Source organism: Pleurodeles waltl, chromosome 6, assembly GCF_031143425.1.
Source record: "Pleurodeles waltl isolate 20211129_DDA chromosome 6, aPleWal1.hap1.20221129, whole genome shotgun sequence".
In the NCBI taxonomy this organism is placed as follows: domain Eukaryota; kingdom Metazoa; phylum Chordata; class Amphibia; order Caudata; family Salamandridae; genus Pleurodeles; species Pleurodeles waltl.
In genome coordinates this window covers 428,886,270-430,039,702 of record NC_090445.1, presented here as the reverse complement: position 1 = coordinate 430,039,702, position 1,153,433 = coordinate 428,886,270, and the positions used below count along the sequence as shown (strand labels likewise).

Sequence of the window (1,153,433 nt, the reverse complement as noted above, 5' to 3'; positions counted from 1 at the left end):
GTGGAGGAGGGTGAGTGTTAGGAGGTTTGGAGATTAGGGAGAGAGATAGGAGTAGGGTTGTGAAGATAGGGGAGGGGGGGTTGTAGAGGTGGGTGAGGGAGAGAGGTAGAGTGAGAGGATAGGGAGATAGGTAGTAGAGGGGGTGGCGGGAGGGGGGGAGAGATAGAGAAATAGATAGAGAAAATAGATAGAGAAGTCGATAGATAGGGAAATAGATAGATAGACAGATAGGTAGGTAGGAGGAGGTGGAGAGTGGGGGAGTTAGATAGTGAGATAGGGAGCTAGAGAGATAGGAAGATAGGAGGAGTGAGGGAGGTAGATAGCGAATGGGTTAGCTAGGGGTGAGAGAGGGGGAGGCGAGTGAGGGAGGGGGATGAGGAAGGAGCAGGAGGGCAGGCTCGGGGGAAGAAGACGGAGGAGGTAGAAGAGCCGAAGACAGGAGAACAGAAGACAGAAGAACAGAAGACAGAAGAACAGAAGACCGGAAGAGCAGAAGACAGAAGAACAGAAGAACAGAAGACAGAAGAACAGAAGAACAGAAGAACAGAAGACAGAAGCACAGAAGATCGGAAGAGCAGAAGAACAGAGAAGAACAGAGAAGAACACAGAAGAACACAGAAGAACACAGAAGAACCGAGAAGAAGAACACAGAAGCACCGAGAAGAACAGAGAAGAAGAACACAGAAGACCGGAAGAACACAGAAGAACAGAAGGGAAGAACAACACAGAAGAAGATTGCAGAGGGGGAGCGAGGAGGAAGAGACAGAGAGGAGGAAAAGAAGCAGGAGCAGGAGAGAAGGTGAGTGGCGCGGGGCTGGGAGGAGGGGGGTACTTACAGTTAGGTGGGTCTCAGGAACACAGGAACTCGGGAACTTGGAGGAGCTGCAGCGGCAGGGGGAGCGACCTACCCGTGGGTCAAGGGTCGCTACCACTGTCGCGCAGCGGCCGCCATAAGAGGTAGGAGGGGGGGGGAGGGATCAGCTGGGGGCGAATGGGAGCTGGGGGGCGGGGGCGTGCAGGAGGTCGCGGCGGGAAAGCGCGAGGGAGGGGGGGGACAGGTAGAGTGAGAGGAGCTGGGGGAGGGGGTTTAGGGTGGAGGAGGGTGAGTGTTAGGAGGTTTGGAGATTAGGGAGAGAGATAGGAGTAGGGTTGTGAAGATAGGGGAGGGGGGGTTGTAGAGGTGGGTGAGGGAGAGAGGTAGAGTGAGAGGATAGGGAGATAGGTAGTAGAGGGGGTGGCGGGAGGGGGGGAGAGATAGAGAAATAGATAGAGAAAATAGATAGAGAAGTCGATAGATAGGGAAATAGATAGATAGACAGATAGGTAGGTAGGAGGAGGTGGAGAGTGGGGGAGTTAGATAGTGAGATAGGGAGCTAGAGAGATAGGAAGATAGGAGGAGTGAGGGAGGTAGATAGCGAACGGGTTAGCTAGGGGTGAGAGAGGGGGAGGCGAGTGAGGGAGGGGGATGAGGAAGGAGCAGGAGGGCAGGCTCGGGGGAAGAAGACGGAGGAGGTAGAAGAGCCGAAGACAGGAGAACAGAAGACAGAAGAACAGAAGACAGAAGAACAGAAGACCGGAAGAGCAGAAGACAGAAGAACAGAAGAACAGAAGACAGAAGAACAGAAGAACAGAAGAACAGAAGACAGAAGCACAGAAGATCGGAAGAGCAGAAGAACAGAGAAGAACAGAGAAGAACAGAGAAGAACACAGAAGAACCAAGAAGAAGAACACAGAAGCACCGAGAAGAACAGAGAAGAAGAACACAGAAGACCGGAAGAACACAGAAGAACAGAAGGGAAGAACAACACAGAAGAAGATTGCAGAGGGGGAGCTAGGAGGAAGAGACAGAGAGGAGGAAAAGAAGCAGGAGCAGGAGAGAAGGTGAGTGGCGCGGGGCAGGGCGAGGGGCTGGGAGGAGGGGGGTACTTACAGTTAGGTGGGTCTCAGGAACACAGGAACTCGGGAACTTGGAGGAGCTGCAGCGGCAGGGGGAGCGACCTACCCTTGGGTCATGCATGCAAATGACTTCCATGCATTTTGTGGTCGGTACCCCCCCTGCTTACGGTTAACATTAGTGCATTTTGATTCCCCATGCGACTTACCCTGCATGTGCGTTGTCTCCTGGTAGTCTGCGCTATCCTGTCCTTGAATCCCTGTGACGATCTCCTCAGGGATGACGGCTGCGACCATCTCCTCCATGTGGTCCAGGGCCTCCTGGTGTGCTGGACTCCCACCTCCAGTCTGCAGTGCTGCCTTCCTGTTCCTGGCCATCTTTTCCTTTGTCCTGTGCTTGCAGTCATGCCAGCGTTTCTTGCACTCGATGACTGTTCTGCGTACTTCAGCCACACTGTTAATCTTGTCAACAATTTGTTGCCATATAGCCTCTATCCTACTGATTGGCAACTTTGAGGTGGCAAACAGTTGGTGCTGGTGTTCTGTCACCTCTTTAACCAGAATTTCCTGCTCCTCTGCACAGAAGCAACACTTTCTTTTCTTCTTGTGTGAGTCCTCCTAGCTGGTTCCTGGTCTGTTGTCATCTTCCTGGGGTCTGTAGTGGCATCTGGGATCCATTTTGGCTCTCCTCTGGTGAAATGGCAGTGTTCGTGTTTTTTTTTTACGCTATTGCGTCAAAAAACAGCGCATATCCGGTTTGCGGGGTCGTAAATCGACCCACAGTCATTTCCGGCGTGTTAACATCGTTTTGCTTTACGACTTGACGCTGCGGTGTGCGTCAAAAATAATGACTCCCACCTGTGGTTTTCGCCACCGTGCGTCAAAGTATAAATTTGACACCCGCACGGCGCACCAAAATGGCATTAGCCGGCGGTAATATTTCTGACGCAAAACTGCGCCGGCGCAGTTTTGCGTCAAAAAGTAAAAAATATGGCCCTTTGTGTTTTGACATCATGAAACATAGCACAACAGGCAACGATTTTACATGAAACGTCTGGTGCATCCTGCAGTGCTCCCCCACCTTTATTTAGGCTTCTAAAATGTATTTTCAGAAGTCCAAATGTCCTCTCTATAATGAATCTAGATTGTTGGTGTGCTATATTATATCTACAGTGTCCAGCTGGATGAGGATGTAGGAAGGGTGTCATAATTCATGGACAAAGGGCATATGCACTGTCACCTAAAAGTTAAATAAACAGTATAAGAAACCCTGCATATATGGTATAAATTATGAAGATATATACATATTTGTAAAATTTTATTGCATTACATACTCAAAACCACCCCCAGCTGTCCTGTAGCCAGACGGTTGTGGAGAGCACAGTGATAGAATATATAGGAATTATAGGTGCTGCCTGGATAACATGCTACAATGTCAGTTATTACACAATCACTATTACAAACTACCGGTATATTTAAGTAGTGGGAATGTTTGCTGTGTTGGTATACAATTTCAGATAAGGATGGAGGACAAATTGCCATGTGTGTTCCATCAAAGCAGCCAATTACCTGAGGGAATTGTGCTAACTCGAAAAAATGCTATCATGGTGTCTAGCAGGTCACCTGGTGTATGAGAAAACACAATGTACCACACTTGCGTTAGCAAACCTCTCATTCATCAGGGGGTATTGGGCATGGGCTTCTTCAATGCATACCCAAATACATTGTATAGCATCATCTGCCTTTTAACTGTACCATTTGAGTTAAATCCTCTGTGAAAAGCAAAATTCATGGCCCATCCCTTGTCTGGGTCTCATTTATGCATGAATGGCAAAGTGTGACAGTGTCACAGGGCCGTATGCAGGGATTGGGTACGGGGCCTTCAGCAGAACCAGCAACCTCTGATAATGTCCATGAAAAATCCACACATGTCAGGACCCTGACAGTTCACACACAGAATCACAGACGTCACAACATATTGATGGGCTGTGTGTGGTTAATAGCTGCGAGAATAATCAGCACAGAGGCTATGATGTTCCCAGATGCAGTGGGAATTGCAGAGGCTAACCTGTGTACAAATGTTGTAATGACACCTGCCAGAACATGACACCTGAGACATTATCTCACTCAGCACACCAAGGTTGCCCTGTTGACTGTCTCATTGCACGTCTTTAGTGACAGGGTGGGACCATCCCCATGTAGGTTCTCATGTCCTCATCCACTTTACTCACATTGATCAACCAAGGATACTCAGTAGATACAGGAATAGCTGCCACTGACTCGTGATGAGTCCTGGACCGAACTGTGACAAATTACACCCCAAAAAATATACAGGATCATCATTGAACCACTCACATGAACAAGACACCTATGTGCAATTGATCACTGGAAATATGTGGACACGTGCTGCCTCGTCTGCTGGTCCACCACAGCCACTTGAGAGTTGTGGCTCACTTCTATGACCTCAACTGTGGTGTCATCATACATTTGTGATTCACCTTTGTCTGTCTGGCAAACAACATGGTACCCACGTCCTCAATGCATGTGTATGACTCACTGTGGGAATCACCAACTAGTGCCTAGGAAGCTGTTACCAAAACTCTAGGACATAGGATGTTGAAAATGTGGACCATTGACATGAACAAGCGTCTGCCATCTATCTGGTGCATGCTTTGTCACATGTGGTGTCTACGTTACCCTAAATCTTGGAAGTCCACATTACGGATGTTGCTACATGTTTGACTAACACATGTCCTCTCTCAGTTCCACAATGACCTGCATCTAAGGATTGGACACATGGACGTCACATTCATACAAGCATATGTGCAATAATGCTTCATGTGACACACACACACTTTGTTCACAAATACATTAGTTGCCAAAGCACACACATTGAGCCAAAGGCATTTAGGTATTGTATATATGTGCGTCACATTGCTATCCTCTCCTTATGCCAAACATGCCCAATTTGTGCAACACATATATGTAGGCCACACATATGGCCATCTAGTGCGTCAGCCAACCAGAAAAATACTGTGAAGGAAGTAGCGGATCATGGTCCGCTGCAATATGATGTCACACATGTGAACATACACCATCAACACCATAGTGGGTGCAATCAGCCTATCTCTGATGTGTCCCAAATGTAACATAACATAAAGACATAAAAAATGCCCAAAGCCAGTTCATGCACTGAAATTTTGACGTTCCTAGCGTTATGCGTCATTTTTTGTCCACCAATACTGTATTTGCGTAATTTTTTTGACGCACAGGAGTGAACATTAGGCCGCATCCAGATATTTGTACAGGCCATGTACTATTATTTGGATGCAGGGTAATTTTCACTCCTGTGCGTCAAACTAAATGACGCAAATACAGTATTGGTGGACAAAAAATTACGCATAAGGCGAAAAAAGGGCAGACATTTCATACAGGAAGTGATGTAATAGGATATCCTGTTTACAGATCATGTACAGTGGGTGTACTTTCACTTTCACTTTGCAGTCTATGATTCTTCTAGACTGTGTGGCTGTGTAGAGTGGTGTCCTAAGATTTTGTGCTTTTTTGTCCTGTGTGCTGTCTCTATTGTCAATTTGTGAAATAAATATTGTTGGTGTATACTGTCCTACTATGTTTTCTGTACATTTGTCCATTTACCTAGTGTTTTTGTTGTTTGTGGTAGTCTGTTTTGGGTAGTGGTAGTTTGGGGATAGTTGGGCTCTTTTAGTGGTTAAGTTTACTTTTCTTCTGTATTTGTACCCCTACTTTCCCCCTTTTCCACTTTCTATTTCTTTAACCCCTATTCCCTTTCACATTTCTACAATGTCTGGTAGGCCACATCTTGGCAGGATGGGTGAAGAGGAGTTGGGGGGCTTCCTATGGCTTGTGTGCCATTTCTTGCCACTGATGATCGAGGCAGGGTGATACAGGGGTATCACACAGAGGCACGCAGAATACGGTGGGGAAAGGTGCTGTATCACCTGCAGCGTGTGTATGCCAGCCAGAGGAGTGACCACCAGCTGAAGCACCAGTGGGCTGACCTCATCACCAGGGAGCAGGATCTCTTGGACCACCTGGGAATCGTGATTGGTGGCCCTGTTGGTGAGTACTATTCATGTAAATGTGCATGATTAAATGCTCTGTAGTGACATCAGATGATTTGTACTATGTCTGCCAGCTAACTTGCTGACTGTGTGTAATGCTGGGGAAACATACAGGGATAATTGATGCACTATGGTAAGGATCACAATTGCTAGCTGTCAGGTAGCACGTGCTCAGCAAACTTACAGGATACTTTTCCATGAAGTAAATTGGTGCGGCCTTTGTGTCAGACAACCAAACAAAATAGGAGCCAATCATGTCTATATAGGGCACTTTTGCTAGAGAAGTAAAGATGAACCAACATATTGGCTAACTTTGTAGACGCAATAGCTAGACTGACTTTAGAATCACTACATGATGCAGATAATGAGTGCCGGCTTCACGTCAATTGATTATAGCAAAGTAGCTCAGACATATGTCTCATGTGAGTCTGGTGAGTGTGGAAGGAAAGCATTCACGGAAGTACTATGAATGTTTGGGATTATTGTGGTCCTTTGTCTTTTTGGATACATGTCAGATCTGGATTTGGAAACATTGTGAAAAGGTGTAAGGTGCCCTCAGCTAACATCTTAGAATGTTTGTTGGAGTTAGTTGTGCCACATTCCAATTAGGGATGGCAGTCCAAAGGTATGCATATGGGTTCACATCTCCATGGTTGGTGCAAATCACCATAGCTGGGCCACATCAATTGTATAAACTGTAACAACAGGAGGGCTTACAAAAGTCCCTGCCCCTCCCTAGGTACATTGTACCTATGTGTCATAAATGTGTCATGGCCACATAGCATGTTTGACTGGTAATGCAGTCCTCAAGTAACCAGGCTTTGGATGTCTCTCTTGGATGCACATGATGAGACGATTACACTCCATATTTTTTTCAGGTCACCAATGACGGGGCATGTTTGCCACCACATGATAGTTAGGGACAATGCATGTGTGCAGATATGTGTGTAACTGTCACAGGAGACCCATGCTATGTACAAGTTGGCCGTGATATATCAGATGCAGTATCATCATGTCTGAATGGCTGCCATTTCCTTATTCAGCCTACACATTGTATATGTTAATGAAATTGTTGGTCTGTGCACAGATTTTGAGCACATTTCTTCCTTCCATGCCTTACAGGTGGACCGGCACCCTACACTGTGGGAGAGGTGGCTACATTTGAGGACCCCAACCACTCCAGTAAGTGTTGATATGTCTGTTATGTGTTGTGTTTGCTGGTTATGGACTCGTGTGTGTTGAACGCATAGCAAGGTGTGATGGGTTGGGCAATCATTTCTCTTGTTCCATGAGTGGGATTTCAGTTTCTCAAATGTTTTGAGTTGGCCAATGCGTATCCTATGGTATTATCTAGGGATTGTAGGCCATTCCTGTAGGCCCCACAGTGAGTACTGGGGTGAGTCATGTGGATGACACTTGTATCAACAAGAGTTGCCCTGGAAGTCAGCTCAGATTTAGTCAACCTGTCAGACCCCCATCCTCCAAGATTGGTACAGCAAATTGCTTTCCAATAGACTTCTGCTTCCCTATTTACCCAGGTACTTATTAAACTGTAGGTAGAACCTCCTAGCAGCATGTACTTCCACATGTAGTGCTACAAGTATGTGGAACTTGAGTGCAATGGCCTAGGTGTGCATGCTAATCATGATCATGGGTGTTCTTGCAACTCTGTGTCTGATGTAAGTCAGGCCTTACTGGAAGTATATGTTGTGTACCAAGTTCTGCATTTCCTGACATGTATGCCCTATGATTGGTCTAGGGTTTGCTGACTCCTAATTGTTGATAGACCTTACCTGTGTTGTGTGTGTAGAGCCAAACACATGTGGAGTTTTCTATACACTCCTCGGTGTACATGTTGTTGGAAATTGATAGTTGTTTATCCACCTCCCCACCCTCAAACACAGGCATGGGTTTGTGAATGGGGTACCTAGTACTGATGCTACCAGTATGTTACACATACATGTGAATAAGTGACTGTTTGATTGGAACCTAGTTTACACACTCAGGTTTGGCACTTGGTACTATACTGGCAAGTCCAGTTACAACTTGCAGACCATGTGGCTTTAGTTTTGCATTCCGTACACTGACATTTGTAGCCCAGGTCTTGGCGGAGGATATGCAGCATGATTGTTAGCTGATAACTGGCAGAACTCAGATGGCAAGTCAAAGCCAGTTGTTACCCATCTTGTAGGTTATGGATGTGCTATGTGTGATGTGACCTTTGTAGGCTGGCCTGCCATGTAGTTCCTCAGGGACATTCAATGATCTGTATTGTGATATGAGCTGTTACAAGTACAGTAGATGTATTGTCTGATTAACTTCTTGTGCCATTTCACACAATGCAGTTACTAATGTAGAATATTTGCATTTGTCTTCACAGCTGCAAACATGACTCCAGACCAGGTCCATGATTTCCAGCGGTGGGCCATGAGATACCAGCACATCCTGCTGGTGGAGCCGGGATTCAGGAGGATTGCCTGTCGATATCGCCATGAACGGGCCTCCTGGGCATGGGGGGCCCTCCCACATGGTGGCCCTACTTTGCCCACCACAGCCACCACCAGCACCACCACCACTTCAAGCCAGGTGGCCCCACCCACAGCTGGGACTGTTGTGCCTACATCTGCTGGACTTCCAGGCCCCAGCATTGCTACAGGTGCAGGACAGCCTACTCCACACACACACACAGACCTCCTCCACCGGTACCCAGACTGCCCCAGATCCATCTGTTGACCCTGCAGCCTTGCACAACATGGAACGGAAGATGGACCATGTGCTGCGCAAGTTAAGCCACCTGAGCCGGGATGAGCGCCGCATTAACCGGCGTGTGAAGTCAATCAAGAGGACCCTCCGCAGGGCCAACCTCTAGACTGTTTTTGATATGGACATGATTCCCTCCCCTCCCTCCTCTTTCCTTGTTCTTATAGTTGGTGGGCTTAGGGGGCTTAGTGTTAGGTTAGTATAGGCTGTTAGTTTAGTTAGTGTTAGTGGGTGGGGGGTGGGGGGTTCTGATTGTTTCTATTTTTTCTTATTGCATGTGTGGGTGGGTGGGGGGCTATGTTGGGGTTCTTGTGTGTTTAATAAAAAACAAAGAGAAAAAAAATGAAAAAAAAATATATATATATATATATTTGTTTAGGATAGTATAGTATGTGTTTAGGTTAGTATGTGTTGTCCTCCATGTGTCCCGTCTCATAAGGGGGGTGGGGGGTGGATGTTTAGAACGTTTCGTTACATGTGATAAGTAAGTGCAGCTTAGGTTAGTTAGGGACAGTTGTGGGTAATGAGTAGTCAGGGTAGATTAGGGTAGGTAAGATTTTTCCCTCAGTTTCCTCTTCTGTGATTAGCATTTAATAAATATTTGGTTTACCCTTAACAGTATGTGTTAAATGGTACTTGATCCTGGGTTTGGAATCAGTGTAAATTAATTTTGTACTATTACATTTGTGTCCTATGCTACAAACAAATCCCAACTGAGCTATACGATTGGCAGCTACCCCAGAGCTACCTTGCAAAGTTTCCACCCTTCGTTGCAACCACCAATCACAGTTAATATAGATGACAATGTGTTTCTGTTGATAAGTGTGTTTTCTACGTCACAAACAGTGCTTCCAGACTTGGTATTGGGGGAACAGTTTTAGGTCTGACTGCAGTGTGATGATCAAGGACACCCTTATAAGATCAGTTCTCATAGGCACTCTTGTATTCTTGTCTTAATGACTCTCATACGTCATTTGTGACACAGTTCAGCATGATTACCTATTTGTATGTAAACTCAGACACCCTTCATTTATGCAGTTTTTGTAGTGTTTGCTTAGATTAGTGTGCACTGTTATCTGTGTTAGTATTGCATGGTGACAACATTTTGCGGCCACTATTTGATGATTTAGATATCCCTTGAGGAAGCATTCTTCTGTCCAACACAGCATGATGGTGTATGGTTTCTCACTTCATCAGATATGTCCCTCAGGATGGGCAGAGTATGATGCAATCATGGGCACTGTGCAGATTTATCTGACTACATAATATCAGGAAAGTTGTATTGACAAGCTACGTAATTTGACAGTAGGCACATTTCAGTTATCTACTGCACAGTTGATATGTCACATTACCCAGAGACAGATTTGTTGTGTAAGTGCTATTTATTGAAAAGTGCTGTAATGCTATCTGTACATTGTCCATGATTGTGAGTCCATTATAGTGACATCTTACATTGTGATCCTACACAAGGGGTTACGGAAATGCTTTTGACATGCTGGGGTTGATGTTTCAGACTGTGCAGAGGGACAGGATTTGCCAATGAGTAGGAGAGAGACAATCACTGGGCAGGCTGACAAGATATACAGTGATAAGCAGAACAGTCATTAAGTAGAGTTCTTGCAAGACTGGCATGTTACAAAGCGCAGGACCTTGGTAATAGTTGGCCATGTGGCAGGGACTAGTGCTTCCGGGTACTTTTCCTTGTGAATGTGATCTGTTCCATGTCTTCTTCTTCTGATGTGTGTGTTGCCTCCTTCGTCCTTGTTGTTGGTGGTTGTGAAGGGGCAACACACACCTCAGTGTTAGAAGACGTGGAGTCAGACATCCCGGTCGCTGCTCCCTGTGAAGGTCTTAAGGGCAGTACTGCAGCAAGGAGGATCTGCTGGTTTTTGAGAATAGCAGCCACATCACGATGGTAGGCAGCCAGGTCGGCCCTGAGGGGTTCAATGTTGCATTCGTACATGCGTTGACAGGATTGCTGTTGTAGGTGTTGGGTCAACTGTATTACAGCTGTGCTGATTACCTTCTGGGTTTTTTGCTGTTCCTGCAAGATAGATGTTAGGGCTTGCATAGCTGCTGCCTGATCTGCAGATGACATCATGCACGAACGCACCACTTCAAGGCTGGCTGCCATAGTTTACATCCCCTCCCGCACCTCCTTGGCCAGCTCCCGCTGTACTCCAACTACAGTTCTCTCAAAGCTGGTGCCAGTGTCGTCTGAGTCCTCAGCTGTATTGGAGCTGGCAGGTCTTACAATTGGGATGGTGGGTGGATCCTCTGCGATGGCTGCTTGTTCTGTGCTCCTCTTTGTGACTGAAGGTGGGGTCTGGAGGGTTTCAAGGACCTTTTGGATAGTCTCCTGGGGAATGTTTATCGGCTTGTCATCCATGTCATCAGGGTAATCTGGGACAGGCATATCCGCAGGAGATCCATCTTCCTCTGCAATGAAACAGGGTACAATTAGTGTGTCTGTGTTGTGGCATGAGTGATGTGACATGCCTGCCTTGTGATGAATTCACATTGTGATCTTGTTTCGTGTTCATTGCTCCAGTCCTTCAGATGGGCATTCTCCCAGGCCTATGGCCCACCTGCATGTCACATGTATGTTATTGAGTTATTAGACTTGTCGGCATCATCTCTTCTAGGTGTTGGTTTAGGCCAAATAGAAAATTGTCACCTTCTTGTCCTACTCAAGCCTCCGTCTACATCCATTCTCATGGTGAGACCTTTCACTGGCTGTGGGTGCTCTGATGGCACTGGCAGCACACTTAACAATCTGGACCTGCCCCAATCTCTGATCTTTCACATCCACTTAAATGTATTTGACATGTGGCATATTCTATGCATAGCAATGTTATGACACGATATGGATGTTGGCATTGGTAATGTGTACTGCTGATGTTGGGGAATGTGTGGTACATTGGATTGCAATGATTGTCGTAGCAGTGTCCTATTTCCTCCTCTGACTGTGCAGGTGTATTTCAGTGACCAGTTACACGTGCCCCCCCCTCAATGCTGTTGTCTTAGCAGTATGACATTTGGGATGTTACATTGTGACCCAGGCACAGGATGGACCCTGACATATGCAGCATGGGTATGTCCTTAGTGCTGTGTAGCTCCTATTGTTGTTTACATTGGCTGATGTTTGCAACAACTATGGGCATTGACATTTGACAGTACTAGGGCCTTTGTCTTGTTTCAGGGGATTGTTGAAGTTGTCATCCTCAACCCCCTAATTTAGGTGTGTATGATCCATGGGGAGGTTACTGCCATTGGCTACTTAAGCTGCACACAGAGCGGAAGTGGTAGTGGCAACTGTTGTCGCAGTTACATTCCAGTTGTCGGTATGGCTAGAGGTTGTTAAGAGGGCCCTAGTTAATGTAGGGGGTATGGTGGCTGATGTGTGCCAGGATGTCAGTTTGACGTTGTGGCCTTCCCTCCTGGCGTGGATTTCCCTTTGCTCCATCGTTGGCATGACAGCATGCCCCCATGGGACTGTTGTTGGTGTAGTGTAATGGTGTGCCCCAGCTTCTGTTTGTGCAGGCCATGCCCCCATGCCATCCCCCTTTACCCATGCCACTCCATGTATATGATGACTTCCATGCATTTTGTGGTCGGTATCCCCCCCCTGCTTACGGTTAACATTAGTGCATTTTGATTCCCCATGTGACTTACCCTGCATGTGCGTTGTCTCCTGGTAGTCTGCGCTGTCCTGTCCTTGAATCCCTGTGACGATCTCCTCAGGGATGACGGCTGCGACCATCTCCTCCATGTGGTCCAGGGCCTCCTGGTGTGCTGGACTCCCACCTCCAGTCTGCAGTGCTGCCTTCCTGTTCCTGGCCATCTTTTCCTTTCTCCTGTGCTTGCAGTCATGCCAGCGTTTCTTGCACTCGATGACTGTTCTGCGTACTTCAGCCACACTGTTAATCTTGTCAACAATTTGTTGCCATATAGCCTCTCTCCTACTGATTGGCAACTTTGAGGTGACAAACAGTTGGTGCTGGTGTTCCGTCACCTCTTTAACCAGAATTTCCTGCTCCTCTGCACTGAAGCGACACTTTCTTTTCTTCTTATAAGTGTCCTGGTTCTTGTGTGGGTCCTCCTGGCTGGTTCCTGGTCTGTTGTCATCTTCCTGGGGTCTGTGGTGGCATCTGGGATCCATTTTGGCTCTCCTCTGGTGAAATGGCAGTGTTTGCGTTTTTTTTTATGCTATTGAGTCAAAAAATGGCGTATATCCGGTTTGCGGGGTCGTAAATCGACCCACAGTCATTTCCGCCGCTCTAACATCGTTTTGCTTTACGACTTGACGGCCCTTTGTGTTTCGACATCATGAAACATAGCACAACAGGCAACGATTTTACACGAAACGTCTGGTGCATCCTGCAGTGCTCCCCCACCTTTATTTAGGCTTCTAAAATGTCTTTTCAGAAGTCCAAGTGTCCTCTCTATAATGAATCTAGATTGTTGGTGTGCTATATTATATCTTCAGTGTCCAGGTGGATGAGGATGTAGGAAGGGTGTCATAATTCATGGACGAAGAGCATATGCACTGTCACCTAAAAGTGAAATAAACAGTATAAGAAACCCTGCATATATGGTATAAATTATGAAGATATATACATATTTGTAAAATGTTATTGCATTACATACTCAAAACCACCCCCAGCTGTCCTGTAGCCAGACGGCTGTGGAGAGCACAGTGATAGAATATATAGGAATTATAGGTGCAGCCTGGATAACGTGCTACAATGTCAGTTATTACACAATCACTATTACAAACTACCGGTATATTTAAGTAGTGGGAATGTTTGCTGTGTTGGTATACAATTTCAGATCAGGATGGCGGACAAATTGCAATGTGTGTTCCATCAAAGCAGCCAATTACCTGAGGGAATTGTGCTAACTCGAAAAAATGCTATCATGGTGTCTAGCAGGTCACCTGGTGTATGAGAAAACACAATGCAAGTATTGATTTTTAGCAACATGGCTTCAAGAAAATCTCTGAAAGCAAGAGATAGTGCACTCTGTGAAATGCCTCCTTCCTCAGCCACAATGTTCTGGTAACTCCCTGATGCAAATAAAGGCAAGAACACATCACTTGAATGCATGAGGGAATGGCATGGGCTGTACATGTGTCTCTTTCTAATGAAGGGTGCATTTCATTTATTAAATCTAAAATAACACTGCTAGTAAGCCTGTACTTTTTTAAAATCTCCTCCTCTGTTTGGCCAAAGAGTGTAACTCTCACCCTATACATTTTATTTTGCCTATTCATTCTGCTCTGTACTGCTATCAAAATGTGCTACTGCCTGTCCACAACAAACAACACAGCCGTTCTGAAAAATAAATGAAGCAACTCTGACCGACATCCTAATCAAATCTTCCTCGGTGATTTCAACTTCCATTGGAACAACAATAACAATCCCATACTGAACACCTTCAAGCCTTCCTCACTGCTCTAAACCTCACCCAGTCTTGCAACGGACATAGCCACAGCAAAGGCTCCAACCTCAATCTCATAATCGCTACAACTGAAAGCAATATCACCCTGTGACTGGTCAGATCACTACCTAATCTCTTTTCTCATCTTGGAGAAGGTGCTGATTAGACAAGGCCAACTTCGTAAGTCCAAACAATGGTCTAGAGATCTGAGAAATATCAACATTGCTGATCTAACTTCTATGAGCAACAACCGCCTTCCACCACTCTCTAACATGACTAATTTGAATGACCTTATGAAGCATTATATCCTTTCCATGACTGATATACTAAATTCAATTGCTCTGGAACAACTGCAAAGGACTTCCATCAAACATTCCAAACCCTGGTTAAATGGCTTACTTAATGAGGAACAACGCAAACTAAGGCTTGCTGAGAGATCATATAGAAACTCTTCTTCCTTAACACACCTTAAACAGTTGAGGATGACAAGAAGTTCATATAACAAACTTATCCATAGTGCCAAAGCCAACCATTTTAGGGGGCAACTGGACAATGCGAAAAACAGACCAAAAAAACTATTTGATATCATAAAACAACAAGCTAGCTACTCAACTAACCACCACTCTGCCAACAAGGATTCACTCCCTAGTATTGATGAGTTATTCGCACACTTCATTGAAAAGACAAGGAAAATTGAATTCGAATTGCAACTTGCTTCCCCAGCTCCTCATAAACAGGCCCAGCCCAATCCATCCCCATTAGTTCCCTTTTTGAGTTTCCCTCTTTCTGGATCTTTGGGTTATTCTACAAAAAATAATGACACATGGAATAACCTTTAGGCTTCCAGATGATGTTGAGCTACTCAAAACAATGACATCATTAAAACTCTTGAATCACTTTAATGATCCTTTACCCGCCAAGTTCTTCAAAGAGCTTATAACTTCCATCCTCCCACACTGGTCTTAGATTGTCCATGAATCTCTCTTTCAGGGCATGATCCCTGACTGCTTGAAAATAGAAAAAGTCACCCCTATCCCAAAAATGAGCCCCACAGTTTTTGGCCAATCACTACCAACATCACTCTAACAAAACTACTTGAAAAATGCATACACATACAACTCTGCAACTACATCGAGCAATTTCAGTTCCTTGACCAATACCAATTGGGCTTCCGATCGGGTCACAACACTAAAACGGCTCTAACACAGATTGTGGATGACGCCCGGAAACTATTTGACCAGAACAAGCCTTGCTCGCTTATACTTTTTGACCGCTCCTCGCTTTTGATGCGGTCAAACATAACAGCATGATTGATCTTCTTAAGAAAAGAATGGGGTTATCTGGTCCAGTTTTAAGTTGGTTTGCCTTTTTCCTTCATAATAAAACACAAAGAATCAAAGTCAACCAATCCCTTTCTAACTGCACACCAGCCTCCATTGGAGTGCCTCAATGATCTGCACTCTCACCCAGTCTTTTCAACTTATTCATGGAACGTCTCACCTAAATCTTGAATCACTCTAACATACTTTTTCACATGTACGCCGATTGTTCATGAAAATGTCCTCACCCAATGATATCAAAACTCTTAACTGTGACCTACTGAAAACTCAGCAATGGTTCTCACACAATCATCTTATGCTAAACACACTCAGGAGGGAAATTCTCCTGATTGTCCCCCGCAACCACTCTGCACCCACACAAGATTGGCTCAAACAACTAACGGCACTCAACTGCGCCCCACATGTTGTTGACTCCACTAGATCATTAAGCATTACGCTGGACAAATACCTGAATATGCAAGAGCACATCAGTGCTACCACCAGAGGAGTCAATCACCAACTCAACACATTAAGGAAAATCAAACCGTTACTGCCTCCAAATGACATGCAGTTAGCAGTCTAATCCCTAACTCCTGTTCAGATTACGAGAGTACGACCCTGGCACGGTTACACAAAGCTAGGTTGGCTCCTTTAAGAGCTACAATGAGCTCAGCTGCTAGACTGTATCTGTATTGTATTTGTGTTACTTATAGAGTGCATTCAGACCAAAGGTATCAAAGTGCTGGGCGGATAAGAGGGGCTAATGCTGTCCAAAGGACACTACTGTGAAAACAGCCAGGACTTTAGTTGGTTTCAAAACAATAATAGGGGTAAATACCCCTAATTTTGACTGGTAGCGAGTTCCATAACTTAACAGCTGCCACTGTGAAGGCCCTATCCCCCCTCCATTGTACTCTTTTGCTCCTCAGAGTCTGTGCCAACCTGAGATCCGCTGATCTTGATGGACGACTAGGAGTGTACCAATTAATCGATGCTTGCAGATACCCTGAACCCTGATAGTGGAGGGCTTTGTGGGTCAGAAACAATGTCTTAAAAATGGTACGCTTTCAAATGGGTAGCCAGTGCCCTCCTTGGTGGATGCATACTTGAGTAGCCTGAGCACCAGCCGGGCGGCTTCATTTTAAATGAGCCGCAGCTTGTTCAGGGAAGACTGATTTTCATTTAGATATAAGGCTTTACAGTAGTCCAATGTGGATACAATGAGAGCCAGAACCACTGTCACTCTTAATTCTTATAATATGAATGGCAGGACTTTTTTTAGGATTTTGACTATCCAAAGACAGGCATTCGTAACTCTATTTAACTGTGCATCGAAGGTCAGAGCAGAGTCACATATAACCTCAAGGTTCTTAGCTGGGGGAATAGGAGTAGGTAAGGACCCACAAGTCTCAGGTCACCAGTGGTGATTCCAGATAGAGTTATTTGCCCCCAAAATGCTAACTTCTGTTTTGCCCCATTCATGTTCAGCCATTTTTGACTCATCCAGTTATTGACTTCTTTCATGCAGGTTTGGAACCTGTCTGCCGTAATGTCCACATTGTCTCGAAAGGAGACGATCATTTGGGTATCGTCAGCATATGAGGACACCTGGAAACTAAAATATCGAACCGATTTTGCCCAGGGGGGCACATACAAATTGAAAAGGGTTGGACTAAGAGATGACCCCTGAGGAACTCCACAGGGGAGCTGAAATGGAGCTGAGCGGAAGTCCCAACACCTAACCGTCAATGTTCTATCTTGGAGAAATGTCTCCAGGATGCTCAAAGCCGAGTCCCTAAGACCTGCCTGATATAATCGTTGTACCATCATCTGGGGCGAGATAGTGTCAATAGCCACCGATAAATCTTGTAAGCTTAGAATAGCACCACCTCCCTGATCTACCTGCTTTCCATTGGTATCTTTACTGGCAATCAGGGCGGACTCCATGCTACGATGTTTCCAGAACCTGGGTTGGGAGGGATCCAGACAGTCATGCGCCAGCAGGGAACTGGCATGCCCTTAGTTAATGTGTTTCTCCAAAATCTTGGCAAGCATCGGCAGGAGGGCGATGGGATGTAAGTGCTTGAGATCGCTGGGTCCCCTCCCATTTTTTTTTTTTTTTTTCATGGGCATAACAATGGTCTCTTTCCAAGTAGCCGGGAACACACCTGATTCCAACACTTCTCCATTCATCATTTTTAATGGCACCGCAATACGATTGCTTACCTTTTGCAGCACTCTTGGAGGGCAAGGGTTGTTCAAAGACCCCGAATGGGTCTCAGTTATAAGGGACTGGATTTTATTAGTCATCAGAGGTGAAAACTTTGCCAAGATTGGGCCCACACCCCTCTACTGTTGGTGCCAGTATCTTGCTCCCCCAATTCTATGCGAGGGGTGGAAAACACTGAGTAAATCTTAAGGATTTTGTCTCCAAAGACCTCAGCTACTTTATCGCAGAATATCTGTGAATTCTCTAGCTCTTGTGAGGGGGCAGGGGTAGCTAAGGCCTTTACCACTTTGGACAATTCTTTAGGGACTTTACCTCCACTCCTAATTTTCTGTGAGTAAAAGCTTGATTTAGCGACTTTAATAGCACTCTTGTATCTTCAAATCAAATCAAATCAAATCATTAACATTTATAAAGCGCGCTACTCACCCGTGCGGGTCTCAAGGCGCTAGGGGGGAAAGGGGGGGTTATCGCTGCTCGAACAGCCAAGTCTTTAGGAGTCTCCGGAAAGCGGAGTGGTCCTGGGTGGTCCTGAGGCTGGTGGGGAGGGAGTTCCAGGTCTTGGCCGCCAGGAAGGAGAAAGATCTCCCACCCGCCGTGGAGCGGCGGGTGCGAGGGACGGCAGCAAGTGCGAGGCCAGCGGAGCGGAGGGGGCGGGTGGGGACGTAGAAGCTGAGGCGTCTGTTGAGGTATTCCGGTCCCTTGTTGTGGAGGGCTTTGTGTGCGTGGGTGAGAAGATGGAAGGTGATCCTTTTGCTGACTGGGAGCCAATGCAGGTGTCTCAGGTGTGCGGAGATGTGGCTGTTGCGGGGTACGTCGAGGATGAGGCGGGCCGAGGCGTTTTGGATGCGTTGCAGGCGGTTTTGGAGTTTGGCGGTGGTCCCGGCGTAGAGGGTGTTGCCGTAGTCCAGGCGACTCGTGACAAGGGCGTGGGTCACGGTTTTTCTGGTGTCGGCGGGGATCCAGCGGAAGATCTTGCGGAGCATGCGGAGAGTGAGGAAGCAGGCGGAGGACACGGCGTTGACTTGCTTGGTCATGGTGAGAAGAGGGTCCAAGATGAAGCCGAGGTTGCGGGCGTGGTCTGCGGGGGTCGGTGCGGTGCCGAGGGCCGTGGGCCACCAGGAGTCGTCCCAGGCGGACGGGGTGTTGCCGAGGATGAGGACTTCCGTTTTTTCAGAGTTCAGCTTTAGGCGGCTGAGCCTCATCCAATCTGCGACGTCCTTCATACCCTCTTGTAGGTTGGTCTTGGCGCTGGCGGGGTCCTTGGTGAGGGAGAGTACAAGTTGGGTGTCGTCGGCGTAGGAGGTGATGATGATGTAGGAGGTGATGTAGGAGGTGATTCCCCATAATTCCTTGAGCTTTGCTTTTTCTAGGGGCCCAGGGTCTAGTTTCCATTTTCTTTCCTGCCTTCTACATAATCTCTGGAGTACTTTAAGCTATTAAGTATACCACCAGACAGAGATTATTTTATCAGTTTTAGATTTGACTTCTCACAAAGGGGCCACTTCCTCAATTGCTTCCCTTACCCAGAGATAAACATTCTCCACCTGTGATCCTTGACCTCCCTCTAACCTCCCCTTGTGTTTCTGTAGGGCAAGAAAAATATCCTCCTTCTCAATACAACCCCAGTTCCTACTAGAAGTGGAGGAAATCTGCCTCAGGTCCTTCCGTCTCTTATATCTGACTTCAAAGAGACAAGACTGTGATCTGTCCAGTCTAACTGTAGGCACCGCCCAACAGTAAGAAGCTCCTGTGTGGAGAAAATGCCATCCAGTATGTCCCGCTATGTGAGTGTTCGAAGTGACCTCTTGACTCCAACCAAAATAGTACATAAAGTCCAGGAGGGTTTGGGTGTCACTATCTCCCTAAACCTCCAAATGAAAATTGAAGTTTCCTAGGATTAGGCAGATGTTGATAGATGTTAGAGGTTCTGTAATTTGGTACAATTCTCCAAAAATGGATTTTTGGGTCCTGTTGGGTGATAGACCAGGAGACCTTCCTGCTTCGACATTCTCCCATTCCTGAGCTTGAAATAGCCACCTTCTCAAGTGTCTGTAATGGGGTTTAAGGGATCTAGACTGCAGTAAGAGCTATTTTTTAATATACTTGCCATACCACTCCCCTCCTATCGTGCCCATCTAACCTCTCCACTCTGTATCCTATGGGCATAGCTGACACAAAGTCTGGGTCAGAATCTTCTCTGACCCATGTCGCGGTCAAGAATAAGCAATCCAGTCTAAATTTCCAAATGGCTACCCTTATTTCCAAACTGTGTTTGATTAGGGAATGGGCATTGAGCAGCCCACAACTGAGATAGTCCTGACTAGCCGTCTGCCCCCTCCCAAAGGAGCACTCAGAGGAAGACCCTTGGGACAAGGTGAGTGGCCTTCACTGTTGTGTTCCCTAGGTTTCCAAGAACAGTGCCTGCAACTCCATCCATCCACTGTGGGAAGAGGGACCACCCCCCCTACACCTTGCAGCATATCTTAGGTAAGTGACTCACAAGGTGTGCCCAGGTGTAGTGTTGATGGATGGCACCTCCATTAAAACTAACAGCCTCCCAGGTGCCTGGACCCGGACAGGTGCGGACAGGAGCAGGCAGTCTTGCCTTAGGTGTGCCTTCGGCGCGCCAGAGGCGTGCCCGCTGCACAAGTCCACTGCGCCTCCACCGCCCGCCCTGCTTGCCGGCACATGAGGCAATAGGGGGCGTGGCACCAGAAAAAGACTGGTCTCTCGTCACCCTTAAGAAAAAGATCTCCACGTATGGACAATCAATTTAGATTTAGGCCTGGTCTCTAACAGGCCCTTTGCCCTCAATGGTGTGATCATACTGGGAGAAAAATGGGAGGGATATCCTCCGCTTCCCTGCCCTCTTTCTGAGCCAAAGCTCAATTCGATGCCTCGATACGTACAGAAGGCTTCCCAAATTCTGTAATGCACACAGTATTAAAAGATTTGCAATTTAAAAAAGAATGTTAAAAAGTATGACTATGTCGAAATTAAAAATAGGTTATTACAATTTAGCAATTTAGCACCCTAAAAGCATCACTCATCACCGGATCAAGAAAATGTGATCACATCACACCAGATCTAATACAACTCAGTTGGCTCTCTTGAAGCTAGGAGTCAGTTCAAGACACACAAAGCTCTTCATTATAACACTCCCACTTACCTGCCAAAAAAACTCAAACTATCTGGTATGAGTCCGTCCCAAAGATATTCTAACTCTCTACTGTTGAAACCACAGAAATTCAAAATGAAGAGAACTTATAACCGCCCCTTCTCCAGTCTTACCCCAAGAATATGGAACACTCTTCTTCCTGAAACCAGATCTGACCCTTCGACCTCACTCAAAAAAGAAGTAAAACGCTGCTCCTTCATAAATACCTGCTACTATAGACATGAAGCCGCTCATACCTGACTATTATTTAGTGTATACAGCCCTGGACTCCATTTTACTATGCAATTTTGTTTCTATATATCTACTATGCTTCTTGTTTTTCTTTTACTGATTTTGTGTGCCTAACCTGTTGTTATATGGGCAGTATTTACTATTTGCATCTATACTGATCTACATATCACTTCTCTATACAGCGCTTTGATACCCTGACGGGTCTTGTTTGTGCTATATAAAACTTCTCAAATAAATAAAAATAAATCAATTCTGGTCCTCCTTTTAGGTCTCAGCCTACCAGATAGCATAGCTGTATGGTTTGCTAAAGACATCATGGGGACTTTCAGAAAGTTGACCTAGGAATACACTCCATCCGTTGATTAACATTGGCTTTGTAGTTTGTAACACACATTTTCTGGCTTTCTATTTTCTGGTATTTTTTTGCTTCAGGCTCCCCAGGTTCAGTTCACCCCTTCCCATTGCCTAAACCGTATTTACTGCATTCTTCCACAAACCCCCTTTCAGTAAACATGCCTTTAAATCTACTTATCTTGTTACATTTGTTGTGCATTCAAAGACCGATGTCAAAGGCAGGTGCTGTCTTCCTTGAGGGTGCTTGTTTACTTTTCTTTCTCTGACTTCAAAGTGTGAGGATTTGTGTGACACTCTTGTTGGATACTGGGGGTAGGAAGAGGTTTTTTCGAGCACACAACATAAACTGTGTAAATATTTCAGAATATATCACAATTAGGAACACAAATGAAGTACATTTTTCTTCTGTAAACAAATACTTTAATATAATCAAAACAAACCACTACACTAGGTGATGCAATTTCCACACAATTCTGTTTGTGCACTTTATAGTTTCAATAGTAAAACTGTATGTCTGTGCAAATGTAATGGTCATTTCAATTGAAAATGTGTTGTCTGTAATGGCAGGGCGCTACCACACCATGCATACTCCACACTACTCCACTCCACTCTACTCTGCACAACTCCACACCACTGCACTCTACTCTGCACCACTTCACTTTACACCACTCCATGCCACTGTACTCTGCACCACTCCACACTACTCCACTGCGCTCTGTACCACTTCATGCTATGCCTCTCTACTCTACCCTGTACCACTTTAGTCTATGTCAATGCACTGTTCGCCACTCTACGCTTCGCCACTGCACTCTACATCACTCCAGTCCAGGCCACATCAATCTACTCTGTGCAACTCCACTCTACGCGACTGTACTCTATGCCACTCTGCAACACTGAACTCTATGCCACTGCAATTGATGCCAATACACTCTACACCAATGCACTTTAGTCTGTAACACTCAACTCTATGCCCCTGCATGCTATGCCAATCCATTCTACGCCACGCTAATCTACTCTGCACCACTGCACTCTATGCCACTGCATGTCTACACCACTTTACTCCACGCCTTTACACTCTATGCCACTCTACCAAACTGCATTCTACCCTGCACCATTTCACTCTATACAACTTCACTCTACTCTGAAACAATCTAATCTACCCACTGCACTCTATGTCACTCTACTCCACTCTGCACCCCTGCACTCTATGCCACTCTACTCTTAACCACTGAACTCAACGCCAACGCACTCTACACAACTGCATTCTATGTAACTGCTCTCTTTGCCACTGCACTCTACTCTGCATCACTGTACTGCATGCTACTGCTCTCTAGCCAATCTACATCACTCTACACCACTGCACTCTGACACTCTACTCTGCAACACTGCATTCTTCACCACTGAACACTCTACGCCACAGTGCACTACTTCACTCTACGTCACTGCACTCTATGTCACTGCACTTTACAGCACTATACTGTACCCCGCACCACTCTATGCTACTCTACTTGCACTCTATGCCACTCAACTCTACTCTGCACTCTATGCCACTGCACTCTATGCCACTCAACTCTGCTCTGGGCCAGAGCCCTCTACATCACTGCACTACTCTATGCCACTGTACGCTGCGCCACTCTACTCTGCACCACTTCACTCTACTATGCGCTACTCTAATCTAGGCCACTGCATTCTAAGACTCATTGTATACTGCTGAATTCAATGCCACTGTACCCATTGCCACTGCACTCTATGCCACTAGAATCTGCAACACTTTACAGCAACACACTCTACACCAATCCACTCTACTCTATGCCACTCCAGTGAATGTCACTCTATGCAACTCCACAATATGCCACTCCAATACATGACACTCTGCCCCTACACTCTAGAGCACTCTACTCCACTCTTCGTCATTCCACTCTATGACACTCCACGTGACTCTCCTCTACGCCACTAACTTTTAGCCATGCTGAACAGCAGCTACGCTGGTACTCCCAATGCTTGTTATAGCTTGCACCTGGTTACCACCTGCAACCACTTGGTGGTAAATTGTGAGTGCAAAAAGCTCATTTTGCGACTAATCACAACTTGTGAATGCTTTGAACATACAAATACCAAATCACTAAATTGATTTTGCAATTACCTATTTGTGAGTCGGAAAATGTTGACATTGCAAAAATACAAATCAGTAAACATTTTGTTCACAGCGTAAAATAAGAAATGGTTACAGTTTAACACTTCAAACATACCAATACAACATTTTAGTCGCTGTAAACCAGTTTGCGGCTGGTTTGCATGTTGCATGTTTTTGGAACATAAGGGCCATAGTTTGTTTTAAATGTTTATACTTTCTGGTAAGATTGAGAAACGTACTGATTATTTCAAAATAATGAACTGCATTGTCTCAGAATCAGACCAAAGGGTGATTTTTTTGTAAACAGTCAATAGAGGAAACCTACTTATTTAGGATACTCATTTTAGGCTATCTGTTTTCTGTTGTTTTAATAGACTATGGGGCATATTTAAGAAACCGCTTTTCTTGGGCCCTTTATCAACCCCCCTACTGACCACCATGTGTGGGCCATATATAAAATATGGCGCACCATGGCGCAGGGTAGGAGGCAATAGATTCATTTTCAATGACATATTGGCACTACTCCTGCAGAGTACATAGGGGCCTAATATAAATAATGGAAGCCCCCTTTTAACACCTGCTCTGAGCAGGTGTTAAAAGTGCCGTAAAAATGGACGTAAGGAGATCTATTAGATTTGCTTCCACCATGTTTTTTGGTACCCCTAAAATGGGAACGCTTCCTTTGCATGCATTATGTCTGGCATAGGCATAATGTAGGACAAAGGGTTACAAAGTGGCGCCATGCACGCATGGCGCCACATTGTAAATATGGTGCAAGTATTTTGGCCTCTTTGGGCCACATTAGCGTAAAAAAGACGCTAATTTAGGGCAAGGTGGCGCTAGGGGCTTATAAATATGCCTCTATATTTTAAATGCACGGCCGCTCTATCAGAAGATGGACTCTGGGTGTTTGCATTTAATGTTTTTAGTCAAAATATATTTTTTACTAGTTTATTGCTAGTCTGATGGTTCTATTGTTATGTTTCCACATCAAAATATATATTTATTTCCAAAGAAAGACGTCTAACTGGATATTAATGTTTATTCAATGCATTAACTTCTCTGCTCTACTCTGTACTCAAACGAATTTATACCATCCACCGTTGAGTTTAACTTGATGGCTCAACCACAGCTGCCACAGAGTCCTGACTGTTGTGTCTAACAACAGTCTCCAAGGCCCTGTAGTAGGGAGGCAAGTAGACAGTACAGCAAAGGAACGAATCAGTGCCGCTTACCTGATCCAGGACCTGGAGAGAAAAACCCAACAGGACATTCCATCAGAAAGTGCATCAGCAACTCTGGGGTCTTCGCCTTATCGCATTGTATGTTTTACCTGTAATGCTGAAATGCATGTTCCTGAATAATATATTCCTTAGGATGCTGCTTAGTAAATGCTGTTTTTATGGGATTGGGAAGCACCAATTGTTTTTATGGCCACGGCTATTTTGGAATGGGGTGGTAGGCGCAAGGCTTTTCTTTATTGCTGCTTTGGGATTTTATCAATTCTGCTGCTGCTGACCTGCTGTCTATGCGCCCTCCCAGGGAAAGCACATATTCCAGCGTGCGCCTCTCACTGGCAAGCGCTTCTGCATTTCTCTGGATCCTGCTCATGGTTCTGGGAGGTGTCCTAACAAGAAGCTCCTGACACCCAGCAGAAGTGGCAAAATGGACTATAGATCTCAGTTTAGGATGACAACTCACAGTGGTAGTGGCTTTATTCTGGCTGTGAATGTCCTGATGATTCTTCTTCCTCCTCAGGTATATCACCTTGACACCAGAGTGGGCCATCTCTATGGACTACTATCCCCCTGGATCACCTTCACAAACCAGCTAGAGAGCTGAGAGTATGCAGCTTGCAAGGATCTATACGCCGGTCTGCCCTGAGGAGCTATAGCCCTGCCAGACTGAAGATCATCTATTGGGAACAGCCCTGACAGCAGCGTGACTACCATCTGAATGGCAGATCAAACCCTGCGTTACTGCCACAGGGTGAGGCCTAAGGCGCCCACAGGCAGATTCACTCAGGCCATTCATATAAGAGCCTCTCCGTGGTTGGCGTGTTTGGTATAAGGCAATGGATCATGGGTTACTGCCAAAAAAGCTACCAATCCTGGTGGGTAGAATTATTTCATTCGGGAATCCTACTTCACTGCCTAATGAAGCGAACCTACTCATGTGAAACTGACGCACATCAATGTTAAACCACCGTGTTTTCCAGAAAGAACTCTCAGCGAGGTTCATGGTTGGCTTCCTGTGGGGGTCAGGAAGGATGGACCTTGCACCTGCTCACATACCCACATGATGCTCTGCTCTTATTATGCACAAGCCCGAGAATATGTGTAGGGCATTTCTGGGTTATGTATGGCTAGGAAGGGTGGAGCTACACCTGCTGATAGAGAGATGAACTAGTATGTGTAGGAATGTACCCTCTTCCTTCGCATGTTACCCCCATTTTTACTTGTATGTCAGTATGTTTTTGCCCATCTCACTGGGATCCAGCTGGTCAGGACCCCCGTGCTCATAGTTTATGGCCTAATGTGTGTAGTCTGTATAGTGCTTGACTGTGTCACTGAGGCTCTGCTAATCAGAACCTTAGTGCTTATGCTCTCTCTGCTTTTACATTTGTCACTGTAGGCTAGTGATTTCATTTACCAATTTCAATTGCCACACTGGACCCCCAATTATAAGTCCCTAGTATATGGTACCTACGTACCCAGGGCATTGGGGTTCCAGGAGATCCATATGGGCTGCAGCATTTCTTTCACCACCCATATGGAGCTCAGACAAACCCTTGCACAGGCCTGCCATTGCACCCTGCGTGAAATAACGCACACGTTATTTCACAGCCATTTTCACTGCACTTAAGTAACATATAAGTCACCTATATGTCTAACCTTCACTTGCTGAAGGTTAGGTGCAAAGTTACTAAGTGTGAGGGCACCCTTGCACTAGCAAAGGTGCCCCCACATAGTTCAGGGCCATTTCCCAGGACTTTGTGGGTGCGGGGACGCCATTACACGAGTGCACTACATATAGGCCAATACCTATATTTAGCTTCACAATGGTAACTCCGACTATGGCCATGTAACATGTCTATGATCATGGAATTGTCCCCCCATTCAAAATCTGGTATTGGGGAGCCAAATCCATGCAGCCTGTGGGCTCCACTATGGACCCCCAGTACTGCCAAACCAGCTTTCTGAGGCTTGCACTGCAGCTACAGCTGCTGCCACTTCAAAGACAGGGTTCTGCCCTCCTGGGTTCTGGGCAGCCCAGTCCCAGGAAGGCAGTACAAAGTATTTCCTCTGAGAGCAGGGTGTTACACCCTCTCCCTTTGGAAATAGGTGTTACGGGCTGGGGGTGGTTAACCTCCCCCAGCCTCTGGAAATGCTTTGAATGACACAGATGGTGCCCTCTTTCCATAAGCCAGTCTACACTGGTTCAGGGACCCCTTGTCCCCTGCTCTGGCGCGAAACTGGACAAAGGAAAAGGGAGTAACCACTCCCCTGTCCATCACCACCCTAGGGGTGGTGCCCAGAGCTCCTCCAGTGTGTCCCAGACTTCAGCCATCTTGCTTTGCAATGTGTGGGGGCACTCTGGAGGGCTCTGAAGGCCAGTGACTACTTCACTGATCAGGGATAACTGGACTTTGTATAAGGTGTAAGTACCCAAGGTACCCACCACAAACCAGGCCAGCCTCCTAAAGTATGTGATGCAAATGTAATGTAAACAAGTCTTATAGGGGACACTGCTACCTAAAAGGTGTCCTGGCACAGATAAATAGGAACGATATCTCACTTGTGTGAATGAGAGCTGCAAGCTCCATTGTGAAAGAGGGAGATGCTAATGAGATATATGTTGCCCCCGAGTGAGAGAGGTTTAAGCGTATGCAGCTGTTCCAGACTGCCATGGCTTTTAAAATGCATATGCCCTCCGCTGAAAGGTGCTGTGTGGCCTGTAAATAAACTTCCTTTGTGTGGTAGCCAATCAACCTAGAAAATGTGTCTTTGTGTGAATACACACATGTAACAGGGGGCCAGATGTAGCAAAAATAAAAATTGCGACTCGCATTTTGCGAGTTGATGCGACTCGCAAAATGCGAGTCGCAAATTGGAATGTCAGAAAAAAAAGCGATCCGATTTTGCGACTCGCAGCCGGACTCGCAACGCTGTGTGCGAGTCCGCAGTTTGCGAGGTCGCTGTTTGCGAGTGTGCAAATAACGAACTCGCAATTAGCGAGTGGGTGTCGCAAATTGCGATTACCTTCAAAATTGCTTGCAGGTGCAGCAGAACACTCCAGAAAGCATACCAGAACACTCTGGAAATGTTGCCAGGGGCCTGGGACGTCTCACCCACATAGTTGAATTTATGGAGACACGGGAGATGTCGAGGGCCACCGGGGAAACACCCCAAGACAGTGAGGAGGGCTCAACAGTGAGCAGTGTCTCTGCCACTGACAGTAGGGTGCTGAGGAGTGGTAGGCACAGCACCATGGACGCAGCAGGGACCAGCCAGGCTGGCAGGAGGGGCAGGAGATCATAGACAACAGCCAGGACAGATTAATGTGGCACATGGCGTTAATGTGCCACATGACTGGTTGGCATTTTCCTGCCCATGGACAATTTCAACTTGTATATAGTTTCTTCATGACATTAATAAAACAGTTATTTTAGTTCCACTTAACAAATGGAGTTTTTGGTTAATAGATGAGTATGGTGGGAGTTGACACGTACCGTCCAAAATATTGCGTTGCAATGTGGTCCCTTCTCAGTCTGCCTTGATTAGCTAGACTCTTATCCCCATGATGGCGATGTGGTTGTTCTTGCTCTTCATCATCAGGATCTGGGTCTGCAGGGGTGAGAGGTAGCCCACGTCGGGTGGCTATGTTGTGGAGGATGGCGCATGCGACCACAATTTTGAAAGCGGTAATGGGGTGTATTGGAGGGCGCCTCCACTGCGGTGGAGGCATCTGAATCTTGCCTTCAGCAGTCCGAAGGTGCGCTCGATCAGGTTCCTGGTCCTCTTATGCGCACTGTTGTATTGCCTCTCTGATTCAGTTCTGGGTGTTAAAAACGGAGTCATGATCCAAGGCCTGAGAGCATATGCACTGTCACCTGTTGGGCACAAAAGTACACTGTTAGGAAGTCCAGATAGTCGTGCACAGTGACCTGTGTGTATGTCTGCAAGTGTCTGTGGCTCTACCTAGGAGGTAACCGTCTCCAAATTCCCCACGTTCCAGGCGTTGATGTATCCCACTATGCCTAAAAATGTATGAGTCATGGGTACTGCCAGGAAACTTAGCTACGATGTCCGTGATGACATAATGGGCATCACAAACAACCTGTATGTTGAGTGAGTGGGTACACTTCCTGTTGCGGAAAATGTGTTCCAGATTAGCAGGGGGGCATATTTGAATGTGTGTCCCATCTACACACCCTATGACATGAGGAAAGTGGGCAATGCGGTAAGGAATGCCCTGAGGAACCTTGACACTGCACTTTGGGATACCCCACCTGCCACGGCAATGACCCCCTGATAGCTCCCTGAGGCCAAGAGGTGCAGTGCGCATAGTACTTGCACATGCGTAGGGATGGCGCAGCCACGCAGAGTCTTGTGTTCTAGCTGTGGTTTCAGTAAATCTATCAATTCTAGAATGGCTGCGCTGCTAAGGCGGTATTTGTCATAGATCTCCTCTTCAGTTTGCTGAAAAAGAGTCTGCCTGGTTCTATATATCTTCTCCTGTCTGTGGCCCCTCCTCCTCCTCTGCTGGGCTGCGTAGACTCTCCTCCTCACTGCTATCAGGTATATCTCCGCCATCTTGAGTAAGCCAGATGCCTTCTGGGTCCCCTTTTATACTTTGGTAATGGTTACCACCTGCTCTGAGTTAGTGGTAAATGGGACATGCAAACTGGGCTTTTTGCGACTAGTCGCAATTTGCGAGTTGCAATTGCATATGGGTTGCGACTCGCAAATTGCGACTTGCAATTTGCGGGTCGCAAAATGGGGTCGCACCGGATGTGACTCGCAAACGGGTCCCATCGCTTTTTGCGAGTCGGAAATGGGCTTTTTGCATCCCATTTCCGATTTTGCACTGTCGCAAATTGCGATTCGGCCCGTTTGCGAGTCGCAATCGTTTGCTATATCTGGCCCCAGGGTTTCCTCCACCCCATAACTAGAAGGGAGTATTAAGTATATTAAATGAGAGGGTTGTTTATTTTCCATAACACCGTACTAGGAATGTGAGTTAACTCGGTTAGTGCCAAACCACAGGTATTGTGACCAACGGAGGGAGGTATCACACAGTGAGGAAATGGGGCTACATAGTCATATTACAGAACTCTAAGTGTGGCCATATACACAAAATCCTTTGTACAAGTATGCATCTTAAAATCAATAGCACAAGAATTAGCATAGCAAATGATGCAAGTGGTTTGTGAAGGTTAGTGTAACAAATAGCTGTGGATCAATTTTCTTTTAACAATATTGTAATTCGTTTCATACAACCTAATTATATTGACTGAAACAGGGCTCTGAACAGTTTTCAATTATAATAAACATTCAGCTATACTGTACGTTTCATTGAATGGATTCAGGTAAGGAACTCCATGAGACATGGCATAATAAATCCATTAATAGCAAACTCCAAATAATCTCAGAAACTTCTTAAATACAACACCACATTTCAAGTAGCATCATTATGTCTTTCAGCAGGTCTTGCATATAAAATGCGATTACTTTGATAAAAAGGATAATAAATACTCTTGCATCAGTGACTAACCTCAAAATATTTTATTATAGAAAAGCGTTGTTCCTTAGTAAGACTGAAGATTGGCATCATGTTGCTTTCCAGTTTGGCTATTCTGTTAAAACCAATAGATGAATGTATTTAAAGTATCATTCTTTAACAATTAATTCCCTGATCAATGTGCACCTTTCATTATATTCGCCAGATTAAACTCTCAAAGGGTGTAGAGGCCATTGCAGCCCTGGTGGAATTTCTCTCAAACAACGTCACATTATTCCTGTCTTAAATCTGACACCCCTGACCCACCTGGTTAAGGCTGAAGAAAGTGGGTACAGCGGCTCATGATGTAAACCGAGAACTGTTTGCGGCTGTGTTCATGTCTCAAAAGTGCTCGTACAGCCGGCCATGCACACCTGTAGTTGCATGGATAGGATGGGTAAGAAGTGGTCCAAATATTGGGTTTGGTCCTGTAGACAACTGTGAAGTTATAGTACAGAACCCTCAGAAACAGAGCAGGCTCACATGTGACAAGTGAATGGTAACAAATAGGAGAGGGATTTTGGAGTTAATGTATTCAATTACCTCAAAGTGGTGAACCGTTGGGAAAAAAAGGATAGATGGTGTTGGATACAAAGGTAGAGTTGTAATAGAAGAAAATAAGTTGTCACCATTGTCCATATCACTGGTGACTGCTAATCTAGAGAACTGTCCCCATTTCTCGAGGCTACCACTAGAACATAATTCCCAGCTCTGCCTGCCATATTTGGAGTATCCTGTCAAGTTATAGAGGCCAGCCATGCCGTATGTCCAGTTCTGTTAGCAGATCTAAACTGCGGAAGGGCAGCTGTCACTGAATTAGAGTCTACGTTAGTGCCAGAACAGACCAAGATCCTCAAGGAATTTCCTTTCCTCCAGGAGACCTCTGCAGTCACCCAATCACCAAATTCAACATACCAGCCATTGCCTTGCTCATCTCATCTCATCTCATTGATGTATCATATAGAGAAGAACGGGAAACATCCTGTACAACTAGGTCTAAACCACTACTTGCCTGAACCACTACTGCTAAACAACTAAAAAGTCTCTACAACTAAGTACTGAACAACTACTGTCTAAACAACAATTGTGCCTGAACAACAAGTGCCTGAACAACAAATTTTAAGGTAAGGTTTTCTTCTTGGTTTTTATGGTTTATTAGTTGTTTAGAATATATATATATATATATTAGTTGTTCAGGCAATTGTTATTCAGGTACAATTGTTGTTTAGACAGTAGTTGTTCAGTACTTAGTTGTAGAGACTTTTTAGTTGTTTAGCAGTAGTAGTTTAGGCTGTAGTTGTTTAGGACCTAGTTGTTCTGTCACATATTCGAGAAGAACTTCAAACTTGATTTTCTTGCTCATTTTGAAGAAGCCTTCAGTTGACTAAGAGGATCCAGTGACAAAAGCCAACATCATACTGCTTAGGTGGTCATGTGAATTGGAGAAAGTCTAGGAACAAGCAAATCTCATCCTTTATAGAGGCTAGGAGGCTCGTAAATGTGATGTACTTAGGTTTCCGCCTCCCAGCTCGGCATCAAACCTATCCTTCCTAACCTCAGTGAAGATCCTGCCTCCATGGAGGGCGAGGGACAGACTGCCACTCTCATGTTATTAGGCATTTCAGCTGCATACAGCATTGTTGACCACAAAGTGCATCTTCAGAAACTATAAACTGAATTAGATACTGGGGACACAGTGTAGACTTGATATACAGCCTTCATGAAACTCGGGTAAAATGATCCACTCTCCTCTCCAAAGGCACCACCAACTCTTGCAGGATTTGGCAAAGCTCTGTCCTCTTCCCAGTTCTGCTGCATATCAGAGACATGCTCTAAAAAGAGTTGTCATAGAAGCACCAGCCGAAAACAATAGTAAAGTGTGCCTTCAAATATCCACATCTAGTAGCCATGTTACATCAGGGTCACTTCATTTGCATCTACCTGCATTCCCAGAAAACTCCTTTTTCAAATTTCAGAGAGTCCAGAACTATGTGACTTACATTACCACTTGTCTGACTCGCTCCATTATAGTATCTGTAAGGTGATGGTCCTCCACTGACTTCCTGTAAAATAATGTTATTGTTTCAAGGCTTTTTGTCGGGTTTACAAGTCAGACCACTAGATAACAATTTCTCCTATTCAGGATCTTCATTCTTTCAGACACATCTATTTAAGTTGTCATGCCCCAAAAACCTATTGCTACAACCAAATAAGAACAACACATTTAGTGGTTGAGCTCCTCAATTTTAAGGATCACATATTTGGAACTCTCTTTTCTTGAACCTGTCACTCAAAAGAGCCTAAGGCAAGTTTTGTAAGGGCTTAATACTCATTTGTTATAATCTAAATACAGACTTTGACAGTGTGTTAGACTTCTTACCAGTAACATTGCCTTTCTGAACTCAGACTCCAAACAACCTTTTAGAAATTCGAAACAATGTTTAGGGCCCACCCCCCTCAATGCAGAAAATAGATTTTGACATCACATGATCAACCCCCTAGTTATAACAATTCTCTCCAGGATGTGGTTATGGACAGCAGTAGGGAGGCACGAAAGCTCTACATATCAATAAAGCTAGGGGAGTTTGTCCAGATCCATACCAAGATCACAGGGTCCAGTTTCAGAGGCTGTCCCTGGACTGCTGGGTCACGTTATGGTGTCCACATTTTGTATAGATGTGGAGGGCCCTGAAATATTCTGTCTGCAATAGTTTGGTTTGAAGTTTACTTATAGTTTATTGCCTGTTACTTTCCACTATGCTTTGTAAATTCCTGCTCCCCATTCTGGAAATGGAACCGTAGTACATGAGAATTTCCCTGGGAAAGGGACTGAAAACATAGTACTTAAATTGTGTCCTGGGCAGTGCTTAATTTGAGCTGGTGGATTCCGGTGCGGGGCACCCGGACTTATTTTTGAGGGCCGGCACTTATTTTTCTGCCTGAAGCATTTACTGCGAGCAAAAGATACATATGGGAAAGACGGAGGAAGAGAAAAACGAAAAGCATTACAAAGGGAGAAAGCAGAAAGCTGCACGAGTGAGCTGAAGGGGCACAGAGTGGCTCTAAATAGATTAAAGAGGCTCAAGATGGCCTCAGGATTATGCTGGCTCAGTATTCAGAGCTCGCACATTTAATTGCAGCAGTCGCGTGTTTCAGATGAGAACTTTGGGCGCTGGCATTTGTAGCTCCTTTGCTATGCCAGAGGAGCGTTGACCCCACTCCCCGCCAGCAGTAGCAGCTGAAAAACTTTTACAATAAATAATAATAAACTATGTTTAATATTGTTTTATTGTAAAAGGGGTGGAGCCACGGGCTATGATGAGTACGGATGGGGGAGTTCACACCACTCCCCTCAATGCGCATGTCTGTTTGGCCGGCTGTCTTGCGCTGGCCAAACACACATGCGCACTGTGCTCTCTCTAACCCGGCACTGTGTTGCCAGGTTAGAGTCAGCAGGCAGAGACTCCCACTCTGCCTCGGACTGCCCTGGCCTGGCGCTTCGGCCAATCCGAACGCTGCTGGCATGCTTCCAGCAGATGAAATCAGCGTTCGGATTGGCCACCAGTGGAGGCAGAGGAATGGCGCAGTGGTGGTTGCAATGGGGGGGAATCAGTTAAGTGTTTTTGTTTTTTTAAATAATTTCCCCCCGCCCCTTCAACGCACCGCGAGCCGCTCCTGGGATCATTTTTATTTACAAATTAAGCCTGGGTTCTCAGGGGCGTAGCTTGGTCAGTAAGATTGGTGGGGGGTGAGATCAGATTTCCCAACAATCAGACTGGCATAATGTTAAAATACATTATACAACAAACAGGGTGTGCCAGAGAGGATTAAGGAGCAGGGGAAAGGGAGAGGAAAGTGGATTGGTAATGGCACTAAGTGAGAGAAAACACATTATTTTGCAAAATAACCAATACGTTGTTTAAGTCTTTCCTAACAGTGAGAGGGAGTGAGCGTGTGTGCGTTTTTGTCTGTGTGTAAAAGTTCCTGGTAAAATCCAACAGACGTACACATCATACCCAACTGAAAGCACCTGTATCTAACTATTCATCCCAAAATACATGTATTAGGGGGTGTAGCACCCCAAACACCCCCATTGAAGCTACACCCCAGCTGGTCCTCAGCAAAGCAGCTCCAATTAGCCCAACTGTAGGGGGTTTTACAGAGAAATCCTCCCTTCTCGCTGCTACAGCATTGGTAGAACTCTGTACAGGTACTCACACTCTGAGGTACATGGAACAGTCCACAGATAGATTCAACCCTGAGAGAGACAAGGTGGTGAGTTTAGGTATTTTGGCAGTCTATTGAGAGAAAGACGAGAACTCCTTCGCTGTTCGTTTCCTCCAGAGAGCAACTCATGAGACCACGTGCAAAAAGGCCACCTAACAACGGTTACAAACCGACCAGAAGCTAACTTTGAGATCCATGTTGCTGCCTTCGAGGCTGAGCTCCACGGCGTTTTTCTGAACCTCACCAGTACTAAAACGCAAAACTGGCCATTTCCTAATAGTCTGTTTCGTGTACCCTTTAACTTTTTTAAAATCTGGTAGAGAAAGTCATGTTTCCGTTTCAACAAGTTATATAATGATATAATCTGTTTTTACGTAAAATGTGTAGCGTTGGATTGTATTATTAATACCTGTCTTTGTAAACACATTGATCATTGGTAGGTTTTAAAGATCTGTAAACGTTTTTATTGCTAAGTAATGTTAAGTTCTTGAGCGCCTTTGTAGCCCTTGTCACATAAGAATATCAGATGAGTGGGAACGTTCTGCGTAAGACTGTCTCTCTAGAAGAATGAAGACAGAAGGGAGGCAGGCCAGAGAAGGCACTTAAAATGTCGCTATACCAGAGGTCTTTAAACTGGGGGTAGGCCCCTTGAGGGGACTAAATGAATTCTTCAAGCACTGGCCAAGAGGAGCATTATGCTGAAAACAGTGCTGTGTTTTAGTGAAGAAAAATAGCGAGGCAGTGAGCCACTCTCTAATGGGAAATCAGTAACATCATTTGTCACTTATGTCCTTGCTGGGAGTAGGTGCCAAGGGGTTGGCGCGGTCCCCAAATACCTCTTAGAGTCCCTCCTCCCTCCATTTCTGATAAAGGGTTGTTCTCTGGATACACTTGCGCTTTAGGCAGGCCACGCTGGCCACAGCATGTTACCAATCATATATTTTGTGGTAAAGATGGTCCACTCGATTTAAGGAATAGGATATTTTATTCCGTAGTACAGAGTTTAAGCAACATACATCCGCAGTTACTCTCCCGCATCAAACCCCGCTACCTCATAATCCCAGAACACACCCTCGAGCCATAACCATATCCACATGCCCAAGAGCCCATTAACAAGCGCACAACATATTTGCTTTTTAAAATGGCCAACTGAATATAACTTCAGTGTTTGAATTGTCCAAATAAGCTTAGTGCTGCCAAATTAATGAAACAATTGCGAAAAATATGTTTGTTATTCTTGGGCGTTTTTTTTACACAAGGTGGCGGGGGCAGTGCTTAATTTGTGCTTGTTATTTCCGGTGCTGAGCACCAGCACTTATTTTTGAAGGCCGGTACTTATTCTTCTGCCCTAAGCATTTACTGCGAGCGAAAGACACATATGGGAAAGACGGAGGAAGAGAACAACGAAAAAGAGTCACAATGGGAGAAAGAAGACAGCTGCAAGAGTGAGCTGGAGGGGCAGGGAGTGGCTGTAAATAGATTAAAGAGGCCCGAGATGGCTTCAGGATCATGCTCCCTCTGCTCAGCTTCCAGCGCAATCGGAAGAGAAATGCAATGCATTTCTCTTCCCATCATGTGATGGGGGCCCTGAGAGGCTTCAAAGGGAAGGAAATTAATTTCCTTCCCTTTGAAGTCTCTCAGAGCATTTCAAAAGCCGGATTGTAAAGCAATCCGGCTTTTGAAATGCCCACTAGACACCAGGGATTTCTTTCAAAATTGAAACTGGCATGAGGGGAGCGACCCCTTGGGCAAGGGTCGCTCCCCAGGGGGGCAATATTTTTCAAGGTCTTTTCTGCTCCCGGGGCGGGGGCAGAATCCACTAGGCACCAGGGATCATTTTTGTTTGTTTTTTAGTTGGGGAGCGACCCGTTAGGCAAGGGTCGCTCCCTAGGGGGAAAATTATATTTAGGCCATTTCTGCCCCCCCTTGGGGGCAGATCGGCCTATTTTCATGAGGCCAGTCTGTCCCCAAGGGAGGAAGAAACCACTAGACACCAGGGAGTTTTTTTTTTTACGTCAAATTCACGGAAGGGAGCGACCCCTTAGGCAAGGGTCGCTCCATGGGGGGGGGGAATTTTTTTTTAGGCCATTTCTGCCCCCCCCCTGGGGGCAGATTGGCCTATTGTTATTAGCCCGATCTGCCCCTAGGGGGGGCAGAAACCTCTAGGCGCCAGGGCAATTTTTTTTTTTTTTTCTTTTTTTTTTTTGTTTTTTTAGAGATGGGGAGCGACCCCTTAGGCAGGGGTCGTTCTCCTGGGGAGCAAATTGTATTTAGACCGTTTCTGCCCCCCCTTGGGGGCAGATCGGGCAATTTTTGTTAGGTCAATCTGCCCCCAAGGGGGGCAGAAACCACTAGGCACCGGGGATCCTTTTTTTTGCGCCAATGTCACGCAAGCAGAGCGACCCCTTAGGCAAGGGTCGCTCCCGGGGAGTGGGGCAAATTTATATTACATCATTTCTGCCGATCTGCCCTCAGGGGAGGCAGAAGCCTCTAGGCGTCAGGGATATATTTTTTGTTTTTTGTTTTTTAGAGGTGGTGACCGACCCCTTAGCCAAGGGTCGCTCCCCTGGGGGTCACATTGTATTTAGACCATTTCCTGATTTTTGTTAGGCCAATCTGCCCACAAGGGGGGCAGAAACCACTAGGCACCAGGGATCTTTTTTTTGCGCCAATGTCACGCAAGGGGAGCGACCCCTTAGGCAAGGGTCACTCCCCGGGGGGGGTTTGGGGAGGCAATTTCTTTTTAGGCCATTTCTGCCCCCCCTGGGGGCAGATTGGCCTATTGTTATTAGCCCGATCTGCCCCTAGGGGGGGCAGAAACCTCTAGGCGCCAGGGCAAATTTTTTTTTTTTTGGTTTGGTTTTTTAGAGATGGGGAGCGACCCCTTAGGCAAGGATCGTTCCCCTGGGGGGCAAATTGTATTTAGACCATTTCTGCCCCCCTTGGGGGCAGATCGGGCAATTTTTGTTAGGTCAATCTGCCCACAAAGGTGGCAGAAACCACTAGGCACCAGGGATCTTTTTTTTGCGCCAATGTCACGCAAGGGGAGTGACCCTTTAGGCAAGGTAGGGGGATCTAAGTGGGGCAAATTTATTTTAGGCCATTTCTGCCCCACCGGGGGCAGAAACGTCTAGGCGCCAGGAAAAATGTTTTTTTTTTTTTTTTGTTTTTTTTTGGTTTTTTAGAGGTGGGGAGCAACCCCTTAGGCAAGGGTCGCTCCCCTGGGGGGTACATTGTATTTAGACCATTTGATCGGACGATTTTTGTTAGGCCAATCTTCCCACAAGGGGGGGCAGAAACCACTTAGGCACCAGGGATTGGTATGTGTGTATGCGTGTGTTCTCTTTAGGGGGGGTAGCCCCTTGGGTAAGGGGCGCTCCCCATGGGGGCACATTACTGTTGGCCATATCTGCCCCCCTTTGGGGCAGATGGGCCTATTTTTGGAAGGCCCATCTGCCCCCAAGGGAGGGAGCAGAAAGCCCACCAGAGACCAGGGAAGTTTTTTTTCCAAAATAAGAGGGTGGGGGTATGGCCATACCCCCACCCCAAATAAATGGGACCAAAGTTGCTCTGCCCACCAGTGGGCAGATGGGGAAATTACCCCTGATCCACATCCCGGGGGGGGGGGTGGCAGAAAGTCTACTAGATGCCAGGGAATTAGAAAAAATATATATATATTGGGGTGGTGGCTACCAACCAGTATGGGCCTGGTTATGCCCCCACCCCAACTGAAGGGGGTAACAGTCTTTCAGCTCTCCCCGCACTCTAAAACATCTTAACCCACGGCAAGCAAGAAGACATTTCATTATTTTGGGTTTTGGTTTTACATTTGGCCCATGAGGGCTTGGCTAACTCTCAAAATCGTCCCACTTATGATGGTGAGGGCTACACTTTATGGACTTTGGGACGCTGCCATGTAGAAAAATCCACAAGACCTAGACACATCTGAAAACTAAACATCTGGGTGATTCCAGGGTGGTGTGTTTCACATGCACCCCACACCATTTTCGTACCCACAATGCCCTGCAAACCTCCAACTTGGCTGGAAATCACACATTTTCCCCACATTTTTGTGATGGAACCTTCCGGAATCTGCAGGAATCCACAAAATTCCTACCACCCAGTATTGTCTCATCTGTACTGATACAAATTCTGCTGCACTTGTCAGCCTAAAAATGTTTTTTTTGCAAACTGCCCTTGTGGACCTCCTTTGGTTCCCCCTCAATATCAACATGTTTTTGGCTCTTCCCTTTCACAAGCACTTGGCCCACCTACACAAATAAGGTATCATTTTTACTAGGAGAGTGAGGGGAAAGTTGAGTGGTATGAAATTTGTCCCAGTGCGGTAATCCCACACAGAAATGTTGGAAAAATGTGATTTTGTTAGCTAAATTTGAGGTTTGCTGGGTATTCTGGGTAAGAAAACATTGGGGGATCCACGCAAGTCACACCTCCCTGGACTCCCTCGGGTGTCTAGTTTTCAGAAATGTCTGGGGTTGGTAGGTTTCCCTAGATGGCTGCTGAGCCCAGAACCAAAAACGCAGATGCCCCCCGCAAAAACAGGAAGTTTTGTTTTTGATAATTTTGATGTGTCCAAATAGTGTTTTGGGGCATTTCCTTTCGGGGGCACTAGACCTACCCACAAAAGTGAGGTACCATTTTTATTGGGAGACTTGGGGGAACGCTGGGTGGGAGGAAATTTGTGGCTCCTCTCTGATTCCAGAACTTTCTGTCACCGAAATGAGAGGAAAAAGTGTTTTTTTGGCCACATTTTGAGGTTTGCAAAGGATTCTGGGTAACAGAACCTGGTCAGAGCCCCACAAGTCACCCCATCGTGGATCCCCCTAGGTGTCTAGTTTTCAAAAATGCGCTTGTTTGCTAGGTTTCCCCAGATGCCGGCTGAGCTAGAGGCCAAAATCCACAGGTAGGCAGTTTGTAAAAAACACCTCTGTTTTCTGTGGAAAAATTTGATGTGTCCACGTTGTGTTTTGGGGCATTTCCTTTCGCGGTGGTAGGCCTACCCCCACAAGTGAGGTACCATTTTTATTGGGAGACTTGGGGGGAAACGCTGGGTGGAAGGAAGTTTGTGGCTCCCCTCAGATTCCAGAACTTTCTGTCACCGAAATGAGAGGAAAAAGTGTTTTTTTGGCCAAATTTTGAGGTTTGCAAAGGATTCTGGGTAACAAAACCTGGTCAGAGCCCCACAGGTCACCCCATCTTGAATTCCCCTAGGTGTCTAGTTTTCAAAAATGCGCTGGTTTTCTACATTTCCATAAGGTGCCGGCTGAGCTAGAGGCCAACATCCGCAGGTAGGCACTTTGTAAAAAACACCTCTGTTTTCTGTGAAACAATTTGATGTGTCCACGTTGTGTTTTGGGCCTTTTCCTTTTGTGGGCACTAGGCCTACCCTACAAGTGAGGTACCATTTTTATCGGGAGACTTGGGGGAACACTGGGTGGAAGGAAATTTGAGGCTCCTCTCAGATTCCAGAACTTTCTGTCACCGAAATGAGAGGAAAAAGTGTTTTTTTGGCCGAATTTTGAGGTTTGCAAAGGATTCTGGGTAACAGAACCTGGTCAGACCCACACAAGTCACCCCATCTTGGATTCCACTAGGTGTCTAGTTTTCAAAAATGCGCTGGTTTGCTAGGTTTCCCCAGGTGCCGGCTGAGCTAGAGGCCAAAATCCCCAGGTAGGCACTTTGTAAAAAACACCTCTGTTTTCTGTGGAAAAATTTGATGTGTCCACGTTGTGTTTTGGGACATTTCCTTTCGCGGGCGCTAGGCCTACACCCACAAGTGAGGTACCATTTTTATCGTGAGACTTGGGGGAAACGCTGGGTGGAAGGAAGTTTGTGGCTCCTCTCAGATTCCAGAACTTTCTGTCACCGAAATGAGAGGAAAAGGTGTTTTTTTGGCCAAATTTTGAGGTTTGCAAAGGATTCTGGGTAACAGAACCTGGTCAGAACCCCATCTTGGATTCCCCTAGGTATCTAGTTTTCAAAACTGCGAAGGTTTGCTAGGTTTCCCTAGGTGCCGGCTGAGCTAGAGGCCAAAATCCACAGATAGGCACTTTGCAAAAAACAGCTCTTTTTTCTTTGTGAAAATGTGATGTGTCCATGTTGTGTGTTGGGGCATTTCCTGTTGTGGGTGCTAGGCCTATCCACGCAAGGGAGGTGCCATTTTAATCGGGAGACGTGGGGGAACACAGAATAGCAAAGCAAGTGTTATTGTCCCTTGTCTTTCTCTACATTTTTTCCTTCCAAATGTAAGACAGTGTGTAAAAAAAGACGTCTTTTTGAGAAATGCCCTGTAATTCACATGCTAGTATGGGCACCCCGGAATTCAGAGATGTGCAAATAATCACGGCTTCTCAACACCTTATCTTGTGGCCATTTTGGAAATACAAAGGTTTTCTTGATACCTATTTTTCACTTTTTATATTTCAGCAAATGAATTGCTGTATACCCGGTATAGAATAAAAACCCATTGCAAGGTGCAGCTCATTTATTGGCTCTGGGTACCTAGGGTTCTTGATGAACCTTCAAGCCCTATATGTCCCCGCAACCAGAAGAGTCCAGCTGAAATAACGCTATATTGCTTTCAAAAATCTGACATCGCAGGAAAAAGTTACAGAGTAAAACGTGGAGAAAAATGGCTGTTTTTTTCACCTAAATTTCAATATGTTTTTATTTCAGCTGTTATTTTCTGTAGGAAAAACTTGTAGGATCTACACAAATGACCCCTTGCTGAATTCAGAATTTTGTCTACTTTTCAGAAATGTTTAGCTTTCTGGGATCAAGCATTGGTTTCTCACCTATTTTGGTCACTAACTGGAAGGAGGCTAAAAGCACAAAAAATAGTAAAAATAGGGTATGTCCCAGTAAAATGCCAAAATTGTATTGAAAAATGGGGGTTTCTAATTCGAGCCTGCCTGTTCCTGAAAGCTGGGAAGATGGTGATCTTGCCACCGCAAACACTTTGTTGATGCCATTTTCAGGGAAAAAACCACGAGCCGCCTTTTGCAGACCTTTTTCCCATTTTTTTTTAAAAAAAACACAATTTTCACTGTATTTTGGCTAATTTCTTGGTCTCCTTCAGGAGAACCCACAAAGTCTGGGTACCTCTAGAATCCCTAGGATGTTGGGAGAAAAAGGACGCAAATTTGGCGTGGGTAGCTTGTGTGGACAAAAAGTTATGAGGGCCTAAGCGCAAACTGTCCCAAATAGCCAAAAAAAAGGCTCGGCACAGGAGGGGGAAAGGCCTGGCAGCGAAGGAGTTAAGAGGAGGGCTTTGAGCACCGGCACGTTTTTATTTACATATTTAGCACTGGAAAGGGAGGGAGGAAGTGTTGAAAAGTTTGAAGTCCACTGTGCTACACTAAAAACCTTCTGATAAGAGACTGAAGACTGTAAACAGTGGGTGTGTGTGCGTACCTGCCTGCGTCTGTGCGCGTGGGTGTGTGGGCATTAAATGAAAGCATAAGGGGTACATGTGACACCTGGAAAGCCATATGGAAAAGCATTCCATTGTTCATCAGAAGAGCTCTGCTAAATCTGGGGATCAGACTAATAGGCTTCGAGGAGCGACCAGAGGGGGCGCTGCATGACCCAAGGGTTACCATTACTAGCCATTTGTGGAAGCGAAGGGTAGTACGTGCCCAGAAGGGGTGGAGACTGGACCAGCACATAAAATAATTACAGAACGCGCCGTGACACACACTTAAAAGCAATAACTGTGGAACTGAGAATTCATGGGAGTGCTTGAAATCCGAGGCCAGCTTGCGCGCACTTGCTAGCCTCCATCATCCACATTTCTGTCTCGCACCACCCCAGAAACTTGCACTTGACACAACACTGCTGCCAACCTCCGTTGCCTCCCTGAAAGCGATGGCTTTCGGGCCACCCTTCAGCGCGGGAGGCATGGAAACATCAGAAGACTGGGTGAAAATGTTCTGACTTTGAGGAGCCTGAGAAAGCTGCAGGAGGGTGCGTGGCGGGATCCAGGCGACAGCCCGGCGCTACCCCCGGTCTCGGGCTGGCTGGAACAATTAGCTTCACGGTGACTGGTGTGAAAGCAGAAAAGCCTGCTCCAGAAATTATGGCTTAATTAGTCGCAACTCGGAGCTGTAATGTGATTTCCCAGACAGTTTCAGATTCTAAATCTTCATATTCGCTAGCGGAACATATTCTCCCACAGCTGCGGAATGAGATGGGTACAGGGAGGACTGAGGCGCAAACAGGGGTGTGCGTGAGTGCCAGTACTGGAATAACAGGGGAGACTGCAGAGCAGGGCTAAGGTGCAGGAAACCGCTTTGTGGGTGCAGGGCAGAGGTGTGTGCGGGGGCAGTACAGCAATGGCAGGAGGCACTGCAGAGGACTGCGGTGCAAGGCAGAGATGTGCGGGTGCAGGGCAGATCTCCTGTGGGGGTTCCAGTACTGGAATAGCAGCAGATACTGCAGAGCAGCGCCAAGGTGCAGAGCTGTGCGGGTGCAGGGCAGATCTCCTGAGTGGGTTCCAGTACTGGAATAGCAGGAGGCACTGTAGAGGACTGCGGTGCAGCGCAGAGCTGTGCGGGTGCAGGGCAGATCTCCTGAGTGGGTTCCAGTACTGGAATAGCAGGAGGCACTGTAGAGGACTGCGGTGCAGCGCAAAGCTGTGCGGGTGCAGGGCAGATCTCCTGAGTGGGTTCCAGTACTGGAATAGCAGGAGGCACTGTAGAGGACTGCGGTGCAGCGCAGAGCTGTGCGGGTGCAGGGAAGATCTCCTGTGGGGGTTCCAGTACTGGAATAGCAGGAGATACTGCAGAGCAGCGCCAAGGTGCAGAGATGTGCGGGTGCAGGGCAGATCTCCCGAGTGTGTTCCAGTACTGGAGTAGCAGGAGGCGCTGCAGAGCAGGGCCAAGGTGCAGCGCAGAACTGTGTGAGTACAGGACATGGCTGTGCGTGATTGCCAGTGCTGGAATAACCGGAGAGACTGCAGGGCTGTGGTTCAGGGCAGAGCTGTGTATGGGTGCCAGAACTGGAGTAACAAGATGGCATGCAGGGTAGGACTGAGGTGCAGGGTGGAGCTGTGCGCATATGCCAGTACTGGAATAACCGGAGACACTGCAGAACAGGACTGTGGTGCCGGGCAGAGCTTGATGCGTGAAGGGCAGAGCTTGGTGTGGGTGCCAGTCCAGGAATAACAGGAGAGACTGAAGAGCAGACGGAAGCGCAGGGCAGAGCACAGTGCTGGTGCCAGTACTGGCATAGCAAGAGAGGTGTAATGACAGAGATGTGTGTGGGTGCCAGTACTGGAGTAATAGACATGGTACCGGGACTAAGGGGCAGGGCAGAACGATGTGAGAATGCCAGTGCTGGAGTAATAGGATGAACTGCAGCGTAGTACTGAGGCGCAGAACTCTGAGTGGGTACCAGTACTGGAGTATCACGAGAAGTTGCAGGCAGGACTGAGGTTTAGTTGTGCTGCTGGATGTGGGTGCCAATGCTAAAATAACAGGAGTGGCTGACTGGCAGTACTGAGGTTTAATGCCAGAGCTGCCTGTAGGTGCCAGTACTGGAATAATAAAAGGGACTCCTGGGTAGTTCTCAGGTGCAGGCCGGAGCTGGCAGATGTCTTCTTACACAAACAGCAGGGGGGCTGGGGGCCAGAAGTAAGGTTCACTGGGCGATACGTGTGCACGTGACAGTACTGGAAGAGGAAAGGGAATTACATGCAAGGATTAACATGCACAGTAGAGATGTGTGCAACCCCGAATAGTGGGCAAGGAGAAGGTGGTACAGATCAGGGTTGAGGTACACTGGAGCCATGCCATGGGGCTTTAGTACTGGAACATCGTGTGGTACTGCGGGCCAGGGCTGAGATTAATTTGTGCGGCTGTGTGTAGGTTACAGTACTGGAAGAGCAGAGGTGCACTGGGAGAGAGATGTATGGGCCTCAGAAGTGGAAAAACAGTGCGTGTCACAGCTCTGTGGGGGCCTCAGTGCTGGATTAGCAGAGGGTGCTGCAGATAACTACTGAGATGCTCTGGCAGAGCTACAGGCAGGTCCCAGTACTGAAATAGTAGTGTGGGCTGCAGGTAAGGATTGGGATGCCCAGGCGAAGCTGTGTGTGGGCCTCAGTGCTGGATTAACGGAGGATGCTGCAGATGAGAACTGAGATGCACAGATAGAGAAGTGTGTGGCCCCAAGTTTGACTGAAGTGCACTTCACATCTCTATTGGGGTTCATGGGAGACAAGTTACGTGCGCTTCAGTACTGTTAGCATTCAGCCTCATTGGTGCCAGTACTGGAACAGCAGGATTAGTGTGCATAGGCAGAACTGTACGTGCTTTTCAGTACTTGAATAGCAAAGAGGGTGTCTCAGCCAGATTTGAGGGGGGGGGGGGGGGGGGGTAAAATGTATGTGGAGGCCCAGGCAACATTTCTGTTACTCTGGGGTAATCTCAAGTAAACTCGCATTACGATTGGTATTTGAAATTCCCCAAATTATGCTATTATACCATGTTGCATAATTCCATGCTGTTCATGCGAGTACACTACCAGGGACAACAAGAATGACCACGACTGTAGTGGGTGCTGTTTGTAGCTCTTGTGTTCTTCATACTATTTTTAGTATGAAACGTGAGTATTTCATTTCGCTTACCTATGCATAATTTCATTTGATTTTTCTGACATTTCGTGTCATTGTAAAAAAGCAAATTACACACATTTTATAAAGTTGTAGTACAGCATCAGCGGGTGGCAAATGTCACTATTGTAGTGTACTGAAAGCAGATTGTGCGACTCTCAGCAGTAAAATGTCGAGGATGATTCCTACTGGGCTTCCTGCCACTCAATATAAAGTGCATCTGTTTGTCTAGGGGACAAATCATAAATGATCTTAAAGTGCACAATAATGCGTACAACGTTGATACTGTAATAGTTATAATTGCCCGAAAGTCTTTATCATCACGTACATTTTGTATATCTCCACCATTGTTTCCATTGTAGCATGTAGAATACAAATTCACCCAAGGTATATCCTTTTGCTGTATAAAAATATGTATTCAATTGTCTATAACAGTCATCGAACAGTTAAACATTGCTTTCAATATGAGTCCTTGTAGGTTCTTCTTAGAGCCTGGCACCTTTCATCGGTGTCCTTACTTAACCATCTACACCAGGGTGACTTTTAATTTTCCTGTTATGCCTTCACTTTCGGATAAGAGTTTTTGATGCCTCTTTTACATTTGTAATCCTCATATAAACTCTTGACACGTTTTGGCCTTGACAATTTCCCTGGCTGCCCCCCACATTTCTAGCAGCATGCCACACAAGGGCACTTGCCACAAACTTGAGGTGTGATTGACCTGTCCCATTACCTCACTCAAACTGAGGATGCAGCCGCCAGGCGACACCCCATGTTGTCCCCTACAAAGGCAGTGTCGGCAGTAGTTATTAACGCAGCGTCCTGCTGATTCATCCTGCCACGAAGACGCTGCTGATTCATCCTGCCACGAAGACGCTGCTGATTCATCCTGCCACGAAGACGCTGCTGATTCATCCTGCCACGAAGACGCTGCTGATTCATCCTGCCACGAAGACGCTGCTGATTCATCCTGCCACGAAGAAGGCTGAGGCCGTGTGTTGTTCGGGCAACTGCGAGCCCCACTGGAATTACAACAGGGGTTAGATTATAGAGTGTCTGTCTCTCCTGCATGGCCACTCACTATTTAACTCAAAGGTACTGTTGTCCCTTGGGAAGTTTATGCCGCCCTAGGTTTAGCTGGAAGTACGGTCATTACCAAACTTAGAACAAGTGCCTTATTGTGAGCCAAGGAACTTTCTCATGGTTCACGGCTCATAAAAGACGAGGGGAGCCATTCGTCAACTCTTTGTGGGAGAACCTCTATGTCCTGTAGGGATAAGTAAACCATGCTGCATAAGTGCATCCTTGTCAATAAGTTAAAGAAATGGTTGTGAGGCTTTAGGTATACCCTGGGTGCCATGTGGGTATGGGGAAAGGAAACTCCTTCAAAGTGCGGAAAAATATAAGTGCAAATTCTGAAAAAAAAGTGGAGATATTTGTAAACACAGCATTGAAAACAAGAGGTGGCTGTGTGCATAGGTCATCTCCTGTTTAGCATGTACCTAGTGAGCTAGAGATTCCACAATGATAACCAATGACCCAACCATTCATCAGGCTGTAGATCTCATCGAACTCATGTAATCTGTGTGTAGAGGGTGGAGGGACACAGTGCCAGGGTTGAATGGCTCAGTTGCTCTCACTAAATATGCATAACATGGGAGTAACTACATCTTTGCATGGGCTCGGTTCATCCCCCATCTCTCAGGCAATGTTGGGGATCTAAAAAAATATTTAATTGGCTGATTAGAAGTCAGAGAACCTGACACTGAGAATTAGGCTTAAAAGCAATAAAATAGTTACAGAATATTTTGTTTTTTAAGCCAGAAGTTTGTCCCCACGCTCACTGACCCCGCCCCATTGCGCTCAGGATCACTGAAACGGGGTGGGCAGACAGCGAGAGGTGCAAGTGAGGCTTGACAAGCTGGTGTTGCCCCAGAGGAAGGTCTCCCTCTCAATTAGCAGCCAATCAATGTTCATGACTAGTACCACACTCTGTCGTCAATGTCAAAAGCTGCTTCTACCTTTTGGGGTTGGGGAACTTCTAAACGTGACTCCGAAAAAGGATGTACCCAGGATTTCAATTTACTAAGACCTCTCAAGCTCCCGCTCACGTTCTGTGAATTTCTAGCTTTCCATGGTTTCCAACCACCTTCAGAGAAGATATGACGCATGGATGTACTCCACTACAAGGTCCAGGGACTCTGTAGCCTACCTCTGGATGGATGGTTTTTATTTCACTCTTTTCGGAATGTACTATGACTCTGGAAAGATGCTAGCTGCTGACAGCCATGGTGTCAATGGAGCCCCCTACGCTCGCAAAGTAGAGCCCATAATCAGAGTCGTTTTAAGGCGTGGGCAAAGTGGGCTCTGGCCCAGGGCCCCAACCTTTCAAGGGTCCCTTTCACTTAAGCTTTTGGTTCACTCCCAACCTGAATAGAATTTTAAAATAAGATATCAGTTTACTTACTTTCTATTTATGAGACGGCTCAGGTTGTCCAGGCAGCTTTCCCCACCTGATAGAGGTGGTTAAAGACAAATACCGGGTTGATCAGGTTAGATTCAGCAAGCACTCTAACCTTTTAAGTGCATAGGCCTAGCCCAGCTGCACAGGCCTTTGCTTTTATTCAGCATGTGCCAATTATGTTGAGATAAACATTGTGTGCTCCCTCTGTGATTGTATCGTCCTTGTTGAGCGCCTGCCAGCAGTTTCAATCACAACCTGCTGCCTTCTGAGTCCGTATACCTGTCTCACGCAGCACAGGCAGTGCAGAAAACAAAAGCACCTAGCAGCACCGTATTTCCAAATGGTGGCGACAGACTAGCTATGACACACATTGTGGGTAGAAGTCTTAGTTGTACCACAAGTCTTTCTGTTGTTCTGGCAGGTCATGGGGGGAGCAAATAATTCTGCTCTACACTGCATAATGGTCTACCTGCCAGAACAACAGAAAGACTTGTGGTACAACTAAGACTTCTACCCACAATGTGTGTCGTAGCTAGTCTGTCGCCACCATTTGGAAATACCATGTAAAGCAGCTGATGGCTGGTGCGATCACATCGTAGTGCCACCTGGTCCAGGGTACATGTTCCTCACAGAGCAGAGACTAAAGGGTAGGAAACAAAAAGGTACCCTCCGTATGCACAGGCCCAAAGATTAAAACAACAATCCACTGCACCTCGCACCACATGAAGCAGCCTTGTTTATGCTGTTAGTCTTTTTGTTTCTGTGGTGGTGAGAAACATTGCTTGTTCCAAGGTTGGGCCCAGTTCCTGGCTGGCGAAGGAAGAGGGTTGCCAATGATCAGACCATAGTCACTGCCAGCGTGAATGAGCCTAAAATATGTAATAAATTCAGAGTTGTTCCAAGTATGGGGCCCCAAATTATGTTTGTGCCGGGGACCCGAAATACTTAAGATGTCCCTGCCCATTATGCCGTGGATGGCAAAGTGTGAAAAACAGATACCTCATGGTACTGTTGCTGGTAAGCTGGGAAACGTTACAGCAGGAGTGGCTTGCCGGGCTTTGTTGGGGTAGGAGGGCGTGGGAGGTGTGGGGGTTGAAGAATTAATAAAAACATTTTTTATCACTTACCTGCTTCTCCGCTGCACCGCTTCCCTCCTGCAAACCTGCAATCCTGACGCTGCTCAAAGCAGCGTTCAGATTGGCTGGAAGCGCCCAGCCAGGGTGCTCCCAGGCAGACTGGGAGCCTGTGTCTGCTCTCTCCAACCGGGAAACTGTGTTGCTGGGCTGGCGAGAGCCTACTGCGCATGTATGTTTCGTCATCCCAAGATAGCCGACCAAGCGTATATGTACTCTGCAAGGGGCACTCCCCTCATCCTCGTCATCCCCAATGCCCAGCCCCTTTACCAAACAAAACAATGATAAACATAGTTTATTATCATTTAGTTTGTTAAAGGATTTGCAGTGGCTGCTGCTGGGGGTGGGGGGTCAATGCTCCTCCCCCCTAATGGAGGAGCTGCACCTGCATTACAGACAGAATCTAAAAGAGACTTGCTTCCAGCTCACACTGAGTCCACGACGGAGGAGGTGTGTGAAATCAGCCGTGGATGAGCTCCATTTCCTCACACTCCTAGGCCCAGGAAGGGACGTTTACAAGGGCTGAAACCCCACAGTTAGGTAATTATGTGAGCATCTTTCTATCTCACAGCACTTTACATGGAGAGGCAGGTGGAAATATGAGCTTCACAACCAAACTCAAACGATCTTTAATATCTCTTCATATCCCACCGTGGGAGTCAAGAGACACACAGAAGATGCTGAATCCCTATTCGCAGTAATCTCTGGCCAAGACACACTGTCTTGGGGTGATAGGGCCCATCTGCTTCTGAAAGGGATACTTCCTCTGATGACACAGAATCACTCTTTGACTAACTGGGCTCACAACAACATGCATTTGACACAAACACTGTGCTATAGCCGAACGAGAGATTACACTGGGGCCTTCAGGGTGTGCGTGGGAACTGGCTCGTAGCAGTTTCTAGTCAATTAAGTGCTAGAGCTGTCCTTAAACTATCTTACGTTCCCTCATTTCCCAATCTATGTCCATCAATACCTTCGAAGCGCTCCATTCAGAGTCTGCAGTGCAATACTCCACCAACTCCCATGACAGATGCATAGTACTGGTGCAGCTAGATGCAGATTGCTGAGTGCCCTCCTCTTTGATATTGCTCAGCGAGGAGGTGCACACGAACAGTGGATGCCTGCTGCTACTGCACCTCCTCTCTCAAGTCTCCAGTTCACACACCCTCGTTATTAACTTATTGTAAGTCCAAGACATAAATGCTCACTTAAAGTGAGTGAGACATTTTCAACAGGCAAGTCGTGGGTCTTTATAGCTCGTGCTTCTTGATAGCAGCTCTTCCTTCCCTGCAGGGCTGCACACCCAAAGGCTGATAGGGCCGCCCTCCTTCTACAGCTATCTTGACAACTTTCATAATCAATGGTCATTGTTTGATGCCTTTCATGGGCCTTATACATCCTCTTTACTCATAGGATGCTGACTCACACAACCCCCTACAAGGTCACACTCGCCACTCGGGAGACAGGCTGATTGCCTTTTCTTTATGCTGTCTTCCCACTCCTGACACACCATTGTTCAAACTGCTATAGTTACTTGTTTTGGGATGCTCTTTCACCACTAAACCCAGATCCATTCAACTACTTACTGCAATCTGTCGCCCTCTCGTGGCCATTGATGGTGCCACTGTAAGGCAAGCTGGCTAGAAAAGCCTTCACTTGACACTGGCCTTGCCTACAATCAAGGAACATTCAACAGAAACGCTCTCAGAAAGGGGAATAAAAACAGGTGAGAAGTTTGCCAGAGAGAGCCCTGTTAGTATGGCCCCAGCCCAGGCTTTCTTCGCCATATACTCTCCAATCGACAAAACAGTACTATGTGTCACTGTCCCAGTAGCACATCAAGCTGAGGACACTGTGGATGTCAGCCTTTGCTTGAGTTGGGGGTACCACTACCATTTCCTCCGCGTAATTTGCAGGTTTCAGTAATAATACATGGGACGTAGAATGGACCTTCTACTGATGGGGGAGTCTCAAATCATGGCCAGAGGTTTTGTCAAGATATTAAGGCCCATATTTATACTTTTTTAGCGCCGCATTTGTGTCATTATTTGACGCAAAAGCAGCGCAAACTTACAAAATACAATTATATTTTGTAGGTTTGCGCCGCTTTTGCGTCAAAGAATAACGCAAATGCAGCGCTAAAAAGTATAAATATGGGCCTAAGGTTGTAATTTGTTCAATGATGCCCATGTACACTCACTTGTTTGGTAGTACTAGGTCACACCCTGTCCTCCATCTTTTGATCTGACCAGACTTCCTGTTCCCATCAACAGCCCTCATATACGCAAAGGTTATCTGCTAAAAATCCTAGTATTTTATAATGGGTGTCTTCTTTGCATTCATATTATTACAATCACTGCACAAAATAACTCCACCTATGTGTAGGATTTAGGTACTCGCTTTAATAGATGGAATTTACATGAATGAAAATTACCACTTTAATAAAACATGCCTTCAGGATGCAATATTTTCTGTTTTTCAATAGAGCCTTTAAGTGAAAAACTTACTCTAATTGTCCACGCAGAAGAAGAGACAAATCATCAAATTAGGGCCTTTTACGTGGTAGAATTCTGACTTTGTTCCCTTGGGGAATCTAGGTAGGCCACGGTCCCTGCATGCACAGGAGTGTCTGGCAGCTCCTCTTATGTGAAGGATTGAGTTATGATCCTATCAAGCAGGTTCATAGCCATATTCCGAGTTTAGCAGGAAAAAAAGAAGATATCATTGATGAAGGGCTATAACTGTAAGTATGATCGGTCTCCTACTCCAGTATGGGTTTATGAACATTAAATTAGAGTAGCAAGATCATCCCATCAACAATCCAAAACTACCTGCGTATTTTTTGGCCATGTATATGATTTCGTTCAAATTGAAAACGGTAACGTCTTGTTTTTCATTTTTTTTTTGTTGCTGTTCTGCAGTCAATATTTCCTGTTCATAACCTTGTGACCCTGCAAACTGTACAATAACTCATCATGAAGCAATGAAGGGCTTGCAAGGATTTCATTTGAGGCATACTCTCGTTTTTGGTCTTATTAACACACTTGCTTTGCCACACTTATGTGCAGGCCAGAGTCTAACTGTAAAATTGAATCTGAAAAATATACAACAATCTACCTTTTTTAATTCACGCACAGTTCATTAGACTGTGACGTTTCTTTGATCAGTGATAGTTCAAAGGGCAAACTATAATCTCCCACATGCTACCCACAAGTTTGGTGTCCATGACACTCTCCACCCTTTCTCCTCTGCTAGGCATCTGTGTGCGCTACTTGTGCGCTTCTTGACAAAAATGTGGTGTGGTAATAGAATAACGAAACCTGGTTCACACAGATAATGTCCAGTTTAAAACTGATGATAGAAAAGCTGCACCCAGTAAAGCAATATTCTTTTAAAGGGCACTGAGATCACAATGTGCATGTCAGGCAATGAGTTTGTTACTAATATTCTGACATACAACCAAAAATTCTTCTGTTCATCTTTGTCGCTAACACTGTTAATGTACTTAAATACCTACTACCTAATATCTGTAAAAACTCACCCACTTCCGGTTTCTTCCAATTTCTTGTTGGCACAGTCGTGAGGAGCAAGCTAGATTAGTGCAACAGCCTACTCGTAGGTTTTGAAAAGTCTGCATTCTCCCCCAGTTTACGAACCCATAGGCTTGGATAAGATGTGAGCACAAGTCCACCACGCGTCATCGACAACAGGACAGTTAGCTTTCTGCCAGAAGCGCATTTCAGTGCAAACTCCACACATTGGTACCCAAATCAACCCAGAGACTATCCCTACATATCTATCAATCACTCTTTCCTGCTATTTATCTGCTGATCTCAGCGCTTTTCCAATATAGACCTCCTGAGTGTCCCCAGCTCTTCCTGTGCACAAGTGTGCGATGTCTCCTTCCGCCTCCATGCACCCCTTCAGAGAAATGCCTTCGCGCTTGACCTCAGATCTGTACCCCGCTTGCCTGCACCTCCACTTCCTCTCACATTCACCCCTGTTACTCTGGTCTACACTGACCCTCCAAACGTTACCTGCTCTGCTACCCTCCCCCCTGTTCTTTCCCGCAGATAACCCAGGCTGCTTTTTGGGTCTGTGTAGAATGTGTGACATAAGGTCACTGTTCTTACTCTTCACACTCATCATCCTCAGCACTGTCGGACTACTGGGTATGTGTAACCTCCCAGCTGACCGCCTCCAGGTCTACCGCTTCATTGTAATTATATGGGAAACACCCGGAACAACACGAAGTCGTGAAAAACGAAAGCGAAACAACGCTTTAGTTTTACACGACTTCTTGGTTTTGGTACCTTAACCACGCATGTCTGAACCACGTACATTCGTGGTTAAGGTACAGAAGAAGGGAGTCAGAGTCGACGCGGTGAAGGAGGAGGTAAGTTGGTCTGGGACTGGGGCTGTTTTTTTGTGGGGGGGGTTGGGGTGGTGTGGGGGCTCGGGGTGATTGGGGTTTGGGGGGAGGGGGGTCATGGTTTAGGTTTAAGGGGTGGGTTGGGGTGTTTAGGTTTTAGGGGGTGGGGTGGGGGGCTGGGGGTGATTAGGGTTTGGGGGGTCAGGGTTTAGGTTTAAGTGGTGATTTGGGGGTTGGGGTGGTTTAGGTTTTAGGGGAGGGGGTTGGGGTTCTGGTAATTTTGGGGATGGGGTTGGGGTAGTTGTGGGGATGGGGGGTCGCGGTAATTTTTGGGGGTGGGGGCTTGGGGGGAAGCATGCTGGAACTGTGCATGCTGATCGCTAATGCCATTACAAGGAATGCGTTTACAATGGTAGAATCGTTGTAAACGCATTTGTTGTAAAGGCATTAGTGGTTAGAACGAGGTCGTTGTTCTGACCTCGTTGTTGCGCCACGGGTGCCTGAAGCACCCGTGGTTCCGACATATAACCGTTTTAGCTATGTTGTACACAAGTGTGGCTGCTGTTTAGCATGGCTAATCATCAGTGGAGTGGGGTGCATTGGAGTATTATAGATTGGGATAGAGTGGAATGGGGTAGATTAGGGCAGAGTGGAGGGGTAGATTGGCATAGAGTGGAATGGGGTAGATTGAAGTGGGGTAGATTGGAGTGGGGTGTTGGGTAGATTAGCATGATAGATTGGAGTGGGGTGGATTGAATTATGGTAGAGTGGAGTGGGGTAGATTGGGTGGAGTAGATAGAAGTAAGGTAGATTAGGTTAGATTGGGGTAGAGTGGAGTGGGATGTATTGGGGTAGATTGGAATGGAGCAGGGTAGATTAGGGTAGAGTGGAGTGGATTGGGGTAGATGGAAGTGGAATGGGGCGGAGTGGAGTAGAGCTGGGTAGACTGAAGTGGGGTGGAGTGCGGTACATTGGAGTGGGGTAGGTTAGGTGGATTATAGTAGGATAGAAGGTAATGGAGCAGGGGTAGATGGGGTAGTTAGTTTGGAGTAGAGTGGAGTGTAGTGGATTGGAGGGAGTGGGGTAGGCTGGAGTGGTGTTGGGCAGATTGGGATGGGATGGGGCAGATATGGGTACAGTGGGTTATAGTGGAGTGGAATAGATTGCAGTGGGGAAGCGGGATAGATTGAATTGGGGTAGATTCGGGTGGAGTGAGTAGATTGGAGTGGGATGGGGTAGATTGAAGTGGAGTGGTGAGATTGAAGTATAGTGGGGTAGATTGGGGGTTGGCATATACTGGGGTAAATTGGCATGGGGTAGATTGGAGTGGAATAGGTTGGAGTGGGGTAGACTGGGATGGAGTAGAGTAGATTGGGTTAGAGTGGGGTAGATTGGAGTGAAGTAAATGGGGTAGATTGGAGTGTGATAGATTGGATGGGGTGGATGGAGTATGGTCGGGGGTGGAGTGGGCTGGGTAGATTGGAGTGGGTGAAGTGGGGTGATTTGGGTGGGGTGGGTTATACTGGACAAGTGTGGGGCAGATTTGAGTGGCATGTGATAGTACAGAGTGAAATGGAGTGGGGTAGGTTGAATAGAGTAGAGTGGGGTGGGGTAGGTTGGAGTGGAGTGGGATGGAGTGGAGGTGGATTGACTGGTGTGGAGTTCAGACTGGAGTGGAGTAGGATAGATCAGAGAAGAGTGGAGTGGGGTAGATTAGGGTGGAGTGGGGTAGATTTGGTGGATTAGAGTAGGGTAGATTGGAATGGGATGGGGTAGCTTAGAATGGGGTAGACTGGAGTGCAGTAGATTGAAGAGAGATGATTGGAGTGGGGTACCTTGGAGTGGGCAAGTTTGGAGTGGAGCGGAGTAGATTGGAGTGGATGGGGGCTGAGTGGGGTGGATTGGAGTGGGGGAGAGTGGGGTAGGGTAGAATGTGGTGGGGTGGAGTGGAGTGTGGTGAAGTGGGGTAGATTGGAATGGAGTGCAGTAGATTGGAGTGGAGCAGATAGGGGTAGATTGGTGTGGATTGGAGTGGAGTGGGGTAGGCTGGGGTAGATTGAGTAGAGTGGGGTAAATTTGAGTGGAGTGCGATGGATTGGGTGAAGTGGGGTAAATTGGAGTGGGGTGGTATTTATTGAGTTATATTGAATGGGATGGATTGGAGCGGAGTGGAATAGAGTGAAGTGGAGTAGGGTAGATTGGGTGGATTGGAGTGGGGTAGATTGCGGTGGCGTGGGGTAGGTTGGATTAGAGTAGGGTAAATTAGAGTGGAGAGGAGTTGGATAGTTTGTAGTGGAGTTTGGAGTGTAGTGTAATGGGGTAAATTGGACAGGGGTAGATTGGAGTGGAGTAGAGCAGAGGGGGGTAGATTAGAATGGAGTTGGGTAGACTGGAGTGGAGTGGGTTGGACTGGGGTACACTGGAATGTGGTGGATTGGGGTAAATTGGAGTGGACTAAATTGGAGTGGAGTGGGGTAGGCTGGGATTGATTGGAGCAAAGTGGGGTAGATTTGAGTGGAGTGTGATACATTTGGTTGAAGTGGGGTAGATTGGAGTGGGCTTGTGTTTACTGTGTTATATTGAGTGGGATAGATTGGAGTGGAGTGGAGTAGATTGAAGCTGAGTGTAGTGGGGTAGATTGAGATGCAGTGGAGTGGCTGGCATAGATCAGAAAGGGGGAAATTGTAGTGGAGTTGGGCAGATTGGGTTGTAGTGGAGTGGATTCAGGAAGACTGGAGTGGAGTGGGGTAGATTGGAGTGGGGTGTATTGGGCGAGAGTGGAGTAGATTGGAGTGGGAGGGATTGAAGTGGAGTGGGGTATATTAGGTGGGTTGGAGAGGGGTACATTGGAGTAGAGTAGATTGGGTAGATTGTTGCAGAGTGGAGTAGGGTACATTGGTGTGGAGTAGAGTGATACAGATTGGAATGGGGTAGATTGCAGTGGAGTTGGGTTGACTGGATGTAGTGGAGTGGATTCAGGTAGACTGGAGTGGGGTAGATTGGAGTGGGGTATAGTGGGTTAGAGTTGGGTAGATTGAAGTGGGGTAGATTGGGGTGGTGTGGGGTAGATTGGGTGGGGAGGATTGGGTTGGGTACATTGAAGTGGGGTAGATTGGAGCAGAGTGGGGTAGATTGGAATGGAGTAAATTGGGTGGAATGGGGTAGATTGGAGTAGATTGTCGTGAAGTGGAGTGGGGTAGATTGGGGTACATTGTTGTGGAGTGGGATAGATTGGAGAGTAATGAGGTAGATTGGAGTCGGGCAGAGTAGAATGGGTTAAGTGGTGTAAAGTGGAAGGGCATAGAGTGGAGTGGAGTGTTGTGTCATGAAGTTAGTGGCATAGATTGGAGTGGCATGAGCTTGAGTGGCATGGCATGTCACAGAGTGCCTTATAGTGTCATGTCTTAAAGTGGGGTGACGTGGAATGGAGAGGTGTGGCGTAGAGTGGAAGGGCATAGAGTGGAGTGGCATAGTTTACAGCATTCATGATGTGATAGTGCACTGCCATTACAGGCAAAACATTTTCAATTGAAATGACCATTACATTTGCACCGAAATACTGTTTTACTGCACGCAAACTATACTGTGTGCACATTTTATCACCTAGTGCATTGATGGGTTTTGATCTTGTTCAAATAGTTGTTTCCACCACACTTCAGAATTACAAAAAAGTACTTAATTTGTATTAATTCTGATGTATTCTGAAACATCAGCACGATTTTTTTGTTGTGTGCTAGAAAAAAAAATCCTATACCCTATCCTTTTACACGAATACTGATTATCACATAAATTCTCTCATTTTTAAGTCAGAGAAAGAAAAATAAACACCAAGCTCCCTGGAAAAGAGAGCCTGACTTTTGACCTCTGTCTTTAAATTGCAGAACAAATGTGACACGATAAGATCAAAGTGTGTGAAGGCCGTTTACAGAAAGTGAGTTTGTGAATGAATACAGTAAACAAAGTTTGGGACGGGAGGGACAAACTAAAGCTAGACAGCCTAAAGCAAATAATGCCAGCAAATAGAAAGCTAAAACATGTGAATTACAAACTATAAAGCCAATGGTAAGCAACAGGCGAAATGCATTCCAAGGTCAGCTTTCTAAATGTATCCAAGATGTCTTTAGCAAATCTGATCTGGTAGGCTTCAACTTAAAAAGCAGCAGGAACGCACTTCTGTATCTGCACTCCAGGACACAATTAAGGAGCTACTAGAGGCAGCTTTCATAACTTTAGAAGGAATGGACCAATAAGAGTTTACTGCACAGGGCAATCAGCACACTTCAAACATACACAGATACACAAAGGTGAACCCAACAGCCATCCACTGAACCAAAAACTTCACATTTAAAAGGAGTGAGATTAAGATTTAAAAAAACAACCCTAAGCATAAAATGTGATGCTGTAAACAGGAAATGCTTCAGCAGTTATTATTTCAAGACAGAGGATGAGACATAGGAATGGAAAAAAAGCTACAGAAAGCAGCCAAAGAACTGAAAATGAAAACATGAAGAGGACTGCAGCATAAGGAACTCAGTCAGAGGGCGTATCTGCAAGTGGTTGAATTATAGCACACTAATGCAAATGTTTAAGAGACTAAAGGCTTGATTTAGAGTTTGAGGGCAAAGGTAATAGAGTACCCTGCCCAGCAAATTCTTGGTCTGCTCACTCTATTTTTATTTAGGCAAACCATCAGTTTTCCACAGCGATGCCCCAGCTGGCTCTGCCGCTGGAAAACTTACTCTGAGATCCTGACAGGGTAAAAGCCTCACACCACCTGGCCTATTAGAGCAGACTATATTTTATGTCAGTCACTGCTAGGTAAAACCTGGTGGTCACAAACAGAAAAAATATAAAGACCGTCACACCCTGGGAAAAATATCTCAGGTTTTGGGTGCCGTTTTTTTTTATTTTTTTATGTTTTAGAAATAAACTTCTGCTTTGGGAGTTTGTTGATGAAAAATAAAATGATTTGGTGCAGATTTGCCTAAAACATGGCAGCTGTGGCTGTTATGAAACGCACAAGGCCACAGGTGTGTGCGCCCAGTGGCTTGGCTGTCAAGAAAGTCTAATGCGTCACAATTTAGGTGACCTGAAATAAAGCACTACAGCGGTGACAGTAGTATTTCAGTAGTATGTAGTATTCATGTTTGTATCTATTATACCAAAGCCATTTCTATGATATAATTAGGTTATATGTCGGAACCACGGGTGCTTTAAGCACCCATGGCTCAACAACGAGGTCGGAACAACGACCTCGTTCTAACCACTAATGCCTTTACCACGAATGCATTTACAACGATTTTACCGTTGTAAACACATTCCTTGTAAAGGCATTAGTGATCAGCATGCACGGTTCCAGCATGCTCCCCCCCCCCTAGCCTCCCACCCCCAAAAATTACCGCAACCCCCCATCCCCACAACTACCCCAGCCTCCCTTCCCTAAAATTACCAGAACCCCAACCCCCTCCCCTAAAACCTAAACCACCCTAACCCCCAACCCACCCCTTAAACCTAAATCCTGACCTCCCTCTGCCCCTAAACCTTAATCACCCCCAGCCCCCCACCCCACCCCAAAAACTAAAAATACCCCAAGTCCCCAGCCCCACCCCTAAAACCTAAACACCCCAACCCCCAAACCACCCCTTAAACCTGAACCCTGACCCCCCTTCCACTAAACCCTAATCACCCCCAGCCCCCCACCCCATCCCACCCCAAAAACTAAAAATACCCAAAGTCCCCACCCCTGTCCCAAAAACCTAAACACCCCAACCCCCCAACCCACCCCTTAAACCTAAACCATGACCCCTCTCCCCCAAACCCTAATCACCCGAGGCCCCCATCCCACACCACCCCCCAAAAAAATCAGCCCCAGCCCAACTTACCTCCTCCTTCACCGCGTCGACTCCAACTTCCTTCTTCTGTACCTTAACCACGCATGTACGTGGTTCAAACATGCATGGTTAAGGTACCAAAACCAGGAAAACGTAGAAAACGAAAGTGTTGTTTCGCTTTCATTTTTTACGACTTCGTGGTTTGGAGTCTTTGTTCTGGGGGTTTCCAAGCTAAAACATATTGCCAAAGACAATACCTCCCGCATAGGCAAGACCTGCTGGCTTTGCCAATGCTTGTTCCATGAGCGAACAGAGCCAGACACTGTAACAGCCTGGGAAACCCAAAGATCATTCTGAGTACACTCCTAAAGGGAGCCCAGCATTCCTGTCGCAGTAGTAAAGCCGTAGCAGTTACCCTTGTGAATGTTTCTTTTCTGGCTCTTTCAACTCCAGCTGTGTGAGCTCCTCCCTCTCCCTCCCTCTGATTTTAACAATAAAACTGTTTCGATGCTGTTCTCGGAGCAGCGATCTCCAGGAAGAAATCTTAGAGCTGCCTGATTGCTGTTTCACTGGTGAAGTGTAAAATGCGTACTTCATTTTCTCGGGAGCTGTTGGCTGCTCAGTACCCCAGGCAAGTAGTTATGTTTTTGCTTCAGCATGAGAGTGGATTTACCGTTGTTGAATATTCTAAGCTGCACCATTGATAAACACTTGTAAATCCATCAGCATAACTCTAAATCTGACTCCATTTGCACATGTTATTTAAGTTCTTCCACATATTCAGAGAAAATTAAATCGTCATCTATTTACATAATTTAAAAATGTTCATCTCATCTCTAATTACATAATTAGCAAAACACTGAAAGCCATCAGTTCTTTACATAGGAAGTTGCCAAATTTGGTTTCAAATGTGGCCTCCACTCCCATCCTCCTTTGATATGGACTCAATTATGTGATACGCGTGGCTTATACTTGCAAAAACACCATTGCAGCCTGGATTTACAATAATACTGATAACTGACACCTAGGTGGTCATTACAACCTTGGCGGACGGTGTTAAAGCTGCAGAAATACCACAAACAGGCCAGCGTACAAAAAAAGGGAATTATGACCCTGGCGGAAACCGCCAACAAAGATAGCCACTTTAACACTCCGACCGCCACGGCGGTACAGACAAGCAGAGCGGCGGTTACTGCCAACAGACAGGCGGGAGACAATGTACCGCCCACACTATTACAACCCGCCAATCCGCCACCTTTTCCGGGGCGGATTCACCGTGGATAAAAACACAGCAGAAACAGCTTTTGCCATGGGAAAATGCTCACCTGAACACATCCCACGAGGAACGACGACTCCATGGACCCGGAATTACAAATACTCCCTACCCTTGTCTTTCTGCTCCTCTACGAACAACAGCTACGTAGGCGCAGAAGACACCGGTGAGTACTGCACCTATGACACAGGGGAGTGGGGAGGCAAAAGTTAGGGGGACACCCACCAAACACCCTCACCCTCGCATATCACAACATACACACCAATGCATTCACAAAAATAACAGTAACAACCCACAATCCCCCCGGAAGAATGAAAAGACAATGCGAAATTCGGTCAAACATTATAATGTGCCAATATACATGTCATACAAAAATATATGCCCATTGATGTATCTTGGGGAGTGCAAAGCCACAGTCTCTCAAGTCTATACAGTGGGTGGTTTGCCCACTGTGCCATCCTGGGGAGTGCAAAGCCACAGTCTCTCAAGTCTATACAGTGGGTGGCTTGCCCACTGTGCCATCCTGGGGAGTGCAAAGCTACAGTCTCTCAAGTCTATACAGTGGGTGGTTTGCCCACTGTGCCATCCTGGGGAGTGCAAAGCCACAGTCTCTCAAGTAGATGCAGTTCTCTACTGGTACTGGGTGGGACTGGTGCCCATACTGGATGAGTCTCCATGTGAAAGTTCATGTCTTGTCACTGTCCCAGCTGCGCATGGGATAAGGATGCCTGATGTGGCGGTCCATTCATTCCTACACGGTGCTTGCCCTGTTCAGCGGTCTTCACCATGGTGGTCTTTGCCCTGTTCAGCGGTGCTTTGCCATGGCGGTTCTGGACTGTTCAGCGGTGCTTTGCCATGGCGGTCTTTGCCCTGTTCAGCGGTGCTTTGCCATGGCGGTTCTGGACTGTTCAGCGGTGCTTTGCCATGGCGGTCTTTGCCCTGTCCAGCGGTCTTCACCATGGCGGTCTTTGCCCTGTTCAGCGGTCTTCACCATGGCGGTCTTTGCCCTGTTCAGTGGTGCTTTGCCATGGCGGTCTTTGCCCTGTTCAGCGGTGCTTTGCCATGGCGGTTCTGGACTGTTCAGCGGTGCTTTGCCATGGCGGTCTTTGCCCTGTCCAGCGGTCTTCACCATGGCGGTCTTTGCCCTGTTCAGCGGTGCTTTGCCATGGCGGTCTTTGCCCTGTCCAGCGGTCTTCACCATGGCGGTCTTTGCCCTGTTCAGCGGTGCTTTGCTATGGCGGTCTTTGCCCTGTTCAGCGGTGCTATGACATGGCTGTCTTTGCCCTCTTCAGCGGTGCTTTGACATGGAGGTCTTTGCCGTCTTCAGCGGTGCTATGACATGGCGGTCTTTGCCCTGTTCAGAGGTGCTATGACATGGCGGTCTTTGCCCTGTTCAGCGGTGCTATGACATGGAGGTCTTTGCCCTCTTCAGCGGTGCTATGACATGGCGGTCTTTGCCCTGTTCAGAAGAGCTTTGCCATGGCGGTCTTTCCCCTATCCAGCGGTCTTCACCATGGCGGTCTTTGCCCTGTTCAGCGGTGCTTTACCATGGCGGTCTTTGCCCTGTTCAGCGGTGCTTTGCCATGGCGGTTCTGGACTCTTCAGCGGTGCTTTGCCATGGCGGTCTTTGCCCTGTTCAGCGGTGCTTTGCCATGGCGGTCTTTGCCCTGTTCAGCAGTGCTTTGCCATGGCGGTCTTTGCCCTGTCCAGCGGTCTTCACCATGGCGGTCTTTGCCCTGTTCAGCGGTGCTTTGCCATGGCGGTCTTTGCCCTGTTCAGCGGTGCTATGACATGGCTGTCTTTGCCCTCTTCAGCGGTGCTTTGACATGGCGGTCTTTGCCGTCTTCAGCGGTGCTATGACATGGCGGTCTTTGCCCTGTTCAGATGTGCTATGACATGGCGGTCTTTGCCCTGTTCAGCGGTGCTATGACATGGCGGTCTTTGCCCTCTTCAGCGGTGCTATGACATGGCGGTCTTTGCCCTGTTCAGAGGTGCTTTGCCATGGCGGTCTTTCCCCTATCCAGCGGTCTTCACCATGGCGGTCTTTGCCCTGTTCAGTGGTGCTTTACCATGGCGGTCTTTGCCCTGTTCAGCGGTGCTTTGCCATGGCGGTTCTGGACTGTTCAGCGGTGCTTTGCCATGGCGGTCTTTGCCCTGTTCAGCGGTGCTTTGCCATGGCGGTCTTTGCCCTGTTCAGCAGTGCTTTGCCATGGCGGTTCTGGTACAGACATTGGTGTGTGGCATGACGTTCCCTACACTGGGCATTGGTGTGTGGCATGACGATCTCTACACTGGGCATTGGTGTGTGGCATGATGTTCCATCATTGCCCAGCGGGGCTGTGGCAGCCGGGGCCCTCCTGGGCTCTGACTCTGGCGGTGGACTCAGGACCAGTGACGATACTTGGGCCCTCCTGGGCTGTGACTCTGGCGGTGGTCTCTGGACCAGTGACGATACTTGGGCCCTCCTGGGCTGTGACTCTGGCGGTGGTCTCTGGATCAGTGACGATACTTGGGCCCTCCTGGGCTGTGACTCTGGCGGTGGACTCTGGACCAGTGACGACGGTGCTGGCGGTTGTGTCTGGACCGCCGGAAATGATGGCGCACTTCTCCGCAGTGACACTCACGACAGGCTGGCAAGACTTCCTCTGGACCTTCCCCACCTTTGGTGGAGTCACAGCTGACTCTCCAATCCCCTTCGAACCCAGGTCAGTTGTTGTCCCACCAGGAGTCTTAACACGGTCCCGTCGTCCACTTTCCAATTTTAGAGCCTTTACAGGGGGTGGGCTGCCAGTGCCTTGGCTCCGGGTCCTACTGCCTGCCCTAATGGCCGGTGCACTCCACAATCCCTGAACACGCAGCACTGGTATTGGAGGCTTTTTGGCTGAGGCGCTACGAGGGGACTGATGAATTGGAGGGGGGGGTGGGGGCAAAAAGGTCAATTTTACACAGGGACAGTTTCTGACGAACACTGGGATGAGTAGCTGGAGGGGGTCTGGGAGTGGAGGAAGAGGAGGTGGTTGTAGGAGGTGTTACTTTAGCTGTTTTGGGTGCAGGTGCAGGTACAGGAGGCTGTTGTGAGGTGGATGGATGTTGGGTACTTTGGGAAGGGGCGTCACAGACACACTGGGAGAGGACACAGGGGACGTGTAAATGGCAGTGGAGGTGGTGAGTGCAGGTGAGTGGCTCGTGGTGCTGGGTGTCCTGGTGCGATTCCTGGTGCCTGTAGATGTGGTGCATGCAGGTGTGTGTGTAGACGAGACTGGGAGGGAGGAGGGAGAAGAGGAGGAGGGGGACACCGTGGAGACAGTGGATGTTGCTGTGTCTGTATGGGTGTGATGCTTGTGTGAGTGCCTGTGGGATGTGTGGTGCCTATGTTTGCTTGAGCTACTTTTGGGTGTTGACTTGTGTGCATGCTGGTCTGTAGGTGTGCTTGGGATGGGCTGGGGTACAGGGGATTGGGTCTGGGTGGAGGAGGTTGGAGGGGGGAGGCTAGACACAGGGACAATGACTGCCATCAGTGCTGATGCCAGAGATTGCAGGGTTCGCTGAAGGACAGCCTGACCAGAATGAATGCCCTCCAGGAATGCATTACCATGTTGTAACTCTCGTTCTACACCCTGGATGGCATTCACAATGGTAGACTGCCCATCAGTGAGTGACCTGAAGAGGTCAATGGCCTCCTCACTGAGGGCAGCAGGGGTGACTTTGGCAAGGGCTGAGGTGCCTGGGGCGAAGGTGATGCCCCCCTTCTGGGTGAGCGGGCACGGGGCGAACGCTGAGGGGCTGCTGGGAGGGCGGTGCTGGTAGGGGAGGTGGCGGCTGTACCTGTAGAAGTGGGGCGCACAGATGGTGCCGCCACCACAGGGGAGCTCCCATTGGCAGACGAATCCGTGTCGCTGGTTGGTGATCCGGTGGCCGACGTGAAGCTCCCCTCGCCCTCCGTCCCACTGGTGCATTCAGAGTCCGTGGTGTGGCCCTCCATGGCCATGTGGGATGCAGCTCCCTCGTGCTCCGGTGCCACTGTACCTCCGCCTGTTGATGCTGATGTACAAAAGGACAGGGAGAGCAGGAAAAGGGGGGGGAGACAGAAGAACAAGTGTTTTAGTGCATGGTATTCCGCTACCGTTGGCAGACAAGACAGACGCAGCAGCACCCTGCATTACGCCGTGCTCCTGCACTCTGCACACACAATTTCTGGGTTATGGCCTACATGGCAATGGTGGACATCTGCACACATGGATGCCACAGGGGCAAATATGCATCGATTTGGCACTCTGCTGAGGTGGGGTTGAGTGCCACATGGCGTACATTATGGAGGGGCCTTGCCTACCTAACTCGCCCTGGCCTAGGGACACCCACAGCCCACCTCCCCCACCCAGACACCTCCACTGCACGCAAAGTCAGCAGAATGAGGTTGTACTCACCCCCTTGTGTCTGCTGTGATGTCCTCAAGCGCCCCTCCAACTCCGGGTAGGCCACCGCCAGGATCCGGAACGTCAGGGGGGTCATGGTGCGATGGGCACCCCTCCCACGTTGGGAGGCCATCGCCAGCTGAGCCTCCGCCGTCTTCTTGCTGCAGCGGCGAATGTCCTCCCATCTCTTCCGGCAGTGGGTGCCCCGTCTGTGGTGGGCCCCCAGGGTCCGGACCTCCTTGGAAATGGCACGCCAGATGTCCCTCTTCTGGTGGGCGCTGACCTACATGACATGCACAAGGGAAGAGGAACAGTCATTACCAACTGCACCGTCAATGTGAGTGGCCCCCTCCCTACTCTGGCCAGGTGGCCCATTCATTCCCATGCATTAATGTTCAATAAACTCTGCCCACTTCCCTCTTCCACCCAGCCCTCTCCACCCAGGCCTAGCCCATACAACGTGCTCCCTGTGTACTAACCTGTTGGTCTGGAGGACCGTAGAGTAGCGTGTACTGGGGGAGGACCCCATCCACAAGTTTCTCCAACTCCTGTGCAGTGAAGGCAGGGGCCCTTTCCCCAGACACAGCAGCCATTGTCGCTTCCAGACCGAGGTCACAGCAGCACTAGCAGTGTAGGTCCTCTCCTGTCGAAGGTCAGGTATCTAGTGAGTGAACAGATAGAAAATGGCGGTGACGTCCGCGGTGGTGACGTCCGTGGCGGTGCGCATCATCACCGCCGGCGCACCTGTTCATTGGCTCCTGGGACCCATAGGGTCCACTGTTAACCAATGCAGCATTGCGCCGCGGTCTACGACCGCATACCGCGACGGTGTGCAACGCCAGCGCAGTTACCCCACAATCCCATTGTCCCAGTTTAGAGGTCAGGCAGCCGCCATTTCAGGGGCCCACATGGCTTAATTTATCTCTGCGTCACACATAGCTAGGCCTACACTCAACACACATACAGGAAGGGTTTTGTGAGTGGTGTAGTCTTGTGTGTAACTGTGGGTACATACCTGGAGGAATAGTGACTGGTTCTTCGCTGTTGTCCTTCGTAGGCACCGTCAGCTGGGACATAGGAGAAGATGGCGGAATCCTCCGGTGTACCGACCGCTGGTGGACCTGTTGACAATGGAAGAAAGACATATCATCGTCACCTACCGGTTTGACCGTGCCACTATCCAGGAACTATGTTCCCAGTTGGAGCCAGACCTGATGTCACCGATTCGCCATCCAACTGGAATCCCCCCTGACGTGCAGGTGCTGTCAGTGCTCCATTTCCTTGCAAGTGGGTCTTTTCAGACAACAGTGGCCATGTCATCAGAGATGTCCCAGCATATGTTTTCCAACGTGCTGTCCAGGGTGTTGTCTGCCCTGCTGAAACACGTAAGGAGATACATCATTTTCCCTCAGGTGGAGGATTTGCCTACAGTGAAAGGTGACTTCTATGCCCTTGGACATATCCCGAACGTCATAGGTGCCATTGATGGGACCCATGTAGCTCTGGTCCCCCCCCACAGGAGTGAACAGGTGTACAGGAACAGGAAGAGTTATCATTCCATGAATGTCCAGATGGTCTGTTTGGCAGACCAGTACATCTCGCAGGTAAAAGCTATGTTCCCTGGCTCAGTGCATGACGCCTACATCCTGCGGAATAGTAGCATCCCTGATAAGATGGGTCAACTCCAGATGGCTAATGGGGGACTCTGGTTACCCCAACCTTTCGTGGCTATTGACCCCAGTGAGGAATCCCAGGACCAGGGCAGAGGAGCGATACAATGATGCCCATGGGTGGACTAGGAGGGTGATCGAACGCACCTTCGGCCTCCTGAAAGCCAGGTTCAGGTGCCTCCATATGACAGGTGGATCCCTATTCTACTCACCGAAGAAGGTGTGCGACATCATCATCACCTGCTCCATGCTCCATAATTTGGGTTTGCGACGCCAGGTGCCTTTTCTGCAGGAGGATGATCCAGATAACGGTGTTGTAGCAGCTGTGGAGTTTGTGGAGCCTGTGGACAGTGATGAGGATGAAGCTGAGGAAGAAGAAAACGACAACAGGGAGTCAGTCATACAGCAATATTTCTAGTGACACACAGGTGAGAAAATTTTCTGGTTTTACATTACATTAACTGTCACACGTCTACCTCTATCCTGTTTGTCTATTTCAATCACTATTTGTTAACTGAGTTGTACCCTTCCATTACGGTTTCACAGGTGTGGTTCCCTACGTGTCAACTGCTTGCATCCTTCACGGGCTTGTGATGTGTGACATAGGTATGTTAGCCTTACAATGGTACAGCCATTATGACACTGTCATTGATAATACAAAGTACAAAATCATAGACTGACTCCAGATTGTTTTGTGTTTCAAGAGTGTTTATTTAAGTGCTCAAAAAATGAAGGGAGGTTGTAAATTGGTAATGGGTGATGGTGGAGGAATGTCCATGGCAGAGTCCAGTCTATTAGTCTCACAGGTGCACTGCCCGTCTGGGCATAGGAAGTGGAGCTGGGGCAGTTCGAATATGGACAGGGTAACAAAGTGGGACAGTGGGAGGACAATCAGGGTGGTCTTATTTCCTAGCGGGGGTCTTGCCATCTTGCTCTGTCCTGTTCCTGGATCTCAGGGATCGCTTGCGTGGTGGTTGTCCGTCTGCAGGGGGTGGGGTGCTGGTGTGGTGGTCCTGTGGCGGGGCGTCCTGTCCACTAGCGCCGGCGGAGGTGGTGGGCAGTTCATCGTCCTGGCTAGTGTCAGGGGCCCCTTGGAGTGCCACGGTGTCCCTCAAGGTCTGCTGTATGTCCTTCAGCACCCCTACGATGGTGCCCAGGGTGGAGCTGATGGTTCTGAGCTCCTCCCTGAACCCCAAATACTGCTCCTCCTGCAGCCGCAGGGTCTCCTGCAACTTGTCCAGGACCGTCGCCATCGTCTCCTGGGAGTGGTGGTACGCTCCAATGATGGAGGAGAGGGCCTCGTGGAGAGTTGGTTCCCTTGGCCTGTCCTCCCTCTGTCGCACAGCAGCCCTCCCAGTTCCCCTATGTTCCTGTGCCTCCTTCCCCTGGACCGTGTGCCCACTACCACTGCCCCCAGGTCCCTGTTGTTGTTGGGAGGGTGGGTTACCCTGGTTGCCCTGTAGTGGTGGACACACCGCTGATTGACCTGTCCTGGGTAGGGAGGTTTGGGCCCGCTGGGTGGGTGCTGTGCTGGTTTTACCAGAGGGTGGAAGGTCGGTGTTGGGCTGTGCCTGTGCAAGGGGAACCGACTGTCCTGAGGCCCACGATGGTCCGGGCTGGTCATCAAGATCCAGTAGGGCAGAGCTGCTCTCGTCACTGTGGGCCTCTTCTGGGGTTGGAGTGGTGTTGTCTGGACCCTCTGGTGTGGTGACAGTCCTTCGGGTTCCTGCAGGGGCATAAGAGCATGATTATTGCATGTGTGTGTGTAATGGTGTGCAATGGGTGCCTGTGCGTGAACCCCAGTGCAAGCATTCCTGTGTGGGGGCTTGTGTGATGATGGTTGGGGGGGTGTTCTGGGTATGTGCAGTGAGCATGCTTTGGTGAGGGGTGACCATGCTTAGTTGTGTCATGCAGGGCTTGGTGTTGGGATGGGTGGTTTGTGTTATGGGTACATTAGTGATGAGTTGAAGTGATAGGGGAGGGGGTGAGGGTGGGGGTGTGTGATAGCATGCAGGTAGGGTGGGGGATCTGATAGTTAAGATTTGACTTACCAGTGTCCCATCCTCCACCGACTCCTCCGAGGCCCTCAGGATGCAGGATGGTCAAGACTTGCTCCTCCCATGTTGTTAGTTGTGGGGGAGGAGGTGGGGGTCCGCCGCCAGTCCGCTGTACCACGATGTTGTGCCTGGAGACCGTGGAACGCACCTTCCCCCGTAGGTCGTTCCACCTCTTCCTGATGTCCTCCCGATTTCTTGGGTGCTGTCCCACTGCGTTGACCCTGTTGACTATTCTGCGCCATAACTCCATCTTCCTGGCTATTGATATGTGCTGTACCTGTGAGGCAAATAGCTGTGGCTCTACCCGTACGATTTCCTCCACCATGACCCTGAGCTCCTCCTCGGAGAAGCGGGGGTGTCTTTGGCGTGCCATGGGGTGGTGTGGGTGATGTGTGGGGTGGTGTATGTGTTGATGAGTGTGGTGAGTGTAGTGGTGTGTGGTGTTTTGTGCGTGGATGTTGTGTGGGTGATGGTGTTGTGTGCCTCTGTGTGATGGGGTTGTCAATTGCTGTGCTGTCTCTCTGGCCTTCTTTCACAATTTGTGGTCGTAGGGGTTTGTGGGTGATGTGGGTGTGTGTTTTATTTTGTATCGGGTGTGTGGGAGTGTTGTTTGTATGTGTGTCAGGTGTGTATATTTCAAATTGTCCAATGTGGCGGTGTTTTGTAGATGGGTGTGTATTTTGAGCGCAGCGGTGTGTACCGCCAATGGAATACCGCGGTTGAAAGACCGCCGCGTGGATTTATGGGTCGTAATTGCATGGGCGTGTTTCTGTTGGCGTGGAGGTGGAGGATTTGTTACTGCATGTTTATCGCTGAACTTTGGTGTGGCGGTGTTGTGTGGGTGTCTGAATTTCGGCGGATTCCGAGATGTGTGTCATAATAGCTGCGGTGGTCTACAGCGGCCGCGGCGGTGTTTTGGCGGTCTTCTGCACGGCGGTAAGCGACTTTTACCGCCAATGTTGTAATGACCCCCCTAGTGTCCATACTGATGCCATTAACTCATCTGCAATCTATACAAGGGAATAAATCACCTTTTTTATTTCTGTATTGAAAATTGGAGGCCCAACAGAGGATGACGATTGAATAAGCACTTTATTGAAACTGTCCACATTGATTCAAAAATGGCTGCTCATTCACCGTTTAATCACAATTATTAAAGTAGGTTTCTCACATAGATTCCCTCGATGGATCTGAACATATTCATCCTGGTCCTCAAATGGCCCACCTCAGTCCCTCAATGAATGACTCCAATCTGGAATGTATTCACCCAGACCGTACTCACCTACCCTAGACCTGAACTTAAAACTTCCTCAACTGGAACTTAAAACTTCCTCAACTGGAACTTACCCACTGTGAATATAAACACACCCACCACGGGTCTTCCCACACTCACCCCAGTCCTACACCTGCTAACCTCAGACCAGAACTCACTCAGTCGGGAAATCTTGGCTGTCCGACTTTACCACACCACTCTAGAACTAAACTCACCTACCACAAATCAAAACTCACCCACTGTGAACTAGACTATCTCTACCTTAAATGCACACACCACCATGTTTGAACTCAGCAACCCTCCCAGCTTTACTCCATGTGCTCCACCACTGACCCGAGTCCCTAGATTTGTTCATCAGGTACCCTAAATCCACCTGTCCAACACAGGTATTGCAAAGACAAAATATGACTCCAGTTGGCACCATCCTGACCAAAGGCAGTCTGGGCTACAGGAAAATCCCCACGTGTAACCAGAAACTAGTGCCACTGTGTTTTTTGGAGCACTAGGTAGACTTACAGATTCAAAGCCCAGTGCTCATTGGTCGGCAAAGAAAACACAAGATAATATAGCTTGCAGCCAGTAGCCACGGCTTCCTTAGTATCATTAGCTCTTCCTTATTAGTTGTGGTCTCATTATCAATACTTACTCGAAGGAAGTGATGTGGCTGGTGAGTGTAGATAAAATAGATTAAATAAGAAGACATAATAAAGGTCAATGTCCAGTCAGAGATATGTCCTTGACAAGGAATATGTCTTTAGTGTAACTGAGGAAAAACTCAATAGTTAAAATGAACGACAACTCTGAAAACCAGCAATATCTGTGGTATATACTATTGTGTAATATAAACAAAATGGCAGCTGTAGGAAACTTATTGGCTTATTTACAACAATCTAACGCATCGCCATCAATGCGTAAGATTTCTTACGCTGCCCTGCGCCCCCTAACGACATCATGGTAGTGCTGTACTTACTATACAGGGCTCCATGGCGCACAGTGTCCACAGATGCGTCAGAAATTCTGACACATCTGTGGTGCTAAGATAACGCATTGCTGGACAAGCGGCAAAAAATGCAATGCCAGGAGGCCCCTCTTTAAAATAAAACCTGTGGCAGGTTAACCCTTGCTCTGAGCATGCGTTCAAAAAGTGATGCTGTAACTGCGCAGAACGATGCAGTGAAATCTTGTAGATTTCACTTCAGTAGTTCTGCGTGGCTTCTAACGGAGCAATGCCTACCTTGCGTACATTATACCTGGCGCAGGTATAATGTGGCACAAAGCTTCACAAACTGGCACAATGGTCCCATTGCACCAGTTTATATGTGGTGCACTGTGGGGGACTGCTTTGCGCCACCGCTGCATCAAAATAAATGACACAACAGTGGCGCAAGGGCTTGTAAATAAGCCCATTAATTGTTAAACTAAGGAACAGAGAGGTCACACTCTTGATCTGAGAGACTGAACTCTCACCAAGTCCAAACAATCAGACTTCTAGTAGGGTTCTAGTAGGTAAACTGGCTTTACCTGGCCTCATAGATATGTCTGAGAGGTTTGCGCCGCCGCTGAGTCAACAAAAGTGACGCAACGACCGCGCAAGTATCTCATACATATGCCCCTATTGCATTTTCATTTGCCCTAAGGCAAACACAGGTATACCAACTTACCGGCTTGTGCTGGGAAGACAAACAGGCGGCGTCCCAGAAGTCTCTAGTGAAGTTGCACAGCAAGAGTTGCGCGTGGTACTAACAGAAATACAATGGTACCTGTCTGAGGCACAGAGTTTTATGTGGCCCCATTTTCTGTTCCCCTAGTAAAACACACAAAAGAAACATGGAGTTTTATTTCATTATTTTTAAAAGGCTTTATTTAAATCTAATGCATATAACATGTAAAGCTAATATAGCAGATATTAAAATATCTGCAGAGAACCCGAATGAGCAGAAAGTAAATAGTATGAATACAGGCAATACAGTATATTAAACCAATTCCCTTTCAGCGAAACCGGTCTCACAATAACTAGCACTGAGAGGTTTGCCATTGTGAGGAGTGCACAGGATTAGTTGTGTGCCTGAATGTTCGTGGCAAAGATCTTGGGGCTACCTGCAAGAACAGTTTTTATTTCTGAGAAGCCAGGACATTCTCAGGCTGCAGCCTTGAAAGAAAGACAACAGGGATTGAGAATGCTGCTTTTATACTGATTTGCAATACCAAATGAGAAAAAATAATTTTCACTTGTGTTTTAAGGTAAAAGAAAACCCATGAGCAATATTTCCTCTTTTTACACGTACAATCTCTCTGTGCTGATTCTAATACACTACATCTGAGCACATGAATGTGAAAAATAAAGCACACTATCAAAAATCATAATGACTATAGAGCACATTATCACACAAAGTAATATTGGTGAAATAGAAAAATAAGCAACTGATATGAAACAGGACATGGCAAGGGGAGACGTTTCACGGGGGCGGGCTGAAAAAAGTCTAGTTACCACTGGTCTAATAGTTCTCTTCGAACCAATCTGTTTAGTTTCATGGATGGCCCAATGGGCAATGCAGAGACCATTTCATGCGATGCACCTAATAGTCAGCCAATGCTGAGACACTCAGTCTTGCAGCATAACTTAATTAGGTACAAGTTACTCAGTATCATCCCTGCAACGGGGGTGCACAATCTCACTCACACTTAGGGTCACTTTGAGACCCCTGGGGCTCACCCCTGCAGAACGTCCCCTGCATGGTGCTGTAGTGGACATCTTTGGCTTACCTAACTCGGCTCCTTTACAGCGCCTGTACTTCAGAGCAGCGTCGTCCTCTTGAAAGGGCTCCACCAATGCGCCTCCTGAGCAGCCACTCAGCTGTCTCCTGGGAATTAAGGTCCATGCAGACCCTTCTCGCCATCTTTGGCTAAGATCCTGGGTTTCAGGTTCCAAACCAAGTAAGCGGAGTTGGTGGTACATACCCCCAACCTTGGCTCACAGAGAGGTTCTCTGTTGCTGCAGTTGTAGAGACCCCAAATTCCCGACTGCAAAATTGTGGCACATTGGCTGTAAGTGTCTGCCCCCCCCGGACCTCCCACCCCCTCACCTTATACTGAACTTGCATAAATTGTGTATTACAACAGTCTGTTCTGAGACAGGATCTTTGCTGTTCTGCCTCTTTAGCTTACTCCACTCTAACTGGTCCAGCCAAAGTCTTTGTTACAAGGTGCTAACAGCGATGTGATGTGAAGCTGGGAGTCAAGAGAAACCAAAAGCTAGGGTGCAGACAAAAGGGGGTTACCCAACCTAACTTCATGAGGGTCGCTGTTGTTAGCCCTTTTTGGAATGGGCAAAGAAAGCTCCTGTAGCTTCGCTTAAACAGGACACTCTGCCTTTTCTTCTCCACACCAAAAAGTTTTACCCTGTACGAAGGACAGATGGTTTTGTAGGAGCCATACAATTCCCATCTTATGTCTGGGCTTTCTCCATCCTCCATCTTAGGTAACACTTGAATGTAGTGTAGTGTAGCCATTTTTAATGTAGCTTTCTGCGCATTTGCTTAAAGTATTAGGCCTCTGTGCACTTTGCCCTAGATGCATTTTATTTAGCATCGCACTGTTATTTTACAATAACCAGCTTCACGGTCTTGTTTTATTTTCTTCTATCACACTGTTTAGCTTACTTCAGCACTGAAGTTCTCAAACAATACATTCTTGCTCGCTCTGCGCTTCAGTCAAGGATACAGTCTGGTACATTGCCGATAGACGTGGTAGAAGTTTAGGGGGTCATTCTGACCCCGGCGGTCTCAGACCACCGGGGCCAGGGTCGGCGGGAGCACCGCCGACAGACCGGCGGTGCCCCGCAGGGCATTCTGACCGCGGCGGTTCGGCCGCGGTCAGACAAGGAAAACCGGCGGTCTCCCGCCGGTTTTCCGCTGCCCTTGGAATCCCCCATGGCGGCGCAGCTGGCTGCGCCGCCATGGGGGATTCTGACACCCCCTACCGCCATCCTGTTCCTGGCGGTTCGCCCGCCAGGAACAGGATGGCGGTAGGGGGTGCCGCGGGGCCCCTGGGGGCCCCTGCAGTGCCCATGCCAATGGCATGGGCACTGCAGGGGCCCCCGTAAGAGGGCCCCACTGTGTATTTCAGTGTCTGCAATGCAGACACTGAAATACGCGACGGGTGCAAACTGCACCCGTCGCACCCCTGCAACTACGCCGGCTCAATTCTGAGCCGGCGTCCTCGTTGCAGGGGCATTTCCTCTGGGCCGGCGGGCGCTCTTTTGGAGAGCGCCCGCTGGCCCAGAGGAAATGTCTGAATGGCCGCCGCGGTCTTTTGACCGCGGTGCGGTCATTTGGCGGCTCCCTCCAGGCGGGCGGCTCCCGCCGCCCGCCGGGCTCAGAATGAGCCCCTTAGTCTTTAGGGTTCGTAGAAAGTACACATTCTTACGTAGGGACGTTTCTTAGAACACCGGCGTGTTAGTTATAAAAACACTTCCTAGTCCTGGTACACGTAAGTGGGAGATTCCGACCAGGGAACCACAACTAGACGCTGACTGCCCTGTTGCAGATGCTGATCCAGATCACAGGCCTTTGCTCATGTAGGAGGGTTGATGTCCTCCCGGGGTAACCTGAAAGGCAGGCTTAAAGCTTAACATGCTGTGCTCAAAATAGAACTTAGAAGAGAGAACGTACTATAGTAGCACTATGATAGCGTTATTCTTATGTTTCACTCTCCTCGTTACTATTTCAATCCTATTGTGTTGTATGGTTCTGGTTATTGCGGCTCACGCCTTGTTATCTAAAATGCAGTCGTTTTATTAAACTAATCTTTAAAACTCAAACTGCCTTTGTCATTTGTATATGAGACCACACTGTGTATGAGAGAACTGGTTGGGATCTGAGTGACCACGACTTCCCTGGGAAGCACTAAGATGTCATGCACTCGGTTGCCCAATTGTCTCTTCCCTTTGGGAGAGATGAGGCACTACTAGTTAGCCGGAGCTCAACCCGGATTTGGGGTGACAAGGGTCCTTCGCTGTGGGTTAGACTTAGTCCCCCACACTGCGAACGATTCTGCCCCCCAAAAATCCAGTAGTCTCATTAGGATAATGAGAGCCAACGCAACATGGTGCCGCCAACGTTTGGTCTGGCTCTAATTTTCGGGTCCACCAGTCTCTCTCGGTCTCATATATTATAATGGTCCCTCAGTTCCTTTAACGGAGACGTCCGTGGCACTGAGGACTTCCACCACCGCGATATAGGTAACCCTATATATAGCGGATGGTTGTTCAAGCTTGAACCTTAAAAGGAAAGACCCCGTTTTTGGTGTACCTTCTCTGAACCATCGCTGTTTTTCTAATGGCGAATCCCCAGGTAATACAAATAGCTCTTAATATGAGACAACCGCTCACAGCGCATTTGCTTGCACATGGTCTTACGATCCAGGGGGGTCCAGTCACGTTTGTGGTGGCCGCCCATGCAGCCTATAGAACAGAACTTTTTTACTCTTGGGTCACATTTCCAGCAGTTGATGGGAATACAAATACATTTCACACTTACACGATTGCGAACGCGCCTGGCCAGTTCAGGGCGTACGCATATTTAGAGATACCTCTGTCTTATCAAGAACATAATAATTGGCTTGATGGCGCCCTACCCCATACAATATTGCCAGTAAGGTTAGGTCCACTGAGTAATGATGGTCCGACCTGGCCTTTATTGGCCACATATACACCACATCCTGCGGTTGCAAATATGCCGGTGGCTGAAGTTCGTCGTTTATATACAGACTTAACGGCTACATATAGACGCTTAGTACAAATTGTGATGCAGACACTAAATACAAACCCAGCGCGTGCTGCTCCAGCACAACAACATGCAGTAGCTCCAGGTATAAACCTGGCGACTGTACACTCTATCATGGGTAAAGTTCTAGCAAAATGGGAGGAGACTCCATTTTGGCTGGCGCAAAAAATTAATACGCTGGAGGCAGTATTTCCCCATACGGGACCTTAGGACAAACATAGAATATTAACTATGTGTTTACCATTTGGCATGGTTCCCACAGTAGAACATTGTAATACATGGGGCACGGTGTTTGCCGCGCTCTACACAACAGCACAGGGTACACCGACATTGGCAAACCTACAGGAAGTGCTTAAACAGATTCAGGATGAATACGGGGCTGCCACAGCCTCAGATTTGGGAATGCAACTGATAAGCAATTTTGCCACGGTTTCCTCAATAATACTAAGTAATCTTAAAGGGGAGGCAGTTGCACTAGCGGTGCGTATGCGTCTTCGTGATGTGCTGCAACTAGAACAGGAGCGGGAACTGCCTAAAATAATAGCGGAAACATATTCCAGTATCGGTGGAGATAGCCTAGGGGCTAGACCACAGAAACCACAGTTTCAAGGGAAAATTAGTAAAGATAATACTAAACAGCAACCTGAGGGTAATAAAAAGTGCTGGGAGAAAAAACAACAGACACCTAAAAAAGAAAGGGGAGAATCTCCGTGACCGGAGACCCCGCAGACTAGGTATAATCTCAGAAATAGGGATAACTTGAAAACGCCTGATAGATATCAGTACGCTGATACACGCCAATCTCGTTCCTTTCAGGACTCATCAGAAAAGAGAAATGAGAGAGGTGGGCGGTCAGAGCGGAGAACAGAGTACGTGAAACCCAGAATCACAACGCTCTTCAGAGGTTTCTGTCAAGAAGGAAGAGAAACCGATGCAACAAAAACAACAGTTTAAGAAGAAAAAAGTGGCAGGAGTCTCAGTTAGACATGCCACACAGGAAGAGAGTTCTCTTGAACAACAAGACATGGGCACTAGCACTGCTAGACAGCGCGGCGGAGGTCACAATAGTTCTCTGGAATCCTTTTCAGCATCTGGAGGTGAAAGCAACTGATGACTTCATACAAGTCGAAACAGCAGATATGCGTGTCTCTGAACCCGATCGGGTATATACAGTGACTTTACAATTGGAAGGAGACATTGAACGCACTATAAACGCAATCTTTTGGGATCGTGTAGTCAAGATATATGACATTTTGCTGGCTGAACAGGATCGGCCGTCTGACTTTGTTCGCACCTGCCCAGTTAGGGAGGAGGTTATTAAACCTTCGTTCTCACCACTTGTTCCAGGGGAACTCGCAGAGTCCTATAGCATCAAATGGGCTCTAGCACAAGCACCTGCCTTATATAGAAATCACGTATGGTGGGATAGGGATTCTGCATATCATGTAATTCCGATTAAGGGTGAACCTCAGCCACAACTGCAATATCCAATAAAAGCATGAAGCAAGGGCACCTGTGAGAGAAATACTTACGCAATTAGAATACCAGGGAGTAATTGAACCCTGTGTCTCGCCGATGAATAATCCCTTATTCCCTGTAGCTAAACCGGACCATTCATATAGAATAGTCTTAGACTGCAGACACTTGAACGGACATACACGTACATATGCTATACAAAATGCACATAGCGCCGCACTAATGAATAACATTGTGCAGAAAAAGTACAAAACGACTTTAGACATCTCGAATGGTTTCTTCTGCCAGAATAATGCACCCGAAAGTATGGACTTTACAAGCTTTAGTGCGTTAGGCTCTCAGAAAAAATTCTGTCGTTTGCCTCAGGGGTATAAGAATAGCCCGGGACTGTTTGCGGCTCGTGTGACTGAAATTTTACACGGGTTGGACCCTGAAGCATTGTCATATGTGGATGATATATATCTCACGGATGACGAGTTACTACAACATTTAAGACGGGTAACCCGCATTGTTGTTGGGTTTGCTAAAATTGGCTACAAATTTAACTTAAAAAATCGAAAATTGCCTTCCTCAGCGTCATATTCCTGGGATATGAGCTGTCAAATGAAGGTAAGAGTTTAGTGCCACAATTTTTAGAAAAATGTGCACAATTGCAACCACCTAATACGATTAAGAAACTCCAATCATTGTTGGGCTTTCTAAATTTTTGCAGAACATACATTCCAGATTATGCTACACGCATAAAACCACTATACGAATGAATACGTCCTGATTTTTCAAGCAAATTCTGGACAATTGAGCATACACATACTCTTCAGGAGTTGCAAGCAGATCTCCTAGCTGCAAAACATTTACATACACGGGAGAATAAGACACATTTGGTCGTCAGGGTAATAGCTGGGGTCATTGGGTTTACGTATGTCACATTTAATGAAGGTGAGACAGTCCCGATTGGATACAAGTCCCACTTGTATTCGGCTGCTGAACAACGATTCACACCAACAGAGAAAATTCTCACTGCTGTACAGATGGCTGTTATTAAAGAACGACCTCTTACAAAAGCGAGTTGTCCTAACGTGAAAGCACTGCACCCGCGATGGATACAATGGGCTACGTCTTTAACAGCCACTGTTGATGTAGATTACATTTTTGACCCAAAGTTACAGACTCAGGAATTTCTGCAATATGAAATTGAATATCCAGTTCCCGCTGACACGTTGCCTATTGATCACTATCAAGTAGTCATGTATACCGAGGGCTCTGCGCAACTAGCGGTGGGGACAAAACACCAATATTTTGCTGCATGTGCAGTAGTGAGCGGCCATATGGTGGGGGAGAAATTCTGCCCCCAACATACTTATACACAAACCTTAGGGGACTGTACGGCACAATTGGCTGAGCTGAAAGCGCTATTAATGGCATTAAAACACACAGATCCGACACAGTTCACACTGATAGTTTGTGATTCGTATTATTCTGTCCAGTCTTTTAATGAATGCCTACATTACTGGCGCTTGAATGGGTTCAGAGATTCAAAGGGCAACACCATAAAACACAGATTGCTGTGGGGGAAGGTCGCGGATCTGAAGGAGACGCTACCCAAAGTCCATGTTGTACATACTCTTGGACACCAGCGCGTTGGAATACAAGTTGCTGGGAATACTTTGGCTGATGAAGCCGCAAAGTCGGCAGTGGCAGTTGCCACTGTGGCCGCAGTGACTCGTTCAAGCTTCAAACCAGACACAGAGATTCTGGCTGCCATAAAAGCTACGGTTGATGGCACGCCTTATCCTAAAGGATTTCCTAATAAATATCAATACTTTATGGGAAGTATGCTGAATGCTGAGGTTAAAATTCCAGGCATAGGCGTACGCGAGATCCCCAATAAAGTTGTAAGACCTCAATTGATTAATGCAGCGCATGAGGGGGTGGCATCTGCACATGCTGGCGTGGCCGCCACAATTTTGCTATTACAGGCCCATTACTGGTGGCCTGGTCTCTATAAGGAGACTTAGCAGTATGTCCTTTGTTGCGACATCTGTCAACAAATTAAAGTTTCACAGCTAAGCGCCTGCCGCAGACGCCCCTCTTAATATCAAACAGACCATTACAATGTGTGTACTTGGATCATTGTGGTCCACTAACACCGGATAGTGTATACAAATATATACTGGTGGCTGTAGATTCTTGCTCCAGATTTGTGTGGGTATGGCCACAGCTCTCGGCTGACGCCCGAACTGTTATTAAAGATTTGCGTGTCTTTGTCGGTACATATGCAGTTGCGGCGTTCCATTCGGACCAGGGCCCTGCTTTTGCCTCAAGGGCATTCAGGGACACCATGGTTTCGTTGGGGGTCCAGCTCCAGTTCTCGTCTCCATTTCATCCCGAGGGAAATTCTGCTGTGGAGCGATTAAATCGTGATTTAAAGCAATCCTTAACGGCAAGAGTCTTAGGTACGGGTCGTAGTTGGCTAACCCACCTGAATGGAGTACAGAGAGCACTGAATAACCTGCCTAGAAGGTCCCTGCGGGGTCGTACTTCATATGAGTGCCTGTTCGGAACACGCATGTTTGTTCCTGATCTAGATGATCCTGGTGTGGAGGCGGAAGGAGAAGGAGAAGGAGAAGATTATCTTGCATTAGTTCCACTGGCGACAAATAATTTGGAAACATTTGATCGAGTCACCATGACTACTGATGTTGCGGGTGGTGCTATCTACAGTGTACCACCGCGAGAAACACCAACTCCTCCATTGAATATGACGACACCTTTTACAAGAACTGCCTCTGGGTACTTTGCAAACAACAACGATGGTCTATCAGACTCGTTTGCCTCTTCAACCACTGACCCAGGTACACGTAAGCCGATTTATTGGCTCCGAGATGCGTATTTAGTTTTTCCTTGGAACTATCTGTGGCTCTTATTGACTATGTTAGCACTTTTTCTTTGGATAGGGTTTGTCTTTACCTTTTTTCTGTTAATACATGGTCATTTTCTTCTTTCTGAGAGATCAGCGGTTGAACAGGTGGAGGAGGTGTTGAAGCCACATTTTTCATCACATAAGGTTCGAAGAGACTTGTCCTTTGTGAACATTTCTGCAGTACCAATTCCAGATGGGATTGTGTGGGATAAAGTAATGTTTGATATATACGATCCCACTGAGATAATTCAAATACCGTATGTTCTAAAGTTATCTATGAATGATATCGTGATTCCAGGCATTGTATCTGATGATTGGGATGTGAAGACAGTTGATTCAATGATGACTGAATTACAATACTATACTGTCTATGAGAATGAAGATGTTTACCAGTTTAAAGATAATTATGGTGACATGTTTTGCTATAATTATTATGGGCACCACTTTATACATATAGCAAGTAGTCCGAAAACGATATTTGACTATACGCAATGGGAGCATTGCCCAACTCCCCCGCAAGGGAGTTCTAAAACATATTCTGACAAATTTGCGTATTTTTCTGGGCATCATCAAATGAATGCTAAGTCATATTATTTTAAGTTAACTCCGTCTAAAGATAAGCAAATGTTGTTGACTAATACGAAATTGATATACTCAGATTCTTTTGTTTCCCGACTGTCGATTGAAGGTTATGAATATTGGTCAAATAATGTTGATTTGAGAAGTGTTTGGGGAACAAAACATTGGCAGACACAGGGTAGAGAAACATTGTTTAGAGCATGTCTCATTCCCGTCCAAATGATTTTTTTAAATGAAACAGTACAACAGACTAGCTGTTTGGGCTTAGCAACGATTAGAGAATTGAATATGCCTAGTATACCTGTCCCTACAAAAATGAAGGATTGGCAGAAATATATCAATGCCACTTTTAGTGAACTTACAGACTGGGTCCAGAATGGTACATTTAACACTTCATTGTCACGTCCGGGCGGGTGGTTATTGTGGCCTATAGACACCAATGGGTGTCATCAACGTTTTGTCACCTCCTCTGGGGGTTTCAGGACGAGTCGGGCAGACCCTCGCTATATATCACCTGAACATGCTGAAATTATTACTACATATAGTGTGGGAAAATTGTGTCAACAATGGTTAAAATCATCCTCGCTAGATGCAGTCAAGACACATCTCACTCTCCTGTCTAATAACACTGACTTGCAAGATTTTTTGTCAGGCCCGAAGACACCACGTAGGAAACGTTTTTTGTACAAAGTGTACAATGAAATATGGAAACTTTCCCAACAAGAGGCTGCGGCCCGGCTAAGGCAGATAGATCAGGAAAATTTGAAAAAGGTATTAGCTGTTGTGGATAATGGAATTCACACCCCGTCCGACCGAATATACAGCATTGATAACATTGTTTCTTCTGCTATAGACATTATACGATCTGATATGTCTTCTTTATATCATGGACAAAGTCAAACAAGGTCCATTATGCAGATGGGTTGGACACTTCAGACACTGAGGGAGGGTCGCGTTCCGTGGCAGCACATCAGGGCCAGGGAGATATTTTTTTCCTTTAATTTGAAATGACAACAATAACTGATGGCTAAGAAGGATGCGACTTATGTCATGCTTAACATTGAAAAATTGTAAAGATTGCCTTTTACCGTGGCTGAGATTCCCTCAGCTGAGTGGTTGATACACGGGGTTATTAATCTGCCTATTTCTACACTACACTTCACTTCTTGTTTAAAACATGTTCCGGTAGGCAGATATGAAAAGCTGGGAGATAGTTATATACAGGAGGTATGGGAACTTCCCTTCTTGTACACATGTCTCAATGTCATGAGAGAGGTTTTTCTTAGCGGTAGTGAATGATTTGTAAGCAGCTGTCCTTGCATGGGGCATGTAATGCCTCAGTTGCGAACGTGGCTTGCTATCTGAAGGGAGGTCCGGTCCCCTTGATTAAAAGCACATTCCAGGTGCTTTCAAACGGCAGCTACGTCCTCCTCAATAGTGAAGACTGTTGTGGCATGCGGGCCGGAATAGTTTACGTTGTTTCGGTCACCAAGGTCGTTACTTGCTGCAGGAATGTGTTGTTTCCCCCCACTAAATTAAGGGAAGTAGCAGATATCTGGCCTCACATTGCTACTTCCAAGGTGAATTTTGACAAGTTAAGTAGACTAAAGGCTTTATTGTTTCAGAAGCATGTGGCCCTCACATCTGCACGTGAGACCTACGCACTTCAGGTGGCAAGGTCATCGGCTGAAATACAGTCCCTGTTAAATACCAACTTTCCGAGCCACTTTGGTGAACTCGTGGGACGCATATTTAATGCATCCAGCACAGCTGGATTGGCACATTTTTTCAAAGCCGTAGGTGTTGGTTTCGTTCACACCTTCTCTTCCATATTCGGTTTAATACCTTCGGCTATTCATTCAATTTTCGGAAGCATTTTTGGGGGATTTCCGATCACTTTGGCTTTATTAGCTGGCATTTTGCTGTTGCTGTTGTTTTTCCGCAATGGCTGTCCCGCCGCAACAAGGACAAATGTGGGCGATCCCATCAGCGCAGCTGTGTCGTGAACGCATGATGCAGCACTTCGGAGCAACACTCCTGGGACATTTGGAGTGTGACTGGTCTCTGTCATTCAGACCGGTTTTGGATTGTGTGCAGCCCGTGTTTCGGTGCCGTTGGTGCTCTTTTGAACATGCACTAGACGTCTGTCTCTCACAGCAACGCCCCACAGTGGTTGATGCTGATCTGTTGATGTTCCCGATGAGGGCTCCTTCCCAGACATGCGCGCTGCGGCTGCGTTTGCTTCGTGAGGCTGATTACGAGATACCCTTCCTGGAGGATGTTGATATTAACTCGTTTACGGACTGTGTACAGGATGCCGCCTTGGTTGATTCTGGGGCTTTGGAACACACCTGCTCCTTAATAGTCTTTGGCGTAGATTTTCCGGTCTTGTCATCTGCCGAAGTGGAGAACCTCCTGCTTTCAATGACCACCGTTTGAATTGGATTTGGTCTAAATTGACACTGTTAGATGAATTTGGCTCTTAGCCGCATGCTTATTTTTAAATTGAGGATTAGTGTGCTTTGGTGTCCTCTTGACTTGTTGAAATTCTGTAGGGTTTTAATTATCTTTTGGCTTAGGGCATTTTTTAGCTTTGGCTTAAACCACTTTCTACCGACAAGGGGAGGGTGTAGTGTAGCCCTTTTTAATGTAGCTTTCTAAGCGTTTGCTTAAAGTATTAGGCCTCTGTGCACTTTGCCCTAGATGCATTTTATTTAGCCTCGCACTGTTATTTTACAATAACCAGTTTCACGGTCTTGTTTTATTTTCTTCTATCACACTGTTTAGCTTACTTCAGCACTGAAGTTCTCAAACAATACATTCTTGCTCGCTCTGTGCTTCAGTCAAGGATACAGTCTGGTACATTGCCGATAGACGTGGTAGAAGTTTAGTCTTTAGGGTTCGTAGAAAGTACACATTCTTACGTAGGGACGTTTCGTAGAACACCGGCGTGTTAGTTATTAAAACACTTCCTAGTCCTGGTACACGTAAGAGGTAGATTCCGACAAGGGAACCACAACTAGATGCTGACTGCCCTGTTGCAGATGCTGATCCAGATCACAGGCCTTTGCTCAGGTATGAGGGTTGATGTCCTCCCGGGGGAACCTGAAAGGCAGGCTTAAAGCTTAACATGCTGTGCTCAAAATAGAACTTAGAAGAGAGAACGTATTATAGTAGCACTATGATAGCGTTATTCTTATGTTTCACTCTCCTCGTTACTATTTCAATCCTATTGTGTTGTATGGTTCTAGTTATGTGGCTCACGCCTTGTTATCTAAAATGCAGTCGTTTTATTAAACTAATCTTTAAAACTCAAACTGCCTTTGTCATTTATATATGAGACTACACTGTTTATGAGAGAACTGGTTGGGATCTGTGTGACCACGACTTCCTTGGGAAGCACTAAGATGTCATGCGCTCGGTTGCCCAATTGTCTCTTCCCTTTGGGAGAGATGAGGCACTGCTAGTTAGCCGGAGCTCAACCCGGATTTGGGGTGACAAGGGTCCTTCGCTGTGGGTTAGACTTAGTCCCCCACACTGCGAACGATTCTGCCACCCAAAAATCCAGTAGTCTCATTAGGATAATGAGAGCCAACGCGACAGTAGCAAATTCAAAATGATTTCCACTGTAGATATGGCCATGTTTCTCACACATTTATCTTCTATGCACACAGCAAGGTACATACAAACGACATCCATGTCCCACGTGAATAGGCGAAGGACCCAGTTGCAGGTGAACGACATACCAATTTAAACTGATGGGAAAGGCAAGTTGGTGATTCTCTCTTTCATGAATGGGTAAATGAGACCTTCCTTGCCACTATAAATAGTTTTGCTGCCTTCCCTGTTAGCCCTTCGCAGCCCGATGAGATAAAAGTAGTATCTTTCTGGTAAGGGGGGGTGCACATGGTATGGACCTCCAGATCACAAAATCCCGATCTAGGTCTTACTCCTTGCCACACATCTCCAGTGCACATACGTGATTGTTGTGTACGCTGAGGGAGGAGGTAGGGGTATAAAATCTACAACTTGCTACTGTGCTCTCAAAGCAGGGGCACACACTCTCCCTGGCTACGCAAGGAACGCTCCTCTGTCCCAACAATGATCAAGCACCAAACCCTGCTTTTAACAAGAAGAAGAATGCTCCAGACCACTTTAAATTATATAAAGCAGGAAGGACCTAGGATTTCTCAAAGACATTATCACTGAAGCCTACACTAGACAGGAAGAAGATGGTATGTATCTACTTATGAAACTTTGTACACCTTTCAGCATCACTTCATGCATTACAGCAGCAACATGTTTGCTGTGACTAAATGGAGTACCCACCTGAACACCCAATGCTTCCCCAGAGGACACTCGTAAGCCACACTCGATCAAAGAAGCAAACGAGATGGCCACTTACTCGACCAGTCAGTATCAAATGAGGTCTATGAGGGGCTACAGACATGCTACAAACCATCCGAACTTTATCCACTCCCCACCATATTCCAGGAAGACAGAGTCAGACTTAGTCCTATGACTTAGTACAACCCAGTGTTTATGATTGGCGAGTAAGTCTGGGGCAGAGTCACTCAGATCTGTCTACAACGTTAGAGTCTGTCACAAGCCAGGCCTGAACATGTGACCGATGCTGATAAACCATCAGAGCTTTGTAAAAGCTGGTCACTTGTCAGATGCTGCCCGACACGTGACTCCGTACTGGCCTACCAGATGCAGACATTTCTAGATGTCTCTGCAGACACGTTTATCTCCCGTTTTAGCTGTTTTGCTGCCTAGTTGTAACTGGTGGCTGACGGCACGTTCTGAGTTACAGGCTCAGTTTGAGATCATCATTAATCAGTGGTTGGCCCAGGGCGAGGCTACTCATTTGGTCTATTTGTTTTCTGAAGATGGGAACCACTGTGAGCAGCTTGCTTTTTGTAGTCTAGTGGAACCTCCCTGTAGAAATAGCACCCTACAGTGGCCGCAGGCTGTGGCTCTGGGGGGATAGAGTGCATTGTCGATTGCTGGATCATGTGAACAGCCTGTACGTGACAGGTTCAAATGTTTGCACGGTAGAGGACTAGAGGGGAGGGTCTTAGAGGTCGGTGGGTCAGAGGAGGCTAATGTGTCTGCTGGGATTGAACGCATGATGGATGCAGTGATCTGTGTACAGCCTGTAGGACGCGGACCCTAAATCTGGTCCCATAGGTCAGTAACTTTAGGTCCCTGGAGCAAATCTGAGAACAAACCCCAAGACACAGCACTTCCTACTCCCTTTGATTTGGAATTTACTGTGGTTTCACAATTCCCCTCGCTATTATCCCCTAAACTCTTTCTCACTCTCAATCAATGATTCCTATCAGACTCTCATTCCTTTCACAGCCAGGCCCCATTTTCTCCATTCAGTCCAGATTCATCTTATAACTCTCTGACCAGTTTCACTGCCTCTCATTTTCATAACCAGACCCACAGGAATTATAGGGCATGACTGGCTAAATTATGCTGCAAAAGATAGCCATACTATACCTTAAGGAAGGGAACATAGTGCTTCATACCGCTGACAAGGCTACAAAGCAATTCAATGTACATCGGAGTGCCTACTGAAACAATGCAGGTTGCAGTTTGCCCAGCATACATGTATTGGTTGAGGTGCAGAGATATGCTAATAACATAATACCGTAAACACACAATAACCCGTAAAGGAATTAATCATCCTAACAATTATTTGCAGTGAGTGGTACCCTAAGTATCCAGTCACAAAAGGGCATGCAGGTATTTCCATAAATATTTAGTTTGCACAATTTTAAATAATTATTTGAACATTTTTCTATGATAATGAGGTACATTGAAAGGATAAACAATCATACATCTCGAATCTGTTACACCAATTTCATTATGACCCTTTATCAGAGAGAGTATTTTTCCTAAAAAACTTTTTTTTATAACCAAAGTAAATTATGGGTCATCCAAAAGGACATACTTACACTTTACGAAAGGTAAATTATCCTTCAAATTTCGTGGATGGCGAATGCTATCTTTAAGTAAGGTGTTAGGCGCCGCTGGTTTGGTGTAGAGGCGTGGATACCGTTCTCCTGCACCGTTCTTGATGGCCGGATCTAAAAAAGAGATCTGATGGCTGTCATAGTCCATGGCGACACACAGGCGAGGGTGTTGCTGGTTCAACCAATTCAGGAACAGAGTCACCTCCTCTTTTTCGCCCTCTGGTTAAGAAATGTATCATCAGTATAACAAATCCATTTACAGTTGTTAATCCCAAACAGATTGGATTCACTGTCAATAGCAATAGCCCCACAATCATCAACATTGAAGTTAGCAATATCAGGGGTGAAAATTGCTTCCATTGCTACCCTCTGTGTCTGCTCATAGAAAGCCGAATTAAAATGGAAATAGTTCCGTTCATGGCGATGGATGCACAATCAACTATAAAGCCAGTGTGAACCCTGGGTGGTCTCGTCCTTATCTTTGTCACGTATTCAATAATTCGCAGAGCCTCATTCTGAGGGATGCTTATATACATATAATCAATATCTAAGGACCCAAAAGATTCTGTAGGTCATCGAATGGTTGACCTTCCAATTGAATCAGAACTGTCATGCTGTGTTCTTTATTTATGATCTGGTGCTTGGAATAACTTTGATTGGATTGAAAAAATCTAAATATTCTGCTACTGGGTTGGAAGACCAATTGGCATCCTTCCATAACTGGGCGACCTGGGGGCTTTGAATTATTTATGTGAATTTTTGGCACTGTGTAAAATGCTGGGATGGAGTAGTCATTTTTAATTAAACATGCAAATTAATTTGCACTAAGCCACGAATCACTGAGACCTACAAGCATCAGGTCATATAGTTCCTTTCTTGATGATGCAGTAGACTCCTTATTTAGTCTTTTGTAATGTTCTGAGTTATTCAGTTAGTGCAGTATTTCGGTGTCTTAATCTTGTATGTTTTGCAAAACAATCCCCAGCTACCTATTAGCGTGTTTTATTATGAGATTTTAGGGGAGGCTGAAGCATTCACCGCTTCACACCAGCTCTTGACACTATTTTTTTTACATACCTTTTGTGGGCAATTAAGGCATCGATTGCAGATGATATCACCACATTATTGAAGGCCAACAGTTCTTTGCAAATTGTGTGGGAGAATGGGGGTAGAATGCCTGTAACATTTAATATATGTTCTGATTCATTCAGGTTCTGATTCATTAATTGGAAAGTAGTATTTTAGACGTATAAATTAAAAAAACAAATATTTCTATGAATGTGGTACACAGTGCATTTTTGCATGTGGGAACAAAAGACAGTCCTACTCTCAAAACTTCCATTTCAGAACTATGAAAGCAATCAGATTACATTTTCAGATCTGACCATCAAGAAGTTATGCATGTGTCATGTCTGAACGCAACCCACTACAAATGAATGGTCGCATTGAAATCTTGTAGGAGCGAAATGAGCCCCCAGAAGCCAACATCCCGTGTCCTCCGAGCCCTGCGATAACTGAGAGGATTTATCACTTCCTAAGTCGCAAAAGCCCTCCGGGGGAAAGGGGAATAGGAGAGAAGAAGAGACACAGATGGATAACCCAGGCCCATGCAGAGTGCCCAGGAACCCTAGTCACAATCTCCTAAGCATCAGTGATCTGAAAGACCACAAGTTAACGCTATTATTTTTCCCAGTTATATCTGTAATAATAAACTGTGAAATGATCCACACGAGCATGAACTCTTACCCAAAGTTACCTCAATCCCCGCTGGCATGTAGATCACTCAACAATACTTTGTCCAGGATGGTCAAGGGCCAGGATCCTAAGAAATAAAAGTTAAGTTCACTCTTAATACACTCATATATACATTCATACATACATACACAATGCACATTTATTCTCTACAAAACCTTTCACTTCCCAAATTATAAAACCTTGAAAAGTCTTCACTCGCAAGGAATTACTTTGTTCCTAAACAAAAGTAAATGACTAATCAGGAATAGATGAAACAAATGTTAGTTCATATCCAAATTTCCATATACAAAGTTTCTTAGTATGAGTTCATGTTGAACAGTCTCAGTATCTAAATAAAGTTTATTTTCCGTGTGTTATGTTTTTTAGGTTCAAGTACAATGACATCACTCGAGAGTTTGAATTAATCACTAAGAAATTCCTGGATAGAACTCCAAAAGGATGGTAAGCATCTTTTGTTCAAATAAGTAGATATGCACCTTACAAAGGTTGGAGGAATGGTTGCTGTTGATGAGTGTTTTGTCTTACTTTTGTCTTTACAGGACAGGCAGCACAAAATCACAGGATCCAGTATGGAAGTAGCTGCCTTTAGTCACCTTCTAATACAGGTAAGTGCAGTAACAATAATTAGCCCCAAAGGACTGAATGAGCAGTAAAAAAGTAGATTTCAAACAAATGACGCAGGTAACCATATTAAAAGCATCTCATCCAAAGCAGAGCCATCAGGTGGGTCCTAAACTGCAAGCATGGCACGGGTTCCCAAGCGCGCTTGTTATTCTGACCCGAGAGCCCATGATGCTCCCGACACAGCTTCTGGGAAGTGGGAGGGGCCGACGCAGAAAGCCAATGAGCACTCGAGCCCATCTTCAGCCTCATAGCATCGCAGATGGGGGTCCATGTCAGCTGCGCCATGCGCCCAGTATCAGTGTGCGCAGCCACTGCAGAATGCCTCTACAGTCTACACCAAACCTACAGCACGCAACACCTTACATAAATATAACAGTTGCCATCCAAAAACTTTGAGGGATAATTTCTCTTTTGGTAAGTATTGGCCTCCAAGTTAATGGCAAGAGGTTATTCCTACAGGCTAGTGACAAAGCTGTAAAAAAGGAGCATGGTACAATAACCAAGAATCAGTAAAGGATAAGAAATCAGACACAGCGTAGGTCTGTGTTAACACCTTCGGTACCGAATCCAATGGTATCAAAACATTATCCTGAAAACTGGAATATAACTAACTCTTTTGTCTTGAAAGAAAACATGTTTTCATTAAAGAGAGCAAAAACCTGCAAGACATATTAGTAAGGGCTTACAATAAACCCAAGACACAATCTAACACCCAACTCTGGGGATTCAGCCCAATAATGAGGGCCTATAGATGTGGAAATTAAATACCATGTAATTACACTGATAGTTGTAAATCCTGTACACCAAATGGTAAACAATGGACATTAAAACACATCTCAAACTATGCAGCTAATAATATTGTGCATTGTACTGGGTGTCAATGTAATTTGAAATATATTGGAAAAACCACACAAGAATTACGAGGCAGGGTTTTACAGCACCAATCATAAATCAGATGAAAATTTGCCAATGCACTATTCGTTGAACACTACAGAACAATGAACAATATTAAATGGTGTATGCTAGATTTAGCCATGGGTTGAACAAGGAGGCATGATGTGGGCCTTTCACTCACCATAAAAGAAAACAGATGGATTTAGTAAAGTGATACAGTAAGAAAGGTTCTGAACCAACAAATGTAAAGGCATATGTAGGCTACATTATTATCTCACTGAGTCTGTCCCTTTCATGCCTTCTAAGCACTTGCATTTTGTTCCTTTTTACCTTGAGCAAAGTGTTTCCTAATGCCCTCTGAACGCAGTAGACACCAAGTTTTAGACAATAGATTGTCATATATAGTATAGAACCCTAGACAAACGATGACAAATAATATCAAAAGCTCATGTGACGTCCAAGAAGGCTAAATGTATAGTTCCTTTCTTTGTCATGATGTATTCTGGAGTAAATAGATTTAAATTAAGGCACTGATCTACCGTGCCTAACCCAGGGCGGAACCCAACCTGCACATCGGACAGTGCCTTATCCTCAAGTGCCTATTCTTCAAGTCTTTAGAGTATTAGCCAAGATTGTAACAGTGCTGTCTAACAACAAAATAGGGTGATAGCAGCCACGGAGGACTTTGAAATCCTTCTTAAAAATTGGGACAACTACTGCCTCCTACTATGTTGGAACTATTTGGTCTACAATAGCAACTCTCAGGACGATTGTAATTACGGAGGCCCAGATTAGAAGATATGCTTTAAATAAACCCTTAGGGATTCCATCCGGGCCTGTCACTGTACCTAATGGGCTATTTTTAATTGCCGTTGTTTTTTGCAATTGAAAGGCTCAAACGGACAGTGGCCTTGTGATCATAAACTGCTCAACCCATACTCTGAGTGGCATTACTGTGTCTATCCAGGGTCTATCCTAACTAGAGTAAAAAGGGTGATTTACTATTCTCCAGAAGACACTAGTATCCTTCATTTGTCCTGCAATTTCAAGGTCTTCCCTGTCTGTGTTCCTTATTTCTGCCTTCCTTGCTGCTACTACCTCTTTACAAACGTTTCACGCTGGAATTACTTTATTCCTATCACATGGGGATTCCCCTAAAGCTGACTTGGGACGTTGATGGGCTAGGGAACAAGCAAGAGTGAATCAAGCAGGTTAAATTTAGTGTGGACATTTACGCGTTGTTAGTGCCATGAAATGTAAGCACAGAGCTAGTTGTATGCATGGATAATAACGTGGCACTCACTACTGCTGGGAACTCAGCTTGTTTGCTTGCTGATTTTAACTGCCAAAATCCCTCATGAATTGGTTCTGATCCACCTTATTCCATTTAATGTGTACCCCCTTGTTCTGTAAACAGTCAAGGATCCTGTTTGAGACCTCGGCTTCCTTACTGGTGAGATCTACATGAGCAGGGGTGCCCCTACAACTCCAGCTTCATTACCCTGGATTTCGTAAGTGCGGGGAACCCATTTTACCCGGGTACTGGACACAGGTCACTACCTATGTCTAGCTACATAATGGTAACTCCGAACATGTCAGAATCATACCCCAACACAGTTGCAGTATTGGTTGTATGATTCCATGCACTCTGGAGGCTCCTTAGAGGACCCCCAGCATTGCGCCTACTAGTCTTCTGGGGTTTTCAAGGCAGGCCACACTGCTACCGCCCCTCAGACAGGTTTCTGACCTCCTGCTCCTTGACCAGCTCAGGCAGAAGAAGGCAGAACAAAGGATTTCCTGTGGGAGAGGGAGGTAATACCATCTCCCTTTGGAAATAGGTGTTGCATGGCTTGGAGAGGTAGCCTCCCCAAACCACTGATATGCTTTGAAGGACACATTTGGTGCCCGCCTTGCATAAACCAGTTTGCACCAATCCAGGGACCCTTGGTTCCTGCTCTGGCTCGAAACTGGACAATGGAAAGAGGAATGACCACTCCTCTGTCCATTACCACCACAGGGGTGGTGCGTAGAGCTTCTCCAGATGGATCCTTGACTCTGCTATCCTGAATCCAAGGTGGGCAGATGCCCCTTGGACCATCTGAGTGGCCAGATCAGACAGGTGACATCACAGCCCCCTCCTGATAGGTAGTCACCCTGCAAGGTGAACAATCCCCCTTCCTGGGCTATTTAGGGCCTCCCTCTTGGGTATGTCCTTAGATTCAGCATGCAAGATTCCAGCAGGACTCCTCTGCATCATTTACTCCATCTTCTGACCATCGGGACTGCAACTGGACCCTACAGGAACAGACAATCTGCAACTCCAGTGACAACTCCACTCTGCAACATAGTTTCTCCAGGTCCTTCCAACAACTGCATCACTTCCGTGGCTGTGCATCTTCTGAGGGCAACAAGTCCTTAGCTTACACAAGAAGCAAAAGGAATCTCCTTGGAGTGAAGAAGCCACTCCCCTGCATCCGCAGGCACAAACTACAGCAGCATCCGGCTGCGTGGATCCTCTCTACTGCAGAACTGCATAGATCCTGCAACACAGGTGGTGGTCTGGAGTGGTCCCCTATGTCCTCTTTAGCAGCTGTCCATCTTGGGAGATAGTGAGCCCTTGCCCCTCCTTGCAGGACAGTACCTCTGTGCACTGCGACTCTTGCAGCTAACAAGCCTTGTTGGCTCCTCTTCCAAGGGATCTTCAGGCTCCGTGTAGCACCAGCCTCCAGCACTCTTCCCTGCAAAGCACAGTCTCCTACCTACTGCTCCAGCGACGTGGGTCTCCTCTCCAGGTGTGCTGAGTGGGCCTCACTGCGACTCCTGTGCCTGCTGCCTGTGAGTTGCCTGTGGAGGCTGCATCCACGACTTCTTGCTCTCCTGAGTGCTGAGGGTCGCCTGGGACTCCCCTTTGTGGGTTGAGTCCCCCTGGACCTTGCTGGACCCCGGCAGCTCTGCAACTCTTCACCTGTGACTTTTTCCTTTGCCAAGGCTTGTTGGTGGTTTTCCAAAACCACTGACTGACTGCAGCTCTTCGTCTGTCATGGGCCATTGTCTGAATCACTTCTGGAACTCCTCTACTGCTCCGGTGCGGCACAGCTGACTCCTTGTCTCCACAGTTTACCTGGTCCTACATTCCCAGAAGGGTGGGTAGTCGCTCCTGCCACAACTGGACGCTCCAACTTGAACTGGACTTGGTCCCCTTCTTTTGCCGGATCCTCTTCTCTCAGGATCCATTTTTGAATTTTTCCAGTCTTGTCTGAGTCTTGCACAGTCCTTATCCAAAGCTCACCAGTGGGTTTGGGGAAGAACCAGATACTTACCTCTTCTCTCCTGGTCGCTGGGGGGGCACTCTGGTACTTACCTTTTGGGGTTCCTAGTTCCTCCAGCTCCTCTCTACTAATTCCACTTCCTCGGGTGGGGGACTGTCTTTCACATTACACTTACTTAGTATATGTTTGGTCTCCCCCAGGGCCTTCACTATTTTCTATTGTTTTTACTATTTGCTATTGCTTTCTATGATAATCACTGACTTCCAATGCATACATAATAGTGTGTTTACTTTTCTCCTATTGGAGTATTGCCTATTTAGTATTTTAGTATTTGTGTTAACATAATAAAGTTCCTTTATTGTTGTAACACTGTGTGGTTATTTCAGGTGTTTAAGTGCTGTGAAACTCCAGTGGTATAAGGTTTGCATGTCTCCTAGATAAGTCTTGGCTGCTCATCCACAGCTCCCTCTAGAGAGCCTGGCTTCCTAGACACTGCCTACACCTCACTAATAGGGGAAACCTGGACCTGGTATGAGGTGATAACACCACAGGTGCTCACCACACACCAGGCCAGCTTACTACAATAGGTGTATAATCTTGCACAAATACCAAATGTTTAGACAAAATTATGCCATTTAATGTTTCCCTAAATGAGGTGTGTCTAAAATTCTCAGTCATTAAGTGTATGTTACCCTGTAAACAACAAGTTATTGCAGTTTTGGGATTACAGGTACAGAAAGTAAAATCCCCACCCAGAGAGTGAAAGTCTTTTTTTATTGTTTTTCCTCTATGTCTGACAAATAATGCTCTAAATCTTCAATATCCTTAGTCGCTGATGAGTCAAAAATGTTGTGATAAATATTAATTAACAAGTGTAGTGGATCCTATTTAGTTTTTTTGGGAATCAGGAGATAGCTTATCCTTCTGGCTTGCAGGCCTGTGTCCTCGTCTCCTAGTGACTTTTAACCTACTCAGCCTGGTCTGTCTTAGCACATTTGAGCACTTATTTATACTTTTTGACGCTAAACTGCGCTAACGCAGTTTAGCGTTAAAAACTATACACCGACTAGCACCATTCTAAGATCCCGGCTGGGCGTCTTATTAATGGAATGGCGCAATCCGGCGCAAAGGGTGGGCTAACGTGATGGAGAATGAAATTAGCCGGGTGGGGTGGCGGTATGGGAGAAGAGGGTTTTGCACCAAAATAAAATGACATTAGGCTGATTAGAGTCAGAAAAGATGACTTTAACCAGCCTAGCATCATTTCTTGACGCTAAACCTACCATACCACTTGACTCCTGTTTTATAAAAGACAGGAGTCATGCCCATCACCTCAGTGGCCAGCAGAGGGGACAAGGGTTCCCTGGGCATGGTCATTGCACCCAGTGCCATGTAAAGGGGCCCATTTCAGGGCCCCCAATGGCACTTTAAAGAAAATCCAAAAATACTTACCTCTACTTACATATACTTACCTGGGATGGCGTGCCCCATCCTCCGCTGTCCCTCTGGTGTGGGTGGGGCTGTCCTTGGGGCCTGGGGAGGGCACCTGTGGACTTATTCCATGGTGTTCCACAATGGAAATAGGCCCACAGGTCCCCTAACACCTGCTCCGACCCAGGCATTAAATAATGGCACTAAGCAAGCTTAGTGCCATTATTTAGGCCCGCGTCCCTCCTTTGCACCATTTTTGCACGGGAGGATAAATAAGGCGCATGGGCCTTTGAGTCATTTTTTGCCCGGGAACGCATACCCTGCATCTCATTGACGCAAGATAGTTTTCCGCAGGCAAAAATATACTTTAACTCCAATATTTTGACGCTAGATGGGTTTAGCGTAAAAATATAAATGTGGAGTTACGTTTGTGCTGAAATATCATTAAAAAAAATGGCGTTATTTCAGTGCAAACAGAGTATAAATATGCCCCTTATTTTATTATTTCTTACAAGATGGCTGCTATGTTTATAGTTAGGAAGATGTTTTGATTTCACATTATCAGTGCCACTCTGTGAAGGTGTCAATATCAGCATCAAAGATAAGTGATATAAGTAGGCATTCACATCATGTACTTTACCACTTACATGTGATAGCAACATAATGTATTTTTCAGGGAATTGTTTGTACAACTGCTGCCCCAAGCATGCCTTCTTATCAATTGATTGGGAGCATACCTGCGTCAGGGCTTCTACAAGATCTGTATGAGTACATCTCACATGGACAAGGTTATCAGAGGGATTCCAACCAGATGCCATCAACACTATCTAAGCTACACGTCGCCTTGATGCAGACCCAGCCTTCATGTCCCCACGGAGTCTGATCCAGAGACCTCATTCCAAGGTAACAATGGTTGGGAGGCTTTCCTCTTGGACATGGTACTGGCAGATTAGGTTTAACACACCTAGCTCTCTCTAGGTTAGAGATTAGGTCCATCATGCTAGGCCAATTTCACATCTCATGTTATTGCAAGATGGTGGGGGTCTTTACATTCATGACTCTCGTTTTTACATTTCTGTTTCTTGCATTGTTCATTATCCTAATCATTGCAGTCCATGCAATTTGCAGTAGATTGCAGTCTTGTTCATAAAATCTATTTAAAACTTTGTTGTTTCTCCTTCATTGCCTGTGTGTGACTGAGAATTGTTGCTCTGGTGAGAAAAAAGGGTAATCTCCATTTAACCACGACTCCCCTGAGATGTAGCACTCTTGAGTCCATGTGTAAAGCCTGTCACAAATCACCTTTTAGTATTTTGGTTTTTGGTGAGGTACTGCTTGTGAGCTGGGAGGGTTGGACCGACAGTTGTGACTTAAAGGATTTGCCCAGTTGCCTACAAACAAAAGTGCTGTCTTCCCTAAACCAGCAGTCTTGCCTAGAGCAAGAGTCCAACTACGAAACAGGAGGTTGTAATTTCTTTGATGTTTAAAAGTAATATCTGGTAGTGGGGCTGTGGTTCATCTCCTTCACAACTAGTCGTGTAAACTCAATAGAGACCCATTTATTCAGCATTATTCCCTGTCCCAGGTCTCCTGGCAACAGACAACATCATAGTGATTAAGCAAGTGCAGCTAGCCTGAATTAGTCAGTTTAGTTCGAAGGTCCGCACACGTTCCAAGAAATAACTTTAAAACCCTGCAATACAACAGGGATAGTGATACTAGCACACATATCAGCCATGTACAAGGTAAGCCAGAATTGCTGAAGGAGAGACTTTATGGGCAGCCCTTCTGGTCCAAAGTTAAGAAATCCTCATATCTGCTAGTAACTGGCAGGTTCCACAGTGAGTTCAGATTGGAGCCATACAATTCAATGTTAGGATCCAGGCATCTCTCAGGCCTTCTGCGGCTGTTGAATGGACCGTAGAAGAAACCTTGAGGTTGTGCTTTGATGTTAACAATTTTATGAACTACCGGGTATAAGCAATGCAGCACTTTTCAAGTAACAGATGGTTTTTTTAAAATCGATCATCATGCAGTCCCCTAAAGAATCCTTGACCCTGAATTGTCCTTTTCATTAGTGGGCTATTAGAAGGTATAGAGTCCTCTGGAATGATATCAGTCACTGGTTCATGTGACACCAATGGGTTTGGGTTGCTACATATATGGAGAGCACCATGGCCTGCAGCTTGCACCCCATCATGAACTAAAGTCGGGGAATGCAACGTACCAAGGGCTTACTGCTTGCATGCTGTTTGGGGGCTAGGGTTACATCTTGATGCATCAACAAAGTCAAAGCAGGATCTTTCAGCGTAGCATCTAGTCTTGCCTCAACTCCTATCTCGGAGTCAATGACGCACATGACTGATGACCAATAGTTTGTGATAGATTTAGTTGTCATGTTTTTATTCCTTGCACTTTGAGTGGGTGGATTATTCTTCTGTTTTCCCATGTTATAACACACAACAATCAGTTATTTGAGAAAATTAGTTAAAAGTACCTCAGTCAGTCTTGACAGCCGTCTGAAATCCAGGAAGCTGGAGCCAATAAATGAGGCCCAGCCTTGTCTGGCCTCGGACAAGTGCAAATGGGTCTCCTCTTTGCTCAGTCTTTGCCACAGCCTGTGCTTTCTGCAGGGTATAGCAGTCTGCCTTTAGGGCCCCCGGCCCCAGTGCCTGGTGGAGTGTCGCAATTTGGGTTTGGTAGTCCTGCTGAGCCTGGCCCCGAAGAGACTGCTGCGCATCCCGCACCGCGAGTTACAGCAGCTTGCCTCTATGGCCCCCGGCCTCAGCTCAGGTTGTGGTGTCGCAATGAGGGTTTGGTAGTCCTGCTGAACCCGGCAGTGAAGAGTCTGCCCAGCAGGTTATGACAGTCCACCTTTGTGGCCGCCAGCCATGTCTATAGTGCGACAATGTGGGCTTTATAGTCCTGCTGAACCCGGCCGCAAAGACTCTGCCAGGCGCAGCCCGTCCTTTAGGGCAGAGGGGCCACACCCCCCACCTTTTTCCCCTCATGAAGAGTGTCTGTCAGGCTGTACAAAGGCCAGCCTGACAGACACTTCATTTTCAGCTCAGGCAGCCAGGAGTGAGACATGCGCGATTTGCGCAGACTCCTGGCTGCCTGAGCTGAACTTTGCTGGGCTGAGGAGGTCACAGCTCCTATGGGCATGACCTCCTCGGCTCAGCAAAGGTGCCTCAAGGCCCTCCCCTGGGTGACGAGGAAAGCGTCACCCACTGACTTCAACCTGGGCGCTTCAGGCATAAGCCCTGAAGCGCCCAGGGCGAGTGTCTATCAGTGACACTTCATCACAGAGTGGGGTGGGGTCAGAAGTCTCACTGACCCCATCCCACTCTGTGACGAGCCAATGAGGGAAGGCAGCAGTCCCAACAAGTGTGTATGTGTGATGTTTTAAAATTAATGTTTGGTGCGTATGTGCATGTTTGAATGTTATGAGTGTTGTTAATGGATGTCGTGCGTGCGTGTGTGTGTGTAAAAGAATGAGTGTGTGTGTGTGATGTTTTAAAATGAATGTTTGGTGCGTGCGTGCATGTTTGAATGGTATGAGTGTTGTTAATGGATGTGCGTGTGTGTGTGAAAGAAAGAGTGTGTGTGTGAACTTTTAAAATTAATGTTTGGTGCGTGTGTGCATGTTTGAACGTTATGAGTGTTGTTAATGGATGTGCATGCGTGTCTGTGTGTGAAAGAATGCGTGTGTGTGTGTGCGTGTGCTTCCCGCCCGCCCCCCTCCCTCCTAAAGCTGCCGGCAGCCACTTGACTCTGCTCCGCGTCCCGCCAATAATTAATGAAATTTCTGTAAACTAAATATTTATGGAAATAACTACCTGTGACTTTGTGAATGGATGCTTAGGGTACTACTCACTGCAAATAATTCTTTGTTTTGGATGAATAATTCTTTCTGGGGTTATTGTGTATTTACAACATATTTATACCCAGCGCCTGGGAGAAGATGGGGTTGCCCTATTGTTGCCGAAGATAATGCAGCAAACTAGTACCAGTGCATGGCAAAGTGTGGCTGCGAAGTGTGAAAATAAATTAAGTTATGCACACGGATACTGATCTTTTCGTTTTAATGCTCGGCACCTTGTAATTATTATGGGGCTCGCAGGAACCACGTTTTTAGTAATCTCCGAAATTCAAGACGATTCTTTAATCTCTTTAGACTACTAGGCATGGAATTATGCAATTAAAGGCAAATTATATAGCACTTTGGCTGGCAGTATTATCTACCTATTTTGACATCTCATCACACTTTAATTCCAAATGGATCCCAACATTGTACAAAAAGCAGATCTTCCGAAAGAGAGAAAACTATAGACATTAAAAAATAATGTTAGAAATTGGATTCACCAACAACTAATGATTTTGACTTGCACAGGAGCACAAGAACCTGATTATATTAACATTGTCTTTACAACTCACGAGAGAAAAATACACTGGCCCTCATTACACATGGGCCAGTATGGTGATCCAGGTGTAAATGAATCGAAGTAACAAGATTTGTTCTAATACCACACTTTTTCTGCACACACAAACTGTGTTTGGTAAAATATGGCGAATTGTTTTGTGCACGGGCAATTCTACACATTTTGCAGAACACAAGAAAACATGCAGTATCACCCCATTACCTCCCACTCTGAAGTAGGATTTTGGAATGGGACGGTAAATTCATACTCAATCATTTCAGCGCCTGTCAGTATCAGTACTCGCCCAAAGCGATATAATCTCACAAAATAATAGAGCACTCATAATGAGACCCTTTGAGTTACAGATAACGAACCTGGGTGTACACACTTTTTGTAACAAAAGTTGTTTCATTCTGCAGAAAAAACCCTCCCTTTCAGTTATGAATAAAAACACCGCATCGGTGCCCTGATCACTTCTTTAGTGGTTGCATACACAGATTATGAAAAGAGGCTACTTATCTTCTGAAAAGTGTCCTGTCCTGTGATGGATCCTTGTTGGCAGTGTTTGAGCCATTTGCCTTCTAAACAAATGTTTTTGGTAAATTATGCAGCATGTTATGTGGCAAGTGCCATACATCTATAATCACACGAAGAATGCTGTAGGTAGGGAATCATGCAATTCCATTGGCATGCCTGTACGTCATTGGTGGGCAGCAGATCTGCTCACTTTCAGGTGCTGTTCCTTCTGAGTGCCATCCACCCTCACCTCTACATTCATCGTGGCACCTAATTCATCCGAGTAACCTCCTGACATCTAATTGTCAGGCCTTTATTCTGCTCACTGTCAGGCACTGACTCCTCTGGCTATCAGGTACTGATTTCTCTTTCATTGTAAAGCCCTTATTCCTGTCTCTGGGATTCCCTGATCCCTTTCACCATTACAGCATGGGAGGCATTTTCTCTGTTTCCCTGGGCTCAGGTACAGCTGTGCTCCAGTTAAAAAATCAAGTTACTCTCTTTGTGCCCTAGACTCTACGGAGGCCGCTAAGTCCAACGTAAAAAGCTTACTCTTGGAAGTGGCAGTAGCTTGGAATCTGAGATACAATAAGACGCATCCGTCACACACAATAAACATCAATGTCCAGTCAAGGCTATATTTATAAAACAAACCTGTCATTTCCTACACAAGTCAAAAGTGGGACAGGTAAAATGATGAACAACTAGACAAACCAGAAGGTTGTTATATTGTCTGGGTCTCTGACATTGCTCACAACTGATCTAGCTGTTTTGCCGTGCTTACTCAGAAATGCTCCGCAATTCACGCATCAGACATGCCCATCAATATCTTTATTTTAGAGGAGTAAGTTCATCGGTTCTTGCCTGTTCTTGGAAACCTTTTGGTCCTCTTAGAGTTCCCAGTAAGTGAAACTAAATGTTCTAAGCATGCTATAAAACACTTGTTCTTCGTTGCAGTTTTTCAGCAGCTCTGGATGAAAGTGGGGGCCACACAGTGAGTTTGAATGCAGACAGCTTGTAATGTACCATAAATATCACAAGGAATAACACACTTTAAATACCAAAACCCTCACTACTCAAAAGTGAACTAGTCCAAGATTGAAAGATCCAGTGTCTAGTTAATGTGGCTATGGGGCTCCTGATGTGAATTATATTGAGCAGAAGACGCAGTTTAAGGGGTCACCTTTAGTTCTCTGACAGATCTCAAAAGTCAAAATCTCAACAGGGTCAAAAGGGAACTTCTGGTAGCGGGAATGGATTAGCACAGTGCCTCCAAGGGCATAGTATTTTAAGAAATGTAACTCGCATATAAAAAAAAACAGGTAAAACATTCTGGGTGACACCCACATGATTCCCTAGCTCCCAGTACAACTTGTGATTTATGGTTAGGTTCAGTCATAATAGCTCAGGATCGCAGAGGTTAAAGAGATGGGGTTCAAATGGTTCAGGACATCACCCAGAGACTCATGATGAAAGGGAACACCTGTGTGTTTTTTTCGGATTGGAAGAGGGGTGATATCAGCTCCCACAAATTCAGGGATGGTGCAGAGTGAGTAAAGGTGATGACGTCTCACTACTCAACCAGCTCTAGAATCTCCTGCACGTCCTTAACCCACTTGCCAACTAGTTATTTGCAGATTAGCTCTATCCTGCTGGGCTGAATAATCCTCTTGGGTCCTGGTAACTTACTCACTCGAGACGACCACCACACAACGTCAGTCCGCTTGGCCTTGATTCTCCACAATGGTTGAAACCACTTCCTGTCCATCTAGGACGGGTTACAGCAGAAGAGCGTATTCCATTGTCCTAGGCTTGCCCCCAGCTTTCTTGATCTGTACAGGTGCAGCGAAGTTTACTCAGACCTGCAGATCGAAATAGACTAATCCCCATAGTGCTGGCATTTAAAACCAATTGAGCTGGAGTGCCCTACTTTAACAAACTGAAGAGCCCTTTGGTGAGAATTCTTGCTGGGTTTTCAGAAAGGAGGGGAAGGGCAGGCACCGACTGGCTGAAGAAATGCTATTTCCTGGAGATAGGGCAACACAGCAAAAGCTGCAAGTAACTGCTCCAAGGGCAGGAAAATCAGAGTAGTCTTACCCAGGGCTGGTAATCACCATCTTGTGGTTTCTCCAATGTGTCCTTGCAAAAGACACCTTTTATATGACACACACCCTGAACAATACATTTGCTTAAACACACAACACACTCAAGAAGAGAATGGATTTCTGGGGGAACCGTAACCACTTTCTACTGTGAGTGAGGTACACCTTTGATAGACTCCTAGTCTCGAAGCCCCTCTGCTTAGCTGGTGAGACACATAAAAATACATGGAGCACCTCCAGTAGACTCAATAAAGTCAAGTCCACTGAGGGAAAAATTCAGAAAGGTTATCCAGAAAGTTGAAGAAAGGAGTGAGATGGCATACTTTTCCATACAATACAATAAAGTTCATCATTAGTGCAACCCTACCAGATAAAGTATGGCCAGAAGCTACTTCACACCCAGACAGTCCCAGTTGTCTAATTGTGAAACTCTTCTCAATAGCCCATCATCAGTCCCTTGTGAGGTCCATACCTGGTACTATGTAGTGGAGTCAAATCCTTACATGAAATAAACTACTGCAGAAATTCAGCTTCTCACCATTTATAGCCTTAACCCTCTTCAGGGGTTCTGATCCATCTGGGTGTCAAAGTGGGTAACAAATATATGGGGTCTAATACATTTCAAAACCCAGACTTCATATTAGCTTGACTGAGTTCTCCTCAACGACAAGGACTGATAAAGGCCACCAGATGATTTGAGCTTTTTTCATTGAGTTGAGCCAACATATCTCCCAGTTCTTTTTCTCAGGCATCCATATACACTGTGAAAGGTTGATCATAGACAAGGGCCTATGGCACAGGTTCTTCACGTGTGGTCAGTCTGAGCATTTTAAACTCCTCCTGACGCTCCCAGTCTAAATTACCTTCTCTTGGCACTACTTCTTGATCCCAGGGCAGCAAAGAGGAAAGTTATGGGCCCATAATTAGCTACAAAGATCTGATAGAATCAAGGAAGACCCAGGGAAGATCATACTTTAATCTCGATTGTAGCATCATCCAGTCCAGTACAACCTAGATCTTTGTCTCGAAATGTAAGATCTTTGTACCCTCCAGCCATGAATGCCCAAGGTACACTGAAATACTTTAACTATCTGGCACTTAGTTGCCTTGCTGGTCCGCTTGGACTTCTTTGGTCTGCTTTAATTTGGAATTGTAGACAACTACTTTGTCTAGACAGACAACACCTGAAGTCATCTAGTCCTGCAAGCATGAGGTTTACAAATATCTGAAAAGTTGTCAGCGTGAAGCTTTCTTCATATGAAATGGGCACCAATTAGCGCTCTATCTTGCTTCTATTCTAGTATTTTGAGGGCCGTTGCAGGGGGTTCCTGTTTGCTCTCCTACTCTGTGCCTGGACTCTTGTGTATAATTCTGACATGCAATGAAATGTATTGACTTTTCAGAAGTACTAAAGAGACACTCCTGCTGGAGTTGAACAAACTCTTTCTGAAGTGCACTATTTGCAATATTTTCTTGCCAGTGGGCCAGAGAGCTGGTGGTGACAAACTATCAAGAGTGAGTGGTACTATGTTCTCAGTTTTCTGCCCTGTATGACGTTCAAGTGGATAATGTAAGTGGGAGTGAGAAACTAAAGACCCTGCCAGAGAAGCTCCATGAGAGAAACAGGGAAAGAAGGCAGTGGTGCGGCGCTGAAATCAGCTAAATATATGTAACTGTTCAGATAAATTAACCACACCACAAGACATCCACAATTAGAGTATAGAAAGATGAGATTTCAAATAAGCCACTCTGACAACATGCTGTAGAGGAGGGATTTGACTCCAGAGGGGAGAAGGAGGCAGACATCTTGAATCAGGAGGTAGCTATAACCGATTTATAAGCAGAAGGGAGAATAAATCTGTCTCAAGATATCCCAGAGGCTCCTTCAGAAACAAATACATAAATAGAACGGACGTGACACCTACCTCCACTATGGCCAGAAACCCAACTAGGATCAGTAGGTGATGATCAACAGATGATGGATCTAAGACATAATACCAAGAAAAATCTAGAACAAACAATGAATGCATTCATTTATTAATTAATAGTTGCCAAACCTTATTTAAGTTTTGGTGTGATTCACGTAAAATAAAAAACAATGAGCTTCCACTATTTGCAACGACTCTCTGGATGCACTATACAAAATGTCAAGAAGGAAAACGATGGGCACTTGAGTCATCAAATCTAAGAGTTTCTAAGAGGGTCAGTGTGTACCAAATGGAACTAGTATCATAATTTCCTATAAATGAGATACAGGAGGTTTTGGAGAGTGGGACGCAGAGTTCATCCGGTCAAGTCCCTTCACCAATGGATGTAAACCAGGTGTGCCTCTATCCACTACCATCTTATTAAAGGAAATGAAATCAAACTAGAAGGGTAGGGATGGTAATAAGTAACCAATAGGGAGTGAATGGTGGAGTGGGGACCTTAATTAAATATTTGGTTTGCGGTGCAATCTTACCAACTCATCAACTCAGAAGTCTCTGCTGTCCAGGCCAATGGACCTTGGACGCAGATGTGTACTACCAGGAGCTGGAAATCAAATCAACTAATCATCATAGTTTAAATTTCAATCGTTTGGGAGTCAATGATGAGCAGTGGTGTGAGTTTACAGTAGAATCAATAGCAAATGTCATTAATTCAATCAGCAATTAATTAAATGATCAATAACAGAATAATAGCAATTAACCACATTCCATAAGAAAACATCTCTATCTAAGATTGGAATATGAGAAAAAAGTTTCAGTTAGAACCCATAAAGAGCTCTAATGGGAGAGACATTTTAGCATCAAGTCTCAAATATTCACTAAAGTACATCCTCCCAAAAAGGGATTGTTGGAAATGGCCCTTCCTGCACGGTTACCCTCAACCTTTTTGCTTTTCTCCTCCTATTTTTCTGACCCTCTTTTTGTTGGCTTTAGGACTCTGGGCACTTTACCACTGCTAAACAGTGCTAAAGTGCATGTGCTCTCTCCTAAAACTTGGTATGATTGACTTATACCTGTTTAGCATAGTTAATTTACTTATAAGTCCTGTGTACAGTGGTATACCATATGCCCAGGGCATGTAAATTAAATGCTACTATTGGGCCTGTCCACTGATTGTGCCACCCACAGAAGTAGCCTTCCAACCCTGTCTCAGGCCTGCCATTGCAGGGCCTGCATTTGGTGCAGTTTACTTCCACATTGACTTGGCAAGTCAAACTACTTACCAAGGCCTAAACTTCCCTTTTAGTACACCTAAGTCACCCCTAAGGTAGGACCTAGATGGCCTTATGGGCAGGGTGCTGTGTATGTAAAAGGTAGGACATTAACTTTTATGTATTACACAACCTAGTAGTGGCAGTCTATTCCGTTTTTCACTACCGTGAAGGCTGCTCCTATTATACTTACCAATGGGAATTCCTTATATATTTTTAAGTGGTAATTTCTGATCTGAAAGGAGTAGCATGAGCATGTTTGGTATGTTTGGAGTAGTAGTGAGAACTCCTGTTTGCTGGTGTATTTGGATTTTGCATTACTATTTAAGAAATGCCACTTTTAAAACATTTCTCTGTGCTTATAAATCTATGTGCTTTGCAGCCTGACTCCAATCCACGCCTGGGGCTGAGTGACAGCTACACTTTTTGCATACTTTTCAGACAGCCACAACACAGGAGGTGCTAGGTGTGACAGAAGAGGCATCATCTGCATACTCATAGTCTTCCTGGGCTGGGAGAGAGGGAGGAAAGTGCACTTACGTTTGCATAGGCTGTGTCCCTGCCTTAAACAATGGACTGATTTACCCCCTACTAATGTCTGGAGCCAGGGCTGGGTTAAAAAGAGTTGTGTTACACTTGAAAGGGACCCCCTGAAGTCACCCCCAGAACAAAGATATTTTTGAATAAAAGTACAGGGACTCTGACCCCTTGTTTTTAGAGCACTTTTGGAACTGGGAACTGAACCTCTGTCAGAAGGACAGCTGCACGGCTCAAATAACTCATCTGGACTGCTATTATGTTGTTGACCAGCTGCCTGCTGTCTGTGAGTGGCATAAAGAACTTACTGGATTGCCTTTCTACTTTTTACCTTGCTGCCAGTTGCTTCCTGACTCTGGACTACTTAGGCACTGCTGGACTGTCAGAAGGAAACCGCCATTCTTTGTTTTAATGTGCTGGCCTACTGCATCTTTGTGCTACAAGTGTTCTCTGAGGGGCCCAGTGCATGGTGAGCGTTGGTTGCTGCCCCCGGACCTGAAATTATAGCACATGATGAGCGCTTCCTATAGTACTTTACTAGTACAATTACAGTGCAGTTGGAGCACTTCATTTTCACCCAAAACCTGCAGCTCAATGCTTTAGATTTTCCCCTATTCCTCCCTACTTGTGGGGAGGGCACATCTCATACCCAACGCTTAATATTGTTCCTTCATTTAGGAGTGGCTAGTGTGTGGTCAAATGTTTTCCATTAAGAAGGCATGTGTGGAGACCCATTGTAGTGTCACATTGATCAGGGTGTGCCAGTGTGTCCTGAACTCTCTCTGACGCTACACTCTCCAAAGTTAGAGAGCTGCCGCAGCAGCAGAGGAAAACCCTGCCTCAGGCACAGAATGAAAGGGGAGCAGAGGAACTCAGCTGACATTGTGGTGTGGGCGGAGCTGACCCGCTCTGCGAAGACACACCAGCCTTTGCCTCGTGGGAACCTCAGGAAAGGATGCCACCAACGCTGCCTGCCCCTGAGGGAAAACATCATAATCGCCGCGCCACATGGGCAGTGGCCTCACCTGGAGAAAACTTAGCCTGCCTCGTCCCAACTTGCAAAAGAGCCCCAGGGGGCAAGCTCCTGCCACGAGTGAGGTACTGTTCTCCAGCTGCACCACGTGCTCACAGGCAGACAAAGTCTGTTAGGTAATGAGGCTTCCGTGCTGGAAGTTGTGGCATAGATGTTCCTCGTGCGGGGGGAGGTCCTACCAGTCGTTGCATGCCTCAGAAGGGTGGTTAGGGGCCACAAAGTCATAAAGAGTTGCCTCCATGGGCAGCACTGTGTCCTTTTTTTCCCCGGACCTGTGGCTCATTATTACGGGCTGGATCCTCAGCGGATGCCCCGGTCATCACTGAGAGGGGTGCTGCCTACTAGAAATTATGCAAGTGATTGGTGTTATGCGGTTCTCGTGGTGACTTAACCTTACTAATACAGTGGCAGGTGATCCTGCATCTGTGCCTTCCTTCTATTGTACATATGCTTTACTGATACATTTTTCATATCCTAAATGTTCATTGAGGTTGTGATTCCTGTAGTTGTGGCCTGGTACTATCTAAGAGCGTGTACACTCTGAAGAGCCTAAAACGATGTGTTTCCATTCTCACCTAACTGGTGCATTCCATGCCCCTGATGTTTTCTAATGTATGTTGTGTTCATTCTTGCATTGTCAGGATAACAAGTACTATCTCAGGAGTTGCCTTGTATGCACAGTATTTATGAATCCTGTCATTTTGGTCTGGTTAATGCATAGTATATTTTATATATTTGTATATAATCCTGGATGGAGTCTCTTTTGTGCTGTGTTCATTGTGTTACTGGTGTGAGTGTGCTGTTTAAACGCTTTACACATTGCCTCTGGAAATGAGCCTGACTGCTCTATGCCAAGCTACCAGGGGGTGAGCACAGGTTATCTTTGGTGTGTAACTGGCTTGCCCTGACTAGGGTGGTGGTGTCTGCCTGGCTTAGGTGCATACCCTAGCCAACCAGAAACCCAATTTCTAACAGAAAGGTCCAAGAAACTCAGTGGAGACTCAGCGCAGCATAGATTCAGGCAGGGAAAATTAAAGCGTCTCTCAGAATAAATCTGAGAAGCGTCTCAGCAAAGGGCTCTACAAAGAAGTCAAGAAAGGATCTGGACAGAATCTTCCCCAGAAGGAGCCTAAAATGGGGTCTGCTGCTTACTCTAGGAACATGCAATTATGTAAGCCAGCGGTTCCCAAACTGTGGTCCGTGGACCCCCAGGGATCAGGGTCCACAGGCCTTGGCCAGGAGAAAGGCACTTCTCCAGCCTGATCAGCTGACAAACGTGTGTGTTTTTATATTTATTATTTCCTCTGTGCAGCACTTTAAAAGCACTGCAGAGTTCCGTGTACATCCAGCAGCTTTCCGGCCAAAATAAAAGCGTCAAGATAACGCTAGAGTTTAATATACCTGCTGGAGAGAGATGGGAGTTTTGTCTAGAGCCAGTTTTGACTCAAAGGTTGCTCAGATGGTTAATATGCCTACTGCAAAAAACGTGTATCATTCAAAGAACAGTATTTTAGGTGCAATTTTCAGTAGAATACTGTTTTTGTCACAGACGTTCTTTTGTTATTGTGCAGTTCATAAGTTACAATTGTAATCTAGCACATCGAGCTGTGAACTGTCACTAAAGAGCTGCGTGTAAATTGCATGCACAAATTACAACGTTTTTTTCCCAGTCTTTCATTTTCCTAACGCTGCTACAAAGGTTTGCTTGCTTAGAAATACATTCTTATTTTTAAAGTAAATGCTAACCACTGTTGTGTCCTGAATCCTGAGTTTGTGCTTCTCCAGACCAAGCACTCTTCGAAAATGCCTTCCTGTGTGGATGACATGTGAATCCTACACTAAGTAGTCCCTTGTAAAGTGCTCCGACACCCTACACTGGTATGAGAGGTGCCATAAAACTAATGAATGATGTGGCAGAGAGGCTATGGAGAGATGAGAGACATTTATGGTTTTACTTCTTTTCCCCACTACATATTTAAGTGAAAAAACTTTCTCAGATCTTATATACCTAAAAAGAAAAAAAAAAACAGGAATCACTTTGGAAATGTAGAATCTGACCTGAGGATTCAACGTTCCTGAATAAAACCAAACATCGAAAAGTTAGTTGCTTAGATGCAGCTCCAACCTTCCCATTAAAATTTTTCAATTTTTGCATATTTTTTCAATATAAAATAATTATATCTTTAGTAATTTGAGTATTTGTTTGCTATTATTTGTTTGTGTAGTTTTTGCAAATTACCGTTTTAATGTTTGAACTTAAAATTGTACAAATTGCTTGGGGGTCCACAGCTTCCAGTAGTGATTCAGTAGGAGTCCTCAGGAGTCAAAAGGTTAGGAACCACTGATATAAGCTTTCATATCAAACATTTGAAACATGTTGTTTCCATCTTAAATCTTCTCATCCAATCAGCTTGCGGTGTCTTCATGGGAACAGGAAAGCTTGCATAGTCTAATAAATTAAAAGGCAATAGCTTGCAGATATCTACATTCAAATTAATCATTTTGTGTACCATTTTGTAGAAACGCAGGAGAGTTCCAACCATTTGTCTACTATAAGAAAACTACAGTTCATGGTTAGACCTTTACATCACTCCATAAGACCACAAATTTCCCATCCACTACAGTTAACAAAATATTGTTCACATAGAAACATTCTGTCGAAATTAAGCTAAACATTTGAATACATTATTATATTCTATGAAAAACAAGCCTATGGGAAAATCATAGTCCAAAATGTTTCATTTAGTCACACATTCCCTAACATAACAGCTTTACTGAATATTAACATTTAATTCCTAACCTAGGTCAACTTTTGTAAAAATTGCATTCTGCACCTAATACATGTAAATGTGAAAGCCTAGTACTCTCACTTGCTTTTAAAATATGGATTTTCGTCTAAGGCCTGCACATTATTTTACATGTTAACTGCATACACGTTCAGTCATTGTTAACTTTATAGCATGTTGTGTACATAATTTCAGCTTTGACATATCTTTACGTCAATTATTAATGAGAGAACACATGTAATAAAACCTTTCTTTACATACTTATTTATTTGGAAGTTTTACAGTGTGCTGCGTAGACCCTTTCAGTTACTTCAACATGCAAAGTGAAGAATAAAACAATATCCAATAAAAAAAAGTGAAGGATCGTGACGACCAGTACTTAATTTGAGCCAGTGGGAGCCACAGCAGTTATTTTTGGGGACAGACATTTATTTTTCCACATTAGATGTTGACCACGAGCAAGAGAGGGAAAAACACACAAAGTGGAAAGACAGAGGAAGACAAAGAGGGGAGGCCGTCAAAGGGACAAATCATGAACGTGCAAGACAAGCAAAGCGGCAAGGAGTGTCTGGTAGTGGATTAAAGAGGCATGAGGTGAACTGAAGACTACAACGTTTTGGTATTAGGCGTGTCGATATATAATTACTTTGGCTAGGGGTTTCTGAGCAGAGTTTTGTGCAGTGCACGCTTTAATTTTCAAACTAAGCACTGGCACCAAGTGTATATAGCTGACATTCTGTGGTCGGAGCCAATTGTATACCGGAAAAGTCAGTTAGAAAGTGAGTCTGAAAAGCTCACTTTTAAGGAATTTCCTAAAACATGGGATTGCGCTTAGAGCTCAAGGAAGAATTTAAGACATTCCACAGTCTTGAACCTTGCACTCACAAGGAACTGTCTCTATGTTACATCTGCTTGAACGAATGTTGTTGAATTACGCTGCCAGCTGAGGTTCATCGCTGGGCATAGTATAAGGCTAATGCTCAGATGTGTTATGGTGAAGGGCTATAATACCTGCAGGGGGTGAGGAAGGACCCCTGTTATCAGTTCCAGCTGGGCCTAATACAAATGCCTCACTTAAAGAGCCATCCGCTCTCTGTAGCGTCTTCCCCAGCCCTGGAGCACATACATGAACAATGCCGCACAGGAGCTGCTTTATTTGCGTGCATTTACTTTGCATTACATCATACATTCTGTTAACCACATCTTAACACCTCCCATCTGTTGTGCAATTCCTGTTCAGAGTCCACCCAAAACTATGAGGGCTCTAGTGTGCATACCTTCAAGATGCTACATCTCACCCTTTCTTAAATGAAAAGTGATAAACATCACCAAGATCACATTTACTCTATTAATCGGCGAAGCGCTCTCACTAGACTGCCAGCTCAGGTGGTTTGAGATGATTGAGGTTCACCCGGATTAGGTGATAGCACCATAGGCTCAGCCTCTTGAGCCGAACCAGCTCCTGTACAGTTTCAGGACTCAATGTTCTGTCGCCATATGTCATTTGCACATCACAACCTGTAATGGATCAGCAAAGTTGCAGCTATATCTTGAGCAATAACTGGTCGTGCCTAAAAAGGATCTTAGCATGGTGACATCTTGTGGGGGCAGTGCAAGTAGATGATAGTGCTCGCACCTTGTTTGGATCTGGAGTCATCCCCCCATCAGAAAATATGTGCCCAAAATATTTGAGTTTGTTCTTGTAAAACTCCAACTTTGGGGCATTCAGAGTGAGGCCTGTATCAGTGACTAGCTGCCAAAGCTGGGTCAGGGCTTTATCATGTTCTTTTGGTGTTGGCCCAAAAACCAGTATTTCATCACTGTAACTGAAAGCATATGCAACAGACTGAATTACTCAACGAATAACATCCTGAAATATTTCAGCACCCGAAGATACCCCAAAACACAGTCACTTATACCTGAACAAACCAACATGAGTTGAAAAGGTAGTAATGTACCTGCAGTTCTTCTCCACTCAAGTTGATGGTACCCTTTATTCAGCTCAAGGCGGGAAAACATTTTGGCTATGTTCAATCGCATGATCATGTCTGCTCTGGGTGGACCAGGATATCTCTCCCTCTTAATGGCTTTGTTCGCCTGGCGCATATCAACGTAAATGTGTACAGCTCTGTTTAATGAGTGCATCAAGTCTTTTAACAAACCTATCTGTTGTTTCACCAACCTGTTATCTTGATGGCTGAGGATATACCTTTCATAGTCAACATTCGGCATTTGATTGAACTTGGACTGTAAGGCTTCTTTTATCTTTTGGTACGATTTCACGTCAGTCTGTGAGATTTTCATTAGCATTTCTTTCACTCCGTCACCTGCAAAGTTTTTTAAATATTTGATGATCTTCTTGTCATCTTCTTCCCCTATTGCATCTTTGAAGTTGTTGAATGTTTCAAACCTTTCAGACTTGTTCAAGTCTTTCATACCTTGTTGATGCAACTGTTACTTCTTGTTTCACCTGAATAATTCTTCTGTATTTGATGCATGGTGCAATGTCTCTATCAACCACCTCCTCTGCTGTTTTGGCAGGCCTTATGAAACATACTCCTTTGCAAGGTCTTCTGTCTCTTCCACTTCTGTGAACAGGCAGGATCAGAACTTTGACTCCATATGAGCCAGTCGCAGACCACTCTATAGCGATGTCTGGTACACATGGCACACAGGAGCAGTTTTCCATATCATTGGAAACTCCCAGGGAGAGCAGGCTTGTCTGCTCGGGGCACGTATCCCTACTCATCGCCAGTTGTAATGTCTTCCTCAGCCCTGGATCACACATGTGAACAACGCCACATGGGAGCAGCATTCAAACGTTGCTTTATTCATCGGCATTTACTAATGTACTGTGAATTACATCATACATTCTTTTGACAACACCTTAACACATCCCATCCATTGCGTACTTCCTGTTCAGAGTCTGCCCAGAAACCCGAGGGCTCAAGTGTGCATACCTTTGATATGCTACACTCTCTTCCTTGCTGGGTCTAGCTGGAGCCAAGCACCTAGATGGCAATGCCATCTATGGAAAAAATACACTCAGCATGTCACTCCACAAGTGCTTAATAAGTGAACTATTTCTTGGGAGTGGGTTCTAAATGTTTCCCAGCACAGTATGCAATAGATATGCATGCAGTATAAGAATGTCAGATATTGTAGCAATTGAAAACCAACTGAATACTAGCAAAACTTTGAGAAAAAACACTGTTTTCCAAATGTATGCCTTGCAGTTTGCATATTGCTCCTTAATGCCAGTTCATAACTCACAAAACTGTATTACAAGGATTGTAACTTGTGACCTGCAGGTAACACAGGGATGTCTGCAACAAAGATAGAAACTCACTGAGCTATCTACATATTATTATATAGACCTGTGAGTGTCATGTTACCTATTGTGCTTAGCAGCAGGTACAGTCACCATCTTCGCTACTTTATGATGAGCTAAACCTGTAATGTGACTGTACACAGATGTCTCCAGGAAGTGCATTAACCACCAGAGTTATATTACCAGTTTTATATATTGCATCATGCTGGATACACAAAAATCTCTGCAGCCAGTGGCTAATCCCCTATAAAACATTTGTAAACGCAGCCTGTTTGTGTCCAATTAGGAATGCCAAAACAGATTTACCATCACATTTGTCTTTGTTGCCAATTTCTTTGGGGCACAGTTTTAAAAAAATATGTTGACTGTCAGGCCCTGTTTCTTCGTGACTCTGCTCCTCGTGACTCCACCCCTTTCTTCTGTCACTACTTGGCTTCTCATTTATTGGATTCTTAAGCATTTTTTTCGTTTCCTGTCCATTCCAAAGCCCAACAGAGATCCACCAAAAAGTGTGCAACGGTGTAAGTCAATCCAGCCTTCCAGCGGAGCGTCTGAGACAGTCTTCATCAGGTAAGATAAGTTTCTGTTCAGGCAGCTGATTAAACCACTCATCTGAGTGGAGGATGCTGCTTTTGGGATTCTTACACCATTACGCGTTTCATCTTTAAACACTACTGAGAGAGACATTTGTTTACTATAAAGGTGGCATGATATTGCCTTCCTGGACTCTGCTACGTTTCTTAAAGATGAGTACTGGAATCTGAACTTTTTGACAAGTAAACATCTGAGGATTGTTGGGTTTCTATGGACTGTGAAAGGCAAAGTTACACTTTTTTGGCAATCTATAAGACCCCGAATACGGAGTGGCGTGATTGCTCAAAGCCTCTGATATTCATAGTAGCCCTGTCTTCAAAATATTGTATTTCAATTCTACAAATGGCTTTTACTCGTGTCTCATAGGGTTTCTCAAGGTCTTTGTATGTCAGTAGCAACCCAGCAAAGGAAACGTAGTAATGGTTTATGGTTTGTGGATTGCAATACGTTGTGTACCTATGATAAGGTAAAATAATAGAGTCTGCGGCTGTGGGAATCCAAGAAGTGGTCGTGAGCTGTACCATATAAGTGAAGCGTGGGCTAACAAGGCCTGGACTTGGTCTCAGTAAACACAGTTCATTATCAGCAATTACCACTTTTCTTCGATGAGTTGATTTTGACATACAAAATCATTAAGAAAGTCAATGAGATGAAACATTTGCCAGCTATATTGCCCCTAAAAAAATGTGCTCTTATAATATCCACATCTGGTTGTAGTTTACGATATTGCTGGTTCTGTCTCCATAAGGACTGCTTTATATATGCCTCTATATTAGTAATGGACATTTGTGGAATTTAAGTAAGGTCTTTTGAAGACTGAAATAATTTGGAACTTGACCCACTTTACTAATTGTGGAAAAGTGATAACATACCTCTACTACTACTTTAGTTTCTTTCTTTTTGTGGGTGAAAGAGCGATGCTGAAAGCGAGAGAGAGACAGAGAGCGCAAAAACATGAAATAGCATTATTGGACCATATAACATATGTTATGTGGCAGCAGTCTTTGCCACATAATTATGGATTCATGTCACATGCCACATAATTAACAGATTTCACAAACACGGTTTGTGAATTTCATGTAAATAAGTCTTTTGGAGAGTGTACCACATAATGGCCCTCATTATGACATTGGCAGTAAATCCTACTTATCGCCATGCTGACTGCCGCCAACATACTACTACCGTGGTGGATATACGTTCACCATATTATGACACACACACCAATCTGTCACTATTCAGCCACAGACACAAGTCTGCCACGGTCAGTGATAAACTGGCGGTATCAAAACCCACACCGTTACGCCAACAGAAAAACACCCACCACAATATGACCCACGAATCACCACGGCGGACATTCAATGGAGGTACATACTGACGCGCTCAAAATACACACACACATACAAAACAGCACCACATTGGACAATTCAAACAAGACACACCTGACACCCATACACACAGCACCACCCCACACCCACACCACTATAAAGCACACACCCACAATACCCACAACCCTTTACGAACACAAACCATTGCCAACAGACTGACATCACGACTACAGACAAGACCAGACCCACACACCACCATCACCTATACACCACCCACGCACCTTACATCACACACCCTAACACATCACCCTACACATCCTCACCCACACCACTCACACTACACCCATGGCACCACAATGACACCCCAGATTCTCTGAGGGGGAGCTAAGGGTCATGGTGGAGGAAATCATCTGGGCAGAGCCTCAGCTATTTGGAGCACAGGTGCAGCAGATATCCATTGATAGGAAGATGGAGCTATGGCGGAGGATCATTGACAGGGTCAACGCTGTGGGACAGCACCCAAGAACTAGGGATGACATCAGGAAGAGGTGGAACGACCTTTGGGGGAAGGTACGTTCCATTGCAGCAAGACACCAACTAGCTGTACAGAGGACTGGCAGTAGACCCCCACCTAATAGCATGGGAGGAGCATGTCTTGGCAATCATGCATCCTGAGGGCCTTGCAGGAGTAGCAGGAGGACTGGACTCTGCAAAGTCAACTCTCTATTTCTATCACCCCCCTACCTGCATGCCATCACATACCCTCACCCTAACTCCCATCACATCTCACACATCCAATGCCAAGACCTGCATGCTATACCAATGCATGGACACCACTCACAGACCTGCATGGACATCTATCACTAAAGCATGCACACTAGAGAGAATCAGCTTGCCCACCACATACCAACTCACGCAAGTGAAAGCTGCCAGAGCAAATACAACCATGACCAACCTGGCACATCAGGGACCTCTGGACAGTCGGTTACCCAACCACAGACACACACCACCACAGAGCCTCCCCCCTCAGGAAACACCACCACAGCACCCACCCAGCGTACCCATACCTCTGTCCCCAGGACACGTCAATCAGAAATGTGTCCACCTCTATAGGAACCCCAGGGCACACCTCATACCCAAGACAATCAGGGACTTGGGGTCAGTGGCAGTGGCACACGGTTCAGGGGACAGGGCACAGGACAACAGGGAAACTGGGAGGAGTGCTGTGCAACAGGGGGAGGACAGGCCCAGGGAACTGACTCTCCAGGAGGCACTAACCGAGATCCTGGGAGCATACCAACATTCCCAGGATACGCTGGGCCAGATCCTGGACAACGTGCAGGAGAACAGGCGGCTGCAGGACAGACAGTACCAAGGGACCAGGGAGGACTTGCAGACAATCAACATCACTGTGATGTCCATAGCAGGGGTGCTGGCAGACATGGCCAACATTATGAGGGAGGCAGTCTTACAACAGCGGACCCCTGCCACTAGCCAGACTACTGAACTGCCATCCACCTCCGCAGCTGCTAGTGGACAGGAGGCCCCACCACAGGACCAACAGGCCACCAGCACCCCTCCCTCTGAATAAGGAGACCCACCCCGCAAACATTCCCTGTGATCCAGGCAGAATCCAAAGACTATTGCCAAGACCCCCACCAGGAAATAAGACTCTCCTGATTGTCACCCTTGTGTCCCACTCTGTCACCCTGTCCACCTTGAACTGCCATTGCTCATCTTCCTATGTCCTCTTGGACAATGCACCTGTGCTACAAATAGACTGGAACTATACCCTGGACTTTCCTCCATCATCACCCCCAGCCCATTGCACTACCCCCTTTTCTTCATAGCACTTCAATAAACACACTTTGAAAAAATACAAGTATGGAGTATGTCAAATGATTTGAGTATGTATTAGTTTAACAAGGTTCAAACATTGCAAATAAACTGTACAGTAATGTGCACATAGGCTACACCTGTAGTTGGCTGCACTGAACACACCATGAGCGATAGTGGGGCACCAACATCAGCAAAAAGAGTGTCCAAAGGGTACAGTGAGTGGGCATAGAAGTGGGAAATCACAGCCTGCCAGTGACAATGTGAAACAAACAAATGACAATAAAATGTGAAGTTACACTGTCTTACCTGTGTGTCATTGGAAGTATTGTCGAATCACTGCAGTTCTGTTGTCCTCATGCTCATCCTCTGCCTCCTCATCCTCACTGTCCACAGGGTCCCCTGCTGCCACACGGCCATCTCCAGCCTCCTCCTCCAACAGAAAAGGCACATGGCGTCTCAAGGCAAGGTTATGAAACATGCAGCATGCCACAATTATCTGGCAGACCTTCTTGGGTGAGGAGCACAGGGATCCACCTGTTAGATGGAGGCACCGAAACCTGGCTTTCAGGAGGCCAAAGATACATTCAATAATCCTTCTTGTTCGCCCATGTGCCTAATTTTAATGTTCCTCTGCCCTTGTCTTGGGATTCCTCACAAGGGTCAGTAGCCATAATAGGTTGGGGTAACCTGAGTCACCTGCAAATATTGAGGGACAACATTTAGCCACACACTATCCCATATGGCCCACACTATACCCATACACCAACATCCATTGGGTGGGAACCAGGGCTCACCTATTAGCCACACCCTGTGCCTCTGCAGTTGGGCCATCACATTTGGGATGCTGCTATTCCTCAGGATGAAGGCATCATGCACAGACCCAGGATACTTAGCATTGACATGGGAGATGTACTGGTCCGCCAGGCACACCATCTGAACATTCATTGAGTGAAAACTCTTTCGATTTTTGAACACCTGTTCATTTTACTATGGGGGAACAAATGCAATATGTGTGCCATCAATTTCCCCAAAGATGTTGGGGATATGTCTCATTGTATAGAAGTCAGCCTTCACTGTGGCCAAATCCTCCACCTGGGGGAAAACAATATAGCTGCACATGTGTTTAATCAGGGCAGACAACACTCTTGTCAGCACTTCTGAGAACATTGGCTGTGACATTCCTGCTGCTAAGCCCACTGTTACTTGGAAAGAACCAGTTGCCAAGAAATGGAGCACAAATAGGACTTGCACAAGGGGGGGGGGATATCCCTATGTGGTGATGGATAGCAGATATCAAGTCAGGCTCCAATTGGGCACACAGCTCAGTGATTGTGGCCCTGTCAAGTATATAGGTGAGGATAATGTGCCTGTCCTCCATTGTTGCCAAGTCCACCAGTGGTCTGTATATGGGGGTATGTCTCCATCTCCTATTCATCTGCAGCTGTAGCAATCTATGTGGCAAAAGAGTGAGGAGCCGGTCACAAAGTGTACATTGTAGCCACAACAGTACAATGTATGAAGTTAATTTGAAATGTATAAATGGTGTCTGTCCTGGTTGTACAATTGTGAACTGTTATGCAGTTATAATACATGGCCAATGGTGATGTACGCCGGCGGTGACGGACGTCGCCGCCATTTTCTATTTGTTCTCACACTTGCTACCTGACCTTCAACAGGAGAGGACCTACACTGCATGTGCTGCTGTGACCTGCGTCTGGAACCTACCATGGCGCATGTGACTGGGGAAAGGGCTCCTGCCTTCACCTCGGTGGAGTTGGAGAGACTGGTGGGTGGGGTCCTACCCCAGTACCAACTGCTGTATGGGCCTCCAGACCAACAGGTGAGTACACAGTGAGCACGATGCATGGGACATGAATGCATGGAGTGGTGTGTGTGAAGGCCTCATGTGGGGGGAGTTGGTGGATGCCCGCTGGGCGGCGTGCTGCTTGTGTGCTGGGCCAGGTCTGTGCAAATGGAGATGGGAAGGGGTATGGTGGGCCATGAGTGTAACAGTCAGGAAGGTCTGACTAATACCTTTCCCTGTGTGTATTTCCTCTGCAGGTCAGCGCCCATCAAAAGAAGGGTATATGGCGTGCCATCGCCAAGGACGTGCAGACCCTGGGGTCTACAGCAGGTGGCGTACCCACTGTCGGAAATGGTGGGAGTACCTGAGACGCTGGGCATGGAAGACGGCAGAGGCCCAGCTGGGGATGGCCTCCCAACGAGGAAGGGGTGCCCGTCGAACCCTGACCCTCCTGATGGCCCGCATACTGGTGGTGGCCTATCCAGAGCTGGATGGGTTCTTGAGGGCATCACAGCAGCCACAAGGGGGTGAGTACAGTGCCCATCATTACTACTTACGCCTGGTGGGGTGGTATCCGGGTGGGGGATGTGTGTCTGTGGGTGCCCCTAGGCCATGCCTGACATTGCAGAGTAGGTCCCATGTTGGCCAGGGTTCTAATGTGATAGTCGTCCTACCTAGCTTGTAGGCATCCACTACTGGGCAGGGCTGTGTGGGTCCCAGGTATGCTGCAGTTGGTGGTATGTGTCCATCCCCATGCCCTGGTGACTAGCATTGTTACTGCTAGTGCATTGCATAGTGCGTAGGCCTGTTCTCTGTGTGTGATGGTGCTGTGCATGCCCACTGTGGTGTTGGTGCAGCCATTGGCCAAGTGTATCCTTTGTCTCTCCCCCTCCTTTTTGTTCTGTCATCCTGTCCTTATGTGCAATAGCATTATCTGGCAGAGGATAAGAGGCACCGGCAAAGGAGAGAGCTGCATCCCACAGGACCCAGGAGGCAGAGTCCACCAACGGTGAGGGCACCACGGCGGAGACTGGAGGGGACAGTTCGGACACAGATACCTCCTCCGATGGAAGCTCCCTGGTGGTGGTGGACACCTCAGTTCCCACCCCAGCTACAGGTACATCCGCCACCCACCATACCAGCACCACCCTCCCAGCAGCCCCTCATTGAGTTGCCTGTGCCCACTCACCCAGGAGGGTGGGCATCTCCTTCGCCCCAGGCACCTCAGGCCCTGCCCCAGTTAGTCTTGCTGCCTTGAGTGAGGAGGCTATTGACCTCCTGAGATACATCTCTGTTGGGCAGTCAACCATTGTGAATGCCACCCAGGGGCTGGCAGCCCAAATCCAACATACCAATGCATGTCTGGAGGGCATTCACACTGGCTTGGCATTCAACAGAGCAGCCATTGTCCCTATTTCCACCCTCCAACTTCCTCTACCCAATGCCATTCCCCTCAACCCCAACCTATCCAAAGCACACAGGCAGACGAGCATGCACACAAGACAACACACAAGAGTGGCACAGGCAAACACAAGCACCACACATCATCCCACAGGCACTCACACAAACACCATCCAGATACAGACAGACCAACATCCACTGCCTCCACTGTGTCCCCATCCTCCTCCTCCTCCACCTCCCTCCCAGTTGTGTCTACACTCACACCTGCATGCACTACATCCACCTCCACTACCGTCATAACCAGCACACCTGTCAGAACACACACCTTACTGGCAGACACCTCCACAACAGCCATGCATGTGTCCCCTGTGTCCTCTCCCACTGCGCCTGTCCCACCCCTTCCCAAAGTACACAAACACAAGCACTCAGACACCCGAACAGCCATCCACCTCACAACAGCATCCATCCCACGCACCTGCACCCAAACACAGCAGCAAGACACCTCTCACAACCACTCCCTCTTCCTCCACTCCCATACCTTCTCCCTCTGCCCGACCCAATGTCCCTAAGAAGCTTTTCCTCTCCACCATTGACCTCTTCCCTACCCCTCCCCCCGTCCTTCACGTCTGGCCAGGGTGGCTAAAACCCAGGCAAGCACCTCAGCCACCCAGTCCACGGGCCCAGGAGTATCCACACCCACTCGTGATGGGAAAGGATCCATGGCACCAGGCTGCCTCACAGAAAGGGTGCCTTCCCCAAGTCCTGCCAGGAAGGGCAAGGAGCCATCCCCAGCTGCTGCCAGGAAGGGCAAGGAGCCATCCCCAGCTGCTGCCCGGAAGGGCAAGGGGCCTGGTGCTGGGACTCAGTCAGAGCCCCCACCATGAACCATGGTTGTGCAGCCGTCCGAGGCTGCAGGGGATGGGCAGGAGCTTCCCCTCACAACCACCAGCAGCAGCAGCACTACCACCAGCAGTGGGCAGCCGTCTGAGGCTGCAGGGGATGGGGGAGCTTCCCCCCACAAACACCGCCAGCAGCACCACCACCAGCAGTGAGCAACCGTCCGAAGCTGCAGGGGATGGGCAGGAGCTTCCCCCCACAACCACCAGCAGTGGGCAGCCGTCTGAGGCTGCAGGGGATGGGCAGGAGCTTCCCCCCATAACCACCAGCAGCACCACCACCAGCAGTGGGCAGCCGTCCGAGGCTGCAGGGGATGGGCAGGAGCTTCCCCCCACAATCACCAGCAGCAGCGGCACCACCACTGCCACCACTGAACAGCCGTCACCGCCGGCGGACATTCTGTAGACCTGCCTCCATGGGATGTTGTGCGGCCTGCCCCCTGCAAATCCAGTGGGAATGACACCCACTTGAGAGACTGTGACCTTGCACTCCCCAAGATCTGCATCACAGGGCGCGTTGCCCCCTCCAGAACCAGTGGAGAAGCCACCCACTCACCCCATCCTCCCCAGGATGAAGATCACAGGGCCCGAAGCCCCCTCCAGAACCAGGGGGGAAGCCACCCACTCACTCCATCCTCCCCAGGATGAAGATCACAGGGCACAATGCCCTCTCTAGAACCAGTGGGCAAGTCACCCACTTGAGGGACTGTGGCCTTGCATTCTCAGGACAGAGCACAGGGCATGTTGCCCCCTCCAGAGCATGTGGGCAAGTCATCCACTTGAGAGACTGTGGCCTTGCACTCCCCAGGACCAAGCAGTGGGCAAGTCACCCACTTGAGAGAATGTGGCCTTGCACTCACCAGGATCAAGCATGGGGCATGTTGTCCCCTCCAGAGCCAGTGGGCAAGTCACCCACTTGAGAGACTGTGGCCTTGCACTCACCAGGGCAGAGCAATGGGCATGTTGCCCCCTCCAGGACCAGTGGTGTTGTTCCATCTGCCGGCTGAGGTGCCCCCCCATTCCCCGTCCCCCTGAGGTGCCTGCCTATTTTCCAGATGATGCCCCTGGAGTGTTCTGTCCATGTTGTGGCAGGAGACAAGTGGGGCCTTGGACTTTGTCATGTGGCCCTGTGGCCCACGCACATTGAGGACTGGGCAGTGTCCCTTGAATTGTACATATGTATATATTTTTAGATTGGATGTATGTATTTCTACTGTATTTATATTATTACTCTCACTTTCATCAATTCCTGAAGTCCTTGCATTATTCCTGTGGGGTATGGGGTCAATATGTTGTCTTACTGCATCTGATTGTGTGTATGGTGTTGGGGGTAGAGGGGTGTGTTGTGCCTGTGTGTGTTGCTCTCTTTTTCCTCCCCCCACCCCGTGTGCTAGGCGGCTGTACTCACCGTGGTCGTCTTCGCCGTCGTTGGTGTTTGTGGTGGAGCAGGACGTAAAAGATCATCGGAAATATTTGCAGCTCAGGCTCCATGGCGGCGTAGTTGTTCCCTGAGTCTCCAATGGTGAGTCCTTCCTCTTCTCTGCAGTGTTTCCGCCAGGCTTTTGATGTCGTTGGTACCGCCCCAGAAAAGGTGGCGGATTGGGCTGTCATAATACAGTGGGCGGAACATTGTCTTCCGTCTGGCTGTATGCGGCTATCGCCATGGTGGCTGTTATTTCCGCCCTGGCGGTCGGTGTGGTAAGGTGGCTGTCTATCTGAGCTCTTTCCACCAATGTCATAATTTGGCGGTAATTACCATCAGCCTGTTGGCGGTATTACCACCACTTTATCACAGACTGCCAGGGTTGTAATAAAGGCCAATGTGTCTTTCTTTCTGTATAATTTAGGTAACCTTCTCACAAGGTAAAGCTCTGCAGAGTGGTTTGGGAGGGAGCTGGGTTTATTATTATGAAACGTGTGTATGTGTGTGTTTGTGTGTGTGTGTGTGTCTGTGTATGTACATATGTATATATATATTTCAAGTGTCATTCACGGTTAGCTTCCACCCACAGCCACTGACTGCCTTCACTGTGAGTGATGCCATTTTGCTCGTTCACATGTGCACACCCACCTACAAAATTGTTTATTTCTGTGCAAGGAATGGTGGACCATTCTCTGCTCTCATTTCATTTATTGTGATGATTTTTTGGAATGGGTACATTTTTATCATTCACTTTTAGACTGTAGCATTTTTACTTTGTATTAATATCAATATCAATATGTTTGCAAATAAAAGTGACAGGCATTTCAAGACCACACCTACTGGTTTTGTCAATGCCTGTTAAATTGTGGAGAGCTTTCTGGAAGGAATTCACTCTTACAAGCCAGTCTTCGAAATGTGGATAGTTGATTGTTTTTCCAAGTGAGCTGACCTGCCAACACCACTACCTACCTTGAGAATGTGCAAGGGGCAGACTTTTTTGTACTATTTTTGGATGTGAGATGTTTTCTCCGTTTTGGAGCCGTCTTCCGCAGAACAAAACAGCAGGAGCGAATGCATTTTTTACTCTGAATTGATTAAACAGACTCAACTGCCTATTTTTGCAACAAGATACAAACGTCTTGATCTTGCTGAAATGGTCTGGAAATTAAGATCTCCATTCCAAGTTCCCTTGAAATGTTAGGAGGTAAAATGACCCCAGAAAAATTTCACCGCCCCATTTCAAGTTTTGCAGGTCCAGATGGGCAATAACAAGTGGCTTTGGTTTTACTAAATGGTAACATCGCACGGTTTTCCTCATCCAGTCCTTATAGGGGAGGGCGGCTACAACGGCTCTCCTTGGGCTGGCTGATGGTTATAAGCAGTGCTTAATTTGTGCTTGTTGTTTCCGGTGCGGAGCACCGGCACTTATTTCTGAGGGCCAGGACTTAGTTTTCTGTCTCAAGCATTTACTGCGAGCAAAGGACATTTGGGAAAGACGGAGGAAGAGAAAAACGAAAAAGCGTCAGAAAAGGGAAAAGCAGGAAGCTGACAGAGTGAGCTGAAGGGACAGGGAGTGGCTATAAATGGACCGAAGAGGCCCGAGGTGGCTTCATGATTACGCTACCTCAGTATTATGTGGTTGCAATTTTAATTGCAGCTTCCCCATGTTTAAGAGGAGAGCTTTGAGCACGGCACCTTTTTATTTACAAATTAAGCACTGGTTATAAGCAGGGCCAGTCATTGGTTCAACAGCCTTCAGGGTCAGGGTAGGCACCTCGGCCCCCAAATAAACACAATCACTCCCCATCCTAAACTCAGCCCCTCACGCTTGGCCCTTTCTAAGCTTAATCAGCCACATCTGTCTTCCTGCATCTGGCATCTCTGCGGGCATTGAGAGTATTACTTAGGGAATGGACATTCTTGACTTTCATGTCAGGATTTACAAGCCTCCTCTTGCTCTTCGAACTACCCGCAGCCGAGCCAAGCTGACCTTCCAGCTGATATTTATAAGCTGTATATAGCACTTTAGATGTATCTCTGCTCGTCAAGCTTTTTCCAGCCCCTCCTGCTTTCTACATTTTAAAGAATGCACTGATCTGAATTGAATGTGTATGTGGATTAAATGCTTTGGGTGTGCTGAACCATTTTTAACAAGCGCTGACAACGTAGAACTGTGTTTTGAAAAGAGCCGATGGGATATATGTTGTGTGTTAAGTTTTAAGTTGTGTGTCACCTTGTCGGTGGCTCCCATAAAGAGGGCTGGGTATTGAACTCCAGTCCATGAACTACATTTTACCCTCCCCGGCAGGATTAGTGCACACTGATAGGAAGTGTGAGAAGAGCTCGCCTCTTCTAGGGAGTTGCAATAGTGTTTATGTGCCCTTTAGAACACTTCTTAGCAAGAGAGCCATTATTTGAATGAGACAGAGCCTTGACTTTTCGACTATACCTTAAATCTGACAGGAAGAGCACTTCCTAACAGGGTTGTTGCATTTTAAGTGGGACGGTATGGGCCCTCGTCAGGGGGGCTGATGCACATTTATTGGATGAACTGCACATCACTGCAACACTGCGGGGCATACAACAGGCCGTTTGAGCTCGTTCGTGTTACTCAGACTGGTTCAGAAACCTCACCAAGGCTGCTATAGTTTTATTGTGGCTTTGATAAACTCCCCACAGCAGTGCTGCTGTAATGTTGATGGGATTGCTAAAGTCATTCTTTGCATCTAATGCAACGGTATTAGAGCTTCTCGGAATAGCCGCCATGCTACTGTAGGTAAAGTCCTGTAACCATATTAGCTCAAGGGAAGAATTAAAGAATTATGAGGGTGTTCGCCATAAGGCTTGATCCATTATATTGCTTTATATACCTGTCAATCAACCCAATCTTTGTCATCGACAGTACAAAGTAAATTAGAAACAGTTATCCTTGCATCTTTTCAAGGCCCATTACGGTCTGCTGCTCTCCTGGCTAGCACGTCACAAAAAGTTACAATATACCTACAGGCTACATTCTTGATGAAGACGCTACAGGAGAAGTAACGGAATGTCTTCCCATTGAGATTCCTGAATTGTTTCTCCTAGGTGCCATAGTACATAGGAGTGTGACTTATGTGGCTCAAAGCTGAGAGGCTCATCGTCGCCAACTGGTGAGGCAAACAAAATTGCTTCTTACCTGTTTTTCCTTTAAGAAGAGCAGATAGAATCCTGCTCTGACAGGAAGCCCCTGGCCTTTACCTAGCAGTAGACCTCTGTCGGGGCAGTATGTTGTTTCATTTGCTCTTTCGAGCCTGAAGCCATGAGTTCTTTGGGTCTGGCTTCTTCCAATATGTGTCCATCCTGCAAGTAGACTTACAGGGGCAGTCTTGTAGATCTTAAAGTTAAAGCTGAACATCGAGGAGAGGGAAATCTTTCATTACTCAGTGTTTCAGCATGTCTTTGAAGAAGATTAATGTTTTGATGATGAAAAAGCTGAAGGTCAAAAGTAATGTAGGCAGTGTCACCGATAGCTTTGGTTTTTCTGATCATCCCACTGCTGTGTATGATTGAGGATCAGTATGCTTTAGCATGTACAGATGACCTGCCTTGGGCAGATGTCACCCTACACCAGTTAGTGATTCAACATATATTTTTCAAGTGCCCTCACAGGTTAATGCCCCCTCTCTGCTTGATTGTCCACCTCAACATTTTATAATTGACCAGACACTCCTCCTTTCTATGTGATTGGCAGACACAAAAACCAGAAGCTGAGTAGATCATACTGCAACTTTGTTCCATGGAAGCGCACTTCACAGACTAACTAGATGCTAAATGTAGGAAGCTGGCTCTGTATATACTATATCAAAATGAGATATGGTGAGTCCAGAGGCGTAACAGAGGCTAAAGTAGACAATACTAATGCTCTCTTTTGTGGCAGGGTGGTCGAGCAGTTAGGATTATCAGAGGGTAGTGCAAAGCATTTGTTGTACCCACACAGGCACTAAATGAGGCACACACTCAATGACTAACTCCAAGCCACTGTATTTGTAATGGAAAAATATACTTTATTACTTTATTTCTAGAACTAAAAGGATCTTGTTGCAGGTAAGTACATTTGCAAGTAAGTATCAAGCATATGTATCAATGACACTTTGGATTTGGTAAATAAAACAGTTTACAGGCAAGTAACACTTTTCAATTTCAAAAGTTGACTTCAATTTTCAGAACTGTCCTGGGGAGAAAAGTGTTAGTGCAGTTTGAGGTAGGTACTCAACTTACAGTTTCAGTCTCCAGGGCTGAGGATGTCCACTGGTCAGGGTTCAGGATGACCCCAAACTTACACCACCAGCAACATGGGGCCGCCTGGGTGCAGAGGTCAAAGTTGAAGGTAGATTTAGAATGGGATCCTATGGAGACTGGGGGCACTTGAAAACAGATCTGATGGCAGGTAAGTACCCATGACTTCGGAGGGCAGACCTGGAGGGGTTTAGCTGAGCACCTGGGTAGGCTACAGGTCAGCACCAAACACACACCCTCTAAATCTAACACTGGCATCAGTGTGGGTTTATTGTGCCAAACTTCCCAGCCTTCAGTGAAGCCATCATGGAGCTGTGGAGTTCGTAATGACAACTCCCAGCCTATGTACTTAATATGGCCACACTGCACTTATAATGTCTAAGAATGGACTTCTACACAGTAGGGGCATATTGCTCATGCAGCTATGACCTCACCCGTGGTATAGTGCACCATGTCTTAGGGCTCTAAGGCCTGCTAGAGGGGTGACTTACCTATTCCAAAGGCAGTGTTTTGTGGGCATGGTACCCTGAGACGGATATCATCTTGACTTTGCCTTTTTCTTCCCACCAACACACACAATCTGCAATGGCAGTATGCATGTGTTTGGTGAGGGATCCCTTAGGGTGGCACAACACATGCTGCAGTCCTGAGGGACCCTCGCTGGCCACATGGTCTTTGTGTAACTGAGCTATTTGCATATTCTATTACATTTCTTTTCCTTTTGTTTCCTTTAAGCGCAACTAGAAGTGTAGATTCTCCTCTGATTTATTAGCTAAAGTAATTTTTAGGAATAAACAGATTTATTGATACAGAGGCCCTCATTATGAACACAGCGGTAAAAACTGCTGTGTTCATGCTGGTGGTCAAAACACTGACCGCCAGGGTCCCCAGATCCCTGCCGGCTGTATTAGAAACATTCCTGTGGGCCGGCAGGCGGAAACATTGTTTCTGCCCGCCGGCCCACAGGAAGGCCTGGCCAGGACATTGATGGCGCATGCCTCTTTGCGGTGGGTGCAGCTGCACCTGTTGCGCAGACCTCGGGCAGTGACCTGCACGATGGGGCACTGCGCTGGGGGCCCTACACTGACCATGCCAAGTGCATGGGCAGTGCAGGGGCCCCCAGGGGTGCCCCGGTTCACCCCTTCTGCCAGCCTTTCCCTGGCGGGGAAACCCACCAGGGAAAGGCTGGTGGCTGAGGAAACGTTATCCGAGGGGCAGCACCGCTGCCCTGTCGTATAATGTTTCCGACCGCCGCCAGGCTGCCTGACGGAGGCAGCCTGGCGGTGAGTGAGGGCTGCCGATGGCGGCCCTCATAGGGTGCATTATATGACGGTGTAGCCCACCATGCCGGCTGGCGGTTTTACCCGCCACCGCCGGCATGGCGGGCCACACCGCCATGTTCATTATGACCGCCAGAGTCCTTTAAAACTATTCAATACAATATAGCAAATCTCACTTTCAAGTTAATTTCTTCAGCTTACTTTAAAAATTCCCTGAAGCAACTGCAATGTCATATGAGGACAAGGAACTTAGGGCCAGATGTAGCAACTTGGCAATTTGCGACTTGCAAATTGCGAGTCCCTGCGACTCGCAATTTGCAAGTCGCAAATTGCTATGCAGTACGGTGTCTAGGACACCGACTGCAACTCGCAATGGGGTCGCAATGACCCACCTCATGAATATTCATGAGGTGGGTCGCAAATTGCGGCCCCATTGCGAGTATAGGCACTCGCTAACATGGAGGCCAGCTGACGTCAGCAGACCTCCATGTTAGTGACCTGCTTTTAAATAAAGCAGTTTTTTTTTTTTTAAGTGTAGCCCGTTTTCCCTAAGGGAAAACGAGCTGCACTTAAAAAAAAAATGAAACCTTTAGTTTCGGTTTTTTTTCAGGGCAGGGAGTGGTCCCTTGGACCACTCCCTGCCCTGAAAAAATATTTTGGGCTCCAGTCACAAACTGGAAGGGGTCCCATGGGGACCCCTTCCAATTTGCGATTGGGTTACCATCCACTTGAAGTGGATGGTAACTGCGATGCCATTTGCGACCGCATATGCGGTCGCAAATGGTATTGCATCCCAATGCGACTCGCAAATAGGAAGGGAACACCCCTTCCTATTTGCGAGTCTGAAATGCATTTTGCGAGTCGGTAACGACTCGCAAAATGCATTTCTGCATTGGGATACGCGTTTTGCGACTCGCAAACGGCAAATTTTGCCGTTTGCGAGTCGCAAAACATTTGCTACATCTGGCCCTTAGAACATACATTGCAACAGAGCAATTTATATATGAGATAAAGTACCCCCTGCTGTAAATTATAGGGATATTGCAAGTCACCAAAGAGTTCCATGACCACATAGAGGTACAAGGCTGAAGGTGACTTGAAATATCCTTATCATGTGTGGCAAGGGCCACATTATTCCCTGTAATGCATGGTCACACCATCACCTTTCTCACAAACCACTTTAATCTTTGGTGTGAAGCACTTTCAAATGAAAGAGAGAACATGTTTGCAAGCATGAAAAATAAAGGTAGAATATCTAGTGCATAATAAAACACATCAAAAAGCTGCTATCGTGAGCTGCAAAAATATATTAGGATCAGTTAAACACACGTCAGTTGTTTTTTAAAGTGCAGTGGCTTGTAATGTGTAGCAACATGCAGAAAGATTCTAACTTTTCTATAATTACCAAAGGAGTGCAAAAAGTGAGTAAGTTAAGATAAATATTCACTTTCTGCTTGTCACTATGTAGTTAGAAAAACAGCCCAAAAGAAAGAAAGGCAACATTTCATTTTTCTCCTTAAACAGCTGCTTTAATTATGCTCCATGACCTGACCTGCCTTTCACCTCAGCTGCTGGCTCTGACAGCAGGTATTGTGACCAGAACTCAACTGTTATCAATTATTATAGGTGAGTTCTGACTTGTTATAAAGAAATTAGAGCCAGGTTTTTATACAGGGATTTCAGAATCCCATGTATTATAATAGGATATTTGAAAAACAATGGCCTAAAATATACATAACCTAAAGATAAAAACAAATAGATAATCCAGAAATGCATGACAAATATAAGGCTGTCAGGTTTCATAGACTTTGTTCATCAGAGTCTAATGACAACTCGCTCTGTCCCCAGACCGTGGTTCTGCTAGTATACAGTTAAATACTACAAGCAGAACTAAGTACTGGAAGGAAGGGGGTGTGGTGAGAGAGAAAGGAGTAAGCCAGAACGTCACAGTCTCGTTGTGCACAACTCTCACTGGGTTCTTTCGGAATAGAGTTTTCATAGTTTGCCATTCTCAGCAGGGGTGGCTTCTTCGTAATGGCAAAGGAGTGTTAGCCTGCTGACTGACCCAGCAGTTGAAAAATAAAACTATATTTTACTCTTGTTTTATTTTTCAGCTGCTGGCCCAGCCAGCATGTGCAGGGAGGGGCGAGGCTGGACCATGGGGGGCAGGGAGAGGAGGTGGAGTTGAGTGCACCTAAGTGCTCATGTTAGTTTGGCCAGCCGTATTAGGCCAGCCAAACTGACATGCGCATTTAGGTTTCTCAATCCCGGTTTTGTTGCACAGCTGGGTTGGAGAAACTGCACAGACTGCCATTCACTATCTGAGCGGCAGACCAAGATATAGCTTGAGAGCAGTGTCAGGATTGCGTTGGGAGGCTGTGCTGGTGTCCCAGGGACTGCTGGGACACCAGCACCATCGAGGGAAGAGGGGCGAGGTGGCAGCAGCAGCACAGGTACGTTAAAAAAAAATATATTATTTCCCCTGCACTGCCTAAACCTCACCCACCCCTTCCCTTGAGATTTGCAGTGGACGCCACTGCTTCTCAGGCAGTTTAAGAGTTCAGACCTTGAGAATGGAGCCTGCTGAAAACCTAACCCAAAAGGAGTGTGTAATCTGGCACTATGGATGACACAAGACCAGGTCGCAATAAAACCTGTGTTAAAGGGAACATAAGAAAAGCAAAGCAAGAAATACAAAACGGAAATCATAATCAAGGTCAGAATGCAGGCAAGACGTCAAGCAACCGAGGCAATTGGTAAACGGAAGAAAACAAAAAAGGTGAGGAGCAAAACAAAAATTGAGTGAACTAGTCCAGCAGGAGGTAAGGTAAATGCAATGCCGAAAACTCTCTTCTTAAGTAGCACCGCTGCCTGCTATGCCCTGGAGAGACCCCTCTTTGACCTCCATTCAGCTAAGCAGTCTTGGCACCCCAGCTGTCATATAGTTTAAAATCTACTCAAACAATCTAGAAACATTTCAGCCCCAATAACATTTAAATAACCTTCAGGTTGTTTTTTAAATTGGTCGGCCTTTAAAGCATTACTGCAACAATAGGAGATTTTGAATCAGTCGGAGTCTCGGATTTGTTCAATAAAACGTGAGCCATAGGATTTGGGAAGCGCGGGGGTATAGCACAGGGCACAGCTTGCCCCTGGGCGTCTCATCTGGGAACGGGGTCTTCAGATCTTCTGCAATAAAAATACGGTGGAATGGCAAGGCAGCAAGCAAAATATTTAGCAGCTTAGGGAAGTCGCTGTGTTTCCCTGAGCATAAAGTAACAAACTTCCAACATTTTTTTTGCTTTAATGTTGTTGGTGGAAAGAGCCTGTCAAAAAAGAGCCCTGGCAGCCCTTTCTTTCTCAGAACATTGGCGGGAGTTAGAAAGAAGAGGGGGAAAACAGCACAGATGAGACAACACAGGAGGGGGAGGTTACTAAAGGGAGAATAGAAAGGCACTGAAGATGAAGAGACGAGTGGGAAAGAAGGAAAATGAAGGACGAAAGTGATAGCGATGACGGTAAGAGAAGGAATACAGAAGAGGAAACTGGCAAAGGGGCTGAGAAAAGGACAGGTATGAACGATAACTGAGAGGGCGAGACGGTGAGGGAGAGCCAGAGGCGTGATGAAGAGGAAACGGTATAGACAGGGAAAAATAGGACAATCTGGCAATATGGTGAGAAATATAGCAGTGAGTGAGGTAACAGGAGAAAGAGAGATAAGGGAAGGGAAATAGAGGGAAAGCGAAATAAGGAGGGAGAAAAAGGAAGAGAGATGGAGAGTGAGGGATGGAAGGGAGGAAAAGGGTAAGATAAGAAAGAGGGAGTGGAAAAGAGAGAGACAGCTGAAAAAGGAAAAGGGGTGACAGGGAAAGATGAGAGAAAAAGAGCAAGAGAGAAGGAAAAAGTCACGTAATAGAGAAAGACTAGGGGCTAACCCTGGGAGACTTTACATACAAGTTTCTTGGCCACAGATGTGAAAGGTGGCAGTCTGACTCGTTGGGTTCTCCCTGATGAGTCTGTTGTGGGAGACTGTGTCAAATACTGCGGTGAAGTCAAGCATGAGGGGGGTGGCTGTTTCTCCTCAGTCAAGGATGGTCCTCGTGTTGTTGGTGGCTGCAACGAGTATGGTTTCTGTGCTTTGGTTCTTTCTGAACCTTTCCAGTAGGTGAAGTTGCTCACGAGTGGCTTGTGATATTATACCGTTCCCAGACTGTGTATTGGGGCAACAGAACTTCAGGATGAGAGGACTGAGTCCAGCTACCATCAGGAATTGATGACCCAATTCCTAGCTACCTCACAGAGCCTCACTTGAACCCCCAACCTTCCCAGGGTAACAGATTATTTCATCCATCTTGAACATGACACTCTGACTCCCAAGGAAGTCATGGAAACTGATCTTACCCTTTCATTGATTTACTCATGCATGACCCAGGGTAAACACAAACAATATACAAATAAAGATGTTCAAACATTTATTGAAAAAATCATATTCTTGCATAGAGATAATGAGCTGCGATTATTAGGCAGATTAAACAAAACATTGCAACCAGAGTTACTAACATGGTGAAAAGGCTAAACAGTTCAACCATGGTAATCTTAGATCTATATCTTCCTACCTATTACTACCTTCACTCGGAGTGCATAGAGGGTGTTCCCCTTTGCCTTTGCCCAAGCTAGTAGGATAGGCTGAAACTCCAATACCTGTAAAGCTTAGGCAGGGACCCAGTTTAGAGTACAGTTGGCAATCTTTTTCTGCAAGATGGAAGATCAGTGTCAGCCGAGCTGCATTTCAAACACAGGATTCATTCCAGGACTGTAGTGGCCGGAGTGCTCCTCTGAACCCTCTGCGGAAGTGCACTGGTAGACCTGGAAGCTTTTTGGCATGTCTCCCCTGTCTTTTTGCCTTCTGACCTCCTGTTTTTATGGTATACTGCACTCTGTTTTTGCTGGTTTATTGTCTCTGTGCACTTTACCACTGATAATCATTGCTAAAGTGCAAGTGCTCCCCATATAAATTCTACTGTTGATTGGTTTATCCGTGATTGGCATATTTGATTTACTGGTATGTCCCTAGTAAAGTACATTAGAGACGCCACTGGCTTCTAAATCTAATGCTACTAGTGGCCTGCAGCACTGATTGTGCCACCCTCATAAGTAGCCCTGTGAACATGTCTCAGACCTGCCACTGCAGTGTCTGTGTGTGCAGTTTTAACCTGCCAATTCGACCTGGAAAGTGTACCCACTTGCCAGGCCCAAACCTTTCCTTTTTATACATGTACGGCACCTCTAAGGTAGCCCCTAGGTAGACCCATGGGCAGGGTGCAGTGTATGTTAAAGGTGGGACATGTACTGATATGTTTTACATGTCCTAACAGTGAAATACTGCCAGATTCAGTTTCCACTGTTGCAAGGCCTATTTCTCTCTCATATGTTAACATAGGGGCTGCCTTTAAATATCCTTAAAGTGCAGTTTCTCTTTGAGATCAAATAGAAATATAGAGTTTGGGGTCTCTGAACTCGCAATTTAAAAATACATCTTTTAATGAAGTTGGTTTTTAGATTGTTAATTTGAAAATGCCATTTTTAGAAAGTGGGCATTTTCTTGCTTAAACCATTCTGAGGCTCTGCCTGTTTGAGGATTCCCTGTCTGGGTCAGTTTAACAGTTGGGCTGTTTATACCTCTCCTCTAGACAGTGACACAAAAGGAGCTTGGGTGTAGCCTGCATATCCCGATGGGCCATCTGGGCTAGAGTGGACGGAGGAGTGGTCACTTACGCCTGAAAGGGATCTGCCTGCCCTCACACAGTGCAGTCTCTGACCCCCGGGTATGTCTCTGTGGCCAGGCCTGGGCTAGGCAGGATCTTGTGAACAACAGAGACGTGCCTTTGAAGTAGGTCTACTTCAAAGGCAGAAAGGGGTATAAGTAGTGGCCCCAAAACCACAGACTTTTAGAATCTTTTCTGGAATCAAGAGGAACCTCTGCCAAGGAGAAGAGCTGAAGAACTGGAGGAGGAGTACTGCCCCTTAGCTGTATTACTTTGCTTAGTTGGCCTGCAGTTGTTGTTTCTTCCTCAAAAGAGAGCAAAGGGTGAACTTTGCTGTGTATCCTGCTTGAGAAAGTTCTCCAAAGGCTTGGAGTGGAGCTTGACTCCTGTTGGAAGTATTAGCGATATCTAAGACTTCAGTTTCATCTGACAATAGCACTGGGAACTGCATGTTTTGTGCTGATCAAGAGGAAAAACCACTGCGACGCCGCCAACAACGCTGCTGGCCTGTACCGTTACCTGCCGACTCCGCATGGCGTCGCACTGCCCCGCTTCGTACTGCAACCCTGGTCTCACCGCCGCTGCCATCTGACGACGTAACCAAACCGCTACTTGCACCGTGACCTGTGGGCCCTGCATTCTGGCATCGCCTTGCTCAATCCGCAGCCTGGGCATCCACAATGCCGCGCTCCTGCTGACACCGGCAACTCTGCCTGCACCACGGCCTGTGGATACTGCTTGTGAGGTACACAAAGCTCCGGCCCATTCCACACTGCAGCCCCGGCCCACAGATGCAGCACCATTGACTCCAGCGTCCTCAACAGACGTGCCTGTCTGCACCACGACCCATGGATGCCGCACGGAGCCCATTCTGCACCACCGACTTGGGCTTACCGATGACAGCACTTCAGCAACGACAAAGCTGCTGCCTGCACCGTGATCTGGTGACACAGCACGTCGCACCGCCCTGCTTCTCACTGCAGCCCTGGTCTCACTGACGCTGCTGGATGCCATCACCAAGCTGCTGCCTGCACAGTGCACTGTGCGAACCGCACGTCGCATTGTCCCACTTCACACCGCACCCCTGACGCCCCCCACGCCAGTGCTCCTGACTTCATCAGCTCAGAGTTTGATCTGCAACACGTGTGACTTCAAGGGCCCGACGACCCCCGCACTGACCCCGGAACTGACACCATGACACCAACAGCGGCACTCACTGGATCTCATCACGAGGATCACCACACCCTGCAATTCCAAGGTACAGTTTGAGGGTCTTTGCAACACCGCAACTGACCGGCAACTCCGCCGCCGGTCTGAACTGTTGGTTTTGCTGATCACGATGCCGTGATAGCCCCAGGTGAAGCTATCGACTTTAAGGAACTGTCTTTGTAAGTTCATTCTTGCAAAATTCATATCTTTATTACTGTATGTTGATTTTTCTCGTTTTGTTTCTGTTTTACACAGATAAATATTGCCTATTTTTCTAAAACTGGTGTGGTGTCCTTTTGTAGTGTTTTCACTGTATTACTGTGTGTTATGTGAAAACGCTTTACACATTGCTTCTGAGAGAAGCCTGACTGCTCGTACCAAACTATCAAGAGGATGAGCAGGGGTTATCTGAGTGGTTATTTACCCTTATCCTGATTAGAGTGAGGGTACATACTTGAACAGGGTACAAACTGACTGCCAACTAGCGACCCCATTCCTAACATGCACCATTTATATAATCAAAAATACACAGCTGTAATGCAGTGATATGTCTAGATGTTAGAAGCTGTCTCCAAATGGGGAACACAAGCACAAGGATATCTTGTTCTATCTTCCTAGTCTTGAACAAAGTGTATAGATCACATGTTGAGAAAGGCTAACTAAAAACAAGCAGCATGTACAATGTATTCTCACAATAATATTGTGCAAGCATAAAATGTGGAAAACGTCATTGCTAAAAGCAATGTCACCCTAAAACTTGTAAAATGTACAATATAAAACTAAACTAAAATGGAAAATCAGAGTGAGCCCAAAAAGACCTCATGGCAGTGAGTTGTTTGTTGATGGCCTTTTTGATTACTTTTGCTAAGTAGAGAAGCAGGGAGATAGGCCGAAAGTTGGCCAGTTGGCTTGGTTTGGCTAAAGGTTTCTTGAGGAGGGCATTGACTGATGCATACTTCCAAGCTTCCAGGAAGGTAGGGCAGGTGATGGAGGTGTTCTTGATGTAGGCGTCTGCTGGGCTGATTGGTGATGCACCGGGTTTAGAGATGGGTGGGGCAAAGGTCGAATAGGGCCATAGTGTGAATGGTCTGCATGATTGTGGCTATTTCTTTGCTGGTCAGTGACTTCCAACTGATCAAGTGGTTGTCATGAATGGTGCTCGGTAAGTTAGTGATGAGTTCACTGGGGTCAGGTTGGTGCTCAAAGTTGCTGTAGATGTTTGTAATTTTGCTGTGGAAGAAGTTGGATAGTTTGTCTCAGAGTTCTTGAGGGGGGTGATGCTGTTGACAGAGGAAGTGGGTGCGGTGAAATCTTTGATGATCAAACAGATATCTTTGCTGCTGTTGGAAGTCTCTTTGATGCATTCAGCTAGTGTTCTTTCCTTGGTTTCTTTTAGTTGCTGGTGGTTTTGTCTGAGTACACTTTCAAAGGTGGTTCTGTTTGTGTCTTTGTGGTTGACTCTCCACTTTGTCTCTAGATTTTTGCAGTGCCCTTTAGATTCCCGGAGATCCGTTGTGTAGCAACTGGCCTGCTTTTTGGATATTCTCTCTCTGTTGAGTTTGATGGGTGCGAGGGAGTCTGCGCAATTCTTGATCCAGATGTTAAAATTGCTGATGTCCTTGTTGATGTTGTCTGCAGGGTTGGACAGGCCCATGTAGAGGCCATTGAGCCATTCTGATATTTTGCTCCAGTTGGGGCTGGGTAAGCTGGTGTTGGTGGATACTTTGGTCTCTAAGTGGATTATGAAGTGGTCGGTCCATGTGAGGGGAGAGGTTACGTTGAATTTGATACCATTGAAGGTGATGAAGATGGGACTCAGTGTGTTTCCAGTAACATGTGTGGGTTCTGTGACAAGCAGGGTTAGTCTGATGTTTTTTAGACTTTCTAGGATTGCTGTGAAGCAGGGGTTAGTTCTGTCTTCCGGAAGTTGAGTTCTCCAAGGAATACAAAAGCTTTGGATTCAATAGTGTTAGGCTTAATGAAGTTAATGAGTTGTCGGCAGACAAGGGTTCAGTTTAGGGTGAATATTTTGAAGCTCTGAAGCTTGAAGTGCAGATATTTCATGAACGGAGTGGCATTCTGCATGATCGTTGAGCAGATGATGGTGACTTTGTAGGTGATTGGAAGCCACCCTTACAGCTTGGTCTTATCATGCAATCCTGTAGCCTGGTGGGATTGCTGTGGTGATGTTGGGCTGAGCCAAATTTCCGTGAGGAAGAGACGGTCCAGTGAGTCGCTGCTCAGCTGGTCCCTGATTTCTGTTACTTGTTTGCTGAGTGAACGGGTTTTGAGTAGCATGCGCATAAGTGAGTTTTGGGCTACTGGTTTGCTGTGATTGCTGTGATTGCTGTTGTGTGATATGTTGTGTGGGAGAGTCGTTGTGTTGGCTGGTGTCTTCATGGAGAGTACGGGTAGGTCACTGCTGGTGAAGCAGAAGTGGGTGCAGATAAAGGCTCCCACTGTGGTGTGTGGCACAGCACAGCAGCAGTGGGGGGAGAGGTGTCAGGATTCCTGAATTGAGGAGCACCACAGTGTATCACTGGGTGGGGTTGGACCAGGGTTTGTGAAGCTGGGTGCGGTCCAGGCCTGAATGGGCACAAACAGGCACCATTAAGTAGACCTGGGAGAAGTGGGAGCTGGGGTAGTGGGAGATGCTGTACGGCAGAGCAGAAATGTAATAAATTGTGTTTCTGGTTGGCTAGGGTATGCACCTAAACCAGGCAGAATCCAGCACTCTAGTCAAGGCAATCAAGGTACACCAAAGATAACCTGTGCTCACCTGCTGGTAGCTTGGCATAGAGCAGTCAGGCTTATCTGCAGAGATCATGTGTAATGCGTTAGCGTAACACACTCACCACAGTGACACAATAAATACACCACAAAAGAAACTCCACACAGGATTATACCAAAAATACTTCCTATAGTATAAATCTATGTCTATATCATAGACCAAAAATATCATACATAATAAACATTGTGCATGTTATATAATTACAGACATGTTACTCATTATCCTGACACTGAGAAGTTCAAAAATGCTAAGTAATTGCATGTCAGTGCATGAGATGCTGTAGTTGATGGGAGGAAAACACCTAAATCCCCCAATGCCATCATAAATACACAAGTGACCATAAGCATTGCAGCACTAACACATATACGTCAGGGATCATATAAGCCTTCCTAACCACAGTAAACATTCATTGTAGGAAGTCACATGGAGCCCTGGAGCCCTCGCACTCCTAGTAGAGGATATACTGTACCCAAATGCAGTCATCGACGTGGATTGGTAATACCATAAATCTGAGCCAAAATTGCACAGCAGAAACAATCAGGACAGCAGCCATGTAGGGTATGAGATGGATTATGCCATGCAGGCCAGGTTGTGAAGTGAGGCAAGGGCACTGTCAAATGCCGCCATGGCATTAATAGGGTCCGGCATCTTGTGTGCCTATTAGGTGTTGTACGGTAGTTCGGTCAATATTGTGGTGGCGGCACATCCTTTCTGGGTGTCAGAGCCTCTGACAAGGTATTTTCCCGTAATGCCACCCAAAATGACTGGTATCCCCAAAAAGCAAGGCCCCCAGGTAAAGAGAGGGAGTGGGACATGCACACAAGCAAGGGTGGCAGGGAACCCTCCTCGGGATTCCCCTTGTGCATAACTGCAAAGGGACCGCTGCCAATGAGCGCGCAGGGTAGCAGCAGCAAGTGAAATCTTTTCGGGATGAGGTGTGCTGCGCAGCTTCCGAGGGCAGCCCGACCTCTCCGGAGTGTCAGCTCTTCTCCTTACAACTCACCCCTTCTCTTTCTGGTGCAAGGAGTTTTATTAACTTATTCTTAGTCTGCCCTCAGTGATCCGTAGGCCAGTGCTCCGGTCTCTGCTCATGGAGAGAACAGCACTTAGCTCTATCCTTCCGGGACACATCTTAACCCAGCTGTGCAATCAGGTGCAGGGGGCCAGACACAGTTAGTTTTGCACTGATACGTTCATCACACGCCGCTCTCTCCAGGGATCAAAGCCCCCACTTATGTGCTGTTCACTCTCTCCAGAGGAAAAACACTCCGTAAGCTAGTAGAATGGAGTGGCACATGGACAGAAAGTAGTCTAAGCACACCCAGGGTGCTGAAGATTTGAGGGTAACACATAGAATGCTCCCAAATCTGGGTTAAACAGGCAAGGGGCCAGAAAACAGTACCCACCTAGCACTGGGGCCCCTTGGAGGGCACTGGGCCCCTATGCAGCAGGCCAGCACATGGGTTTCCTTGAGCAGAGTGGCAGTTTTTCAGGCAGGCAAGCAGGTTGGCACAACAAAGCAAGTAGTCCCACTGGTGGTTCCTCCTGGCAACACCAGTAGTGCCTGAGGAAAACAGAATCAGGAAGCAGTGGGCTGCAAGGCAGCAAGCAGAAAAGCAATCGAGTGAGTCCTTTATGCAAAGCAACAAGCAGTAGGCATCAGGACAACAACAGAAGAGCAGTCCAAATGAGTCATTTGATGCAGTGCAGCAGTCCGTCTGACAGAGGTTCAGTCCCAGTTCCAAAAGTGCTCTGAAAATCATGGGGTCAGAGCCCCTGTACTTGTACTCAAATATGTCTTTGTTCGGGGGGTGATTTCAAAGAAACCCTTTCAAGTTAAACTCAGCCCCCTTTCAAACCGGCCCTGTCTCCAGACATCAGAAGGGGGTCATCCGCCACCTATTGCTTGAGGGCAGGACATAGGTTATTCACACGTAAGGTGTGAAGGACTCTTTCTCTCCCAGCCCAGGAAGACTATCAGTATGGACTGCTACAAGATCACCCGCAGGGACCGCTCCAGCAAACCAGGGGGAGGCATCGCCATCTTCCACAAGAACACCCTCAGGATCCTGACCAGCACCAAAGACACCATCAGCACCGCCGAACACCTGCACTTCCAGATCCACACCGACCCAAACACCACCCTCCGAGGGACCTTCATTTACAGAGCCCCCCCCGGCCCCTGACAGCAGTTTAGCAACTCCATCACCGACATCATCAGCACGCACGTTCTCACATCCACAGACTACAAACTCCTTGGGGACTTAAACTTCCACCTCGAGAACGCCAACAATAGCAACTCCACCACCCTGCTCGACAACCTCTCCAACCTCGGCCTCAAACAGCTCGTCACAACACCCACCCACTCCTTAGGACACACACTCGACCCAATTTTCTCCGCCAGTAAACACTTCTCCTTCAGCCACACCACCAAACTCCACTGGACAGACCACCGCTGCATCCACTTCTCCTTCGAGAACAACACACCATCACCCGCAATGGATCCCACACCACCGATGGACCAAGGTCACCGAAGACCAACTAATCATTACCCTTCCCCGGAACCCACCAATCGACACTACCGACAGTGGCACAGCTGGCCGCAACTTCAGGCAATGGATCGACGACTGTGCCAACACCTTCTGGTTCACCGCAGACCTCCAAGAATCTAAGCAAACATGCTGAAGACTCAAAAAGAAGTGGCACCAAGGTCAGACTCTGGACAACCACACAGCCTTCAAAAACGCCATCCGCAGACACCACCAACTCATCCGAACCACCAAGAGAACCACCTTCAAAGAATGCATCAACAACGCACACAGCCACAAGGAGCTCTTCAACATCGTGAAGGCACTCTCCAAACCCAGCTCCAATGCCAACCACATCCCGCCATCACAAGACCTCTGCGGTTCCCTAGCCACCTACTTCCACCGCAAGATCGCAGACATCCACGACAGCTTCAGCACTCAGACCCTCAGTCAACCACCGACACCACAGACTCACCACCCACCAGCCTCCTGCTCTCCTGGACCCACGTCAACAACAACGACACCATTGAAATCATGAACACCATCCACTCCGGCTCACCATCCGACCCCTGCCATCACCACATCCTCAACAAAGCAAGCTCAGTCATCGCATCCCAACTCCTAAGGATCATCAATAGTTCCTTCAAATCCACCACCTTCCCAGAGAGCTGGAAACACGCCGAGATCAACGCCTTCCTTAGAAGGACCTCAAGAACTTCCAATCCATCTCCCTGCTCCCCTTCCTGGCAAAAATAATGTAGAAAATTGTCAACAAACAACTGACCTGCTTCCTCGAGAAGAACAGCACTCTGGACCCTTTCCAATCTGGATTCCGCAGCAACCACAGCACCAAAACTCCCTTCATCGCCTCCACCGACGACATCAGAACCATACTGGACAACGGTGAAACCGCAGCCCTCTTCCTCCTGGACCTCTCAGCCACATTCAACACCGTCTGCCACCACACCCTATGCACACACCTCAGCAATACAGGAATCAGCGACAGAGCCCTGGATTGGATCACTTCCTTTCTCACCGGCAGAACAAAGAGAGTCCACCTCCCTCCATTCCGCTCTGAAGCCACCAAAATCATCTGTGGCGTACCCCAGGGTTCGTCCCTCAACCCGACCCTCTTCCAACATCTACATGGCTCCGCTCGCTAACATTGCCTGATCTCACAACCTCAACATCATCTCATACGCCGATGACACCCAGCTGATCCTCTCCCTCACCAAGGACACCACAAAGACCAACCTCCACAAAGGAATGAAGGCCATCACCAAATGGATGAAGAACACCTAAACTGAATTCAAACAAGACAGAGGTCCTCATCTTCGGCTCCACCCCCTCCACAGGAGGTGACTCCTGGTGGCCTACCACACTGGGAACCATGCGACACCCACCGACCACGCACACAATCTGGGATTCATCCTGGACTCCTTACTATCTATGACCCAGCAAGTCAACGCCATCTCCTCCTCCTGCTTCAACACCCTCCGCATGCTCCGAAAAATTTACAAATGGATCCCTACAAAAACCAGAAGAACAGTCACTCAAGCCCTCGTAAGCAGCAAACTGGACTATGGCAATGCCCTCTACTCAGGAACCACGGGCAAACCCCAGAAAAGGCTGCAACACATCCAGAACGCCTACGCACGCCTCATCCTGGACATCTCCCGTCACTGCCATACCACAGGCCACCTGAGAGACCTGCATTGGCTCCCCATCAACAAGAGAATCACCTTCAAACTCCTCACCCACACTCACAAGGCACTGCACAACACCAGACCAGAATACCTCAACAAACGGCTCTCCTTCTACACCCCGATCCGACAGCTCCGCTCTGCCGACCTCACCTTCGCCCCCGTCCCACGCATCCGCAGAAAAACCACCGGTGGCAGATCATTCTTCATCAGACCAAGGGCCTCCTTACCTTCAGGAGACTTCTCAAGACTTGGCTGTTTGAGCAGTAGCAGCCTCTCCCTCAGCGCCTTGAGACCCTCACAGGTGAGTAGTTCTTTTTACAAATTCCCTGATTGATTGATTGAGTATGCAGAAGGATGCAGATGCCTTTTCTGTCATACTCAGGCCCTCCTGTGTTGTACCAAGTGTAGCTGTCACGCATCCCTAGACGTGGATTGGAGTCAGGCTACAAAACACTAGAGTTATAAGAACAGAGAAATGCCCACTTTCTGAAAGTGGTATTTCTAAAATAGTAATGTAAAATCCAAATACACCAGTAAGCAGGATTTCTCACTACTATTCCAAACATACCAAACATGTCCACACTACTCCTCACAGATCAGGAATTACCACATATACATATATAAGGGAATTCCCAATGCTAACCTATGAGAGGAGCAACCCTCACAGTAGTGAAAAATGAAATAGGCTGTTTGTCAATAATAAGACATATAAAACATATAAGTAAATAAAAGTACACAGCATCCTGAGCATAGGGCCAACTAGCACCTATCTTAGGGGTGATGTAGGTTTAGTAAAAAAGGAGTTTAGGCCTTGGCAAGTAGTTGAATTGCCAAGTCGATGTGGCTGCAATCTACGCTTACAGGCACTGCAATTGCAAGCCTGAGACATGTTTGGGAGGATACTTCTGTGGGTGGTGTAATCAGTGCAGCAGGCCCACTAGTAGCATTTAATTTAGAGGCCCTGGGTATATGGTATACAGTTTTACAAGGGACTTACAGGTAAATTAAATATGGCAAACAGGTGTAAGCAAATTATACAAATTTTTAGGGGGGAGAGCACTTGCACTTTAGCAGTGATTAGAACTTGCAAAGTGCCCAGAGTTCTAAAGCCAAGAAAACAGAAGGTCGAAAAACAGGAGAAGGAAGGTAAAATGTCTGGGGATAACCCTGCAGAATTGGACATTTCCAACAAGGAAGAAGACACAGGAGAGAAGAAGGAGGCAAAGAGCAAAAGAGGTAGAAAAAGCACAGTGTATGGGGGGCAAAAGCACACAGAGGGGGAGATCTAAATATAAAAAAAAGGATGAGCAGAAAACAGTTTAAGAAAGAGCAAAATGGGCAAAAAAAACTTGGTGAAAGAGCAAATGGCTGAAAAGAGCTAAACCAAAAACAGAAATTGGCTGAGCAAAAGAGAAAAACATCTGAAAATAAGTGTACATCTGGATGGTTGTATTCGCAAGAATCTCGAGAGGCTCTTGCAGGGGAGGCAATTTAAAAACAGAGCATCTGATTGGCCCAGGGAGCTTTATTTCCCTTGGGCCATCTTATTCCCATGCCAGTAGGAGTTCTGATTGGCTGCCAGCAACATGAGAAAAATGTTGCTAGCACCCATAACAGGACTCAAGGGCCAACGATAACTTGTGCCCTCCGCAAGCACTGTTCATGACCTTACATATACATCATTCATCACATGTTCTGTGACATCACTGATGACATCTCAGATAACATCATTGTTGACATCACTTATGATATCATTCAAACTTCTTTTGTAGACATTAGTCTAAAAACAGGTAAAGCATAAAAAGTCAGAAAGTATGTACAAAATAGCTCAGAATAATATGAAGGATCATTAATGCTATCCCAGGTACAACTCCCTTAGGTGCAGCAAATGTGTTACGAGCAATATTGACCCTATACCATAGACTTCACACGTAGCGTAGTTCACAGTAACAATCAATCACTGATATATGGGAAACCCTCATTGCATATGTGTATACAGCTGTTCAAAGAAAGCAAGCTTCCTAAAAATATTAAATGCCTGTTCCAAAACAAATGCCCTAACACGGACAGTTTTTATCTGTATTGAATTCCTGACAGTCACCAAGCCTACATTGAGAAATAAAGTTGGTATGAGTAGAGAAGTGGGTACTGTAAACAGTATTCACTTTATGGAGACAATTTACTGTGCACCACACTGTTTGCCGACAGAAAAGCTCTCTTGTGAAATATACTACAGAATATTAAAAAGTATCTACTCAAAGCAGTGTACACTCTATGCAACACTTGGCAGGGAAAACACTAGTTGCTTAAAATAAGCAATGACTATAGGAGCTAAAGATGATACTACCTGCAGCTTTCATAGGGTGGTAAAAGATTTACAGATACACCATCTTCACAATGCAAAATAAACAGGTGTACATAGCTTAATGCCTGGTGCAAATGCAAATAGTTTTCTATGTTACATAGAAATTGTCATAATGAGACGATTCTAACAACTCAAGGCTGCTTACAACACTTAGGGCCTGATTACGACTTTGGCGGAGGGGATTACTTCATCCCAAATGTGACGGATATCCCTCCTGCCATATTACAAGTTCCACTATATACTATGGAACTTGTAACATGGAGGGCGGGATATCCGTCACTTTTAAGACAGAGTAATCGCCTCCGCCAAAGGTCGTAATCAGGTCCTTAGTATATTGTATGTGAAATATTTGCCCTGTTGCAGACTTTTTTTACAGAGCCTAAAAACATGTGCATAACATGCTGAACACAAGTTGTAAACTGTCACCTGCAGGCTTGTATAACATGTTAGATACCTGCTCACAGCTATAATGTATTAGGAGCACATGCATTTTGTAAACACTTACACCCATTAGCTGGACTCAGGCTGTGCCAGAAAAGTACAATGGTAGCTACACTCCACTATGTAAACTATAAATCAAACTAACACACTCATTAATGATGCTATCAGTTATGTCATCAATGTTAAAATTCAATGGCATTAGTGATGTCATAAATTATGTCATAGAACATGTCATGAGTGATGTAATATGTCAGGTCATAAGCAGTGCATGACGGGGGCACAAGTTATAGTTAGCGCTGCTAACTATAAATGGTGACTTGCCGTGTTGTTTTTAATTCAAAACGTTAATATTGTCATTCACATATTCTCCTAACTAATATAAATATTTTATATACATATATATATACACAGATATATATATATACACATATATATATATATATATATATATATATATATACACACTTGGCTTTAAAACAGGTGCCACACTGCTACCCTAAATCCCAAACATCCACAAAAACAAATACAATAATTTACTAATTAATTATCAAAAAATAAACTAGAAGCAATTATAAAATAGATATTTAAATAGCTTCCCACCCTAATGCCCTGCTCATCCACCGACAAATACATCATTCAAATAAAATAAAACCTTTTTTTAATGCTTTACCAAAGCAAACATAAAAATATAACAAAAATACTTACACATAATTAATATTAAGATAATATTAACGTGTAACACAAAAAGTAATGACAGAACACAAGTTAAAAAACGAAATTATAAACACCTATAGTAAAAAACAATAATGAAGCATTTAAAAAATATATTCTTACCTTCAGTATTCTGTCCCACCATATTCTTGGCATCACAATGTTTGATACACAACAGAAGCTCAGTACATCATCCAAAGCAAAGCACTATACCAACACCATCACTGAAGCCACCAACAGAAGCAGAATGTTTTTGAAGTCAATCAAGTACTGCATCAACCCCATGACACCTATCTCTATCTCCACAGAAAATTGAAATGCCAGCAACCTCTTCCTCAGTGCACAAATACAGAAGATCCAATAGCATATCAACAACATCAAGCCTGCTTAATTCTTACGCTTTATAGAATTCACCAGTGGTCAGCCTTCACTGCCCTATCTCTTGCAGATCTCACTGATATATTCAGATTCTTCAAATCCACTTTAGAAAATTATGTCTTACCCTTGTCCTTCAACAAAGTTCTCTCTGGGAATACTCTCTCACCCCTACTCACCCATGTCAATGCCTCTACCACTCAAGGCATCTGTCCAGAAGCTCTCAAGACAGGGCTAGATCTTCCCACTCCTAAATAAAATTACCCTAAATCCAGATGCCCTTGTCAACTATGGGCCTACAATGCACTCATCATTCAAGTGCAAAATCATTGATCTGGTTTCATCACTGATTCCATCACCGCTAAACATCTACTGCACAACTATGTCTGTCTTCAGATCATGCTGCAGCACAGAGATCGTAATCTTAGATGTTATATGAGGTGCCATCATAACCTCAGATAAAGATGGCCCCTGCCACCTGATATTGCTGGATTTCTTAGGTAACACAGTCGGACCTCCCGCCCTCATATACACCCTGGTGTCTCGAATGAGTTTCATTTGTAATGTCCTTCACTGATTCCCCTTCTACTTTTCCGAACAACACCAGCTTGTTCACTTGGGTACCTTCAGTTCCCAAAAGATCCCTACCACCTGCAGAGTCTTTTTGGGTTTCATACAGTCTCATGTCATCTTCAACCTACACATTGTGCTGTTTGGTGCTCCACTCATTGATAACAACATGAAGGTTCAGCAATATGCGGAAGATACACAACTCTACTTAAGAGTCTCCTCTGCTTCATCAAACCAATATCTCAAACACTGCCTGCATATCATCCAGACCTAGATGTCCATAGTCGATCTAATGCTCAGCCGCACCATGACAGAAGAAATAAGTTATATCTTGGCTGTATTTATACTCCCTCTCCAATGTGATGGAGTATACATACCATCAAGCTAAAGGTCCGCCTGCCCAATTTAGGTGGGGGTAGGCCATAGGTTTAATCACGGTGGAGACAACTCTGTATCCACTGTGATTAAAGCTCTCCTATGGCCTTGCAGAGCAGAAGGGTGGAATTAGAGGTCAGTTTTCACTGCCGTCACTGCCAGGAAAACCTTGACATTGTTAAGTAAGCATTTTCTTCTTTATTTTCAAAAAGAACATTTTTTACTCCGTCTTACTGATGGAGAAATGGGCGCCCACCAAAGTATAATCTAGGCCCAAAATTCCTGTCATTTGTAAAGAACAACAAAGAAAAAGTGATGGCTTTAAACGGCATGTTTCACTGAATGCCAAGACACTTTAATTCACCCTGAACACCAACCTCACCATCAAGGAACACATTGTCAAAAAGCAAAGACAGTCTGGAACTAGCTATCTCTTTTAAAAGCAACTTCACAGTTGATGTTTACGCCTCTGTACTTTCATATCTGGATAATAGTAACGCCCTGTTACATGCCCTCACAGACTTCTCATGGCACCCCTTAACGGCATCCTACATGCAGAAGCGCATCTCTTTCAAGGTCTGCAACATTGTGATCATATCATCCCTCATCCTGATGGAACTCTTTTAGCCAGAGAGAGACAGGCAGGAGACAAGAAAAAAGAGCAGGGTATACGAGGTGAATTAGGACAGGAAGATTGAGGAACAGAGCCAGGCAGTGAGACAGACACAATTGAGCATTGACAAAAGTACTACAGCATCATGGGAAAAGAGAGATATTAGGAGACGAAGAAAGTCAGGGGAAAGGAAGGGAGAACATCAAGTAAATAGGCATTTTCTTGTAAAACATGTAGCCACAATCTGGCACAGTATAGTGGGCATTGGCGTTTTCTTATCTAAATGTAATTAATTTATTCTGCTGTAGTTCAGTGGACGTATGTTTTCGACAGTTATCTACATTTACAGTGGAACAAAATGATGGACATATGTCATAGAAAAATGAATTATCCCTATTTAATGATGAAGTGTTTAGCATAGTTTTGAGAGATTGGTGAACATTTTGTTTTAGCATAAAAATTCAGTGAATGGTTTAGTAAAGCCTAACAGCACCAGCCGGTTCAGATTTGGTGGGGGCATAGAGGAAGGCACATCTAAATTCTGGATATTTCAGGGGTGGCTTAAACATCCTTTTTAAATGAGCAGGGCCTTTTGGGAGGGGGAGGAGAGTGAGTTCAGGATATGGTTGTCATTCGTTTATAAATAAATATAGTTATTTTCTGTTTCCACCACCTACATGAAAGGTTTGGGCATCATGTAGAACACCAAGACAACAATCTCCACAAGGGAACAAAGGCCATTTAGTGTAACGCAGGCTCCCCAGGGATGGCAACACTGGTGATTCTCAGAATAACAGATAAAAAGATAGGGTGGGTGTGTATCTGACACCTCAGTGGTCCTTTGTCCTTAGAGGCCTATCTTTTATAGTATTGCTAATCTCATCACAGAACACAACCTGATTGTATTTGAGTGTTAATTTTGTAAAATGCACTGATATTCAATATTGAGCGTTATAGGGAGGGCTGGGAAATGACTGCTCTTCAACAATCCAAGTTTTCTGAAGCGTTCTGAAAACCAGCAGATTCCTCTGCTACTGTTTATTATAAACTGTCTAATAATAAAGACAGAGGAACGTAACTGTTACCTCATTCCTGAAACGAAGAAGGTGCATTTTGGCAAAATGTGAGGAAATGCATGTCGAGTGATTCATCCAGAGGGGCAGCTTAGCAGCATCATTCTGAATGGTTTGCAGTTTCATGGTAATTTGAGCATTTCCAAATATAGAACCTTTTTGCAGCTGTACTCAAACGCCATAGAAACTACTACATCCAATCCAATGCCCAGTCTACTTTACTCATTCAGTGGAATTTGGAAATAAAAACAGAATGGTTGGTGTAGAAAAACACAGAAAGGCGAGTAACAGCAACTGAATACAACTAAAAAAGCAAATAGGTTATGGACTTGAAATTTCTTCCCAACTAGACATGACATGGACTGAAGCTCTTGGATGCAGATTTTTAGGGTAATTCTACAGTCTACAGTATAGGCCATGGTGTAGCCATAGATTATACCAGGACTGAGCCCAACAATCTAACGAGATCCTAAGATGCTGAGTCTTGGTGAAAGAAGAAGTTTGCTAATTCAGGTTCCATGTAATTTGACTCACTATGGGCAGGCTGTTGTACATGCTGTCCATAAAAACCATTGTCTTTGCCAGCACACTTGGGCAGGGAGGCCAAGTAGAGTGCATGGCATGCAGGGAGGTTAGTCATGTAGACTGTTGAGTAACACACACTGTGAAATTCCATTTCTCTTGAAAGTGACCTATCTGCTTTTTCGTACAATAATGACACGTGTCAGTGGGTTAAAGGACATCCGAAACTTGCATTTGTGTGATGATCACACATATAAAAGTTTCAAACTTGGAGATCTGACTGATGGGACTTCAACTTCCAACTGAAAGACGTCTTGTTCTTTTGTTTATCTCATTGTAGTGCCACAGAACTCATGGAGACAGATGCCCAGGATGGGTGATAAGGGCCAGAACAATGTACAAAGCTTACCATGCTCCTGAAGACTGAGGTGAAGACTGAGGTGCAGTCAGTGGTTGTATGGGGCGTGTTCTGGTATTCTTTCAGGGACAAGTTTATGGCCCACTTCAGGCTGCCATTGTGATTCAGATTGCAACTACTTCAATTAAGCATGTCAATGTGATAAAACCACACTTTCCCATGAAAATTTGCTGGTGTGACCCGCTGCCAGGTGTATAGAATCAGTGGTCTGGCAATACCAGTCAAGTGCTCATACACAACAGGCTGTTATTGGAATTTCCCTTGCAAACGTACAGCGTCCTGAGTTATTTTATGACTCATGAGAATGGCCTTTCTGTTATTGCACCATGCAACCGGGTTTGCTGCAAATCTGATACTATTACAAGTATTCCAAAAACCCAAGCAATGCCTCAAAATTGAAAATCCCACATTGATCACACAAATATTATAGGGGTATGGGGCTTATGGGGCTGTGGGGTCTAGGATTCTTGCTTATTCTTGAAGTGATTAAGCAACTCAGACCGTGATCTACATGATATTAAAGCAGCACTACAACAGTAAACGTTTCACCTGCGATATAGTGCTGCTGACTGAAAGCACTACTACGTGCGATCTGAGCCTGGAAGGTATGGCTCATCTGGGGGATGAGTCTACCGTCAAAATCCAAGGCCTGTAGGACTGTGTAACTTCTGTGTTAGCTCGGCTCCGTAAGGCCTCACAAAGGTAATAGGTAGGGTCCATGGATGAGATTGGTGGGTGATGGGGGGGGGGTACCCTCGCCATTCCTTGCAGGGAGGGCATCCTGAAGTTGTGGTATGCCACTGAGTAAGCAATTGCGACAAGACAAATTCCAGTTTCAACCTCATAGGATGGAGCATGGAGGTAGAAGGAAGTCACAAGCATGTTTTTAGTCAAATTCCCTCAAGAAAACTGCAGTTTATCATTTATAACACCAAATTGCTTTCTTTTAAAAAGAAACAATATATCAACTAAATCCATATAATGTTGCATTTAAATACGCATTATAAAAAGATTTTAGCTAGAGATGTTTACCTTATGAAAGTGCTCTTGGCAGACATATCAATGTTCAGAATCATTACTCAAAGTCCTATAAAATATAATAACTAATGCTTAATTTGAGCCGGTGGGCACCAGCACTTATTTTTCCCATTAGAATTGACCCAGAGTATAAGAATGAAAAATATAAAAGGGGGAAAATCATGAGGAAAAAAGACAGAAAAAGAGTGACAAAAGGAAAAGGCGGGGATGAAAAAGAATGTGCAGGAGAGAGTTTGAAGGGCAGGGAGTGTCTGGTGAGGGATTAAAGTTGCATGAGGGGAAAACAAGACTACAATGCCCTGAAATTTGGCACCACAACCCTCTTTAACACAGGCAGCGTCATCTGAGCAAAAGTTTGGGCCCTGGCACTTACTATTTTCCAAATTAAGCACCCATAAATAACATGTTTTCAATTATCAACACTATGCAAATACACAAAAATCGACTCGCTGTGCGCTCTCAACAAGCTTCATGCTTATAACATAACGAACAAACTAGTGGTGAATCCAGATAAAACAAAGGTGATGATCTTTGGCAAAGACAAAGAGAACCTAAGATGGACGCTTGCCAACCATTGGATCTCTCAAATGCCACAATACAACTATCTTTGATGCATGGTTCACGGACACAGTCAAATCAACCCTCATCCTCAAACATATTGATAGGAAGGTGCAGGCACTAACATTTGCTCTAGACAGGCTAAATCAACGACTATAGTCTCCAACAGTCAAAGCCATTTTCCGAGTCAATCAGGCAAAGTTGTTTCTTAGCCTCTCCCATGGCAAACACGCCTATCCAGGGGCTTTTCCCACAGGACAAAGTCTCACCTTTAAGCGACTGTTCCAACTTCCGAAATACACTTGCTACTTCATCTGGAATTCAATCTCCAGTCTCAAGACATCAAACTCAAAGCTGCGTTTCTTAAGTACTTCTGCACCACGCTGCGAGCCAAGTCGGATCCCTTAAAGAAAGCGCTTCAAGTAATCTACACTGCTCCAGCCAACCTTTGGTCTAGATACCTCAAAAAGGTAGCCTGAGACCTAGACCTCAATTTGGAAAAGCAGACGGCCTGAGACACCCCATACTCAAGCAGAAAAACTATCCTGAGGAAGCAAGCCGCACTGAACTCGAGGAAGGCTGACCTGGTAGCCGCTCAATCCATTGCTTATGGCACCCTATGTTAAAATCGTATAAGGACACAAAGTTGCAACCATCTTTAAGGTCACGTTAATGAAGAAACCAGGCATTCCATCCTGAGAGCCTCGCTAATGCTCCTACCAATCTATGAATGTCACTCAGATTGGAGAGGCACCTGGGCGAGCATGGCCTGTAGATTCTACGACTCTATAAAAGAGAATCTATGATGCATTTGTAATGTTGCTGTCCAGAGTTTTTACCTGCCCATCACACTTTAATAAAGCCAATACTCAGGGCAAATTGCATCTTCAGCTGTAAGGAAGTACTGGAATTTTGTATGACCACTTCTCTCGCTCGGTGCTTGGCCCAAGTTGGCAAATTTGTTAACAAAATGTTTAGCTCAATCTGAGAGACGACACAAAAGCACGGACTATTCTTAGAGTTGCAATATTAATCGTCATGAAGCTATTTATTACATTCTATAAAATGATGTTTAATGTCTGACTCTTTTAAGATTGTTGTTTTACCAACTGTGATTTTATGGTGCATTTTATGTACATATATCAATTTTAATTAACACAACATAAACTCAAATTGTCTACAAATTGACACCAGCCATGATAAAACGAACCCCTTAGAGCTTACTCGCTTTTGCTGTAAATTGTAAGACTGTCGCAGCGGTTTTGTAGATTTTGGGGAAACATTAAATTAATTGGGAATTATTGTGTAGCATCTGATGTCTGCTAAGCACCACCTATAATGCCTTTAGACAAAAAAAACCTGACAAAAAAGACCTGAAGCTCGTCCCATTCTATTATTTACCTCCTTCTTCTGGAGAAAATGTTTCCGGGTTGAAGAGGGTCCCTTTGAAAGACGACTGGAGAGAGGATCTCCTGAGGCAAACTTTGCATGTATGTGGAGGTCGTCCCCTGGGATGGCTAGTTTATCTGTATGAGGGGCCCAAAAATTGCTGGAATATATGTGCGTGCAAAATTGCTGAAGAGTGTGTTTGTGTGTTTTGTGTGTGTTTTGTCTCTGTGTGGAGAGAGAGAGAGAGGTGACATACCCGAGGTAGTTGGCTCTATTGGTGTCCTCTTTGGGATTGGGATTGGCTTTGGTCATGTGGCCAGATCACTGGGAGGAAAGGTGACTGATGTTAGAAAGTACAGTCACTTCTCCCTACTATCATAAGTGTGAGCCCTCCTCATTTGCATAATTAAACATACAATCCCGGGTTCTCTCTCTTTCTTCCTTAGCTATAAAAAATGTATAACCCCTACATTAGTACACCAGCTCCCCCTCCCTCTATGCCCCTGCCTGCCGCGCTCTGGTTGACGAATGCTGCACAGCGGCGGTAAGGTTTGAGCTTTTTTTTTCTTTTTCCATCTTTTTATTCCCTTTTTAGCCAACAAGCTCGGCCTGCGAGGAATAATTTAGATTTTGCTTGAGGAATGTAATGTGTTTTCTTCTTTTTTAATTGCAATCAGACGCAGCCGTTGGAGATGCATTATTGATTATTGCTTTGGCGCACTAGCCTTGGGAGCCGCAGAAAGGCCCGGAAAAGGAAAGATCTCTCAAAAACCATAACCGTGGAATGGAACACAACACGCACTCACAGCTAAAAGGTCAGAAATTATATTTCACTTTCAGGTTGAAAGTAAATGGAAGGAATGATGGCTCTCGCGTACCGTTCTGTCCTGTCACTGCAAAGTACTCCGAGTCTATCTGAACCCAAAGGGATTACCCAACTTGACTTAAAATCCCCTGAATCATGTAGAGTACCACGGCGGGTTGGGGACCAGCTGTAGAGGTGCCCGTGCAATGCTGTTTGGAAGTTTCATGCCGTAAAGCAGTCCGAGACAACCTGTGATACCTACAAGGCCAGATAGATCCAAAAAAGTAGAGTGCCTATGGATTCCTATATTTCAGATGTTCTCATTCTTTTTAGTGCAGTCAATAGGCGCTGATAATAAAAAGGGTAAATCTTCCTACAGTAGCACAAAAATCTCCGATTGTAAAACCGTGTTACTTGAACCCTGGTGATCAATGACGGCTGTTCGAGGGGGTAGAGGGACCCAAGCTACCATGCTGAACTTGCCCTCCGTGACCAAGATCGGATCTTAGAGTAACTGTAGGGAAACCCCATCCCTCAAACCCTCCCAGTGGTCACTGGAGCGGTTCTTGTGACGATACGCTCTGTGCGCAATGAACTGGGACTGGAGACTGACATCACAAACTCCCTTATGGCAGGGTCGCTGCCTGCACTACACAACACAGCTTGAGTACTTTTCTAAACTGGATCGCATTGGGATCACTACACTGGGAGACGTGTGTCAGGGGAGCGTCCAATACACATTCCAAGACCTGCAGACCCATATCGTTTCTCATGGACCCAGTTCCATAAATACCTCCAGCTCACAAATGCCATCTCTAGACACAAAGATGACATGAAGGATCTGCCCATATTTAATCCCTTTGAAGCTAAGCTTCTAGTGGGATGCTTCGGTAGGGGAGATATTTCCCAAGTATATCAAACAGACCACGCAGATCCCTCATGCTTCAACAGAGATGGGAGAAATGCATAGGACTGCTTGATGACGTAGACTGGTGGAAAGCTCGTATCCCCTCCCCCAAGCCCCCTGGAGTTGGCCATTTCCTCTTGCCTCCAAATGTTCCTTTTGAAATATCTTCCTGCCACCTACTTGTTCCCTCGCCGCTTATGGCATGCTGGAACACTCGGAACTGCTTTTAAAGCAGTTGCCCAGATTCTGATTCCTTCATGTTGTGTGAGATTGCCCTAGTATAGTTAGGCGTTGGGCCGAATTGGACAAACATTGAATCTAATACTGGGATACAATGTTGACTTGAGGGCTAAAGTAGCTCTTTTGGGCATCCTGGGAGATCAGGTTGAAACACAAAGTGATCACAAAGTGGGGGGCATAGCTTAATTGATGGCCAAAAGAGAAACTGCCCAGAGCTGAAGAGCACCAACACCTCCTTCTTTGACAACATGGCATGAGGGTATGGACTCATGTGCACAGTAAGAAGAGCTAGCAAGAAGCTGCCCAGCCAAACACGTTACAGTTCAAGGTTAATGGTTACACCATTATTGACTGGGTTTGAGAGCGGATGCTGCTGTGATGGACCACTGATACTTGACTGAGATTTGTATTGCCCTGGTCTGATGGGGCCATGTATGGTTGTTCACTGTTGTCGTAGACTCTCGCTGTAGTAACAAGACTGCTGGATTTCAAGTGGCAGCACCGACAAGTATGGGGAACGGAGTCTGATCGCACACAGTGTGACAACTGCTGGCATAACCCTTCCTGCTAGCTAGCAGCACCTTGCCAATACCAAAGGTAGAAGTGATTTTTGGCAGCCTATCACATTACACTCAGACTCCTCAGGGAAGTTGTGGTAGAACAGATCATACCCTTTCTCTCTAAGATATATGTCTCATACACGTGAAGACAAACAGAAGCAGGACCTTGGTTCAAAATATATTTTATTGAAAGAACTGCATTCTCTGTAAAAAGGCATGAATTGTGATTATGAAGATAATGAAACACAACACTATTACAGCGGTGCCAGGAAAGTGAAACTCAGGAAGAGTCCCGCATTTTGTCATAATAGTGTCCTTGTTAGAAATTGAGTTTTTGGTTGGCTAGGGTATGCACCTAAGCCAGGCAGAACCCTCCACTCTAGTCAGGGAGAGAGGGCTACACTCCCAAAATAGCCAGTGCTCACCCCCTTGGTAGCTTGACACGAGCAGTCAGGCTTATAATAGAGGTAATGTGTAAAGTGTTTGCACAACACACGTGACACAATAAATACACCACAAAGGGAACACAACAACAAGTTTTATAAAAAATAAACTGTATTGCATAAAACATCATTAGACCACACACAACAAGTATCAGTAATACCCTGCTACACAACCAGTTGTCAGAACATCACACAGGTTACTAGTCCTCTGCGGCAATAAGTAGTACTCAGGCAACCATATAGGTTACTGGTATTCTGCAACACAAGCAGTAGTCAGGTTGTCATTATCACCAACAATGCACATGGGGTAACAAACACATTATTATGACTGCCAAGACATCATCGTGAATGTAAATAGGGATATCCTCATCCTATGCATATGTCATAAAAAACCCATCACAAACAAAACATTAGTGTGCATATCTTACAGTCCCTGACACAGTAGTGGTGCTCTTGTCAGAGCAGGCAAAACTTACATCAATCCTAGGGCATAAAAATGCAGCACGTAACAAAGAACAACACCTCTGTCACCAGAAAAGTATATGGCCCATCAATCCTGGGCTCCTAATAGGTGTTATAAAGTAGTTTAGATGTCCACCGTGGGATACAAGGACAACGGCAACCTTACTGTACATTATACAGTAACCAGGGAAATAGAATCATCAGGGACAGGACCTCTGTCGAGGATCACCACCCATCCTGCTTTCCGATTCCACTTCTAAGGGCTCTCAAAGTATGAGCTCCATAAGGGGGGGGAAGGGACCACACAGCAAGGAGGTAGCAGGGAGGCCTCTTAGGACCCACCCGTGCCCAGAACCTTCACACATAAACATCCAATGCGACTGCCAGCTGAGGCCGCTGCCTGCGCTCTTCCCGTATCGCAGGCCGGCTGCCCAAGGGGAGTGTTGCTTCATTGTTGGGGCTCCCCCTACCACACTGGCACTGCTGCTGCAATCCTCCTCCCTTTGTGTAGCACCACAAGGGGAAATGGAAACCGTGCCTTCCCCTAGGCAATGGTACAGGGGCTAGACTGGGCCTCCTGTCCTGGTTTCACCTGGCCATCCACTTTCCTGGGCTGCGTCAGTGATGGCCCACTAGTTAGACACTGCGGGGCAAGCGAGGTGTAGCGTGACCATCTGAGCAGCCCCAGTGGCAGGAGTGTGTGCCTGCTTGTGCCCTAGGGGCACCACACAAAGAGTGATTGTCCGTGCTAGCTGCTCCGCTCCTTGCGACCTTTCCCATGTCAGGGGGACCCACACCGGGTGAGAGAGGTGCTTCCTTGCGCCCAAGCAGGTGCTGATTTCAAAAGAAAAAGCACTCCTCACACACTGATGCCAACGATAAAGCGCTTCTCTCGCGCTAGTGTTTGTAAGAGGTCCAAGGAGTGGGATGCAGCGCTCCCCATGCACTGGGCTCCTGGGGAGGCACCAGAGGAGACACAGAGGGGCAGATGGGCCAGCACACAACAACCCCACAGATCCTTGGCAGTCCAGAGTCAGAGGATAGGCTGGCAGCAGGACAAAATACAGAGAAGGTATCCAGATTAGTCCTTTGGCCACCCAGCAGACACCAGGTAGCAGGCCAACAAAAGAAGAGCAGTCCAGATGAGTCCTTTTATGCAGTCAGCAGTCCCTCTGGTAGAGGTTCGGCCCCAAGTCCAAAAAGTGCTCTAAAATTGTGGGGGACATTCCCCTGTACTTATACTCATTTTGCACAGCCTCCACAAAAAGGGGAAGAGAGAGTTCCAATCAGTACTAACTGGTACCAGGAATGTCCCCTCTCTCCTCCAGCAGTGGCTCCAGACATCAGTGGGGGGTAAACTAGCCCTTTGTGTGAGGCCACGGCACTGCCTTTACAGATGCACATGTGCCCCGCCTATACCTCTCTCAGCCGAGGAAGACCATTCAGTATGCATATGCATTCTTGTGACACCTCCATCCTGCCCGTGTACAGGCTCCAAAAGTGGCATTTCCACAATGGTAATAAAAAATCCACCTACACCAGTAAGCAGTATTTCTCACTACCATTATAACCATACCAAACATGCCACCCATCGTACATCAGATAATATCACTTAGACATATGTTAGGGCATTTACAATGCAGTCATATGAGAGAGGCAGCACTCACATTAGTGAGGAACCAATTAGGTTGTTTGTCGCTACTAGGACATGTAGTACATAAAGACATATGTCCTACCTTTTACATACACAGCACAATGCCCACAGGGCTAGCTAGGGCCTACCTTAGGGGTGACTTACATGTAGTAGAAGGGGAGTTCCAGGCCTGGCATGTGAAGTTAGATGCCAGGTCCCTCTGACAGTACACTGTGCACGCAGGATCTGCGGGGCAGACCTGAGACAGGTTTGAAAGGCTAGTTTTGTGGGTTGTGCAAGCTGCGCTGCAGGCCCACTTGTAGCATTTATGTTACAGGTATAGGGATACCACTGTACAAGGGACCTGCAGGTAAATTAAATGTGCCAATTAGGTGTAAGCCAATCATACCAAGTTTTGAAGGGAGAGCAAGTGCACTTTAGCACTGATCAGCAGTGGTAAAGTGCTCAGAGTCCTAACATCAACAAAAAGGGGTCAGAAAAAATTGGGGGAGGAAGGCAAAAAGTTTGGGGATGACCCTGTAAAAAGGGCCAAGTTGAACAGTCCCTAATATCCCTACCGACACTACTATGTTTCAATAAGAGAGCAATAGCAGTGGTATCCCTAATCTGCCCATCTAGTCCCGGGAAGGAAGCCTAATCCCCATACCTGTGTTAGAGGTAAAAAAGAGGTCTGTTAGTCTGCTGGCAATCCTCCCACATAGAAAAAGAGGAAGCGTGAGGTTTCAGCAGAAACTGCAACAACATGCAGCATGAGATGGAAAGCTGTCTGGAATGTTCTGAGAACTGCCCAGACACGATAATGTGTCTTGTCTCTGTAAGGTAGACATTGCACTCTCTGGACCAGCAATACCAGGTAAACTATCATGTATAACCTTGGAGTGAGAACATGATGAAATGTCGTGCAGAGAAATGAATAACAATTCTGCGTGCTAAAAAATAATAAAACATCACCACTAAAATGAAGTCTTGCTAAACAAATAAAATGGCAAGTGACTAGGTGAGAGGGCACCAGCCTCAGACTCAAGCTAAAATAAATGTGCCTACAAAAAATGGCAAAATAATATCACAACACCCTCCCCATTGTCAGGTCCAGCGTGCCAATGTCCATAAAAACATAACCTACAGCTAAAGTCACTATATTTGCAATAGATGATATTAAAAGCAAGCTAAAATGAAATGTACACAAAGAGGATAAAATGGTCAAGCTGACAAGCAGAACAGAACAAGAGCGTGTTAAAAAATAATAAAACATCACCACTAAAATGAAGTCTTGATAAAATGGAATAAAATGACAAGTGTCTAGGTGAGAGGGCACCATCCTCAGACTCAAGCTAAAATAAATGTGCCTACAAAAAGTGGCAAAATAACCTCACAACACCCTCTCCATTGTCAGGTCGAGAGTGCCAATGTCCATAAAAACATAACCTACAGCTAAAGTCACTATATCTGCAAAAGATTATATTAAAAGCAAGCTAAAATTGAATGTACACAAAGGGGATAATATGGTCAAGCTGACAAGCAGGAGAGAACAAGAGCGAGCCAAATTTAAATGGTCAATTTAGTAGTTCGAAAAATTATCCACCAAATTTAAGCCAAATGTCAGCAATAATTGTGATTTTTTAAAATCACCAATGTCATCAATTGAAAGTGAATTCAAGAGAGACTCTACAGCAGATAACAAACTAATCAAGATGTTAACAAGGAAAGCGAGGGAGCACTCATGTTCCATTGGTTCAGCCACAGCTCGGGGCAAGGTGGCAGCATCCTGTGCCACCAGGAGCCACTTGATCCACAAAGGGTGGCTCATAACAACCTTCTCCTAGCAACCGCAATCTCAATGTCTGGTAATGAGCCTTCATTGAGAACATCAACAGACCGACTTCCAAAGAAACTATGCACTGCATAGCAAGACACACTTCCAGTGCATGTTCGAATGTGCACCACAAACATCGAAAGAGGGGCTGCAAGCAATTCAGAACTGGTCTGACTGACAAAGACCAGTTGGACTCCAGTTCTTCCAGGAGTGGTGTTCCATAATACTGCATCATGTGTTCATGACACAGCTCGGCTGGCAGAAGCACCATCAGTCCTCCTTGTTGAGACAGGGCAGCCTTGTGAATAAAAAATAGCAAAAGCAAAATACCACCAATTAGTGCCAAAGTTATAGGGAATCCCCCAAAAACACTCGAAAATATTGAGTGTATGGCTGAAGCTATTATGCTAAATACAGATTGGAGGGTGCTGACAAAACCAGAACGATCAGCCTTAAAGAAATGTACAATCCCAGCGGTGATAGATGCATTGAAAATGCAACATACGAGTTCACTCTAAAATGTCTTGGAAAGTTAGACTTTAAAAGGTACTGTATGTCTGTGGATGATCTCGTCACTTGGAGAGCATAGGTCTTGCCGGCAGATGTAAGCACCACATTGTTTTGAAACAAAAGAGCTTTCAGTCTACTCAGCTTGTCTAAATTTACATTTGAAGTAGCAATATGAGACCGTATTTCTGCTACTTTTATCTCTCTTATGGGCGGTAAAAATGCACGTTTCCACAACATGTTACAATTTGGGAGACCAAAATTATGTAGGCAATTCCGGGTCATATTCCACAACAGCTTTCTCTGTTCAGCATCAAATAACTCCATTCAAGAGCACCTGGAATGCTGGACGAATCAAAGGGACAGGAACACCCTTCAGATAATTGGTTAGATTTGCAGCTGAAGCATTGCATGCTCCTTGCAAGGACAGTTGTTTACAAATCATTGAACGGCTCACAGAAGTCTCACATTCGCTGCTGTGAAGAAAGAAATCCTTCATGCCATCGAAACATTCGTACGTAAAGTGTAGCTCCCACACCTCATGAATGTAACTGTTACCTAGGTTTTCAAATCTGACTACAGGAATGTGCTTTAAACACTAGGGGAACTGAAGGGTTGAAATGGCAGATTAATAACCCTGTGTATTAACCAAACTGCAGATGGTATTTCCGCCACAGTGAAAGGCAACTTTTCTATGTTTAACATGATATATGCTGCTTCTTTCTTAGCCATTAGTTGTTGATTTTGCATCAAATTGAATGCAGAAAACAAGTTGCTGAAGCTGATGTGTTTCCAAGGTATGCAACTACTTTTCAGTATCTGTAACATCCAACCTAAGTGCATAATGGACCTAAGCTGACTCTGTTCATGATGTAAAAATTACATATAATTTTGTATGATGTCAATTGCAGTTGAAACAATATTGTTTAAGGTGCAAATGCAATTGGACAAAGTGTTCATACCATTATCTACAACAGCTAGAGCTTTCTGGAGGTTTTCCTGATCTATTTGTCTCAACTGGGCGGGGACTTTTATCTGTGAAAGTTACCACATGTCATTATATATTGCATTATATATTGCATATTGTTTCCAAGACCTAACAGGAAATCTTCTAAGTGTGTGTTTTTTGCCAGGAGACTAAGGTGTTCTTTAACGGCTGCTAGTGTGGAAGACTTTAACCATTGTTGACATAGTGTGCCCACATTGTATGTGGTAATGATGTCAGATTGTTGTTTGGAAGACTTTAACCATTGTTGACATAGTTTACCCACATTGTATGTGGTAATGATGTCAGAGTGTTGTTTTGAGGTATAACAATGGCCTGGTCCATTCATCCTAAAACCCACTGTGCAGTTTACAAAACATGAATGTCAACCATCTTTGGCCACTGGCCACAATACGCCCCGTTTGGACTGAAAAGTGTCAACTTAAATGTTCCATTTTGGATCCATCCTTTAAGCTGTTCTTCAGTGACATTTAAAATCCTTTGCCATTTGTCAAACTTAGCAGGTGACGGTATACTGGGGACATTTAATTCCTTAATCTTAGCTAGGCCTAAACAACTTGTTTTTGGTACTGTGTCATTTAAAATATAATTTCCAACAGAAAAAGACATGCTCTAAACAAAGCTTAGTTTCCCATACATTTTTTAAATCAATTGACTTCAACCGAAACTCATAGCCTTCAATATCCAACTGGGAAACAAAAGAATCAGAATAAATTATTTTGCTGTTGGTTAAGAAGACATTCACCAATTTCATAGGAGGCAGTTTAAAATAATAAGTCTCAGTATTTCCATCATTATGCCCAGTAAAATATGCAAACTTTTCTACATATGTTTTAGAACTCCCCACTGGCAGAGTTGGACAATGTTACCATTGTGTGTAAATATAAACAGTTCTTGAGGTGCTGCCTTTATGTATAAAGTGATGTCCGAAATGATAGTAACTGAACCTTTCCCCATAGTTTGCTGCTGTTTGGTAAACATCTTCTTTTTCAAACACGGTATAGCATTCAAGCTCAGGAAGCATAGAATCAACTGTTTTCATATCCCAATCATCAGAAACAACCCCAGGTGTTATTACATCGTTCATTAAATATGTATGGAATTTGAATAATTTCTGTTGGACCGAATATATCAAATGGAACTTTATCCCAAACAATCTCATCAGGAATTGGAATAGCTGAAATGCTCACCAGGGACAAGTCCCTTCAGACCTTATGTGAGGATAGGTAAGGTTTCAAAATCTCATCCACCAGTTCGATAGCGGAGTGTTCAGGAAGATAGTGACCATGCATCAGCGGAAAGAAAATGATGACAAAACCAATCCAAAGAAGGAAGGCATGCCCAATTAACAGGACCCATAAATAGTTCCATGGATGAATCAGATAGTTATTTTTAACCCAATTGAATAGCTCACTTGCTCTTGATACAGGTACAGCTGAAGATGCTGAAGAAATTGAAAGAGAGTCATTGATGTCAGCAAAATATCCAGATGCAGTGCATGCAAAGACTCGAACCGGTGTTGGAGAAGAAGAATTGGCAGATGTATCCCGTGGTGGTTTGTAGTAAATTATTCCATCCACTTGAGTAGAATTAGACAGCCAGTTAGGAACTTTGGACATCTCTTGTCAATGATGTAGAGACAGGCATTAATGAAAGTTCATTTTCCACCCCCCACAAGCTTAGGGAAGTCTCATCACTGTTGGGTAAGTTTTGAAGAGGCACATCCTAACTGGCCGTGAGATGGGTTCGGTACTGCCTAGGAGCCCCCATTGTCTACTGTGCAGGACTGGCCACTTGGTGTAACTCGACATTGTCAACTGATACAAAGTGGTTTTCTTTGGAACCAGGCAGCGGTGGTAGAATGACAGGTCTGGTACTATGTATTCCCAGGACTGGATCTGTCCTTGATATCCAGGGCCGAATTTGTTTTTTACAGCAATTTTTCGCACACTAAATCCCCAACCCTTGGAATCCAGCCAGTTGATGTTGTTGGTAAATCCCTCATTCCCAAGGTGGCGGCATATGCAGATGAGTTTCCATCCCAGAAATTTTGTAATTTCTGCAAAAGGTGTGTCTGCTGCCTCTGCGCCAGGAACACCAAGATCTGGGACATACATTTGCATGGGGTGCGCCCTCCGAAGGACCTTCTGGGCAGTTTATTAAGTGCTTTCTGAACTTCATTCAAGTGGCTAAGCCAACTACAACACATACCTACTACCGTAGCCATTCAGGATTGCTTTAAGTCCCAGTGTTTCCACTCCACCACCACGTTTTCTTCAGGATGATAGGGAGACGAGAAATGAAGTTGCACACCCATCATTGTCATGGTGCCCCTGAATGCCCTGGGGGCAAAGGCAGGGTCCTGCTCTGAATGGAATGCTGCAACTGCATATGTCCATATGAAGACTTGCAAATCTTTAATAACAGTTCGGGCATTAGCTGATCATTGTGGCCATACCCATAGAAATCTGGAGCAAGAATCAACAGCGGCTAAGATGTATTTGTAATCAAAATCAGGTGTTAGGGGACACATTATAGTGGTTTGTTGGAAATGAGATGGAAATTAGAAGGATTGTCTGCGGTGGGTGTTTTGGGGTGGACTTTCTTATTTGTTGGCAGATATCACAACAAAAGACATACTGTCTGGCCTGTTTCTATACACCAGGCCACCAATAGTGTTTCTGCAATAATTAAATTGCAGCCGCCACAACTGCATGGGCAGCAGCAACCCCTTCACGCGCTGCTTTTATTAGATCTAAATTCTGCTCTTTATTGGGGATTACACAATCACCCACCCCTAGTAGTGTCACAAATGCAACATTTAGGGCACTTAGATGATAGGAATATTTCAGGGGTATACCTTTGGTAAGAGCTTGCTCTCAGCCAAAGCTTTCATGGCAGTCAGTGTTTCATCATCCAACCTCGTCCATGAAAGAGTAACTGCAGCAAAAGAGGCCATGGCTACTGCTGACTTGGCTTCCTAATCAGCCAATGTGTTTCCTGCAACATTTATTCCTGCACGTTGATGGCCCATTGTATGTCCTACATGGGTATTTGGTAGTTTCTCCTTTAGTTCTGCTACTGTCACCTACAGAAGTCTATGTTTTAAGGTGTTCCCTTTTGAATCTTTGAACCCTTTCTGGTGGCAGTAATGCAGGTATTCATTAGAGGACGGGACACAATACTATGAATCACATACAATGAGTGTTTAATGTTCAGGGTCCTCATGTTCCAGTGCCAGTATTAGAGCCTAAAACTCTGCCAATTGTGCAGTGCAGTCTCCTAGGGTCTGCATGCATATATTTTGAGAGTGGAACTTGCCATCCCACATGCATCCGTTCACAGCTGCGTAAGCTGCGGAGTATTGTTGTTTGGTGCCTACTGCTGGTTGTGCTGAACCATTAGTGTTAATGATCATTGGTATTGATCAATAGGCAAAGTGTTTGTAGGTGTTGGGTATTCAGGTTCATATTGAAGGAATTCTTGGGTCTGTAGTTTTGGGTCTAAAACATAATCAACATCAATGGCTGTCAGAGATCTTGCCCATTGAATCCAACTTGCGTGTAATACTTTTGCGTTTGGAACGCTGGCTTTTATGACAGACTGTAAGGCTGGTATTCGGGTCACAACAACAATGTGTTTTCCCTGGGCCAGAGGTCTCTCTTTTATGCCAGCCAATGGTATAGAAGTCAGAATTGTTTCAGTGGGAACAAAGCGTAGTTTAGCCAAGGAATATAAATGTGATTTTTATACTACTAGAATGGTGTCACCCTTATTGAATGTTACATAGGCAAATTCAAAGGCACCAGCTATTACTCTGATGACCAAGTTTGTTTTGTTGTCACATGTGTGTAAATGTTTTGCCTCAAGCATGTCCTACTGTAATGCTCTGAGAATGCATGCATGTTCAATTGTCCAATATTTCCTTGAGAAGACTAGGTGTTTCAAATCATAAAGCGGTTTAATGTGTTGTGCATAATTTAGAATGCAAGTTCTGCCAAAATTGAAAAAGCCCACTTATTATTGTAGCTTTTTGATGGTGTTTGGTGGTTGTGATTCTGAACACGTTTCTAAAAAGGGAGGTGCCAGGCTCTTTCCTTCATCTGATAACTTGTATCCCAAAAACAGGACACTGAGAAAGGCAATCTTTGTTTTCTTTAAGTTAAATTTGTAGCCTATTTCAGCGCATCCCACCACAATGCGGTCCACCCGTTTCAGGTGTGTGACAAGGTTGTCATCTGTCAGAAAGATGTCATCTATATAAGACAACACCTCAGGGTCAATGTCATGTATTATGCATGTTACACGTGTTGAGAACAATCCAGGGCTGTTCATGTACCCTTGTGGGAGTCGATAAAAATTCCTGGACAACCCTAATGCGCTGAAGGCAGTCAGATCCCTACTTTCAGGCACTGTATTTTGTCAGAAAAAAACATTGGAAATATCCAAGGTTGTTTTGTATATTTTGCACACTAAAATGTTCATAGGTCCTGGGTTGTATGCATTTTATATAGCAAATGTGCGTGTGTGACTGTTTAAGTGCCTGTAATCTAAGGCAATTCTAAATGAATGGTCTGTCTTAGTTATTGGGAACAAAGGGCTGTTCATTGCTAATATGCAGAGTTCTATTATACGCTGGTACTCGAGTTGTGTGAGTATTTTTCTAACTGGTGCTTTGGCTTCATGTTTAATGGTGTATTGGGGTTGTAGTAATGGTGTTGATCTTACAGGTATTATGCGGTGGGGGGAGTCTTTATCCCATCCTACATGGGTGCGATCCAACTCTGGGGCTGGTGCCAGTGCCCATTCTACTGCATAAGCCCGTATTAATTCTTCAGGGACAAAGATAGAGAAAGAGGGTTCAATTATATCTTTCCCTAGTGGGAGATTACAGATAAACTCTGGTGGCCAATCTTATTCTGGCAATAGGATGTCATAAAACAATGATAATTTTCCCAGAATATAACTTTAATTGTGCCCTCTATGTCTCCTTCAAGTAGTATTTTTACTTTATAGAGCCTATCTGGGGGTGGGCATGCTTGTCCGCAGTTTTGACTTCTGAAAAGTCGTTAGCTGCTATCACATCTAGAAGCTCTCGAAGATTCTGGTGAACTATTGGGACTTCTGCCATGCTGACTAGCAGAGTTAGTGCCCACAACCTGTTCTTCAGTAGGGTTCTCATTATGTGTGGCATTTCTGTCCGAAATTGCTGCCACTTTTTTCTTTTTAAAATGTGCTTTCTGTTGGGGATGTTTCTCTTCCTTTTTTATGAAGCTCAGGTGAGCATTGTGAATCTTTTCTTGGTTTCACATACTCATTTCATTGTTCAGAACGCCCTCCCCTCTCACTGCGTTTGTCCGGTGAGTCCTCAAAAGAACAAGCTTGGTGTGTCTCAATATATTGATGTCTATCAGGAGTTTTTAAACTAACCCTATTTCTTAAATTGTATTGTTTCTCTGAGGTCTCCAGTCGCAGAGATTCTCCTCTTTGTTTTACATTATCCTTATTTTGTTTTTGTTTATCCCAGCATTTTTCAGAACCCTCAGCTGCTTGCTTGGCAGAATCCTTGTCGGATTGTTCAGAACCCTCAGCTGCTTGCTTGGCAGAATCCTTGTTGAATTTACCTTGTAATTGTGGTTTAGCTGTTTTGAACATCCCGGAGCTGTTGGCGTACTGCCAATGCAACTGCTTCCCCTTTTGAGGTTACTTAATATTATTAAGGATGCTGTGGCAAAATTGCCCATTCATTGCACCCCCATACCTACGGCCAGGGCCAGGACAGCCCCATATTCATCCTGAATTTGTTTTAGCACTTACAGAAGATTCACAAGTGTCGGTGTACCATATGCAGTAGTGTAAAATGCAGCAAACACTGCACCTCGAGTGGTGCAGTTGTCCACTGCAAGAATTATCCAGAATGGCCAGCACATCGTAAGAATTCTGTGTTTATCTTGGGGTCCCACGTGGGGAAACATTGCTTCCAAATCGCTAGTTTTTTGTGCTAACTAAAACAGAATTTTCTCCACGTTTGGTGGGTACCTTACCCATAATTGAATGCACAGTGGCAGGATTAATGTCCGCTGTGGTCACATGAGGTTGCACTGGAGCACCTCTAGCTGGGGCGGTATTCAAAATACGCCTTACAAATTGTATTAATCGTCTATATATTTCTACTAAATTCGTGTATAGGAGGTGTACTTACACTACAGTCGTTGCATCTGCATTAGGGTGTGGTGTATAGGTGGCTAATTTTGGCCATGTAGACCCATTATTACTTAAAGGACCTAGTCTAACATCCTGTGGAATATTGGGTAGGGTGCCATCAAGCCAATTTTGGTGCTCTTGATTAGATAATGGTATTTCTAAATACACATATGGTATGTACTAAGTGGGTGCAATTGTTGGAGTTTAGCGATTAGATGTGTGTGTGTGTTCCCATCTGCTGGTGGAAAAGTGCCTCAAGAAAAACAAAATTCTTTTCTGTATGTGTTGTGAGCCTCAGCGACAAAGGTAACCGCTCCTCCCTCATCTGTGAGGCCATTGTTTAATAAATGTGTTTTGAGAGGGAGTCTCATGTTTTCAGCAATTACGATCCTGTTTTGGTCTGCCATTTTTAGAAATGGAATTGAATTGTTCTGAGAAAGAAACACCAATTGGGGAATCCTTTTAAGAGTTCAAGCTTGAACAACCTACAGCGTCAAATAGGTACTACCTGCCTCACTGATGAGGATATTTCCTAACACCACTGATGTCTCCGTATAAGATAGTTAGGGTGCCTTCGTATGAAATGAGACTGAGATACTTTGGAGATCCGTAAACCTGGTGCATACCAATGTTGGGTGTCATGTCGTACACTCTTGCTGTAGTAACAAGACAGCTGGATTTTGGGTGGTAATACCACTGAGTATGGGGAACTGAGTCTGATCCCACACTGTGTAACAACTGCTGGCCTAACCCTTCTGACTATCTAGCAGCTTCTCACCAATATCAAAGGTAGAAGTGATTTGTGGCACCCTATCACATGACACTCAGACTCCTCAAGGAAGTTGTGGTAGAACAGATCATACCCCTTTCTCAGATATATAAGTCTCAATAAGACGAAGACAAACAGAAGCAGATCTTGGGTCAATATATATTTTATTGAAGCAACTGTATTCTACATAAAAAGGCATGAATTGCAATTATGAGGATAATGAAACACAGCACTGTTACTGCAATGACCAGGAAAGTGAAACTCAGGAAGAGTCACACAGTATTCTCAAAATGGTATCCCTTATAGCCCTACCTACACTACTAAGTTTCTACAAGAGAGCAAAAGCAGTGGTAGCCCTAATCCACCCATCTAGTACTGGGAAGGAAGCCCAATCCCCATGCCTGTGTTAGAGGTAACCTGTGTTAGAGGTCTGTTAGTCTGCTAGCAGTCCTCCCACGTAGACAAAGAGGAAGTGTGAGGTTTAAGCAGAAACTGCAACAATGTGCAGCATGTGATGGAAAGCTGGCTGAAATGCCCCCGCTGCCTTATTTTCGGACAGTCTGTTGTTTCTTAATACAACGTGTTGGTGTTCTAGGAACTGCCCATACATGATAATGCGTCTTGTCTGTGTAAGGTAGACATTGCACTCTCTGGACCGGCAATACCCAGTAAACTATTGTGTATAGCTTTGGAGTCAGCACAGGATGAAATGTTGTGCAGACAAATGAATAACAATTGTGCATGGAAGGACAAAACATCACCACTATAATGAATCCTTGCAATAAAATAATTTGAGGAATAAAATGGCAAGTAACTAGTTAAGAGGGTGCAGACCTCAGAACCAAGCTAAAATAAACATGCCTGTATACAACACCAAAATATCCTCACAACACTGTCTTTAAAAATAATAAAAAAACAATTTATTTAAAAAAGCACCAAAAACCTTGTCCCACAAAGACCAAAGTAACATAAATTATGGTGATGACATTTGTATTATTAAGTGCTTTTATTACATTAATGCTAAGTGACAGAACAGTGCCAAATGTATATTGATCACTGAGGGCTTCATTGACTACACATAATTTTATTTAACCCCTAAAATATATTGGAAAACGTTGAGGTGAGTAGTTTACAGTCCATGCACAATGTTGATATTCAGTAGATAGAGAGACAGAGAGATTGACTCGAGAGAGACGTTATTAAGTGATTATACACACATTAGAAAATACAGCTAGAACTGCCGATGATCTTTTAGCTCCTTAGCGAATTCTTGGTGAGGTCTTTATGAAGACTCAGTTGACAGAACAGGCTAAGTTCCATGATGCTACACCGGTTCGATATTCTTCATGTTATAAAGAAGGTGTTGGGGAGTGGCAGATAGTGGCTTGTCCTGGCCCTTTCCCAGGCCGGATTAACTGTTCTGAAGAGCCAGAGTTTCAATCTATTCAACTGTTCTGAAGGTAAGTAACAGGGAACTGACCAAATAAAAAGTAAAATACAAGCCTGTTTGGCACCATCAGGAGCACCCACAATAATGATAAGCTAAGAGAGGCGCACTGGCATCCGTGGTTGACACAAACTTTGACTGTGGAGTTTAGAAATCAGTTTTTATAAGCATTTACAAGATATTGACCAAGTCACTACAACGAGAAACCGACAGAATTGTCTTGGGGAACACTAACCAGGCATCAATGTTGTGCAAGTCTGAAGGAATGCAAGAGGTGATTGGCGGAAGAATTGCTGGAAGGGTGAACTGAATGAGGCAGAGATATTGTCTCAAGCGTATGCCGCTGATTGATCATGACTCTTGCCCACGCATTAAAAAATCCGCTGATTTGGGCAGCAACCACTGATGAATGGAAGTCTAAAAACCACTGACAACGTTTTCTTCTTTGTTTTGGCTTTTCAAAATGTGTTCAAAATGTGTTCAAAATTTTTAAATAAATGTCTCAGATTCACAGACTCCAGTAAGATCAGTGGCCAAGAAGAAAGCAAAGGCCTCTTTATATCATGCTTTGTGACTAATCTCCCCAATGACCTTTGCAGAGACTGCATAGCTAGGCACAATTTTGATGATAGTTAAAACATAGCATATGTCTGTTCCTTGTGTAGTGATTCACCCCCTGTAGAATTTAAATAATCATGCTCTATTGTTCTTTTCCCTTTGTGTACTTGCTTATGTGGGGGTGCTTTTTGTGGGAAACCTGCATACTGCAGAAAGTTCCGTCTACCTACATAACCTGTAGATTTGTTGGCTTAAAAGCTGGTGTGTAACTCTTTGACTCAGGCCACAATACACAAAATTGTAGGCCGAGCCAGTTCCCTGCATCTGCTTTAAGGCAAACTCTGCAAAGCAACCCTTCCTCCTGTGTTTGAAAATCCTACACACAACCCTTGGCTTCTCCTTACACGAAGGCACCGAACTGAGGGCCAATATCTTCCTAGTGAGCTATGAGAATGTGCAGAGACAGATAGGACTCCTAATTCCTGTACCTGGAAACCTGGAATACGCACTGAACATCAAACTAATTTGGTCTCATCAAACTCTGAATTAGAGTTCCCCTGCACCTCCAGCAATATCCTTCTGTGTCTCGCAAGCTTCTAAAATTATCTCAAATGGTGACACATGTCAATAAGGAGCCACAGTGAAAGATTGAATTAACTGTGACCCATGGTTCCCAAAATATAGACCCAAAAAGATGTATTCACTCTAACAAAACAGCATAGGACACCAAAAACATTTTTACTTTAACCAGAAAATACTGAGATATGGTCCTATGAATGGAGGGGCGACTAGTATGCCAAGCCTAACCTTGACGTCCTACTACCAGAGGAGAAGCCACACAGGTGAGCTACCATCATCAGATGCAGAAATACTGGTCATTGTTTGTCTTCCAGGAACACTCAACTGAGAGCTAACAGAGGCTTTTGGCACTGGTGGGTAATGTGACTGTTTACAGTCCTAAATGCCCACCTTTCACTAAGATGTTGTTCTGCCCGTTTATTGGACTTTTACTGGACCTTGTTGCAAACCTCACGAGCAATAGTCACACCTGTTGAGCTATTTGGAACGTTACTACCTTTTTCCTCAATGTGCCTCTCACCAACCTTCCAGACTATTGTAATGCCCTATCTGCCACTCACTGATAACACAACAAATGGCTCCCTGTCACCACGGGCACAGGGCGTTTATCTTAGGTTTTTATTTAACAGCCTACTCCTAGTGCATTTTGGCCAATAGTTGTATTCCTAATACACTTTAGGTGATACGTTTGAACTCACACACCTAAAAATAATGATAAGTATATCCCTGGTCTACAGTATTGTGTTCTTGATGGCATGAAGCCATCTGGTAAGCTTACATACAGATAGATTGTAATCTTTCACTTTCTGTCTGGTAGAAAATGTAGTAGTAATACCAGAAGGCCTGGGTAGTCTTGAAGACTTACAATATTACTCTCAATAGGAGCTTGTATGAGACCAGTAGCCAAGCATAGCCAAACTTAAAATATAGACAACCACCACCTTAGTTGCTATGCATTACAGTAGTATGTAAAAACTGTTTATGGGCCAATATTAGCAACATTAAGGATAGCCACTATAGATTTCCGGTCTGACGTAGGTCAGTACCTTTTGTTTTTACAAAATAATAAACATAACATAGACATATACTGGGCTTTGAGTCATCCTCCTTCAGCCACAGATGGCTTTGGCCCAACTGCATGTGATAACTGGCATTGTGATTTTTTCACAACTCGGCTCACATGTTAATTCAGCCTGCACTCTAAGGCCTAGGCCTGTCCTTTGATGTAGTCCAGAGCTGGGTTGGTAGCCCTGGGCGTGCACACCTTGCATGCTAATATAGCGATACCGTCCATGTCCTTAGCTGATGAAATTAGGAGATGGTGGCAGCGTGACCTTTTAATACATCTAACACTGAACAGACTGACATCATCTTTGTTTTTTTCTGCTTATGTACTCTCCATTGTATTTCATGAGTTGCTATATTTATTTATTTGAGCCCACCCATCTCATATATAAACGTGCTGCATTGAGTAATGTTTGACATGCACAACATGCATTGGCTTTATAGTAGTTTGATAGCGCATCAATTATTTATAGATATATTCGTATGATTTATAATATTTTATAGAATAAAATGCAGATGGCACAAGGATAATATGTTAAATCCTTGACGTCTTCATTGCATGGCCTTCCCTTTTCAAAATAATCAGAAAAGTGTATTTAAGCCTGGTACAGACAAGTATTAGGCAGAGAGGAGAATCCTTGACTTCCTGGGGGCTTAGTTTATGTAAACAGTTCTGTAAACTCCCTTAGTGAAAAGCACATCAGGTTTCTCAGAGCCAGCTTCTTCTTGTCAACTTGCTGGGGAAACCACAACTAAAACATAGTAAGAGAGTGACCTTCTCAAAGTGCAGAACAGTAGGTTTGTTCTTCAGATAAGGTATGCTGGGTAAAGACCACATCAAAAAGCTTAGATAGGCACTTTTGGTGCTAAACCAGCTTAGCCAGTGGCTAAAAGGGAAGTAATGGAGAACAGGGACTGATTCCATTAGTCCATGCAGTGAATTCCTGAAACACTGTTACAATGTTGCAATTCTTTTTAATATTTTACTTATTAATTGCTTTCATTCCCACTATCGTGTTTGTTTTCACAGTTACATCAACACATATTATCTGCACTAGATTAGGATGATAATTTAAATAAAATGTTGGAAAATCTCTATAACATGCACTCCTGTGTGTGCCCATTCATGGTGAAAGGAGAACTGGAGTTCACTAACAACAAATAATACTGCTAGCCACACAGGACTGATCATTGCCCAAAATGCTCCATCCTCATGCAATGACCAAGTGGTTTCTGTATTATGTCCCACCAGATTTACTGTCTCTAGTTGGTAAATTGGCATTTGAAATTGCACTTTACCTGATGGTATAGGGTGCTTAATCCTGAGCCATATTTTGAATAAAATTGTGAGAAAAGTATTGTGTGGTTCTCTGCCACAGACCGATGTTTGAGTAATCTTGATTGACACACACAAGATTTTACCAATAATTAATAATAGAGGAGACATCTGTTGCAATATTGGTTTCCTCCCTCAGTTCAGACTTGAGCTTCACCTCTGCTATGGGTCTTTCAGGCACTTGACTAGTAAAAGCTATTCCCCATTTTGATTTCATTTTTGCATTTCATTCTGAATCTGTCTTGCCATGGAAGTACCATAATGTTGAGGTAAGAGTAAATTTCAGGACACCATTACTTTACACCTCATGAGAAGTGGTTTCCCTCATACAGGTGATAAGGTGACTTTTAACATAAATGCACATGCTGCATACCCCTTTGAAACACTTTATTTATGAGTGGAGTCAAATCCTGTAGATAAAAACACTAGGCCCTTTCATACATGTTCAGATCCTCCCACATCCGCTGAATATGAAGATTATTAATACTTACACATTCCAATAGGATATCGGGAACACCAAGCTTGATGTGGTGAACACTTACCACATGTAGTCAGAATGTCAGAATGGGCACCATAAATAATGCAGGGGGGTACATGGCCCATGTGTTTTGGTTATACTCTGCATCTGGATGTATAAAATCTCTGATATAAAGGTATTTATTAACTCAATAAACAACTTCAACAATACGTTTTACAGACTGCAGGGCCCATATTATTGGTTCTTGGTCCCCTACAAGAAGTGCATCATCCTGCACTGCAGGCAATTAGTCTATAGTCATGGCCAAAACGCCCACAAAATGAAATGACATTCTATTTTGGATTGCTTGAAAAATCAATCAATTAGAAGTGGTCTCTACTCACACATCACCCCAAGACAAACGTAGAATGCTAACTATGTGTGTTCCCCTTGGTACAATACCACCCACCATGGAGTGTACTACATGGGTACAATCTTTGCAGGCATTTACACTGCTATGCAGGGCATATCTTCATTGCCGGTGTTATTGGAGGTGTTAAAACAAATACAGAATAAGCATAGAGCCACCCTGACTGATAATTAAGGGATGAAATTAATAGGTAATTTTGAGACTGTCACTTTGGTAGTTTTTAGTAATGTTCAAGGGGAAGTTGTGGTTCTGGCAGTACACCAGCACATGACTGCTGTTCTGATTCAAGATCGTGAATGGGAGCGTCCTAAAATCATTTATAACGTGTATTTCGGGGCGTGGCCTGAAAAGATGGCCAGGTAGATGTGTTCAGGCTGAGCTCCAACCCCGGGACAAAATCCTAAAGTATCCTGACGAGACTGGTTGGTTTGAATAACACAAATGCTGCCAGAGTGATGCCTGCGGGCTGGATGGTTCCTCGTTAGCCCCCATGAATTATCACTGGCGAAGAAAGAACTGCTGTAATGGGGAGGGCCCTGCCTGACCCTTACGTGGCACTGCCTGACCTGCTCAAAGAACGAGGTGTAGCTGAGGGCTGCGGACAGCGGGACCAGCCTGGGACTGGCCACTTGAGTGGGAGAGAGAATCCCCTGATGAGAAGGCTGGAACGGCCCTGAACGTTTGCTGGGGAGTGACTGCTCCACTCCCGAAAGGTACGTGGTACTCCTTGGCCTGCAGAATTAAGCTGGCACCTCCGGGTTGGGACTGAGGCCGCAGCCCCCCCAAAATGGGGAGAAAAAAAAAACAGCATACAAAAGAGTGAAGACGCTGCCAGTGGGGGAGATCGCCGGTGGGCAGCGAGGAAGAACCCCTGTTAGGAGAACCCCCGAGTGAATGGGGGCCCTCTTATATCCCATTGAGAGGGCCCAAGAAGAAGTACTGCCGGCTTGGGCTGGGTCCATGCTGACGAGATCGCCGCAAGGGCGGGTTGCAGTCCTGTGGATCAGAGGTGCGCCCTGCATGGTAGTGTCTGTTGGAGGCCGCCTTGGAGGAACTGGGCAATTGGGTGGATCTCCAGGCCACATGGCGATGGAGAAAATGGCCCGGTGCTTGAGTAGGGAAGAGACCTGGGCTGCTGTGAGCCTGAATTGCAGTGCTGACACAGTTGCCCTTTGAGTGGAGGACATGGGCAGGGTGCCCATAATGAGCAACATTTGCCCCCCCCCATGCCCATGAGGCTAACTACCTAATTTAAAGACCTGAGATAGTGGCCTACTATGGATGGGAGAGACACTAGTCCTGTATGATAGACACTAGCGATGGAGACCTTGAGATATGCAGCACCCTCTAAACAGGCAGTACCTGAATTATTAAAGTGACCCCCCCTCAGGTGTGTCTACAGTGGGCCTATGGAGCTGGTCAGTGGGGTCTAAGGCAGGGAGTCAGCCTTGAGGTGTTCATACCCACAGAACTAAATGCATGGGAGGCTTAGCTGCGGGACTCTGGTGACCCAGTGCTGGCCCTGGGACTGAAACTGCCATAAGCACCACTATAAAAAGACACCCGACAGACTCTTTAGGCTGAGTGGCATAATTCAGCCTAGATGACCAGGTAGTGTCCAACCAGGAGAAGGAGGCCTGGTAGAATAGAATGACCAAAGAAGTGGATACTACGACGCCTTGACGCAGCTTCTAGATAATAACCAGAATAGACTTTACCCGCACAATTATAGCTGCGCCCGGAGCCAACAATGGTGAAAGCTAATAATATAGTGCAATACACTGTCCCAGGTCATGGCACTGGAGAACATGGAAGTGAGAACCAGCTGGTCTCTGAGCGGAGAACATAGGTCCAGGCTAAGAACGAAATCCCTGAGACCATACAAGGGACACTCATGGCACTCGAGTCCAAGATGGACAGAATGGCAATGGACATTAATCACCTGTGCCTCGACCGGGACAAAGTTACAGAAAGGGTCATGACTACTGAGGTAGAAGTTGTAGAGCTCCCAAAAAATGTACAGACGATACAGGATACAGTGGTGATGTTACAGGCTCAAACAACCAGATTGGAAGACCGCATTGAGGATGCCGAATGGCGTTCCTGGAGAAATAATCTGCAATTTCTCAGCTTACCTGAGAAAGCGGAAGGAAACTCAGCAGAATTATTCTAGGAAAATTGGATTGTAGCTGCGCTTACCCTGTGTACACCTCTCTAAATTCTTGAGTATCAAAAGAGCTCCCTGAGCGTTGGCTCCCGCCCCTTGCCCAGGTACACAGATGCAGTGACGCAATACTACAACATGTCCAAGCTCATGGTCCGCCTCAATACAAAGATAAACTAATTAAAATTGACCCTGATTATACTAGAAAAGTTCAAGACCTTTGTACTGGGTTCCTGGGGGTCAAGGGTAGGCTACGTGAGCTTGGAATTAAGTAAAGCCTGACGTTCCTGGTGAGGCTCAGGGTGACCCCATAGAGACCAGCAATTCATTTGCACCGCTGCACCTGGAGCAGGACACCTAGGCAGACGAAGAAATGCAGGTGACCTAGGGACATGGATGATTAAAAGTTGGGGGGGTTTGGACCCACACCAGCTTGCTGGTAAACTTGGAGGGCGATGCCATACGATCCATGGTGACCTAACTGAGTATTAAGTACCATGGTATTCTTATAAGACATGTTACCAGAGAAGAACCACTGGTTGAGTTACTTAAATACACCAGGGCAGTCCAATGACCTCATCTGGGCACTACGCTGAGATACCATGTTGGACTGGCAACTGGCTATGGTACTAGTCAGATTCTACAAGGAGAATCATTTTTGAAACACCAATATAGTTTCAAGGGATAGGGTGGGGAATTTGGGGCGGGGTTTGCGGTCCTCTTACTTACTGTTTGGCCGGCATTGATGGGCGGCTACTGCCTATGGGTGGGATGGGAGCACATGACTGTTTGGTAAGCACGTCATGTCCAGTGTTGGTTGCTGTTCATAGATGGGGCAAAACTTTCATGTTTGAGCACTACATGCACTTTCCCAGTAAGAAATATGAACATTTTCCTAAAGATTACACATGAAGGGCACAGGGAATGACTACAAATTCATGACATGGAATGTATGCGGCCTAAGTAATTATGTTAAACATAATACAACTTATGCTTATCTGAGGAGATATGGGGTATCTATCGCATTTCTCCAAGAGACTCATCTATGGGGGAAATGTATTAAATATATACAGAGACGACGGCGAGGACAATTGTATGATACTTCCTACTCTGGGTATGACCGAGACACATTAATATGGGTAGCACCTGGAGCCCTTTTAAGCACTCCAGAACATGCTCCGATGATGAGGGACAATTTATGATGGTGGAGGGAACGCTTGATTCACACAATTTAGGTGTATTGAACGTATGTGCCCCGAATAACGATGATAGTGACTTCTTGGGTGCAGTGCTCAGGAAAGTGCAACTCTCTCCTGAGGTGGAGATTTAATGGCAGGAGACTTCAACTGCGTTATGAATGGCAAAATTGATAGATCCGCACCCAGCCTGGGTACTAAACCTAAGCATTAGCGGCATTACAGAAGGTGCAGAGCAGTTTAGGCCTGATGGAGATCTGGAGGCAACGGAATCCGATAGCATGTACATATTCATGCCATACCCTAGTGACAAACACATGCAGCCATTTGGACTATTTTTTTAGACACCCAATACCTGGCCTGGTATTTATCTGATCATTCTCCATTATTAGTTACATACACACTACATAGACTCCAACTACCTCTGGCCGCTCAATGCAGAAGTACTTACTGACCCGATGTTTCGAGAGACCATAAATCAGGACCTTACACAATACTTTCAGACTAACAGGGAGTCCACTGCTAGTATAGCCCCAGAGTGGGACGCTATGAAGTTGGCCATTAGGGGAGCATGCATGTCCACCGCAGCTGAGATACGTCATACACTGGAAAAAGACCTATCTAAGCAAGAAGTTGACTTTCTGTCGCTTGAAAAGGACTTCCCTACAGGACAGCCAAACATAAAGAACTGGAATGTCCAGTGACAAAAGGTCTGAGAGTTATGGGATAGACTAGACAAATATGTTAAAAATACTAGCTAGACGTGTTGGTACTTGGAGGGTGATAAATCTGGACGCCTAATGGCATGCCTCATTAGAACAGAAAGCCAGCCTCTTCCAGAATTGGGAGTATGAAATGGAGGTGGTACTCTAGTACATATGCAGAAGGTGATTAATGACGCGTTCGCAAATCATTAGAGGGCGATATATTCTGAATCAGGGCATTTCGTCCTACCTGAACAGCATCTCAATCCAATGTCTTACTTCCAGGGACGTGAAATCCTGGCTGTAAAACAAGCCGGAATTGCTAGGCGCAATGAAGGCATCGAAGCCTGCCAAATCCAGGAGCAGATGGTCTTCCGGCTGAATTTTATCAGTAATTCCCAGACATCTTAGCGGATAGGTTATGCATGAGAACTGCCACATTCCATGCGGGAGGCTCTAATAGTTGTGGTCTCTAAACTAGGTAAGGACCCCACTGAGATGGATTCATATAGATCCCTTTCCATGTTAAATGTGGACCTCAATCTCCTCAGTCATACACTGGTGGCTAGACTACTGCCTTTTATTCCTCAATTAGTACACGAGGACCAGTCGGTTCTATACAATGTAGAAACACTCTCCATAACATTCGCTAACTAACCCACATTACAAGGTCATCAACACTGGTAACAGATGATTACGCATTGGCCTTCCTCGATATGCAGCAGGCATTTAGGCATTTGATTCAGTACACTGGAAATATGTATGGCAGGTGCTATGTACGATGGGTTTGGGTTCACATTATGTCAATTGGCTTAAATTGTTATCCACAGGCCCACAAGCTAGAATACGTGGTGATATGTCTCTGCCACCATAGAGCTACAGCGAGGCACTCAACAGGGATGCCCCTCCCCACCCCCCCCACCCCCGATTTTAGCCTTGGCAATGGAGCCATTAGCTTGTCATTTGAGACAAGCTCTCATGGGATGAGGGGTACAAATAGGAGCAGCCAAGCATATAATTTCCCTATATGCAGACGATGCATTAGCTTATTTATGAAGGCCGGCTGCTTCTGTACCATTAGTATTGAAAGATTTGACAGAGTTCTGGTTGTTTTCCTGTCTCCAGGTTTATAAGTCAAAATTCCTCCTGTTTCTGATGGGTAGACTTGATAGCATCCCATTGGTGCATTCCCCGCAGGTTGAATAGCCCTGGACAAAAGACAAAGGACCTCATTACAACAGTGGCGGTATTGACCACCTACCGCCACAGCGGCGGCCGCCAACATACCGCCGCTGGCAAATCATATTATGACCGCCGACGGTATTCCGCCAGAAATCTGTCGGAACACCGCCGATGGTCATGGCGGTGGACGGCGGTGAGGCGGTGCTGCTGACAGCAGCACCACCACGCCAGCAAAACACCGCCAACCATATCATGAGCAATGTTACGGCCTGGCGGTGTTTTGCTGGCGGACGCTGCTGCTGACAGCAGCGCCGTGGACCGTCTCCAGCCGGAGGGCCCCCTGCAAGCAGGTAAGTCGGGTTCTCCGAACAGGGAGGGGGGGTAGAGGGTGTTGTGTGTATGTGGGTGGGTGTGTGTGTATGTTTTGGGATTCATGCATGCGGGTGTCAGTTGCATTGGATGCATGCGTGAATGAGTGATTGTGAGTGTTGTGTGTTGTGGATGCATGTGTGTGACAAGCTATTTTGGTGTATGTTGTGGTGTGTGGGTATGTATGTGTGCATGCGTGGGTGGAGGTGGGTAGCCATGTGTGCATGTGTGTATATGGGTGCGCGTGTGGGTGTGTATATGTGCAGGGGCAGGAGCAGGTGTAGGAGAGTGGGGGAGGATTCTGGGGAAGGGGTGTGGGGCGGGGAAGACCGTGGCGGTAGGCACTATCAGTGCCAGGGAATTCGTTCCCTGGCACTGATAGTGCCTACCGCCATGGTTTTTGTGGCGGTACAAAAACCACGGAAACCATGGCGGTAGGCCGGATCATAATCCCAAGGGTGGGAATGTGACGGCTGCCGGGCTGGAGACCGAAGTCTCCAGCCCAGCGGCCATTACCACCCTAGAGGCTGGTGTTTTAAAGTGGAGGTGTTGGATGGCGGTAACCGCCAGGGTCCAAATCCCTTTGTTTTTTTTTACCACCGGCCTTTTGGCAGTATTACCGCAGCTTGGACACTGACCGCCAGAGTTGTAATGAGGGCCAAAGTTTGATATCTGGGGATTTAGATTACTCAAGAGAAAACTAAATTCTACGATATGAATATGGGACGAGTGATTGAGGAGCTGCGCCATTTTATCCAATTCTGGAATATATTGAGACTGTCCTTGATGGGCAAATTGCCCTAATTAACATGGTGGTGTTGCTGAGATGCCTGTATGTGATGCAGGGAATTTACTATGAACTATCGCAGAAAGTCTTTAGAGAACTGGACTCAATCTTGGTGCAGCTTCTGTGGAATAATGGACGATGCAGGGTTGGGCTAGCCACGATGTGGTGATAATGGGAGCAGGGAGGATTAGAACTCACACACATAGAACTATACTACTTAGCGTCACAACTCCAGCATGCAATATATTGGATAGACACTGATCCTAGCTAGGAGACGTTCCTATTGGCTGCCACGTGTGGGAGACAACAGCTGGGGGCACATATGACGCTTGGCAGGAGCCTTTCCCATACACTTACACATTTGGTCAGACTGATGGGCACGCTCTGTGAGAGGATGGTACAGACTGTGAGAGAGTGAGCACCCAATGCCCCTGAACTAGATGTTTGGATTATACGTTACTTTGCTCAAATAGCGCAGCTAATATCTATAGAGAGGAGGTAGAAGGGTGGTTGTCTGACGATACCTGATCTTTACCTGGGGGTAGATTTAGAACGCTACGAGATGCCATAGAAACATTTGCATTGGGTCCTGGACAATCCCTTCAGTACTCTAAGATCGCAGCCAAGGCACAACAGCAGTGGCCTGCATTTCCAGAGGCCCCTGATGCTACTCACACACTAGTCAACATGTTATCTAGGCAGGGGTATGTAAATTAGTGACACATTTATACACAGCGCTACGCGCAGATGACAGGTTAAGTAATTGCAGGTAGAAGAAAAATGGCAAAACTTAAACAATGAGCCCCTCTCCCCTAGCAACTGGACCCATATTCATGCAGATGTCCGTAGGGTGTTTTTTTGCGCAAGGTTCAAACAAATTCAATATGACATCATTCATATGACCTATTTATCCTCTAGGCGACTACACGCAAGTTACCAAACACAAGATTGTAGATGTCCAACTTGTGCGGCACGAGGCCTATTTTTTACACCTGATCTGGCACCGTCTGGTGGCAACAACTTATTTGGGAGAGGAAGTGGAGCAGCTTAGCCGTGCCACCTGCTGGGATATTCCTCTGACGATTAATAAATGTTTGTTGGGCCTGCTGCCCAGGGATCCGAAGCGAAAGCTCAGCAGACGCTTAACGGTACTAGGACTTACTTTAGCAAAACGACGTAGCTATTCATTGGCTGAGTAACAGAGCTCCACCTACAGAGAAGTGGGAAGGAGATCTAAGGGACTGGGCCAATGCTTAGGAGGAACATATGAGACAAACAACGAAAGATAATGAACTACCAGAAGTGCTTCTTGGCTTTGGGGAAATGATGCAAGATTTGTTGGGCTCCGACCAGAATACACAACCTGTGAAATGAGAACCAGAGGCCCCTGATGAGGTAGATGGGCGGGAGGAAACAGACCACATATAACATACCCCAGCCAGACAATGACGGAATTGATTAGCCTTTAGTCTTACTGATATCAAATGCAATGTATCCGAAATGTATATTGCGTTTGCACTGTCCCTACATGGAAGCTTTCCTTTCCTTTTTTTTGGGGGGGGGGCAGGAGGGTGGGTTGTGAAGTTTCGTTTCTATCATATTGTTTGACAAATGGACACCAATGAATAATAACAGAAACTATGATAATATATTGACTTACAAGCATCCTATGTATTAAAGATGAAACTTTAATAATGATATAGCACAAAAAAGTGTTTTCCTTTACAGGCTGGGATATTTTAGGTTCTTCAGCTGCAAAACCGCAACTCAAAATAAAAAACAAGTCTGAGGGCTGCAGTAAAAAAAAAACAGTACCGGGAAATAAGAAAAAATAGAAAGCTAAACAGAAATATAGGATTCGATCTGTGCCACAGCAGGAATCCAGCACGGTTGTATACAATTTGAGGGACCATAAAAAAAATTAAAAAGACAGCTTGATATCTGTAGTCTGATAGCCGTTGTTTATTTGCTTTGTAGGACTGTGAGGAGAGTAGAAGGCCAGAAAGGATCAGACAGACTGAGTATTGCAGAAAGGACAAATACATCAGGCCGAAACGTTAGACAGCATGCAAGCTATATTGAGATCAGCATGCAGAAAGAAAGTGAAAAGTTCAGATTCAGAAGCTCATTTAAGAAAAAAAAAAAAGTAGCTAGAAAAAACATTCTTCTGAAACTGTGTTGCAACTTCTGCTTAACACGCCTTGGACAGTAGCACTGATAGACAGCCAGCAGAAGTAACTATAGTTTGTCACATTCTCAAAGAATGTCTGATGGTGGTGACTCCAAATAAAGAACACATACATGTTAAACACCAGATGGACACATAAACTCACCAGATAGGATTTATGATGTAGAAATACAAATTGACAAGGATATATTGCACAAAATTAAAGTTGCGCTCTGGTCACTATTTCTTAGACACCTATAACATCATTTTTGTACAGGAAAATTGTCTGCTACTATTTATAAAATATGCACTTTAAGGTGAGTAGGTAATGATTACAAGCATTTTCCTTTTCGGTACCTGAAGAATTTTGGGAAAAATATACACACAAGTGGGCTTTAAAGCAGGCTCTGGCTATGTATAGAAACCAAAAGGGGTAGTACAAAGATTCTGTGGGCCCTCACAGTGCAGGAACCACCTGGGTTCGGAGAGGCATACAACTGGCAAGAGCCCCTGCAGCAGTGGGCCATTGTCCGGGTTCTATCATCCTAAGAAGGGAAGTCCAGCGAGGTATTGATTGGCCGACCCTAGCTTTAGGCTGGGAGGAGGTTGTGTTGGAAATGGCCCATTTTGCATGGTTATCCCCAAACGTTTTTACCTCTGACTTCCTGTTTTTTCTGTGTGCTGAATTTCATTTGTGCTGGCTTTAGGACTCTGGGCACTTTACCACTGTTGACTAGGGCTAAAGTGCAAGTGCTTTCTGTCTAAGTTCTATCAGTGATTGCTTTATCCATGATTGGCATATTTGATTTAGTAGTAAATCCTTAGTATAGTGCCCATGTGTACCCAGGGCATGTTAATCAAATCCTACTAGTGGGTCTGCAGCACTGACTGTGCCACCCACATGTGTAGCCCTGCAAACATCTCAGACCTGCCACTGCAGTGTCTGTGTGGGCAGTGTTAAACTGCCATTTCATCCTAGCAAGTGCACCGACTTGCTAAAGCCCAGACCTTTACTTTTACTACATGTAGCTCACCCCTAAAGTAGGCCCAAGGAAGCCCCATGGGCAGGGGCAGTGAAATACTGCTAAATTCAGTTTTCAATACTGCAAGTACTATCTCTCCCATAGGGTAACATGGGGATTACATTGAAATATCCTTTATGTGTAATTCACCATTGGCAGCAGATAGAGGTTTGGAGTTTGAGTTCTCTGAACTTACAATTTAAAAATATAACTTTTGTTTTTGAATTGTAACTTTGAAAATGCTACTTTTAGAAAGGTCAGGAATAATGAAGATCTTACAAGAATATCCAGAGGGAATATCAGTATGCCTATACCACAGATGTGTAAGCTATAACTGTTGAATTTCAGTGGTTTTTGAGTTTAAAATGGTACATTTTAAATTACATTTTCACCTAACTATAACATCACTTTAGCCTATCTATACAAATATATTCAAAATGTCTTGCTTACACACAGCTGCTTTCACCTCCATGCCGGTGCCTCTGTCAGAGGTGCAGGTCCCAGTGAAATATGTAAGAAAAGTTCTTCTTAGAAAGATGATTGGTACTTGTGGGTATAATTAATTATGCCAGTTTATTAGCAGTTATGGTCCACCACATTTTGGCTCCGAAGAGCCTTTGTCAAGGTGAGTGAGACAAACCATTCAACAAATTAATAACAAACAAGATAATACACATCAAAGAAACATTTTTCTTTTTAATACACGTTTTACGTTTGGTAGCTTTATTCTTCCACATTATATTAGAATGTCCAGATTTAAATTTATATATACTGACAGAGAAGCCAGCCATGCCAATAATGTTTATAGAATGGAATAGTCGGCATCATCATAAACACAGAAAAAATACTTAACATATAACTCAATTTAAAAAATACAATGAAGAACGGCCTATCAATACTTTTCATATAGCAGTTGTTATCTTGTTACTCACTTGTTTCAGAAAAAAGTGTATGTGCTATTGTAATTTGAAGAAATATATCAATTAAAGGTCGGGTGGAAGGGATATTGCCTCAATGCCCACTAGGGCTGTATATCCCAGGACATTTATTTTAGTATTTAGCATTTAACTATTATAATTCATTGGATTGAGAATTATTATAGAACATGACCCCAGCCCTCATGGTTGGATATTATGTCTCTGCCAGGGCACCCCACTGGGGCTATTAGATGGGCAGCATTCCTCTCCTGGAGATTATAGTTTTTGGATTATTGTAAATTAACATGACCACATGACAGATCCATGTATGTGCACTTGCTATTAATAGGATTATATTCCTACTTGGTACACCCCTCGTGGTCCTATTGGAGTACAATATGTATTTCTATTATGGCTTGGCATGCTTATTGCTACAATATGAAATATGGTACTGTGCAGAACCACACCATACACTTCTTTATGTCTGCCCTTCTAATGGTTTTTACTGCACTACCATTAGAAACCACTTTTACACTTTAAATAATAGATGCTTTGTTTTTTTGTCCGGAAATGGTGCTCAAAAGTGAAACCCATGCTGTAGAAATGTGTTATGCATGCTCTCATACCATCCAAGAGATGTGTGTTTATGACAGTCATAGAAATGAAAAACATTGAGAGGCAAGGAAAAAGGCTAGCTTTCTTTTTGTTTGATGGAGAGAAGATTGTGTGATGCTTCTTTTTTTAGAGATTACCATCTGTCCGACAGTAAGATGACAAGGACGAAAGATGGTGAAATTCTTTATAAGTAGCCTAGGAACTTCATGTGACTTGAGTGTTTGTAGTGCACAGATCAGTTGTTTTAGCGCACAGGACCTTTCCCATGTTGCAAAGAATTCAAATCTTCCTACAAAGGATTTAATGTGAAGGAGTTGGTAGTGGAGAATGTGTAAGTCAGCTTAGAAACAGCTATTGTCAATAACTTTGAAAGTGGGTTGCATAATTTCTCACTAAATCCATTTATTTTCTCTAAATCTTCTGTCTTGGTACATGTCTGTCCTTCGTTTAGAGCAGCATAAATCATGGTCACTATAACTAGCACCCTAAGGTAACTATAACTTGTGCCCTCCCCATGCACTACTAATTAACCCACATATTAGAGCCCTCATGACAACTTCTATAATGTCATTAAAATATAAATTAATCATTAGCAGTCAAATTATTGAAGAAAAAACTGTGCATGATGGGGTGTGAGATATAGTTACCTTAGGGAGCGAGTTACAGTTCTAACTCTAACTATAATTGCAGAATTTCTATGGTTTGTGCGAGCAAATTCCAAACCTAACTATAACATACCTGTAACCTCTGTTTTTTTATGTGAATTTCTATGTTTTAAAAAAAATTCTATTTCCTAACTACAACTTCCCTGTAACCTTTGTTTCAGCTCTGAGGAACCTTTGTCAAGGTGAATGAGACAAACCACCCAAAGAAATTAATTATTTTAATCCTGACATTCCTTGTAAATTCCTTGTGACACCTACTTCTTTCATTGCTCTTATCACATTATTTTGAGAAGTGGATTATTCGTAATTTAAACTACTAAATCCTGTTGTGGGGTGGTCCAGGACTCCATGTTTTTGCTAATAGCTCAAAAATAATTAAATGTTGTGGAATTGCATTTTTTGTCACCCTAATGAAGGTTTTTGAAAGTGCTTCATGGCTGAAGTAAATATGGTAACCATGTGCTTTGATAAACTACATAAACTCATAGCACAGGTGTTTTAACCTCTGCAGCGGAGATGTTTGCTCTCAAAACAGCCCCACTCTACATCTTGGCTCCAGTACCTTTTGCAAACTCATTTTTCATCTCCTTTTGCTTATCTATTGCATAGTGTGATCCATTTCTCAAACACAACCACCATCACCCCATGTTTAGAAAGCCATCAGGTCTGGCCTGCTGATTGGCTTTAAAGCTGTTTTTGATTTAATCTGTTTCTTTCGTGTTTCCTTGCTTTCAAACATGTTTGGTGGAATATCAACTACTCTTCTCAACAAGGTGTGTGCAATTTGTCCTTTTTTCCTGCTGAAGGAATATCATCAACATTAAGAAATAATATCAACATAAATGAAAACACACCCTATCCAACTGAATATCAGTGCCACAAAGCTACTGCATTCTGACTTGGAAGATAATTACTTGTTTTACTAAGTTCACAATGCACTCTGTGTTTTCTCAAACGTTGAGCTCCTAAAGCAGGCCTCTCCAATGAGTACCTTGTTAGCTACTAGTAGATCTCCAGCTACCTGTGAGTAGGTCTCCTGGGTTCAGTGCAGCCTACTAATTTAGAACTTTCATTTGGTTGTACACCAAAATTGGAAGGTTTGAATTTGATTAAAATGTGTGCATTTTCAGAGCCCATGATTTCAAAAATTAAAAGAAAGCTGATACTTGAATGATAAATTGTGCAGCATTGGGAGAATTATTAGTAATGTGTATTACTCCGTGCCAGGGGGCATTGCAGCTGTGGCTGTTATGAATTACCCTTACAAAGGCATTTTAAATTGACCAGGCCTTTTTCACATTACTGCTGGCAATCCTGCACTGAGCTGACACAACTGCTAATCTTGAATAGGGTGGCCACTAATGTGTTCTTCTCAGATGTGTACAACACTTATAGTAGTACCACCCAATGCTTTTTGAACATAAGTAGCTCTTTCTTAGTGAAAGGTTGGAGATCCCTGTCATAGAGTGAGTCCTGTATTTCAATGCTTAAATTCTTTTCAAACTGTCTTCCTGAACATTTAATCGGACCAATGTGCAGAACTGTTGACTGCTGGAAAGTTGACTGACTAATAAGAGAGCACTGGGATTTATGCAATGCAGTACAATTGCCTATCATCACCGCTGCTGTGTACGACTCTTCACCAGGGCTGAAATGTGCTGACATGCACAGGACCAACAATCTCACAATTCGCTGATACATTCAGTGTGTTTCCATGGAGTGCACCAACAGCTGAGCACCTATGCGCCGCCCCCATCTGCCAATCCAACATCTCTAATCAATTCCTTGCTTTATCATCATCAACCGCTGGCAAATATCATTATCACTGAACTGAGTTCTAACATCTACAGTTTTTCTGCTATAAGTGAGACTTGAAAAATGCCATTATCTCCATCTGTGTATTCCGCAATTGAAGCTGCAGATTTGAACGTTTCCATCTGATTTCATAATAATCTAGACTCAGTAAAACAAAAGAAAGAGAATCAGAAGCTGCTGCTGTTTGTCTATACAGCTGTCTTAAGTCAACCTTTGCCTTTTCAGTTCCTTTTGGATTCATTTTTTTTTTTTGCACCATGCCACATAGCCACATTAGGCATAAGGTGTTTGCTTGGCTTTTCCATTTATCAATGTGCATAGACATATCACATATATACACATATATAATCATTAGAATTGTTTCTCTATCACTCCGAGGATGGCATAATCTTTGTGTGTTTCTGATCATGTACACGACTCTGCATTTCATATATTATTTTTGCCATATCTAATATTGTTGCCAAATGTAGGTCGCATAACCTTTGCTTTGTAGTAGTTTGATGGTACATCAGTTATACATATATATGAGGTGAAGGTACGACAAGATTAATATGCGGATTATTGCATTTGATATGATCTATTACGAAGCCTGCCCTTTTCAACATAATCAGAAAAGTATATTTAACTTGGTACGGCACAAATTAGACAGAAAGGAGAATCTTCGACTTCCTGGGAGACTTGGTTTGTGCATCTTGGAGCCAGCTTCTCCTTATCGGCTTGCTGTGAATGCCACAACTAAAATGCAGAGATAGACAGCGAACTTAACAAGGTTCAGAACAACAGGTCTGTTGTTCAGCTACCGCAGCCCGCCATGCGGTCACCGCCATTTGGCCGCTCCGCGGTCAAAAGACCGCGCCGGCCATTCTGGCTTTCCTGCTGGGCCGGCGGGCGGGCGCCCGCCAAAGGACCGCCCGCCGGCCCAGTGGGAAAGGCCCTGCAACATAGAAGCCGGCTCCAAATGGAGCCGGCGGTGTTGCAGGGGTGCGATGGGTGCAGTTGCACCCGTCGCGATTTTCACTGTCTGCTAAGCAGACAGTGAAAATCATGCTGGGGCCCTGTTACGGGGCCCACGACACCCGTTCCCGCCATCCTGTTCCTGGCGGTAAAAACCGCCAGAAAGAGGGTGGCGGGAAGGGGGTCGGAATCTCCATGTCGGCGCTGCTTGCAGCGCCGACATGGAGATTCAGCCCAGACAGGGGAAATCCGGCGGGAAACCGCCGGATCACCTTTTCTGACCACGGCTTTACCGCCGCGGTCAGAATGGGCAGGGAAGCACCGCCAGCCTGTTGGCGGTGCTTCCGTCGTCATCCACTTTGGCGGTCGATGACCGCCAGGGTCGGAATGACCCCCTATGTCACGTAACTTGGACAGGCACTTTTGCTACAGGGTAAAAGAGAAGGGTTAGTGAACAAAGACTGGTTCCATCATTCCGTGCAATGAACTTCTGGAACATGTTAAAGTGTTCGCAATTCTCTTTAATGTTTTTGCCTATTAATTGTTTTCATTGATACTAATTTTTTTTCATAGGCACATCAATACACATTATCTGCACTAGGTTATAATAAAACCTTGAACTATACCTCTAATGTGGAGTCTTGTGTGGTCCCATTCATGGTGAAAGGACAAGCTCATTAAAAACTCAGTAACAATAAATAATCCTGAAAGTCTCAAAGGACTGAATGTAGCCCAAAACATACCTCCCTTATATAATGCACAGGTAGTTTGTGGGTTACAGTCTACCAAGTTCCCTGTCCCTTGTTTGTAAATTTCCATTTGAATATACTAAGCTTGAGGGTCTAAGGAGCCTAATCCCAGGCTGTATTTTGCATAAAGTCGCATGGTAGTGGGACTCCATGCGAATGTGAGTGGTGCAATGTTGAGTCCAATGGGATCCATCTTAGATTGCCCTTGTTTTACATTGTATCAAACGGACCTCTCTGGACGGTGGAGGTGTGATACCTGCATTACTGAGCTGACGGGTGTAACCCCAAACACAGAAGTATGGGAGGATAGAGACAAGGCTACGTATAGAAACGTTTTGACAACTTTTTAGCAAGGGATTGCTGATGGGGCTGAGTTAGCAGATTCTGTTGTTAGAGAGAGCAAAGCTTCTCAGCAGGTCCCGCCTCTTCTTGTCTCTATTTAAGTGCTGCTTCAGGAAAGCAAACAAAAAAGCCAGTTCTGAACGTTTCACACATCATTGTGTGTGTGCTCCTTTATGTGCAATGATGCCTGGAGCCAGCATTGTCACTACCTTCTCTGAAAGACATTACTTTTTGCCAAGTTTGCATCTGCACTGTGGACAGAACATAACTTATGAAAAGAAAGAACCGAAATTGGTTCCTGGGCCTTGACAGTGAGATCAACTTACCCTGTCTGGAAAGTGTGTATAAAAGTGGGACTCAAACTACCACACTTGTTTCTAGTTCCATGTATTTCAAGAACAAGGAGGGGAGTGATCAACAGAGTACTTGAAGAACTGCTGAGATGTAGAGCTTGTGTCCTCTAATAGCCGCTCTTTCAGAGGTGAGTAAACATGACCTGAAAACTGTGCATCAAGCTGGAAGAGTTGTGGGTCTGTCTGCATCCTGGGAACCTATCTGACCTGCTGAAAGTGGAAGAAACATGTATAGCCCTGCAGGACCTAACTGCCCAAGAAAGAAGCCCAGCTTCAAATCCTGGAAGTGGGGTGGGCCCAGAAGAGTGGACTGTTTGCAGAAAAGTAGCCAGAGTCTGCCCAAGTCTACCCGAACATCTCTCCGCCTCCCTGAGTGTTTCTACCTTCAAGAAGCACAAACTGAGCCATCTCACCAATACCCTCACCCTTCACTAAGGGTACCCACTCAAGCATCTGCCACCAGAGGAAGCTAACAGACTTGTGCTGAGTCTGTCTTCTGTTCACAGAAGATCTGAGACCGGTACCATGAACCAAATGATGGAAGCCAAACTCAGGGAATGACCCAATCTGCCCAATTGGAACCTACTTCCTCAGAACTGCTGCCCCTTAACCTAGACCTGCAGGAAAAGAAAGAGGCTGTCTGTCCAAGCCACTGCACCCATGAGTACACCTGCTCATCTGTACAGCTGTGGCCTGCACACTTGCACTTAGGCCTAACAAGTGCCACACATCTCAGATAAAACCATCACAAGAACTGAACATTAAATGTGAACTTTACTACAGACGTATGTGGGATCCATGATTTAACAATAGACCCACTTAACATGAAGCTGCGCATCTGCTCCCACAGTGAACCCACACCCTCTCTTTGATCTAGTCTAGTATGCAGCCTTGTGGTGGATAATACTTCTTGTGTGTAGTATCTCGTTTTGGTGTGATTATAGTACTTTTCTTTTTACTAAAATAAAAGCATTGGGCTGGATTTGGCTAGATCACACAGAATGTCCAGCTGTCCATCTGCCACTTATTCATGTACTGATTGCCACATGTTCAACATCACACATATTTCTGATGGAGTGCAAGTAATAGCGTGAAGCGTATTGACCTGATACTGTTATGCGCATGAGCAATTAATACAACTTTAATGAAGTGAAAAGGAATTAGCTCAAATTAAAACAACAGTCTTTCGATTATGATCAACATCATGCAATATATTTCTGTAAAAAAAGGAATAGTGCATGGTTGATAATTTAGTTAAAGACAAATGAACTGAGAATGCAGAGAGTGTGCATGTTTTTATCATGAAGAATCACCATGGTTTTCTTTCCACCGCTCTGAATAAGTGTTGAGTGTAGAAACGAAGGAGAGTCGTGTCTAATAAGGCTTGAAAATTCAAACTAATATTTCAGGAGTGTGAACTTGGGGCCACTTCCCAGATTAAAGGATGGTTGTACCATAAGAGGCATGGACCAAAGTGGGTGGTATTTTAATCTTGCCTAATCCAGTGACTTCAGCACCAGAATACAAAGAGAGCTCAGGTGTGGGCGATCTAAAATACTGCCCTATGATAACTTAGTAGTGATGGGCACATTCTGCATTTGGCCTGAGCGGTAAGTAGAAGGATGGGGTGGGTACTGCAGTGCAAGGGAACTCGTCGGCTGACTTGAGGGGGGCGGCAAGCAGAGCCTTGAGAGACGATGGGCTGGGTCCTGAGAGTCTCTTTGTTGAACAGAGGAAATGAAAAGAGAAGATTAATGAATGGTTTTGCAAATGTTAAAGCAAATAGTTAAGGCTGAATGCCTCGGAAGTAGCAACGAGGAAGCGCCTAGGAAGTCTGAAAATTCGAACAATTGCTCCTCAGAAGGCCCCTACACTCTACCTCTTTATGAGGAGGGAGGAATTCTGTGTTACAATTTAAAGCAGTGCATATGAGCGCTGATGCTACCCCCGAGTGACCGTATAATACTGATGGAGCTGATATTGGGCAGAAAGGTACCGATGTTATCACCAGAACCACTGCCTGTCATTTAGATCCTTCGCTCCAAGGGGGAAGGCGCTGTGCCTTTAAGGAAGCAGCGCTCCACTGCTTCCTAGACAGGCTGAACATGGGAGACGAATAGATTTTCGTAGAGAGCTCCGTGAGCAAGGCATCAGTCGCCTGGCCTAGGGCGACAGGCAGCAGCCCCAGCCGAGCCAAGGTCGCACTGCTATCCATCTCCTGCCGGCCTGGAGCTCCCTTGAGTACTGCAGGGTTTACAGCATCGAGAAAGCCACCGGAAAAACCGTGCAACAAATTATATTATCAGAAAATGCTGCTCTAATCGCAGGGCCAGCAAAAGGCACCGGGAAGAAACGCGCACTAGCAACGCCACCAGGAAAAGTAGGATTAGTAAACACAGTACCAACAGCACCACCTGGAATACAGCACCACTACTACCATCAGTAAACAAACAGTGGTGCTATCAGGAAACACAGCACCTACCACTTGGTCATGTTACCGACATAATGGGCCTCATTCCGAGACCTTTGGGTTTTGGGAGGGAATACTGCACCTGATAAAGACCGATATCACAGGGTATGGTATTTACCGCGAGTAGTATGACCTGTCTATTCGGATTGTTCCTACTAGGATTCACACAAAACATGTGGAATGGCAATTTTGTGCAACAATTACTGCATATTTTGCTTCTTCTCAAGCAGGATTCCACCGTCGCATTTTCCAGGTTTTTGAGTCAAAATGTGAGTGAGGAAATATGCTGGATATCATCTTCTTATCCAAACAATTTTTAATCCCATTTCGACGCAAAGAGGTGATTACTTGGGCACTCAAAAGGAAGGCCTATCGCTGGTATGCTTTTCATAACAAGCATTAGCAAAGCAATTAAGTCTTGCCTATAGGAGAGCTATTTGCTATGTCAATTTCTTTTAGCAATTTTGTACAGCAGTGCAGTTAAACATACTGAAGGGCAGTATCCCCAAAACATTTGTGTCCTATCTGGAGGGAAATTTCTTTTACTTTGCAGCTTTTACCATGCAGGACCTTTACCATACAGTCTTTACCACACAGGAAACTACCACGCAGTACGGGGATGGGAGGGAGGGAGCTAGGCTGCAAGATGGCTGCCTAACTAGGAGGCTCTAGCCACCCAGTGCTGAATCCAACATAATCTGCTGAAAATCTGGGGGAGCGGCAGCACATAGCCATAGATCCTGTGCTGCGGGTCCTGTGAGCAGTGGTTGTGTCCCCAGCAATCGACAAGGTGGGCCTGTGCGGCTGAGAACTGGAGGAGGCAGCCTGCTGGGTAAAAAGGCATTCAGCATGGCTGCTAAGCAGGCCATCTGCAGAAGGTGTGACAAGACCACCAGAGAAGAGCTGCAGGCATGCTGAGATCCATGCTCCATCCCCCCACCGACAGCAATTTATGGTGGGGCAGAGGCACTGGTCTTAGACGCGCTGCTGACTGATCAAGACCAAGGGACCTGTAGTGAACTTCTAGGTGTGCTGGCCAAGCAGGAGACCTAAGGGAAGCTGAGGAGAGCAGTGAGGGCCCCACACTCGGAACCCAAGATCCAAATCCTTCACGGGCCTGAAGTCTCGGGGGAGCCAAAAAACTGCGGAGACCGTGCCAAAATGCTGGCCCTACACAGACCAAGACTGGACCCTCAGGCACAGCCGAGGTGAGTGCAGATCACCCCACACTGCAGGAAGGGGGGAGAAATATATACCGCAATGAGTCTGCCATCTCAAGGGAGGTGGTGCCATGCTCAAGGGGAGGTGAGTGCTGCTGAGTGCAGTGAGGCCCTAGACCTGTGAGTTCGGACCTGCTCGCGCCCCCCAGTCATTGTGGGGTGAGGCGGGGCCACGTGACATCCACCAACTGAATTGCCCTTGGGTGACTCTCTCCTACTGCACCGCTGTGCGTGGATGAGAACTCTAGAGTGCCCCTTGAGGAGCAGAAGGCACAGAGACGTTGAAAACCGACAAACAACAACCCAAACTAACGTTCGATAAAAAGCATCTCCTTTGAATCAAGGACACTGACCAGAGGAGTGATGCCTACTCAACCGCAGACCATGAGGATAGTATAGTGGACGTGGATCTGAAAACATTGCTTTCTGACATCCACATGTGTTCTGGGCTGGGAACCAAAGTCCCTGTATGGCCCAGATTACCCCTACTGGTGGCAGGAATGATAGCTATTGCCAAAATGGTGGTCCTGCCCAAATTTCTTTACCTATTGTTAACATTCCTATCCCCCTCACTAGCGCCTTTTTTGACCATGTCAGAACACTACTGACCCGACTGACATGGGCGGGAAAAAAGTAAAGACTGGCATGGGATGTGCTGTCTCTGCCATATAAGCAGGGCGGACTTTGTGCTCCTGATATTGAGTTATATTACTATTGCAAGCGCAGCAGTCACATCACTGGTTTCACCACACGCTGCACCTACCACACACTGCAGTAGAAGCAGACAATGCATCTCCATGCACACTAGCTATGACAATGTGCACAAACCTGAGACGCCCTAGGCACACAATAGATACTTGGGATGTACTCTTTCAGCATGGGACTGGCTACGCTGACACGCCTGACTGGACTGCCACTGTGCTGCTAACCTACAACTGGAGGTAGGAGGAACCACCCAATGGGTCTTCCTAGCAAGGAAGGTCGTGCTCAGAAACAGATGACTTGAAAGGGCTTTGCTGAGATGGGGGACTTGTTTGGCAAATTCATTACTCTACGAGAAGTACAGTCTCAACCCGAATGCATGCCATTAGACACTTTACTATACTATCGCTTTTCTGCCACCTGCAAAACACTGCACCCCTCCTTCCCTCGCTAGCCCACAGATTTTTCAAAACTTCCAATTCCTCTAAGTAGGGTATAATATGGCATGATTTGTTATAATATAATATTGTATATTATGGTCTGTTATTTTATAGTATGGAATGGTGTGGTATGTTATGGCCGGCTCTTTTTTTATAGGATAGTATGTTATTGAGGCATACCATCTATGAACTGCTGACAGCATGCCCTTAATACCCGCCTGTGTCAGCAGTTAGTACAATTTAAAAACATGTAACTTACTTTGACTTTCCCAAATTGGGTCAGAAAGTGGAATTACACAGAATGCAACCAAAAGGAAGGCAAGTCATAAACAAGTGCACCCTTAGTAAATGCTGCAGCATGTAACTGTATTATGATTTAATAAATTGTTTTTATATGCATCTTGGAATGGACTGTCCACGGAAAGGTTTACAGGAAAGTGAAGTTTCAAAAAATCTGGAAAGCAAACAATGAGCTAGGGTAGCAGCGGGCCCAAGACAAAACTGCAAAAACGATGTGGCACAAAAGCAGCTAAAAACAAGACAGAGTGGCATAGGAGCATGTTCAAATAAAATAAAGGCCAACAATAGGCGCTGACTAAAAAAAAAAGTCACAATCTGAACACCGGCAAAGAGTAGGAAAACAAATCAAGAAATCAATCAGTACTTGGTCCATGCTCCATGGAAGAAAACGAAAACCTAGAGACGAAGTCAAGTCAAAATGCACAAAGAGGTGCTCACCAATGAAAAGGAAGAAAAGTGACAATGAAGCCAACCAATGGCAAGTATAGGGCAAGCTAAAAGCTGCTTTTTAAAGGTTTTTTTAAAGAAACAATCCATCTTCGTAAGTGACAGGAGAGACCTAAACACCAGTAAAAAACCAAACTACAGAAAACAGCAACAGCTGGTATGTACCCCCCTTTGAAATGAAAACACTTCAAATGTATTTTATAGTTGCCTGGCCTATTGTTAAATGATTACTAAGGGGAAAAAAAGCAGAGCTACCATATGAAAAATAACACTTAACATTTTTAAAAATATTATGTGCACCACCTACTGGGCCTTCCCTAATGGCAAAACAAGAAACAATGGCTCCGACAAAGTTGCCAGTCCTATTTTCCCTCACTGCACAGTGCCTCAGCTGCCGGCACAAACTGAGGTCATCACCTCATGATTCCTAACCCGGAGGCTGAATCCACACCTCTCATCTTATGGTGCACTCGCCAGTTCTCTGTAATCATAGCTCTCATTGGTTAATGCCACACTGGGAGGACAGGGCGATGACTGGCGGTGGGGGAGCAATAAATGCGCTTTTCTGTCATGGGTTGTTTTAGCTCACTCTTTCCATTCAAGTTTAATTACATCTTTGAGAGAAACGTGAAGTCTTAAGGCACTTTAGGTTATAAGTGGCACGTTGGGATAGTGGTGACCTTGGAGGCGTGGCGGTGGGGTTTCTTCTCGGCTCAGCAGGTCTAGCCCTGAGATGTTTCTCTGTAAGTACAAGAGCACAGCAGACGCAGGTGCTTCTCTCGGTCCTTGTCTGACGCTCCTCCGACCGCCTCCAATCACCCATCCTAAACTCAACATAGTCTTACATTACAGCATCCAGGAGCTCCAGACATCAGTCCTACTCAGTCCAGAATCGAGCAACATCTGTCTTGGAGACGGTGGATTATCCATCATGGGATTCTCAATAATATTCACAAACAGGAGAATATCTCAGCTCTTGTGCGGAATCCCGGATCCGAACTTTAAATATTTATATTCAAAAGTCACTTAAACAAATATGACATGCCTACAAAAGGCAGCATTTTCACCCTTTTTAATATTTTAGTTTAGTGACGCATTTGTGTTGTTATGGCAAAATGTTAAGCACAGAGAAAGGGTTTTGTACAGAGAAAGGGACTAAGTGGATTTGAGCTGCATGATGTGTCTCATTCCCACCTAGATTTCAAAGACTTTGGGGCATGTTTATCATTCTTTCATGCAGCACAAAGCAGCAAACCACTTTGTTGCGCTGCGTGAAAAGGAAAGGGCAAAAATGCTCTTTTATACCATCATATTGCGCATTCCTGTTCTTTCCCAGCACTGGCGCACTTTTGGCTGCCTATGGTGCAAGGGTGCCTGCATTGCAGGAAGGATTGTTCTTGTGCAGGAAGGCTCTTTCAATGTGTGTTTCAGAATGCAGCACACATAGAAAAAGCAAAGAAAAGAGAACTAAATATATTTCTCCTCTATAAACATCTCCTAGCAAGGCATAGGATTTTGACACATTTCTAAGTCTACCATTAATAGTAAATCTGGGAATGCGCCAAAATACATGAGTGAAATGGGTGAATATGTGAGAACACCCATGCTCCACTCATTCAATGCCTCCCTGCTGCTGAGTAGTGCAGGCAACGCAAATCGCTGCCTTGAGTAACTCTAGGTTTATCAAGACATGTATGGCCACGCAAGGTGGCCTTGTGTGGCTTGATAAAAGGAGTGAAAAGAGTCCTTACCTCAATATTTAAATCTTAAAATTTACACATTCCCTCAGCATAATTACGTTTTATAATATACAAACATTATAATTAAAGTAAGTATCCAACTTTTAGAAAAATCTCTTATTTAAATCATATTTTACTCACTCATTTTATCCATAAATTAATTTTGCTAAAAATCTTCATCTTTTATTGATTCCCCACAATCCGATACATAGTAATATTGCACCTTGCCCAATGAGATTTAAATTTGAAAACATATATTTTCTTTAGTTCCCCATCGAAGTAACATAACCACCTCCTTCACTCTATCATTCACACTGACCTATATTGGCCGACCGGCACCAAATGCAGGAATCATGCAAAGCTGGTAATGTCAACCATATCCTCATTTGTACCAAAACCTGACCAATATTCGTCATCCTACACTCCAAAAAACCTATCTTGTGGATGGCTTACAACCACCTAATCTCCTCTTCCCATTCTTTTACCAAGTGAGTATCCTTACCAATGAAAATCTCTACACTGTTCCCAATCTGGTCTGACAAGTATCTGTAACTAATAGAAAAGCACAAGCACTTTTGCATACATGGCTTGCAGCCATCCATTCCATGCTCCCTATATTTTCACTACTGAAGTGTTCATAGTCAACACATCAAGTTGTTTCCAATCTGGTCCGGCAAGCATCTATAACCAGTGGTAAAACGCAAAACCCTCTCACATACATGGCTTGCAACCATCCAATCCTGACCTCCTAGCTTCCAAGTACAAAGATGGGTCTGTTTACACAGCGATCCTTTCCCCCACCTTGACTCCTGGACAGCAGAGGGATGCCGCCAGGTATTAGAACAGTTCTCTTCTCTTTTCTCCCTTACTCCTGGAATTACCCTACCTGTGTAATAACGATGTGGACACAGGAGACAACCTCCCTGCCAAGTCTTACAGGTTGTCGGATAAGGTGAGGGCTAGCATCAAGAGTGAGGTTGTTAAAATGCTGGATTTGAGGTGATAGAAACCTCCAATAGCCCCTGATCCAGCCCTGTGGTTCTGGGACCAAAACCTGCCCCACCCGGTACCACACCTGAACTAAGTCTTTGTGTGGATGCTCATCCCATACCCTGGGATGATGAGGTGATTGGCAGATTAGGGAATGCCAGGTATTTAAGTACCTTTGATCTCACTTTGGGGTACTGGCAGATCACCCTAACTGATGAAGTCAAGGAGAGGTCAGACTTCAGAGCCACTACCAATTCAGGGTGATGTCCTTTGGTCTAAAAAATGTTCCTGCCGCCTTCCAGAGACTGGTAAACCAGGTACCCACTGGGTTGGAGGCCTTCTCTGCTGCCACCCCGACTTGGCATCTAAATCTTCTTGCCACGCCCAGATCACCCCTTTTCTTTCATATGAGTCACTCCTAATGTAGGCCCCAGGTAGCCCACAGGGCAGGGTGCTATGTAAGTAAAAGGCAGGACATGTACTTGTAGGTTTTACATGTCCCGGTAGTGAAAAATACCCAAAGTCATGTTTCACTATTGTGAAGCCTGCTACTATCGTAGGCCAGCATAGGAAATTCCCTTATTTACTTTTAAGTGGTAATTTCTGATCTGAACGGAGTGGCATTGTCATTTATGGTGTGGTTGGAAAGCTAGTGAGAAATCCTACGTACTGATGAAGCTGGATTTAACATTACTATTTGAAAAATGCCACTTTTAGAAAGTAGACATTTCTCTGCACTTACTGCTCTCTGTGCCTTACAGCCTGTCTATAATCCACATCAGGTCTGTGCTGGTTGACAGCTCTCCTTGTGCATTCCATCCAGACATCCATACTCAGCTGCAGACAAGACACTCAGCTGTATTCATCTGCAAACTGATGGGTCTTCCTGGGCAGGAAAGGTGGAAGGGTTCTCATTTACACTTCAAAGGCTAGTGGTCTGACCTCCTACAAAGGACTGATCACCCCCCAACAGATCTCCTGGCAGCCAGTACTGGGATGATAGGGAAACTGGTGCACTTCAAAACCACTCTTTGAAGTCTACCCCACTTCAAAGGAACATTTGGGTATACATACTGAGGGGGTGATTCTGACCCCGGCGGTCCTTGACCGCCGGGGCCAGGGTCGGCGGGAGCACCGCCAACAGGCTGGCGGTGCCCCGCAGGGCATTCTGACTGCGGCGGTTTGGCCGCGGTCAGATGCGGAAAACCGGCGGTCTCCCGCCGATTTTCCGCTGCCCTGGGAATCCCCCATGGCGGCGCAGCTTACTGCTCCGCCATGGGGGATTCTGACAGCCCATACCGCCATCCTGTTCCTGGCGGTTCTCCCGCCAGGAACAGGATGGCGGTATGGGCTGTCGTGGGGCCCCTGGGGGCCCCACTTTGTATTTCAGTGTCTGCATTGCAGACACTGAAATACGCGACGGGTGCAACTGCACCCGTCGCACCTTCCCACTCCGCCGGCTCAATTCTGAGCCGGCGTCCTCGTGGGAAGGGTTTTTGCACTGGGCTGGCGGGCGGCCTTTTGGCGGTCGCCCGCCAGCCCAGTGCAAAAGCCAAAATACCCTCAGCGGTCTTGCGACCGCGGAGCGGTATTTTGGAGGGGGGAAGTCTGGCGGGCGGCCTCTGCCGCCCGCCAGACTTAGAATGACCCCCTGAGTCTGGGACCCCCTCAAATCAGAAAATTCTGGACCTATAATTGGATTCTGTCAGAGGGACTGCTGTGCTGCCCAAAGGACTCATCTGGACTGCTTTTCTGGAAGGACTGCTCTCCTGCTTGTTTCCCTGCTGCCTGCTGTCCCCTGACTCTGCTGCAAGGACTTTATTTTCCCCTGCAAGTGATCTTCAAGTGCTTGGACTGAGCATGTCTCCTGCTAAGAAGTCTCAGGGCCATCAAAGACTTCACCAGAGGGAGAAAATCCACTATCGTGGAAAACCGACACAACGCCTGCAAAAATCAACGCATCCCCTGCAGAATCGACACAGCGCCTGCCTTGCGGCTGAAAAATCACCACAGCGCCTCCTGCATCAATGCAGCACATGTCTCATCACCGCAGCACATTTTGGATTTTCCACACATCTTCCTTGGGCATCAAAATATCCCCTAATTGCAGAAAGGAGCCGAGGCTTTGCACCCGGAAATTGATGCATCACCTTGCTCACGAGGAAATAATCGACCCATCACCTTCGCCGTGCCGGAAAAATCGACACATCAGTTTAATTTCCGACGCTTCACCTCTGTGCAGCCCTCTGTGTGGTTATTTTTTATGCATCCCAGGTACTTTGTGCTAAAAAGATTCATCCATTGATTCCTATCAATTAAGACTTACCTTAACCTCTAAAAAGTGATATATTGACATATTGGATTCTTGTAGTTTTGATCTTGTTTTATTCAGATAAATATTATCTATTCTCCTAAACTGATGTGGAGTACTTTTGGGGGCGTTTTCACTGTGTTACTGTATGAGTTATTGCACAAATACTTTACACATTGCTTTCTAAGTTAAACCCACCTGCTCTGTGCCAAGCTATCCAAGGGTGAGCACAGAATAATTCAGGTTGTGTTGTGACTTACCCTGACTAGGGTTGTGGTCCCTACTTAGACAGGGTGTATATCTCTGCCAACTAGTGGCCCAATTTGTAACAACGTGGCATCACAGTCAATCTTGCTCAATTTCAAAGCACTTAGCCACACTGGCATCAGACAATTCCTGTTCAACAAGTCACAATTCTTGATCAAGACTTCTTTATCAAGACTTTTTGTCAAGAGCCACAAAAGTCAATCATTGTTATATTCGGACCCTAGACATTGATGGCCCATGATACAACATTCAGTATTAGCCCAGGAAGAGCATTAAAGCCATTTCCCTGTTCTCAGCTGCTGCAGAAGTCAGAAGTATACTCCTGCATCCAAAAGAACCACCTTGGGGTACTCCTGTCTTTCCCTATACCACCTGCTCCCTTGTCAACTACAAACAATGGCAAGTCAATTCATAAGCACAAAAGATTCAAGAATGATGTGTGATCTAAACAGCAACCGAAGGAGATTCACCCAAAGAAGGAGAACCGAATATGTGAAGGAACAACTAGGTACCTTAAAATTCGTTGTTCAGGCAATCGTTATTCAGGCAAAATCATTGTTTAGACAGTAGTTGTTCGGTACTTTGTTGTAGAGACTTTTTAGTTGTTTAGCAGTAGTGGTTTAGGCAAGTAGTTGTTTAGGACCTAGTTGTTCAGGATGTTTTCCAGGAGAACCATTAGGAGAAGCAACTGTCCAAAGAGTCACATCTAAGAGGTCGGCTCTGTATTGATTTCCTCAGGCAGTATCATAGGAGTGAGAATAAGCCAACATACGATAGTCCTAAATAAGAACACAGACATCCTCAAAGACATACAATGCCATCTGATTCTCCTCAGTGCATAGGTCAAACAGATACTTCATCAGACTGAAGAGACATTTCCTCAGAAGCACCAGATACACTAGTTTTTTAAATTCTACAAATTTGTGAGGGAATGTACTTTCATTGGGTGACCAGCAAAGCAGCCAAGGCATTCAACTTTGACAAGATGTCTTCTTCCTATGGGAGGCGTCTAAACCCTCAAGCAAAGGCAGTGTTCTCCTTGGTTCCTGGTACTGCAGCACCGTCTATGCAAATGTTTCCTATCACAATAAGCCCTGCTGTAAGGAAGATGGATGACAAATAGAGCACCAGGTTCAGATTCTTTGTTTACATGTAGTACCCCGTTCCATATTCTCTTGTCACCTCAGAAGCGAAGAGACAATAAAATGCTTCAGAATCTATATCCTATACATCTCCCAGAACAGAAAGCAAGAGGAAGGACACAATAGGAAGGAAACGGTGCCAAACCATAGTGAAAATTATAGTAAGAGCTAACTCAACAGCCCATGTGCATTGCTGCAAATACAAAGCCCAAAGCAACAAAATGCACATTTCCAATAGTTCTCAAGAAGGGAATGGCCATGTTAGATCAGACAATCAATAGAGCAAACAACATGGCAAGTCTCTGTGCACATCCTCCCTGTCAGTGGTAGCTGTGGCGCCATCTGCAAGTCTTAAAGTGCAGCAGAAGATCTTGGGTGTACCTTTTGCAGGCTTCTCTCTTGAGACCGAATAATGAAGTTTAAAGAACTAAAACCGAGTTGAACACCCTAAAAAGTAGGTCCGCAGGAACAGAGGAAGTTCCTCTTGGTCCTGTTCAAGGGGTGTGTAAACATAAGCCATGTGCAGATATTCCTTGCTGGAAAAGACAGCAACAGCTCCTGAGCTCTACGAAACGACAACAGAAGATTCCTTACATTCGAAGAGGAAACCAACAGCCTCCTTCAATGGCAGAAAAGGCTCCTCTGCTAAAAAAATAATAACTCCTTCATCTTCATATCACAGTCAAGTGCTCCGGTGAAAGGAAATATTTCTAGTTACTACAGACTTGACAATTGGTGCTTGATATTGGGCAGAAAAGATAAGAGATGTATTTCTGCATCTCGCCACCCAATGTACCAAAAAGGGTGCTGTTAAAGTGAATTCACCTGCACTTGTGCTCATGCTTATGTTTGCTATAAAAATGCTAATACTCATGTGTGCCCTAACATGCACAGTAACATTTAATTAATTAATCAATTACGATGTAGTTTTCGCACTTGCTTAAAGTCCACTGCACCCAGTTTAAGTGAATTATAATTTTGTAATTCCGTGTGGTAAACTTCACATTTCTGCTGAACCATGGAGGCAAAGCATAGCCTTGATCTGAAGTTGGCCAAGGAATGGAGGATTTTAGAAAATACTAGAATCAGTCCCTGTTAGGGTTAACTGTATCTCTTCTCCAAGGTCTTCTCACTTTTCTTCCCTCATGAAGATCCTGGCACCTGCTCATTAGTAACTATCTGTAGGACTCACTTCTATAACATGCTCAATCTTCCATTCAACTGTAGTGAGAAAAACTGCATAATCGTAAGGACAGTTTCGGATTTTAGCATTACGTGCTCCAACTAATAATCCAATGAGGCTCTGGTCTGTTGAAAAAGCAATTTCTTTGCTTAGTTTTTTAATGGTTGCTCGTATTTATGCAAGAGATGCATGTTAGACTTATATACTCTATCCCCAGTGTTGTGTTTTCTTTTACAGAACATTGTGTGCCAGAAATCGTCCTAGAAGGCAAACAGAAATGTGCGGGACTGAACTCCACATGAAGACCCCAAGCACCAGAGTTAAGGGAGAGATTTCTGAAGGGTGCCTAGGGTGAAGCAAGTCCCAGCGCCTGGCCTGGTGATTCCGTAGGGCAGCGAAAGCAGATTGAACCAAATTTAGGTGAAGGGTAACTGCGCTCACTATTTTTCACTTGCTTGTATGTCATGTATTTTGTCTTGGATTTGTCTGAAACGTGTTAAAAGTGCATAAAACGTGCCGCCTGCATAGAAGACAGCAGGATGATAGACTGGTTGAGTAGGTAGAGGGATGCAGAGACAAGAACTTCATGTATATGTAAAATCATCGTTTAGAGCAAGCAGGCTCTAGAGATAGGCAGAAACAGGGAAGATTGGCAGGAGCACCGGGACCAAAAGAAGACACCCTTGAAGGATTGATGTTTGTGAGGAGGAGGCCCCTGACCGAGCCACTTCAGCCCCTCAATATCCCCTTGGAAGAACAACTGAAGGTCAACTGAAGGTCAGCCAAATGCAAGGTGATCTTTCCATGAGCTCAGTTAGTGAAATAACCAAGGGTACCCCTACCCTGTTTACCATTGCCTTTAAACCCTATCATTGGGATAGGCTGTTGGCACAAGGCTGGCAGACCCTTCTTTCTGTCTTCTGTGTGTGAATGAGTAAAGTAACAGTGATGAGAGCTGAATAATCAAAACATAGCAATCCCCCATTCCAAGATAATCCTGCCCACAGTATATACCTCCATCTCGGTAAAGCTGCGTGCAAGTACCTGTAATAGTGGGTGGGTGGGACTTATTAATAAGGATGAGAATAAGTCCTTTCCCGAACGTGGTACCCTTGCATAGCAAGATTTAGTATTTTGCAAAAGAAGTTAAAAGATCCTAAAACAAGATACATGCTGAACAATAGCCACCCTTTAAAATAAGATAGACTCCGAATAGTAGCTACTCTTTTCATAACAGCAAGAGGAGGCTTACAGGCGTAAGCATGAATCCCAAGTCGGTGGTATGAAAAATACCAAGGAGTAACTGGAATATCAAATAAGTAATACCTCAGGGGCAGAGTTAAGGCTCGCGCTCTCATTGTTCCACCTGCTCCCTCTCTATTCCTCCAGATCAGTGAACCACAAGAGAAGCACAGGGCAAGGCAAGACAAAAGGGAAGGGAATTTTCTATATGTTTTCCCTAGAAACAGAGCAGGTCCAGTAGGGTACAGAGCACAAAGACGTGACCTTCAACTGAGTGCTGCAGTGAAACTGACTGACAGTAAAGCACCTGGTGGAGGAGGATGAGTGACTAGACAAGAAGCATTTTCCACTACTACGGATCCGTCTAGAGAGCGAATGCCTTCTGTCCCAGCTGAGCGCAGAGATACCAGATAACACAACCCCACAATCACGCAAGGACAGCAGACCAACTGGCTATGAGATGCTTTCCGTCCCCTCATTCTAGTAATGCAGATGAGGAAGACCCCTCCCCAGCTGCTCCTGAGACCCATCTCCCATTAACAGAATTCCTTGTGGCCATAAATCCATGTATATTGTACACCTCCGACTTGCTGCACATTAAGAATCAATTTCCAAACATTGGAGAAAGCCCAAAGCATTGCAGAGTGTGTTTGAGATGTACAGGCCAAATTGGACTGATGTAAACAAAATATTATGGTTAGTGATACAAAGTGAATTGAGAGACTGATTAGTTAGAAAAGTCATCATGGCGAAAACAGGATCCCAGAAACGATGGTGCATTGAATACAGCAAAGGATGCATTGTTCAATATGGTTGCAGATGTGTGCCTGGTCAAAACGACTCAAACTAGCATTTCAAATTGCAAGCAAAATAAGGGCGAGATGTCTGCAGATTATCTAGACAGGCTTATGGATGTGTTTAAGTGGTACTCAGACATTGCTCATCTGAAGGAGATGGCTCAGGAACCTGTAAGTGCTGCTTTTGTGCAGGGATTTTTACCGAATGTGAAGAGTCAGTTGGCAGCAATATTGATTAGACTGCAAACTAAGAAGTTAGCGGAACCATTGTGTGACTTCGTAGGATCAAAGAAACAGAATTCATCCAAATTAATGTGTTTGAGGCTGCAGATCATGGAGCATAATGTGAAAGAAGGATCAGGGTGCCCCTCAAATGGGAGAAAAAATAGGGAGACTACGGTAGGGTAAGGGGAGGGAAAGTAGCAAGGGACAACAGAAGAGGCAGAGGAAAATCCATGGGAATGGGAGGATCATGATTTGTTTGTGATCATCTTTCAGGACGACAAGGAAGCACTGGCATCGATGGCAGTGATAACTTGTCTATAAGTAAGATAATGAAGAAAGAGTTAGGGGCTGGGACAAAAACAGGCCAATCACACAGAGACTAGAAAAAGAAGATGGATTAAATGACTGGGAGGAAAACGAGGTGGAATGAAAGCAGGAAGATCAGCACCCAAGGGAAAAGAGAGAGGAGAGAAAGACGGAGGAAAATAAGACACTAGGAGAGACACAAAGGTATCAGGAATCCGGCAGCCTCAAGAAATTAAAAAAAGAGGAGTCCCAACTACATACAATAGACACGACTCCCCAACACAAAGAGTGAAAAGGAGTGCCCCTCTGGCAGAAGCAATGAAGAAGCGGTCGCAGCTCCTGGGGATTCATGGGGGCGGGCGGCGCACAGGGGGTTGGTGGGGCCGGGGGAATTAATAATAAAAGAATAATTTTTTTTTTTAAACTTACTTCTACTCCCGAACCGAGCCACTCCTCTCCTCGCCTTCGTCCGGATGCCATCACAGGTGATTAACTGCACTGTACAAATCCACATAACATTGCAGTGAAGTACATTAGGGCCCGCGCTGAGTCACCATTTTAGATTTCCCTGATGCAAAAGCCTTACATACAAGATGGATACAATGGACCACCTCCTTAACAGCTACTGATGTTGACTATGTTTTTGACTCTACTATGCAGACACGAGAATTCCTCCAGTATGAACAAGAACACCTTGTGCCCAGTGACAATTTGCCTCTAGTTCAGAATGATTAGATAATATATAGTGCTGGTTCAGCTCAGCCCGCAGTTGGCACTAAATGATACTAGGCTGCATGTGCTGCATTACACAGTGTCATGAAAGATGGAGTGCTTCATGCACAAAAAAGATTTACTTAATCCTTGGGGGATTGTACCGCTCAGCTGGCTGAATTCAAAGCTTTGATTCTGGCGCTGAAGAATATGGATCCTGAATTCCCCACACTGACAGTGTGTGATTCGTATTACTGTGTACAGCCTTTTAATGGAAATTTACTGAAATTTCCCTGAATAGAATCAGAGATTCTAAAGGAAACCCTATGAAGCATAGATTGCTTTGGGCAAAAGTGTTGCATCTTAAAGATTGCTTGCCACAGGCTCATGTAATTCATACACTGAGTCATCATGTCGGGGTATACATTGCAAGGAATTCACTGGCTGATGAAGCTGCCAAATTGGCAGTTCAGACTGCTGTTGGAGCCGTGATTACTCGGTCTCAAACGAGAGTAGATGATGACATTGTGGCTGCTGTTACTGCTTCACATAGTGGCGCTCCATTACCTAAGAAGTATCCAGCAAAATGTTCCTATTTATTGAATGCTCAAAACAAGCCTTTTGCTTACATTCCCAGGATGGATGATTGATTGATGCCCAACGAGGACCGCAGGCTAGAATTAATTATTGCTGCTGATGAAGGATTAGTGTCTGCCCAGGCAGGTGTGGTGGCTAGAGTTTTCTTTCTTCAGAAACACTATTGGTGGCATGGTCTGTCCAAACAAACTAAACAATATGTCCTCAGTTATGGTATTTGTCAGCAAATTAAAAGTTCCACTGCAGCACCCGCACCGTAGACACTCCTCTTAGTTTCAACCAAACCTCTATAACGTGTCTTTTTGGAGCATTGCAGACCTCTGCACTCAGATGGTGTGTTAAAATGTATTCTATTGGCCGCTGGTTCATGTTCTAGATTTCTACGGGTGTGGCCACAGCGATCAGTTGATGCTCGAACTTTTATTAAAGAGTTGCAGGTCTTTATCGGGACATATGATGTAGTAACATTCCACTTGGACCGGGGACCACATTTGTCTCTAAGGCTTACTGGGATACCATGGAAACTCTTGGTGTTGCTGTGCATTATTCCTCCCCCCATAACCCAGATGGAAACTGGATAGTGGTACGGAAGATCAGTAACTTAAAGCAGTCCTTAACAGCTACAGTATTAGGTTTGGGTTGTAGTTGGATCCATCACCTGTATGGAGTCCAGAGAGCTTTAAATAATCTGCCTAGATGATCTGTGGGTGACCGGACTCCCAATGAGTTCCTCTTCAGTGTCTAGATATACGCTCCATATCTAGATAACCTTGGCACAGTCAAGGCAGATATGTCTTTCGACATCAATGAATGTTTTGCTGTCTTACAGGAACTATAGGAGCTCTGGGATGAGCACTCAAAAGAAGTTTCCAAATGTTCTGTCACTGACATAGTGAAGGAGCAACCAGCATCTTCTAGCTGGATTCCTAAGGTTGGGGATCTAGTTTGGAGAAAGAAATTTGCTCTGTGAAATCGAACACCAGTGCCAGTCCTTGGCATTCAAGATGCCAGAACTTTGATTTTGCCACCTCTTGCTGGTTGGCGAAACAAACAGTTTGTTTCTGTTGATCTCATCAAGCTACAACATGTGGTCAGTCCTACATAGAAGGCCCTGAGGGCTCCTAGTTAGTTCCCTGCCTCCTCTCACTACCCTGCAGGAGATCTCTCTACAAGCATTAAGTAATACCAATATTGCTTCTCCCAGGCTGGGAAATTCAGATGGTGAACTTCCACTGGTTCCACTTGCTACTCCTCATGCTAGTTCACATTAGACGTGAGTCTACAGTTTTCTACTGCTGCTTCTATCAATGAAGTTGCTTATTAACAACCACATTTGGAGGTGCCTACCAGTTCTTCTTTGTCCTATATCCTTGTTTTTGCACAGACTGCCTCTGGTTACTCTGTCCATATTGATGATTTTTCATAAAATTCCTTGCATACTTCACTCCATGGTGTACATGCATTTCTTCCTGGGCTGAAACAAACTTATCTGATTCCTCCATCGTCCTATATTCAATTTCTATTCCACAGCTTTTCTTATTCATTTTGATTAAATTTATTACAGTTTTCTCCTTGCTTTCTTCCACTTCGAAATGTAATGTCCAGCAAGGGCGTATTTTTTCACTTGATGGATTTTTCTTCAATTATTTCATAATGTCACCATGTTATGGACATACAAGTCAACTGATTCTTTTGAAGAATGATTCCCTTGTCAGCACAGAAACTTTACTTCAAGAGTCTTGTGCAATAGAATCTCATAGAAAGGTGATAGATGGTTATTAACAAAGAGTGCTACCAAAGAAAAGATAGTTAAGAAAATGTATTGAACAGCTGTTGGAGTCCTTATTACAGAGCACGCAGCAATTGGTGAAGCAGCACCACCACGTTAGTTTACAAGAAGCTATTTGTTTTGTATGTACTTTAAAATGTGCTCAAGACTGGAAGGCAAAACCTAATGAGCTAACAGGAAAAAGAAGGTGTTGGGAAAATATGTAAAGAGAGCAAACTACAATGGTGGGAGCAGGGAAGTGGCTCAGATATTATTACACCCCAGGGAACACAGTGGGGAATCAGGTCAAATTGCTATGTTTTTCCCTAGGAGTTTCAAACACAGAAGTGTGTGGGGGGTGTAGAGCATAGGTCTCTAGTAGCCTATTTAGGCTCAGGGTTCGCCGGTTAGATGATCACCTTCATGGACATAGGGGGTGAAGGTGGCAGTTAGGTGTGTGAGGGAGTTCCCTTTATAGACCAGGTGGTCTAACACACACTATAGTGTCATGCTTCATCATATGACCACCTAGCCCCACCCAGGTAAGATAATACTAACTGGGCGGACTCAACCTCGTTGTTTAAAGAACTCTGAGGGAGTGCTGAAATGCTATCTTGCTGGATAAGTCGAGGGATCCAGTTTAAAGATGAGATAGATAATAAAATTACCTTGCAAATCACCTGTTAGATATAATAATTTATTGCAGGTGTTTGTAGGTAAGGTTAAAAGAACAGTGGGGGCACCTTTGAGTTTTATGATTCAAAGTGTCGGAAAAAAGTGGGGGCCAACATGTTTCTGCCCTCTCTAAGCGCCTAAACGGTCTGGGGCATTCTTCAGGGTCAAGGATCCCTAATACGTGAGGGGCTAGATAGATATGCTAGACAGTGAGCTAGTAAATATTCAAATGCACACAAACCTACCGGGTTATACTTTAGAGGTATGGCCGTATGAATACAAGGTGGATAGCCTCTGCTCAGGGAACATGCGGAGGGGAGTTGAACCTGATTGTCACACTTACTCCAAAGGCGGCATCTCGCTGCGGCACCTAAGCGTACCGTGGCCCAGCCGCTTTTCCCTAGGAGTCACAACAACCAATGTTGCCAGAAAAAGAGTGTATTAAAGTTGGATTTAAATACCATGTCTGCTCTTATTGACCTGGACATGTGCCTGAAGATGACATTCCGACAGTGGCTGGAGCTTCACACTTGACTCTGGGAAATGCTGGTCTACTGGTACGATTCTCTAACTTCCATTGTCACATCTACCATCCTCTTCAAGTTACCAGCGTTCTAGCTAAACTGTAACTAGCCACCGGAACAAATTCTCTGAATGCTCTCTGGACCTTTATGTAGCATCAGGGTTCCTAGCCAAGTCAATTGTCTCTCCTCCCAGGCTTTGTCTGCCCAATATTACTACATTGGCTGATTTTGAGAGTTCCAAGACCCAGAACTGTATGAGATATGGTCTGTGTTTCATTCTTAACTGGTCTTTGTGTTGCAGATGAGTTTGTTATAAGAATGTGATTATGTAGTTCCAGAACATTTGTCTCTTAGTAGGACATTTCAGACCTCTGAGGTTTAAACAATTAATTTGAACTGTATTGTCTTCAAGTATCATGCTTGGTATGTCACCTATGGTACACTTAGTGGTCATATAGATTGCCAAAGCTTGGTAAACCCTTTACATTAACTTGTATGGACCAAACATTTAAAGAATAACTAATTCTAAATAATCTACTCATGGGGTCCATTATGTCTCCTGTAGTAAGGACTCAATACAGTTATATAGAGACCACCACAACACTCAGGGGTATACCGTTGGCCTCATGCCTATCGAATCTCCATGTGTCCAGACCTGCTTTTGAGTATGCTTTTTTCACTTATAATGGTCTTAGGTAGTTTGCACCTCTCTTCATTCCTACTTCATTTCTACTTCTCTTCTTCTGATGTCTCTCTCCCACCAAACAAAACCCAGCTATTTCTTTCTGTTTCTTTCCTCAACCTTCATGTCCCCTATTTGTATAAGAGGTGACTTTGTTATAGTCTCTGATTGATTATAGTCACATACCTTCTGTGAATCTGTTTCTTTGCTTTTGCAGTGGCCTGGTGTTTTTCTGTCTTGTGATCTCCTTGGTCTTCCTAGTCCCAGAGTTGCTTGTAGTTCAAAGCTGATTTATAGGCTCTCTGATCTCAGATGCTTTAGTCCCTCTTCCATGTTGCTGATTGTTATCTCAGAGCCCTGCCAGGTGAATTGAAGTGCATTTGGAAAGATCCAGCAATATTTTATTTGCTTGTCATTAAGGATTTGCGTGACTGCTCTTAGATCTCTTCTCTTCTAGTGGGGGTAGGATGCTGATTAAGGAGAAACCTAAAGTATTTAAACTGAAACTGACATGAGCGTCTGCCTTTTCTCCTACTTGCTTCCTCTATTCTGCAATCTATCAGCTTTGCTACTACATCTCTATGCTGAGATGAGGTGTTGTTAGATTTCCTTCCCAGTCGATACACTCTAATGATGATGACATCAAAGTCCTGGGGGCTCTGCAAAACATTCTTGAAGATAGTTTTTAGGCATAGGTATATGTTTTCTCCTTTATATGTTTTCTCCTTGTGGCCCCTCTTTTAGGTTGCAAATGTGAATATTGTCACTCAGGCATCTACTTTTCAAAATCTTCACATTTATCTTGAAACTGTTTGGTCTGTGCTTCCAACTGTGTGATGGAGGTGTGGAAAAACTGTCCCGTGGCTTGCATGGCTTCAAGTTGAGTAAGATCACATCACTCTAAGATGGTCGCCACTGTTAGAGCGACAATGTTGAGATTTGTATGAATGTCCGTCATTTGTGTTTGATAGTATTTAAATATGTGTATTGTTTACCCACTCCATCCGTGATCAAGGCTACGGCCGAAACGCGTTGGAGGGGAGACGTATTTCTTCCTAACAAACCTGTATTTGGATTGACAGCACTTTGGAGGTGTCATGGCCTTACTTAAATGAAGAGGAAAAACGTTTTGTATTTATGGGATTTCCGGAACCCGGCCAGGACCACTGTGATACTGCTTCCGCATTCCGCACTTTGTTCTGAGTATATATATATATATAAAAAATAAAACCCTTTCAGGGTTAGAGTGATGCATAATTTATGCAAAAAGGAGAACTATGGGTGGCCCAGTGCCATCAGTGCAAGCTATAAAATGACAAAAGCCCTTCTCCCCTCCAGTCACAGTATTACAGCTTTGGACAGGTAAAATACCATCCAAGCCAACCTGGAATGCTTAAAGATTTTGCTGTATAAATGACAAAAGGCTTTGTCACCTTCTAGCATGGCGTGGACGGCACTGTGCCAATTCTATGCTTAACAACATTGCTAGAAAAACAGACATTTGAGATGAACAAATCTAGAGTCTCGCTGGTGCTGCAAAGTGCTCCTAACTGGAGCTTCTCTCCACCTAAATTTGGGAACTACCCAGACTTCTCCTTTCTGTTTTGCATATATATATATATATGTATATATATATATATATATATAGAGAGAGAGAGAGAGAGAGAACTACTGATCTAGTAGCCATATTTCAAAATGTGAATCAATACCAGTTTCCCTGCTTGTTCAAATTGTGTGATACTGGGAAAATATTTTATTTCACTGAGCCTCATTTTTTTATTATTACATATGAGTGCATTTTTGAATACCTGATTTCAGGATGTACATTGTTAAAACACCTCTTATATATGAGTTAATAGCCTGTAATGTTGCTCCAACTATAATAAGAATCTAGGCCACGTTTCAGGTTTACATGACTGCTGACTGGCCTGTTAATTTACAAAGTGGCAAAGGATATGCCCAGTTGTGGGTCCCTTGCTCCCTGTGCCACTGGATTCAAGCTAGCGTGGCTGATGAGGGGTGATACCCAGAAAGAGGTCCTAGGATGCTTATTTCTGGTCCAGGGAGGATCTGGCCTGGTAGTTCAGGCTGGACTATTCCTATTGGGAGCAGGGTCAAGACTGAGTTGCATACGGCTGGGTCCAAACTGGGGTGGCATGGTGCTCAAAAGAACAATGGAATTAATCCAGATCTGTGACTGGGGGTGCATGTTTGAAAGGTTTCAGCACTCCCTCCATCTTCCTTTTTGTGTTTTTAATTTACTAATGGCATTATTGTTAATAAATGTATGTCTATGCGGTGATATAATCTGATGTACTAGAGTGAAGGACTTCAACATGCCAAATGTTTTCATGGCTCAACTTGTGCAAAACCTCTTAGAGTAAAGCCAGAATGATGGCTTGGCTTTGGCTCATCCACCCTATTAATTTGCCTGCATATCCTCCTCTATTTACAACACAGGCTTAGCACACGGGCCCTCAGTCACTTGATAACATTATTTGTAAAAGGTGAGGACTGGAAACATGGAGCCCTGCCCACATGCACACATTTTACAACTATTCCATCAAGGCTCCTAGTTGAAGAAGTGGTGTCTGACAGGGGCCCCAACTTTATGTGTGCTTACATGCAGTCAATATGGAAGGAGTGTGGAGTTAGTTATTAGAGTTTTCTATACTATTTCATACACAAACCACTGGGCTTGGGCTTGTTGAGAGATTCAACTTGAGGGCATGAACAAGGGTCTACCAGAGTCCATGAGCCATAAGTGGGACATGCTCTCACCATGCTTGCTCTTTGCTTGCAGAGAGGTGCCACAGAAGGGGGTTTGTTTTAGCCCCTTTGAATGCCTGTATGGGCACTCTGTAAGACCTCTCAGCCTGATTAGGGAAGGGTGGAAGCAATCTGCCGGGAAGCCTCCCTAGGAAGTGGTTGGCTACATGCTAGCCATCTGGAGCCACACAGCCATGTTTTAAAAGCAAATCTGGAGGCAATTCAGGAGGTACTGAAGCAAAGGTATGACTAGATGGCTATGCCTGTGGAATTCCAGCATGGGCAGAAAGTGTGGGTGATGAAGCCAGTGGTGCCCAGGGCCCTCCACGGCTGTTGGACTGGGCCTTATGAAGTGGTTGAGAGGAAGGGGGAGTTCACCTACTTGATGGACCTCAAGACCTCCAAACACCCCCTAAGGTTCCTCCATATCAACTGCCTCAAACCACACTTTGAGAGGTCTGTGGTTATCATGCTGTTGGTGACAGATGGTAGGGAGGAAGAAGTGAGTGAACCACTGCTTGACATCCTAGCCTCCAAAGAGAAGGATGGGTCAATGGAAGGTGTAAACCTCTCCTCCAGCCTGCCAACAGAACAACAGAGGGACAGCAATTGCTGGGACAGATCTCTATGTTGTCCTTCACTCCTGGGGTTACACATCCGTGTACCCATGATATTGATACAAGAGACAACCCCATGTCAAAAATTAAATATACAGGCTGTCGGACACAGTGAGGGCCAGCATCAAGGAGGAAGTCTCTAAGATGTTGGAGTTAGGGGTGATTAAGCCTTCCAGTGGCCCCTGGTCTAGCCCTGTTGGGCTGGTACCAAAAGCAGCCCCCCAGGGCTCTATCCCAGAGCAGAGGTTCTATATGGATACCAGAGGGCTCAACTCAGTCACCAAGACTGATGCTCATCTCTTTTCCTGGGCTGATGAGCTGATTGACAGATTAGGGGCTGCTCAGTTCCTGAGTACTTTTGATCTGACTTCAGCGTACTGGCAGATTGCTCTAACTGAAGGAGCCAAGGAAAGGTCCAGCATTCTCCATTCCAGGGGCCACTACCAATTAAAAGTGATGCCATTTGGATTAAAGATGGCCCCCTGCAACATTCCAGTGGCTGGTGAACCAAACCTTGGCTGGTTTGGAGGTTTTCAGTACTGCATACAGGGGTGATATAGCTGTCTTCAGTAGCAGCTGGAAGGATGACCTGTTCCACCTGCAGGAAGTGCTTCAGGCTCTGCAAAATGCAGGCCTAACTGTCAAGGCTAGCAAGTACCAGATAGAGCAGGGGTCTGTGGTGTACTTAAGACACCTGTTGGATGGCGGTAAGGTGCAGCCCCTCCAGGCCAGGATGCAAACTATCATGGCCTGGGAGCCGCTCAGTACTCAAACTAGAGTGAGAGCCTTCCTGGGCCTCACAGGATATTACAGGAGGTTTATCAAGGGATATAACACCATTGTTGCCCCCTTGACTGAGCTGGCTTTTAAGATTTGGACTGAGGCATGCCAGAAAGCATTTGATTCCCTAAAGCAGGCCATGTGCACGTTATGAGCCACTCACCTGAATTCCAGGTGGTTCCGATGGGACGACGATAATACCCGAATCCCAATGAGAACTTACAGGGCAGCACACCCCAACCCTCTGAATTTCCAAGGGGGAGGGGGTTGGGATGAGAGAGTAAGATAGAAATACTAGCACTTCTACATATTCAGATTTCTCTGCTCTGGGCACTACAGGGCTCCAGCATATCTCAATTCTGGTTCTAGATTCAGGATACTGGCAATCAGCATTATTCAGATACAAGGGTCTGGACTTGGATTGAATTGTAATGAAACCTCACTTTAATACATGAAACACTAAATAGATCTCTGGCATTAACTAACGTCAAATCAACATACCCATAATTCACACTAGAAACAGTCCCCAGTGTGATTCAATAATTATTCAGGAATTATCATGAACTGGAATTATCATGCACAAGGATTTCACTGAGAAAAAATAACTGGGTAATCACAACAAAACCACTTTAAATTCTTCAGTATTTCAAGAATCTTAAGAGTTCATGGTTCATATGCAAATATGCAGTGGTAATTAAATGATAGTTCTCAATTGTCCCAAAAAGCCTTTAGAACACCAGCATCAGATTTTGATCGAGAAAACATGGATTGAAAACCAACTATGAGCACAAGATGCAGGAAAGTGCAGCTATTAAAAGAAATACAACTTTTCTCCAATGTCTTTTCAGTCATGAGATTCATCCAAATATTATTGTTTAGCTTTAGATGAGTTTGATTTATCAGCGCTGATCAAGATCCCAAATTAAATAGAAAAACTTGTGTTACCATATTTGGGATGGCTTGTGTCTTTTTGCCAGTGCAAGAAAGGGGGATACGAGAGATAAATTGCAAGCTGCCTGTCTTTTACAGTTATTGTGGTAACTGCAGAGAAGATCGGAAATACTAGGTTGGAACTTTAGGAAGCATGTCTCTCTGAAAATATGGATGCCGCTGCAAAGAGAGGACTGCCACTGCGAAGGGAAGGCTGCTGAAGACTGGAGACTAGTAAGCGTTGCTTCCAAGTTAAAGAAGGCTAAGCAGGGTTTAGTCTGAAACACCAGCTTTTATAGCCGGCCCAAACAAGGTGCAAGGAAACTCATGGGGAAAACAGAGGAACACTTTAGTCGTTATTGTAGTTGCACATGTTTCTCAACTGTCTTCTTTCCCTTAAGAGGATCAATTAAGAACTCATTAACCATTAATATAATTGCATATGTTCCTCAAATGTCTTTTTTCTATTAGGAGGATCAAATAAAGAACCAGCAGTTGTAGACAGTTGACATGTGCTTCCTGGATTACCTGGGTGAGGCCCAGGTGTTCAGACATTCTCTTGACAATTATCATTGGTCTAGTTCAGCTTTAAACACTGACATTATGTTAAGAACTGAGTACCCAAGCTACAGAAGGTTTCAAAGGCATAACATAATTTAAACTGGTACTGTGTTTGAAAAGAAAACAACATCTCTGATATCACTCAGAAGGGGGAAATAAGGCATGACTAAGGCACGACTAGCCCTGCTCACAGCTGGGACTATCACAGCAGAGCCCCTGTGCTCACAGCCCTTGGCTTTTCCTGGGAATTCATTGTTCAAACTGATACTTCAGATCACAGCAAAGGAGCAGTACTTTCAGCACTTTAATGATGAGGGCCTAGACCAACCAGTACCTTTCATCTCTAGGAGGTTACTTCCGAGGGAACAGAGGTGGAGTGTTATTGATCTTGGCAATAATGAAGTTGAGACCACACCTGTTTGGGGCTCACTTCAGGATTCAGACAGACCATAGGCCCCTCAGGTAGCTAATGTAAATGAGGGGTTAGAACCCAAAATTGGTCAGGTGGTCCATCTCCCTACATGGTATGGACTTTATGGCGGAACACAGACCTTTGATAGACTACGCTAATGCTGATGGTCTAGGTCCTTCTGCCTTAGTGATGAGAACTCCCAGGAGGTTGGGTAGTTCTCCCCACTTTCAGCTGGGGAGGCGACATGTGTTACACCTTACAGCCTCAGGGTGGTCTTCCTCTAAACTGTTTGCCTGCTTGCCTCCAATTATGTTGAATTCATTTTTGTTGGCTTTAGAACTCTGTGCAGTTTACCATGGCTAACCGGAGCTAAAGTGCTTGTGCTCTCTCCCTAAAGCATGGTTTGACTGGTATATACCTAACTGGCATATTCATTTAAAGGTACGCCCTAGTTAGCCTATAGGGCAGGGTGCTGTGTAATTAAAAGGAATTACATTTACTTTTAAGTTTTATATATCCTGGTAGTTAACAACTCCCAAATTCTTTTTTTACTACTGTGAGGCCTATACATCTCACAAGATAACATTGGGGATTTCTTATTACATTTAATAGGCTTTAATTCCTAATTGAGAAGGAGTAGATATATCATGTTTAGTACCTATGAAACTGTAACAATAAACCTTTTTTAATGGTGAAGTCAGATTTATTGATACAGTTTTGAAAATGCCAATTTTAGAAAGTTGGCATTTTCCTGCTTTTAGCCATGTGTGCCTGCAGCCTGTCTCCAATACACGTCTGGGGTGGGTGACATCTGGGTTTTGTGCATTCCCTCTAGACAGCCACACGCAAATGGAGCTTAGGTGTGATTGATGGGCCATCCATATCTTGATGGGCCTTCCTGGGCAGGGTGGGAAGAAGGTGCTGGATTCAGCCTCAAGCTTACATCTGAATAGGCTATGTCTAATCCCCACATAAAGGACTGCTTAACCCCCTGTAGTGAGTCTGGAGCCAGGACAGAAAGGAAGGACCTTTGTGCACTTTCAAGCCCTTCTTTTACGTATCCCCCTCTTCAAAGGCACTTCTGGGTATTAGATGTGGACCTCTGACCCTACCGACTCAGTACACTCTTGGACCTGTGGATACTCTGTCAGGAAGAAGGACTGCTGTGCTACTGAAAGACTGACACTCTGTTGGACTGCTGTTCTGGTAGGACGGCTGTCTTTCTGTGCTGATCTGCTGCCTTCCTTACCTGGGTGAGAAGGACTGAACCCACATTACTTGAGCCCAACACCCAGAATGACTCCAAGGGCCAGCTGACCGGTCTCCTATTTTCGTAAGTCTCAGGGCCATAAAAGGCTCCCAACTCACCTGTTGCAGCACCTGAACTCTGCCAAGTATGAGTCGTGCCCCGGCTAGTGGTACCAATCCAGTTTTGGGCCCTTGTAAGTTTATAAAGTGCTGCTCAGCAAGAATTCCAGTATCAACATTGCTGCACCCCTTGGAGCTGGTACATCTCCATCAATACCAACGCATCGCAGCGGCTTTAAGGAGTGAGGACATTGCATCGCTGACGGCGTTGTGCATCACCTCCATTTACGGCCCATCTCCGACTTTGCAAGGCTCGGAGCTGACACATCGCCTCTATACTAAGGATTGATGACCCATCACCTCCTCTCCTCCACGCATCTCCCTCGACGTAGGCGCAAACAAGGTACTTTTTCAGCGGGCCTAGGCTGGTCCTGTATCCAACCTGTGCTCCTTTGCGGTCAGACTGAACTTTCAGATTTGACCCGGTCTACAGTGACCAGATAGCTCCTGTTGGCACTTTATGCTTTTCAGCGCTACAGTTCAGGGTATTCTTTAAAAATGCATAACTCTGGTTCTACTTATTGGATTTTGTCGTTTTGTTGTCATTAAATTAAGTTCTATTTTTTTAACCAGGTGTTGTATCTTTTTGTGTAGTGTTTTCACTGTTTTACTGTTTCAGTGTTGTACAAATGCTTAACACATTGCCTCACAAGTTAAGCCTGACTGCTCTGTGCCAAGCTACTGTGGTTAATTCAGGGCGTGTTAGAGACTTACCCTGACTAGAATTGTGCCTCTTTCTTTGACAGGAAGCATACCTCTGCCAGCCAGAAACCCATTTTGTAACAACATACAGTAAAATACATCTAAAATTAGTGATCCCAAGGCAGGGGGGACTCTAAGCCATGGTGTTGTACAAAACCATAGTCATGAGTTCCCAGGGAATATAACCATGCCCAGGTGGGATGGGTGGGGTCGTAGTAACAGGGGGGCGTTTGGGGTGTCACACCCCTCAAATGCATTCTTGGTTCCTAGAGTTAACAAAAGTGAAAGAAGACATTAACTACTGAGATCTTATACTCATATTCTATATGTAGTAAGCTACAACAGATGCAAAAACATTGGTTGTAATCAAGATGGGTGAATTAAGGAGCGCCCTGGGATTCAGACGTTCTGTTGAAATCATTAACAAATTGTTACAGTTTGTGATTCAAATGGAAAAGATGAGAGGGTTTAAATTTGTGACTTTTGAATTGTCTCAATGTTGTAATACATATATAACAGTATAGTTTCAATCAATCTATTTAAAAGTTCAAATTGTTAATTTTTATTTGTTTATATTGATTTCTCAACAGCCCTGAAGAAGCGGCATTTCAGACAGATCGTGAAATACATGTTGTCTGTAGTGTAGTAAACAACATCTTGGACTTTAATTTTGTCATTGTTTGAGAATATGAATAAATATTAGTATTTTTTAAATATAAATTGATGTAAAGTATTCATGAAGCTTCAATTATTATGAAATGAATTAGACATGTTAATGTTTGTTTGTAGGAAAAGATAACTCAATTTCCATGATAAATTTGATGAGTAAAGTAAGAATAGTAAAATTATGTTAGTAACTCTCAACAGTTTATAACACATTGTTACAGTGGTATTTTATTACTGCCTCCAATAGTCTGGAAGAGAAACCAACAACTGAATCCACTGGTCTGAGCTTCGCAGCCCAAGACATAAAAAGCTATCCCAGTTTCCACCTACTCGTTCTCCAGTGCCTCAATTCCGGTGTATGCTAGTGCCAATTCTGTAACTTGCTGGGGCCCTTGGAAACGAAGTCCTAATTGGCTGGGAATCGTTTTCTGTAGGCCTGACCCCTAGTGAACCTGGAGTCTGAGACTGATTGCTGACACATATATGCACTGTTTATATCAGAATATCAAGAGGAGTAATTTCTTGAGATCCATTTGCAAAGTTTGCTTACAACAAATGCTTTCATAGCTCTCCAAGTATGGTCTACTTTGTCATACATATGAGTTTCACCCCCATATTTGGCCTTCCGTATTTTCCTCCATTAATGTATCTTCTATGCAATCCATACTGCAATTCCTTTCGACTTTTCACCAATCAGAGATCTGCAACTTGTTACTTGCCACAGTTTCCTAGAAGAACTTTGTGGACTGTCACAGAACTCCATCACCTACGTATTTGATGGGGAGCGGTTTGGTTGTTCACAGCACATCTAGTAGTTCCTGGGTCACACCTTAAATCTGCTCACAGCTTTCAGGGTCCATTTGATATTAAAGCATTGACTGGTTCTGCAGCAGTTAAGTTTAAACTCACACAATTTTCCATATCTGCACAGTTCAACCGGCGAACAGCAACCTATAGTCTAGACCAGGGGACTCAGTCCTTTTCTATAACAAGAACTACTTATACTAAATGAAAATCACTACTAATAATATTAATTTAGTAACAGTAAGCACATCAGGCAAAATACATCAGTGGCTACTCCATGCAAGATTACTAGCTGTGGTCACCTTGGTGCATCAGTTAGAGTTGCCAGCAATAATGTAAAAAAGGCTTTATCCGTTTAGAATGCCTTTAAATAGCCATAGTTGCAATGCCCCTGGCACCAAGGAAATATTAGCAATACTACTCTTTACCAGGGGCGGCTCCTCCATAAGGGTGCAGAAGCGTTGCCCACCCACCACCAGTCGCAGCTGAAAACCCTTTTCCAAAAAACGATAATAAACTGTGTTTAATATTGTTTTGGTGTATAAGGGGTGGGGCCACGGGGGCGACAAGCAATGAGGGGGAGTGCTCAGCACTGCCCCTCACTGCGTATGTATGTGTGGCCAGCCAAACACATACGCACAGAAGGGGCTCTTGAGCCCAGCAACACAGTTGCTGGGCTGGAGAGAGCCTACAGAGAACATTGCGCATACCTCACTCTTGTGTAGTGTTTTTGGAATGGATTAGATTTTGCATCGTTTTGGAACTTCTCGACATGACGGATGGAGTGGGCAAAAGAAAGTGGCATTTGAGGAATATTTACTTTGGTATGTAACTTTCTCTTTAAAAAAACAAGTGTGGGATTAACGGAACAGCCGTGTGCAGGAAGGATTTGTACAATAGCAACACTCACTGTTTTTTCCAGGCTTTCGCTGAGTGTTCTCGTGCAGTGTCATGAATGGACACTGCATATTACGGTGGACGCACTGGTTTCAGGAAGCGTCAGTCCACGTAACAAGGATCAACGTGCTGTCGGAAGTATTCAATCATGACCGGACATGCAACAGGAGGTAAACACAGGCACTAGTACAGGAAGTGTCTCCCTGTACGCATTGTGACCCGACGTTAGAAAGGAAGTGTTTCCTATACCAGCTTTTCTGTGTTCTGAGAGCACAAGTCAGCTGGGTGAACATCGTTGTCCTCCTCTCAGTGGAAGTACTGCGTGCAGAGTGTAACTTCTACTTTATTTAGGGAACATCGGCTGTGAACTATACAGGTGTCATTTATTTGTTTTTTGTTTCTTTAAAAAACATAAGAGAGGAAAAGAGAGTGAAGAGGATAAGAATGTTTTGCTTACAATTTACCATATACACATATATTGTTTTTTTGTGGTGATTTCAAGTTTATAATTGTAACAACTATGGAGAATGTTACTGCTCCGCCTTTCTTTTTAGCTTTATCAGGAGATCCTCCCATTAAGTGGCAGAAATGGAAGAAAGTTTTTGAAATATATGCAAAAGTGTGTGGGGCATCATTGAGTGCAGAAAGAAAAACTGCACTACTGTTACACTGTTTGGGTTCGGAAGGTCAAGACGTATTTGATAATCTGTCAGAAGTACATGATGAGAATTTAAATGAGCATAAAGTATGTATGGAAAAATTAGATAGACATCATCTACCCAAGGTTAGTACTATTTTGGAGAGGTATCATTTTGGGAGGAGGAATCAGAAAGAAAGTGAAAGTGTGGAAAATTGTACAACGGTGTTAAGGAAGTTGGCTTACTCATGCAAGTTTGGTCTGTTATTACAGAAAGGATTAGAGATCAGTTTCTGCTAGGGTGCAATATATACAAAAATAAGGAAGAGATTTGGCAGAAGGATGAACCATTGTTGGATGAGGTGTTGGTAATTGTAAACTCTCTCAAATGTGATGAAATGTGATGAAACTGTAGTGAATCCTAGTTTGTTTTAATGGGATACAGGAGTTAGCTTAGACATTAGCTTGCATACTCATGCTCCCGTCACCTAGTGACTTTTACCCTACTTAGCTTGCTCTGTTTTAGCACACTTATCTAATTAAATCTTTTAAAATGGCTGCCTTGTTTTTAATTAGGACATGGCACTGGCAAATTAGGATTATCACACCTACCTCTCTTTTAGGTTAGAGATTAGGTTCACCTCATTATGGTATTAGAACAGATTTCATATCTAATGTCACTTCATGTCATTTCATGATATTGCAAGATGGTGGGGGTCTTTGTATTAATGACTCCTGTCTTTACCATTCTGTTTCTTGCACTGTTCATTATCCTAATCATTGCAGTCCATGCAACTTATCATAGATTGCAGTTTTGATCAATAATAATAATTGAAACTTTACTGCATCTTCTTCATTGCCTGTGTTTGATTGAGGCATGTTGTTCATGTGAGAAAGGGGTAATCTCCATTTAACCACGACACTCCCTGAAATGTCACACTCCTGTGTCCATGCGTAAAGGCTGCCACAAATCACCTTTTACTGTTTGGGTTTTTGGTGAGGTGCTGCTTGTGAGCCGGGAGGGTTGGGACGACAGTTGCGATTTGTTGTAGGATTGGCATAGTCGCCTACAAACATAAGTACTGTCATCCTTAAACCAGCAGTGTTGCCTAGAGCAAGAGTCCAACTATGACATGGCACCACTAACGATGGTGTTTAGGCACTAATTTACAGATACCCCGACTATCACTGTCTCACCTACTACAGGTACCCTAAGTACCATTATATGGAGACATCCGTGGTCTTGGGGAAGATCCTCCTCAGCTGAACAGGGACTACCTAATTAGGCTGTAGGTTGTTCGAGCACAAACTTATAAAATGACTTTTCTCCCCATTTGGTATTCCATCTCTTTTACCCATTTTACAACATGCCTAATGTCATAGACATTCCTGAGAATGCTAGACAACCACTAACTCTACACCTCATAGAGCATGGCTTAACAGATGAGGGCGGGGATGTCACATTCATAGTAGAAGCTAGTGAAGCCTACCAAACAGAAACATTCTATTCTTGGGTCACCTTTCCTGAGGAAGACCAAAGATCATTCACATTCCACACATACAGATTTGCAAACGTACCTCAACGGTACCAAGCATACCAGTATCTTGAGATTCCGATTTCTTATCAAGGACATCAGAACTGATTAAATGGCACCCTACCACATGTAATACAACCCGTGAGATTAGGTCCCTTAGGTAATGAAGGACCAACATGGCCTATGTTTGCCACATACACACCTCACCCAGGTATACAAAATATGCAGGCAGCAGACCTGCGACATTTATACATTGAGCTAGTAACACTTTACAGACGACTTATTCAGTTCGTAATGTGAACTTTGAACACTACACCAGTGCGTCCAGCACCACCAGCACCTGCTGGATATCAATTGGCTACTGGAATCAATCCACAAACAGTACATACCATCATGGGTAAAGTACCCAGAGAGAAAATATAGTTCTGGATAGCCCAGAAAACAAATCAGCTGGAAGCTGTGTTTCCCATATGGGACCACAGGAGAAACATAGAATTTTCACAATGTGCTTGCCCTTCAGGATGGTTCCCTTGGTGGATGAGTGCGGCATATGGGGTACAGTCTTCACTGCAATTTATACTACCACAGACGGTACTCTGACACTTGACAACTTCCCGGAAGTGTTAAAACAAATACAGAATGAGCGCCGGGCTGCACCAGCCCTAGATTTGGGGATGAAATTATTGCGTAACTTTGATGCAGTCCCCTCAATAATACTCATTAATATCAAAGGGGAAGTGGTAGCACTGGCTATACGCCAGCACCTGTGAGAGATTCCACATTTGGACCGGTTGAAAGAGCTAACGAAAATTATTTCCAACACCTGTACCAGTATAGAACGGGATAGATTGGAAGCCAAACCGAAGAAGCTTGAATTACAGAGTACCACCCCTAAGGAAAGTACTAAACAAGCACAGGAGGGTTCTAAGAAGCGCTGGTATAAACAAAAACAATTTAAAGATAGACGAAATCAGAGCAGATTCTCCACATCCGGAGAACTCTGATAGGAGATACACTCTCAGAAATAGAGAAAATATAAAAGCTCCTGAAAGATATACTGATTCACGTCCCTCTCGTTCCTTTCAGGATGCACCGGATAGACGTAGCGAGAGAGGGGGCCGTCCTGATTGACGTCCTGAATACATGAAACAGAAGAAAGACTCACCACAGTTTTCAGATAAAAAAGAAGATAAGTCCCCACAACAAAAGCCACAGTTTAAAAAGAAAAAGGTGAATGCACTGTCAATTAAAAATGCCATTACACTTGAGAACATTGCTGAAGAACAAGCCGTAGGCAGTGACACTGATAGACAGCGCAGCAGAGGGCACGATATGTCACCAGAGTCTGAAAGATCTTCTGGATCTTCTACAGCAACTAGCAATTTCATTGCAGTTGAGACTGCAGAACCAACAGGGTTTATGATTTAAATATCCAAATTGACGGAGATGTAGAGCGTACCATTGGTGTGATATTTTGGGATGAACTTAGTTGTGATATCCTGCTGGTCGAAAGGGACTGGCCACCCATGCACGTCCGTAAGCTCCCACTTGGGGAAGATGTAATTTTGCCTTTTTTCTCTGGTCTTGATCTAGAGGCGCTAAAACAGGCCTTCGCTGTCAATTGGGCGTTAGCACAGGCACCTTTGTTATACCGTAATCATGTAGGTTGGGACAAGGACTCTCCTTGTCATGTAATACCTATCAGGTCTACACCCCAACCTCTGCCACAATATTGTGTTAAGCATGAAGCAAAAGCTCCAGTGAGGGAGATCCTCACTCAACTTGGGTACCAGGGAGTAACTGAGCCCTGCATCTCTGCAATGAATAACCCGTTATTCCCAGTTGCAAAACCCGACCATTTTTATAAAATAGTCTTAGATTACAGACACTTAAACAGTCATACACGTACATTCGCTATACAAAATTCACATAGCACAGCACTAATTAACAATATAGTGCATAAAAAATACAAAACAATGTTGGATTTTCTAACGGGTTTTTCTGCCAGACCTTAGCACTTGAAAGTCGGGACCTGAGTGCATTCTCATTTGGCTCACAAAAACGCTTCTGCCGTTTGCCACAAGGCTACAAGAACAGCCCAGAGCTGTTCTCAGCCCGAGTAACATCAATATTGCATGATATTGATCCCGAGGCGTTGTCTTATGTGGATGATATTTATCTCACAGATGACAACCTCAACATTCATCTTGCCAGGGTCGATCGGATCGTTTTAGGATTAGCAGCCCTCAGCTACAAATTCAATTTTAGGAAAACGAAAATAGCCTTTCTCAGTGTCTTGTTCCTGGGGTACGAGCTATCAAATGAGGGGAAGAGCCTGGCCCCACACTTTCTAGAAAAATTTGCTCAACTCCACCCACCCAACACACTCAAGAAATTACTGTCTTTACTTGGTTTCTTCAATTTTGGCAGAATTTATATTCCGGACTATGCACAACATATCAAGCCACTCTATCACTTAATATGCCCTGATTTTTCTAGCAGACACTGTACAGTTGAACACACACGCATCCTTAGGGAATTGCAACAGGACATGCTAGAAGCACAACACTTGCACACATGTGACAACAAAACAAATTTGGTCATCAGAATAATTGCTGGTGCCATTGGGTTTACTTATGTCACCTTTAACGAAGGAGACACAGTGCCCATAGCATATAAATCCTATTTATACTCCAATACAGAACAACATTTAGCACCCATAGAAAAGATTCTAACTGCAGTTCAGACGGCTGTCGTAAAGGAGAGGCCACTTGCCCAAGGGAAATGCATCATTGCCATTACCCAGGTGCCAGCCTTAGAGGCCGTCACCAAAGCAAGCGTTGCTAACGCTAAAGCATTATATCCACGCTGGATTCAGTGGGCAACTTCCCTGACTGCCACCGATGTTGGCTACACCTTTGATCCAAAACTTCAGACACAAAAATATCTCCAATACGAACAGGAGTTCCCCGGCCCTCTAGATATTTTGCCACATGACAGATACCATACTGTCATTTACATTGATGATTCAGCACAACCAGCTGTCACTAGACACAGACCAGTACTTAACTACACTCAGTCGGAACACTGTTTAACGCCACCTGAGGGGAGCCCAAAACGCTATTCAGATAAATGTACTTATTTTTCTGGGCATGACACAAAACATCCATAGTCATATTATTTGAAATTACCTCCTTCAAAAATTAGGAACATTTTGCTAACTGATACAAAGCTGATTTATTCAGATTCCTTTGTTTCCCATCTTGCAGTTGAAGGTTACGAATACTGGAGGAACACTGTTGATTTAAAGAGTGTATGGGGAACACAAAATTGGCAAATACAGGGTAGGGAAGCTTCATTTAAAGCATGGCTGCCTTGTTTTTACTTAGGCCCATGTTGTAGTGCAAATGATCTTTTTAAATGACACTATTCAACAGACATCCTGTTTGGATGTGGCAAAAATAAAAGAAATTAACACACCCAGTATCCCCACACCGTCAAAGTTTAATGATTGGCAATTCTTCCTGAATGTCACAGAGGAAGAGCTAGATGCAAAGGTTTAGGCTGGTACCTATAACTCTTCACTTTCCAGACGCGGCTGGTGTTTAATTTGGCCAGTAGACACCAATGGATATCAGGCACGTTTTTTGAATTCCTTAGGTGGTTTCAAGATTAGCCGGCCAGACCCTTGCTTCGTCTCGGGTCAACACACGGGTATAGTTACAACATACAGTGTGGGCAAACTGTGCCAACAATGGGTACAGTCTAACACTTTAACCGAAGTTAAAGAACATCTTACGACTCTTTCTGAGGATCTAGACTTGCAGGACTTTTTGCTAGATCCTAAGAAGCCACGTTCTAAAAGGTTCATCTACGCTACGTATAATGAGATCTGGAAGCTTTCTCAGATAGAAGCTGCTGTGTGTTTAAGGCAAATAGATAAGGAAAACTTGGAAAAGGCTTTAGCTGTTGGCGATAACGGCATAAACACTCTGTCCAACAGGATTTACTCCCTGACAAACATAGTGTTGTCTGCAATAGATATCATTCAGACAGACATGTCCCTTTTATATCATGGGCAAAGTCAGCTGCTTTCCATCATGCAGTTAGGTTGGACATTACAGACTTTGAAAAATAGGCGAGTTCAATGGAAGAGCATTAACGGTAGTGAATTGTTAACTGCCTTTAATTTATCCAGGGAACAGCCGACAGTGGCTAAAAGGGAAGCAAATTTCACCATGCTTCACATAGAGAAGTTAGAAAAGTTGCATTTCACATTTGCAGAGAGTCCTTCAACAGTATGGCTCCTACATGGCATCATTAACCTGCCCATTTCCACTTTTCGCTTTTCGAAATGCCTGAAACATCTTCCATTGGCAAGTGCGAGCCACTAGGCGATAGCTACATTAGAAGAAGAGTGGGAGTTGCCCTTTTGAATACAAATGTCTGAACTGCGAAACAGAGGTCTTTCTCAGCTTAGGCGAATGCGAGACTACTGTTAGTCATTCAATGATCTGCAAGCAGGTGTCCCTTCACGGCCTTTGTAATGCGGGGGTCACAAACTTGACCTGTTTTCTGAAGGGTACTCCCGTCCCTTTGATTCGACCAGCATTTCATGTACTTTTGAATTGAAGTTATGTGGTGCTAAGCGACCAAAGCTGTTGGGGTATGCGACCAGGAATTGCCTACACAATTTCAGTCTCTAAGGTCGTTCTGTGTTGTGGACAAGTTTTATTCCCCCCAACACAAGAGATAAAAGTATCAGACATGTGGCCTCACATTGATACTACTAATGTAAATTATAACAAGCTGAGCAGACTAAAGGCACGACTGTTTAAAAAACAATCAACTAGAGAGATGTCTGCTCTCCAGATTGCGAGGTCATCAGCCGAGATACAATCCCTATTAAATATCAACTTCCCCAAGCACTTTGGTGAGCTGGTATCCAGAATTTTCAACGACTCAAGCACTACTGGGATTATCCATTTCGTTAAGGCTGTTGGGTCTGGATTTGTGTTCATCTTCCAGACTGTCTTCGGAGTCATTCCATTGGCCATCCATTCACTCTTTTCAAATGTGTTTGGCGGCTTTCCTATAATTTTGCCATTGATTGGTGGAATACTGCTGCTTTTTCTTCTGATTTGCAGTGGTTGTGTCTTTCCAGCTACGCAAAGCAATGGAGCCACTGCCACCAGCTCAACTGTGCCATGAACACATGGTTCAGGTCTTTGATGCTTCGTTGCTAGAGGAATTGGAGTGTGATTGTTCATTGTCATTCCGACCACTCCTATGGTGCGTGCAACCATTCTTTCGCTGGGTATGGTGCCTCTTCGAACACATGCCTATAATGTGTCTTGCTGTTATGCCAGTGCCTTCTGTGGACCAAGCACTGCTGATGTCCCCGATGAGGGTTCATTCACGGTCGTGCCACTTGAGACTAAAGCTGATTCGCGATGCCACTTACGAGCCACCATTGGTGAACGATCTGGCTCTTTTTTGTGCTGTGGAGAGTGCCACTCCTGCAGGTGGACCTGCACAAGAGACTACTACGCACTACTGCTCCGTGGATCCGTCTGCCTATCCTGTGATCGATCTAACATCTGACAATGTGGCCTCTTTCCTGAGGTCCTTTCCGTTCGATGGCTTCGAAGATGCTCTTCAAGATCATGACTATTGTTAGACAATTTGATGATTGGCTTATAATACCAAATTCAATAATTGCATTCCTTGCCCTTACTTTGGCCTGCTGCGCTTGTCATGGTCGACATGAGGTCTCTTCCTTTGTTTTTTAGCTACTGATTTTTAACACGTTTTAAATGTGAGTTTTTATCTAGTTTTTAAGCTTTTGGCTTTTATTCCAGAGCATTTTTAGCATTTGGATTCATTCACCTTTGGTGGCGTCAAGTTATGGCGTCATACTTGTTACGACAATGGGGAGGGTGAGGTGAATCCTAGTTTGTTTTAATGGGTTACAGGAGTTAGCTTAGCCTTTGGTTTGCAGACTCGTGCCCCATCACCTAGTGACTTTTACCCTACTTAGCTAGTTCTGTTTTAGCGCATTTATTTAATTGAATCTTTTAAGATGGCTGCCTTGTTTTTACTTAGGCCCATGTTTTAGTTTTGCGTTATCGGTGCCACCGTGCTAAGGTGTCAATATCAAGCGACAAAGATACTGTAGGTGTTCACGTCTTCGAGGGAATTGTTTATATAAATTACCATCCCAAGCCTATTTTGTTATCTATTGTTTGGGAACAGACCTACATCAGGGGTCCAAGCAGATTTGTATAAATACTCCTCACTTAAACAGGTAGTCAGAGGGATTCCAACCAGATGCCATCGCTGCTATCGATGCTGCACGTCACATTGACGCTGACCCAGTCTTCATGTCCTTACAGAGTCTGAGTTAGAGACCTCATTCCAAGGTAACGAGGGTTGGGGGCTCTTCTCATTGACAAGACATTGGCAGATTAGGTTTATCACACCTAGATCTCTTTTGGGTTAGGTCAGGTTCACCTCATTAGGGTAATAGAACAGATTTACTATCTAATGTCACTTCATGTCATTTCATGATATTGAACGATCGTGGAGGTCTTTGTATTAACAACTCTTTTCTTTACCATTCTGTTTCTTGCACTGTTCATTATCCTAATCATTGCAACCCATGCAACTTACCGCAGATTGCAGTTTTGTTGAATAAAACCTATTGAAACTTTACTGCATCTTCTTCATTGCCTGTGTTTGATTGAGACATGTTGTTCATGTGAGAAAGAGGTAATCTCCGTTTAACCCCGACACTCCCTGAGGTGTCACAGTCTTGAGTCCATGCATAAAGGCTGCCACAAATCACCTTTTACTGCTTTGGTTTTTGGTGAGGTGCTGCTTGTGAGCTGGGACGGTTGGGACGACAGTTGCGATTTGTTGTAGGATTGGCATAGTCACCTACAAACATAAGAACCGTCATCCTTAAACCAGAAGTCTTGCCTAGAGCAAGAGTCCAACTACGACAAAAATATCAAGAAGGAAGAAGGGAAAAATTATAGTATACAAGTAATTAAGAATTCTGCAGGAAAGCATGTAGCTCAGGGAGGAAGCAATTATAAGTTGTTCAAACCTGATATCAGTCCGTATGCTTATGGTGGTGAGCCCATTACGTTATATGGAGACTTTTGGGGTTTACTTGAATTCAAACATAAATATACCAATGCAAAGAGTTATATTTCAAAAAAGGGTGACAGCATTTTGAGCTGGTTTGATCAAAAAGATTTAGGAGTAATTCTTGATCCCAATAGTGATCCTCCTATAAGATTGAGAGAAGAATTGCTTGTGAATGCAGTGGGTGAGCAGGATGGAGTGAGTGAGAAATCTAGTGTGGTGGTAGATGATTATGTGGAAAACTTAAAATTGAAGTTTCCTATGGTGTTCCAAGACCGGCTAGGGTATCTCCGACAGTATACTCCACACATCCAGTTGGTGGAAGGAGCAAAACCTATGTGTAACAAGGTTCATAATGTTCTTGTGACAGTGCGTGAGGGAATGGGAATAGAATTAGGAAAACTTAAAACTTAAAAGAGAAAGGATTATTGAGGAAGAAGAAGGGACTGAATGGCTGGCCCCAGTGGTCGCAACCAGGAAAGCCAATGTCAGTCTACGTATGTGCATTGGTTTGAGGGAACTTAATAAGAATGTGGTGGTAGACAGATATTCATTGCCCAATATCTCAGACATGTTGATGTTACTTCATGGGGCAAAAGTATTTTCCACCATAGATTTAACATCAGCTTACCATCAGATAAGTCTGGATGATGACTCAAAGGATCTCACTGCTTTCGTCACATCTTTTGGCACATTCAGGGATGTCAGGCTGCCATTTGGACTAATTTCTGCAGCCGCTGTATTTCAAAGAGCATTATAGAGGGTATTACAAAATCTCAGGGGCATAAGAGTATATCAGGATGATGTTCTAGTGTTTGGGAAAGACAGCTCGGAGCATGATGAGAGAATACAACATGTGTTGGAGAGACTGGAAGAATTTGGTTTGACTATCAAACTAGAGAAATGTAAATTCAGAAGGAATTCAATAGAGTACATGGGTCACACAATCACCGATGAAGGCATTACTCCAAAAGGGGATTTAGTGAATACTATTAAAAATCTAGAGTCACCATCTAATAAGGAAGAGTTAATGAAATTCATTGGTATGCCTGAATATTATAGCAAATTCATGAAAGGGTTTGCAGGGATGTGTGCAAATATGAGGAAATTACTACGAAGAGGTGTGGAATTTGTTTGGAGTAATGAATGCGAGATGGAGTTTAAAGAGATTAAAGAAAGGTTAGGGAAGGCTCCCATGTTGAAAACCTTTGACCCTAATTCCAAATCGGTGTTAATTACTGATGCCAGCACGAAGGGTCTAGGTGCTGTTTTTCAACAAGGTGAAGGTAATTCTGAACTAGTGGTACTGTTCTTATCACGAGCTTTGAAGGGTACTAAATTGAATTACTCAGTGATTGAGAGGGAGGCCCTTGCAGTCCATTGGGCCATTGAGAAATTAAGGAGTTTATTGTGGGGAAGTAAATTTGAAGTGAGAAAAGACCATACATCTCTCTGTGAAATCTTTAAAAAATGGTATTGATGCTATATCAAGCAGAATCACCAAGTGGGTAGTAGCCTTGCAATAGTTTGACTTTGAAGTCAAATATATACCTGGAAAACAGAACAGGGTTGCTGACATGCTATCGAGATTGTTGCAGATAAATGATGGAGATCAGGGAGGGGAGGATGACAGTGAAAGTCAATATGATGAAACAATATGTGAAATTGAATATAGTACCATAACTGAGGTTAAGTGGTGAGAAGAGTGTGAATCTGATAAAATAATGTTAGAGGTACTATCATTAATAAAAGGAGGTTGAAAGAATAGGATGGAAGGGAGTTTGGAGACTCAAAAGTACTGGCATGTTAAAGAAGAATTATCTGAGAAAAAGGAAGTGTGGTTCCCTGGGACAAGGATGGTTCCGCCAACTGGACTTAGAGAGGAACTAAATACTCTTGTGCATTGTGGCCATCAGGGCATATCAAAAACCAAAGAGAGGTTACGATTGACATACTGGTGGCCAGGTATGGGCTGTCAAGTGGAAAGAGCAGCAAGGGAATGTATGTGATGTGTATTCAGTGAGAAATCTGTCAAACCTAAGGTTCAGCCCATGAAGATTAGGGATCGCCCTACTCATCCTTGGGAAGAAGTTGCCCTTGATATTTTAGGTCTAGTTCATGGGGATGGATTTGATACGTATCTCATAGTCCTGACTGATTTATATTCAAGGTGGCCAGAAGTAATGTTTGCTCGAGGAATTGAAACAAAGCATGTGATATGTTTTCTAAAAGAGGTATCTGGAAGAGAGGGTATTCCTAACCCAATGCTCACTGATAATGGAGTGCAGTTAGTCTCCAAGGAACTGGAGATGTTTTTGGAAAGTCTTGCTATACAGCACAAGAAATGTTCGCTATATCATCCTGAAACCAATGGTATGGTGGAACGCTTTAATAGAGTACTAAAAGAAACAATAGCAATGGTCAAAGACAGTGGGCTAAATTGGAAGAAAGAGGAGGTTAAGAAAATTGAGGCATATAGGGTTTCTCCTCATGCTGTAACTGGGAAAACTCCTTTTGAGTTAAGGGATCATAATACTCAGGTAGCACCCACTTGGGTGAATGATATGGAATTTAGAACAGATCAGGTGGTATCAGATACTAACTGGAGAAGAAAAGAGAATAATAGCCTGCAAAGACAATTTTGATACAAGAAAGTCAGTACGAGAAACAAAGGTTCAAGTAGAAGATTGGGTGTTAATAAGAAAACCTGTGAGGAAAGGAGGAAATGCAGGCATGTCTAAACCTGTGAGAGTGGTTAAGTTATTCACCAATGCAGTTAAGAGAGAAGACTCTAGGATCTGGAATCTCAATCGGGTGGTGGTACTCAAATAGAACCTGGCTGGAAAAGAACCTGTTGGGGGGGACTCAACAATTGGGGTCAGGAAATCTGACAGGAAAACTGTAACTCCAAAATACTTACAGGAGTATGTTACATAAGAATTGTAATAGTTATGTGTATATTCATTGTAGAATAATACTATAATGTAGAATGTATTTGTGTTTCATTTGCAACAGTGTTTTCTTTGTGTAAAGGAGGGATGTGTGTAGTATCCAAGGTATATGTACATATGTATGTTAGTGGTAAGCATAGGCAGAATGGAGTCACTGTGTTCTAATCTGGAATGGAATGGAGTCATGTAAAAATGTAAGGAGGAAGACTCTTGAGAAGAGCTGAGAGACAGTTGGAGAGTGGATAGGACGTTTAGTGTACAATAAACTTATCCTCCTGCTATCCTCATTTGTTCATGGATTTCTTTATGGAAGACCACCATGATACAAAGGGCCATGCAGGTTAGGCAACAATCTGGACCCATCTGAAAGCGTGGACCTGTGCTTCAGGGACAATTTAAGAAGAAGCACCAGAAAAAGTTGTTTGGTTCCCTTGGCAGTACAGTTCATTCGCCGTCACAAATTCTGCACACATATGTTTTGTTTTCCCCCTCTCCTGCTCTCTGTGTTTTCTTTTCTCCCATTATGATACCTTCCTAATGCAGTTCCTCTATGTACACCCTTAGCAATCCATCTGGCTTATCCTTGTGGCCACTGTGCACCTGCCAGCAGCATTTTACGTTTCATGAGTCACTCATCTGGTGTAAGAGATGCTCCTTCCATACAGCAGCATCCCCAAGCTCGGATAAAGTTACACGGTATGCCTTGTGTTCACCATCAGCTAGTCCAAACAGAGTACCAGGTGCGTTGGTAGCACTTAACTACCGACTGGGCCACAGTAAACATTGGAACCTAATATATACTTACCTTCACCTTTTGAACATTTACATTGTCAATGCTGTGTACTGTTTCAGCTGTGGTAGCCTTTTCACTAATGTTGTCACCTCCACCCTGAGACTGGACCCATTCCGAATATCAGAGGGACCGAGCCTGCCCATTAAAAGCTTTCTCTCTCACATCATCCCTACTTCCCATGTTCCCTCAATGAGATTGAGTTAGTTAAGGATCCCTTTCATTCTCTACCTACCAATCTCTATTGGAGGAAGATTGGTGGAGTTTCATTGGAGTCTAACACTCCAGTTCCTCACAGACCCGACTGGGTGGTGACAATATTTAGGAGAGTGATCTCTTTCGTCTGGATATGGGCTAGCCTCCAAGTTGGTGTCAGTATCTTGAGTACTGGGGCCCAGCATTTTTAGTCACCCGTAAACTGAGATTTTCAAGAACTCGTGTGTAAAATAAATGTAGTCTCCCTGAGGATCATGCATTTAATCTGACTGAGATCGCTGCTAAAGGAGCATGTGGCAGCCGTGTAATATAGTTCTACACATGAGGCCTGATTGTGACCACAATCACCCTCCCTTTACTCTTCCCACCTTAACTGCTACACAGACTTATTTAGCTTAAGACTGGAATACACATCATTTACCACCAATTCTATTTGCACAGAGTTTGCAATAAAGAAAAAAAAACAATCAAAAATATCTGTTTCTTTTACTGGCTTTTCACCCACGATAAACAGCATCCCTAAGAACTGAAAAAAACATGTCAAGTGCTTTCCTAAACATGAAGACGGCTGATCCCCCTGACCATCTGGAAGACCATGTTCCTGACATAGACTCTGAACTGTGGAATCTGCAGCCTGCCTGAACTGAAGACATTAGCATCATCCCAGGGCCCAGCCCGCTAGTGCCATCATGACCATGAAGAAACTCCAGCAGGAGCCACGGTGGAGAATTGACAGCAACGTCCAGAAGTGAAAGGAATCATTTGGCAATGGCTGGTGGTGGTGTGTTTACTCAACACGCACCAATGACCTTGTGACAATTACACAACTCTGCTTGGCAGTGGCGGTAAGCCAGGACCTGTGACTGCCTTCCTGGACACAGTGAGAGTCTGTTCAGACCGCCTTGCATCTTCTTGCATCTTCCCCATTGACCGCCACTGGGGAGGGTTGAGCTCCAGCATACCGTAGCCCTTGTTCTGTATCCCTGTACTCAAGCCTCTTGTAGTTCACCAACAAGGTCACCCATTTCGTGTAAACCCAAGTCTAGTGTACCTGGAAGGAGTCCGGAAAACTCTACTGTAAACGTTTCGTGGTAAATGTCAGAAGGCTTTAAACCGAATCTGCTGTCTGAAGACACAGCTGCAAGATACTGAAACAAAATGCAACTAAGAAAGGAATTGTGTTACAGAGCAGATGTGATGCACTTAACACTGACTGTCAGCTAATGAGATAATAAATCTCTTTTTAACCCTGGGGAAGGGCTGGATATGTGCGACTCACTCAAACACTCACCAGAAACACTGATTCTATGTTACATTTCAAGGTAGTAGTTATAATGAGAGAAACTTTTTCTCCATGCCTTGCAACATTAAAGTTAGAAATGTAAGTGCCAGACTGCATGCAGCTTCACAAGGCCTGACCAAAGTAAACATTCCCATTTATTTAATCGTAGTTAATCACCATCTTTTTAGGTAATGATATGGCACGGTAGCACTGTGCTGGGCTAACTTGTGAACCATTTGGGTTAGAGACACCCGGTTTTCACTACAGGGAATAATTTTAACTGTTCTAGCAATGTAGGAGTGCAAAATAGGCAAGTCCTACTGAACCTCTTTCCGAAATCTGATAGGATGCATTTTCATACAATCCCCAGGTCCTCCCCAAGCAGGAATGAAAATCTTCAAAATAATATTCATGCCCTAAACTGTCTCTGAGGAGGGAAAACGCAAACAGGATCCCAGAAATCCTCACTGTAGAACAAGCCCACCACACAAGAACTGGAAAATGCCGGACTCGCCTTCTGTTCCGCACAATAGAGATTACCCAGAACTTTACAACCTTCTCACTACTCAAAGTTAAATCTCGAGTAAAGGTGTAAAATATTAGGAGTCACAAAATCTTGGTGCACTTGCTTCTTGAAGTACTCTTTGCGCCACCTTATGAAATCATCCACTGAACTTCAACGAGGGAGTCAGAGGGGGTAGTGCTGGAGTTAATGGCTGAGATATCCTTAGTTGCAGTGCGTTAGCTAACGCCAGCTCTTCCAAACACTTCACCTCACAAAGCTTGACCAGCCACACCTCGTCCTCCACCCTGTCAGTAGTCTACAGTAAACCAGGATGCAGTACCACTACTCTAGAGGAAATCTCTGATTGAGTCTTACCCACCGCAGTTTTCCCAGATCTTTTTGTTGAAAGACTACAACCTCTGGCTCAGGTGTCTCCAAAGAGTAGCTCATGAGTTACTGGTAGCTCTCTAGCTACCTACAACTAGCTCTCCTGTGTGCAAATCAACCTACTAAATTAAAAGCTTTTGCTTGGTTAAATTGATAGAAGCGTACCAAAATTGAAAAGTGTGTAGTTGAACCAAGATGTATGTATTTTGAGTACTCGTGCTGATGTTTCTAGAAAAAATGTTTAATTTACAAAATATATTTAAATCTGACATTTGAGTAGTGAATCATGTAGCTTTTTGGGAGCCCTATTGTTTATAGTATTATCTTGGTCCCGGTGAATTGCATCTATGGTTATGTATTACGCATGTAGAGGCATTCCATATTGGCAAAACCTTTTAACATGACTGCTGGTAATTTTGACTGCTGAACTGAGGTGATCACTGGTGATAATCTTGCACATGGTAAACCTCTAATGTCATTTATCTGAAGTGGTCGCTATTACAATGCTAATAATATTAGTAGCTCAGGATGATTCAGATTGAATGTAAGTAGCTCTTGCTACATAAAAGGTTGGAGACCCCTCCTCCAGCTAAACATATCGCACAACAAACAAGCATTAAAAGTAATTGGCTCTCAGGGTATGATAGGGGTCACACAACTTCGTTACAGCCTAACCCACAAAACATGTCACACTCTGGATCTAGTATTCACCCTAGGTCTCGAAATATAAAACCTGGAAGTCCAAGACACAGTTTGGTTTGATTGCTCCTTATTCGCACTGTTGAATTGGATCAGCAGTTAACAGATTTGTTTTGAAGTTGCCATTGGCCCTTGCCTGACACCACTGTTGTATTTAATGCTCACACACCCTCTGCCCATTGTGCCAGCTTTATTTGTGCGCTCAGTTTAATTTCTGAGCATGAGGAGGTGCAGTCATGCTCAAATAGTACTCGGGTGAAGTTGCACTGTCTGGCAACTCCTTCAGTATCACAAATGGAGAGTGCAAGAAGGCTGAGGGCTTAGTGGGGGTCAGTGATTTACTTCCTCGCGATATGTGCAGTTGTGCTGAGTGGCCAAATGTTATTAGGCATTATAGGGAGGGAATGCCTGTGTTCCAGGACCTCTCTATTGAAGATGGTGTGCACTATTGCAAAAAGCACTAGGCAACCCAAACTAAAATTGCTGATGCTGTCTTCTTGGCGCCTCTCTTCAGATGCTGACCTCTCAAGAGCATTTGAGAATTCTGTACACTGAGACAAAGTGAATATCACTTTAACTGAGACAGGGAGACACAGACACTGAGGCAGGGAGTCATATACAGAGCAACTCACTCAAGGAGTCATAAGCACTGGAGTGGATGATGCATACTTCTGGGCCGGGAATGACAATACTATCCAGTGCAAGGGGTAAACTGACATTGGCCTAGATAAACAGACACCAAAATTGGCAATATATTGACATTGGGCCACTAAGACAGAGGATGCACTAACATGCATACAGGGCTGGAGAGAAACTAATACCTGCACTGAATGGAAAGATATAGATAGACAGAGAGAGAGAGAGAGAGAGAGGGAGAAGAGAGAGAGACCGAGAAATAGAGGGAGAGAGAGAAAGAGGGAGAGAGGGGGACTGACTCACATACTGAGCCAGGCAGACTTGAACATGAACACTAGGAACCAAGGGCCAGATGTAGCAAAGCTTTTTACCCATTCTGTGTCTATGGGAAAAAGTGTTCGTACATATGGCCCCAAGACACAAACATGCTCAATGGGTCAGGAAGATACTGAGGTGCACTGGTACAGAACTACACAGACCCACATACTGGAAAAGGAGAGACTGACACACACCATAACCAATACACGAGACCCACTAATAGGGTTGTCAAACAGGGTAGGCAGAAGGTTGAGAGACCCCCCCACATATTCTCACTATGAAAAAACTCAGAAACATATGACCGCAGTCTGTATAGCAATACATTCAATAGCACAAGGATGCCTTGTAAGTGCTGAATACTGTGCTATACCCCAAAAACATAATATATCTGGATGTGGACATTCACACTTGACAGGCGGTTGTATGACAGAACCAAGAATAGCAAAACCACACATGGCTTAACAACGCGGTCAGAACCATAACTGTGTCTTTACCATGCATGCCTTTACCACCCATGCCTTTAAAACTAAAACAAATTTTGTTGTAAAAGCATGCTTAGTAAAGTTATATGTGGTAATGCCATGCGTGGTTGTGTGATACTACCCCCATGACCCACTCGCCCCGCCCTAAATCCTAAAACCTACCCTGTCCTAAAAACTACCCCACCCTGTCCTAAAATCTACCCCGACCCCACCCTGAACCCTAAAATCTAACCTGTCCTAAAAACTACCATATCCTTAAAACTACCCCGACCTCCCACCCCGCCCTAAACCCTAATACTTACCCCGTCCTAAAAACTACCCCGTCCTAAAAACTATCCTGCCCCCCACCCCAAACCCTAAAACCTACCCTGTCCTAAAAACTACCCCTGTCCTAAAAATTACCCTGACCCACCGTCTTAAACCCTAAAACCTACCCGCTCCTAAAAACTACCACACCCTGTCCCAAAAACTAAACTGGCCCCTGCCCCTCCCTTAGACCCTAAAACCTACCCTGTCCTAAAAACTACCCCACCCAGTCTGAAAAACACCTGCCCCTCACCCTAAACCCTAAAACCTACCATGTTCTAAAAACTACCCCACTCTGTTCTAAAAATTACCCCAACACCCCGCCCTAAACCTTTAAACCTACCCTGTCCTACAAACTACCCCGACCCTCTCCCCACCCCAAAAACCTAAAAGCTACCCAGTCCTGTCATAAAAACTACCCTGACCCCACCCTAAACCCTGAAATCTACCTTCCCTGTCCTAAAAAATACCCCACCCTGTCCTAAAAACTACCCGACCTCCCGCCCTCGCCCTGAACCCTAAAACCTACTCTGTCCTGTAATTACATACTACCTCGACCCACTGCCCTAAGCCCTAAAACATACCCTGTCCTAAAAGACCACCCACTCTGTCCCAAAAACTACCTGGACTGAATCCTAAAACCTACCCCACCCTGTCCTAAAAACTACCCAGAAACCCCTAAACCCTAAAACCTACCCTGTTCTAAAAATTACCACGCCCTATCCTAAAAACTATACCGACCCCCTGATCCTGAACCGTACAACCTACCTCACCTTATCCTAAAACTACCCAGACCCCGCCCTAAAACCTAAAACCTACCCTGCGCACTAAAAACTACTCCACACTGTTCTAAAAACTACCCTGACTTGAATCCTAAAACCTACACCGCCCTCTCCTATATACTACCCAGAAGTCTGCCGTAAACCCTAAAACCTCCTCTGTCTTAAAAATGGCCTTGCCCTGTCCTAAAAACTATCCTGACCCCCTTGCCCTGAACCCTAAAACCTACCCCACCCTGTCCTAAAAACGACCTAGACCCCACTAAACCCTAAAATCTACCCTGTCCTAAAAACTACCCCACCCTGTCCCGAAAACTACACACTCCACACTGAAGCCTAAAACCTACCACACCCTGTCCTAAAAACTACCCAACCACACTAAACCTTAAAACCTACCCTGCCCTGCCCTAAAACCTACCCTGACTTCCCGCCCTAAACCCTACTCCCGTCCTAAAAACTATCCCCATCCTAAAAACTACCCAGGCCCCCGCCCCTACCCTGAACCCTACAACGTAACCCACCCTGTCCTAAAAACTACCCCAAGCCCCCAACCCCACTCTAAACCCTAAAAACTACCCCGCCCTGTCCTAAAGACTACCCCGAACCCCGCCCTAAACCCTACCTGAACCCCGCTCTAAACCCTAAAACCTACCCTGTCCTCAAAACTACCCGACCCCCACCTTAAACCCTAAAACCTACCATGCCCTGTCCTATAAACTACCCCGACCCCCCGCCCTAAACCATAAAACCTACCCTGTCCTACAGACTATCTCACCATGTCCTAACAACTACCCTGAGCCCCCCTAAACCATAAAACCTACCCTGTCCTAAAAACTACCCCACCCTTTCCTAAAAGCTACCCTGACCCCCACCCTAAACTCTATAACCTACCCACCCCTGTCCTAAATCTACCCTGACCCCTGCCCCACCCTAAACCCTAAAACCTACCCACCCTGTCCTAAAAACTACCCCACCATGTCCCAAAACTACCCCAACCCGCCGCCCCCACCCCGAACCTAAAACGTACTCCATCCTGTCCTAAAAACTACCACAACCCCCTCCCTAAATCCTAAAACCTACCCTGTCCTAAAAGCAACCCTGCCCTGTCCTAAAAACTACCCTAACCCCACCCTAAATCCTAAAACCTACCCTGTCCTAAAAACTACCCCACCCTGTCCTAAAAATTATCCCGACCCACAACCATGAGCCCTAAAACCTACCCCGTCCTGTCCTAAAAACTACCTCGAACCCCCATCCTAAACCCCAAAACCTACCCTCTCCTAAAAACTACCCCACCCTGTCCTAAAAACTACAGCAACTCCCCGCCCCCACCCTGAACCTATAAATCTACCCCGCCCTGTCCCAAAAACTGCCCCAAACCCCACCTTAAAACCTTCCCTGTTCTAAAATCTACCCCACCCTGTCCTAAAAACTACCCTTAACCCCCACCTTTAAACCTACCCCATTCTGTCCTAAAAAGTACCCCACCCTGTCCTAAAAAGTACCCCGACCCACCGCAACCCTAAAACCTACCACACGCTGTAATAAAAACTACTCCAACTCCCACCCCGTCCTGAACCCTAAAACCTACCTCATTCTGTCCTAAAAACTACCCGACACCCTGCCCTGAACTCTAATGCCTACCCGGCCCTGTCCCTAAAAATTCCCCAAACCACCCCAACCCAACTTACCCTGCCGCCGCATTTCTCTCTCAGCTGTTCCTGCTGCTGTGTGCCTAAACCACACATATGCATGGTGCCTTAACCACACATTTGCATGGTTCAGGCACATGCGTGGTTCAGATAAGCCTGGTAACGCTTGCGTGGCAATGCTACGCGTTGCTCCTATCGCGTAGAAAAGGCAGTTTCCCCTAACTGTGCTACCTCACCACTTTGTCGCTCTACAATCTCTCCCTATCTTTATCGCCTATCTTTACCTCTGTCTATGGTCCTAACACTACTGTCCTCTAACTTACTTCTTACTCCCTCCGTACACCTTGTCGAAGAAATCTACTCACACACATACATAAAGTCTGAAAATGTTTATTAGCCAAGGGAAAAGTAAATCTGTAAATCACAGAAATGGGTGATAAAAGGATACCATACCCTCAACACCCGAAAAGCATAACGCTAAAATACACAAATACACAAATCATACGTTTTCATACACAAAGTTTCTATGGAGAGCATGTTATTAAAACAAAGACATTGTTAGCAGATGCAGCTTACACATTCAACTTTCAAAAAGATACAAAAATATAACCTTTTAGAGATGAGGAAACAACTTCAGTATTTCTTGTTTACAATGCCAGACGTGACAGTGAGACTTTCCTTGTCAGAAGCAGTGGAGTCTGGTGCCATGGTTAACATTAGCAAGTAAACGGCAATGGATACTCCAGTTATGTTCAGGCAAATCATAACATAATCACATTCAGTCCCTTTTGTGCATCCTTACAAGCAAATCAATTGACGTATGTCTGCCAACTTTATGGAGTATTTCTTTATTAAAGCTTTTTAAGAACCATACTCAGCAGCTTTATCAAACGCATCATGTTTGCACCTCATCTAGAGTTGGATGTCCTGCACCTACCTGAAGCTCAACCCAACCAAGACAGAATTCTTGATATTTGCCAAGAACAATAAACAAGATACAGTACAACCCTTTGTCAATGACATGAACCATGACAGCTCAAACCCCAACTTTCATCGACTGCCAAATCACTTGGATTCACCAAGGACACCAACCTCACCATCAAGGAACACATTGCCATAAAAACAAAGATGGCCAAGTGCCAGGTCTCTTCTAAAGAAAGTCAAAGCATTCTTTTCAGAAAGTGACTTCAGAAGTGTTGTTCAAAGGCTCATACTAATGGAGGTAATATCCTACTCCATGTTGTCCCAGAATCCACACTGGCACCTCTTAAAGGCATCTGAGAGGCTGCAACATCTGTCATCCAGGCCTTGAAAAAATATGATCACATCATGCCCATCTTAATTGGCGTCCATTGACTCCCCTTGCCGGCCCACATCATCTCCAAAACCAGCTGCATTGTTTATAAAGCTATCACCACCAGCACCCCGCTTATCTTGCAAGCTCATCATCCCTAATACATCTCAGCACACCCACAGCCAGGGCACCATCAGACTGCAGGCTTAGAAGTGTAAAAAAAGAAAAAAACTAGACAGTAGGCTTTTTCCTCCTGTGCACCCAAGATCTGGAATAACATACCTGTATCCAACAGAACCGCCCCAATGCTGCTGCAATGTAGGAAAGAGATGAAGACTCACCTCTTTCAAAGAACACCATGGCCCTCATTAGGACTCTGGCAGTTGTTGATAAAGTGGCAGTAGTACCGCCAACCATGGCAGAAAGATCTCCAAAATACTGCCAATGTACCACACCGACCACCAGGGCGGAAACAACAGTCACCACACCGTTAGCTGCCTACAGCTAAGCGGAAGTTAAAGTTCTCCCCACCATATTATGACATTGCAATCCGCCACCTTTGCCGGGGCTGTACCAACAACATCAAAAGCCTAGCAGAAACAGACCTTAGAAGTGAAAGGACTCACCACTGGAGACACAGGGAATAACGACGCCGCCATGGAACCCGAATTGCATGTTTTTCCGATGATATTCTACGTTCTGCTCCACCACGAACACCAACGCCGGTGAAGACAATGACGGTGAGTACAGCCACCTAGCACCCAATGGAGGGAGGGAGGAAAACAAGAGTGACACACACGCACCATACACACCCCACACACACACCATACACACAATCAGCTGCCCAAGAAAACAAGTTAATCCCCCTAAATCGGCTGAAAAATGCGAGGACAAAACGATTTTGCCAAAGTGTTTGTAATAAGATCAAAACAGTAGAAATAATAATTTAGGCAATATTACAGATATATACAAATTTACAGAACAAGGGACACAGCCCAGTCCTCATTTTGCGTGGGTCGCATGGCCACAGGCCAACGTCCAAGGCCCCACTTGTCACCTGCATCAACATGTAGAGAACACTGCAGGGGCATCAGTTGGTAAATAGGCATGCATCTCAGGGGCGTGGGGGGGGGGCACCTCAGCCGGGAGCTGAAACAAGACCACTGGTTCTGGAGGAGGCAACATGCCCTGTGCTTGGTCCTGGGAAGTGCAAAGCTACATTCTCTTGAGTGGGTGTCTTCCTCACTGGTTCTGGAGAGGGCAACATGCCCTGTACTTAGTCCTGGGGAGTGCAAGGCCACAGTCTCTCGAGTGGGTGTCTTTCCCACTGGTTCTGCAGGGGGCAACATGCCCTGTGCTTAGTCCTGGGGAGTGATGGGCCACAGTCTCTTGAGTGGGTGTCTTGCCCACTGGTTCTGGAGTGGACAGGCCGCACAGCAGCCCATGGAAGCAGGATTACATTTTGTCTGCCGGCAGTGACGGCTGCACTGTGATGGTGCTGCTGGTGGTGGGAGGCTCCTGCACATCCCCTGCACCCTCGTACAGATGCACTGTGGTGGTGCTGTTGGTGGTGGGAGGCTCCTGCACATCCCTTGCACTCTCGGATGAATGCACTGTGGTGGTGCTGCTGCTGGTGGGAGGCTCCTGCACAGCCCCTGCAACCTCGTACAGATGCACAGTGGTGGTGCTGTTTATGATGGGAGGCTCCTGCACATCCCCTGCACCCTTGGACGGCTGCACTGTGGTGGTGCTGCTGGTGGTGGGAGGCTCCTGCACATCCCCTGCACCCTCGGACGGATGCACTGTGGTGGTGCTGCTGGTGGTGGGAGGCTCCTCTAGGGTCGTTGACCTTCCTGTCTGATAGTGCAGGCTCCTTGGCCCTCCTGCCTGCTGGTGCAGGCTCCTTGGCCTTTTGTGTGGCAGGTGCAGGCTCCTTGCCCTTCTTGCCTGTGGGGACAGGCTCCTTGGCCTTCAGTAAATGTGGCCTGAATCCCTTTCCAGCATGAGTGGGTGCGAATGGAACTGGTCCCGTGGACTGTGTGGCTAGGTGCTTGGCTGGGTTTGTGATACCCTGGCCATACGTGCAGGATGGGGGGGAGGGGTAGGGAAGAGGTCAATGGTGGATAGGAAACGTTTTTTAGGGACATTTGGGCGGGAAGAGGGAGGAGATGAGAGTGGAGGATGAGGGAGTGGTTGTTGGAGGTGTCTGTCTGCTGGATTTGGGTGCAGGTGCATGGGCTGTTTGCTGCTGTGAGGTGGATGGCTGTTGGGTGTCTGAAAGCTTGCGTTTGTGTACTTTAGGAGGGGGGACAGTCACAGAGGGAAAGGACACAGGGGACGTGTGCATGGATGTTGTGGAGGTGTCTACCTGTAAGGTGTGTGTTCTGCTGGGTGTAGTGATGATGCTGGTAGTGGATGATGATGTAGTGCTTGCAGGTGTGAGTGTGGACGTAACTAGGTGGGAGGAGGAGACAGTGGAAATAGTGGATGTTATTGTGTCTGCAACTGGATGGTGTTTGTGTGAGTGCCTGTGGGATGAAGTGTGGTGCTTGTCTTTGCCTGTGACACTCTTGGGTGTTGTCTTGTGTGCATGCTCGTCTGTATGTGTGCCTGGGATAGGTTGGGGTTGAGGGGAATGGGACTTGGCAGTGAAAGCTGGAGGGGGGACGGTTGAAACAGGGAGAATGGCTGCCATCAGGGAGGAGGCCAGAGCCTGAATCGATCTCTGTTGGACCACCAATCCAGTGTAAATGCCCTCCAGGAATGCATTAGATTGTTGCATCTGGGCTGCAGCCCCTGGATGGCATTCACAATGATTGACTGCCCTACAGACATGGATCTCAGGAGGTCAATAGCCTCCTCACTCAGGGCAGCAGGGCTAACTGGGGCAGGGCCTGAGGTGCCTGGCGCAAAGGAGATGCCCACCCTCCTGGGTGATTGGGCACGGCCAACATGATGAGGGGCTGCTGGTAGGGCGGTGCTGGTATGGGGGTGGTGGCTGTACCCGTTCTTCGGTGGTCACAGAAGTGTCCACCACCCCCAGGGAGCTTCCATTGGAGGAGGTATCTGTGTCTGAAGTGTCCCCTCCAGTCTCCGCCATGGTGCTCCCCTCGCCCTCTGTCCCACTGGTGCCCTCACAGTCGGTGGACTCTGCCTCCTGGGTCCTGTGGGATGCACCTCCCTCCGGTGTCTCTGCTCCTCCGCCAGATGTTGCTAATGCACATAAGGCCAGGATGACAAAACATGAAAAGGGGGGAAAGAGACAAAGGATACACTGGGTCAATGGCTGCACTAACACCACCATTGGCGTACACAGCACACTCACACACAGGGAACAGGCCTACGCACTATGCATTGCACTACCAGTGATATTGCGAGCCACCAAGGCATGGGAGGGGCACACACCGGCAAACCTAGCTCATAGGCATCCACTACTGATCAGGGCTGCGTGGGTCCCAGCACACCTGGGTCCCACGCAGCCCTGACTAGTAGTGGATGCCTACGAGCTAGGTAGCAGGATTATCACTTCGGAACCCTAGCCAACAGGGGACCTACGCTGCAATGTCAGGCCTGGCCTAGGGGCAGCCACTGACACACATCCACCACCCAGATACCACCCTACCATGCGTAAGTTGTAATGATGGGCACTGTACTCACCCTCTTGTGGCTGCTGTGATGCCCCCAAGCGCCTATCCAGCTCTGGATAGGCCACCGCCAGTATGCGGGCCATTAGGGGGGTCAGGGGGATCAGGGTTTGATGGGCACCCCTTCCTCATTGGGAGGCCATCCCCAGCTGGGCCTCCACCATCTTCCGTGCCCAGCGTCTCAGGTCCTCCCACCGTTTGCGACAATGGGTGCTCCGCCTGCCATAGACCCCCCAGGGTCCACACATCCTTGGCAATGGCATGCCATATATCCTTCTTTTGATGGGCGATGACCTGCAGAGGCAATACACAGAGGGAAATATCATTAGACAGCGAGTCCAGCCTGTTACACATATGGCCCACCATACCCGTTCCCGTCACCATTGGCACACACATGGCGCAGCACACAACCTGTACGTCGCCAAGAGGACAACCACCCACCCCCCCTTATATGAGGCCTTCACACACACCACTCCATGCATTCATGCCACATGCATCGTGCCCATGGTGTACTCACCTGTTGGTCTGGAGGCCCATACAGCAATCCATACTGGGGTAGGACCACATCCACCGGTCTCTCCAACAGTTCCGAAGTGAAGGCTGGGGCCCTTTCCCTGGTCACCCGGGCCACGGTAGGTTCCAGACACAGGTCACAGCAGCACAACCAGTGTAGGTCCTCTCGTATGGAAGGTCACGTAGCAAGTGAGGAATATGATAGGAAATGGCAGTCGACGTCCGCGGCAGTGCATACCGTCACCGCCGGCATGGATCACCATTGGCCACTGTACCCCATAGGGGCCAAAGTTAACCAATAGGGAGATGCACAGCGGTTCCCGACCGCCTCCCGCAACGGCACACACCTGTCCTACACACAGGACAGGCGGACGCCATTTCGGGGGGGTGGGCGGGCAGGCCTCTGGAATAATGTTGTGTCACAAGAGATATTAGCACATACTAGACAAATCACACTGACCCATAACATGTTTACAGGATGCAAACTACTGTTGCAGCTCCATTGTTCAGTTTGTGACCTGCTCCTCACTCTTTTGTCCCTTAGATTCCTACCGCCGCGGATGTATAGGAGATAGAGACAAACCCCTGTGTGCAGACCCCTGGTGGGCTTGGCAACACTGGAGGACAGGCACATTATCCTCACCTATAGACTTGACAGGGCCACAATCACAGAGCTGTGTGCCCAATTGGAGCCTGAACTGAGATCTGCTATCTGTCACCCCACTGGGATCACCCCTCTTGTGCAAGTGCTATCAGTACTCCATTGCCTGGCAACTGGTTCTTTCCAAGTGACAGTGGGCTTGGCAGCAGGAATGTCACAGCCAATGTTCTCAATGGTGCTGACAAGAGTGTTGTCTGCCCTGATAAAACACATGTACATTGTTTTCCCCCAGGTTGAGGATTTGGCCACAGTGTAGGCAGAGGTGTTATGCAATGGGACATATCCCCAACATAATTGGGGCGACTTGATGGAACACATATTGCATTTGTCCCCCACCCCCCGCGGCAGAATGAAAAGGTGTTCAGGAATCATGAGAGTTTCCACTCCATGAGTGTTCAGATAGTGTGCTTGGCGGACCATTACATCTCCCACATCAATGCAGAGTACCCTGGGTCGTTGCATGATGCCTTTGTCCTGAATAGCAGCATCCCAAATGTGATGGGCCAACTACAGAGGCACAGGGTGAGGCTAATAGGTGAGCCCCGGTTCCCACACAGTATATGTTGTTGTATACCTATGGTGTTGGCCATGTGGGATAGTGTGTGGTTAAATGGTGTCCCTCAATATTTGCAGGTGACTCTGGTTACCCAAACCTATCATGGCTGCTGACCCCTGTGAGGAATGCCAGGACATGGGCAGAAGAACGTTAAAATGAGGCACATGGGCGAACCAGAAGGATCATTGAAAGGACCTTTGGCCTCCTGAAGGCCAGGTTCCGGTGCCTCCATCTAACAGGGGGATCCCTGTGCTACTCACCCAAGAAGGTCTACCAGTTAGTAGTGGCATGCTGCATGTTGCATAACCTGGCCCTCAGAAGGCATGTCCTATTTCTGCAGGAAGAGCAGACTGAAGATGCCTGTGTAACAGTAGTAGACCCTGTGGACAGTGAGGATGAGGAGGCAGAGGATGAGGATGAGGACAACAAAACATCTGTGATCTGTCAATACTTTCAATGACACACAGGTAAGACAGTGTTCCTTTACATTTCAATGACTTTGGTTGTAAACTGCGTGGCAATGACATGCTGATATTTACTTCTTCTATGCCCACTTACTGTTCCCTCTGGCAATTCATTTTGCAGATGTTGGTGACCCGACATATACTCCTTGTGTGATCACTACAGCCAGCTACAGGTCATTAATCTTGCTTATTCTCTGTACAGTTAATTTGCAATGTTTGTACCTGTTTCAATGAATACATATTTGGTATACATGACATACTCCAAATGGTTTTTTTCAAAGGGTGTTTATTGAAGTGCTAACATATAGGGTGCAATGGGATAGGGTGATGATGGAGGAAAGTCCAGGGTATTGTTCCAGTCTGTTTGAAGCACAGGTCCATTGTCCAAGGGGACATAGGAGGGGGAGCAATGGCAGTTCAAGGTGGACAGGGTGACTGAGTAAGACACAGGGGTGACAATCAGGAGAGTCTCATTTCCTAGCGGGGGTCTTGGCAAGTGTCTCTGGCTTCTGTCTGGATCGGAGGAAACGTTTGCGGGGTGGTTCACCTTCTGCAGGGGGAGGGGTGCTAGTGGCCTGTGAGTCCTGTGGCGGGGCCTCCTTGCCACTAGCGGCAGCAGAGGTGGAAGGCTGTTCAGATGTCTGGCTAGTGGCAGGGGCCCGCTGGTGTGAGACTGCCTCCCTCATAATGTTGGCCATGTCTGCCAGGACCCCTGCTATGGAGATCAGGGTGTTGTTGATGGCCTGCAAGTCCTTACTGATCTCCTGGTACTGTCCCTCCTGCAGCCAGCTGTTCTCCTGCACGTTGTCCAGGATCTGGCCCATCATGTCCTGGGAATGTTGATAGGCTTCCAGGATCTTGGTGAGTGTCTCCTGTGGAGTCGGTTTCCTAGGCCTGTCCTCCACCTGGCGCACAGCAGTCCTCCCAGTGTCCCTGGTGGCCTGTACCTCTGTCCCCTGAACTGTGTGCCCACTGCCACTGACCCTAGGTCCCTGATTGTCTTGGGGGCGAGGTGTGCCCTAAGGTCCCTGTAGAGGTGGACACACTGCTGATTGACGTGTCCTGGGGACAGAGGTGTGGGTACGCTAGGTGGGTGCTGTGGTGGTGTTTCCTGATGGGGGAGGCTCTGTGGTGGTGTGTGACTGGGCCTGGAGAACCAGCTGTCCAGTGGTCCCTGATGGGCCAGGTAGGTCATCCAGATCGGGAAGACCAGAGTTGCCCTCGTCACTGTGGGCCTCTTCAGTTGGGGGACTGGATAGTGCTGGCACCTCCTCTCCGCTGACATTGGCTGAGGTACCTGTGGGGATGTAAATGATGTGTTATGGTTTCTGTGTCTGACGTATTGTACATTCCTGGCTTCCCCTCTATGGTTGGATTTGCCCTGCTAGCTTTCACTTGTGTATGTTAGTGTATGGTGGGATTGTTGGTTCTCTATGGTGTGCATGCGTAAGTGATGAGTGTCCATGCAGGGCTGTGAAGGGTGTCCATGCATTGGTATGGCATGCAGGGCTTGGCATTGGGATGAGTTGTGATGGTGGGGTGTGTGGGATGTTGTGGAGTGATGGGATGGAGGGTGAGGGTATGTGATGGCATACAGGTAGGGAGGGTGAAAATAGTGGAGAGTTGACTTACCAGAGTCCAGTCCTCCTCCGACTCCGGCCAGGCCCTCAGGATGCAGTATTGCCAAGACTTGCTCCTCCCATACTGTGAGTTGTGGGGGAGGAGGTGGAGGGCCACTGTTAGTCCTCTGGATAGCGAGCTGGTGTCTTGCTGCTATGGAATGTACCTTCCCCCGTAGGTTAATCCACATCTTCTTCATGTCATCCCTAGTTCTGGGGTGCTGTCCCACAGCGTTGACCCTGTCCACGATTCTCCGCCATAGCTCCATCTTCCTGGCTATTCATATCTGCTGCACCTGTGCTCCAAATAGCTGTGGCTCTACCCTGACAATTTCCTCCACCATGACCCTTAGCTCCTCCTCTGTGAAACGGGGTTGTCTTTGTGGTGCCATGGGTGTTCTGTGATGTGTGTTGGCGAGGGTGTGTAGGGGTGTGTGATGTGGAGTGCGTAAGTGCTGTATATGTGTGAGTAGTGTGTGGCTCTAGTTGTGTCAGTGGTCTTGGTGTCTCTCTGGTGGCAATAGTTTGTATTCGTAAAGGGTTGTGGGTAATGTGTGTGTGTGTTTTATAGTGGTGTGGGTATGTGGGTGTGGTGTGTGTGTATGGGTGTCAGGTGTGTGTTGTTTGAATTTTCCAATGTGGTGTTGGTTTGTTTGTGGGTGTCTATTTTGAGCGTGGCGGTATGCACGGCCAATGGTTTGCCGCCGTTGAATGTCCGCCGTAGTGATTCGTGGGTCATAATGTGGTGGGCGTTGTTCTGTTGGCGTAACGGTGTGGGTTTTGATACCGCCACTTTATCACTGACCTATGGTGTGGCGGATTTGTGTGTGCTGCTGTATTCTGTCGGATTGGTGTGTGTGTGTCATAATATGGTGAACAGATATCCGCCGCCGCCGCGGTAAGTTGGCGGCCGTCAGCATGCCGGTAAGCGGCATTTACCACCAATGTCATAATGAGGGCCTATGTCATAATGCATTAATCATCCACTACCCAGCTTCCTCCCCTCTAACTCGCTGTCGCTATAGAAATACTGTATGCATACATATATACACCGACAATCATGTTATGTGAGAGAAAATGAGGGTGAGAATTCTTTATTGCTAGTCAGATGAATAATACAGCACTGTTAACATCATACATGAGAGAAAAAGTATGATCAAATCAAGTAATACACTTTCAAATATCTCTATCCCAAGACCTCAAAATAAACATTTTAATTATGACCATAGATTCCATCCATCAATATTAAACACATAATTTATTTTGTGCAGTTCCTTAACACTATTTCAGTTGTGATCAACCAAATTGTATACACTCAGTAAAGCATTTTGTACAAATGCACAATATTCCAATCCTACATAAGCACAAATGCCACTATCGGCAGCCAGGATAACATTGAGAATCATTCCATTGTACAAGAACAATTTTTTGGGATTCTAACTGATCAGTAATTCATCCTAATGCTGTGGCAGTGGCATTTGCAATCTGTTCTAAAACCATGGCATTAGTTTCAGCTTCGTGGACAGGTCATCCAATCCCATTCATAGACAATCGTATGACAAGGAAACAAGCAGCTCATATATTTCTCTAGGTAATCTCTTCCAATAAGGGGGCCGTACAGGGGTGTGGCATATAGCTAAGATGAAGTACACTAGAATGCAAGAGTTAGACCAATGCTTTGGTAGCCAGACATAGCCTTAGTTGCCAAGGACAAAGTATGGAGTATGTTATGTATGTTATGGAGTGACAACAGAAGTAAAGGACGCCCAAAGTAAGTTTGAAATGATGCTCATCAAATTCAGAGACAACTTTTGCCTGGACAACATGTCACGGTTACTGTAGCCCACATAAATACTACCATTTGTAAACCCACAAACTTGTCCACAGACAAAATCATCGAGGGGAATGGGGGAGAGCATAAATGTCTGATCAGCAATTGTTGACTACTAGGGGATGGGGATAGTATTATTCTAACACAGTTCTGGGAGTTGCCTTGGCAGGTGAAGTTCAAAACACCACTCCTTTTGTTTCAGGGCAATGGGAACCATTGGACACTCCATTGACCATGTGTGGGCAAGTGAGTGCAAATTCAGTAAGAAGAAAGGTTATGTTTCTATTACTAGTATGCTAAAAGATGCAGCAAAGTGTTTTCACTGTATAAAGAATAACAATTGAGAGGGTTAGTCACAGGCAAGGTGCAGTCGGTCTCCATGTGCCTTCTCTGAACAGACCCACAGCATGAGCCAAATGGTAAGACAATAGCAAAGAAAACACCAGCCAGACCTTTCAAGTATCTGGGAGGCTTTCTGTTACATCCCCTGAAGTTGGTATCAAAGGGAAGGAGGAGAGGCTGCAAGTTCAAGAAGAGTTTGCAGCTGAAATTTATTTTCCGGACAGTGAGAATGAATGATCTGCTGCAGCAGGAAAAGGATGCATGGAGGAACTTGGTTCACTGGGGCAGAGGCGCAATCAAGGTCAGTGTTTCTGGGCTTGGTGGTAATTTTCCAATGACTGTCGTGTACCCAGACAGCCACTTCCCTACTCTTCACTGCAATGTACATATTGAGTTGGACTTTTGGCGACACTACTGAAGCTGTGCAAGGACCCACACTACTGACGCTGAAGATCAGACTTACATTGGTGGACATGTATGTGGAAACAACTTCCTCGCTGCAGATCATGGAAGGCTTGACTTAGGTGGTGAGGTAAGGTAGCTTGGACCCGAGAACAAACTGTAGAGACAGTGAATAGGTATTGATGAGCCCCAGCATCATTCAACTGTACCTCAAGCAAGTTGGCAATGGCAACTTCAACGGGAGTAGCATGGAATGCTCTATGACAATCTCTTAAAGACTAAACCTAATCTTTTGTGTTGAAATTGCTTGGCGTCAGGGCACAAGGACCCTGAACTTAAAGAAGTTGAGATCACTCCCTAGGGGGACCGGGTAGGTCCCAAGGTCAAATAGTACTCATGGGTTCATTTTAGTTGTTTACTCTGGAAACTCAAGAACTTGTGGGTTTATACAGGTCACAGTCACAGACTTTTTGTTTTCTTTCCTTGGGATTGCTACATAACGGTAAAGGTTTTAAAAAAAAAAAAATTCTAAGGCCAAGTCGTCCTCAAAGGAACTTTGAAGTAAGGGATTATAGTTGTTGGATTTTAGACAGTCCGTGGGTGAACACTGAAAATCGCACCTAATGGATAGTTTGAAATTTGAAAATTGTGACAAGGACACATGAGGATATTTAAGAAACCAAGAGATTGAGATGCTAGCCTTACAGAGACTTGAGTTGTGGTATGTTGCCCTTCTTTATTGCCATACTTATAAATGTTTGATCTTAGACTGCATTCAGACTGCAATGACCCATTCTTAGACTGCATTCAGACTGCAATGACCCAGAAAGTAAAGACTTAATGACTTGAGTGGGCATAAACCAGGATCATTCCTAGTGCACAACCTTGGAAGAAGAAGAGGTAGAGACTTCAAAGGAGAGTGAACTCTTCCCTGTTCAGGTGATGAGCTTAAAATCACTATAAGTTGACCCTAAGATGATAAAAGTTAAGGTGTCTAACAAGGTTCTCTTGTATTTTCAGGTCGCCTTTCCAGCTGCTACTTCTCAAACACCATTTCCCTCGTTCGGCCACATCAAATGTTTGTGCCAATATGGCAAGCAGAATTAGGGGTGCTGGGAGGTGGACCTTTGGAGCATTGCACTTATCACAAGGAGCACTGGCCCCCTACACTTAGATTGACCATGGTGCCAAGGGTGGGACGTCAGGCCACTTGGGCCGGTTTAAAAAAATGTTTTGCTGTTTCATTTTTCATAGTACTGAGGACTCTGTGATATGCACAGTGTAAGTGTCACTTGAATACTAATGCCTTACAAAGTTCCTGAACTACAGAGGGCACAAAGTGAGGGCCCTTGTCAGTTCTGGACCAAAGAGGGATCCCTACTTAGGAGTAAAATCTTTGATTGGCCTTTTTGCAACTATAATATAATTTACACAAAAACAGAGAAAGGTTTCGATCCAGCCTGAAAACATACAATCTACTACCAAAACAATATTTATTAATTTGGTTGAAGTTCATCTGTGGATGGGCAAGGGGCTCCCAAGAAGGTGGGTGGGCAGCAGGAGTTACTTTGTTCCCTTTTACTATGTTGTGGGCATGAGATGTGCCACAGGAATGGCAAAATTGTTAGTCAATGGCGGGGGAAATTAGAACACACCTGTAGGTACTTGTGGCACGAATCATGCCATTTCTATTGACATGGATGATACAGTAATAAAATTGTGAAAAATGAAGAGGAGACGTTTCAGAGTAATCACTCTACCAGTGCTCTTCCTCCACAGTCCATCACGATCTCTTTTGCCCTTCTGTGTCATCCTTCCGTGTCTGTAAGACTCAAGAGCACAATCCTGCATTTCAGTCTGATTTTTCCATGTGGGTGCAAGTGGTTCAGTGGTTTGAGAAACTTAAAGAATAATTTCAGAGTTAGAGGACAAAGTGGGTTTCGTAGAGGTTTGGTTAGCAAAGGCAGTACTGTTATTCACTTCATCCTGAGAAGACTGAAGTGCATCTCATTTAACAAATACAAATTTAAGAGATAACATGACAAACCAAGTAAAACCTTGAGATAATGACCGATGCCATAGGGGTTCTGGCTGAAGTGAAGAAATCATTTTCCATCAGTAGGAGTCCAAAATCATGGACTACTCTGAAGGCATATTTGGACACAGTGAATAGGGTGACCATCTTTTGGGTTGGAAGAATGTAAGCACGAGTAAGAGCAATCAACTAGGAAACTCAAGCAAAATCTACTTGGGCCAAACATTGACTTTTGACAACTTCAAAAAGTATACACATGGCTTTCCAGCCTCTAAGGAATCATACATGTTTCTGAGACAAGGTCCATCAACAAAGTTCATGGCGTCACAGTTTGCTATTGACAGTGCAGAGAGATCAATACGGGACTTGATCAAATGGACACTGATGATAAGACACTTGTGTGGATCATTGTGGGGACCAGCAAAAACACAGGTCTTAGAAGAGGGCACAGACTAAAGCAATGTGTAAGGTTGATAATAATGAACAAATGTTGGGTTTTAGTGATGTGCAGGAGGGCAGATACAGCAAAAGGCACAACCACTATGAGGGTGGAACAAATGCCAATCATTTTGGACGTTTTGACAAGATGGCTGACAGCCTGCATGGCTCCTAAGCAAGACAGAAGCAATGTTTCAACTAAATATAGAACAGATAGAAGGTAGGTTACAGGCTTCTTTTGATTTCTATGACCCTCACCAATGCGACAGATGCAAAACCCTCTTTTTCACAATAGTACACATGAACAGCTTGGTGTAGTTAGGGAGCCCTAATAAAAGGGCCAAAGAAAAAGCCTGGACAACACCTCCCTGTATGTTTCACAACAGCTTATTCTACTTGAGAAACAGTGATGGGTCCTCATAACTTGCACATGCTAAGATGTGGCCTAAATAGCAAATATGGGGAAGAGAGAGTTTTCATTTTTCTCTTGAAGCCAACCTCCCCTTTTTTGCTACTTCCGTAAGGAGATAAAGACAATCGGCCTTGCAATGGTCTAGTACGTCATAATTAATTAATAAATCATCTATATATTGAACCAGAGTAGTCTCTCTGATGGTGATGAAAATGATGGTGGTGTCCAGGGCTTGAGAGACAATAGACAGTGGTTCTATAAATCCTTGTGGGAGTCATCACCACAATAATTGCTCCCAAAAAACGAGAACAACATTTTCACAATTCTGGCTATCCCGAAGAATGGGAATAGAAAAAAACTGAACAAAAATCTAAAACAGTGAACCATTTAGCAGTCACTTCATGTTTCTACCACTCTGTTTTTATGAACAAATCTGTACCACTCAACTCCCTTTCTCGAACGCAACTACCTCTGCTTTACCCCCTCTGCATCACACAGCTTTGTTTACTTTTAACCTCCCTGTATCCTTCATCTACTTGATCTCTTTTTCAACCTCATGTGTCTTTACCTTATCTATCTCCACCTCATTTTACTCACTACTTCACACCTCTCAGTACTCCATCCCTCACCTTTCTCTAACTCACCTCTCTCAGTACCTAACCATTGTTTACCTCACACAGTTCTTTCAATGCCTCACCTCTCCATCTCCCCTCACTTCTTCTACCACTGCTCCTTCTACCTCACCTATCTCACTACCTTACTCCTTTGTCATTACCCCTCTTTCTCCACATCCTTTCTCTATTAATATCTCCTTTCTCATTCTGTGTTATCTCACCCTATCGACTTCACTTCTGTCTACCCTCTCTCTCTTTATAAATACCTCTACCTCAATGCGCTGTTTCTACCTCTATCTCTACTTCACTTAACTAGGGCACCAACATCAGTGGGAAGCCTAAAGAAGTTTAAAAGGGACTGTGGTGGCCCATCATTACCCAGGTGATCACTGCATATAAAGCTATGGTCCCTCCGCAACTTCAATATTGGGCATCGAGCTTAGGCCTTGGTTTAAGGGAAGATTCCGATAAAGTGGTGGACTATTGTCTTAAAACCAAATTAGGCCTTCCTCCAACTGCCAGGGTATAATCAATTAGACTAGAAACTGGCTTACACTCATGGAAAAGTATCCAAGAACACAAACAGTGGCTGTGTATACGTGGAGCGCACTTCCAAAGTGTACGCTAAATATTTTACACAGGAACAATATAAAAGTGTCCTAAATGTTGGTCTGAGGAGTGCCAAAGTGGTTAGACACCCAGCCACAGGGTTTGGTAACTGTACACCAAGGTGGTTAACAGTTGTTTAGACGAAAAAGGAGAAACCACGGCACATCACATCTTCCATATTTCTTGTATTTAATTTTTCTGTGATAAGTTCATAGATATCCGAACAAATGGAATTCAGAAAGTTTATTAATGACCAAAACGTCAACCAGCCGAAACAATTGTGGCAATTAAAGATCATCCACAGCCTGTCATCAATAAACTTTCTGAATTCCATTTGTTCGGATATCTATGAACTTATCACAGAAAAATAAAAGACAAGAAATATGGAAGATGTGATGTGCCGTGGTTTCTCCTTTTTACTCATGGAAAAGTACAATAGCAATTGTAACTCTATGATTCTAGCACAAACAGCAAATGTGCTACAAAGTAAAAGCATCAAGGTTCTGTGTGAAGGAAGTTTATCAGAGTGAGCTGTACTGGGAAAGAGATGTTAGGGATAATCTCAAAAGTTTGTCTCTCTCTCTTAACATAGGAAATTTTAAAAGCAATGTACCTTTACCTTTGACAAAAAAGGAGCTAAAGGAAAAGTGTGCCATTGAATCCAAAGAGAGAGATCTGAGATATCTTAATTCAAAGAGTTCGACACCGTTCTTAAGAAATTCTTGGCAGAAGTGCATGGCGTACCAGTACCTGTCAGGCTTAGTGAACCTTGTATTGAGAAGAGAGCTCCTGAAATTTCGAGTAGAGATAAATCCCGAGTTTACAATGCTAGTTGACAGGAAATCCCTGATGGATAAAGACAATAATTGCAACGTTCAGCCCTGCATATTTTCATACATTGTGTAGGTGTAGGTTTTTAAAACCAGTTGTAATCAAGTATGGTGTAAAGACTAGATTGGAAGCAATAAGATTTTAATATTAAAGGAAATGTGTGCAGTGGACAGGTTTCTAGCGACCTTATCTACTTAAAGAGTACTGGCTGATCCACTGTTTGTATTAATTAATTTTAACTAGTTATTTTTAGATGTCCGTTATTTTAGGATGTCTCTTATAGATATTTTAGAGGAAGTTTAAATTATTTTAATTTTTATGAGTAATATGTATGTATTGTGCTTATTTGGGACTCAGTTCAAACGTTTATGTAATATAAATGCTAGAGGTATGGAATATTATCTTATGGTTTATTAGATGGCGGTCTCAATAAACTTTGATATTACAACTACATTCTTGTCCCAGTAAACCTCTTTTCTCATAACTTCTAATTTCTCTTTCTGTCCTTCACCCCTCTTTTTACTTCCCTTTGTTGCTGCCTCATTACTTTCTTTACTTAACCGGTCTTTCTATCTCACTTCTCATTTCACCTCTCAGTTCCCAACTTTCTCTTCAATCACAGCTACAAGGCACTGCACAACATAGGACCGGCATACCTCAACCACCGCCTCTGCTTCTACGTACCCAACAGATATCTCCGTTCTTTCTAGCTCACCCTTGCAGCCGTCCCCAAGATCTGGAAAAGCACAGCAGGAGGAAGATCCTAGTGTCCGGACATGGAACATGCTACCTCTTAAACTAAAGCAACGTGCATCACTGAAACAGTTCAGGAAGGACCTCAAGATCTGGCTCTTCGACTGAGCAGCATGCCCCCAAACAGCGCCTTGAGACCCTATGGGAGATTAGCCGCGCTCTACAAATATCAGGGTGATTGATTGATTGATATATCTTGCATCGCTCTACAATTCTCTTACTCCTTCACTGTTCTACCTGTGTACCTCTTCCTATGATTGAGCTGAGCTCTCTTTAAGAAGTCTGTCAGTATACAGAAATCCTTTCCCTCATTATACTACTTCTATTCTGTATCTCTAGCTCTCTCTGCCTCTGTACCTCATTCTATACCTATCTTTCGCAACTTACCTATCTGCAAATGTCTTTCTTGTTCTCTCATCTTTCTCTTTCTACTGCATATATCTCAACCTCATCTCTATATCTACTTCTGCCTCCCTTCTTCCTCTATTTTACGCCTTGCGGTGCAATTTTGTTTACCTCCCTGTTCTGTCTCCTGCCCTCTCCTATTTCTCTCGCTCAGCAGAGCTGGAAGTTCCTATCTAGCCAGAGAAGTGTGCCCTTTAAAGGAGGAGAGGAGGGACAAAGCAGTGGACGATAATTAAGGAAAGAATTTTCAGATTTCACCTGATGGAACGTCCATGGCACAGTGCTTTGATTTTCCCTGGTACAACGAGAATGCCAATGAAGTAGAGTGTATTTGAAATGATGGATAAGTGGCAATTAAAGATGCAATTTCAAGCACTGTGTGTGCATGTGTTATTTTAATATCAATCACTGGTCCACATATTATCCAGCAAGTCACTGTTTTGTGTCTTTTCTACAACAGGCTGGTTAAAAATTAAATTCCATGTGAAATATTGTTATTGAAAAACATATACATAGAAAAACATATATATGAAAACAAAATCGAGATAAATCTTGTTCTAAGTGCTTGATCAAGCGTTCTTTTGGTTATATTTGCCTGGTGGACACTGGGCAGTTTTAGCTTGCAGTTATTTTGCTTGCTCCACGTTTTAAAGAAAAAATTAACATATATTTCAACATTGTTTGGAACAATGAGGATTTAAATTACCCACATGAGTAATAAGTGTAAAGTTGTTAAAAAAATACAAAACGCCTCGCCCGGGCTCTCAAAATCCCTGCTGTGAGTTGGGGTATGGATAAATAATATGTCGAAATATCAACGCAATTGGTTCCTCAGATATTAGCCTTAGGTGGTGTGGCCAGGTGCTTGAAGGCGCATGCTGACTATGAAATCTGCCTTTACTCCAGAATATCCTGACGGGATGGCAGCCGAGGAACAACAGAGCCTTTCGGAAAACAGGACTGGTGCCCAAGGATGACTTCACCTGCCTCATTTGGTGTTCTGAGTAGTGTACCGTGTCTGATTTTCCTTAGAGATGAATTATAGGCAAACATACATTTATCCTCTACAATAAACAATGAAATGAGTGTGCAATTTGTGAATAAGATAGTTTCAGGAGAGTGGGCAGGATGAGCAGGGTTGCTTTTAGGCTGACAGGAGACGCACCACACATAACAGTGAACAGGGTCGGACTAGGACAGTGAATAGGCCCAGGCACAAAAATAAAAGTGCCTCCATTATCAAATCAAGTAGCTAAAAAAGTGACCCACGTTTGCAAATCAGGGCATTTTTTAACATGTAAAGGCTCACTGTAATGGTGTTTTGCCAGGTATGAGAGACAGCATGTGCTGAAACTGGGGTTTCTGATTGTCAGAGTATGCACACTGTACAAGCAGAAACATTTCTAGTCAGGATAAGCTAGATACACACTTAGAGATTACCTGTGCTCACCCTCTGGTAGCTTGGCACAGAGCATTCAGGCTTACATAAAGAGGCAGTGTGTAAGGTATTTGTGCAACACACACGCAGTAGTACAAAACACCACAGAAAGACTCCACACAGGGTTAGACAAATACACAATATGCGTCTGTGTAAAATGAAACCAGAACAACAAAATTACCATCAGTAGAAGTCAAGATATGATTTTTTGAAGAATAAACAAAAAAAAAAGTCAAGTTTTGATTTTTTGAAGAATAAACTAAAAAAAAGTGGTTGGAAGTCACTAGCAGTCAAATGGTTACTTACGGTCGCGAGGAACCGGTGCAAATCCAAAGTTCAGGCCGACCACAATGGAGGGTAAACTGGCTACAGAACCCATGCAGGGTCTGCTGGAAAAAACCTTGGACTGAACAAGTAGTGACATTAAGGAGCAAATGCGAAGGCTATGCATCGGTCCCGATGCAAGCAGTCAGGTCGAAGCATCATCGGCGAGCCTTGCAGTCAGGTCCTGCATCGGCATCAAACTCTGTTGCGATGAATGCAATGCATTATTATTGAGCAACATAGAGCGTCATCGTCAGGCTTCATCAGAGTCGAAGGGGCGATACATCGGTTCCATCTGGCGCAGTGGTGACAATGCATTTGATTTTGCAGAAAGCAGCTGCAGAGCCTACTTCTAAGGCCCAGGACTGGAGGGGGGCACCTCAGGCAAGTGTAGGACTCACAGATGGTAAAGGCCAGCAGCACAAAGCAGAGTTGTAGGCAGTCTTTGATGTCCCTGAGACTGTAAGAGAACAGGGGGCAAGCTAGCAAGCCCTTGGAGTCACTTTGGGTCAGATAAGAGGGTCCAGTCCTTGTCCTCAGTAGGGCAGAGATCAGCAACAGCAGGGCAGCTCAACAAAGCAGAGCAGCAGTTCCTCAGAACAGTCAGTCTGGGCAAAGTGGCAAACCTTAAAGCACAGCAGTCTTTACTCCAGCAGAGTTCTTCCCACGTCCAGTAGTGTACTGATTTGGTGGGGTTAGAGACCCAGTTCTTATACCCAAATGTGCCTTTGGAGTGGGGGTGACTTCAAGGAAAGGTCTTTAAAGTGCACAGAGATCCTTTTTTCCTAGCCCTGGCTCCTAACAACCAGTAGGGGATAATCAGCCCTTTGTGTGGGGACAGGCACCTCTCTATTCATGTGTAAATATCAGCTCCCCTATACCTTTCCTGTCCAGGAAGGCCCATCAGAATGCAGATGAGTGCTCAGACACACCTAACCTTCCTATGTTTGTGGCTGTCTAGAGTGAATGCACAAAGTGTAGCTGACACCTACCCCCAGATGTGTATTGGAGACAGGTTATAAGGGACACAGAGCAGTAAAAGAAGAGAAATGCCCACTTTCTAAAAGTGGCATTTATAAAATAGTAATGTTAAATCAGACTTTACCATTAAAGAGGATATATCATTACCGTTTCTAGGATATGAAACATGATGTAGCTATTGCATTCTGATCAGGAATTACAACTTAAAAGTATATTGAGGAATTTCCAATACTGGCCAATGGGAGCACTAGGCCTCACTGTAGTGAAAAAACAACTTTGGGAGTTTTTCACTACCCGAATAGGTGAAACTTAAAAGTACATGTCCTGCCTTTTACTTATATGGAATTCTGCCCTATGAGCTCACCGGGGCCTATCTTAGTGGTGACCTATATGTAATAAAAGGTGCATTTAGGGCTTGGCAAGAGGTTTTAAATCCCAAGTCGAAGTGGCAGTGAAGCTGCACACACAGGCTCTGCAATGGCAGGCCTGAGACATGTTTCAAGGGCTACTCAAGTGGGCGGCATAATCAGTGCTGCAGGCCAACTAGTAGCATTTAATTTATAGGCACTGGGTTTATGGTATACCACTTTACAAAGGACTTACAAGTAAATTAAATATGCCAATTGTGGATGCACCAATGTTACCATGTTTAGAAGAGAAGCACAGGCACTTTAACACATTGTCAGCAGTGGTAAACTGCTCAGAGGCCAACAAAAAGACACAGCACAAGTATGAGGTAAACAGGCAAAAACACTGGGGGAGACCATCACAAGGATGCCAGGTCTAACAGCATGTGTTTCTGTGTGCTGCAGACAATGTTTGTGGTAACATTGGGGAAATCCACTGAAAAGAAGCAGTCCACCAGACCATAAAATGGACCCACAAACTGCCAGAAAACCAGTCCCTGTAGTGACAAGTAAGAAAAAACATTTGGGGTCTACCAGATTGCCCAAAAGGCCAGTCCAACTCTGGTCATGACGTACGAGGCCCTTCCATGTTGTGCCCGTGCTTTAGCTGAGGGTGAAATTATTGACTCACATTACACCCAAAAATGCCTTCATGTGGTCAGGGATCTTTCATTTACTTTCTGCTATAAATCCCTTTCTTGTGCTCTGCTGCACAGTCACTTGGAACTGTGACTGAAACACACAGAAGGACATTTCTCACCAATGTACCCACATACCAAACTCACCTCCCATCTGTCCCCACAGCACACACTCATCTTAAGGCAGTCCCAGGAGCACACATGCCTTGCAAATGTCCCTATTTGGGGTGTACACACATACACACATATCCCAAAACTGTTTCTGCAAAAAGTGCAGGGAGTGAGGGGGATCCCACTGGATCCCCTTTCCAGCAGCTAACTCTGAGCCAGATCAGGGATCTGGCTGACCTAGTGAAATAAGCTGAATTTGTCCTGTTGCAGTTTTCCTACACCATTACAAAATTCAGAAGCACTCATACATTGTCTATTTTCTGTTCGAAGCAGCAACCTGCATGCGACCAGGGTGCTTTCTTATTTTCACTTCCAGCTCTGCCCAGAACAAGGACATCATTTAAAGAGTCATCAGCCCTTCTTTTTGTTTGATGGCTGAAAGCCATCCGGAGCCTAACACCAAGACAACAGGAAGGCAAAAAAGGCAGATAACTTTTTATTCACAATACTTTAGAAAAGCTATGATTTGGAGGCAGGTATTTCACTTTGTTCAAATCCCCCTTATGTAAGAGATGTCCCTACACTATAAGAATGGCAGATGTATCTGTGTGTATGAGTAATTACATAAATACAGGTTTAAATGACAATTACTAATTTATTTTGTATGCAATTCTTTTATAGCGGTACTCATCGCAATGTAAGGTGTCAGAGCAATCTGCATCACACACAGAAAGACAATAAATCATACAGATGTGTAAATCAGTGTTCAGAAAATGTTACATAAGACAATGAGGGTTAAAAGGTTTATGAGTCACAAATCATTCATAGGATTCATATTTGTAGACATTTTATATTAAACGGTAGGGAGAAATGCAAAGTTAGGATTTAAAAGATAACAGAGTAATTGCTGTTGTGTGTTATATTAAGAATGTATTACTATTCAAAGAAACCCTTCTTTGCAAATTTAGAATAAGCATAGATTGAGGAAAGAAACAGTAAGTATCTAACCCCATGGCTTGCAGTTTGCATGCAGCTCCTTCATACCGGTACTTAATTCACTGTGCTAAATTAGATGGATTGAAATTTACAAACAGGAAGTAACAAAATGATCTTTGTGTCAAAAGCAGGAATCCACCTATCTACATGAAATACAAATCTTTGATGTGTATGTTACACAATGTGTTTTCAGCAGGAACATTAAGCCTACATGCTTCTTCATGACCCAAAACTATACTGGACAGAACATAGACCCATCCTCGAATAGCGTTAATCACTATAGTTATGTTGCCTTTATTATAATGCCCTGAAAATTGCTGGGCACACAAGAATCTCTGCAGCATGTGTTTTGTCCCTGAAAGATATTTTAATATGTAATCTCTTTGTGACCCATTAAGTAAGCGGGGACAGATTTACTGTCAGATGTGTCCCTCTTGCCAATCTTTTTGAAGATTTTAAAAAAAAAAACACATATGATTAAATTGACTGTCAGACGCCCCTTTTCATGACTCCACCCACTTTACTCTGCCAGACTGCCACACCTTGACCCCCTCATTTATAGGTTCCTTTAGAATTGTTTTCCAATTCCAGCACTTCTTGCATCATATACACAAACCCATCTGTGGTTTCTCCGTGCAGGAAAAACACGTCACCATACCACACAGCTGCCCTTAGGATACATACACACACGCGGAGTGCTACAAACTTTAAAATGGGCACTTTATAGCAGAGCTTTATCAGCCATTTACAGTGGTGTGACAATGGTGGTTATCGAGGCACACCTGTGTAAACAGCTAACTTTTCTGAAAATAAAGATACATTTTTAACTTCATTAATAGTTTTAAGTGGCACATGTGGGAATTGTTACAACGTTTCCTTCGCTGCCATCCTAAGTGCGAGATGACGTTGAACGTTAACAGTTTCATATTAATAAACATAGAGGAAAGAGGTAACGTTTCTGGCTAAAAGGGTTAAGGCTTCTCTGATAAATTTTCTCAGCTTAACAACATTAGTTTTTTTACTGGATTGAAGGCAGTGAAATTACCAGCCTACTGCATCAGTGACTATTGTTGAAGCAGATATGCTAATTAGAAATTATTAATAAATGCTTATATGTTATGGTTTACAAAAGTTCATAGAGAAATTAATCGTAGAGATAGAGAAAAAGTTACGTGCACATAGAAAAATGTGCCCACGGGGAATGGCAGCCACTTATACGAACTTGTACTAAAATGACTAAAATGCGTGAAATAATGAAAATGTATAATAATAATGTAGTAATGTGTCATATTAAGATGTATGACATATGTTTTGCATTATATTGTAGAGTTAACTTAGCTGAAGTTGTGGCCTAGCTGCCAGGCCTCATACAGAAGCTGAATTTCTAGTGCACTGCAGAGAAGCTGGTGCTTTGAACTGTCCCTGAACTGCATACATTAATAAAATCTGTTTAGTGATAGTATGAAAGTGGTAGGTTGCGCTTGCAAAGGCTTATGCAAATCGCAGGTGAATTGTGATGTGTGTGAGGGAAGTAGGGAGTTTGCGTATTCCAGTTGAGGTTTAGTAGGAGTGTGCATATTCCGCAGTATGAGAGTAGGGAAGTCGTCCAACTTCATATGTGTGTGGCACTTTGTGCTAAAAAAATTGTCCACATGGTTGTTGGTGATGTACGGACCCTGCGTGGTCTAAGACTCCGGAGTATTTGACAAGTGTAGGAGACACTTGGTTATATGTTGTAATCTGTCTGGTTTAGCAGGTTGATCAGGCGTGGTCGACAAGTCGGTGTGTAAGTTAAGAGAGTAAGATAAATTTTTCGACTGAGATTGGGCGAGTCCTATGTGCACCAGGACAGGCCCGTTGATCAGTTGAGAGTAATATTTGCGGGTCGAATTTTATTTGCAAATGTGGGAGACTGAGAAAGAAGAATAGCTGTATGAGCGAAATGGCCATCAGAGAAAATCTGTAAGGTCTCTGAAGCGATTGTGTACCTTCCTGTAGTACACCAGCAGGTTTGTTTTTGATTATTTGGTTTTGGTTAGTACCTGCAATAATTTGCATTAGTTTGTGTGAATCGAAGATTAGGAGGACAAGCAGGAAGACTTTGTCAGCCACAGTATGTGAGTGTGAAGTCAGAGTGAGCCGTGTTGGGATAGGTTGGTTAGTGAGAAGAGTCGCGAGCGGATTGGCAGCCGTCCGTAAGAGGCAATTGGTTGAGTAAGCGGGTGAAAGAAATCTTGGGAGTAAAAGATTTCCTTATTGAATCGAATATACAAAGATAGCAAGATAAGCGTTCAGAAGTGCCATGAAGGGTGATTCTTACATTAAGGCGAAAGTTGGGGAGCCTACCCCACTGGAAAATTCTCCGGCATTTATTGTGATGGAGGAGCGAGGTGTTGCGCCATGTCTTTGGTTAAAGCAGTGGTGCAAATTGCCAGAGAAACAGGGAGCTTTAGCGCTTCCAGAGCATGGAACTTTTAATCTGAGAACTTTGGATCAGTTCTGAATGACATTATATGAAACAAAGCCACTTCCGAGACCAGCACAGTTTGAGGCTTTAGCGGTTTGGGAGCTCGTAGCCAGACAGCATCAAGAGATGAAGTTCCAAAGGAGGATAAGGAAGGTAGAAAAATCCTTGGCAGAAGCAAGGTGGGATTGGGAACAGAAGAAGCAGAGGATGACAATGTTACAGGGTGTTAGATTGTTTCCTGCTATTGTAAAGGAAGATGAGTCAGAAGAAAAAGAGGATGCTGGCAAGAGTGATAAGGGTTCAGGGGGTAAGAAGAAAAAACAGACTTATGTAGATGAAGAAGATTCAGATGTTGAGGATCTTATCACACAGATATTGAGGGATCGACCTCCGCCATATGCAGTGCATGAAAGGGGTCCAAGTACCAGTTCTGTTCCGACTACTCCAGCTCAACTGATGGGAACAGTGGGACCAGTGCAGACAGGTAATGGACAGATACAATGGGTAGTGCAGAGTACTCCTAATACAGTGACTACTTTGGTGGTCCAAGCGCAAATGCTCCCAACATTGATACAGAGAATTTATCCAGATGTACCAGTTCTTGAGACAACTTCGAACTTAATGATGCCGACGGAGGGAGTGGTTCAGAGGCCAATGCTAGTTCAGACAGAGCTGACTCCAATGTTGTTGCCTCAGGCACAGCCACAGAGTTTGCCAAAGTTCATGCCAATGACAGGGACACAGTAAGATGTGACACCAGTGATGAATCAGACTATGGGTGGGCTCTTCCACAAAATGCAAGTGTCAGAGCAGCACCAGATGCAATATCGCTGCCGATTACTGTTGCTCCAACGGTTCCATTGCTTGCACAAAAGAAAAGGATTGCAGGAGAACAGGGTGAAATGTCACAGAGCCTCGTGAGGAGGGGGGTGAGTGATCTTGTGCAGGTGATGTCATTTATGGGGCAGACCTTTGATGGATCTAGACCATTAATGGATTATAGTCCACTTGTTGCACTCGGGCCGTTTACCGCATCAGGAAGGGCAAGTCAGAGCCTGAAGCTTTTGACACCGCAAACTCCAGGCGCAGTGGTACAACAGGTGCCAATGCGAGTAACATCTTGTTACAGGGATTGACAGTACAGCAATTCATTAAGTGGTTGGATAGTTTGAATACTCCTCGAAACACTTCCAAGGGTGAAAAGCAGATACATTGTGTAAGGCTGGCTACCGAAATAACCAAGCTAGTTGAGGGAACGATGGGAGTGAATCGATTAGAGTACTATACAGAAGAAGAGCTGAGGTATTTGTGTCCGTGGATCACGAGAGAAGTAGGCAAGATACATCAGAAATTGGCAGACTTAGCAGATAAACATGACAGAGAAATTAAGAAAACAAAGCACTTGAAATGAAGCTACAAGTTAGATTTCGAGGCAAAAGATTTTGAACACATGAGGTCAGCAGGGATGAAGGCGCACCTTAGAGAATTACTGCAAAGTGAAGAAGGATAAACCGAAACGAGATTCACAAGAAGGGTCTGAAAGTGCTTAGAAAGAAAAGGATCCAGTAAAAATGTTACAGATGAAGGAAATTACAGGAGGGCAGTTTGTTCATGTTCTATGGCACAGGAGTGATATTCTGCCATTCACAAATGATTATCCAAAACTGAGAGAGAAACCGGTTGAGTGGTACCAGCAGACAGATAGATTTGTGAAGCTTTCTAAATGTCTGTGGGAAGCCTTGAATATCTTGTTGGAAATAGTGGTTCCAGCTGACTTGTGGGTTAAATGTAAGAGAGCAGTGGATTGGCCGACGAGTGAACTGAAAAGGGATAGAGTGTCAGGTGCACCATCACCTGAAGTGATGAAACATTATTATAAGGTGAGTGAGTTCCTGAAAACGAGAATCTCGCCTAAAAATATTGACTGGCAGAGGATTGACAGGACAGTGCAGGAAGTAAAGGAGTCAATACATACCTACTATGAGAGACTGTTGAAAGCGTTCAAAGATTACAGTGGTAAAGAAGCAATTGAGCTAAAAGACATATTGTACTTTGTGTTCAGATTTGTCGAAGGATTGAGACCTGAAATAGGGCAGATGATTGAGTCATTTGATTTGCTGGCAAGCAAAACCGATTGATGAGGTATTGCAGTATGCAAAATGCTGTAGTGATGAGATTGAGTTGAAGCAGAAAAAGTTGAAGGAGAAGGCGATGGTGATGGAAATTAAGGTGGCTCAAAATGGAGTGCAAGGAGCTGTAGTGCAACAGATACCACGGCAGCAGGGAATTGTCATGTTCCAATCCCAGATGTGAGGTAGGGGTCGTGGAGTCAATATGAATTGCAGTCCGGATTTGAGTATTGTAGTGGTCTAAAATGATGTGCAAAGGATGAAAAATATGTTACAGTGTCATATGTGTGGAAACGTAGGACACTGGAAGCAGGAGTGTCCGTTGATGGTGCAGGATGGTGTTGTTCAGCAAAGTGGTGATGTCAATACATTTCAAACTGTGAAAGCCCCTTGAATGAGAGGACTTAATCTGAATTTGCTGAATTTTCCACTCATGCAGCAGGTGCAAATGTCACGTGCACAGGTGACACAGTTACAACCAATGCAGCAGCAGGTACCTGTGGTACCTAGACAGCAAATGCAGATACCTCAAGCCCCGATGGAACAGCAACAGATGATGCTTACTCCACAGGTCAGAGACAAGACAGAAGTAATGACAGTGCACCAATTCCCATTACATAGTGAGAATGGAATAAACAATGAATGGATGAGTATTAGTTCGGATGAAGAGCCATGTATGCTCGCAGGGTCCTTAGACGTAGATCAGAGAGGACCTTTTGTGAAGAGAAAGGTGATGGGTCACGGAGTCTCATTCTTAGTGGGCACAGGAGCCACATGCTCTACAGTGAGAAGTGCAGAAGTTCCGAACTTACCTCTTTCAGGCAGAACGGTGCAGGTTGTGGGGGTAGCAAACAGACAATTGACAAATCTGATCACAGATCCAGTACAAGTTGAGATTAGAAACTTCCAGGCACTGCAGAAGTTTGTACTCTGTGACTCAAGTCCAGTATCTCTACTGGGAAGGGACTTGTTGTGCAAGACTAGATGTTTGAGTAGTTGTTCAACTGCTGGAATAGAAGTTCAGACAAATAGCGATGATGAGGAAGAACAGACTCCTGAAACTGAGAATGAAACCATTAATGAAGAATACCCGTTGATTGAGTTTTTCCCAATGTTTACTGTGAAAGAATTACATGCAGACTTCCAGGGTACAGTACAGGAAAATGTGTGGGATCTGACAGGTAAAGAAGTGGGTTTAATCAAGGGAGTGCAGCCAATTAAGATTACTTTGAAGTCAAATGTAGTGTTCCCGCAGCTTCCACAGTATAACTTGGCACAAGTTGTTCTGATAAAAGTGGCACAGATAATTGAAGATTTTGTAAAACAAGGGGTTTTGAAAGAGGTGTTGAGCAGTCCAAGTAATTCACTGACAATGGGCTTAAAGAAGCCATATGGGAAAGTGCGCATTGTGCAGGACTTGCGAAAAGTGAATGACATGGTGGTCAAGAGTTGTCCTGTAGTGCCGAACCCAGCAGTGATACTGTTTCAGATTCCTTGCGAAGCTGAGTGGTTCACAGTGGTTGATTTGTCACAAGCTTTCTTTTATGTGCCACTTCATGAGGATAGTCAGTTTCTTTTTAGTTTCAAATTCCTAGACAGAGTCTACAGCTGGTGCAGGCTTCCTCAAGGGTATACGGTTCTAGACTCAATCAGTTCAATCAGATCTTGAAAAAGAACTTGGAGTCATTAGAACAACCGTAACAATCAACTCTAGTGCAGTACATTGATGATTTGTTGATCGCATCCAGGGCAAGGGACGAGTGTAAGTATGACTCGATTGCCCTGTTGAATCATTTGGGAAAGTTTGGACATAAAGTGTTACCTTTGAAATTGCAGTACTGTCAGAAGTCAGTGAAATACTTGGGACACCAGATTGAGAAACGGTCAAGGAGAATCTCCAGGGAGAGGATTACAGTGATACTGCAGAGAAGTCCTCCACCTTCACAGAGAGATGTCAGAATGTTTCTGGGAATGGTAGGTTATTGTCGACAGTGGATTCCAAATTTTGCTGAGATTGCCCAACCATTGCAGCAGCTGACACACAAAGATGTTACAGATCCCATAACTTTAGATGAGGATCAGATGAAAGCATTCACTGAGTTGAGAGAGAGTTTGTGCAGAGCTCCAGCGTTGGGAATGCCTGATTACACATAGCCATTCACATTGTTTTGCCATGAACGTGATGCTTGTTCTTTGTCTGTTTTGACACAGGTCCATGGAAGTGCTTATCGCCCAGTAGCCTATTTTTCAGTTACCTTGGACCCAGTCACAGCAGCTTTACCAGGTTGTCTGCATGCTGTTGCCGCAGTTGGTCAAAGCCTTTCACAATGTGAGGGAGTGGTGATGGGATACCCTTTGACGGTAATGGTGCCTCACTCTGTTGACAAGGACGAAAACACAGTATTTGACTGGTGCAACATTGACAAGGTGTGAGACGAGTCTACTAGGTGCTCCAAATGTAACACTGAAAAGATGTACCATGTTGAACTCGGCAACATTACTTCCAAGCAATATTGTTGAAATTGAAAAGGAGGAAGACATTGATCATGATTGTCTTGAGGTAACTGAACTGTGTACAAAACCAAGGCCTGATATCAGAGATACTTGATTGGAAGAAAATGACCAAATTGTCTTTGTTGATGGCTCATGTCTCAGAGATGGTACAGGGACATTGAGAGCAGGATATTCTGTATGCACAATCACAGGTACATTAGAAGCTTCCTAGCTTTGAGGTGTATCTTCTGCACAGGTAGCAGAATTGGTGGCTCTTACTAGAGCATGCCATGTTTCTGCGAGACTGAGAGTCACAATCTATACTGACAGCCAATATGGATTTGGAATTGTTCATGATTTTGGTCAATTGTGGTCGCAAAGAGGTTTCCTGGCCTCTACTGGTACACCAGTAAAAATGGCGACAAGATAAAAGAGTTGTTGTATGCCATACAGTTACCTGAAGAAATTGCTGTGGTGAAATGCAATGCACATCAAAAGGCACAAGATTACATCTCACTGGGAAATGGATATGCCAATCAAGTCGCAAGGTTTTGAGCATTGAACTGTATATCATTCAAGGACAAATGGGAATTCATGTCAGAAGAAGACAATACATGTACAGGTTTTGCATTGAAAGTGATTGATACTCTGGAAGAATTGAAAACATTGCAAAGTAATGTTGACAAGGAAGAGAAACGTCTTTGGGCCAAATTGAAATGTGTCCAATGCCCTGATGAGATTTGGGTTTCAGAGGAGGGTCAGATGGTCCTACCCAATAATTTATTGTCGCAAATGGCCAGATATTATCATGGCCAGGCACACATTTAAAGGGATGCCATGGTTGGATTGTTCAAGATCAACTGGTTTAACCCGAAGTTCAGACAGGCAGCAGAGGCAGTATGTCATCGCTGTATAATTTGTCAACAGCTAAATGTGGGAAAAGGGACAGTGGTGAATTTGAGCCACATTGGAAGAGCAGGAGGTCCATTCAGCAGAATGCAATTGGATTTAATTGCGATGCCTGCGTGTGGAGGTTTAAAGTACGTGTTGGTGATTGTATGTGTTTTTAGTCACTGGATTGAATCATACCCAACAAGAAGGATTGACAGTTTCACAGTAGCAAAGTTTTTCTTAGGGAGTTAATACCACGTTTCGGGTTTCCGATCTCTTTAGAATCAGATAGGGGAACTCACTTCAATAACAAGGTGATTAAACTCTTATGTGTAGCACTAAACATCGAGCAAAAGTTGCATTGCAGTTACCGCCCTGAGGCATCAGGACGGGTGGAACAGATGAATGGTACCTTGAAATCAAAAATTGCAAAGATGTGCGCAGCTACGAATTTGAAATGACCAGATGCAATGCCTTTGGTTTTGATGTCAATGAAAAACACACCTGACAGGAAGACAGGGCTGTTGCCCTATGAGATCCTTATGGGCAGAGCAATGAGATTACCAGCAGTTCCAGCAAAGGCACTTGTAAACATTACAGATGATATGGTGTTGGACTACTGCAAGGGTCTGGCTGATGTGGTTCGCTCTTTCTCTCATCAGGTGCAGGCAACCACCCTGCCACCCATCCACGATCCAGGGCACAACCTGAGAGCATGTGACTGGGTCGTTGTCAAAAAGCATGTTTGTAAGACCTGTTTGGAACCGCGTTGGAGGGGTCCTTATCAGGTGGTGTTAACAACAACGACAGCTATGAAGTGTGCAGGACTGCCAAACTGGATACACGTGAGCCATACAAAGAGAGTGGTGTTTCCACCAGATCATGAAGAAGCGTTGTTGAAAGCACCAACAGCAGCGAAACAGGTCGCCGCACCTGGACCAGAAAGAGAGACAATAGAGTCTGCAGTTGAACCAGAGCTTGTGGAAGATGGTTCTATTACCCCTGGAAGAGACAAGAGTGTAGAATTACAGGAGGGTGCGGAAGAATCTATCTCAACTGATACGGCAGGAGAGCCAAGCTCAGCAGAGGTTCTCCCAGAAGCAGACAGTGCTGAAAAGCAGACAGAGCAAGTGCCAGAACAAGAGGGGGAAAGAGTTGAGACGGATGAAAGTCAAGGTGATCCGACTCCTCCTGAGCCCGTTGCAGGTCCATCAAGAGAAAACACCATAGAGAAAGAAAAGGAAAAGAGTCCAATTTTGAGAAGAATATTAACAGAAGGATTGAGAAAAGGAGATAATTGGTTTGAATCGCAGATAGGGAAGAAAAAAGAATTGGTCATAAATGAAACAATAGAGGAAGAAGTGGATACTACAAGAAAAGAGGAATTGAGTGAAAGAGAACTAAGTGGTGATCGAAGGTTGAAAAGAAAGAGAACAGCAAGTCGACGGTACGCAGGTCCTGAATGGGCGTATGCAACTACCAATAAATGGCAACACAAGTTTATGTCTTTTTGTTTTAATAGAGAAGTACTTTGATGTAACCTGAAGGGAAACAAGAAGCTGATTTGTTGAGCTAATCTGAAAAATCTAAAAGAGACTGCTGAAAATAAACTGTAAGAGACATTAATAACCTGATTTGACACTGAAAACCGGATGTGACAAGCTGCTAATCGATTTGACAAAGGAAAAGGGTTCCTGGATGTGAAACTGAACTGTGAGAGAAGACCTTTTCTTTATTTTTGATTTTACTGTACTTTATATAAGAGTTACTTCTGCTTTCTGATTCTTTACAGATCATGGCTGAGTGAAATAATCAAGATAGAATTGCTAGGCGCTGTAGATACATGAGTGTTGGATTGGCAGTTATGTGTGGAATAATGTTTATGGTGATGATTGTGGGAATGACTGTTCATGATATGAAAAGAGCTACTATTACTTCTGATCGTGAAACTACTACATTAACAGCTTTAGAGAGGTTTAAGCTAGATGAGAACTATTTGCATGACTATACTAATGCTCAAGGAGAGCTATCTTCTAACGTTTTCTATCGCTTGTTGAGTGAGTATGTTGAAAAGATGGATGCAAAGAATTGTCTTGTGTGTACGCAAATTCCTTTGTCAGTAGAGGAAGGAGTTACGTACCATAGTTTACCATTAACCTATGGAGTAATCTTTAGACTACTACTAACAAGGTTCTATAACCAAGAGTATATACAGTATTTTTATTCCAACCACGATGTTGTGTTTTAGTTTGTTCCTATTATTAAATACCTGAGTAAAATAGTTAGAGAGCATGATATAGTGCTAGTTAGAGGATTCTTTGAGCCTACATTGGGACAGCCTATGCGCATCGTAACAATCTAACATGCTTGCTTACACCTTTAGAGAAAAGCTTCATAGGGCATACTGATGATAGGAGAAAAGCACTAAAGGAGAATTAAGAGAAGGGTTTAGAGAAGAAGACTTACAAGAATGATTACGCTTACACTGCTATTAAAACACAAGGGAAATTAGCATTAGATGCATTACACATAGGGAAGCTTTGTATGTATATGCCAAAATCACGCACTGGTACTTTATTTGTGGGAACGAGTGAATATAGGCATGTGTTTTTGTTTCAGAGTAAGTGGACTTTTATGCTGAATGGTCAGGACCCTGCGATTCCTGGGATCTATTGTATATGTGATTAAATGCTTATTACCGTCTTTCAAGAGAATGATATGGGACATGTTATTTGGGGATAGTTTTCCCTAAAATGTACTAGATAGATGACTTAAAGAAGTTTCCGAAATTGACTGAATTACATCATAAGTGACAGAGGAGGGAAACCTCTTCTGCAATTGTGAGAGATATCTTTGGTGCAGTGATTTCATCAGTGGGAGTTCAATCAAGATATGAAAGTTGTCTACTATTGTGGATAACATGTTGACAAATTTTACAGGGGCAATACTCCTGATAGATACTGAATTAGCTGCGGATAGAGCTAATATGCTTCAAAATAGGCTTGCTTTAGACATTCTTTTAGCGAAAGACAGCGGAGTCTGAAAGATGATTAATGCTAGGCATTGTTGCTCCTATATTCTGGACAATGATAGGGAGATAAGAGACTTACTCACTAATCTGACTAACTCAAGTAAGAATTTGAAAGAATTAAAAGAACCAAGTGTTTGGGAAAAGGTTGGAAAAGGATTTGCTTCAGTGGGAAAATGGCTTAGTCAAATTTGGAATGGGGTATTATTAAAAATCATACAGGGAATATTAATTGTGATTGCTTGCATATTAGGATCATGGGGCTCATGTAAATTATGTCAAAAGATAAAATTAAAAAGATCTGAAAATAATCAGAGGAGGGAAGAACGAAAGAGGTAAAGAATTTATAGGGAAGATTTGAGAAGGAGACGAAATACAGCAGAAACAGAATTATGAAATGATGGGGTATGAAAGGTGTGATAACATATTTAGTCATCAGAGGAGGGACTGTTGAAGCAGATATGCTAATTAGAAATTATTAATACATGATTATCTGTTATAGTTTACAAAGGTTAATTGAGAAATTAATCATAGAGAAACATTTATGTGCACATTTGAAAATGTGCCCACGGGGAATGGCAAACACTTATACGAACTTGTGCTAAAATGACAAAAATCTGTGAAATAATGAAAATGTATTAAAATAATGTAGTAATGTGTCATATTAAGACGTATAACTTATGTTTTGCATTATACTGTAGAGTTAACTTAGCCGAAGTCGTAGCCCACTTTCCAGGCCTCATACAGAAGCTGAATTTCTAGCACAATGCATAGAAGCTGGTACATTGAACTGTCCCTGAACTGCAAACATTAATAAAGTCTGTCTAGCTAGAATTTTCTGCAATGTACCGACGAACAGGAAATGAGGGACTAGGATATGTAACAACTTTGGTGTAAGGCAGACTCGATGTACTTTCCCAGGACTCAAACAATAGAGACACTGACTGGAGAAGAAGATGCAACATTTCCGGTACCTGATGAGCCGGTTAATGAGGACATCGTACAGTGAACCAATCAACGAATTAGGGATGGGAAAATATTAGCATTCATAGATTTGTAAAATTAATATTATAGGTTACAGTCATAACTGCTGATTGACTGACCAATTAGGAATTAGGGGGATGGTCCGGAAAAATCTAATAAAAAGTCATGACAAGGGGCTAAAACTTCAGATGCGAGGGGAGAATTGATGATGCCAGAAGACGCGATTCGAGATTATGGCCCTCATTACAACCCTGGCGGTCGGTGATAAAGCGGCGGTAATACCGCCTACAGGAGACATCCCCGTGTACAGGCCCCTGGTGGACTTTGCAACAATGGAGGACAGGCACATTATCCTCACCTGCAGACCTGATAGGGCCACAATCCAAGAGCTGTGTGCCCAACTGGAGCCAGACCTGATTTCAGCTATCCGTCACCCGACTGGGATACCCCCTTTTGTGCAAGTCCTATCAGTGCTACATTTCTTGGCAAGTGGCTCCTTCCAAGTCACAGTGGCCATGGCAGCAGGGATGTCACAGCCAATGTTCTCAATAGTGCTGACCAGAGTGTTGTCTGCCCTGATGAAACACATGCGCAGCTACATCGTTTTCCCCCAGGTGGAGGATTTGGCCACAGTGAAGGCTGCCTTCTATGCAATGGGACATATCCCCAACATCATTGGAGCAATTGGAGGGAACACATATTGCCTTTACCCACCCCACCCCCGAAGAAATGAACAGGTGTTCAGAAATCAAAAGAACTTTCACTCCATGAATGTGTAGATTGTGTGCCTTGCGGACCAGTACATCTCCAATGTGAATGCAAAGTATCCTGGGTCTGTCCATGATGCCTTTATCCTGAGGAATAGCAGCATCCCATATGTGATGGCTCAACTCCAGAGGCACAGGGTGTGGTTAATAGGTGAGCCCTGGTCCCCACCCAGTTGATGTAGGTATTTGGGTGTGGGGTTGGCCCTAAGGGTGAGTGTCTGGCTAACAGGTATCCCCCGACACTTGCAGGTGACTCTGGTTACCCCAACCTCTCATGGCTACTAACCCCAGAGAGGAATGCTAGGACAAGTGCAGAGGAACGTTACAATGAGGCACATGGCATACAAGAAGAACTATTGAGAGCACCTTTGGCCTCCTGAAGGCCAGGTTCAGGTGCCTCCATCGTTGGCAGAGGTGGAGGGCTGTTCATCGGTGTGGCTAGTGTTAGGGGCCCATTGGTGTGCCACTGCCTCCCTCATGGTGTTGGCCATGTCTGCCAGCACCCCTGCAATGGTGACTAGAGTGGTGTGGATGTCCCTCAGGTCCTCCCTCATCCCCAGGTATTGTCCCTCCTGCAGCCTCTGGGTCCGCTGCAACTTGGCCAGGATCTGGCCCATGGTCTCCTGGGAATGGTGGTATGCTCCCAGGATGTTGGTGAGTGCCTCGTGGAGAGTCGGTTCCCTGGGCATGTCCTCCCCCTGTCGCACAGCAGTCCTTCCAGCTTCCCTGTTGTCCTGTGCCTCTGTCCCTTGAACTGTGTGCCCACTGCCACTGACCCCAGGTTCCTGATCGTCCTGTGTTTGTGGGGGTCCTGGGGTCCCTGTAGTGGTGGACACACTGCTGATTGACCTGTCCTGGGGACAGAGGAATGAGCCCGCTGGGTGGGTGCTGTGCTGGTGTTTCCGGAGGGGGGAGGCTCTGTGGCGGTATGGGACTGTGGCTGGGTAACCAATTGTCCGGAGGTCCCTGATGGGCCAGGTTGGTCATCCAGATCCAGGCGTGCAGAGTGCTGTCATCATTGTGGGCCTCTTCTATGGAGGGACTGGATGTTGCTGGCACCTCCTCTCTGGTGATGTTGTGTGGGGGTCCTGTAGGGATGTAAATGCAGTGTTATGCTTTTTGCGTGTGTCATCTTGTGCATGGGTATGTTGCCCTTTATGGTTATTATTGCCATGACAGATTGGCCTTAGTGAGAGTTGTTAGTTGGTGGGCTAGGTGATTGTCTCTAGTGTGCATGCAGTGGTGATGGTTGTCCATGCGGGTCTGTGATGGGTGCCTATGCATTGGTGGGGCATGCAGGGCTTGGCATTGGGATGAATGGGTTGTGATGGTGGGGTGTATGTGAGGTGGTGGAGTTATGGTGGTGAGGGTAGGGGTGGGGGTTTGTGATGGCATGCAGGTAGAGGGGGTGGAAGTAGTAACTATTTGTCCAGTCCTCCTGCTACTTCTGCCAGGCACTCAGGATGCAGTATTGTCAATACATGCTCCTCCCATGTTGTTAGTTGTGGGGGAAGAGGTGGGGGTCCACCACCAGTCCTCTGTACAGCTATCTGGTGTCTTGCAACCACGCAACGCACCTTTCCCCGTAGGTCGTTCCACCTCTTCTTGATGTCATCCCTTGTTCCGGGGTGCTGTCCCACGGCATTGACCCTGTCCACGATTCTCCGCCAAAGCTCCATCTTCCTTGCAATGGAAGTCTGCTGCACCTGAGAACCGAACAGCTGTGGCTGTACCCGGATGATTTCCTCCACCATGATCCTTAGCTCCTCCTCTGAGAACCTGGGGTGTCATTGTGGTGTCATGGGTGTAGTGTGAGTGGTGTGTGTGAGGGTGTGTGGGGTGATGTGTTGGGGTGTGTGCTGTGAGGTGTGTGGATGGTGTATGGGTGATGGTGCTCTACGGCTCTGGTTCTTTGGGTGCTCTTGGTGTCTCTTTCTCTCAGTTGTAAATTGTTTTGTAGTCATAAAGGGCTGTGGGTAGTGTGTGTGTGTGTTTTATATTGGTGTGGGTGTGGTGTGTGTATGTGTGTCAGGTGTGTGTATTTTGAATTTTCCAATGTGGTGCTGTTTTGTATGTGTGTGTATTTTGAGCGCGGCAGTATGTACCACTCATGCGCTTGAGAGCCTGATGCGTGCTGATCGATTGATGACCTGAGGACGAAGACTGACTTTGTTGCTGATCCATTCCATGGATAGGTAGCTATTACAATGTGACTGATTAACTTTTGTGCCTTTTCTTTCTAGATACCAACTGCGCTGTTTAATAGTTTTTTTTTTAGCTAGATGTTTTCCAAATTCATGTTCTAAATTGTTTTCGCATGAAGTCCCACATCCTAAATGCTAATCTGGGTTAGGTAGGGTTTCTTTGTGTGACGCTGACAGTGACAAATGATTGACAAACTTATTCCTGAACTCTGCTATTAATGTTGACATATTCATCTTTGTCAGCTTATGCTGAAGCATTAGAGTATATGGTTTCTCAAGTTCTGATTAGATTATGTTATTGGTGGTCTCTAATAAATTAACTTTGAGCTGGTTGAATAAAGTTTGAATCAACCTCATGACTTAGTATTGTAACCAATAGGGAAATAAAACTGATAAAACGTATATTTGAGTTGTGGTTATTCACGAAATGTTGATGTATTCTCTCATGCCTAATGTTTCTCTTAGTGGTTATTGATTGATTATATAGATATCTGATGTTCACCGATTACTATATAGTTAGGATACTCCACGCAAGCCAAAAGTTTAATCGGCCTAAACGCGTCCCCTTGTAAGTTTACTTACCAAGGACCAGGCGCGCTAGCACTATCAGGATGTGTTTGGCGAGAGTAAAATCAAAAGGCCTTAGCTAACGCCAGACCTACAAGGGAGACACCAGTTACCGTCCCCTAAGCTCGGCCACAGTTTTGGTTCTTTATTTGGCATTATTTCTTTGAAGACAGTGCAAGCCAAAAACAGCCACTATACCATTAGAATTACCGCTTTTAATCACAGATTCTTCCGTTTTAGCCAGATATACATTTGTAACAATGGTTTACCAACATAGTTTCACCTTATATTCTTCGAGTCACCCTATTTGTACCGGAGTATCAAACCGAGTATCAAGCTTTTCTATACGCTCCACTGAAATGAAACACAATCCGCTTCTTACGTACCTCACAGCGCCAAAGCTGCTGGCAATGAAACCTCCTCGGTGAGCATTGTTTGGAGGACGTGAAAGCCAACCACTGCAAGAGCACACGAGTGACCTGATCAAAACCGATTCTATTACAATTCACAAGGGTGAGGTGCCTAAGCATACGATTTTCTGTTAAAGAAATTCAAACTGAACACAACATAGATGGCACTGAAATCTGGAAACTTGGGTTGATCCCTTGAAAAAGTTTTCGGCGACTTGGACAAGAGAGATAGGAAAAATAACCTCCATACCTGTAATTGTCATGCTAAATATAACATAATGACGACAGAACTATTTACCGATTTACTAAGGGTAAACTTCCCAAACAAGATCGGTAAAACACATATTAGATCCTTTAATCATAAAAGTCACATTCAAGAAATACTAGCGTGTTTTGGGTATTGAGCCCTCTTTTTCTTCAGAAATGTATTAATTGTTGGTGGGAGCAAAATCTTAATCCATCAGGATATTGCTAGGGAAGTCTTTGGAATGCATATTGACTTCACAACAGCATTTTGATACATGTATCCTATCACTAACACCACTGTAATGACAATGTCTGAAAAATGTTGCTGTTTATAAAAAAAAATTCAAGTTCTATATAGGGCAAACTCGATCTGAAAGTACTGGAGAGTTTTACATGACCGCCACTTACGTTACACAAAGACACATTCATTTTTGGTAGGCACAGGAAGATTACGTGATTTGCCCAGAATCACAGGATGGGGTAGCCGATGTCGAGACTCTAAACTGGTTGCCCAGCCCCAAAGTCGACAGCTCTGGCAGTTACTCCACATCCTCTCCCGTCCTCTAAAGGGCACAAGACATAGAGCATCATTTAGACATTGGCGGAGCAGAAGTCTTGCCATAAACCAGCAGCGCTACTGCTCCTCCAGACTCAAGGCTCTCCTGCCTCATTTAGAAGTTGGAGAAGCGCTCGGTGTACATTAAGTGATCCGGTGCTGGCTCTGATAGTGTTAACCTCTGACCCCCCATCCAAAGCTGGACCTCCAGGTCATAATGCTGCTTGCCCACCCGATTTAAGTCAGGAAGACAATCACTGATTGTCCATTGGCAAATGACACAAAAGGTGAAAACTCCTTGTGCATCAGTGCCATGCGTTTTTTGTTTCAACAAAACAAAGTCAAGTTGCCAGGTAGGTGAAACAAACATAGTACCTACTCAGCAAAGTTCAATGTGTTGGAGTACTGGAGTCGCTTTACCAACAGCTCCACTGAAAGAACAGAGATGGACATCTGCCTTGCAAGGGTCTGTGAAACTTATTAGGGGGGTACTAAGTCAGGGGAACAGAGGCCATACCTGCTGCTTATCTAGCTGCTAGATGGGCTTCCAGGCAGCGTCTAATTTGGCCTGTTAGTTGCTTTCTTACAATCATACAATGCTATATAAATTGATTTACCTTTAGATTGATACATATGACATGTTAATGTTCCTACTTTCCTTTGATTTAAAAATAAATACTTTTACATTTAAAAATAACTGTAACTTTATTTTTTTAAAATAATTCAATAAGTTTAAATTGTTCCATTTTGAACTTTTAGTGACTTTTGATGCATAACAACTAAATATAAACATTTTACCATACTTGGAAATATTTTTGAGTAGTTCTTCAAAAATAATTGTAACTTAATTTAACATATTTAAGTACAAGTTTAATTTACAGTAAAGGTAATAGTGCAAAAGCATTTTTTATATTGTTCTATATTTAAAATTGATATATACATTTAATTTACATTAATATTTGTCCTAAAAATGTTCACTATTTTTCAAAGTATTTCCTATATTTTACCATACGAAGATCTGAGCCCCTGCAGCAGAGATCTCTGACTACGTATGAAAAATTACTAGTAAGTACTTTATGCTCATAAAGCAGGCTCCACCATCTGTATTCAGGGGGTAGAGATATGCTATCCTACATTGTATAGTAAATTTACACTTGTAATTGATGACTAGTCAAAGTAGCACATTTACTACTCAGTGTGTGAGTAAAAATGAATATTTAGATTTACTCACAGGTAATTTTACCTTTGTGAATAGGCCCCTTAATGTTCCATTATAATTGGATACACAGTACTAGTGCCAAAATGCAAAGAAAAACCTACCAAAGGTCCGATTTAGAATTTGGCAGTGAAGGTACTCCACTGTAAAGGTGACAGAGTTCCCTCTCCGACAAACTGAAGGTCCGTCAGCCTCATTTATAGTCAGGTAGTCCTTCAGTATGTCGACGTCAGAGATTACTCCATCTCTGCCACCGACACGTACCTCTGACTGCCCGACAGCGTAAGGGTGGTTGGAGGTTTAGCCATTTATTCGCCTGGCCTATTTAGAGAGGGTGATCGAATGTCAAGTTTTCACTGTCCCTATGGAGGCTAAAAAGCTAGCGAGGCAGAGCATGAACTGAATAGTGGAAGGAATAGAAGCTTACTTTGGTTTAACTTCATGGTCACAGATTCAAATTTCAGCTTGGCCACTCAGAACTTTCATCCTTTTGAATTCAATAAAATGAGAACCTTTGTGTTGGGTAATATAACAATCTGCTATTTATCTCCAGGATATCCCTTGCTGTGAATGTGCACTTTCCAATTACATGTTATGTTAATTGGTCAAAATACGTTGTGAAATGTTCTTGGAAGAATTCTCTCAAATTTCCCAGGAAATTGCTATGTTTATTTACAGACAATAAGTAGTTGGAATAACTAATGAGCCCTTCTTCAGACCTGCCTGTAAAACTATGTTTTAGACAATTTCTTACAGAAATGTTATGTTTTGAAGGTGGCGGGAGGCAGAGGTTATTTTGAGCCAGTGGTTGCCGGTGGGGCCCACTGGCATTCATTTTTGGGGACTGGCACTTATTTTTCCTTATTAGAAATTGACTGTGAGAGAGAGAGAGATAAAAATACACAAAGGGAAAGGAGGAAGAGAACAATGGAAAAACTGGCACAATGGGAGAAAGCAGGGATCGACAAATGTGACAGGAAGGGGCAGCAGTGTCTGGTAGCGGATTAAAGAGGCATGAGGTGAATTTCAGACTAAGCAGGCTTGGTATTCCGCGTGCCAATTTTTAATTGAACTGCTGGAGCAGAGCTTTGAGCACCAGCATTTATTTTGCTACGAGTTAGACACTGGTGGGAAGTACTCATTAAAATCTTCTGAGGGTTTGGGTGTCAGCCTTAGTGCACTTCAGGCAGGGCTCTTTGTCCATCAAACTGAAACTTCCACCCCTCTTAAGTGTCAGTCACTGTACTGGTAGTTATTGTACTGGTCTTAACAGTATTTCAGTTTGGGGGTAGCAGCTGCCCTCAGGACTCAAATGGAAGGGCAACAACAATAGTAGGGCATTTGAAGCTATTGCAAGAAAAATTAGGAGGATCTCAGCAAAGGGAGTACTTCCTCCCCGGCATGGGGAGCTGAGGCATTGTGGGCATCGACTGTCAGGGGGTCGTTTATTTTATTTTTGCTTTTCAGCCCATGGCGACCTTCCTATGCCACTTACGCCGAGGAAGCATGTGAAAGAGGAATGAATGTTAATAGAAAGATCTCTATGCTTAACAGGAACCCAGACAGTATTTTAAGGTCGAAGGAGGGATGAGGTCAGTAGCTGTTTCACACCTCTATGCTGAGACAAAAAGGCGGATGTGATGCAATGCTGCAATGTATGCTCCAGAGCAAGAGTAGGTTGGTTCCCAAAGACCTCTGCTTAGGTGGGATTCTTGATTTTTCTCTGGTAGAGAAATCATGAATCTGACTAAAATAAGATCTTTGGGCCTGGAGGAAATACAGGTACTCCCACTACCTCTGGGGTTAGGTGCACCATAAACATAGGATGGGTGATGGTGATCTTCAACTGCAAATGAAGGGGAAATTTGTCAAAAAGGACCCCGCACCCAGTGGCCAAAACCCTGTACTCAACTCTTAATTCCTCATTGGCAAAATCCTATGTCACCTGTGGGATCAGCACACCCTTCCACTGTGTACAATTCATGGAGTTCCAGAATGCTCTCTTACCAAAGGTAGCACATAGACTGCAGGCATACACGCAAGAGATGTAAAGTTTATGTTTGTCAACTGTTGCAAACACTCATGATACAACTTGTATAGCTAACAGTCAGAGTGCTGTAGCATCTACCTGGCTTGAAGGAAAATAATGGAAGAAAAACAGCAGAGTGAAAAAGATTCAGGCAGACAGAGGGCCATATGTACAAAGCTATTTAGCGGTCAAAACCCTGTGATTTACGAAATCACAGGGTTTGGGACCACTAAATGGCTTTTTGGAATGTACTAAAGATACTTTGTGATTTGGTAACATGTTCCTGACTTCTATGTCAAGACCTGAGGCTCCGATTATGCTTCGCAATCTTTACTACTCATCAACAGCAGCCAATAAAAAAACAGTAAAAAAAAAGTAAACACACTCTAAACCATGATGCTTTGAACCATGCCTCTGTCATAACCAACCAATTGTAGCCCACTAAAGTATACAAAAATGAGAGGCACCATCCTGACCCCCTCTTTCTCTGTTGCAAAAAATTACCTTCCTGTGGCAGTATGATTACTGCTACTGTTTAATTTGCAGGTTTCACAGCGGCGATCCGCGCCTATTATGTTACGTGACCGGTCCGCTCCACATTTTCTTACTTTATTTTCTGTTAGTTTTTGGTTACTATTTTGGCCAGTTCTCACAGTACCTTGCTTGGAGATTTTGGTGCCGCTCTTTCCCCCGAGGCCTCGCTCCACTTTCTCTCCTTTCATTCCCTCCAGTCAGCGCTCTATGCGCCTCAGAGCCCACCCTGCCTTGGAGCGAAGCAGTACAACGCAGCCCATTTGGGCTACGCGTGCCGATTTCTGGGAGGGCCAGCTGAGCTGCTTTCCTGTGCTCTGTTGACCTCCAAATAGCAAGATGGAGACACCTCTCCTGGGCTGCAATAACAGTGGAAGACTATGCAGGCATGAATATTTGGTGGTAGTGAAAATTCCTCAATTCATTCATTGAGGGGCATATTTTTGTGAACATTTGTTAACATTGGTGAACATTGTTGGCGGACAGTGTAATTTTTGGGAACTCTCTCAATTCTGCCTGATACCAGCTTTTCCCCCACCGATGCCCTAGGCCTATCGAAAGCTAGGGCTGCAATAATTAATTCTGAGTCCCTGGATTTTAACCCTTGACCTCCCTTTTTCCTCTGAGTTTACATCCAGTTGACCTTTGCTTCCCTATGGGGACAGAAGGACTGTGGTGAAATACCATTGATAATGTCTGACTACGAGACATATGAGCAGGGCCTAGAGATGTATTACCCTTACGAAGATGAGGACTACTATTTTGACCCGTGCACGGAAAAAGTCATTGATGCCTCCTTTCAGAAATCCGTGGAGAAGGCTCTCTCCTCTGCTCTGCAACCTTTATCCAAACTCCTGGAGGAACTGTCTCAGCCTCTAACCCCCCCTTCAGGTGACCTTTCCCCCACTCCCTCCCTACCCTCCTCTGACCATGCCTGGCCCCATTCCAGCACCCTGGCCAATCTAACCCAAGCTAACCTACCTAAACATACTTATACAGTGGCTGCTGCCCCTAAGCCGTCTATTATCCCTCCCACCTCCCCAAACAAAGGCTCTGATTCTGACTCCTCCTCTTCATCATCTTGCAAAGCCCAAAAGCGTTCTAAGAAACACAAATGTTCCTTTTCCCCGTCCACCCCTTCCCTCTTTACCTTTGAACCCTCTGAGATTGTCCACCCCAGGTCCTGGTCTCCCGCTCCAGAGGTTTCAGAGTATATGCAAGTGCACATTAGGAAAATCTTTGAGAAAGAGATACGGTCCAGATTAAAATCTGAATGTCCTCAGCCGGCTCGACCTCATAAGATGGCTGTCACTCCCAAAATTAATGCAACTATGTTGACATTCTTGAAGAAATATAACAAGGATACAAAGAAAGGTATAAACAGTTGTCCGTGCGTGCCAAGATAAACTCTGCAAGTTTATCCTCCTCCTTGGGTTCTTTAGCAAAAATTCTGGAATTGTCCCTCAATGCCAAAGAAACCGGGGCTCCAATTCTCCCAGAAGTCCTCGCCATCCTGCTTTTTGGGCAATGTGAACTGCGTTCTGGTCTCCGTACGCAGGAAATCTGTTTTGTTAAGGATAGACCCTCAACTTGTAGACTTGGACTCAGCAGAGGCGGGTTCCCTTGCCGAAGAGCAATTGTTTGGTGACCGTTTTGTGAAGGACATTGCAAAATTTGTAAGTACCTTCACTTTCTTGGATAAGTCACAATCTTCTCTTAAAAGAATGTTCAACCTGCTTTTTGGAAGGGTAGGGCGCTTTCGAGGACGGCAGACTGGCAGTGGTTACCAGCAGGGTCCTCTTAGGGACTATTACCCATGGTGCAGGGGATACTCCCAAGACCCAGGACAAGCTGGCTTCTACCCGACCAGAGCAAGAGGTGCACGTGGATGCATCTGAGGAGGCTCCACCAGGGGTTAAAGAGCAATTGACAACACCCCTGCAGGTAACGAACCTTTCTGTTCCTTCTCTTCCGTTGTGGGGATGGTTACAACACTTTGCACACAACAAAGTCGCTATTTCCTCAGATGCATGGATGTTAAACACTGTACAAGGATATTTCATAGAGTTAATTATGTCCCCTTTTCAAACATGTCTTCCAAATCCCATCTATTTTTCCTAACAAAGACATGTCTTTTATCGATTGCGAAATTCAAGAGCTGTTAGAAAAACAGGGTATTGCCCTCACTTCCCAACATCCTGAAGGTTTTTTCAGCAATGTACTTCTAGTGCAGAAGACAGGGGGAGGTGAATGGTTGTTCCTCAACCTCAGAAATTACAATCCCTTTGTGGTTTATTGCCACTTCAAGATGGAAGGTATCCATCTTCTGAGGGACCTACTACAAGAGAGAGACTGGATGGTACATCTTAATTTCAAGGATGCTTTTCTGTTGGTTCCCATTTCTCCCTCTCACAGAAAATAGCTGCAATTCCGTTGGAGGGACGATTGGTAGAAATAGCGGACACTCCCATTTGGCCTATCATTAGCCCCTGGGCTGTTCACCAAACTTCTAAAACCTGTTGTCAAATACCCTCGGGGATGGGAGTGCACATGCTCATATACTTAGACGATATGATTATTTTAGCACACAACCAACATCTACTTCTATCTCATCTATCGTGGACAGTGTCTCTTTTATAAGAACTGGGATTTATGATGAGTCTTGAGAAATCCTCTATGATCCCCCCCAAACAACTGGAATTATTGGGGTTTCAGGTGGATTCCATCAATGTCCAACTGTTGCTGTCGTCTCAGAAAATAAAGGCAATTAAGAGAAAGTTGAATGCGACTCACTCGAAACAGATGGCTTCTTTGAGATCCCTGGCCAAGACTAGGGGGTTTCTTGCTTCAACGATTCAGGCTGCATTTCTAGGACCCTTACACTATGGAACTCTACAGAGACTGAAGATTCACTATCTTTAAAAGGGCCTCACTTACGATCATCTGATTCCCTTATCTGTCGAAGCACAAGAGGAACTCCATTGGTGGCTCATGCACTTGAAAGCCTGGAATGGCAGGGCCATTTTCAGAGCCACTCCGGAAGTGGTGAGAGAATCCGATGCCAGCCGATGGAGCTGGGGAGCGATATGTGAGGAATTCAGGAGGTCGATGGTCAGCTGACAAGGTACATCTCCTCATAGACTGTCTAGAACTGTTGGCGGGCTCTACTGCCATCAAGTCCCTCCCCCCCATCAAGGGCAACTGTTGCATTCTGCTGAAGATGGACAATGTGTCGGCAGTTTGTTATATCAACCGCCCGGGAGGGATCAGGTCACGTCTGTTGGCAAACATTGACAGAGAATTTGGCACTTTTGTCTCTCACAGAAGATCATGGTAGTGGCGGAATTCCGTCCAAGGAAGGACAATCTGGTAGCAGACTGAAACTCTTGCTTCCTTTTAGATTCCAGCGATTGGAAGCTCCCCCCATCTTTCAGAAGATAATGTTGGTTCTGGGCCCCTGTCACCTAGATCTTTTTGCATCTAGGCTCAACTGCCAACTTCCGAGTTTTTACAGTTGGAGACCAGACCCAATGGCCCTGGCTACAGATGCTTTCCTGCAGGATTGGTCGGGTCAGATGAATTACGCCTTTCTCCCGTTTGCCATGATCCTGAAGGTGGCGGCACAGACCAGGTGTCAATCTGGGTCTTTGGTTTTGATTACTCCGGTGTGGAAGAGTCAACATGGTTTCCTTCCCTTCTGGAGCTATCCATAACCCTTCTTATCTTTCTCCCAGGATTTCCACACCTCCTCTTGGACCCAGTGAGCTCACCCACCCTCTGCTGATGCAGGGACAACTGACCCTTATGGCTTGGAAGGTATCAGGAGACACAGTCAAATGGAAGGCATTTCATCTTCAGCTACCCTGTTTATGCGCTAAGCTTGGATTCCCTCCACCCGGAAACAATATTCTTTCGCATGGAGGAAATGGTTTGGTTGGTGTCTTCTAGGGGATGTGGATCCTGTGGGATCCGAGGTGAAGAACGTTTTGAATTTTCTGTCAGAATGCGCTGAATCTGGATTGTGTTCCAGGTCGGTAAGCAATTTTAGGTCAGCTATTTCAGCTGGACATGACTGGATAGATGGTAAGCCGGTGGGCGTGCACCCTTTGGTGTGTTTGTTGTTAAAAGGCATTAAGGTGGCCAATCCACTTGGACCACATTATTTGCAGTTGTGGGATATGAAGGTGGTATTATCTTTCTTGAACGCTTGGCCTGACAATTATTTGTTATCCTTGACACAATTGTCTGCTAAATTGACTATGTTATTGTGTTTAATATCTTGTCACAGAGTATCTGATGTGAGAGCATTGGATCTTGCAGGTAGGTTGTTTTCACCCATGGGTGTTTCATTTATCATTTCCAAAACAACAAAACGCATGTCTACTTCTGTTCATTATCCCGCTTTTCCTCACAATGATAAATTGTGTGTTGTGAAGTGTTTAAAGGTCTATGAAGCAGTCCCTGTGGACCTCTCCTCAATGAGATTCAGAAACCTTTCCGCCCTGTTTCAGCAGCGACCTTGGCCCATTGGGTCTGTTGAGTTATGTCTGAAGTTGGCACTGATGTTTCTATATATGGGGCTCATTCCACTAGGGGAGCAATGGCTTCAAAAGCTTTTACTTTGGGTTTTAGGTTGGAAGATATTCTTCGGGCGGACAATTGGTTGAGTGAGTCAATGTTCAAAATGTTTTATAATAAACCAATTGTGCATGTTTCCTCTTTGGTTGTTGATTAGCTTGGAACCGGATAATCAGAGCCTCCGGTCCTGACATAGAATACAAAATTTTCTAGTTTTGCAACAAGAATTTTAGATTCTATTAAGGACACGGAGGTGAGGATTATCCCACCCGCTGGGGCAGGTAAACTGTTGAATTTCTTGATGCTGACATGGTACTGTTTGTTATGTTGTATATTGCCTTCCCTTGATATGTATGCAAGGTCTGAGATAGAATTCATGCTTTCTTTCTTTTCAGGAACAAATTCTAAGCAAGCGTGAAGCCTCCTGGGTCTTTTGTTGATCGAGTAGAAAGCTGGAGTTTCAGCTGGATTTGGTTGGACATTAAGTTGTCTGGGAGTCCCTGTTGGATTTGTCTTTTTTAGTTTCAAAGACTGGTACAATGGACCGCCTTTGCAAAGAAAGAGGGGATCAAGATGGTGCCTCTCTATTTTGTATACTTCACTGGACTACCATTGGTTGATTATGATAGAGATGTGGTTCAAAGCCTCATGGTTTAGAGTGTGTTTACTGTTTTTACTATTTTCTTATTGGCTGCTGTTAATGAGTATTAAAAATTGAGAAGCATAATCCTCGTCAAAGAATCCTTAATAGAATCTAAAATTCTTGTTGCAAAGCTAGAACATTTTGTATTGCACTATAAGTTTAGAAGGACATACAGAATCACTATTTGGAAGGGGTGTGTTTAGGGTGTCGCTTCCAAATAGCGATTCGTTATGGTATATGTCAATGTTTTGCTACCGAAATCTGGTCACAAAATACTGAACTTTTACTGACTCTGGATCTAACTCGTGAATACTGTTTAGGTAGGTTAGATTGCAGCTCTATACAATTCTGAATTTTGTGAAGCATCCTATTAAAATATAGGTCAATTTCCAAAATTCCTCACTGGTCGCAAATGTAAAGGTTGCAATTTGAGACCAGCATTTTGCGATGTGTTTAATCAAATTATGAATTATAAAGGGCATCCAGGACTTAGGGCCAGATGTAGCAAAGGGTTTTTCCCATTCTGTGTCAATGGGAAAATATGTTCGTACATATGGCCCTTCCTCACTGAGCACCAGAAAAGCAGGAACAGACTCACGCTTTTCCACTAAGAAAAAGGAAAGTGAAAACGACACACATATGCAGAGAGACATAAGCTTACTATGATAAATGTCACTCATGAATCCAAGTGTGCCACCCAAAGCTGTGAAGGTAACAGCTAGTGAAATACTTCCCAGTGAGAAAATCAATTTCCTCATCTATATGCCTTAATACATACCTTTGTGCTGTGAAAATGCTAAACCTACTATTTGCCTTAATATGTGCTGTTGCATTTTATTAACCATTTGCTATGTTGTTTTTATATCAACGCTAAGACCATTAAAGTCTTAGTACTTATGCGTATTTACCAATATTTTAAATGTACTGTAGCCAGATAATTCCATGTTGTACAATGCGTATTTTCTCAAATGTATTGGTAAAATACAGCCTCGTTCTGAGGATGGCACAACGAATCAAGGATTTTAGAATTTAGTGGAATTAGCTCTTGTTAGCGTTATTTGTTGCATATTGCCAAGGACTTCTCACGTTCCTTTCCATGTGAAGATCTTGACACCTGCTCATTAGTCATTATCTTCTAGTTTTTGTTTACCACTTGGTCTTGCTCCTATTCAATTGCATTCAGAAAATGTATTAAAATGTTGAAAAAGTGTATGGAGTTTAACATTACATGCTTCAACAGATCAAGAGCAAAGCTCTAGTCTGTTGAAACAGTAGTTGCCCAGCCTTATTTTTGATTACTTGCTGGCTATTGTGCATTAAACAAGTTAGATTTGTAGAATAATAGGAATGCTGTGTTTTTTCTTTTACTACAGCCCTACTACTAGTTGCTAGGGTATGCACAAGAAGAAAATGTGAAAGAGACAGGACACAAGAGCATGAGGTGTCTATAATGGCTGATACTTTCTCACCAATTATCTATGTTTTATGATCACATACTAACCACAACCACTGGCACTGGAGGTACAGCACAATTAAATTGGTGAGTGCCCTCAACTCTGAATGAAAGTGACCATCAACCCAGAGGAAATAGAAATACACAACTAGAACCAATATATTTGTAGATGCAAGCCTGCTTTGCCCGAACCTCCAGATGCTGCTGAACATCCAGCAAGCAGAGGAAGGCTTTGGGTCACTTGTGGGCAGCATCAAAACTTTGCTGTCACCAACAGAAAACATAATATCTAAAATAAATGTTTTTTATGAAGTCTGATTGATTTCTGCAAATTGCACCAAATTAGCAAAACCCCATTCGCAATCCTAGACATTCACCACAGAATAATATTTTTGGTCAATCCATTGCAACTGTCACAATTACCATGGATCATCCAGTGAAACATTTCAGTGATCTCTTTACATATATTCTGCCTTTCCAGCAACACTGCACTACCCAATTATAACATTATGCCATTGATCATAATGAAGAGGAGAAGATGAGTGCTTGATGTAGATTAAAGATCCAAGGGCAAGATGTACAAAGCCATTTAGAGCTGGCAAACCCTGCAACTCGCTAAATCACAGGGCTTGCAACAGCTAAAATGCTTAATTAGTATTTACTAATCCAATTGTGCAATTCAGTAACAATTTACTGAATCACAAAATGGGTTTTCAAAATGCATACCTAATAGAAATCTTGAAGGGGGTTGTTTAGGGCGTCCATTGGAAATTGTAAAGTGCATGTACACCACTGGTTTCTTAGAGCTGAACCTACTGAAGAAAAGAGGAAACTCAATCAGCAAAAGTTTGTTTAAAGAGCCAAGCCCTAAGAACCTTACTAAATAAGAGGAGTTCAGTCTCACATCTCAAATGGAGAGGCATAGAATTCTAACGAGTGGGTCCCACCACAGAGAAGCGGCAGCCTCACCTGGACATTTTCTCAAATATCGGCAATTCCGAATGATGAGCAGGGCCAAACGTAAACTCGGAAAAGGGCTATATTTATTGATCTCATTAGAGGTAAATACCGGTGCTTGATCATGAATACCTTTAAAAATGATACAGATTAGTCTTGAAATGAATTTCCTGTTCTATAGGGAGCCAGCACAACTGTTTATGCAGTGGCACATTATCAGGTCTTCTAGAGAAGTTGATAATCAGGCATGCAGACATATTTTGTACATATTGGAAACCCTTTAACTCTTTGGCAGGTAGAGTCAGATAAAATGAATTGGTGAAGTCTAGCGGGAATCTGCCTAAAGCACCAACAGCTGCCCTAAAAGCTTCTAAGAAAGAAAGGAAGCATTATTTTTAATTTGTCTGAGCATATACGTGCATTTAGAGACCACTAAGGAGATTTGATCATGTATTGTGAGTTTTTCATCAATGATAACACCCAGATTCTTTACAGGAGATTTAGGGATAAGTAGAACGTGTAGCCTATGTTGGAGAGATGGAGGTAAGAGAGTTGAACACAAATGTGGAAAAGTATTGCACAGAGTAGGGATCCCTGGGGGTTAGGGGGGCTACAGTTTACTGGTTTCATATATCGGTGATGCAAAGTTACCTGTGCTGCTTGAAGGAGATTAACTATAAAAATTCTCAACCAAAGTAGGGATAAGCCTTTAATTCCTGTTACCTTGCCACGTTCCAGAAGAATCTTATGATCAACTGTTTCAAAGGCGGCAGACAGGTCCAGTAGGACCAGTGCTGTAGAGTGTCCTTAATCCCAGTCTCGCCTAAGATTAGCCAATATGGTGAGCATCACTGATTCTGTACTGCATTTAGTGAAGAACCCTGCCTGCACACTGTCCAAAAAGTTGAACTTCTAATGGAAGTCGCATAAAACCATAACCACACATGTTTATGTTATTTTGAAAGTGTAAAAGTAGTGACATCAGCCTACATTTTGTCATGGTGGCAGGATCATCGTTAGGTTTTTTAATAAAGGTAAGACAACAGCTTGATTGAAGAGTTGCAGCACTGCTTGAATCAGGGAAGCTCTAATCAATGTTTTGAAGGGTGGGCAGGAAGTTGGCCCTAGTTGAAGCAAAACAGATGAAGGGCAGGGGTTTAAAAGAGAGCCTGACATTATTTTACTTGCAATTATGTGAGGCATTCTAAATCTAATAAGGGGAATTAAGAAAGATAACTCCCATTATCTATGATCAATTTGTCAACAGATTGAAAATTACTGTTAGAAACATAATTATTATGGCAGCATTTTTCTCATTAAAGTAATCATTTTGCTGATTGCAAACAAATTGTCCGGGTTGAGTTTAACAGTTGTCCTATCTAAAGAAGTTAGTTCCTGTTCGGTTTTGAAAACGTTCTTTTATTATTTGTGGTGTGAAGCATAATATTACTATAAAAGGCTGTCATAAGGGTATGTAGTTCATGTTTATAACTAATCATGCCAATTTAATTTTTTCTTTAGCATCCTTGTCATTTTGTTTATGCCATTGCTGCGATAGGAGATGCAGTTTGGTTTTAGCCACAACCTGTTTTGGGATGTACCATAGTGCCAGTTTAGCTTTTTTAATTTAATCCGTTGGAGTAGACAAGGTCAATGCCTTCAGCTTTATTAGGAACTGTTGCGTAAGTTACGACTTTGATGTATCTCTACAAGCTGTGTTTTCCCCCCTGTAACTAGCATGAGTGAACTTGGTTAAAATGCATCAGCGATGAATGTGAATGAAAGGTTATTGTAGTCCCACAATGTGTACTTGACATAGAGGCATTGCTTTTGAGTTACTAACAAACCCATAAAGGGATCAGGGGCAGTGTGGGAACAGACACAAACCTTATTTTGTTATTCACAGTATCATAAACACACACTGTGCTAACAAGATTGAACACTTTTAAGTAATAAGTATTTAGTACTACATGAATAACCTGGTTCTCTCTATGTCTAAAACATCTACATAGATTATTATAAAAACAGCACACATTATAAGTGACAATAATAAAATGAAAATTTCTAGCATGTTCAAAAAATGTCATCCAATACGTAACACCCTAACATCTACTTGTACGTGCTACACTAAGTGAGCATGGAAGGCAGAACATCTTGCAGTGTAGAATTTCTTAGGGAGAAGAAACGCTATCCATACCTTGTCGACATTAAAGGCTGCCTTTATCAGAAGAGGCATGACAACAGTGTTTCATTTATCAGCAGTCAGTCTTTCTCTGGGACTTGACTTTATGAGCTTCAGACGAGATGTAGCATCTGCAAAGTGTGCTGGCAGTAGGTGAGACTGTCTGTGCCAGAAGCTCAGGGGATAATCTGGGCAAAGGACCTCTCATTTCCAATGGCAGGCGTATACTGTTTTAGTGGAGAGATGCCTGGCTGCCAAAATAACTTTACAGACTTCGGGGGGAAGGTCAAATGCAGTCAACTGTCACCAATCAATCTCCATGCATGCAGACGGAGAATTGACAGGTTAGGGTGGAGAGTCTTCCCCTGCTGTTGCGACAGAAGATCCTCCCGAACGGGCAGCCTGATCGGAGGATTGATGCTCAATTTCAGAAGCTCTGGATACCAGACTCTCTGTGTCCAGCCTGGAACTACTAGGATCTCTTGGGCCCAGTCGTTCCTGATCTACTTGAGAACTCTGGGCAGAAGTGGTATGAGTGGAAATGCATATAGGAGGCCTGAACTCCTTTGTGATGTAAAGCGTTGCCGAGCGATTGCCACTTTGGAAACTCCAACACACAATACTACTGGCATTGTGCATTCTCTGCGGAGGCGAACATATCTAACAAAGGCTCTCCCCACTGCTGAAAGAGCACCTCTGGGTGGAGACACCACTCATGACTTGCTAGGCATCAACGGCTGAGTTTGTCTGCCCGGTCAGTCGGATAACCTGCCCGGTCTTGAACCACCAAGGTTATGCTCTGCTGTTCCAACCATGTCCCAAGACGCAGGGCCTCTTGACAAATGGTCCGCGACCCCACACCGCCCTGCTTGTTGCACCTCCACATTGTGGTAGTGTTGTCCATGAACACCTGCACTATCTTCCCTTTTATAACAGGTAGAAATGCTTTCAATGCCAGTCTGGTCATGCAGAGCTCCAGTAAATTGATATGGAGTCCGGATTCCGCAGGAGACCAGAGACCTCTGATCTCCACCTCTCCTAGATGGCCACCCTATCCTAGAAGTTACACATCTGTCACTGCTGTGAGATCTGGCTGGGGAAGGGAGAGGAGTCTGCCTCTAACGCAATCACAGTTTTCTAACCACCACTGAAGGTCTTTTACAGTTCTCTCCAAGATCTGAACCGTGTCTGTGAGATTCCCCTGATGCTGTGCCCACTGGAACTTCAGGTCCCGCTGCAGAGCCCTCATATGCCATCTGGCATGCTGGGATGCAGGAGGCCATGAGGTCCAACAGCCTCAGATTCTGTCTCACCAAAGTCCAGGATAGGGGCCGAAACATCGGTATCATAACCTGAATATCCTGGACTTGATTCTCGGGAGGATAAGCCAGAAACTGCACTGTGTCCAGAACAGCTCCTATGGAAGGGAGCTTCTGAGAGGGGGTCAGGTGTGACTTTGGCATATTTATAGTGAACCCCAGAGAATGCAGGCAGTTCACGGTAGTCTGAAGGTGGGTGAAAAGAGCCTGGGGCGTAGGAGCCTTTGACAGCCAGTCGTCGAGGTAGGGGAAGATTGAAATCCTTAACCTGGGCAGAGGAGCTGCTACCCCCAACATCACTTCTGTGAACACCCGAGGGTCACTGGTGAGACCGAAGGGGAGCAGGATGGGGAAGTGAAAATACACATCCTGCAAGTCCAGCTCTACCATCCAGGCTCCTTGGTCTAGGGCAGACAAGACCTGAGCAAAAGTGAGCATCTTGAATTTCCCTTTGAGGAAGGGATTGACGTCCCGTAAATCCAGAAAAGGGTGAAGACCCTTGTTCTTTTTGGGAATCAGAAAGTAGCTGGAATAACACCCACTGCTTACTTCTGACATTGGTATCCTTTCTATAGCTCCCTTGGCCATGAGAGCTGTAACGTCCTCGTGGAGCATGATTAAGTGATCCTTTATCCGCCATTCTTTTAATGGAGGCACAGAGGGTGGGAAAGCCGGGAAGAGCAGGGAATAGCCATTCTGTATGCTCCGCAAGACCTATTTGTCCGATGTTATGGATCGCCAGTGAGGGAGATGAAATTGAATCCTCCCTCCAACTGGATTTGTGTGGTCTTGCAGAATCATACTAGGAGGACTTGGGCGCTGTGGAGGAGGGGGGGATGGGGGGTGGACAACTTCTGGCCAAACCCTCTGGGTCTGAAGGTACCACGATCTCGTCCTTGCACAGTATGTTGACCTAACGGAGGACGGTGGCTGGTCTGTGGATCGCGTGGTATCCCACCCCTTCCGAGGCCTCGAAAAGTGGTGAAGGGCAGACTGCTGGCGAGGAGGCGCCGAGAGGCCCAAGGACCTGGCGGTAGCCCAAGAATCACTGAAGCACTCTAGCTCTGAATCTGTCTTTTAACCGAACAGGCGCGAACCATTGAAGGGCATGTCCATAAGGTTTGCCTGGACAGCACCCGAAAAGCCAGATGTACGAAGCCAGGCGTGGCGACAAAGGGCCACCGTCTATAAAATCGCCCTACCCGGCGAGTCAGTCATGTTCAAACCACACCTTATTGTAAACTTTGATGCATCTCTCCCATCTTTGACAGCTTGTGACAGAGTGTCTCGCACACCCTCTGGGACCTGGGGCAGCACCTGTGCCACTGTATCCCATAAAGTATGGGAAAAACGTCCCAATAGGTATGAGGTGTTTACAGACCTCAGTGTCAGGCTGGAGGAAGAAACATCTTCTTCCCAAACTGATCCAGCCTCTTGGATTACTTATCTGGGGGAGTGCAAGGGAAGGCATCATGAGAAGTGGAGGCCTGGACCACCAAGCTCTCTGGGGTGGGGCGTTTGGTGAGGAAACTAGGATCATTTGGAGCTGGGCAATGGCAGCAGCCGATTGTCTTATTTACATGAGCCCCTATGCTGGGTTTGGACCACATCCCCAGCAGGACATCAGTGAGGGCTTTGTTAAAGGGTAACATTTTTTCTGATGTGGAAACCCCCGGCTGAAGCACCTCAGTTAGGACGTTAGTCCTGACCGGCACCGTAGGCAAATCGAGGTCTAAGACCTCAGCTGCCCTACACACCACCATAGCATATGAAGCTCCCTCCTCCGTAGCCACAATAGGTGGTCAGAGCATGCCAGTATCTGGAGAGGTGTCTAGTCCACTGGATTCTCCTAGTTCCTCATACCAGTCCATTTGCTCCAGACCGTACTCTATAGGATCCTGAGACCCCTCCCAATCCTCACCTGTGCCTGGTTGATCATAGTAAGACTCAGACAATGATCTGGCCCCTGTCGGCTCCGTCAAAGTCAGAATTGGCGTTGTAAGATTCTGTTCCAGCTACGGATCATCAAGAATCAAAATGTAGCTTGCACCACCGGTGGGCGCTGTTGGTGCGGGGAGAGTCAACGTCGGGGACCGACTATGTGCACACAGCGTTGTTCCGGATCCGGTATCAGATCCTAGAGACCCCGTTGGCGCCAAGGTCAAAGCCGCCAGCATGGAATCTGATGGGGCCCCTGCAGGGTACGAAGGCACACCAGCAGGGGCAGCCCGCTCAAATACGAGACTCATGGCCTCATAAAACTCCTTGAGTTAAGCGGGGTTGCTCTGGCTCCCGGAAAGGGGTTTTTAAACTGCACTGTCGACCTGACAAAATAAACCTTTTGGTAGGCCCAAACCTTCCTTTTTTGTACATTTATATCACCCTTTGGGTTGGTCGTGGATAGCCCAGAGTGCATGGTGCAGGGTATTTAAAAAGTGTGGCATGAACTTTTTTGTTTTACATGTCCTTGTAGAAAAAAACTCTTAAATGTGTTTATCCCTACCGCAAGGTCTACCTCTCTCATAGGTTAACATTGGATTTACCTTATTACATCCAATAAGGGGTAATTTCCAAATGGGATCTTTAGAATTGCAATGAAAAATTCTCTCTCATGGTGAAGTCGGATTTTAAATTACAATTTTGAAAATGCCACTTTTAGAAAGCAGGCATTTTCCTACCTTAGCCACTTAGTGCCTGCTGCTTGTCTTGGGCCACATAACTGGGTGTAGCCGACAGTAGGGCTTTGTGTATTCCTCCTAGTTAGCCACACATAATAAGGAGCTTGGGTGTGCCGGGATGGTCCACCACTGGCAAGATGGGACGGCGGAGCTGGGCATAGCCCTACTTTAATTTGAATAGGCTGTATCCTGCCTGCACACAAAGGGCTGCATACCACATGTAGTTAGTATCTTCAGTAAACTTGTGGACCTGTGCATACCATGCCACAAAGGACTGCTGTGCTGCTGAAAAGACTGCCGTTCTGCTAGACACTTGCTCTGAAGGACTGCTGCCCTGCTGTGCTGACCTGCTGACTGCTGCCATCTTGCCAGGGTAAGAAGGACTGGACCTGCATCTGTTCAACTCAAGAACTCCAAGGGTTAGTTGGCTAGTCCACTGACAAGAGCCTCGGAAACAGGGGGCTCCAACCACCTTGAACGCAGCAGCTGGATTCTGCTGTCTGTGAATCCTGCCCTGCTAAGAGGTGACACCGCCGTCCTGGACCCTTGGGAGTGGGCCTGAATGTGCTCTGCCAGCCCATCTGTGAATCCAGCAGAACTGACACATCTCCCCTGCTCCACGGCACAACTCTGAGAAGAACTGATGCATTGCCTCTGATGTGAGGATTTACCGGACACAAGAACTCCGCATCAACCTTGTAGCCCGCATTGGAGCCGCAGCCTGTGTGATACTTTCCAGATGCAGGCCCTCACATCCCAAATTTCTAGTCGATGGCAGCCTCAACGATGACACAGGTTTTCACATTGCAATCTCACAGATCCTCAGAACTGATGCATCGCCTTGACTGTGGTAAGACATCCTCGATGCCGGACTTCGCATCGCAAGCCCTCATCAACTGTCTGTCATGCGCATATACACCACTGATTCTCTAGAGAATTATACAGTGAACCCTACCATGAATTCCTGGACCAATGAGGTCCATTCATGGAGGGTGCACTGTTCTACACATATGATTTCATGTGTGCATATATACATGAGGTAACCCTACCAGCATAAGTCTGTTTGGTTGAAGTACTAGCTCATGGAATTGTATGTATAGTGCTATGTTCTTAGGGTGTTAGATTGGGTTGTCTGATGACTAGGCAATCAGGAGGCTGCCTGATGACTAAACAATCAGGAGGTTGCCTTATAACTAAATAATCAGGAGGTTGCCTGATTAGTTACCTGATGACGAAGCAATCAGGAGGTTGCCTGATGACTAAACAATCAGGGCACAAGACTATTGGCTATCAGCGGCCATGTTGGCATGAATGCATCCATAAATGGTCACGCCTAGTCAACACCCATTTGCTAGGCAATCGAGACATCAAGCTGCAAACATGTCCTTGGATAGTTTCAGAGTTCTGCACTCGTGCAGGCAAGCGGCATATAGCCTTCAATATAGCACCCTCAGTTGAGGTAGGTGCTCCTACTGGCTCCGATACCCCCTGCATACAGACTAAAGAGCAAGGACAAAGATGTGCACTGCTGGGGGAGTTTCCTGACAGAGGCCTTGTCACTCTGATTGCACCACTTACTACAAGAACAAAACGTCTAACAGTTCCGACTTATCTAGGGCATGACATAGGATCACATAGTATCAGTTGTACCGGTCTTTTAAAATCGCACCCAGACAATGCATGCAGACTAACCTAAGAAAGACTTGTTTGCTAGTGTGTTGCTAGCGTGTTATTTCGTCTCAAGGTATTTAGTTATAGCATCTACACAGGATAGATGACCAGCTGCAAGGGGTATTGTCAAAAACAGTTGTACGCATAGCACTTAGACATTTACTTGTAAGGAGCTGGAGCCAGTGAAGTAACTGGTGCCAAAAGTCTACAGACATTATGGGTAATAAGCAGACATCATTGGCTATATGCCAATCTGGTTACGTAAGATGTAATAATGAAGAATGAGTGATTGTATACAGAAGAGAGTGTGAGAGAGAAGTGTTGAGTAGCGCAGTAATTTGTTTATGCTTGTCTTATAATGCACTACATCCTCAAGCCACCTGACGAACAGCAGACCATATTTAGTTTATTATTTTGCCCCATTCTCCCATTTCCTTTATTGCAATCTGGGCCAGCAGTAATGCGGTCCGTGTAGGTTTAGAAGGTGTGGTCGGACAGTCTGCAAACATCGCTCCCGCTGGGTCATGATCATATGCCAGGTTAGTACAACTGATCTTACTGTGTTCTGACGCCGATATCCTCCTCAAAGATGCAGAACCTAGCATCACAGCTCCACAGTATGATGTATGACTTCAGCTGCGCAATGCATCCTGGCTGCTGAACTTTGCAATGCTCCACAACTAGGACTTAAGGTACTCTCATACTGATGGCCTAACTGGGTCCTTGCGGACTGCCCATGCTCTATCGCGGTCAGCCTGAACTTGTGACTTTGTCCCGGTCCAGCCCAACTAGATATCCACAGTTGGTACGTTGTGCTCTTTGGTGCTATTTTCACTACAATCTTTAATCTTGCGTATTTCCAGTTATACTGATTGGATTTTTGTAGTTTTGGTCTCACTTTTATTAATTAAGAATTGCTCTATTTTTCTAAATTGGTGCAGGATTTTCCTTGTGATATGTTTTTCACTTTACTGCTGTTTGATGTGCTTCATAAATACTTTACACATTGCCTCTAAGTTAAAATGTATTGCTTTGTGCCAAGCTACCAGAGGGTTGAGCATAGGTTAATTTAGGGTTAGCTTATGCCTCATCCTGACAAGGATTGTGGTTGCTGCTTGAGTCGGATTTCACCCCCTTAACTAGTAACCCAATGTCTCAAGTCCACCCAACAATGGTTGGCAAAATGTCCCAATTCTGGATTCAGTGGTATGTTTTCCCAGCGTCGACTGAAGAAGGCAAAATAGCAATTAAATCCAGTCTCATCTCAATCTCCCTAAGCCAATCTGAAGGTCAAGCCAGCTATTGCCTCTTAGGATCAAAAAAAGTATGTATCCCCGTTTTCCCTTCATTCTCTGCTGTGGGTGGCTGTGATTCTCTGAGGAAGGGCTTCCATTTTGTGGCCATTCTGTAGTCCGAGTTTATTTGGAGCAAGTTCTTCCCTTTTTCCAAATCGGCTGTATGGACTTGACTTTGATGTCGCCTCAGAACACATTTAGAATGAGAAATTGTTAATAGGGTGTAGAAAACAGAAGGGCAACCAAAGAATATGAAATAGCCTTTTGCTGAAGAATGCTACTATGCTTAAGACAGGCAATAGTAAACATGTTTAAACATTAATGGTAAAGGTAACAACAATTCAACGGTTTCATTGACTTTGTCATTCTGATTTGCCTACATGCTTAATGACTGAAGTTCGCAATTTATAAACAATAGGTAGACAATATATTGTTTTCATCCATGACAAACTTCAGCAGTCTTTCGGACCCTGCGCAGAAACAGCTGTTTCTAGGTGCAAATAGAAAAAAAAATTACATAATTCACGCACGTTATAATTTAAGTGCACAAAACCTTTGTCCAAAAAAAGCTATATTGTGAACGTGCCACTTAGGACATATGTTAGCAAATGCAATCTTTTTTTCATGTAGTCAGGGCACATGTAGGTGGAACCCAGGGAGAACGTAATCCCAACATCAAATACCAGATATCCAAAGTAAAAACAAATACAAAAAAATGGGGAGAACACAGCAAAAAGACGAAATTATTTTCACCACTGATAGAAATGTGGTGTCCAACAGAGCGTGTTTACATTTCTTTGATATTTTAAAGATTCATTGAACTGACAAATCTCCAGCTACTACCTTTTAATACGGGCTTCACTTAGCCCATGATGGTGGGATGTCTGACCACCACTTAGGCGTCTACATACGTAAGCATCCAGAAAGATGAGCAAAAAAGTGGAAGATGTGGACACTTATCATTCATCTTCATCGTTCCTTTACATAAGGAACGCAGCCAACAAAATGGGAATAATTATTTACGGCGACAGAAAAGGTATGGAGAATAAGTAAAGATCTTAAAACAGATCGCCCTAGGGTATTGCGGCGTGGATTAATACATTTTACAGCGACAAAAATTGACATTTTGTGCTCACACTGTGTTTTTGAGGCATTTTTGTGCCACTCTGCTGTAATATCCAGGATGTTTTTTCAGGACTAAGGAAGTGTTTCCATGGAGTCCAGCCCATGCACCATGTTTCTTTACATTTACTCGCAATTACTCTCCCTGCTCATTCAAGTGCAGGTGGCAACTCTCTGACTCACTTTTGGCTGTGATGGAGGCCTCTGTCTGACTCTTGTGTAATCTGGCTCGTTATGCTTGTGTGATTCTAATGTCATTCTCAAGAACGTCGCCAATAATATGACTCAGTGGGAAATGGTACACCTTTTTTTGGTTTCTGCATGCTGTTTGCGATGGAAACAAGTGTGAAACCTATGAGTAGTGTTGAGTAGAGTTGGGTAAAAGCTGTACGTTTCTGAAAAGCAGTCAACATTCCAAATAGGTAAAGGGTCATTTCTGGAGATCGCTCATGGTTTTCCCAAAGAAACTAATGGTTGAATACAACAATAATGGAAAAAATAGGAAAGCTAGAACTAGGTGACAATGGTTTTATCTGTAATTTTTTGCCTACAGCAACATACTGTTATGGCCGACAGACCCTTCTGGCCACAGGGATGTATAGCGTTCATTGGTTATCCAAAAACACATGATGCCCAAAACCACCAACCGAGTTGCAGCTTATTATGACATTTCACTATGCACCAACAATGCAGCTAGTCAGATATTAAACTCAAATGAGTGAAAAAATGAGTATGAATGAAACCTATGCATTTTAAAAGTTGCCCAATATACAAAGATTACTAATAGTGGTTATGTGGGGGTTACTAATAGTATCATGTAATTCAAGGGCATTTTGCAAAATTTGTTTTTACTTGCACACTTGTTTAAAATTAGAAGCTAAAAATAGAGAGAAATTCAACTGATAATACCAAATGTACTACTACTATGTATTCCCTACACTTCTCCTGATGAGAAAGGTATCCTACCTGGGTGGCTGGGCTTGGTGCCTGCAACATGAAAGGCCCAAGAACGGAATGTGGAGACATCACCTTTCAGCCTGGAAGAGACTCATTTTGGGTGTGGGCAGCAGTGGTATTTGGACCTGGCCTTGGGCTGCACTGAGAGAAACCTACTGAACTTAGACATTTCAGAAAATTAGACACCATGGATTGCACTCCATTATCTTACCCAGAATGCCCAGCAAAACTCAAATTTTGTCTAAAATCATAAATCTTTTTCACAGGTAAGAATCTGCAGGAATCCACATATTCTTACCACCCAGCGTTTTCACACTTCTCCTGACAAAAATGCATAGTCTAGAATTTTCCCATAAAGAAATGTGAGGGAAAATGCACAATTTTGGCAGAAGCTTGATATTTACAGGCAGTGTAGATAAAGTAACAAGAAACACCACCTTGGATTCAAATGTGTTGCTAGGTTTGAAAAACATCCAGGGTTGGTTGCTGCCTGACCCTGAGCCAGAATATTGCAGCCATTCTCTATGTCAAATGAGGAGAAATTGGGATTTACCCCCTTCTGCTGGCCCCTGTCACAACTATGCCCAAAGGAATTTACATTTCCTCCCACTTGCCATGGGGATAGGGGTGCTCTGGGCCTCGGGCAGAAAGAATATTGAGGCCTTAGGGATGGGCCCCACCCCCTTTTTAAAAACCTGACATCTAGTAGGCTTTCTGCACCTTGTGGGTAGATTGGGGGTAAATCTAATCATTTTCCCCTCAGAGGGGCAGAAAGACTGCTGAACCAATTATGGTGTGACAGGACGGCTTGTTGTCTAGGTGAGCCATACTCACCCCTTTTTTAAAATAATGATATCCTTGGTGCCTAATGGGCTTGCTGTCCCTCTTAGGGGGCATTGGGGAGGGAGCTAAACCACCCCAATCTGACCTCTGGTGGCAGAAAGACTGCTAAAGACATTCTGGAGGAGGGCTGCCCCTTCTTTTTTTCACCATTTTCCCTGGTGTCTAATGCATCCCCCTCATCCCCCCCGAGGCAGAGTGGGATTAAATCCTCCTGTCTTCCAGGCAAAAAAACAGTTGGAACAGTTATTTGGGGGTGGGAGGGCGGTTTATGCCTGTATGGCCCACCCTCCCCCTTTTTGTAATATAATATCCCTGGTGCCTAGTGGATTTGCTACCTCTTGGAAGATGGGGTTAAACACCCGGGGGGACAAGGAAGGTTAAAGGTAATAAAGATTGCTGAAGTCTTTCTAGGGTAGGAGCACAGCCCAATGCTATAGTGAGCAGCCCCCACTCCATTTGCACCAAAATTATTTAGCCCCGCAGCCTAGTAAGGTTTTGTCTCACCCCTCCCTGGGGGGGCAATTGGAGATAAACTCCAACCTCATCCCTTTGAGGGAGCACTAGCCCATTACCCAGACAAATTACCGATGTTCTCTGAGTTCCTCTCTACATAGAGAGCGATCCACTTGGGAAAGGTACCACTGGACATGTGACACAGCCCCCTTTCCAACAATACCTCTCCCACTTTGATTGGTGTTCCTGGGACAGTTTTATGTCCCCTAAGTAGAGATAAAAACGAAAATAGATAGCGCCCAAGGCAGTGGTTCCCAACCTGTGGCCTGCGGACCCTCATGGGTCCGTGACACATTCCTCAGGGGTCTGCAGGCCTGGGCTGGGAGGAAGGCACTTCTCCAGCTGGAGCCTCTGACAAACACAGGCGTGTTTTTATATTTATTACTTCCTTTGTGTAGTAGTTTAAAAGCACTGCAAAGTTCTTTGTACATCCAGCTGCTTTTGGGCAAAAATAAAATCGTCATGATAACTCTAGTGGTTAATGCACCTGCCGGAGAGAGATGGGAGTTTTGTCTAGTGGCAGTTTTGACTCGAAAGTATTGCAGATGGTTTATACACCTGTTGCAAAGAGCACGTATCATGCAAAGAACAGTATTTTATGTGCAATGCTCAGTGGGATACTGTTTGTCACAGAGATTCTTTTGTTACTGTGCAGTTCATAAATTACAATATCAATCTAGCACAGAGAGCTATGAACTGTCATTAAAAAGCTGCATGCAAACTGCATGGCACAAATTACAAAGTTTTTCCCCAGTCTCATTTTCTTTATGCTGCTAAAAAAGGTTTGCTTATGTACAAATATATTCTTATTACTAAAGTCAATGCTAACCACTGTTTTGTGTTCTGAATCCAGAGTTTGAATGTTCTAGTAACCTAATATCCCTTCATAGCTGGGCTATACCGGCAATTAAAGTCCCACTACCTTGTTAAAGGGGGCCTTTAATGGCCAGTATAGCCCGCTATGGTGGACTCTCAGGCAATATTAAGTCAGCCCTTGTATTCACTGCTATACCACTGCAGCTCCACTTCCACATCAATTTAAACAACAGAATTATATTTTTGAAGATGTTTTTGGGGAAAGGAGTTGATCGACTTCCACCTTATAAGATCTACAATTGCCCTCAGCCAAGAACGTAGGTACCACGTGGCTGTATCTATCTTCTCACTTTATGTGAACAGTATGATTTGAAGCAATAGTTAGATAAGCACTTGGCAATTAAGACTGACATGTTACTCTATAATACTGGCTGGGGATCTTAGCGTCTTTGCACCCAAAATCGTTGGCAAGCTGTGAAAATTACTCTGAGTTAAGTGCAAGAATTAAATAGATTGCCATTTTTTCTGATGTTACATGTATATATTATTGTATTAAACTGAAAGCTTTTGTTTTGTTGAATTAACATATATGTATGCCAAAACTGAAAGTCTGTATTTAAAACACAAATGTGTGCATTTTCAGAAATCATAAGCTGATGTTTGGAGAACGATTGTTGCAATTCCAAAATATATTTAAAGCTGACAGTTGGTGATAAATCATGGAGTGCTAGGGAGACTTATTGCTAATTTTATTACCAATTTTATTACCTTGGTGCCAGGCAGATTGCAACTATGGCTGCTATGTATTACCAATGTAGAGGCATTGCACATTGACAAAGAACATTTTACATTACTGCTGGCAGCCATGCCTGATGCAGAGGTAATTGCTACTAGTAATCTCACATATGTTATCCACTAATGTAATCTAGTCTGATGTAGTCGCTATTACAACACTAATAATATGAGTAGGTCTGGATCGTTTTCACTGAACATTAGTAGCTCTTCTTACAGAAAAGACTGGAGGCACTGCACTAAAATATGCATTGAAATGTGTCACAAGTTCAAATCCAAGTATGGCCAATTTAGACTGTCACCATCCTGGGATTAGTAAACTGTATTCTATGACACTGGGTAAAAGCGGAACCTGATTTTGCATGATATTTCATAAAGTCAAGTCAATCGCCTAGATTAGTGCCTGGAACTCTGCCAGTTTGTGACCCACACCATGGACGTGACACTGAGTGTGCATTGTGACAGCTGAAGTTCTTCTTGTGTGATGCAGTTTCAAAGAGCCCAGCTGAGGGCGTTTTAGTAGTTTATTTGACATTCAATTCGCATTTGTTATTTTCGATGTGTCAGCTGCTTCAAGGCGCCACTGTGCTTTTGGGAGATATATATTGCCCCTTCTCTGGACTATTCAGTAGGGCATATGGAGGGGGTCTCCTCTATCTTCCTCACATGTTTTATTGCCTTATGACATATAGGCCCTCATAACAAACCCTGGCGGTCGGTGATAAAGCAGCGGTAACACCGCCAACAGACCGACGGTAAAAAAATGGAATCATGACCATGGCGGAAACCGCCAACACAGAGAGCCACTTTAACACACCGACCGCCACGGCAGTAGCAACAAACACCACGGCAGTAACCGCCAACAGCCAGGTGGAAGACAATGTGCCGCCCACTGCATTACAACAGTCCTATCCACCACCTTTTCAGGGCAGTACCAATGCCATCAAAAGCACGGCGGAAACAGGACTCTGAAGGGAAACGACTCACCTCTCGACACTCAAAAAGAACCACGGTGCCATGGAGCCCGACCTGTACTTTTTTCCAACGCTGGTGTACCTTCTCATACACCAGGAACATGAACGGCGGCAAAGACGACAACGGTGAGTACTGTACCTAGCACACACGGGAGGGGATGGGGAGGAAAAAGACAGTGACGCACACACGCAACACCCCCACTCTCAACCCCACCCCCAACACCATACACACAAGCAGATGCAACAACATTACATATACACCCCGTAACTCTCAGGAATAATGCTAGGACAAAAGGAATGGAATAAAATGAGTGTAATAGTACAGTTTTAGATATATACGTCCTTAAACAATAAACGGTATGTACAATATATACAATATTTACAAAAGGAGGGACAATGCCCACTCCAAAATGTCTGTGGCTCACGGGGCCATAACACAGAGGCCAAGGCCACACTTGACTCCTGCCTCAATACGGAGAGAACACTGCAGGGGCATCAGGTAAAAAAAACACAGGCACCTCAGGGGGACGGGGAATGGGGGGGCACCTCAGCCGGAAGATGGTACAATGCCACTGGCCTGGAGGGGGATCCATGCCCACTGCTTGGTCCAGGGGAGTGCAAAGCCACAGTCTCTCTAGTGGGTGGGTTGCCCACTGCTTGGTCCTGGGGAGTGCAAAGCCACAGTCTCTCTAGTGGGTGGGTTGCCCACTGCTTGGTCCTGGGGAGTGCAAAGCCACAGTCTCTCTAGTGGGTGGTTTGCCCACTGCTTGGTCCTGGGGAGTGCAAAGCTATAGTCTCTCTATTCGGTGGTTTGCCCACTGCTTGGTTCCGGGGAGTGCAAAGCCATTGTCTCCCCAGTGGATGGCTTCTCCACTGGTTCTGGAGTGGGCTTTGTGCCCAGTGTGCTACATCCTGCCAAGGAGGGGGTGAGTGGATGCCTTCTTCCATTGGTTCTGGAGAGGGCTGTGTGTCCACTGTGCTTCATCCTGGATGGGGCAAGGTCACAGTCTCTCATCTGGGTGTCACACCAACAGGTGTTGCAGGGGCCAGGACACACTGCAGCCCATGTAGTCACTACTACACACTGCTCGCCGGTGGTGATGGCTGCTCAGTGGATGTCAGTTGCGCTGCAGGTGGCGGTGCTGTCAGTGATGGTGGTAGCCTCCAGGCCTTCACCTGCAGCCTCGGACGGCTGCCCACTGGGGCTGCTGCTGCTGGCAGTGGGGCTGCTGGCGGCGGGGCAGGTGGCGGTGCTGGCAGCGGTGCAGGTAGCGGTGCTGGCAGCGGTGCAGGTAGCGGTGCTAGCCACAGTGTTGGTAGCCTTCAGGCCTTCACCTGCAGCCTCGGACGGCTGCCCACTAGGGCTGCTGCTGCTGGCAGTGGTGCTGCTTGCGGCGGGGCAGGTGGTGGTGCTGGCTGCAGTGCAGGTGGTGGTGCTGGCCGCTGTGGTGGTAGCCTCCAGGCCTTCACCTGCAGCCTCAGAAGGCTGAAGTGCCATGGCTAGTGTAGTGTGCCCTTTCCTGCCCTTGGCAGATGGTGGTGCCTCCTTGCTTCTGCAAGCTGGTGTCTTTTTCTTGCCCTTGCTGGCTGGTGGTGCCTCCTCCCCCTTGCTGGCTGGTGGTGCCTCCTTTCCCTTGCTGGCTGGTGTCCACTTCTTGCCCTTGCTAGGTGGCTGACCCTTCTTGGCCTTGGTAGGTGGTGCTGGCACACTAGCTGGGCTGACGGGTGACTCCTTGGAGCCTCTCACACCTGCAGTTGCTGCAGAAACAACAGTGGCCATGGACTGGGTGGCTGAGATGCTGGTCTGGGTTCTGGCCACCCTAGCCCGAGGTGAAGTACCGGGGGGTGGGGAAGGGTAGAGAATAGGTCAATGTTGGCGAGGAAAAGTTTCTTAGGGACACTGGGGAGGGAAGAGGGTGAAGGTTTGGGTGTGGAGGAAGAGGGAGTGGTTGTAGGAGGTGTCAGTCTGCTGTGTTTGGGTGCAGGTGCATGGGCTGCATGCTGTTGTGAGGTGGATGGCTTTTGGGTGTCTGAGTGCTTGCGTTTGTGTACTTTGGGAGGATGGGTCACAGACACAGTGGGAGAGGACACAGGGGGTATGTGCATGGATGTGGGGGTGGTGACAGCCAGTGAGGGGCATGTAGTGACAGGCGTGCTGGTGATGGAGGTAGTGGATGAGGATGTAGTGCATGCAGGTGTGAGTGGAGACGCTACTGGGAGGGAGGTGGACTTGCTTGTGTGAGTGACTGTGAGATGAAGTGTGGTGCTTGTGTTTGCCTGAGCCACTTCTGTGTGTTTATTTGGGTGATTGCTGGTCTGAAGGTGCCTGGGGTTGAGGGGATTGGGACTGGGTAGAGGAAGTTGGAGGGGGGAGGCTGGAGACAAGGACAATGGCTGCCATCAGTGATTTGGTCAGAGCCTGGAATGCTCTCTGTTGGGCTGCCATGCCAGAGTGAATGCCCTCCAGGTATGCATTTGTTTGTTGCAAATGCCCTGCAAGACCCTGGATGGCATTCAGTATGGTTGACTGCCCAACAGAGAGGATCTCAGGAGGACAATAGCCTCCTCAATGAGGGCAGCAGGGCTGACTGGGGCAGGGCCTGAGGTGCCTGGGGAGAAGGAGATGACCACCCTCCTGGGTGAGCGGGCATGGGAAACACACTGAGGGGGTGGTGCTGGTACGGGGGTCGGCGGCTGTAACTGTAGATGGGGTGGGCACAGAAGTGTCAACCACTGCCAGGGAGCTTCCATTGGAGAAGGTGTCGCTGTCGGTACTGTATCCGTCGTGGTGTTCCCCTCGCCCTCCATCCCACTGGTGCCCTCACCATCGGTGGATTCGGCCTCCAGGCCCATGTGGGATGCAGCTCCCTCCGTCGCCGGTGCCTCTGCTCCTCCGCCAGATGATTCTAATGCACACAAAGACAGGGTGACAAAACAAATAGGGGGGGAGAGACAGAGGATACACTTTGTCAATGCCAGCAATAACACTACCATTGGCATACACAACTCACAGGGAACAGCCCTATGAACTAGGCCATGCAGTACCAGTTACAATGCTAGTCACCAGGCTATGGGGTAAATGCCTAACGTCATTAGCTGCACACCTGAAACCCACAGGACCCTGTCCAGTATTAGATGCCCACTAACATTATTGGGGTTGGAGTGCATCTGAGTTTGCCCATCATTGAACCTACCCTGTCATGTTTGCGCTGGCCTAGGTGCACGCACAGCCCACAACCCCCACCCAGGGAACACCTTAACGCGCGAAAAGTCATGATTCTGAATCTGTACTCACTCCCTTGTGGCTGCTGTGATGCCTTCAAGCACCCATCCAACTCCGAATAGGCCACCGCCAGCGTACGGAACATCAGGGGGGTCAGGGTATGACAGGCACCCCTTCCTCGTTGGGAGGCCAATCCCAGCTGGGCCTCCGCCGTCTTCTTTGCCCATCGGTGCAGGTCCTCCCACCGTTAGCGGCAGTGAGTGCTCTGCCTGTCAAAGACCCCCAGGGTCCGCACGTCCTTGGCGATGGCATGCTAAATACCCTTTTCCTGATGGGCGCTGACCTGCAGAAAAAATACAGCAGAAAAGGCATTAGTTATACCGTCCTGAGTGTTATACTCATGGCCCAACATATCCCTCCATCGCCTTACGCACATACATTGACCACCATACATGCAGCACTCTGCACAGGACCCCTCAGACCCCCCCTACACGAGGCTTACACACACAGCAATCCATACATTCATGCCCCACGCATCATGCTCACAGTGTACTCACATGTTTGTCTGAAGGACCATAGAGTAATGAGTACTGTGGTAGGACCCCATCCACCAGTCTCTGCAACTCTTCCGAAGTGAAGGCAGGGGCCCTTTCCCCAGACACTCGAGCCATTGTCACTTCCAGACACAGGTCACAGCAGCACTTACAGTGTAGGTCCTCTCCTGTTGAAGGTCAGGTAGCAAGTGAGTGAACAGATAGAAAATGGCAGTCACGTCCACGGCGGTGCGTACCGTCACCGCCAGCGTACATTGCCATTGGCTCCTGGGACTTATAGGCCTCAATGATAACCAATGAGTTGTTGCACGGCGGTCATTGAGCGCCGACTGCAACGGCGCTCAACGCCAGCAGAATTACCTTATTTCCACTTGTCCCTCCTCACAGGTCAGGCAGCTGCCATTTCAGGGGGGTACAGTCCATGGCACCTAACTGCGTCACAGCAGACATTGGCACATCAACTGACTTACGAGTTCACATACTGTTTCTGTAAAGCAAAAATTGCAAATTAATCTGAGAAAATGTTTGAATATGACTTTCTGCTCACCGTTTTTTACCCTAGAGTTCAACCACTGAGGATGAATAGGTGATGGAGACATCCCCCCATGTGCAGACCCCTGATGGACCTGCCGACAATGGAGGACAGGCACATTATCCTAACCTACAGACCTGATAGGGCCACAATCCAAGAACTGTGTGCCCAATTGGAGCCAGACCTGATTTCAGCTATCCGCCACCCGACAGGTATCCCCCCTCTAGTGCAGGTCCTGTCAGTGCTCCATTTCCTGGCAAGTGGTTCCTTGCAAGCGACAGTGGCCTTGGCATCAAGGATGTCACAGCCTATGTTCTCAAACGTGCTGACCAGATAGTTGTCTGCCCTGATGAAACACATGCGCAGCTACATCGTTTTCCCCCAGGCGGAGGATTTGGCCACAGTGAAGGCTGACTTCTATGCACTGAGACATAACCCCAACATCATTGGTGCCACTGATGGTACACATATTGCATTTATCCCCCCCCCAGAGAAATGAATAGGTGTTCAGAAATAGAAAAAGCTTTCAATCTCTGAACGTGCAGATGGTGTGTTTGGCGGACCAGTACATCTCCCATGTCAATGCTAAGTATCCTGGGTCTGCGCATGATGCCTATATTCTGAGGAATAGCAGCATCCCATATGTGATGGCTCACCTCAAGAGGCACAAGGTGTGGCTAATAGGTGAGCCCATGGTCCCCACCCAGTGTATGTTGGTATATGGGCGTGGGGTTGGCCCTAAGAGTGAAAGTGTGGCTAACAGGTATCCCTCGATATTTGCAGGTGACTCTGGTTACCCCAACCTCTCATGGCTACTGACCTCAGTGAGTAATGCCAGGACATGGGCAGAGGAACATTACAATGAGGCACATGGGCGAACAAGGAGGATCACTGAGCGAACCTTTGGCCTCCTGAAGGCCAGATTCCGGTGCCTCCATCGGAGAGGGGGATCCCTGTAATACTCACCCAAGAAGGTGGGCCAGATCAGCGTTGCATGTTGCACAACCTGGCCTTGAGACGCCAGGTGCCTTTTCTGCAGGAGGATGAGCCTGGGGATGGTCGTGTGACAGCGGTGGAGCCTGTGGACAGTGACAAAGAGGAGGCAGAGGAAGAGGGTATGGACAACAGAACTACACTAATTCAACAGTACTTCCAGTGACACACAGGTAAGACACTATAACTTCACCTTCCATTGCAGTTTTGTGTTGGACATTGAATATGGCAGCCTGATTTTCCTATTTCTATGGCTACTTACTGTACCCTTTGGCATCTCCATTTGCAGATCTCTGTGGCCCACTCTGGCTCCTGGTGTGTTTATTGATGCCCACTACAGGTCATAACTATGTAAATATTATGGTACATTTGAATTGCACTGTTTACAGTTTCTTGAAATAATACATATTACAAATAATTGACAGACTCCATACTTGTAATAGTTCCAAGGGTGTTTATTTCAGTGCTGAAAAGTAAATGGGGATGTGCAGTGGGCTGGGGTGATGATGGAGGAAAGTACAGGATAGAGTCCAGTCTATTCGTATCACAGGTGCATTGTCCAAGGGGCCATAGGAAGTAGAGCAATGGCAGTTCAAGGTGGACAGGGTGACAGAGTGGGACACGGGTGACAATCAGGAGAGTCTTATTTCCTGGTGGGGGTCTTGGCAATGTTCTCTGGCTTCTGCCTCGATCGCAGGGTCAGCTTGCGGGGTGGTTCTCCATCTGCAGGGCGTGGGGTGCTGGTGGCCTGTTGTTCCGGTTGCTGGGCCTCCTGTCCACTAGCGTCGGCGGAGGTGGAGGGCTGTTCTTCGGTGTGGCTAGTGTCAGGAGCCCGTTGGTGTGCCACTGCCTCCCTTATGGTGTTGGCCATGTCTGCCAGCACCCCTACAATGATGACTAGGGTTGGGTGGATGCCCCTCAGGTCCTCTCTGATCCCCAGGTATTGTCCCTCCTGCAACCACTGGGTCTTCTGCAACTTGGCCAGTATGTGGCGCATGGTCTCCTGGGAATGGTGGTATGCTCCCAGGATGTTGCCGCGTGGAGAGTCTGTTTCCCGGGCCTGTCCTCCCCCTGTCGCACAGCAGTCCTCCCAGCTTCCCTGTGGTCCTGTGCCTTTGTCCCCTGAACCGTGTGCCCACTGACCCCAGGTCCCTGATCGTCCTGTGTTTGTGGGGTTGCCTGAGGTCCCTGTAGTGGTGGACACACTGCTGAATGGTGTGTCCTGGGGACAGAGGTATTGGCCCGCTGGGTGGGTGCTGTGGTGGTGTTTCCTGAGGGTGGAGGCTCTGTGGTGGGTTGGGAATATGCCTGGGTAACCAACTGTCCAGATGTCCCTGATGGGCCAGGTTGGTCACCCTGATCCAGGCGTGCAGAGCTGCTGTCATCATTGTGGGCCTCTTCTGTAGGGGACTGGATGTGGCTGGCACCTCCTCTCCAGTGACGTTGAGTGGGGGTCCTGTGGGGATCTAAATGCAGTGTTATTTTTCTGCCCTTGCCATCTTGTGCATGGGTATGTTTCCCTCTAAGGTTGTTATTACCAAGGCATCTTTGGCTTGTGTGAGTTGTGATTCGGTTGGCTAAGTGAATGTCACTAGTATACATGCTGTGGTGATGGGTGTCCATGCAGGTCTGTGATGGGGGTCCATGCATTGGTATTGGTATGGGTGGGTTGTGATGGTGGGGGATATGTGAGATGGTGGGGTGATGGTGGTGAGGGTAGGGGTAGGTGTTTGTGATGGCATGCAGGTAGGGCGGGGGATAAAGTAGTAAAGACTTCACTTACCAGAGTCCAGTCCTCCTGCTACTCCTGCCAGGCCCTCAGGATGCATGACTGCCAAGACTTGCTCCTCCCATGTTGTTAGTTGTGGGGGAGGAGGTGTGGGTCCACCGCCAGTCCTCTGTACAGCTATCTGGTGTCTTGCAACCATGGAACGCACCTTCCCCCGTATGTCATTCCACCTCTTCCTGATGTCATCCCTTGTTCTGGGGTGCTGTCCACGGCATTGACCCTGTCCACAACTCTCCACCATAGCTCCATCTTCCTTGCAATGGACGTCTGCTGCACCCGTGATCCGAATAGCTGTGGCTGTACCCAGATGATTTCCTCCACCATGACCCTTAGCTCCTCCTCAGAGAAACTGGGGTGTCTTTGTTGTCCCATGGGTGTAGTGTGAGTGGTGTGTGTGAGGGTGTGTGGGGTGATGTGTTGTGCTGTGTGCTGTGAGGTGCATGAGGTACGTGGATCGTGTATGGGTGATGGTGTTTTGTGGCTCAGATTCAGTGGGTGCTCCTGGCTTGTCGCTCTCTCACTTGCCGAAATCTTTGGGTCGTAAGGGGTTGTGGGTAGTGTGTGTGTGTATTTTATAGTGGTGTGGGTGTGGTGTGTGTATGTGTGTATGTCAGGTGTGTGTATTTTGAATTGTCCAATGTGGTGTAGTTCTGTTAGTGAGTGTGTATTTTGAGCGCGGCGGTATGTACTGCCAATGGTTTACTGCGGTTGAATGACCGCCGTGGTGATTCGTGGGTCATGATGCTGTGGGCATATTTCTGTTGGCCTAACGGTGTGGGTTTTAGTACCGCCATTTTATCACTGACTTTTGGGCTGGCGGACTTGTGTGGGTGTCTCTGTAGTGGCGGATTTCTATGTGTGGGTCATAATACCCGTAGCGGTATACCGCCGCGGTATGTTGTCAGCAGTCAGCATGGCGGTAAGCAGCACTTACCGCCAATGTCATAATGAGGGCCATAGTGCCTCTCTTGCACTAGTGTTTGTCGTGAGCGTATGTGTACAGGTCATATTTATTCATTTGGCTGCTTGCTGATCATTAGAATGTTTTAGTGTGTCAATGCTCCTCAGGGAGTCTTCCCGATTAAAGGCGAGATGTGGCAGTGTCACAGGTGCTTCTGATTTCTTCTCTTATGATGAGATGTCACTAGTTCATGGATGACCAAATTGGGAGGCTCTTCTTTTAACAGGACTACTACAAAATCCTCCTCTATGTTTTTTGCTCTTACTCTCAAGAGTTGTAATGGTCAGTAAAATTCTAGAATGCTCTTCATTGGCATGTGGAACTGCCTGAAAATTAGTGAGTGTTACGAGATTAGGAGGGATCCTTAGGAGTCAGGTAAACATGGGCCCAAGCATGTCTGGTAGGGATTTCCCCCCTGTATACTGAAAAATAAGATTAGAAAGGATTGTTGTAAGTGGCAGGGATACTTAACTTAAAACGTACTAGAGTGGTCGATGGCTGAGGCAGTCCATATGTCTTGTACAAAAACAAACAATGTGTTGGAAGGGGATTTAACTGACTGAAGATGCTTTGTGCATGTTTTATTGAATCCCATGATAATATGCCACCATGATGGAAATCCAGGAATAGCTGTGCTCTCAAATTGGGTTCTACTTTTTGCACTGTTTATTAGTGCTGGTAAATAATACTGAAAAGATTATTAGGCAATTTTGAAATGTTCAAACAACATGAATGTGGAGTGCTTATGTTTTTCTCTGTTTATCTCAAAGTGAAATCATTTTTGCTTGGTTGGTTTTGTGTTGCTTTACATTAGTTTACTTGTGAAAACATTAAGAGAGATGTAAAAAATCTGACGTGTGGTGATGCCTTCACTCAGCCATTTCCAGGTAACATGGCTTCCCAACTTTGCAACCATGCCTCTGTGTGCAGCAATGCTGACACCGAAGAGGTGTTTGGGCGGTGAAACAGCCACATGCAATAGGTGCCATTTGGAACAGTTGCCAGTTTTTACATGAGTGCCTTCTAGTTAGGGCAAGAGTATGGAGTATTCTGTGACAAGTGATGAAAGCAGACCATTTACCATCGGCAAGTGTGGGTGTCTGTTCATGAACACGTTCCTCACACCACTGATTAGGCCAATGAGGTGACACAAAAGCGTTATAGCTCTAATCGCTTATACTGTTCACCAGAAAGATGGCAGGCATATCATCCGTGAAGCACCACCTTCAAGAGGATCGCTTTTTTAGAGATATAGGATACAGGGGTGTTCCTTGAAAGGGAGACAGCACATTTCAATCATGAAAATGGAGCTCAAAAGGAATGCCCAATATACTTGATAATTACATCTACCTCATAGTCATTATTTTTCATTTTATAGTGGATAGGCCAGACCCAGGGAAAATTAGAACGTTTTACATAGCACTATGAAAACATAAGAGCCTTAAGGTCTATGAGTTACAGAAACAGAACACAAAAAAACATTGTTACTTTTGTACAAAATATAAACATATGAAAACATGCATAAAGTAAGTAGTAGTTTTAAGTAAGCAGATATTAAATGTGTATATGAAGTAATTATGAATATTTGTTCCTTGAGAGGTTACCTTTGGAGGGTGGGGGTTAAAACATAACAGAGTAAATACAAAATGTAAGCACTTTTTGTAACAACTGCCACAAATGGTATAAATACAAATGTTTCAAATAGTAAATCTGTGAGGTTTATGCTTGGTAGTTTTGATGATTGTAGGAGGCTGGACTGGCTTGTAGTGAGTACCAAGGGGTACTTGCACCTTGCACCAGGCCCAGTTATCCCTTATTAGTGTATAGGGTGTCTAGCAGCTTAGGCTGATAGATAATGGTAGCTTAGCAGAGCAGCTTAGGCTGAACTAGGAGACGGGTGAAGCTACTACAGTACCACTTAGTGTCATATGCACAATATCATAAGAAAACACAATACACAGTTATACTGAAAATAAAGGTACTTTATTTTTATGACAATATGCCAAAGTATCTCAGAGTGTACCCTCAGTGAGAGGATAGGAAATATACACAAGATATATATACACAATACCAAAAATATGCAGTATAGTCTTAGAAAACAGTGCAAACAATGTATAGTTACAATAGGATGCAATGGGGACACATAGGGATAGGGGCAACACAAACCATATACTCCAAAAGTGGAATGCGAACCACGAATGGACCCCAAACCTATGTGACCTTGTAGAGGGTCGCTGGGATTATTAGAAAATAGTGAGAGTTAGAAAATTAGCCCTCCCCAAGACCCTGAAAAGTGAGTGCAAAGTGCACTAAAGTTCCCCTAAGGACAAAAAAGTCGTGTTAGAGGAATAATGCAGGAAAGACACAAACCAACAATGCAACAACGATGGATTTCCAATCTAGGGTACCTGTGGAACAAGGGGACCAAGTCCAAAAGTCACAAGCAAGTCGGAGATGGGCAGATGCCCAGGAAATGCCAGCTGTGGGTGCAAAGAAGCTTCTACTGGACAGAAGAAGCGGAGGTTTCTGCAGGAACGAAAAGGGCTAGAGACTTCCCCTTTGGTGGACGGATCCCTCTCGCCGTGGAGAGTCATGCAGAAGTGTTTTCCCGCCAAAAGAACGCCAACAAGCCTTGCTAGCTGCAAATCGTGCGGTTAGCGTTTTTGGACGCTGCTGTGGCCCAGGAGGGACCAGGAGGTCGCAAATTGGACCAGGAGGTAGAGGGGACGTCGAGCAAGACAAGGAGCCCTCTTAGCAGCAGGTAGCACCCGGAGAAGTGCCAGAAACAGGCACTACGAGGATGCGTGAAACGGTGCTCACCCGAAGTCGCACAAAGAAGTCCCACGTCGCCGGAGAACAACTTAGGAGGTCGTGCAATGCAGGTTAGAGTGCCGTGGACCCAGGCTGGACTGTGCACAAAGGATTTCTGCCGGAAGTGCACGGAGGCCGGAGTAGCTGCAAAAGTCACGGTTCCCAGCAATGCAGTCTAGCGAGGTGAGGCAAGGACTTACCTCCACCAAACTTGGACTGAAGAGTCACTGGACTGTGGGAGTCACTTGGACAGAGTTGCTGGATTCGAGGGACCTCGCTCGTCGTGCTGAGAGGAGACCCAAGGGACCGGTAATGCAGCTTTTTGGTGCCTGCGGTTGCAGGGGGAAGATTCCGTCGACCCACGGGAGATTTCTTCGGAGCTTCTAGTGCAGAGAGGAGGCAGACTACCCCCACAGCATGCACCACCAGGAAAACAGTCGAGAAGGCGGCAGGATCAGCGTTACAGAGTTGCAGTAGTCGTCTTTGCTACTATGTTGCAGTTTTGCAGGCTTCCAGCGCGGTCAACAGTCGATTCCTTGGCAGAAGGTGAAGAGAGAGATGCAGAGGAACTCGGATGAGCTCTTGCACTCGTTATCTAAAGTTTCCCCAGAGACAGAGACCTTAAATAGCCAAAAAAGAGGGTTTGGCTACCTAGGAGAGGGGATAGGCTAGCAACACCTGAAGGAGCCTATCAGAAGGAGTCTCTGACGTCACCTGGTGGCACTGGCCACTCAGAGCAGTCCAGTGTGCCAGCAGCACCTCTGTTTCCAAGATGGCAGAGGTCTGGAGCACACTGGAGGAGCTCTGGACACCTCCCAGGGGAGGTGCAGGTCAGGGGAGTGGTCACTCCCCTTTCCTTTGTCCAGTTTCGCGCCAGAGCAGGGCTAAGGGGTCTCTGAACCGGTGTAGACTGGCTTATGCAGAAATGGGCACCAAATGTGCCCATGAAAGCATTTCCAGAGGCTGGGGGAGGCTACTCCTCCCCTGCCTTCACACCATTTTCCAAAGGGAGAGGGTGTAACACCCTCTCTCAGAGGAAGTCCTTTGTTCTGCCATCCTGGGACAAGCCTGGCTTGACCCCAGGAGGGCAGAAACCTGTCTGGGGGGTTGGCAGCAGCAGCAGCTGCAGTGAAACCCCAGGAAAGGCAGTTTGGCAGTACCAGGATCTGTGCTATAGACCACTGGGATCATGGGATTGTGCCAACTATGCCAGGATGGCATAGAGGGGGCAATTCCATGATCATAGACATGTTACATGGCCATATTTGGAGTTACCATTGTGAAGCTACATATAGGTAGTGACCTATATGTAGTGCACGCGTGTAATGGTGTCCCCGCACTCACAAAGTCCGGGGAATTGGCCCTGAACAATGTGGGGGCACCTTGGCTAGTGCCAGGGTGCCCTCACACTAAGTAACTTTGCACCTAACCTTTACCAGGTAAAGGTTAGACATATAGGTGACTTATAAGTTACTTAAGTGCAGTGTAAAATGGCTGTGAAATAACGTGGACGTTATTTCACTCAGGCTGCAGTGGCAGGCCTGTGTAAGAATTGTCAGAGCTCCCTATGGGTGGCAAAAGAAATGCTGCAGCCCATAGGGATCTCCTGGAACCCCAATACCCTGGGTACCTCAGTACCATATACTAGGGAATTATAAGGGTGTTCCAGTAAGCCAATGTAAATTGGTAAAATTGGTCACTAGCCTGTTAGTGACAATTTGAAAGAAATGAGAGAGCATAACCACTGAGGTTCTGATTAGCAGAGCCTCAGTGAGACAGTTAGGCACCACACAGGGAACACATACATATAGGCCACAAACTTATGAGCACTGGGGTCCTGACTAGCAGGGTCCCAGTGACACATAACAAACATACTGAAAACATAGGGTTTTCACTATGAGCACTGGGCGCTGGCTAGCAGGATCCCAGTGAGACAGTGAAAACACCCTGACATACACTCACAAACAGGCCAAAAGTGGGGGTAACAAGGCTAGAAAGAGGCTACTTTCTCACAATGATGAAATAGGTTTTGTAAGGCATCACAGAGGGACATGTTAGATGTATTTATTTGAGGTTTTACATAGAATGGGCTTCACTCAGAAGGGTTTCAGAGTGATGAACATAAAGTGGGTGTGGAAGCCACCCATGTGTTGACTGGAGAAACAGTAAAGCAAATATTTACAGCATTCCTTAGAGGAACACAGAGGGTGGATAGTGGTGCATAAGAAGGATTGGAGTGTAATGTTTGGGAATTAAAAAAGATTACAGTTCAATTGGATAGTTAGGTAGTTGTACATTGACCGATAAACGAGTGAAGGTCAAATAAACATTCAGCAGTTCGAAGTATATAGAAATGAAGTGAAAGGTAGGATAAATCCGGGATTGTTAAAAACAGAGTAAATACAGATATCAGGAAATAAATAACTGTGTAAATAAAAATAATTAAGGAATCAATGGTTATATAAAGAGTGTCTGTGATCAACAGAAAGGACTGGACTCCTAGTAATCAAAGTACAAAAACACTCAAGTATGTGTGGCAGAGTATAATAACTCTGAATATAAGATGCCATTGGTCACAAGAGGCTTCCAAGACAGAAAGGAGGTGGCAAGCACTAGTAGTGGGAGAATGTAGAACCTTGAAAATGGGGAGATTTAACGATGTCAGGCAAAAGCAAAGTTGGTATGAAGGTAAATAGTTGAATAAAATGAAACATCATTGTAGATATCTAAACAACATAGTGTTCAACTACAACCCTTGATTTAAACAGGTAGGTACAAGTGTTTTTCAAATAGGAGTTTCTTGAGAAGAGATTTGAAGTTTTGAAAAAAAGAGTGTGATTTTATTGTGGAGAGAGTGGACATTCCTCACTCTCTGCGTGTTGCCAGAAAAGGCTCTGTGTAATGTAGATTTTTTCTGAAGTGAGATTTGGCGAATGTTCTTTAGTCTTTGCAGTAGAGTAAGCAAGGACCTCCTGGGCGGGGAAGGACCGTTTCTGGAAGAGGAATTTTGGAGTATGGTGATTCAGAACATTAAAAGCAAGGCAGGGATTTCTTAAGGTGCAGCATGTCTTCAATGGAGCCATTTAAGGTAGTCAACTGCAGGAGTAACATGATCCAATTTTTGTTGTGTTCCGGAGTCATCTGGTTGAAGAATGAGGAACTGCTCTGACAGGGACTAATCTACCTTTTGGAAGGCCATTCAATGATGAGCTAGGAGCCGTATACCAGATGATAGATTGCAAGGTTTCCTACTGCCTACTTCATTTCCTGGAAATAGAGAATATGTTTAAGCTTCGCTTAAATTTAAGTTCAAGCCATGACTTGAATGTGGCTATTAAGGTTAAGGTCTACAAGGAACCCCAGGAACTTAGCAAAGGTGGCTGTTTGTGGAGTGATATCTGATTTTAGGGAATCAAGCAGGTGAAGGTCAGTGACAAGGTCAGGTTTGGGTCCAAGAAGGAGGAATTCATTCTTCAGAAAATTATGTTTGAGCTTTTTTTGCTCCATCCATTTATTAATATGCTAAAGGGTGGGGATTTTAGCTTGACTATAGATTTTGAGAAGTCCAGTTTAGGTTAGACCTGATTGTCTTCAGTTCATTGGCAGAAGGAAATGCCAAGCTCTTGAAGGTGTTGGTCAAAGGGGTATACATGTATATTAAAGTGCATTGGCACCAGGGTGGACCCCTCAGAAGCCTCATATGAAATGGGAGACGGTGCAGAACAGTTATTGCCAATTGTGACCATTTGTTAGCAATATGAGAGATAGGAGTGGAGCCACTGTAGAACAGTTCCCCTGAGGTCCGTCCTGTTTCCCAAAGGGTCTAGTAAAACTTGATGATCAGAAGTATGAAAAGCTACAGTTAGACCTAGAAGGAAAACGAGGCATGAATGTTTTTTGTTTAAGGTGCGGAGGATGCATCAATCACAGTGAGTGTAACAGATTCCATATCGTGGCCTGTAGATTTGAACAAGCTAAGCAGATAATTTTTTTATTGTGATCCATCAGCTGAGAAGTTCCACATTTGTCAATTACTTTGGCCAGAAAAGACAGAGTTGAGATAGGGCAGTAGTTATCCACATTGGAGGGTTTAAGGTTTGGTTTTTAGGAAAGGTTTTACATTAGCAAGTTTGAAGCGGTTAAAGAGATGTAGAGATGACAGATGCATTGCCAAGGTGGTGGAGCAATCAGAACTGTGCATGAAAGAAACTGAAAAAAAGACACTGGCATGAATGAGGTTTCAAACATGGGTAAAGAGTGGTCTGATGTGAGTGCTGTGTTTAAATCTACAACAAATGATTGTAGGAAATGTTGTCACACATGTAATTTTGCAATTGTTTGTAAACAAGAAAACAAAGCTAGGTTTGCAACAGTAGAAAATGAGTATATTGCAAATGTACCTTGTAATAGAATCCTAAGTGTAGGGGACACAAAACAGGAGAAGGGTAGAAGGTGCAGATCAAAAGCGAAATTTGTGATCAATGGTGAAGTTGGGAAATCATGATTGATTCTGGTTCCATTTATACCATTATATAAAATGTTGTCTGTTAAACACTCGCCGAATAATGGTATTTTATTAACCAACGATATTAATCCTGGGGGGGGGGTATCAAGATGAGACCATTAATATCATGGGGTATAAGAAATCCACTGTGAAATTTGAGATGATGGAAATAAGTGGAAAAGTATATGTGGCAGAGGATGGTCTGCCAATTCAAGAGAATGTTTATTCATCAATACGATCTTAATATAGTCATCAATCCTAGACCACATAACCAGGAGCTGGTGGTGAAAGATAACTCCTCGTCTGATATATTAAAGTAGGCCCAGGAAGTTTTTAAAGAAGGTCTAAGCCACTTGAAGGGTTATACTCATAGAATAGTGTAGAAACATGAAGATTTACCAATCAAACACAAGGTGAGGAGGGTTCCTTTGATTACCTGAACAGCTGTAAAGGAAATATTGGAGAAAAAGCTGTTGAATGGTGTGATTGGGGCAATTAAGACGTTGAGGTGGATCTCTCCAGTGGTGATTACAGAAAGGTCTGATGGCCGTTATAGGTTCGGTGTAACTCAGATCTCTTAATCAGGACATACTTGGGTATACCTATCCTCTGCGAAATATAAATGAATCAATATTGGTTTTGGGTGGAGGGAAGTATTTTTTAAAAGTTAGAAAATTGCTTATCACCAAATCAAATTGTATGAGGAGTCCAAACCACTGGCAGCTTTCATCACCATGGAGGGTTCTCTCCAATTTACATACATGTCATTAGGATTATGTTCAGCTGCTACTCTGTTCCAAAGAATGATGAAAGAGATTTTTGAGGGTGTGAGCAACATTTTATACTTTCTTGATTTTTGAGGAATCAATCAAGCAGTACAATCTAGTTCTCAAGCAAGTGACTACCAGACTCATGATGAAGCCCATAGTGTCTAAGGTTGTTGCTAAAGAAAGGATATAACTTTGTATGGGGTGACGAGCAACAGAAATGCTTTGAGCAAATCAAGAATGAGATCTGTAATGCGTAAATACTGACATCCTTTGATACAAATTTAAAGTCCATTTTCACGGTTGATGCCAGTGGCACAGGCATTAGGGGAGTTCTCTCAAAAATGCACGAGAAAAAAATAAAAAACAGTAGCTTTTGCCTCCAGGACTCTTACTAATTCTGAGAGAAACTACTTTGTCATAGAGCGGGAAGCTTTAGCAGTGGTGTAGAAGGCAGAGTACTTCAGAATCTACTTGTGAGGAACAAAGTTTGTTTTATGTACAGATCATAAACCGCTGGTGAGAACTTTGCTCCCTGGTGGTGCTGGTAAAGGTTCTGCAAAGTTAGCTAGGATAGCGCAGGGCCCCTTCTAGGAATATTGTGCCCTGGCAGCAAGAGAATAGGAGAGGCCACCTTAATCTGCAAATGGCGTGACCACATTAAATACTATAAATTCACTATTAATGCAGTGATATTGTTGAAGCGACTTTGCAAGAAGCAACTTTACTGATGCAATATAAAAAAAATAAACTGCACTAATAAGTTGAAATATTTTTAAACTATATTAAGTGGAAATACATTGAATTACTCACTTTGGGTGGAAAAGCTTGGCCTATGTTTCTACAGGCTTCACTCCAATGTTAACGTTTTGTTCCTAGCTAGTAAGTTATTATTATTATATGTATAGGTATGTGGTATTTACATAGTGTAAACCTAATACAAAAACATTGGGGAGCTGTACAGGGTAAAAACACAGTAAATGTGTGTGAGAGGGGGTATGCTCTTAGTTGGCTGTTATTTCATTATGGTTTAGTGTTCTTTAAAGAGGTCAGTAATCAGCTGCTTCCTAAATTGGAGCAGGGTTGGGGTGTTCAGAGGGATATGAGGATATCATTCCAGAACATTGGTGCGAGGATGGAGAATATATTTTGCCTTGTTTTTTGCACTTCTTTGTCACCCTACTGAAGGTGTCCTTGCTGTGGGGCTGCAGAGAGTCCCTGGATATTTTAAGCTTCACATTCAAGTAAGCAGGAGTGCTGGCAGCCAAGAGCAGACTATGGAGTTCCATCAGGGTGGGATTATGTGGTCATATTTCTTCAAGCCCTAATGGGAAATACGGAAGCATTAAAATGCCCTTAAGGGGTGGTAAGTGTGTATCAAAATTCCAATATAGTTTCACAGATACCCACTGTAAGAAAAGGTGTGAGACACAGATGAATTTTGAGCAAAAAGTACATAAAAAGAAACAGAACAGTTGAAAATAGCTAGAGTCATATTGAAGGTGTCCCTTACGTAACTGTAAATTAAGCAATGGGATCCAGTGAGATCGCTCTGAGCTCTGATACATTTACATTTTGATTTAAAATGTTATAAAGCACAGGCTATAACTAAGAAAAGCACAGAGTGCTGCACAAAGCATTATTATTTAGGGTTTTCTCTGACAGTAATTAGCATTCTGGGGATTTTCATTCATCCGAAACGTACATTGTTAAATGTGAATCTACCTGAAGGTAATGATATGTAGGCCAAAATATATTTATTGCCATGTGCCCTGAGCCATGGCTAAAACACCCCTGCCAGCCCCTTCTAAAGCCTTTAAAAGTTCTAACACTAAGAGTGTCCACTTACAATTAGGTGGTGCAAAAGTACATTTCCCCCCTCTCTTGGGTCTCACAATGCTTGATCATGGCTGTGAGGGTTAAGGGAGGAATGGGGACTCAATAAAAAGGTGCTGTCCGTGGGACCACTGTCTGCTCTTAAAAAATGTTGGCGCTCACATTCACAAAGGGGAAGGGGTACCCTGGAGAGCGCTTCCCGTTTGTGCATGGGTTACTACGTCTTTTACGGAGTCAGTAAAGTATGAATGTTTTGCAACCGCATTCCGGTTACAAAATATTCACACATACCAGTGCAATTCGGTATTACGAAGGGACGCCATAAACACACCCTTTCCTAATACTGAAACGCAAACCCTATTTTGCGAGTCCACAATAGGTTACTGACTCATAAAATAGGGTTGGTATATGTCAGAAGGCTATTTAGCGGTCGCAAACGGCCCAATTCGCTTTTTGCGACTGCTAAATCCTTTCGTACAATGTGGTCCCATGTGACTTAAATATGTCAGGGACATTCGTCCAGAACTGGGCAGATCAGGTCTGTTCAAGACTGTCAACCATTGTAGAAAAAGATTAAAATGATTTTTTTAACGATTCAACATGAGACTGCAGCAAGTTATTTAAGTAATCATTCGGATTCTTTCTCATACTAAAAACGAACGTACCTGGGACTGAACTTATATTTGGTCCCTGATATGCAAGAACGTGGCCTTTTCATTTGATTAAAGAATATCACTATCCATTACAATGTTGGCGTTTCCGAAAGGATGGGTTCTATTGAAATCTTAAACCTCGGTCCTTATAATCAAAGAGCAGCTCAAACATTGAATGACTTTACTTTTTCTGTAGTATTGTTTTTTTTTTTAAATCTTCATGAAAGCTGTTACTTGTACTTTTGTTGAGGAACTGTGGTTTCACAGGCTGCGGGCCTGTTTTTGTTTCAGAAACCCACGATCTGTCACTCTGTGGACTATTTCTATGGTTTGCTATTAACGATAGGCATGTTTTGCTCATCAGTGGCTTTGGTGGCTTTATGAAGAATTCAATGATTTACAATTAATTTTATTATGCAAATAATATACGTTGTATACATTCGTGTTTATGGTTATATGTTAACCGAAATAAACTGAAACAACTGATATTTGAATTCGCATATATAATCAGTCACCACTGTTTCATTCGAGACATCGCATTTTGTAAAAATTATTCAGAAAGCAGCATAAAAAAAACAAAGACATCAGCTAGCCGAGCAACAAAAAATTCTATCCCAAACTGAATCGTGTTGCTCCTCTAGTATGAAATGTTCGTCAACCAACAGAAACTTAATACTCGATCTACTTCAATTGTTGAAGAGGATGATGTATTCATTATTCAAATAAAAGTAGTGGAAGGGATAAGAAATAATAAAGCACCTATTCAAATCAATATAAAAACAACAGGAAAACATACTATTTGGAAAGCAATGTTTCCAGCTCCTGCTACAGCAGGTGCTAAGACGGAACCAGTAGCCCTAACCCAACAACATTAAAATGGATTAGGGTATAGTTGAAAGTAATTTCTGAAACCTCAAAGGTGAGATCGGGTAATGAGAAGGGGTCTACCTTGTTGATCACCCAAAATGAAACTTGGTGGCAAGAAAGAGAATATTTCTACTCGCACTCTAAACATTACTCTCAATGGAAGAGTTGAGAAACGTAATAGTGAAAGGGTGTGGCTGCTCTGGTTAGTGAAAAGCAGCAAGGGAAAAAAGTTCAGCAAAATTGAAACATCAAGAAACTGTTAAAGGAAAATCAAACAGCGTTGCTTGTGAGACAGAATAAGTCTTCAGTATGGCATTGAGAGTATGCACCCCTGCCCTTAGTCTCCATAGTGATCCAGTGAATTTTTTTGTGATTTTGGCCACAGTGCATATGCCAATAAAGAGTATACGAAAAGGGCCTGAGAGGAAGGGCATACCATATGCAACCCACAATCTTTGCAAACAGAACGCCACACACAGCCACCGAGGAGAAATTACCATCACAGATTTTCTATGACAACCTCTGTCACCTTTACACATTTCACCACACAATCACATAACTGCACAACATAAACAACACACAATTTACCTTCACACTTACCCAACAACCAGTACCCACTCACATCACAGCACCTACACCTCATTACTCTTTGTTTAATTTTTCATTTTTTTAAACACTACCTCACCGCCTTTACACTGCCATGTCCCCAAAAAAACACCCATGTTTCACTGATGATGAGTTGAGGGTCATGGTGGACGAAGTTGTCAGGGTAGAGCCACACCTGTTCAGAGTACAGGTCCAGCAATCTTCAATAGCTAGGAAAATGGAGTTGTGGCAAAGAATAGTCAACAGGGTCAATTCTGTAGGCAGCGAGCAACACAAAAGGGAGGACATCAGGAATAGGTGGAACGACCTAAGGGGGAAGGTATGTTTCATGGCCGCCTGGCACCAGCTGGCTGTCGTCAAGACTGGCGGTGCCCTCCCCCCCCCTACTTCCCCATCTTGGGAGAAGAAGGTCTTGAACACCCTGCATCATGAGGGTCTGACAGGAATACCTTGGGGAGTGGAGCCTGGTAAGTCCCCACAGCATTCATGTCAACCAATTGTTTTGTCCTGCATGCTCACTCACTGCCTTACCACACCTCAATTAACAAACCACCCACCACCCCTCTGTCCAAATGTCCCAATACCCCTCTCTGGCATGCCACATGTCTACTATAATCACCTGGCTCCACAGACCTTGGGAAGGGCATGTGAAGTACTAACAAATGATAGCACTACAGCTCCCAGAAGGCAATATTCTACCATTAAGAAAACTGGAGCAGCGCACCAAATGTGAGATTTCATGCATGTGAAACTACCCACCTATCTAACACATCATGAATGTTCCACTGTGAAACAGTTTATGGCAATGATAGCAATGCAATGGCCCACTCCCACTACAATAAAAACACAGCCACAGCTGAGTGCCCCATCAAACTGCCCTTAGAAATAAAAGGCAAAAATTGAATTGACTCACCTGTGTGGGGTGGGGGGGAAGGGGATAAATATAGAAGCCAAACAGCAACTCTGTGTTCCACTTCTCCCACAGGTAACCTTGCCATTGTCACCATGGAGAGGATACCAGAGACTGCCACTACCCCTCTTGATGAAGGCACCAGCGAGGACAACACACTTGGATGTGTGGACACCGAGGATGAAGCTGGCCCATGAGGGGTACCTGGTCAGTCAACAGTCAACAACTGTCAGCCTCACCCTGCCCACATTGACTCCTCCCAGCCATGTTGCATCCACGTCACAGGCAACAATTCGCCCCCAAACCTGTGTCCCAAGAACTATTTCTACCAGTGTGTGCCCCCCCAGTGCAGGTACCCTAGTCTCCTCTTCTCAACCCCAACAATGATGGTCCTGCCACCATTGGGAGTGGGCACACTGTGCCAGGGGCACAGGCACATGGGGTAGAGTGCGGTGAGGGATGGTGTGGGCCAGAGGATGGGAACTCAAAGGGACAATACTGACCAGGAAACCATTTCCCAAGTCTTGTGAGTCTACCAAAATTCCCAAGGCATGATGGGCCAGGTAGTCACCATGATGGGGGAAATCCAACAGCTGCATAGGGACAACCACCAGGAAGTCATACCACAGGCACAAAACGCCATCCTGGCTTCCGTTGCTGGGATGCTGAGAGACATCAACACTACCCTGAGTAGGTCTGCCACACAACATAAGGCCTCTTCCACTAGTAATGACTCTTCTGGTCCTTCAACATCTGCAACGGCTAGTTGAATGGAGGCCCTGCCAGGGGAAGGACATGCCTTAGACACCCCAGCCTCTGTAGCGTAAGAACCCCAGCAAACGTGGACGTCCACCCCGACATCCAGGAGGATCAGATGCCAAGACCAAACCCACTGCCACAAAGTGAACCTCTCATGACTGTTTCCCCTTGTGTGCCACAGGTACACCCTGTTGACAGTTCTAAAACATAACTTATTTTTCAGATGGTGCAAGGACACTTGACTTGTGTTTCCAAATGGTGTAGCAGCTACCCTGATGATTTCAGCCACTGTTACCGAACCATTCACTGTTTACTTTGTGTTATTTCTGTTTCCATTCACACATATTGTTTTGCACTCCCCAACAAATACAACTCAAAAACAGGTTCTATGTAAGTGCCATTTATCAACCATGTGCAACTGCCATGTATGACAACTCTATTATCAATATGTCCCTCTGTATTGTACAACCTTTGTTATGGACATCACATGTGCACTGTATCACTAAGAGACTCATTACATTGGGAATGTAACACAGACATAGGCCAAAACAGCCGTATTGGACATCTCCGCACACTTATTTTTAGATTTACAAACAGCAGATAGAGTAGTACTGCTAGTGACACCGGACTGACAGCTTAGGTGTCACACAGTACTAGCCCACAGGTTACAGAAGTTAGGACATGTCAGTCTTTCTACAAGCCTGGGGCCATAAAGATTGGTCCTTTGTATCACCAGGTAAAGCCTTATCACATACCCCTACCTTAGCTTCCTAATAATCATTCCTCATCTTGGTGGGAAAACATACTTCCACCCCATTGTCCTGACAGTCTGGCCAGATTAGTTACACCCCACATACTCATGCCAATCAGTACCTGGTTTCAGTCATGTCCACATCTCATTTCTGCGTGCAATTCCCATCTGCCTCTGACACCGTCTATGACTTGCTACTGATGAACAGCCAAACAGAAACTCTGAAAATCTGGGATTGACAGAGATAACGGATAGGACATATCTGTAAACAAACATGAATTCTGACAAGTCATTTGTACAAGTGTGACTCTGCTTGTGCAGTAACATCTCAGGATACTGTATGCCACAATGTACTATATACAATACTAACTTACAATCTGTATGCATAACTGACTTGGCATTAAAGCTAAGACCTCACAGATGATGGTAAATAGGAGGTGACATTCCAGCCATTAATTGTAGGTTACAACATGAAATCATCACACACCTTGAGTCAGTTGAAGTACTGGTTGATGAGATCTGCCCTGAAGTCTTCAGTTTCATCTTCATCTGGCTCACCTCCAATTGGTAAATCTGCATTTCCACCCACAGGTTTTGCTGACTCCCCCTCATCGGGTACGAGTGGTATCTGAAATCTTAGATCAAGGTTGTGGAGCATGTAGCAGTCAACAATTATTTGACATATCTTGTTGGGTGAGTAGAGGAGGGCTCCTCAACACATGTCCAGGCAGCAACATCTTGCCTTCAGGAGCCCAAAAGTCTGCTCCACAACACGCCGTGTCCTTCTGTGGGCCTCATTGTAGCAGACTTTCTCTGGCGTGGTTGGGTACCTCACTGGTGTCAGCTACGAAGGACGGTTTGGGTAGTCAAAGTCCCCTGTAAGGAATAGTTACAACACAAACATATATCTTGGACATGCACATTTGTGATAACACAAGATAAACTTTGCAAACACACATGTCAAATGTGACTTACCAACCAGCCAGGCCTTCTAGACTTGTGACATTAACTGGTCTGCCAAATACGCCACTTGGACGTTGATAGAGCGGTAGTTTTTCCTGTTACTGTGTACATGTTCATTGGCACTTGGGGGAACCAAGGCTACATAGGTGCCATCTATGGCTCCAACCACATGTGGAATGTGTCCCAAAGCATAAAGCTCTGCCTTCACATAGGCCAAATCCGCACATTGAGGAAGCCTAATGTAGCTGTCCAGGTGTTTCAACAATGCACACAGTACATCCTTCAAAGCCAGACTGAACATGGGCTGAGACATCCCTGCAGTTAGGGCTACTGTATTTTGAAAGGACCTAGTGGCCAAGAAATGTAGCTCTGACATGACTTGAACGATGGGAGGTATGCTATTGGGTTTGCAAATGGCAGGCATCAGATCTGGCTCCAACCAATCACAAAGATCCATGACTGTATGCCTATTCAGGTGATAGATATGTATAATGTGTCTGTCCTCCATGGTGTCCAGGTCTACTAGTGGGAGGTACACTGGAGGTTGTCTTCCTCTCCTCATGCCAGGGTAACTATGTGGGAAAAAATTACATTGTAGGTAACTTTTACAATGTACACATAATGAATATGTTCACATAGAAGTCACACATATCTTCAGATGATGTCAGATACAACATATGACATTAGAGGTACAGCATATTGCTATGCACCCTATGACAGTCCCCTTGGTTCACATTCCCTGAATCCTCTGATGTACTATACATGCATATTTATCTGTGACTGTCAGTGTTTGATAGCGAACCTAGTTTACATATGAAACATATTTTTTGCACCTATACTCCATTGTCGTCACACACTGGATGTTGAGAATAGTTTATTATTTCTATTACCACCAATTCCTCGGTTACCCAGCTTTTACTACTCACATGCACAATTAGACCACTAAACATTAAGGCAGCTCTTACAAATAGTTTGCACAATATAGAGAATCGCCAGTGATGCAGAGTCCATTACTTTTCCAAACATATAATTTCCTCAAAATGGCAGCTGCCTGACCAACTGTACAGGACATGAGGAAGTGACCTAACTCTGCTGGCCGATGTCGTCATGGTGGTAGACAGTCACAACTGCCGTGGACATTGCCATTGGAACAAATTGCTGCCTTTGGCGGACCTGGGCCAATGACGATGTCCGCCGGCAGTAACAGTCATGTACGTGGCAGACGTGACCACAGTCTTCTGCATTATTACTCACTTGACTCCCGACACTGCTGCCATCAAGACCTCCACTACCTGAGCTGCTGTGTACTGCTTCTGGGAGCTACCATGCCACGTCCTGCAGGTGATAGGGACCCAGCCTTCACTCCAGAAGAGCTGGACAAGCTCGGGGATGAGGTCCTACCCCTGTGTGAACAGCTATATGGTGCACCAGAGAAGCAGGTGTGTCCAATGGTATACCAATGTGTGAAAGTTGGAGTGTATGATGGTGAACATGCAATGTGAGGTAGTGAGGGATTGGGCAATCATGTATGGGCGTACAGAAATGTGTACATGTGCATAGGCAAACATACAGTAGTGATACATGATAGCTAGTGTGTACTCTAACTTCCTTTATACACAACATAGATTGCAGCATGCACAACTATAATGGTGTGAGAAATGTTCATACGGACATACCATGTTATAGATAATCATGTGGCCTGGTCATATGTGTCTAGCCAATAATAGGTACTGTTCATGCATGTTGTTTGGGAGACTACACTTCACACATGGGCTGGCTGCAGATGGTAAATTGTGACTAAGTTTTGACTGAGAGGAAGGGTATGTTTGCCTACTTACTGTGACTGACGTATTCTGACCACTTTTGTTGGGATGGTGCATGTGGACATAACTTTCTCCTTTTGTCCATGTCATCCATGCAGGTCAATGCCCATTAAATGACGGGACTTTGGCGTGCCATCACCAAGCATGTGATCCACAGCTGGCAGAGCACCCACTGTAGGAAGCGGTGGGAGGACCTGAGATGCTGGGCCCGGAAGAACGCAGAGGTCCAGCTGGGGATGTCTTCCCAACGAGGGAGGGGTGCCCGTCTGACCTTGACATGGCTAATGGCCCGCATTTTGGCTGTAGCCTACCCTGAGATGGATGGGTATTTGACGGCAGCACAATAGTCACAAGGGGGTAAGTAGTGACTGCACACATGTACATCCCTCTGCCAGTTCAGCGTATAATGTATAAGTATTTAACACCTTCACTGCCAGGCCTTTTCCCCTCAGGTGCCAGGCCTTTTTTTGGCTATTTGGGGCAGTTCGCGCTTAGGCCCTCATAACTTTTTGTCCACATAAGCTACCCATGCCAAAGTTGCGTCCTTTTTTCAAACATACTAGGGATTCTAGAGGTACCCAGAGTTTGTGGGTTCCCCTGACCAAAAAATTATCCAAAATACAGCAAAAATGTTGTTTTAAAAAAAATGGGGAAAAAGGGCTGCAGAAGGTGGGTTGTGTTTTTTTCCTTGAAAATGGCATCAACAAAGGGTTTGCGGTGCTAAAATTACCATCTTCCCAGCTTTCAGGAACAGGCAGACTTGAATCAGAAAACCACATTTTTCAACACAATTTTGGCATTTTACTGGGACATACCCATTCTTACTATTATTTGTGCTTTCAGCCTCCTTCCAGTTAGTGACAGAAATGGGTGTGAAACCAATGTTGGATCTCACAAAGATAAACTTTTCTGAAACGTAAATAGAATTCTGAATTCAGCAAGGGGTCATTTGTGTAGATCCTACAAGGGTTTCCTACAGAAAATAACAGCTGAAATAAAAACATATTGAAATTGAGGTTAAAAAAAACAGCTATTTTTCTCCATGTTTTACTCTGTAACTTTTTCCTGAGATGTCAGATTTTTGAAAGCAATATACAGTTATGTCTGCTGGACTCTTCTGGTTGTGGGGATATATAGGGCTTGTAAGTTCATCAAGAACCCTAGGTACTCAGAGACAATAAATGAGCTGCACCTTGCAATGGGTTTTCATTCTATACCGGGAATACAGCAATGCATTTGCTGAAATATAAAGAGTGAAAAATAGGGTTCAAGAAAACCTCTGTATTTCCAAAATGGGCACAAGATAAGGTGTTGAGAAGCAATGGTTATTTGCACATCTCTGAATTCCAGGGTGTCCATACTAGCATGGCATGTGAATTACAGGGAATTACTCAAATAGGCATCTTTTTTACACACTGTCTTACATTTGGAAGGACAAAATGTAGAGAAAGAAAAATGGCAATAACACTTGTTTTGCTATTCTGTGTTCCCCAAATTCTCCCAATAAAAATGGTACCTCACTTGCCTGGGTAGGCTTAATGCTCGCGACAGGAAACGCAACATGGACACATCACATTTTTACATTGAAATCTGACGGGTTTTTTGCTAAGTCCCTAGCTGTAAATTTTGGCCTCTAGGTCAGCCGGCACCTAGGGAAACCTACAAGATCTGTGCACTTTTTTTAAATTAGACAACCAGGGGAATCCAGGATGGGGTGACTTGTGGGGCTCTCACCAGGTTGTGTTACCCAGAATCCTTTGCAAACCTCAAAATGTGGCCACAATACACTTCTTCCTCACATTTTGGTGACAGAAAGTTCTGGAATCTGAGAGGAGCCACAAATTTCCTTTCACCCAGAATTCCCCAAAGTATCTAGATAAAAATGGTATCTCACTTGTGTGGGTAGGCCTAGCGCCCGACACAGGAAATGCCCCAAAACACAATGTGGACATATCACATTTTCCCAAAGAAAACAGAGCTGTTTTTTGGAAAGTGCCTAGCTGTGGACTTTGGCCTCTAGCTCAGCCGGCACCTAAGGAAACCTACCAAACCTGTGCATTTTCTTAAAACTAGACACCCAGGGGAATCCAAGATGGGGCGACTTGTGGGACTCTCACCAGGGTCGGTTACCCAGAATCCTTTGCAAACCTCAAAATTTGGCCAAAAAACACTTTTTCCTCACATTTCAGTGACAGAAAGTTCAGGAATCTGAGAGGAGCCACAAATTTCCTTCCACCCAGCGTTCCCCCAAGTCTCCCAAAAAAATGGTACCTCACTTGTGTGGGTGGGCCTAGTACCTGCGAAAGGAAATGCCCCAAAACACTATGAAAAAGCCCCAAAATTATCAAATACAAAACTACCTGTTTTTGCGGGGGCACCTTCGTTTTTGGTCCTGGGCTCAGCAGCCATACAGGGAAACCTATCAAAACCAGACATTTCTGAAAACTAGACACCCGAGGGAGTCCAGGAAGGTGTGACTTGAGTGGATCCCACAGAGTTTTCTTACCCAGAATCCTCAGCAAACCTCACATTTAGCTCAAAAATCACCCTTGTCCCACATATCTGTGTGGGATCACCTCACCGGGACAAATTTCCAACCACCCAACGTTCCCCTCAGTCTCCTGGTAAAAATGATACCTCACTCGTGTAGGTAGGCCAAGTGCCTGTGTCAGGGAAGAGCCAAAAACATGTCAAAATGGAGGGGGAACCAAAGTGGGTCCAAAAGGGCAGTTTGAACAAAAAACAATTTTTAGGCTGACAAGTGGGGCTGAATTTTTATCGGTATAGATGAGACAATGCTGGGTGGTAGGAATTTTGTGGATTCCTGCAGATTCCGGAAGGAATCATATAAAACATCATAAAAATGTGGAAAAAATGTGTGATTTCCAGCAAAGTTGGAGGTTGTTGTTGGTTGGTTTCAACGTTACATATTTGTCCTGCATTTCTTTTCTTAGGGCAGATTTGTGCATGGCTGACATTGCTTTTGTGTGAGTAATTGCGTGTAAGTGATGCTTGTGCTAACTGTTTTGTCTAGGCAGCATGTGAGATTGTGTGCAGTGCTTGTGTCCCCCAGTGATGGGTATGTATTGTGTGATGGTCATGTGTATGTTCTGGACATGTTTCTGTCATGGTATTGCGTGGTGTTTGTGTTGACATGTTTGTTGCAGTGTTGTGTGGCTTTGTGTGCTTTGGCTGTGTGCTTGTTTGGTGCATGGTATGTACGATACGATGTGCTTTGTGTTTGCCGTGTATGTCGACTGCTGCATTGTATGGTTGTGTGATTGTGTGTGTTTGTTCCCTATTGGTGGTACGTTGTGTTGTATGTGTGATTTGTCACTGGGTATAGTCTATTGTGGGTACTTGACAATGCATTGATGGTGTAGTGGTTGTGGTGTTGTTGTGATGTGTTGTGGTGTTGTGGGTTATTGTGTGTGACTGGGCTGGTGCTGGGTTAACGGGAGTCAGTGTGTATTTTTGACGTGCCTGTGTTTGTGGTGGCCGTAGTGTGTATACTGTGCAGGTTTGTATGTGGCTGTCTGTGAGTGTCAGGTCACATGTGTGTGTGTCGCCCTCGAGCCCCGTTCCCGATGGTATGCTGTGTAAGCGTGCAAACTTTGGCAATGTACAACAGTGACAAGTAAGTGTGTGTACTTACGGTTGCTGTTGTCATCTTCGGTGTTGATTCTGGAGTCTCTTGGTGAGTAGGATCAGTGAGATGACGTGGAGTTCTGGTTCCATAGCGGCTTCGGACAAGTATGACTTCCTGAAGGTGAGTGTCTTCTTTTATGAAGTTAGTTTCTGCCTGGGTTTCTGTGGTGGTGCGACTGCGACAGAAACCTTGGTGGTGTGTAATCTGTCCGGTGGAAACATTGTCTTTGCCGGCCTGCAGGTGGCTACCATTGTCTGTGGCGGCCAGACCGCTATGGGGGTGCTTTGACTGCATTCTGTCGGGAATACTGCCATGGTCATAATTTAGCGGTCTTCTCAACCAGCCTGATGGCAGTACAACCGCCACCGCCAACATGGCGGTCCTAAAACCGCCAACCTTGTAATGAGGCCCTATGTGTATTAAAATAAGCAGTGGAGCGGATGTGCTGTGCCTAATTGTTACAGTCCAGGAATCCATTCTGGATCTCCTTTGTATGAACGATACCTTACATCAAAGTTGAAGGGTCTTCTCCAGCTAAGATTGTTCCCAAATTACATTAAATTAGATACTATTATGTTCATAAAATGGGTGTGCCTAACCAACACAAATAGAATTTCACCAGGGACTGTGAATGACACGTTGTGCAATAGCATTTGCACTTTTGGCAAGTCCTTGACAAAAGGATCCAGTATCTTTGTGTTGCATAGTTGTGAACGTCTCCAAGGTCCCACGCTTTGGAAGACATTATTGGCCATCAGCTTACCTGGCTCATTACTTCCCATTCTGAGCTGTTTACATACTTATAACTGGGCCAACATGTACTTTTCAGATCTGAAAGAGGGAAAGAACTGCATGGCAATTAGGAGAGGCATTCATAAGGGATGTGTGCTTGCTTCAACACCAGTATTTCTTAGTGATCTTCAATCAACATTAGGTAACAATAATATTCCACCTCACCTCAGGACAGCACCAGTTAGGGAGTTATGTTACACTGATGATTTAGCAATCTTTGACAGGACCACTATAGGGCTACAGCATTTGTTAGATATGTTGGTTAATTATATTTCAAGAAATACTTTTAAAATGAATATAGAAAAACAAATAAATAAATACAGGTTTTGGTGCTGTAAACCCCAGTTTATCTGGATGATTTAAGTGCCTGTAGTGGTAATAGTAAAAAAGCTTTAATAGATATTCCTTCAGATTCAACAGTAAAATGGAATCCCTGCAGAGAAAATACGATTAAAGCAACAACAGTATTAGGTAATATCTTGTTACACTTCAATACTAAATATGCCAGGGTCACTTTACTACTTTTTGTCAAGGTTTATGAAGAAAAAGCAACTCTACTGGTGATTTTTGGACCCGAGGTGGAATTCGATCCATTTGGAGTGTGGTTCTGATTTTCAATCTCAGGGCTTCAACAAGTTCATTACTATCTTGGATGTGGCGGAACCCAAAAAAGCATTCAAGAGAAAAATACAGAAGTCATATTGTAGAGCACTTAAGATGGTTTAAAGTTCTTGGTTTGAATAATGAATTTCATGACAAAGGCATAAAGAAACTCAAATTAAGAAGGCTATGAAAAAGGTGATCTTTGATGAGCTCCTGGTGGCGGGAGTAATGGAAGTCACAACAACCTGGCCAATTTGGTGTTTATATTTGCTGCTACAAATTATGACAGTCTGAATTGCCCTGACTTGATTAAGAACCATATAGATCCCTCTCCCTACTATCACTGGGGCATGTACCAAGATTAAAGCTTGAAATAAGTATGTTATGCTGAATTGAGAAGAAGTCCACCCCTGTAAGGTGGCAAGACCTATCAATTCTTAAGTTAAATATTAATGCAGGAGTTAATTGAATGTTTTGATGATTTGTATTTGTGCCCTAATTTAACTTAACAATAGAACGATTATTTTATACTGAAACTTTTAAGGTTGTGCACCATCCAAAAAGAAATGCAAAAAAAATCAAGAAAATGACTATCTTCATCTTAATCATTATGTAACAAAAAAACTCAGTTTGAATCTAAGGACAAATGCCCCATGCACTCAGGCCCACACACGTTCAACTGATAAAAGATCTTTTTAGGAAATTCAGGGGTGCAATGTTACATGTGGTTCTCACTATCTAGAATGCCTTACTCCACCAGGGAAGGATCTGTCTGATTCTTCCTCAATTATTACAAAATTCTCTAGAAAGGTCACCTTGACTTTACCAGGTAGATCAGACTTGTTTACATGTTCATTTTCTGCAATCCTCTTTTACTCACCAAGAATCAGTGTTCCCATTAAAACTTCAAGATTCAGATCAGGGAACATGTACAAATGACTCTTGGCATACACATAGGTTCCTCCTGTACAGCTGCTGTCAGTAGCCTGTCTATTTCTATAGGCGAGTCAACAGTCAGTGGTGTAGTAATACAGTCCACCTGTCCATCAATTAGACCTTTGGTAGGTAGTTTATAGGCTTTCACCAGTCTTGACCACACCTAGTCATTTAGCAGCTCCTCAGCCAGTTTATTCATAGTTGTCAGACCATACTCACTACCCAGCACAGGGGAAGTCCCACAGTCTGTAATTGTCTTCCCCTCTCCCCCAGGCACTCAAAAAGTTCAATCGTAGGCTCCAGTTTAATGACAGTTCAGCAAGTGTTCAAAGGAGTTGACATTTTCTTTCTCCTCCACACCGGTCTCCTTCTCAGACAATACTTCATTTTGGACTCCACAGCTTTGATAACCTGTTCAATGCTGCTTATACTGGTAGTCAAGACAGCCTGTATTGATAATATATTTCAGGAGAATCCAGGGTCAATGTGTATCTATAGAAAGACCTGACAACTGTTGCCTCCACAAAGCTGCCATCCCACAGGGGTGCTGGCTTGTTAACAAATCAGCACAAGCTTTTTACTGCCATGGACACATGCCTCAAAATCTCATCTGATCGGCTTCTTTTGCCAGGGGCTAAAGAATTACCTTTTAGGCCTCCGGTTACACTGCTATCAACACTTCAATGACTAGTATCAGTCAACAAGGTCCCAGAGTTCCTTCTCAAACTCATGCCTTTCTCAAACAGAATGAGTTAACCGGAAGCCTCCACTTTTGGTGCCACCAATGATGGCCTCTCAGCCTTTACCAGCTGCTGGGAATTCAGACTTGCTACAGGAAGCCCTAAGACCTAGTCTTGTTGCCTGTAGAGTAAAGCACACTGCAAAGAAGTTCCTATCATCTGGTTACGCCATCTGTAGAGCAGACCCTGCTACTTCACCAATCTCCAGAGCTGATAGAGGGCTGGTGTTACATCTGTGTTGAAGACTGTGTCGTACTGGGCGTTTACCAGAGTTTACACACAGCCAGGAGGGGTGCTATGTGTGTTTTCAAGCACTATGTTAAGGAACACTGCTGAGCGTGTAATTGAGCACTAAAGCCTCCTGGCCTTCACTGGTTTCTTTGTGCTCGCGGTCCACATTGAGGGTCTATATTATGAACCAGACATATAGGGCGGTGACAGGACTGCGGAATTCAAAACTGGGCAAGAGATGTCAAACTTGGGCCGCACTGTGTGATTCGATTGCAACAGTCAAATTGTATCTGAACTTATTGATTTGGTGTTGTTGATTGAACATAGACTAGAAGAGGGACAAAAGGAAAGAAGAAAGACCCCAGAATGTTATTGTAGCCTCTCCACAGTTCCTTCATCTAGTCAATCCGAAATTTCAGTGTACCCATTGACTCAACAATATCCTATGCAAGTAGGAGCAGTGAGGGGACCTTTATCTGAAAATGAAAAGGTACGCTAGCAAAAGCTTGAGTTGTGTATATATTGTATTGATTCTGGAAATATGATTCATGGTTGTGCTCAATCGTCTCAGAAGAATGCTGGAAGAACCCAATCATTATCTGAGAAGATAAAGGAAGTGTGCTGGCTTCCTCATATTGCTTTTCTATAATGAATACTGATAATCAATTGCTCCTTGTCCCTATTAGGAGGACAGAAGGAAAACTTGTTGATACCTCTACACTGCAGCAAAGTATCGCCTGTGGAATGTTTATGTCAGATGGTAGGCTCTAGTTTTTTTAAGTAATAGGAATAAGAGAAGTACAGCACTAGGCACTAGTGTTTGCAACATGAATATTAGTAGGGGTGGACGTAAATTATGTAATTTGCGAGATTACAAAATGCACCCTCTTGTCCAAAATGAACGCAGGGATGCATTTTGCACTAAGAAAATAGTGCTAAACGCAACAGAACACGAACAACAGCAGCCGTTTGTGCTCTGTTCCTGTTTTCTTGGGTAGCCACTTTGCCCCAAATTACTCCAAATTACGCAAACGGGTGTAATCATATACTTTTTGGTAAATTTGCATCACAAGAGTAACAGAAAATTACTGAAATTACTCTGATCACTCTTGCATAATTACAATTTCATCCAGGTGTACAGATTAAGCGATTCAGGAAAAAAGAATGAGATGAATCCTACCAGCGCCCCAACGTGGTCAGCCTCACAACCTGATATGCTGCCCTAGCACACACTGCGCCAGGGTGAGGGCCCTCTTTTCAATGTAGTCCCCCTCCTGGAAACGGGGTCCTGACTGGCGCACTGTGGGCGACTGCCCCTTCGACAACTCTGCACAGGATGACAGCACTCTTCCTTTTTACAGTGCTGCAATCCAGATTCAGGAAATCCACTGGTTTCTTTTGGTGTCCTGTACCATCTTTACAATCAGTACCATCATTTACAAAGCCATCACAACTAGCACCCCTGATTATCTTGCAGGCAAGTTCACCATTTTCATTGGTTCTTGACACACCCGCAACCAGGACACCTTCAGCCTGCAGACTAAAAAGTGTAAAAAAGAAAAAAACACCACAAGGCAGCAGGACTTTTCAATCTATGCACCTAGGATCTAGAACAACATCCCCATATCTAAGAGGACAGTTTCGAAATTGCTCCAATTTAGGAAAGTGTTGAAGGCTCATCTCTTTAAAGACTACCTCACAAGCTATCAGCCATCCACAAACCAGCTACCTCTATTATCACTTGTTGACTTTTTGCTTATTTTTGACCCTATGCAGTGATCTGCTTCCTTTTGGCTAAGTTCACTGTATAATATACAAATATATATCACTCTCCTCTCAGTTTGGAGATGGGGCAATGGATGCCATGCACAGTGTGTGAGAAAACTGGGCTGACTGCAGAAGCCCCCTAACTTTTTGCCCCCATTTTCCACTTTTTGCTGGTGTTTTCCTGACTCTGTTGGTGCCCTGGGTACTGCTAACCAGTCCCAGGGCCTGTGCTCTGTCTACAATGAGTATGCAAATGAGGCTAATTATAATTGGCTATGTCAACCTATCTATGGATCCCTAGTCTATGGTAGGGCATGTAGATTTGGGGACCCCAGCATAGGTGGTGCACCCATAGGTGCACCGCTGAGGTGCCCATGGTCATTTTAAAGACAGGCCTGCCTTGCGGCCTGCTTTAAATTAAAGTTGCATGCATGTTCAACTTTGAAATTGAAAGTACATCCAAAGTCTTAAACTACCTTATTTTTCCCTCGTAGTGAATAGGCTCTATAGGCTAAAACAGGGAGACTTTTTTATAATTATTAAAGTCTCCAAAGGAGCTAGAAATGGCACGTTTGGTCTCAAACCGATCACTATGATAAATGAAAGAAATTACCATTGTTGGGTTCAATATAACTAGTTCAGGGAAAGAGTTTTAGAAGTCTTCCTAACAGTTACCAGTTTCAACCCTTAATGCCCTACTCTGATTGGCCAGCCTCTGGCAGCCTGGCTAGGCTGCCTTGAGGAGGTGTGAAGTGGCCTGGGCTGAACACAAAAGAAGTGCCTCGGGGAGGAGATCTGTTTTAGCATATGGTGAAATAGGATGGAGGGAGGGCAGCCAAATTGGACTTCAAAGAAGGGAAGGACATTTGGAGTAGCTCAGGACCTCCCCCATTTCCTGCAAACCCAGACACCCAGGTGCCCTTTGATTAGGTTAGGAGAGGGCAAGAGAGGGGTGTATTAAGGATTTGTAGCCACACCAGTGGGAGGGCTCAGCCAGACCTAACCTTCAAAATTAAGTTTCTGCCATTTTGGATTTGTAGGGAATGTTGCTGCCGGAGACTGATTTTTGCCACACTTCCCAGGAAGTGGTCATCCAAGAGGGTAGTGACCTGCCTGTGATTGGACAGTTGTCCCCCCCTTGCTTTTCACCCTAGGAGCAAGGATACATTTGGCAGAGCTGCACCCACTCCTTAGATCCCTACAAGGAACAACATCAGAAGAAGGACTGCTCTGCTGGACCCCTGATCTGCACCTGCACCTGAACACTGCACTCTGAAGGACTGCACCAGCTGCATCCTTGCGCTTCACCACTAAAAGGACTTTGTCTATCTTCAACTGGTTCAAGAAGGGACTCCCTGCCTCCTACAGGTGAAAAATAGCTAACCAGAGACCCCTGCATCAAAACCTGAAGGAACTGATCAGCTGACCAGTGGCAATTTTGGGATTTGAATCAGGTGTATTCTGGGAGTTGGAGTCCTAACCATCAAGGAGCAACTCAGAGCTTCAGGCTCCTTGGGGTGAGTTGTGGACACCTAGGGGACATTCTAAGACCTTGTGGAAGAAAATCCAGAAGTTTGGAGACGTTTGGAGAACCTTTGGAAAAAAGCTTCATAAAGGGACCGACCCGCGTGGTGAGTTAAGTTGGGTTACCTCAACCGCGACCCGGCCTGACCTGCAGGTTCGCCCCGCTAAAAATCTCCGGAGCCCCAGACTTCCAGGATTTCACAGAGGGTTCCTGGAAAGGTGATCCGACGACCCTGCATTGAAATCGGCTTGCTGTGGGGGAGTCGAACCCTGTCTGAAGGTAAAAGCTCCATAAAAGTGACAAAGTCCAAATGTAAAACGTTGACCATGACTTTCCTCGCTGCGTATCCGAGAGGGCTCCAGGGACGTCGGATCAACATTCAGCTTTGGCCCGGATGAAGAGTTCCGTCCTGAAAAATCATCCAAAGGTAGAATTGTTCACGAGGTCTCCTGCGACGCGTATCCGAAGAGGGTTCCAGGGAGGTCGGATCGGATTGGTGACTTTGTCCCACTGAAGAAAATCTTCAAGGAAAAGACTAAGGGCCTCATTTTGACCCAGGCCGTCATCTGATAGCCAGGGTAAATTTGGCGGTCCCAAGACCACCACATTATGAGTGTGGCGGGTTCCCCACCCCCCAGCAAGCACTAAACCCCTCCCTCCCCCGTCCATACACAGCGCACCCCACCCCCTCAGTAAACAGCATCCCCCTCCCCGCAGAAATGCACACGAACACAGACACCCACATGCACCACGCATACACTCATTCACCTACACTTACATACACACCTTCACTCACACGCATACAAACACACATTCACAACATTCGTACACGCATTCACTCACACATACAAACAAGCTTTCACAAAACTCACACTTGCATACACACATGCATACACACTTACATGCATACACGCACTTGCTTCAACATTCAGAGGCATACAACCACGCATACACACATTCATGCACACACGAAGACACCACACACTCACACACAACACCCCCCACCCTCCTCCCCTGTCAGATGATCACCTTACCTGGTCCGGGGAGAAGGTCGTCCGGCAGGGAACGGGAACGGGCGCTTCCACCGCCACCAGCAAGACACTGCCAGGCCGTATTATTGCAAATAATACAGCTAGTGGAGTCATCCTGGCGTGACATGGCGGGTAGCGGAACTGCCACAGCGTCTCCGACCGCCAGCACGACTACTGCAGCATTTCCGCTCCAATCGTGGCAGAAATTCTGAGGTACTCATAATATGGTGGTCGGAATACTACCAGAACTGGGGTTCTTCTGTCGCCTGCGGCTTTGGCGGTCTTCATAAGAATACTGCCAAAGTCATAATGAGGGCCTAGGTCTGAAGGTAAATTGATGACCGAGGCCTCTCGCTTGCTGTAGCCGAGCAGGGTCCCATCAGGGTCGGCCTCAAACTTTGACCCGGGCTAGTGCAACCAGATTGGCGCTTTTAGTTTCTATGTGCTAGAAAACATGAATTCTTCACAAATTCGTATCTCTGGTTCCCCTTATCTGATCTTAATCATTTTGGTGTCATTTTAAAGATAAGAATATACTCTATTGTTCTAAATTGGTGATGGATTTTTATTGTATTTTACTCATTTACTTTTTTGTGAGTTTTCAATGCTTTACACACCTGTCTCCTAAATTAAGCCTTGTCGCTCATTACCAAGTTACCAAGGGTTGAGTGGGGATTCATTTATTGAGACCTGACTGGACATAGTGGGGGTTAGTGGCCTATTGTTAAGTGTAAGTACGTACCTTCCCTTACCCATTATCCACTTTCCAACACAGTGCCTTCTCAGATTTTGCCTTGACCTGCTGACTACTTCGTCCTCTTTGTAGCAAATCAGCCCTGACACTGACATGCAGCCTGTGTTCCGGCCAACACAGCTGATGTGGTCCAAGCCATAGAGGCTTCTGGTCCTGATACTAAACCAGGGGCAATCAATTAATTGCCTAAGAGACATCCAGCACCTTCTTTTTTTCTCAACCATGGCTGACTACCCATTAATTTCTAAATCAACTCAAGCAATCACATACTACATATCATCTCCACTGGTTACAAAGCCTATGTGACTGGCACCATGGTGAATTTTCTCATGCTTGAGGTACTGCTCCTCAACCAAAGTCCTGCAATCTCCTCTATCTCTCAGGGCAGAATCCTTTCTGATACTGATATTAGCCTTCTGCACAAACCCTGTGTTGGGGTGAATGTGCATCAGAGTATCATGGGTCCTTGAACTCCACAGAAACTGGGTTAAGTGCAACACAGCCCTCTTTGGTCCCTTTCCCCACTGTCAATAAATTAGTTGTGACTGGTACAGCAGAAGAGGGTATTTCATGTCTCTCTTATAATGCCCCTCCTGTAGCACTTAAATACCCTGGGCTGGAAAAAGCATTCTTGTCCTCCCTTTTGCTTCCTTTCTTCCTGACTTGGAACCCAATTCCTTTTCTGTTTCTGTCTTCTTCTGGAACTTTTGGAGTTGCTCAGGCCCTTATTCTCCGGTTTGAAGCCAGTCTGCTTAGAATAGTTCCAAACTAGAGGATAAGGGGTCCTTGGCTTACAGCCATGCTGCTCCAGCCATTTGTTAAACTGTTTAGCTAACAATTGCTGACCAACTCTGCACGTTTCTCTGTCAGATCTCACAGGTATTGCCTCAGAGGGGTAGAGCACTCCACAATAAGTTATTCTCTAACCATCAACACTTTTGGAGCACTAAGATCCTTGCCTTCCATTGCTCTCACCCAATCATGCAATACTCCACGAATGCAAGTCCCAAATGGTACACCATCTGTTCATGTGCTGTCTTCAAACTTTTGCAGGTACTGAGCTGATATCAGCCCAAAAAATCAAATCCAAGCTTCTTTCATTTGCTCCTTCACCATTTGCTCAGGTATATATATCCTTCTACTGAATGCTGTCCCTTCTACACACAACCGACCAATGAAAGATGCTGCCTTAGACACATTATTCAAATCCTGAGCCTTAAACACAATCTTAAAACTCACAAACCATTACAAAATATCTGGTCCCTCTACCTATGTACGAACATGCTCTTTTGGAGCCTTGGCAAGAACTCTTGAAGAGTTTGGAGTGGAATCACTTTTCCCAAATATTGCAGTCTCAGCAGCCACCCTGAGATTCTCTTTTTCTAAAGCTTTCCTCTGTCACTCAAATACTCTCTCCTATTCTAGCCTTTCAATTTCCCCTTCCTCGTTCTCTTTAAGCCTCTCCTCATAGGACAATTCTGCCTGTCTCTCCTTCACCTTATGCACACAAGCAAGCCAAGAAATGTGCAGATCTGTGCCACTCTGGTTCACTCAGGCACTCGTGCAGTGTGTAACACGCTTCTCACAGATAACACTCACCTGTAGGATTGCAGATTCACCTTTAGCAGGGGAAATTTAAATGAGGGCGCCAGTAAGTTGCCACAAAGGTAAAAAGGCCTGGCCACACTAGGATCACTTCAAAACACAGCATGCTGCCACCAGTGCTAGATATATGCAGGGGTGCAACTAAACTCGAACTTTGGGAGGGGGCAGGCCTACCATTTCTCACACTTGGGGCTGAGAGAGTATTAGAATATATGTTTGGAAGGTCAATAAGTCTGGTGTGAACGGGCTAACCCAAAATATGTCCCGCCTTTTCATGCATGCTTTAGCACGTTCAAGCCAGATCTTCTTTGTCTTTGCCAATGCATTCCCCTGAGATACAGAGCACTGATGGAGCTCAGGGATTCAGGGTTGGACTGTGACAGAAAACAGGTCTGGGCACCAAAATAAAAGTGGCCCTTCATTAGTGAATTAGAAAACTAAAAAATGGGCCCATATTTGCTAATGCGGACAGTTTTGAACGTGTAAAGATGTGCTGAATATGTGTTTGGAAAGGTATAGAAGATTGCAAGGATTTGAGTTTAATGCAGGCAATGTTTGCTTGAATATCAAGGAAATCAGTAGTAAAAACCGGCCCAGCAAATCATAAAACATGCCCACAAATAGTCAGGAAACTGGCCAACACACTGACCTATCAGGCCAGCCTCTTGGGCACTGCCTGATTACACTTCAGGCCAGTACGACCCTGCAGAGAGTGTCCTTAAGACCTACGAGCATCAGACATCTGCAAGATGGTTGGTGACAAGTGCGCCCTGTGCATGTCTGACACACAGAAAAGAAAGCACTGAAGGCCTACTAGTAATGTGCTTTTTCTAAAAAATAAAAGTAGCACAAGGTGCATAATTAACAAATGATTCCAGGAAATAAAATGTATGTGGGGGGATCTCTCAATGAGCTCAAGAACGTGCTCCCACAGACTTTGAGAAACAGACTTATAAGAACCCCATTGAGGTCTGTCACAAATAAATTCTTGATAAAACAAAACATAATAATGAGGTCAGTGACTTTATGGGAATATGTCGCTACACAGCTTATTGTATAATTATGGATTTACTGAATTTGACACATAACTTCTACAATGTGCAGATTTTACCAAAACTGTTGTTTCTAGCTCAAACAGATGAAAATAATACTACCATGCAATGTGCCACATAATTTGAATTTTTGCCACATAATGTTGATTACCTTGAGTCTCCATGCAGCATAATCCTAGCAGCCTGGACAATCAAAAACCTTTGCACAGTAGTTTGGGAACTCTCACTATAAAGACAAAATCTGTAGTTCATGGACAACCATGAAATAGTTTCCATATCTCAAGTTTCCTTGTCATAAATGGGTTTTATACAGCTGATTTTTGTGCAATGAAAATACTGAAACATGTAATAAACATATTTTCACTCGAAGATGTAATAACTTCGAAAATAGTCTCAAATGTACCCAACAGTGTGGAGCAGAGATGGTGGTGGGTGGGGATAAGTATATTTTTTAATCTGGCATTTTCTGTCATATATGGTAGTGTTCAAACAGCTGAAGAATCTTTTTTTTATTTTTGGCCCTGCAATACTTCCTTAAAATGACTATGCACTACTGTGAGAGGAATGAGACAATATCGCAAATTACAACTATAAGGTCTGTTCCCATTTTGTTAGCGCTAGGTTAGTTTTCTTTTAAAAATACAAACTTGAACTCAGTCACTGCTTCTTTCCCACCAATTGAAAGATGGTTGGACAAAGGTGCATAGATTTAAATGTTTGAAGAGTGCAACAGAAATTCATCATGGGAAGTCATGTTGACAGCCATATTAGTGAAGGCGCTTAAGCCATGCAAACATTAAATATTTTTTTTTGTTATGTTGAGCTGAGCATCTACAGCATTAGACACTTATGCAGGATTAGAGTGAGATAGCCAGAAAAAGGCCTGTGAGTACATCCATGCATGTAGGAAAGTGTGCGCATGTCCATAACCGTACTGCACACCTCTGATTGGGCTCTGGTAGCTCCTGCTGATGCACAACGCCTGCACGCTCAGTCACTGCAGAGTTCATGTTCCTTCACCTGAACCGATGCCTGGTACTCCCTCCCAAGAAGATGGAAGGCACAGATGACCGTATAGGGGAGTGCACAGAGATTTTATCCACCAAGGGCACCATGATTTGAGGCCACCATGATTGGAGATCTTTCCTTTGTTTCTGGTGCCACAAAGCCACATGCATTAACAGAGGCTCCTACGGGAAATCTCTCTAATTGCACCCTTGAACTTGAGCAGTCTACACAATCTTTATGCTTTACTCCTCCATCCACTCACTTTGGGGCTTGTCTGCTTTAATAGGCCAGGCAGGTGAATATATGTAATTGCATACTCCTTCATTATGTTATGGGTTGGGTTTATGTCCAACATTCCATGCCAAACAATTTCTAAATGAACTAGTCGCCATTTTACAATTCTAAACCGTACCCCCTGAGTGGATCTGTCACATGTGCAACACCTTCAAGAAAGCCCATAGCTTAATTTTCTTAAAAAACAAAATGTCCAGTGACACAGTGAAAATGTTTGGTGAAATCTTTAAATGGTCAACACATGCAGAATGGTCATCCATGCCCTCATAACCAACAAGCTGGATGACGGCAACACACTCTTTTGGAATCAACCACCAAACAGACTAGAAGACACCAAACCATACAATAAAATGGCGGCCAGACTCACACTGAGGCTTTCTCCCCCGTTCACATCACTCTGCACCTCAGAAACCTCCACTGGTTCCTCATTCACAAACACTCACTCTTTAAACTACTCACACACTGTTGGGCCTCATTTTGACTTTGGCAGTCCCACCATGGGACTACCAACGCCGCAGTGAGGACGCCATGGTGGTGTCATCGCCCCAACCCTATTATAATGTTCCTGTCGATCAGACCGGCGGAAATATTGCAATAGAGTGTTCCCATCGGCCACACCAGAGAGAACAGTGCTACGAGATTACACTCGGCTCCCTTAAAGGAGCCAAGTGCTATTTAGTAGCACAGAGGGGGCCGACCAGCACCCTTGAAATGTGCACTGTCTGCAAAGCAAACAGTGCACATTCTGATGGTGCAGGAGCCCTCCTGTGGCCCCCAGCACACCCTCACCACCAGAAGGCTGGCAGTGAGGGGAGTTGTAATCAGCCAGGTGGTGCAGAGTACAGCTCCGCCCTGGCTGAGTACAACTCTGACTACCATCGGGAAACCATATTCCTGGAAGGGACGGCGGTCCCCTAGCAGGTCCACCAGCCAGAGTTGTAATTAGGCAATAGGTCCGCCCGGAGAGCGGCGGTCCGACCGCCAACCGCCACACTCATAATGTGGCCCTAAGTCTTGTACAACCTCTACCCCACCTATTTCAATAGCCGTCTCAACTTTAACAATGTCACCAGACGTCTCTGTTCAGCCACTCCTGCTCCCTCACATCCCCTACAAACTTGTTACCAGAGAGGGCCAGCGTGCTTTCTCCTCCCTCATGCCCCAAGCCTGAAAAAATGTCCACTACACATTAGAGCTACCTCCTCAGTATTTCAGTTCTGCAAGAAACTGAAAACATGGCTCTTCAGCTTGACAAGGCGGAGAAAGAGTTGGCACAGGCTCTGCTTTCTTAGCATCAGGATACCCTCTGGTGTGTGCACATCACAAATACCCTAAACATAACAAAGTTTGCTTTAGCATCATTGATGTGCTGTTGTTCATAGGTCTATCACTCTAGCGTCTCTCGTTTCACACTCAGGCTCTGTTTCTTTTCAGCCTAATCACAGTCTCCTCTCATTTCCGTCTTCCCTCTTTGTAGGAAAGTACCATCTTGCCTAGCATGTTACCCCCATTTTTACTGTATGTATGTTTGTTTTGCCTATGTGTCACTGGGATCCTGCTAGCCAGGACCCCAGTATTCATAAAGTATGCCCTGTATGTGTTCCCTGTGTGGTGCCTAACTGTATCAATGAGGCTCTGCTAACCCGAACCTTAGTGTTTATGCTCTCTCTGCTTTTAAAATGGTCACTGCAGGCTAGTGACTAATTTTACCAATTCTCATTGGCACACTGGAGCACCCTTATAATTCCCTTGTGTATGGTACCTAGGTACCCAGGGTATTGGGGTTCCAGGAGATCCCTATGGGCTGCAGCATTTCTTTTGCCACCCATAGGGAGCTTAGACAATTCTTACACAGGACTGCCACTGCAGCCTGAGTGAAATAACATCCACGTTATTTCAAAGCCATTTTACATTGCACATAAGTAACTTATAAGTCACATATATGTCTAACCCTCACTTGGTGAAGGTTAGGTGCAAGGTTACTTAGTGAGTGGGCACCCTGGCACTAGCCAAGGTGCCCCCACATTGTTCAGGGCAAATTCCCTGGACTTTGTGAGTGCGGGGACACCATTACACGTGTGCACTACATATAGGTAAATACCTATATGTAGCATGACCATGGTAACTCCGAACATGGCCATGTAACATGTCTAGGATCGTGGATTTGTCACCCCCAATACCATTCTGATATTGGGGGGACAATTACATGCATCCCCGGGTCTCCAGCACAGAGCCCGGGTACTGCCAAACTAACTTTCCGGGGTCTCCACTGCAGCTACTGCTGCTGCCAACCCCTCAGACAGGTTTCTGCCCCCTCCCCCCGGGGCCTGGACAGAATGGTCCCAGGAAGGCAGAACAAAGGATTTCCTCTGAGAGAGGGTGTTACACCCTCTCCATTTGGAAATAGGTGTGAAGGGCTGGGGAGGAGTAGCCTCTCCCAGCCTCTGGAAATGCTTTGATGGGCACAGATGGTGCCCTCTCTGCATAAGCCAGTCTACACTGGCTCAGGGATCCCCCCAGCCCTGCTCTGGCGTGAAACTGGACAAAGGAAAGGGGAGTGACCACTCCCCTGACCAGCACCTCTCAGGGGAGGTGCCCAGAGCTCCTCCAGTGTGTCCCAGAACTCTGCCATCTTGGATGCAGAGGTGTGAGGGCACAATGGACAGCTCTAAGTGGCCAGTGCCAGCAGGTGACGTCAGAGACCCCTCCTGATAGGTGCTTACCTTTCTCAGTAGCCAATCCTCCTCTGTGGGCTATTTAGGGTCTCTCCTGTGGGCATCTCACCAGATAACGAATGCAAGAGCTCACCAGAGTTCCTCTGCACTTCGCTCTTCGACTTCTGCCAAGGATCGACGGCTGACTGCTCCAGGATGCCTGCATAACCGCAACAAAGTAGCAAGAAGACTACCAGCAACATTGTAGCGCCTCATCCTGCCGGCTTTCTCAACTATTTCCTGGTGGTGCATGCTCTGAGGGCTGTCTGCCTTCACCCTGCACTGGAAGCCAAGAAGAAATCTCCCGTGGGTCGATGGAATCTCCCCCCTGCCAACGCAGGCACCAAACTTCTGCATCACCGGTCCTCGGGGTCCCCTCTCATCCTGACGAGCGTAGTCCCTGGAACACAGGAGCTGGGTCCAAGTGTCTTTGACAGTCCAGTGGCCTTTCTGTCCAAATTTGGTGGAGGTAGGTCCTTGCCTCCCCACGCCAGACAGTAATCCTGTGTTCTGCGTTAACTGCAGCTGCTAGGGCTTCTGTGCACTCTTGCAAGACTTCCTTTGTGCCCAGCCTAGCCCAGGTCCCCAGCACTCCGTCCTGCACTGCCCAACTCGCTGAGTTGGACTCTGACATCGTGGGACCCTCCTTTGTGACTCTGAGTTGACCGCTGTCCTCAAATCTTCCATGTGCCTGTTCAGGTACTTCTGCGGGTGCTGTCTGCTTCTGCGTGGGCTTTCTGTGTTACTGAGCGCCCCCTCTGTCTCCTCCTCCAAGGGGCGACCTCCTGGTCCGCCCTGGGCCCTGGCAGCACCCAAAATCCTCAACCACGACTCTTGCAGCTAGCAAGGCTTGTTCGCGGTCCTTCTGCGTGGAAACAACTCTGCATCCTCCAGCACGTCGTGGGACATCTTCTGACTAAAGGAGAAGTTCCTGGCACCTTCCGTTGTTGCAAAATCTTCGGCTTCTTCCACCTAGAGGCAGCCCTTTTGCACCTTCATCCAGGGTTTAGTGGGCTCCTGCCCCCCCGGACACTTGCGTGACTCTTGGACTTGGCCCCCTTCATTTACAGGTCCTTAGGTCCAGGAATCCGTCTTCAGTGTTTTGCAGTCAGTTGTTGTCCTTGCAGAATCCCCTATCTCGACTTTACTGTCTTTCTGGGGTAGTAGGGTAACTTTACTCCTACTTTTCAGGGTCTTGGGGTGGGGTATCTTGGACACCCTTAGTGTTTTCTTACACTCCCAGCGACCCTCTACACACTACACTAGGCCTGGGGTCGATTTGTGGTTTGCATTCCACTTTTGGAGTATATGGTTTGTGTTGCCCCTAGGCCTATTTCTCCCTATTGCATTCTATTGTGATTCTACATTGTTTGCACTACTTTTCTAACTGTTACTTACCTGATTTTGGTTTGTGTGCATATAATTTGTGTATATTACTTACCTCCTAAGGGAGTGTATCCTCTGAGATACTTTTGGCATATTGTCACTAAAATAAAGTACCTTTATTTTTAGTAACTCTGAGTATTGTGTTTTCTTGTGATATAGTGCTATATGATATAAGTGGTATGGTAGGGGCTTTGCAGGTCTCCTAGTTCAGCCTAAGCTGCTCTGCTATAGCTACCTCTATCAGCTTAAGCTGCTAGAACACCTCTATTCTACTAATAAGGGATAACTGGACCTGGCACAAGGTGTAAGTACCACAAGATACCCACTATAAGCCAGGCCAGCCTCCTACACTCTTTCTCTAATTTCTGTACATATTCTCACACATGCTTAATTCTTTTTCACTAATGTCTACCTACTCTCTCTTTCTTCAGTCGTTTCTCTCAATCTGTTCTCCCTCACTGTCATCCTCCCTCCTTCTTCTCCTCAATCTCTATCAGAAACAGGCCATATGCAAGATTAACCTGGGTCAGAGGCATGTGATACGCCCTCAGAACTTTAGCTGGTCCTGGTTTCTCAGCCGTCACAGAACCTCTGCTTTTACATTACAGGAATAGGAATAAAGGCTAAAATATCTCAACTCAGCCTGTGAACTGGCTCACCAGATCTGGTCTCGGCTCCATCTGTGCATGGGTTCAACACCATGTATGCACAGACTTGGCTGGATCTAAGCTGAAGCGCAGCCCTGTCTGCAGGGGAGCAAACTCAGCCCTTCAAGATTATGAGATCGGTTTTAGGCAGAGCTTCACTGTCTCTGTGTGTGCAAGAACCCATTTCTCACTGTGCAAGAACTTGTTTATGCCTTCTTAGTGTTCAGCCAATCTCCAGAGAAGCAACCAAACTTGACATTTGACTCCCTATTCTTAATAAAATATGCACTGAAATTAGTTTTTTGACACAGAGCAAACTTCCCCCTTTTAATTGATACTTTGTGATGCAAGAGGTTGGGCATGTGATGCTTTGTTCCACAGTTGCCCTGCTGTTCTCTATATACCTTGTACTTTTATCCTCTCTCAATGAAACACCCTCTTCCTGCCCAGAGGATGCTTTGTTTTGAACGTCTTCTTGGTGTTCATTGATTGTAGGTCATTTTGGTCTACATATCTAATGAGGAAAATCAATGAGCAAGGAAGATGCGGCTGAGACAAGGAGACAATGTTAAATATGAAAGGAGAAAAAGGTGGAATGTATGGGGTGGGAAGGGGCAGGTGGGGAAAAATGAAAAGCGAGGATGAAAGGGAACAGAAAGGAAGACAGTGACAAGAGGGACATAGGGCAGGTTGGACAGTGCTGAGGTCTAGGTGACGACCGATGGGCAATTCAATAGAAGTTAAAATATACTGCAGCACATTTAAATGAAAAAGTGGGCCTGAGCAAAAAAACTAAGTTAAAGAAAACAAATTTGAACTCTTGTCTCCGAACACAAAGCTTAAGCTTTAAAACAGAGGGACACTTGAAAGTGAGGAGCCACTTGGACCGTGCCTCTCAAGCAGGTGTGTTAACCTACAGGTCTATGCTTACCAGTTTGGAGTTGGCATAGGGTAACAGAAGTAGAGGTGGGCACTAGCAAAAAGTGGGTCAGCTCTGTGGTCGAGGTCCAGTAACTGTGCAGCCAGTTTTCAATTAAATTGATCCTTTGAATTGTATATACATATTGGATTTGGAGCAGGCACTGTTCTCACTTTGGCTGAAGGTTTTCCAACTGCCAATTGCAAAGATGGTAAGGCAGACTAAGAGGTAGAACACACAAGGGCAGAGCAGTCTGGGTAACACCATCCTGCTGTGCCTGAAAGTTTTAGTTCGACACGTACCAGGTGCTGTCTAGCCACAATGTCACTCTGATCTGCCTCTTCAATCTACTTTATGTCTGTCTACCAAATGGAAAGAGCGTGAGGCAAAGGAGCCCTTCTAGAAGGTGGACTGTGAGAGGTCAGAACTGTACAGCCCCCGGATGCACTTAGGACACAAATGCACTGCATGTTTGTCCCTGCTGTGGAGTGCATGTCTAGCCCTACCAAACTAGGCAAAAGAGCATGTATGTGGCAGATGACCACAGTGAGGTGCTGCAATGCACCGCTACATGACCTGCTAGAGTAAAGCGTGACATGACATCTTTGTGAAGCCACCACCTTCATGCCAATACCAACTGACAGACTCCCAGGCAACATCAATGCTTGGGCCTTAGCTGGCTTTACTGCAGGGAAAGGAAAGGGAGAAAAGGAGGAGACTTGGACTGCTGACCTGAGCTGCCGACTTAGGTAATAGGGAACCAAGACTGAATTGCAGCATCAGCTCGACATCTTATGATTCTGGGCAAATCAATCTTCCTTTGCCTAAAAAAAATCTGATCTTCTGTAGTGTAAACTGGTGCTGATGTAAAGCACATTGATGCCTCTGAGCTTGTGCTATATAAAACTGCACAAATAAAAATATGACAGGCAGCCATTAACATTTTACCCAGAGGATTGGGACTGTTACCAATTGACCATCTTTTAAGGGTCCCTGTGCCCACTAACAAACAGGTGATGGCACTATCCACCCACCCCCACCCTTATTTTGCCAACATCATTTTGCATGTTAAAGTTTAATCAGTACTTGGAATTTTTAGAACGAAAACCTTAGGCCCCTCTGTCGTAAATTCCCCTTTTTGGATGGTCATCCCCTACTTTTTGCTGCTTGAATCTGTTGCTTTTGACCTGTAAGTGTATTGAGTCCTGCTAACCAGACCTCAGTACCAGTGTTCTTTCCCTTAAATTGTACAGAGACGATTACCAATCCAATTGCCAAGGACTTTATCACCCCTGTAAGTAAATGGTACCTGTGGTACCCAGGGAAGAGACGGTAAATAGGTCCCTCGGACTGCAGCATTGATTGTGCCACTCTGCCTGACCTGAGTAAAAGAAAACCTGCAGAGCTGCTACGTCAGCCTGCACGAGCAGCTTTAGCTCACCTACTCAAGTACGATCATGCCCACATCAAGTGCAGGCAAAGTCCATTCACTACCATAGCACAGGTCACTCACCCCTGAGACAGGCCTCCTAAAGCCCAGGAGGCAGGGTGCACTGTGTTATGAGTTTGGATATATATGCAGGAGCATATATGGCCCTATGGCAACATTTAAAGCTTCATGCTACCGCATAGGATAACATAGGCTGGCACCCGGGCAGTCCCCAGATGTGCAGCTCGATAATGGCCCTTTCAATCCACCCCCATGTTTGGTATCAAACACTGTGCTTTTTAACCTTGAGCATGATTCTTGTGCCCAGGATTAACTATCTACCCTGTCGGCGTTCTTAGAGGATGCCCACCAAGATACCAGCTTTCCCCTGCCTTGGTGGGCTCTCCTGAGCCTTTTACTGCCAAGACAAGAGCCTGCCCTTCTGCTGGACATGCTTACACTTCCCCCAGGACGGTGACAAAGGACTTGGGCAGGAAGGAGGTCACACCTCTTCCCTTCCAGGAAGGGTAGTGTTTACAGTAACCAAAGCTTCACCGCCCTTGATATGTAAGCTCTTGTCCCCCACTCGAGGACAAAGCCCTTCCCACCCTGGCATGCAGGAAAATTAGCAATTCAGGAGGCGTACACCTGCCAAAGATTAGCCGCACCGTTAGGGTGGGCTAGAGGGTCCGTACAGCCGAAGAAGGCTTCTGCTATGTTGGCAAACCTTAGGATTAGTGGGTTCAGGGTTGAAAAGTGACGTACTCCTACAGGAAGTCATCACTTCAGAGGCAGGCTAGCCTCGGACCAGCAGCCCAATGCCTCCCACACCCTTAACGCCCCCTAACTGGGATTTCAGGGGCTCCCGACACCAGAACCTCAGTTCTGACTCTGAAATCAAGAAGAGGCACAAAGAAGACTCTGCTACCAACAACAGGACTTCAGACTCCGCTGCAGCGCAAAGAGAGGACACGTATGTGCCCTGAGGAGACCATATACTGGAGCTGTGTGATTGACATATGCCCGTGGTGAAAACTTGTTGCTCCCAGAAAGAGGGACTGAAGTGGACGCCAGAAACCTACAGCAGACTACCTTGACTGTTGGTACCAGTCACCTTCAACCTGCAGAGTAAGCCCAAAGAAAGCTGGTGACCTGCACCTTGGGAGTGGCCGTGTGGCTCATCAAGTTTCGAGCCGCTACTCCCTTCCCGACGACCTCCATCCGAAAAAGTAACAGTGGACTACATTTGCCGCTGCCAAGGATTGTCTGTTGCCAGCCAGCCTGGTAACCACCAGCTTCTCGGACATCACAGATTCCAGAGTAATTTACCAGCATAGTGACCGACGTCGGCAACGCCCCCACTCCTGAGAATCTGCATCTTGAAGGAGGCGTCTTTTGTGTTGGATTTCTTCTGAGTTGTGTCATTTACTTATCGTCCATGCGGTTGTTGTGAAATGCTTCACACAGGTTCCTCTAAGTAGCCTGACTGCTCTTTGCCACACTACCAGGACTGAGCTAAGATTTACTAATGTGAACCAGAGGTCCACTTCGGTGTAAGGTGCTAGTATTACATGGTAAGACTTCCCAATCATACCACATAATACTGTCATCTTGCCACGTCCTCTATCCCTCAATGAAAGATGCTGTTGGCAGAATAGTCTAGATTGCCTGATGATCAATGCATTTAAAAACGAAAAACTCTTCCATTTGTAGCACTTATTACCCTTCATATGGGTAGTAAGTACTATATCAATAAATGCAAATGCAAATCAAGACAATTTTACAGCTTCTGCCATGTTTGCTTGGAAACACACGAAGATGACCGCGATTGCCTTTGAAGTGCAGATGCTGTCTCTCATACCAGTGATAATGTGCAAGCACGGACCTCTCTTTAAAGCAAGGGTATACAGTAAAGCACGTTGCTTTGCATAATTAGAACCCCCACTATGGGGTTTTTTGTCCCTCCATGTTGTGAATCACCTGTAACCGCAACCATGTCATTTGGTGAGGCTGAAGCAGTCAGACAAGCTGAATGTGTCTCTCTGGAAAAAGAAAAGGTTTGTTCTGGCGCTCCTTTTTAAACTCTATTTAACCGAGGTTTTCCCTGGGACAACACTAACAACTGCCGCCCAGACACAGCACATGAAGGTGAGGTCAAATCCCTTTCAGCTCAGTTTGGCGGCGGTGTGCATCTACATGCATGAACCTAACTACTTTCACTATGAAAGGCTGCCAGGTCTAGGCCCAGTCTTAAATCAAGGCCAAGCCTAGGTCTTCGCGCACAAGTTAGATTATAGTGAGGCTGTGACCAAAAACAAACGCAAACCTGGGTGACATATACTTATGTTTGTGCATATTGGCTAAGGGATGCGACTGTGCACCATGCCGGGGACATTACCGTGCCAACAGCGTGCCAAACACCTTAAATTTCACATGTAACAGTCACTGGGGAAATGTTTTTTTACACGGTGCATAGTGCCTTGAATATTTGAACCAATTCAGAAATTCTACATAGGCGCAAGTAAATCCTTTACCAATCTTCCTCAATGGTTATGGGGCAGTGTGCGCGTCCAATTTGTACACTAATTGGTTGGTCTACAGATTTCGTTTTTTTGCTTTCCACGTAGTTCATTTCCTTCTATTTATTTTCTTGCATACCTTTTACTGTCTCTTCCCCCCTTTTAATTTCTCTCCCTTTTTGCCTTTATTGCTTCTACACACCATGTCACTGTTTTATTCGGGTCCTCCATTTTTCCTTTCCTTTTTCCATGCATCCGCTTCGTGTTTCTCCTAGTATTTCTTACTTCTTCAGTTGTTAGGTTTCCATTCCCTCCTTTTCAGCCCTGCTTTTCATTCTTGTCTTTTTTATATTTCTCCCTCTCTGCTTTACCTCGACTTCCTGTCTCTCCCAGTCGTTTTCCACACCCTACCAAATGCTCCCACCGCCTCAGACGTGGCTGGGCGGAGGTGGCGGTTTGTTCTCTTGGTGTCCTCGCGCCGCCTCACACGCCCCCACTAGGCGTGTCTTGAAGCACACTCATGATCCTGAGTAGTCACAACGTTTTGACTTGATTTCTATTGGTCTTTGGACTGTCAATCAGTACTTGACCTCTCCTCTTTGGGCGGCTCCTCGCGGGCACTGTCGCTGTCTTCCCTCGTGGCGTCCTACTCTGGGCTCTCCTTTCTAGTCCCGCCCACTAGCTGTTCGCGTGCCCGAGCCCCCGCCTCTGCGCCATTAGCCCATCCCCGTGTATACACTCAAACCATGATCCCGCACCCCCTTCCCCTAGAACATGGCTCGTGCACAAGACGCGCCATCACCGCTCTAGGTTAACACACTGTCATGCCTCTTAGGAGAGTTCTTGTACCGATGCCGTCAACAGAAGCAGAGTTCAATCCGTGATCCCGCCTTGAGTGCAAGTCCCCATCGCTTCCGCATCCTCGGGCTCCAGTGCGCCGATGGCCCGCCCCTTTTTGTATCCTGGCCCCGCCCCTCTGCTCTTGCCCCGCCCCTCGGGCGCGGCTGGCTTTGGGGGCGGAGGGGGCGGCTCGGAAGCCGTTGCCAGGCGGATGACGAGAGGCTGCGGGAGCAGCAGAGGAGCCGCGGGCAGGAGCAGCGGAAGAGGCGTGCGGAGGAGCCCGAGGAGCCCCCTGAGGTGCCCGCGGCGGGAGATAGGGAGCTGTCCCCACAGAGCCCCTGGAGACAGCCCCAGGCGTTCCCTCCACCCTGCCCCTGGCAAGACACCCCCCCTGCAGACTGTCACCCCAACGGGCACCGGGAGCCACCGCCGGACTGAACCACCCGTGCAGACAGTCCTCCACCCCACGCGTGCACGGGGGAAGCTCATGCGGCCGGTGACAGGAAGCTGAGGAGTCCTCAGTCCTCCCCTTGCACGCTGAGTAGCTGTCTTGCCCCGAATAGTAACTCGCACCCTGAGGCGAACAGAAGACGTCTCCCACAAGACTGCGTCCAGGGCTCGTATGCACGGATAGGCTCTGCCCTCCTCGCCCTACTGTGCCCTGCCCGTAGCTGCGCCCTCCGTGGATTGTGCGGGGTCCCACGAGTTGCGCTTCGAGGGATTCCGGGAGGAGAGAAGTAAGTCATCATGTAGTGGGAGATTGCTGCATTTCCAGTAAGGGGGCATCAGTGCCACGCGCTGACATGTTGTGGGTGTATTTGTGCCAACAGTTGCAGAAGGTCCATCTCTACCAGTGGTAGTGGTCGTGTCTGTGGTAGAAGTATAGTGGTACGTGACTGTCGACTGTTGCATTGGGGTTTCGCTCCTATCGATGGCTGCTGTTGGGGTTGTGTCACTGTTTGTGCCGCCCCCGGGCGTTAGGTGTCCAGTGGACTGGTTCTGGCGCCTATCTGTGCCAGCTCAGGTGGCGTCTGATCGTTAGGAGTACGTCGGTTATCGGTGTCAACATCGCTGCCTTCATAGTGTGACTAAAAGTTGTGACTGTCAGTGGCAACACTATAATGATGTCACAGTTGTTTGTACCTGGGAGGTTGTGTGATCACATGTGCAACCCTGCGCTTTTGTGTTCATGGGTGCTAGTTGTCTGCTGATGTCCTCCTCAGCGCTGGGTTTTTCTGAACACAGATGCAAACTCTGGTGAGAGAAAGGCATTGTCCTACCTACATTGGTGTCCGACCTGCGTTGCATATTGTAGGGAGTAGAAGGATTAATTGCTGTTGGTGTTTACTGTGAGGTATGTGGCCGTCAGTGGCAGGCGAAGAAAGGTGAAAAGGGTACACCAGTCTGCGAAGGTACGGATCAGATGTGCATCGTCTTCACGTCTTACTGCTGGACTTCCTTTTCCCTAGTACGACCTGTCACTGACAGCACCAGACCTGCTCTGATCCTACCGTGTGCCAGAAAGCAACTAGTGTGTACATCAACCTTTTCAGATCCACAGCTGCACGCACCCTACAGGCGAACTATATTACACAGCACCTCTACAGATGGGCACATTTCTGCAGATCTGCTCCTATAGACATTGTACGCGCCCCAAATCCGCCAGGCGAACACCACGGGTTTTTAGAGATTGTCTTCAGATTGATTGCCCTGTGTACCGAGCAGCCTTTAGTAGATGCCCGCCCTATGTCCATAATACCATTATTCACATATGCACTCTTTGAGGCTCACTTCTTACTGAAACAGAGTAGCAATAAAACTGCGCGGAAACATAATTCGGGTAGCCTGGAAGTCACATTATGCGATATTTGAAGTGGCCCGGCCAAGCAGACACTTACCGAGGTTCTCTCTAAATGGCGCATTGTGCCTACGGCCCTATTACCAGATAAGTTTAGCTGTGCGCGTTAGGTGAACATGTACCTCTCCACACGTAGGCACCTGGTATTTGCAGCTGGGCGTTATGGGTCCCTAGGTCGCCAGGTAACACAGGTCACTCATTTGGAGGTGAGCAGTTCTGCACACATCGCCTCTGTATACATGAGTTTTCGCAGAGAACACTCCACTGTTGATGTACACTGTGTCCAGGGCAGCCTCTGTAAAGGGAAAGTGGAGCGCATCCGCCTGCTCATAAGCTCCCAGTGACCTTTGTCTATCCCTAGGTGTGCACAGATTGTACAAACCGTATTTCCAGATGGGAACCTTCTACATTCCAGTCATCTGCAGTTGAGCATGCTGTGTACACAGCACTGCTTTACAGGTGGAGCACCATCTGCGCACAGCACTGTATACAAAGCGCCTCTACTACAGAAGGTGCGCCTTGTGTACACAGCATCTCTCGGCAGTACAGCACCTGCGCCGAGAGGGCTCTCTAAGGATAAACACTGTACACAGCTCTTCACTGACGATGAAAACCTCTACAGGTCTAGGAGGGCCAAGAGATAAGGGTTGGGCTCTCAAGGGTTGCCAGGGAGGGGGATAAAAGAGGGTGAGAGAGGGTGAAGTTGAGGATCCAGCAGCGCTGGCAGCTATAATTAGCCGATCAGCAGGTTGTGGGGCTTCCCTCCCTTGGTGGCATCTACATAGTCTGTGGGGAGGGAGGGTGGCGGCGGAGGAGGGGCAGACTGGACATTACCCAGAAGGAGGAGGTATCCCGGTTGGGTAGTCAGCCCTCCAGCGCAGAAGGATGGGAAATCCATACCAGGGAGGGCACGTGAAGGTCGTCCGGACTGGGGCATTATAAGAGGATGCGGATCCAGGGGCGGGGGTGTTGGGGAGCGTGGCGTGCGAGGGTATGGGAGGTCCAGGACACGCCTGCAGGAGGGAGGGCGGGCGGGCGGGCTTTCAATCGATGCTGGCGAAAGTACAGGCAGGGTCATTGCATAGTGATGCTCCATGGCGCCAAACACTGCCGGCAATGAGTTTCTAAATGTAAAAAGTAATGCGTAGAGAAAAACGAAATTTCGCAAGGCATGGATCTCGTACCAAGCCATATGAGGTGGGTAGTTTAGGTAGAGACGGAGACTAATGATGGTCTGTTTGTGCTACATAAGCAGGGGCACGTTCATATTCGCAGACTCGGTGGTGTTTTTCGCTTGCAATGGACGTTTTACATGCCTGTTTGATTTAACAGCTCAGGTTTTAAGCCTAAGAGTGGTACCCAGAAATGTGCAACCTCCTTGCTTCGTCGGAGGCAGTGTGCTGTGTGAGATGGTGCACGAGCCCGCTATGTTTTTATTGTCAGGTATAAGTGCCAGGCTTGGGATTTTCCTTGCCTTCTGATGTTTGTTATTATTTATCGTACCAAAATGCAAAAAGGAAGAAAAAAAGACCATGGCGAGCTTCTCAAACCAGGCACGAGACACCTTGACATATCTGAATGCTGTGACTTCTTACCGAGTTATCATCAATATGGTTCGATGTTGGCACAGTTCTAAGTCGCTGTCATGGTCACCCAAACCACCAACAGTCTACTGGTTTAACAGCATTCTTCCATTCTGCACCTGTGCCTTTTCCTATCCCACTGTTCCCTTGGCTATTGCTCTTTTATAATCCATCTTACCCCGTTGATTTAGGTCTGAGTCGTTTTCCTTCCACTCCCCACTACCTCTTATTCGCATCCAGGTAGATCACATGTCCTAGGCTTGACCATTTGTTACTGCCCCTCACTTCCTTATAGACTTGAAAAGACTCCACAGATTTTAAAAGTGCTAAATATTCCTTCTGAGGCCTACTGGTCACATGAGGCCCAACTCTCTTGGAGCCTAGTATTCAACAATGTGATCTTTGCTCTCCTTTCTGCAACTTTGCAATGTCTGGTCGGTGAAACGGACTTGTCATGGCCGGTTGTAGTGGGGCTTGTTAGCTCTTGGAAACATTCCCACATTAAACCCCTAATTTCTGTTTTTAAAATTGAGCGTTCTCTTTCCCTCAGGCGATCATATTCTGCTCACGACACAAGGCCTAAAACAATTATTGTGGGTAACTAATTAGCATAGGCAATTCTAAAGCACATCACACTGAATGGCGTCACAGGACGTGATGTTGCAACGCTAACATAACCCTCACTTGAAAGTGACGGTCCTATTGTACAGTCAAAGCTGAGATACGTCTTAATGCTATATATGGACATAAATGTAATATATATTTCATATCTAAATCAGGTGTGCACGTAGGTTTCCTGTATGTGAATTCAAAGTAGTGAATGTTTTAGAGCAATGTTTCATAACCTTTTCTCTTCTGTGGATCCCACACTGAATCATTAATGGACTCTGGGGACCCCGGGTAAGTCATTACTGGAAACCGGGAACCCCGGCCTAAGCATTTTCAATGATTTGAACCACAAAACAGCACACAAAAAGTATAGAAGAAAGCATTCACTAAACATATAAAAAAAGAATCAAATATTTTATTACATCTAAAAAAAAATATCATATTAATAGGAAGCTTGGTGCTTTACTAAATTCAATTGAGGCCACTCATTGTCCGCACTTTATTCAGTTTGATGCACTTGCTGTGCTCCCACAAATCAATTTGAGGGTACTAACTTTATTTTTAGCTTCCTATTTCAAATGGTTTCCAATTACAGAACAGTTAAACAATTGTAATTTTGTCTTTATTCATATACACTTTATTAAAATCTGTTAGTATTATTTAATTTTCTAAGCAGTCACGAACTCCCTGAGTAGGCTTTACTGACCCCAGGGGTCCCCAGACCGCAGGTTAATAAGCCCTGTTTTAGATAATAAAGATCTCTACTTTTTTGTTGAAAAATCTATTATTGAAAATTTACAGGGCACATTACCATATTGACATGGTGCAGCTGAATATAGTCAATGAATGTTGCTTCACTATGCTAATAATACACTCAGTTGCTATAGAAACATGTTTTAGCTAATATAAAATCATAGTCCAATATATCATTAAGACCCCTCCTTTTAAAGAATAATCCATACTTTACTAAACATTTTTTACATAGTATGAAATAATGGAGATATTTACTTACCTTATGTGCAAATAAATTGAAATAAAGAACTGCAGATACTGATTGACATGTGATTCTCATGAAGATGGTGTTGTGGATGTTTACTGAATTGTTTTATGTAGTGCTATCTAGACCCGTTGCTGGTCACACAGTATGTATGATAAACTCAGAAGTGAGGCATAATTGAATAAATTAGGTACAAAGTGATCAGATTATTAAAGTAATCAGCTGATTGAAAGATACTTTAGGGATTGCATTTGGAACACTTTATATTAACAGTAAAGTATAAAGAAGAATATATTAAGAAACATGAACTTATAGAATAGTGTCTAATAGGAAACATGCTGCTTAGGAGGCTAGCATGACCAAGCGTACAGAGTAGTAAGTATATCATTTTTGAGTCTCAATTTCAATTGTTTTAGATGGGTAGAAAGGCCTACATAGGTTAAGTGTGAGCTACCTGTCTATGTACTTCGCTTGCAATAGGGAGAATTGTAGCTTTTCTATATATGGGTGCATACTGAGAGTGTGGACATATAAGGTAGGAGAAGTGCTGGGTTCCTACTGTGAATTATTTTGCAGAAGCAAATTCTCCACCTCTACTTTAACTCCTAATTAAATAAGGGGCACATCACACCTGGCAGTCTTCAGCATGACACATCTGCCACCATAATCATCACAAATGCGTCAAGTTGTCATTTGCTCCAGTGTATCACTGATATTGTCTTGGTATCTGCTTTAATGTAGTAATCAGAAATGTAGACAACGAGTAATACACTGCCATGCCACCTCCCTGTTGTACAGGGCATGTAAATAAGGCGACTAAAGACTTGGTTCGTATAGCAAAACCTCATTAAGGCTGAATTTGTCCAGGATGTCAAAGGCATTTACTTGTGATACAGTTAAAAAAGTGACATGGTCCATGGGGGGAGGGTGGGTGTTTTGTGTGTGTGTATGTATGTATGTATGTATGTATGTATGTATATATATATATATATATATATATATATATATATATATTCAAACACACCCACCACGTGTTCATTTTACAAGTGTACAGAATGTGGCCTGCTGACTGCATATGCGCTTTACAAAACACACCAAAAGTGTAATCCCACAGAAATGCTAATAGAACACTTGATTTCTGTTTTAATTTTTATACTTCACCCTTTCCCGTTTTTTTCAAACCGATACGTAAGGACTCTTAAGTAAAAAAAAAAAAAAAAAACATCTTTAAAGAGATTCATGGCTCTTTGTACTTACATTTTAAAGCTATTTTCAGTTCTGTATAAAACACACCAGCACATATCATTTAAAGGCTTCTGGTTTGATGCTATGCGTTTCTTTACTGCGTGTGTTCTTTCACCAGTTTCAAACACCAAATCCATTCACATTCCTCCCTCTTTAGGGGCTGGGCGAATTATTGGCGTGTATTTCGCATTCATAAACATCTGACATAAAATGAAAGATGCTGCCTCATGGATGGCGCGTTAAAAACATCCCGAGGCAGCATAGTAGGTGATGCCATAAAGCATTTGAAAATGCAATCAGAGGCCTGGCTGGGGCAAAAGGGTATGCTACCATCACCCCAAAGTCTTCCTTGGTTTTGAGCTCAGGGGGATTGAGACCCCTCTTTATAACTGGTGGTGTGCTCCGTCCACTCCTGACTTGTGTCCTCATACTGGTCGTGTCCTCATACATTTATGCAACAGTTAACAAACTCGGTATTTAATGTCCACTAGTGCGGATATATCCCCACCCCTTGAATGTGGGCCGTTTCCTTTGTTCAGATTAAATAAAATGACAATGGCCTCTTAGTCTGCAGCAGATACGAAACTACGAAACTGCGGTTACAGGTAAGATACTTGACTTGTCTCTTCTTGAATACTTCTGTTATTTTAAGTACAGGAGGGCCATAGGTTCTGGCTCCTCGGGACGATGTCTCGATTGTATGGTAATCTGGAGAGCCCAGTGATTTCACCCCATCAGTTTTATTCGAGTGGGCCTTTTCCCCAGTTAGCGGTCCTGGCTGCTGTGTGGTGTGCACTCGCTCAATGTTTGCATCTCCTAAGGGGTTTTAGAACTGCGTTGGTTCACACGTGCCTGTACGTGCCCTGCTTGGAATGCCGAAAAGTTTTTCTCTTTGCCATCTCCTTACTTCTTGGGCATGTAGGCTCTTAAAGATCAATGATGGAAAGTATCAGGGTAGTATGGAAGGAATAGGGAGTTTTATAGGGATACAACATCCCCACTGCAGCCCAGCTTCGTTTGGCAGCAGCTAATTTGCATACATTAAACTTTAAGGATGTACCAGGCAGTAGGAAAGCTGTACTTCCTAGGGTAATCTGCGCCCGCGGCACATTAGATCCCTTTATGAAGGAATTCAGATCCTAATCTATGCGAGTGCCATCTTCATTGTGCCAATTTTCAAAGAGGAATGTTCATTTATTAGCATCTGCAGCTTTCAGTTCATGACTAAGAATAATATGCAACGCCAATTTAAACGTGACTTTTTCAGCAAAAGACGGACACTGCTCACATATTTTTAATGATTACTGGCATGCTTGTTGCTTGCTGGGATGCTGTTGATATTGGGAAAGCATGTACTGCTGATGAGGACACAGATGGTATCTTTAATATTTTCTACTGGGACACAAAAGTACTTAGCGGTATGGTGTTAGGAATTTCTGTGCCCAGGCCCTCCCTGGGAGTTTGTCGTGTAACCTGTTCCCAGTCTTCCAAAAAACATGCAGTGCCGTGTTCAAGATTTTGTGGGGGATGCATAAGATGCACCCCGAAGTTTGTATTGACGTTCTCACTTTGTAGCCTTACCAAATCCTATTAGAGAAACTCAGTTCAGCCCACACCTGTGTTTGAACCTACTATCTTCATTAAAACCTAGCGAGGTGCCAAAACCCACCTCCAGGTGCAACGTGCTCTGTCTTCTCCAATCACGACACGAGGTGCTGATGTAAATGGACGGGATTTCTTGCCTGTCTCTCGAATCATGGCCCTGCTGGTTCCCAATTTTCACCTGCAGTCCTGCTTCTCCAGTGGTGTTGTTCGATATCCTCTCCAGGTCCTCACTATGACATAATTATCTTAGTTTGTCACCCGGATGGAAGGGTTGGCGGCCCTGCTGGGCTATAATCTTGGTCACATGTGACCTGCAGAGCTACTGTGTCCGCAGTCAGGGCCCTTGCAACACAGTCCCCTCTTTGTTTGCATGAACTGTGGAGACTGGAAAAAATGCAAGGGCAAAGTGTTCTTTCTGAAATCTCCCCAGTTACCTTATCGTGGGGAATTGATTTTTTCAGCTTCTTTTAAGTGTCTTTAGGGCACATCTGGTGTTGTCATCGTACCTTACCATCAACTCCTGCCGGGCAATTTAATAAATTCCCCTACATTAGCCCTGCCCTCCTTCCCTCCGCCGAGGAGCCCAAAATCCTGATGGGTTGAACGCTTAGGCTGTTCTCAGCTTCTGGTGCCCACATTCCAGTCCTCACTTTTCCCCCCCAGAAAGAAGCCTGCTACATGTTAATGAGTCTTGATCCGTCTCAGATGGGAGCAGCCCAACCCGAACGGCGGCTAGGCCAGGCTCCCCCTGCAGGATCCGGAACACAAGCAACCCTAGACCCGTCTCGGGCTGTTTGAGCCTCTTCAGTCGGGAGTAGCTTGAGTAATGTGCCCGGTGAGCAGTGGGGTGTATAGGCATACTTGCTGTCCATGAGGTCTAGCAATGAGCGCCTTCCTCTGTCACTCTTCGCCAACCTGTCGCTATTCTGCTTATTCCCGTGCCCTTCTGTTACAGCGTCCTTCACTTGCCTCTATCCCTTTTCTCTGCCCCCTCTCTTACTCCTCGGCCGCGCCTCTTCATGAGTTAAAAGGCTCGGCCCAGAAGTCCTTATTAGGCACGGTGGGCAGACAGCAGTCTCGAGGGCTACAGACGAGCACTTCTATGTGGTTAATGTTGTGCAAGACGCACACAGTGTGTTGTTACCTGTGGGTGTTCCATGGGGCAGGTTTTACCACATCAGAGCACTGATGCCCGCACCTGAGCATCTGCTTCTCGGAGAGGACGGGCTGCAGGAAAAACAAACGTTCGGCTCAACAAGCTTTAATAACAATATTTACCACTAATTTAGTGTCTCTTGTGAAAACACGCCTGCTGCTTATCTCCGAGATTGCTCAGACCACACCCTGTTTTTTAGGAACCCCTATTAACACATTAAAATCTGCTGAAATGTGAAAATGCTGTGATTTCTTTTGATACTCTATCGCAAGAACCCCTTTGTACAAGTAGACTGGTCTTTTCCAATATTTGGGCGACACTAAATAGTGCGCCTCCGTTGTACGCTTCAACGCAGCATAAATTCATTTGATTTCAGAGACAGGCTAGGGTGATGTCTGTCTTCATCATGTATGTGTTCGCGGGTGTGCAGTATGGGAACTCCCATTTTCTGGTAACCTGTCATTTTTTATCCCCGTCTTCAAACGCTGCTCCATGCAAAGGCTTTAGGTAGTCACTGGTCAAACAAGTGTGCCTTAACCCTAAATGCCCTATTGTAATATCATGTACTCTGTGGAAGCAGGGTACTAAATATTCATCCTCCCAGACAGAGTTCAGATTGTGACAAGTGCTGTGTAAATGATTCACACACACACCTCAATTTCTCCGAAAACGCACAACCATAACCAAGTGAAGATAGTCTTAGCCACTCTTAATAACTCCACCCTGCTCACTTAATTATCTCCTTTGCAATTTAGTGTCGAGTAGTAAGTGTGACATGTTTCACTGTATATCAGTGTTTGAACTGAAATATTAACACTGATCGTTTTGTGGTGTTTTTTTTTTTTTTGGTTCTACAAACGTTACTGTTAAGGATTGTGAATTGTGTTTTACGCAAGTGAAAATACAACGTGAGTGCCATGTTTAAGGTCTCGATTAACAGTTATTCATTTTGGATTGTGTCCTGTTTTCTGAAGTTAAATTGTGAAAATGTGTAAATAGATAGTTGTACTGTACAAGGCAGTTTAGGATAGGTGAGAGCTAAGGTTACTTGATAACGGTGGCGTTGTTAGGACAGGTTAAGATAATACCTAAATGTGGTAATTTCCCTTTGGCTTTAGTTTTTAAGGGAATTCCTTTGGTCTTTAATGATGGCCGAAAGTAGGTGGGCGTGGGCCTACCTTGATGTCCATGTTCTGATGTAGAGTGCTGGCAGTTTGGACACAGTATGACAACGCTCAACTCACCACCGCCCTGGAAACCAACGACTCACTCGACCCCTCACAGTTCGGCTTCAGAGCTAACCACAGCACCGAGACCGCCCTCATCGCAGCCACGGACGACATCAGATCCCTGACCGACAAAGGAGAAACCGTGGCCCTCATACTCCTGGACCTCTCTGCAGCATTCGACACGGTCTGCCACCGTCCCCTGATACGTCGCCTCAGCAATGCCGGCATCAGAGGCAAGGCCCTGGAATGGATCACCTCCTTCCTCTCCGGAAGAACTCAGAGAGTCCGCCTCCCCCCCTTCAGATCCACAGCTACGGAGATCATCTGCGGCGTCCCCCAGGAATCCTCCCTCAGCCCCACCCTCTTCAACATCTACATGACCCCCCTGGCGAACATCGCACGCAAACACGGACTCAACCTCATATCCTACGCAGACGACACCCAGCTCATCCTATCCCTCACCAACAACCCCACCTCAGCAAGAACCAGACTACACGAAGGCATGAAGGAAGTAGCGAACTGGATGACAGACAGACGGCTTAAACTGAATACAGAGAAGACGGAGGTCCTCATCCTCTGCCCTACACCTACCGCCTGGGACGACTCCTGGTGGCCTCCCGCCCTAGGCAGCACTCCCCAACCCACCGACCACGCACGCAACTTCGGTTTCATCCTGGACTCTTCCCTCTCCATGACCAGACAGATCAACTCGGTGACCTCAGCATGCTTCAACACCCTCCGCATGCTCCGCAAGATCTTCCGCTGGATCCCCACCGACACCAGGAAGACCGTCACCCACGCCCTCGTCACCAGTCGCTTGGACTATGGGAACGCTCTGTACGCCGGCATCACCATCAAGCTGCCGAGGAAACTTCAACGAATCCAGAACGCTGCTGCACGACTCATCCTGAACATACCCCGCCACCACCACATCTCCGGACACCTGAAGAAACTCCACTGGCTCCCAGTCAACAAGAGGATCACCTTCAGACTCCTCACCCATGCACACAAAGCCCTGCACAACCTCGGACCAAAACTCATCAACCACCGCATCTCCTTCTACACTCCTCCTCGCACCCTACGCTCGACCGGACAAGCCCTGGCAGCCGTACCTCGCATTCGCAAAGCCACCGCCGGAGGCAGGTCCTTCTCTTACCTAGCAGCGAAGACCTGGAACTCTCTTCCCAGCCACCTTCGCGCCATACAAGACCACCTCCACTTCAGAAGGCAGCTCAAGACCTGGCTCTTCGAGCACTGACCCCCCCCCCCCCCCCCCAGCGCCTTGAGACCCTTACGGGTGAGTAGCGCGCTTTATAAATGTGATTGATTGAGTATCACAATATTTTGTGGGCGTAGGATGGTGGTGGTGTGGCTATGGCATTATGGTTGTGTTTTAATGTTTGATGGCTGATGTGTAGCTGTTGTTTTGTAAATGGGTTACAAAGTTCATGAATTAAAAAAAAAAATGCCTACAAAAATATAACATAAGTATGTTTCACTGCTAAAAAGTAACACTTTTCAACGAATTCGCAATTTTGTTGAGAATGTCTGCTTGGTCCCTTCCCTTCTCCCATTCACTGGTTTTACCCTAGAGGTGGGAGAGTTTGAAGCCTCTTTCAAATATGAGGCAAGACTAAAAAGGATAAGATTTACTTTTATCCTGGTGTAACATCTCCTCCCCAAAGCCTCATTTAAAGATCATGTTTTGACCCACAGTCTTTTTGAATACCTGTGTTGCCAAAGGGCACCAAGGATATTAGCCATTAAAAAAAATAAAAAATATAATGGGGGAGCTTCCAGCTGCCAGTTTCCATTTGGCTACCTCCTACGCAGTGCTACGTGGTGTGGGCTCATTAGGTTGAACATAGCATTTCTGATGTGTTGTAATCTGCATGTGGGCCTCAACCATACCCATCACTTTAATTCGTTTGTTGGCCTGCCTTTCAAACGGCACACGCTTTCATTGGTAAATACTTCACATTTGCACTGCCTTCAGGCTGCTTTGTTACCGCCCTGGAGACTGACACTTTTACATGGATGATTGCACAATCAGGCACAAAGCTTCGTCTGGCGCACTAATTTTTTTTCTTTTGAATGGCCGCTTCGTGCTGTGTGGCCGTATGTTGTTTCTTCGCTGTTTGGGGCATGTCGCTATCGTATGCTTCGTACTGCGTGGCTGTTAGTTGTTTCCTTCAAAAAGCCTTAATTCAGCATTCATCTTAATGGGAATACCCTCCTAAACATCTGACTTCACCAGCAGCTCTGATTTAGCAGTTTGGCAGGTGTGTTTTTTCCTAACATCTTCCCCAACATTGTATCACCCTCCCAGACCCTTAGCCCTGGGGTCTTTTTTATTAACTAATGGTCTCCATTAACTCCTATTCAGCAAACCATTTTCATCCTGGTATCCCGCCTATATAGCTTGTCTATCTATTTTCTGACCCCCCCCCCCCCCCCCCCCCCCCCCCACTTCCAGTTTTTGCCACCTCCCCTTCCCAATAGTTGCTGTTTCCTGCTGCCATCTTTGTTGATCTAATGTCACAATAGCCAGGTCAGGGTATAGAGAAAGGAGCTGCGAACAGCGTGTCTTCCACCGGTAACTCCAACAGGGCATTGACCATGGGCATATATGAAGAACCATCTGACAGAGGTCCACTACACCGGCCTGGTGGCCATCAAAAATCTGTGCATCATATTTTTTTTTTGTTAACGCAAATGCAACAAAACGGTTTTCCTTTCAATACTAATTAAATCCAAAAACCCCATAAGCATCTGTGTTTCTACTGTTTTAGAGTTCTGTGCAAATTCCGTTTTTGAAACTTCCCTATATCCCTGTACTGGTAATTTGCTGAATTATGGAAATTGAGCTGTTTTGGGACTGACTCTTTCCCTCAGATTTAGGGTTGAGCGCAAAGCGCTCAGTCTCTGGTGTAACTTCTCTGTGGGCTATTAACCACGGCCATGTCAAGCCCATCAGTTTGGTTAGTTCGTGGGCTTTACTTTTAAAATTAGCTTGATTTAGTTAGTGAAAGGCATGCATACGTCATGCCTTTTCTGGTGCTCAGCCTGCCTAGGGCGCACCAGCCAGCTACTGAAAACAAACGAGGCTCCATGTTTTCCCTATGGTTTCTGCACTATTTGTTCTCTTTATTTCGCAGCCAGCGCGATCTCGCTGGGCAGTAGTCGGGCGCTTTGCATGACATCGACCCTCTTACACGGATAATTGCACTTTTGCCGGTTACATGGATAATTGCACTTTTGCCAATATGTTTCACTGAGAGCGAACTTCTTTCCTTTTGTGTTTTTGCTTTGCGCTCATGGTGGCTGTCGGCTCGCTTATGTGAAACTGGTTTACTTTTCAGTTTATGTGGCAAGAAAAGTCTGGTTAGGAGTTTACAACTCTAATAGCTTTAACTCGAGTAAACGCAAGACACATTGCATTGTAAATGCTTGTTATAACTTTTTAACCACTTGACCGTCTGAACCAAATTTGGAATGCTGATGGCCACGCCCACCAACTTTCGTGCTTGCTGGTCATGGGACATCAAAATTATCAAGATAGGAAAGGTGATTTCCTATGATGTCTGGTTACAAGGGTGCAACCTTGTCCTCAGAATCACAGATGTGAAGCATGCAATGTGGGAAAACAGACACTGGCAAAGGCAGTAGGTCTCGCCTTTGGGGCATATTGGATTTGCAAATGTTTAGTCATGCAGCACAGCATCCGTAACTAAAGAATGTTAAAAGCTTTTGAAGCGGCTGGCAGAATTATTTTGCAGGTGTGTCACAGAGCATGCATGTGCCTACAAAATTATTCAGTGGTGGCTTTTTTTCCTTTTAGTTTCTGTAAGACATTGGGTAATTAGTTACGGTGATAAGTACCTACCTCAAGCACTAATCACAGTCCTATCAAGGGTGAACCACTAAAGTCACTAAATAAACCTGAGCTCAACCACCTGGTAGCTATGCCATAGAGCAGGCAGGTTTAAATTAGAGGCAAAGTGTAAAGTATTTATGCAGTTTAAAAAACAGTAATAAAGTCGAAATGCAAAACAGTAAAAATCACAAAACTAATTGGAAACATTGAGTAAAATGTAATAAACAGATCAACACCAAAATTACAAAAATGCAATAAGCGGACAGGAGATATATGCCAATGATAGTCAACGATCGAGGTAGAACAGCATCCGGGTGCTGTTTGACTCTGTCTGCAAGTGTGGGTCAGATGCAACAACCAAGTTCATCCTGGGCAAAAGATTTTATCTTCTGACTCAGTACTTTAAGTCCCAGTTCACCACAGGCGTACACTTCTGAAGCCCCTGTGACCTTAGGGGAGTCACTGAGGTCCTCACATATGTCAGGCAGAGGTCCAGTTACCACTGGTCAGCTGGGCAGTTGTAGAAAGATGCCTCTTTTAGCTTGTTTTCTCCTTGGAGCTTTAACGGTAGGTCAGCCTTATAACTCTTGGAGTCCACTGTTTGTCCTGAGTATAAGAGGGAGCACAGGCCCAGTGTTATAGGCTTTTCTCAGGTCTCAGACAGCAGGTTCTGTAGTCTTCATATCTTCCACAGGTCCAGGACAGTTCTGAAGTGGTTTCCTGTAGATGCCACGTTTATGCCTGACACGAGCTAGTGAGTGGGAATAACCTCTGGGGATGGATACCCTAACCATTGGGGTAGAGGTTCCCTGGGCTAACCCTACCACTTTGGGCATTTTCTAGATGCTGAAGGTCTTTGTCCACACACACCAAATATACTCTGAGGGCTCTGAGTGTGAGGTGGGTGCCGGTGGGGGTGTACTTTAGTAATCCTAGTGTCCTCCAAAATCTAATATTAAAATCCAGTATGAAGCTGACTCAGGACCTCCAATAAAATCAGCTGGAAGTCTGGCGGAAAAAAAGTAAGGTTTTCAGTAACCAGACAGTGGATACACAAGAATTGTTTTTGCATCCTATTTCGTTACTTTGAAGTGTGTCAAAAGTATGTATTTGTAAACTCAGCAGACTTGTTAAGTAGGCTTTGAAAGTGTAATGTCAAAAAGAGGCCCATTGTGATTAAAATCAGCCTGGCTGGAGGGTCAAAGGAAGGGCACATCCTAGGTGTCCGCTAACAGTTGCCTGTGTTAGGGTAGGCCTCTTTGAAGTGTGCTCCAGGAGATATATATGAAACAACTCCAGTAGACCTGTCAAGCAAGATTTGAGTTCTGAGGAGTTAACTTTGCCCATTCAGGTCAGTCTGTTTGCTTCTGGGAGGCATTCACACCTAGGCAGACCTAGTCAAATACTACTTACTGCCTGGCAGACGTGGGAGAGCAGAATACAGATTTGTCTCTAGGAATTGTTGGCACGGAAAAGGCACATTTTTAACAGTTACTTTTCCTTAACATATAACAAAAATCAGACTTCCACCATTGCATTGGATTTTTAATAACCATTAACTATAGTTGTTCATTTGTCGAGCCAGTGCCATTCCTGAGATACATTATTAGTATTTAATATTACATCCCAGCGTTTTCCTATGGAACAGCCAACCTTCATACAGTGAAAATAGCATTTGAGGCATTTTCAGTGCAAGAAATGTGTAATGTCAAACTTATACATGACCTACTTTTCTACACCATGCACCCTTTCTTATGGGTATTAAAACCTACTTACTAATAATTAAAAGGAGTGATTTATTAATATTTAAAAGAAAGATTTTGACTTGCCAAAAGGGGTTACTTTGACATGTTGAATTTTCGGTTTGAAACTGGAGGGTGACTGGGGAAGAAGCACAAGGGTAGGTGAGAGGAGCACATAGCATGGTGAGAGGTGAGAAGCACACAAGGTGGACAGTAGGAAAACACATGCGTTCTCATAGAGTGCTTAAATAAAAAGTAGTGCCTTTAAAAGCGAGCATTTGAATGACCTTATGTGTCTATAGTCCAGATGTGGGACACACACAAGAGGAGTAAGAAGCCCCCACACAAAAGGTGGGGTCTAAGCGCACTGTAAGATAACCATATGTCTTTCAACAGATAGCGCATTAACTATCTTAGGCTGCACCTAAAAATGACTGACTAGTTAGACAATTGCAGTCCTGCACCTACTACTCACATTAATGTCTTGTTTCTGCCTGAAATGAGTGAGGTTTGGGTCATAGATACGTTGTTTACGGATTGTTCTTCCTCTTGTAATTTGAGAGACTGAGAGTAAGCTTATTTCTCTCGCCTCACTTTTCTTGCACATTTTAGTATTCAATAGCAGTCCCACATGGATATCCGTTTTTAGCTCAAGCCTGACCTGGAAGCCTCAATCGGAAATCTGGTCTTATAGGTGTATTAATATACAAACTTCACACTTTGTTTTTTCCCCCTAGCAGAAATATGTATTTTGTGACTAGTGAAATGTGTGATGGAAGTTTTCACATATTAGATTGCCTTCTTTTATTTTATTGCCTTATTTCCTGAAAGTACAAATTGAGCATTCAAAATTGCATTGGAATGAGCTGCGCACTTCTGCTCCCGAATATAAACTCAGTAAATTGATGTTCTGCCATATAAATTTGAATGCATAAAAACCCGGCGTTAAATTTTCATTTGTTTTCATTCATTTGTGGAATAGCTCAAAATAAAATATATATCTCTAAGATTATAAACATTCTCTCTTGTTTACCTTATTTTTTTAGTATTTATTTTGGCTTGCATTGTTTGATCATGCAAATAAGAGTACTCATCCTTTTAATAATGAGTCCTGAATGTCACATGCTTATGAAATTTTTGGATACTGTTGACTGAGCAGCTTACGCCTAGGCTTTAATAAGCGTAGTAGATGTTACTGCTGTCTTGCCTTTCGGCACCTCTGACATTGCCTTCGCTACGAGGTCATGAAAGAAGCATGAGGAACTGAAAAGAAAGTTTCGATTTCTTGTCTTTTTCCCAAACCACAGGTGGCATAAAGGAGGCCTAGTGGTGGGATAGGACGATGCAACCCTCTGAGGTCATCTGGGTTCACAGGGTGCATGATGTCACTTGAGCTATGTCATTTTGGTGAATTGATTTCATTATCTTTATATAGCAGTATGTGGTGGTGAGCTTAAAAATTTGATGTACAGCACTCATTGGCAGTATCTTGGACTGGTCCTCATCTATTCTAAAATGACCTGTGTTGGTTAGTGTCTGTGAATTAAAACTAGGGAATTTGCTCCAGGGCGTGTGCTGCCACCCCCATGGGTAATTTCTTTTTGTCGAAAAAATGCCTCCACTGCAAACATGCATATACAAACATCGATTTGAATGACCTTACGACTTGTCCCACTGCTCCACCCGGTCGAGAATGGACCTTCCCTTAAAGGTTGGACTGCTCTGAAAAATCTAGATAATTCCCAAAGGTTAGGAGGTGGTAGTGGGTATTTCTATTTAGTGACCTTTGTTGATCAGGGATATGTTTTGTTCTGATTTGGGAAGATCTGAGTTGTAAGGCACCTGGACGAAGCGCACTTGGTTTCTCCCTTCGAGCTCTGATGATTGTGGTTGCCCCTGTGATACCTAGTCTTCTTGTCCTCAAGTGAGAGGCCTCTTGCTTATGATGTACAAATCAAGCTGGGCAAACCAGTTTGGCTAGGCAGAATGCTACTTCACCTACATTTTCTACAGGTCCTTTGCCCATAGAGGAAAGGATGCTCCTGTTGGGGGCGTTTTGAAGTTCACTTCTTTTGCCTCCTGACAGTTCTGGATTCTCTGTCACTCTTTGCAATATCATTAGAAGAGCGCTAGAAAGGAACTCAATCTTTGAGCATAGCTGCAGCGGTTGATATGGACTGCCCATGTAGGCTCTCTGCTGAGACTCTGTGCAGGAAAGTGGGACACTCTCCAAACTGGCCTTCGTGGCTAACAGTACCAGGACCAGAGTCTCACTAGATGCCCTTAACAATGCATCAGAATTCAAAGTGGCCCTGATGAGTGCATACTTTTGACTGGGGTACCACTTTTGGTTCTCTTGCTTTCTCTGGCTTTGTGATTACATGTAGTCCTTTGTGACAATGTTACACTTTCCTCTACTTTCCTTCTTACAATTTCATGTTCCTTGATGGCTACCTGGCATCTAGGTTGGGCAGGCTGAACACTATGCAGTGAGGTCTTTATGGCCTACTTGAAGTTCTGACAGTCATTTCAGCCTTTTCTTCACCATAGCCTAATGGGACCCTCTTGCTAAGTCTTGTCCTTTTCATACCTGCTTCACAGGGCTCTGGGGTGTGCAGAGGACAGAGAACAAGGCACCATCTTTTTTTAACAATATGCTCTGCTCTTGTCTGGTTCTTCCTTGATGACTAATCTATTAGCTACATAAATGTCCCCAGTGATTTAGTGAGGAGAAACTTGGTCCGATCGTTAGCGTGTACACATACGATTGAGTATGTTCTTGAATCAGTACTTCTGATGGATACAACTACCTGTGGATTCCTCACCTAATGAATACTCCCATGGCGCCAGCATTCGACGGAAATCTTCTTCCTAGCTTCTGCACGTCGACGAGGAGACGTCACACTGGCCCACCCACGCAACGCCGTCTGACGTCATACAGGCAATAAGAGGTCCTCGCCGACGTGCCGACGTCAGTTCCCTTTTTTCCGTGCATTCGAAACGGTTATCTTCGAGGGAGCTACTGTTACTTTCGTGGTTGCAGTGTATTTTTTTTTTGCTGCATGATTTTCTCTGCGGTTATAATGTCTCAGAGAAAGTCGGGTTTCAAGCCCTGTCGAGAGTGTGGGGGCAAGATGTCAGCTACTGATCCTCACTCCGACTGTTTATGGTGTTTGAGCTCTGACCACGACGTCGCTACATGTGATTCATGTCAGCACATGAATCCGAAGGCCCTGAAAGAACGAGATGCTAAGCTCTTCATGGCGAAGTCGAAACGGAAGGAGAAAAAACATCATAGAAAGTCATCTTCGCCGAGATCTTACCGGCGTCATCGAGACTCCCGGCACCGTAAGGATTCACGGCGTCATTCCAGCAAGGAGTCTCGTTCGAGGTCGCCTTCGGCTCGGCATCGGAAGGCCTGGGAGGTCAGTCCCACGGTCACGCCACATCCGTCGACGCCGTTGCCTTCTCCGGCGTCACCGACTTCGCTTGAACAGGCTTCAGTGATTGAGGTGACGCAGCCCGGGCGTTTTCTCCGGCGTCGCAGACGTCGAGGCTGGCGTCGGGGTCGCCTTCGATCCAGGCACCCCAGTATCCGGCTTTTCCTGCCCCTGGAGCCGATAATACCGCATTCTTGAATGCGATGTACACCATCTTTCAACAGATGGCTCCAGGCGGTGCTCCGGCTGGTCCTTCGGGGCCGCTGGCTTTTTCATTGGGTGCTCCGGCGCCTTTACGACCGGCACCCTTTGTGCCCTTTCTCCCTTTAGGGAATGTGGGCTCGGTGCCGTTATCGGCGCCGTTGGCCGCTCCGGTGGCTTCAGAGGGTTTGGCCCCGGAGGTTTCCATCCCGTCGACTTCGGGATTTCGACCTGTGACTCCGACGAGACCTTCGGAGACTCCAAGACGCGACCCTCTTCGTCCGGCTTCTGCCTCAGCGCCGAAGCTGCTTGTGGTGCCGGATATGGCGTCGGATAGATCCGGAGATCGGCGCAGATCCTCGACTTCGGCGGATGCCATGTCGACGCCACTCATCGAAGAGAGGCTACACTCTAGAAGGCGTGCTCTTCGTCTTTTGGAAGAGCAGGAATACCAACGAGTCTTAGAGGAAGGAGAGATTGAGGACTCTGGTGATGGACTTCATGGTCTTGATACGGCCAGTGGGCTGGATACTTCCCCTGAGTGGGACCTTTCATCTCCAGGGGAGTATACGGAGGAAGCTGCTACCTTTCATGCGGTGGTAAGAAAGGCAGCTAACTTTCTGGACCTGCCCTTGCCGGTGGCAGAGGCGAAGCAGAATTTGCTGACTGAAGTTCTGCATCCGGCCTCTTCTGCAGCGGAGCCTCTCTTGCCATTTAATGAGGCTTTGCTTGATCCGGTGTTGGAGGTGTGGAAGAAGCCAGTTTCTTCCTCGGCGGTTCATAGGGCTGTGGCCAGGAGATATCGTGCTGCGCCTTCTGACCCTGGCTTTCTATCAAGACACCCTACGCCGGAGAGCTTGGTAGTGCAGGCCTCCTGTTCTTCTAGGTCAACTCCTGGATCTTTCCTGACGGTGCCAGGGGACAGGGACTCCAAAAAGTTGGATGCAGAGTCCAAGAAGATATTTTCATCCTGCAGTATGGCGTTGAAGGCCACCAGCGCGACTTGCATTTTGGGAAGATACATCCATGCTCTTATGGACGACATTTCATCTTCTTATACGGAGCTTCCCCAGGGGCTTTTGAACATTGTTTCGGATGCCCAGGCTGCCGCGACTCAGATTATCCAGTCTGGGTTGGACACGACAGACTCGGTGGCTAGGGCGATGGGCACGGCTGTGGTGGCAAGGAGACAGGCTTGGCTCTGCAATTCGGGGTTCTCTGCGGATGTGCAGTCGACCCTTTTGGACCTCCCGTTTGATGGGGACAAACTGTTTGGAGCCAAAGCGGATTCGACCTTGGAAAGGTTTAAGGAAAGCAGAGCCACAGCCAAGTCACTGGGACTGCAGGCCCCTTCTTCTGCCTCCTCTAGGTTTTTTAGGAGGTTTCGAGGTTTTGGACGGGGTTCTTACTCCTCTTCATTTCGGGGGAGATACCAACAATCTGCCTCTTCTATCACTTTTAGACCAATTAGAGGGAGAGGTAGGATCCGCACCAGGGGAGCCTCTCAGCAGCAGCACTCTGCCTCTTCCTCGTCCTCTGGAGGGGTGCAGCATGGGAAGCAGCCTTAGGCTTCCACCAGTCCCTACTCACTCCTCTCCTGTATGGGGAAGGTTGCGGCACTTTCTTCACAAGTGGCAGACCATTACATCGGACACTTGGGTTCTCAGTATTGTGGGGAAAGGTTACATCCTTCCCTTTCGGGAGTTTCCGCCCCCCATCCCGCCCCGCCCGTCGTATTGTTCAAAAGAACACCTCCTGTTGCTAGAACAGGAAGTCCAGATGCTCCTATTAAAGGGCGCGGTGGAGTTGGTCCCAGAGCAGGAAAGGGGTTGAGGTTGTTATTCGAGGTACTTCCTGATTCCCAAGAAGGATGATCGGTTGAGGCCAATCTTGGACTTGAGGATCTTGAATTGGTTCCTCAAACAGGAAAAGTTCAAGATGCTGACCCTAGCTCAGGTGCTTTTTCCGTTGAACAATGGAGATTGGATGGTGTCTGTCGACTTGCATGATGCTTATTTTCATATCCCGATACTCAAGTCGCACAGGAAGTATCTCCGGTTTGTGGTAGGGAAGCAGCACTATCAGTTTGCGGTCCTCCCATTTGGTCTTACTTCGGCACCTCGAGTCTTCACGAAGGTGATGTCGGTGGTTGCGGCAGAGCTCAGGAGGAAAGGGATAGCAGTATTCCCTTACTTGGACGACTGGTTGATCAAAGCCAGGTCCCCGGAGCTTGTGTCGTATCATCTGCAGTCGACAACCCAGTTGTTGTTCGACCTGGGCTTTTCGGTGAACATGCCCAAATCTCACCTGGAGCCCTCTCAACGCCTCCTGTTTATAGGGGCAGTACTGGATACAACATTGAATCGAGCCTTTCCTCCGCCTCAGCGGATTCAAGACATTCAGGCGTTGGTTCCAATGTTTCAAGGTGGAGCGGTCATTCTAGAACTCAAGGTCCTATGTCTGCTCGGTCTGTTTGCCTCCTGCATACTGTTGGTCACGCATGCTCGCTGGCACATGAGGGCTTTTCAGTGGTGCCTCCGAAGGCAGTGGTCTCAACACAAAGGAGATCTAGACGGTTCGGTCAAAATCTCCAGAGATGCTGCTGCGGACTCGAAGTGGTGGATTGCGGGCGACAATCTTTCACAAGGGAAGCCGTTCGCGCAGTCACCACCAGTGGCCACAGTCATAACGGATGCTTCCACTCTAGGGTGGGGAGCTCATCTGGGGGATCTGGAGATCAAAGGGCTTTGGTCTCCAGAGGAACAGATTTTTCATATCAATCTGTTGGAGTTGCGGGCTGTACGTCTGGCTCTCAAGGCCTTCCTCCCATCCCTTCGCGGTCAGTCGGTTCAGGTCCTGACGGACAATACTACCGCGATGTGGTATATAAACAAACAGGGAGGAGTGGGGTCGTACCTTCTCTGCAGAGAAGCTCTTCGACTATGGTCCTGGGCAAGGGTCCATCAGATTTGCTTGGTAGCAAATCATCTGGTCGGAGTCTTGATTGTGTGTGCGGACGGTCTCAGTCGCCATTTCTCGGCTGACCACGAGTGGCGTCTCCATCCAGATCAAGTCCGTCTAATCTTCCAGTTGTGGGGGGGTTCCTCGGATAGATCTGTTTGCCACCCAGGAGAACACGCACTGTCTGTTATACTGCAGTCTCCAGTATCCGGTGCAGGGGGCTTTGGGGGACGCGTTTCAGATGACTTGGTGCGACCAGTTACTATACGCGTTTCCCCCCCATACCCCTTGCTTCCTCGAGTGTTGAGGAAAATTCGCCAAGACCGGGCCCAGGTCATTTTAATAGCTCCGGATTGGCCAAGGAGGGTGTGGTACTCCGACCTTCTCCAAGTCTCGCTGTGCCCTCCGCTCTGTCTCCCTCTCAGGGCAGACCTCCTCTCGCAGTCGCAGGGGCAGGTTTTACACCCCAACCTCCAGAGTCTGCACCTACATGCCTGGAGATTGAACGGGGCAACCTGAGTTCCTTCTCTCTCCCGCCTGATGTAGTGGATGTTATATTAGCGGCCAGGCGACACTCCACTAAATCTATCTACGCTAATAGGTGGTCTAAATTTGTTATGTGGTGTGGAGAGAGACAGATTGATCACTTACATGCTCATCTGTCAGATGTTTTGTCTTTTGCTTTATCACTAGCGCAGAAAGGTTGTGCAGTGGCTACTATTAAAGGTTACTTGTCTGCCTTGTCAGCCTTCATTTTTCTTCCAGACCAACCATCGTTATTTAAATCCCCTATTGTTCTTAGATTCTTGAAAGGTCTTCTAAATAAATATCCTCCAAAACCATTTGTTATGCCTCAATGGGATTTGTCCTTGGTCCTGACTTTCCTTATGGGGTCCCCTTTTGAGCCTATGCATTCTTGCCCTTTAAGGTACTTAGTTATTAAGACAGTCTTCCTGGTGGCTATAACATCTGCAAGGAGAGTGAGTGAGTTGCAGGCCTTATCGATAAAACCCTCTTTTTATGGGGATAAGGTGGTGTTGAGAACCAAGGCTGCTTTCCTCCCGAAGGTTGTTTCACCCTTCCATTTGGCCCAGACGATTACTTTGTCCACGTTCTAACCTCCGCCTCATCCTTCAAAGGAGGAAGAGAGACTGCATCGCTTGGACCCAAAGAGGGCGTTAAGCTTCTACATTGATAGAACAAAGGACTTCAGGCTGGAGGATCAGCTGTTCATCGGATACGTGGGCAAGAGGAGAGGAAAGGCAGTCCACAAGAGAACACTCTCCAGGTGGGTTGTTCTTTGCATTAAAATCTATTACTCTTTAGCAAAGAAGGATCCTCCTGATGGTATTAGAGCTCATTCCACCAGAGCTAAGTCGGCCACTTCGGCCTTGGCTAGGGGTGTTCCTGTGGTTGACATCTGCAAGGCCGCAACTTGGTCGTCCCTTCACACTTTTGCGAAGCACTACTGCTTGGACTCTGAGGTCAGAAGGGACGGCCATTTTGCACGGTCAGTGCTGCAGGATTTCTTGGTTTGACCATTTAGGCACCCACCGCTGGCCGTGATACTGCTTTGGGACTCTATTCATTAGGTGAGGAATCCACAGGTAGTTGTATCCATCAGAAGAACGAGTTACTTACCTTCGGTAACGACTTTTCTGGTGGATACATTAGCTACCTGTGGATTCCTCACGGTCCCACCCGCCTCCCCGTTGCCTTTTTGGTCTTAACAAGTAATCCTTTAGTGTGCTCCTTTTGGTCTTTAAGGCTGCTATAGATTTTGTATATATGGAAACTTGTGTGTGTGTGTGTGTGTGTGTGTATATATTATTTTATTTTTTTGTGGGTATACATAATTAGTGTATATTTGTTTTGATTTAAAAAAAAAAAAAGAAAGAGGAGTTTTATTAAATCTACAGCCATTTTATTGCAATGTTGTGTGATTTACAATGTTATGAGATGATGCCTTAATCTTTCATTACGTCAGGCTATTGTTCTCATGCACGTAAAAAATGTTGGTACTGACGTCGGCACGTCGGCGAGGACCTCTTATTGCCTGTATGACGTCAGACGGGGTCACGTGGGACAGTGCGACGTCCTCGTCGACGTGCAGAAGCTAGGAAGAAGATTTCCGTCGAATGCTGGCGCCATGGGAGTATTCATTAGGTGAGGAATCCACAGGTAGCTAATGTATCCACCAGAAAAGTCGTTACCGAAGGTAAGTAACTCGTTTTTTTGTACCAATTCTTGAAATTACCTTAAGAGAGAACAGTCTAGTTTAAGTTGGTCTCACCAGCCACTGAGGAAATAGCTGCAGTTTGGAAGGATTCTGTTTCAGTACTCGTCCACATCTGTTTCTGATTGCTAATCCGTCTGATTTTAGTTGCTTTTTCACCTGGATTCTCTCAGTGGACAGTTCACCTGAGGTGTGAATCTAGAGGAGAGTTTGTTTGTGACAAATCTATGCACAAATAAGAGCTTCTTGGTTTTATTCGGTTTTCACCTGAGATCTAGCGAGAAGCGGTGTTGTCAATAAATTGTCCTCTTCTGATGAAAGGGTGAAACAAGAAGTAAAACCAGGGCTTTGTTTGGGTCTTGGGGGAGTAGAGATGGCTGTCCTGCCCATAAGTCTGTGGTATGCGCAATACTTTGACTTGATCTTTGTCTTTTGTGGGTTATCTTGATGTGAACTAGTTTATTACACAACAGTGGTATTCGTGAGTCTTCAATTGTAGGGAAGACTGAGATGTTAATGTCCGATGAGGTTCATCCAGTTGTGTGTTTTTAAGTCAAGCACGCCACCTCATGCCTATCATTTTCACTAATTCGTAGGCTTGCCATTCAAAAATCCCTTGAAACCATTGGTAATTGCTTTACGTTTGTCCCGCATTGTGCGGTTTTGTTACCGCCTTGCAGACTGACCTTGTTACATGGATAATTGCAGGATTGCCGATAAACTTCAGGGTGGGTGAACTATTTTTTTCTTTTGTCTCTCCCCTTCTGGCACTCACGCAGCCATGGCCTTCACAGCTCGAACAGCTCCAACAGCGCAGACTTCATAAGCGGTATTTGAGCACTGGTCACATTGTTCGCACTGTTACATATCAGAGTCATTTCTTTTTGGCTTTCCCCTTCACGCTCAGTAGCTTTCCCAAAAACACATAATTGATAAATGCTTTACTAAAAAAACAGAAATCTACATCGTGCCTGTCCCGCACAGCAGGAGAGACGATGCTACATTATTTACTGCACTCAAGAAAAGTCAGCCCATAATGCTTTGCAAGCATTCTTTTTCCAAACATTTTTGCCCATAACTCAGTCTGTGGTGGTCATAGGACAATGAAAACACCATCAAAACGTTCAGCATAACACACTCTTTCTGTTTAAGTAACCTGAGTCCTGCCACTAGATTAGCGGGGACTCCACAATATTTACCCCTCCCACCATCCAGTCCCTTTTTCAACTCTCTTATGGCTGGAAATGTTGTTTCACAGCTTGGAGTAGTTTGTGTTCTAAGGGCCTTAGTACTGCAGTAGGCCTGCTAGGTCTTAAAATGTGTAAGGCACTATGCCCTTGAGGGGCTAAATATATAGTTGCATTTCAGTACTTTGTGCCATTTTATTTTCATGTGGTTATTTCCCCTAGGGGCTAATTATATGGCTACATGACCATGTTTCTTACAAATTATATGTGGTGTCCTCTAGGGGCTGTTACATTCAACATATTACAGTATTTGTTGTACTCAGTTGTCCCATGATGCTTTGCAGGGCATTCTTTTACAAAACATTTGTGCTCAGAATTCAACCTGTGGTGGTCCTCGGATAATGAGACCACTTTCAAAACATTCAGCACAACCTGTTCTTTCTGTCTAGATCATCTCTGGGTCCCCACACTAGGTTAGTAGGGGACCCTAAAATAATAACCTCTCTCATGGCTGGAACTTTTGTTTTACAGCGGAGAGCAGTTTGTGTTTTTAAGGGTCTTGTTTGTAATATCATTGCAGTAGGCCTGCTAGTCATGAAAATGTGTAATTCACAAATGCTATTTTCGTTGTGGTGTCCTCTAAAGGCTGTTCTGAGCATTACAGTTTAATGCCAAATGTTTATTTCTGATAGTTTTTTACTGGGTTCATACGATAATTGTATATGTTTTATTAATCTCTCCTTATTGCAATTATGACCATGATTCAGACCAACTTAACATCCGTATTACACTATGACTGTTTGAACACTCTTGATATGTTTGGGTGACCCTTCTCGTTTATTTCTCTTGTTACTCATCCGTGGCTGTCTTGTTTTGGGAATTGTGAAAGCCAACCAGCAACTCTGATGGTGGGGGGTGAAAGTGGTATTCTATTGGAATGGCATGGCAGATTTAAATTAGGATGCTACATGGCAACATTTTCATTTTTGGCTGCAGATAGAGGAAGAAGGTAAATGGAAGTACTTTAGTTATATGCAAGGTCACTGGAATTATGTGTCAAGAAAAGACACGATTATGAGGCAGGGTTGACCAACTTATGTGGCAAGAAAAATCCAGTTATGAATTTACTACATCAGTAGCTCTAAAACAAATGTGAGACTCGTTGCATTGAAAATGCTTGTTTTTGCATCTTTAGACTTCTCTGACATTCCGATCGCCAAACTGAAAATAAGAAAATGCAAGTGTGAATGAGTGACTCGCAATTGGCGTGGGACAACTTGAGATCACTCTGATGTTTTGGGCATTTTAATATGTTGGTGCTTTGGCCATTTGGCCTTTGAGAATGTGTTTTTATAGCTATGCCACTTGCTTTGTCAGTTTAAAAAAAAATCTGTTTGAAACTTCTTTGCAATTCCAGTAGCAGGAATCCACTTTCCTGACTTGTATTTAAATCCATTAAGTAGCGTAAAATAATTATTTATTCAAGTGTAAAATCTCTGTTGCCAAAAAAAAACTGTAAATGGCATCTCACTCCCACGTACACTATAGTGTGCTGCATCTGCAGCAACCAGATACCGACGCAGCAGTTGTTTTACGGTTGCCATAGTGATTTCTGTGTCTCATAGGAAGTAGTGTGTCGCATAGATCCGGTCGAGCGGCTTCTATGGGTCATCTAGTGTTCGAATGGTCCACTAAGTAGGAGGTGGGAGGTTTGTGGCAACCTCACACCCCGACCCACGAGGTTCATACATCAGATCATATTCACATAAAGTTTGTTTGGCGGTCTTTGCTGCATTTCCGTTCTGATTGTGGATGTAGAATGATAAAGGTACCAAATGGCTAAACAACATTAAATGCACTGTGTCACAGTGCTTTAAAACCGTTGCCATCTGGTATTTGAGTTTGATTCCTCATTTCAGACAGCACCACAAAACCCAAAGTGTATTGGCTGGTGAATACGTGGTGCTGATGTGAAGTCCTTGATTAATTTTACAGATTGTTGGATCAGATATGTTAATTAAGAGATTAATAATGATTTAGAACTCTGTACACTAATGAGAAAATGCATAGAGAAATTCATAGTAGAAAATAATGTGCATGTTTAGAAATGTGCCATGGGGGAGTGATCACCACATGTACTAAATTGACTAAATGTGCGAAATAATGAAAAAAAAATTAGAAAAATTTACTAATATGTCATAATGAGATGTATAACCTATGTTTTGCATTAATTCAATAGTTTTAAGTTAGCCGTACCAGAGGCCTAGTTTCACTGTGCTGTGCTTGCTTTGCCTTGTAAAGGACTGGTAACCGGGGACTGCAACCTTGAACCGCTCAAAGTTCAAGTCGCTTAGCTAGAACATTCTGCAAATGTACCGACGGTCAGGCGATGGTGAAAACAGTTTGAAACAATTATATGTAGTGTAGGCTAAGTGTACTTTCCCAGGACTTGAACAATGGAACCACTGACTAGAGAACCATGTGCAACAGTTTTGATGCCTGAAGAGCCGGATGATGTCCTCATCGCAAGAAGAACCAATCAGTGTTTTGTGAAATATAAGAATATTATTTGGTAAATAAAAACTACAGGTTAGAGCCATATCTGCCGACTGATTGACCAATTAGCAATTAGTGGGATGGACCGGGAGACCGTAGTAAAAAGTCATGGCAAGGGGTGAGGAATCAGACTTGCGGGGAGAAATCTGATGACGTCAGGAGACGCTGTCCGAGGTGCTGATATTGGGCTCATACTCTGTGAGCCTGATCTATAGCTGACGATTGATGACCTGAAGACGAAGACTGACTTGTTGCTGATCCATCCTGGATAGGTAGCTATGAAAATGTGACTGACGATTTTATGCCTTTTCTTCTAGGTACCAACTCTGTTTTATAGAGATTCAGACTTAGGTAGATTTTTCCAAGTTAATGTTTTCTCTAAATTGTTTTCGCATGAAGACCCCCATGCTAATGCTAATTTTGGTTAGGTAGGCTGTTAGGGGTGACGTTGACAGTGACAAATGACTGATTAACTTAATTGCTGGATGACATTATTAATGTCCATATTCATAGCTTATGGTGTTGCTTTGTTGCATATGTTTTCTTCAAGAGATAAGGTCTTTTAACTGATGAATTAATAAAGAGTTGATTTGAATAATCTTTGAACTAACAGATGACTAGAAGAATTATAAGCAATAGGGAATAAAACTTGTTAACCCTTTTACTGAGTAGTAGTTATTTCTGATTGGTATGGTCTATATTGTGGTTTCATAAAGTGTTTATCTTGTTTATTAATGTTGAATATTGGTTCAGTGGTCACTGCATGACTAGGATACTCCATGCGATTCAAAAGGTTCATCGACTTATATGCGTCCCCTTGTAAGTTTAACTACTAAGGCGGGTGCACTAGCAGTTTTTGGTAACAGCTTGATGGTTAGTTCTCCATGGAGAACTAGTTATGTGGTGATTACTGGTTATGGTACTAGTCTAAAGTTAGGGTTAGTTGTTTGTATTTTTATGAGGTTTGTATTTTGTTTTTCTGAAATGGCAACAGTAGCAAAGATGATGTCCCCTTAAGCCCAGAAATGACTTTCCCAGATCCTTGATCCTGCTAGTAAAGTTGGGTATGTTCTCAGCGTTTTGAGATAGTGGGAAAGTGGTAGGTTGCGCTTGCACAGGCTTAAGCAAATCGCAGGTGAATTGTAATGTATGTGAGGTAAGTAGGGAGTCTGCGTACTCCAGTTAGGGTTAGTAGGAGGGTGCATACTCCGTGGTATGTAGTAGGGAAGTCATCGAACTTCATGTGTGTGTGTGTGTGTGTGTGGCGCTTTGTGCTAAAAAATTATCCATGTGGTTGTTGGTGATGTACGGACCCTGTGTGGTCTAAGACTCCGGAGTATATTGACAAGTGCAGGAGACACTTGGTTATATGTCGTAATCTGTCTGGTTTAGTAGGTTGATCGGGCGTGGTCAACAAATCAGGGTGTGTGAGAATTGAGTAAAAGAAAGCCGTGAGTCGATTGGCAGCCGTCCAGAAGAGGCAATTGGTTGAGTAAGCCGGTGAAGGGATTCTTGTGAGTTAGTCATTTCATTATTGAATCAAAAGTAAGAAAAGCAGGCAAAATGAAGTTTTTCAAGGCATTTAAGAGTGCGATGAAGGGAGATACTTACAATAAAGCGTCAGTGGGGGTGCCAACCCCACCGGAAAGTACTACTGCTTACATTGTGATGGAGGAGCGAGGTGTAGCACCATGTTTGTGGTTGAAGCAATGATGTAAGTTAACTAAAAACGAAGGGTCTTTAGCATTTCCGGAGCATGGAACGTTTAATTTGAGAATTTTGGTTCAATTGCGAACGTTACCAACACCAACACAGTTTGAGGCTTTAGCGGTTTGGGAGCTAGTGGCCAGACAGCAACAAGAGATGAAGTTCAAAAGGAGGATGAATCGAGTAGAGAAATCTTTAGCAGAAGCTAGATGGGATTGGGAACAAAAGAGATGGAGGGCAGTGACTTTACAGGATGTCAACTTGTTTCCTGCAATTACAGAGGGAGATGAGGCAGAGAAGGAAGATAGCGCTAAAGAGGATAAGAGTGGAGGAAGAAAGAAAAAGAGAAAGTCTTATGTGGATGATTACGATTCTGGTGTTGAGGATCTCATTACGCAGCTGTTAAGAGACCGACCTCCACCTTTAACAACCTATTCAGGGGGTGCAGGTACTAGTGCCACTGCCACTACAGCTGCTCCGGCACAAGCCCAGGGAGCCGAGGGAGCTGTACAGGCAGAAGGCGGACAGATACCAGGGGTAGTACAGAATACACCTAATGCGAGAACTACTACTGTAGTTCAAGCGCAGATACATCCACCTTCGGTGCAGAGAATTTATCCAGATGTGCCAGTTCTTGAGACAGTCTTGAGCATAATGGTGCCAAGGGAGAAAGTGCTTCTGAAGCCAATGCTGGTTCAGACAGACCCAACACCAATGTTATTGCCTTCAGCACAAGCGCAGGGTTTGCCGAAGTTTACACCACTGACAGGAACGCAGTCAGATGTTACACCAGTCATGAATCAGGCTATGGGGGTAACATACCCGCAAGGTACAAGTGTTAGGGCAGCTCCAGATGCAATATCGCTACCAATTACTGTTGGTCCAGCTGTACCCTTATTTGAGCAGAAGAAATCAGACGCAGGGGAACAGAATGAATTGTCAGAGTCTCGTGAGGAGGGGAGTGAGTGATCCTGTGCAGATGATATTGTCTGCAGGACAGGCTTTCAGTGGATCTAGACCTCTGATGGATCTTAGTCCACTTGTAGCGCTTCCAGATAAAGTGAATGGCCCGAATGCGAGTCAGAGTTTGAAACATTTGACCCCGCAAGCGTCAGGTGCAGTGGTGCAACAGCTATCAGTGTCAAATGCGAGTGATATTTCATTACAGGGATTGTCAGCTCAACAGTTGAGTGAGTGGCTAGACAGTTTAAATACTCCTGAAAATGCATCCGAGGGTTAAAAGCAGATAAATCGTGTGAGGTTGAACATAGAAGCAACCAAATTAGTTGAGGGAACAATGGGTGTGAACAGATTGGAATCCTACACTGAAGAAGAGCTGAGGTATTTGTGCCCAAAGATTACTAGAGAAGTGAGCAAAATACCTCAGAAATTGGCAGAATTAGCGGAGAAACATGATGTTGAGATTGAGAAAACAAAGCATTTGAAACACAGTTACAGATTAGATTTCGAGGCAAAGGATTTTGAACACATGAGATCAGCAGGAATGAAGGCACATTTGAGAGAATTGCTGCAGAGTGCTCAGATTTGGGGAGCATTAGAGAAGTGGGAAGGTAGATGGACAAAGAAAAAAGATAAACGAAAACGAGATTCACAAGAAGGGTCTGAAGGTGTCGACAAGGGAGAATCAGTTAAGATGCTTCCAATTAGAGAAATTCCAGGAGGGCAGTTTGTTCATGTTCTGTGGCACAGGAGTGATATATTGTCATTTACAAATGTTTATCCAAAATTGAGAGAGAAGCCAGTTGAGTGGTATCAACAGACGGAGATTTGCAAATGTTCGTGGGAAGACTTGAACACGCTATTGGAGATAGTGGTACCAGCTGATTTGTGGGTTGAGTTTAAGAGAGCAGTAGACTGGCTGACAAGTGAACTGGAAAGGGATAAAGTAACAGGTGCACCTTCACCTGAGGTAATGAAAAATTATTACAAGGTGATTGAGTTTCTGAAGACAAGGATTTCTCCCAAAAACATTAATTGGCAGCGGATTGATAGAACGGTCCAAGAGTCAATACATACCTACTATTAAAGATTGTTGAAAGCATTTAAGGAGTACAGTAGTAAGGAAGTAATTGATATGAAGGACATTTTGTGATCAGATTTGTCGAAGGATTGAGACCAGACGTAGGACAGATGATCAAGAGTCATTTAATTTGCTGGCAGCCGAAACCGATTGATGGGGTGTCGCAATATGCAAAATACTGTAGTGATGAGATTGAATTGAAGCAGAAAAAGTTGAAAGAAAAAGCAATGGTGATGCAAATAAAAGCAGCCCAAGCAGGAGTGAAAGGAGCTATAGTACCGCCTATGCCGCCGCAACAGAGACCTGTTATGTTTCAGCCTCAAATGAGAGGTAGAGGATGTGGAATTGACATGATGCGTGGTCCGGACTTGGGGACTGTGGTTCTCCAGAATGACTTGCAGGGAATGAAAAAGAAGTCACTGTGTCATTTGTGCGGAAACGTGGGACACTGGAATCGGGAGTGTCTGTTGATGGCACAGGATGGTGTTGTTCAGCAAGGTGACGTCAGTACATTTCAAACTGTATAAGTCCCAAGAATGAAAGGATTAATTCCTAATGTTCAGAATCGAGGACAGAATTTCTTACCAGTGCAGCAAATGCAGGTGCCACGCGCACAATTTACCCAATTACAACCAGTACAGCAGCAGGTCCCCATGGTACCTAGACAGCAAATGTGGATACTCCAAGCCCCGATGGAGCAGCAACAGGTGATGCTGACTCACAGGTCACAAAACAATAGTAATAACACAGTGCACCAGTTTCCATCCTACAGTGAGGATGAAATAAACAAAGAATGGATGAGTGACAGTTCAGATGAAGGAGCTTGTATTCTTGCTGCTTCCCTAGAAGTAGACCAGAGAGGACCTTTTGTGAAGGGAAAGGTGATGGGCTACAAGTTGTTATTCTTAGTGGATACAGGAGCTACACACTCTACAGTAAGAAGCACAGAATCCCCAAATTGACCTCTTTCAGGCAGAACAGTTCAAGTTGTGGGAGTGGAGAACAGACAGTTGACAAATCCAATCACAGAACCGGTGCAGGTTGAAATTGGAAATTATCAAGGCTTGCATAGATTTGTAGTGTGTGATTCAAGTCCTGTATCCCTATTGGGAAGAGACTTACTGTGTAAGACAAAATGTTCCATTAATTGTTCGGACACTGGGATAGAGGTCCAGACAAATAGTGATGATGAAGAAGAATAGGCGACTGAAATGATGGTTAACAACGCTTATGGAGAATACCCATTGATTTAATTTTTCCCAATGTTTACTGTGAAAGAATTGCATGCAGACTTGCAGGGAACAGTGAAAGAAGAGGTCTGGGATTTGACAGGAAAAGAAGTAGGTATGATTAAGGGAGTGTGTAATAATGAAGATGAATCCGATGTTTCAAGAAGTAGGTTCTTTTTAATAGGAGTATCTTATCCACAGCAAAAAGGAGACTACACAGGACGGTCAGCTCTTCAACAGCTCCCTTGGAACCTCATCACCAACACTCTACTCTGATGTCAAAGATGACATCAGTACTAGAGATGAGGTCCTGAGATCCCTCACGCTCTATTGTTAACATTATACCACACACCTTCCCCTTTAAAACAATTACCAACCCCTGTAACAAGGAACACTATAGATAAAACAATTAAAAATGACCTAAGAAACAAATAAATAAAAAATACATGAATAAAACTATATACAGAAGAAGATTTTCTAAAATGGAAATCCTTATACCACCCACAAATACTTGAGAAATGTACTTTTTTTTTTTTAGATGACAACACGGTTGAGATTCCACACCCTTCCATCCTTAATTTTCACTGCATTCCTGAAAAGCTTGACAACTTCAAACGGACCCATAAACTTACTTACAGACTTACCTAACCTAGGGTTTCTAATTAGAATCTTGTCCCCCACTTTTACCTTGATTTTGCACGTGTTCTTCCTCCTATCATAGCTTTCCCCTCCTTTTCTCCAAGCATTTTTCTTTTTCCTTTTCTTCCTTACTCATGCCACACCATGTTACACACTCATTTTTACCCCAACACACCCAACCTGGAGCCAAACGTGTGTTAGCCTTCCGGCCCCTGAAGACTTCAAACAGTACTTTACCAGTCATGGAGTAAGGTATGCATGAAGATAATTTTTAAGACCATCCCTCCAATTTCTGCCAGCAGCAACCTCCAATTGTATACACTCCTTCATGCATTTATTAAACCTTTCCACTGTACCATTGCCTTCAGGATGATACAAAGAACACTTTCTATGTATAATACCTCTCGACTTAAAATACTCTTCCATCTCAGTTGACACAAACTGGGGCCCATTGTCAGTAAGAATAGTATTAGGCAAACCCTCACGACTAAAAATCTCATTAAAGAAATCAATTACTTTCTTGGCTTCCATACTACCACTGATAGCTATTTCTGCCCATCTCGAAAACTGGTCCATCAGAACTAAAACATAATTACATCCTCCTTTCCCATAGATTGGTCCTACCACATCAACAGCCACAACATCCCACGGTTTGATAGAAGATTCTCGAGTACACATGGGTGGTACTCTTTTTTTTTTGTATACTTTATCGCTATTGCAGCAATCATGACAATCTCTCACTTTCCTTTCAATCATGAGATACATGCCTGGCCACCAATAATTAAGGCGAATTCTTGCTTTTGTTTTACTCATACCTTGATGTCCTTCATGTCCTAGTTCAATGATCCTCTCTCTCAAAAAAACTGGGACAACTAATCTGAAACCACGCAACAAAATTCCATTCTCTACAGAAAATTCATCTCTCACCTTCCAAAATCCTCTCAACTCTTCATCACCCTTCACATACGAATTCCATCCACTACTGTGTTCTTTACATACGCGTTGTAACACAGCATCCCCCAAAATCTCTCTCAACCACTCATCCTGTTTGACAATACCTCTTGTCACATTACAAACACTAATAACATCCTCTTGGTTCTCCCCCAAACTACCCTCTACCTCCGTACTTAGTCTTGACAAGCAGTCCGCAATCTTATTGCTAGGACCTGGAACATAAAACATCTTGAATGCAAAATCTTGTAATCCTACTATCCACCTACTAATCCTTCCAGAGGTCATATCCAGTCCCCTTTTCATAAAAACTTCCACAAGAGGTTTGTGGTCAGTAAAAATTTGAAATTCTTTTCCCCACACAAAATTCTTAAATTTATTAACTGCCCAAATCACACTCAAGGCTTCCTTCTCAATCATAGAATAATTCGCCTCCACTCCTCGCAAAGTCCTAGAACAGTACACAACTGGTTTCAGATCTTGTTCACCCACATCCTGTAAAAGTACTGCCCCAAGTCCCTTTACACTGGCATCAGTCATGATTATACACATCTTACTGGGATCAAATGAACTTCAACTTCCAACTGTTGTCAATTCCTTTTTTATACTCTCAAATTCTTTTTTGCACTCATCATCCCACACAAATTCTTTCCCTTTCTTCAATAGTTTTCGCATTTTGATCGTTTTCGATGCTAGATTTGGCAAAAAGTTAGCATGAAACTCAAACATTCCCAAAAAGGATAACAGTTCTCCTTTTTCTCTGGTTCACGTAAACTCAAAATGTTCATCACAAGATCCTCCTTAGGACACACTCCTTTTGAAGTTATCCTATGACCTAAATACTCTACCTCAGTCCTACAGAAAAAACATTTTTTAATTTTAAGAGTTCAACCCATGCTCTCTCAAAATTTCCAACATCCTCCAGACTCCTGTCTCATGCTCCTCTTCAGTCTGTGCATGTATCAAGATGTCGTCTTGGAAGCATTTGACTCCTGGTTCTGAGCCAAACAAATTGTACATTAAGCGCTGAAACACAGCTGCTGCAGACACTAGGCCAAAGGGCATTCTTCTAAACCTGAAAGTTCCGAAAGGAGTGACTAACGTGGTGTAGTCCCTTGAATCTTCATAACATGACCTGATGATATGCTGATGTCAGGTCCAATTTGCTGAAATACTTGGACCCATGTAGCAGTGTGACCATCTCCGTTATGTTGGGAAATGGAAATTGATCACTCACAACACATTTATTATGATTCCTCAAATCCACACACACTCTAATGTCGCCAGACAGTTTACGTGCGACCACTATTGGTGACACCCATTCCGACGATTCCACCGGCTCGATTATTCCATCCTTGCATAATCTCTGTATTTCTTTCTTCACGTCATCTTTCATTGCAATAGGAATGGGACGCACCTTCGATTGGTTACTACTGGAACTGATCCTTTTTTTTTTTACTCTTATACGATGAACGTACTTCTTAAGACAACCCAGTTTGTCGCTGAATACATCCTCATAATCCTTGACAAACCTTGACAAAGTATCTTGTACAGAGAATTCAGAAACATTCTCCACTTTCTCAATAAATTCTTCTCTAATCATTACGGGCGTAGCAGAGTTGGGATCCAGAATGATATTCAATTCCCGTTAGTGTGGCCAACTCAAAACACTATCTTCTTTGACCGGCACATACATTTTCCCCAAAATAGTGTTCTTTTTAAATGAAATTTGTGACTCAAAATATCCCCTTAGCTGAATAGTTTGACTACCATACGCTCCAGGAATAACATCTGGGTCCTTCATATGAACTTTGTGACTCAAATGTTTATCAAAAAACTCATTAGATAACAACATCAGCCATGCACCTGAATCAAATAATACTTCTGTATCTTTATTTAAAATGGAAATAATGTCTCTCGGATGACTCCTTTTCTGAGTGTTTGCTGAAATTGACAAAATACAATCCTCCACCACTTTCACAGACGCTTGACTTTTACTCGCCTTACAACATTTGGCACTGTGACCCCTTTTATTACACAACCTACAGATGACATTGGTAGCTGGACATTTCTTATTTGAAGCAAAGTGACCTGCATTGCCACAGCGGAAACATTTTAAGTCCTTTGACTTAAACCACTGTCCTTGAGTCACTTAATCTTCTTCCTTCCCACTAGAAACTTATTTACTTAAGTCTTCCTTATTTGTAAAGACCTTGTAGACTGAAGTCTTCTTTCCTCTTTCTAGCTCTTCCACACAAGCTAAGGTGTGTTCCGCTCCCTTAGCTAACACTATTACTTCATGTAAAGATGGATCATCTTTGCTCCATAATTCCTGACAAATTTTATCACTTGAACATATGAACATGAATTGGTCTCTGATTCGTTCTTCAATGGTGGCAGGGAACAGTGAAAGAAGAGGTCTGGGATTTGACAGGAAAAGAAGTAGGTCTGATTAAGGGAGTGGAGCCGATTAAAATCACTCTGAAGCCCAATGTAGTGTTCACGCAGCTACCACAGTATAACATGGCACAAGATGTTTTAATGAAGGTGGCACAAATAATTAGAGACTTTTTGAAACAAGAGTTTTAAAAGAAGTGCTGAGCAGCCCATGTAATTCACAGATAATGGGTTTGAGAAAGCCATGTGGGAAATTGCGAGTTGTGCAAGACTTGCGAAAAGTGAACAACATGGTGGTTAAATGTTATCCGGTAGTTCCTAATCCAGCAGTGATACTGTTTCAGATTCCTTGCGATGCAGAGTGATTCACAGAGGTAGATCTGTCACAAGCTTTCTTTTCTGTGCCTCTTCATGAGGATAGTCAGTTTATTTTTTTAGTTTCAAATTCCTAGACAGAGTCTACAGCTGGTGCAGGCTTCCACAAGGGTATACGGCGTCACCATCTCTGTTTAATGAGATTTTGAAAAAGAACCTGGAGTCACTACAATTGCCATTTCAATCGACCCTAGTGCAGTACATTGATGATTTGCTGATCGCATCCAGAAGAAGGGACGAGTGTAAACATGACTCGGTTGCCCTGTTGAATCATTTGGGAGAATTTGGTTATAAGGTCTCACCTGTGAAAATGCAGTATTGCCAAAAGTCAGTGAAATAATTGGGACACCAGATTGAGAGAGGATTTAGGAGAATCTCCAGGGAGAAGATTACCATGATTCTGCAGAGAAGTCCCCCAACTTCACAGAGAGATGTCAGGATGTTTCTGGGAATCGTGAGGTACTGCAGACAGTGGATTCCGAATTTTTCTGAGATTGCTAAATCTTTGCAGCAATTGACACATAAGGAAGTTACAGATCCCATTACCTTAGATGAAGATCAGATGAAAGCATTCACTGAGTTGAGAGAGAGTTTGTGCAGAGCTCCAGCGTTGAGAATGCCTGATTACACAAAGCCTTTCACATTGTTTTGTCATGAACGTGATACTTGTTCTTTGTCTGTTTTGACACAGGTCCATGGAGGTGCTTATCGCCCAGTAGCCTATTTTTCAGCTACCTTGTACCCGGTTGCAGCAGTTTTACCAGGTTGCCTGCACGCAGTAGTCACAGTTGGTCAAAGTCTTTCCCAATGTGAGGGGGTAGTCATGGGATACCCTTTGACGGTAATGTTGCCGCACTCTGTTGAGATTTTACTGATGAGAACAAAAACCTAATATTTGACGGGTGCAAGACTGACAAGGTATGAGACAAGCATATTGGGTGCTCCAAATGTAACATTGAAAAGATGTACAGTGTTGAATCCAGCGACTTTGTTTCTAAGTGATACAGCTGAAATTGAAAAAGGGGAAGATATTGAGCATGATTGTTTGGAGGTAACTGAGCTGTGTACAAAACCGAGGTCTGATGTTAGAGACACTCGTTTAGAAGAAAATGATCAAATTGTCTTTGTTGATGGTTCGTGTCTCAGAGATGGAGCCGGCACACTGAGAGCAGGATATGCTGTGTGCACAATTACAGGCACATTAGAAGCTTCATGGCTTCCAGGTGTATATTCTGCACATGTAGCAGAATTAGTAGCTCTTACTAAAGAATGCTCTGTGTCTGCAAGATTAAGAGTCACAGTCTATACTGACAGTCAATATGGATTTGGAATTGTTCATGATTTTGGCCAGTTGTGGTCGCAGGGAGGTTTTATGACCTCTACTGGAACCCCAGTGAGAAATGCCGACCGAATAAAAGAGTTGTTGTACGCAAACCTGAAGAATTGCTGTAGTAAAATGCAGTGTACATTCAAAGACATAGGATTACATTTCATTGGGAAATGGATATGCGGATCAAGTCGCAAGGTTTTGCGCATTGAACTGTATATCGTTTAAGGACAAGTGGGAACTAATGCCTGAAGAAGAAAATAACTGTGCAAGTTTTGCTTTGAAAATAATCGATACACGAGAAGAATTGAAATCATTACAGGAAAATGCAGACAAGGAAGAGAACAAGCTTTGGGTAAGTTCAAGTGTGTTCAAAGACCTGATGAAATTTGGGTTTCTGAGGAGGGTCAGATGGTGCTGCCAAACAGTTTGTTGACTCAGATGGCCAGGTATTATCATGGCCAAGCACATATTGGAAGAGATGCCATGGTTAGACTGTTTAAAGTTGATTGGTTTAATCCAATGTTCAGACAAGCAGCAGAGGCAGTATGTCATTGATGTGTAATCTGTCAGCAACTAAATGCGGGGCAAGGGACAGTGGTGAATTTGAGCCACATTGGAAGAGCAGGAGGACCATTCAGCAGAATGCAGTTGGATTTCATTGAGATGCCTGCATGTGGTGGATTGAAGTACGTGTTGGTGATTGTGTGTGTCTTTTGTCACTGGATTGAAGCATATCTCACCCGAAGGAATGATAGTCTCACAGTAGCAAAGCTGTTGCTTAGAGAGTAAATACCACGGTTCGGATTTCCGATCTCTTTAGAATCAGATAGGGGAACACACTTCAGTAACAAAGTGATTAAACTCGTATGTGCAGCATTAAACATTGAGCAGAAGTTGCATTGCAGTTACCGCTCAGAAGCATCAGGACTTGTAGCGCAAATGAATGGTACACCGAAATCAAGAATTGGCAATATGTGTGCAGCAACAAATCTGAAATGGCCAGATGCATCACCTTTGGTACTGATGTCAATGCGAAATATCCCTGACAGGAAGACAGGACTGTCACCCCATGAGATTGTCATGGGCAGAGCAATGAGGTTGCCAGCAATTCCAGCTAATGCTCTTGTCAATATTACAGATGACATGGTGTTGGGATTACTGCAAGGGTTTACCCTGCCATCTATCCATGACCCAGGTCACAATCTGAGAGCTGGAGATTGGGTCGTCATCAAAAAGCATGTTCAAAAGACTTGCTTAGAGCCACGTTGGAAGGGTCCATACCAGGTGGTGCTGACAACTACGACAGCCGTGAAGTGTGGAGGACTGCCGAATTGGATACACGCAAGCCACACAAAGAGAGTGGTGAGTCAGCAAGAGCATGAAGAAGTGTTGTTGAGAGCACCAACAGCGGTGAAACAGGTGGCTGTACCTGAACCGGAACAAAATCAGATTGAACCCGAGATTGATCCTGAACTGGTGGAGGATGGGTCAATCACCTCCGTAAGAGACAAAAGTGAAGAATTACAGGAGGGTGAGCAAGAGTCTAACAACTCGACGGATACAGTAGAGAGAACTGAGCACAGCAGGGGTTCTCCCAGAAGCAGACGGTGCTGAAAAGCAAGCAAAGCAAGTGCCAGATCAAGAGGGTGAAAGAGTTGAGACGGATCAAAGTCAAAGTGGTCTGGCTCCTCCTGAACTCGTTGCAGGTCCATCAAGAGAAAACACCATAGAAAGAGGAAAAGAGAAAAGTCCAATTCTGAAGAGAATATTGACAGAAGGAACAAGAAAAGGAGACAATTGGCCTGAATCGCAGTTTGGAAAGAAGAAGGAATTGTTTATAAATGAACCAATAGTGGAAGAAGTGGATTGAAAAAGAGTAGCTAGTCAAAGATATGCAGGTCCTGAGTGGGCATATGCAGCAACAAATGAATGGCAAAACAAGTTCATGTCCTTTTGCTTTGACAGAGAAGTTCCGAATCAGTACTTTGATGCAACCTGAAGGGAATCAATAGACTGAGTTGTTGAGCTAAGCTGAAGAAAAATCTAAAGAGAGACTGTTGAAATAAAAAAGGAAAAGACATTAATAACCTGATATGACATTTGAAAACCTGGATGTGACAAGCTGCTAACCGATTTTTGACAAAGGAAAAAAGGGTTCCTGTGTGTGAAACTGAACTGTGAGAAAGAAACGTTTTTGATTTTCCCAATTTTGATTTTTCCTGTTGCACTCAATTAAGAGTTATTTCTGCTTTCTGGTTCTTTACAGATCATGGCTGAATTAAATAATTGCGCTAGAAATATTAGATATGGTAGGTATTTGAGTGTGGGAGTGGCAAGTATGTGTGGAATAATGTTTATAATAATGATTGTGGGTATGTATGTTCATGAAATGAAGGAGGCTACTATTGCTTCTGTTCCTGAAACTACTACATTAACACCTTTAGAGAGGTTTAAGTTAGATGAGAAATACTTGCATGATTATACTACTGCACAAGGAGAGCTTTCTTCTAACGTATGTTATCGGTTGTTGAGTGAGTATGTGTAAACGATGGACGCAAGGAATTGTCTTGTGTGTACGCAAATTCCTTCCTCTGTGGAAGAAAGGGTTATGTACCATAGTTTTCTTTTGACATATGGCATAACTTGTAGTCTGCTACTAACCAGATTCTGTAACCAAGAGTATATTCAGTATGTTTATTCCAATCACGATGTAGTATTCTCCTTTGTTCCTATTATTAGATATTTGAGAAAAGTAGCTAGAGAGCGTGATATGGTATTAGTTAGGGGATTCTTTGAGCCAACACTAACATTTGGAACTGCTTATGCGCATCAAAACAATTTAACCTGCTTATTAACCCCATTAGAAAAGAGCTTTATAGGGCATACTGATGATAGAAGGAAGGCATTGAAGGAGAGACTAGAGAAGGGGTTGGAGAAAAGGACTTATAAGAATGAATATGCTTACACTGCTATAAAAATGCAAGGGAAACTAGCTTTAGACGCATTACATGTAGGTAAGCTTTGTATATATAGACCGAAGTCATGCACTGACACCTTATTTGTGGGAATGAGTGAATGTAGGCATGTGTTCTTGTTTCAGAGTAAATGGACTTTTATGCTGAATGGTCAGGACCCTGCAATTCCTGGGATTTACTATATTTGTGGACTTAATGCTTATTACCGTCTTCCTAGAGGATGCTATGGGACATGTTATTTGGGGATAGTTTTCCCTAAAATCTATTTTATAGATGATTTAAAGAAAAAGTGACTGAATTACATCATGAGCGTCAGAGGAGGGAAACCTCTTCTGCAATTGTGGGAGATATTTTTGGTGCAATAATTTGATCTGTAGGGGTTATTCTGAATGCAATTAAAATACAAAAGTTGTCTACTATTGTGGATAACATGCTGACAAATTTTACAGGGGCAATACTCCTGTTAAAAACTGAATTGGCTACGGATAGAGCTATGACGCTTCAAAATAGGCTTGCTTTAGACATAATTTTGGCGAAAGACGGCGGAGTCTGTAAAATGAATAATGCTATGCATTGTTGCTCATATATTCCAGAGAATGATAAGGAGATAAGAGACTTACTTACTAACTTAACTAATTCAAGCAAGGATTTGAAGGAATTAGGGGTTTGGTAATAAGTTGGAAATGGATTTGCCTCTGTGGGAAATTGGTTTAGTCAAATTTGGAATGGGGTATTATGGAAAATTGTCCAGGGAATATTAATTATGATTGTTTCGATATTAGGATTATGAGGTACATGCAAATTATGGCAAAAGATAAAATTAAGGAAATCTAAGAATGATCCGAGGAGGGAAGAACCACCTAGGAGCCGAATTTATAGGGAAAATTCACGGAAAAGCCTAAATACATCTGAGACAGAATTATAAAAAGTATTGACAAGATGGGTGTGATCACCTATTTAGTCATCAGAGGAGGGACTGTTGGAGCAGATATGTTAACTAAGAGATTATTAATGACTTGTATGTGTGTACACTGAGAAAATGCATAGAGAAATTAATAGTAGAAAATAATGTGCATGTTTAGAAATGTGCCCTGGACAGTGATCACCACATGTACTAAATTGACTAAATGTGCGAAATAATGAAAAAAAAAATTAGAAAAATGTACTAATATGTCATAATGAGATGCATAACCTATGTTTTGTATTAATTCAATAGTTTTAAGTTAGCCATACCAGAGGCCTAGTTTCACTGGGCCTTGCTCGCTCTGAACATGGAGAATTCGAACGCCTTGCAAAGGACTGGTAAGCGGGGACTGCAACCTTGAACCGCTCAGAGTTCAAGTCGCTTAGCTAGAACATTCTGCAAATGTACCGACGGACAGGAGATGGTGAAGACAATTTGAAACAATTATGTGTAGTGTAGGCTAAATGTACTTTCCCAGCACTTGAACAATGGAAGCACTGACTAAAGAGCCATGTGTAACAATTTTGATACCTGATGAGCCGGATGATGTCCTCATCACAAGAAGAACCAATCAGCATTTTGTGAAATATAAGAATATGATTTGGTAAATAAAAATTATAGGTTAGAGTCATATCTTCCGACTGATTGACCAATTAGCAATTAGTGGGCTGGACCGGGAGACCCTAATAAAAAGTCATGACAAGGGGTGAGGAATCAGAACTGCGGGGAGAAATCTGATGACGTCAGGAGACGCTGTCCGAGGAGCTGATAATGGGCTCATACTCTGTGAGCCTGATCTGTAGCTGACTATTGATGACCTGAAGACGAAGACTGACTTGTTGCTGATCCATCCTGGATAGGTAGCTATGAAAATGTGACTGACGAATTTGTGCCTTTTCTTCTAGGTACCAACTGCGCTGTTTTATAGAGATTCACACTTAGGTAGATTTTCCCAAATTAATGTTTTCTCTAAATCGTTTTCACATGAAGACCCCCATGCTAATGCTAATTTTTGTTAGCTAGGCTGTTAGGGGGTGATGTTGACAGTGACAAATGACTGACAAACTTAATTGCTGAATTACATTATTAATGCTGGTATTCATAGCTTATGGTGTTGCTTTGTCGCGTATGTTTTCTTTGAGAGATAATGTCTTTTAACTGATGAATTAATAAAGAGTTGGTTTGAATAAACTTTGAACTAACAGATGATTAGAAGAATTTTAAGCAGTAGGGAATAAAACTTGTTAACCATTTTCCTGAGTAGTGGTAATTTCTGATTAGTATGGTTTATATTGTGGTTTCATAAAGTGTTTATCTTGTTTATTGATGTTGATTATTGGTTCAGTGGTCACTGCATGACCAGGATATTCCATGTGATTCAAAAGGTTCATCGACCTAGACGTGTCCCCTTGTAAGTTTACTTACTAAGGACCGGGCGCGCTAGCAAGATTGACCCCTATTTAATGTCCTGATATCTGTCCTGGTACTTAGTTGAGCTTACAGAAACGGCTCAATATATTTTCCCATAGTAGAACCCCTGTGAAATAGAGAGGCAAATCTCTTTTCTGAATTGCCTACTGCTCAAGCTGTCGATGCCTGTTCTTAAAGGAAACCCTTACATACAAAGACAGGCATTGGCAAAGCTAGTAGCTCGTCTATACGAGATCTATTGTCTTTGCCAATGTCTTTAGGATCTGTTGCACAACAGCGCCAGCTGCTGTGCAACATGGTTTTAATTTTTTTTATTAAAGAGCTATGACGCGGCCAGCGTTGACCATGTCAAATTCTTCTTTTTTTTTTTTTCTTTAAACCATGCTGCACAGCAGCCTGCACTACTGTGCAATATGTGTAAAAACAGAGTGGAGGTGGAAGCAACATGAGAGGGGAGGGTGGAGAGCACCAATAATGGTCAGTGTGAAGGAGGATTATGGAGAAAAACAAAGCAGGGGAGGAGGGAGCGAGTACCACACGGCGCAGGGGTGCTGGAGGGGAGAAGAAAGTACCATAATCATGTTGGGATCAATGGACGGGCACTGATTAGGCTGAATCAATCTGTGCTTGGTCCATGCTTCACATAAAGGAGCAGAAGTGACACGTGGCCTGTGGTGGGCAGTTAGGAGGCTGCAAAGAATTGTGACACTGAAGTCAACGAATGGTAAGCAATAGTCGGGCTCCAAGCCCTTTATTGTTAACAATAGTGTTTTGCAACTAAGAGCACATGCAGTGCATGCGCTTTCGCAGGCACGACCTGAACATTCCTTCAGCCAAAGAATGCAGTGCTTTTAAAGGATAAGATTGCAACTTGAGCCCCAATTTCCTGCAGCTCTAGTAATTGCTCATTAAGACATTGTTTGGGACTGAAGGTCCCCTGCAGCTCTGGTGAGCTTATCATTGCAAACTTAAGGTGTTTTGGCCCACACCTCAGCACACATGAGCATCAAGCGGATCTTCTCTAGATACTTTTAGCGACACAGATTGAAACCTGGAGCAGGACTTTGTGGTCAAGAGAGCAACAGCATGTGGACTCTATTTAAACTGAGCTTAACTGGCCTCTGAAGGACTGACACTGGTGGCAGCAGGATGAAAATAATAGCAGGGAATGCCTTTTTACTGAATTATGTATTGGAGACACACCTCCCAGCCTCTTCCACAGTTTTAAATTGGTCTTCTGGCCCCCTGCCTTGTGGAATATGAATGCTGTGTATATGTATCTTGCTGTGTGTGTGTATACACGTGGCCATAGGCACAATGAAATCCGTTTTGTATTTGCTGCATCCAAGTGGTACCTAATATGGAGGTTTGGGGGGGAACCCAGACAGCAGATATGGCTTGCATGGCTCCTCAGGACTTTCTATGTGTCCTTTGTAGTGAGTCTTACTTTTGTGCATGGAGCAGAGGTAAAAGAGCCCCCTTTTGAAGCAGAGGGAGTTTCTTCTGTTCTTTCCTGGCCCAAATATCCCTGTAAGGGCTCCACCCCACAGGTCAACAGGTAATTGAGTGAGGCTACCTCCCTTTTGATTGTACCTTTGCTTTGTCTTCCAGCTCCACTCCACCTTCCTGTTAGTCCCTTGTAATAAAGGCCTTGGCTGTACAGGCTTGAGTGGATTAAACAAAAGGGGCAGAACTGTCCATAACGTCTGTAAATGGCGCAAAGCGGACTGCTGGGATACATGATGATGGTCTGTAAATTAAGTGTAAAAATGGGACAGGAAATTACAGCCAGTTTGCAAAGATCTTACTATCAGCATTTGGAGTCTCCACACTAGTGATGACCAAGAAACTTTCTATGCTCCATGGTTGGGTTTATTACTGCCAACACTATTTGCCTGCTTTGGTACCAGAAACCTTGGGACTTCAAAAAAGCTGCCAAGAGGGGCTCCTGGGACCTGCTTTTAGGAAGAGAGCTAACTGCTCAGATGGGACCTTGAAGATGCCCTTGCGTGATGGAGATGGTGCTCAGAAGAAGATGGGTTGTGAAGGAGCCAAGGTAAGATAAGCATAGTGCTTTGACTGCAGCACCAGGGAAGGACCTGCACTGATCTGTGTGGATGAGGCCAGGAGTGTGTCGACTGTGTACCACCCTGAACTCAGAGTACGGAGGTAATCCAGCCTGAGTTATGCGGAGACCACAAGCACCAAAAGCTTTGAGGTGCGAAGAGAAACCAGAATTGTCTGTGGTCTCATGAAGGAAGCAAGTGTGCAGTAGGCGAGCCGCATCATCCGAGTGGTCTACAGCAAGACCCAAATGTTCGCTGTTGGTTGAGGGGAGCACTTTGATTGTTTCTGTGGCTGTTTTTTTGCTCGGGATCGAAAGAATCTAAACTAGAAGATAAGCTGAGTCTTGAACACCGCAGCTCTACCACACGCCCTTGAGTGATGCTGCTTCCGCTTAGCTATTACACACGTGAAGGTCGGTTGGCAGAGCCGGGGCAAAGACACAGCCTCCTGCACTCTGCAGGCCATTCAGTGCCCAGCTGACCACAAGAACTGCAAGCACTGCCACAAGTTAAAGGTACTGTACGATCAGAGGCATGCCAAGCTGGGGATAACAGTCATTACATATAGGAAGGGAAATAATAGCAAGTGCTGCCCAGAGACTGACCACAACTATAAAATGGAAAAAAATTGGTCTTTGTAGCATAATCGGTAGGGACGTGTTGTATAGTGACGCACTGGCAGATGTATTGCTGACGCAAAGTGTCATTGTGGCGGAGGTTATAAGTATAATAAAATGAAAAAATAGGTGTAATCAAGGTGGCTAGTAAGTGGGTGGTTGCTCATTGTAACGTCTGAAAAAGAAGACAGAAGAAAAGAAACGAGGTCTCCCTACTAGTGCAAAATGCATGAAGCTATTGAAGGAATTTTAAGTATCAGCAGTTACGATCTAACGTTATGGAATAAAATATATATTTTGGACTGGTCAAGACATAAGGCTCTGCAAAAAAGAATGCCCACACGCATGAAAGAAGACAGAATAATACTCACCTAAACTAAAATTTGAATTAAACATATAGGCCCATTACAAAATAAATAGGATTGACATTCATGGGTAGTTTATAAAACTGGTGGAAAAGTCCGAATGAAGGCGAACATAATTGTAGCACAGACTGAAAAGCGTCAATCGTGAGCTGACTTCCTGCATTTGGAAGAGGATTTTGTGTGTTACGTCAAACGGTGGGTGTGTCCCACAGTTAGTGGATAATATCCCCATTCACGGTGGGGGTATTTGAGAACCACGTACGTTTATAGCGCTGCCCATGCAACGCCTATCGTCACTGTGTGATCCATCGTGCTGGGGGCATGAATAAGAGATGGCCGTTTCAGATACGTTCTCCAGGCTCTTTGCTGCCTTTTGTGAGGAGTTCTGACCTTCATGGCATGTTGGACTGCAGTAGCCTCCCCCCAACCAAAAGGTGGTAAGGCCTTTGTGTTTTCCGCTGGGAGTTTCCGCCATTTGAAATACACACCAATGGAAAATTGCAAACCGCTTTTGTGTGGTTTTGCTGTTTCAAAACCCCCAAAACAAGCCATAACATGCCAGGTTCTCTTGTTCAGAGTGCAGGTTAGGGGACGGTGCGATGCCTTTAAGATGTTTCTTGTCCTTGGCGTTGATTGGTACGGAGATTGTGTCTCTCCTGCGGTGACCCAAAGACTTTCACAAGTGATGCCAAATGTTGCAGTCTGCCGCGAGCAACTGGTGGCTCTTTTAACAACTGCTACAGAGCTTTCCTTCACTCGGTAGTGCACGGTGTTCATGTCTAGCCTGCAGGTGACAAGCGTGGGAAGTTCCAAAACTGGCACTTTTTTAGCCTTTTTTTATTAGGAAAACTTGTTTTCTTGTTTTTTGACTGTATATGCGCCTTGTCTCCATTCTCGGTATTCGTCTCATAGGTTGAATGCTCGTATAGGGAAGCAATAGGGGAGACATTAGATATAGTGGGCCACTAGGCAGGTCGGCCTCAGCGCAACTTTGGCTGTCTGCATTGAACCAGGCCTGTTAGTGAACGCACAGGCATCCCTTCCCCCGGTGTGTGAAGTGGTGCACATGTCCACAGAACAAAGATTCCCCGCATACCTGCCCTAACCTGTCTTCTTGGCTAAGGGCAGGTCGGGGATGTCTAGGTGGGGGCTGCTTCTAAGGCTGCACTCTGAATGGGAAAGTGATGGGCAGGTACGGGAAGGGGCCGGGTTTTGAATATCTAGAGCATGGGTACTCACAAACGTTTTCCCAGGGGCCAAAAAGTTTGGCCTGTGACGTGCCTGGGGCCGCATTGATGCCAGGACGGTGGCGGTCGGGTGGGGTGACTAGGGGGATTGGTGGCAAGGAAGGTGTAGGGGAAGCAAAGGATATACATCTAGTGGGTAAAATAAATAATGGGAAACCATAAAACCTGGAATTAATCCCGGCTTACCCACTTTTCCAAATTATGTGATCCTAGGCAATTGTTTAGTGTCACTTTCCCTCCTTTTTCTGCATTATCTCATTTAAGATGACCTCAAAATAGATGATTAACGGTGTGCTCTGCACAAAACCTGCGTCTATGTTTGATTTAATAAACCATAATGTTGTTTATGTATGATAGGAACCCAGGCCACCCATAAAGTGCACATACCAAGTGACTTGCCTCTTTAATTTACTATTGGTGGTGTTCTCAGGGTATGGGAATTAATGAATGTTTCCAAATTTATGTTTGAAAACTATCCCTTTAAAATGAATACATCTCAATGCACTGATAAAATAAATTGTACTAAGGCGAAAAGGTTCTGCATGTTAACTAAAATACACTTAATTAATTTTGAAGAGACTGTCTTAGTTTTACACTTATGCTGCAAGATGTCTTTAAAAATGAAGGCGTTTCTAAAGTTAAGTACAGGAGTCCCTAGTTACTTCCTTTCTTTAACACCAATTACGTTTGAAATAAATTATTGTGTGTGTATTTAATATTTTTGTTAGTGCGAGTTGAGCAAACAGCTGTCCAGTGCTCCTGTTGCCCCAGGGGCCGCATGTAAAGATCAGAGGGGTGCATGAGGCCTGCGGGCCGTACTTTGGGTATCCCTGATCTAGAGTGAACCCACTGCAGCTGGAGGCACTCCTGATCAGCTCTGATGCCCAGGGAAGTGGTCTCTCCATGTTAGATGAAAACAAAACAGGGGTCTCGGTCTGTAACACGTTAATATAAAAACTGGAAACAGTAATAGGGCAAGTATTTTTTCATATGCCTGAGTGTATGAATGTTGAAAATATTAAAAAGAATATATATATATGCAACTGCATCTGTACAAGTTTTGTTTTCATTCTGGCGATCAGAACCTTGTATCAACAATTGGGGCTGGCAACCTTAACTGTAATTTGTTGTGCGCTGTAGTTGCGGAAAAAAAAATGTGTGTGTATATGCGGTTTGTGTGTGTGTGTATATCTATATATACACACACACACACACATACATATTCAATGAAAAAACAAAGGTCAAATCTTTGGTATGTTTAAGAAAATTTATTATTTCTATACAAACCAGACTTAAACTAAATAAATATTACAAATGTTACTTTAATGTATAATTCACACACCCCTTTTACATTACTCTCATGTTATTCTTTATCTTCAAACTAAACTTAAACTACAAAAATCTGTAAATTCTAAATGTATACCTTTTAATGTGTAACTTCTGCAACATCTTCAAATTTATATAACTTTCGCATCTCCATACTAGAGTTGGGCGAGCCAATAAATTAACAGGGAGAATTGAGTCAGAGCCTAGGATTAACATGTGAAAACTTTGAATGATATGCACATTAAAGTACTGCAGTGAGAAGTACTTGTTAAAAGTGCTAGTTTACGTGCAAACCCTGTACATGCCCCAGATTATTTTAGAGCAAGTTTGTAATCTGTTAAATCAAACACAGTCGGTTTTACTTGCAAACTGGTATTGTGAATCCCATATTTTTAAAGTGCTTTTTATTTGTCTAAGATCACACAATTTAAATGGGGAAGCCACGATTAATCCAGGTTTTCTGGTTTCACTTTGTACAAATCAGCCAGTAAATGGAGTATATTTATCTTTTCTTACATTGATGCATTGTTTTTACCTTTCTGTGCATTTTCTGTAGTTATTACATAGTGCCAACTCTACTGAAGTGGTTTACATGAGCACCAGTTACATTACACAAGGTCAAGTTCATTGTTTATAGGCCCAGGGATCTTCAGTTTTTTGCACAGGATCACATGATGTTGAGCCGGTACTGAGACTCGAACCTGGTTTCCCTTTTCTAAAGTCCGTATCTTTGGCCACAATGCCACAACCTAGGTAGAAGGAAAGGGGTAGGCAAAAAACACATTAAAGCTAGTTATGAGCTTGAGGTTCCAATAGGACCTGGAGCTGAGCCAGGCTTCAGGCTCAAGCCTGACTTGGGCTTTCAGTGGTTTACCCACCTCAATACACAGTATATTCAACTCTGTAGCTACACTACATTATCTATAACTTGTGCAATCCCAATGCACTATTTATACCATTATATAATAAATCATGTATACCATATAAAATGATGGTATTTAAAATAACACTTATGACATTGTACATCACATAATTTGTGAGAACACAGTGCATGGAAGAGTGGCGAGTTATAGTTGATGTTGTGCAACTATTGTGTTGAATACACTGTGTATGAAGGTATGCAAGATATAATAATCAGAAATATTGTGTAAATTCTATATTAAAGGCATAAGCATAAAAAAGATTAGAATAATGTAAAGGATGTGTGTAAATTATAACTTAAAAGTGTACCTAAATGTGTGAAATATGTTCGTTTTTCTTTCTATACAAACCAAACACACATTTTCCTAACTATAACAAAGGTTTAACCTTTGTTTTTTTTTTCATTGAATTTGAATGGCTTTTTTGTTTTAATAAAAATGTGTTTCAAATCATAGTTTAATGTTGAGTGGAGTATTATTAAATGGAATATGGTACAGTAGAGTGGAGGAGGTTGTCATAGAGTGTAGTGTTGTAGAGTGAAATGTTTTACAATGGAATAAAGTAGAGTGGAGTATTGTACAGCGGAGTGTTATGAAGTTGTATAGTGGACTAAAGTGTGTTGCATAATACAGTGATGTTGAGTGAGTGGACAGCTGTAACGAAAAGTTGATTAAACTGTGATGAAGTGTATTGGCATGTTATATAGTACAGTAGAGTAGTATGTCATAGCATGGTGGAACACGTCATAGGGTGGTGTATGGCCATAGAGTGGAGTACAGTGTGCTATAGTGGCACAGAACGTAGTAGTCTTGTACAGTGGAGTTACATTGAGTATAGTGTCATGTGATAAAATGGAGTGGTGTAGAGTGGAGTGTTGTATAGTGCCATTGAGTGAAGTGTCTTGCAGTAGAGTGTAGTGGCGTAGCATAGAGTGGAGTAGCATATTGTGGAGTGGAGTAGAGTGGACTGGCGTTGCATACAGTGGAGTAAAGTGTTGTAAAATGTAATGATATTTTATACAGTGGAGTGGACTGGCGTGTTGCAGAGTGTCCTAGAGAGCAGTAGAGTAATGTAGAGCGCTTCAGAATGGATTATAGTGTTCAACAGTGGAGTGGAGTGGTTTGGAGTAGAATAGAGTGTAGGTGCGTAGAGTGGAGTGTCTTATTTCTCTGAAGAACACTCTGTCTCTCCTGTAACTTTGGTAGAAAAGGGATAGAACTTGGAGCAGAAAGTGGAAACGTTGACCTTAAGATAAAAACAAATAATGCAGACAACAGCAATAGATATGTATATCAGGGTAACTGGACTCCACCAGGAAGTAAGAAGGGCAGTTAACTGTTAATCAGCACAGGTCAGTACAGTGAACAACATATTAAATAAAATAAGGGATGTAATAGCTCTAATTATCATGGGTGAATCCGTTGAACTATGATCAGTTTTGTTTTAAAAGACTAGGGGAGAATACAAACAAGAATGGCCCAGATGTACAAAGCATTTGTGCAGTAGCAAACATGCTTTTTTAAATGGACAAACACTAAATTTACATTTGGTAATGTCAACAAATTGAGATTTGTGTTTGCAACCTAAATCGGTATTTGGCAGGGGTGTGTTCAGGGTGTCCCTTCCAAATACAAAACGGTTATGGTATGTATTAATGTTATGTGACCGAATTACGGTTGCCAAAAATTATTATATATATATATATTTTTTTTTTACTGACTACTCAACTGTAGTTGTAACAGTTTGCAAATGGGAAGGGGTCCCCTTGGGATCCTGTTCCCCTTTGAGAGTGTGAAAAAAATATTTCTAAGATCAGGCAGCGGTCCTACAGAGTTTCATTTTCTTTGTATTTTTTTTAAGCAAATCCCGTTTTTCTTTAAGGAAAACGGACTGCGTTTAAAAATAAATAAATAAAAAAGTGCTTCATTTAAAAGCAGTCATAGACTTGGTGGTCTGGTGATCTCTGCAAGCCACCATCCACATAAATGCAGGGATTCCTAGTGGGTTACAAATTGCCACCTACCTCGTTAATATGCATAAGGTAGGTTGATTTGCGGCCCTTCTAGAATCACTAATTAATAGTTCTAAAGTTTCTTACATTAGGAATTGAGATTTCCTAATTGCGATTCAGTATAAATCGCAGTTTGGAAAACACAATTCCTAATTTTTGTACATCTGGCCCTATATCTTCTACTAATCATTATTGCAAAACAGATGTCCCTTTGACCCAGCCATAAATGAAACAACTGGACTTTCATTATAGCAAGGTCTCCTTTTAGCCGGTCATCTTCAGAGGAGGGTTTACTGATCTCTATGTCCTGTAGTCTGCGGAAACACCTAGGTTCACTTTTGTCTTTGTTGTCTCTGCCAAGAGCTCGGAATCGATCATAAGGGTCCTGGATCTTCTCCCACGTTCAGGGTCTCATAGTTGAAGAGCTTCTTGCTTGGAAGGGACTAAATGGTTTTCTTAATAAACAAATGCTTATAGAGGAACCTCCAGTGGTAGGCATTTTTTTTCAAATCACACATAGATTGAAATATCTTTCAGCTTGTGTATTCTCAACAATGTATAAGGAGAGATGTCTTGGAAAATGGTGACAAAGTCTCCTTCTAAAAGAATATTGCCAATTTGTCTCTCAGCCTTTTCAATTGTTTCTTTTAGCCGGTAAAAATGGATCTCAGTCAAAACTTCTCGGGGGGGCGGTAAATTTGTTTGACGTTAAAAAGTTGAGTAGACGCTATGGGTTTTGGATTAGGATTATTTCCTTTTTATCAGGTGCAATAAGAATTGTTCTGAAGAGTTTCTGGACATGGTGACTCAGATCTGTGTCTGGTTTCTTCCAGTTGATACCTCTAATCCTTAAGCTGTTTCATCTCAACTGTTTTTCTCCATTGTCAATTTTGTCTTGCATCACCTGTTGGTATTTCTTGAGGGCCAGTAATCTTTCATCCTGCTCATGACAGGAGAGTGCTTCACAGATGTTGCCTCCAGATGGTCCACTCTCACTTTGCTCTTTTGGAAGGGATGGTAAAGGTCAGACAAAGACTTAAGGATATATCTTAAGGATATGTCTGAAGGAGCAATTGGAGATCTCCCTTGATGGCTTGAGATTGTAAACCTCCTGTGTGCAAAGGGGTTCTGCTGATGGATTTAGACAGGTTTCTGCAGTAGCTGTGGCAAATGCATCACATACCTAAAGAATTTAGAGTTTTCGTTTTCATCAGTCATTGAGTTTAACTATCCCGGGTTCCCTACTGTTAATAGCTGACATGATGCACTTTTCAAAATAGTTGTAGATTCCAGAGGTAAGTTATGAATTCTGATTGGTGTTCTTGTAACTATTGCCAGTGCTGCACCATTAACAGTCTTGGGATAAGATGACAGGTCATCTAGCAGTCAGGTGGATGAGAGGGTAGTTCATGGTACAATATAGAAGCTACACACAATCTTTATCTCATGCCATCCCATCCCAAATGCAGAGAATCCTCCTCAAAGGTTTCAGTACACTGTGCTCCTCAAATATCCCCAAGAAACCTGCAAGTCAGTCCTTTGATTTTGGTACAGAAGTATCAATTAAGGTGGTTGCCTTTCACAGAGGAGCAGCTACTTCCCTGTTTTCCCCCAAAAAGTAAGAAGAGTGTGTTTTAATTTTGCAGCTCTCTTCCAGAGTCACCATTTTGCCAATGAAAGTTTAATGTTAATGCGGCCAATATCCAAGGCATGAGCAAGACCGGGGATTAACCTTTTGTATGTAGGTCCAAGTCACCTACATCAATTTGATCAATGCTAAAAAGTTCCCTAAAGGAGTCTGGCTGCATGAGGCAACGTTGCACAGTTCTCAATGGGCATCGGAGTGGAACCCCAGTGTCCGTTGGTCTGCCAGTGTCCACCAGTGTTAACAGCAGGGAGCGCCTTTTGCTGTCAGGCCTCCCTTCTCGTGGCTCCTTTCAGCCATGGCCACCACAGCAGGGGTGCCCCCCTGGGCCAGTTGATCAATCATGTACTTGTAAAGTGTGGCTAATCGCCCGTTAGGGTCTCAAGGTGCTAGGGGATGTTGCAGGTCAGTGGAAGAGCCAGATCTTGAGGTACTTCTTGAATTGAGGCAGTGACGGTGATTGTCTCAGATGTAGTGGTAGATCGTTCCAGGTCTGCGCAATTTCTTTTGAAGTTTTTGGGTGGTCCGGCATACAGTGCGTTGCTGTGATCGAGCTTGCTGTTGACGAGCGCCTGGGTAACCGGTCTCCTGGAATTACTGGGGATCCATTTGAAAATCTTTCAAAGAAGGTGGAGTGTGTGGAAGTAGGATAAGACTGCGTTGAGTTGGCGGTTCATTAGGAGTATAGGATGATGCCGAGGTTACATGCGTGGTCTGTGGGTGTGGGGGAGATTCCAGTCGATGCAGGTCACCAGGTCTTATTACCAGTGAGCACACACTCGGGCCAGGCAGGGTAGCATGCTCTAACTAGTTGCCATCTTGTTTGTGGAGCTCAGTCTCGACGTGGCTCCTCTGATCAGGGCCTCAGCTCCCATTCCTCTCAGGCAGCTCCTGGCATCTCTGGCAGTTGAGTATGGGCTCTCAGGGAGTATACTGGAACATTTAGGGGCTAAAAAATAGCTCAAGCTCAACGGAGACGCATGCTGTCAGATCTCTGCCAAGGTCGTGCCCTTCCATGTATGATGACTTTTGAGTGCCTCAACTCAGCATTGACTATATAAGCCAGACCTTTTCCCATTGCTGTTGCCATTGCCATTGCTTGCTTCTGTCTAAATCGAGGGGTTTTGGTGTATAGAACAGATTTAATTGTCCATTTCATCAAGGTCCTGGAGATATTTGGTTGGGTAGCTGTGATTTGTTCATCGGTAGATGTGCTGCACCTTTCGTCTTTCCTCTTGCGTTTTTTATTATTGTGTTGATTTTCCAAACAATAACCATACAATATTTAAGACCATCATTTACATTCACTTGTCTTATTTGCATTTCCCTTTAGTCCTCGCTCACCAATCAGATGGCTCCTCACATATACAGGGAGTGCAGAATTATTAGGCAAATGAGTATTTTGACCACATCATCCTCTTTATGCATGTTGTCTTACTCCAAGCTGTATAGGCTCGAAAGCCTACTACCAATTAAGCATATTAGGTGATGTGTATCTCTGTAATGAGAAGGGGTGTGGTCTAATGACATCAACACCCTATATCAGGTGTGCATAATTATTAGGCAACTTCCTTTCCTTTGGCAAAATGGGTCAAAAGAAGGACTTGACAGGCTCAGAAAAGTCAAAAATAGTGAGATATCTTGCAGAGGGATGCAGCACTCTTAAAATTGCAAAGCTTCTGAAGCGTGATCATCGAACAATCAAGCGTTTCATTCAAAATAGTCAACAGGGTCGCAAGAAGCGTGTGGAAAAACCAAGGCGCAAAATAACTGCCCATGAACTGAGAAAAGTCAAGCGTGCAGCTGCCACGATGCCACTTGCCACCAGTTTGGCCATATTTCAGAGCTGCAACATCACTGGAGTGCCCAAAAGCACAAGGTGTGCAATACTCAGAGACATGGCCAAGGTAAGAAAGGCTGAAAGACGACCACCACTGAACAAGACACACAAGCTGAAACGTCAAGACTGGGCCAAGAAATATCTCAAGACTGATTTTTCTAAGGTTTATGGACTGATGAAATGAGAGTGAGTCTTGATGGGCCAGATGGATGGGCCCGTGGCTGGATTGGTAAAGGGCAGAGAGCTCCAGTCCGACTCAGACGCCAGCAAGGTGGAGGTGGAGTACTGGTTTGGGCTGGTATCATCAAAGATGAGCTTGTGGGGCCTTTTCGGGTTGAGGATGGAGTCAAGCTCAACTCCCAGTCCTACTGCCAGTTCCTGGAAGACACCTTCTTCAAGCAGTGGTACAGGAAGAAGTCTGCATCCTTCAAGAAAAACATGATTTTCATGCAGGGCAATGCTCCATCACACGCGTCCAAGTACTCCACAGCGTGGCTGGCAAGAAAGGGTATAAGAGAAGGAAATCTAATGACATGGCCTCCTTGTTCACCTGATCTGAACCCCATTGAGAACCTGTGGTCCATCATCAAATGTGAGATTTACAAGGAGGGAAAACAGTACACCTGTCTGAACAGTGTCTGGGAGGCTGTGGTTGCTGCTGCACGCAATGTTGATGGTGAACAGATCAAAACACTGACAGAATCCATGGATGGCAGGCTTTTGAGTGTCCTTGCAAAGAAAGGTGGCTATATTGGTCACTGATTTGTTTTTGTTTTGTTTTTGAATGTCAGAAATGTATATTTGTGAATGTTGAGATGTTATATTGGTTTCACTGGTAATAATAAATAATTGAAATGGGTATATATTTGTTTTTTGTTAAGTTGCCTAATAATTATGCACAGTAATAGTCACCTGCAAACACAGATATCCCCCTAACATAGCTAAAACTAAAAACAAACTAAAAACTACTTCCAAAAATATTCAGCTTTGATATTAATGAGTTTTTTGGGTTCATTGAGAACATGGTTGTTGTTCAATAATAAAGTTAATCCTCAAAAATACAACTTGCCTAATAATTCTGCACTCCCTGTATGCAAAGCTTCCCATTTATATCTATATAGCATTACAGTGGAACACGCAAATAGGGAGGAGGTGTTGGAGGGGGGAGAAGCGGAGGACAATTTTCCAAAGCATGTTTATAGTATTTCCTCGACCTTTAGGGTTCTTACTACCCCCAAAGACTATGCTTTACATTATGTATCTCTGTCACATTCTTCTAACCATTTCCCCTATATTTTCCCTTTTTTTTTGAGAGAGAGAGAATCCTCTGTCCATGTAGATTTTTTCCATCTGCATACATTTATCCATTTCTCTTACTCGTATATATTGCGTTGGTCTGCGCTACTTGATTTCTAGACAATATCCCTTTTAGCAACTGATAATACCAAGCTAATCATATTTTTTTTTTTTTTTTATAGCTCGTATCATCAGTGTCTCTCCTTGTACCCAGTTGCATGAGGAAACATCCATCTCGAGTGCTATTTCAGTGCTACCTGCCAGACGTCTTGTCGCAGCTCTCTATTAGTTATAGATTTTAGGGCAGCCCTATATGATATGTTAAAATATACTTTCTGTTCACATCCCCGTGTGCATCTGTCACCGAGGGCTCTTCCTATCTTATGGAGTAACGTTTTACTGTAATATATTCTGTGTAATATTTTCAGTTGGATACAGCTTGAAGCTATTTTTTTCTTGCAACTTCTCTGAGAAATCTAAGCGCATCTTCCGACATATCGTCTTCCAAATCACCTTTATATTTTTCCCAGTTCTTTTTTAACCCTGGGAAGTCCATGGAGCATGTGCCTGACAGGGCTTTTAGTGCCTTTCGCCGGACTAGCATTCATCTTTCCAACGGGGAGTCGTCTTTGGTTTCTTCTTTTGATATTTCGGATTTTAGTGCTTCTTGAATGTATATACTTAGATTTCTGCGAAATGTCCATATTATATTCAGCCTCCAGCTGAGTGAGAGGTACAGTCCCCTATGCATCCCATACATCTTGTAGTGATGAAATGCCAATGTCATCCTGCTTTTTATTAAATCCCTTGAGGGTGTTCGCAGTTTTCAGTCTAGTGTCAACCCACAGGAGAGTTCTTGGAGTCAATCTTATGTTCCACCCCGTTTCTCTGTTGCTCTGTTTACATTTTGCCATATGTGAATCACTGTCTTTGTGCATCGGGTTAATTAATTTCCCATTCCATCCCCCCAACATCAATATAGTACATACATATACTATTTTTCCCATTGCTCATCTGTCCATTTTATCAGCAGGGTCTTTTAGAGGGGCGTATGCCTTTTGTTCACTGTGCATATCTTTTCGTACATTGTCGAACATTTACAGTGCTCCGTTGTGGCTAGATTCTCAGTCTACATACAACAAATAAGTTTGTCTTTTATGAATGACCTGTTGTCTGTTCACCAGAGGACAGAGATTCCAGCCGGACTGTCTTAACTTGTCTCTTCCAGTTGCATGCTTCTCACTGAGTGCTTGGAATTCCCCTCGTTACGGAAGCCGCTGCTCCGGCTACCATTAAGATCTCCGTCTGTGGCCCCTACTGCTCCTTTTCTTTCAGCCTTCTCTTGGAAGACCAGTGAACCAGTTGGCTGAATCCTTCTTAGGACGTGCTAATTTCAGCTCCCAGGAGGTTGGTTGTCTTGTGCCAAATGCTGCCCGGAGTCCAGTATGTCTGACACTATTCAGAGCTAAGAAAGGAAACTTGCCCAGGCAGTCCTGAGACCTGAGCCTGCAGGAGACGAGGTGTACGATACACAGTCGCTGGTACACTTATGGTGAAGAAAGGTACAGTATGTATGATAAGCGAGATGCTTCCAGCAGAGCGAGGCACGGTACACAGTTTGTAATCATCCTTGGAATCCAGGTTTGTGTACTTAATATTTCATATTATACATGTGTGAAGTTCTGGACTGACAGCTGAAAAAAAGTCCCATACAGCCTTTCACAAATACAAAGGTATATGTCTACTACAGATTAGCGCAGAACAGTTCTAAAACAGGCTACAAGAGCTAAACCTCCCAGATAGAGAGCATGTACAGGCAGCACCAGTAATGCACTGAAATGAGTACAGATATCCTTCGGTGCACGTCTTTAGCGCCCAAATACATCTAGTATGAGCAGCAACTTTGCAAGCTCAAACACCCAATTGGCATACAGCACAACAGCAAAGCTTTCCACGCTCTCAAAATAGTTGTGACATAAGCAATAAATTGCAAACATGGCTCGCACAGAAGAGCAAGTTAGAAGCTGTGGATATTTTCCTGGATGGGAGCAGGTGAAGGGGTAGCGTTCAGATGGAGAAGCTTCACGAAAACATTTTTTAATCCTTGAGTCTCCAGTTCCATTTTAGCACCTGCATTCCTCAAATGTGTAAATACACCATACTTAAAGCGTCTTCCAGACCTGGGAACAAGATTCCAGATGAAGCCTTTCCTATTGGTTAAGTGGGTTATACACAAGCCCCGCCCCCTTAATGTTTCTGAATGCTCTGTTCCTACTCCCTTCAGTCTTCTGCTTCCTGCAACTGATTGACTAAATACCTGCACACTTGTGTCAAAGGCAGGAGACCAAGAAACCGCCAATTGCTTACATTTAGCTTGACCAACGTAGGGTCGACTTCCTTCGGCAGTTACAGTGTCTAACTGTGTCTTAAATATATGTGAAAGACATAGATGTCTCTCCGAAAGGATCTTTATGGTGGAAAAAAAAAAAAGCCAAATGGGGGGAAATACCTTTCCAGGCAAGGTTCAGAAGAAAAATAGGTAGAAGACGTAACGAGGCACTAAACAGTCCAGACATGGATCTGAACAGAGAGTGGAGCAGGCTGAAGAAAAATGTGAAATCTTAAAGACGCTGGAAATATAGGAATAAAAAAAAATAAATTGCTGTGGTAAGGGCAACAAACCTGACGAAAAAAATCACTTTCAGTTGTATTGAGGCATATTTTATGGTTCTCAAGCCACAATAAAAATACATAGGAACCATCCAGACACCTCTGCTCTGCAGTACTCCTACTGGCCAACCTCTCATGATACACAGAACCAGATCAGGAACACATGCGATCTCTTACATCGCTCCTAAAGCATGGAACGACCTTCCTCTCCACATCAGAACCTCCGCCTCCGTTCTTGAATTGTGCAAGAAGCTGAAGACGTGGCATTTCAATTAACCAAAAAACAGAAATAGGGGGTATGAGGGGAATTACTTTAGGTTTAGCATACTTCCCTCTTTCCTAATTATATTTTCCAGAATGAGTGTGCTGTTCCATAGATGAGTCAACACAACGCAGGTGTTGGTACTACAGAGCTGATACTGAAGATATCCTTTTTAGGTTGCAGGGGCCCCCTCACTCGTCGCAGTGGCATGCTTAATCATTGGCCCATGCTCCTCGCTGACTGGGGGTGCTGCAAAACCCAACGGGCCCCGGGTTGGTGGGGGATGGAGGCGGCTCTTTGCCGGAGGTATTTTACTCAAACCGTTCAAAATGAAAAACAATGGGGTATTGCCCTGTGCCTAACTCAGAATGGGAAGTGGTAGATTGGGATGTAAAGTTAAAATTAGCTATAGGTTAATAACTTACTATCTTTATTGTTCAGGAAAAAAACACCTGCCAAGATTTAAAACAGGAATTAGAACCTTACAAGGAAACAGTGGGCATTAAGTTCTTAAAACAGGATCAACATTTTTCATGCCTTATCTGCTCCTGCGAGTCAGTGGCAGTTCATCAGGACCGGGTTCTGTACCCTAATCTAATATTGAAAAGTAAGTGTGTGTGTGTGTGTGTGTGTGTGTGTGTATTCTAATGTGGTTTCACTTTTGTATTGGTCACATGCAAAACGTGAAACTATGTGGTCACTGCCTGTGATCTCTAAGCATGGCACACTGATAAATGGAATCAGGAGGCTGAGCATGGAACACTGACAATGCAGCAGAGTAGCAAAGATGCTGGATTTCTTTAATGGGGAGTGATCTGCAAGCACTTGGAGTAGGCCGTGGGCTCCAGGATCCTACAGCTTGGATTTTTTACCTGTTGCTTCTCAGTGTCCTGTCTGTGCACTTACTGTCGGCAGCATTTACAGGTTAGAGGGACAAAAAAATCAGACCCTGCTCTATTTTCATTTCCACTGGCCAAATCGCATGCTTGCTGTCTGTGAACCTCTCCTCATGTTTGCTTAAACCAGCCATATAGCTGGTTCTTCCACACTTGTGGTTGGCAAACTAATACTCTTAAAAGTAAAAATGCATGCGTCTGTCCGTTTTTTCACTAGACCTTCTGAATGCATGAGTCATAATCTATCCCGTGGCTCTGTTTGTTGCTTCCTCATACCGATGGCCCTTAACCACCACCACGACCACCCCTCACCCGCAACTGCTGTCCCTTTTCTCAAAGCTTCCTTCTGACACATTCTACCAGATCTTGAATCCAGACACCTTTGGGTTATGGTTTTGACCCGGCTGCCCCAGACATGGCTGAAACTTAGCCTTCTTTACTCCATGTGAGACTTGTGTCTTTTTATGGAACAAGAAGATAGGTTCCAGGGGGACAAAGGTAAATTTGAAATGAATGTAACCCGTCTGACTATCCTCAAGATTACTCTAACTGATATTTAACAGTGGCATCCATTGCTTATAATTATAAAGTATTGCACTTACTGCCCCTGGAGTAGACATGTGGATGCAGTGGGTCTACGTTGGGAGTTAATTTGCATAATTACTGGTTATACTGATAATCTGACCTAGTATAACACTAGTATAGTATAACCTAGTATAACACTCCCATCGCTGGACTGCTGGTGTGTACATGTGCTTTCTGAGAATAGCTGGTGCATGTTTTGGATCTTTAATGACATCAGAGCCTCCAGCTGTGCGATTAAGGTTGTAAATAAGCCTCCACGTATGGTAGCACTAGCTTACTGTGCAGCTGGTGGCAGTTCTCTGTGCAGCTACAGACTGGTGTGCATAGGCTGGTAGCTTATATCAGTTCATGTACAGCAGCTGAAGATTGGGGCTAGTTCCCTGTGCAGCTGAATGTTGGCGTCCGCTCCCTTTACAGCTGAAGGCTGGTATCTGCTTCTTGTCGTCTCCCTGTGCATCTGAAGGCTGGTGTCCGCTCTCTGTGCATCTGAAGGCTGGTTTTCGCTCTCTGTGCATCTGAAGGCTTGGATACTCTCCCATTGCAGCTGAAGGCTGGGGTCCTCTCCCTGTGCAGCCAAAGGCTGGTGTTGCCTCCCCATGTAGTTGAAGGCTGGTGTCGGCTCCCCGTGCAGCTGGCTGGTCCAGGCTTCCATACAGGCTGATGATAGCCAGCTCCAACTATCTAGTCACACGTATACCGTGGGCACCAGCTCTCTGTGCCACTGATGGCTGGTCCCGGTCTTCCTAAATCAGGTGCTGTTGGTTAGTGCCAGCTTCCAATTGGCTAATGGCAAATGCAAGCTTCCGGTGGAGCCATAGGTCGCAGTGGCCAGCTAGCTCTGTGCTTCTGATAGCTGGTTCTTGCCTTCATGCGCAGGCTGCTGATGGCTAGTGCCAGCTGCCTCTGCAGCTGATGGCTAGGGTCACCTGCTTGTGCAGGTGTAGGCTGAGGGTGCCAGCTCTGTGTTTAGCTGATGCCCATTTCAATGTATCCTCTGCAGGCTACTGTTGACCAGTGACAGCTGATTGTGCACATAGCCAGACTGAGATACAAAATAGGCCAAGGCACAAAAATAAAAGTGAGCCCCGTTAATGAATTAGATTGCTAAAAAAAAACATGGCCTACGTTTGCCAATTTGGTGACAATTTTGAATTTGAAAATACATGCTGTATAAGTGTTTTGCAAGGTTTGGAAGATTTTAGCATATTGAAGGCTGGTGTTGGCTCCCTGTGCAGCTGAAGCAGGTGTTCACTCCCAATGTAGCTGAAGGCTGGTGTCGGCTCCCCGTGCAGCTGAGGTGCCAGCTTCCAGTGAGGCTGAAGGCTGGGGTCGGCTCCCTGTGCAGCTGAAGGTTTTTGCCAGCTCAAGGCAGGTGAAAGTTGCGGCTGTGGGCTTTGTGTGCTGCTGAAGGCAGGTCCAGGCTTCCATATAGGATCTATATCAAGTTTCTACTGTGGGCACCAGGTCTCTGTGCCACTAATGGCTGGTCCCAGTCTTCCTAAATCAGGTGCTATTGTTCAGTGCCAGTTTCCAGTCAGCTGATAGCAGATGCCAGCTTCCACTGGAGCCGGAGTCTGCCGTGGCCAGCTAGCTCTGTGCCGCTTATAGTTGGATCTAGCCTTCCTGTGCAAGCTGCTGATGGCTAGTGCCAGCTGCCTCTGCAGCTGATGAATAGGGTCACCTGGGTGTGCAGGTGAAGGCTGAGGGTGCCAACTCTGTGTGTAGCTGATGGCTATTTCAATTCTTCCTATGCCGGCTACTGATTAGCGGCAGCTGCTTGTGCACAGAGTCAGACTGGGATACAAAATAGGCCCGGGCACAAAAAGAAGTGAGGCCCGTTAATGAATTAGATTGCTAAAATGTGTCCCACGTTTGCAAATTTAGTGAAAATGTTGAATTCGTAAATACAAGCTGTATAAGTGTTTTGCAAAGTTTGGAAGGTTTTAGCTTGCTTCAGGCCATGTTTGTTTCAATATCGGGGAAATAAACAGTAAAAACAGACCGTAAAACAGACCGACAAACAGCCAAAAAAGGCCCACATAGTGACCTGTCAGACTGCCCCGTCGGGCCCTGCCTGATTACCCTGTAGGCCAGACCTACACTGCCTGTGCAGTGTATGCAGTGGGTTAGCCTCGTGTATCTGTTGGCTGGTTCAATCTCCTCATAGTTATTGCTTTTGGCTAGTGCCAGCAGCCTATGCATTTGATGACAGGTGCCAACCTCCTGTACAGGACGACGGCGCTGGTGCCAGCATCCTGTGTAGCTGATGACCGATGTCGGCTTACTATGCAGCTTCTCACTGGATGATAGCTGAATGCAAACAGGCGTTCTTGACTTCCTCTCTGGTCTCACGTGATCCCAGTGGCTCATGCCAGGTAGAAAAGGCGGTTCTAACCAGTGTGTGTAAATTTAGCAATATTAGACCTGTCTGACCTCTGGTGACCCCTGCACGCTCTGTGCTTGTTAATAATTCTCTACCGTGATAGGCCAGAAAGTGTTTACCTGCGAACCTGCGATTCCTCTGCATTATTGACATTGTCGTCATTGCAAGGACCCCTTGTGTTCCTGTGTCACCTATCCTGTCTTAGCGGCGAATACCTTACAGTGCCCACTGTTACAAAGAGATTGAATTATCTGTAAAAATATGGAATTAAAAAGGGGTTCATGTCTCGTGCCCTCTTCTGATGCACATTTTTTTGAGTGCCCAACAATCAAGCGGCATAACGATGTTAAGGAGATTGCAGTGTACACGTGTTGTCAGTCAAAAGTAGTCCTGCTGGAGGAGAGCAAAGGTCCACGCGTACAGCTCTTCTCATATATGTTCGAAACAGACAGAATACATTTTTTCAGACTTTAGGCCACAGGACTGATGTAGGGGCTTGGGAGCTCTCAGTTTTCTGAGCGTGTGTTTAGCAGGTAGTGAGACGTACTGGGGCTGAGAGATTCGTTCACCACTTATTTAAGCGAGTATACGTTATCTTCACCGATGTCCCCCCCCCCACCCCCCGCCCCAGAATATTCACCAAGGGTGGACCTAGCTTGAATGCTCGTCATATCTTTGAAATGCCACGTTTTGACTCTTACCTTGCAGTTCTGCACCCTATACAGTCGGCAGGGTGAGAGTTCTGTTGTGCTGTCACATAACCTTTGCGTATCTGTGAGCTGAGAGAAACTCAGAACACCACCTATTTTTGGCGATTACTTATGCCTAGTCGGCTGCCTAGGTGGGACACTTAATTGGTGGCATTATTCCAGTTGTTTCAGGCACAGCATGACCTGCTTCACCCAAAGATTAGCTACCACCCCTTCCTCTGCACCTCAAGCATGCACTACAGCTTGTATTGAACAGTAGCATTTTAAATGACCGAGTTTTTTTTTTTTTCTTGATATTGAAGCATTTTATCTGCATAAGCTCCAATCAGTCGGAATTTACAATTTGCCTTCAGAGATTAACATAAACCGTTCTTTTATTGGGTTAACAGAAATATGGTCTGCAGAAAAAAATTATCTTTATCCTCTGATCACCCTCCTTTCAAATTTTTCTGCAGCAACAGTCTTAAGAGCTGGTTGTGTGGCTGTAGTTCATACTTGAGGGCTTCACCTGTGCATAACTCAGATTTGCTATTTGTATCTTTTGAATGCATAGCTGTCTGTTGCATAATCAGCCCAAACTGACTGGTCATTGTGCAGGGAATCTACCTCACTAAGGGCCATAAACCTCTTTCTGTGACACTTTGCACACTTTAGCCTTCAACATACCTTGGCCAAGATTCGATTTTAACTTGTGGTCTGAAACATTAAAGTGAAAACCTGCATATAAAAGGTGTTGTAGGATTAGACAAATAATCTGAAAAAAGAAATCCACTGATTTACTTAACCAGCCTAAATCGCCTTCAGTCTGCTGTTTTACCTATACATTAGTAAACTCAAGCATTCGACCATGATGACTGAGCAAAATCAAGATTTGTGGTAGGCTAAATAACATTTGCAGCAGCAGTCTTGTCAAATGTGAGACGAAAAAATGTGCAAAGAAAATGCAGAATGTCAACCCTTCTTTTGCTACATTCCTAAGGCCTGGAGCGCTGCCTTCTGCTGCTCTCTCTACTCCCTCCCGCATATCTCACCATCTACCACCCTCCTCTCTTTAAGGAGGACCTGGAGGCCGTTCTTTTCAAACAGTACCTCATCCACTTGTTAACCCTCTGGAGCATGGGCCCCAGCTGGTAATTCCCCTGGCCCTGCCTGCACCTGCCCTGTATCTCTGTCCAATTCTTCTGTACTTCGCTTCCACCTTTGTACACTACTAGGATTAAGCTACGTGCACCTTCATACATACATATTTAGATATAGTGCTTACTTGGTGAGGTGTTGTAATAGCATGGATCTTGTGGCCATTATTAGTCTCTGAACTGTTATTGAGAGAGCATCGGATAGTTCCAGCTACATGCAGATCTCAAGATGCTTACTCATTGTTTGTAAACAAAGATCAAAGGGTAAGGGATCCAGACTGAAGAGATAGAAAGTAGCAGGAAATATAACAAAAGGTAGTAGCCTGGATTTTGGTGTTGCGAACATGGGGAAGAGCAGTATGCTGTTGAGAGAGGAGCCTTGGGCGTGTAGCACCCTTCAGTGATGTTACTGGTGTCACATATTTTGTCTGTATGTACCATGAGACCAGTCATGGGTGAAGAATTGGGTGTTTTGTTAGGGCAGAGCAAATTTGTGTATGTCTTGTTTGTGTGTTGCTGTGTATGTGTTTCTGCTTGCTTGGATTGGTATTAGATATCGTTGTATGTGGATGAGAGGATCCAACAGATATGTGTGTTTTTTTGTTTTTGTTTGTTTTTTAGCTTGAGAGGGTGTAGTATTGTGTGCAGTATCTGGTTGCTTCCTTACGCTGGTGATTTAGGGCTCTGAACTTCCCGGTTGTTTAAATGTTTTGTCACCAGTGTCCATATGTGACTACTGCGAGCTGTCATTGTTATGCACTGGGACAGTTCATCTGATATTTCTGTGGCATCCAGAGGCTTTGCCAATTTTCTGGGCTGCAAGTTTTCTGTATTTATGTGTGTTCGCTGTGCTTCTTGGCATTAGATATTTTCTGTTGAAGAGGTGAGAGCTTTTAATTTCTGTATACTTGTCTAACGTGTCCTGTAGGGAGGGAAGTGTGTAATATAGTGACATGCTGTTTTCAGATGTTTGGGCTGTGTGTGGGTGCCATAGAATATTGAATGGACAGCTGTGAGAATGTGATTGTGCATTGAAAGTTGGTGTCTGTTTGTTGGGCAAAGCCTAGGAGTTCAACACAGTTAGAGGGAAGATGTAGCCCTACCAGACGCTGTTAGGATGTGACTGTAACTAAGAGCCTAAAATTAACTTTTTTTTTACCAGAGTGGCTCCTGACTTTTGTGAACCTTACCAACAACTGCACAAAAGGGCAGTGCCTCGACCAGTGTCTACTGGATAGAGCGATACATAACATAGTAGTGCTGGTCAGTGTAGTAAACCGTGTAGTGTAGTGTAACAGATATGATGATTTAGTATAGTGAAGTGCACTGAAGCAGTCGAGCCATTCCCGGGAAGTGTAGTGGACCGCGTAGTTTGGTATGTCTCGGCCACAAGACTGTTCTGGCAATACACTCCTTGGAAGCCCTGTATAATCACCATTCTGTTGAAGTAATACACAACATAACAAAGGCCTGCATTAAAATACAAGATGGAGTAGTGCATGGGGAGCAGTGTAGCATGACGGACACGGTGCAGGCAAAGCCCTTGTCTCTTAATTGCTGCTGTCTATTAGATATCCCCTTTCTTGCTTCCTGAAGAAACCATTAATGCCTCCTATGAGTTACTTCATCTCAGTAACCCATGGATCTCGCTGCTAAGTAATAGTGCAGTGCAGAGCTCGGACCCCGCTCTCTGGCTTGCAAGAATGCGACCTGGAATTTCATTTTCTTGGTCTTCATGGGAGACGTCCGGTTCTTCACTGCAGCCCCGTTCTGCCTCTGCAACCCACAAGCTGCCATGTCCTCGTCCGACAGAGCAGCCCTTTCATCTGAGTTTACCAACCTGCCAGAGCCAATCTCTTCCCCGCCGAGGAGATGGCAGCGATCTTCGGTGTATTCTACACACGACTCCACTCCTTCCCCTCCCAGGCAAGCTGTCAGCAAAGTGTATGATCCGTGGCCGCTTTACCGAGGGCATAGGAGAGCGATGTGAGACGGAGGCGGAGAAGAGCGATTTGAGTTGGAGAGAAAGACAGACATGGTTGAAAGATGTGAGATGGAGAGACAGGCAGAGGAGAATGTGATTCGGGGAGACGTGCTGAGAAGAGACAGACAGACAGACAGACATAGGGAAATACATTTTAGGCAGGAGAGGAATTAGAGATGGTGAGATAGTGGAGCAGGCAGGACAAGGAGGGGTGTGTGATAGAAACAGACAAAGGGGACTTTGTTTTTTTTTGCAAGCTATATTTGTTTTTGGGTGGAGCGTCATGCCGTGTGTGGAGAGTAACATAAACAGGGAAGCACTGGTTCAGTTTAGGAGGGGAGGAAGGGGTTGCACAGAAACCTGGCTTGCACAGGAAGAGCCACGTGAAACCTGTAGATATGTCGGGAACATGATGATGTTTTTTTACATTTTCATCATGACACACCCTAATCCCATGTGCACTTATTACCCTGGGCTTAACCTTTGATAATGATAGGTTCTGTGACAGGGAGCTTCTGTCCCTGTTGCGAGTTTCATTCCTGGAGTGCAGTCATGGTAGTGTATCATGTTTGGTGAATTATAGTGACAGGCTTTTTCCTGTGAGACATGAATAGGTGTGTACAGGCCCATGTATCTAAAGTCCAGCAGGTAATGATGAACCCAAAATCCTCAGTGCGACATCCCGCATATTATATGTGTGCTGGAATTGATACTGTGCCATGCACAAGTGATACAGACCGATGAGTTCCGTCTTGGAAGCCCACAGCCTTGACCAGATCACAAAATAGAGGAGAGGTTACTTTTTATCAGACAGTATATGTGCAATGCTGGCATCTCCGAGATGGGGGGAAAGCACCAGGTGCTGTAGATGAGGTTGACTGCAACTGCTTTTAGTAGATAGCAAAGGTTACAGGGTGTTAGAGAAAAGTGTCTTTTGAAGAGGCACTCACTTATGTCTCTTTTCCATATCTCTGTGTGGATGGGTCATAAATAGCTGAGTAGATGCTCGTCACACCTTTTTGTACTCAACTGGAGATTGTCCTGCTGGGAAAAGCATCCTTGTTGAAAGAGGCCAGGCCTGGAAAGTGGCTTGATCAGGACACATGCAAGGAGAACTGACCCAAACAGGTTCCAAGGTCGAAGCCCTGGAATACACATCCTTTGTCTGCAGAATCTGTATAAAGATGTGAATCCAAGAGACATTGTTGTTCGTTGTTGTGGTCTCTTCTACTTAGGTTGGATTACCCTGCAGAGTGCTCAGTGCACAGCAAAGGATTCGTGTTGCACTGATTGTGAAATCCCTAGAGGTGAGAGGGCAGCACCTGGAGTCCAATCTGATGGAGGGATTACTGGACTGTCCTGGATGCAAATACATCCTGCCTGTGAGGGTGGAAAGGGAGTGCTAACCCTGCAGGAGGCATTGATTGGAAAGGTCTACCGTAATTGATCCTTGCATGTAGATCCGTCCAACACTGCACCGAAGGAATTGAGGTACTACTGTATCAGGTAGTGCAATTTCCATCATTTATCCCTGTTGTAGCTGCCAGAAAACCTGGAGCATTGTGCCTGTGTGATAGGCCCAACTGGAGCTGGAATAAGCACCTGCTGGTAGCCTGTGTACTGCAACAAGTGGACAGCATGACCACAAGGACTGCCAAGTTTGTTGTTGGTCGGGACCAGACCTCAACACAAGTTGATCAGAGACATGCCCTGGGGAGCAACTCTGTGTGTGGCTATAGCACTCAGGTAACCATGCCTAGTAGTCACTGGAGTTTTGAAGTGCCCCTCTGTTGTGTAGGCTCTCATTATTCTAATGAGACTACTGGATTTGGAGCAGCAGGGTCGTCCACAGTGTGGGAGACTGAGTCTGACCCACCGTGGGTGACACCTGACGCTCCAAATCCGGGCTTTGCTGTGGCTAACTGGCAGTGCCTCATCTCTCCCAGGAGGTAGGGATGATTGGGCAGCCAAGTGCATGACATATTGTACTTCTCAGGGAAGTTGTGGTCACTCAGGTCGCAACCGGTTCTCTCATTCACAATTCGGTGTCATATATAAATGACAATAAGAGCAGTATAAGTTTTAAAGGTTGGTTTAATAAAACAACTGCATTTTAGATAGCAAAGCGTGAGCTGCAATAACCAGAACGACACAACACAGCAATATTAAAATGGCGACGATGAGAGTGAAGCATAAGAATAAGGCTATCATATTGCCACTAGAATCAATGGACTATTTCCTATCTAAATCATATTTTGAGCACAGCGTGTTAAGCTCTAATCCTGCCTTTCAGGTTCCCCTGGGAGGACATCAACCCTCATACCTGAGCAAAGGTCTGTGATCTGCGTCAGCATCTGCAGCAAAGCATTCAGCATACAGTTGTGGTTCCCTGGCTGGAACCTCCCTCTTGATGTCTAATGGGACTAGAAAGTGTTTCTATAATGTACACAGCTGATGTTCTAAGAAAATGTCCCTACGTAAGGATGTGTATTTTCTACGAATGTTGGAGACTAAACTTCTACCACGTTCACCGGCAATGTACCAGACTGTAGCCTTGACTGAAGCACAGAGTGATCAACAATGTGTTGTTTGAGAACACAGTGCTGGACTAAGCAAAACAGTTAGATAGAAGAAATTAAAACAAGACCGTAAAACTGGTTATTGTAAAAATAACAATGCAAAGCTGAAAAAAATATATATCTGTTTGCGTATAAAATATATCTAGGTCAAGGCGCATAGCGGCCTAGAGTATTAAACTAACGTGCATGGAGCTATAACTAAAGTGGCTACACAACACCTCGTCATAACTCCAGTACCAACCAAAGTGAGCCACAATCTGCAGCCCACTGCCCAGAAGATGACCCCAGACAGAAGCCTCGCTCCTGCCGGAGCCCTCAAAGCAACACACTGTACGGCCTGTTGTGTGTTGCTCCTGAAAAGAGTAATGTGTGCATGCCTGGAGGATTTCTGCTACTGGTGAGATCCTGCTGCCGTGGGGGACCCACCTATGCTCCAACAAACTATGTGAAAGACTTAACAAGACTTGGTGTGACATCCTGAGTATTAAGACTAAACGGGGATGAGTCGGGGGTACCACGAGCTGCACCCATAGACCTACTTCACAGTCCGAACCTGGGATGGCGGTGACTCACTAAAGACAAGTGGCGGTCTAGTCTGCACAGGCCTCTGAGAGCACAAAGACTCCTACCCATGACTCGGGTATTGGTACACTATTGATTTTGTAATGGAACCCTGTGTTTTTTGTGTAATAAAATACTTATACAAAGAGAAGTTTTGGGCTGAACATTGACCTTATTGTGTGGCTGAGGTCGTAATGATTCTTAATTCTGAGTAACCCCCACACTAGCCTCCCTGAAAAGCCTGTGGCTGCTCGTTTGTTACTAATGAGTCAAGTGCGAATAGGGTTGTACTTGGTCCAGTTTGCAGAGCCATAGTACAGAAAAACTTTAGACCACAGCAGTAAAAGGCCTCAACCACTAGGGAAATGCTCCAGTGGTCCCTGCCTGCCCTGTGGTCCCATGAATGTGGTCTGACACTTGTACCAGCACCAGGCAGTACACAGAGAAAATGAGATTTGCACACATGCGTGCAATAACACAGTACAGTTGTTAAGAGCTGGATGGGAGGGCTCAACCCTTTACCTTCATGAAGAAAATGACACCTGCTCCTTCCCATAATGCTTAGAAATAGCCCTGGTAGTTACAGGGGTCACAAAGGGATGCACCGTGAAAAACAAGGCTTTAAAGAATCAAGCTGAAAAGCCACAAACCCATGAAGATAGTAGTGTATGTTTTGTCATTAAACTGGACAGGTTCACTTAACACTCTCTTTTGGTTTATAAGTAAAAAACTATTTGCAGGATATAATCTGGATCTTGAAGCTGGAAGATGGTGGGCTGGAGAAATTCAGTAAATAGGTGTACATATATTACACTGGAATGGCAATGCATAAATAAGCAAGACACAGGTTACCAGGGCTATTACTAAACTTGCTGAAAAGCAATGACTGCAATGTAGAAGTGAAATGTAAGGCAGGTGTGGAGACTGTACTCACACAGTTGTAACCTAAGAATACACAACTCTTTAGTGGTGACTATAGCCCTAATCTAGGAGGCAGAAAGTAGGGAACTGTGAAGCTCGTAAGTAATCAATGTTGACTGGGTCCGGCCTCCTCAAGTAAATTACCCAAGCGGGTAGGATAAATTGAGAAACTTTTCGTGAGCACCGAGAGAGATTATATAAGCGTTAAAACCAAGGCCAACATCAAAATGATGGTAAAAGCAGCAAGGAAGAGTACCAGGTGAATTTACGGTCATAAAAGTGCAGGACAGAAATCTAGTCAGGGGATGATTATGCTAAATACGATCATCATCACTCCAAACCCTCAGATGCAGACCAGGGTGACCCGTAGGCTATTGCTTCTGGTGGAACAAAAATCACACACAAACCGCCACCATAACCCTCTGCATATGACCCAGACCAGAGAGAGTGTTTTTATGGAGCTAGCATAGACCCACACAATGACAATGCTACACACCAAAACTTGCACATGGTCTTAACTGCAGAGATGGGGGATACACAAAATGTTCGAGAGAGCGAGAGAGGAATTCTAAAGTAATAGAATGGGTTGAGGGTACTCCCTGACTTTTTAAAGAGTCAAGTGAAATTCCCTGCATAGAGAGGGCTGCGCTTAGCTTGCACACTCTGTCCATGGTCTAAACCAGTGGGTCTTAACCTGGGGTCTGTGGACCCTTAGGGGTCCTCTACTCCTATTCAGAGGGTCGGGGATTGTTTAAACAATATTAGCAGATTAATAAAGTATATCTGCATAAAAAAAGATAAATGGAAAATTTTAAAACGTTATGCATATGTGAAATAATTTGAAATTGAAAGCTACAAAATTAAGTTGGTATTCTTAGCTTAATTAGTTGAAGCAGCTAAAGCAATAGTGTGGACACTTGGTGACCTCAATTAAAGCACTAATATGTACAGCCAAAAACATACATTAATAGCAGAAAAGACAAAGCACTATGCTAGAGCCTATCGTATCAATTTGCCTTTTAGAAAAAATCCAAATTTTCAAATGCTCAAATCTTACTATTACAATTTCCCTGTATTTGTTTCCTACATACATGTTTCTTTAGTTGTGTGTTTTGTTTATATGTTCAAATTGTAGAAATTGCTTAGGTGGGGGTTCTCTGTCTTCATTAGTCATTTATTGGGACCCCCAGAAGTCAAAATCTTAAGAACCACAGTCCCACGCCTCTAGAGGAATGGCCATACAAAGCAGGCACATGCACACTTTTTATTCATCATCTGGGCCATACAAAGCTTCCACACATTGCATATAGTCTCTCACCTTACCCCTCCTGTCTGGCTTCTATTGATTCGAACATGTGAAGCTCACCTGCACAAAATTGACTGTGGCAAGCACTTTCAACTGCACAAAACTAAGGCTACAGACAGGACCACACAAAGTTTGCATGCATCCATACTTAAAACCAAGCTTCAGAAAGAGAACCATGTAACGCTTTAAAATACCTCCAAATATGTTAGATGGCCGAGAGAAGACTGTATGTCACTTGTATAGAACTGCATTTGCATTAGGCAGATCACCTTGTCATCACCCTGCTGAATGTCCAAACAAACCAAGGTCAAACAAAAAGAGACTAAACCTTCAGATCCTCCAAATACTTCTCTGTAAACAACCTAGAGCTCTATCCCTTCTCTTGCACTGCCACATTCACATCTGTTGTCAACACCCTTCTGCACGACGTAAGTACTTTTCAGGAAAACTAGGAAAAGATAGAAGAAAAACAGAACCCCAACAACCTTACGGTACTAAAGTCCCTCTGAATACCTTACAGGCAACTCATTACATCAGCAAAGGCCAGATTCACTGCTGACGCGGTGATTAAAGTTGACAAGAGAAATTGAACACTTTCCCAAAAAATGTATCAAGCAGTCCCTCAACTCTCATACATGATCTTTCTGTTCCTCATGTTACAGACCGGTGTAGTGCTATCAGTTCTTCTGTGAAAAAAAAAATAGATGATCCGACAACACAGAGTCTGCTTTTCCTGTCAAGACCACGATCTCAGACTACATCCCACAAAGGTCCTTCTTCAAACTCTGGGCTCACAGATCTTGAAAACATCCTCAAATTCCTCATTGCCACCCTCTATGAAGAGTATGTCTTGCTCTTAGGCTTCTTTAGAGCCTCTCAAGAGAAGCCCTTACACTTGTTCACCATTCTCAGTGCCTTGCTCACTTAAGGCATCTTCCTAAAAAGCCTAAACACAGAGATCGCCGCCTCTCCTGAAGAAACCCAAACTAGGCCTTGATAAACTTCCTAACAAATCACCTACCCTTCATTAGCACGCCCACTGAAAATGCAGTTGGTGCCCAATTTCATGATCACTTCAGTGGTAGCCATCTTGTCCATGACTAGCAATCCAGCTTCGGATCAAGCTGTAGCAAAGAGATGGTGCCTTGCAAAATACAGACAACACCCTCCTGACTTTGTGAAATGACTCCTGCCTCTTCAAATTACTCAATCTGTCAGCTGCTTTTGACCCAGTCTGTGTTGGTCACCTTACTCTCATTAACACCCTGACGTCTTGAATGAGACTTAGGATAAATTACTTTCACTGGTTTTCCTCATTCATATCCAGCTTTCAGCAGTTCATTTAAATGAGCACCTTCAGGTCCCAGAAGATTCTGATTATCTGTTCCACTGAGTTCCATCTTGTCTACTGCCATTTTCAGCCTCTACACGGAGCCCCTTTGGACACTACTTGATCACTGCAGTATTCTCACGATACACAACTATATTTCATAGTCTCTTCTTTGCACTTTATCCAGTCTTGGATGTCCAGCACCTTCCTGGAATGTAATCCCACTAAATACAGAATTCCTGCCATTTGCCAAGAACAAGAAGCAACTCCTACCCCAACCTTGCTTGACAACAAGAGTGTGGGGGATTCGAACTCCAACTTATACCACAAACACAGGTGTCTCCCGCTAAGAACACATGGCTTAAGTCGGCCTGGAATCAGTTCTCTGTACTAAATAAGGACAGACCATTTCTCCCAAAAAGCAACTTCAGTCTTACCTTTTAAGCTGTTGTTCTATCTGAATGTGATGCTGTCCACTTCAGTAGCCTCCCTAAAAGCACAATACTCAATACTTAAGGCCTTCCTACTTGCCACAGCACACTTCCTCAAGGACATGAAGAAATAAAATCAACCCAACCCTGATGGAGCCCCACTGGCTCCATTTGATGGCCTTCACCATCTTGAAAGCCGGCTGCATCATCAATAAATCCATCCCCCTTTCTTATCTAGCTTACAAGCTTACCAGTCTCTTGTGATTTTCAGCAAACCTTTAGCAAGGAAACGCATCAGATGGGAGACGAAGAATTAAAGACAAGGCAAAATGCCTTTGCCATTAATGAACCCAAGATCTGGAATGATATACCTGTATCCTTCAGAACTGTTCCAACTCTGCCCAAGTTTAAGAAAGATCTGAAAATATACCTATTTAGACCATTACATTGTGATGCAGTAACAGTCCACTTCCGCAGTTAGAAGCCAACTATGCCTCAAATTGCACTTTGACTGCACATTTTATTTTGAACATTTACAGCAGTCTACTGCCTTTCGGCTACGTTTGTGCTATAGAAATGCTGTATAAGCAAATTCAAACATGTCCAACTGTGTTGAGAATGGACCATACAAAACTCACTCCCCTACACATAATCCAAGCTGCAGAAAGGTGTTCACTTTAACATTGGACTGTCTTTTTCTGCAGATGACACACTCATACATCTTACTCAGCCAGAGATATTGGTTGCTGCACTACTGCAGATCATGGATGAATTTAGCGCAGCATCAGGCCTACTGGTCAATAAACGGAAGACTGTGCAGTTTCACTGGCAACCCTGATATGGTATAGCCTGACAAGAACCGAGCTGTGTTGGGTCAGGGATAAATTCCATTATCCGAGTGGCCAACACTACGGTCGCTTGCTACAACCTTATTATGGGTGGGACTTTGCTTGGCCTGGAGGAATCGATTAAGTTATGGGTCCGGCTTCTTCCGTCAGTTATGGGCAGTTATGGGCAGAGTAATACCCTGCAGAATAGTTTCCTGCCCAGATGCCTGTATGCCTTACAGAATTCTGTGTATGCAGTCCTGAGGTCCATGCTCACTGAATTAAACAGCCTTCTGGTGGCATTGGTGTGGGCTGGCAAGAGGAGCATGTTAAATTGGATGTCCCAAAGCTGGATACTGAGTTGGGGGGGATTGGGGTTAACGGATCTCCACCTGTACTGTTTTGCGCGTCTTCTCCAATATGCGGCACAATGGTGCAATTACCCCGAATGCTGTAAAGAGTCTCTTAGGCACCTGTGTAACTGAGGCCTTATGCATGGGTCGGGTGTTCCGGCTGCTCGTCCCTCTATTGTCTGTCAGGTGGCGATCGCCTGGGATCGGGTGCTGCAACGCGGTCCCTATGTCAAACTGCTACCCTTGGATTGGTTACAACTCTTTCAGGAGATCTGTGCTGTGATGGACATGTCTAGGCGTCAGCGCACTGGCAAGTTACATAGAGAGGATTGCATAAAGCTTGATGCCACGCAGTACATGTAGACAGACACGGGACATTGGCCAAGTTGAAGGAGTCCCATGACGCGCGGCCACGACACATAGACACAGCTGCATGTAGCTAGAAGTGAGAGTGGATCACGGAGTGTACAACGGGAAGATCACACAAAACCCATGTATTTATCCTGCCTAGTGGGCGCTACGTTGATCCTTATACGTCAGAAAGGTTTCTTGTCGCTGGTACATACCCACGTTATAGGTTTTAGATTTTCTGACCTAGGGCGTGTTTCATTCGCACATGCGAATTTGTACGTGTTCGGTTTAGGGAGGTTGGGAAGAGAGATGACGGACACGCAGTAGAGCCGCCCCAGCGGCGGTGCCAGTAGCATGTTCTTAGTGGGTGCCCTCACCACAGCAATCCATCTTCCGCTTTCATTCCTTCTTCTCCGTTACTCCCTCCTTGCCGGACACTGACCGGAACAGCTCTAGTGCCGACGCTGCTCTCGCACCGCCAGCGCCTGCCTACCGGGGATTGCGTCATTTTTTAAAGATAGAAACTGAAGATGCCACCCGATGAAAGGTGGGTGCGGGTGACGGGCACCGCGTGCCCTCTCCTAGCCCAGTGTGTGTGCACACGCATGTTTTTCACGGAAACACGAGGCGGACTGCTGCTAGCGGTTGTGTGACGGGCGCTGCCCTCGCTGTGCCCTTCCCTCAGTGTCGTGCAGTCCTTTGCTAATGCAAGCAGTGTTGTCTGTCGCGCTCACTGCCGCCAGATTTTTTTTTTTTAACAAATATATGAGCTTTCTGGTATGTTTTTAAACAGTACCGACAGCGGTTTTGAAGATTTACTTTTTCTCACGTTGTCGGCGTTTATCCACTTATGTTTATGTCTTTTAAAAAACGGCTGCAAAGAGCAGTTTTAGACATTTGTTACAAAAATGCACGGTCGCGGTTGGTTGCTTGTTGGGTGTTTGTGTTCTATTAATCACCCGCGTAGATTGTATGCATTTTTAGTCATGTTTCTTGCGCTTCTTTTGTACTTACACCTGAATACCTCCAAGCTCTGCAAGTGCTGTTGGTAGTGCGAAAGTTACTGCATTGACAACACCGGAAGCGATGCTGTTCTCAACAAAACAGGCGTCTTCAGTCTGACCCTGGTCATCCTTAAACCAGAAACACACAGAGGACTTGCTCTAAAGAGACGATCGTGATACTAAAGCACTGATCCACCAGCCCCTGATGGAGGAGCAGGCAGCTAAAATCGAGAAGATGCCGTGTTTTCGCTAAATAAATATCTTACTGGCCACCTTCACTTACACAGACGGAGAGGGAGCAGTGTTTGTGTGGGTTCCTGCACTACATTATTTGGACTGGGAGAGTTCCTGCACGTCGCAGCAGTAGGCTCCTCTATGCTCCTAATGACAGAATAATGACACTTCTCAATCTGAGACAGGTACTCGTGTATAGTTAGCACTTTCACTTCTCTATTCTCATTTCGTGCACGAAAACAGAGCGGGGGGTGGGGGAGGGTGTATTTGGACACGAGGGCAAAGACTGAGTGTGAAGGGCTTGGAATGACTGCATTGGCAGGCTTCACGCAAGGGCATCGCCTGGTTTATTTTAACCATTCCGAGCTGTTATTTTGCTTTGCTGTTGCTCTGGAAGGCGGTGACGCAGCACGCAACCCTGACAAAAGACCCGTTTACTTATGAGTTTTTTCCATTAAAGAAAACATGCATCCATGGAAACGGTTGACTTCCTTCTAAATGAGTGTGTACTAAATAGAAAAAAACGGAAACGTCATAGTAACACTGCATGCACTGCAGGGATGTGCTAGTCCGAGGCTGTCTAATCTGAGTAGCACCCACTCCTCACCGGCAATTTATCCAGTGTCACGCCTACCGTGTAATCCCTATCAAAAGTGCGAATTTTAAATTATTTTAATCTTTCTTTCCCGCTGCTTTCTACAGTGTATTTCAGTGCAAGTAGTTGTGTGTGCGCTCCTTTAGCCCCTGTAGTGTAGACCTAATCCGAGCCTTCCTGATTTGTAGCGTGCATCACATGAGCTGCCCTCTACACACGCCCATAGGAACACCCTAAACCGAGTCTAAGTGGAGCCGGTGGGTTCCGGGCGGAGCACATGCACCTAATTGTCACCACCGGCGATTATTGCTGTCTGCCACATGGCGGCTCTGGTGGCAAATTTAGAGCTGAGCACAACAAAACGTGTCCCTAAATTAAATAAATATTAAAAATAACTAACACCTCCTTCCCAAGCCATTCTTAAGGCTTTGGGGGGCTGGGATATTCTGATGGGCACACTTGTAGAAGTGTGACTGGTCATAGTTGTGCGGGTACCCAAAAGCACGTCCATACGCTCAGGATACACTGTACACCTGGGTCTCATGGCGGTCCAACAGCGCGGGCCGCCATGCTGCTGAAACGCGTCCCACGCAGTCTAAACCTGCAGCCTAACTATAAAAACTAGGATTGCACTAGTTCATATTGCTTACAACCATGAGATATACTTAGCCAATCCATAAATCCTACAGCCACACGTCTCTGAACCCGAAACTGCACAGCCTTAGTTCTGCGAATAAGACCACGCCCCGGAGCACCACACCCTGACGACTCCGACCCCAGCCTGCGATAAGGCAGTGCTTCAAGGCAAAGTTTAGTATTTTGTCTGCATGCCCTCCCGCCTCTTCCTCGTGTCCAGCCAGGTTTCGTCTACTTTCTTCCGCCTCACCTATACTGTGGTTTCTGGTTAGACATTAATAGCCGTCTCTCCCCGCCCTTTCGTTTGTTGTCCAACCTAGGCTCTTGTTCATGCTTCCTAGTTACACAGCATAGCCTCTCTTCTTCTGCTTCTTCACAGTAATCCCTCTCCAGTGTTTTCCCTAGTGCCACATTTCCTCTCTAGTCGATCCTTTTCATTTCCCTCCATTAGTGTACTTCTCTTATTTGTTTCTCGTGTGTGCTGTTGAGCTTCCCTCTTTACTCCTGTTTATTTTATCTGTATAGATTTTTCTACCCCATACTCCTTTTTTGTGTCTCTATATGCACTTCACCATCTCGCCGCCCTCCCTTTCCTTTTGGTGTGCCCTCATTCCTTTCTTTTTCTTTGTGCATCTATGCTGATGTGTGCAATCCCACACCTGACACTTTTCTTCTTCTTTCAGGCTTTTCCATGAAACCCTTTGGGCTGCAGAGTGCACCCATTGTCCACAGTGGAACTGCCTGTTTCAGCTCATAGCCCAGGATTCTGGGCTGCAGTAGTGACCCAAGACTCCCATAGGTTAAGTGACTATCCATTCAGTGAGTGAGTCAAAGCTTACTACTGTGAGGGAGCTTTGAGTGTTGCATCAAAAGCATTGAATCTCAGGAGGTATTGCTTTGAAATCGTTAATATACAAATAAATAAAAAAGCAGTTACGATATGGCTAAAACACAATCTCCATAGACTAATGAAAATAAATGGTCATTTCCACCTCTCAAATGAAAAGAATTTAGATAATCTGTGGGCCAAGTTACACAAAGCCTCCAAGTCACTATGGTCTATTATTCCTGTGAAGCTCTCAGCCTACAAGTCTTACGACACATGGGGGGTCATTCTGACCCTGGCGGCCGGTGACCGCCAGGGTCACCGACCACGGGAGCACCGCCAACAGGCTGGCGGTGCTCCCAAGGGCATTCTGACCGCGGCGGTTCAGCCGCGGTCAGAAAGGGTAAACCGGCGGTCTCCCGCCGGTTTACCGCTGCCCCATTGAATCCTCCATGGCGGCGGAGCGCGCTCCGCCGCCATGGGGATTCAGACACCCCCTACCGCCATCCTGTTCATGGCGGGAAACCCGCCATGAACAGGATGGCGGTAGGGTGTGCCGCAGGGGCCCCTGTAAGAGGGCCCCACAAAGTATTTCAGTGTCTGCTTTGCAGACACTGAAATACGCGACGGGTGCAACTGCACCCGTCGCACCCCTGCAACTACGCCGGCTCACGTTGCAGGGGCATTTCCGCTGGGCCGGCGGGCGCTCTTTTGGAGAGCGCCCGCCGGCCCAGCGGAAATGTTTGAATGGCCGCCGCGGTCTTTTGACCGCGGTGCGGTCATTTGTCGGCGGTACCTTGGCGGACGGCCTCCGCCGTCCGCCAAGCTCTGAATGACCCCCATAGTTTGCAATGGTTCACTGCGAAGAGTCAGTGAGCAAGTACCACAGTGGAGAGTTCCAAAGTGAATAGGTTGCAGAAATTCTGTAGCCAGGGTAGCTCTGCCCTTCCAAAAATCCTTTGAATTTTGCAGTGAGCTATGAAGCAGCAGGCGAAGGCTTTGATGCAAAGACACGATCAGGGAACTAAATCTCAAATTTCTGTGTTAGAAGGGAATTTTGTGCTGTTCTTTTTATTTCTGTAGTTTGATACCCATGTCTTGCTCTCCACTACTGCCCAGAAGCCTCCCTACAGGTTACGAATAGGACTACAGGGGGCAAAAGCTTCTTGGATCTTGTAAGTTACCATTCATGGATGGATTTTTCTGGTGCATCCGGGCTTATAGGTCTCTGGCACCTCTTCATTGTCATCAGGGGCACAGAGAAAATTAATTCCAATATCTTGAAATTAACTGATTGTTGTAGGATTTTGCTGTTGCCTGATGATCCTTTTGTGCCTCTGTGAAAACTCGAAACTCTTTGTTCTGAGGGGCCTATAGGGGCTCTGTAGTTGCAGTAGGCTTTGTCAGTTACTAGGTCCAGTCCAAGATCTTTTGGTTTCTAGCTTCAGTGCCATCCTGATAGGTGGTAAAAACAGGAGAAGAGGAGTCTAGTTTGCAAGAATTTGTTGATGTTGGAAAAGTACACCTACCAGGCAGATTTACTGCTGCACGCTGCTCTCCTGCACTTGCCTTTTGGTCATTTTTTTCATCATTCCACAGCTGGTGGTGGCCTCTTGTGTATCCTCACTTGTCAGGCAGGGGATGATACAGATGTCCTTTTGCTGATTGATACTTCGGTTTTCACAGATGGGTTCTTCATCAGGCAGTTCAGGTCTGGTCTGGTCCAGATAGAACGTTCTCCAGCTGAGGGCACTTTAAGAGCGGTGGATTTCTGTTAGACTTTGAAGGTTTCACGTTTGTCTTCCACGTCGCAGAACAAAAGTGTTTACTTCACTACTAAATAAGTCACTGGATCAATGTGAAAGTCAGATCACTGGCATCTGTTGAATTTCTCCCCTACCCACCAATAACCCCCCCTTTAGTCTGTATAGATCCCAAATTAATAAATTATTCCTTTCTCCTGAATCGGCTTGCATGCAAGGGGAAATCACAAATAAACAATTGCTACACCACTGGCGGCACAATATGGCACATAGTTGTCATCTCTGACAAAAGCACAATTGGGCCAAGTCTCCATTTGTTGATTACATAACCAGATTTAGTCCGCTCTGCCGACCTCCACCACCACAACGCAAGACACAGCAGGATATACATTTTCTCTGATTTACCACCACATCCCTCTTGCTTGATCTCTGCTTTCCTGCTCTCTGTTGCAGGCGGGGGGTTTCTTTTATACAGTACCACCATTTCTTTTTTTTAAAAATCATACACACATTTATTTTACTTTGTGTTATGGTGTTCTCCTTTGCGTATGTGAGTTTTCAGTATTTCCTGAAGCTATTTGTCTTAATTTGCCTTGCTGCTAGCTGTATTGTTATTGGCTTTAGAATAGCCAAAAAAAAGAATTAAAAAAAATCTTCCCAACCTGGTCCCTGCTATAGTGGAGTAAGTATCACCCAGCTCCAGTCTTCAGGCAGTAGGATTCAGGCCTAGTCAGGGCTTTAGATTTGAGCTCCGGCTGCAGAGGCCCAGTATTTATTTAGTGTGGGGTGCTGGATAGCCCCAAAACTCCTTATCAGCAAGGAGCTTGGTTTCGGACTTTGGGTGGTCAACCACTATGAAGGGACTGTTTCATAGGGCCGACTCCTGCACAAACAGTTTTTAGCTGGTAGGATATTATTTTGGAGCCAAGCTAGACGTTACAAAACAGCTCCTTATGTGGTCATGCAGAATGCTGGCACTGGCTCTGCGGGGAAGAGGGACACTTCAACTGTCTAGGCCTTGTGGTGTGGAGTCACAATGTTGCAGACGTACACCCACCCAGAAAGGTTGGCATCCATACGTTAACATAGTCTTGCCACTCACTCCCGATTTGGTGGAAAGTCCAGTTACAGAGGACAGCATGGATTAGCCCCCCCCCCCGTAGCTCTTGCCTTAAGAGGTGCACTCAAAAGACAGTACCCCAAATTAAGGGTGTCTCCAGACAAGGGAGCAGGATGAACACTTGGGATTAAGAGTGGGAACACTTTGGGTGAGCCCCAACCAGACAAGTATCAGAGATTTGACAAGAACTTAGAAAGGACGCCTGGTTACAGACTCCAGGTGAAAATAAATTGGTAATTTGCAGGAGAAGCAGGGAAAATAAACTATATCCTCGACATACATAAATGAACTTCCATCCGTATTCCCTCATCCATCCTGGCAGATGAAGTTCATCAGATTATCTTTTTTGTCTTTCTTCATCCTTATTTGTTCACTCTTACACCCTCTTTTCTCCAGAACTATGCACCCCCTACATCCTTGCCTCCGATTTAAAATGTTCGTGTGCCATTAAACGTTTCCTTTTCTAACGCTATCCGTTTCCTCCCTGCCATAGCCCTGATCTGTGAACTAACCTCACGTCATTCCGCCATCCTGATTGGGCTTTTACCCTACCCCCACTCTCATTTCTCTTCTTCCCCTCACCCTGACGAGTACTTCTTCCGCACTTCGTTCTCCCGTGTCGCCTCACACCACCTCCCTTTCGCCCTCCATCCTAATAATGTGCACCCGCCTCTCCTCTGTCTCTCCCGCCTCCCCCAGTCTTGATGTGTGCTGGGCACACTTCCAGCCCCTGGCTGCAATGGTTTGTCTCATGTAATGTTTCCTGTCAGTGCTCTTACGAAGCCTGCTTTTAAATCCTACTCCCCCCTGATGAAAACCAGCTCGGTAAGGCGAGGAGGCTGCTGGGGTGAGTGGAAAATTGTACGCAGTGAGGACAGAACGTGGACATAGAGAAGAGGGATCCGTGTTTGACTCTAAACTCCCATTCTAGGGCTGGGCAACGTCGAGCCCCTTAGGGGAGTACCCTCCTTTGGAGTGGATCACCATCTCCCTGGAAAAGTCCACCCCCTGCTCGTAAAAGCCCCACCTCTCCGTGAAGAGCGTTGTTCAAGGACCCTTTACCGTTTTCAAATGAGTTTTACCCATCCCACAGAGGGAAATTTCCTCCTTTTGAATAGAGCCAGTTTCCAGAGAGCTTCCTGTGCTTTTGATGATTGCTCTGACCTCCTAAGAGATTTGTGCTTTTTTAAATTCTTTCCTTGTTCGGGTTAGTTATGATTATTTAGCATGAGTTGTGTCTACTTAAAGGGAGCCTGACCCTTTCCAAGCTTCATAATTCCATACAGTTGCAGATTATTGCCTACAATAGGACCAACCACTCAAACATAATTAAGAAAAACTGTATACCCTTTCACAACCACCTATAATAAAACTCTAACACCCAGCCAACATCCCCAGATACCCTGATAAGGGGATGCAGCGGACCCTCGAGACAAAATATTCCATTGCTTACAGCAGAGTTGGTGGATGCCTTGTAAGTGAATTGACCACAGGCCACACACATTAAGCATGTCTACCCACTGTAGTATGCTTAAGATGTAATCAGGGGCATGAACAAAAAGGCATGTAAAGCTCACTGACACTGCTGATAATTCACCATGAACAAGAAGTTAGTCAACCCTGTGTTGTGGCAAAACCACCTATTTTAAAGTTCAGATTATTCGCCTTTTGGACCCTGTTTTTCATGGCTTTAAACCTCTGTACCTTACCATTGATAAGCAGTAGTTATGTGCCCATGCTTCCCCTCCAAAACATGTACTGTACATTGGTACTTCCTATTTGGCCTATTTCATTTCCCTCTTAAGTCCATTGTAGAAAGGGTCTAAATGGCACCAATGCCATGTGGGTGGCCTGTGGGTATTTACAGCATGCTCAGATATGGCCTAAATTGGTCTGCGAGGAACACCACTTTGCTCTGGCTGGGCTGCAGCTTAAATGCATTACATTAACATTTGACTGTGAACATGCCTTTGTAATGTAGGAAAATCCTATTTTTGTCTGTTGATAAGTCGCCCCTAAAGGTTGTTTTGTAAGCTCACACAGCATGACGCTAATACATAAAAATAGGGAACAATACATATTTGAGCCAGTGAGCCCGCACAGTAAAATAAAAGGCAAAAGCTATGTTGGACTGACTAGAGTTTTCTCTAATAGGCCTAGGTGGGATTACCATCTTTATTTCCTACCTTTGCTTAAGAAAGGGCTAGAAATATGGTGACTCTTTAAAAATGCACTTCAGACTTCCTAAGCCAGTAATGGCTTAAAACCAGTTCTGCCATCTATCACACTTTCAGAGCTGGAATACACATGCGTGGCGAGTTACTGACTCTGGCTCAGAGGACCATGGTTTGCCTCTAGACCCAGGAAAGGGCAATTTGTGTTAACTGATGACTACTACGCGTGTATTAGTTCTCTGGGAGTGGATAGGAACAGTAGGCAGAACAAATTAGTAACTTAGCACTACCTCTTTTGACTTTGGAGGGCTTCTTCTGCTCACCCCAGTACTCTTAGAAAATTAGCCTCCAGCCACAGGTAGGAGGGAAACCCAGTTTTGACCCTGTCAGTTCAATTATGGGAGCAGCCAAGAAGCTGAAGAACGGTCTGCTTTGTGGCAGCTGGGTCCCACCATCTTGAAACATGGACTCTTGGGTAATTTTACAGTAAGGCAAAGAGTAAGTGAGTCAAAAGGAAGTGGAGGTGTGACTGCTGGACAATTGTATGGATTGGGGAGTAGACGTTCTCCAGAACTGGCTAGCACCTCTACCATTACCGCCTCGTAAGGCTCCTGAACCTGAGAAGTCTCTATGTGAAGAAGGAGGCTCTGTTGGAAGTGAAATGCTGACTTCTGTCCCTGGCTGGAAAAAAGAGGACTCTCACACAATGGTCTTTAGAACTCCTGAATCCTTCTGGCACCCAGGCACTGGAACTGCTTTCCTAGGGTCAAGTGTTTGGCCTCCTGTTTTCCTGCCTAAGGGATGCAAAAAGAGAAGTACTCCTGACTCAAAGTAGTGGGCCCAGCTGAATAAAGAGGACTAGACCCTGCTGGAGGGAAACAGCTTGTGACCAGAAGCCTGCATCTCAGTCAGCCTGAAAGTGCACCTAGGTCCTGGTTCACCGCAAACTGCTGATTTTCCATAGCGATTGATTTTTCTAGGCTCTGTTTGCCTTACAACTTTAAAAAAAAAAAATCATATCTCCAGTTCCCCATAACCTGTTTGGATGATCTTTGTGTCTTTTTGTTCATTACACTTTTCTCTCCCTCTAAATTGGTTTTGGAATCTTATTGTGTTCCATAATTTCTAATGTTGGTACTGTTTGATCTGACTACAAATTTCTCAGGGTTTGCCTGCTACTTGTATTATAGCTACTAGTGGCTAAGCAGAGACTCTCTCAGAAAAATGTTTTGCCATAACCAGAGTGGATTTATTGAGCTGGCAGGGGTGACAGACTCCCAAATTAATAACCCAATTTCTGACACATGGTGTAAAATTGCTTAAATTAACCATGCTGTGAGGCCACACTGAAGGAGGATCATATGCTGCCTAAACACAACATAGCAGGCACTACTGAATCTGGTACTTGACACCAGGAGGGACAGCAAAGCAAATGAAGAGTACTTGAACAGTTTTTTGCTCTGAGCGTCACACTCAGGGCAGTGCTTCTTAACAATGCAAAATTATAATAGTTCATCATTTTATAACATTTTTGGACAATTTGTATCAATTTTTATCTTTTCTCAAAACACTCCAGGATTGGGGTTACAATAGTAACAAGCATTGGCAAAGCTATTAGGTTTCGCCTCCGCGAACTCTTGTTTTTGTCAGTGCTTGTTGGCAATGTTACACAGCAGCACATCAGTAGGATGCGGTCACAGATAGACAAGTTGCACAGGGGTGCTAGCTGCTGTTAAACACGATGTCAATTTTTTTTTTTTTTTTTAAAAGCTGTGACGTGGACAGCGTTGATTGCGTCATACTGTTTTTTATTTTTTTTATTTGACATATGCTATGTGACATGTCTAAAACACATTGACAAAACCAATAGATTTTGCAGAGGCTAAATGGGATCTAGACTGCATGAAGGAGGATGTGGCCAGGAGCAACAAAAAGAAACAAGCTTGGGCTGTAGGGCAGGGTAGGCACTTAATAAAATGGCTATACAAGGGAGTCAGAACACACTTGGCGCACCCCCTGTTAGCGCTTAAGCTCAAATGGGAAACAGATATAGATAAGGAATTATCTGAAGAAGACTGGTCCACCATACTAAAATACCCAAGCCAAGTATCCCGAAATACGAGATTTAAATGTATTCAATTTGCCATACTGCATAGGGCATACCTCACACCTCATAGACTACATATCCTATACCCGGGGACATCCCCGGCATGCCCCAGATTTAGAGTAGAAGATGCTGATTTACTGCACATGCTCTGTAGCTGCCCTGATATAGCGGCATATTGGAAAGGAGTAACTACCATATTAGGTGAAATAACTGGTAATACCATACAATATACAGCAGAGACATGCATATTAGGTATGCTCCCACACTTAAAGAAAAAGAAAACGCTAGTCACTCATAAATCTGCCACTATTGTTAGCGAAGCGTCTTTTAACAAGACGCTGGAAAGCAACCATAGCCCCCACAACAACACAATGGAGAGCAGAGGTGATGGAATGGGGAAAAGCAGAGGGTGCGGCACTTAAGCGAGAAGACAACTCTGGAATGAGAGAATGTCCGGTAGCCCCAGATTGGGATACACTAATGGAAAATTTCGAGACACTAAGTAAGGAAGAAGATGAGTAAAAAAAAAAAAAAAAGTACACAAAGGAATAGATATGTCAGAACCCCCCAACAGACTAGAAATTACAAAGTTGAAAAAACTAGAGTAATAGTAAAAATTTGTGACCTGGTAACTAAAAAACCCATGTATAATTGGAATAGATGACCAAGTGGTAGATAAAAGTTAAGTAGTGATGTTAAACGGTTAAAAGTTGGAACAAGCAGTAAAGTGATGTAATTTACTGTATAAAAATGCAAAAAGAAGACGTTAAAATACGATTCTGTATCGTAAAACAAATGATATAGAAAGTTGTTTAAAAAATTGCAATGTATGTACCGCCTTGACAACAATAAAAAAATGTGATTAAAAAAAAAAAGAAACAAGCTCGGTTTGTGCGAAGCTGCAGTGGGAGCTTGTAAAGCCTGTGTGATAAGATGGCAAGAGATGCCATTTGTGAAAGTTTTCATTTCGATTGCCATGTACACTACTTTGTGGATTTGTGAGTGATCATGAGCATGCTCTGCATATTCAATGCCTTGCTGCTGCTGGTAAAAATGTTGAAAGTTTCAAAAGAAGAACTGGTTAGGGGTAGCAGGAGTTTAAGGTCCCAGAATACATGTGTGCACATATTGAAGCGCACATGCTCCTACTTGTAGAGTTTGTGTGGCCTTTACATGTACAAAATCATCACCCTTTAGGTTGCAGAGCTGACGATGTGGCTGATGGAAACTGGTGAGTTGGAGTCAGTCGAGGCTGAGGTGAGGAAAGAGAGAGAGAAGGGAGAGTTGGGGCAGACGGGACAGGGAGGAGGACGAGGCAAAGGGAGGAGGATAGTGAGGAAGAGAGGACAGTGAGGTGGAGAGAGAGTTGGAAAGGAGGAGAGTGAGAAGGTTGAGCAGGGAGGGCGAGGTGGAGGCAAAAGGAGGAGTTGGAGAGAGTATTTGCCAGTGAGAGGGAGGTGGTGAGAGAGGAGGATGAAGAGGAAAGACAGTAGGGTGAGGTGAAGGAAAGGCAAGGGTGAAGCAGCCAACATACTTGTGCCAGTTGTGGGAGAGACATGCAGCAGTTGCCTAGAAATGGAAGTCTTTGGTGCTCAGGAAGCTGTTGAGGTGCTGGCTTCTCCTAACCCTTGCATTACTCAGTGCCCCATGACAGGACTTGTTCGTGCGAATAGAAGGTTAATAAGAACGGACCGCAATGCATAGTCAGTCAATGCTTCAGATTGTAAGCAGCGCAGGGAGCCACGCCAGAGTTCTTTTGGGGGCAACCATGGGGAAACCTTCATACACAATATTCACACGCCACTCTATTGTGTACAGAACATCCCAGTCACGCACGTTTCCAGTCCACAATCCAGAGTAAAAATTTAACAAGGCGGGCCTCGGAATGTAAAGCAAGAGCCCAAAATTCTAAAGGCCCGAAGTTGGTGTGTCTAGGACCTGCGATCAGTGCTCTTCATAGAAGACGGACTAAATAAGATACAAGCCCTTTGAGGCTGGTCAAGGCGGAACAGCACAGCCATCTTACAGAGGCACTGTTGTGAGGCAGTGGACTAGAAAGCGAACATGCTGTATAATATCTACTTTAATTCTCATTAATACAGTGTTTTTGTCTTAATTTAAAAAATGAATTAACTTTGCTACATCTTTTTAAATCTGGGTAATTTTTGTCGTCACTGTGAATAGTCTAGTTTTACGCTGGGGGGGAAAAAAAAAAAACTAAGAAAGCAAAATGGATGTTGCATGCCTAGCTAGAATTGGAGGGGTTTAGTCTGTGATTTTTACGTTGTAGATGTATTTATGTAGTCAGAAACTGCAGAAAGGCAACAAAAACATGCGCCCTTACGGAATGGCTGATCAGAATTGCTAAAAAAAAAAAAAAAAAATACCTGGCAAGTGAGTAGTTAGTGGAAGGATACTAGCCAGTAACCATTGTCGGAGACTGGAAGGAGTACTTCGTCCAAGCTCCACGCTATGGCAGAAACAGAGCTGGAAAAGTAAAAAGTGAAAGCACACGACGTGTTGGCCAATGAGAAGAGAGCTAATTTGAGTAACAATGGAGTGGACGAATGGTAAGCTCAAGTAGGGGGCAGGTTCTAGGACCCCCCCCCTTTTTTAAATTCACAATAGATTTTGAGAGCACAGTGCGCAATCGTGTACATCCGGGCGAAAGCTACAAATAGTAAACGTGGACTAATTTGGGAAAAGTGTAGCTTTTTCCAAATGTTTCATGACTGGAATTAGAACAGTGAATAAGCCTCGTGAGCTGTGTTGGGCAAAATGCAGTTTCCCCATGTATTTTAGGAGTGGAGCTATTATAGTAAATGTGCATTCCCAGTACCCACAAAGCGCTTGCTGCCCTGCGGGTGCACTAAGAAGAGTGTATCCTTATGTCTGGGAGAATGCCACAGATTCAGTGCATGGAATGGGAGGGCCACGCTCAGGTGAATCAGTAGCAAGAGGTCATTGTACAGTTGCAATGTGTTTGGTGCCTGGAGTGTCTCACTAAAGCACAGCATGCCACAGTGAGTTGTGTGCCACATTGTGTGTAGTTCTGCGTTCAGAGTGTGAAGTGCCACAGTGCCTACAGGTTTGTGTTAGATACACAGGTTGAGGAGAGACAGGAGTTCAGTATGGCGCTCAAAGCAGTCTGAGCATAGGTCCACTTGTTATCTCAGTGTATAACTAGCTAGCTGTTACACAGTGGTAGAAGTGGGCAGGATCTGATTTATTAAAGACCATTCCTCTACTTTTTGTAAAAATACAATCGTCCCGGGATGGTTAATTCTGATATTTTAAATGTGCTTGAACTGAAGTGTCATTCAGTGCTGTGAAATTAATGCTGGCAGACAGCTAAAAGAGCGGGCAGATGGCTAAAAAGCCTTCATGCCAGGGTGCTGCTGCCTGAAAGAAACGCAAATGAGAGCAACAATTTAATCTGCAAACGTAAAGGGTAAGTGCAAATGTAAAGGAACCATGGGAGTTGGTACTGGCTTTAATTGATTGAATCAATTAAAGCTTTGGACGACAAACATTTACTTTCAAGTGGTAGTGCAAAGAGTTAACAACTGAGCTGTGAAATGCTTTTCATTTAAACTGTATTTATATAGCTTTTACTACCCCTGAAGAGGTGTTATAGGAACAGTTATGTAAAAAATAGTATTGTGTAAAATCTGGGTAATACTAAAATCTATATTTTGGAAGCATCATTTTATCTTAAACATTTTTATGAAGTGTAGCAGGCTATATTGTACTGTGTACAATGCAATTTTAAAATAATGACTGACACATGGGCACAACCACTGGCCTTGTAGCACTAAAAATACTCGTCGCTATCTGCACTGCACCAACCAAGAGTTAGTTCTGTGGCTCTCCAGTTACACACACACCTCTGCAGTGAATTAACTAATACGAGGTTTCATAATGTACTTTAATGCATTTCCCACTGAGTAGCAACTTTTTAATTTTATTTTTCATTTAAGCAGGGTGTTATGTTAAATGTAGCTACCTGGCAGTGAAAGGCCATAAAAGTACAGAATATTTTGTTTTTAGCCACACTGTCGTCCCCGCCCCCACACTCATTAACCCAGCCCCATTGCATGCAGCATCACAGTTCCCTTACTTAAAAAATATATATATACTTCAACTACTGTTGTTGCATAGTGTGTCGCGTGCTAAGCTCGCTTCTGGAGTTATTGCATCGAGTCGCACGCATTTAGTCGCTGAAATATCGGGGTACGTCGATTGCTGCTTTCAGTGTGTGCTGTCAAAGTACTCCCGGGGGAGGAATTCCGCTTTCTCTAACTTGAGTGATGTGTTCAGTGAAATACGCTCAGTGCCTGCTGTGACACGCTTGCGAAGAGTTACAAGGCCCAGGCAGTGTGTGCATATCCTTGTTGTGAATCGCAATATTAGGCCTCCTTTTCAGCCTGCATACTTTGTTTCTTCTCGCTAATAAACATTGCTTTTCCCTTACTGTGTCCTCCTTTCTCCCCCCTTTAATTAGCCTGCTTACTGCATGGAACAGTTTACAGCTTCTAAATGGGAACCAGCCTGCTCGCTTGGAGGGCAGTGCATGCTGGGAACACTTTGTTTTGCAGTCTGTGGTTGCATTTTTAACTCGTTTGGTCCCAGAACAGTTTCTTGACATTGCTTTGAGCTGGGAAGTTAGAAACTATTTTAAGTAGGATGAGTGAGCCCATAGGAATGGAACCCAGACAGCCTTGGTCCGGATCTAAAACAAACTAATCTTGTGCATGTGTCTTGTGTTTTTATTTATTATTTTTATTCAGGACAGTACAGCCTTAATGTAGCAGAATAGCACGGAGCGCAGCTTGGCATAAAACAATAGTTGCTTTTACGTTCTTTACGATCTGTAACACCCATCCTGTGTTTCATTTGCTCCCAGCACGCCTCTATTCTGGCTTCTTTCGAGGCAAGCTGTCCTGTAACACTGGGCCGTGTCCGCCTTTTATTTGGATTTTTTTCTGCAGTCTTCGGTGATCTTCGATTAGTGCAGCCCATAGTACAATGCTCTGGGATTAAGCATTGTGCAGTGTCAATTGCAGTTGGGTACAGCTGCCAGAACACCTGCTTTGCACTCGGTGCATGCCTGCACTCAGTAGACACTTGTGCCCTTGCAGTACAAAGGAGTCTCTATATACACACACTGCAGAAAACATTTCACGTCGTTTTTAAGGCTCGCCTGAGACCGCGCAGTCTCTTGCGAGACATTTAGTTATCCGAAGGGGGCTAATGCTCATCATTGGTTGGATTCACCGCCTCTTGTTTGGTCATCTAGTGCTAACTTCACTCCCTCTTTATCTGTTTCTCCCTTTCCTGGAGCGCTACCGAGTGCTGCTCTCTTCGTGAATGCCCTCTCGCTGCTCGCGCTCACCGGCCCGGGCTCCTCTTTCCTTCATCTTGCAGTGAGTGCTCACCACGAGTGCCGGTGGTTCTAGTTGGTCTTCGCACTGCTGCCTCTCCGTGCTGTCGCCTCCCCGTGCTTGTTCCCTTTGGTTTCTCACTGTTTTCCATTCTTTGTTTGCTCCTACATGTGCCATCGGCCGTTTCCCGATGGCCATGCCCCACGCCCTTGCTTTCACCCACTTCCCTCACACGTTGTTTACTAGCAAAATAAACTTTTTCAAATTCTAGAAAGCAATCTGCTTTTTTCAGGAGCTCAAATTTAGAGAAGCATAACAAACATTCTAAAACTGTAGGTGTGCGTTGCCTATTGCTTATGTAATTTCATATTTTATGAATCTTCATAGGATGTACTTTGTATAGCATAGCTCATGGGCATCCCTGCCCTGTTAGAAATATGGGCATAGCCTCAATCCTGTTACATTTGTCTAGAGTGGCCTGCTTAACACTGATGTGCAAGCATGTAACTCTCAGAGGCTTACAGAACACTTGTTAGTCTGAGATATATCATCTGGTTTTAGAAAGTGGGATACATTTTGTCCAATGTGTGTATATGAATCAAATCGTATCAGGTAGTGTGAAGAAACAATATGCTTTGGCAAAGCCAATAGGCAGCAAGCTCTGTTGACTTCATTTTTTTTACCATGTTGTATAGCAGTGCCGCTGCTGTGCAGTGTGGCTGAAAGCTTAAAAAATGCATGAACATGGCCAGCGCTTGCTGCCTCATAGTGTTTTATTATTATTATTTTTAATACTTTCAATCGTGCTACAAGGCAAAACATACTAAGCAAAACGCATGGAAAAGCCAAATAGCTCCACCATTCTGCTTTGTAAATGTTATTTTTCTTTAAAAAAAAAAAACACTGAACAAGCAAAATGGTAAAGCTGTTTTGCTTTACAGCCCGGCTGTGGTGCAGCATAGTTGAAAGTAAAAAAAAAAAAGCCACAAAAATCACTATGACGTGGCCAGCATTGACCTTGCCTACCACTTTTTGCCAATACTTAACAAAGAGTTATGGTGAGCATGGGGTTCAGAAACCAGGTACTGAGTGAAAATATATTCAGGTAGCCACACTGCAGGGCTGTCGTGAATACTGATCTCTACATGCAGTATCTATTGGGGTGGACCTCTTCATGTCCACGTGATTCTAGCACTCGGGGATCAAGGACAGTTAACACACCAGCAATTCCCAAATATCAGATACACAGCGAAGATCCATTATATCAGGAATTGGCCAGCATACAATGAAGTAAGATGTAATGGTCAGGTGTGGAGCCGAACAGTTATTTAAAAGGACACTTTCAGGATATCCAAGGTAGTCTGCCGGGATGGGACGGAGTAAGAAACCTGAAAATTAGTGCAGCTAGATGAAATCTGAAGGATATTTTGAAGGGTGTCCAGCAAAAACGGTACCCAGAAAAGTTACAGTAGACTGCCGAGTGAATTAAGGTGCAAGTCCAGACTCTGTAATGAAGGTTACATTACTGCTTGGAAGAAAGTCATCAGACGCTCAAATCAAGATAAACAAGCACTAGCAAAACCACAGCTCTGCTACTAGCTTCGTCAGTGCTTACATTGTATTGCCATGTTTTTTTGCAAAATGTTGTTGCTTTGGAAGCTGCCAGGTTCTTATCATTTTTTTTTTTTAAAGAAAAGCTAAAAGCAATTGTACAGGGAGTGCAGAATTATTAGGCAAGTTGTATTTTTGAGGATTAATTTTATTATTGAACAACAACCATGTTCTCAATGAACCCAAAAAACTCATTAATATCAAAGCTGAATATTTTTGGAAGTAGTTTTTAGTTTGTTTTTAGTTTTAGCTATGTTAGGGGGATATCTGTGTGTGCAGGTGACTATTACTGTGCATAATTATTAGGCAACTTAACAAAAAAAATATATATACCCATTTCAATTATTTATTATTACCAGTGAAACCAATATAACATCTCAACATTCACAAATATACATTTCTGACATTCAAAAACAAAACAAAAACAAATCAGTGACCAATATAGCCACCTTTCTTTGCAAGGACACTCAAAAGCCTGCCATCCATGGATTCTGTCAGTGTTTTGATCTGTTCACCATCAACAATGCGTGCAGCAGCAACCACAGCCTCCCAGACACTGTTCAGAGAGGTGTACTGTTTTCCCTCCTTGTAAATCTCACATTTGATGATGGACCACAGGTTCTCAATGGGGTTCAGATCAGGTGAACAAGGAGGCCATGTCATTAGATTTCCTTCTTTTATACCCTTTCTTGCCAGCCACGCTGTGGAGTACTTGGACGCGTGTGATGGAGCATTGCCCTGCATGAAAATCATGTTTTTCTTGAAGGATGCAGACTTCTTCCTGTACCACTGCTTGAAGAAGGTGTCTTCCAGGAACTGGCAGTAGGACTGGGAGTTGAGCTTGACTCCATCCTCAACCCGAAAAGGCCCCACAAGCTCATCTTTGATGATACCAGCCCAAACCAGTACTCCACCTCCACCTTGCTGGCGTCTGAGTCGGACTGGAGCTCTCTGCCCTTTACCAATCCAGCCACGGGCCCATCCATCTGGCCCATCAAGACTCACTCTCATTTCATCAGTCCATAAAACCTTAGAAAAATCAGTCTTGAGATATTTCTTGACCCAGTCTTGACGTTTCAGCTTGTGTGTCTTGTTCAGTGGTGGTCGTCTTTCAGCCTTTCTTACCTTGGCCATGTCTCTGAGTATTGCACACCTTGTGCTTTTGGGCACTCCAGTGATGTTGCAGCTCTGAAATAGGGCCAAACTGGTGGCAAGTGGCATCGTGGCAGCTGCACGCTTGACTTTTCTCAGTTCATGGGCAGTTATTTTGCGCCTTGGTTTTTCCACACGCTTCTTGCGACCCTGTTGACTATTTTGAATGAAACGCTTGATTGTTCGATGATCACGCTTCAGAAGCTTTGCAATTTTAAGAGTGCTGCATCCCTCTGCAAGATATCTCACTATTTTTGACTTTTCTGAGCCTGTCAAGTCCTTCTTTTGACCCATTTTGCCAAAGGAAAGGAAGTTGCCTAATAATTATGCACACCTGATATAGGGTGTTGATGTCATTAGACCACACCCCTTCTCATTACAGAGATGTACATCACCTAATATGCTTAATTGGTAGTAGGCTTTCGAGCCTATACAGCTTGGAGTAAGACAACATGCATAAAGAGGATGATGTGGTCAAAATACTCATTTGCCTAATAATTCTGCACTCCCTGTATATGTTTCTCTTACAAAGCATACATTTCCATAATTGTCCCTACAGTTGAAGGGGACTAGTTTGAGTCTGGATGTAATCCTTGTGAAAAGGCAGGGTGCTCTCACTCACAGTGAAGTTAGCCAAGCGTTGACGTGTGTTGCCCCATTACCCCATGTTTTATGCTGTTTTGGGCAGAAGAAAAATATGAATGACTCAATAAAAGTACACTAGATGAACAAACCTAAAAAATCAAGAGTACAGTTAGTGTGCTAAAACATCTATAGTTCCTGACAAACATGCACATGAAAAATAAATCTGGAAACTAAGTAACAAAACTGTCCTTACAGAAAGAAGCTTTGTAGACAAGAGTTGCCAGCTGCAACAAAATTGTAAGTTATATTTGTTGAAGCTGGTGTCCACTGAAAGCTGAATTTCATAGCCGGCTATTAGTGTGCATTTGCATGGAGGGTTGTGCGAGCTGAAACGCGTAGTACAACCAGTGTGCAGTTTCGCCCCACCTGTAAATTCTGAAAAAAACTATTGTGTAATAATGCACAGGCACACCTGCTTCACTGCGGCGAGCGTGCACATTATGTTTTGTCGACACTCTAATCAATTAAGAAGTTCGAGGAGTAGGATTGGGGCTGTCTCAGTCTTCATAAGACTTAGGGGGTTATTCTAACTTTGGAGGAGTGTTAATCCGTCCCAAAAGTGACGGTAAAGTGACGGATATACCACCAGCCGTATTACGAGTTCCATAGGATATAATGGACTCGTAGTACGGCTGGTGGTAAATCCGTCACTTTTCCGTCACTTTTGGGACGGATTAACACCTCCTCCAAAGTTAGAATAACCCCCTTAGTCTAGTGTTTTTAAATGAAAGCTACAAAACACAAGAATTCAAATCAAAAATATAAGGGTGCATAAAAAAATTAATGTCATTACAAAAGGCAAAACGTAGTTAGTTTAATCATGGGGAATCGGCAATTAAACAATCAATCAATATTAATCAAAATGTGCAAGAAGATTACAATAAGGTCAATCTCTAAAGCAAATAACAGCCAGTACCAAGGTTAACCTAATCAAGAGAATCAACATAGTCTGCCTCCAAAGAGTGCACCGAAGTGATAGGCACCACAAAAGCAACACACACAGAATGGTAAGACAGGGTTGGACTAATAATGTTGCAAGACACAGACCAGTTAAAATTCAGATTCACTATATACACAATGACATTCGTCAAGAAACATCAACTTTACTGCATATTAATGAATGAGGGGTGCATAAGAAATGAAGGACATGGCATGGCATTTATGTAATACAGAAATACAATAGACTGTTCAGCTAATGAATGGTCCCCAGGAAGAAAACAAGCAAAGGACCTTGGATGTTACAAAGACAAAAACATCCTGAGCATGGCTTTCTCCCGAGAAAAGCTTTATAATACAATTTATTAATACAATTAACATCACTAAGAAAAAGGCTCCTATTTTGCTGATTTTCTGAAATTGAAAAGCCCTCTGAGAAACAAGTGCACATGTAGAATACTCAATCACATACAATAAAAGTGTAGTTTCTTTCTGCAAAATGTGAATGAATGTCAGTGCAAGCTGTTTGAGGCTTATTCATGCTGGCTTTAGCACATCTAAATTAAACAGCAGGTTGGGCTGTGATACATCATTCTTGAAATAGGAGACACAAGTCAAAGCCACCCACCTGTCAATTGATGAGGAGAAGCACCTTGACTTCTCAAAGAACCAACTTTTAGAGCCTTTAGCTAGTGCTGTCTCTTCCTCTACTTCAGTCTCACAGTTCCAAAGGACATGCTTCAGGAAGATAATAAAGACTAAGGAGCCAAGGACCTTTGATATAGACTTCTTTGTACCTGAGTACTGCCGTTGCAATGGATGGCAGTGGTCTAAAATGTGCATAGCCACCACCCCTTTGTTAGTCTGTGTCCCAGAGCTTCTGGGGAGATGGGAATACTCTGCTTGGGTTACACAGTTTGTCTCTGCCTCCAAGAGTGTTTATGGAAGGAAAAATAGGGATGGACTTGTCACATGCTGAACCTGTACAGCATAACAAACCCTTACGTTCAAGAGTTCAACATACTTACTTTAATTTTTATTCTATTCAGTTTGATGGAAGATTGTTGACCTCCTTGGAGGATTGTAATTGTATTTATATAGCCCTTAATACCCCTGACAAGGCGTTAAAATGCTTTTCGGCGAGTAGCACGTTTCTCGGAACCTAAAAGGGTTAGTAGTGGATTAGTATAGGGAAATATGAGTAAAGTATTAGTATTGGTATATGGAGGTATGATTTAATTTGAGCGGAGGACATGCGAGTCTGTTAGCTGGATTGACTAGAATAATGGAGGGAGGGAAGAATCCAGAAGTGTTAATTGGGAGATCATATTAGTAAGATGAGGTTTGGGATGAGTACAGGAGAGATGCAGGGAAGAGTCTGTAGAAAGGGATTAGGCAGATCATCGTAGTAAAATGAGGTTTGAGATGTGTCAAAGGAGAGATACATGAGGCTGAATTTAGTAGGGTTGTTTGGGAGATCATAGTAGTAAACTGAGATTTGGGGTGAACCTGGATGGGTAGAGGAGGGAAGGGTTATTTTTGAGATCATAGTAAAAGAATGGATTTGGGATGAGCCAGAGAGTGGAGATAGAGGATCGATTCATAGAGGTGTAGGGCAATGGTGAGGCATGGTAAAGCTGAAGCTGAATCTTTATACAGTTTGCCAAGTTTAGAACACCATTCTTGTGATCCTCAGGGTGTGAGATGGGATGGACCGTCCATATAACAGTCATTACATTTTCAAGTATCGAAAGATCCAACTCTAGCCAATATTCCGGATCACTCCAGCCCCCATGCACCCAATCAATAATGACCAGGAGTTGAGAAGCCCAGTAATAAATCCTAACACCCGCCACCCCCAGCGTGCCATCCTAGACTGAAGGATGGCACCTGTCCAGGCTAAAACGCTGGGGGAAGCTCTTCCAAAGGAAGCAGCCAATCAGGGCCGCCACCCTCGTGATGTAGGGATGTAACTGGGAAATTCTACAGCACATATATAAAATGTGGAAGCACCATCATTTTCACGAGAGCTGCCCTTCCCAATATGTTTAACAGGAGTTTGGACCAATTGTGAAGGTCAGCTTTTGTCCTTTGTAGAAGAGGGAGGAGTTTGACTGTGAATACGTTTTAGCATTGCAGAGATAAGGACCCGTAGGTCCTTAAAGCATAAACTACAAATAGGGATATTTGTCTGCCAGGTGATGGTGTGATGGCTGCCTTCACTGCGATCAAGAGAGATTTTCTCCAGTTGGCACAAAGTCCAAAGGCCTCTTCATACATCTTCAGGATTTCCAGAAGCTTAGGCCTGAGGCCTGGGGACTGGAGAGGAAGAAGAGCATATCCTCAGCGGATAGTACAATGTTGTCCCCCAGTTATCCTCCCCAATTCCATACCTGTACCTGGGCATCACAACAGATTATTCTGGCCAAAGGCTCAATTGCGAGAACGAAGAGGAGAAGGGATAGTGGGCATCCCTGCCTGGTTCCCTCCTGATTGGAAAGGTGGATGAAAACATCCTGTTTATGAGGATTTGAATCACTTCCTACACTGGAGGACTTTATTCAAATGGGACCAGTCGATTGGGTTGAAGGCCTTTTGGAAGTCTGCAAATGAGTGCCAAGGAGTTATGTATGTCCTTAGCCCGGGTGAGTTCAGGGTTAACACGTCGGATGCAATGCCAGGTACTCCGATTAGTCGTAAAGCCACTTTGGTCAGGGTGTAGGAGAGTCTCCAGGACTCCTGGTAGCCTATTTGCCAGTGCCTTAGCAAAGACTTTTCTGTCTTTCTCTCTGCAGTCTGTCTGTCTCTTTCTAGAGTCGAACTGTAGTTTCTTGCAGCATGGACACTGAGTGCTTACTAACCTGGCCCCTACCTCCGGAGCATCCCCTCTGCTGCTAAAACCTGTGGTGCAGTTCTTGGGCATCACTCCCCAGTCCAATCGCTCTCTTAACTATTAAAGTATAGAGTCCTGTGGTGAGGGTAGCCATTGTTGTGCTACCATCCTACAGCGTATTTGCCCCCCACACCATGGAGAGCGATCATTCTTTATTATTGCCCAGTGTATGTGACAGTGCAGGCTGTTCTTGGGAATCACTTAGTATTCCAGTCGCTATCTTTCCAGGGAAGGTGTTGGCTTGCATGAGGGGAGTCTGTGTTTGGGCTACCATCCTGTATTCCAGCCTATAGGCAACCATCGTTCCTACTTTTCAGGCCGTGTGGTGATGCTGCTGTTACTCAGCATACTTTCTTCGAGTCGCTGTCTACCTCAGTGGAGCTGTGCTGCATTGTGGGGACACTCCGTAAGGCACTGCCATACTATGACTCTTCGCCAGCTGCCCTCCCCTCTGTGACTCAGACACCAGATGCAAAGGTGAAATTCTTGAGCTGGAGGACACCGTTGTTTCATTTTTGTTCACTTCTTTTCTGCTTCAATTTCCCCCTTTCTATATCTCACCACCAGAGACCACCAAGGGGACAATTTTCTGTGCCTTAGAGCAGAAACCTGGGCTACAGTGGCAAAGGATGGATATCAAGAGAACTCCATTGATTTGTCTTCTGTGAAAGTAACTTCCCTGACCTCCTTATAGGGAGACTGGTTAGTGGGAGCCTCATATGTGTGGGAGCATGACCGCTTAGAGTGAGTTTCACTGACTTTCTCACAGGTATCATCATTGCGTTTTTGTTGTTTTTCATTAGCAGGCCAGGCTGTCGACCTGTCCCATTTCAGCACCCCCTCTTCTGCACTCCTGATGTACTTGCAATGTATGTATTTTGAGAGATTTCACTGGACATCCCTTCCTGGCACACCTTTGATATTGGTAGTTGGGCCAGTGACCATCTACACAGAACTACATAAGAAGTAGGCTCTGCTTGCCAATAATTTCAAGACGAATGGCTTGATTGTTCCATGTGGATTTGGCAAGTGACATACTGGATGTGGACCTGTGCAGTGATAGTCTTGGCCCAGCTAGACCATGTAATTTCCTGGACTTTAACTTGCTTCCCCAACATGTCTGTCTACTCCGAGCATTCCTCCGTGTGAAGAGGACTCCAGGCTCAGCCCAACAGCCATTCAGAGATTCTACAGCTGCCTAAGAAGCTAGACCATCAAACCCTGGTTGAAAGCTAACCAACCATGAATCGAGTAAATGCAAGCAACTCCGGTTTTGATTGTCTTTGGACCTGCTTTGTCTGCACCAAAAGTTGCTTTTCCCACCTCACTGTTGACATCCTGAGACAGTAGCCCTTATTCTGTCATATAATGCACTGTAGGTCTTTCCTTACCACCACGCAGCTACCTTAGCCAAGCTGACGTCAAACCATGCCTTCTAACCCGCTACTCTCTTGCCGAGTGTGTGTGTTTTAGGCATACATCCATTCACCCAGTCAGTCTATGCAGAAGTTTAGGGACTGCAAGCCATTGTCCTGCGCTGGTATTCACTAAGTTGATGCGCCTCTGTTAATTGTCCTATGTAACACCTACGTAGGAAAAGGGATGAGATGCTAATCAGTACTTAAAAGCGAAAGCAAGTCTCTAATGTTACTGATTTGAGATGTGACCCGGTTGTCTTCTGTTGGGCTCCGTACAATAACCACAAGGTGCTGCTAGACCCATTACAAGTAATTAAACAATGTAACACTTTTGTGTGAAACCTGCATGAACCAGTGGCATCCCTCGAGCCCTGCAAGATCTTGACAGCAACAGACATTGAGGTGCGGGGCAATTTCCGATGTCTGAAATCCGGTGAAAGCTTTAAAAGTGCTTTTTTAACCAGTGCTACATCTCGAGGTTCTCTCTCATTCATTGTTGTGAGGTGAGTTTCCACAAAATACGCAGAGCACACTGTAATGGACAAAGCTCTGCCACAACAGAATATTTAGATTTTAATAGATTTGATTTTTCATTGATTGATAATTTGCTTGAATGTTAATTCAATCTATTGCTTTTTAAACATTCCAAATAATGATGTAATCCAGTGCTGCAGAGCATTAGTGATTTAAATGTTACAGGCCACCCGTGTCCGCGTGACTTTAAAAGACTAACTGTAGGCCTTGTCTGGCTGTAGCCTGTTTCAGACAAACCATCTCAAAGATAGACAGTTTGACATGGCGAAGGGATTACTTTCCAAATACACAACTACCACCACAAAATTTTACATCCAAAGCTTTCAGTTATTAATCAAATGGCAGCTGATTTAACCATCAGTTTTTCTTGCAAGAATGTTCCGACGTTAAAACACACTTTTAATGATAAAGAAATATTAGTGCCTTTTAATAGATTATCATGTTATTAGTGAGGTCAAAGTGCTGTCCCTTCAGGCTTAGTGGTCCATGGATTTCTGCATTTTCTCTTAAACTGAAAGCAATGCCCGAGACTGTTTCTATTCATTAATTTTCCTATGGACACTTCTCTCATTGTTCCAGCTCCAACGTATAAAGAAGACGGTGTTGCGCCTTCATTAGGTAGTGCTTCATGAGACCGAGCAATGGGGAACAGCACAGCGGCCCGAGGCAGCCGCCCTCCATGTTAGGCTCTGTAGGACAGGCAAACCTGGACAGGGGATGTCTACAGTTTACCAGCGACAGAAACGGAATGCATTTCCAGCACTAAGCATTTAGCTATCATCCCAGTAACTGCAGTCATAATGTATCAACTTCTCCAAAACTACTGTGTCGCGAATTTTTATTACCTAGTGACGTTTGTTTATTAGGATTTCTATATAGCTCTTACAAGGGAGACCTAGGGTGTCAGAGCGCTTCACGTAGGCTACTGGAGAGGTAAGAAAATGAGGGCAGTACGATTATGTATTACAAACTATAACGAAGTCTACATAAGAGATACTGTGGCGTTGCCCTCATGGTGGTTTCAAGCTATGCTGCCTCTTTGTATTATTTGAAGTTTTCACATCGCAGGTAAAAGGTCAAGAGCTTGCATTGATTGTATTATTCTCCTTTTATTTATCTGCTCTGGAAGGAGCGTGCATTATTAGTCATTAATGCGTATTTTTCAGATTACCTCAGAGTTACATCATCTGATGCAAACGTTAGGTCTGCGCCCTCGTATATGGTAATGGAATTAGTGTGGAGAAAACGTGGTCGACGTATAAAAATCATTAAAATTCGTGCAGCTGTGTCTAGCCCAGTGTTTTAACCCCACAGCCGGAAAGCCGGAAGGGAGGTTGTGAGTCAGGAGAGATCAGCCTCATGTGCTGCTGACATTTAATGTGACCCTGCCATTCCGTGCTGTGTCCCCCGATATCTCAGTGACGTCGCTGGGAGTGATTTTTTTTAAAAAAGTTTTGGGGGAGGTTGGGGGGGCACGGCATGCAGGACTCGTCGGGCTACTTGCAAAGGCTACTCAAACACACACACCTGTGTGTATCATATGTGCGCATGTGTATAGAAAGACGTACGTACGTGGTTGCTTAAAATGTTTACATCTGACTTTAAAACACCCACAGAGTCAAAGGCAAACATTTTAAGCAAACACTGCTTTACAGTGAAACATAGTTGGACGTCGCACCATGGCAGTCACAGTAATTTGTCGTTTTGCCTTCCCTGACACCTCATGGTACATTGAGCAACTGTGGAGGAGGGGCACAACTTTAGAGGAGACCGGACAAATAATGCTTGGCACGGGGCCCATCTGCCCCCTCTAGAAACGCCAGTAGGCTATTTCACGTGGGACCACGGCTCTACGTAATGCAGCTGGGTGTTAACATCTAGCATCGATATTCCGTGCCGTGTGACATTCTGTGCCCCCTCCTCTTCCGCCCCACTGTGGCTGCATTGCGGCCTCCCAGGGCCCGAGTCTCCCTGACTCAGTGCAACCCATGACTGGGCGTGCCGGGGCGGCAGCAGCTATTCTGGGCAGGAAGTGACAGAGGAGGAATCCCCCACCCCGTGGAATGTGTGTGGGTAAATATAGTGCTGTCTGCCATGGGCAGGCTTCTCTGTACTTTACATGCACCAGGCACACGTTATTCAAACGAATCAAAGCCTGCATGCTTCCTGCTGAGGAACACACAGTGCGTAGTTCTTCTTATTTTGTTGAAATTTGGACACATTTGGTATTCTTAGGGCATTGTGGCACACTGTGGTTGGGTTGCAGCAGGCAAGTCTAATCCTACTGTTCTTCCCAGTGTTTTTTAAATTTTTTATTTGGCTTTATGGTTCAGGTGGGGCTGTATCTTAAGTGATCACGAAACAAAGTTTAAGAATTGGTACTGAGATGGACTTAGGATAGCCATACAAGCGTATGTTTTGGAGGGTATTTTTCAAAATGTTTGCTTTCTTATACACTAGCTTACAATTGAAAGGCACAAATGCAGCAAAATCAAATTGTTAATAACAAATATTCTACTATTCTATGTTCTTAAAAGACTCCCAATAAAAATGGTACTTCACTTGTGTGGGTATGCATTGTGTCTTAGACACAAAACGGTCCAAAATGCAACATGTATGCAGTGCATTTTTCCTCCAAAAATTGACCTCCTTTTTCCAATGTGGGTAACTCTAACATGTGGACCCTATTGCAGCTGGCACCTAAGGAAACCAAGCCACCCTGTACATTTTTGAAAACTAGACACCTAGGAGTATCCAGGGTTAACTGACTTACGTGGTTCTCACCACTTTTTTTTTTTAACCCAGAATCCCTTGCAAGCCTCAGACTGTGACAAAAACAATTTTTTTTCATACTTCTGTGATGGAAGGTCCTAGAAACTGTGGGGAGCCACAGTCCTTCTTCCACTCGGCACCCCCCCAAGTCTCCCGGTAAAAATGGTACTGCACTTGTGTGGGTAGGCCAATGCCTGAAAGAACGGATGAAACCAAAGGCAATGGGAGCCCTTGCGTGTGGAGACTCCTATTGACCTCGGTTGGATCCGTTCCTGTCGTTGGCGCTAGGCCCAGCCACACAAGTGGGGCAGTGTTTTTATCGGCACAAGTGGGCAATGCTGAGTGGTAGGAACTTTGTGAATTCCTGCATATTCTGGAAGCTTCCCTCAGAAGTGTACGGGAAATGCGTGACTTCAGTCAAAGTTTTGCAGGGTATTGTGGGTAAGAAAATGATGCAGAGTGCCTTTGAAGCACACCCCTCTGGATTTCCCCAGAAGTCTACTTTTCAGAAGTGACTGGGTCTGGAAGGTTTTTCCCGGTGGCAGCGTACCCAAGCCCAAAAAGTGCAGCCGTTCACCATTGCAAGTTGGGAGTTAGTTAAGCACTGCTGGCCCATGTGTGACGACAACATCCCAAAAAAGTCAAATCTCCGTTTGTTTGCCATGGGGATGAGATGCTTTAGTAAGCAGGAGGAGGGTGGGTGGGAAGCTGGGGGTGCAGAAAGGCTGTGCCCATTTTGGGGGTTAGGGGCATTGCCATTCCCATTCTGAGCAGCTTCCACACCTAATAGTCCCTGGTGCCTAATAGGCTTTCTGCTCCCCTGGGCAGTGGGGAGTGGGTGGGGTAGATTGGGGGCTATTGCTCAAATCTGCCTCCCAAGGGGGGCAGAAAGACTGGCCCATTTTTTTGAAGGGGGGCATTGGCATGCCCCTTCTAGGCAGCCACCACCCCTACACTAATAGTAACAGAAAAATCTCTGGTGCTTAGTGGGATTTCTGCTCTCTGGGGGAGTTTGGGGGGGGGGTAATCAGAAGGACTCTTCCCATGCCTGTTAATGCCCCCCCACCAAAAAAAAACCTCTGCATATATTCTCTTGTGTGCTAGTGGGCGTCCTGCACCCCTCCCCACCTCCCCCACCCCCATGGGGTGCAGATAGAGAGCTGTTGCCCCCAACTGGGAGTGGGGGCAGAAAGACTAACTTACTCCCCCAAAAACAGGGGCTGCTCCCCCTCCCTGATGTCTAGTGGAGTGGATCCCTACTTGGGAATTGCCCTCCTTGGGTGATCCCCAAGCAGGGATCCACTTGGGAAAGTACCACTGGCCATTTCAACTCCTGTCTGGATCGGTGCCCGGTGGGCTGAGATAGCCCCATGAGCACTGATGCAGAGAAAGTGAATTGAGCCGATCAGCTCATTTCACTTTTGGTTTTAGTAATGACGGTAGTGTGCTGCACGCGCTGGTCGTCATTTCACTGAAACAAAAGAAACAGCCTCCGGAGAGAGGGAAGCTCTTTCCCATCTCCAGAGTCTGTTTCTTTGAGAAGGGAATCTCTCTGGTACCCACACCAGAGGGATTTCCAGTGCCATGTGCGCGAACGTCTGGGAGCCATCCGACTCACACGAGCACTGTTACGGCTGCTGGCCATCTGACTCAACGAAGTGGTTAAAACATATATACAAACATAAATATTCTTCAGGGCCAGCCCTCTTTAGTTAGTAGTCTGTTCTAGCATCATTCACATCCTCCTTTTGCCCATGACGAAAATATACCAGGGGTCAGCCCCTGTCAATTGTTAGCTGGATTGCTCTGTGGATGATGGCATATCACATGTGCATCAATGCCAGTGCTGATAAGGCAGCCCATTACCTTTTCTCCTTAAATAGGTTCCTCTAAGTTTTTTTTGCTTCTAGTGTGTTTAGAGTTCCCCCAGATCTCCAGGCAGTCACTTGGTTGTTGTTTATGTAATCTGCAGTGTACCTCGTGGCTTCTGCTTCTAAACTTGGTACCCATCTTGGAATGGTATTGTTCATAGTGTATATTTGTAGGTAATCTGCCTTTTCTGCATGGTCACCCCAGACTTTTTGTATTTTTCTGAGCCGTATTTTTGCTCGACTTAGGTCTCTGCGCACTTCTCTCCTGCTAAACAGGAGTAAAGTGTCTCTGCTCCCCTTTTAAACATGGCTAATCCCTAATTGACTTGTTTAACCTGCCTATAAATCTTATAATATGTTATAGAGAATGTATCTGTGGACTGCAGCACCTATTGTGACATCTGCTAAAGTGGCTGTGAAAACATGGCTTTGAGCCTTTGCTGAGTAGCCTGACAGCTGCAGCTTGGAACTTTCCGCCTAGACCTCTCTAAATCACCCTTTTGACAGGTAGGCAGTCCTAATTTTAAATATTAATTAAATCACCCCTTAAGCACACCTTGATGCCCACAAGGTAGGGTACATAGATGTAAGAGTGGGACATGTGTGGCATTAGAAATGACATGATCTCCAAGTGACCAGCCCCAAAACAACATTGTCACTGGTCAGGTTGGAACCGGCATATAGGAAAAGTGAAAGTACAGATTATACTCCGTAATCTGTAACTTTTGACCTGTATTAGCTCCAGACTCAATCTAAAGATTTATTTTTATATGCAATCCGAATCCATATTGATACATTGCCCTGCCTGAAGGTGATTGAGGCACTTTGTATCTCCAGTCACTGGCCAGCCTGTGTTTGGTCTGTATGAGGTGTGAAAACTTCTCTCACAGCAGACACGATGCCCTGGGTGTGGGAAGGTGTTTTTTTCCCCTTGCTGAAAGACTAGTTAGGGTGGACCAAGGAAATTCTTTAACTTCAAAAGTGCCTACCTTGTTTCAAACAAATGTTAGATTGCCTTTGTCCCCATTGTCAGGCTGGCACCAAAACTAGTGGGAGCCAGGCAACCCCCAAAATCGGTTTTGAGTGCCCACAGAAAAAGGGGATGCCTGGCCCCCTCCTAGGTGGGCACATAGGCTCTGGGACAGGGAAGAAGTGTTTCCCTATCTTGTATTTTGAGATTGAGGGACAATGGTTTGCAATAGTGCAAGTGCAGACCGGAGCTGCTGAAAAAGTAGGTAGGGTTCCCCTGGGAATTTTTACCTCATCAGTTAGAGAGTGCCTAGTAATCACCACCGCCCAATAGCTAATGCCAGGCATAAATGTGGCATCCCCAGGTACCATTCTTAGAACACCTTATGGACCTGCGGAAGATCAGAGGAGGATTGAATCTGGTGTCTTTGACCGGAGAAGAGCCCTGAAGGTATATAGACCTGCTCCCTTTTGTACCCAGACAAAGAAGTTGACTACAGAGGTCAGTTGTCTAAACTCCTGTGTGGCTATAAAGATGGAAGAAACTGCCCAAGGCCTTTTTCCTGAAGTGCCAACCTGACTTTTAGCAACTGGACCTGGGCTTAACTTTGCTGTGGGCCTCTGGCTGCCACCCTCAGGATCTTTAAGTGCCTTCCCCTGAGATCCTGGGTGCTTATAAGTGTACAGCTGTGGTTTGTTTGGACACCTGAAGAAAGTTTGGAAACGTTTGAAAATGTCGTACAGCGCTCCAGCAAGATCTGTAGGGAAAAGTATGACTGACAGTTCTGCAGCATTAGATTGAATTTGCGCTTTATCTTTCTCAAAGCTCCCATTCTGCATTGGGACTTGGAAAACTATCAGTCTGCAGTCTCCAAAGCTTCAGTGGTACCAACCTGCTTCAAGTATCTAGCCTTCAGTTAGATGGTGTCAGCAACAATTTAAGCTGTGGTCTGCTGAAAGAGCAAATGTGACAAAATCCCTTTCTGTGTTGGGAGTTAGATGTTCATAAGCAGACCCTTTCAAAAAGGATCGCTCTTTGTATTCTTTGGCTATACTTTACTTAGGAGCAATCTTCTGCCAGACTGCACCATGCACTACAGTTTTGACCCAAGTCTGCAGGGAGGATTATGTTGGCCATTCTGTCTGGCAGGACTACTGTTATAAATTTCACTCTTGGATCAAGCTCCTTTGGATGATATTGCTTTGGTATCTATTCAAAATGTGAGGAATCTGCAGTTAGAAGTATCCATCGTAAGGCCAACACTCTTTTTTTGTTGGATAAACTAACTGCAGATTCCTCACCGTCCTCCCTCATTCCAGATCTTTAGAGCAGACTTTTAGGTGTGATTAAGTTTTTATGTTAACCTGTGCACACTGTCATAGATTCTTATTTTATTACTAGCATTCTGCATCTGAGGGCACAGAATGTTTTGTTAACAGATGTTTGCAGGCATGGGTGGCTCCTAAAACAGCTGTGAGTCATAACTTCTGGAGGTGGGGGAGGCTTCTGTCGAGTCCAGTGGTGCCACCTGTCACCACATTCGAACAATTAGTGCAAGGTTTCCTTAGCCAGTCTGAATCTTGGGAATTCAAAACGTGCGGAATGGGAGCTTAGTATTCACCGCAAAACACATTGTCAAAGGTAAGTAACTTGTTATTTTTATTATGTCTTTTTCGTGAAGGGCATGATTTTCATAAATTCCAGATTGTGTATGGGGGTTGCGAGAGTTGTCATATGCTGTGATAGTGCAACTCCTGCAGGAGACATTTGATGTTCACTGGCTGGCATAGCTCCTTTTAGGTCAGAGTACTGGAATTGGAGAAGTGCTGTAGGTTCATTTTGTGGTTTGCGTACAGCAGTGTGAGGGTCCCGATATTGGAACAACCGGTCTGGTTCCAGTTACCTTGAGCATCTATGTGTGGCTCTAGTTTCGATGGAATTGCATGTGTCTGCTTGAGATATAGCATACCGAGGTAGCATGGGGCACTTTTGATCAGGATTTGAGTTATATTAGCAGAGCTGTGTGAGGGGCCCAATTCGTGCCACCAAGAGTGGTCCCACAGAGGGGTTTCTGGAATCCAAATTCTGTTAAGAGACCATATTTAAAGTGGGGTCTTAAGCCACCTTGCGATAAGCCCTCAAACTTCCCCGGACACTGTTTCAAACAGTAGCATTTGTAGACACAGAACTTGTTTAAGCCTCAATACAACAAAGCCATTCCCAGTTAGACATACCTACAAATCATAGCTTCGGACCGCAAAGCTATTGGAAAGAGGAAAGAGAAAATAAAGGCTTTGGCTTCAAACAGCAGTCCTGTCTTTCATACTACGCCCATCTCACCGGCATTAGAATTTAGACTGAAGATCTGACTCTTGCCTTTCTTGGTTAATTCGACAGCCTATCTGAAGAACTGGAGGCTTCAACTTTAGAAAGCAGAACTGTCTCAAAAGTCGTAAGAGCTTATGGACATTTGCTTTAGGAGGCAGAGCCATCCATCAGGTGACACAGAATACACAGGCTTTATAATAGATGCCGATCTCTCAGCCTACACAAAGTTCTTAGTTTCAAGCTTCAAACTGCAGAGCTATCTTTCAGCATTAAGATATGATAGTCTGAAGTATTAGACAACAACTGTATCTCTCAGGTCACATTGCTCCTATTGCATTACTATTCAAACGTACCATCGACCTATCTAGTGAGTAGCTGAAAATCACAGAGTCAATAAGAAGAATGGTAACTTCTAATTTGAAGCCCAGTCCCTAAATTGCCTTCCCACTTCGCCTTGCCGGTTTTGATAGATTTTGCATCGATGATTTTCAATATCCAGAGTTCATTTAGGTTATTATGATCATTTGCATTGTTTTTAGTAGCGCAGCAGTTTTGGGTCTTGCATTTTGTTTAACGCTGTGCGTTGGTGCAGAACCTGTCATTTCCAGAAAAAACGGGGGTTTCTTGGCAGATGATCTTTACAGATTGATATTGCATCTTAGAATCAATGTGAAATTATTTTTTATCTCAATTGAATTTACTTATGTATTATCGGAAACGAAGTCGTGTGTGAGCTTAAATGGCAAATTGCCAGAATCGCTTATCTGTTCGTTTTTTGACAACCAACTAAAATATCAGTGAATTACTGCTAACAGTGCTAATTTAATGGAAAAATATTGCCATTTTAGGAGAAAAACATGACAGTAAAAATAAGCAAAATTTATCATGGAGATATAACACAAAGGTACGTATGAATCTTTTCAGATACATTTTATTTGTAACGATTCATCACGTATCGCTCTTCCAAGACATAATCACAATTTCTTTCTGGTAAATATAAGCTCTTTGAGCCTCCTTCTCAATTGATTCGGTCGGATTAGATTTAGGCCACTTACTATCGTAGTTTAACTACTGCTTAACTACTGGCATACGTTTTTCTGAAAGCAAATTTGGAAACCAGTAAAGGAAAGGCTGATGTTTCTTTTGTTGGTTACTTTCATTTGGCCCTTTTATCACGACAAGCTAGTAGGTAACTAACATTAAATAGGTCAAAATGTATCAATTATGCTTTAAAAATCTACCAGGAAGACAAAAAGACAAAAGTAAGAAAAACAACTTCTGGTAAACTGCACAGTGTGTGGTATGTGTATGTAATCGATTCGCAGATTTGCATATTTCTGGCATCTAGACATTAAGGTCAGCATTGACATTTATTTTTCTCAAATGAGATGTTGCTGGGTGTCGACCAACAGTGTTTGAATGGAGATTTCCAAGCTGCCATCAGCCTGTTGAGCGCAGAGCCCTGTTCTTTAGTAAATTACGAATTTGTCATTGTTTCTAACATTTTGCTTTAGTGTGGGAAGATATAGAAAACTGTGTCTTTCAGTTAAGGAGCACAGAAAGTGTGTATTTAATTCAAGAACTTCATGTTCAAGTAGGAAAGAAATCTGGACAAGTGACCCTAAAATGAGGAAGCTAATGCTTGTTTATCCAGGTAATTTTTGTGTGTGTGTGTGTGTGTGTGTGTGTGTGTGTGTGTGTATGTATATATATATATATATATATATATATATATATATATATATATATATATAATCACGTCGTAACTTAACCACAGTGCACCCGTAGAGTGGCATTAAGCGTGGGTTCATTTTACTTCTTGGTTTGGAAATTTCTGAATGCTAAAAATGTACCAGGTTGTCACAGTGGTAATGTGTGATCATTTCGAAGAGACATAAATTTGTGAATGTAAGGTACTCACTTTGGACTCCAATATTCTGCCCCAAATTGCCATATTTATATTAATTAAGTTTTAAAACGACAATATTTCATTGTTAACCGGGATGGGTAGTGGTAGTAGGAGTTTGTCAGGCAAACTGTTGGCAGATGCTGGCATCTCAGCATCTAGTGTCATCTGAGTCAGCCAGTATGTATTTCCAGTCAGTGGCTGGGCAGTCTGTATTTGGTAACCATGTGACTGTGCTTTGGTCTTAGTTAAGAGTAGTGAGGTATTTTGCAAGCATGGAGCCTGCTGTAGGAAACTTTTAACTTTATAGTTTGTTGTTGTGTTGCCCTTGCTGTGCCCCATAGTAGCTCCTACACAGACCTAGCTATATCTTACAGTGCACCCTAATTGTTTCTAGCTGTGTCTTATAGTGGATCCTACACTCAATAGCTCCCAATAGCCCCCTGCATAGAAGGGCTACAGAATATAATGAAAAATATACTTGTCCAGGGGACAGGTTGCTTTATAAATCTACTTGTCCTGCAAAAAAAACTACTTGTCCCTTTAATGCCATGTAGTGTGGAGGCAAATTATGGCAGCAGTCTCATTATATAAGAGCTCTCATAATAGCCTCTCTCGTATGCCTAGGCTAATAGTATACTAGGGCTTGAATACTAGCAATTTCCTTGTTTTAACACCTTTCTACAGAGCTATATACTGGGACTGGAGAAAGCACTAAGCAATAGTTCTGGTGCTTGAATACTGTTCCAGTCTGCGCAAACCTACTAAGTGGCATGTTTTAAGGGTTTTCACAAGCTCTGTGTGGAATTTGGAATATTATATATAAGAATGGTGGTGGAGAGAACGTGTGAGGCGCAAGGATTTGATGCGGTGGTTGGCAGCTGTGGGGATGAACCGTGGTCATTGGAGTGACAATATGGCACCGCTCCTTTACTAAACTTGTATGTAATTAATAAAAATAGTTTCACCAATCCCTGTCTGCATGGAGGTTTGTCTTTGCAACACTCTTCTCTAATCTTTTCCCATACTGAGAAAGGTTGAAAATGTCTTCCTGACAAGGGCAGAAGTAAAACTTTTTCCAGGTTTGGGAAAAAAGTGGTTGGAGGAAAAGTGAACTTGTAAATGCTCAACAGAATTGAAAGAATTTGTTAATTGCTTTACTGTAGAGCTAATCACACCGTAGATCGTGCTATGTAAATTTGGAGTATCAAACTAATAAGTCCATCTCTGGTTTCTCCGGAAGATCACATTTCACGATTTCATAGTCAGTCATAGACCATTAACACCTTTCAGCCCCTCACATTTTGTATATTCAGCCTTTATTTCCCTAGCCATTCCATGTTATTGCGCCTGTGTTTTTCCTAATGTGCTTCCCAGAACGCCCTTCAGTATCCTGGTTGTTTGTCTTCGCCAGTAGGTCCTGTGAGGCAATTGCCCTGCGTCATGGTAAGCCCTTTAGTAGCCCACTTGTGTCTATAATTCGCCCTGGCTGTCTATCCCAGAGAGTCCTTTAATCTCTCAAGTTGTCTCCCACTAGGTTTAGTACTTCCGTCGCTAGGTGGCGAAATATCCCTTTCGTGGCCCTCTGTATTTTTTCTTGTCACGAGTTCCTGTATGGCAATAAGTGAGTTTCTTAGACCCTATAGTTATCAGGCTGTCTCCCAATATGTATTACATTGCACTGGCTATGCACTCTAACAGCTCCTGTATTGCCCTAGCTATGTCTTCCAGTAGACCCTATATTTCATGAGTTGGCACACAGTGTGCCCTTTATTTCCCTAGCTGTTTCCGAGTAGGCCTACCTTGTGTGAAGAGTTTTTATATATGATTGCCCTTGAATAGCCATCGGTAGCTCCTCCAATTGTGCCTCCTAATAGTCTTTTGCCTTGCCTTAGCTGTGCCTCCTGGTAAGTCGTATATTGCCCTCGATTTGTCTCGAAAGAGTTAAAAAGAATTGTCGTAGATGCCTCCCAGTGAGCCCCTCATTTTCTATGCACCGTGCATTGCTCTGGGAGTTTCTACCGGTCACTGTTCTCGATTCAGGCAATCCAGTAGACTTCCTAGTCCTCCCGTTGGCTCCCAGTAAGCCTCCCTCCCCGCCCTCCCACTCTCCCAGCTAGCGCTGTAGTCTCCCATAGTCATGTGTTGCACACGTTCTTCCTCTTATTAAGCAGTGGAATGCTTATCGAGGTCTTAGGGTATGTGGGGTGGTGAGTAGAAGGGCAGGAGCGGTGATGCAAGTAGTGAGGTCTGGCATGTAGGTTGGCTTCCGGGTTGGAAATGGAGGGGTCGGGTTCCTGCATACAGGTCCCCACACCTCCATCGGCGTCTGCTTTCATAGGTCCCCACACCTCCTTCGGCCCTCCTTCCCTCCCTCTCTCCCGCCTGTTTTCATGCTGCAGGGAGGAAGCTGGGTTGGAGGTGCCTTTCACATCTGCTGGGGGTTTCCCTTGGTCGCCCCCAGTCTCCGCCCTCCTGGCAGCGTGAAGCCTTGGGAGGGGGGAGGGGGGGCGGTGTTCCCTCATTTTGCCGTGGAAGAAGACGACCAGAACGTGCTGGGAGAAGGCGCGCGGGGATTCCTGATCACCAGAGTGAGCCCCTCCTGCTGCCGCCTTCCGTGGCAGCAGCTCCCAAGGGTGGTGTTTGCTGGGAAGGCAGGCACGCCTGGCAGGCACTGAGGTCTGAAGTGCATGCCAATGACTGCTCAGAGAGAGCTCCACACCCTTGTTTATCTGCAGAGAAAGGTACTTGAAGAGGAGCAGTAAGAGAGACCGACTGTGCGACGCGCTTTTTTCCCCATTCTAGTGTTCACTCTTTTCGGTCAGTGACGAGTGGAGCGCCTTAACACTCAGCAGAGAGCTTTAATGTAATTCGCTTTCCTTCCAAGCTTTGTTTTGATTGAGTCTGAGATAGAGGTTGGCGAGCCGCAGAAGCTCGAGCCAGATGACTGACTCTGGCTCATCTCGAGGTCTTCTTCGAACCTCAGTCCAAGAACGTGCTGAGCTTGAACAGGAAGAGATGTGCCCTAGTGGCTAGAGCTGCTGATCCTTCCACACTGGGAACCATGATCGAAACCGGCCTCGGATCAACTAACATCCTGTGACTCGAGATTCAATCACTGAATCTAGCTTTGCTGAAAATGGTCCTTGGACCATATATATATATATATATATATATATATATCTATCTCACCTAACTTCCTTGACCAAATTGTGTGATCCAGGGCACATACTTTATTTCCCAGAGCCTTCTTTTCCTTTATTTTTACCAGTGCTTTAGATGGCACAGTACTGAGTACCAGCACTTTTTTAGGGTCGAGCCTGCGTCGCATGCGCTCGCGCATCGCTAGCGAGGCGCTTTAGGTATTAGAAAAGGGCTCGGAGCCCTGTCGACGTCACGTCAGTGTCTTTCATTGGCACGTTGGCTTGCCTGTTAGAATTCGCTTCCTTTGATTAGTGGAAGGCACGCATACATCATGCCTTTTCCAGTGGTTAGCCCTCCTCGAGCGCAGCAACCAAGTACAGAAAACATGCGAGGCTCGCTGTTTCCCATCAAGTTTGTGGACTACTTTTTCTCTATTTTCGCAGCGCGATCTCGCTGGGCAGAAGTCGAGCGCTTCGCATACTATCGACCTTGTTAAACAGTTAATTGCACTTTTGCCGGTTACGTTCATAATTGCACTTTCGCCGATAGGTATTATTACGTGTGAACTGTAGCAGAGCGATCCCGCTGTTTTTTTCTTTTAATGCAAGAAAAATCCGGTTGGGAGTTTACAACTGTAAATAGCTGTAATTCCGACAAATGTGAGACCCTAGTGCATTGCAAATGCTTGTTTTGTTTTGCGAGGAAGAGTACTTGCACTTCTCAAGAAAAGCTTAATACTCTTCATTGGAGAGAACCGGCACTTCTCAGAAACAAGCAGGTACTCTGATACAGTGACCCTGCCCTTCTATTTTTCCATTTTAAGCACTGATTATTACATATAAAACACCTTATAATATGTGAGTTCAGAGCGTGTGCTTCACAAAAACCTTTCATGTTTGATGTTACAGCCTATTTTGTTTCTCTATATGTAATAAAAAATCTAGGCCACGTATAGGATACATATTATAAATGACTTGCTTCTTAGTTCACTAATCGCATTGATGTCAGGGCGGGGAGGCAGCAATGTGTCGAAGTTCAAGTTTAAAAACTACCACATTTAATAAATACTTGTCAGTGCAGTGAAATCATTTTGATTTTGCCCATTAACAAATGTTTTTTTTTTTTTTTTAACTTTTAAACAGATATCATATTTTTATGTGTTAACCACATTAAATAGATGACAAATATTTTCAGGGCTCAGCTCGTGCATGTACTTTTAGAGCCAAGCCAGACCCCCAGGTCGGTTCTGGCTCACCTCTCCTGGTTAATTTGATGGCTCATTACCTCTAGTCTGTGAATTCTTTTCTCTGTGTTTTCGTAGACGAAACATAAGCTTTGAGTGTTGTTTTTTCTGAAGAATGCAAATCTGTATACAGTGGAAGAAAGGAGCTATAGCAAACACCCATAAACAAAATGAACAGTACAAGAGCCAGCATTTATCTGTAGGAAAATAATTCTAAAATAAATATTGCAGCTTGTCAGTGGAAGAGGTCGCCTTTACGAAACCACTGGGAGGGGCCATGATTCCACAGTAATGAGTTACAAAGTAAGACTGATTGAGTTTTAAAGTATGGGTGGGTCTTGAGACCCCCCCCCCAATACCGGTGTTGAATTTGACTCTTTGGATTGACTCTGTTGCATAATATTTCACCTAACTCTTGAATGGCGTTGAGGTGTAGTCTCTGCTTAAAAGAGTCTTATTGGACGCGTATATATGTCTTACTGAACCCTTTACTACGGAGCAAATTAAAGTGCCACTGCATATGGATTGCGTGATTGATTGTGTGCACGGTATATGTGCAGTGCAGTTTGTTGGTTGTTTTTTAATGTGTTCTTCAACTTAACCTACAGCAGGGGTACTAACTGGAAGAAAAGATAAAAATCACAACAGAGAAAGACAAGTGAACAACCTGGGCATACCCTCCCTACAAGACCAAGAGCACACAAAGGATGCTGGGTTTTTGAGGCGCCTGCAGATGGGACAATCGTAAGTGTGAATGCAGGCAATTCCTCTTGACAAACCTTTGATTACAGGGCAGAGCCTTCTGGTCTGACCAGCATGACTCCGAACCCACCCTCAAATTAGAGTCCCTGGCTAAAGAGAATAAGAAAAGGTATGAGTGCATTAGGCCTCATTATTGGTGCATGGCATAAATGTGTATATAGGTAGGATTACATGAGCCCTGTATAAGGTTGGAGACTCATACAGGCTTTTTGAATGGCCAAAACATGTTGGCGTAATTTATTGGATAGTTGAGCCATTGAACTTTATCCAGTATCCAATACACATGTTTTTTATTCATATCTGAGGTACCCAATAATAAATGATACACGTTGGGTTTACCTCCAGATATTTCTACTATTTAGCTGGGTCACTGCAATCATTCAGCTTGCACTTCTATAAGAACTCTTAGTAGTGGTCGAGTTTACCGATGTGGTGTTTACCTACCAAGATGTGGGGAACCGCTGTTGATGAAGCATGCCACAATAAGCTGTGGATGAGGCTTTTCCTCAAAACCTTAGGGCTTCCAGTAGGTACACTAACTGGATGGCCTGTTCTATGCCTTGGATATGGGGAGTAACTGTGCTGTCGAATTGTTCTTTATGCTATTTTCTTTGGCTTGACTAGTTTTATCCTGTGTTCTGCCTGGTCTTGTGGCTCCTGATTCTGGTCTGCCACTATATTTCTGGCCCTTTTTTGTTTCCAGTTCTACCCTCCCTTTTTCCGCAGGCTCACAGATGTAGGTGCCTAAATCAATACTTTTTCTGATTTTTCTACTCCGCATCTCCAACTAGTTTTGTTTAAATTGGTATTTCTTTAGAAAGTATCCTGCTCTGACCTCTTTAGTGAGCTAGTCCTTTCACTCTGACAAGGTGTGGCAGGATAACTGTGGTGGGAAAAGGTTTGCAAACATTAGAGTATTAATAGCAGAACCGACGAGATCACTGTTTTTTGTCTGCCCAGGAAGTGAGACCTGAGATGGTCTTGCTAGCTTTTAAAGCTGCCACTGATCTGACATATATTCTTTACCTAAGTAGGTAACTTTGAGATACATATGAAAACTGTTGGTGCCAAAGTGAGGGCTATTTGTGCACAGTGGACATTATTTTCTCATCCGGCTGTTCCTCATCTTTTTTCCCATTTTTTTCATGAAACCAGCTCCATCTTGTGTGGTTTTCTTCAGTGGGACTGGTTTTACAGCAAGGGATGTATAATAGATTCACTTGCTTTACATATATCTCACTATATAAAAGTGGGTGACTGTTTTTTTTTTTTAAATCAAACTACATTTTCGTTGTTGTCATGGGTTAAATGATGCAGACCCCTGTTAAATTATTTCTATTTTCTCCTCCAGGGTTTTAGAGTTTCCACAATCTTGCTGGGGTCTTTTCTCCATTTGCATGGTGTGGTCCTAGGTTGGCATGGCCGGTTGCCTGTCTCTAGCCATAGAGGTTGTTCTGTCACTGCTAGAGTCTTCTACCAGCTCTCCACAGTTCCTGTTCCATAACTTACGTTCTCCTTTATCTCTGCGACCCTTGACCCTTAAATCTTAACATTTCAGTGAGGCTGCTGTGTCAAAGCTAAGGTTTTCTGCCCTTTGGAAAGCTTGTTCGCTTTTTGCATCATTTCTTTTACCAATTTGCCTTGGCCTGATCTTTCTTCACTAGTTATTTTCCACATAGCCAAGGCTTCTTTCGTTGCCTGAGTTAAACAACTTTGGCAAGGTCTGTTCCCATTTCTTTACGAACTCAACAAGGCCTGTTCTTCTATTCTTACGGTTCTCTACCACCATGGCAAGGGTGCTGTCCTGTCACTGCGGCTGTCTAATCTCTCAGCGAGACCCTGGTTCCCATCTATAGCTTTCTTTACCACTCATCCCACAGTAGCTCTGGATAGTGCTTTTTTACCACGTTGTCTAGGTCTGCTTCTTCAACTGTAGCATTTTCTGCTGCCATAGTGAGGCGTATCCTCCAGTTGATAGGACTGATCATGAGCCTGCTGTCAAATCGCTGAGGTTTGTCACTACCTCATAGAGGTGAACTCATTTTTAGGGTTTAGTAACGCCTTGTTGACATCTGCTTGTTATATACTGGGGTTTGTACCATCTATTTGAAGCCAACTCTCCCATTACTGCGGTTTGTACCATGTCAGGCTTGCTGTTTCTCCCATAATGTTCTGTTACACCTGTGCCAAGTCTGCTCTTGCACTGCTAAGGATCAAGTTGCTCTACCTCTAGGCTTTCTTCCGTGTCTGGTAAAGCCTGCTTTCCTGTCTCATTGGTTCTCCCCTCTCTCGTTGAGTCTGTTTTCCTATTGCTGGGGAAGGACTTTTTATGCATCTTTTTGGATTGCATTTAGGTTCCACTAGGCAGAAACTTATGATAGGATTGCTTGATAAGAGTTAATAAGAGTACCTATGGCTGCTATAGTTTGCTTGACTCTCGAGTGGTAGCTGGTGTTGACCAGTCCAGGTTTACTTAGATGTGGTTTGAAAGAACCATGTAACACAAGGCCTGTGTTCAGTAATATGTATATGTTTTAAAGGGAATACATTTTAAGAATAGACTCTCACACAATAGAAGAGAAAATTAAAATTGGAAACAGTAATTGATAATGCTAACTGTTTCAGGGAAATAGTCTCAGCAAGATTGTATGTAGCAGATTGTGCCATAAAATAAAATGCCGACTACGACCTATATTTTGCACGGGGCCGGGGGCTAGAGGGGCTTGGGGGTAAAGGAATAAAAAAAAAAAAAACATAAAGTGAAAACCCTATCAGGGTGGGGGGGGGGGGGTTAACTGCTGACTGGGGAGGTGAGGAGTACTTGCATACTGATCCAAAAGATAAAAAGGTAGTTCTCTGAATGAAAGCAGTGGAAGGTTCCAAGTCGTCCATTTAAAAGAATGGTAGCAAAGGTGTGCTATAGAGGAGAGAGACACCCATTGAATAAAAAGCAAGCACATGTAATTTACAAGAAAGCCAACCTATGGTAGGCAGTGGGCTGATCCGGAGCTCACTTTAGGTATTGGAATTGCCCATAATAGGTGTTTGACAACAGACTTATTTGACCAGCCTCTTTCATCCAGTGGCTTGTGGCTCTGTCAGTAAATGCTCTAGCTCAGCCCAGGGAAGTATTAATCTCTCACCTGATGATGTTGGCTGTTTCAGCTTTCAACCTCCAATCGAATGCTTGCATTGAACTCCATGACTTTCTGATACCCGATTCTCTACGCTCTGGCACTCTCCCTCCCATGTGTCCCACACGTTGCCTCTTGTGTTCCTCTTCACTGTTTGCTCCTTCTTCCTTCTCCCTTCTGCCCCTGCCGACTTTCCCTCTGGTGTCTTCTTATAAGTGCTGCTGAGTCCCTATTTTTCTTTTTATAGAAACTGAAAGTGAATTATATTGAAGGCTCTCTTGCCTTCAATACCATCCTGTTGCTGCTGTTTTGTCAAAAGAAGGTTAGTGGCAATGGGGTCTTCATTAATCATTCCCCTTTCCATGCTATAGAAAACAAAGAGGGTTTATAAAGGCTCATTTACCATCCAGCCTTTATTTGAAATAGAAACCAAAATGGGAATGTATCAAATGCAAGTAAAACTTCAATACAATCCGCCTCTCATTTCTGGCTTTAATATTTACACTAGATTTGTTAGCGCATTAAAGCCAGTCTGTTCGGTTTGCCAGCGCTTGTTTGTTAAATGGTTTTCCATGTCCTGCTCCTAGCCCTCCTCTTCCTGCCAGATGCTCCTCTTGTTCTGGTTACTCTTCTTTTTATCCGAGGCACGGCATAATATCTGCTAGTTTCAGGAGTCCTGTCACTGGCAATAATTAACAACAGAGAATGAAATGGATCCTTGTCCACTTCAAGCAAAAAATCAGTGATGCAGTCTGTTACTTCATGCCTTTGACTTCAAGTTGAATATATGTGCTTGTATTTCATGTTACCTCGTGTATTTCTGTAGTTTTTGTTTTTTTATGCAACTTAGGAGTCGTGTGTAGCGCATAGCGCAAATACGAGTCGCTTCTAGATGTGCAGAACTCCGCGTGGGGCTGTGGTGACGGCGCGACTGAGAGCTCTGAAGTTGAGGCTGATGGCAGTGTGACTTTGAGAGGGCCGGCCATAGATGTGTTTTACTGAATGCTCATGCAGCCCTTGGCTTTTTTTCCCCCAGAGTGCACTGCGATGGCCACATAGTATCATTAGTATTTGGTAGTCTTTGTGGCTAGAAAGTATACAACTTCTAAATGTAGCCAGAGAAAAAGAAAATGCTGTGTTCAATGCGGAATGAAGCACATTCAGAAGGAAAGAGCGAATAGACAGCCATGCAGGGAAAATAAGTGAAATGGCATACCGGTGACCAGAGTAGTGAGGAAGTTAAGTAATTTGAGGGGAAGAATGGTAGTTATTTGATAGTGAATACAAAAAGTTAATAATAATTGTTAAAGCTAATAAGTCTGACTTGTTTTAAGTGTATGTGTTCATTATTGTGGGGTGTATTTGAGTGCATCAATAAAATACAGAAAGACGACGTCAAAAACGGATGCAGTGGCACGATGTGTCAGGTACAGGAGTTCAAGGTACGCGTCTTTGGCCACGCCCCCTTTTCGAGATTCCTTACCATCTACAATCCGTTGAAAGCACTTCGTAGCGGCGATCTCTCTGCCCCGCCTTCCCTGCAGTTCGCTGCTTTTTGCCTGTTCGGAACTCCCTCTCTCCTCACTCCACCGCCCAAAAGAAGGGGACTGCCAACAAAATACCGTCTGCAAGCTAACCAGTGAGCAGTTCCGTTGCCTTCGGGATCCTTGTTCCCCCGCTGTTCCCGCTTGGTTTGCCGAGCTGTGATGCCGGCCTGCTCCCCAGGACACGCGCGCGCTGCACGATGAGCGGAAAGGAAAAAACGATTCATCACTTCCCTTCCTTCTGCTTTCCCGCATGATGCAAAGACTGGTGTTTATTCCACTTTGGGTCTAGTGGCTATCCAGAAGAATCCCATATTAAGAAGAGTTAAAAAAAAAAGAAAAAAAAAAAAAGCCAGGGAAGTTTAGAGTAGGCATGTGTGGTCCTGGCATGTGTTAAATGATTTAAAGAGGGAAAAGCTTTCTGAGGAGCGATTAGAACAATCCACCTATAATGGTGCTACCCTAGAAAGGTGGTAGTGGCGAGTGCTGGGGCTGCAGTGGTGGTTATGGTGATTATGCTTGACCTATATTGGTGGTGGTGAGTGATCTCGACCTATACTGATCACGGTTAGTGTGTGTGGCCTATAATGGTGGTGGTGAGTGCCTTCGGCCTGTGGTGGTAATGAGTGCGCTCGATGCTATAGTGGTGGTGAGTGCGCATAGACTTTAGTGGTGGTGGTGACTGCACTCAGCCCGAATTGGTGAGGCACTGTTTTTATTGTGAAGTGAGGGTGCTTTTCCAAAAGTGGATCTTGTGAGTGCACTCAAACCCAGTTGATGAGTACATTCGGTCTGTAGTGGTGGTGCTGGTGGTAAGTGCACTTTTCCTGTAGTGGAAGTGAGTGCCCTTAGCCTACAGTGGTGGGTGCACTCTATAGTGATGGTGAGCTACTAGTGGTAGTGAATAAACTTTGCCTGTAGTGGTACTGAATACCTGTCATCTATTGTGATAGTGAGTGCACTGTTCCTTTGGTTGGTAATGAGCGTGTTGTACTATACTTGTAATGGGGAATGACTACACTACATGAGTTGTAGTAGTGAGTGCACTTTGCCTATTTTGCTTATAGTTTTGATGTTTGTGATGTAATGCCCAGCACGTATCGTTGTCTATTTTTGGGGGGTGTTGAGGGAAGGAAACTTTCAATAGTAATTAGGAACCTCCTATTTGCTACTGTTCATCTGAGGTAGTAATATGCCTTCAAGTGGCTGAAACACCGAAGTAGATTCCTGGTAGTCCAGGGCTCGAAGGTGTGAAATACTTGTGAAATGCTTTGAGGCAAACTTTGGTGCCGAACCAAGCCACATTCTGTTTAAACGTCTCCTAAAACATTAACGGTGTTAAGTCTCATTTAAATAAACTCCAAACATATTGGGGGTTATGTCTGAAGAGTTTTGGATAAGTGCTTTAATCTCTCCCAATTAGACCCTAAAGTCCACTGTCTTTTCTTCTGCAATGTACATCTAACATACATCCCTGCCTTCACATTCCCAAATGGAAAACATTTTTTAAAGCAGCCTATGTTCCTTAGAAGCCTTTGGCTGCTTTAGAGAAATATATATCTGGGAAGACATCAGGGGAATTATGACCCGAAGGGTCCACAGTGCCTTCTCAGGAGGCCTGCGATTGTTTAGAAAATTAACCAGTATTAACAGATTAGTAAAGTTTGTATGAATGAGGAAGTGAAATGTGAAATTGAAAATGTTAAAACATTCTGTAAATGTAAATTAATTTGTAATTGGAGGCTAAAAGCTAGGTTGGTATCCTCAGATTGATTGATTTGTGGGAGCCATGCAAATGCATCAAATAGAATACATTGTGGGCGATAGGCGGCCCCAGTTAAATTGGATCTGTGTCTCTACAAATCAGATACCTTTCTGTATCTTATTGTTGGTTAGCATCTGCAGTTGCAGTCCCAAACCATTGATACATCTCATGAGGGCTACAAATTGAGAAGGGGGATGTTTTCACACTGTAACCTAATTGTACAAAACCAGAGGGGTTCAGCAAACCTTTCGAAATCACAATCTGTGCTTTTGCAAACTACACAGTTTGACTGTGTCACAAATTGGGCACACCACATGCTCTTCTTGGCCTAATGGGGGCGGGTAGTTTCACCTCTGATGCTATTCAGCACTTTCCTCAAATCTTGGGACCAGAAGAAAAAGTCTGTGGAGAAGAAAATTGAACACACACTTGTTTGAAATGTGGTGCTGATAAAGTTTACACTTAACAGTTCTAATTGCGGCAGGCTCAATTCTGGTTTGCATATGGCTGGGTTCAAATTGACATGGCATGGTTTGCAAAATAACAATGGACTGGGATGCGACCTGAATAATTAAAAGTATCAGAGATTAATTAAGACATCACATTTTTGTATACTTCAGTGAAAAGCCCTAGGTGAAACAGACACACCCAGACGTCAGTCTCATGCACACGGTTCTATACCCAACTGATGAGCCCTAATAGGGGCAAAACCGGACTTGGGTTGCCTGTGTTCCAGTTCAGAGAGGACCTGTCTGGCAGTTTGGGCTGGCCTGGACTGTTATTATTGGAGCAGGCACTTGGCTGGGCAAAATAACGATGGACTGGGATGCAGCCTGAGTAATTAGCAGTGGCTGAGATTAATCCAAGCATTCCATCCATCACTTTTTTTTTTATACTTTGGTGAATTAAGAGGCAGCAGTTAGGCCCCCTCTGTGTTAACTGGTCAGTCCCTGGCTGAGCAGTGAATGTCCTCTGAAACCAAACCTCTCTGCACCTCCCCAACACACCTGAATGACCTGCAGCTTAGCTCCATGTTGCTTGTGCCACGTTGGGGAGAGTGTTGGTGTGTTTCAGCAGGGATGAGAGGGAAATGGGAGGACAAGCAAGGGAGCTCATGATGTGTTAAACGGTACCAGTGGCATGCTAAGAAAGGATTCAAACCACTTTAATCTGAATCACTGCAGCCATGTGAGTGGGGCGCTGCTGTTTTCATAAAGGTGAGTGAGCTAAAAAATGAACCGTGAGAGTGGACTCGAGTGTCTGGCTTAGCTGTTATAGCCCACACACAAACAGACCTGAAAATGGTTGCCATTGAAATCATGCAGCAAACATTACATAAATTATGGCCACCTCTTAAAAAAACAAAAACGTGCTATTCTTTAACATGCGGAAACTTTGACCTTAATAAGTCACATTATATCACTGCACTGAGAGGTACTTACAAACGTGAGCGTAGTACTATTCCTGCCACTACCTCCACCATGGCAACAACACCATTAGTAAACTAAGAGACAAGACAGTTATGTGCACCTTGCTTGTGGCCCAGATTCCTATAGATAGAGCGATATTATAGTCTATTGAATCAAACAGTGCATTTTTGTAGCGCTCGTATTCTGAACTAACATATTTGAAGGTGCTTTCATATGTGATAATGAAATAAGAGGAGAATTGATGAATTGGTATTTGCATAAGATCATTCAGTTTAGTTAAGCAGAAAGGTGGGACTAATCCCCAGAGATTTACGGCATTACACACAGGCACAGACTTGTGCCGGGGGACCGCGCGTCTGTGTGACGCGACCCTGCAGAGCCCCTACATTCGGCACGGGATTTCAAACCCCCCCCCCCTCACAGAAACCAGGCAGCAACTCGCTCTTCCCCTTTAACCCTGGGGACATTGTGTGGGTGCTTTTAGACAGCCCATTTGTACAGCGTGGATCAGACAACTCAATTTTTAGACACTTTAGAAACTTGATCGGCCCAGAGAAGACGCTGGTCACGTACATAACGCAATCTCTAGTAAGACACTAGTGAACACCTAAGTCAAAGGGAAAGCAACTCCCCCTTTGAGCCTACACATCATGGAAGAAGACCAAGTTGTTGAGCAACAAGATGACTTCGAAAGGATGATTGCTCACATGAGGGCAGAGGCACTGAATCGTGGCAAGATGGAGGACAAAGACGAAGTATCTCTAGAACATGATTTGGAAGCCACAGCACTCTCGAGTTTAGCAGACGATGCGGGAACAGCAGAGCGTATTTCGCCCCATCACAGAAGGCAAGCAAGCGTCTGAGGTCAGAAGGAAAACCAGCAAGGAAAACAGCCAAGAAAGCAAGGATTGTGGTTCAGAGTACAGAAGAGGATACATCAGCGTCACCGGAGTCTAGCATATCGCGAGCGCCGGCAGAGGGTGAACCTATAAGGGCGATAATTAAAGAATACTTTAAATCACTTGTGCCACTGATGTGCGGGGTGATGGGGCGGGGCTAGTCACAGAGGAGATCGCACCCTTAGACAGACAGGCAAGCACCCAAGCAGTTGCCAAAGAGCGCCTTTCCCCAGGGGACCCACTAACAGCATGGAGCGCGACAACAAAGGTAATAGATACAACATTAAATACGGGAAACCCACCCGAATCTTACACAAGACCATCCCTGGGTCCCCCCTCCATGACAACTAGAGCCGCAGGCCTGGCAACGGCCATCCCGCTGACAGTAAAAGAAATAATATGGAGAAAAGTATGTATAGACATTTTTACACTGTTAGAAATCCAACTAGAAGGTTTAGATCTTACCGTATGTGACAAAAAGGAAGATGACAGAAGGGCGAGGAAGAGAGCTAGGAAGGAGAGGAATTTTGAGAACTGGTTAGACGCTTTCAGAATAATGGCCGGTGTCATAGTAGAAAAATTCCCACGCAGCGCCGCTGACCTGTGGTTGTATGAATCTTAAATACATGAAGCACACCGCCAATTCCTGGGGGATGCCTGGCTAGAGTATGACAAGAGTTTTAGGCTAAAAATGCAGGCCCACCCAGAGATGGAGTGGAACGAAGAGGATGTCTCCAGCTACATCCACAAAATGATGGTCGCAAGAGAAGTAAGCTCATGGGCAGGCAAAGGGGACCAGCCCTTCGTAATGCCTGTAACAAGGGGAGGCATGACAAATACAAAACACCATATAGACACAAAACCTGGCACAGTGCTAAAGCGCAGGGCGACAAGGGACCGCAGGTCATATGCTGGAAGTTTGAGACAGACGAGTGCTCCTGGGGGCAGAATTGCAAATTTAGACACAACTGCTCTTCTTTTGGGGCGAACACCCAGCATCAACATGTAGAAAACACAGGCACAAGTCAGACAGAAAAGATAAGAAAAAGAAACAGTAGGGCCAATTCCCCTGCTAATCTAAAAACCAACCAATTGAAATTGAAACTGGCTAAGTCACCAATCAATACAAAAATCCTGAGAAAACTAGCAAACGAATACTATAACAAAAAAGATGCGATCACTCTAGTGAAAGGCTTTGAGGAAGGTTTCATTATCCCAGTGAAAGGGCAGATAGCCGGAGGAACCCCCAAGAATTTGAAATCTGCCAGAGAACACCCACAGGTAGTCCTGCAAAAAATTGAGAAGGAATTGAGGATGGGGCGCATTGAGGGCCCTCACCCCACCCACCTCCCCATAGACCTAATCATCTCACCATTAGGGGTGGTACCCAAGAAGGAGCCTGGCCAATTCAGATTAATACACCACCTATCGTTCCCTGAAGGCACATCAGTAAACGATAGCATCTCAGAAGAAGCATGTACGGTGGGATATGCCACTCTGGCAATGCAATTGACATGGTCCAAGCAGCAGGCAAAAGGGCACTATTAGCAAAGGCGGACATGGAGTCCGCATTCCGTTTATTGCCAGTGCACCCGGACAGTTATCACTTGTTAGGTTTCTAGCACAATGGGCGGGTGTTCATGGACAAAGCCATGCCAATGGGTTGCTCCATCGCATGCGCATATTTCAAACAATTCAGCACATTTTTGGAATGGACATTACACAAAAGGCACCAGACGGGGGGAAAATGCATTATTTGGATGATTTCCTATTTGTAAGGGGGGCTGACGATGGGACATGCGCCAGCCTACTGAAAGCCTTTCACTCCCTGACGGAGGAGATGGGTGTCCCCTTCGCAGGAGATAAGACAGTAGGCCCAACCACATCACTAGTGTTCCTAGGCATAGAGCTAGACTCAGTTGCCAGAACCTCCAGATTACCAGATGAGAAAGTGGCGGATCTGAGAGCAGACATCAAGTCCCTGGTAGGTAAACAGAAAGCAACCCTCGGGGAATTGCAGAGCATGGTTGGCAAACTCAATTTCGCAACCAGAGTGATCCCAGCAGGCAGGGTTTTCGCCAGGCGGCTAAGCAGCCTTACAGCAGGTTTGCGCGAAAAACATCACCACGTGAGACTGGGAGGAGGGGTCAAAAGAGACCTCGCCATGTGGCACTCTTTTCTAGAGGAATTTAATGGCCGGCTCATCTGGAGAGAGGGCTGGATAGCAGCTAGAGAGATCTCACTTTACACAGACGCCTCGGGGCTGTGGTTTCAGGGCCATCCTAGGCAGGCAAGTGGCCACCCAGGTGGTACGAATTAGGGATCAACAGAAACATCACATTTCTGATGGATACAACTACCTGTGGATTCCTCACCTAATGAATACTCCCATGGCGCCAGCATTCGATGGAAATCTTCTTCCTAGCTTCTGCACGTCGACGAGGACGTCACATTAGCCCACGCGACGCCGTCTGACGTCATACAGGCAATAAGAGGTCCTCGCCGACGTCAGTTCCCTTTTTTCCGTGCATTCGAAACGGTTATCTTCGAGGGAGCTACTGTTACTTTCATAGTTACAGTGTATTTTCTGCTGCGTGGATTTTCTCTGCGGTAATAATGTCTCAGAGGAAGTCGGGTTTCAAGCCCTGTCGAGAGTGTGGCGGCAAGATGTCTGTTACTGATCCTCACTCCGACTGTCTATGGTGTTTAAACTCCGACCACGACATCGCAACTTGTGATTCATGTCAGCACATGAATCCGAAGGCCCTGAAAGAACGTGAGGCTAAACTATTCATGGCGAAGTCGAAGAGAAAGGAGAAGAAACATCATAAGAAGTCTTCTTCGCCAAGGTCTCATCGGCGTCATCGAGACTCCCGGCGCCGTAGGGATTCACGGCGTCATTCCAGCAAGGAGTCTCGTTCGAGGTCGCCTTCGGCTCGGCGTCGGAAGACTTGGGAGGTCAGTCCCACGGTCACGCCACATCCATCGACGCTGTTGCCCTCTCCGATGTCACCGACTTCGCCTGGACAGGCGTCTGTGGTTGAGGTGATGCAGCCTCTTGTGATGTCTCCGGCGTCGCGGACGTCGAGGCTGGCGTCGGGGTCGCCTTCGATCCAGGCACCCCAGTATCCAGCTTTTTCCGCCCCTGGAGCCGATAATACCGCATGCAATGTATACCATCTTTCAACAGATGGCTCCAGGAGGTGCTCCGGCTGGTCCTTCGGGGCCCTTGGCCTTTTCATTGGGTGATCCTGCGCCTCTACGTCCGGCACCCTTTATGCCCTTTCTCCCTTTAGGGAATGTGGGCTCGGCGCCGGTGGCCGCTCCGGTGGCTCCAGAGGTTTTGGCCCAGAGGTTTCCATCCCGTCGACATCAGGATTTCGTCCTGTGACTCCGGCGGGTCCATCGGAGACTCCAAGATTTCTTCGTCCGGCTCCTTCCTCGGCGCCGAAGCTGCCTGTGGCGCCGGACGCGGCGTCGGATGGTTCTGGAGATCGGCGCCGATCTTCGACTTCGGCGGAGGCCATGTCGACTCCGCGTATCGAGGAAAGACTACATTAGAGGAGGCGTGCTCTCCGTCTTTTGGAAGAGCAGGAATACCAACGAGTCTTGGAGGAAGGAGAGGTTGAGGACTCTGGTGATGGACTGCATGGTCTGGATACAGCAAGTGGGCTGGATACTTCCCCTGAGTGGGACCTTTCATCTCCAGGGGAATATACGGAGGAGGCTGCTACCTTTCACGCTGTGGTGAGGAAGGCGTCTAACTTTCTGGACCTGCCTTTGCGGGTGGCAGAGGCGAAGCAGAATTTACTGACTGAGGTACTGCATCCGGCCTCTGCTGCAGCGGAGCCTCTCTTGTCATTTAATGAGGCTTTGCTTGATCCGGTGTTAGAGGTGTGGAAGAAGCCAGTATCTTCCTCGGCTGTTCATAGGGCTGTAGCCAGGAGATATCGAGCTGCACCATCTGACCCTGGCTTTCTGTCTAGACACCCTACGCCGGAGAGCTTGGTGGTGCAAGCCTCCTGTTCCTCTAGGTCAGCGCCTGGATCTTTCCCGACTGTACCAGGAGACAGAGACTCTAAAAAGCTGGATGCACAATCCAAGAAGATATTTTCCTCTTGTAGTTTGGCGTTGAAGGCCACCAACGCGACTTGCATTCTGGGGAGATACATCCATGCTCTCATGGACGATATTTCATCTTCATTTACGGAGTTTCCCCAGGGACTCTTGAATGTTGTCTCGGATGCCAAGGCTGCCGCAACCCAGATTATCCAGTCTGGGCTGGACACGACCGACTCGGTGGCTAGGGCAATGGGCACGGCTGTGGTGGCAAGGAGGCAGGCCTGGCTCCGTAACTCAGGGTTTTCTGCGGACGTGCAGTCGACCCTGTTGGACCTCCCGTTTGATGGGGACAAACTGTTTGGAGCCAAAGCAGATTCGGCCTTGGAGAGATTTAAAGAAAGCAGGGCCACAGCCAAATCATTAGGGCTGCAAGCCCCTTCTTCTTCTGCCTCCTCCAGATTTTTCAGGAGGTTTCGTGGATTTGGGTGTGGCTCTTCCTCCTCTTCCTTTCGGGGGAGATTCCAGCAACCCACCTCTTCCCTCCCCTATAGATCATTTAGAGGGAGGGGTAGGGCCCGCACCAGAGGAGCCTCTCAGCAGCACTCTGCCTCTTCCTCGTCCTCTGGAGGGGTTCAGCAGGGAAAGCAGCCTTAGGCTTCCACCATTTCCCACTCACTCTTCTCCTGTAGGGGGGAGGTTACGGCATTTTCTCCACAAGTGGGAGACTATTACATCAGACACTTGGGTTATCAGTATTGTGGGAAAAGGCTACACCCTTCCCTTTCGGGAGTTTCCGCCCCCATCCCGCCCCGCCCATCTTATTGTTCAGAAGAACACCTCCTGTTGTTAGAACAGGAGGTTCAAGTCCTCCTTTCAAAGGGCGCGGTGGAGTTAGTTCCAGAGCAGGAAAGGGGTCGAGGTTGTTACTCAAGGTACTTCCTGATTCCCAAGAAGGATGGTCGGTTGAGACCAATCCTGGATCTGAGGATCTTGAATTGGTTCCTCAAACAGGAAAAGTTCAAGATGCTGACCCTAGCTCAGGTGCTTTTGGCATTGAACAAAGAAGATTGGATGGTGTCTGTCGACTTGCAGGATGCTTATTTTCATATCCCGATCCTCAAGTCGCACAGGAAGTATCTCCGGTTTGTGGTAGGGTCGCAGCACTATCAGTTTGCGGTCCTCCCGTTTGGTCTTACTTCAGCACCTCGAGTCTTCACGAAGGTGATGTCAGTGGTTGCGGCAGAGCTCAGAAGGAAGGGGATAGCAGTATTCCCTTACTTGGACGACTGGTTGATCAAAGCCAAGTCTCCGGAGCTTGTGTCGCATCATCTGCAGTCAACAACCCAGTTGTTGTTCGACCTGGGCTTTTCGGTGAACGTGCCCAAATCTCACCTGGAGCCCTCTCAGCGCCTCCTGTTCATAGGGGCAGTACTGGATACAACATTGAATCGAGCCTTTCCTCCCCCTCAGCGGATTCAAGATATTCAGGAGTTGGTTCCAATGTTTCGAAATGGAGCGGTAGTTCCAGTCCTCAAGGTCCTTCGTCTGCTCAGTCTGTTTGCCTCCTGCATACTGTTGGTCACGCATGCTCGCTGGCATATGAGGGCTCTTCAGTGGTGCCTCCGAAGGCAGTGGTCTCAACACAAAGGAGATCTAGAAGGTGCTGTCAAGATCTCCGGAGATGCTGCTGTGGACTTGAAGTGGTGGATTGCGGGCAACAATCTTTCACAAGGAAAGCCGTTTGCGCAGTCACCACCAGTGACCACGGTCATAACGGATGCTTCCACTCTAGGGTGGGGAGCTCATCTGGGGGATCTGGAGATCAAAGGGCTTTGGTCTCCAAAGGAACAGATTTTTCATATCAATCTGTTGGAGTTGCGGGCTGTACGTCTGGCTCTCAAGGCCTTCCTCCCTTCCCTTCGTGGTCAGTCGGTACAGGTCCTGACGGACAATACTACCGCGATGTGGTACATAAACAAACAGGGAGGAGTAGGGTCGTACCTTCTCTGCAGAGAAGCTCTTCGACTATGGTCCTGGGCAAAGGACCATCAGATTTGCTTGGTAGCAAATCATCTGGCCGGGGTCTTGAATGTACTTGCGGACAGTCTCAGTCGCCATTTCTCGGCCGACCACGAGTGGCGTCTCCATCCAGATCAAGTCCGTTTAATCTTCCAGATGTGGGGGTTTCCTCGGATAGATTTGTTTGCCACTCTGGAGAACGCGCATTGTCCGTTATTCTGCAGCCTCCAGTATCCGATGCAGGGAGCGTTGGGGGACGCGTTTCAGATAACCTGGTGCGGCCAGTTCCTTTACGCGTTTCCCCCCCATACCCTTGATTCCTCGGGTGTTGAGGAAGATTCGCCAAGACCGGGCCCAAGTCATCTTAATAGCTCCGGATTGGCCAAGGAGGGTGTGGTACTCCGACCTTCTCCAACTCTCACTGTGCCCTCCGCTCCGTCTCCCTCTCAGGGCAGACCTCCTCTCGCTGTCGCAGGGGCAGGTTTTACACCCCAACCTCCAGAGTCTTCACCTACATGCCTGGAGATTGAGCGGGGCAATCTGAGTTCCTTCTCTCTCCCGCCTGATGTAGTGGATGTTATATTAGCGGCCAAGCGACACTCCACTAAATCTATCTACGCTAATAGGTGGTCTAAATTTGTTATGTGGTGTGGAGAGAGACAGATTGATCCCTTACATGCTCATCTGTCAGATGTTTTGTCTTTTGCTCTGTCTCTAGCGCAGAAAGGTTGTGCAGTGGCTACCATTAAAGGTTATTTGTCTGCCTTGTCAGCCTTCATTTGTCTTCCAGACCAACCATCGTTATTTAAATCCCCTATTGTTCTCAGATTCTTGAAAGGTCTTCTAAATAAATATCCTCCAAAACCATTTGTTATGCCTCAATGGGATTTGTCCTTGGTCCTGACTTTCCTAATGGGGTCCCCTTTTGAACCTATGCATTCTTGCCCCTTAAGGTATTTAGTTATTAAGACAGTCTTCTTGGTGGCTATAACATCTGCAAGGAGAGTACGTGAGTTGCAGGCCTTATCGGTAAAACCCCCTTATACAAACTTTTATGGGGATAAGGTGGTGTTGAGGACCAAGGCTGCTTTCCTCCCGAAGGTTGTTTCACCCTTCCATTTGGCCCAGTCAATTACTTTGTCCACGTTCTATCCTCCGCCTCATCCTTCAAAGGAGGAAGAGAGACTACATCGCTTGGACCCAAAAAGGGCGTTAAGCTTCTACATTGATAGAACGAAGGACTTCAGGCTGGAGGATCAGCTGTTCATCGGATACGTGGGCAAGAGGAGAGGAAAGGCAGTCCACAAGAGAACACTCTCCAGGTAGGTTGTTCTTTGCATTAAAATCTGTTACTCTTTAGCAAAGAAGGATCCTCCTGATGGCATTAGAGCTCATTCCACCAGAGCTAAGTCGGCCACTTCGGCCTTGGCCAGAGGTGTTCCTGTGGTCGACATCTGCAAGGCCACAACTTGGTCGTCCCTTCACACTTTTGCGAAGCATTACTGTTTGGACTCTGAGGTCAGAAGGGACGGCCATTTTGCACGGTCAGTGCTGCAGGATTTCTTGGTTTGACCATTTAGGCACCCACCACCGGGCGTGGTACTGCTTTGGGACTCTATTCATTAGGTGAGGAATCCACAGGTAGTTGTATCCATCAGAAGAACGAGTTACTTACCTTCGGTAACGACTTTTCTGGTGGATACATTAGCTACCTGTGGATTCCTCACGGTCCCACCCGCCTCCCCGTTGCCTTTTTTGGTCTTACCAAGTAATCCTTGAGTGCGCTCCTATTGGTCTTCAAGACTGCAATAGATTTTGGATATATGGATATTTGTGTATATATATATATATGTATATATATATATATATATATATATCTTTGTGTATATACATAATTAGTATATATTTGTTTGTTTAAAAAAAAAAAAAAAAAAAGAGAGTTATATTAAATCTATAGCCATTTTATTGCAATGTTGTGTGATTTACAATGTTATGGGATGTTGCCTTGCTCTTTCATTGCATTGGGTTATTGTTCTCATGCACGTAAAAAATGTTGGTACTGACGTCGGCACGTCGGCGAGGACCTCTTATTGCCTGTATGACGTCAGACGGCGTCGCGTAGGCTAATGTGAGGTCCTCGTCGACTTGCAGAAGCTAGGAAGAAGATTTCCGTCGAATGCTGCCGCCATGGGAGTATTCATTAGGTGAGGAATCCACAGGTAGCTAATGTATCCACCAGAAAAGTCGTTCTCCATCGTGGTAGCCTTGACAATCTGGAAAACGCAGTTGCGAAACTTAAAAATAACTTTGTGGTCCGATAACCTAGGTGTGGTCATGGCAATAAACAAAGGGTCCGCTTCCTGCCCCAACACGCTGAGGCTTTTAAGGCGTCTGGTACACATCCAGCTCAAAGGCAACCTGGACATCAGTGCCAGACATGTCCAGGGCATAAAGAACTCACGGGCGGTCGCCCTTTCTCGTTCCCAGATGGACAGATTCAGGAATGTCGCCCCGAAAGCAAGCAGCAGGATGACACCTTTTCCAGCAGAGCTACGGGATGTGGCGGAACAGACCTGTCCATATTAGTACAGAGCCCATTCACACCAGAGACACAGCGGAGATACTATAAATACGCCAAGGTCCTCATGGATATCGGGGGTTTAGAATCACTACCCGACCCGATAGCAACCAGATCAGCAGCGGAACATTTCATTATGTGGGCTTTCATACAGGGAAAAACAAAGTCCTGGGCCCAAGCGCACTTGGTGGCGGTGGCCCATTATTCAAAACTACAAACGGGCACAGATCCCACTGCCTCGTATTACATCAAAATGGCAATGAAAGGCTGGAAACGCCTCGAAGGGCACAAAAAAGACACCATACATCCCATTGATTATAGCAAACTGACCCTCTTAATAGAATCACTTCAATCCATAGCAGAAACCTGGTATCAACTGTTAGTTTTCAGAGCAGCGTTCGCCACAGCCTTCTTCGGAGCATTCAGAGTGGGCGAGCTGGTGGCATTAGCGAGAAATTCAGGGGGCCAACATTTGCCTGCAAATAGAGGACTGCCATTTAGAATCAGACGGGGTGTGCTTAATCCTGAGACGATCCAAAACTGACCAAATGTGCAGGGGCACCCACATTGTTCTAAAATGCATAGATCAGACAAAGTATTGCCCGGTGTGCAGCATAAGGGATTATTTAGATGTACGCCCTGTGGGACCAGTTCTGTTGTTCAGACATGCCAATGGGGATTATCTGAGCAGATTCCAATTTACTGCTGTCCTGCAGAAAGCAATAGGGAAGGGAGGCCTGCTCCCATCAGAGTTTAGTTCTCATTAATTTCGCATCGGGGCAGCCACCACAGCCGTCAGTTTAGGCTTAGATTCAAACGCAATCAAAGCGGTTGGCAGATGGCGGTCAAAAGCTTACAAAGGTTACATTCGCCCACACCTATTGTGATGGTATCTTGTCATTACAGTGGCAGCTGCACCTCCCAAGCTCATATGGGTAATTGGGCACTCATTCATATCCAGACTACAAGCATGGTGGAAGCAAAACAAGAAGTTCAGCATAGGAGAAAGACCAGCAGATACGATGATGGTGGGGTTTCCCCAGGATTTAAATGGTCACAGCTCCAACCGACCTTGCACATACTATTAGAGACCGTGCAAAGACACCCAGGTACAATAATCATACACCTGGGGGGGGGGGGAATGATCTGATCACGTTGGGAAGAAAGGTGCTCCTGAACGACATCAGGGCGGCGCTATGGAGCCTTACTAGGCTTTGCGAGAAAACCCCCATCATCTGGTCAGAAATAATCCCCAGAATCACATGGTGGGGGGCAACATCGGACAAAGCGGTAGATAACTCCAGGAGGAAGCTGAACATCGCGGTCACCAAGTACTGTAAATTTAACGGTTTGGAAAGCATCCGCCATGGTTTGATCCACCCCAGGCGACCAGAGCTCTATGCGCCGGACGGCGTACATTTGTCAGCAGAAGGGATGGGCATCTTCTGGTCCAACTTGGCAGCAGCAATGGAATAAATAAATAAAAAATAAAAGATTTTGCAACGGGGAGAGATGCCAGGAGATGTGAGCCTCACTGGCAGCGGAGTGGAAAATAAGCAAGGTTTTACCAAATAATTGATCGGAAGACACACCTAGTAAGGGGGTGTGCGAACAAAAGCCACACACCTGGGGATGCCATACGGCTGGGTGTAAGGTGGCCAAGTAAGGGGAGTAAGCGGAACACGGCACACGCAGCCTAGACCCGCCAATTCGGATGGCAGGGCATAGGACACGCCAGGTAGCGAGTTGGGCCTAATCAAAAGAACTTGAAGCTACCCCCTAAAACAACGTGGTAAAACAAACTCTATTGGAGTGAGCTCCTCCAAAAACGAAAGGTGTGAGTGCCTAAATAATCGAAGGGCAAAAGGAGGCATGACAAATGGAGGCCAGGACTTGAAGGCCCACCAGTCACTCACTGCAATTTGTGAAAAGTATGAATTTAGATGTATTAAATGAACAAGCTGATGTTTTATTGTCATAAGTACAAATTTTTATTGTCCGTGATTGGGTCTCATGCTCAATATACGTTATCTTGGGCACATTAATAAAGCGGCCAAATTTTATCCACTATATAAAACTTTGTCAAAGTCTGGTTTCATGCATGTATGTCGTATGCCATATTTAAAGTAGTTCCATGAAATGTGGTTCCATAATGCCTGCTCTGTAGTGTGCCAAGTGGGGAGTTACTTCCGCAGCCCCTACCTGTGCCATTCGGTCGGCAGCTCCTGCCTGTGTGTTGTGTCGCAGTTTCTAGGTAATTTTTGCAGCTTGTTCTTTTGTAACAGATCCTGCGTGTGTTCTGTCACAGCATATTCATCCCTGTTCCATCACAGATACTGTTTGCCTCTCACAATATTCCCTAGGTTGAAATCCAAGGAAGCACGCGATGCAGTGAGCTTTTCCAAAGCTGCACTCTCTCCCGCCCACTTCCCACCTCCCAGCGACAGCTCCTGCCGGAGAGGTGTGTGTGGGTGTTGGAGTTATGTGGGAGTCGGGAATTTTAATTAGATGGCAGGGTTTTATCTGCCTTTGTAGCTGTTCGCGTTTTTCTTCTTTCTGTCTTCAAGGGTTCCTTTTGACAGAGCCTAGGAGAGGCAAAACAATTCCCTCCAGGCAAGCCGGGAGAGGAGGCCTCTGTCTCCGTGAGGAAATGTGGCAGGTTAAGTTTTTTTAGAAGTCGTCTTGGAGAAAGAGTGTGGTAGCACCCCATAAACAGGGCCGGTGGGAAGAAGGCTTTGCCTGCCTGCGGCGCACACACCTGCCCCCCCCACCCCCCCTCTCTCTTTACCATTTCTCTTGTGTCATCCTTTACCCATTTTTGGTGTAGCCTGTGAGCCAGCTAAAGCTGCTCAATTGTTTTCCTTTAAAAAAAAAATAATAATCACAAATACAAATACTTGAGGCGACTAGCGTTTGGTCAGAAGGGTGCATTCCTGGGTCTGTTAAATTGTCACGTTTAGCTTGTGTCCACCAAAGCACACAACATTTGGTAATGGGACAGCCCACATTGGCTCCCTTGTTTCAGTTGACAAAGCTGCTTTAAAATATACCTTAGAATTTTACTTTTTTTGTACACTAACGTGAAAACCCAACTGTTTATTTTATCTACACTTTGGATGTCCAGAGAGATGGTATTTTATTTTCCATCTCATTTTAAAAGTTATAAAGTGTTTAACTAACATTGTAGCTGCTTGTGACTTGAGTACTGTGCTGTTTAGTGATTTCTTCTTGTCTCCGTCACAAATAGTAATACTGAGATGCAGTTTTGGTGTTTAAAAGCATCACCAGTGAAAGGACTGCATCATTGAAACATTTTTAATGTACATTTTTTGATGCAAGCATGTGGCAGCCACATGTAGGTTTTTTCTTTTCTTTTGCCTTTTATGATAAATGCTTCCAATAAAAAAAGGAACGAACCATTGCACAGTCCCCAATGCCAGACTTATTGGCTTTGTCAGGGCATGTTCTATATGTAGTTTTTCTATAGTGCTCTCACATGTGGGTTTTTCTTTTTCTTTTTTTCTTTCTTCCTCTACCACAGTCACCCTTCTTCTCTAGTTCTATAATCCACTTAACGACGGCCGCCATGTTATCAAGTTCTGCCTGTCATCTCCCATATTATTTCCTTCCCTCCTCTCCCTTGTTCTTTGCCTTTATCCCTTCCTTTCTGTTCTTCCACACTCTTGTGTTTCCCTCCCTTCTGTTCTCCCTTGCTCCGCCTTTCTTCCCTTTACTCTTGATTGTTCTCTGCTTTTTTGCCTATTCCTATGTCCTCCACCCCCGGGTTCTTTGGTTTACTTACTTTGGTAAGCTGTTGTTGATTGGTGTCACCAATTTTCCCATTGTTCCTCTGGTATCCCAAGGTCTCTGCTTGCGTCCCCTTCTTTCACTCTTCTCCCATGTACTTTCCCTTTCTTCCTTTTTACTTTTGCTGTGCAAAGTACTGCTTTTCCCACCTACTCCTACGGTGTCATACTTTCTCTGCTTTCCTTCCCTCTTCCCTGTACTCCCTACTGTCTGTTCCCCTCGCTTTGTGTTTTCTTTGTTTTTCTTACCTACTCTCTCCCACGTTTTCACCACGCCTTACCCCGTGCTCGGTTCGGCTTTCTTGTTGCATTCCATTTCTTTCCCTCCCAGGGCTGAGAGCAAAAGGCCTGTAAGAGATTAGCGGGAGCGTGGGCAGCCGTGAGCGGGGCACACAGTGAGAGCAGTAGCAGTGAGGAGAACAGGGAATGAGTGCTGTAGAATGATACGCTGCAGAGGCTTGAAAGGCTGGCCCTCTAAGGAAAGAGGGATACAGTTGAAGAATAAAGGAGAGATGGTGAAGCAGTCGGAGGTAGGTGCACGGGACGAAGAGGGGGATTGAATGGAGGAGATTTAGAGCTGATGATCTTGAAAGGCTGGTGCGACGGAGGAATCCGTACCAAAGACGTGAGGCTTTGTAATGAAGCGCCGGTGCGAGGGGGGACGCTGTGGATGAGAGTAGTCATGGAGCGTAGCGTCCTTTGCAGATCCACCTACCACGTGCGCACGGATACCCTGCTGCAGGCTGGCTGCTGAGCAGTAATTGGAGCCCAGGAGGCGTTTGCACAACTGGCGGCAGGGGGCAGCGCCTTGCCACCATGCTTCATCTCCGAGTCACAGTCGGAAATCCCCTTAATGAAGAATTCATTGAGATCACTTTTTCCAAACCTTCAGGCCTGTCACCGAGTCCTCGGTGCTTCCATCCTGCCCTCTGCCATCTTTCCACTGCTTCTATCACGGAGTCCTCCATCTAGCCCATTCTCCTGTATTTCTTATTTTGGCCACTTTGACTCCTCCTTCCTCCTAGTACTTTATGCATTCCGCTGCTCTTATTTTACTTTCTCCCTACCGTTCTCTCCTACAAGTCCTCTGTGTACTTTCATCCTCTTCTCTCGTTTTTCACTCATTGTGGTTCGTCTTCCCCACAATCTTCTGCTATCTTGCTCTCCATTTCTGTTTCCGACCAGTGTTGTCCCTATACATCCACCCTCCATTTTTTTTACTCACTCCACTGCCTGCTCCTCTGTGAGTGAGGTCTTATTGTTTCACTGTTGATGATGCTATACAGTGCTGTCATTCTCAAATCTCTCTTCATTCACTCAGTTTACCTTCTAGAGTCTATGGTTGCTTGTTTGGTCAGAATACTCTCATGGGTTGTGAACTATGAGATTTTTTGAGTTGTCTGACCGTATATCTTTCTATTCCAGTGGGCTCCGATCTTTGGCCGTCTGGGAGGTGTACTGCATGTTTACTCTAATTGTTTCCTCTAGGCTATGCTGAACTGGGATGACATATAAAGTATTTTGCAATATAACTCTTTCTGGATTCACATACTGTGCATTACTAAACCATCTACTGGCTGGGTCAGGAATAGTCTTCTTTATTTTTTTTTTATTTTTTTGTTCTTCTAGGCATCATTTGGTGATTATGTCCATCCTCTTATAACACCAGACATACTCCCTGAAACCCCCATGCCTGGTCTTCATTTTCAGATTATTTTTTTTCACTGTTGGTTTCAGAAGCGCAGTCCAGAGCTCCAGGTCACAGTTCACAGAAGCATTGAAGAATTTCAGGTTTTTCGGGGGCCTTAATCCAAGTAGGTAGAAGAATGTACAGCAGGGGGAGGGTTTGAGAGACATGCAAAATACCCTCTTTGAATTTCTCCCAAAGGGCAACCACAAGTCAGCAGAATAGGGCAGACAGAAGGTGAGTAAGCTTTGCCTGCCCAAGGACCACAAGTCTGACAGATTTGTTGCAGGTAGAGAGTTTCTTTTCAGGACTCTTAAAGTGAGGGAGAAACAAAGGTGGGCACACTAGCTATGATACAGAGGAAAGGCAAACAACACTTTCTCAGGGACTTGGAATTGTTGAGTGGCTAGGGAAAAACCTGAAGAAACCGAAGTAGTGCATGCAAGAAGTCTGATGTTGAAGAAAATGTGGTTGATCTCATAATTTTCATATTAAAGGAGCTGCAGAGAAAGGCGCTGAGAGACAGAACTCAAAAAGCGTATGTGCACAACATCCCAAGGGCGCATTAGCATCGAAATGAAACTAGTGGACTAGAAACCTTGAATGCAGTGGCGACCCATCCTTTAGGGCAGAGAGGCCACGCCCCCCACCTTTTGCCCCTCATGAAGAGTGTCTGTCAGGCTGAACAAAGGCCAGCCTGACAGACACTCTTCATTTTCAGCTCAGACAGCCAGGAGTGAGCCATGCGCGATTTGCGCAGACTCCTGGCTGCCTGAGCTGAACTTTGCTGGACTGAGGAGGTCACAGCTCCTATGGGCGTGACCTCCTCAGCTCAGCAAAGGTGCCTCGAGGCCCTCCCCTGGGTGACGAGGAAAGCGTCACCCATTAACACTCGCCCTGGGCGCTTCAGGTTTAAGCCCTGAAGCGCCCAGGGCGAGTGTCAATCAGTGACACTTCGTCACAGAGTGGGGTGGGGTCAGCAGTCTCACTGACCCCATCCCACTCTGTGACGAGGCTGGGACTGCTGCCTTCCCTCATTGGCTGATCTAAGGTCAGCCAATGAGGGAAGGCAGCAGTCCCAACCCTCCTGGGACCTGGAGATGAAGGTTAGTGTGTGTGTGTGTGTGTATGTGTATATGTGTGTGATGTTTTAAATTGAATGTTTGGTGCGCGTGTGCATGTTTGAGTGTTATGAGTGTTAATGGATGTGTGTGCGTGCGTGTGTGAAAGAATGAGTGTGTGTGATGCTTTAAAATGAACTTTTGAATGGTATGAGTGTTGTTAAGGGATGTGCGTGCGTGCATGTCTCTGTGTGAAAGAATGAGTGTGTGTGTGTGTTCTTCCCGCCCCCCTGCTGGCCGCCACTGCTTGAATGTACCCTCAATGCCAAAACCCTAAGTGGTCAAAGGGAAATTGAAACACAAGGAGCACCACTGGCCCACAGAGACACTTCTTGGTACAAAACGTCAGATTCCTGCTTACATTGAAAGAGGAGTGTTACCTGGGGAAGGGATAAGGAGTCAAAGAGCAAGATTCGGTCAATGTTTTACCCAACAAAGGTATTTCATAGTTGAGAGAATGAAGTGTCATCTGGAAGCCAAAAAGGAAGCTCTGGTCCGAAGGAAGAAGGGATTCATGTGATGACTCAAGAGCTTCAGAAGCCCAGTGAGGCCGAAGGAAGGCAGCGCCACAGAAGAGGAACAAATACAGTTGCAGCCATGTACAACACCTGAACATCAGCAAGAGGAAAGAGGACAAGGAGCTTTTCTACGAGGAAAAATAGAAGTTTGATCAAAGGCTTTTTCATGAATCTGGGACATCAGAGTTAAGACCAAACTGGCCGTACCGAGCTTCGGGTGTTTTCCCAGGAGGCTGGAAGGGTGTGTGGTGGTGGTGGTGGGTGGATTGCGTTTGTTACTGGGGGCTGGTTTTGTAGCAGTGCAGTAGTTTTAAAAGCACTGCAGTGTTCCTCGTATAGTCAACAGTTATAAGGCAACAATAAAGTGCCAAAATAACTCTGGTAGTTAAAGTACTTGCTGGAGCGAGATGGGGGTTTTGTCTCGTTTCAATTTTGACTCTAAGATAGTGTCACATTCTTTGCAGCAGGCAGGTTAATATGCCTGCTGCAAAGAATGTGTACTATGCAGATCACAAAACAGTATTTTATGTGCGTATCTCAGTGGGATACTGCTTTTGTCACAGGGCTCCTTTTGCTACTGTGCAGTTCAAAAGTTACAATCATAATTTAGCAAAGTGAGCTATGAACTGTCATCAAGAGCTGCATGTAGACTCCTTGGTACAAATTAGAAAGTTACGTTTTTTCCCAGTCTTTGATTATCCTAATTCTGTTAAAAAGGGTATGTTTGGATAGAAATAAATTATTAGTAAAGTCAACCCACACCACTGTTACGTTCTGAATCCTGAGGTATGATAGAGGCATCTACAAGAGACCAGAATCCTCTGATCTCCACCTCCCCCAGATGGCCTCCCATCTGTCACTCTTGTCAGATCTGGTTGGAGAAGGGAGAAGGATTTGCTGCAGACCCAATTGTGGTTCGTTAGCCACCACTACAGAGCTTTCCCAGTTCCCTCCAAGAACTGGACCAGGTCAGAGAGATTCCCCTCATGCTGTGCCCATTGAAACTTCAGGTCCCACTGCAGAGCCTGCATATGCCAATGTGCATTTGTTACTAGCAAGATGCAGGAGTCCATAATTCCCAGCAGCCTCCGAGTCTGTCTCACCGAAACCCAGGATAGAGGCCGAAACATCTGTATCATAGCGTGAATATCCTGGACTCGGCATTGGGGAGGATAAGCCCAAAACGGCACTGTTTCCAGAACAGCACCTATGAAAGGGAGCATCAGAGAGGGAGCCAGGTGTGACTTCGGCATGATTATAGTGAAGCTGTGAATGTTGCTTCCGGTGCGGACGATGCTCACTGAACAGATTGACACCATCTACCGGCGTGCAGGCGTACTGCTCACCAAAAATCTTCCTGATCCAGTCTGATGCCTTGGATAATTCCAAGGTAAGGAATCTGCAGCTAGATTTAGTCTCTACCAGATAAGGAGTTACCAAAGGTAAGTAACTTGTTCTTCAGGAAATCTACGAATGGGTCCTCAACACCAAAGTTCTGCAAAGCACTTTTTAACATTGGAGCTTTCCACAGTTGGATGTATTCAGAGTAAAAGAAACAAGAAGTGCCCAAACTTTACCTCTGGGTAGTATTAGCTAGGGTTGAAGGTGAATGACCTTTTGATAGACTGTGCTGTGATGTTTCTAAATGCATTTCATATTATTCAGTTGATCCCAGCGTTGTTGATTAAACTGTTCCCATTCTCGACTCCAGAGTGATCACAGCGACAGTGGTTTACAGACCGAGTTCACCTGTCAGGGAAGTCTTGTAGGAGACACTCCTTTACAGTTCAGTGGTCAAATTCTACTTCCAATCTTCTTGTTAGGGACCTGGATGCTGGTTGCATTTCCTCCCCCACCACCACTTGTTGCCTGGTTTTTAGATGCAACTTTTACTCAAGTGCACTGGGTTCCTGCCAGTCAGTTCCCCAGTGCCAGTGTCCCTTCCCTAAAACAAGACACCTGCTCACTTGATCCCCAAGTAACCAGGCCCTTCAGCCCCTTTATAAGTGCCTAATAAAATGGCATAGGTTCTAAAGATGGCCCCTCAGAGCTGGAGCACAACTTGTGACATTCCGAAGGACCCAGCACCAACTTTATACAGACTGCCATTGCAGGCTCGTGACCGGGTGCTCCCAAAATTGAAAACACGACATAGCACACACAAGTGTGCCATGTCCCCTAAAACAGTGCTTGTAAGATCTGTAAGTCGCCCCTTTCAGGAGGCCTTCAGTCTTAAGGCAGGGTGCATTATATTACAAGTGAGGGCATACATGCATGAGCAAATATGCCCCTACTATACTTTTGCTGATTCTTAGATATAGTAAGTGTACAGGGAAGCCATTTTAAATGCATGTACTGGACTCCGGTCAGTATGAGTTCCCCAGCTACACAGTGGCTTTTCTAAACCTAGGGATGTTTGGTATCAAACATCTCATAGTAATAGACCATCACTGGTTCCTGTGATGGAATTATTAATACATGTTCCCAGAGGGCACCTTAGAGGTTCCCCCTGAAAAAACACCAACTGCTGCTGAGCTCACTGACAGGTTCTTGCCAGCCTGCAACCCACAGACGATAATCTGACCTCCCAGGGTGAGAGCCTCCACCCTTGAGAGGTCAGAAACAAAAGCCTGTCCAGGTTGGGGTGAAACACACCCCTCCCCACAGGATGACCTGGATTCCAAGGCAAGAGCTTCTAAGAAGCCCACCTCATTTGGCATGCACATCTAGCTTTCCTCAGAGGAAGATGCCAAGCCCCCTCCCCAGGGCCCATCTGGTGGGAGAAATAGCTATGCAGGAGGCGTGTCAGTCTTACTGACTGGGAACAGCCCTAGGTTGATCAGCCTGAAGTGGACACGGCTTAAGAAATTCTGCCATCTTGTGTGGGGTGGAATTTAGGACCTCTGGACAGGGTGATGTCCACTCCTCATAGGAAGTGGTCATCTAGAGGGTATAGTGACCCAAAGGGTAAGTAGCTTATTGGCTACTACCCTTAATTCCCATTAACGTCCTCTAAATTGAGTATTCAGGGGACCCCCTGGTACCAAATCCTCAGATCTTCACTGGACCCAGATTAAGAAGTGCACAAGAAAAGTGGGGAACCCGGGGAACCAAGGAGCATGACTGACTTGGGGCCATCCCTGCCGGCCTGCCTGCTGCATCCGACCCTCGAGGAGCAACTGATCTGTCCTGCTACTTCAGCCTCCCAGAAACTGGTGGAGTGCTAGTGCTTTGCCTTTCATCAGGAGGAACTCCCCTGAAGTAGAGGAGATGCTGTACTGCATCGGCAGGCATCCAAGAAAGACCTTAGAGGACTGGGCCTGCCAGACACCCGACGCTGGACATCACCACTGCACCCGAGCCGCCCACCCTGTGTTGAAGTGGGCCAACAGTGTCAACGTGGTCCCCAGGCCCTCCAGAAAAGAAGCCTACCATATGCTTGCCCGCTGTGGACTTCACAATGGCGTCTGCAGACTGTTTTTGCAGACCTCCCTGCAACCGCAAGTGACCATGAGACAAGGACCTAACACCCTAGAACACCTCTGCAACCGCCCCACACCCAGGAGAAGAGAACCAAGGGTGTCCCCTTGTCTCCCCACCTCGTGAGACCTAAGCCCACATGTTGGCTTGGTCGGACTGGACCCCCAGTCCGTGCCTGCAGAGTGTTTCTGTGGGCCCCCCTAAAACTGAGAAGAGATAATTTACTGGAATTAACGTCAGATGACACCCCTGCACCCGCTCCCTACACCCCGAGCAGGAATGGACTAACTGCGTCCCCACGTGCCCGAGGACCTCAAGGGCCAAGCCCCCCGTGGGTTCCCCTGGACTGTCCTTCCGGTCCTTTCCTGCAGCAACTTTGTAAGTGGACCAATCCCCATAGACCTGAATGGTCCACCCAACGCCGTTACACACCTCAGCACCCAGACGCACCAGAGCTCCCTGAGGTGACCTGGTGGTGTGGCCTTGGACCTCGCCCCAAACTAACCTCAAGTCCAGGAGATTCGTCCCGTTCACCGTCTTTGTTTTCCTTCATAGGATTGTTTTACAGCTTCCTGAAAAATGCATTGTGTCGATCTTTGAAAACTCTAATAGTTCATAACTCGAAAAGTACTCACTTGACTCCAATGATCTTGGTATCAACGTTTATATAAAACTATGTGTTATTTTTTATAAATTGGTGTCGGATTTCTTTGAGTGTCTCACTTACTGCATGAGTGTGTGCCTTGTGTGCTTAGCACTGTCCTCTGATATGTCTAACTGCTCGACCACACTACCCAAGAATATAGCTTTTGGGATGTCATTTTTGCCTCTGTGATACCTCTGTGGATTGCTTGGACTGCTTGCACAGTGAACCTCATTTTGGCCCACTATGTAAAGAGCCAGCTTCCTACGCTTTCATCATTTAATTTAGCACCCTGGCTCTTGAAATCGCACAATATGGACATTTGAATTTTCCTCATGGGCCTTTTGGATGAGGCAGTGTATCCTTCTTCCAGAACATCATAAGCTTTTAAATGGAAGTGGTTCTCAATCTGTTTTTTTTTAAACAACTATGATCCAATTAACAATGCGACAATCACTACCCATAGGATATTATCTTCTCAGAACTATTTTCTTCAAAATAGCTTTAGTCATCGATACTTTAGAGGGTATTAAAAAAGATATTAGAAAGGTGTTTCCCCTTTGGAAGTCTCCATCTCCACCTGAGAGGGTTAGTTTTTTCTTTGTGAGCTCATTCGTCCTATACACACAGCATAGTCAGCATTTGACTGGGAAAAGCTGCTTTTCTGGTTGCCATAACCACAGCTCAGTCAGCATGACCCCAAGGAGGATAACCTCGGGAGTCAAGCTAGTATCCTTTTCTGGCCATGTACTGCCTGATCGGGACTATCATCCTCCAGACTCCTCGGCCTGACTAGCACAGAATGTAGTTGTGAGGAAGAGGCTTCATAGCTCACCAGGTAACAACCACCATGGAGAAAAAATTGGAGATGGGGGGAAAGAGAAGCTGGCTTTAACTAAGCTCACTCCACAGTCTTCTGCACTGACCTGCCCAGACGGGAATTGACAATTATCTCCGACTCACTTTCACAGGCTGGTAGTTGTGTAGTTCCATCTTCCTCTTTTCTTTTCTCTCGGTAGAAGCTCTCCAGTACTCCATCAATGCCTGCAGTCCATCTTCACTGTGTTGTAAAGTGATGTCATATGGACTTAGCATTTGAAAATGTCTGTCCCTTGCAGAATAATTCACAGGATTCTGAACGTCAGTCTTGGGTAGGCAGTGATGTTGATTTAGGGCTCTTAATTGCGACTGAGCCTTGAAGTGATTTTTCCATTGTATTAATCCCTTCTGGTGTTGAATTCCTTCCTTGAGAGATTGAGCATCACGCAAATGGTCAAAGGCTTTGTCTCTGGTCATTCTTCATGTGATGACTCTGATTTCCATACCCATACCACTGACTGCTCCAGTACCAGAGCTTCCGGATTGTACCTTTGGCACATATTTCACTGCTCTACTTCCATGCAGAGTAAGTGTGCAGGTGTATGCTCTACTACAGAAATGAGAAGGCTGAACTGAAGCTGCTGATTTCGATAAACCCCAGACTCTGCCATATGTTTGATAAGCACTGCTCTTTAAATATGATACTGAATGTGGTTGTAGTTTTTGAGATTAAATCAGGCTGTACAGAACAAAGTAATTAACTTTCCACTTGACTAGATAGAAGAACCTCCTTGACTTCATCAGTGGATGTGGTACTACAGCAGTACAAAACTACCACGTTCATGATCAGATTTCTGGGCTACATCTAATAAGGGGGAGGACAAGTGTATAAGCTGGCCCACAAGAAAGAACTGCTTGGACCAGGGGGGTCTCAGCGAGGAGAAAGGAACTGGGTCAAATCCTGGGAGAGAGGTGCTGCTGTTCACCTGTCCACGTCTGTGTGATTGACGGCCAAATGACCTTTTGGCTGCCATTCGCTGTCAAAGATGCTGATAGATTTTCTTTCCCTCACACCCTGGCGTGGCTCCTCTCTAAAACTCACTGTGGCCTAGTCCGCTAAATATGTGGACTAGTCTTCTAAATATGTGGACTAGTTATTCTTACGAGGCTCTTGTTGTCTCATTAAGAATCTATCTGGGCCTTCTCTCCAAACCCTCGTGGTATACTTTTGCGCATCAGGGGCTGGACGTAGTGGGTTTTCTTGAGTTGTCTGGTAATTCCTTTATCACCTCACTATTATTCTTTTGGGTCTTCTCAATTTTTTATGTCCTGATGATGATGACCTGCATATTGCTGTAGGCAGTAAACATGAATTGCATGTGGACCAGCAACATCTGTTGACCTGTATTGGTCACATGCTTCTCTGTTTCGTTTTCTTTGCTGTGTTTTAAGACTTTTTAAATATCATGTGTGACCCACTTCCGAGCACTTTTTTTCACATTTACGTATTATTAACCAGTTTCCTTTTAGGTGAGTTGGGTAACCCGTGTTTATCATTACTTCAAAACTAAATCAGTGCAAAACTGGACTACTTAAAGAAACCAACAGAAATGCGCTGAACACTTTACCCTTGAAGACTTCTATTTTAATTCAATTCACAACCCATTATGTAATGTACACTCCCTTTTTGATCCTTTTCTGAAGCTGCTTCCCCAGGTAAAGGAAGAGGGGCATTAGTGAACTACTGCATAGATTAACCAGAGCTTCCCCAGTGTCTATAAAAGAACATCCAAAGTGTCCAGAGCTGTGCTAGAAGGGTTTTGCATGGGCAGAACAAATAAAGGAACCGTGGGTCTTCAGCAAGAAGGTGGCTTTATCGGTTGCCAGTAGAAGCTACAGTTACATTTAAGATATTGTACCTTTTGCCTAAAGCCCTTTACAATCTTCCAATTTACCTTGGGCAGAGAATCATCCTCTGGTAGCCATCTAGGACCTTAAGCTTTGGGAGTGCAAAGAAAGTTTCATTGGCGTGAGCCGAAGTGTAACTGCATCCAGAAGGCTCGTCTGTGCAACTCAGTTCCTGGAATTCTGCACAGCAATTCTCCAGGAAATCACTCCCGAATGTCCTCTTTTGCTTATTGCAGCCATGTGGCTAGAGAAGGGCTTTCACATTACTAGAGATACAAAGACCACATTACCCAGAGATGCTTTAGTTTCTGGTGTGCACTTCTTGAATGGGGTTACAAGTGATCAAGGAGGCTTAGTTCTGTGCTAGGAGCAACCTTTGAATCCCCTTTTACAACCTTTAGAGAGAAGCACATATTCCGGTGCTGCTCTACCCTTGTTGAGTGTCCTATTTGGCTTGCAATTGTATGTATTCACGTCCATTTATGTTCAGACCTTTCTCCTGTGTGAAAAATAAAGCATCTTTGTTGATTATATTCTGTTTAACTGTTTTCGTAGGTATGTGAAATCCAGTCTGAAGACACAGGTTGCTCTGTGCAAAGGGAGTCTTTGCTCAGCAGGGGTATGTAGGCAGTGGGGACAGGCCTACTACTATAGTTCTTGAGTGAGTGATGTCTGTTCTGAAGGAAAACTTCGGTACCACCAGGATTGCCTAGGTTTAGGAAGCAGGCCCTGTAGTGATGGTGCTGGAGTGAGACCAATAGTGTGTGAAAGGTGGTCCGTGCTGGAGGAAAGTGCTCGGTACACACCAGGATTGTCTAGGCTCAGCCAGCAGGCCTTACCTCGAGGGTGTTGGAGTGGGAACAGTGGTGGGGAAAAGGTTGCCTCTGCTACATGGTAACTGCTCCTCTATAAAGCATACTGTCATCCATTAGTTCTCGTTTGTGCTATAACACATAAATAAACATTTTAGCAATGAGGTTCATAGAGGCTTCTTCGAGTGACCCGTCTTCCCCAATAATTATTTTTGTCAAGCCTGATAGGTTCCATTACATTTTGTATAAATTTCATTCTGGTAAATAACTCTGATTTGTTACCCATATGCAATGCATAGATTATGTATGTAGGTGTTGGTAATTACATAGTGTGAAGCTAGCTATAAAGCTAGAGAGTGTTGTGCATGAAGGGTTGGGGGACAATCTAGAAGATTGTCTACATCAAGTGTGAGTTAGACAGATACATTCTACACACATTACATGTCACTTTTTAGGCACAGGTAGATTAAGTGATTTAACTGAAATCAGACACTGTTGTCAAGCGCTGAGGGTGGAATTCGAACCTGAGTCCCAGGTTCCAAAGGCAACAGCTGTAGTTGCTAGACCACATCTCCTGAGTGGACAATCTAAAAGAGAGACTAGGAGGGCTCAAATAAATCAACACCCTCGACATAACAAAGGGATACTGGCAAGTTCCCCTATGAAATACTGACCAATATAAAACCACATTCTCTACCTCACAAGGGTTATTCATGTTTTGCATATTACTATGGTCTTACAGGTCTTCTGCTACTTTCAAAGGTTAATGCATATAATACTTAAACACCATTCCTCGATTGCACCAACCTAAACACCATTACTCCTTTGCACCAACCTATTTAGATAACTTAGTCATATTTAGTTAAACCGGTTGTTACCATCCTGAGCTCAGCTGACCTTTCATCCAACACCGCAAATTGTATTTTGGCAGTATAGTAAGTCAGCTGTTTAGGCTACACTCTAGGAAGTGGTTACTTAAAACCTTAAACAATCGCAATAGAAGCTCTACAGAAAGTAATGGTAAAAAAGCATAACCCCCAAAAAATTCACTGGCGATCAATTGATGTGCTCTAGACTTTAGAATATGCTTTGCCCTCTGACTTTCTACTACGGTGGGCCAACTTGCACTTACCATTTATTTTAGACTCGTGCTTCTGCAGTGTGTCAGTGTACAGCGTTAACCTCGATTGTCAAAGATGGCATCTATCCAATCCTCTATCAGAAATGAGTATCCCTTGAACTGGCATATGCCACTTAAGTAGGGAATTCAGTTTTTCTAATAATACCTGTTGGTCATACATCACGTTCCAGACAGAACTTGCTCCTCCTACGTGGCACTTCAGACATAAGGACACAAGTTCATGAATTCTGTGCTGGTTTTGACATTTGCACATTTCATATTTGGGATACAACATGTAACTATGGGGCACATACATTTTCTTTCACGGTCCGGTCGTTTTTGCCCTGTTGCGGGGAAAATCACAGGGCCGTAAAATATCCTAGATGAAGAGAACCTGGACTCTAGCAGGAGACACCAGGTGAAGATGATCGAGGGACTGAAAATGCAGCTAACAAGAGGAAGCTGTATAAAAGGAGCAGACACCAGATTTCCTGGAAGCATAGGGTGTTTCATCCAGAGTAAATGATAATTATGTAATTTGACTCACTATGTCAAATAAGTCTCCCTGGTTATTCATTCCTTTCCATCACTGGATACATCTGAAATGTACTTGTATGTCTTTTACTGCAATTCTACTGGTTTGTTTAAGCCTCATTTGTTTTTAAATAAATAACACTGGCAATCCTTTATTCATTGTTATATGTTCTATGATATATGGAGTCTGAGCCTAAGCCTCAAAACAGTGCCTGTGTGTAAGCCTTGACTGCTGACCCACATCTATCACTGGAGAGTCTTGTGAACTAAGGATCCTTAGTCAATGTGTGCTTGCAGTACCCAAGGCCCTGTGACTGTGAGGAGCCACCTAGCTGCGTGCAGTGTGGGCATGCCACATCCGGTATCGGCTGGGAATATCCTGGGGTGTGCCACATGCTGAAAGGAGTGGAGGAGGCTTCACGCCAGCGCCTCTAGAGGTGCTGATTCCAGTGACACGAAGAGTGCAGTTCCCAGTCACTGCCGCTAGAAGATAATCATGGGAGTGCAACGTGTGATACTGAAAGCAGTGTCACTGGATATAGTCTGGGAGCGCTGAATATAAGCGCAGCATATGGTATCACCAGGAGCATGCTGGGAATTCCATTCATAGGGCACTGTGTAGTGCAGGGGAACTATTTTAGAAGCGCCCAAAACGGGAAATATTACTATTTGGGCGACAGTGGCAAGAAGTACAAAGTAACACCAGGGTGCTCCACACAATGCACGTAGCAACATGCAGCAGTAATTCTGTGGCTCTGCTATCTCTACCTGGAAAACAAGTTTGTTGAAGAATGAGATGCATGCAGCAGCAGGAGTGACTCTTCCAGGGAGGCGCGTAAATAATGTGCGTCTTCCATGGGCCCTTTCTGGCATTATTAACAAGGGCAGGGCCACTCACCTGGCAACTCCGTGGCAAGAATACCCGCAGTGAACGCTGGTCAGATTCATTTGAAGTTCTGAAATAATGAAGTCTCAATTAGAGTGCGTTATTCATGAAAAAGTAACAATTTACTTTTCTTAAAATTCTTGTGGAATGGCAAATGAAGCTCTATAACTTAGATGGTCTTTCTGCACGAGAAGGCCTTGTGTGAACCTGAAGCTCGACCAGGGCCAGTGACCGGTTCTTACTCTTAACCGCAACAAAATAAATATGTACTTGTTTTGCAAGAATCGTACACTATCATCCTCCTAGTTCAAATCCCAGGGACCACAAATGGTTGTCCAGATTAAACCCTGCTCGCTTAAATAGACTCACGACTTTTAGAAAGTATTGATGGGAAATTAATTCTCTGCACTGCGAGCAGAGAATGAAAAGCGCAGATAATTCAACCCACGTCTACACAGTTAAAGCCAATCCCAATGTAATGCCTAATTACCTCAATTGCAGTTTTTTGGTGCATTCCGCTAGATTTGGTACACATAGGCTAATAAAATACACTTAACTATACTGCAAAATTGCAGTAAGTATAGTGCAGGCTTAAATGTTGAAAGTAATTGTAATAACGAAAGTTTGGAGCTGTTTCATAAACCGAAGCAGCCTGTATTAATTTGTTCTTTTATTAAACGTCTTTTTTTTGTTTTTCACCTGCTGGATTCTGCCGACAGAGACTTCCCAAGTGGCCGTATTTTGTTTGTCGAATAGCTCTCCAGGGGACCTAACAGTTCTCAATTAAACCGCTAGGGAATCCTCTTCCTTGCATGCCCATAGGGAGACTATCAGGATGTGACAGCAAGTTAGAGCTGAGCATAGCCATTTTACTATGCCAATAGTGACTAACTTCCAAGCCTCTCGCCTAAAGCCTGTCCCTAATTGGAGGCAAAATGTGGTTGATGTAGGAAACGTCTAATGTGAGACAAGCTCACGTCATTGCCACTTCCTATAAGAGGGCCAGTCCGGTGGACAAGTCTCATCCCCCTTTCTGCCTGAAGACCACTTTCCAGCCCATGTGAGGGTGCCACAGTAGCCCCGTCCCAAGACAGGGACCAAAACAAGCATTTGCTATGCAATAGGTCTTGCATTTACCCGAGTTGGAGCTTTTGGCATTGTAAATGCATAACTGAACTTTTTTTGCCACATTAATTGGTCAACCGTGCCGCATATTTTGGTCCTTTCTGCCACATAATTCCAGTGGCCCTTCATATACCTAACTAAAAGGCTAGTAGGCCTACTGGAATTTTTTTTTAACAAGGCCCTTAAAACGCAGACTACTCCCAGGTGCAAAACATATTTATTTGGCAGTTGGTACAGGCGACATTGCCTGCGGGGCAATGAATAATTTTACTCCAAGAATGAGGGCTTACTGGATCACTGTCCCTTTACTGCAGTGAGCAGAGTCGAAGCAAAACGCCCATGATTTTTCACATGCTGTAACCTCTTCTCGAGGGTAGTTTTGTAAACACACACACTCACAGCTCAAATTTTTCAGACTCAATCATGTGTACTTCATCTAGTCAGGTTTATGCTTTGTGTTCACAGCTTATATCACATTATAAAAATAAAACTTCAAGTTCCAGAATGCAAAGCAGAAACATAAACTAAATGAGCAAATCACGTTTTGAACTAGGGAGCTGGACAACTCTCCGAATACTACTCCAAGGGCTGGCTTCCAGCTTTACGATATTATATTTGGAATGCCCTCTTGAATAGTAGTGAATGATAGTAAAAACATGGAAAAGCCAGGATTTCAGCACCTTAACTGACTGTTTTCATCACGGACTGCAGCTTCAGCTCATGGGCTGGGGTTGGCTGCCTGCACAGGGTTTGGAAGCAGCCACAGTGCACAGATTTCAAAGGTATTTATTAAGGAGTTCAGTAAAGTTGTAATATTGTGCTCAAACAAATAACTCATTATTCCTGGAGGCCTAAAAAAACAAACATCTTCACAGAAAATAGCTTTAAGGTGCTATGTAGCAACATGGCTGCTGCGTGTAAATGTTAAAGCCCTAAATACTGAGGCAACATAATTTTATAGCTGTATCGGGCCTATATATTCCATGTCCAGCCACTCCTGGCCCCTTCAGCTCACTGTTACAGCTGTTTTTTTCTCCATTTGTCATGTTTTTACGTATAGAGTTTATCTAATGTAAAGATGTCAAAATAACTCTGGTGATGAATGTTCTTTCTGGAGAGAGAATGTACTTTTGTCTAGTGGAAGCTTGGACTCATTATAAGATAGCACAAAGGGTTAATGTGCGTACTGCAAATACTATGTACTAGGCAAATGACAAAGTGTATATAATGTAAAAATTTCAAAATAACTCTGGCAATCAATGTTCTTTCTGGAGAGAGAATATACTTTTGTCTAGTGTAAGCTTGGAGTCATTATGAAGTAAGGCAGAGGGTTAATGTGCCTGCTGCAAAGAACGTGTACTAAGCAGATGAGTGCATATAATGTAAAAATGTAAAAATAACGCTGGCAATTAATGTTCTTTCTGGAGAGAGAACGGCTTTGTATTTCCACCTCCGGGCCAAATCTCATCTGTGAAGTCACTTGAGGTCTCTGCTATGTGTCCTGGTGACCCTTTGTTTTGTCAACGCTTCCTAGCCCCTGCTTCTGAATCCACAGAGTCCTCATTTCCCACACTGAACACAATGACATCCGCCTACAGCTTCCCTGAGCTTGACAGGTGATGGTGCTTTCAACACACTTCAGGTCCTGGAAAGAAAATGCTCTCTGATGTGTCTGGAAGCGCTAGCGCTGATAAAAAACAAACACACAAAGATCACACGAATAAAAGCCAAAAGTAAAATGAAATGACTCTTATTAGGTAACAGTATAAACAGTGCTCCAATACCGCTGATGGAGTTTGGGCTCTGAGCACTGCGAGTGCCATGGCAGCCACGGAGTGTAGACAAAAGAAAAAAATGCTTTCCGATGTGCCTAGAAGCGCTAGCGCTAATTAAAAAAAAACAAATACATAAATATTTACCATGAATTATCTGAGAAGGTAATCCGGTAACCTACAGATCACGCGAATAAAAGCCAAAATGAAATGACTCTTATTAGATAACAGTGTAAACAATTTGAGCAGCTCTCCAATACCGCTGATCGAGTCTGTGCTCTGAGCACCATGGCAGCCACGGAGCGCAGACAAAAGAAAAAAGTAGTTCGCCCACGCTGAAGTATATCGGCAGTCATGCAATATTCATGTAACAGGGTCAGTCTGTAAGGTGGTAACAGAACCGCCCCAAGGTGAAACAAACGACAAAGCATTTACCAATGTAATCAAGTGATTTTTGAAAGGCAAGCCCATGAACGAATGAAAGTGATGGGCGTTAGGTGGGCGTGGTTAAAAGCCCACAATACCTCCTACAGGTAAAAGTGCTTGCGCGCTCGACCTAAAAAGGAGTTTATCCCATCGGAATAAGCTTTTAGAAGATGTGTATGTGGTTGAAAGCCAGAACACCTGGTTGGACCAGGCTCCCAAGACCTTGACATGGAGACGCTCATAAAGTTCAGATGTTTTGTGTGAAAAGGCAGTATGCGTCGAAATGGTGGTCTGCAAGGAGACTCCTTTCAAAAAAGTAATTTTCCCACACAGCAGTGAGAGATGAGTAAACGACCTGCACAACTTCAAACTAAACAAGCAAATGCATAGAGCACTGTCATATCTAAGCCTCCTTGTGCTACCGCTACCAATTTCTCCTCCACATCTCTGCAATCCAGTTAGCAGCAAATTGAGTTCCCCTGTTTCTGGTCCTTAATTCCCAACATATTTCATCCTCCTACTAACGGCTTATTTCACCAACCGTGCACACATATGTAGTTCTTTAAATGTAAACACAAAAGTGCTGGTACTCTTTATTTAGAGTATGTTTGCTCCTAAAAGGTGCTGGCACTCGCTCATTAAATGTAATGCAGCATAGGTGGAACATACAGGTACTCTCCCTTTCAAATTCAAGAAATGCATTTACTTAGTCCTGGACAGAACCTGCTCACTTAAGGCACTGCTCATAGACGAAGCTCGGTGTCATTGGACACGAGAGTAACTTGACGATGGAGGGGGAAAAAGCTAAAATTAGCAGGTAATAGTAGGCAGGGACCTATGACTTGCAATAGTACAGTAAAAAGCAATGTCATAGATGTGCCTAAATTATAAGGCACAAAAAGCGACCTTAGCAAGAGGAGCTAGAAATTCATTGAAGCAGGAGTGCCAACGGTCCGACTGCTAGGGCCACGCCAGGTTTTACAATTTAAAAATAATTATTCACATTTATAGGAATTGTGTGAAAATGTATCATGTGGTCATCCTAAAAATCCTGCTCACCTCTGGCTCTTGAAGACTAGCAAAGGATACCCATGCTTGCAGGATTACTGACACGTTCTCCTTTGAGACCTGAACAGATCGGACAGTCTGTAAGAGGGTGAGTATAACATTTCTATTACTGTTCTGTGTGGATCTTGGAAGAAACGCATATGTTCAGAACTTGTGTGTGCCAATGCTGCGTGGGAACACCACCAGAGCCAAAAGGACCTGGAATTACCATGGTTACTGAAAGTGATGCTGAATAGGCAGTGGTGCAGGGCTCCAGGTGAGACCAAGGTGAAACTCTGAAGTGCAAACTTAAAACTGCAAATAACCTACAGCTAAGACACTTAATGAGAGCAGAGGGGGGCTAGAGGAAGGAGCAGAGGTTTAACCCAACGTGATGAGCGTTGATATGAGCTGGAGAAATCTAAACTACAGGGGGAACTCTGAAGAACTGCTGGGAAACCTAGGGAAAGAGAATGCCAGTTTATTTTTCATACAGCACCAAATATTGAGACGTAGTCGAGAGCTCCAATTGATTTTATTACAAGTAGTCACCTGGCGTTTGCATCCAGAATACAAAGCACATAGAACCATGATGCAAAGCCATTTAGAAGGGAAGGTCGAGACTTGTACCTCCAGTTAAGAGGGGTTCTTCCATGAATTGTTCTTTGGAGAGGGTTGTAGGCAGGGGAGTCTGGCTCGAGAACGTTTTGGTACAGTAAGTTTGAGACTTCGGAGTCAGTGACCAGTTCACATGCACATTGGCCTCTGATTGTTCTTATATTTCTCAGTGCATGTGTCCCATTTGTGACTGGAGAGGAAATTCATATTTTGGCTGTTCTTGCTCTCTGTCTCATTATTGTTTGCTAAAGGTCCCCTGGGTTTTGGAACCTCTAGATATTTGTTTTACAGGAGAAAGGTAGTCATCTGTATGGGCTCCTGAAAAATCCTCTGAACTCTTCCCAGCACCTCAGCTGTAATATTGCTGCAGCATAATGGCAGCACACGGGAGATGCATTCAGTTCTGTGGTCTTCACAAGGACACCAATGGATTCCATAGATTTTTGGCTTGCTGTATTTAGGGATGTGAATACCACATGTGTGGGGATCTAGCATTCTCCTCTTCTCTAAGAGCATCTTATATCCTGCTTTTGATTTTGGCCCTAGCTTCTTGATAACCTAGTGTGTGCAGAAGCATAGGCCTGTCCTGACAATATGAGATGCAGGGCCTCTCCTGTGGACCGGTAAGTGTGCACCAATCATGCTTTCATAGTGGAGAGAGGACTAATGTGATACACTGTAAATGTATCAACTTTTCTGCTCCTGGAATCGCCTGCATAATTCCACGTGTCTGGAGTGGGACCTCAGTACGTTTGTTTTAAACCACTTATTTGCATATATGTGCCTTGGAGAGTATGCTCTTTACTTCCTCTGCTTGTAATGACCTCCGACACAGTATATCTGTGTCACTGAACAGGTGTGTGCACTTCTGTGACTTTGCGCATCTTTGTATTTGTAATGCCGTCTGTACCTAGACTGGTCACTGCGCATCTGTGTCTGGGATCACCTCTGTGAACTCTGACTGTTCATCAGTGTCTGTGATGATATCTCTGCCAGAACTGGTCTTTGAACCTATGCGACTCTGCACATCTGTGTGTGTAATATCCTCCACGCCGGTCTGTGACTGGACCTTGGGGAGGGGAGAGGGGGGAGGGGTGTGTGTGTTTGTATAATATCCTCTTTGTCGGTCTCTGACTGGACTAGTCTCAGCACCTCTGTATGCAGAATTAGTTATGTAACTGTGTAGATCTATAATGTGGTCTCTGACAGGACACACGTGTGTACGGGTGGGTGTGTGTGTGTTCAGTCCTCTGTGACTGAATTGGTCTCTCCACCACTGTGGTCCTAAATTACTTCTGCTACTTTGTGCATCTCGGATGTGTGAATGTCCTCTGCCTGTCTGTGTGACTGCACTGATCTGTGTGTGTGTGTGTGTGTGTGTGTGTGTGTGTGTGTGTGTGTGTGTGTGTGTAATATCCTATATGCCGCTCTGTTATTGGACTGGTCTCTCCACCTCTGTGACCAGACTCTCCTGTGTGACAGGGTACATCTCTGTGTTTAATGTTATTTGCGCCTCTGGTCTCCTGTGTCTGAGTGGCATTGGTACCCTGTGTCCTGCCTGCTGCTTCTTGAATCAGCACTGTGACTCTCTCGTCCTTTCCGCGCTGCCTGGTCGGGCTAGGGGGCTGGAGGACCGGAGCGTGTCTACTACCCCAGATTGTTTTAATATTCCGGGCAGGTTCGTCTGCAGCACTCACTGCCTCCGAGCCATCGGCCTCATCAATCAGGCCCTCTCTGTCTCCAATACTCCGCTTGCTCGTCCCTCCGGCACACGGAGTGTACGTGCCCTGAAAGGGAAGGCTGGGGCATTGGGGCACCAAACATGGGCTGCATGGAAAACTGGGGTGCCGTGGTGCGCCGTGTCAGAGCTGTGAAGGGGTGCAGCCGGCCATGGTTTGGCAACCAAACGACAGAACGCGCTAGTCAGGATAGAGTTGCTCTTTGGGCATTTATGGCCACAATGCTAACGAAGTGGCATCAGGCAAAATACAGCCGCATAGGCAGATCTGTGTGTGGGTGAATATCTGTAACAATGGAGTGCTCAGGGTCCTTGGAGGTTATTGCGTTGTGCGTTGGCCACAGTTTGAAGGCAGCCCCAGTACTGGTGTAGAGGTGCGCACTGTAAGAGACGTTTTGGAGGAAATGTGTGTTAGTGTCAGAAGTTGTGCAGCAGGGAGTGCTACATGTCAAGACCGAGGTACACTGATAAAAGTGTGTGTTGGTTCGAAAAACAGAATAACAGAAGAAACCCCACATTCCAAGAGAGGTGGATTTTTTTTAGCTGACTGGACTGTGTGATCCCCAGTGTTGGAATAGCAGCGGGTGCTGCTGGTCAGAATTGTGGTGCAATAGGTGAAGTGTCTGGGGCCTCAGCGCCGGAATGTGTGTGTGTGTGTGTGTGTGTGTGTGTGTGTGTGTGTGTGTGTGTGTGTCTGCTTTTGGGTCCATATCGAGATGGAAGGCAGTCTCCGTGGCTTGTCTACATTGGTAGAGCGTGGAGGTTCGCTTCTCCAACCGCCTGTTTGTCTTACGCTCTTGCTTTGGTAGTTGGCCCCATGATATTTCAGCTTTCCTTGCAGATCATCGCTGTGCGCCGATGCTGAGTCTTTGTAAGGGCCTCTGCTCAGCAGTTTGTCTTCCCTAGAGTCCTAGCTGTGCCCCTTACCTCTCTAAGTCATCTACTTGGTACTCAAATGCCCTCGACTAACCTGTAATTACAACTGCCTCAACTTGCAATCTGTGCACCTGACTGAGCCTTTCATGCAGTGAAAGAAATGAGGGAGATCCAGCCGGGTCCTGGGTCCAACAATTGTTACTGAACTAGATCTGGGCAGCCCCTAGTAAATATCCTGAATTTGTCCTGTTGCAAGTTGCCGACAATGGCACACATTCAGCAGCGAGCACAAGCTTTCTGTTCAAAGCAACAGCATGCAGTTGGTGAAGGGAAGTCTCTTAGTTTCACTTCCAACTGGGCCCAACACAAAGGCCTCATTTAAAGAGCCATCAGCCTCCCTTTGTTGGAGTCTCATCCTGAATGGGAGGTATCTGGAGCCTTACGCCCAGATGTGAATGAAAGCAGTGGAGCGAGACCGACACCCAACTTGTTATCTCTTCACAGTTGCCTAGTAGAAACTATGACTTGGATGCAGGTTTTTGAATGTGTTCAGCTGCGGCATCTAAGGGATGTGCTTTCCCTGTCAGAATTTCAGACGTCTGTATGAGTAATTACACAATTTAAATAGCACTTACTATTTTTTTATTTCTTTTATGCCATTCTTCATCCCACTGTAGGATAGCTGTCGGGCCGCTTTACATCACTCACATATAGAGGCATTGAATCATATAAGTGCGTAAATATGTGTACTATAAATGTTTTACAAGACAATGAGGATTACATGGTGTGGGAGCAACATTTTATCCATACAGGCATATTAGGTGCGATTGGCCTGGAGAAGCACAGTCAGGATTTAAAACATGATGCAGTGGTTGTTGGTACAAATAGCACTTTAAAAAAAAATAAACACTTATTTTATTTGGCATTTTAAGGGAAAAAAAATGTCTCATCTCGTATTCCCCAACCGATTCACGTAGCTAGTAATTACAGTTATACATAGGTTCATGCCACGGATGTGTACTTGCCTTAAAGTGGCTCCCCTTAATTACAGTGCTGTGGATTGCATGTGTACATCACCCAAATGACCCTTTTATGAATCTTAGAATAACGAAAGGTTGAGAAAGAAAGGGTTCTAAACTTATGCCTTGCAATTTGCATGCAGCTCCTTGGCGCTGGTTCATAGCTCACTGTTCTCCATTAGAAAGTTTGTAACATAACTTGCACGTAACAAAAGCGTTGTGCATTACAGCAGGCACAATCATCCTCTATACTCCTCTAAGGCGAATCAATCAAAACTGTAGCTAGATAAAACAAAGATTTCTCCACCAAGTGCATTAACCACCAGAGTGAACTTTCAGTTAATATCGCCTGAAAATTGCTGGACACACGAAGATCTCTGCCGCAGGTGCCTTAACGTCGTAAGATATTTTAAAATACATCATGTTTGTAACTAGTTAGGTAAGCCAGTGGGATATACTGTCGCATTTGTCCTTGTTGCTGATATATTTGCGGTAGAGTTTTTTTTTTTTTTTTTTTTAAGTACAAGTTGACTGTTGGACTCCGCTTGCAAGGCTCTTCCGCTCGACTCCACCCGCTTTCTGCTGCCATATACCTTGACCTTCAGTTTATGGGACACGGAGTCTTTTTTTCCTTTTTGAGCTCTGCTTACGTGCACCCATTGCTCGGTGCCATAGCCTTCCCTGCAGCCCCTGCTTCGTGCCCATCCATCCTTGCAGCTCCATCTCGGACTCTGATGGAATGTCCGTCTCAGCGGCCCTGCTCGCTGCTCAGAGCTGCTGAAGCCCACGCATTGTTTTGCGCCATGCTTGGCGACTGAGAAACGAACAGCCATTTCTACTCTGCCACCTGTCCAGGACATCCAGTGCTTTCGGTTAGTTGCTGCAAACCACATCCTTCCGTGGTCCTTATCGCTGTGTAGATGCCCGTTGCCCTTGGGTGGCTCGTGAGTCCAGTCGTGGCTTGCGAGGACAAGGCGAGCTCATTGTGGCCCAGGGTTCAGCACACAGATGTTTTGGGGGGAGACCCTCTTGTTTCTGCCATTGTGTTCCCCTTAAACGTTCCCGTGTGTTGGACCCACAAGTAGAAGTGGCCGCTTTCAAAGACGGGGACTCCTCGCCTTCGTGTGTGATGCTGGGGTGGGAGACAGATGGAGATTCCACTGAAGGAGCCTCTTGTAATGCAGGGCTCATGACGCCGAGGTATTTACAGATGTTGTGTGTGTGATCAGGGAGCACAGAGATAAAAGGTTGATGTAAGGGTACAGCAGCACCCCCACTGCAGCCTGCTCTTGGAATACAGTACACTGCGCATGCTTGCAGTGCGCCCTTGGTATGCACTGGTGTGTACTCTATGCTGTGCACCTGCTGCACTGCGCTCTTGCCGTGAGCTTGCATGCTGCAGCGTGCTTTGGTATGCATCCCACTCAGCCGCACTGCATAGAGGACGCATCACGAGCTGGAGTGCGCTCTTACTACCCAGCTCACCTCCTTCAGTTTTTGCTTGATATGCACTCACATGTTGCAGTACACCCGCTGCAGTGTCCGCGTGGTCTACTGCTCACACAGCATCGACTCGTCCTTCGTATGTGCTCATCCGGTGCAGTGTGATCTCCGTAGTATGTAATCACATGCTGCGCATGATGCTCTCGGGGTATTCGCCTCACCCGCTGCAGTGCATCCTTAATGTATGCACATACACAGGCTGCTGTGCGCCATTGGTATGCACTCAGACTGCTCTGCGCCCTCGGTATACACCTCACCGCCTGCAGTGCACCCTTGTTGTATGCACATACACAGGCTGTTGTGCACCTTTGGTATGCACTCACAGACTGCTCTGCGCCCTCGGTATACACCTCACCTGCTGCTGTGCATCCTTAGTCTACGCACACACAGGCTGTTGTGCACTATTTTAATGCACTCACGCTGCTCTGCGCCCTGAGTAAACACCCCACCTGCTGCAATGCATCCTTGGTATACACACACGCTTCTGTGCACCATTGGTTTGTACTCGCATGCTTCAGTGCGCCGTTGGTATACCCCCCTCCAGTGCATCCTTAGTATAAACACACACTTCTATATACAATTGGTATGCACTCACATGCTGCAGTGCTCCCTGGGCAGGGGGCGCGCACCACGGCATAGCGTGCCCCCAATACAGGTGCGGGCCGGATCGGACCGGGGGGAGGCCTGGTTGGTCGGGAAACCAACCAGGCCTGTGGGAGGGAAGGAGTCATGTTTTGGCACAAAACAGGTGGATAACCTTGGCATCAAGAATACTAGTGCAGGTGAACTCAAGACGGTATCATGAGCTTTTTGGCTCAAACCAGGGTGGCGGTGCTGTGGGTTTAGGAAAGGGGCTTGGGACGACCGCTACCGCGAATGTCCATAGCTCCCCCCACGGTACTCCATTACATGGCCCTGGAATTTTTTAATTTGGGGGGATGAGACTGCGCCAGGGGACCAAGGTATGGCCCGGTTGCCCAGTATCATTCCCATTGGGTGCCAGGGGGAATCCCTTGCTTAGGGTTGGCCCTGGCATGGTTGGATTGGGGGACAGTTTTCATGCTGGCCCGCGCCCCCTCTATCTTGAGGGGGCAGGTGAGTCTCGCCTAGTGAAACGTAATTGGTTTTGGGGGGAACACGGCCCCCAGTTTACAGACGATGCCACAGGTGCCTGGTGGGTGGACAACCATGACTCCTTTTTAAGATTTGAGATGCATATTGTAAATAATTATGGAAATTTAAGGATGAAAAGAAATACTGTACATATGATGATGTTTTTTATGTCGTGTTTATATGGTTGTGAATAAATACGGCCTGAGAATTGTTATATTCTCTATCGCAGGAAGGTTTCAGTCTGCTTTGTTTACTGTGAACATAAAGTATGTTGCTCTAAGCAGTGGATCATAGAGGGAAAACCAGTGTGAACTGTTTTTTGTTTGTGGGTATCGATGCGGTCCCCCAACTGTGGATAAACACCTCACCTGCTGCAGTGCCTCCATCCTTAGTGAATACACGCTCTCACACAAGCTGCTGTGCATCATTGGTATGCACTGACAGGCTGGTCTTCGTCCTGAGTGTACACCCACTCGCTGCAGTGGAGCCTTAGCATAGACACAAAGGCGCGCGCACACACACACACACACACACACACACACACAGGTTGCCGTACGTCATTGTAATGCGCTGTCATGCTGCTCTGCACCCTGGGTATACACCTCACTTGATGCAGTGCATCCTTCATGTATACACACACACACACACACAGGTTGCCGTACGCCATTGTAATGCGCTCTTATGCTGCTCTGCGCCTTAGGTATACACCTCACCTGCTGCAGTGCATCCTTCGTGTACACACACACAGGCTGCTGTGCGCCATTGTTATGCACTCACAGGCTGCTCTATACCCTGGGAATATACCTCACCTGCTGCAGTGCATCCTTAGTATACACACACACACGCTGATGTGCTCCATGTTTATGCCCTCACATGCCACAGTGCGCGCTAAATATACACCTACCCGATGCAGGGCATTCTTACTGTACACACACAGGCTTCTCTGCGCCATCGATATGCTCTCACTTGCTGCAGTGCACTCTGGGTATACACCTCACGAGATGCAGTAAATCCTGATATGGCCTCACGTTTAAATACGGCGACCGTGAGTGTTGAAGTACATCAATCATACGTGCAGTACAGACAGTTTTCCTGCCTCCGTACCCAATGGCAGAAAGCAATCAGGATAAGGTACTTGAAATACAAAGTAAAGCCACGATGTTCCTTTGCCACAGAACTACAAGCAATTTAGGTTAAGTGGGAAAGAATAGGTAAGTCAGTATGTTAATACAACTCTGTTATTGAACGCGTCATGTCAAACACATCATGCTGCGACAAAGATTAATCTGCAGTGGTGGCAGTATTGCAAAATAATATGATACTTATATGCAACCAAGCCGTGCAGAGTGAGATGGTGTAGGCGTTTTCTAGCCCTCTTAAAGGGTCGGATATCATACATACCCCTTCCAAGACAAAAATGTGTTTTTAAAAACAAGTAGCACTTTTAGACTCCATCCACTAGATGGCGAGATATGACTCCAACCACCATGTGGTGGGCTACACGAATCCAAAAGAGTTTCAAGCTCAAAACTGTTGATTCAAGTTGCTAGTTTCTTGGTCCCTGTGCAGAACAACGCAGAGAACAAAAGGACGAAGTTTTTGCTGTAGGTGTTACCTGACTGCTGGCAATGTTAGATTTCTTAAAAATCAGTTACAACTGTTTTTTGCTTGTATTTTTTAATCTGTCTCATGGCTCACTTCCGGGTACACAGGTTTCATATTTGCAGCACCTCCTTTGCATAAACATCACATACTGCAGTACAACCTTTTCATCAACCTGAGACACTGGAGTGTGCCGTGTTATACTCCACATATAGTGGGCGCAATATGCTCTAGACATATAGGTGACCTACTATAGCATCCTCTCGCATGTTGCAGTATGCCTTTAACGTAGACCTCGTGTACTGCAGTGTGGTTTTTGGTGTGCACCTCACGCGTTGCAGCAGGCCTTTTATTGACTGTGGCTGATACTGTTGGTATACGCCTCCTATAGCAGAACCGTTGCAATAGACCCCATTGCTGCAGCGAGACAACGGGATACATTCCAAGCCATTGTGTCCGAACTATAACAGGATAGGATCACTAACCTTATGCTAATTGTTATTTAAAACTCCCCAGGGCTCAAGTGTAAACATTCCGGACAGAGCAATTTAAACGTTTTGATGGTAGATGATTTCACTCACAAGGCTCCACCCAGTGGGTACTTTTAGATCACCTCGAGGCAGACTTTGAAAAGCGTAGGAAAGGTCTGCACATACACCAGTTTGTGGTATAACACTCACCTGCTTTCCCAGTCACCTCCCCACCCCTGCTCAGATGCTCTGAAGAGATGAGAAGTCAGGCTGTGTGACAGCTATGTTTAGGCAAGTATTTGCAATGCAATAGGTCTCACATATGTCAAACAAGTTAATTATCATCTTTTGACAACAGCGCCTACGAGCAAAAACAAAAAAAAAATATATGAGTGGAAACTGAGAAAAGACAGCTTAACAATATAAAATAAACTTAGCTTTGAGAAAAATAAAACTTCGCAATTTTGTTTGTCCTGCTAGGCTTGCTAGTGTCCTGTTTTTGCCAGTCACTTTTTGGACTTTGGGGTGCTGCCATCTAGAAAAATCTACGAGACCTAGACACATCTGAAAATTAAATATCCGGGTGAGTTCAGGGTGGTGTGCTTCACATGCACCCCACACCATTTTCCTACCCACAATGCCCTGGAAACCTTCAACTTTTCTTGAAATCACACATTTTCCCCACATTTTTGTGATGGAACCTTCCTCAATCTACAGGAATCCACAAAATACCTACCACCCAGTATTGTTGCATCTATACCGATAAAAATTCTGCCTCACTTGTCGTCCTAAAAAACATTTTTTTCCAAACTGCCCTTTTGGACCGGCTTTGGTTCCCCCTCATTTTAGACATATTTTTGGCTCTTCCCTGTCACAGATACTTGGCCCACCTACACAAGTGAGGTATCATTTTTATTGGGAGACCGAGGGGAAGGTTGGGTGGTAAGAAATTTTTGCCGGTGCGGTGATCCCACACAGGAATGTGGGGAAAAATATTTTTTTTTTAGCTAAATTTGAGGCTTGCTGGGGATTCTGGATAAGAAAACACTGGGGATCCACGCCAGTCGCACGTCCCTGGACTCCCTCGGGTGTCTATTTTTCAGAAATGTCGGGGTTTGGTAGGTTTCCCTAGATGGCTGCTGAGGTCAGTACCAAAAACCCTGTCCCTCCCCCCCCCCCCCCCAAACCAACCAAACAGGTAGTTTTGTATTTGATAATTTTGATGTGTCCACGTAGTGTTTTTGGGGCATTTTCTGTGGTGGGCACTAGGCCTACCCACACAAGTGAGGTACCATTTTTATCGGGAGACTTGGGGGAATGCTGGGTGGAAGGAAATTTGTGGCTCTTCTCACATTCCAGAACTTTCTGTCACCGAAATGTGAGGAAAAAGTGTTTTGTTTTTGGCCAAATTTTGAGGTTTGCTAAGGATTCTGGGTAACAGAACCTGGTGAGAGCACCACGAGTTACCCCCTCCTGGGTTCCCCTAGGTGTCTCGTTTTCAGAAATGTCTAGGTTTGCTAGGTTTTCCTAGGTTCTGGATGAGCTAAAGGCCAAAATCCACAGCTAGGCACTTTGCAAAAAACATGTCTGTTTTCTTTGGGAAAATGTGATGTGTCCATGGTGAGTTTTGGGTCATTTCCTGTTGCGGGCACTAGGCCTACCCACACAAGTGAGGTACCATTTTTATCTGGAGACTTGGTGGAACGGTGGGTGGAATGTGAGGAAAAAGTGTTTTTTTTTTGGCCAAATTTCGAGGTTTGCATAGGATTCTGGGAAACAGAACCTGGTGAGAGCCCCACAAGTCCCCCCATCTTGGATTCCCCGAGGTGTCTAGTTTTAAAAAATGCACAGGTTTGGTAGGTTTCCCTAGGTGCCGACTGAGCTAGAGACCAAAATCTACAGATACGCACTTTATAATAAAAACACGCCTGTTTTCTTCGGTGAAAATGTGATGTCTCCATGTTGTGTTTTGGGGCATTTCCTGTCGCAGGCACTAGGCTTACCCACACAAGTGACATACCATTTTTATCAGAAGACTTTTGGAACACAGAATAGCAGAACAAGTGTTATTGCCCATTGTCTTTCTCTACATTTTTTTCCTTCTGTATACAAGACAGTGTGTAAAACAGATGTCTATTTGAGAAATGCCCTATAATTCACATGCTAGTATGGGAACTCCGAAATTCAGAGATGTGCAAATAATGACTGCTTCGGAACACCTTATCTTGTGCCCATTTTAGAAATGCAAATGTTTCCTTGATACCTATTTTTCACTCTTTATATTTCACCAAATGAATTGCTGTATACCCAGTATACAATGAAAACCCATTGCAAGGTGCAGCTCGTTTAATTACTCTGGGTACCTAGAGTTCTTGATGAACCTACAAGTCCTATATATCCCCGCAACCAGAAGAGTCCAGCAGACGTAACAGTATATTGCTTTCGAAAATCTGACATCGCAGGTAAAAGTTAGAGTAAAGCTTGGAGAAAAATAGCTGTTTTTTTATACCCCAATTTCAATTTAATTTTTTTGTTTCAGCTGTTATTTTCTGTAGGAAAACCTTGTAGGATCTACACAAATGATTCCTTGCTGAAGTCAGAATGTTGTCTACTATTTAGAAATTATTAGCTGTCTGGGATCCAGCAATGGTTTCACACCCATTTCTGTCACTAATTGGAAGGAGTCTAAAAGCACAAAAATAGTAAAAATGGGGCATGTCTCAGTAAAATGCCAAAATTGTGTTGAAAAATGTCGTTTCTGATTCAGGATTGCCTGTTCCTGACAGCTGGGAAGATGGTGATTCTAGCACAGCAAACCCTTTGTTGATGCCATTTTCAGGGGAAAAACCACAAGCCTTCTTCTGCAGCCCTTTTTTCCCTTTTTTTTTTTTAAAACAAAGATTTTGCTGTACTTTGGCTAATTTCTTGGTCTCCTCCTGGGTACCCACAATCTCTGGGTACCTCTAGAATCCTTAGGATGTTGGGGAAAAAAAGGACACAAATTTGGCGTGGGTAGCTTCTGTGGACAAAAAGTTATGAGGGCCTAAGGGCGAACTGCCCCAAATAGCCAAAAAAATCCTCGGCACAGGAGGGGAAAAGACCTGGCAGCGAAGGGGTTAAAGAAGCACCCTTAGCACCCTTTTCGGTCTGTTTTTCAGTGAACTTCCTTGTTGCAAAGGGAGTCTCCAGTCTGCGCCATGAAAATGTCATTCTCTCTTTATTATGGCAGTGGCAATCAGCCCCACCCCAGTATTTGAAGTACTTGTGTTCGGAATTATTTTCTTCTATAAATAAATGTGGGCTGAAGTCAGGACATCGTCCCTTTGTGGCATAAAACATTACATACGGCACCTGCTGGCAAACTTTTTTACTTTTGCTGAACTGAGATTGAGACTGTTGTTTCTTCTATAAAGGTACCCCTTTGTAGGTTTGTAAGACGTATTGTTACAGATTCTTTAAAATGTACATAGAGTTGGCTGTGGCTTCTCAGAGTATTTGTCTCGCACTTTTTAATCTATCATTCCACATTCCTTAAAGTGCCGGCATTGCAATACAAGAGCGACTGTTTTACAACTTAAAAGTATACTGAATCATCACACATGAACTTCATTTAGTACATACATTTTACTCAAAAAGCACTACTTTTTATTTTCCCTTTGCTGCTGCTTTAGTAAGTACACATATGCATGTTCTTCTCCCCGTCAGTCTCCCCCATTGTCTTCTCTCCACGTATTACCCTTTGACTTTCCATCATTTTTTTATTTCCGGTTGTTTTCTTCCTTTATGAATTTTACCATTGATTTCTCAATTTATGTTTTCATCAATTGATCTTCCTTGGCTATTTTCAAATAAATGATTTTCCAAAAGATCCGACTTAAATACGCAAGCACATGCAAATACAGACATTCACAAATGTGGTTTCTATATGTTAGTACATTAGAGCCAGATATATTCGCTTAGCCAATGCGTGTTTAAAAGTGGCATTACAACAAATACATAATTGTGAGGATTATCAGTATTTTATATGCCTTTTTGTGTTAGGGATATTTCAGCCATATCTGTTTGATTCTTTGTTAAGCTTGTATTTGCTTGTGAACTTTCTTTGACATTTTAGAAATGTTCCTGGTAAGGAAACTTAGTTTAGAAATACTCGCATGTCGTCGTTCTTGTGGTAAATTATAGCACTGATGTTACAAGAAGGTTTGGCCACAACCAGGCAAGTGTCTTACTGCATTACATATCCTTTGCTCCCCTGCAAAAGAGTGTTCCAAAGCGCATGTCGTTGTATAGTGGTTAAAGGTGACCACCTCACGTCAGGTCATTGTGGACCAAGTCTCTAGGTCTGGACGTTTGTGTGAAAGCCTAATGTATTCCGGGTATTGTAGTCTTGTTCTACGTAACCAATTATCATAACACACCTGAAATCGATTTGTAGGTGAAAGTTCAGAGTTTGAGGCAGCATCTGCAATGACCTGGAATGAGGTGGTCCCTCTACATTGTAATTGTTTCTGTTATGCAAGTTAGTGCTTCACAGCACGCAGCCTATCCATTTTGCTGGAACAGGGCCCCATGTTCCATGCAAAACGCCACAGATGCCTCCAACTTTTAGAACCTGCTGCCTCCCACATAGGATTCTTCCAGCAGCCCCTCTGCCTCCATTGCATTTACCGGACCTTGCTGCATTGTAGGCCCTGCACAAACATCCTCGGGCAGGCATCCTCCCATCAGCATGGTGTTGGCATACCTCTGTTTATCTGCCTGCCATTTCCTCCTCAGCGGTCTAAGGAGAGACTTCACACTGCAAGAGTAGAAAGGCTACTCATCTGTGGGACAATCGGGAATCGAGAAATGGAAGTGGTTGGGGCAGGGGGAGAGCAGGGATGTGGGTGAACTTTCACCTAAGAGGAGAAACATGGGCCAGATGTGAAAAGCCACTTAGTATTTCTTAATGGTCCGAATCGCTATATCGGGCCATTAAGAAATGCTAAGTGGGATTTTGAGATGTACAAAGCCCTTAAGGAATTGCAAGATGCGATTTCTACAGAGTAGAAATAGCATTTTGCGAACTTGTAGAGCACAAACTTGTCACCCCGGAGGGTCTCCAGGTGCTGGGCAGATACTGCGGGCCTTGGACGGCTGGCAGTGGCAGCCGAAGAGCCAAGTCTTGATCTGCTTTCTGAAGTCCTTCAGAGAAGGGGAGGTGCAGAAGTGAAGGGGGAGGTCGTTCCAGGATCTGGCAGCAAGGTGGGAGAGGGAGCGACCTCCAAAGCATTTGCGGCGAATGCGGGGGACTTGGGCATGGGTGAGGGAGGCTGAATGGAGTTCTCTGGTCGGTCGGTGGAAAGTGAGGCAGTTGTTGATGTCCGGCATTGTGGAGGGCCTTGTATGCGTGGATGAGTAGCTTGTATAGGCATCTCTGCTTGACAGGGAGACAATAGAGGGCCCTGAGGTGGGGAGTGATGCTGGTTCCTCTGGGGAGGTCAAGGGCGAGTCTTGTTGCTGCGTTCTGGATGGTCTCTAGGTGGTTCAAGAGCTGTTTTGTGGTTCCAGCATAGAGCACGCTTCTGTAGTCGAGTCGGTTGGAGATGAGGTCCTGGGTAACTGTCTTCCTGGCTGAGATGGGAATCCATTAGAAGATCTTGTGGAGCATGGGGAGGTTGTGAAAGCAGACAGATGAGACCCCGTTGTTCTGTTGCTTCATGGTCTCTTCGGTATCCACGATAATCAAGAGTTTGCGTGCTTGGTTGGTGGAGGTGGGTGGTGGAACAAGGACGGCAGGCCACCACGTGTCATCCCAGGGGGTGGACTTGTTCCCGAAGATGAGGATCTCCATTTTATCTGAATTTAGCTTGAGGCAGTTGGTCCTTATCCAGGTAACGATGTTTGTCACAGTGTTTTGGAAGTTGGTTCGTGTGGTGGCATCGTTATCTGTGAGGGACGAGCTGGGTTTTATTGGCAAATGAGATGATGTTGAGTCTGTGGGTGCGTGCGATGTCTGCCAGCGGAGTCATCCCCAAAACTGGTTGTGCTTGTTCTTAGGTAAAGGCAGTCTACCGTTGTTTTCAGTGAGCCTCTGATCAGAGTCAAAGCACTGGTACCCGCTGCTCCATTAAATTTCAGGAGAGTGTAGATACCACTATGTGAATGGGGCACTAAAAAAAGCTTTGAAAGGCTGGTATGGGTGGGGGAAAGATGGTCACTCTGCCCCTCCGACACCTACTTTTCTGAGGCAGGTCTTAGTTTTCCTATAACTGGCACCGCGACTAGCTTTGCTATCCCTGGTAAAGATAACGAGCGATACTATTTTGTACTTATTTTGAACTTTCCCAAGCTTTGCCTACCTCAGTTTCTGAAGGAAGCTTGCACTGTATTCATCCCTGCTGTGCACTTCTGTGTGGGTCGGGCCTACCAGACAGCCAAGCTGTCTGGTTGCAAACGACCTGTTGTCAGTTTACCAAGACCTTAGCGTAGACTTAAAGCCTATCCATTGCTTACCGTGGGTTGGCTTTATTATCACTATAATGTGCCTGCTTCTTATTCAATGACTTGCCTTCTCCACCCTGTGTTTGTCGCTCCCCTGGAGTGTAGCCTCATTACTTAGGTTCTCCCACTGCTCACTTTTAGGGTACTAAGCTGTTCTTTTTGCTTAAGCACTCCATGAGAGTGCATGTGTTTTCCAGGTATGTTCTCTGTCTTCTCCCGCTTGGTGTTTCTCTCTCTCTCTCTCTGGTCCGTCTGCTTTTCTTCCTCTGTGCTTCTCTTTCATTTTGTTTAAGCATTCCACATCTCACTCTTATTCTCTTTCTTCCAAGTGCTTCTCTTCCTCTGCACTGCTCTCTCATCTTTGTGATTCATCCCCCCACTTGCAGTCTGTGTTGTTTAAGCTTGCCTCTTTTCTCATCTGCTGTAATCCTATTCCTTTCCAGTGTCGTCATACATGCATTTGGTGTTATCAGCTGCCCTGGTGCAATTACATGCCATTTTAGAACCCCCACGTACAGACCTGGTGACACTGAATATGTCATCATGAAGACCACGAGGATAACAGATGAATGGTAATCTTAAGAAATAGTCAAGATGAGAAACGGTTACTAGGTATTGAATTTTGGGCTGAGGGTGCACCAATAGTGCAAGCCTAAAACAAGTTCTGGCAATTACTAAAAGTTGAGAGTAAGAAAAGGCAAGTATGGAGAGTGTTGTAAGAACCCCAGTAATTTGAGGTCACACACCAGGTCAAAACCGTGACCTTTCCAGGTAAGCAGAAGACAGAAATTTTTAACAACCTTCTATATATATATATATATATATATACACACACACACACACACACACACACACACACACACACACACACACACACACACACACACACACACACACACACACACACACACACACACACACACACACACACACACACACACACACACACACACACACACACACACACACACACACACACACACACTCTCTCTCTCTCTCTCTCTCTCTCTCTCTCTCTCTCTCTCTCTCTCTCTCTCTCTCTCTCTCTCTCTCTCTCTCTCTCTCTCTATGGGTGGTTCTTTTACAAATCACTGGAGTAATAATTATCATGATCATAAGAAATAACCCAGTGATAAATGCAGAATTAGAGTAAATAGAAGATATACCCCCAAACATTATTCATCTCTAACTCATTAGTCTACTAGCCCTAGATGCTTTGCTTATTATTACCTATATTGTTGCTGAGCCATGCAATAGTGTATCTGTATGCCAAAAGGCCTTCAGGTTGGTGTCCTATTTGACAGCATAGCTCTCAGTAATCAGTCCGGCTCTTCTACTGCCTCAGATTGCTAGGGACGTTTATACCTTTTTCCTCTTCAGATGTCCACGGAGCAGATGGTGGCTAATTTACTCGAAACTTGTGTTTGCAAAACAGAGCTGGAAACAATGCTTCTGGAAGTAGTAGTCTTCTAACTTTTGAATTCTGTGAGCAGAGAACTGTACATGGTCAATCTGCAGAAATCGACTTATAGCTAAATCCACCTCAAACATTCAACACAGTATCACTTTCTACGTTAAGGAAAGTGGGCTCAAGATATTTGCAGTTTTGCACATACAAACTGGATTAGCTTTCACAAAATGAAGTTGGAAAAGTCAAGTTAATTCTGAGCCTAAAAATCTTGTCTATGAAACTTATGATAAGTGACCCACTACCGTAAAACCATTCCATGCACAAACGTGGACTACATAAACATGTACTAAGGCCCTTGATGCATATGTTAAGATTGTCGGTCATATAGAAAAGTGGGATATTAAGATTTGATGGTAGTGATGAGGAGAGGTAAGGGATGCGGAGGAGGGAGATGTGGGATGGCTTTGTGAAAGAAATAAATGTCTTCATGCCTACATGTATATGTTTATTAAAGCAAAAATATAAACAATAATCACTCACTGAGACAGTGCTTCTTCTCTCTGAGCATGGACTGATACCCTCGAAGGAAATGGAAAGCTACACATTACTTCAGACTGGAACTCGGGCATTGGGAGTCTTGGGAGGTGCTATGCTTTCTCATGAGAAGATATTTTCCCTTCAAAAGATACTGATAGTATACATTTCATGGACAGCGAGATAGTCATTTACAAATCCTTGCTTACTAGTGCCAATACGAAAATGAGGCTGAATACATCAGAAGTGCAAGTAGACTGTAGGCCTAAGCATAACCTGGTGTGAGAAAGTAGCCTCTTTCTAGCATGGTTATACCCATTTTTGGCCTGTTTGTCAGTGTGTTTTGACTGGGTCACTGGAATCCTGCTAGCCAGGACCCCAGCGATTCTGGTTTGTGGCATACTTGTTAGTATGTTTCACTGTTTTTGTCAGTATGCTTGACTGGGTCACTGGGATCCTGCTAACCAGGACCCCAGTGCTTATGCTCTCTCTGGTCCCAAATTTGTCCCTACATACTAGTAACCCAGTATGTCATCCAAAATTGGCATACTGGTGCTTCCTTATAAGTCCTTAGTACACGGTACTTAGATACTCAGGGCATTGGGTTTCCAGGGGATCCCTATGGGCAGCAGCATTACTTTTGCCACCCATAGAGAGCCCATGCAAAGGCTTCTGCAGGACTGCCTTTGCAGCCTGTGTGAAATGGTCAATGCGCCCTTTCACAGCCATTTTCACTGCACCAGGTCACTTATAAGTCAGCTACTTGTCAGGCCTTCCAACCTTGAAGGCTGAGTGCAAAGCACCTGTGTGTGAGGGCACCCCTGCACTAGCAGAGGTGCCCCCACGTCGTCCAGGACCATTTTCCTGGACTTCGTGAGTGTGGGGATCCCATTTTATGCATGCACTGGACATAGGTCAATACCTATGTCCAGCTTCACAATGGTAACCCTGAATATGGGCATGTAAGGTGTCAAACAACTGGGAATTGCACCCCAATACTGATTCTAGTGTTGTTGGTTGTACAATCACATGTACTTTGGGGGCTCCACAGTGGACACCCAGTACTGCCATACCAGCCTTCTGAAGTTTTCCAGGCTGGCCCGGCTGCTGCAACCTCACAGATAGGTTTTTGCCCTCCTGTTGCTTGAGTAGCTCAAGCCCAGGAAGGCAGAACAAAAGTTTTCCTTTGGGAGAGGGGTGTTACACCCTCTCCCTTTGGAAATAGGTGTTACAGGCATGGGAGGGGTAGCCTCTCGGAGCCTGTGGAAATGTTTTGAAGGACACAGATGGTGCCCTCCTTGCATAATCCCGTCTACACCCATTCAGGGACCCCCAGTCCCTGCTCGGGCATTAAACTGGACAAAGGAAAGGGGAGTGACCACTCCCCTGTCCATCACCACCCCAGGGGTGGTGCCCAGAACTCCTCCAGAGTGTCCCTGGGTTTTGCCATCTTGATTCCAAGGTGGTGGGGCACTCTGGGAGAATCTGAGTGGCCAGTGCCAGCAGGTGACGTCAGAGCCCTTCCCTGATACGTGCTTACCTGCTTAGGTAACCAATCCCCCTTTCAGGGCTATTTAGGGTCTCTCCTATGGGTGTTTCTTCAGATTCGGATTGCAAAACTCCAGCAGGAATCCTCCACATTTTTTACTTAATCTTCTACTGACGGAACCTCAGCTGAACCCTTCAGGAACCATACAAACTGCAACAAAGAAGCAAAGACGACTTCTGCAATGTTGTAACTTCAGCTCCTGCCAGCAATGGCAACAGTTTCCAGGTCGTGCATCCTCAGAGGACTGCCTGTCTTTAGCCTGCACCAGAAGAACCGATGGAATCTCCCGTGGAGTGACGGAGTCACGTCCCTGCTTCAGCAGGCACCTCTCTGCAGCGATGACTGGTGGCGTGGGTCCCCTCTCCAGAAGATGAGCATGGATCCAGCAACACTGGTGGGGGACCAAAGTGACCCCGACAGTCACAAGGTCCAGCTCACCAACTTTGGTGGAGGTATGAGCTTGCCTCCCCATGCAAGACAGTACCCCGTGCACTGTGTGACTTGCAGTTGCCAAGGCTTGTGTGAGACCTTCCAAGAAGCTCTTCGTGCACAGCCCAGCTTAGGCCCCCAGCACACCATCCTGCGACCGCAGCTTGCTGAGTGGCCCTCCGGTGGCGTGGGATCCCCTTGTGTCGTGCTGCATGGGCCTCCATTTGCACCTTCTTTGTCCTCGTGCTGTGGGACTCCTGTGTGCGCTACCTAGTCTACTGAGGGCTCTCTGAGTTACTGAGAGCCTCCTCTGTCTCCCCCTTCTGGGTAGAGGCCACTAAGTCCCTCCTGGTCCTGGGCAGCGCAATTTTCCACTAACCGCGAGCTTTGCATGTGCCAAGGCTTGTTGGCGGAATCCAGCGACGCAAACCAGACTGCAATCATCCATCTGGCGTGGTACATCTTCTGCACCAACCAGGAACCCGCATCTGTCTTTTTGGGTGCATAACTGACTGTCTTTTCACTGGTTGTTCTTTTTTTGCACCTTGATCCGGGTTAGCAGGGGCTCCTGTTCTCCCTGGACTCCTCAGTGCTTCTTGGACTTGGTCCCCTTCTTCCACAGATCTTCAGGTTCAGGAATCCATTGTTAGTGTCTTGCAGTCTCTTCTGGTTCTTGCATAATCTTCTATCACAAATTCTTGTGTGTTTCAGGAAACTATACTCCTGTTTTCCTGGGCTCTGAGGTGGGTTCTATTATTTACCTTTGGTGTTTTTTTACACTCCCAGCACCCTTCTACACACTACACTTCCCTAGGTGGGAAACCGAATTTTGCATTCCACCATTTTAGTATATGGTTTGTGTTCCACCTAGCCCCATTGCAACCTATTGTGATTTTCACTATTTGCGATGTTTTCTAACTGTTTACTTACCTGTTTTTGGATTCTAGTGTTTATACTGTGTATATTACTTACCTCCTAAGGGAATATAGTCTCTAAGGTATTTTTGGCATTTGTGTCACCAAAATAAAGTACCTTTAATTTTGTAACGCTGAGTATTTTCTTTCATGTGTGTGAGTACTGTGTGACTACAGTGGTATTGCAAGAGCTTTGCATGTCTCCTAGCTCAGCCCTGTATTGCTCAGCTACCACTAGACAGGTTGGTTTCTAGACACTGACTACATTTTACTAATGAGGGATAACTGGACCTGCTATAAGGTGTAAATACCTGTGGTACCCACTACAAACCAGGCCAGCCCCCTATACCTGGGTATACAAAACTGACTTGATTAAGCAACATGGCATTTTCGTTAAATGCAATATATCAACAAAATGATTAAAAGGTATACAAGTTCACAATCCCACCCTTTTGTACCCTCTAGATGTAAAACCAAAGGATATGTAAAGCCATCATTTAATTTATTTCAGCAGCACATTCTCCTTCATGGTGTTTCCATAAATCATATTCACAAGAACTGACATCACTATAGAAATCTTCAGCAATTGTTTTTGGATATGCAGGTTCAGTGCTTTTATCAGCTACAACATTCATAATAATGCACATGTGTACATGAATGAGAATATAGATTACCTACAAAAGAATGAGTGTTGAAAGTATTATTTCAATGATCTTACTCCTCACCCTACAAAAAGTGCCCTCCACACAGGACTATGTTCCTCCTGCAGCTAAGCTAAAGGTGTCATGAATGTTATTCATCTTCTTAACGATATCTGTTGTTTTGAGGAATACTGGGAGAAATACTGGGAATATAAGTACACTCAGAACTAACTTTGGCACAGACAACACCATCTGCTGCTACATCCAAAGCCAAAAAAGGAAAAAGACTGCTGGAGGCTGGGACACAGAAGGTGAGTGCCCCGGCCTCCCTTGGCAGTCTTTCTCCTGGGCCCCAGCCCCCTGCGTTGCAGGCGTCATCCTGCCCTCCCCTACCCACTGCCTTTGGCAGCCCGCCTCCTTTGCTTCTAGCCCCCACCCCAGTAACCTTTATTTCCCGACCCCTCCATTTCCTTTAATGCCCCTTTAATTTTCCCGCCCCTCCCTTTTCACCTTCCCACTCCCCCCAAAGAGTCTGCATCACCGCGCAGCGTGAAACACATCACAGAAGCCCTCTCCGCCCTTCTCCCACTTCCCATTAGGATGGGAGGGAGGGTACAGGGGCGCACATAAACATCTCCTTCCAGCAGCATGTGTGTCAAACTTGCACATATAGTACCTGTCACAAAAATACCTAAAATTTTGCTTTTTGTGGTTGCTATTTTCTTGTTTTGCGGCCTCAAAATTTGCTAAAGCAAGTCGTGATGTCCTGCGGGAGGTGGGAGAGAGGCTGTCTAAGATGTCTTCTTTTTCCTCATCTGTGATTTTCTCTCATGGTTTAGTAACTGGGAGAAATAAGTAAAGAGGAAGGGGGTCTGTGTGTGGCACAAGAAGCCAGGAACCTGTCGCTCATAGAACTATTTTGATATTGGACTTTCTCATTAGTTTGCTTCATCCGAAGGATTTACAAATTATGTTTGGCTTATTAGGTACTTCATACCAAAGAAAATATGGGCCACAGATTTGGATCAATCTTATTGAGAAATATTAATTGTTTACTCAAATTAACCAAAAGCTCTAAATCAGTGGTTCCCAACTTTTTGACTTCTGTGGACCCCCACTTTATCAGTACTGGGGACCCCATTAAATCATTATTGGAATCCAGGAACCCTTCCAATGAGTCATTACTGAAAACTGGGGACCTAATCTGTTGTTATTATTAAATTTTCTAAGCAGTTGTGGACCTGCTGAGGAGTCTTGACGGGCCCCCAGGGGTCCCCGTACCACAGGTTGGGAACCACTGCTCTAAATCAATGGTATCTGTTTCTGGACAGCTTCTCTTTTTGTCCTCGTTAGTGAGTCACACTCACTGTTTCAAATATTTGCATGTGCTTTTTCCATACTGGTAATACATAGAACGGGTGGAAGTCACTTATACCTCGGCCTCTTCTCCTACTTTGGATTTCTTAGCCCCCATAACTATTCTACAGTCATACATGGGAACACAATATGTATGTCAGCCTTGTCCCACAGCTCATTCCATGGATGGAAAGAATACAACTCGAACCTCAGTTACTTTTTCGATTTGATCTTGGGGAAGAGTGGTAGGGCAGTATCACTTTCTCATTCCCACTGACCCCCTTTCATTTGGCCAATCTCCACTTGTCTTGGTGGAGCTAGCAGAGAAGCCAGGGAGGCTGGATCAGTGAGCCTCTTTCACACACCCATTTATCCTTACAAGGTCTATGCCACGGTACTGGCACTCTCGTCTATCTTCCCCTTCTCGAATGTTTCCTGTGTAAACCTATTTTCTTCAAGCTAGACAACTGATGCCCATCTTGAAAACAGGCAAGAACACACAGCAACAAAAAAGCATGTTTGGACTTCACTTCAAAATTGGGCTGCACCAATGCTATCCAACCTGATTAGCGTGCAGAGTGCTGGATAATGCTCCATTCCAGTTCCCTAAGAGTAATCTATGCCTTACCTTGGAGACTGGTAGAGCTCTCTTCCCTCTTGAGGCCGAGAGTTGGCCGTTCACAGCACCATTTTCTGTGAAAGAAAACAATGTGTTTAGAACTACTTGAAAAACATGTTTTTTTAAAGCATACATTTTAAAAATGACACCCCCTAAGACATCACATCACTTCACTTTCTTGAATCTGAGAATGAAATGCGAACCCCTACCTCATTTCAACCCTTTTTATGCATTGTAGCCCCACAGACAGTAAACGAAGAGGTACACAGACAGAAACTGAAACTCAGACAGTAGGAGTCTCGGCAGATGCTGGGTTTTCTCAATCCAAGGGTCAAGAGGCTCTTGAAAAAAAACAGTAATGTACATTTCTCAAACGCTGCTATAGTCATTTGTGAGCCCTTGATAACAACTGCCCATTCAAAAAAGAGGCTGAACTTGTCAGAAGTGTACGTGTAGTTTAGGCCTGTGGATAACATGGGTATACAAAATGACTGTGATTAAGGAGCATTGCATTTTTGTGAATTACAATAAAAATTGACATTAAAGGTAAACCAGTTTGCAGGTTTGAAAGATGAGCAAGATACAATGGGATGGGAAGGGAAGAGATGAGGGAGGTAGAGCCCACTTTTTCCAAGAAAGCAACAAAGTGTGGATTATGTTTTTCTCCTGTACAATGCCCTGAACAGTGGATATTGCCCTAACGTGCATTTGTCAGGAATAACTAATCTAATAATGGTAAACAAATGTTCTGTCATGTGCTAGATTTGTCAGATGCAAGTTGTGAGGAAGGCTTTCCGGAAGTGCTGGTTTGCCAACATATAATAATATTACATGCCACCGTGTAATCTTCTGGCACCATCTTTTGTACTCTGTTCTAGTGGCATCGCACACCATTCACACAGTGCCATTGTTTGCCCCTCTACTGCCATTCTTTACTCATTGGAACCTAGCCTCACTTTGCTTATGCCACTGTCTACATATTTTGTACTATCAAGTATCCTTTTGTTGGCATTGCATGTCCTTTCTTTTTTCTGCGCAAGCCCTGTATTGTGCTATCACTTAACCTCCCCTGGTGATACAATCACATGGTCTTCTGATTGCATCCATTACTCTAATAGTGTTGCCACATTTTCCACTCGATTCTTTGCTTTCAGTTATTAATACCTTAACCCTCGTGGTATTATTGCCATCACTGCTGCTGACTGCGCAACAGCGTAACAGAATAATGTCTCAATCTGTGTTGGTTAATGGGTAGAATGCCGATTTGCGTGTGTGTAGGAGAATGTGCAAAGTGAAATCAGACTGTTGAGAATGTTGTACAGTAAAATGTCTACAGCATGGCTTGACTTCAATTTTTTTGTGAATCTCATTTTGTATCCTGTACTTCCATTATTTGGCGGAACAAAGTAAATGAATATTTTTAATCATAATGTGTCCCTGTTATTACAAATTCAGTACAAAGCTGCCTCATGTAATAAAAAATAATGAATACAAATACACAAATGTTTATATATTGAGATTTATGTGAGCCCTCGTCATCCATTGGTCTCTTCAGCTGTCATTTACATTTTGTTTCTGCCCACCAGAGCATCAGTCATGGGTCTGCCCACTTCAGCTATTGGCTAGCTTGCACTAATCAGTCCACCTAAAAATAAAGTTTATTTCAGTGGGAGGGATTGTGCTAGAAAGCGCTGGGCTATTCTTCTTAAATTATATACAAAGTTTTTTTATATATTTATTTATTTTTTTAGGATTTTTTCTTACAAGTATATGGCTGCCAGATATAGAGGGCAGCCTGTTTTCTTTCTTTTTTTCCTTTGTATTATTGTGATTTATGCTTTTATGGCTGCCAGATATAGAAGGCATCATGTTTTCTTTCCTTTTCCTTTTTATCCTTATGATTTATGCTTGCAATAAAAATTAATAAGAATAATTACCCATCACATCAGTTTGTCAAAGCCAGAACTATTGGCTTTGCTCTTGCCTGAGTCGTATGAGCTGCATCTCTTCATTTGTACATTGATGTTGCAAGCTTCAGAGAAAGAAAAATACATTGTCTCCTAAACAGCCCTGCAACTCCTTTGTGACCTTGACGCTAGCATTTAGGGTAAGACTTTTTCCCCCCAAGAGATGCTGAAGAATTTTGCTTGAATGAACTTCCACTGTCGTAGTTGTGCCTTGCTGTTGAGAGGCACCTTGACTTAGCAAGTTACCACTACCTGTTAATTGGCCCATACTATAGGTTAGCCAAGCGGGTAATTTATTGGTAGGTGTAGGTGGGACCCTGTGTTTTCAGGGGTGCATTTCTATTGGCTGCTTCTATTGTACCTAACTAGTGGCGTTCAAAAGTAGATATAACCTTTAAATGGAAGAACGCCCTGATTCAGCCAAAAAAAGACACTCCTTAATGTATAGGCATGACCCCATTACGCACCTTTCTAATTCTCCAACGAGGGCGTGGTGTTTTGGCACATTTTTTTACGTCACTCCTCTTTTACATAGCGTCTGACTGTTATTTCTTTCTATATCTGTTGTTGGAACTACTTTAGTACCTTAAACGTCCATGAGTGGCATACTTTTCTTCATTATAAAGTAAAAGAATGTCATCGGCGACTAATTACCCAACGGGTATGCAGTGAGCTATGCAGGTTTTAAGAATTTAAAAAGTCCATGTAAGCAGTCAATGCTATAAATAGGGTAGTATTTTTTTGGTTCTTTGACTCCAGTTTTTGTAAAGCAATGCAGCTTCTTTTATCGGACATTTGTCACACTTGAAGACCATGAAACATGTCCATGCCACAATTTCTTAAATGTGTTCCCGTGCTTTCTTCGTATACCCCGTCATATTTTCTCTTAACAATATGTGTCTGTATTTGGACGATATAGCTAGCCTCAGGAGTGTAATAGTGCCCCTTGTTATATTGGTAGCGGCTTCAACCATCTCTTGGTGCTGTACTGCCGCGGATGGTATCTATTGAGATAGGGGTGAAAGAATACTATGTAGGCGTCGAGAAATTGCATTGGTCTTTAATGGTGCATGTGAACTGTGCCTCTCAGTTGCTCTGGTTTTTAGCTGATGGACTGTTTCTGCTCATATTCTGTACGCATGTTTATTGGCTGAGCTGTGCCAGTCAGATGCACATGGAAATAGTAAATGATGGGCTCTCCTGCTCAAATGCTCTGATGTTACCTGATGGGCTGCACTTCTTATGTGCTCTACATATTTTTATAGAATGGGCTTTACTGCTTATGTGCTCTGGTGGTGATTATCTGATTGGCTGAACTGCTCAAATGCTCAGGTTGCCTAATGGGCTTCAGTGTGCAGGTGCTCCTGTACACAATGAGCATTGCTGCTTACCTGCTCTGGAAGAACGGCCAAAAAATAGGAAGAAGATTCCTCGAGAATTCGGGCCTCAGCTGTTCCTACACATTGTCCCTTATCCTAGTGTGGCTGCTATACCTCTCTTCTACTCAATGCTCTATTTACCTCTGGGTGACCCCCCTTTGCTAAAGTCCTAAAGTAGTCTCCAGCAGGGCCTAAATTAGGTTTAGGTTCAGGAGCAGATAACATTTCCTGCAGCTTTGAATGAATAATCAGTCACTTTGATCTCACCCCTATTGTGCTTGTGGAATCAGTTTCAGGTCCATGCGCTCAAGTCAGTGCGTTACAATTCTCTGTCCCAACCGCAGGCAGGAAACTGCAGCACTCTCTTGTTGCTATTTGTTGTCCACAGCGGGTTGAATATACCCCTCATCTTCATTGTGCGCACCCTCCTGGCAGAACAGATGACTGTAGCTCTGCAAATTTTGGTGTAGTGATCTGTCTGCCTGCAGCAATTTAGGTCATTGTCTGGGCTGCTGCAGGCAAATACCATGTCACGATAGTTGTGTTCCTTTTCCTGCCCAATGGAGACAAATCCTATGGAAGAGTTCATTGGCAACCCTCCTCATGCTCGATACTTCTGCAGGTGTTTGTTTCTGATAGTTAAAGCCATCTCTGGCTGATCAGCTCTCCCTCAACAGCATCACAACTTTTTATTCTGTCATTGGTGGCATTCCCAAATCACGGCCAACAGTGGCCATCAGGTGGCACATGGATACTGGTTTAAAGAAGTCTTTCTGGTGATGTTCTCAATGGGAACTACAACATGAGACCCGGTGACCCACTTGTAGCAAGGATCAACCCTGGTGAAATTTCTCAGGCTGTCTGCTTTCCCTTGGTGTTACTCATGTTAAGAAGATACTGGGGGTTATCCGCCTGAAAAATTCTTCTCCTGCAGCACCAGGCAGACCATTCTCTCTCTCAGCAGGTAGACAGCTTCTAGACATTAGGCAAACCCTCAGCTCCTCCAGCAGAACATGCCGACATTAACTGATGTGCCCTCACACACTAGCCCTGGTCATAGAGCAGACTTTTCAGTGTTCTGTAGAGTTCTCTGTTTCTTGGTCAATCAATCAATCACAGTATTTATACAGCGCGCTACTCACCCGTGAGGGTCTCAAGGCGCTCAGGGGGTGGGGGTCACTTCTGCTCGAAAAGCCAGGTCTTGAGATGCCTCCGGAAGGCGAGGTGGTCTGGGTGGTCCCGAGGTGGGCGGGGAGGGAATTCCACGTCTTGGCCGCCAGGTAGGAGAAGGATTTCCCCCCTGCGTTGGTGCGGCGGATGCGAGTGACGGCGGCGAGAGCGAGGCTGGTGGAGCGAAGCTGGTGGGTGGGCGTGTAGAAGGTGAGGCAATGGTTGAGGTATTCGGGTCCCTTGTTGTGGAGGGCTTTGTGTGCGTGGGTGAGGAGCCTGAAGGTGATCCTTTTGTTGACGGGTAGCCAGTGCAGGTGTCTCAGGTGGGCGGAGATGTAGCTGTGGCGGGGTACGTCAAGGATGAGGCGTGCCGAGGCGTTTTGTATGCGCTGAAGACGTTTCTGAAGTTTTGCGGTGTTTCCTGCGTATAGGGTGTTTCCGTAGTCCAGGTGGCTTGTGACGAGGGCGTGGGTCACAGTTCTTCTGGTGTCACGGGGATCCAGCGGAAGATCTTGCGGAGCATGCGAAGTGTGAGGAAGCAAGAGGACGAGACGGCGTTGACTTGCTTGGCCATGGTGAGAAGGAGGTCCAGGATGAATCAGTTTGCTTGCGTGGTCTGAGGGGGTCGGTGCGGTGCCCAGGGCCGTGGGCCACCAGCAATCGTCCCAGGCGGACGGGGAGTTTCCGAGGATGAGGACTTCCGTCTTGTCTGAGTTCAGCTTCAGGCGGCTGAGTTTCATCCATTCTGCGACATCTTTCATTCCATCATGCAGGTTGGTTTTGGCGGTGGCTGGGTCTTTGGTGAGGGAGAGTATCAGCTGGGTGTCGTCGGCGTAGGAGATGATGTTGATGTTGTGTTTGCGTGCGATGTCGGCGAGGGGGCTCATGTAGACATTGAAGAGAGTAGGGCTGAGCGAGGAGCCTTGTGGGACGCCGCAGATGATCTCGGTGGGTTTCGAGCGGAAAGGCGGGAGGTAGACTCTTTGAGAACGGTCCGAGAGGAAAGAGATGATCCAGTCCAGGGCCTGTCCTAGGATACCGGTGGAGCGGAGGCGGGTTATTAGGGTGCGGTGGCAGACGGTGTCGAAAGCAGCCGAGAGGTCGACGAGGATGAGGGCGGTTGTTTCTCCATTGTCCAGTAAGGTTCGGATGTCGTCGGTGACTGCGATGAGGACTGTTTCCGTGCTGTGGTTGGCCCGAAAACCGGACTGGGAGGGGTCGAGCAGGTTGTTGTCTTCGAGGAAGTTGGTCAGTTGTTTGTTGACGGTCTTCTCGATGACTTTGGCCGGGAAGGGGTGGAGCGAGATGGGGCTGAGGTTCTTCAGGTCGTTTGGGTCCGCCGTAGGTTTTTTCAGGAGAGCGTTGACTTCCGCGTGTTTCCAGCTCTCGGGGAAGGTGGCAGATCCAAACGAGCTGTTGATGATGGTCTGGAGATAGGGGGCGATGCTGGCGTCGGCTTTGTTGAAGATGTAGTGTGGGCAGGGGTCCGATGGGGCACCAGAGTGGATGGTGTTCATGGTAGTTTTGGTCTCTTCGGCGCTGATGGGTGTCCAGGCGTTGAGGGTGACGGCTGGGGCTGTGAGTTCCGTGGTGGTCGGCGGGATCTGTGGACCGAAGCTGTCGTGTAGGTCGGTGATCTTTCGATGGAAGAAGGTAGCGAGGGAGTTGCAGAGTTCTTGTGAGGGCGTGATGTAGTTGGAGCTTTCGTTGGGATTGGAGAGCTCTTTGACGATGTTGAAGAGTTCTTTGCTGTTGTGGGTGTTCTTGTCCAATCTTTCTTTGAAGGATGCTCTTTTGGTGGCGCAGATCAGTTGGTGGTGTTCGCGGGTGGCGTTTTTGAGGGCTGACATATTTTCTGCGGTGTGTTCTTTGCGTCTGTGCACCATTGGGGTTTTCTGGCGTTGGTCTGACTAGGGTGGCGTCTGAGGGGGGCGAGGTTGTCCGCGCAGTTGGTGATGCATTGTGTGAGGCTGAGGGCTGCGTTGTTGGCATCGGAGGTGATGGCAGGTTGGTTGTGGTTGAGGGTGGAGAGTAGCTGTTCTGTGGAGATTTTGTTCCAAGGTCTGCGGGTGATAGGTTGTGTGCGCGGGTGGTGAGTCTTGCGTCTGAAGGTGAAGTGGACACATCTGTGGTCGGTCCAGTGTATCTCGGTAGAGTGGCTGAAGGATACATGGTTGCTGGCGGAGAAGATGGGGTCGAGCGTATGTCCAGCGATGTGGGTGGGCGTGTTCACCAGTTGCTTGAGACCGAGGTTGGCGAGGTTATCGAGCAGGGTGGTGGTGTTGGTGTCGTTGTTCTGCTCCAGGTGGAAGTTCAGGTCTCCGAGGAGGATGTAGTCTGGTGAGGCTGGGGCGTGCGGGGAGATGAAGTCTTTGATGGATTCGCTGAATAGGGCGCGTGGTCCAGGGGGCCTTTAGACGAGAGTTCCTCTGAGGGTGGTCCTGGGGTTGGTGTGGATCTGGAAGTGCATGTGTTCGGCGGCGAGGAGGGTGTCTTCGGTGGAGGTAGTGATGTTGATGGAGCTCTTGTATATGATGGAGATTCCTCCTCCGACTTGGTTGGTGCGGTCTTTCCTGGTGATCTTGTAGCCGTCGGGGATGGCTATGGCGATGTCGGGGGCCGATGAAGTGTTCATCCAGGTCTCAGTGATGAAGGCGACGTCCGGTGCGGTAGAGTCCAGGAGGTCCCATAGTTCAATGGCGTGCTTGTGGACGGAGCGTGTGTTGATGAGGATGCACTTGAGGTGGTTGTTGGAGCGTGTGCTGGTGGACGGAATGCAGTCGCGGTGGAAGGTATGCTTGCAGGTTTGAGAGGCGAAGGTTCCATGTGTGTGTTTCGGGCTGGCTTGGTAGCAGGTGGTAGTATGTCCCGGGTTGAGTGCGTGGAGGGAGGCGGCGTTGTAGCTGTGCTGGGGGTGTTGGGAGCGCTGGGGGCCAGGGGTTCTGGCGCTGGGCGCGGAAGGGCTTGCCTTTGGCGCGCCAGCTGCGCGCGGCCGTCATAAGAGGGAGGGGAGGGAGGGGGGTAGGAGGGGTCAGCTGGGGGCGGGAGGGAGGGCGACGAATGGGAGCAGGGGGGGCGGGCCGCACGGGTGGCAGTGGCGGGAAAGCAGAGAGCGGGAGGCGGGGAGGCAGAAAAAGAGAAAAAGTGGGAAGAAAAGCGGAAATTCACTGAAGAAAGGCGAGGATGGCAGGAAAAATCAAAAAGTAGAAAGAGTCAGAGGGGGAAAAAAGCGCAGTGGAAAAAGAGGGGCGAGATACACAGGAGTAGAAAGTGCAGTGGCAGAGTGTAGAAGGGGAGATTCACGAGGGGAGAGCCAGGCGGGGAGGAGAAAAACAAACTGGACAAGAGAGAGCCGAGAGGAGAAAAACAAGGAACTGGACAAGAGAGAGCCGAGAGGAGAAAAACGAGGAACTGGACAAGAGAGAGCGCAAAGGAGCACCTACGGCCTACTGGAGGAGGCAGGGGCCTGGGCAGGTGGAGCTGCAGCGGCGGGGAAGCGACCTACCCTAGGGTCAAGGGTCGCTCCCTGTCGTGCCTTTGGTCACTCATAGTAGGGGATCACAAAGAAGTTGGGAATGAAATAAAGTAGGGTGGTTGGGATCCCACCGTTTATATACTAGAAAATCAAATGGCCAAAACCTGTTTTGGGGAGTTGTCTTTCAAGTGTCATTCTCAGGTTGGTTTGCAGGTACATCCTTTGTGTAGATTAATGCTTTTCAGAGCAGGTAGTTTGAGGCTGTCTCCTAGCAGGAGTTTTCATAACATGGGGCACAATTAAGCCTGAGGATTCTGTTTATGGCTGTCATCTACCTTGCTAAAGCAGTAATCCGGGTCGGACAAAATGGCATGCTTGACCTAGAAACTTCCTAACCTTGCACAACAGAAGCTGCAGTGCCAATCCTGACCCCTTCAGTCCACCAAATTGTTGTGGTTTGGAAAAACTAATCAACAGTAAACAACAGCAACAAAGTCTTCATGGAATGTCTAAAGGTAGAACCTGAAACTATCCTCCTCACTTCGGTATCTGAACCTCCAGCCGCAGGAATGTATGCACTACACTTCAACTTCCTTATCCACCAACTTGTGCCATGACACCAGTGTCAAAATAAATACTATACAAATGTCATGCCTTTGGTCACTCATAGTAGGGGATCACACCTATACACCTTGCAGTGGACATTCCTGTTCCAACGTGACTCCGTGGTGCCATACCGTTGTTGCTTTTGAGGCAGTCAGTCGTAACTGGGCAGTATCCCCTGTGGATTAAATTATTTACCACTGGTTTCCCACAGTTGTTGCACTCCAATTGGATAACCTAGTTACTCCGTTGCTTGTGTTTTGGTATTGAGGGGAGCCGTTATTCATTCTAGGAGGTGATCATGGGATAGAAATATTAAGACACAGTAAATAGTTATCACTGTTCCGTTAGTGCCATAAAAATAGCCATTTATTTATAGGTATTGTTATTGCATTTATATAGTGCATACTACTCCTGACGAGGCACTGTATCACTTAACAGCAAGAAGTACGCTACCCTAGAAGGTAGGTAGAGAGAGACGTTGAATCTATGATTTGTAAAAAACAAACCATGAAGTTGTTTGTAGCGTCTGGGGCTGAAACACGCCCCAGGTGCTTTTACAGGTTCTGCATTCTATATTCTCATTTTTCTATGGTATTGTCTCTTCGAAACCCATCAGATCTTGATCCCAGCTGGGTAATCCAGCAGTCAATACTCAATGCGCTGTGCTGTATTGGGAGAGAGCCCTCAAGGAAGCAAAACACGCCCAGCTCGAAAAAATAAACTGGGCAGCATAAGACTACAGTACAAGGCCGTACTGAAGACGTTTCTTCCAACAGTGCCATGCAAGGCATTCCGTCTTCAGGGTCCATTACGGGCTGGTACTTAGCTCAAACTGATCCGCCTGAATCTGGAAGATTCATTTTTTTCAGTCTGTGGCGTAAGACAGTAAGTACATCCCTGGAATAATCAGTGACTTGGAGCCTATATAGACTCTGAACGAATATATGCACACATACAGGTGGAAGACTAACTGCCTTTGGCAAAACTGAATTTCTGGAAACCATACATGATTATTTGGCTCGGATAAAAATGCATTTGTGAAAAACGTGCATTGTTACTTGTCTCCGACAAAACTGCATTTGTTGAAACCACGCATGATTATTTGGCTCGAACAAAACTGCATTGGTTTAAACCATGCATGATTATTTGTCTTGGACACAACTACATTTGAGTGAGCCATGCAAGATTAACTTCCATTTGAGTGACCTGTGTATGATCAATTAGTTCTGACAAAACTGTATTTGAGTGTTCTGTGCAGAATTAATTGCACTTGGACAAAATAGCACCTCAGTAAACTTTTCAATATTACCTCACTACCTATTCCCCCAAATTCTTTACTCATGCCGTGCTACCCCTTAACGATCCTCCACCCTGGAGGTCCAAACCACCGTCAACATAACACTCATACAACTCAACACTTGATACTTTTCCTGCCAGCTTTCACACGTTGGCTTATTAGTTCCTGCTGAGCTAGCACCCACTTGGACATTTTAGATCTCCACAACTGTGCACAAATTAGATTATCTGCTCTTTACTGGGACCTTGTTCACACCAGTCACTCTCCAATCTTTGAATGAATTCTAGATGTGTAGAACTTTCACTGGCTACACGCCAGCTCAAAACAGGAGGGTTACCATAACCAACCAGTGGTAATATTGTTTGAGAACATTGCATTGTGACTTACTCACGGTGGAGAAGTTGTCCAGGAAGAAGTGGGAGCTTGGGGCAGAAAAGTCCGTCTGTCTTGGCATTTTCTGCATTGGCCAGTCAGCTTATATGTCTTAAAACCGTTTGCATTTAAATGTGCATTGGTTTTCATGGAGACGCTTCTGACCACTCTGCAGCAATTGAATGTTTTTCCTTATTGGTTAGTTCTGATGGCCTCCTATTGTACTGGAACTTGAGAGAGATTAGGTCCTTGCCTCTGGGGCCTTTTGCATCAAGTCTTGACTGAAGTGCACAGCACGAGATCGTGAGTGCACTTGGAGATGCGTGGTCCCTTGCTCAACTGTGTAATGAAGTGGTCTCCTTGAGAGATGGCTGGGTACAAGAGCTTCTGGAGTAGCTGTATCCCCCTTGAGGGACTACACACTTGTTAGTTCTCGGTGTGGGTATAGAATGTACCTTATTCGTGAGCCCATATTTTGATAGATACTCCTCACGTTTCTAATGGGCAAAGTTTGATATGACAGCAGACATTGCCTTCCCTGTCTTCAAGGTGATGAAGCTTTTTCATGCTAATTTGTCCAGTTGGGTATTCATTGTTATCTTGGAGTCCATGGTAATTATAAGGTTTTTAACTTCCTTGGATACCTGAGGAGGTGGTCCCAGATCAACAGGCCAGGTTCACAGTGGGCCATAATTTTTCCAGTCTCCACATGTGAGTATTTCCGTTTTGAAAGCATTCAGTTTGAGAGTTTCTGAGGCAACTGAAGATTTGTGAGTTTTAATGTCTTTGGGAATTCCAGTTTCAGTAGTATTTGTGTGTCATCTGTATATATTATGTGAGTTGAAAATCCTCAATCAATTCTGGTAATGACATAATGTAGATGTTGAAAAGCATAGGTGAGATGATTGATCCTTGGGGGACACCTGCTTTTGTTAGATAGTGTTTGGATGAGAAAGGGAAGAATAGATAATATTGGTTCTGTTTTGAAGATAGGATGTATGCCAGTGAAGAGCAGTCCCTTCTATGCCGGCTTCGTGGAGACTTTGAATTAGGGTGTCCTGGTCAACAGTATCAAAGGCAGCTGAGAGGTCCAAGAGAAGTAGTGCAGCAACTCCATTGCGGTTGACTGTGTTTTTAAGATCATTCCAGATTGCTATGAGTGCTGATTCAGTACCTCTTCTTGGGTGGAATCCAGTTTCGTAGTCTGAAAGTATGGAGCTGTCTTCAGTGAATTGTGACATCTGGATTAATGCTGCTTTTTCTATCAGTTTGCCCAGGAAAAGTCCATTGGTAATTGGTCTGTAGTTGTTGGGGTCATGCAGGTCAAAGTTTGTTTTCTTTAATAAGGAGCGTGTGTATGCCTTTTCAGTTGTTTGGGAAAAGTTCCTGTCATAAAAGAGTTCTTGATGATTCTTCTTACAGGTGTGGCAGCAGAAGTAGATAAAAGAATGTTCTTGAAAATGTGTGGTGGACCAGGGTCAGAAGGGCAGCCAGAAGGTCCACTTGTTTTAACCAAATCCACAAATTCACTGTGCGGTATTTGTTTGAAGGAGTGCAGAGGCTGGGTTAATCTACTCTTGGAGGGGATTTTAGGAAATGGGTTGGTGCTGATAGTTTTCTTCTGTTTTAAACAAGAGTCCAATGTGTCTGCATTGATTGTGTAATGATTTGCCAGTTTGCTTGGTAAATCTTGAGTAGTGGGATGACTTCCTTCTATGCATTTAGGTTTTTGAAATTCATTGAGAATTTTATAAAATTCTTAAGTTGCAGATTTAGCATTTTGATTTGTCTGAGAAATACCTTTTTTTTATTTTTATTTTTTAGCTTTTTTGATTGATGGTTTGCATATTCTGTTAAGTTTGTGTAGCTGAAACTTGTCTTGAATGTTGTTTGTTTTGTGCCAGTTCGATTGAAGCCTTCTGATTTGTTGCTTTATCTTTTTAAGTTCTGTGTTTCTCCAGTACGTGTTGTTTTTCTTTTGTCCTGTTTAGTTTTTCTTAGTGGTATTACGATATCGAAAGCTTCCTGTAGTACTCATAAAGTTTTGGAACAGAATTTATTGTGTCTAGGTCTGTGTTGGCATTTAATTGTGTTTCTAAGTTGTCAAAATTGAGTTTGCTCTATGGTTGATATATGTATGTATGTAAGGTGCTGTGGGGTGTGTTGATTTGTGGTGTTTTAGGTCAGAAAGTTACCAAATGGTGGTCTGACCATGTGATTGGTGTGATGCTTTGAACGGTAACTAATACAGGGTTTGCAAACAATGACATCTAGGATGTGCCCAGTGATGTGTATGGGATGGTGTACAATCTGATGTAGGTTCAATGTGACTAGGCCAGTGGTGATAGCTTTTGGATGGGGCATATTGGATTTGTCAAACCAAATGTTTAGGTCCCCAAGAATGCATAGGTTTGAGTATAATGTTATAAGGTTTGAGACTGTGTCTAGAAAAGCACATGGGAATGTTGAATTGTTAAGTGGAGGACTGTAAAGGATGAGGAAGTTACAGGAGGAAGTTGGTGTAGGGTTGCATCTGGTGAGGAGGGCCGCACAACCTTGTATAGAAATCTTGTCTTTTTTTTTTTTACTGAGATGCACTGCTTATTTGAATGTAATAGCTAGTCCACCTCTGCTTTTGCCTATACGGTTTTGTGTGATGGTTTGATAGCCTGGAGGAACGGCTTTGTGCACCACTGGGGCCATATCATCTCCCAAACATGATTCCTTTATGAATAGTTAGTTGGGTTGTGTGTCAGTGAGCAGGTCGTAGATGTGGTGCTTGTTTTTTGCGAGTGATCGAAGCATTTATGAGCACACAGTTTAGAAAATGTGTGTTTGTGGAGGTGTCATTTTGGTTTTGAGATGTGTGAGCGGTATATTTTGAGCTTGTAGCAGGTGTGTTAGTTGTGATAACTGTATCAGGGTCACAATAGTCCTGTTATTCTATATTGTGTTCCTAGTCCAGCATGCTTAGAAGATATTTTGTTGGGTCTGTGTGTTGGTGGTGGACTTGGTGACTGAGAGTGACATGGTGAGTGTAGTTTTTTTGTGGAGTAGCCTTATTGTGTAATATACAAGTGGATGTGAAGTTAAGAGTGACATGTTGTTTATTTTGTTTGTGTCTGTTTAGTGTGGAAGGAGTATAGGTTAGAGGTGGTGGAGGAGCTTGTGGCTCTAAATTGTGCAGTGAATGAGAGGCAGGTGAATGAATGCTGCTGTGTTGGGGTGCTTCTGGTTGATGTTAGTGAAGAGTGAGAATTTAGGAGTAAGGATTGGCCAGGATTTGTATTATTTGTGCAATCATGAGGGTGGGAGTAGGTGTGACTGAAAGAATAACAATTTGTATTATTTGAATGTGCTGATGTGTGTGGTTTGTTTTGATTTTGTGGAAGGAAGATGTATTGATATAGTGGTTTTCTGTGAAGGATTTGTATGTGAGTTAGTGCTGGTGAGTGGCATTACAGTATTACGGGGGTGTTGTGTTTTGGAGAAGAGTGTATGGGGTGTGTAAGAGGGAATGGACGAAAGTTAGGGGTGTTTGTGTTAGTTTTGATCACAACTAATGAGTGCCTCGTGTGTGGAAGGACAGTTCAGAGACCGTCAGTATGGTAGTACTGCCTGTTGGACTACTGGGATTGTGTGGGTGAGCCATCCATAACATAACGTGCATTTGTAGCATGGTTGTTCACCCTTATGGTGCCTCGGCACTGAAATAACAGGTTTATTGTTAGCCATCTCAATGGTAATCATTTTATCAACCTCAGAAGGATGAATATCTGAGCTGACTGGACAGTATGTGAACCTGTGGGCACGAGGTCAATCACAAGGCCCCGGCAGTGTATGCGACTGAGCCACCAGACTCATGCAATATCACGTACAGCACCGCGGTTGCCGTATTTGGCTGATAGGGTACTACGAAGTGGGCCAGAGGCAGGTAGGTTGTGTTACTTAGTAGAGGAATTGGCTGTTTATATAGCCTTTTGCCGGGCGCACAGGATTAAGAAATCTTGAGGGTGAGTTGAGTGTATGCTTGAGTCTGTGCTGTGTGGTGCCATTTTTGTGTGCCGGGACAGCTGCGGTGGTCAGACCCCCGGGACAGGAGCATTTCAAGGCCAAACCACCTCATGCCTTGGGTTACCATTAATTTCATTTGTGCTGGGCGATCTTTTTGTTACTTTAAAGAACTTAGGCCATGCTGGCGAAGTCAGGGCAACGGATGCAGGCGTCGTTTTATGCCCATGAGAACCCCCGTCTGGTCCGGCGAGGAGAGGCCGGTTACTGTTAAAAATTTAGAAAGTGAGCGGCAGAGAGTTGGGGGAGCCCTGTGATTCAGGTCTCCCAACACTGAGAGGCCAAGAAGAGGACAGTCTTGTAGCCGAGTGGCCACCTGTAAGTTACTGGCAGATCATGGAAGCCAGTACAAAACACACGAGCGCTGTTAATTGATGCAAATCTGTCCGACTGTGTGGGAGCGAACGGCGTAGGCAAAGCAGGCTGAGTACGGTTCAGCATTTGTCAGAAGTGCACGCACAACATGAATCAGCAGTAAAGTGCAACAGATCACCGTGTGGTGATTACAGCTTCAAAAATGAGGACTGACGGCAGAATGAATACGGCGAGTATTTCTGTTTATTGTACCAAACTAAAAAGCCCAGAGCTAAGCATCTCCTCTCGCCAGAATGAGATCCTATCTGATTCCAGTGCGAGAACGCCCAGCTCTAAGTCCGAAAAACCCAGCAGACTTACACCATACAACACACCTACTGATCAGTGTGTGGGCAGAATACCTCTCACCACTCCATTGTCTCGAACTGTGGAGGCAATGCTGTGTGCGTGACTGCTTGCAGCTGTTGCCCTTTGAGGCTTGTCCCATGTGTGCCTCAGTGTTTTCAGACATCACTGTCTAACGCTCTTGCTGCTCCCGGGGCAGACGTTCTTCCCATCCTGGGGGAACAAGCGAGCGCTGGAAGCAGACGACCAGCGAGAAAGAGAGAGAGACCGGCATCATATGGGATGAGATGTGGCAGGCTCTGCATTGCAGAACTCTTGTTCATTCTCTGCCTTGAAGCTTTGTTGGCTTTCTGGGTGGGGGCAATGAGAACTCTCCTCTAGATTCTACGAAGGAGTCATTGCCTAAACAAATAAATAAGAATTTCAGTCCCTGGGGACAAAATATAAGGTATTGGGTCTGCTTCTGCAAGCAGTGTCCATTTACTTCATGTGGATGTTTTCTTTGGCACAAACATATGGCCGCATCAGTGCATTGTGTAAATAATAGTTTGTTGAGCTATACAGCTTTGCACAGAGTTAGCGTTACTGGGATTCAGAAACGTGTATGCCTCATTCGGGCCCTGCACCAGAAGGGGATATAAGGAGGTATACTTAAGAAGTGACGTGTAGGTAATTGTGGAGATGCGTCCTGTATGTTGTGTGTCATAAGGAGATTAAGGGCCCGATGTAGAGTTTGGCTGACAGGGCGCTCCATCGCAATAGCATACGAGTAACCTCTCTGCCAAATTGAAGGTCCCCCTGCCTCATTTAGGGTCAGGCAGGCCTTCATTATGTCGACAGCAGAGACTACTTTTTGTCAACAGCTGACATACTCCTTTGACAACCATGCAAAGTAAGGGCCGTCGGAGGTGTTGCCTATTGAAACTGCAAAATGATCACCACGAGTAACCTCCCATGATGAGAGGTACATTTTTTTTCTCCATTTTCATAAAGAAAATCCTGCTTTAGGATTTTGTTTTTGAAAATAATAAAAAAAAGTTAAAAGTTTGTATTCCGGATCCGTCATGTTGATGGAAATGCCCATCAAACTTCAATGCATTTACAGGAACTGCCGTCCCAGTTGACTCCTGGAAATGCAAGGGATGTCCACTGGGCAAGCAGACATCTCTAAATTTGGCAGGCAGAGTACCCTCGCCATGGTGAGAGCAGAGTACTCCACCATGGCGACAGTATATACTCCATCCGCCAAATTCAAAATCAGACCCTAAGTCTACATTGCCTGAGTGGCAACACCCTATCCAGCTTTCTAGGGATTACAATTTTCAGTTGAAGGTGTGTTAAGTCATGTTGGTGTTTTAATTAGCGCATTAGGCAGCGATGGGTCCACATGTGCGGGGACATAATGCAGTTGGTATGGAGAAGCCTTGGACTGGAAGCTTTCAGTTCATCACAGCTTTAAAATATAAGCCCACAGGAGATCCTGAAGAAGCTAAACAGGAAAGGAGAACGAGGAGCTATGAAAGATATATTCAGATTCACTGGGGGAGTAAAATGACACAAGGGTGTATTTCTTGGCAGAAGAATGTTATTAGTATCAAAAGTCTCACTGTCAGCCTCCTGAGGTGTGTAGAGTTTACAGGGATGTGGAATTCCTATCACCCGACGCCCAGGACTTGTTTGGGGTCCAGGGCAACAAGTTTTTATGTTTACTTTGTCCTTGGGACAAGTAGGCCTAACCCTCTGCAGCACAAACCCTTTGGCTGCCTGTTTACAGAGAGTGGAACTCTCTACAGTTGAGGTAATGTGTTTCCAAAAGATAATGCTGTTCGAACTTGTATTTATGGTTCATTATTTGAAAGCCTTCATTATTAGGGTGAGTGCTGTAAATAAATGTTTTAAGGTCACACTTCACTACTGACGTTGGTTCCAGTACAAAAAAAAAAAACATGTATACACATGTTTGAAAACTTTAGGCTATGAGGCTAAGTATAATGCTCCCAGAATGCTCTCTGATTAGATGCAAATGAAGTGTCATTTAGTAAAATGTGTTGATGCATGCTAGTATTTCCCAAAAATATTTCAATGGAAAATCAGTGTAACCATTTTCAACACTAATATGGGAATCATGAAAATAAACAAACACTGACAAAGCCAACTGATCTGACATATTTTTATAAGTCTTTTAGGTTCATCAATGCGTGTCTTGTTTTGACATGGCTTTTGTAACACTTTATTGTTGTGGGAGCTACCAGGCACTCAACATTGTAACAAACACTGGCAAAAAAAAAACCAACATTTTTTTAACTCTAAAAGCACACGTTGCCACCAGTGGCATAACAAAGGCCCCGCAGCCTCCCTCCAGGGAGCCCCTTCAGCACAGCACCTGCCCTGAGTGAGTCTGGAGAGGGGGCTCCTCCATGTTCTTTGCAAAGGGGCACCCTCCAGTTTCGTTACGTCACTGATTGCCACTGTAGTTCCTGACACTGAACAAAACTACTTTGTGTGCCAATATGCTCCTTGTGGAAGAGCAGAATGCAATCACTCACAGTAAAGCCAGTCAAAAGAGAGAGAAATGGAAGTTTTTATTAAACAAAATGTCTGTTAACACCAGACCTAATTAGGGACCAAGACCCACATGTAGGTAGCTTTTTGCATGTCACAAACAGCGACTTTCGCTGTTTGCGACGTGCAAAAAGCACATTGCGATGCACAAACCCAGTTTTGCGATTCAGTAACCTGGTTACCGAATCGCAAAACAGGTTTGCGACTCGCAATTAGGAAGGGGTGTTCCCTTCCTAATTGTGACTCGCAGTGCAATGTAGGATTGTTTTGTGACTGCGAACGCAGGCGCAAATCAATCGCAGTTTGCACCCATTTGAAATGGGTGCTAACTCTTTCGCAAAAGGGACCCCCTTCCCCATTGTGAATGTCACTGTAAACATTTTTTCAGAGCAGGCAGTGGTCCTGCGGACCACTGCCTGCTCTAAAAAAAAATGAAACGAAAACGTTTAATTTTTCGTTTTTGTAATGCATCTTGTTTTCCTTTAAGGAAGCAGTCACAGACATGGTGGTCTGCTGTCTCCAGCAGGCCACCATCCCTGTGAGGGCCGCTATTCGCAAGGGGGTCGCAAATTGCGACCCACCTCATGATTATTCACTAGGGGGGTATTTGCGAAGCCCTTGCGAATCACAGATGGTGTCAGGGACACCATCCTACATTCGGGTTTGCGACTCGCAAATTGCGAGTCGCTCTGACTAGCAATTTGCAGGTCGCAAATCTGAACCTACCTACATGTGGCCCCAAATTCTTAAAGAAAGTCACAAAAGTGCACCCATGGTATATGTCGTACCCCTATAAAATATTTGTGAACTGTATTTTAGCATGGGTAAATACGCATGTGTAGATTTGCTCATGTGAAAATCTATTGAACATCTGCAAGTTCATTTTCCCCCCGGCCACTTTCTTCCCAACCCTGGAAGAAGTTCTAATTCTGCCATTGTCAGGAGTAAATGTCCAACCTTTCTTATTATGGGAAAATATTAGAGAGAAGCTGGTGAAAATCTTTAAAACATGCAGGTTAGTAGGTTTGCAGACTCAAAGGCATTCCAGCCCTGGAACTATTGCTTACTGCTTCCTCCAGCCCCAGTATGCAGATCTGCAAAAAGGTAGCAAAATAAGGAAATTGCTACAATAGGGATTGAAACTGCAAGTATTCAAGCCCTATTATGGTAGTAGCCCTGGCATAATCAAAGAGGCTATTATCAGAGCTCTTACATAATGAGATTGCTGCCATAATTTGTCGCCACACTACATGGCACCAAAGGGACAAGTAGATCGTTTTACAGGACAAGTAGATTTGAGAAGCAACCTGTCCCCTGGACAAGTAGATATTTTAATAAATTCCACACCCCTGAGTTTAAGAGCAGTAGCATCAGAAAATATAAACATTTACAGAAGGGGGAGTGTAAATATCCCTGTAGATCAGGTACCCACTTATGCCACATTTTCCCTATATTTTCATCACTACAACTCTAACATGCCTGATTAATGTGCTCCAGATTCAGAATAGCTGTATGGTTACTACTTGATGCAGAAGAGCAAGATTGTTCCCTTGATGCACTGCTCTGACTGTATTGGAGTTCCCCGGAAACCCTCGGACGCATTCCAGCCTGCCCACAGCCAGGTCCTGGACTAATGGTAAAACCACATTTTATAAAGGTGTTTCTCCTCAGCTAAGCCGAGTTGTAGGGGGTAAAGCTGCAGCTTGTAAAAGTTTTACACCTTAACCACACCAGCCCCCATACAAAGAGTAAAATTTAAGCATAGCGAGTCTCTATATGAAGAGAAAATAAAGGTTTGTTCAGAAGTGTGGTTCTTTGTCACCGCAAATCATTCCCTCTACTAAGGACCACCCATACATCCCAAACCAGGATGCCAACCCCTTCAACAACATATTTTTTAAAGGTAAAGCCTCAGCTCACACTGGTTCCCGCTTCTCACCACACCCCAAAATGAAGATTAAAGATTTAGGACGTTGGTGGTGCTGAAGGGCACCAGTCAGCAGTAGACTGTTAATGCCATAATCAAGATCTACGCTAATAATTCCAACTGGGGCCCCCAGGCAAACGAAAAAGGCCAATTTCCACCAGTTACTTAAGTACCAAAAATAAGCCCCACTTCCTAACTTCCCTACACGGCTATCCCTCAGAGTTTGGTACTGAGGTTAGTAAGCACCCATTCCAAATAGGGGAGTCCACCTCTTCCTGGGCACCGAAAATGGGTGCTGTAACACCAGCCTCAAAGAGGAGTGATGTTTGTTCCCTCTTCCTTCTTCCTGCAATGCTAATGCAATGCAGTATGCTACAAAACCACGTCACTGGCATCAGTGCTGGCATTGGAAGAAATTTACTCTGTGAACCCATAAACTGGGGGTCAAGACATGGCAGAGGAACGGGGTTGGAGTCAGGAGGGGTGAAGCTAGAAAAGCAGAATCTGACGGTCAAGTTATACATTTACTTTTAAAACAAAATCTGCAAACAAATTGGAAAATCTGTGCTAGATTACGTAATTGGTCACAAAGATGCTGTATTTCAAAGTATCTTACTACAGAGATCATTGTGTGCCCAGAAATCTTGAGAGGATTATAATTGCGGTAAAATGACTAGGGGTTAACACGGTTGAGGGAGAGATCGATCTGTGTTTTGCCCTCACAGTTTTAACTCTTAAAGTAGTATAGAGGGTTAATATGCCAGCTGCAAAGCGTGTCGTATAACATGCAGATCACAGATTTTATTTAGATTGGTAAGTGGGCTACTGCTTTTGACACTGAAATCATTGTGTTGTATCCAGTTCATAAGTCGTAAGCCTTCTGGTATAGCATAGTGATCTATTTAAAGGCATCAAGGTGCTGCATGTAAACTGTAATTCATTGGTTTAGATCCTTGGTGTTTTTTCTCACTCTGTTATTCTAAGCTTGCAAAAAAGGGTTCCTTTGGGAAGTAATAAACTGCATTCACTTCATTACGATTTATATCCTGACTTTGTTTTTCTCCTCATCATTCACTCCTAATATATAATGTCTACAAGTATGGATGACGTGATTTCTATACCTTATGATGCCCACAGTCTTACGTAACATTTCCTATACATTGATGTACACACTTGTAAGATTTATTATGCCTCCGTGTGAGATGTAAGCTGCATTAACACCCTACATTGGGATGAGTAGAGCTATAAAAGAATTAATAAAAAAAATAGTAGGTGCATTTAATTAAATGTTTGAGAAATTGCTCATAGATGCAGATAAATATTGCATTCTTACAGTGCAACCATATGTTTTACATAGGGAGTTAGTTGATCAAACTTAAAAACCTGCCTCCGAGACATATTTCCCTAAGAGTACATCTGAGGTGATAAGCTATGTAATTTGCTTCCTCCCATTGCATCTTGGTATTCGGCTTCAGATGGCTCCTAGCTAGGGTGATTCTTGAAAAAAAGACAGGCCAATGACCTTTTAAATCAGGCCTTTGTTTTAGGCCTGGCTAAAAGTATAAGAAAGTCCCCTTGCTTCCTGCAGGTTTTTGCTGGCAGTGCAGACAATGTGCGGGCACTGTTCAATTACGTCCTAGAGTCAGAAAATGGCACCAAGTCAAATTCAGGATGTTTCCATGGGTCGGTCAGTCTAGAAATAGCTAGCGAAATTGGGATGTCCATGTCAGTCCAAGGCACGGGGGCGGGGACCCTCATCTCTCTACTCAGACGTTCCTTTACTCACAGGCAGGGACTGCCAGTCCGAATAGAAAGCAGTACCCGTGCCCCAACTGCTAAGCCCTGCTCCAATGCCGAAGCCCATCGGATTTGGATCCACAAAGCCAGTGGGAGGGAGGATGGTTCTTTCCTCCCAGCAGGTCTCCTAGAGCTGAGGCAATGCATGAATGAGATAATCACAGGGATCCACAGCCCCCGCTGCATGGCAATTACTGAGTCAACAATTAAAATATTAATTAATGATCCCATCTTTTTTCTTAACCTGTTAGTTCTTTTCAGAAGATGTTATTAGCCAGTTAGATGAGAGAATCCACAGACCTTTCTGTCGACGCACACACCGCTGGAATGAGTAGAGGAAACTTCTCGAGCTCGCAGGCAGAATTATTCATTTTAAACGGTGAAGCTTTGGAGATGTATGCCTGTGCAAGGAAGGCACAAGTGAGGCGGGACGGTGTGCGAGCAGAAGAGCCGGAGGAGCCGTGGGTGGTGCAGCGAGTGGGAGCTACGGAATACTAAGAATGGGGCAGGAAGTGGAAAAGACAAGTGGAGGGGTGTGGGGTGTATGGGAGGAGGAAGAGAAGAAATGGGGGAGTATAAAAAGAAAGGAGGTTTGAGGCAGGAGATAGGAAGGCGAATGCGCTCAGGGCTTCTTACGACACAAAGGAAGGTGTCAGTTTAGGAGCAGCAGTGTACAAGGGCGAGAATGGTATGTTTGCAGAGGGAAACTGTAAGGTGGGTGAGCGCAGCTCACGAAAGCAGCAAACAAATAATGGGGCAGAAGGGAGGAATGTCAGCACAGAGGCATTGAGACTGTAAGAGAGAAAGGCTAGAAAAAATAGGGGATCTGAAAAAAGAGGCCTTTTCTCACATTTTTAGGTTGAGCGTAGGAGATAGCGCATGCGCTCTCGCTTGCAAGACTCGTGTGTACAATAATGGGCTTGGAACCCGCCCTAGCTTTCCATTCGTTGTGATCATTGTTGCTCCTCTTTGCTGTCTTTTCAGTGGGCAGTGGCTTGGCATGTGTCACTTCCTTTTCAGTCCTGGCGCACAGACCAAGTACAGAATAATTAGCATTAATAAGTGCCCTTCCGCTGCTCGCACTGCAATTCAGGTACTATTTACATTATGATGAAGTCAATGCTGCCCGCATCATAGCTCTTTCATGCGAATCAAAGCAATCTGTTTCCTGCACACATTACTCCCCTCCTCTGAGCAGTAAATAAGGTAGCTTTGGATACTTTAAGTTTATGAAAGCGCCTTACACCCATATATTTACTTGGGACAGAAAAAAGGTCATTATAATTCTAATATTGATATTAGCGTACTTAATGCAAATATCCACTGCTGAAGAACTAACGGACTGTTCAGGGAATCAGGCTAAGCGGTAAGGAATGTGAACCTGGCACACAGGAACACCCTAGCGACCCACAAGCCAATAAAGCAGGACAGCGGCCTCAAACACAAAATATTTGACTATAGCTACTGATGCGAATTTGTGTATACACTGCTTCAGCATTTGAAATAAAAAAGTACCCTTCCCGCCATGTTTCAGTGCCAATTAAATTTTTTACATCTTTGTTAAACACAGAGTTGCAAAGTACATACCTTCCGCCAACCAAAGTCATCATGTTAGCTTCAACCTACCCTTCTAAACTGCCTCACCACTCGGTGCCTGCCCGCTCATTTTTGGGTTTGTCAAAAAATCGAAATGTTTTAGGGAATCCTTTCTTATTTGTGTTGTTAGTCACCCACATTCTGTAGAGCAGCACATTACCCATAACGTCACTGAAACAATCCAATAGTTTGTAGCAAGACCAGTACTTTATTGGATAATTGCTTCATTACTTCCCGGTGAGTGTGACTGTTATCGATTCCGGTGCTGAGCTCTTCTTATCTAAAACCCATGCACTGTTTCATGTATTTATTTTTTGGTACGACTCTAGGCACAACGTATAGGGCAGCCAAGTGATAGCTAACAAAGACAAGTGTTAGCCCTCATTCCTCATGTCACCACGGACTCTCAGATGTATTAGCCTAATTAGTTAAGTAGAAAGAAACCAACACTACAACACCCTCAATGCGTTTTATGTTGGAAAACCAAGACTGTAATCAGTTTAATGGACTAAATTTCTGCAAAAGGTGCTGATTAGCAGGGGGACGCAGACTTAATGTTTTAAAATTATCTCCACCCCACTGGGTTTTAGCAGGAAGCACTGTGGATGCTCGGACCACAGCGGCAAAAGGTGCCGAGGAGCAGCGGTACGCACAATTCATGTAGCTAGATTACTAGGCGAGGGGTATGGAAGTTGGCGGACTTGTTACTACAGACATTTTGTGACCTGCAAACAAGGAACAACAAGCATTGGATTAGCCAATAGGTCTCGCTTTTGTGACCTTATAAGTGTTTAGTATTAACAGTAATCTAGACGTGTTAAATGAGCACTGTTTGATTTGTGAAAGACAGAACTTGCAGCAGGAGAGATTTCATAACCTCCTACATTTTCTGCTGATTTGTTTAAAAAAAAAAAAAACCAAGATATTTGAATAATATGGACTAGTAACACTGCAGGCGCTGACTGAAGCACTCACTTGTAAGAGCAGCGGAGTCCCTTGATGGGTGGAGCAGGGCACCAGCATGTCAAGCCTTTGCATAAAAGCCTGACCGAGTGACTTCTGTACTCTTTATCAGATTGAAGCAAGCACTTCTGTGTTAGGGACACAAACGTGCAAAGGAGGTCCTAAAGAAAGGTGGGTAAAGGTGCGTTTAAACAAGAGCAGATAAAGGCTCCTGTGACATGAATGCAGGGGTGGAGACGTAAGAGACTGGCCGAGGTCCTGATGACCATAGGTCGACAAGCAAACTCTACATTTAATAAGCTCATTATCAGAAAAGCTGGAAATAAATATACCAAATGCAGTTAGGAGACTTTTTAGCATCATTTTGGCATGGTTCTGAGAAGCAAAAATACTTCACTGGTTCAGCGGATTTTAACTCCTTTCCTGCAGCAATTTGAAAAACATGCAGCAAATTTGGACTGCCTCTCCTCATTAATTGCAGACGCCACTAATAAAGGAACACTTACTGCGCCATTAAATGTTAGTGTCAAACCTGTGTGTCGACCCCCAACTTTTATAGACAGTGTCATGGAATTAATCAACCTAAGACTTTCCTATTTATGTTTCTTAATCTTCTGGCATTGTTCAGTAGGAAAAAACATCTTCTAAATTATTTATTAGTTCTTGTTTTCCTTTCAATTCAGTTCCACCTGTGTAAAACGTGGGTTTTCAAATTAATTGCTCCGATTCCCTGGATATTTTGCAAAGTCAGTTTTGGCTATTTTTGTGAAATAAACAAAAAAAAAAAATGAACCATACAACTTTAACCAGAATTGAAGTGAGATATACCATGATTCACATCTCTATAGTTCATGTGGACGTTAAAATCGCTGATCAGCACATTAGCACACTCATTAATTGGCTACAAACCGAGCAAGAAAGAAAGTCCTTACAAAACGAAAACATACATGCCCTTTTCACAATAGCTACACTACAAATGAACGGTGCACCATTATACAATACAAGGTTAAACATCCAGTAGCTTTGCCATTTTACTGACACAAACCCATTAAAGGGTGGTACTTTAAAAGTACTTAGTAGAACCGCTGTCTGAAGTAAACAAGGAGACAACCATGTACTGTGGGACGAAAGCGATATCAGTGGTGCTCTCTGCAGAGAGGTGGGAGGCGGAAGGTGTGCTAGACAAAATGATTAGTTGCAGCATTTGGAAAAGATTCTGCAGATGTCTCTTGGGGCTTCTTTCTTAAGGCACCTACATACTTTACCAAGCTGAAATCCCGCCTGTGTTAGTGCCCAGAGGAGTCCTGGGCCGCTGCCACTGACTGGTGTTGTGTTACTGTTTATGTGTAAGTCCCTCTGCCAGAGCCAGGGGAGGAGGGAAGTGAAAATGGAGAAAAGAGGGAGGAGCGGAGGGATGGAGGCAGGAAAAGGAGGTGGAGTTAAAGTGGACCCCAGAGGAAAGAGTGAGGTGGGAGCTGAAGCTTCGTAGTTGAAAAGGAGGCACACCTGTGAGGAAGGTGTGTGGTGCAATTCTAAAAACAAATTCCAGATTTAGCTGAAAACCTGTCTTGGGATGATCTGCAGTCACTTGGCAGCCAAGCAACATTGTTTGCATTAAAATTGTTTCTGCTTTAAATCTAAGAATGCAAATGAAAACGGGTTTGTAAAATAACAGGATTTGTAAACTCTAAGTCGATGGAGGCGTTTAAGAGTCACTGTCCCCTCAGGCTGTCTTTATGGTGTGGTGTGCATGGAGTCTGTCTGCCGGTGTGGTTATTGGTTGCTGCTTCCTTACCCAAGATCTTTCTATTGTGCGCAGCCACCTTCCTGCGCTCTCCCTGAAGGATCTGCTCCTAAGACTTACTGGGCTGGGGCTGCCTCCTGAAGCACTGCATCCTGCTGGGTTAAGGGTTCCGAGGAGCCCCAGGCCGCTGCTACTGACCGGTTTGACAGTTTGTCGATACCTGTCCCCGAGCAAGGGAAGGAGGGAAGTAAAAATGGAGAAAAGTGAGAGGGGCAGAGGCAGGAAAAGTAGGTGGAGTTGAGGTGGACCCAATAGGGAAGAGCGAGGTGGAAGCTAAAGCTTTGTAGTTGAAAAGGAGGCACACGTGTGAGGAAGATGGGTGCTGCAAAATTGACAGGGTGGGCAAGAAGCAGGGAGGAGGAATGGAGGGAGGGAGAAGAGGAGGTAGAGAAAGCCTTATATAATACAAAAAAACCTTTATGACCTCTACATGTCATTGTGCATAGAGAGAAGTTAAAGAATTCCATAAACTTAAAAGAAGCTAAAAGATAAAACAGCGCATGCGCCAGCACCCCCATCGCAGCAGGTCCGATGGGGGCACAACAGCTGGTCTTTACCGGCTTGTTAGGAGGGACGAATGCTGCAACAAAATTTAAGCAACTACGGCCTGAAGCACTCACAGTGTAACAGGAGCAACAAAGAAATTATAAAGTAGTTTCTCAAACCAAGAGATAAAGAACCACAGCATAAATATACTGAACTTAATCCCTGCTGTATGGGTAGAACAACAGAGAAAAGGAGGGACAAAGAGGTAGGACTGACCACTAGCAAGCATTTTTAAAGGACCCTGAAATAAGCAAATGAGAAGAAAGGGGTAAATTTAAGCCCAGAGAGATGTATACTGAAGTATACTTGAGGTCATATGCTTACGCTCGTTCTAAAAGCTGCCATTTTCCTGCATGTTAAACAGAAACCTTTTTGCATTTATAATGCTTTTTGAATCATGTACCTTTCATAAAGTGCCATCAAATATATTTGTGTTATGTTTACCAACAGCATGACAGTGATGTCACTTTGCAGTTACGTGACCAGTAGCGGCAGAGGCGACAGCCATGTCACATCATGACTGTCATGATGGTGCCCAAAGAGCTCACTGAAAAGGCTGTGCTCTTGGTGTGCAGCTGAGTGTTGCACGCCTGGAATGATCAGCCAAAGCTCTCCTGGTAGCTTTCTCCATTTTAGCTGGAATTACATGGCATTTTCAGATAATACTTGACAACGGAGATGGAAATGGTGTTCCAGCCTGAGCTTGCCACTTTGGCACTGGGGAGCTGGCCTTCGGGTCAAGTTATCACTATATAAAACTGCAAAAGAATGGAGTCCCAAAAAAAATCAACCTTCGTCTAGTTTAATGAACTACGTATCCAAAATATGTTTTACAGTTTATTACTTTTCTTGGACTTCGGTTATATATATGTAGCTTGTCTGTGCAAGTTACCAATGTTTTTTTCTATTTAATCATGAGGTATTGTTAGCAGTGCTTCTTATACAGAATGGTAACTCACCATTAGTAATTTATGGACAGTAAAAAGATTACAAGGTGTAGTACATTTAGGGAAAGCATTTTTTTTACAGTGTGCTTACACTTTACTCTTAAAGCTGCTTGGTAGTGCTTTACTTAACCATCTTTTAATCCGCATAACCCGGCCTGCCCTCCCGTTCACCACCCACACCCAGTGGCCATAGCCATTAGCTCCTCTATGGCGAGACCTATTGGCTTTGTCAATGCTTGGTATCTAACCCACCCATCGCAGAGCTTGATGGGACAGTCTATACACCTTACACCCGATAGCTTACTGTATCCTCTCCTGCAAGGGGACAGTCCCATTTCGGCTCACCTATATACCCCCTACTGACCCACAGTACCCTTTAACTCGCCGCACAAGTGACCTGACCCTTTTACAAACAGAATTCACTCTCCTACCGTAGAAAAGTGAGATCTGATTCACGGGCCGCCGTCTAGCAGTTTTTCACTCAGTGTACCCTTGTATTCAGCTAAGATGCGTTTCCTCGTGATTAAAAATACGGCCATTTCGTGTTCCCCCGTTATGTTACAGGGCATGTTTATAGCGCAGTCTTCTCCACTTACTTGGCCTCTTGGGGCTTTGGGCAGACATCGCCTGTTGTGATCTCTGAAACAGAACTTTTCCGTAGGGTCCAATTTCTCGAACCACATTGGTGTGTGGTTGGGCGGTCTGGAGGGTGAGCGTTTCCTCACAGAGATAGTCCAGACGGGGAGTGTGCATGCGGTGACTTTCAGTGGGATATTGTGCCTTGCGCCATGGCGCTCCTCTCGCAGGTAGCACGGGTGGCGTCCTTGCCTGATGACTGTGTATAGTTAGAATGAGAGAATATAGTGCCGTGGCTCAGCTAAAGGAGAGGGATGCATAGGGATGTTGCCCTTAGCTCTTGGCTCCCAGTGACAGCAGAGTCCTGCGTGGCCATCTGAATTCTTTTATTTGGTGCCTCTAAAGCAGAAAGTCAACAGAGGGATATCCCCGCAGGGTGCCTGCGCGTGCTGTAGTGGCAAAGGAGTGAGGCAGCCAAGGTGCCGCCTTCTCACTTCGCAAGCCTGGTGGTTCCGCCCAGCGCACGTGAGAACATCTGGCCGAAGCCTCTCCACCTAGGAGTCGCTGGTGCACACGCAGTTAAGATGCAGAAAGCAAAACCGAGAGACGTAGTGAGCAGAGGTAGAATGACAGCTGCTACTTAAAACGGAGGCAGACGGAGCGGGGCATGCACGGAGACTTCCACAGACCACCAGAGCGGCCAACTGACAGTCACTTACTGAAGGAGAAAGCAGGAAGGACACCGACTTTATGGCACGCAGAAGCAGCCTCTAATTACAAACGGAAAGAAGCGGGAACCCGGACTCGCCTGCATGACGTCACCCGCCGTCTGCTGAGAGGAGGAGGAGGAGGGCGCGGGCAGCCTCAGAGGCGAGGCGCTACTCACCGGCACGAAGACAACATCCACAATCCAACATGGACAAACGAAACAGCACGGGTCGGCTGTGGCGGAGAGTGAAGAGCGCGACTGAAAGAGGAGAGAAGGGCACAGAGACGAGGAGCGACACGGTAGAGATGTGCAAAAGATAAAATAAAAAACAATACTCCCACCAAACAGGCGAGGCACCTTGTTTCTCGCAAATTTCAAAAGTATTAGGTAGGCATACCGTTCACCCGCCTCTTGACCTTACGTGAATCACAGCTGTGCCACGCTGGTTAAGGCGTGAGGGTTGTCTCTTAACTGGTGTCTGTGCCCTCTCCAACCCACACGGAGAAATGGATCTCTCTCGAAGACACAGAGAACCTTCATTTTGCACAACACTGCGGCGTGGGACAACACCCCCGGCACATGCCTCTCCTTCACAATACCTGCTATTGCTCATGTTGTCTGAGCCCTTTGGCATCAGTTTCTTAAATGGATTTTATCGAGTAATGCCAAATCTCAGCTTAAAGTATTAAAATGTTATTAGTGATTAGTGCGAAAGCAGGAGTCTGAGTCCCTGGCGGCTCACCCGACGCCCAGATTACAGCTCTCCACGGCCCCGCCGCGCAGCTTTGCCAAAAGTACATAGCTCTTCGAGTCTGCATCCGCGGAAAGGGAAAGGACACACGGACTGTCCACAGACTCCTTTTTTTACCGGTTTAGGGGAACAAACTTAACCCCAGATAACTCCCTCCAAATCTCATTTTATTGGTTTGTCTTTATATTACACTGACAGAGCCCCTTTTACAGCTAAGGAAAGGGAACGTTACTAAAGTGTTTGTGGTTGGATCATTACATCCTCAAAGACAGCTTGATGTGATAAGATATTGGTTGCACAGGAGGCAATGCCGTTTTAGAAGGACCAAGAGTCTGTTGTTCTGTCTGTTTTCAAGTCTTTCCTGAATTGCAAAAAATCTGTTTTGGATGTGAATGGGTTAATAATACAGGTTCCAGAGGGTGAAGCCTTGCACACAAAAACTTTTTTTCTCAAAAGAATGCACAGTGACTGCTGTGCATGGGCAGTCTTGGATAGCTTGTCTGCGTGTATCGTCCTAGTGACAATGTAAGGTTCACAGACCGAAAACCACAGTGAACAAATGCTCCTCGGGCATCTGACGCATGTATGGGTCAAGCCAGACAGAAGACAAATTAATATTGCTATTCATTGTAAACTGGTAGTGACTAGTCACAAATGAAGAGACAGACTAACACACATTTGGTTGAAAAGGAAGGTTCTTGTGAGCCAAAGGTCATTGAGGAAGTCACCACACACCGATCATGCGTCCATTACTTACGTTAATGGCATTACTCCTAGTCCTACTCCCTCGCCTTCCTTTAAACCAATGAGGCTCCCTGCCTCCCCCTAGACCCCTCCCTTCCTCTTACCACCCCCCATCACCACCACCTCCTGTACAAAAACAAGCCCAAGCAGCAACTCAGGCGGTCCGTACCGGGAGGGAACGGAAAGGAAGGCGAGTGAGTAGGACTAGGAGTAATGCCATTAACGTAAGTAATGGATGCATTACCTCCTTTCCCTCCCTCGCCTTCCTTTAAACCAATGAGACATAGCAAGAGAAAACAGGAGACGGACACTGAGTTGCAATAAGTTTAATCACAACCAATAAAGACCACCGAATCCCCACCCCCGTATTACATCATAGAGGATAAGACACGGTGACCCAATACCGACTCCAAATTGCCCAAGTCCGCCAGCCTATAATGACGAACAAAGGTCGAAGGTGAGGCCCAAGTGGCGGCCCTGCAAATTTCCACCACAGAAGCACCCTGAAGCTCAGCCACCGTAGCCGCCATACCCCTGGTAGAACAGCCCTGAATCCCTTGGGGAGGAACCACCCCTTTCAAAGAATACGCCATCAGAATCAATGAGCGAACCCACCGACTCAAAGAAGCCATGGAAGGCTTCTCACCAATCCGGGCCGGACCGAAATTCACAAAAAGAGAATCACCCTTATGGAAAGAAGCAAGTATCCGCAGATATTCCAACAAGGCCCTGCGCACAGCCAAAGAATGCAACCGAACCTCCTCATCCGAGGAAGGATTCGGACAAAACGAAGGAAGGATGACCTCCTGGCAAGCATGGAAAGACAAATTCACCTTCGGAACAAAAGAAGGAACTGGAACAAGCACCACAGGATCCGGGAAAACCTTACAAAAAGGAAACGAGCAGGCCAAGGCCCCCAATTCCCCTAAACGGCGGGCTGAAGTAATGGCCACCAGAAAAAAAGTCTTCAAAGAAAGATGACGCAAGTCACAGTCCCCCATAGGTTCAAAAGGGGCGACAGTCAACGCATCCAAAACCAAGGAAAGATCCCAGGAAGGAAAAGAACGCACCGGGCGAGGAAACAAGAAGACCTTGAAAAAACCGAGGCATCAAATGACCCTCATCAGACAGATTACGCCAAGGACGCCTAAAAGCCTGAATCGCTGCCCACTGCACCTGTAGAGAAGCCACCGACAACCCCAACTGGGCACCATCCTGTAAAAATTGCATCACATCAAAAATAGAAGTGGACGTAGGATCCAACTTAAGCCGGAAACACCAAGAAGAAAAAACTCTCCACTGTCTACCATAAGACAGCAAAGTGGAACGCCGTCGGGAAGCCAGCAAAGTAGAACTCAAAGCTACCGGCACTCTCAAACCCCGTAGTTCAACTTCCAGGCCGTCAAGTGCAACCTCCTCAACGACCCCCTCGTTAGGCAAGGAAACTCCAGAGGCGACGGACAAAGAGGAAGAGTCCACACGTGACCTGACGCCATCAACTGAAGCAACGGAAACCAATTCGCCCTCGGCCAATGGGGCGCAATCAAGATAACCCTGGCTCCCAAACAACGTACCCTCAACAGAAACGCCCGGAGCAACTGAAATGGTGGGAAAGCGTACAAAAGTCCCCGAGGTCAAGGACACGACATCCCGTCCACCTCCCAAGCCTGAGGACAACAAAACCGGGAGCAAAAGTGACTGAGCTTCGCATTCTCTGGAGACGCAAACACATCTACCACCGGAATACCCCAGAGGTGAACCAGATGATGAAACAGCGACCACCGGAGGGAGAAAAGCTGCGAGGAAGGAATCACCCTGCTCAGAAGATCCGCCAGAACATTGACCACCCCCGAATGTAGGTGGCACGCAGGGAAAGAACCCATTCCTGAGCCCAAACAAAAATCTTTCTCGCCAGGTGGAACAGAGCCCCCGACCGGGTCCCTCCCTGCCGGTTCACATAAGATTTGGTCACCAAGTTGTCTGTCCGAATAAGAACCGCAACCCCTTTCAGGGAGACCTGAAAATGAATCCGAGCCAACAACACCGCCTTCAACTCTCGCCAATTCGAAGAGCGTCTGGCTTCCAGTGGCGACCAAAACCCCTGAATCTGCGCCGACCCCATCCAAGCCCCCCAACCGGAGAGGCTGGCATCCGTCGTCACCACCACTGGGAGCGGAGGAGATAGACACCCCTACCCGAAGATGAGCGGACACCAGCCGCCACCCCAACTGCCTGCGAACCAACCCTGACACCGGAATCCGCGTCAGCAGAGAACCGGACCCTGGAGACAACGACTCAGGAACCAGTTCATCAGGCAAAGAAGATGGAACCGTGCCCAGGGAACCAGAAAAATCACTGACGCCAAATGACCCTGCAGGCGTAACCACAGAAGCGCCCGGGGAGCAGACTGCGACACGATCGACCTCACCAGGGACTGGAGGACCAACAACCGCTTCTCCGACACGGTCACCAAACCTTGACGAGTCAGAAACCGAGCCCCTAGAAACACCAGATCTTGGGAAGAAACCAAATCTGATTTCCCCCAGTTGACCAAAAACCCGTGGTTTTGCAGGACCACAAGAACCTGGGCCACATGCCTCCGCAACTGCTCCTGAGATGGCGCATGGATTAGAATATCGTCCAGATAAGGATGAATAAACACCCCTTCTGAATGCAGAAGAGCCACCAGAGGGGCCAGCACCTTGGTGAAAATGCGGGGAGAGGACTTGAGGCCGAAAGGCAGAACACAAAACTGATAATGCTCCAGGCCTACTGCAAAACGTAGGAACCGCTGAGAAGACCGAGCCACTGGAACATGCAGGTAAGCATCCTGCAGATCCAGAGATACCACGAAATCCCCCTGACTGACAAGAGGAAATATAGTCTGAATGGACAGCATACGGAAATGTACCGTCCTGATCCAGGAATTCACCCCTTTCAGATTGAGGACAGGCCGAAAACCCCCTGACACCTTCTGAACCAGAAATAAGACTGAATAAGTGCCCAGACCTCTTTCCCCCACAGGAACTCAGGAAATGGCCCCCTGGAGAAGCAAGTCCTGGACCCCATCCAACAATGCCTTTCTCCGTGCCCCGACAGCAGGCAGAGGAGTGGGACGAACCCCGGAATCTGGAGGCACCACATCGAAATCTATGTCGTAGCCATTGTCCACAATGTCCAGCACCCAACGATCGCTGACACTCTCCTGCCATACTGGAAGAAAGTGCCTCAGCTGTCCCCCAACCTGCCCTATGCCAGGCCCACAATGATTGTCAGGACCCCTTCTTGAACCCACCCTGGTTCGAAGGGGCAGATTTCTTAGGAGGAAAACAGGGCTGAAAACAACGTTTCCTGAAAGATAAAGACTTGGAATCCATCTTGGGAGAAGAGCGTGAATGCTTCCTCCACCCCTTGCCAGAAGCAGAACCACCTTTGTAAGGCAAGGCATGTTTCCTCTCCTTAAACGCCTTGGAAAGCATGGAAGGCAACTGATCACCAAACAAACTATGTCCTTCAAAAGGCAGTCTCAGGAGAGAAGACTTCTCCCCAGGATCCGCCTTCCATGACCTCAACCAGAGGGACCTACGAGCCCCAATCAAAGCTCCCGATGCCAGAGCCGAAGTACGGACCACATCAGAAGACATGTCAGCCAGCAACCTGGCCTGCTGCTCCATGACAGCCAGAAGTTCTGAGCACTCCGAACCTTCCTGAACAGCCACCGCCTGCTTGTCAAAATCCTGCACCAAAGATTGGGCAGAATAAGCCGAATATATACCCGCTCTGGGGCCCAGATTCTCTGCTGCAAAAGCCATCTTGAGACCAGAATCCACCCTACGGTCAGTGGCATCCGTAGGCACACAATCCTCCGGATTGACCGCCGTCTTGCCAATCAGGGCCGCCAAAATGGAATCCAGACGAACATAGGGAGGTAACACATCCTCCCCCTCCAGTAAGTATAGTTTCTGAAGGAATCGTGGTACTTGAGCCTTATCCACATCTTTCCATTCCCGAAACACCATATCCCTCACAGGTACCTGAAAAGGCATGGCAACCTTAGAAGGCGTTTGATACTGAGGGAACAAATGCAAATCGGAAGCCGCAGGCTGAAACGCAGGAAAACCCAAATTGTCCTGGACATGCGAAATCACTTCTCACAACTCTTCCCTGGAGACATATTTCCCACCAGAAGAAGTAGATGGAGCGTCATCATCCTCATCTCCCGAAGAGGACCTCTCTGCAGTCCCAGGAGGACGGGCTGCCTGAGAACGACCAGGCCTGGACACCCCTGCCTGGAGAGCCCGAGAGACAGCCACCTCAATCATGTCCTGAACCTCTTCTCTGGACATGAGTGGCGCAGAAGCCCCTCCCGGAACCTGGCGACCCCCAGGCGTGGAAACAGGAGCATCACCCTCCTCCACTGATGAGGAGGAAGAAGAAACAATCCTGCGTCGTTTGGCAGGTACCTTTGGCATGATATCCAATATAAATGCCATCCACAGGACCCCAACCTCTTTAAATACCAGAGAAAGGCCCTCCTCTGAAAAAGAACCAGCAAATGAAAATACCTCAACAATTATCAAAAATGTGAGAAAAACGCGGGCAGAACGCCCGTCCTACCGCCCAAATTGCTGAAAATTCAAACCGGCACCTCAGCGTGGCTCGGTGAGCCGAAGAACCGGAAACTGTAGCCCCAGCCGCAAAGAGCCCACCGGCCTCATCAGCCGACTCCTAGAATGCGTCTCCAAGGCAGCCCTGCCCGCCTCTCGAAGACGCAACCACCAGGAGCCCTCCCAGAGGAGCTCCGCGCCTCGAGGAGGGCAGAACCGAAGACCCCCAGACCCCGCCGTGGAGGAAGGTAGAAGGGAAGTCTAGCGGGCTAGACAAAAAAGAACAGGAGGTTGTGGGGGTGGTGGTGGGGGGGGGTTTAAGGGGAAGGGAGGGTCTGTGGGGAGGCAGGAAGCCTCATTGGTTTAAAGGAAGGCGAGTGAGGGACGGGAGGTAATAGCAGTTACAAGCATTCCCTGGTCCCGATGATGACCCCAGGATACTATGCCTAAAGGTTGAAACATGTTGACTTCAATAAGGAAGCAATATGCGTATCTGACATAATCTAAGATTATAGACCAACCAACCTAAAGAGGAAACAACTGAAAAAGCGAACAATATAGGGTCACCACACTCCTTAAAAATATTAAAAAGCACAAAATACTGCAACCTTGCACCTAGCCTATGCATTTACTCTGTACACTTTGAATTCAATAAAAAGGATGTATATCCCTCATTCATAGTTTGTGTCATTCATCATCATAACCAGTAATGGTGGGCTCTTAAAACATTTATAGTCATAGTGTCTCTGTCATAACTGTCAACCTCTATTTGCCAGCTCAAACATCATTCTATATTGAGGCATTCGTCAGGACTCTCGTATACCTGTACGCGATCCACTGTCTGGTGAGCCCTAGGTATTGCTCACTCTTAGTGGCTAGGACTGAAGCCTGTTCTCGGTATAAACAGGACTGGCTTTGTTGGTTCACCAAACTTGTATCTATGATTAGTCTATATCGTCTGGGACAGCCAGGGTGCATCTTTCACATGTGTCCCTTGTGGGTCCACTGATAGACAGTCACACAATGGACGTTATCACCCCTTCTCACAAGTCTTGCACAAAGGAAGTCTGACAGAAAGAGGCGCAAGTATATACTCCAAATATTAATGTGCCTGTCGGAAATGGTTTTAGCGAATAATTACTTCAGCAAGATTGACCACCCTGATTGTTCCTGCCCTACAGGATCTGTGATCACCCACCTTGAACCTTCTTTGTCCAATGGCTCGTGCCGTTCAGAACACTCGAGCTGAGTTTGCATAGGAGGGGAAAGGGTATAAGGAAAGAGTGTCTTCACTGCCATTGTCTTCTCTCTAGTTGGACTCATTCTCACCACTTGGAATTATTGCACCTTGTTTAATCTGGTTTATCGTCAATTTTCGGAAAGGATAACCACATTAAGTAAGGTTGACACACACTAATACAACCATTTGCAAATTTGTATACTTTTGAAAACTGTTTAACTTATTCACTCTCACTGACTGTTAAGTAATCACCTCTTGTGCTCAATTTCGGAGGATAAAAATGCAATCGTTTTAACTTTCTTCTTGTTAATCATAATAATTGCTGCAGTCACTCAGACTATCACTGAAGTGTTCTTGGCATCATTGCACTCGACCTCAGTGTTGGAATTCGTGCACTTTATTTTCTGTAGATTTTCCCTCGTTAACTTGTCAAAGAGTTTAAACGCTTTCAAAAATCTTTTTGAATCTTTATCTGGCTTGTCCTTTTCAAAAGTAGCATGATGCGTTGCCTTCGAAATGTGTGTTTTTAAATATCTGTATTACTTTTATTGGATTTTGATTCAAGAGCAGCGTTGTCAGCTTCTAAATTTTCCAGAAACATAAATCACTTATCCTGTGCCTTTACTTTTCATTGCAGACACTACGCGGGTCAGGCGAGGAAGCCACTGTAACGTCTAATTCTTTTGAGTGTCGTAGACGCCCAGCAGAATCGCTCAGGTACGTTTCTCTCTTACCCTTTTGCCGCTCGATTGCCTAGCAAGGTGGTAGGGTTGCCACCTCGGAGTTTTTTTTTTATTTTTTACTATCGGCTTGACCTGTGTTTTTAAGGCCAGGCCGGTAAAAAATATTGCAGAATAGCAGTTAAATGCGCTATTGTTCCAACCCAAGACATAACCCTGAAACAGCAAATGCATAAATAAATACATTAAAAAGTATTCAAAAGTTACGTAAATTGTTCAGAATGATTATTAAAGCAGAGGGATCATTGTAATGTAGCAAAAGGATCCTGACAATTTTACACCAATTATTTTCCACCCCTTGCCTGTTCTAAAATAGCAAAACGCAGACAAGTGAAGCAAGGAGGCAACCTCATACTGGTTTGTGGTATTCCTGAATATAGCGTGACCAGAGAACTTTACAATTAGAGCTAGTGAAATGTCAAGCTAGTTCTGTGCGCTAGATTACCCAGTGCTTTCTGAACGCAATGAGCGCTGCATTAAACATGCTTAGCCTGATTTTCAAATTCTGTCTTTACACTAGGATGTTAGTGAGAGAATGGATTTTCATGATTACCACCTCTTGGCTCTTGCATGATGCTTCCAGTTCATTGGAAGATGATTGACTCTATACATTAGCTCAACAGATATGGGGAGGGAGGGTGAATTGGTTTAAATACATGAAGTGAAGGGACAAGCTAATGGACATGACAGTGCCAGAGACACAAAGTAACACTGATAGAAACCTGAACAGCGTACAAAAGGCAAAGCATTACACACTTGTAAATAAGTAGTAAGCAACTTTTTTTCGCAGTGTTACGAATATGGTGTTTGTACACACCAAAAAGAACGTTTATTGAATTGACAGAAAATACATTCAAATTGGATTCAAAGAACTCCACTTTTGTGTTGAATTTGTTTAAAACACTAGAGTACGGTTTCTCTGTCAGTGATTTAGGAAGTCTTAATTCTATGCTGTAACAATACTATATGCAAATGCGATGATTACTCTTTTTGGAAAGGCTGTTGATGAAGTAATTTCAGGATTTATTTGAATCATTGTTGAACTGTACACAATATATGCAACTGAAAGTATGAATGAAAAAAGAAATAGCAGAATCCACATCCAAGTGGGAGACTTTATTTTGTAAAAAATGAATAACTAAACAAATGGGCCTCGTCCCTCGAACATGTAAATATGAACCTATTGGTAGTCTTGAGCCAGTGAAGCAAGGTTGTGGGTGAAAATATTGGGGGCAGCATCATTTTGCTCTCTTTGACGTTTAAGCATTGTCTTTGCGGCTAGACCGTTATGGGGCCTGTTAGCTCCCGAAGATGATCACTGCTAGAGAATGGGTAATCATTTGAGCTGGAATAAAACAGGCAAGATCATCCGGAGGACACATTGGCAGTAGAAGACATTGTTAGCGATGTTGTTTTCATTTAGTATAAGATACTTTTTGATTCCAGGAAGGCTCCAAGGTTGCAGGTGCTTTAAGTAGACAGTAGGGGGCTCAAGGACTGTGTTCCAAAACAAATGGAAGTAGTATGAGACTTGTCATCAGGCTTTTTAAAATTCTCCTGTGTGAAACTGAGTATTGATGACATTTATGTGGTAATACATGTTGAAACAATCACAGATATTTAGCAGATTCAGTGACATTTCCTGTTCTTGTGTGTCCGTTGACGTGCTTTTTAGTTGGTGTGGGTAAGTATGAATCCAATTGTACCCAATGAGATCTGTTTATTAAGTAGGTGAAAAATGTAGGGATGGTTCCCCCAGTACCAACATTTTTGAATGATGGTTTCAGGGAGGTGGAGCTTGGAGTCAACCATGATGGCCGCTCCCTGTTTTTCCTGTGTGGCACCAACTCGACTTCCAGCTGCCTTTGGTGCCTGCACTCTAGTTTTTTCCCTTGAGCGTGAAGTGCTGACAGCTCGCCACTGCACAGGACCTGACTACAGCAAGAAAGGGGCTGCACCTGGTTGCAGTTCCTTCTGTGGTATACGTTTGTGGAGGACCTGTTGGGAGTCGGCCAGTGGAGCTGAAGAGGCAGCAGAGGCTTCCCGTCAGTTCTATGGGGTTTGACCCATCGTGTGGCCTGCTCCTGTTCGACGCTGGTATGATATCAGGGATTGCTGGAGCTCCTGCCTCCTCCTTCCGCCGCAGTGAGGTATTCAGTTGTAAAACAGCAGCAGAGCTGCACCTCAGCCACTTTCCCATGGCAACGGACCCAACCCCAAGCAGTCCAGAGACATCGTGCAGCAGTTACTTTCCACAACATGGGCATTGGGGTAAGACCTGGCCTTGCATGTTGTCCGCTGCCACCACTAGTGGACTATCGTGGCCTGTGTGCTTCCATTAAGGCCAAAGGAAGCCTGCTCCCCCTCCCATTATTGACAACAGGCGAGTGCTGTGGATCAGGAAAGAGGATCCCATGGAGTGCTTCTACTTGGCTTGCTTTGCTACTGCCTCCCAGCGCCATGCACACGGGTTCTGGTACCTGTGAGGTGGTGAAATGAAGAAAAGTGGGAGACTTTGAGTCTCAAATAAAATAGGAGCCCACGACCAAGTCCTTACACACCCGGATCTGCAGTTAGAATGAAGATTTTGATCGCCTCTCCCAGTGAGCAAGAACCGGGAAAGTCGTCCGACATTAGAAAGAAAACACCTCTTACAGCTTCTCCTGTTCATCTTATTGCGTACAGCCAACTCATATGTACACAACATCACTCTTCCACTTATGCAAAACAAAAAAACAAAATACACTTAAAAATATTTACATATACAAAGAAAGGGTATATAGTTAATTGCATATAATAATCTTTAAATCTAACAGGGAGTGAACCAATATGGCAAACCCTTCTACGAGAGGTTAGTGCAGATATGTTGTCACCTTGAGTAGCTAAATCCAAACCTGAATTCTGAAACTAAAGCAGAACTAATCCCATCCTTATCGACAATGTGGGTTGAGGTGGTGAAATAAATAAGTGACTCCAGAAATAAAGTTGGTGATTTTGAGGAGTCTCAAAGTGGGAGCCCACTATCAACTCCTTGCACGTCTGGAGCCGCAGTCAGAATGAAGATTCTGATTGCAACTCCCACCGAGCAAGAACCTGGAACGTTGACCGACAGAAAGGCAACATGTTTTACAGCTTCTCCTATGCATCTCATGGCACAGCACAAGATGCAGAGTTAACTTGTATGTACACAACAGATGCAGACCAGATATACGGACCTGAGGAGACCGTCTGCTGGGGAACTCTCCGGCCCAATCTATCTTGCATCACCTTAGTACTCCCCCTTGAGGCCTGACTTCTGTGGGCTGTCTCTAGCTTGGAACCACAGCAGGATTCTGATGCACCCTAAAGCTGGTCTACCCTGCATTGATCGTCCTGGTCTCGCATGTCTTCCCACAGACAATCTGCCACACATCTCCTGCTCTGGGAGTCGGTGAGAAGCAGCACAAGGCATTGAAAAACACAGTTCTGAACACTTCAGATTAGAACAGTGAGATGATTCTTAAATACATTCTGGTCATTGGCAGTATGTTCACTGCTATGAATGCGAAAATTACAGATTTTAAAATAGAGGTAAAATCCATACAACCGAGATATCCACCATAAACATATGGCTGGATAAAGTGGATCAGTGGCTTGATCTGGTAAAAACTCAATAGGAATGGATTCTGGACTAGGGATGAACATTGAACCCCTCTACTGCAAAGTAACGGATTTGGAGGAGGGACAGTTTTCGGATCTATGCAGTGCCAGAGGAGGGCAGAGAAATTTGACATGATAACTTGCCTATCCACCATGGTGCGGGAACGATTTCATCGACAATTGTGTGTATCATTGGAACTCCAGTGAGCCCACTGGACCCGGTATTAGAGGGCCTCTCACTCTAACAACGCGTGTCCGATTCTAGCCTATGTACTGTGCCATCAGTATACCGGAGTCATCATGTTGGTGACCAAAAAAGCAATAAACCCCTTTCCATCAATGGGTGCCGGATATCTTTCTCCACAAATTACTCAGTGGACACCAGTGTCCGACGTAAAAGATTCCAGGCCCTTCGAGCACGTCGGAAGCTTGGGGATCTCAAGTATGGTCTCCTTCAGTAAGCTTAGATGCTGGTGACCATATTTCGTTAAATACATTAGTTTTTGGACCTGGAAGACCTCATAGTGTTTTTTGAGTCTGCAGATGACTGCGTCTCCTTTCCTAGCCTCTGTCTTCCATGGTTGCTGTGGTGTCCATTATATACATTGTTTTCTGACCTTTTGGGTTGTAAAATTAATTGGTCAAAGAGGGAGGCCCTTCCCGTGTCCAGGACTACTACAAACATCTGTATACAAGGCTGTAATATGAAATGGATGCCAGAGGGGCCCCTCTTCTTGGGTACTAGAGGGCAACCTCTTCCCATTGATGGAGCACACTAAGCAGGACTTTCTGAATTGTCCTTGTGGGGGAAGGTTCAGATGGTGAAAATGAATGTGGCACTCCGATTCCAACTATCCCTTTGGCATGTTGACTCTCTGGATAACTCAACAGTTGTTTGCAAGCATAGAGGCAGGCTTAAGATCCTACATGAGGAGTGGGCGGCATCCTAGGATGCATTCGACTTGGCTGTGGGCAGACACAGTAGCAGGTATCCTCAGACTCTTCCATGTGGCATCACTATAGAGCCTGACTTTTCACTTGTTCCAGCTACCCACATACATGAGTCCCATTCAGAAGACTCAATTTTGGGTGCATTCAGAACATGAAAACCTTAATTGGCCATCCCTGTCTGTATCTGTGCATGTTTCTACCTCTAACCCTTTAATAGCCCTGAGCACGATCTTGTCGGTGACTGTAGTGGAGAGGAACGAGGCCCACATGTTCCTGGTCACTCCACCACTACTCCACCAGTAGGCTCCATTGTGACGTAATTCACATTGGTGGGCAGCCTTTTTGCTGGGCTTTCTGGTGCAATAGAGGACTGATACAAGTACACCAATATTTATATTTGACAGTGCATTGCTCAAGACCTTTCTGACACTGGCGCTGGAATTTAGGCTCCAGAATACAGACCTTAGGCACTACCACCAGCTAGCTCACTGTCTGTATGCTGCTTGTGCTAACCCCCCTATGGGACTGCTCCTGTCACCCATCCTCCAATACTTACATGCACAGGGTTATACCGGGGCATAGTTTCTGGCCTATATAGCATCCTTATCAAAGTCCTACACTCTGGCCTTTCTTCAAATCAACCAGGCTCAAGTGGCGGACATTTCTAAGAAAATAATGCTCCCAGAGGACTGGACTCCTGTGGGTGTAGGTCACAACAGGGCTCTCGGGGAGTCCAGGTTGAAATGTTTGTATTTTAAAATACTGAACGATTGGTTATCAACTCCCTGGAAACTCAAGAGCTGAACTTTACCCTATGACCACTGCTGGAAATGTAGAGCAAATTGCTGTGATCTCTTCCATATTCTTTGGACCTGTCCAACTCTTTCTACCAATTTGGTGCAAGTCTGGAGTAGACTTCGCCTTTACAGCTCCCTCCTGATTCCTGCATCTCCCCAGCTTGCCCTTCTCCATGATATATCTCACACCTCCCAGAGTTGAGGATACATGAGCACCGCTGGCTGGCAACTTCGCTGTGGCTAAATTGTGCATCCTCCTATACTGATGGCAATCCACCACACCAATGCACAGTGAATGACTGATTGAGCTTCATAGAATGGCTAGTCCTAAATATACTATGTATAAACTCAATGATAAATTGCATGCCTTCAAGGCAGTATGGGGACCGCTCCTTGCCGGCAATGCTACTATCACCCCTTGAGATCACCTAGCCCATTCCCTAGAATCATCGGTACCCTGAGGTTTCCCCAACCACTCTGTTCACTACATCCTTCCTAAGGTGTATTGCTCTAGTGCTCCCTGAGAGTTCCTAATCATCTTTGCAGTGACCTTGCAATACATACACAGTGGCCCCTTACCACTTTCATGTAAACACCCCCCACCCCCCCAATACCCCCTGTTTCTACCTCAAGTTCTGTTATCCTATTGGTTTCATATTTATTATTGTCATGAATACTGGTTCAGCTTTTATAGGGCATCTTTCATAAAGAATGTATATCTGTCACTTTCCTTTGATCTCAGAGATTCTAATTCTCTGTAGACATCTTCATGTAAATATGAACATGCTAATGCTTCGGATCTGCAATGTCCAATAAATAAATGTTGCGAGAAAAAGAAAGATGGTCTTTGGTTATGGTATTTTCACCTATTATGTGGTTCTGAAGGGAAGTCAAACAGTCTCTATGAAATGGTCTGGTCCTGGCCCAGTGCAATGAACAGTTTATGATGTTGATCAGCGTGTCCTCCGCCACGCTTCATTGTGGGAGGTTAGATTAAAAAAAATAAGATTAACCTACACTATTGGTAGGTGGGCAGAGTGATGAATATTGATCACTGTTTCAAGAACCATGACAAGGCATTGTAGGACTGAGTTATTCTGATTGATACTTCTAACTGCAGTTTCCTCACCGTTAGAATATCCCAAGGTGCCAGGGTGGATCTAGACAAAGCCTTTTGAGTCACAAGGTAGAGTGACTCCTCTTGGTGATAACGCACATGGGCATCAACTCCATTGTTAGATTGTTTTCTTTCGGCCTTCTGCTTTGGATGTGTGCTCCGGTTCAGCACTGTTGCAGTACTCTTTTTGGTTCACAGGTTATCTTCCCTCTGTCAGTATTGTACTTCGATTGCGTTCCTTTTCATCAAGTCAGTAGTTTGTGTCTATCACTGGAACATAACGGGGCTGACTGCAATGCCTTCTGCTCCAAGAAGACTCTTCGTGACCGTTGTGCCCCTTCACTCAAAATGTTACAGAGGAGTGTAGGAGAGACACTGACCTTTTTGGTACCCGGTGACATCGGGGTTGTGGGGCAACACTCACAGCCATTACCTGCAGATTAAGAGGCATTCTCCCTTGAAGGCAGCTCCGGTCTGACCTGGGATTCAACCTGGAGATCGAGGACTTCCTGTCTGCTCAGCAGTCTGAGTACTGCACTCCCTACCCCTCAACACCATCCCGAGCATGCACCTTCTCTTGAACTTTAGAGACAGGCTTTCGGGCCGCCACTGCCTTCGGGCCATGGTCAACACCGAGCAACTGCTTTGGGCGCCTCTCCCAGCTCTGGCTCGGTGCCGAAGAAACTTTTCAGATCGAGTGCTCGGCTCCGACCACCCCGGCACTGAGCCGACCCTTGCAATTAACTTCATCTGCCTTGGGACTTAGGGGAACATTAGCACCCTAAACAAAACAAACCGCAACAGAAGACACTGAAACTTCAGAACCGAAGACTTCGGCGTTGACCCCCAAGTCAGACAGCGGCACAGCAGTCGAGCCCTTCCTCCATAAGGTACAGGAACAGCTAGATTTCAGGCAAAAACAGCTAGTCATCCACCCTCACATGGGCTGCATTCTTGCCTGCTTTTTGGGCCCTGCTGATCCACACGACAGCTATCCTTTCAAGAAGCTTTGGGCGTTTCATTTCTGGCAAAACTGCACAAGAAGGCAGATAAGGCTACCAGCCACTTACCTCTTGCACTGCTATCACTGTCGCACATTCCCTTGCCTTTGCCCTCCCCACCTCCTGGACCCCCTTGAGAATACACCTCAGGGGGTGGCATGGGTGGGCGTGGTGGGTGGATGACACGCTTGTTACTCCCCCACAGGGTGACCCATGGGACTCCTGCGATATAGATCCACCATGAGACACAGACTCAGACTTTTACCCTGCCCGCCCGTCTCCTCCTGATGACTGTACATCCTTTCAAGAACTGATTAGTAGAGCTGCTTCCTTCCACACGGTGGAACTTCATAGGGAGCCCTTATAAGAGGACTTTCTCTTCAAAACTTTTTCCTCCATTGATCGATCCACCCAGTATGTACCAGGGCTCAAGGGCATGCTCTGTCACACCCGTCAGATATAGGTCTATAACACCTATGGTGGATAAAAAAATATACACCCCCCTCATTTGACTCTCCTTATATTTGCGGTCAGCTCCCACCCAACACACTAGTCATCACCACCGCCCGTAAACGAGCCAACTCCCATACCAGCGGAGATGCGCTGCCGCCAGATAAAGAAAACAAATACTGCGATGCAGTGGGGGAAAGTGTGGCAGTGCAATCAGCTAACCATTCATGAGTTGCAATCTCCATGGGCCTCCTTGAAAGATAGGACTGTGCCCGCTGGAACAAAAATGGGGGAAACATCTCCAATATCACTGGGGAGCAAAGGAAACTGCCCGGGATATAGTATCAGAGGGCAAGCTCATTTCTAATACCTCCATTTGCTGCAATCTAGACTCAGCTGACACCGCTGCTAGGGGAATAAATATTAGCATTCTCCTTCACAGACCTGCATTGCTTCGTATCTTTGGTTTCAAGCCCGTAGTTCAGCAAAATCTGCTGTACATGTCTTTTGATGGGGACCATCTTTTTGACTCATGGGTGGCCCAAACTTTAGAAAAGATAAAAAAGGTTATGGAGAACGCAGAAGCAATGGGGGCACTGCAAACACTAGTTCCCCCTAGCTTCTTTAGCTGCGCCTCCTATCGTGGAGCTTCAAAGACCACCTCCTCTGAAGCCTCCACCTCTTACAAGTGCACCTAGTGCCTGCAGTCCTCTCCCAGAAGTTATTTTAGAGGGTCCTATAGGACAACAACTCCAGAGGCAAGGATAGTTCCCCAAAAGGAACCACACCCACCACCATACCTTGACATTCCTCTTCTCCCTCCCTCCCGACCACACAACACCTGTTGAGGGGCGCCTACAGGGTTTCTTTCCCACATTGCAAACCATCAACTCAGACCAGTGGGTGTTGGATATTATCCAGCATGGTTATTGTCCAGAGCTCACTTCCACGCCTCTCACCATTCCACCTCACAAACACAGAGTGACAGCGGAACGTCGAACACTGCTCAAAGAGGAGGTCAGAGCCCTCCTTCCCAAAGGGGCTACAGAGCCCATCTCCAACCATCAGCAAGGTACAGAAGTGTGCTCACTAAATGCACTTCCTCATACTCGCCCCCTAAACGAATACATCCCACCCGAGCACTTTCACATGGTAATCCTTCACGATGTCATCCCGTTTCTTCAGCAAGGTGACTTTATGGTCGCTTTAGAGCTGAAGGATACACATTTCCACATCCCAATACATCTGGCTCATTGCTTATATGTTTGTGTTTGGCGGAAGGCACTACCAGTTCAAAGTCCTCCCACTTGGAGTCACTGCTGCGCCTCGGGTATTCACCAAGTGTCGAGCAGTGGTAATCTCTCACCTCCTCATGTTTTCCCATATCTGGAGGATTGGTTCATCAAAACTGCCTCCCATCAGCAGTGCCAAAAACACATACAAGTCACAATAGATCTGCTTCATCGTTTAGCGTTTACCATCAACCCCACCAAATCACACCTCCAACCCCTACAGATCCAGTCTTACCTAGAGGCTCTTCTCAACACAAAGGTGGACTTAGCCTGTCTCGAATCTGCAAGGACCTAGTCTTTCCAAGCACTGATTAATTTGTTCCAACCAGATCAACAACTCAGTTAGGACGTTCATGTGGCTCTTAGGCATGATGGCCTCTTGATTAGCCATAATAACATATGTAAGGCTTCACATGCGTCTGTCACAGGAATATATAGTGCAACAGTGGTCTCAGACAGACGGTAATTGGGATGATGCCGTGTTAGAGGGCCACAGCATTCATCGCCCTCTGCGGTGGTGGAACACCAACAACCTGTTGCAGAGGCAGTCTTTCCTCAACCCTGTTCTGCAGACCATTGTTACAATGGACGCCTCACTCGTGGAGTCTGGCGCATATTTACAGGATCTGACTGCAGGGTTTGTGGGAGATCAAATATCAGGATCTCCAACTTATAGCTGTTCACCTAGTGTTGAAAGCCTTCCTGCTTCACCTGATAGGTAAGGTTATCTGTGTCCGGACGAACAGTGTGACAGCCATGTACCTCCAACAGTAACAAGGAGGAACACGCTCCTCACAGCTGTCTCAGTTATCCCAGACCATTTGGCGTTGGGCTCTCCACTACACATTCATTTGTTCCTCAAATGGACAGTCATTTTGCCAATCTCCTTAGCAGAATGTGGGAACAGATCCACGTGTGGAAACTCCAACAAGTCCTCATCCGTTTCTTCCACAAATGGGGGTTCCATCAAATAGATAGTTTTGCAGCCAAGGCCAAAAGCCCAAACTTGGTCTTAAGGCTCCTACACCCATAGTCCAGCTGTAATGCACTATGGATCAGGGATATTTGCTTATGCTTTTCCTCCTCTCCCTCTTCTTCCATTTGTGGTCCAAAAGCTTCAGCATATGTCCCTCCTGCTCACCCTGGTAGCTCCCAGATGGGCTCACCAGCCATGGTTTACGACTCTGCTCGAACTCTCTTTTGTCCTGTATGAGAGGCTTCTTAACAGACCAGATCATCTCATGCAGAACCATGGAGAAATCAAGCATCCCGATCCCAAGTCACTAAACCTAGCGATCTGGCTCCTGAGGTGGTTGAATTTGGTTACCTTAATCTTCCACCTGAGAGTATGAGCTTGCTTACGGAAGGTTGCAGACCTACATCTGTGCTGTCTACGTGGTTGAATGGAAGAGGTTTGTCTGCTACTGTCACTCAAAACAAATTGAAATTTTTAATGCTATAGTACAAAACATTGTTTATCTCTTACTTCACTTAGTTGTCCGGGCTAGCCTTTACCTGCTTACATTTAGCCACAGTAGCGGCATAGCTTCAAAATAGACAACACTTTTTTTTTTTTTCAAGATATGAGTTATTAAAGCCTTCATGGCGGGACTCAAAAGTGTAATCCCTCCATGGGTTCCACCAGCACCCTCATGGAATTTTAACATTGTACTCTCACGACTCATGGGCCCCCACACTTGCCCCTCGCAGTTCCTCGCTTGGAAAGTGGGAATTCTAATTGCTGTTCCCTCAGGCCTGTCAGTGAGCTTCAGGCATTAACCCTGAAAGACCCTTCTTCCAGATTCAGAAGGACAGGTTTGTTCTCTGCAACAGCCCCAAATTCATTCTCAAGTGTCTCAATTTCATCTTAGTCAGTCACTTGACCTATGTATTGTTTTTCCCTCAATGAGACTCTGTTGCAGAACTGGCTCTACGTACGTTGGACAGTCTATTCATAGATTTGCAGGAGGCCAGTGGGTTGGAGTTGGAGATGTTCTCCACCTGGACCATCAAAGTAAGACAGTGCCTCCTTTGCATGGTAAAGAGACCTATGTCAGAGGTGTTGGATTAACAACTGGCAAAAATAGAAGTCAAAACCAACAGCTTGACATAAGATTTTTATCCGGGAGAAGCTTCATCAGAAACATTACTTCCATTTGATGAAGCTCCAACTGACACCCTTATGGGCTCCTGATGTAAGTCCTGCTCCAGTGAAAAGACAAGTTGTCAGAGGCTACAGTTAGGCACAGATGACCCTGATTTTTTTGATGCAGCGCCCTACACCAGAACGTTTGGTGGTTCAAGCATCCCCTAGTAAGGAGAACCCCAATTTCATCTTAGTCAGTCGGTTGACCTACCTGTTTTTTCCCCTTCACTGAGGCTATGTTGCAGAACAGGCTCTGCATACGTTAGGTGTAAAGCAAGCCCTCGTGTACTATGTTGAGAGGACTTAAACTTTTAGAAACACTCAACAACTTTTAGCTGCTTTCTCCTAACTTCACAAAGGGAAGGCTATATCCAAATCAGCCATTGCCAAATGAATAGTTAAATGCATTCAAACATGTTATGCCAAAGCCAAAAGGGTTCTACCTGCTCCTCCTAGAGCACACTCTACCCAAAAGAAAGGAGCCTCTATGGCCTTCCTGGGGAGCATCCCAGTAGCTGATATTTGCAAAGCAGCTACCTGGTCTACACCACCCATTTTCACTAAATACAACTGTGTGGATATTCTAGCATGCCAGCAGGCTTATGTTGGTCAGTCAGTTCTCCGCACACTTTTCCTAAACACTGCAACACTTACAGGCTAGACATCGCTTTGGAGGATGACTGCTTTACAGTCTATGCACAGAATGTGTATCTATAGACACACATGCCTCGAACGGAAAATGTTAATTACCCTGTAAGCATCTGTTTGTGGCATGCAGTGCTGGAGATTTACATACGTCCACCCAATTCCCTGGGCACCTGTGGCTGTTGCGGTATCTCACATCTCTGTACGATGGCATGTGTGGCTGTAGAAGCACATGCTCTGCATACTCCTGCCGTCTAGTGTTGGGTACAGAGTGGTGCAAGTTGTTTTCCTTCAAAGAAGAGATGAGGAGTCACTACCTTGTGACTCGAAAGACTTCTTCGAATAAAAACAACTTGCACACATCCAGGCCCAACACTAGATTGCAGGAGTATGTACAGCATATAAGTCTACAGTACTACGTGCTGCAAACAGATGCTTACAGGGTGACATTTTCCTTTCTGTCTCTAACAAATGTTTGAGAATTCCGCATGAGGTGTGCCACTGGCGTTTATGTTCGATGCATGTCCCAAGTCTTGTGAAGAGTGTGCCCTTATAGACCTGAAGGTAATCAGGAATGTGAAGCAAATCTGTAGACTGCTTAATGCTGCAGGAAGCCTCAGAAGTCCAGCTTGAAGATGAGGACACAGACCTGTTTCTGCTCTCAAGGCTGTTCCTGCAACCAGTCTTTGTCAAAGTCCAAGTCTTCCCTGATGTCCAAGTCGAAGCGGAAGTTCAAGATGGCCAAGTAGGATCAATCCCAGTCCTGTCACTCTTATCCTGAGAAATCATGAGGATGTCTGGGTGCCAAGTAGTCACACGCTGTGTCTCCTGCAGAGGAACCAATTCCACAATGGATCCCAATGCCCCTTTGTTTCCAGGTCAATCGTCAACATGGAAAATGATTGAGGTTATGTTGTGAATTTTTGGCACTCTTCCAGCTCCTTCTGCTGCACCTTTGATCTTTAAGGATCAGCATAAGCCCCTTCAGTCAGGTTGTTGCCAATGGGTTTTCCCTCAGCACCGTCTATGCCTCCAGAAGCTGCCTCTTGCTCTACTCAAACACTGGAGCTGATTTCCATTCCAGCACCAAAATGTTACAGATCCCCTCGACATTAACTTCGGTAGCAAAAGAGCTGTCTTCCTATCTCCCTATCCAACTCTGAGCTGAGACCAGTTCTACCTTAATCACGGCTGTCTCTTGACACCATACAGACACACATGGGCCCAGTTCAGTCTGCTTCAGACAGATCTTTGCTTTTGCCTGAGAGCCCCACACCAGTACTTCAACAACTTTTTGGTTCAGATTCTGATCAAAGCCAACCAGCCTTTAGTGATGAAAATGGCGGTGAGGGCGATTATTTCCCCCAATACTACAATGATGATAGTTTATTCATAGACTTGCAGGAGGCCAGTGGGTTGGAGTTGGCGATGTTCTCCACCTGGACGACCAAAGCAAGACATTGCCTCCTTTGCCATGGTAAAGAGACATGTCAGAGGTGTTGGACTTACAACTGGCAAAAATGGAAGTCAAAACCAATGCCCTGACAAAAGATTTTTATCCGGGACAAGCATCATCAGACCCAATACTTCCATTTGATGAAGCCCCAACTGACACCCTTATGGGCACCTGGTGTAAGTCCTGCTCCAGTGAGAAGACAAGTTATCAGAGGCTACAGTTAGGCACAGACGACCCTGATTTTTGATGCAGCGCCTACACCAAAAATTTGGTGGGTCAAACTTCCCCTATTAAGGAGAACCCCAATTATTTCATGACTACTCCTCCTGAAAACACGTAAACAAATTGACACACTGAATGTCAGGTCCTGCATTTTGCAATAGGTGTCCACCTTATGCCAAGAATTACCGCCAATATGCCAGCTTCAGAATGTTAACTTTGGTGCCTCCACAAGCTCAGAATTATATTGCGTATGTCATGGCAACGGCAGACGCACAAGCATAAAAGACTGAAACTCACTTGCTCATTCACACTGTCTCACTCATACACCCTCTGTCATTCACTCTCACTCAGTCACATTCATTGTGTGAGTCACTCACACTCACTGGTTCTTACTGTCACTTAAAAACTCCTACACTTATCCTTTCACACTCACTCATAACTCCTAATGTACATGTGCTCTGCTTTAGTAGGTTCCTCAGTCCTCTGGCACCTAGTGCAACTACACCTGTTGCACCATGGATAGCTATGCCCCGAACGCACCTCCACTCTCTCTTAGTGTCCCCTCACCCACTCCCAACTCACTTGTACTCCTTTACACTTAATTTCACGTATTCATACTCGCACTCTCTCACATTCACTCTCATTGATACTCAAACACTCATAAACACTCTCGCTCAATTGTATTGACTCTCAGTCACTCGCAACACACACTCACATGTACAGAGATTTATTTTTTTAGCTTGCCTTCTTTCCTTTGTTGCCAACTAAGATACTGCATGGCACCAGCACAGCATGAATCCAGTGCTGCACACTGGAACCAGCAAACCATGACTTCCAAAATGTAGCCAAACAGAGCAAAATACCCTCATTTAAAAGGGGGAAACCCACCTCAGAAATTTCGTAGCTTCTTAATAGGACTGGAGTGCAGCTGTATAAGAAACTGAGGCAATGTTGGGGATCTCGCAGTTTCTGCACTGTGTGGCTCCTGATTGGATTCAGGGATGTTTTTATGTGCGCTGTGACAGCGCTGTATTAGCCAATGTACTGGGCTGCCTGGCGGATGCATAGTATGTCTGCAAGATAAAATAGATTGTACCAGTGTGAGGGTATACTAGTTGAACTAATCCACCCACATGTATAATCCAGACACACCTCCAGAGTGCTGTCTTTAAACAGCAGTCTGTAGGTGGAACATGCATCCTAAAATCTAATTCCTTTCTCCCTTGTGAAAAACTCTTGTATCCACCCACAAATGTTGCCAGGGAAGAGAGAAGCTTTCTCCTCTTTGTCCACTCCAAACAAGTTCTGGGGGCAGCTTCTCTCCCAATGGGTCATTGGGTTTGGACCCAGCCTGGTTGGTGTGGGCTTTGGGGCAAAGGCTTTCTATTCTTGAGATTTCTCCCTACACAAAACTATGATTGGTCAGGCCTCACCCATGTCTCATTCAAGTTAATTAGGTTTTTGGGTCCACCCCTGCTGTCTTTGCATGCCTGATAGGGATCAGATATTTCACACTCAGTCCATTCTTTCTCCAGGCCTAAGCCATTGTTGTGCAGTTGGAGCAGTTTTCACACCTCATTGAGTCAATCACTTGCTGGGTAGGCTGAGAGCTAATGCAGATTAGCTTCCAGGACCTTCAGGCAGGGGAAAGGTAACTTTCTAAAAAATACATTTCCTAAATATTTATTAAACATCTAACTTCACCAATCAATTGGACATTACTAAATATGAAAACTAGTCTTTGGGTGACAGGTTTGAGCATTCCCTGTCAAAATTTTCAGATTAAAGTGAATAATCTGTACTTTGGCGTTTTCTAGGATCCAGCTGATGCCCTGCCAGTGAAAATAGATTTTCGGTCTCATCACTGGAGGAACATGTAAACTTTAATTTCATACATGCTCCACTTTTAAATATCAGGCATCCTTTCTTGCCTTACTTATTGACATTTAAAAGCAGGTCTTGCATGTCAAAAACGATTATTTTGCAGCAGCTTTTAAGCTTCTTCACTCAGGCTACACATGGTTAGCATGAAGCCATGTTTAACAGGCTAACCCTTTAGATGGAATAATAATTGCTGTAGTCCAGAGGTGGCATTTAGCATCCAGACCCAGGTGTATTTCCTACACCATACACTTGTAGGCATGTTAACTATGTCGATCAGGGGTATGACAATGTAACCATGTTTAAAGGGGCAAGCCCATGAACCTTACTTCTGTTTGGCAGGGGTGAAGTGCACAAAGTTTAAAACCGAGCAAACTAGGGTCCGGAGAATGGGAAAAAAATCTTGGGAGACTGCAGAAAAGACGCTGCATTTTTTAAAGTACTTTTTGGGTGGGGCCCAAAAACAGAGTTAGCTGTTTTGCTAGTCTCATGTTCTATTAAAAGAAAATCAGCCCTCTTCATCTGTCCATCAGGTTTTGCTTCTTCCCACCACAGCATACAGCATGGCACAACGAGTTAGTCCACTTCAACCTTTGACACTCTCACTCTTTGCATATCTCCCCCCCCCAATCACTCTCTCTATCATTCTCTCTCGCTGCCTCTCCCTCTTGCTCTGTGTCTCTGAGTGACCGCATTTTGCAGGAAAATGTGCACATTCGCATAAAATTAAGTGCTGTTCATTGACGGGGCTTGCCCACATTAAAGTAGGCCCCGTCCCTGTGTCTTTGTGCAAGTATCGCATGATGTGCTATTAGTTTTGTGTGTTCCTTCTGCATATAGTTTGTGCTACGTGATATCTGCACATGCCATGTAGTTAATTCCTTTCTCCATCTTCTTGTTTTGCAGCTGCAGAGCTGAGCGGTTGGTACCCAGGGAAGCCCTCGCAAACGATCTGGCTAGTTGCTAGGGGACGATTCCACAGTAACATCCACATCTTGTTGACACCTCTGCCTGGGGAAGTTGGGCTTGGCTGGTGACGGTGTCTTCTTCTAGAGGCCTTCGGAGTACGCTTTGTCCCTCGACACGACTATTAGTGCGCCGCCTCGGAATTTCCTTTCTGTTTTTAGCCGTGGTTTGCACCTTGTGAAGAAGGAAGAAACGAGAACGACGACTTAGAGCTGCTTTTGTTTTTTTATTCTGCAAATCCAGATCTTCATACCAAAGGATTCAAGAACTGACTTTGAGCATTCAGTGGTGGTCAAAATGACGAACAATTCTGCAGACCACCATCCTGGGAACTCTGTTGTGGAAAGTAACCATGAAGGGGACTTCGGGTGCACTCTGGAGGAAATGCGTGGTCTTATGGAGCTCCGTGGTGGTGAGGCCGTCACGCGCATAAATGAGGTCTACGGTGGGGTGCAGAATATTTGCCGTCGGCTAAAGACTTCTCCGGTGGAAGGTAAGGTCCACATCGGACAAAGGGTCTTGCAACCAGAGTTATAAAGTGGGAAATGTAGCCTGGGGCCAGTAAAAGCGCCTAAAGGTGCGGCACAAATGTGCTGCTGGAGGGTATATTTATTTCCAATGATGACATGCCGTACAGTGACTTCTGTATGTAAAAGCGGCTGAGCTGTCGATTTTGCTGCCTTGTGCAGTATAAAACTAGTATACATCTTTCTGGTCTTGTCGCTGGGTGCTTCACAGATCCTGCCCTCATGCAGCTACACTACTGTGACATTCTGCGTTCATCTTTCCGAGCTGGTTGGGAAAACCTGCTACCTCTTGTTTGACAGCCAGTTTGTAAGCGGGGGGAAGAGAAAGATGAAAAGTGTGGGAACACACTATGGAGGCTATTTGCCATGTTCTCCACATTTTGCAAGAATAACGTTGCCTTCACGTCAGTGAATACAGCCCAACTGTTCAGTATCTTTATAATAAGTTGACAGGAGCCTGCCAATATGAATTATTGCATTCCTAAAAGCTGTTCATTTAAGTGTCTTGTGTAAAGCGATACATTCCACCCTACAGCTTACCAGAGCTGTCTTAGCTAAATGGGCATCCTATACTCTTGACTATTGATTCTTTTCACCCTGGTGAGCCTTGAATGGCTCCTGGCGACCCGACAACTGTCTTTAATAGCCAGTTTCTAAAGGTTTGTCAATTGCACGGCACTGACACATTCAGATGAGGGTGAGCTTTGATTAGATGGTGCAGTGCCCTGACCTGGCGCCTAGTCAGATCACAGGTGCTACAAACAGCCAGTGTGGGTACCTGTGTTTGAATATTAGTCTGTTTTGGGAGTTATTCACATAATCAAAACCCCTCCCGCTATACTCCTGTGCAGCAGTTAAGGCCTTCGGTTAAGAAGGCCACTGCTTCACTTATCAAGTCGACAAGTTGTATAAGCTGATCTTCGTAAATGTCTCTGCTTGGCTGTGTGGATCTGGAACTGGGTGTGGAAGTCTTGGGCAAGAGTCAATTACTGTATCCTTGAAGAAACGAGTTTCACATATATGGGGAATGAAAACTGAACTGAACATGGAGCTTTTTATGCTGCTTAATGCATTGAAATATTCACAAGAATAGTTTATCACTGACCTCCAACTCATCTCAACCCCCAACATACCAGTTCTAAGTTTAATGTTTGCTTCTAAGAACTTCGAGTAGACAAAACAGTAAAATATGCAGGTCCCCAACATTTCCATCCACCCATCAACTATTAACTTGCTACATCCTCCATTTACGAAAAACTGTATTATATCGACATTTGCACCGATAGATGAGGTCGAGCTGTTCAGTGTGTATCCCATTCATGTGGACACTGCAACACACTGAAATTTCTTGATGAATTAGTTTAGATTTTTTTATATCATATGAACGTGGTGCTTTATGACCACTTGAGAGTGCGCTATAATACTGTAAGCATGACAAGATACCAAAAATAGAGGTATTCAGACAGTGAGCCTTGTGACCTTGGTTCATCACTTATAGTTGTCCACTAATCGGTGACAGAAAGTTCACCTGGCTCTGTATTACCAGATTACTGGTCACCAAACAAGTATGTTATATATGTCAATGTAAATATCCAAGATTCTGAGAAAATCACACTCTCCAAATAGTTTTATTGAATGATTTTCAAAAAGGAAGTCTTTATTCAAATTATGGACAAGTCTCCTTCCTCCAAGTTGTCAAATCATTCCATTGATATAAATTGTCTCAAATTTCCAAATCAAGTCAATACTGCCAACACGTATTTCTAGATCTTGTAATTTCTTCAGGGCTGCGAAGTATAAGATATGCAAATCATAAGACTCTTAAGTCACTTAAATCCAGTTCATAATAGTTTCAGTAAAAGTATGAAATGATCTATTATAATTAAGTGATCTCTTAGTTACATATTAAAACATGAAGTTATACGTCAACCATCAGTAATGTCTTAATGTACAAGGTTCTGCTCACCAAATTGCTACTATCCACATATTCCATTTTACATTTAGAAATTCTCCTAAATATATGGAAACATTGGTATCATAGCTACATGTTCTGTGGTCATTTTCACACGTAGGCACTGTATACTGTATTGCTCTTGTTACCTTCAAAGTCTTGGAACGGCCAGGATTCATTTGTAGACTGTACGGTACTAGAAACACACTTGGGTGAGGTGAGCTTCAGCCTAAGTTTCCCCAGAATGCAAATACCTTAGACTTGGATCCTCCCTTGTTAGGCTTTTACGTGGGAAGTTTAAATAACTCTTTATCTGTGATTTAGTTTCCTCTTTCTATTAAGAGGAACACAGCCTGACCCCTAACGTGTACAGATGATATGCAACCTCACTAAGAGACCTATCTTCATACCTGTATCTGCTTGGCTTAGAGAACTGATGCTACTGGTGGTGGGGGAAGACATAAAACTGAACAAGCATTGATGAAGCAAGTATGTTTCACCTGTGCAAGAGCATTTGGCTTTGTCAATGTATTGTAGCCATGTTGTACAGCACCGTGGCTCCTGTGCAACATGGTTTAAGATTAGAAAGATAAGCTCTATGACAGAACCAATGCTGACCGTGTCATATCGCTTCTTTTTATGGCCCAGGAACAATGAGACGAGGGGGATGCAAGCAGTAATGATGGAAGGGGGACAAAAAACGACTGGAGGGCAAGCAACAACAATGGGAGGGAGAGGAGGAAATCAACAATGACGGGAGGAGGAAGTGGAGGCCTGCAATAACAATGGGAAGGAGGTGGTGATGCAAATAACAATGGCAGGAGGGAGGATTGCAGATGCAAACAACAGGCAACCAATGACCACACGGGAAGCAGGACTAAAAAGAAAAAAAAAGAGCACTTGAATGACAGTGCGAGCAGAGGAAGGACACCAAAATAACAATTACTCAGTAATTGGTGCATGCTTCGTCGAAGTGACATACGCACGAAGAGAAAGTGGCACACGAAGACCAATGAAAATGCCTCTAGAGCCAACCAGCAGTAACTAATGGGCTGGCTGTAAGCTACCTTTAAGTTGAAGCTCTCTCAAGCAACAGCGCATGCACTGTCTGAGACTTAATGAGCAAGTCCATAAAGCAGTGAGCATGGTGTGTATGTGTTGACAAAGGAGATGAGGAAGCAAACGTGCCCTTTATTGAAGAATAGGTAGAAAAGATGTTATGTTTATGTACAACCTATTGCTGGTAATTCACTCTGCTTAAAAAATGAAATATGAACAGGAATATTGCAATTCCAGATCTGAAGCCTGCTTCTAGCTTGCTAAATGAAGAACTGAGTTAGAGGTAACAAGAATCTTAAACGAAAGCCGCACGTGACCCACAAGCAATTAACTCGTTTTATTAATCCCAGGTCTTATAGCCTGCATGTTAGACAAGCATTTGCAATGTAATAGGTCTTGCGTTTTCTTGAGTTAGAGCTATTGGCATTGTAAATTCAGAACTGGACTTTTCTTGCCACATAAATTATTGAACCCTGTCTCATAATTTTGTCTTTTCCTGCCATGTTTTGGTGGTCACCAGCGGCTACTGACATCAGAAATCTGAACAGAAATTGGAAAATAAGGCTGGAAAAATATTTTATTTTTATTTTCACAGAATGAAACGTCTTGTAAGCATTCTTGCCTCGCATTTCAACAAGCAGAGCAGCCTGAGAAGGTTTATGGCCCCAATAAAGGAAGATAAGCAATGTCCTGTGTACATTGTTGTGAGTGCTGGTAGGAAGGAGGGGCCCTGGAGAGAGAGACTCAAGGTGCGATGCGAGGCTAAACAAGTTTCTCATCATTTCTTCTAGGTTTAGCTATCTTCTACCAGAAAGGGCATATTGTGGCTTTTGCGAGCAGTGAGCTATAGGATCAGATGTTTCTTTAGTAAAATAAGCTTATTTTAGAAGCCAGAGGTAAATTAGGACAGCACTGGAATAAAGACAAAATAAATGTCAGCGAAATGGGACAAGATGGGAGGAATGGAATGCTGCAATAACGCGAATGCAGCTACCAGCCTAAAACATCCACGGAGAAAGGGGAGCACCAAAGAAATATCAAAAATAGTCTGTCCCAGCAACAGGTACAGAAACCAAAGTGGAATAATACAGTAGTTAGTCACTGTTCTGAAACAGATAAAGGAGGAAGAAAAAGGCAGAACTAGCAAGCAAGAATTTTTAAAGGACACTGCAACCAACAAATGAAATCACTTTAAGCCGTAAGAAGTATGCTAAAAGTATACACTAGGTCGAACGCTTACGCTCCACCTAAAAAAAGAAACTATGGGATCCCATTGTGTGGACAGATGCGGGCAACCAGATAATGTACATCCTTACTTACATGAACTCTGCAACTTCCTTAGTGATTATTTGCTGATTACAACCACTACTAGTGCTCTGTGACACAAACCATTTAGAAACACTAAACAATGTGGCATTTAGTCACATTGAGTTCATTGTACATCAAGAGTCCACGCTGGAAGGTTATTCTACCTTTTGGCACCTGAATCCCTCATAAGTATCCTTGAATGGCCAGGCATGGCTAAGAACAACCGGGTTCATATATTTATTTGATCCTGCATAGGATTGGGAACACACTAAAATGAGGGCAAGCTTTGGCCTGTGTATCCTCTCAGTCAAAATGTCCTGCCCTGGTGTTAAATTATCAAGCAGCCATTGGGATAACTGTGTCCACTTGTGGAAAAAGGGCCAAAAATAGATTCTTGTTGATGTTATTTACATATGCCTGCAATTTTCCTTTCTTCAGGTGATTCAATTGCTGCTTTATAGTATAGAGCCTTATTATGACCCACCCCCCTAATGTATTCAAATGTAGCAGTGTTACCAAGAGTCTTGGTCTTTATACAGGTCTGTGTTTGACTTAGACGATGGGGCTGCTAGGGTTGAGGCACTTGGAAAAGATTGAGGGCCTGATTCACAAAGGTAAACTTACCCTTTTGTGTAAATTTACGCTTTTATATTATTTACAAACTACAATCAACTATGACATGAAAATAAAGGCCCACCTTATGTGCGGAGTTCTCCGCCTCTACAGTGGAATCTCCGCAGTTGTAAAGTTACTATTAAACAGAAGTTTATGAATACCGAAAAAGAGTAAACTTACACACAAGTGTATGTTTACCTTTGTGAATTAGAACCCGAGTGTGTAACATTGTTTTTTATCTGCACTTCTGCAGTTCTGGCCGATACATATGTGGGAGGTAGGAGGAAACTCCAGTGATGTTGGCTGATAGTCTCATGCACAACTGCTAAAGCAGCATGACTAATGGTGATGCCCTTTCGCCTTTTGGCCTAAGGTTATCTGGTCAGTATTTTAGTAGTAGATATGATGGTCACAGTATGTTTCAAGAGTGACATTTCAACTGTAATATTGTGAATAACAAGCTTTTCTCAAGAGAAGGTCATGAAAATGTAGGTTTGCTTTTTGTCACTGAGGTACCCATGGCATTAGAGGGGTGGAACAATGTTGATGGCAAAGCAGGAGTGGTAGAAAATAAAGATACCCAGTTAACTTGTGCCAGTGATTCTCTGTAGAAAATGATGAACAGTTTTCTCTGGGGATAAATATTGTCCATGGCTTCAGCCATCTTGCATATCTGGCATTGTGTCGCAGCTGTGCTGAGTAAAAAGTATGGTGAAGTAAATGGTAGAAGTAAAGTTATGAGGGAGTAAATGCATTAAAATAGATAGTGAACGTCACTGGGTAACTTTTTCTCTGTCCTTTGTTCATTTGAGGGTTATTTCTTCCAACATTACAAACACCTCTTCTTTTTCTCACTACTTCTATTCATTTTTCTCCTCGCTTAGTGATACCTGCAGGAAGCTGTCACACTGGATTGTCATATTTTAGCTATAGGTACATAGGCCTTTTGGACCATTGGAACCTATTTTCATGAAACCTACATCACTACATGGCCTCTCCTTTTTTTCTAGGAGATTGTGCTTACCCATGGTGTTCATTGCTTCTGTTATCATACTGAGGGGAGCCCTCTGCTGGTAACCAGAAGTTGTCCTACAGAAAAACGTAGTTATTGAGTACCTCTCTATTGTGCTCCATCTATCACTTTGTGTTACAGTTCGGTGGTGCATTCCTTTGTTGGCAACTTTTCCTGTTCTGTGTTAGGGGTCGGTGGTGCTTCTTCCATCTCGCTGCTGTCAGTGAGAGGTTGTGATGCTACTCTCCTCCTGTGGGTGTAACCTTGCTTTCAGTAAGAAATGGTTAGCCTCGTACTCTTCACTGTGTTTCCGATTAGTGAGAGGTGCGGATTCTACCAAGCATTGTGTGAGTATGTCCGTCTGCTCCAAAGTAAGAGGTGCTTCTACCGCCATCATTTCAGTAGGTACATCTCCATGACCTCATCTGGATGTGCCTCAACACACTTCTCTCTTTCCAGTCAGCGATGATGTCGCTCCAGTTCCTTTTATGAGCAGGCTCTACTGTTTGCTGCTCCAGTCATCCCTCACTACCGAGTTATTGAAGTCATCAAGAGGGTGCTTGAACTGATTCACTTTTTCCCAATCATTAGGTCCACAGGACTTGCGTGGCAGCAGAGGACCAAATGTGCAACACACTCTGTAGCAGTATTACATTGTTACTTTGTGTTTTTAACACATATTGCTGCAAATTGTCATTTCACTCTGAATTCCTTGGGGATTTCTTTCATGTCACAGACAAAAATCCCTTAATATTCTATCCCCTTGTAGGTAATACCGTCAGTAGGTTCATCTTACGAGCACTAATTTAATACCCGAATACAACAATCAACAACTGAAGGGCAACAAGTCACCTTTTGCACAATGTCTGTCACTGTGTTGTCCCATTTTTATTTTAGTAACTATTGATAGGTTGTAGACAGAAACAAAGTCAATTTTGGTTGCAATCGGCAAATTATGAAGCAGGCACGGAAAATGTGGTAAATGGATTACGTATAAACAAAGACCACAGATTGAGTAATTTTAACAGCCATGTGTATCCCTGACTGTTTACCTTTGGTTTGATAAGATCCATTTCTCTTGGTTTTTATCACGTTCCTCTACGTTTCCACAGACTCTTAATTGCCAGATCCCCTGTTATGGAGCTATTGCGCCATACCTTCTGTCTTTTGATTTACTCCGCCATCAGGATCTGAGTTCAGTCACCTATAAAACCTTTAACGCCCACAAAATGATGGGAGAATGCTTATGTTGGGTTTAAGCAGGCAGTGGCAATCGCTCCGCATACCCTGGCCCCTTAGGATGATACATTGAACACCCAAAGGATGATGTGAGGGATGCACAGTAAGCACGGGACTCATGTCTGGGCATGCTCTAGCCACTTAAAGCGGAACATCAAACACATAAAAGATGATGGGAGGAATGCTTGCATTAAGGCTAACCACTGACAGTCGCTCTGGGTAGCATTACAGTTCATCGTTCTTTTGCCCACTCTGGCACTTCAGTTTGGATCGAGCCAGTTTTGAATGAAACTGAACCTGGATTGCTTGTATTCCAGTTCAGGGAGGACTTGTACCACTTGAACCAAGTTATACCTGACTGAAGAGCCCTTAATAGGGTGAAACTGGTCCTGAGTTGTTTGTGTTTTAGTTCAAGGAGGACCTGGCCTAGCAGTTCGGGCTGGACCATTTTCATTGCAGCAGTGTCAAGACTGAATTGCAGGGTCTAAACTGAGGTGGCTTGGTGAGTGAAAAACAGTGGTTTGGGGTGCAGCACGAGCTATTGCCAGCAGCTGAGATTTATTCAGGCATTCCATCCATCACCTTATTTTTGTAGCTCATGATAAAAACTTTACCACTCTTAGGTTGAGCCTGCTAGACTTCACATGCAAGACATACCAATGCCATAGAGGAGCTTGGGGCTGGGCAGTTTCTTACCATTCGTTAGCTTTCCTGTCACTCTCATTTGCCTGCTTCCTGTTTGTGTTCCAGGTTGCCAATCTTGTGTTTGTATGTTTTTATTATCTTTTTAGTGATAGGTCCAACTAAGATTGGTAATTAAAAACAAAGAAAAGTGCGCGTTGTCATTTTGTGGGTGCTGGGCAGCGGCGTCAAAGGCATTTAAAAAAATATATATATTTTGCCATGCTGCACAGCTTCTGCCATGCTGTGCAGTGTGACTAAAAACCTTCAACAAAATCACTAGGCCACAAAGGCAATCCATTTTGGCTTTGTCTGTTTGTTTTTCTCTGTCTTCTTGCTTTCTTCACACCTGGATTTTTCATCGGATGCATCTATCACACCATCTCTGTAAACAGCGCACACTGTTTTTGCACGATCAACCTGCTCTTCGCGTGGCATAAGACCATCCTTATCCTTGAACCTCCAGCTTCCTTTTCTTTATTATGGGGGTCATTACGACCCCGGCGGTCGGCCATACTGTGGCTGTAGTACCGCCACATTATGACATTGGCGGGTTGGCTGAAGCCAACCCGCCAGTGTACCACTCCGACCGCCACGGCGGTAACAGCTGTCGGACTGGGGATATCCATCTCCAGCCCGGTGACTGCCATTGTGCTGCCTGCAGGATTATGACCCCGCCTGCTGCCATGGATTTCGTGGCGTAACGTCACGAAAACCATGGCGTTAGGCCATATCAGTGACAGGAAATTCCTTCCCTGTCACTGATAGTGGTCCCGCCCACCTCTCCAGATGCCTCCCCCTTCACACACACAGACAGGCATACACACACTCATTCACACATACCCGCATGCATACATCCAATCAACACACATCCGCACACACTTCCAAACATACACGCAGACATGCATTCACATTGCACAACATACACACACTCACACGTCCATACATGCACACACGCATTCATCACTCAAAACACACCCGCATTCACACACACACACACACACACACATACATTCACACCCCTCCACACACACACACACACAACACGGTCCCCCCTCCCTCTCGGAGACTTTACTTACCTGGATCCAGGGGGTCCTCTGACAGGATACTGGATGGGGCACTGCTACCGCCAGCAGCGCCACACCAGCAGAACACCACCAGGCCGTATCATGTGTCATGATACGGCTGGTGGCGGTCTACTGGTGTGGCGCTGCTGTTGGGAGCAGCGCCACCTTCCCGCCATCCGCCAGTATGGCCACGGCTGGATTTCCGCCATTCTTGTGGCAGAAATCTGACTGTGGTAATATTTTGGTGGGCGGCTACTAGCCGCGGTGACGGTCTTTTGGCGGCCGTCGCCACGACAGTAGGTGTTTTTTAACGCCGATGTTGTGATGAGCGCCTTAGTGTTTTAACTCTCTGTCGTCACATGGCCGTCAAAATAACTTCTTCAATGATCTGTATTTTGTGCTTTTCCTCTCCGGTTTATTTTTTTATGGTTTAAATAGTTCTGTCTGACTCCTTTACATGTAGCTTTGCCAGACTCCCTGCTACCACTGCTCCCACTTCCTCTCGCTTGAAGCCTATCATGTGCCACTTTTGATCACTACTTAAAACTTTCATGACTTAATTCCTTTGAATTTCCAGACTTCCCGCGCCTTCTTAAGATCAGACCTTTTTTTCTGACACCATAGCTTTATAGTTCATACCACTTCATATTGTCTGCAGAGCTTCGGTTCCACGCTGGCGATGGGAAACAGTGTCCTTTTTTAATTATCAAGAGAATAGAAAATTGAATGCTTGTGGAAGTGCTGTCTCAGTGTTCGTAGTTATTTCCGTTTAGGCACACTATTCCTACTTATGAGTGCTTCTTGATTGCAAACGTGTGGCAAGGTTAGGCTAATATGATCGGCATCCTTTCTCGAGGGACGCAGGCACGTTTCTCTCTCCTAAGAGAGAGCCAGTCCTGTGGACCTGGCCAACTACCCCTTGGAGCTACAGCTGACACGCTGGATGATTATATAAGGAATTGTTGTTTGAGGTTTGCACCTTTGTGCTTGAAAATCATCGATGTAAGTCTCAAACAATCTTTAATGAAACAAAGTCTGTAAAAATGGCTCCTTCACTGATTGGAAAGTCACCTAAAAATTCAAATGAAAATCGTTCATGTTTGTCAGCTGATATGTCACTCAGTACATTGAAATGTAATAAAGTTGAGATCTTTTTTGACTTGATGACTTATTTGTAGATCTTAGGCAGCAAGCAAGCTGTTGTACCATGGATGGAGTGCAGCTCTCATCCTGGACTCTCACTTGAAATTGATTCTTGCCTGAACATATTTGTGTGGCAAGTCTCTGGCCAGCAACATCTCGCAGGCAAGCTCTGCGACAGACTGTGTACTCTTTTAGAGTACAAAATCGTTTTTCCCCATGTTTCCTGTCCATTTTTTGCTACTAGTCACTGCTGGTATTTTGTCTCTGCATTGATTGAGAAATATGTAACTGGTTTTTCGGTACATATATTCCCTTTTTTGATCCATACGTTCATTGTATAAAAGCTCATATTCATCTTCTCAGCTGCAGGTGCACAACCTGCCTTTTTAGGTCGAGCGCACAAGAGGTTTGACCTCTTGTAAGAATTGTGGGCTTTTAACCATGCCCACCTCACGCCCAGCACTTTCACTCGTTCCTTGGGTTACTTTAAAAAAATCACCTGTTATTAGTAAATGCTTCACGTTTATGCTGCCTTGGGGCGGTTTTGTGGGATTGAATTAAGATAAATGAGCTAAAGAAGGGAAGCCTAATTTGTGCTTCTTACTAGTGCAACCTTTTTACTAAAGCTTTGAACTGACTACTCATTTGACAGGATCTTTGCCATAAAGCAGAGACTGTAAAAAATAGTGGTTGTGGAAAATTTAGAATAAAAGTGGCTCCATCACCACCTGCTAGGTGCTATATCTGACGGTGTTTCAGAGAAAAGCATTGTATTTAACTCAGGCTTACTTTTGCTGCCTGTCACATGGAGGTCTGGAGACTGAGTTATACTTGTGAGGCTTCCAAAAAGATGAATGCAGCTAAAAGTCTGAAAAGTGAAGACAGACCCACACAGGTTTGCGTGGGGCAGGACTTGGAAGCAGACAAACTGCTGAACTGTTGGCGGGAGTGTGATCACCCGACCAATCCCTGTGTGTTTTGTTCTACAAAAAGGTGCTTATCCATTCATCTCTGGTTACCTTACCAGGACATACCAAAGCACCCAAAACACTTCTTGCAAAACAGAAGAGTTGGTCATTTGTAACAGGTCTGCCACTAGACTTGGTGACGATTATTTGTTGGAACCGGAAAGTGAATGACACAGTTAATTTACACTCACTGTGAACTGGTATCTGGAAAGTGTACTCTCCAGAGTAAGCCAAGGACTTATAAGTCAACACCAAGAGCTGGAGTGGTAGCTGAGTAGGAGGGGGTTACCATCTGCTTGCTTAGGCAGACTTGGAAAGACTAGAGAGACTCTGGCATTGAGACAATAAGCCAGAGATACCCTCATTGGAAGTTTGTGAAGTCTGGAACATGTGAACTGTTCCTGCATGCACAGGGTGACTGACTCATCGAGCCAAAGGCATGAAGCAGGCTGGAGCTGGGAATAGTGCGCTGTATGACCTGAGGGAGAAATAGCTTCCGACTTTAATGAAGTGTGCATGCAGAATAGATAAGCCATGTGGAATAGAACTGCCACTCTGTTGATATTGTTGTCATAGCTTTGTTTTATTCATCAACTATATTTTTGTTAAACTAAGTTGTTCTGCAAGCTGCACCTAGTGTCTTTTTTTATCCAAGTGTTTTGCCGCTTTTACTTACCACAAAATATACATTTCTTAAAGTTGCTTTTCGTTCTCGATCCTGCACTACTAAGGATTCGAAAAGTATGTCTTTGAGAAACAGTATTTGTCTAACTATGAGCTTGTTTTGCATGTTGATAGGGAAAATTTGCTCCACTGGCTAACCTGACTTTCTACAGTTAGTAACGTTGGACAATGCCAGACTGAGTATTAGCCGATTCACAGTGCAGGGTTAGCACAACTGTGGCTAACACGAGAGAGAACAGACCCAACTAGTGATTCTCAAATGCAGCCTGTTAGACTTCCCCCACTTTCCTCTACATGTTCGAATGGCAACTCATTGGTGTGATGCGAAGCAGAAATCTGTGGTTACCTACTTGTGCTGCAAAGCGTCCAGTGACACTTGGCGAGGTCCTCCGCCTTTCCCCAGAGTTTGCTAGAGGTCTGCTTACTTTAGGCCTAGGTCTGGATATGTTAATTGTAAACATTTATTACAAGTCATAGCCCCCAGGCCATGGTGACACCTAATCGTGTCCACCGTGGAACTATAGATGCCCTCAAGGATAAGACCTACAGTGACAAATTGAGGTATATGCCACCTTAAATATTTCAATTTCAGTAATTGTGCTGCTCAAGTATACAAGGCAACTCCTGTGGAAGCAAAAATCTAAATTCGTGACAGATGGAGTCTGAGCAGAAAATAATTGTTCAAGCTTCACATGCCAGTGATTAGTATTGCAAAATGTTGGTGGACTCGTAACTCCCAAAATGAAAATTTGCAGTGTGCCTCTTGTTTACTAAGTGAGGAATTCTGATGAACTGTGGTAGTTAAGATACTGTTGCATACTCCGAAACTACCAGATGGGGGTGATACTGAATATTTGCACAGAAATCCTTCAACCAACTGCACTCTTTATCAAGGTATTACTGCCTTGTATTGAGAATGCGCTCGATTGTAGTTTAGCAGTTTTGAAGAAACTAAGCTCAACCCTCTCAGTCCACAGACTGATTGCATGTTAGCACTGAGCTTTACTATCATATCCTATAGTTTTGATATCTCTTCTCACACTTGAGAGCCTAATGGTCAAAACACCTATGAAAATTAACTCAAATGCATTTATATTCACATCACTGAACAGAGAATCTAAAAGACTGGGTTATTCCCCATAGGCAGTAAAGCATCATGTACCTTAAATACTTCCGATAGACTAATCAGGAACAATCATACCTTTTGGGAGATTGTAGCCATGGAACCAGGCAGCCTTCCTGCGCACAAGAGGAGCACTTTCCCACTTAAAGAGGGAACATCCGCAAGACGTATATAGATACGGCAAGCACAGTGTCTTGATCCATAAACACAGAATATATGCGTGTGGAGGCAACAAGCAGTGGTAATAAAGAGATGCGTATGGAAGCACTCCATTGGGTTATCTGGTGATGTGCAAGCAGTCTTAATAGACATGGCTTTTGATGGGGGCCAAACTGTTTGGTGAAAGAACAGATGGTATGGGTAAATGGGAGAACAAGCCTTTAGGCTGGAGATGACCCCTGACTTTCCAGCACTTTGCATCCCCATCATCAGGACCACTTTTTTGCTGAACCGCAATTAAGAGATAAAAATTATTGAGGACCCTCAGAATGCTAGACCTGGACCCAGGTCGTCCTTGTAACTGGCTCCCAAACCGTTGTGGCACATCCAAGAGAGTTTTAGGATCCGTTCTAGTCCGGTGGCTTAAAACCGCTAAGACGCTTACAGCAATTTATTGCATCTTAAAGATTGGACTACAGTGATTTATCTTAACTTTGAAACATCATATCCCTGGTTTCCTTTGATAGATTTTTGTAATTTTGGTGTCAATTAGGAGGTAAAAAGGTGATATGTCAAAGCTGGCTACAACTGTCTCTTATGCTGTGGGAATAGTATTTGTCACTCTTTGACATAGAATATATACAATACCTTCCTCAGGACCACTGATAGCAGAATAAGTTCTCTCTAACAGTATCGGTGAATGAACCTTTGAAAAACATCGAATGAAAACGTTTTGAAAAGCCACAATTCCTTCTCCCAACCTCAAATTTAATTTGATTTTCACAGTGACCGATCTTTCTCCCACATGGCCATTGAAATGAAACACACTGGGCTATACAAATACTCGTGTGCAGGGCTGGGCTAGTACGTGTTGCTACAAACTATTCATAATTGACCTAAACCTTAAGCTGTAAAGAAAGTACTAATTTGAGAACTCACTCCCTTTTGAAGCGAACAGAAAACAAGTTGTTTAGACTTGTAGACACTTTAACTATTGTTTTATGATTTGTGTTTGTTTCCAGTGTTACTATAAAGGCGTACTTCTTTCAAAAGAGTTGTTTCTGTGTGAATGTCCATCTTTTTTTACATATGACAACCATTATGTTATTTTCAGTCAAAACCAAGACCTGTAGCAATCACTGAATGTTTAGCCTCGCTTATCACTGTCAACGAAGATAAGGTTACCTTCCCTGACATTTGCAAGCTTCAGTATCCATGGCCCTGAGAGAGCGAAGAGAAAAGACAGTGTAAAATACTGATACTGCCTAGTATCCCATTCATTTGAGGACCTGGTGAAAGTCCTGCCACTGGGTCTCGCTCCTCTGGATTCTGTGTTAATAGTATTTGTGCAGTAACTTGCAGAAACCTCTTTTTTGTGATGAGGCTTAAGTGTGATGATGAGAGCAGCACAATGACGTTTGTTTGATATTTAGAGCTTTTCTGTACCTGAGCATGCAGTGGGGTTTGTGGATGGTGTTTGGGACCCTGCAGGGGGCAGTAATTGGCAGATGCTGGGCTAGTGTGCGTCTTCTGTTGAGAGGGACACATTGGACCCCATTACAAGTCTGGCGGTCACTAGACCGGCAGACTCATGGTGGTGGTCGGACCACTGCCAATGCAGCGGTCCGAGTGCCATATTATGACCACAGTGGTTGTGCCGCGGTCGGACCGCCAGCACCATGCCGCTGTCCTAATCCGCCAGGGCATCGCTGCTCTGTGGATTTTGACTTCGTTCTCTGCCAGCGATTTCATGGTGGTAGAACCGCCATAAAAAACGCTGGCAGAGAACAGGTGCAGGGGGCCACAGGAGGGCCCCTTCACTACCCATACACTTGGCACGGGCAGTGCAGGGGTCCACCTGGTCAGCATCATCAAACTCAGGTTTCTGCCCACTGACCTCGTGGGAAACTCTTAATGTGGGGAGGTAGCCACTATTGCGTCAACCTGCCCGTCGCAAGTTCGGCGGATGGCCTAAACCATCCGCCGAAGTCGTAACGATGCCCATTGTGTGTAAATTGGCCTTCGGTTTTATGGTGGACACAAACAGGAAGTGCAGGGGAGCTTGTGCTTTCATAAAGTCTACATGATGTCTGCATTTCAAAGCATGTGTGTAATCTAAAGTACAGTTTGTTGGAACCCTTTTCACTGGAAGCAAGTGCCTTAAAATGATAAAGCCTGCAAGCAATGTTGACGGATGGGGTGTTTTGAAGCTTAGATTAGGCAAGTAAATGACAGTGAGTCAAGGATCATTGTACCAGTAGTTTCCACATATGATCATTGTACCAGTAGTTTCCACATACCAGCTCTTGTAGGCCCATATTTTGCATGACTGCTGATAGTGATGGCTGTGTTGTAAAGTCATTATTAGATTTTTTTAGAGATATGTAGGGTTAGAGGTCTGGATATCCATGTATGTGGTATAAGTATCTGGAAACTGAGTTCCATAACCTTTTGACTACTATGGAGAATGCCCACACACCTCTTTTTAGGGTCGAGCCTGCATCGCATGTGCTTGCGCATGCGTTTCGCTTGTGAGACGCTTTAGGAGTTAGAAAAGGGCTCGGAGACCCGTCCAAGTCACGTCAGTGTCTTTCATTGGTTCATGGGCTTGCCTGTTAAAATCTGCTTGCTTTCATTAGTGGAAGGCACGCATACCTCATCCCTTTTCCGGTGGTTAGCCCTCTTGAGTGCTGCGACCAAGTACTGAAAACATGCGAGGCTTGCTGTTTCCCATCAGTTTTGTAGACTACTTTTTATCTTTTGTTCACAGCACGATCTCGCTTGGCAAAAGTCGAGCGCTTTGCATAACATCAACCCTGTTACATAGTTAATTGCACTTTTGCTGGTTACGTGGATAATTGCACTTTTGCCGATAGGTTTCACCACGAGTGAACTGTAGCAGCGCAATCGCGCTGTTTTTTCCATTCAATGTGGCAAGAAAAATCTGGTTGGGAGTTTACAACTGCTAATAGCTGTAACTCAGAGAAATGCAAGACCCTATTGCATTGCAAATGCTTGTTTTCTAGTGGTGAGAGAATGTGAGGATGTATGCGGTAGCTGATGAGAGGGCATCATGGGTTGTTGAAATTTGAGACCTTCACCATATACTGGTACAAATGATGCAGACTTCCCTGAAACTGTTGTGGCGTGTAAGGGGAGGGCATACAGTGCTGAGGCAGTGTGCCCTTTTGTTTGAAAGTGTATCAGTAGCCTGGTTGCTGTATTTTGGATTTGCCATTCAGGTAGCCTTAGTGAAGGAAACTGATGTTCGAAAAATAGACAATAGCAATGAAATGTGCTCACCAGGAAAGGAAACCTTTGAATTTGTATATCACGTTGAAAAATAAAGTCATGACTATAACCCTGATGGGGCCTTATGCCTCTTGCCACAGGACCCCTAACTAGACTCCACCCTCCTGTGCCATTGGCTCAGTAATTCTATAATTCTCTGCTTCAGGGCACTGGGTGGATGTAACAGATATCCATAATAGTTGATAGCGGAGAACATTTTCCAATGCATTGCAGCTGTTTCATGTCCCAGGAAGCAGTGCCTTTTGGGGGACTTCATATGGCTGTTATCCAGGATATAGAAGTTTAATTAGCAAAATTATTTATGCTGTGGGTTACTTCTTACCTGGGGCTTTCTTTAGGCAAGATTTAGAATCAAATAAACTTTAAAATCTGATCTGGTGTACAGGATACCTGTTCATGGGCTTCACCGCCATGCCAGATGGTGATGAAAGGAGGTATCCATGTGTTTCTGATACTCATCGTACTAGAAGAGGAGGGTGGTGGTTCTGGGCCACAGGTCTGTACTAAACATTTGTTTTGTGTTTTTGTGTGTGTGCGTGCGCCCCATCCCCCCCTACACCCTTATCAGGGACTTGGGTTTGTTGTTGTTGTTCCACTGTGGTCCCACTGAACCTTTTATACAGGTAGCATGCCTGAGATTGAAGTATTGATGCTAGGAGTTGCTTTCTGCCCTTATCAGCAGACAGGCAAGCTAGTTTGGGCCCTTCAGACAAAACCCCCAATCTTATTTAACTCATGGTGCAGTGAAATGGGGAACATGATACTCAAACATCAGAGGAACCCACTTCTGAACGTCTTCTTGGCTTATCTCTTAGAAAACTGGCCAGCATATTCAGAGCAGGGGTATTATGATCAGGGCAGGGGCAAGCTCCTATTCAGAAAGAGGCTTGACTTGAAATTTTATGAGGCCAGCCAGCCAGCCAGCCGGTCGGTAATCAACATTTCCTAGACTCTCTTTCTACGCAAACTGGGTTGAAACTGGTTTGGGTGTAACAGTGTTAATTGACTATGCAGGATACTAGCAGTGACTCTTCGGGGATGTCATGATGTGCTCAGCGTTGACCCTCTAGTAGGGTGTCTGGATACTGCAAATTAACATATTCAAAGCAGAATCTCAGCTGTACATAATTGCATCCTTCCTACTCACACCACTCGGTAAAAAAGGGGTCCTTAGTTGGCTGATTCGATCTATTTTATATCGGTTGGAGGAGTTGTGGACTTTAAACCGCACCCCCGCATCCTTACCCAAGTCTTTGGCGACAAACCATTATTTATATCTCGTTTTTGACAGCTTTACTCTATGCAAGCAAATTAATTTTGCAGTCCGTGTTCCTCTGAACTTGTAGAAATTCTGCAGGCCTAGAACCTTTGAGACCTAGCTGTCAGTGACCCATTTCTAACTTTTTCAGTGATCTTTCTTTTTAGGGTTGAGCCTGCGAGAGCATGCATTAGCACAAGCACTGTAGCTTACAAGACACTATTGTTTACAACAAGAATTGGCAAAGCCACTATGTCTTGCCTGTGCAAGAATTATTGGTGTTTCCAAAGTGTTTTAGCCATGTTGTACACCTGCGTGGCTCCTGTTCAGTATGGCTAAAAGCTTGTGGCATAGAGGAGAGTGACGTGGAGTTGTACAGAGAGGAGTGGGGTGGAGTAGCATAGAGAGGCAAGTGGCATGGAGTGTCGTAGAGTGTTAAATAGTGAAGTGGTGTAGAGTGGCACAGAGTTGAGGGACATAGAGTGTTGTGACATAGAGAGGAGGAAAGTGTCATAGGGTGGCATAGAGTGCCATAGAGTGGAGTGGCATAGAGGGGAGGCGAGCAGTATAGAGTGTCAGAGTGGCGTGGAGTAGAGTGGAGCGGCATAGAGAGGAGGTGAGTGGAGTGTTGTAGATTGGAGTGTCATAGAGCAGCATAGAGTGACATAGAACAGAGTGGTGTAGAGTTGAGTTGCTTAGAGCTGAGTGGAGTTTTGTAGACTGGAGTGGCATATAGTCGAGTGGCATAAAGTGATTTACGGTGGAGTAGAGTAGTTTGGACTGGTTTAGAGTAGAGTGGCATGGAGTTCAGTAGAGTTGCATGGTGTAGAGTGTTGTGGCTTAGAGTGGCATTATGTGGAGTGAAGTAGGGTAGAGTAGCACTTTGAAGTGGAGCAGTGTAGAGTGGAGTGGTACAGAGTGAAGTGGCATGAAGTGGCGTCGCATAGAGTGCCCTACAGTGTTGCAGAGGAGACTGGCACAGAATGCAGCTCATGGAATGCAGCAGCATAGAATAAAGTTACGTAGTGTTAAGTGGCCTAGAGTGCAGTGGCGTAGAGTTGAGTGGAGTGGTGCAGAGTAGAGTGTAGTGGCATAGAGTGGAGTGGTATAGAGTAGATTGTAGATTGCAGTTGTGTGGCGTTGTGAAAAGTAGACTAGAATGGGGTAGAGGAGAGTGTAGTGGTGTAGAGTATATTGGCATGGAGTGCACTGGGTAAAGTGCAGAAGGGTGGCATAAAGTGCAGTGGCGTAAAGTGCAGAGTAGAGTGTAGTGGAGTAGAGTGGTGTAAAGTAGAGATGTGGCAAGTACAGTGGCGTAGTGGTGAGAGTAGAATGGAGTGACAATGCAGTGAGATAGTGGCGTAGAGTGCAGTGGTGTAGAGAGTTGCAGAATAAAATGGTGCAGTGCTGTGGAGTAGAGTGCCGTAGAATTTAATGGTTTCAAGTAGAGTGGTGTAAAGTGCAGTGGTTTAGAGTAGAGTGTCATAGAATGCAGTGGCGTTGAGCAGAGTGCGGTGGCGCAGTATAGAGTGCAGTGACATGAATTGATAGACCGTAGAATACGGTGGCGTAGCGTGCAGTGATGTAGAGGGTTAAGAGTAGAGTAAGGTGGTATAGAATGCAGTGGTGTAGGGTAGGGCGCAGTGGTGCAGAGCAGATTAGGGTGGTGTAGAGGGCAGTGTTGCGTACCCTGGAAGTGGAGTAGAGTAGCTTTGAGTGGATTGTTATGGGTTGAAGTAGGGTAAAGTGGCATAGAGTGGCATTGAGCGCAGTCAAGTGGGGTAGAGTGTAGTTGCATAGAGTAGAGTGGTGGAGAAGCATAGAGAGCACTTACATACAGTGGAGCAGTGCAGAATAGAGTGGAGTAGGATGCAGTGGCATAGAATGCAGCAGCGTAGAATAAAGTGGTGTAGAATACCGTACACTAGTGTAGATTGGTGCATAGGCCTAGAGTGGTTTAGAATAGAGTGTAATAGCGTGTAGTGCAGTTACGTAGAGTGGTGAAAAGTAGAGTGGAGTAGAGTGCAGTAGTGCACAGTAGAGACATGTAGAGTGCAAAAAGTGGAGTGGCTTACAGTTAAATGATGTAGTGTCCTACAATGAATTAGCGTAGAGTGCAGTAGAGCAGCCTAGAGTGATTTGGTGTAAAGTGGTGTTGAAGAGATATGTGGTAAGTACAGTGGCATTGAGTGGTGCAGAGTAGTATAGAGTGATGTAGAGTGCAGTGGTGTAGAGTGGCATAGAGAGTTGCAGAGTACAGTAAAATGGTGTAGAGTGCAGTGGTGCAGAGTAAAGAGCCATAAAGTGCAGTTGTTTCAAGTAGAGTGGTGTAGAGTGCATTGGGGTACAATAGTTTAGTGTGCCGTAGTTTAGACTAGAGTATTGTATAGTGCAGTGTTGTACAGTGGTGAAGCATAGAGTGCAGTGATAGAATGGAATGGTGTAGTGCGCAGTGGTGTCAATATAGAATTCAGAGTAGAGTGAAGTGGTGTAAAGTGCAGTGGTGTGGAGTGATGTGCATTGCAGTGCCTTTGAGTGGAGTGATTCAGAGTGGTGCAGAGTACAGTGGCATAGAGTGGTGCAGAGGCGTAAAGTAGAGTGTTGTAGAGTCGTGAAAAGTAGTGGCATAAAGTGCATTGTTGTAGAGTGCAGTAAACTGCATAGACTGGAGTGGTATAGAGTAGAGCAGTGCAGAGTAGAGTGCAGTGTCATTGAGTGCAGTGATGCAGAGTAGGGTGGTGAAGAGGTCAGTGTCTTAGCGTGTAGTGGTGCAGAGTACAGTGGTGTAGATTGTATTGACAGAATGCAGAGTAGAGATGCAGAGAGTACAGTGGCATAGAGTAGTGCAGAGTAGAATAGAGTGACTTAGAAGGCAATGGTGTAGAGAGAAGTTGCAAAAAGTGCAGTGGCATAGAGTGTTGTAGAGTTGAGCGCAGTCGTACAGAGTAGGGTGCTGTGGTTTTGAGCAGAGTGGTGCAGACTGCATTTGCATAGAATGCAGTGGTTTAGAGTAGAGTGTCAGATTGAAGTGGCATAGAGTGTGGTGGTACAGCATAGTGTGCAGTGACATAGAGCGGAATGGTGCACAGTTGGAATAGAGTGACGTAGAGTGTAGTAAGGCAAAGTTGATTAGAATGGCGTAGCGTGCAGTGGCAAATTATGAAGTGGTGCAGAGAAGAGTACCGTGCAGTGGAGTAGAGTGTTGCTGATTAGAGAGGCATAGATTGGCATACAGTGTAGTGGCATAGGATACAGTGGCAAATAGAGTGGCATTGTGTGGAGTCGGGTAGAGTGGCACTGTGTGGAGTGGCTTAGAATGGAGTGGATTAGAGTGGAGTCATATATAGTGGCGTACAGTGAAATGGAGTGGCATAGAGAGCATTGACTTAGAATATTATAAATTAAAGTGGTGTAGAGTACATTTGTGAGAAGAGTAGAGTTGCGTACAGTGTACAATGCAGCTTAGAATGCAGTGACATGGATTAGAGTGGTGCAGAATAGAGTAGAGTGGCATAGAATGCAGTGGTGCAGAATAGAGTAGAGTGGCATAGAATGCAGTGGTGCAGAGTAGAATGGTGTAGAACATAGTGGCAGAGTAGAGTGCAGTGGCGCAGAGTGGAGTGCTGCAGAGTAGAGTGCAGTGGTGTAGAGTGGAGTGATGCAAAGAAGAGTGGTACAAAGTGTAGTGGTGTAGTGTGTTGGGATAGAGTGCAGTGCCAAAGGATGAGTAGTGCAGAGTAGGGTGGCATAGAGTTCAGAGGCAGAGAGTGTACCGGTGCAGAGTAGAATAGAGTAGAGTGGAGTTCAGTGGTATAGAGTGGCATAGAGTGGAGTCGTGCAGAAGAGATTGATGTAGAGTGCATTTATTTAAGTAGCGTGGGGTAGAGTGCAGTGGGTTAGAGTAGAGTGGCATAGAGTGAAATGGTGCATATATTGCAGTGAAGTAGAGTAGAATGGAGTGACACAGAGTGGAGTAGAGTGGCGCTTGATTAAAAGTAGAGTAAAGAGGCCTGGAGTGGTGCAGGGTAGAGTGGCTTAGAGTGCAGTGACGTATACGGCAGTGGTGCTGAGTAGGTTACAGTGGCGGGGAGTTGATTGGCGTGGAGTGGTACATAGTAGAGTGCATTGTTTTACAGTGCAGTGGTGCAGAATGCAGAGTTCCAAAATAGAGTGGCGGACCGGGGGACAGATCGGCCTATTATTAGGCCGGGGCAGAACACTCTAGGCGCCAGGGCAATTTTTTTTTTGGTGTTTTTTTTTTTGTTGTTTCTTTTTTTAGAGATGGGGAGCGACCCATCAGGCAAGGGTCGCTCCCCTGGGGGGGCAAATTGTATTTAGACCATTTCTGGGCAGATTGGCCAATTTTAGGTCAATCTGACCCCAAGGGGGCAGAAACCACTAGGCACCGGGGATTTGTTTTTTGGCGCCAATGTCACGCAGGGGGAGCGACCCCGTAGGCAAGGGTCGCTCCCGGGTGGGGGTTGGGGGGGCAAATTTATTTTAGGCCATTTCTGCCCCCCCGGGGGACAGATCGGCCTATTATTAGGCCGAACTGCCCCCAGGGGGGGAAGAAACCTCTAGGCGCCAGGGCAAATTTTTTTTTTGTGTTTTTTTTTTTTGTTCTTTCTTTTTTTTAGAGATGGGGAGCGACCCATCAGGCAAGGGTCGCTCCCCTGGGGGGCAAATTGTATTTAGACCATTTCTGCCCCCCTGGGGGCAGATTGGCCGATTTTAGGTCAATCTGCCCCCAAGGGGGCAGAAACCACTACGCACCGGGGATTTGTTTTTTGGCGCCAATGTCACGCAAGGGGAGCGACCCCGTAGGCAAGGGTCGCTCCCGGGGGGGGGGGGGGGTGGGGGTTGGGGGGGCAAATTTATTTTAGGCCATTTCTGCCCCCGGGGGGGGGGGGGGGCAGTAACCTCTAGGCGCCAGGGGAATTTTTCTTTTTTTTTCTTTGTTTTTTTTTTTTTTAGAGATGGGGAGCGACCCATCAGGCAAAAGTCGCTCCCCTGGGGGACAAATTGTTTCTGATGGATACAACTACCTGTGGATTCCTCACCTCATGAATACTCCCATGGCGCCAGCATTCGACGGAAATCTTCTTACTAGTCTCTGCATGTCGACGAGGACGTCACTGTCTCGCACGCGACGCCGTCTGACGTCATACAGGCAATAAGAGGTCCTCGACGACGTGCGGACGTCAGTTCCCTTTTTTCCGTGCATTCGAAACGGTTATCTTCGAGGGAGCAACTGTTACTCTTGCGGTTACAGTGTATATCTTGCTGCGTACTCTTTCTCTGTGGAAATAATGTCGCAGAGAAAGTCTGGATTTAAGCCTTGTCGTGAGTGTGGAGGGAAGATGTCGGTGACGGATCCTCATTCCGATTGCCTTTGGTGTATGAGCTCCGACCACGACGTCTCGACTTGTGATTCGTGTCAGCACATGAATCCGAAGGCCATTAAAGAACGCGAGGCGAAGCTGTTTATGGCCAAGTCAAAGGAGAAGCATCACAAGAAAAAGTCTTCTCCAAGACATCGGCGTCATCGAGACTCCCGGCGCCGTAGAGAATCTCGGCGTCATTCAAGGGAGGCTCGTTCCAGGTCTCCGGATCGGCGCCGGAGGACATGGGAGGTCAGCCCCACGGTGACGCCGCATCCTTCGACGCCGTTGCTCTCTCCGACGTCTCCAACTTCGCCTGGACAGGCGTCGGTGATTGAGGTATTGGAGCCTCAGGTGTTTTCTCCGGCGCAGACGCCGAGGCCGGCGTCGGGGTCGCCTCCAAGTCAGGCACCCCAGTATCCGGCTTTTCCCACCCCTGGAGCCGATAGTTCCGCATTCTTGAATGCGATGTATGCCATCTTCCAACAGATGGCTCCAGGGGGTGCTCCGGCTGGGCCTTTGGCCTTTTCTTTGGGTGATCCTGCGCCTCTTCGGCCGGCACCCTTTATGCCCTTTCTCCCGTTTGGGAACGTGGGCTCGGCGCCAGTGTCGGCGCCGGTGGCCGCTCCGATGGCTTCGGAGGGATTGGCCCCAGGGATTTCCATCCCGTCGACGTCGAGATTTCGGCCTGTGACTCCGGTGGGTCCATCCGTTTCATCTGCTCTTCAGTCGGCGCCGAAGTTACCTGTGGCGCCGGATGCGGCGTCGGTGGCTTCGGAAGATCGGCGCCGATCTCCGACTTCGGCGGAGGTGTTGTCGACTCCGCGGATTGAGCAACGACTGCATTCAAGGAGGCGTGCTCTCCGGGTACTAGAGGAGCAGGAGTACCAACGAGCCCTAGAGGAAGGAGAGCTAGAGGACTCGGGTGATGGGCTGCGTGGACTGGAGTCGGCCAGTGGGCTGGACACTTCCCCTGAGTGGGACCTTTCGTCCCCGGGGGAATATACCGAGGAAGCTGCTTCCTTTCATTCAGTGGTACGGAAGGCAGCTAGTTTTTTGGACCTGCCTTTGCCGGTGGTGGAGGCGAAACAAAACCTTTTGACAGAGGTGTTGCATCCGGCCTCAGCCGCGGCGGAGCCTCTATTACCTTTTAATGACGCTCTGCTGGATCCGGTTTTAGAGGTGTGGAAGAAGCCGGCATCTTCCCCAGCAGTTCACAGAGCCGTGGCCAGGAGGTATCGGACGGCTCCAACTGATCCTGGTTTCCTATCTAGGCACCCTACGCCGGAGAGCTTGGTTGTGCAGGCCTCCTGTTCGTCCAAGTCAGCGCCTGGTTCTTTCCCGACGGTGCCTGGGGACAGAGACTCAAAAAAGCTAGAGGCGCAGTCGAAGAAGATTTTTTCGTCCTGCAGTCTGGCGTTAAAAGCCACTAATGCGACCTGTATCCTGGGGAGGTATATTCATGCTCTGATGGATGACATCTCCTCTTCGTTTACAGAGCTTCCCCAGGGTCTTTTGGATCTTGTCTCTGATGCCCAGGCTGCTGCGACCCAAATTATCCAGACGGGACTGGATACCACCGACTCGGTAGCCAGAGCAATGGGCACAACTGTGGTGGAAAGGAGACAGGCCTGGCTCCGTAACTCGGGCTTTTCGGCAGATGTACAGTCCACATTGTTGGATCTCCCGTTTGATGGGGACAAACTGTTTGGGGCTAAGGCTGATTCGGCCTTGGAACGTTTTAAGGAGAGCAGGGCCACGGCTAAGTCGTTGGGACTCCAAGCTCCTTCTTCCACGGCCTCTTCCAGATTCTTCAGGAGGTTTCGTGGATTTGGGCGTGGCTCTTCCTCCTCTTCCTTTCGGGGAAGATATCAGCAACCTGCCTCTTCCCATCCCTATAGATCTTTTAGGGGGAGGGGTAGGGTCCGCACCAGGGGAGCCTCTCAGCAGCACTCTGCCTCTTCCTCATCCTCTGGCGGGGTGCAGCAGGGGAAGCAGCCTTAGGCTTCCACCATTTCCCACTCACTCCTCTCCTGTAGGGGGAAGATTACAGCATTTTCTCACCAAATGGGAGACTGTTACGTCGGACACTTGGGTTCTCAGTGTTGTGGGAAAAGGCTACACCCTTCCCTTTCGGGAGTTTCCGCCCCTCATCCCGCCCCGCCCTTCGTATTGTTCACAAGAACACCTGCTGTTGCTAGAACAGGAGGTAGAAGTCCTCCTTTTAAAGGGCGCGGTGGAGTTGGTCCCGGAGCAGGAAAGGGGTCAAGGAGTTTACTCAAGGTATTTCCTGATTCCCAAGAAGGATGGTCGTTTGAGACCAATTCTGGACCTGAGGATCTTGAATTGGTTCCTCAAGCAGGAAAAGTTCAAGATGCTGACCCTAGCACAGGTGCTTTTGGCGTTGAACATGGAAGACTGGATGGTGTCTGTCGACTTGCAGGATGCTTACTTTCATATCCCGATACTCAAGTCACACAGGAAGTATCTCCGGTTTGTGGTGGGATCGCAACACTACCAGTTTGCGGTCCTTCCGTTTGGTCTTACTTCAGCACCTCGAGTCTTCACGAAGGTGATGTCGGTGGTTGCGGCAGAGCTCAGAAGGAAGGGGATAGCAGTATTCCCTTACTTGGACGATTGGTTGATCAAAGCCAAGTCCCCGGAGCTTGTGTTGCGTCATCTGCAGTCAACAACCCAGTTGTTGTTCGACCTGGGCTTTTCGGTGAACGAGCCCAAATCTCACCTGGAGCCCTCTCAGCGCCTCCTGTTCATAGGGGCAGTACTGGATACGACATTGGGTCGGGCCTTTCCTCCGCCTCAGCGGATTCAAGATATTCAGGATTTGGTTCCAATGTTTCGAAATGGAGCGGTAATTCCAGTCCTCAAGGTCCTTCGTCTGCTCGGTCTTTTTGCCTCCTGCATTCTGTTGGTCACGCATGCTCGCTGGCACATGAGGGCTCTTCAGTGGTGCCTCCGAAGGCAGTGGTCTCAACACAGAGGGGATCTAGAGGGTACTGTCAAGATCTCCAGAGATGCTGCTGTGGATTTGAAGTGGTGGATTGCAAGCAACAATCTTTCACAAGGAAAACCGTTCCAGCAGTCGCCACCAGTGGCCACAGTCATAACGGATGCTTCCACTCTAGGGTGGGGAGCTCATCTGGGGGATCTGGAGATCAAAGGTCTTTGGTCTCCAGAGGAACAGATTTTTCACATCAATCTGTTAGAGTTACGGGCTGTACGTCTGGCTCTCAAGGCCTTCCTCCCTTCCCTTCGTGGTCAGTCGGTACAGGTCCTAACGGACAATACTACCACGATGTGGTACATAAACAAGCAGGGAGGAGTGGGGTCGTACCTTCTCTGCAGAGAAGCTCTTCGACTATGGTCCTGGGCAAAGGACCATCGGATTTGCTTGATAGCAAACCATCTGGCCGGAGTCTTGAACGTGCGTGCGGACAGTCTCAGTCGCCACTTCTCGGCAGACCACGAGTGGCGTCTCCATCCAGATCAAGTCCGTTTAATCTTCCAGAAGTGGGGGTTTCCTCGGGTAGATCTGTTCGCCACTCGAGAGAACGCGCATTGTCCGTTGTTCTGCAGCCTTCAGTATCCGATGCAGGAAGCGTTGGGGGACGCGTTTCAAATGACCTGGTGCGGCCAGTTGCTTTACGCGTTTCCTCCCATACCCTTGATTCCTCGAGTATTGAGGAAGATTCGCCAAGACCGGGCTCTAGTAATCTTAATAGCTCCGGATTGGCCAAGGAGGGTGTGGTACTCCGACCTTCTCCAACTCTCAACGTGCCCGCCGCTCCGTCTCCCTTTCAGGGCAGACCTCCTCTCGCAGTCGCAGGGGCAGGTTCTACACCCCAACCTCCAGAGTCTGCACCTACATGCCTGGAGATTGAACGGGGCAACCTGAGTTCCTTCTCTCTCCCGCCTGAGGTAGTGGATGTTATATTAGCGGCCAGGCGACACTCCACTAAATCTATCTACGCTAATAGGTGGTCTAAATTTGTTGCGTGGTGTGGAGAGAGGCAGATTGATCCTTTACATGCTCATCTATCGGACGTTTTGTCTTTTGCTCTATCTCTGGCGCAGAAAGGTTGTGCAGTGGCTACCATTAAAGGTTATTTATCGGCCTTGTCAGCCTTCATATGTCTTCCAGACCAACCATCTTTATTTAAATCCCCTATTGTTATCAGATTCTTGAAAGGTCTTCTAAATCAATATCCTCCAAAGCCATTCGTTATGCCGCAATGGGATTTGTCCTTAGTCCTGACTTTCCTTATGGGGTCCCCTTTTGAACCTATGCATTCTTGCCCCTTGAGGTATTTGGTTTTAAAAACAGTCTTCCTGATAGCTATAACATCAGCAAGGAGAGTGAGTGAGTTGCAGGCCTTATCAGTAAAACCCCCTTATACAACTTTTTATGGGGAGAAGGTGGTGTTGAGGACCAAGGCTGCTTTCCTCCCGAAGGTTGTTTCACCCTTCCATTTGGCTCAGGCAATTACTTTGTCCACGTTCTATCCTCCGCCTCATCCTTCCAAAGAGGAAGAAAGACTGCACCGTTTGGACCCAAAGAGAGCGTTGAGCTTCTTTATCGATAGAACAAAGGATTTCAGGCTGGAGGATCAGCTGTTTATTGGATACGTGGGCAAGAGGAGAGGAAAGGCAGTCCACAAGAGAACACTATCCAGGTGGGTTGTTCTTTGCATTAAAATATGTTACTCTTTGGCAAAGAAGGATCCTCCTGAGGGCATTAGAGCTCATTCCAGCAGAGCTAAGACGGCCACTTCGGCCTTAGCCAGAGGTGTTCCTGTGGTCGACATCTGCAAGGCCGCGACTTGGTCGTCCCTTCACACTTTTGCAAAACATTACTGTTTAGATTCTGAGGTTAGAAGGGACGGCCATTTTGCACGGTCAGTGCTGCAGGATTTCTTGGTTTGACCATTTAGGCACCCACCGCCGGGCGTGGTACTGCTTTGGGACTCTATTCATGAGGTGAGGAATCCACAGGTAGTTGTATCCATCAGAAGAACGAGTTACTTACCTTCGGTAACGACTTTTCTGGTGGATACATTAGCTACCTGTGGATTCCTCACGGCGAGGAATGTTGTGTCCACGTTGTGTTTTGGGCCATTTCCTTTTGTGGGCGCTAGGCCTACCCACAGAAGTGATGTACCATTTTTATCGAGAGACTTAGGGGAACGCTGGGTGGAAGGAAATTTGTGGCTCCTCTCAGATTCCAGAACTTTCTGCCACAGAAATGTGAGGAACATGTGTTTTTTTAGCCAAATTTTGAGGTTTGCAAAGGATTCTGGGTAACCGAACCTGGTCCGAGCCACACAAGTCACCCCTCCTTGGATTCCCCTAGGTCTCTAGTTTTCAGAAATGCACAGGTTTGGTAGGTTTCCCTAGGTGGCGGCTGAGCTACAGGCCAAAATCTACAGGTAGTCACTTTGCTAAAAACAGCTCTGTTTTCTGTGATGTGTCCAGGTTGTGTTTTGGGGCATATCCTGTCGCGGGCGCTAGGCCTACCCACACAAGTGAGGTATCATTTTTATCGGGAGACGTGGGGGAACGCTGGGTGGAAGGAAATTTGTCGCTCCTCTCAGATTCCAGAACTTTCTGCCACAGAAATGTGAGGAACATGTGTTTTTTTAGCCAAATTTTGAGGTTTGCAAAGGATTCTGGGTAACAGAACCTGGTCCGAGCCACACAAGTCACCCCTCCTTGGATTCCCCTAGGTCTCTAGTTTTCAGAAATGCACAGGTTTGGTAGGTTTCCCTAGGTGGCGGCTGAGCTAGAGGCCAAAATCTACAGGTAGTCACTTTGCTAAAAACAGCTCTGTTTTCTGTGATGTGTCCACGTTGTGTTTTGGGGCATATCCTGTCGCGGGCGCTAGGCCTACCCAAACAAGTGAGGTATCATTTTTATCGGGAGACTTGGGGGAACATAGAATAGCAAAACAAGTGTTATTGCCCCTTGTCTTTCTCTACATTTATTCCTTCCAAATATAGGGGTGTGTGTAAAAAAGACATCTATTTGAGAAATTCCATGTAATTCACGTGCTACTATGGTCACCCCGGAATTCAGAGATGTGCAAATAACCACTGCTCCTCAACACCTTATCTTGTGCCCTTTTTGGAAATGCAAAGGTTTTCTTGTTAGCTATTTTTTACTCCTTATATTTCAGCAAAGGAATTACTGTATACCCGGTATAGAATGAAAACGCACTGCAGGGTGCAGCTCATTTATTGGCTCTGGGTTCCTCGGGTTCTTGATGAACCTACAAACCCTATATATCCCCGCAACCAGAGGAGTCCAGCAGACGTAACGGTATATTGCTTTCGATAATCTGACATTGCAGGGAAAAGTTACAGAGTAAAAAGTAGAGAAAAATTGATGTTTTTTTCACCTCAATTTCAATATTTTTCTTTTTCAGCGGTTATTTTCTGTAGGAAACCCTTGTAGGATCTACACAAATGACCCCTTGCTGAATTCAGAATTTTGTCTACTTTTCAGAAATGTTTAGGTTTCTGGGATCCAGCATTGGTTTCATGACCATTCCTGTCACTGACTGGAAGGAGGCTGAAAGCACAAAAAATTGCACAAATGGGGTATGCCCCAGTAAAATGCCAAAATTGTGTTGAAAAATTGGGTTTTCGGATTCAAGTCTGCCTGTTCCTGAAAGCTGGGAAGCTGCTGAGTTTAGCACCGCAAACCCTTTGTTGATGCCATTTTCAGGGGAAAAACCACAAGCCTTCTTCTGCAGCCACTTTTTCCAATTTTTTTGAAAAAAACAAAATTTTCCCTGTATTTTGGCCAATTTCTTGGCCTCTTTCAGGGGAACCCACAAAGTCTGGGTACCTCCAGAATCCCTAGGATGTTGGAAAAAAAGGACGCAAATTTGGCTTGGTTAGCTCATGTGGACAAAAAGTTATGCGGGCCTAAGCGCGAACTGCCCCAAATAGGCAAAAAAAGGCCTGGCACAGGAGGGGGAAAAGGCCTGGCAGCGAAGTGGTTAAAAAAAAAAAAGAAATTGGAAAAAAGGGCTGCCGAAGAAGGCTTGTGTTTTTTCCCCTGAAAATGGCATCAACCAAAGGGTTTGCAGTGCTAAAATCACCATCTTCCCAGCTGTCAGGAACAGGCAGGCTTGAATCAGAAAACCACATTTTTCAACACAATTTTGGCATTTTACTGGGACATATCCCATTTTTACTATTTTTTGTGCTTTCAGCCTCCTTCCAGTTAGTGACAGAAATGGGTGTGAAATCAATGCTGCATTCCGGAAAGCTAAATATTTTTTGAAAAATAAACAAAATGTTGAATTCAGCAGGGGGTCATTTGTGTAGATCCTACAAGGTTTTCCAACAGAAAATAACATCTGAAATAAAAAAATACTGACATTGAGGTGAAAAAAACCCAGCTATTTTTCTCCACATTTTACTCTAACTTTTTCCTGCGATGTCAGATTTTTTAAAGCAATATACCATTACGTCTGCTGGACTCTTCTGGTTGCGGGGATATATAGGGCTTGTAGGTTCATCAAGAACCCTAGGTAACCAGAGCCAATAAAGGAGCTTCACCTTGCAATGGGTTTTCATTCTATTCCGGGTATACAGCAATTCATTTGCTGAAATATAAAGAGTGAAAAATAGGTATCAAGAAAACCTTTGTATTTCCAAAATGGGCACAAGATAAGGTGTTGAGAAGCAGTGGTTATTTGCACATCTCTGAATTACGGGGTGCTCATACTAGCATGTGAATTACAGGGCATTTCTCAAATAGACATCTTTTTTTACACACTGTCTTACATGTGAAAGGAAAAAATGTAGAGAAAGACAAGGGGCAATAACACACTATTCTGTGTTCCCCCAAGGCTCTCGATAAAAATGGTACCTCACTTGCGTGGGTAGGCCTAATGATCGCGAAAGGAAATGCCCCAAAACGCAACATGGACACATCACATTTTTACATTGAAATCTGACGTGTTTTTTGCAAAGTGCCTAGCTGTAGATTTTGGCCTCTAATCAGCCAGCACTTAGGGAAACCTACCAAACCTGTGCATTTTTTAAAACTAGACACCTAGGGGAATCCATGATGGGGTGACTTGTGGGGCTCTCACCAAGTACTGTTACCCAGAATCCTTTGCAAACCTCAAAATGTGGCAAAAAAAACAAACACTTTTTCCTCACATTTCGGTGACAAAAAGTTGTGGAATCTGAGAGGAGCCACAAATATTCTCCTACCAAACGTTCCCCCAGGTCTCCTGATAAAAATGGTACCTCACTTGTGTGGGTAGGCTATTGCCCGCGACAGGAATGGATCACACAAGGGTCATTGGTTGTCCTTGCATGAGGGCTACTGTTAACCCTGGAGTGATCCATTCCTTACGCCGGCACTCAAGTGAGGTTGTGTTTTTATCAGGACAAGTGGAGAAACACTGGGTGGTAGGAATTTTGAGGATCCCTGCACATTCCTGTAGTTTCTGTGATAACAAAATAAAGGAAAAATACTGTTTTTAATCAACGTTTCACTTTTGCAGGGTATTCTGGGTAAGAAAACTTGGTGAAATCCAAATACGCCACACTTCCGTGGACTGCCTTGGGTGTCTAGTTTTCAGAAATGTCTGGGTTTGGTAGGTTTCCCTATATGGCTGCCAAGCCCAGGACCCAAATATTCAGGTGACTATCTTACAAAAAAAGGCTGTTTTGTGGTAGGTAATTTTGATGTCTCCACAATCCCTTTTGGGTACTTCCCTGTTGTGGTCACTTGCCCACTCACTAAAGTGAGGCAGTTTTTCGCTGGAGACTTAGTGGAACGCTGAGTGGTAGAACATTTGTGGCTGCCTGCAGATCCCTGGACTTCTGCTCATTGAAATGCAAGGCAAAACTGTTTTTCAAGCAAATTTTGTGATTTCAAGGGGATTCTGGGTGAAGGAAAACTGGTGTGAGCCACGCACTCCCCCGGTACTAGTTTGTTGAAGTTAACCCACCACTCACACTGGCTGGTTTTAGCATCTCCAGAAATTATGGTTTCAAAGCATGAATACTTATCTAAGTATCTGAATATTGAAACCAAGCCTTCTGAAGGTGGGCCATAAAGCCAGGTCCCGGCACCATTCTATTTATGGTCCATTCACACGCCATTCACGCACAACAAACAACCCTTTCATGCTGCCGGCCACGGGCCCAATCCAACTAATCACTGCACTCAAATTAACATACTGCTGCCAGACAAGGGCCCATCACATTGACACGCCACAGAACGGAATAAGTTTGACAACATTTTACCACCTGTCGAGTAACCGTCTCCTTCTTCCTTAACATTACTGAATGCATGCGTAACAAACCTTTACTAATGACTCCTGTGACAGCCACCTGAGGCTCAGGAAGACATGTTTTTCATGCTCCTTTAACACACTCACTGTGCTAAATCCAACTCCTTCCAGTTTGTGGATGCAAGTTGGGGGTGTCCCAGTATGCCGTACAAAGCGATTCTTCGAACTGAGTGAGCATATCTACCTTTGAAACTAAGGGAGATGTGCTGGGGAATTCTCGTGGTGTTCCCTAAGGAGAAGGTCATAGGCTATGAAAAAGAGTAGTGTTTGGTACACTGGGGAGTCCGTGAGAACGTAGCCAACATTATGTGCAGTGCTGTGACAGTAATGCACTTATCATACAGCAAACTGAACACCTACTAAGTTCTGATGCAGGATGATCATGAAAAGCAGGTCAAACACTGACCTATACATGTCATTGTCCTTCAGTGCTGGGATGGCACCAATAGGTTTGAATCCATGGGTGTAGATGATGTACACCTGTCCTACCTTTACTATCTGTGCAATATCCCTGTGAAGGCACACCTACCATAAGCTTTCCCCACCCATTCAAGTCTCTGTTCTCACCAGAGTCCTAACTAAACCTGTGTAATTGCAAAGTGAACCTATACTAGTTTGTGGATGCAAGTGAGGGGTGTCCAAGTATGCTTTGGGAGGCCTATTCCTCAAAATGAGCAAGCATATCTACCGTTGAAACTAAGGCAGACATGCTGGTGAAGAAATCCTAAGCTCTCTAAAGTAAAAAGTCAAACAAATATCCTGTGGGACTCATTCACCAACACTTCTACTTTTGCTTTGAAAGTGAAGCTGCAAATTGAGTTTGCACAATTTCAAACAAGTAGAAATGTTGGTGAATATGTCAGACAGGACGCTTGTTTGACTTATTACACCTACTCTGGTTCTCGTTGGCAATCATGGTGGTCCTTGTGTAGTATACATAAGTTTCCTAACAACACTTCAAAATTGAGTCTTGCTCTTAACATTCTGCCACACAGGGTACTCCATGACAATGTGGCATATGTTCTGTTCACTAATATATGCAGTATGGGGACTATAATGCACTTACATGAACAGAACACCTACCACGTTCTGACAGTGGATTTAGGTCTCAAGCAGGCCATAAGGAAGTCCATGATTTCCTGAAGTAGATGAAGTAAAATTCTGTGGCTCCTTGCCTAATGAAGCAGTGGCCCATAGACTTTTGGTATCCATGCACTGCCACTGAAAGGATTAACCAATGGCAGCTCCACCTCAGTCGATTTCCCAGAACTTTGCTTTAGTATGACACAATGTAAAGCAAGTAGGGACACAGAGGCCTGGTTGTGATGGGCACTGGGGACAGTAATACCGACTCTCCTGCTGCTTTCTAATGCTTCAAGCACACTTTACAGCGACGAGAAGGATGATTCTTTTTGGGTGTTTTAGGAATGCGATCAGCAAAGTGTTGCTCCTGCAGCCTTACCACATCCTCCAGAACATATGAGGTGGAGGCTGCTGCTGCTTCTGTAACAGCAGTGAGGGTTTCAATTAAAGACAACTGGAAATCAAGCAAAGTCATGAGTCTTCCTGTGGTTGTCTCACGGTAAACAACATACGCATTGTACGTTGCCATCTGGATTAGGTGGGTAAACAGTTTCTTGTACCAAGTGCGAGTTTTACGACACGCATTGTATGGTTTTAAGAACCTGGTCGTTCTTGTCCACTCCGCCCCTGTACTTATTGTAAACAAGTATACAGATGGGCTTGTGGACTTCGGCCATCTAACCCCAAACCATGATGGGGGAAGTGCTCTCATCATGAATTGTAGTGAGCACATATACATCACGCCTGTCCAAGAACTTGACTGCGAGCAGTTCGTTGGAAAGCAATGCAGTACTCTGGGATTTCTGGAACTTCTTGCAAACAAGCTCCTGCAGTAATCCTTTGCGGTTACAATTAACTGTACCGCAGGCCACAGTGCCAGCTTTGTAGAGCTCACTGAACAGCTCTACTCCTGTATAGAAATTCTCCACATAAAGGTTATAACCTTTTTGAAGAAGTGGCTGGACAAGTTCCCATACAATCTTACCTGTGACCCCTAACGCGGGAGGGCAATACAGAGGTTAGGGTAGAGTCCTTCCCTGTATACACTTTCAAGCTGTACACATGACCTGAAGAGCTCTCACACAGCATGTACAGCTTTATGCCATAGAGAGCGAGCACCTTTGCTCACAATGTACTGTCTGAAAAGCAGCCGTCCTTTGTACAGGATCAAGGACTCATCAACTGCTATATTCTTTCCATGATTATAGATCTCTGTAAACCTGGCAGACAAATGTTCCACAACAGGCTGAATTTTGAACAAACCTCTCATGGTCTGGATGTCTCCGGGGCAATGCAGCAGAATTGTCATTGAAATGCAGCATGCGCTGCAGTAGCAAAAAACAGTCTCTGCTCATGTATGGTGCGAAGATGGGGGTTACCCAAACCATACGAGTGGTCCAGTAGGACTGCAAGGTGGATTTCTGCACTAACCCAATATTGAGCGTGAGGCCCAAAAATATCTTCAGTTCCGCCAGTGAAGTGGGAGTCCACTGGTGTGCTCTAGAACGGAGCCCTACGGTGCCTCCACGCTGCCTCAGAAATTTTGTTTGCTGCACAATTTCCTGAAGGAAGTCAGCATCCAAAAATAGATGGACGTAGTCGACTGGCAAAAAGTTTGCTGTATCGACTTTACATCCAGCCTCACCAGTAAAAGGTAGAATTTGGGGCTGAACTAAACAGGGGGGCTGGCAAGAGAGCAGTCTGTGCTTGTTGCCGCATGCACCTGCTCTCTGGGTTTGGCTAACCTGATGTTGTCCTGCTGCACAGACTGTGCTTGCAAAGGGACAGCCCGGCTGTCGTTGTCATCTCCTTCAGAATCACTGGAAGAGGTGTCATCGGGTGGGACTCCGCTGACTGAAAAATCACTCCCATATTCTGCCCCATTGTGCTCTCCCTCAGATGCTGTCTCGGTATCTGCTGTCTCAGTCTCTGATCCTACATCAGAGCTGTCCTCTATAACCCGAGTTAGGGCTTAAGCAGCAGTCATCCAGCGAGACGCTATCTCTGTTACTGGCTAAACTGTCCCTCTAAAGTACTAGCCTGCATAGAAGGCAACTAGAGTCACAAAATTGCTCGTGGGCATGTGTGATGTGTCCAATAGGAAATGTTGTCAACTTACCTTCGCTTCTTCTCCGATTCGACAGATTTTTTGAAGACACTGAAAAAACCCAAAAAGGACAGTATTACTTCACCTTACCACATACCCATCCTCACAGCCTTTAGCGCTGGTGGCACCCAATGCGACAGTCACTTTTGGTGCTCTGCCTCCCATGACCTCCTCTCCTAATTCCCTCAGTACCACCAAGCAAAAGTGCCCCTCATATCTCCATAGTCCCCCTCGCACATACATTTCATTTGTTTTAAAGCGCAGGTAACGCTTGCCTTTACTAATCCACTCAGCTAAATACATATAAATGTATATCCTTTGCAGCAGGACAATAAAGCATCTGCGCTACTAATTGCATCAAAACAGCCACTAGACAAAAGACAGATATATATGTTCGATGGCATGTGTAGCTGCAGATACACATGCTGTGCATTATCCTGCCATCTAGTGTTGGGCTCGGAGTGTTACAAGTTGTTTTTCTTCGAAGAAGTCTTTTCGAGTCACGAGACCGAGGGACTCCTCCCCTTTCGGCTCCATTGCGCATGGGCGTCGACTCCATCTTAGATTGTTTTCTTTCCGCCATCGGGTTCGGACGTGTTCCTCTTCGCTCCGTGTTTCGGTTCGGAAAAGTTAGATAACATTCGGAAAATTCGACGATATTGTTTGCGTTCGGTATCGGGTTAGTAAGAGCACATCGACACCGAAGAGAAGAAGAGCTCCGGCAGCCCCTCGGGGCTTCAACTCCCCGGCAGGGCCTAGTTGGCCCGACCACGTGCATCTTCAAAGCTCATGGAACGAACCCCATTCCGCTTCTGCCCCAAATGCCACGCTAAGTATCCCTATACAGACCAGCATTTGGTCTGTAATTTGTGTTTGTCCCCCGAACACAAAGAGGATACCTGCGAGGCTTGTCGGGCATTTCGGTCAAAGAAGATGCTACGGGACCGGAGAGCTCGAAGGTTTCAAATGGCGTCGACGCCGCCTGGACACCCCGACGTCGAAGAAGAGGAGACATTCTCCATTCCTGATTTAGACTCGGACGAGCCCGAGAGTGAGCAGCCAGCGAGGCAGCAAACTGTGAGTAAACCTGCCCCGGCCAAAACTCACTCAAAATTTTTGAAAGCCCTGGGGACGCCACCGCCAACAGGCCATGGCTTTACCCGTAAGCACGGTGACCAAGCATCGGCACCGAAAAACAGAGACGGGAAAACCACCAACATTGATAACGTTTAGAGGAAGAAAATGATACAGGCAGTAAAAGTGAAAGGAGCAGCTGGACTCCTTTTAAATATTTTCTTCAGCCCCTTACTGTGTTTTCCTTTGACGCTACTTCCCCATTGACCAAGCCATGCCTCTGGGGCATGTTGGGCTATTTTAGAGGCACATTAGCGTGTCTGGGTTAGATACAGTCAACAATTGACAGTTCTCCTGGACGCTTACTTTTGCATCTCCTTGTCCTCATTGTTTTAGAAATTCTGCAACCTGTTTATTTCCTTCTTAAAGAAGATGCCTGGCACCCGGTAGAAATGGTCGCCATCTTTAAATGGTGTTGCTGTCTTTTTAACCCGGGTTATGATTTTCTTTTTGTCAACTTTATTTTAACTCAGCCTTCCTTTCCAGAGTTTTACCTTCCAGAAGGCAAGACTTTTCAGCACCCCCATTTTATGTTTTCCCTGGGACTTTACTGTCTCACTGACCTGTCAAGCCCCCTTAATATGGCAGGCTACAACAGAGGCATGCTAGCATGCCTGCGCTGATGGCGAGCCTGTCTGCCCATCCTCGCCAAATGCCAGGAACCTTGCCCCTCAGAAAAGGATCTACCCTTCTCTGCAGCAGCTTAAATCCCTCAGACCTACATACATGCCACAGTGCTTATTTTTTTTTTTTTTTTTTAAGTGTGTACCAGGTTCCTCGTCATCGCTGCCAATGACAGTACCTATACAACTACTAACCCTTACACCGTGTGATAGTTCAGACTTTTCAGACCCTCGCAGCTATAAGAATCCCTTTGACACGACCTATTAGTTATGTTTCATGCACATTGAATTGATAAATAACTGTTGTTCTGCTCATCTCTAAATTACACAAACAGCACCACCATGTGTCAGCTGTCATAAGTGCCGGTGCTGACAAATAAGTGCTGGTGCAGAGCACCGGAAACCACCTGCTCACATTAAGCACTGGTATGCCCTCCTGCAGTCTGCCTGAACTTCATAACACTCATAATGTGCCATGTAGATTAGCACATGTGGTTTCAGGTCTTCTACCATGATCCCCTGTAATCCGAGAACATTGCGCATCCAATTACGCGGACTCAACAAATCAACCTTGACATTAGCCTCTCCTGCCGCCTACTTAACACTAGATCTATAGGTAAACATAGCATAGAATTGCATGATTTCCTCTTTCTTACGGAAACCTGGCTAACCTCCGGATCTCTATATCGAAATCGCTGTTCCTACAAATTACACAAAAATGACAGACCCAGGAACACAACAACAGGGAGAGATATCGCAGATGTGTGAAAGATTATTTACACTTGCACGAGGCTACACAGTGCATTCCTCAATTCACAAGATCGATTCGCTTTCAAGTTCAATCTCACCCAGTCCGTCACTGGCGCTCTCATTTACTGTCTACCAAGAGCCAGAAATCTTATTCCAACATTGATGCCCTTCGAGCACCTCTCATAATATCTGTTTCCAAATCTCTTCTGTTAGGTGATACTAATTTCCATTGAGAGGATAAAAAAATAATGATTTCACAAGGTTGCCGGCCTCGGGATGGCTGAGTAACTTTACGATATTGAAAAGCGCTCTAGTGGGGCTTTTGGCTGACGAGAACAGGAGGGATTGTAAGACTGCTTTTATGCTCTGTTTATTTTTCATTATATTTTAAGTCAGTCAGACCATGCAGCCATCCATTTCGACACACCTTATATATGCAGCCATCCAGTTCGACATACCTATATAATAATAATATCAAATTATTCCACAGTGGTCCTTCAGCAACATGGTTTGACCAACACCCTTGGTAAAAAATCTGCATAAAATTGGAAAGAGAATGGAAGAAAAGTTCTAGCCCAAACTTAAAAAAAAAAAAACACATAATGAAATACAAAAGCGTCTTATACTCCTTCCTGGTCCTCGGCCAAAAACCCCACTTGAGGGCATTTCAACATCGTATGGTTAGCTAGCCATCCCGAGGCCGGTGACCTCTCAGTACCACTCTCCCCAAATCTGTGTGATAATTTAGCTGCTTTATTTAAACAAAAATGTTAATTTCGAACAACAAGTAGACCAGGGCTTCTATTATCATTGGCAGACTGATATCAGCATCATCACTTAGTGAGTTTGTTCAATTAACTAAAGTAAATGTTTGCGAACTTTTTAGATCCATCAACACCATTCGATCCTACAAGTCCCCGGATTTTGAAATGAGGGAAGGAAGCAATACGCCCTGCTATTACACAGATGTGCAGAGTGTTCTTGGAAGTTGCTGAGTTATTGGCAAGTTTGAAAAAAACCTCTATCTCCCCACCTCACCTTTTCACAAAAAAATCCATGACTGATCCCGCCCTACTATCTAATTTTAGACCAATATAATCTATATACTGCTGGAACTCGCTGTATCTAGGGATTCGCAACCAGGTCCTTAACCGACTTCAAGTCGAACAAAACGCAGCAGGACACCTATTTTCGAGGTTCCTAAAATAGAAAAAATCTGTCAAACATCAGCTCGACACACTTCTTCATTGGCTCACAATCTATGAAATAAACGTGTATAAAACCTTGTCTCACAAGTAAAGCCTTCTACCACGCAAACGCAATCTACTTGTCTCATACATTGCTCAAACAAACATCTTGTTGAAATCTTCTGGCACCAAACATCTTTTTGAAGCACGCAGATCTTTTTGTTATCCTACTTCCAAATAGTGGAATTCTGGGACTCTTCGTTTGCAAGCCATGAATAACAACAACACGTTTAGGAAAAATCTTAAAACTTTAAGGCGGTCCTGCTTAAGTTATCACCATTCTCCTCAATAAGGTTGTATCTACAGTGCCAGGTTGCCTGATAGTAGCTGCGCGATTTACAGACTGGAAATATATAAATTACTCTATTTAATATCCCTTTTGCAAACTGTTTTGCCGATCTCGTTTTATTAATTTTAAATGTTTAATCTTTCTTTCTTGCTTGCATTTGATTGTTTTTAGTTCTCTAACTCGCAGTTAATTTACAGTAACCTTTTGCACTTGCGTTGTTTATGCACCTAACAAGACAGAATTCTTAAAAAGTGTCCATGTAGTGTGTGCGCGTGTGTCCGTGCAGGACAATGGAGTAGTTATTATATCATCTTTTAAAGAGTCGGAATTTCGGGGGATAATACTCAACAGAGAATAGTTAAGCTACATTTCTGTTTATTGAGCTTACTTGAAGTAAAACGTGGTGAATCTTGGGCTGCTGCGAAAGGCGAGGGAGCTAAATTAATTTTGAAGTATGTAGCCAGACTGGTGCTTCGCAAATTGCACAGAATCCAGCATTATGAATAACACATACGTTTACAGGCTCATGTCTGCCAAAGTCTGGTCCTGCTAACCTTCTTCTCTACTCTATTACTCGTACAGGTCTATCGGGAAACCCAGCAGACTTGGAGAAGCGGAGGCAAGTGTTTGGCCAAAATGTGATACCGCCGAAAAAAGCAAAAACCTTCCTTCAGTTAGTATGGGAGGCACTGCAGGACGTCACACTCATCATTTTGGAAATCGCAGCCATAATCTCGCTTGGCCTTTCATTTTACCACCCACCCGGAGGCGATAATGAGTGTAAGTATGGACGTCTATTACTGTTCCCTGTGTACACTGGGTACAGCTCATCATCGTGCCCAAGAAATCCTTAATATGTTTGGGGAATATTGCAGCGTGTAGCTTAAGGATCAGTGGAAGGTTTCTGTGGGAAAGTTCTCTGTGCCTAAATCTAGAGTTCTGTTTGATGCTTTCTGTTTTGCGACAGCTAACTCCTGTATGTGAGAGCAGCTGCCCCATTATATTATCCCTCTTATTTTATGTGGAATGTTTGCCCTTGGGATTTGGCGACTAAACCTCCCTCGGGTGTATGTGGAGAAGATGGTAGCCCCTGGGACGCCCATGCATCCAAGGGAAGAGGGAGCTGTGAAAGCAAAGTCCCCACGCTCATAGTTTAAACATATTAAATATAATTGTTACTGATCCAACTCTCAAGTTAAGTGTGATGATCCTTTGACGTACCTTTCACTGTGGAGTCCATCCTCTGGCTGCCTTCCACGGCGGAAGACATCTTGTGGGTGTGTCTACCAAGGTTATTGTGTCTCATTACCCAAGTCACAGTGGTATACTATGTTACAGTGTAGCATACCGGTAAAATTCTGCCATTTAGGCACGAAAAAGAAAACAGAAATGAAGTTATGAACTAGCTGGAGAGGCATTGCTCCACTTCATTGGCGATTTGTGAGGAAAGGTGCAGAACCACAAATCGGGATCCACACATCTGTGGAACAAGAACAGGGCATGGCGATCGAACATACCTTTCTTCTCTGTGCTTTATCATCAACAGAAAAAGATAACTGTGGAACATAGGAGATCTGCACTGCACAATTGGAGTTAGTGGATGCTTAGCGACTGACAGAGTAAAGGATGTAGTAATAAATATGTTTAAAGAAGCACAGCAAAACATTATACGGAAGAATTTATTCAGTGTCCGTTTAAATGGGATCAAAGGCACAGAGATGAGCATTCTTTACAGAGTTTGAATATTTAATATTTTGTGTGTTTGATGGTACTCTATAAAATAGTGAAGCCCATAACTTCGAAAACAAATCATAGTGTTTCTCAATATTTTCTTGCACTTTATATTGCTGGCATAGCCCTGGGAGACATAAGGTTTTTAGTGCGGTCTGCTCCACCATGCAGAATGTGAATTATTTCTACAGCAGCCGAGGAATACACTCATGAAGTGGAGAACATGATTTAAAAAAATGTAATGCGTATTTAGAGATCACTAAGAGACAGCAAGTTAGACCAGAAAAAAGCTACATGTAATATATTAGTTGTGGGTTGAAGGGCAGAATGTGTATGATAACTTGCCTCAGTATGTACTTGCTTAAGAGATAGTAGCAGATTAATTTCAGATAGCAGTAAAACAGGAATAATTTGAAGGGCACAAAACGTAATTGCGCTTAGGCACATTTTTTTACTGCAACACAACTAGTTAGCGGTCAGTTGGTTGCTGGAGGAAATTAAAACAAAAATAGAAGAACAGGTTTTGGTTTGTAGGAATTTGATTTAGAAAAATATTTGTGCTACAGGAATTATGCCGATATCGTAAGAGGATGAAAAAAGGCTCACCATGAAACACAGGGCGCTGAACAGTGCTACAGACAAGGAGAATACATAAAGGGAATTAGAGCAAAGAAACTTAAATGGAGAGAAAAAACGTGAAGCAAACAGGAAAGATTCATGTTACGTGGTAGTGATGGTATCACATTTATACTGCAGAGAAGTGTTGTGCCATTGGAAGTGAGTGTGGGAAACGTAGGAGTACATCTCGTCTCGAAAAAATGCCTCTTATATGTATGAGAATGGAAAATAAGGATGATGGGAGTGAAATGGAAAACATTGTAGATCATTTGGGCTCCGGTTCGATAGAAAATGGAGGGAAGAATGTAAAGGTTGAAGACTTGTATACATAGATTATGGTTGACAGAAAAAAAAAATGTGAGTAGATTCTGATGAAAGAATCATAACTTTTACCCAGGAAGTGACAACAAGAGTAAGTGGAATGAGAAAATGATTGTTTTTAGATTTAACAACTTCTGTGTATGGTGAGAACAAGGTTGACCTCATTGGGCATGATAGACTAAGTCCTCTTATGCGAAGAAGTAAGGGGAAAGTGTGTATATTAATGAAAGGATTGGACTTCTTAGTTAGTTTTGCTGTATCCAATGGAGATCAAGATGTATACCAGGAGAGAAGATTCAGATGTATCTGAGTTGAAGATGATACTTGTAAGTGGGTTATTGAGTATGAGTAGTTGTTTGAAGACAGATTAGGAAAATTACAAAGATTTTCCCATAGCTCAAAGTTGAAGGAGGGTGTGTTGCCTGCAAAGTACATACTATTTTACTGTATGAGTGGACTTTTCAAAAATATTGAAATTGTGGGAGGAAGGCATAATCAAACCCATTCTCTAACTCATTATGATTCTGGGGATGAGTTTAGAGAAATTTACATATTGACTTGCACTGCTTAAACAAGGATATTTGGATTGAGATTCATCTAATATTGAGTACTAAAGATCTTGTGGGGCTGTAACTAGTGTGAGTTGGTTTACCAACTATGATTTGAGGGCTGAATACTACCAGGTGGTGTTCGATGAAGGGTCGCGACATGGTATGGCTTTAATAATTTTTTATGGTGTATACCAGTATATGTATACAGTTTGGGTTGGCTTCAGCACTAACATTTTTCTAGCACATTATGATGAAACTGTTTAAAGGAGGTGAGGGATGCAATAGCTTTTCAGAATTACATCTTGGGTTTGGTAGGAGAAAGAACAACATAACCTAGCAGCTAAAGACGTTTCATGGATGATTCTTAGGCTGGACAAGTACGTGTTTCAAAAGCAAGAGAAGTAAAGTGCTTGGGGAAACATTTAATGCTGGAAGAAAGTATGAAACCAAGCCTAAGACTGACGAAAGACTGGACTTAGCTTTGACCTTACAGTGCCACAGTTAATATTTCAATAGGAATATGTCCACTGAATAATATAACAGGATTTAAGGTGAGTAAATGGTTATTTCCTGTCTGGATGACGAAACAGGAACATGAAAGGAATGGAGAGAAGTTTGTAGGTGAGAGTTAACGTGCCGAGAAGAGTGTGGAAGAGACCGGAAAACTGAGAAGGAATATGATCGAAAGCAAGAGTTAGAGGTAAGAAAATAAATGAAGTTGAAGATGTGAGCGCGTCTTTCCTTACCTGATTATTTACGGTAATTAGTAAGGGGATGCGTCCTTAGGCCAATGAACCTTTTGACTCCTTTAAGATAATCACACCATTAAATCTGTACATTACATGAATGTCACCAAATAAACAATATGATTCTTAGAGTCAGTAACTTTACACACCATGACCCATTTGGGCACGAATAATCATAACTTTTAGTATCAGTAAGAATATGTAATTCCCTAAATTAACAATGCTAATATCACGTAAATTAGTCTCAAAATCACTTGATAAACATACAGAAACAACACTGGTTGACTGAAACGTCTGAAGAATCTTAACTTTACTAAAGCATTAATAACTAGATTCTCAATAACGACAGTCACTTTGCGCCATTGGGCAATGGAAATGACATACATTTGAATCAATATCAAGAGTAATTGCGCAATGGAAATGACATACATTTGAATCAGCAACTGAATTACGTCATTTCGTTGTCAAAACAGATGAATAGAGAAATTCCTCACTAACTCCAGATTAGGATGTTGGGCTGCACGCAAAAGTTTCAGTAAGATAAAGTTGGAAGACATCTAGCTATGGCTGTATCAAAAGGCAGCAGTTGGTACCTAGAAAAAAAAGACAAATCAACAATGAACATTTCAGCATATACCTGTCCTTAAGGATCAGCAAGCGGCATAGCCTTCATCAGGGGGACATCAGCATCAGGACAGAAAAGAAAGATAGGGGAAACGGTTTAGAATCTGGGCTCTAAGTTCTCCGAACCATCAAAATAATATCGAAGGCTGACAGCAAAAGCGCCACAGGCTCTAAGCATCGAGCGCTAAGGTAAGCACTATCATCGTTGCACGGAGCATAAGAAAATAAACTCAAATAGCAAAGTAATAGAATGTCAGTAGACAGGCTGGCAAGTGTCAAAGTAACAGACGAATCTTGTGAAGAGTGTCAAAGTAAGAAGAGCTGAGGACTCCAAGAGCAGTGTGGTTAAGTTAAAGTTGTCCTACGTTGTCATTGGTCAGAAGCATCTTGTGAGAAATATTTGCCCAATAGTATTATTATTCTGAATCAGAGATATAACTAGACAGTCTTTCACACGTCGATGATTGGTTCTTCTCCGTTTGCATACATCACTCGATACAATAAGAATCACTTTGTAGATCCTTACGTCCTCGATCAGTAGGCCCATTGTCAGTTCCTGAGAGCGTTGCTTACCCATCCACTTTGTGTTTAAGTTAGCAATAATGTAAAAACATTCAGGTTTACACACATTTCCTTGAGAGAAATGTATTTTGTTGTTACAGTTTTTGGTTAACTTTAAGATTTAGACAAAGGATTTGTTATTCAGCAAGCGTTAGGTCATTTTACTAACGTTGCATTTTTCGGTATTTGGCAGACATTCAGTTTCAGTCTACGCATTTCTAACGAGGCTTTTAGTTAGCATAAGTACGCACATAATGTTTAGCTATAAGTATCACAAATTACTGAATTTTGACAACTATATAAACTCTTAAGACATATTGATACACTATTAATGAATAACTTTGTATAATATGGTGGCCAATCAAGTAGGCACCTTTTGAGTTGCACGTTATTTTCTATGTTAATACATTTTCTATGTTAAATCAAATACAGGAATACATAAAATAATTATTAATGTTAATTTCAGCGCTCACAAAGGTGAGGAGTAGGTAAAGAGCAAAATTATGTTTTCAAGGTATAGCCCAAGCATCCTGGTCCATCTGAAATTCTTGAAGTGAGAAAGAATACTGTAAGAATTCTGGCAGACCAGTATTGGAATGTTGGAAAGTTGGCTAAAGTGAGTGGCGGGGGAATGTTAGAGACCTGGTAGAAATTATATGGATTTATGTGCTAGAATGTTGAAAAGTGAGATAGGCAGGATATGCAGTGTTCCTTTGCGATTAACATTCTTTCAGTGGAAAAAGCACTGTTCTAACTGTTCATGAAAAATACAGTTTTAAGTTTTGTTTGCTGTAATGTATATCCTACATTTCTGTCTTAATTTCCTATATTTGTCTTAATTTTTTACTATTTTGCTTAGTTTGTGTTAAATTATTATTTTGTTTATCAAGAAGAATCAATTGTTGTGTATGTCTACATGATGGGAAGTTGTATGTGGAAACGTTTCTGCATAGTTCTAAGCTCTTTTTGTATGATGCATTCTATTTTGTTTCCCCTAGTTCTGTTTCTTTACATTAGTGCTATTTACACATTAGTGCCAGTTAATTCTGCTTCTTTACATTCGTATTCTATTTTAATTATTTTCACTTGAACCATAAGAAGTGGAGTGTTCTTCGGGACACTTAGTTTGAGCCCTGTGTGCGAACAAGGTACGATTTATGCCTAGGTTACTTGTAGGGTATTGTGTGTGAGCGCTTCACAAGTCATGCACAGAGTACAGTTCAAGTACTGTGTGGGGGTGCCATATGATCAATACATTGCTCCACTTGGATAGCATACACAGCTCAGACACACTTGTCCATGTATCTTAAACAAGTACAAGTCAGAGCTCATACACAAGGGTAGATGTCCAGGCCTTGCAAAATTATAAAAATGTTACCAGACCTTCAGGTCTAGTGATTTGAATAATGTACTCAACCTAACTGTGATGCTCTTGACCCATACATTGATCTCAAGTTGCCTGATCCAGGCAAATTTTTTTTTTCTTCACAGAGCCTCCTTTTTCTACGGTATCAAATATAAAAGTACCTTTAAATAAGTGCGTACAGCACATGTGCTGTAAAAAAGCTCCTTTTTTGATTGAGTAAACTAAACCTTTGTTCTCTGTGTAGTGAGAATGTAGTTCACAGACATAGGGTACACATAACCCTTGACTTGCCTCTTAGTTCACTAATAGTATTGTCATCATGGCGGGTGCAGAAATGTTTGTCAGTTCATCTTTTAGAACTCACTTTTAACAAGTAATCTGAATTCAGTGGTGTAATCTGATGTGCTCAAATGAAACGCTTTTGCTTTTTAAGGAAGTATACATTTTTTTAAATGTTGATGACACGTATCATATTTAAAATGTTTGATGCATGGTTTATATACCAAATATTTTTTGAAGCTCCGCACGTGCACGTTCTCTCTGCGACAGAGCCGAGTCTTTGCTCTGCTCTTTCTGTTAATTTGTTATCTCGCCCGTGTAGCTACGAAGCATAAAGTGGGTGAGATGCAGTAAAACATCACCACCAAGAATGGTCTGCCCGCTGGTGTCTGTGTCCCTCAGTCGTGGGAAGAGCTGCCTGGGCGCTCAAAAAACTGGAGCCAGGGGCTGGCTCAACCTCCTCTGGGGAGCGGCGTCAGCTGCCTGTGATGTAACAAGTAAATCAGATGTACAAGAAAGCACCGCCGTTTCACTTGGCGTTATTTCCTAACTATACAATTTAACATAATTAGCAATGTTCCTCAGGTTTCCAAATAGTTTGCTTACTTTGACTCTCTAGCTTTCTGTGCCCTCTCACATGTGTCCCTCCTATGTAACTGAAAGCTAGAATCCTCTGACAATAAAGTTGGATTCCCAGACAAGGATAGCAAGTGAGAGCCAATCAGACCAGACGTGCTGGAAAAGGTTTCAGAGTGGCGGCACTGCATCTTGCCATTAATGATCGGGATTATTAAAAAAATCCAAGCTTCACCCAAAGAACAAGTTTAACAAGTGAGCCACGCAGCCGGAGAGTGGTAAGGGTGTGGTATGTAGTTAGTAGTGCGTTGTGAACATACTGTCACAAATATATTACTAATGCTTTCTGTGTTAGCGCAGTGTCCTTTATGGACAACATATTCTCCATCGAAATGGCCAAAACAATTCCCACTGATGAGCAGTATTTCTGATAAAACTATTTAGTATACAAACAATAAAAATGGGGAAATCGGGTTTTAGCAAATATTCATAATTTACACATCACCATAAAAATTGTTCTAATTTGTTTTGATCCTTTTAAAATCTTTGTTTCCGTCATACTTCAGAATAAAAAAAACAGAAAACAATTTGCTTTCCTAACTGCTTATGTATTTTGAAATACTTGTACAGTTCATTTGTAAAGTACTTAATTGTGTTTTAGAAAAATAACTGACACCCTACGACTTTACCTATCACACTCCGTCTACCGCAGAACAATTGTGAGACAATTCACTTTACAAAGTTCTCTAACTGTGCAATCAGAGAAAGAGAATTAAACATCAGTCTCCATGATGAAATAAGCAGCAATTTGTAAGAAGAGATCGTCTTTTACAGTCAATGTGATGAGATAAACAGAAAATTGTAAGGCATCTTTATTGCTCATTCACTTTCAGAATGAACGCATCACTTGCTCTTCGCCACCTTGAGCTCTCTCGCCAGAGTGGACCAGTAGATTTTTCGAGGCCTGACATTATCAAACATGGGTGGCAGCTTATTGTGCTCATTTAGCAGAACAAAAACCAGCCTTGGCAAAGCCAGTAGGTTTCTCCTTTGAACCTTTGCCAGTGGCTTTTATCATTTCTGTAAAGGATTCTCTATGCTGGGCAGCACAGCTAATTTGCGGGGGCTTTGACATGTTTTTCGGCATCATTTTGTAGGCATGTCCACCATGCATGTGTGTGCTTATAAAATGGTGCAGGTGTTTTTTTCTTTTCATTTACTCTTCTTAGTTTGATCCATCAGTAAAAAGAAAAAAAGTAGCACAGATTTCAGTGTGTGTGTGTTTTTCTTTTTAAAGCGAGTGGGGAGTAGCCAGTCACAGCATGGAGGGCGCCACTGGGGGGGGGAAGCATAACAGAGAGGGTGGAGGGGCGGAAACATCATGGAGGGTGGTCGAAGTGGAGAGAAATACACGATACAGAGAGGACAACATGAAGCACCAGGGGAGAAGCACACAGATGAGAAAAATCAACATGGAGCTGCGAGGAAAAGCATAAAGGCGAGAAATGAACAGGGGAGGAGACGTACACGGGGGGCAAGTGCATCATGAAGGAGTGTGGGGGAGAACCACCCAGGTGAGAAAGGGCAACATAGAGCACAGCGGAGGTGTGGGGGAGATGGAAGTACATGAGGGAGACAGCTGGAAAACACATGCACTCTCATTGAGTACTTAACCAAAAAAAGAAAAAATAGTGTTTGTAAAGTAAGCAGTGGAAGGGCATAAGTATTGAGGGCATGACCCAGGGGACGGACAAACAAAAGAAGCGCAACTGAGGCCTACACAAGCTTACAAATAGGAAGCTAGTAAATGAGAGTCCCAAATTATGAATTATTTATGTACGTGTATCCAGAGTTGTTAACCAATTTGAGGACTAGCTTTTTCAGGGAGCTCGTGCACAGAGAGACCTTGCAAAGATCAAGCTCTGGTGGGTTCTGCATGGATCTGAGCAGGCGATAATAGCTGGTGGTGTCAGAGCTCTGAACGAAGTATTGGCTCTGCACACCATGTCTCATCAAAGAGACAAGTAGGCACAGACCACTTTTGCCTGTACCTGTTTTGACTGGGAACTAGGTGACAGTGGTCAGTGCTCACGGTCTGAATTCAGACAAAAAGAACCAAACAGTCCTAAACACAACCAAACAATCAACTATGCTGATGAGAACGTGGATATTTAAGCTAGAAAAAGACATTCAAGATGCTCTGCATAAAGTAGCAATGAGAAGTTCTGTGGGTGGGGCCGAGGACAGGGTGCCATCTAGGACATGGACCCTGGACTTGTTAAAGGGAACGTAGCCCCAAATCTAGACCTGTCTGGTATTGCCTTTCTGCAACTTCATAGCATCTTGGATTGGGTTCCCCACTTGAGTGGTAACTAACCAGGTTGACAACTTGATCCAGGGAACTGGCCTGGGGCCCGGTCCAGGCCAGATATAAAGGTATGCACAGTCCGTGAAGCGCACAGTGAAGGAAGATCACACAAATGACCCCTGCGTCCCTGTATGATGGGTCCAGTGTAGGATGGAGTGAGGGCTGTTCACAAGGGAAAGCAAAACAGATACCCATCCACTTGTCTACAGGATAGAAGGCTTGACTGCAGGGGGAAGCTCCTGTTCCATAGGAGTTCCTTCACTGTTTCAGTGAAGTAGTGGGGAGCTGGAAGGTTGAAGAGGCTAAGTTAGATCATGTGGCTAAGAGGGTCTTGCAATAAAAAGGATAACAAGCCTTGCTGATTCTGTTGCATTAATGCCTTCCCAGCTGCAGTGTTGAGGTAGGAATAGTAATTGTTTGTTTCAGGCACACTATTTGCTCTGTCTCAGTATTACTAATACTTGGTTCAGGGAGAATAATTGTGAGATCTCAATGTACACTCCCTGCCCAATTTGAGATTGGTCTGTTTAAACGGAGAAAGGAAATGTGACACATTTTAATCTTCTGGTTTTAAGTAAGCCAGTCCAGTTCACATTCCAAGGGACAGAGTTTGACAAGATGGAGTGTACACATTTGGAGAGATGGGTTTTCCAAAATAACAATTAGGGTCAAAATGTTATTTTTTTTATTTTGGGGCATTTCAGAGGTTAATGCAGTTGCCCAGTTTATGATCTTTAAAAACTTCAATGCCCTTGTCTGCATGGAGGCAATCTCACCTTCCTTTCGTCAGCTTGCAAAAAACCTAAAAGAGTTCTTCGAGGAGAAAATCGAGGGGATCAGATGAGTATGCAGGGTTATGTTGTCAGTCCCAAAGACCCTCCAGCCTCCTCAAAGGCAAATCTAGCACAAATTGTAATTAAATACTAGTGTTCAAATGGGAGAATTTGTTGAAAACTTGGATCTTTATCCTGGTTCATTTATGAGAATCTTGGTACAAATGTTGACCACCAGTCTTCGTCCAGATTAAATGTGCCTTTGAACGGAGTGGTGCCAGCAACACCAAGGATGGCTGTGGTGAAAAGCTCTTGCTAAAAAAGAAAGGCATATGCTGCTCTCACTGAAGCTGAGCAGCTACCTCCCTGTAACTAGTCTGGCCATTATCGTACTTTCATGCAGGACACAGTGCGTGAACAAAATTACCTAGAACCGCATATGCAACTCCTAACTCATTTTTTCTCTGGCTACAAGACCGAATCTTTACTTGAAAATGTCTAGAGCATGGTACTCTGCTGAAGAGATGATGGGTAGCCAACAATCCTCATTGCGGCGGCAATGTTAGATGGCTTGGGTATAGTTGCTGATCTACTGTTGCTGGATCGTTTCAAGGAGATTACCGTTTTTACAGATTTAGTAAAGAATGGTTGGATTCTTTTTTATCAGAAAAAGCCAGATGGTGCATATGGGCCCCTTTATTTACTCCAGTATTGGAACTTTCATAGATTCACATGCTTGAATACTTCTGTGTCTTCGAGATGGGAGTCCCCAGTGCAATATACAACCTAGGCCTAGGCCAATAGATGGCCTAGGCCTCAATAGAATAACCTATCACAGTCATTTTGTAAAATAGACCCAAACTCAAATTTGAACCAACCAGATTGCCTCACCTCTTAGAACCTCCTGTGAGGAGCTGCCTTCCTTCAGAATTTCCACCCCACGTTGTGCTGAGGAGTGTCCTTTGAGCTCTGCTCAATATTTTCTCTCAGAAGATCTACTACTTCAGTTCTGAGACATTTCTTTTTTTCTCTGGTGCTTCAAACTGGCTGCTATGTCAGAGATACCAAGGAAAGGCTTTTTTAGGTCCTGTGCCTCTTGCTTGAAGAAAAGATTATATGTGGATGATCCACATGAGGAATGCATTTACTGCTTATATCCCAGCCATAAAACATAGGATTGCAAAATATGTAGAAAATTCTCTACAACGACTTTGAAAGAAAGAGAGGGTCATCTGCTGTTGTGGCTTCAGAGAGGTAAGACTGACCACTAAGCCTCTGATAAGGATAGTGCCTCCTTCTCTATTTCTGCTCCTAAAACACCTGTTAATAGAAAGCAGGAGGGCTTGTATATTCAAAAGCCACCTAAGAAAATGGCACAAAGATCAGCTGGGACATCTTCTAAAAGTCATACCTCTCTGCAGAGGAAGAAAACAGGCAAAGAATGCTTCAAAAAATCATCAAAAAAGACTGTCTGAACCGGCTACTCCACCTCCTGAGGTTCTCCACAAGTTCAAGAAACAAGTTCAGCACAGTTGATGGCGCCATCGTCGATGGTACTCTCGTTGACAACTATTTCATTAGTGATGCCGGTTGTAGTCACTCTTTCAGTGTTGACAGCAGCGGCTGCAAGATCGTCGTCGACGCTAGTCTTGTCGACGGGACGCCCCATTTCGTCATCGCTATTCTGGTTGACGACACTCCCGTCGACGATTGATCTCACGACAATGCTCCCATTGACGGTGCCTCCGTCGACAATGCCCTCCGTCGGCGACGCTTCTGACGACACTTCTGACCACAGAGTCGACGATGTTTCCAGTGATGACGATACCTCAGTCGGCGACAACAGGTTTTTTCTCGTCAACTACCAAAACGTTTCCAGCAAAGCGGCAGGGACCATCAACATTGCCATTATATCAATCTGCAGAGCATACTCCTCTGAAGAGGCTTTCCAAGACTCATTTGACACAGTCTGTCACATCACCAAGCAAGGTGTCAAGACTTTTGCCATCACGTTTTTAGATTGCGACGATGATGATGAATCAGATCAGGACGCATTATTTGGAGTAGCCAGGAGTCCATCTCAGTTGCATGTTAAATGTCAGGAGTACTCTGATAATGACTCCTATTATGATCAGCATTATTATGATCTAGTCCCACAGCACCAACAGCAAGGAATGGTGTGCTTGCCTTCTGGTCTTTTTTCTGACCTACAGGCTATGCTGGTAGATTATAGGGAGCGCTTCCATCCTCAGTCAGCAAAAGATCCTAGACCAGTGGTTACTGCACCATGTACTCCGGTACATCTACCAGTTCTTCCTGCTGCGCCGCAAATTCCTCCACAAGCTCCACAGAGTCCACAAGCCCAAGCCTCGTCAAATGAAGCAGCTGAAGGAGAAGTTCTTTCAGAGCAGGATGAATGGGATGATTATGTACTCCTGGCACCCCCTTCACCGGAGTCAACTGCAGTTGAATCCCCTCCAGAGGATATTGGATTTTTCCATAATCTATTAGAAAAAGCGGCTGCGCATTTTGAGCTTCAAATGCCATCCACACAGCAGGATTGGTTCTTATGACTTTAAGGAGCTGCATAGGATAGTAGTCAGAGCAATCCCTATTATAGATCATGTGTGGAAACAGGGATTAAAAATTATGCGGAACCCCGCGACGGTGCCAGCGGTATTGCCAAAGCTGGACAAGAAATATAAAGCGACAGAGGACGCCCCTGCTTGGCTGGTGGGTCATCCAAAACCAGATTCAGTGGTTTCTCATGCTGCCCAGAGACGCTCTAGAAACCCTTCAGCACCTCTATCTGCACATCTAGACAAGGATGGTAGGTGCCTTGACAACATTGGAAAAAGATTTTCTTCCAGGTCTGTCATTGTGGTCCGTGCTGCAAATTCCCTGGCGCTCCTGGGCAGATATGACAGGCAGCTATGGTTGGACATTTCGCACTCTGTTGACGATCTTCTGGATTCCAACAAGTCGGAAGCAAGAAAGATTCTCATTGAAGATCAGCGCACGTCTACAGAGGTTATTGACTGTGCTTTGGACATTGTCGCTATTGGGTTTCGGCTACTGGCTGGTTCAGCTGTCCTAAGGCGCCTAGGGTGGCTTAAGGGCACATATTTTAGACCGGATGTCCAAACAAAAATCCTTGACCTCCCTTACGATGGGCAAGACCTTTTTGGTAAATATGTGGACAATGCTCTTCAAGCAATCAAAGCAGACACAGATACTGCCAGGTCTTTAGGATCACTGCAGTATAAGCCCACACCCTTTCGAGGAGCCTAGAGGCGACTCTTTCTTTTGAGGTGGTTACCAATCATTCAGGTAACCAACTTATTCCTCTCAATACCAATCTTCCAGACCCCAGTACGATCAGAGACAAGCTCCGGCGACGGCATACAACCTAGAGGGAAGTCGGGGAGACAATCTAAGGACACCTCCCGCAGGCAATGACAGCCTCCAGGGGCTGGTTACCTCTCCTTCTTTGACACATCACCTGCAACGTTGGTGTCAGATCACAAGCGACAAGTGGGTTCTGGACATAATAACTTATGGTCATCTGCTAGAGTTCACTTGCATGCCCCCCGAGACTCCGCCTTCCCGGGAACATCAACAATATTTGCATCTTCTCCTTCTGGAAATAGATGTCATGTTATCCAAAGGGGCGATAGAGGTAGTCCCTTATTCTCAAAAAGGAAGCAGTTTCTATTCTCGCTTCTTCCTCATCAGGAAGATATCTCGTTTGTGGAGACCCATCCTGGATCTGAGGCAGCTCAACAAATATCTAAAGAAGCAATCCTTCCGCATGGTGACACTGAAGGGTGTTTTGCAACTTCTCAACAGAGGGGATTTCATGGCTTCCCTAGATCTGCAGGATGCCTACTTCCACATACCCATTCACTGCAAACACAGGAAATTCTTAAGATTTATGGTAGCCGGCTGGCACTTTCAATTCAAAGTACTCCCTTTTGGACTCAAATCTGCACCCCGAATTTTCACAAAATGCTTAGCCCCTGTTGCAGCATATCTGAGGCGCTTCAAACACCAGATATTCCCATATCTGGACGACTGGTTACTGAAGGCTCCTGACATCCGCTCTCTACGCCACTCTCCCAAGACTATGTTACTCCTGTTTCATCAACTAGGTCTCCTTCTCAACAGAGACAAGTCCCATCTTCAGCCTACCAGAAGAATAGTTTTCCTGGGAGCTATACTGGACACGACTCAAGCAAAGGCGTTCCCAGTGGAGGAACGACAACTCAAACTCGTTACCATAGCAGATACAATTCAGAAAAGAAAGTTTCTTTCAGTTCGAAAGTTCAGATCGTTACTGGGGGTTATGTCCTCCTGCATCAATCTAGTTCCCCACTGTTGCCTTCGGATGCACCCTCTACAAGAAGAGCTCTACAAACAGTGGAAACAGATGCAAGGTTCCTTCAAAGACATTATACAGATAACAGCAAGGATAGTCGACTCCCTCAATTGGTGGTCAACACCTACAAACATCTCCAAGGGTTTAGGATTCTTAGCTCAGGTCCCTCAGTTTACGATAACAATGATGCTTCGATGGGTGGATGGGGTGCATGTCTTCAAGATCTTCAAGTGAGTGGCAGGTGCCCCCCTCTCATGCTACTCTTCACATCATCCTCCTCGAGCTCAGATCTGAGTACCTGGCATTGCAGGCTTTTCTGCCAAGAATCTGAGGCTCATCGGTGCTTGTCCGAACAGACAATACGACCACCATGCACTACATCAACAAACAAGGAGGGACTCGGTCTCATTTGCTGTCCAGAGAAGCTCAAACCATTTGGACCTGGTGCATTCAACATTCAGTGCACATACGAGCAGAACATCTTCTGGGAGTGAGCAACACCACAGAAGACTCACTAAGCAGGCTCAGCACATCTTTAGACAAGTGGAAGCTGAATCAGAGGACGCTGGACGCAGTATTTCTCAGGTGAAGAAAACCAAATCTGGACCTGTTCCTGCCCTCCCGGAACGCGAAATGGCGGTTGTATGCAAGCTGGCATCACCAACCAGGGTTGTGAGGAAATGCCTTTTCGCTAGCATGGTCAGGAATTTATGCTTACGCTTTTCCTCCGATACCTCAATTTCCGCGGGTCATCAGCAAGATCAAATCGGAACCCTGACAGATAATCCTAATTGCTCCAGCCTGGCTACGTCAACCGTGGTACACAGAACTTATGTTGCTGTCCTCGTGTCTTCCCATCAGGTTAGCACCTATACCGGCGCTAGTAACCATCAGCTAGGGCCAAGTGAGGCATCCAGATCCCAAGTCTCTCAGATTATGTGCATGGCTCCTGAGTTCAATGAGTTCGGCAATTTGAATACATATGACTGCAAAACTATTTTCGCTAAAGCACGTGCTGATAGCACTAATAAAACGTACAAATTCAAATGGAAACAGTTTTGTTTATGGTGTGTTCCTAATGGCATTCACCCGCTTACATCTGCTCCAGAGCAGGTTTTACCGTATCTTCTTCATCTGGCGCGCTCTGGTCTCGCGCAGCGAACATCTTCGATCCGGAAATCAAATCAATTATTTGTTGCATTTAGAAGAAGGCATCCTGTTACTAAACGGACTATTTCTAGATGGATCTCAAGCGCAATAGACTTTTGCCCTCAAAGGACTGGTCGACCCCTGGACACCGGAGTACGTGTACATTCTACCAGGGCAGCCTCTACTTCCTGTGTGCTCTTCTCTGGAGTGTCACTGCTGGACATCTGTCGAACAGCGACGTGGAGAACGACGCACGCCTTCACAAAGCATTACTGTCTGGATGCTGAAGCGCTCCGAGATGCAGTGTTGGGTCAAGCAGTGCTTAGTCATTTGTTCCGATAAGGTGAGCTGTTTGTTTTCCCACCATCTGCTTCTGATATAATATCACATTTTCTGTTCAGTATTACCATACCTCTTATGCATATTCATTTATATTTCAGAAGGTTAACATTTATTGCTTGCATTTACCTGTTTTACTGCGAACTATATCTTATGATGAGATGAACAGTGTTTGTCAATACAGAAAATGTGTTGGTTGCTGCTTGCTAGTCTTTTTTCAAGCATGTGAATCTATGAAAGTTCCAATACTGGAGTAAGAAATAAGTTACTTACCTGTAACTGTAGTTCTCCAGTATTGGAAGCTTTCATAGATTCACATGCGACCCACCCTCCTCCCCGGCGGAGCTCACCTTCTCTCTTTTTTCAGTGTTCTTCATTATTACAGCACTTATGCTCAGAAAATCTGAGGGAAGGCAGCTCCTCACAGGAGGTTCTAAGGGGTGAGGCAATCTGATTGGTTCAAATTTGAGTTTGGGACTAGTTTACAAAATGACTGTGATAGGTTATTCTATTGAGGCCTAGGCCATGCATTGTATATGTTCATTTTCAGGCCTAGGTTGTATATTCCACCGGGGACTCGCATCTCGACGACGGGGAAGTATTCAAGCATGTGAGTCTATGAAAGGTTCCAATACTGGAGAACTACAGTTACAGGTGAGTATCTTAATTCTTCTGAGACTTGACATGTGCTGCTAAGTTTCCCAGAGGCCTGCCCTCTTCTCCTGCATAACGTATGCAACCACTACCCAGGGGTACTTGAAAAGTACAAGTTGGTCTTCCAGATGTATGTTGTCAATTTTAGAGTGCTGATGCAGGGGGAGATTGTGAGCAAGAGCTTCATATTTAACAATCTTGTGGGTAACAGTTGTATACATGGCAGCACATATACGCCCTAATAAGATCAAGACAGTAATCTTCTTGCTGAGAGTTTTGGCACCATAATGTATTTCCTTCCACATGCAGGAGTCCTGGCGTTGTGTATCTGTAGTAGTCATTAAAAGGCCTTTACTGTGGACCATGATCTGCCATAAGTCAAGCAGTTACTGCTCAAAATTGTGAAATCATGCAGTTAGTTACATCTTTATTCTAGGAACATTCAGCCATTTGTGACTATTCAATCGAGATCTGGTCTGTTCCATGCATTGAGTCCATCCAGGATGAACTCTGACAACTATCTGTACTTTCAATGCTCTGCGTGACCTGTTAATGATGAATATATAAATTAATGATGGCAAAATATGCACGCATGTGACACAAATACATGGTTTGTAGTAATGCTACCCATAGATTGTACTAGTGACGACAGGAGTGAAGTTTAATGTGCTGACACATTGGAGAATGGAATTATAGGGAGAGGCCCTTCAAGCAGCCTGCAACTTGCGCTCCCCCGCAGTCTATTCACACAAGGTTTAAAAAACTGAGAGCCGGACGGAACTCCATTGGTCTCTGTGAGCAATGGGGTGAGCAGGCCTTTTGTAGTGTCTGCATTTCTTTAAAGACAGTTCTGTTGAATGAGCACTAACCTTAATGGTTCAGGGCTTTGTTCATAGTTGGTGGCGACTTAGCTATTTAGGTCTTGCCTACACATCATGTGCACTTGCTGTGAGACATACTATTACAATTGAGCGGGCTTACAACCCACCCACAGTATACCATAAGTTGTTTTTATCACTCTCATTTCCTATCTTTCGATTTCTTAGTTTCCAGCCATAGGCTTCCCTTCTTTTGTTGTGTTGGCTCCTCCCTGGAGTTTTGACAATGTACATGTGTACTTGCTAGTCTTTTTGCAGCACAATTTGTGTTGTCTTTTTGAAACTTTCAATATTATTCCTGGATGTGCAATTTGCCTCTCTACTTTTAACACAGACATATGGCTTCTAAATTATGTTGTTTTCACCCTATCTGCCTTCTCTCTTGACAATTTAGTTACTTACACCCACAACTGTACTACTTTATGCCACTCCACTCTACACTTTTCCACTCTGTGCCACCCCCACACTGCTACTGTACTTTATTCTACGCCACTCCACGCCATTCGGATCCACGCCATTCTACCCTGACCATTCTACTTTGGCACTCACCTCTACTCCACTCTTCTCCACACAGTGCCACTCTGCGGCACTCTATTCCACTCCACCCTGCGGGACTCCACTCTATAACACTCCGCTCTATGCCACTCTACTCTGTGCCACCCCATCCCACTCTAGTCTATTCCACTCCACGTCACTCTGCTCTATGCTGCTTCAGGCCACTCTATGCCACTCCACGCCACTCTACTCTATGCTACTCTACGCCACTACTCTACGCCACTCTACTCTCATGTACTGTACACAACTCTGTGCCACTCCACTCTTCCACTCTTCCATTCTACTCTACACCACTCCACTTTATGCTACTCAGTGGTACTCTATGCCACTGTACTCTATTGTATTCGAGTCTTCTCTATGTTACTCTACTGTAGGCTACTTCATGCCCCTTCACTCTGCACTGTTCTGCTCCATGCCACTCTACTCTGCACCACACTACGCTACTCTGCACCACTCCAGTCTACACCAATCCTCTCTTTGCTACCCCATTCTACTCTCCACCACTCAACCCCACTCTACACCATTCAACAGCACTGTACTCTGCCATTTTTTGCCACTTTACTCCACTGTGTGCCACTCCACTATATTCTTTGCCACTCTACACCACTAAGCACTATTTCACTCTCTGCCACTCCATTCTACACCCTACAATCTACCCTGTACCACTCCACTCTGCAATAACCTGTTCTGTGCATCAGCACTGTAAGTCACTTTATTCTACACCAATCTACTCTGCACCAGTGCCCTGTGTGCCACGATACTCTGCAACACTCTGTGCCACTCTACTCTACACCATTGAACTCTAGGGCACTCTATTCTACACCACTGTACTCCACACCAGTCTACTGTGCACCACTCTACCCCACTGCACTCTCCACCACAGAATTCTCCACAACTCTACTCTGCGGCATTCTATCTGCACCACTGCTCTATGCCATTGCAAAGTACTCTGCACCACTCTACTGCACACTACACCCCTACACTCTGCATCACTTCACTCTGTACCACTGCACTCTATGCCAGTTCACTCTACGCCACTCTAGTCGACACTGCACCACCCTTCTCTGCCAATGCAATCTTCACCACTGCACCCTACAACACTCCGGTCTAGGCCATTCCATTCTACACTGCACCGCTCCACTCTATGCCACTGTACTATGCAACACTGCACTCTGTGCCAATGCACCCTACTCTGTACAACTCCACTCTACACCAGTGCGCCCTACTCCACTAGTCTATGCCACTGCACTCTACCCTTCAACACTCTACTCTGCTGCACCCCACTCCACTTTACTCTGAAACAATCTATGCTACTGCACTCTATTCCATTGAACTTTACACCACTGCAATCTATGCTGTGCCACTCTACCCCACTCTGCACTGCACCACTGCACCACTGCACTCTGTCACTTCGCTCTAAACTACTGCATTTTACCCCAAATGCACTCTACACCACTGTACTCTACGCCATCTACTCTGCACTGCACTCTACACCAACTACTCTGCAATGGTGTAGAGTGGCACTGTGTGCCACCCTACACCATTGCTCTGTGTCTCTGCGCCACACTATTCTACTCTGCACCACTGCACTGTACACCACTGCTTTCTGCACCATTCTACTCTGCAACAGTCTGCTCTGTGCCACTGCACTCTACACCAATGCATTCTGTAACACTTTATACTACTGCACTCTAAGACATTCTGTTATACAAGACTGCAGTCTCTTCTACTGAACTCTATGCCACCCTACTCTGCCAACGCACTCCACACCACTCTACAACTCTGCACTCTACCTTGCACCACTCCACACCACTTATCTCAGCTGTGAAACAATCTACTCTGTGCCACTGCACTCTATGCCACTCTCCTATACGTCACAGCATGTTACGCTAGTGCACTCTACACATTTAACTTAAAACCAATACACTCTACACCAGTCTACTCTGCACCACTGTGATTTACGCCACTTCACTCTAGGTCACTCTACTTCACTGCACCCTGTGCCACTGCACTGTACTCTGCACCACTCAACTCTACTCCACTCTTCTGCACTCTATGCAGGTATACTCTATGCCACTCTACTCTGCATCACTGCACTCTACGCCACTCTAATCTACCCTGCACCACAACACTTCATGCCACTCTACTCTAAGCCACTCTACTCTAAGCCACTCTACACAGAACCACTCCTTTCAACGCCAGTTTAATGTACCCTAAAATATTCTACTCTAGCCAGTGCACTCTGTGCCACTTCACTCTACGTCTCTCTACTCCACTCTGTGCCACTGCACCCTACGCCAATGCACTCTACAATGTTAATCAAAACCAGTGCACTCATACCACTGCACTCTACACCAATCGTCTCTGCACCACTGTACTTTACACCACTTCACTTAAGGCCACCCACTCTTTACGACACTGCATTCTATACACTCAGTGATACTTCACTCTATGATTATCTAACCCATGAAACTCTACTCCACTCTGACACTCTACTCCACTCTGTCCCACTCCACCACACACTCCATGCAACTCCCTCTATGCACTTCATGTCACTTTACTCCACTCTAGTCTACATCACATTTCTCCACTCTATGGCACTCTGTGCCACTCCACGACAATCTGTTCCGCTATTTGAGACTACTCTGACACTTTACTCCACTCTATGCAACACCCTCTACACCACTCCACTCTGCTCTTTGCCACTCCACAACATTTAATGCCATACCACTCTACAACACTGACACTCTATTCAATGCTACAACACTACTCTACTCTATGCCCTCCCATCCTATGACATTACTCCCTCCACGACACTCCACACTACTTTACTCTTGGCCACTTTACAACACTCCACTCCACACCACTGTCCTTTAGACCACTGACTTTTAGCCCTGCTGAACAGCGGACACGCTGGTGAACATCATGATCAAAACATATTGCCAAAGCCAATAGCTTTTGTATAGGCGAGACCTATTGGCTTTGCCAGTGCTTATCCTAGTTTTATTTTGTAATGTAAAATGGTAAAAGACTGGCAGATTAATCCAGAAACGCAGCCTCTTCATACTGCTCTCCATTCCGTTTTTCACTGTTAAACAAATGCAGCTTTGCTGGCAACTTTTTGCGTATATGCAAGACCGCAAATAGCCTCTCAGACGTCTACGAATTGTTCTTCTTTGTGCCATGGACTGTTGATATCCCTCGAATGAAATGAAAAATTGTTAATAAAGTGCCTTTTATTTGAACCTGCACTTGGAAAAATATAGCAAGCAATGTCTTGTAACCCCCTCCCTCTTATTCACAAAAGTTACATTTTGGAGAATGAGTATAAACGGCAAGAGAGTGCATTGGGAATGATAACGTGATGGACAAAGCAGCGCTGTTATATAATGGAGCTGTTCATACGTCAACAGTAGTGTGTGAAATATTCATCAAGCAGGTTTTGCGCCTCGAAGTTCGCCATTATTAGGCCCTGCCGAGTTCGCAGTTTATCCAGCTTTTCTTAAGCCTACATACACACTTGGGTAGTTTCCTCTTGTTAGTTTCAAATGGCGCCGTAACTCACAAGGCTTTTGCATGCATGTGTATACCTTGCATAGCTTTTTCGTGCTGCGTCAGTAACTCTCAGAGCATTTCTCACAAGTACTCTAGAACAGTGGTTCCCAACCTTTTGTCTTCTGTGGACCCCCACTTTATCATTACTGGAACCCAGGGACCCCCACTGAATTATTATTGGACTCCGGGGACCCCTCACTGAGTCATTACTGAAAGCTGGGGAACGAATCTGTTAATATTATGTTCGTTGGCATCTGTCGCTGTAGATACACATGTTGTGCATAGCCCGCCATCTGGTGTTGGGTCGGAGTGTTACAAGTTGTTTTTCTTCGAAGAAGTCTTTCGAGTCACGGGACCGAGGGACTCCTCCTCTTTGTCTCCATTGCGCATGGGCGTCGACTCCATCTTCTATTGTTTTCTTTCCGCCATCGGGTTCGGACGTGTTCCTTTCGCTCCGGGTTTCGGAACGGAAAGTTAGCTAAATATCGGAAAAATTACGTCGGTATTGTTGCGTTCGGGATCGGCTTAGTTAGAATCTACACCGAATCGAAGAGTGAAGAGCTACGGTACCCTTCGGGGTAGTTTTCGATCCCCCTTCGGGGCCTGGTCGGCCCGACCGCGTGTAAAACAACGCTGATGGAACGGACCCCGTTCCGTTTCTGTCCTAAATGCCACAACAAATACCCGTATACAGACCAACATTTGGTCTGTAACCTGTGCCTGTCGCCTGAGCACAATGAAGAGACTTGCGAGGCCTGTCGTGCGTTCCGGTCCCGAAAAACACTCCGTGACCGTCGAGCCAGAAGACTGCAGATGGCGTCCACGCCGACAGCTCACCGAGAGTTCGAGGAACAAGAGGAAGAAGAAACCTTCTCGATCAATGATTCGGACTCCGAAGAATTCGACGACCAAAAAACTGTGAGTAAGACGTCGAAGCCAGCACACAAGAAAAGTGACAAGGCCCAGGGAACGCCACTGGTACCAGGCCATGGCTCGACCCATAAATTCGGTGACCGACCATCGGCACCGAAAAAGGCCGAAATGGTGCAGAGATCGTCCGACTCCGGTCGAGACACCGGCGCACAGCCTTCTCGGGACCGAGAAAGTGCTGCTGAAAAACATCGACGCCGAGATATCGGAGCCGAAACTGCTTGACGCAGAGACAGCGACACCGAGGAAGATCGACGCCGAGAGGGTTCGACTCCGAAAAAGAAGAAGGTCACTTCGGAGCCGAAAAAGAGTACAGACAGGGTTTCGGTGCAAAAACAACCCGCAACCGACCCACCTACCGGTTCCTATTCAGAGGAGCAATCACTGTCCTCTCAGATGCGAAAGCATAGATTTGAGGAAGAGTTGCAATCCACCGAAGTGGACCACACTCAGAAACGTATTTTTATACAGGAAGGAACAGGGAAAATAAGCACCCTTCCCCCTATTAGGAGAAAAAGGAGACTGGAGTTTCAATCAGATCAAGCACCACAAACAAAGATGGTGAAAAAGGTAACTCCGCCACCCTTTCAAAAGGTAACTCCGCCACCCTCTCCTCCACCTGTAACTAACGTTTCACCAGCACAAACTCCATCACATTCCCCGGCTCACACCACCATGAGCCAAGGTGATCAGGACCAAGACGCTTGGGACTTATACGACGCCCCAGTGTCGGACAACAGTCCAGAGGCGTACCCTACAATGCCCTCACCACCGGAAGATAGCACAGCATACTCACAAGTGGTGGCTAGGGCAGCAGAGTTCCACAACGTGTCCCTACACTAGGAACCAGTCGAGGATGACTTCTTATTCAACACCCTCTCCTCCACCCATAGCTCCTACCAAAGCCTGCCTATGCTCCCAGGAATGCTTCGGCACGCAAAGGAAATCTTCAAGGAGCCGGTCAAGAGTAGAGCAATAACACCAAGAGTGGAAAAGAAATATAAAGCACCTCCCACAGACCCTGTTTTCATCAGCTCACAGCTGCCACCAGATTCCGTTGTAGTAGGAGCAGCTCGCAAGAGAGCCAACTCCCACACATCTGGGGATGCACCGCCCCCAGATAAAGAGAGCCGCAAGTTCGATGCAGCCGGAAAGAGAGTCGCAGTACAAGCTGCAAACCAGTGGCGCATCGCTAACTCTCAAGCACTACTTGCGCGCTATGACAGAGCCCATTGGGACGAGATGCAACACCTCATTGAGCATCTACCCAAAGAGCTACAAAAGAGGGCGAAACAGGTGGTTGAGGAAGGACAGAACATATCTAATAATCAGATACGCTCCTCTATGGATGCAGCGGACACAGCTGCAAGAACAATTAACACATCTGTGACTATCAGAAGGCACGCATGGCTACGAACGTCTGGTTTTAAACCAGAGATTCAGCAGGCAGTGCTCAATATGCCATTCAATGAGAAACAACTGTTCGGACCAGAAGTGGACACGGCGATTGAAAAACTCAAAAAGGACACTGACACTGCTAAAGCCATGGGCGCACTCTACTCCCCGCAGAGCAGAGGCACTTACAGCACCTTCCGCAAAACATCCTTTAGAGGGGGGTTTCGGGGTCAAGCCACACAAGCCAGCACCTCACAGGCCACACCGTCCAGCTACCAGGGACAATACCAAAGGGGAGGCTTTCGGGGCCAATACAGAGGACAATTCCCTAGGAATAGGGGAAAATTTCAAAGCCCCAAAACCCCTACAACCAAACAGTGACTCACATGTCACTCATCCCCTCCACACAACACCAGTGGGGGGAAGAATAGGTCAGTATTACCAAGCATGGGAGGAAATAACTACAGACACTTGGGTCTTAGCAATTATCCAACATGGTTATTGCATAGAATTTCTGCAAATCCCTCCAAACATACCACCAAAAGCACAGAATTTATCAAAACAACATTCAGACCTTCTGGAAATAGAAGTTCAAGCATTATTGCAAAAGAACGCAATAGAACTAGTACCAAAGACACAAATAAACACAGGAGTTTATTCCCTGTACTTCCTAATACCAAAAAAGGACAAAACACTGAGACCAATCCTAGACCTCAGAACACTAAACACCTACATCAAGTCAGAACACTTTCACATGGTCACGCTACAAGAAGTGTTACCATTGCTAAAGCAACAGGACTACATGACAACCTTAGATCTCAAAGACGCGTATTTCCACATACCAATACATCCGTCGCACAGGAAATACCTAAGGTTCGTATTCAAGGGAATACATTACCAATTCAAAGTATTGCCCTTCGGTTTAACAACTGCACCAAGAGTCTTCACAAAGTGCCTAGCAGTAGTGGCTGCACACATCAGAAGGCAGCAAATACACGTATTCCCGTATCTAGACGACTGGCTAATCAAGACCGACTCACTGACAAGGTGCTCGCACCACACAGATCGAGTCATACAAACCCTCTACAAACTCGGTTTCACCATCAACTATGCAAAATCACACATTCTGCCGTGCAAGGTACAACAATAACTAGGTGCCACAATAGATACAACAAAGGGGATAGCCACTCCAAGTCCACAAAGGGTTCAAAATTTCCAAAAGATTATACAACGCATGTATCCAACACAAAAAATACAAGCGAAGATGATATTACAACTACTAGGCATGATGTCCTCATGCATAGCCATTGTCCCACACGCACGGTTGCACATGCGGCCCTTACAACAGTGCCTAGCATCACAATGGTCTCAAGCACAGGGTCAGCTTCTAGATCTGGTGTTGATAGACCGCCTAACATACCTCTCGCTTCTATGGTGGAACAACATAAATTTAAACAAAGGGCGGCCTTTCCAAGACCCAGTGCCACAATACGTGATAACAACAGATGCTTCCATGACAGGGTGGGGAGCACACCTCAGTCACCACAGCATACAAGGACAATGGGACGTACATCAAAGAAAGCTGCATATAAATCACCTCGAACTACTAGCAGTTTTCCAAGCATTAAAAGCATTTCAACCACTCATAACTCACAAATACATTCTTGACAACACAGACAACATGACAACAATGTATTATCTAAACAAACAGGGGGGGACACACTTGACACAGCTGTGCCTGCTGGCACAAAAAATATGGCAATGGGCAATTCACAACCACATTCGCCTAATAGCACAGTTTATTCCAGGGATCCAGAATCAGCTTGCAGACAATCTCTCTCGAGATCACCAACAGGTCCACGAGTGGGAAATTCACCCCCAAATTCTAAACACTTACTTCAAACGTTGGGGAACACCTCAAATAGACTTATTTGCAACGAAGGAGAACGCAAAATGCCAAAACTTCGCATCCAGATACCCACACAGGCAGTCTCAAGGCAATGCCCTATGGATGAACTGGTCAGGGATATTTGCGTACGCTTTTCCCCCTCTCCCTCTCCTTCCATATCTAGTAAACAAATTGAGTCAAAACAAACTCAAACTCATACTGATAGCACCAACATGGGCAAGGCAACCATGGTACACAACACTGCTAGACCTATCAGTAGTACCCCACGTCAAGTTGCCCAACTGGCCAGATCTGTTAACGCAACACAACCAACAGATCAGGCATCCAAACCCAGCATAGCTGAATCTAGCAATCTGGCTCCTGAAATCCTAGAATTCGGACACTTAAACCTCACACAAGAATGTATGGAAGTCATAAAGCAAGCCAGAAGACCATCCACTAGACACTGCTATGCAAGCAAATGGAAAAGATTTGTTTGCTATTGCCATCATAATCAAATTCAACCATTACACGCATCTCCAAAAGATGTAGTGGGTTACTTACTACACTTACAAAAAACGAACCTGGCCTTCTTTTCCATTAAGATACACCTAGCAGCAATATCTGCATACCTGCAGATTACCCATTCAACTTCACTTTTTAGGATACCTGTCATTAAAGCATTTATGGAAGGCCTCAAAAGAATTATACCACCAAGGACACCACCCGTTCCTTCATGGAACCTTAACATCGTCTTAACCAGACTCATGGGTCCATCCTTTGAACCTATGCACTCTTGCGAAATACAATTCCTAACCTGGAAAGTTGCATTTCTCATCGCCATCACATCTCTAAGAAGAGTAAGTGAAATTCAGGCGTTTACAATACAAGAACCTTTTATCCAACTACACAAAAATAAAGTAGTCCTAAGGACCAATCCTAAATTTTTGCCAAAGGTTATTTCACCGTTCCACCTAAATCAAACGGTAGAGCTACCAGTGTTCTTCCCACAGCCAGATTCCATAGCTGAAAGGGCACTACATACATTAGACGTCAAAAGAGCACTAATGTACTACATCGACAGAACTAAAAACATCAGGAAAACTAAACAACTGTTTATTGCATTTCAAAAACCTCACGCAGGAAACCCAATCTCAAAACAGGGTATAGCCAGATGGATAGTTAAGTGCATCCAAATCTGCTACCTTAAAGCAAAAAGACAACTGCCCATTACACCAAGGGCACACTCAACCAGAAAGAAAGGCGCTACCATGGCCTTCCTAGGGAATATTCCAATGCACGAAATATGTAAGGCAGCCACATGGTCTACGCCTCACACATTTACCAAGCACTACTGTGTAGACGTGCTATCAGCACAACAAGCCACAGTAGGTCAAGCCGTACTAAGAATCTTATTTCAGACTACTTCCACTCCTACAGGCTGAGCCACCACTTTTGGGGAGATAACTGCTTACTAGTCTATGCACAACATGTGTATCTACAGCGACAGATGCCATTGAACTGAAAATGTCACTTACCCAGTGTACATCTGTTCGTGGCATCAGTCGCTGAAGATTCACATGTGCCCACCCACCTCCCCGGGAGCCTGTAGCCGTTTGGAAGTTAGCTTCAACTTTGTACATTTGTAAATATATTCAATCTTAGTTAGGTACATACTTATTCACTCCATTGCATGGGCACTATTACTAACAAACAACTCCTACCTCACCCTCTGCGGGGAAAACAATCGAAGATGGAGTCGAAGCCCATGCGCAATGGAGACAAAGAGGAGGAGTCCCTTGGTCCCGTGACTCGAAAGACTTCTTCGAAGAAAAACAACTTGTAACACTCCGACCCAACACCAGATGGCGGGCTATGCACAACATGTGAATCTTCAGCGACTGATGCCACGAACAGATGTACACTGGGTAAGTGACATTTTCATTAATTTGCTAAGCAGTCGCGGACCCCCGGTGGTCCCCAGGCTCTAGAAGCATGCAACTTGTATTTGAGCGGGTACCTGTGCTTTTCTTTGGTTAGCTCTTCCTCGCACGTGGAATCATAAATCATACTTGCATACAAATTGGTTGCAAAAGTCCTTATTTTCACGTGAAAACCCAGTTCATGTGGAACACTACTGCTTATAGAGCTTTTTAGGAAAACACTCTCAGTAGTCTCAGCGTCATTGGGTGGTAGTCTAAACGTGTCGGATAGTTAAAGTTTTTCTTAACGGTTTTTATGTCTTGCGAGGGGTATACTTTGAGATTTCAGTGGGCTTACAACCCACCCAAAGCCAGTGCTTTAAATGGAGAGAAAAAAGAGCAGGTATTCACCAAATTGGACTGCGAGCGAGGGGGCTGGGCCGATGGCATATCTAGGAGGAGGAGACAGGGGCAGACATTTAATGTGCTCCATATGACCGGTCGTTCTACTATCTGTAGGGTATTCCTGTTGCCCTTGCATTAACAAAAGGATACGTTTGATATTTCATATGTGTGCGTAAATGTGCAGAATGACATTTGAATTCTGACAAAGTACACATTTATGACTGCTTTGGGCATTTTGAAGAAGATACCTGGATAATGATATACCATAAGGGATTGTTAAATTCCTTGAAGCCTCATCCGTGAGATTTCTCTTTATCAGTGGCACTAGTTCATTTAAAGTACATTTTATAAAAAATGTTTTTAGGAGTCTTCTACCTGTTCTGCAGAATGCCAAAAATGCCTTTTTTTCCAGCGCCCCTTTTTCTCAATCTTGCAGAATCTTTTTCAGTCCTGCTTGGTCCCTTTATGACCTACCGTTCTTTACCTTATCCTTTGTGTATGTGATGATTACAAATAAGTGTTGTTGAAAAAACATTGTGAATATCTATTAGAAACAACAACGTGATAAATGCATTTTTATAAGTATGTCAGACAAATTCTCTCATAGGTCCCAGCGGAACCATTCCTTATGTTTGTATATAACAATTTTTCTTTGCTCTAGTCATGGTATATCTGATGGCATAATTCTATTCATTTTGGTATACATATCTATAATTATTTAGCAACCATACGCTTCTATTGATGTATTTGTTTTATTTATGACAATTTATAGCAAAAATATGTTGAGCACAATAATACACAAAAATCGTCAAGATAATAGAAGATAAATGCCCCGCCTTGCCATGAGCAATAACATCATGCATTAATCATATTAAAGGTCATTCACACTCTAGCAAAACCAGACTCAGTCATCATACCCTAAAATCTATACAATAAAAACTCCAAAGATTAATACATAATTGTTCTAATCTATATTTCATTCAGAGGATGACAACAGGCTGTAGGAAGAATTTCAGGTCAAGTATATATATCTATAGTAAATGCATTCTTCCTGTCTGCTCCTGAAATGGAGAACAATCTCATTCATGATATCACAGTCAAAGTCTATACAACAAAATATCAGAAACCACTGCCTACGCGCGCTTCGGTAGCTCTCTTATAGGGAGACCACCTTCATGAGGGCGGTTCCAATATAAAGGCTCATGTGGGGGGGCAAAAGCAACAAGCCGGGATACCTTCGACTCTTTATGAATAAGACCACGTCTATGAATGATTTCTTGTGGGGCAATATTTCAAAGTACTCATGTTAGCACGAGTGTCCAGCATCAGGTATAATATTTGACATGGGGGCTCCTAGACTTGCTCAAAGGTCTAGAGGATCTTCTAACGATGGCAGGGGCTGGAGCAGCACAACAAGTTGTCTCCGATGATGATACTCGTCCTACTCTCCTAAGTCCTTTTTCCATATCTATCATGATAGATAATCGGATGGAGTGGTGGCACGGCTGTTCAACCGCAGTTGGCAGCCCCATATCCCTGTGGTTGTGAGTGCCAGTTTAAGGATCCATGGAAAAAGGACTTAGTAGAGTAGGACCAGTATCATCATTGGAGACAACTCGTTGACTCGTCAAGTCATTGAGACGCATCTTCTGGATGTGTGCATATAAACGTGATACCAGTCTCCGGGGTTGGTCATTCACCAGCACCATGGATAAGGCTAGCATATTTGGAGGCTCCCGCATATCCTCCCCTAAGTGAGCTGCCATAGCATGTCTCACCCTATAATATTGATATTGGAGCCGTGTGGTCGGCCCGCAATCCGTTCCTGTATCATTTCCCATGGTCTCATAACACCGTCCTTAAACAGATCCCCCATAGTGGTGATTTCTAGGGTGCCCATGGCCTGTATTAAACCTTTATCCCACCACATTTCAAACCAAGCACACCACCCCAAGGGCACATGTGGAGAGTATAGTAGAGCTAACCCCTGCCTATGTAATAAGCCATGCCAAGCACGCGCAACATTATTCAGAGACGCCAGCGTCTATCTGGAGTATGGAATATCCTACTCTGCAGCAGTAACGGGGATGCAAGCTTGCGCTCTATTTGCAAAAACAGGATGTCACTGGACCCATGGACCCAGGTATGAGCGGCCGCAGCATGTGCGACTGTATGGTAGGTATGGCACTACCCCAACACGCCTAGCTGACATTAAACACTCAACTACCCCACCTCCCCCTTACTTGAGTAAACTACCCCTATTCCCTTCTAAAGGTGTGGTACACGCTTAGGTGGATGTTACCCAGCCGCTTCGTACTGCACCTATGCGTTCGCCACTTTAACAAACAAACTAGCAAGGCATAGAGTGAATCAAATTCCGAAAAGGTGATAAGCAAGGATCAAAAAAGCTCCTTCATTAATGCCAGAGAGTGCAAGATTACTGATCGCGCCAATGGCAACCAGCATAGCATAAGTCCCACAACTGCCCACCTGTAGACAGTGAATCACATAAATTATAACAGCATAGTTCACAACACGATGGTGCTAACTATGCCTCCCTCAAAGAAACACATCAGGAATGAACAATTCAATCTCCAGCTGCTTTCAGCGGTGTCTTCACCACCACAATCCTCACTCCTTGCCGCTCTACGCTTAATAAATTGAGCAAGTTTTTTATGGTCAGTAAAAAAAAACAATGGCTTCCCATCCGCCTCCACACATAACTTGGCTGGGTAAAGCATACAGTATTCCAGATGTAGGTCTCTAAGTTGTTTTTTCCCAGCGATAAATTGTCATCTTGCCTCCTGCACTTGCAGTGTGAAATCTGGGTATAATGAGACCGTCATGTCGTCATATTGCAGTGTCTTCAGTTCCCTGGCTTGGCGTAGAGCCTCTTCCCGTTCCCCGTAGTTTAACAGTCTCGCTATGATAGGGCGCGGAGGGGCACCTGGAGGCGGATGGGTCACCAAAGAGCAATGGGCCCTTTTAACTACCAGTAAATCAGAGGAGGTGGTACGCCCCAGCAGCTGGACTAGCAAGCATTAAATGAAACTTTCCATGTTGTCGATCACAGTGGACTCTGCTATACCAACTATGGGTAAGTTGTTTCTCTGGACTTAGCCTCCAAGTCGTCCACTTTGGCATGTAAGTAGCTCACACTTTTGATCAGTTTAGTCTGCCCAGTGGTCAATTCCATCTGACCATCCTCAGCCTCAGATATACGCCTATCTGACTGGTCTAGCCTCTCCGCGTGTTTGTCTAAGCGTTCGGTCGTTCTGTCCATGCGATAGGAGAGGGAGTCTATCTTCCCATCAATTTGGGTCAAGCTGTGTTGCATCTCTACCAGGATTTGTCTCAAGTCCTGCTCCTCACCTGCCGGCACCCCCGATCCCCATGCTTGTCCAGGTCCTGCATCATCACCAGAGGGACCACCTGTCTTACGCCGGTCAAACTGCAGCCTGGCGTGGGTTTTGTCTGAGTTGCCTATTGTATGGTCCTCGGGGTGCATGTCACGCGCCCCAGCTCGCGGGCACCAAATCCACTCTGTGCAGCACTGTACTGTTGCTCTCCAGGCACCAGTAACTCTCCTACCTCACTGCCAGCCACACTGTCTTGCCTGGGCTGGAGTCCGATCCAAGCCGATGCGCCTCAGTCTGCGGGGCTGTCGGTATGCTGTCCCCGGGCAGTCGTCCTAGGAGGCAGATTTCAAAGGAAGGGCCGGGGTCCAATCTCACCAAGTAAGGGATTTCAGCATAGCACTCTCGGGCGGGCGGCCAGCCGCACATCACTCTCCGCTGGGCCGCACAGCAATGGGCCACCCCCTGTGCCAGGCGCGGCACCCCAACCGCGCGTCCCTCCAGCGTCGCACCTCAGCCTGGTCCCGGGCAGCCTCCCCTCTCGCTGCCGCCTCAGGACACACAACAAGGCGGCGTCCGATCTCAGCCGACGCCCGGGTCGCGACAGCCTCCACCTTCCTCCGTGGCTCCCCCATGCCTCTGCGGAGCACCGCCGCGCCCCAGCCACCACCACGAGAAGGAGCCGCCCAGCTGGATCTGCTCACAGGCACGCCAGTCTCCCTAGGCCTCAGTCCCGACCACTGCGAACACAGGCAAACTCGGCAGTTACCACCTAAACTTTCACCGCTGGGACACCAGCGCCGGCAATTGCAGTACTTAAACAGGTTTCGTAGCTTGCTAGTAGTGGAGGATTATACACGGATTGTGAAGTTGCTGACGGAGCGCTCTCACAGTGCAGCCATCTTGCGGCCAGGCAAGCTCCGCCTGTCCCAGACAAGCTACTTCATTATTTTACGGACCCCTGGTTTTGTCAATATTACGAAAAAACATTGTGCCCATGACTGACAAAATTCAGTACAAAATAAGCACTGGTGTTCATGTTTGTGTGCATATTGAAATTAAAAAAACTTAAATTCCATAAATATAAGATTGTGAATTAGACTCTATGGTCTGAAAGGGGCAGTGGTCTTTGTCACCTGTCAATCAATCTCTACCCCCTTCACACTGTTTTACTGTTAGACACACCTTTTTTCTCCTTTCTAATATCCTCCGTCTCTAATTTTATCCATCGTCATGCCTCTTTTTCCTCTCTTTCTGCATCCTTGCTTCACTTCTTCACCCTGCCGTCTCAGACAAACATGTACACACACTCGCTCTCTCCTAACCTTTAAAACAGCATTTTCTTTTCCTATTGTCAATATTTCATCAGCTGCATACTTCCTTCACACATCTTGGCTCAAGAATCATTCTTAAAAGTCGCACATGTGGAACTATCGCTCCATTCACTGCTGATAAGCTAAGAAATGGATGTGAGGTAACCGAGGTCCTTCCCTAGAAGATAGACTTCTTGGTATTTGTCACCTAGGTCAGCGGAGGTCGTGAACTCCAGGCCACTTACTAGTCTTTCCGAGTTTTTCGTTTTCACAGTGACAAGATGCTACGCTGTACGCCCTTTCCTACATAATTTGAATTGCATTTAAAATGAACGTTTATGGTGGCCCACACTATTTTCGAATCCAATCAATAATAATTAAGTTGATGATGATAGTTTTGCTATGCAGAATTGAACGGATGTAAACAACGTAGGCCATTAATCATGTAATTGCCTTTGTAAAACTGTTGGTGCGCAAAGAATCTGCAATTAATCTAACATCGTTAAGTACTTTTTTTGTAATTTGCGAAGATACATTTGGGAAGATGTAGTGCATGTTCTTTAGGACATTATGAAAAATAAATACGTATATAATTATTTATATATCCATCCAACTTTTTTTTTCATTGTGATTTATACGTGCTGCTCGCTTGTAGTAATACTGTTGTGCACAGATTTGTATTAGGTCTAGGAGAGCAGTGCAACACACGGCTTTTTTCACATATCTGCGCCCATTTTATAGCCATTTTGTGTACAAAATTCTAGAGAAAAGTGTGTAAAATTCTGAAGATTACATTTTTGGAGTTTTGCTTTTTTCTGAATGCTGATTCGTGGCCTAGTGACCGACGTAATATGATTTTACAAGTTTCTGACCAAGACTGTGCCTCTGTGGCAGTGGTGATAGATTTTATTTGACCAATGAAGGATACGGATGTTACAATTACACATGAGCATTCATCACCCTAACTGGCCCTTCAGCAGGTGAAAGGGTCCTCTATAGTACCAAATGCCTGGACAAATTTAGAACATTTGCATACTACTTGTGTTGGTTTGTCAAGAGATACTTTCATTTTCATAGAATCTAGTTATTTTTTAAACAGTAAACGTACTAAACTTTGCCTATGAAAGAGACTGCTTGTGCATGGAACAAAGTGCAGAATTCCATCAAAGTGTGGATCTCTGATAGCCCTTGATTTCTTAAGCCCTTATTGTCCATCTTTTGCACATCCACACCTCTACAAATGGGGAAAGAGGTTGCTCTGAAGAGAGAAGGCCAGCGATGTCTGTAGTGACTTGATATTCTTGCAACTTGAGTGACTTCCCTCTTTTACCCCAACAGTGTGTGGCCAGACTTCAGGAGGCGTGGAAGATGAAGGTGAAGCACAGGCTGGCTGGATTGAGGGGGCTGCCATCCTTTTCTCTGTGATCATCGTGGTGCTTGTCACAGCCTTCAATGACTGGAGCAAAGAGAAACAGTTCCGGGGTCTACAGAGTCGTATCGAGCAGGAGCAAAAGTTTACTGTCATCCGCAAGGGACAAGTAATACAAATCCCAGTGTCCGAACTGGTCGTTGGAGATATCGCACAAATCAAGTATGGTAAGTAAGGTGTGTGGGATACTGAAACTGGGTTGCAGCCTTGTAAATCTGGTAGGGTACACCACCCAAAGCATATAGGTTTGATGTAAGGGTGGTTGGGAGCTAAGTGGAGAATGGCCTCAGTAGAGGAGAAAGAGGCATGTTTGCCATCCTGGTTATGGAAGGTAGATTAGCAGCATTTCTTTGAAGCAAATAGAATAGATCATCTGCTTTTCCTTTGAGTAAAGAAACGACCAAATAAGATATACATTTCATATGCAATAATCAATGTGGACGAATGTGATTGCATGGTTCTACGTAATCTGGATGAAAGTGGTGATTGGTGAAATCTATTTTTAGAGAACTTTGTCTATCAAAATCGTTTTAACAAATATTATATCATGGATTACATTCCCAAAAATGACAGTGCCAGTTTTATAAATGTTGTTGCAGACATTTTTCCACCGATATTTCGTAGATATAGGCTGATTACTCACTTCTGTTTACCCTGTTTTTCATTTTGTTTTCTTCCCTTCTTAATCACTTTGTTTTGTTGTCCTGTGCTGTCTGAATTGAGACACCCAAGGTAGTGACTTCACCCATACCTTTTCTATTTCCGCTTCACTTCTTTGATCATTAATGAACAAACCCCAAACACCTCCATTTCCTCTGTTAATGTATGGACTCTTTTCCATATCATATCTAGTCACCTTTTTGTTGACCATCTCTCCCAGCCTTTTGCTTAATCCCTGTTTAAATTCTTCCTTAGACTTTTTCCCAGCCTGCCTCTGGCGCAGCTTCTTTACTGTGTCCTGATAGACTTAGGACATAGACTACTGCCACCCAGATTTATTTCCTTAAAGTGCATACTGTTTTAATTATTTATTTAGTTGCACTATTCCGTAAAGTTTAGAAAAAGTAGTTTTTTTTCATATACTAGAGACAGAATGCTAACTAGAATCTAGTTTTTCAGAGAATCCAATTTCATCCAAAAGGTAGACTCTACATTCCAAATCTATCAATAGTGTTCTTCCAAGTAACTTTTCATGCAGAGAGCACACTGCAGAGTGATACACTGTGCTTCTATCAGTGTTCTCACTAAATATGTTTTATTCAATTTTGTGGCAGCAACATAAACCTCACAATTAAATGTACTTGCTGTTTTCCATTCGACATTTTTGGTTATGTATCTCTACCACCCAGTAACAAGACCATTAACTATTTCTATTGCTGTTTAAATGCAAGGCTTTGTTTCTTGTACTGATTGTTATGTTTTATTTATGTGTATTCATATTGCACTTTCCATATTCCTGCACGTTTGACTTGATGAGTAAATAGCAACTCCGTATCATTAATATTGCATTTTGTAGCACAGGGCAGTTACTGACTGGCTTTACCGTACATAGTGTTCCTAGATGCTTGATTACAATTAGACATGTACTCAAAAAGTTGCGTGTAGTGTATGTGGTTTGTAGGAAGAGCAACAGTGAACTTCACATAGTAGGGAGTAGATATTGAAGAGTAGGGTTAGGATAGAGGCAGCTGCATATGCAGACACTTATCTTTGTGTAGTAGTTACTGAACAAGAAAGTTGTTGGCAGTGTTTGTATAATCTACAAGGTTACACCATTGGGTTAAATGACGCATATGTGTGAGGGCGTACATGGGATGCCATCCAGTAGTTTTGGGCCATCCAGTGCCATTGTTGTCCATTATGATGTTTGTTGAGGTATATGGTAGGATGGCACTTCTATTGCTATGCTGCAGTAAATATCGTTTGCTCAACTTATGCAAGGTGCACTGTTTAGGAGGTTGAGTTTTATTTTGGAACTAGCCAACTTTTATTGCCTTTCGGAATTTTTGATGGCTGCTGAGTGAAAGTATGAATGGTTTAATTAGGCTGGTGCAGGGTTGAGTATATTTTGAAAAGAGGTACAGTTGTTGAACCTTCGAGACATGCACACCATATGTTATATGCCCCCCATAACAAGAGATCCTCTGACTAATTTTGTGGTGCAGCTCCCAAGAACAGATGATCATATTGCAACATTCGTTCCTGTAATTCAGACAGTCCTTTGCCAGTCTCAACCGTACCTGTAGGTCTTCAATGGGTGAATGAGCTCCTCTTGGAACTACCTACGGAAGTTCTGGACACTTACATGTACAGTGATCATAGGCCAGTCGTGGTAACCAGAAGGACCCACATCCAGCTAGATGCAGTCTTGCTGTTAAGGCTGTGGCATCAGTGACAGTATTGCTTTTGGCAGTTTGACCTGCCACACAGTCCAGATAAAGACATCTATTACTTGGCAGCTGCTGCAGGTCTCCCTCTGAGATTAGCCCTGGTTTCTCAAGCAGGTTCCAGAATGTAATTTTCTTTGAGCCTGCAGTGTTATATTAATTGGACAGCCATTAATGGATATCTTGGGATTGTAGTCTTAGTAACCAGAAATCCTCAAGCTCGCTGTGTGGTTGTGATGGTAGTTTCCTGAATGACAAAGCAACTTCCACCACCTGGGCAGGAATGCATGGGAAGATGCTTTTTCTATTCATTGGGCTCTCGCTGCAGCAGGCTAATGCCAACGTCATCACAGGCAGCCGTCTTCTGCACTTCTGGCCCAAGTTTAAATGCTGTTCTTTCTTGCTTGAGGCTGTATCCAGGAAGAGTACTACTTTATGCTCAAAATAGTCAAGGAAGCAGCAAAGCAGAAACTAATGATGTACATCAACCTAATTCAGGAAGCCCAGCACTAGTTTAAAGATTATTCTTTTTGCATTGCTGGGCCAGTGCTTTTGATTACTGTACCTGAGTACTCTCACACTAGCCTTGAGAAGCCTGTGACTGCCTGCCCTTGTTACCACTGCGAGCCAAGTGTGGAAATGGTTGTACTTGCCCCAGTTTGCAGAGCCATAGGAGGGCAGACGCTGCAACAACAGTGGTAAAATGCCCCACCCTCAACAGTTGTGTACCAGTAGCCCCTGCCTGTCTCAAGGCGGTCTGAGCCAGGTCTTTATGCTGTGTGTTTGCAACGTGATGGCTATGTTGGAATCCTCTGTATCAAAAGAGGAACTTTCCTGTTATCTGGATTTTATGTTAATGTAGCCCTAGAAGTTGATGTTATATTGTGTTTATTTTGTCACCATGGGACTGTTGGCACATGCGGGGGCGTCTTAGGTTTGTCTCTCTAGAAAGTGAGATAGCCATCTAGCAAAGCAGAAAGAAATCACCCCAGGATGCTTGATGTAAAACTTAAATTTCTCTTGGGGCTTGAGAATTAAGAATGTCGCTGGAAAGTACCATAAGTTGTATTGTGACGTGTTTTGGGGAAAGTTATGTGTTCTTTGACCAAGCTCCATGTTTAAATGGTGCACCAGTAGCACTACTTACTTTGGAGAAGGGACATATGTGTGTTGGAAAATGGGTTATTGGTAGGGCAGGTAGGTACCTACACCTAGCAACAAGCCACAAACCTCCACATAAGTACAGTTAGGTCTCAGTAAATTAATCCCAGCTCTACCCTTGGTAGCTTGGCATCGAGCGTCAAGGCTTAACTTAGGAGACAAAGTGTAAAGCATTCAAATATCACAAAACAGTAATTAAATAAAACACAGGAAACAGTTTAAAAATCCAAAACCAATTTATAAAAATAGCTTATATTTTTATCTTTAAAATGACACAAAAACGATTAAAATCGGTTCAGGGGAACCGGAGATATGAATTTTTAAAGTATTATTATTTTCTAGCGCTTAGAAACAAAAAGCGCCAATCGGGTCATCTGGTTGCACCAGGACCGGGGCAAAGTCAAACTTTCAGGCCGACCGCGATGGAGCCCTGCTCGGCTACAAGTCGCGGGAGGCCTCGGTTAAAAAGTTACCTTCTGACTTAGTCTCTTTTTTGATGTTTTTCTTCCCCGGGACGAACCTGCCAGTTGAATCCGACCTCCTGGAGCCCTTGTCCGGATACGCGAAGTCGGTTTCCTCGGTGGTGATTTTTACCTTCGGACTTAGTCGTTTTTTCGAGATGAAAATCCTTCGACCGGGGTAAACCTGGATCTTGATCCGACGTCCGTGGAGCCCTTCTCGGATACGATGGCTGGGAGGTCCCGGTCAACTTTTTACCTTCGGACTTAGTCTCTTTTTTGGATGTTTTTCTTTACCGGGACGAACTACGAAGTCAGGCCGGGTCGCGGTTGAGGCAAGCCGGCTAGAATTTCCGCGTCGGGTCGGTCACTTTATGGAGCTTTTTTTCAAAAATTCTCCAATCTTTTCCAAACTTCTGGGGCTTCACCCAGATGTTCTTTTAAGGTTCTTTTGGGGTCCACAGCTCACCCCAAGGGTCCAGAAGTTCTGTGATGGTCCTTGGGAAGTACGGACTTCAACTCCCAGAATGCACCTGGCGCAAACTCCTTTTTGGCCACTGGACAGTAGTCAGCTGGTCACTTTTTCAGGAGTTGGTGCAGGGGACTCTGGATAGCAATTTTTCACCTGTAGCAAACAGGGAGTCCCTCCTTGAACCAGTGGAAGCCAGGCAAAGTCCTTCTTGTGGTGAAGCCCAAGTGTGCAGCTGGTGCAGTCTTTCTGAGTGCAGGGTCCAGGTGCAGGCCAGGGGTCCAGCAGGGCAGTCCTTCTTCTCCTTGTAGTTCCTTCTTCTTGAAATTTGGTGGGGATCTGAGGCGTGGGTGCAGGTCTGCCAGTTTTATCCTTGCTCCTGGGTGAAAAGCAGGGGGGCCCTGGTTCTCCAATCAGGGACAGGGTCGTCCCCCTGTGATGACCACTTCCTGGGAAGTGTGGCAAAAATCCATCCCAGAAGGCAACAGTCTCTAAAAATCCAAAATGGATGAATCTGATTTTTGGAGGAGAGATCTGGCTGAGCCCACCCACTGGTGTGGCTAAAAATCATAAACACACCCCTCTCCTGCCCTCTCCTAATCTAATCAAGGGGGCACCTAGCTGTCTGGGGTTGCAGGATGTGGGGGTGTTGCTGGGTGCTCCAGATGTCCTTCTCTGCCTTTGAAGACCAGTTTGGCAGCCCTCCCCCTTCCTGCCTCACCATCTGCTGAGGGGAGATTCTCTCCCCCAAGCACATTCCTTTGTGTGAAGCCAGGCCACTTCACACCTCATTAAAGTAGCCTGGCAGAAGCTGCTGCAGGCTGGCCAATCAGAGCACAGCAGCAAAAACAATGCAGAGCTGAAATTGGCAACTTTTTAGGTAAAGTCTAAACTTTTTACCTGGACTAGTTATATTAAATCCAACAACTGGAAGTTGTGGGATTTATTATAACAATCAATTTGATACCAAATTCTTGGTATGTAACATTTAAGGAGACTTTAAAATTTAAAATAAAGTCTGCCCATTCTAGCCTATGAAGGCCATTTACTTCAATGAGGGAAAAACGAATTTGGCTGTTTTTACCTCACCAGGGCTTATAAATCTATTTTTATAAAGTCCCTGCTTATAGTTACATGGCACCCAGCCCTAGGGGCACATAGGGCACACCTTAGGGGTGACTTATATGTAAAAATAAGGTAGTTTAAGACTTTGGAAGTACCTTTAATTCCAAAGTCGAATTTGCATATAACTTTAATTTAAAAGCAGCCAGCAAGGCAGGCTTGCTTTTAAAATGACACTGGGCACCTCAGCAATGCACCTAGGTGTGCACCACCTATGCTGTGGTCCCTAAACCTACATGCCCTACCATATACTAGGGACTTATAGGTAGGTTAACTTAGCCAATTATAATTATCATAATTTGCATATCCATTTTACACAGAGCACAGGCCCTGGGACTGGTTAGCAGTACCCAGGGCACCATCAGAGTCAGGAAAACACCAGCATAAAGTGGAAAATGGGGGCAAAAAGTTATGGGGCCTCTGCAATCAGCCCCAGTTTCTCACAATGTGGAAATACCTTGATGAGATGAACCGTATTTTAGAGAAAATTGGTTAAATCTCATGTGCTTTGTTGTACATTGCTTTGCCTTCAGCTACTGACTGAATTTTACAAAGGATTTATGACATCCGCTTTCTGTGCAGAAAATGAACACCATGTCAAGCAGATAAAACCGTTGAGTAACTGCCCAGTCTATCTTATTATAACTGTGGCTCATGTTAGTCTATAGCATGATGATTTTGAGCATTATGGTGAATGTATATATGAATTGAAGTCATCTGCAAATTGTTAGCTGTGTATAGACACTTACTGATTGTGAATATTTGGTAAGTCTAATTCGTGCAATTAGTAAACTCAAAGGCATGCACAGTAGTCATCTATACCTTAAGTGGAAGTCATTATCATTTTCTAACTATTCTACCATCTCAATCAGCCTGTCATTGATTCAGTTTTTATATCAAAATAGACTAAATGAATCGCTTTACATTTTCAATCATTGTTCTGATTCAGAAATTCTTATATTGTTTATAATAAAGCCAAAATGTTCAAGACAGTATTAGTCTGCAGACTACAAGAAGCCGCTCCAGAATTTCCCATCACGTCCTCTCCAGGGAGCCTATTGAACCAAGCTATTTCTGCTACTTTGTACTGTACACTATGGGCCAAGAAAGTCTCGATGTCCTAGCTTCATTCTTCGCACTGCAAACTTCATTGCCTTCTGGGCTGTTATGTCCACGCTCTGTGGTTGATGTTGAAATGGATAGTCTCGGTTTACCTGATCACATGAATTTGCCCCTCTCCGATTCCTGAGGAATCTTCAAGAGAGGGCTGGATTTAGTAGATGTGATTGCCTGATCAGTGGTCCTGGCTGTTACCTTTGCCACCAAGTCTGTATGTGTTTGAATGGATTCTTTCGAGATACCCAAGTAATCCTCAAGGACATGTCAGAAAGTGGTTGTTCGTAGAGAAGGCGGTCTCCTTCCTGGAATGCTTCACAAACTGTTGAGCCATGGCACTATTTCTGGGCTGGACTGTGAACCATTTTCTTCAGCAGTTCTCAAAATGTTGTGACTACTCCATGGCATAACAGTCACATCTGCATCTGTCTAAGCCCCACAATCCCCCAAAATGTTTTCACTTTTTTTTTTGAGGAGTGGTGGCTCATGTGCGCATCATCACCAGCAGCAGCGTAAGCTCTAGTCCCCACCATCTCCTGTTGGCTCTTCTGCCTCAAAATCTCTTTAGCACCCCCTCCATCAGTTGGGAGGAAATCACGATGGATAGCATAATCATCCAGATAATCTGTTAGTGCTAAGCCTTAGTCTCTATGTCTTCCTCTCCGATCCTCCTTCCTTCTATCAAGATATGCCCTCTACACAAACCTTCCATCTTTGAGGTTGAGGTTCATGCCAAATCGACAAAGGAATAGAGAGGTTGTGCCAGTGGAGGAGAGTGGCACACAATTTTACTCTCTTTACCTCTTGGTCCCCAAGGAAAACAAGTACAAAATTCTGTTATTGAGCATGGTTCTAATGGCTCTCAATGTAAAGGGGCTAGCGTTCTCGACCTCCATAATGCCTATATTTACCTGCCAGTACCCACTCACAAGTGCTACCTGAGGTTCACCATGGGGTCTCTGCATAGTCCATTCACAGTTCTGCCTTGTGTGCTGACGATTGCACTGCGAGTTTTCATGTACATGCTGGCTGTAGTGATGATTTCACTTTGTAAGTTCTTATATTACTGCACGTGAACAACTGGTTGGTGAAAGCATGGAGTTCTGTAGTTGTCACGGAACATCTTCAGAGCTCCATAATTGTCCTTCACAACCTGAAGTCCCCTATCGTCTCTATACAGAAATTGACCTCTACAGGGTGGTGCTAGTCTTGGCCTGTATGAAGACCTTTCCTCTTTGGAGGAGAATTCCTGATATTCAAGATATGATTCCGATGTTTCTGGCACAGACATCAATCCCAGTTCTATAAGTCCTGCTCCTGTTAGTACTGATGGCCTCAGCCATCCAGATGTTGCTACACACCAGACACACAATGAAAGCTCTATAGTGATGCCTTCTTAAGTAGTGGCTCCTGCATCAGGAGACCCTTCCTTCTCGGGTGGAGATCTTCAGTTCTGTGCTGAGTGACGTGCCCCTCTAATCTTTGGGTGGGTCATTCTTTTAGACCTCTGTAATTATAGGCTACTCTTGTTAGTTACACTTCATTCTTGGCCTGGCATGCTCATTTGGGCAGCACTACAGAGCAGTGCCTATGGAGCATGTCAGAGTAGCCTGCACTTGATTGTGTTGGAGCTGCAGGTGGTCCACCTGTCTCTGAAGACTTTACTGTCTCCCATCTCAGAGAATGCTTTTCAGGTTGTGTTGGACAACACCATCACCACCCATTACACCAGCAGACAAGGTGGTGTGGGGTCATGTACTCTTTGATGCAAGGCAATTCTGCTCTGGCGATGGGTCCAATAGTGGGGAATTTTCCTGGAAACTGCACACGTAGCACCCACCATAAGTGTGATAGTCCTAGTTGTCTGTTCTAAGAGCAGGAACTTCATCTTAAAGTGACAAAAAGGATCTTCTCAGAAGTGGTCCTTATATGATTGTCTTTGCCACAGAACAGAACAGGAAGTTTGCTTGGTTTTTTGTCACACACTTCTCTCTGAATGGTTTCCTGGGCGATTCCTTCAGGTTTGATTAATCAGGGTCTTTCTTTACGCATTTTCAGTGATCCACTGATCTTTGCATCATCAAAGATTTTGCCTTGCCTCCTGCCACATCCAGCAATATCACCCGCAAGACCTTTGCAGCAAGTTCTCGGAATTCTTCTGTAACAAAATCACCTCTGTGTTCGGCAGCTTTGGCATTCAACTGGACCCCGTCACTGTTGTAGCTCAACTTCCCATCACAGCGGAAGAACAAAACCTGACCTCACAGCCCTCCATCAACACCATCGAAATTGCTGCTGTCACAAAGACCTTCCTCTCAGTAGCCCCGTCAGAAACTTGCCCCCACCACATCTTCACCAAAGAACTCCTATGGATCAGCAAAGCACTAACACCCATCCTCAACGCCATTGACTCAGCCACATTTCAGACACCTGGAAGCATACCACTATCATGCCCTTCGCAAGAAACCATTTACTAACCTAGCCACACTTTCCAACTACAGACCCATGTCCCTCTTACCACATCCAGCAAAGGTCTTGAAAAAAAGAATCAATCGACTCCTCACTAATCACCTCAGTAACTACCAGCTCCTTGACGTCACGCAATCTGATGCCACAGTACAGAAACCGCACTCATCACTGCCACAGACAACATCCGCATGGTCCTAGACAGACGATAGATGGCAACCTTCATTCTTCTGGACCACTGTGCACCATTTGACGTGGACCCACACCCCATGTGCTTGGCACCCAAGTGCCCGTTGTCTGCTGGATCTGCTTCTTCTGACAGATAGAAAACTAGCTAATAGCCTGTCACTTACTCCACAGAAGCCTGCAAACTCATCTGTGGAGTGCCTCAAGGTTCATTGCTGCGTCCCACCCTCTTCAACACATACATGATCCCTCTGGCCAATGTCATCAGTGCACAAAATTTCAGCATATTCTCCTGCACGGATGACGCACAACTCATACTGTTCCTTCGGATAGGTCCCCCAACACAAGAAACAGATTCACTGCCTGCATGACTGAACTTGCTAACTAGATGAAAGCCAACTTTTTCAAGCTCAACACAGACAAAACAAAAGTAGTGATCTTAGGAAGAACACTGCAAACTGGGACTCCAACTGGTGGCCGGCTGAGCTTGGACCCACACTCAGAACCCATGTCAGGAACCTCGGAATAATCACTGAAAGCAAACTGGACATGCGCAAGTCAACACTGTTGCTGCATCCTCCTTCCACACCCTGAAGATCCTGAGGAAGATCTTCAAGTGGCTCATAAGCAACACTAGAAAAACAGTCACTCACACTTTAGTCACCAGCAAGTTGGACTACAGGAACACCCTCTATGCCAGGCTCATCAGGCACCTCATTAGAAAACTACAAACCATCCAGAACTCAGCAGCGAGACTCATCCTCAACCTCCCACATAGAACTCACATCATACCACACCTCCAGTAGCTCCATTGGCCGACCCAAAAACATGCTAATTTTAGACTCACATTGAAGGCACTACACAACTTGCCACCACCTACCTGAACAGACACATATCCTTCCACAAACCACCCAGACATCTCCACTCTGCAGGACTCCTACTTCCAAACATCTTACACATACACTAAACCAGATCAGGAGGACAGGCATTCTCTTACATCCTTCTTAAAGTGTGGAACATCCTGTGGTTACACATTAGAGCCTCCTCCTCCCTTCTTGAATTTTGCAAGAAGCTGGAAACCTGGCTTTTTAATTAACCAACCTACCATAGGCAGAACAAGGCACACACACCTTCTCAGTGCTAGAATACTCTTGTGAGTGATAGCATGCTTTACAAATGCACATAACATCCGATCTCTGTTCAGAGTCTTTTGAAAGGAGTTGGAAGATTGAGTACAGTTCATCCATACCACCTCCAAACTGATTGAGAAGGATTTGGTACACTGATTTGTTGGAACTCACCATTCAGTCACATCCTCCACTCCCCCATTGAGTGGGCCTGCACTTAAAGCATGATGGTCATGTTCTTCACTCCTGTCCCCAAATGCTGTGACTGTGGAGATTGAGCTGTACCAACTACAGACCTTCTGCTTACTGTCTAAGGTTGAGTAAGTTATCTTAGTTACCAGGAAACCCACCACAATATTCATATATACGAGTCTTTGGAATTTGTATGTTCAGTGCGAGAGTTGGAAAGTCTGAAGCCCTTTTAGTTGAGCCTTTCAAACATGCTATGCTTCATACTGTCTCTTGCTTATCAGGATCTACGAGGGACTACTGTAAAAGGTGATTTGACTGCCATATCTGCCTTCATGTGTCTTCCTGATCAGTCTTCAAGTCACCACTAGAGGAGCATTTTTTGAAAGGTTTTCTTTACACGTTTTCTCTCACTCTGTATTGTTCCTCAGTGGGATTTGCATGTAGTATTATTGTTTCTTATGGTATCTCGTTTGGAATTGATTCACAGTTACTAGTTTCACTCCTAACTCACTGTTCTCTTTGTGATAATAACTTTGGTCTTTAAACTTTGTGATTTTTGTGGTCTCTTGGTCAGACCGTCGTTCAAGGTATTCGACCCAGAAAAACTAATTTTTCGTACCTGCTCATCTTTCCTACATAAAATGGGTCATGTCTTTCAATTCACATGGATCCATCAGTCTTCCATTCTTCTTCCTTCCTCTTTATCACATCAAAGAGGAGGAGTGACCTCTTAGACTGTGGCTCAGACATGCAGTGTCTTACTACATTGACTGCACTTGAGAGTAGAGTTAATAATCAGTTGTGGGCTTTGCTAAAACTAAGGGCAAAGGGATAACCAATCTTATGTTGTGTTATCCGTTACATTAACCCAATGGTTCCCAATCTTTTGACTACTGTGGACCCCCACTTTATCATTACTGGAGCTCGGGGACCCGCACTGAATCTTTATTGGAATCCGGGGACCCCCCACTGAGTCATTACTAAAAGCCTGGGACCTAATCTGTTAAAATTATTTAATTTTCTAAGCAGTCACGGACCCCCTGAGGAGGCTTCGCAGACCCCTAGGGGTCCCCGGACCACAGGTTGGGAACCACTGCATTAACCTACACTATCCATTTGGCTTGTATTTGTGCCCACTCTGCAAGGGCCATAGCATCTTCTACTGCTTTTGCTAGGGGTACTCCAGTAGCTTTCTCTTACCACATCGTCATCCTCATTTATTTTTTAAGAAATGCTACCTCACAACTCTAGCGCATAGAGATGTTTGCTTGACTTCTTGGATAATTGATGCTACGCATTCCCACCTCTCAGGAGGTTTTGCACTCGGACTCATTCATCAGGCAAATGATCTGCTCGAAGAAGTATCTGTACGAAGAAAAGAGTAGTTCGATGGCATCTGTCGCTGTAGATACGCATGTTTTGCAATAGCTCGCCATCTGGTGTTGGGCCGGAGTGTTACAAGTTGTTTTTCTTCGAAGAAGTCTTTCGAGTCACGGGACCGAGTGACTCCTCCTTTTGTCTCCATTGCGCATGGGCGTCGACTCCATCTTCGATTGTTTTTTTTCCGCCATCGGGTTCGGACGTGTTCCTGTCGCTCCGAGTTTCGGAACGGAAAGATAGCTAATTTCGGAAGATTTTCGTCGGTATTGTTGCGTTCGGGATCGGCGTAGTTAGATTCAACACCGCGTCGAATTATCGAAGAGCTCCGGTGCCCTTCGGGGTAGTTTTTTCGATCCCCCGTCGGGGCCTGGTCGGCCCGACCGCGTGCTGAAGAACGCCGATGGAACGGACCCCGTTCCGTTTCTGCCCCAAATGCCACAATAAATACCCCTATACAGACCAACACTTGGTCTGTAACCTGTGCCTCTCACCTGAGCACAGTGAAGACACCTGCGAGGCCTGTCGTGCGTTCCGGTCCCAAAAAACACTCCGAGACCGTCGAGCCAGAAGACTTCAGATGGCGTCCGGGCCGACAGCCCACCGAGAGTTCGAGGAACAAGAAGAGGAAGGTACCTTCTCGATCCAAGACTCAGACTCCGAAGGATTCGACGATACACAAACCGTGAGTAAGACGTCGAAAACCACTCAGAGGAAGATTTACAAGGCCCAGGGGACGCCACTGCCACCAGGCCATGGCTCCACCCATAAATTCGGTGACCGACCGTCGGCACCGAAAAAGGCCCAAACAGTGCCGAGATCGTCCGACTCCGGTCGAGACACCGGCACGCAGCCTTCTCGGGACCGAGAAAGTGCTGGAGACAAGCATCGACACCGAGATGCCGGTGTAGACACGGCTCGACGCCGAGACAGCGGTCCCGAAGAAGATCGGCGCCGAGAGGTTTCGGCCCCGAAAAAGAAAAAAGTCACCTCGGAGCCGAAAAGGGACGCAGACAAAGTTTCGGGCCCGAAACAAACTGCGACCGACCCAGCTTCAGGCTCTTATACAGAAGAGCACTCGCTTACCTCCCAAATGCAAAAGCATAGGTTTGAGGAAGAGCTACAATCAACTGATGTGGACCATACGCAAAAGCGTATTTTCATACAGCAGGGGACAGGAAAAATAAGCACCCTTCCCCCTATTAGAAGAAAGAGAAGGTTGGAGTTCCAAACTGAACAGACACCACAACCGAAAGTGGTGAAAAGAGTTACCCCACCACCCTCTCCTCCGCCTGTGATTAACGTCTCACCAGCACAAACTCCATCACACTCCCCAGCTCACACCACCAGGAGCCAGGGTGACCAAGATCAAGACGCATGGGACCTATACGACGCCCCAGTGTCAGATAACAGTCCGGAGGCATACCCTACGAAGCCATCTCCACCAGAGGACAGCACCGCGTATTCTCAAGTGGTGGCTAGAGCAGCACAATTTCACAATGTAAGCCTCCACTCAGAACAGGTCGAGGATGATTTTTTATTCAACACACTCTCCTCCACCCACAGCTCATACCAAAGCCTGCCTATGCTCCCTGGTATGCTCCGGCACGCAAAAGAAATCTTTAAGGAGCCGGTCAAAAGTAGGGCAATCACACCAAGGGTGGAAAAAAAGTATAAGGCGCCTCCTACAGACCCGGTTTTCATCACTACACAGCTGCCACCAGACTCTGTCGTTGTAGGAGCAGCTAGGAAAAGGGCCAACTCCCACACATCTGGAGATGCACCACCCCCAGATAAAGAAAGCCGCAAGTTCGATGCAGCTGGTAAGAGAGTCGCAGCACAAGCTGCAAACCAGTGGCGCATCGCGAACTCCCAGGCACTACTTGCGCGCTATGACAGGGCCCATTGGGATGAGATGCAACATCTCATTGAACATCTGCCCAAGGACCTACAAAATAGGGCAAAACAAGTGGTTGAGGAGGGACAGACCATTTCCAACAACCAGATCCGCTCCTCCATGGACGCTGCAGACACAGCTGCACGGACAATTAATACATCTGTAACTATCAGAAGGCATGCATGGCTTCGAACGTCTGGATTTAAACCAGAGATTCAGCAAGCAGTTCTCAATATGCCTTTTAACGAAAAAGAACTGTTCGGTCCAGAAGTGGACACAGCGATTGAGAAACTCAAAAAAGACACGGACACTGCCAAAGCCATGGGCGCACTCTACTCCCCGCAGAGCAGAGGGAATTACAGCACATTCCGTAAAACACCCTTTAGAGGGGGGTTTCGGGGTCAGAGCACACAAGCCAGCACCTCACAAGCAACACCGTCCAGTTACCAGGGACAGTATAGAGGAGGTTTTCGGGGACAATATAGAGGAGGGCAATTCCCTAGAAATAGAGGAAGATTTCAAAGCCCCAAAACCCCTACTACTAAACAGTGACTCACATGTCACTCACCCCCTCCACACAACACCAGTGGGGGGAAGAATAAGTCATTATTACAAAGCATGGGAGGAAATCACTACAGACACTTGGGTTCTAGCAATTATCCAACATGGTTATTGCATAGAATTTCTACAATTCCCTCCAAACATACCACCAAAAGCACAGAATTTGACAAAACATCATTCCAATCTCCTGGAGATAGAAGTGCAGGCACTATTGCAAAAGAATGCAATCGAATTAGTGCCAAACACACAAATAAACACAGGAGTTTACTCACTGTACTTTCTGATACCAAAGAAAGACAAAACGCTGAGACCAATCCTAGACCTCAGAGTAGTGAACACTTTCATCAAATCAGACCACTTTCACATGGTCACACTACAAGAAGTATTACCATTGCTAAAACTACACGACTACATGGCAACTTTAGGCGTCAAGGATGCTTATTTCCATATACCAATACACCCATCGCACAGGAAATACCTAAGGTTTGTATTCAAAGGAATACATTACCAATTCAAGGTACTGCCTTTCGGATTAACAACCGCACCAAGAGTCTTTACCAAATGTCTAGCGGTAGTCGCTGCACACATAAGAAGGCAGCAAATACATGTGTTCCCATATCTGGACGACTGGCTAATCAAGGCCCATTCGTTAATAGAGTGCTCAAATCACACAAATCATATCATACTAACCCTCTTCAAACTAGGGTTCACCGTCAACTTCACAAAATCCAACATTCTGCCGCGCAAGGTACAACAATACCTAGGAGCCATAATAGACACATCAAAAGGAGTAGCCACTCCAAGTCCCCAAAGAATTCAAAATTTCAACACCATCATACAACGCATGTATCCAACACAAAGGATACAAGCAAAGATGGTATTACAACTCCTAGGCATGATGTCTTCATGCATAGCCATTGTCCCAAACGCAAGACTGCACATGAGGCCCTTACAACAGTGCCTAGCATCACAGTGGTCTCAAGCACAGGGTCATCTTCTAGATCTGGTGTTAATAGACCGCCAAACTTACCTCTCGCTTCTGTGGTGGAACAACATAAATTTAAACAAGGGGCGGCCTTTCCAAGACCCAGTGCCACAATACGTAATAACAACAGATGCTTCCATGACAGGGTGGGGAGCACACCTCGATCAACACAGCATCCAAGGACAATGGGACGTCCATCAAACAAAACTGCATATAAATCACCTAGAACTTCTAGCAGTTTTTCAAGCACTAAAAGCTTTCCAACCAATAATAGTTCACAAATACATTCTCGTCAAGACAGACAACATGACAACATGACAACAATGTATTACCTAAACAAGCAAGGGGGGACGCACTCCACGCAGTTAAGCCTGCTAGCACAAAAGATTTGGCGTTGGGCAATTCACAACCAAATTCGCCTAATAGCACAATTTATACCAGGGATCCAAAATCAACTCGCAGACAATCTCTCTCGAGATCACCAACAGGTCCACGAATGGGAAATTCACCCCCAAATTCTGAACACTTATTTCAAACTCTGGGGAACACCTCAGATAGACTTGTTTGCGACAAAGGAGAACGCAAAATGCCAAAACTTCGCATCCAGATACCCACACAAACAGTCCCAAGGCAATGCCCTATGGATGAACTAGTCAGGGATATTTGCTTACGCTTTTCCTCCTCTCCCTCTCCTTCCTTACCTGGTAAACAAACTCAGTCAAAACAAACTCAAACTCATATTAATAGCACCAACTTGGGCAAGGCAACCCTGGTACACAACGCTGCTAGACCTATCAGTAGTACCCTGCATCAAATTGCCCAACAGGCCAGATCTGTTGACACAACACAACCAAAAGATCAGACACCCAGATCCAGCATCGCTGAATCTAGCAATCTGGCTCCTGAAATCCTAGAATTCGGGCACTTACAACTTACCCAAGAATGTATGGAAGTCATAAAGCAAGCCAGAAGGCCATCCACCAGGCACTGCTATGCAAGTAAATGGAAGAGGTTTGTCTGCTACTGCCATATTAATCAAATACAACCATTACACACAACTCCAGAACATGTAGTGGGTTACTTGCTTCACTTACAAAAATCTAACCTGGCTTTCTCTTCCATTAAAATACACCTTGCAGCAATATCTGCATACCTGCAGACTACCTATTCAACTTCCCTATATAAGATACCAGTCATTAAAGCATTCATGGAGGGCCTTAGGAGAATTATACCACCAAGAACACCACCTGTTCCTTCATGGAACCTAAATGTTGTCCTAACTAGACTTATGGGTCCACCTTTTGAACCCATGCACTCCTGCGAAATACAGTTCCTAACCTGGAAGGTGGCATTTCTCATCGCCATTACTTCCCTAAGGAGAGTAAGCGAGATTCAGGCGTTTACAATACAGGAACCTTTTATACAACTACACAAGAATAAGGTCGTCCTAAGGACCAATCCTAAATTTTTGCCAAAGGTTATTTCACCGTTCCATCTAAATCAAACAGTGGAACTTCCAGTGTTCTTTCCACAGCCAGATACCGTAGCTGAAAGGGCACTACATACATTAGATGTCAAAAGAGCATTGATGTATTACATTGACAGAACAAAGAACATCAGAAAGACTAAACAACTATTTATTGCATTTCAAAAACCTCATGCAGGAAACCCAATATCAAAGCAAGGTATAGCCAGATGGATAGTTAAATGCATCCAAATCTGCTACCTTAAAGCTAAACGACAGCTGCCCATTACACCAAGGGCACACTCAACCAGAAAGAAGGGTGCTACCATGGCCTTTCTAGGAAACATCCCAATGCAAGAAATATGTAAGGCAGCCACATGGTCTACGCCTCACACATTCACCAAGCACTACTGTGTAGACGTGTTATCTGCACAACAAGCCACAGTAGGTCAAGCCGTATTAAGAACATTATTTCAAACTACTTCCACTCCTACAGGCTGATCCACCGCTTTTGGGGAAATAACTGCTTACTAGTATATGCAAAACATGCGTATCTACAGCGACAGATGCCATCGAACTGAAAATGTCACTTACCCAGTGTACATCTGTTCGTGGCATCAGTCGCAGTAGATTCGCATGTGCCCACCCGCCTCCCCGGGAGCCTGTAGCAGTTTGGAAGTTACCTTCAACTATTTGTATATGTATCATCTCAACCTTAAATAGGTACATACTTAGTCACTCCATTGCATGGGCACTATTACTACAATTCAACTCCTACCTCACCATCTGCGGGGAAAAACAATCGAAGATGGAGTCGACGCCCATGCGCAATGGAGACAAAAGGAGGAGTCACTCGGTCCCGTGACTCGAAAGACTTCTTCGAAGAAAAACAACTTGTAACACTCCGGCCCAACACCAGATGGCGAGCTATTGCAAAACATGCGAATCTACTGCGACTGATGCCACGAACAGATGTACACTGGGTAAGTGACATTTTCATTACCTTTCATAACAATTTTTCTGGTTGATACTGTATCCTCCTGCAGATTCCTCACTGCCTGTCTTATCCTGATGAGTTAGTGCTTTGTTTATTGGGATTTCAAAGTATGTAAACATATTGTGTTGTCACTGTTGCTGATGTTGTTTTGATTACTCTCTGCATGCCTTAATGAGGTGAGGAAAATGTATCGGGAACTGATCTCAGTGCATCGGTTGGCGTCTTAAATGCCCCAACTTCGTAGCATCCAGGCAAGCCAGAGTCGCAGCTGAAGAAACAGGGACCCTATTGGTGGTGCTGGACATCTATTATGGAGAAAAAGGTTTTGGATGCATTCTGGTGCCTGGAGACTATACACAGTGTGAGGAATGTGTAGGAATATATAGTATCCACCAGAAATTTAGTTATGGGAGGGAAGTAACTTTTTTTCTGGCCAAACATAAAAACACGTGGACGCATTGATAAGCAGTCTCTCCTTAACTGTTTCCAGTTGCCCTAGCAGGGATCTTGTTCAGGTTGTCCCAGTATGTCAGAAATCATGAGTCCTGGCACTGGAGCTCAAGTATTTCACATCCACACTGCTTTGTGGGTCGTGTCACTGGTCATTGAGAATCCTGGCACCGTGAACAGAGTTTCCACCGTGTATTTTATCCTAGTGTTTCACAGGCGCCCTGCTCGTGTTCAGATGACCTCAGTAGTATTCCTAAAATCTACATACTTCCTTGCAGGCTCTTCCTATCCTCCACCTTGTCTACCTACACGCGGGAGATCAAATAAAATTGATTTATTTGACCATACATTAAAGAACAACATGCACACGCCACACTCAACCTAATCCACGCAATCAACAGGCACAATGCACACATGCACTGTCTATTCCTGTCCCCTACAGTCTACCCAGAGCCCGTTACCAATGTGTCCACGGGCAGCTGGCCTTATATTAGAAGGCAGGCACTATAGGTTGTACCTCATAGTCCAATTTCAAAAAAAGCTTCCAGTGTCTGCAGCCCCATTAAATATTCTCACTCCACATCTGTGATTAAAAATATGGAAAGCTGTGAGTTTTCCCAGGTTAATAAGCATTTTCCTAAGATGTGTTTTTCTACCTTCAAATTTCCCGTCAAAGTAGTGAGAGAGTGAAAATAAGGAGAGTGCTAGATGACTGGTGGTGGAGCCTGTTTAAAGAATACTACTGCTTTCTTTGTTTGATCTTACGCTCCCCACTGAAGAATTCTAAGTTTCTTTGGTCCCAGTTCTGCCGTCACTTATTCCAGCACTGAACAGTGTGGGAAACAAGACACTGTATATTACAGATTGGTGTTTATCAGCCTTTGTGGTATCCCTGAAAAAAAAAATCCTTGCAACTTATACTATTGCAGCTATGTTCCAAGAATGTTTTCCATTGCTATGGTCTAGGTTTTTAAAATGTACACGAGGAAAGTGGACTTCTAATCCCTGCGTTCTCTCTTGCATACATTGTGCAGTGCAGTCAAATCACTTACTCTCCCAGCTCCTCGGGGTCTTCATCTTCCAGGATGGGCATTTTTTCATGAATCTGCAGTTAGTGGGCCCAGATCGGGTGATGCAGGGCTGTTTACCACTGGTGTCCGAGTACTTAACCTATCCGTTGGACCCAAAGCTATTCACCAATTACAGCCCTTTAGTACTTAACTCTCAGAATAGCGGGAGCCAGCAGTCCATGGCTTACTGCAGGAGATAGGGGGGGGGTTTAGAGACTCAGAATCCAATAAACACCAAATAATTAGGAAATAATTATCTGGCCAGTGCTCTTGTTTCTTTAAAAGAGAAGTACTTTATTATTGCACAAACAACTATTCTCTAATGTGTGTAATTCACAGTGGCCATATCTTACAGAGTCTAATGGGACCAGTACTTTTGGTAATCGCTGGGACAGTCTTGGTAAAGTGCATGGACCCTTCATGCTCTTCCCACCCACCTGCGCCAGACCAAAGACCTCCTTACCTTCGGGAAACTTCTCAAGACCTGGCTGTTCGAGCATTAGCAGCACCCCCTCCCCCATGCTCTCCCCCTCCCTTCCTCAGCACATTGAGACTCTCATGGGTGAGTAGTGCGCTTTACAAATCCCTGATTGAGTGATTGATTGATTCATCCTTAAAAGGCGAGATCTCAGTACTACTAGAGGCCAATCTCCTAATGCAGGTTGCTCAGAGTCACTTGAAATTTCTCAGTAGCCCACGCCATACCAGTTTGGTATGTGTCACAGTAATTTTTTGTTGTAGAGTTCTGAGACGGAGGGAGGCTTCAGGTCCTTCCTTCTGTCAGTGGGGACAATCCAACCCTGACCAGGTGGAGATGACTGTTCATTTCCCCCAGCCAACTGACATGTGCGCTTCACTTGTAATGCTGACACCTGCCTTAGGTAAGTAGTGGCAGCGCTAACACCACTGATGAGAAGGCTCCAATGGGTCAGTGCTGGCAGGTTTGTGGCTTGAGTTCTTCCTGAGGCCCAGTCACAATCCCCTGCCCAACAAATCAAGTATCTGCCTTGGGTTGAAGACGTGATGTACTTGCACTGCAATTTTCTCTTCTTGATGCTTGTGAGTTATTAGTCATATGCTCACCTGTGGACCACTGTAAATTTTCCTAAGGAGTTTTCTTCTTGACGCCAGATACTTTTCCACAGAATTATTTCAAGTGAGTTTTTCTACTCCGTCTGATTCATGGTGTTGATGTTAATGCCTATATAGCATCACTGTGCTGATGACTGGCTCTGATTTGTCCCACCTGCGCTCCATCGCAGTGTCTCTCTTCCAAAGCAATGTCTTCCTCATCCAAGGGCACCTTTAGTGCCCCTCCTCAGCAGTTGGCCAGCTTTTTCACATGAAGCAGCATCCAGGCATCCTCTCCTGGCGGACTTGTTGACTTCCCAGTTTACCAGTCCAAAACCTGGAGAGTTGGTGGTAGTCACCAAAAACCTGACACTCGAAGGCTTCTCCCAATCTCCACTGGTGTGGGACCCAAAGCGTCTGGTTATAAAATCTTGCCACGATATATGGAAGTTTCTCTCATCTTTATACATGTTATGGTCAAACTTTATGTACTCCAGTAGTTCTGTGACTGGTTCTGGGTTGTTCTGCACTTTTGCTATTTCAAAGCAGACTGCTCAAGATACGGTCTCTGTCCGAAGAGTGAGCATGATAGTGGGGTGGGGCAGTGGAGAAGGGAGTCACCAGGCAGGACAGACCCATAACAAGGGCACAAAAGATACGCAGGCTATCTCTCCCAACTACCTGTTAACATGTGCAAGTAGCCGTACTGAAAACAATGGACCAGGAAAGGATAGGTGGAAACTTGGTTAGTTCCAAAGGACCTGCTGTTTATGCTCCTGAACACTCTTTAGTCTGATCCATTATGGAAAGTGCGAGAAGACTTCTGTATTTTATACTTGCTCTCTGGGCTCTCCCTAATCCTTCATCTTTGATACGATTTGTATTTTTATCACACAAAATGGAAGCAAGTGTGGGTATGATCACTGGCACTACAGCAGACAGCAAGCACTCCACATCCATGTCCGCAAGGTTGAGCAAAGGTCCAAGTTGCAGGAGAATGATAATTTACAACACGGGTTCTGCCATTAACCTGTCTTCTAGCAGATGACGGTGAAAAAAGGCCGGCCTGGCTGACTAAAACCATTATCTCTGCCACCACTGTCAGTTCTTTCTAGCATATTCAAAAGAAATGTACCCTTCTGATTCTGAGCCAAACTCTGGGCCTCACCCCATGTTACAAAAGGCCTCTGTGCTGAGATAGGGGTCAAAAATACTACAGCTTGCTAGGGTTATCCTGAAGCTTGCAGGGGACTCTTTGCTGGCCTTGTGGTCAAAGTTAGCAGCGTTTGAAACCTTCATTCTGCATTCATTTCATAATTAATGTGCGATGTACTGGACATTCTATTCCCATTCATTCTAACAAATTTGCAGGATTCCCATTCACTCTAACAAATGTGCAGAATTCACATTTGGTTGTGCCTTTTTAAAAGAATAAGGTTACCGCGTAGTCCGGTGTGAGTTAAAGGGGCAGTCACGTTGAATACAGCTAAATTGGTAAATCTGGAAAGTACAGTTTTAAAACTACGCATTTATCAATACAGTACTAGAATGGGGAACATGCCTAGAATGGTGAGAGAGCCCGCATTTATTAGACTAAAAACTAAAATCCCTTCATAGTGCAAAGACTTATTTGTTGTGTGACAATAATTGGTTTTCTCAGATGATATCCCTGGCCATAGAATGGGGACTGGACAGCTAACATACACATGCGCACACATGGTTTTCTCTTATAGTCGGAAGGCACGTTTGAGAATTTTTTGTAGCCCTATGTCCCTTGTCGTGAATTAGGCCTTCCTGTAACCATGTTGCCCCCGTCGCCGCCATATGAAACCATATGTGTATCCATTAGGCCCGCAGCAGGGCGGGAGCCCAAACGTATCTTTTCTGGTGGTGGCACAGTCTCCGGGGATTTTCCCAACACATTCATTTTGCATTATTAACTTAATGTATCTGCTCCAACCTCGCCAGCGCTTGGCAGGAGTCTCCTCATGCTGTGTAACCTAATTTAGGCATTGTTTACTGTTAAGTGTGTATTCGCGTGGCACGCTGTACAGGCAATTAATGAGACTAGCATTGCTAAGCAGGCCTTGTTGTGCTATGGGAGCGTTCCAGAGAGGAACGCGCTCCTCACTGCTCTGCTTCATCTTCGTGATTAATGGCAGGCGCCGGCGGAGCGTATATCACGCAGATGGGAAAGAGATTGGATATACCCGTAGCTGGCATCCTCGGGTGTGCCTGCGCCTGTGCTGGGGGTTTTCTTGTGGCTTACCCAGCGCCGCCCATGTGTCCCCGTCTGTGCCCATGCGACTTTACTCGGGGGTCCTCTTGTGCCTCTCCGGACGGGTCACTGAGCGAGCGCGCGCACGCACCCGCGAGTCAATCTTGCCTTAGGGGTTTTTAGGGGCCTGAGCATGCCACATTTTGGAGCCCACAACTGGTAACAATTTTGATTTCCTTTCCCTAGTTGTCTATAATTGTAACAAACAAACATTCAGATAAGTGCTACACGCAAAAAAAATAAATGCGGGCTCACTCACCGTTCTACGTATATTCCTCCATAATAATACTGCATTAATAAAAATGTACTTTTTAAACTAACGTGTCTTTCCGAAGATTGCGAAAATCCCGAAGATGACACTGGCAGAAAGAAGAGAAGAGGTTCAGATACAGAAATAGACCCGAGGTTTGCTAAAGAGAGATAAAACTTACTTTCCCAGGGGACCCCTTGGAAGGTGGGTCCCTGGGCAATTGCCCACTTGATTTTCCCCAGGCCTTAAAACGTCTCTGCCTCGAAGTGTTCTTGTACCTCATCTGCTATCAGCCCTATGCACCTCCCCCTTCTGTGATCTTGCACCTCTCCTCGCCGTACTCTTGAGCGTCACCCGACGGCTCCTCTTCTCAAGGTATTGTTGTTCCTCGTCCTACAGCGCCCCTGTCGGCGTATGTATTTCCAGTGTTGGAGCTCCTGCACCTCTTCGCGAGGTAGTCTTGTCCTGGAGGTATTCTTGTGTCCTACCCAGTGGTGCCTCCCGGACTAACACCTCCTCCCCCCGCCCCCCAGCACTGGTTCTTGCGCACTCGGGTACCTCGACTAGCAGCACTCCTGTGCCTTCCCTGACTGGGCACCCCTCTTTTGGTGCTCCGATCGGCGCAGGAAGTAGAGATGCTCCAGCACTCTCATAACAACCATGGTGGCGTCGAAAGGTGAATGAGCAATCAGAAGGCTTTTAAAGTTTGTATTTATCTCATCACATTTGCTGACCATTCAAAGACAGAGGTCAAATGTCGGGCTATGTCTTCTTGCAATTTGCTGCTTATTGTTTTAATTTGGGATTGGTGTTTACTTTTCTTTCTCTGATTGCCAAGTTAGAGGATTTTTTTAAACTGAACTATGTGACAATCTTCTTGCGGTTCAGGGCATGTGAAGGAAAAGGCTGAAAGATGTTAGTTTTTTCCTAGCACACAGCAAAATTTCAATACCTGTAAATTAACTTAGTATAGTTGTATCAGTAAAACTGCAAGTCAGTGCAAATTTTGTGTCTATTTCAAGGGAAAAGTGGTATCTGTAAATGATAGTTCTGGTGGAAACTTCTGGTTGCAGATTCCTTATCTTAGAATGTCCCTTAGGCGTAAGTCTGTATCTGGAGATTTTTCTTCGAGCAGTAGCTCTGCACGCCATCAGGTGGCGCCAGTCAGCTCCTTATTTCTCGTTGGTGTCGTGGTTGCTGGATATGACATTACGGGTCCTATGTAGCACGGTGGCGCACTGGCATCAGTTCTTTTCTTTCTGAGCTAGCCTATGCGCCGATCTGGAGAAGATCTACCTCTTAAGTCGCTTTTTTTTTTTTTTTTGACTTTTTGTCAAAGATCTTTGACTTCTGGTGCGTTGAGATGTCGGAAGAACAGCTTCAAGCTGTACGAATCATGTCATTGGTTGATGTCCGTGACGGACTCGCACCTTGTGTGCTTGTGGTGTCTGGAGCAAGACCACGACCTAAAGTTGTTCTTCGAGTGCCGGGCCATGAACCCGAAAGCTTTGAGGGAGCAGTCCCTAAAGCTGATGGAAGCCTGGAGCTCCGCTTTGCTCCCAGTCTCACTCGAGAGGAAGGTCACAAGACCGCTCGCGGAGCCCTCACCCCTCCTCATCATCCCACTCGAGAGCTTCGGGACATTTGGGGAAGAAGAAGAAGCGAAAGAAGTCGAAACGTTCTTCGACTTCACCCCGTCAGTTGGATTACATGTCACGGGACAAGGAGTGTCAAAGCTCTATGCCTCGGTCCTCGAGCTGGGGCCACCCCAGGCCATTCTTGTGAATTCTATGAGGCCATGCTCCTCATCTTTGGGCAGACCGACCCTGCTGGAGTTCCTTTGGGCCCCACGGGGTTGGCAGGGACACCCTCGGGTTCTGCACCAGCAGCTTTGGCTCCAGCTCTGGAGGGCACCCTGGGACTGGCTTCCGGATACGAACTGGCATCAGTCGTGCCACAGCCACCTTCCCCGACAATGGTTCCGATGTTGATGCTCCCGGCGCCGACTGGATCCACTGTTGGCGTCGGCCCCATACTCATCTCCGACACAGAGCCGGACTGATGTCCCTCATCCTAGGGAGGATCCTGAACCTTATTCCTACAGGTACAGATACAGTGAGAGTATGGGCTGGTCACTGGACCCTTCAGAATACCAGCTTGATGACTCCATGGACTGGGCTTAGGAACTGGGCAAAGCCAGTGGTCTCAACACCTCCCCTGATGCTGACATGCTTTCTCCCCCTACAGTGGCTACAGAGGCGGGAGCTTCATATTCCATGGTGGTGCGAAGGGCAGCCAAGGTCTTGAACCTTGAGCTGCCCTCAGTGGCTGTCAGGACTAACCTCCTGACTGAGATACTTCAGCCTGGGGCTTCCACCTCTGAAGCCCTTTTGCCATTCAAAGAAGCCTTTGCTGACGTCCTGCTGGGGACCTGGTCCAAACCCAGCAAAGAGCTCCTGTGAACAGGCAGTTGCCCACCACCATAAGCCTGCGCCTAATGACCTAGTTTTCCTGACCGAACACCCTACACCTGAGAGCTTTATCCAAGTCTCCATGTCACATGGTGCACTCCATTCCGCTCCCCTGGATAGGCAATCAAAGAGGCTGGATCATCTTGGGAAGATATTTTCTTCCTCCAGCCTGGCATTGCGGTCTGTGATCACCTGAAGCCTTGTGGGCCGTTATACTATACTTTATGGAACACTGGCATACAAGTGCTGCCATAGGTCCCGGAGGAGCCCCGAGCCATTCTCACCCAAGCTGTTGCTGATGGGAGAGACGCAGCTAAGTTCACAATGCGTTGTGGGCTGGATACGACCGACCTTCTGGGTAGATCGGTTGCTTCAATGGTGGCCCTGAGGTGCCACGCTTGGTTGAGGACATCTGGCTTTTCAGGAGAGCTCTAATCCACTCCTATGGACATGTCTTTTGGTGGCACCAGTCTCTTTGTAGACAAAGCAGACTTCCACTTGAGCGCTTTAAGGACTCTCAGGCTACAGCCTAGTCCCTAAGCCTAGCAGCTGCCCCTCATCCACTTCAGTCTGCTGTTTGCCACTTTTGTGGCTACGGAAGAGGCACTCATCTATGTCCATTTCCCTTCAGCCATCATGCCGCACATGCTGCCTAGCTTCTGCATGGCCGAGGACATGGGATCCAGCGGCCACATGGATCAGGGAGCTAGTGGTCTATCCAGTCCACCTCCCCTGTCCGCTGCAGCCCCCAAACCTTCCTAGTCTGACGCACTAGGGGACCAGTTTGAGGCAGGATTCACCATCAACTGCCCTACTGGCAGACCATCACGTCAGATAGGTGGGTTTTGCAAATTGTCCAAAGGGGCTACTCCCTTCCATTTGAGACTACCCCTCCACCCATGCCACCCTCTTACAGTTCCATGTCAGAGGATCACTTGGCACTTCTCCGTTAGCAAGTTTTGGCTCTCCTGGCCAAGGAAGCCACTAAGAAGCTCCCTGTGCCAGAAGTAGGTTGTGGTTGCTATTCCCACTACTTTCTGGTACCCAAAAAGGGCAAGGGCCTCAGCCCTATCCTAGACCTCTGGTCCCTTAATCTCTTCTTCCGGAAGAAGATGTTCAAGATGCTCACCCTTGCTCAGGTGTTATCTGGCCTGGACCCAGGAGACTGGATGGTAGCAATGGACTTACAGAATGCTTATTTCCACATCCCCGTCCTGCCTTCACAGAGGAGCTATTTGTGGTTCACAGTGGGTCACAAGCACTTTTAAGTTTACAGTGCTCCCCTTTTACGCCACCAGTACCCCTCGGGTGTTCACCAAGGTGATGACGGTGGTAGCAGCTCATCTGCGCAGGTCAGGGTTCTCAGTCTACCCCTACCTCGATGACTGGCTGTTGAAGGCAAGCTCGCCCCAGGTTGTCTTCTCCCACCTCCAAACTACAGAAGACCTCCTGCATTTGCTGGAGTTCACTATAAAAGTGCCAAAGTCACACCTGACTCCCTCTCATATTCTCCCGTAAAGGGTTATTTGTGTGCAATCTCGGCCTTTATGAAATTCCTTGATTAACCCTCTCTATTTAAGTGCCCTATTGTTAGTAGGTTCCTTAACGGTCTCACTCACATGTTTCCTCCTTCACCTTTTATCATGCACCACTGGGACTTGAATTATTAGGTTCTCACTTTCCTTATGTATGCTCATTTTGAGCCACTTCATAATTGTCTTGTCAGGCTTTTGACACTCAAGACAGTCTTCCTTGTGGCCATTATCTGTACCCATGTGGTGAGCGAGCTACAGGCTTTGTTATCTAAGCCACCCTACCTTACCATCTATCCTAACAAAGTGGTGCTTCGCACTAGGGCCTTCTTTCGTCTGAAAGTGGTTACGCCCTTCCATGTAGGCCAATCCATCTCCTTGCCTACTTTTTATGCACCCTTGCATCCTTCTAAGGAAGAGGAGCGACTCCACCCCCAGGACTCAGAAAGAGCGTTGACATTCTATCTTGATCATACCAAAGAGTTCCCAGTGGATGATCAACTCTTTGTTGGGTACGTGGGTGCAAAGAAAGGTCAGGCAGTTCAGAAGAGAACTATCTCTAGGTGGGTTGTTCTCTGCAGCAAAATGTGCTATGCATTGGTTAAGAAGCAACCCCTGAGGGCTTGCACACTCATTCTACCAGAGCGACAGCTGCAACCACTGCGTTAGCATGCGGAGTTCCAGTCCTGGACATCTGTCAGGCAGCAATGTAGGCATTGTTGCATATGTTAACCAGACACTACTGTCTGGACAGTCTGGCTCAAAGGGATGGGTACTTTGCCCGTTCTGTCCTGCAGGACTTCCTAGTATGATCTTGGTTTGCTAACCCACCTGCGGGGATGGTATTGCTTGAGTATCTATACTAAGGTAAGGAATCTGCAACTAGAAGTCTCTATCAGATGAACAAGTTACTTACCTTTGGTAACAAATTATCTGGTAGAGAAGTATTCTAGTTGCAGATTCCTTATTCACCTACCCATCCTCCTCCCTCTGTGAACTGATTTCTGGGGGCATGGGCTTCCCTTTTTATGGCCCTAGTGCTGGCGCACCAATGTATGTGTCCTTCATGGCTCCGAACTTCTGGTATGGAAAATGATGAAAAGAACTGGCGTCAGCGCGCCGGTGTGGCTCCTATATTGGATCTGCTTCATCATATCTGACAACCACAACGATGAATGGAGAGTCGACCGATGCCACCTGACTGCGCGCAGATGGACTGCTCAAAGAAAAATCTCTGGATCCAGACTGACGCCTGGGGAAATTCTGTGGTAAGGAATCTGCAACTAGAATATGTCTCTACCAGATGTTTGGTTACCGTAGGTAACTAACTTGTTCGGCACTACCACTACCATATTTTAGTGATATATTTGTAACTGTATATTCCAAAATGTACCAACGGTTACATACCTCATCCTTAACGCTCTCCTACTGAGTGGGCATAGCTTATTCTTTGTGTGGTGCTTGGGTTTTTCACAAATTCTCTGACTTCAGTGATGTAACATTGATCGCAGCACCCCCAGTCTGAAAATTATTCCAGCACTTCTGGGTCCTTCTGTACCTCTCTTCCAGGTACTTTTGTGCTTTTTCAACAGGACCCCTCCTGCATGCACCTCCTTTTTATGTTGAGCCTAGGCAGCGCGCAGGTGCTGTCTCTCGGCATGCAGTAATCTATTCTGTAGGCTTTCGCCATGCCCATTACTTTTGTTTTTTCCTTGCCCTGCCTTTTAAAATTCCTTTGGTTTCATAGGTAAATGTTTTAGGTTTGTCCTGCCTTGAGGCTGTTTTGTTCCCACATTGGAGACTGACCTTGTTACATGGATTATTGCATGATCGTCCATATATTTTAGTGTCTGCGCTCAACTTTTTAGGTTGAGCATAGCAGTGCGCAAGCTCTGCTTTTCTGACATGTTGTCATCGATTTGGGCTTTTGACCACGCCCATCACTATCGCTTGTTTATGGGCTTGCCATTAAAAAAATCTTTGTTATCATTGGTAAATGCTTTACGCGGTTTGGTTACAGCCTTGAACATCGACCCTTTTACAGTGCTAATTGCACTTTTGCTGATGCATTTGACTGCAAGTGTCCTTCACGCTCATGCAGTGGTGCTTTGAATCGGCTCGCGTATGTGAAACTGTTTTACTTTTCATTTTCAGTTTATGTGGCAAGAAAAGTCTGGTTAGGAGTTTACAACGCTAACTCGATCAAATGCGAGACCCATTGCATTGCAAATGTTTATTTCTTATGCCTCTCCTCTTGTGCTCGTGGCATGTTGTTTCTTCCTCTGGCATCTCGCTGTTTATTTGTGTGTCTGCAGCCGACAAAGGCTGCAAGCTGGAGAGGGATTCTTGTTTATTTATATAGCGCAAACTCGACCAGAAGATTGGAGAGCTCTACATGAGCACGTTAAATTTGCAACCCCATTCCTCAGTTCTTCCCAAGTTAAAAAATATACACACTGGCACCTTTTAAATCGAAAAAACACAAGGGAAACCCTCTACAAAGCACAGCGGGAGAGCCAATACTACAATATTCACTGCTCTCGAGAAACTTGTCCCATAATGTTTTGCGGGGCATTCCTTTTACAACTTATTCTTGCCCATAACTCAGCCTGTGGTGGTCCTAGGACAATGGGACCACCACCAAATGTTCAGCACGACGTTTACAAGCTCTTTCTGTCTCCTGGGTTCCCATACTAGGTTGGGGGGACCCCGAAACCATAACCTCTCCCACCATTCAGTGTATGTTTAAGCTCTCTCATGGCTGGAGCTTTTGCTTTACAGCTGGGAGTAATTTGTCTTCTAAGGGCCTTGTTTGTAATAATATTCTAACAGACCTGCTAGGCCTGAAAATATGTAATGCACTATGCCCCTTGGGGGGCTGAATATATAGTTACACTGCAGTGCCCTTTGCTCTTTTCTTTCCACGTGTTTATGCCCTCCAGGTACTGACTATATGGTTACATGACCCTGCTTCTTCCAAATGCTATTTTTATTGTGGTGCCCTCTAGTTTTTTTTGCCGCTCCGCTTCACACTTGTGGCGGTATGTTGTTTCTTCCTCTGGCATTTTTAAAATGTATTTATATAGCGTGAACTCGACTAGAATATCGGAGTGCTTTACGTGAGCACCGGTTAAATTTGCAGCCCCATTCCTAAATTCTTCCCAAGTTTAGCAGTTGAAAAATATACATATATAGAAAAAAAACAAGGGAAACCCTCAACGCAGCTCTCCCCGGCACTGCGGTAGAGCTGAAACTACAATATTCACTACATTCTGGAAACTCGCCCCATAATGCTTTGTGGGACAATGTCTCTTCCAAATGCTATTTTTACTGTGGTGCACTCTAGGGGATGTTCTGACCATTACAGTCTAATGCCAAGTGTATGAAGGAATGCGCAAACACAGTTTATTCCTGATAAAAGTTTAATGTGCTGCACGGAATACTTATAAGGTCCCAAAGGCAAGACCTATTGGCTAAGCCAATGCCTGTTCTGTGATATTGCGTCTTCCCTTGGGTGTACTTTTATGCATCACAACACAACACCCTTGTGCACCTCTCAGTTTGTGCTCATGCAACTCTCCCCAAAATACTCCTATGCCTTCCCTGACAGCGCCCCTGTGCCCCTCCTGGCTTTGCACTCACTCTTTTGGTGCTCCTGCACCTCTTCTCGTGTACTCCTGTGTCAACGGCAGCGCTTCTGTCTACCTACCATGTAGGTGCTTCTGTGTGTCTGCTGAAGGTACTCTGGTGCCTTAACAGTCAGCGCCCCTAATACTTCCTGGCAGTGCCTCCGATCATGGGCCTCTATTCGTGATACCCTTATGCCTCACCTCTCAGCGCCCCTGTGCACTTCCAGAAAGTACCCTTCCACCTCCCCATTTGATGCTCCTTCGCCTTTCTTAGCGGCTGTGTTCATGCACATCTAATAGGCCTGCTTTTTTTTGCTTGTACTTTTTTGCGACCCCTGCCTGTACCTTTTCGCGTTTCCTGCCAGTGCCTGTTTGGGTTTCCTGCCAGTACCTCTTCGTGTTTCCTACCAGTGCCTCTTCGTGTTTCCTGCCAGTGCCTCTTCGTGTTTCCTGCCAGTGCCTCTTCGCGTTTCCTGCCAGTGCTTTTGCGCATTTCGTGCCGATGCCGCTCTGCATTTCCTGCTGATACCTCTCCGCGTTTCCTGCTAGTGCCTCTTCACGTTTCCTGCCAGTGCCTCTCCGTTGCGGCTCGCTGACCTGTAAAGGGGCGGGGCGGGTGCAGCGTGGTGGGTAACATTTAATTAAAAAAATAAAATAAAAACTTACCTCCTCTGTTGCCTCGCCCTTCCTCTCTCCCTGCGGCCAAAACTGACGCTGCTCAGATGAGCCTCACTTAACTCTCCTGGCGGTGCCACTGCTTCTCTCTTCCATGTTCCCTGAGACGTAGAATGCTTGGAAGAGGCAAACGGGCACAGAAGTGGGTCACATGGTAGATGACTGGGTGCCTGTCAAAGGCGTGGCATTGTTGCCCCGCGCCTGGCAGACTGATAGTGGCTCAGATGATTCATGGCAGAGACACAAGGATCGGGCACAGAAATTGAATCTTCACCTTTCAGCCCTGCCATGTACCCAAAATATATTGAGGTGGGTCCTTCTGTTTTGCGAGTGCTATTATAAGAAAATAAAGTTGAATTTATTATATTTACAGCGCTTACGTCTCAAACATGTCCAAATTTCATCAAACAGTACAATTATTAGTATTTGCATTAAAAGTAAAATTGCCATTTGCCATTTTAGAACCAAAGTGATGAGGTGAGAGAGTTAGAAAACTTCTACTTTTCTGTAACCAAGGATGGCTAGGTAGAATCGGTGTGTAAGGTATGCTAAGACAAGATTGTTTTTCTTTGCAAATGCCTGTGGGAATTTTGCAGTTTTTTGTTTTGCACCATCTGCGTGGAAATCTGGACTTGTGCTAGATTAACTCATACATTCTTCATTGGCATTAACAATTTTCTCTTAAACATAGTATATTCTCAGCAGTTCGGCCCGAATTGCAAGTAGTGTATTATTGCGGAAAGAAGAAATTGCACAGGCCATAATAGTTACTGGATGCGCAAGTAGTGCATGTTTCTGAGTTAATGACTAAGAACAAGGACTAAAGTTGCACCCACTGGCACCTGCACACCACCGCCTGTTCCTACACTAAAAATTATTGCGATTAGATTTTGTGTCCAGCCTTTATACCTGGTGAAAATCTTTTGAAAACCTCAGGATTTGTAATTTGCGTTCAGCTTTGCCCCCGAAGCGAGTTTTGCGCACCTTATAGTTTTCCTGTGTCCCACCAATCTGCATAGACAAACTCTGCAAAAGGTAAATTGCAGAGAAAATGTCTTAATGTTTTTTACATCTTGGCTGGGTTAACTTAGCATTGAAATATTTTGCTTTGCAAAGAAAAACGTTGCATACTGCATAATCGATACCTTCACAATGGTTTACATGTGAAAAAAAACTTTTGTGGTATCCTGCTGTGGAGTTGTGCCGAGTAGTCCAGGCTAAGCAATTGTGGGCTGAGAGCTGGGTGATAAAAGGAGCTCAATGAATAAAGGTAAGGAGGCGACCAGGAGAGAACGATTTGACCTTAATGCTAAGAAAATAAGATTGAAACCTGTGAGCCACATGAAGCCACCGTTGGCGCACAGAATAGTGTAAGCTATGTAATATACCAGGATTATAACCATCCAAGAGGATAGGCTGATGGCCTTAATAGAGAGCAGAAGGAAGCAGTTTACATTAATAGAAAGGGACACACAACTGTTTTTTTGACTATATAACCGAAAAACATGGCGGCTGACAGACTGAATGCATTCATGGAAGTATACTGATGAGTCCTGGCCCCTTGATATACTGCCATAAAAACATTGTTGTCCAGAGGTTTTCATTTTTGATTTGTGTTTTTGTATCATTAGAGAAATAATTTAGTTTAGGTAAACATTGCTAATCTGGGCCGATTTTTTGTTGTTGTTTTTTTTGTTCTGGATGACATTTTTAAAAATGGCGGATGTGTTGCAGTGATGATGTAATATTTCAGGAATCATGAGACCTATATACTTCATTATGGTGTCAAAACATGGGTTTTGGGAGGGTCAACTAGTCTTATAGAGACAGAAAATAACTCCTCAGAGCAATCCATTCGCCATTTTCCAAAATGGCGGCTCTATAACGATGTGTTTTAGCCATCATATTGGTAATTTATTTTAATATTGTTTTTGTTTGAGGTGTTCCTTTGATTCAGATTTGTAAACAGGAGCAAAGCAGGTGGTATCGGAGGATCTTTACCTCCTGACAGATTGTTACTAACTACAAAATCTGAGGACTCCTTCAACAAAGAAAAATGTGTAACATGCCAAACTAATCCGAATGAAAACCGGACATCAAATGTGGCTGGACAGAAGAGAGTTCGAGGTGCTGCAGAAATACGGTAAGACGAAGTTCACAAAAGATTGTAACTGATGGGTGAAGAGGATCAAATATTTTATAATTGTGACAGCAAGTGCTACAAGTCGTATACAATGGAAAAAATAGTAAAAAAACAGCAGAAACCAGTGAATCACAAGAATCCACATCTTCTGAAAAAGTGATGACAACCAAACCCAATGCCCATCCACTTAGAAGATCGATGGCTACCCCTTGTCTACCTCCAACAACTGACCAGAAAGCAGAGGATCTTCAATATGTTATCTATGGTTTAGCCAGAACAGGGGCCAACGGGATTGACGAAAGAACAAAGTAGAGTATGTGAGTCTCAATGAGCAAACATTTTTTTATCTGCGGCTAGTTACTTCCAAGATTAAGTTTTCAGCGGAGTAGCTGATCAAACAGCGAGGGGAATGTATTTGCAGCAGATTTGTATGCCAACCCGAGCTGCATGTGTGCATACATTCGAAAATATTAATATACAGTGAGCTCCCAGGAGCAACCTAACCACCAGCCTTCAGTTAAGTTTGCACTCTTTGAAAAAGCAAATTACGATTTTAAAGCCACTCTCAAGTGCTGGCTATGGGTTCACACTCTGAGATCAGAGAAGTAATGGTCATCGTTGATGAAACTGTATTGATCCATATTAATAACATTAAGATTTTTCTGATGAGAGTGTACAGTGAGAGAATTTGTTTTTGTCAGTCTAACAAAAAGAATGAGCCACTTATGGTGTTCTGAGCTTATTCGACCCCTGAAGTTTTTGCTGCCAAAATAAGATCACAGGATGCAATAAAATCAGCAGGAACCATTTTCAGAAACTTACTTAAATATTTTGATTTTGGACTAATTTTTTGATGGCTGCGGAGTCGACAAGAATGCCTGATGTTCTCTTAACATTTTTTACATCATTGTTTAATTTCAGCAAAGCAAAACTATTATAAACTAAAGTTCTTGAGTTCGAACAGAATCCGACAACATTGACGATGGCTTTGAAGATGGAAGCAAAGAAGTGGAAGACAGTCCCATGAACTAACAGGTTTATGCTGTGCAAATGTACTGTCTTTTCCAAATTATGTTTTATGAATTTCTCACAAGCGCAAAAAGGGCTAATCACTTCAATGAATAGGATTGGTGCATCAACATGTTGTAATGACATAGAACAGAGAAGAAACTTGTGAGCAGCGCATGCTGTAAAATCTTGTGAATCTGACAGCACACCACATCCAAGTCACTTTACCAGGAAATGATATACAATTGCTGCTCTTGATAATTTTTATTTTGAAAACAGCTATTCTTTGTCTAGAACCAGCACATCTGATACTGCCATGGTGCTTTTTAAAGACTGTACTAATGAAGTAGCTGCTTGAAAGCAAGCTGACAGCTGTCGGCATAAGCAAACAAAGCTGCAAATGTATAACCCAACTGGCTTGCCAACATGTGCAGAATCACTTCAAGCCATCAACACATCCCCTTCTACCAGAAAGTTTCAAATTTGCGGAGGACATGGATCTTCTTCTACCTGATGCTGCAGTCTGCAAAGCTGATTTAACTGAATTTATTGTATCGGCTATTCGGTGCGGACTGAAGGATGAAGAAAACTCAGTTCCTCCATGTGCTGGAATTCATGCTCTGATCTCCCAGAATACCGCCCCACTTAAGAAGGTTTTTTTTTTCTTTCAATAGTACCATCTCCAGTCACAACCTTTGCAACAGTATACACTGCTCTACAAACTTCCAAAATGTGTGTACTCAGCTTGAAGACCAGCCTATCCTGTCAACTTTCAGCGATGAAGGTGTTTTCCGTGTTGTAGCTGACATTTTTATGAGCAATCCAGTAGAATTGGATGATCTTTATCCAATGATGGGTGCTTTCCACATGACAAAAGTTGTGTTGTGTTGTGCAGTAAATTATCGAGGGTGGATGTCACATAGACAATGCACTATTGAGGCTTAAATCTTTGGAAGCAAAACTGTCCAGTCAGTATTGAGCGGGACTCATTATGTTTGTTCGTTACATGGTATGCTCATCATTTCTGAGGCTATGAAAACATTGCATTAGAATGCTTTCTGGAACAAGAATGAAAAATTAGGTTTTGCATATCCTATCTCAGAAGTGAACAAGGAACAGAGTGCACTTCATTCAAAAGACATAATGGAAAGCCAGGCAATGCACAATACACTCAGTTCAAAATCAGAAAACCAAGTTTGTAGATTTTGTCAAAGTACGCAAAGAAAAATCAGAACTTTGTAAGTACTGGGGTAATGTTTTCCACATGATAGTTGTAGTGAAAAACTTGGTACATGCTGATTGGGAGCTGCATATGAAGACTGTGGCGTCACTGATTGCTGTTTTTCCAGAACTTGGTTGCATAAACTACCTGAGATATGGGTCCTGGTGTTTGGAAAGAGTAAAGATGCTAAAGGTGGAAAAACCATACCTCTACAGAAAATTAATCCAAAGACATTTTATGGTGAAAGACAGAGAGGAAATGTTCAATGCTGTGGCTCCAGATATGAAACTGGAACAGACGACCCAGAGGTGACAGACATGCTCCAAGGGTATTGTTGGTCAGACACGTAAAAGTGAGTATATTGCTCAATGGCAGCTAGATTACCATTAAGTTGTTCCCATTTGCAATCTTTTCAGAGATATGACAAATTCAAATGTAATGGACCATTGTGAAACTGTTCCTCACCACGAACTTGTGGGAAAGACAGAGGGAACATTTTAATAAACATGTTGACAGCCTTCATTTCATGCAGCAGCAGCGAAACCCCTTTGGAATGATTGATTCCATGCGTCTACACAACATTATGACCAAACAATATGTAGATAATGATATAAAGGCATGTCTACTAGATGTCCTGGAACATGGATCGAAGCTCTACGCAGAACTGAAGCAGGACAGATTTGTACTGAAAGAGAAAAAGCTTTTGACATAATAACTAAAGCTAAACTTCTACACTTTAATTGCCATAGTAAGAGTTTTGTCCAAACAGCCACTACAAAACATGTTACAAAAAAGCAACTTTCGCAAGCACATAGATGGATGTAGCAAAAGAAAAGGGTGAATTTATCAAGGACATTATTTTGCATGATCTTTCTCCAACAAACACATTATTTGATGGATCTGCTGCAACCAAACCAGTGAAGCACAAACTTGTACAAGAGCTCGAAAAAAAACCCACTTTCACTTGAAGAATTTCAATTTGAAAAGGTGTCCTCATTGAAAACTGCTGTTGTTGTGGACTATGTGTCACAATTGCAAATGGTCAAGATTTTCTCCATCCAAAACTTAGGAGAGGTCGATCTCACTTTTCTACAGATATCAAAGTCAATGGCACCTTGTCAGAACTGCACGTTGTCTTTGACAGTTATCTTGAACTATCTGTCAAAGAATATGAGAGAATCAGACAAATGTCTATAAGTGGAACAATTGACCTTGGCTCTATCAAAAATTCAACACCTATACCTGTGCAACTTGATAAATTCTGGTCATCAACATTGAACAAGATGAAGTTAGAGATGTTAACTCACCAAAACATTGCAGAGGCTTCAGTGAACAATGATTTTTCAATTATTGCAAGTGGAATGATTGTCAATGACTATTTGGTGTCTGCAGAGATGCATTCGAAAGGAATAGGCCATATTGTTCAAGAACATATTAGCAAATTGAAGGAAGCTGACCGCTGTGTTGTGCCACATGTTGAGTGGGATGTTCAAAATTGTTCCAATAGAGTCATTGTATTGTCAAATGACACACATTATTATTGTGCTTCTTAGATTTGTTGCGATGTTTAAGTCAAGGATTGTCAGAATTATGGATACGTTATGGAACAGGCGAGAAACAACACTTAATCCCGCTTCATATTCTGTACAGAAAAGTTGACCCCGATTTGCCGAGTGTTCTTATCAAGGCACATATTCCTACGGGTGATGGCACTATGATCAACATTGGAACAGAGCTTAGAACTTTAACTGCTGAACCTGTGAAGTTTCAAAAAGGCGTTGCTGAGACAGAAGAAGAATGTGACTTTAAAGACGTAGAAAAATACCGTGTGTGTGTGTGTGTGTGTGTGTGTGTGTGTGTGTGTGTGTGTGTGGAAAACGTGTTCTGACTATCATACATTTGACAATCTTCGGTACAGTGAGTTCAGTGATCAGTCTCACCGACATCATATTCTGTGGGTGGACACATTAAAAGAGCGTTCTACTTGATCAGAAGATGTGTAAATGTTTTTGATCATGCATTTGGTTGGGAAGATATTGATAGGGTGCCAAAAACTATGAAACTTTGAAAGCCTCTACCCACAGAACTTACACAAATGTGTACTTGCAAAACTTGTGCTTCAAAAAGATGTCCCTGCCGATATTTTCTTCTCAAATGTTCAAGATCGGGCAAATGTACCACGAGCGATTGCCAAAACAAATAAAGTGAACTATGAAAATGTGTCCAAAACAGAAGTGATAAACATTATATTTTTCATATTCAGATCATAAACATTGTTTGTATACACAAAATTATTAAAATCCATAATTATTTGTTTCACTTCTATTTATGTCTCTTCTTCCTTTATTATAGCTGACATTTTGGAAAATGGCGGAAGGGTTGCTCTGAGGAGGTATTTTCTGTCTCTATAAGACTACTTGACCTCCAACACCTATGTTTTGACACCAAAATGAAAATATATACATTATACCTGTAACACATCTGCCATTTTTAGGTCAAACGTATAAACGCTTTGACCTGTTGGAAGTATTGTGGACTTTTAACCACACCCACTGCACACCCATCACTTTCACTCGTTTGCGAGCTTGCCTTTCAAAAATCCTTTATCGTCGTTGGCAGATGCTTAAGGTTTGTCCTTCGTTTGGGCGGTTTTGTTACCACCTTGCAGACTGCCCCTTTTACATGGATAATTGCATGATTGCCGATACGTTTGACTGCGAGCGAACCTCTTTTGTATCTGTCCTTCACGCTCATGGCGGCCGTGGCGCTTTAAATCAGCTCGCTTATGTCAAATGTTTTACTTATCATTTTCAATTTATGTGGCAATGAAAGCCCAGTTAGGAATTTACAGCGCTAATAGCCCTAACTCTAGCAAATGCGAGATCCATTTGGCCCGGATTAGCAATGTCTACCTAAGCTAAATTACTTCCTTGATGATCCAAAAACACAAATCAAAAATTAACTTCTCTGGACAACAAATATTTTATGAACGTATATCAGTGGGCCAGGATTAGATTGTGTGAATCTAGAGAAGGTGGTGGATGGTGAATAAAGGAGGCATCAGATAGCATGTTTGCAGGCTGGGAGAGAGTTCAGGCAGTGCAAGCCACATGCATTTTGATAGCAGTCTGTAGTTACTGCAGTATGGGACTGCCTGTATATTGTTGTAATAGCTTCGGGCAGCGATCCCGCTATATATGCCCTTATCTACTTTCCTCTTTACAGGCGACTTGTGAAGTCTCTAGTCGCCTGAAATAAAGTATGGAGCTACTCAACTGTAAACAGAATGCCTACTGCCAGAGCCAGCTGACAAGAGAAAAGGCAGATCACATAGCATGTGTGAAGCAGCAGGTCTAAACAATGAGCATTCTTAAGCAAACTTAAAGCTGCATTAAAAAAAAAAAAAGCGAAACCTGGCTTTTCTGCTCAGTTTTTCTAGCTGAACAATAGTAAACAGGAAGATGGCAGCATGTCTGTAGGTAATTATACAAAAGATGGAAATTCTCAGCATATATGTTCTGGGCTAGAGTGTTTTTTTTGTTATCTGGCTTGTATTAATCTGATTCTACTTGCAACACATTTAACTGCTTTTTGGTGTTTAATTTTGCTCTAGAACTTCTTTTTGAATCTTTATGATTACAAACATCTTAGCTCTTTAAGATGAAAGAGCAACACAAAAGATTTAAGTGATTTGTGGGAAGGGTGATGCTGTGACTATATACTATAAGGAAAAAAAGTACCTCCATTTTACATTATAAAGATATCCCAAGTTACCAAACAGTTCAGTAGCCCTGTAAAGGAATTCGGCCATTGTTCCTCAGTGTAATTTTCATTATCCTTATAATGTATGTCAGATGGTACTTTATCCTGTACCTCACTTTCTTATGTTATTTCTCAATGGTACTGGCTGTCTTCTCTCCAGGTGACCTTCTGCTCTCTGATGGTGTGCTGATTCAAGGTAATGACCTGAAGATCGACGAGAGCTCCCTGACTGGAGAGTCGGACCAGGTTAAAAAGTCCCTAGACAAGGACCCCATGCTGCTGTCAGGTAAATCTGAAGGATGTCAGCATATGTTGTTTCACTGTGACTTCCACGGGGGATAATGTGTCTTGTGAGTTATTCCTAGTGATGCACCGATGCATGACATCCAAGGTCTACCGCTATCTTGTGATTGTTTAGTGTACTCCACTAGTCTGATGATTCCAGACAGTACAGAGCATCTTGTGAGTGAATGACTCTTCTGCTTGTACACTTCTATAAGAAAAGGAGTCCATATCCTGTGTAAGAGACCTGTGCAGTGGTGAAGTGCCTCCAGGGAATACAGTGCCTTTTCAACTTTTGTAGTGCATAAAGGGGATACAGCTCAACCTGCCCACTATTGCTGTGCTTCCAGGGGTTACCGAGAATTGGGTGAGCAACTAGTGCACTTAGATTAAGCTTCCAGAGCAATACGGTAAGGGCCTGATTGCGATCTTGGTGGATGGAATACTCCGTAACAAATGTGACGGATATTCTGTCCGCTGTACTACGATCTCCAAAAAATACGTCGGACGGGATATCTGTCATGTTTGTGAGTGAGTAACCCCATCTGCCAAGCTTGTAATAAGGCCCTAAGTCTTGTAAGTTAATTTCTGTTATACGGCATCCAGCGGATGCAGTCCATCTCAGTGATACTGTGCCTTGAGAGAAACAGGACATCTTATGAGTGACTTGAACAGTAGTGCAGTGCTTATAGAGGGCACATTGCATCTTATGAATGAATGACTAATACAGGTGGGTAAGACCTACAAGGGCTACAGTACACTGAGTGAGTGAATGGCTAGTGCACGCCTTTATTATACAGTGTGCCTTATGAGTAAATGACTAGTGCCTTTGTAAAGTGATTGCAGGTGATTCAGTGCATCCAGTGAGTAATACCCAGTATCAAACTGCAACTCGCCAGACATTCCGAGGGTCCCTCACCACCAAGGCAAACTGGATAGTATCATTGTAACAGGGAACTGGTTAGTCACTCACTAGTTAAGAGATGAGAGCGATTGAGTGAGTTGCAGCTTGCTATATCGTGATCCTAGAATAAAGTGAAGGGCTCCATGTTGTGTACAAAGAGTGGTTATGACTGAAGTGGGACAGTTTGTTTAATGTGCATAGAGATTGAGGGGGAAGTCTTCATAGTGTGCCGGGAGTGACTGTCACTGAGGTTCTACAGTGCATACAGTACTTGGGGAGAGGAAGGGGTTTGTGTATATAGTGTTCCCTGAGTGATTGCGACTGAGATGAGGCATTCCATACAGTGTTGTGAGGTGTGGCACATAGTGTGTGCAAAACAATTTTGTCTTGGGTGAGGCAGTCCTTACAATGTGTAGAGAGTAAGGTGAGGTGGTGCTCGTAGTGTGCGTGGTATGATAGTGAGGTGGTGCAAATAGTGTATAAAGTGATTGTGACTGAGGTGAAACAGTGCATGCAGAGTGTGCGGTGTGGTTTTGCATATAGTGAGCACAGAGTGATAATGACTGAAATGAGATGGTCAATGTAGTGTGCACAGACTGATTGTTACTGAGGTGAGCACATATAGTCTGTGGGGGGTAGGTGGTCTCTTCTGCACACAATATCCTGCACTTAAACTTTGATCAAATTAATGTAGTCCAGTATATGCCTCTCATTCTCTTGCTGTTTTTGCTCTCGTCTTCCTTCTTTTCTCTTCCTTTGCCCTTTCATGCATTCACTTCACCTTCCCCATTCTATGCTTCATGGCTCACCTTTCAGGTACCCACGTGATGGAGGGCTCTGGGAGAATGGTGGTCACTGCTGTTGGTGTCAACTCTCAGACTGGCATCATCTTCACCCTGCTTGGTGCCGGAGAGGGCGAGGAAGAAAAGAAGGCCAAGAAAGGTAAGGAGAGCGTGAGGAATTGGGTGTTGTTGGCCCCTGCTCAGCCTATCAGGCATAAGGTGTCCAGGAGGGTGGGAATAGCCGGACAATAGGACCTCGAGACTGAAGGGGTGGCAGCCTATCTCTAGAAAGGGATATGCAACAGATATCTTCGCCTAGGTGATGGTGCTGTGTCCTTTGTGGCAATCGAGAGAGAGTGAAGTGTCCCTCATAAGCATCTCTTCTGAACAGTTAGCAAATGCCCCTAATTGCTCTCTTACCTGCCCAGGTCCCTCGCGGTACCATCTAAGCTATCAGTATGCTGTCTCCCCTCCAAAAAAGGCATTAGAGCTTGTTCTTTCCTAGCCACGGGCTTCCCTTTACAGACCTAGTCTGCAGTCTGTCAGTACTGCAGTTCCCTTACAGTCTGGAGGTAAGGCAGGCTCACACCCATCTGCCTTCCTTACAGACCTGAAGTATAACAAACTTTCTCGCCTCCACTGCTCTTACAACTTCTACGTTCCAGCAGCCTCTCGCATCTCCAGTTAACCTGAAGACCTTAGGTTCCAGCAGCTGCTCACTTTACTTGTAAACTTCTCCAAGATCCCAACTCTTCTGCTTCTCTTAAAGGCCTACTGTAAAGAAGCTCTCATCCTTCCTGTTCATTTAGAAGACCTGGGGTTCCAGCAGTGTCTCACTCATCCCCTTTTCTTATAGACCCACCGTCTGCCAACCTCTCACACATCCACTCCCCTATAAATTCATGGTCCTGCCCTTTATCGCACCCCTTCACCATTAAAGACTGCTAATCCTACTACACCGCTGGCCCCAGCCCGCAAAGGAAATCCCTTATTGATGGGTCTAGATATCTTCCATCAAACAGCCAATGTATCCAGATCTGTTAATCAGTGCATAGCTTTCATTGACTCTGAGCATTGTTCTGTAGCCTCTTCTAGCCCACAGTGCAAGGAAATGGTATCCACGCAATATAATAACCTGGAAAATCCCTCCTTGCACTTCGCCTTTCTATACATTGCTTTCAGGAATGGTAGGCACTTGGCATGTCTAGTCCTTCATCCTTCCCCCATATAGGACACACTGAGCTCTGTTAGCGCTCCTCAATCCTGTCCTGCAGCTTTCCCTGCTGTTCCAGTACAGATACCAACACACAGCTCCTGACCTGTGGCATACACTACTGTTTCCTTCTAGAGACCACTAAAGTGTCATCAAAGCACTCCCATTCTCTCCTGCTGCACCACCTGCTGTTCTAGTATTACAGTCCATATGCAACTCAGCCAGTGCTTCTCACATTTGACCTAAATTGGTGCCTCTCTGGCTTTCCAGATGAGCACATGCTTTGGTTTAACTTTTTATGGATTCCAACTCCATTTCAATAAAGATATATTTAAAAAAAACTTCTCCATCCTGGGATCTTCCTACACACTGAAAAGTCTCATCCATGTACTGGATCTCGGAGCGCTTTTACACTGTCTCTTCTCAAAATAAGTGTGTGTGGGTATGAGTGTATAGACATGTAAACGACTATTGTCAGGCCACACTGTCCAAATTTAATGAAGTCAGTTCTACAGGACCTAGGACGGCAAGCTGAGTCAGACACATGCCTCTTAGTGATCCCACCCAGTGTCATCCTATCCAAACAAAACAAAAAAGGGAGCCCCATTCAACCAACAGTTACCTTCACAACTCATTGAGGAGATGAGTGATGCACTAGTGGGATGAGGAGCCCAGAGGGATACAGCACACTTGCCTGACTAAAGCTTCCGAACCATATAAATGTGATGGTTACCTTGGCAGTGTATATAGCCCTGAAATCCACTTTCCATCAAGTGAGAGCAAATATTTCCTGATTTCTGTGGACAGTTGCAACAATGTGCTGTCTCAATGCGCATTATGGAAGTAGGTTGAGAGTTCACCTGTGTTAGCAAAACCATAAAAATCAGACAGATTTACTCCAAAGCAAGGATGATTAGTGCCAGAGTAAACACATCTTTGGCTGCTCCTCAGTCTCATCCACATGCTAGAGAGGTTGACTTGCATGCTGGATCTTCTTTCCACAATCCAAAGTCAAATTGAACTTGGCAAGACAAGTGCGTGGAGATTCTGAAAGAGGAAAATGCCCAGGCATTAAGAAAATGTTCCTTCTGCTGATAAGACCCTGGCCGCCAAAAAAGTTGAAAGTACAAAGCAAGTTTTCTATTCGCCAAAACGTCTGCTGTCACGGTTAATGATATGAAGGCTGTATGTTCCCAGGAGTCGTATGCCAAGTAATTGATCAAGTAATCTGAAGAATAATGGTTCAAGTTGCATTTATTTGTATTCAAAACACCATAGCTCTGTACAAGGACATTTAATCTCCACTCTTCACCCTCCGCAACTGCCATTCCCATTTTTGATAACAGTCCACAGAATCTAGGGAACGTGCTGTAGAATGAAGAGCTTACACTAAACATTTACAATTCCTACACTATCTCATAGTAATAACAATAAATATATTTTAAATTAAAATTATTCATTTAAAGAACACAACATATATTCCCCCTTTAAATAATAATTAACATTCTGTAACTATATACATGTAATTATTCATCATTTCCACACACAAAATCTTCTATCCATTTAAGTTGAACACTTATTCTTTGGCTGTGCACTTCCCTTTGTTCTTTTACCAGTATGTTCTCTTCATCCCTTTGTTCCTGTACACTTACATGTGCCCTTTGTTTCTCTGTATGATCCCTAACAGCTTCTGCTGCTCCCTCTTGATTAGCTTTATGTAACTCTTCACCAACTACTTCAGCAATATCTTGTTCCTAAGAATGACCTCACTTCATCATTATTATTGGGATGTGTGGCATGCTAGATCGCCTCTACTAACTTGGATTTAGTAGCCATTCCATCACTACACAGAACATGGCCCAAGTAAGTCACAGATCTTACTTCAAAATTACATTTTGAATGCTCTACAGTCAAGCCATTTTCTTCTAAAATTGTTAGTACTTCTAATACTCTATCATGTTTCAATTTATCTTTGACAAATTATAAGATATCATCTCGAAAACACCTCACTTTTGACTGTTTACCAAATAATTGGTGCATTATTCTTTGAAAAATGGCAGCGGCAGAAGCCAGACCGAAAGGCATTCTTTTATATTGAAAACATCCACAGTGAGTGATAAATGTTGTGTACTGTTTGTTCTCATCATTTTCTTTAATCTGGTGATACACCGCTGATAAGTCTGTAGTTGAAAACCACTTAGCATTCTTAACCAGTGTTAACATTTCTGGGATTCTAGGTAAAAGGAACTTATCTACTACTATGTTGTTGTTTAAATGGTGTAAATCAATACACAACCTGATGTTTCCGTTAGTTCTGCTTGCCACAACAACCGGAGAAACCCACTCAGAGGGTTCAATAGCCTCTATTATATCTGCTTTGGTCAATTTCTCCATTTCCTTGTCCACATCTTTTTTTAAGAACAATAGGAATGTTTCTCACCTTGTGTATTTTAGGACAGGCATTTCATTTTAAGACTATGCAATGCTCTAAGCCCTTTAGCTTACCAATATCTCCACTAAAAACTTTTGGAAACTTGTTAAGCATCTCTTTTCCAACACCCTCTCCATCTTCAACAACCATAACAGTTTCAGGACTTTTGGGATCTAAAATCATATGTAAATCACCTCGGTCTCTCTACCCCAGTATGGATGGTTCCTTCTTTGCTATATGCAGTTTTCCGACAGACTCTAAACTTTCTAACTTGAATATTGAGGTTCTATATCCCAAAAGATCTATTTTCTCTCCAGAAAATCCTTCTGGACTAATGTGCCTCTCAAATAAGTTCTTTCCTAACCTTTTTTTAAATTTAGATTTCCACTTACACACCTCTTCATTTACAATCGTAAACGTTGATGCTGAAACTACATACATTTGCACTTCCACACCATAAGTGGTCATTAAACATATAGGTTTTTTCTAATTCACTTCTAAATTCTCATTTATATTTAACACCAATGCTTTTCCAAATTATTCACACTAAAGTTATTGATCAAATCACAATGCATAACTTTTGTTTTACACTGAATTCTTCCTCACTAGAACTTTTACTTTTCTCAACAGCGCATCTCACTTTAAGATTTTTCTTTTCGTAACAGGCGCTAGCAAAATGCCCAATTTTACCACATGCTGAACATCTCTGTTTTATTGCTGGGCAGTTTTTGCTAGATGAGAACTGCTATCACAACGGTAACATTTTAACCTTCTTTTTTTTTTAAAATAAAATCCTGTGTTTTAACGTTCCCTTTTTTGTTTTTATTGACACTTTTGTTTTTTATCTTATAAACCACTTCATCACACAACTGTCTGGATTATGTTTTTAAAGCCTTACCACTGCGACTCGACAATTCAGCCTTCCTTACCATAGCTAATATATCTTTCAACTCGGCATCTCCAGTTACCCATAGTTTTTCCTGAACGGCAGGATCATGAGTATGCATGACCACCTGATCACGAATAAGTTATTCTTGTAAGTGATCAAATTTGAAATCTTCTGCTGCTATTCTCAGTGCTGCAACATATTCATCAGTTGTTTTTCCTGTCTCTTCTTTTCTTTGAAAGAACTTATGTCTTACAATTCCAATGCAACTTTTATGTGCAAAATGGTTTCAAAACCTCTTAATGCATCTTAAAAAACATTAGAATCCCCACCCACTGTCGATTTTGTCATTCCTTCATTCACCTTCAATCCTTCTGGACCAACTGACTGTAACAAAACCTTCTTTCTGGTTTCATATTTCCTTCTTCATCAATAGTTTCCAGAAAGTTTAAGAAGTAGGCTTTCCATTTCACCCACTTCATACATGGATTTTCACCTGCTGGCCAAAAGGCTTGTGGAGGTTGAAGTGCAAAATTCTGTGTAGTCATGCTGATAATATGAAATCAGGTTGATCACAAAACTAGTGTTCTATCTTCAACCTAGGGACTAGTTTGCTAGCAAGTTTAAGGATGAAGAAACATCACATATAAAAGGTATACACGCCCAAATGTACAGATTAATAGATTCATTCCGCTTTTATTTATACACCTAAAAAAAATGGTAACATTGTCATTTTTGACGTATATATTTGAACTTACTGAATATTTCCACGCAAGCTACTCTTCACAATTAATTGAATGAGAAGAAATAATAGTAGCTGGAAACTTGTTTGGCGATAGCTAATTCTAAAATAACAGCCACTGTTTTGAAGTCCGGTAAAGGATTCTTTAAACTGGACCGCTAATCTTTAATTCATACATAAATAAATTTCCAAAATGGCCCCACGTATGAATATGACGTAATACATCTAGTGCGTGAGTAGCTTGACGGAAACGTGCGCCTTAGGTAACCTTCTGTGAACGCTCTATTCACAATACTGTGCTGTGACCTGTATAGAATCTCTGAAGAAACGGCCTCAGCTTCATAAAATGCAGCTGCTCATTCCTCCAAGTTTGCAGAGTGGTAAGGTTGTAAATCCAAAAGCTGACTGTGAAGAAGTAACATTTTTATATATATCATTTATAAGCAAAGCATGTACAGTACGTCAGGATATCCATTCGGAACTTGTGCTGAATATGAAGTTTAAAAAACTTCCATAAAATGCCATGGGTTCTTTTCCTCTCTGTTTCAACAGCAGAATCTCGTCACCAGATTTGTCAAGTTGGATTTATTTATATTCGAAATACCATAGCTTTGTACAAGGGCATCCAATCTCCACTCTTCACACTCCGCAACTGCTGTTCCCAAGTTCTGTAACAGTGCACAGAATCAAGGGAACATGCAGTAGAATTAAGAGCTAAATGTATACACTAAACATATACAACTCCTACACTAGTTCATAGTTATAACAATAAATATATTTTAAATTAAAAATATTAATTTAAAGAACATAACACCATACACAGTTTCTCATTCAAATATGGTAGTTTTTAAGTCCCGCTCAGCTTTTTTTGCTATATGTGGTCTTATACTTCCACATGCAACTGCCAATCTCCTTACCTACTTTTGTGCCAAAGCCCTTTTTCTTTTCCAGCAGTAGGTGTTTACACAGGTTGTGTGTTGTATTTTAACTTGGACAAGACTACAAAGTTCCATAGCATTGTTTGCCAAATATGATTCTATCCCATCCATTTTCCCTTGATCTAAATACTCTATGTCCAAGTGGATAGTTTCTCACTTACCTTGTATTGTCATAAAGCTTAAGGGCCCTTTCTGGGAAGCCACAAAGCAAATTCCATAATGCGAAAAGCTGCACGTACTAACTCATTAAGAAAGGCTGCTATTTTTGGCATATGCATGGTGTAGACCTAGAACTCCAGTCACATATTTACTAGTCCACTACCTGGACTTAAAATTGAATACAGACTCCCAAGTGAGTTAAACATTTTTTGGCAACTGTTTGGCTAGCATTTAAATTAATGAAATTAAATAGTTGCCAGTATGGGACATGATGGGATGCTGACGCTGCAAGCTACCTTAAAGCCCACCAACTTTTGGAAACTTCTGCCAGTCTTCAGTTTCCTTTTTTATGTCAGATTAAACTACACATATATATCATGCAAATGAATATATATGTTTGTGTGAGTTTGTACGTCTTTGTGTATATGGTAGTAGTTCATTTTTGACTTCCTTATGTAGTTTTCAAGAAAAAATTGAGCACCTTTCCTAAAGGAGGCCAGTCTTTGGGTAATTTGAATATAAATCTGAATCCTCAAAAAGATTTCCTTTAGAAATGGCCTGGTCTTCCAAATCAGCACCTTTGTTTTTGCTAAGAAAGGAACTTGTTGAAATGACAGCTTTTTGGAAGCCTTTTTATAGTTGGGTTGGACTACGGCCAGATCTTACAGAGAAGGGTTTCTGACATCTTGAACTGTAATCTGGTTCTGGCGCTATTCTGGGTAAGACATATATGGGATAATTTGGTTGGACTTGGTTGTGGTTTTTCCTTGTGGTCAAAACCAAATAGAATAGTCAAAAACTACAGGTCTATGTTGAATACTCTCTTTTGAGAAGCAGTTAAAATTGTGTTAACCAAACTTAATTATAGGTTATTTGCTAGGCACCCCAGTACTTAAGCATATTCAGCCTAAAACAGTTCCCAAAAGGAAGCTGTATGTTGATTGCCGTGCTCCTCTGCATTCACATTCCTAAAACGTTAGCTTAAGGAATTTACCCTTAAAGGGTTTTATGAAAAATGGGAGAAAGGCAGCCCTCAATACTGTATTTGAGATTTAAAAGCAGGAACTTGGCAATTGTTTATTTATCTGTCCCCTTCTTTCTGATACTAGACAGAGCTGTTGTGAACCATTATTGAGGGATTATAGGATCAGGCCATGTATTAACAATCACACTCTTCATTTATAAAGGTTTCTGTGGATCTAAAATGCAATTTTGCATCAAAAATTGATTAAGGAGATCATCAAAACAAGTCTCTGTTATAAGGTATCATTGGTTAATCCTTTGTGTTGATCTAAATTTAAGAATAGTGAAAGATCTATTTGGACTTTTATAAGATAGGCACATGATCTTGCAGTGGGCTTTGAACCACTAATGAATTGTAATTTCATTTGGGTGAAATTATGCTGAGTTTTCTCTGTGGTGTGATTCTAAGTCCTGATTGTTTGGTGATGCATTTTTAATAAGATGTCTGTATAAAGGTTTTGTGGAGCAATCTAAATAAATATTTTTGTGTGTTTGTGCAAACTCGCTGATCTTGAAATGAGATAGTGTTGCTTGTAAGTGTGCTTTGTGATCCAGTATAAGGATGGGACTATTAAGTGTTTATGACTTCAGTGAAGATTCCAATGAAGAAGAACTAGGATTACAAGTAAGTAACTTTTCCCTCTCTGAAGGGCTTATAAAGACAATAACTGGATAACTTCAGTACAGGGAAACTTTAAGAGAGTGCCTTCGCTCTTTCGTCAGTGAAAGATTACGACACTCCAAAAACAACAAAATAAGCCTTTTAGACAGCAGCATCTCTGAGTTGATGGACATTGCATAGAGGATAACTTGCGCTGTGCATGGCCCTGATCTATGGACACAGTTGTGCATTTTATTATTGCATCTGCTTGTGATTTTGAGAGTGCTAAACATTGAGATTATATCTGCTGTGTAGCTTTCACTGTGTTCAGTTGGAGAAAGACTGCTGCCAGGCCCAGCATAACTGCAGTAGCCGGTGTGGCCAGTGGCAACACACCTCACCCCTCGAAATGTCTCTTCTTTGATAATCAAAATCTAACCTTCCTGATTTTGACAGGGTGAGAAGTGTTGGGGGTGGAGGGCAAACAAACGGTCAGTTTTATTGCTTTTATTTTGAATTATAATTTACCCTTTTTATTTCAATTGCATTTACTAACGTATCCACCATTTCACTCCCGACCCCAGTACAGCTCTTCCCTGTCTCTAATTTTCTCTTCCCTTTTAACCAGGCATGAAATAATGTTTTGGTGGCTCAGATCTCGCCCTGTCATCACCTTCCTTATCAGGATTAGTTAGAGAAATAGAGTGGGGGTACAGTGATGCTACAGTGTAGAGCACGGGGGTAATACAGTAGGAGTAAACCTGGGCTGAGGGTGGTCTGGCCACAGGGACGATTGCTCTGAAATCATACATGAATAGCAAGCAGTCACTGTAGGATCATAGACCATTACTTGATCTTATATCGTAGTCAACCCGATATCTGTATTAGTGCACAGAACCCATCTGTACAGCGGTCTTGCCTCTTCATGATGCCTGCCCTCGCTGCCTGTAGCTGGTACCTTCTGTTTTTTTCCAGGGGCCCGTTTCCTTTTATATCCTCTCCTTGTAGCGGGTTCCTTTTGCATCTTGTGCTTCAGACTATTCTTTCTATACTTCCTTCCTGATGCCGGTCACATCTTTATTCCTGGCACCAGTAACTGATTTCTTTTCGTTCCTTAGTTGCATTTAGCTGGATCATTTTGTAATTTTTTGTGTCGATGGCAAGTTCTTTCTGTGTCCCCTGCACCTGTAATTTGCATTGCTTGTATCCTCTAGCACCTGTAGTTGGATTATTCTCTATCCTGTAATGCTTGTATCTCGGATTGTTTTTTTATAGCCCCCTTCTTGTACAACTTGTTTGCCTCCTAGCAAATTCATTTTAAATCTATGTTGCCTCTGTTTCTCGTTCTTTTGTGTCCCCTGGCACTTGGTTTCTTCAGTGTCCCACGTAATCAAGGGGTGAATCCAAAGCAATCAGTAAAATATTTTCAGTTTGTGAATTGATAAAGGAGTAACTACTATACATTACCGTAGTGATAGACTCTTTCATAGCTCGTTTACATACTAGTACATTCTGCTCTGTAGGTTTCTGTGACTTTTTTCAAAAGCTTTTCGTTATTGAGAACTCACTAGAATGCGAGTACTTGCCACCATTGTCAGTTTCATTTTTAATCGTGGGTGTACTCGCCTTATCTTTTCTGATGGTGTTTATAAACCGTGAATGTCCTCGTCCTTCTTTCGCCTATGCTGTGCTACACTGCTCTTATTGCAACGTCCTACCATTAGTCTGGAGCCTTGAAAAGCTAATTTGCCAGCGGGAACATTTGGAAGTTGCTAACCAACATAAATAAACAGCAGGGCATTTAACAACCCCAGTCAATGTGGGTTGGTTCTTCGTTTCAATACTTCTGAACCGGCATGCAGACTTAGATTTATCAGCAAAACTATGTACCACGCTTGGAACACCCATCTGCTCTTTGTGATCGTATCATACAATTTAAAGGACTGCACACCTCTATGGATTTTAACTCGGAAGAGGAGGTTTCCTATTCAGTTTTTGAAACCCGCCCTTGTTCTGCTCTACAGCTAAAGAGACAACTGCATCTTTTGCTGCTACATGTACTGCAGCAGGGCTCCTAATTGCCATGACAACGTCATTTTCACTTCGATTTTACCACTTATCTGGAAAACGCTGACATTATTTTATCAGAGTTCACATCATAGACGAAAATACACGGACTGTGGCAGACACTGAATGAAGGCCAACCACACCCCTCTCCTGCTTGCGGAGGCTATTTACCTGAATGGCAAAGCAAGTGGATCTCACCTTTGGGGCCTGTTGGCCTTGCTAGTTGTATTTAGCCATGCTGCATAGCATGGCTGAAAACATTGAAAACAGTGGTAAGCAGCGTGGGGCTCCAAGCACCACGTATGTTCTTGGTAAGTCCACAATGTATCTCAGAACAGAGCTCATTCGCTGTGTGGTAGACAAAGCCTAAAAATGGGCCTTCAAATTAGTACTGTATAGATGACATCAAGGGTGTACTCTTTATTTTTTCATTACATCAAAGTATAGTATGTTGCACCCGATTCTCAAGTTGTGGCTGCTGAATTGTGACCTCTGAACTATTAATTTCAACATAATATGTCGGGAAAGTCAAAAACACATGAAATTCCTCTGCTTTATGTAATGTGGCAAACAATCAGTTTAAGGTACTGCCTTTCGAAATCAAGTCTAAGTGCGTTTAGTTATTGCTTAGCAGTTAAGGGGGCACAAGGCCATACATCTGTGCCTTTTTCTGGATGAAGGTTTGTGAAGGTCACTTTGCAAATTGTGCGAGTGCATTCAGTTCTTAGCAAATACGATGCTGCACAGAAGACTATGGACACCATCTGCTGGAAAGCAAGCCACTTTTTAACGTTTCTCTAGTAATGTGTTATTTGCTAACATGGGTAAAGAAGCTCCATAGTCCTCTGTTGATATATTTACACACGCTACCATATTGGAATTACATCACTGCTCCAGAAGCAATTGTTTGTCATGCTATACCATGGCCTGTCGTAATATTTGTTCTTCACAGCGTCTCTATAGAATGCAAACTGTTTTCCAGTTCATCAATAGCAATTTAAATATAGCATATGTACTCTCCACGAAAGGAGACAGGTTCTCACCTATAGCAAATTGTTTAGGGCTATTCTAGATTGAGATGAATCACCCATTTCCCTAGTGCACAGAAGTGCTGGCATAACTATTCTACAACACTTGCACATAACCCTAACATGACATGGGAATTTTGGGGATCACTGAACACCTGGCCCTATGCACTCCATCCAGTAGATGGTTTGGGGAGTAGTGTAATATTTAACACAACCAACAAGGTAATACCTGAATTAGCATTTATTCTTCTAGTTTGGTAAAAGAGAATCTTTTGACACACATTCCATTAGATCATATTGCAAAAAAATCATAATATACAATTTGTCAGAATTTGACAAAATCTCAGGATCCATGTTGTCTTGAAACAGCACACACTCTTTATTATTCATAGTTCATTAGAAAACATTGTATGTACAGCTAACATGTTTCACGGTAAGAACACCGCTTCTTCAGGGCTGTCAATTAACAGATTTGGTTATATGAGATAATTATATAAAATTTCAAAACGTTAATCATAGTCGGATTAACCATAATAAAAGATAAAATTTGATGTTCAAGGCAAACCATGTAGAAAGACTACTTTATTTACATAGATGTTGTATGTCCCCACAACATATTTAAAACATACAGGGATTTATTCCTCACAAGATAGAACACAAACTAAGGAATAAGAAAAGCCTGAAAAGAGAGTGATATAAATATATTATGTCAATTGACTCTAAAAGTATCTTTGAAAGTACAGTGGTTCATTGTTAATAGACGGCAATTGGAAGATTAACTGTGTCATCAACAATAAGATTTCTGATAGCTGTACATCACTGGCAACAGTTCACCTCATACAAACATTGTAACATCTACAGATCAGACAACACAAGAGTTTCATAATCATTATGCTATCAAACAAGCCAAAAAGTTGTACATACATACCAGGTCCAAATGCAGTCCCCTAATGTGACTTTTTTTACCTAGTCATATCCACATCTAGTCACTCAACACCATGGATGTACTCCCAGTTGTGTCTAGAAATGAAAGGAAAAGGTATCCAGAAGATAAATACAGATACCTACAATATTTGAAAACCTCGCCTGTGGAAAGGCCGGGACTTGAACCGTGGTCCCATCCTTTGCTGTATCATCTCCTCATTGACCCACCAAGATTGGTGCAATGACTTCTGCTATCCCACTACCTTAACCACCATTCAAAACAAAAAATGAAGTACAAAGTACAGGAACCTTAGCCAAGGAAAGGCCAGGTTTTGAACCATGGTCCCATCCCTTGCGGTATCATCTCCATGTCGACCAAATCTATGTTCACAGGTTAAGTGCATTGACTTCTACAGTCCCACATTTCAAAAAAGGTATCCTGCAAATCCATGATTATAACAGAGACCTAAAACAACTAGAATCAAATGACCAGGTTGTGTTCAGAAATTGAAATAAACACATTCAGGTATAGATACAAATTCTAGTTAATTCTGAAAAACTTCACCTTTCAAAAGACCAGTTCTCCAGTATTGGACCATTCATAGATTCACATGCTTGAATCATCCCCGTGGTCAAAGTGGGAGTCCCCCACGGTACCTTAAAATAGCAGTATAGTGAAACTTTCCATAGAAAGTAATATTAAAGTGCATTCACTTTCACAGCTTATTTGCATCATTAGAAAAGACCCAAAGTCCAGCCAATCAGGCAACAGCATCCTCTAGAATCCTCAGCATAGAAGCTCCAGTCTCCAATTTTCTGCCGCACATCTTGTGAAAGGAAGCCTCCCTGAGCTCTGCTCAGTTTTTTCCTTACTTCAGCTTCTAAAGCATCAAGATGTCAAATATGTTTTTTAAAAAGGGCTCTTTAGATCCTGCAAATCTTGTGAGAAGAAGTGATTACATGTGGATGACCCACATAAAGACTGCCTCTACTGCCTTTATCCTGACCAGAAAACAAAGGATTGTAAGGTATGCAGAACATGTTCTACTAAAACTCTAAAGGACAGGGAAGCAAGACTTCTTTTGTGGTTACAAAAGACCAAGCCACAAAAAGATACTTCCTCAGAAGAGGAGAGTGACACTTCAGCTCACTTTCACAAGAGGGCAAGATCCCACGACTAAGGGACATCTGAGGTAGCCAGAAAGGCACTAAAGATTTTTCATCGTGGGTCTCTGACAGACATTGGGAACAAAGAGAAAGCTACAAAGTTCTCCACAGAAACTGCCTCATCTGAGCCTGCAACTCCTTTTGTGAAATCTGCAACAGATGTTTCCTCTGGCCCATCGCCAACCTCAGAAATCCACACAATGTCGACAAGAACTTCCGCGTCGCCGACGGTAACTACTTTGACATCAATGAGACCCTCAACTTTGATAACGACAACCGCCGTCTACACTCCTATACTGTCAATGAAGATCTGCTTGTCGACAAAGACTCCACCATCGACAAGACCATCAAGGTCAGTGCCATCATGGTCGGTGACTACCACATCATTGGCATCTATTCCCTCACCAATGACATTGTCGACGACACAGTCAACCTTCATTAAAGTCAGCAAAACATTTCTCAGACCTCAGGACACCTCACCCAGCAAGGTGTCACCATATCTTCCAAGTACCTTGCTTGATCTGGAAGACTCTGAGAATGAAGGAACTTTTGGCCTCACTCACAGCTCCTCTGAGCTGCAAGTAAAATATGAGAAGGATGACAATGAAGGAGAGGACTCTTATTAAGGTCAATATTATACCCCACAAGTCAACCATAGGCCGTAGACGGTTTCCAGAACCGTCGGAGAATCCACCACCTCCTCCTCCACCAGTAGTCGCTGAGACACCAATGCCTATTCCACCACCAGTAACACCAAAGATGACTCTGGCTTCTTCAATTGCAGCTCCACCAAGGGATGACCCTTCATAGCTGACGATGACTGAGAAGAGGGTGGGATACAGGACACCTGTCCACCTCAAGATGACTGGGATGATTATCTCATTCCACACCGTCTCCTCCAGCGTTACATCCCTCAGACTCCTCTTCTGAGTACATTGGGGGTTTCCACAATTTAATGGAAAAAGCTGCAGCAAGATTTGACTTACCTATTACAGCAAAACACTCAGATTGTTTCCTTTATGATTTCAAGGAACAAACAAGAAAGTCTTTTCATGCCATTCCAGTAATAGATCACATTTGAGAATAAGGCCTCAAACTGATGCAAACTCCAGCAGCTGTGGCGGCAGTGCTTCCACGCTTCGATAAAAAGTATAAAGCCCCTGAGAAATCTCCTGCCTGCCTAACAGGACATGCCAAGGCAGATTCGGTGGTCCCACAAACAGCGCAAATGTGCTCCAAAAATCCTATCACACTGATTTCTGCTCCTCCAGGCAAAAAAGGCAGGTGCTTAGACAACATCGGAAACCTTTTTTCCAGTTTGTCTTCCATCTTAAATTATGCAGCAAACTCCTTAGCAATCTTGGGACGCTACAATAGACAAATTTCATCAGATATCGGTGCCCTGCTAGATCTAGTACCTGAGGACAAGAAGTCAGAAGTACACAAGATACAAGAAGGTGAGCGTACATCCTCAGAGATAATAGACTGTGCGATGGCTATCACCTCCATGGGGTTCCCGCAATTGCCAGAAGCCGCTGTTTTAAGGAGACAAGGTTGGATCAAATCAACATCTTTTAGGCCAGAGGTGCATTGAAAAATCCTCATCATGGCATACAATGGTGAGACACTATTTGGAAAACATATTGGCAATGTCCTACTTGCCATTAAAAGGGACACAGAAACTGCAATATCTTTAGGCACACTGCAGTTCCATAGGTTTCCCTTTGGTGAGCACACAGTATAAGTCTTTCCACCTACAGGGGAGGTTACTAACGCTACCATCTGCCCTTTCAATCTCAGTATATACTTTCTTAGCAGCAGCAGCAATGCCTACACCAAGCAGGCAGGATGGCAAAGACAATCTACACAATCCAAGGATACCTCCCTTAAACAATGATTTCAACTGGGTGGCAGCAACCACCACCTCACCACATCCAGTTGGCGCAAATATTTCGACAATCTTCACCAGTGGTGGCAAATAACTACAAATAAATGTGTAGTAGATCTGACCCTGGATTTCCTACAGAGACCGCCAAATATGCCACCAAAAGGTGCACTCCCCCACCCAACCTCTATCTTCACTTATTGCAGAAAGAAGCTCTCAAAATGCTCCGCAAGGAAATGATCAAGAAAGTACCATTTAACCAGAGAGGCACAGGCTTCTATTCTCGTTTTTTTCCTGGTAAAAAAAGAAATCAGGAGAGCGGTGACCCATTTTAGACCTAAAAAAACTCAACAAATGTCTCAAAAAATAATTCCACATGGTCACCCTTACGGACATCCTGCGTCTCCTAAACAATGGAGGTTATATGACCACTCTTGACTTGCAGGATGCATATTTCCAAATTCCCATACAGCCAAAGCATTGCAAATACCTTCGTTTCACAGTAGCTGGCACTGATTAGGAGTTAAAAGTCCTCCTATTTTGGGCTCAAATCAGCACCCCACATTTAAAAAAAATGTCTGGGCCCTGTTGCAGCAGCCCTCAGAATACACCGTCACTAAGTTTTCCCATACCTAGACGATTGGCTGCTAAAGGCGCAAACACCTAAGCAACCAAAGAGACAAGGGATTGCATGAACTTGTTCCACAGGTTGGGACTTACCTTAAACCTTCAAAAAGCAATGACTGTACCCCCACAAAAGATAACGTTTCTTGGTTCCATCCTAGATACCATACAGGACAAAGCTTTTCTCACCCTAGAAAGACAGCAGAAATTAACTCTGCTAGCCCGCACAATATCCTGAAAAAAGTCTATTTCAGTGCGTTGGTGCAAGTCCTTACTAGGGATGATGTCTTCTGCTATGAACCTTAGTCCCCTAGCATTCCTGAAAATGAGACCTTTACAGGAGGAACTGCAGGAACAATGTATTCAGTCTCAAAGGTCTTTCGAGGACTTCAGCAAGATAACCCTAAAAATGATTCAAGCTTCGGAATGGTGGTCTCACATCCCTCACGTCTCCAAGGGGCTCCAGTTTCTACCATCAATACCAGACTTCACCATCACAACAGATGGCTCTATGGAAGGGTGGGGTGGTCCTCTCCAAAACCTGCAAATATAAGGCAAATGGTCCACCTCTCAACGGTCCATGCATATAAACCACCTGGAACTCAAGTCCATCTTTCTCACTCTCCAGGCCTTTTTACCTCGCATACAAGCATTTTCAGTGCTGGTACGCTTAAACAACACAACCAGCATGCACTATATAAACAAACATGGAAGTACAAGGTTACCGGCTGTCTCCCAAGGAGTACAGGACTTATGGCAGTGGCTGACAGCACACATCACCTGAAGGCCGAACATGTGGCAGGGGCAAGCAATACTTTGGCAGACACGCTCAGCAGATCACTGGAGGGTTGCCACGAATGGGAGCTAAATTAAAAAGAAAAGAACAAAAGTTTTCACCTTTGGGGCAAACCAGAACTAGACCTCTTTGCCACGAACGAGAACAACAAATGCTGATTTTATGTCAGTCAACACCCCCTCCCAGGATCATGTGGAAATGCCCTTTTAATAAGATGGTCCAGGATATTTGCATAGGCTTTCCTCCCATCGCCAAGATACGGAGGCAGAAAGATGAAGACTGAGAAGTGCCACCTGTTCCTGATAGCCCCCAAATGGCCCAGGCAACACTGATTCACAGAACTCCTCCTGCTGTCGGAAACCAACCTGATTCATCTTCCCACCAAATGAACTCTGCTGATAAGGAACCATGGCCAAGTTCTTCACCTGGATCCAGGCTCTCTTCGATTATATGCATGACTCTTGAATTCCATGAATTCAAGAATATAAATATTCCCCAAGAATGCAAAGATATCCTTGCAAGAACAGACACAACTAACAAATCCTACAGATTGAAGTGGAAAAGATTATGCTTATTGTATCAAAAAGCTAGTTTGCACCTGCTGAAGTCATCACAGGAGCAAATATTGCTCTATCTTTTTTCCCCGGCTCGCTCAGGTTTAGTGCATGCACCTGTGAAAGTACACCTTGCAGCAATGTCCAGATAAAGACACTCTTAACAGGATCCTTCGTTTTGCTCCACAAGGTTAGACTAGCAATTTATGAAGGGCCTTTTCCATGTTTTCCCTCCAGTCTGACTACCTCCTCCAGAATGGCAGCTGAACGTCGTCCCTGCTTTGTTAATAAAGCCACCATTTGAACCAATTCAAAAGGCAGAATTCAAATTCGTCACCTGGAAAGAGGCCACACTGTTGGCAATAACATCCGCTAGAAGGGTGAGTGAGATCCAGGCATTCACAATCCAACAACCCTTTCTCAGATTCACAGATGAAGGGGTTATGCTAAGAACTAACCCAAAATGTATTCCAAAAGTACCTATACAGTTTTATCTTAATGAATCTGTCACTCTAAGAACTTTCTTCCCAAATCCAGCCACTCCAGCAGAGCAATCTCTGCATACTCTGGAACTAAGTAGATGTCTTAAGCTTTACTTACTTCGTACCAAACACCTTCGAAAAACAGAACAATTACTTGTAGCATATGCACAGTCTCGGCAAGGTGCATCTGTTACTAAAGCAACCACTGGATTATGGATTTCTGCAACTGTACAATTTTGCCATTCCAGAGCGGGCAAACCTCTTTCTTCCAAGACAAAGGCACACTCAAGAAGAGCTGTCTCTAGATCGGCTGCCTTATTTGCAGGTGTTCCTTTGTAAAAGATTTGTCGTGCTGCAACGTGGAAGATCGTACAGACTTTCGCGCAGAACTATTGCCTGTATTCAGCACACCGTAGTGATGCAGCAGTCAGGCTGTATTGCGGCATCAGTTTCAATAAGGTGAGCCTCTGTTATCTTCAATGTCACTTACTCAAAGTATAATATTTCATGACACGTTATATGTCTGTTAATACATCACAAAATGTGTACTATTATTATTACAACCCACCATCCGCAAAGTAATGGGATCACAATATGTAACTAGTACAAAACTGCTTGCTATTCTGATTCAAGCATGTGAATCTAAGAAAGATCCAATACTGGAGAAGAAAATGGGATACATACCTGTAACTACAGTTCTCCTGTATTGGTATCTTTCATAGATTCACATGCAACCCACCCTCCTCCCAAAAGAAGCTCCCCCTATGTCTCCTTAATATTTATTTCACTCGTGCTGGAAAATCTGAGAAACTAGAGCTTCTGCCCTGAGGGTTCTAAGTTGTGCTGTTGCCTGGTTGGAGGGACTTTGGGTCCTTTCTAATTATGCAAATTAGCGATGAAAGTAAAAGCACTTTCTCCAGTATTGGATCTTTCATAGATTCACATGCTTGAATCATCCCCGTCGTCGAGGTGGGAGCCTCACGGTAAACTTAAATATATAAAAAGCAGTAAGTCAGTAAAAATAAAACCAGTAGGCCCTAGTAGGCCTCATAGGGTATTTTACAGTCTATCCACTTTGTTTTGTGAAAAGACCCAAACTTGAGTATCAACCAATCAGGATTCAGCCCCTCCCAAACACTCCCAACAGAGGCTGAATTCCCTCAGATTTTCTACCGCACGTCGTGTGAAGGGAGTCTCCCTGAGCTCTGCTCAGTTTTTTTTCCTATTTTCTGACTGAAGATTGTTTTTTCTCTCAGGAAACTAGTTACAACTTTACTATGTCTGAAAAGGCAAAGAAGGGTCTGTTCAGAGACTGTGACAACTGTGGGAAGAAGAGACTACATATTGATGACCCCCACAAGAAGTGTATTTACTGCCTTCATCCAGACCATAAGGTGAGAGACTGCAAAATCTGTCGCACCTTTAGTCAAAAAACCCTCAAAGACCGAGAGGGTAGACTTCTCTTATGGCTGCAAAAACAGAAAGCCTTAGAGCATCCTTCATCAGACAGCGAAGAGTCACCACAAACTTCTCGCCCTCAGAAAAGAACAGGTGAGAGAGATAGAGGTGCGGATGAACCACCAAGAAAAATGCACAAAAAGACAAAACAAGTCTTAACTGAAGAGGCAGTTAAACATGGACCAAAAAAGGTTCATTCAGAACCTACTACGCCGTTACACCGGAAAAGCACCTCAAAGAAACCATCCCTGTCTCTGTCACCACAAAAAGAGCCAGAAAAACTCTTGTCGGTGAAAAAACAACCGGCGACGACCGCCCCGTCGACGACAGTGTCGACGGTAACAGCGACCACGGTATCGTCGACGTTCACAACACCATCATCACCGATGATTATGACGTCGTCGCCGTTGTCATCGACGACGATTATTACTGCAAAAATCTTCAAAAGAGCTTCGTCGGCAACCACAGCGTCGACAGCGGAGGCCTCCTGGGTTCACAAATCATCCAGGGCACTAAAAAACCCATCTACGCAAGATACGTTGGCGAAGCGACCGTCGTCGGTAAAATACCCGTCGACGAAGGGACCGTCGACTAAGGACCCATTGACAAAGACGCAGTCATGGACGGAAGTGTCGACGAGAGACCCGTCGACGAGAGACCCGTCGACGAGAGACCCGTCGACGAGAGACCCGTCGACGAGGGACCCGTCGACGAGGGAACCGTCGACGAGGGAACCGTCGACGAGGGAACCGTCGAAGATGGAACCGACGATCACCACAGCATTAACAGTTTACAAACCTTGGGACATTTCACCAGATCATTCCTCATACCATCATGAGGACTCCACCAGATTCTTACCCCTTTCCCTTATTAATATAGGGGACAAGCCATCTGACATTTTGCCGATACATACATCACCAAGTAAAGTGCTGCCATACCCACCGCAACATCTTTTGGACGATGATGATGATGAGGATCAAGGAATGTTTGGGGCAGCTAGTAGCCCGTCCCAACTAAATGTCAAATGTCAAGAGTTTGATGAAGAAGAGGATCAACATTACGAGCATAGTTATGCTTCAACATCTTATCCACAGGCAAACCAACCATCGCCACTGGCTATGCCTAGCACATTAGTGACAGATTTACAACATATGTTGAAGGACTACTATAAAAGGTTCCCACCGTCAACTCAGTCCACGCCACCTAGACCTCAGAGTTACCAGCAAGCTCAAACTACTAATGTTTCCGAAAAGCCACAGGCTAGTAGACCTGTAACTAGCCAAGCTCCGGAAGCTTACCTCTCGTCGGACGACGAAAGGGAAGAGGGCGAGCTAGCAGATTCAGCGGCTAGTGAATGGGACGATTATCTCGTTCCCACACCATCTCCACCTCCAGCAGCTCCAGTGGATTCTCCTCCAGAAGACATAGGAGGTTTCCATAATATCATAGAGAGAGCGGCGAAACGTTTTGGCCTGGCAATTGTTTCCCATGAAACTGAGTGTTTTTTGTATGACTTTAAAGAGCCGTCAAAGAGATCTGTAAGAGCCATACCGATTGTGAATTTCTTATGGCAGGAGGGTTTGAAGGCAATGAAAAACCCGGCAACAGTGCCTTCACAAATGCCAAGGCTAGAGAAAAAATACAAGGCCCCAGATGATTCTCCGGCCTGTTTAGTCTCACAGCCGAAACCTGACTCGGTTATATCACAGGCGGCTCAACGACGATCCAAAAACCCCTCTACGCCTATTGCGTCTCCCCCAGACAAAGAGGGAAGGAGACTAGACAATATCGGTAAGAAATTCTCCTCGGTTGCTGCAGTAACGGTCAAGGCGGCCAATTCCCTCGCCATCCTGGGAAGGTACGATCGCCAGATGTGGGCAGACATGTCCGCTTTTGTAGATTCACTGCCAGAAGATCTCAAGGTGGAAGCCAAAAAGGTCTTGCAGGAGGGAGAAAGGGTCTCCGCAGAGATAATAGACACTGCAATAGATATTTCCCTCACTGGCTTTCGACAATTAGCTGGAGCAGCAGTCCTGCGCAGACAAGGGTGGCTTAAAGCTACTTCATTCAGACCAGAAGTCCAGACTCGTGTTCTCGACATGCCCTTCGATGGAGAGAGTTTGTTTGGCAAACATGTCGACGACATGCTGCAGGCTATCAAGACGGATACCGATACAGCAAAATCCCTAGGTACCCTGCAATATAAAAGACTACCTTTTCGTGGAGCAAGGGGTAGAGGTAATTACTCCTTTCGAGGTGGATACCAACAATACAGGTCACAATATCCATCTTCCTCCACAGGACCAGGACATCAGCACCATCAACAACAGCAGCATTATCGATTACCACCAGCCGCAGCTTACAAACATCCGGCTAGAGGAAGAGGAGCTGCCCGAGGAAGAGATACAGGCAGAAAGCAATGACCAGCGGATAATCTCAACACCTCCCCAATCAATATTGAAGGTCGGAGGTCGCATCAATTCTTATTTCCCCAAGTGGAAGGCTATAACATCGGACAGATGGGTACTAGATGTAGTGACCAGAGGTCATACTCTGGAATTCATGCAAACACCACCGAGTGTCCCTCCATCGGGTACACCGCCTCCGAGGTTGAGCCAACTTCTCAGGGAAGTAAGAATAATGCTAACAAAAGGAGCAATAGAACCAGTCCCTTTATCTCAAAAGAACAAAGGATTCTACTCCCGGTTTTTCCTTCTAAAGAAACCATCAGGAGACTGGCGCCCCATCCTGGACTTGAGAGCACTAAACAAGTTTCTAAAGAAACAATCGTTCAGGATGGTAACGTTGCAGGATGTCCTGTGCTCTTAAACACGGGAGATTGGATGGCATCCCTAGACCTCCAGGATGCTTATTTTCATATCCCCATATATCGCAAACATCGCAAATTTTTAAGGTTCAGGGTAGGACGTATGCACCTCCAATTCCGGGTTCTACCATTCGGTCTCAAATCAGCCCCCAGAATCTTCACAAAAATGTTAGCTCCAGTAGCAGCACATCTTCGCCAGTCAGGTATCCAGGTCTTCCCTTACCTGGACGACTGGCTTATAAAGGCACCCTCAAAATTCCAAGTAACAAATCATATTTCCTATTGCCTTCAATTGTTACACAGCCTGGGGTTTGTAGTCAACTACCAGAAATCTCAGATATACCCCAAACAAGAATTGAGTTTCTTGGGAGCAATTTTGGACACAGTACGCAGCAAAGCGTACCCATCACACGAGAGGAAACAAAAGTTAACCTCTTTGGCAGACAACCTATCCAGAAAAAAGTTCGTTTCAGTCCGCATCTACAAATCATTGCTCGGAATGATATCATCGTGCATTCCGCTAGTCCCAGATTGCAGGCTCCATATGCGACCCCTGCAAGAGCAATTGGACATACAATGGACACAGGTCCACGGCTCCTTCGAAGACAAGATTCGCATAACGCCTCTAATGAAGAACACTATGAGGTGGTGGGCGACTCCAACCAATTTCTCAAAAGGGCTGTCTTTTCTTCTTCAAACACCAAGTTACATAGTAACAACGGATGCCTCTCTAGAAGGATGGGGTGCACACTGCCAGGACCTGCAAATCAGCGGACTCTGGAATCAGCAAGAGAGCCAGCTCCACATCAATTATCTAGAACTCAAAGCAATACACTTAGCTCTAAAAGCTTTCTTGCCAAAGATACAATGTTCAAGCGTCTTAATCCGGACGGACAACATGACCAGCATGTTTTATCTAAACAAGCAAGGAGGCACAAGAGCCCTACAACTCTCGCAGCTAGCCCAACAAATTTGGACATGGGCCATCAAACACAATATTTCACTAAAAGCGGAGCATGTGCCAGGACAGATCAATGTTCTAGCAGACACCCTGAGCAGGACAGTGATTCCTTATCACGAGTGGGAGCTAGACCAGAAAATTCTCAATGGCCTGTTTCTATTATGGGGCAAACCAAACTTAGACCTATTTGCCACTCTCGAGAACAAGAAATGCCAGTTCTACGCAAGTTGGCTTCCCCAAAAAGATTCGTGGGGGAATGCATTTTCGATGAGATGGTCAGGAGTTTATGCCTACGCTTTTCCTCCGATCCCGCTCATTCCGAGAGTCATCAGAAAAATGAAGACGGAGGGGTGTCGACTTCTACTAATAGCTCCCAGATGGCCCAGACAAATATGGTATACGGAGCTCCTCATGCTCTCCGAACGACCACATCTACCACTCAGACAGAGTCCGACTCTTTTAACGATGCACCAGGGACAAGTCACACACCCACATCCGTCGTCTCTTCATTTGTCGGCTTTGCTCCTGAACACAATGAATACTTAAATCTCAAAATTTCCCATGAGTGTAGAGACATCTTAGCAAAAGCTAGAGCTGACACTACCAACAAAACCTATAGACTTAAATGGAAACGGTTTTGTATTTGGTGTGCAGCGGAAAATATACATCCTTTATCTTCTACTCCGGAACAGATACTTCCATATCTCCTGCTCCTGGCAAAATCAGGACTTGCATATTCTTCCATACGGGTACATCTGGCAGCAATTTCCAGATACCGCAGATCACCAGACAGACTCTCTTTGTGTTCCACAAGAATTGTCAAACAATTTATGAAGGGCCTTTTTCGAGTCTTCCCGCCAATTAGGAAACCTCCGCCTCTATGGTCATTGAATGTTGTGTTGATGCAGCTCATGAAAGCTCCTTTTGAGCCGATCCACAAAGCTGACCTAAAATTCCTCGCATGGAAAACAGCGTTACTGTTAGCTCTTACTTCGGCAAAAAGAGTCAGTGACATTCAGGCGTTCACTATCAAACAGCCGTTCCTCCAGTTTACAAACTCAGGTGTCATCCTGCGGACAAATCCTAAATTCATTCCGAAAGTTCCCTCAACATTTCATTTAAATGAACCAGTCATCTTAAAAACCTTTTTTCCAAATCCGCAAACAGTGGCGGAAAAAACATTACATTCTCTCGATATTAAAAGATGTTTAAAGTTTTATCTACAGAAAACTCAGGCCATCCGCCAGTCGGATCAATTATTTGTAGCATTCGGCGGAACAAAGAAGGGACACGCGGTGTCCAAACAGACTTTAGCAAGATGGATTGGCCTGGCGATTCAATTCTGCCATTCAAAAGCAGGAAAGCCGCTCCACACCAGGGTGAGAGCCCACTCTACAAGATTGGTAGCCACTTCAGCTGCACTCTTTGCAGGTGTACCACTACATAGCATCTGTAGAGCAGCGACATGGTCCAGCCAACACACATTTACAAGACATTACTGTCTAGAGGAGACTAACCAGGTCGATACAGCAGTGGGACAAGCAGTGCTGAGGCATCTATTTCGTTAAGGTGAGCCTCTTACACATCCCACCACCACACTCGAGGTATGGTCATTAATGGTTAATTTTCTTATACTGTTTAACGTGTCGTATTCTCCATAATAATAGCATAAATTGTGTCAGGATTTCTTGCCACACACCTTTTATTGCTCTTATATTCGGATGTCTATGAATATAAATATAATTATATGTAAGTGCATATTTAAACTGAACTAATGTGAATCACATCACGTATAGAATTACGATGGAATTACAGTCAATGTAATTCAGTAAGTAAGAAAACATTACTGCTCGTTACTCTGATTCAAGCATGTGAATCTATGAAAGATCCAATACTGGAGAAGAAAATTAGTTACTTACCTGTAACTGCAGTTCTCCAGTATTGGTATCTTTCATAGATTCACATGCGACCCACCCTCCTCCCCTCAGAGGCTCCCCTATTATACAGATATTAAACTTCACACTCCTACTAGAAAATCTGAGGGAATTCAGCCTCTGTTGGGAGTGTTTGGGAGGGGCTGAATCCTGATTGGTTGATACTCAAGTTTGGGTCTTTTCACAAAACAAAGTGGATAGACTGTAAAATACCCTATGAGGCCTACTAGGGCCTACTGGTTTTACTTTTACTGACTTACTGCTTTTTATATATTTAAGTTTACCGTGAGGCTCCCACCTCGACGACGGGGATGATTCAAGCATGTGAATCTATGAAAGATACCAATACTGGAGAACTGCAGTTACAGGTAAGTAACTAATTTTCTTAACACTGCTGTCTATGTAGAGTTTCTCTGTACTGCTATTTGATAATAGTGTGGGACTCCCACTTTGACGATGGGGATAATTCAACCATGTGAAGCTTTGAAAGATACCAGTACTGTAGTTTCAGGTAAGTAACTCATTTTCGTTTCCCACCCTGGTTCCACCCATTACTGTACCATTTCTTCATCGATCCAGTCTATGTTCACAAGTTTGAGTGTAGTAACTTCCACGATCCCACTATCTAACACACCACATACAGAAAGGAATTTTACACACAATCTTTATCTCTATACTGACCCCAAAACTAGAAATATCAGTGCCTCTTCATATCATAAAAAGGGCTATAAAATAGAGTGCTGCTCCAAAACTAGCAACCACAATTAACAAGCCACATAATTCTTAAAATAGAAGGGTATGTAACTACTTAGCTGTGTTCACACCATGTTTGACAGTCCTCAAAGTGTCTATCCACCATGTCTCTTTACATCTGAGTCTGTGAACTCTTCTGTTGTTTGGTCTGTGCATGTTAGAATGTTTGTGTGGGTAAACTAGCGAGTAATGTGCAGATAGCAGAAATCTTACTGGGGATGAAACAGTCGACCTTCCAGTTGCTGTTCATTTATGATGAACAATTTTGCTATCAAAGATAAGTTTAGAGGTAAGATGTTTAGGTCAATTGACCTTGACATACCTATATTTCTCCAGTATTGGATCTTCATAGATTCACATGCTTGAATCATCCCCATGGTCGAAGTAGGAGTCCCACTGTACCTTAAAATAGCAGCATAGAGAAACTTTCTGTAGAAAATAATATTAAAGTGCATCCACTTTCACAGCTTATTTGCATGATTAGAAAAGACTCGAAGTTCAGCCAATCAGGCAACAGCATCCTCTAGAACTCTCAGCACAGAAGCTCCAGTCTCTCAGATTTTCTACCGCACTTCGTGTGACAGGAGTGTCCCTGAGCTCTGCTCAGTTTTTTCCTTACTCCAGCTTCTGAAAGCATCAAGATGTTGGATGTTCCATAAAATGGGCTCTTCATATCCTGCAAAACCTGTGGCAAGAAGAGATTACATGTGGATGGCCCATATAAAAGCTGTCTATATTGCCTTTATCCTGACCACAAACCTATGGATTGTAAGGAATGTAGAACTTCCTCTTCTAAGACCCTTAAAAACAGAGAACTGAGGCTTCTTTTGTGGCTACAGAAGACCAAGTTATAAAACGCTACTTCCTTAGACGAGAGCGAAACCTCAATCCACTCTCATAAGAGGTGAAGGTCTGAAGACCAAGGGACCTTTGAGGTAGCTAGAGAAGCCCTAAAGTACAGAGAGTGACAAAGAGTACAGAAGGACAGAGTGGCAAAAAGGAGAAATCTGCTAAAGTCTCCACAAAATCTTTCTCATCTGAGCCACCAACTCAGTCTGTGAGGTCCACAAAGCATGTTTCCACACCGTTGACGATAACCTTCCCGTCGACGACAGCGACGAGGCCTGCAGCAATGATTACAATGACGACAACCGCAGTCGACACCTATACCATCAAGTAAGATTTCTTCGTCGACGAACACTCCACTGATGACAAACCACATCTTTACCATATATTCCCTCATCGACAACACCTTCAACCTACATCAAGGTCAACAAGACATTTCTGAAACCACAGGACACCTCTCCCAGCAAAGTGTTGCCTTATCCTCTGAGTACTCTGCTAGATCTAGAAGAATCTGATGAGGAACGTACTTTTGGCCCAGCTCACAGCCCTTTTGAGCTGCAAGTAAAATGCCAAGATAATGATGATGGAGATGACTCCTATTGCGGACAATATCATACACCACAACTTACTCTTAGGTGTCCACCATACCATGCCTGTGAAGAACATTCACAAGATGAAGTGCAGGTACTGCTTCAGTTAGTGCAAGATCTACAAGCTATGTTGCAGGATTACTGTAGACGTTTCCCTGAACTATCAGACAGTGCGCCACCACCTCCTCCCAACAATTCCTGACACACCAAGGCCCATTCCTCCGCCAGTGAAACCAAGAATGGCTCCAGCATAGTCAGTTGCAGCACCACCAAGGGATGACCCCTCGTCGTCTGACGATGACAAGGAAGAAGGTGAGACACAGGACACCCGTCCTCCTCAAGATGAATGGGATGATTATCTTATTCCCATGCCCTCCCATCCAGTGCCGCATCCCTCGGATTCCCCTCCTGAAGACTTTGGTGTTTTCCACAATTTGATGGGAAGGGCTGCAGAAAGATTTGATTTGCCCATTACAGTGAAACACTCAAAATGTTTCTGTATGACTTCAAGGAGCAAGCAGGCAAATCTATTCAAACCATTTCTATAATAGATCACCTCTGAGAAGAAAGCCTCAAACTGATGAGAACTCTAGCATCTGCAGCAGCAGCAGTTGTACCTCTCATACATAAAAATATAAGGTCTCTGAGGATTCTCCCTCCTGCCTTACAGGTCATCCCAAGGTGGATCCAGTAGTCTCACCAGCAGCGCAAAGACATTCCAAAAACCCTTCTACCCCAATCTCTGTTCCAACTGACCAAGAGGGCAGATTCTTAGACAACATTGGTAAGCATTTCTCCAGTATGTCTGCCATCACAATTCGTGTGGCTAACTCCTTAGCCATCTTGGGGCGCTACAATAGACAAATGTGGTTGTACTTAGGTGCCCTTTTATATCTAATACCAGAAGAGAGGGAGTCGGAAGCGTGCGTGATATTACAAGAAGATAAAGGCACGTCCTCAAAGATGATAGACTGTGTGATGGATATCGCCTCCTCCGGATTCCGACAACTGGCAGGGGCTGCTGTTTTGCAGAGACAAGGATGTCTGGAAGCAACATCATTTAAGTCAGAGGTGCAGACAACAATATTGTATATGGGGTACAGTGGTGAGACATTATTCGGAAAACATATTGACGATGCCCTACTCGCGATTAAGACAGACACAGACACTGCCAAGTCTTTGTGTACACTACAATTCCGGAGGTTTCCCTTTTGCGGAGCAAGAGGTAGAGGCCTTTCTACCTACAGAGGAGGCCATCAGCGCTATCATCAGCCGTTTCAGTCGCAATTTAGAGCCCATACCAACAGCAACCGTACTGACTGCCACCATCAGTAGCCAGTACTGAATGAGCAGGGTGAAGAAGACAACCCATACAGTCCAGGGACACCGTCCTCAAACAGTGACTTCAGTTGGGTGCCAGCTACCACCAAATCCCATATAGTGGATGCAAAGATTTCAAAACATCCCTCTCAGTGGTGGGAAATAACTATGGATATATGGGTACTAGATCTGATAACCCATGGTCATACCTTGGAATTTATTCAGAAACCGCCACACATGTCACTAAAAGGGGTGCCCCTTTCCCCATCTCACTTTACAAAAAGAATCTCACATTATGCTCAATAAGGGAGTAATCGAGGAAGTACCATCCAACCAGAGAGGCATAGGTTATCTATTCTTGTTTTTTCCTGGTAAGAAAAAAATCAGGAGAATGGAGACCCATTGTGAACCTCAGAAAACTCAACAAATTTCTCAAGAAGCAATCGTTCCACATGGTCACTCTAACAGACACCCTGCGTCTCCTAAACCATGGGGATTATATGATCACTCTCGATTTACAGGATACATAGTTCCACATCCCTATACACCTGAAACATCGCATATATCTCTGTTTCACTGTAGCTGGCACCCATTGCCAATTCAAAGTCCTCTCATTCAGCCTCAAACCAGCACCCCTCATTTTTATAAAATGCCTAACCCTGGTTGCACCAGCCCTCAGAACACGAGGTCACAAAATATTCCCATACCTTAACGATTGGTTGCTAAAAGCACAAACACCCACTCAAGCGACCAAGGCCACGCAAGGACTGTATGACTTTGTTCCACAAATTTAGGCTCACTTTAAAACTTCAGAAATCAATTACGATCCCTCTACAGGAGATCACCTTTTTAGGATCCATCCTAAATACCAAGCAAAACAAGGCTTTTCTCATTACAGAAAGAGAGCAGAAGTTTAATCGCTGACTCTTATGCTGTCCAGAAGAAGATCCGTTTGTGCGTCAGTTCAAGTCATTATTGAGAATTATGGGGGTCATTACAACGCTGGTAGTCCAAGACCGCCAGGGCTGTTCCGGAGGAAGCACCGCCGGGGCCGGCAGTTTCCCGCCACATTGGCCCCGGCGGTTGTAATCCGCCAGGGCAGCGCTGCCCAGGGGATTACGAGTCCCCCCCCACCGCCAGCCTTTTCCTGGCGGTTTGAACCTACCTAAGGCTGGCGGTACTGGGAGCTTTTCACTGTCTGCTATGCAGACAGTGAAAAGCGCGACGGGTGCAACTGCACCCGTCGCACGGCCGCAACACCGCTGGCTCCATTTGGAGCTGGCTCTTGTGTTGCGGCCGAGATCCCCGCTGGGCCGGCGGGCGGAAACTAGGTTTCCGCCCGCCGGCCCAGCGGGGATCTCCAAATGGCCGCAGCGGGAGTGCGGCTGCATTGGCGGCCGCCCGGCTGTCTGTCTTCTGCTATAAACCTTGTTCCATGCGAAAATCTGTTAGCATTTACAGGTTCACTTTCCCTCTAACTCCTTTTTTCCCCTACCCTGAAAGAAGTTTTACTCCTGCCCATGTCAGGAGTAAATTTCCAACCTTTCTCAGTATGGGAAAAGATAATAGAAGAGTTGGCGAAAACCCCTGAAACATGCAATTTGGCAGGTTTCCACAGACTCGAAAGGGCATTCCAACCCTGGAAATATTGCTTAACGCTACCTCCATCCCCAGTATGTAGATCTGTAGAAAGGATGCAAAATAAGGAAACTGCTAGAATTCAAACCATATTATAGTATAATCAGATGGCTGCCATCATTTTTCGCTGCACCACATGGCACCAAAGGAACAAGTGGATTTTTACAGGACAAGTAGATTTATGAAGCCACCTGTCCACTCATATATCAGGCACTCTGGGTCTCATGCAAATGGCTTTAAACCTCTTGCAAGGATCAGGTCTGGTATGATGTCAGAAAATTATTTAAATGTAATTCAGAGAGAACTACATTCGGATGCATGATAATTGAGCAGGAAAATGTAACTGCTTTTTTGAGTTACATGACTCTGCTTGGCAGCTTCTAATCCCCGTGTTCCTAGTACTAAAAGATTGAAATATTTTTCTTGACAGTTTCAAAAGAAACACTAAGAATTAAAAATGTGGTGCTAAAATGCTGTTAGTGCTCAAGTTGTAGGTACTAGAAACATGTTTTCGAAGTAAATGGTATGACATATTCACATCCCAGCCTCTTGCATGACTCCCCTATCCATCCACTTGTTTCCTAAACCACAGAAAGAGGACAGTAGCCAGTTAATCAAATCCGTAACCGGCATCTGGGGTTTTGGTACATTTATATTATGGTCTTAGACCTGTTCTCTAAGAATCAGCTTAGTAACAACTTTAAATTAGTAGCTAGGCCAGAGATGTATCATCTAAAATATGACTTTACTAAAATAAATTCACTCTTGGGGATGTTTTTTACATAGTTTGTAGAGTTTGGCGGGAAACTGAACCTTCAAAAGAGGTAAAATATGTGCCATATAGGTGATGCTTGCCCAAGAATGGGCAACATCTTCCCAGTAGGACCACACCCAAGTGAGATCAGGTAATGAAAAACACGGAAAGAGTGCAGTCTGTTGCATTGTCACGTCTGCCTTTAATGTCACTAGGCAGCATACACATGCCTGGCTTATACTGGATATTTTATAGGAAAGCCAGCTGCTCGCAGACATGATTTCTGGCTGTTCTTGACAAAGAGTTAATGTTCCATGAAGGTTGGGAAGTAGATTACTAGGTTATTCTTTGTGTATGAACATTTTCTCTGCTGTAGGCCGGGACCCAATGACATTTAAAGCTGCCTTCAGACAGGAAATTAGAAATGCGTCCATATAGACATTCTTAATCATTTTCACCAGCTTCAGTACTTAACGTGGTAGCACAGTTTTGGTTATGGTACTATCTAATTGCAGCTAGGCTGTTCTGTGTTTGCAAGGCTGTAGGTTCGTATTGGTTCTAGACCTTCACTAATTCTTCTACTGGTCCATCTACAAATTTGTGAAGCTCTTTCCACTTACAGTAGTCTCAGTCACAGTGTATTTACATTTTAGAAGGGGCCTGAAAGCGGTTTTTAATTTTTTGTTGTATCTAGGTTCGTTATATACAGTAGATGTTGTCTTTATTGTATTTAAACACTGAATCTTGGGCCAGATGTACCATCACGGCCCATTGCGATTCGGTAATAGCGATTTTTAAGAAATCGCTATTACCGACTCGCAAAGGGCCATGTATCACATTTGCGAATCGGTAATAGCGATTTCTTAAAAATCGCAAAGGCTATTACCGAATCGCAAATTGCGATACCGGCCCCTTTCGCAGCTATGGGCCTATTGGCCCATAGCTGCGAATATTTTGCATTTCCTAAATTGCGATTTCTGAACCAGAAATCGCAATTTTGGAAATGCAAAATGCCAGGGTGCTGGGGGCCTAAGGCCCCCTCTCCCGCACCCCAAAAACTGTTTTTTCAACATGTAAGGTACACACATGCCAAAAGGGCATGTGTGCTTTACATGTTGAAGTGAAAAATGCAGTTCAACTACATTTTTAAATTTTGCACCAGGTTACCACCTGGTTGCAAAGCATGGTATTTTGCAAGTGCAAAATGCCATTTTAGAAAAAATCACAATTTGCGATTTTTTCCAGAATTGCCTTGCGACCTGGAAATTGCGAATCGCAAATTGTGACTCGCAATTTCCAGGTCCCAACGCAAATTTCTTAGTTGTGGTCTGCAAATGCATTTCATGCATCGCAGACCACGGTTTTGCACTCGCAAACGGCCGATTTTACCGTTTGCGAGTGCAAAATAATTTCATACATCTGGCCCCTTGTGTCTTATTTTTAAATGCTATGATGCCTTTGGTTAAGTTAACAAATAGATAATAAATATTTGTCTTTGATGGACTATTGTGTAAGAAATGCTTCCACAAGACTTTGCAATGCTGTCATTTCCTTGTTAAGTCAGGTCTACAATATATTTCTGTGATTGTCGCTTTTCTGCTCACATAAAGAGATATGGCTTGCCACTATATTGCCTTTGTAAAGGTATTTGCAAAGATCCAAAGACCTTTACAAAGGCATAAAGAATCTTTCTGATGGATACAACTACCTGTGGATTCCTCACCTTATGAATTCTCCCAATGCACCAGCCTTCGACGGAAAATCTTCTTCCCAGCTCCCCACGTCGACGAGGACGTCACAATTTCATGGCTCCACATGACTCCGTCTGACGTCACTGTGCCAATAAGAGGTCCTCGCCGGCGTGCTGACGTCAGTTCCCTTTTTTCCGTGCCTTAGACGCTAACGGTTTTCTCCTAGCTCTTGCTACTGTTGAAGGTGTTCCATCTTGTTTCTGGTTACAATCTTGTTTCTGGTTACAATGTCTCCTCCTAGGAAGTGGGGGTTTAAGCCTTGTCGGGAGTGCGGGGGTCGCATTTCGATTACTGACCCTCATGATGATTGCCTTTGGTGTTTAAATTCTGAGCATGACGTTGAGGAGTGTGTATCTTGCCAGAGCATGAATCCAAAGGCGCTGAAGGAGAGAGAAGCCAAACTCTTTTGGGCTAAGGCGAAGAAAGGACATAAAAGCCATCATGGATCGTCTTCTCACACTTCATTGAAAAAACATAAGAAGCGACATCGTCACGACTCTCGGCGTCGTTCGGCTCGAAGCTGTATAAGGTCCAGGTCTCCATCTAGGCGGGGCCGTGCAACGTGGGAGGTTAGTCCTACTGTGACTCCACAGCCTCAAAGCCCTCAAGCTTCTCCGACGCTGTTGGTCTTCGAAGTGGTCGCGCCTCCAGAGAGTCCTCGCTTTTCACCTGCTACACAGGATTCGGATGCTCAACCGGCACAAGTGCCACATAGAGACCAGTGGTATCCTGCCTTCTCGACTCCAGGAGCGGATCCAGCGGCATTTTTAAATGTCATGTTTAGTATGTTTAATGCTATGGCCACTGCTGGTGCACCGGCTGGTCCCACGGGTCCTTTGGCATTTACGTTGGGCTCCCCGGCTCCTTACAAGGCCCTGCCGTTTATGCCCTTTTATCCAGCTGAGGGTGCCGGTTCGGCGCCAATGACGTTGCCTCAAAGACCTGCGGCGCCGATGACATCGCCTTATAGACCTGCGGCGCCAATTACATCATTTTATCAGTCGACGCCGATGACTGAGCCTCAGGTGACCTCGGCGCCAATGGGATCCGCTCCTGTGCCGGATGGCTCCAGATTGGACCATAGTAATTCTTCTTCTCCTGGTCCGTGTCTTTCAGTCCTGAAGCCGGTGTCATCGACGTCGGCTAATTCTATCTCAACACCAATGTTAGAGGCCAGGCTGAGGTGGCGGAGAAAAGCTTTAAGGCTTTTGGAGGAGCAGGAGTACCTAAGGCAGCTGCTGGTGGAAGGAGAGATTGCGGAGCCCTTGGGGGAATTTCAAGGACTTGACTTAGCCAGTGGGCTAGACACTTCCCCGTAGTGGGACCTTTCTTCTCCAGGGGAGTTTACAGAGGAAGCAGCCTCTTTCCATACTGTGGTCAGGAAGGCGGCAATTTTTTTTGATCTTCCGTTGCCTGCTGCGGAGGTGAAAACTAATATTCTGAGGTCCTGCACCCTTCTTCGGCTTCAGCAGAACCATTGCTCCCATTTAATGATGTTCTTACGGAGCCTATTTTAGAGGTATGAAGGAAGCCTGTGTCATTCCCAGCTGTCAACAGATCTGTGGCAAGAAGGTATAGGGTGGCTCCTGGAGATCTGGGAATTTTTTCGAAATACCCTACCCCGGAGCGTCTAGTTGTTCAAGCCTCATGTTCCACACAGTCTGCACCAGGCTCCTTCCCTGTGATTCTGTTGGACAGGTAGTCCAAGAGAATGGACCAGTCGGCAAAGAATACTATTTCTTCTTGTAGTATGGCCCTTAAAGCAGCAAATGCTACCTGTGTATTAGGTAGATATGTGCACGCCCTGATGGACACAGCTAAGGCTATGGTTCCAGACCTGCCGCAGGAGATGCAAGGAAAATTTGGTGAACTCCTGTCAGATGCTCAGGCGGCGGCTAAACAGATTATCCAGTCTGGTCTGTATTCTACAGATTCGGTGGCCAGGACGATGGGTACCTCTATTGCTACCAGGAAACATGCGTGGTTGAGGTCCTCTGACTTTTCTTCGGATGTCCAGACTACTCTCTTGGACTTGCCTTTTGATGGGCAAAAGCTTTTTGGTGCTAAAGCTGACACTGCCTAAGAGCGCTTTAAGGACAGTAGGGCCACAGCAAAGTCTTTGGGTCTGCAGGCTTCCACTACTACCCCTTTCAGGTCCTTTCGGAGGTTCAGGGGGTTTGGGCGGGGAGCCGTTTACCGTGGGAGATCCCAGTCCAGAGTCCAACAGCCTACCAGCCTCCCATATAGGTCCCTTAGAGGGGGGGGAGGGTTAGGACAAGAGGGGCCACCTAGCAGCACCCTGCATCATCCTCTTCCTCTGGAGGACAACAACAAGGGAAGCAGCCCTGGTTTTTGGCCATTTTCAGCCATACTTCTCCTGTAGGGGGAAGATTACTTATTTTTCTCTGCGAGTGGTAGTTTATCACATCAGACTCCTGGGTTCTAAACATTGTGAGGAAAGGATATGCTCTTCCTTTTCAGGAGTTCTCCCCTTCCATCCCTCCCCGTCCCTCGTTTTGTTCCGAAGACCATCTCCTGTTGTTGCAGCAGGAGGTTCAAATCCTGTTATCAAAAAGTGCAGTGGAGTTGGTTCCAGAGCAGGAAAGGGGTCAGGGTTGTTATTCAAGATATTTCCTGATTTCCAAGAAGGATGGTCGATTGAGACCAATCCAGGACCTGAGGATTTTGAATTGGTTCCTCAAACAGGAGAAATTCAAGATGCTGACTCTAGCGCAGGTACTTCTGGCATTGAACAAAGAGGATTGGATGGTGTCTGTCGACTTGCAGGATGCTTACTTTGATAGCCCTATTCTCAAGTTGCACAGACGGTATCTCCGGTTTGTGGTGGGGTCGCAACACTAGCAGTGTGTGGTCCTTCCATTTGGTCTTACTTCAGCACCTCGAGTCTTCATGAAGGTGGTGACGGTGGTTGCAGCAAGTCTCAGAAGGAAGGGAATATCGGTATTCACTTACCTGGACGATCGGTTGATCCAAGCCAAGTCTCCAGAGCTTGTGCTGCATCACTTGCAAATAACAACTCAGTTGTTGTTCAGTCTGGGTTTTTCGATAAACGTGCCCAAGTCTCACCTGGAGCCCTTGCAGCGCCTCCTGTTCATAGGGGCAGTACTGGATACAGCATTGAATCGGGCCTATCCTCCGCCTCAGCAGATTCAGGACATCCAGGCTGCCAATGTTTCAAAATGAAGCGATTGTTCCAGTCCTCAAGATCCTACGCTTGCTTGGTTTGTTCGCTTCTTGCATTCTGTTGGCCAGTCATGCACGTTGGCACATGAGGGCTCTCCAATGGTGCCTCCGCAGGCAGTAGCCTTAACACAAAGGGGATCTCAAGGAATCGTTATCGATCTCCAGAGATGCTGCAGCGGATCTACGATGGTGGGCTGCGGACGGCAACCTCTCTCTGGAAAGGCCGTTTTCACTGACTCCTCCGGTGGCCACAGTCGTAACGGATGCTTCCACTCTAGGGTGGGGAGCTCATCTGGGGGACCGGGACATCAAAGGTCTTTGGTCTCCAGTAGAACAGACTTTTTTTTTCATATCAATCTGTTAGAGTTGCAGGCTAAACGTCTGGCTCTCAAAGCTTTCCTCCCATCCTTTCGCTGTCAGTCAGTTCAAGTCCGACTACCGCCATGTGGTACATCTACAAGCAGGGAGCAGTAGGGTTGTATCTTCTCTGCAGAGAGGCTCTGTGGCTCTGTAAATCAACGCCCTTCTCAAGAAACCAAAGGCGGACCACAAGGACCTGAAAAACTTCCGGCCCATCTCTCTACTCCCTTTCCCGGCAAAGGTCATCGAGAAAATCGTCAACACTCAGCTCACTCGGTACCTCAAAGACAACAACATCCTCGACCCCTCCCAGTCCGGCTTCAGACGCAACCACAGCACCGAAACCGCCCTCCTCGCCGCCACAGACGACATCAGAAGCCACTTCGACAATGGAGAAACATCAGCCCTTATCCTCCTAGACCTATCAGCCGCCTTTGACACCGTCTGTCACCACACCCTAATATCCCGCCTCCACGCAGCAGGAATACATGCCCAGGCCCTCGAATGGACCGCATCCTTCCTCGCCGGCAGAACCCAAAGAGTCCGCCTCCCCCGTACCAATCCAAAGCCTTCAACATCATCTGCGTCGTACCCCAAGGCTCATCCCTCAGCCCGACGCTGTTCAACATCTACATGGCCTCCCTCGCACAAGTGGCCCATCAGCACAACCTCAACATCATCTCCTACGCCGACGACACCCAACTCATCCTCTTCCTCACCAAGGACCCGCACACCGCCAAAACCAACCTCCACGAGGGACTAAAAGCCATCGCCGACTGGATGAGAGACAGCCGGCTAAAACTGAACTCGGACAAAACAAAGGTCCTTATCCTTGGGCGCACCCCCTCTGCCTGGGACAACTCATGGTGGCCAACCACGCTGGGTCCCCCACCGACACCGCACAAAACCTCGACTTCACCCTCGACTTCTCACTCTCCATGTCAAAGCAGGTCAGCGCCATCTCCTCCTCCTGCTACAACACCCTCCGCATGCTTTGCAGAGTTTACAAATAGATCCCAACAGAAACAAGAAAAACAGTAACCCAGGCCCTCGTCAGCAGCAGACTCGACTACGGCAACACCCTCTACACCGGTATCTCATCCAAACTCCTACAACGCCTCCAACGCATCCAAAACGCCTCTGCCCGACTCATCCTCAACATCCCTCGCCACTGCCACATCACCCCCCACCTAAGAGACCTTCACTGGCTCCCTGTCAACAAGAGGATCACCTTCAAGCTCCTCACCCACGCACACAAGGCACTCCACAACACCGGACCAACATACCTGAACAACAGACTCAGCTTCTACACCCCCACCTCGCCTCCATCCCCCGCATCCGGCTCAAATATTCCGGCGGCAGATTATTATCGTACCTCGCCGCCAAGACCTGGAGCACCCTCCTGTCGGATCTACGACAGACCCAGGACCTTCTTTTCTTAAAGACATGGCTCTTTAAGCAGTAGCAGCACCTTTCTCTCCCCTCACCCCCCAGCACCTTGAAACCCTCACAGGTATGTAGCGCGCTTTACAAATTGATTGATTGATTGGTCTTGGGTTCATCACCATCGGATTTGCTTGGTGGCGAATCATCTGGCCAGAGTGCTCAACGTACGTGCGGACACTGTCAATATTTCTCAGCCGATCACAAGTGGCATCTCCATTCGGATCTGGTCCGTCACATCTTTCAGATGTGGGGTTGTCCGCAGATAGATCTGTTTACCACTCGGGAGAACGTGCACTGCCCGTCATTCTGCAGCCTCCAGTATCCGGTGCAAGGAGCTTTGGGGGATGGGTTTCAGACATCCTTGTGCGACCAGTTGCTTTACGCATTTCCCCCCATGCCCTTGATTCCTCAGGTTCTGAGGAAGATTTGCCAAGATCAGGCTCAGGTCATTTTAATAGCTCCGGACTGGTCGAGAAGGGCGTGGTACACTGACCTTTTCCAACTGTCACTGTGCCCTCTGCTCCGTCTCCCTCTCAGGGCAGAACTCCTCTTGCAGTTGCAGTGGCAGGTTCTACACCCCCACCTCCAGAGCCTGCACCTACATGCCTGGAGATTGAACGGGGCAATCCAAGTGCTTTCTCTCTTGCACCAGAGGTAGTGGATGTTTTTTTGTCGGCCAGGCGACACTCCACTAAGACTGTTTATGCCGGCAGGTGGACAAAATTTGTCGCTTGGTGTGGAGAGAAACAAATTGATCCCTTGAGGGCCCATCTGTCTGATGTTCTGTTGTTTGCATTAGCTTTAGCACAGAAGGGTTGTGCAGTTGCCACTGTTAAAGGCTATTTGGCGGCACTGTCAGCCTTTCTTTGCCTTCGGCATCAACCCTCCCATTGTTATTAGGTTCTTAAAGGGTTTAACTAATACATTTCCTCCCACTCCCTTTCTTATGCCTCAATGGGATTTGAATCTAGTTTTAACTTTTTTAATGGGTTCACCATTTGAACCCATGCATTCTTGTCCGTTAAGATTTTTGGTTCTTAAGACGGTTTTCCTGATAGCTATTACATTGGCTAGGCGTGTCGGTGAGCTTCAGGCCCTTAGTTTTAAACTTCCATTTACTTTATTCTTTCCTGATAAAATGGTGCTGAAAACCAGAGCGGCTTTCCTACCTAAAGTTGTCACTCCATTCCATATGGGGCAGACCATTACCCTTCCATCTTTCTACCCTCCTCCTCATCCCTCAAAGGAGGAAGAGAGACTCCATCGTTTGGACCTCAGAAGGGTTCTCAGTTTTTATATTGCGAGGACAAAGGACTTTCGTTTGGAAGACCAGCTATTCGTGGGATATGTAGGGAAGTGGAAGGGCAGAGCGGTCCATAAAAGAATTATATCCAGGTGGGTCATTCTTTGTATCAAGGTCTGTTACTCGTTGGCAATGAAGGTCCCCCCCCTGAGGGTACTAAAGCCCATTCGACCAGTGCTAAGTCTGCCCCTTTGGCTCTGGCTAGAGGGGTTCAGGTGGTGGATATTTGCAAGGCAGCAACTTGGGCTTCCCTCTACACCTTCGCAAAGCATTATTGCTTGGACTCTGAGGTTAGGAGGGACTGCCATGTTGCACGTTCTGTATTGCAGGATTTCTTGGTGTGACCAGTCAGGCACCCACCTCCGACTGTGGTACTGCTTTGGGACTCCTTTCATAAGGTGAGGAATCCACAGTTAGTTGTTTGCATCAGAAGAACAAGTTACTTACCTTCAGTAACGCTTTTTCTGGTGGATACATTAGCTACCTGTGGATTCCTCACAGTCCAACCCACCTCCCCGTTGCCTGTCTGGTCATACCAAGGCTTTTGTTTTACAAGTGTATATATGTTTTGGTAATTTTATGTATATATAAATGATGGTTATAATTGTGTTACATCATTATGGTTTTATGTGTGTATTCGATTGAGCTAGTGTGAGTTCGGTTTTCACCTGTTCGCCTCAAAGGCACGTAAAAAATTTGTGAAACTGCCATCAGCACGCTGGTGGGGACCTCTTATTGGCACGGTGACGTCAGACAGAGTTGCGTGGAGCCGTGCAATTGTGACGTCGTCGTCGACTTGGAGAACTGGGAAGAAGATTTTCTGTTGAATGCTGGCGTAGTGGGAGAATTCATAAGGCGAGGAATCCACAGGTAGCTAATGTATCCACCAAAACGTGTTACCGAAGGTAAGTAACTTGTTCTTCCATCCTATTATTTCCTCAAGTTTAGACTTTGTTGTAGGGATGTTTGAAACACTCAACCCCTTAACCTAAATGTGGATCCCTTGAGGTCATATGTGTACTTTGAACAATCCTTTGTTTGCTATTACTTTGTCAAGGTATGCCAAAAAATATTTCCATCTGGTAAACCCTTAAATCCTCATTTATGAAGTAATAGTTCTTAAGATTATCTCTTGCCTTGGTTTTCTTCCTGTGGTGGCTGATAAAGTCCTCTTCTGCACTAATTTCTTCTAAAACTTGATGTCAGATCCCATTGCGCTATCTGGAGAATACCAGTACATTGTGGAAGTCGAAGATGCTTTTGTTTGCCTTTATTTTATATTATTTTAGTTACTTTAGTTGAAGCTCTCTTTAATAACTTTATCTTCAAAGACATTGTGCTCCACCTTGTCTTCTGAAATGTTTTGCTTGTGTGACCTTCCAGAGCAGTGAATTCAGAGGAGAATCCTATACATTCCTCATATTGAAGGTGAGATCTGAGTTACTTGCTTGTAATTTGCATCCTAGAGGTTTTGAGGTTCCTGCTGTGCCCTTTAGTTTACATATATTTGTTTAGTTTTAAATGCACTCTCAGGAAATATATAAAGGAGAGATGTCACTAGGCTGTTTGGTCAGATGACTAGTGCACAGGAAGTCAGTATGAAATCTTGTATATACGGATTACCTGTACAGCCTGTTGTTTAATATGCTGTTGGGAAATATTTTCTTTCCTGATATAGTGCTCCTCTTTATGATGATACTGGTATGATTACTCAAACACGGCTCCTGGCCCAAGGAAGTACTGAGTATGTCAGGCTTTCGTTACCTGTACAAGAAGAGTGAGGTTATCTACATGTCTCACACCTGATAGGTAGTGATTTGTTTGCATACTATTAGGTGGTTTGTAGAAGTTATGAGAGTTTCCTACCAAAGCCTTGTAATTCCCATGCCACTTAGTTAATTATCTTTACATTTGTCATTGCTTTTCGAACAGCTTGAGTGTATGACTCATGCCATATCTTCACTGCTGTTAAAGACTGCATGATCGGACTTCGCTAATAACAAAGGTACAAAGAGATGAGGCATACGTTTTCATCTTAAGAATGTGTCATGAAAGGGAGCATTTGTAGTCAGACCATTTCCAGGTGGATATCTTCTCTCTGGCACTAGCACCTAGAAACCTTCAGAAAACACCACTAAACAGTTGCCAGATTTAGGGCACATATTGAAGGTGGCTCAGGTGAATGTTTATTCTTCTATGGTGATACTTCTCTCCTTTATAATGTTTAATTCCTTGCACTTTATTCAAGTATATGGATGTATAGACTGCTCGTGCGGAAAACATCAGCATCACAGACCTGTGACAACAGTTCTCCTTTGTGGATATTTTCCAAGGAAGTACTTTCAGCCCTCCCTTCCGATTGCAAATCCCACTGTGATTGATCTCTGAATAAATGACCTACGCCAATTAAATAAGAATTCAAAACTTGTTGTACATATCATTGCAAGATTTCACTCCTGACCTCAAAGGTTGTATTTAAAAACAAAAAAAAATAATCTATGGACTGTGTTTTTACTTAGACTGTGTTACATCTTATCACTCTAATGCTCCAGCAGCTGATTCTATTTGTCTCACTTTTGCCAGTATCTCATTTTATAACTCTGATAGATCACTTCAAATCGCCATATTCTCATAGGGATCTCCATCCTGATTTTTTAAAATGTCAACTTTCTTTTATGGGCATTAGTGTATCATATTTGAATTGTTGGATACCTAAAGATTGCAGTTTTCCTGTTACCACTGTTTAGGAAAATAATAATCTTATACAGGAATGAAGGTGCACTTAATATGTAATGAGGAGGGAGAGATTGACATTCAGGGAATAGGGGGTTATTTTAGTGTATAAGGGATTGTGTGCAACGAAGAGAGAAAGGATAAAATGCGGTACAGGAAGACTAATAAAACTGTATGGGAGGCATGAATTATGAGAAGAATGCGTTCAGATGGGAAATGTAGAATGCTTATAGAGAAGGATGTGATACAGCCAGGAGGGGAGAAGACTGTTACTCACTGCTAACTCTTCTTTCAGGTGAAATTATTTAGATTAACCAGACGGCTACCATTCTTTTGTGTTCTTGCCACTCGCAGACTGCATTTAAGTGCCCCTTCCATCATTGTCAAACTCGCATTCGAGGATAGCATGATTCCCTTCCCTCCAGTGCCCCATCCCATTGCACAGCTTCCCTCCCATTTCTGCAAGGTAACCCCTCTCAGAAGCCAAGGTGTTTACACCCCTTCTCATGCCTGCTCAGCCTTCACTTCCTTAGATGCCAGAATTTATGTCTAGCCCTCCACCCATCCGTCCTATTTTAATTGTAGTTTATTCAGCACCTCTACCCATCACCTCTCATCACCTCTCATCACTTTCTAACTACCTTCTCATACCTGCCATACTGCTCTCATATCCTGAGCCATTCACTTCCCTGCCCACCACTTTCCTCTTCTCTGCCCCTTTGATTTCTGTGTAGTGTGTTCCCATTCTCTGCCAAGCACCCATCAAAACTCTGCTGGACCCTCTTACCATCTCTACTCATATCCATATTCAAAGCAAGAACCTATCTTTTCCCCGTCAAACATCCAAGTCATCTATGCCAAGCACTGTGCTATCCACGCTCTCCTTAGAGCTCACCAAATTAATTTGGTAGTAATTCTGCCTTGCCCTCTTCCCTAGCTGTCCTGTTTGTCACCTTCAAAGTTGAATGAATGTAGGAGATACTGAACATGCTTCGAAAAGATGAATTATGTTTATTATGTAGGTCTTATTGCTTTGGTACTGTGAGCATGCTCATATTAAGTTTCTCTTAAAGTTGAGCAAGGGCACAGATAGAGCTTACAAAGTAGAGGCATACAAGGGAGTTGATTTAACTAAGTATTTGCAAGAATGAAAAAAACCACATAGAAGAACAGTAAGTGTTATCAGGATGATTTTTATTACTGTGTTGTGGCCTGTGAACCTGCAAAATAAAGTAAACCACACATGTTTTCATGGTTTCTTTGTAAGGTTTGCTAATTCACAATCAAAAAGAGGTAATTGGCTCCTAGGCCAGCCAGTCCATGAGCTTATTTAAAACCTGCACTTTTTGAGTATGCATTAGCTGTTGTTCCAGTAGGTCTGAATAATCTTCAATTTAACTCTGTTGCCAGATAATACAATTGTGCTGTACAAGCAGGTGATTAATGGAGCAGTACATTTCCATCTTGCACCACCTTCCTACAACAGTATTTCCACAACTGTGGGTCGTGAGACGATATTAGGTGGCCTGGGAAAGTCCAAGCAGTAAATAAAGATGCCTCTAAATTGTACATTTATCTTTTCAGATTTGCCGCACTTCAAAGACAGAGCTCAAGCGTCAGACTATTCCCCTCATTATGAGTTTGGCGGGTGGCGGCCTGTGCAGCCAAAACACCGCCGGCCCTATTAGGAGTTCACCGCAGGACCGGTGGCCAGAAACAGAGTTTCTGCCCGTTCTGCGGTGAACAGGGCCTGAACATTGACGCCAGCTCGCAAAGTGCATGGACAGTGCAGGGGCCCCCATGGGGCCCCAGGCTCCCCCTTTCTGCCAGCCTTTGCATGGCTGGGCTACCGCCATGCACAGGGTGGAGGAAAGGGGACTCATAATTCCCAGGGCAGCGTTGCCCTTGCAGATTACAATCGCCGAGACTGCCAGGCCATTGACTGGATGCAACCTGGCGGTGCCGGCGGTCCGACCATGGTGCTTTTGCCAATGTTGTGGTCCGACCGCCACTATGGCAATGGTCCGACAGCGACTGTGACCCTGGTGGTCTGGTGACCGCCAGGGTCATAATGAGACCCTATGTGTTCTGACAAATTGCTGCTTATTTTTTTAACATGGGGATTGGTGTTTACAAACACCTCTCACTTTGCGTTCAGAGAAAGATCAGAAAAATGTACTGTATGACAAACTTGCTGGGGTTGAGGAGTGTGGAAGGAAAGGCTGTAGGATGTTATGTTTTCCTAACGTACAACAAATTGTAAATGCCTGCAAATGACCTGTACAGATTCAGCAGTTAAGAAAGCGAAAATGTGTCACTTTATCAAATCAATTCACATTACTTGATGATGCACAAAAAATAAATATTCACTGAAACCCAATTTCCACACATTATAGTTTTATCAGTAAAGCTGTATGTCTGTACAAATCTGGTGGTCATTTCAGTGCAAAATGTGCTGTCTGTAAATGACAGTGCGCTACCACACGATGCTTTAGTTACAGTAGCCTGCCTTATGTCCTTTAAAGCTAGATGGGTCACAGAAATGTATTATTCTAAGAAGTGGGTCGTGGTTTAAGAACCTTTGGGAACCACTGTCCCTGAAAGGTCATACAGGCTCAATGAGGAGATATAAAGGTGTGCCTGAAGAAATAGGAAACCTTGGTAAGGGTTCATCCCAGTAGCAGGTAGAACAGCAATTTAGGATATCATTAATAACTGGGAGGAGGTTGTCTGAAACTTAATTACAGATTAAGTGCAGCTACTCTAGCCAGTGGTGGATGTGGATTGAATACAAATAGATCATTCTTAACAGACAGGCGGAGTTATACATTTACTCTTTGCCTGCTCCATGTCCTGAGACATCCTGTCCTTCTTATATATATTTCCATACATATTCATGCGCACACATACACAGACATAGACACCCACTGTTTCCTGCTTGGTGTCACAGAACATGTAGTAGGAGACCAAAAACTGTGTTTTAGGGGTTACACATGGTGTGAGAGCTACTTCATTCCCATTCCTGCCTACCATGCCTCTCATCCCTGCAAATGACCTTTGCTATTTATGCCAACTAGCCTTCGCCATGCTAAAAAATGTATTCATCCTAAGTGCTTCCTAATCCTCTCAAAATTCTACCTTCTTCTCTAATCGCTCTGCCCTGGACTTCTTCATTCCGATTAATCTCTCATTTAGGCATCTTTTAGGTGTCACATGAGATACCATTTTCTGTTTTAATATTTTTAATCACAAACTTTGTTCACATATTTAAGAGGGGCAGGGGAAGTTGCCATCGGCCAGCAAGTTATCCTTTCAGTATGTGCAGCGAATTTTAGCTAGGTCTCAGTGTAGTCATTTTTGAGTCTGTTCTTTGAGTATAATGAATGATTACTCCTCTCATTTCAGCATCTTAGAATCATGTTGTCTCTGGTCATTCTGTTGAGGAATCCACTGGGGAGGGTTGCTGACAGCTCACGTAAGTCCTCAAAATTGCCCTTAGGCCACAAGGGAAAAGATATGTCAGTTTCTTACTTCCCACAAAATTACTGTATGTTTAGCCCTGCTTTTCCTATGAAAATAAATCAGCTTGAAGAAACAGCATACCTCTCCAGTGGTCTATAATTACTTGGAACAGTGGGCCATGCAGAAACAGTCATGCAACATCTATAAAGGGTGGATGGTAATACAAAAAACATTATTTCACGCCCGCCTGGATTGTTAGATCATGTGATCAGAGATCCCATCCTTTTCTTTTTGTTTAAACAGGTAAAAAACCCGGACCCCCTGAAAATCGCAACAAAGGTAACTTGCTCATACCTACACCAGCTGTCCTGGCACCTATCTGTGAAAAACAAAGCAATCAGATAACAAACATTCCTTCTCTCCTTCCCATGAGTCTGTGCTCTCTGTCAATACGCCAGGACCCTCTCGCATTCTTGTCTGGAAAAGGGTGTAACAAGTATACTCTGCAGTCAAATCCTTTAGATAGATGGGGCTTCATTTCTATTGCCAATACGAGAGGCTACCTCATTTTAATGGATTTTGGATGGACAGGTCTGTTGGGCCACAGTATTTCTTATTTGGTCCTGGGAATAATTGCAACATACAACAAACAGCTTTTCCTGTGACTATAGCTTTCTGTTGAAAAAAATGGATATTGGCGGTATTAGTAATCCCAAGAAAACTTGAGCTCTAAGTTGAGGACAACTGCAAGTCCATTTATGCTGTTGAAGGATGAGTGTTCCATCAGTTTTGAGGATTTTGTTTCTAAAACAATATTAATTGAAACTTACGTTACTCAGCTGTTTGCCCATATAATCTGTTGGCAGATGCACTTTTGATTACAGTAGCAATAGCAGAATGAATGGTTTATAGAAGGTGTTTCGGGAGATTGATCCTCAAAATGGACTATCTTTTGAGAAACTAACCACCTTTAAGTTAATGTAGTAAGCAATGAATTGTCTGTGAACATTTGTTTAAGCAAGTTATTTATTGGCAGCTCTATTGGGGCGGACATCTGTGTTGGAGAACTATTAGGGTATTATTAGATTCAAACTACTCAGGTACACATTTTTATCAAAAACATTAATTTAAGTGCATGTTATATTGAAATGTATTCCCCCAACATAGCTGCAATCTTACTGGAGAATATAGTAAGTGGTTATTCTAATACCTTTTAAAATGAAGATGTATCATCAATTTGATAATCTAATTGAGAATTGGTATTATAATGTAAAATTCTCTTAACTAATATATTTGAATTGTCAACTTGGATTAATGGAGGACTAGAATTTCAGTTCATATTGTAGCTCAGGTGATTGATAGCAAGCTGCATAGCTCTACCAATTAAGCCACATATTAGAATTGGGACACGGTCCACTTAGTCGTAACTTCTTTCAATAGTTTTAGAACTGTTTTGTTGGACATAGCATCCATTATTCAATATACGAAGAGCCCATTTAACTTATGTTGCACAATATATAAATATCATTCCAACCACAGTGACCTATTGCAGAGGATTGGGGAAAAATATCATTCTGCAGTATCTGTTAATGACTAATTTAACTGTAGCTTTGTTTTAGGTTAACAATTCTTTTAGAAGATGAGTTTCCCTTTTCCAGTATCTTTGCCTAGGGGTCAGTTTCCTAGTGTAATGCTTAACATTACTAATCATCCACAGTTATATCCATCAGTGGATTAATCTCTCAGTATATATTCCACCTCTGCAATCTTAAAAATTGATTGATTAGAATTCCACTGTGACTTTGCTTTGCCCAATATTCCCCTCCTGGATTCCTGAAGGCAATTACACTTCAGCTACATTGCTAATTAGTTTAAAACAACATTTATTGCAGATCCTTCACATTTAAGACGCTTTCTCAATAAGATATGTTCTGTTCAGATGTTCTGGTATGGAGATAAATGTCCCAGTACTTAAAAGCTCAAAGTCTGTTCCACATAATAATTCTGATAATACCTTTTGCAGTATACAATTTAATGTGCTTCTTAAGAATTCACAAAGAATTAACTTTCAGCAATCTCATTCTGTAGAAATGTCAATTCCTAGTGGTTTCTTCAGTAGCTGTATTTTAAGTATACTCGTCTGTTTCCCAGGACTGCACATCAGTTGAAAGGTCTATCATGAGCTAAATAATATTTACAAAATGGGAGAGTGTTTAGGGCCAGCATCGCCTGATATGAGGAGGCAAAGTGAACCCTGGACTGAGAAGCAGTATTTCACTCTAAGAACAATTCTGAAGAATGGGATTGCTAACAAAGATTACTCTGCCTACCTCAGATCTGAATTGTTGCGCCTCGATATTGAAAAAAAAAGTGGCTGTCTGATAACTGCATTTATGGTAAACTTGGATTTTTACTGGTAGTCAGTATAATTCCTTTAAGCTTCAGCAGGGAGAACTTCATAATCAGGACCCATGCATGCATTGCATTACAGTAACCTGAGCATTGGTGCACTAAACAACAAATTACTGTGCCTTTGTCCTTCATTGCTCATTTTGAAATTATATGTTTAATAAACATAGCTGCCTTAACCCTTTTTTAATGGAATTTGGAGACCTGAGGTGCTGACAGCATCTTGCTGTTCTTCTTTGGTGTTCACTCCTCAGTAAATGATCAAATAATAGATGATTTTCCCAGGAAACTTACCAATACGTAGTACCTCCTTTGAGTGGATTTTCTAATAGATGATTCATCTCTTAAAAGGTTATGTAGTGGAATTATTAATTCACCTGTAGTCTCTCCAATGAAAGGTGTTTTCGTCAATAGATTTTCAAAGACATTTCATCTCCCCATATATTAGTTAGTGTATTTAATATCCCCTGAACACTTACCCCATAAACTCTGCAATATGTTAATTATCATAATTTATGTTTTCAACAAACAATTTATCTGCTAAACGACTCTACAATTGAGTGTGTCCTCTATCTCAATCAATGCTCAGTTTCTCACTCTACTCCCAGTACTCCATCAGATTTTCAAATAGGTTACTCATCTTAGACCATGCTTATCCCGGTTGACGAGGAGAACTTGAGTAGGTTAGCTTGCTCCATCAGCAGATGATCTGCTGATGAGACCTGTATGCAGTTTGTATATCTTAGGTTGGAGTTAAACTCTAGTAGATATTTCAATTTGGAATGCTACTATAAAGTCCTGTCCCAATAATTGTCCAGTTGACTGCCCATCGCAATTTAATTCTTCACTGAACTAATCATTTTTCCAACAAGTCCTTCTACTATATTTGTCAGATCCTGTGTGGATTCTGCAAATTCTCCAGTAACTTCTTTATTAAATTACACAGTGTTTCCTTTGGATTAGATTAGCTAAACAATAATTCATCTGAGTAGATTAATCTGTAAAACTCTCCTTTGCCTGTCTTGTTACCATTATTAAAGTGACTTCACTGAATGTGTAGTAAATGTATCTGCACTGCGCCATATTGGTTAAATGATTTCAATCAGGACTGTATTCTTCTAGAATTCTGTGAAGAATGCAGCCAGTGCATCAGCATTAAGCTAACTTGTAATTAGTTCTCACATGTTCAGGGTTGGAAGAGCGCTTTCTTCCAGTGCAGTTAAACCCCACATCCCAGAATGTTAAAGAGGCACCCTTGTCCAAATTGTATCCCTAGCCTTCTAAAATTATTTGTATGTTCTAAAATTCTCAGTGTTTCTGCAATGGCCCTTGAGAAACTCAGAACGGCAGGATATGTGATCTGAGATCTGAATATGTCATACTAACGTGTGAGTGTAACATTTTATGATAGCTGTTTCAGTTTAGTTGGGAGCCATGAAGAAAGGTAATTCTCATTTAATGAAGGCACCATTTAGTTAGCATATTTGAGTCAATACACACCCCATTCTGTGTTAAAATAGATCACAGTCCTTCACCAATTGAAAACCTAATTCTGAGCCTTTCAGTAATCAATTGTAATTTTTTCTATCACAAAGAATAAGGTTGACTCCCTAGAAGATGATGCTGAAGTTCACAACCAGCAAGACACATTACTTTTCAAGTCCTCTTTCACAGTATATGTTGAGATTTGTGGAGTACCTGAAGGCAGGCACTCAGTTTCACCATTGTTCTCCTGAACCTACAGATGGCAAGGACTCCATCACTGAGCTCCATCTGCTGTCACAGAGGAGTGGTGAGTTTCATTGGTGCATGATGCGTAGAGCACATGTGTCATCTACGAATTGCCTTGCAGATATTTCTCAACTGTAGAGGGGCTGTAGAATTGTTACACCCTTTTCCTCTCATGGCCTTGTGTCAGCGTGAGCCTTCCTCCTGCTCTGATGTGTGCTCCTCACTGTGCGTTGTTCTTCCTAGGCTATGCCCAGGGGTCCATCCTCCGTGCCCTCACTGTGCCTCTGTCTCTCACTCATTTCGTTTCCTTCCACAACATTCCTTTCTATATCTAATCTGGCGTTTTATTTCATTTACTTTTAATTTTATGTCCTGTCTAAGTCTGACACCGTTGATCAACTATTTATGAAAAATGGGTGCAAAGTGTCCATAAGCTTTCTCTTTATTATGATTTTAAACATTTATTTCTTTAAGTATATTTTGTTGGGCCAACAATGTTTGCAGTAGTTGAGACCATGCTGTTCAACAGCTTTAGAGCACCACTGGCAAATTAAGGTACAATCCAAAGGTGGTAAGAAATTCCTCATTGTTTAGTATTATGGATGATAATTCTTGCATTTGTAGTATTAATTTGAAGAAAGCCTGGTGAGAGTGGTCTGGTGTAATGTGCAATCAATGTTAAGCTCAGTTCGTACTTGGTGGGATCCCAGGGACTTTGTTCTACATCTTTCTGCTGCTTTATGACTCCTGGTTTCCTCGTTGAAAAATATGTTTGTGTCAGAACTATAATGTAAATTTCTGAATGTTTCTATATTTCAGCTTTACAATCAAATGTTGCCTGTGTGCATTGACTCTCTTGGTTGCTGTGAGTTACCCTTAATTTTAAGGGAGTAAATTCCAGTTGCTAGCAATAACCTGCACCATTAATTTTTGAGAAGTACTCAGATGTTGGTAGAATCCATTTCAGCTTTTAAGAGATGACAAATGTAGCTGTTTGTTCATTTGAGCTGTTGTCCCAAAAACTCTTTAGTCCTAGACTCGTTCAACTAGAGACAGTTAGCAGTCACCCAGGTTACGACCTGAGACAGGTATTCTATTAAATATCTATATTTTCCAGGCAGAGCTGTTCTTGTTTTCAGTGTGGCCCAAGTGTCATCTCTATATAATTGATTTTCCAGAGCATGGTCATTGATCATGTCAAGGCCATCCATTACAAAATAAACACAAAGATTGATAAAGAAGATTTTTTTCGCGCCCCACGGCACAGCAATTTAGGATTTAAAAAAAGCGAGTAAATCGAGCTAACTGAACTAGACCCCAGAAAAAGGAGGAACATGAAAGGATTGTCTGTTTATCCAGACAGTTTTTTTTTTTTTTAAGTAATAGGCCAACACATTGCGGTCCATTATAGAACATCTCCTTTTCTACTATATATACATTATGCATAACATCCTCATGAGCTGTGCCTGTTACATGGTGCAGGTGCCAACCTGTAAATATCAATATCGTACATCTATCTAGATGAGTCTGAAGCTGACTGATAACCTTTACTAAAGTTTCCTTCCACCAGCAAACCAACAGTACAATTACTCAGGGTAGAGACTTACAAACTTTGCAAGCCCTTTTGAAGTGCATTGTATAATCATGTCTATTGCAAAACATTGTTGTTCACACTGGACATGAATACACTTTTTGTTTTAGCTAATTTGAGTAGTAAAGCAAATGCCAATACCATTGGTTGCTCACACCGGGTAGAGAAGTCACTAGAGCTTGAATATGGATGTAGAAACCCAGGCAAAATTAAAAAGTAGTAATTCATTAATTCTCAAACTGATTAAAAGATGAAGACCGGAAATGATGCTTTGTGTTGTCACACCAGCCATTCCCCTCCCCTCCCGCGAGTCACCTCAAAGTGAGTAGAGCTTGGGGATGAATCAGAACCACTGACAGTGGTTCGCTGAGAGCATTAGACATATCCAGTTTCTATGTAAGACCTTATGGTCTAGGAGTATGCAGATTCCTATGTATCCATTATCTTCTTTATCTGTAACTGCTGCATTTCTTCCCTTATGTGTGTGATTTCTGAACACATAACTGAGAGAAAGCCCTTTTTATAAAACTTATGTACCATGCCAAACTGATTTTTCTTTAAACTTAAAAAGCCATTTTTATGATTAAGCCAAAAACTAAAACCATATCATTATAGCTTTCATTGTTAACAGAAAACAGATAAGCAGTTTACCATAATCAGGGTTTACAATTGCCACTGAATAAATTCTCGCAGTGCAAAGAGAGCCCCTGTTTTTTCTGCTTTATAGTGCAAGAATCTCTGAACATTGTTACAGATTTTTGCAGTTACAAGTTTGTTTTTAAATGGCATTTTTACTTCACTGAAATCTACTGTGATCGCCCTCTGCATCAAATATCAAACTAACGTATGTTATAGTTTTTAGGTCTGGGTTTCACAGCAGAGGAGTCTATACAGACGTGCTGTTTCCAGTATGCATATAGTTTGCTTTGAATGCACCTATCTCAGCCAGTGACTCGAGACTTTGTCAGTCACATCTTGGCCAGCACAGAGGAATATTTCCCTCAGTTGATGCTATTAGTTGTACGCATAGATCTTTCCACCTTTTCGAAGGTTCATGCATTGAAATGCTTGAGGATCTATTTTACATCTCTCGCCTGCTTCCTTGGTCAGCTTCCTATTGTTAACGCATGCACAAATGGACTTTTCCAAGGCATGTTTATTGAGCAACCATCCCGCCATTTCATGAAAAATGCTTTTTCTGCTGTGGACAAATAACCATAAAAGATATTCGTGCAGCCACCTGCCTTCAAGGTCTATCATCAACTTTATTATTGACATCCATGCTGTCATAGTCATCAGAGCCTCTCAACCATTCACACTTGCCAAAGTTTCTTCCGTTAGATGTTGAAACCTTGTCCCCAGCTTCCTTTCAAAACACTACAGCATCCTACGCAACCGAATCAGACTGAGTGTGCATGTGCCATTGACTTCTTTGTCTCACACCAACTGCAAAGAACTGAGAGGCCTCGCTACCACAGCATTCACCCATACTCACCTTTCATGTGCAGATTTCTGTAACAACATCCCCTCACCCCCCCCAAACAAATACATATTTGAATACTTTCCTGCAGATTCCTATAGCTGGGCACAATTTATGATGTTTACAACAGATTGCCCCCCCATTGTTAAGCAATTTCAGTATTTTTGCAGATTTCCCACACTGTGGAGGATGTCACAGTCTCAAGGTTCGGAGCTCTTCATAATATTCAAGCTAACCACCTTCTACATTCCTACCTGGTTAGAAGCTCCTTTGCTCAAGCGAGCCTTCAGGCACTTCTGATCACCTATATGTTATGTTATGCAGGTTGTAAAGCGCATGGCTACCAACAGGTTTCCCAGCGCTAATGGAACTCGCGGACACGACAGGCCAGTAAACAGAGAATATGGAAGGGGACTAGAAAAGCCAGGTTTTGAGTGCCTTGCGGAACATCAGTTCCTGATTCATCAGACGCAACCTAACAGGAAGGGAGTTCCATAGCTTAGCTCCCAGAAAAGATAGAGTGGACCCACCCCATTTGCTTTTCTTGACTCTGGGAATTCTGGCTAAAGCAGAGGAGGACGATCTAAGGTCTCTATTCAGCCTATAGAAAGTAACCACATTTTTAAAGAGCGGAGGACCCCTGCCATGGAGGGACCTGTGCACCAGGCATAGGGCCTTGAATTTGATCCGCCTTTCTATTGGCAGCCAATGCAACAAGATCAGGCCAGCCCGAACTGAGGTCCATCTTGGAATATCAAGTATCAGGCGAGCTGCTGCGTTTTGGACTCTTTGTAGTCTTTTCTTGACATATAATGGAGATCCTAAAAAGAGTCCATTTCCGTAATCAAGCCTGGATAAGATTGTGGCCTTAACAATAAGGGGGTTATTCCAACTTTGGAGGAAGTGGTAATCCATCCCAAAAGTGACGGTAAAGTGACGGATATACCACCAGCCGTATTACGAGTCCATTATATCCTATGGAACTCGTAATACGGCTGGTGGTAAATCCGTCACATTTGGGACGGATTACCACCTCCTCCAAAGTTGGAATAACCCCCTAAGTCTTTTGGCCAATACCGGAAGAATATGAAACACCTTTCTCAATAATCTAAGAAGACCTAAGCAGGTAGCCGATAGATGCTTAGCATGAATATCCACTGTCAGAGCTGGATCCAGCCAGAACCCCAGGCTTTTAATCTGCTTCTTAGGTGGAGGGAAGTCATCCATTACTAATGGGAGTGGATGCAGGATTCCGAGTCTTGACTCCGGGCCTACAATCATCACCTCGGTTTTGTCTTCATTGAGTTTCAATTTACTCTTAATCATCCAACCAGATACTGCATGAAGACAGGAGGATAATCTAGAGCCTTCCAGTGTCTCATTGGCTGAGAAAGATACCACCAGTTGGGAGTTGTCGGCATATGACCCATGGCCAGACCAAAGGACTCAACCAATGCGGCTAGAGGGGCCATATAAATGTTAAACAATGTCGGGTTCAAAGAGGAGCCCTGAGGTACTCCGCACTTACTCGACAGTATGTCTGATAGGTGAGATCTGTCTAACACCTGGAAATTTCTATCCTTTAGAAAGGATGTGAACCAAGCCAACGTCAGATCTTTGATACCAACATCCCTCAACCTCCTAATGAGTACTCGGTGGTCAACAGTGTCGAAAGCTGCACTAAGATCCAGCATAATTACAACTGTGGTAAGACCCTGATCGACACTCATTCTGGCCCTTTCTAAGACTGCGATGAGTGCAGATTCCGTGCTGTGACCGACCCGAAAACCCATCTAGGAAGGGATGGAGAAGACCATTTTCTTCCAAGAACACAGAGAGTTGGGAGTTAATGTGCTTATCCAAAATCTTGGCGGGGTGGGTAGAAGAGAGATGGGCCTGTGATTACTCAAAACAGTGGGATCAAGGGTGGATTTTTTCAAAAGAGGCTTAATTATCGCATGTTCCCAGGTCTTATATACGTGGCTTTTGGTTAAGAATGCATTAAGCAACTCTGTAAGTACAGGCATTATAACTTTAGCACCCTGTACCAGAATCGTAGGGGGAGCGGGGTCAAGGGGGGAACCTGATTTAAGAGTATTTAAGAGAGCCAGAGCAGAGGGGATAAAATGAGAGATGGAGGCAGTACTATCATTTAGTCAGACTCATCTTCTACCAAGCTCTGACTATTATTGCCAAAGCTGGCATAGATGTCTAAAATCTTATCTTGGAAGAAATTAGCTAATTGATTGGAGTATTCTAAGGAAGCATCTTTAGAAATCCCTTAGGCTGGTGTATGGAGGATCTCCTTTAGAATCTGGAAAACCTCTTTGGCGGAGCCCGAAGCTTCTTCAATTCTAAGTTGGTAATAAGCGCCTTGTGCTGCTTTAATTTCAACATGATACTTCCTGATGGCTCTCTTGTAGGCCTCCTTATCCGCTGTATCACAGGTTTTCCTCCATACTGTCTCTAGTTTTTTGCACTCCTTTTTATTGATCAACAGTTTGGGTGTAAACCACATAGCGGTCGCCTTCCTACACGGCCCTCTCTTATTTTTACAGGGAAGAACTTTGTCCAAGCTATCAATGATCCACTCACTGAAAACCTCAGCTTTAAGCTCCCTGCCATCTAACATACCATGGCCTACCATGTCATTGCCTAGACACAGTGCCAACACTCACCGAAAGAACAATGAAATGTGCTGAGGCACTTAACAAATCATTTTCAGTGATTTCCGTCTCAGAAAACACATAGCTAAAGCTATTGAGGTGTTTTGGAATAAATTGTTTCTTTCTGACCAAACGGCAAATTCGCATCAAATATCAAGGTAACCTCACAAATTGTGACCCATCTCTTGCTCCAGTAGTACTTTAGCTAGTTAGAGTCTATCCTACAGTACAAAAATACCGGAGAGCTGTGTTGGATACAAAGAGTATAAAATATCCATCTCCGGAAACACCCCCTAAATCGCAACTAATCCTCAACCTACAGCCAAATAGATCAATTAGGACTGACAGCATCCTGCAAATTCGACAGTGTTCGCATGCAGCCGCACTGCAACCTCTCCGAAAATGCTTGAAAAATTAATGATGTTGGAGTGCAGGAGATAAACTTTAAACAAGATACAAGCAGTTTGCCAGACTCTCTTGCTGGTGCCAGAAAAACACACTTAAGGTAAGGTAATGGACCCTCGAGAAGTAAGTTCCTTATCAGTCAGTAACGACATCCACTTCCTTAGCCCGATGGGGCAGCTCACATGGTCCAGTTGCCTGACAATTCAAGATGCTTAAACAGAGAAAGCATTTGCTTAGTCAGCATGCTAATGCTAAGGACTATTATCTAGCCTTCAAATATTTCTCCCCCCTCCTCAGCAACAAACTCTGTATCCACACTCATGCAAAGAACTGCTGTCTAGCATTTAAATACCCCCTCCCCACACCTTAACAACAAACCCGGTAACCACACAGCCTGACGTGACAAGTCTGACACTTTTAACTAGAGAAACACATTCTTACAAGATTATGGTATGGGCCTTCCCGAAGGATGTGCAAATATGGCATTGACTCTTTGATTCTATTCACAGCAGTCTATGAGCTGAGAACGATGTGTGAAAGCAGATCAACAGCATCAGCAACAAAGTTTTCTAAGAAATGTTGTCTTAGAAGAGCCTTCATACTTGGATGTCGTACCAGTAGCAAAAAACACAAAATGCTTAGACTTCACTCCTTTGTACACGGGACCCAGGTCCAACAATAATACCCAGGTTATCAACTGTTCATACATTTGTCTTTGCTTCCCCCTTTATTCTTATACAAACGCCCCCGTAAAAGGAAACAAAATACATAATTAGTATGTAGCCTTGCCGATGGTGGGTACTTAATATCATCACTAGATAGAGCCTCATAGGAGATTGTGGTGCAAACTGGGTCTCCAAATTAGGGGCAAGTTAAGGAATTGCATGATTTTGTGATCTTTTTTACTTATGGAAGGTTGGTTTACTATCCTGCTTTGTATCTAGCATCTATTTCTGCATGTGAATAAAGTTTTTCTGAGGCATTCTTTTTTGTCTTCAATCGATTATTGATTTTAATATGGGCTGATTGAAGTCTTCCTTATCGAAATTATTATAGTCCTTTGTAAAGTGATTGGTCCTTTCTCTGAAATGATGAATAAACGAGGCAATCAGTACCAATCTTGAAAAGTTACCTTCTTAGCGGCCATTAAATCAGACAGAAGGATGAACAAATAATCCCATATTGTGTTCCAAAATGAGGTCTTCCTATTTTTAGATTTCAGAATAAATGAAACAATTTTTTTCCCCATAATTTTCTTTAATTCTTCTTTATCTCAGGTTGAGATGTTAGTTATTCCACTACATGACAACTGTTTTTATGCACTACATTTAGAAAAACACGAAATATATCTGTTGTGCTAGCTGTACAGGTATTCCTACCACCTATTAGTTCACAACCAGGTGGATAATGACACACTGCTATGCCAGCCACTGAAATGCTTTTTATGTATGTTCACAATATAGAGTTTTAAAAAGCTGTAACATGGAGATCTTTTCGCAACTTTACCAAACACTACTATTTTGACTTTGCAGAGTATGCTGTAGTCAGTTATGATTTTCCACAAAATATTTACTGGTATGTTTTTTATTTATCTTGTGATATTTTTAAAAAAAATGTTACCTGCCTCCTTTGAACATTAAGTTGGCTGTTCTATACAGTGCTTATGAACATTAATGACAGGTCAGTGATGAAGAGTATAAAATAATTGTAATCTTAGGTTTGTAGCATGTGCTGCTAGAGATGCATATGGTTTGCATACTCCTGCCATCTAGTGGTAGTTCTGGACATTAGAGGTTGTTTTTCTTCAAAGATGTTTTGAGACACAAGGTGTAGAGTGACTCCTTTCTTAGTCCACAATGCAGATGATCCCCGGCTCTACTCCTGATTGGTTTTTCCTCCGGTGCATTCAAACATGTAAATCAATGGGTCCAATAAGGTTTTTGTGCGCGGAGACCTCCGGCCTTGCTAAGGTTGTTGATTCCAGAGGAAATCTACAAGCAGTTGGCATTGTAATCCATAACCGATCAAACCGCTTTATCCAACTATCTAGTACTCTGCCTCAGATAATGTAGGCAGATGGTGCGGCCTCCCATTCAATTCTGCCGAAAAAATTGCCTCTGCCTCTCTCCATAGCACCAGGAGTCAAATTGAAGTTTTTGCTGAGCTTTTATGTGTACAAGTCGCTTACATATAGGAGAGAGCAAAACACTGGACATACTATTGCAGTGTCAGGCTATTTTGGAACCCAGACCTTTTCAGGGAACAAGATTGCCTCGATGTACAGGAAAAATTACGAGTACCAGCGAAGCCATGGTCAACAGGAGAACAGCAAGCACTAAAACATTGTTGTTGGAGGCCTCTGACTATGAACGAGACCCTTCGGAGTCGAGGCAGGCAGAACAACCTACAAAGAAGACACTGAGATCCGCAAGTACTGACCTGGGGCATGGGGAAACAATGCACACGACCTTATGGTGGAGAGAAATGCCACTTCTGAGAGAATCGGGCACCTAGCACTGAGCCTGTCAAAATGACTTGTAGGCGACCACTATTGGTCCTTCTTTGGAGCTGATGCAAATCTTTGCAGCTGTTCCAAAGCTTTGCAGTAGAGACCAGCTTCAACTGAGTCCAGCGCCAACATGCTCAAAGAGACATCAAGCTCTTGCTTCAGTACTGAAAATGCCACAGGCATGCTCTGAACCAAGATCGAAGTTGAGGGGGCTTTAGATGCTGAGCGCAGAGACCCGTGAGAAAGACTGGCGGAGGAACTTGATGCAGAATTTCAACAAAGCCTTCACAGAAAATACTCCACTCTGTGATTCACCCCTTCCCTCCCCAAAAGAAAAAGAAGCTTGATTTAGAGGAAGAACTCACATATAACACTCCTAAACACCTAGGACACAAGAAGCACAAAGGGCAGATAGCACCTCCTCAGCCATCTTTGCCTACCACACCAAATCAGGCACTGCAAGCTACACCATAGTCACCTCTTTCACTACATCGTCATACACTACCACGGAGACCTATCTCACAGTTACCTTCTTTGCCTCTACTGCAGCCTCCAGAAGGATGTATTCACTCCTTGAACCCAAGGAGCCTATATGGATGGAGGACCTTTCTGACCAACCCACAGGGCCAGGAGATGATCTATGGGAGAACTATTTTGTTGATGCCTCAGGATGGTCTCGCTGCACAAAGAAAAAACTCTTAAGCTTTTCCAGAGGACATGTCCCACAAGGCCAGGAAGGAGGGCACTTGCACAAACCACCGGGGATGCCCCACCCCAGGTAAAAAGAGATTAAATGAATAGACTCTGCAGGCAACCAAGTTGCAGTAGGTTGAACAACCGACTGATGCATAGCCAATTCCATGACGTTGCTGTCACAATACTATGGATTCCACTGGGAAGCAGTGGAGGTCTCAATACAGCATCTTCCTGCATCTTACAGGAAATGTGGTAAAGAGAGTGTGGCGGAACATAAAGTTATCTTTAATATCAACTTCTGCTGCATACTAGATGCCACAGACCGGGCCTTACATGGTATAAACACAAGTACATTACGCCATAGACACGCCTGTCTCTGGGTGTTAGGCTTCAAACCTGGCGTGCAACAGCACCTTCTCAACATTCTGTTCAACGTGGAACAAAAATGTAATAGGACACAGAAATTGCAAGGTCCATGAGGGCACTACAAACAGCCACGTTCAAGAGTCATTTTTGTAGGCCATAATCAAGAGGCTCTCCAAAATCAGGCCAAACCTCACATACACAGACCTATCAAAAACATAATCATCAGTCCCTTCACGATCCCCAGAACACTAGGAGTTACTCAGGAGGAGGCTACATTGAAATAAAAATAGAGGCAGGGGCAAAGGTTGAACTCCAGCTTCTAAGCTCCGACTCGCCCATCAGCTCCAAGAGTCTGTATAAAATGTCTTGCTGCCATTGCCTCTCACCTCAAGACAGAGGGCGTATACCTGTTCTCTTCTCTAGATGACTGGCTGATCAAGTGTGACATCAAGCAAATGTCCCTATTACACACTCTGATTGCTCTCAGTCTGCTACGCTGACTAGGTTTCCAGTCTACAACCTCAGTAGAGCCATCCATTCTAAGGGTCAGTACTAAATGCTGTCATGTGGAACGCTTACCCCAGCGAACAGATGCTGATTGCATTTCAACAGCTGATGCCTCATTTTTAGTTTACTCATCCTATTCCAGTAAGAATTGTAATGAGACTGCTTGGGATGATAGTGTCATGCTTAGCAATTGCAATGCACATCAGATTACAGGTGCACCCTCTCCTAGAAAACCTTGCCAGTCCCGGGTGGACATCGACTTTGCGGACCTTCTAAATAGGGTGTATCAACAAGTTCACAAGTGAGAACATCCTCAGGTCCTACAAAAGTACTTTTATAGGTGAGAAAGTCAAACAGTCGACCTTTTTACCACTCATGAAAATGTAAAATTCCCAAGCTTCACATCCAGGTACCCACAATCCATAGGCAATGCACTATGAGTGATCTGGTCAGGGACATTTGCATTTGCTTTTTCACCTCTCCCACTCATCCCATATGTAGTCAGGAAGATGGGGCAATGCCCAATGACACTCATTCTAGTAGCCCAACATGAGCCAGGCAACCAGGGACTCAGCCTTAAGAGAATGTTCATCTCATCCCATGAGAAGTTCAGTGGCGGCTCCTCCGTTTGGTGGAGGAGTGTCACCCCCCTGCCAGCAGCGGCAAAACCTTTTTCAGAAAACAATAATAAACAGGGTTTATTATTGTTTTCTTTGAAAGGGGCGGAGCCATGGGGGGACCGTGCACTGAGGGGGGAGTTCCCAGCACTCCCCCTTCACAGCACATGTGTTTGGCCGGGCGTCTCGGGCCAGTCAAACACATGCGCTGTAGGCTCTTATGGAGAGAGCCTGCACAGGCTCCCAGTCTGCCAGGGAGAGCCCTGGCTGGGCGCTCCCAGACAATCCTGATTGGCGCAGGGCAGGCTGGAAGCCTGTGCCTGCAGCCTGGAGCGTCGAGGGACAGAGGAGCGGCGGAGAAGGTAAGTGTTTTTTTTTTTGTTTTTAAATTAAATGTTTATTTTCCCCCTGCCCCCGTGCCAACTTCCGTGAGCCGGTACTGGAGAAGCTTTTCATCAGACTGGATGTTCTTACTCAACACAGTGGACAAATCGGGCACTCCGGACCTAAGAAGCTATCCTTCGCAAGCCCAGAGGGCTTACCCCAAGTTCTGTGTTGCTAAATGGAAAGGCTGAACTGTGCTGCACGTCACCTGTACCCGTTACAGGCTGCGGTGCAAGATAGGATTCCCTATCTCCCACATTTACAAAAAGGAGGATTGTCTTATACATGTATATGACTCCTGTGTGGAGCTTAAACATAGCACTCACCTGGCTCTGGGGACCACGATTTTAACCTACCTCTATTCAGTCGATTTCCGGTTTCTTTCATGGAAAGTAGCCTCCTTCATAGGTATCACATCTTTATGGTGATTTAGTGAGTTACATGCACTCTCTATTCAAAAGCCCTTTATTCAAATATATAAAGATGGGGTGGTCCTGCAGACTAATACATCATTTTTATTCAAAAGTAATGTCTCCATTTCACCTAAATCAGTCCATAGAGGTGATACTGTTCTTTCCAAAAGCAGACCCTTTAGCGGAAAAGGCTTTATTGAATGTACAAAGTCTTTACTCCTTCCTTCCTCTGTCTTCAGCTGTCAGTTTCTTTTAGGAAAATCCTCGCCCACTCTTAGGTGGCATGCTTCATTATAGGGTTCCTGCTCAAACCACAACCAAATGGTGTTGTGTGGGCTACATCTCCTTGAATCAGGAGGAGCTCTTTCAAATGGATAACCCCTAGGTAAGTAGCAGGTGTGGGTGATTGTGCAGAATGCAGAGGGAATGTAATGTGAATTAAAACTACCTCTTGGTAGAACTTTACTGTTTTATTATGTCAAAGGGATAAGATTACAAAGTCAAAAAAGAGGAGAATAACTTCAACCTTAAAGAGGGAGGGTGGTTAGTATGTTTCTGCCCTGTTGACAGCCTATGTCAGTTGTGGGGGCATTCCTCAGGACTGTGAAAATGTCGCTCTGCTAACATGACTAATGTAGTGTAAAAAGAAAGCAAAAATAGTGAAAGTGCAACCGATGGTCCTGAGAAATTACTGAATAATCCAGCATTGCTTGTACCCTCTGTTGCTGGGTTTAGGACCTCAACTCGAGACTTCCCGTCAGGCAGAGACCTGAGCTGCGACTGTGCTTGGGTCCTGGGCCGCCAGTGCTCGCCAGTCTCGAGGGCAACACCACAGCGAGAACACACATTTTCCAAAGCAAGGATTGAAAAGCGGATTCAGACCTGCTATGCTAAAGCAAACAAGGCGCTTGCTGTATCTCCTAGAGCAAACACTACACAGAAAATGGGCTTCCATAGCTTTTTTAGGTAACATTCCAAAAACTGACATATGTAAGGCAGCAACTTGGTTAACACTGCACATCTTCACTAAACATTACTCTGTAGCTATATTAGTCCGACAGTAGGCTTCAGTTGGCCAAACACAACTAAGAACACCTTTTAAACATCTGCCTTAGCTGCCCACTAACCACTGCTGGGATGATACTGTTTTATAGGCGATGCAAATCATGTGTGTCTACAGTAACGTGCATGAATGGATTATGTTACTTACTCTGTGCACATCTGTTTGTAGTGTGCAGTGCTATATATTCACATGTACACTAGCACATTCCCATAAGTGGAAGTGGGGATATGTGTTCTTTAACATTTACCAACTGCAATGAGCAGGGAATACACTTGCATGACTATGTATTCATTGGTACTCCCCCTTTCACCCTGCTGTGTGGAAAACAGTCTAAGGGTACAGCCAAAGTTAGTGCTCTTTGTGAGCCAAATGAGGAGTCACTCTACACCTCGTAACTTGAAACTGCTTCAAAGAAAAACAACTTGTATTGTCCAGACCCAGCAATACATGGCAGAAGTATGCAAAGCATTTGAATGTTCTGCACTACATTCTTTGAACAGATGCTTACAGGTTAAGTAACATAATTCTTCTCCATAATAGCGTCTTCCTTTAATTTTGTTTGTAGTCACCTCATACCCATTAGGAAATCAGGATGTATGGGAAGAAATTAAGTAATATCCTTCCTCTTGGCAGAAAGTGAGAGGAACTGAAGTTAACTCTTACTGCGCTGCATTGAGGGGCTCTGTGGCATTCTAGATATGTTAAATTAGCAGACACATTTCCGGTTAGGGTTAACTGCTTATCTGTTTCATTTGTTTTAATCTCAATCTCATTCTCAAGGTTTGGGCTACAAGGATCATAAAGCATTCTTTGCTCTAATCTGACTGTCTAAATCCGAAACTAATTTGTACATACTGCTTGTAGTGGTCGATCACATGGCAGACCTGTCGACTTCTTCCCCAAAGCCACAGCATGACCTTCATGTTGGTGGAATGAGCATGGACTTCAAGAGGGGTACTCTATGGATATTGTAGCCGTGGATGCTCGACAAGTGACCTGTGCGCCATCGAATCATGTGAAATGATTCTGCTAGAAACGTCAGTACCAGATTGACCCTCCTGCAGTTTTAGATCACCTCCTTTCTAGATTATGAAGATATTCTTTTGCACTTTTGGAGCACAAAGGAAGACGGAGAATAATGTAGGAGAAGTTAAAATATAAAATGACTTTTTGATGGGAAATTGAATATGGAGGCTCATCCTATTTGTGAAAAAGAACAGAAACGTTTCAGAAACACAGAGCATTTGCTATTTCTGACAGGCGGCACACCTGCCTACTCGGCAGTAGTTTTTCTTGAAACTTTTCAGACCCCTGGTTATGGATATTTACTGGGAATAAAGAGTATTGTATTTTTCACTCGCATGTCATTCTTTACCTCCCTTTCAAGTCTGTAAAATGGACTGACCCTGAAAGTCATTGCCATAGTTCTGTACTTTCTGTACTCATTTGAAAAGCAGTCTTAACATTATCAACCACTTAAATATTCAGGCAAATTCAAATTTAAACAAGGCTAAAATAGTGGCTTAAATTTCCCATCTGTTTGCTATATTGAATGTTTGCTAGGGATCAACAGTTGTGATGGAATGAGAGTCTAGGGCAAGTCGAGTTTAGAGAGAGCAATTTTATGTAGATCTGAGGGCCTACAAAAACCACCATGGTGGTTTGAGCCCAGTACCCACCAAGACACAGCTGGTGAGTACCCAATGGATCCGTAGCTCTTTCTAGCGCGACTTCTCTTTCTCAGTTGGATTTGAATTCTTCATCTTGGTTTGAAAAACAAATTGACCTATAGATAAAGATTGGAAATTCCAGATCATAGAAATTTATTTTTTATGGGCTCGGCTAGTCTGTGTCTTATACCTTTGCTTGAGAGGAAAACCCCATATTTCTGAGTTTCAAGGCTTGCCTATAAAAGGTGTCCGGATGATTTGTATTGGTTTATCAAAATTTGCCTTAGTTGTCAAAGAGGTTGAGACTCACCTGTCCCTGTTGGTCAGTTGAAACCCTGATAAGCTAGTCTATTCAAATAGCGTAATTGACAAATTGTAGGTGAGGCAGCTGGTCTGAGGACTTTAGGGGATGCTTGGTGGGGATGCTTGGTTATGTGATGAGTGGAGCAAACACCTGAAGGATCCACTGCCCTTGCTTTTCTATTGCACTTAATCAGTTTCTGGCCCTCAAAACAAGTTGGCATAATTTCCTAACTATTTAGTAACCCGTAGATATAGAGGAGTGAGTGGTGAGGGAAGAGCGTGTATTCTCACCCTTTCTGAAGTAATCTGCTTTTATTGGCAAATAGTATCCTACATTATATCTTCGGGCCACAGTGATCTGATGTAACCAGCAGCAATCTTCTGGGTCTGTCCAGTCACAAACTCCTCCTGCAGCCCACACCTTACGCCTCCACTTTCAAATACTGTGATGCAAATATTTGTTTGTCGATTTCTAGGAAATATTGGAGTAGGCTATCATTGACCTAAAATGTTCTCATTTCTTAGTGAATACTCTAAAGTAATTTCCCTTGATGGTTAGTGAGTACTTGTGTCATTCCTTGCAGTGATTTCCAGAGCAGTATTTGGTATTCCTTTAACTGATCTTCATTTATTAGTTAATAGTCTGTGCAGCCACATGCAAAGACTACCTATGTCTTTTCATCTGTTTGTGCTCCTGTGATTGGATTATAACTACCAGTCCTTGCTGAGCAGATTGACCTGTGCAAAGCAACCTCATGGTCAAAAGGCAATTTCCTAGGGCAACCTCTTTGTTGCATTTTATTGCTAATACTTGTGTTTTTGGTTTTGGGTTGAGTTTTGTCTTTTTTCCACTTTTCCATTTTGTCTGCTCTCCCTACTTTTCCCTACCAATTGACTTTGTACATGTTTTGTCCTGGGTGGAATCTCAGCTAAAGCTCAAGATGGCGTTCCTCTGGAGATCCAGCCGCTGAAAAGTGAAGAAGGAGTCGAGAATGAGGAGAAGGAGAAAAAGACTGTAAAGGTCCCCAAGAGGGAGAAGTCTGTGCTACAGGGCAAGCTCACCAGGCTGGCAGTACAAATCGGGAAAGCAGGTAAGATACCCAAAGTAGGTGGAACGTCTGGAGGGGCAGACTTACTTGGTAATGGATTCACTCTGATTGTTTGTGTTTTAGAAGAGCAGGCTAGTTACTTACAGGATTTCTTGAATTCAAACATGCACAGAGGGAGCAGGGAATTTATAGTTAATGGCAAAGATGAACAGGCTTTATAGGCCCTGTATTCCCTTTATGGTTCCTTCCTAGAAGGACAGGCTCTTCGGGTGAATGCACCTTAGATAAGAATTCATAGTTGAGCCAGTATTATTGCAGGATTTAGGCCAGACACATCTCTTCAGTGTCCACCGTCTCACTGATTCAGAGGGACATGTCTTGCCTGTATAATTACCAAATGACTCAATTTTATTGTGAACACTATTCTCAAGTACTTGACTACTTTCTGTTAACATCGCTACATATTCTGGACGATGTAATCTTTTTCCAACTCCACTGATTTGACCGACACGCAGAAAAAAATGGGTGATTTATAAATAAACAGGCTAGGAATGTAAAATTGTGTTCCTAATGAGATGAGGTAATGTGGTAAAGTTGGTCTCCATGAGTTCCGACGAGGGCAGTCTCCAGGGGTTTAGGCTTTAACGTTTCAGTTGGGACTGCAGAGGATGGTCTCAAGCTAATAAGTTGCATACTGTGCAAAGGGAAATCCTTAGCAAATACTGCATGACCCGCCTCTAGCACGTTTGTGACACATGGGCCACACTACCTGCTATTTGTTCCCTGGTTGCCATGATTTCTTGTGTGCAAAGTGTGGGAAGAGCCTCTGCTCCTTTCTTTAGTTCCCAGACTGACTGAGAGGGGAGGCTTCTAATTTCTTAACACTATTTTTCTTGAATTTACCAAATGGTATACTGCTGGGTCATGCCCCTAACTGCAAGGCTTTTTATAAGTTCCATGAAACGATCCATGGGACATTCACACACTTGGTGTAATCACTTCAGCTCTGAATGAGGTACCAAAGATGTTACAATCTAAATAACCTCCTAAACTGCCCTAAACTTTCATTCCCTCATGGTTCTTTACGTGATGATATGTGGCACTCATTTTCCGTTTGATGGTTGTTGGGAAATAGCGCATATCTTAGTGCTGCTATGGGCTGCAGGGTGTACTACAGTAAAGCACTCAAACCTCTCACGACAGCCATTTTGCTCCACTGCAGATTGAGACTGATAGTAGATTTTATACGTTGGGAGTGGGCATTCAAGGGCAATATACTGGTTATTTACCAGAGCTATTATGAAAAGTTTACTCGTCTTAGTTAGCCCCCAATCAAGATGTTGGCATAAGTGTGGTGCCCCTTTGGCTAATTTAATTTTGTGGACTGCATTTGTGCCATCATCTTATTGTGCCATGTTACATGTTGCTTCTATCCTTTGGGGTACTCAGTGGCATACAACGTATTACTGGGTCTTCTCGACAGACTTCAGTTTTAAGAATTAACGTGAGACTGTAGTCTCTTGGCGGGGCTCAGTAATATACAGTATGCCATTCACTGCCCTAATAAAGTAAATACTTAACTTTAGGTGCTGCTAGATTCATAGTGTGCTGTTGTGCTCATTGTGGCATTTGGGCACTTAAAATGTATGACCATACAATAAAAACCTTATGTAAAATAATACTCCCAGACACCATTTTCTTGTTGATGTAATATAGTCATAATATAGTCAATAAAAATAGTACATGATTCAGGGTATTAAAAAAGTAATGCTTATTCAAATGTGGTGTTTGATATTTCCAGTACTTGACTAAAACTGGTGCACTTATTGTCCACCTCTCCATTGCTCTGGTGGTAATTTTGTAAATTCACTGTTCAATTTGTTGTCTCGCTTATATAACTTGTTGAAGCATTACAGTTACCTGCCCAATCAGAAAATGTGTTTTTGCAGCTGATGTTACCAATTTGAGATGTGCAGGAAGATAAATTTAGAAGCTCATAAACTAGATCATAGGCTGAAGTTTTCCATGTGGGATGGGGATATGAGCTTCTTCAGGCTGGTGACTTTCAATGACAGAGTAGCAGAATTCTAACCAAAGGTAACTAGTGGCAAGACATAACCTGTTCTCATTCACTCCTTTCTAGGTCTCATCATGTCTGCAATCACTGTCATCATCTTGGTGTTATACTTTGTAATTGACACTTTTGGGGTTCAGGGGAAGCCTTGGCTTGCAGAGTGCACCCCTGTTTACATCCAGTACTTTGTCAAGTTCTTCATCATTGGCGTGACTGTCCTTGTGGTGGCTGTGCCCGAGGGACTTCCCCTGGCAGTCACCATTTCCCTGGCATATTCTGTGAAGGTAAGTCTGACATTCTATTTTAGTGTAACCAAGAGCCCAGAAAGGGTGTGATCAAGATGTAAGCAGTATTTCTACATATTTTTTGCAATTATTTAGTGATGTATATATTCTCAAGTTACAAAATGAAAACTGAATCGTACAGCAAACTATATGATGGAGATGTCTGATTTACCAGTCACCTTCCTCCTTGTGCAAGCTAGCTAAATTTTTACCACTTAGGATCTTATTGGATGTGATCATGCAGTCATGAATATGCTCACTGCTAAGCACACTGACAAGAACCATGTTCCATAAGAGTCTCAGCACCACGTCCAAGCAAGGGACCAGAGCGAGGCGACTTTGGCAGATAATCTTGCGATGTGTAACTCTCACCACAGTACTACTGACAATGTTCTCCAGATTCGGTCTCTTCTATCTCAATAGCCAGATAAATAATCAGTACAAAGAGAGATACAAAGCAGCAGATTAAATATTGATAGACCTCTCTAAGTAAGTGTGCCCACAAATGCCTCAAGCATAATTACATTACTGTGGGGGTAAATCAGAACATGCCACATTAAGTGATCACTGATGACCTCCTCATTAATGTGGGGGATCTTAACAATGGTGTCAGGGATGAATGTGTTACTGAATCCCCAGTAAAGACACCCCATCTGGTAACTGTGTTGCTGATTTTTCCCTACAGAAAATGATGAAGGACAATAACCTGGTGAGACATCTTGATGCCTGTGAGACTATGGGCAATGCAACAGCCATCTGCTCTGACAAGACTGGAACACTAACCATGAACCGCATGACTGTAGTCCAAGCCTATGTTGGCGGTACTCACTACAGACAGATCCCAGACCCTGATACCCTGCAACCTAAAGTGCTGGAACTCATTGTGAATGGAATATCCATTAACTCTGCCTACACATCCAAAATCCTGGTGAGTGTTTGCCCTTCACCATTTACTGTGTTTGATGGTCAAAGGCTTAATACTCGTAGAGATTTTGACTGTGAAACTGATGTTTCTCCTTTTTTGTTAAATCATTAGCCTCCAGAGAAGGAAGGTGGACTACCTCGGCAGGTGGGGAACAAAACCGAGTGCTCGCTGTTGGGGTTTGTGTTAGATTTGAAGCAAGATTTCCAGGCCGTGCGAAATGAAGTACCAGAGGAGAAATTCTACAAAGTTTATACATTCAATTCTTCACGCAAGTCCATGAGCACTGTGCTGAAGAACGCTGATGGCGGCTTCCGCATGTACAGCAAGGGTGCCTCCGAAATCATACTGCGCAAGTAACTAACCCGCCTTTCCTTTCTCAATTTTTTTTTTTTTTTTTTTTTAACATGCTCCTTTGTGTACCTATTCCTATGACTCCTGATCTACTGGCAGAGCTCTAAGAGCATGGGAGAAATGGTAGCACTTATTAATTTCGTGCTGCCCTCATATGATTTCCTAGTTTGTTTTCCCTTCTGTCTACTATGTTTAACTCCTTTGCCTGGAACCTGATCAAACATTAGCCGATATAGGTCAAGAAATTGAAGACAAACTTTATGTATGGATATTATCTGAAATTATCATGCTAGACCTGTGTGGCTCATAATTTAGAATCTCAGTAATTTTGCCATACCAAATTAATATGTAGTATAAGATATTGTGGTATAATCAACTGGCTAATTCATACAACTAGGTGCCAACATAACGTGACGCATAAACATTAGAGATGGCATTGATATATCAGTGCTATGAACCCAGCTATCATTTGCAGCCATTCCAGGAGTTATGAATAACTCTTTGAAATTAAGGGATGCAAGGGTCAGAGCCATCACAGCTCTGGATTTTGTGTAAAGACACCTATAGATGTGCCTCTGCCTTAAACAAAAGTGGTGTGTTTATCGAAGAATGTTACCTTGACAGACAAGAAGAACTTTAGCACATTCTTTAATTACATAGGACACAACTGCACAAAATCATTTAAACCCCTACTGCAAACCCAACTGCTCATTAGTCACCCTGGGGAATGAGATCAATCTGCAGTCTACTCAAGGTCAATGAGATCAAAACTTGTTTGCTACAGACAAACGCCCACAACATGTTGTTACTGCTTTACAGAAGTTAAATTGGTGTTAATGAAAATGTAATATGTTCCCAGATAAGGAGCCTCTTTGCAGTTGACTTTGTAGACCCAGGTTAATACCAAAGTTGCAGAGCACTCAGTTAAAGCAGCGATCATAGCATATACTGTTATGCCTAAGTGCCTTGACCTGTAAACAGTTACGCTGAAATCTGTGTTGAATTGCAAAACTTTGCCTTTATATTTTTCTCCACCATTGCCTGTGACAACCCCAAGAATTAAATGTTTGTTTTTCTCCATTAGCCTAGCAATTACAGTTCTGGGACAAGAAGCTAGGTTTGGGCTGAGGACTTCAATATCTACTAGGTCTGTAGGTGGAAAACTGCAAGCCCCTCTTCAAATTCTCACAAATTAGAGGATAGTTCTTCTTTCTTGCTGCAAAATGGTGGAACTCTTTGCTCATTGAACTTTGCTTGAGGCTGTCATTATTGCTATTTAGAAAATAACTTAAAACTTAGCTGTACCGATCGAGACCTCACTTTTGGCATATTCCCCAGGCGTCAGACTGGATCCGTGCCATAAGGTGTAACGTGTGTTTCAACTCTGGTTCTCTTCCACTTTAACTGACTTGTGGGGCCTATACAGATACTATCCCTGCATACTGATATCATTTCCTTTCTTTCTCACCACCATACATGCTTCTCATCCCTCAGGGAGCCTTGCCCTTTTCTTCTCAAAGTTCTTTTCAGTGTGGAAGGGAAGTCACTCCCTAAGATGACAGATTTTCAAACCAATAAGGAGTGTCACAAGCAGATGTCTGAGACAGAGCCCCACCTGTTAAGCCTGTGGTGTCTGGACCACAAATTCAAGACCTGCAGAGACTGCGCTTTGAAGAACCCGAAAGCCAATGGAGCACGAAAGGTAAAACTCTAAGTTGCGAAGCATAAGAAAACAAAGTTTCAGGACCTCTGTATGTCCAAGGCTCATTCCTGGTCCCACTCCTGTTCCCGGTGTCAAAGAAACTGCTCTAGAGGCCGGTCTTTGTCAGGTTCCAAGTCCTCAAGCAAGCACAAAAAATACAGGAAGTTGAAGCATACTTCTGCTCTTTTGTGGCATTCCCACTCCCTAACAAAACGCATGGGAGGCGCTAGCTGTCTCGCTCCTGTTCTCTAAGTTGGCCAACTTCAAAGCTTATTCCGCAGCTCTTTCCAGCACAACCCGAGTTCTTGGGGCGTCAGACATGCTGGATCAGAGTTTCACGCAGCTATGCTCTGGCTCTTCGATCCCATCTGACTTGCCTTTGGGCCCCATGAAGCTGAGAGGTCTTCCACTTGAGCTTCTGCCAGCCGCTTCGTCTGCAGCACCAGCTGGACCCTCTGAGCCACTTCTGCCCTCTGTTCCAGCTCCAACGCCACTGTGCTGGGCGTGCCCAGGCCTCGGTACATCGACCCTCACCATGCATCCTGAGAAGGAGGTTCCGATTGTCCTGTTTGGTGCCGAATTGACACTGATCCAAATTCGATCAGCGCTGCACCCGAACCCAAATGAGACATTGATTCCAGCACGTATTCAAGTTCGTCAGACGCTGCGCCTGAATCTGAATGAGGTGCGGTTCCTGTACTCAAACTTCTACATGGCAAGCAGCGTTCATTGCTCTTCCTCTACAGCACTGACAGGCTTCCAGGAGGCTAGTGGGCAAGATGCACCCCCAGAGGCAGTTATTTTTTCTCTGCCGAGCCTTGGAAGAGTCTGCCCCCTATGCTATGGTTGAGTGTAGGCTGCTGAAGTTCTTGACGACCTTAGAGGGGGAAATTAAAGTGCTGACTGAGGTCTTACATCCGGGGCAGGCTACTTCTCATCCTCTCCTCCCGTTATGTAAGGCCCTGACAGATACCAACCTAAGAGCCAAGCCTTCCTCTGGGTACTACAGTTAACAGATTGACAGGCACCATCAGCCTATTCCAGACAGCCTTGCCTTTTGATCGCAGACCCTTATCCAAAGAGCTGCATGGTGAAGGCCTCCACCAACCGAACGAGCTCCAACAATTTTCCTATCATTCCCCCTGACCGGGAATAAAAGCGAGTGGAGACATTCTGTAAATGCCTCATCAGCCAGTTTGACCATATGATCGATCAATGTTTCCTGTTTGTTGGCCCTTCACACTCTTAGCATTTAGGACTCTGTGGCACAAGTCCTCCCTGGTGTAGTGGAAGACATTTGCTCTGTTCTTTCACAGGCGATCCAAAAGGGGTTACACTCATACCCTTTAGGAGTTGGTGGCAGTAGTCCTCCCTGGTGTACTGGAATACCTTAGCTCTGTTCTTTCACAGGCAATCCAAAAGGGTTGTGATGCAGCCAAGTTCGCAATTAGTTGTGGCTTGGATATCACCAGCTCCGTTGGGCGAGCTGTAGGCATCCGCTCTGCCATTTGTTGCCATCTGTGACTGCGATTAACTGGGGTCTATAGTGAAGTCCAGTCCTACCTGATGGACGTGCCATTCAATGGGACTTACCTGCTTCAGGGGAAAGGCTGACTGTACCCTTGAATGCTTCAAGGAGAATAGGGCTACCACTTGCTCTCTGGCCTCTGCCCAGCCTCCGTGGGAGCCGCAACAATTACACTTTTCCTTTTATGGTTTAGGCTGAGGCATCCCTTGCTGCGGGTCTGTCCCGCCCTAGCAGGGACCCAAGCAGTTTTGAGGGAGAGGCTATTGTGCCCACTGTGGCCAAGGACAGCATGCCGCTCAGTCCTCCGCCACCGACCCCATATCACCCCCCCACCTGCCAATCCTCTTTAGTGTGACCTTGCAGGGCCACAGCCATATGGTTGAAGCCACCGATTCCATCTGGGTTGGCAAGTAATCACATTGAACATATGGGTCCCGCAGATTGTCTGCTAGGTTTATGCCTTAGCCTTAGTTTCTCCTCCATCACACATTCGACTAATGAGGGGCCATCTCAATTATGCGGCAGGAAGTACAAGCACTTTTGGACAAAGGTGCTGTTTGGAGGGTGCCAGCACCAGCAATAAGACATGGTTGCTATTCCCTGTTCTTTCTGGTGACCAAGAAGGACGGAGGTTTTCGGCCTATTCTAGATCTGCTACCCTCAACGCCTTCCTCTGGAAGTAGAAATTCATAATGCTCATCCTTGCTCTGGACTTGCCTTCCTTTGAGTCTGGAGACTGCATGGTGGCTGTACCCATGGTGGATGTGGTTCTTCATTTTTTCATCGCGCCTTGCCATGCTTCTAAAGGCCGAGCGTGTGAGGCCTTCCAGTGTAATGTAAGTATCCTTTTAGCTACTAACAGAGTTAAAACAGCAAAGTGTGTGCGAACAATGTGTTGTTTCATTAAATGCCAAGGGTGCTGGCCTCCCAAGAATCTAGGTCTGTGAGCTCAGTAACCTCCCTCAGGGTGGTATGTATGCCCTGTCAGTAGGCATGGAGAGTGGGGCAGGGCCACAACCTATGCTGGAGGATTCACATTCCCCAACCAACATCTGAAGCAAGCCAAATTTGCTGTCGGGAAATGCTGGTTAAGTTGCGTGGGAGTGAGATACACCTGATTTAAGATATCAAATGGTATGTTTTAAAGCCTCATGTTCTGTGAAACTGTGTGTTAAAAGGCCAGTGCCTGAGGCCCCTCTCCATTGTTCAGCAACCTCCCAATGTTGTCCTCCTATTTTGTGTGGAGGGGATTCAGTAAAATACCAGTTTGACCACAAATCGCCATAAATAGCTATGTGACTAATTGTCTTCCCTTCCCCATAAGAGAGTATTGTTTGTATCCCTGCATGTACGGGGGATCCTCATCCCTAGTCTGCCATAATTGGAGGCAGGTATTGTGACGTTGGTGACAAGTGAGGAACTGCCCAGCTGGGAGGCCAGAGTCTTCCTGAAATTGTTTGAATGTGAGTAGATGACCCTCAACAAATAAGTCCACACCTGTACTAACAACAGTAATGCCAGCTTTGCAAAGCTGTGGTCAACTAAGTACCCGGGTACTTTAAAATACCTACCAAGGGGAACCCTGGAACATATGGAAGGACTGGATGTGTAAGAACGCAGATTCTGTTAATACATTTGAAAGTGACACTCACTTGGAGAGAGCGAGGGGGGTCCGGCAACTTCTGAGGGACTAAGAGACCTCTGATGTGGTTGGAGTGAGGGGAGGGGAATGGTGGCAGGTTTCACCTAGATTTCGGTGGGCTACCTACCTGATCACCCATTGAACTTGGGTTGCCAGAAAGTTTGCCTCAAAGGAAAGGGCTCTCAAACCTCCCTCACCCGTAGGTAATTGCAATTTCAGCAGAGCTACTCGGCAGCGGCTGTTCCCCCAAATGAGTTGTGTAAGTCAGGAATCAAGGTCCCGAAGGAAGCTGCGGGGATATCACTGGAAGCTTGGCAAAATAATACAGAAAATGGGGCAGGATGACCATCTTTGATATTGCTATCTTCTCTGTAGTGGCTAGGGATAGTTTAGTCCAGAAGAATACTAAAGATTTTAACGATGCCAGCACAGGACGCAGGGTGTCTTCAAAAAGATCGGCTGGATAGTGGTATAAAAAGGATTCCTAAATATTGAACAGCAGAGTTTTGCCAGGTGAGAGAGATGCCACTTATAGTGACGTCTAGAGGGTCAATCATGCAGTGGGTAGATGAAAGACTTTCCCTAATTAACTTTCAAGCCAGATATACTAGAAAATGTTTGCAGCTTAGTTTAAATGGTAATAGGGTCCATCTGTGGTAAATGGATGACGCCGCATGTGTCATTTCTGCGAGGGGAATATGTGATGAGGTTTATGGAAGGGATGCAGCATCTGTTTCCCCTTCCCCTGTGATGCCCAATTACCTCAATATCGCCATAACTGCAGCACGGCATGTAAGTGAGCTTCAGGCTCTCTCTGTTCATCCACCATACACCACCACCTTCCCTGACATGCTGATTCTGGGAACTAGAGCTTCTTTTCTCCCAAAAGTTGTGACGCTGTTCCACTTCAGTCAAACCATCAGCCTCCCGGCATTTTGTGCTCTGTCTCACCCCTCTAAGAGGAGTAGAGACTCCATCGCTTGGACCCCAAGTGAGTATTCAGCGTCTTCATCAATCGTACCTAAGACACCGGGTGAATGATTGGCTCTTGGGGGGTTTGCCAGAGCAAAAAATAGTCAAGGCTGTACAGTAGCATATCATCTTTTCTTTGATAGTACTCTGCATTAAGACCTGCTACGCCTTGATAACGAATCAGCCTCCAGAAGCACTATGGGCACATTCCACCAAGGCCCAAGCTGCTACCACAGTGTTGGCACGCAGAGTCTGTCCTAGACATCTGCCAGGCAGCTATCTGTGAGTCCCTCCATATGTTCATAAAGCACTATTAGCTGTACAGCCAAGTCTGCTGAGAAAGGCACTTTTCCCAGTCGATCCTGGAGGTCTTTCTGGTTTGAGTCTGTTAATGACCCATCTCCAATAAGGTACTGCTTTGATATCTGTTCCAAAGGTGAGGAATCTTCCACTAGAAGTCTCTGTCAGAAGTGCAAGTTACTTACCTGTGGTAACTCTCCTTCTGGTGGAGACTCTATCTAGCTGCAGATTCCTCACCGACCCTGCCAATCCTCCCTGTTCTGTCTTTGGACTCTGCCCATTAATAAGATTCCAAGTCTAGGAATCTGCACATCGATCTATCAGTTTGCTTTTGAGACTTCATGTGTGGGGCATGGGCAGACTTGAACGCAACTGACGTCAGCACGCCAGAGCGGTGTCTATGTATACCCCGCCCATGTGGCGCCACCCTCCAATTCACAGAGATGTAATGCAAAATTTTCTGGATCCAGTCTGATACCTGGTGAATATTCCAAAAGTGAGGAATCTGCAGCTTATGGAGTCTGTACCAGAAAGAGTATTACCGAAGATAAGTAAATTGTTCTTCACTGCCAGCATCTGACCTACCTCTCAAAGATGACAAGACCTTCTCTAGCGACACGATGTCTTCTTTGGATAACCATGTGCTCTACAAGTTCTGTAAATAAATAATCACTGCAGTGGCACTGAATTCAGTTAGTCCAAGCCATTCTCAGAACCAGTTGTTAAGAGGCTGCATGTCAATGCACAGTCAGTGCCTGAAAGTGAGAACAGAAGCCACAAAAGAATTCAACATCATTAACTTGCCCCGGGGTGGCGTTTCGAGGAGAATGAAGCATGAATACAGCCAGGTAGCGCTACAGGTATGGGCACTGTGCTTCTAAATTGTTCATAAAGCCCAGCAGTTGCAAAAAAGATACCTGAATTTTAATATTTGACGACACACGTTTAAAAAATTAAAGCCTGCATCTTTGATACGACTTTCTATTACCCATTCAACCATTGCAAGAATAAATCCAGTTTCTCTACAGCTATTCAGATGGTCTTAATATTACTTTACATTTGTTTTAGGACTGCTGCATCTGATCCTCAAGCCTTTAGTCCCAGATACTGAAGACAGAGGAATGGTGCCAAGTAATTTTCCATTTTGGCTCCTAGCCCCCGGAAAAAGCTTCTGGTTAATCTAAAATTGGCTTCAGCTCATTTGAGCTTTATAATGCAATGTTAAAAATATGGCGTTATAGATGTTTCTCTTTAATGTTCTTGCAGTTTTGAATTTGCATACCTAGCACCATTAGCCCTCTCCTGGAAGATGAGTGCAATATAAAAGTCACATAGTATAGTATGAACTTGCTGTAGATTTGTGTTGTCCTTTTCACATCCTTCACAACCGAGTGGAATGCAATTTTTCCTTTTGTTGACATAAGCTTATTAATATTTCAATATACCTAAGAAGAGGACAAAAACTGTATGATGTCTTCGGTTCAATAGAGGCAGCTGTTATTAGGCTAATTGAAGCACTCACATACTGTGCAATTAAGAAAGGTTTTTCACATCACTCTGTAAACCCATCATCTCCTTTAATTGCAGGGTCACTAATACACATATCTCACTAATCTGCGGTTGCACTTTTAAGCTTCAACTATGGCTGTTATAAGATGGCGAGGTAGGTCTAGTGGTAAGCTGTTGCCTTTGGAGTCAGACAACATACTTCTAATCACAGATTTAGGACTTGTAGTGGCACAAGGCTGGCAAGACTTTAGAAACTGTATTGACCCTCCATGTTATTTTTTTTGTCTTTCCAGCCTTATATTTTGTTTTACCCCCTCCCCACATAAAAATTTATAATCTGCAAAATCGAACACACTGGAGGCTCTCAATGGTTTGTATGCTTCAATGGTTTGGGAGCGACCAAAAGTGTACTCCCACCCACAATCACAGATGACTCCAGCCCCTTCTTGCCAGACTGTTGGGTAACTGGTGGTTGGTGGATAAATCGTATCCCAAAAATAGGACACTGAGAAAGGCAATTTTAGTTTTCTTAAAATTGAATTTATAGCCTATTTCGGCAAATCCTACAAGAATGTGGGGTACCCGTCTTAAATGTTCCAAGAGATCATTATCCATAAGGTAGATATCATCTACATAGGACAATGCCTCAGTGTCAGTCTCATGTAGAATGGATGTGAACCCGCTGAGACCAGTCCAGGATTATTATTATACCCCTGTGGGAGCCTACAAAATGTTCACTGCGAGCCTTATGCGCTAAATGCTGTTAAGTCCCTGCTTTCTGGTGCTATTTATTGGCAGAAAATCCCATTGACGATATCCAGGGTCTTTTTGTATTTTTTGGCGCACTAAATTGCTAATCAGTGCTGTGCTCTGTGCATTTTGGATAGCTGATATGTGTGTATGACTGTTTAAGTGTCTGTAATCGAAGACTGTTCATCTGATAGATACTTCTAGTTGCAGATTCCTTACCTTAGAATTTCCCCCAGGCGTCAGACTGGATCCAGAGATTTTTCTTCGAGCAATACCCTTGCGCGTCAGTAGGTGGCGTTGGTCGATTCCGCCTGCGTCGTTAGTCGTAGTCGCCGTGATGACGTCGGGAGTAGTACATAGATGCTGCCTCAGTGCAGTGACGTCAGTTCTTTTCTTTCCGACGCCACACGCTGATCCAGAGAGAGCTTCTCTGGTCTCTTTTTTAACGATTTCGACCATTTTGCCAAGTTTTCTAGTGAGTTTTCGGTGCATTGAGGATGTCCGCAAAGACCGGGTTCAAGCCGTGCGAGGACTGTCACCGCATGATGTTGGTGATGGATCCACATCGGGTTGTCTGTGGCGTCTCGAGTGCGATCACGACCCAAAGTCGTGCTCCGAGTGCGGGACATGCACCCGAAGGCCTTGAAGGAGCTGTCCCTAAAGCTCATGGCGGCCCGGCGCTCTACTCCGCGAAGGTCCCGGTCTCGCTCAAGAGGAAGTTCTTGAGACCTTTCGAAGAGCCATCACCACTCGTCTTCTTCAAAATTTTCAGGTGCATGTAAAAAGTCGTTGAAGCGGTCTCATCGCACTTCGAGTTTGCCTCGTCGCTCGGCTTATGTGACGCAGGAGGAGCGTCGTCGCTCAAGGCTTCTGTCCTCGGAGCCTGCTTCTGGGTCCACTCCACGCTTCCCCGAGTTTCCAGGAGCTGGAGTGACTCCCACCCAGCTTAAGGAATTCTGCGAGCCCATGCGCCTCATCTTTGGGCGCACCGACCCGGATACAGTGCCTTCGGGCCCAAGCGGTTCGGTTGAGGGGCCTTCGGGTTCTGCGCCGGTGGCTTCAGCTCCAGCCATCGAGGTCCCCTCCAGATTCACTCCCGGATCCGCACTGGCGCCGGTCGCACCAATGAGACCTTCCCAGGCATCGGGTCCATTGTCGACGCTCCCGACGTCGGTAGTGCCCACTATCGCCTTATCCTCGACGACTTGGAGTCGGCCGATGCGCCTTTGTCTTAGATGGGGCCTACTTACCCCAGGTCGGATTTGGACCCTTTTTCCTATGGGTACAAATTCTGGGAAGGATTGGAGGGGTCCCTGGACCCTTATGATTACCAGGATGACCCATCTTTGGACTGGGCACAGGAATTGGGCGACGCCAGTGGACTGGACACCTCTCCAGATGGTGGCATGCTGTCTTCTACAGTGGCTATGGCGGAGGGAGCGACTTATGGTGATTAGTAGGGCATCTGAGGTCTTTGGCCTTGATCTACCTACTGTAGAGTTCAGATCCAACCTCGTGACGGAGGTGCTTCAACCAGGGGCTTTCACATCTGAGCCCCTTTACCTTTCAATGAAGCCCTCACTGATGTCCTTTTTGGGTATTTGGTCCAAACCCAACACAGGGGCTCCTGTGAATAGGACTATCTCACGCCACCATTGGCCCGCTCTGAACGACCCTAAACACCCCATACCTGAGGGTCTTGTCATCCAGGCTTCCTCTTCGTCAGGCGCATTCCCTTCCACACCCCAGGATAGGGAATCTAAAAGGCTGGAACAATTTAGGAAGAAGTTGTTTTTTCCTCCAGTCTTGCGCTGCAGTCCGTGTACATTGCATACCTTTTGGGCCGCTATACCCACTGTCTGTGGGATATGGTTGTGCAAGTCCTGCCGTAGATATCGAAGGAGGCCCGTGCTATCATCTCCCAAGTTGTCAACGATGCGAGAGATGCAGCGAAGTTCATGATCCGATGTGGGCTGGACACAACCGACTCTGGGCAGATCGGTTGTTAAGACAGTGGCCTTGATATGCCACGCTTGGTTGCGTACTTCTGGTTTCTCTGGGGATGTCCAACAGTCTCTCATGGACATGCCCTTTGATGGCTCCTGTCTCTTTGGAGACAAAGTGGACTCTGCCTTGGAGAGATTTAAGGATTCCCAGGCTACAGCTCGGTCCCTTGATCTTGTACGCTGCACTACGGACAGGTGGGTTTTGCAGATCGTTCGAAAGGGCTACTCACTCCCTTTTAAATCTGCCCCACCAGCCATGCCTCCATCACTCAGCCAACTCCCGGAGAATCATTTGGCACTTCTCTGCCAGGAAGTCACGGCTCTCTTGTCCAAGGGAGCTATAGAGAAGTTCTCTGTGCCAGAAGTAGGTCATGGTTGTTATTCCCGCTACTTTCTGGTACTGAAAAAGTATAAGGGCTTACGTCCTATCCTCGACCTTCGGGACCTGAACTACTTCCTCAAGAAGGAGAAATTCAAAATGCTCACCCTGGCTCAGGTTCTGTGTGCCTTAGACCCAGGAGTCTGGATGGTATCATTGGACTTGCAGGACTCTTATTTCCACCTCCCCATCCTGCCTGCCCACAGACGTTACCTACGATTAGTGGTAGGGCACGTGCACTGTCAGTCTACCATGCTCCCCTTAGGCCTTACCAGCGCCCCTCAGGTGTTCACAAAAGTGATGGCGGTGGTTGCAGCTCATCTGCGCAGGTTAGGGGTCTCAGTCTTCCCCTACCTCGATGACTGGCTGTTGAAGGCGGACTCGCCATAGAAAGTCGTCTCCCACCTTCAGACTACAGCGAACCTCCTGCACACGCTGAAGTCACACCTGACTCCCTCTCAGACGCTCCCTTTCATCTGAGCTGTTCTGGTCACAGTGCCATTTTGGGCTTATCCTCCCGAAAAGCTAGATATTCAGGCTATGATTCCGATCTTTCAGCCTCTGTCTTGAGTTTCGGTGAGACTGACTCTGAGGTTGCTGGGCCTCATGGCCTCCTCCATCCTGCTAGTAACACATGCCAGATGGCATATGCTGACTCTGCAGTGGGACTTGAAGTTCAGGGGAATCTCTCTGACATGGTTCAGATCTCGGAGGGGACTGTGAAAACCTGCAGTGGTGGCTTTCAAATCTGCATAGGGTCCACAGCAGATCCCTCTCCCTTCCCTAGCCAGATCTATCTATAGTGACAGATGCGTCACTTTTGGGTTGGGCCAGCCACATGGGAGAGGCGGAGATCAGAGGCCTCTGGTGTCTGGCGGAGTCTAAGCTCCATATCAATCTTCTGGAGCTCCGGGCGATCAGGCTTGCTTTGAAAGCATTTCCTCCTTCTCTCAATTGTGTTCACGGACAGTACTACTGCCATATGGTACTGCAACAAACAGGGCGGAGTAGGGTCCTGGGCCCTTTGTCAAGAAGCACTACATCTCTGGACATGGCTGGAACATCAGTGCATTACCCTAGTGGTTCAACATCTGGTGGGTTCTCAACGCCAGAGCGGCCGAACTCAGCCGTTGATGCATAGCTGATCACAAATGACGTTTCCAACCGGAGGTGGCGCAAGGTCTCTTTCAGCAGTGGGGCGAGCCTTGGTTAGATCTGTTTGCTTCCTCAGAGAACGTGCAATGTCAGCTGTTTTGCACGTTGGAGTTTCCAAGGCGGCACTTGCTCGGAGACGCTTTTCGTCTTGAGTGGAACTCCGGCCTCCTTTGCGCCTTTCTGCCTTTACCATTTCTGCCCAGAGTTCTCAAGAAGATCAGGAACAACCTGGCCCAAGTAATCTTGGTGACTCCGGATTGGGCACGGAGAGTATGGTATCCAGAGCTATTGAGTATGGCCATCGATCCCCCACTCAGACTGCCTCTTCGGGGGAATCTTCTGTTGCAGCAGCAGGGGACAGTTCTCCACCCGAACCTTTCCAATCTGTGCCTTCATGCGTGGAGATTGAGCGGCAACAGTTGACGACTTTTGAGCTTCCACCCGAAGTCTGTGATGTTATCTTCGCAGTCAGGCGTCCCTCCACCAAAACGGTATACGCCTGGCATAAATTTGTGGCATGGTGCACCAACAAATCTGTTGACCCCCCACTTGCAGTTTTTAGAAACCTCGAAAATGTTCCAAAATGTAACCACTTTTCATAATATTTTTTGGGCTTCCTCAGTATATCCTTTTAGGATATGTAATGACAAACCATACGATGCCATAACATAATGTACATTAATATGTATACCATACCATACAATAATGGACCAAACCATATCATGCAATCCAATGCCAAGCCATAACATACAATGACAGACCATATCATACCATACCATACCATAAAATAACAGGCCTTTCTATAGCATACCATACTATACAGTGACAAGCCATACCATACTACATAATGAAAGGTCATACTATGCAACATGACTAAGAAACAACGTAAACAAACCAATAGTTGGTGAATATGCGATACCTGTTGGCTTTGGCAGTGTATGTTTTCTTTTTAACCTTGTTTGGAGACAGTGCTTCGTTCCCCAACTTCTTATTTTATTTATTTGGTGAACATGGGACCAGGAGCCAGTCTAGATGGTATCCGTTAAGGAAACTGTGCGCACATATAAAAAAAATGCTATTTTCCCTTCATGTAACATTTGGCATTGTTGGATGTGGTAGCCTGCATTTCCTTGTTCCTTGGGTCCCTGTCCTGAAACTGTCTCTATTTAGTGGACTCTCGCTGGCACTCTTCTTTTAACTGTGTTTGCAGCATGTTGTACTCAAATACTTTGAATACTACTGCCATCTAGTGCTCAGTGCACATTTTGCAAGTTGTATTTTTACTTGAATAGAGGTTTTGGTTTGCGGCGACAAATGATTCCTCACAGTGCACAGGCACATAGACTCCTCCTTAGATAGATTTTTTTTCATTTCTGCGATCCGGTTCGGCGGTACCTTTTTGGAGCTCTTGGGCCATTGCATCACAGAGGCTGAATTCTTAATAACGGACATTAAATTTACTATCCGCAAGACACTAAGACATTGCTCACCCGTGGACTGCTTCAAGAGTGAGCCGGACTGAAAATATTGAGGCTGGGCCATATCAGAATAACTCATGGGGCAGGGGTGAGTGAATTATGGAGAATATACCCTTCCGATTCTGCCCTTAATGCAGTAAGTTCCCAGATCTGACCTATAGAGAGTCAGCAACGTTTGCCTCCCGAGGTACGTACGATGAGGAATCGAGCTGTTCGGCCTGCTAGGCCTTCATGAACCAAAGATCATCCAATATGTAAAACCAATCCCAGGCTAAGAAACTCATATTTTTGAGGAGATAATTTCAGAGGAGTATAAGAGATTTCCAGTTCCTAAGAAACATTGACCTAGCTCTATGTGTGGTTATAGATACACATGCTTTGCATACCTCGGCCGTCTAATTTTGGGCTCCGACATTACAACTTGTTTTTCTCCGAAGAAGCTTCCAGTCATGAGATTCTGCGTCTCTCCTCCCTTAGTGCATGATTCGTATGGGCATTGACTCCATACTAGATTGCCTTTTTGCGAAGGGTTCGGACATGTTCGATAACAGCTATAAGAGCTACGTATTCTTCGTAGCTTTCGAAGACCTGTCCGGTTTTTATTCAGCATAGACAATCATTGAACAACCATTGCTCAGCGATAGAGAAGACAGGCAGGGTGGTGGGCTTGCTTTTATACTAAAGTCTACTCTCACGTGCCAACTGATAAACCACCACTCTCTAATTTTGAAAGCCTTCCGTTTTCCATTGCCCTGTCCCATACACATATGTTCCCTTGAGTCCTAATCTACTGTCCCCCCAGATTGGCAGGCCAATTCACCCAGATATTACCGGAAGTGCTTGCCAGTCTGGCAATTAAGAAAACCACGGTCCTGGGAGACCTAAATCTACATTTTAACAGCCCACAGATACTTTAGCCACTGGCTCTATAACCTTTCTGCCATTCAACTGGTTCAAAAAGTACAGGGCCCCACCCAGGCCTAAGGACATCTATTAGGTATCACTTTTACCAATACTCCCTTGCTACAGGTCATAGATCCTTTACCCATCCTATGAGCTGATCACTTTCTGATTCCAGGGGTCCTCATAATCTCTGGACTGAAGATACTCCCTGCAAAAGCGGTTCTGGAAAAATCGGCACTGGTGACGCTTAATCCACTAAAATTGGATACGTACTCCCAGTAATTTTACACCCTCTCTGGGCTCTGATACAAATACGGCCAATAGTAGGATCTCGGAATGGAAAAAACACTCTCTTGCTCAAATTATTCACAATAATACAGTTATACAAAAAATCAAAAATAAGTCAGGCCACCGGTCCTTCAAACTCCCCCTCCCCCCCCCCCCCCCCCCAATCTTGGACTTTTTTTTTTTTTTTAAACTGCAAGATTGCCGAAAGAGAATGGAGCAAGGATTACGGGGAACACAAAAAAATTAAATACCTGGAACCAGTCAGGGCCTACCATATAGAAATCAGACTTCCCTAGGGAGATGTTTAAAATGACTAAAGTAGTGATAAAACCGAATCCCAGCGGCTCACTCTGAGCCCTCTGACAGGTGTAATGCTCTGCCCACAAACTTTGCAACTGAAATTTCTGACATTTACCACTCCTTTCAAGAGGTGGAAGAAAGCCATATTTTCACTTCTTTTAGTAACAGTAAGGAGACTACCTCATCCATCCTCTCACCTTGGAAAATCTTGCTGTAATTTTTAGCAAAATCAAATATAAATCTGCACTTTATCCACCCACCACCCCCTAAGTAAAGTAACAGAAAACTATGATAATGAACATCTCTTTGAATTGATTGAGGCCAATTCCTTCATGCACCACATCTAAACGTTTTTTGGCCCAAATATAGCACCCTAACCGCGCTCCTATTGGTGGTGGAGGACGTTAAAACAAGACTAGATCAAGGAGGTATCACTACCATTATACTTCTTGCTCTCGGCATGGCCTTTGACACCGTTAACCATACTACTCTCTTGGATAGGATCCGCAAGGCTGGTGTCGAAGGGAAAGCCTTAAGCTGGCTAAGCTCCTACCTGAATCATGGATCCTTCCGGGTTTTTTACAAGGCTTGCTCCTCTGAGATTCTGTCAGTAACTTGTGGAGTTTTACAGAGCTCATCTCTTAGCCCTATGTTATTTAATGTGTATCTGCAGTCCCTGGCGTATATCATAACTCCCTTTGGGATATCTCTAGTCTCCTATTTGGATGACACCCAGCTGGTGTTATCACTCATCCCTGACTCAGACCCCTTAGCTTCCACTCCGGGGCCATGTCTAGAGCTAGTAGCCAGCTGGATGAATAAATCCTGCCTTAAGCTGAATGTAGCTAAAGTCCAGCTTTTGATCCTCTGGAACAATTCCTCTCCTCAACGGGCCCTGGGCTGGCCAGTGTGTCTCAGACCCCTGCTGCCCCTGAAAACGGCAATAAAAAGTCTAGGAGTTTGGTTGGAGAAATCTTTTCCATGGAAACCCAGGTGAGCAAACTATCCGCTAGCTGCATCAGAAACTTATGCATGTTGCACAAGATTCTGCCTCTTCTCCAGTCCTTAAGGAGGCTGGTAACCCAGGCTTTGATTCTTTCGCACCTGTACTACAGGAATTCACTCTACATAGGGCCCCCAAGGCAGTCTTTGAAAATTACTGATTGTGCAGAATGCTGCTGCACACGTGCTTTTTGGTATCCCTACATACAAAACGGCCAGACAAGGCCTGGTGGATCTCCACTGGCTACCAGTTGCCCAAAGAATTGCATCCAAAGCCTTGTGCATCACACATAGAGCCCTTCATGGGGGCGAGGGGTCCTCCCATTCTACACCAGCTTGTCATCCCCTACATCCCTAAAAGGCTACTTAGATCTACCAAATCCCCCCTGGCTACCATTTTCACCATTAGAAGAGACAGAAGTGGCGGGCTCTCTGTTTACCTCAGTGTGGCCAAACTTTGGATTTCCCTCCTTCTGACCATAAGATCCATGGACAATGAGTTGTGCTTTCGAAAACAACTTAGGACCTGGCTTTTTAAAATCTGAACCTGCATATGGCACTCTGGCTTAGGGGAAAGCTCTTTCTCAACTAGCACTGGGATACCTAGGGATTGCCATGCGCTTTATAAAGCCTATAGCATAGCATGGTTTGCCAATTACTTGACCAACTGTGACTGATCAGAGCACAGCTAGATAGTGCTATGGGCCAAGACTGTTGAGTTCTTTTCAATTTGTGTAAAAACATCTCGGAAAATGCAGCCAGGGAGGGGGTGAAGGAATGAACAACCTTTCAGATTTTGCCCACAGTACAATTCCAAGTATCCTTGAGCTGATGATGTCTGCAACCTCTGTCTCTTGCCCGATCATAACGAGTCCCCTTGCAACTTCTGGATTGCTTTTCTCGTCAAGAAAACTTTAAGGTACAGAAGGGAAAGTCATTGGGCGCTCCTTAAGATGCAGTGACAGTCATCCATTGTGACGCATGATATCTTCAGTGAACAAGACCCACTCCACATCCAAGAAGAGGAAGCAGGGCACTTAGTCATACCATTGACCCAACTGATGCTCAGCCCACAAATTTATCCTCGAGTTCCTTCAAGGGAGAAGGACACAAGGGGACATCTTCAGTGTGGACACCTATGGGGCCAAGGATGAAGAAAACAGTGATGGTCATGAGTACCACCCAGCGCCAAGTGGTAGCCCAAAGCCCCACCCACCCACACAAATGCCCTTACATCGAGGCAGAGCACCGTTCCGAAGGGAATTTGCGATCGAGCTCTGAACACTCAAAGAAAAAATCCTCAGCATCCAGTGCTGCCTTCAACCTCCTGTCAACACCAAGAAAAGGTTCCAGCCGGATAAGCTCCCAACAAAAGGTGTTGAACAACAGTACACCTTGAAACCCTCACCCTCGAAGGCCACTGAGACTCCAGCTTTGGGGTTGAAATTGGTGCCCAAACCACATCCCTCTTGGGGTGGGGCACGCACATAATGGCAGTAAAGACTGCTCATGTCACCTGCACCCACCTCGCCAAAGGAGGCACATCAACTACTTTACAGCTCATTGCCATTTTTCCGGTGCTCAAAGCCCTGTATTCAATTGTGTTCCTTATGGTGGTGCTTATACAGATGGACAATATGACAACAATGTATTACATACAGAAACAGGTGGGCACTCAGTCCCCACCACTTTCTGCACTTGTGCAACAGACTTGGCACTGGTCAATCCGCCACAACGTCAGTCTTCTGGTGAATAACCTTCTCTGGGTGGAGAATTACTTTGTGGAATCTTAACCAGGATGTATCAACAGGTCACCAGAGGGAGCTCTTCATCCAAGTCCTCCACAGGTACTTTCAACAATGGCGGACCACACCCATTGACCTATTTGCCATTTCATATATTGTTAAATTTCAGCTCTTAGCCTCTAGGTATCCACACCCATAGTCTTGGATCAGGAACCCCTGGTACTCAGTGACCTTGGAGATGCCCATCAGCCTACATGAGAAACTTGGAATCAGACCAGACCTTCTCACTCAGCAACATAGACAAATCAAACATCCAGACCGAGGCAGTTCAACCTAGTGATCTGGTGTCCAAGGTCTAAGAGTTTGGATATTTGCACCTTCCAGTGTCCTTTATGGAGAGCTTGTATACACAGTATTAGACAGATCAGGCCACTCAGGTCTCCAAAATGCCACTGATCAAGATCTTCACAAGCTCTTGATGTCGGATCATTCACTACTAGATTCCTGGTGTCCCTTTCACCCAACAGACAAAGAGTAGATAGATCATTTTACCTGAGATTCCTCACCTGTTGAATAATCCCAGGTGTAGGGCTAAAGATGCCCCAAAGCGTCCAGGCTTTCAGCCTTGTACGGACTGCGAGGGACAGATGCCCATCACCAAACGTCACTCTATCTGCCTGTGGTGCTTGGACTCACAATATTATTCTGAGTTATGTGAGTCATTCTTTAGCAGGCATCCAAAGACAGTCAAGGAAACTGGAGTCAAAGCTGTTTATGGCACAGGCCCGTAGTGAAAAACAAGAGCCAGACGTCGATCCTGGGCCCACTTGTGGGTCACCTTTCAACCTACTCAAGCAAGAGGAAAAGGGTAAGCCGCTTAGGTGCCCTCAGACTCCCACAGAATTTTTATCTTAGCTGCAGTTAGTCATCCTTGCGTCCCCTGATCTGGCTCCACTGCTGTATTTGACCGATGTGCTGCCCTCAGTTATGGGACTCTATCCTGTTAAACTCAAGCAGCCTCTGTCACCGTTACCATCCTACACTGACTTTCCAGGCCCTCATTTGCACCCAGCGGCGTTCCTTAACACCATGTTCAGAGTGTTCACTAGGGTGTCTGCCCCCTCTTGTGTTTCTTTGGGCCCTATTGGCTCTTACAGCATGCCCTTGTTCATTTCCTTTACATTGGCCCTTGTGCTTTTCGAAGCTGAAACTTAAGATGCCCGGCACAGGTCAGGGCCCCCTCTTTACACCGGTCCAAAGGTACACAGCATCACCTCCGTGGATGGCTCCCCCTCCCGAGGATGCTGCCTTCGCAGAGTCCAATGCCCTCAGCACTACACCCAGCTCTCCCTGTGATCAACCCAGTGCAAGAACACAGATTAAGGAAGGGGGCCCAAAGGCTGTCGGAGGAAGAGGCTTACTAACAAGAATCTTCCCTCTGCCATGGTCAAACACTCCATAAGCTCTAGTTCTGATTCAGATCCCCTATACCTTTAATGAATTGGAGAAGAAATAGACTAGCACCTCATTATCCAGTGGCTGAATTTGAAGGCATTACTTTGGTCATTGACCTGAATACCTCAACTGAGGTGGAGATTGAATTCTTTTCTGGGCCTTCTCCTCCAGAAGTTGCATCCTTTCACATCATGGTGAGAAATGCAGTGGGTGTTAGTTATCACTCTCCTCTGTTGACATCAAAACAAATGTGCTCTCTAAAGTCATCCTACTTTCAACACCAACCTCGGAACCATTGCTCCCCTTCAATGACACCTTATTAGAGATGTTACTGACAGCATAGGAGAAACCCGCTTCTGCGCTGGCAGTAAATAGGCTGGTGGCAAGACGCTGTAGGCCTGCCCATGGTGACTTCCCATTCCTGTCCATTCACCTGTCTCCTGAGAGCGTGGTCATTCAAGCTTAATACTCTTTGCAACAGTTTCAGGGACTTTCCCATCAACTCTGTCAGACAAAGAGTTTAATCACCTGGAACCTTGGGGCAAGAAACGTATTCCCTGCTGGCACTATGGCATCAGAATATTTAAATGCCACTTCCTGTCTGGTGAGATACTCATTCCTCATGTGACATGGCTCAGCTAGTTGTTCTTCATGTCTAGGATGACCTTGAGGCCCATTTTTCTGGAGTCATTAAGGATGGCCAGTGTTACTCACCCCACAATATGAAAATAAGACTGGATGCTGATGACTGAGTGGCTTATGCAATGGCGTCCTCTGTTCGGTGCGCCATCATACTTGACTTCACACATCAGGGTTCTCTATAGATAAGCAAGCCTGTTTTATGGACCTCTCCTTTGTTAACACCTGCTTGTTTGAAGACAAAGCCGATTGAACCTTGGAGAGTTTTAAAGCTAGCAGAGCTATGTCTAGGACCCGAGGCCGTCAACATCCCCAACCTCTTCTGGACTATAGAGAATTTCTCCATTTTCAAGACTTCTCTAGAAACTTCAGCTTTTGTCAGCAGCAGTCCACACAGTGGCATAGCTCTAGAATACCTTGGTCAGGTAATATAGGGCATAGGCAGAGATGATGGTCAAGGGTCCCAGCATCCTGTTTCCTCGTCCACCGTCCCAACACCGCCAGAAGCACAGCCCTAGTTTGCTCTTACAAGTCCATTAGAAGCCTGTAGGGTACTAATATTCTCCTTTTGACCAGCATGGAGGGCAGTTACTTCAGACCCGGATGTCCTGCAGGTAGTAGAAAGTGTCGCCTACTCTTCCTACAGGCCCCTCACTTTGTCCCTTATCCGATATCCTCTCCATCTTGCAGGAGTAGATGGTAATGCTGCTTCGGAAGGGAGCAGTGGAGTCTGTGTCTGAGCAGGACATTGGGCAAGGATGCTATTCTTGATACTTCTGTACTCCCCAGAAGTGTGTCCAGTACTAGCCCTCGGGCCCTGAAGTTTTATGTCTGGAAGGAAACGTTTGTGCATTCCAGTCTTGATGGCCTCATACTTGCTAAATACACTAGCATCCTGTATTCTCCTGGTCAAGCTCACATTTGCATACGAGGGCTCTGCAGTAGTACCAAGAAGAATCTTCTCCGTGGGATGTCCTTCTGTTTTCAACCAGCCATGGCCATGCTAGTAATAGAAGCCTCCATCCTAGGGTAGGGAGCCCATCTGCAGGATCTGGACAACAGTATCCTCTGGTTTGCTGAGGAGCGGGTACTTTATATCATCATGCTAGAACTGCAGCAAATTCAGCCACTCACCTGACATGGTCTCTGAATGTTAGAACCCACAGCCTGAGCCAGATTGATCTTACCTAAGTGGTGTCTTCTACCTGTGGTAGTCCTCAATATCTTTGCCCTGTGGAGCATTCCTCAAGTGGACTTGTGCAGCTCTTAGGAAAATGCTTGTTGCCAGTGGTTCTGCTCCCTAAAGTATCTGTTGATTGGAGCCTTGGAGGATGTGTTTCTGTTGAGGTAGAACTTTCAGCTGCCCTTTGCATTCCCCCATAACCTTGTTTCCTCGATTTGTAAGGAAGATTCACTAAGACTGGGCCAAAGTCATTCTTATTGCTCTATACTGGCCCAGAAGAGTGTGATTTACAGACCTTCTACACCTCTTCATGTGTCCCTTGTTGTGGCTACTTCTCAGGATGGATCTTCTCTTCCAGTTGGGGGAGAAATGTGGATCTGCACCCCAGTCTTCAGAGCCTCCACATTTATGTCTGAAGATTGAACTGGGACATCTAAGAGCCTTTCCGTTGCGACAGGAGGTGGCGGAAGCCATCTTATCAGCTTGCCTCACCTCCACAAAGTCTGTGTATTCTAGGAGGTGAAACAGATTTTTCTCATGGTGCACAGACAACATTGTATATCTCTTGCGAGCCCAAATATCAGTGGCCCTCCAGCTTGCACTCTCACTGGCTCAGAGAGGGTGTGCGATGTCCCCAGACCATGGGTATTTGGCAGCGTTGTCAGCTTTCCTCTGCATCCCAGACCATCCTTCACTGTTCAAGTCCCCTACTATGGTGAGTTTCCTTAAAGGGTCGACCAATTTGTATCCCCTGATGCCCTAACTTTTTCCAAGAGGGACTACATATCCTAGACTGCCTTGTGGCCCCAGGAGGCGGCCATTTTCTGCATCACCTGCTCCCACTTGCCATTCCAACGAGAGATATAAAGCGCGAGGGGGCGCACCGCAGCCCGGGACGTGCTAACTTTTGCTAAGAGGGACTACATATCCCAGACAGCTTTGTGGCCCTAGGAGGCGGCCATTTTCTGCATCACCCGTTCCCACTTGCCATTCCAATGAGCGCAATAAAGCACGAGGGGGCACACCACAGAGCAGGACACGCTAACTTTTGCCGAGGAGGACTGCATATCCCAGACTTCTTTGTGGCCCCAGGAGGCGGCCATTTTCTGCATCACCTGCTCCCACTTGCCATTCCAGCGAGCGTTATAAATCGTGAGGGGGCACACCGCAGTGCGGGACGCGCTACCTTTTGCCAAGAGGGAGTACACTTACCAGACTGCTTTGTAGCCCAAGGAGGCGACCATTTTCTGCATCACCTCCTCCCACTTGCCATTCCAATGAGCGCTATAAAGCACAAGGGAGCACAGCGCAGCGCGGGACGTGCCCGGGCCAAGGGCAGGCCCGTCCACACCCGTCGGAGCCCAAAGGAGTCTGGGCTGGGCCACCTCCCTAACATCTATTAACAAGTGGGCTTTGTTGGTGCATCTGTATAATTGCAGCCTCTGTGGGCAGCACCATTGACTTATCTCACCTTTAAGATACAATCTTTTTGTCCAAATCCTTTGTGATGGGCAAAAGTAAGCAACCGAGGGAGGGCTGGGGTGGCACACAGAAAAACACACAAAAGAAAGAAGCATGCAGGAAGCAGCTGTGTAATGGATAGGATTGACAATCTCCTGGTTGATTGCGAGGACATATTAAATTTCTCCTCGGATAGAGCCTTCAAAGGTATCCGGCGCAAGCGCTCTCTAGTTAGGCAAAGGGAAGGCCATCAGAAAATGCAAGACCTGTTCTAAAAATTTGGCACACAGGTTCTAGTTCCTACAGGGCAGGGCGATGTGAGAAACGCTATTATCCACATTCCCTTAGCATCAGTGAATGAGCTAGCACTGGCTGATAGTGACGCTCTTCAATGCACCAATCGCTTCAGCCCTCTAAATGATTTATCAGACCTACATGATGATCCTGACCTAAGTGCCCTGATGGGTATGATAGTGGACACAAACGTAAATCCAGACCTATCTAATGCTCAATTTATCTCTTGTATACAAGATCTAAAGAATGAGGTGTCTGAGCCTAAATCCATGGTATATTCTTTAATTGCAGTGGTTAAACAATTAACATCTGTAGATGCAATGTCCATTATGGACCGCAACTGTAGTTCCACGCTTAATCCCTCAGGTCCCCCAACACAATTGCCCAAATTGCCTTTGGACACCGGTAATAAGAACTGTAATTGCGCCCCTTACCCTGTTGCTGCTTTTCTGATGCCCCATGCTGACTACCTTCCAGTAGGACTGAGAACTCCTGTCAGGCTCCCACACATAATAGCCTAAACTTGGGCGAGAAACCAAGACTTCACCACCAATTTTCTAGACAAACGAAAAATAATGTCCCAAATCGTGCTGGACAGTCTGTTGCCAACCGGTCCAACTCTAACAACACTGTCCTAATGGTTAACGTCCCTAAATTACATCTATCAGTCCAAAGGGAAGGTAGAGACTCTGTTAGAAACAAGGTGACCCATTGGATCCGCCACATGAGGGGCTGTTATTCCATAATACACGAGGACATTAGCGATTCAGTTAGGAGGCCAGACCCGGACACATGCTGTGATAAGATTGAGCTGACACTTAGAGACAAGAGCTTGGTTGATAATCGGGTGGTCCTAGATGCAAGAACAAGCGCCCCAGGGTACTCTTGTATTCAGTTTAAGGATCCCAGGCTTTCCCCGTGTCATGGGGCTAGGTTTACCAACTATTCAGCTGACAACCCTTCTGCCTTAAATGAGAACGATGATTTGACGTGCCATCTGAAATCCCTGTAAATCTACCACTGCACCCAAACGATATAACTATCCTGGGTTTGGGTGTTCTCCTTTTACTGCTGACACTAAAAATACCCTCTCCCCCCTCTTGGACAGACTCCACCAACCCACTCAGGACCAACTGACCAATTGTGAAAATACTGTTCCCAAGGGGAAGATAAGGATAGCATTCTGGAATGTGGCAGGCCTACTGTCTAAAGTGGTAATAGCAGACTGGTGTAACTTTGTTAATAGCTCTACTGTAGTCTGTGTTCAAGAAACATGGGCAGTAAACCCAATCCACCTAAATGGTTTTTAGAACCTGTCATACTCCAGCGGTACCATCTAATTCAGGGAGAGCAAAGGGGGGAATCTGTACCTATGTATCAGATACCCTGAGGGCATCTAGAATAACTATGCTGGCACCGCAACCCTAAAATCAGATTGTTGTTGTTGAAATCTCAGCCACATGCGTGCTGGCATTAAACAATTTTTACAATAACATCCCGAAAGCTGAGGTAAAAATAGCCTCAACCTTATTAAAAAGGGATGTCGAAGCTCTTAGGAATAGGAAATACCAGGATTTGGTATTCCCATGGTGGGGAGACTTCCAGCATTGAAGTATGTACTAGGGGTTCAGAGAAGATTTGTGGTCTGAGTGAAAGGGGGAATGCTGGGCACTCAGACTTTACACACTCCATCCTTGGGGAGCAATTGAATGAGCTTATATTTAGTACTGACCTTGCTTTCTGCAGTGAGATTTGCTACCCACCCATCCCATTTGCAACCACATTCAATGGTCAGAAAGCTCTGTAATAGACTACATATTGATCACAAATAGACATGCTGCAAGGGTTGGAAACTTTATCACCCATACAACTACATGTAGTGACCACTACCCACTGAGTATAGTTTTAGACATGGCGTCAAGGACTTTTTTTTATTTTTATCCCAAGCGCCACTTCCCAACTGTTGCTTGGTGGGTGATATGGGCATTAATAGGCTTAACGGATATACCTTGGGTTGGTCAAAGATTGGCTCCAAAAGTTTGTGAAAATGCTGATCTGTGGATGTATGCAGGCTTTTGAAAATTGTTTAGACCGGGCACTAATCCCGAGGATATCATAGAGAGTTTCCAAAAGATTGTGGGGGACATTAGGGAGGGACTGGTGATTACAGGCAGGGGCAGCAGCAATAATAGGATGATGGGATGGTTTGATGAATCTTGAACCAAGGCCCATAGTTTGTTGAAACTAGCCCTTCACAAATGTCCACATTGTGTAAATGAAGTCAGGGCTGCCAGGAAAAACTATAAGTATGTTTTAATGAAGAGGAGAGCAGTATTGAAAAAGGAATTATGAAACAAACTGCAAGAAGCCAGCAATAGTAAGGATTCTGCAGCATTCTGGCGGGTTGTTAATTCACCCTATCTCCAGTCTGAAATGGCCATCAGCGAGGGAGACTGGATCTCCCACTTCTCAACCATCTATTCTAATCCAACTGATAGTTTAAGCCTGACAGAAGATGAGACGCCTGACGGCAACTTTCTTTCCCCGTTAACTTCCCAATCAAGCTTGCATTTACCCTGGATGAGGTCATCACTGCCCTAAACGCAAGTAAAGCCGGCAAGGTGCTGGGCCCAGATTTCTTCCCTGTAGATCTGCTTAAAGCCAACACGACCCTTTGGGAGCCATTGCTTACTTAAGTCCTGAATGCATGCTGTCAAGTTGGCTTATTGAGGCCTTGGAGGGAATCCATTATTGTGCCAATTTTTAAAAAGGGAGACTGACATAGCCCTACCTGTTATCGTCCTATCTCTTTCCTAGATTCAGTGCTGAAAGTGGCAGGTCGTGTTGTCTTGAATAGATTGCAAGAATGGGCCCAGGATCAGAACGTGTTATTAGACCTACAGTATGGCTTCCGAGAAGGTGTAGGGACCATGTAGCAGGATCTGAACTTAACATGCTAATTGAGAAATATTCCACTGTCAAACAAGGGAGATCGTGCTTGGCCTTTGTTGATTTAACTGCTGCATTTGATTGCGTAATCCATTGTAAATTGGGGGCTATCATGGGGAACATGGGGGTGGATCCACTGATTGTATAATTTCTTAGACAAACATATTTTGAGTGCAGGGCCAGAGTGCATCATGGTTTAAGGGGCGAATGTACCCAGCAATTTACCCTAGAGAGGGCAGTAAGGCAGGGTTGTGTTCTGGCACCCTTCCTTTTCTCCTTATACATTACTAGTTTAGGTAATGTACTATCTGCTGACTGTAACAACCTGCCCCAAATAGGGTCCCGGCCCATTCCTACCCTACTGTGTGCTGATGATGCTGTTCTTATGGCTCGAACTCCCCTCTCACTGCAACAGTTACTGATGCGCTGTGTGTCCTATATGGAGGAACTGGGTCTATTAGTTAACAAAAGTAAGACATTTGCCATGAGGTGTGGGAAAGTGATACAGAAAACTCCCAGCCTCATGATAAGACACTAGAATTTACTACGTCACATCCTTCTCCTACCTGGGGATCATGTTCGATTCAAAAGGGACATGGCGGATGGCAACTAGAACCAGAGGGAAAACTGTAACAGCCTTGCACAATTTTGCTTGCAAGGTTGGAAAGAAACCCCCTAGGGAGTTACAAACAGGATACAAAGCCAAATGTATGTCAACAACATTGTAGGGGGCAGGCCTTTGGGGGCACACAAAACCATGACTCCCTACAGCTTACAGAGAACACCTTCTTGAAGTATCTTCTTTCCCTCTCACAGAGTAGTCCAACACACGTATGTCATTCTGAAATAGGGGTCCCACTCATTTCAAACCTAGTTAAAATACAACAGACCCTACTATGGCACAAGATATGGACTTCTGAGTACACCAAGCTCTAAACCAAGAGATCACAGGGGACTGTCTTAGGTCCTCTCATGCAGGAAAAGTACACTAGTTAGGCTATGTAAAAGCTTTTATGAGTGATCTGGGGCATCATGATTATTATTATTATAAACCAGAAACTCAACGAGCTGTTACAAGAAAAACCTTAAAAAAAGAATGTTTGTCACACTTAGAAGAACAAAGTCTATCTGCTGAACTGCTTAAGCCAAGTGTTGTTAAACATCAGTTGTCCTGACCTCATTTGGCATGCAACTATATCTAAAGGAGGTGAGCAATGAACAGCATAGATTTGGTTTAACCAGGTTTAGGCTAGACCTCTTTCACCATTTGGTGAGCTTTCCAACCACAAATGATTGGTCGAGGCCTATGGCTAAATGCCCGTGCGACAAGGTTACTGAGCAAACTACTTTTCATAAGGTTTTATTCTGTACCCTGTATAACTTGCCAAAAAAGACATTTTTGATGCCATTACTGAGATCTATGGACTTGGTACAATGTCGACCAGCTTATGTGTTTTTGCAGTCTCTGCCAACCATATATGGCTGTAATATCATGTCTAAATTTTTATGGGCCATTGTTAGACATAGGAAGTTAATATATTTTATCAGTGACTGAGAGGTAGATTTTATACTTATGGGTGTATGAGACCTGTTGTTTTTAAAATATTTTTACTATTGTCTTTTTTATGTGCTTTTATGATTTAAAAAAAATGAATAAAGCTAATTTGATTTGATATGTATCCCTTGACTCCTTTTGTTATGCCCCAGTGAGACCTAAAACTTCTTTTAGAGTTTTTGATGGGGGTTCCTATTTGAGCCCCTTTACAGTTGTATTTGTTGATATAAAGATGGCCTTATTGATTGCCTTACCTTCAGAAAGAAGGTTCAGTGAGTTGCAAGCTCTGAGAGTCCGTTCACCATTCATATTTTTTTTTCCTGACAAGCTGGTATTACAAAGCAGGGCTTCATTCCTTCCAAAAGTAGTTATTCCCTTAAACATGGGCCAGCCCATCACACTCCCATCTTTCTATTTCCTGCCCTATCCCATGAAGGAGGGGGGGGGGGGACTGTATTGCCTTGATGCTAGGCAGGTGGTTGGTATTTATCTCAACTACACTTAGGACATCACATTGTACAACCAGCTATTTATTGGCTCCTTTGGCAGCAGTAAGGTCCAAAATTGGACCTTATCCTGCTGGCTCATCCTCTGCATCAAAATGTGCTGTGTCCTTGCCTAAAAAAAACTGCCTTAGGTAACCACCCGTCTACCAGGACCATGGCATTGTCTTCTGCTCTTGCAAGATGTGTCCCCTTCTCAGAGCTCTGTAAGGCAGCAACATGGATGACCCTGTCCATATTTGCCGAACACTACTGTTTGGACTCATAGGTGCCTAGGGATGGGCATTTCTCCAGATCTGACCTGCAAGACTTCCTCATATAGCCATCCATCAGCCCTCCTCCATATTGTTCGGGAATCTACAGGTAGAAGTATCCATTAGAAGAAAATGTTACTTACCTTATGAAGCAATTGTTCTGGTGAATACTGCGTTTACCCGCAGATTCCTCACCAGTCCCACCCACCTCTCCGATGACTGGATGTGCAGGGCAATTATTAAAAAGGCTTCAATTAGAGTTTGACACTGCATTGTAGTTGATCCATGGTGCTCCATCTGTTTGCCTTGAAGGCACCACAGAAAAAAAAACAATGGAAACGTTGTTGCACTGGGGAACATTATAGGGCTTTGGTGATGTCACTGGGTTTCACTTCTGGCACCAATACGAAGCCAGTGCCCCATATACTGTTGTTGTAGAGCTTTGAAGTTCTCTGATAATGCTGAAGCCTGGGGTTATTCAACAGCTGAGGAATCTCCAGGTATGCAGATTCTCTACCAGAAAGATCATTACAGAATTAAGTAACTTTTTCTTCTATTGCCCAAGGCACCAAAACCAAAATAAATTATTACCTAGTAAATGGAGACATGTTCTCCAAAGTATATCAGGTAGATACCAGCAGCATATCGGACTACACACCAATCATTATACTATTTAACCTACATTTGACTCTTCCAGAATCAAGAACTTGAATGATAAATGTGATGTAATACAGATTTGCCAGTGGAAAGGTAAAAGCTACAAAACATATTTAAAGAATATTTAGATGTAAATGAACAGTCATTTACCTCTTCCATGTTTCTTGGGTGGCGAGTAAATCATATACCAAAGAATTAATTCTGGGACATTTTTCTTTGTCCTGTTAAGCCTCAGAGGAGAAAAGAACCAAACTAGAGGCCGAGCCTCCAAGGAGAAAAGAGCCATACTAGAGGCTAAGAAACCAAGACAGCAAATAATTTATCGAAGAACTCAATCAGAAGAAAATGCAAGAGTCCTAACAAACAAAACAAATCGAGCTAAATACCCTATTTTCCTCTACAGCAATAAAGGCACTGATGCTTATCAAGGGGAAAACTACAAGTATAGTGAAAAAGCAGGAGGGATTATTGGCTCTGCAGTTAAAACAAAGAGGTCAGATCAGCAACAACAATGATACAAGACACTGGAGGAATACTGCTCTCAAATCTGCTGGAGATAACAAAAGAGTTTCCATCCTTGTCTAAATATTTCTACCACTCCTGCTTAAAGAAGTTTCAGAGGAATGCGACATAGATCTGATACTGATGTTGCATATGCTGTCAAATATGTAGGCTGGGAAGTCTCCAAGGGAGGATGGGTTCCTCTTGGATTTTTTTTTATAAAATTGCTCCTGCTACAACTGCCCCACTATTTGTGAATGTTTCCAGAGACTTTGCTGAGACAAGCCTCTACCCCGAATTTAACAAGTATCTTTAACACCAATATCAGGTAGAAACACCTTACCCTTTGCTAATTACAGACCCATTTAGCCTTTTAATTGATAATAAAATACTGGCTAAAAAGTTGGCCACAAGACTAAGAAAAGTAATTTGTCTACAAGTACATAAGAACCAATGGTAATTTCTACTCCGTCGATCTTCACAGAACCACATGTGAACTCTTCCACACTTGATGTAGGACACTAGAAATGATGAACATGAGAAACTACCCCTCTCGCTTAAAGCTGACAAAGTATTAGGGTGGAGTAGGGGTGGCTTTTCCGTACTTTGAAAATCCTTGGTCTGGGTCAAAACTTTATATCCATGGTTAATGGTTCTATTAGAACCTAACAGCATATGTGAATTGCAACGTTGTTTTGTCTGGCAGTATCCTAATTAAAAGAGGAACCAAATGGGGATTGCTTTTATCTGTGTTACTCTTACTGTTGCTATTAGAACCCCTAGCAGTAGTGATCTGGGACTCCCTAATGGTGGTGGGATTCGTACCTCCACAGGAAAACTCAAACTGATGCAACATGCCGACAATATTCTGTTGACAGTAACCCTGACGAATCACTGCCTGTTCTGATGGAAAGCATCACTGCATTTTCACACTTCTAAGGGTGCAAGATGAATTAAGCAAAAAGTGGAGCTTTTCCTATGACTTCTTACAAAAAACTGAGAGATCTTTAGCTTGTCATTTAGGTGAGTACTTCGCAAATTGAAATACCTCAGCCTTTCAGTAAGCAATAACATATTCCGATTGGTAAAATACAACTTCCCAGTCACAATAAGATCAAACCAAATGCACCTTTGCAAAATGGGAAAAACTCAAAATTTCTTGATGGGGCAGGTTTCAAACAGTGAAAATGGTTGCCCATCACCCCATTCCCCCACAGTTTAAATATGCCTGTACTTTATCAGTCACTATTCCACATACACTTTTGAAAACAGCCCACCCTGTCATCAGTGACTATATCTCTGAATCGATCCTCCCAAGACAGGCAGGGTCCAAATTATTTGTTGCATTACTTCTGGAGGTCCATTTATGCCCCATATTGAAATATATTATAAAGCACAGCGTCTCTCTTAGCTAACATACAGCTTTAACCCACATTTAGAAACACCAGAGTGGGTAATACTGAAGCAATAGCTGTAAAATGATGTTGAGGGAACCCATGTTTTGTATAGACTTCAGAAATCCAATGGAAGGCCAGGGCAACTCAGTTTTCGAAGGAATGACAAACATGATCCCCTGTCAGATAAATATTTATGCCAAAAGGGGTGCCTGCATCTTAGTGCTCCCATTTGGAATAATGGTGAACTACTTATAGGAGGCCAGCGATTCTACTAACATGACTGGTCCTCCAAAAGAAAAGATACTTAAGCATATCTTATAAGAAGGTTGCCTAAAGTGTTTTGTGGACTTGGAAACAGATTTCCAAATTGGTCAGGCAGGGTCAGCTGTGGCAGGACCTAGAATTAGTGCACTACCTGTTGAGCAAATGTGGAACCATGCCATTTGATCTGTTAGAATCCATCATGCATGAATAGCTAAAGAGATAGGGACACTTCTAGAAATTGAGCGTACAAATACAGGATTAAAAAACTATATTCCAATCCCACATAAACATGCGAAACACACCCTAGTGATACTCTTAATCTGTATTGACAAATACGGACTGTCTATACCATCTCTTTAGTGTTTTATTCTATTTAACTTTAACATACAGTTTTTATTATTATACCTTAACTTCTCCGTACTGGATAATAAACCTGCTTAAAGTTTGATGTTTATGATGACTGCATTTGTGATTGCAATTTAAAACAGTAAAAAAGAATTCAAACAAAGTGCTTTTCAAGACAAAACACTCTGTTCAATACCAGGCGAGGCTAGAGACCATGCTGAAATACTTACTGGAAAAGGTTTGGGACCATTTTGCGAACAGAATGGTCACACCAATGGTGGAGAAGAAATACAAGGTTGTGCCAGGGGACCCCATATACATTAGGGGCCATATGTCACCCTATTTACTAGCGGTCTATGCAGCCACGAAAAGGGCTTTCACCAGTGGTACCGGGGCCCCTCCTCTGCTTGATAAGGAGAGTAAGTGAATTGACGCTGCTGGACAAGGGTTAGCTGTGGGAATTGGTACACAGTCTCACATCACCACTTCAGTGAGGCTGCTGTTGTTGTATGACAGTTACCACTGGGAATAGATGGAACAGCTAGTTAAATTCCTGCCAGAGGCGTACAGAAGAAAAGGGAAGGAGATCGTCAAGAACTGGAAAATTATCCCCAGTGCCAACATTAGCTGTACCCTGGAGAAATTAACACAAACATCCTCCTGAGACATGCCTATGTGCAGGTCTCTTTATTCTGTCCCGAAATTCAGCAACACCTTCTCAGTATCTCATTTGATGGACAACATCTATTTGGCCCACAGGTGGAATCGCTGCTGGGAAAAATAAAAAAAGCACACAGCCAAAGGTATGTGTCACTCCTATCCAAGTCCGACACGTCAGGGTTTTGAAGAGAAGTAAAGGCTAGAGCTAAGTGAGCAGCCACCTCCTAATGCCCTCCATAGCAACTGCAGCAGTGTTTTCAAGAGGGACAGCCTGGTAAGAAATACTCGAGGGGAGTGTTCTGGAACAATAGCCGTAGTACGGCCTCAAGATCCCAGGCTAGTGGCACCTCTGCTTCAAAGTAGTGACTCCCCATTCCACCCCCTCCCCTCACCCCCAACTTCTCACCAAGGCAGGTCATCCTTGGAAAATAGATAGTTATATCCTCCCCGGTGGGAAGAGATAACCAGGTACTGTCTGAAGTTTAATACTGCAGCACCCATTATTACACCATGCTGCCACAACATCACTCATGGCTGCAGCAAGAGGAAGTACAGGCATTAGAAGGTATAGAACCAGTTCCAACACACCAACAGGGAGACTTTCTAAGAGTTAAAAAACAAAACGGGAGAAAGCTAAGGCGTGGGGTAGACCTCCGGCAGCTCAACTGCTATATCAGGTCAGAGAACTTCAAAATGACAACTCTATAAAACATAATTTCTCTGCTCTGCGTTGGGGGCAACATGGTGACTCTCAGTCTTAAAGACTCATACTTCCACATCCAAATTCACCCAGTACACTACCAGTATTTCAGGTTTGTGGAAAGCGGAAACCGTTATTAGTTCAAAGTACTACCCTTAGAAGTGACAACAGCCCCATGAGTGTTCAAGAAATGGTTAGCAGTGGTTGCAGTGCACCTTCTCCACAGTGCTGTTCATGTCTTTCCATACCTAGATGACAGGCTGGTAAAGAGCAATAGTGGAAAGCAGTGCCTCACTTGCACTCAAACAAGCTGTCTCTCTTCTCTACATATAACGCTGCACAATCTGAATAAAGTAACTAACTAAGCCTACCAAAATGGCGAGTGTTGGCCCATCAAAGGCTGCTTTCCCTTTGCCACACGTTCTGTCCTCAGACAGTGAGAGCAATTATAAATCTGTTGAGAATGATGGCAATCTTGTGTTGCAATAGTCCCAAATTCACGAGTCACTCTACATGAGTGTCGCACTAGACAATGGTAGAAATGACTGGTTATTGGGAGGATACAGCATTAGTGCAGTCCAGAGTTCAGTACTGATTATTGTGGTGGAACAACAGGAACTTGTTACTGAGCATGTCATATTCCTCATCCTCCAGGTGCAAGTTACCATCAATTTGGTCCACCTCTCAGTTCAGGGCCAGTGGCATTCTCAGCAACAGATTCTGCACATTGATCTAATGTAATAGTGGCTGTTCAGGTAGTACTTCAAGTGTATTACAAACTGATATACATCAGAACTATGCTGATTCAGAGACAACATGACCACTATGTATTACAACCAGAATCCGACATGCCTTCAGCCCTGCTGTCCAAGTTATTTCTAATATACAGGCACTGTGCCATTAGTCATCTAGCCTTTCTCCTAGCGGAACACTTCTCCAGGGTAGATAATCACCTTGTGGACCTGCTCTGCACGGAACATCAATAAACACATGAATTAGAGATGAACACCAGCAGTTGACCTCTTCTTCACTCACAGGTAGACAATGACTTTGTGAACCTGCACAGCAGTGCACATCAACAAACATGTGAATCGAAGAGGAACATCTAAGTACTTCAAGAATATTTCCACAGGTGTGGGACACCGGAAGTTGACCTCTTTTTTACTCACTACAATGTAAAAATACCAAAAAGTCCATTCCAGGTACCCACATCCACAGTCTGTGATCAGGTTCTTAAGCGGATTAATTTGTAAGGGATAGTTGCCTACCCTTCCCCCTCCTCTATCAAAAATTCTTCATGTGGTAAGGAAAATGAGGCAGATGTCAATAATCCTCATAGCCTTTGTGTAGCCATGCACTTTAGAATAGTATGCCCTATAGTATAGTATTGTACCCCCATCCCACCCACCCACTTGGGTGAAGCAAATGCAATATTTATACTTTTGGAGATGTCTGTACATCCCTGCAAAAAGATACCTCACCACACAGGCATACTCACTCAATATTTAGGTCTGCTACGACATCCCAGCCTCAACACACTGAACATTGTGATTTGGCACCTGGAGTCTTAGGGTTTGGGTACCTTCAGTTCATGCTTATTCTTAGAGGCTCAGAAGCCCACTGCCAGGGATTGTTACATGGCCAAAAGAAAGCAAAGTTGTTCACTACTGTGACAGTCTTAGTAGCCCTTATAGACCTTGCTGCTGCAAGACATATACTACTTCTTTCACCTAAGAAAGGCAGGACTAGCTTATGCTTTGCTAGCTCACCTGCAGAATAGACTACACATCAGTACTGAAAATACCCATTGTTAAAACTTTAATGGAAGGTCTTAAAAGAGCTGTCTCTCAAGAACTTCTCCAGACCCTTCATGGCACCTCACTATTTTGTTTACCTGGTTCATGGGTCCGCCGTTTGAACTTTTACACTTTTGCCCATTGCAGTTCCTTTCATGGAAAAGAGCCTTCTTTATTGCAATCACTTATGTTGAATAAGTAAACCCAGAGCCCTATCAGTGGAGAAGCATTTTATTCAACTACACCTTTGTAAGTCTACAACATTGTCTTCTGTTCACACGTTTGCCAGATACTGTTATGTGGACATTCAAGCCTGACAAATGTGGCAAACTCTCTTTAGAACTTTGTTCCATACATCTCCCGCTTAAGCTTGCAAGCCACTGCTAAAGGGAGAAGGGCACTGCCTTTCAGTCTTTACAAAGCATGTAATCTACAGCAGCACATGCTACATACAGAAAATATTAACTGTAGCAATTTGTTTGCAGCTTGTAGTGCTGTAGATTCACCTGCATCCTCTCTGCCTCTGAGAAAAACAAATTTCAATATCTGAGCCCAACGCTAGATGGAGGATTCTGTAAAGCATGTGATTGTACTATGTTGTGAAACTAACCCTTCTCCCCTTGCCACCTTTTTTCGTTTTTGCCAGGTCTAACCTACCAACCATGAGAACTTGCTGTTGTAAAGGATTTTTGGGGCAATCCACTATCTGGATTGACCACTTGGAAACAGCCTTGCATCTGACCACCATATCTGCCTGCCGGCCCCGAAAGCCTGGGGGAGAGATGGAATAATCTAGTATAACCACACCCTTCAGAATAATAAGCATTTGGATTTTCAATAAAACATGTACTTTAGTTGGCTCGAGCTTCCTGCCACTTACCACAAAAAATTAGATAATACTTGCTTTTGTGAGCCACTAACTTGTAATTTGTTTGGACTTTTAGTACCAGCCCAGAGATCAGGTTTGCCAGGATCAGCAACTTGCTGATAACCATCTCCTCCTTCAGGTCTAGATTCTGAAAGAAACCTGCTGCTACACCCTGTTTTGGAAGGAGAGAAAGCTAGGCAATCCAGGAACAGAAGTGAGCTGGCCCTTGGCCAAGAGGTGAACTACAAGGAGATGTGTTACAGTTTGCCATAGTCTGTCCCAGAACAGGTTGGAGTTATGTGTAGACCCAGTACAAGACCTTTGGTGGGTTGTGCCTGCACCATACCCAATTGGCCTGGTACCTTCAAAAGGAATTTTTTCCTACAAAGTGCATGCCCAGAGTTGGGACACAGTTTTTTCTCTCTTCACCCCAGGTTTTGTGGTATTACTTCGTTGACTGGAGGGCTTGGCCTGTATTTCGGACCCATCTGGTATGTTTCCCTAGTAATAAACATCACAGGCTTGCCAGAAGAGAACCCTGTGTTTAAAATGCATTCAAATCATTCTCCTAGAATTCTCTACTGCCATAACATTGAAAGCGATCATTAATTCCTGTCTATCAACTGAATCATTCCTGAGTGACTTGAACGAACCTAAGAAGCAGGGACTTTTCCAGTCAAACTGGTGAAACTACAGACCGTCCGTTGGCAGATTGTCAATGGACAGTTCCTATGTAAACTCATCGAAAGGGCAATTCTCTTATCTCTAGCTATAGCCACCAAAATAAAACTCTCTAACAGACAGATGGATTCTGACCTGAAAAAAGGATTGAATCAGTATTAATTTGCATTTGAAATAAACTCTAGAACACTATTGGCTCTAATGAGTCACTGCACCACTCCATCTAAACCTTATGTCATCATTTGGCACTGTAGCCCCTATTTATTGGTCTGAAGACTAAATGATCCAGACATGGTCCACAGCTGGATAAAAACTACCTTAAAAACAGACTGTCCAATTAATTCATTACTTCTGTTCTGCTCTAAAGTCACCCTCTCTCCTTGAGTGTATACCTGTCCTCATTTTCTGATCTTCTCAACACCTTCAACAATAATCACCACATCACCTCTGGTCTGAATGATGTACACTTGTTTACCAGTCACAAGAAGGTTAGAATGCAAAGCCTCATTGATTGTTCACCAAGCAGTCAATAGGACAGGACCAACATTTGTACAATATATCCTCGGACTGAACATTAGAGAAACCTCTGGTCCAGAATACTGTAATTGTTGCCACCCATTCTCAGTTATGACATGCAAGCCCTGAAACATGCTTTTAAAGAGAAGAGAATACGAGCTATTAATAGTGATATTGAATTTAAAAAGGCAATAAAGACCTGACTGTTGACAAAAACATTCTCCGATAGCAAGCAATGCTCATTTGTACGTGCAGCCCACATACCTATCCCTCACATCCCTTTTTCATTCTACTTTATGTGAATGTAGTAATACTTGCCACTGCAAAGTCTGGAGCACATTGTCAAGCCCTCAGGAGTAACACCAATAAATACTACTTACAGGTCATAGTTCAAGCACTTTCTGGCCACAGCAAACATTGTAGCTACTTTTTCGACCAATCAGTCAGTGCTTTGAGCATTCAGGGAGCTGGAAAGTGCTATAATAATGCTATAATCCAGCTCAATAACATCCAATCCAATAACATCCATTTGCTGCAGATTTATAATGAATTGTCTGCTGTCTCTAAATTCCAGCATCAAGGAGGGAGCTGATTAAGCCATGCCAACCATGGTTATGCAGATAATCTGCTAATGAGGACTCATCCCCTTTTCTGCTCAGGATTGCATTAATTCTCCTTTCACTTTAGCTGTCCTACTACACTAGCAGAAAGATTTCTTCATATTCTAGAAGTCAGAAGACTCCTGAAATTTTAGGTGTAACTAAAGATTGGAGAAAGTGTGGTCAGCTCTGCGAATTAATGTTCAAGCTGGATGCGATTTCTTAACACGAAGCAATCGTGGTCCAGGTGGATGATTTCTGGTATTCTATGATTAAAGGTTTGCAAATAAAACCCAAACCATACGTGAGAGGATGTACTGTTATGGCAAGAGCTGCCGACTTTAAAACTGGGGGACCAGGTTTGAGTCTCTGTGTCTGCTCAACATCCTGTCGTTCTGGAAAAATCAGTTAATTTCCCCCTCACTCAAAAATGAATGTGACCCTGTGTAATGTACCTGATGCTCATGTAAAACACTCCAATAACTTTGAGTCGCGAATGTACTATATAAAGTTGCAAAAATTTGTTTAGAGGCATAGCAGCAGCAAATGGTTGGTTAAGAATTGTGTTTGTTAGAAATAATTGCAAGGCTGCTAGATGGGGATGTAGTCACTTTTTCACAAAGCACTCTTGTCGTGCACAGACCTCAAGTCTAGCAGTTCTGAAGAACGTATTTGGGTAGTAACTGTACGTTCCTCTTTATTTATTTTTTTTACATCTTTTTTGGTCTTCTATTTGCTCTTCTGTTTTACTGTATATGATTATCATTGTAGAACCTACGATACAAAAGCAAAAGTTCTTTGCTTGTAATTCGAGTTCTGCATTATATGAATCTTCATTGAGCCAGCCCACACTTCTCTCTGGCATCTGCAGTTAAGTGGCAAGACACCATTCAGTAAGCTGTAGAACAACTTCAAGGCGGTTCTTTGGGAAATGTGGGCAATATTTCACAAAGTGTACTGTATAGTCGGAGATGGACTATGTGATCCATAGAGGAGGTAACTCCATCATCCTCGAAAATAGTTAGGAGGTCTAGCTTGCCATTAATGAAGAGGTCACCCAGAATGCGCATGTGGTGTGTAAAGAGTGCGTTTTGCACAAGCGTTTCCTGTGTCATGGGAAGCCATAGGTTATCACTGACAGGGATATCTGGTGAGTAGAGGTCAACACCTAAATATCCACAAAGTATAGATCATGCCCAACATGTCATCGATAGGGTGTACATGTTCCGAGCTTCACAGGGTAATCCCTTAGCAACCAGGGAGGACAAGGGAAGGTGGTCTGCCTGATGTCTTTCCAGTTGTAGATAAAGGAGTCTGGCATCAAGGTGGTACCAGTAGTAGGAAAGGTGGCATTGTGCCACCAGGTAGTAGAGGCGGAAGTCTGATACATCAAAGCCTCCCTTGGAGTAGGGGAGAATGAGTGTCTCCCATTTTATTCTGGGTCAGCGACCCACCCATATTAGGCATGTAAGGAGGGTGCATAGCATGGAGAAGAAGGAGGTGTTTAATGTGATCAGAATATTGATAAACAGAGAAAGTGGAGGAGTACCACCATTTTAATAATAGCAATGCATCCTGCAACGGATAGTAGGAGCCGGACCCATCTGTCAATTTGGGTGGGGAGGGTGTCGATTGCATGCCTGCAGTTGCAACAAACCACTTCATCTCTCTGTGAAGAAAAATGCCTAGGTATTTAGAGGAGTCGTCACACCACTTTAGAGGGCTATGAAGGCTCTCTATCAAGCTACATTCTCCTTCCCCCGATTGGTTTTATTCCGGTGTCTTATACATCAAGATTGTGTTGATGCTGCAATGTAGTTTTGTGAAGTTTTTTTCTGTTAATTTAGTAAAAAGCATTTTTTTAAAAACAGCTGCAGACATGCTATTGAGATTTCACTTGGAAAATGGCAAAACCTTTTAGTCAGACACTGTTTTGTCTAGTGCAAATATTTTGTAATCCCCGCACACTCATGGGAACATTCTATAACTCTAATGAGGATTCTTTCACTCAGCACCATGATTACAGGAAACATCACCTTAACTGTCCATTGCAGGTTCTTCTTATACTGGTTGCCCTCCTAGATGAGTTATTCTTTGCGATGATTTAGTTCTTCAGGTTCAGCAAATAGTAGTGTTCTTGAAGCTTGAGCCTTACCAGTGCTGTTGCCTCCCATTAGGCGTGTAGTAAATGAGCTGGATCTCAATTGATCTGGTTGGCCCATTCGTTTATTCTTTCTCACTCTCTGAATCACATATTTCGGGTGATTAACAACATAGCAGCCAGGCAAACTAAAATAGAACACTTTGCAAGAATGCTGTCAGATGCAGAAAAATAGAGGCAGGGCATGAGGGGCACATACGTTTTCTCTTACACAGGAAAGAGTTACTCTTCCAAGAATTGTAGAGAGAGAAATATTTCTGGTACATACTTGGATAGGTCTTTGCTATGCAGCCACTTGAACACCAGAAATTGTTGGTCAGTGTGAATATAAGCAAAATATGTCTTGTATGGGAATGTTAAGATGTTTTACTCTCCGCACACATTTCCCTCCTAGTAGATCTGCTTTGGACATTCCTTTTGAATTGATAATTAAAACTTTGCATGATGTGTGGAGGCATCAGGGATCATTTAACTTGTCAATGTTTGAGGTGGGAAAGAAGCTATGGCCGTTTTAAGTTACATATTGTAGTGGAGCTTTCCATCAGATAGAGGGCCTTCTTTCCTTCAGGGTTGCTTCATTTAATCCTTTCACTTATCTAGCGTCTCTTCTTCTGCAGATGCACAAAGATCGTCGACAAGAATGGAGATTTGAGCATCTTCAAGGTCAAGGATCGGGATGAAATGGTAACCAAAGTAATTGAGCCCATGGCATGTGATGGGTTAAGGACCATTTGCCTGGCATTTAGAGACTTCCCTGCTGGATCTGTACCTGACTGGGACACCGAGAATGAGATCTTGACAGACCTATCCTGCATTGCAGTGGTTGGGATAGAGGATCCTGTCCGACTAGAGGTATCACTTCACAACAAGCCATATTGTTAAACCCGTGCTTGTTTACACTGTTGTTTGAGCCAAATCTTTCCCTCTCTACTTCAGTTATATTCACTCTCTCCATATACACTCTGTCATCCACTGTTTCCACATGATTCTGTTACTTATCATCCTCCCCTTATTCTCTTAAATGGTTACTGTTTTTTTCTCTTACCAACTCCCTTTTTCCTCTCACTTTCTGCCATACCTACTCTTTTGTGTAACCTGCTTCACATGTCCTGAGTATGAACCTTCATGGATCTTGCTTCCAGGTTCCTGATGCTATTGTGAAGTGTCAGCGTGCTGGTATAACTGTACGAATGGTGACTGGTGACAACATTAACACCGCCCGTGCCATTGCAACGAAGTGTGGAATTCTGCTACCAGGGGAGGACTTTCTCTGTCTTGAGGGCAAGGAATTTAACAGACTAATCCGAAACGAAAAGGGGGAGGTAAGATTCCAATGTCTTTTGGGGACACATAATCTGAGAATCTGAAGTGCTTTCTGAATTGTAGTGCAGAGTAACCATTAGAGAAAGGCATACAGACTGCCAAAATGTGTTCTTTCTTCAGGAGTGGCATTACCTTTGTAACACAAATCAACAAGTATTGATAATTGCTCTGTGTGGCTTGAAGCAGGGGAGCGGTCTTGGGGAAAAGCTATGTTACGTTTCTGTCCCTTATCTCTATCGCTTGCTTTGATTTTAATGTACAGGATTGCTGTTTCTCTTACTACGTTCTTTTGAGTACAATGTGTGTATACTTTACAAGATCTCATATGTGCCCTTTAGTTCACAAAGAAGCAAGAATTTTAATATGGAAAGGCTGCTGAAAGTTAACCGATTATATTTAAGTGTGGAGAGTGTAGGGGTATGGATTGAAGTCAAGAATCACTTGAATGTGCTTAGTTCTCTTGTTTGCACTTAGACTATTTTTATCCCTACATTGCTACACTACGTATTCCCCTTCTGCCTCCTATGCCCAGTTTGAGCTAGCCCACTTATTATACACCTGCCCCACGCAAACCCTTCTGCATTCTCTCTACTAGTCTACAGTCACACGGGCCCTCTTCTTCCCCATTTTCCGCTGCCTGTACGCCCCCTTCTCTGCCACACAGTTTAGTATTGCATTTGAGCTTATCACCAATTCTCATTGTGTTTTCATTGTTTACAGGTGGAGCAGGAAAAGCTGGATAAGGTATGGCCTAGACTACGCGTACTGGCCCGCTCTTCACCCACAGATAAGCATACTCTTGTTAAAGGTAAGAAACTCCTCATGATGGCCACTTCAGCATCTTCTCACTAAGTTGTAACACAGATGTAGTCAGCCTTTCATCCTTCAGCTTAATGAAATATTGTAGGAGCTCAGAGAACAGCCAGGAAATTCGAATGTCCCGATAAAAGTACAGGAGAAAAGCAATGAACAAATGACATGCTTTAAGCCACCTTGCTTAACCGTACTTAGTGATCAAATTCCATGATTGTAAAACAAAGGTGAAAACCAAAAAATGCCAGCCAAGCGAGGCTTATTATAAGAAGAAGATTCTCTAAAACACTGCTGTTATTAGCTGAGAAGTATGGTATAACTAGCATTGGCATAGCCAGTAGGTGTCGCCTTTGGGACCTTATAAGTAATTAGCTATGCAGCACCTTAAACCTTTATCAGAAATAAACTCTGTTTGGGAATTCTTTCAAACACTTGGCATTAGACTGTAGTGATCAGAATATCCCTTAGAGGGCACCACGATAAAAATAGCATTTGGAAGAAACAGGGTTACGTAACCATATAGTCAGCCCCAGCGGGGATAACCACATGAAAAGAGAATGGCAGAGAACATTGCAGTGCAGCCATATATTCAGCCCCTAGAGGGCATAGCGCATTGCACATTTTCAGGCCTAGCAGTCCTGCTAGAATATTATTACAAACAATGCCCTTAGAACACAAACTACTCCCAGCTCTAAAACTAAGCTCCGGACATGAGTGCTTAAAAAGACATTGAATGGTGGGAGCGGTTATGATATTGGGGTCCCTCCCCCCCCCCAAACTAGTCTGGGGACCCAGAGGATGAGTTGGACAGAAAGAGCACACCATGCTGAACTTTTTGGGGATGGTCCCATTGTCCTAGTACCACCACAGGCTGAGTTATGGGCAAAAATATGTTGTAAAAGGAATGCTCCACAAAGCATTATCGGGCAAGTTTCTCTGAGTGCAGTGAATATTGTAGTATCGGCTCTCCCGCTGTGCTGGGGAGAGCCTCGTTGAGGGTTTCCCCTGTGTTTTTTCTATTTAAAAGGTGCCAGATTGGATATTTTTCAACTGTTAAACCCAGGAAAAATTCAGTAATGGGGCTGCAAATTTAACTGGTTCTCATATAAAGCGCTTCAATCTTCTGGTTGAGTTTGTGCTATATAAATAAATAAAAAAGAATCCCCCTCGAGCTTGCAGCCATTGTTGGGTGCAGACACTGCAAAGAAACCAGAGGAAGAAACAACATGCTGCCATGAGCGCGAAGCAGAAAGGCACAAGAAAAAAGTAGTGGGCAGACACTAAGGCATATGGTCGATCGTGCAATAATCCATGTAACAGGCGATAACAAAACAGCCTTAAGGCAGGTCAAACTAAAGCATTTACCTAACAAACCAAAGGAATTTTGAAAGGCAGGCCAAGGAACGAATGAAAGTTATGGGCATGGTGAAAGCCCACAAAAGTAGATTACAGCATGTCAAGAGAGAGCGCATGCGCGCTGCCTAGTCTTGACCTACAAAGTGCTGCTTGTTTTTCGGGTCAGGACCAGTTCCTTGTTTTGGGGGACTATTTGTACAGGGGCTAAGGAGTTTCCCTTTGATATGGTTATCAGAAAAATGTTGTTTTATTTCTTGCTTCTTTCTGACCCTGCAGCACTTCTGAGGGGTTTGAGGGAGAAAAGCCAAACATGTATGTAAATTTCAGTGGGTTTTAAGGTACTTAGGGCCATATGTACAAACACATTTTCCCATAGATACAGAATGGATAAAACCCTTTGGTACATCTAGCCCAAAGTTTCTAAATTAACCATTTTGTCTATTTTGCAGGAATCATTGACAGCACTGTGGGAGAGACTCGGCAGGTCGTAGCTGTGACGGGAGATGGTACCAATGATGGGCCAGCCCTGAAGAAGGCAGATGTCGGTTTTGCTATGGTATGGCTCTCTTAAGTCATCCTCTGCAATGGAGCTTATTATCAACTCTTTAAAAGTCCACATTTTGCAGGTCTGCTGTGATATTGTCAGCATCTTTTAATGATAAAGGCCCAGGTGATAGTGCTCTGCAATAAGGTGACATTTTTACTGCACCCAATAAACACCAATAGTCCAAAGTGTGTTCTCTAATGGGTGTGGTAAATAACTCATTTTTATAGTTTTCTTCCTAAAATGGAGATTTAGATGCAGAATTTGGGGTTTCTGTACCACATTTTGCATGTCTCTGATTTACTGAGCATTTTCCCACTGACCTATTTCATCAGGTTTGATGTCCCGAAATTTACCAGGGAAAAATTGAATGTTGCAAACATTACACACATCTCAAAAGTCTAATCGCCCTGCAAACAGGGGTCTGCACAGGGACCAGAATTTAACAGTGTTACTGAAAATCAGTGCTATCTTTGTAATATGCAGTATTGCAGCTGGGTAACAAAGAATAGTGGGGATGTTTTTCACCAAGGACTTCTAAATCACATCAAATAGACAATGAAAGGAAAGCTTGAGTTTCCTGTGCTGTGACTCAGAACTCCTATGTGAAAACCATCCCCATTATTCACTTTCTGCAACTCTAACAATTGTGTTTTATGTAAGGCCTTCAAAATCATTAGTCCCTGCTTTTAGCTTGTTTAAAGTTTCAAATGTTGAAATAAAAAAATTCCCAACACCATGTGTGCCACCTCCTTCTGCCAACCCTCCTGAATCTGTGCTCTCTGAGCAGAGGCGCTCTGCACTGACAACTCTCAGACAGCCCTCTCAGAGGAGCTTGGCATGCCTTAATGATGTAGCAGCAGAAGGAGACAATTTTTTGTTTTGTATTTTCTTCTTGGTGTTTAGATTCAGCTTGTCCAATTGGAGAAGTTGAAGTGAGACGTTCTAAAGATCGGTCATTGTCATTCCTGTAGACAAGTTGTCCTTCAATTATATTTTGGGCAGATTTACTTCTCATTTAGCGAATATTGTATGGTAATTTCTAGTTTACCCATCTCTTTGAAACCACAGCTAGCATAGGACATGGCTTTACCTAACAGTCTTAAGAAGTTTGTGTTTTATTATAAAACCTACATTTCCTGTTATTCTACTAACATCATTTAGGTTAGTAAACTCTTTCCATCTCAGATTCATATTTATGTGCACAAGAGGACTTTCTGCCTTTCTACAGCAATTTTGGTTAAGTTTTTAATGTTTGTAATGGTTTAGAACAGCTCTTTCCAACCGTTTTGGGACCACAACCCAATTTTAAGAACCATACACTTTTGCAACCCACCTATCTTTAATGGACATGAGGTGGGCCATTTTGTAATGTAACTAAAGCATTGTGTGATAGTGCACTGCCATTTACAGATGGGCACATATTACAGGCAGCACATTTTACATTTAAATTGCCACTACATTTGCACAGACATACAGTTTTACTGATAAAACTATCTTGCACACAAATGATAATGTGTGGAAATTGGGATTCAGTGAATATTTATCATTTGTGCATCACCAAGTAAAGTGCCTTGATTTTTGTTATCCTATTTCGATCACACTTCAGAATTACAACAAATGTTTCATTTTTGCTTTCGCTTTCCTGACTGCTCAATGTGTACAGGTAATTTACAGACATTTACATTTACTGCATGTTGCAAAAGAATCACATCCTACGGCCTTTCTTTTCACACTGCCTGTACCCCAGGAAGACTTCCATAATTCACTTTAATTTTCTTTATGTGACTGGAAAGTGAGAGTAGTTTGTAAACGCTAATCTCCATGTTAAAACGATAAGCAGTAATTTCTCAGCAGACACAGCCTGACATTTGACTGCTATCTTTGAAGCACAGCAAATATGACAAGATAAATATAGAATTTAAAGACATCTTTATTTATTGCTTAGACATTTGTGACCCACCCGAAACCGCCTTGAGACTCAGTTTGGGAAATGCTGGTTTAGAGAATAGATTTAATTTCAACTGTTGGTTTCCTAAGAGCTCTTTTCTGTTCTGTGACATTTTTCCAGTCAGTATGACCATTTGCTCATGACCTTTCATTTATTTTTCATGCTAGAGCATTTGTAGTCAATTTGTTTGTTTTTAAATATTATAAAGCTTTTATTTTTTTTCAGAAGCAATGCGTACCAGAAATACTTTACAGCTTATGTAGAATTTTGTCCCATAGGGGTTCAACTCATAACAACTAAGCATATCTTTAAATGTCACAATATAATGTAGTTTGTCATGATTGGACCCCCTTAAAAGTAATAGTTGGCATTCTCCATCAACGTGTGTCACAAGATCACATTTATGAATGAACAATGTATGCAGTTAAAATTAATTTCTATAATAGTTCATCTATTTGCAAGGTAGATATTCAGTATATATTAAAAATATGTATTAGGACAGAATGTCTAGGAGCGAACGAACACCAAATATTTTCCTACATCGTAGCAAATCGTTGTGGCATAAAATACCAGATTGTGAAATCAGTTGTTTGGATAATAATAAGTGAAATAGACGAAATGTAAGAGAATGGAAAGAGACCAGGCTAATCTAAAATAAGCAGTGACATACCAAGATCACTATGTAATAAAACATTAATTATAACATCCACATTTCTTGACTAACCTCACATGTCAAGGTTCAAAGAACAATATTTGCCGAGATCAGCACACTGGCTCATCAAGAATGAATGCAGGTATAACACATCATCGTGGGACCTAAATCTCTTCAAACATAGTGCCAGCCGTGGTCAATGTATTATTATGAGTGTCAAAAATGAGTATTAAAAGTTTACTAGATGGGGAGCTAGAAATCAGGAAAAGCAGGAAGGAGATAAGACTCACAATCATTTATTTCTAAGCTCCTAGGGTGTGGACATCTATCCTAATCAACATTTGTTGAATCTGTCCCTTCTCCACTTAGTTATGCGGTTCCCTTTTTTTGATAATAAGACTCCATGTTAAGGAAAGCAGCACCATCAAACGCAGGAGACTGAGTACAACCACGTCACTTGGTAACTGTCAGCTTAACTCATGGCTCTGGTGGCTTTGGTGTGAGCACCTCTGAATGCGGTACCTCCACAGGCTCCAGTTCTAATGCCTTAGAAGTCTTTGAAGTCTGCAGTGATGCCGTCTTTTGTTCAGAGCCTCTCTCAGTGCAAATGTAGTTCCCATCTTCTGAGCCAACTACGTTGTCACTTTCCAAGCCTTCTGGCAAAGAAGATAAATGCATGCTTTTGATGACAAACCCTTAGCAGAACACTTTCCTCTTGCTCAGAAATTTGCCTGCAACATCAGGGCTCATACAGTGCCTGAAAAAGAGTATGGCCACAAATGAGATGATGGCTTGGAGCCTAGTCATTGTTTCTCTGACTGGCAGAGTTCAAGAATTTCCTTGAAAATCCAACCACCATGATGCTATAAATGCTTCAGCATTGAGCAGCTCTTACTAGGGTCATTGTTTTATAGAAAAAATATAAGTATATATTTACTTATGTATGACACTGATCCTGCTTGTATACCACAAAAAAACGGCAAGGCCTGTGCGCTGACAATGCTGGAGACTGTGCTATATCACAATGTATAACCTTGCAGAGTCTCCCACAGAACAGCGCTTCGAACGGGAGGGTGTCTGATGCCAAAGAGAGCAGATTTCAGTACAAAACCTGCTGTTTCTGACAACAGACAACTTATCTGTGCAGGGCAGCAGGGGCTGTGGGGGGCAGCAGTGGAAGTGGCATATGCAAAATGCCAAAAAAAGAGGAGAAATGTAGGAGAGGAGTGCAGTGGAGGATGGGGGCGTCAGTGCATTCCACGGGTCTGCAGAGTTTGCAGGGAGCACACTGAAAGGAGTGAGAGCAAGCTGTAGGCTAATCATACAGGAGGGTGCTCTGTGCATTTCAAATTCAAGTTGCAGAGGAAGTTAACACCTCTGCTGCCAGTTAGTCTGTTGCTCATCCTCCCTTTACTGGCTCAGTGACAGCACAGAGCCAGTAAAGAGAGGGTCAACTCTAAGGGTTTTTTAAAAAACTTTTTTTACAGGCACTTTTCTAAAAATCGTGAATTTTTACAAAAGTGCAGATTTTGCTATTTTTTTTATTTTTTTGCAAATCGCGATATCCTGGTTGGGGGGGGGGGCAGCGGTCTGCTTTTGGAAACTGTCATATACTTGGAATAAGCGAAACCCTCTTTGGTCCAAGCAATCTACAGTAAAATAACCAGAAGCATTAGACTTACTTAACAGACAAGTCCCACCAGAAAGTCTGGCAGTCCAAGCGTCTTCCTCGTAACTGAGCATTAAAGTGTTTCCAATTTTACCTCCAGATAGTGGGCTGGAGTCAGCATATACTCAGTGCATACTGTGGCCTTATCCATTGGCACAGGGGTCATGTGATGTCTCCTTGCCTATATGTTTCCACTAGCTTCTCAGTCAGTCAACCCTCATGGATGTACCTTTCCAATGGAATGGTCCTGGGATTGACTGTAACTCCTCTCTGGAATGCTTCACTCTCTCGTTCTAGCATACCTATCAATTGAGTTCCTCCGACAGCACAGGAAATATTGGATAGAGACTTCTAGATGCAGATTTCTTACCTTAGAATTTTCCCCCAGGCGTCAAACTGTATCCGGAGATTTTTCTTTAAGCAGTACCCTTGTGTGCCTTCAGGTGGCATCTGTCTGACATCTGGGTAGTATGTAGGCACCACTCTAGTGCGCTGACGTCAGTCCTTTTCTTTCCACACCATCCTACATGCAGATTCGGAGAGGAGCTGCCCTCAGTCATTTTTTGACTGACTTTGACCGCTTTATCAAGTTTGTTTTTTTTACCCGTTTTTGGTGCGGCGAGGTTGCCACAAAAGACCGGTTTCAAGTTGTGTGATTCCTGCCACTGCATGATGTTGGTGACGGATCCGCACTTCATGTGCTTGTGGTGTCTGAAGCACAACCACAACCCGAAGTCGTGCTCCGAGTGCCGGGCCATGAACCCGAAGGCCTTGAGGGAGCAGTCCCTAAAGCTCATGGTGGCCTGGCACTTGTCTCCGCGTCTCTCCCAGTCTTGATTGAGAGGAAGATCATGAGACCACGCCAGGAGCCATCACAACTCTTCTTCATTCCACTCAAACTCCTTGGGACATTCGGGTCACAAGAAGAAAAAGTCGCAGAAGAACAAACATTTTTCAACTTCGTCCTGTCGCTTGGACAATGTGACGTTTACTCTTTAGGTCTCCATCTTCAGAGACTGTTTCTGGGTCAACTACACTCCTCCCCAAGTCTCCAGGAGCTGGAGTCACCCCTGCCCAACTCATAGATTTCTATGAGGCCATACACCTCATATTTGGGCAGACTGACCCCCCACTCCGCTGCCCCGTGAAGCCTTTGGGCCCAGTGGGGCCAGAGGGGACCCCCTCGGGTTCCGCGCTGGTGGCTTTGGCCCCGGCTCCAGAGGGTCCTTCGGGATCTGTTGTCAAATCGATGCCAATGCCTGTCGTGCCAACGTGACCTTCCGTGGCAAAGACGTCAACGCTTCCGACATCGGTCGTGCCCACGATCGACGTCGAACCCATACTTCTATCCAACTCTGACCCATAGGTGGACCGATGTCGCTCAACGTCAGTTCAGTCTTCGACGGGGCCTACATTCCTCAGGTTGGATCCTGATCCTTATTTTTATGGGTACTGGGAAAGTGCGGGGGGGTCGCAGGACCCTTTAAAATTTCAGCTGGAAGACCCTGAAATGGACTGGGCACAGGAATTGGGCGAAGCTTGTGGTCTGGATACCTCTCCTGATAGACATGCTTTTTCTCTCTATCATGGCTACAGAGGAGGGGGCCTCGTATTCTATGGTGGTGAGAAGGGCGGCAGAGGTCCTCGGCCTTGAGCTACCTTCTGTGGCAGTCAGGACTATCCTCCTCACCGAGGTGCTTCAGTCTGGGGCTTCCACCTCGAAATCCCTCTTACCTTTTTATGAAGCCCTCACTGATGTTTTCTGAGTCTCTTGTCCAGACCCAGCACAGTGGCCTCTATGAACAGGACAAATGTCTGCCGCCATTGCCCAGCGCCAAACACCCCTAAATTCCTTACCCAGCACCCTAGGCCTGAGAGTCTTGTCATCTAGGCTTCTTCTTCATCTGGCGCCTTCCCATCCGCACCCCCAGATAGGGAATCAAAGAGATTGGATCAACTTGGGAATAAAATGTTCTCCTCCTCCAGTCTGGCATTGCGTATGTCAACACCGCATGGCTTTAGGGACGCTATTCCCATATCCTATGGGATACGTTGCGCAGGTGCTGCTGCAGGCCCGAAGGAGGCCTGAGCAGTTTTCTTCCAGACTGTTGCTGTTGAGAGGGATGCAGCCAAGTTCGATACACGTAGTTGGCTGGACACGACCTACTCACTGGGCATCGGTTGCGTCGATGGTGGCCTTACGGCGCCACGCCTGATTGAGAACATCTGGCTTTTTGGGGGATGTCCAACAATCACTCATCGACATGCCCTTCAATGGCACCCATCTGTTCGGAGACAAAGCGAACTCAGTGCTCGAGCGCTTTAAGGAGTCCCGGGCTATGGCTCGGTGCCTTGGCCTCGCAGCTGCTCCTTGTCTCCCACACTCCGCTTTTCTCCCCTTTCGGGGCTACGGAAGAGGCACCCAACTGTGTCCATTCCCCTCCAGCCACCCTGCCGCACATGTTGAACATCCTCTGCATGGCTGTGGCCACAGGATCCCACATGCTCGTGGATCAGGGAGCCTGTGATCTGCCCAGTCCATCACCGCCCCTGCTGTAGCCTCCAAAACTTTCTAGGCCGCCGCATTATCCTGGACCAGTTGGTGGCTGGATCTGCCATCACCCGCCGCACAGGGAATCCATCACGAGGGACAGGTGGGTTTTGCAAATAATACCAAGGGGCTACTCCCTCCCCTTTGAGACTACCCCTTGGGCCATGCCACCATCCTACGATCTGATGACCGAGGATCACCTGGCACTTCTCCGCAAGGAAGTTACAGCTCTGTTGACCAAGGGAGCTATAGAGAGGGTCTTTGTCTCAGAAGTAGGTCGTGGTTATTATTCCCGCTGCTTTCTGGTGCCTAAAAAGGACAAGGGCCTCCATCCTATCCTAGACCTCCAGTCCCTCAGTCTCTTTCCCAGGAAGAAGTTCAAAATGCTCACTGTGGCTCAGGTCCTATCTTCCCTGGAGACTGGATGGTAGTGTTCGACTTTCAGGACGCCTACTTTCACATTCCCGGCCTGCCTGCCCACCCACAAACGTTACTTGCGGTTCATGGTAGGTAATGAGCATTTTCAGTTCACCGTGCACCCCTTTGGCCTTACCAGCATCTACTGAGTATTCACGAAAGTGATGCCGGTGGTCACAGCTCATCTGCACTGGCTAAGGGTTTTAGTCTTTCCCTACCTCGAAGACTGGCTGTTGAAGGCAGGCTTGCCCAGGCTATCGTCTCCCACCTCCAGACTACAGCAACCTCCTGCATTCACTGGGTTTAACTATAAATATGCCAAAGTCACATCTGACTCCCTCTCAGAAACTCACTTTCATCAGAGCTGTTCTGGACACAGTGCAGTTTCGGGTCTGACCTTCTAAAAAGCGAGTTCAGGATATTCAGGCTATTATACTGATGTTTCGGCCTCTATCCTGGGCCTGATGAGAATGACTCTGAGGCTGCTGGGCCTCATGGGTTCCTGCATCCTGCTAGTTACACTTGCCAGATGGCATATGCGGGCTCTGCAGTGGGACCTGAAGTTCCAGTGGGTGCAGCATCAGGGGAATCTCTCCGACATGGTCCAGATCTTGGAGGTACCTGCTCAAGATCTTCAGTGGTAGCTTTTGATTCGCGATTGGGTCAGAGGCATATCCGTTTCCCATCTTCAACCAGATCTCACAGTAGTGACAGATTCATCACTCCTGAGATGGGGCGGCCACATGAGGGAGGCAGAGAGCAGAGGCCTCTGGTCTCCGGCGTTGTCCGGGCTCCACATCAATCTTCTGGAGCTTAGGGTGATGATGCTTGCATCGAAAGCATTCCGTCCCTCTCTCCAAGGGAAAGTGGTGCAGGTGTTTACGGACAACACCACTGCCATGTGGTACTGCAACAAGCATGGCGAAATGGGGTCGTGGATCTTTTGTCAAGAGGCTCTGCACCTCTGGATGTGGCTGAAAAGTCAGGGCATATCCCTGGTGGTTCAACATCTAGCGGGCTCTCTGAACACCAGAGCAGATAAACTCAGACGATGATGCATGATCTATTACAAATGGCGTCTCTTTCAGCAGTGGGGAGAGCCTTGATTAGATCTGTTCACCTCCACAGAGAGCATACAATGTTTGTTGTTTTGTACATTGGAGTTTCGAGTGGAACTCAGGCCTCCTTTGCGCCAATACCACTTCTGCCCAGAGTTCTGAAGAAGAACAAGAATGACTGGGCACGAAGAGTATGGTATCCCGGGCTTCTGAGCATGGCCGTTGATCTTCGAATCAGACTGCCCATTTGGGAGGATCTTCTGTCACAGCAGCAGGGTACGGTTCTCCACCCGGACCTGTCCAGTCTCCAACCCCTTGCATGGAGATTGAGCGGCGGCAGTTGACAGCTTTCAACTTTCCGCCTGAAGTCTGCAATTTTAGCTTGGCAGCCAGGCGTCTCTCCACCAAAAGGGTGTGCACCTGTTGTTGGAACAAATTTGTGGCATGGTGTACCAACAAATCTGTTGATCCCCTTTCTGCACCTCTGAGATTCTACTGTTCATCCTCTATGTTACCCAGCAGAGCTCTGCTTTGGGCACCCTCAAAGGCTACCTGTCTGCCATCTCTGCCTTCCTCAGATTGCCAGATCAACTATTCTTGTTGAAATCTCCCATTGTTGGGAGATTTCTTAAGGGACTCACTCACATGTTCCTCCCTGCCCGTTCATATTGCCGCAGTGGGATTTGAACCTGGTACTTGCATACCTTATGTGTGCTCCCTTTGAGCCACTACATAATTGTCTCTTGCGGCTCCTCACACTGAAAACCACTTTCCTTACTGCCATCACCTCTGCTCACAGAGTCAGTAAGTTCCAAGCTCTTTGTCCGAAGCCAGCATTTCTGTCTCTCCATCCTGACAAAGTGGTGCTTCGTACCGGGGCCTCCTTTCTCCCTAAAGTGGTCACGCCATTTCATGTAGGTTAATCCATCACTTTGCCTACTTTTTACACACCACCACATCCTTCTCATGAAGAGGAGAGACTCCACTGTCTGGATCCAAAAAGAGCATTGGCTTTCTACTTCAATCATACAAAGAATTTCCGGATGGACGATTAACTGTTTGTAGGTTATGTGGGTGCGAAGAAAAGACGGGCGATGCAGAAGCAGACCATCTCTTGATGAGTTGTCAGCTGCATCAAGATGTGCTACGCTTTGGTAAAGAAGCAACCCCTGAGGGTTTGTGTGCTGATTCCACCAGAGCAACTGCTGCAACCACAGCATTGGCATGCAGAGTTTCCTGTCCTGGACATCTGCCAGGCATCAATGTGGGTGTCTCTGCACACGTTCACGACGCATTACTGCCTGAACAGTCAGGTCCACAGAGACAGCTGCTTTGGCTGTTCGGTCCTGACAGGACCTATTAGTTTGATCTTGGTTCGCAGCCCTCTGCTTGGGTATTTATTCAAAGGTAAGAATCTGCAACTAGAAGTCTCTATCAGATGATCAAGTTACTTACCTTCGGTAACAAATTATCTGGTAGAGACATATTGTACACTGCAACGGAAAGCATAAATATTGACTGGTTTCAGCTAGAGTCCTTTTACCTTCCTGGTGAAATTGCAGAGGCCATCTTGGCTGCCAGGAAGCCCCCTACAAAATATATTTATGCAGGTTGCTGGAATACATTTGTTCAGTACTATGAATCAAAACTTCTAGGCATTTATAAATCCCACCTTTCTTATTTCTTGCGATTTGCACTGTCTTTTGCATTAAGTTGGCTAGCAGTAGCTACAGATACAGTTATTTGGCTTCCCTGCCCAGCTTTGTGTCCTCATGATCAGCCGTCTTTGTTTTGGTTGCCTCTAGAGGCATGTTTTCTTAAAGGCTTACTTTATTTGCTTTCTCACACTCTGTTCAAAGTTCAAGAGGTTGATATGAACATTGTGTTGACTTTCTTAATGGCATCTCCATTTGATGCACGTTTACCCGGTTCATTTTCTTACTATGAAGATAGTACTGCTCATAGGTTTTCTACTTCCATAAGTTGGGCCTCTGCACCTGTCCCTCTTCTCCCAAGGTGGTATCTTCTTTTCACATGGGCCAGTCTATTTCTATGCCATCTTTCCCCTCCTTCTCATCCAGCCATGGAGGAAAAGGAATGGCATAGAAAGGACTCCAGAAATGAGGTGTCCTATTGCTTTGACCACACTTGGGAGGACAGAGTTGGTGATCAGTTCTTTGTGGGGTTTATGGAAGCTACGTAGGCCGGTGAAAAAATGCACCTTTTCTTCTTGTGTCATCCTTAATATTCATCAAAGACTGAGAGCTGAGAAGGTCTATTTTCTCCTCTTCAAGATTGCCTGAGGAAAGGGCAACTAGTTCCTGTAGCCACGGTGCCACCCGGCACGTAATAGTATACTTGAAAGGTGCCAAATGTCTTCTTAAGATTCTCCCAGTTAAGAGGAAAGAAAATGCCTGAAAGACAGGTAAATTCTCATTGACTGAAGATGAAGATTAATACTTAAGGAATAAGCAAGTTACCAAACTCCCCCTTCAATCAGTAAGTAGAAAATAGCCACACAAGAATTCCAGACATATGCCCTCATTATGACCCTGGCGGTGTTGCACCGCCAGGGCCAACGGGGGCGGGAGCACCGCCGACAGGCCGGCGGTGCTCCCTTGGGCATTCTGACCGCGGCGCTTTGGCCGCGGTCTGAAATGGAAAACCGGCGGTCTCCCGCCGGTTTTCCGTTGCCCATTTGAATCCCCCTACCGCCATCCTGTTCCTGGCGGTTCGCCCGCCAGGAACAGGATGGCGGTAGGGGGTGTCGCGGGGCCCCCGTAAGAGGGCCCCGCTAGTATTTCACTGTCTGCATAGCAGACAGTGAAATATGCGACGGGTGCAGTAGCACCCGTCGCACCTTCCCACTCCGCCGGCTCGATTACGAGCCGGCTTCATGGTGGGAAGGTCGTTTTCCCCTGGGCTGGCGGGCGGCCTTTCGGCGGCCGCCCGTCAGCCCAGGGGAAAAGTCAAAATACCCGCCGCGGTCTTGCGACCGCGGTACGGTATTTTGACGGCGGGACTTTGGCGGGCGGCCTCCGCCGCCCGCCAAGGTCCGAATGAGGGCCATAGTGTCTAGAGAAAGACTAAATTGCTAGAAGCAAAATTCCAGGTCAAAAACTAATATCAAGGAAGGATGGTGGGGGGGGGAATGTGATGAAAAATGTTCTACACAATATTCAAAATGGCCAAATGGTCCCCGGAAGTGTTTCTCCTTCAAGTGATCCTCATCAATTGTCATAAGAACTGAATAGCCTTGCTCATAACTGTCCCTGTGATTTTTTTTTTCTTCCAGTGAATATATATATATATATATATGTTTGTGTGTGTATATGTACGTATGTCTGTGTGTGTATTTTACCTACTGGCAACAGCTAGTAGGTAGTTATAGTTAGGACCAACTTTTCCCATAGATAAAGCATTTTTTGTTTTGCTAATAACTTTGGCTCTGTTTGACGAATCTTCACACAATTTTTCAAACTAGTATGCAGGTTAGCTCAGCTGCTGTCTAGAAGTTTCAGGGTGATTCGTCAAGTGGGGCCCGTGAAAAATGGGAGGGGGGTGGCCTTAAACGATTTTCCCAATTCTATGTCAATGGGGATTTTGTAATCTTTAGACACAGCCTAAAGCGCTGAACAGAATTTCACCAAATTTTGCAGAAATTGGTTTAGAAAGAGCCCTTTTTTAAATTTTGTATAAATCTGTTCAGTACATGGATCCTCCCTGGATACGTACATATATTTAACCCATAAAAATTATCTGACCTGTCACCTGTGGAACATTATGGCATGATGTCCTGTGAGGCCCTCAAAGGCATAGTGCCAGTTTTTGTTTTTGCTGGTTAATATTGCCCTTCGTTCTTTCATTTTTCTTTAAAAAAAAAAAAAGTTTGTGAATGTTTTTCTGGTCAATTTTCTGTTTAGTGACTATTTGTATATAATGGAATATTCAAAGAGATGCTAATGAGATCCCCCTAGACGACTCCCATGTTGCCTTGTTGGAGACGCCCATCTCTTTAGAAGAGCTTGAGAGAGCTCTGAAAAACCTCCTGGGTAAAACTCCAGGGCCCAGATGGCTTGCCTGTAGCCTTTACTGCAAATTCCTTCCACAACTACAAGACCATCTTTCACACTCTTTAACACCTACACAACTGCCTCAGGACTTATGACCATGATGATAGAGGCCGATATGTCCTTAATCCCGAAGCCGAGCAAAGACCCGTCACTTTGTGCTTCATACCGCTCTATAGCCCTCCTAAACACTGCGGCGAAACAGTACACCAAGATCCTAGCTAATAGGCTAGAACGCTACCTTATCGACCCAGACCAAGTCACCTTCATCCACAAAGGCAGGGAGCGGATAATATCTGCCGCTAGGCCCACCTGGTGGAGAAGGCCCACCGTCACAGCATCCTGGCTTGCATTCTCTCGCTTGATGCGGAGAAGACATTTGATAGAATCAGCTGGCCTTTTTTAAAAGCCATTCTTCAGAATATAAGATTGGGCCCTGTGATGCTTGACAAGATTATGGCCTTCTACGCCTCTCCTGCCGCTAGAATACTAGTTAATGGAGGCCTGACTCAGACTATCCATCTCTGGAGGGGTACTAGACAGGGCTGCCCCCTCTCTCCCCTCCTTTAAGGCAGTGGAACCCTTAGCAGCTGCCATTTGTCAAACAGCGGACATCATGGTGTTACCCTTTAGAGGACGCACCTACAAAGTCACCCTATTCGCTGACGGCCTCCTGTTGACCCTCACTCAGGGGCTAGTCCAAGTGCTTCAAACGTTCAGATTGGTTCTAGCTTTAGGGCCAACTTGTCCAAGTCTAATGTTCTGAGCCTCACCATCCCCCAGGAAGACCTACTGGCAATCCAATTCCTTACACCTTTTGAGTGGGGTCCTAAAAACATACAGTATTTGGGCCTTCGCCTCACTCCAAACGTAACCTCCTGGATGATGGCCAATTGGCCTGAGTGTCAAAAATCTTCCCTGGAAGATCTATGCTCCTGGAAACCTCTGCAGGTTTCCTAGCTGGGGCGTTTAAACACGGTCAAGATGTCCCTCCTGCCAAAAATTCTGTACCTCTACTAATGCCACCCTACACCTTCCCCTCAGGACGAGATTCTACGACTGCAGCGAGACACCCTTGCTTCTCCAACACAGTGATAATGCTCCTCAAATATTGAGCGGAGCATCTCTGCTTCGTCTCAAAGAGGGTTGTGTGATAAACATTGGCTACACATGGACCAATGCAGAAGTCTGTCATCTCCTTTGGGACACGCTAGGCTCGAAGCGCTTACTTCAGGTTATAATTTTGATGTTTTGAAAGGGAGCTTGAATCCTAATCCTGATGGTCTTACTCTATCCTCCTAGTCACAGTGGCACATGAGGGTGTGGCTTCCTTCAGAGTTAGACACCAACATGGTCTCCTTGGGTAACCATCGTCGGATCTGGGTAACTGCCAACTATCTAGCTAGGTCCCTCAGTGTCCAGGTCGACAGTCTGAGCATGTGTTATCTTGTCAGTCACAAGTGTATTCTTCCCCTGTAGGTAGTGTGGAATAACTTTCCCCCATCGGAGCAACTCAGGCAGATCTTTTCGCCATGCTTGACTATGTTCAGTGTTTTCAGTTCTGTGTCCTCCAGTATCCTTTAAGGAGTGCCTTGGGGGAAGAGTTTTGTTGTGGTGGAATTTTCTGCTTCACTTCATATTTTTCCACATATATTCTCACCACCCTGGATTGGCCAAGAAGAGCATGGTGCACAAACCTTCCACAACTCTTCTCTCCACTCAGTTCACCTCTCATGGTTCACCTCCTCCCGAAAATGGAAGGAAAGGGCTTTCATTCCAACCTCTACACCCTCGCCACGTTCATGCCTTGAAATTGAGCTGACAAACACAAATGATAAACGAAATGCGAAACCAATCAAATATTCACCCCAAGTCACAGATCTGGGTTTAATCTATCAATTCCTTTGCTAACCACACCACCTGTTTGGACCCAGCCAAATGAAAATCAGTCTTGACCTTGTTCCCCCTGGGAACAGTCCAGCACCGAACTGCTAGGCCAGGTCCTCCATAGACCAGAAAAAAAAAGCATTCTGGGTCCGGTTTCAGGGTATCACCCTTCATCATCCAGGGTAGCTTGAATCCAGTGGCATAGTGAGTCCGGGACCCACGTCTGGGCATACACGGCGCACTAAGGGCGACAAAAGCAAACAAACACAAATGATGGACAGAATGCGGAACCAATTAAACATTCACCCCAGTCATAGATCTGGGTTTAATCCATCAATTCTTTTGCTCACCAAGTATTTACAGAGTTATTATAGTGTTGAATGTACTTATTAGAGATACTGTATTCGCTCTTGCTGTTGGTTTGCTTATTTTGCACGCAATTATATTTGACAGAGTATCAATGAACTTGCTTTTGATGTAGACATTAAATATTGTTGTCCGAGATCATGTTTTGATTATCTCAGTTATTAAACAAACTTGTACTTGATGTACATTTGAAATGTATTCCTGCTATTCCTTACAAAATGGAGTGATATTGTTTTTTTATTTATTTTTTGCTAACCAAATTTTTATTTTTAACATTCAGATAACAATATGTCAGTTGGCAGAGTTGAGGAAGTAAAGCGTAACATTTTTTTATCTGGCACACCCAGTAGTGCCCAGAATCTCATCATATAACATCGATAAAGTCAATACAGGCCACAGTGTTGCCCAGCCCATCCATAGTTATAACAGGTCTGTTCCAGATTGAATATTCCCCAGCCATCGAGACCAAATCCTAGCATGTTTTTTTGGGTGTCCCCATGCCCTGTACACTGGTCACGGTCCCTCTTCGCCACCAGCAGAGCCGTACCCAGCAAGACCCTCTCTGCACGCAAATTCCCTACACCCTCCATGACCCCAAGGAGGACCACCAAAGGAGAAGGCTCTACCGTGTGTCCTAAGACCGTGGAGAGTTCATTCAACACCTGAGTCCAGTATTGTGTAATGACTGGCCAGTTTCACACCACATGCAAAACATTTGCAGGCGAGTGAGTACAGCGGTTACATTGAGGTGACAGCCAAAGTCCGGCTCAGTGCAATCTGTCTGGTGTAAGGTAGGCACAATGCAGGTAATATAGTTGCACCAGCCGCAACCTGGTTGAGATAGTAATTTCACATGGTGCCATGAGTGCATCCCTCCAGTCTTTATCCTCTAGTGGCCCGAGCTATGCCTGCCAGCGGGATCTCAGGAGTTGGAGGATTCGAGTGGCGTTCAATGTCAGGGACCGATCTATTTAAGAAACTCCCCATTTACCCAGCCCCCCCATATCCACCTTTGCTTCCATTGGTCTAAATTCAGGTACAAGGGTATCCCTGCGTACATATGCACCCCGTACGTGTCATAATTGTAATAATTGATACAATTGTGTACCTCCTAGGGTGTAGGTTTGCTTTATATATGGAAGGACATCATGTGTGTGTCTGGCCATATATATCCAACCAGTATTCTACCTATGGCATCCCATCGCGAAAAGATCTCTAATTTAGCCATCTCACGCAACCATGTCCCCTGCCACAAGTGGGTATGCAGTGTGATTTTCCCCCGCCATCCTGTGGGGTTTTGTGCTGTGCTCCACCCCACAAATATCATCCTGGTGACCTCCTGAATACTATTGGAGATGGGGCTGTCATACATCTGTCTTTCCAGATGTAAAGCAAACCTACACCCTAGGAGGTGCTTTATACAAGGTGACATAGTAGCGTGCGAATGTGGCCACTATGCCATGGGAGAAGCTATGGGGAAGTGCCTGCATAGTCAATGACTTCAGGTATAATCCGTCCTTCCAAGGACCTACTGGCAAGCCAATAGATTAATTTGCCGTTTTTATCTCACCATCCGTATATTCACGCTTGAGAGGCACGCCAGATTTGTTTTGCCATTTCTAGAGAATGGGCCTGGATTTCTTCCCTTATTAGTGCAAGAGCACAGTCCACGCCACTATGCTCATTGTGAGCTAGGTGGGTTTCCAACTGCAACTCGCGGGCCTCTAAGTAGGCCATGTGTGCCTGTTTGGCCTTCTCTTGCCGTCTAAGAAAGGGTTTGGCATGGCTGCATACCGTAGCTTTACGTGCGGCCCACAGTGTTGCAGCCGATTGAACTGTGCCTTCATTAATCACAAAATAGGAGCCGATCTCTTTACAGATCCCGTCAACAAAACGGCGGTCATGCAAGAACCACGCATTAAGACGCCACATGGACTCTAGACTGGGTCAGACGTGCCAATTCTTAGAAGGAATGGGGCATGATCTGAGATGACACAGCCAGTAATCGGACTTCGGTAACCGACGAGAGATCAGTGGCTGGCATAAATATCATGTCATTGCTACCGTGTGTATGAGGCGCAGCTGAAGTATGTGTGTAATGCCGGGGGTGCCAAGTGCGCCATACCTCACCGAGGCCAAGACCAGTTAGCCATCCACATAGAGAAGTGGAGCGATGGCGTCGCACCACAGATGGGGTTCCCGTTGCCATCTAGTGCAGGATCCAGGACTTTGTTCATGTCTCCTCCAATTATAGTTAGACCCGGGGGCATCTGGGTCACTATGTCTGTCAGTGTGTCAAAGAATGGCTTGAATGCCATAGGTGGGGCCTAGGCACTTACCAAATTTAGGGGGTGACTCTCCAACGTACCCGCCAGAGCAACATATCGACCCTGGGGGGGTCCAACCATGATTGATGTACTACCAGTGGAAGACCGCAGCGCCGAAGTATCCCCACCGCTCGGGAGCCTCCTGTGAAACTCGTGTGATACACGGTTAATCCCATATCTAATGAGGAATGGGCAGGAAACTCCCATTAGATGAGTTTCCTGTAGGAACAGAATTAAAGAGTGGAGCTGTAGCGCATGTCGCAGCACAGTTGCTTGTTTAATTTGGTCCAGGAGAGCGTTTATATTCCATGATATTACAGTGTTTGGGGCCATGAAATGGGTGTTTTGGCACAGTGGACCGGATCAGAGTATGAGCTGATAACAACCAGGGGCCAGCTCAACCTGTAAGGCTGCGTGACAACCTGGAACAAAGCAGGGTAAAATAAGCCTTACAGAAACAAATTTGTAAAAAGCTAGTCAAATACAACACAAATCCCCTCAAAAGAAGAAGCATCTGTCGCCCCCGCCCAGTCTCAACAGTGACTAAAGAAAAATGTAATGTGATGTGGAGTGGTGGAGCCCTCCAAGTTGTACGATCGTATTGTCACGCCAACCAATACAGACCATGTGGCCTGCCCTCATAGAGAAGATAAGTCATATCAATGGTGTCTGGCTTAGTTGTTCCCCGCCTCGTGTTGAAGTCTGGTCCTCCGTCTTGACGTCCAGAGAGGGATCTCTATGATTTGGGGATGGTGGAGACGATGACCCAGAATTAAGTGATCGCGAAGCCTGCTGGTTCTTCCTGTGTCGCTGACAGGATCTAGGTTGGGAGCATGCAGATCGACCAAAACTCCTCTTCTTCATTTGAGATATACGCAGCAGAGCCGGATGAGAGGAGGAGAGCGAGCCAACCCCACCCCAGAGGCATCACTTCTCTGCGAGCCATTTCCATGCTGAATCAAGAGTAACAAAGAAGTGGTATTTTCCGTCATGTATGACTTTGAGACGGGCCGGGAACAAGAGCATATAGGACAATTACAACACTCTTAATTTCTGCTTAACATGTTCGTAAGAGCGGCGACGTGCTTGGACCTCTTGTGGGTAGTCTGGAAATACAAGGATCTTTGAGTTTAGAAATCGGAGGTAAGTAGTGTTACAAGTTTGTGCTGATACAATTGGATCTTCAAGAAGAACTAATGCTATTAAATAATTACAGATGAAATGAGTGAAAAGAGCAATTTGCTCATAATATTAAAGGAGGATGTGGAAGCAACTCTGACTTTCCTATAGCTTGTACACTCTGGTGTAGGAGACAAGGATCTGATCAGATTGCTACAGGACTTAAACAGCCTCAGGCTGAAGGGACTATTTCCTGCTGGCATGCTAAGTATGGATATGTTGTTAAGGGTACAATCAATACCAAGTTATGTATTAAAGGTCAAAGATTTTGGATTGTTCATCACACTAGAACAGTGGTTCCCAACCTTTTGATTTCTGTGGACCCCCACTTTAACATTAATGGAACCTAGGGACCCCCACTGAATCATCACTGGAATCTGGGGACCCCCGCCTGAGTCATTACTGGAAGCTGGGGACCTAATTTGTCAAAATTTGTTAATATTTTTTAATTTTCTAGGCTCTCGCGAACCCCCTGAGAAGGCTTCGCGGACCCCCAGGGGTCCCTGGACCACAGGTTGGGAACCACTGCACTAGAAGATTTCTTAAAATTTTTCCTCCAGTTTATAAACTATCAAAGGTGGTACCCGGAGGCCAAACAGCACAAAACCAGAAGTGTTCTCATCACTTTGGACTGGTGTCCTCTATGATAGTATCTGAAACTTCAGCATTTATTTTTTAAACCACATATAGGACTTCAATGCAGGCCAGAGCTCCCTTGGCAGGATTATAAACTATTTTCTCTTCCTTCGTCTTCTTTCTCAAAACTTAACCCCCATCTTGTTGTTTCTTACATGTTTGGGTACAGGTACAATAAAGTTCTCCACATCTGGAGAAAGTTTTGTATAAACGCTCAAGCAGATGGGAAGTATTAAGATCCAGCAGTTTTTTTTTCTCCAGAATGTTCTTGTGCATTCCATATTTAAAGGCTGCATAGAATAATATCCATACGCAAGTCCCAGGCAGCCATATTGACAGTTCCACAAGCATTTATCTTTGTAGTCTTTGCACTGGGAAAAAGTGCTCCAGATAAGTGCCTGGTTTTTCCACCAAAAATGACACCCATAAACAGTTTGCTATACTAAAGTCACCATCTTTCCAGCTATCCTGAGCATGCAGAGCCGAATAAAAAAACTAAGGGCCTGATTACAACTTTGGAGGAGGTGTTAATCCATCCCAAAAGTGACGGTAAAGTGACGGATATACCACCAGCACTATTACGAGTCCATTATATCCTATGGAACTCGTAATACGGCTGGTGGTATATCCGTCACTTTACCGTCACTTTTGGGACGGATTAACACCTCCTCCAAAGTTGTAATCAGGCCCTAAATTTTGTACCACAGTTTTAGCATTTTTTTAAGAGGTAGCCTATTTGCACTTTTGTTGTGCTTTCAACTTAATTCAAGTTTGTGGTGGAAAACAGTGTGAAATCCATGAGTGATCCAGAAAGGCTATACATTTATGAAATCTACACACAATTGTGACTTCAGCAATGGGTCATACTTGTAGATACCTCAAGGTTTTCCTAAGGAAAATAACTGTGAAAATAAAGAAATAGTGAAAGGGAGTAGGACAAAATGGACATTTGTGACGAGATTTTCATCTGTAACTTTTTTTTCACAATGTCTGGTTGACAAAAGCAATATAGCATTACGTCCATTAGACCCTTCTGGTTGCGGGGATATACAGGGTTTGTAGGTTCTCCAGGAACCCAAAGTACCCACACCCAACAACTGAACTGCACCGTACAATGGTTTTTCATTAAATACCAATTATAGACCAATGATTATAGCAAAATAGGCAGAGTGAAAAATGTGTATGAAGGAAACGTATGTATTTCTGAAATGGTCACAGGATCTAGAGTTTAGGAGCAGTGGTTATTTGTACATCTCTGAATTTGTGGGTACCCATACTAGCATATGGTTTTGAGGGTATTTTTCAAAATGTCATCTTTCTTATACAGTGGCTTGCAATTGAAAGGCACAAATGCAGCAAAATCCAGTTGGTAATAACAAATCTTCTGCCATTCTATGCTCTCACAAGTCTTCTGATAAAAATGGTACCTCACTTTTGTGAGGGGGGGGGCAGACAAAAGCCCTTGCCCATGGGGCTGCTCCCTCTCTCTGGTGTCTACTGGGTAGATCCCTGGTTGGGGACTGCCCTCCTTGGGCAATCCCCAAGCAGGGTTCCATTTGGAAAAAGTACCATTTCAAAGGGGAGATTCTCCCTTTTCCAACGATACCTTTCCCATCTGTATCGGTACTCAGATAGCCCCACAAGCCCCTACGCAGAGAAAGTGAAATTAACCGATCTGCTCATTTCACTTTTGTTTTCATTGTAATGACATCAGCGCGCCGCACATGCTGATCGTCATTTCAGTGGAAACAAAGAAACAGCTTTGGGAGTCGTGGAAGCTCTCCCCCAGTACCCGAGGGAGTTTCTTTTTAAAAGAAATCCCTCTGATGCCTACACCAGAAAGATTTCAAGTGCCAAATGCACGGACGGCTGGGAGCTGTGCGACGCACATGAGCACCGCAGCTTCAAATGTCTCCTGGCCATCCGAAAAAATCATCCCTGACTACAGGATGCCCAGAAACTCTGACCTTCATGAAACTTAATAATTTGATAATCCTGTTCAAATCAATGTTTATAAAATGCAGCTACTCACCTGTAAAGGGTCTCAAGGCGCTGAGGGAGTTTGTCCTCTGAGTTTCAGTTTAAGAACCAGGTTTTAAGGTCCTTCCTGGATTTGGAACCACTTTTCCCACCTAATTTTATTCTGATTCAGTCTCATATTGAAAGAAAAACCCTCAGATCTTTCCTCATCTGCTGACACCACACACCATAATTATGATTTTTAGTTGTCTTCTTCACCTGAGCTGATCCATCTCAGCTTGCCACCTGCAATACCTACTGCCACCTCTGGCCTTATCCACCTTTTCTCTATCCCCAGATCTGTTGTTCCCTGTCTCTTTGATTTGTCTTTTAACATGCTGCCATGTCAACTACTGTTCAGTTTGTTCATAATAGTTTACCCTTACTGGCTTGGAGTGCTGGTTATAAGCCCCTCCTCTTAGCCCCATCCCTTTCCCCTGATCATGTTATTTCCCCAAATGTGTACTTTGACCTACTGTATGGCCTTGTCTGCATGAAATAAAATTCATAAATCGATTTTATTGCTATTTATTTATTCCTCAATCACATTTTGTCTGAATCTTGCTGTTTTCACTGCTGCCTTGTCTTTCGGTTTAGCTGCTGTTTGGAGTCTGACATGTGGTGCAGCTCAATAGCGCAGTGTGCTTCCGACTCGATTACCTATCAGTTACATCTCTGTAAATGTGGTCATCTTATCTGATGTTGTGCCACTTTTGTTTTATTCTGTTTTGCAGGGCATTGCTGGAACTGATGTCGCCAAAGAGGCCTCCGATATCATCCTGACAGATGATAACTTTACCAGCATTGTGAAGGCAGTGATGTGGGGCCGTAATGTGTACGACAGCATTTCCAAATTCCTGCAGTTCCAGCTGACCGTCAATGTGGTGGCAGTTATTGTGGCCTTCACAGGAGCCTGCATCACTCAGGTTGACACAACGCTTCTCACTTGCTGAGTTTTAATCCAGTCTCCCCTAACATTTGAGAAAAGTCTATTTTCAGTAGTTCTTTGAACATCATGTTTTTTTTTATTTTGTAGAATCAGTAACTCTCTAATCATATGTAAATAGAGACTTGCCTCCTCCTGGCCTGGATCTTGCCCTTTTCTCACTCTTGATATAGAATCTGCCTATTTCGCCATACAACTAGACGCCTGTGCCTCTTGACCTCTTTTTTTTATTTCCCCCACCTATCCATTAATGGCTGTCCATTCCTCCTCCCAAAGTTGAAGCAGTGCCTGCCTATTTAATCTCTGCTTCAAATGTAACATCAACTCCTTGCCTAACCTCACTTCCCCTACGCTAGCTTGATCCTGTTACTAGTCTTCATTCACATCTGTCCCATAATTTTTTTATACATTGAGATGTTTGTCACTGGAAATATTGTGGTGATTATAAAAGGATTATGCAATGCTTTATAGTGTTTTCATAAGCACTTCCCCACCTGCTCAGGTGATAATCCACATAGTATCAATCTACCCGCCATCCCAACTGTTATTACAGTGCAATGAGATTTTTAAGAGTGGAATGCTACCCTCTGAAAACCCCGTTGTTTTCATGTTGTGGTAACATAGCTTTTTATACAGATTTTTAACCAAAGATTCCTCACCTTTTGAATATTCCTCAGACGTTAAACTGGATCCAGAAACGTTTTCAGCGTTACCTCTGGTGCGGTTGGCTCAGCACTGATGCAGGCCCATATTGGTACTACTCCTGCATTCTTACGTGACTTTCTTTCTTTCCGCACCACCAGACATGGATTCTGTCCCTTTGAGACAATTTACCTAAAAAAAAATTGTGTGTGCAAGGGAAATTTTATCTCCCAAAAACAGTTATTCCTTTAAAGAATATTGCAAACAAATGTCTGTGACAGATCCTCATTAGGTTAGCCTGTGGTGCCGGGATGAGTGTTGTGGCGGTGAGGGTGGTTACGAGCTTGGACTCCAAGGCCTGCATTGACTGTGTGTCGATAAACCCACAGTGAGGCGAAACTCTTTGTCGCCAAGCACAGGAAGTCTCTGTGGTAAGCCCGGTCAAAATTGAAGGGTCGATCCCAGTTCCATTCCCGGTCCTGAAGTCACAGGACTCTTTCCTAAGGTCGGTTGTCGTCACGCTCCACATCTTTGGGTATGTCAGAAAAAAACCATAAAAAATCCAGTGGGACTTGGCCTCGTCCGCCACTCACATTCTCCTGAAAAGGCTCACGGGCATGTTCAATCCCTAAGTTATCAGCCTCTGAATCCATTCTGCAATTTGTCCCCACACAGCCCTATTTTTTCGGAGCCATCTGCGACACTGAGTCAGATTGAAGAGTTTCACTAGGTCCTTCTCCGACTCTTAGAATACTTACTGACTCCCTCTATATGCGCCTACGGGTCCCAAGCAAGGAACCAAAAGGCCCTCTATCTGGGATTCCGTGGCAGGTTCACCCTCAGTGCTAGTTGGGCAAACTGAAATCACGCCTGGGCTTCCCTGGCTTCTGCACAGACTCTTCCTTGGCGCCACATTACACGCCGGTTGCAAGAGCCTTGGCGGCAGAGGACTAGGTGTTTATTGTGCTCTCTGATTCAGAGTTGGCGCTGCCACAGCCCCAACCTTACCTTTCACTGCCATACCGCCACACCATCCCCTGAACAACTGACAAACGACCCTCTGTTTATTTTAAAGCAGGAAGTGCAAGCCATTTTGGCCAAACCGACCGTCCATTTTACAGCAGGAAGTGCAAGCCGTTTTGGCCAAAGAGGCTATTGAAAGGGTGCTTGCATCAGAAATAGGTTGTGGTTTTTATTCCGGCTACTTTCTGGTGCCAAAGAAGGGTGGAAGTCTTTGTCATATTTTATACGTGCCCCCTCCCAACGTCTTGATCCGGAAGGAAACATTCAAGATTCTCTTCCTGGCCCAGGTCTGGTCTGCCTCTACAATGGAGACTTGAATGGCAGTGTTAGACCTGCAGGATGCCTAGTTCCATATACCCATCTTGCAGGCCCATTGACGCTACCTGCGGTTTGTGGTGGGACAAGAGCTTTTTCAGTTTGCTGTGCTCCCCTTTGGGTGCACCAGTGTACCTCGGGTACCTCGGGTGTTCACAAAAGTGATAACAGTGGTAGCAGCACACTTTCGGAGGTCAAGCCTCCAACTCTTCTTCTACCTTAAGGCCTGGCTGTCAAAGACGTGCTCATCTCAGACAGTTGCCACCTACTTCCAAACTACGACAAACCTCTTGTCATCATTGAGGTTCACTGTCAACGTGCCACAGTCACACCTGCCAGTTCAAGATGCTGGTCCACCCATACAGAACCCTGCATAACGAAGGACCAGCATACATTAACAAACAAATGACCTTCCACCAACCAACCACACACCTGTGATGTGCCTCCCTTTTCCCCACAGACCCCCCTGGATCTGCCGATCCAACAACGGAGGATGCTCCTTCTCCCACCTGGCAGCCAAAACCTGGAACAAGTTCCCTGCACCTCAGGAACACTGCTTGTTTCAGGGAATTCATAAAAGTCCTCGAGACATGGTTTTTCAAATGAACAGCGCACCGTGAAGCAGCTAGCAAATCCAGCGCCTTGAGAACCTCCTGGGTGATTTGCCACACTTTATAGATCCTAATTGATTGATTGACTCTTTCTCAGATACTTCCCTTCATCAGAGCAATTATAGACACAGTTCGATTTCATGCCTTTCTCCCAGAAAGAGAAGTCCAGGACATTCAGATGATAATCACAATCATTCAGCCTCTGTCTGTATTTCAGTGAGGTTGAATTTGAGGCTGCTGGGACTGATGGCCTCCTGCTGGGCAAGCACACCAGATGGCATATGTGAACTCTGCAGTGGGATCTGAAGTTTCAGTGTGCCCAACATCATGAACACCTCTCCAGCCCTTTCAACCCTATCTGCTTGGCATTGAAAGCCATTCCTTCGTCCCTCAAAGGGAGGCTGGTGCAGGTGCTTATGGACAACACCACTGTCATTTAGTATTGCAACAAGCAGGGCGGTGTGGGATCCGAGGTCCTCTTCCAGGAGGCACTACACCTCTGGAAATGACTCACCCAATAAGGGATTTTCCTGGTGTTGAAGTTCCTGGCAGGATCTTTGAATGCCAGTGTGGACAAACTCTGCTGTCTTCGCCTAGCGGGTCACGAGTACCAGTTACACCCAAAGGTAGCACAAAGTCTCTTCTGTGAATGGGGAGAACCATGGCTCAATTTCTTCACCACAGCCGACAATGCGGAGTGTCATCAGTTCTGTGTATTGGAGTTTCCAAGTTGTCTTTCGCTAGGAGATGCATTTCCACCTATAGTGGATCTCAGGACTTCTGTATGGCTCGCTGTCAATAACTTTTCTTTCCCTAAAGAAGGTTCGGACCAACAAAGCCCATGTTCCTCTAGTGGCCCAGGATTGGGCACATGGATTATGGTCCCCCGATCAGGCTACCCCTCCAGGAGGACTTGCTGTCACAGCAACGGGGCAGGGTTCTACACATGGGCCTTAGTAGTCTTCATGCTTGAGATTGAGCTGCGACAGTTGAACACCTTTTCATTTCCTTCGCAGGTGGTGGATGTTATCTGGAAGCCAGGTGTCCCTCAACAAAAACTGTATTTATCTGTGGTTGGGACACATTTGTGGTTTGGTGCGGCACACAGCAGATTGACCACCTCAGGCCAAGTTATCTGATTTGTTTTTTATCTCTCACCTGACAAGGCTTTGCTCAGGGCAAGTTGAAGGATACCTTTTGCCTCTTTGGCCATATTGCTGTTGTCAGACCAGCCCTCATTGTTTAGATCATGGTTGTGATGCATTTTTTGAAAGGTCTCCAGCACTTGTTTTCTCCATCGCCCTTTGTCATGCCACAGTGGAACTTTAACTTGGACCTCACATACATGATGTGTAGTCCTTTTGAGATGCCTCACAGCTGTCCTTTGTGGCTTATTACCATCAAGACAGTGCTCCTCATCACCATAACCTTGGTGTGGCAAGTGAGCGAGCTGTAGTCTCTCTGTGTCAATCTGCCATACACCACATTCTTTCCACACAAACTGGTTCTGTGGACACAAGCACATTTCTTGCCTAACGTGGTATGCCATTCCGCATCGGTCCAATCATTATCCTTCCAGCATTCTATGTGCCACACCTCTCTTTGGAGGAGGATAAACTCCATCGCTTGTACACAAAGAGTGCTGAGCTTTTACATTGATTGTACCAGAGAACAGCAGGGGGACGATCCGCTCTTTGTTGGGGTTCACTAGGGTGAAAAAAAGACAAGGCCATGCAGAAGAGTACCATTTCCCATTGGACTGTACTCTAAATCAAGCTCTGCAAAGCTTTTGCCAAAAGCTATCCTCCAGAAGGTCGGTGAATCATGTCACCTGGACCAAAGCTGCGACCACTGTGTTGGCACACAGAGTTCCTGTCCTGGACATTTGCCAGACGACTACTTTAGCATTGCTTAGTTTTTCATGAAGCACTACTAGCTGGACTACCTGCTTCACTGAGAGAGGCATTTTGCCCACGTGGTGGTACAGGGCATTTTGGTTTTAGCCAGTTTAGAGACCCACCTCCCAATATGTACAGCTCTGGTATCTGTTCAAAACGTGAGGAATCTGCAGTTGAAAGTTATTTGTTCTTGCGCAGCATGGGACTTCACTTAGGGCTTGTTTTAGAGTTTGGCGGAAGGGTTACTATGTCATAAATGTGACGGATATCCTGTCCGCCATAGTACAAGTTCCATAGGCTATAATGGAATTGTATTATGGCGGACGGGATTTCCATCACATTTGTGACAGAGTAACCCCATCTGCCATACTCTGATCAGGCCCTTAGGTTTTTTTCACATGCTGTCTCTTCCTACACTAGCCAGGCAGGACCACTGTGTTTGTTTATCCATTTTTTTCCTTTATATTCTAGCCTTTCATTTTTCAAAAGGAGGATGGTTTCCTAAAAGATTTGAATGAATAAAGCTAAGGTGAGATTTTTTTTCTTTTCAGGACTCTCCTCTCAAGGCTGTACAGATGCTCTGGGTAAACCTTATCATGGACACCTTTGCTTCCCTGGCTCTAGCCACAGAACCACCTACAGAGTCACTGCTTCTGCGTCGGCCGTATGGGCGCAACAAGCCACTCATCTCGCGCACAATGATGAAGAATATCCTTGGGCACGCCATTTACCAGCTCACCATTATCTTTACACTGCTGTTCGCAGGTTAGCTTTTTCTTTCTCTGACCTCTATAGCATGCACTTACCTTAGCAGAGCTGGAAAACATATTGTCTGTGCTGTAGGCTTTGTTTACTTGAAACTTACTGGCCCCACTTTTCTGAGAAGGCAAAAGAACAATCTGTTAATAACATGTGTAGCTGTAGATACACACGCCGTGCATAATTCTGCCATCTAGTTTTGGGCTCGGACGTGTGCAAGTTGATTTTCTTTGAAGAAGTCTTTAGAGCCATAAAGTATAGTGACTACACTTATGATTGGTAATGTACATGTGCATCAGCTCCATTGTTAGAATGTATTTTCTCTACTTTCGGGTTCAGACGTGTTCCTTTGAACTCTGGTTCAACGCTGCACTGTAGTCTTGTTAGGCCAGTTCGGTTCCCTCTACCTCGTCGGTTGAAGAAACAGTGCATCTACATCGGCTCCTAGCATTTGAGTCGTCTTTCCTTCGTTTCCATGGCTGACCCCTTCAGCACCCCATACAGGGCCTGGCCCCTTCCGGCCTTCTTCCATTCCTCGAAGCCAGAGAATGTGCCTGTAATGGAAAGGACTCCATTCTGCTACTGCCTACATGCCGACCAAAGTACCCCAGTACAGACCTACATCAGGTTTGCAACATGTGTCTGTCCCCAGACCAGATGGAGGGCTCTTACACACCATGCCTTGCCTTTTGAAGTAAAAGAACTCTATAGTGTTGTTGGTACCATTGCCTTCTGTTTGCATCTATGGCGCACCAAGTTCGGAAGACACTGCAGAGCTGTTCAGAGAACAGTAGACAGAGGCCAAGTAGCAGCCAGACGCTTCTGGGGCCGTAATCCAACTTTCGAAGCTGGAGGAGAACTCTACCTCTGACGTCAAACAGCCTCCACCCGCCTAGCATCCTTCTACCAAGACAGTCTCAGTAAGTACCAGTACCCCACCGTCTGTCTCTCAACACCCCACAGAAGACAAGCATTGCCCTCGAGAGGGTCAAGCATTGAGCCCACAGGCCATCCATAAGGCCTTTGGTCCGCCACATGGCCATGTTTGGCACCGAGATACCAAGTCTGAGCTGACAGGAGCACTCTGTTAAGCATTGAAGCACCACTCCAAGACACGCCCTTCCAACTTAGCAGTCTCTTCCACTCTGACCTCGCAACCGTCCTTGAAGCAGACCCTGGCGTCAAGACTTAGGAGCCAAAATCCAGCTCAGTTCTAGCCCCCCAAAAGACTTCCTTGGCTCCAAGAAAGCAGACTTCCAGAGCACCATATTCTGTTTCCTCAGAGGATCTGGAGCAACCTATCCTTCCTAGGCTCCAAGAGGTGCTTGACGCCAAGCAGCAGCAAATTCATTCATCCTAGAACTGGGCAAATCCTAGCTAAACCTGTTCCTCAAGAAAAAGGCTCCCTCCCTTCGAAGAGGAAGTTCACTTTTCAGGAGCCCATCAATCCACCCGTAGACCCACCGTCTAAAAATCCTTGACGCCTTGATGAAAGCACATATCTGTCACCTCCACCTCCACTTCGCACTTACTCTCCTTCTCCCCGGCCCTTATCACTACACCCACGCCAAGTCTTCCTGTTGCTGCCAGTGAACCCGCCACAAAGTTCCCTCTGGGTTTCCATGCTTTAGTGTTTGGGAAAGGGTGGGATAGCCTTAGGCCTCCATTTGACTCCTATGATGCACCTTATCACTCTCAAACTCAAAGTGACCCATAGGATGATTATGCTGTGGATTCCCCCAGGTGAGACAGATCCGTTATTCTATTCAGTGAAGCCTTCCCCTCCAGGTGATACTAGTGTGTACCAGGAGGGACTGCAACAAGCAGCTGCTTACCATAAAATCAAGATGCATAAGCAGCCAAAGGAGGAGGACTTCCTCATGGAGAATCTGTTTTCCCTACAAGGATCCATGCAGTACCATCCGATGCTTAGTAGGATGCTTAAACCAACAACTGACGTATTTAAGGAGCCAGTTAAGGCACATATCACGCCAAGAGTGAACAAAAAATGTTAAGCTTCCACTTCTGAACCTCCCTACATTCACGGAAACTTGCAAACTCACAGGGCACGGTGGATGTCCTCTTACCGGACCGGGAGAGTAAAAAATGTTGATGCAGCCGGGAAGAGGTAGCATCCCAATGTGCTTCACATTGGCGTACAAGTAATTACATGAGGCTACTCTCTTGGTACGACAGTGCCCACTGGAATGAGATGGCGGTGTTGTTGCAACACCTTACAGACCAGTACAAAAAGAGAGGTCGGGAGTTGGTAACAGAGGAGAAAATTATCTCCAGTACCAACATAAGGGGTGCCTTTAATGCAGCAGACACCGTTGGTTGGGGCATCAGTACTGGTATCCTTCTGTGCAGGCACGCCTAGCTGCGTGTTACTGGATTTAAACCAGATGTTCAGCAGCATCTGGTTAACTTGCCTTTCGTTTGTGAGCATCTCTTCAGGCTCCAAGCTGACCAGATGCTAGAAAATATTAAGAAGGATACGAAGACTGCCAAAGCTATGGGTGCCTTGCAGACCCCCAGGGGTCATGGCTTCTATCGCTGCACACAAAAGTGTCAGAGCCAAAACTACCACTCCTGAGGCATCCGCCTCTTTCCCCAGTCAACTACAACACCAAACACCCTCTCTGGATTACTACAGAGCAGAGTTCAAAGGTTGCAATGGTAGAGGCAGGGGGAAGGCGCAGCCCGAAAAGAAGCTGCATCTGCAATTACCCTTTTCCCCGACTACTCAACACCTGCAGGGAGAGGGTTGCAGGGGTTTCTGCCCCGGGGGCAGGGATCCTTTCTGATCAGTGAGTACTAGATGTCTTAGCACTGGGATACTGCTTAGAACTCATCTAAACACATTCAAACACCCATTCACCTCTATCCCCGCAGACGCAAACTCACCCCAGAACATCACAGTCTGGTCCAAGAGGAGATGTGTGCATTACTCACCAAAGGGGTTATAGAACCTGTGCCCCCACACTACCAGGGCAAACGTGTATACTTACTATACATTCTCATTCCAAAAGAAGGAGGGGTCCCTCATGTCTGTCCTCGAACTCTGGCCCCTCAACAAGTACATCCTATCTGAACACTTTCACATGGTGATGTTCCACGATATCATACCTCTCCTACAACAAGGCGACCTTATGACTGCCTATGACCTGCAAGACACCTATTTCCACATCCCCATCTGCCATGCTCATCGATTGTGCTAAGTGGTGAGCATTCTGTTCAAAGTGCTGCTCTTCAGAGTATCCAAAGCTCCTAGGGTGTTCGCAAAGTGTCTTGCGGTGGTAGCCGCTAATCTCAGAAGGAGCATCATCCACATTATCCCTTACCTAGACGATTGGTTGATCAAGAGCGCAATGCGATGCCAATGCCTAGATTACACCAAGGCTACCATACACCTTGAGAACAGCCTAGGCTTTACCATTAATACCGTCAAATCCCACCTCCAACCCTTGCAGGTACAACCCTTTCTCAGGTTGCTACTTGAATCACATGTGTAAAAAACTTTCCCCAGCCCAGCAAGGGTTCAATCATTCCAAGCTCTGCTTCCTCTTTTTCAGCCAGATTGCCAAGTAACTGTCAGAAAGGTCATGTCACTCCTAGGCATGATTGCCTCTTGCATTGCAGTTGTCCCACATACCAAATTACACATGCACCTGTTGCAGTAAGCAGAAGGTCATTGGGAGGATCTGGGGCCATACTCCTCAGTCTCTGCAGTGGTGGAATGGCAGTAATCTGTTGCAAGGCCAGCCCTTCTTGGAGCCATTACCACAGATGACCATTACAACAGACTCCTCTCTCACTGGCTCGGGCACATTTAAAGGAGTTGACCATTCAATCAATGTGGATTCCTGACCAACAGAGTCGCCACACCCAACCTCCTGGAGTTGCTAGCCATCCAGCTAGCCCTCAAAGCACTCCTCTCCTGCATTCAACACAAGGTGATATTAGATCAGACGGCCAGCACAACTGCCATGTTTTATTTACAGAAACAGGGAGGCACACACTCCCTGGAGTTGTCTGCTCTAGCAAAGGGCACTTGGCGATAGATAATGCATCAGTGTCCATCTCCTGGTAGAGTACATACCAGGGGTGGATAACGATTTTGCAAACCTGACCAGCAGGATTCATCAACAAGTTCACAAGTGGGAACTCCACCCGCAAGTCCTACTCACTTACTTCCACTGTTGGAGTTTTCTACATATAGACCTGTTCGCCACCACAGAATACGCAAAATGCCAAATCGTCACATCAAGGCTCCCATGGGCCATGCAGTATGGATGAGCTGGGATATTTGTCTATGCTTTTTCACCTCTCTCACTTCTTCCATCCGGGGTTCTCAAGCTTCTGCATACATCCCTCACTGTCTTCTTAGTAGCCCCAACATGGGCCAGGCAAGCCTGGTTCAACCCTTTTCTTAAACTGTGCCTCATAACTCACATGAAGCTGCCCAAAGGGCCGGATCTTCTCTCAGAGAATCATGGCATGCTCAGGCACCCCAAACAACTCATCCTTGCCATCTAGTTCCTGAAGTCCTAGAGTTTGAGTATCTCAATCTACTTTCAAAATGCATGGCTGTCCTTAAGGAGGCTCGGAAACCCACAAGCAGAGCCTGCTGTGCAACCAAATGGAAGAGGTGTGCGCATTACTGTCTTCCTAGACATATTGTTCCACTTCAAGCGGCTGTCCAGGACATTGTCTGTCTGCTCCACTTTTAGAAATCGGGCCTCGCATACACCTCTATTAGGCTTCACTTGGTGACTACTGCTGCTCACCTTCTAAATAAACAACAACTCCTCCCTTTTTCAGATTCCCTGCCATCAAGGATTTTATGGAGGGACTCAAATGGGCTATCACACCAAGGGTGTCCCAGGCCCTATGTGGAACCCAAGCATTGTTCTAACCAGACTCAAGGGCCCTCCCTTTGAGCCACTTTAGTCATGTTCATTACAGTTTCTGTCTTGCAAGGTAGCTTTCTTAGTAGCCATCACTTCCCTCAGATGTATCAGTGAGCTACATGCTCTTACTCTACAAGAACCTTTCTTCCAGGGTTCACGCACGCGGTGTAGTCCTCAGGACAAAACCCAAGTTCCTTCTTAAGGTAATCTTATGCTTCCACCTGAATCAAACAATAGGAACTACCTATGCTCTTCCCACAACCAGAGTCTGTAGCGGAACAAGCTCTTCATACTCTGAATGTCAAAAGAACACTCCTGTATTACATTGATAGGACTGTGCCTTCCCGAAAGACAAAACAAGTTTCTTTCTCAAAACCAAAATTCAGCATTGCATGCAGACGGTTACGCCAAAGCTAAAAGACCTTAACCTATCCCTCCCAGACCAGTCTCAACACGTAAAAAAGGGCTTCCATAACTATCCTATGTAATATCCTGATAGCTGACATCTGTAAAGCAGCTACCTGGTCCACACTTTCACTAAACTTTACTGTGTGAATCTTTTATTTCATCAACGAGCAAGGGTTGGCCAGACTTTCGCTCGTGCAATTTCCTAGTCTTCTGCACCATCCTAGGGCTAGCCACGGCACACGGACGCACTGCTTTACAGTCTATGCCCAGCATGTGTCTCTACATGACACAAACGGAAAATGTCACTTACCATGTAGTGCTGTACATTCACATGCATCCACCCTCCTCCCCAGACACCCTTGAATGCTGCAGTTGCCTTGCTACTCTTTACTTTCTTTATCCTTTACCATGGTCATCTTTTCTGTATCTTTATGCTCCATCTACGTCCTCTCCTTCTGGGCAGGAAAAAACAATCTATCAACTGAGCCGATGACCATGTGCATTACCAATCATGGGTGGAGTCACTATACCTTGTGTCGTGAAAGACTTCTTCGAAGAAAAACAACTTGCACACATCCAAGCCCAACACTAGATAGGAGTATGCACAGCATGTGAATCTACAACACTACAATACCATAAACAGTTGGCTTGCAGGGCAAGTACCATTTTCCTTATGTTTGTGTTCATTTCAGTAATGCGGAACAAAACACCCAATGTAACGTGACATGGGCATTGGTGACTCAATAAAGCCATAATTTGTCCAGCAAAGCATCCCCATGCAAAAAAAATGACCCTCAGAACAATGAAGACTGTGACAGACTTATTGTGAATTTTACATTTAAAAAATGAATGTCCTTAATAAAAGCTTATTGAAAAATGTATGCTTCAACACGAAGCATAAAGCTGCTGTAGCTCCGAAGTGGCAAAGCTGATTTAATACACTGAAGGTGGCACTTTCTGGAGCCTAATCAGGGCATATATTTAAAGGCTGAGACTTGCACATTTGTGTTTTTTTTTATCAATGCAAGATACTAAACATGTTACTTAAAGACTAGTAATAAAGGCTACTAGATCAGTTGGCTTGCAGACAGGAACTTCTTGTGGAAAACGATTCAATTTAAAAAAACAAATCTCTCAAGAAGTGCATCAATGTGTTTCTATGGTGTTAAATAAATGGTAAATTAAAGTAAAATCCCCATGAACGAGGTCATTAGAGCTTTGGCAGATCATTTAGGCTGTGGTTGCTGCTGAGGAGTGTCTGAGTTATTTTGCTTGAAGGCATCTGACTCAGTTAAAATATAATGCCTAGCAAAAGATCATCAATCTAGCTTTCATCGGATCGGCACTTTTCAAATCACACGCAATAACGAGATGCACAAGATGAAACCTAAAGAACGCATGCTTAAGGCAGTAGTACATAAGAGATGAATACAATCCAGCTTTCTACACTATCAAGTCCTGTTGAATGTTGATACAAATCCTCAGTGAGACCACCTCTGCTACTCTTCAGCCTTTGGAGTCAAACCAAAATAGATATGATGTCAATGGCATAAAACACAAAAAAGCGTAATCTTTGTGTCTTGATACCATGTAAAAGACTTAATTAGAAATGTACCAAGAGACATTTCTGTACACCTTTTCTTTGATCCATGTTTTGCCAAAAGAGATCAGGAAGTATTGCAAGACTTCACATAGAGGGCTTAGGTTTCCTTGCTATGGACTGATATTCAGCTTATGCTGGCAATCTTTTTTTCTGTCAGAGACCCTGATATAAATCTTTCTCCGGTCCTTCATGAGGGAATGCAATTTGGTGACTTGTCGGGCCTTAGGATTAACAGAGAAGTCTAGTCTTTTTCCACTAGTTGCATCTCCTCTGTCCGCTGGATTTCTCTTTGAAATGTTCACTTGACCCAGCTCGCTACCTAGTCGTCAGGGTGCATAGAGGTCCTATGGTCATCTTTAATAGTAATTATGAAGTGGCCTTAAATATGTTGTCAGACAACATCAGTAGATGGATAAGACTTCCAATATACATGCTGGCAGAATTGGTGTTAAGAAAATGGGAGTTTTACCCCAGTTACTACTTTTATTCTTAAACATTCCAATTGCCTTGACCCGTACATTTTTCCATAACTTGCAGCAATTGATAATTCGGCTTGCATGGGCAGGCAAACAACCCTGAGTTAAGTGGCTGTATTATTACATTGCCCAGGGCCAGATCGCAGATTATTGGATCCATTGCCCGCCTGGTCTCCTGCACTTGAGAATGGTGAAAGATGCCCCTTCTCCACGTCCCTCAAAGCAAAACGTTTTGGGCAACCTTTTAGAAGAAATTATTGTATAGACCAGTTTGGGGAACACTGTGCATGTGTGTCACTGGCTGTTGAAGCCCTGCAGAGGTTCTCTTTTATATTCCCAGGGGATGAGATTGGAATGGTGTGCATGGCTCCTAATATGCCTAGAGAAAGGTACAGCTTGTATTGATGGGAGATTTGCTTCAGGAAACCAAATTTAATCTTTCAGACCAGATCCTCCGGCAGCATCTGACTCTCAAGGTGTTAAAAATGTTTGTTTATTATAGGATTTGCGGCACCCTCAGTTTGCTGCTTGTGAATTTTCCCCATTGAGCTTTTGCCTGTTATCTCAACTGATACAAGTTCCTGACGTAAGCACATCATTTTACATCTATACTCTATGGCTTGGAGTTGCGGGCCGCAAGACATGGCAGGGTCTCAACTGAGTTGGTAAAATGACATTAACTGCAACATTTCTGATGAAGAATGGCTGTTCTATTGCTCAGCCTTCAGAAGTGTCTCCCTTACTAGCCGGCATAGACTTAAACAGTTTGAATTTGCACATACACATATTTGGTCTGAGGGAGGACGCCAAATGCTTCAGGTACCAAGAGGAGGCAGCTGATTTTATGTACTACACATGGGGATGTCCTGTGTACAAAGATTTTGGAGCAGCATGTTCAAGAACCTTGGTAGAATGATAGATGTTAGTATAGAGCCTGATCACTTCATGGTCCTGCTTGGGTAAGTAAATAATACACCAACACCAAATGGTGAATAGAGTAAATTGACATTGCTACTGGCCATAAGACATGTTGTGAGATAGGACAGAGATCTTGTTCCCACTGTTGATGACTGGATGAAGGATCTAATATATTGTAATATTGCATCAGATCATTTTAGCAAGTTCGTTCTACATAGATCTAGGCCATGAGACGTACTGGCCCCACTGCAATTATACCCGAGGCAGCGTCCATTGGATGGCTGTCTTTGGGATTAATGTTATGGAGGTACATCGTAGAGCTCACTTTTTTTTTTAACTGAAGTTGTAGAAGAATCCTCAAATAACTAAAGAAAGCTAGAGTAAGGCACTCAACCCTGGGGAGAAGATTTTTTCTAGGCCTTTGTCAGGAGGGATCCACAGCCAAAGGATGTTTGTTTCTTGGTCGAAGTAGGATCCCTGGGGTTTCTCAACTCCATTTTAGAGCATGAGCAGGTTCTTCAAGTTTTGACAGAATTGCCTCCAAAGGTTTTCTGTGAACGACAAACATCTAGTCTGTATATTCTGCTTGCCTCGAGACCATAAGTCAGAGGACTGGGCTCATATTTTAAACCAAGGAGTCCACAGGGACACGATCCTTCAATCACAGGTATACTGGGCTTGTCGGTGATGGAGAAATGAAAGGAGGGTGCTGTATCTGATGGAGGAGATGGGCTTCACCGATGAGGTAGAGGCGCAGGAGGCTCAGGGCGAACACAAAGACATAGAAGACAAGGTTTACCAAGGTCAGTAAGAGCCACTGTAAAGACCCTAAGGCCACAGTGCCACATGCCCGTGATTTACCCAAATCTTCATAAGAAAAGACAGTCAGACATATGCCTGAGCTGCTGAAGCATGGTTCTTTAACTGATACCCCAAAGTCACTGGAAATTACGCCTTCAGCGCAGAAGAAACTAGCAGTAAAAAGAGCACAAGGCACTTCCCATCTTACTGGGAAATCAGTACTCACTCATAAGGAAACTCTGAAAGGTGTCACCTCTACTTCTGAGGATGTTTGAGTGCAGAGAGGGAAGTAGGTATGTAGGAAAAGCTTCATAGAGAGCCAAAGACTTCCGACATCAGCAACATTGAGAGAAAGAAAAGGGCACTGAAGTTTGAGATAGAAAACCTTATGTAAAAGAAGAGGCTCTTCGAGGAAGCCATGACTCCCTTGAAAGAAACATGACCAATAGGACTTAAAATAACTGTTCAAGATACTTTATCGGAGGAGCAGGAAGAAATACCTCAGGAAAGTGGGGATACAGACATGAAGAAGAGGAAGACTGTATCTTCGACATTGATCCTGAAGACTTGAGAGTAGATGAGCCACAGCAAATCAAAATGAAATCAAGTAACTTGTAAATCGTAGGGCTACTCTGAAGAGTGTCCCAGTGCTACAGATATGTAAACTGCAGGAATCGTAAAGGGAAAGAGATTGAAACACGCCATTAAAAAGCCAAGTTTTTCACATTATGTTTTAAAGACTGAGCTTCCTTAATAGCTCGAAGGTGCAGGAGCAAAGAGTTCCAATCCCTAGCAGCCAAAACAGAATAGGTGGATTGCCCCCATCTCTTCCTCTTAGTCAGATGCATCAGTGGAGCGCAGAGCACTGAAAGTCTGGTGATGAGGAAGTCTCTTGGACAGATATTTAGAACGCTCTGTGGGCTAGCGTCTATCCCTTAAACTTCTCTCTCGTCTTGATGGGGTAGCTAGTGCAACTCCTTAAGATAATCTTGAACGGAAATGTACCTAGGAAATTTAAGCAGGAGCCGATCTGCAGCGTTCTGCACCAGCTGGAGTCCCTTAAAAAGATTGTTCGGGAGATCCCAGTATAGTGCATTGGCATAGTCCAGCCTGGATGTCATAAGGGCATGGACTACCATCTTCTGGCAAGAGGTAGGGGGAAGAAATAGAAGCTTCCTCAGCATCCACAGAAGGCTGAAACAACTCCTAACTACACTGTCCACCTGTGGCTTAAAGGAGAGATGGTTATCAAATTTCACTCCTAAATTCTTGACCATAGTGAAAGAGGTCGGAGAAGGAAGAGATGTGCTGGGCCAGATCTCTCCAACCCACAATGGTGGGGGTAACCAAAAAACAGTACCTCTGTCTTACTTGTATTGCACTGAAGGTTACCCTGGGACATCCACTGGAACACCACAGATAGATATTATTTACATCTAACCTGGTCACTCAAGATGATCCCGTCCCAAGTTTGAACCATCTGCGTGTCATCAGCATAATCTCATCGATACCCTCTCTCCGATGATGTTTTCACATATCTATTAGTGGTTCAAAAAAGGCAGCAGAGGCTTCAGGGTGGTAATGGCGATTAAAAAAGGGGAAGAAGTTTCCTCCATGCATACAAATGCCTCATGCCTTAAATCAGCTTTGGATGCTGCTGATCCAGCAAGCAAGCATCTAGCTAAGGGTTGGTCATGAGAAGACATGCGTGACTATGCGTCTCCAGCTTTAAACCTGAGGTACAGTCCACTGTCATTGATAAACCTCTCACGGGAAACAACTCTTTACCCCGATGTGGACCAAGCATGGGAAGAGATAAAGAAAGCAAATGAAACCGATGAGGCTATGGGACCCTTCAGACCTTTAGATCTTCATTTATGAGAGGCAGCATTTAAGAAAAGAAGAGGTCAAGGGAGACAAGTGTTTGGCGAACAGGGCCAGAAGCAGCCAGGATCCAGCCAGTTTCAGAGCCGTGGGTAGAGGTAACAACGTGAAGACCATGAGACCAGTTCAGGAATAGTTGCACAATCAATGGGCTTAGGGGTTAAGCTCATGGAAGAATCTAGTGGTTTACTGGGTACCCTGGATATGATTAAAAATAAGTTATGTATAAAGTTGTGATGAACATGATGAGTAATCTTGTCCTACATCAGCAAACGGGGGGACAGTATCATGCCCACTATCATGTTTAGCTCAGAACATTTGGATGTGGGCAATAGCACAGAACTTATAATTGCTTGCAAGTCATGTCCCCGAAATGTCAAACGTTGAGGCAGACAGTCTAAGCAGGCAAACAACTTGCACACACGACTGGGACATAAACCAGTGCATAGTAGAGACACGTTTTTGATCTGTGGGAATGCCAGACATGGATCTCTACACAACATCAGAAAACACAAAATGCTGGTGCTTAACATCTTAACACTACCATCTCAAATCAGTGGAGAATGCCCTGTTAAGTTTTTACTAGATTTTTGGGTATGCTTTTCCATTGATACTGTTGATCCTAGCAGTTCTAGAGAATTTTAAAATTTCCAACGTAACAATGATTCTCATAGCCACGACAGTCATGTTAACTCCAGAATTGGTACTTTCATAGATTCACATGCTTGAAGTATTCCCTGTCGTCGAGATGGGAGTCCCCCGGTACCTTGTAGTAGCAATGTAATGTTAAACATAATGCATTAAAGCCCTGTGGCCCTCACTTTTGTAGCATATCATAGTCTGTTTAAAAAAGAGACCAAAGATAGGTTTAATCCAATCAGGCTGCTCCTCGCTTTAGAACACTCCTGTGAGAAGCTCCAGTCCCTCTGATTTTCTACTGCACGTCGTGCTAGGAAGTCTCCACTGAGCTCTGCTCAATCCTACCTTTTCACAGTTATTTCGGAGAATTCTTTCCTAAATTTCGGTACCTCACCAGTTTTCTCCCTTACACCAAAGATTTATGTTGGGGTTCTAGCTGACTTTTTTTCACCAGTCATGTCAGATAAGGATGAAAAGAGTCTCTTCAGTGCTGGTAAGACCTGTGGCAAGAAGAGGCTTCACTTCGAGGATCCACATAAGGATTACAATTATTGGCTTTATTCAGACCATTCATCTAAGGACTGCAAGGTTTGTCGGACCTTTCTAACAAAACTTTAAAAGACAGCGAAGAAAGGCTGCTGATTTGGCTCCAGAAGCTGAAATCAAGAAAGGAGCCTGTGTCTGTCTCTGAGAGAGAGGACTCATCTACATCCTCAAGAAGGTCACACTGAGCAGCCCACGAACGCCTAAAAAAAGAGCATTCACGGGTCTTTTAAAGGCCGCAGTCCTTCCAGATCTCCTCATACTCATTCGCCTTCTGAAAAACAAAAGGAGAAAAAAGCATTTTCTGCATTCTCAGAAAGGCAAAAAAAAAAAAAAAAAGAAATGCTACTACTGGACCTCCTACATCACCTCCAAGGGTTCAAGATTCTTTCAAAAAACCCTCCTCTTTGCCACCTTCTGAAAAGACGGGGACAAGAATCACAGCCTCGTCGTTGACAGTGTCGCTGACAAAAACATTTACAGCAGTGTTGACAACCGCAACCATAAGCACTGTCTCCACGCTATGTACTACCTCATCTTTCATGACGACGACAACCCCATCATCAAAGTCATTCTCAGCAAGACTGTCGATATTGAAGATTTCTCTCTCTTCACCATCGACGGCATTGACAACGGTACCACTGTTGACGACCACCCTGTCGTCGACAATAGAAAAACCATTGGTGGCAAGGTGATGTGGCAGTAGGTCAGGTGGTCCTGAGACATCTGTTCCAATAACGGTGAGCTATCATCTTTTTTCCCCACCATCCCAGTTCCATTCCACAATGGAATTTAAACTTAGGTTTTAGTAGGATTAATGAAGGTCCTTTCATACCAAAGCACACCACCACACTCAGACATCTTGCACTGAAAACAATGGTCTTAGTAGCAATCATTTCACTAAGAAGGGTTAGTGAGATACACGTGCTAATGATACAGGAGCACTACATAGCTATAGACAAGTATAAAGTAATAATGAGGATACATCCAAAGTTCCTACCAAAGGCTATTTCATCTTTCACATAAACCAACTTATTACCATACCAGGTTTCTTCCAGAAGCCTACATATGATGTTGAAAGGGGCCTAGACTCATTCGATGTCAGAAGGGCAGTCATGAATTAAAAGCAACATACAGCATCAGGAAAACATAACAGTTCTTTGTGGGCCACTCATTTCAAGTTCTGGGGACAGCTGTCTCCTAGAACACTATTGCCGTATGTCTTGTACAAACTATTCAACTGAGTTACTCTTTAGCTAACAAACTTTTGCCCAACAAAACCACACTCCACCAGGACGAAGGGGGCCATGATGACCTTTATGGCAAAGACCTCCATACAGGATAAATGTAGTGCAGCGATTTGGTATTCTCAACATGCATTAACAAAACATTATGGCATGAACTTACACTCGCGCAAAGAAGTAGAGATGGGGCAGGCTTCATGTGGGTTAGTCTTATAACCTTAATTCTGTTGGTCATTGAAGTTCCAAAGCCAAAATGTGTCAAAACCTGCAGGAGGATTGGCCAGGATACCCTGTCATATGCCTTTTTGGCATCAAGCAGGATCATCCTGGCAGCTTCCCCCTGAATTGTAAAAGTACTGAATGAGATGACTAGATTGGTATGATGTGTGGTATCCCTTTGAGGTATTAAGCCATGTTGCATAAGGGTACACCCACTGCCTGAACCATAACCACAGTCTATCTGCAGGAGTCTTAAAATGAACTTGGTATTTGAGGTAATCACTGACATAGGGTGGAAGGAGCCGCTGTACAGGAGATCTTTGTCATCCATAAAGAATCCAAGTATTAGTTTCCTTTCAGAAAAGAAGGGACTTGTATCCATTATTGTCAAACGAGTTAAAGAATGTCAATAGCAGAGTAACACGAATTGTAAAAAGGTTCTTGTCAAATTCTGCGGGAATTAGATCTGAGCCTGTTGCTTTCCCTGAAAGGAGATCTCTATTTTTCTATCTAGTTCTTTCTTTGTAATCTGTGTTTATAATATGTGTCACTTTGATGGTGTTATCTTGTTTATCTCAGCTTTTGTTATATAAAGAATGGTGTGAAATTCCTCAACCTGCTGATTTGCCTGATAAAATGCCATATAATACTTGTGGAAAGAGATACTCTGTTCTTTTTCCTTCACTATAGTACCCTGTGTGTTTTTAATCTGATATGAATATTTGCTGATTATTCTTTTCGTTTAAGGCCAGAGTCTCTCCCATGTTCTAATTGTTCTTGAAATATTTCAAACAGATTTGGTCGACCCTGCTTACCATTCTATCTCATATTCTTTTAGTAACATTTTAGTAGCAGTAAGTCAGTGCATTAAATGTTCTTGGGTTGATAGCATTGGCATGGTTACATAGCACCCAAGTTCACTTTCTATCATTATTAGTGATGCCATTAACTGCTCATGAGTGGACCTATACTTCTTGTCCCAAGTGAATATTAAGGACAAAGTTGCCCCTCTTATTATTGCCTTAAGACAATCTCACATGGTAATACGTAAAGCTGAGTGTTTGTTAATTTGGACATAAGCTGAGATGAATTTTGCCATGTAAACCTGATAATCCATATCAGTGGTTTGGATTTGACAGAGTTCACCTTTCAGATATACACAAAATTAATGAGTTATGAAGAGACACAACATGCAGGTGTTACTGAGTGAATATATATATGTATAGAGACCGGTTTTATGACACCAAGAACACATCAGTCCTTAAACATGATTGGTGTTGAGTGAGTAGGGGATACATACAGAGAATGCTGCCAAGCATTAATGAGTTGAGAAATTAATTTGGAAAAGAGCATCAGAATACTATGGCATGCAAAAGGCAAATTCCAAAGTCAAGGAATTCTTTGCTGGTTCAATAGCATGATTGATATCACTGTTAAAACAACACACGCTACAATTAGGCGGTCCGAAGTACCTAATTCAAGTAATGATTTCTCAACATAATAGGGTTGTCCTTATTTGGGGCCTACGTATTGCAAATTCTAACTGACATTGAGTACAAGTTTTTTTTTCTGGCTTGCCAGGTAACACCCTTAACCAAAATCGCTAACCCCCAGTTGAAGTTTGTTTTGTGGCAGGTACCATCCTAAATCCAAATCAAGTCCCCAAGACTCCTACCAGAATTTACTTATCCTGATTATAGCTAGCGGGCATTTACTTTAACCATTTTACAATGTGTTTTCCATCTAAAGTTTGATGTGAAATACATACCCAATTATCAGTACATCTCCACCTCTTTATTCTCTGTCTTCCCCAAATATCATTTAACCTCTTTCTTCTTATGCCCAAATACTAATATTTTTTTCCATGTTAACCATTAGTTTTTTATGATGTGCTGCTCCTTCGAAAGACATCTGGTTTCCCTTGGAGCACGATTTGGGTCATATTCATAATTACTAAGTTGGGGGAGTGGGGAGGAGGCTGATCCTGTTAGGGTTTCAGATCAATCCATTAGGTATAGTGCAGGCAATGTTGGGGCCAGCACACAAACCTGTCGTAAACCATTCCTTATCTCAATAATTTCAAATAGTTCCTTATCTATTTTTACTTGTTCATAAATACCCTGGTGGAATTCCTTAAGGATACCTAATAATCCATCTAGGTTCTCTAGCTTGTCTAAATTATCCATTGTATCTCAGTTAACTAGATCGAAGACCACCCAGAAATCTACATGACAACAGTAAAGATTCCCTTTAAGATCTATTGCCTTCTTTGCAGTTGACCTTAAACTAAAACAATGATCCATAGTCGAATGACCTTCTTTAAAACCAACTTTCTGTATGGAGATCAGTGCTTTCTCATCAGCCCATTCCTTAATCTTCTTAGGATAAATTTACTGAAAATCTTCTTTCCCACATCCATTAGAAACTTACAAGGCACTTTTTATGTATAGGTTTAATAATTGTCCCCTTCCAACTTTCTGGGATTGAACCCGTTATTGTTCTAAATAGTATAGCAAAGCTTTTGTTCCACCAGTCTGTATTGGTTTTTATCATTTTAGGGGTAGATTGTCAGGTCCTGCTACTGTAGGTAATGAGAGGGTTTTATAATTTCCTTTATGTTTTTAACCATGAGACTTTTCAGAAGGTCTCAATCTACCGTATGGTCCCCTGTTAGCAGCACTGTATAACTCTTTCCAAATATATCTTCCAAGTACTTTATCCTGGCCCCTTCTGGGACCATGCAATCTGTTGAGGGTTGATTATTTCCTGTTCCCAAATGTACTGATTTCCCAAATTTCCTTTGATCTTTTGCAGTGATTACTTCCAACATTTCTTTCCAGTTGGCATTGAAAAGGGACTTTTTTTCTCTTTGTTTACTTACATACCTGTCACAATTTACATACTTTCCCTTCAGTATTCTGATCCTGATCTTTCTTCCAGGACCATTACATGTTCCTTAGCTGGCTGTTCAGTTTTCAACAAGGCCAAACCACCGCTTCTGATTAACCTTCTAAATTCTCTCCTGTGATTCTCTTCTTTCTACTCTTACTATTTTCCACTTTTAAACGCTTAATTACTTTTTCATTATCTTGGAGTACCAGCTAATTTCATCTAAGGTTTTAGGCTTTTTGTAGAATCTAATTAAATTTTTGAAAGCATTTCCATCTCTCCTCTGATCTCGTTTGTAGCCTTCTTAGGAGTGTAATATCTATCATCACAACCTTTTCAGGAGACATTGAGCTTGAAGCAGAAGATGATCACAGCCATCTACTTTGAAAACGCTGAATTCTGCAATTATATAAAAATATCAAACTGGAACTAATGCGTAATCAATTGGGCATGGCTGTGGCCAAATACGAAAGGTTTGAGCAGCTGGCACATCCCATGTCAATTGACCATTCAAACCGATTCATTTTGCATTGCTTTAAGACACTTTATTTCCATCTTAAGACACCTACCATTGGGGAATATTGCCTTCGGTTTAGTATATGCAACAAGCAGCTCATTACCACCATACATCTGATCATCAGGCTTAATTCTGGCATTAAAAGTACCCACTACAAATATATATCCCTTTGAGTGGACATATGCGCAATCCTGGATGTCCTCTAAAAAAAAAAAAAAAAAAACTCAGTTGACCAGTGGCGGCTGCTCCGCTATGGCAGAGAAGCGTCACCCCTGCAAACCCCCTTCCTCCCCACCTGCCAGCAGCAACAACTGCAAATCCATTAACAACGAAGGAAAATAAACTACATTTATTATCCTTTCATTGTTAAAGGGGCGGGGCAGTGGGAATGACGGGGACGAGGGGAGTGCACTCTGCACTCACCTCAGTGTGCAGGTGTGTTTGACCAGCTGTCTCAGGCCAGCCAAACACATGTGCGTACTGTGCTCTCTCTAGCCCGGCACTGCGTTGCTGGGCTGGAGACAGTAGGCACAGGCTCCAAGTTTGCCTGGGAGCGCCCTGGCTGGCCGCTCCAGCCAATCCTAGCACTGCTCTTTGCAGCTTCAGGATTGGCTGCATGGCAGGCTCAGACCCAGCGCCTTCCTGCTACTGAGGAGACGTAAGAGCAGCGGCGCGACGTGCAGGTAAGTTTAAAAAAATGTTTTATTAATATTCTCCCTCCTCCCCCCTTGTAGCCTCCCCTCGCAACCCCTCCCCCGGTGACCGCAATTGACTTTCATTATACAAACTTCCATTTGCACATACGTATTTGCCAGTATTAAATAATAAATGTTACCTGATATATTTATACATTTGCCACCAGCTGCATTTTGTGGTCTGAGGGTTTTAGATCTTTTGCTATTTTTAAAATATCAATGGTTAACAACCCTTCCGAAGAACGCTCATGTTCACTTTCTTTAGCCTCAGTACTTATTTGTAAAAAGCCCTCCTGCCCAGCCAAGTTTCATGGATACAGATCACTGTGTTATTCTCCTCTGGTATGCGTTCCAAATGTCTTATGCTCCTTGGCCTTTTCAGTCCTTGGTCACTTCTAACTCTTTTATCCTACTTATCATGCTCAGAGATCCTACTAACATATTAGGGTCGGATGAATGCCTGCAGTCTGGCATCTGCAAAAATCAATCTATCAAGGTGTGACTCACTGTGTAGAAATGCTTATAATACCTATGATAAATCATTATCCATGCTGTACTCATCAGCATTAGCTGGCTCGCCATCCTTTCTTTTCTTAAAATGTTTCACTACAAACTGTCTTATTGATGTGGCTAAGGTTAATACAGAGGGATTTGACCTAGAACCTTAAATTTCTTCTTGAGGATGAGATTTTATTTTTCCTTTTTTAACTCAATTAGCCTTTTTGTTAAGGAGGGATCCGAGGGTCTGTAATCAATCTTCTCTACTAATTCTGAAACCTGCATTACTTGATTCACACCTCTCCTTCTCAGTGTAGATTCCTCTCTAATGGCAATTTTAGGCCACCTCACTTGCCCTTTCTTACTATGGGCATCTTCATACTTCCTTTTATACCAATCATAGTTTTCCCCAAAACATGTAAAAAAAAAAAAATAATAAACTCACTTGGCCGGTATCTTAGTCAAGTTGACCCAAACTGCACCTCCTCACACAGTTCTCTCTATGCCTAAGTAGAACAGCTGCAACCACCAGTCCCTGTCCTTCTGCTGACATTTTCACAAAGTGATCAGTTAGTCATCAGTTAGTTGGGTGCTGTCCCAATCCTTAAGCTGCTGGGCTTGCTTCAGTGCATCTTGACTGACCCACCAGGGGAAAATCCACCTACTGGTTCCCTGAACCTTTTTTGCTCGCGTTTGTGTGCAGTGTACAACTCATAGTCTTGTGCCTGGAGTTAAAACTGCTTTGGCTTATGATACCATATTTCTAAACAAAGATAGTTATTAAAATCTGGATACTTCCTGATGGACACCTTCTGAGGGTGAGCCTTCCAAAGGTTTTATGGGTTTGTGCCCGACTGTGCAAACAAATCGGCAGATAAAACAGTAATTAGATTAAAAGTTTTGTTTGGGGTTTGTTTTATTTTTATTTTTTTTAAATAGAATACAGCATCTTCAACTGCATCTTACTGGTTCATAAACAACTCACAGATGCTCCAAAAAGGTCCTTTATTCAAAGAAGGTGGCCTTTCGGCAACCAAAGCTACAGTTGCCTGCATGTGCTTACCTCCTTCTTTCTTTTGGGTAACCACTGCTGCCGCCGCCGCCTCCACCTAATGACCTGCAGTAACCGCAGTTCTCCTTTATTCTGCACCTCTTCAGCACCCTTGGCTCAATTATGCTGGCGCGCATGCCCTGCTGCGCACCTGACCCCACAAGTCCCTAAGGGGCACGAGCACTGTGGCAGCATACTAGCTTTTGAGATCTCTTGGGGCCGTCAGATCACTGTCTGGTGGGAAAATCACCCATACTGCTGTGGTACACTATACAGAACCCTGGGGCTACTCTTACGAACCTGCCACAGAGCAGCAAAACCGCACTGTGCGGCTTTTTGGGCCTGCAGTCCTGTCAATGCGATGGGTTGGCATGAGCACAGGCAGCTGACGTTTACGCAGCATAAAGGGAGGAATGGCAAAACTTCTATAGCTACAAGCAGGTAAGAATTCTTATGTCCTTTGAAGTTGCAAGGTTGCCCTGGTTTGTAATGGACCCTGCCATGACATATTGCTTTCAATTGTATTATGTCAAAGAATGGATTTTTATTTTTATGCATGGCCAAAACAATCTGTAACTCACACCACCAATTACCCTCACTTAACCCCTCCACCCATGGTGATACTGTATTGCTCCCAGCCCCCACACCAAGGAGGTCTCTGAAGGATCAAAGAAAACCTCCCACTCCACTGACCCCATTCCTAAGCAGTGATAGGCATGGATTGTGTCAGTGTTGCAAGGAAACAAAAATCAGAGCTAAATCAAGGACATGAGTCTGAATCCTGGTGAAAAAGATAATAAAAAAGGCAAGAATTTCAATGAGCTTTAAAGTTAGATAGTAAGCAAAACTTTATATTAATAAGGCTCATTTGTGAGAAACTCATTCATTTTCTGACAATTACCGTTTGGTTGATGAAACCTGCAATGCACTAGTCTGTTTCGCCAAGATGCACATGTAACTGTGCAAGCTTCTTATGACTTTCAGACCTGCTGGTTCCTGGAGAAAGTCCTGGACTCCTGCTGACTGAATTTGTGAAATCAATATCCGTGGCTGCCAGTGACGTTTAGTTATCTAGTGACAAAAGTCTGAGTGAACAAAGAAGCTATGTGCACCATCTGTAGCCAGGTTGGACAGGCGAGCTGTCTAATAAATTGATTGTCGAACAATGAAGTTACTTATATGCATCTGGATTTCTTTTAGGTGCGTTCCATTTTAAATATCATTTGATCTTCGAACCAGAATATGATGTGCCTGTGAATCTGATGTTCCATCACCAAGGTGATACCATTGGTTGCAGCACACCTATGGAGGCCAGTGGTTCCAGTCTTCCCCTTCCTCCAGGTTTGACTGCTGAAGGCAGCTCACTCCAGGCAGTTGTCTCCCGCCTCCAGACTAAGGCAGACCTCCTGCATTCACTGCGGTCCACTATAAATGCGTGAAGTCATACCTGGATCCCTCACAGACTCTCTCTTTCATCAGAGATGTTCTAGATACAGTGCAGTTTCTGGTCTATCCTCTGGAACAGTGCATTCAAGATATTCAGAGTAATATTCTGATGTCTCTATGCCTCTATCCTGCATTTTGCTGAGACTGACTCTGAATCTGCTAGGCCACATGGTCTCCTACATCCTCTTGGAGACTTATGCCTGCTGGCATATGCAGGATCTGCAGTGGGACCTGAAGTCTCAGTGGGCACATCATCAGGGGAATTTCTCCAACATGGTCTAGATATCAGAGGAACTGCGAAAGATCTGCAGTATTGGCTGACGATCACAATTGAGTCAGCGACAGACTCATCTCCCTTCCCCACCCAGAGCTGACTGTAGTGACAGATATGTCACTCCTGGGCTGCAGTGGCCATCTGGGAGAAGTGGAGAGCAGAGTACTCTACATAAATCTGATGGCGATGAGAGCGGGCCGACTTTCTTCTTTCATCAAGGGAAGGCTGTTTCAGGTGTTCATGGAAAACACCACCACCATGAACATCCGGGTATTTCCATGGTGGTTAAACATCTCGCAGGCTCCCTGAACGCCAAAGCGGACTAACTCAGCCTACCGGATCACAAATGGTGGCTCCAACCGGAGGTGGTGCAAGGTCTCTCCAGTGATTGGGGAGAACCTTGGCTAGATCTGGTAACCACCGTTGAGAATGTGCAATATCAGCACTCTATTCATCTTGAGTGGGGCTCGGGCCTCCTGTACACTTTTACGTCAATAGCAGATCACGAACGACCAGTCCCAAGTCATTCTTGGGCACGGAGAGTATGGCATGCCGAACTCCTGAGCATGAGTACTCCAATCAGGCTGCCTTTTCAGGAAGATCTGCTGTTCTTGCACCTGAATCTGTGCACACTTTGCGTTCATACAAGGAGATTAAGCAGCCTCAATTCACAGTTTTCGAACCTCCCTCTAAAGCCTGTGATGTCATTCTGTCAGCCAGGCATCTGTCTCCCAAGACCGAGACCGTATACTCCTGCTGTTGAGACAAATTTGTGGTCACTACCAAAACAGTTGATCCCCTTTCTGCACCTTTGTCAGAGGTCTTGTTATTTATTCTTTCATTAGCCTGGCAAAGCTTTGCGTTTGGCACAGTTAAAGGGTATCTTTCAGTCATACTGGTGTACCAGATCAGCTCTTTTTGTTTAAGCCACCTGTTGTGACTCGGTTCCTAAAGGTCTACAACAGTTTTACCTTTCAAAACCCTTCATCATGCTCCAATGGGAGTTGAATCTGGTATTACCATTCTCCAAGTGCTCATCCTTCGAACCCCTCCACAACTGCCTTTTACACCTTCTGACCTGAACTTCACTTTTAATGGCAATTAAATTGACCAGAATGGTTAGCGACCTGCAGGCAATATCAGTGCACCCTCCATATACCACATTCTTTCCAAACTAGTTCTGAGAGCACATGCCTCTTTCCTACCAAAGGTGGTGACATACTTCCATGTTAGACAGACCATCGCACTGCCGACCTTTGCTTTGGCTCACCCTTCCAAAGAGGAGGAGAGACTCCATCGACTGAACCCAAGAAGAGCGTTATCGTTTTACATGGATTGTACAAAAGAGCAACAGGAGGACCATCAACTCTTTATTGGGGTCACTAGAACAAAGAAAGGAAAGGCCGTGCAGAGAAAGACCATCGCTCAATTGATTGTCCTCTGCATTAAAATCTGTTACGCGCTGGCCAAGAAGCAACCCTCTGAGGGCTCGCATGCTCATTCCACCAGAGCCAAAGCTGCAACCACCGTTTTAGCTCGCAGAGTCCCTGTTCTGGACATCTCCCAGGCTGCGACGTGGAAGTCTCTGCACATGTTCACCAAGCTCTACTGCCTGTACAGTCAGGCCCGTTGTAATGGGTATTTTTTTCAGTTCGGTCCTCCAGAACTTCCTGGTCTAAATCTGTTTGCAGACCCACCTCCAGAGAGGTACTGCTTCGGTATCTATTCTAAGGTAAGGAATCTGCAAATAGAAGTCTTTGTTAGATGAACAAGTTACTTAACTTTGCTAATGCCTTATCTGGTAGAGACTGTAGCTAGCTGCAGCTTACTTACTGACCCTCCGATCCTCCTGCTTGGCGAACATATTTTTTTATATAGGATAACCCTTATGAGGTCGTTAATGTCTACACACTGGTACATCAGCAGCCTTTGTAGCTTTGAGCATCTGGCGTGGAAAGGTTGTGAAAAGTAATGGGTGTCAGTGCACTGTGTTGGCACCTACATAGGCACTGCACACATCACTTGACATGGAGCCAAACAACGCCACCTACCAGCACACAGAAGTATTACTCGAAAGGTTTCTGTGTCCATTCTGACGCCTATGTATTATTCTAAGGTAAGGAATATGCAGCTGTAGAGCCTCTAATAGATACGGTCTTACTAGAGGCAAGTAACTTGTGTAGGAAGTTGGCTCTGTATGTGCTATTTCAAAGTAAGGAATAGCATGCACAGAGTCCAAGGGTTCCCCTTAGAGGTAAAATAGTGGTAAAAATAGATAATACTAATGCTCTATTTTGTGGTAGTGTGGTCGAGCAGTAGGCTTACCCAAGGAGTAGTGTTAAGCATTTGTTGTACATACACATAGACAATAAATGAGGTACACACACTCAGAGACAAATCCAGCCAATAGGTTTTTGTATAGAAAAATATATTTTCTTAGTTTATTTTAAGAACCACATTTTCAAATTCTACATGTAATATCTCATTCGAAAGGTATTGCAGGTAAGTACTTTAGGAACTTCAAATCATCAAAATTGCATGTATACTTTTCAAGTTATTCACAAATAGCTGTTTTAAAAGTGGACACAGTGCAATTTTCACAGTTCCTAGGGGAGGTAAGTATTGGTTAGGTTAACCAGGTAAGTAAGACACTTACAGGGCTTAGTTCTTGGTCCAAGGTAGCCCACCGTTGGGGGTTCAGAGCAACCCCAAAGTCACCACACCAGCAGCTCAGGGCCGGTCAGGTGCAGAGTTCAAAGTGGTGCCCAAAACACATAGGCTAGAATGGAGAGAAGGGGGTGCCCCGGTTCCGGTCTGCTTGCAGGTAAGTACCCGCGTCTTCGGAGGGCAGACCAGGGGGGTTTTGTAGGGCACCGGGGGGGACACAAGCCCACACAGAAATTTCACCCTCAGCAGCGCGGGGGCGGCCGGGTGCAGTGTAGAAACAAGCGTCGGGTTTGTAATGGAAGTCAATGGGAGATCTAGGGATCTCTTTAGCGCTGCAGGCAGGCAAGGGGGGGGTTCCTCGGGGAAACCTCCACTTGGTCAAGGGAGAGGGACTCCTGGGGGTCACTCCTCCAGTGAAAGTCCGGTCCTTCAGGTCCTGGGGGCTGCGGGTGCAGGGTCTCTCCCAGGTGTCGGGACTTAGGATTCAAAGAGTCGCGGTCAGGGGAAGCCTCGGGATTCCCTCTGCAGGCGGCGCTGTGGGGGCTCAGGGGGGACAGGTTTTTGTACTCACAGTCTTAGAGTAGTCCTGGGGTCCCTCCTGAGGTGTTGGATCGCCACCAGCCGGGTCGGGGTCACCGGGTGCAGTGTTGCAAGTCTCACGCTTCTTGCGGGGAGCTTGCAGGGTTCTTTAAAGCTGCTGGAAACAAAGTTGCAGCTTTTCTTGGAGCAGGTCCGCTGTCCTCGGGAGTTTCTTGTCTTTTCGAAGCGGGGGCAGTCCTCAGAGGATGTCGAGGTCGCTGGTCCCTTTGGAAGGCGTCGCTGGAGCAGGATCTTTGGAAGGCAGGAGACAGGCCGGTGAGTTTCTGGAGCCAAGGCAGTTGTCGTCTTCTGGTCTTCCTCTGCAGGGGTTTTCAGCTAGGCAGTCCTTCTTCTTGTAGTTGCAGGAATCTAATTTTCTAGGGTTCAGGGTAGCCCTTAAATACTAAATTTAAGGGCGTGTTTAGGTCTGGGGGGTTAGTAGCCAATGGCTACTAGCCCTGAGGGTGGGTACACCCTCTTTGTGCCTCCTCCCAAGGGGAGGGGGACACAATCCTAACCCTATTGGGGGAATCCTCCATCTGCAAGATGGAGGATTTCTAAAAGTCAGAGTCACCTCAGCTCAGGACACCTTAGGGGCTGTCCTGACTGGCCAGTGACTCCTCCTTGTTGCTTTCTTTGTTCCCTCCAGCCTTGCCGCCAAAAGTGGGGGCCGTGGCCGGAGGGGGCGGGCAACTCCACTAAGCTGGAGTGCCCTGCTGGGCTGTGACAAAGGGGTGAGCCTTTGAGGCTCACCGCCAGGTGTTACAGCTCCTGCCTGGGGGAGGTGTTAGCATCTCCACCCAGTGCAGGCTTTGTTACTGGCCTCAGAGTGACAAAGGCACTCTCCCCATGGGGCCAGCAACATGTCTCTAGTGTGGCAGGCTGCTGGAACTAGTCAGCCTACACAGACAGTCGGTTAAGTTTCAGGGGGCACCTCTAAGGTGCCCTCTGTGGTGTATTTTACAATAAAATGTACACTGGCATCAGTGTGCATTTATTGTGCTGAGAAGTTTGATACCAAACTTCCCAGTTTTCAGTGTAGCCATTATGGTGCTGCGGAGTTCGTGTTTGACAGACTCCCAGACCATATACTCTTATGGCTACCCTGCACTTACAATGTCTAAGGTTTTGTTTAGACACTGTAGGGGTACCATGCTCATGCACTGGTACCCTCACCTATGGTATAGTGCACCCTGCCTTAGGGCTGTAAGGCCTGCTAGAGGGGTGGCTTACCTATACTGCATAGGCAGTGAGAGGCTGGCATGGCACCCTGAGGGGAGTGCCATGTCGACTTACTCGTTTTGTCCTCACTAGCACACACAAGCTGGCAAGCAGTGTGTCTGTGCTGAGTGAGAGGTCTCCAGGGTGGCATAAGACATGCTGCAGCCCTTAGAGACCTTCCTTGGCATCAGGGCCCTTGGTACTAGAAGTACCAGTTACAAGGGACTTATCTGGATGCCAGGGTCTGCCAATTGTGGATACAAAAGTACAGGTTAGGGAAAGAACACTGGTGCTGGGGCCTGGTTAGCAGGCCTCAGCACACTTTCAATTGTAAACATAGCATCAGCAAAGGCAAAAAGTCAGGGGGCAACCATGCCAAGGAGGCATTTCCTTACAACTTGTTCTTCTCAAATAATATAATATTCTTATACAGTGGCTTCGGCACTTCTTTAATATACTCAGATCTTTAATGATTAAACTAGCCTGGACAGGCAAGAATCTCGGATATAAGTGGGAAGTTCTTCCATTCTGATATGAGCAGGTGCAATTTCCGGCACCTGATTTTGAGATGTATTATATCAGTTTTCAGGCCCATTACATCCACCACTGGTATTACTTGACGCCATACACACCTGATCTAGAGGTTGAAAAAGTTATTGTAGTGCCAACATCGCTACAGGCTAGGCTGGACCATCTTAAGCAACCCGTTTGCTTTTTCTGTAGAGGTGCAGCATAGATTGTGCACTACTGCCAAACTCAACATTCCATACTCATTAAGCATGTCGCTACTGCATCATGCAAAACTATCTCCAGTCGCTTCTTTGTTCGACCCACTTGGACTAAGCAAATTCAGCACCTTTATCGCTTTGGGAGAATGTTTACAGTTTGGTGACATATCGTGAGTCAAGGACATTAATGCCTTAAGGATGTTCCTATGCCATAGGTCAGCGGTTCTCAACCTGTGGTCTGCGGAACCCCAGGGGTCTGTGACACATTCCCAGGGGATCCGCAGGATGGGGCTGGGAAGAAGGCACTTCTCCAGCTGGGGCCTCTGATAAACACATGCGTGTTTTTATATTTATTACTCTCATTTTTGCAGCCGTTTAAAAGCACTAGAAAGTTCTTTGTTCATCCAGCAGCTTTCGGGCAAAAATAAAAGCGTCAAGATAACTCTAGTGATTAATGTACCTGCTGGAGAGAGATGGGAGTTTTGTCTAGTGCCAGTTTTGACTCAAAGGTAGCGCAGATGGTTAATATGTCTGCTGCAAAGAGCGTATAGCATGCAAACAACAGTATTTAATGTGCAATGCTCAGTGGGATACTACTTTTGTCACAGAGATTGTTACTGTGCAGTTCTAAGTTAAAATCATAATCTAGCACATTGAGCTATGAACTGTCATTAAAGAGCTGTATGCAAACTGCATGGCACAAATTATAACGTTTTTTCCCAGACTTTCATTTTCTTTATGCTGCTAAAAAAATCTTATTATGAACGTCAACGCTAACTACAGTGTTATTTTCTGAATCCAGAGTTTGTGCTTCTCCGGACCAACCACTCTTAGAAAAAGCCTCCCAGTGTGAATCCTACACCTTGTAGTCCCCTGTAAAGTCCTCCGACACCCTACACTGGTATGAGAGGTGCTATAAAACAAATGAATTACATGTGATAGAGAGGCAATGGAGAGATGTGAGGCCCTTATCGTTTAACCCCTTCGCTGCCAGGCCTTTTACCCCTCAGGTGCCAAGCCTTTTTTTGGCTATTTGGGGCAGTTCACGCTTAGGCCCTCATAACTTTTTGTTCACATAAGCTACCCACGCTAAATTTGCGTCCTTTTTTACCAACATCCTACGGATTCTAGAGGTACCCAGACTTTGTGGGTTCCCCAGAAGGAGGCGAAGAAATTAGCCAAAATACAGTGAAAATTTCGTTTTTTTCAAAAAAATGGGAAAAAGGGGCTGCAGAAGAAGGCTTGTGTTTTTTTCCCTGAAAATGGCATCAACAAAGGGTTTGCGGTGCTAAAATCACCAGCTTCCTAGCTTTCAGGAACAGGCAGACTTGAATCAGAAAACCCAATTTTTCAACACAATTTTGCCATTTTACTGGGACATACCCCATTTTTACGATTTTTTGTGCTTTCAGCCTCCTTCCAGTCAGTGACAGAAATGGGTATGAAACCAATGCTGGATCCCAGAAACCGCAACATTTCTGAAAAGTAGACAAAATTCTGAATTCAGCAAGGGGTAATTTGTGTAGATCCTACAAGGGTTTCCTATAGAAAATAACAACTGAAAAAACAAAATATTGAAATTGAGGTGAAAAAATCTGCAATTTTTCTTTACGTTTTACTCTGTAACTTTTTCCTGCAATGTCAGATTTTTTAAAGCAATATACCGTTACGTCTGCTGGACTCTTCTGGTTGCGGGGATATATAGGGCTTGTAGGTTCACCAAGAACCCTAGGTACCCAGAACCAATAAATGAGCTGCACCCTGCAGTGCGTTTTCATTCTATACTGGGTATACAGCAATTCATTTGCTGAAATATAAAGAGTGAAAAATAGCTATCAAGAAAACCTTTGTATTTCCAAAAAGGGCACAAGATAAGGTGTTGAGGAGCAGTGGTTATTTGCACATCTCTGAATTCCGGGGTGACCATACTAGCATGTGAATTACAGGGCATTTCTCAAATAGATGTCTTTTTTACACACTCTCTTATGTTTGGAAGGAAAAAATTTAGAGAAACACAAGGGGCAATAACACTTGTTTTGCTAATCTATGTTCCCCCAAGTCTCCCGATAAAAATTATATCTCACTTGTGTGGGTAGGCCTAGCGCCCGCGACAGGAAACGCCCCAAAACGCAACGTGGACACAACACATTTTTTGAAAGAAAACAGAGGTGTTTTTTGCAAAGTGCCTACCTGTAGATTTTGGCCTCTAGCTCAGCCGCCACCTAGGGAAACCTACCAAACCTGTGCATTTTTGAAAACTAGAGACCTAGGGGAACCCAAGATGGGGTGACTCGTGGGGCTCTGACCAGGTTCTGTTACCCAGAATCCTTTGCAAACCTCAAACTTTGGCTAAAAAAACAAGTTTTCCTCAAATTTTGGTGACAGAAAGTTCTGGAATCAGAGAGGAGCCACAAATTTCCTTCCACCCAGCGTTCCCCCAAGTCTCCCGATAAAAATGATACCTCACTTGTGTGGGTAGGCCTAGCGCCTGCGACAGGAAATGCCCCAAAACGCAACGTGGACACAACACATTTTTTTAAAGAAAACAGAGGTGTTTTTTGCAAAGTGCCTACCTGTAGATTTTGGCCTCGAGCTCAGCCGGCACCTAGGGAAACCTACCAAACCTGTGCATTTTTTAAAACTAGTGACCTAGGGGAATCCAAGATGGGGTGACTTGTGGGGCTCTGACCAGGTTCTGTTACCCAAAATCCTTTGCAAACCTCAAAATTTGGCTAAAAAAAACAAGTTTCCCTCACATTTCGGTGACAGAAAGTTCTGGAATCTGAGAGGAGCCACAAATTTCCTTCCACCCAGCGTTCCCCCAAGTCTCCTGATAAAAATGATACCTCACTTGTGTGGGTAGGCTTAGCGCCCACGACAGGAAATGGCCCAAAACACAACGTGGACACATCACATTTTTCATAGAAAACAGTGCCTACCTGTGGATTTTGGCCTCTAGCTCAGCCGGCCCCAAGGGGGGCAGAAATGATCTAAATACAATTTGCCCCCCCCAGGGGAGCGACCCTTGCCTAATGGGTCGCTCCCCATCTCTCTATAAAAAATAAAAAAACTAACACAAAATAAAATTTGCCCTGGCGCCTAGAGGTTTCTGCCCCCCCTGGGGGCAGATCAGCCTAATAACAATAGGCTGATCTGCAAATGGCCTAAAATAAATTTTCCCCCCACCCCGGGAGCGACCCTTGCCTACAAGGTCGTTCCCCTTGCGTGACAGCGCAAAAAAAAGATGCCTAGTGCTTTCTGCCCCCCTTGGGGGCAGATTGACCTATAATCGGCCGATCTACCCCCAAAGCGGGCAGAAATGGCCTAAATACAATTTGCCCCTTAAGGGGAGTGACCCTTGCCTAAGGGGACGCTCCCCATTTGTAAAACAACAACAAAAATCCCCAGTGCCTAGTGGTTTCTGCCCCCCTTCGGGGCAGATCGGCCCAATTACAATAGGCTGATCTGCCCCCATGGGGGGGCAGAAATGGCCTAAAATAAATGTGCCCCCCAAGGGAGCGACCCTTGCCTAAGGGGTCGCTCCCCTTACGTGAAAAAAATAAAAATAAACTCCCTGGTGTCTAGTGGTTTCTACCCCCCTTGGGGGCAGATTGGCCTCATAAAAATAGGCCAATCTGCCCCCAAGGGGGGCAGAAATGGCCTGAATATAATTTGCCCCCTATGGGAGCGACCCTTGCCTAAGGGGTCGCTCCCCACACCTAAAACACAAAACAAAATAAAAAAAAAAACAGAAAAAACAAAAGTATCCCTGGTGTCTAGAGGTTTCTGCCCCCCAGAAAAGGCCTTCAAAAAAAATGCCCCCCTGGCACTGTTTTAAATCCTTCCTAGAGGTTAGAGAAAATAAGTTTGGCATGCACCACTTTGTTCTTCCAATAGGAGACTTGATTTTGGAGTGCCTCTGGGCTTTTTTCTAAGCCCCACTTTGTTTAATATCTCTATGACCTTCTTATCCAAACTTATTGAAATGTGTGGTTGTGTGACCATTTCATATGCTGATGATACTCAGCTGTTTTTCAGCTTTGGCCATTCTTCAAAAGATAAAATGCTTTGTCCTTTGTTGCTTGCCTGAAGGATGTTTTGCAGTAGATGCATGACAGTCACCTACAATGTAATGCTGATGAAACGGACAGCTTGCTGTTTGTGAAGTTCAGAAAACAATTGGTAGAGGGAATTTCCCCTCCCTGTTTCCCTATTCCTGATGCTAAGAATGTAGGATTGATGATAGATAAGTTATTCCTGCACTCTCAAATTCTGTCAATGATAAGCATCTATTTCGGCTTGATCAGGTCAATTAGGACATTTCTTAACATCTTACATTTAGAGGTGCACAAAACGGTAGTCAATGCATTGATAACATCTAGGCTGGACTGTTCAAATTGCCAGTATCTTGGCCTGATGGATTGCAGGATTAAAAGACTCTAGGTGGATGCAAAATGCAGCAGCCTGCCTTATCTTGGGCATATCCAAGAGGAAATCATCTTCCGGTCATCTTACAGATTTGCATTGGATCCCCATTAGGAAAAGAATGTGGTTACTTTCATCCTTTAGGCCTTTTATCAGGATGGTCCTTTGTATTCGATTTCCAGGGCAGCACAGCAGAATCCATCTAGAACCTTCCGCTTGGCTCTGGTGCAGCTGGTAGAGGTACTCAGATTCCGTGTGGCCAGGTCCAGCTGGTGTTCTTTCTCTGTACTCTCCAGTAAAGCATGGAATCTGCTTCCACTATCACTGTGTGCCATTTCACAAGAATTGCTATTTAGAAATGCTCTTAAAATTCGACATTTCTTTTTTAGCGCATTGACTGTCGTGAGAGTTTGCTCACACAGATGTAATGCTGTGATTAGAAATATCCATTAGAAGAACGAGTTACTTACTTTTGTAGGGCTCTCACTGGTCAATACTCCAAAACCTCACCGACTGACCCTGTGAAAAAATCCTTCCTTTTGCATCACCACCCCCCACTATTTTCCTGACTTGTATTGCATTTTTTTCCCTGCACACTTGGAACACTCTCTGTCCAGTCTGAAGTGTACGTGTCTACTAAAACATGGTAAAATTGGTTAATTCCCATTTGGAATAATTTCAGTGGAATATTTAACTTTCCATTAAGGCCACGATTATGGTGTATCAAAATACATCAGTGGCATGGAAAGATAAATGCTTCCTGTGGGCTGCAGGACAATCTCAGCCATCCACCAGTCTGACAAAGGAAACATGGATAAAAAGCTACCTGTGTAGCCTGACTGTTGCAGCTTTTAAATCTGCAGGTGAACGTGTAAAAAATAACCCTTTTTTGAAGGAAACAACTCAACTTTTAAATATTAAATGTCATTCCCAAGTAGTGCTTGTAGCCACAAGGTATTGAGCCTAGTATGTAAAAGTGGTGCATGCAGGAATTAAGTATTGGCATGTAACCACAGTGACAACCCCCCAAACGCTATTTTTATTGTAAAGAGCTGTAGCTGTTCCTGTCAGAAAAAAGTGTAGATACAGTACTATTTCTGCTGATGATAGTTAGGAATTTGCTGCAGAAATGATTACCCACTGTTTTTGATATGTATTAAATATCCACTTGACTGGTAGAGTCAGATTGTTGAGAAACATTTAGCAAAAAATCACTTTCAGTTAGGTTTTACCTGAAACACCAGCTGGCTAATTAGTTATAACCATCCAGCAGCTGCCCCCTGTCAGTGCTTCCCTTCAAAGAGTTATGAAATCTGCTCCAGGAGCAGAAACAATGGCTTAATCCTTTTGGAATTCCTGGTTGTGAGGTACTCCTCTCAGTCTCCTCTCAGATCAGGAAGGGCAGCTAAGAGGGTGTTTAGTGGCTTCATTATAGCATTCCTAGGGAAGAGAAGCCTTTGTTTCGTAGGCCAATTGTAGTCAGCTTTGCACCAATCGAGTGGAAGGGGGAGCTGTTCCCAGAACCAATTTGGTGAAGTTAAGGAGTAGGAGAGTGCTCATTTTCCTAAAAATTGCCCTGGAAGGGGACTGAAGCCACCTCCAAGGGCAGAATAGCACACTAGGCGGCAAAGGGGAAAAGTTGGCCCTGGGAACTTTTTTAAGGTCTACCTGGATAACACATCTGTAGCCTGACCTTACATGGTCAACAAAAAGAAGCTTTCCAAGTACTACTGAGAGAGAGGCTTAGGCACCACACATATGTTGGCTTCCTTGAATACAGGATTTGATTAGGCCGAAAATGTGTTTCCACTAAAAAGAGTGATTGTATTGATATTTTTAGTTTCTGACAAAGCTTAGTGTACAAGGACTGAGTTGGTTATAGAGACAAGCTAAATGTCATGGCTAAAGACCTGATCACTTTATTATAAAATGCTATGATAAAGACAGGATACCTGATGTATTTAATGTGAAAGTCATCTGCGAATATAGATTTGCTCTTTGAGAATCCTAGTTACGCTGTCTTATGAGAGATAGTATTTTGCTTAGCATACTGTATCTGTCTAATTTTATAACTGTGTGCCGGATAGTTGCCTTGTGGAAAACTTACGCTCACTACAGCAGGTCTGAGTTGGTTATGGTGGCAGTTTATGGGGCTGATTGCTGCACTGGGAAACGTTATGTACGATGATATATGTCTAATCCGCCCATTCTGAAAAGTTATGACAGAAGCAGTTGGCCCTGTTTATTTATTGTGAAAAGCATTCAACGTGACTATGCCTTTTACAATTGCTTGTTATCATATTGTGTTACAGGCTGTATAACTGTATTATGTTCTAAAAAGCTTGGAAACCATTAGTGTAGTCAAAGGCCTTGTCAGTTCACTGCAAAATGTTATGACAGATTATCTAGGTGTTATCTGTTTAGAATGACATGTCAGTAGGCCTGACATACTTATTGTGAAAAAATATCTGTTAAAGGCATTAGGCTTTCAAGGGCAAGTTGTTGTTATACTGTGCTGAAGCTTGTAAGCAGGTATTTTGTTACATGGAATCTAGCAGGATACTGTAGTAGGAAAGAGTTTTTGGTGTTGGTGACCCACCTGAACAGACCATGAGGATAGAAGATTTGATGTATGATCTCCTTATTAGGCTCTATTAGTAGTGATTTAGTATTGTTTTGACAACTGTAATTGTGTACAATATTTGTAATTTTATTATGCTATAACTAACAGTTGCCTTGTGGGAAGGCTTATGACCAACATAGTGTGCCTTGGTTGGTTATGGAGACAAGCCAATGATACATTTTATAGGCCTGATTGTAATGAAAAGTTATGATCATACATTAAAGTTAATAAACATGTAAGGGCTAGGTGTGTTTTTACTATGTATTGAAGACTAAAGATAGGTATTTTATTACATGGAATATCACATATTACTGTAGTAGTCAAGGGTTTTGGTGCTGGTTACCAAAAGGTTTGCACTGATAGAATTCTTGTTAGACCCTGTTAGAAGGGTTAGTATGTTGCTTTGCCAACTATTATTTTGTATACTTTTGTAATTTTATGACTATGTATCTAGCAGAGACTTCTAGCCACATATTCCTTACCTTAGAATATTCCTCAGGCATTAGATTGAATCTGGAAATTTTTGAGCAATCATTTTGTGCCCCAGTAAGTGGTGTAGTTCTACTCGTCATGTCAGGTGAAGTGTGTGTGGTGCCTTTATAGGCACCACCCCAGGGTGCTGACCTCAGTTTCTTCTTTTACGCAGCACAGATTGAGATGAGCTCCGCTCAGTCAATTTTTTGACGTAATTTTTTTTTTAGCCATATTATTGAATCCTGTTACTGTGCCTTTTTCTAACTTTTTGGCATGTCCCTGAAGAAGGCTACCGGCTTCAAGCCTTGTGGACTGTCACAGCCAGATGTCTGTGACAGACCACTACTTGGTGTGTCTGCATTTCATAGAATGGGGCCAAGACTGTGGGCTGTGCAGATTGTCAGACCATGAACCCGAAGGCCATCCGTGAGTAAACCAGGAAGTTTCTGGCCACTCTCCACACCATTCCACACTGCTCCAGGTCCTGTTTGCAAGGAAGCTATCGGGACCGCTCCTGGAGTCATTTACACAGGCCATCATCACAGTTCTTCATGTAAGTCCCACAAGAAGAAGTCAAAGCAATTTTCAACTTCTCTGCGTTGGTGCCGTTCATCGGACGATGCAAGGTAACAACAAAATAAAACAAGGCCCGCTCCTAGGTTGTACCTGTGGAGTCAGCCAGCCAGCGGCTGACACTGGGACTGCTCCGCTCTTACCCGAGTTTCCCGAAGTGACCCCTGCCCAACTGTGTGAGTTTTAGGAGGCAGTGAGCCTTTTTTTGGGGCAGTCTGGAGCACCTTCAAGTCTCGCAGGTTCAGAAGGGACTCAGACTGGAGCTCCAATAGCAGGTTTGCCCTTGGCATCATTTGAGTCTTCAGCATCCGTTTGTGGATGCAATAATTCTTGATAATTCTTGATATAACCTCTTCAGAGGGGCTTACCTGCTTAGCTCTCTGCCAGGATACATGAATAAAAAAATAATTGACTAATTCATACATCCATATATCCAAATATGCTCTTTTCTGCCATTGGTCCGTCGGAGTGTCATTTGCGCTTGCCGTATGACAGTGTACTATATGGGCTAATAGTTAAGTCCTTAGTCCTCTCTGGCACTGTGAATGATGGTATTTTCTGACCACATGCACGTGAAAATTGTGTGGCTCAGTGTTGGTGCTAGTTAGCCAGTCCCTTCAGTTTTTAGTTTTCTCCCTTTATAGCTCCCCTTTCATTTATTTCCTTCTCTGCTTTTTATTTTTATTTTTGCTTAAGAAGACACTACTGCTTACTGTAGGTCATTTATTTGTCACCTATTTCATCTGCAGTGTGCCACATCCCACATGGCCACTTCCTTTGACCAGGTGATGCTTTTAACTATCATGTATCATTAATTTACAATTCCAACACAGCCAGCACGTTGGTTCTGAACATGTTGACCATACTGGAATTTTAAAATAAAACCGCTGCAAGATAGACACATGTTGCAATATTTAATTTTGGTACTGTAACCACATGCCTACTGTGTTTAGATGGCAGGATGTGTTTTTATCCTACTTGTGTTCTTTTAATTTGTTTCATGTGTTGTTACAGTCGTGGGTGTTTTATTGTGGTTGTATCAGCGAGTGAATACAAGAGTGAGTCAGTGATTGGATGAATCGATGCATGAGTGCAAAGATACGTGACAGAGTACCTTTATGATGATTTCTTGAGTACCTAACCCAATCAGTGATACAAATTACATTTTCATAAACTTGGCTTACTGGCATTGACTGTACTTGCCTCATTGGTTAGGAAGCATCCAGGAATATCACCCCCACCAACTAGTAAAACCTACAAAAGTGGCAACTCATCCCCAGCTTATCAGAGCACATCTGGACCTGTGGAATTACAGAAGAGGACTGGGCCTGCTGTCTCTGACCTGTTTGTCAGCCAAGTAGACTGCAGAGGTCAGTTGGCTGACTTACTGTGTGGCTAAAGGGACACAGCAGGCTGCAAGAGGCCCTTTTCCTGATGTAACCAGCTGACCAGTAGCAACTGGAGCCTGCTGCTTGGCTCTGCTGGAGTGAGTTATGGCCCCTAAGTGCTCCCCCGTCAGATCCTGTGACTCTTAGGTGAGACCAGCATGAACTGCTCCAGGAAGTCTGAAGAGTTGGGACTTAATTTTTGGACTTCAAAGACATTTGGAACTTTGGTCGGACCTCATGCTAAGGTATTTGACTTCGACCTGACTTCATCTGCTACAGCTTCCAGGATTGCTCCTCTGGGCAATTCTGAGTTTCAAAAAAAGATACTAAGTCTGAATGTAGAAATATTGACAGGGCAAAGGCATGATGAGATGACTTCGGCCTGTGAGAAATTTGAACTTTACCTCTTGTGAGCTCTCACCAAAACCAATTGCCTACCGTGAGCTTTTCCCACCAAAAACAATTGCTTTAGTGGGATCTCGTCTAATAGTGTGCCCGACTCCAAGAGGACTTCTCCGAATTCAGCTTGCAGTCTTGTTCCTCAGTGGGATTTAGACTTGCATTTCATCAAGTCAGAAGGTAGCGTCTTTGACCGAGACAACCCTCTTGGTGTTTTCATTCCCATCGTGATCAGCCTGAAATTGCATTTAGGTCCTGGTTAGCCACAAACAGTGACTTTTGATTGGAGCCTTTTGACCTCAAACTTGAAAAATTAGTCTCCGATCCGCCTTATTGAATTTTAGTCATTTTGGTGTCAGATTTGTCATTAAAATCTCTGTTTAGGTAAGAGATTGTGGGATTTTTATTGCATTGTGTTTTGACTTTTTAATACTTTTGGTTCAGCTAAATACTTTACACTGTTATCCTTAGATTAAGCTTGTTTGATCTGTGCCATAGCTACCAAGGATTGAGCCCAATTTTATTTATTGAACCTGTGTTGGACCAAATAAGATTTCAGACTTCTTACTTGGGATAGACTCACATCCTTCTCAAACTAGTAACTCATTTTCTTACACCCCCTTCTATAGAGTGGCTTGCTAGTTGTTTATAAGGACCCAAGTTAGATTTTACACACTGTCCCTGATTTCAATCTGTCATGATTGTTCCACACATTATGGTGCAGAATGCTTGACTCCAATTCAACGTCAGCATGCAATTGTGGCACCTATAACTCTGACACAGCATTCCAGATACAATCTAGCACTAGGGGAATTCAAAAGGTGAAGAATCTGCAGTTAGAGTATCTACCAGAGAGAGTGATACCAAAGGTACATTACTCGTTCATTGCAAGGTGGATTGTCCAATCCTATTAGTTGTGTTACTCTTTAGTTAACTAGACATTTGAAGATAAGCCAAGGGGTTGTTCAGCAAAAAGATGGGGAGAAACATGTGTTTTGGAGAAATTAGCCATTATAACATCTGTATAGCTTCCACGTGGTCATCCAGTCGTACATTTACAAAGTGCTGGGTAGCTGTGAAGTCTCAAAATGAGGCTTTCGTAGGTCAGAGAACATTAAGAAAGCTGTTCAGCACTACTCTTCTTCATACTTTTTCCAAAGGAGTTAATCCTGTCACACAACATATGCATAGCATGTGAATCTGAATAGCTTCAGAAACCTCTTACTTGCCTGTAACAATAGTTTTGCAGCTTGAAACCCTTCTAGATTTAGCTGTCACCCTGCTACTTCCTTGGTGTTCAATCAGAAGGAAAGGAGTAGAAAGAATCTAAAATGTTGTATTGAGGCATTCTGGAGTGAGTCGCCATGACCCACACAGACCTTGTGTGGTCAACACCCAAAGATAAAGCTTTGGAGTTTGTTTTTTGTTTCTCTTTAATTGCTTTTATGTTTGGACCTAGACATTACATCATGGAAAAATGCACAAAATTTGCATATATATAACCGATTTAAGCTTCAAACCAATTGTTACATGTAATTAACGGGTTCTTATGGACCACACCTTGTGGATTGCCACAGTGTCATCAAAAACTAATCTTTGTCTTAAAATGTAGCTCCAGATCCCTTAATGGAATCGACTTTACAAAGTGTTTGCAGAATATTAGATTACTTCACTCACTATCACCCATACTCTACACTGTGAACCACCCAGATCACCGTTTCTTTCCCAGTCTGTATTTATTATATTAGCAGTGCACTCTGTGCCCCTAATATCCGCTGGACCTAGTCTAGGTACATGTGGTCTCCTTTTCCTATCCCCATTGTTTGCTGTTTAAACAGTGTGATCTTGATGTCCTCTGAGCCTGACCATATTTCCAGTTGTCTTCTTCAGTCCTAATTGTTTGACAAGTTTGTGCATATGATGTAACCCTGATGTCTTCTGAATATTGCCTAACTAGTACTTGTTTTCCTCAGTACACATTGTTTGACATGTTTGTAACTGGCCTTGTGATGCTGATATTATCTGAACATGCCCGCTTACCTTTTGAATTCTTTTACATTTCCCAATATGTGATATGTGTAGTTTATGTTTCGGTATATTGAGATCCTATGAATTTTTCCTGCTCATTGGTTACCTATTTCTATGTTTTCTGATGATTGATATAGATGATTATAACATGCTTTCCCACCAACATTTTCCACTGTGATCACTCGGTGCCTTATTCTTGCCCCAGTGAGTCAGATGATTACCAGCACATGAGCGCTTTGAACATGATGTTCTCTTTGCAGACTCAGCTCACTAGTTGTTGTCTCTGGACCCTTATAGGTGAGAAGTTCTTTGACATAGACAGTGGACGGAATGCCCCACTCCATGCCCCTCCATCGGAGCACTACACCATTGTCTTCAACACCTTCGTTCTTATGCAGCTCTTCAATGAGATCAATGCTCGAAAGATCCACGGGGAGCGCAACGTTTTCGAAAGCATCTTCCGCAACCCTATTTTCTGCGCAGTGGTGCTGGGGACCTTTGCCAGCCAGGTATGGGCTTGTGGGCTGGCTGTCACAATTCAACTGCTATACTCATATTATGAAGTGCATAAACTGTAAGATGGTATGTTTGATTTGTTAATGTTTTCCCCTCTGAAAATTTGACCCCTCCAACTTGAAATAATGACTCTTTTAATATTCTCGGTAGTGTCGTATACTGGGTACCTGTAAACTCCTGAGTAAGAGCCTACTGGAGAGCAGCCTTTAAAGAGAAAAAATGTTTCTATAGAGACCCGTTTGCATCATGTTCTGCTGTAGATCCTCTCCTCTAAAGTTGGGGGTGAAAACTTTGTAAGTTGTTTTTCTTTGAATCAAAGGTTTGTTTTTGATTTTGATGTTTCTGAGATACCTCCCCCAAAAACCCCAATGCACCAGGACACACTCTACCTTAGATTCTTTTTTTGCCCCACATTAGGGGGTTAGTTGTCTCTCCTGCTGCTCCTCGACCATTGTGCTACAGTCCTCGAAACTCGACATCACGAGACTTGAAAGCCAATCTCTACATGCAGAATCTTCCTGCGACTGTCGGACGCTTTAGCAGAACTTTGTATGACGCCCAAGTACTTCAGAGCCTATTTAGATCGAGGAGCTCAGGGCAGGTCATATTAAAATTACTCATGTGGGAGAGAGTATGCTAGAACAAGCCCTTTAAATTATGCTTTATGTGAATTAGCAAGTTTCCATGGCTGGACCAGTATTGGGTATGTAAACTCTGTCTCCCGAAGGACCACTGTGACCACGTTGAAGTCCTCATGTCTGACCTGAAAAACCTTTTAGTGCAAAAAGGCCATCTGTCACCAAAGCGCTAGACTGTGGGCCCATAATAGAATGCAGCTCAAGGCGCTCCCAAAGGTGGGATCATCCTGAAAACACAAATGTGTTTCGTGCCTAAGGTCGTCTCTCTTATGTCAATTAAACTATTGGTTTGCCAAACACCCCACCAACACCACCAAGTTTCAGTCTTACATGGGTGAGGGATTGGGGGGGACTTGAAAAATCAACCCCCCCCCCCTTCTAGTCCCCGCCTTGGGAGTGGGCCTTGGCCATCTTCCAAAGCAGGCTTCACCAGATGCATTGTCAAATCTTTCAAGTTTACTATTCCAAAGCCAAACACACACTACATTCTGTGCCTCAGACACACTCCAAATGTAAAAGGGGAATGACTATGACTTTCCTAGGTCAAGTTGCTCTTTCGGACATAATGTAAGCTGCAATGTGTTCTACAACTTACAAATTCAGCAAACATAACTGTGTGGACACAAATGGTTAAGTGCTATACAAATACACATAACATAACAAACATGCTATTATGCAGCATTATTGTCCAGAAGCAGCAACTCAGAGATGTTCAACAGTCAGACAGTTGGTATCTTTTTCAATAAAGTGAGCCTTTCTTTGGTACCCACCCCCACTGTATGCATGTATATCCATTTCTAACTAATGGCTATTCTGATTCAAGCTGTTACCTACAACTCAACAAGTTCTCCAGTGTTGGTATCTTTCATAGATTCACATGCTACCCGCGCTCTCGTCTCCCCATGTCTAACTCACCTACCAAATGCAATGCTTTCTCAATTGTGCTATGAAATAGGTGGTATGTTGACCTCTGGAGGAAGTGTTATTTGCTCTGCTTTTATCTGATTGGTTGAAGTTTGAAAGATGCATATAGGCTACTAACGTGACCATGTTTTATAGCCATGAAAAGCAGTAAATCTTTGGGTAAGTTAAAAACAATCACAAAGAATTAAAGCAGGAAAGGGCTGCTCCGGACTATCTCATACTCCAGAGAGGGGGCATCCACATGCCTTGTCTCGCTCCCAATATCCATCGTAGCCGATTCTGAGCTTGCTCCTGACCTACCCTGAGTGCCCAGACCCTTCAGTGACATTGTAGCTATTAGAAGCATCCAGGGAGTCTATGCTGTGTATACTTGGCACCTTAACAGTTCCTCTGGACACACCATCAGGCCCTGAGGATCCACAGGGACTTCGAATTGGACTTCTGTCCACGGGTCTGCCCTTGGAGCTATCTGTGCCCTTTGATCCCATATCCGGTTCAGTACAGATTCTAGTGCCTGCATCGTTTCTGGCAGCATACCCTGCACCCGTTCCACTTGCATTGATGCCAACACAGGTGATGCCGATGTGCAGCATATACTGCTATCTGACTCAGAGGTGACTCCGTCATGACCTCAACCAAATTCCCACATGGTGCCTACCGGCACGCAGTAACTTGCCAATCCCTCGGTGTTAGAAATGTGGTCTTTGGGTGACAGTCAGGTTACCCCCTGTTCAAACAAGGGCCCTCAGTCTAGTCAGGGTAAAAGAGAATCACCCCCAGCTAACCCCTGCTTACCCCCTTGGTAGCTTGGCAGAGCAGTAGGCCTAACTTTAGAGTTCTAGGTGTAAAGTATTTGTACCAACATACACAGTAACTCAATGAAAACACTACAAAATGACACACACCAGTTTAGAGAAATAGGAAATATTTATCTAAACAAAACAATACCAAAACGACAAAAATCCTCAATACACATGTCAAGTTATCAATTAAAAATCAAAAAGAGTCTCTAAGTAGTTTCAAACACACACTAATGCTGTCAGCGTGAAAAAAGTACCTTGGGTGCATCAAAAATAACCCTGCACGGGCGAGTGCGCGTCAAAAAGGGGTTGCAATGCATTGATTCCACTCACGAGCGGGACCTTGACCGTTTCTCCTCTCGCCGGGTCAGGGCGCGTCATTTCTTCTCTCCGCAGGAGAGCGATGCGTGATCCGGTCAGCACTCTTGGGTCCGGGCAGGCCTTGCGTTGTTTTTCCACGCCCAGCAGTACTTGAGTCAGAAATCCCGCCACACGATGATCCGAAAACCCCGCAGCGCGGGTTGTGATATCTCAGCCTCTTTCAGCGATGCTGCGTGTCGTTTCTCCTGCTCCGTGCGTCGATTTTTCGGGCGCGTTTCCTGTGAGCGTCGTTTCTCACCTGCGGAGCCGGCTGCGCGTCATTTCTTCAGCCGCAAATTGGAGTCGTGCCAATCTTTTCCCCGCACGGCACTCTGTGCGTGGATTTCCTTGTCTTTAGGCTGCCAGCTTCTCCTTTCAGGGTCCAGGAACTGGATGGGAACCACAGGGCAGAGTAGGAGTCTCTCCACAGACTCCAGGTGCTGACATAGAGGAGTCTTTGCTGTCCCTGAGACTTCAAACAACAGGAGGCAAGCTCTAGATCAAGCCCTTGGAGATTTCTTCTCAAGATGGAAGGCACACAGTCCATTCTTTGCCCTCTTACTCTGGCAGAAGCAGCAACTGCAGGATAGCTCCACAACGCACAGTCACAGACAGGGCAACTCTTCTTCCTCAGTTCTTCAGCTCTTCTCCAGGCAGGGGTTCCTCTTGTTTCCAGAAGTGTTTCCAAAGTCTGTGGGTTTGGGTGCCCTTCTTATACCCAATTTCTCATTTGAAGTAGGCCTACTTCAAAGTAAAGTCTCTTTTGAATGCAAAATCCTGCCTTGCCCACACCCCCCCCACCTAGCACACATGGCTCATCAGGAAATGCAGACTACACCCCAGCTCCCTTTGTGTCACTGTCTAGTGTGAGGTGCAACCAGCCCAACTGTCAAACTGACCCAGACAGGGAATCCACAAACTGGCAAAGTCACAGAAATGGTATAAGCAAGAAAAAGCGTTCTTTCTAAAAGTGGCATTTTCAAACACACAATCTTAAAATCAACTTTACTAAAAGATGTATTTTTAAATTGTGAGCTCAGAGACCCCAAACTCCACATGTCCATTTGCACCAAAAGGGAATCTACACTTCAATCAGATTGAAAGGTAGCCCTCATGTTAACCTATAAGAGGGACAGGCCTTGCAACAGTGAAAAACGAATTTAGCAATATTTCACTGTCAGGACATATAAAAAAAAATCACTATATGTCCTACCTTAACCATACACTGCACCCTACCCTTGGGGCTACCTAAGGCCTACCTTAGGGGTGTCTGACATGTAGGAAAAGGGAAGGTTTAGGCCTGGCAAGTGGGTGCACTTGCCAAGTCGAATTTACAGTTAAAACTGCACACATAGACACTGCAGTGGCAGGTCTGAGACATGATTACAGAGCTACGTATGTTGGTGGCACAACCAGTGCTGCAGGCCCACTAGTAGCATTTGATTTACAGGCCCTTGCATCTCTAGTGCACTTTACTAGGGACTTACTAGTACATCAAATATGCCAATCATGGATAAACCAATCAACCATACTATTTACCCAGAGAGCATATGCACTTTAGCACTGGTTAGCAGTGGTAAAGTGCTCAGAGTTCAAAAGCCAACAGCAACAGGTCAGAAAAAATAGGAGGCAGGAGGCAAAAAGATTGGGGATGACCCTGCATAAGCAAAAAAGTCCAACATTCGGATTCTGATACTTTGCCAAATAGTATGATCCCGGCCTTGCACAATCTCTTTAGCACAGATTTAGATAATGACAACTAGGATGACTTGGGAAATTATATTCCCAGAAATAATGAGGAAAACTCTTATGCAGAGCTTCAGGATGCCAGCGGGCTTGACACTACTCCTGACACTGGGCTTGTGTCTCCTCTGGGTCTTGCCACAGAACAAACATCTTCTTTCATTGTTGTGATGCGAAAGGCTCCTGAAATGTTGGATGCACAGTTGCCAACCATGGAAGTGAAAAATAACATACTGACTGAAGTTGTGCAACCTGGCCAGGCTCGTACATATCCATTGTTTCTGTTCAGCAAGGTGCTTAGTGACACCCTTTTGGGCACCTGGGCTAAGCCCTGTTTAGGGCTACCCATTAATAGAAAGATTGCTTGCTGCCATTGCCCTGCCTCTCGGGATCCTGCCTTCTTAACACAGCATCAGACTCGAGAAAGTCTAGTGGTACGGGCGTCTACCAGCTGGGCCTTGTGTACTGCTCCATCTGATCATGATTCAAAAAGAATAGAGGCGATGGGCAAGTGGATTTTCTTCTGCACTAGTCTTACTCTAAGATCAGTAAATGCCAGCTGTCTCGGCTGTTTCTCCCATGACATTTGGGACAGGTTAGCACATGTTTTAACCATTGTTCCAGTCAACCTTTGGGTGGTTCTCACTCAGCCTATTAAGGACAGCCTTGATCAGGCCTAATTTGCATTTAGATTAAAACTGGACGTGACTGATTGCTTGGGACTTGTCATGGGTACCAATGTGGCTGTCTGGCACCACACCTAAACTGAGGCTGAGCTAGTCCCTTTCACTGTCCTGTTGCTGATGGTGACCAGATGGATGTCCAATTGATAAAGAAAAAATCGTAGCTTGCTGATCCATTGAGGAGAGGTGTAATGAAATGCTATTGTTTCTTTTGTAGATTTTGTCCCTCATTACAACCCTCAGGAGGTCAGTGATAAAGCGGCGGTAATACCACCAACAGGCCGGCGGTAACAAAAATTGAAGGAGACCAAGAAATTAGCCAAAATACAACGAACAGTTCGTTTTTTTTTCTCCCAAAAATGGGAAAAGAGGGCTGCAGAAGAAGGCTTGTGGTTTTTCCACTGAAAATGGCATCAAGAAAGGGTTTACGGTGCTTAAAATCACTAGCTTCCCAGCTTTCAGGAACAGGCAGACTTGAATTAGAAAACCCAATTTTTCAACACAAGTTTGTCATTTTACTGGGACATACCCCATTTGTACTATTTTTGTGCATCCTTCCAGTTAGTGACAGAAATGGGTGTGAAACCAATGTTGGATCCCAGAAAGCTAACTATTTCTGAAAAGTAGACAAAATTCTGAATTCAGCAAGGGGTAATATGTGTAGATCCTACAAGGTTTTCCTACAGAAAATAACAGCTGAAATAAAATAAAAAAATTGAAATTGAGGTGAAAAAAACTGCAATTTTTCTCAACGTTTTACTCTGTAACTTTTTCCTACAATGTCAAATTTTTTAAAGCAATATACTGTTACGTCTGCTGGACTCTTCTGGTTGCGGGTATATATAGGGTTTGTAGGTTCATCAAGAACCTACAGAGCCAACAAATGAGCTGCACCTTGCAGTGGGTTTTCATTCTGTACCGGGTATACAGCAATTAATTTGCTGAAATATAAAGAGTGAAAAATAGTTATCAAGAATACCTTTGTATTTCCATAATGGGCACAAGATAAGGTGTTGAGAAGCAGTAGTTATTTGCACATCTCTGAATTCTGGGGTGTCCATACTAGCATGTGAATTACAGGGCATTTCTCAAATAGACGTCTTTTTTTTACACGCTGTCTTACATTTGGAAGGAAAAAATGTAGAGAAAGATAAGGGGCAATAATACTTGTTTTGCTATTCTGTGTTCCCCCCAAGTCTCCCGATAAAAATGGCACCTCACTTGCGTGGGTAGGCCTAATGCTCACGATAGGAAACGCAACATGGACACATCACATTTTTACATTGAAATCTGACATTTTATTTGCAAAGTGACTAGCTGTAGATTTTGGCCTCTTCTCAGCCGGCACCTAGGGAAACCTAACACACCTGTGCATTTTTGAAAAAATAGACACCTAGGGAAATCCAGGATGGGGTGGCTTGTGGGGCTCTCACCAGGTTCTGTTACCCAGAATGCTTTGCAAACCTCAAAATTTGGCCCACAAAAACCTTTTTCCTCTCAATTTGGTGACAGTTCTGGAATCGGAGAGGAGCCACAAATTTCCTTCCACCCAGCGCCTCCCGCAAGTCTCCCGATAAAAATGGTACCTCACTTGTGTGGGTAGGCCTAGTGCCTGCGAAAGGAAATGCACCAAAACACTGTGGACACAACAAAATTATCAAATAATAAGCTACCTATTTTTGTGGGGAGGGTTAGGGGTGATCCTGCATTTGTGGTCCTGGGCTCAGCAGCCATACAGGGAAACCTACCAAACCCAAACATTTCTTAAAACTAGATACCCGAGGGAATCCAGGGAGGTGTGACTTGCGTGTATCCCCCAATGTTTTCTTACCCAGAATCCTCAGCAAACCTCAAATTTAGCTTAAAAATAAAAAAAAAACCATATTTCTGTGTGGGATCACCGGGACCAATTTCTGACCACCCAACGTTCCCCTCAATCTCCCGGTAAAAATGATACCTCACTTGTGTAGGTGGGTCAAGTGCCTGTGACAGGGAAGAGCCAAAAACATGTCGAAATTGAGGGTGAACCAAAGCGGGTCCAAAAGGGCAGTTTGAAAAAAAACATTTTTGGGCTGACAAGTGGGGCAGACTTTTTATCGGTATGGATGAGACAATGCTGGATGGTAGGAATTCTGTGGATTCCTGCAGATTCCGGAAGGTTCCATCACAAAAATGTGGAAAAAATGTGTGATTTCCGGCAAAGGTTGAGGTTTGCAGGGCATTGTGGGTAAGAAAATGGTGCAGGATGCATTTGAAGCAAACCACCCTGGACTCACCCAGATGTTTAGTTTTCAGATGTGTCTAGGGCTTGTGGATTTTTCTACATGGCAGCGTCCCAAAGTCCCAAAAGTGCAGCCCTCACTATTCCAAGTGGGCCGATTTTGAGAGTTAGCCAAGCTCTCATGGCCCAAATGTAAAACCAAATCCCAAAATAATCAAATATCCCCTTGCTTGCCATAGGATAAGATGTTTTAGTGTGCGGAGCTCCACAATGCCACCTAGCGGAGAGCAGGAGTTCTGGTCTAAACTTTTCCAGATCCAGTTTGATGTTAGGGGATTATTCATGAGGTGGGTAATCTCCAGTTAGATAGAATGTTGTATAGCTATTTTAGCCATGTTATTTTAGCAACCTAGGCACGCTGTTGTGCACTTCAGCCCAGTTACATCTGTTTGTTCCTTCGCCTAGGAAAGCATCACATTCTTAGCATTGCACTTTGTGCTTTTTCAAGGCTGCAGTCAGATGGGGTGCTGGCAAAAGTGGTACGCTGTGTCTCCAACATTTTCTTAGAATATTAACTGTTTTATTATTAAAACACTACTTTGTCTTATACTCCTTCGAGGGGGATTCCAGCCAGATGACCACGACTGCATGCTGATTTCTGATTGCTTTTGCTACAGCTGCTTGCTTATACTACCGAATCCCTGGCCTAGATGGGGATGAGGTCTTTCTAGATTACAGGCTTCCTTGCTCAGGTATGGGGGGGATAATGTCTTCCCAGGGGGGAGATCTGAAGGGCAGATTAGGGTTTATTATGCTGTGCTCAAACATATTTTAGGTAGGACAAATATATATATCACTCCTAGTGACAGTATGGTGGGACTGTTTTTTTGTGTTTCACACTCCTTGTCACCTTTTTGCTTTTAGTGTGTTTTATCATCCTAGTTACTGCGTTACATGCCATTTGTATCTAAGATGCAGTTACTTCACTAAATCCCTATTGAACTATACTCTGCCTCTGTTTGTCTTTGCCTGTGTGAGACCCAATTGACGAGAGAAAGGGATGAGATCTGATCGACCACAAGTCCCCTGAGGAGTCTTTCTTGTTATGCGCCCGGTTGCCACAATCATACCTGCTCTTGAGCAGAGACGGGGCGCTGCTAGTTAGCCGGAAAACCCAGATTAGGCCGACAGGCGTCACATGGTGTGGAATTCTACCCAGTACCCCACAATTCAGGTGATTCTGCCACCCAAATCCTGTAGCCTCATTAGGATAATGAAAACCTATGCGACAGAAGTCTTCACCAGAAAGATTGTTACCAAAGGTGTTTTTTGTTCATCTAAGGTGAAGTGTGTCTTGATGCATTATAGGTTTCGAAGGAGGTATTATGAGTCACCTCAAAAATCCCAAATCTTTACTTCAAAGAAAAATCACTTGCAACATTTGATTCCCGCCCTCACCCCATCCCCCTCCCCCCGATAGCAGGAATGTACAGAGCATGTGAATCTACACCCCTGGAAGCCTCAGCCTGATTGTTACAGGTAAGTCAATGTTTCCTTCTTGATCTCAGCTGTAAACGTGGCTTACCTCTGTTTCTTGTCTGTGTGCAGTATTGCCTTGTTTAATATTTATGCACTGATGCTATGGTCAATTCATATCTGGCTTCTGTAGCTCTCAAGCTTTTTGTGTACTAACCAGTATAGTGTAGTCTTATACCCTTAATGTTGTACAAGATGTGCAGTAATGGTGAAAGCTCACATCATGTTATTCTGATTGGGTGAACACACACACACACTCGGGCTGCCTCAAGCTAAGCATTGAAACGGTGACATAACAGTTTATTTGACTATTTTCCCGGGCAGGTGGCATTTTCTACATGCCACATTACAGGGTGATAGATCATCTGTTGTCTGTAAGTGTTGATATTTGTGTCACAGTTGTAGATGGGGTTTTAGGTTTATGTATGAGGTAAGGTAGGGTTGTCTTACAGCACAGATTGAGTGCTTGAACATATGAATGTATTACCAGGTGTATGTTCACAGACAAAAGAAGGTTCTTAGTTCTGTGAATGTGTGATTAAAGCTTGAGGCTAGGAAACTGTCCCTGTGATGATAAAATTACCATGTGTGCCAGGGTTTTCTCTCTACCAACACACAGATGAGGCCCATGCCCCTTGGTTTGTAGGAAAGAGATGTGGGACAGAAATCAGCATCCCCCAGTATTTAGTTATTGCCATGTGTAGCTTAGTGTGTTTCTGCCAGCAGTAGAAGAATGCTAGGCTCTAACTCATCTCTTGAAATCTGCCTCCTTAGATCATTATTGTGGAGTTTGGTGGAAAACCATTCAGCTGTTCAGGCCTCACCTTGGACCAGTGGTTCTGGTGTATATTCATAGGTGTGGGAGAACTGCTGTGGGGACAGGTAAGCATGTGCACCGCTTTCTGACATCTACTCCCAGCATCACACTTTATATCTACAAATGCTAATTTTCCTTACTTAGCCCGACTTTCCATTTTTTACCCACTGAATATGCATCCACTCTTCTTCGGCTCACTCCATAGTACAAACTGTACTCATTGTTTATTGCGAACTTTCACACTAACTCATTTAGAACAGTTCCCCTCACAGTGAAGCTAATCTGGCACATTGGCCATTTCCGTCCTCCACCCATTCAAATAGCGCCCACTCAACTCTCCCCAAAAGCCAAGCTTGGACATAGAGTCCACTGCTTCGCCACGGGTATTACAAAGTATTTAAGTCTAAATCCCTCTTGTTTTTCTCTTCTTCCTTCCATGTTCTTTCACCATCTCCAGTATCTCCCTCTACTAGAGTAGTTAATTTCCCCACTCCTGTTCCATGTTACTCTATCACTGTCCCATGTGTTACCCCCTCTTCTTTTTGCCATCCCCCACTTTACCTATTTTTGTCTTTACTGGAGTGGTGTTGACTCATTGCTTCTTGTCCTGCAGTTGATATGCACTGTCCCGACAAGCCGTCTGAAGTTCTTAAAGGAGGCTGGTCACGGAATGCCAAAGGAGGATATTCCAGAGGAGGACTTCACTGAGGGACAGGATGAAATTGATCATGCAGAGATGGAGCTGCGGCGTGGACAGATTCTCTGGTTCCGTGGCCTCAATCGAATACAGACTCAGGTACAGTTTCAGGCAACCATTTTCCTTCTCCTTAATTGAGAGATCCCAAAGAGTCTCGGTTTTTAGGAAGACTCAGTTGACCACAGTAGTGATTGCATTTTTACCTATGTTTTTGACTTAGTCCAGGATTTCCTTCTTGTGATGCATGGAATGTAACCTGTAGTCAAAAATGCACATTTACTGATTATTTTTCTCCACAGTCCTTATTCTTATTAATGGTCATCTTCTAGAAAACAACACAAATTTTAGGTGAGGGGATGAGGAAGATGGGGAGTGATAAACTGGGCCGGCATTGGCTTGAGAAGGGTATGGAGGCATAGAAAAGCCTATTTGCACACTAGTTTTATAAGTAAAAATTGTGCTGGTTATGTGATGATTTTGACCAGTGTGAGTGGGGGAAACAGGAGGGTGCTGGGTGCTCTTGAGGCCATACGAAAGAGATTAGTGCGGAATGACATACATTTTATCTTGATCATCACACTCTAACTTCCTGGATCACCTCAGCTCAACCTTTGGGGGTCCGAGAAAAGTTATAAACAAGTAAGAGGCAGCATCTGCAGTCATTGTCTCAAAACCACTTCACCAAATTGCCAATCACTTTGTGCTGAAGCAACTATAATGTGATGCTTACATAATGCATGTAGCTGCTCTCCACATCACTCTGACAAGAACATTCTTGGAGAATGCTACTGTCTTGGCTCTGGTGGAATATTTAGATATTTGATGCAAAGGGCATCCCTTGCAAATAGTAGCATTGGTAGGTGTCAGAGGTAATCTTCTAGGACAGTGGTTTCCCAGCCTTTTGACTTTTGTCGACCCCCACTTTATCATTACTGGAACCCCCACTAACTCATAATTGGAATCCGGGGACCCCCCACTGAATCATTATTGAAAGCTGTAGACCCAATCTGTTAACATTATTTCATTTTCTAAGTGGTTTTGCGGACCTGGTTGAGGGCTTTTATATAATCCATACCACAAGCGTTGCCTAAAAAGCTAGTCACAAGAATTCAGTGCCATAGTTCTACCAGGAAAAAACAGTAGGTCATCCTAATATCTTTGCTGGCACACATGGCAGAGAAAAAAATCATTTATTTTAGATGACATTCAGGATGATGGAAGGAGAATCTTTACTTTCTTCAGATAAAAAAACAATGCATATTTTGGAGACTGACTGTGCTTGAAGTGCACTAATTCACTGTGAGATCCTGAGTACTTGATGACATTCCGGAAGCATGTTTATCCTACAAAGCACCTTCATGCTTTGGGACACCACTACTTTAAAAATACTCATGCAATAGGAATGTGATAATAACATGACAATCTGACAAAACCAAGAGTTTCCTGACCAAAACGAGCGGGTGCAGAAAGGAAATTTGATAGGCTTTTTAGAGATATGCAGAGACTCAATTGTCACTACCCAGATCATAATTTCCTCTTTAACATGGGCCCCAATGGCAACTAAGTATGTTTAGCAGGCATCTTCTGCATGTTTGATTCTGACTTGTATATGGAAAACATTATATTGTTCACAGAGCAGTTGAGGTGTTTTAGGATTAGTAGCTCTGCTCCCTTCCAAGAAGAATTTGAATAAGACTCTTAACATGGTGGTGAAGATCTTTGTAAGATCTATCTATGGTATAGCTCATAGTTAACAAGGCTAATGTATTCATGAAACTTCTGCAGTGACTGGGGACACAGCAAAAATGCTGCTTCTGTTTAATGAAGCACTATTTGACCGTACTCTTGCTGCATGGGACAAATTTAATTTTACACCAGCTTCCAAAGACAGTAGCACCCAAAGAGCCCAAATTTATTCATGTCAGATTCCATAGAGCTTAGTGGTTCAAGCATTTCCGCTAAATTGAAATTAAATACACTTTGATGCTCCTCTAGTCAAGGAGTCTAAATGTGTTGATGCACAAGGCAGAAAGATATTTGATTTAGGTGGCCTTGCTATCAGAACCACCAGTGCCTCTTGTTTGCTAGCAACATTATGCATAGGCACCTTTTGGGTAATAACTTATTTGGTCACAAACAAGTTTCATAAGCATATGTGAGGCCCCTTTGTTCAGTTGGTAAAGGATGGGACAGATTCCTTTTAGAATAATCTATGCACTGAATATGACACAATTAACTTGGTTGTCAGATCCTTATGCACAGTAATCATTCTTGTAAGACACCACTCCTGGGTGAGGTCTTCAGGTTTGTTTGCAGACCGATAGCTAAAAACTGTGGATATGCCATTTGGTGTTTCATGTCTCTTGCTTGACGCATTAAGTTCCTCTCTGGGGCTGTTTGAAAGTAGGTCCGTGGTCGATTCTCCAGAATTGGCATCTATGAATAGATAGTTCTATCAGAAATATAGCAAGTTTCATGGATACAGTACACCACAGCAGTCAAGGCCATTTCAAGCACCCCAAGTGCCTCGTGGGCCACGGTAATATTCTTAAGAAGTAAGAAGCAACAATCGCATTCATTTAGATGGTACACAACATGCCTCAACATGCAATGATAGTTGACCTTCTGTCACACTGGAAAGAGCTAATCTCATTCCAGTTGTTCATTCTGATTATTCATTTGATGGTATGTCCTACCTTTTCCCAGTAAGCCTTCGCCAAAGTTCCCCTCTCCCTCATATAGACATCTTGAAAAAGAAAAAGAGGATGCTTTCCGCCAAGGAACTGGAGCAGAAGGGCCCTGTATCAAGAGAGCAAGAATTGTATTTATGATGATATGTTCTAGAAAAAGGGATAAGGTCTCTACCAAGTATTGGATCTGTTCTTCCTCAACAGAATTATTGAGAAGCATATGCAGGGTAATCATATTAGCACAGATTTTGCAGGTGTGTCAACCACTAACTAGTTTGGGGATGCTAAGGCTCCTGGATGCATATTCCCACATTTTCATTTAAAATGAAAGTATTTATGATTTATCATGCAGTAAACATATTTTCAGTTTGCAGTCCTGTCATTTGGCCTGAGGTTACTTGCTGAGTTTTTTTTATCAAAGTGATGGAGGGAGGGGTGACTCATTTTTGCACTCATGGAAAACGTGTATTTCCTTGCAAAGTAGAGTGGCTTCCGCAAGTGGAGATCCAGACATTGCATTACTGCATTTTAAATTTGCAGGCAATCTGTCACAAATTTGCCCTTGGAAACATTTGCTAGAGCATACTCAAAAGCTCCAATTCATTGAGAATTGCTGAAAACCTTTCCATCAAAGAATAGATGGACAGCATTATCAGTATGTTCAGGTTCTTTCTTTCAGGAGCCACATTGAATGCTTTTATCTTTCTGCTGCTAAGTATCACAGCCCCCTGCTAGTTTCAAGTACCTCATACCCATCTGCATACTTTGTCTCTTCCGCAGAGTTTGAAAACTCAGTGACATTTGTTATTCAGTCACCAGTTTGAGCTAGTATAGTATCATAAAAACTCCACAATAATCTTTCTGCTTGACCCACACCACATAATTTGTTGATGGGGAAAATGATTTTGCACAGGCACTGCTCTCGTGACATTTTTGGTCAGTGCAGTCCTGTTGAGGTTGGGTGCTCTTTGGGACCTCTAGCCAATCAGTGTCGCATGGACATCATACGATTCATGCCATCTCATCGATATGAACAAGAGGAGTGATGTCTGAGTGAGAGCTGTTTGCCTTGCGTCAATCATCACAATCTCTATGCTTCTGATGAAGTGATTTATTGTTAGTAACTTTATTTTAGTTTATCATGTTGACTGTTGTCTTTTTTTGTCCATACTTCTTTGGAATACGGATATTAATAGGAGTGAATGTCAAAGCAAGGGTGGCACCTATATATGGATCAACAAAATCACTACACAAAGTGATTTTTAGTATCTTTCAATCTGGTACAGCAGCTACACCACCTAATGACAGATATGAGTTGCTTCCAGCAGCGTATGTAAAGCTTAGTGCAAATTTTAAGTGTGAATCGTCATCCTTTTTTACAAAGCTGAAATTTCACCAAGTTCTGGTATTCACCACCAGAATATGGTTCTGATAACGACCAATCATGCAGGCTGTCTTATTTCATAATGAATGTGTTGGCATAATAATTTAAATAATCAAAACCAGAGCCTGCTGACTACATCTCGCCCTCATACAAACCCCCGCTGCCCACTTAGCACTCCCACCCCCCTCAATCTGGCAAACGTTGGGGGGGTCCAGAAGGAAGTGCAACAGGAGCATACAACAATTTAAACTGCCTACAGTAGGGGAGTACCTTTTAACAGGATAAGGAACTGCTCCCCACATTCCACAAACAATGCATTATGAACGTCGCACCCCTAGGTGCTCAAATTCTCAGCAGGTGTATCCTGTAAAGACTCAAGCTCAGTAAGCATGGTGTCCCAGCTAGCAGATAAAGGATACTTGCGGCAACCCTGCGTATCCTCCCTCTGCAGTGCCACCCCCTCAGCCTACACCCACACAGGAAAAGAGCACAGCCAAGCCCTCAGAAGGGGAGGTTCAGATGCCCTCCACCTCCTGGTGAGGAGGAGTTTTGCCATTAGCAATCTCAGGTCCAGAAAACGTGTAGTCGCCATGTGCCTCCTGGATCTGGGGAACAATCCCATTAGGCACGCCTCCCAGCTGTTTAAGGCTGGGTGTGTCCTGCAGGTAGAAAGGGAAGTGACCACATACTACCAGTAGGCATCCAGTAAGGGGCAAGACCACATCATGTGCAGGAAATCAGCCGCAACCAATGCACACCTAGGACAGGACGCATCCATCCCGTGAAAGTAACTATTAATCTTCTCAGGGGGAGGTATTCCCTGTGGAATATATAGAATTGGATCAGGTGGAAGCTCGCATTCTGTGGACGCGTGTAGGTCCTGCCTGCGCCATCCCCCACTCCCGTCCGTGAATGGTCTAGTGAGGTCGTCTTCCCAGGGTGCGCGTAGCTCAGAATGAGCAGGCATGGTATTAATTTGTAGTGCGGTGGCTAGCCAGTGAACCAGGTGTGTGCCACTACCCATAACCTTGCACATATTGGACTATTAGGTGGGTTGAGACTTCCCTCGATACATCCCCCCAGTGAAGGGACAAGGATGTTTTCAAGGAATTATACAGTAAGAATTGACCCGTTGGTAACACAGTCTCTTCCACCAGAGTGTCGAAGGGAATCAGTGTATCCTCTCTGTATAAATCTCCCAGTGAGTGTATACCAGCTGCATGCCATGTCACTAGCTCTGCTGTTTTCATAAAAGTGGTATTCCCAGGGGTGCCCAATAAAGGCAGCGCTGGCGCATAAGGAGTTATCAGGCATGTAATCTTTAAGCTAATACGATAGCAGCGGTGCACCCCCCTAAAAGAAGATAGTTTGGTACCCTGGTACATGTGATGGCCAAGCCATGATTAACCAATCCAGCCTCCGGGACGCCTTTTGCCGATTAAAGTTTCTTCCTGAACAAGGCTGTCCTCGAATTCCCTAGAAATGATGACAATTGTGTACTCAGTCATAATTGCTGTGTAGACAACATCTCCAATGTTGTTTGCAACTCAGCCACCCCTCGTTGCAAAGCATACATCAGCCAGCTCCAACTGAGAGTAGCTACGATTCGCATCATGGTAACGTAATGTAGAAAATATAATGAAGAATCCCATAAAGTTCAAAGCGGTATTCTCAATTAGACAATAAGTCTATCTATAGAGGGAAACTGGTAAGACTTGGAAAGGTTATGGGATCTCACTATTGCAAGTGTCATCTTAATTATCAGATCCAAGATCATACAACTGGTGTCCTTTGAGCCACTTTGGTGGTTTGCTTATATAGACAAGACAATATATGTTAAAATGTAACTGACAGACCTATTATCTCCCTAAAAACATCACCTGGGTCTGAAAAGTCTTTTAAAGAATATAAAGTGACAAATGCAGTACACTGATATGTATACTAAAATGCGTCTCCTAAAACATGTTGGCTAAAGCGAAGCCCCTTGAGGCAAATAAAACCTGAACAAGGGAAATTAAGTAGAAAAGAGTGTAGGTAACAGAATTGCTCATTTTACTGCTTAGGCTTTATATTTTCCAAGCTTCAGCTTACTAACCCGCTGTTCTCTTTGTTGCTCGAGAGGTGACTTTCTCAGAAGGGAAAAACAAAGCATTGTTTCAATCATGAAATACATTACTGCTCAAGGACGGGTTATAGTTACCTCCACTAGATGTTGAAATCCAGTGGTACAAACGCGTAAGGCCCATATATCCAACCCATATGTCAAACACTTCCAGTCTCTGCATGGATCATCACTGTCTCAATTTGTTGTGAAAAGTCCTTTCCATATTTCTGCTCCAGTGCCACTGATCTGCTGTTTCCATGAAAAATGCTTTGATAATGTTACGCTAAGATAAGGAAGAGTGCTCACTTCTTCCAAGATGTTTCCCCAAGACAGAGTATTCGTGGAAAAAGCATGGCAAAACTCAGCACTCAAACTCATTATTGTCTTGTGTGATCAAGTCACATCCCTCAGACTGGATACAGACGTAAGAAACTCCACTAATGACTACGACTCGTCATTCTCCTCCATGATGAGATCTTTTCTTGATGATTGTTCGTTTTTGTTTTTCAAGTGAACAGGCGTTACAATGTTTTCATCACTTTGTGACATTTTGACACTTAATTATTTATTTTCCATATCCAGATCGCTTCCAGTTGAACTTTAGGCTTTCTGATCAGAGATTATGGCCCTGATTACAAGTCATGCAGAGTATAATTATAATATAGAATCCACTGCGCCTGATACTGAGTGAACTGGTGTTCTCGTATCCAGTGTTTTCAGGTGTTAGAGTAGACGACCCGATTTTATGGGGTAGTAATTCCACTGGGAAAATCGTAAGAGCTTCTGTAGCCAAGCCTCTTAAATCATTTGTTCTGGTAGGTGAGCACATACCGTGTGCCCACATACTACTGTTTACCCCTTCCCCACCCCTGCCCAACCACAGAGACCGTAGCATACATTTGGCATCTGATAAGAGCTGGTGCTAAATGTATACTTCAGACCCTATGGAACTGGGAATTTCGTGTGATTTTACCACCAAGATATCCCAGTCCATGTGCCTGTTCCCCATTCCATGGGATTTAACTGGTTATTGCATGATACTGGAGCAGTGCTACTGCACAGTGTTGTCAATGTTTTGTGCAGAGTTTGCTCACCACCAGTACCGTGACTTTTGTAATCAGGACATATGTATATGTTTTATTGGTATTGATCCATTTGTCCTGCTCCACAATAGTAATTCATAAATCAGCCACATAAGACGACTGCTTCAGTTGCAGTGCAGATAATTTGGTCCATGTTCTTCATCAAGTCTTAATTACTTTAAAGCACAAGAAAACCAAAAGCTTGGTAATTTTCAACATTTTCAGAGATCTAAAATTATTTCCGTAAAATGGAAAAAAGCATTGGTGAGCCAGCAGGCTCTTACTGTCCACTACCTTGTATCACCTGACACCGTTGCATTCTCTCCCAAACAGACATGCTCATGCTGTTATCTGTTTTACATTCTTCCATTATGGACTGAATTTATCTGCCAGTTTGCGGGATCCCTGTCAATTGCAATACTTCGAAAACATTCATGCTAATCAAAGTGCTTATTTCTTTCTTTTTTAAACATGGCCAGTTGATGATTAAAACAATTGAGAGACACAGATGTCTCTGAAGCTGTTTAACACGTATCTTTAAAATGAAGAAAATCAATGAAAGTTAGAAAATAGGCGTAACAGCCTTCCATAGACAAAAACTGTACTCCCAGTTTATTTTATTCTTCCTCCCGAAGTGTGCCAGTGTGAAGTACTATTGCAGTCTGAATACCTTTTTTTATAGGTTTCCTGTCATGCCTTTAGTCTTTTTGAAGAATGAGTTCCGTGAGGTAATGAAAAAGATCACTCTTTTTTACTGACCACCAGACAGTCAACTGTTGTAGAATTATTTTTTGGGCAGAAAGTGCAGAGAAGGCATTTATCTCGAAGGAAGTGAGTGTTCAAAAACTATGCTTATTTGTTCTTACTGCTAGAGGGTTCCAACCATCCGAGAAGGCTAGAAAACTCCCATCTCTCATGTAGTGTCTTCTTTAGACCCTTGTTGATCTGCTCACAAGAACCCAAACAAATACTGTGAACACTGTTCCTGACCAACATTGAGAGGCGTGATTTCAAAGGTTCTACCAACATTGAGAACTGTCGTTCTCTTCCTCAATTGTCCCTCAGTTAAGGTAACCATCATAGAATGCACCAATGTAGCCCTTAATGTGAAAGCACTGTATGTCAACACACATACTAGTGAGACGTTCACTTTAAAACAGCTTGATACCATCTAAGTCAATTAGTTATCTGTTCCCATGCTCTGTCAAATAGTTCCAGAATTTTTTTTCTGCCTAGTTCCTCCACTGAAGCATATGCTGGGAGATTCCTCACCAAGACACGCAAGTCTTGACTTAAGGCGAAGTTGTTCCCATTTGGGTTATGATAGCCACAAGATGAGAAGTGCATCTGCTGTCTTGGAGGAAAAGCTATCTGGCATTCTACCTCAGAGACTATAATTTTTATCACGATCTAAGAGGAGGCACCTTACTTCTGAAAAGGATACCACTTCGGAAATGTCTTAGGGAATGATGCTTACATTTCTTCCAACAGGATGTCAATCCAGTGTTTCCCCAGTAGATGTTTGCCACATTCTATTAGGTCATAAGCAAAGGTGCGATAAAACAAAACATTTGATTATCTGACCTCTAGGCTGTGCCTTCTGTGGTTTGGGCCACTCCATCATTGGGATGCATTGAGACATCTTACCTCTTTGGTCTCAATGCTACTGGAACTCTCCACAGGTTCTTTTTAAAAGGACCAGCCAGAGAAAAGAAAAACGCTTGTCTTCTTACCTAATTGTACATCATCAACAATTGCCTGCAATAAGGGTTCTGAAATGTGCCTTTGCTTCATGACATCTGGTAGGTTGGAAAACCTATAGTGGGATTGTTTACTAGATTGCTCCTGTAACTCTGATTAATGATGAAGGCAACAACTTATCAAGTGATCAAAGAATATAGACCCGTGGACCAGCATCCTCTGTAGCTTAAAATGTATTCTGGTTCAGTGATAGTCTCTGCAGTGCCTGAACGTTATCTACCGTCAGACCCATCCTTAATTCCACTGACTATGGAGAACAAAAGCAGTCATTATTGGGTTGAAAACTATGTACAGTGTATTCCACAACCATGTGAGCTGCAAGTCCATTTGCTTCACTGAGGAGGTATGACTGATACTTTTGGCAATTTATCTAGGGGTTTATGGACCATGCCCTAAAAAATTAAGGTTTGGAGGTTAAGGAAATAGTCAACTAAGGTCTTCTGGAGCTTTGTCTCGTACCTCACTTGTTTATTGCATGATTCTGTGCTGGACCTCTTGGTCACAGGTTTGAATCCCCGCTGGTCCACTCAGCCTTTCAACTTCCCGATATTCAGTGCCAAGTGCCCCTCAAGGTGATTGTCTGCATTCCAAATACACCTGTTATGTTATTGGGTAAAAGAAAGTGATCAGTGCGGCAGCAGATATTTCTGACATCTCATCTTTTAAATGGTGCAATGGAATCACTCTGTGACACTCTCTGAATAACTCTGCTTGCCTAAATGCTGATGTGCAACAAGGGATGCCGAACTTTCTGCTCACAGGTAACCCACTAATTGGATCACATGAAGAGAAGTGCAGTCTTTTAAGTCGGTTTATCTCAAGAGATAGAAGCGGAGACTTAAAAGTTGGTGGCTCTGGAGAAGAGGTCATTCTTCCAGCTAGTCTTCGACGATCCTCATGGTTTCCCAACCTGCAACTTGGATTACCCTAATGAATAGTCATCAGGCATAGTGAATAATAAACAGGAGAGTTTATGGGTACTAGTGTTGTCTGACAAAATTATTTGTGGAGTGGCACATTTTGAAGAATCTTTGACTCACATTGATTTGACAAATCTATATTTACGCTACTTGCTGCTTATAGAAATGTGTGCATTAGGAAAGTCCCTGTTTGTGTCTCTCTGACTTAGGGGGTCATTTTGACCTTGGCGGACGGCGGAGGCCGTCCGCCAAGGTACCGCCGCTGAATGACCGCACCGCGGTCAAAAGACCGCGGCGGCCATTCAGACATTTCCTCTGGGCCGGCGGGCGCTCTCCAAAAGAGCGCCCGCCGGCCCAGAGGAAATGCCCCTGCAACGAGGACGCCGGCTCAGAATTGTTGCAGGGGTGCGACGGGTGCAGTTGCACCCGTCGCGTATTTCAGTGTCTGCTTAGCAGACACTGAAATACTTTGCGGGGCCCTCTTACGGGGGCCCCTGCAGTGCCCATGCCATGCCATGGGCATGGGCACTGCAGGGGCCCCGCGGCACTCCCTACCGCCATCCTGTTCCTGGCGGGAGACCCGCCAGGAACAGGATGGCGGTAGGGGGTGTCAGAATCCCCATGGCTGCGGAGCGCGCTCCGCAGCCATGGAGGATTCACAAGGGCAGTGGTAAACCGGCGGGATACCGCCGGTTTACCCTTTCTGGCCGCGGCTGAACCGCCGCGGTCAGAATGCCCTCGGGAGCACCGCCAGCCTGTTGGCGGTGCTCCCGTGGTCGGTGACCCTGGCGGTCACCGCCCGCCAGGGTCAGAATGACCCCCTTAGTCTCTTTCTGTCCTTCACTCTCTCCTTCGCTATATATTTATATTCTAAATAGCCCATCTTTCTGTCTCAATGTACTCATGTCTCTTTCACTCTGTGGCATAGCTACTAAAATCCTGAAATTTACAAGATGCTCTGCGGAACATTCCATGGAACAAAAATCTGAATTCCAGATAGGTCTACAATGAATAATATTGTTGCCGTGCCCCTCCTCACTGTGACATCGCAAGCGGATTTTTTTTCTAAAGGTGCATGCTTTAGATACTGCTGAGTGGGCAACAGACCCATACCCTCACAGATTAGATGGATTAAGCTTCTCTTTTACCTTTGCTCTGCTCTAACCCTCTCTCTTTCTCTACAGGCTGCCTTGTTTTACTTTTATAAATAAATACATATATACATATATATATGTTAGATTGTGCTTTCACCAAAACATTTTCATTTTAAAGCAGTAGAAAAGAAGTAACACCAGTGAGATCGCAAGAAGAATCTTGGTGCTGTATAGGAAGCAACGTTTCTGGACATTTTCAGTTTTTGGACATTGCACTGCAGTCTTGTATATCAATCTAAGTGAAATGATCTTTTTGGTTTCACAATTTCTGCCTACCCTGATGTCTTTGTATTCCTGTCTGTCGTACCCCCATGTTCTGCTTTTCATTACCCTATCTCTCTCATCATCTCTACTCCTAATTTCTTTCCCACCAATAATTCCATGCGTCTCTCTTGTATATGTGTAATTGCTGTGGTGACTTCATCTGTACCCCTTGTAATCTCAGCATTCCCCTACATTTCTATCATAATCTCCTTCTTGTCTTACTCTTCATTTTGCATTGACTCTACACAACTGAAATGTGTGCCCCGCTGTATCTCTTGCCATCCCTTTTATCTGGCGCTCTTGACTCTTATCTGATATTAATTAGTCTCTCTCTCTCCCTCTCCCTCTTCCTCTTCCTCTCAATCAATGTGAATGTGTCTCTCTCCATGGCTTTCCTGCTTCCTTTCCTTTTCCCTCCTATTATTTGTCTGACACTTAGCATCATTACCCAACAGGTGTGACGTGTACTCTTTCAGAGCATATTTATAGACCATCCTAATCCTCAATGACCACATGGCATTAGTACCCCAGCCAGGGACCAATTATGCAGCACAAAGATGAAAAGTGTTAGCCTTACTCAAACACACCCTTTGTAAACCTTATGCAAATGGATGCTACTTCACCCAACATGGGAAATGTAAACTTGTTTTGTAAGATGTCTAAATAGATGCAGGTGTATATAGTTAATTAGAGATTACATTTAGGCATATGAAATAAAGGGTTACTTACATTTTCTGTGCTGTACAGAAAAGGGGATTGGAAGAGGCAGTTACAGTACCAGAACAGAAAGGCCAAATTCTGTGCCTAAGACCTGCTTCTAAGTTAAGCTAGAAAGAGTCGGTCTTCTGCATTGAGAGCTCAGGGTGGACACCCAAGTGGAAACAGCTTCTACATGCCACTGGCATGCTTGTCTGCCAAAGGCCTAGTCTATGCAGATATAACTTGGATCCGTCCTAGTTAGGGAAGAAAGAAATGGGACTCCCAAGATTTAAGACGCTTGTTGAACTAGGGGAAAAGGGCAGGTCTGTGACCATCATCTTTTTGGAATTTAAAAAAAGATTTGGTTGCTTATTTCCACAGAATGGGGATACATTGTGTGGTCAGGGACTGTCTGGAGGGCCCTATGTATTTCATTTGATGGTACATTCACCATCATTGAATAAGCAAATAGGCATTCACACTGTCTAGATCTATAGGAAGGGCCACCATGGCAATCTGTATGTACTGGTTCTCCCCGTAGAGGCTTTTATGCAGGGATTGCAGCTTTCTGTTGCAGGCTTTAGATGAAGACATGATCTGTGTCATTGGCAGCCAGTAGCAGTCGGGGATTCTTACACTCATAAGTGCGTACCCCTGCCCTCCCCACCTGCCTCCTGTACGTTCATTTTGAATGCAGAGTTAATTGCAGTGCTTCTGCAGGGACCAGCTGGACTCGGTGTTCCTATCTAAATGCTTTTGTTGCTGCATGCTTAGCATAGTAGTCAGGTGGCCCCATGTCATATGATGCCTTTAGCATGTCCTGCCTTTTTAGTCAACAGTTCTTGGCATTCTGGGTTATCTAGTTGTGGTTGTTTTATTATATTGATGTGCCCATAAGGGTCAAAAGTGCAAAGTGTGATTGGCTAAAAAGACAAAACTGACTGAAGGTGTAGTGTACAACATAAGACTATCTGGAAGGTAAATTTCTCACTCACTCTTTCTGATTCCCTGTTTTAATCCCTTATGACACTCCATGATACATCAAGATCTCTATTCTTTTTGCCTCCCTACTGCCTTCTCTTCTTCTTGGCAGCAACCGTGCTATTTTGTACCCAGCTTGCCTTTATCTTTCATTAAGTACCTCTTTGCCCGTTTTCCCCTTCGTACTCCTGCTTTTCCTCTTCACCACGTTCACCGTTTCTCTAGCTTTTCTGCGCTACTTTTCTGTTGTGCTTCACTTGTCAGTGCCCTTCCTTCCATGTTCCTCTTCCTCCCATACCTCCTTCTCTCATGCCATTTCTTCCCCAACCCTTTCCTTCCCCTGACCATTTCCCACCATTTTTTTCCTTGCCTCTCATTACCGTTTGCCTTCCCGTTCTCCCTGGCCCTTTGCCTCCTTTCTCCTGCCCATTTCTGGCACCTACTTCTCCATCTGACTGCTGTATCTCTGTATATTTACTAGTTCTTTCACAGTCCTTCCCTCCCCTCTGTTACTCGTTCGCCTGGTCTCCCCTTTCTTCGCTTCCACATATCACTAATATTGTGGTGTTATGCTGACTATGTTTTTTATTTCCTTCCTGTCTCATTGTCGTCCTTCCTACTTGGACATTTCCTTTTTCCTTACCTCCTACCATTTCTCCCTGTAACTGGGCTGTGAACTTCTGTGTTGGATTTGTTACCTCCTCTAGCGTTATCTACGTTCTATGACTCTAGTATGAAGCTACCACATTGTGATTACTTATACTGTTTCTCTGCTGTTTCTTCCCAATTCCTTCCCTCCTTACTTTGATTTTTCCTCCCCTCAGTTTTTAAAATGTCTTCCTTATCTTATCTGCCTCCCATATTTGTAGTTTGATGGAGAAGCTATCTGACAGTCTCTTCCCACTTATCTTGCATTCTGCCCTTTCTTCAATTTCCCCCCCTTCTTTCTCTCATTCCCTGCTTCCTTCTTTTCATCTTTTATCACCCTTTTTCTGTTCTGCCCCCTATACTTTGTCTCTATCTCTCCAACCCTTATATAGCTTTGGCATCAAGCTATTTCACCTTTTTCAGTGTTCCTTCTTACCTTCATTGTTTCTTCCTTTTTGCCTGTTCTTACTCCTCCTATCCTCTCACATCTCCATTAAACTGATGTGAGGTTCTTGCATGTTCTTCTGCTCTTTTCCTTTCTTCCTTCTTTCTGTTGCCCCTTCTTTCTAACACCCTTCTTACTTTTACTACTCCTAAACACCCCTTGCAGTCAGCTGTGAAGCTGTCTTACCCTGCAGTTATCTTTTTCTTTCCATCTTTTATTCATCTAGCCTTGCTTTTGCACCTTTCTTTTTCAAATCCTCTTCCCACCATGGTGTGAAGATGATACTTTTCCTCTGTTCCTTCTTTGCACTTCTACTTCACTCTATTCTGCCTATCCCACTTGAAATACCTGAGGTGTGGTTCTCTCCTTCATTGACATCCCTTCCACCATCTATCATGTTCTCCCTACTTATTCCCATATCTCCCATTAATTGTGATATTGATTTTGTTGTACTAGTATTCCCTTTCTCCCACCTTCCATCAATCCCTCTTTACCCCTTCCATCAATCCCTCTTTATACCTCACAAAGAATGTTGTGTGTTGCAGTCTTACTTTCTGGTTCTCACCTTCTCTGACATCTTTCCCACTGTCCCTCTGTTTTCACACCATAAATCCTCCTCTCTACATTTGTTTTCCCTCCTCACTCTTATTCTTCCCTATGACTGTGGTGTGAAGCTGTCTCACTCTCTGATTCTTTGCAGATGGACGTAGTTTATACATTCCAGACCGGCTCCAGCTCTTTGCAAGGGGCTCTCAGGCGGCAGCCCTCCATCCTTAGCCAGCACCATGATGTTAAACATGTTTCTAGCCCAACCCATGTAGCTCTGTCCTCCGCCAATTCCACTCCTACCACTTCTGCTGCTGCTGCTGCTTCTCCTTCTGCGGGCAGTGAGTGACAGTCTCTTCTTGTGCATGACTTAAATCTTCATCAGTGCTCTCGCCACACTCACTCTGACCGAACTGCTTTGGATCCTTTTTTCTCTTTTGCATTTCATTTTATTTCTCACCCAGCACGATGTAAATTGCCTGCTCAGAAAACGTTGCCTGTTGTTTAATCTATAACCTCTAACCATTTTCAATCTTTTCCTGTTTTTTCTCTCCTTTTCCTGTGTTATTTTTGTAGTTTTAGTCTGTTTGCTTTTTCTCACAGGACCTCTGCTTTCATCTGTTACTAGAATATGGGATCAGTATGTGATCAACTAGAAATGGGGTGTTCTAGGCACTTGCCTAAGTTGTCAAATTACCCCAGGGTTCTAGTTTTCTGTCTAAATCTCAAAATCTGAAACTGCCATATCTTAATTAATAATTTCTTGTTTTCTTTACATATGTTTTAAATTGGCTTAATAACCTTGGCTCGTTACTGTAGTTCTGTGACTTTTTCTCTTCCAAAGCTCTACTCAAAAGTAATTGGAAGTGTGTGAAGCAGGCAGCACTGCATCATCACTCGGAGGAAGACCAACGTATTGTGCCCTTCCTTTATGTGACTAAGCATTTAGAGATTTGGGGTAAATTGTACTTTTTGAAAATTGTAGTGTGGTTCTCTTTACAGCACTCCTTCAATCAACTACAACTGTGTTTGTGTATTGGTTTGTGTTACTTCTTTAAGGTAGTGGCTTTGCTTAAGGTTTTTCGGTTTTGGAGCTATTCCGCTGTTTCTGTTTTTTGTTTGAAGGGACTTTCATTGAATCTGGAATTTCTTGTGGTTTCCTGGTGAGCCATGCTTTCTGGCTGCACCGGAGGCACTCTGGGGCCTTCCCTTCCTACTGTATATATTTGTTTGGCGTGAGACTTTGATGTGAGGTTGGCCAGTATTGAAAGTGGTTCATTTCTCCGTTTTGGCATTGGTTATATATGTATGTTCAGAGATGGTTGGTTCCGAATGACTCTGTATTGCCTCATAATTTAGAAATGGCTCATTTTAAGTGCTCTTCCTGTTGTCTTCAGTGCTTTCAGAAATTGGCAAACTTGAAACTTGCAGTCCCCTTAAATCATTCATGGATGGTCCATTCTAAGTGTCTCCAGTTCTGCTTGTTTTTTTTTAAGAATAGCCGGTCCTAAATGCCTCTGATGCACGATTCACATAGGTGTGCAGTTATTGTCTTAGTGCAGATATGGCTGTCTGATTTTTTCGGAGCAGAGATTTGTGAAGACTCCAGTGGTTCCTGATTAGCTCTGTTTGTGATGACACTGTTGCTGTTCCGTACTGGACCTCTTTGACCACCCAGTTTACTTTAACAATCAGACTTTATTTCTGAAAGTTGTTTTAAGTTTTAAGCGTCCTGCCTTGGCAACAAAAGGAAAGGACAAAAAACACACTACTTGCACTGGACTTTAAAAATTACTCATGTTAACATTGTATTGCTCAATGCCAACAGCCTTTTGTGGATCAACATGAAAAACAGACACAGAAAACCGTGTATATTCCATGACCACCTTTAGTTCTAGGGGACAAAAGGAACATGTGCCTTAACACTAAATTGAAATCAAATGAAATGTCCATTATTATTTAACTAATTTACAGTCCCTGACCAGATCCACAGCTCAGGGATGTTATGGCTTATTGTAATTTGTTTGATTAGTTCAGGGCCATCCTAAGGAACAGACATGCTTGGATGGCTACAAGAACAGATCTGGTCCAATGCAGTACTCATAGGAGTTGATATAAGGTTTCTGGTTTATTGTATGTGTTATGTATGTAATCATTGCCACCAAAGGGGTTAAACTAGGATCAAGGAAGTAATGTATTTGTAGTATATGTGGCTGTAACATATGGTCTGCATACTCCTGCCATCTAGTGTTGAACCTGGACGTTTCCAACTTGTTTTTTTTTCAAAGATTTTCGACTTATAGTAGATGTTGTGACTACGCCCTAGATCCACAGTGCAACCATATACTGGCTTCACTCAAATTGTTTTCTTCCACCATCGGGCTCAGACTTTCAGGAATGCTGCTGGGGGATCGGCACACAAATTCGCACAGTGTACTAGTTCTTCTTTCTGTCTCTGGTCTAGTGTTCCCTTTTCCAGCCCCATGAAATGAATAGCACTGTTGTGTCAAGGAAAACGTCTGGTCCCACTTGAGACTTGGGACTAAACAAGTAATGTCAAGGAGACTGCAGTGCATTGCGGCCTCGAGTCGCCATCCTTTCCATGGTTTACTGATGCTTCCTAACAAATGCATCTTGAGCATTCGACTTTTTCCAGAGCTGTACCTCAAAATATCCCTGGAGCGAATGTCATGAGGTCTGCAACTTCTGTCTCTCACCAAAACACACACAGACATCCTGTGAAGCCTGGCTGGTCTTCCACTGCAAGAAAACATTAAAAGACCGGGTTAAACACACTGGGCACATCACAAAATGCAGAGGCAAGTCTTGTCAGCGATTTCTGACATTTTCAGAGCCGGATATATCTCAGGTGATGAGAAAGATGAGGCAGGCCCTTTGGATCTTCCAGCAGGCCATACAGGAAAAGCTTGAGGCCCTTTTCTCCTAGGGCTCCCATAGCAAGGAAGATTAAACATTCTTAGAACCAATGGTTCAACGCACCCAAGCTTTGGGGCAGAAAGTTAGGTCGGCTCCTACTGAGCCCAAAGATCAGTTTCAAACCCATAAGTCTGGATTGACCAAGGCAAAGCACTGCTCCTTCAGGACTCGTGTGTCGAGCCTGGAGTTGAGCTGGAAATGCACAAACCTACAGGGTCAGCATCTCCAGGTCACACTCCCCAGATGTGAGAGGATGTTTAAACACAGATAAATGCCCCCATCCAAGTTCACCAAATCCCAACTATGTTTCAATGCACATTCAGCACCGATGTCCTGAACAACAGCACTCAACACCATAATCACCACCAAGTAGGGCCCCTTCTACAATTCTCTCCTCCTGCCCAGTGTTAAGTTACCGAGCTCAGGGCTGAAGTTGTAGCTGAAAGACCCTCCACAGCTGGCACATAAATCAGTATTAAATTCCCCTTAATGCAGAGATCTAACACCACATCTTAGAGAAGCTGGCAGATATCCTAGACAAAAAACAAAAAAAATATTTTTATCAATCTGAACACAGTCAAAATACATACCAAACCCTTGGCTCTGGGGCTCATCTGCATTCCTAAGAAGCATCAGCTCGCTTGACCCTTCCACACCATCAAGCCCCCGAAAGGGTTAGAAACTCGGCCACCACTCCTACACCATTCCCACTACTGCCATCTGTCAGAACAGAACCTCATTCAGAGGGCCACGGGGAAAGCAGGAGCTACTGGAACCAAGTGTGGGGACCGAAACCTTTTAATCCTGATGTCCTGAGTACTGACCTAGTTTGGACCTTGAATAACTGGGCCAAGTACCACTTCAACACTTTAATTGATAACGCAGGTTGCGCAGTACAAAGCTTCTGGGGGGGAGGCAGAAACAGGGAAGTGAATACAGGCTCACAACTCAAAATACATTCGGCAGCAGCAATAAGTGATTGTCCAGCCAAAAACGTGCTTTTAAAGGAGAAAGGAGTATATATATGAACAAAAGTAAGATAGGACATTCACAAACAATACACTCCGTCCCCTGAGGTGAGAGCTCTAGTTACTCTTGTGCATGTCCTCAGTCACGGCTTAGGTCAGTTCAGGTCACTGTTGAAGTTTCCTTTCTCTGATGACGGATGACTGTCTTGACTAGACCATGCACCTTGCCGTCTCCCAGTGTCTCTCCCCTTCCCCAACCCCTGGACCTTGGTAACTGCCCACGACCCAATCAGCGCAGCAACCATCACTGCTCATTTCCTCTGGCATATGGGATTAGCCAACAGTACCCTGCACACGAGCAACGAACTGTTCAGTGCAGCAGCTATCTTCTCACAGCTTTCAACAAATTGCTAGGATCCCCCACTGGAACTCACTCCTTCCAACACTCTCCTCTCTCTCACAGGGCACACTGATCTTGGCAGGTGCTCCATGCTCCACGGGCAGGTGGTCTTGGATTCCCAAGGTGAACAGGACTGGGCCCTAGTCCTGAGCACAGACAGAAGCCTTGCAGAGCTTCCCCTTGCACAGCCTGACTGGCTTCTTGCCAGTTGACAATTTTTAGGGGTTTAGGGGCTCGAGCTCTCCTTCTTATAGTCCATTTCCAGATACCAATTGTGATTTAAATCTGTGTTTTGAAGTTTGCTAGGGGTCTGCTTAATTTTGAAGTGCCCTGTCCTTCCTCCAGAAAACAACTGTCACAGCAAGAGGGACTCCAAGACTGATAGCCCTACAACACAGGCCATAGGAGTGACTAGAGGTTCACACGTGTATGTCGGCCACAGTGATGCGTGTATCAGAGGGTGCCCCAGGACCTCAGCCCTGCTCTTTAGCACTCTTATCAGCCTCACCTCCTTCCTGACATGTGCCCAGGTCCCTCCCTAGTTACTTTTCTCTGAATCAAAGGCCACTCTTTGAAGTGTACCAAAGAGCCTGGCTTGCCCTCCATATGGTTCCCCCCAGCTTACAGGAGTACAGCAATCCACAAACGTGTCTGAGGGGGATTCCTCTACCTTCTCTCCTCATGGTCCTCCAGTCAGCACTGGGTCTCCCAAAATACAACCCAAAGTCTTCTATGTATTGTTCCCTTCACACACACATACACTCAGCATATACATAGAGCATACATGCACTGCACAACACTTACATCCTTCATGTATGGTACCATTCACAGGCACCTATACACCCAGTGCATGTTTATGATATACACACAGTGCACAAAAATACACTATCCTTGCATTGTACTATTCACAGACACACATACACCCAGCACATGTGTACCGCACACGCACTGAGCAGCACTTCACACCAAACCAATGTAGTCCAAAGGTGAGTTACACACACAGCAGCAAAACTTTAAATGAGTGTGTCTGCAGGCTCAGTCAGGTGCATAGATAAAAAGGACCTGTTTGCTCCTACTGATCACTACACAGTATGCTGGCACCGCCTCACTAGTGCTGCTTAAATCCTGGTTAAGGCATTCACCAATATGAGAGCAGTGCTTTGGGCGTCCATGAGACAGGCCTATGTTGTGGCACACACACATGATCTATGTGCACCAAGACCACAAAATCAGCAATAGGGATCGAGACATCATTACAGTTGGGGCACTCAGGGCCAGGGGTGCATGTCTATTACAATGGGAGAGACTTCACCTTCCGACCACACCTCACCCTTCACCACAAGCGCTAACCTCACCACAGCCACTACTACCACACACTCGTCCAAGATTTTAACTCAGGCACAGCCTGTCCTTATTATATGCAGTACCCATGGAATTAACCTTTAGGGCCACAAAAGGCAGATTATCCTTGGGAGTATAATGTGATAGACCCACAGGATGAGCCAGAGGTAAAGCAGGACCCTGCCACAACATCCCCACCAAATTATACTACTGGATTTTATACAGTAATTTTAAGGTTGCACAGCACCACCTTGTAAAACTCCATAGTCTGGAGGAACGAGGGCAACTTTCTTGTGAACACCCTGCCCAAATCAGAATGCACAGTACGTTATCTACTAATGCCTAAGAGCATGATAAAGTTGGCAGTTTACAACTTCAGGGACCCTGTGAAGCCCAGAGTTATCACTCGATGTGTTGGAAAGAAATATAAGGCTACCACAAACGACCCAGCTTATATTCCAGGGCCAGATTGTTCTAGAATCCTTGATAATGCACACTACCTGCAAAAGGGCCTTCTGCACAGGCCGAATGAGATGCTTCCCACCTGACAAGGAATTCAACAAAATAGATGCTCATGGAAAGCAGGTACCACTTGGGGCAGCTACACAATAGCGCTTGCTAACTCAGTGGGCCTCCTAGTTGGGTATGATTGCCTCCACTGGAAAAGATGGAGTAACTGTTGATTCACCTACCAGAGGCCCACCCAAAGAAGCTGATCTCTGAGGGCAGGTTCCCTACCAGTGCTAATATTTGAGCCTTTGACGCAACAGACACTACCACCAGGGGTATTAACACTAGAAGCCTTCTCCATAATGTCTGACTTAAGATGTTATGGTTTAGGCCTGAGGGCCAGCAACACCTCTTAAATGTTCCTTTTGATAATGAGCATCTGTTTGGCTCTCAGTTTCACCATATGCTCAAAAAGGACACCAACATAGCCAAATCTATGATTGTGAGATTTGCACAGTCCCAAATCTGCACAGGTACCAAACCAAGGAGCTTAGGTCAGAGACTCCCTTACCAAGAATACCAGTAGTCTTTTCAGGAAACTCATATGACACTGTCCCTCCATAGAGGCTCCTATAGAACTAATGGGCTTGGAAAGACTGAAGCGGTTCCCTCGCTCCAAAGTAGTGCCTGCCCTTTCTTTCCCCCATCAAATCACACCTGTCGGGGGAAGACTGAGGCACGTTCTCCCATTGTGGGAAGGCATCAGATCAGTGGGTCCTTTCCATTGTGCAGGAAGGATACTGCCTTGAATATCACACAACCACTCCCAGCATCCCAACCTGTTGCCACAGACTGAGTTCAGATTGCTTTCACCTTCTGGCGGAAGGGAGGCAGGCACGTTTGCAAAAGGTGGTAAAGGAACCAGTACCTGCATACCAACGTAGTGCGGATTGTGTTTCCTGTACTTTTTAATCCACAAGAAAGAAGGCTCCTTCCAACTGATTCTCTGGCCTTCAGAGTCACTGTATCTTCAGTGGTGTTCAAAAAGTACCTAGCTGTAGTTGCAGTGCACACTCTCATAAATGGCATACACGTCTTTCCTTATAAATGACTGGCTGAAGTAAGAAGTAAATGACAATGCCTAGCACACACTCAAAAAGCAGTGCCTCTCCTTCACAGCTTTGTTTTCACCAGCAGTGTGAAAAGAATTGCATCTCCAGCTGCAGCAAATTCGGCTCTTCCTCTGCTCAGTCCAAATTGTGATGACAAGTAAGATATAAAGACCAGAGGGTGATGGCATTCCAATAGCTGCAGCCTTGTTTTTCAAGACACCGTCCAATACTGTTCGAAATGTTACTGTTTGAATTGTCATGAAACTGTTGAGCATTGATGGCTTCATGCATGGACGTTGTACTGCACACTAGATTCCACATGCATCTGCTACAGGAATACTCATGAACCAGTGGGCACAAGAGGAAGGGTATTAGGAGGATCTAGTATTTGGTAATAACAGGGGCCCAGCACACTTTGCTTTGGTGGAAGCAGAAATCTGTTGCTCTGCAGATGCTATCTAGACCCCATTCCACAGATGACCATCACAACTGATGCACCTCATGGGGTGGGGAGCTCAGTTCTACAAGCCGACTACCTAATGCATCTGGGCACCACAGGTGCCACATAAACTACATGCAGCTTTTATCCATCAGCCCTGAAAGTGTTCCTGGGAGGAAATCTATACTATTAAAGGCAGACAACACAACAGTTGTTGCTGTACACCCAGATGCAGGTTGGCACCGACTTCCCCCACTGTACTTCCAGCAATGGAGGTAGATTTGTTCACAACTCCCGAAAACACAAAATTCCAAACCTTCGTCTGCAGGTACCTACACCCCTGTCCGTAGGCAATGCACTGTGGATAGACTGGATTATTTGCCTGCATTATTCCACCTCTCCTCCTCATCAAATGGTGATGAAGATGATGGAAGTGTCCATGACCCTCAGCCTAGTGGAATCAAACTAGGAGAGATACCCCTGGTATTTGATGCACTTGGTGATCTCTGACAACCCTCACAAGAAGCTCTTGCATACACCAGAACTTCACGCATCAGAGTCAGCTCAGACACCCAGAAGCCAAACAGCTGAATCTCGCAATATGGCACTTGAGTTCCTAGAGTTTGGTTATCTTAATCTCCCAGAGGAATGCAAACTTATCCGATGGGAAGCCCAATGAAACCTACCACTGGCACCTATTGTGTCACAAAGGGAAAAAGGTTCTTTCATTATGGCATTTCCAAACATTTAGATCTCTTTAAAGTTTCTATACAGCAGTTTGTTACCTTCTACAGTTACACAAGGCAGTCCTTCCCTACACTTTTATGCACTAACTCATAGCAGCCGCAACATATCTTCAAAACAGACAACAATCTTCCTGTTTAAAATACCAGTCATAAAGACCTTCATGGACAGTCTAGAAAGGGTAGTACCTCCAAGGACACCTCCAGCACCCACCCGGAACCTCAGTGTGGTTCTCACATGGCTTATAGGTTCTCCCTTTGAACCCTTACACTCAGTCAACTGCAGTTCTAGTCTTAGAATGCGACTCATCATTTCCGTTAGCTTCTTCAAATGCATTAGCGAGCTCAAAGCTCTTACAGTTCAAGAACTGTTTATTCAGGTTCACAAAGATAGGGTGTAGTGGTTTGACCCAGCTCCAAGTTTCTGCCCATGGTTGTTTAGCCTTTCCACGTGAACCAGACCACTGAACTCCCTTTTCCTTCCATACCATATCCTGGGATGGAACCCAGGAGAAAGGGCCCATCACATTCTAGCTGTAAGGAGAGCTATTATGTACTACATTGATAGAACTAAGGCTTTTAGAACATCCACACAATGTTTTAACCTTCGTCAGACCCCTTAAGGGCTATGCCACACCTGAACCCCAACGTTATTTAATTGCTATACCTCCACTTTAGCTACAGTTCAGTCATATGGCCTTAAGTTTGTTTAGTCTGCTGTCAGTACACAGCTGATGTTCTCCATTGATAAAGCCTTTAAGCCTTGTCTAATCCTGGATGCACAAAGGATGAATCCCAGTTGTTTGAAATTAAATTGTTTTAAACTGAGATCCTGATTTTTATTGGCCTTTGTTAGGAGTGGGTTCTCTAGTTGGTACTGGTTTGCACCCTATCAAAGTAGGGACCTCCTCACTCTAGTCAGGGTAAGGGAGTCACACAGCTAAGATAACCCCTGCTCATCCAATTGGTAGATTGACACAAACGGCCAGGCTTATCTCAGAGGCAATGTGTAGAGTATTTGTACACACACACACAGTAAAATAGTGATAACACTACAAAAGTACTCCACGCCAGTTTAGAAAAATAGGCAATATTTATTGGATTAAAACCAGACCAAAATGACAAAAATCCAACATACACAAGCAAAGATACGAATTTTCAAAGATTCAATCTAAATATAGCGCTTAAAAACACAATAGCTCCAACTGTGGCTATCACAGCATCTTGACAGAGTAGTTCCCAACAGTCTGATGTCATTCGCAAGGGAGTACGGCTGTTCATGGAGTCGCAGGGACCCCAGGTGCAGTACCTTGGAAAACGCGAAAACAAAGATGCTGCACAGAGTCGGGTAGGTGAAGCGTCACTGGAGCCAGTGTGGCATCTGTTACTTACTGCTACTGGGGAGGTGGGGCATCAGTTCCTTACTGCTAGGCAGAGGAAGTGATGTGTTGATTCCTAATGGTTGCAGGGGAGATGTTGCAGCGTTCTTTACGACAAGACTGGATCGATTAATCCAGCAGGCCAAGACACAAGGCATCGACTTTGCGGTGTTGCGAACACATCACGGGGCTGCAGGTGCTGTGGTGGGACTTATGAGGCGATGCAGCAGCGTCTGGCCTGCGGCATCAGACGCTGCAGTCAGCAGGGACCACGGCTCTGGTGCAGTCAGTGGCATGGAGTCGGACAGCAGCATCATTTCCGGAGTCGGTCTGGAGTCAATGTGCTTGTTTCTTCGTGATTTCACCAGAACTCACTCCCAAGGGCCCAGTAACTGGATTTGGCACCACTTGGCACGCCACGACTCTCAACAAGAGAGCCCAGGTGCTGGCAGCTGAAGTCTTTGAAATGTCCCTGAGACTTCTTAACAGGAGGCAAGCTCAGTCCAAGCCCCTAAAGACCTTGGAAAGCAGGATGTCGAAAGCAAAGTCCAGCCCTTTCACTCCCAGGCCAGAAGCAGCAGGCTAGCACAGCAAAGCAACAGGCAGAGTGGCAGTCCCTCTAAAGTATCTAGCTCTTCTTCATGGCAGAATGTCCTCTGTCCAGAAGGATTCTAAAGTTGTTGATTCAGAGTTCCAGTACTTACACTAATTTCTGTCTTTGAGGTAGGCAAACTTCAAAGGAAAGTCTTTGTAGTGCACAAGACCCTGCCTTTTCTGCCCTGGCCAAGACACACTCCAGGGGGGTTGGAGACTGCATTGTGTAAGGACAGGCACAGCCCTATGCAGGTGCAAGTGTCAGCTTCTCCCACCACCCTAGCCCAGGAAGACCGATCAGGATATGCAGAGCACACCTCAGCTCCCTTTGTCTGACTGTCTAGAGCGAATTCACAAACAGCCCAACTGTCATCCTGATCCAGGTGTGTATTCCACAGACAGGCAGAGGTTAAGCAGGAAAATGCCCACTTTCTAAAAATGGCATTTTAAAACTTACAATTTGAAAGCCATCTTCACCAAAATATGTATTTTTACATTGTGAGTTCAGAGACCCAAAACTCCAGACCTCTATCTGCTCCCAATGGGAAATTACATTTGAAAGATATTCCAAGGCAATCCCCATGTTAACCTAAGAGAGAGCTAGGCCTTGCAATAGTGAAAAACTAATTTAGCAGTATTTCACTATCAGGCCATGTAGAAAACACCAGTACATGTTACAACTTTTTAAATACACTGCACCCTGCTCGTGGGGCTGCCTTTGGCCTACCATAGGGTTGACTTACATGTAGTAAAAGGGAAGACTTGGGCCTGGCAAGTGAGTGCACTAGTCAGGCCGAAATGGCAGTTTCTGAGACATATTTGCATGACTAATCGTGGATGGCACAATCAGTGCCGCAGGCCCACTAGTAGCATTGATTAACAGGCCCTTGACACACCTAGTTCACTATACTAGGAACTTACTAGTAAATCAAATATGCTAGTCATGGAGAAACCAATCACCATTACATCTAAGACAGCGAGCATATGCACTTTAGCACTGGTTAGCAGTGGTAAAGTGCCCACAGTCCTAAAGTCAAGATAAAAAGGTCAGAGACAATAGGAGGATGAAGGCAAAAGATTGGGGATAACCCTGCAAAAAGGGCCAAGTCCAACAGCCCTCAAGCCATATGTTAACATGATTGGTGGCTTAAGGAATTGGGAGATTACCCTAGCTCCTGTAGCATAGGCCAACATCAGGGTGTCAAATTTGACTCCAAATGATCCCTTTTGCCCTATATATTGTCCACTCTTGCCACCTGTTTGTTCTTAGCTACTCTCTTTAAAGAGATTTTTAGACATCTTGACTGTTGCAGTGCGAAAAACAGCCATGCATGCTCTGGTTACATTCTTATTGGACTATGCTAACTCCCTTCATTTCAGTCTTCCTCTGTGTTTAGTTTGGCTGCTTCAGCTAGTTTAAAATGCCACTGCCATGCTGATTTTGAATATACCACGTCATCAACCTGTAGCAATACAGCTCAGATCCCTACACTCCCAGTGAGTAGGTGAATTTCATTTAAAAGCTTAGTCCTTACATACCAGGCTTTTCATGGTCTGCATCCCAGGTATTTGATTGAAGTTGTAAAACATTATTATCCCATCAGGGATTTGAGATTATCAAATCCACGACTGTTAACAATTTGTAAGATCAATCGGGTGAGGAGAAGTGGGTGTTCTTTTGGATGCAAATCTTCATATTACTGTACATTACATTGACAACAAGATTTACTTCAAAAAGCAATTGGAAGTCTGTCTCTATAGATCTCCTCAACAAATGTTCACATCTGCTCATTCTGCCTCCCTCCAACTTACTGTAGCACAAGGATGCCTGTTTTGAGTAGCTGTTAGGCTTTACAAGTGATATAGTTATTCATTCATTAATTGCCAGATGGATACTGAAGTGCATTCAGACTTGCTGCGCTAAAGCCAAACACACACTTCCTTTGCCCCCTACAGCTTACTCTACCCGCATAAAGGGTGCAACACAACCCTTTCAGATAAAATCCCATTAACAGATATCTGCAAGGTTGCTACTTGGTCAATGGCACATATTTTTAGTAAGCAGTATTGTATGGGTGTTCTAGCACGTCAAAAGGCATTTTAAGGACACCTTTTCAAACATCTGCATCATCTGCTCACTATCCACCGCTCATTAAAGTGACTGCATTATGCTGTCTGCAGAGCATGTGTATCTACAGCCATACATGCTACAAATGGAAAATGTTACCCTGTAACCATCTGTTTGTAGCATGTAGTGCTGTAGATGCACATGTGCCCTCCCTCCTCCCTTGAAACAAGTTATGTTCACAGATATTTTTCATGTATTTAAAATTCATTGTCTGTGTACAATACACTCTGTCTTCGACACTGCTGTCCAATTACGCTACTCACCTGTTGAACAGAAAACAATCTGGGGTGGAGCCATTGTACTGGTGACTCAAAATTCATGGAAGAAAAACAAGTTGGTCGAACACTAGATGGTAGGAATATGCAGAGCACATTAATTCATAGAACTACATGCTACAAACAGATGAGGATACAGGGTGAGTAACATTTCCATTTAGTTTCTAAAAAGGAGTTCACTTTCTAACTATATTGATCAATCCAACTAAATCTGGAAGCAAAGAAGTACCTACCATAGAGTAATAAAACAGCTAATGTAGAGGGCACTTGGTGATTCAGTTATGACTGGGTTATCAGTCCGCTGGCAGATAAATATTAAAGTGCACTACTGAAAAGAGAAAGCAAGGATGAAATTCATCTGGGGATAAATATTGCTAAATAATTACAGATGGTTATATATCAGGCAAATTGGTTGTAGCATGTTGGTATTTCCAGTCTGAACACAAGCGGAAAATGTGAAATCAGGCTAACGAGCGGCTGTTCATTGGTTTCTGCATGCCAGTTCAAATCCTGCCACCCTGAAACCCAGCGTGCAGCAAAGCAAGACATTATAATAACCCCCAACTAGTGTAAAATGAGGCATGCTTTAGAAACGTATAGGTTGAATTGTATATAAATCTGTACAGAAAATCTTCAATACAATTGAAAAGGAAAGATAAGCGGCAAACTTTTCTTCAGTTTTAGCCGTAAGAAAACTACAGTAATAAAATACTGAAATAAGGTAACCGTCTTGAGTTGGAATCAATTAAAAAAAAGTAAAGAATGGTAGCAATATTGAAACCACACGCCAAAGAAAGGGGTGGTGTGTAAATATAAAGAACAACAAAGGTAGAATAAATAACAATTGAAAGAATCCTAGAATTACTGAAAGATAGTTAAAAGCACCAATCTGGTACATAGTCTAATGATGTGCTACGTAGAGCACTGGGTGTGTTCAATTCGTGAAACTTGAAATTTAACTATGCATCTCCCTGTGTGATTAGGCACCATATTTTCTGATAGCTGTTTTTTTTTTTTTACCTACGGAGAAACACAAGTGATTTATCGAGGCCTCCATTTCCTGTTTTTGTCTCCACCATAAGCAATGTATCCACCGTAAGCAACGTATTAAGTGTAGTTCACAGTTCTTGAAGACTAACCCTCACAAAGCCAGAATGATTTTTGTCGGGATCTCCCTGATCCGTCTCAGCTGAAATTCAGCCAAGGCTGATTAGGAGTCATCTTGTGTCTAAGAATGGCCTGGTATGTTAGGAGACCCTCTGCCATTACCATAGGACAGAAGCTGCCATACATTGGTAAAGAGGGTAAGGGGTTGGTTATTTCTTTAAGTTAAAATAAAGATGGATGTTTGTTGATTGTGTGGGGCCTGCCAACTTGTTCTGTGACAGTGGCCCATTTCATAGAAACATTCCATCGGGCACCCACATTTGCTAGTACTGCCTTGTGGGAAAGCACCAGTTTTTAAGATATGGCCTCTGCTGCTGACAGATGGTGTGCTACAGTACAGCGTTATCTTAATACCTGGCCAAACAGGATCAGAGCACAATGCAGTTGAATAGCTTCTGAAGACAAATCCCATAAGGAGACACTCTCTGATGTCCATGTATACAGACGATCCACCATAAAGAAGAGGGTAGGGATTCAGAGAAAACAGTGGACAAACCGTCTCCAGAAACACCATTTGGTAGTGTGTTCAGCAGCACCCTTAATACAGTTGCTCCCAGGCCTAACCTGTTCAGGTGCATCTTGTCATGAGCAAAATAAGGTTGTACTACAGTCCTTAGTTCAACCTAGTTTTGATAACATTAATGATACAATTTACCACTTGAGGAGAACTGTCTTGATTACTTTTCTGTAGGTGTTCTCTCCTGCCCCTTTTCCAATGTTTGAGGTACCTTGGTCAGAGGCACTAAACACATGTCAAAGCACTGTAAATCCTGGGCCAGCACTGAGGCTTCATGACACCACTGTCCTTGGCTGACAATCTCTTTTACAACACTGTCTCTAGAGCCATGCTTCACAATGGCTTAAATATCACAGCTGCTGCAGTAAAGGTGTGTTAATTTGAGCTCTTGTTTGAAGTATTAACAGATAAGATCATAATTGGTTCTTTGTTTCTTGTATGTCCATCACATTCAAGAGACCTTTCAAGTCCTGCCTCCTAAATTGATCCGTGCACTCACTCTCCTGATGTATGTGGAACCTTAATCACTGTAGTCCAGCCAAGAATGTAATTCAATGATCCTCAAAGAAAAGCAATCCTTAATCCCCCTTTCGGTGCTTCTCTACAGGCCTTTATTCAGGGTGGACTACCTTCTTTTTCACAACCAATATGGGTATGATGATATCTGTAATTGATTCCTTCTGCACAGTGAAACTAATTTAATTTCGGCAAGTGATGCAACTCAAAGAGATGGAATACATGAATCTCCAGAATGCCTACTTTGACAGTCGTTTTGAAGCTTAACTCAGACTTGAAATGTGGTCATGAAGTGTGCCATCTATGAACAAACCTCTAGCCATATTTCATCAAGTTTGTTATCAGTGTGAAATTACAAGAAGAATACAAATCATTGTCTGTTTTTTTGGCATACACCACCAGCCTTTTTTTTCATATATATATAAATGAAAGGATTCCAGCTTATTGATTCTGATCAGTTATAGGAGCACCATTGGATGCCTTTCTAGGGATACATTTTTCCCAGATGCAGCCAACCCACAAAACAGACAGTAATCAATTACAGAAAACTATCCGTAACTTCTGATGGTTAGTTCAAAACATTTCTGTGCCTCATGGCATCGTTTATATGTGTGGTTACTTTAGCCATTTAAAAACCTGGCATTACATTACGAAGAATCGCTTGGACATGCTTTTGGGTTAAAGCTCAGAGCCTTAGTCAAATTTACTATCTTCAGCTAAATCCCGAAGTTGCACCAATGTTGGAGTCAGAAATCAAATCTTTTAAATGGGTCTAAATTTGAGGCTCCCATTCCTTTATGTTGATAAGGTTATCTTGGTACGGCTGGTAAGCACTTTAACAGGACCTTCAGATTCACAGCATGCTGTCATCTAAGGACATCACTCATGTACAGCTTAAGGTCATCTGTCTAGCTGCTTTATTCTTAAAGAGAATGCAGGCGTCGTCACAGTGGTCTAGCAGCAGGTGAAACACCTGTATTAGGACATTCTCTCTGTCACATCAAAAAATGGAAGTTAAAATAAATTTGGAAGCAGATTCCTTTCATGTTTCACACATGAGGGCATTGAACCACAGTGTCACTGGTTGTATTAAAAGCCTGGAGTGTTTTCTATTTTATTCATGCTTGTCATAGAGAATATGTCTCAGAGTTCTGCATGTGATTGCGGTCTTGAGTAGTGAAATGATCTCAGAGGGTGCTCTCTCATTCAATTAGTCAAAGAGGTTTGTTTTTGTATGTTCGATGGCATGTGTAGCTGCAGATACACATGCTGTGCATATATCGCCATCTAGTGTTGGGCTCGAAGTGTTACAAGTTATTTTTCTTCAAAGAAGCTTTTTTAAAGTCATGAGATCGAGTGGCTCCTCCTCTCGGTGATAGTGTGCATGGGCATTGAGTCCTTTGTTAGATTGTTTTCTTTCCGCCGACGGCTTCGGATGTGTTCCCTCTCACTCTGGTACTTTCGGTTTGGTACTATCTGAACTTCTCTTTCCATTTCCTTAACGTCTGTATTGTTTTTCAACCGCGTTTCTGACTAATCTCGATCCGATTGTAGCGTCGGGATCTATTAAACACCCTTTCCGGTGCCCCCTCCCTTCTCTGGCCTTTTCGTTGCCTACTGCATCATAGGCTCATGGATCGGACTCCATTTTGATTCTGTCCTCTGTGCCACGCCAGGTTCCCCTACACCGACCAGCATTCAGTGGGCAACCTCTGCCTTTCTCCCAACCACCAAGAAGAGTCCTGCGATGCCTGTCAGACCTTTCAATCAAAGAAGACCTTACAAGATTGAAGAGCAAGGCGGTTGGAGATGGTGTCAAAGTCCACCAAACAAACTCTCAATATCTTTGGTGAGGAACTGGCAGAGACTGCCGTCTCCAGTCGAGACTCTGACTCCGACCGAGATTCAGATGAGGACAGCCAGGTACTCACTGCAGCGCAATACGGGAGTACACCAGCCTCTTCCCATCGAAAACAAACTAAGAAATCACAGAGGGCCTTAGGTCTACCATTGCTTACTGGCCATGGTTTGCCCCGAAAACAACAGATCGTGGACCGACCCTCGGGTTTGGCGCCGAAAAAGGCCAAGACTCACTCCCACGAACAGACTGTCATGCCTGTTTTTGCGTTGAGTCGAAAGATAAAGGCTTCCAATTCAGAACCGAGATGGCTTCATACCACATCGGAGCCGAAACATCCACGGTTCTCTGCAGAGTCGAAACATCAAAGCCCCTCTTTGGAGCCGAGAACACTTTCTCCTACCGATCAGACCACTTTTTCAGCCCGTATTAAGCATGTTGCCATCAAGCTTTCTTAACATTCATTGGGGGGCAGAAATCAGGTTACATCTTCAGAACCGGAGGCAGATGAAACAGACATTAGACCCATTCTTAAGGTCATGGACCAAAAACAAAGGAGGATTCAAGTCCAGAAAGAGACTGGAAAGATTATTGCCTCTCCTCCTCCAATTACAAAGAGGAAACTAGCATTCCAAGAGAGTTTGGATACTGGCCCTTTCCGTGCAAACATCTTTAAACATAAATAGAAGCCAAAGACTGTAGAGCTTTCTCCACCGCATTCGCCTTATTTTCTCCTCCACCACCTCATACTCCACCACCAACTTCACCCACACTATCTCATGCTTCTTCACATCGGGACTATACGGGTGATAGTATTTACAACATGGATCCATGGGACATGCATGACAATGACACAATCCACCCAGTGATCCTGATTTGTATCCCACAAGACCGTCTCCACCTGAGGATACCACAGCATATAATCAGGTCATTTCCAGAGCAGCCGCCTATCACAGTGTACAGATGCACTCCAAGCAAATAGAAAAGGATTTTCTATTTAACACTCTTTCCTCAACTCACAAACAATATCAATGTTTGCCAATGTTACTGGGTTTGTTAAAACATGCCAATGACATTTTAAAGAACCAGTGAAGGCCAGGGTGTTGACACCTAGAATAGATAAAAAAAAATATAAAGCAGCACCAGCTGATCCAGTTTCCATTGTAGTGAGGGCAGCCAGAAAAAGGGCAAATAGCCAGTGGGATGCTCCTCCCCCTGATAAAGAAAGCTGCAAATTTGATGCAGCAGGCAAAAGAGTAGCAACTCAGGCTGCAAATCAGTGACAAATTGCTAACTCCCAAACTCCTTTAGCCAGGTATGACAGGGCATATTTGGACAAGATGCAGGAGTTCCTGCAATACCTCCCAAAAGAACACCAGAAAAGAGCACAACAAGTAGTGGAAGAAGGACAAACCATTGCTAATAATCAGATCCGATCAGCTCTAGATGCGGCTGATATGGCAGCTAGGGGAAACACTAGTGTCACAATTAGGAGACATGCTTGGTTGAGGTCCTCAGGCTTTAGGCCTAAAATACAACAGGTGGTCCTTAACATGCCTTTTAATAAGCAGCAACTCTTTGGACCGGAGGTGGATACAACCATTGATAAATTAAAAAAAGATTCTGAGACAGCAAAGGCCATGGGAGCCCTTTATACAACACCTTTTTGGGACTTATTTCGTAAACCTCAATTTAGAGGAGGGTTTAAGCCACAAAGTTCCGAGGCCTCAACGTCCCTACAAAAACAAGGACAACAATTTTATCACAGGGAAACTTGCAGGTGCTCTTATAGAGGAGAAACTTGTAGATCCAGGGGTAAATCCCCTGCTGCAAGAGGTGCCACCACCTCAGCAAAGCAGTGACTTTCCCCGCATCTTCAAACAGCATACATCTCCTGTGGGAGGAAGATTGCAATATTTCCATCCTTACTGGCAACTATTTACAACAGATCAATGGGTACTGTCAATTGTTTGCAATGCGTATTGCCTACAACTTATCTCCACTCCACTAACCATTCCACCCCGTTCACACAGGCTTTCTCTCGAACACACATTGCTCTATTAAAACAAGAGGTAGAATCTGTTCTACTCAAAGGTGCAATAGAGATGGTCCCCATCAGTCAACAAGGACAGGGGTATATTCTCCATATTTCCTCATACCATAAAAGGATGGCACTCTCAGACCAGTTCTTGATCTCAGTCCTCTAAATCAGTATGTCCTTTCAGAGCATTTCCACTTGGTCACTCCCTTGTTACAAAAACAAGACTACATGACAGCATTAGATTTAAAGGACGCTCACTTCTACATTCCTATACATCCAGCACACCGCAAGTATTTAAGGTTTGTGATAGCAGGCAAGCACCATCAATTCCAAGTACTATCCTTTGGAGAAACAGCAGCACCCAGGGTATTCACAAAATGTCTAGCGGTAGTTGCAGCATACCTCAGAAGCCAGTACATACATGTCTTTCCTTATCTGGACGACTGGTAAATAAAAGCCAGCACCATTTGAAATTGTCAACAGCACACACAATAGATACCCTACACAAATTAGTGTTCACAATCAATTACCAGAAATCTCACCTTCAGCCAGCACAAATTCAACCTTAGAGCAATTCTGAACACTCAACATTAGCTTACCCAAATCCACAACAAATCCAAGAGTTTCACACTCTCATATCCCAAGTGCAGGTCAATCAAACTTACACAGTAAGGTTTGTCATGAGACTATTGGGAATGATGGCATCATGCATAGCAATAGTGCCCAATGCACATCTAAACATGAGACCACTGCAACAGTGTCTCTCCCAACAATGGTCTCAGGCACAGGGTAAACTACAGGATCTAGTGTTGTTGGACCGCCAGACTTACAAATCTCTGCAATGGTGAAATCACACCAACTTATCAAAAGGGCGGCCATTTCAGGACCCTGTGCCACAGACCATAATCACCACAGATGCATCAATGACAGGTTTAGGAGCCCATCCAACAATCTTACAATACAGGGGCAGTGGGACCCAATCCAGCAGACTTACCACATAAACCACTTGGAATTGCTGGCAGTGTTCTTAGCCATCATAGCATTCCAACCACAGATCATACACAAAACAGTCCTAATAAGGACAGAAAACATGTTAACAATGTATTTGCAAAAACAGGGGGGGGGGGGACACACTCATCCCAATTGTCCCTTCTAGCACAAACAATTTGGAAATGGGCAATTCACAATCACATTCACCTGCTAGTGCAATACATTCCAGGGATAAACAACCAGCTGCAGCATTACATGCAGCATTACATGCCACAAACAGATGTACACTGGGTAAGTGACATTTTCCTTTCCTTTCATGATGCATCAACCCACCTCAACCCAAAAGATTTAGCAACTCTTAGTGTGTTCTGTCTGCACTAAATATGGCTTCGAATGGAATGGCATACAGATCAGAAGGTACATTTCTCCAAAAAAACAAGACTGGAACAAACAGCATTTTAATGTCTTTCTACATTAGCGTTCTCTCTTTGGTGACCAGTTCTGCAGTGGGATCTAACTCTTGCTCTACTCTGTCAGGCACTAACTGTTTGGGCCTGAGACGTATCGTTACATACAGTTTGCTGATTTGGGATACATCATACCTGACCATAGTTGTTTCTCTATATAAAAAAAAAAAAACACAGTTTCAGATGAGTACTGCATTTAGTACACATCCAGCAGGTGAGTATTGAAACATTGAATAAAAACATGTTTTTTTTTTTACTTAGTCTTACATTTTATCAGTCTCCTTCTTGCACTCTTTGATTGTCTTAAAATTAGTAAATATACCCTCTTAATTTGTCAGTCCTTTAAATTTATCAGACAATAGTAGTCGCTACTAAGTGGCAAAACAAGCTGTTCCGTTCACGTCATAGAGTCTAATATTCATCTGTCTGGTTTGGTGTTTCCTTGGTTTTTTGCTATCTACTTTGCATAGGTGTTGATATTTGTTCCTTTTTGACCTGCTGCAGTGAATTAGGATTATCTGTTGATCAAGGGATGACTCATTCTTTGGAATTCTCTGTAACCAGAGGTGCATGCCTTTTGCACATGCAAAACCTCAGTTCTCAGAGCAGCATTGTTTGCTATTCTTTGTGTGGATAGCATCCAGCGATCTGTTACCATTATTAATTAAAGTATAATTTGGAGTATAAATGACCTCTGCCCCTTCAAGAAATAATCAGTTACCATTAAGGTATACTGTACCATCGCTGGTTCAGACGTTTATCGTTTGGTACATGGTGACATCTGTCCGTATGTTTGCTTTTCCAGCCTGCCCACGTGCATGATTTAATCTTTACTACTAAATGTACTACTTTAATTGATTTGACACCGGAACCTACTGGATGGTCAGACTATTCTTAAGTTATTTTCCACTGTCATCTATACGTTTAATTACACTTTTTCCTATGACAATCAGTTTTTTGCCTTGGAAAGCATGAAAGATGTTGCACCTTCCAGCACATCTAGAAGCTCTCTGTTGGATCTTATTAACTCTACCAGGAAACAAATAGTTTACCAAGGGCCTTCATGAGGTAAAACATGAGAAGAGGAGGGTGGAGCACTAGTGGAGGAAACAGTGTGACCTTAGTAATAACCTAAATATTTAAAATCACTGCAAGCTTACGAATCAACTCAGTGAGGTACAAAAGTGATGATCAAAAATGGCATGAAGATCACTTCTAGTAGACAAATTTCTTAAAGTGTTAACCTATCACTACAAACCTACTACAATCCAGTATGGTGCAATCCACCATAAAACATTCTTAGACCTTGAGAGACTTCATTCTAAGGTGTTTATAAAGACAATTGATAAAATTAACAATTATATTACATTTATCAGTCTTCACCAACTCGACTTAAAAGATAATGTAACAAATACCTTTATACCTTTATATTTATTCTATATATTATACCTTTATATTCTGACAGATTGACTTAAAATAATACAGCACAGGAGGACCTTAGAGGGTGCCCAGCCGCATTATTTGAGAGGCTTTCACCTTTGCCTCCTAATTCTTTTTCACTTATGTGATGAATTAATTTCAAATCAGGCCTAATTCTTCACTAGCTGAAATATGCACTGTCACGCCTCTCCCAGGAAGAACAAAAAACCTCTGACTGATCTGTGCACATGCTAATTACTACTCTACATCCAGACTACCTTACTCAGTAAGCTTGTCAGAAAGGATGATGTTGGAACAACTTCAGCTATTTACAATGGTCAAACATCATAATGCACCCAATACAAACATAGTTTGTTCTGTTTATGTGGCCAGAGTGAAGACATCATGTCCATTATGGATCTCCTCAAATTAGGACTGGTCATTGGAGGTGCATGCACAGTGATTTAACTTCACTGAATTTGCAATTGGTTACTTTAAGTGTCTGGAGGCAGAATGCTTCAGGTCATCATTCTCATCACCATTATGCCGCACAGGTTGAAACAGTTGATTCAGATACTTACCTGGATACAGTTAACCCATGGATCAACATGGCTATACCACAATTATCACTGGTCTGATTTTATATACATCCTCCTGCTTATTTAATAATTTGATGTTATATTTCATACTACGTCAGCTGGAGGATACAAGGCATACTTTAAGCAGTAACTGTGTGATCTGTTCATAAAGCAGTAGCTCTCTATCTGAAATTACATTGGCCTACAATGGGGTGCCTATTGATAGGAGTCTACTAGTCCAAACTTGGAAGTGCATATGATTCTAACCCTTCCTCTTCCGATTACAGTATGAGCCAGGCAGTGTTTTTCAGAGGCTTACGCGAAAGGTTTTTTCTCTCCTTTGAATTTCTCCAGTAAACTTCACTAATCATTGGCTGCGGTTATCTCCTATGTAGATTACAATGTGTAACAAAGCCTTCCCAAGTATCTGCCCCAACTCTTTCAGTAACAACAGACTGTAGCTGCCTGTATGGCTTTCCAATTAGGTCTTTCTGAACTTATCACTCACACACTGGTATTTGTGTACACTTCCAATCTGTAAACCTAAAGCCTCTTGCCAGGTTAAGAAAACAGTGAGTGGCCTCCATTGTTTGCCCACGAGACAGATAATGTGCTCCTTATTCTGGCTTCACTGTATTGGGGCATTGCATAAGAGATTCATGTTTTCCTGTAAAGACATCCAGCCAGAGGAAAAGGTTTACAGTCAAGCCAGAAGAGGGATTTTATTTGAAATCATCCATTATTTCAAGGCCTACTAAACAACTATGCATGCCCAGCAGAGTTAACAGCCCTTCCTAACTGATGTTACAGCAAGGTTTCTGTAACGCCAGAAGGCCATATTCTTTAGTAGCACTGCTTTACAACACATTAATGACACAGAATAGTATTTGAGCTATGGACTGTATTTGAAATGCCCTTTTTGAGTTGTCAGAGGCTACTCTGTTGTCCTTTCCGCACCGCTTGTCCTTGTGCTTCTCTGAGGTCACATATAGCCCTGGCTCAAAGGATATGTCTCTATCAAATGGCACAGGTGTGACCTTAATTCTGGTTCTTAGCAGACGTCACACTATGCCATGTGAACAGTGGCACTCAGTTCATCAATAACCCTCTGAGTCTGTAATTGTGCGCATCCATTTTTCTCCATGTTCTGTTGTCGGTCTTGTACTTCTTTAATCTTAGGTTCTGTGTGTTGATATATCCCTTCTTTATTAATGGCTGTGATTAGTTGGAATTGAGTCAACAATAACTATGATGACGGGAACAAATATGTTTGCCAATTTGACAAGGAAAGCATGGTATAGGAAGAGCTTTAGGATGCAAGTGGACTGGACCCTGAAACTGGCCATGTGTCCTCCCCAAGTTCTGCAACAGAGGAAAGCGCCTTTTTCACTGTAGTTGTCTCTGGAAATAAAAACGAATGTTCTGATGGAGTCTCGAAACCTTGTCAGGCTCCCTCAGAGCCACTATTTCCATTTAATAAGGCCCTTACAGATACTTTTTTAGGCACCTAGTCCAAGCTTTATTCAGGCCTGCCTGTTCTTAGACAGGGTGTTCTTCGCCCTGCACCTGGCGACCGTCCCTTCGGTTGACAGCAGCCAATGCTAGAGAGTCTGGTGGTAAAGGTGTCCACCAGAAAAGTTGATTCCATTACCTTTCTCTGCCACTCTTTCTGATTGTGAGTTAAGATGAATTGAAACGTTTGGTAAACAGATATTTTCCTCCATGAATCTTGCTCTGAGATCAATAAATATCAGCTGTCTCCTCTCCTTCTACTCCCATGCCCTTTGGTGCACAGCAGCACAGATTTTACAAGCTGTTGCAGACTGTCTTTGGGTAGCTATTACCCAGGCTATTCAGGACAGCGGTAACGATGCAAATGTGTAATCTGATCAGGGCTGGACCCAGCTGATTGTTTGGGACACCCCACAGATCCAGTGTGGCTCTTCAACACCACGTCTGGAGGAAGTGTATGGGCTTCTCTAGGGATATCCAAGCAGCCTTAATGGACATGCCGTTTAACAACTCTCTTCTTTTCAGCAACAGACCAGACTCAGCCTTGGAACATTTCAAGGAAAGCAGAGCTGCAGCATGTTCTTTTGGCCTTCCTGCTTTCACAAGGCAGTTCCATCAGCAATTTTGTCCTCTATGTGGCTATGGTAGAGATTTCCAATTTCACCAGCACCAGACTCCTCCAACCCAGCAGGCCTTTCAGCCCTTTTGTGGCTGAGTCTGTGGTTCTCAGAGACAACAAGGATAGCAGGGACAATGTGGAGCTCAGTCCTTCGCCCCTCCAGCAGCCACAGCTGCAAAACTGCGTTTGTGTTTCCTTGCCGGTACACAATCACCCTGTCTGAGGCATCACCCAATATTTCCTCCAAGTATGGCAGGCAACCCGACAGACAAGTGGTTCCTCCAAATTCTCCCTTGGGCCCTGCCCTTCCTTTCCTTTCTACCTCGCCGCATCTTCCATCTTCTTCTGGGCAGCTGATGGAGTACCATCTGTCTGTCTTACAGTAGGGCATGCAGGCCCTTTTGGCCAAAGGGCCAAGAGATGGTTCTCCTCAGAAGTATAAACTGTGTGTTACTACCTCTACTTCCTTGTGCCGAAGAAAGGCAGAGGCTTTTATCCCATTTTAGATTTTCACCCTCTCAAAACAAATTCAAGATGTTCACACTAGCCAGGGTTCTGTCTGCCCTAGACCCTGATGACTGTGTAGTGGCATTGGACTCTTATTTGCATATCCTCCTCTGGCAGATGCTACCTGCACTTCACAGTAGGTCAGGGGCATTTTCAGGTTTCAGTGCTCCCCTTCGGCCTCACCAGTGTCCAATTACGTGTTTATGAATGGCAGAATTCGCAGCCCACCTTTGGACATTAGGGTACCAGTCTTCCCCTATCTCGATGACTGGCTGCTAAAGGCGGGCTTGCCCCAGGCACTTGTTGGCTACCTCCACATGACGGCAAACCTTCTAACATCGTTGGGGTTCACTATCCACACACTGAAGGTACACCTGACTCTTTTGCCAACACTCCTGTTCATCAGAGCCATTCTGGATAGAATACGCTGTTGTGCCTTTCCCACAGAGTGGAGAGCGCAGGATTTTCAGACTATGATCTCAATGTTTCAGCCATGGTTCTGGATTTAAAAATGGATGACTCTGAGGCTCCTTGGGTTGTTAGCCTTCTCCATCCTGAAAGCCAACCACACCAGGTGGCATATGTGGACTGTGCAGTGGGACCTCAAATACCATTGGGTCCAACATCAGGGAAATCTGCTGGATTGTATCCAAATTTTGAAAGAGACTGCAACAAATAGTGGCTACTGGACTGCGATTTGGTCAGTGTAGCGCCCATCTCCTTAACCCATCCAGGGATGACGGTGGTCACGGATGCATCACCACTGAGTTGGGGAGGCCATCTGCTAGAGGTGGATAAAGGAGGCTTCTCGTCTGTGTCAGGGACTCAACTCCTCATCTGATTGTTGGAGTTGAGGATGATTCGCTTGGTGTTGAAGGACTTCCTACCCACCATCAAAGGAAGCCTGGTGCATGTGCACACACACAACACCACCACCATGTGGTACTACAACAAGCAGGGCAGGGTGGGGTTCTGGGCCTGGTGTCAGGAGGCCCTTCACCTTTGCAAGTGTTTGGAGCTCCAAGGAATGCTTATGGTGCCAAACCACCTGGTGATATCTTTAAATGCCAGGGTGGACAAACTCACATAGTGGATCCTGAATGGCAGATGCACCTGGATGTGGCACAAGGCGTCCTCCAGCAATTGTGATAACCCTGGCGCAGCCTTTTTTTTTTGCAACTGCTGAGAATGCACAATTTCAGCACTTTTGTTCACTGGAGTTTCTGAAGCATCTCTTTCTCAGAGACCTTTTCTGTCTCGAGAGGAGAGCAGAAATCCAACATGCTCTCCCACCACTGCCTCTCTTGCACCAAATTCTGAAGAAGATGAGGAACGGCCGTGTCTAAATCATCCTGGCGGCACTGGATTGGGCCAAGAGATTGTGGTACTTGGAACCCCTTGGTATGAGCATCTGTCCTCCAATAAAGCTGCTGTTTTGGGAAGATCATCTGTTGCAACATTAGGGCAGGGTATTCTGGGACTGCACAATTTGCATGTCCATGCTTAGAGTTTGAGCGGCAACAGTTGTCTTCCTTTGACGTTGATGTGATTGATGTAAATTTGACTATACGGTTTTCCACCACAAAATCAGTGTATGCCAGTTGTTGGGACAAATTTGTGGATTGGTGCAGCACCTGACAAACTGACCCATTACAAGCAAAGTTGTATGTAATGTTATTGTTTGTTCTATCCCTTGCCCAGCAAGGGCTTACATTGGGCACTGTGAAGGGCTACTTATCGGCTCTTTTGACTGATTTGGGTTTGCAGATCAGCCTTTGTTATTCAAATCACCTGTTGTGATGAGTTTTTTTTTTTTTTGTTTGTTTTTTAAAGATTTGCAACATTTGCTTCCACCAACACCCCTTGTGATGCCTTAGTGGGAAGTGAACTTAGCACTCACTATCTTGATATGCATCCTTTTTGAAGAGATGTACAGTTTTCCCTTGCGACTTCTGACTTGAAGACAGTCCTTCTCCTTGTGATAACCTGGGGCAGATGTGGCAGTGAACTTTGGCTGTTTCTGTCAATCCATATTATACTTTGTTCTTTCCAGATTAGTTGGTTTTGGGAACCTGAGCTTCATTTATACTGAAAGTGGTTACTCCTTTCCTTGTTGAGCGTATTGTCACTGTTTTGGCGTTCTTATCTCCACCGCGTATCTTTGAGGAAGAAAAAAGTGTTTAGAGCCTAAAAGAGATTGTATATCGATCTTACCAAGGAACATCAAGTGGACGATCAGCTCTTCGTATTGTTTTCCAGAGCAAATATGTGCAAGGCAGTGCAAAAATATACCATCTGTCAATGGCTTTTCTCTGCTTAAAGGTCTGCTAAGCACTGGTGATGAAGCAGCCCCAAAGAATTTGCAGGCTGATTCCACTGGGGCAAAGCAGCTACCACTATGATAGCATGTGGAGTTCCTATCTTGGTCATTCGTCAAATGGCTCCGTGGGCATCGGTACACACTTTTACAAAGCAGTGCTGCCTCAAAAGTCAGGCCCACTTAAAGGCCATTTTGACCTCCCGGTTCTGCAAGACTTTTTGGTCTGAACCAGTTCACAGATCCACCACTTTGAACGGGACTGCTGTGGTATCGAGGTGAGGAATCTGTGGTTAGAAGTATACATCAGAAGAGCCAAGTTACTTATCTTTCTGGTGTATATGCTATCTAACTGCTGATTCCTTACCGACATTCCCATCTCTGCCTTCAATGAACTGGGTTCTTCTTCTATCTTAAAAGGTCCCAAACGGGAGATCTGCACACTGATCATGCCAGTCTTCCAGTGCACACTGCTTCTGAGGGTGTGGACAACCTAGAAAGCAATTGATGTCAGTGTGCATGGGTGGCTCGTATATGCGGCGTCACTCATGACTTCCTGAGCAGATTCATGTTGGCGTGGAGCCCCACTTTGCCACCTGTAGACACACAGGAGAACTGCTCTAGAAGTTAGAAATTTCCTGGTCCAGTCTGACACCTGGTAAATATTTGCCAGGTGAGCAATCTGCGGTTAAATACAGCATCCGCCAGAAAGATCATTGGCAAAGATAATTAACTTGTTCTTCCATGTCTAAGAGGCATTCTTCGGGTTCATAGAGACCATCAAGATGTAGCTATTCAAAGTACTAGCTGCTGAGCCTTATTTAGGGTAGCTGAACTGGTTCCCCATCCCATTTAAGCAAGGGAGCCTTGTTTGCAGTTTTGTGCTGTCCAGTCACTTGAGTAAGGTGTCGTATTTACTGGCTCTCGAAAAAATGCTCTTGCCCTGGTAAGATGTGTATTAAAGACTTGGTAACAACTCGGTATATGTTATCTACAGTGGCTCTTTAAGGTGTAGAATAATAATGTCCAAGACTATCCTACTGAAGTCACAATAATGCAAGCACACATCTCTAGTGGCAGTTATACATTAAAGCAATCTTACCCTACACTCTGGTGAGGAGGAAAGGCCAGTTAGGGAGGACTGCAAGGACTTTCCCTCTGATCGTCAGTAAGCCCTAACATGTAAGGGAACTTTACTAGAAATAAATATCGAGCACATTGTTATTATCTTCGGCTATACTAGCCTTATTTATCCTACAGCTCAACTAGCATGCACACAGAGCTGGCTTTTCCATAGTCTCTCATGTCCAAGACTACTAGGTCTGAGACATCAGAGAGGAAAAACAACTGAAAATGACATAGTTGGCCAGCTACAGCTTAAAGCTCCTTGTATTCTCACTTACACATACCACCGCATGTTAAGCTTAACTATTGTTTGTGCCCGATTGAGAGTCTGTTGTGCTAATCTCAGTTAACGAATTATTTCATAGCTGAACGTGATTTGTCATTGTGATTTTTTGCTATGTGTTTCCCGAGAAGTTTTTCCTACGACCTCAGTGATTAGTTGTTGTTTTTTTCTTTCTAAGAAAGGTTTGTTTTTCGGTTCTTTCTTTTGTTTGTCAACTGCTAGTTTACTGCTTTCAAGCGCTTTGGGCGATCAGTCCTGTGCTGACGTGTAGAGGTAATGCTTCATCTGTGTTGAGGGGAACCTGCCCTTGTTTTGGCAGTGTATAATCGTTGGTTGGCCGTTTGGCCATTGGTATTTGTCTTTTTCCCTGTCAGTCTCTCTGTGTGTGGCTGTGCAGGTATGTTGTGCACCTCTAGTGGAATGTGAATTTCTGATGCCAGCCAAGGAGCAGGGGGAATGGATGTCACTAGCTGTTAACGCGGATTCTTAGGTTTAAGACACGGGCGCTGGCTGGGGCCGACCAGCCCACGGCTGCACGGATGTACTGAAAACTGAGATCCTGTCAGATGTTTTGCTTCCACGTGAAGGCTTATGTTACAGTCATTGAATGCTGGCATGCTGTGCTCACGCTGAAAACCAAAGATCGTGTTGCATGTTAAAGGGGTGTGGACGAGTCTTCTGTTTATTTTTCCAGCATGCAGGCAAACTAAACCTTGGAAGCGTTCAATGCAATGACCGAGGCTGCGCTGCCACTGTTTCCGCTCCCTTCTGTGCAGCTACCAGCAGCGTGCTTTTCTGTACCGAGGTGGAGAACATTTAATGGCTGGAAGGGTATGCAAAGGTCTCTGTCAAGATTATCGTCTTCCCAGCACCTTCTTCACTTGTTCTTCAATTATGTAGCTGTCCGACTCACCTGGCAAGATTTATTAACTTCTGTCTGAAGTGGCCAACACTTAGTGCTGGGATTTTGAAGCGGATTCAGAATTGCGTCAGCCTTCTCCGCTCAAGATGTCACCACTGCTTTAAAAAAAAAAATACCACTGTTCCCGGTTTTCCACAGTATAAGGGAGGGCAAGTAAACTATAAATAGGGCCTCTTGTTTAGTTCTCACTTCCTCGTGTTACTTTTTCACGCAGAAACGATGCACCCTCTCGTAGAGAAAGGGCTCATAGGCCCTGATACAAATCTATTTTTTCTGATCAGTAATTGACAACTGCTCTGTTGGTAAAGTCTCTCGTCGTCATCTCCATTCCCCACGTTAGGCAGAGCATCTCACTAGTCTTCTCTGAGTGTTACCCTTAATTTCCTCGTCTTACTGTTTTCAAGATCTTATGTTTTTCCTTAACTCTTTATTTTCTGCTGGCTTTCTGAACCTATGAGTTATTTTCCTTGTTTTGATCTTCCCTCTTTCCAACGTTCTATCTCCTCTTAGACTCTCTCTTCTTCCTGCACCCAGACTTTCCATTCTTATTCCTTGTATTCATTTATTTCACTTTTTTAGGTCGCCTTTTTTGCCACTCGCCTTCCTGTTTGCTAATCTAACCCCCTCACAATATTACATTCACCCTCCTCCTGCTGCAGCAATTGAAACTGCAATTTAACCGGACAGTATTGCAATTTGCTGGCACAAATCACTGTTGCGGTCAAATTAGCATTCTGTGCTCTTCCGTGTATGCCATGCGTTCCTCTGCTGCTACCCCTGAAAGCCTAGAGCCCATTTCATTTTTTTAGTGTGAGGGTTGTTAGATGTGCAGAGGATCAACTTATTGTTTTTATTGCTTTACTGCCCGAGGCTTTCTTTATTGCCTCTGTTCTGCAGCTGTTTTAAGCCACAGAGGCCTGGATTACAAAAAGTGAGTATTCGCTGAAATTAGAGCATGGTGTCCGACCCCTTTCTAGCCGAGGACAAAGCCTGCTCCCTATTTCACCTGGACATCACATAGAACAATTGAAAATATCCTAAGGCATTCCAGGTCTAGGATCTCCCAGCTCCTACTTTGCTGTTATGAGTGCTGTGTTCTCTGTGATGGATCTACTCGGATGACAGGCGTTTTTCAGGCTCCATTCCAGTTGAAAACCTGAAATGTTCATTGTTCAAGAAAAATGAGTGCCCTCAGGAGATCTGTTCCTCTCCTCTCTCATTTGGTAGTACCTCGGATAAGAAAGAATCTTGCACTGAAAACCTTTTTCGTACCTACTTCTTTCCTGTTCAGCAAGTGAGCAAGACATGTCAAGGATCTGCTTAAATTCATTTAGCATTGGTGTGATTTGTTAATATCAGTGGTAGTAGGTTATGGCTGACTCCTTTAAGCATGAGAGATAACAGTCTCTTCTTTTATCCCTAGTGTATTATGGTTACCAGTGACTTACTGATCTTCCTTAGGTTGGAAGTTACACACTCTTATATACTTGTGCGCCACCTCTAAGTCAGCAGGCAAAGACACCCTACATTTAGCAAAAGTTGAGAAATTACACTAACCTTTCGAGTAGGTTGGTCCCAGTACAAGCCAGATAGCAGGGCTTCTCCTATTCCTGGTCCTGTATGCTAGAAATGGCCAGGCTAGACATCCACTTCCTTTGAATAATATCAATGTGGTAACCCTAAATCAAACCATAGCCTCCTTGAGGAGGAAAGTTTGCAATAATCCTGTATGATGATAATTTTCATGTCCCAGTTGTGAAGGTTATCCACACTGTAGTGTGATGGGAGACAAGTAAAGTAAATTAATACATAAATTCAGTGCTTTTGTTGTTAATCAGGATGCTTGGCAATATGCTACCACCTCTATCTTAGTGACTCTGTGATCAGAACTCCGTGCCAACCCAAGGCCAACAGGCCCATATCTGGTACTGGAAACTACATCTATGGCTTTTTGGTACTCAGTGGCCCAGCCCAAGTCATGCCTCTGACCATTAAGGAGGCTCCAGTTCAGCTGAAGTATTATAAACTTCATTCAGTTTTGTCGTTCATCAGAACAAGTGAGAGTTGGTATATACACCACACTCCAGTGCCCGGATTGATGAGCCATGTGCCTGATTGCCTTGTATTCCTGTAGTGCTTTCAGTAGTATTCATGTAATGGTCTACAGATGTGCCTACCTTTTCTGAGAAGATCAGGAACCAGGCAGAAATATCATCATCTCTGTAACTTCAACTGGTTCTTGCCATGTAAATCCTGAGAGTAAGCCTGCTCAATGCTCTATAACACCGACAACTCTGTCAAAAGCTACAGTATGCATTCTGGATGACAGTACTTGAACATACAATCTATAGATGATGCTTTTATTTTTTAACAGGTAAGGGTGGTGGCTTGATCTCCATACGACCTCCTGAAATCACATTTAAGAAATCTTTCTAGAAGGAATCCTACAGGCCAGGTGTCCGAGGTGTTTTACAAGGCCTGATTCTCCACATCTCTTCAGTTACTGAGTTTAAAGACATTGCCCCCTGAAGGTGTAGCCAATAGCATTTAAATTTCTCATATTCATATGGCTATATTGATCTAATCAAATTGTATAATTGATCTGTCTCAAACACATAAATAGATTAAAGATTAACTAGGTAGCAATGTAAGGGAATTTACTTTGTTTTTGCCTTTATATTTTCAGGACATATTATTTCTGCCAGATAGATGGATACCATTTCAAAGGCGGAAGTAATGTATTCATCATTAATAAAACCAGGCAACTGAGTTTTGGCAGTTATTCAGTCATTGCTGGCTAACCTATTGGATGCTTGCAGCTGGTGAGATGTAACTGGTTACCTTGACAATGGCTGCTTTATTGTCCAGCATTAAGCTTGTATCTCTGATTTCATCAGGCAGTTGGCCTGAGTTTTACTTAGCCTGCTTACCTCATCAGTTCCAAAAAATATTGTTTTCTTTACCAACCTGGAAATCTAGCTCGTTGCCTTGCTTCTTAGAAGAACAGTTGAGAAGCTTTACAGTGTGGATGTCCCAGAGCTCCTGAGTTCTTAACTAGCTAAGGCAAAGAAAGAAAATCACCAAGGCAGTTTTCTTACCCATGAAAACATACATATTCACACAATTGGAGCCAAGTCAGCATAAGTCCTTTAATGGAGACATGTAAACATTAATGTACTCTTGTGCTACTCCTCATGCCACCTGCAAACCCTTCTTGCTTGTACTGGGACTACCTGCATGGTGGATTCCTTTTCTAACATCCTCCTGCTTGCCTTCGGGTCTGAAATCTTCCTTAACACTGGTACAAATAGTGCTGAACAAAGAAATGAGAAGCACACCGTCTACATACTTCTCTATATCTAGTTGTAAGCTCCATCTGCTCACAGTGATACACCCATCCAGTATCACTACTATAGCCCAGTAATGATGATATCCTGCTGGTTGGCAGTTGGAAAGAAACCGAGGCGTGATGGCAGTCCATGGGCAGTGCTGCACATGTGTTTTAGCCTTACTGAAAAAGCAATTTGTTACTGCCTCATTCACTAAGTGGCAGTGTTTAAAACTGTAGAAAGGAGTACATTTAGGACTAATTGCTAAACTTTTTGCAACAGGATATTATTTTTCTTACACATTTTCCACCTTTCTAGGTTTTTTTTCACCCCTTGGTCTGAAATACTCTCTTGCATTCTGTCTCTTTATGGCATCCCATTTATTTTTCGAACATGTTCTTGCCCTTTTTCCTTTCAGTGGATTTCTATGGAAGCTCTTCTCTATTCACTTTTGACCACCATTCAGGTTGGGAATATATCCACTTTACACCCAGGGATCTGACGTGTAGCTGGTTGCCTGAACTATGACCACACACGCTGTGATTGGCTAAGCAGATGTAAATCTTCCAGTCCTCTGTTACCCAGGTAGGCGATTGGATGAAGGGTATGGTAGGATGTACTGACTTGGCCCAAACTCACCTTCATGCTAATCTCTCATTTCTTCTCCATGCCCCCTAATATTTGTCACTTCTGCTTGTTAGTCTAATGGCCGTTGCGTTGAACATTCCGTGGTTTGGAGAAGCTCCCCTCAATCTTGCAGGACCTATCTCTATGAAATTGCACACCTTCATCCACCTCGTAGAAAAGCCCTGCTCGCATTAACCCTTTCATACACCTTGGTTGTGTTTTAAGTTGTAATATGCACAGTTCTATTTTGATTTGTTTTGATATGCACTGTTATGTTTTGTTTTGTTCGATTTTGTGTTTACACAAAAATACTAATGCATTTGAATTTCCTTTTTTATGCTAGTATGTTTTGTGATGTGTTGGATTTCGTTTTGGAAATTTTGTTTTTTCTTTCAGCAGCCCCCTAAGTCATCTCTTCAAATTGGTACTCGTGCCTATTTTATTCCACCTTTCTATTTCACTTTCCCTCTTTCTTTTTTTGCACAGTGGTGTATTAACACCTGCCATATTCCCTTGTGCCATTGTTTACTACCGCTCCTGATCTTAGTTTTTGTTTCTCTCTCACCTTTTACCTTTAAAACAGATCAAAGTGGTGAACGCATTCCGTAGCTCTTTATACGGAGGCCTGGAGAAACCAGAGTCCCGAAGCTCCATCCATAACTTCATGACCCACCCAGAGTTCAACATGGAAGAGGACGAGCCTCGAATACCACTTATCGATGACGAAGAGGATGATGACGACAGTGCCGAGACTCAAGGGCTCCTTGGACAACAGGCGAGCATTCCCCGCACATCACTCCCTGTGAACACAAATAACAATACTGTGGACGGGGACCCCGTGTCCATTGTCGCTTTCCAGTCCGAGAGCCCCTTGCACAGCCTGGAAACGTCGATTTGACCATCGATCCCTTCTCCTCATGTATCCTGTCCTCCCAACACCTCATGTGACGTCAAAAAAGGGATTTTCGCATGATAGTCACAGCTTCACAGCAGATGGGATCCCTTATCGTAAATCACACTTTCAACCTCCATATTTTCTCTTAAATTCGAGGGTTGAAGGAACCTTCTCTCAGGCCTTTTTAAATCTTGCTATGTTTCCATTGGCTAGATCCATGGTGGTTGTAAAAAAACAAAAAAGAAAAAAAAAATCATCATCACGTCAAGTACAATGTACCCAGCGAAGAGCTTTAAAACATGCAGTCCTGTCACACAGCTGACAATCGCACAATTTCTAATATGTGATCACACAGACCCTGGAAGCGATTGGCTTTGTGACTGAACGCTCTGTGTTTGGCTGGATAGATGTGCAGGTTTCTTGGGGCATGCAGATGCAATCACAGTCACACAGCTAGATGGCAAAGTAGAAAGCAGCCCATCACTCTACTCAGAAAGAAACGGCGCTTATTACTTATGCTCATTTAAGTCTTGTTTTGCCCTCCATCATCATTTACAAACAAATGTGTCTTCATGTAAAGGGAGGGACTTCTCTTTCCTATTACTTTGCATGTTTATAAAGGAAAAAAAGAAAAAAAAGGAAGACGTTGAAAAAGCTCCATCTCATTGAGAGAAGCACCAGTCGAAGAGTTTTGTGACTGCAGCTGGGCAGTGTTTAAAAGTCGAAATGCTCTTTCTTAAGGTGGTGAAGCAGGTGGGGAACTTAAAGAAACACTTGGGAGATGGAAGCCCCTTCCTCTGACTCTTTTCTTCCCCCCTCCAAAATGTGTATATAATGCTGCAAGACCTGATGTCTCAAAATCAGTCTTCCGCCTTCATTCTTGTATCTTAATACTTCCCTCTGCTCCCTGATCAGAGGGTGTTCCCGCTGAGATGTCAGGAGGGGAGTTGCAGAAGTCTTAACTCTAATGTCTGTGTGTCTTGCCGTAATGGGGTTTCTGTCCAGGGAATCCCCAACCTTCCCTCATGTGCCATTCTGCTCACCCTCAGTTCCCAGAGAGGCTACATTCGTCTCTGATTGTGGAAGGGAGATGTGCTGCAGCAAATAAGACTGCCGTTTATTGTAACCCCCACTTGTTGGTGTATTGGGTGGAGCTGGGGGTCTTTTCACTGCCAGATAAATGCTGTATATGCGCTTTAACGTGGCCGAAATGGTTACTGCTAATGAATATTTTGTGTGGGTAGTGTATATAGGATGGGTTTCCTCTTCAGATATGTGCGCATGTAAAGGGGTGAGGGAGCTGCCTAGCATGAGCCACGTGCAGGCTATGCAGGTCTTTAAAGCAAGGAGTGGAGTAGATACCATACTGGATGAGTTGAAAGCATTGAACTCGGCTCCAAAAGCTGTTTTGTTTTGTGGATTAGAAGAGCTTCAGCAATCCAATGACATCAGGATAGGCCATCTCTGAACTGAACTGACAATTTAAGTTAGAAGTGGTAACGTAATGAAGCCTTGAGATTACTGCAGTCTGGTTTCATCATGTGTCAGTGGCACTCCTGCGCCTCACCACAGAGCTAAGGAATACAGAAATGTGGCTATGTCTTAGCTATAAGTTCCTTTGAGGTCTAACCACGTTCTTTCACAGCCTTACATGCCCACTTGTGGGGATGCATTCCTGCGAGCTGCATTGAAGGTGAAATCTGTTGCCTTTCAACCCCAAACTAAATGACCTCAAACCTTGCCCTATGACAAAGGTCCTCTGTTCCTGCTGTGTCTTTGTCTGTGGTACCAGTAATGTAAGAGTCGACAGGCAAGATGCTAGCTTTGAATCCCAGTTCAGAATAGCTAAACAAAGAATAGGGGAAAATCTATCCAATACCAGCCAGCCCCCTCCGTGCAGTAGCCTTACTGCATTATGGTCTACCAGAGGACTGGAGGAGCATCAGAGGCGGAGATAACAGTCTAAACCGAAACCTATCGCACTGGAAGATTCCACTTCACCAAGAGACTGTTACTTTTTGCTCTAGAGACTTCTAGGTTCAGATGCTATTTTTCACCCTATGAATTCTACTCAAGGCGCTGTTGCTTCTCTTATCACTATGGTTGTAAGCATGTTTATTTTTGGTGGGTGGTTTTGAACGGTATCTGTGTAAAGGAGCTGTATATCAAAAACAAACCAGAAAAACAGCGTGCCAGCTCCTTCTACAAGTGACCGGCACAACGTTTACTTTTGAAAGGCACATCATTAACTCGCCAGGACTCTAGGGCCCACTTGTTGGACGTTTAATCAAAACAACTTCGGAAAGAGCTTCTTGTGTGTTTAATGTGTCCCCTGCAGCCCTCAGGCTGGAGCGGGTTCTGTTCTACAGTGCTGCTCAGTGCACCAGTGAGATCTGTACACTGAGAGGCTGGCGCAGAGCAGGAGCAGCCAGGTGCACACGGACTACACTGCACTTTTTGGAGCGGAGATCTCAAACTGACATCTGGATGCCCCCTAATGAGCAGTCTGAGGGTTGGTAGGTGGGTGTTGTGACAGCCTTTCACCCGCCCCTTCCCTGAAGTGCACCAGTTTGCGAAGTGGGGAGATTCTTGTGGCCATAGTGTCAGTTACCATGTTTTCCTTGGCATGGCACATCTAAAGCAGTTTTCTGGCGTTATTTTGCACTGAACACATTACAGAGCTCCACAGTCAACCCCTCCCGAGAAAGCAGACCAGTGATCAGACTCAATCCCCATGAAGCTGCTCCGTTGTCACCCCACAGCTAGTTAACATCTGGGCATGTGCAGTTTTGAAGGTAAATAGGAACCGTAATATAAGGCATCAAAGAGGACAAAAAAAGGTTTATCTTTTTCCAAGATTATACGAAAGTTGCTTTTCATTTGAAATCCATGGAAGGAAGCTGGTATCCTAAATAACTTCACAAGAAGCATTTCTCAAATATGTGGTGGAGGGACGCTAGTTATGGTTTAGTCAATGATTCCCCTTAGAGTGCTAAGCCTTTTGGGTGTTTAACGGACATGTCACTCGCACAAGTATTAGTGGGTTCCCAGAGCTTGACATTTTTGATTTACTTGCCATAGTATGAGAATATAATAAAGCTATATAAATATTATGCAAAAAATATAGTTTTCCGTAGATTGGAAATTGATATTTTAACGTCAGCCATATGTATCTTGCTTAAATGGAGAGAGGGGCTAAAAGCTACTGTTGTCTGACAGGCAGAGTAGTGCACATGACAAGAAGCTTTCTCGAAAAGTGTCTTGGTTTATCAGTGGTTGGACAGAACACCAGACTTTTATTTCCTTTCTCCGCGTAGCCATCTTTGTACTTTTAAAGTGATTGAGATGAGACACATTTTTTATACGACTTATGTTGATATGGCAGGTTGCTTAAAGTTTGAGCTTTATATGTGCATATGTTTTTATGTAAAATATTTTTTCTAATTAGTTTTAATGGAAATCTAATAGAATTTGATAACTGCTTACGTTATTGAGTAGAGATCTGGTCCTCGGAGAGGATGTGTGGGTCAGCCTTGGAAGGCCCTGTTCTCTTAGGCCAGATGATATCTGTTTGAAAAGCCACAGTAGTAATACTCTACCATAAACTCATTCTTGGCTTTTAAAGAAGTCCGTTCAGATGTTTTTCTATATGTGCTTTCCAATTGTTTTGCTTTGAATAAGCATGTTGGTCAGACAGGGCTTTGGGAGCAACACAAAAGCTAGCTCTCTACAGGTTTGTAAACATGCACCTTTTTCCATGACATTGTAGGGGAAGTGGTTTGCAGCTGTCTCTGGCTTTAGCCCACCTCCCATTATCTGACAGATCTTCAGTTTACACAGTGTAGAATTGCCATCTCTCAGTATTTTTGGTGGCATTCAGTTTTAGCAAGGGTGTTAGAGAACGTTCTGTAGAATTGTGTAATCCTCTGAAGTGTTTTAAAAATATTTTACTTCTCCGCAGAAAGTGACTTGCCCTTTCCACCTCAGACTGCTTGACAGGATTCCCTATTTTAAATAGTTTCTTTTTCCATTGTTGAATGGTTGCCTTCTCCCCCCACCCTCACATATGACCATGTTTTGACATTAGTTTTGTGGCATGGATCTGAAAAAAACATTAAAAGAAACTAAGGGTCAGATTTAGAACTCAGGGGACAGGTTACTCCCTCACAACAGTAACGGATATCCTGTCCGCCGAGATCTAAATCCCCTAGAATGGGGTTTAGAATTTGGCAGATGGAATATCCGTCACCGATGTGGGTATCCGTCACCGTTGTGACAGAGTAACCTGTCCGCCGAGTACTAAATCAGGCCCTAACTCTGAGTTCTACTCGTTAAAAAATTCTCCCATTTACCAGCTGAATATTAAGTTTCATGTGTGTCATGAGTCTGACCAGTTAGTGCATTTGGGGATATTTATCTTAGTTATCACAAATCCAAGTGTTTTTCCCGTGCCCTTCCAATGCCCAAAATTGAGATGTAAACTGGCAAAATATTGAATGTAACACATTTATGCAAGCTTTTGAGGTTTTCTCCTAATTGGAACTGCTGATTTGTTTGGCATGAATGACTAATATGACATTTTTGTTAACCACAATATCTGTATCTACCAAGCTTCTAATTTGTCATCTGTTAAGTTTTTTTTCATGGCTAAAGGGGAACTCCCATGGCAAAACAGACAGTTCTTCCCCTTGTCTAGGACCTTTTTTAAATGTCTATTTTAATAGTGAGTGATCTGTGAGGGGGAAAAGAATCACTGTATTGTGCTCAACGCACTGATCCTCCCAGTCACCATATCGGCCAGCCAGGGAAATCTCCCTCACCCGGGCTTGATGGTAGCCCCACAGCCTTCGTTGTGGTGAGTATGATGGGGAAGATTTCTGGAGAGTCATGAAATTTCCCTGTTACAATTATTGATTGGCGATCACGACTTCCACTTTCATAGCTCACTACTGAAAAGTAACCTCACTCATTGTGAGCACCTCCTTCTGTCTTAGCACCTCATCCCTCAGGTACCAGGCATTGTTCTCCCCTGCTAGAACTCCCCATTCCAGCGATCCATTTGCCTAACTGAAAGTATTGCATATGACTGTCTGTAGCTTTTTAGCCAGTAAAATAAAATGCGCTTATACCTTTAGGTCCATATTTGAATTGGAAGATCTGAAACTACAAGTAGTAAAATTTAAAGCTTTGACGAAACTAACCAGGAGTTGCTGCTGGTTGTCTCTGAAGGGAGAGGACCAATTGGCTGCTATTTAAAAGACCCAAGTTCCACAATTAACAAAAGATACATCCTTTCCTTCGTCATTATGCCAGGCATTGATATTCTACTACTTGAGTATATCTCCTCCCACATGTAGAAGGCATCTCTTTTCACCTGCTAAGCAGCATTTCACTCATTGAGTGTCAATCATCCTTTTCTACCCTTTACCCTATAATTAACTAGGCACCTCACTCTTCCTAGTACAAGGCATAGGCATGCCCCTACTTGTGTAGAAACTGGCCTCTTGGAAAGCGATTATGACAATTCTCATTATTGGGGTGTCCACCACCCAGTTTCCGGTATGAGCACCTGACTTAACGTTTTTTTCTCTTACTAGTACCAAGTGCCCGTCACCCTTTTTTCCATACCGTTTGTAACCTCTTGAAATAAAGTGGTGCTCTGCTCACCTCCCAGGACCACTTGTCGACCTTCGCCTTCCATATTACCCATTTGATCCTTCTGGCCTAACGTGGACCTCCTACTCCCCCTTCAAACTTGTTACTTCTGACTTAAGAATTTTGCCTTGCTTCCTCTACGCTGTATGTGAAGCGCACCTCAAGCAAGCATTTTCTTCCTCAAAGGCCTAGGGATGGATGGGCCTTCTGCCACTTATTGAGCCCTCACTTTAGTGTTATGTACCAGTAATTGGCTTTTGGCCACTGGACGTTTTTTGTCATTCTGTGAGGGACAGGCCATCTGCCGCTGGCTCTTGCTTTATTGACAGGCTTGTACAGCATTCGGCTGGATTTCACTTCCGTGCAGACTTGCAATCCTGTTGCTTTTGCCAAGGTAGCAGGCATGGGTCTCTAACTTTCATTGTAATTCAAGGCATGTATCTTCCTGACCCGAAAATGGACCTCTCTCTTCCCTAATGCATGAAAGCAAGTCTTAGTAATTTCATAAATGAAGGCCTCCCCCGACTGTTCCTCTGTCAAAGAACCCTTTTTTTTTGGGAATGAGAGCCATACAGTTTTGATGTATTTTCCAGCTGCCTTTACTGTTTGAAACCAGCTTATCCCAGCACATCAGCGCTCATTTCTAGCATGCCCCATTAAGAGTTAAAATGCAGGTCACGGACAATTTGGAGTGGTGCCTTCAGGGATCTTCTTACTAGTCTGGACCCATGGAAGCCTGGCTTAACTTGGTCAGAGAGTGTCACCTGCCAAGTAAAGCAGAGTCCATCCCTTACTTGCCTGAATGATACTGGCCTGTCGCACAGTCTTTGCCTGTAGACCAGTCTGCCTATAATTACAGTGGGTTCAAAAATGGCCTCTCCCATCATGTCAGAATTTGTCACAATATCCCCTTCATGTATCAAGATGAAGTGCCATTTCTTTGCACTAGATGAGGTTTTTGTGCACTGCAATCTTGTTTCAGTTGTCAGTCACCGAGGCAAAAGGAATCTTCAGTGGCTGCTTAAGTTATTGTAAAAAAAAAAAAAAAACTCCCTCTGTGTGTCCACTACTTCTTCAGTTGGTCTTCACTGTTTTCCTTCAGTTCTTTTGTTATTGAGTTTTAGACACCTACCGAACTATCTGCCAATTGAGGAAACATTAGGTGTAAAGGAACAGTGCCATGGCAGACAGCGGATAATGTTATATTTTGTGATATGCATTAACTTGCCCTTGTGGTGTTGGATTTCAACCCTGGAACAAAGCCGTGTGCCTCCCGCTCTACACTGTACTGTGTTTAAGCTGAAAGAAAAATGGCAGACTGGTACCAAAGATGTTGCATCACTTCCTGTGTGCGATGGCGATTTTAACCATTTGTCCGTATCATTTTCTTTTAGTAAATTACATATGGAATTGCATTGTTTTTAAACGAAATGTTTTGTGCAATAATGTTCAAATAACCAATCTATGATGAGAGGAAATTAAAACTAAAATTAATTTTAGACATTGGTTTGACTTTGCAAACATGTATCCTCTTGGCTGTGAAGAAGGCAGTAGTCTGTCATAGGGAAAGCAGGTATGTTTTGCAGTGGCGACTACTCTATTCCCTTTCCCAACTGTTCATGATGATAATACAATTCTGAGCCCCTCTGAATAACTTGAGTGTTATTTGTATTTCAAAACATAAACCTGTAGTGAGCCTGGCTGGTCACCTTTGCTAGTTTATGTGGTACTCCACTAGAGATCAGATTATTTACGGGGCAGAAAAACTTCACAGGTATGAAGAACTTCACAGGTATGAAGAAATGCTTTTGAACAACCAGAAAAAAGTTCAGACAAAGGCACTACTGTTCTTTGCAGGTTTGCCACACCTGACAGAGTTGCACCCTTTACAAGGGTGCCATCAGAGAAATAGCAACTAATCATCATGCGTGCAGATAATCCAATGAAAATCTAAAATTGGTGGGGCTATAGGTTGTCATAGTATGTTCAATTGGTAACCTCCACAGAGGGAAGCAGGTGTCTTCATTGGTGGAAGTAACAGTGCATAGCTCATGAGTTATAATATAGATGCAGTACAGCTCCTCAGTTGTTTTGATTCTGGCGTCTTCATGGTCAGTTGCCATCAGTGTGACAGAAAAATAACTCAGCTGGCCAATGATAAAGATTATCTTTAGTTTTTTGTTTTTTTGTTTTGTTGAGGTATGCACATATATAACACTGCCCTGAATGCGTGTCTCTATAATAAGTCAATGTACAGATTGACTCCCATTTATCAGTGCATTCGTTTTATATAAGGAATAAGGACACCCGATGTGCAGTTTTGTAGTTATAATTCAGGCCAAAAAATGGTGTGGAAATAAGTTGGGGATTGGATTCTAAAAGCAGTGAAATTAAGAGCACAACCAAGCAGATCGTTCTATGAAGGACAGATTTAATTGTGCTTTGCTTGGTGTTGGTGAACCAGGCCTAACCGCATAGAGTGCAGAAGAAAATACTGGCCTGGATTATAAATGCATGTATGCGAGTATTTTACACACACACACACACGTCTAAGGGTCCATATGTGTGCATATATATATGTATAGATGCGCACACGTGCAAAGAAAAAATATGCATATATATATAAATGTGCACATTTTTTTTTTTTCAGAAGAGCACGCCGTATTGAATTAAAACGTTCCTTTTTTAAGTAGTTAAAATAATTGAGCACCGGTATTTTTGTATACAAATGACAATATTACTTACGTGGTATGCATGATATTAAACAAAAATGGTGGTTTTGAAGCAATCTGTACCCTGTTGTGTGCCATATTCTAGATTCCGGTTTAGATGCATCTGACGTGTAATAGTATTTTAAATCCTCTTTAATCTCTGTGTATAATACAATATTTTGCATGTATTTATATGGTTCTCGGGGGGTGATGAGTGGGTAGAATTGGATGATCTATTAACTAGCTTCTTCCAGAAAAGTTGAAGCTTGAACATGCCATATGCGTCTTTAATGTAACAATAGAACAACAGAGACAAACAAGTTGAAGAGGCAAATGAGGGCATAATATACAAAAACAAAACAAAGAATGTTTTCGTCCGATACAAGCTTTTTATGCTGTAGACACTCATATTAGTGCCCTAAAGTACGTTAGGGACAAAATAAAACTAACGTGCCCACTTTGTAATTGTGTTGTCATCAGTGTCTGTTTTCCAAAGTGTAACATCAGTCAACTTGTGAAATCCCCATTGTGTCTACCAACTTGTGAAATTATCAGTGCATCCAGCAATATGTTGCCTTTACTGTGTCTTTCACAACGTATGCCAACAATGTGTTTGTCATCTTACGTTATCAGTGTGTCTGCTAATTGTTTGTGCATGATGCCATCAATGTATCGGTCAGTATGTCATGTCCTCTGTTGTGTCTGCCTTGTTTATTTGTAACTTGAGTCTATCTACTAATTTGTCTTCTGTAGACTGCCAAGTTGTGGTGATGTCTTTTTGTGTTTACCAACTGCAGAAATCTTCAATGTGTGACTGTCACCTTTTGCTGAAGGTTCCTGATTCATGAGGTTTCCATACCAGATTGTAATCTGGTCACCTCATCATTCATATCAAGTTTCAGTTAAAAAAAAATGGGAGATATCTAGCGATGTTATGCAGAATACAAGAATTCACAGATTCAATGTCATTGTCAGATTACTTTCCTTACCATCACTTTGTATCCATGAACAAACAGGTCAGAGGTACCTACTCAATGTAGACTTCAGGGACAGCCTTGCCTTGTGACCTCACACTGAAAAAGAGGAGCAATTTAAAGAAGCAGTTTGAATGAATATACCTTGAATATTGCTCTGCATGTTTGGGATATGTTGTAGGATTTGTTTTTCCAAACTGTTGTTTTCAGATTCACTGGCTTTTTTTTGGACATGTTTACATCTTCCCAGTGAAGCATTGGTAGGTTTTCAGTGGAAAAAGTAACATTGTTTGGATGCTAATGCCAAAATGTATTGAGCAGCAAGATGGTGATTCCAAATCCAGCTCTTATTCTGTTGAAAGAGACTTGCCACATACAATGGCTGGTTTGAGGCATTAAAATGGAGGATCACTGTTACTGAAATGCTCAGTAACCTTGCCTATGGTGAAGTTTATCATCTTCAGTTGTAATGCTTTAAACAATATTCGTGGCTCAGTACCAAAGCTATAAAATATTCTTATGTTTTTTTATTGCTTGGACGCTAGACATTAGCTGATACTTTCATCACAAGTATATTTAGCTTGAAAGAGGAAATTGAGTACTCAGAACATGAAATGCTAGAATGAATGGTTCTAAATGTATTTCATTGCTGTGCGCTGAATGGCTATTAGTCAAGCCTTTGTGTCTGATTGTATTTCATGATTGAAGTCACACACTGTCAGAACTGTTATCCCTGAGTGTGAGACACCCCGTCGAGGAAAATCTGTTGAGGAAGATATCCCAGAGCTCTGTTTCAGGAGATACGTGAGTACATCATGAGGAAATCTCTGGGAAAAAGAATTTTTCTGTATTATAAGCAAAATGATTGAGAAAACCCGAGATCAAGCACAATTTAGGTGTTTAAAAAAATGAGTATTTGTAGAATGTGTTGCTGTAGATGCACATGGTCTACATACCCCTGCCTTTTAGTGTATGACTCAGATGTTTGCGAGTTATTTTTCTTCAAAGAAAGTCTTTTGTGTCACAAGATGCACTCTTGCCACCTCCATTGTATGGCAATGCGCGTGGGCACCAACTCCATGTTAGATTGTCTTTCTCTTGCTATCAGATTCATACATGTACTACCAGGGCTCAGAGTTTTGAAGCATTCTGCAGTCAGTCGCACAGACCCAAAAGGTGCAGCTTGATTCTACTCTTTCTTCATCTGCATTCCTCGTGGCAACAACCTCTGGAGACTGACTTATCCACTAACTGCAAGACTTTAAGCCCTAGTTATCGATGATTTCTCTCCAAACAAATGCCCTTTCAGTAATGGAGCAGGTGCCATTCAAATGCTATCCCCAGTGCTATGTTAAATATCTGCGGTCTGATCACCACAAGGTTTGTGACCTCTGTCTTTTCCCTTGATCACAATGTCACTGTGTGCAAGGCCTGTCTCACCTTCAGCTCGAAGAAGTCCCTTCTGTAGCAACGAGAAAGAAGGTGGGCCTAGGAAAAGGTGCGGAGGAAAGCTTCCAATAACACCCTCAATATCTTAGGATACAAAGACCAGTACTGAATCTGGGGATGCCCTTTTGGGCTTCCAACCCATCGACCATCACCCAGACCGGAGATTCAGAACAGAATGAAGAAGAATAGGAGGTTCTCTTCACCTTTGCAGTGAACAAAGATCTCTACAAGGGTTGTAAGTATGGTTGGCATCAGCACGCACGAGGCCTGTCAGGATTCTCCATGCTGAGAGGGTCTTGAATAGAGCCCTCTGACCACTACACAACCTCCGGTCCAATAAGGAGAGTAAACACCTGGATGCTGCAGGTCGGAGGGTGGCAGTATTAGCAGGGGTTTATTCTCTTTACTTCCTCATCCCAAAGAAGGACGGCTCCCTCAGGTCCATTCTGGATCTCAGGCCCCTAAACTGATACATTCTCTCCAAACATTTCCATGTGGTGATGCTGCAGGATTGCACCCCTCTGCCTCAACAAGGCAATTGCATGTTGGTATTAGACCTCAAGGATGCCTACTTTCATGTCCCCAATTATCCATCCCACCTATGCTACTTCTGCTTCATGGAGAGTGGCAATCACTATAATTTTAAGGTACTTCTTTTTGGCCTCATGACTGCTCCAAGAGTCTACACAAAGAACCTAGTGGCAGTAGCTGTCCATCTAAGGAGTGGGGGTTGTTGGAGAAGGAATGGCCTTGTTTTCCCCTACCTAAGCAAGCACCAGTGGTTAAGAGTTACCCAGATTGCCATCATGAATCTGTACAGCCTTTGGTTTTTGAAAAATGCCACCACATCCCATCTTCAGCCCTTCAAGTCCAGCCCTTTTTAGGGGCAATACTAAACTCCGTTACAAACCAAGCCTATCCCAGTCCAAAGAGGATGCTGGCCTCCCAGCAGCTGTTAACTCTTGTTCAACCAAATCACCAACTTTCAGTCAGAATTGTTGGCTTCCTGCATCACCATAGTATCTACCCCACTCATCTTTCAGTCAGAATGTGTATCTTCCTATTGAGCTTGTCTGCTTCCTGCATCACCATAGTACCACAACAGCTCCACTTGCCTTTACTACAGGAATACCTGTTGACTCAAAGTCACAGTAAGAGGATTAATGGGGAGATTTTGTTTTGTTGAATGTCAGCACCTAGACCCCATTCTGCACGTCACCATTATCACGAATGCGTGTCAAGTTGGCTGGGGGATGCACATAGACCAGAGAACTATACAAGCTGTGTGGGCTTCTTATTAACAGGGGCACCACATTAGTTACCTCAAACTCTTTGCCGTACATATTGCCTTCAAAGCATACGTTCCTGTGATTTAGAGCAAGGTAGTATTCATCAAACCAGACATCATGATAGCCATGTACTGCCTAAATTACAGTGCAGTACTCACTTTTTCTACACCTATCGCTGCTGGCACAAAGGAAATATCATTGAACAGTCCACCACCACGTTCATCTCATGGCAGATAATCTTCCACAGGTGGAATACAGCCTGGCCAGTATGCTCAGCAGGACACATCATCAAGTTCATGAGTGAGAACTCCACCCGCAAGACCTATTCCATTATTTTCAGTGCTGTGGCACACCAGATAAAGACCTATTCACCTACCCTGGAAATGCAAAATGCCCAAACTTTTCTTCTAGGTACCCACACCAACAGGCAACACACCATTGACAAGCTAGTCAGGGATCTTTGCTAATGTTTTACCACCTGTCCCACTCCTTCCATTCATAGTCTGGAAGATGCAGCGGACCTTTCAGATGCTCATCCTTCTAGCCTACATCTGGGCCAGACCGCCCTGGTACTCAGCACTCCTCAAGATATCAATCAGCCCCCATAAGACAGATGCTTTCCAAAAGGCGGGACCTTCTGACCAGGAGCCAAAGCCATATCAGGCAACCAGACCCAAACAGCTCACTGTAGGGGATTGGCACATTAGGTCTTAGAGTTCTTTTACCTTCCTATTCTAAAAGAATGCATATATATTTTACAGGAGTCCAGCAGGCCTATTACACAGCCTGATACATAGCAAAGTGGAAGAGATTTGTCTATTATTGCATCCCTAAGTACCTTGATCCCCTAAAACACACTGCCCAGGATGCTATCTGTTACTTCACCTTCAAAAGTCTCGCCTACACTGCCACAGGGCTCCATCTAGTAGCTATAGCCTCTTTCATGCAAGACAGGGAACATTCCTCTCCTTTACACCAGTATCCTCCTGCACAAGTCTGGAAACTAAATATAGTTCTCACCAGACTCTTGGCACCCCATTTGATCCTTTGCACTCTTGCTTTTTCCAGGCTCTTTCCTGGAAGGTAACTTTTCTTGTAGTCATAACATCTCTTAGATGTATTGGTGAGCTGCAAGTCCTCACGCTAGAAGATCCTTTCATTCATGTTCACAAAGCTAGAGTGGTAGTCAGGACTAACCTAGAATTACTTCCCATGGTGGTTTCCCCTTTTCACCTCAGTTATGCCCTAGAGCTCCCAGTCTTTTTCCGTCAGCAATACTCTGTAGTAGAAAGAGCAATTCAGACTGGATGTCAAACAGTCTGTCATGTACTACATCAACAGGACCAAGCCCTTTCGCAAAAATGACCAGTTGTCTCATGGACGTTGCTAAACCCACAAGGGCAGCCCATCTCCAATGCAGACATTGCCTGGTGAATAGTCAAATGCGTCCAAACTTGCTATTAAAAGCCAAGGTGCACTCTGTATGCAAGAAACAGCAACCATAAATTTTCTGGGCAGTTTTAGTTGAAATATGCAAAGCAGTGACTGGTCAACCACACACCTTCAGTAAATATTATTGAATGGATGTGTTAGCCAGACATGCAGCGCTTGGCGCAAACGGTCCTCAGGCACTAATTCAGAAATCTGCATCACCCTCACACTAGCCACTGCTTGTAGATAGGTACTGCATTACAGTCTATGTATAGCATTTGTACAACAACATATGCTACAAACTGAAATTGCTATTTACCCTATAAATATCTATGCGTAGCGTTTAGTGTTTTAGATTCACATCAGCCCAGCCTCCTCCCAGGAAGCGTGCAGCTCTGATCATAGATCTTGTCCTTTGCTAGTTAGCTCCACTTACCATACTTTTTTTACTCTCATCTTCTGTATGAAACACTGTCCCAACATTGAGTTGGTACCTATGCACATTGCCTTCAAAGGAGAAGCCACAGTACATCTTCTTTGAAGAAAAACAACTTGTAAACATCTGAGCCCAGTACTATGTGGCGGAAGTATGCAGAGCATGTTAATCAACAGCACTACAGGCTATGAACAGATGCTTACAGGGAAAGTAATGTTTTCGTTTTAATGGATAATTTCAGCTCTGCAGAATCTTTATCTTTGAAATAGCTCAGGTACAGGTTTGTACTTGCACGTTTTTTTGGTTAACAAGACAAAGGTGCATGCCTATTCTAGATTAACATAATGTTTATTATCTGGCCATCCAGTAGTTGGACTCACAAAGCATCTTGTTTAGTTGAACACCATTTTGCCGTCAGTCATAGGCTACCTAGGAATGAGTAGTAGCCTTGGATATCCTCAAAAGACAGCCTAATATTTTTTTGTGGCTTGTAGCTTTTTCATCCTAAGTGACATTGAAACACTCTCTTTGTTGAGTATGTTATTGCAGCTAGTCACCATGAGATTTTTGATACAAAAGATTCAGGCTTTTCGATTTCAATGCTGGTGACGGAGAGGAAAGTGATCTCCAGTGCCAACTTAAAATGTGACCTACATTCTTCTGACATTGAGGGAGGTATACTCTGGTATTATAAGCCACAAAAATGCATGGCTTAAAGTATCTGGGTTTAAGACAGAGGTGCAACAGCGACTCATAAATGTCCCATTCGATGGGGAATATCTGTTTAGGCCTGAAGTATGCTTGAGAACATCAACAAAAATATAGACACCGATAAAGCCATGGGGGCTCTGCAGACAGAACAGCCAAGTCTGCCTTTCACAAGCAGCGAGCAAGGAAGGTGAGGTCGCCAAGACTGCAACATCTCTGTTTGGAACAGAAGGGGTTATTATGCTACATATGTGCTGTTCATAAACTGTTTGGTGTTCTTTGTACCCTGATGGCCTCTCAGAGTTAGTAGTTGTATACTTTGAGATGTTGCAAATGGTCAGAATGACCTTTGTGTTGCTCCAGTATTGGAACCTTTCATAGATTCACATGCTTGAATACTTCCCCGTTGTCGAGATGGGAGTCCCCGGTGGAATACGCAACCTATGCCTGAAAATGTACATATACAATACATGACCTAGGCTTCAATAGAATAACCTATAACAGTCATTTTGTAAAATAGACCCAAAGTCAAATTTGAACCAATCAGATTGCCTCTCCCCTTAGAACCTCCTGTGAGAAGCTGCCTTCCCTCAGATTTTCCACCGCACGTTGTGCTGAGGAGTCTTCTTTGAGCTCTGCTCAATATTTTCTCTCAGAAGACCTACTACTTCAGTTCTGGTACATTTCTTTTCTTCTCTGGTGCTTCAAACTGGCTGCCATGTCAGAGACATCAAAGAAAGGCCTTTTTAGATCCTGTGCCTCTTGCTTGAAGAAAAGATTATATGTGTGTCATCCACATGAGGAATGCATTTACTGCTTATATCCCAGCCATAAAACAAAGGAATGCAAAATATTTCGAAAATTCTCTACAAAGACTTTGAAAGGCAGAGAGGATCGCCTGCTGTTGTGGCTTCAGAGAGGTAAGATTGGCCACTCCGATGAGGATAGTGCCTCCTCTTCTATTTCTGCTCCTAAAACACCTGTTAATAGAAAGCAGAAGGGCTTGGATATTCAAGAGCCACCTTCGAAAATGGCACAAAAATCCGCTGGGACAGCTTCTAAAAGTCATACCTCTCTGCAGAGGAAGAAAACAGGCACAGAATGCTTCAAAAAATCATCTAGAAAGACTGTATCTGCTAGAGACTTCTAGCTGCAGCTTCCTTACCTTAGAATTCCCTGGCGTCAGCTTCGAATCTGGAGTTTTTTCTGAGCAGTACCCTGCGCGCACGCGCGCCGTCGTTCGGATCCGCGTGCGTCGACCAGCTCCACGTGTGTCGTCAGCGTCGTTGGAGCAGTCTATGACGTCACAGTTGTCTATATAGACGCTGTCTTGGCGCGTGTACGTCAGTTCTTTTCCTTCCGCGCCGGTTAAGCGCAGTTCCGGAAAGAGCTACCCTGCTTCGACTGTTTGTCAACGCTTTTTTGACTGTTTGATGTCATGTCTTTGAGAAAGGCAGGATTCAAGCCGTTTGGTGCGTGTCATCGCACCATGTCGGTGACGGATCCGCACCGTGTTTGTCTTTGGTGCCTGGAGAAGGACCACGATTCCACCTCGTGCTCCGACTGTCGGGCCATGGCGCCGAAGGCCTTGAGGGAGAGATCCCTTAAGCTTCTTGCGGGCCGACATTCGTCTTCGTCGGCGTGACTCCGTGGAGGTCACGGTCCCGCAGCAGGAAGAGGTCGCGGCACCACTCCCAGAGCCCCAAGTCCTCTTCCTCGCATTCAAGGTCATCCGAAGGTAAGAGGCACAAGAAGAAGAAGTCGAAGCAGACTTCGTCTTCTCCGCGCCCGTCGGCCGACATGTTGTCTAGGGAACGTCGACGTTCCAAACGCGGTTCTGCAGAGCCATCGCCAGGGTCGACTCTGCGACTTCCCCCCTTTCTGGGGACCGGATCGACCCTGCTCAAATAAGAGTTTTACGAGGCCATGTGTCTCGTTTTTGAGCGGGCCCCTTTGGATTAGACACCGGCGGCTTTGGCGCCATTGGGCACCCCAGGATCCGATACTGGATCCGGACCGGTGCCGGTCTCTCACAGTCGACCACCTTCGGCGCCGGGTCCGACGTCGATGATTCTGCCACCAGCGCCTACCGGTGGCAACCCCATTCTTATTCCGGATGATCTGGAGTGACGTCGTACGACGTCGACGGAGCCAATTCGGTTCAGATCATTGTCTGAACATTATTTAGATCAGCCAGGCGCAGGAGAGGAATGGGAGGGGTCTGAGGACCCTTTAGAATGTGGATTACAACAGGACTGGTATGAGGATCTAGGGGAGGCCAGTGGACTGGCCACGTCTCCAGATACTGGTATGCTCTCTCCTAATGTGGCTACGGAGGAGAGTGCTTCTTTCGCTATGGTGGTGCGTAGGGCAGCTGAGGTCTTGGACCTAGATTTGCCTACGGTGCCAGTCAGGACAAATATCCTGACATAAGTGCTTCAGCCGGGGGTGACAACATCAGAGCCGATGTTGCCCTTCAATGAGGCTCTTACCGACGTCTTTCTGGGTACGTGGTCCAAACCCAGCACAGGGGCTCCTGTGAATAGGACGGTCGGCCGCCGCCCCACTCCTGAGAGCTTGGTTGTCCAAGCCTCTACTTCCCGTGGTGCCTTCCCTTCCACTCCCCCGGATAGGGAATCCAAGAGGCTGGATCAGCTTGGGAAGAAGATGTTTTCTCCCACCAGCCTGGCATTGAGGTCCGTAAACACCTCTTGCCTATTGGGCCGTTATTCCCATACTTTATGGGATACGGTGGCACAGGTGCTGCCCCAGGTCCCGGAGGGCATACGGGACACTCTCACCCAGGCTGTCAAGGATGGGAGAGATGCAGCCAAGTTTACGATCCGGTGTGGTTTGGACACAACCGATTTGCTGGGCGGAGCGATTTCATCGTCAGTGGCCCTACGTCGCCATTCCTGGCTACGTTCTACTGGTTTCTCAGGGGATGTCCAGTCCAGCTTGATGGACATGCCCTTTGATGGCTCTCGCCTTTTTGGCGAAAAGGAAGACTTCGCGCTTGAGAGGTTCAAGGATTCTCGAGCCACGGCCAGATCCTTGGGCCTTTCAGCGCCAGCACGACAGTAGTCTGCCTTTCGCCCCTTCCGAGGCTTCGGAAGGGGCGTGGTACCACACCAGCCACAGTTTAGCCACCATCCTCAGGCTTCACAGCATCTCGGAAAAGGACGTGGTCGTGGTACCATCAGACCCAGAGGGTCTAGCCAGAGGTCGGCTGCCACACAGCCCCCCTCCACTGCGCCCAAGCCCTCCTAGTATGGTTCTGCGGGATCACGTCCGTCCAGTTGGAGGGAGGATTAATTTTCATCTCCCTCACTGGCTTTCCATCACCACGGACAAGTGGGTCCTGCAGATCATACGGTAGGGCTACTCCCTTCCCTTCCAGTCTTTCCCTCCTTCTATCCCTCCAACAAAGGAATGGCTGATGGAGAACCATTTGGTTTTGCTCCACGAGGAAGTTACGGCTCTCTTGGCCAAGGGAGCCACAGAAAGAGTCCTGATATCAGAAGTAGGCAGTGGTTGTTATTCCCGCTACTTTCTGATTCCTTCGCCCTATCTTGGATTTAAGGGATGTCAATCTCTTCCTCAAGAAGGAGAAATTCAAGATGCTCACTCTTGCTCAGGTTTTTTCTGCACTAGACCAAGGAGACTGGATGGTAGCGTTGGATTTGCAGGATGCGTATTTCCACATTCCTATCCTGCCAGCCCACAGGCGTTACCTGTGGTTCAAGGAGGGCCACAAGCACTTTCAGTTTACCGTGCTTCCTTTCGGTCTCACAAGTGCCCCTCGGCTGTTCACAAAGGTGATGGCGGTGGTGGCAGCTCATCTGCGCAGGTCAGGGATTTCAGTCTTCCCCTACCTGGACGATTGGCTGTTGAAGGCTTCTATGCCCCAGGCTCTCGTCACCCACCTCCAGACAACGGCGGACCTCCTGCATTCGCTGGGGTTCACTATAAATGTACCGAAGTCACACGTGACTCCCTCTCAGAAGCTCACTTTCATCAGAGCTGTTCTGGACACAGTGCAGTATCGGGCTTATCCTCCCAAACAGCAGGTCCAGGATATTCAGGTTATGATACCGATGTTTCGGCCTCTATCCTGGATTTCGGTGAGACAGACTGAGGCTGTTGGGACTCATGGCTTCCTGCATCCTATTGGTCAAGCGTACCAGATGGCGCATGAGGGCTCTGCAGTGGGACCTGAAGTTCCAATGGGCACTGCATCAGGGAAATCTTACCGACGTGGTTCAGATCTCGGAGGGGACTGCAAAAGATCTGCTGTGGTGGTTAGTGAACTGCGATTGGGTCAAAGGCAGACTCCTCTACCTTCCCCAACCAGATCTAACGGTAGTGACAGATGCATCACTTCTGGGATGGGGCGGCCATCTGGGGGAGGTGGAGATCAGAGGTCACTGGTCTCCGGCGGAATCCGGGCTCCACATCAACTTGCTGGAGCTTCGGGCGATCTGGCTAGCATTAAAAGCATTTCTTCCTGTTGTGAAAGGGAAGGTGGTGCAGGTGTTCACGGGCAACACTCCTGCAATGTGGTACTGCAACAAGCAGGGCGGTGTGGGGTCGTGGACCATTTGTCAAGAGGCTTTACGTCTCTGGACATGGCTGGAACAGCAGGGCATGACCCTGGTGGTTCAACATCTGGCTGGTTCTCTGAATGCCAGGGCAGACGAGCTCAGCCGAAAATGCTTAGAGGATCACGAATGGTGTCTCCATCCGGAGGTGGCGCAAGGACTCTTTCAGCAGTGGGGAGAGCCTTGGTTAGATCTGTTTGCCTCCGTAGAGAACGCGCAATGTCAGTAGTTTTGCGCATTGGAGTTTCCAAGGGGGCTATTGCTAGGCGCGCTTTTCGTCGCAAGTGGAGTTCAGGCCTCCTGTACGCCTTTCCGCCTGTACCACTTCTTCCCAGAGTTCTCAAGAAAATCAAGAACGACTGGGCCCAAGTAATCCTAGTAGCTCCGGATTGGGCACGGAGAGTTTGGTATCCAGAGCTTCTCAAAATGAGCATCAGTCCTCCAGTCAGGCTGCCTCTTCGGGAGGATCTTCTGTCGCAGCAGCAGGGGAAGGTTCTCCACCGAACCTGTCAACTCTGCGCCTTCATGCGTGGAGATTGAGCGGCGACAGTTGATGGTTTATGACCTCCCTCCCGAGGTCTGTGATGTCATTCTGGCAGCCAGGCGTCCCTCTACTACGTCGATCTACGCCTGCCGTTGGAAACGCTTTGTTTCATTTTGTACAGAGAGGTCTATTGATCCTCTTTCTTCTTCTCTGTCTAACATCCTTTTGTTTATATTGTCTCTTGCCCAGCAGGGTTCCTCCTTGGGGACTCTCAAGGGCTATCTTGCAGCCTTATCGGCTTTTCTTCAGTTGCCCGATCAACCATCTCTGTTTAAATCACCTATAGTACAGAGGTTTTTGAAAGGGCTTGTGCATCTGTTCCCGCCTGTGCCTTTTGTTATGCCCCAGTGGGATCTTAATTTGGTTCTTACCTTCCTTATGTGTGCTCCCTTCGAGCCCTTGCATAACTGTCCTCTCCAGCTGCTCACTATTAAAACAGCCTTTTCAGTGGCAATTACATCTGCCAGGAGAGTGAGTGAGCTGCAGGCTTTATCTTCAAAGCCACCTTATCTCAGTGACGCCGGTTGTACTCACTCTTTCAGTGTCGACGGCAGCGGCTGCAAGATCCTTGTTGATGATGCGATCATCCTCGTCGACGGGACGCCCCATTTCGTCAATGCTATTCTCGTCGACAACACTCCTGTTGACGATTGATCTCATGACGACGCTCCCGTCGAGGGTGCCTCCGTTAACAATGCCCTCGTCGACGACAGCTCCGACGACACCTCCAACGACGACGCTCGCGTCGACGGTCCTATCAACGTTGTTTCCAGTGACAACGATACGTCGACGACAACAGGTTTTTTTCTCGTCGACTATCAAAAGGTTTCCAGCAAAGCGGCAGAGACCATCAACACTGCCATTATATCAATCTGCGGAGCATACTCCTCTCAAGAGGCTTTCCAAGACTCATTTGACACTGTGTGTCACATCACCAAGCAAGGTGTCAAGACTTTCGCCATCTCGTTTTTCAGATGGCGATGATGATGATGATGAATCAGATCAGAACGCAATGTTTGGAGTAGCCAGGAGTCCATCCCAGTTGCCAGCGGTATTGCCAAAGCTGGACAAGAAATATAAAGCGACAGAGGACGACCCTGCTTGCCTGGTGGGTCATCCAAAACCAGATTCAGTGGTTTCTCAAGGCTGCCCAGCGATGCTCGAGAAACCCTTCAGCACCTCTATCTGCACCTCCAGACAAGGATGGTAGGCGCCTTGACAACATTGGAAACAGATTTTCTTCCATGTCTGCCATTGTGGTCCGTGCTGCAAATTCCCTGGCGCTCCTGGGCAAATATGACAGACAGCTATGGTCGGACATTTCGCACTCTGTCAACAGTCTTCCAGATTCCAACAAGTCGTAAGCGAGAAAGATTCTCATTGAAGGTCAACGCACGTCTGCGGAGATTATTGACTGTGCTTTGGACATTGTCGCTATAGGGTTTCGACTACTGGCTCGTTGAGCTGTCTTAAGGCGCAAAGTGGGGCTTAAGGCCACAAATTTTAGACCAGATGTCCAAACAAAGATCCTTGGACCTCCCTTATGATGGGCAAGACCTTTTTGGTAAACATGTGGACGATGCTCTTCAAGCAATCGAAGCAGACAGATACTGGCAGGTCTTTAGGATCACTGCAGTATAAGCGCACACCCTTTCGAGGAGCCAGTGGTAGAGCCACTCTTCCTTTCGAGGTGGTTACCAATCATTCAGGTACCCAACTTATTCCTCTCAATACCAATCTTTCAGACCCCAATATCATCAGAGACAACCTCCGGCGGTGGCTTACAACAGATCTCCTCCTAGAGGGAAGTCGGGGAGACAATCTAAGGACATCTCCCGCAGGCAATCAAAGCCTCCAGGGGCTGCTACCACTCCTTCTTTGACACATCACCTGCACCATTGACGTCAGATCACAAACGACAAGTGGGTTCTGGACATAATAACTTACGGTCATCTGCTAGAGTTCACTTGCATGCCCGAGACTCCACCTTCCCGGGAACGTCAACATCATCTGCATCTTCTCCTTCTGGAAATAGATGTCATGTTATCCAAAGGGGCGATAGAGGTAGTCCCTTATTCTCAAAAAGGAAGCGGTTTCTGTTCTCGCTTCTTCCTCATCAGGAAGAAATCTCATTTGTGGAGACCCGTCCTGGATCTGAGCCAGTTTAACAAATATCTAAGGAAGCAATCCTTCCGTATGAGTGACATTAAAAGATGATTTGCAACTTCTCAACAGAGGAGATTTCATGGCTTCCCTAGATCTGCAGGATGCCTACTTCCACATACCTTCCGTATGGCAACATTGAAGGATGTTTTGCAACTTCTCAACAGAGGGGATTATATGGCTTCCCTAGGTCTGCAGGATGCCTACTTCCACATACCTATTCACCCCAAACACAGGAAATTCTTAAGATTCATGGTAGCCGACCGGCACTTTCAATTCAAAGTGATACCTTTCGGACTCAAATCCGCTCCCTGGATTTTCACAAAATGCTTAGCCCCTGTTGCAGCATATCTGAGGCGCTTCAAACCCCAGATATTCCCATATCTGGACAACTGGTTACTGAAGGCTCCCGACATCCACTCTCTCAAGACCACGTTACGCCTATTCCATCAACTAGGTATCACTCTCAACCGAGACAAGTCCCATCTTCAGCCTACCAGAAGAATAGTTTTCCTGGGAGCTATACTGGACACGACTCAAGCAAAGGCGTTCCCAGCGGAAGAACGACAACTCAAACTCATTACCCTAGCAGATACAATTCGGAAAATAAAGTTTCTTTCAGTTCGAAAGTTCAAATCGTTAATGGGGATGATGTCCTCCTGTATCAATCCGGTTCCCCACTGTCGCCTTCAGATGCGCCCTCTACAAGAAGAGCTCTACAAACAGTGGAAACAGACGCAAGGTTCCTTCTTGGACATCATACAGATAACAGCAAGGATCGTCGACTCCCTCAATTGGTGGTCAACACCGACAAACATCTTCAAGGGTTTAGGATTCTTAGCTCAACTCCCTCTGTTTACGATAACTACGGATGCTTCGATGGAGGGATGGGAAGCATGTCTTCAAGATCTTCAAGTGAGTGGCAGGTGGCCCCATCTCATACTACTTTTCACATCATCCTCCTCGAGCTCAGAGCTGTGTACCTGGCATTGCAGGCTTTTCTGCCAAGAATCCGAGGCTCATCGGTGCTTGTCCGAACGAACAATATGACCACCATGCACTGCATCAACAAACAAGTGGGGACTCTGTCTCATCTGCTGTCCAGAGAAGCTCAAACCATTTGGACCTGGTGCATTCAACACTCACTGCACATAAAAGCAGAACATCTTCTGGGAGTGAGCAACAACACAGTAGACTCACTAAGCAGGCTGGGCACATCTTCCCACGAGCGGGAGCTGAATCAGAGAACGCTGGTGCGATATTTCTCAGGTGGGGAAAACCAAATCTGGACCTGTTTGCGACGCCCCGGAATGTGAAATGCAGGTTTTATGCAGGCTGGCATCACCAACCAGGGTCGTGGGGAAATGCCCTTTCGATATCATGGTCAGGGATTTATGCTTATGCTTTTCCTCCGATACCTCTACTTCTGCGGGTCATCAGCAAGGTCAAATCGGATCCCTGCCAGGTAATCCTAATTGCTCCAATCTGGCCACGTCAACAGTGGTACACATAACTTCTGTTGTTGTCCTCGTGTCCTCCCATCAGGTTAGCACCTATACTGGAGCTACTAACCATCAGCCAGGGCCAAGTGAGGCATCCGGATCCCAAGTCTCTCAGATTATGTGCATGGCTCCTGAGTTCAGTGAGTTCGGCCATTTCAATATTTCTAATGACTGCAAAACTATTTTAGCTAAAGCACGTGCTGATAGCACTAGTAAAACTTACAAATTAAAATGGAAACCGTTTTGTTTATGGTGTGTTCCTAATGGCATTCACCCACTTACATCTTCTCCAGAGCAGGTTTTACCGTATCTTCTTCATCTGGCGCGCTCTGGTCTCGTGCATTCATCTATTAAAGTTCACCTGGCTGCTATCTCCAGATATAGACGGCTTTCTAAAGGACCATCCCTCTGGTCTCATAGCCTTATCAAACAATTCATGAAAGGTCTGTTCTGATCTTTTCCTGCAGTCAGAGCACCGCCTCCACTTGGCAGCTAAATACAGTCCTGGCTCAACTAATGAAGGAGCCATTCAAGCCCATTCATAAGTCAGACATTAAGTATCTCACTTGGAAGGTAGCGCTCCTCTTGGCTTTAACATCTGATCGTCGAGTAAGCGAGATCCAAGCATTTACCATCCAGGAACCCTTCATGAGATTTGCTGAAGATAGTCATCCTACAGACAAACCCTAAGTTTATACCCAAAGTGCCGTCAGACTTCCATATTAATGAGCCAGTGGTGCTAAAGACTTTCTTTCCACAGCCTCAGACTGGAGCAGAAAGATCGCTGCATTCCCTTGATGTCAAACGATGCCTTAAATTTGATCTGCAGCAAACATCCTCGATCCGGAAATCAAATCAACTATTTGTTGCATTTAGTGCACCCTGAAGAGGGCATCCTGTTACTAAACAAACTATTTCTACATGGATCTCAAGCGCAATAGCCTTTGCCATCAAAGGGCTGGTCGTCCCCTGGACGCCAGGGTACGTGCGCATTCTACCAGGGCAGTCTCTACATCCTGTGCACTCTTCTCTGGGGTGTCACTGCTGGACATCTGTTGAGCAGCGATGTGGAGAACGACACACACCTTCACGAAGCACTACTGTCTGGATGCTGAGGCGCTCCGAGATGCAGCGGTGGGTCAAGCAGTGCTTAGGCATTTGTTCCGATAAGGTGAGCTGTTTGTTTTCCCACCATCCACTTCTGCGATTTAATATCACATTTTCTGTTCATTATTAACGTATCTCTTATATACATTTATTTATGTTTCAGAAGGTTAACTTTTATTGCTTTGCATTTACCTGTTTTAATGCGAACGATATCTTATGATGAGATGAACAGTGTTTGTCAATACAGAAAATGTGTTGGTTACTGCTTGCTAGTCTTATTCAAGCATGTGAATCTATGAAAGTTCCAATACTGGAGTAAGAAATAAGTTACTTACCTGTAACTGTAGTTCTCCAGTATTGGAATCTTTCATAGATTCACATGCGACCTACCCGCCTCCCCGTGGGAGCTCACCTTCTCTCTTTTCTCAGTGTTCTTCATTATTACAGCATGTATGCTCGGAAAATCTGAGGGAAGGCTGCTCCTCACAGGAGGTTCGAAGGGGTGAGGCAATCTGATTGGTTCAAATTTGAGTTTGGGTCTATTTTACAAAATGACTGTGATAGGTTATTCTGTTGAGGCCTAGCCCATGTATTGTATATGTACATTTTCAGGCCTAGGTTGTTCCATCTCGACGACGGGGAAGTATTCAAGCATGTGAATCTATGAAAGCTTCCAATACTGGAGAACTACAGTTACAGTTAAGTAACCTATTTCTTTCCTTATGTGCATCTAATATTAGACTTGCTCTCGTCAATTTATATCTGTTCAAACAATGTACTTGTAACTTTCTGCTATAGATAAACATGCTTTGTATACTCCTGCCATTAGTTCTGGTTGCGGACATTTTGCACGCTTTTATTTTTCTTAGAAATCTTTGGTCTCGAGATACCTTGTTACTCCTCTCTTAGCACACAATAGACCAAGACAAAAACAACCTCAGGTTATTTTTTTTCTGCCACCAGGTTTAACAATTGCAGGTTGAGCACAGGAACCATCAACAACATTTTGGTGCCCGTTGTTGAGGGTCTTTTAGAAAACACCTTTCCAGTTTTGTCCACACTAACAGCGAATACCCAATACTTGAACTCCCCTGAGTTTGTAAACCCTGCCTGGTCCCACAGCACAAAAATGATGCAGAATTGTAGGGAATGCCACAAGGCTTATCATACAATGCAGTGTCAAGAGCCATCCGAATAACCAGATCTTTTTTGGGGCGAAAACTTTGAGGGTGCTAAGTACGACAGTGGAATCCAGTCAAGTATCCCACAGTATTAGGGTGGTCAGAGCCCAAAGCCCCTGCCCTGTAATGAATCACGGTTTGAGGAAGAGGAAGTCCTTTGGCAACAGGGCTAGGACAAAAACCATGCTCATTGCCACTATTTCTCCACCCTCACTCGAGGATCAACGCCCTAAGAATCAACATCAAAAAAAGTAGCACACTGAGGTGGAACATCGCTTCAGAGGGAGCTGGACATCAAGCTCTGAGACTAGCCGCAAAAGGCACTGACCTTTTGGTGCAGCTCCTGGTTCTGAGACCTCTCTCCCCCAAGAGGCTCCATCATCTCCAAGGGTGAAGAACTGTGCTCCTTGTCACCTATCAATGCTAGATAATTCTAAGTCTAAATCTGGTCCAAAGTAAATCCAGAGGCCAACTCGGAAGAAGGTCTTGATGCTAAAATCAGAGTAGAGTAAACCTCTAGTTGCCCCATCTCCCCGATATTGAATTGCAAACTCAGCCAGACAGCATCCTCACTACAATGGGGCCACCAGTACCCAATGTATCAGTTGGTGAAGCACTTGCCAGAGGCATATTGCAAAAAATTAAAAATACAGATGCTCTCGAGGCAGTTCCAGAGACATACCTACCTCTTAACATTGACTCTGCCATCATTTTCATCTGAATACACCACACCTGTTGGGGGTTGGAAGGGAATAGATTCAGACATGTGGGTCCGCTTAGTGTTATAGGGGTATTGTCTAGACTACCATACTACCAACCATGTTGTCACACAATGTCAAAACACCTAAGACTATTGCAGAAGAAAGTACAGGCGCTGCTCATCAATGGTGCCTTTAAGCTGGTACCCCCTCTCCAGCGAACCAAGAATTCTAATCCATGTACTTAGCTTTTACCAGAAAAGAGAGAACTGCAGCTTATCCCAGACCTCATGGATTTGAACTGATATATCCTGTTGGGTACGTTCAAAACTACCACTGTGCAGGATGTCCTTTCCCTACTCTGCACAGGACACAATATAATGACACTCAAGAACACCTACTTCCTTATTCCCACCTCTCTGGCACTTCTTTGCACCCTAATCTTTGTAGTAATTGGACAACACTACCAGTTCAAAGTTCTTCCATTTGGGATCTCATCAGAACTAAGAGTGCTCACCATGTGTTTGGCAGTGGCAGCAGCACGCCTGCACTGCAACGCTATTCTTGTATTTCAGTACTTGGACAGTTGGCTGATGAGCAGCATCCAACAGTAGTGTCTAACACACTTAATATGAAGTTTGAATTGCTCACACTAGGGTTCACTGTCAATGCAAAAAGTTACATCGTCACCCTCTCCAAACACAACCTTTACCTTGGAGCTGTTGTAAGTGGAAAACTGGAGAAGGTGATGGAATTGTAAAGGCTGCTGCCTCTTTTTCATACATCCCAACCCATTACAGTCAGAATAGTAGTGACTCTATTGGGGTGATTGTTTCATGCATAGCAATTGTGCCTCATGCAAGATTGCTCATGTGGCCGCTATTGGAGTGTTTAGCTAGGCAGTGGTCAAAAGCGGAGAGTCAGTAGGAAGATCTAGTTTTGCGGGACCTCAGTGTTCAGTAAAGCCTAAAATATTGTAACAGAAGAAACTTGTCAATATCCAGGTTGTATCTTGATTCTTCGCTGCAGTTAATCATTGCCTCATACACCTACCTTACGGGCAAAGGGACACACCTCAACCACATGAACGTTCAGGTAACTAGACGCTGGTACAATAGGATTGCGATATCAATTACATGAAATTGGCAGCAATCCAATTGGTGTTCAGAGTGTTTAAGCCCCGATTCAACGAAAAACTGTTCTAATAAAGACAGTCAACATGACTGCCAGAAATGAGGCTGGATAAAATTGGTTCAGCTGTCGATGCTAACTCAAAAAATGTGGGGCCCCCCACCTATCTTGCAGACAAGTCCTTCATATCTGTGGAGGTTCTCAGACACACCTTCAACCAGGATGCCATCAGCCTGCAGTGTAAGAAGTGTAAAAAAAAAAAAAATGAAGAAAAAAGCAGGCCTTTTCCATCTATGCACCCAGAATCTCGGACAACATCCCTGTATCTATCAGGACCTCCTGGCACCGCTCCAGTTCAGGAAAGAGTTGAATATGAACCTCTTTTAAAACATTATTTGAGAATGACTTCACAGACCACAAGCCAGCTACCTCTCCTATCATTCATTGACGTTATGCTTGTCTTCGACCATGTACATCATTCTGCTTCTTTTTGTCTAGATTCGCACTATAGAGGTACCACATAATACATACATAAAACATTAATTCAAGGTATCATCTGCTACAAGATGCATCTTTCAAATGCAGGATTAGAATACACTTCTATTAGTCTTCATTTAGCTGCATTAACAGTTTAAAAACAAAAGGGAGAATACTTGTCCCTGTTTAAATTTTCTGTTTTCAAGGACTTCATGGAGGGCCTTAAAAGAATCATTCTTCCGAGAACTTTAACAAGAGGTATGAGGCCTCCCTTTGAGCCACTACACTCTTGTGACAAGCTATCTTTGTTTTGAAAAGTGGCCTTCTTTGTGGCCATTACCTCTCTCTGGAGAGTTAAAGAGTTGCAGGCATTAACAATGCAGCAACCCTTTATCCAGGTGCACAGGAATAGAGTAGTTTAATTGACAAACACAAAGTTTCTCCCAAATGTGGTTTCAGCTCTTCATGTAAAGCAGTGAATAAAGTTGTCCATATTTCTGTCCACACCCAATTTTCACGGCTTTAATGCCTTTTTGGCACACTCACTTGATGTCAAAAAGGCATTCATGTATTTCATTGATGGGACGAAATCCACCTGCAAAACTAAGCAAAAGTTTGTTTTTGCAAAACCTGGTAAATAACCATTTCTTAAGGCAGCATGGCCAGATGGATCATTAAGTGTATTCAAACATGCAATTTTAAAGCCAATAGTACACTAAATGTTGTGCCCGGGGGCACATTCCACTCGTAAGAACGCAGCTGTTACGGTCTTCTTGGGTAACATCTATAAATTTGCTTCAAGATCAACACCACTACCATTCACTAAGCATTACAGTGTGGATATTCAAGCCCGTCAAGAGGCTTTGTTTGGCCAGACTGTCTTAAGAACGTTGTTTCAAACACCATCATGTGCGTGCTACCCACCCCTTACAATAGGCAATGCTTTTTAGTCTATGCAGAGCATGTGTATCTACAAACCGTGCTACAGACCGATAATATTACTTACCCTGAACCATTTGTAGCTTTTAGTGCTGCAGATTCACAGCTCTCCTCTTGCCTGCCTGGAAGTGAGCAGTGATTCATACTTGTTTCACTTTTGTTTTAGTTCTCACAATACACAAAACATTTATTCAGTCTACCTTCACTAAGACTACTCATCCACTGATAGAGCCATTCTCCTGATGTATTGTGGCTAAGGGAAAATGAGACATCTCGAGACCGGCAAATGTCTATACCCAGCACTAAACGACAGAAGTGCGTAGAGCATGACTCAGTAGCAGTACAGCTACAAAGAGATAGTTACAGTCTATTTTCTCCTTATTCCATATTTAAATATTGGTGTCTTTTCCGGACCCTTTTTTGCAGGTTAGAAAACTGAATGCAAACTGGTTGTGGTCCTAATGCCATTTCGTAAGAAAATCAACCGTTGCCTTTGCGTTGTGCGGGTGTTAGGAATGAAAACACACAGAAGCATACGTGCTCACTTGACTTTTCATCATGGTCCCACCGAGGACAAAAAATAGACACTTGAATAGATCTAACAAAATGTAAACAGGGTGTTACTTTAGTTAATACGTATAATTTGTTTGGTGCATTTTAAAACCTGAAAAGAAATCCATACAGTCAGTACTTTAAAGAATGTTATTACACAACCTATAAATTAGAAATTTGAAAGCTAAACCAACCACTGACAGTGAACGTCGGTCACCTTTGAGTGATGTTTCCATTTCTTTTATCCCAGTGGCAAGCATGTTTCCAGACAAAGACAACACAGCAATGTAAATAACAGGGCTGTTGTGTGAGGCATGTGTCGTTTTGGGTTAGCTGGCTCTTTACATTATGTTTCTAAGATGAGTATGGCTTACCTCAGCTGGGACAACTGGTGATCCCTAAAAGTGGTAGAGTGTAATACTCGCCACAAGTACATCTCATTGTTTTCAAACTGCATTGTGTGCACCCACTTATGCCAAGAATTACATACAATATGTCAGTACCAGAATTTTGACATTTACACCATTCATAAACCGTGGGTTACCCATATGTTAAAAACTTACCCCCCTTGAACTCCTGGAGTAGATGTGCTGTGCTTTAATAAACAGGATTCAGTAAGCACCTCTGGGCCCTTGTGTAACTGCACCTGTCGAACCACTCCTGAATCGCTCCCTCACTCATGCTAACTCGTACTTCTTTACTCCATCAATTTCACTTATTCATAGTCACTCTCACACTCATTGGTTCTCCAACTCTTTCACTGTCACCTCAAGCCCTCTCCCAGCTTATTGATAGGCTTGGAATCACAGCTGTGGAAGAATCTAGGACAGTCCTGAGGGTCCTGCTCATTGGCCTCAGGGATGCACTGATTATGCACCCTGACAGCCTCATTTTAGTAGATATACTGTGCTGTCTGAGACATGCCAGTATCTCTGGTCAAAATAGATTGCGCCCGTTTGAGGGGGATTGTAGTTCTCACACATCCAATCCAGATATTAATCCCTAGAGTGCTGTGTTTGTAAATAACTTTCGCTGATTGGTAGTTGCTCAGGCCACTCCTCTTGTCATTGGAGCAGAGGCCGAGAGGGCTGACATGCATTGGCATAGTTCATGAAAACACAAAATGTGTGTTCTGATGAACACTAAGTTGAATAATCAGCTCTTTAGGCAAATGCCCTCAGCATTATGTGGAGCCTTACTGGTGGCAGGGCTGCGCCCTGAAGCCAGTGGAGCTGTATGGTTGTGCTTTTCAGACATTAGGCTTTGGTCCGCTGGTTTCCACCAGTTATACTGCTCGTAATGCTGTGCGATGATCTTAGGACCAAAATGGCCAATACAGATGCCTAGAATATTGCATCTGATCAACGCATATCTGTGTGCATGTTTTACTTAAAGTGATGCTAAAACATCAGAGAAAGGCTGATTAAATCTTGTTACTGCCAATAACTGCTAGCAACTCCAGAAAACATCCTGCTTCCCAACACAGTCTTCTACAGTGGGTACGAGGTTTAGAAAGGATTCACCTCCTACAAAGGTGCCTGCAGGAACCCTGTCCTTGCTGCACTGAGTGCATTGCTGCTCACCTTCTTTTAATTTTGCTATGTGATGCTCTACATCCCCTTCTGTTCTCTTGCAGTTTCCCTGAGGATCTCTTTGGTGTTGGCAGAGGCTTTGGTGCCACCTTTGGCAATGTCCATTTCATGCTCTGGGAGGTCTACGTGGACTGAGCCACTGACACAGAGCAGTGAATATGTGCTATCCCCAACACGGGGGTATGACCGCAGGGGAACATCAGAAATTGGAGTACATTTGCTTTATGAGAGGAGTCATCTACAGCTATCTTCATGGGAGGTACACAAGATGATCCTCTAGAGACAGAAAGTGACTGTTTTATCAGAGGGTATTGTTATTGGCCTTCCGGTGATGGGTGCAACTACCATTTGGGTAAAATGGTGATTCCCCAAATTAAAACGTAGTAATATGGGATGGCCACTTGCGTACTAAAATGCCCCCTCTTGATGACCTTTCTCTTGTTAGACCTACTAATGAAGGATCGTTTATTTTAACATTCCAGTGCAGTAGGCGTAATCTCAGTAGTGTTTCTTTGATGGAAAAACAATCGGGCGTGAAGTCATTTATACCTTTGGTTTTGGGTTTTCAAGACCAAGTTAAGCCTGTATTTTTGACACGGAGCTGATGGGACACAATGGAAATTTTTGCTACAGACCAAAAGTATCGTGGTAAGTGCCCTCTTTGTTGAAAGGCAAGCTATTTTAAATTGCCTATTTGGATGTCTACTGTTCTGATATGTCACAAGATTTGGCCTTGCAAAAACATTTCTGGCTAGGCTGGCCGGTTTTAATATGGAAACACATTTGAGAGTTGATATATTACCTCTCAATGTATAAGTTCTGATTTCAAATAGAGAAGGAGATCCAAAGAATAACAAGAATTGGCAAAGCCAGTATGTCTTGTCTACATGAGATCTGTGGCAACATGTTTTAGCTATATTGTACACCAGTGCGGCTGCTGTTCAGCATGGCTAAAAGTGGCGTGGGGTGGGGTAGATTGGTGTAGAGTGGGCTTGGGTATAGAATGGGGTGGTTTGGAGTAGAATGGAGTGGAGTGGGGTAGATTGTAGTGAAGGAGTTGGATAGACTGGAGTGGGGTAGATTGAATTGGGGTGGAGCAGGATAATTTGGGGTCAAGTGAGGTAGATTGGAGTGGAGTAGATTTGGGTAGATTAGAGTGGGTTAGATTGGATTGGGGCAGACAGTAGTAGGGCAGATTGGGGTAGAGTGGAGTGGGATATATTAGGGTAGACTGGAGTGGAGTGGGGTAGATTAAGGAAGAGTGGATTGGGATAGTTTGAGTGGAGTGTGGTATATTGAAGTGGGGTAGCTCGGTGGTGTAAAGTAGATTGGAGTGGCGTTGGGTAAAGTGGGGTGGTTTAGAGTGTGGCAGGGTAGATTGGAGTGGAGTACTGTGGGGTAGATTGGAGTGGAGTTAGGTAGATTGGCGTAAGGAAAATTGGGGAAGAGTGGGGTGCAGTGGATTGTGGTAAATTGGAGTGCAGTGAGGTAGATTAGATGAAATGGGGTAGAGTAGATTGAAGTGGAGAGGCGCTAATTGGAGGAAGGGGAGTAGAATAGGGTGGAGTGGGATAGATTGGGTAGATTATGGTGGGGTAGATTAGAGTGAGATAGGAGTGGAGTAGGTGGGGGTGGAGTTGGATAGACTGGTGTAGGGGAGATTGGTATGGGGTGAGGAGATTAGAGTGGGGTAGATTGGATTAGGGTGGGCTAGAGTGGAGTAGATTAGGGTGGATTGGATGGGATAGATTGGGGTGGGGTACTCAAAGGTGGAGTGGGATATGGTAAATTGGAGTGGGTTAGACTGGACTGAGGTAGATTTGAGTGGCATTTGATAGTATGGAGTGGAGTGGGGTAGATTAGGTACAGTAGAATGGAGTGTGATAGATTGAGGTAGATTGAAGTGTGGTAGATTGGGTGGGTTGGAGAGCGGTAGACCGGGGTGTAGTGGAGTTTGATAGATTGAAGTGTAGCCAAGGTTTGAGTGAAGTGAGATAGACTTGGGAAGAATAGATTGGAGTAGGGTACATTGAGTGGGATAGATTGGAGTGGGAAGAAATGTGGTAGATTGGAGTGGAGTGAAGTAGATAGGGGTCGACTGGAGTGGGGTAAATTGGGGTTGGGTAGATTGGAGTGGGGTGGAGTAGGTTAGAATGGAGTGGGATAGATTGGAGTGTAGTAGATTGAAGTGGGGTAGAGTGGAGTGTGTTAGTGAATTGGAATAGATTGGGGAAGTGGGGTAAAATGGAGTGATGTGGGGTAGACTGAGATGGTTGGGGTACATTGGAGTGGGGCATTCTAGATTGGGATAGATTGGAATGGGGTAGGTTGCAGCTGGGGAGTAGGGTAAATTGAATTAGTTTGGAGTGGAGTAGATTGGGATGGAGTGAGGTACACTGAAGTGGGGTAGATCAAGGTAGAATGGAATGGCAATAATAGGTAGATTAGAATAGAGTGGGATAGATTGAGGAAGAGTGCAGTGCAGTGGGTTGGGGTAGATTGGAGTGGAGATTAGAAGGCAGGAGGCAAGTGGGGTAGTTTAGGGTGGAGTGGGGCAGAGTGGAATGGAATAGATTGGGGTGGGATAGATTGGGTGGATTATGGTAGGGTAGATTGTGGTGAAATGGGGTAGATTGGAGTGAGATAGGAGAGAGAGTTTGGAATTGGGTAGATAAAGTGGAGTAAGTAGGAGTGGAGTTGGATAGAGTGTTGGTTGGGTAGATTGGTATGGGGTGGGGTAGACTAGTTTAGAGTGTGGTAGATTGGAGTATGGTAGTTTGGAATGGAGTAGGGTACATCTGAGTTGCATGTGGTAGATTGGAGTGAAGGCATGAGGTTGATTGGATAGGGTGGAATGGGGGTGGTAGAATGAGGTAGAGTGGAGTGGAAAGATTGGGAGGATAGGGGAGTGTAGATTAGGTTAGTGTGGAGTGGGGTAGAGTGGAGTTGAGATTGAAGTGGAGTGTGATAGAATTGGGAAGAGTGAAGTGGGGTAGATTGGAGTGGAGTGTTGTGAGGTAGATTAGGATGGAGTGGAGTTGGGTAGATTGAAATGGAGTGGGGTAAACTGAAGAAGGATTATTGGAGTGGGGTAGATTGGAGTGGAGTAGATTGCGCTGGGTGGAGTAAATAGAGGTAGATTGGAATGGGGTAGATTAGGGAGAGGTCGTTTTGGGTAGAGTAAATTGAATTTGGGTGAAATGAGGTAGATTTTAGTGGAGTGTGGTAGATTGGAGTAAAGTGGAATGGGGTAATTTGGGTAGAGTTGAGTGTGGTAGATTGGAATGGGGCAATTGGAGTGGTTTGGGGTAGATCGGGTAGAGTGGAGTAGATTGGAGTGGGGTAGATTGTAGTGGAGGAGTGGAGTGAAGTGTGGAGTAGAGTAGTTAGTGGTAGATTGTAGTGGGGTAGGTAGTGGTAGATTAGAGTGGGGAGGAGTTGTATAGATTGTCGTGGAGTTTGGAGTGGGATAGATTGGAGAGGATTAATTAGACTGAGGCAAATTGAGAGAGGTGGATTAGAGTGGGATAGATTGAAGGGTAGCTTGGAGTAGGGTAGTTTGTGGTGGAGTGAGTTGAGGTAGACTGCAGTGTTGGAGTGACGTGGTAGCGTGAAGTGGAGTGTGGTAGATTGGGGTAGGCTGGAGTGGGGTAGATTGGGTGGATTGGAGAGGGGTAGAGTGGAGTAGGGTAGATTAGAGTGGGGTGGATTGTGGGGTAGAGTGGGATGAAGTATGGTAGATTAGAGTAGAGTGAAGTAGATAGTGGCAGATTGGAGTCGGATAAATTGGGATGGGCATAGATTGGGGAGGGGTCAAATGGAGTAGGGGAGATTGGGGTGGAGTAGGTTAGAGTGGAGTGCAGTGGATTGGAGTGGAGAGGAGTAAATTGGAGTGGAGACTAGGGTAGAGTTGCATGGGGTAAATTGGGTGGATTATGGAAGGGTAGATTGGGGTGAAATGGGGTAGATTGGAGTGAGATAGGAGTGGGGTAGATAGATTAAAGTTGGATAGAGTGGTGTGGGATAGAATGTTAGAGTGGTAGGTAGATTTGAGTGGGGCAGATTGGATAGGATAAATTGGAGGAGGGTAGTTTTGGATGAGTGGAGTAGGGTAAGCTAGTGTGAAGTGGGTTAGATTGAACTAGAGTGGGGTAGATCTGATCTGCATATGGTAGATTGGAGTGAAGTGGAATGAGGTAGATTAGGGTGGAGTGAAGTTGGGTAGATTGGGTGGATTAAAGTAAGTTAGATTGGAATGGAGTGTTGTAATTTGGAGTGGGGTAAATTGAAGAAGGATGATAGGAGTGGGATAGATTGGAATGGGGTAGATTGGGATGCAGTAGAGTAGATTGAAGTTCAGTGGATTGGGTGGAGTGGGGTCGATTGGAGTGAGGTGGAATGGGGTAATTTGGATAGAGTGGGGTCGATTGGAATGGAGTAAATTGGGAGAGTGGGATAGATTGGAGTGGTGTGGGGTAGATTGGAGTGGGGTAGATTGGAGTTGCGTGAAGTTGGGTAGATTAGGTGGATTGTAGTGGAGTTGGGTAGATAGAGGTAGATTGGAGTGTGGTAGATAATGGTAGATTAGTGTGGGGAGGAGTTGTATAGAGTGCATTGGAGTTTGAAGGGGTGGGTTGAGTGGAGTGGAGTGCAGTAGAGTGAGGTGGGTTGGATTGGGTTACATTAAACTGCAGTGGATTGGAGTGTCGTAGATTGGAGCAAAGTGGGATAGATTTGAGTGAAGTGTGGTAAATCGGAGTGGGGTGGCATTGATTGGGTTGGATTGAGTGGAGTTGAATGGGATAGGTTGGATCGTAGTGGGGGAGATTGTGGAACATTGGAGTGTGGTAGACTGGACTGTCGGGTAGTGTGGGGGTGGGTAAATTGGGGTGGAGTGGGGTAGATTGGAGTAGAGTTGATTAGGGTAGAGTGTAGCTAAGTGGGGTGGGATAGATTGGGGTACCTTGGAGTGGAATGGGATTGAGTGGAGTGGAGTAAGTGGTGTGGAGTGGGAGCGTCATGCCATGGAGAGCGTGGCATAGATTGGAGTGGCGTGTTGCTTAGTGTCTTGGAGTGGAGGAGCACAGAGTAGACTGGCATGTTGTGGAGTGTTGCAGAATGGAGTGTCTTGGCACAGAGTGAAACAGCATATAGTGGAGTGGCATAGTGCCGAGTATGCATGGCGAGGTAGCGTACTGCCATTACAGACAACACATTTTCGATTGAAATTACATCTGCACTGAAATTCAATTTTACTGCACACAAACTGTGTGCAGTCTGTGCGTACGTCATCACCTAGGACCACATGTACGAACATTGGAAATTGTAAGTTCCTAATTATGATCCTATGCGAATCACAATTAGGAAGCCACAATTTCAAATGTACAAAACTCATATTGAATTTAATTTGCGATTCCCAGTGGGTCACACATAGACCGTCCTCATTAATAAACGTTTTATTTTTTAAATTGGTGGTAAACTGCAAATGTTTTGTAATCGCTTTATGATTCAGAGCATTCATACATACCACTGCGATTCGGTATTAGGAAAGGAAGCCCTAAACACGCCCCTTTCTAATACTGAATCCTAAAGCCAAATTGCGATTCGGTAACAGGTCACCAAATCACAATTTTTCATTGGTACATACCAAAAAGCTTTTTAGCAGACGCAAATGGCCCGATTCTGTGATTCAGACCGTTTGCTACCGGTAAAAAGCTTTGTACATCTGGCCGCTAGAGTATTTACTCATATTCAAATGTTTGTTTCTACCACACTCCATAATTGCCAAAAAAATTTACTTAATTTGTACCAATTCTGAATTCTGAAATTGTAGATATCCGCAATTTTGCTTTTTGGTTGTGTGGTAGAAAAAAACATCATAATACACCCCCTACTCTCACATGGGTACTCAGCAGTGTTCTCACACAAATTGTCTCACTTTGAAGTCAGAGAAAGAAAAATAGACTCCAGGCTCCCTGGACGAGAGAGCCAGACATTTGACCTCTGTCTTTGAATGATAAGAACAAAATTTAAAAGCAGGTTTATAGAACACAAATCTATGGAAGAATACAGTAAATAAGGTTTGGGCAATGAGAGAGACAAACTGAAGCTGGACAGCCTAAAGCACATAGAAAGCCAGAACATGTGAGTTACAAACCACAAAGCCAACGGTAAGCAACAGGTGGAATGCATTCCTAGGTCAGCTTTCTGAATGTCCCCAAGATGTCTTTAGGAAACAAGACTGTCTGGTTGGCTTCAACTTAAAAAGCAGAAGAGACAGTCTAGCTAGATATGTCCAGCTTCTTTGCTCTTTTGGTAAAGGCCATCACAAGGGAAAATTGAGAGGTCAACCTGCTATCCATTGGGCCAACAAGCCAGTGGAGGTCAAGCAATAACTTTATTTAGATGGTCTCCGTAGGAAAATGTCCCCTTATGCATTGTTTCCCTACCTTCATCTACATTTTATTACTGGTTTTAGACTGCGAACTGGGACCCTACTGTCCAGTGCCCAGTTATTTGCTCAGACCCCTAAAACTTGTTAAATTGGTATACACTGAATTGGCATATTGAGCTTACCTACCTAGTATATGCTACAAAATGTACCCATGGCTTGTAAGTTAACTGTCACTAGTGGATTGCAGCACATTTTGTAACTGTAAAATTGGCAATGCAGAACATGACTGCGGGCCTACCACCAGTATCTTGGCTGTGTAGGTTTAAACTGCAAGTTCAACTAGTAAAAAATAAATCCTTTTTGACAGACATGAATCCTCATTTTCAACACCGAGTAACCACAAATTAAGAATTAAGTGCTCACAAGGCAGGGGTTTGATACTTAAAAGCAGAACATGCAAAAGTTTAATGTTAAACATGTCCTTACAGCGACAATGACTAATAGCATTTTTCACTGTAGCAGAGTTTGCTGTTCCATATGAACTCATTTGGATACTTTACTAAAGTTATCTGTCTAGGAACCGGATAAAAAGTTCATTCTAGGACTTTTTAAAATATTTATTACATATCCAATTATTTGGGAGTGTGGGGTTTGTAACAAGTATTTTACAAATGGTACTTTTGAAAAGTTACCTTTAGCCTGCCTAAAGCCTCTACAAAACCCTTTTGCCTGAGCTACCAAATGTCACCCACAAGTTGAATATCTCCTCGATTGGATGTGAATTTGCTCCCAGAGTTGAGACAAAGCCCTTGGATGTTTGAAGAAGCTGACCTTCCCCTGACAGGACGGCATTGGGTGTGCTCAGCCCCTTGCATGCCTTCAAAGGCTACATACTCTACCTTTTGTCTAACTAGCCTGCCCGCCCACCAATCCCAGTGGGAGAAGACCTGCATCCAGAGCCACAGAGGAGATTTTGTTAATTTCCCTTGCCACACTTGTAGAGTGGACATTGAAACTCTGCATATGGAAAGAAACATTCTGCCATCTTGGTTTTAGTTAGAGAGGAGCAACGTGGAACTTTCTGCAGTAAGGTACACAGGACCTGCTGCGAAAGTGGGTAGAGTTACTCCTGGGATCCTTTAACCTATTGGCCAGGTAGGGGTCAGAAGTCACCCCACCACAGGCTAGTTGCAGGAATAAGTGTTTCAACCCTGGGCATCCTTTTCAAAGCACTATTGGACCTGTGGAAGATGGGAGGGTGGCAACTGCTGTTAAGACTTGTGAGGAGAACCAAAAGGGCTAGACTTGTTCATACTTTGTTCCCAGGACAAAGAAGCGGACTGTGTGGATCAGTTGGCTGACCTTCCCTTAATCGACTGGGACGCCAAAGCTGCAAGAAGCTCACTTTCCTTGTAGAGCCCAGCCGACCAGTTTCAACTACGCCTACCTTGGACGCTACTGGTGGTTTATGTTGGAATGAGTCCTGATTCCCTAGTGCTGTCCCTGATGTCCGGGAAACCCTTTGCTTGTGTCAAAATGTATTCTTCTCGCCTAACCTTAAAGCCCAGGGCTTAAAACCTTATTCATGAATGTTTGCCTGGAGAACCAACTGGAGACCAGGACGAACCTGCTAAGTCAATTCAACAAAGGTGCTCTACCGCTAGACTTAAGATTCATGTTGCTCGTGCTCATAGATTTTGCGCAACTGCAAATCTGTTTCAGCAGCGCAGGCATCCAGCCATGTGCAGCCTTGTTCAGCTACAGCTTGCAGCCTTGCCGTCCTGGAGGAATAAAAAGAAAAGTGACCAAGTCAGAAGGTAGAAATATTCACTGAGCAAAGGTACCAAAAGTATCTGGCCAGCGAAGGACCTTCCAGTGGTGCCAAATTTGAATTTCTGCCAGTTGGAGCTGGTCCACTGAAAGTCAGTGGCTTCACCAGGACTTCGTCTGACAGCTATCTGGCCTTGTAAAGTCTTTCTCATCCACAGTCTGCGGCCTTTCCCCGACTGAGGTTTTTTAAATTCCATTTCGGAGAGAGATGGTAGAATTTCTGACTGAGACAAACCTGGTCTTTGTATCTTACCCACCCTTTAATGCAGTCTGCCCCATATCACGCCTCGGTACCGGTCTAGTGTGACCAGTTGCCCACAGTTGGAGTTTTGCACTTATAGGCACTGTTTGTATTTAAAATTTTACAAATCATTAAACAAATTTAAAAAAAACAAAAAAACTTATATCATACCTCTGGTTGCCCTTATTGGATTTTTATTATTTTGGTATCGTTTTCTTCAGTAAAATTGTCTCTATTTTTATAGGTTAAAGTGGGATTTTTATTGTGTTTTATTTTTCAACTTTTTAACTGTTTTGTATTTCTAAATGGTTTACACATAATCTTAAGTTAAGCACGTCTGCTCTGTGCCATAGCTACCAGGGGTTGAGCTTACGTTTAAATTACTAAAACCCTTACTGGATCTGACAAGAATGGTGCCATTATTACTTGTAATGGACTACCATCCGCTCCAACTAATAAGCCACGTTCTCACAATGGTGCTTAGTAGTGGGATCCAGAACTTGTGTTAAACAGTACTACTCAGCCATTAAGTTGGAAATTGAAAAAAATTAAATGTTGATTTTTAATTGGTGTCAAGTCTTTGATATTGTCTTTTTTTTATTTTCCTAAACGTTTTTTGGTCCCAATTTGTGCTCCTTTCAAAAGTCCAAGAAAACAAACATGGAAGTGGATTTGGCTATGCTGGAAACTCTTACAGTGGAAGGTCCTGTGCAGAGACAGTCAAATTAAATTGTGCCTGAACTCCAGGTGTAAGGACTGTAGAAGGCCCTCAGGGTCTGGGAGGAAATCAAACAGCTGTTATACGGTTCCCACTAAAAGGTAGGACTGCGTATTAGGCCAGTCTAACTTCAGGAAGAGGGGACTGAGTCCGGCTACACCATCAGTAACTACCGTCCTAGCTAACTCTCTGTGCCTCACCTGAACCTTCCACCTTCCCAACAGATGACTACAGCATCTTCGAACATGACACTCTGACTTCCAGCGACGTTGTGGAAACAGTTCTTACCCCTTTTGTTGATTACTCATGCATGCCCAGGGTAAACACAGAAAAGGTATGAATAACGTTTTTTGAACAATTATTTAAATCAGATTCTTGCGTGAAGGAAATGAGCTGCGATAATTAGGCAGATAAAGCATTGTAACCAGTGTTACTAACGTGGTGATGAGAATAAATAGGCCCCCATATTTGTATTATACCTACATGTTCCTACTTAGCTCAACCTACAATCTGAGAGCATAGCAGGTCTTCTCTCTGCTTGTTTCCAATCTAATAGGATAGCCTGAGATCCCAATACCTGGAAAGCTGAGCCAGGGTGCCCAGTCTACAGTGGAGTTGGCAATCCTTCTATGCCAGATGAAAGATGAGTGTCAGAAGAGCTACATGTCAAACACAGCATTCAGAACAGTAGTGTCACGAGTGCTCATCTTTAACCCCTCTGGATCAGTGCATGGTTTATATAATCAAAGCCACGCTGTTAGAGGCACAGCTCTGATGCCATGATATGTATGTATGTGTGTGTGTGTGTGTATATATATATATATATATATATATATATATATATATATATATATATATATATATATATATATATATATATATATATATTAGAAGCTGTCTCCTAACAGCAAACACAGGCACTAGGATATCTTGTACTGTGTTCCTAGCCCTGAACAGAGTGTACAGATTACATGTTGAGAAAGACTAACTAAAGCAAGCAGCATGTTGAATGTATTATTGGAATAATGTAGTGCAAGCTTAAATCTGTAAAATATTGCTAACTAGTAAAATGTGAAATATAAAACGGAGCTAAAATCGAGGACTAACGTGGGCCCAAGAAGGCCTCACGACACAGCTACAGTTCACCTCAGAGGACAATGATGACGAGATTGACGAAACCCCAGGAGCGGTAGAGGCAGAGGGTGATCTGTCTCAAAGAAACTTCTCATGCACTTGACGGAACAGGAAGTGAAGGCACCAACAGGACAAGAAGGCAGACCTTCAACCCAAGCTGGCAACTCTAGCCTGGATATGAAGATTGGAATGGAGGAGAAGGCCTTAGTAGAGAAGAATGCCCGCTGGGCCTAACGTTCACTGAAGATGGTAGCAACAATGGTGAGGTGTCTGCTGGGAGGTGGGGGATCAGGAGGGCACACACTTATTCACCTAGAAAGGTAGTGTGCCTTGCTTTGTGGTGGAGGATGACTGACAAATAGGAGCATTATTGTGGAAGTTAATACCTACATTAAAGAGGGACATACTCCTGGCTCATTTGGAAGGGGTAGCTGACTGAAGGATGCACTAGTGCAGGAGTATGGTCTCTCACCCAAAAAATATTGGAAGAAATCCTGGGACACACACAGTTGCAACAGTTTTAACTAGACTTTGTGAACTTCTCAATGAAAGAACTGGAAGACTGGGTGAAGGGCAATTCTGTTGACAGTTATAATGGGCTATAAAATGTGGTTATGTCCAGGGCCACTAGAATTATGCGATTCTCCATTCGCAGCATTTTTTGCACAATGATGGATTTGCCACATAATCCATCACATGCTGCATAATCTGCTGATTTTCACACAAAACATTTCTAGCTCCAAGGGATCAAAAGTTACTAAAGACATAGCTACACATGTTCCTTCGCACTGAAAGGCCCTTCGTAAAGTGTGACTAGCCATCTGTGCATTGCTTATGGCTGTATTTCAGTATTTAACTGCTGCTAATAAGGTTAAATCTTTTTCTAGACAGTGTTACCATGTGTAACAAGCATCAACAAAACTATTAGTTCGCACATATTCAGGAGCTATTGGTTTTGTCAATGTGTATTAGCCATGTGCACCCCAGTGTGGCTGCTGTTCAGCATGGCTAAAGGTGAGTGGCATAGAGTGGTGCAGAGTAGAATATAGTGCCATAGAGTGCAGTGTTGTACAGTAGAGTGATGCGGCTGAATGTAGTGACATTGAAAGCTGTAGTACAGGGTGAAGTGTCATAGAGTAGAATGCAGTAGTGTAGAGTGCTGCAGAGAAGAGTGCAGTGGTGTAAAATCGACTGTTGTAGAGTGCATTGGCATAGAGGGTTGCAGAGTATAGTGACAGTGCAGCAGCATAGAATTCAGTGGCACTGAATAAAGTGGTGGATAGTAGAGTGCAGTGGTGCAGAGTAGAGTGACCTTGAATGCAGTGGTGCATAGTGGCAGAAATTGCAGTGGCATAGAGTGGTGCAAAGTGAAGTGATGCAGAGTGCGGTGGCATAGAGTATATTGATGCAGAGTAAAGTGCAATAGTGCCAAGAGTTCAGTAGCGTAGAGAAGCGGGGTGTAGAGTGCAGTGGCATATAGTAGATTGAGTGGAGTAAAGTGGTAAAGTGAAGTGGCGTGGAGTTGTGGTGGGTAGAATGCAGTGCTGTAGAGTGTAATAGCAAAGAGTAAAATGGTGTAGAGTGCAGAGTAGATTAGAGTGGTACACAGCGGCTCGCCATACAGTTGAGGGTTACAGAGCAAAATGCAGTGGCGTCGTGTGGCATAGAGTGGATTTGCACAGAGTAGATTTGAGTGGCCGAGACTGGAGTGGCGTAGAGTGCAGTGGCATGGAGTGGTGCAGAGTGGAGTAGATTGCAGTGCCTTGGAGTGGAGTGGTGTAGAGTGGAGTATGCTTGGTGTGGTAGCACACTGCTATTACAGGCAACACATTTTCAATTGAAGTGACTATTATGTTTTACTAAGAAAACTATACAACGCACAAAGGATAATTGATCATAGTAAGTATTTGTTTCCAACACACTTCAGAATTAACAAAAAATGTGCTTCATTTGTGCGTTCCTAATTCTGATATATTCTGAAATACTTGCACAGTTAATTTAATTTTTATTTTCTAGTAAAAACCCTTCCCTACTCAACTATCCAGCAAGATTGTCAAATAAATCCGCTCACTTTGAAGTCAGGAGAAGAAAAGTAAACGCCAAGCCCCTCCTCCCCCTTCTGAAGACAGAGCCTGATGATTACACATGAAATGTAACAAAGCAAAATCAACATTTACAGTCCTGATTACAGAAAGGAGCACTTGTGGAAGAATACAAGGGAAGTTGATGTGAAAAGGCTTTGCTCCTTGGGAGGGGTGAACTCACCCTGGACCACCTAAAACAAATAACAGATAGCCAGAAATTGAGTTACAAAGCCAATGGCAAGCAACAGACAATCTTGTGTTGCCTGGTAGGCTTTGATCTAAAAATGACAAATTAATACTATTAGAAAATGTACCACATAATGCCACATAATTAGCTTTTTCTTGCTGTATAACTTAGTCACCTCTCTCCCCATTATTTGGACCTCCTCTGCTGCATAATTCCAGTGCCCTTGGTTTTATTCAGAGTACATCTTGAATAATTGTTACCCCAGAAACCTTTGAAGGGAAGCTGATGAGGGGAGGAGGTAAGTACTAAGGTGCCCAAAAGATCCCAACCGGGGGGGGGGGGTGATACCAACAGACTGGGGGGCAGGCCGACACAAGGAAAAGGAGGTGAGCAACAAGCCTTACAAATAAAATAAAACTCCTATCGCGATAGCCAAGATGGTGGTATTACCCAAGTTCTTGTATCTGTTTGTTAATCTGCCTCTGTCGCTCACATCGGGTTTCCTGAAACTGCTTCGCTCCTTGCTGGTGGCTCTTGTGTGGGAAGGTGACCCTGAATCTGCCGTTTAAAAAGGGAGGTCTTGCGGCCCCGGATTTGTAACTGTACTATTGCTGCGCGCAGGCCCACTTTATCCATTTTTTGGTTGCATCCTCTTCGTTATTTGCCGCATCTGGCAGCGGAACATGACTCGGTTTGGCGTAACAGGCTGGATGGTGTTATGGGTAGCCCTGCTGGGCCCCGTCGACAGGATGTGGACACCGTGAGGTGCTCGATGCGTACTTGGATGTGGACACCGTGAGGTGCTCGATGCGTACTTGGATGTGTCTACAGAGGCGGATGGGAGTGCACAAGGTCTTTCGCCTTCTATGCCGGTTTGTGTTGTGGTGGGCCCCCCCCTGCTGGAGGATGGCCAGCTATCTGAGTGTCGCTGGGAGTTAAATATGGTCACTTTGGGGTCCTGGTTTTCAGTGGGGAGATTTATTTCCTTGGAGGAGGCGCTGGGTAATGCTGCATTATACCGTTTGCTCTTTTTTAGGATTCGGGCTTTGCTGCAGGTGTGCTATTCCTGCTTCCCTGCAGAGCCCCCTCTTTGTCGTGTGCTGGAACTATTGTACAAGGTGCCAACTGTTCTCTGCCTCATTACGAGCCTCTGTGCTTGCACGCAGGCCACGGAGTCCCAGGCTGATTCCATGGCTAGAGCTCACTGGGAGACAGACTTGGGTGCACCTATTTCAGAGGAGCAGTGGCGCTATTGTTGCGCTCAAATGCGGGCGCTTTCCCCTAACTATAGATTGCCCTAATCTATTTTAACTTTCTGCACTGACTGTACTAGACGCCTAGCCACCTGGAAAAAAATGGGCCTTAGAGCGGATGCTAATTGCGCACGCTGCTCGGCCTCGGAGGCGGACTTCATGCATCTGGCGTGGGATTGCAGTGCGCTGCGTGACTACTGGTCGGAGGTACTGCATGCTATAAATGAGAGGACTGGGCTTCCGTTGCCATGTGCTCCCAAGTTGGCACTTTGTGGATATGTGGAGGAGGCTCCCTCTGTGTCCAGGCGATTGGTGAGCCTGCTGCTGCTCCTGGCTAAGCGCCAGGTGGCGATGTGCGGGGGACGGAAGCAGGTGCCTCGCTGTGACGATTGGCTGAGAGACGCTGCATACTGTCAGGAGCAGCTGGCGGTGTATTGGGAGTTGATGCCGGAGGGTTCCCATCTGAGGGATATCTGGGCCCCCTTGGTGAAGTTTCTTGCAGCTCGCACGCCTGGAGATGGCTGAGCTACTTCTTGTTGGTTCATTTGCAACGGTTACACGGACTATGCTACGGATGTATGCCCCCCTCTTTACGAGAGTTATGTTGGCAGATCTGCTTTCCCTCTTTTTCCTCTCCATGCTCTGTTCTCTCTTTCTTACCCTCTCTGTTGTCTTTTGTCTCTTAAGTTTACCTGCACTACGAAATGGAGGTGCTCCTGTAGGGGACAAATCTTTCCTGCGGTTTTCTTTGCAATTTGGACCCGTTCGCATTTCTGAGAGCCCTCCGCAGAATCGGTGTTGTGTATATTATTTGTGAGTGCTGGTTTGGGTTGTTTGATGACGTTTGTTTATTTTAAATGCAAAATCAATAAATAATTTAAAAAAACTCCTTAGGGTCCCAAAGTCTAAAAATGGGAAAGAGTCCCAACTCACTCCTGACTAGCAGGAAAGTGGGAACCCGAGGGGAAAGAAACCCTTTGACTGTCAGCAGCCAGGGCAGCAATGAGAGATTTCTCACTCCCAAAACAAAAAGCTAAGACTGTGGGAACTCCACAGAAGTGACTGATTTAGCTATTCTGGAGGATTGCCCAGAGGAGATCTTAATAGCCTTTAGGTGAAAAGTGGACCCAGGAGGTAAGGTAGTGATCAGTGGGGAGAGAGGGGGGGGGAGAGGAATTACTTCCACGGGACCAGAGAATGGGATCCCTGTCACTGCTCCAAGTGACACGGGTGCCAGACAGGTGTTAGGCTGATTTTTGATCATTGTCTTCCAGATTTGCACAGTAAGGAAAGCCCATGGTTGAGAATCTGTCCACCCTGTGGCATTGGTATCCCTGGAATGGTAGGAAGCATTTCCTAGCTTCTGACCTAGAGGCAATGCCTGCACTGTCAGAGTAACAGAACCGGGCCAGACTCCCCCAAGACAACACCAGAGTGTGTCATCCTTGAGGGGGTCTGTGTGTCCACCCTTGAAGTCCTGGATTACCTGACAGGCACCTGCTCATTCTCAGGGTAAAGACCCTGAGAGTTCAGAAATGGATAGAAGGAAGGTGCCTGCAACCTGAGGTTGCAGGGCCCATTCTGAAAAATCTAAGAGGTGAAAGGGATTGAGGGTGCAAGTGAGTGACTACTTGCCAGACCCCAGGCTGGAAGTGAGGCCTACTCCAGGCGCCAGATTCGAACTTCCACTAGTCAGCGAATGGCTAAATGCCTGGTCCCTGCCACCAACAGCTGTCAGTGGCCTCTGTTGGTTAGTTGCCTTTGGGACAGCTCTTGCCTTCACTTGGGGACAGAAGCCTGACCTAGGAGGCAAGATGGACCACAGCACCTTGTTGGCCATGATGGTGCTGTTCACCTGCTGGGTTGTCTTTGCGTGTGGGATAGGGGTAGCTTTATCCCAGGTGGGGTTGGCAGATGAGAAGGGTTCCCAGCGGACCAAGTTAGTGGCTGGGGCTGGGCTTAGTAGAATATCAGTAATATCACTGGCAGAATTTGACAATGGCCTAAATCTGTTGAAGTGGTCCAGCCCCACCGATAGGAAATAGACTTGACTGGACGATGTTCGGGCGGCACTGACTCTGCCAAGACAGAGGACTTTTCGATATCCTCTCTGCTGAAACTCAAGAAGAACTGCCAAGGGAATGACTGTTGCTCCTTGCCTTTTAGTTTGGTGGCCTTTGTAGGAAAATGCACAATTTTTAGTATCTCAGAAAAGAGTATGATCGCAGTGGTTAAACAAATGCCACACTCCTCTAAAGTGAATACATTTGTTCCTACTGATTTGTAACGTTCTGTTCAACAGATGAGCACTGTGCTACCAGACTAGTGCCACATGTAGTGAAAGAAAATCCCGCATTAACATCAACAAGTAAACACTCAGAGCAGATCAAAAGTGCCATACATAGTGAAAAGCCATTCAGTGAATTCAGTCTAGACGAACGTTCTTGGCTTTCTGGGCACTTTTATGTTTTCCTCCATTAGTCCACTTTTTGATTTCAATTGCACTAGTGTTTAGAACCTGCCGTTCTGGCATGTTAAATGGCGTTACCATTGGCGTTCGACTATGCGCACCAACAAATATGACATTTTTATGGCCCCTGATGATTTTCTTTAAGCATAATATACTGAGTATACCCACAGTTTACTTGTTTTTCCTATGTTCTAACAGAAATTGGGGGAAAATATCATGGCTCTCCCCCCATATGTTTCATTTTGCCTTAACTTCCTGGAGCTTTTGTGTGTGACAAAAAGGTACTCTGTGACACTTTTCTCACTGGGTTCTTATGAGCCCAATTTAGTGAGCGTTTTTTATAATTTTTTTACCCTCTTGTTCTTGACCAGCTTTTTTTAGATTTGACTCATCTGTAAGAGCCTGTACCTTTGCCCTGCTCTCTCCATAGACTATGTTGCATATTTGCCTGATCTCCAAACAGTTTTTGATCGCAACTATATTGGATGCTTACTGGCATAAAACATTTAGGTAATCATACATGCACTACTATTTTGTTTCTTCTTATTTTCTCTATCACGTGGGGTGTTTTTGTTGATGAATGATTTGGTTTGACACATTTGTTTAGATGCTTTTTCTGTTACTGCACTTTCTATCTGGTTGCGTCTCCTATGTCCCTCGTATCGTTCTTTGTAGTGAGCATTCACCTTTGCACACTGCTGTTATCATTTTGGGCAATTGCAGGTTTGAACATACCAGTGACACGGTTTTGGTGCTAGGTTTGGGTATATACAGTAAAGTTTCTGGAATAATTTTTGTGCCTATACATGATATATAATGTTGCCTGTTTGCAGCCTTGAAAAAGTCGTCAGAGATGAAACGTGTCAGCTGCCCGCTCCTAAATGGATAAACATCATGTTCTTGTTACTGAACTTTCGTCTGGACTGGATTTACTGAATGTCTTTTCAGTCTATGGAAATTTTGATCTGCTCTGGGTGTGTACTTGTAAATGCCCTTTTTTAGGTCGAGCCTAAGCAGCGCACACGCGCAGTCTGCACGAAATGCTGTATTCAGTATATGAGCTTTGACCACACCCACTATTTTCATTCGTTCTTTATTATGCTTGTCTTAAATGCTTTCTTTTTATTGGTGCATTTTTCTAAAAGTCCCTTCTTTGTGTGCTTAGTTCCATCCCATGTAATTTCAATAAGAAAGCATTTTTGTTGGCCATCACACTACATTCATGCTTCCTCCTGTTACAGGGTGTGATGGCTCCTCCTCACTTCTCCTGTCTTGGCATTGCAGCCTTAGTGTTCTTTTGGTTGTCTTTAGCAATGTGTCCACACCACAACTGTGAAAAGACCTGTTTGAAAAGGCACTGAAGGCTTCAGGCTTCTTTTGTTCTTGTGCCTCTGCTTGGGTATACTTAATTGATGATTTCCAAGCCACTTTTCCCTCCACTGATATTTTAGAAATAATAGGCTCTGTGTGTGTGTTTTGCACCGTCAGACACACACTCATCCACTTTCAGTCTTCCTCATTCAAGCGTCCTCTACACATTGCTGCAGCTGCTTCTCTGGTCCCAGCAGTAATTCCTCATCCTAAGTCTTCTAGACAGTGCTGCAGCTGCTTCTCTGGTCCCAGTAGTAATTCCAAGTCCTCTAGACAGGGCTGCTAGCTGCTTCCCTGGTCCCAGTGGTAAATTCTCATTCTTAATCCTATTGGCAGTGCTGCTTCTGGTCCAGTTGGTTGTTCCTCATTCGAAGTCTCTAGACAATGCTGCCAGCTGCTTCTCTAGTCCCGGCAGTAATTTCTCATTCTAAGTCCTCTAGGCAGTGCTGCTAGCTGCTTCTCTGGTCCCTTTGGTGATTCCACATTCTTAGTCCTTTAGACAATGTTGCAGCTGCTTCTTTGGTCCCAGTGGTAATTCCTCATTCTATGTCCTCTAGACAGTGCTGCAGGTGCTTCTTTGGTCCCAGTGGTAAATCTTCATTTTTAATCCTATAGGCAGTGCTGCTTCTCTGGTCCTGTCAGCTATTCCTCATTCTAAGTCCTCTAGGCAGTGCTGCTTCTCTGCTCCCACTGGTAATTCCTCATTCTTAGTCCTCTAGACAGTGCTGCTAGCTGCTTCTCTAGTCCCAGTGGTAATTCCTCATTGTTAGGTATGTAAATAATGCTGCAAGTGCTTCTCTGGTCCCACTTGTAATGCCTCATTCTTATTCCTGTAGACAATGCTTCAGCACCTTCTCTGGTGCCAGTGGTAATTCCTCATTCTAAGTCCTCTAGACAGTGCTGCAGCTGCTTCTCTGGTCCTGCTGGTAATTCCTCATTCTTAGTCCTCCTGGGAGTGTGGTTAGCTGCTTCTCTGGTCCTGTTGGTAATTTCTCATTCTAAGTCCTCTAGGCATTGCTGCTAGCTGCTTCTCTGGTCCCAGTGGTAATTCCTCAATCTTAGTCCTCTAGACAGTGTTGCTAGCTGCTTTTCTGGTCCCACTGGTAATTCCTCATTCTGAGTCCTCTAGACAATGCTGCAGCTGCGTCTCTAGTCCTAGTGGTAATTCTTCATTCTAAATCCTCTAGACAGTGCTGCAGCTGCTTCTTTGGGCCCAGTGGTAAATCCTCATTCGTAATTCTATAGGCAGTGCTACTTCTCTGGTCCTGTCAGTTATTCCTCATTCTAGGTCTCTAGACAATGCAGCAAGCTCCTTCTCTGGTCCCGTCGATTTATTTCTCATTCTAAGTTCTCTAGGCAGTGCTGCTTCCCCGCTCCCACTGGTAATTCCTCATTCTTATTCCTCTAGGAAGTGCTGCTAACTGCTTCTCTCGTCCCAGTGGTAATTCCTCATTCTTAGTCCTGAAGACAATGGTGCAGCTGCTTCTCTGGACCCAGTGGTAATTCCTCATTCTAAGTCCTCTAGGCAGTGCTGCAAGCTGCTTCTCTGGATCATAGCAGTAATTCCTCATTCTAAGTCCACCAGACAGTGCTGCTCACTGATTCTTTGGTGCCGTCAGTAACTGTCCCATTATAAAGTCCTCTAAGCAGTTCTGCAGCTGTGTCTCTGTTCACAGTGGTAATTCCTCATTCTTAGTCCTCTAGGCAGTGCTGCTATCTGCTTCCCTGGTCCCATCAGTAACTCCTCTATTCTAAGTCCTCTAGGCAGTGCAGCAGCTGTGCCTCTGTTCCCAGTGGTGATTTCTCATTCTTAGTCCCCTAGACAGTGCTGCAGCTGCTTCTCTGGTCCCGTCGCCAACTCCTCCATTCTAAGTCCTCTGGGCAGTGCAACAGGTGTGTCTCAGTTCCCAGTGGTAATTCCACATTCATAGTCCTCTAAACAGAGCTGCAGCTGCGTCCCTGTTCATACATCCACTACACTCCAAACCAAAACACATTAGGTAAAAGACGGTGTCATTTACAACGCCAGTAGCTCCAACTGTCACAAATGTGAGACCTATTGCATTGCAAATGCTTGTTTCCCATTGGCACTTCCTTGCTTTTGGGTCTCGGCATGGAAGGACTCACTCAATGAAGAGATAGCTGATCCTTCAGTCTCAAAACAATGCATTATCCAGATTAGTTGTTGATTGGGTTTTTAGGTCTGGCTAAATAGCACAGCTGTCTTCAAGATCTATGGCTATCAACTCGTTAAAATATACAAAGCGTGGGGTTTGTCTCCGCCCTGACCATTTTTTGACTCTCACTTCGTGATACTAACAATCTGATGTATCATTTTGCCTTCTGTGGAGTGCTTGCAATGCAAAATTGCAATGCATGAGGGGCCACTTTACATCTCAAAAGTACACGACTCATCGCATATTTAATTCTTTATTTCTTTCATGCTTTGTATAGAGAAAACAATCCTCTTTTTATCACTTTTTTGCTGCTGAATGTTTTTTTTTAAAGTTGTAGTCAGAAATTGTGTACAACACACAGGTACACACACACAAGTTCACATGTATTGGGGCATACGAGCAGCTGCTTAAAACAAAACAATCGTTGGCAAATCCATGAATTCTGGATTCCTAAATACACTTATGAGGGTCTACGCACGATAAAGCTACTCCCTAACAGGTCTGTACATCTCTCTATTCTTCATGGGACTGACTCATCGCTGGACATTTTCTATCTTGTCCTTTGTCCCTTCAGGAAGTGGTGTTGACAAGTATCATGTCTCTCAGAGAGTGGGACATTTATGTCGACTAGACAGTATGCACATTGATAGATGGACTGAGATCCTGATTCCTTTGTATATTTATATATTGTACATATTTGCAAAGAATTATTACTGGCAGGAGGCATGATTGAAACAGGGTACCCAGAGATTATAGTCTTTAAACACATGTTCAATTCTTATTGAGTCACTATTGTGTTCTGCTGATTCACCCATATCAGTTGATCCATTTTTAGGGTCGAGCCTGCCAGTGCATGCGCCAGCACATGCACCTAGCTTGCAAGACTCTTTTGTGTACAGTAAAGGGCTTGAGCCTGCCTGTCTCTCACCATTTGTTGGCTTGCATGGCACTCTTCTTGACAACCTCGTAATTAATCACTTCTGTCCCAGCATTGTTTCCGTTCCTCTGTGTGGAGCAGGGACCAAGCACTGTTTGATTCAACTTATTCAGTGCCCGTCCGCTGCTTCAGATGTGATTGAGGTACGATTTTGTTCTTTTTAACTTCTAGTGCCTTGCAAACAGAAGGCATGTGACTTACAAAACTTGCCCAGCAGAACAAACTAAATTGCAAAGTTTTTTTTTTTTTTTATAGCTAACTTTCTTTTAATTTGCCAAGTCATCTTTTTTCCCATTGCACTCTTTTATTTTTGCACATGAGCGCTTATTTTGTTATATATATTGCAAAGCACCATTGTTTATTTTGTGTAATTTCTGAAATTATGCATTAACATAGTTGTGCAGTACACCCTAACCCACCCCACTCCGCCCCACTACATTCCACAGCAATCCACCCCACTCCAATCTCCCCAATCCATTTCACTCCAACCTACCCCACTTCAATCCTTCCAAACCAGCCCAATCTAATGTGCCCCACTCCAGTTCTCCGACTCAGTCCAAAACAATCTGCCTGAGTCCAAAACAATCTGCCCCACTCCAATCCAAAACAATCTGCCTGACTCAAATTCAAAACACTATGCCTCACACCCATCTACCACACTTCAATCTATCCTACTGTAATCCAACGCAATCTGCCCCAATCCAAAACAGTCTGCCCCACTGCAACCTTTTGCACTCCAATCCAAAACAATATTCCCCACTCCAGTCCAAAACAATATGCTCCATTCCCATCAAACCCACTCCAATCCAAAACAGTCTGCCACACTCAAATCCGCCTCGCTTTAATCCAAAAGAATATGCCCCACTCCAATCTGCTCGACTCCAATCCAAAACAATCTGTCCCACTTGAATGCACCCGACTCCAATCTGCCACACTCAATCCAAAACAATATGCCCCACTCCATCCTAATCCACCCCACTCCATCCCAATTCACCCTACTCCGATCTACCCCTCCCATCCACTCCACACCAACCCACTCCAATCTGCCCAATTTCAATCCAAAACAATCTGCCCCAATCCAAAACAATCTGCCCCACTCCAATCCATTTCAATCTGCCCCTCTCCAAAGACAAATAAACCACTCCAATCCAAAATAATCTGCCCCCTCCAATTTGCTCCACTTCAATCCAATCCACCTCACCCCAATCCAATCCACCTCACCCCACTCCATCCAAAATCACCCCACTCCAATCCACCCCACTCCAGTCCACCCCAAAGCAGCCCAGTCCAATCTACCTCACTCCAATACCAAAGTATCCCACCTCATTCTGATCCGCCTTACTCCAGTCTGATCCACCCCATTTCAGTCTGATCCAACACAGTCCACCCCACCCCAGTCCACCCCATGCCAATACAAACCACTCCAACCCAATCCAACCCAGACAACCTCTCCCCACTCCAGTCCACCTCTCCCCACTCCAGTCCATTCTACCCCAATACCGTGCACCCCACCCCAGTTCAGTCCACCGCACTACAGTCCAATCCATCCAACCTACCCCTCTCCAACCCAATCCACTCTACCCCAATCCAATCCACTCCACTCCAATCCACTCTACTCCAATCAACCCTCTGCACTCCACCCCTCTCCATGCCAATCTAATCCACTCCAATCAACCCCACTACAGTCCATCCCACCCCACTCAACCCCACTACAATCAACCCCACCCCGTTCTGATCCACCCCACTCCAATCCAACACACCCACTCTAATCCAGGCCACTCCAGTCCATCCTACTGCAGCATGCCACACCCCAAACCAAGCCACCTACCCTATTTGAATCCACCCCACTCCAATCCATTCTACTCCACACCACTCTATCCCAATCCACCTACCCTATTCACTGCAATCCAAAACATGTACTCCAATCCACCCCACTCTATCCCAATCCACCTCACACCAGTTTAGTCCAATCCACCCCACTCCAGTACAGTCCAAGCCACTTCATTCAAAGCCACCCACCCCTCTACAGTCCAATCCACCACACTACAGTCCAGTCCACCCTATTACAGTCCATTCCACCCTACTTCAATTCGCTGCAATCCAATCTAATCCACTCCACTCGAATCCACACAACCGCAGTCCACCCTAGCACTACCACTCCAGCCCAAACCACCCACCCCAATCCAATCTAATTCACCCCACTTGAATACACCCACTCCAATTCACCTCACCCTATTTCAGTCCAATCCACCCCACACCAATCGGTTGTATGATACAACTACACATGCCGAAACATCACGGTCTGTACCACGACCACGCCTTTACCACGCATGCCTTTACAACAAATGTTGTTGTAAAAACATGCTTGCTAAAGCAGTATGCTTAGTAAATAGCACACTGTAGTCCCCCCCCCCACCCTGCGCCCTGAATCCACCCCGGCGCTGAAATCCACCCCAGCCCTAAACACTGCCCCTTCACCCCCCACCCCCAAGCCCTGAGCCCTAACATTCTGCCCAGCCCTTAAAACTACCCCTTCCCCTCCCCTGGCCTGAGGACTAAAACTCTGCACCCTGCCAAAAACTACCCCAGCCCCACCACCCTGAGCCCTAAAACCGACCATCACCCCTGAAAACTGACCCATCCGCCCTGTGAGGCCTAAAACCCAGTCCCAGCCCTTAAAACTACCCGATCTGCCCTGGGCCCTGAAACCGACCCCGCTCTGTCCTTAAAACTACCCCTCCCCCCCCCATCCCCACCCCCCCACATTGAGGCCTAAAACCCCGCCTCTGCCAAAAACGACCTGATCCCCAGGCTCCCTGCCCCGTGTCTAAAACTGATCCCCACCCCTGAAAACAGTACCCTCCCCTGAGCCCACAAACCTTATAACTACCTGACAACTCCACCGCCACCCTGAGCCCTAAAACCGCCCTACCCTTAAAAACGACCCCCCATTACCAGCCCAACCCCATTTACCTGACCATTTCCTGAGCGTCCTCTCCTGATCCTTCCTGTTCCTCCTCCCGCCCATCCAAACAGCTAGATTGCAGCCTGCCTTAACCACGCATATCCATGGTTAAGGCAGATGTGTGGATTAGGCAAGCGTTTTTCCACTTGTGTGGAAACTGCATGCATGGCTCAGCCCACGTTGTAAAGGCCGCTTCCCACACCAATCACCAACCCACTCAATCCACCCTACCCCAGTCCAGTCCACCCGCTACCTTAATCTACTTTACCCCACTCCACGACACTCTGCCACTGAACCCTACTCCCCCTACAATCCAACAAATCCGCTCTGACAGTCTACTCCCCCACTCCACTCACACTCCACACCACTAGCTTTTAGCCATGCTGAACAGCAGCCATACTGGTGTACAATATGGCAAAACACATTGTCAAAGCCAATAGCTCTTGTGTAGGCGAGACCTATGAACTATGCAATGCTTGTTTGTCCCTTTTTTACAGGGTCATCCCTCACTTTTTGCTACATTCATTGCTGGCTTTAGGACTCTGGACACCAGAACACTGCTGTCCAGTGCCCAGTGTATGTTCTCTGACCCCTAAAACATGTCAAACCTAATTGGCACGGTTAAATTACCTATAAGTCCCTAACATATAGTACGAAAATGTACCCAAGACCTGTAAGTTAAATGTCACCAGTAGACTGCAGCACTTTATGCCACCGCTAAATTGGCAATAGAAAACGACTGGACCTGCAATCATTAACTTAGCTGTGCAGGTTTAAACTGCAAATTCAACCTGTCTGAGTAGCTTCTTGATTAGCTATGAATTGGCTCCCATAGCTGAGACAAAGGCCTTGCTTATGGTGAGACGTTGATCTTCCTCTGAGATGACATTGCAGTGTTTTAAAAGGATTCTACCCTCTCACTGGCAGGTGTAGCTCTCACCAAGGCCTGCCTCTCTCTTGTCTAACTAGTGAACCACGCACCTGTCTCAGTGGGAGAGGAGCTGCCACCAGAACAGGTTTTGAGTGACCACAAGCTAGGGGCTGCTCATTTTCCTGCCTTCCCCTCTCAGGTGGGCATAGAAGCTCTGCACATGAGTAAGAAAGGTTCGGCCTTCTTGGTTTTAGGTAGAGCGGGGTACTGTTACATTGTTTGAGCATGACACACAAGAACTGCTGCAAAAGTGGATAAGGTTACCCCAGGAACTTCTTCCTAATTGATCAGGGAGAGACCAGGAGTCACACCACCCACAGGCTAGTGTCAGGTATAATTGTGGCAACCAGTGGCTCACTCTTCAGATCACTATTGGACCTGTGGAAGGCAAAAGGCCCACACCTGCTGTTGAGACGTGAAAAGAAGCCTAATGGCTGGACCTGCTCCCACTTGTACCCAGGACAAAAATGTTCTCACCAAGGGTCAGTTGGCTGACCACCTGTTAAGCTACAGGGACACAGAAGCTGCAAGAAGACCACTTTCTTGCAAAATCCCAGCTGATCAGTTCCAACTGAGCGTGCCCTGGATCCTTGTGGTGGCCTTTTGTTGTAGTGAGTCTTGTCAGGTGCTCTTCATGAGGTTCTGAGACCCTTGGCTGGTGCCAAAGTGTCCTACTTTTGCCTAATTCTAAAACCCGAGACTCATAAACTTTTGAGTCTCTTTGCCTGAAGAACCAAAGGGAAACTAGGACAAACCTGCTATGTCAATCCATTGAGTGTGTGTTGCCCTCTGGGCTAACGATTGAGGTTGCTCCCTCACTGAGCTTTTTTGCAGCAAATCTGTTTCAGCAGGACACCATGGCAAAAGTATCAGGCCTAGTGGAGCCCTGGCTTGTAGCTTTACCCCGCTGGAAAATCAGACCAAAACAACAGTATCTAAGTCCAAAGGTAGAACTCTTCACCTGGGCAAAGGCACCAAAATTATCCAGCTGGCGAGGGACCTTCTTGAGGTGCAAAACTTTAATTTCTCATTGGAGTTTTCCCTTTCACAAGTCAACGGCTTCACCAGGACATCATCTCACCGCTATCTAGCCTACTGAAGCCCTTATCAGCCAAAGCCTACTCCCTTGCCCTGCTGAAGATGTTTGACTTCTATTTGGATGCCAAGTCAGATTGAAAAGCGTCTGACCGTGACAAACCTGGTGTCTGTATCCGACTCATGCTCCATCTTTCTCGGCCTTAACTCGCACCTAGGTACCAGTCTAGCAAGACCAGGAGCCTGTGTTTGGTGCTTTGAGCTTTTTGATGAATTTTAATTAAAACAAAAATCACATCCCTGGTTCTCCATATTGGATTGTGGTGATTCATTACAATATTGTCTATTTTTATAAGTTGGAGTGGGATTTTAATTGCATTGTGTTTTCAACTTTGTAACTGTTTTGGTACTTGTAAATGCTTTACACATTTTCTTAAGGTAATCCTGTCTGCTCTGTGCCAGGGCTCAGAGGGACTGAGCTCAGGTTTAGATTACTGAAACAAGTATAGTGCCATTAGTACTTCGGGTGGGCTATCGTCCACACCAACTAATAATCCCCTTTCTCTCAGCCCTCTCCATACAGAGAGGTAGGGTTTTCTCTCTGAAGGTGACAAGCTTATTCAGACTCGTGGGTTTTAAAAACTAGCATAGCATTTGGTTATACTCTTCAGTTAATTAGGTTTCCATAAAATATTCAGGCACATGCATTTTTCATGGATACTGCTACCTGCAGATTGCTCACCTTTTGAATATCTTCATGCCCCAACTTGGACTGGAAACTATTAGATAGCTCTCCCATTCCAGTAGGGGTGCCGGTTCAGATCACGTTCTGCACGCAACACCTTTGACACTACTGCAGCCATAAAGCGTCCCCATCATCATAATGATGTCGGTCCCCTTTTTTCCATGCCTTCAACATGTTCCAGAGCTCTTTTGCTCCCCTCAGAAGACGTGACTTTATTCAATGTTTTCTTTAAAATTCAATTTAAAATTCAATAATTTTAGCACAGTTGTAAGCTATCATGTTGCCCCCTATAAAGTTGGGGTATAATTCATGTAAAGACTTGAGGGTCAGATGTCTTTTATCGACCCTCATGAAATCTGTTTTTGGTGTCTGGGATCCAACCACAACGTTGACGGCTTTCAAGATTGGCAAAACATTTACCCTAAGACCTTAAGAGAGCGTGAGACAAGGGCACAAGATGAGAAATAAGGAAATTATAAATCTCACCAGAGATCTAGAAAGCCATATCTGCATTCTTCAAAATCATTCAAGAGTGTAAGACGCCATGGATCCCTTCATCGTTCTTCTAAGGATAAACCACCAAGATTAGTGACCCCACAACCACACTCTGATGAAGATCCAGTGTCTGAACCTGGACCGACTACTATGGATCCTCCAGGATTGATGCCTATGACTTCAATGGCTCCAATGCCTGCAATACAACCAGCTCCAGCACAGACTCCACAGATGACAGTAATCCCTGCGGCGTCACTTCCTGGACCCCAGGATGATATTACATACCCTCCTTTCCAACTCCGGGTACCGATCCAAGTAATTTTCTAAACACAACGTTCAATGTTTTCAACAGCTATGATCCCTTTTGGTGCACCTTCAGATTCCATGGGTCTATTGACCTATTCCTTGGGAGGAATCCCAGTGACTTACCAACAGGCACGCTTTATGCCATTCTTGCCATAAGCCCAGCTAAACTGGCCCACTCCCGTGTCGACACCGACTATGGTACCAAGATCAACACCACCTCAGTTGGTCCTCCCATGCTCTTCTAAAATGGAAGTTTCACCAGGACTACAACAGGCGACACCAGTGCTACAGTCTGCTTCTTCAATGCCATTGTTGATTTCTCTGGCATACCAGCCTTCACCAGTGGCTATCCCAGAACCCAATCAGCTGGTTGATCCTTTACCAATACAGCATTCTTGGAGAGAAGTACACAACAACAGTTTTTCTTCAGAGATGATAACCCTCACAAATTTTAGACTTGGACTTTGAAGGATTGAAAGAGGCGTGTGGTCTAGACTTCTTCTTCCCTATATCTAGTACAGTAAAGCAGTCCCAGTTGTCCCTTCTTGGAAGATAATTTACAGGTGGGAAAACATGTATCTTACCTTACAGATCGATGGAGGTCCATAACATTGAATATCTGAGTATTACAAATTGTGGGAAAGGGGTGTGCCCTTCCCTTACAACAATGCCACCACCTTAATCGCCACATCTACTGCCTTAAGATCTACAGCTCCTCTAAGAGAAGGTCCAATCCATACTCCTAAAGGGCACAGTGGCGTGGGTTGCATAGTAGGAATGGGGTCAATTATGCTATTTTCATTATTTCCTGATTACCATAAAGGACAGAGGTTTATGCCCAATCCTAGACCTCGGGATTCCGAACTGGTTCCTCAAGCAAGTGAAGTTCAGACTGCTGACAATGGCTCAGGTTCTCCTTGCGCTAGAAGCAGAAGAATGGATGGTGTCTCGACCTGCAGGATGCGTGTTTTCACATTCCCATCCTGCAACCACACAGGAAGTACCTTCACTTCATGGTAGGATCTCAACACTATTAGTATGCGGTTCTCACGTTTGCTTCACTTCCACTGTTCGACTTCACAAAGGTGAAGGCAGTGGTCGCAGCTCATCCCAGAAGTCTGGGAATCTCAGTGTTTCCTTACCTAGATGATTGGCTCATCAAAGACAGTTCTCAAGGGATGGTGTCTCGCCGCTTGCAAACATCAACCCGTTTGTTGTTTAACCTGGGCTTGTCAAACAACAAGCCCAAATCTCACCTGATGCCATCTTAGCACATCCTGTTCATAGCGTCAGCACCGATACTTCATTAAATCATGCCTTTACTCCTCCTCATAGGCTTCAAGATTTAGGCTATGATTCTGATGTTTTAGAATGACATGACCATTCCAGTCCTGAAGGTCCTATGCCTGCTAAGTCTGCTATCCTCCTGCATTCTGTCACCTATGCATGCTAGCATATGAGTGCCCTCCAGTAGTGTCTCCATAGACAGTGGTTGCAACACAATGGAGATCTTCAAGTTCCAACCAGGATCTTTACTGCAGGACACTGCAACGGATCGTCTATGGTGAAAGGTGAGGGACAACCTTTCTCAAAGAAAAGTGTTTCACCGTCCACAGGTGGGAACAGTAATCACGGATGCCTCCACTATAGGGTGGGGAGTTCACTTAGAGAAATTGGAGGTCGCAGTACTCTGATTACCAAAAGAACATATTTTGCACAACAATTCGCTGCCACCAAATTCAGATTTTGACAGATAATGCAATGTGGTATATCAACAGGCAAGGGGCAGTAGGGTTGTCTTGTCTCTGCAGAGAAGCTCTATGACTCTGGCCCTGGGCTCTGGACCATCAGATTTGCTAGTTAGCAAATCACCTGCCCAGAAGGCTCAACTTCCATGTGGACACTCAAGTCGATGTCACATAGCTGATCAGGAGTGACATCTCCATCCAGAAGTAGTAGGGGACTCCTCACATAGACCTATTTGACATACTACACAACATTTCACACCCTCCAGTATCTGATGCAAGGAGCAGTGAGGGGTGCATTTTGGTTGAGATGCAGCTCTCAGCTTCTTTACGCATTTCCTCCCATAGCTTTAACTCCTTGGGTATTGAGGAAAGTGTCTTGACCGGGCCCAAGTGATCCTAATAGTCCCTTACTAGCCATGAAAGCTGTGGTATGCAGACCTCATTTGCTTTTCTCTGTGCCCTCCACCCCGTCTTATTTGCAGGGCAGACCTCCTCTTGCAGATGCAGAGAGAGGTTCTAATCCCCCACCTTCATAGCCTCCACCATCTGACGGAGACAACTAGCTTCAGATTCCTTACCTTAGAATTCTCCCCAGGCGCCAGACTGGATCTGAAAACTTTTTTCAGCAGTACCTCTTCTTGTTGGTTGAGGGCGGTGTGTGACTCAGTATTGACATTGTCCACCAGATATGACATTGATGGAGTGTATATAATTCCTCCTCCAATTCACTGAATCATTTTTTTCTTTTCAGCACTCCAACGCGGATATGGAGAAGCGGTTCCTGTGGCCATTTTTGGCTGGAACAGTGTGTATGTCATTGGGCTTTAAGCCGTGTGGGTGCTGTGCCCAACAGATGTCGGTCACGGGCCCCCATTCTGTCTGTATGTGGTGCATAGGCACCCACCAAGACACCAAAGATTGTGACGCATGTCAACAGTTAAGGCTTAACGCATTGGGGGAGCGGCAGATGAAGCTCCTGCCGCGCGGTTGTCACAGTCTTCGAAGGACTCCCGTAGGTGTCTGAGTCCTTCTCCTGAGCGAAAGTTTTAGGAGTCGTTCACGTGTGGCTCCATCGACATCTCAAGTTAAGCCTCGTCCGCAGTTGAAGTCACATCCTCCTCTGCCTTCACTATCCGCACATGGCTCTTCCCATTCTTCTGAAGATGAGTCAGTGCAGGAATCAGCCCTGTGTCTCCTGGTTTTTCCTGGCGTCGGGGCGACTGTGGCCCAGATGCGCGACTATAACTCATCCCTGCATGGCATTTTTTGGCTTATCCCTACCTCTGGAGCGCCTTTGGGCCCTAAATAGGTGGACGGCGCTTTGACTGGATCTTCACCGGTGGCTTCGTCCTTGGGGCCCAGTGACTCCGGAGTCAGTTTGGCTCTGGTACACCGCCTACTACGTCTTCCACCTTCCACGCCTGATTCTTCTTTGCCGGTGGTAGGGCTGCCGACTTCGCTTGATGCCCAATTGTCATCTCTCTGGGGTCGAGAACTCACCCTCTTAACGTCTGGAGCAGCACTGATGGAGTTGGCTGTTTCTGATTTTTGCCCTATGTCTTCTGGGACCTATCCTCCATTTCCTCATTTGGAGGGACACGGTTTGGATTGTCAGCCTCTCATTTCCGACACTATTCCGCTTCCACAATCGGATTGGTTATTTGGCTTGGGCACTGCTAATGGCCTTGACTCCTCCCCAGCTTCCAGCGTCCTGTCTTCCCCTGGGTTGGCATCAGAGGCAAGTTCTGCACTAGCAGACATGTTAAAATATGTTTCGGAAGTGTTGTACTTACAGCTTCCTACTGTTTAATTGTCCACGGATCCTTTACTTGATGTCTTACATCTTGACCAATCTTCTGTGGAGTCAGCCCTTCCTTATTGTGAGGCTCTATATGATATCCTCTTGGGGATTTGGGCCCAACCAGTATCTGGCCCCCCGTGTGGAGTGCTCTATTTCACATACACAGACCAGTTCTGGAGGGTTCTTCTTGCTTCCGTCGGCATCCGACTACTCAAAGCTTTGTCGTGCAAACTGCTTAAGCTGCAAACATGCTTACGCATGTCCCTCCTGTTCCTCCAGAGCGAGAGGCCAGACAGGTGGACGCTCCTGGTAGGCGGATTTTTGCCTCGTCTAGCTCTGCCTTGCATTTAGTCAACACTTCCTGTGTCCTTGCTCACTTCTCCCATGTAGTGGAGTGCATTTTGCCTTCTCTACCTGATGGTCAACAATCTGCCACACATAATATCAGATGTGGTATGGATATCCCCGATTCTGTTGGAAGGGTTTTGGCCTCTTTATTGGCTCAGTCAGCAGGCATGTTTGTGTCACTCCAATTTTTAGGAAACCGTGCAGGCATCTTTACTTGACATGCCTTTTGATGGCATCTTACTTTTTGCTGCGCATGCCGACTTTAGAGACACTCATGGTAGCACTCAGTCTTAAAGCCTCCTGGTGGTACAGGGTCCTCCTTTATATTGTTTTTTTTCCTCTGTTCTGGGGCAGTTTTTATTCCTCTGTTGCATTTTTCTACCACCTTTGAGTTGTATGATTCTTGCTTCCAGTGTGACACCCGATGTGGTGTTACTTCTCCTCGCAGGTGCTTTTTCTTATTATTATATTACAAACTACCCAGCACCCTAGTTGGTGTTTCTGCATCTGCATCTGCAGATGTACGTTCTTTTTCCACTTGTCGTGGATATATTCCATTATTTCGAATTAGCCTGTTTTAGCCTCATTCCTCTTAGAGAGGGGTTTTCTGTTGTCTCTGCTTATAGGCTTTTCACCTAAGAGATTTGCTGTCTATAAGGTCCTTCCTTCTGTGTGAGTCATTTTCAGTTCCTTGCTCCTGCAAGCAATTGCTTTAGGCTTCTGGCCATCTTTTATGTTGGCTGTTCCCTATGGGGGCCTTTTGCGGTACTTCTTTGGGACTAGCTACTCTATGGTTCCGTGCATAAGGAAGGAATCATCTGGTAAGTTCGGTTTTCCCCCATTTGTTTTGGGGTGGGCCCCCTCTGTTTTTGGTCCTCTCCTTTTCCAATGGGTGCCAGCAGGTATTCTGCTTTCAGATTCATGGTACAGCTTCCATTGGAAGTGTCCCTTGTTATTCCTTGTTATTACATCGTTTTTGGTTTTCTACTATGCACAGAGTACACTATGTCACCCTTATGTCTCACCTATTCCATTTCTGATTTTCTGATGGACTGCTATAGTCTCTTTGTACACATGTTTTGGTTTGCCCATAAGCCACAGCGTTTGTCCTCTTCATGCACATAGTAGCCCTCATTCTGATCATATATATATTCCTCCCTTGTAATATATATATATATATATATATATGTGTGTGTATTTATATGTTTGTATTCTAATGGTATTTTCTTATTCTGCTGTTCCAGTTGTACGACAAGGTCAGCATGTTTAATCCTTTCTTCACCCTACCCTGTTCTGCGAAGGTTAGGGTCTTCATTTCTCTGAGTGTGGGTTCTTGTCTTGGTCGCAGCCGTGGCTCATGGGGATTCCTGGGGGCGGGGCGGTGCACAAAGGGGCGGGAAATTAAAAATACATTTTTTATAAATATTAGCTCCACTGCTGCACGCAGGCACAGGCTCCCAGCCTGCCCTGCGGCCAATCCTGTAGCTGCTCAAAGAAGCATCAGGATTGGCTGGGAGTGCACAGCCAGGGCGCTCCCAGGCAGACTGGGAGCCTCTGCAGGCTCTCTCCAGCCCAGCAACACAGTGCCCTGTGCACTGACGGCGGGCCAAACACACATGCGCTCTGAGGGGAGTGCACACTGCACTCCCCTCTGCTCGTCACCCCAAGTGCCCCGCCCCTTTCACAAGGCAGGGATAATAAACACAGTTTATTATCCCATCCTTGTGAAAGGATTTGCAGTGGTTGCTGCTGGCGGGGGGCAGCGCTCCTCCACCCTTATGGAGGTGCTGCCCCTGCTTTTCATCTTTTCTCCGCTATGTTCCAGCATCCGCAGGATTCCTGTCCTAGTGCATACTTTATCCTTCCCTGTTGACTACATGATGGTAGTTATGTCTCTTCCTTTTGGTGGCCATTTTTCCTCTCTAGCCACATTTCTTTTTGTTGCATAGAGCGGTACTCTCTATATATACATTTGCTTTGATCTTGCAAACCTCTGCAGGTCCACTGTTCAAATCCCATTCTGGGAGTTAACGTCAACTTTACTCTTTCTTTTGGTTCTACCTTTAGCGATTCTGTTCCTTTTGCTGGACTTTTTTTGCCATTATCTTTGCCTTCTATAATTGGCATTGCCTCCTGTGCAATTTACCGCCTGGTGTCAACCTTGTTTAATATTCCACAGGTTTCCTTTGTACTTATCAGCAGGTTGTTCTGCCAGCTGTTTTGGGGTTTTAGTCCATTATCATTTCTTTATGGGCTTCATGGCCTTTTTCCTTCCTTGAGGGGTTTGATTTTTTTTTCCTCTCTCTCCCCTCTTTTATTTGGCTACGCTGTTGCCGTTTGTTTAGCCCCTTTCTTTCTCTATTAACAGGAGCTATAGCTCAGAGGTAGGTCATGTGCATATGGTGTCATGAGCCCCTCTAATGCCAGGGTTCAAGTTCTCCCACTGGTAGCAAAATGTTGTAAGGCCATCTTTTTCCTAAATACTATGAATCTATATATATGTATGTCTACATATTTATTAGGTACTGAATCTGTCTTTATATTGGTATCTATATCCATGTCTACCTGGACTCTAACTCCTATAATATGTTTGTACGAACACCTTCTCATTATTACATCTATATGTGTGTGCAGGTCAGTGTTTCAGCATGTCTCTATTCCATCATTATTACATCTATATGTGTGTGCAGGTCAGTGTTTCAGCATGTCTCTATTCCAACCTCTTCGTTTATCTGTCATGCACATGGTACGCCTTGTGTCCTTTCGTCCCTTTTTATACACATTATGGTTCTGTTACACTTCTCGACAGCTCCTCCGTTGGTGTTCCTGGAGAAGTGCCATCTATTTTTCGTCTTATTTTTACTACCAGCATTGACTTTTCTATTTTGTTGCTGTTTTTACCTATGCATCCTGGTGAGGCAGCCTGCATGCATCACTCCTCTTCTTTACTTATTCTCTGTGGCCTTCACTTGTGGGTGTTCCCTCCCACTTGTCTCAGTGATTTTTGTGGTGGTCTTGCACCTTAGTCCTTGGCCCTTTTACTGGCATAGCTCCTACCATAGGGCTATTTTCCTCTTGATTGTTGTCTATGATCGCTCCCTTTTTCATTGTCATGTGCTCTGCTTCCCATGGCATTCTGTTCTGTTGGACTATTTTGTGGTCTTCCACTATTCTTCTGGTGGGACTAATATACTTTCTCACCTTTGTCGCTATTGTGCTGGCCTACTTCGCCTTCAGTTCAACCAGTTACTTGTCCAGCATTTACTTTGTCAGGTTTGGGTGGAATGTGTATGCAGACCCACCTCCTGGGTTTCTATTGCTTTGGTAGCTAGTGTAAGGTAAGGAATCTGCAGCTAGTTGTCTCTATCAGATGAACAAGTGCCTTACCTTAGGTAACACCTTATCTGGTAGCGATATAGACTAGCCACAGATTCTTTAACGACTTACCCATTCTCCCCATTCTGCAGACTACTGTATTTTACCTCACTATCCCTTGCTTGGTCTCATCCTACCAAACGTTTACATTCAGTGGTGGTAATTCAAAATGACATATTTTTCTCGTTTTGGCACACCCTTCCATTGCCTGTTTCTACTTGGCTCTGCATTGTTGGCGGATTATGATCACAGAAGAAACTGATGTCAGCGAATCAAAGGAGGGATTATAGGGACTCTGTCAACGTCATATCTGGTGAATGACGTCAATATGGATTTGCCCATCGCCCTCTACTGACACGCAGAGGTACTCCTGAAAAGTTTTTCCGGATCCAGTCTGCCGCCTGGGGAGAATTCTAAGGTAAGGAATCTATGGCTAGTTTATGTCTCTACCAGATAAGGCGTTATCGAAGGTAAGTAACTTGTTCTACATGCATAGAGAATGGGACAACTTGAGTTTTTCACTCCCCCACCCCGTTGAAGTGGTGGATTTTGTTATCTTCTAGAAGACATTCCAACATATCCAATAGATGGGCTAAATGGTGTGAGTACAGTTCCTTAAATCCTCTTAAAACTCATCTATCTAACATTCTTTGTTTTGTTATTTTATTAGCCCAGCAGGGCTGCACAGTTTCTACAGTTAAGTTATTTAGCAGCCCTTTGGGATTTTGTGTGTGTCCAATCAACCATCTTCATTCAAATCTTCCATTGTCTTGAGATTCATTTAATAACTTACAAACAAATTTCCTCTCACACTCTTTACTATGCCTCAGTGGAATCTTACTTTAGTTCTTCCATAGCTCATGTATTGTCCATTTGGACCCCTTCACACTTATACTTTACAACTACTTACTTTAGAGGTGATTTTCTTAGTGGCCATCACATCTGCAAGCGAATTCATAACCGTCAAGCATTGAGCGTGAAACCTCTATTCACATCCTTCTTCCCTGACATATTGGTGCTGAGAACCAGGGCTGTCTTTCTGCCAAAAGTGGTTACTCCATTCCACTTAGGTCAGTCTGTCACTCTGTCCACATTTTATCCCCCCTACATTCCACAAAAGAGGAGGAAAGGATTCAGCGTCTCAACCCCAAAAAAGCTGTATGCTTTTATGTGGATAGAGGATGTGAATTCAGAATGGATGATCAGCTCTTGATAGGGTATATTAGAAAGATGAAAGGCAAAGCAGTTCAGAAGCGGACCCTCTCCAGATGGCTCATACTGTGCATCAAAATCTGCTATGTCGTGGCTCACAAAGAACCTCCAGAGGGTGTTTGAGCTCATTCTAGAATACCAAAAAGTACAGCAAAATCCTGTACCTCTGCACTGACAAAAGGAGTACCTGTAGCAGAAATTTGTGAGGCAGCACCTTGGTCTTCCCTTCACACTTTTGTGAAATATTATTGCTCGGAATCTGAATTGTGGGGGATGAACACTTTGCATGCTCTGTTTTACATGATTTTTTGTATATACAGCCCGGGTCCAGGTGTGGGACGGCTTGGGTATTCACAAAAGGTGAGACATCTGAAGGTAGATGTGTACATCAGAACAAGAAGTTACATACTTTCAGTAATACTTTTTCTAGTAAATACAGTTCTACCTGCAGATGCCCCACTATCCTCTGCTACATGTCTGAAAATACCAAACAATCTTGTGTTTCCATTCATATGTATTGTTACGGCAATGAAAATTGCACCTACACTTTTTGATGTTAGTTTCATTTGTTCGCCTCAAAGGCACGTTAAATGGTGGATGAAAACATTTCATTACTCCAAAAGTAGCACTTTATGTCTCCGGTGACATTACACTGTCATTTGAGGAGCCCTGTACTGGTATGGGAGAGCTATCGAAAAGTTTCCAGTTCCTGCTGGTGCATAGAAATAGTCAAAAGGTGAGGAATCTGAAGGTATTCACTGTATCTACCAGAAAAAGCGTTACCAAAGGTAAGTAACTTGTTATTCTTACCCCACCATAAAGCCACAACAGGTGAGGGTGCTGCTGCTGAGATGCTTCTTTGAAAGACCAGTGGGAGGCAGTTGACTTCCTTGTGTATTAGCGTACAGATAAAAACCTCATTTCTGATAGATACTTATAACTGCAGATTCCTCAACTTGTGAATATTCCATCAGACTGGAGGCATCAGACTGGATTTGAAAAATTTCAAAGGCAGTTCTCCTGTGTGCCACTAGATGGCGGTGTGCAACTCCAAGCCAGCATTGTTCTGCTCCAAAAAGTAAGAGTAGAGCCGCATCATAGCACCACCCATGCACACTGATTTCAGTTCCTTTCTTTGCATGCTTCCAGTCATGGATCCGTAGCCTCTTCTTGGTCTTTGATTAGACTTTTTTAACAAAACTTCACCAGTCTTCAAGGGAAACATCACCTTTAACACTACAGCATTGAAACACTGCACACACAGGTGTCCGACGCAAACCGTCATGAAGTTTGTATGTGGTGCCTGGTCCGGATCAGAACTCCAAGGACTGCAGTGACTGTGCCCAAATGAACCCAAATGCCATACAGGACCGCAAGGCAACATTCTACATTGCCCAGCATAAGGAGACTCTAGGTCTTGACCAGTCAAAAGGAAGGTTCTATTCCTTTGGCAGATTGTCATAGAGGTCCAAATCTTCTAGTAAGTGAAAGAAAAAATATGAAAAGTCCCTTTCCTTCCACTAGTGAACTCTAGGGAGAGTGTGAGTGTGTCACAATGCCTCTTGGTCTCACTTCTGACCTACATCGTAGCTGATTTGGAGTTTGTTCCCAATGTATCCAGAGTTCCCAGGTCGGTTAGCATTGTTGGATCAAGTAGAAACATTCAGGGAGGCTATTCTATGTATATTTCGAACCCTACCTGCTCCCTCTGGTGTGACTTTGGGCTACGAGGATCTGCAGGGCATGCAGTCGTATTTCCTACAGCAGGCCTTCCTACATGCTGTCTGTGTGCCTTGAAACCCATATTGGGTTACGCCCTGACTATGGTGGCTGCCGTGGTTTCAGCATCGCCCCTTGTGCAAGTTCAGCTCGCATTGATGCTGTTGAAGCTGGGTGAGGATGTACAGCCTATAAGGCTATGCAACTCTGAGCTAAATCCACCACAACCTTGACCAAAGTCTCATCAGGTGCTGACTGGCATGCAGCTACCTGGCAAATCCTGTGACATCTTGCCACATGGTGGGTCCAAGACCTTACACAGTCTTTTTGGCATGGACTCTGATAACAACTATGATAACTGAGATGATTATGTTCCCGAACATGATGAGAGCTGGTGTGAAAAGCTTCAGGATGTCAGTAGAGCTTGACACATCACCTTTGTCAGGCCTGCAAACCAGACTATATTCCAGATCCCACATCTGGCATTTATTAAAGTGTGCCGCTAAGCAAATCACCTGCCCTTGCTTGAACCAATGATTGTTGTTGCCTTTGAGAAATGTCTACTTGAGCCAATGCTTGTTTTAGAACTAGGAATCTGGGGCGCGTGTTAACTTGTTGCCTGAGCATGTGGCATCTTCATGACTTAGAATGGGTGTGGCCAGGTGACTCATACTGGGTGTGGCCATGTGCAGCAGGTATTTAAAGCCACACCAGTCTTGAGGTGATTGCTTGCTGTCATAGGTCTTCTAATGCAGATAGATTGGGATTCTCTGCTCCTTGTTCCTGGATTGTATATTCCACAGCCCAGCATTGCAGATGCCGATCCTAGAAAATAAGAGATCAAGAAGATTAGCATCATAAAAGGCGGTAACACGCTGCAAGCGCTTTAAAGGCTTCTTACTGGTTACCTTTGATAGTTGATTGCCTGATGTTCAGACGGGCAGTGTGCACTAGAAGGGCATGTTATCAGTGTCCTTGGTTATTTGAATACTTGCTGTCTACCAAATAACAATGCTCATTGTTGTTAGCTTGTAATGACAGTACAGATTTGAGCGCGTGTTGGACAATTATTATTATTTGTTTTTAACCAATTTTATTAGTTTTCCAAGATATTATTACAAATCTGCTATGTTATCATTGTACACATCTTACACCATGCATCATATTATCCAGGTGATAATATTATACATAGGTTTCAGTGTTGAGACCGGAGTTACTGGTTCAATTTTTTTCAAATCTTGAACAATCTGAACTCAGTTATCAAACAAACTGGAAGATGTCTGTCTAGAAGTGGCAATATGATCACAGGCGCTTGCATTGCTTCCTTAAAATAAAGGCAGAGGGAAGAAACAGTCCACAGCATTAATATAAATTGGTATTCGCACCATATGTATGTATGCGCTACCTCCCAGCTTTCTGACATCTCACCCCTGTCAAATTACAATGGCGGATTAGTCCCCACCAATATTCCTGTTGTTGAGAATTGATATGTAATTCTAGTATGTAGATGTCGGGGTGGGGCCAGGACCTTTTATAAAACAGTCTATAAGCCATTTATCCCGAGCATTAGGGTGTGATCATTAGGGCTGCATTCATTCTCAAAACCTATCCAGTTCCTGCATGTACATGTCCTAGTCTCTTGCGATTGGTACTTTACGTAGCCCTCTGGCTTCCTCGGGCCTAAGTGCGACTGCTTCAGTTTTACCCCACTTTAACAATGCAGCCCACCATTGGGGAAGTGTCAGGGCTTGTGCGACTACCAGTTCATAGCTATGACTTTCCTGCCTATAATTAGTGTGAGGTCAATAAAGCGGCTAGATGCAGTTACCTGCTTGGAACAACGAAAAAGTACCAGTAGGACGCTCTCTACCATATGTATATTGGTACGCTGGGTCAATTCTGCAAGTCTCTGCTATTTGTTGCCAAAATCAGCCCGATTCCAGACAAGACCAGAACATGGGTATCATATTGGCTACTGGTTTGTGACAATGGGGGCATCCTGCTGAAGACCCAAACATTTTGTTCGGTGTTTCTGGTCTAAGGTAGGCCCTGTGTAGTATGTTATCCTGTATATATTGGAACTTTGTATTTCTCAACACTTTTTTATGGTAGATCAGCACCTTACTCCATTCCTCATACTGTATTTCTCTACCCACATCTTGCTCCCATTTTTCACGTAATACTTGCAGGGGGTCTTGGGTCATGTGCGCCAGTGCCTGGGTAAACCAAGTGATTAAGTTCTTCCCACCTACCATGATGTGTTATGCATGCACCAATCTGGTTCTGAGTCTGTTATTTGCCAGTGTTAACCTAGCGTGTGCAATTAAGTGTCCCCTTGGAACTCCGCCCTCCGTGTGCAGGTGGTCAAAAGGTTCAAGCACCCCATCACGGAACAAGGACCCAACGGTGCTGATCCCCACTGCCTCCCATTGTCTCAATCCCACTTGGCCCAGCATTGTCTGAAAGGGCTTAAAGGTCTCAGATTTCAGGGGCATATGTCAAGATCGGGGGCATGATTCTAATACTGTGCTTGTAGCCATCATGGGCTACTGCCAATAGTGTACTGCAGCGCAGAGGCAGTGAAGTAGACAAGAGAAAGGTTTCCTGAACTAGGCGCTGTGCATCTCTAGGAGTGTGTTGCCTAAATTCTTCTAGTAGCCGACCACTGCATTTGGGCTGCTAAATAATAGTGTTCAAAACTGGGAGCTCCCAACCCCTCTTTCCCGATGGGGTGTTGTAATTTTCATAACGCCACCCGACATCTGCCCCTGTTCCATATGAAGGTGCCCAATGCAGCGTGCAGTATGCAAAAAAAATTCCTGGGGATAATTAGAGAAAGATTTTGAAAATAGTACAGAAGGCGTGGAAGTATAACCATTTTTGATAATGCAATACTGCCATGCACGGTAAGTGGTGGGTGCTCCAGAACGTCATTTGAGAGCGTATAGCTGTAATGGCTCTTGTAAGGTTCCCACCTAGTAGGTCTTGTTTGGCGTGGTAAATGGTTATGCCTAGATAGCGAAAGGTGGTGGGCTCCCAGCAGATTTCCTGGGTCTCCGGTTGGAGGCGCTGCGAAGGACAGCAGGGGCTTAAAGGATATAGACATGACTGGCCCAGTTTACCCCAAGACCTGACGCTGCTTTGAAATTTCTTAGCTATGGCCCTTGCTCCCTGCCTTGTATTGTGTAAATCAGTCAGCACATCATTTGCATAGAGTGAAGTAACGTGCATACTTCCATCTAATGGGATCCCCCATTCTTCTCTTTTCTGATGAAGTTTTTGTCCATCGCCAAGATGAAGAGCAGTGGAGATAGGGGGAAGCCTTGGCGCCTGCCTCTCATCACTGGAAAGGCAGGGAAAATGCCCTATCCTATCTTTACTCGGGCTATAGGATCCACGTATAAAAGTTGGATAATTTTATTCATGTGGCCCGTGATGCCGAAGGCAGGTATGGTGGAAAACATGTAGCTCCAATCCAGCATATCAGATGCTTTTTTGAGGTCTAGGGCCAGACACGCATCATAAGGCTATTGTGCTGGAGCCCTTTCCATTATTCTGTACAGTCTGCGTATGTTAAATGTTGTGGATCTGCCTGGGACAAAGCCGATCTAGTCTATATGTATTAGCTGGGGTATCTGCGTTAGGAGCCTAAAGGCTATTAGTTTGCCCAATATTTTAGAATCTGACCCAAGCATTGAAAGAGGATGATAAGAAGCCAGTTCTTGTGGGTTTTTCCCTGGTTTCGGTAGAGATATTAGCAAGAATTCCAGCAGAGGCGGTGGAAGCCCACCTTCCTGATAGACGTCTAGCAGTTTGGGTGCTGATTTTGGTAGATAGGCTTTATAAAATTCAATAGGGTACCCATCTATTCCCAGAGCCTTCCCTGTAGCTGATGTCCCTACTGCTTCACGTATATCTTGAGTCGTAAGGGGCACCTTAAGGGCTTCTACATCGGAGGGGCGCAGCTCTGGTAGGACCATTTCCTGCATAGAGGCCTGTATCTTCTGGGTTCTATTATGCAGGTCTCGGTAGTATGCAGTAAAAGCATCATGAATATCTAGTTGTGTGGCAAGCAGGTGCATGGGGGATAGTCTTATCGCCGTAATCGGCGGTGTGGGGGCCGAGCTACGCAGCAACCAGGCCAGTAAGTGTCCTGATTTGTTCCTTTCAGCATGCACCCATGCCTGAAATGCTCTAAAGTCAAGACAATGTATTTGCTCTATTAGTCGAGTGTGCGCCTCTGTAGCAGTGAGTAATTGGCACTTTCTTTCTTGTGAAACCAGTGACTGGAGTTGTACCTCTCTAACCGTAGTTTCTAAGCACATTAATTCCTTGGGTATTGTTGCATGGACCCCCACTGTTGTATGGATACAATGCCCCGTATCACTACCTTCAGTGCCTCCCACTCAGTCGTGCATGTATTTGTCATGCCCCAGTTGTCTGTCAAGTAGTGTGTTAGGGCTTCTCGCATGCTTTCCCGAAATCCCTGGTCCTCCAGTGTTGCAGGTTGCAACTTCCATGTAGAAACCAGTGGTCTCAGCTGCCCCCATTGAAAGCGTACTAATAACAGATTATGATCAGACGAGGTATCCCCAAGATACTCTGCTGCGTTAACCAATGATTGTAGGGTGGATTGACAGAGTATATAATCCAGCCTAATTTGTAGGTTGTGTGGTGTAGAACAGAGTGAGAATTCTCTGACTTCTGGATGTAGTACACGCCAGCAATCACGCAATGCCCACTGTTGAAGCCATTGGGAAAAGTGAGCGGCTTCCGACACCACCAGTGAAGCTGGTAGTGAGGGATATGAGCGATCCTGATCTATGTTAAGTACACTGTTAAAGTCCCCACCCACAATCCATGGCAAATGTGCCCATTTAACCAATACAGTGGATATACGCGCAAATAACGCAGCTTTGTTAATGTTAGGGGCATAAACGCTGCCTAGCAACACAGGTCTGCCGTCAGGGACCCTTCTACACAAAACATAACAACCATCTGGGTCCATTTCCGTCTTATTAGATTGGAACATGACTCCTGCACGGATCCAAACCATGGCTCCTCACGCAAACCCAGAGCACGTAGTGCAGTAGCATTGTCCCCGCCATCTGCGCTGTAGTCTAACATCCTGGGCACCAGCTATATGTGTCTCCTGTAAAAGCGCTATTTGCGCCCTGCAACATCTTATATACTGTTGTATTGCATGCCTCTTCTGGGTGGTGCCCAGACCCTGAACATTCCATGTTGCTACCGTCATTTCTGCCATTTAACCTTATTTGAGAAGAGGGTATCGGGAAGGAGGACCAAACCGCGTTGCTAGGATAAGTTAGCTACTGCGCTTGGTTGGTCTGTGCATCTTCCTTGAACTTGATTACAATTATGACTGATCCACAGAACTCCCATCCTAGGGCTACCGTGAACATCCAGGTACGCCCAAGCCATAAACACACAATCCCAAATAATGGGGTTTCCATTTTGCCCAGCAGTGTGGCCCGTGGGCGCCCAGGAGCAGGGTAGGGGGGTTAGTTGGTCTGTGTCAGTGTCAGTGTGACTTCCAGTGTGTGCACTGCCCGACTCACAAAAACATATTAAGTAACTTAATGCAAAATCACATTTTAAACATTCAGTTCAATTAGTCTTTTTCAACATTACCGGTGTCCTAGCAGGCTGTGGGGAATGACTTTGCCTCAGACTCCTACATTGTCAACCAGATCTTTCCTAGAGTAGCATGTCTGCTGTTTGTGTAGTTACCTCTGTTAGGGTGTCAGATGGAGTCTCACTGACTGAGGCTTCCGACTCCAAGTCGGTGCATTGTCCATTACTTACCTGCAACATGGTTATTACTTTGTCCATCCATAATGCAGTTGCTGCAGTCGGTGCCCGTTTCTGTTCTAGTCGCGCCCAGACCGGGGAAGGTGCTCCTTTCACTCTGTCCATGCCAGGCTCTTGGGGAGCCATCCTGTTTTGCTTCCTTCTCTGCGGCCGGTACTGGGGTACATTCGGTGCTGATGGCTTGGAGACCTCATACCTGCGCTGCACCACCCAGTCCCAGGCATCCGTAGGTTCTATAAAGAAGAAACTGGTACCATTGGCTATTACTTTGAGTCTGGCTGGAAATAACAGGAAGTACGTAAGGCCAGCCTGGTGCAGGTGATTCTTTACCCCTGGGGAGGAGGCCCGTTGACGTTGTACTGTAGCTGTGTAGTCTGGAAACAAGTAGATGCAAGAGTTCTCATATTGAAATGGTGACACCATGCATGTCTTCTGTAGCACTGTTTCTTTATCCCTATAATTAAGGAGACAGATCAGTACCAGCCTGGGTGGTGTTCCAGACAGCTGTCTACTGGACGGTACTCTGTGTGCTCGTTCTACGATGTAGTGTAGAGACAATGCTTCTGTTCCCACCGTCTGGGCCAGCCGGGTCTCAAATATTTTATGGGGTCTAGTCCTTCCGCTTCCTCTGGGAACCCCACTTTTCAAATATTGTTCCGCGGAGATCGGCCTTCTGAATCCTCTGCTCAGCACTCTAATTCCCTGACCTTGCCAGTGAGGTAGCTAACTTTCTCGTCCAGCTCCATTAGCGATGGTCATAAGTCTTTTAGTTTGCTTTCTGGGCTCACCACTCTTGCGGATAGTTTCCTCTGGCCTTCCCATAGCAAGCCTACCTCCACAGCCACCGCATCCACCCTATTGCGTAAGTCTTGTCCAGTGGTCGCTATGACTTTTAGGATTTTGTCCAATTTTTCATCATGAAGGGTGGGGGCCAGATCTATATCTGCACGTCGCGTCCCCGGGAAGCCCAGAGACGTGGTCGCCTTCCGTTCTTGTGAACCTGCACTGGATCCCCCTTTCTTTCCTATAATGCCAATCTTGTAGTTGGCGACTCAGTTCCCCCCAAACATTGCCTTACCACCGGCGAAGCAGAATGCCAGCAATGTGTTGCCCATTGTTGTCTTCCCTTATCTGCCAGGTGCTGCTTCCAGTTGAGGGGGGATCGAAAGGGCCCAAAGCACCTCACCACTGACCTATATGTACATGGATCCCTGCAACATCAGAGTGGGTTCCCACTTAAGCGCCCCAGGATGCAACAGGATTGTCTGTCGATGCAGCACTCCAGCAGCCAACTCCTGTCTGTCTATCATTTGTGCCCCTCCAGATGGGAGTTCTACTATAATTCAATGCTGCAGCATACAGGGGATCTCCATAGGCACCTCCAGTGCCACTCTCGCTCACTTCATCAATGTCTCATGTAGGGGCCCAGCCTCCTCACCGCAGTCCTGGCATCTCATCAGCTAGAGCCATGGCTCATCGGTGGTGACACTGTCATCCGCCACTTCCCCCTTGGCCTAGGACCTGCAGGGGGCCTCCTCCAGGTGAATGCTGCTCCCTCACCTGGCAGTCCCCCACTCCACACAACCCCAGCCAAGGGCTATCGCTGCCCAAGCAACAGTAGTGCTCGTTGTTGCATCGCACCGCTGCTGTCTGCCTCCTTCAGGTGCTATGGAATGCCACAGGGACTATCAGGAAGACCGATAAGAAAATAGTGGACGGGGCACCACTCCTAGGCCTCTCCATGCCCCCCCTCTTCACTGCATTCCAGGGCACACTCGGTGCACTCCGGTCCAGGCTGCCTCCTCTTCTGTATGTTGCGGCGCGCGGCTGGCCTGACTATCAGCCGCAGCCAGCTACACATTCTATAAAGCAGCACTGCCGCAAGAACGATGAGGAAGGCAGTGGAGGGGCGCATCATCCATAGGCCTCACTGCGGTCCCCCCACCTTACTGCATCCAAGGTTCTTCCCGGCATGCTCAAGCCAGGCTGCTTTTCCTCTTTATATCATGGTGCGCAGCAGACACGACAACCAGCCGCGGTCAGGACTGTGTTCCGAAAGACCATCCGGCCCCTCTGAGGCTTTCTGTACACTCTTCACTCAGCTCTGCCGCTACCCTCGTTCGTGTTTGGGGACCGGCTAATCCCACCAGTTGCAGGGTCAGGCAAGGAGACGGTATGAGACAGGGGTGGGAGGTGCATACTTCCCCTAGGTCTCTCTGCAGCCCTCTCTCCCCACCGTAGTCAAGGGGCTCTCTCGACATGCTGTATCCAGGCTGCCACCCCCTCCTCACGTCATGGTGTGCGGCAAACCCGAAAGTCAGACGCGGCCAGCGCCGCACTCTGTGAGGCCTCCGGGCTGCTCCAAGGTTCTCTGCGTGCCCCCGAGCCTTGGCCAATCTGCACTGTTGCTCTCCCCGACGTTCGTGTTCTGGGAATGGCGTAGTTTCCTGGGTTAGGAGCCAGGTGGAGGGAGCTCTCCTAAGATCCATCCGCCAACTTGCGGCACCAGACCACGCCCTGGGACAATTGTTATTTTATCGATGTACTATGAACGTTTGTTATAGTTGAGTTTTATGTCACATTTTTGAGATACCAATCATTGCCTATGATAAAGAACACTCAAAACGTGAATCAAAGGTCTGTTATTTCCATGTTCAGTTGTTACTATGATATAACAGTGATGACACCAATTACATACAAAAGTGAACTTCAGTATACTAACCCTATGCTCTTAGTGTGGTTAAAACACTGAACTGTGTTCTCTGAAATACTGACACGCTGTACTGATTAATCCCTGAATATTTGAGAAATCTAAATACTTAAGAATTGATTTTCGTTCTTTATTGCCTTTTATATGTCTATGATTGTGAGTGTGACTGTGTTTTACAAAGTCTCATCAAGACCCACCGAGCAAGACGTACACTGTATTTCTGGAACACTTTAGGTAGGTCTTCCAGTGGGGGCACATTGACTTGGAAACAAGGTGGGAATACATGTAGATAGTATAGACGGCTAAACATTGTACCTAGTTACAGGTTCCATACTGTTTCTTGAAGATCCCTAGAGAGAGAGAAAGAGGACTTTAGGAAAGTAGCATGGTTATCCCCACTTTTTGCCTGTTTGTCAGTGTGTTTTACTCTGTTCACTGGGATCCTGCTAACCAGGACCCCAGTGATTATTCTCCCTTCTAACATGGTAACTTAGTTACTTACACCCCACATTTGGCATACTGGTTCCCCCATGTAAGTCCCTAGTATATGGTACTCTGGACATTGGGGTACCAGGGGATCCCTATGGGCTGCAGCATATATTATGCCACCCACAGGGAGCCCATGCAAAATGTATCTGCAGGTCTCTCATTGCAGAAAGGGTGCGTGCACCCTTTTTCAGTACAGGGCACTGCACCAGTTTACTGTAAGTCATCCCTTTGGCAGGCCCTCCTAGCCCAGAGGGCAGGGTGCAATTACCTGTGTGTGAGGGCACCCATGCAATAGCATAGGTGCCCCCACAAAACTTCAGTTCCGTTTTCCTGGACTTCATGAGTGCAGGGACGCCATTTTATGCTTGTACTGGACATAGGTCACTACCTTTGTCCATCTACATAATGGTAACTCCGAACCTAGGCATCTTTGGTATCAAACATGTCAGAATCATATATGTTGGAAGTATGATTCCATGTACTCTGGGGGGCTCCTTAGAGGACCCCCCAGCATAGCTCCTACCAGCCTTCTGGGGTTTTCTGGGCAGTCCAAGCTGATGCCACCCCTCGGACAGGTTTCTGCCATCCTGCTGCTTGAACAGCTCAAGCCCAGGAAGGTAGAACAAAAGATTTTCTTTGGGAGCGGTGGGTAACACCCTCTCTCTTTGGAAATAGGTGTTACATTGCTTGAGATGGGTAGCCTCCCCAAGCCACTGGTATGCTTTGAAGGGCACATTTGGTGCCCTCTGTGCATAAACCAGTCTCCACTGGTTCAGGGACTCTCAGTCCTTGCTCTGGTGCGAAATTGGACAATGGAAAGGGGAGTGACCACTCCCTTGTCCATCATCACCCCAGGGGTGGTGCCCAGAGCTCCTCCAGAGGATCCCTGGATTCTGCCATCTTGAATCCAAGGTTGGCAGGGACCTCAGGGAACATCTGAGTGGCCAGGTCAGGAAGGTGACATCAGAGTCCCCTCCTGATAGGTGGTCACCTGGCTAGGTGAGCAATTCCCCTTTCAGGGCTATTTAGGGTCTCTTTCTTGGGTGGGGCCTCAGATTCGGCTTGCAAGATTCCAGCAGGACACCTCTGCTTCGATGTCTAGCCACCAGAACTGCGACTGAACCCTCCAGGAACCGACAATCTGTATCCCGGACAAAGACTCTGCTTGCAACTTCCATGGCTTCTTCCAGCTTCTGCAACATTTCCCCGGCTGTGCATCTTGTGAGGGCGGCAAGTCTTCAGTCTGCACAATAATGAAGGAGGAATCTCCCTTGGAGTGAAGTCACTCCCCTGCATCCGCAGGCACCAACTGCAACAATGACTGGCTGCGTGGAATTCCTCTCATCCTGAGCTGCATGGATCCTCCATCACAGGTAGTGGTCTGGAGTACTCCTGTTGGTCCCCTCTGCCAGCTGTCAAACTTTGGTGGAGGTAAGCCCCTGCCTTCCCACGCAGGACAGTAACCCCATGCACCGTGTCCCTTGCAGCTACCAAGGCTTGTTGGCATCTCCTCTAAGGGATCTTCAGGGTCTGTGTAGCCCCAGCACTCCTTCCTGCAAAGCACAGCCCTCTGCATGCTTCTCCTGCGGTGTGGGACCCTTCTCCAGTTGTGCTGTGTGGGCTCCTCCGCGACACCTGGTTCCTCCAGTAGGTCTCTTGTGTGAGCTGCTTCTTCTTCTGTGGACTCTCTGCCTTGCTGAATTATCCCCCTAGGATTTCCTCCATTGGGTTGAGTCCTCCTGGACCTTGCTGGTCCCCAGCAGATCCACTTTTGCTTCACCGCGACTTCTGCCTTTGCCAAGGCTTGTTGGTGGCTCTTCCACGCCACTGATAGGTTGCAATCATCCATCCAGCATGGGACATTGACTGCATCCTCCAGGAACTCTTCACCTGCTCCAGGGCTGCATTCTTGACAGACTTCGTCCTACGGTCGACCAAGTCCTGCAACCACAGCTGGTGGGTAGTATTTCCTGCTCCCCCGGACTCTTCTGTGACTTCTGGATTTGGTCCCATTCTTCCACGGGTCTTTCTGTTCCGGAATCCACTGCTGGGTTCTTCCAGTCTTGTCTGGGTGTTGCATTTTCTTCCTTTTGGGTGTTTGGGGAAAATCTAGTAATTTACTCCCTTACTCCTGGTCGCTAGGGGGTACTGTGATACTTACATTTGGGGTTTCCTAGTACCCCCATTTCCCCTCTACACATTCCACTTACCTAGGTGGGGTCCCTTGTTTGCATTCCAATTTTATTAGTATATGGTTTGGGCTCTCCCTAGGGTCACTATTGTCTATCTGCCTTTGCACTGTTTTCTAACTCTTTCTATGCCTATAACTGATAACTAGTGTACATATTCAGTGTGTTTACTTACCTCCTATTGGATGGTTGCCTATCTAGTGTTTTGGTACTGTGTTACTGTAATAAAGACCCTTTATTTCCGCAACACTGAGTGTTTGCTTTCATGTGTGTAAATGCTGTGTGACTACAATGCTAATGCATGAGCTTTGCATGTCTCCTAGATAAGCCTTGGCTGCTTATCCACAGCTACCTCTAGAGAGCCTGGCTTCTAGACACTGCCTACACTACACTAAGAGACCTGGTATAAGGTGTAAGTACCTCAGGTACCCACCACACACCAGGCCAGCTTCCTACAGGGACCCTGACAGGTACACCTAGTTTGTGGTAATTGACTAACAGTTTTAGTATATTGGTTACATGAAAGGTGTTATTTTAATCAATGTTTAATTCATTATAAGAGATATCTGCTCTTGGTAGACCACCACTAGCCACCCTGATCCTGCCAGGTGATCCCTGTGTTTCTCTCTCATCCATCCCGCTATCCCCCGCAACGTTCCAGTGCCGATCATGTACAAGGAAGTGGGAGGCACGTCTAGGTGGAGTTGGGAACAAGCAACTTGGGTCAGCATTGTGTCTCCGTGGGACGAACAGGTTAGTGCTTGACAACCTTCTACTGGCCTTCCTTCTACCCCTGGTCCTGCAAGAGAAGAAAGTGCTTCTTTTATTTTTGTGATGCGAAGGGCAGCTGATACATTGGATTTATAGTTGCCAACCATGGAAATGAATGCTAACATGCTGGCTGAAGTTTTCCACAGAGCCGTTGTTTCCATTCAGTGAGGCACTCTCGGACTCTTTTGAGCACCTAGGCTAAGCCCTGTTGAGGGCCCATTAATTGACTAGTTACTCACAGCCATTGCTGTGCCCCTGGCAGTCCTGCTAGTTTGAAACAGCATCTGATTCCAGAAAGTCTGGCGGTACAGGCTTCCACCAACATGGTCAAACCAAATGCCTTCCCTACCACTTCACCTGATTATGATTAAAAAAAATTAGAAACTTTTGGCTAGCCAATTTTCTCCTCCATGACCCATGCTCTAAGATCAGTAAATGCCAGCAGACTCCTCTGCTGTTACTCCCATGCCCTTTGGGACACCGTGGTTCAAGTTTTACTGGATATTCTGGATGAAGTCTGGAGTTCCCTATGGAGGCTGTCCAGAACAGCTTTGTTGTGGCTATATTTGTGATAAGATAGGACTGGACATGACAGATTGATTGAGGTGTGCCATGGGTACTGCTGTGGCTCCTCCACGTCATACCTGGGGGAGGTCTGCGGGCTTCTCTGGAGATGTGCAAGAATTTTTATGGACATACTGTTTGACGACTCTCTCCTTTTTGGTGACAAAGCAGGCTTGTCCATGGAATATTTCAAGGACAGCAGATCCACAGCATGTTCTTTAGGTCTTTCACCTCCCACAAGATAATGACATTAACAATTTTGTCCTTTTTGTCGGTAGAGGTTTCTCAGTTCATCTACACCAGACTCCTCTACCAACCCAACAGACCTTTCAACCCTTTTGCGACAGAGCCTGTAGTTCTCAAATTCAACTATGACAGCAGGGAAAACGTGCAGCTCAGTTCCCTGCCCCCCATTCCTTTCTACCCCACCACACCTTCGGCTGCAGCTGACAGAAGAACATTTGTCCTTTGTAAGCCAGGAAATGTAGGCCCTTTTGGCCAAAGGGATGACAGACAGACAGTTCCAGCCTCGGTTGTAGGAACTGGGTGTTACCCTAATGACTTCTTTTTGCCAGACAGGGGTCGTCATCCTATTTTAGATCTTCACCCTCTCATTACCTTCCTGTCGAAGGACAAATTACAAGGTACTCACATAGCCCAGCTCCTATCTAGACCCTACAGACTGGATGGTGGTATTTGACATGCAGGATCTTTAATTTCACATCCCCTGTCTTGCAGGGGATGTGAAATTAAGCATCCTGCAGGCCCACAGGTGCTAGCTGTGGTGCAGGAGAATTTTCAGTTTGTAGTTCTCCCTCTGGACTCATCAGCACCCCTCTGTTGTTCATGAAAGTGATGGCAGTGGTCGCAGAACAACTTCGGAGGTCAGAGTCTTCTGCTACCATCCTCTGTTCTGGATCTCAGAGAAAATGACTGAGGCTGCGGGGATTGATGGCCTCCTGCATCCTGCTGGTGACACATGCCAGATGGCACATGCAGGCTCTGTAGTAGTACCTCAAATCTCAGTTGGCAAAACATCGGGGAAATCTGTTGGATTGTGTCCACATTTCAAAAGACACTGCAAAAGATCTTCAGTGGTGGCTACTACACTGCAATTGGGTCAGCGGGAAGCCCCCTTTAGACCTCACTGAGATCTGATTGTGGTCACGGATGCATCACTGCTGGATTGGGGAGGCTCTCAGGGAGAGATAGAGATCAGAGGCCTCTGTCGCAACCTCAATTCCACATCAGTTTGTTGGTGTTGAGGGCAATTTGCTTGACATTAAATGTTCACCTGTCGAACATCAAGGGAAGGCTGCAGCAGGTGCTTGCAGACACCACCACTACCATGTGGTACTGCAAGAAACAAGGCAGGGTGGGGTTCTGGGCTCTGTGCTGTGCCAGAAGGCTCTGCACCTCTGGCCCACCAATGGATCTCCCTGATCTCTTGGTGGGCAGAGCCTTTAGAAAGATAATGCCCATTTATAAGCAAGAAGAAGACAATCACAAATCCAGTCCACAAGAAGAAACCAAGTATGGTGAGTGTAATCCATAAGTAGGACCATTGATGGATCAGATAAGTGCATTTAAGCCAGTGAAGAAGGTTATGTATAACATGAAGCAATGTTGTTGTTGAGTTTGTAGAGAGGTTGTCAATGTTGACGAAGTATCCGGAAGCAGTCTGTGTGAAGACAGGAGCTGCTGCAGGTGAAAGGGAACTGGTAGATACCCCTAAAGGTGGTTCATCATAATCAACTCCATTGCTTTGAGAAACTGTAGACTCACATCTGGTATATTTCTGGTACTTGTAGCGTTAATTGTAATCAACAGAAATTCATTCACCATGCTCCCCAGCCTCGAGGAAACAATTTCAGCATACCTCCAAACCCACTGGGGTAAAAGGTGATTATAGCAACCTGAACATGACACACTGACTTCCCAGGGAAGCCATGGAAACAGATCATAACATTTTGCACTCTTACTGCTGCATGCCAAGGCGAGACAAAAAGATGTGAGATACGTTTGCAAGGCATTTATAGAAACAATCGAAATCTGACATATACAAAGGGAGCTGCAATAATTAGGCAGATGAAACAAAGCAAAGTAATCAGCAATGCAAACATGGTAATGAAAATAAACAATCCAACTATAATGTATGTGGTTCTAGATGTGCTAGAGGTTCCTACCTAACGCTATGTGCATGCTGAGAGCATATCAGATGTACCATTCTACTGATCTAAGGGATTAGCCCCAGCCCCATATCTGGAAGTAGTGGCAGTGATGTAGATGACAATCCTCTCTGGAAGTTGGCAAATGAGTGCCTGCCAAACTGTGCATCACACAGCGTGCATCTCAGGATAGTAGTGTCCAGAATGCCACGTTGGAAATATAGTTTGGATGCAATGCTGTGTCAAGGTGATGGTAGATGTCTCCTGAATGGGCAACACAAGCTAGCATATTGTGTACTACGTTCCTTAGCGTTGGACACAAAATACTGATTATATGTTGTGTAAAGGCTAACTAAACCAGCAGCATGTTTTCCACTTTCCTAAGATAAAAGAACGCTGAAATATGTAAAAGCCATCGCTTTAAAAGCAGCCTTACTAAAATGAATAGAAATTTGAATAAAATATGAACTGTAAAACTAAGCTAAAACAGGGCTGACCAACCCGGATTCTAGGGGTTCTCATGACACTTTAATTCTAGGGTGAATGAAATCAGCCACAGGCATCTAGCAGATCACAAATAGCAGTTGCACCCGGCAGTGACGTAGGCCATATTTCAGTAATAGGAAGAACCCTAGCTCAGTCTTTTCGCAACCACTGAGAACATGGTCAGCATTTCTGTGCACAGAGTTTCCAAAGTAGCTTTCACTCAGACACCTTCCATGTAGAATAGAGCTCAGGACTTCTCTGTGCCTTACGGCCACTGCCTCTCCTTCCAGAGTCTTGAAGATCAGGAATGGCCAGGCCCAAGTCATTTTAATGGTACCAGATTGATCCAGGAGAGAGATGCATCAGCAGCTCCTGTGCACTAGAATCTGTCCTGTGCTCTAGCTGCCTCTTTAAGAGGAACTGCACATTTTATATCTCTGCTTGGAGTTTGAGCAGCAACAGCTGATGTTCTTAAACCTGCACTCTGAGGTCACTGATATCCTCCTGGCAGCAACATACCCCTACACAAAATCAATGTATGTCAGTTGTTGGGACAAATGATGTTTGATGAGGCACTCAACTCGTTCACCTCTTACAGGCAGAAATGAAGTTGTATTGTTTGTTCTATCCCTAGCTTTAGGCTCAGTTAGAGGCTGTGCGCACCCGCGCCCTAGGTGCTGTGTATAACATTTAAACCCACACCATGTACTGCTGGCCAAAGCCCATTCTACGGAGTACCTCTGAACAACATGCGCGGAACAGGGTATCAAATGCTTTTTCTATATCTCGTGCTACCAAGGCAGCTTCCGTGCTTGTATTTTCAGTGGCATGAACAGCATGTCAGAGCCTTCTAAGGTTCATATGGGTGCCCCTGCCGGGCATTAGGCCACACAGGTCAGCATGGACCAGCCTAGACACCACTCATCGCTGAACTGTTGCCAGGACCTTCGCCAACATCCTGTAGAGTAGCCAGGAGTTTGGAAAGGAAATCGACAGAACACACCTGGTAAGTTTCTAATACAAGGCAGTCAGTGCCTGGGGACTTCCTTCTTGCATATCCTGGAGAGTTAATTTCAATTCCTAAAGGTGAAGCTCTCTATCTAGATCCTCTCTCTTATCTGCTGTCAGTTGTGGGACCTCAATGTTCTATAAGAATGCTGCCGTAGCCTGTGTCCTGTTTTCATCAGGTTCCCTATAGACTTTTGCTAAATGCTTCATAAATTTAAATTGATCGCTGCCTGACCCAATACCACCCCACCATCAGGTCTCATCAGAGAGAGTATCACCGGTGATAGTATCTCCTGTTTCAATAACCCCACTAGAATTTCGCCAAACCGGTCCCCCCCATGTGTAACCTCTGGTGATAGTCCAGTCACACGTGTCGGTCCCATATCCCAAATATCTGTCACTTTCCTGTGGGCAGTCGTGAGTTCTACCAAGGCATCTTCCCTGCCTCTCGCCCTTTGTTGGAGTTGGGTCAGCCGTGCCTCTTCCACCCACAATTTGCCCTCGAGTTTCCATCTTCTCCCATATGTTGGCCCAAGGCACATGCTACGGATCACGCAAGGGATCACCACTTTGCATGTGCCCCATTCCGTACCCTGTGGAGTCCCAGTTTGCCTCAAAATAGTTCTGCAGTGCCAACTGCACATTCACTTTAAACTCCCCAGTGGTCTCTGGTCTGAGTCTCCACAGTGGCACCCGAGGTCCATGCCTGCCCATTATGCAGTCTAAGAAGAGGGGGGCATAGTCCAACAGAAAACTGACCGTGTCCCCAACTCATTTAACGTTCTGAATCCCATCTTTGGTGATGAAGAAATTATCTAAGCTGCTGTGTGCATGGTGTGGTGGGGTGTAGTAGGAAAACTCTGCAGTCAGTGGGTGCCATATATCTGTACATTGGAGCCTATACATAGTCTCAATCAGCCTGGCAGTCATGTTGGGGTTAGTGCCCAATTATGGTGGGTGTCTGTCTAGTGTACCATCAATGACCCAATTAAAGTCACCTCCCCAAATAATTGGCATCTCTACATAATGTAAAAGTTCCTTCTCTAAGGACGCGAAAAAGTTCCCATTGTCAATGTTGGGAGCGTATACACTTAGGAGGTAAACTTCCACTCCCATTCAGGAGAACATGTACCAGGATGTATCTCCTCTCAATATCCGCTGTATGACTAAGCTGTTGGAATGGGCATCCCAGAGCTACTGATACAGACACCCCCAAGCATAAGAGAAGTAAGTTGATGAGTATGACTGCCCCTTCCACCACTTCTGTAGTTTCTGTGCGTCCCCCTCAGATAAATACATCTCCAGTAACATGGCTATTTGGGCCCTCAAGTTGCCTAAAATATGTGTGTGTTCTTTAGCGTTTGATGAATGTGCCTAGTCCCCTTATGTTCTGGGTTAGTGTAGGATTAGAGTCAGCCATCAGGAAGCTATGACCTGGGCGGTACCTCCCTTCTGTCTGCTTCCTCCCCCACTCTTCCCAACCCAAGCTTTGCTGGCACTGTCAAAAACTAGTTGTAAAAAAGTGACTTAACCCCCCGCCCCACCCCGGGTAAACACACAATTACATAACTTGTGTCTCCCCATCATATGCTTCCCATCAACTGCCCCAAGGGGGCTACCACTAAAACTCACATGTAATGTAACAAATCAATCAATCACTGTCTACTCTAATGGTGCCTCTCAAGGGCAAACCTACAATTGGGTCGATTGTTGTGGACCTCGAAATCAGGCAGACCCTGTGAAGTTGTTACCACTACCTCAGTCACACCCTACATTTACACACTTCAACAACTGTGTGATTCACCCTCTCCAATTCACACTAGAGTAGGGAAACTATCACACATCCCTGGTATATGATGGGGGGCACCACCAGTCTATCTTGTGTGCACTCTTCCAGTCCACAAAAGGCCCCCACCCTGCAAGCCAAGGCCCAAAAAACAATAGATGTCCATGTCTAACACAGGACCCGGATAAATCAAAAGGCCTTCATAATGGCTAAGGCAATCTCATCCCCCAATGTTCCTCCTTAGAGGCCAGCACCCTCCAACCCCAGCATTTCTTTATTCACAGGAGCACCATTCGCACCACATACAATAACCTCAGGGTCCCTGCAGAAACCTCCATCTTATGAAAATGTGGCATCAGATAAGGTACCGTCATCATGACAGTTCAACATCAGTGAGTGGAGAGTCTTCCATCCACTTTGACCCATTTCTGGCTGATTCAGGCGACCTGACCATCTCAAATCAATGAAGGTGCTGAATGTAGACATGCTGCTCAGTCGAAGAGCCAGGTCTTGAGGACCTTCTTGAACCGCTTCAGTGATACGGTCTGCCTGAGCTTGAGGGGAGGTGTGTTCCACATCCGGGCTGCTAGGTAGGAGAAGGATCTTGATGAATCTCCACCAGAGCCCTGGCTTGCTCTCTTTCCTGACACTGCTGCCAACTTTTCATACCACTACCCAGGGCCCAGAGTCTGAGTGCCTCCTTCACCTTCTCTGCCTCCAGCTTCTAAGGGCTCTGCCTCGTGCACCCCTAGGTCCACCTCTGGCTCCCCTCTGGCCTCTAAACTAAATTCTACAATCTCCACACAAATCTCCAGCCAGTCCCAGACATTCTCTGTGGACATAAAAGGGGGACATAAAAAAGTGTGCGCGGCATTCATGCAACATTTTGAGTTTGGAAGGGTATAATAATATGTACTGCACTCCCATTGCCCTCAACTTCTGTTTCACCCCTCTGTACAACTGTTGTTGTTGCTGAACCGCACTCGTATAGTCTGGGAGTATCCGGATCACAAGATTGTCAAATGTGGGTCTCCCCTCCTGCGCACCTCCTGTAAAATGGTGTCTCTGTAATTAAGTATTTTAGTGATGACAGTCCTGGTAGTACGCCCCATCGAAGGCAAAGGAGGCACCAGCAACCTGTGGGCCCTCTCTACCACAACAAACCGGGACAGAGCAATATATGGGAGTTGTGTTTTGATCCACTCTTCCAGAAACCGTTCCGGCATGGCACCCTCAGCCTTTTCCAGAAATCCTACGAATCTCAAATTGCATCTAAGGACTCTTTCTTCAGTGTCTTCTACACGGAGTTCCAGTTCCCGCGTCTGGGACTCCAATTCCATCACCTTAGTTTTGAGGGACTTCATTCTAGATTGAAGTGTGCAGACGCGTTTCTCTGTTTCTGTTGATCTCTCCAACGCTTTTCTAACATCAGTACGTAGCAAGTTTAGGTCCAATGCAATGGTTTCTATTTTGCTTTGTACCACTGTGCTAGAGGCTTCAATGGCTGCAAGAATTTGCACTTCTGTGGACACCTGCTGGCCTGCAAACACCCCTATTCAGCCACCTTCATGCTACTTGTCGATCCCTGCACTGCAAACTGATTCATAGTAATCTATTGGGACACATATGCCTTTTACTTCCAGACCATTGTGGTCTCTGAGAATAGTGCGGGCCTGCAGGGTTGTCCGCAGCAGGCACTTCTTTGGGGGCCACGCAGACCATCCCAGGGTCAGCCGCAGGGTCTCCTCTCCATCTCCTAGCAGTTTCCCCCAAAACCTGGAGTTCTCCCAAGTATGCATTGGGAACAGTGCACGTGGGAGGGTACCCTGCCAGAGTCTGTCACCAAATTGGTCCGATTAGGCACAGAGCAGTTTACTAGGTAAGTCCACTCTTCACAATCTCACCAGAGTGTGCTCCGATGTCGCCTGGGCCCCAGGACCACCGTGCTCCTCCAACTTCACTGGGTAAGAGCATCTCCACCCTGAGGGCAGTGCAGGTGTCCCATCAAGCGTCCCCAAGAACACTGCCCCGAATCAAAGAAACAAATCAGGGAAAGAGTGACACCCCCATCACACCACTGGCGTTCCCCACAAGGATGTCAAGGTGGGGGACATGTCACGACCCCTCCCCTCCCCCCCCCCCCCCAGTAGGACAGCGAGGGTGCCACTCAGGCCTAAACCGATCTCCTATTATGCTGTCAGGGAACCCGGTCCACCATCCACTATTATGCCTTCTCAATCCTTCAGCCCATCATACCGTCCCTGTGTACCACTGCAAGCCACCTACAGCCCAGTGCAAGCCTCTCCTCTGCCGTGGTGTGAGAGCTCTGAGTCCGTCCGGGGGCAACCACCGGCAGAGCACTGCCAAGGGTGCAGCACACCACCAGGACCTCCGCAGTAGGTATGGGGTGGCATGTAGAGCTAATGTTGCCCCTCTCCCCACAATCTTGATTCACGTTGTGGCCCAGTCTCTTATGCATCACAAGGCAGAAAAGTTTTGTTCTGGGCTGTTCTTCTGGCAGCATCAAGGGCACTGTTCTCTGCGAAGTTGTTTTGCTTCACTAATGACTGAGTTGAAACACTCATGCATTGACAAAAATCTCTGGAATGCGCTTCTTAGTCTAAAGAAGACATTTATTAACTCACTTCGCAAGGTTTGTAAAGGAGATTAGTATGCTGAAAGTACACATTTAAAAATGGTCACAGCAATGAAATGAAAACATAAACAAATGATTCTCCACTGCAATATACACAGCAAATATATGTATCTATATTACAATGCAAAGCAAATAATGAATTAAAAAATGCATCACCATGAGGCAAGGGCAAATCTGCTTCATCACCCTCCTAATCAGCATTAGATCGCCAGGTCCCAGAATCGATCATGGAGAGAGAGATCAATTATCCTAACAGGAAGGATGACACACCGCAGCGCCCTGAGCATGTCCGAGATCTGAGTCACTTCCCGGTCTATCTGGTCTCGGTCTCTTATACTTTGAGCAAACAAGAGAGGAGAATTCTAGAAACTCCCGCTCACTGCATAAGTTTATTGTTAAAAAAAATGCTGGTTACTTTAGGTCAGCTTTGAAAAGAACACGTCAGGAATTGGCCAAAATCCCAAGGTGCCCTCTATCAAAACAAAACCGTTCCCTGCCGTCCTAGTACATTCTTATCAGCCTCAGCCCTTGGTGAGAACGAACACAAAAACACGCAGAATAAAAACATGAGCACATTGTATAACGTGGAAAAATACTTGCAGCTTTTAACGTGGCGGTGGCTAATGCTAAAATAAAGTCAATCGAAAAAAATGAAGTTAGTGGTCATTAATATGACGGTGTGCTGGTAGGCTAAGTGCAACATGGAGTCAGTGGTCAAAACACAAATATCATTACAGAAGCTCACACAGCCTTGACCGCGAGTCTGCTCTGTCATCGCAGCAGCCATCCAGGCCTCCAAGCTTCTTCAGGGTCGCAAGTGGGCCGCAGAAGGGAGGTCTGAACCCCAGGTGCAGTGCCACCTCCTTCGATGTACCACCGCGGCTCCCAGCTCACGCTATGTCTTCCCCAGCAGGCCACAGGTCCCACTCACCTTAGACCAGGCAAGTAAGCCAGTTTCATCACCGCGGGCCGGGGGCTTAGTCCGCTCAACACATGGGCCTCCCCAGTGGCTCCAGCTGACCTGCTGCCTACAGGGGACCACAGGCATCTCCTCTTCTGCCTCTCCAGCCATGCGCCTTCCAGCTCATACAGGCTGGCCTGCTCCATGTGTACACGGGCTGGAGACTCCTGGCCTCTGTATCTTCTCCCTCTCAGGGGCCGGTGAACAGGCACTTCGGGTACAAAGGACCTCATGGATCTCACCCCACAACTGCTGCTGCAGTATGCAGCACTTAAGGGGCCTTAATGCCTGTCAGGGTGGGGAGGATGCTGTAGGAAGCTGTTTGTGTGATAGAAGGACTACTTTAATGTGTCCAATCGGCCATCTTGTTGGCCGTGCCTACCAAGCTTCATTTCTACTGAAAGTAGTCACTCCTTTTCAAGAAGGCGAGACTGTCACCCTTCTGTGATTCTATGCTCAAGCTCATTCGTGCATGTGGGAGGATAGACTTCATCATTTGGAACCTAAAAGACCATTAAGGTATGTCCAAAGTATCAATTGACATCGAATAGACAATCATCTCTTTGTAGGGGTTTTCCGGAACAGAGAGGGTCAAAATTGTACAAGAACAGAACATCTTCTGGTGATTTTATTTTTATTCTGATGATTTTTTTTCTGCATAGAGATCTGCTATACACTTGCAAGAATGCAGCCCTCAGAAGGCTTGTTGGCTCATTCCACCAGGCGTAGGATGATACCACTCTGTTATCACTCATTGTACCTGTCTTGGACATCTGTCAAGCGACTACGTGAGTATCAGTACACACGTTGCTATTGCCTCAACAGTTGGGTCCAGCTAGAGGGAAATTTTGCCCACTCAGTTCTGCTGGACTTTTTGGTTTGAACCATTTCAGAGGCCCACCAGCTGTGGGAGGTACTGCTAGGGTATCTATCCACAAGGTGAGAAATCTGCGGTTAGAAGTATTAGTCAGAAGAACAAGTTACCTTCTGTACTGATCTTTGTGGTGGAAACCCTATTTAACCACAGATTCCTCATCACCCTTCCCACCACCTCTTTTTGTGATCTGGACCCTTCTAAAAAGCTCCCAATCTAGAGATCTACACGCTGGTTATGCCACTTCTGATGGGTTCTACATTTGCGGACAGGTGCAGCCTAGAAAGAAACTGATGTCAGTACACATATGTGGTGCTTATCTGCAGTTGTGCGCTTCACTTCTAAAGCAGAATGTCGTTGGCACAGAACCATTCCGTGTCACCTAGTGGCTTGCAGGAGAACTGGTTTAAAAGTTTCAGAATCCAACCTGATGCCTGGGGGTTATGTGCAAGGTGAGGAATTTGCAATTAGAATGAGTATCCACCAGAGACATTGTTACAGAAGAGAAGTAATTTGTTCGTTGAATCTCAGATATCTTAAAATGTTTGCCCAAAAAAGTAAAAAATGGTAATAGTTGGTCAATGGACACACTCATCAACCAAGGAGATTTCATGGACAGCATAGACTTTCAGGACATCTAGTTAGACATACTGGTGCAGCAGAATCACAAGTAGCTTCACATTGTGGTGGGTTTGACTTGAAATCTTTATTTTGAAAATGCTCAGCAGTGATAGTAGCTGCTCTGAGCATCCAGGTCATCAAATCTGCTGCTGCCTGGTCAATTGATTACTGAAAGTTCTGTTAGAGACAACCATGTAGATCACTCTTCAGGCAGCCACAGCTGTTATTGGAGAAATCGTCTCTTGTCTTGCGACAGCAAATTCAGTTTGTGGACCTGTCATGAGTTCAAAGCTGACAAAACTCTTCTGTCCTTTTGTAAAAGTATGTTGCTTTTCAAAATATGATTCAGATCTTCTTGGTCATTTGAATAAAGAGAAACATGTTTCTTTAGGAACAATAGAGCTGAGGTTGGTGGTATTGTCCAGGGAGGTGGAAATGCATTAGTCTTGAGTTCTTCAGTGTAAGGTGAAATAGATAAACATGTAGCAGAGGTCCCAACATTGAGCTATTTGCAGGAGAAAGCAAATGTGATCTGCATTCACACGTAGTTTAATATTTTTGATTCCTATTGTAACGATTAATAGATGTGTTAGCCACAGTTTAAAGCAAAAAATGCCAAATGTACGCATCCAAGGCACCCAAAAGTAACAAATCTGGGTTGTGGTCTGCCGATAAACTGATATAGGCTATTCCGGTATGTTTTTTAACCCATACCCCTGATTCCTTTAAAGCTGAGGAAGTTCAGGATTTTATGATAGATAATAATTCTCACGGCTCTCAACTAGGCAAGGCAAGTGTAGTATTTGGATCACTAATAGATGCCTGTAAGTAAGTTATTGTATAGGTCACCTAAAAACATTTACAATAAAAACATTTAACCTTATATGTAGAAGAAATAAACAGTGCTTCTCAGTCATGTCAGCATATGATGCTAGCAATAAAAAATCAATTGTTACTCTACTGTACACTAAGTTATTTCCCCGGAAGATAGTTTATACAGCTTCTATAATGTTTTAGTGCCTAGTGATCAAAATATGAACCTCAAGTACTTTTTCCTTAAATCTAATATGTTAGGCATTAACAGATCTGTGCACAATTGTTTCATCTGTTAAACCACATAGTCAACACAGTTTATTATTGTAGTCTCTTCCTCTACACACTTCTACAAATTGTAAAAGTGGTAGGTGTAGTTATCTGAATCTAAGGATGAATATTTTCGTTTGTGGTTCCAAAGCAGAGTCCAGGTGGGCGTGGCGTTTCATTGCATGGGTATCAATAAGATATTGAGAGTTTTTGTGTAGTTTTAGGCAGGACCTATCCTCTTTGAAATTATATTGTCTAACTGTTTTTGTATTAGCACTTTCCATTCCAGTTTGCTTTTGGTTGAGAGGGCCAGCAGTGAAGGTAGTTAATATTTGGTTAGCTTCATAGTTATGTCTAAGTTCTTTAAATATACTGAAGTTTGCATTACTTCTCTTTTAAACAAGTTTTTTAGTGGGTTTGATGGGATTGCATGGGTGAGGGGCAAGGAATGGGTGATAGAGGAAAGGGAGGGGTTTGAAGGAGGGAAAGGAGATAAAGTAGCACAGTACAGGACAGGAGGAAAGACAATTGAGAAGAAAATTATAGTATAGTGATTGATTAAATATTTGTGATGAGAATCTAGATAGCCTGGAGAGGCATACTACAAAATCTAATTGAGGAGGGAGGATGCAGGCCACAAGTGGTCAAGCCTAAATCTGAAGTGCAGTCTTGCTGCGCCCTGTATAGAACAGGGTGTGTGTTATGAGTTACAGCAGTGTCTAAGTTTGGTATGTTTACCTATATTGTATGGCGGCTGGAGTGCCTGGTGTTGTTTCCATAGTGGTGCCCAGTGAGTTAGTTGCCATTTAGTGGAAGTGGATAAAAATGTGTATTCTTTTGTTTGTTAATGTATTTGCAGGTATAGTAGTTGTAGTATAATATTTGTAGTGAGTGAGGTGGCTATATGTGGGGTGGGTGTTAGTTGGTGACACGTCATTATGTTTGTTGAGTTAAGTTTTTATGTCAACACTTAGGGTTCTGAAAAATGGTACCCGATGAGTTTCAAAATTATGAAGTACAATGTACAGTTTGCAGTAAAATCTCCACTTACTGTCATTATAGTGCTAACATAACATTAAGATAGTGTCAACGTAGAGCTAACAGAGTATCAATGATTTATCAGCAAGGTGTTTACCTAGAACCAACAAATCAACCTAGTACCAGCAAAATGTTCACAAAGTGGCAGCATATTCTCAACATAAATTCAACACATATCGAAGTGAGTCGGTCAAGTGACCCCAGGTTACTGCATTGCAGGTAGTGCAGGCAAGCGTTAGTGATTTTTGTATTGTTCAACCTGTGGGTCAAAACACAGTTTCTATAGCAGTTGGATAACAGCTACGTACCCAGTGGATGGCACTAGGTTTGTATGATATTATCAGTGTGAGGCTGGAATCAATATTAATTAATGTCAATATGAGATTGGATAGATCTAAATTATCTTGAAAGTGAGAAAATGAAACATTGCAATAAATCTGTGATCGGTTTGAAGGCAATTTTTAAAACATCTCATTTAACCAGAGCAGGTTGAAGGTCGTTATAGAGATACATTATCAGTCATTGAAGAAGAGAAGAGAAATGTTACCATTGGTTAGGGTTAACAGTAGGTTGTTAGGTTTATTGTTAAGTTATTAGTAGGTGCTAGTAAGTTAATTTACTTAAGGTTTTGTAGGTTGCTGACCATTTTATTCTGTCTCCTTTGAAGAACTGCAAGCAACTCAAACATTTCAGCCTGTTATAGTTATTATGGAAGAATGAGCTTCTACGCCCATGTGTCGATCTCAGGGGTTGATCAGCGTTCTGCAACGTTATGAGAAGAACATGAATTGGGTTATGTTTAGGCTGTTTGTGGGCAGCCTTGATTATCGTATGTTAATAAGTGAGTAGAAAGTTAGTGAAAATTAGTACGAAGGATTCGGGTTAAGTGTTACATATCCCTTCAGTTTTTAAGAAGCCATTTTCAGGTCTAGGATTTCCGCAACATAGGAGTCCAGCTCTTTAAGGTCTTCAAAAATGATGGTTTGCCATTGTAAGTTTTTATTCGTGCAGGAATAATAAACTAAAATTGTATTGACCGATCTTTCAGAGTTTTCCTTTGAGAAAGGAACGTCTTTCGTTTCTTGACAGTGTCTTTGGAGTAATGTTGAGGAATCCCAATTGAGGTGCCTTGCCACTTAATTCTCTGTATTTTCCTCATCTGTGTGAGAATGGCTTCAGTATGTGAGTAGCAGACGGGTCAGAAAATAAAGGCTCTTGAAGCTTCGCTATTTGTGGGCTTGTGTGGGCACAGGAAGAAGCTTGATTTTTTCTACCTTCAGGAAGTCCAAAAATGTGCAAGTTGCCTCTTCTATTTCTATCTTGGAGCTCAGTGATGTTCCTTTCCAGTTGAACCAGTTTCGCTGTGGTGGTTGATAAAGTTTTGGAAGAGTTGTGTTTGTGGTCTCCCAGGAGGTTTATCCGTGATTCTAATTCAGAGATGCTGCCACCCGCTTGTATCATTTCTTCTTTCAAAGATGCAAGGTATCTCTGTAGAGTTTCTGTGGTGGATTTTGTCGATTGAGCAAGCATGTGTAGCATGTTGACTTTCTGCATAATTAGGTCTAGAGTTGCAGAGTTCTCAGATTTAGATTTTATAACGGAGTCTGGGGCCAGGGGTCCTGCTTGTGTCTCTTTTGTGCTGGTTTGGTGTCTTTCAGACCTCTCCTCACCACTTTGGGGTCGTGTAGTTTAGAGTCTGCCATTTTGAGAGCGGACCTTACTGTATACTTTGCATTGGGTGCACCTAGTAGGATTTTGGTAGTCCTTGAGATGTTTGACGGAGGCGCCGAAAGTGGGGAGGTAGGGTGAGGTGCAGAAGTCTGTATCCTTCTTGGGTTAGTAAAATTTTGATAATTTTATATAGTGCCGCAATGCAGATTATTGAATAGCAAGGTACAGCACTTTGGAGTGTAAAGTATTATTTTCGGCCCACTTCTGTCTGCAATTTGGGTTGCTGTTGAGATAGAGAAATTCAGGATCCCAATGTGTGTAGTTTAGAAGTAAGAAAGTTCTGGCGTATGCTATAGAAAGAGTTGTATTAAATGGAGGTGGCCATCTTAGGGTCAGGCATAGGATGGGAGGGCCCATGCCATAGTTGCTCTGGTCGGTAGGTTTGTTTTATATATTAAATGTTCCTACCCTTATGGAGCACTGTAGAGTAGTGCCGCTAAGTGCTCACCTCTAGCAGTAGGGTGTTCGTAGTGATGCTGGGATAGTCGAGTAAAGAGTTATCCACATGGAGTCCTGGTGACTGCCATTTTAGAGTGAGGCACTGTGAGCACTTGGTTATAAGGTTTTTCTCTTGAAGTCTTTTCACCAAAAGTGGGTTGCTGAAAGCACCACACCTTGCTATATGCTGGGCACTGTTTCAAGTGTCCGTGGAGGCAGTGTATCAGCTGAGAGGGCGTTTTTGTCTCTCATCATGGCAGAGCTCTCCGATTAGGCAAACATTTTCCTCAGGAGGTAGCCACGCCCCCCCCAACCACTATCTTCTTCTAAAGCATAGTTGACACCAAAGGATCATACTTCTCACAAGAGATAATTATTTTCTTTTTACCTTTTAACTTTTTACCTTTCATATCTTTCCTCCTGTTCTGTTCTGTTCTGTTCTGTGCTATTCTACTATCTACTTTCCCTCCTCCCTACCGCCTCCCCTTCCTCTCTCACCCATTCCATTTCCCCTTACCCATGCCATCCCTTCATTCCCACCCAGCAACTCTCCCCTCCTACCCAAACCTCACCAGTAAACAATAATTGGAATTTAGCTGGTTACATCAACAAGAAGCCTCACCTCCCACAAAAATGCACAAAATAATAATACTCTCCCTTAATGTCAAGGGTGTCAATCATCCAACCAAAGGACAGAAAATCCTAGACTATACACACATACTTATGGGCGACCTTTCTCCTTCAAGAAACCAGGGTGGCCATGAAAGAGGCAATCCTCCCAAAAAAAAAAAAAAAAAAGCATGGGTTAGTGACTTATCATGCCTTCCAGCCACAACCAAAAACGAAATGGGCTGATCACCCTTATCTCGAAAGCTTATGGTCTCACTATCCTGTCCTCAGAAGCACACACCGAAGGCAGATGGCCTCTTACTAAAATACAGAGGGACAACACTGAAATCATACTCATGAATGTCTATGCCCGAAATAACGACAACCCTACCTTTTGGATTAATCCTAATTAAAAAAACTCTCAACATTACCTCCCAATTGCAGAATGATTCTAGGAGGATATTTCAGTTTACCCTGGGACGCCACCATTGTCAGGAATTCTGCATGTCCATTTAAACGCAACAGATCCCATAAACAAATGCTAAACGTGTGTTAGAATCTTGGTCTCCAGTTGGCAGAGGTTTATGCCCTTGTCCAAGTCGGGACCACAATCCTAGTCGGGGTAAGTCACAACACAACTCAAATTATCATGTGCTTTCCCTTTGGCATCTTGTGACTGAGCGATTTGGCTTAATTTAGAAGGCAATGTGTAAAGTACCTGTGCAAAAATTCAAACAGTGATAACACCGCAAAAATACACCACACAGATTTAGAAAAATAGATATTTTTCTGAATAAAATAGGGTTGGAACGATGAAAATCCAATGTACACAAGAAAAGTTATGAATGCTTGAAGATCAAATCCCACTAAAGTGCTTAAACTCAATAGCTCCAACTGGGGCTATCACAGCATCGTTGATGGAGTCGTTTTCAATAATACGACGCCACAGGCACTTGTCACGGAGTCACACGAACCCCCAGACACGATACCTTTGGAAACGAGGAAACAAAGACGTTGCACGGAGTCGTAGAGATGAAGCATTGCTGGAGCCAGTGCGGCGTCAGTCCCTTACAGTGTCCGGGGAGGTGAGGCATCAGTTACTTACTGCAAAGCAGGGGAGGAGAGGAGTCGATTCCATTCGGTTACAGAGGGAGCTGGTGTGGCGCCAGTGGTGAGGCGTTGGTTCCTTGTGACCAGCGGGGTCGATAAATCCAGTCGGTCAAGATGTGATGAGTCAACTTCGTAGTATTGCGATCACACTGTGTGACCTCAGATGCATCGCTGCACGTCGGACTTGCGTTGCAGGTTGCTGCTGTTGCGTGCAACTATGTCCATGGAGTAGGAGCAGCTGCAGCATTAATGCTGGCATCGCTGAAGTCTTTCTTGCTATTGCTGAAATCGGAAAACTAGCTAAAAGCTATTTGGTGAAGCCTTTGTTGGCCCTGAGACTTCAGAACAGCAGGCACGTGCAATCCAAGCCATTGGAGAGCACTTTTGGGAAGGCAGAGTCGTTCCAGCAAGGTCAGAGGCTAGCAGGGAAGCAGGGCAGCAGGGCAACAAGCAGGGCAGCAGTCCTACTCCGCAAAGCAATCCAGATAAGACCTTTGTGCAGCCAGGCAGTTCCTCTGACAGAGTCGAGGTGTAGATCCAGAAGTGTCTGATTTGGTGGGGTCAGGGACCCAGTTTATATACCCAAAAATGCCTTTGATGTGGGGGAAACTTCAAAGAGTGGTCTTGAAGTGCACACGTTCCCCTATTAGCCCAGTCCTGGCTGCCAAGACCCCTGTGGGGGCTTATTAGTCTTTTGTGTGAGTGCAGGCCACTGGCCTTTGAAATGTAAGAGAGAGACCCTCCACCCTTCCTGCCCAGGGAGACCCATTCAGTATGCAGATGAATGCAGATGAGACTGAGTGTCCTGTGTTTATGGCTGTCTGGGTGGAATGCACAAGGGGAGCTGTCAACCAGCACAGACCAGACCTGGATTAGAGACAGGGGAGTAAGGCACAGATGGCAGTAAGTTCAGAGAAATGTCCACTTTCTTAAAGTGGCATTTCTAGAATAGTAATATTAAATCCAACTTCACCAGTAAGCAGGATTTTCTTTTACCATTCTGGCAATACTAAATATAACAGGGCTACTCCTGCCAGATCAGAATGCACCACTAAAAAGTATATAAGGGCAGTTCTAATGCTGGTCTATGACAGGAGCAGGCCTCACAGTAGTGGAAAACTAATTTCACGACTAGGGCATGTAAAGCACATAAGTACATGTCCTGCCTTTTACCTGCATAGCACCCTTCCCTATGGGTTACCTAGGGTCTACCTTAGGGTGACTTATATAGAACAAGGGGAGTTTAAGGCTTGGCAAGTAGTTTTAGATGCCAAGTCAGAGTGGCAGTGAAACTGCACACACAGGCCTAGCAATGGCTGGCCTGAGACATGGTTAAAGGGCTACTTATGTGGGTGGCACAAGCAGTGCTGCAGGCCCACTAGTATCATTTAATTTACAGACCCTGGGCACATTTAGTGCACTTTACTAGGCACTTACATGTAAATTAAATATGTTAATTTGGTAAGAACCAATATTACCATGTTTAAGGGATGGAGCATATGCACTTTTGCAGTGGACAGCAGTGGTAAAGTGTGCAGAGTCCTAAAACCAGTAAAAACAGGGTCAGACAAATTGAGGGAGGCTGGCAAAATTTACGGGATGACCACCCTAAGGCTGTCAAGTCTAACAATGTGCAATTTTCTTAAACTTAAAGACACATGGAGACTATTCAATACCACGGGGAAAGATTACACATTTTTCTCCCATCTGCACATTCTCTTGCATCGATTATATCTTAATTGACAAAACTCACGTCCCAGCCACCTCTTTCCCAACCATTTAACCAATCCTAGCCTTGGACCATGCATGTATTTTATTATTCTACGATATCACTTGCAATACATCAGGAACAAAACCATGAAGTATGAACAACCTCCTCAAGGAGCAACCCTTCTTCAAGGAAATAATCCAAAAAGAGATAGATTAATTCATAGAACGCAATAGGTCTTCTTGTCCAAATGCACAAATCATCTGGAACTATTCGAGGGCACATGATTAAACTTATGTCAAAGAAAAGCAAACCAGACAACAAAACCTTAGACCAACTAGAACTAAAAAGAAAAGCATTAGAGAAACATCTCAAACTCGCCAAAGACAAAACTCAATTAAACAATCTAATTAAACTCAAGTATGAATACAAGAGGATTCTGGGTAACAAAGCCCACCTAATAGTCCAAATATACAAAGGCATCAATTTCTGTGAACATAATAAAGCAGGCAAAATACTTGTGGGTTATTTAAAACAGACCTGCCAGAAGACCAGAATAACCTCTATAACCAACGAACGTGGCATCATCACCAAACGAGAAGGACGTCCTAAATACCTTTGAAAAATATGACCATCTACTCCAAAAGTAATAACACGTCTTATGATATATGCTCAAACTGCCTCAGCACAATTAATGTAACTAAGATAGATGAGTCAACAAAAGAATCACCAGAATAGCAGATTTCTCACAAAAAAATCAAAACCATGAAGACCACAAAGGTCCCGGGCCCAGACCACTTCCAGGCATTCTATCAAACTTGGGATACCTCCCTAATCATCTCTTAGAAGACTTATTCACCTACTTCTCCACTGGCTCCATTCAGGGGTCCGCCACGGAGGCAACCATAATTGTTATACCAAAAGGAGGGAAAGACCCATGCAGTCCCAAGAACTACTGACCCATATCCCTCATAAACACAGACTGCAAAATATATGCAAAGATCCTAACCCTCAGAATAGAGCCCATTCTCAAAAACATACTACATCCCTCTCACTCAAGATTTATCAAAGGGAGATTCAGCACTGATAATATCAGACTTTTTAGCTTTATGATTTAAATAAGCAAACTCCTGCACCAATCAACGTATACAATAGCACTAGACGCAGAGAAGACCTTTGATATGGTATTGTGGACCTTTCTCCTTGCCTCACTCACCTCCTTCGACTTTGGCCCTGCTCTATCAAAAATGGTCCTTGCTCTATACAAGGAACAGAAAGCTAGAATAAACATCAATTGAAAGTTGGCTAATCCCTTTTACCTCCTACAAGGAACCAGACAAGGATGCCCTGTTTCCCTCTTACTATTTCTACTAACGATGGAACCCCTACTTACATTGATCAGAGTAAACCCATTCATCCCCAGTATCCTTTTCTCAGCAGGCCGACAAAAACTAGCCACCTACGGGGATGACATTATCCTTTTTACCACACAGGGAGACACAGCCTTGCAGCACATCATATCCACCATCAACAACTACTCTAAGATGTCAGGCTACTGCCCCAACAGGGAAAAGACAGAGGTTCTTCCTCTCCATGTGTACTGCAACAGTTTACACATCAGCCTCTGTGGATTTAAATGACCCCAGATAAGATAAAATACCTGGGTATGTGGTTCACCCATAACCTTAAAGACTCCATCGATCTCTGCGAGAAAAAGATGCTAGATAACATCAAAGATAGCTTAGACAAATGGTCAACCAGGTTCAATGAAGCCCTCATTAGCTTTTTAATCAGCATGTCCCCCCATATACCTCTCAGACACCTTTTTTACTAAAATAGACATGTTACTTACAGAATTTCTCTGGAAATCTAAAAAGAACATAATTGCTCTAATGAAACTGAGACATCCTAAAATTCTTGGCGGCCTCAACTTACTTGACCACCGGAGAAACAAACATGCCTTCCTAGTGAAAAAGGGGAGCCACTGACACCTAACAATTGCCCTCGCTAAACCCGTATCCCTCACTTCACTTCTAACCATCAAAAAAATTAAAACACACCACTATCCAGAACAGCATAGGCAGTCTGAAAAATTAGCTACAAACTACCCAACAAAATTAAACACTCAAGTCTAGCCTTGTGATAGCACAGTGAAAACTTAAAACTAGAAGGGAGAACAATGTATATAGAGAAATAGGCAGAAAAAGATATTGAGATATATGAGAGATATCAGCACCCCCTCATAACCCTTACCATACTCTTAAATTAAAGATAGTTTTAACTTAATCGACCTAGACTTTTACCATTTCCTTAAAATAAAATCACTTGTAGCCAAACATAAACCTCCATCCCCTGACCTACCCAACACATTAGAAACATTTACCAAAAGTGGTCACTTAGCTTCCAAACTGTACTACTTCCTATCCTCCACAAAACCTCACTAAATAAACCAACACAAGACAAGTGGGAAACTCTACTATCAGACTCCAACGTCACTCCAAAGGTCTCACCAGACTGGCCATCTACCTGGAGCAACCTCAATTCCAACATAATAACTCCATCACTAGCACAAAGCAGATACTGGATTCCCAATGTAGCTCACTGGACTCCGGACAAACTTTATAAACTAGTCCTCCGGTCCTCTGACACATGCTGAGAAGGAAACAGGAAACTTAAAACATATGCTAATGGAGTGCACCTCTACCAAAAAGTTCTGGCAGGACATCAGTAATACAATATCTCAAATACTTCATACAAAATGGATTCCTACTTTAGGCTTTATTACACTGGGCATCCTCCCTACTGACATCAAATAGGCATTAGACAAAGAGGACTATGGGGCATTCTAGTCACAACTGGCCTTAAAGTTATCCTCACTGAATGAAAGGACTCATCCAAACTATTCCCCCACACATGGTCAGAAGGGGTCCAATTCACCAGAACTGCTTGTAACTCACTAAACTTATACTTGATAGCAACACCAATAAAGAATGGTAAACTCAGATGCAAACTAGACAACGTTGTCTCACTCGTCTATGTAACCACGATCATCTGATCACTTGATCATTCATGCATTCATTCACTCATTCTCTCACCCCCGCCTTCTCTCCCCACTCTCCCACCTCCTCTTCTCCCTACCCAACCACTCCCCAAGCACTCCCTACTTTTCACCCCATCACCGCCTTCTTCTCTTCTCTCGTTTCCGCTGTTTTACTCTGACTCATTCATCAACAACTGAGGTACCTTAATCCTTCACCACAACATCAAAAATTGCTCTGTCACAACACATACACTGATTAACCTCACCTCACTATTGCAAATGAATACACTTGTCTGTACTTTTATAAATGTGGACCGGCTCCTCATGCTATGCCCTAAACTACTGTTCGCACTTGATGGTACCATACAATGTATTGTTTCTTTTCATTTATCATATTTCATTTTTCTATAGTATAAAATCCCAATAAAACACTCTTGAAATAAAAAAAAATCAGGTTTTTTAGTGTTTTTCCTCCAGGTTCAAGCAGTTGAAAATACAGTTTATTTTGCTTCCATCGTTCAAAGCTGGTAATAAGGTTTTTTCTATTTCAAGTCTTATGCAGCAGTGAGGAGTGGTAGGTCTTAATTTGATCACTGACTATATTCATATGTTGCTTTTCCAGTTTAGTATTTGTTGATGAAAAACTACACCACCATATAAAAGTATTGGGGTGCTTTCTGTGATTACGGGTGTGATGGTTGGACCAATTGCTTCACCTCTAATTTTCCTTCAAAGTCATTTGGTAGTGTTGACAGCTGCTGCAGTTTTATTTATAGCTCGATTGTTGTGCTGGTTCCATATGAATTTTGTGTCTATGTCGATTTCTAGGTAAGTGTAATTAGTTGTCATTAGTATTTTTGTTCCCTCTACGGACCTGTTAGGGTTACTGCTGCAGCCTCCTACAGTCATTATTTTAGTTTTGGTGTAGTTTAACTTTAGATAATTCTGATTATTATATGTTTGTATGAGAATAAATTGTCTTTGTAAGTCGTGTTTGTGTAAGGATAACAAGGTTGTCTGCATATGCCAAGTAAGAAATCGGGGTGCTCAATAGCTTTGAGACATCAGCATTGACTTGTTTCAGCACTTCTTCAAGATCAGCAACGTATAGGACGAAGAATAATGAGGCTAGAATACAGCCTTGTTCTAAACCATTCCCAGTTGGAATTTTACATTATTTCTTTCGGACAGCTTCACCTGAACCCATGTTCCTGGGTGCACTTCAGCGATTTAAGTGTTCAATCTATTACCCATTGTTGATGTTTTTGTCACTGTCTACTTTTGGTAACTCAGTCGAGCGCGGTGGAGAAGTCTATAAAACAAATGAATAATTTCCCTTTTTATGTTTGACATGCACAGCGCTTGCGCTGTGCTTGCAAAGTCTCTTGAATTAAAAAAAAAAAAATCTTAAAAGGGGCTTAGAAACCCACCCCTTACTTACCTGAACTTACCATTTGTGGATTCCAACGTCGCTCTAATATACTACATTCCCATTGGCCTGCTGTAGTATGGGGTACGGTGACCACAAAGGAGGATACGGATGATTTGGTAGAAAGAAGAACAGAATTTATTCCATATGAAGAGGACCCACAACAGAGACTGCAACCTCCAGCTCCTGGAACAATGGTCAACTGGCGAAGCCGTGACCAAAGATCCAGAACCCAGAGCAGTCCACCAATGGGCACAGATTCCAACAATAGAACACAGAGGTAATAAAGCAACAGTAGAAACGTACATAACTTGTTACAGCAAATGATAATTACTAAATATAAATATTGCATCACCTATTACATCACCTCCCTCCTTAATACAAAAAAAAAAAAATCCCGAGCAAGAACAAAGTCACGAAATTTAGAAGGCAATTTGACAGTTCTAGAACTACGAGTTGTTACTGGTCTCAACGAAGATTCAGAACTGTTCATGTTTACGGTAGAGTCAGAATTATCAATTTGTATTTCATTAGAAAAATGTGTACTAACTGAAATATTAACATTAGGCAAATTGTGATCTGGAAAATCTGGTCCGTTAGTCGTCAACATAAGAGTCTGAGCTTTCATTAGTTTGTTCAGTACTAGTCTCTACAAGCACAGAATTACTAACTTCTGTCAATAACATAGAACTTTCACCATTCTTAGAGCAAGACATGTCTTTAAAATGTTTTACTTGCTCACTATTAACAGGTATAACACTGTTCTTATTCCACCAACCCTTTCCTTCAAGTACAACAGAAGCCTTTGTGGATTTGATGACTTTTGTAGGTAAAGAAAATTTAGATTCCACTTTACACACTGAAAGGTTTTGTGATCAGAACCCAATCATTCACGCTTAACTGAGCTTGTCTAATATTGCTCCTACTGTCATAGTTCTTCTTCTGCTTAAGCTGTCAACCATTCTGCTTCTCAAAGCACTGTCATCTTCTAAACCAGATGAATTACGCCTTCCGTGTAAAATGTCAGACATCCATTTTTGGGCAAGTTTGGTTCTGGGATCTCTTCCCCTGAGTAACTTAAAAACAGTAGTAGAATGAGGAGTGATTAAATATGCCCAAACGTTTACTTGTAAAAACCCTGCAACATCAGTGTTTGACGCCAAAGCTGATTGAATTCCTTCTTTGAAAAAACGATTAACCCTTTCTACCAAACCATTTGAAGACAGGCTGTATAAAGCTACCCTAAGGTGTTTAATATCATGTAAAGTCATAAAATCACAAATTCTCTTTCACAGAAAATGTGCACCGTTGTTAGTAACCACAGTGCTGACTGGACCTTCCAATCTAAACAATTTGCTCAAAAAATTGACTACGTCAGAATCTGGATTAAAAACAAAAGCATATTATATCCACTTAGAAAAATAATCAACCACTACTAAAAGATACCTCATATCTCTCAGTAATAGATGAAAAGGCCCTGAAAAATCCAGAGATATTTTATCCTAGGGATTCTTTGGAAATGGAGCCGGAACAATGGCTTAGTAACAGTTTTCCAGTGTTTGTCAGGGACTGTGCATTCAGGACATTTTATTGAAAAAATTACCTACTTGTTTGTCCAGTCCTGGCCACCAATAGGACAACTTTAACCTCTTAGTGGTAGCAGAAATGCCCAAATGACCTTTATGAGCTAAATTGATAATTTTGTCCCTGAGTTCAGTAGGAGGAACTACAAGATCGCCCCTTAAGCAGATATTATTTTTGAATGAAATTTCTTTGGCCACTTGACTGAAACATCTGAGTTCATCCAATAACTTCTTCTCAGGTGGCCATTTAGTTATCAAAAATATCACAACTTTGGACAAAACTTCATCATTAGACATTGAAGTCACCCACTGTTGTTCAGTGATATGATTATTGGACACAGCCAAAACATCTATCAATCCCACAACACATTCATGTTCAGAATCTACATCTATTGAAGCATCATATGGTAAAGGTAAGGGCGAAAAGTCTTACCACCTTGAATATATTTGGTAATCAAATTTTACTCCTGTAGTTTCAATAACAAACAAACTAAACATGCTGACGCTTTGCCTAGACAATCGCTATTCAACAAAAATAGGAGCGGTTTGTGATCAGTATATAAAACACAACTGGTCCCCCATATGTACGTTTTAAACTTCTGAACAGCCCACGCACATACCAATGCTTCTCTCTCAATAGTGCTGTAGTGTGTCTCTGCCTCAGTTAAAGTCCAACCATAATAAACGGTTTTCCAGATGGGTTAAAAGCCTGCAAAGCAGTAGCACTAATAACCAAGTCCTTTACCTTTTCAAAAACAGAATTTAAATTCTCATTCCACTCAAACTTGATTCCTTTCTTGAGAAGAGATCTCAAAGGCTGTACCTCCATGGCATACCCAGGGACAAACCTAGCATAATATTCACAGAGTCCTAAAAATGATGTCAAAGCATCTTTGTCAGTAGGAGGGCATGCATTTCTTACAGCATCCAAATTGCTAAACTTAGGCCTAATCCCTTCCTCTGAAATGATGTGGCCTAAATATTCCACTTCTGTAACCATCAATTTGCATTTATTGGGTTTATTTATCATGCCTTTGTTCTTGAGAATAAGTAAGACATTATTCAAAGCCTCCATGTGTTTCTCTTCTGTTTCTATGTGAATCAAAATGTCGTCCTGGAAATCCTGCACCTGTGGTAAGTCACAGAACAGCTCATCCATTAACTTCTGGAAAACACTTGCCGCTGAAGCAAGACCAAACGGCAACGGCAAGTACTTATGCTCCAAAGGGGGTTACAAAAGTAGTTATAGCCTGAGAATTTTCACTTAAAGGAATTTGGTGGTATGCATCAATAGTGGAGTAAAATGTTGAAAAACCCACATTTGTGATCATCTCTTGAATATGTGGAAGAGGATGACAATCCACCAATATATTTCGATTAACAGACCTCAAATCCACACACAATCTTAAATCCCGATTTTTTTATTTTTTTTTAATTATCACAATGGGCGAACCCATTCTGTTGAGTCTGTCGGAGTGATTATGCCCTCAGTTTGTAATTTCTGTAATAAAGCCTTCAAATCTGTACTGATGCTTAACCCCTTCTGTGCCGCGGACGTAATGGTTACGTCCTGCGGCACAGTGCTCGTGTGCCGAGGACGTAACCATTACCGTCCTGGTCACAGAGCTCAGAGGGAGCGCTAGCACTCCCTCTGTGGGCTTCCCTCCCAACCCCCCAAGGCAGGGATGGAAGGGGAAGCCCTTCCCCTTCCGCCCCGACCCCCGCTGACCTCCCCAGTGACATCTGATGATGTCAGCACTCAAATGCGCGCTGACCTCATCAGAGGCCACTTCCCCATTGCGCTGGAAGCCTTCCAGCGCGATCGGAAGAGAAATGCAAAGCATTTTGCTTCCGATCATGTGATGGGGCCCTGAGAGGCTTCAAAGGGAAGGAAAGTAATTTCCTTCCCTTTGAAGTCTCTCAGAGCATTTCAAAAGCCGGATTGTAAAGCCCACTAGACACTAGGGATTTATTTTTGTATGAAACTGGCATGAGGGGAGCGACCCCTTGGGCAAGGGTTGCTCCCCAGGGGGCAATATTTTTCAGGCCTTTTCGGTAGGCTGATCTGCCCCCGGGGGGGGCAGAATCCACTAAGCGCCAGGGATCTTTTTTTTTTTTGTTGGGGAGCGACCCCTTAGGCAAGGGTCGCTCCCTAGGAGGCAAATTATATTTAAGCCATTTCTGACCCCCTTGGGGCAGATTGGCCTATTTTTATGAGGCCAGTCTGCCCCCAGAGGGGACAGAAACCACTAGACAACAGGGTATTTTTTTAATGCTAAATTCATGGAAGGGGAGCGACCCCTTAGGCAAGGGTCACTTCCCGGGGGTCAAATTTATTTTAGGCCATTTCTGCCCCACCAGGCAGATCGGCCTATTGTTATTAGGCCAATACCTCTAGGCGCCAGGGCAATTTTTTTTTTTTTTTTTTTTTTTTTTTTTTTAGAGATGGGGAGCGACCCTTTAGGCAAGGGTCGCTCCCCTGGGGGGCAAATTGTATTTAGACCATTTCTGCCCCTCTTGGGGGCAGATCGGCTGATTTTTGTTAGGTCAATCTGCCCCAAGGGGGGGCAGAAACCACTAGGCATATATATTTTTTTTTTGCGCCAATGTAACGCAAGAGGAGTGACCCCTTAGCCAAGGGTCGCTCCCCGGAGGGGTGGGAGGGCAAATTTATTTTAGGCCATTTCTGCCCCTGCCCAGGGGCAGATCGGCTTATTGTTATTAGGCCAATCTGCCCCCGGGCGGGAGGGGAGCAGAAGAGCCAGGGAAATGTTTTTTAGGTTTTTTAGTTTTTTAGGTTTTTAGCAGTGGGGAGCGACCCCTTAGGCAAGGGTCGCTCCCCTGTGGGGCCAATTTTGTATATAGACCATTTCTGCCCCCCTTGAGGGCAGATTGGGCGATGTTTTTTTGTGTGTTTTTTTTAGGCCAATCTACCCGCAGGGGGGTGGAAACCACTTAGGCACCAGGGATTGCTGTGTGTGTATGCGTGTGTTTTCTTTAGGGAGGCAGCCCCTTGGGTAAGGGTCGCTCCTCATGGGGGCACATTACTGTTGGCCATGGCCTATTTTTGGAAGGCCCATCTTCCCCAAGGGGGGGGCAGAAAGCCCACCAGAGGCCAGAGAAGTTTTTTTTCAAAAATAAGAGAGTGGGGGTATGGCCATACCTTCACCCCAAATAAATGGGGCCAAAGATGTTCTGCACACCAGTGGGCAGATGCGGCAATTACCCCTGATCCACACCCCAGGGGCAGAAAGTCTACTAGATGCCAGGGAATTAAAAAAAAAAAAAGAATTGGGGTGGTGGCTACCAACCAGTATGGGCCGGGTTATGCCCCCTTCCCAACTGAAGGGGGTAACAGTCTTTCAGCTCTCCCCTGCACTCTAAATTATCTCATCCCACAGTAAGAAAGAAGACATTTGATTATTTTGGGTTTTGGTTTTACATTTGGCCCATGAGAGCTCGGCTAACTCTCAAAATCGTCCCACTTGGAATGGTGAGGGCTGCACTTTATGGACTTTGGGACGCTGCCATATAGAAAAATCCACAAGACCTAGACACATCTGAAAACTAAACATCTGGGTGTTTTCAGGGTGGTGTGTTTCACATGCACCCCACACCATTTTCATTCCCACAATGCCCTGCAAACCTCCATCTTGGCTGGAAATAACACATTTTTCCCACGTTTTTGTGATGGAACCTTCCGGAATCTGCAGAAATCCACAAAATTCCTACCACCCAGCATTGTCTCATCTACACCGATAAAAATTCTGCTGCACTTGTGAACCTAAAAATATTTTTTTGCAAACTGCCCTTTTTGACCCGCTTTGGTTCCCCCTCAATATCGACATATTTTTGTCTCTTCCCTTTCACAAGCACTTGGCCCACCTACACAAATGAGGTATCATTTTTACCTGGAGACTGAGGGGAACGTTGAGTGGTATGAAATTTGTCCCACTGCGGTAATCCCACACAGAAATGTTGGAAAAATGTGATTTCTTAGCAAAATATGAGGTTTGCTGGGGATTCTGGGTAATAAAACATTGGGGGATCCACACAAGTCACACCTCCCTGGACTCCCTTGGGTACCTAGTTTTCAGAAATGTCTGGGTGTGGTAGGTTTCCCTAGATGGCTGCTGAGCCCAGGACCAAAAATGCAGGTGCCCCCGCAAAAACAGGTAGTTTTGTTTTTGATCATTTTGATGTGTCCATTTAGTGTTTTGGGGCATTTTCTTTCGTGGGCAGTAGGCCTACCCACAAAAGTGAGGTACTTTTTTTATCGGGAGACTTGGGAGAACGCTGGGTGGAAGGAAATTTGTGGCTCCTCTCTGATTCCAGAACTTTCTGTCACCAAAATGAGAGGAAAAAGTGTATTTTGGGTCAAATTTTGAGGTTGGCAAAGGATTCTGGGTAACAGAACCTGTTCAGAGCCCCACAAGTCACCCCATCTTGGATTCCCCTAGGTATCTAGTTTTCAAAAATGCGCAGGTTTGCTAGGTTTCCCCAGGTGCCGGCTGAGCTAGAGGCCAAAATCCACAGGTAGGCACTTTGCAAAAAACACCTCTGTTTTCTGTGGAAAAATGTGATGTGTCCACGTTGTGTTTTGGGCCATTTCCTTTCGCGGGCGCTAGGCCTACCCACACAAGTGAGGTACCATTTTTATCGGGAGACTTGGGGGAATGCTGGGTGGAAGGAAATCTGTGGCTTCTCTCAGATTCTAGAACTTTGTCACCGAAATGAGAGGAAAAAGTGTTTTTTTTTTTGCCAAATTCTGAGGTTTGCAAAGGATTCTGGGTAACAGAACTTGGTCAGAGCCCCACAAGCCACCCCATCTTGGACTCCCCTAGGTGTCTAGTTTTCAAAACTGCGCAAGTTTGCTAGGTTTCCCCAGGTGCCGACTGAGCTAGAGGCCAAACTCCACAGCTAGGCACTTTGTAAAAAAAAAACCAGCCCTGTTTTCTTTGTGAAAATGTGATGTGTCAACGTTGTGTTTTGGGGCATTTCCTTTCGCGGGCGCTAGGCCTACCCACGCAAGTGAGGTACCATTTTTATCGGGAGAAATAGGGGAACACAGAATAGCAAAACAAGTGTTATTGTCCCTTGTCTTTCTCCACATTTGTTCCTTCCAAATGTAAGACTGTGTGTAAAAAAAGACGTCTATTTGAGAAATGCCCTGTAATTCACATGCTAATATGGGCACCCTGAGATTCAGAGATGTGCAAATAACCACTGCTTCTCAACACCTTATCTTGTGGCCATTTTGGAAATACAAAGGTTTTCTTGATACCTATTTTTCACTTTTTATATTTCAGCAAATGAATTGCTGTATACCCGGTATAGAATGAAAACCCATTGCAAGGTGCAGCTCATTTATTGTCTCTGGGTACCTAGGGTTCTTGATGAACCTACAAGCCCTATGTATCCCCGCAACCAGAAGAGTCCAGCAGACGTAACAGTATATTGCTTTCAAATATCTGACATCGCAGGAAAAAGTTACAGAGTAAAATGTGGAGAAAAATGGCTGTTTTTTTACCTAAATTTCAATATGTTTTTATTTCAGCTGTTATTTTCTGTAGGATCTACACAAATGACCCCTTGCTGAATTCAGAATTTTTTCTACTTTTCAGAAATGTTTCTGGGATCCAGCATTGGTTTCTCACCCATTTCGGCCACTAACTGGAAGGAGGCTGAAAGCACAAAAAATAGTAAAAATGGGGTATGTCCCAGTAAAATGTCAAAATTGTGTTGAAAAATTGGGTTTTCTAATTCGAGTCTGCCTGTTCCTAAAAGCTGGGAACATGGTGATATTACCACTGCAAACCCTTTGTTGATGCCATTTTCAGGGAAAAAAACACGAGCTGCCTTGTGTAGCCCTTTTTTCCCATTTTCTTGGAAAAAACGAAATGTTTGCTGTATTTTGGCTAATTTCTTGGTCTCCTGCAGGGGAACCCACGAAGTCTGGGTACCTCTAGAATCCCTAGGATGTTGGAAAAAAAGGATGCAAATTTGGCGTGGGTAGCTTATGTGAACAAAAAGTTATGAGGGCCTAATCGCAAACTGCCCTAAATAGCCAAAAAAAGGCTCGGCACAGGAGGGGAAAAGGCCTGGCAGCGAAGGGGTTAAAGGGACAGGCCTCCAATTTTTTTTTTTTTTAAAGATGTGTTTATTGAAATTTTTCCAATAAATGAAATCTTCGTAGGATTAACAAATCATGTTGCAGAGCATCCAAGTCACGGTTCAATCATATCAATATTCGTAATGTTGAATATGCAAAACAGGTAATCAATTATTATGTTAGTAGACATAATTTATACATCGTGGTAGTACCCCGTCCTCTGATAGTGTAGCCCTCGTCTCTTTTCTGATCTGTAAAGTTTTGCGCTCTGCAACAAAGCATCATTATGTCTTATAAACTGTGATAACTAGTAAGTCTAACTTTGCGGTGGTGAGAGAGTTCTGACACAGGCGTGAGGGTCAGGGTAAACAGGGCTGCCGGTCCACCACCCCAGGGGCAGGCGCCCACCCATTACTGTCCCTCCCCACAGCACCCTCGCTGGGGTTCGATCACAATGTGTAACAGCTGGTGTCTCAGTACATCATGCAGTGGGTTAAAGGTGCTCCTGACATCGGTGTCGCAGTGTCCTCTTCTAGGATCAGTGCTAGTAGTGTCCACCGTCCCTGTTCATGCACTCTAGTTCAACCCTATTCATCACCTGTGCCGGGGCCTGTATGTGTCGCGTCAACTTCTTCCTCCCCATTCTCCGAGCTATTTCCCACAACTGATATCTGCTCCTCCCAGGCCTCCAGTAATTCAGCCCAGAGTGGGACAATTGGACGCTGACCGATCCCCGCTCCTCCGCACGCCGCAAGGCATGCAGCTCAGCCTGCGCCCAGGTCGATACATCGCATCTCCAGGTCACCACTGAGGAGCTTCCAGGGGACTTCCAGTTCATGGCAATTCGGCATTTAAATAGCACCAGTGCCAGATCAAAGAATCTGCCGCCAACCTTCCGGGAGGCTGGTCCGGGGCTCAGACCTAACAAGCAAAGAGAAGGGTCCATCTTCACACTCACACCCAGCGCGCCCCCTCCATGTCACCCAGGACACTCCGCCAGCATTGCTGTATTTCAGGGCAATGCCACAACGTGGTCCAAGTCCGCGTCCACAGCACCACATCTGGGACATGCCTGGGGGTCGCCCCCATATATCACCTGTATCCTGTGCGGCGTAAGGTACTTTCTATGTACATAATTGTACTCAACGTATTGATGACTGTTGTTCCGTGATATCCTACGGGGGTACTCCAGCACTCTCCGCCACTCCGCATCAGTCATGCCTCTGCCCAATGTCTCCTCCCACTTCACCCTAAGGCCCTGAAGGGATTCCATTGTGCCCTCTTGTGGGCTCTATAAACCCTAATGATGAGATGAGTGTCTCCCCCCAGGGTCAGTAAAAGGTGGAGAATTGTTTGAACCTCTGGTTCAGCATTCACTGTGTGCCAATGCTCCCGTATGGAGTGTGTCAGTGTTTGGTAAAAAATAAATTGTCCTCTCTGAACCCCACTCTCCTCCACCATATTGGTGAAGGATCGCCTCACCCCATCCCGGAAGAAATCGCCACTCCCTCCTGGGTCCAGGCCCCGGCTTGAGGTCTGCTTGAGGTCTCGGTAGTACCCGACATGGGGCGCCCCGGGGTAACGCCACCAATGGAAACGCCGGTGAGTAGGCTGCCTTTATTCCCATGCGTCTCAGGCACCTCCTCCAACAAGAGAAAGCCACCACCAGCAGGGTGTTCCCCCCCTGGTAACGGTATCCGATAATTGAGCATTCGCACCAGTATCAAGTCTCCCCCAATCTCTCACCCGGGAGTGCACCGGTCCAGCCGCCCCCGCAAACCATCTGGACATCCATTGTAGCTGGCTTGACAAGTAGTAAAGTTCAAAGTCCGGGACCCCCAATCCGCCCTCATCCACAGGGCGACGTAAGACAGACAGGGCAGTCCACCTGCGTCCCTCATCCCATATGAGCTCTTGGAGCAGTATATTCAATTCCCTGAACCAGCTCGTCTGGACTGTCACCGGAAGAATGGAGAAATAATAGAGAATGCGAGAGCGCCAGAACGTCACAGAGGACCTCAAAGACCAGAGTGCCCTGCCTAAATTGCCGACACAGAGGTCCCCTAAGTCATGGAACACCTGTACTCCCTGATATTTAAAAGTGTGAGGTGCCCATCTGATATCCACAGGGCAAGATGGCGGCTGCGGCTCATTCACCCCCCACGGGAAGACGTATGTCTTACTTCTAGTGAGCCTAAGGCCTGAGTGGCCGCCAAACTCCTTCAGCAATGCAAGCGCCCATGGGACCCCGGAGTCACCCTCCCTCAGGGAGAATAATGTCATCAGCGTAGAGTGGAATGTTACGTTCCGTGCAGCCCCACGTCACTCCTCTGCCTAGGTCCTCCGCCCGGAACTGAGCCGCCAGGGGCTCGACGGCGAGTGCAAACAGTAGCGGGGACAACGGTCAGCCCTGTCTGGTACCTCTAAATATGGGGTAGGTGGCTGATACCGTCCAGCCTGTCCTCACCTGTGCCATCGGTCTACTGTACAGTAGGTCAACCCACCGCACCCATCCCTTGCCAAGGCCCATCCGAAGCATCCGCATCGGGTAGTCTCACAGCACCGAATCAAACGCCTTCTCTAAATCCACGGAAAGAAACACTGTCTCCAGTGGTCGCTTAGCTCTCGGCATATGCAAGAGAGCAAACAAACGCCTGAGATTGAGGGATATGTTACGTGCCGGTATGAACCATTTTGGTCCTCATGGATTAGGGAATTGATATGTTGAACCAGTCTATTGGCCAGGATCTTGTTCAGTATCTTAAAATCACAATTCACCATCGAGAGCGGTCTGAAATCAGTCACCGGCGCTTCCTGTGACTGTCTTGGGCAAGGGAACCACCAGCGCCTCTTTCATTATCTCTGGGAGTGTACCCTGCTGGAGTGCCTCTGCATAGAGTTCAACCAACATGGGTGACAGAATATCCGAGTACGTCTTATAGAACTCCAAAGGGCGTCCATCCGTGCCCGGCGTCTTAAGCGCTGCTAGTTGTGAGATGGCGGTCTTAACTTCCTCTAGTGTCACCAGGCCCCCCAGTGGCTCCCTGTCCTCCAGCGCCAAGGTGCGTAAGGGTAACAAGTGCAAGCTGGTCCCCAAAGCTTCTGGTAGATGCCACGTATGCTCGTTATTGGTTCATCCTCTCCATGGGGCCTCACCAACCATGCCAGCATTCTGCCTGATCTGCCCTCCTCCGCGTGTACAGCTGCCAAGTACTTCCGGTAGCTATGGTGGCGCAGCTGTTCCTCGGTCAGATTATAAGATTATTTTGCTTTAAGGAGTCTTTTTGTGCGCTGCCTGGTCCATGCCCCCCATGTTCTCGTCTTCGTGTACTATCTTTTCTAGGCAGACAAGCTCACGCTCAAGGGTATGCGTGATCCCCACTGTTTGTCCCATGTAATATCCCCTGGTCACTAACCATTGTACATGTCTGGAGGCAGTGGATCCCTTGTTGATGTGGATGTGCTCTATTAGGTGAGCTCTAAGCGCTTCCCTGTAGGGTGGATCCTCTAGCGTCACCGGTCCAAATCTCCACATCGGGATGGGCGGTCTGGGCTCCGCACAGCGCCAAGTAAGGAGTAATGGGCTGTGGTCTGAGAGGGTGCGTCCCAGGTACTCAGAATTTGTTATTTCGTGTACTAGGTTCCCAGTGCATACCACCCTAACTATTCTAGTGTGCACCTGGTGGAAACCCGAGTAGTAGGAGTAATCCCTCTCCCCTGGATGCTGATTCCACCACACTTCCTCTAGGCCCCAGTGTATCATCCAGTCCCGTAGCCCTTTAGCTAGTTTATGTGATGGTGCCCCTGGCAGCGGAGGGAGAGATCGATCCAGCTCAGTGTCTATAACACAATTAAAATCCCCCAAACCACTAATTGTCCCCCCACCTGCCTAGTGAGTCAGCCAGAGAGCCGCTGCAAAAAAGGTACCTGGTCCTGATTAGGGGCGTATACACAACTTAGCACCACCTGTCTTCCGTGCAGCCTACCCTCAACTATTACAAATCTACCATCTTGGTCTATGTCAACAGTTGTAGCTTCAAATGGGACCCCTGCTCTTATCCACACCAGCGCACCTTGTGCAAAGGTTGAGTATGTGGTGGCAAACACCTGTCTCCTACATCTACGTCATAGTTTGTCTACCTCATTGGAGTTAAAATGGGTCTCCTGTAACAGTGCCACATGCACTACCCTCCTCTTCAAATATGTCAGGACTCTGTGCCATCTGGTCAGCATCCCCATCCCCCTAATGTTCCATGTTAACAGGTTGTAGTCCGCCAGTCTACTTGGGTTATACCAGAGAAGGCCGCCCACCCCGCCAAGCGGCCACAGCCACAGCCACCCCTCCAGTCACCAGCGTCCGCATCAGAACGAAACGGTTCAGTCTCCCGCACACAACACAAAACATGTAACTGCAAATCCCAACTCCCCATCCCCAGGGCACCGCTCTAACGGTAGGCTGCCCATTAAACAGTGCAGATGCACAACCAAAACAATAAGTCATTCCGTGTTCTTGCCGTTCACCCCTCCGAGGCTGAGAATCCAGGGGAGGGGGGTCAATGGCCAACAGGGGCCCAAATTCAATCCAAAGTCCCCATCACAGGTCTGGGGTAGCTTAGTCAAAATCAACCCAGGTCGTCAGCAGTTTGAGGGGTTAACTTGGGGGTCCCATCGGGGCTACAATAGCCCGCCCCCCCATGTGTTTGAGACTCAGTCCGATTCCCTCTCACTGGCCTCCACTGAAGAATCTATGCTCCGCAACGATGCCACCACCTCCAGTGCTGCTTTCCTGGTGGATTTCTTTTGAGCCTGGGTTGGACCCACTCTCGATCAGGGCTTGCTTCGTTGTCTCCTTGGCCCTCAACAGTCCCGGTGCCCTGCGCATCCCGCTCTGTCACCGGGGCTCTCCCCAGACTTAAGCATCTCCAGCCATTGCCATGCTTCATCAGGTCTCTGAAAAAAGGTGGTGTGACCCTCAGTGATCACCCTCAATCTAGCTGGAAACAGGAGGGAGTATTAAATACCTTTGTCGCGGATTGCTCTCTTCACTGCTATGTAGGAGGCTCGTCTGTTCTGTACCCCCGCTGTGAAATCTGGGAATAATGTTACCGTTCCGTTTGCAACACGGAAGGGTCCGACCTCTCTCGCTTGCTGCAGTAGCCCATCTCTGTCCCGGTAGTGCAGCAACTTGGCCACGATCACCCGAGGCCTATAATTCCCACATTGTTCCTGTGATTGCGGCCTTCTACGTCCTCTGCCCTGCGTTCCAGCCATTGCACACCATCCGTCAGTTGGAGGACCACGGCCTTGAGCTCCTGCTGCACCGGCAGGAGCTCCGCCAGCACTGTCTTGGCTTCCTGGACCCCGTCGGCCAGTTTCTGGTGACCTGCCCTGAGTAAGCTCGCCTCCACCGATACCTGACCAATGTCACGCTGAAGCATTGTCTTGGTGTCCTCTATGGCCCCCAGGATCTTGTCTATTGTGGCCTGCAGGGGTGTTTGTCACAGGGTCCGCCATAGCTCCCCCGGTCGAGTCGACCATGCGCTTGCAGGCCTGTGCCTTGCTTCTATTCTGGCCCTGGAGGTCATCCGTTATGCTGGGGTGGTAAGTTAACAACCCCCACGCTTTCACAATGATGATTCGGACCAACAGTTCAACCAGGGAGCTCAGTGTTTCTAGTCATCTCATGCTGGGGTTATGCGCTTGTACTGGCGCCTCCTGTAACGCACAGGACACTTTACTGTGATGTGAACAGCCGTGGATGTCGTGAGGTTGTCTTTTTGTTCCTTAAGTGGCACACAAGGACATGTCAGGAAGGAAATGTTTCCTAAAGACGCTTTCTTTGCAGCACTTAGATTGGGTTTTTACTCACTTCACATTGTAAAGAACTGTGTTGGTAATGATTGGTATGTCTGATGTGTGTCCTTCCACCTCCCATGCTAGAAGCCCTCTATTCCCCTCAGTTCATTGACACCTCCTTTCCTCAGCGTACATCTTTAACTTCCTCTCCACCCTCCTCACTCTGTGACTGCTGCGACATGCACTGCAGCCTGCTGGGGCCCCTTGTGTTGTGTCTTGGGGAGCCAGACTCATGAAATGTCGTTGTCAAGTGCCTTACTGATGAAACTTGTAAGTTACAAGCATTCATCAAGTATTACACAAGTTTATAAGAATTACAGCAAGTAGATGCATATGTATAGTGTCCAGGTTACATCACTGTGTGAGTTCCAGGACTACTCCACATGTTATATCGGGAGTCATATTATATCTGGGATGAGGCTTATCGGTGTTTTAAGCAGTGGTAGCTGCTGGTGCTTTAAAGGGAAGGTACAGGGGGAAGGGGGAGGGGAGAATAAATAAAAATTACCATTCGTCGACAACCGCCGTCCACTCCTGCCACCTTGTTCCTCCTTCTTTCCTGTTCTGGTGTCCCAGCATTCGCAGGGACACCAGCACAGACTCCCCAGCAATCCTGGTGCTGCTTACATGCTAAACGTAGTAACATAGCATGTAAGCAGCGCCAGGATTGGTCTAAGCGGCAGTGACTGCCGCTCAGACACAACCCTGGGGCCTGTTCAGTTTCCCCAGTCTGGCTGTATACACAGCCGGGATGGAGAAACTAAGTGTGCATGTGTGTTTGGATGGCTGTCTTTGGCCGTCCAAACACACATGCGCACTTAGTGCACACAAGTCCTCATCCCACCTACAGAGGCCCAGCACCGCCCCTCCCTGCACCTGTGGGCTGAGCCAGCAGCAGAAAATAAAACAATATTTGAATATTGTTTTATTTGTCTGCTGCTGGCTCTTAGCCAGTGGGGTGTCGCTCCTCCGCCATTGCGGAGGAGCTGCCCTTGGTTTTAAGTTTCCATATGATAATTGCCATAGGTCCACTGCTGCCCTAATGCCTTGCATCACTCACGCTGATGTGTTGGGTCCCAAGTGTCAAGCATGAGTCTTCTCTCACAGGTGGGTGCGGCCTCTGTCATTTCGACCGCTATCAGGCCCAGATCATGAGTAGGCCCAAACAGGGGGAGGTGTTTACTGCATCCACTAACTACCATTACCCTGGGTTGGGTGGGGTGTTCACTGGGTGCAGTAAGTACCTCCTAGAGTTTAGTAATGGAAAATGAGGCATAACATGCGGAATCGCAATTTATTTAATCTAATTTGATAACTTTTGCCAGGTTTTTTCAAGCAGAATGTGAGTTGGGAAATTGCATGAGGTCGAGGGGTGGGGTGGCGGTAATTACTTTAATTTCAGCATACCTTTCAATTCTGGCATTCGATTTTCCCTACTACTGTATTAAGAGCCCGAAAAGTCGCTCTTTCTGGCTGACTTGTGCCAGTTGTGAAGTCCCTCATTGTGTGACACCTTTGTGTCTAAAAACATGTGGCTTTGGCTTGTAACACTGTCAACAGAGTAGGAGCAAGGCATTTTGATGTCTAGTCAAGGTAATGTTGTCAATAGTTGCATGACCTCTGAGCGTATCCATCATGAGAAGTGACCACCCAAAATAATTCTAAAATTATTAAAAACTTTAAAACCCTCACTAGAATGAATGCTCTTAGTCTGATACAAGATGGTTGGAAGCTCCAGAACAGAATGACAATGTGTCAAAGAGCAATCATTCCTTATTTATTGTTTTTCAGATGCATTCTAGATATACTCTGAAGCGAATATTTAGTGCCAACAAACAAGACGCCCCCATAGTTGCCGCAAAATACTCCTACACATTTCAGTGCCATTCCTTCTAGAGTGAGCAAAATACAGTGCCATATTAAATAAGGTACAAATTACGAGTATGAAACCCTGGGATAATAATTCAACATAGCTCACAAAATAGACAACTAATAACAGTTCATCACATTTAAAACAAACACTATTAAAACCTTTTTCTAATATTTACAATCTACTTAGTAAGTTAGAATGCAAAAGAAAAAACAAAAGCAAAACCTGTTGGCTTTGGCAGTGCTTGTTTCTGTATAGTTTTGTTCATCAACCCTGTTAAGGCAAACATATTATGTGTAGTACAGCACAATGTCTTAAATCCCGATTGATTGATTTTTATAAGGTTATTTCTTAGAGCCCAATTTTCTAGATGTCTATCTGTATATTCTCCCTTGAAACTACTACCAACCTTGCAGACCTGATCTGTGATCTTGAAGCAGAGGGCGAAACCGACGACACAACCTGACCTAGACATCGTGACTCCTGGGGTCTTGCAGTAGGAGCGCGTCAATCTCCAGGAGGACAGAATACGACCCACACATATATGAAACTACGTTTTTCCTAACTGCAGTTTAAACTTTCTCTTATGAAAACATGTTTTAACTTATTTGAAAAAATGAAATGTATATTTATGCCATGTCAGTGATAATAAATGTGACTCAATACATTATTTAGAGGAACTGTCCCATAAAGTGACATTCACACATTATTACAGTGCAAAACTCAAATTTAACATTACCTCACTGCAGGGAAATTGACATGAACTACTGTCTCACATATTGCATCTCACGATGACTTTACACAGGGAAACACCTATCCTAATAATTAAGAGGCTTCTTCAATAGGATTTGCCATATTGTGCACGTCACCCCTTGGGTCCTGGCTTTGGAAAAAAATAAAATAAAAAGCATATGAGAAGGTGCCATGACATAATCCATATATGCAGGGGCTATTTATTACCATACAAGGGCGTCATCTCAAATGAGTCATGCGCCGGCTCATACTCAACAATAGTACCACATTTTATTTGATTGTTTGTGCGTGAATGTGTGTGTGTGTGTGAGAAAGAGAATGTGTCATCAAGGCTTGTATGTCGAAACACGGCAGGTGAGTGATGCCTCACACTGGAATGTTACAATAAAGGGCGTTCACTCCATGCTCAGAAGTGCGTGCCCTTCTTTGTACAAGAAGGAGGTGTTCTGGAATATGTATATATTGCCCCAGTTCAAGAAACAGGGGTTGGAAATATGAGTTGTGCAGATTTTATTACTTCTACTAATTACCGGTTGCAATCAAATTCTCACCTTATTTGTATATCAGCAGTTCAAAACCTGCTAGAAATTAACTGGGGAAACAGGCCTGGTAGTCACCAAAATCCGCATGTTATTGCCTGTTACTAGAAAAAAAGCTCGGAATAGATGCAGTTGATCGCCCCTGATAAATTCTAAACCTTGGGAGTGGCAGATTTTATTGTGTGCAATAAGTACAGGCTACAGCTCCAAGGCACCTGTAGTCAGGCTATTGATGGCGACAATCCCTATTAAACATTCCGTTTATTCTGATGCCCCATGAGTGCTCTTGATAGGAAATTATACTGTTCGTTTCAAGATCCAAAATGCAACATTTGCCATTGTGGTTACACCCTAGAAAAGGGTGTTGAACCTCAGTGCGCCCACTGATTCCTTCGAAAGGAAGCAACCTGAAAGCTAGAAGCTGAGGGGAAGATTGAAGTTGCAACAGCCACTGAGTAGTTTATTATAGATTTCTGAAACAGACTTCAAACAGCAGATTCATCACATTTTGAACATTACCCGGGGCATTTGACTCTATCTGGAAACTATTTCAGCAGTATCTCTATGCACCAGTAGGTGATGCTATGCAGATCTGCACTGATGCCACTCCACTCCAGAAATGCCGCACACTGTCAATTCCTTTCTGTCCAAGCCACCAGATGAGGATCTGGAGCTATCTCCAGTCTCTTCGAGCACTCTCCACCTCACAAATGTACAGTCTGCAAGGCAAATATAATCTCCCACGATGACAGGGTTTAAACCTTCTAAGGACAGTCTCAAGAAAATGTCTGATAGCTCCTCATCAGGTTCGCCTGTGGTGCCTATGGTTGAGTCACGACTCCAAGGCCTGCAGTGACTGCATGTTGATTAACCCAAAAGCCATACAGGACCTCAAGGTGAAACTCTACATTGTCAAGAACCGGAAGACTCCTCTACAAAACCGGTCCAAATCCAACGGTTGGTGTTGATAAAGTTCCTGTTCCAGAAGTCACAAGAGTCATTCCCAAGGTTGAGGTCATCAAGGTCCAAATCGTCTGTCCCTTCCCATTATTCTTGCACTCCTGAGAAGGCACAGCAGTACCACCATACCTCTGGATCTTGCTCCTGAAGCTGGTTGACTTTGTCATCAATCCCTCGACTTGCCCCGGCAGAACCAGAGTTGCTGGGGCCACCTGTGACATCTAGGCAGATCAAAGAGTTCTTCAAAGTCATACTCTGACTCTTCAGATCCCATCCAACTTCCTCTGTTGTCCCTAAATGTCTCAAGGAGTCGAGATGCCCTCCTTCTGTAATACCGCCTGTGGGTCACCGCTACACCAGTTGGACCCTCCGAAACCTCCACTAGACCTCCCCTGGCTCCTTTACTGCCTCTGCCTCCGATCTATGTCGGTTTCCAGAGCATCGATACCAATTCTATCGATGCCAGAGGACGAGGTGCCCTTTGTGCTCTGCAAATCAGAGTTGCCACCGGTACAACCACAACGAAAATCGCACTCAGTATCCATAGAAACACAATCTAGTCCACTTGATGGCCTACCTCCCCAAGGAAGATCCCATAAGCTTCATTGCTTGTTGAACAACAATTCTGACCGATTATAACAGAGGCGATGAAATTAACCAACCCTACCATGAAGAGAATTGGTATGATGACCTTCAGCCTTGACACCTCTCCTGACTCTGGTCTTCTCACACCCCAATATTCTGCTGCCGAAGAGAGTGCTTTATTTACTGTAGTCATGCGGAGGGCAGTCAATGTTAATGACCTCCTGCTCCCTACCTTAGAGGTCAAAACGAATCAAAGTTCTCCAGCCCACAGCACCCCTTTCCTTAGTTATGCAAGCATCTACCAGCCGAAGAAACCCAGGTACTTTTCCGACCACTCCCCTGGTAGGGTGAGCACAATAGTGGAAACCCTTAGGAAGAGGGTATTTTTTTCCACCAGCTTAGGCCTCCGGTCTGTCTCTGGCAGTTGCCTGCTGATCTGCTCTTCCCATGCTTTTTGGGATTTAGCGGCTCAAGTCCTCCCAGAATACTGGGAGACTACAGCCCTGTTCTGGCTAAAGCTATACAGGATGGTCGCAACGTGTCCAAGTTCAGCCTCTGTCCTAGATTTCACTATGGTCAACTTTGAGCCTGCTGGGATCGATTCCCTCCTGCATCTTGCTGGTCATGCACACCAGGTGGCATATTTGTATTTGTATTTGTAGTTGTAGAGCGCATTCCGGCGGGAGCATCGAAGCGCTATGCGGACCTTAATGCAAAGAAGAGAAAAACGGAGAATAATACTTATTAGTTTGCGAAGAGCCAGGTTTTCAGGCCCTTCCTGAAGGTCAAATGATTCCGTATTTGTCGTAGAGGGAGCGGCAAGCCATTCCAGAGTCTGGATGCTTGCACAGAAAAGGCACGATCTCCCCATCTCACTTTTTTGCAGCGTGGGACTTTAATCAAAAACCTGGAAGCAGATCTCAGAAGTCTCGGGGGTTGATAAAACGAGACAATAGATTTAAGATAATCACATCCTGATGACTGAAGTGCTTTATGCGTGAGGCAAAGTGTCTTAAACATTATTCTCTTCCGGATTGGAAGCCAATGAAGAGATGCCACGCACCTGGAGGCAGAGGCAGAATTGGGCGTATTTAAAATTAAGCGGGCTGCCGCATTCTGGATAGACTGTAATTTATCCAGCGAAGACTTATTTGTGTTAAGCAGTAAAGAATTGCAGTAGTCAAGCCTAGAGGTGACCAACGCCAGTACCACCGCGTGTCTAAGGTCTTCCTCAAGTAAATGAAGAATTTTCTTGAGGGTTTTTAGAGTCCAAAAGCAGACCTTAACCAACTGATTGATCTGAAATTTGAAGGACAATGAATCGTCAAACACAATACCCAAATTTTGGGCAGCTGAAACAGGTGAGGGGCAGCCCCCACACAGGGGAGGCCACCAATTATTGTCCCAAGGGGATACTTTGCCCCCCAGGTACATAATCACAGTTTTATCCCTGTATATTCAGGCTCTGGAGTGGGTCCTGAAGTCTCAGTGGGCCCTACGTCAAGGGGACATCTCTGACCATGTCCAGATTTTCGAGGAGACTGCAACGGATATGCAGTGACGGCTAATGGACCAAAATTGGTTCTGCTGCAGATTGTTTTCCGAACCCAACCAGGGCTGACAGTGGTGACCGTGCAGCACTTCTGGATTGGGGCGGCCACCTGGGAGAGGTGAAGATCAGAGGTCTCTGGCAGAGTTGCAGCTCCAGATCAACCTCCTGGCACTGAGGGCAATCGGCCTGGCATTGGAATCCTTCCTTCCATCCATCAATGCAAGGCTGATACAAGTGCTTGGGAACACCACTGCCATATGGTATTGCAACAAGTGAGGTACTTTGGGCTCGTGGTCCCTGTGCCAACAGGCGCTAGGCCACTGGAAATGGCTGGACCATCAAGGGATTTTCTTGGTGGCAAATCATCTGACACGATCTTTGAATGTCAGAGCAGATGAGCTCAGCCATCGACACAGTGATTCACGAGTGGCAGTTACATCCGAAGATGGTGCAACGTTTCTTCAGTGAATAGAGAGAACCTTAGCTTGATCTATTCGCCACTTCAGAGACCATGCAATGTCACCAGTTCGGTTGGCGTTTCCAAGGCATCTTTGGCTAGGAGACATGTTATGTCTATGGGGGAACTCGGGATCCCTGTATGCCTTCCCGCTGATACCCCTTCTCCCTGAGTTCTAAAGAAGATCAGGACTAACTGGGCCCAAGTAAACCTAGTGGCCTTGGATTGCGTGTGGTGAGTGTGGTGTCTAGAGATCCTTAGCATGAGAATTTGTCCTTTGATCAGCTTGCCCCTCTGGGAGGATCTTCTGTCACAGCAAGGGGACAAGGTTATGCACTGAGCCTCCACAATCTCCACCTTCATGCCTGGAGATTAAACAGCGACCCCCTGATGTGGTTGATGTCTTCTTGGCAACCAAGCGTCCCTTGAAAACAACTGTATACTCCTGTCACTGGCACAAATGTGTGGCTTGACGCAGCACACGGCAGATTGACCTTTGTTTTTTTCTCTCAACCAAGAAGGCTTTGATCTGGGCACAATTAAAGGGTATCTTTTGGTCTTTTTATGGTTGCCGGATCAGACATCATTATTCAAATCATCACTATTGATGTGTTTTTTGGAAGGTATGCAAATCTGTTTCTTCCTCTCCCTTTCTTATGTCGCAACGGGACCTTTACTTGCTCCTCACATAATTTGATGTGCACTCCCATTGAGCCACTTCACACCTATCCTATGCAGGTTCTTTTCTTATCGCCATGACATTGGAAGGGTAGGTGAGTGCCCTTCTAGCACCATATGTGGAAATAGTGTCAGGGGATCAGCCTGTGGTGTAGCTGGCAATCCTCTCAGGAGGCTGGTAGATCAGCCGTAGCCAAGCTGCATGTCACACACAGTGCATCCCAGGATAATCCTGGCCAGAATGCCCCTTGCCCTCCCCAGATCTGTGCACAGTTTTACTAAACCATTCCATGTTGGAAGTACAGTTCTGATGCAATTCTGTGTCTAGGTGATAGAAGCTGTCTCTAGAACAGGCAACACAAACTAGCATATTGTGTACCGCGTTCCTTAGCCTTGGACTGACAGTACTGATTATATGTCGTGCAGCTTGTTCCTTGCTTTCCTAGAATAAAAACAAGCTGATAAAAATGTGTAAAAATAATCGATAAAAAGTTTACTTAATAAAATTAGTAAAATATGAACTGTAAAACGTAGCTAAAACATGGGTGATCAACCTGGGTCCTAGAAGTCCTCATGACACTCTCCCCTTGCCAGTTATAGAAGGAAGCTTCTAAAATTCCATGTAAAATACGAAAAACAATAAAATGTCTAAAATCCTAAAGGCCATAAATATGTTCACACCAACAAGCAGAGCAAACAATTAAAATGAGCCAATTAAAGAATAGTCAATCTGTTTAAAAGAAAGGCCAAATTTAAAAGTCATCGGAGGCAGCCATGATGTCATCCAACACATCACTGGAAAGGGATTGCAAGGAGGATCCTGCATCTGCAGACAACAGAACTGTTGAAGCACAGTGAGCAAATTGAAGGGACATACATGCCCCAGAGCCTCCTCCGAGGAAGTTCCATCCAGCACAATGTTCATGTGGAGCCAAAAGAAAATATAATTAGAGCTGTGGCATCCATATACAAGTAGGATGGCTCGTGAACGTAATCCTTAAACAACCGTAGTCTCATAGGACACCTCCAGAAACGAACCCTCAATGAAAACATCAGAAGATCCATGTCCATAGATGGCACCAATTGCTATGTAAGACCCACTTCCACATCAGAAGATCCATGTCCATAGATGGTACCAATTGCTGTGTAAGACACACATCCAGTGTGCGCTCGCAAGGGCACCAAAGACAGCGGAACACAGGCTGTACACAGTAGAAACATACTGGTCAAAAGGACAAAGACCAATTGTCTCCAAAGTGCTGTATCATGCGTTCACGGCACAGTTGGATGTATGGTAGTTCCACCACCAACTGGGTTTGAAATGGATCATCCATTGCGGAGCAAAAATAGTAGTAGCAAAATACCACCAATTAATGTCAATACATGCGGTATGCCTCCAAAAAAAAAAGAAAACAGGGTGTGTATGAATGATGGTATCAATCCAAAAACATTCTGGAAAGTGGTGACAAAAGTATACCCAGTCACCTGAAAGTGCACAACACCTGCAGTGTTGGAAGCATTAAAAATGCGGCTCACAAGTTCACCAAAGTGTCTTTTAAAGTTGGTATTTAAAAGTGACTGTATCTCAGCGGATGACCTCACCATTTGTACTTTGAATATTTCACAGGCAGATGTAAGCGCCACATGCTTTTGAAACGGTATTGCTTTTAGTCCACTCAGCTAGTTGAAGTTAACAATAAAGGTAGAAATGGGAGGCGACAAACTGCCTACCCTAATCTTATGTGTGGAGGAGGAATAACACATTTCCACAGCAGCTCACGATTTGAGAAACCCATATCCAATACAGGGCACCTGCTCTCGCCCCAGCACCCTTAATCACTCAACATTAATTAACTTCCATTCAAAAGTAACTGAAACACTGGGCGAATCAAGGGGTTGGGAACGCCCTTTAAGTAACAAGCTAAATTAGTCACTGGCGCATTACATACACCATGCAATGTCACATTTTTACATATTGAGTGGCTTACAGAAGTTTCACAATCACTACCACTAAGAAATACTTCCTTTTCCCTGCTCATACATTTATAATCGAAAGGCAGATCCCACATCTCATGTATAAAACTCTCACCTAAAGCTTCAACCCTACCTACAGTAAAATGTTTCAAACACAAAGTGAACTGAAAAAAAGAATATTAGCAGGGAGATTACTCCATGACCTAACCACACCGATGAAGGTGTTTCAGCGACTGTAGAAGGCAACTTTTCTAATTTTCCAATATTGAGCATTGTGTATATTGCATCTTTTTTCACCATTATCTGTTCTGTGCTTGTTAAATTAAATGGTGAGAATAACTCTTTTGAGTCCACATGCTCCCAGGGCACGTGGTTGGATTTCAGAATCTGTAATGTCCAACCAGCTGCATTATTTATCTAAGCTAACTTTATTCATGTTGTACAAATTACATGTCATTTTGTATAATATCAATTGCAGATGACACAATATTGTTAAGTGTGTAAATGAGAGTGGACAATGTATATATCCCATTATCGACAATGGCTAATGCTGTCCCTAAGTTTGCCTGATCTATTTGCCTTAAACAAGCTGTAGCTTCCATTTGGGAAAGCTTCCATATTTCATTGCATATTGCAAACACAAATCTTTTAGAGCTTGGTGATTTAGGACTTAACAAGAAATCTTGTAAATCCATGTCCTCAACGAGGAGAGAGCGGTGCTCTTTTACAGCTGTCAACGTGGAATGTTGCAACCATTGCTGACATAACTTGTCCATTCTGTATGTAGTGACAATCCCTGCATATTGTGTCTCGATATAACGATGGGCCTTGTCTGCCTGGTTTTAAACCCTGTGTATAGTTTACCAAACTTGCATGGCAACCATTTGTGTCCACTGACCACAATAACCGGCAGTTGGAACCTGAAAGTGTAGAATTAAATGTACCATTTCTAACCAAATCATTGAGTTGATATTCTGTGTAATTTATCAAACTTTGTCTATTGTCAGATTTTGAAACTGAAGGGATACTGGGCACATTCATGTCTTTAACTTTTGCTAAACCTAGGGAGGTTGTCTGCTGAACAGCGTCATTAAGAAAGAACTGTAACGGAATCAGACATGCTTTAAATAGGGCATGCACTGTACCTGCCAATCTTGTGTTCTCCAAACTGATTTTAAATAAATTGATTATTTTCAATATTCATAGCCCTTGATGGCTAGTTGGAAAACAAATGACTTTGAATAGATTAGTTTAGTAGCAGTCAGTATATTTTATTGTTTTTGGTGCTGGTAGTTTGACATAATATGATACAGGTTCAGCAGCGTCATTTCCACAAAAATGTGAATTTGTCTAAATTTGTTTTAGAACTCCCCACTGGTGGAGTTGGAAAGTGTTCCCATTGTGTGTAATTAAACATTGTATGTGGGTACGTAGGTAGTGGTGTGCATAATAATGATAACAAAACATGTTGCCATAATTTGGGGAGTTCATGTGCATATCTTCAGTTCTAAATAGAGTATAATATTCTAGCTCAAAAAGCATTGAATCAACTGTTTTCACATACCAATCATCAGGCACAATGCCAACTGTAATGATATAGTCCTTAGAGTTTTTTTTTAAATATGGAATTTGAATAGTGTCATTAGGTCCAAGTATGTAATATGAACCATATCCTAAACAGTCCCATCAGGAACTGGAACAGCAGAAATGTTCACTAGGGACAAGTCTTTTTGTACTTTGTGAGAAGACAAGCAAGGCTTCAATACCTCATCTACCAGTTCAACAGCAGAGCATTCAGGAAGATAATGCTCATTTATAAGAAGAAAATCACAAATCTAATCCACAAGAAGAAAGCAAGGTGAGTATAATCTGCAAGTAGGACCATGGATGGTTCAGATAAGTGTTTATAAGCCAGTGAAAAAGCTTGTGTATACCATGAAGCTAATTTGTTGTTGAATCTGAAAAGAAGTCGTCAATGCCAACAAAGCATCCAGAAGCAGTCCGTTTGAACACAGGCGCTACTGCAGATAAAAGGAAATTGGTAGATGCCTCTAAAGGTGGTTCATGATAAAGAAGTCCATTGTTTTGAGAAGTAGCAGAGGATTGTAGACTTGTGTCTGGTACGTTTCTGGTCATTGTAACAGTAATTGGAATCAACAAAAGTTAATTGTCCCCCCCGCCTCCCCTATGTAACTTAGGAGAAACAATTTCAGTGTTGTTTAGAGCTTGAAGAGGTATTTCCTGTATGGTAGTGATAGGAGATAGAGAAGTACCCACAAATCCTGTAGGTCTACTGTGTGGGCTTGGTCACATGATGTAATTTAACTTGATCAATGGAGACAAAAGGGGTCATTCTAATCTTGGCGGGCGGCGGGAGCCGCCCGCCAAGCGGGAACCGCCAGAAGACCGTACCGCGGTCAAAAGACCGCGGCGGTCATTCTGAGTTTCCCACTGGGCTGGTGGGCGACCGCCAGTAGGCCGCCCGCCCGCCCAGTGGGAAACCCCCTTCCACGAGGATGCCGGCTCCGAATGGAGCCGGCGGAGTGGAAAGGGTGCGACGGGTGCAGTTGCACCCATCGCGATTTTCAGTGTCTGCTATGCAGACACTGAAAATCTTTGTGGGGCCCTGTTAGGGGGCCCCACGACACCCGTTCCCGCCAGCCAGGTTCTGGCGGTCAAAACCACCAGAACCAGGCTGGCGGGAAGGGGGTCAGAATCCCCATGGCGGCGCTGCCTGCAGCGCCGCCATGGAGGATTCGTCAGACCAGGGGAAAACCGGCGGGAAACCACTGGTTTCCCTTTTCTGACCGCGGCTTTACCGCCGCGGTCAGAATTGGCCTGGATGCACCGCCAGCCTGTGGGCGGTGCATCCGCGGTCCCCGGCCCTTGCGGTCTATGACCGCCAGGGTCGGAATGACCCCCAAAGTGTTTGTCTTTACAACCAACCAGGGGTGGTAGAATCACAGTTCTGGTACCTTGGATTCCAAGAACTTGTACCAGTGCACAGTATGATGGTCCAGATTCCTTTTTCACAGCAGTCTTTTCTCTAACTAGATCCCCGACTTTAGGAATCTAGCCTGTAAATGCTGATTTATTCCTCATTGCCAAGGTGGTGGCATGGGCAGTAGAACGTTCATCTCAGAAGTGTTGTAGTTCCTGCAAGACAGTGAGACAGTAGTTTATGTCAAAAGGAGTTTCTGCCGCCAATGCGCCTGGACCATCAAGATCTGGACAAACATTAGACTACCAAACTGGACATCATGTGGGGTACGTCCACCCAAAGATCTTCTAGGCAGTTTGTTTCATGCTCTCTGGACCCCAAAGAGGTGATGGATCCAACTACAACTTGAACCTAATGCCACCTATTTTTAAGTCTCATTTGTTTCTCTCCGCTATCAAATTTCCCTCTGGATAATAGGGGAAGAATAATGCACAGCCACACCCTGGGTTCCCACAGTATCCCTGTATACTTTGGAGGCAGAAGCAGGGCCCTGGTCTGAGTGGAATGCAGCAACTGCATATATCCCAATGAAGACTTGCAAATCTTTAATAACTGTGCAAGCATCAGCTGATCATTGTGGCCATACCCAGAAGAATCTGGAGCAGGAATCTACAGCAAGTAGAATGTATTTGTATGCAGTGACTGAAGTTAAAGGACCACAATGGTCCAGGTACACAAATTACATAGGCTTGTTTGAGACTAAGAGGGGTGTCTGCATTAGGCACTTAACAGTGGAACCTTTAATTTGGTGGCAAATGTAACAACTAACAGCATATTGATTTGTCTGTTCGTACAAATTATGCCACCAATAGCATTTTTATAATAATGAAATAGTAGCTGCCACATCAGCATGGGCAGAACCAACACCCTCGTGCACTGCTTGAGTTAACTCTAGCCTACATTCTTGGTTGGGGATAACATGATCACTCACCCCTGGAACTGTTACATAAAGAATGTTTTGGGCACTTAGATGGTAGGAATATTTTGTTGGGTATGCTTTGGGTAAAGGGGTGACATCAGCCGAGGCATTAACAACAGCCAGTATTTCATCATCCACCTTTGTATGGGTTACAGCTACAGTTGCAGTAACAAGTGTAAATTCATCAGCTAGTGAATTCCCTACAACGTGTATTTCAGCACGTTGATGGCCCAAAGTATGTATTACAGTATATGAGCCAGTGGCAGTTTGTTTTTGAGTTCTGCCTCCTTCCCTCAAAGCATTTTATGCTTGATGGTGTTTTCTTTAGTTCAGAGTCTCTGAATATATTAAGACACCAGTAATGCAGATTTTCATTGAAAGACTAGACAGAAATAATACGAATCACACACTATAAGCGTCGGGAATTCGTGATCTGTATGTTCCAGTGCCAAAATCAATGCTTTGAGTTTAGCTAGCTGTACAGTGCACTCCCCAAGGGACTGTGTAAAGGTCTGTTGAGGGTGGAATTCTCCATCCCTCATAACTCCATAAAAAACTGTACAACCTGCAGCGTATTGATGTTTGATACCTACAGCAGGTTTAGCTGAACCATCAGTGTAAATACTGATCAAGAAGCATAATGTAAGTGGACATGGGGTACTCTAGTTCATATTAAAGAAACTCTTGAGTTTGCAATTTTGGGACAAACCCAGTGGCTGGGAAGGAAGTGGCCAATTGTATCCATCTAGGATGTAAAGCTTTTGAATTTGGAATGCTGCCTCTAAGGCAGGTACCGAAGTCATGACAATGATGTGCTTTCCCTGAACCAGTGGTCTCTCCTTAATGACAGCTATCTGAACTGTAGTCAGTATTTTTTCAGTGGATGCGGAAAGCATTTCATCATTGGAATATAAACGTGATTTATATGCAATCTGCACTGTCATCTTCATTGAATGTGACAAAGGTAAAGCCAATGGCACCCGGAATGATCCGCATGACCGAGTTTGTTCTGTTTTCATGTGTGTGTGTAAGTGTTTTGCTTCAAGTAGGTCAGTCTGTAATCTGAGTATTTCTTTGTGCCCAGGTGTCCAATGTTTGTTTCTGCAATCTGGGAGAATTAAATCATAAAGTGGTTTTATACGTAGTGTATAATCGGGTATGTATGATCTGCCAAAATCAAAAAACCCAAACAAGGTTTTTTAATGGTATTTGGTGGTTGCAATTGTGCTTACTTCTCAAAGATGTATGGTGGTAGACTCCTCCCCTCATTTGACAACTGGTATCACAAGAACAGGACACTGAGAAAAGCAATTTTTGTTTTCTTAAAATTTAATTTGTAGCCAAGTCCCAAAACAACGTGAACTCTGACTAAATGTGTCAGATACAGGTCATCTACATAGGAACATGCTTCTGGATCAATATCATGCAATATTGATGTCACAAGGGCAGAGCACAGCCCTGGACTGTTCTTATACCCTTGGAGAAGTCGACAAAATGGGCTCTAAGAGCCGATTGCAGAAAAAGCAGCTAGATCCCTTCTCTCAGGCTCTCTATTTTGGAAGAAAAAAACATTGGTGCTATCCAAGGTTGTTTTGTATTTTTTGTGCACAATGTTGTTGATTAGTGCTGTACTATGTGAATTTTGTAGTGCAAGGGTGCATGAATGACTATTTCAGTGGCTGTTATCTAAGACTATTCTATAGTAATGATCTGACTTAGCTACGGTAAACAAGGGACTGGACCTTATGGGTGTTACATGATCAGGAGAATGCCTATCCCAGTCAACGTGGTTGCAGTATAGTGTTGGGGCTTGTGCAAGAGCTCAGTCTGCAGCATATGCTCGCTTTACTTGCTCTGGACCAAGGACTGAGAAAGACAGTAAAATCACATCTTCCCTTTGTGGCAGAGATTTAACAAACTCCGGTTGCCAATATTTTTCTGCCACAATAGTGTCAATCTTTCCCAGAAAAATACTTTAATTGTGCACCATATGTCCACCTCATTTGGAATGGTCCCGCAGTAATGTTCTTAGTATGTGTGGCATATTTTGCTGAAATTCCCACAACCACCTTCTTAATGAATTGGGGTTTTTGTTAAGGAGGGTTCGCTTTCTTCTTAATGATGATGTCAGCCAAGCGTTGTGAGTCCTTTTTTGGTTATACATGCTGTTCTTGTATACGCCTGATTGCGTTGATCTCTCAGACTGATATCTGTCGGGCTGTTTCAAATAATCACGGTTATGCAGGTTGTAGCGTTTTCCAGAGCTCTCCGGCTGCGGAGATTCCCCTGTCAAATTTATTACATTTGTTTTTCTCTCTGTGTTTTTTAGACTACTCCTGTGCTTGCTTGATATTATCCTTGTCAGGATTACCTTTAATCTGAGGAATGTTTGATCTGGCCTCAAAATTATCCTGACCTACACATGTATAAGCCTTGGCTATTACTTTTTAGTACCTTGCGTTCCTGATCTATCAAAGGTGCTTGTGTGAGACGTTGGGGTACCACCAAAGCTGCTGCTTGCCCTTTTAAATTTCCTAAAATTATTGAGGATACTGTGGCAAATTGCTAATTAAATTCATCCCCAAGCCAGGGCAGGGGCAACCCCGTATTTGTTTTTAACTAGTTTTAACATCTTGGGTGAGACCGCAAGAGATGATGTACTATGGGATATGGTTTATATTGCAGCAAACAACTGCATCCCGAGTAGCATACTCATCACCTGAGGGTACCATCCCAAGTGGCAAACACATTTTGAGAATTCTGTGTTTATTTGGGGGTCCCAAATGGTGAAACACTGCTCCCAGCAGATCTGTTTTTTTGATAATCCAAAATGAAATTTCCACCTGTTTGGTGGGTACCTTACCCATAAAAGCATTAATAGTCACTGAGTTAATCCCCTGTGTAGCCAATTGTTGTTGGACAGCTAGAGCAGCCCTTTTTGGTACAGCATTCAATGTCTGCATTACAAACTGTGTTAAAAGTCTGTATAGTCTAATCAAATAATTATATAATAGGAATAGATCTGCTGCCTGTACATTTTGTATGTCTGTGGAGTGTAGGCAGCTAGAACTCGCCATGTGCGCCATCATTACTGAGGAGACCCAATCTAACATGTACAACAAAGTGTGGTAGGGCCCTTGGAACCAATTTTCATGTTCCTGATACGCTTGAGGTATTTCTAAATAATTGTATGCTCTAGATTGTGCTGGTGGGTTACCCACTGTATATGTGTGAAATGTATTTGAGTTAGCATGGACTGCAGGAAAATTGACCCCTGAATGAAATGTTTGTTTTTTTACGCATCATGTGCCTCAACCATGAACGTAACCTTTCCACCCACCATTAGGTAGCCCATTTAAAAGTAAATGTTGTGTGACAGCATGTCTACAATTTACTGGAATAACCACTGGCTTTGCCATTTTGAAAACAGAATTCAGAGATGGAAAAACCAAGTGGGGTAGGTATCCTTTTAAATGTTTACGCTTAATCAACCTACAGACAAATATAAGTGCTACCTGTACTGCTGAGGAGGATATTTGCCTAACACCGTCGATGTCTCCGCATAAAGGTGAATAAGGCATTGTAAGGAAATGCCTCCTTGGCATGGTTACCCCCTGACTTTTTGCCTTTGCTGATGCTAAGTTTTGATTTGAAAGTCAGCTGAGGCCTGCTAACCAGGCCCCAGCACCAGTGTTCTTTCCCTAACCTGTACTTTTGTTTTCACAATTGGCACACCCTGGCATCCAGGTAAGTCCCTTGTAACTGGTACCCCTGGTACCAAGGGCCCTAATGCCAGTGAAGGTCTCTAAGGGCTGCAGCATGTCTTATGCCACCCTGGGGACCCCTCACTCAGCACAGACACACTGCTTGTCAGCTTGTGTGAGCTGGTGAGGACAAAACGAGTAAGTCGACATGGTACTCCCCTCAGGGTGCCATGCCAACCTCGTACTGCCTATGCAGTATAGATAAGTCACCCCTCTAGCAGGCCTTACAGCCCTAAGGCAGGGTGCACTATACCATAGGTGAGGGCACCAGTGCATGAGCACTGTGCCCCTACAGTGTCTAAGCAAAACCTTAGACATTGTAAGTGCAGGGTAGCCATAAGAGTATATGGTCTGGGAGTCTGTCATGCACGAACTCCACAGCACCATAATGGCTACACTGAAAACTGTGAAGTTTGGTATCAAACTTCTCAGCACAATAAATGCACACTGATGCCAGTGTACATTTTATTGTAACATACACCCCAGAGGGCACCTTAGAGGTGCCCCCTGAAACCTTAACCAACTACCCATGTAGGCTGACTGGTTTTAGCAGCCTGTCATACTCGAGACATGTTGCTGGCCACATGGGGAGAGTGCCTATGTCACTCTGTGGCTAGTAACAAAGCCTGTACTGGGTAGAGATGCTTATCACCTCCCCCTTGCAGGAACTGTAACACCTGGCGGTGAGCCTCAAAGGCTCACCCCCTTTGTTACAGCACCACAGGGCATTCCAGCTAGTGGAGTTGCCCGCCCCCTCCGGCCACTGCCCTACTTTTGGCGGCAAGGCCGGAGGAGATAATGAGAATAACAAGGAGTAGTCACTGGCCAGTCAGGACAGCCCCTAAGGTGTCCTGAGCTGAGGTGACTCTGACTTTTAGAAATCCTCCATCTTGCAGATGGAGGATTCCCCCAATAGGGATAGGAATGTGACCCCCTCCCCTTGGGAGGAGGCACAAAGAGGGTGTACCCACCCTCAGGGCTAGTAGCCATTGGCTACTGCCCTCCCAGACCTAAACACACCCCTAAATTCTGTATTTAGGGGCTCCCCAGAACCTAGGAACTCAGATTCCTGCAACCTAAGAAGAAGAGGTCTGCTAAGCTGAAAAACCCTGCAGAGAAGACGGAGACACCAACTGCTTGGGCCCCAGCTCTACCGGCCTGTCTCCCTACTTCTAAAGACACTGCTCCAGCGACGCTTTCTCCAGGGACCAGCGACCTCTGAATCCTCAGAGGACTGCCTTGCTCTAGAAGGACCAAGAACTCCCAAGGACAGCGGCTCTGTTCACCCAAGACTGCAACTTTGTTACAAAGGAGCAACTTTAAAACAACTTGCGTTTCCCGACGGAAGCGTGAGACTTGCTACTCTGCACCCGACGCCCCCGGCTCGACTTGTTGAGAACAATCACTTCAGGGAGGACTCCCCGGCGACTGCGAGACCGTGAGTAAAGACTCTGCACCCGCAGCCCCCAGGACCTGAAGGATCCGAACTCCAGTACAGGAGTGACCCCCAGGAGGCCCTCTCCCTTGCCCAGGTGGTGGCTACCCCGAGGAGCCCCCCCCCCCCCTTGCCTGCCTGCATCGCTGAAGAGACCCCTTGGTCTCCCATTGCTTCCTATTGAAAACCCGACGCTTGTTTGCACACTGCACACGGCCGCCCCCGTGCCGCTGAGGGTGTACTTTCTGTGTGGACTCGTGTCCCCCCCGGTGCCCTACAAAACCCCCCTGGTCTGCCCTCCGAAGACGCGGGTACTTACCTGCTGGCAGACTGGAACCGGGGCACCCCCTTCTCCATTGAAGCCTATGCGTTTTGGGCACCACTTTGACCTCTGCACCTGACCGGCCCTGAGCTGCTGGTGTGGTAACTTTGGGGTTGCTCTGAACCCCCAACGGTGGGCTACCTTGGACCCAAACTTGAACCCCGTAGGTGGTTTACTTACCTGCAAAAACTAACAAACTCTTACTCCCCCCAGGAACTGTTGAAAATTGCACTGTCTAGTTTTAAAATAGCTATATGTGATTTATGTGAAAACTGTATATGCTATTTTGCTAATTCAAAGTTCCTAAAGTACCTACCTGCAATACCTTTCATTTGAAGTATTACATGTAAATCTTGAACCTGTGGTTCTTAAAATAAACTAAGAAAATATATTTTTCTATACAAAAACCTATTGGCCTGGAATTGTCTCTGAGTGTGTGTTCCTCATTTATTTCCTGTGTGTGTACAACAAATGCTTAACACTACTCCTTTGATAAGCCTACTGCTCGACCACACTACCACAAAATAGAGCATTAGAATTATCTCTTTTTGCCACTATCTTACCTCTAAGGGGAACCCTTGGACTCTGTGCATACTATTCCTTACTTTGAAATAGTGCATACAGAGCCACCTTCCTACATTGGTGGATCAGCGGTGGGGTACAAGACTTTGCATTTGCTGGACTACTCAGCCAATACCTGATCACACGACAAATTCCAAAAATTTTCATTAGAAACTGATATTTGCAATTTGAGCTATTTTTCTAAATTTTTAAAAGTCCTGCTAGGGCCTTGTGTTTGTCCCTGTTAGGATTTCTTTTAGAGTTTAAAAGTTTTGTGAAAGTTTGAATTAGGTTCTAGAAATAGTTTTAGATTCTTAAAAAGTATTCCAACTTTTAGAAACATAATGTCTAGTGCAGAAGAGAATGTGATGGAACTCGACCTCACACCTTACCTCCATCATAAGATGAGGGAGCTAAGGTCTCTCTGCAAAATAAAGAAAATCCCAGTTGGCTTAAGACCCTCCAAACAACAGCTCCAGGAGCTGCTGGCAGAGTTTGAAAAAGCCAACCCCTCTGAGGATGACCTCCCAGAGGATGATGTTAGTGACTTGGAGGAGAATTCCCCCCTTCCAGTCCTAATTAGGGAGATCAGAGCCCCTCAAGCCCTGTCTCCAAAAATAATAGTCAGAGATGCTGCTTCCCTCACAGGAGGGTCCAGCACCTCTGTAATCACTGAGGAGAGCCTCAGTGAAGATGACCTCCTGTTAGCCAGAATGGCCAAAAGATTGGCTTTGGAGAGACAGCTCCTAGCCATAGAAAGGGAAAGACAAGAGATGGGTTTTGGTCCCATCCATGGTGGCAGCAACATAAATAGGGTCAGAGATTCTCCCGACATGTTGAAAATCCCAAAAGGGATTGTAACTAAATATGAAGATGGTGATGACATCACCAAATGGTTCACAGCTTTTGAGAGGGCTTGTGCAACCAGAAAAGTAAACAGATCTCACTGGGGTGCTCTCCTTTGGGAAATGTTCACTGGAAAGTGTAGGGATAGACTCCTCACACTCTCTGGAAAAGATGCAGAATCTTATGACCTCATGAAGGGTACCCTGATTGAGGGCTTTGGGTTCTCCACTGAGGAGTATAGAATTAGATTCAGGGGGGCTCAAAAATCCTCGAGCCAGACCTGGGTTGATTTTGTGGACTACTCAGTGAACACACTGGATGGTTGGACTCAAGGCAGTGGTGTAAATGATTATGATGGGCTGTACAATTTATTTGTGAAAGAACACCTATTAAGTAATTGTTCAAATGATAAACTGCATCAGCATCTGGTAGACCTAGGACCAATTTCTCCCCCAGAATTGGGAAAGAAGGCGGACCATTGGGTCAAGACTAGGGTGACCAAGACTTCCACAGGGGGGTGACCAAAAGAAAGGGGTCACAAAGCCTCCCCAGGGGAAGAGTGTTGAGACATCCAAAAACAAAAATAGTAAAGAGTCTTCTACAGGCCCCCAAAAACCTGCACAGGAGGGTGGGCCCAGAGCCTCTTCACAAAACAATTTTGGGTACAAGGGTAAAAACTTTGATCCCAAAAAGGCCTGGTGTCGTAGCTGTAATCAGCCTGGACACCAAACTGGAGACAAGGCCTGTCCCAAGAAAAGTACCACTTCTAACTCCACTCCAGCTAACACTGAAATGGCTAGTCTCCAAGTGGGATCAACAGTGTGCCCAGAGCAAATCAGGTGTCACACTGAAGCTACATTAGTCTCTGAGGGTGGGGTGGATTTAGCCACACTGGCTGCCTGGCCTCCTAACATGCAAAAATACAGGCAGCAGCTCTTAATTAATGGGACAAGTGTAGAAGGCTTGAGGGATACAGGTGCCAGTGTCACCATGGTGACAGAGAAACTGGTTTCCCCTGGTCAATACCTGGCTGGACAAACTTATCCAGTCACCAACGCTGACAATCAGACTAAAGTACATCCCATGGCTATGGTAACTTTAGAGTGGGGAAGGGTCAATGGCCTGAAACAGGTGGTGGTCTCCTCAAATATCCCAGTAGACTGTTTGCTTGGAAATGGCCTGGAGTCCTCAGCATGGGCTGAGGTAGAACTGAAAACCCATGCAGCCATGCTGGGTATCCCTGAACTGGTGTGTGTCAAGACAAGGGCACAGTGCAAGGCTCAGGGTGAAAAAGTAGAGCTGGAGCCTGGAAAAAGGGCCCAGCATACCAAGAGAAAAGGAAAGACAACTGGGAAACCAGCTGCAACACAACAACAAAAAGAGAACCTCTCTTCTCAGGAAGAAGTTCTGCCCTCTGAGGGAACTGAGCCTATGGAGTTAGAACCTTATCAGGTTGAGCTCTTAGGCCCAGGGAGACCCTCAAGGGAGCAGTTGTGTAAGGGGCAAGAAACCTGTCCCTCTCTTGAAGGCCTTAGGCAGCAAGCTGCTGAAGAGTCCAATGGCAAGAAAACTGGAACACATAGGGTCTATTGGGAAGATCGACTCCTTTACACTGAGGCAAGAGATCCCAAACCTGGTGCCACTAGGAGAGTGGTAGTGCCTCAGGAGTTTAGGGAGTTCATACTGACCTTAGCCCATGATATTCCTCTTGCTGGGCATTTGGGACAAACCAAACGTGGGAGAGACTAGTCAACCACTTCTATTGGCCCAACATGTCCCAGAAAGTCAAGGAGTTTTGTGTCTCCTGTACCACCTGTCAAGCCAGTGGTAAGACAGGTGGACACCCAAAGGCCCCCCTCATTTCACTTCCAATGGTGAGGGTCCCCTTTGAAAGAGTGGGTGTGGACATAGTGGGTCCACTTGAACCTCCCACAGCCTCAGGGAACATGTACATACTAGTAGTAGTGGATCATGCTACTAGATACCCTGAAGCTATTCCTCTTAGGTCAACTACTGCCCCTGCAGTAGCCAAGGCCCTCATTGGTATTTTTACCAGAGTGGGTTTTCCTAAGGAGGTGGTGTCTGAAAGAGGTACCAACTTCATGTCAGCATACCTGAAACACATGTGGAATGAGTGTGGAGTGACTTATAAATTCACTACACCCTACCATCCACAAACTAATGGCCTTGTTGAGAGATTCAAGAAGACATTAAAAGGCATGATCATGGGGCTCCCTGAAAAACTCAAAAGGAGATGGGATGTCCTCTTGCCATGCCTGCTTTTCGCTTACAGAGAGGTGCCTCAGAAGGGAGTAGGGTTCTCACCCTTTGAACTTCTGTTTGGCCACCCTGTAAGGGGACTACTAGCTCTTGTGAAAGAAGGCTGGGAGAGACCTCTTCATGAGCCTAAACAAGACATAGTGGACTATGTACTTGCCCTACGTTCAAGGATGGCAGAGTACATGGAAAAGGCAAGTAAAAACCTTGAGGCCAGCCAACAGCTCCAGAAGTTTTGGTATGACCAAAAGGCTGCAATGGTTGAATTTCAGCCAGGGCAGAAAGTCTGGGTTCTGGAGCCTGTGAGGGCACTTCAGGACAAATGGAGTGGCCCTTACCCAGTGCTAGAGAAGAAGAGTCAGGTCACCTACCTGGTGGACCTAGGCACTAGCAGGAGCCCCAAGAGGGTGATCCATGTGAACCGCCTTAAGCTCTTCCATGACAGGGCTGATGTGAATCTGTTGATGGTAACAGATGAGGACTAGGAACCTGAGAGTGAACCTCTCCCTGATCTCCTCTCCTCAGACCCTAAAGATGGCTCAGTTGATGGAGTGATCTACTCAGACACCCTCTCTAGCCAACAGCAATCTGATTGTAGGAAGGTCCTGCAACAGGTTGCTGAGCTCTTTTCCCTAACCCCTGGTCAAACACACCTGTGTACCCATGATGTGGACACAGGAGACAGTATGCCTGTCAAAAACAAAATATTCAGACAGTCTGACCAAGTTAGGGAAAGCATCAAGGTGGAAGTCCACAAGATGCTGGAATTGGGAGTCTTTGAGCACTCTCACAGCCCCTTTGCTAGCCCAGTGGTCTTAGTCCCCAAACCTCACACCAAAGACGGAAAGAGAGAGATGAGGTTTTGTGTGGACTACAGAGGACTTAATTCTGTCACCAAGACAGATGCCCATCCCATTCCAAGGGCTGATGAACTGATTGATAAATTAGGTGCTGCCAAATTCTTAAGTACCTTTGACTTAACTGCAGGGTACTGGCAAATCAAAATGGCACCAGGAGCAAAAGAAAAGACAGCATTCTCCACACCTGATGGGCATTATCAGTTTACTGTTATGCCCTTTGGTTTAAAGAATGCCCCTGCCACCTTCCAAAGGTTGGTGAATCAAGTCCTTGCTGGTTTGGAGTCCTTTAGTGCAGCTTATCTTGACGATATTGCTGTCTTTAGCTCCAGCTGGCAGGATCACCTGGTCCACCTGAAGAAGGTTTTGAAGGCTCTGCAATCAGCAGGCCTCTCTATCAAGGCATCCAAATGCCAGATAGGGCAGGGAACTGTGGTTTACTTGGGACACCTTGTAGGTGGAGGCCAAGTTCAGCCACTCCAGCCTAAAATCCAGACTATTCTGGACTGGGCAGCTCCAAAAACCCAGACTCAAGTCAGGGCATTCCTTGGCTTGACTGGGTACTACAGGAGGTTTGTGAAGGGATATGGATCCATAGTGACAGCCCTCACAGAACTTACCTCCAAGAAAATGCCCCAGAAAGGAAACTGGACTGTAGAATGCCAACAGGCCTTTGACACCCTGAAACAAGCAATGTGCACAGCACCAGTTCTAAAAGCTCCAGATTACTCCAAGCAGTTCATTGTGCAGACAGATGCCTCTGAACATGGGATAGGGGCAGTTTTGTCCCAAACAAATGATGATGGCCTTGACCAGCCTGTTGCTTTCATTAGCAGGAGGTTACTCCCCAGGGAGCAGCGTTGGAGTGCCATTGAGAGGGAGGCCTTTGCTGTGGTTTGCTGTGGTTTGGTCCCTGAAGAAGCTGAGACCATACCTCTTTGGTACTCACTTTGTAGTTCAAACTGACCACAGATCTCTCAGATGGCTGATGCAAATGAAATGTGAAAATCCAAAACTGTTGAGGTGGTCCATCTCCCTACAGGGAATGGACTTTATAGTGGAACACAGACCTGGGACTGCCCATGCCAATGAAGATGGCCTTTCTAGGTTCTTCCAGTTAGAAAATGAAGACTCTCTTGGGAAAGGTTAGTCTCATCCTCTTTCGTTTGGGGGGGGAGGGTTGTGTAAGGAAATGCCTCCTTGGCATGGTTACCCCCTGACTTTTTGCCTTTGCTGATGCTAAGTTTTGATTTGAAAGTGTGCTGAGGCCTGCTAACCAGGCCCCAGCACCAGTGTTCTTTCCCTAACCTGTACTTTTGTTTTCACAATTGGCACACCCTGACATCCAGGTAAGTCCCTTGTAACTGGTACCCCTGATACCAAGGGCCCTGATGCCAGGGGAGGTCTCTAAGGGCTGCAGCATGTCTTATGCCACCCTGGGGACCCCTCACTCAGCACAGACACACTGCGTGTCAGCTTGCGAGGGCAAAACGAGTAAGTCGACATGGCACTCCCCTCAGGGTGCCATGCCAACCTCACACTGCCTATGCAGTATAGATAAGTCACCCCTCTAGCAGGCCTTACAGCCCTAAGGCAGGGTGCACTATACCATAGGTGAGGGCACCAGTGCATGAGCACTGTGCCCCTACAGTGTCTAAGCAAAACCTTAGACATTGTAAGTGTAGGCTAGCCATAAGAGTATATGGTCTGGGAGTCTGTCATGCACGAACTCCACAGCACCATAATGGCTACACTGAAAACTGTGAAGTTTGGTATCAAACTTCTCAGCACAATAAATGCACACTGATGCCAGTGTACATTTTATTGTAACATACACCCCAGAGGGCACCTTAGAGGTGCCCCCTGAAACCTTAACCAACTACCCATGTAGGCTGACTGGTTTTAGCAGCCTGCCACACTCGAGACATGTTGCTGGCCACATGGGGAGAGTGCCTTTGTCACTCTGTGGCTAGTAACACAGCCTGTACTGGGTGGGGATGCTTATCACCTCCCCCTTGCAGGAACTGTAACACCTGGCGGTGAGCCTCAAAGGCTCACCCCCTTTGTTACAGCACCACAGGGCATTCCAGCTAGTGGAGTTGCCCGCCCCCTCCGGCCACGGCCCCACTTCTGGCGGCAAGGCCGGAGGAGATAATGAGAATAACAAGGAGGAGTCACTGGCCAGTAGGACAGCCCCTAAGGTGTCCTGAGCTGAGGTGACTCTGACTTTTAGAAATCCTCCATCTTGCAGATGGAGGATTCCCCCAATAGGGATAGGAATGTGACCCCCTCCCCTTGGGAGGAGGCACAAAGAGGGTGCACCCACCCTCAGGGCTAGTAGCCATTGGCTACTGCCCTCCCAGACCTAAACACACCCCTAAATTCTGTATTTAGGGGCTCCCCAGAACCTAGGAACTCAGATTCCTGCAACCTAAGAAGAAGAGGACTGCTAAGCTGAAAAACCCTGCAGAGAAGACGGAGACACCAACTGCTTTGGCCCCAGCTCTACCGGCTTGTCTCCCTACTTCTAAAGACACTGCTCCAGCGACGCTTTCCCCAGGGACCAGCGACCTCTGAATCCTCAGAGGACTGCCCTGCTCTAGAAGGACCAAGAACTCCTGAGGACAGCGGTTCTGTTCATCCAAGACTGCAACTTTGTTACAAAGGAGCAACTTTAAAACAACTTGCGTTTCCCGCCGGAAGCGTGAGACTTGCTACTCTGCACCCGACGCCCCCGGCTCGACTTGTGGAGAACAATCACTTCAGGGAGGACTCCCCGGCAACTGCGAGACCGTGAGTAGCCAGAGTTGGCCCCCCCTGGGCCCCCACAGAGACGCCTGCAGAGGGAATCCCGAGGCTCCCCCGACCGCCACTGCCTGCTCCTCAGATCCCGACGCCTGGTAAAGACTCTGCACCCGCAGCCCCCAGGACCTGAAGGATCCGAACTCCAGTGCAGGAGTGACCCCCAGGAGGCCCTCTCCCTTGCCCAGGTGGTGGCTACCCCGAGGACCCCCCCCCCCCCCCCTTGCCTGCCTGCATCGCTGAAGAGACCCCTTGGTCTCCCATTGCTTCCTATTGAAAACCCGATGCTTGTTTGCACATGCACCCAGCCGCCCCAGTGCCGCTGAGGGTGTACTTTCTGTGTGGACTCGTGTCTCCCCCGGTGCCCTACAAAACCCCCCTGGTCTGCCCTCCGAAGACGCGGGTACTTACCTGCTGGCAGACTGGAACCGGGGCACCCCCTTCTCCATTGAAGCCTATGCGTTTTGGGCACCACTTTGACCTCTGCACCTGACCGGCCCTGAGCTGCTGGTGTGGTAACTTTGGGGTTGCTCTGAACCCCCAACGGTGGGCTACCTTGGACCCAAACTTGAACCCCGTAGGTGGTTTACTTACCTGCAAAAACTAACAAACTCTTACTCCCCCCCCCAGGAACTGTTGAAAATTGCACTGTCTAGTTTTAAAATAGCTATATGTGATTTATGTGAAAACTGTATATGCTATTTTGCTAATTCAAAGTTCCTAAAGTACCTACCTGCAATACCTTTCATTTGAAGTATTATATGTAAATCTTGAACCTGTGGTTCTTAAAATAAACTAAGAAAATATATTTTTCTAAACAAAAACCTATTGGCCTGGAATTGTCTCTGAGTGTATGTTCCTCATTTATTGCCTGTGTGTGTACAACAAATGCTTAACACTACTCCTTTGATAAGCCTACTGCTCGACCACACTACCACAAAATAAAGCATTAGAATTATCTCTTTTTGCCACTATCTTACCTCTAAGGGGAACCCTTGGACTCTATGCATACTATTCCTTACTTTGAAATAGTGCATACAGAACCAACTTCCTACAGGCATCTTAGTGATACAAGAGAAAACTACTGAGGAGATCCATTAAATAAGTACCTGACCTTGATACATTGGTGGCGCCATGGTATGAGGTTCCTACTTTGTTAATAGGACTCAGTGTTTATGACGCAGAACGTCAAAGTGTGGGAGACTGAATCTGTCTGCACAATTAGTAGCTGCTGGCCTAACTCCTGGCTAGCTCACAGTACCTCACCCAAACCTCCAAATCCACCAGGGTAAAGGGTGTTTATAGAAACCTGCACATGACACTCTGAATCCCCAGAGAAGCAGTAGAAACAGATTTTACCCTTTCGTGCTGTTACTCATGCACACCAAAGCGATACAAAGAAATGCAAGATAGGCTTTCAATACATTTATTGAACCAATCGCAATTGAACATGTAAAGAGTGAGCTGTGATAATTAGGCCTATGAAACAAAGCAAACTAATCAGCATTACGATCATGGTAAAGAAGATAAACAATCCAACCATGATGTATGTGGTTCTAGATGTGCTAAAGTTTCCTACCTAACCCTGTGTCTATGCTGAGAGCATATGATGTGTACTCTTCTGCCTGACCTGATCTAAGGGATTAGCCCCAGCTCCATAACTGGAAATAGTGGCCATACCTAGGAAGAGTGTCAGGGATCAGCCTGTGATGTGGATAACAATCCTCTTGGGAAGCTGGTAGATCAGCCCCAGCAGAGCTACATGTCACACATCAAGTGTCCCAGGATATTCGCATTGGGAATGCCCTATGCCCTCCCTGGGTCAGTGCACTGGTTATGTAATAAACCGTACCATATTGGAAGTATATTTCAGATGCAGTGCTATTTGTAGGTGATAGAATTTGTCAGCTGAATTGGCAACACAGACTAGCATGGTGTATACTGTGTCCTTACTCTTTGACAGAAAGAACTGATTATATGTTGTGCAAAAGTTAACTAAACAAGCAGCATGTTCTTTGCTTTCCTAGATTAAAAGCAAGCTGATAGAAATATGAAAGAATCATCGCTAGAAAAGAGCCTTACTAAAATGAATACAATTTGAATATAACATAAACTGTAGCCTAAGCTAAAAAAGGGGCGACCAACCCAGGTCCTAGAATTCCTCACGACAAGATGTATATGTTGAGTTCTGTACAATGTGTTACATGTCCTGAGGGACTGTTGTGATCAATATAAATGGTATATTGCTTAAACAAACTACTTATAATTTAGGTAAAGGCATTGAAAGAAAAGCCAGTTAATATATTAGTAGTCGCTTTGAAAGAGGAAAGGGCAGCTGGATGAGGTCCTAGGTACTGGAGTTCAGTCCCCATGTGTGCAGGCATGGATAGAGATTAAAGTCTCTCATATATTGTGGTGGTCAGGTGGTTCTAAGGGGTGCAGATGATGTCCTAGGCTTGAAGAAACTGGTATGGTTCACTTGATTTCGAAGATACCTGTTAGGATCACCAGGGCGGAAGAGGCAAGGATGGAACATCTACAAGCAGAAATTCAGGGTGTAGGAAGAGGAGAGGTCTCTGCTAATAGCATGACTGTGGGAATACTTCCACTGAACCCCAGTAATGATGAAGAGAGAAGTTCCTTGGAGGTGCTGCATGTTGATGGTGAGGAAAATATCCACACTGTCTACTCTTCACTGTATGAGGGAAAACAGGGGGAAGAGTGAAGGTCAGTGTCCACAATGCCAAAATGGAAATCTCTATTCTACCCTCTATGGACTAAGGCATACAGGAACTACACGCACGTACTCGTAAGACCCATACCCGTAAAAGATCTCTACTGAAACAGGGCCTGAGAAACTGAAGAACAACAACTGTGGGCAGGAGAACGGATAGCATGTGCAAGGGTGGCAGTGGGGCAATGGAAATAGGTCCTGCAGAGACTTATACATTTTGAAATGGCAGTTGGGTAAGGAACTGAGTTGACAGCACATAGTCCCCCCCCCCACCTCCAGCAAGGATAAACCCTAATGGACTAAAGGTGTAGGACACAAGACCTGTACCAGCCGATAAATCAGGTGATGATACTTGCCGCAGACAGCAGTATTTTCCCAAGACAGGATGGCCCTAAACCGGGCACAAGAGAGCTTTGCACACAGATTGGACTTTTGCGCTAGAATTTTTAAGAGGTAGACAATGGGAGGGAAAAACCATATGAAAAGGGCAGCAGTGGATCATAAGCCATGCTGTAGAAATGGTGCAAACTCTGCACAGATCCTGCAAACATTGTGTGGAAGGGTCTTCTGTTCTCGTATATGGCATCAATGCCTGTAAGCTCTGTGTTACATCTGGGGCATTCTGTTGCAGAACCCAAAGCCTTCAATGCTTATGCAACCCAAGGAATAACTGCTTTTTGAGGCCAAAGCCTAATTCCAGTACAACTGTGGGATAGTTTGGATATGTATGTAAGACACCTAAGCCAGGTCGGTTTTCAGAAGGTGCAAGTGCACAAATTAACAAGCATTGGCACAGCCATTAGGTCTCACCTATGCAAGAGCCATTGGCTTTGCCAATGTGGTTCAGCCATGTTATTCACCTGCGTGGCTGCTGTTCAGCATGGGTAAAAGTAGTCTAGTAGAGGAGAGTGGCCTGGAGTAGAGGAGAGTGGAATGGCGAGTGTGGTAGAGTGGAGTGGCAGAGAGTGTTGTGTATTGGAGTTGCATAGTGTGGACTTGTATAGAGTGGCATATACTGGAGTGGCATGGAGTAGAGTGGGCTGCTGTAGAGTGCATTGTTGTAAAATGTTGTGGCGTATAGTGGCGTACAGTGCAGTGGCATTGAATTCAGTGGCGTACAATGCAGCATCGTAGAATGTAAAGTGGCACAGAGTGCAGTTGTGCAGAGTAGAGTGGTGCGGAGTGGAGTGGTACAGAGTGGCGTAGAGTGCAGTGGCATAGAGTAGAGTGGCGCAGAGTTGAGTAGTGTAGAGTTGAGTGATGCTGAGGGCAGTGGCGCAGAGTAGAGTTGAGTGGCATAGAGTGCAGTAGCTTAGAGTGCAAAGTAGAGTACAGTGGCATAGTGGTGTAGAGTATAGTGCTATAGAGTGGAGTAGCATAAAGTGGATTAGTGCAGAGTAGACTGCTGGATTGTTCAGTGGCGGAGAGTGCAGTGTTGCAGGGTAGAGGGCCAGTGCAGTGGACCAGTGTGGCATGGAAAGCAGTGGCAAGAGTACAGTGATGTAGAGTGCAGTGACCGAGTGCAATTTTGCAAAGAGCATTGGCATGGTAGTTAATAGAGTGGCGTAGAGTGGCATAGAGTGTAGTGGCACAGAGAAGATTGTTTCGGAGAGGAGTGAAGTGGCATAGAGTACAATGGAGCGGTGCAGGGCAGAGTGCAGTTTTGTAAAGTGACAGAGTGTAATGGTGTAGAGTGCAGTGGCATAGAGTGCAGTGATGCAGAGTAGATTAGAGTGGCAAACAGTGGATTGGCATAGAGTGCACTTGCATACAGTTGAGTGTTAAAGAGTAAAGTGCATTGGCATAGAGTGTATTGCATAGAGTGCAATAGAGTGCAGTGTTGCAGAGTGGTATAGAGTGGAGTTATGCAGAGTAGATTGGTGTGGCTTAGACTGGAGTTGTATAGAGCGCAGTGGCGAAGAGTGAAGTGGTGTTCAGTAGAGTAGCAAAGAGTGCATTGGCATAGAGTAGAGTGGTACAAGGTAGAGTTGACAGGCATTACATGAAGTGGTGCGGAGTGCAGCGGTGTGGAGTGTTGCAGAGTAGAGTGCAGTGGTGTGGGGTGATACAGAGTGGAGAGGTACAGATTAGAATATTTATGGTGTAGTAGCGCACTGCCATTACAGACAACACATTTTCAATTGAAATGACCATTACATTTGCACATTCATACAGTTTTACTAATAAAACTATACAGTGCACCTACAAAAATGTGTGGAAATTGCATCACCTATTGTAATGATTTGTTTTGATCCTATAAAAGTGTTTGTTTCTGTAGGAGGCTGGCCCAGTATATACTACATCAAAATAACATAGGTTGCACAGAGTCTAGGTGTTCCCCAGAGGCTTAACAAGGACTATAATAGATAATACTAATGCTCTGTTTTGTGGTTGTGTGGTCGAGCAGTTAGGCTTATCAAAGGGCAGTGCAAAGCATTTGTTCTACACACACAGGCAATAAATGAAAGACACACTCAATGACTAACTCCAGGCCAATTATTTTTATATAGCAAAAATATATTTTGTTACTTTATTTCTAGAACCACAAGATTCAAGTTGCAAGTAAGTACATTTGCAAGTAAGTATCCAACATTTGTATCAATACCACTTTGTTTCAATTTTGCAAATTATATGGTTTTCGAATAAATAGCAGATATCGGTTTTAAAAGTTGACACTGCAATTTTCAGAAACAGTTCTAGGCAGGAAGAAAAGTTAGCACAGTTTCAAGGTAAGTACAAGACGTACAGTTCCAGTCTCCAGGGGTTAGGATGTCCACAGGTTAGGGTTCAAGTTAACCCCAAACACCCACCACCAGCAACATGGGACTGGCCAGGTGCAGAGGTCAAAGTTGAGGCAGATTTAACATGGGCTCCTATGGAGACTGTGGGCACTCAGAATGAGGCCTACTTCTTCGGAGAGCAGGCCTGGGGGGTTTAGAAGAGGTCAGCAACAAACACACACCCCCAGCGGCACAGGGGGTGGTCGGGTGCAGGGTGCAAACACAGCATCAGGCTCCCAATGTTTTCCACAGAGATGCTGCAGGTGAAGTCCAGGGGGTTGGTTCCGGAACACCAAAGGTTGGACAAGGAGGAGGGCTACCTGCTGGACGTTGCTGCACCGAAGGTCGGATAACCCAAGGCCAGGGGGCTTCGGGTGCAGGGGCTTTTGGCATAGGGAATCTTTGTATGGTTCTGTTGCGGTCAGTGGGAGTCCTCCGGTTTTAGGCTGCAGGCATTGTCATGTTGGACAGGAGGGATCAACCCAGGGTGGGCACTAAGTCAGAACCGCCAGGGGACCAGCTCTAGTCGGTTGGCCACCTGGACACCGGCGCCGTGTGCAGAGTGGGCAGGACTCGCTTAAACAGGGAGGTTCTGGAGTCCTTTGTTGGAGTTTCTTTCTGGACAAGGCCGCTGTCCACAGTAGAGCTTGGCCCTCTGTGGTGCAGGTAGTCCTCTTGAGGCTTTTAAGAGGTTGCTGGTCCTGTAGGATGCGTCACTTTTTGGTTTCAGGGCTTCAGAAACTGGAGACAGGCCTGTAGTGCTGAGGCCAAGTCAGTTGGTGTCTTCAGTCTTCTCTACTGGGGGGCAGCTTAACAATCCTTCTTTCTTCTTGTTGTCTTCATGAGGTCTCCAGAAATCTGATGAGCTAGGTTCAGGGGAGCCCTTGAATCCTGGATTTAGGGTTGCTACAGGGCTCATAGGGGAATAGCCAATGGCTACTGTCCATGAGGGTGACTGCACCCTTCCGGTTTTCACTCTCTTTGGGGAGGGGGACACAGACCTAACCTTATTGGTCCCTGTCCTCCAAACCACGATGGAGTATTTTGAAAGGGGGGGGGGTACCTTCAGCTCTGGACACTTAGGGGGCGGTACCAGCTTAAGTGGTCACTCCTCCTTGTTTTCCCTAATTTTCCCACTGGTCTTGCGGCCAAAAGTGGGGCTTTGTCAGAGGGGTGGGCATCTCCACTAGCTAGGGTGCTCTAGGCCACCGTAACAGGAGGCCTGAGCCTCTGAGGCTCACAGCAAGGTGTTATAGTTTCTGCAGGGGGAAGGTGTGAAGCACCTCCACTCAGTGCAGACTGTGTTTCTGGCCACAGAAAGCACAAAGGCTTTCACCCCATGTGGGAAGAAACTTGTCTGGAAGTGGCAGGCTGGCACAGATCGGTCAGTCCTGCACTAGACGTTTGGCTAAAATACGAGGGGCATCTCTAAGATGCCCTCTGGGTCCATTCTCAATAAGTATCAGTGTGGGTTTATTGTGCTGGGAAGTTTGATACCAAACTTCCAGACTTCAGTGAAGCCATTATGGAGCTGTGGAGTTCGTAATGACAAACTCCCACCCCATACAATGTCTAAGAATGGACTTAGACACCGTAGGGGCATATTGCTCATGCAGCTATGCCCTCGTCTGTTGTATAGTGCACTCTGCCTTAGGGCTGTAAGGTGACTTACCTATGCCACAGGCAGTGGTTTGTGGGCATGGCACCCTGAGAGGGGTGCCATGTCGACTTTCTTTTTTCTCCCCACCAGCACACACAAGCTGCAAAGGCAGTGTGCATGTGCTTGGTGAGGGGTCCCCAGGGTGGCATAATACATGCTGCAGCACTTGGGGACCTTCCCTGTCCATAGTGCCCTTGGTACCATGGGTACCTTTTACAAGGGACTTAACTGTGTCACGGGTGTGCCAATTGTGGGGATAATGGTACAGCTTTTAGGAAGGAACACTGGTGCTGGGGCCTGGTTAGCAGGATCCGAGCACACGCTAAGTGAAGTCAGCATCGATATCAGGCAAAAAGTGCGGGAGTAACCATGCCAAAAGGGGAACTTTCCTACAGTTTCCAATACACTTCAGAAATAACACAAAATGTGCTTTGTTTGTCTTCCTAGTTTTGATATATTCTGAAATACTCATTCAGTTAATTTAAATGTTCTTCCTACCCCACTTTGAAGTCAGATAAAGAATATTAAACAAGGGCCCTTGGGAGACAGCGCTTGACATCGATCTCTGTTTTTGAATGCACTATAAATGTGAAGAGATAAGAAGAAGATTTATAGTTCTGTTAACAGACAAAGAGCATTTAGAAGGATACTGAAATAAGGTTTGGGCAAGTGAAGGTACAATCTCAAGCTGGACAGTGTAAAACAACTAAATCCAGGAAATGGAAAGGAAGGAAATGTGAGTTACAAACCACAAAGCAAATGGCAAACAACAGGCAGAATGCATTCCTAGGTCAACTTTCTGAAAGTCCCCAAGATGACTTTAGCAAACCAAACAGCTGTGCTATCTGGTGGTAGGCTGCGCCCTACAAATGCTGCCTGGTTTAGCTATGTCCTTGTCTGTGGAGCACAATCGACTATGAGGTTTACATTAAAGGAGTGTAAGAAAACTGGACTGTTGATTATTACATACTGACTGCAGAGTGAGTACTGGCCTAGCTCTTTAGTTATTCATCTTGGAGCATCACGAACAGCTGCCTGCTTATGAGGGTTTTACTTATTGGTGGTTTCTGACACTTGGCTGGTTAGTGTGCTAAACATAGAGAGGTAGGGTAGATTCTAGTCTGGTGAGTGTATCCATACACTAGGACATCGTGGAAACTGGCCTGGCTATCATGCTTTAGATAATAGTAGGAAAGGTAAAGCCTTTGACACCATAGGGTGTCCCACTGTCAATTGGATAAAAAGATAAAAAGAAGACAATAGGCCAGGTTCAAGCTATGAGCGTAGACATTGGTACAGCACTGTGGGCACCTTTGTGGGTGCTCATCTACTCTGTACCCATTTGAAAATACTTTATTGAACTATGAAGCCAATTAAGGTCTGAAATGTTCTTCCCCAGAACATTGTCCTTTTCCTGTTAAACCAGGCTCTGAAACTTAGATGAGACCGGCTTTGTCTGTGTGGTGGTCTTTTAGACTGAGGGGATTTTTGGATCATTCTGGCTGGAAAATTAGCGGCAGAGTCTCATACCTAATGAGTTGACCAGCATTATACCCACAGCAAGAGGTAGTGGAGCAGAGGGCAGACATATCATATCCAAAGTTTTCACTTTGTGTCCCTCTATTTGCTGTCTCACGATGCTTGAGCACTGCCCCCCCACATGATACATTGGACCATATGGTAGATTGTTATTTTAGAATTCAGTGTCTACTGATCCCACCATGCCTCTCACCGGCTTCACAAGACTCTCTAGAAGGGGAAATCATGGCTGACATCATTAGAAAAGTAATTAAGTCTATACCAGTTACTAGAACACCAAGTGTGGATGGGCTCCCCATTGAATTCTCCTACATTAATGTTGAAAACATGGCACCTCTCCTGGATGCGGTCATTAAGGACACCAGTGACAAAATTAGCTTAGATCAGAATTTAATAGGGCCACCATAACTTTGTTTCCAAAACCCAGAAAGTATCCTTTATCATGCACCCGATGCAGGCCCATATCATCGATAAACTCAGATGTAAAAATCCTAGCCAAAGTACAGGCCAGTCTTAAAACTGTACTCCTTGTGGTGATCCACAAACCGCAGGTGGGATTTTTTTCTAGAAAGTGTGTCTGCAGTCATTTGAGAACATAAATCATCTCCTGTGTCAAACCAGAGCAGAGCTGGATGATAGGGTGGTGATAATCTTAGATGCTGAAAAAGCGTTTGACGGGGTGGAATTGGTTTATCTTTTTTTTATTTTGTCTTGGGAATCTACTGCTGCTGTCAAGCACAAGCAGGGGCATAGCCCAACTAAATGTTTTTTGTGATAAATAGCTGGGTACAAGTGCTTTCAGTCTGGTATGGTGAGGTGTCTGTCGGACTTCACCAGCAATTTCTATGTACACATCAAGCATTGGCATTGCCCTTTGGTACTTTATAAGTATTTAGCCATGCAGTACATTACATTGGTAGATGGAACATACCTTAGCTGGCATTGTGCCACCAATAGTGACTCCCTAGATTGATCACCCAAGCATATCAAGAGTGTTCAAACAGTCATAGTGTAATAAGGATGTTACGTTGGCATGACTCATGGTCATAATTGCAATAAGGAGAGATCAATAAAACATATATAATCATTGTGTACCCAATAAAAACCTTTAACAGAAATAAACTTTGTGTTTGTGCATTCCTTCATACACTTGGCATTAGACTGTAATGCTCAAAACAGCCCCTAGAGGGCACCACAATGAAAATAGCATTTGGAAGAAACTTGGTCATGTAACCATATAGTCAGCCTGAGAGGGCATAACCACATGACAAAATGCCAGAAAGCAATGCAGTGTAACCACATATTCAGCCCATACAGGGCGTAATCCATTGCATATGTTCAGGCCTACTAAAATATTATTAAAAACTAGGCCCTTAAAACACAAACTACTCCCACCTGTAAAACAAAAGTCCAAGTCATGAGACAGCTTGAAAAGACACTCAATGGTCATAGAGGTTATTATTTTGCCACCCTCCCAACCTAGTGCAGGGACCCAGAGATGACCTAAACAGAAACAGCGCACCCTGCTGAAGTTTTTGATGGTATTCCCATTGTCCTAGGAACACCACCTGGTGAGTTATGGGCAAAAGTGTTTTATAAAAGGAATGCTCTGCAAAGCATTATGGGGCAAGTTCCCGTGCAGCAAATATTGTAGTATCTTGAAAGTAATGCTCACAAAAACCCCTAGAGTGCATCACAATAAAACTGAACATCAGAATGTAATGAAGTGTAACCATACATTTAGCCCCTAGAGGATGTAGTACATTACACATTTTGAGGCCTAGCAGGCCTCCTAGGACAACATTACAAGCAGGGCCCTTAAAACATTAGCTACTTCCAGCTGTAAAATAAAAGTTCCAGCCATGAGAAAACCTAAAAAGACACTGAGTGGTGGGAGGGGTTATTATTTTGGGCCCCAACCATGACCTAGACAGAAAGCGTGTGTGATGCCGAACATTTTGATGGTGGTCCCATTGGCCTAGGAGCATCACACGGTGCTTTATGGCCAAAAATGTTTTGTAATAGGAATGCCCCTCAAAGCATTATAAGGCGCGTTTCCAAGTTCAGGGAGTATTGTAGTATCTTCACTATAATGCTCAGAACAGCCCCTAGAGGACACCACAGTACAAATAGCATTTGTAAGAAACATGGTTGTGTATTCATATAGTCAGCCGCTAGAGAGCACATCTGTTAGAAATGGGGTCTCTAGTTTGCAGTCGGTTTGCACCCTGTCCAAGTAGAGATCCTCACTCTATTCAGGATAAGGGAAATAACACCTTCTCACCCCTTGGTAGCTTGGCACGAGCAGTCAGGCTTATCTCAGAAGCAACGTGTAAATCATTTGCACATAACACACAGTAATACAGTGAAAACACTACAAAAGAACACCACACCAGTTTTAAAAAAATAGCCAATATATATCTATGGAAAACAAGACCAACACAAGAAAAATCCAACATTCAATAATAAAGATATGAATTTTGCAAGAATTAACTGAAGGATACAGCTCCTTGAAGTCGATAGCTCTGTCGTGAACAACAAATACAACAGTTGAGGCTGGCCGCGACGTCATGGGCCAGCTATGTTGTCGGAAAGACGTGCAAAAGTTACCTTGGAAATGCAGGGTGTCTTGAGCCTCACAATGAGATCTGAAATGCAGGCGTCACTGGCATTGGTTCTGGAGGTCGGTGCGGGGGTTGTCGGACCCTTGAAGTTACACATGTTGCAGATCGCTCTCTGGGCTGATGATGAAGTCAGGAGCTTCGGTGCTGCAGTGCAAAGCAGGACGATGCGTTGTGCGGTGCCCACAGCTCACGGTGCAGGCAGTGGCTCGGTAACGGCATACTGCGGCGTTGGTAAGACCAGGGCTGCAGTGTGAAGTGTGGCGGTGTGACGTGCGGTGTCTCCAGGTCACGGTGCTGGCAGCGCGTGGTCGTTGCTGAAGCGCTGTCATTGGTAGGCCCAAGGCGACTGTGTGGCGCAGGGACAGGCTCCATGCGGCGCCCACAGGTCGTGGGGCAGACAGGGGTATCTGTTGATGACACTGGAGTCGATGACGCTGGCGTCAGTGGACTGGGGCTGCAGTGCGGGACGGTGCTTCTTGTACCTCACAAGCGTTGTCCTGAGACCACGGTGCAGGCAGCGGTGCCATCGGGATGCCAAGGCTGCGGTGTGAGCAACACGATGTGGATTGTGGGGCCCACAGGTCACGGTGCAAGCAGCAGCTCGGTGATAGTGTCAGGAGGTGTTGTCAGTGAGACCAGGGTTGCGGTGCGATGTGGGGCACGGCTCTGTGTTGCGTCCTCAGGTCAGGGTGCAGCAGTGGCATTGTTGATGGTGTCTCATGGTTTTTCTTCTGTTGCAGCACAAAACACACAGTTCCCAGTGCTGTAGGCACATGAAGCTGAAGTCTTTGATATTCCTGAGACTTCCAACAGGTGGCAAGCTCTACTCCAAGCCCTTGGAGAAACTTCACAAGCAGGATACACAGCAAAGTCCAGTGTTTACCCTCTTTAACACAGAAGCAGGAACTGCAGGCCAACCCAGAAAAGCACACACAGCAAAGAGGCAGAACTCCTCCGCCAGCTCTTCTCCTTGGCAGAGGATCCTCTTGATCCAGAAGTGTTCTAAAAGTCTGGGGTTTTAGGTCCACTACTTACACCCAGTTCTGCTTTGAAGTAGGAAAACTTCAAAGAAAAGTCTCTGTTGTTGACAACATCCTGCCATGCCCAGGCCTGGCCCCAGACACACTCCAGGGGGTCGGAGACTGCACTGTGTAAGAACAGGCACAGCCCTTTCAGGTGTGTCGGCTCCTCCCTCACCACTCTAGCCCAGAAGACTCATCAGGATATGCAGGCTACACTCCAGCTCCCTTTGTGCCACTGCCTGGAGGGAATTCACAGCAGCCCAACTGTCAGTCTGACCCAGACGTCGATTACACAAGCAGGCATAGGCACAGAATGATTTAAGCAAGAAAATGCCCACTTTCTAAAAGTGATATTTTCAAACAATTTAAAAAACAACTTTACAAAAAGATGTTTTTTTTTAAATTGTGAGTTCAGAGACCCCACACACTCCATATCTCTAGCTGCTTCCAAAGGGAAACTGCACTTAAAAGTTATTTAAAGGCAGCCCCCATGTTAACCTATGAGAGAGGTAGGCCATGTAACAGTGAAAAAACTAATTTGGCAGTATTTCACTGTTAGGACATGCGAAACACACCAATACATATCCTACCTTCTAAATACACTGCATCCTGCCCATGGGGCACCTCTGATCGAGTTTGGGCTATATGAAACTTCCCAAAAAATAAGTAAATAAAAAAGAAGCCCCCCCCCCTTCACCTTGCAGCATTTTGGGCGCAAACACCATAAAAAAAAAAACGGCGGTAAGCCCAAAAACAAAGAAGAGGAAGAAAAACATATGGCCACAGAGCATGAAGCGAAGAAGGAAAAGAAAAAAGTAGTGTGCCACACTAAGGTATATGCAATAATCTATATAATACGGTAAGTCTCTAAGGCGGTAACAAAACCTCCTCAAAGCAAGCAAACCTAAAGCATTTACCTATGAAATTAGGAGAATTTTTAAAGGTAGGTCAAGGAACTAATGAAAGTGATGGGCGTGGTTAAAGCCCACAAAGTAGATTACAGCATGTCAAGAGAGCAGCACATGTGCGCTGCTAGGCTCGACCTAAAAACAAATGCACACACTGCTTCCCTCTCTCTGTTTGGAAAATCTTCAAAATGTTGGTTATTTCACAAACATATGATTTCTCTCATTTAATACCCCTACCAAGCTGCACCTCTCTCCATTTCCACTGCCTCTTAAACCCCGCTTGTGCTCCCTGCTTCTCTTATAATGCATTTTAACATTATATGTCAGCGTAATTGTCGGGAAATCTGAAGCTCACATCCTCCCAATGTTACTGACCAGGCTGCGCACCTAAGCACAATTCTGGACTTTATCAAAAAAGTTTAGAGGCTCTCCCAAATCCCTTCTACCGAGGTCATGTGCAATGAATCTCTGTAAAACATGTTCTATATATATATTGGAACAATTTGGCGTTATGACCGGTGCTGTCGAATAAGCTGTCGAGTTTTGAGTCCCGGCGCCGGCTGAACATCCCATGATTCTGATTAAATCATCTAATTCCCCCATGCCTAAAAAAATTAATAAAAAAAATTAATCTGATGTGTAATGTAACTGGTGCTCATGAAAAGCGCTCCAATGCCATTGTGCTGAGTTCGCGCTACATAAAGCTGCAGGCAAAAAAAAAGTGGAGGATAACCCTTGTCACCCACCTTTCCTTATGAGTAAGAGTGTGATCCATCAAGAGGGCAGGAGTTATTAAATGTGATTACTTGTTTGCCATGCTGCCTGTAAAAATGCTACAGCACTTAATCAACCTGATAAATTCATAAAACAGTTGAACTGAGATTACTCTCGATCCAGACTAAAATCCCCACACTATATACTGATGTGACAGTGGGTGGTCTATGGCTAACTCACGTGTTCTCACAGTACCTGTCACATGAAGTGTACTTCTTGTATCCCGAAGGTGAAGCTCCAGAATGGATAAAGATTGTGAGAGAGATTTTACCATCATCTTCTGTGCTGATGGAAATTCTCTACAGCAGAAAGGACCCTCCTATTGCATCTGATATTCTAACCAGGCACTAGTGTTTCTATTGTGGCAGCAAGTACAGAAAACTACATCTTCACACTTTGAAACATCTAACTGCATCTGCAGACCTCATACCATTTCACTCGCCTCTTGGGCAGGGCATCTTCCATTAAGTCATTGGGTCATGTGCGGAAGGATGAAATGCATAGATGAAAATGTTTGAAATTTAACAGCAAGGATTCCAATTACGTAATGATCCCAGGTGCAAATATATACAATTGCAACACTGAGAGGTCACTTTGTGCCCAGAGAGTGCATTGTACTGCATCCTCCCCTCTATTCGTACTTGTCAATATAGCGAACATTCAAAGCAACGGTACCAGGATAGTATGGTACTATAGTCTGAGAATGTCACTCAAGACGAATTTATGAAGAATTAATGCCTGCAGTGGCAAGACAACCTGGATATTCAATACTTACAAGAAGATTGGTGTCAACTACTTTTGCTTCATGATCGAGACCTACAGGAAGAAACTAAAACTAATTTCTTGAGAGTAATCCAGGACTGGCACTGGACACCATAGAGTTGGTATACAAAGCAGAACTAGCCCCATACTCTATCCTGGGAATGTTAATCTAGATGTGACATTAAACGTATGTTATTAGTATGCACTAACCTGAAAACATTGGAAAGTGATATGCTATGATATATATGATTACACAAAAGAAACAAGACCCAACACTGTAATTGGCTTGGAAAAAAATATTATTTAAAATGAGAAGGCAAAACCAATTACCTCTCCCTAGTGTTAATACATGACATTTATCCAGAACAATTGTAATTGAAAACTTAAAAATTAGCGCCTCTGCACCTTTCTGCTATTTAAGGAAGAGCCTTACAAATGTTGCGAATTAGATTTGTTTTCCTGGGTGCTATGTTGAATTCTTTTGAGCATTTGCTCTCATGTTTCGATTTGTTGAGGCCTGGGGTAGATGTGCTCCCAGAGGCTAGTTAGCCCACTTGTTCAGCTGAATCTTATGGCATTTGAAGGGAGCCCCCTGTATAGCCAGATAAATATTCAGATATGTTCCCATATACGTCAGACCCTACCACAGAGCAAGGAAGTTGGCCTGTTTTCCATAATATAGTTGAGCATGTTGGGTACCATTGTATGTGCTTTTCCCCAATTGGATTTGTTAGATTCTGGCAGTGAGAAACAAACTGACCCATCTCGTTGAATTTGAAAGACCCATGTCTGTTTGGGGTGGTGTCAATTGTGTGTTTATTGTGCTTTCAATAGATGCATGGGGGACACTTTCTAACTAGAGTCTGTGGCTTGTTAATTGACAAGTTTGACTCGCTCATGGCTCATTCATGGTTACCCATAGATTACCATGGTTTGGATGTGTTTTTGACACATTTGAAAGGGTGTTGTCTGAGCTCTTCCCTGATGTCCATTGGAGTAGTTTTTGTTAGGTTTCACCTGCACATGCATGCTTGCGCACTGTGATTGCAAAATCTTTTGTGAATAAAAAAAATCTTTAAAAGGGCCATAGAAACCGCCCCTTACTAGCCTGAACTTACCATTGGCTTAGTCCAACGTCACTCCAATTTACGTGCTTCTGATTGGCCAGCACGTCGTCTACTTTCACTTCCTGCCCTCTGCTTTGCTGTCCTCTCAGCCGTGCCATAGATTAAAGCCTGGACCAAGTACTCCCTCTGGTCACTGGCCAGTGTCCTTTCACTGGCTAATTCGCTGTGAAGGTACTTTTTTGGCATTTAAGAATGACCACTCCTTACGACCAGTAGGGCTGACCTCTCTGTGGAAGAAATCACCTGCAGAGCCCGCTTTTGTAAATGCCAGATAATTACAGATACTGCCTGCAGCAAGCATTACATAGCGGGGCAGAGGGCTTTCAATGTGTGTCTGCAGACAAACTAAAAGACACAGCACATAGAAGCATTTGCATCTACACAGGCTGCATCCGAGCCTTGTATCCTGGCAGCAGGAAAGCCAGACACTATCAGCACATTGAAATTGCAGCTACAGAAACAGCATTTTATTGCGATGATATTGCACTTACAGTAAGAAAACTTGACTTCGTAGGCGACTACAGATAAGAGAGCTGGCACATTCAGCTTTCACTTTGGGGTGCCAGTACTGCCTTATAATAACCTCTCCAACAATCCCGCAGTCTCGGGACCATTCAGCGCCCACTGGCACAGTTTACTTTGGACAAATAAACACTATAAAATGCCCTCACGGAGTCTCCAGCTGAGAGCTGCAGCTTGAGATGCATTGTGTTCTTCAAACATGGAAGAGGCAATCGAAGGGGTGAGAAAGTGTGATTGGCCATGTTTGAACTGCTATAAATATATCCTTTGAAGCAGCTATGTGATTAAGATGATGCAAATTATTTGTTTACTGGTATCTGTTTTCCCCACTCACCCCACCCCTGCCAGCTTATACACACACACACACAAACACACCAAACATGTATAACTACATGCACTAAAATGTATCTCCCCGCCTTACTACCTGTATTATACTTCTTTATCGTCCTTTTAGTGGTACATTTGTAAAGGTGTATTAATTATACCCTATTTTAATCATTTGGCCTATGGCTGAATTTGATATGTTCTATTGTTCTCCTTTGTGCTCGTCTGCATCAGGTCTATGATCGTGGCGTATTATTTTCAGAGTGAAATATTGCAGACAGGCCCAAAAACATGAAAATATGTTTGGTTCTTGTCAGACATTCTAAGCAGTGTCCCTTTATCAAGGTTTTTGTCTGTGCTTTATTTTATTTGGTGCTTCCTTGCAGTGCTTTAAATGGGCAAGTCATGTTCTGTACTGAGTACCCACGGTTCTTTGATTTTAACAGGAGAATACCTGCACTTCTCAGCATAGCAAAGCCAATAGGTTTTGCCTATGCAAGACCAATTGGCATTATCAATGTTTTTTAAAGATGTTCCACAGCAGCACGAGCTGCTGTATAACATTGATTAAAGTGAATAAAAACACAACTCTGTAGCGGGGTCAGTGCAGGCTGCACCATATTGTTTTACTTTTATTTAGTTTAAACTATGTTACACAGCAGCTATCTTCTAAGGTAGGGTGATCACTTGGCATGGGGGCAACATCTGGACAGGAATGTAAAAACTTCAGGACAAAGGGTCAATATTCAGGACAAAAAAACAGGACAAAAGGTACATTTTACAGACACATCCAAGGGGAGGCCATACCCTACTACTTTATCAGTGCATTTATTTACTGGTTTTTTTCCATAGCGCTATTTATTCACAATGGTCTTTTGTGATTGCCTCTAGGTATGCTATATTCAGGTATTCAGGTGGCACATTATATCCTTATTCAATAGTAGATTAATGCCCTTGAGCATGGTGTCAAGGCCATCGCCTCTCTCCAAAGTTGCCAAATCTTCCTTGGAGAGAAAGCAGCAGCAGTATTTTGATGATGTTTCTAAACATTTTAAAACCCATGGCAAACAGGTGGGAAACATAAAGGTAAGTGACCCTCTGCTAGTTCGAACAAGTTGAACAAAAACATCTGGCTCGCCTGAACCGCTAGTGGACTTTAAGCCTAAAAACATTTATGAGGTAGAGCAGATGGTGTGGGCGATAGTCTCAGACCTAATGTCAGGAGGTACCCACAACTTGTCTGTAGTCTCAAAGCACTAGAGTGTGCATCCGGGACTCTACATTTATCTCACAACTGGGAGCCCGTACTACCATTCAAACTGAATTAAAGAGGAGTACGAAATCAAAGGGATACAATTAGACCTTAAGTTGAACTGGGAATCGGTTATATTTCAATACCTAGAGATTAATGTCTACCGTTCCCCCCACTGATTTTCAGAATGGAAATCTGGGCAATCTAGGTGGCTCACTGGCTTTCTGGCCATCCCCAGCATGAGAGGGGAATTACCCGTAATGACTTTTAGGAGGCTTACTGCACTACTCGTTTTTTCTCACTGACTATTCTACAGAAAGCTGCCAGGGGTTATTACGCACGGCTTTCTCTTGCCTTATTAAACCTGTAAACTCACTAACACGAAGAAACTCTTATGCTCCTGCACTACCTTTGCTAGGCCTTCATACTCTCATAGGATGGCTATGCTTGGGGCAAATCTGTCAGTGCCATGCTGCAGGACTCTCAAAATTGGGGGATTTTTTTTTGACAGCGTGCTACTAGATTTCCAAACCCTTATGGCAGACTACAATCTTCACATGGATCAACTCCTTACTTACAAACACCTTAAGCAATCATTAAATGCCCTATTTCATATATGCCACCTAGCACCAATCCCACATGAGGTGTGCCAAACACTCTACACTATAAGGACTGGTGGCACACTGATAAGATGGGTGTACAGAGCTTTCCTACAACATGCAGACCACTACAGAGCTTCTATCTGGGAGACTGGCATGGCCAAACCTCTGCACGATAAGGACTGGGCTAAAAGAATTGGACTATCCCCACAAAGTATCCAGCCATTGCTGTTTTAAGTATATTCCATTTAATATTCTGAACTGCGCATACCTTACACCTGCCCGAATTAACAAAATATACATCGGAGCCGTAGCTGCATATCCTTGCTGCATGCAATTAGATGTCGATTTGCTTCATATGCTTTTGTCTTGCTCCACACTCCTTTCATACTGGCAGAGAGTTCTTGAGGTGCTCTCAACCACGATGGGCCATATACTAAAGAATTCCCCAGAAGTGGGCCCATTGTGCATATTCCCTGCCCTAAGTTCAAGAAACGCTCCACCAAGTTCCACGATTGTCTCTTCTTCTAGCAAAACCCAATATCACACTACACTGGAAGGATTCACTTCCTCTGACTATCAGACTTTGTACTAAGATCTTGCTCTCTTGGTTTCAGTTTGAGAGCACCCTGCAATGCAGGGAGGAATGAGCAGGTCTGAGAAAACATCTTATTGTACAGACATGGGATATTTTGGTGGAGGGCTTTAAAGACTGCCCCAAGGATGATAAGTCTCCCCCTGTAAACCACCCCAACACATACACTTTTGGTTTCCATGTACTAGCTTTTCTTGTCACATCTAGGCAACTACACTAGGCACTGGTCGAAGGGTGCCTATCTCTGACACACTGTCTTGATGTCCATACTAGAACACTTACTTCTAAGTGCCACAAGGTTCATTGCTCTGCTTCCCTATGCTGATAGGTAAGGCACCGGCAACTGGGCATGGGTGTGTGGAGGGACTGGTTGTTATGGATCAGCTTATTACACAGAAAAATGTAACAATTGTGTGCTAAATCTTCATAAATGTATGTAGCCCAGCGCTATTCTGTAAACTTATGATGGCATCTGATGCTACTTACCTGGCTACTATCCTGCTATGCAATCTCTTCTGGTATACAACAATAAAATCTTTTAAAACTTGGTAGTGTTTTAGTTTAATACATTAGATAATGACACTGCATTGACATTTACATGAAGTGAAAGTTTCTAAACATGAACTTTAAAACATTCATTAATCCTCCCTCTTGCCTACAACACGAGCGAACAAATTGAACCAATTGTCTGGTGTCCCTTACGTCGTGGCCAATATTATTGCTATGGATGGTGGAACATTACAGGATTCTAAAATATACAAATTAGTTTTTTTTATTAAAAGTCCATCTTACACTGAGTTACTTGAAAGTGCTCTCAAATGTCAGGTTCAAGTAAATTAGATGCATGAAGTAAATTGATTTGACTTAGATCACACAATATAGTCATGCAGAAAATCTGGGATTTGAACCCGGGCTTTCTGATCACACATAGTGCACTTAAGCCACTGACTAGGTTAATTTATTTTCTCAGTCCCCTTTAAAATCAGAAGACAGTGTTTTGTACAATTCTGGAGGATGAATAGTACATTGTGTTAAAGAGATACAGATCACAGGTGAATCCGACACAATATCTAAAAATGAAAAGGGCACATAATGCAGGTAAGGGAAGGCGGGACACCATATGCTATTATCACTGGCTTTTTCACACATTACATAGCTGTTCATTGCAGCAATCGCAGTGGATTCAAAAAGTATTGAAACCTCTATGGGATAGGGTCAGTGAGTGCAGAGGCAGAATCAAAGGAGAGTCTAAATAGAACAAAATATTCTGTAACCATTTTGTTGATCGTTCGCCATTAAGTAACTACAAAGAAAATAACACAAACTTTAAATTTACAGAAATATGAAGTAATACTATAAGACAATGTGCTGCCTTATGCCGCGTAATTTGCCTTTCTTGCTGCATAATTTAGTCAACTCTGCCACATGATTTGGCCTTCTCCTGCTGCATAGTTCCAGTGGCCCTAGTCATTATTTTAAACATGCATTACACACAGTATGATATAAGCTGCCACAAAATGCGTACATAAATTTAGGTTAAAGATAAAAAGTGCTTCTATAGTATAGATTTCAATAATAATCAGATTATACCTCATGCAAACATGTTTGATAAATGTCCATTAAAAGCAGTGTCCAGACCTCAGCTTGGAACACCCTTGCAATTCCTCTAAAAAAGAAAATATCTTTGCTATCAGGAAGCTTTAAGTGACAACATCAATTAAAGCCCAGATCTGTTCCCAAGCATCTTTACATGATTAACCAGTTCTGCATATTTGCAGTAGGGCTAAATCACGGGCAGCCCTATTTAAAAAAACACTGACTCATAGGCAAAACCTATTGGCTATGCCAGTGCTTGTTTTTCTCCCGGTTTTGTAGCCTTACTAGCGATTTTTGGTGAGAGTGAGAGGAAGAGGAGAAATGAAATGGTATTATCCGCAAGAAACAGATTTATCATTTTTCAATTAAGGAAAATACATTTCAAGAGGAAATGTTAGGGCTTATCCATTAAAAAATCTCTTTTTTCGGTCTGAGTATGGGAAATGCATTTTCCCGCTCCCCGTCGCCCCACTTCGTGAGCGCACTCTTTTCTCCAGCTGCCGTGGGGGGCCTTTCTGCAGATAATTGAGCCCAGAGGAGGGAGCCTTGTTTTCCATTTTTCACATCTCGCCTGTCTCAGATCTTTATGGCCCATCAGTGATTTGATGTCCCTGTCGGAGCCAGAACCATCTGCTGTACCTGTAATGATGAGATTAAATATGGGCTCGGGGGAGGCGGAGGGGGAGTAGTTTGTAAACTCTGAAACATGGGCTGAGGGATGTTCGTGTGATGTGAGAAGCGAGCACTTCCTCTCAGCACAGAACAGCCTGCAGTACAGATGTCTGTAACAAGGAAGTGATTAGCTGGTACTGCACCCCCTCTCACCCATTAAGGGCCAGAGGACTTCAAAGGCACTGAGCTCCCTTCCCCCCACTTCCTTTAACACTTTGGAAATGTCCACATAGGCTTCTTGATATCCGAGAATATTCGAGAAAGAGGTCCGAGTCTTTAGTTCTCCATATATGATTGCCCTCATGGCCATCCCTCAAGGATCGCTGCTTTTCACCCTCCTGGTTAATTATTTCTATGCAAAACCACTTTCCTTTCATTCCTGTACTGATGCCATGCAGAGTATGAGGAGCTCAGGTTAGCTTCTAGTCCTTTCAGTCAATCTGCCATTGATGGACAGGCATCTTTGGCCTCAAGTGGAATGCTGAGTTCGAAGAACTTGCTTCTAAGAGTCTGTCCTAGGGCGTGGCTTCGGGCGTCAAGATGGCGGTCGCACTCTAAGAGTGCTCTGGACCCCTCCGTCATCCGCCCTACAAAGCTGCCGCTATTCACACTACTGGCGCTGCCCTGGGGGTGCCCATCGGCTCCTGGACCCCAGAGATCCCCCCTGGAACCACCTACGGCATATTTGAGCCGTAATAGCACCAGCCGCGGCTGACTCGAAAAATTCAAGATGGCGGCCGGGATCGCGGTGCTCGGCCGAACTCGAGGTGGGAGGCTCCCCTGCTGAGGCGGTCGCTCGGTGGAGGATGCCGCAGATGCCGGCCCTGCGATCCGGGGCCCGGGCCCCTTGTGGGCCGATGTGAGGCGAAACGTGTCTGCGGTGAGGAGAGAGGCTCCTGGCGGCCTGGACCCCGCTGCGCATCTGCGCGGGGGCCCGAGAGAAGTGGGGGATATCCCGAGACACGAGGAGGTCTCCTCCGTCCGGATTGAACGAGGCCCGGGAGTCAAGGAGGGGCCGTGAACGCGACTCCGGCCGCGCTCCTGAGAGGAGCTGGCTCGCCCGGCGGCCATCCCGAGTGGAGGGATTGGCGCCGGAGACACCGACGCTGTGCCCCGGGATCCGGGCCCCAGTGGATTGGACCGTGAGCACACGAGCGGCGGCTGAAGGACTCTTGGGGGGTCGGAACCTCTGTGCAGGTATGCGGGGCCCCGAAAGATAAAACTGATCTCAACAAAGAGGCTGCCAAGTGAGACATTCCTGCTCCCAGTCATTGACTTTGAGGGCCTGGGGCAGAGTAGGTGGCCCCCCAGAGATCGCTGGCGTTGGGCCCTGGAAGGCGAGGGAGATCCCCCCCCTCTCGGAAGAAAACAAAGGCACCCCAGCACGAGCTTGGCGGGGAGGGAACTCCCGATCAATACAATACAATACAACACATCACAATGGGCGCTTGAATCCAGGAAAGGACTAACCCCACCATCCTGACTGATACCGAGAGACCTCTCTGGCCCCCTGGGGGCGCAGTGCAGACAACACTTTTCGACTGGCCCCGGACGAGGGGGAGCCGCCGGAGACGCCCTGGACTGCAGGGAGGGCAAGGAGTCCTGCAAGCCCCCGATGACCTGGAGGCACGAGGCGAGACCCGACGCAATGCTGGGCAGTCGCCTGACGGTGTGAGTTAACGGAGTGGAGAGGATCGGTTCCCGTTGGACCCCGGGGGGGTGATTGGGCTGTGCCCACCAGCGTGTGCTCTGATACCCCGCCGGTAAACCCCCTCTGAGGCGGTCCCCTGTCGAAACGGCCCGGACGCAGGAACCTGGACGAGGTGGATCTAGGTGACAACCGGACACCCCCAACTTCCTGAGACAGAATGGGAAAGGACAAACCAAACAAACAACCCCCGACCTCCCAGCAAAAGATCGACCAGTTCACGATGCCAGCGGGCCCCAGAAGAGAAGGGGAAACCGTCAGTGGAGGCCCAGCGCTTGACGGAGTAAGCGCCATCCTCCAAGCAATTCAATCGTCGCAATCGGCTGTGGAGACCAAAATTGGGGAAGTGCGTGAGGACATGGGCCTTATCAGACAGGACCTCAGAAATGCAGTGAGCAGAATTACTGAGGTGGAGGGCCGGGTCTCCCAGACCGAAGACGAGCTGGCCGATCTTAAAACGAAAGTGGCCCAGCTACAAACACGTACCAGCGAGCTACACCGCCGTGCCGAGGATGCAGAAAATCGATCGAGACGCAACAATCTGCGTTTTATCGGATTCCCGGAGGGCGCGGAGGAGGATAAAGTATCAGAATTTTTGGAGCGCTGGATCAAGACCTGGATACCAGACCAGGCCCTCTCACCCTGGTTTGCAATTGAACGCGCTCACAGAGCCCTTGCACCGCGCCCCCCTCCGGGCGGCCCGAAGCGCCCAATGATCGCACGTTTTTTTAACTTTAAAGATCGAGACAACATCCTTAAAGAGGCGAGACGCTTGGAAGATCTTAAATGGGAGAACCACAAGATCCTGATATTCCCAGACTACACACGGGAGGTTCAGACCCGCCGCCGATCGTATGAGCAAGTCAAACAGAAACTCAGAGCAATGCAACTCTCATACATGCTCCTCTTCCCGGCACGGCTTAAGGTCATCATGGCTGGTAGGGCGCATTTCTTTGAATCTCCAGAGGAGGCATGGGACTGGCTGACCGAGGAGGGCGTTGGAGCCCGAAAGGGAGCCCTGAAACAAGGAGGAGAGCCCGCTCGGGATAGACCCCCCCTTTTGGGGGGACCTCGAAGGAGCCGGAGGCGCACCAGATCTCGGAAAGGGATGCGGGATGGTCTGGCCGCTCCTGGAGGTGGAGGGATGGCTGGAGACTCTGGCTCCCGGGTGGGGGAGATCTCCATCGAGTCCCCAGAAGGGCAGGAACAGATACAAGCCGAGGATGATAGACGTCTGAGCCAGTCCCCGGTGCTTGGCTGAACTGTTACACAGAGTTTTTGCTGTGACACATGGAGGGGATCGGGGAGAACGATCCGCCCTTGCGGGGCCCCTGGGGCGCGTCGTCGGATGACTCGGCGGCCCCCCGGGGTTCGCCAAACAAGATTTGAAGACTTTTCACTTATGATTGCAGAATGATCCGACTGAATGGAGGGGTCCACCACTCCACTCCCAAGACAGTCTTACTGGCTGTTATGTTCTGGTTGGGGTTAGGGGCGACAGATGCTTCCGGGGTGGGAGTATGGGGTGGGGGGCAGTTGGGGGGTGAGAAGTTTGAGTTGGGGTTAGATAGTAGCACTCGGTACAGGTTTAGTACCTCAATGTTATGTTTTAAGCGGTCATCCCTGTTTCCACTGACAGCCACCCAACAAGATATGATACCCGCGCAGCCCACGCCTGGTCCTCACTGACACAAATCATCTCCTGGAATTTAAACGGGCTCTTAGATAAGATCAAACGATCTGCAGTTTTCAACACCCTCCGCAGATACTCCCCCTCAGTGGTCCTACTGCAGGAAACTCATCTCCTGGGAACTAAATGCCCTATGCTCACACGGGGAGGATTTGATAGGGTTTACCACGCAGGTTTCTCCAGGGGATCCAGGGGAGTGGCCATTCTACTCAGCCGCTCTCTACCTATGGTGATAACATCTACGCTGTCTGACCCACAGGGCAGATTCGTAATTGCTTCAGGGATGCTTCACGGTACACCGCTGAACCTTGTATGCGCATACGCCCCCCCAGCGGGATTCGACGCCTTCCTGCTCTCACTCCGCCAGGTGGTAGCGGGACTCCCCCAGGGAACCACATTGATAGGAGGGGATTTTAATGCTGTTCTGGACCCCAGACTGGATATATCCGGGGACATTACCACTGGTAGGGCCTCTCGGGCTGCGAGTCTTAACAGATGGGTGGAGAGCCTCGGCCTCTGCGAGGTATGGAGAACCTGGCACCCTAAAGAACGTCAATACACACACACATCAGCCGCCCACTGGACACATTCCAGAATTGATTTAATATTTATGCCTGCACTAGACGTCATCGGTGTCACGGGGGCTGATATACTGCCACGAGGGGTCTCAGACCACGCACCTGTACGAGTCCAACTGGGTGGGACGGACCCCACCAGGCGCCCATTATGGCGCCTGAATGCATGGTGCTTACAAGACAACGAATATACCCTTGAAATAAGAGACCGCCTTGCTCAATATTTTGAGTTGAATTTGGGAACGGTCCAGTCCCCAGGTATAATATGGGCTGCCGGCAAAGCCACACTAAGAGGGCATGCCAAGTGTCTTCTTCGTGCACGTGAACGCGCTCGGGACTCAAGAGTGTCTGAGTTGGAGGCTGAGGCGCTGAATCTGGAGCGCCAACAAACGACCTTATCCTCGGCCTCTATTCTGAGGCAACTTACTAGGACCCGAGAGGAAATCAGACATTTGGTCCTTGAGTCAGCAAAACACATTTGGAGAGCATCGGCCGCCCGAGTATATGGCTGGGGGGACAAGAATGGAAAACTCTTGCATTGGCTAGCCACACGCCCCCTGGCCAATAGAATCATACCTGAGATTAGAGACGACTCAGGTGCTCTTTCCAAAGCGCCCATCGAGATAGCTCAGAGCTTTGCCTCTTACTATGCACGCCTATACGCAGAGCACCCTCGGCCCACCATTGAAAGGGAATCCCCCCTCCTGAACGACATAACTCTTTCCAGAGTCTCCCAGACGGCCAGGAGCAGTATGGATGAGGCAATTAGCCTCACAGAAATAACCAGCGCGATTGCCAACTTGGCATCAGGCAAGACCCCAGGTCCTGATGGATTCCCACCAGAGTTATATAAGAAATGCAGCGATATTCTGGCTCCACATCTGCTCAACATGTACGAAGAGGCTGAGCGGAAGGGCCACTTCCCTCCTGGGATTGATCTAGCGACAATAGTAGTGATCCCCAAGACACAACCCCCGTCGCAACACTGCTCGGCATACCGACCCATTTCACTCCTGAACACTGAAGTCAAGGTCCTAGCCTCAATCCTCGCCTCAAGACTAAGAGACGCCATACCCACACTGGTGCATCCTGACCAATGTGGCTTTATGCCTGCCCGTAGCACTAGACACTGTATTAGGAGATTACACCTAGCGTTGGCGCATCAAAAGACCCTGTCTCGAGCCCCTCTGGCTTTGCTTCTACTCGACTTCGAGAAAGCCTTTGACACGGTAGACTGGTCTTACCTCGAAAACGTCCTACAAAGCAACGGCCTTGGGCCCAGATTCCGAGGATTGGTGAAGCTACTTTATTCTAATCCCACAGCACATGTCCAAGTAAACGGAGTAATCTCAGACCCATTCCCTATCGGCCGTGGCACCAGGCAGGGATGTCCATTATCCCCCTTGCTTTTTGCATTAACAATAGAGCCTCTGGCGAAAATGTTAAGGGAAGATCCGCTGATAGAGGGCTGGTTCTGGCCCGTCTGCCAAGAGGACCGCGTGGCACTGTACGCGGATGACGTCCTGCTGTACATCTCAAACCCAGCCAAAAGTGGCCCCCGCATTCTACAAATTCTAGATCTCTTCTCGGATGCCTCAGGGCTGACCCTGAACCCTAGTAAGTCCTTGCTGGTCCCTCTCCATCAATCTCGAGACTGCATAGACTGGCAGCAAAACATTCCAATACGAAGAAATAGTTTTAAATACCTGGGCGTGCATGTCTCCTTGCTCCCTGAACTAACATGGGAGCTTAACATCACACCATTAACCAAAAGAATAAAAAATGACCTCCAACGTTGGAGTGACCTCCCCCTTAACTTGTATGGGAGAATCGCTCTTTACAAGATGATGGTTCTCCCCAGACTTCTTTACCTCCTCCAGAACTTCCCTTACCCTATCCCCATGAGATGGTTCAGGGAAATGGACTCACAGGCACGCCAATTTTTATGGAATGGCTCCCGTCCTCGATTGGCGCTTAAAACATGCCAGAGGGACGTTTCTGAGGGGGGATTGGGAATGTCCAACATCCATTACTACCACCTAGCAACGCAAATACTAGTGATAAATGATTGGGTAGGGGGTGGATGGACAGATCCGGCGTATCGATTAGAACTTCAGACCATGAGTTATCCAAAGATCTTTGATGCTCTGTATGGAGGCCCGATCTCGCGTGGGACCCCGGAGGTGACCGGAGTGGTACTGCGGGGTTGGCGGACGGCCCAAAAGGTGACAGGGTGGTGGGGACGCCTCACCCATCAGACTCCACTATGGCAGGGAATACACTTAAGAGAGTTAGCGAGATTGGAGGGATTCCAGAAGTGGGACAACATTGGTATTTCTACACTAGGCGATGTATGGGATGGCTCACATATGCGCTCTTTTGAAGACCTCCAGAAAATGTTCTCACTAAATAAGACGCAATTCCATAAGTATCTCCAGATCCGCCACGCCTTGCTGACAGAAATCCGGACAGGGGATAACATACCTGAATATAGCCCTATGGAGGCGAAAGCCCTGATGGGGAGCCTAGGTAGAGGAGGTGTCTCCCAGATATATCGCTCGTTGATTGCCACCACTGGTGCTGCCATGGAGGGACTCCGTCAGAGATGGGAAGGGTGGGTGGGTCCTATGGAAGAGGTAGACTGGAACGAAGCATTGGCAGCTCCACACACTTTAACGATGACGACTCGTCTCCGTCTAATACAGACTTACTATCTCCATACTGCTTACCTAACACCCGTCAGGTTGTACAGGGCAGGTCTCCGTGACGCAGCTGACTGTCCACGATGTGGGGACCCAGACGCTGACTTTTTCCACATGGTATGGTCCTGCCCAATTATTAAAGCTTACTGGGGGGCTGTTATCATGGAGATCTCAACGGCCTTACAGTCTGACATCGAGTTGACGCCAATGCTGCTCCTATTGGGGATCATGGGTGACACTGGACTGAGGAGAGCAGAACGGACCTTTCTGGGGGTGGCATGCTTAGTGGCCAAAAGAGACATAATGACGGACTGGAAAGCCCAAAACGCACCAGCTTTGACTAAATGGAAAAGAGGAGTGGATTGGTGTGCTCAACGTGAAAAACTTGTTTACGAGGCCAGAGGGTGTCCGAATAAATATGATAAGGTTTGGGGGAAATGGGATGCCACTACACTCAACCTCCCTGCATTGTCAACTGGCCCAGCACCAGAAAGAACCTAAACGGGCTTCCCCCTCCCCCCTTTAAAGGGTGGTAACAAGCATGGGATACTTTACAGAGAGATGCATAATCTTCACACACAGTGTACTGTCTGAGACTAGGGATTGACCATTGTTTGGTGCCCGTTGGCACCCAGTTACATGTATGTATTTCGCCTTTTTTCTTTTTTTTTGTTGTTGCAAAACCAATAAAAATGTCTTTATAAAAATAAAAAAAGAGTCTGTCCTTGTCTGCTTCTTCCTGTCTCCCTTCATCTGTGGTCAGTGGCGGCCGCCGCAAATCTCGAGGGGTGAAGGGACGGCACAGAGATGGAGGGTAATTTTTTTTTTTCTTCTTACCTTACCGCCATCACCGTCTCCTGCCGCCTCACTCCTCTTCCCTCCTTGTGGTGTCCCAGCATTCACTGGGACACCAGCACAAGCTCCCCAGCAATCCTAGTGCTGCTTTCATGCTAAACATAGCATGAAAGCAATGTCAGGATTGGTCTGAGCGGCAGTGACTGCCTCTCAGACACAGCCCTGGGGTCTGTGCAGTTTCTCCAGCCTGGCTGTTCTACACTGCGGAGCTGGAGAAACCTAAGTGTGCATGTGTTTTTGGCGGGCCTGAGACGGATGGCCAATCACACATGCACACTTAGGTGCACTCTCTTCCCTCCTTCCCACCCACCTCCTGTGGCCCTGCCATGCCCCTCCCTGTACTGCTGGCTGAGCCAGCAGATGAAAAATAAAACAACAGTTGCACTGTCGTATTTTTAATCACCTGGCTCTTGGCCAGGGGGGCGACACTCCTTCACCATAGCGAGGGAGCCATCCCTGCCTGTGGTACTAATGTGTAAGAACCTGTTAGCGGACATCTTAACCATGGTGGGTAAGGTTGTTTGCCACTGGTAACTTGATGGCTCTCCTACTGTGGCAGCTTAGAAGTTCAGCAATATCAGGAGGCTGATGTCATCTTCATCTGTGGTCAGGAGGACGTTTTCTACGATATGTACGGAAGCAGTCCCCATCTTGTAGTACGATATAAAAGCATGGAAGCCATACAGGAGATGGCCATGCATTAATAGCATTGATATGATCTTGAAGTTAAGCGTAAACCGCTTCTTCAGTAATCTTGCCAATGAAGGCCAGTTAGCAATGGTCCTGCACTTGACCACGTCATCAGGGACTAATGTAGGTTTCATTACGTCCATCTTCAGAGCTTCAGGGAATATCCCTTGAGTGAGGGAGGCATTGACAATGGTGAGTAGGAGTGAGAGAGCTTACCTAGAGAGAGAGTTGCTGAAGGATAAGAGTAAGATATCTTTTAGTCCTTTGCACCAGATACTGGCTTTGCCGGAGTTGAGTATGTCTGTGAGATCGCTGAGAGACAGGATCATAGTGGGATTCTGAGAGAAGTGATGTAAGAGGAAAGACAGTATTCACTGATGGCATTACACTCCTATGTGGAGTTTGGGATTGGTGGGTCAGGCAGGGGGTTGATTCAATGCTTGGTTGTCTTGAAAAGTGTTTTGCTTCTACTGGAGGCTTCATTCATGAGTTGTATAATAATTTGCTGTGGCTGCTCTGATGAGTTGTCTGTTTCATGGAGGGACTTCCGTATCATGAGGTCATCAAGAGTTCTGTTTTTCTTCCGTTTCTTTCCTATCTGCCAAGAAAGCATATATTGTCAACATGATCTTTAAAGTACTAGGGTGCCAAAGGTTCTGGCTTCACATGTGTTTTTTGCCAGAGCATGGATGTTCACATAGTTTTCCACAAAAGCGCTGAAGGATGTTTAGAAAGGTGTTGGCAATGGAGTGGGCCAGGTGAGAGATGAGTTCATGCTTAGGTTGTTGAAGAATTGTTTGATGGATCTAAAAGTTTGGTCTTCTCTTTTGTGTTGACCTTGGTTTGTTGATAGTACACTGAACAGGGCGGTAATAACTGTGAGTTAGTCAGTCCAGTCTAGGAGTATGGGTGGTCTGCATTAGTTCACTATTGATGTTGAAATGATGAGGTTGAGTAGAAACCTGGAGGTTGAAATCATCCAAGCGGGGGCATGTGGGTGTGTTGGATCAATAAGGTGGTGAGAAGATCCCTTAAATCATCAGCGGGGGTCTTTGTTCTGCTCAGAAGGCATTTAGATGTCAATGAAGGTGGCAGCATGAGATGCAGATAGTTGCCTGTTTATAGATCCATGAACCTGTGTGTGTCTCCCTTGCTTGCCTAAGGTACAGGGCTATGAGGACCTTTGGATGACAGTGATGCCTGCTTATTCTTATGCGTGCTGTCCACACAAGGGAATCTGTAGTCCATGGAAGAAGGATGTCAAGGGTATGTGAGAATATGGGCATGAACAGCATTTCTATAATGAAGAGGGCACCAACGTTGTGGTATATGATGTGGTCTGCAATGTCTTGTGCCTGAATTACAGAAAAGCAAACATAAATGAGCATGTGTTGGAATGCATATTGTGTAATTTGAGGGTGTGTTAATAATTGGGATATGTACAAAATTGGGTGCAGACGCTATGTGACTGTGTCCCATTGGTCTGTGGGTGATTATGCTGACTGGCAGTATGGGGTGCTGTGTAGACACTTTATATCTTACCTTGTATATTTAACTGAAACAGGAGTTCTGACCCAAGCCCCTTCCTGGCCTAAACAGGCCATGCCCTTGTGTGTCTCTGCCCTTTGCTGGGGACGTCTGGATGAGGGGACGCGTTCAGGAGTTGACTAGAAGTGAGACTAAAGGTGTGCACATAGAGGAGGGAAATGAACTTCTCTTGTGTGGCTTCTTTTAAATATGGTTTTGATGGGAAAGGAGTGATGTCACTTCCTGTGCAGATGAATGAAAAGGGATGTAATGATGTCACTTTCTGTGAAGATATGTGATGGGAAATGAAGCCCTCTTTCTGGCTTCTTCTTTTAAAAATATTTTAGAGGGACACCAGCTATGTCACTTCCTGTGTAGATGGATAAGGAATGCAGAGAGATAATATCCTGGTCCTGACTCGTATGGTTAAGCCCTTATCCTCCTCCGTGCTATCTTTTACCCAGGTAACCTTAGATCAGTGGTTCCCAACCTGTGGTCCAGGGACCCCCGGGGGTCCGCAAAGCCTTCTCAGGGGGTCCGCGAGAGCCTAGAAAATTAAAAAATATTAACAAATTTTGATTAATTAGGTCCCCAGCTTCCAGTAATGACTCATGCGGGGGTCCATGGATTCTCATGATGATTCAGTGGGGGTCCCTGGGTTCCATTAATATTAAAGTGGGGGTCCACAGAAATCGAAAGGTTTGGAACCACTGCCTTATATTAAAGAGTCTCCCAGCAATTTAGGGTAGAAGCATGAATAAAACTCAGTTTGCTCGAACTCTTACCCCTGGTGGTGTAGCAGGGAGAAATTAATTCTCTAAGGGCCAGATGTAGCAAAGGGTTTTTCCCATTCGGTGTCAATGGGAAAATGTGTTTGTACATATGGCCCTTAGTCCCTTCACTGGACTAGAGTGAACTCTGCAGCTTGATCCAACCACAGGCGGAGGCCCACAGTGATAAGGTGCAGTCAGAAGAAGGCTGTTGAGTAGGCTGGGAGATGCCTACTTCTTTCCATACATGGCTGCCCAGATTAGTCCAGTGACCACTGGTGGACTGGCACCACTATATTGTTGCTGGTTCAGCAGATGCAGCCCCATACCAGCCTTTGGTGTCATTGAGGCAGGTGCAGCCGCTGGCCAGGCTGGTGTGAACACCTCCATTACTTGTATCCTCAACCAGGGTGATGAAAACCGCATGGTAGTTGTAGCTCAGCCCAGACTAGACTCAAACAAATCCCATGACAGTTGAAGACCCGATTAGGATGATGCAAGCCCCAACCAGGTCGATGTGAGCACCACGGTTGGAGCCCTGATCAGGCTGATGTGAACACAGAGGCAGCTGCAGCCCCCACTGGGCTTTTCAAGATTCTTGCTGGGAGCCATGGAGAGGCCCGAAGGCCCTCTGTAGCATGGGTCGCTGATGCTTTGTTCGCAGACAGCCTATTTTCTCTGGATGTTCCTATGACCAGGAACATGCTGGGATTCTCCTCCTGGACAGTCTCTTTTTCTGCAGGGCCAGTAGACTCCTTCCCTCTATCAGCAGGTTGGAAGGCTTCCAGGCACTAGGCAGACCATCAGCTCCTCCATCAGAAAGTGTAGACTTCAGGTGAGGTTCCCCGAGGAGACTAGCTATCAGACAGATATTAATTCTGGTCACACAGCAGTAGTTCAAATAGTCTATGGAGCACACTCTTCCTTTCCAGCCTGCTTTCCAAACATGGCTTTTGTGCAAAAGAATGCTTCTCTCAGCAGGTAGCCCTGGGGCTTTCTCCAAGCAGAAGAACCCATAAAATAAGCAGAATGAAGTGTCAGATTTCCGTACATTGTGCTCATGAGCCTCTGTCAAACAGCAGTCAGGAATAGTTAAAAAGGTAAGACCTGACCCAGAAACTCCCTCATGTTAAGCAACAAAATCTGCAGTCCCATCCTTAACACTTACAATTCACCACATGACTCATTGGCAGGCCCTTGCTAACGAAGTCTTCATGAAATGTCTAAAGCTACTTACTTCTTCATCCTCCTCACTTCAGTATCTGTTTTTTCATACTCCACCCACAAGAATGCAGGAAATAAAGGTCCACTGTATTGGGACTCTGTTCTTTTGCTCTATCTTCTGCCATACCAATCTAGGGGTATCAAAAAAATGAATCTCTCAGTAATCAGATACTCAAAGAGTCCTGCACATACCACATGTACTTGCATGCACAAAGGCTGTTAGTGCAAGGTTATGGATAGTCACACAGGAGTAAAACTTTACATGAGAGGGTCAGTAGGCAATTCTCTCACTTACTCAGCAAAAACAATCTGGCCTCACTAGCAATCCCAAATGATGATACACTCCTCCCACTGCTAATGGGTTACATTACACTCAGAACAGGGCCAGTCGTCCTTTGTCCACTATGAAGACACTCTTGTTACGCCTTTCCAGGTCATAGATTAGGTCCCGAACCTCGCATTGTCATATACAAGCCTAGGACTCTATGTATACGCTAAATCAGCATGGCACCAGATCCAAATAAAAGTCAGGACACCAGATACACATGCAACCAGTCACTTAGACTATAGAAATATGCCTGTATATCATGTAGGGGGCATATCTGTCCCATCATACATGTATAACGACTGTGCTCTGTGCCACTGTGATACAATTAATACATGTTGTTGTGTACACTCTGTTAGTAACGCTGTGTCTCTTTTTTTATTATAACTCCACGTTTAGCCTCTCTCTTTAAACTGTCTTGCCCTCTCTATTCATTGGACTCCATTTTAAAAATGTGTTCCTAGCTAATTTGCAATTTATCTATGTCCCCTGGTGTCAAGGTTCGATCAAAAGGTTTTGGCAGGAATGTTACTTCCACCAATGTAGATGATATGATTATGGCTTTATGCACTTAGGGCCAGATGCAGGAAACTATTTGCGAGTCGCAAACGGCAAAAAATGCCGTTTGCGAGTCGCAAATTCCAGTTTCCAATGCAGAAATGCATTTTGCGAGTCGGGACCGACTCGCAAAATGCATTTCAGAATCGCAAATAGAAAGGGGTGTTCCCTTCCTATTTGCGATTCGGAGTGGTATGCAATACCATTTGCGACCGCATATGCAGTCGCAAATGGTGTTGCAGTTACCATCCACTTCAAGTGGATGGTAACCCACTCGCAAATTGGAAGGGGTCCCTATGGGACCCCTTCCCCTTTGTGAATGGACCACAAATTATTTTTTCAGGGTACCACTACCTGCCCTGAAAAAATACCGAAACTAAAGGTTTCGGTTTTTTTTTAAGTGCAGCTCGTTTTCCTTTAAGGAAAACGGGCTACACTTAAAAAAAAAAAAACTGCTTTATTTAAAAGCAGTCACGAACATGGAGGTCTGCTGAATACAGCAGGCCTCCATGTTTGCGAGTGCCCATAGTCGGTATGGGGCAGCAATTTGCGACCCACCTCATTAATATTAATGAGGTGGGTCTTTGCGACCCCATACCGACTCGCAGACGGTGTCTGAGACACCGTTCTGCATAGCAAATTGCGACGAGCGACTCGCAAATTGCAAGTCGCAATTTCCAAGTTTGCTACATCTGGCCCTTAGTTCCTTCGCCATCCTTGCTGTAAATTTGCTTTTTTTTTTTTGTGGTCGTGCATTTTAGTAAATGTCCTTACACCTAAATTCACTTATAATATGCACTGATTATTTATTCTTGCTATATAAAGCCAAAAAATTAAGATGACACCTGCAATCCCACTATCCTTTCATGTGTATTGGCTCTGCAGTACAGTGGGTTTTTAAATTTCACACACTGAGATAGGAGTCCATGATGTTCCCACTGTGTAGGGCGTAGAAACGTCCAATTCCTTTCTTGTCATGTCCGATAAGCCTTTCAACCAATCAGTAATATTGGCTTAGTGTATGATAAAAAAAAACGGAACTGATTTGGTTATAATCAGAAGTAAACAGATTAACATCCAGCTTAGCCCTACAGTTAATGTTAAAAATGAACAAAGCCACTTGTTTAATCAATATCGTCTCGTGTGGGCAATTCTCTAGCACATGCATTTAGGGTGACGTCATTTTTGCAGGTGAAAATCCTCAGGAAAAAACTGGGCTAAAAAATTGGAGCAAACACATTTTTGAGGGAAAATGATAAATTATAAAGTGAAGGCTAAGATAGAAGTTGAAGTTATGAATTAGGGTTTAGCTAATGGTGGTAAGAGTCAGTGTTAGGAGTAAGATAATGGAAAGGGTTAGGATGGATGATGGGTGTAGTAGTGTAAGGGGGCGAGGGTTAGTTGAAATTGAATGTGGGGGGTGGGAGTAAAGGTAGAACGGCCAGAAGATCTGACCTGTAAATTTAAAGAAAAGACAGGTTTAGTAGAACAGTTAGGGCCTCCTTCGCAGGCATGTCAGAAGTTTTTGTGGAGCTCAGGACAAAACCAAAAAGCCCCTGCTTCTGACGGCCCTGTCCCCCTCTTAAAAAGGAGAGGAGAATTCGACATTCGGATCAGTTGAAAAAACATAGCACGCCGTGGTTAATTACTCAAAGCTTAATTACCAGTGATTAATCTCAAAGTGATTGAAAAACACGCAGACTTGCACATATGTGTGGATATTCATTTACTGCAAACAGCTGGGGCAATGATGCGGAGGACAAGAAAAGCATTGGGTGCAGCTAAGAAGAGGAGGGGAGACAGCTGAAGACCGGATGCACAGCCCGAGGGGATCGCGTTGCCGATCATTTTCAGAACAACAGTGAAAGCACCATGGAAGCACCATGCCACACTAGGCTCAAAAAGCCCAAAAGACCTATACAAAGAACACAAATATCTTGTAACAACCTTCAAAGGGCACATCCTTAAACATCTGAAGAGAAACCCTGTAATTGCACACTTCTGGAGCTCTCTACATTAAAGGGGGCATCTTGAGAAAATTCAACATATCAGTTCCCATTTGTTTTAGTTACTTGTGGAGTGGTGTTCATTTTTCGATATCTCTTATTGGCACTATCCTATCTGTTTGTGTAATTCCCTTTTAAACAAATTTTAAACTCACTTCCAGAATCTCACAATTTTCCACTGGTGACCTTATGCTTTGCATTTATGTATATGGTATTGCTATAGCACAACCCAGTTAAAAGGCAGCAGAGCGCTGTAAAAAGGCCTAAGACAAGCATAAAGTCAACGAGTGATAGGAGAGATAGCTGGGTTCTGGGCGGTTAATTCATGGTGATGTACTGTTCTTTAAAGAACTCTCTCTTTAACTCTCCTAATTTGGATCAGTGTTTAGGCAGTCCTGATGGACACAGGTGTTTTGTTCCAGATTCTTTGTGCATAGATGGAAAAGTGCTGCTGCCTTGTTTTTTTATGTTTTACATTGCTCAGTCTGCAGACTGATGGTTTCCTGGCTGGGAGGGGGGGGGTGTCAAAAACCACTAGAGGTAGTGAGATTGTCCACCAAATCTGCAGGAGTGCTGTGGGAGAAGGCTTTTGAAAATGATGCGGGTCTGCTAAGAGAGCCAATGGAGTTCCATCACTATGGAGGTGATGTGATCATATTTCTTCAGGTCTTGGATAAGACATGCAGCAGTGCCTAAATGCCTTTGATTGGTGGCAGTGTGGAGACTAGGAGGCCATGGAGCAGGGTGTTACCGACCTCCAACTGCAAGAGTACAAAGGCTTGAACATTATTTCTGAAGTCACATTCTGGAAGAAATGGTTTCACTTTCTTTAGAAGAAAGATCTGGTACCAGGCGCTTTGTTTTTTGGTAATGTGTTCCTTGTCAATGACGGTGGTATCCAGGGTGAATCCAAATGACATGGCATTCAGTTGTCACGGGTCATGTCATTGAGCCAGGTTTGTATGATTTCTATTGTGTTGAGCTTCATCTGGGCACCGGACAAGTCTGTCTAATGTACAGGCAGCATTTGAGGCGATGGATTACTAAAGTATCTGACTTGGCACTGTTGTTACTTTCAATTTTGGCCCAGTCTGGCAGTAGTGTGGATTATCTTCTTAATTGTCTTCAGCAGCTGCCTACTGCAATAATCAACTAGGTTTACTTTATATTACACAAGCATAGCATTGCAAAGTATCTGGGTGTTGGCCTGCCTGTTGTTCCCATAGCTTCCTTCTTTTTCTAACACTCTTGCATAGTTTTTCTATAAACTGCCAATATTTGCTCCATAGTGCTAATATTTCCATGTGAGTGCCATTTTGCACTGAAAATGATCCCCTGGTTTCTCACAAATTAACTTTAATACCATTTTACTTACAGGTATGGAATTGGATGGATTTTCGGCATTATGTCTCCCCAGCAATAACTTCTGCTGGATCCAAAATTCCAGATTTTATAATGAAAACCCATTTGCAAAAAAATTGAAAACAATACATTGGAACATACCCTTTTTGCAGGGTTATCCAAACATTTTGCCTATGACCTCCTGTTTTTGACTGTGTGCTGCATCTTGTTTTTGCTGGCTTTAGGACTCTTGGCACTTCATGACTGTTGTGAGTGCTAAAGTGCAAGTGTTCCCTGTTTAAATTGTATTGCGATTGGTTTATCCATGATTGGCATATTTTATTTACTAGTACATCCCTAGTAAAGGGCATTATGTGTGCCCAGGGCCTTCAAGTCAAGTGCTTCTAGTGGGCCTGCAGCACTGATTGTGCCACCCACACGAGTAGCTGTGTAAACATATCTCAGACCTACCACCGTAGTGTCTGTGTGTGCAGAATTAAACTGCCATTCTGACCTTGCAAGTGCACTGACTTGCCAGGCCCAAATTCCCTTTTACTACATGTTAGTCACCCCTAATGTAGGCCCAAGGCAGCTTCATGGGCAGGATGCACTGTATTTAGAAGTTAGGACATGTTTTACATGCCCTGATAGTGAAATACTTCTACATTTGTTTTTCACCAGTGCAAGGACGATCTCTCCCATAGGGTAACATGGGGATTGCCTTGAAATATATTCTAAGTGTAATTTCCCATTAGGAGCAGATCGAGATACCAAGTTTGGAGTCTCTAAACTCACAGTTTAAAAATACAACTTTTGGTGAAGTTGGTTTTTGAAGTGTAAGTTTGAAAATGAAAGTTTTAGAAAGGGGGCATTTTCTCTCTTAACCATTCTGTGTCTCTGCCTGTTCCTGGAATACCTGTCTGGGTCAAGATGACAGTTGGGCTGTTTGTGTATTCACTCTAGACAGTTACCCAAAGGGGGCTGAGGTGTGCCCCGCATATCCTGATGGCCCATAGCAGCCTGATGGGTCTTCCTGAGCTAGAGTGAAGGGAGGAGCTGGCACTTGCAGCTGAATAGCGCTGTGCCAGTCCTCACACAAAACAGTCTCCAACCACCTGGAGTGTCTGGGGCCAGGGCAGGGAAAGGCAGGGTCTTGTGCACTACAAAGACTCCTCTTTGAAGTTTGCCTACTGCAAAGACAGAACTGGGTTTAAGTACTGGACCTCTGGCAGCACATAGTTAGAACACTTCTGGACTGAGGGCATTCTGCCAGGAAGAAGAGCTGGATACTGTAGGAGGGACTGCCACTCTGCCTGTTGTTTTGTTGTGCTGGCCTGCTGCTTGCTGTTTCTGTCCTGGGAGTTAAAGGACTGGGCTTGGCTTTCAGACTCCTGCTTTCCAAGGGTCTCCAAGGGCTTGAATGGAGCTTGCCCCCTGTTAAGAAGTCTCAGGGTCAAAGAAGACTTTCCCTACCAGCGCCTGGGCTCTCTTGCTAAGAGTCCTGGCTTGCAAGTGCTGCCAAATCCAATTCCTGGGCTCCTAGAAGTGAGCTCTGGTGCAACTAAGAAGAAACTAAGCACGTCGACTCCACAGCGACTTCGGAACCGGTGCAATCTCCGACTCCACACCACCGCCTGCACCAGAGCGCCGTGGTCCCCACTGAGTCCAACGACCTGCAACACAGGCACGATTCCGCCACAGCATCCCAGTAGTCCTGCCACACTGTGAGTCGCGAGTGCTGTGTCGACACACGCAGCGCACTTGGGTGTCGACATCCATGACACCCGAGTGCGCTGCAGCACCTGTGGCCCTGTGGTGTGACTGCGACAACGCAAAGTCGACGACTCACATCTTGACTGCTGGACTCATCAACTCTGCCGGTCCTAAGGAACCGACGCCTCTCCACTGACACCGCATCACCTTCCCTACAACCATAAGCAACCGACACCTCACCTCCCCTGCCTAGCAGGAAGGAACAGACGCCGAACCTCCCCAGTAGCAGTAAGGAAACAATGCCACACCGGCTCCATGCAATTTCTGTTTCCTCATTGTTTTCCAAGGTACTGTACCCGGGGTCAATGTGACTCCATGACTGGCCCGCACTCCCTCACAAGTCGCATCGGTCTGTTGGAAGCGGATCCGTCAAGATGCCGTGATAACCCCAGTTGGAGCGATTGTGTTACTAAGCACTACACTAGGATTTAATCTTTGAAAATGTGTATCTTTACTTGTGTATGTTAGATTTTTGTAGTTTTGGTCTTGTTTTACTTAGATAAATATTGACTACCTAAACTGGTGTGGAGTACTTTTGTGGTGTTTTCACTATCTGTGTTACCTGTGTGTGTACAAATACTTTACACATTGCCTCTGATATCAGACTGACTGCTCATGCCAAGCTACCAACAGGGTTGAGCAGGGATTATTTTGGCTGTGTGGCTTCTTTACCCTGACTAGAGTTAGGGCCCCTACTTGGACAGGGTGCAAACCACTGCCATCTAGAGACCCCATTTCTAACACTATGGTTAGTAATCATAGTATTTCTCAGTATTACGTGAAGTGTGCAAGAGAAATGCTTTGTAACTTTGTGCTTGGTCTAGCAATGATGTGGGTTCATCATTCTGTTTTCTTACACAGCTAATTGCTGCGAATTCCGGGTGGGTACCAGTGTTTGGCTACATTTGGAGTTGTCCTTAGATGGATAGTTAGTTCTCTGTTACCTTTCTTTGCCTATTGCATTCCTTGGAGAATGGCTGTAAGTAAATATTTAATGGGAGGTTGCCTATGATCAAGGATGAGTCATGTGTTGCCAGCTTGCTTGTATCACGGGTGGGTAGAACTGTGTGTAGGTCAGAGGTGCAACCTCTAATTCATGCTCTTTTCCTGTGATGGCTGATTTTAGTTGAAAGCTTGCTGAACAATTCGGTTTTTAAGAGTTTTCCAAAGGACAAGTGATTTGTTTGGTTTTGTTCTTGGGTGTCATTTTTAGTGCGCTTTAGAGCTTAGTGGGTGTTCTTACGAGGATCTACTCCTCTGTTTTTTGTACCTAAAAGACTACACTTTTTGATGTTGGCTAGGGTCCTCCATTCAAGTTTTTAGGTGAAGGTGGAGATGGGTTTCATTGGTGCATATCTGGAATTGAAGCTGATGTTCAAATCCATATGCCAGTAGGCTCTTTCCTAGTACTAGTCAGATGGTGAAGTCTGACATGAAAGATTCAACCGATACAGTTACTTGTTTGTGGCTTGGGGAGTGGAGAGAATGATGGGACAATTGCTAAATTCACATCCCATCTTTCAGCCTATTAGAATAGGGTGGTCCATGCTGCTGTAAGTCATTGAAGGCTTAAGGAGTATGCATTTCCATCAGTGTTGTTACCTTCTCTCTGATTTTCCCTGAAACCACATTGGTGTTAGTCGGATTGTCTGATGTTTTTAATCTTTCAATTTTTTTGTGGTAAACAGTGAGATTGAGATTAATTTAGAAGAAGTCATAGCATTTGCATCAGCATTAGGTTATCTAAGGGTGGTGACTATCGCCTGGATGACTTATCCATTATCTTCACTACTCTTAATTCTACTGTCCCCCATTATAGTCATTACACCACCCTCTTTTGTTAGGCTTCCGATGACATCTTGAATAGTTCAGAAAGATAACGGAAAGGGAGCCCCTTTTGTAGCGCCCATTTAATGATGGTACATGCCATCTTTCCCAGGATTTAAACTGGAGTTTTCCTTTGTTGGGTGAAGCTTATTTCATCAGTAAGGAGGTACCAGTGACTCTTCCTTCCAGATGGACGCATGTTCCATGTAAGTATTGTCAGAGGAGAGCGATGAGAAGAGCACTTTACTTCGCCGTGGGCGGCATGGTTCCTCTGGTGGGCTGCTTGAAGGTATTTTATAAACAAAGTTTGTCATTGATTCCTGTAAGTGGCAGCAGCACTGGTGGAAGGTATAGTGGGAGAATGGAAGATAAGGCTCAGGACTGTCACAGGAGTGGATCAGCCTGCTGGAGATATGTTTCCCGAGCCCTGCTCGCGGCATATAGTCAGAGTGCATGAAGGTATAGCATAACAGCTTCTACACCTGCTTTATGCTGGAGTAGAAACCTCTCTATTTTGTGGTATGCCTGCCTGTGTCTCTATCAGCACTGAACTGTCATTGGCCATCTCTGGGGCCTGCCCACCTATCTGGTAGAACACCATAATTGTGTTTGCTGTCAGGCTGGGTCGTGATGGAGGAGACTCTATGATACAGCGCTTTGTACCATACTTCTGCCGTTTCTAAACAGCGTATATAACAGATGTCACAAACCCCCTGCTTCCTGGTACTCATTCTACTGACCCTGGGGCAGTGGAAGGATGAGTACCTGGTCAGCATTCGGAGTCACTGTCTTGCCTGCTCGGTGTATCTCCCAAGGGCCTACCTGGGCCCCGGGCGACAACTCCTAAGGGGCCCTGGGGCTTGGGCCCCATCAGTGTCACATGTGGGGGCTCCGGCGGCAGGCACGGATTATAACAGACAGTGGCCTTTGCCGTTGGGTACTGAGGGCTGACTCGTCTACAGCACCGAGGAAGGAAAGCAAAGGGGCATCAAGGACGGGCAACCCGGCCTGGGCGCGCTGCTAGCCCAACAACGATCAAGGTGAATGCCTCATGCAACAATTTACTCAAGGTATTTATTTACCGAATATCCTCTCGGGGCTCCTTCCCCCTGAATACAATCACAGTACTGTTGCTATCAATAAGTCGTGCCGAGAAGGCTGTACGTAAGAGATATTACTCTGTAGGCTAAGAAGTACTTGGCCTAATTACAAAAAAATAAAGCACCCGAAGGCCAAGGTTCAGACATTACCTTTTAATTAAATGTTCACCGAATGAGGAATCACTCACTAGGTAAAAACAATACTCCTGTTAGTTTCCGGTTTGATAAACATTCGCTGCTGATATACGAGCCCTTGCTCAAAGCCGAGCCGAGCGGTGGTGAATAAGCAATTACAGACTAATGATTGCAGCCGCGGCTGCTGCTTTCTTGAAATATTGGTAATCTGTCATTGTAGAATTACAATATTTTTCAAAAGTTAGCGATCATTACAGAAACCGTTGAACCTATTAAGAAAAACAGATTCGGCCTTTGTTGCGACGGCGCTGTGATTTTTTAAAGATATAATTTTATTTTAATAGAAAACCTATGAGGAAGACCATGAGGGGGGAGGGGATGAAGAGGAGGTCGAAGACACGAGTAGCATGAAGGGGACTAAGGAGCGTGTCGGGGAGATGTGTGTAGGGGGGGGGGGAGAAGGTGGAGGGAGTTCGCCAAACCTTCCGGGAGCCTGGCATGGGAGCCAGGGTGCTAGGATAGATAGAACTGGAGGGCGCCGAGTCTCCGTGGTGTGTGACTCGTGTACTCAAGTCAGGATATGTGAGCGACGAGAGGTTGTCAGCGTCGTTCAAATTTCGTATCCATGTTGGCCAAGCTATGAGCAATCTGCTCAATGGACAGGATCCATAGGGCACTACGGGTGGTTCAGCTTGGCACGCAAGGAACCAATCCTGCCCAGTTCTGATCCCCAAAACAATGGGAGCAGGATCCAATGGAGTTGGGAAGTTCAGTGTGGCCTTGATGTGACAGAGAATCTCATTCCAGAACGTCTGGATGACTGCGCAGTCCCAACAGATGTGCCTGAAGGTACCCACTCCTTGACCACAGCGCCAGCAGCGATTAGAAGTCATGGGATACTTTCAGTGTAGTTGGGCTGGGGAGAGGTACCATTGAAACATGACTTTCTATGCTGATTCCCTCTGTGGGATACTGGGGAGATTCTTGGGTATGCTAGCCCATAGTCGGTCCCTGTCCCCTGCATAGATTTCCCCTCCCAACTCAGTGGCCCACCTTTCCTGGGAAGCATGTAGGGATCGTGATTTGGACTGTTGAATGACGCTGTATGTTTTGGCGATCAATCCCTTAGTGCCCCCAAACAACCATACCAATTTCTCAAAGTATGGGAGCAATCTAGTGGCCACCTTGTTATTGACTGGATCCAGGACCCAGTGTCCTAGTTGATGGTATTGAAGCCATAACATCTGTGTAATGTGAAAGTCTTGTTTACAGTGATCAAAATATTTGATGTTGTTGCTAAAGAGGTTGCGCAGGATTCCACAGTCACCCTTTTCCCACTCTGGATGGAATATAAGTGTGAGGGCTGGTGTAAAGTCTGTGCTCTGAAGGAATGGAGTGTTGGGTGATGAGAATGTTTGAGCCCTTTCTTGAGTACCACCTGATCCCAAATGTCTAGTACTGTCCTAGTTTGGGTGTCTATATGCGCACTCCTGGGGCATCTGGAGAAAGGTGGGCATTCTAGGAATGCAATGTGATTAAGTTGCTAGAGTGTTGCCAGCAGAAAAATGTGCTCCTTTACAAAACATTTAGTATTTAGTGACAAAAGGAGGAGAGGAGGAAGAAAGAGAGTGAACCAGGATCAACGTCTAAGAATGAGAAGTGCTGGCCGGTTCTGGTGCAGTCTATGGCTGTGGCGTGTATAGTCATTCATTTGCGGTGGCGGATGCATGGGCCATAATAGACCACCAAAATGCCCTTAGTTGGCTCCCATAACCTGTGCCCTTCATGTCTTGCTGAGACTCCCCTGGGGGCCTGCGCCTCGACCCCTCTCTGCCCTGCATGAAGACCTTTACCACCCCATGTTTCGGGGTTTTGAGAGATTGCGTAGGAGGAAGTATATTTGTCACTGACTATTAGCATTTTTTTTTTTTTTTGCAGTTTTACATAGCCTAAACTCACCCCGAAGGTATTGGTGTACTTTACATGAGCAACAGATACATTGCACAAGGACACATACATTTTTTTTAGGGACAGTGAGTTGAAGTGTTTTAGCCAGAACCGCAGGATATTAAGCTGCTGCCAAGACTCCAACCTGGTTCCCCAGTTCCAAAGTCTGCAGCTCTGGCTGTAATGCCACACCCTCTCTGACACTGGGGCAAGAGCACCACTAGTGCTCGGAGGGCAAGTCGTTTGTAAGTGTGCCCCTTTCCTTCACATTAGTGTCACAAATAATCTCACCAGTGGGTCCAGGATTTTAAAACGTGTGCAGAGTGTACTCTATCCTATGTAATTAATAAGAACAGACATGATAACTTGTGTTAAAGGCACATCAAGAATCTATTGAGAATCACACAGGGGCATGATGTTCATACAAATAGTTCAAACTGCACCGACAACGTAGCCCTCCTAAGAAAAACAGCAGGGAATCGATAGAACAAAACACCAAAGTGGTTTACGACAGACCTACAGGAATCCAAGTGCTCCTGCAGGTGACTGGAACATAAATGGAGGATCAGCAAATCAACCGAAGACAGCACAGCCTACAAAACACAATCACCACGCACCACCAGAACATCACAGCTGCCAAAAAAGCCACCTTTCAAGCACGCCTCAACACCAGCGCTCAAAACAGCAAAGAGCTCCATCGCCGAAGAGTTCACGAACACCGGTACAGATATCTCACCCATCCATCCCTCCCTCCCTCCCAAGACCTATGCAACGACCTTGCCACCTTCTTTCACCGTAAGATCCAGGACATCTATGAAGGCTTCAGGAACCAAATCCCACCAGCACTACTCACCACCATGGACCTAGAACCTCACCAGTTACTGAAATCGTGGAACCCCCATCGCCATAGAGGACACCCAAAGACTGATGAACTCCATCCACTCGGGAGCACCCTTGGATCCATGCCCTCATCACATCCTCAACCTGACCAGTGCCACCATACCGCCGAACCATCAACTGATCCTTCGAGACTGCCACATTCCCCTCAGACTGGAAGCACGCCGAAATCAACCCGCTATACAAGAATCCCACCGCTGACCCTGGGGGAGCTGAAGACTACAGACCCATCTCTCTGCTCCCTTTCCCAGCCAAGGTAATGGAGAAGGCAACTCACAGAATTCCTCGAGACACACTGTGTCCTAGACCCATCCCAGCCTGGATTTATAAGTAACCACAGCACTGAAACCGCACTCTTAGCATCCACCGACGACATACGCATCATGCTGGACCTCCGAAGCATGACCGCACTCATCCTCCTAGACCTCTCTGCCGCATTTTACACTCTCTCATTCCACCCTCTATGATGGACTGCACAACGCCAGCATCTGAGACAAAGCCCTGGATTAGATCAGGTCTTTCCTCGTCGGAACAGTGAGTGTCAGACTTCCGCCGTTCACGTCAGAACCTAAAGACACTTGCTGCGGAGTACCCCAATGATCTTCACTCAGCCCAACGCTTTTCAACATCTACAGTGCCCGCTTGCCAAGATCACCACACAACACGGGCTAAACATAGTCTCCTACGTCGACAACATCCAACTGATCCTCTCCCAGTCAACAAGCGCATCACATACAAACTCCTGATCCACACCTACAAGGCACTACACAACAAAGGACCGGCATACCTCAACCACTGACTCGCCTTCTACGTACCCAACAGGCATCTCCGTTCCTCCCAGCTCACCCATGCAGTCGCCCCAAGGTCCGGAAAAGTACAGCAGGAGGAAGATCCTTCTCCTACCTAGCAGCCCGGACATGGAACATGCTACCAATCAAGCTCAGGCAGACCGCATCTCTGAAGCAGTTCAGGAAGGACATCAAGAACTGGCTCTTTGATTGAACAGCATGCCACATACAGCTCTTTGAGACCATATGGGTGATTAGCCGCGCTATACAAATCCCTGATTGATTGATTAATTGATATTTATCACTAATGTAAGATTACAAATCTAACTGATTGCTAAAATACACACATCACATGAATTGAAAGTGCTGCAGAAATGTTGTTGTGCATAGCAATATGTTACTTGCTCCCACCCTCCCACCTTAACAAAAACAAGTCCTATGGCGTAGACATGGCTAAAAACATTGTCAAAGTCAATTGCTCACATAGGCGAGACAGAGCTCCGAACTAAAAACAAAATTTTCACTATGTGAGGAGATGAGCAGGTCCTTGGAGAGGTGGGGCCTTATGCCGAGAATTCCCTAGGAGGCATTTTTGCCCCACCCTGTCCACAATTCCCCTCCAACAAAAAAGAGGAAAAAAAGCTTGCTGTGGCTGCTGCTGATGTCCTGGGGTGTTTTCACACCACTTAATGGATGTTGGCAGTTCCAAGCAGTGGTGTAACAAATGTCTCTGCAATCCCTGCAGTGCAGTGGGGGTGGGGGGGGGGTGAGTTCCAGGGGGCCCCCTCAGCACATCACCTGGCCTGAGTGAATTTGGAGGGGACCCCCTCCAGTTTTGTTAGGCCACTGGTTCAAAGCCTCCGAAAACGAGTTGGAAATGCACTACTGACTATGGTTTTCACTTTATTTCCCCTGCCATGGCTTGGTATTGGCTCCTCACTAGGTGACTGTGTGAACGGAGCCTATATTGTTGGTCACAATGTGGCAGGTCTGGCAAGACTGGTCTGGCGAGACTGATTGGCTTTGCCAGTGCTTGTTAATAAGTGCTTTTATTTAGTTAATGCTTACTAAAGATGTGTTGCTTCATAATACTGTAAACAGCAAGGACAGGAACCCCGTCCAATGAGAGGCAACCTGTATTCCGACAGGTTCTACGCAGCTCCCTGCAATAGATGTATTAACCCACTGAACTATCTTATCAATAACAGACGATTACAAATAGTGGGATACTCAAAACCATAGCAGTAACAGGCTATAATCACACCCACCCTAGTTGTACTCTCATTTTTTGCTCCAAAAGGCTGTATTGACCGCCCTGCTAGGATTAGAGCTTGTGCAAGCAAGTATTACTCACATATAACTGGAGCATGCACATTAACAGAGCGAGCTATCTCATCAGCTGAAAGGCGACGTGTGGCACCTTCAATTTGACGCTCTGATCTGGTGGATTTATAGACCTCTACATAACTTGGATAGTAACTTACCAAATAGGGATTCTTGTGAAAACTTCAACAGGTGCACACCCGTGGCCCTACTATGATTTAAAACCGTCCTGGCTGTCCCCCAAATAGACACAACCTAATTAGTTGCCATATTTCAATGTAATACCCCAACAAGGGGTTACTATTGAAGGAGAGTGAAAGGAGCATAGCTTCACTTGATAGTGTTATAGAATATATATTTTTAATACAAAATATGATACAAAATGATTTCATCACAAGGAACTGAATTACAAAAATATCCTACCAACATCAGTAGAATATCTCTCTCTTTTCTTTATTTTTCTTTATTTTTTACGGAACTAACAGACAGTTTGTACTGTTTTCTCCATGCGGTTTTCCACCTGCATTTTTACGACCTTCTTCTAATTCAGTAAAGGCTCGGTTTAGTCTTCCATATTGCTGCTTTTTAGGGGCGAGTGCAATGCGCTCCTTCCCGTGTTGTAATCTCTCTTTGGGGTTCAAACCACGGCCATATCATGTCAGTCTCTTTCATTGGTTTGTGGGCTTGTCTTTTAAACTCTGCTTGCTTTCATTAGTGAAAGGCATGCATATGTCATGCCTTTTCCGGTGTTTAGCCCTCCTCGAGAGCAGCGACCAAGTACTGTAAACAAACGAGGCTCACTGTTTTCCGGACTACTTGTTCTTTTTTTTCGCAGTGGGATCTCACTGTGCAGAAGTCGAGCTCTTTGCAGAAGGTCGATCCTATTACGTAGTTAATTGCGCTTTTGCCGGTTACATGGATAATTGCACTTTTGCCGATAGGTTTCATTACAAGCAAACTTTTATTTCCCTTTGTGTGTCTGCTTTGCGTTGATGGCGGCGGTCAACTCGCTTATGTGAAACTTTTACTTTTCAGTTTATGTGGCAAAAAAAGTCCAGTTAGTTATGTTAAACTGTTTTACTTTTCAATTTCAATTTATGTGGCAAATAAAGTCCAGTTAGGAGTTTACAATGCTAATTGATCTAGCTCAAGCAAACGCGAGGCCCATTGCATTGCAAATGCTTGCTCATATTCCCATCACTTCTGCTAGCACCAGATTCAAGTGGAGGCTCCAATATCAAAAAAGCCATATTTCGCTCACGCATCACTGTTGATTTGGAGACATCAGACAAAAACGCCACAACACAAAAGAATCCTGACCTAGAAGTCCTGTGCACTCCGCACCCCCACGTTGATCTGTAATCTGTTTGAGCGAAATAAAGAGAAAGGACCCTTAAGTGAGGCAGCTGAAGAGAGCGGACCCTGGAGTGACGGAGCTGGAGGTATGGTGCTCTGGAGGGAGATGAAGAGGGGACCCTGGAGTGAGGGAACAGAAGATATGGGACACTGGAGTAATGCAGCTAAAGAGAGGTGACCCTGGGTGAGGGAGGTGAAGAAAAGGGACCCTGGAGTGAGAAAGCTGAAGATATGGGACACTGAAGTGAGGGAACCGAGGAGAGGGAACCCTGGAGTGAAGGAGCTGAAGAGAAGGGACCCTGGAGTGGGGGAGATGAAGGGAGTGATTCCCTGTATCAAATGCAGCAGACAAATGGAGAGTCACCAAGGCAGCTGCTGGTGTCAAGAATGCAGAGAGCATCATTTACTGCAGTGCAGGTTCCATATTGCAGTCATGCCTAACGCCAGACCAGAGCTCATTAAAAAGCATGTTATCAACATTGTTTAGAGTAAGTTGTCTAGCAACACAATTCTCAACTATTCTCAAACTATCTGTCTAGATGCAGAGGCTCTGACTAAACATAGTAGCAGACCAAAAGTTGCGACCTGATCAATTCTCACCTCCACCGTCCCAGCATTCTGAGGTCCATACAATGGGCATCATTGCGCTTGATGACAGCAATGAGTAATTTTCTTTGTAAGCAGGTGTGTTAAATATTATATATAGCTGCCAGGTTTCCCAGGTTTATGCATTGCTAGTTGCTCCAGTCCTCATTTTATCTTTGTGTTCTTGACCAGGAGATACACAAAACTATATGTCCCAGAAAGCAAATCAAAAACATTGATTGGAGGAGCTAGTCATACATGGACTTGTGGAACTTGACAGTGCTGGTTATGTTATTATTTATTCATAATGATCTAGAAACACGAATGACGATGGCCCATGTGATAGCAGGGAGCAGTGCAAAATTGGGAGCAGCACACCATGCCATGCATACCCATTAATCTCACGCATGCTCTGGCAAGTGGTACGGCGCTGTGCAGAAATTTGGTGTGGTGGGCTTCCCTCCCTATTCCAGAAGCACGCGGACGACCCACATCGGCTTCTGGTTACCCAATAGACCCTAGAAGCACCTCACGTCCAGGCAGCAGGGCAGAAGAACTGCACGGCTGGTGGCGGGAGGTGGTGCACCTCGGCAGAGTGACGCTGAGGGCCATGGAGCACGCGCTCCTTTTCTGTAGATGAAGGACATCTGGAGCTGCGGGAGGTGCCATCCAGCACATTGAGCGAGCTGACATATTGTAATTGGGGTGATGCTACATGCACATCTTGCAAGCGCGAAAGCTTGTCAGTGCTGCCATTTAAATGTAGTAGTTTTTTGCTGCTGGCGTCGGAGCTCTGCTCATCAGTTCTTGAATGCTTCATTCAACAAAAACGCTGTAGTCTACGCCGCTCTATGCACACACTACAGCAAAATATAAGGAGTTGCATGCAAGCCCGGACTGCTTCTTTATTCCACCGGACATTTCCCCAATGACCTGCAGCCATCGGAGGCAATTTTTAAGGAAGGGGGAGGCCGCTAGTACCTCTCCCACTTTCTCCAACTTCCTCAGATAATGACAACAGAAACGGGAGAGAGGGGGGCTTCAGAAGAAAGAGAGAGATACAGAGAGAGAAAGTGAGAGATGAACATTGATAAAGAGAGCAGGGCCGATTTTGGCTCCCAGTACAACACTGGTTGCATGTGTCCCTGAGTTATTTGCAGTGCTTAATTTGTGCTTGTTGTTTCCGGTGCTGAGCACCGGCACTTATTTTTGAGGGTCGGCGCTTATTATTCTGCCCTGAGCACTTGCTGCGAGCAAAAGATATATATGGGAAAGACGGAGGAAGAGAAAAACGAAAAAGCGTCACAAAGGAAGAAAGAAAAAGCTGCAAGAGTGAGCTGAAGGGGCAGGGAGTGGTTGTAAATGGATTGAAGAGGCCCGAGATGCCTTCGGGTTTATGCAGCTGCTGCACATTTAATTGCAGCAGCTGCGTGTTTAAGAGGAGGGCTTTGGGCACGTTTTTATTTACAAATTAAGCACTGGTTATTTGGCATCCAGACAGATACAAACTGAAGAAACCAGAATGTGCTAGTGGTGGGTCCCACTTGCATTGCTTAGAGTTTCAGTGCCCTGGGCTGGCGGATTCCTCCTTAACCCTAATGTCTGCCAGCTCACCTGCAGCCAAGCACCTCTGAATGCTCAACATGCCAAGTTCAACAGAGGAGCCACTAAAGCCAGATTGCACGACCTTTTTTTTTTAAAGGCAGAGGACTCCCCAATCCCTACGCTGAAGTGAGAGAATACAGACTGCACGCCATGAACCAAAGAGGAGAATAAAAACAACCACAGAAAAAGCTTATGCATAAGTTTTTTTTAATTACCTCAAATTTGAGAGAAACCGGAGCTTCACAAAAATCGTCTTGAAGCTCGCCTGGCATTGCTTTCATGTAATGATTGTTTCAAGGTGGCCGCCAATTGATTAGTGCTTCTAAAGAGAGCGGTAATAAACTGCTGCTGGCAATCAGCCAGTTTCCATTTTAGACACAAGTGTGTCTGTCCTGTGTTTGTGAGAGAGGAAGAACAGCATCTGAGGCAGTTGATGTGAATCTGCCTGTAATGCCAAGGCACAGGGTGTATATTTGGTTTACTGGGGGAATACAAAGCTGAATATAAAAAATAAAATAAAAGGAGTGGCGTGGCGAGTGCCGGCATACAAACAGGGCAGCTTCAGGTTTCTTCCACTGCCAGCCATGACTACTCATGATGGATAGAGTGAGGTTTGCTGGCTCTGTCCAAAGTTTTGGACACTCCAGCCAGAGATACCTTTGCAAGCCTCGAGTCTCAGTATCATGCCCATTGCTACTGCATTGTTTTGCATTTCCTAGACCACTGCCAGTTGCATTCGTTCTCCATCACCGGCAGTGGCGGACTACTGGTCCTTTTCTTTTTTGGCCCATTAATGTTTGTTCTTCCTGTTTCTTTTTCAGCTGTTCTCCATGTGAAGGAAGCTCACACTGCTGTTTCCTCTGCTGCATCTAATAAGTGCATGCATGAGGATGCTGGTACTGCTGCTACCAGTAGAGTACTTTGAAGCAAGAGAAACTTGCAGTAGTGCGATTGTCGTGACCTTGATCTCTGTGTGAGGGTAACCTGCAATGCTGCTGACTTTATTGTGGCTGATCTGTGTCTGAGGAATGATTTTACTGCTACTTCCAGTGTACCTGAACTGAGTGAAGGAAGCTTGATGTGCTGCTTCCTTGGTTGCACCTATACTAAAGGTGAAGGAAGCTCGATGTGCGGCTCCCACGGTTGCCCCTGTATTAATAGTAAAGGAAGCTTGATCTGCTGCTCCCACGGTTGCACCGGTACTAATAGTGAAGGAAGCTTGATCTGCTGCTCCCACAGCTGCACCTATACTAATCGTGAGGGACCTTGATCTCCTGCTCCCACGGTTGCACTGGTACTAATAGTGAAGGAAGCTTGGTATGCTGTGCCCACGGTTGTATGTGTGACGGAAGCTTGATCTGCTGCTCTCACTGTTGTACCAGTACTAATAGTTAAGTAAGCTTGATCTGCTGCATTCACTCTTGTACAAGTACTAATAGTGAAGGAAGCTTGATCTGCTGCCCCCATGGTTGCACCAGTACTAATAGTAAAGGAAGCTTGATCTGCTGCTCTCACTGTTGTACCAGTACTAATAGTTAAGTAAGCTTGATCTGCTGCATTCACTCTTGTACAAGTACTAATAGGGAAGGGAGCTTGATCTGCTGTGCCATTTGGTTGCACCTGTACTAATAGTGAAGGAAGCTTGATCTGCTGCTTTCACTCTTGTACAAGTACTAATAGTGATGGAAGCTTGATCTGCTGCCCCCATGGTTGCACCTGTACTAATAGTGAAGAAAGCTTGATCTGCTGGCTTCAATGATGGTCCTCTTCTGTTTATGAGGAAAGCTTGTTTTAAAGTCAAGTATTAAGTCCAGGAATGTGCATTCCTAGCAGAATGAGATTTATGAATGAATGAATGATAAGTTTTGTAAAGAGGTCAGCTACTTAGTAGAGGGTCAAGGCACTGACACCTCAAAAGCTACTTTGCTCTAAACCAGTGGTTCCCAACCTTTTGACTTCTGTGGACCCCCGCCTTATCATTACTGAAACCCGGGGACTCCACCTGACTCACTATTTGAATCTGGGGACCCCCCCCCACTGAGTCATTCCTGAAAGCTGGGGACCTAATCTGTTAATATTTTTTAATTATCTAAGGAGTCGCGGACCCCCTGGGAAGGCTTTGTGGTCCCCAGACCACAGGTTGGGACCACAGCTCTATACTAATGCACCAGATACCCTTTTAATACCTTTCTCAACAGGTGATCCAGCGAGATGGCCTTCACGGAGGGCAGCCAAAGCGTATGATTTTTGGGGGTTTTCCTTTTCTTTTTTAAGGTACGTAGCTCTTTTTCAATTTTGATTTTAAATGTTTTTTTTAGTACACCGTTACAGTTGATTTTTCTGCACGAAAACCTCAGGGGGTCAATGGTGAATACTGAAACTTGTGCAATTGCTGCCTATTCTTTGTCTGTTACTGATACTTGAGAAGACCTTTTCACTATGCAAAGTCTACACGACTGATTTTGTAAATACCTGTTCCTTTTAAGAGGGGTGGGGGATGTATTTATCATGTTAGTTATATTGAAGGAGGAGTCTTTTAGAATATTTCCTTGGTTGCGCCCGCCGAGTTGCATTGTGCAGGCTCGGGTGCAGGTTCTAAATAGCTTGCACTTGCTCACGTTACTGAAGCATCTCCAAATATGTCCTGCTGCTGGACTGTGGAATGCAGTTTGTCATGGATGTATTGAAGTCGAGCAGGTAGTTTGACATCCACAGCAGCAGGATACTGCTAAATTAGGTTATTCATTTAAGTCTCGTATGCGAACTACAACATTCTGTGGTCTACGAACTCTTTCCTTAATACATCATCAGGGCTGAAATGTCTGTATGGGATGCACAGAAAACCCTGATATGCTGTGGACGAGGGAGGATCACCAGCCACACACGAGTTTAATCTTCACAAATCCTCCTGCAGATTGTGGATATGAACACATTTCTAGGGTTGATTATAGCTCACCTTCTTGTTCTTTGGTATTGTACAGTTTTGTAGCATTTGTAGACTGCATCATTCCCCTTAGCTTGGTCGTTGTATGTGACATCGGACACATAGCATGCTATACCATGGTGGAGTACATGGTTGGATTCAGTGTTGTTTTATTTCTGAATCTCAATGAGAAGAATCTTTTTTGTCATGTGCAGTACTTAATTTGTATAAGAATAAGTGCTTGGGCTCAAAGTTCTGCTCAGAAGCCAGTGACATGTGCTAACGAATGTCCGGGATGCTGAGTACCAAGGCTTTGTAGTCCGGATTCAACCCTGTGCCTCTTTCATCCACCACCGCACCCTCCCTGCCCATTTACCTCACTGTTACGGGTTCTTTTTCATCCCTTCTTTCTTCAACTGTGACTAGTTTTCCATCTTTCTCTTGCTTATTCTTTCCCCTTTGACATGTTTCTCTCTTGCTCTGGGTCAAAGTCTGATTTTGAAAAATAAGTGGCACTCCCTGCAAACGCCATCTCATATTAAGCTCTGGTTATGCCTACGTGGCCAGTGTTATGTTATGTCTATTTGCATTGTGCACTTAGCACCCGTGAGGGTATCCAGGAGCTTCAGAGGTGGGTAGGCTGTGGACTCCCAAGGTGAGATTACTCAAAGAGCCAGGTCTTCAGCTTCTTGCAGAACTCACGAAGTGATGAGGAGGCTCTGATATGCTGTGTAAGGTCATTTCAGGCTTTGGGGGAGATGTGAGAGAAGTAGCGCCCTCCAGCTCTGTTTGTGTATGCAGGGAATATGAGCTAATGAGAGTCTGGCTCACCAAGGTGTCTTGAGGGGTGAAGGAAGTGTATGTGGCTATTGAGGTGGGCAGGACCTATGTTGTGTAGTGATTTGTATGTGTGTGTGAGTAGCTTGATTTGAGCGAGCTTGTGTATGGGGAGCCATTGAAGTTCTCTAAAGTGTGGAGAGATGTGGGTGCAGCGAGGTAGGTTAAAGATGAGTCTTGCTGCAGCAGTATGGATGGGTTGGAGCCTGCTCAGAAGCTTTTAGGTGATTCCTGCATAGAGTGCATTGCCGACGTTGAGTCTGCTGGTTTTCAGGGCCAGTGTGACTGTTTTCCTGGTGTTTTCTGGTAGCTGCTTGAAGATTTTAAATAGCATCCTCAGAATGTTGAAGAAGTAGAGGTCACTGTGTTTACCTTGGCTGACATGTTGACCTTTTCATCGGCAGTGATTCCTAGGTTTCTGGCATGGGGGCTAAGGTGGAGCCGAGATCGACTGGCCACGAGGCGGAGTCCTATGCAGAGGTCTTCTATCAAAGAACACCACTTTAATCTTATCTGTGTTGACCTTTAAGGAGTTGGAGCTCAGCCAGGTGGCCACTGCGGTCATGCAGGTGGAGAAGTTGATTTCTGTCCTTGAAGTTTTGTCCATTAGAGAGAGTATCAGTTGAGTGTCGTCTACATAGGAAAGAATGTTGATGCAATGTGATCTGATATGGTCTGCCACTGGCGCCATTTGGTATTAACCAAATGTGGGCTGAGAGATGATCCTAGGGGGACTCCACAGATGAGGTCCTTGGCTTCTGACATGTAGGACGGCATGCTGACTCTTTGTGTTCTTCCTCTAAGGAAGGATCAGATCTAATTGAGGACGGCTCCTTGGATGCCTGCTTCACATTGTGTTCTGATCAGGGTGGAGTGAGAGACCGTGGCAAAGGCTGCTAAGAGGTCGAGCAGGCGGAGGGCTGCTGTTTCTCCTCAGTCGAGAATCATCCTGATGTGGGTGGTTGCTGTGATGAAGGCAGTTTTGGTGCTGTGGTTAGGTCTGAAACTTGAAAGAGTAATGTCTAGGAGTTGGTGTGTGTCGAGGTGGTGGGCAAGTTGCTTGCTGATGATTTTCTCCATTACCTAGGCTGAGAAGGGAGATTGGGTGGTAGTTAGCTAGCTGGTCAGGCTGCTGAAGGTTTCTTTAGTAGTTTGTTTAGTGCTGTTTGTTTCCAGGTCTCCTGGAATATTGCAGTGGTGATGGGAGTGTTCAGGATGCAGGTGAGTACATCTCTGATTGGGAAGGCACCCATGTTGTAGATTTGTGGGGACAGAGGTCTGTCGGGTTCCTGGAGTGGATAGTTCTCATGATGTTGACTGTCTTTTCCATGGTGACTGTTTTCCATGTGATCAGGGTGTTTCCATGGTCATTGGTGGGTAGGCTTAAAGCGAGGTTGGTGGGGGTCCAGTTGAGGTTTGAAATTGTTGTGGATGGTTTCCATTTTTTTGCTGAAAACTTCTGGTAGGCTGCTGCTTGAATCTTGAAAGGGGGTGATATTGTTTGTGGTAGATGCTGATGCTGTAAAATCTTTGATGGTCACAATGATCTGCTTGCAGCTGTTGGTGCTGTTTTCTAAGAGCTCTGCTAGCACCTTCTCCTTGGTGTCTCTGAACAGCTGGTGGTAGCGTTTCAGTGCCACTTTGAAGGTGTTCCTGTCTGTATGTTTGTGATTCACTTTCCATCTTCTCTCCAGTTGTTTGCAGTGTTGTTTGGTTGATCGGAGTTCACTGGTGTACAAGCTTGCGTGCTTCTGGGGTCCCTTTTGGTTGTTGTGTTTTGCGGAGTGCCAGGAAATCAATTTATTCTGTGATCCATTTGTTGAATTGTTTTTTGTTGCAGTTTAGGTAACAAGCTGATTTATACACAGGGTGTGGGATCAATTTGATTGTGCGATGCTGCTCCAGCTACATCTAGCCTGGCTAATGGCGGCAGGTTTAGTTTGGTGAAGGGTGTTGATTTGGAAGTGGGCAATGGTGAGATCGGTCCAGGTGAGAGGCCAGGCTGCAATGATTTTGATGTCCTCAAAGGTAACGAAGATGGGGTTGAGGGTTTGTCCAGCTAAGTGTGTTGGTTAGCTGACGTGTTGTTAGTCTGACGTTTACAAGGCTTTTGAGGAGTGTGCTGGAGCTGGGGTTGTTCCAGTTCTCTAGGTGGAAATGGAATTCTCCTAGTAGGATGTCAGCTTTTGAATCGATGGTGAGAGGAGCAATGAAGTCTACAATGTAGTTGGTGAAACAAGCTCATTCGCCAGGTGGGTGGCAGACAAAGGTGCCATTCAGTGACTGCGGTGCAGCTGATTATCTCGATTCCTCCTCCTGGTTTGTGATCCTGAGAAGTGATGTTGCATCCTGCAGCATGAGCATAATGATGTTGGATGCCCACTCAGTGACCACCCATGTTTCGCTAAGGAAGTTCCATATTTCCATGCCTTGTTTGCTGAGTGAGCAGGTGTTGAGGAGCATGCACGATAGTTCGTCCTTGGGTACCTGTTTGCTAGTGGGGGTGGGGATTGTGTATGGGTTGCATGTGTGTGGACGCTGCTGGTATGGTGGGTTTGTTCTTGCCCGCGAAGCGACAGTGGGAGCAAGGGAAAGCTCCTTCTGTATTGTGCATTGTTGCAGCAGCAGTGGGACGGGCATTCTGGTTTGCGTGCCTGTAGGCACACTTCAGAGTACCGTGGGGGGCTGTGTTTCGTGAGGCTGACGCGGTCGGCTTGCCTGACTGGTATTCGTATCCTGGCGGCAGGACCTAGAAGTGGAGGAAGAGATGGGAGAAAGAGGCGCGCGCAGTTAGAATTGAAGTTAGCTTGTGGTTTTTATTTATTCTGCAGGTCCCGGCCTATGTTTATGTTTTTAATTCTACATTGATTTATTTTACAAGCTGACTACACCAGGTGGCTCTGCAATGTAACTCCGTTTATCCAGTTAAAGTGCTGAACAGTAAAGGACACGTGACAGGCACAGTTTATCTGACACATAACATAAAACAACCAGCCCATCTGGTACAGATAAAGAAAGCGTCCCGTCTCTGTTGTCGGTGATTTGTGTGAACACAGCATGCACCGCCATCTAAGGGGAAATGTATGATTTATAACCACATCGTGGAAAACCTAGGAAGTAGCGCTCTCTGGTGAAAAAATATAGAATGTCACTCCTGAGTTCAGCAAGATAATCTTAATGCGAAAGATATTAGCCACGGATAAAGAACTGAGCCCAGAGAAGTCTTGGGATTCAAAAGGCCGCGGTTTTAACACAAGTAGGAAAATCACACCATAAAAGGCCGGTGACTAAATCTAGCTCTCTCAAATTAAATATATAGAGCCTCGATACTGCATGGAATCTCTCATTGAGTAAATCATCACAACGATCAATGAATTATTCCTCTTTGGCAGGAGTGACCTTAAACAGCGAGTGCCTCGTCAAGCCTCTAGGCCTTGAAACCTAATTGATGTAGCCTCGAGCAGCCGTGCAGGCGCTCTCTTGCTAATCCTCTGGGCACGGGGTGTGCGGGATGAATCACCTAAAGTAGCTGTTGCGAGGAGGATAAACTCCGGTAGGAGTTGGAAAATCTTTGGAAAGTGAGCAACGCACCCAGCTCCTTTCCCACACGCCCGCTCCTACCGACCTTCACACGCACTCTGTTACATACACACATTCATCCTCTGCTCATTCCACCCCTCACTCACCCCACATGCCGCTCAGCTGCAGCTACCACACATCTACCCCTTTAAATATAAAACAACATAACCCCAAACCACACTACTGCCACTTCTAACCTAAGACACTCTGTGTAATCAGCATTGCACTCTTCCTTCTCACGCCCCCTTGTACACTTCATTACTTCACATTTCATCATTCAGCACTCTTGTTCGAGCCCACTATCCACACGAGTGGTACTACTTATGTTCACATCTACATCCTTCTCACCAATACCAAGGGGCACTTCCTTGCCTTCCATCTTCACTTCTGACACACCTTATCCCATTTTACAGAGACGCTCTCCCTAAATTCCATACACAGCCATTTTGAACTCTCCCCCCTATTCACATTACATCAATCACTCTTTGGGGTTATGACCACAGCGTCCCTCCCTTCTGCACAATGCCAGGATTCTTAATCCTTACCCAGTCATGCTCCTTAATGACCCCCTCAAGCTTTCTTCACCTGTTAGTTTCATGACCATCGATTGTCCCATTTTCTCCTGACACTTCTGTACTCTTTCCCTCATCTCAGTATCTTCATCAAAACTCACCTTCATTTTTTGCCTTTGCAATAACCACCAGGGAACAGGTTTTGTTGTTGGTCTCTAGCCTATTACCATTTCAAATGGCGATTTCCGTGTTACAGCACTGGGAGTCACTCTGTATGGCAAATGTGAAATTCAAAAGAGGACTCTCCAGACTGCAGATGGGGAGTAGTAAGCTAGTTTATTAAAACACCTCATCCACAAAGTGCCCCAGCTCCCTCAGAACTGTCAGCCTTCAACATTCTATGAAGAGGGATGACCACTAGACTGACATTTGCAGGTGTGAGCAAGAGAGAGACTACAAGTAGTTACCACAACAACAAAGTTGTGTGCAAGGTTTTCGTCCAACACAAACCGTACTTAATGCGGTATTGATTCCTTAACCACCATATTGCATCATTCCACTAAACCATTCACTTCAGGGTGATGCAAAGTAACCCTAGTATGTTTTGGTCCACTTCACGTTTAGAATTGGCACATTTTCTCTGAAGTAAATTGTACGTGAAGACTGGCTCCTTCAGAATAACTTCCCAGTAAAACAGCTTCTAAAACTCCAACAACTTCCTCTGTAGTTGCACTCCTTACCATCCACACTTCTAGCCACTTGAAATAATAATTAATATTAAAGTACAGGACTCTTTCTAAGACAACATACAAATTGATCCCATTATATCAATCACTACTTTCCTCTATGGTACTTCAGGTAACAACCACACACACTGGTGCAGCTAATGCCCGACCTGACTTATCACTGCAACCGCTGTCTTACACAAATATAAATTTTTACTATCCATCCCAGGCCACCAAAAGTATTCTATCACCTTTCTTTTAGTTCCTGACATACCACAATGTGTTTTGTGTGCTAATGCCATAATATTCTCCCATAAATCATAGGGTGGCACAAGTGTGCCTTTGCTAGTTAACACAATACCCTACAATACCAATGCCCCCTTTACTTTACTGCACACCATGCATTCTCCTTGAAGTTTCTTCTCTAATGGCTATCCTGACAGTAAACCTTCCTTTACTAAAGACATGTCATGATAATTCTTCATAGTTTCTTCCCACACCTGGTTGTGTGTCACACTACCCAGTGCATTCAAACTCTCCTTGAACGTTACTGACACTTCACAATCCTCATCCTCAATGATTATGTTTTCACCATACAACTGCAATGGTTACCTGGCCAAGCCTCCTGCTTGTCCATTCAACTTCCCCAGTATATAATCCACCCCAGAGCATTATACTTGCATCTTAGACGCTATTCTAGTCGGCCCATGCATCAGTATTTTACTATTTTACAACCTACAGGTGACAACAGATTTACTAACAGTTTATGGTCAGATCTTAACAAAAACTTTGTTCCCCATAAATAAGTATGAATATGCTCTATTGCCCATGAACACACCAACTCATACTTAATTACAAAGTCAATTGTCTCTCAATCATGTAACGCATGGGACCCATATGCTACATTTCCTTCAGACCCTCCATCCTTTTGAGCCAAAAAAAGCACCCAGTCATAACCATTTCCTTCCACTGCCATCACACATCTCTTTCCACTTAAACACAGAGGGTCTTAAACACAGAGATTTCATGATTTCTTTCTTTATGCTTGCAAAACAACAAACATGCTCACATTTCCACTCAAATATATACATTTTCTTTAAAGTCTACATAATACATCCACCTTGCCGGAGTAATTCTCAATGAACCTTGAGTAAAATTCAGACCTAAAAATTACGCCAATTGCTCCTTTTTGCAGCAGGTGGAGCATTCATGAGAGTTTTTACATTTCTGTTACTCAGCATTATTCCATATTCAGAAATGTTCTGACCTAAGGTCTCCACTTTATCCTGCCCAAATTTGCTTTTTTTTCACTTAAAAGAAACCAGGCTCTTGTAAGATACTTAAAACCTTCTTCAAATCGGCATCATGTTCCCTGACATTCTTACCAAAAAAATCAAAATGTTATCCTGAAATACCCTTGCTTCCTTGATGTTCTTTAATAACAAGTTCATCACCCTATGGGACATTGCTTTTAAATGTACCATTCAACATTGCATCCGTTTGTACTGATATGCTCCTTCTGAAGTGATGAAAGCAGTACAGTGCTTTGAGTTTTCTTTCAATTCAATTTGATGGTATGCACTTGTTAATTCAATTGTTGAAAATACTAATGCCCTTTACACTGAAGAAACTAACTCTTGAAATTTGGCAAGGGAAAAGAGTCAATCCATATGGCCTCATGAATGCAGCTCACACACAAACGTAAGTCCCCTGATCTCTTCAGGGAAGCTGCTACTTGTAAAATCCAATCAGATGACTTGATGTGTTTAATTATATTATTTGAGAATAAATCATGCAGCATATCACAAACCTTGCTCCTGTATGAAAGTGCCACATCTTTCCATTTTCCTAAGTTCCTCATTGAAAACCTCACAAAAATCTTTTTTCAGTTGTATAATATATCCCACACTATTTTCACACGTGCTGACAGCATATACTGGGGGATCTGTCCTAGGATATAACTTCATTCACAGTTCTTCTTGAGGTTGCCAACTTAAAATATATTCCCCCTTTACGTAAACAAAACTTTTACCCAAAGTTCTCCTTTCTTTGAAATTTGTGCTGGACCAAAGTAGCCCATCAAATATACCTTATGTCCTGAATAACTAACTGGCCATGCAGTGGTGCATTCTACTTTACTCCTACATCAGTGTTTGTCAGACTCATTCACACCTATGATGGTGTACCACACAAAAATCCACCATAAACAACTACAGGAACTCCATCCATTAAAACCTTGCACTTTGGCAGTCTTTTACCTTGACTACTATATCCATTTCCATTCACATATAGGACAACACCATCAGTATCCTCCCCATACTTCTATCAATCTTCAATTCTCTCCAATACACTGTTCACACCTTCAGACTATTCCTTATACACACATGCAAAATGTCCTCTTTTCTGCAGCAACTACATGTTTTATCCGCAGCCGGACAAAGTTTGACCTTTACAGTATGAGAAAACTGCCACACCAGTAAAAAAACAAATTCTGCCTCCTACAGAATTCTCACTTTTCATTTAGTTCTTCTTAGATATATTTTTGTCACAATATTAGCTCCTGGATTCACTTGTTCCTTATGTTCTTCCTGAACTAAGTTCTCAGATCGTTCAATTGCCAGTGTCGCATTGATTTCTCCCTTAAGGGTTGTAGTATCCGTACCTGCCCATAACCTGTCTTGTACTTTCTTGCATTTGGGTTTCAGTAATATTCAGTGGCATAATACTTGTTCATATGGAATATGCTCAAAGTCGAAAGACACAGCCAGAGTCCTTAATGCAGTTACATACTGACTTATATCCCCACTATCCTTCTGGTTTCTACAATAAAATGTATATATTTCTAACACTACTTCTCCTACAATTGCTTAATCGCAATTTGGTACACATTTTAATTTGTAACTGTAAGAAATTGGATTATTATTTGGTGGGGGTCGCTACCTACCTCAAGGCATAATCACAACCTTTGTCAGGGTGAACCCTCAAAGTTGCAAAATTAACCTGAGGTCAGCCTCTAGTGACTATGAGGGAGAGCAGAAAGGTTTCACTTAGGGCAATGTGTGAGATATTAGTGCAGTACCAATACAGTAATAAAGTCAAAATGATAAACAATAAAAACCCTAAACAGAATTATAATAAGAGAGTAAAATGTACTAAACAAAATGAAACTAAAACCAGGGTTATGAGATTTTGTTGAAAAGATGTAAGGGAAAATAGCGCCAGGAAGCACAAAGCACCAATTGAAGTCTATGGCCACAGCATATTAGGACCTAGGTGCAATTTCAGGTTGTTCACAATGGAGCGCTGGTCGGGCATCCCAAACAGCTTAGTCCTGGTAAAGAGTTTACATCCTGACTTAGGGCCTGATTTAGAACTCAGCGGAAAGGTTACTCTGTCACAACTGAGATGGATATCCCGTCCACTGAAATCTAAATCCCATAGAAAATAATCAGGCTTAAATTTCAGCGGATGGGATATCAGTCACCATTGTGACGGACTAACCTGTCCATCCAGTTCTAAATCAGGCCCTTAGTTTTTTAAGTCCCAGCCAACCACAGGAGAATATTTAAAAAAATCCCAGGACATGAGGGGGGCACTTAGAGACTCACAGAGTTCCAGGCAGAGGCCAACATCAGGGTCTAGTCCAGGTCCCATTGCCACTGGTCAGCTGAGTACTCTCAGGAAAAGGCCTCTTACAGCTTGTTGTCTACTTGTAACCACACTGGAGTTCAAACAACTGTCCTGTGGAGTCTACTTCTTTTTCTGTGTACAAGAGGGAGCAAGTCCAGGCCTTCAGGACTCCTCTCAGATCAAAGACAGCAGGTCCAGTCCTCCTCTGGTCTTTCACAGGTCCAGTTTGAGGCAGGCTCCTTACCCACAACAATCCCTAGATAGAAGTCTGGCAGAACGAAAGCAGGGTCCTTCAGCAACCAGACAATGCATACACAATAATTGCCTTAGCATGCTGTTGTATCCATTTCCCGTGCACCCCAAGTGCTACATGTGGCTCAAGAGACCAGTCAAGCAGGATTTGACACTGTGCTGTCAAAAGAAGGCCAAGAATTGCCACTCTGCATATTGTGTTGAGCACAGAGGAGCCATCCTGCCTATTGGAAGCATTTCACATCTATTCAAGGCTGAGTGTAGTTTGAGAGGTAGAAGAAGCTTGTGCTTATTAGCCATCAGATAGTTCAGGAAGATAGAGTGTAATGTTCTAAATGTTACTTTTCTTTAATATTCATTTAAATCTGACTTCCCAATTGATTTTATTTTTAATAATTAGTGAACATAGTTGTTTAATTCTGTTTTCTAGCTGGTCTCATTCCTGAGATACAGTATTAGGGTTTTGATCTGTATTCTGGTTTTCTGAATAAGACAGCTAGGCCTGCCACAGTGAAAACCCCTTTTGGGGCCTTGTCACTCTGGGGACATGGTATCATTTTACTACATATCTCACATTCAAATACCATGTGCCTTGCCTTGTGGGCTGCAAGGCATATATGAGGTGACTTACTTTAAAGGGGAGTTTTCCTGTCAAAAAGGGTTATTTTAACAGGTTGCACTGCAGGTATACACTGCAACAGTCAGGCTACACGGGATATACCTGGAGCCATGTTTGCACTGCTACTATAGTGAATGGCACAATAGGTTCTGAAGTCCATAAGTGGCATTTAACTTCTAGGCCCTGAGTGCACTTTTTACACCATGTGATAGGGACTTACAGAGGTGTTCAATGTGCTAGTAAGGAACAAGCTAATTTTACCATGATTAAAGGGGGGCACAGGCACTTCACCACAGAGTAGCAGGGGTAAACTGTACAGAGTTCTAAAGGCAGAAAAATATAGGGTCCAGCAAAAAATGAAGAATTGGGGATGACCATGCAGAATAGGCAGATTTCCTACATTTACATTTTCCAATAGTGGAGTTTTTTTTTTTGATAAACATATTTTATTGTTTTTAAAGAAGATGTAGCAAGAAGGAAATAAAAATAAGATTAAAGACAAAGAACAGTAGTTTAACGAGCAGAGAGCAATTACAGTTCTGTATGACATTGCAACAGATATCAAGGACAATCGTAAATTTCCAAACAGTCACAGTGTGAGGATGGAAATCTAGACCGGTGGGAGTGGGCCATAGTCCTATTTCCAGTACGGCCATCTAGACCAGCCTCTTGTCTCTTATTACGGCAGCAAGTCTATCCATTTTCCCCATATCTTTTCAAATTTCCGGGTGCTACCCCTAGAGTCTTAGACCACTTTCTCCTGGGTTGCGCACCAATCTACCCCTTTTCTCCATTTTCGGAGTGATGGGCCCTCGGGGGAGATCCAGGTCGCTGCTATATCTCTCTTGGCTATCAACAGAGCTGTGGCCACCAGAGCCCGATGAGCCCGTGTTCCTCTCATGTCCTCCATCACTCCTAGTAGGACCAGTTTGGCAAATCTTTGTATTTCACAACCCAAGACTTTCCCCAGCACGTGGAGCACCGAGTCCCAGTAGGGCTGAATCACCCAACAGGACCAAACCATGTGGAAAAAGTCGGCAGGCTCGATCAAGCAACATGGGCATTGGGCAGAGGGTCGAAGTCCTGCGTGGTGTAGCCTAGCAGGAGATAAGTATGCACTGTGTAGATAGTAGAATTGCACTGTGCGGAGCTTAGCCAACACCGCTAATGACCTGGGTGTCATCATGGCTTCTTTCCATTCTGTGTCTTCTAGGGCGCCCATCCATACCTCCCATCTAGATCTAATGAGGTTCAGATCCCCAGGAGCATTGTTGATCAGTGTTTTGTAGATTTGGGAGACACCCTTCCCCCTAGGTTTCCCATGAGTAATTTGGCTTCTAGCTGGTTAAACTTTGGCAGAGAGCCTATTGTCGGTATGTGGGTTCTTAAAGCATGTCTAAGTTGGAGATATTGGAAGAATTGTGTTTGGGCTAGTTGGAAGTCCTCCCTTAAGTCCTGGAAAGATTTCGTAGAATCCCCTGACCACACGTCTCCCACCAGGGAGATGCCCACCAAATCCCATTCCACAAATCCCTCCAGAGCCGCAGTTGAGCTTAGCCATTTCCCTCTCCATAATGGTGTCTGGTGAGTAACAATGGCATTCCAGTGGGTGTACCTTAGGGCAGCACGCCGTGCCAGAAAAATCACTTTGGTGACCTCACCCATTCCTCAGGGTAGGGAACTCCCATACATTATATCTAGAAGGCGAGGGAACCCAAGTAGTTCCAACTCCAACCGGTAAGCTGGGTCTCCCCATCCCCTGTTAAACCAGTCGTGTATCACTATTAGTTGGGAGGCTAGATAATATAGGTGGGGGCCTGAGGTGCCCAGGCCCCCATCATATACCCCTTTTCGGCTGTGTTGGGCCGCCACACGGTGTCTGGCACCCCTCCAGAGAAACAACCCCATGGCACTTATAAGGGCTCTAAACCACGAACGGGGGATGAGTAAAGGGAAGTTTTGAAAGGTGTGGAGGAGCCTCGGCAGGATCATCATCTTATACAGAGCCACTCGGCCGATTACGTTTAGCGGCAGAGTCTGCCATTTCTGAAGGTCAGCTTTGATGCGTGACAACAACGGAGTCAAGTTTTTGGCCCAAGTCAGTTCCGGCAGCAGTGATGCCCAGGTATTTAAAGCTTAGCCTGTGCAGTGGTATCTGCTCTTGCCAATCAAATCATTCTCGTGAGTGTGCAAGCGGGATTAGTATGGATTTGACAGGGTTCATTTTTAGTCCTGATGCCACTTCATAGCGATCTAGCAGCTTGAGGCATCTTGGGCTTGTTACGCTGGGCTCTTCCATGTACAGCAGGACATCGTCGGCCTAAAGCACTATTCTGTCTTCTTGGGAGTGGATTTCAATGCCAGCTGCAATATATTGGGTCGGATCTGACCATCTGGGCCAGAGGTTCAATGGCTAGGGTGAATAGAAGGGGAGACAGAGGGCAACCTTGCCGTGTGCCCCGGTGAATCTCTAGGGTCGAAGACAGGGACCCATTAACTTGCACCCGGGCAGTGGGGTTGACGGATAGTGCCTGAACCAAGCAGCAGAATCTCGGGCAGACGCCCGCGCGTCGGAGTACCAAACGCAGAAATCCCCAATCGACCGAATCAAAGGCCTTTTGGAAATCAATGAGTAAAAGGGTAAGGTCTTGGGTTAAACGGCTACGCTCAGCTAGTGCTATGTGACCGACGGATACAATGCCGCGTGCTGCGAGTGGCCATGAAGCCACATTGATCTTGGTGTATTAGTTGTGGCAGAACCCTTTTGAGACGGGCGGCAAGGATGGCTGAAAAGATTTTAATCTCAGTGTTGATCAGTGAGATCGGCCTTTAATCGGCACGAAGTGTTGAGGGGGGTTGGGTCTTGGGGAGCACCACAATGGTCGCTGTATCTAGTTCTCTAGGGAAGACACCACTGTTATCTATGTCAGTAAAGAGGTTTA

General features: G+C 44.9%; 1 protein-coding gene across 6 annotated transcripts; it reads left to right on the top strand.

The window, feature by feature from the left end:
• The first annotated feature begins 358,066 nt into the window (after positions 1-358,066).
• Positions 358,067-946,624, top strand: ATP2B4 (ATPase plasma membrane Ca2+ transporting 4). Of its 6 annotated transcripts, none has more exons than XM_069238453.1 (23): positions 358,067-358,622; positions 573,467-573,546; positions 590,073-590,625; positions 630,772-630,969; positions 664,759-665,016; positions 704,537-704,662; positions 706,379-706,504; positions 751,508-751,543; positions 770,944-771,105; positions 773,207-773,421; positions 774,107-774,349; positions 774,458-774,699; positions 814,412-814,646; positions 814,937-815,116; positions 815,838-815,925; positions 817,736-817,842; positions 839,347-839,538; positions 844,599-844,812; positions 883,227-883,438; positions 893,125-893,232; positions 893,781-893,963; positions 908,697-908,813; positions 942,686-946,624. In XM_069238453.1, exons 3-23 carry the CDS (start codon positions 590,430-590,432, stop codon positions 942,998-943,000), a joined length of 3,753 nt encoding a protein of 1,250 aa, XP_069094554.1. In that variant the 5' UTR covers positions 358,067-358,622; positions 573,467-573,546; positions 590,073-590,429; the 3' UTR covers positions 943,001-946,624. The 6 variants fall into 6 exon arrangements, with proteins under 6 accessions (XP_069094554.1, XP_069094552.1, XP_069094548.1 ...); XM_069238451.1 differs by having other exon boundaries at positions 908,697-908,883; positions 942,686-943,718; XM_069238447.1 differs by lacking the exon at positions 908,697-908,813.
• The last annotated feature ends 206,809 nt before the right edge of the window (positions 946,625-1,153,433 follow it).

Excerpts from the sequence above, each read along its gene's own strand:
- ATP2B4 (XM_069238453.1), top strand. The coding sequence starts at position 590,430 with ATGACGAACAATTCTGCAGACCACCATCCTGGGAACTCTGTTGTGGAA. Across the intron at positions 590,626-630,771 it reads AAAGACTTCTCCGGTGGAAG|GTCTATCGGGAAACCCAGCA; the intron begins GTAAGGTCCACA and ends TTACTCGTACAG. Across the intron at positions 883,439-893,124 it reads TGGGGACCTTTGCCAGCCAG|ATCATTATTGTGGAGTTTGG; the intron begins GTATGGGCTTGT and ends CTGCCTCCTTAG.